The sequence below is a fragment of the Megascapheus bottae genome, chromosome 33 (assembly GCF_031878675.1).
Source record: "Megascapheus bottae isolate mThoBot1 chromosome 33, mThoBot2.hap1, whole genome shotgun sequence".
NCBI classification, from domain to species: Eukaryota; Metazoa; Chordata; class Mammalia; order Rodentia; family Geomyidae; genus Megascapheus; species Megascapheus bottae.
The window spans coordinates 1,297,013-2,450,445 of NC_143541.1; the positions used below are offsets into that span (position 1 = coordinate 1,297,013).

Here is a 1,153,433-nt window from a genome sequence, read left to right on the forward strand (position 1 = left end):
GATGTTTCTTTATCAGATGAATTATGAATATATTTTCTGATATTTTTATTGGTTTCAATCTCTTTATGCTAGAATACATGTCCATCCATTCCTTTTGGTTGTCAATTCTCAATGACTGAAAGAGTGAAAAAACCCAGTATTTGTTCTAGAAATATTGGTTGAAGGAATAAATGCATGTATGTATGAAGGCATGTTTATGTATGTTTGCATGAATGTATGAGCTGGTACTTCTTGATGAAGGTGAAATGCCCCAAAATTTCAAATCAGCATTCTGATGTATGATCCCAAGTCTGTTTCATTCTTCCCCATTTTTCATGTTTTATAATAATCATTTTATATCTGCAATCAAAATATTTGGATATTTTTTACTTAGCAAACAATACAATTTATTGGCTTACCACAAATTGGATCCATGAGAACGTGAACAGTTAGGTTTACATCTGTTCAGTTTTTAATCATTTTCTAGAAAAATAATTTTAAATACAGCAGGTAGCCTGTTGCAACATCTACAACACACCTATTTTGATAATGAAAATTGCTCTCAATGCTTTTTCTCTCTTTTCATACAGACTCTCTCTTCAATCATAGAGATATTCCTGATTTCTGATGATAGAATATGGAATATTATATTATCAAACACATTGCAAAATAAAGAAGTATGTGTTGGATAGGAAAAGAAAAGTTTAAATTCCAATAAAACTATTATGCATATGTTAAGTAAAATATTTAATTCTTGTGAATTAATGAAGAAATTATTGGATTTTCTCAGAAGTCTGAAGAGCTTGCTTATATTTTAGTAGATAGAATTTATCCCAGAATTTACTTAGTAACACAGATGTGTGTACACTTAAAAAATAGAAGGAAGATGGCTCTATTTTTCCCTCCACCTTCAAGGAAGATAATGATGATTATTCGTAATGCTATTTTATTTCAAACAGAGCACAGATATTAGTTAATTATACAATTATAATGTTTTCACTATTTACTGTTATAAAGTGCTGACACTTTAGAGTTTTAATTATGCATATATTCAAATCAAAACAAGGTATTTCTCTAAGGAATTATATCCTTTCATTCCTTTTTCTTCCTAAATGGGAGAATTTTATTTTAACTAGTATGTTCTTCATCCTTAAAATACCTGATACAAGAGATGATTAGATGAAAGTATATCGCTCCATGTAGTTTTGTGTGTGTGTGGTACTGGCTTTTGAATGTATAACTGTAAAATCTCTAGGTGGGCACAAAGCCACTGAGCTAGCTCTGTTTTTCACTAGTTATTTTTTTTAGGGTTATCACATTCTGCCCAGATGTGCATAAGAGCCATCTATCTACTTAGGCTTCCTGTAGCTGCTCAAATGATGGCCACTAAGTCAAATCCCTCTACAAAGAGTCTTAGACTTCTCTACGCAGACTGTCCTGGAATTGAATTTCTCACAAGCCATCTACCACACTGTTTGAAGTGACAAGTTCACGTCACTGAGCCCATGGAGCACTGTCAGCTGAACTTTTCTGCATAGTTTGACCTCAAACCATGTTCCTCACATAGCAAATATTCACCTGCATGAGCTTTTGGTACCTGGCTTCTGCTCCATTGGATTTGAACATATTGTAGAAAGAAATGACCAAACTTTTACTAAATGATTGATTTAGCATATTGATTTTCCAAACTGATCCTAAGAGATTGGTTGATAATACATAGAGAGCACATAAACTGACCAACTGATAGATGTTATATAGATAAACATATAATAGACCTATATATTTTATGTTTCTATTAGTCTATCTATTGATAATTATTTCTCTTTTTCAAAAGAAATCAGATTGATTACACAGTACAAGAATATACAATAATAATTTTATCAATATCAATCGAATAGCAAAAGATATGGCAAGCATGGTCTTTGAGATACTTAATGAATAAGTGCTAAATAGAAGACATGAGGAAATTATATGACTTTATGTAAATGGTTGCTATAGTTAAATTATAAACTAAATGATTTCACACTGTGCCATGCCTAACTCAAGTAAATAACTGAAGCTCTACAGCAGTCAAATGTAAATTATTTGGGACTCTTTTTGATTTTTCAATAAAATATCAAAACTGCATGAGTCCAGCTTTTAAATTAGCAAGTGTTTTTCATTCAAGATATGATAGTCAAAATTATTTAACAATCTTGTAAATTATTTACATGTGAAGAAGTTATTAAAACACTATCCCTTCCTGTACAGTGGATACTTATAGTTTTTCTCTCATTCTTTGCTCTTACTGTCTCATTTTGCAAATCAGAATTGTTTGGATGAAAAAATACTTCCCACTACATGTTTAAAATTAAGGCTTTTAAATCATATGTAGAAACATTTATCATGACTGTCATATTTCTTGGTCAGAAGCTCTTAAATTTGGTCCTCTTTGCAAATACAATATTTTACATATTTATCATTAAGATTGTCCCTGGAAATGCAGATGATTTCTCTCAAGTATCATTTGGAATACTAAATTGAATGCTAAATTCTTCTTTGTAGGGAAGTCAGAAGCATTGAGTTTGAATCTCCATTCCATACGGACATGGTATTTTCCCACAGACCATTGGTTCTTTCTCTAAACCTGAGTTTGTGTTCTAGAAATGGTAATAAGCAACCTGTAACTTCTGTGAGGGTTCAAGAGTGCCAACCTAAAATCAATGCACATAGTTGAACTAAGTACATGCATACATACATACTGCACTTGTAAATTTCCTCCACATCCATGCTTATTATTGTTATTGGTCTTGTCTAAATAATTTACATTTTTTAAGCCTCAGGTCCTGCTTTTGACATAACTTTGTATGTTTCGTTAGGATCCATAATAGTGAAAATGTATATACCTTTATATTTTTGAATAGATATAATCTTTCCAATAGATATTATTTGAAGTATATATATATATGTGCATTGGATAACTACTTACATTATATGCGTGCATATTCTCATATGTGTATATAAAAATCTTCAAATGGTATGAAAATAATACAAATATCTACATGGTTAGAAAATTATTTATAAGGGAATTATTAGTTCATGAATCTTTAAACTTTTTTGTGCTTATGAAGCTTGCTATTCTTAGAATTTCCATTGTAAAACAGATAAACTGTATTTCATAATTGGACATTTATTGGAGGTAATTAATTTGCACGTTATAAGTGATTCCACCTGAATATAAAATCTTTGGAGCATCTGGGTATCTTGTCACCTACAATAGACCTTAATAAGCAAGTTGTGAACACTGGTGCCTTGACAGGTTTTCTTTTCTTTAGTCCTTTCCATTTTCTCTCTGGGAATGCTTTACTCCAACCAGAAGCACTGAGAAACAAAGTAGATATTGTGTAGATACATCTACACAAAGTTGTTTTAGCTTCTGCAAATGTAATGCATTGTGAAAACTGTGTAAACATATATACACATGTCACAATGTAGCCATGCATTGTTTAATTAATATACTCAGCACACATTCATTATGTTGGCATTTAAAGACAAAGACAAATTTGTGGCTTTGTCATGAATGGTATCTAAACTCTATTTATCTGTGTGTTTTTCCCTCCACATAAGAACTAAAGTCAACACATAATAATTACGGCTAGCTAACATAGTTGTTATGAGGAATAACTGCATTAACACATGGAATCACTGGAGGTAATGTGTGTATAGCTTATGAATTGCATCAGCATCAGTCACTGAGATGACTATCTCGCTCATGTCTCAGCGTGTTGAATAAGACAAACTTTCAGATCACATGGGCCTTAAAATCTAATGAATGAAGATGTTGACTATAATAAAACTAAAGAAATTTCAACAAGAAATATACCTACTACTTTACATATATATCCATAATCCCTCTGTACCTCACCTTGACATTAAAATTAAATAAAAATACTATACAAATAAGATAATTTCAGAGAGTAGTAAGAGCTAGGAAACAGAAATAAAACAATCATAGAGTGATAAAATGCTATCAAGATCATCTAAACCTTCTCTGACAAGGTGACACCTGAGATCAAGGCTGCGTAGCAAAAAGAAACTACTCATGCAAATGGCAGAGCATATTCAAAAGACATAAACAAGTTGCAGCCACCATGAAACCATCAGAAAAGATGACTGAGTGACTGAGTTAGGAAGGTAAAAAGTGCCTAGGCAGATAGGAATATGTGAATTTTGTGCACACTGATCAGACAGAGTTAAGAGGTAAAATTAAAATTGAAGTTGGATTCATTATCTATTTGCATGTGAAAGTTAAAAATAATTTTCCTTGTAACTCCTTTGAACAACTAAGTCACAGTTTATCAAAATGAATACCAGTAAGCTAGCACCTGTGGGATTGGGTCAGAAGCTGAGTTCAAAGGGAATGGAACATCTGAATGAAGACAGGAAGCATTGATGAATGCACTCATAAGATTCAGTGCAACTTTGTTATCTGATATATTGAATTTATTTGTATTTGGATATTTGAAATTTGATAGGGAAGGGGGGAAAACCAAGACGGGTGGGGGGTGGGGGGGGAGGGTAATGGGTACCAAGACATGTGAAAGGGTATCAATGTATGTGAATTAATGCACCTTCTATCTGGCAAATACCATGTAACCCTTTTACTAATTACAATAAAAAAAATTTAAAAAAAAGATTCAATGCAAATATGAGCAAATGAGACCATGTAAATTGAGAGGATGGAAGAGAGGGAGGAATTGACAAAAAGGGTGGCACAGATCATTTGAAACCCCTTGGTGCAATTAAGAATAATAAAACATTCTTTAATTCTATGGCCTTATATAGGTCTGTTGCATATGTGTATGGCACAGTGACTCTGGAACAACCTAATTCCTGTCTGGTATTATCTTTTTTGTCTTTCTGACTGCGATATGTCTTGGACTGAGCGATCTATGAGACATGTCAATGGCTTTTTCCATTGTAAGGAGAAACATTCTGCTGAAAATGCTCTCAACATCTTAAGAGACTACAGTCTCAGTGGGATTTTTTTTTCAGATCTATAGTGACAGTCATCATTTTCATCTCCTCAGGCTCTAGGCCATTTTTTCCTAATGACAATAGCATTAAACTTATTGCTATTATTGGTATTAATAGCTCTAATAGTATCTTACCTGATGACTTCAATGCTGAATTACCCAGGGCTAGCATGAAGTAATGAGTTCAAATGATCATAAAGCTCTTTTCAAATATTTTAGGCAATGCTAAGTTATTACAAATGGCAGGGTGGATATTGCACATTGCCCATGAAACAATGGGTGTCTGGCAGTTAAGAAGTAAGCAACATTACTTTTCAGTAGTATTAGAGGTTCCTGGGGCTCAGCTTTTCCAGAAGTTTACTTTCAAAAAAAAAATCAGCGTGAGTAGCTTCATTCTCCAAAATGAAGTGGACATTCATTTCCCTGGGGTCAAGGAAATAAGATGCTTGCCATTCAAAGCCTGCACAATGGCCTTCTTATTTCTGGCTATTCTTCTCATCTTCCCCAGTTCTTCTCACCTGCCACACCACATGAGCAAGATGGCATCACCAAATGCTTTGGGAGAGGCTCCCTGTCGTACCTGCTAAGCAGCCAGTTCCTAAATGTGAAGCATAATAATACCTGATTTCATGACAGTCATAAAACTATTCTCTATGTGCTAGAGATAAGAAAGAAACACAATAAGCTTTCAGAGATTGGGACAGTGAAACTTTGGAAATATGGACAAAACATAGTGCTTCTGAGCTGTGAGAATATAGGTTTCTAAACAATCCCAAACTAGTACTACATGTGTAATATATTGCTGGGTTTTTAAAAAGCAGGAATAGCTTTGTATGAGATATTACATTTAAGAGTTGGTTCAAGAGTCATTCAGTCCATGAATTTATAACCAATTGATCTTTTGTTTAGCTTTAATACAGAGACAATCATAAAACTTTCCTTTTTATTTTTGTCAGTCTTAAGGCTTGAACCTCAGGCCTGGGCCTTGTCCCTGAGCTCTTTAGCTCAAGACTAGCGCCCTACCTCTTGAGCCACAGCTCCACTTCTGTTTTATTCTAGTTGTTAATTGGAGATAGGAGTCTCACATTCTTTAGTGCCAAGGCTGGCTTTGAACCTTAATCTGCAGATCTCAGCCTTCTAAGTAGCTAGGATTACAGGTGTAAGACACGACTCCTGGCTCATAAAAGTTTTTTCCATCTCAATTTTCTTCTGAGAAAATGAGGGAAAAGAACATACAACAGTGTTAAAGAATTCAATGGCATGTATAACACCAAGAACCTACATGCCTCATATGCAACATTATGCAACAGTGAAACTGTCACCATGTCTTGTCATTGTTATAATCTGGCATCTGAAAGCAGAGAAATATAACATCATTGTAGCTATCTTGAGTGTCTCACATAAATATTATTAAAATATATACCAACTTCTAGGACCTAACAGCTCAAACAAGTATACATTACATTGACAATGCAGGCATTCCCGGAAAGCTTGATTATTTTGTCAGAAGGGGACTAAGTATCTTCTTTCCGAACTACAACAATTCTGATATTTAAGAAATAATGTCATGAAGTACAAACACAATTCCACTGCCTGTATCCTTTCTCTGTCTTTGGAAAGCAATTTCCAACTATCCGTATGTGTTTTAGATAAAGTGCGTGGCATATGTGATTGACATCCTCAATATTAACTGCTGAAACTTCATCTAGATTATTTCTGCAGTTTCTGCACATTCTTAGCTTGTGGCTATCACTACTGAAGCACAAAACAGTTCAACTTGAAAGCTGTTTGAAATTCTCTCCAGACAAGGCCTCTGATTTATTAGAAGGTAAAAAGTGATGGCTCTCTGACAAAATGGGACTGGGAAATAGGCCAAGGGGGACACATATTTGCGTGGAGTTTTGTCTACAGCAAAAGAGACAGAGACCAAAAATAATGAATTTCAGCATCCTGTTTTCCAATACCATTCGGGTTTGGGCTGTGCTTTATTTATTGGCAACAAGAAACCTATGATGGGATTGAGGGTGGGAGAATAAATGTGTTTAGAAATCTACTTGGCAAGAACACAGTAGGGTTTTACCATGGCATAAGGTAACATAGGTGCTGTTACTTTGAATAGCTTATGCCTAAGGTGGTGGGCCCTCCATTTCTTTTGATAACTTACTGTCCAACACTGTAACAGCTTGGGCATAGACAGAAGATGTGTGTTTAGACCATATGTATGTGGTGTGTGTGTGTGTGTGTGTGTGTGTGTGTGTGCGTATCTGTTTGTGTGTGTCTGTGTGTGATTATGTGTGCAAATCCTGAGGTTTAGACTGAAAGGATTATTCCTGAGCTTTGGTAAACAAGGCTAGCACTCTTTCACTTGAGCCACAGCTCCACTTCTGGGTTTGTATGTTTGGTTTAAATGGTTAATTGAAGAAAAACGTTGCACAGAATTTTCCTGCCTAGACTGGCTTCAAACCATGATCCACAGATCTAAGCTTCCTCAGTAGATATGACAGTCATGAAGCACCAGTCATGGCTGAGACTTACATTTTAGGAATTGTTTTATATTCCCTGTAATTCACTGTCTCTAGTGTTCACTTGTCATTTAATAATCTATTTCTGGAGCACTGATTTTTGGGTCTCCATCATGGACTTTCCTATACTCCTGAACTCAGGGGAACAGGCTCCTTCGCCATTGTGAGCATGCAGCTGTGATCTTACATTCAAGATAAGCAAAGTGCCTCTTGGCTAAAGCCAGTCTGCCTCTGTCTACCCATGCTGTTCTCTGTTCTCAGTTCTGTCCTGTGTACCTGCTAAGGTGGCCAAGGATGTGGCGTCAGCTTCTCATTGGCCAGAAGTATGTTAGGATCTGGAAATCTACTTCCTGCTAACTGTGTGAAGAAGAACAAGAAATGCCTCTCTTTAAGCTTCATTGCACTTCCCACAAATATCACATAATTACATAATTCATGAGGTTGTTATGAAGACAAAATAACATGATAGTAATTGGCATTACATATGTCTAGTAATATCTATCTAGGACTATGAAGGATTATTAAAGATGTGCCACACTTTAAAAAAATGCATGTTAAAATAGAATATTCTAGCTGGGAACAGTGGCTCATGACTGTAATCCTAGCTACTCAGGAGGCTGAGATCTGAGGATCACGGTTCAAAGCCAGCCTAGGCACTAAAATGAGATGCTTATCTCCAGTTAACCACTAGAAAACTGGAAGTGGTGTCATGACTCAAGGGGTAGGGTGGTAGCCTTGAGGTGAAAAGCTCAGGGACAGCACCCAGGCCCGGAGTTCAAGCCGTGGGACCAGAAAAAAAAATAGAATATTCTAGAGCTCCCAAAAGAGTAGCAGGACCTCCGTGAGTGGTTTCAATACATACTGTAGTAGAAGGTTACCTATATTTTACTATTTTGCTCATGTTCAGTACACAAAAGGCAATACATGCTGAATAAATAGTAATCAAGTGAATTAATTAATAAGCATTTGTACCAGTATATCCTTTAAGATCACATCTGTTGACTCCATGCACTTGAAAACTAGTGGGGAAGAAAAAGTCTCTGTTCTTACTACTTCTTCACTGTGGAGAGATTTGTCTGTCTTACGATCCTACAGAGTCCTAAGGGGTTGAAACACTCAGAGTAGTATATCATATATAAAGACACCAGTGTTTAGAAATAGAAGCATCCTGTTATGCCTCAATGAGATGAGAGGCCACATTTCCTCCAGGGCAGTAGGTCTCTACCATCAGTGTCTTTTACAGCTCTGCCAGCTAAAGTGCAAGATTGTCTCCCTCCTGGATAGTATTGGTGGAGTGAGGATTACAAAGATTGCTACTTGTAGCTAAAACAAAGAACTATGTCCTAGGTACAGGTCCTACACAAACATAACATTTATCTAGCTCATCACAGCTGTTTTTCACATTTGGCAGCCATTTATAGAGGATAGGATTGTTCATAATATGTAAGACTTTCCTCTTCAGGTGATTATACTGTTATGAGCAAAATGGGTTGATTGCCAGTAATTGGAATTTGATACATAAAGAATGAGGTGATAATAATACTAAATAAGCATTGTTTATGCACCTTATTTTAAGGAAAATATATCAAACTTTCAAAGTATTTCCAAGAAACAGTACTCAATCTTCATTCAGAAAACTCATCCATGTTTCATTAGTTCTCCTAGTAATTCCTATTGTGATGAAGGGTTGAATCCCAGATGCCAGGCTGTACCAATTGGCCATGGTTTTGCAGTCTTTTCAAACCTGGGACATTCTTCATTTTGATCAACTCTTCTGACTAAGGCATCAATAAAGACATGAGATGGCTACCTTGGAGAATATATCTCAATTCTAGTATATCCAATAAGTCTACATAATGAGCTCATATTATGGATATCAGCTGGAATGTGACAAAAAACGATAGCCAATCTCTTATTGAATCCCAATGGGTAGCTGACAGATGTTAATACAGCCCATAAATGGTAACAATTAAGATGGCCATTTGATGAAGTTGGTGTGAGCCAGTTTCATCTTACTCACCTTTAGATGAGTAAAATATTTTTTATGGATAGAAATTGTGATGTCATGAAAAACCCAGTTCCTCGTGCTACATATTCTCTCTGGTTCAGATAGCCAAGGCCAGGACTTCCTTGAATTAATGTATATTGTCAGTACTGTTACATTAAGGCTTTCTAGTTGTGTCAATCCAGTTGGGAGCCTGTATTAAGGAAAAGCTTTCTTTCATTCTTCTGATTTATTCACTTAGTTATATCATGGCAAACCATATAATGCATGGCGACTTCCATCTTTGCCATGTTGATATTGGCATTGCTCAGATCCTCCTTAGCTTGGCCATATGCTTTATGTGTCCTGTTTTGGGCTGTTCTTTACCAGTCCTTTCACATGTTCTTTCTCTCAAGTATTTCAGTTCTGCAAGTCAGTTTGTTCTTTCCCTGAAACCTTGGAATCACTCACTCCTCTAAGAGACCATAGATAATTTTTTTAATTGAAAAGGTGTTTTAGAATCGAAGATATGGGTATTAGTTAAGCCCATTATATACTATAATTAGGACCCGGGTTTCAGAAACTCCCTTGATACTTGTATATACTATTCCCTGTATTTCACACTGGACCACACAGTGTACAAATATATATATATATATATATATATATATATAAAATTCTTTCTTTTCTGTTTTTATGTTATTGAAGGCAAGAATCCACATCAATACTTTCATTTCAACCAAAAAAAACCAGGCTTCATTCTAGTTCCTTATTTCCAGTTTCTATGTCCATATTTCCTTTCTCCAACAGAAAGCAGCCTTCATTTTCTTCCAGTATATTTATTTACCAAACTAATTTCTGAATCTTCTTATGTGAAAACAGGGTCAGGATATCTTCACTCAGGAAGGTCTCAATACCAAAGTGATCTTGGCCTAATGTAATACCTTCCTTACAGAGGTTCAAACCATACCTGCTTTCCAGCGAAGAAAAGGAAGAGAGAGGGTAGTGAGAGACAGATCAATAATAATGATTAACTTCACAGACTAATACTAATGTTTCCAGTTATACCGACCGACAGACAATCTAAGGGGCAAAGTGTCTGCCAGTCTGGCCCATGTAATCAAATTTTAATAAAAGATTAGAAGTCAGTAATCCCATCTTTGCCTAGTACACTTTGCAAACAGCTCTATATTGACTGACTAATGTGAAAATAAACCATAACATCATCCTAATAGTTCCAAAGAGATGCTTTAATATAAAAATTTCAGGGAACAGTAAACGGTAAAACAAATTCATTATGATTCAGTAAATCAACTGATTTTTTTAATCTGCTAATTATATGAAAACCAATTTGTTCCAATAGTTGTCAATAACATCTTGTGACGGAGAAGAGGAAGAACAAGGAGGGGCCCTTAGAGGCCTAAGTGGGCAACTGTAATGAACTGAACACCATATCAAGAGTTCTTCATAATTATATCATTACATTTGTAATTATTTCTCTTGCTCAGGAAGTAGAAGTTTTGGACAGCAGAGTAGTAAACAGGACAGTTAAGTCTGGAAAATGGGTCGTGGATTAATTAAGGTTTGAGGGGTAAATATTTTAGTAGTTAGAATCTGTGTGTCTGAACACACAGGAAGCTCAGATTTTGTCCGTCAACTAACCGGCACAAATTAAAAGAAAATCCATTTGAGTTGTGTGCCTGCTTACAAACTGCACTGTTTCTCCTCTTTCTTATTTTTAAATGAAACAAGTAACTCTTGATTAAAGTGAACTATGAGGTTCCCAGGTGAAATTGTCTCTCGAGAGCACAGAAACTGAGATTCTTCAAGAAAATGAAAATGTTTCATGTTTCCCTTTCATCTTGTGAAAGGTTACTTTCAAGAGTTAACTCCTATAGAGAGACAGATGTGTCCAGAAATTAAACATTCAATGCCAGTCAAGAGAATCTCTCTATACCTGATATAGAAATGGAAAGTTTTCTTTAGCTACTGGAAGGATCTGTTAGAATTATTTTTACAAGAAGTAAAGAGAGAGAGAGACAGAGAGAGAGACAGAGAGAGAGACAGAGAGAGAGAGAGAGAGAGAGAGAGAGAGAGAGAGAGAGAGAGAGAGAGTCTGAGCTCTAGTTCAGCTCTTTAGAATAATTCTGTCAGTCAGCATGACCTTCAGAAATTATATTATGACTAGCTACATTCCTATCCCTCACAGGAGACACTGGTGAATATATAGAACAAATGCACTTAATGTTTTCATGTTTTTTGTTTTTTTTTCTGAGCAAATGCCATTGTGAGCAAATATATCTTCTGTTCTTATTCTGGAGTTTTTTTTTTCATTTTTAGCCAATGCCCCCCTCTCCACAATATAGGGCAAAGTTTTCACTGGAAAATCAGTTCGGTTTCAAATGGGATATATTGTAGACTAATTTAAAATCAACATGTATTACAAAATAATGAGAAACGTGTGGGAATCAAGAATCTGTGCACGATGCTTTTCTAACTCCAAAATGAAGATTTAGGCTACTTGTCATGTGATCATCATGTGATCATCATGTGATATATGAAGAAAGTAAAGACATCTGTGTGTGAACTCTGTGTGTGTGTGTGTGTGTGTGTGTGTGTGTATGCATGCACATGTGCATTGTCACTGGGCTTTGGACTCAGAGACTGAATATTGTCCCGTAACTATTTCCATACAAGGCTGGTACTCTACCACTTGAGTAAAACTCTACTTCCAGATTTTCCTGGTTAGTTGGGGATAGGAGTTCCCAGACTTTCCAGCCCAGAGGGGCTTTGAAACATGAGTCTCAGATGACTAGCCCCTGAGTGGCTAGGATAATTATGAGTTGCTAGCATCCAGCCTGCTAGCATTTTTTTTGTGTGGGGATCTTGGGGCTTGAACTCTGGGTCTGGGCATTGTCACTGATCTCTTCAGCTCAAGGCTACCACTCTACCTGTTGAGCCATAGCCCCACTTCCAATTTTCTAGAGATAAGAGTCCCACGTTCTTTTAGTGTCTATGCTGGCTTTGAATCTCAATCCTCAGATCTCAGCCTGTTGAGTAGCTAGGATTATAGGCATGAGCCACCATGCCTGGCCCTGGCAGCATTTTTAAGGTTCTTGTTTCCTCTTGTCCCTCTGTTTCCAGGGGTGATTGGTCCCCATTCTCCTTCCGGGATTCTTTCCTCCAGTCTGTGTCTCTTTCCCACATCACACTCACCTCAATGTATAAGCATTCAACTGCACACTGCATATTTTTGTGTTACGGTAACCACAAGTCATTCATCCTCATATCAACCAAAACTCGAGGTCAATTGTTTCTTCTTCTTCTTTTCTCCTTGCCGTCGTATATGTATTGTCTATTTCCTTTTCTTTTTTGTTTTGTTCTCTTAGGCAATTGACATTTAAAATTTACACATTAGTTGCTTCATTCAATTTCCTTTTATCTGTTGTTTATATTCTTAAATATTTTGCTGTTTATATATTCTTGTCTTAAGTAGTAGTAGACTTTTAAAATTCATTTATCCATTCATCGGTTTATTTGCTTGCCCATTAATTCATTTGTAAATAATGAAGCTTCAAGTTTTTAGGCCTCCTACATCAGAAAATGGTGGGATTACTGGCTTGGACCACCACATCTTGCTCATACTGCTGTCTATGAATTTTTCCACAATTGTGTCTTCAGCTTTTCTTTAGATTATTTCTAAGCCCTTGCCCTAGTGATAAATGTAACCATTAAAAATAAACTATTATATCCCTTCTATCTTATTTCTTCCTCATTGATGTTAAGTAATTGAAATGCTCTTTGCCACCATCTTCTCATCATTAAATTGGCTCCACAGTAGCAATAGGAATCACACAGGAGTGGGGAGAGAAAAGAAAGAGGAGGAAGATGGTCAGAGCGGGTGAGAAGACTGGAGGAAAAAAGAGGAGGAAGAGAAGGAAAGGAGGGAAATGAGAAGGAAAGAAGGAGGCAGGAGGAGGAAGGAAAGAGGAGAGAAGGAGAAGTTGGGATAGGATGAGGAGAAAAGAAGAAGTAAAAGAGAACAATAGGAGGAGGAAAAGGAAGAAGAAGGGAAGGAAAAGGAGTTAAAAATGGGATGTTGAGCCAACTGCAAGTAGTATCTCCTATAATAAGTTCAGGATTTGCAAGATGGTGAATGACTTAATATTTCCACGGCATTATCTAGCAGGCTTGGTGAAAGCTAAGCATCTCTTTGTCCTCTATTTCCTTTCACAGCTGCTCAGGTTTTTGTCATAAATTATCACCTACTTCTAAACTTAGGTTCCTATCCTGATCTGTGTCTCCATTTGATTCTTCCACCTAAGCACACGTGAAGCCCAGAACACACAGGGAAGAGCTCACCAAGCCACACATCCTCCTTTACTAGGTAGTCAAGAAGATTTGAGACATTTTTTTTTCTTTCTGAGCACAAAAAAAATCCTAGGAATTATCGATTTAAGATACTCTTCTATTTAATAACTATAGCTAGCAAATCTGAATTAAAATCTTTTCTTCCCCAGTGAAGTAAAGATGTGCACAATACCACATATGAAGGTCATCCATGGTGTTCTTAAACTTCGGAAATAGAAGCTTTTCATGGTCTATAATTAATAAGCAGTATGTTAATTAGGGCACTTTAATCTTAGCAGGTTCCCTCCTGTAATATGTGTAAATCTTAGATGTGTCCGATCATGGGAATTCTCCTCTACTACTTTCTATGTCATCCCCAGTTGCACAAAGTGATTGTCTATTCCCACACGATGGGTTTCATACTTAAATCGCCCCACCTCGCTTTCTAATGAAGTCAGACTACCTAACATCGTCCCCTGAAAACAAGTTTCCTGTAATTTCAAGAGCCATGCTCTTCTTTTCATTCAGCTCTGAAACCTTATGATGCTCACCTTTGCATACTGTGACACTCAGCCTTCAAATTGTTGTGTTTAGGCTGTGGTTCTTTGGTTTTGACCACGTGGCCTGAGCAGATATTGACTGGAAATTCTCTTGTCGAGGGTCATCTGATGAATTGTCTATATTTGTCTGGTAGATCCATCTGAACTTTCAGTAGGCAATTTGGTTTATGAATGCCTTCCCTGTGTGTTAGGACATCCCTCTTCAGGATGCTGGGGCAATCTTCTTCAGTATGGGGTTCTGATTCTCTAGGAAGAACAATTCACTTCACACAGTAGCCTGCAGATTTACAAGAGCACAAGCATTTAAAAATTAGCTAGCCTCCTACTGACCAAAGAAAACTTCATTGTACAAATCTAAAATTAGAAAGCTGGGGCGTTAGCTCAGTGGAAGAGCTGGCAAGCGCAGGGACTGAACTGGGTCCTCAGCTCTCTGAAAAACAAATTCAGCTAGCTGCAGATGGAAAATGTTTTTAAAATTGCATCTATACTGACCATGTACAGCCCTTCTTTTTCCTTACATGAGTCTCTACAGGGAATTATATAATGTCTTTTAGTTAATTAGAGATGACTTAAAGCATATGGGAGTATGTGCATAGATTATACATGATGTTAGCACCCTTTTATATAAAAAGAACTTGAGAAGATCTGCATTTTAGTTTCCTTGGGGAGCTCAGGGCCCTATTCACTTGTGGGTAGAAACAGGCAAAGAATAGTGCATATCTCCTAAATTATGTTAAGACCAAAATAGAGCCATGTTCAGGTGGAAAAATTATAAGAAACAATATATGTATATTGTATATACATATATGTGTATATTCTAATGTAGTAGGAAAATGGAAGCCAATATGGAAGGAGAAGGGAGGGGAAAATATTGTTCATTAATGTTTAAGTAGTAGGCAAGAGGAAAATTGTAAAATAACAACAGAACATAAAAACTAAAAAAAAATATGAAAAGCATTAAGAACATTTCAGAATATATTCATATAAAAGTAACCACTTAGAAAGGAAATAAAAAGCCAATGAAATAACTACAGATTTTTTTAAAGAAATAGGAAAAAAGTAAAGTACAAAAGCAGTAACAATGACTGGAATACAGTAATGTACCTAGAAAACACAAAACACAGTAATTACCTCCATTGGATTAGTGATATGATTAAGAGCTAATATATTAAGAAAAATAAAAGAGAGGAAGATGAAATAAATAGAAATAGGACAAAAAACAAGGCACTACTGACACAGAGAAAATATAAATTCATAAGTCTACATATTTTTGTAAGCACATTTGAAAAACAAGAAGAAACACAAGAGCTCTTAGAATAGTTTAACCAGAGAGTAAACACACCAATTTCCATAGAAGGAACAGATTGTACCAGTGCTACATAAATTCTTACGGAACATAGACTATAAAAGAAAACATGCAAATTCTTTCTATGAGGCATTTATGTTAATATTTAATCTGATAAAGGTAACACTGGGAAATGAAAAATAAAGATGAAAATCACTTTTAAGTAACAAAGGCAAAACTTAAATGAAATATTAGAATCATGTTAAAGAAAATAATATTTATTAGTCAAGTCAGGTATATTTCAGAAAAGCATTGGTGGCAGCTACTCAGGTGGTGAATATAGGAAACTCATTGTGGATAACAGTTTGAAGCTCTGTCTGGAAAAAAATACAAGCTTGTCAAAGTGGCATATATCTATAATCTCAGCTACTCAGATGATAGAAGTGGGAAAGGGATTCAAAGGGATCAGATCCTGAGATCTTTGACCTAATCAGTGGATGAATGCTTTTATGCATGCTTGATATGATGACATTATTGGAAGTTGGTATAACTAGCAAGCAGGGTTAGGTAATACAAAAAGCGCATGGTTATACTTACAATGTCCTCTGTCTGCTTCCTTCTTGGCATAATGGTAGTGTATCCACTGCACTAATATATCAGAAAAAAACTTCTAATATTTGAAAATTGTGCAAAAGCCGTGTAAATAACTCATGATTCATGGAACAAATCACAATGGAAACTTGAACGTATTTTGAGATGAAAGATAATGGAAATATGATTTATCAGATCATAAGGAATCCTTGTATCAAGCAGCACATACATGGAAATTTACAATTTTGTAGGTCTCTATTCAAGATGAAAGAAGGAATAAAAGTCAGATCCTTTGATTAAAGTTAGAAACCAGTAGTAAATTAAACCTCAAAATGTAGAAAGAGGAAAAATAATCCACATAGAATTGCATAAATCCATGAAATAGAAAACATCTATATAAAAGATAAAACTGGCACAGACAAAAGTTAGTGCTTTGAAGAGATTCTCAATTGCCATTCTGTGAATAAAAGTGATGAGGGAACAGTAATTATGCATATGTGCAATGACAAAGAAGCATAACTTGCTGTAGATTTTATTGATTTTAACAAGAGAACAAGTGGATTGCTTGGTATATGGTAGGAGGGAATAATCTGCAGTGTTGGGTATGGTTAATATCTTCATGTAAATGGGCTTTACTTGAGGTTATAACAAACAAAACCTTTTGTAGCCTTCCAATTCCAATTTCTAATACTTTTTTATTGGATATATTAGGCTTTGCTGGTTTTTAACACAAAATTATTTTAGATGACTGAATATTTATTTATAACAAAAAATTCCTGAATCTATAGCATGGTTGCCTCTGTGCAAATTGGTTCTGTCTTTCTTCTTCTGGTAATGAGGTCTTGAACTGAGTGCCTTGATTCTGATTGGCTTTCTCATTCATGGCTTGCACTCTACCATTGAGTTCTGCTGTCAGTACAGCATTTTTTATGGTTCATTGTAGATTCAGTCTGATAGAAGTTTCTGCTATGGTATCTTAGAATATTGATCTTCCAGAACAGTGCTTCCTGAGTACTCAGGATTATGGGCACTGAGCTGCTTTTATTGGCTTTCCTACATTGCGTGTGCATCCATAGGTCTCCATAGCTGCCCTCCCTAGCAGTGGCTTCCTGTAAACATGTCCCTGGCTTTTTCTCCCCTCCTATACAATTTGAAAAGCCATTCTGAGGTTAGCTAGGGATATGCATCATTAGAGAATACATATTTAATAAATAGATTACCTCTAGCAGTTCCTATTTAGCTGGTCTCAGACACAGCCAGTAACCTTTCTTTCTTTTCCTTTCTATCCACTGTGCCCATGACTCTTATCTTCAGCCACATTCAGATGCAGTGCCTTAGGTGGTAAGATTAATTATTAGTGTCATTAATGACCAAACTCTGACGTGTCCCATTTATTTATCTCCCCTTCTGCCTGGGTCTATGAAGCAGTTTACTTCTTTTAAAGATGAAAAGTTTAAAAATGAGGTGAGAGAATACATTTAAGATGATTTCAGTGATAATAAAACTAACCAAAGAACTGGGGGTTAGGATTTTTTTTGCCCCTTCTGGGGCTTGAACTCAGTGCCTGGGCATTGTCCTTGGGTTTTTCTCAAGGCTAACATTTTACCACTTGAGCCACAGTGCCACTTCTGGCACCCAGTACATTCTAGGAGAATATACCACTAGGCCACACTCCTGTCCTTAGGGTAGGACATTTTATTTTTTAGAGATGTGATAGGATAAAATAGATATCATTAATTTTTAGAGTGAAAAAAATTGAACACATATCTACTTCGTTGGCTCAGTATATCACTAAGAATTTACTACATGCAGCATTCTTGGTTTTGGACATTCAGCTCTATCCCAAAATACCCCATGTCTGTGCAGAGTTATGTGTAGGTACAGATTCCCACATCTATGATGATGTGCTCAAAATATATTGCAAGCATCTGATTCAACATCTCTCCATTGTCATCTAAAAATGGAATGTGGGAAAAAAACATAAAGCAAGTAAGAATGAATCGTGTTGGCATTAGTTTTGTAAAAGACATGTATTATTCACCAATTTGACATTTTTATAACACATGTTTATGCCTAAGACATGGTCCAATCCTGTGGTTTCATAGCAGTAAGATAAACAAGGGTAAGATAAATAATAGGTTTATTATTTCTAGGAATCCTCCAGTAGAATTTATAGTCTGATATAGAAAAAATACAGTGTTTAAGTTTGCATGTATTTGGTATGAATGGGAAAAACTATGTTAAGAAGAGGTTAACGGTATCAAGGTTAAAGGTGTCAGTGGCTCATGCCAAGCATCTCAGCTATTCAGGAGGCTGAGACACAAAGGATCATGGTATTGAAGCCAGCCCTGTCAGAATATTATGTGAGGCTTATTTCCAAATAAGCAGACAGAAAAGCTGAGCTGGAGGTTTGGCTCAAGTGGTAGAGTACCTGCTTAGGAGAGCAATTATAAATTCCTGAGTTCAGTCTCTACTACAGGCAAATATACAATAGAATGAAATAAAATACAAAAAAATAATGTTGAGTTACTTTGTAGAATGGTAAAAATTATGTCTGAGTCATCATAGCCATAATTATACTGCTTATTTTACCTCTGATTTTTACTTCCTTCCCTCACCCAAATACTTGAAACGCTCTAATTTATTTTTTTCCACAGAAGCAAATAGAAAAAAAGCACAGGTTTTCAGTAGCAAGGTATGATTGTGTTCTCTCAGGGGCATAGCAGTTAATATTCAAGGACAAGTTGCAAAGCCATAAGACTGTGGATATCATTGTGTTTCCACAACTGCATTTGCTACAAAGCCAGCTCTTCCCCTCCTGCTGTTTTGAAACAAGAACCTCATCGCAGTTCACTTCTTTGCAGACAGACAATAGAAACAGACCTGGAAACTTAAAAAACAAAAACAAAATCAAAAAAAGGATGAGTGGGTATGCTTAAGTAGGGATATGTGTAATTTCTTTCTTTTCCTTTTTAAATTTTTTGGCTCTATTTAAGATACATGACTCCTGAAAACATCAGAAATAGCAGTTGATCAGACAGCTCTTAGTCTCTGTGTCTACATGAACCTTGAGAAAGGAGTTACAATTTTTTTTTCAAATTTCCAACTGGATACAATACTCTTTTTTAAAAAATGCATGTCTTGAAATAAGATTCAGGAAGAAATAAAGGTCCCTTAGCATTTCCTATGTGTCACTGGTGCCATTAAATCAGGCTAGTTTTGAGTAAGTAATCCATCATACAAAATAGCTATGCATAATTTTGATCATTATCAACATTGGTCAGGATTTTATTTTTATCACCCACACTGAAAGAAATCAATATCCCAGAGGGGCTAAGGATGTTCCACAAGAAATGCCCATACTATTTTATGTACATAAATGTAACTCCTCATTTTATCACCTTGACAATAAAATTAAATTTTTCAAAAATGTCCATCCCACCACCTTTATTTCTTCATTTTTTTTTTAAAACTTGATTTAACTACTATAGGTAGAATTCTAGCATGACTTATAATGTTAACCATGGGCCTGGAAGCTTATGAGGGTTGACAAGGTCAAATTCAAATTTACACAGATTCTACTTATCAGAGGCAGAGAGGGTGACCTGAAGACTCTATTCTTTCTTTTCCCCTAAGGAAACAGTAATTCCCACCCACATCCAAACTTCTATGGTTTTGTATTAACATCAATTCATTTCTTCACCAGATAAAAACCACTTTGTTATATGCCCTACTCCAGGAAGTGCTAATTAAACCTTCATATGGTATAGTTGTTTATGAGTATGTACATTTGGAGCACAAATATGAATTTTTGACAAAAGAACATCAGAGAACCAAACTCTGTTCTTTCTTCTTATTTTACATCATGTCCTGTACACACAGCATCAGAAATCTACAGTCAATTAAGTCCTGAAAGAAGTGGAACACAGTTTTGTGTTTCTTAATGGTTGTAAACAAACTATAAGCTGTCTGGTAATCCCTTATTATGTATAATTTGCTGCATCAATCAATCAAAACTAAAAAGGAAAAGCAGAAAAAAGGAACATCAGAGAATCCAATTCTGTTCTCTCTTCTTATTTTATCTCATACACTCTTGTTTCAATAATCTATCTGAATCTTCTTATCCAAAAATTTTGGTTTTCTATCAATTTTGTTACCATTTACATACATCTCCAAGAAATGAGGTGTTAAAGTTTCAAAAAGTACATCGTGGAAGACTGAGTCTATGGTTATAGTTGCATGATGTGTAAGAGCACAGAAGTGCGTTCTTGCGGGTGGTCAGAGATGCCAAATATACTGATTTCTACTTCAATCTAGTGTTTTCCAAATAAGATTCATCATCATGGATCAAGGAACTATTTTATACACAGCATGAACATATGAAGCAAGGAAAAGCTCAATAATAGCTTTGATTGAGGCTGGAGTAAAAGTTCCACTCGCCTATCATTTTAAATTCTGTAGCCCAACATCCTCTCTCCCCAGAAAAGGCTCCAGGGAAGAAGACAAGACAAAAATGTGAGAGAACCTACTGCTAGTAATTCCCTCCTAATCCTAGATACGGAAGAGGCTAAGTCTGTGTGACTCTTATGTCCAGTTAACCACCAAAACAACAGCAAAGAGTTTACTATGAGGAACAGGCTTGAGGAAGAATCAAGGGCGTGCAGCATCTGGAGCAGCCAGTTAGCATGCTTACAAACCTTCTCATGGAATTTAACACAGCCTAGTAACAAGAAACAAATTTGCAATCCCAGGATCGCTCTTTCCATCATACTCGTTCACTTCGTTTGAAATGAACGAAAACATAGAGAGAAAATTCTTGCTGCACCAGCTCTTCCAATCCATAGTAACCAGAAGTTTCCAAAACATGCAATCTATAATACCAAAATTCTTGAAAACACTTGCATCATAGGAATAGCTTAACTATGCTTTCCATGTATTTCATTTATCCTCTCAAAGTGTTTCTTGACTTCTTCTTCCCATGCCTCAGGCCTCTGGAAATGGGTATTCACCTATGTTTCATGTATTTCCTCTCTCCCATGGAAAGATATGATTTTTTTTTCTTGCTTTAATTTCTAGTGGAGGCAAGAAATATGTATGGTCAATGTATGCTTTCAAACTTGGCAAGTTTCTGAGGAACAGACTCTGCTATCACTTTCTATGCCCACTGAGAATCACTGTTTCATGGCACTACTTCAGAAACCATTTTTCTCTTTGTATTAAGGTAAACACTAGCTTGTTCGCCATCCAAATTGGGATGATATGCTAATTAGTTGGGTCCAAATTAGCCATCTATTATTGTCTCCCAGCTTCCTCACCACACTCTGCTATTTCTGAACAAACATCAATTGTGCCAAAGCCTTGAGTAGTGTCAATCTCCATTGAAATGGTTCCAACTACTTTAATATCATCACCAAATGTCTTATTAGTTAATTAATGATGCTGTGAATAATAAACCGCTGGTGTTGTAAAACCAGGGGGTGGAGAAGTAGATAGGAAACAGCAGTATTTGCTTCAGATGGCCAGAATATTTGTCAACAGGTAAGGCTTCTCCACGGGGCTATAGAGGAAAGTAAGGAGAATAACTCACAGAAGAATGCAACTTTTCTGTTTGAATTTCTAGGAAGCCAGATGTTCCTCTAGCACTGTAAGTGTTGTTTTTTAGGAGGGGGCAGGGAAGAGGGGTTGATACCAGCCTTGAGCTTGAACTCAGGACCTAGATTCTGCCCCTTTAGAATTTTCTGCTCCATTCTGGCACTTAACTGCTTGAACCACAGCTCTACTACCAGATTTTTGCTGGTTAATTGGACACAGGAGTCTCATGAACTATCTATCCTACCCTACCTGGGCTGGCTTTGAATTTGTGAACCTCGTATTTCAGTCTCTGGAGTGTCCAGGATTCCAATTTTAAATGGGTGTTGGCCTAAAAATCCCTCTGTCTCTGTTCATCAGTAATATCACGAGGAACTTGTTGCCTCCTCACGAAAACACCTTCAGCATTGGGGAGTAATGAATGTAATTCATGGGACAGGCCACACAGTAAATAGGTTTCTCAGTCTTGTCTGTCTGCTATACGATGCTGCATATAATGACAACACAAGATGAGTGAGCATTTGGGACGAAATAGAATGAGTAAGGAAAGAACAGTAAAGGCATCTCTGCTGACTGGAGCCTATACTTGAGAGGATTGAAAAGTAGAGCTTTCTTCCTTTTTCTTTCCAACAGCTCAGATGAACCCAGTCTGAGAAGACAGTCATGGCTTCGAGTGATTGATGTGCTTTCTCAGAGACTGTCTCCATTTACAGCAAGTATGATCTGGATTGTTTTGTTTGCTCAGCTGTGGCTGGCAGTGTACATCTTCCCTCCAAGCAAACAAATGGGAAGCAGCAGGAATCATGGGAGCCATTCACTGCACGTTGGAGCTGTGTTCAGGTATCCTTTCTGCCCTCCCTCCTCTCATCCATCTCCATTGTCTTGGCAAGAAGGCCACATCCATCTGCAAGAGCAGAGAGCGCATTGGGTCTAAGCAGGGCGCCCCTGCTAGCTTTCTGTGAATGATTAAGGACCCTTTGGTTTGCTCTAGGAATGAGGAAAGGGTGGCTCAGGAAATACTGGAATGCAGTCAGGCCACACATTTGCAGAGATTGGATATCAAAATATGCAGAGCTAAGTTCTTTATGTAAAATGTCATGACATATAACAGTAACATCCATATATTATTTTCCTGTATACCACAAATAAACTCACAATTACTTATATTAACCAAGCATTGAACATGCTCTGTAGATACTTGGGGCTCTAGGCTGCTTTAAGAATAAGCAAAGCCGGGCACTGCTGGCTCACATCTGTAATCCTAGCTACTCAGGAGGCTGAGATCTGGGGATTTTGGTTAGAAACCAATCCAGGCAGGAAAGTTCATGAGACTTATCTCCAATTAACCACCAAAAGCCTGACTCACTATGAGCTATGGCTCCTACTGGTAAAATGCTTGCCTAGAGTGAAAGAGGTCAGGGACAATCAGCACTTAGGCCATGTGTTCAAGTCCCGTGACCAATAAGAAATAAATTAAGTAATTAAAAGTATATTCTAGAAGATATGTCAATCTACATGTTCAGTAGAGACAAACACATTTATTTTCAAGTGTTTCCTTTTCCATCAACCTGAGTTAAGGATGCAGATAAAAAAAAACAGACAGATTAGGATGTGGAAACAAGAGCTTGATCTTGTGTGATTATTGCTCTTAATGTACTATGTTATCTAGTTCTCTTTTGTTGCCCTTTGGTTAATCTCACATTGTTACTGTATCTGACTTGGTTACCTAGTATATTGTATGTATGTTTATTTGTTTATTTGAAATAGGAAAGGGAAGGGGAGAAAACAAAATGATTGGGAGGGAGTGGGAGGAGGGAAATGGGGACAAAAACATGAGAAGGGTTATCAAGTGTGAGAAGTATTCCACCAACTAACTGGCGAATATAACTGTAACCCGTCTATACATTACCCCAACAATAAGAAAGGAAGAAAGAAAGAAAGAAAGAAAGAAAGAAAGAAAGAAAGAAAGAAAGAAAGAAAGAAAGAAAGAAAGGGAGAGAAAGAAAGAAAAAAAGAGAGAGTCATCTGGGCTTTGTGCTTATGCCTATAATCCTACCTACTCAGGAGGCTAAGATCTGAGGATCAAGGTTCAAAGCCAGCCTAAGCACAAAAGGACCTGAAAATCTTATTTCCAATTAACCTCTAGAAAATGGAAAGTGGGTCTTGGCTCAAGGGTAGGGTGATAGCCTTGAGATGAAGAACTCAGGGACAGCCCCCAGGCCCAGAATTCAAGCCCTATGCCCCCCCCAAAAAAGGAGAATGGACAGATACAATGGACAACTTGGACTGTGAGAGGCCCAGTGCCATTTTATTATATCCATTTGCAATGCTATAGAAACCTTGCCTTTCTTTTGCCATGTTATACATAAAGAGATTGAGATTCACAGATGACAATTTGCCAAGTTAGTGACTTTTTCAGACAACTTTTAGTTTACCAAAATTAATACCTGGAAGGAGAAACATTTTTTGTTGGAGGACCGATGAATGGAGAGAGGAAAGGTGGTGGAATACAATGATAATATTTCATGTGCATATATGAAAATGGAACCCAGGAGACTTGAGAGGTTAGATGGATTTGGGACAGATAGGAGAGATTAATGGAATTAAGTGGGATTGATCAACATGCATTGTACTCATGAATTGGCATGCTGAATTTAAAAGCTTTGTACAACTATTTAAAGATAATGAAGGTAAACTAAAAAATAAGAAACAAAATCATTAGTTTCTAGTTACTCAACTCCAAATCAAAGAATACAATTAGCTATTAGTTTTGTTCAACAGTCTACCCCAAGGTCAGGTACTCAGAAGACGTTCAATATTTGTTGGTGATTAATGAATTAAATAAATAAATGAACAGATGAAATGAAAGAGTGAGTAAGTTTTGGGGTTTTTTTGGTTTGGGGTTTTTTTGGGGGGGGTCTTTTTTTTGTTGTTTTGTTTTTTTGTTTTGCCAGTCCTGGGGCTTATACTCAGGGACTGAGCACTGTCCATGAGCTTTCTCCAAGCAAGTGTTCTACCACTGGAGCCACAGCCCCACTTCCAGCTTTTTCTGTGTATATGGTACCAAGGAATCAAACCCAGGGATTCTTTCATGCTAGGCAAACATTCTACTGCTAGGCCACCATGTCCCGGCCAAAAGTAAGCATTTTTATTCAGGATTCTGATTTGGAAAATGTTGATAGATCCACCACGGATTCTGTGAACTATCACCGTAAAACAGAGAAGAAACAAGAAGAAAAACAGCATCATATGTCTTCTATGCTCATAAGACCACAAATTCATTAGTGTTAATTCACTGAAAGGAACTTTTTAAGTGTTATGCAGTTTTGTTGAGCAGAATAACTGCATGACTCATCAGTTTTTTTTTCTTTTTTCTTTTTTATCTTTAGTGTTGTTTTTCTGCGTATGGTGCTGAGGCTTGCTGTTAGACATCTGGGCAGAAGAGTTGAGCTAATGTTGTAAGTAAAACACTTAAATTAAAACTTCAAATATCTTCTCAACTTATAATTAAATGTACCATATGGTTCTATTTTACTGAATGTTGGGTCCTAATTTAATGTTTCCCTTTTTCAGCAACAAATTTTATTGGCTTTGTTCTCAATCATTTTTATGTCACAAAAACAATTACTACCAGGACAATATTTTGAGATTATTAGACAGAAACAATTTCTTACCTGGGGATAAAAAAAAACTATTGTTTTCTGGTGTGACTACATTATTAAGCATATCTAGGAATAAAATCTAGTTGCTCAGCTTCACAATTGTGTCATTATAAGATAAGTTCACACTTTTTTCCAAGTTTCACCATCCAACTTTCTCTATTATTTGAACACAATGTGAGAAAAAATGCTGAGTTTTGCACATTTGCACAGATATGGTTGAACATCATTTGGCATGTCTTAAAAATGTCCAATAAGCAAGTTTCAAATGCAGGACCAACTTTTATCGTGCTAAAAAGTTCAGATCCTCCTGTCAACTCTCCTAAATTAAGCGACTTGAGCATGAAAAGTGTTAATTAATATTTAAAGAGAAAAGCCTTTTTAAAGAAGCAGCTCCAACTTTCCGTCTACTTTCCTTCTGAGTTTTCAGACATGCGTAGTGACTTTGGTTGACTTAATATTTCTTAACAAGCACCTTGGTCTTTGAGACAATGAGTCATATCCCAGTCTTCTCCTTCTGTCCATTCTTATTGTGATCTGAATCTTAAGTTTGTTATCAGGTGTGTGTCCACCTGAAGTCAGCAACGGGTCACTCTCATTTTCAAATGTTTATTCTTCTCTCTGCAATGTTGCAATCAGTGCAATGAATTCCTTTTGACAACTGAGGCGCCATTTCTCAAAAAACTACAGTTAGAATGGCTTCGTGATTCAGCAATATTATTTTGAGCATTCATCTGAAATATAACAAAGTACTTGTATGTTCAAGTTCATTGCTGTACTAAACACCATAGCTCTTCTGGTAAGAGAACTAGTACCTTACAAAGAATACATGAATCAAGGAGAATGATATAGGCAAGTTAAGGTGTGGGTAAGGCAGAGATAGATGAAGAGGAGAATGGTAGAGGGCTGATACCCATCGAGACACATAAATTCACACATTGAACTGAAACCCCTTCATATAACTATCTAAGTATGACTATGAAATAATTTTTAAATAGCTCTGAAAGGGAGAATCTGAATGAATGACAAAATGATTATGGAATATAGTTCCATATGGATACATATTTCCATATCATTGAGCAGAGAAGGACTTCATTTAAAGGGGATTCTTGAGGGTCCTAAAAAAAAAGAAATGAAAGTACCAAGATGTATGAAAAAATAAAAATATAACTGTATAAGAATCTAAATACAAAAAGGCCCATGGTGTTTCCATAAACGTTCACATCAAAACATGTTAAGAAAGAATATTACAGGTAGCCAATAACTATTCAAAGGTGTGCTTGCCATGCACTAAGTTTCTTCTCACTACAACAAAGTCTGTGCTTCCAGGCATGCTGTTATTTGTTAGTCAGTTTTCTAGCACTGTAATAAAGTACTGTAGGGAATCAATTTATAAAGTGCAAAGGTTGGCCAGGAGCATAGCCTAGCGGTAGAGTGCTTGCCTAGCACACATAAAGCTCTCGGTTTGATTCCTCGGTACCATATACTCAGAAAAAGCCTGAAGTGGTGCTGTGGCACAAGTGGCAGAATGCTGTCCAAGGACAGTGCCCAGGCCCTGAGTTCAAGCCCCAGGACTGACAAAACAAAACAAAACAAATAAAAAATAAATAAATAAAGTGCAATGGTTTATTGTGGCCTATAGTTCCCAGCCATGTTTTTTTTTCTTTTTTTCTCCATTTCTCAAGCCCAACTGCTGGGAAGTAAAATGAGCGAGGGGGAAGTGACCAGATTCAGGATGTATCTTCAAGCACAAACCCCTAGATGACTTGCCTATCTCAGACGAGGTCCCACCCACATCCTATAAGCTCTGCTACCTACAGGAAGCATCCCACACTCAGCTTTGGCCAGGAGGACCTTTGCAGGATCCACCCGTTATAGCAGCCAGCCCACGCCACGTTAGACAAGCATGGGATATTGGCATAAATCTGAGTAATTGAGTAGATAGGAGCCAGGAAAGGTGCATACTAGTGTAGCTAAATACACACCTTAGAGTTCATGTTTGGTCTGAGAAGCAAAATAGGACTGAGAAAGTAGAGATGTGACCCTTAGCATTATTTTATAATCAGACATGCACGTACTGTTAAGCTTTCTAAGGTAAAAAATGTAATTTAGGCTGAGTTGCATTTGGCAACAAAGTAGCAATTTAAACATAGTGCAAGAGCAAAAACATAAGCAGAGAAGAGGCATTTCTTACATCGGGAACCATTTAAATACGAGTTAAAGACAGAAATCAAAGCTAACAACTTGTCAAAGTTGACAAAGAATGTGTTCCAAGCCTTCTCGTGTAATCTCCCAAATGTTAGATTTTTCCAGAATCATGGATCCACGGAGAGTCACCTGTAGTATCTGCAGTGTGCCATATTATCTCCCTAGTATAATGTCATATCAATTTTCATTTATTTTATATCCTACTTGCAGATTCTTTTAAGCCTGAAAGAATGAAGGGCTGTCATCTTCAGAGGTTTATATCCTGAACAATCAGAAAGGCGACAATAAGGCAAAACTGGCTGTTGGATGTAAACTAGTGCTAGGGAGGGGATCTTAGAAGGAATGATAACAGAAACTCCTCTGTGGATCTCACAGGATGACAAATGAATGCATTTAAAGGAATAGTATAGTTGTCGAGTTCAGACCTGTTGAAGCACATGTCCATTCATAAAAAGGGAAGAAGATGCGGGGGGTGGAGGGAGGGAATGAAGACAGATTATGACTGGAAGTTGCATCAGTTCTGACTTCCATGAGCTTCTAGGAGACTCTGGCAGGGCAATAGGGTAAAAATGCTCAAGTGCAGTAAGTAAATAATCCTGTACAAAGGGAAGTTCAAAGATGAAAACCCATGCCAATCTTCCAGGTGACATTTCATTCTGTAGGTGAAGCTGCTCTTTGAACAGAAAGGAATATGTAAAAAAAATCACATACTGGGGCCAGGAGTTTGGCCTAGTGGTTAAAGTGCTTGCCTAGCATGCATGAAGACCCGGGTTCGATTCCTCGGCACCATAAGTGGTGCTGAGGCTCAAGTGGTAGAGCTCTAGCCTTGAGAAAGTCCAAGGACAATTCTCAGGCCCTGAGCTCAAGCCTAGGACTGGCAAAAAAAATCACATACTACTTGCATTTTATGAAATTAAAATTACTTGACTGGGTTCTTCCAAACCCAATATTATCATTTAGCTAAATTACTAATTTGCCTTTTGAAGGACCAAGGTCTTATTTTTATTTATTCTCTTACACCATTCTTTATAGGTGCATTTGAATTTGGAGGCAAGTTTTAAAAGATCATATATGAACTATGAGATAAGGTTATCAACATTTTATATATGTGCTTACCTGTATAAGTGCTTGAAGTAAGGGATTGGACACTCGTTTCTGAATATTTTTGCCCAAGGAAAGCACTCTATCACTTGAGCCACAGCATCACCTCTGGATTTTTTTTTGGCTGGTTAATTGGAGTTAGGAGTCTCAAACCCAGGCTGGCTGTGAACCATACTCCTCAGATTCCTGAGTAGCTGGGATTACAGACATGAGCAACTGGCACCCAGATTGTTATCTACGCATGAACAAGTTGATTTTATAAGACAGATGCTGGTAGCTCACACCTGTAATCTATTCAGAAAGTCCATGCTATATCTATTCAGAACGCTGAGATCTAAAAGATTGTGATTTCAAGTCAACCCAGATGAAAAAGTTCAAGAGTTGCGCTACATTTCCATAATAACCCAGAAAGATACAGGGCTTGAAGTATCACGTAGATGGTAAAGTGTTAGCTAAGCAGCATGCAGAACACCTGTAAAGCTCTGAAAGCAAACAGGAGCATGTAAAAGAAAAACAGAGAAATAGATTTTACATTAGTATCTCATACACAGCACACACACACACACACACACACACACACACACACACACACACACACACACACACACACATATATATATATATATATATATATATATATATATATATATACCTCCACGGTTGTAAACTAAAAGGAAAACATTAGGGCAGGCATAATGGTTTACATCTATAACTGCAGCTTACTCAAGAGACTTTAAGGAAGAACACAGTTCAGAGGCAACATTGACAAAACGTTAGTGAGACCTCATCTCAGGTAAAGGGGTGGGCACAGCAACATACAGGTACATACAATATACATTCTAGATGTACAGGAAGCATACATAGAAACTGATATGGACAAAAAATGTTAGGCCTTATTTGAAAAACAAAGCAAAAAGAAGTGCTGGGGGCATGGATTCAGTACCTGCTTATTACACAGGAGGCCCTCAATTTAAACTCCCCAGAAAGTAAAGTATTTTCAAGATATTTGAGATTGTTGGAAAAGCTGTGATAAGGAATAGTTTGGATTCTCTCATTCGGTATATGATAAAAATGGATTGGTACTTAGCAAAGGAATATCAAATTTTAAAAATAGTAATTATTTCTTGATTTTATTCTGTGCGGTATTCAACCCTGCTCTCAGAATCTGTCAATTATTTTACCAGTCATGTGTCATCAACTATTCAAGTGTCACCTGATATTATTTATTTGCTCTATCAGCTCTAGCAATTGATGAGTTTTGGCAGCCATATGCCAGTAGGTGACATAGGAGCGCTGGCAGAGCTATTATGTGCTATGAATATATGAACTGCAGGTATGAACTCCAGGATTGAAAAAGACTAGAGTCCCAGAGCTATGCACCCTTGTGAGCTCCCAGAATATTCTATTAAAATGTCTCCCCATGACTCAAGAGGCCCATTTCACTCCCCACTAGCTATCAGATTTCAGATGGCTTAGGTCCAATCACTTCTGCATGCACCATGCTTGCTTCCAGCCAAGGGAAATGTTACTTGGCTTAGGTATTATTTCCTGATATGCTTTGGTAGAGTAAAATCTTTATAGCAAGTGAAAAAGCAACAAGTTGAATCAATAATTAAAAGGTCCTTAGTATGTGCTGGCATAAGGAGAGGAGCTCCTTGAAGTACCATAGAAACTAGCAGGGACATAGAGCTACCAAGAATAGCAAAGCAAATCTTTTTATGTATTTCTTTCTAAAATTGAACATTAATGGGATATTTTCATTTCATTATTTGCTTTAATCAAAACTTACTATAAAGATTAGAATTTGCACTTCAACTATTAAAAAGTCTTAACAGCAATGAAGAAACATCTGAAAGCACCTTAACTCTGCATTTATACCAGATAATATCACCATTAATAAAGAAAATGACTCAGAAAATGAAACCCATTTCATTTTCTTGACTTGACATTGACACAAGCAATAAAAATTTGTATGGATCATGAAGAAGATTGTTTGTTAAAATTTTCTCATGAGCCAGAAGTAAATTAAAATAAAACTTTTCATTTTTTTTGAGTTAACTGAGAAATCAAACAATTTCTTCAAACTTCAGAGCTCTTCTAATATAAAGATCATTCCTGTGTGGCACCACTTATTAAACTTGCCAAAGAATGCTTTATAATTCTACTTCAGGTAGCTCATAAAAAGATATAAGTATACAAAGTAAATATATCAGAGACCTTGACTACTAACATGTGTTGAACAAGTTTCTTTTGCCACAAGTTCTTCTGCTGAATTTAAAGTTTGGAAAATGATTTTTCCAAAAGGAAGTTTTGTATGCAATTATTGTGTGACGTCTCAGATTGTTTCCTGTTTAGAAATATACACTGATCCCTTAATAATATATATCCATAGGAAAAGAAAATATGGAAAATCTACAATTTTGGCAGAAATCCAGCACTGTTCCCAACATAAGGAGATGGTTGTAAGAAGAACCACAATGGTAGTAAAGTTAGTTTTCCTAATCAAATAGAATTTTGGAAATGGAATTTCAATTTCCTAGAAGCAGCATGTGCACTTAACAATTTATGAAAAACCCTGCTATTCTGTGGCTTGTTAGTTAACTCTTCTGAAATTAAGACATTGTCAAAGAAGCCCATCTATGTTCTCCCCTCCCTCCCTCCCTCCCTCCCTCCCCCCCCGTCCCTCCCTCCCTCCCTCCCCCCGTCCCCGTCCCTCCCTCTCTCTCTCTCTCTCTCTCTCTCTCTCTCTCTCTCTCTCTCTCTCTCTCTCTCTCTCTCTCTCTCTCTCTCTCTCTCTCTCTCTCTCTCTCTCTCTCTCTCTCTGTTCCTCCTCCCCTCCCTGGTTTTTCTCTTTTCCCTTCCATGTTTTTCATGACACATAGAATTAAAGTACTGATGAATGGATGGATTTAGCACCCACCTACTGAGTTTTAGGCATATAGTATTTACTTTTCAATAATGTCCATTGCGACATGAAATCTCTCTGCCACTAATTAACTTCTTGAAATTAAAACACACATCAGCTCACAAAGGACATCCTCTTGTTGATACTTCTGTTATCTTCAAGTAAGTGAACATTTGAATATAGCTCCTTTTCACTGAAATAATAAATTCTAACTCTTGTGCTATTACCCATGATATCATTCTGGTAAAGCAATCGTGGTGGGGAGGAAAATGAATTAGATTAAGCTGAGGAATGCATCTGTTTTCAGTGGGAGGCTTAGGACTATTTGAATAAATTATTGGTATTGTTTCCGATCAAACAGCAGTGATGATTCCAACAGCCAGTTGGAATTGTTCCAGCGCTGTTCTCTCATAAACTTCCTTGTCCAAATTAAGTGACTCTCCAGTATTTTCCCATAATATGCTTTCAATGTATCTTCCTCTTTTTCACAATCTGTGTTTTTGTCCCAAGGTGACTATGATCTAAAGATCAATTTTATTAATCTAGCCCTTTCCTACTTTAACTGCTTAATTAAATCATCATGAATCATACTATCTTCCTGTGAGAATAAGATCCATTTCCTTCGTCTATCTCTTCCACCTACTAAATCTTGAAATAGTCATCTTCTTATTATTTTCTAAGTTGCATTTTTATACTAAATCTACTTTCTTTACCTTAAATAATTCCACAATGACCAACACAACTTTTCTACTAGGTGACTTCAGCTTGATAACAAGGTCACTTCTTTTATTGATAACATACTCAGCTAGAAACACAGCCAAAACCCTTTTTAATTCATTCTGCTGGCGCTTCATGCTGCAATGCACACTTTGGAAATATCCGATTTTAGACTTTCTTTGGAGGAAGCTAGTTTCCCACTTTGAATATCTTGCACTAAGCCTGTTAATGCTCTGTAAAGTCTGTCCTAAATATGTTTGTTGTTTCATGATCCAATAACCAAGTGTTACAACCCTATGGCTTCCCTAAGGCCACTGTTGGCCATTGAGAAAATAGAACAGACCAAGCAAAATTAGATGCAAGTTAGGACAGAACAGTAATCATTTCCTTTCTAAAGAAAAGGCAGGGTGATTTAGTTATTATTTCTTTTTTCAAACACAGGGAAGAGCTGGGTAGATCCTTTGGTGCCACTGGCTTTTTTTTATGGGCTGTTGTCCCCAGTTTTATGGGTCAAGAAGCTAATATGCTACAATTATCTCTGAGATATAAATAGCACCTTGGAATTATGGGGGTCATGATAGCAGTGGTTTTTCAAGAAATATTTTCAAAAACTTGAAGGCAGCTCAGATTGTGTGAAATCACTTATACTTTTCTTGGTCTGTATGTCCACTGAGTGATTTCATTTTATATCAGCGGGCCAAAACTCCACCTTAAAAACATGCCAACACCAAGATCGCCTGAACATATATCCTATGAAGAGTCACAAGGTTTTATTACACATGTGACACTGCTAATTACTTCACATTATCTATGTCCATGCCTCAGTCTATCCTGTTTTTTTTTTTTCCTCTAAAACAACTCTCTACTCTACCTTCAGGGAAGAAGGTTCAAGATTGATATACACTCCTTTCCTACAGATTTGGCCAGCCAATAAACACACACTTACAAAACTTCTCTTTACACTGATTGCTGTATTTCATGGTGGACCAAAGGGAACTGTTTCAGTAACATTTGTTTTTAAACTTTTTCTTTTGAACTTTAGCTCCATGACTTAGTGGATAAGCCAGATTAAAAACAAGCCAGGTGCCAGTGACTTATACCTGATATCCTCCATACTCAGGAAGCTGAGATCTGAGGATCACAGTTTGAAGTAAGCCTGGATAAGAAAGCCTGATACTTTTATCTCCAATTAACCACCAAAACAGTACAAGTACGACTACGGTTCAACTGATAGAGAACTACCCATAAACAGCAAAATAAATAGCTCAAGGATTATGGCTAGGTCTTGCATACAAGCCTCATTTCTGGATTTTACACCAAGTGTTAAATACTTTATAAATATGTTTTTGCTGTTTTATCCTTTAATAATTTCTTTTTTAAAATATTTTTATTGTGATTAATAGAAGATAGAAGGTGTATAACTTCACAAACATTGATACCCTTTCTCATGACATGGTCCCCATTTCCCTCCCACCCTCCCCCCGCTTATCTTGGTTTCCTCCCTTCCCTATCCAATTTCAAATAACCAATTAAGCACATATAAAATATATCAGATAACAAGGTAAAATATTGTAACAATATGAGATAACCAAGGGATGGCAAAAGAGATGAGAGATAACATAGCACATTAAGGACAACAATCACTCATTATATGGCTTTTGTTTCCTTATCCTGGAGGTCCTTACATTTAGTGTCATATTATATGGCCTAATGTCTCTAGATTTTGTTCTATTGTAAATCTCTGCTAGGAGAGCCCAAGGTTTCTACTGATTATGACAAATGAGGGAAACCATTGAGCCTATGTTCCTTTGAGTCTGGCTTACTTCACTTAATATGATTTTTTCTAAGTCTTTCCATTTCCTAACAAATGGGGCAATGTCATTCTTTCTGACAGCAGCATAGAATTCCATTGTGTATAAACACCACACCTACCTTATTTTTTAAATAAGATTTTATATTAATTTACTGATGTATGTGTTCTGTATGGCAGCTTTTCATCTACAACCTAGTGGAGTAGAGGTGACAGAGAGTGCTTGGCTCCAGGACCTGGCATCCTTTACAAATATATTTCATGTGCTACATCTATACACTTAATTGTTTAATATGTACAGTCTATAAAAGAAAAAAAATCCTTAATTATGACAGTGCTCTGTATAGTCACTGTTCAAAGCAGTAACCCCTAGCCATCTGTGGATTTGATTGTGCCCAGTATTCAGAAGAATTAAATTTGTAGTATTACTAGATTTTACTAATTTAAATTTAGATGGCCACATGTTGGAGTTGGCTACTAGACTGAGCCACACATAAAATGGGCAATTCTAAAGTCATTATTTAAATGATCATTTTCAAGAAGATTTTTACCTAGACATACTCTTGATAATCATTTAATGTAATCTCAGTCATCACTTTCTTCTAAGATTTCATGTATTTCTTTACAGGAATGAATGTTCAAACCTTTATAGTATCAGAGCTGAATATTTCTATTAAAATTTCCCATTGGCCTTCTAAAGTAACTATGCCTTTAATTCTTGTCAAAGGAAAAAAAAAACTTGGCAATGAAAAGATTTTAATTGACTTTGATTTTGATTGTAGAATCAGGTAATATTTGATTCTGTACAACATAGTTGGTGTTCTGAGGATTCCAGCAGTGGAAGTTGGTTTTACAGAGGAAAATGATGTACAGGGTGCAGTGAAGAAAGCAGAAATGAGAACAAAATGCAGATTTATCTCTTCAAGTTTAATTTCTTAAAGGCAAGGAGAGAAAAACAAAACAGGAAAATAGCTGACTTGTTAATATCAGATAATCATTTTTTACATAAAAAGGCTGAAGAACTGCTTTAAAATGCCCACTGCTACTGCCCTGCCTCAGAAACAATTCACTTTCAGGTTAGGACACAGAACTTTAGCATCCATAACAGCAGTTTTTTTTTTCTAAGCCTAGTCCTTCCAGCAATGAATAAATCAAATCCAAATCAAAGTCTGCCTAAGAAAATGAAGGCTTGGAGAACTGATTTTTTTTCCCCTAAAACCACATGCCTATAAGTTTTTGTTTAAAATTCTGTATCCCTGATTCCAGGTTGCTCAGTAACTTACTTGTAAACTAGCTTGAGGATAGAAATAAATTTAGTTGCATTGGCATTAATGTTGCAAAATACATAAATACCAACTAAAATTCCTTTATAGTAAAAGGTCAAAACATAAGCTTAACATATAGAAATAGTTCAAGTTTTAAAACAAACAGGCCCAGATTTTAAGATTTTATTTCTTGAACTTCAAAAATTAATCCTAATTTTCTAATACATTGAAACTACATTGACATACATACATGATCTAAGAAGAAAACAGTCAAACATCTCTCAATGCTCAGAAAGACAAAAATTCATTAACAGAACTTTTTTTTTTTTTTGGTGGGTCATGGGGCTTGAACTCTGCACTTGGATGCTCTTCAGCTCAAGGCTTCCGCCCTACCCCTTGAACCTCAACCCCACTTCCCATATTCTAATGATTAACTGGAGATAAGAGTCTCGTGTACTTTATTGCCTGGGATGGCTTTGATCCACGATCCTCAGATCTCAGCATCCTGAGTAGCTAGTATTACAGGCTTGAGCCACCGTGCCCTGAGACTTTTTTTTAAATTAAAATCATTTTTCAATCACTCTATTTTTGCACATTAAATGCAATGTAATTCCAGACAAAACTTATTCATAGTTTTAGGAAAGGTTCTGCATGTAGTGCTCTCTCCACTCTCAAAATGTTTGAATAAAGATATATCAGTGTAATAAGCTATGAATACAGAGAGGCAGATAGCTTTGAATGCATACCAAGAAGCATAATGAGCACTGGGTTAAGTTTCCTTTGTAGGCTTCATTTATATCTAAGACCTGTGAATAAGACCACATTCTTTTCACATTAAACATGCAAATATATACAATTATATTAACTGAAATACCGTAGATTCAAAGTGTAAAAGGTCAACAAAATAAGTACCGGAAAGTGTGTACTTGCAAAGAGTGGGGGCAAGGTCAAGAGAAAGGAGAAGAAAAGGAAAAGAATGGGAAAAGGCAGTCGAGAATCCAATACATATCCTAGGAAATCAATAAAAATACGGGAAGAAGTGGATAGAGGAAGGGTGGATGAAAATGTTGAAAGAATGTTGATCAAGATGTGCTGTATTCCTAAACTGCTGGGTTAAATTGCTACTACTCTGTACAACTACTTAAAAATTAAAGAGTTATCGTTTTGCAATAATTTAAAATAACAATTTGACAGAATAGAAGCAAAAATACCAATACAACTTACTGGTTCTTCTCCAGTTCTTGACTGTCCATAAGCCTAAAACTACAACATTTCCATGATGCTATACTCCATAGTGGAAGTTACCAAAAACAAAAACAATCAGGCAAAAACTTGATCTCTGTATATCATAGTGCAAGAAAGGGCTCTAAGTTCAAATTACTTCATCCTATCCACCAATATATAAGGACTCCTAAATAAATGCTCCTAGATGGTGCTGGTAATTCAGTTTAATCTCAACCACTGAATCCTTCATCCTTTTCTTGTTGTTATATAATTTTTCATTGGAAGGCGTGAGAACCAATTACAATCTTTTACAGCTAACCAATACTCTTATTATTAAGAGGTAGCTTCTTTCCTTTGGTTAGCAGTGGTTAATGATTAGAATTTATCTTATACACACAGAAATTAAAAATTAGAAAGTAATGTATGTGGACATCATACATGTGTGTAGACCTATATAGAACATACATCATATGTGTATGTGTGTTTCTTAAGCAATTTAAGGTGAAGTATTTATCCAAAGAGGAAAGTTTTTATAAACGAATCATAATAGAATTCCTTGATTTTTTTTTTTTTTTGCCAGTCCTGGGCTTGAGCTCAGGGCATAAGCACTGTCCTTGGACTTTCTTAATGTTAGAGCTCTATCACTTGAGCCTCAGCACCACTTCTGGCTTTTTTCTATGTATGTGGTACCGAGGAATCGAACCCGGGTCTTCGTGCATGCTAGGCAAGCACTTTAACCACTAGGCCAAACTCCCAGCCCAAGAATTCCTTGAGTTTTACATTTAAAAGCCATGGAGCTGGCTGTGTACTTGTAGGTCATTCCTATCATCCTACATACTCAGGAGACTGAGATCGAAGGATTGCTGTTCCATGACAGCCTGAGCAGTAAAATCTTTGAGAGACTCTTCTCTCCAATTTACCACCCTAAAAGCTGGAAGTTTTGCTGTGGCTCAAGTGGTGGAGCACTAGCCTTGAGCAAAAAGTTCAGAGTTAGCTCCCAGGCCCTGATTTCAAAACCCCCACACAACACACACACACACACACACACACACACACACACACACACACACACACACACACACACCCCAAGTCCCCAGACCTACTTGCTACTTGGAAGAAGAAAAAAGTCAGTCACAAGTTCATTCAATGACAAAAGGGGTGTAAGAAACAGTTTAAGCATCGTAGGTTAGTCTCAATCTTCAAATGAAAATGAATGAAACGGAAGGAAGGTGCAACATCCCACAGAGAGGTATGTTTCCATCCTGGTGTGTTTTACCAATTAATGTTAATTGGCTTCATTAAAATCCTCAGTTACAGTACTTTTCAACCTCTGGCACGTTTAAGAATCACCTGGAGAGCTTGTTAATACAGGTTCCAAATTTCCCAAACCTCAGACATACAGAAGGTCTTGGGGTACGGTCTCGGATTTGCATTTTTAACAAGCTCCTAGATGATGCTGTACTTCTGGTCAGATGTCTACATTCAAGTGCTCTTTACTTCCACCAACACTCACAACACAGCTGTCCTGTGGGGACCACTTGCCTCAGCCTGATGGAGCTGCATGTTTATTCATTAACAATGAAGGCTTCCATCAAATGCATTATTCCTAGGTTACTCAGAAGTCAAAAGATGAATACTTAGGAGTTTGTAGCATAATAAGGGTGAGAACGAAAACGATCCATTTCCATTTGAGAATATGATGCAGTTGGCAATTTAAGTTTTCCTACTCTCGTGTTTCCAGTAGATGTTATTATTTGGCATTTCTTCACTGCAATAGTAACTGGGTGGTAGGATGTGTCATATGTTCATTCTGACGGTATGAATGTAGAGAAAAATTCAAGATCAGATTCGATTAGCTATCATTTTGAAAGAATTCGGTAAAATGTGGGGGTTTTTAGCATTTAATAACTCTGTTCTCCTAAAGGAAAAGTGTATGAGGAGGGCAGTAAACACAGGTATTAAATGCTGACTTCAGCCTTATATTCTCCCCAGAAAATGGCACCTACAGTTGATTTCCCCAGGCTTTCAGGCTGAGAGACAGAAGGAAAGAGCGCCACCTACTGAACAAGCTGAACGCTTACTGCAGCAGCTTGCTCATCCTTGCTTACCCTAAAACATTCTTCATACCTTGAGGGGGAAACAAACAAATGAATGGTGCCAATCTGTCACTAAAATGTAGAATTTAAAACGTTGCCTGAAAAATGGAAAGACTCAAAGAACATGTGATGTGCGGACATGGACACCCTTCACCTGCTGAATTCATGCCTAAATGAAGAGCAGGATCTAGTTCTTGTGTATTTGAAAGCAGATGCATGAGAACGGTATCCATTGTTTTGTTTACTAAATCTTTCCAGAATTGAAAGAAGTCTTTTCCCCTTCTAGATGAGAAGGTGTAGTATTCCATTCAAATCTAACAGAATCTGAATGTCTAATCTTCAAATAATTGATTCAGTGGGAAGCTATAGTAACAACAAAATGTTTTTGCATAAAAATGTGCTTTATGACAGGTTATAGGTGGCATCCAGTAGCCTCTAAGAGTATAGATCTCAAAACTTCCTCTGTGTCCCAACCCACAATCTGCCATGCATTCACTGGGTGACCTTGCATAATTATTGCATCTAACCTTCTGCATCTGTGAAATGCAGATGTCATCTCAGAGAATTATTTTTGAGGGAAAGGTATGAATATGTCAGAGCATAAATACCACAAGCAAGTTCTCAGTAAATACATGTGGCCATTCAACTGCACATCTCACAAAACTTAGATATTGTGACCTGAAGGAATCCTAAAAGACATAGACTAGTAGGGTGGCTAAAAGTCAGACTCACAAGTAACTCAGCTGCAAAAGGAGAAAAATCTTTAATGCTTTTCTCCACATTACAGACATAGTTTCTGACATTAAGTACATATTTTTACAAGTTCTGGGTCTTAAACTCAGGGCCTGGGCACTGAACCTGAACTTCTATTGCTCAAGGCTAGCATTCTACCACTTGAGCCACAGCACCATTTCTGCCTTTTTCTCTGTATGTGGTACTGAGGAATTGAACCCAGAGCTTTATGCATGCTAGGCAAGCACTCTACAACTAGGCAGCATTCTCAGCACAAGTACTATAATATTTGCATTAAAAACTTTGGACAGCCAGGTACCAGCTGTAAAATAGCAAACTTCCTTTAAAGGGAAGAGTCCACTAAATTTCCATCTCCAGAAAAAAAAAATCAACAAACGCAATACCAAGGATGTGATTCAAGTGATCCAAGAAAAACCTAGCAAGTGCAAGGCCATGAGTTCAAACATATGTACCAGGAAAAGAAAAAGGAGGAAGGGGGGGGAGTTTCAGGATAAATACATAAACAAGCTTACCCCACCTAAAGTGCTTAGAAGAAATGCCTGTCACGTGTTGTTTAATTAATGTGAATTGTACAGTCATTGTCATTTTTTCCATTGCTGAGTGCCTTGTGTTTAATAGACTTTATTTTCTAAACCACCCATGATATGGCCTATTTCAGCACCACTGGGCAAGCTGCCATCTTCTCAAATAGAAAGCAATTGAGAACAATTCAGAATAAATTAGACCTTTGAAGATAGGTCAGCCCCTTCGCTGGAGACTCATTTTCCAAACTTGCTACCTCTCGTGCATGCCTGCCAGAGAATGAGGCATTCTCTTCGTATGTCTCTGCATTCCCAGTTTTGCTTTTCTTTTCTTTCAGTGCCTACTCAAAGAGAGTTTTGCGCAAATACCATCCATTTAGTGCGTTCCAGGTGTTTATGCCTTTTGTCCCTGCATAAGCATGGATTCCTCCATCCCTTCTGAGAAAGCACAAGGCCTCACCATGAGTGAGCTAAGTAAAGGTAAATGCTTTGGCTGACAGCTTCCCGGGTTGAAATCTCTTAGTGGCTGGGTTTTCTGGAAAATGGAAACAGTGATACAAATAAATAGAAAACAAACTCCACTTAATGCAGGTTCTAGAAAGCAGTGAGTAGTCTGTATCTGGTAGCTGTGGTGACATAAGGATGCCTTGTACCATGCCGAACCTCAGTGACAGCCAATTAAGAGAATAAACCAGTCACCCGGTGAGAAAAAAAAAAAACTAGGACAGCCATGGCACACTGTCACTAAATGGAGAATTCATTTGAAAAGAAAACTAGAAGCTCTAAGGATTAGTATGAGTTACACAAGGATGACATTAACTCTACTTTGACTAAAAAGACAGGATTGTTATTTCTAGTGTTACACACTGGACTACATGGGCCCAAGTGGGTCACATACAATTTCATTTGATTTATGTCTGGTGATAATAGATTATCACCTCAACTCAATTGTGTGACTCTACAGCAATGGTTAGATGAAAACTACCATAAGCAGACGCCAGAGAGGAGAATTATCTGCATTTAGAAACTTGCTCCCAAAATGTATCAATATTTTTTCCTACAATGATTTTTATATTCTATACACTTAATGTTTTATTACATATATTAATATGTACCTATGACATCCAGTCTTCAGCTTAATTTTAATTATATTCTAAAATCTAAGTGCCAGTGATTGTATATAGAAAGTCCCTTCTTGAATACTTGTTTGTTAAACATGACATTTGAAATATGATGTAAAAATCAATGTTAATAAGTTCTTTAATTAAAAAATAAAAAAATTATCATCAAAAGAGAGTTGTCACACACAGTGGTTGGCAGAAGTCTCCTGGCCTCAGTAACTGGATTTCAAGGCAAAAGTAATTGAGATTGTCTACCCTGTCTTTAACTTTTATAAGCTAAATGCTATGTATTTGGATGCCACCAACCACCTCTACTAATATAAAGTTAACTTTAAATCAATCCATTTGTTTAAAATTGAAAACTAAAATCCTCGTTTTACTAGCCATATTTCACATGCTTGATAGTCACATGTGGACAATGGATTCCTTCTTAGGTAGCACAGATACACATTTCCATCGCAAAATGTTGTCGGTTGAACACTTGCTTGGAACAGCTGATAAATAATCCGAATTATAGCTTTATACCAAGGCCAGAAGTAGCAGAGAGAAGTATTTCCATAAAGTATAACAACAAGCTTAAATAAAAATGATGTTAGAAAACCACTCCAGACAATTCTTGGGAGAATTTAACCAAATCTAAGACACATGCATTATGCAATGAAGTCTGTAATTTGTGATATGAGAAAGATAAACCTGAAGAAAATAAATAATAAGTAGAACCTAACGAATTGCAATGAGGGTAGGGGGAGAAAAAGCCAGCAAATATTAAAACATTAAAGTGATTCTGATAGAGGCTTACCTGATTTTCTAATTTATTTATAAGCATCTTTGAAGTGGTTTTCACGTTCAAAGTCACAACAGGGACTTTTCTAATCAATATTTATGTTGCTTGCATTAATCCCGGAAAACAGGTAACACTTTCAAATGCTGATAGATGTGGAAGATGATGCAGATTGGCTCAGGACTCCATCTACCCATAGAAATGCCTATTGTTGCTGCAATTCCAATAGACGCCGGCATGAATTTTAAACAGAAGACACATTTTTATCTGCTTCGATTTCATTTCTGCAGTAAAATATCTGATGACTATTCAATTTGGTCTGAAGTGTAAAATATCAATAGGACCTCTCATTATATAAGGATTTTAAAAATTCTAACTCAATATTGTCAGTTCTTATAGTGTGTGTGGGGGGGGTGTATGTGTTTTACTATCCATTGAACTAATAATCACTACGGGTAGTTTAGTATCTGGTTTGAAGTCAGAAAAGACATCATCATTGCAACACTGACTGTTCACAGTAATGATTCTATTCCCCTCCCCTTTTTCCTTTACTTTCCCTCCTCAGCCGTTCTTTCCCCTCCTCATGATTCCCTTCCCTGCCCTGTTTTTGACTCTCCCCTCCCTTCCCTTTCTTCCTCTGCCTTACTGTGGACCCTATGTGTCCTAGGCAAGCTCTGTACCGCTTGAGCTCCATCTCCAGCCAGGGAAAAGTCATTTTATGGAATGTACCTCACTTGCTCCTGACACAGTCTTCAGGAAATAGACGAGGTCATGTTTGTCCTTAACTTAGAACTCTGTGTGGAAAGCAACTGGTGTTATAGAACTAAAAAAATAAGATAAAAATAAAAATGTGTCCAAAGACTCACAGAGAACTCTGTTTTCCTGTATTTCTCTATTTGTGTCTTGCTCTCTTTGTGTATTCAGAGCTCTAATTTGGTGTGTTTCTCCCTTGTGAGTGTCTTATAACCTGTTGGCCACTGCTAACTATACTTTATATAAAATGGGATGAGAATAAAGGGGAAGTGAAAAGACAAGAAAAGAAAAGGGGTGAAATGTGGTAGAAGAGTCAGCTTATGCCCTTAAAAATAAACTGACAGGGGCCGGGAGTTTGACCTAGTGGTAGAGTGCTTGCCTAGCATGCACGAAGACCTGGGTTCGATTCCTCGGTACCATATACATAGAAAAAAGCTGGAAGTGGTGCTGAGGCTCAAGTGATAGAGCTCTAGCCTTGAGAAAGTCCAAGGACAGTGCTCAGGCCCTGAGCTCAAGCCCAGGACTGGCAAAAAAATAAAAAATAAAAAATAAACTGACAATAAAACATCATGAGTGGTAAATGTAATCTGTTACCATGGGTGGGCCTCTGCTCTACATAAAGGTTTAATATAATGATCAGAAATGCCATAGAGATGTGGTATGAAATTCCAGAAATCCCACATGTGCTGCGAAAGATCTTGAGGCTTTTAAGCATGAGAAATCAGATGTGAGGAAGACTTCTTCAAATACAGATGCAGGGTCTCCTTGCAACTTTGGTTCCTAAGTTTAGGGAAGGTCTCAAAATCTTTGTTTCTGACTAATTCATCCGTGACAGGATTTCTTCTTGAGAACCCCAGGAGAATTCTGAGACCTAGTGGGTGCCATTTCAGTCTCTGGGATCACCTACATCCACAGAATTGAAGGCAACTAGAACTACCAAGGGTTTCGAAGCATGTGGTTTTCTCATGTCAAAAGCTAGGGATCAGGGTAGGTAGGTGCTGTGCCTTAAATCATCTAAGAAACATACTCAGAGTCAAGCATGGCACATGACCCTGAGGGTAGAGTGTCTACCTTTCGGTCTGCAGTCTAGTTCTACTGTCCTTCTTTCAGCAGCATGACCCAGAAAATAAGAAGTCCTGCTTCGATCTCCTTCTTCATAATCACATGTCAGAAATTACCATAAATGATTCTCATATCTCCGGAGATACACATATGGGGAGTCATATATACATACATATACATATTTTCCTGGTAGAATTGAATAATCTCATACTTACTTTCATATGTGATTCTTGTTTTATGCATTCTAGATTTTTCTATCATCCTTACATTATGTCATGTGTTTCTTGTAGGATATATTTGTGCACAGATACTGAGAAGCATACAATTACTTATATATGTACTTACTTATGTACTATACTTACTTATATGTATATATGTATTAATATATGTAATGACATGTATACATATACATACACATACATGTATGTATTTGTGTATATGCATGATGTCATATATAATTCACATATGCAGATTCAAATAATCTTTTTTTTATATTTTCTATTGTAATTAATAAAAGGGTTACATGATATTTGCCAGATAGAAGGTGCATTAATTCACATACATTGACACCCTTAAATAATCTTTATGGAGTTGGAAGTAATAGCTTCTGTTTTTTAATTTAAAATTTGCTTTTGGTTTTCATGATAGCCTTCCCTAATCAATCTTTCTACTTATTTCATGAAATCATTCCATTTCATTTCTTTGTTATCTGTTCCCAAAGACAAGAAAATTACCAAGCTTATGTTTCTTTTGCCCTTTCTTAAATTGCTCATTTAAGAAGATTTAGTTTTAGAAACAAATGACTGTTACTAAATTATTATTACACTGAACATCTTTCATCAACTGTTTCTGACATTGTAACACTGGAAACAATTACTTAAATGATTTCAAAAATCAATCATTAAATCTCTTTGGCTTTGAAAACTTCCTCTTGAGTTATAGAATTGTACTTTTTCTCAGATGTAATATAAACATGTGTGTATATATGTATGTGTATATATATGTATGTATATATATGTGTGTGTATATTGCATGTGTGTTTTAGTGTTGGGATCTAACCCAGGTTCTCATATGTTCTCAGCTTATGCTCTACTTCTGAGGTCTTCCTCAGCTTGATATACATTTTTAAATATTTTGACATCTAAAAAATGATCTCCTGGTGCTTTAATCTTCACAAAAATATTGCCAAGGGGCTTTATAATCTTGCTTTATCAGAATGTACTGTCACAATTTTATTAGAACCTTAGTATTTTATCAGTTTTTGAACCTTTCAGACTTTCTTTAATAATTGCCTTAATTATGTTTTTTTTTTTAGACTAGCCCCCTGATTGTGTGGATTTCCATTGTCTAACCTGCATGTGCTTCACTTTTACTTGAAATAGTGTTTACTTCTAAATCACCACTCTTTCTCCTATATTTCAGGAATGACATCAAAAATTTGTGTTACAATGTGCAGAATTTATTTAATAATACTTTTTTAACCTTTATTTTCTGACACAGCTTTCAATGTATTTTTCTGATGTCATTTTCTCTGTCAGCTACTGTATCTTGCACAACTTTTTCTTTTCCAGCCTCTCACCACTTTTTCAGCCCATTATTTTGTCTGTTCTTATTTACTTCTTTTTTTTAGCATTTTTTATTTTATTTTTTTATTGTAATTAGTAAAAGGGTTACATGATATTTGCCAGATAGAAGGTGCATTAATTCACGTACATTGATACCCTTTCACATGTCTTGGTACCCATTACCCTCCCCCCAAATCCCCCACCCGTCTTGGTTTTCCCAAATCAAATTTCAAATAACCAAATACAAATAAATTCAATATATCAGATAACAAAGTGAGATACTATACCAATATGAGATAACCAAGGGACAGCAAAGGAGATGAGAGACAACATAGTACATTAAAGGACAACAATCATTCGTTATATGGCGTTTGTTTCAATATCCTGGAGGTCCTTTCAATTAGCTTCACATTATATGGCCTTATGTATCCAGATTTTGCTGTATTGCAGATCTCTGCTAGTAGAGCCCAAGGTTTCTACTGATTATGACAAATGAGGGAAACCATTGAGCCTAAGTTCCTTTGAGTCTGGCTTACTTCACTTAATATGATTTTTTCTAAGTCTTTCCATTTCCTAACAAATGGGGCGATGTCGTTTTTTCTGACAGCAGCATAGAATTCCATTGTGTACAAATACCACAACTTGTTGATCCACTCATCGACTGAGGGACATCTAGGTTGGTTCCATATCTTTGCTATGGTGAATAGTGCTGCAATGAACATTGTTGTGCTAGTGGGTTTAGTATGCCCTTGTTTCTGGGTGGTTGGGTAAATGCCAAGTAGTGGAATTGCTGGGTCATAGGGGAGTTCTATGTTTAGCCTCTTGAGGCACTGCCACACTGCTTTCCATAGTGGTTGAACGAGTTTGCACTCCCACCAGCAGTACAGTATTTACTTCTTTTTTTAACACATGCTATCTTTTGTTGGATTTGTCATTTATTGACATTTAATTCAAATTGAAGCATATTCTTTCCCCTCTTCTCTCTCCTCCCTTTTGCGCTCTCTTTCTCCCTCCCTCCCTCCTTCCCTCCCTCCCTCCCTCCCTCCTTCCCCCTTCCCTCCCTCCCTCTCTCCCTCCCTCCCTTTCTTTTTGTTTCGTTTTCGCTTGGTAGTGTTGCTGAACTTTTTCACTCAAGACTATCACCCTACCACTTTGAGCCACAGTGCAACTCTGGTTTTCTGGTGATTAATTGCAGATAAGACTCAGATCTCATCCTCAGATCTCATCCCCCTGTAGTCCTAAAATTACAAGTGTGAGCCTCCAGTACCAGCATTCCTTCTGATTACTTATTAAATCATGTTTTTCTTAAAAGGCTCTCAAAGCATACTTTATACTTTGGATTTCCCATTCTAGATTCTGTGAAGGTTTTTGTATTTTTTTATTTGGACTGTACTAGGACACATGTTGCTTGGTAAGTGAAAACTTTGTGATATTTATAATGTTACCCAACCCATAGAATGCCCTTGATCAATGCTACTACCTATTTGATTATAAATTGATCCTCAACTTATATCTACGAATGAAAGTAAATTAAAGTGCACAGTTCCTGGCACAATTCCCAGAGAATTTTCTTTTGTAATTTAAAACGATGCTTTTTAATCCTTTGCCATTGAGTCCTTACCTCTAAATTAAAGTAGACCAAGAAAACCTTCTCCATATATTGCTTCCAATCTCTTCATTGCCCTCTGCCTCAAACCCTACTGCTTTATTCCTGATAGCTACACTTTCCAAGATGTGAAGTGCCTCTATTGTAGAGACACTTCTTAAGTCCAATTTTTTACTTCATTTTACTTTTGATACTGGGAAGAGACACAAGCATGATTGAGAATGCACGTAAAGGAAGCCACCATACAGTGAACTGGAAGAGAAAAGAGGTAGAATCTCTTTATGATTCTAGGACTTAGATACAGGAAGCAGAGTGGGCAAGAAGGAGAAATAAAAACATAGAGAAGAGGAACTAGAGAAAGCATACATCTGATCATATTTAGGAATATGAGTCTATTCTGCAATCACAATTTTTCCCTCTGTCATTGGCTTCATAGTTAATGGAAATTCCTCCCATTTTCCAGGAATAGACTCTCGGTCAGTTTTGATTTTTGTGCTTCTGTGAAGTTTCTTTCCTCTATTTCAATAACCGTTTTAGAGACAAGTTGATAGAGACTCTCTGGCTCAAGGATGAATATCCTGGTGCCTTTTTAAATGAAAGCTGGTTTAGGTAGAATTTCAAAAGAAAACAACTTCCATGCCTGGATATAATCTCATCACTGATTCTTCCCATTCTATGTTGATGTGATTCTTAATATTAATGCTTCATTTCAGTGCCAAGTTCTCAGTTCAAAGAATGACATGCATTCCTTAACTTTGAATACAAATCTTTAGCAACCAGTTTTACAATCATTTAAGATTACTTTGTACATTGCATAACCTAGATGAAATTTGAATCTAACTTGTTGTTTTGTAGAATAAATTAATATGGAGAAAGCTTGTATTTCTACAACTACATTATGAATTTTCTTGTCTTTTTTATGTCAAAACCCTTGATTTTATCCATTTTTAATTCACTTTCCACACATTTAAGGATTCAATATTTGTGGTTCTAAAAATATAGCAGGCACAATTTTCACAGGAGGAGCTCATAAAAATATTTACATTTCCCAGACATTACTTTCAAGGATTTAGACTGAGTAAAGACATTTAAAATAAGCACAGACAAATAATATTAATACAGGTCCAGTCATAGTTACAAGAATGTTTATTATCAGGGAAGTAGATAAGCTAAGTTCCTATTCTCTTCTTATTAACTTCAAGAAATTATTTCTTAAAAATTTAACTGTGCATCTATTTTGACAACTTTCTGCCTCTTAATGGCATTTTTGATCATGAGAACCCCTGGACTGCCTCTTTAAAAATCTGCAAAGATGCAGGCTTAACATTCTTGTAAGTTGGCTAGGTTTCCACAGTCTGTTCTAAAAGTGAGTAAACTATTCTCTAATATTTTCCCAAATGAACACTATTAACTACCATGTATAAATGTATAAAGATGATAATTATATGTAGAAAATGCGCAATGAAATAGGAACAGAATACCAAAGGTAAGATTTATATATGTATCCTTCAACCCACGCTGTTATCTAAATCTCAGATTCCTCATCTGCCATATAAGGTAAATCTCACATTTATTATTAACCTTCAGAGGTTTGAGAACCATTGAAATAATGATATTGGGACTAAGTAACATGAATTATCCTCACAGCCATTCTGGTGCCTTGCTGGGTGGAGGGGGCTTTCCACCTAGCTCTGAAAAGCATAGAGATACGACAGACCATTCTTTGAATTATAGATGCCATGCTGCTTAGCCCCAGGAAAGCTCTGAGGATTTCCCTAAGTGGTTTGTTTTGCTCAACCCCCCCCCCCCCAGTAGAGTATTTCCTTATATAGTCTGTTTGTGTTGGACTTGGATCTCCACCTCAAGCATGAGGTTTTTGTGTTTCAAAGCTTTGTTCAAACACCATTCTGGGTGTCTTTGAGGCAGAAGTCCAGCTGGAGTAGTCAGCTCTCCAAATCTCCCAATTCAACCTCTCAATATGTAGCTTCTCTATTTCTCATGATTGAATTCCCATACAACACCATAGCAGGACATATGTGAACTCAGCCTGCATTCCAGAAAGTATGATAAGTGAAAGCTGCTCTGTCTAACACCAAGGTGACATCAGTCGAATGCTGAGATTCTGTGATTGTACTGAGAACCCAATAAGCAACATGGACTTATTGAGAAATTTACCAAGAATAAAAGCTAAGTAAGAGCCAGAAGCACGGCCTAATGGTAGAATGCTTGCCTAAGCAAATATGAAGCCCGGGGCTCGATTCCTCTGTACCACATACACAGAAAAAGCTGAAAGTGGTGCTGTGGCTCATGGGGTAAATTGCTAGATTTGAGAAAGCTATCAACAGTGCCCAGGCCCTGTGTTTAATCCCTAGGACAGGAAAAAAAGCTAAGTATACAACAAATGTCTTCTTTGTCTTTCTACTTCAAATAAATAATTGTTATTTATTTTAATTTTTAAATTTTCAACAAGTATCCAACTTTATTCAATAATGAAAGATTTTTTTTTTCCAAAAAAATTGTGCTTGGTCTTCTCAAACATATTTGATATTTAATAGTAAAAGATTTTTTTTATCAATGTTTGTGAAGTAATGCACTTTCTATCTGGTGAATATAATATAACCCTTCTATTAATTACAATAAAAATATACAAAAAAAGAATTTTTGTTTTTTTATGAAACAATGCAAGATTAGTGCTATTCTTTTTAGACAAAATGATTTCCTTATTTAAATAGGAAGGTACAGGTAAGGATTGTCCCCCAAAATTGTTTTTTTTTTCCTAACAATATCTTTTTCATACTTTATTTCTTCTGTACTTCTTTAATGAGTTATAGACTTGTATCCAGGTACTTCTCAATAAATTGTATTTGCAATAGCTATAGTTTTTATTGTCTTACTTCAGACTTTAGCCTGATGGTTTTTACTTAATTGCTCAATTTTTTTAAATTTAATTAGCTCTAGATGAAAGAACAGATGGTCTGTGAATCCATTGGTGTTATATTGATGTGATAATATACTTTGGTTCTGTCTAATGGGGTGGCTCTTCTTTTCTAAATTTTCTCATTAAATAACACTCTTAGTTTCTCATTTTGTTAAAATTTTGTGTCCTGAGTAATGTGAAGTAAACATGATTTTTTTTTCAGTTAAATTCTGGTAAAGCGCTGCATCCTATTTGATAGTGTTAAATCTCATATATTTAGATTCATATATTTATGGTCACATGAACCCTATAATTTTGTTTAAGAAAATTCCCTCAGTTGGTATCTGGGAATAAGTCAGGAGTGAAAACAAACTGTGTCCCTGGTCCATGGCTCTAATTTTACTTCCAGTTTAGCTTGGGGTAGGAGAAATTTTCACTAAACATTATAATCACATAATGTAAATTATAAGATAAGGAGAAATGCAACTGTTGAATAAAGAAGGCTAAACAAATATAATCAAGAGGAATTGTCTTCCAGAAAGTGTCACCTAAGCTGAGATATGAATGAGTGGCAATAAACTAGGTAAGGAGCAAAGAGGAGTAGAAAGGATAATCAAAGGATGTTCCAGTAATGAGAAGGCCTTAGCATGGGGAGAAAAAAAAAAACAATGTTTTAGGTAAATGAATAGAAACTGGTATGACTGAAACAGAGAAATAGAAGTGAAGAATTTTGTGAGATGAGGTTTATAGAATTCAAGTGGTCAAACCTTCCAGTTAAAGCGAAATTTCTAGACAATCTAGCAAAGCCACTTGAAGTTTTAAAGAAGGGAATATTACCATGATTGATTATGAAAAAAGCAATCAGGCTAATTTCAACATACAGATTGAACTGAGCAAATGAATGAACAATCTTCCACGAGGCAATATAGAAAAGAATATTTCTAAGAGGCAATAAAGAGAAAGAGTTCCTTAAATTCTCTTATGAATTTCTCTGAATTCTCTTATGATTTACAGCCAACAGTTGACAATATAATGTAAGGATTGGAAACCAAAGTCACATTTCAATACAAGTTATTTACAGAAACAGAGAAGGCAGGCATCTGAGAGCTTCAGAATGTGTTACAGTTCTCATTCTGAATATTTCAAGTGGTTTTTTTTCATGGAAATAACATTTGCATTATATATTTTATTTTTCATTTCCATATTTTCATATTTGTCCTCTGTAAAAAACAAATTTTAACAGGATGAGATAGACCAACATTATTAGATGCAAACACCCTGAAATGAAAATATACAAGTAATGAGAATATACCTGTAAACTATAGAGTGTAGTGAGGTAATATGAATAGCAATTTTTCTTGTTAACGAGGATGCCATATATAAGCCAAAGATAAATGATATAGAAAATCAATCTGATAAGAAAAAGAAAACCATAAAAGAATTCATGAGGTATGTAATAAAATGAGTGATATTTTTGCCAGTTCCAAGGCATTTACAAAAACATCCAAGAGCAATCCTCTGGGGAATATTTAGCAATAGCTAAGAAAATATTCCCAAAATAAAATACATGTGATTTACATTATACATGGGTGTATATGCATGTATGCATACACATTCACTCACACCCATACACACAGTTTTATAATGTGTAGCCCTATAGAAACTTGAGGAATTTCTGCAAAATACATCCAACATTTAAGAACAAAAATGACAGTTATGTAATTATTTTAAATATGTTTTCAAATATATGTGTCAGAAAAAGACTAGCTATATAAATATATCCTGTTTTGCCTCTCTGCTTCAAATAGAGTAATTACAGTTTTTTAAGAAAACAGTTTTGCACATAGATAGAATAAATATTCACTACTCTCTTCTACTCACTAAGCACAACTAATATCCTCCTAATTACATATATGAGAAATAAAATTCTCAAGGGCAATGAGAAGGCAGGAAGAAGAAATTTTGGATTTTCTTTTTTTCATTTTCTTTTTAGCATTTTCATTTATCTTTTTTTTAATTGTTGGGGCAAGGTATAGAGGGGTTACAGTTACATTTGCCAGGCAGTAGGTACATTACTTCTCACACATTGATACCCCTTCTCATGTTTTTTTGTCACCATTTCCCTCTCCCACCCCCTCCCAATCATCTTGTTTTCCCACCTTCCCTTTCCTATTTCAAATAAACAAATAAATATATATATATATAATATACTAGGTAACAAAGTCAGGTACTGTAATATGAGATTAACCAAAAGGCAAAAAAAAGAGAAGAAAAAATAACATAATACATTACATATCCAAGTATGTCAGCTAAAGACCCAGCACCTGGGAACTTTAAACCATTTTATTTCTTTACTATTTTATGAAATGACATTTTGCTTGGTTTACTGATATCTGTGACAAAAATGAACCTTAACCAAAATAGGCAATAATAGGAGGTAAGTACAAACCACAGGACTCTGTTAGCATCTCAGTCAGCTGGTTTATTGTAGTCTTAGTATTCTTCTTTCTCTTTTCTAGTTTGTTCAGAGTCCATAAAAGATTTATAGTAGTAATTTCTGGGGAAGAAATTATTTCAATTAAATGTAACTTTTTAAAAAAATCCAGTAATGCTATTATGCTTCTATTTGAATTTTTTAAAATTTTAATAGCTATAATTAGCTTTATATTTTTAATAAATACATAATGGATTCAAGAATAGGATAAATATATATAGAATTGTCTAAAACAGGGAAAAACTAATTCAAGAAGACTATACTTTAGGAAACTAGGTAGAGTGCATTTTCTACATAGAAATCTTTACTCTTACAGTTAGTTTTCCTTCAGTTATTTCTTGAGCATTTGCTAAAATGGGATATTGAAATAGAACAACCTAAGTGTACAAGGGAATTCTTGATTATGGCAAAGGGATATGAAAGGTACAGCAACAACAATTTAAAATTCAGTGAGACACAAATTACTCTGTTGTGTCAATAAAGTTTAGAATATTGAGAACTAAGCTTTCAGGGGTTATACTGGTAATGCATCTAAGTATTCAAATTCTTAAAATTTGATTATGTAACAGATGGATTCCATTATTTTTTTTAAATTGTAGATAAATTTGTTTTGTTTCTCCCAGTGGAGATTTTTGAGTATTTAATTAAAGGCCTCATTGCCCCATCATTAAATTCAAAGAAGCATATCTAATGTGAACACTTAAATGTAATGTCACTCATTAGTCTTTAATGAAGAGAAACTTATTCTTTCTCCTAAGAACAGCTGTAAAAATAGTGTCTGTCACCTACAAAATTACATATTCTCAAGATTATTAATGTGCATTTAATGACTTTGAAATATGTCTTTGCCACAGTTACTAAGCATGCTTCTTTCTTTTTAGGCTTCACCTGTAGTAAGGTGAGCTGAAGTCAGATAGCCCAGGTTCTCATGCCTCATGACAGCAGCCTGAAACAGAATCTGTTAACAGGTTGAGCATGATATCATTCGGATTTCCAAACCCCACATTCTTTAATCGGTCCTGTCATTAGGCTGTTAAAATTCATCGGGTGCTCTTTTCACTTCCCTAAGACCTAGTCAAGAAGGAAATTGATTTTAATATCTCTGTCTGCTACAAGATGCAACTCAGAAGATGGCAGGCGGTGTATTGGAGATGACTTACTAATGTCTTTCCTCACCACAGCCAGCTCCATCCCCAGCATTCACAGCTACCATGACCATCCCTTCCTCCCTCCTTCCTTCCTTCCTTCCTTCTCCCTTCCTATCATCTTTAGGTACTTGTAGGAGGAATTTCAATTCATCAGGGAAGTTTATGATTACACTGCATCTTGATTAATGTCATTGCTTATACAGTTCTCCCCATGTCTCCCAACCATTCCTATCCTCTCTAATTCTAATTTCCTAGGTCTATTTTCACGTATGTACAATGAATATTATGGCTATATTCACTTACCTTTTCTCTTTCCATTCTTCTATTACCCTCTCCTTGATCCCATCCTCTCATGACTGCACAGGTCGTATCTTCCTGGTATCTGTTTTGTTAAATTTGTTGTTAGCTGCTGACAATTTTTCACAGTTGAAATCCTTCTCTGTGTATACTATATTTTAATCGATATGTTTATGAATGTCTTCATAGAACTTTGTATATGTTTACATACATATTTATGACTTAGAACAAACTTTCATATATGTGAGAAAACACATGCTAGCTATTTGTTTCTCTGCATCTGACTTGTGCCGCTTAACATCATTTTCTTATTCCTCAAATTTGAAACAACCTAATTAAGAGTCTGGGTCATTAATGTTGAGTTACCCAAGTGTCATAAAGATGGGGATTTGACTAGCCATCTTAACTCCACACTGGAGAGAGCAATAAATGTTTCCATAAACTCAAACTGGTCATCTGTCTTCAGATCTAGAGAGAGAGAGAGAGAGAGAGAGAATGCTGAAACAAAACAAGTATCGTGCACACCACCTTCCAGGAAACAAAACCATCTGCAGGTTACAAAAGTTTTCATGCTAAAATGCCAAATGGGACCCATAAAACAAAGACAGATACTCAATCATCTACAGACACTTTGTGCATCTCAAATTTTTCCAAAAATTCACTTTCTCTTCAGTTACATTTCCATATCAGCAGAATGAATTATATCTTTTGAAATCTTAGTTGCCTTGCTCTATTGACTAAGAAGAGACAAATAACTCATCTGAGATAGCCGTTGTCTCTCTGTATCTTTTTGTACGCTGGGTCTCTTTATTCATATAGATCATGTATATGACACATTTCAATTCTTCTCAGAGTGTCCATTAAGGACAGTGAGTATAGATGAAACCACTTCAAAGAGCTCTCAGTATATTTATTGAACTTTTCACTTGGCCTCATTCATTTTCCATCTCTTACTTTCTCTGTGATGTCCCAAGAATAAATTCTTGTGTGCACACAGACTCTTTGCATGTGTAAACATTCCCCTCAGCACCTCTTATGTGTGGAAAATGCTTTACATTTATATGCACTTCCTCCTGTCCTCTCATCCTTTATTTATCTCTGGGCTCTTTCTCTCCCTGGACTCTGCTCTCTGAAGACACAGATGTTCTGGAGTCTGTTATTTATCAATGATCTGCAATTCACTCTTGCTCTTTCATAGCACACTGTTTTCTCAAACTTCTTTTTATACCAGGAATTCACTCTGAGTAGTTATATTACTTCCAACCCCATTCATCTAGAAAACAAAAGTAGATGGCAGGTAGTTTGGCCTAGTGGTTAAAGTGCTTGCCTAGCATGCATGAAGACCCGGGTTCGATTCCTCAGTACCACATACATAGAAAAAAGCCGGAAGTGGTGCTGAGGCTCAAGTGGTAGAGCTCTAGCCTTGAGAAAGTCCAAGGACAGTACTCAGGCCCTGAGCTCAAGCCCAGGACTGGAAAAAAAATAAAAGAAAAGAAAAGAAAAGTAGATCTTGCATTTCTGAATTTCAGGTCCTATACTGAAGCTGCAGCTAGCTTAGTTAACTCCATCTAGAAATAACTCAGGGCAAAAGCCTCCATCTCTGAGATAATCTGTTACTGTAACAATAACTGCAAAAAATTGCAACCATGATGTGAACAAAAATGAAACACAGGTGTGGGTCTGGAATAAAGTTGTTTCATTCATTAATTTTAAATTTAAGGGCCATGTATCTCTATGCATGTATGAATGCCAGTACTAGCACAGGGGGCTTAAACTCAGACCTAGGCACTGTCCTTTCGCGCTTTCATTCAAGTCTGATTCTCTTCTACTTGGACCAGAGCTCCATTTCTGGGTTTTTGCTGATTAATTGGAGATAAGCATGTCATTGACTTTTCCATCCTGAGCTTGCTTTCAGCCCTGAACCTCATATCTCTGCCTCTCGAGTACTGGAACTTCCATAAATGTTAGGTCCTATTTTTATTCTTCACAGAAAATTACGTCTAAAAGTGTGCTCTGTGTGTCTCTTTGTCCATTGTATTCAGTGTGTATGTTTATATGTTTCCACTCAGTTTCTGGTTTCACAATACTGTACTTGTAACCGGCGTACCTGGCTCTCTACTTCTAAATAGTGTTTCTGTCATTTTTGATGATGAAAATGATCAGTAATAACAAATAGTCGACTCTCAATAAACATCTCTGTGTTAGGCAATCTTCTCTTTCTAGTATTGCTGCAGACTGCACAATCATGAAGAGGGCTGGGAGACTGGTGGTAGCCTTCTACCAACATTCTTCTAAGATTACATAGCAGGTTGAAGTGGTTCTATAAAGAAAATCAGATAGGATTCAATACGAAGCAAATCTCCCTCAGCAACAGCTGAAGATTAAAAATAACACTTCATTTATAGACTTTTGGGGGTATCAACAAAATCTAGAGTATTCTATAAAGCTTAAGTAATTTTTCATGTCAAAATTGTGACTTACTGCAGAAAATCTGACTGGTATATGCAATGCGTAAGATCTCGTACTTGCTGATTTTGTATTTACATTTATCACTTCCGCTTAGAGGTTTGATCTTTTTCTCAGCTTAAAACACTCACTAATGCCACTCAGAACACAGCACCTTGCTATTAATCCAAAATGACCTGGATTTTGTTCAGATTCAAAAGTCAATTGGACAGAGGAGAAAGGAAAATGGAAATATATTTTATGATGCTTTGTGGTCTTTTAGCAAAATACATATGTGCACATATAAGTTTATGGAATTTTCATTTTATTTTGTTATTTTTGTGCCAGTTTGGGGGTTTTAAACTCAGGGCTTGGGTGTTATTGCTGAGCATTTGTTCTCAAGGTTTTTGCCATACCACTTGAGTCAGAGCCCCACTTCTGGTTTGCTTTTTCTTTTCTTTTCTTTGTTCCTTTCCTTCCCTTTCCTTTCCTTTGTTTTCTTTCTTTCTTCCTCTCTTTCTTTTTTTTTTGTTGTGTTGCTGGAAAAAAGTGTCTCACAGACTTCCCTGCCTAGTTGCCTTTGAAATGCTTTCACCAAATCTCAGACTGCTGAGACATTAAGATTATAAATGGTAGCCAATGGTATCTGGTTTATAGTTTTTATATTTGAATTGACACAAAAATCCTATCTGTTACTTTGATATTGTTATGTTTTGGTACATGCGTATATTATTTAATACTTAAAATCGATTAAGCATATTTATCTTCTTGAGCATCGTTTCTTTATAGTGAATACATTTTAAATCTTTTTCTGGAGTTTCTGGAAATGTATGATATATTATGGTTTAAGTGTGGCAGTCCTGGTAACACAGGTAAATTGCTCTCTACCAGGACTAAGGCCTCTCTCCGTAGGCTGTAATATTCTTGAAAACCTGCTCATTTCATCAACATGGCAAGTATATTGATGTTCTCTCTGTGGCCCCACAGACTTACTGTATTAAAATTGATTTTGCTTCTGATTAGAATGCAAAAATCATTGTGAACAGAAACCCTAACTTACACCTCAAAACTAGAGCTGAGTCTAAGAGTACATAATGATTCAAGAATCACTGACTAGTATACAATCTAACCCCTAAGACTGTTGCTCTTCACTTAAAATGTGTGCCACGGCCATTGGAGAACAAGTTCTTATCATTCCTGACACACTGGAATGTTTTCTTAGAAAAACTTTATCGCTTTTTTATAATTCATTAACTCGTTTGTGCAACAAATTTAGTTAGGCAATAAATAAAAGTTGATAACTGCCATTAGAATAAAAAGCAAGAAACATAGACATCTCATTCATGATTCTCATGCCACAATTTTCATGACTTCTGAACAGCAGTGGATATTACATATAGATATTCTGAATTGTCATTGGTTTTATAGAAGTCTTACTCAGATCTTTAGCTAGGAACCTCGCTTGATCCATCAGCAAAATATTAAGCACACTATACTCTGTGCACAAAGACTTTTCTCTCCACTTCTCAAAAACCTGGTGGAAGTTGTGATTTTGTCAAAAAGATTAGCAAAACATCTGTAGGGGAAAAAACGTCATCCCCCAAAATGATAGGTAAATTGGGAAATGCCATAATTCATAGAAGATAAACAATATGGACTAAGTAAAGTTGAGTAGGTGGTCGGTCCATGGTGAATTAAATATTATAGATGGAAGTAGGCATGGGAAACAATTTGAATAAAAGAAAGATATGGAAATAACTGTAACACTTTTTATTGAGCATAGTCTCTGTCAGGTACAATACAATTTCCTGCATAAATTCACAATTAAGAAAACAATAGAGATGTGGTTAAAAATCGCTTTTCATAGTAAGGTCCATATTACATTCCTGGAACTGCCACTATGTGATATTCTATTACACTAGCACCATTCCTTCATTGGGCCTGCATTTTTTTTATTTGCAAGTGAATAGTACATACTGATAATGTTGACGGACTGTACTACTTCATTGCTAAGTGACAATTTCAACATAGGTAAAATGATGCCCAAATGTGTTAGATATTGGAATGTTAGCACAGATGCTCTTTGGGGAAATTTTCCAAGTCATTGCTTACTGTTTTTCTTACCTATCAAGTTTTTTTTAAAAAAAATCTAAGGCCTTGACCAACATGTATTTATGACTTCTTAAAGCAGTGGTTCATTCTTGGTTCTATAGGGAGGTAATATAAAGGGACAAATGGGACAGCGTCTTGGCTGTGGAAATCTAGCCATTCAGTATAATCATGAAAATAGTTACTGCCAGAATTTGTGATTCTTGCCTCCGGAAGAATGATCATGTGATCAGTGCTTTGTAGTAATGGAAAGAGAACTGATAATGAACATAGTAATAATCCTGATTAAGTCATCCCCGCATTCATGTTCACAGTTCTATTCTAGATTCTTTTCGCAAAACATCATGGAATCCTTTTTCTTCTTTGCCTTATTTTGGTCACATTGAGACCTCAGGATTCTTTGAAGGATATTCAACTATTTGAGCCATGCCTTCAGCAAATTAATAATGACTTTGTTGTTGTTATTGTTGTAGTTGTTGGTGGTGGTGGTAGTGGTTGCAGGGCTTAAACTCAGCCTGGGCATCGTCCCTGAGCCTCCATGTACTCAAGGCTACTGCTCTACTACTTGAGCCACAGCACCACTTCTGGATTTTGAGTGGTTAACTGGAGATAAGTTTCACAGAGCCTTTTCTATCCTGATCTTCAGATCTCAGCCACCCAAGTAGCTAGGATTGATTACAGCCAAGAGAAACCCGAGCCTGGCTTATATGATACAGGAGACAGATTTTTTTTTTGGTCCCCTTTCAGGAATGAGGGATGAGAAGATCAGAGAACTTAAACTCAGTCCAGATTTTTTTACAAATAGGAAAAAAAAATGAAGGCAATATTATATCTCATACTGAAGGCAATCAGTTCTAAAGCTCTTACATACCCAATATTCAACTGTCTGGTGACAGACTCAAATAAGTATAATACATTTGGACACATTTCTCTGTTTGAATTCAATTAAAGGCTTGAATTAAATCGTACAGTGCAGAATCATGCCAAAAGCAAAGAAATGGAAATAATAGACACTATATCACAGGAAGATTGGGGAATGACAATGAGAATGAATAAATCAGGGTTCTGTGTCCCCAACAAAGCAGTGCTCTCTACCCTTCTCCATCCCCTGAACCTCCAGATATTTCTCTACTTTTGTTCAATCCCTTTTTTGCTCTTATTCGAGTGTGCTTGATGGAAATTCACACATTTCTGTCAGAAACATCTGGTTGCATCTGAAGAGAATCTCAGGCAAATATGAGAGTTCCCTTTCACTGCACGTGAGTATGAACTTCTCTGAATTTTCATAAAATGGCTTCTCATTTAAACTTGGTTTTATGTATCTAGCTTCCAGCTCTACTACCCATGTCAAACCCTTATAATGACTAATTTCCCCACCAAGCCAACTCAGCTATGATGATAACCTTGTCCAAATAGCTGCACCAAACAAAAGGCATTTCCCAAACAAGGGGCCAGAGTGGTGTTTGTAATGGTAAAGCTTGTTGACGTGCCAGACATTCTTCAAGATATATTGGCATATATACTGTACTCATAAATAGACAAGTTGAACTGAAAGTCCTCTGTGTACCTACTCAAAGGTCCATGTTTAAAAGCATGTGTAAAACTGAAGCCATCACTAAAAATTGACTGACTTCATATTCTCCTCATCTTAACAGCTCCTAAGGGAGCTGGTTTATGAACCTGTAACAACTTTATAATATGAGCAACTTTAATCAGGATTATTACCTCAGAAGATGCCAGTTCTCAATTCAATTTCGTATCAGACTTCTGAAAGACTGTTGAAATTTTTGTCCTCCTTTGGCACTTCAATTGTTTCTCATTTTTTCCGTTCTTCAAGATTAATTTGCAACAGCTGTTTGTCTCTCCTGTGATATTTTTATAGAATTAGGATTTTACCCCTGTACACAATTTGTCTCTAAGCATGTACTGTAGGAACTTGGACATTAGTCTGAGAAAGTTTTGTTGCTGTCATTTCTTATGCATGCTCTAAAGGAAAGATCCTTTAATGGACTGTGATATCTCATGGCCCATAAATATTAATATGAGTGCCATTAGTTAGAGTGGAATATATTCACTTGTGAATGTTTTTAAAAAACACAAATGTTAATTTATTTTTGCATTAGAGGGTGTATTCTTAGCATTTGGAGTCATTTTTGCTTAATTGGTCTAAGCTATTCTCACATAAATAAATGAAACTCAAATTGCTACCCTCAGTGACACAAAAGAATCTAATTTTTTGGTGCCTTTTTAGACCTTCCCACTCATTATCACACTTAAAACCAACTCAATTAATGAAATAAACCTTTTGGTTGATACAACATGACTTTAAAATAGAAGTATAACTGAATGTATGAAACATGTCGGTTTCAGAAAATATCTCATTAGATGCAATTAAAATAGCCAAAAAAGAGAACATTCAATGCCTACAGTTTGTTGCAATCAAATATCTAAAATATTCACAAATGAACACTAAGTTGAAGTTGATTAGTCATATTGGATTAGCTATATTCTTTTGAAAGCTTTTAATATACAGGTAAAACAGAAATGAAAAAAATTAAATAGGCCATCTTTATAAAACCTCATGGAAGAAATACATACTTAATGGTTTCACAGAAAGAAACTAGTAACCATTTTGCCATGTTTGTTGGTTAACAAAATACTATTGATATTTAAAAGCATTAAAAAGCATAGATTTGTGTCTGGAATTGGTGGGTCATATCTGTGATCTTAGCTACTCAGGAGGCTGAGATCTGAGGATTGTGGTTCAAAGCCAGTCCAGGCAGAAAGGTCCATAAGGACTCTATTTCTGGTTAACCACCAAAAAACCAGAAGTAGAGCTATAGCTCAACTAGTAGAGCACTAACGTTAAGCCAAAAGAGCTCCAGGACATCACCCAGGCCCTGAGTTCAAGCCCAGTACTGGCACACACACACACACACACACACACACACACACACACACACACACACACACAGCACAAAAGAAAATTAAATAAAAGCATGTATTTGGTATAAGATTTACCCTATGTAGACCTGTGGATTGTCTGTCATAAATAATTCTCAGAATTATTGCAGGAAGAATTATGCATTTCATTTATCTTTTAGTATTAAAATTAAGATGATTTTATGAAGAAGCTGTTTCAAGGAGAGGAAGATTTTAAGATTTGTTGCTCTGAGCTTTGGATCTTTAGGAAGTTAAAAGAGCCCTGTGGAGACTACCATTGGTCTTTATTCTGTTTTTCTACAAACTTATAGGGTACAGACAGATGATTATCCCATTGTTACAAACTATTGCCAGCCATTTGTATAAACAGTAAAGTGATCTTTAAAAACAGATCCTATGAAAACAGAATAAATGAGTATCCTGTCTTTCTTGCATAGAATATTTATGAATTCTTGAGTAGATACCATGTCTCAGAGCTGTAATATGGATGTATTCTCATGTATCCTAAGTATGGTGCTACCCTTTTATAATCCTAGTTACACCAAAGGGCAAATATTGAGAGGATCATGTTTTCATGCCAACTTGAAAGCCAGACATGATGATGCATGGATGTAAGACTAGTTAGTAGAGAGGATGCACAGGAAGGAGAATTATGCTCCAAGGCCAGTCCCAGACAAAAATGACAAATCCTATCTCAAAAGTAAAGCAAAAAAAAATGCTGGGAGTGTAGTTCAACTAAGTAGAAGGCTTTCCTGGTGAGCACAAGGCACCAAGTTCAAATCCTAGTCCAAAATTCTAAAAGTCCTGATCTCTCTTTTACAGGTCTTAATACTTGGTGTACAAGAGACTGTACAACCTGCTATCATCATAGCAGCCAGCACATAGGAAAGACACATTTTTATGTTAAGCACTTTATCTCTAGAACTTATGTTCTTTATATAATTCCTTTCAAACTGTTCTTATTAACATGGGCAAATCCCTCAACTCAAATTATTCAAGTGGCTTAATGAGATATTCCTCAGGTCACACTAGAGAAATCACCCCCAATAAATTTTGTATACCTTTCCTTTACAGGAAGAACTTTAGCACAAGCAAAACAGCTTCTCCCCTGAGATATACAAGACAAAATGTAATTTCTTTTTCTAAAAAAAAATCCAGTTTAATATAATGATCCCAGTGTGAAGACAGGGTAGCTACAACACAGTGCCGATTCAGCTTTCCCTTTCTTTTCCCACATTCACAGACTTTCCTATATCTGTGTGAGAAGCGATATTTATCTTGGCCAATAGATGGTGACAAGAAGTGACTTATTTATATCTGTGCTGACACACTTCATTCACATATCCCTTTTGTTGATGGTGTCCTTAGAAGCAATCCCAGAATTACAAGACACAGAAAGCATGCCCACGAGCCACTGAATGTGGAGTTAGGTGACTACACTTCAGAGGTCGTTATTGCCATGTTGAATCCTGCCTGACAGGATCGGGTTAATGGTATACCTATTTGTTTGTCCGTGGATTAATAACTGAGTACCAATATATCCTTGTATGTTTTTTTACTCACCTGGTCAGGATGCTCAGTATCATCACTGTCCTCCATGATGCCAGTAAACAGTTACAGGAAATGATGGTATAAATCCCATCGGGGAAAGGGTCAGGTCTCCCCCAATGTATAGGGAATGTGGTCTTCAGGATGTAGGTGGCAGAAGTTGCTTTGCTAACCCATAACTAATGGAGTATGTGAATTTTATGTTTGCCACCATTGTGTCTGCATGTTGTGGCAAGGCATAAAATAGTTGAATGGCTCTCTGGAAGAATTCCAGTGAAACCACAGACATGTTCCCAGTCTCTTTTGACCAGGCTTATGCTGTGTCAAAATTTTTGCCATCAAAATATGGCAAATAAAAGCCAAATGTGGCTCACACCTGTAATCTCAGCACATAGGAGGCCAAAGAGGGATGAAAATAAGTTCCATGCCAACTTGTACTATGAAGACCAACCCTGTACCAAAACACAGAAAATAATAGTAATAATAATAATAATAGTAATCTTATATGGAAATCAGTGTAGTATTGCTATATTTTCCCTTTCATTTTTAGAAAGATATACCTCCTTTTAAGTTTATGATAGTCTAGATCGTAATTAAATATTTGGCCAATTTTGTGCTAATTTCAAGAGATAAACTGCCTCAGAATCAAATGTATAGTTAAATGCTACTTAAATAGTAAATAAATTTAAAGTGTATCTCCTGGGTTTTGTGCTATAATCTGAGAATTTATTAAAAAAAAGTCTTACAAAGGCACATCCCCCAGCATTATTAAGAACCCCAAGTCATGTCTCACAATTAAAAAACAACAAAAAACAGTAATAGAAACACTTTCAGAGTCTCAGTTCAGAAGATTTCAGAGCATCGCAGGAACTATCTAGCTACACACAAATTTTTCTTTCATACATAGGACACAAACACAAAAGAATTATTAAATGCCAAATAACAATATTATTGGGCAATCTAAGACCCACTGTTATTAGAATTCCTTATTATGCCTTTCACATGATTTCCAAATCCCACATGCTTTCAAATCCTCAAAAGCTGGCTGGTTGTTTTGCTGTGATTGTTCAACAGAAAATAAACAGATGGGACTGAAAAAATTCCAGAAAACACAAATGGGATAGATACTGCCTCAGGCTTTTGAGCAGCTTCGAAATAAGTTGTAATTCCCTGCCCCCCCCTCCTGGTTTGACAAACAAATCTCCTGGAACACAATCCCCAGCACAATTTTACTGTCAGCCATCACCAAATATGTTGTCTGTCTTTTTATCTTGAAACATAAAGCTAATTTGGGGGCTTTTCTTCTGTTTTTTTTTCTGATGAGTGAATGATCAATGATTGGTATTTGGCAAGTATATTAAACTATGGGATAAATACCTGTGTAAGACATTTAAGATATATGGATTCCTCTATTTTGTCAGTGAAGAACTTCAAAGGCACTAATCTCATTAATTAAATTGCTTTCAAATAAAGGCCATGTCCATTGACAGCTGACAAAGATAAATTATGCCTGAGGTAGATTTCAGATCTCTTGCATATGCTTGCCCTTTGAGTGTGAACTTTCACATACACAAGCCAAATTAGACAGCTAAATTAGACGTACTTTTTTTGTTACCAGTGGTCTATATTCCCTTTGCTTTTTGGTTTGCTGATGTTTTTCACCTGACTTGTTTCCATTGTCACCTGATTTGAAGGGAAAATGGAAAGGTAGAGATGCTGAATGCTAGAGAAATCTAGAGATGGTTGGGTAGGTTGACTCCTCTTTGGGAGGCATAAATAAGGATTTAAATCTTACTTGATTTCTGCTCCTCAAGTCCCAAATCTAGTGGTACTATACCAGTCTGAACTACGAAAATTACTAATTTGTACCAACTTTGGTGGGATTGGCTAGAATACTCAGACAGTTTATCCTAATTCCCACCAAGGTAGCAGATGTTGCTAGCAGTGGCTTAGTTGATCTGAAAGAAAAGAATGGAAGCTGATCTTCTGTCTCTTTTCACTTCCAATATTAGGAAACCTTGGTACCTCTCCAGTTCATCCAGAAACAAACAAGGGAAGGCTGAAACAAATGCAGTGAATCAAGAGGTTTAAAAACAACCGTGGAATAACTAGCTCATGCTTATAATTCTAGCTACTCAAGTCAGGAGACTGAGATTTGAGGGTCAGAGTTCAAAGACAGCCTAGGAAGGTAAGTCCAATAAACCACAGGTAGAAGTGTGGCTTGGGTAGTAGAATGCTAGCCTTAAGGAAAACGTTCAGGGACAGTATAGTTGCTTGAGCTCAAGCAACAGAAACAACACAAGAAATAAATGAATAAACAAAAGTAAAATAGAGGAAGAAGGGACAATATGTTGTTTAAATGGTACAGGTACAGTTTTTAGTGTAGCAGTGAAAGACACTGGAAATGAATAGTTACAAGCCTAGAATCTTAACTTACAGAAAGATCATTTGTATAATCTTCTTGTATTGATAGAAAGATGGCAATTTCCCAAAAAAAGATCATCTAGTTTTATCTTCCTTTCCTTTCTTTTCTTAGCCTTTCTTTTCCTTTCCTTTTTCTCCTTCCCTTTTCTTGTCTTTCCTTTTCTTTGGGGTTGAACTCAGTGCTTTACTTTCTTGCTTAGCTTTTGTACTCATGGCTGGTTGCTTTGCTTCTTGAGCCATTTCTCCCCTTCCAGCTTTCTGATGGTTAATTCAAAATAAGATTGTCATGGACTTTTATGCCCAGGCTGGATTTGAAGCATCATCCTCCAATCTCAGCTTCCTGACTAGCTAGGATTACAGGTGTGAGCTACTGCCTCCTGGATTACATCTAGGTACCCAATTCACTTCTCTATTTATCTGCTAATATTCTAGTCAACGACATCATTTAAAAGTCCTTCAACCGTTTTCTATCTTGCATAGGAATGTGAATTGAAGACTGGGTGACATATTCAGAGAATACAAAGATTCCATTGAATTTTCTTGTCATAATACAATCATGTGGAAGCTTTATGTGATCATAGTGTCTCACTTCTCAGCTTTGACTTTCTTCTTTAGCAATATAAACTATAAACCAGAAACAGGTTGTCCTTAGAGCCATGATTTCCCTCTGGTCCTGTTGTTTTTCTATGACATGTGCATTCAATGGTGAGTGATGATAAATATGTATATAAATATACAGATAAAATGGCTTAGCTTCCAATGTTGATTGTTTTAGTGATGAATGCCACGCTTTCCCAGATCTAGAGAGTATGAACATTTTCCCATGACTGACGGACGCCCTAGGTGGTACAATCTTGGGAAATTTTGCCAAGCCACTTTCCAATTACTTGTCTGATATTGAAATCCTATTGACCTGTTGTGAAGATATGATCCTGAAGACTGTAGATGTGTTAGTCAGACTTACAAACACACCAAAATGGGAACAAATCAATCATGACCCTTTCCAGACAGAAAAAAAAATAAGGTTTAATAAAAACAGAAGGAGTCTTAAATATCACTTGACCAAATCTTTAATTTTATAATAAAGCAAACAAAGCCTCTAAAACATTCAAATGAAATATAATAAATACTGAGTCACATGGATAACATAATATTGATTAAACGGGAACAATACCAATTTTAATTCAAGCATAATTTTAGGTACTTTATATTCTATTACTAATGAGAGAAATAAAGATTTGCCTATGACCAAATATCTACTTCATAGAAAAGCTGGGATCTAAATTGTTGTATCAGGGACACAATGACTAGAACAATGGCTAACTTTTCCTGAGCCATGCCAGTGGCTGTACCCCAAATTTTTAAGTGCTGGTCTAGTGCCCCATTTTCTCCAAGTGAACCTTGGTAGAGAATCAATTTTCTTTCTTGGACATGGGTTCATCAAAGTCTCAAAATGCATTATTACCTAGCTGTTATATGTCAACAAATGAGCACTGTAAGACGAGTTTATGAAGTCAGTGAAGGAGAGAGCGCTGTGCTCCCAAAATGTCACTGCTGTCATTTAGATGATTAGCAGACTTGCAGAGTAACTAGAAGTTTGGGACCAACTTGCAGCATTATTTCTCTTGGAAAACTAAGGGGGAAGAGAGGAGTATATCTTATAAATGGCCGTTTCTATAACAAAGGTCTTCCATAATAAGATAAATAGAGATAACTGGGCACTCATGTACAAAGAGAGAGAGGCAGGAGGCATTCACTAAAAAAAAAGCCAAGGCAGAAAGCCACATTGTTTGGAAAAGCAAGTGTATGTTTGTAGTAGAAAATGCAAGGTAAACTGGTCAACTTCCTCGCACAAAAGGGCCTCTGCGGTGCCTCTATTGTAAAAAGCCATCACCACGGAGAAGAGATGAAAATATTGACAGGATCTGATGCAAGGCACCTGGTGAAAAACAACCACACAGGCTGCCATGCCTGTGTAAGAAAAATAATGCCAGTAATAAATACAAAGGAAGTTATTGTGGCCCAGTCCACTGAGATCAGCAATTCTTCGGGCGATTCTACTGGTAGTTAGAAACCCTTCACTCAAAGCACCCATCATGTGGCAACTTTATGAAGATAGCCAGTGAAAAAGTCATTCTCTCAAAAGCTGGGTAAAATTGCACCAAGTACAGAAGATGGGGTACAAAAAAAAAGAGAGGAGCAGGGAAGGTAAATAACAGATGCCCTATGAGAGATGGAAGCCATTTCGCAGTCGTATGTGACTCCTACAGGGATCTCACAGAAATAAACAGCATGGGTTGGTTCAATGCTGAAGCAGGCTGTGGGAAGAATGGAAGGCTGTGTTCTATTCATTGAACAATACATGAGTTCAGCATTGCTTTGTAGGCATAAAGTATTGCCTGAGCTACCAATTGCATATCCAGGTATTTGTGAATAAAGAATTCCAAAATTCATGATTACTAAAATCAGAGAGAAATATGAATAGTTCTTCATCAGCAGTAGCAACGGGACCATATAACACTTCAAGAAATGAAGAGGTAGAAATTCTCAAAACTGAATGCTGCTGGCCAAGTATATTATCAGCAGCAGCATTTCTCTTCCTCTAATCTCTCTTCCTATCTATGTCCACTGCTTATGGAGCAATTAAGGCTACTTTCATACTTCATCTCACTTCAAATTCTGTCTTTTTATATACATCTTCCACTACCAGGCATACAGATTTGCAAAGGGAATGGAAGTCAGGCAGTAGCGATGGGCTTGTAATTTAGGATGAGAAACAGGAATGGAAGGAAAGAAGACAGGAGCCACTAGAGAATAGTGCATCAAGGGAGGCACTTCTTTTCTTGCCAGAACTCTAATGAAAAACTGAGCACTTCATCACATTAACAAGGAATGAAATTACTTCCAAAGGGTCATATGGTCCGATAACATCAGACATATCTTCCTCGAGACACCACAGCCACATCAAATAAAAGGATGAGGAGACATATCCTATGTGACTGGAGGTTCTAAAAAAATCGTTATGTCTTCAGTTTGAAAGGAGATTTAACAGAAGTCAAGAGGAGCCAAACACGAAAGAATCCATCTTTCTCATTTTAAATAAAACAGGATGAGATCAACAACTTCTTACCAAAGGTAAATACTGAGAGATTTTTACAAAGAGGTTCTAAGTTTTCATGCCACAAAAGAAATGGTAAATACAAGAAGTAATAGATATGTTAGTTGTGCTGTTATACAATACATGCATGCATCAATTACCTGTGCGTCATAAATATGAGTCATCATCACATGTCTATTTCAAAGAAAATTTAGATAACAAAAATCATGCATGTTCATTGTACAACAGGAAATTATTTTTAAAGTATTTTACAGACAATAGTAAAATAGCTAAAAATTATCTTCAGGTTGTGAATAGACTTAATGAGGATATGGTAACAAACTCCAAAGATTTTAAATAATGAGATGACTGAACTTAAAAGTATACTTTCTTGAGTGACCTAAGGAAAATAATAACACATATAAAGTTCTAATATAATATTGTTGGCAGTAAATAGATGAAGTGACATGACAGAAAATGTAAACAATGGCTATACCTCTTGAACAAGAAGACTAAAAACTGAAAAGAGCAGTACCAAAATTGTAGATAGTTAGAACTAAAATGCAGTTTCAATTTACAATGAGAGTTTCCAATCCGTGCCTAAAGAATAGAAATAATATGTAAGGATCTACTCAGAGAATAATTTCCTAAGCTTGCCATTGAATTTTCAGATGAAACCTCATCACCAAATGGGTTCAATTCCTTGATACCACATACATAGAAAAAGCCAGAAGTGGTGCTGTTGCTCAAGTGGTAGAGCTCATGTTTTAGTCTGCTTGGGCTAACATTTAAAAAAATTGCATAGGCTGAGGTGGTTTGAAAAATGACATAAATGTAATTCCATGAGTTCCTGAGTCTGAGAAGGCTTACATGAAAGTTCCATCAGATGTAGACACTGATAATATCTTGATTCTGTGTTTAAAAATAGTTGTCTTGCTGTAAACTCCAGTGGAAAAAGAAATAATTGAGCCCTCTGGAGCTTCTTGTATTATGGCCTAAAACCATTTAAGAAAGGTTTACCTTCATAATGTAATCACTTCTCAAGTATTTCTTGTACATTTGCATCAGTGACGAGTTGGGATTTTATACATGAGTATGAATTTACCATAAAAACCACTCAGTCTATAGCAAGTAAAAAATAAAATAACAGATGGTTTGAAACTGGGAGTGAAAACATTTCAGAATCGTACTAAGATATATACCATAATTTATTAGACTTCTCCTTTTTGCCAAATGCCCTTCTACAAGTCTCACACTACTCAACTTGCAGTAGACTTCCAATTTTCCTTTCTGCTCACTTTTGTCTCCCTTTGCAGATTTCCAACTATTCTATCAAATACAGTATATAATTGCATAATCACACTTCTGTTGATCAGTGTTCCCATCAGTGTGACCCAATTCCTGATATAAACATTTAAAAAGAGAAAAGATGAGTTGTGGCTCATGGTGTTAGGAGTTTTCAGGACATGGTGTCCTGATTCAGTGTCTTGTGGACCTATGTAAAAGGAAGTACACAGCTATAGAAGTACATGATAGAGCAAAACTATACAGCATGGCAACCAGAGGGAAAAAGAAAGACATGCAAAGAGGAAATGTTCAGGGTCCGAATATCTGCCTCAGTGATACCCTGATATGCTATTTGCTTCACTAAGCTACAAGTACTAAAGATTTTCCCATCTTCCAATAGCACATAAGCCATTCAATAAAACTAGATCATGTAGACCCTTCAGGTATATTTGAGATCAAGACTATACTCATATGGTTTTAAATACAGCATTATGTCTTCTGATGGTTAGACCTAACATAGGGCGAAGCTTGATGGTTCATTTTCATTAGTAGGACAGAGTTTAAATCATGGAAGTCTTGAAAATCTGATAAGGAAGAAAGTTCAAAGGTCGGTAAAAGGGGCCTAAATAGTGATTTACTCATGTTTTAGAGTGCAAGATCAATAAATATGTGAAAAGTAATAGTACTGAGAAAAGCAATAACTATATTATATGGAATTATGATGGTTATAAAAAGAACAAAAAATGAAATAGAAATTAATACCATAGTTGATTCTGGGGAGATCATTGCTTCTAGGTTTACATGGTTTATGTTGTGTACATTTGAGTTGTTTAACCATGCATTGCATCCATAATAAAACACAGAGCACTCTCAGTTCTCACAGTTACTAAGAATTGAAAATAAAAAGAAAGAAAAGAAATGAAGTTAGATCGGTTTACCATTTAAGTCTTCTTTATATCAAGAGCCTGTGATTCTGTGATCAGGGGTTCATTTTTAGGAAGAGAAATCTTGTATCAGTGGGTGGATGGATCGCTATGGAGAGACATGCAAGTACAGAAACCAATTACTAGGTTATTATAGGAAGGAAGGTAGGAAAGTAATGCAGAACTGAATTGAAGGTACAGGTGGCGGGAAGAGAAGGAAGATTAAAGATGTGAAACCTTTGTTAAAGTAGAATATCTGGTGTAATTTGGAAATTGGTTGGCTCAATGTCCAAGGTTAGAAAGAAAGGGATATTAAATTGATGGAAAGATTTCCAGTCAGAGTAATTATATGAGAAGCATTAAGATGAAATAAGAATAAGGGTGAGAATTAGAGAGAAATATTCCCATGGCTAGGTCAAACTGAGTGGGAAAAAATTGTAATTATGAAAAGTACCTTAGTCGTTAGTGGATATGAATTTAGGACTCCATGGTCATCAAAAGAACTGTAAGGAGATATTTATTGACTTGGCTCCTGCTCTATATTTGGGGTTGGAAATCATACATGGTTAGATATGAACTTTTTTGTGGCTTGATATGGCCTGAGTTGAAGATTGAGATTGTATGCATGCATGTCTATATACACATGCATCTCTCTCTCTTTCTCTCTCTCCCTCTCTCTCTCTCTCTCTCTGCCCCCCCCCTCTCTCTCTCTCTCTCTCTATATATATATATATATAGTGAGATAATGCAGGTAATGTATATATATATATATCACAAGGAATGAAAATATTAAGATTTGAGGCAGTTCTGAATTATTCTTAGAAATGACCTTATAATGAATAGCATTAAAGCTAGATAACACAAATAGTATCTCACTAGAATAGTTATTCTGAAATTTCATACTTTATAAATGTAAATCCTCCTAGTATTATATATATATATATATATATATATATACTGATAGCATCAGAAATGTCCTCCTTAGAAAAGAGATGGCATTTGCCACTTCATGTATTTTCTGTCTTGGCACTCTTAAGTATCCAGAGGACTTTGCCTAGCTTCAGCACAATCTCAAAGTTCTGGATATTTTAAAATTCTATCTTCAAAGCAACCAATAATTAGAAGCTGATCTCCAGGTCCTGATAACATATTTCACTCGACCGGTAGAAAACAGTGCTTAACATTAATGACTCAGGGTTGTTATTTTACTGAGAGGACTATTTTTATGAATTATTACTTGATTTGCACAGATTTATTAGGCACAAGGTGGCAACTTAACACATATTATACCACCTAAAATTTGCCAAGACTATGTGAAAGAAGTCATACAAACACTGCACATTGTTTTCATGCCACAAGAGCCAATCAGAATGTAGAATAGCAATCAGAGGAGACAGGAAAGCGCAGGCAGAGAGATAGGGGAAGACTGGCTAATTGCAATGAAAGCATAGTGAGATGGGCATTTTCTAATCTCTGTAGCACAGTCGTGTGACAGCAATCCACAATAATGCATCACATAATTTTATAAACAATTGAAAGAAAGGAGCTCAAATGTATCAGATACCAAGGAGTAATATATTAATATTAATAAATCTGCTTTAATCAGTCCACATTGCTCAATATAATTTTATATCATACAAAAGCTCAAGTCATTATTGTATGATATATGATAATTATTGTGTATTCATCTAATGAGTTTGAAGTTTCTGAAGAGATGGAATGTTTTTCTGTCCTATCTTTTAATAACAAATTTACTATTATTCTAAAGATGGTGTACAGAGGGATTAGAATTGCAAGAGTCAGGTGATGGGTACATTTCTTTTTGAACAGCATCCTCTGTTCTCTCACTCCTTCCCACTTTCAGTGGAAAGATTTGTACCCGTGTTTCCTGTCCTTTGATTTATCCTAGGCAAACAAATGATTTGCCTTCCAAAGAGCTTGAGTTCCCATTTTTCTGCTTTTTTCTGCCCACTATTTAAGCCCCCAGGAATGGGATGTTATGAAGAAATGAAAATCCTTGTCACTTTCTAAAATAGAACCCATTCTGGTAGAGTTGTTAAATTTCCATCCAGTGTCTGTTTCTGGTTGTTCATTAAGGTAATAATAGCTGTTGGAGTGCATTTTCTCAGTTTACAAAGCAGAGCTTTGAGCAAAGTCTGGGTGAGAGGCTGGAAGAGGTTCTGCTTTGTTCAATACATATATTGCAAAAAGGCCCTAAGCATTGTGAATAAGCAAGCAATACGGGAAAAGAAAAGATCAACGGGGGGTGGGGGGAGGAGTTAGGCCTAAAACATAACACATGCCGCTTTTACCTATATTTAATTGATTAAACTCAATTATGTGGACCAAGCTGCCTTAAAGGGAAACTGGGAAATATGGTTTAGTTGTGTTCTTAGCACAAAGAACAAAAAAGAATAAGAAAAGTTCATAGCTTCTGAGGAAGATGCCTAATGATGGCTTTGATAATTTATATTGAAGCTGAACTTCCCCAAAACAAGGGTAAAAATGGGCCATGTTAATAAGAAAAGGCATGCAGGTCCTCAGGGAAGCTTTTCTGGAAATAAATTCCAAATCAGAGCTTTTCTCCTAATGTGCAAACTTGTGTAGGGACTGTGAAATCCTATAACAGAAGTTGCTTTTGACAATAGTCTTTAAAAATCAATTCAATAGTGCCTCTTTTATATTTTACATGGCAGTAAGTAGTCATCTGAGAAAAGTTTTTCCCTAATTAGTGGGAGCAGAAATCGCCATTTTAAGAAGGATATACAGTATTTTATAGTGGCTCCATTGATGTTGGAGAATGACTTTGTCCCATAATTGTTCTTTTCTAATCTCTCCTCTAAAGATAATGAAATTCCCTAATGCTTTTTACTTGAAAGCAAAAAGGAAATGAATTTCCGTGAGCCTCATTTGGTCAGATTTATCATGGCTCCTTGCATGAAATTGACAATTCCCCAAATTTCCTATCACATCATTGCTAACCATTTGCATAAACATAATTGTCTAACTTAGTCTCCAGTCACTGGGTCAGAAGATAGAGTAACCCACCTGTGTGCAAGATGGAGCTGAGAAGACAAAGCAGATAAAGAAGCTTCAAGTAAAGAACTCAGAATTTGGAATCATGGAGTTATGACTCTATAAAAAGCTAAGAAAGAGCACAATATCCTTAGTTCAAGCCCTACTTTTGACACAACCACAACATGTAAGCTATGCCTCAAGGCTAGGTTTTCAGATACCACATGTCTTGTCCTTTTAAAATAAGATGTTAAAAATAAATAAAGTAGCTATGACATTTGCAAAAAAAAAATAAATTAAAAATAATAAAATAAGATGCTAATATTTCAGCACCGACCATCAATGCCTAGAAAATAAAGGTATTCATGAATATAACCAAATGGTCAGAAGGCTTGGTAAAAGAGAAGGGTGCTTAATAGAAACAAATTATCATAACTTGTTATTAGTATATAAAACCTGTGAGAATACCAAAGTGACTGGGACATTCTGTCTACCAAATTATAAGAGGATTACTCTTTAATGTCATTTTCAACTTGGCACATATGAATACGTGTATCTATTTTATCATATATCCTTATGCATAAATAATACATCCTCCAACCAAATCTAATAGTTTTTTTTTTCTATCAGTTCAGGATAGGAAAATATAAACAAGTAGAAAAACAAACTTTAGTAATACCGGATTTTTGTTTTGTTTTTGTTTTGCCAGTCCTGGGGCTTGACCTCAGGGGCTAGCTGCTGTCTCTGAGCCTCTTTTGTGCTCAAAGCTAGTAGCACTCTACTAGTTTGAGCCACAGTAGCACTTCTGGCTTTTCCTGAGTGGTTAATTGGAGATAGTCTCATAGGGGCTTGACTGCAGTCCTCAGACCTCAGCCTTCTGAACAGCCACAATTACAGGTATGAGCTACCAGCATTAATTAGGTTGTAATGTGAGTTTTAAATAAGGAAATAAAATGTTTATTCTTACAGATAGAATCCAAATTGCAATTTACAGTTCACAAAGGAGATAGAGGTAGATTGTATTTATTTAATTAACAAATCTTGCCAATGGCTACTCTAAAGGTACTTCCTAGAATTGTGGTCTATATATTTTTTCAAAAATTTATATTATTTTAAAATTTAATCTCCTCCTGCAATAAAAAAGCATTCTTTGACAGATGCACAAGCTTACTAGAGGCTGTCTTAGAAATAATATAATTATACTTTATTTTTTCCCCTATGAGACAGTTGATTCTACTGGGTTTTTTTTGTAATGCTTTGGAAAGCCATAAATAAGAGTCCAAATATGATAAACAATCAGTCACCATATGGGACCTTCCATTATTAAGCCATATGTTGTATTCTTTTTCTTTTTTTTTTTGCCAGTCCTGGGCTTGGGCTCAGGGCTTGAGCACTGTCCTTGGACTTTCTCAAAGCTAGCACTCTACCACTTGAGCCTCTGCATCACTTCCAGCTTTTTGCTATGTATGTGTTACCGAAGAATCGAACCCGGGTCTTCGTGCATGCTAGGCAAGCACTCTACCAGTAGGCCAAACTCCCAGCCCCCATATGTTGTATTCTTGTGGTAAATTGCCCATTTCAGTTGTGTGAACAATGCATCATGTATTCCTCTATTTTACATTTTTGATTACATTAGTGTATTTACTGTCGATTTACTTTGCTATATCTGTAGTATATCATTCAGCACCCACTTTTTTTATTATGCTATTCCTAGAAGCACAATAATATAATAACAATGCTAGTCAACACTTTTGGCCCTGCAACAGTAATTAGCAATCAGTATTACCTCACATATTTTATAAGAGATGAAACTGGAGGCCTTCCTTCTTTGGAGACTTTTAGTTTTATATTTGGAAAGTCCACCAAGAACCTAAATACTTTGTGACCAGCTGACACAAGAGGAATGAGCTGCAAACCTTAGAAGATGGGGACTAGTGGTAGATTTTCAGATTACCTAGGGCCATGGGGCTTGTAGCAATCCCAATCTCTTCCTACTTTTCTCCTTTGAATCCCAACATGAGTTATATGGCTCTGCCCTTCAAGTTTGCCCCCCATAACCTGTTTTGTTGTTGTTGTTGTTGTAGTTTGCCAGTCTTGGGGCTTGAACTCAGAGCCTGAGCATTGTCCTTGGACTTGCTCAAGACTAGCACTCTACCTCGTGAGCCACAGCACCACTTCCAGCTTTTTTCTGTGTATTTGGCACTGAGTAATCAAATCCAGGGCGTCATGCATGCCAGGTAAGCAATCTATCACTAGGCTATGCTCCTGATCCCCATGACCTGTTTTCTGACATTGACCCCAAAGCAGTGGACAATCAGATGGTATATTGACCCCTTCCAAACTATGAGCAAATCGACTGTTTCCAGTTCTTGCTTTTCCCAACATCGTTATGGTCAGAGATTTCACCATCATTATTATATTGCACCAACAATTAACGTTCAGCACAGCTTTGTCATCCCACAAGTCAGAATAAATGCTCATGTTAACTAGCTCCAACAGACCAAAATAAGCATGAAAAATATTCAACACAGAAAAGTCTTTTTATCCTAGTGTTACAGAGAGCCACCTAATTAATAAACTAGTTAATATTCTCATACAGTACAAAGTATTGTTTGTCGATATTTTCTATCCAAAGACTTACCAAAATATTTTGAAGTAAATTCCAGAAATTGTCCTGGGGAATAGACAATCTGTTTATTCATTTTTTCCCACCATCGCTGGTAATTACCTGGTAGTTCAGGAAACTTTCCTGGAGTGCCTCTCTCTCTCTCAATAGAATGTCTGGGTCAAACCAATTACAAATGGTTAGTTGCAAATGAAGAGCCTTTCAGGCATCTGAATGGATTCTGAAAAATAAGAATTTGCTAGGTGGCTTGGGTTCAAATACACTAGAACTACAGTCTGCATTGTTCCAGGCCATTATTTTTGGTCCACCGAATAACAGCTGCTACATATGGTAGTTGTTGAGTTTTCTGCTAAAGATCCACTTACTGGCAAAAGTAGTAAATGTTTGCATGTGCTATTTTGGTACATCTCCTGTGAGGCTCCATTTCCACATTTAAATACGGATCACATATGGTGAATCAAAATAACATTTTGTATGTAAAGCATATGTCCAATGAGTAAACCAAAGAGACAGAGTCTATGGCACTGCCATGTTCCATATGCCTCCTATATGGGTTAAATCTTAATGAAGAAGAATTTAATAATTTTGCCAGAAATGTATGAGAAGTTTCCTTTCCTCAATTAGAACACCAATAATCATGAACAATAAAACTAGGGATATGTGTATATGTGTATAAATGTTAATTTCCAAAAGTTAATTAATAAGACTATACAAGATTGTGATGTATAAGTAATAGGGATAGAATACATCATTAAAATGATCTGTATTAAATTCCTGCATGTTTGTATTCAGAACAAATAACAAACAAAATGAATTCTCCTGAACGAATAACCTGATTTTATAAATAATAATACAGATAAATGTCTTATAGTTGGTGTTCATTTTGTTAATTGGCAGTTAGATATGGATTTACTATTCAGTGACTTACAGTAGAAATGACATGATGGGTAGATAAATATGCATAAAAAAGGAAAGATGTGTGGAGGAGATTTTGATAAAGCATGGAGAATGTTTACTTTCAGTGATCAGGAGTCTTAAAGCATACTGATATACTTCTAAAAGTTATGTGGGATTCTGGGCAAATAACTATGTTTCCTCTCTGTGCAAATGATCTGCTTTGGTAGAGTTAATAATCACTATGGACTGGATAGAATATTCTCCAACCTCTGTGGGTGGGGCTTGAAGGCTAAGTATGGTGGGATTTTAAAGTAGAGGTAGGCTTCGATCAGGTTGTGAAGGGGAGGGACCTAGGGTGAATGGGACTAGAGTTTGTATGCATAAGAAAGGACATACTTCAAAGATGAAGGACACATGGAAGACAACATTCTACACAACCAAGAGAAGTATTTTTGTCATATTTATTCCAGCCTATGGAATTCTATGATAGCCTATCAGTCAACTAATACAATGGGTAAATTCAAGGAAGCTACATGGTTTTCTGTGTCATGACTCTCTGTCTGGTGTCTGAGTTTCCACCGATGATTCTAAAGTAGTAGAAGATCCTGCAAATGAATAAAAAAATAAATTATAGCCTATTCTGGATTTCCTTTTTCTTTTCTTTCCACTCCTTTTTAACTGTATCTTATTTAAATTTGCTTTCAAATACTTTCAAGTTGGAAACCATGCGTGGTTTATGTGATAACTGAGTACAATAGAATATTTAATTAAACAGAATCCCTCATTCCCCAAGCATTCAGGGATTTACTTGTAATTTAGTTATATAAATCCTACTGATATCTCACAGCCACCTGGTGAAGGAAGAACATCTTAATACTGAGCTTTTTAGTATTCAAAATAATGAAGGCATAACTAGCTATGGTTATATCTAAATTGTTTACAAAATATGAAGACGGGAATAGATATTTCAAATAGGTAGGTGCATTTGAAATAAACATCCTTCAATGCAGTTCATTTTTGAAAGACACTTCATTAAAATAAAGCTTTCTAGACATGTAGAGTTTTGCATGTGAATATTATCCAGGCTTTTATAATAGTATGCAGCAATTCACTCTATAATAAATAAAAGGGAATATTTGCCACCAAATTTTTACATTCTCATTGTATCCTTTTATACCATCTTAATTAAATCTTAATAGGGTTCATCAAAATATAGCTCCTGAGCACCTATTTTGACAGCTGACAATTGCTCCATTTTATGATTGTAGCAAAATTTACAAATCACTGCTCTTGGCAATGTGGAGTTATTTCAGCTTTTTACTATTTAAATTAAAATTAAATTAAAATGTTTATTTTTATGCCTAGATCTTTGCTAATGGATGTAAGCATATATTTATGTTTGATAGATTGTTAGATAGATACTTACCAGATCAAAACGTGTAGCAGTGGTAGAATTCACAGATAATGTCAGGGAATATACATATCATGTTGTTTCATCACTGAGAACATAGTTTATAAGATGTAACTTCAATTAATGATTAGAATTATGAATTCAAGGGCATTCATCACCTCTTGTTAATCCTTAGTCACTTTAAGTTAATATTACCTTCACCCTTCATTTAAAGAAATTTAGATGTTTTTTTCCTGTTATATAATATGAACTCAAGGCTGAAGTTTTGTTCAGTTGACACTCTAGTGCTAGAGTCACATCTCTGGCCCGACTCTTCTGCTGGCTGTTTTGAAGGTGGGATGTGAAAGACTCATGAGCCTGATCTCAGTCTCCTGTCCAGCTGGAAATAAATATATGAACCACAAGCACATGGCTCCCCTTCACTCTTGTGTAATCTAAGCCCTTTGGTGGGGTAGGCTGAGGAGAGGATAGAGAGCAGTGTAGAAATGCAGCCATCAAAAGTCCTCAGCAATATGAGATCGGCCTTGATCCTTGTGCCTCTGTTGTATGTGTTGATGCTTCTTGAGGTGCCAGTTGAAGTCTGCCCAATCTCCTACTACCATGGACAGGGAATTGCATCCTCTCTGCTCCCTTGTTCCTTTCTATTATACTCGTATGCTGTGCATCTCCCCTGTCTTGTAACTCATAAGCCAAAATTCATCACCCTTAGCATCTCTTGCTAATGTTGGAGCTTTTGTATTTTGCAACTCTTTGAGAACTGTAATCTGCTTTCCAGTGCTGGAATAAATACATGAGGCAAAGATAGAGGATGTTTACTATTATAGAGGCTTCTGTCCCTTGGCTGTTGGTTGTTGTGTGGAAGTCGCACAGCATGGAGGGAAAGCATGGCCGAGCGAAACCAGTCATCTATGGTGGGAAAGCAAAAGAGAACAAGAGGAGATAGGAAAAACATGGGCACTATTCAGCGGGCTTCCATTGAGTCTAAACGCCTTGTGTTTCCATCAACTCTCAGAACTGCCACTCTAGAAAATGGGCTGTCAGTACGTGTGGTTTATGGGAGACATTAAAGATCCAAAGTATATGCAAAGACCAACACATGAAAATCAGGCACGATTGGAGCCAAATACTCATAGGTCATGTATCTATTTTGAAGTGTCATATTTTACAGCATACCCAGAAATTTTTTTCTCTTTTTTTGTTTTTTCTTTGTTTTTTTCCATATATTTTTATTGTAATTAATAGAAGGGTTACCTTACCTTCACCAGATAGAAGGTGAATTATTTTCACTAACATTGATACCATTTCTCATGTCTTGTCCCCATTTCCCTCCCCCTACCCCCACCTCTCATCTTGTTTTCCCCACTTTCCTATCCTATTTCAAGTAACCAAATAAGCATACCTACAATATATCAGATAACAAAGTAAAATACTGTAACAATATGAGATAACCAAGGGACAGCAAAAGAAATGAGAGATAACATAGGACAATGATCACTCATTATATGGGTTTGTTTCTATATCCTGGAGGTCCTTTCATTTAGCGTCATACTATTTGGCCTTATGTATCTAGGTTTTGTAAATTTCTGCTAGGAGAGCCCAAGGTTTCTACCCATTATGACAAATTAGGGAAACCATTGAGCCTATGTTCCTTTGAGTCTGGCTTACTTCACTTAATATGATTATTTCTCTTTCCATTTCCTTACAAATGGGGAGATGTGTTCTTTCTGACAGCAGCATAGAATTCCATTGTGTATAATGAGTGGATAATGTGTACTGATGAGTGGATCTTGTTGATACACTCATTAACTGCAGGGGGGGGGGCGGGAAGGGATCTGGGTTGGTTCCATATCTTTGCTATTGTAAATAGTGCTGCAATGAACATCGTTGTGCTAGTGGATTTAGTATGTCCTTGTTTCTGGATAATTGGGTAAATGCCAAGTAGTGGAATTGCTGGGTCATAGGGGAGTTCTATGTTTAGTCTTTTGAGGAACTGCCATACTGCTTTCCATAGTGGTTGAACGAGTTTACACTCCCACCCACCATCAGTGTAGTAATGGTCCCTCCTGGACACATCCCAGCCAGCATCTGTTATTAGATTTCTTGATCCTGGCCATTCTAACTGGAGTGAGGTGAAATCTTAGAGTTGTTTTGATTTGCATTTCTTTTATGTCCAGAGGTGTTGAGCATTTCTTCATGTGTCTATACGCCATTCTTATTTCTTCTTCAGAGAAGACCCTCTTTAAGTCTTTGGCCCATTTTTTAATGGGATGGTTGTTTCTTTGGAGATCAGTTTTGGATTGATTCAATTTTCTTAGCTGTTGATATATTTTTAGTTATGAGGCCTTTGTCTGTTGTATGGTTAGTGAAGATCTTCTCCCACTCTGTAGGCTTTCTAGTTAATTTGGTATCTATACCCTTTACCATACAGAAGCTCTGTAGCGTAATGCAGTCCCACTTATCCTGACTTTCTCTAACTTGTGTTTCTGGGTCCTTATTAAAGTAAGGACTTAGAAAGGTGATTCAGATATGATTAAAATTTTCATATTTCACATTTAGAAACAATATTGAGTCAAATTATAGATAATATAAGTTAATGATTTTAGAGTTTAATTAAGAAAATAAATAATCAATGAGGAAAGCCATTGTTTGGCCAGGACATTTGATTCTTGAACTTAGTAGATCAATTTTTCCTATTACTAGCAAAAGAAATAGGAAAGCCTTTATAGTGATATTTAAATCACTATATTTGTATCACTATATTTGTAATGATATGGAGGTTTATATATAGCTGTCCATATTTTGTGGACTAGAAATTTTTGTATACAATTCCCCACCAATGTATAGAAAAATCCCTTTGTCTTTCCTAGAATTTTGTAGGATATATATTCCTTATTTATCCATTTGCATTGACTTTATCTGAGCCAGGGCCTATAGCTACTATCTAAGCACATTGTAATCATGATCCATTATTCAATAGTGAACTGTCTACATTAAAATGTGCCACTCAACAATTCTTCCTAGCTTATTACTATGTGTCTAGACTACTAGCAGTATCCTGTAGGCCAGACATCTGGTGTGTTATAAATGACTGCAAATTGTGTATAGTAAGCAAGATATCATGAAATCATGAGAGAGAAACAATACATGACAGGCAATTCCACTGATGATATGCCACAGTTAGACCAGTAAAAAAAGCATTCAATAGGAATGCTTTCAAAGCTAAACAAACAGTTAAAAGAAGAACATGAGGAACTTCATAAAAAACCTTAGGATTCCAAAACAATGATGATATATTGGATTGTGGAATTAAAAAAAACACTACTAAGAAAACCAAGAGGTGGTTGCTGCCACTGTGCTTTTTTTTCAGACCTTCCTACCACTCTATCTGTGTTACCTCATTTTCAGCTCTGTTTCTTCCCTCTCCTCACTAAGTAAAATTATCCCATGATCTTTCTTCTTTAATCTTTAGAATGTAGCTTTACAGCCAGGTCTTCTCACGAAAGACATCCAAGTGACTTATGCTCTATTAATTTCTTCCTTGTAAAGTTTGTCTTCATGTTTAGACATTCTTACAGTAAATGCTTAACCCCTTGGGAAAGAAAATGAGCATATGTTGGTGCATGGTGCTTACAACATGTCTGTCCTAATAGGCCTGGAATAATGAAGAAGTACTTTTCTAATTATATCCTTTAAAAACTATAGTTCTATTTGTAGACTAGAAGAGATATATCATTGACTTCAATCTAGTCAAGTTAAAGTTAACAAAACTGATTTGCAAAGAGAGGAAATAATTTTAGTCCCTTAATCCACTATATCATTTTTCACTGACTATATACAATATACAACATGTTACATATTATATTATATATTTTATATCATATACACATATACTCTTATATATAATATATAACATATATATATTTTATTCTATTTCACATATATTATATAGGCATATATGTATATGTATTATCTATGTGTCTGTGTTTACATTATGTATGTTTATGTTTTATATATATTATATGTATATATGTCATATATATAATCATTTATATTACTCATATGAGTAAATTGCAAGATTTGTACTCAATCCTTTGGTTATTCAAAGAGGAAGTCATAACTGAAGTTCCCCACCCCTAGTTAGGGAGGGCCTTAGGTGTCTCAAGAAAAAATTTTGCTTGTATAAATAATGTGCACTGCTGGTGCCTATGCCAATGAGAAAATGCTCGTGCTTTCAAATTATGCTCCATGAAGAGCAAAGGTGGGAAATGTGGATTAGCTGTTTAAATATTTATCAAGCTATTTAGACATATTTTATTTATTGCAAAAATGTTTATAGCATAATTATTTCAAGAATTATGTTCCCACATGCTTTTAGCAGCTTAAACTAGGATCTGCTTCTTCTCAAATCACATTCTTCTAATGCTAGGTCATGTTGGAGTGCAATAGGGTGAGAAAAGGTCTTTAGTGGATATTCTTTGCCATAAAACTATTGATCTGTCAGTCTGTCAATCTACTCATGCTTTAAAAGCACCTTTTGTGTGAAAAATCTTTAAAGAAGTACATAGGATGTTTCAATGCAGACAATAGGAAAAAACACATTTCTTAAGTACAAACTCCAGGTACTGGTATATTATAACTCCTTTAACACAGAACAACAGGTAAAGTAAGCTCCATTACTATCTTTTACTATATACATTTTGAAATTTCCCTAAATTCTTTGAGCTTAAGTTTGATTAAAAAAAATCTCTGTTAGAATTTCCATAAGGACACACAAAACCTTTTTATACACTTTAAAGTAGTATCAATAATTACTGAAGAGAAATTAATGGGAATTGGAAGAGTAGATTGCAGAGTTAGTGATTAAAATGCAAAAGAATCAGACATTCATAAAGAAGTGGCCTGTGAATTGTAGAACTCAAGTGTTTATTGTGTATCTTATGTATTCAAACTCAAAAGTTACATTAAATAATCAGCAGACTTCATATCACTTTTCAGATTTATAGCTTCACTTGCAAAAAGAGAGAGAGACAGAGAAAGAGGGAGACACAGAGAGAGGCAGAGAGAGAATTGAAACATCTAGAAACTTTTGTTTCACCTGATATGGTCACAACCAGCCAGTGACTGTAACAGTGTCTTTACTTTAGAGAAATATTTGCTTTCCAATTGATTATTATTCCAATGCTGTGTAAAATCTTCTGGAACTAGCCCAGCTCCCTTTGGTATTTAAATCCACTGTTATACAAGGAAGTACATTAACTTCCACTGTTTTCTCAATGTTTGTTTGCTATTTTTCATTGGTGCCTAGTGGGAGTCAGTATGACCAGGTGCCTTTTGTTAATAGTCTCATGCAATGGATATGGTCTTATTTCAAAGGTCTAGAGGCTAATAGTTACATTTAGTGGAAAATAATGGGAATAAGTCTGAGTAGGGTTTCATTTACCTTTGTCTCTCCTTTTCTCCCTAGTTTATCATAATTTCTGTTATTTTTAACGTGTGTGTGTGTGTGTGTGTGTGTGTGTGTGTGTGTCCATCTGGGGCTTGAACTCATGGCCTGGGTTCTGTCCCAGAGCTTTAACTTTTGCTCAAGGTTAGTGCTCTGTCACTTGAGTCACAGCTCAACTTCCAGTGTTTTTGGTGATTAATTGGAGATAAAACTCTCACAGACTGTCTTGTCTGAACTGGCTTCTAACTATGATTCTTAGTTCTCATCCTCCTGAGTAGCTAGCACCATAGGCATGAGTCACCAATGCCTGGCACTTTCTTTAATTTTTAGGCATTGTTATAGTTATTTTGAGTCATTTATACCACTTAATTTATTTTCATTTTGGAGGTAGGAGAATGTCCTCCACTCTAGTGAAGTAAAAACTAAAGAAAGAAATAATAATTGCAAATATTTTATATGGCATAAGTAAACTTTCCATATACCTATCTTCAGTTATTTTTTCTGGCCTTTATTTTATCTTCCTTTTGTTCCCCTCACTATTCTTTGCTTCAATCTGGGCACAGAAAGTAAGTGTGATTGAATAAGCTCAATTAATTGACATGCTTACCGCTATAATTGTGCCTGTAAATCAAAGACTAGAGGCTGACACAATCTTTTCTCTATGTGAGCCACTGGACAGAGAAGTGTATGACTTTTCCTAAGATCACATTTTCCTTAAATCAGTTTCACTAAGATGAAGCTTACTGACTTTAGAAACTCCATTCTGTGTATCACAGACATATATTCCAGTTTTAATACACTTCTCCTCATTCTGTCTTTGAACATGTTCTCTGTCCCATAAGAACTTCATATTCTCCGCTCTTCGTGTGGTACAAGGCTGAGTGCCCCTTCAGTTGAATTATAAAACAGGACATTTACAGGATCTGATCTTTTCTATGGAATTTCTGTAGTCTCATAAAAATCCCAGGTGTTATTTTTTTTCCTTCCTAACGTTGCTTTTTTTTATCCCCTCCCCCTTTGGCATTTTTGTTTAGCAACCATAAAAGACAGAAAACATGTCCATAAAAGATGCAATTGCAGGTGAAAAATTTTAGGAAAGAGAACGCACATGAGGTAAGAGTGGCGTGGCTTATTCTCAAAGTGTGATTCACACAGTGGAACTATTATCCTACCTCCAAATACCATGGAAATGCGCCTTTGGAGGTGAAAATACGATTTTCAGAAATGTGATAATAGTTTCTACAGCACACACACAGAAAATACCACCAAAAATTTGTTATTCCTTTCATATCTCACAACAAACATTAGAAAATTGAAAATAAGACCTTGTCATAGAAAGTAAAATGGAGATCAATCATTGAAGTTTTCTGTCAAAACTAAACCTCAGAAGTCTCCTGGCAAAGAATTTTCTGCAAGCATACCCATTTCTTAAGAAATGTAAACTGCTGGGGCAGGGAGCATGGCCTAGTGATACAGTGCTTTCATGAACCCCTGGGTTTGATTCTTCCATTTCACATATACAGAAAAAGCTAGAAATGGTTCTGTGGCTCAACTGATAGAGTGCTAGCCTTAAGGAAGCCAAGGACAGTGCCCAGGTCCTGATTCAAGCCCCAGGACTGGCAAAAACAGAAGAGAGAGAGAGAGAGAGAGAGAGAGAGAGAGAGAGAGAGAGAGAGAGAGAGAGAGAGAGAGAGAGAGAGAGAGAGAGACAGAGAGAGAGACAGAGACAGAGAGAGAGACAGAGAGAGAGAGAGAGAGAGAGAGAGAGAGAGAGAGAATTGTAAACTGCTGTAGGGAACTTGGTAGTTTTCTGCATATCTTTAGAACCTAGAGCAATGGTTCTTGCACTTGCTAGGATATTAAAACTGCACAACAGTATAAATGTAGTCCTAACCATATGTATTCCCATGCTACGGATTAGGGGAATAACTTGGATATCAGAAAATTTTAAGTTCCCAATTGTTTCAAATTCAACCAAGTCTGTGTACTGAAAAGAGGAAGCAATTTTAATGCTAAATTATTCATTTTTATAGTTAAAAAAAGTAGAAGGAAAAGTACAAAATAATAATGCATGGGTAAAAAAAAAACAGACTTTTTGGTCTCACATTTTTTCACCTTTCATTCTTTATTCTTATATTGTTAAATTTTCTCATATTTTTCATATAAAGGAAATAAGGACGAAAGAAGTAACTTTATTGCTAGTAGAAGAAACATCAGTCAGCATTTATTAAAATCTTCTATATCAAACAGAAGTAGCAGTTTCATATCATTCAACCAACACAATAGCTAACCTACAAATGTATTAAATAATAGAAGGATATGCAGTGATATGAAGGGATCTGAGCTATTTTTCAAGCTTACCAATTTGCCTAAAATATATAATCGTATTTGTTCATGTGTTACAGTGCTTGAAGCTTTCTATCACTTTCATAGGTAGAGTTTTATTTGGTTGTCCTAATAACTTAAGTAGAGAACAGAAAGTTCTTTTCATGCCGCAGGTGATATCATGGCCAAGGGGTTAAAGGATGTACCGGAGACTCTGCAGGCTTATAGTCCTGAAAGGGTAACCCAGACTTGATAAGCCTTGATAACTGACACCAGGAATTTCTTATGTTTGGCCTTTTTGGTAATACTGGCTCCACAACTTTTGATTATTCATATGCTCCAATAGCAAATTTCTAAAAGATTTAGAGACTAAGATGAAGACGTTGCAGCTGAACAGATAAAATGTATAAAGTATATAATATACCCCGTGTATAAATGTATACATATATAAATATATATACATATATACATATACACATATATACATACGTATGTGTTTAATCTGAGTTCAAGTAAAGCAGATGATTTATTAGGGGTGTTGGACTGTAAGTGAAATATGTCTCATTCAAATAAAATATATGTATGTATATATGTGTATGTGAGTGTGTGTTGCATGTCTGTGAACTCGTGTGTGTTTCAATGATTCTGTCCTTCACTAAACCAGGTCAGCATAGCATTTAGGCTCTTTTTGTATATAGAGAAAATATAATTTGGTAAAAAGAAAAATACTAGTGAGGGTCATAATAGAAACTCCTTTGTTTTAGACTTCAAACGAGATACATAATGACATTTAATACCCAATTCAGTCCATAATCTAATTGATAGACAGATAGAGACTTTTCTATCTGGGCAAGTCCATGTTTTTTATATAATTCCAAGGCTATTAGTTAAAAAATAATCAATGTAAGATTGAGACTTTCTGGGGAGTGAGTAGTCCTTAGTTCTAATCCTATGTGCTGCCAGCAGTTGACGTACACTCCTTGAAAAATATTTCTCTTCATAGAACATCAAATCTTCATCTAAAACTTATAGTTTGTGATATCGTTGAGATCACGAATCAAAATGCTTGGCATCTGGCTCTTGTTGATACACTGCATCGGGCATGTGCTCTATGCCGTCTTTCATCCAAGTTCTCCAAATCCTCAGATTTGTTTTCCCCGACTGCATGAGCTATCTCCCTGTTCTCAATAGGGAACTCTACATACAATAACTTCTGTCCTTAGGTTCCTGATTTGTCATCTAGCCTCTTCAGTCGTAAGCCTTTACTATGGAAATTCTAGTAAAGGAATGACACAATTCTGACAAACAGATCAGGGATAAGACATTTTTTCCCAAATTATCCAACAAAGAAGTCTTACTGTACTTGAAAGTAGAAGGCTGTAGGCCTAACACTGCTAGCAGCTAATTCCACACTTGACAGAGACTGAGAAATGCATAATTTGGACTGCAAGACTAATTGATGAAAGAATGAATTGTCAATATTGTTTGAACCCCCGAAGCAAGATCTTCCTACAGTTTTTAGTGATAGGAGTAATAATTTTCCCTTTTTACTTAAGTTAATTTGTTTTGATTTTCTGTCACTTGGAACTGAAAATGTTCTATTCAGTAGTTATACCCTTCTGGGCATTCTTTATTGCCAAACACAGAGACACTTGGGTAATTTACAAGATAGGACATTGAGTGAGAGAAAAGAAACACTTAACAATTATTATGGGTTTCCACAGGATGGATGAAGCCTTTGTGACAAAGGAATTTAGTTTAGTCTGAGTTCCAGTAAAGCAGATGATTCATTAGGGGAGTTGGGTGGAAATGAAAGAATGTCTCATTCAAATAAAATTAAACAATAATCTCAGCTCCCGTGACTGTTAAGGACTGAAAGTTAATCAGGATCCAGTGGGTCTGATGATGCTACAAAGAACTGGTTTATTTCTCCACTTCTCGAACCTGCTCTGGAGTGGCCATTTCATGTTTGGTTGTCACAAAATTACAGGAGCTGAAAATGACTTCCTGAAAGTCAAGAGAATACTGTTCCCTAGAGTTCTCATGAGAATATGAGGAAGCTTCATTTTTTTTTCTCATCTCCCTCATTAAACATCTGCTCAAGCCAAATTGTCCCTCCTGGCTCCTGAGCCCTGCAAACATACCTGTGGCACAGGAAACTGAAGGTGTAGATAATCAGCTTTAGTCAAGGATAAACCCAGCTTGCTTAGAAGCCTAAAGGCTAAGTGAACAGAGAGAGGGCATAAACATGACAACCACAATCAGGTATGGCCAAGAGAATGAGGGAATTAGATGCTGGGCAGTGAAAAATAACAATGTTAACGACAGCATCCAATGGCCAAACTATTACAGCAGATCTGATGTGAGTAGAAAAACTTGGGCTTCACATCTGTGAGCTATATATTTGTGCCAAATGGATTAAATCACATAGCTCTTCCAGACTGTGAAGGGTACAAAGAAGGACTTCCATGAAGAAAGATATGCTAAAATGAACAATAGAATGAGCTTGTGGACCCAGTTGGGCTTGCCACTCCATTATAGAAGTTTCTCTTCAAAGCCATATGTGCATTCTGGAGTAATTAATTGTGATAGATACAGTATGAAAGGAAATGAAGCTCTCTGTGTATAGCTGAGCCAAGCTGTTTCCAGGAAGGAAGAGTCCTGTGATACTATAATGCACATTTCTGTTTACCTGCAGGTATTTGCTTCTCACTGTTTATGTTAACCACATCACATGAATATTGCTGTTCATAAAGTACGTGAAACTCTATGAAACCACTCCATAGCTTTGCATTTTCATTTCTCCTTGTCATTTAGGTATTCATTCTGAAGGTATCTGTGGTCCTACTATGTGCCAAGAATCTAATATGGAGCAGAGAATCTATGGACCAAATTCTGGTGAACACTACAAACTTTTTTCTTTTTTCTTTTCTTTTTTTTTGGCCAAGTACCCACAGTTCATGACTCTAAGTCTGGTATTGTGAGTTAAGGATCAGGCAGATTTTAGGTTGAACCTATTCCAGGAAAAAATCAAGAAACTTCATCTCAACCAATAGTTGGGCATAGTGGTATATGCACTTGTTATCTGTCCCAGCCACATGGGATATTGAGATGAAGAAAATCATTTTTCCAGGTCAACTCAGAGAAATTATTTAAAAAATCTTAACTAAAGAATCAGTGTGCTGGGCACGAGTGGCTCATGCCTGTAATAATCGCTATTCAGAAGGCTAGGATATGAGGATGGCTATTCAAAGCCAGCCTGGGGAAAAAGTCCCTGAGAGTCCTATCTCCAGTTAACTGCTAGAAAACTGGATGTAGTGTTATGGCTCAAGAGGTAGAGTGTTAGCCTTGAGCTGAAGAGCTCAGGATCCATGCCCAGGCACAAAGTTCAAGCCATACACCAACAAAACACACACACACACACACACACACACACACACACACACACACACACACACACACACACAAGAATCTGTGTCGTGTCCTGTGGCTGTCATCCCAGATTTGGCAAAGGAGTATAATAAGAGGATCATGATCCACTTATGCACAAAGTGAGACCTGATCAAAAGCACCTGGAGAGAAGAAGTCTAGAAGCAAAGCTCAAGTTCTAATGTGACAACCTAGCCAGCATCTAGCCAAATTCAAGCATCATTACTACCAAACTGTCTTTCCATTCTTATCCAAGTTATTTGGGAGTAGGTAATTATATTCTCCAGCATTCTTGTTCCATAACCAGATTGGATAATTTTAGAAGAAATCAATTAATTGGCAAGACTAAAGGACTTACTAAAATAGTCAGGAACTAAAGAATACGTATTAGAAAAGGAACAAAGAGGGGGAAAAAAGGAACCAAGTCTCTAATGGCATAGGTTTCAAGAATTCCAAAACTAATTGGTGGACTGAGTTCCTAGCAGTAGGACTTCTCACAACAAATGTGTTGTTGCAGATCTCTAACAATTTTCCTCATTTGCTCAAGATAGAAAGCATCTGATTGAGCAACAATCAAAAAGAACAGAATCTGATCCCTAGATTTACGAGTTTAAATCCCTGTCATGCCAAAATTTAAACTCAAAAAATAAATTCAATGAATTCTAGTATTCCTTCCAGTTAAGCTAGGGATTTTACACATGATGAAGTCTGATGAGTAACATCATCAAAATTATAGTTTTTAATGGATAAGGAGAAGTTCCTACAACATGAGTTACAACTTCCTTTATTTCCATGCTGCCTATGAGTTGATGGGTGGACCACTGAAATTCCTCATGAGACAAGTGTATTGTGTATATAAATTCCTTTTTATACAATTGATCTGATTTTGGTATCCTGCTATAATTTCTTATAGTTTTAACTAATATTACTTTTTGTTCATAATATGTGGATTGAATTGGATTCATAAAAGTTCACTGATAAATTACTCATCATTTCATTTATCTACAAAACTTTCTAAGATTCTTCTCAGGAATCACTAGTATTACTAGATATTTGGCATATTGAAAACTCAGTTGGTCCACAAAGCATGAGTTATCCTTCTCTTTGAGACATTTAATTTATAGTTATGATTCAAAAATATCTGTCCATTCACTCTATATTTGAAAATTAGTTGAATGTGTTTATCCTCTCCTTGATATTATTTATATGCTGAAATAGTAAGTACTTTAGTTCCTGGTCAAATAACCTAGCCTATACACTACCTTAAGAAAAACTTTTAAAAAGACATTAAAAATTATGCTGGATGCAAAGCGGCTTACATTTATATTTCTAACTGCTCAGGAGGTTTTGATACAAAGGTTCAAAGTCTGAAGAGCAGTCAAGGCAGAAAAATCCCTGAAACTCTAATTCCAACTAGCCAGCAAAATGCCAGGTTGAGTTCTGGCTCAAATGGTAAAACACTGGTCAAGCAAACTTGCCAAGCAAACTAAGCAAGCTCTGGGAGAAGAACAAAAATTAAAAAAAAAAAAAAGGAAGAGAGAAAGAGAGTAGGAGAGGAGAGAAAAAGAAGGGAGGAAGGAAGGAAGGAAGGAAGGAAGGAAGGAAGGAAGGAAGGAAGGAAGGAAGGAAGGAAGGAAGGAAGAAAGGAAGAAAAGAAGGGAGGAAGGGAGGGAGGGAGAGAGATTAAAAGTTAACAGTTTTGCTGTTGTTATTGGTCCTGGGGCTTGAACTTGGGGCCTGGGTGCTGTCTTTGAGCTTTTCCACTCTAGGTTCTTGCTCTACCACTTTGAGTTATAGCACCACTTCTAGTTCTCTGCTTCATAAGTAGAGAAAAGACTTTCAGGCACTTTCCTGCCCGCGGTGAGTAGCTAAGATTATAGGCTGGCACCTGTAATTCGCCAACAACTGTCTGTTCTGATTATTTTTTTTTTTACTAAATGTGAATGGTAAGAAATAAAGCCAATCTTTGAATGCCTTAACACTAGCATCACTAACACTTCTGATTTCTATTCCTCCCTCTTCACTCCCTCCCAATCCTCTTCTTCCCCTTCCTCTCCTTCTTTCTCTTCTCCTGTTTCTCTTTTTCTTATTCTCCAGTGCCTTTTATTCCCTTCCTTTCCTTTTATCCTCCTTTTTTCTTTCTTTCTTCTGTTAGCAGTAGGCTTTTTGCTATGTATCCCAGGAAGTTTTGAACTTGCTGTATAGTGTCTTTGAGTCCTGATCATCCCAACTCTCCTTCCTCAATGTTAGAATTGCTGATTTGCGCCACTGTGCCTGGCTCCTCTCTTATCTCTGATTATGCATAATGGTCAAACTCAGGCCAGCTGCTCTAATGAGGATTAGAGGCACAGTAACACAATTCTAGGATACAGTCCTACTCTATGCTGCTTCCATCCAAAAGGAAGAGCTGTATCTTTTCCTATGCCAGCTCCAGTTTAATACCATGAGTCACATGGAATTCTGAGAATCAATTATACAGAGATACACACTCATAAATGCAAAATTCTATGCCTCAAACCAGTGAGATCGTCACAAGCCATGTAGAGGACATAAGTACACAAATGAGATTTATGATATCATCAGAGCTTGTAAAACTAATACACAAGAAACAATCAAGAACATCAGTGTGCTATGGCTTACAGTTGGAATGCATGCTGTTCAGAAGCACAAGGGCATAACCATGCATTTAATATCGGCCAAAGAATAGATTCCTCCAGAATGACACCTAATATGACACACCAAGTGTAGGTGTTAACGACATAAAGAATGTAAAAAGTTCCCAAGCAGAGGGGAAAGAAGAAAAATGGGAAGGATAATTAAACCCCTAAAATATGCATAGAATAAAAATTAGAAGGTTAAAACATCAAAAAGAATCTGGGGTAACCTTTAATAAGGTGTTTTAAAGAACTTTTAAAGTGTGTAGTAGCTCATGTTTTATTCTCGTCATTAGCATAATGTTTATTATAATAGAACAAAATCTACTTCTCTCACTACCTTTCCTGGATGACCTCAGGCAAATTCTCTCTCAGGACTTCCCTGGTGAAAAGAATAGATTGTGGTACTGGGTCATCTCTAACAGCTGGGAATTCCTGTTAAGGCAGAAACTCTGAGACCAGTAAATAGGTTGATATGGAATGAAGGAAGAATGAGTGAGTGGATAGTTAAAAAGCAGTAGAATTTCACCAGCAGGAAAAAAGAATATATCCTGTTGAAACCATACTGAGATAAAATAGCATTATTTAACCAACCGAGAGCCACCAGGACAATACATTTGAAGGGGTGGCTTTGATGAGTCACAAGAGCTGATGACTCCAAAGGAACCATGTGTTAATGATGGACCTCTCTGTTCTCTGAAATCGAATCTGGATAATGATCTGGGTAGTTTGGTTTTCTCTATCAGTATGTAGCTAAAAGAAAAAAAAAAGATTTGTCCAGAAAAATACAATTGAAACCCGAGAAATGCTCACATCTTGGGTACACCATCTTCACCTATTACCTACAAACATAGTATCTTCTAAAAATGCTGAAAAAGTACTGCCTATCCGCTCTCCAGTATACAAGTAGGCTTTGAGCTGAGTAAGGAGTAGGGCTATTCATCATTGAGTTTCCTGCAGGAGTCAGAAGTGGGGCAAATTCTGCTGCTCTTCACATGTTTGCAAGGGGATTGGAGCCACAGATTAATGCGTAAAGCTAGGAGTTATCTGGCAGAGCATAATGTCATTTAAGGTTGAACAAGTAAAATGTTAGATTTTCCCACAGCAAGAAAGCGTGGAGAAAGCACCTGATTTTGACAGGGCAGACAGGAAGAGTGTGAGTCAAAGATCTAGTGAGCAAAAACACCTGTGACCTTTCAAAAGAAAATTTAGGAACTCGATGTGGTAATAGCTAAAAGAATAAAGTATGATCCTGTTTCTGGGCACTGGTAGACACAGAAGTAAAATGTCCCTATTCATCTTTGCTAAAAAGAAAGCTGATTTAAGATATACCTGAGCTCTTCAGAGGCAGTTGCTGTAAATACCATTTATCATATTATATGCTTTCTGGAAAGGAATACTTATAGACTAATTTGGTTGTTCATTGCAATGAAAAGAATCATCAGGATGCATATTTAATCCAAATAGATCTCTTGTGAAATTATTTTCCGGAGACCAAGTCTAATGACATAAACTAAAACAGAATCTATAGCTAATTTTGGAATCAGGATTGAGCAGATTTCAAGCATCTTTTCTCAGTGCCATTTATTTGAATAAATTGCCAGAAAATAGCCTCTTTTGTAATTTGGTGTACTTTGCCCTTTCAAGATCTATCTATCTATAATATATACATATATATTTATATAATATTTATATATTTTATATATATATTATTTCTAGCTTGGGCTAGAAATCAATGACTCCCATTTTTTAGGTGGGTGCTCTGCCACTGAAGCCACAAAGGCAATAGCTTTTGTGTTAGCTATTTTTTTCAGGTAGAGTCTTATGCTTTGGGTTCAGGCTGGCCTGGCCCAGAATCCTACCTCTTACATCTTCTTCATAGCTGAGCTTTCTGATATCCAGCATAATAAAAATTTAAAAAAACAATCTACCAAAAATATAAAATATTGCAGAGGTTTTCATTTAGCTCATGAATTTCTTCATCTCATCCCCATTTTTTCAATTGTGTCAACATATCTGGAAATACTATAATACCTTACTTAAAGATGTGATAAAAAGAAATATGCAACAGAGCCACTGGCCAATTTTAATAATTAGACCCCTCTGAGATACAGACTTTGACTTTCAAACCTAAGTTGATGTCTGCTGGAAAGGGGTGGGGGTTGGATAAAAGACAAATATTTTATGCAAATATCATTACAGAGGAAGGATTGATAGACAAATAGAAAAATACTGCTTGAAAGTCAAAGAAGTCAAGGCGTAGAAATGAGAAATAAATATTTTAAATATTAAAAGCATATCTGAAAGTGACTTCTTTTAATCCTTCTCCCATAGAGTATCTAATATTCTAGTCATTGAAGTACATAGACAGTGCTAAGCATATTACAAACAAGTACTAGGGTGATGAGAAAAACAGACATCACTTCTTAACGTTGTCCTACTGGTCCCTGGACTAGTGACAATGCTCAAAGAATATTTCACATGAATGAGTGATTGAATACATGAGTAAATGAATATTATAGACTTACAGAAATGTCAGGTAGCAAGGTGCTGTGTGTGTGTGTGTGTGTGTGTGTGTGTGTGTGTGTGTGTGTGTGTGTGTTGTGTGTTGGTTCTGGGGCTTGGGAGGAGGTATCTGAGATTTTATGCTCAAGAGTACTGTTCTACCACTTGCGCCCCACAGTTCCATTTCAATTTCTATGTGTTAATTGATGTTGAGTCTCATGAACTTTCCTGCTTGAGCTGGCTTTGAACCATGATCCTCAGATCTTAGTATTCTAAGTAACCAGGGTTACAGTACAGAGCTATTTGTTGAGCTCGCAAGATAATTTTTATTAGTTTATTTCAAGTAATAAAATTTCAACTCCTTTCCTGTTTGAAATTAAACTGGAGAATCTCTGATCCAAGTTGAATCTTTAGTCTGTCTTTCTTTCTTTCTTTCTTTCTTTCTTTCTTTCTTTCTTTCTTTCTTTCTTTCGTTCGTTCGTTCGTTCGTTCTTTCTTTCTTTCTTTCTTTCTTTTCTTTTTTTTTCCAGTCCTGGGCTTAAACTCAAGGCCTGAGCACTGTCCTTGGGCTTTCTCAAGGCTAGAGCTCTAACATTTGAGTCTCATCACTTCAGGCTTTTTCTATGGATGTGGTACCAAGAATCAAACCCAGGTCTTCACGCATACTAGCTAAGCACTCTACCACTAGGCCAGACTCCCGGCCCTGTATTTTATTTCTTCATATACTTAGGTACTTTATTTCTATTGAGCAGCAATTGTTGAGAATTAATTGTTCAATTATAGTCTTAAATTATGACATTCATGAGATACACAATCACTCTTGCATTAAATGCATGAACCCTCACTGAGGCTATGTATTTTATGAACCTTCTTCAATCCAATGCTTTGTGAATACTTCAACTTTCAGAATATTCTAAATCAAGATGGCAGCTTTGCAAACATCCGCTGCTTTTATTGATAAAGTCTGAGTGTAAATATTTCTGCAGATATATTTTTCTAGTCCCTTTCATGTTGAAGATGACTAGCTACAGATGCATAAAGCCTCAGAAAATTAGATCAAAATAGAATGTGATTATTCTGCCATTTGTAAACCAAAGTGTTTGCTCAATGGGAATAGTGCTTTCATGTGTAGTTATGATATAGAAGATGTACCCATCATTTTCTTAAAGAGTTCATATGAGTTTTAATTATCTTACTTGTACAGGAGAGTTATTTTATTTTTATTGTATTTTTTGTTGGGGTGATATATAGAGAGGTTGCAGTTACATTTGTCAGGTAGTAGGTACATTCGTTTTTGAACATTGATACCCAATCCCATGTTTTCTCCCACTTTTCCTACCCCTACCCTTCCCAATCATCTTGTTAGTTGTCATTTTTTTAAAAGCAGTTTATGAATGCAATGTGTCTTGATCAAGATCACTCTTGTAACATGTTGACCCATCCTTTCCTACCCACCACCTCCTTCCCTCTTCTATGCATTGAATATTATTGAATTCTTAACTATCCCCTTTTTCTTTGCATTTATCTACACCTTTGCTGTTGACCTCACCACACCCTTTTTAAGTGCCTGCTTACTGTGACATTATCTTTCTAAGGCATGACACTGAGTTTTCCTTTGAATCTACTATATTCCGGTTAATACATGTGTATGTACCGTTGTATACCTCTAAATGTATTTACTTATAAATTTAATCATCTAAATCTAGCTTCTAGAGATGAGAGAGGATATGTGTCCTTTGCCTCTCTGGGCTAGACTTAATGTAATTTTTTTCCAGATTTTTCTGTTTTGTTACAAATGTTACAATGTTATTTATATATATATTTACTCTATTTATCTATTGAGGGATGTTGGACTTCTATAACTTGTTTATGAGGAATATTGCTACAATGAACATGGTTGTGATGGTGGCTTACTGTGTTCTGGATTGTAATATTTTACATAAAAGCTCAGGAGTGGAATTGCTGGATTATAGGGTAGTTCTATGTTTCATTTTTTGAGGAGACTCTATACTGTTTTACAGAGTGTTTGAACAACTTTACATTCCCGCAACAATGTATTAGGGTTCCCTTTTGGCTACATCCTTTCCAGAATCTGTTATCCTCTGATAACAGCCATTCTAAGTGGGGTGAGGTAGAATCTCTATGTTTTTTTATTTTTATTATTTGCATTCTTTCATGGACAAAAAGGTGGAGCATCTCCTCATCTGTTTATTAGCACTTTTACTTCTGAGAAGACTTTCTTTAGCTCATTAACCCTTTTATTATTTTGGTTTTCTGAGGATTTACTTTTTTTAAGTTTTCTGTATGTTCTGGATATTAAGCCATTGTCTGATAGGTAGTTTGCAAAAGTTTTCTCCCATTCTGTAGGTTTTTTTTTCCTTTGGCAGGCAGAAACTCTTCAGTTTGATGCAGTCCCAGTTGTCAAGTCTTTATTTGATTTACAATGCTTTGGGAACTTTACTCAGAAAGTTCTTTCCTGTGCCAAAAAGTCCTAATGTTTCTTCCTGTAATGGTTTCATGGTTTCAAGTCTTACACTGAGGTATTTGATCCACCAAATCTTTTGACAGGTATGAATAATTAAGACAAAACTGTTTGTATGATCAAATTAGATGTTTTATTTTATCTTTTATCTTTTTTCTGGGAAAATTAGACACTAACCATGGTTTGTAACTCTCAGAATCAAGACAAACAAATGCCTAACTCACTTATCTGTCCCATTTAGATACATAACTTCTCCAATGGTAATAAAATTATGAAAAAAATGTGTTTTATCCCATTTTCCCAATAATAAGGCCTTAATTTTTTAGTATAATGTTGTCTGGAAAATAATGTCCTCTGATAGAATGTGTTCTTCCACATAGAAATGAGCTAACATGCTTTAGTGAACTATATCATCTCACAGAAAGCACAGAACAGTTAGGACGAGGGTGGTAATGCTTCACCTTGACGACTGGGAATGATTTGGGAACGAATACAAATGATAAGTAAAGAAGTTTTATTTGAAAGCATTTAAGAGGCAATTATAGACAATGAAGAGTAAAAAAAAAAGATAAAGTAGTAAGCCTTTGAAAGCTTATGAATAACAAATCAGCCTTATTCAGGTAATAGCAGGTTACAGCCAACTTGTTGGATTGCAGTGTTCTCAATATTAAGGAGAAGGACATTCATGCTTGGCTATGTAAAGAATAAATCCATGTGCCTGTCAGTCCTCCAGAAGAAGGAAAGGGTCTTAGAGTCCTAAGTAGTGTCACATTTTTTTAACCATATGTCAAATGCTAATAGACACAAAAGGGCTCAGAGCAGCAGTAACATTAGCTAAAAAAAATGTGACGTTCTCCTTTGCTCCTGCAATTTTCCAAAAAGACATTATGCTGAAAATGTATTCAGCCCTTAAATTACCAGGACTAAACAGGAAATGCATCCAGCTAAGGCAGTTTTGTGATCTTTTCATTGAAAGTTAGTTGTAAGGAAAGATTTCTAATATGCTTGTTATGCTTCCTTTTTTTGTTGTTATTAGTACCGAGTGTTTTCTTTCTGATTGACTTCAAAAGAGACAACCCAATTCTTAAATAATTTTAAATGAGCCTAGCATATACACTGCTCTTTACTTAAAATAATAAATTTAAGGGGTTTTAGGAAATTTAATTAAAAGCTCAAAAGATTCTCCCCACCCCCAGCACTGTAAGAAAAGAACAATAATTAAAATGAGAACCTAGTGTCCCATGAGTGTACTTTTAGCTATTCAGTAGGCAAAGACCTAGAGAATGGTAGTTCAAAGCCAGCCCCAGACAGAAAAGTGGTTAGATTCCATTTTCCAAAATAATTAACTAAGAGCCCAGATGGGGAAGCTCGAGTGTCTCAGAACCAGGCTAACTGGAACATGACCCAGAATTCATACTCTACCTTTTAATTCTGAACTGAGACCATGACATGAAACCAACTGCCCTGTCCTGGTACCTCTCCAGTGAATCAGTGAATACATCTTTTGTTAGAAGACTTTAGATCATTTCAATGTACTTGGCTCAAAAGCTTTTGAAATTATTTTTTAAATTATTTTCTTTAAGTAATTGTATATAGGAGATGCCATTTTAAAAACCTAGTTTATGACTATATCTTGATCAAATTTACCCTTCCAATATTTTCACCTATCCTTCCTATTCTATCCCTCTCTTCCCTCTTCTTAAACAAATAAACAAACAACTCATGATAGGTTGTTTTTTTGTTTTGTTTTGTTTTGTTTTTGCCAGTCATAGGACTTGAACGCTGGGCCTGGGTGGTGTCCCTGAACTCTTCAGCTCAAGGCTACTGCCCTACCCCTGGAACCATAGCCCCACTTTTCCTTTTCTACTAATTAATTGGAGACAAGTATCTCACCGACTTCAGTGCCTGGCTGGCTTTGAACCCCAGTCCTCAGAACTCAGCCTCCTGAGTAACTAGGATTACAGGTGTGAGCCACTAGGCTTAATCAATATTGTATATTGCCAATAATAATCTTGACCAGGACATAAGGTAGACATGTGATCCTTTTTTCATCAAATGAAGAAACACTGGCTGTGAATTTAAGAAGCTCTAGGGCTTGTTCCCTGCTGTGGTTCTCAAACTGACCCTCCTATATTTTCCCTAAAAGGGAGTAGGTCAAACTAAGGGCTTAAGAATTGTGATTTCAGACATGAAAAGTAACCATTTTAGAGCATGAATAAAAACTTGGGGGTGGGGTGATCCTGTTTTTGAAGTTGTATGGCTAAGAGAAATTCATTGAAGGTGTGGTCTATGAGTTCTTTGCAGTTTCTTAATACACATTGGGGAACTCTTGCAAAGTGGGACGTGGTGATCCCCTAAGCTTCGCAAATAGGAATGTGTCAATCAAATGTTTACTAATTTATACGATGAGGTTACTGTCTTTATGCAGATAGTATCTTGGGGTTTTTGTTGTTGTTATTACTTATTTTATTTTTCCTGAAGGATGTCCACAGTTTGTTGGCTTTAACCTTATATAAAAACTCCTAAATGAAACAAAAACCATATAATGAGTGATTGTTGTCCTTAATGTACTATGTTATCTCTCATCTCTTTTGTTGTCCCTTGGTTACCTCATATTGTTACAATATTTCACCTTGTTATCTGATATATTTTTATATATGCTTGATTGGTTATTTGAAATAGGATAGGGAAGGGGGGAAATCAAGATGAGCCTGGGGAGAGGGGGAGGGAAATAGGGACCATGACATGAGAAAGGGTATCAATATTTGTGAAGTAATGCACCTTCTATCTGGCAAATATAATGTAACTCTTCTATTAATTACAATAAAAAATATATGAAAAAAACTCCTAAAGAATTTTTCACCTCTACTTTTACTAAAATAGATGCAATTTGAGTATTAGACATTTTATAGATTGGGCAAACTTAAAAAGGCAAAATTTTTGTAGCTGGCAAACTCTGATACAAATTGTTGCCACTACCCAAATGTGGAAATGCAATGACATTAGACCCAATAAAAGGAGTTTAGAAAAAAACCAGAATTATGGAAACCTTTAAGAAAAAAATCAGCTTATTTTAAGGAGAAGTAGAAAGCTATCTCTTGCACCGTTCACGTAGTCAGATTCAATGCATTAAACTGTCTTTGCTTCAGCATATGTAAATTATCCTTGGGATTTGAATGCTGACTAGCTAAATTACTTAGGCAATTTTTCTAAAAAAAATTCCAATTCCAACTTATTCTGCTATACTATGTTCTTTCTCAGGAGGTTTCAGTACTCTGAGTCTTCTGACATCAAAGGTCTGAGAAGGTAAAAGTGATCTAAGATGAGAGTATGCCTCATTTTTCTACCTATTAGAATGTAAATGATAAAGCTGCATTGTGCAGATAGTAAATGCTACCAAATATACATTCTGTAATATCAAAAAGTCAGTTCTGTATTCTTTTTCATTAGTAGTATGCCTGGAGTTTTATGTCCAATAAAGAAGGAGGTTATTCACTTTCAGACTGAAGGAAAATCACCCAAAATGTCTTGAAGATAATAGATAGTTATCTATTATCCTTTGAAAATAGACTTTAGAAACTATTGTCAAATCAAATTAAAATTGTACGTTTAAAAAAAGTACACAGAAATGAAACATATGACAAAAATGAGCACAGTTTGAAATAAGCCTAAAGGAACAGATAAAATGAAATATTAAGAAAATAGGTTCAAGCCAGTTGTCAGTGGTTTACAGCCTGTAATTCTAGAAACTCAAGAGTATGAGACCTGCAGGGTGGTGTTCAAAGCCAGCCTGAGGACATCAATCTAGAAGACTCCATCCCTAACTAACAATAACAATGTCATGCTGGAGGTTTGCTTCTAGTAGTAGTTGTCATTGAGAAAACCAAGCAGGAGTGTGAGGCCTTATGTTCAGGTTCCAGCACATGTGCATGCACACACACACACACACACACACACACGTAAATGTGTGTGTGTGTCTTTATGTGCTTACGTATACATGTGTATGTAAGTAGGTATATGAATGTGTGTAAATACAATATGTTTATAGATATAGATATAGAGATAAATGTGTGTATGTGGAACAAATTAAAAAGAAATGAGATGATGGCATATTTTCAGTTAATCAGATATATAATTTTGAATAATGTGACTGTAACATGTTCCAAATTGAAGGCAGAGATTGTCCAGTGGAGTTAAGAAAGAAAGATACATTTTGGTTTACTGGTGAAGAAACACCCTTTACTCCATTCCCGATGCCCAGTTACTGATTCCGGGTAAAAAAGTTCATAGAGATAAGTTGTCACTGCCCTAGAAGGAAGGACAGGAAGTCATCACAAAGAGCTATTCAATGACGGTGAGGCTTCATTTTCTTTCATCTGTAGACAAAAGTGTGCTAGATATACTCAAGAAAACTTAGAGCGTTAATATGGCCAGAGTTTCATAAATTTTCCTGAAGCTGGTGGGTTTCTCTTTCCCAAACCAGAAACTTTATTCTGTTTATGTAAGACATTTTGAACAAGTTTTAATAAGGCATTTAAACATCTTTTCAAAAATACATGTCTTTTTAATAATTGGAAAGAAGCCATTACATTTTTATCACCATTTCAAGTATACTGCAAGATAATGAAGTTAAATAAGTACTGTGTTCTCTCTTAAAATTTCTAGGTAGATGACTGCTTTAAGTCTCAATTAAAATTTCTTTGCATTCTTTGGGTGGAAAAGCTTTAAGAGTTTCTTATAATTGCCTAGATTGACTTTTCCTGGGCTTTAAATTTGAAGTCGTTCCTTATAATTAAAATGATTTCAATTACATTTGTGGCTTATGTTGAAATACACCCATAAATTACATTTGTTCCTTTAACAGGATTTTTTTTTACTTGTTTTCTCAGATGCACTTAAAAATAGTAGCCATGAAAGTGAATGTCTGAATTTTTAAACAACAAAAAGATAATTTAGCTGTATATTTCACATGGGGGGTGGATAGGCTTGAAGGGCTTATAATACTGACAAATTATAGTTTGTTTTAATATGCTTCCCAACATAATCTCCTGTTTTAAGTCAATTGGAAACAAGTCAGCACAGCATGGTAAGATGGAAAGAGCTTGCTTCTATGACTTGCTAGTTATCTGGTGACTTTGCTACCTGTCTTTCATACTCCAAGCAGTTCAGAGTATCCATTAAATCATCTCTGCATTTTCTGTCACAACTATTTTCTTGTGAGGGCCATATTTCTAGCCCTAACTGTCACATTTGCCTTATACTATGCTAACCTCTCTGTGCTGGTTTGAGAGAGCATGCCTAATTCTTTCAGTAGAAAGTGGATTTCCAGACTCTTGAAAACATGTACTTCGAACTATAGGCCTACCAAAGGTCGATAGAGGAAACACTTCCAACTGCTGACACACAGGCTCTGAGAAAATAAAAATAGTAAGTTCTTAACTTGGGGAGTAGATTCTTACAGTAATAGGTAATATATTTACAAGTCAAAGAGAAATCTAGTTTCAGGAAAGTAATACAGAAGGAAATTCATTATCATCACATCCTTAATATAAGTAATTCTCAATGTACTTATATAAATGATAAAGAGTAGTGAGAAATATGAACATTCATCTACCTACCTACATAAAAATGTAGATAAATATCAATGAATGACTTCATAAGGCAATGCTAATAGTGCCTTAGTGTATTACACAGATACATGGGAAACACATTGAATATTATAAGATACAGTGAGATGGGAAAACACAGATTTAAAAGAAATTATCACAATAGTAATAGCAGTAGGTTTGAAGGGGATTATAAGGAGTTAAAATGTAAGTTTCTTAATTAGTAGAGAACAGATAAAAGTTCCAGGGAACATTAAACTTAATCTGTCAAGGATGCATTTGTAATCTCTAGGGGAATTTCCAGAAGAATAAAAGCAGGGTATGACTCTCAAACTAACAGAGGGAGAAATTGATTGATAAAACCAATTAATTCAAAATCAAGGCAAAAGAACCAAAAGAAGACCACAGAGTAGGCAGGACAGATAAAAAATGTGGTGGGTTTAACATAAATGCATCAGTAATTACATTTGCTGTAAATGAAAAAAAAATCTTACACTACTTAAAAATAATAGTCCAGCTGCACCAAAGAATAAAATTAAACTCAACTGTAAGTGATTACAGGAAACACTGCTAAAATGCACCAATACAAAGCAGTAGTTAGTTTTCCGTAGGGATTGCCCATAGGAAGGAAGGGGGATTGTAAGGAAGTATAAGGGAATTTCATATTAGAGCTAGTATCTATTCCATCATAGGTTTAAATGTGCACCCATGTTGAATTTGCCGCCCTCCTCTACTTGGGTTTCTGTATTTCTGGAGATGGTTCACAATTTACAAGGTTAAATACACACTGTTTTCTTCCAAAGGGAAGATGAAGGTGAGAAAGGATTAAACTTAGCATTTGGCACATCCGAAGAACGGAATAGTTGTATATTAGGCAGGATTTTATACTTTACAGAATACAAATAATTAAACCAACAGTGATTTTTAATTTGACAAAAACTATTCTAATATTTGTATATAGGAGACACGGAACTAATAGAGCCAAGAAACTGGGTGAAAAGATGAACCAGGGGCTGGGATGTAGCTCAGTGGCTAAGCGCTTCTGCCAAGCAAGTGCAACGTCCTGGGTTTGATCCCCAGTACCAAAAAAGAAAAGATAAAAAAAATACAATTAGAAAAAGATGAACCAGAAGTCTTATTTGTCCTAACAAATACTAAAATATGCTCACATAGTGATTACTAAGAATGATTTGGGGATATATTTATGAATATCATAAATTACCAAATAATAAATTAGCATTTTCAAATTTGTTAAAAATCAGATTCTATACTTGAATGTGTGACTTGGATTTATTTATTTATTCATGTATTTGAAATCTCAGGAGCATTTGGCTTATTGCACATCTTTATTTCCCCTGTTCTCCCTTTATCATTTTGCCCTCATGGTACACCAGACAGCAGTTAGAATCTCATCTTGGTAAGGGGACTATTCTCTAAAAGTTATTGTCTCTTTCACCTCACTATCCTTTTGTCTAAGTGGGATCCTTTGCAAAGGGTTCCAGCAAAGTGCTAGATTCTGAAGTTATTCTGCTGAGTATCTTAATTATATTCTTTTCAATTAGCACTTTCCCCACAACATTTTGAGACACCTTCCTTTGATTTGCAAAGCAGAATTGAAAGTGGCACCAGTACTACTGCTGCAAATACCACAACATTTGGTAAATATAAACAAGATTTACATGAATAAACCAAAATCCTATACCACATAACAGAAGTATTAAAGAGAGGTATTTCTTAAAAGGGCATAAATATGGTTTGAGGAAATGTAAGACACACTTATATTCCTTTAAAATGAAAATAGAGATGGTTAAAAATTAAAGACTTATGAAATATATGCTACATACTGTCTATGTAGTATGTAGTGGGTTCTCATAATTGGAAGGTTAGCACCAAAATCAATATCAGAATGTCTCACCGCCAAGTGACTCTGTACTCTGCAGGTCTCAGTCTCCTTTTTCTGTCCTCTCTAGATTCCCATTTCTAAGCTAAGACAAATACACTTCTTTTTCTCAGGTTTCACTGTTCTCTATTTGATTGGAGTCATGAAATACATGATAGGTTAAGTAGTTTCTTTACAGGAACATAAAGTGTTCAACGTTCATACATTTCTTTTATTTGCTCATTATCTGATGAACATTTGGATTCTTGTCACTTTTGTGAATAATGTGGTTATGAACATTCACACAAAAGTTTGAATTTACTTTTTTGTTTTATTTTTCAACTCCAGAAATTCTATTTGGAGATTCCATTGCAGAAACTGCATTTAAATTACTCAAGTTGTTTTGGACATACACATCCAGCCCAGACTTGGAGTTTATCAAAACAGAGTATCTTGGATTCTGTATTGGTTATCCATTACTGTGTAACAGATTGTCACACACCACGGCTCTTAATAACCAATGTGGGTGGCTTGACATTTTTATTCATCTGGAATATACATAATGATTGTGCCATGCTTACCGGGTTGTTTCTGGTTGAATTTGGCCCTTGAAGCTGACATCAAACAACTGGTCAGTATTCCCATTATTTCATTACTTAGAGTGGGGAAGCTTCTTCCAGGCTTGCTCATATAGTTAATGGTAGGCCTCAAGAGAATCACTTCCAACCCTTCCCAAGGTGTTTGTCAGGCCTTGGCTATTTGCCATGTGAGCTTTCCCCATAGGCTGCCTAAGCATGTTCACAGCATAACAACTGGTGATAGGAGAAAGAGACAGAGAACACCAATAAGAGAATGCCAAATGGATCCCATGGTTTCTTTATGTAACCTCATCTTGGAGATGGCATCCCTTATGTTGCTGGATCAATACTAGTAAATAAGAATCAGTAAGTCTAGCCTGTCTTTAAGTGCAAAGGAATTAAGGGAAGACATATACCACCATAAGGCATGGATCACTGGGGACCTTAAGAGGCTAAATTCTGGACCATTTTCATGCTGATCTAGTGCTCTAATCTTGAGCTAAGTAGGGGCCCAGCCCATTTAAAAAGTATGGTTTTGTGTTTGTGTGTTTTTGCCAGTATTGGGACTTGAACTTAGGGGACATGCCACTGTTCTTGAGTTTTCTCATGGGTAGCATTCTACCTTTGAGCCACAGCACCACTTCTAGGTTTTTCTGTGTGTGTAGTACCAAGGAATCAAACCAGGGTTATGTGTATTCTAGGCAAACACTCTCCCATGAGGCCACACTCTCAGCCTCTGGGTTTTTAGATTTGGGTGATGTTGTTGTTGTTGTTTTGGTTTTTTAGTTTTTTTGGTGGGTCATGGGGCTTGAACTCTGGGCCTGGGTGCTGTTACTAAGCTCTTCAGCTCAAGGCAATCACCCTACCCTTGAGCCACAGCACCACTTCCCATTTTCTAGTGATTAATTGAAGACAAGAGTTTCAAGATCTTTAGTGCAAAGGCTGGCTTTGAATCTCAAGCCTCAGATTTCAGCCTCCTGAGTAGCTAGGATTAATAGCAAACAGAGAGAAGCTAACACTGTGATTTCTCAATGGAACACTTTCTCAGATTCCCATCAAATGAGGCCATGTTTGGTCTTCATGTTTCAACCCCCATACTGGGTCCCTTGTGAACCTTGTTTTTTATTTGTTTTGTTTTTATTGTAATTAATAGAAGGGTTACATTATATTCACCAGATAAAAGGTGCATTACTTCACCAACATTGATACCCCTTCTCATGTTTTTGTTCCCATTTCCCTCCCCCACTCCTTCCCCACATCTTGTTTTCCCTACTTCCCTTTCCTATTTCAAATAAACAAATAAACATATATACAATATCCCAGATAACAAGGTAAGCTATTGTAACAATATGAGAATAACCAAGGGATAGCAAAAGAGATGAGAAATAATACAGTACATTAAGAACAACAATCACACACTATATGGCTTTTGTTTCCATATCCTGAAGGTCCTTTCATTTAGCCTCATCCTATATGGCCTTATGTATCTCGGTTTTGTTCTATTGTAACCCTCTGCTAGTCCAAGGTTTGTACTAATTATTACAAATGAAGGAAACCATTGAGCCTATGTTCCTTTGAGTCTGGCTTACTTCACTTAATATGATTTTTTCTAAGTCTTTCCATTTCCTTACAAATGGGGCAATGTCGTTCTTTCTGAGGGCAGCATAGAATTCCATTGTGTATAAATGCCACATCTTGTTGATTCAATCATCTACTGAGAGACATCTTGTTTTGTTTTGTTTTGTTTTTACTTTGGCTGGTTATTTTGCTGTCGAACCAATCCTAAGCATGCTGCTTAGTGATGTCTAATGTTTCTAAACACAGACAGGCTTGCTTCTTTTTTTCTTTTTTTTACCAGTCCTGGTCTTGAGCTCAGGGACTGAGCACTGTCCTTGGACTTTCTCAAGACTAGAGCTCTATCACTTGAGCCTCAGCACCACTTCCGGCTTTTTTCTATGTATGTATGTGGTACTGAGTAATTGAACCCAGGTCTTTGTGCATGCTAGCTAAGCACTCTACCACTAGGCCAAACTCCCGGCCTGCCTTATTAAATACAGATTTGCCTTACAGAGAAAATAAGGTGTGTTAGACCAACTTTGATAAGCAAGGGTTACAATCTCCTGACCATGAGTTCAATTTTTATGAATCAATAGTAGATATTAAATAATATGTCTTTATCAAATAGCATATATATAAAACATGGGTATATATTGATTGGTTTATGAAGGATTTTATCAGCAGAGGTGCTCAGAAACTTAACCATCTATTCTCCCTGGGAGCAATTCAAAGTTTAAGTTCACTTTATAGACTATAACCTCTGAGAGTGGTGAGACTCAGCCACATATACTTTGGCAAACTAGAACCCTCTAGAACACTTTTAAATCTTGTATAAAGAATTTTAAAAGCTTGGGGGGGAGAGGATACATAGACGACATCAGATGATTGTTTCTTAATTCCCTTTATTCAGGTTTCATTTCTGCCTGAGTCTCATAGCCCTGTCTATAAAAGAGTTTTGGCTGGAGAGTCAGGCTTCTCGTTTACTTTGACTCTATCTGTCAGTCTATGTCACAACCTTCATGGCAATTAACTGTGCTTTTGTGTGCTAATTACCATTAACACACCATGAGACCATTATTATTCCTATGTCCTTAGTTTGAAGCTCAAGTGTCAATCAGTCACCTAAAACAATTGCATGGGAGGAAGGATTAGAAGGCTGGGTTGGAAGTTCTTACCTGAGTTTCATTGAAAAACCGAACATAATTCTTCTTGACATCATTTTATTTAAAAAAACACTATTTAATCCACTTCATAGAAGCACATTTGAAATTTTTAAAAAGTACAAGAATAGGATGCATTTGATTGGCATTTTGTACATGATAATCTATTTGAGCACCCAATATATTTTAAAAAATCTAATTATAAGAGTGAGATATTTTTATCTGAGTCACCCCTGCCCTTGGAACACCTTCTTCAAGTCATTTAGAACAAAGGGTGTGTTTATGAAATTTTAAAATTACACTGCATGCCAGAAATAAGGAGAAAATCGAATCCAATCTAATATGGCCAGAAAAAAAAGATATTTTCTCTGTGTGTATGTGTGTGTGTGTGTGTGTGTGTGTGTGTGTGTGTGTGTGTGTCTTCTGTTTGCCTTATCTCATATCAAATACTTAGGATGTTCAGAGGAGTTTCAAAGGTGGGATGGGGATAGTAACAAAGATCCCTTTTCCATAGTTTGCAGAACTGTCTCATGCTCAGTACAGCCTGCTGATATATTCTGTCTATGTCTCCAAAAACTCAAAGGCATTTTCAGCGTTGATTTCCCTTAAGAGTTATCAGACCTCATTCAGACTGGTTTAATGAGTATAAGAGGTCACCTTGCGTCCAAGTAGATACTTTCATATTAAAAGACCTGGAAGGAGGGGTAAACCTTCATATGTGTGTGTAAATGGGTAGGATGGGCAGTATCAAAACTCTCAGACAAAACAGTCAAGAGAAATTTTCCACTGTGTTATACATGATGATTATTTGCAAACTGCATGAACACCAGTCATTCATTCATACACAGATAACAGAGCTAGATTTCCAAGCAGTGGTATTGAACTTGCTGCTGGCAGCCTTAAATGATTCATTTGGAACATTTCCCCCCAGAGAATTCCCATCAGAGCTTTCCTAAGCAAAGAACGGATTGGGTATCAGTGCTGTCCAGATACTAGGGGACACATGTGAGAGAATGTTGTCATCAAAATAAACCATTTCCATCTCCTGGCAGGGGCCAATTCTCTTAGCAACACTCTCGGGAAAGCTAGGGCTTCAGAAAGAGGATTTCTATCTTGGCAGAGGAGGCAGTGCTCAAAGCTTCTTCTCAGCAGGAAGGAAAAAAGGGAGTGGATTAGGGGTTCCTTTTTAAACCAGTTACTGTCTATCCCAGCACAGCTGGAGGAAGTATTGAAGAAGTTCTAATCAAGTCTGGTATTTGAACAGAGGATTCATATTACAGAAAAAGAAAAATTCTTCCCAACTCAATATTTAACTGACATAACCTAAAGGACCCAAATCTCCAGATAAACTAAATTTGTCCTCCTAACTAGATAGTCAACACTAGAGCAGATTCTAAGTCTTGGGTCATATTTACATTCCCTTCCTCTGCTAGACTGCAAGGTTTAAGCATAGAAGAGGCACAGGAGACAAGAAGCAAAACAAAATATTTTCTATTTGAGATGAAGTAATGAGATTGAGAATTTGCCCAAATCCTTATAAAACTTTCCATTTGTAGTTCCATCGGGACTATATGACAGACAGCATGTTCTTTGGTTTTAATTTGTGTGTTTGTGTGTCTAAAATTCTATGCATTCTCCTAAAATGTATTAATAAGAATGTATGTGTATGCAATGGATTATTTTCTGGAGATAAGCATTTTGTGTTATTTACTTTTACTGATACATATGAGCTGTGTGCATACACATGTACTCATTGTATACTGATCTCTATATATGTATGCATATATACATGTATATATACATGCATAAAATATATGCATAGGTATCCGTCTATAGATAGATATCTAAAAACAGATGTCTATCTTTAGATATATAGAGACATAGATATCTAAGATACATATCTTTTATATACATCTAGATTCCTAGCTAAATATGTAGATATCTATCCCTAGATATCCCTAGATATGAATGTCTATATAATTAGCTATTCTATGTAGATATTCATGTATTACAGATGTATGTGTACAGATGTGTGTACATATACATGCATGTATCTGCATCAGTAACTGCCTTTTAATTGACAAAGTGAAGAAAAATGAATCGAAAACTCAACACAGAACAAGGTAAAAGTCATGAATCGGCAGGCATACAGATGACTTCAGCATGCATAGAAATGATTCATTAGAATTTACCAGAGAAAACATAGCACCAGCATTCCAGTTTCACAGAATTGCCTCTATATTGAGAAACACGGAGGGGGTGGGTGTTATTATGATCACTCTCCAAACTGAAGTCATTAGAAAATGGACGGTCTGAAATATCACATATATGTTTATTTGGTTATTTGAAATAGGATAGGGAAGGGAGGGAACAAGATGAGGGACGGGTGGGGGGGGGCGAAATGGGGACCAAGACATGAGAAAGAATATCAATGTTTGTGAAGTAACGCACCTTCTATCTGATGAAGGTAATATAACCCTTCTATTAATTAAAATAAAAATATATAAATAAAAGAAAATGGACGGTCTTTCTTTAGCGTTCATTTTTAGCAATCATGATGTGATGCTTAGAGTGGTTTAAAAAAAAATGGACCACAAGACCTATCTCCACGTCTCGATTTGCCCACTTTTTCAAAAATTGAGTTAATAGAACAAAAGAAAGAAAGAAAGGAAGAAAGGAAGGAAGAAAGAAAGAAAAAGACAAAAAACACAAACCAAGCGAAGGTACTGTGAGAACCAACGGGGGAGCAAAGCTGTTGCGTCTATCTGTAGGAGCTGAGTGTGTGCTAGCTTACTGAGGATTGGAATAAAAATGGTTTTACACATAGTGGGGGTGTCAGGGTTGGTTTATATGATTGTGTGAAGGGTCAGAAGTTGTTTATGTACTTCGGGATGACTGAAGTAGTCCAGGTCAGAAGAAAAGCTTGGCGGGGCTTTTTCCCAGGGAGAGAAATTCCAGCTCCCTGGAAGTTGCTGCATCTGCATTCCAGACCTGTTCCAGGCCAGTGACTCTCCACTTGCTGGCACCTGGGTACCACTGCCATCCTCTTCTGTTCCGGGGAAGTTTGGAGCTGGAGCTGGAGGGAATCGAAGCGAACAGTAGGTTCACAGGTGAGAAGGATCGCTTGATGGTATAATCCAACCACCTGCTCTGGAATAGCTACAGCTCAATAGACCCACACCGCGCCCAGATGGGGCTGTGAACATCTATCCTCGCCTGTGACACCCCCACCTCCGCCCCGAGCCCCATTCCCGCTGGAAATGGCTGGCCACAAGGCTGAGACACCAAGTCTGTAAAGCTGCCTGTCCAGGTAAGATGGCCCCTCCAGGTAAGATGGCCAGGTGAAACACTTCCCGAAGCCCCCTCTTCTGGTTTCTCAAGTTCAGTGCCATCCACCCACTCTCAGACCAGGGTTCGGTTCAGCGATTCGCAGCTCAGGAAGCAAAGGCACCAGTCCACCAGCGTCCACCACCTGTCTGGGGAGATCGGACCTGACGGTGTCCCCAGGCCCACCCGCGCGCCCGCGCGCGCGCGGTCTCGGGGCCGCTCCGGGCAGGGGCAGCGCCTGGGGCGCGCTTCCCTCCCCGGGGCCGCGCGCGGAGCATGCCCAGTCCGCGGTGGCCGCGCGCGCTCCCCGCACGCTCCCCGCGCCGGCCCGGGAGAGCCGGTTTCCTGAACTCCAGTGCGCCGCGTTTTGGGGGCTGCCGCGAGCGCGAGGCAAGGAGGGGAGGCGCGGCCGCCGGAGCCAGCGCCGGCTTCCACCCCGCGATTGGTCGCAAGTAGGGAGCCTTCGCCACGACGCGGGGACCCTCCGGCCGTGCCGGCGCCGCCCGCGGGTCTCCGCTCCGCGCCGCGCTCAGGTGTCCAGGTAAGAGATGTGCGCTCAGCGCCCGGTCCTCCCGACAGCTCCGCACTCGACCCTCGCGGGCTGCTGGGTGGGTAGTGGGCGCCCCGGGGCTGGCACTCCATGGAGCTGGACCCGGACCCGGCGTGTGTGTGTGGGAGGGGGTGGCAGCCTCGGATACCTCGCCAGTGGGCGACGATGAACCTGAACCTCGGGGAGAGCAGACCTTACCCCCCCCCCCCTGCCCCAGCCGATACCGTCACCCCAAGGCGACCCTTCTCCTTTCTTAGTCTGAAAATAAGTTTGGGGCGCTGCGAGACGGGCACAAAAACAAGGAGTCCTGAGCCTGGAATACTTGGGGAATCTTCCAAAAGGCTTCATTCGGGTTTATTCCCTTCCCTTCCCGTGCGCCCCAGAACCCCAGGCGCGCCATTCCGGACCTGGGGGACAGGGACCAGGAGGGGAGGGTTCCTTCTCATCTCGCTCCCCAGATGCAGCTCACAGTGGAGGAAACACTTGAGGAGGGGGCTGGGATCCGAAGGGATCTGAGACCGCGTGGAAAGAGCCCCGATTGAAACTGTGTGCCCGGATTGGTGCTAAGGGGCCTGGGTTACAGCAGGCGGGCACCCCGCTCAGCCCTCTGTGCTTTCCAAGGGCGCCCGATTCCACCCTGTCGCCGCCCAGGGAGCGCCGAGGGTCATCTCGGGCTCCAGCAACTTCTGGGGATTTCTAGTGTATTGGAGAGTCAAATGGCATCCTCCGGAAAGCCTCTTCTCCTCTCCCAGACAGCTGGGAGATGGGGGACCCGGCGCCCAGGCTGGATGTGTAGGAACCCACTTGTTCTCCTGGGGAGCAGAGACCTCAGAGTCCTTTAGCGCACGTTCTGTCGTTTTGTCTTTTACTGTTACTGAAAGGGGAAAGGAGTAAAGGCGATCTTTGCTCCTGAATCACCACCAGCCAGGAGTCAATGCATGGACACATTTTTTTTTCTTTTTTTTTTTCTCCAGCCACAGCTCTGGGGAGGACGCTTCCTGCATCCCGCAGCAGGAAGATAAGGCAGTAGATTGGGAGGCTTCAGATCAGGAGCATACAAAAAAGGTTTACCCAGCCTGGGTAAGGAGAATCAGAGATGGATTGCCTTGGTGTGTGTGGGTGCATGTGGAGATCTTGGGGATATATTGGAGTTTTGTTTGGGAAGAGCTCCTGTGAGCGATGCTCAGGGAACTTTTTCTGGTTTTCCTATAGGAATCAACTTGGGGCAGGGGTGAGAGCTGGGGGTTTCTCACCCAGGTGTGTGTGGGGGGCGCCCGCCCACCTGCCACAATGTGGCAATGTTTTGTCCATGGTGTGGGAAGTAAGTACTGTAAGGAGGGGGAGAGCTGGATATTTCGCAGAATAATGGTCACATTGCTGACTTGTTTGGACAACTATAGAGAGTAATTTAGAATGTGTATTTTTTTTGGGGGGGGTTGCATTGCTGAGGCTTTGGGTTCATGCTCTTTGGTGATTGAGATGGTAGCATGCAAGATTTGTAGATTTTCTTTCAAGCACACGCAGAGTGGCTGGCTGGCTGGCAAGTTTGTGCTATTCAGTCTCTAGTTAAGAGTTTGCTGGAAGGTAGACACCTGGAGATGGTTTGCATGCCATTCAAGAGAATCATCAAATTTCATCTTTACATTTATTCTTAGTACCTGGGTCCTGATTTCACTCCAGATTGTCGTGGCAATCTCCACTGTGGGTTGTGAGTGTAAGAAAGATTGCCTGGGATTTAAAAAAAAAAGCTCTCTGAAAATAGTATATATTTTTTGCTCTTTGGTTAAATACTATTGATTTTGGTTGTTGTTTTGTGACTGTTGTCTGTTTGAACTGGCTTCAAGGCAGAGAAATCAAATGATAAACCTAATTATTTTCCCTTGCTGAGCTTGCTGGGTTGACCTTTTGATTTCAGGGCAAAAACAAAAACTCAAAAGAATTCTTAAGAAGTTACCTGTTGTTCAAGGCTGCAGAACAGAGCTACATGGTAATTTCAACAGAGAGGTATCTCCTTTTTCAGTCTCTGAACATGCTTTTTTTTCTTTAAATTTTAGGCCACTCTTGGGGGATTCAAAAGTCTTGAGAGGTGGTTCTGTTCAGCAGCCATGTTTGTGCTCACTTCCCCTCCCTAGGTGATTAAAACTGATAAGAGAGACTGTCAACTACTGTTAGATTCTTCTTTAACTTCATGTCCTTATTTTACCTACTTTTGTCTCTCTGCTTCTTTATCTCTTTCTCTGTCTTTCCCTCTGGCTCTCTCTCATGCTCAGAAGTATCTCTTCAGGTCCCTCACCCCTCTTCCCAATGCCTGGCACTCAGCATTAAATAGCTTTGGCTTCCAATCCTTCTGAAAAGTTCACGGGACATTTTTACTTGAATTTATTTCTTAAGCAAAAGTCACCTAATTTTGCTCCTCAGCTGAAAATTCCCCATTATAATTTTGACTTTTCCAAGTTTGTCAGATAAAGGATGTTACGGGATGTATTCTTCTTTGTTATATTCAAAGACATAGACATAATATACATTTGTTCCAATGTCTTTTCATCTGAAGAAATTCATCTTTTATGAAATCTTGCTTTTAATTGAATGAATCTATTTGAGATGACAGGTGAAGGGAGAATAATCTCTCCACACAGAGATGGAGAGATTTTTTGTTTGTTTGTTTGTCTCTTTGTTTCAATGAAACAGTGTTTTAACTCTGAAAAAGCCAAGATTTATTACCCACATTTATTGCTGTCCATATTTAATTCATTATATAAAGAAAGTTTGATCACAGATCATTAATATTTATTTATAAACCAAAGAAGACTTTTACTGATGTATTACTCATATGCAAGAAACCAAACTGAAAATAAAACTAATATGAAAGTAGTAATGTTCCATTGAATAGTTTGTTCACTCTGTTAGGGTACTACCAAGTACTGATTTGAATAGTATTATTGGTATTGGGGTTTGACCTCATGGCTTTGTACTCGCTGTATAGGTCCTCTACAACTAGACCATTTCCCCAGCCCTTTGTTTTATTACCTTTCCCTCGTCTCTTGACTCTGTCATTCACTGTCTCTGATATGTTTAGCCTGCTGCAAAACTGCTGGGAATTCGTGTCTCCTGTGACAGGTAGATTACGAGCACCTATTTGCCTATCATGAGTCATAAAGGTAAAATTGGGTATAAAAAGCAAATGTCAAGCTTGGCACTGGTGGTTTATGCCTGGAATCCTAACTACTCAGGAGGCTGAGAATCACAGTTCAAAGCCCAGGCAGGAGTATCTGTGAAACCCCCCCCCCTGCCTTTTTTTTTCTTTTAGTATATGTTTTTTTTTTAATTGGAATTGATAGAAGGGTTATAGTTATATTCACCAGATAGAAGGTGCATTACTTCACACACAGTGATACCCCTTCTTATGTTTTTGTCCCCATTTCCCTTCCCCCACCCCCTCCCCTCATCTTGTTTTCCTCCCTTCCCTTCCTGTTTCAAATAAACAAACGTATATACAATATACCAGATAACAAGGTAAGATACTGTAACAATATGAAAATAATCAAGGGACAACAAGAGATGAGAAGTAACAGAATACATTAAGAATAACAATCACATATTATATGAATCTTGTTTCCATACCCTGGAGGTCCTTTCATTTAGCCTCATCCTATATGGCTTTATGTATCTAGGTTTTTTAATCTCTGCTAGGAGAGTCTAAGGTTTATACAAGAATCTTATCTCCAATTAACCACCAGAAATCTGGAAGTGGTGCTATAGCTCAAAGTAATAGATCACTATCCTTGAACAAAATAGCTCAAGGACAGCACCCGGCCCTGAGTTCAAGCCTCATGATCAACAGTAAAACACACACACACACACACACACACAGAGGAAATGTGTCATCCTAAGTCTTTGAAAGTGAATATACAGAGAACCAGGCAAGGTGGCTCATGCCTGTAATCCTAGCTATTCCGGAGTCTGAGAGCTGAGGATCTTTGTTCAAAGGCAGCCTGGCACTAAAGAACTATAGACCAGGAGACTCTTATCTCCAAATAACCACCAGAAAACTGGAAGTAGTCCTGTGGCTCAAGGGGTAGGGTAGTAGCCTTGAGCTAAAGAGCTCAGGGACAGCACCCAGGCCTAGAGTTCAAGTCCCACAACCAACCAAAAGAATAAAAATAAAAATAGGAAGTGAATATTCATTCATACAGGAAAATTTAGCTTTCAGTATTGAAGTGCCAGGCTGGGTGTGGTGGATTATGCCTGTAGTTTCAGCTCCTAGGGAGGCTGAGCTTAGGAAGATACTTGAGGGCCGACAGGGTAAATAAAGTTTATATAAGTTACTCCATGTCAATCAATAAAAAGCTGAGAATGGTGACATGTGCCTGACATTGGATTTATAAGGAAGTACAAATATGGTCCTAGCCAGCTTGGATATAAAGTGAGATCCTATGGGAAATGTAATCAAAGCAAGAAAGAACTAGGTATGGCCCTAGGTGCATATTCCCAGGTTTCATTCCCAACCTCACTCATCCATCTCTAGTTTTTAGCCCTAGAACTTGTTCTGTAAGGAACCCTTCCTCCCCCTCCCCCCACACATACAAGCCTTTGTTTGTATTACATTGCCTTTCTCTCAGGTACATTCTGGCTGCACTATTCCACTGTGTCTACTAATGTTTGCATAACAGTCTAACTCAGGTATCACATGCTGTTCATGCTCTTTCCATGTCATGCATACATAAAGAATGGTCCCTTCCTCTGTCCAGTCTTGGGCTAGACTAGATCACCAGTGCAATCCCCTGTCTCCCTTCCTTCTTGGAGCTCTACCACTTGAGCCACAGCTATGGTTCCAAATTTTTGGTGGCTAATTGGGATAAGGATCTGACAGACTTTCCCGCTCAGCTTGGCTCTGAACCATAGCTCACAGATCTCAGCCTCCCATGTAGCCAAGATGGCAGACACGAGCTACCAGCACCTGGCTTTTGGATATTAATTTTAAAAACTAAGAATGCCCTGAAAAAACTGGGTGAAATGTGTACTCTTCCCTAGCACATTGGAATTTATGTTCTTTTTCTGTATTTCCTGGTATCATGTGAGTTGGTTGAATCAGGGAAAGTGTTTGAAAATTTGAAAACAGATAAGACTCTTAATTTAAGAGTTTCAGATCCTTTATCTCTCCCTGCAACTTTCCCCCAACCCTCACTCATTCTTTGTGCTAGTCAGGTGATTCATTCATGTAGATTTCAGTTTTATCACCTGGGTAATGGCATAGGATATATATATTTTTTAGTGTTGTTTCAATGCAAACAAAGACAATAAAATAGGACTTTAAAATGGTTGTATTTTAGATGAGATAGCAACTAAACCCAGTTTTGTGAATTATTATGCAACATTTCATGCAAAGCACATACGGCACAGTGAGTACTAGTGTGTATATATATATATATATATATATATATATATATACAATGTTGATTCTATTTTTGGCAAGACTTATGATATCTTTGTCATTAAGATTCTTTGACACTTGGGACAAACAGAAAAAGCAGTGGTAATTTTTAGATCTTTGAAACTTGAAAAGAAATAGACTATAGTATTAGTTCCTTTTTAGATAAGGTTTGATTTTTCTAAATCATAGAAATGTTCACAGTTTGTGACAAGAAGTTATTTTCCATGTATGGCCCTGAGCATTTATACTTTTCACATTTTCTTTTGTGTATGTGCAGGTCTTGGGGTTTGAACTCAAGAGTCTGGGTGTGTCCTTGAACCTCTGTGCCTAAAGCCAATGCTTTACTACTTGAGCTTTATTACAGCTCCATTTCTGAATGGTTAATTGAAGAAAAGAGCCCAAAAGACTCTCCTGGTTGAAATGGCTTTGAATTATAATTCTCAGATCTGCCTCCCAAGTAGGGTAAGAGACATGACATTCCGAAATTCAACTATATTTTCCACCATTGATTTTAGAGGTGGAGAGTCCTTGGCATGGAAATTTGATTCATGAAAAATGACTGGTAGATTTGTAGTCATTGCTGATTCCATAGTGATTATGAACTTTAAAAAATGTATAGGAAATCTTAATTCTTAACACAGTGAACATTTGGGCTGAATTTTCATGCTTTATACTTTGTATGATTGCATTAATAGAAACATTGAGTATTGGCTGGGAGTTTGTCCTAGTGGTAGAGTGCTTGCATGAAGCTCTGGGTTCGATTCCTCGGTACCACATACATGGAAAAACCCAGAAGTGGCGCTGTGGTTCAAATGGTAGCTTGGAGAAAGCTCAAGGACAGTGACCAAGCCCTGAGTTCAAGACTCAAGACTGGCAGAAGAAAAAGAAAAAGAAGAAAAGAAGGAGGAGGAGGAGGAGGAGGAGGAGAAGAAGAAGAGGAGGAAAAGGAAATGAGGAGGAGGAAGAAGAGGAAGAGGAGGAAGAAAGAAATATTAAGTATTAGTGCTGTATAGGCCTTTCATGTTTGCTCTGGAAATTTCTAATAAGCATAGGTGTTACCTGTTTATTTACAGAGATGGATCTTCTTTGGATGAGAAGAAAAATTTTAAAAATGATACGAATAAATGACCAAGCATGCTTTTAAAAGCTTAGTTCTAGGCACGTCACCATCATCTGATACTGTGCAAATTTATATTGACATCTGTATTATGATGATTCTATCAAATAGAAATATGAACATTTTTGTCATTAGTGACTCATTTGATTACCTCCTAGACAGCTATTGATTGGAGATTCTGTAAGTGGTTAAGTTGATTGGGGATCCCTGTATTTAGTTTTACTATATTTAATTAAGTGAATGGCACCTAAATAGAGCTATTGTTGACCTAACTCACCAATCTAACTCCTTATAAAGTCACTGTAAAAGTCTGGTGATCCAGGATCCTGGAAGTTTGACTTTAATGCACCTATGGTTTATTTAATGAAAATACCTGGAGAATTTCTATCCTGACCGAAAGAGATGACTAGAAGTAATTCACTTCTTAATGACACAGAATACTCATGAGAGACATAGGGAATAGTCAGTAGCATGAAACGTTGAATCAGAGTATCCTGAATCTGAGTCCTTGCAGCACAAGCCACCAGCTGTGTGATCTCAAGCACATTCTTGCTTCTTTCAAGGTAGACTCTTTTATTTTTTAACGATCTGTGAAGTACAGATCTAAAATATGCCTGTTTTAGACAGATACAACAAACCTGAAGTGAGATGTGGGAAGACTTTCAGTATGTGGCACATTCTGACTATGAAGTCAATTAGCCACCTCTTTCCCTACCATGTACTCAGACTGTCGTTGGAATAGACGTTGTTGACATGTTATTCCTTCTTGTGACATTCCTCACTTTCAGCCTTGTGACACTGGTTGTGTAACAGAACGCAGACCCAAATCTATGCTCATAACCTTTGTATGCTTTGTGCTGCCTTTCAGATTGTCTCACCCTTTGATTGGGTGAGCTTGCCTTTCCTATGTAAACAAGCCAAATTAAATAAACAACTTGTTCAAACTATATTCGTCATTAAAATGCAAGTAGTTCCTAGGTGAGGAAGTAATGGACTTTCCTTCTTTTTTGTGTGTGAAAATTCTACTGTTAATGATCTATAGCTCCTTGCACTATTTTAAGTTCTGTTTTTGCTTTATTCCTGACAGAGGTGCCAGCTAGTAAGATGTCCTGGTGTAGTATTAAAAAAAATGGAAAATTATCACCTTTGATAATATTGCTACATGTGTTTGTGAAATGTTTTGGAGCAGAATCAAGTTTGCAATGATTCTTGTGTTATTGTAGTGGCATGTCAGGAAACTTACCTACAGTGCAGTAAACTTCATTTACAAGTGTAAGCTCTGAATACTTCAATGCCTTTGCTTTATAAAGAACTTGTTAATATTTTATCTCATTTCCATGTCTCCTCACCAATTACTAGAATTGAATTTAAGATTCTTAGATTATTTACCCTTCCTTTTTTTTGAACTAATGATCAAGATTTCAAATACCACAATAATTCTAGATACTATTAGATACTATTAAGGAGTTTCGTGTGTGTGTGTGTGTGTGTGTGTGTGTGTGTGTGACAGAGAGAGAGAGAGAGAGAGAGAGAGAGAGAGAGAGAGAGAGAGAGAGAGAGAGAGAGAGAGGGGGGGGAGGAGGGTATGTACTATGTAACACATGCTCATTATAGATGTAGTCTCATTAACTCTAGTCAATTCCTTTATTAGTAGCAATTTACAAGTACATTGTGGTTTATATAAAGTGTTATAGCTGAAATGCATACTCTTTTTAGCCATTACCGCTACTGGGAGTAGAATCATTTACTGTCTATCTGAATTAATACAATGTTAGCAAGTTCCTTACATCAATACACTAAAAATAAACTCTTGAAAAAGGAACAAAGTAAGTTTTCAGAAAAATTGAATCCTACATTTGAGGTTGATATTCAGTCTCTGTGGATGGAAAATAATATTCTCTGTGGTCTAAAGAAAGACTGTAAACCAGCATGTTGGTCCTGAGTGATCTGATGATTTCAAATATTGGATGTACTCTTGTATATTTCTGAAATTAGACTAAGTTTTTTAACCTCTCCCCGTTTCATTTTTCTCATCCAAATCCAAGAGCATTTTCTCCATGGGTAAAGAGACTAAAATAGGACACGGATGTAGATAACCCCGTAGTGCTGAGTTTGCTATTATGTTCTTATTCTCTTGATGCGTTTATTCAATATGACACCTGAATTGTGGATGAGCTATGTGAATGTTATAATTTACAGACTGGAACTGCTATTATCTTAAAATAGTAAAATGATTTACATTTGCTCCTGCATCTTTATCCATAGGCTAGGCAATGTAATTTCCTTTTACCGTGTGGCAGAGGAATGCAATATTTCCATAGTGTATCCTTTTATAGTTGACTATTACAGCAAGCCACTGTTTCAGAACTGAGATGAGATTAGCACTATTTGAGATTTCATTCTGGAGAAATGGATTTGGCTATGGTCAAGAATCTTATTTATTAGAATAGATGAATTACCGACGGAGCTCTCATCTGTATTCTTTCTACTAATTGAACTGTACCCCATTTTGCCACATCTGCTAAGGAGAGCTTGAAATGTGACAGAGAAAAATGTAAAAAAAAATCAAGTTGTTTTCAGTCAGATGTGATTGAAATTTTATGAAAGATATCATCTCCTTCTTTTTTTGTAATTCTGCCAGTATTGGGAAATGAATTTCTGTTTATTCTACAGAAGAGCAGACACTTTGCCTGTGATTTGCATTTTAAATTATTTATTTTTTTATTTTATTTTTTCCATATTTTTTATTTATTTTTTTTTCATATATTTTTATTGTAATTAATAGAAGGGTTACATGATATTTGCCAGATAGAAGGTACATTAGTTCACATACATTGATACCCTTTCACATGTCTTGGTCCCCATTTCCTTCCCCCCCACCTCCACCCCTCATCTTGTTTTCCCCCCTTCCCTATCCAATTTCAAATAACCATATACAAATATATCTGATATATCAGATAACAAAGTGAGATACTGTAACAATATAAGATAACCAAGGGACAGAAAAAGAGATGAGAGATAACATAGTACCTTAAGTACAACAATCATTCATTATATGGCTTTTGTCTATATCCTAGAGGTCCTTTCATTTAGCATCATACTATATGGCCTTATGTATCTACATTTTACTCTATTGCAAATCTCTGCTAGGAGAGCCCAAGGTTTCTACTGATTATGACGAATGAGGGAAACCATTGAGCCTAAGTTCCTTTGAGTCTGGCTTACTTCACTTAATATGATTTTTTTTCTAAGTCTTTCCATTTCCTAACGAATGGGGCGATGTCATTCTTTCTGACAGCAGCATAGAATTCCATTGTGTACAAATACCACATCTTGTTGATCCACTCATCAACTGAGGGGCATCTGAGTTAGTTCCATATCTTCTTCAGAGAAGACTCTTTAAGTCTTTGGCCCATCTTTTGATGGGATGGTTGTTTCTTTGGAGATTAATTTTGGAGTGATTCAATTTTTTGCGCTGTTAATATATTTTAGATATGAGGCCTTTGTCCATTGTATGGTTAGTGAAGATCTTCTCCCATTCTGTAGGCTTCCTAATTAATTTACTAGCTATGTCCTTTGCCATACAGAAGCTCTGCAGTTTAATGCAGTCCCAGTCAAGTGGGAAATATTTTTAATTATTGTTTGAAGGTTATTCAAGTCCCATTTTTTGTATGTAAAGTTACTATTTCCTATATGGAATTTTAGGAATTATATATATGTAAATATTATGTATAATTCATAATTTAACTTCCTTACTTGGCTGTTTTAGTTACTTTTATATACTTGTTTTTCCATTGCTAATGTAAATCAACTATGAGAAATTATTTCATGGTTTCCATTGTTTTAAAATCATTTTCTATTATGGTTTCTACCAAGCTAACTCAAGCTCAAATCTCAATTCCTTGACAGACCTCTATCTGCTTTCTTACCATCGCACAGAAGCTAAAATTTGTTATAGAAAGTCATGTGACTACAGCCTTCTAATCCTTCTTGCCCTTCTACTTGCACAGTTAAATTACTCTCCAAGTCTGTCATTTGCTTCCATCTGAGCAACAGACCAAGATCGTTTGGAGGTTCTAAAATGCACTCTTACATTAGACTAGAATAGAATGGAGTGAATTCTCCTTTCTTATGTTTTAGAGATTAGAAAGATTGGCAGAAATAGAATTGTGCAATGGTAGATTTCATCACCTCAAGTGCCAAAATTCAGGGTTATTTAACTGAAGCACCTGAAGGGTCATTTCCCTTACGTCTGATCATGATGGAATGGCTTGCTTTTTTGTGGGACCTATTTGAGCTTGCTGCTGACCTTGATATTATGTATCCTGCACTATGTTGATGAAGAATATGTGTTCTCTTGAGGCTGAGGTACATGGTCTATGTTCATAACAGCGTTCATTTATATTTTTCTTTGTCTAGATATCACTGAAAAGAGAACTCAGTGTTTCCTGGGAGATTGTGAGTAGAACTTTGATATCCACTTCAGACCTATGTAGCAGAACCTTCTTTTGATCATCTTTTAGACATGAAACTTCGATCATGAAATTCCATGCATATTCTATAATATCAAGAAAATTGAGAGATGTTGGGAGGCAGAGAACAGTATATTCATAAGCATGGTTGTATTCATGAGCTCATTTGTTGAGTGGTAACTCTTTTGTTCAACTTCTTAATGAAAATAAAAACACCATTAAAGAAAAAGATCTCTAAGCATCATTTTAGATCACATTCTCTTTTTTTGGCCAGTCCTGCTTGATCTCAGGGCCTAAGTACTGTCCTGGGCTTTTTCCTCAAGCTCTACCACTTGAGCCACAGCACCATTTCCAATTTTTCTATGTATGTGGTACCAAGGAATCGAACCCAGGTCTTCGTGCATGCTAGGCAAGCACTCTACCACTAGACCAAACTCCTGCGCCTGATATACCACATTCTTAATGAACTAGTCCTTTGTCTTTGGACCAATTTATTAGGTCAACATGCTTCATTGTATAGTAAACACCTAATTCTATAGAATTAACAATAATTATGGTAGAGTCTGAAAATGTGCTGATCAGAGTCTACAAGGTCTGAGATATATATAAAACTTTTCAAAAACAGAAATAGAATAGAGTTCCCTTTGGTGGAATAGGAAGTCATTGGTGGGAAGAGAAACTCGTTAGTAGAAACAGGTTCTCATCACTTTCTGATTGACATCCTCACTGACAGAGCACCTCAAGCCAGATTTCCTTCGGCTGAAAAAAAATCAGGAGCTTTGTGCATCACATTTACCATCTTACACATCATTGTGATTGACCAATAATGATAGACCAACTTTTTTTTTGCCAGTCCTGGGATTTGGGGTTTGAACTCAGGGCCTAAGCACTTTCTTTGGGGTTTCTCAAGGCTAGAGCTCTACCATTTGAGCCAAATCACCACTTCTGGCTTTTCTATGTATGTGATACTGAGGAATTGAATCTGGGTCTTCATGCATGTTAGTCAAGCACTCTACCACTAGGTCAAACTCCTGGCCCGATAGACCAACATTTAAGGACAGACTTGTGGCATTCACCTGTGAAAGGACATGCTATGTATGCTTTCACAGAGTCCTTTGCTTATTGGGAAAGATGACTGAAATTGAAGTATGATTTATAATATGACAGAGATGTTGCCTAGCAGTTGTGGACAGGAATTGATAATGCAGAAAAGGGAACAGAGTTTATATGGTGAGTGTGGAAAGGCACTTAAGAAGAGTATAGATAAAAGTTACATGGCAGCCATGGATCCATGAGGGGAAGATAGCTTATGGAGAAAAAGATGAGCACTTGAGTGGACTTTTCAGGGCACATGTGCAAGGCTGTTCTAAGAGTTTTGGTTCAATGGTTTCATATCCTAGAATGTGAATGCCACCCCAAGAATCGAATAGTAAACAAATACTATTTTTTTGCATCATGCGATTCCATTGTGCAAAGTTAGTTGAAGGGTGACATCACGTTGAGAAATGTCTGATATCTATCGGAGTCTAATGTGGAGTTCTGAATGAAGTGAAGGGGCAATGGAATGGGGCGGTATCTGTTCTTTAGTAAACTTTGAGACATAGGCTTGACATCTGATTATTTCTTATTTCTCTTCTGGCTTGCATTTTGTAAGATGACAGTAAATTGGGTACAAAAGTGCATTTGCATTATATATGTATATATATAAAATATTTATGCCCATTAAATGTATTTCATATTTAAATCCAATATGCAAAGGGATTAACAAGTGATTTGGAGCTTAAATTAGAGAGCTAAGAAAATGAGCAAACAGTAGAGGTTATTATGTATATAATGAGAAAAAAAGCATCTTGCAAGGTAATGAAGTGCTTTCATATTGTCATGAACGACTATCTCATGACTGTAGGTTTCTGAATGGACAGTTTCAGTGGCGTACAAAACACTTTTTGTTTTCCCTTGTTAAACATTTTCAATGTGGGAGATTTTCATGGAAATGTAGCCAATGTCACTCTGCTGCCCCTTGTAGTTTCTGGCTTCATTTTATTCCCTCTGGTGATTGAGAAGTACCTTACTGATCACACTGACTGCTGTAGACATTACAGCAATAATGCTGTTTGACATTTTAAGTCGCGCCTACTGATATCATAGAGGACTTTTGTTTACTGTTGTCATTCACAAAAACAAATATTTTTTCCCCCGATAGTGAAATCTCTCTCACTGTAGGACTGGTTGCATAATCAATCATGAACTCACCTTCCAGGTAGACCCAGAATTTTCTGGTAGTTTCATCAGGCAGGATTTTTCTCTCATTGCCCAGGTATATGTGACCTGGGTTGTATTATCAGGCCCTTTCTTCATGTACAGATTCTTGAGCTCAGTAAAGCTGAGCTTTGCTTTCCTTTTCCTTCTTTCCCTCCCTTCCTTTTCTTCCTTTTCCCTTTCTCTTCCCTTTCCCTTTTCTTCTCTTCCTTTCCCCTTTTCTTCCATTTCTCCTTTCCCTTCTCTTCTTTCTTTCCTTTGCGTTACATTACAGAGTGGTTTTCTTTTGGTTACAAAAAAAAAATGAAAGATCTGAAGAAAACCAAACTAAAGATGGAGTTTTTCACAGATAACTCTCTCCATCCTCTTTCTGGTAGGACATTCATATGCACAGACATTTACCTTTGCAGGGTCCACTGCTGATTAGCATAGGGCCATCTAGACACATGAAAACATCATTCCTTTAGAAAGCCTTGTCTTCAGATCACAGTAATGGTGTTTTTCAGAATGAAGTTCATGTCATTCTACCTAATCCTGGCTTTCAAATGTTGCTGGGTGACATTTTCTCTCATGTAACCCTAGCAGCCGGAATGCTAGTTTCAAAGCTTCTGCCACCTCTGAATAACTCACATCACTCAGTACCTTCTGATACCTAAATGTTCTCATCTTGGTCACACCTATACTTGTGTTCTTCCCTGCAAAAATGCTCTTGGCAGCTCCACTAGCCCAGTAGGTTATCTTGTAATAGCCTGAGTATAAAATTCTTGGAGTTTACCTTGGATCTGGCATTTATAATAGGATTAGATTACAGTCCTGATAACTTCAAGTACCCTCTCATGCTTAGTGGTTCAGCTCTGAACTCATCTTGAGCTTCCTATAGATGTGATATATTGCAGGCAGCTTGGGGTTGAATATAATAAGAGCCCATTCTTTGTGCTCATCTTGGACGTGGAAGAGGAAGGCCTAGTTTTAGGGCAAGATATAAACCTTCTTGGGGTAATTGCAACAAAATATGATCCTCAGAAAAACCTGGCAGCTTTAGAAGAAAATAAAGATTCACAGCCGCACTCCAGGGATACAGAATTAGCATCTCTGGGGACAGGTTTGGGGAAACTACATTTAAATAAGCTTGCCATGTGATTTTGATGTTCAGCCAGGATTGGGAAACCTGATTTACAGAGCACTAATTCTTCTAGGTAGAAATAGACTTCCTTTAAAAAAATGCCCTTAAAACAAATGAACTTAGCAATGTCTAGATTTTGAATGGGTTTCTTTTCTTTGAATGGAATTTTCACAGTTTTTAGGTACAATGCGAAATGCATGTGTCCAAAACAGGCAGTTACTCCATGATTCCATTGTCATATGAAATAATATGCCTTTTCCTCTCCTCTTCCCCAACCAACGTGCACAAAAAATGTCCACTCACCTTTGAGTGATTAGATTCTCATCACTGTCACTTATTGCAATTGTCCACTTTATTTAATCTGGGATGATGTTGATTTCTAAACAATGGTATATTTTGTAGCATCACAGGTTATTTATTGGGCATAGAAGGTTTCAAACTTTCTACATAGAGATCCTAACTCAAACCAAACAAAAACCAATGAGCAAAGCTGCTTGTAAGTACATATTTTTTTTGTAAATCCATCAGCAGAATGCCAGTGTTGGGTTCAAGTGAGGCCCTTGTAGCTGGGGGTTCTGACAATGGCAGGACAGAAGGACAGCTCATACCCAGACAACACCAGAGAGACTGGTGAGTTTTTATTTTCTGACACTTCATTCTCATAACAGCTCTCTGGGGTCCATAAGCATTACATCTATCCTTTCCAAGGGCAGTTAGTAGCCTCCTTGACATAATCAACAACCTCTGGGCTTAATTCGTTAATGATCACCACCTTTCTACACTGTTGTGCAGAGAGAAAATTCTTTCAGAAATTGAACCTTACGTGGACCTGTTCAGAATATACACAAGTGAGAGCTAATTGTCTTAAGTTACTTGTAAAAATGCACAATGAAGAACATCAATATAACTTTTCCAAAGTATCAGGCAAGTAAGTAAGTGATCTTACATTGTCTCATGTGAAACTATACTCATCCTGACTGTGGTGATTCCTAAGATATTAAATGTACACTGAGATTCAGAGACATGAAATACTTTTGACTTTGAATATGCAGTTAGTATGTTGTACATCTGATGTCAAAGCTCTCAGATCAACTTGACTCCTGGTTAAGGCAGACTTTAATATTTATTGATCCATAGGCAGTTAAAGTACTTTACCAACTATGCACTGTCTCAGAACTACATTTATTTTAAAAGGAAGGTAAATCTTCATAAACTATTGTTGTTGGGGAAAGTATTCCAAGTGGTAAAAAACCATTTAGAAATGGGATGAAGTTTTCATATAAATGTTGGTGTACAGATATACACAGACTTTTGGAGTTACTGTAAATTGGTGAATTGGGTTTTTTAAATTATATATTGTATCTTTCATTAATATGATTTTGTTTGAGGAGTCAAAAATCGCTGTTTAACTACATTCTTTATGTACATAGGCTTTACCTATTGCCAAGGTTTTAGAACATTTGGAGATTGATAGGTCTTCTTTGAGTTGTGATTATCCACAAACTTAGCAAAAAGAAAATTATGAGTTTTGACTACTGGTGGTAAAACTCAGTGAAGGCAATTTATGTATGGGTCCAAATGCATGCCATTAGTCACGCAGATCATGATGTTTCATTTTTAACAGTACATGCCTTTTCATCTTATGACATTTAGCATAAGTTTGCAGTTGCATCTCGCTTCATTTTGTCAGAGATGATAAGTTGAGTAATATGTAAATGGCCTAACAGTGTCCCAGTGTGACAATCTTATATATGTCACTTTGCCTAGGCCACAGCACCGAGTAAATGACATCAAATATATCTGGATGACACTGTAAAGAGATTTTTGAAAATGAGATTAACATTTAATTCATTAAACATCGAACAAAGCATATTTACATGATAGTGGGTTCCAATCAATCACCAAAGGACCTTTTGTGAAACATACTGACTTACCCCAAGGAAGAAAGAATTCTGCCAGTAGCTTGCTTTTAGTCATCAGCTGCAACATTAACTTTGCTTCAATCTCCAGCACCCTGACTTATTCTGCAGATTTTGTACTTCAAAACCCTGACAGCCAATTTCTTTACCCCCTTCTCCTTTCTTCTCTCTCCTTCCCCTCCCTGCCCATTTCTCTTTTTCTTTCAAACTTGTTCGCTTTCTATTGAAAATCCTTACAACTCAACCATATTTCTTCACTCTCTCTATTTAAATGAGGTTATTCCATTGTTTTGAAAGAACTTTCCTCACACTCCTTACATATTCATTTGTCATCAGACTTTTTCATCATGATAAAAAGCGAATAGTTCTTTTTTTTAATATCGTAGAGGTTTTTATTAGTTCAAATATCAAATATCAAAAATACAACTTAAAATGATTAACTGTAGAGAAAATTTATCAAGAAGCAAATAGTTCTAATATCTCCAACGGGAGGGTTTCTCCATGAATAGGACAACTCCACAGATATTATGCATAGTAAACTGGGAGTGAGAATTTTCAAAACACAGCATTGATTGCTCCTTGAAAACTGGTAGTAGTACTTTTGTTTCCAGGCCAAACTGGATAATATGGAGAACAGTGAATCACTTTTTAAATTTGTGCGTTCTGTTCTTCCATTTAACTTATTGTTACCAAGTGCCAATAAGAGCTAGGACTAATCTATGCTGCGTACAAAGGAGAAGAATTCATACAAGGAACCTGTAATTGGAGCACAGAGTCTGGGAGGGTATACTGACAAAGAGTTAAATAAAACTTAAAATAAGAATAACTATAGATTATATACGAAATCTAAAGGAAACAACAACACTGAGATGGAGACTTGAGGTATCCATGAACCATAAATGTCATAGACAGGGAAGGTTTCTTAGTGGCTTTGAATTTCAAGAGCCCAGATTTCAGACCCCATACAAATTCCTACATGAAAGTTCCAGGCAAAGACAATAGCATATAATGGGCAGTAGGTAAGTCCTAGAATAATTCAGAACCTGATTTAAGTTTTAATTCATGGAAAATGCAATAGTCATTGATCTAATAAGTCTTAGCCTCACAAGAGGGAAGGAGCCTACAACTGGATTGATGTAGGAGAAATAAAAACACTAGAAAAAATGAGTATAGCTTAGATGGATTCCAAAGTCTGTGTATGTTAAAGGGTAGACTTTAGTTTCCCTTTAGTGCTAATTTTTCAGTAGGTTTAAAGTCTATATCATTGAAACCATAACATGAATCATTTAGATAAGAGATAATCATTTAGATAAGAATATGGATTATTGTCTAAGTTTCATCCACAATTGTCAGGACATATGAAATTGTCAACCTTGATGTTATGCTTCATGCTTTGGGAGGTTGTTTGTGAATCTCATATTACTTGAAGGTCTAGGCTCATTGACTTTCTGAATTTTAATAAAATGATTCATTTTTCTCTCCTTCTTTCTTCTCACTCTCCTCTTCTCCCTTCCTCCCTCCGTTCTTTTGTTCGTTCCTCCTTTCCTTTCTTTCTCTCTCCTGCTTGCTATACTTTTCTCCCTTTGCTTTTCTCATAAAAGCTGGATGTCTGAACAGCAGTTGGTATGATGGATATGCCATCCCAAATGTGAGAAGTCACATGCCAAAAGCTCTGTGTCCTGCTGGCCTGCGGAATTGTCGACTAGGTTCACGGAGAACTTGAGTTGTGCATGGAGCCTCTCATAAGCAACTGCCAGGCTTGAAACTTGGCAGGATATCCATTTTTCAAATTGAAGAATTCAGCTCCCATGGACAGTACTGAAGTGAAGAATTAAAATATTTATAAAATTCAAAAGAAAAATAAATTAATCTGCTTCTGATGAAGAAGTAAGAGCCAGCACCTGGACTAATTTGTATTGGCCCAAATGTTGTTTAATTTCCTTAGTGTCTGAATTGTCCATCTCTGTTTATTTGTATAATCCATTGTGTTTAAAATTATCTTTGTTACTTGTCCTTGAGTATACATTTTAATGCTATAACAATTTCCTGGGTCACAATGACATTTCCTTTTCATCACCTTCTGCTAACAATTTCCAGTGGAGGCATTGATACTATTGTTTATTTTCCCAGTGAGATTCATTAAACATGAATACATATATGGTAACACACCTCATTTAAAACTATGAAAATGGTGTGGAAAGAGTGATTCATATCTGGAATCGCAATGTTTAAGACACTAATGTAGAAGAATCTGGATTTCAGATAAGAATAGGATACATAGTGAGACCTCGGTCTTCAAGAAAAAAAAAGATAATTTAATTCCTAGTATATAAAAGTGGCATGGACTATCTATTCTTTAATATGAACATTAAGAGATACAAGTCTATATTAGTGTATCCTTGCCTGCCAGTGACAATTCAGTATATGTTTTACATTTTTAACTTTTTAATCATTATTTCCATATTGTTCTACAAATAAATTATTACACTATAAAAATAAATACCTTCAAACATGTCTTCATTTTTCATCTGATGCATTAGCCTTTTTGTGACTAGAGGAATTCCATCAAAACTAGCCATTTAAAAAAAAAATGCCTGTGCAGCGAAGCTGCAGCAGAACTTTCTCTCTGTCATATTTTCTTGCCTGATGCTCATTATTGGGCTTGATGCAGCGGACAAAATGAGGTTGGCCCACTACCATTTTAGACAACAAATCCATCAAGGAGTACTATGAGATCAGCAGCAAAAAATCAGACATACAAATAATTTTTCTAGTGTAGCAAACAAGAACTTAGGAGCCTGCAGGACAGTCTTTCTACTACAAGGCTTAGATTTAAAAATATCATTGTTTCAACTGGAAAGAAATCCAATTGAATGGAAAATTTTCTTACAGTATATTTAAACAAATTACAGGTTTACTTATAAAATGTCAATAGGAAGTTGCCTATTAAAAACCACACCTATGGGTACCAAGACATGTGAAAGGGTATCAATGTATGTGAATTAATGCACCTTCTATCTGGCAAATATCATGTAACCCTTTTATTAATTACAATAAAAAAATTATTAAAAAAGACAAAAAAACCACACCTATATACCTCTTAAGGAAATTTTAAGTATCAGATGAAGTTATTTTTGATATAGCTTATAATTTCATCCTCTCAAGCAAAACTTGCTGTATTACAATATTTAGGCACACAATTTGGTTAATCCAGTTTCCTAACTAAATTTCCTTGTACAGCTTTACTTTTAGAGAAAGTTGAAAAAGTAAACACTTTACCAGACTCATCTCCTACTTTACAAAAAGAGAAGTTAACATAGATAGGAGAAAAAAAGCAAAGTTATAGCCACTTAAGTATTTGTGCTCTAGTCTGATGATCATCTTATTTTAAGAGCATTTTCAAATTAAAATTGATATCAAAACTATGTTCTGCACCATCACCTTATTAAAACAGTAGCCGATTGCTGGGAAACTTGAAAAGAGCCTTGCATTTGTAGATCATTAAAGGTAGAATCCCACAGACTCAAAGACCTAATAGATTAATGAGGTAATATGCTGTTACAGACAACTGGTAGGACTATATCTCTTTTACTGTTGGAAACGTTGGAATCTACAGTCACAAAGCCAAGTCAAAGCACAAAGCAAACAAATCCTGAAATTGGACAATGAAGCACATGAATTTGCACGCAATAAGATTCAGGTGTGATCTTCCAAACAGCTGGGGGTCCGCCCTGCTGGAGACCCTCTCCAGCACATCTGTCTGAATCATCAGTCATGATTCCTTTACCATGCAAACATCTGCCAGGCATTGGAGATACAAAGGTGATAATGGCCTTCTTTTGAATCTTACTGCAATTTAGGCACTGAATTTGGATTTTCTTAGGGACTGAACCTATTACCTATCTTGCTTCTTGTCTGTAGGATGAAAAGTAGCTTAATAAACACATTGCACATTGCAAAAAAATGAAACCATCCAGGTGTTCCTATATCCAGGTAGACTTGCTTACGTTAGGCATCTGTGCAAGGTTGTGCTTGACTCTTGTTGCCAATCTACCCAGCACCGAGAGTTGGCTGTTGATGTCTCTCTTGTATTTTATGGCCTTGGTTTCTGTAACCAAGGCCATGACATGACTGTCTGAGCCTAACTAGCCTTTGTAACAATAGAAACTACGGAAACATGTCCTTGGTGTGAGCAGCTTCAGCATTCCATGCAAAACCGGTATCTGTAAGAGTGAGGTTCAGTGGAGTTAGCAGTGAACACTAGCAGTGAACACTAGTTTATTGAGCCTGAGTTGTAGGCCCAGGAACTTTGGCAGACATTATTTCTAATCTTTACAACAACCTTCCAATGTAAGAACTGGCATCCTCACTGAAAGCTGAAGAAATTTGAAGAGATTTGTGTGTTAGCTCTCTAAGGCATGTAATTACTGATTGGTAGAGATGTGGCCCTTCTGAAGTCTCCCTTCTCCCCTCTGCACTGCACCACTGTTGGAGATGTGGAGGTGATTTTTGCACTGCATCATTTCGCTGGGCCACCAGAGAGATAGATACCTTTGCTTCACTGATCTTTTATGCAATACTAAGATCCTTGCCGGGTAATTTCCAGGCGTACTTACAGAGTACCTTGTGGTGGCCCCTTCCCTGGTTGATATAGCTTGTAGTTTCTGCCAATTAAAGAGATCCTCAAGCCATCTGCTACTTCTCCATCCAGCAGCTCTGTGCCCTTCCTGTCATCCATCCCCTAATAGTACTGAGCTGCTGTGTCACAACATTTACTGAGACTCTCTCGTTTCCTAGTGCTTAGAGTGATTGTAATTAGTCACTGACATATGATGATATACTGTTGTAATTTCCTTTATGTTTGTGGCCTAAAAGATAAATGTTATGATTTCAGATATACAACTCTTAAATCACTTGATACCTCAAAACTCCACTTGGGACCACCAGGCAGCTTGACTTTCTATCTCTAAGTAAAAGTGAAATGTGTAGCAAAGTATGAGTAAGTGATGATACTGCATGGCCAAGTTAATTCTTCTTATTTAGGCCCTGGTGAATTTTAAGAGGTAGAGAAATATAAATGTATACTAGTTAAAACTAAGAATAAAAGAAGCTGGCTATGGTGGTTCAAGCCTGCCATCCTGGCTACTTGTGAGGCAGATAAGAGAGAAACATGACTTCCAGTCTAACCCAGACCAAGTTACCAAGATCTTATCTCAAAACAATAAATTATTAGCTGGGTGTTGGTTTCTCAGACCTGTAATGCTCACTACTAAGGTTCAAGTGATAGAGTGCTAGTCTTGAGTGGAAAAGTTAAATTAGCTCCCAGACCCACATTTGAAGCCTTAGAACTGATGAACACACCACACCACACACACACACACACACACACACACACACACACACACACACACACACAACTTATTAAACGGAAGAGCTTTGGGTATTGCTCCAATGGTAAAGTGTTTGTCTAGCATTCTGGAAGGCCCAGCTTCAATCGCCAGTACCAAGCAGATAAAATAGAACAAGCAGTAACAATAAAACTAAAAAAAAAAAACTTCTTTGAGGTCCACAAGAAACAAAGCCAAGAAGACAACCACCTGTATCACCAATGTCTAAAAAGTAAGCATGAGGACTCTCCCAGCGATGGCTTTTATGTGGAATAACATCAATAGGAAACAATCTCTGACTATAGATTGGCCTTATATTCTGTGAAGCATTGTGCTTGAAAAGAGGAGATAACCTCAAACTAGAAAGGAGGCAGTGGTGGGAGCAACATTAACTTGCTCACTTGTTTTCGTACACCTTTTCACCATCCTAATAAGTTTACTTTGGTACGTTTATGTTGCTAAAAACAAATCTGTTTTAGGTACTGATGACTTTCTTGACATAGTCCTGTCTTTTAGGTGGTATATTTCTAAAAGCATTTGTCTGCTTAGGGTTTGTTTTGTCTTTGATAACAATATTTAAGCTGCTCATAGTTAATGTCTGTAGACTGGAGGGCTTGAGTAGGCCAATCACCAGGAGATAGTACCACCACTAGAATAGAGAGTATGCTGTCACTCCTTTTCCCCTCCTCCTTGGTGACAAGAGTACTTGGAAATATACTTCCTTGACAGATTGTTATTACGTAATGCAGCCTTATGTTATTTTCTTTAACCATTCATCTGTTGGTGGACATGTAAGTTGTTTTTACTTCCCTTCCTGATAATGCTTTCGTGAACATTGGTTTGCAAATGTTCTTCAATAGATCAATCTTTTATAATACTCATAAGACTTGTTTTTAGGTGTGGGCTTCTCTGTGTGTTAATATGTACATGGGTGTGTTAACTTCTAAAAAAAAGAATACGTGACAGAACATCCCCACAATGGAGATGATGCTGTTGACTTTGACAATGTGTTGCATCAAAAGGCCCTGCTGCTAATCGAAATGGAAATAGCTCCTGAAATTGACTGCATCGAATGCCTACTCGTTAAATAAGACTCTCTTTAGGGAACATCTTCCAAGGTTTTTTTTAAGCTGTTTTTTATTTTTGTCCTTATATCATTTAACTTTGTCTTGTTAGAACCCACAGCTCTTATGAGAAAAGACAGAAAATGTGAAACTAGATCCCTATGATATGTTTTTTGTTGTTGTTCTTATTTGGGGCTTGAAGTCAAGGCCTGGTTGCTACCATTTCTGAGCTCTGTTTGCTTAAGGCTAGTGCTCTACCGCTTGAGCCACAGCTTCACTTTTTTTTGGGTGGTCAACAGGAGATAAAATCTTACAGACTTCTCTGCCTTGGCTGACTTCCAGCCTTGATCCTCAGATCTCAACCTCCTGAGTAGCTAGGATTACAGGCATGAGCCGCCGCTATTCAGAATCTGCTGTAGGTTTTATGAACTTTTCTTATCTATATCTACGTCAACTGAATTTCTGCAGATATGGGAAGTTATTCTCTTCCCAAGAGAAGGTATAAGTCAGTGTTGAGTCCTCCTCATAAGAAAGTACACAGTAAGGAGAGCCCAAGGTTTCTACTGATTATGACAAATGAGGGAAACCATTGAGCCTAAGTTCCTTTGAGTCTGGCTTACCTCACTTAATATGATATTTTTCTAAGTCTTTCCATTTCCTTACAAATGGAGCAATGTTGTTCCTTCTGACAGCAGCATAGAATTCCATTGTGTACAAATACCACATCTTGTTGATCCACTCATCAACTGAGATTTACAATAGGGCAAAACCTAGATACATAAGGCCATATAGGAGGCTAAATGAAAGGATCTCCAGGATCTAGAAACAAAAACCATATAATGAGTGATTGTTGTCTTTAATGTACTATGGGTTTTTTTGTTTTGTTTTGTTTTTTTGCCAGTCCTGGGCTTAAGCTCAGGGCCTGAGCACTGTCCTTGGATTTTCTCAAGGCTAGAGCTCTACCACTTGAGCCTCAGCACCACTTCCGGCTTTTTTTTTCTATGTATGTGGTACCGAGGAATCGAACCTGGGTCTTTGTGCATGCTAGGCAAGTACTCTACCACTAAGCCAAACTCATGGCCCTTTAATGTACTATATTATCTCTCATCTTTTTTGCTGTCCCTTGGTTATCTCATATTGTTACCTTGTTATCTGATATATTATATATATGCTTATTTGGTTATTTGAAATAGGATAGGGAAAGGGGGAAACAAGATGAGGGGAGGGAGAGGGGGGAGTTAAATGGGGACCAGGACATGAGAAAGGATATCAATGTTTGTGAAATAATGTACCTTCTATCTGCTGAATATAATGTAACCCTTCTATTAATTACAATAAAATATATGAAAAAAAGTTTCATAGACTGAAAAAAGAAAGTGCTCAGTAAATAAAAGTTCTGATCTTAGTTCTTTTTCTGATAATTTCTTTGCATTTTCTAGGCAAAAGAAATAGCGACCCTGCCTTAGTATAGATTTTTGCCTTATAATTAAGAACTATTGACTTGATTTTTTCTCCCGTGGACTTTATTTAATCATTAACTAATAAGATTTACTGAGCATCTTGCATGTCTATAGCCCTATGCTTAGTGGAGTTTACTCCTTAGCACATAATTATTTGGATTGCAATTGTAATTTAGAATAATTTGATCTTTAAAAAGTATCTGAGTGTTTTGTGTGACAAGGCTGAGAGACTGAAGGGGGAACCATGACTTTAAACATAGTTGAAAAAATTCATCAGGCACTATTTTTCTGACTGTTACCTGCATTTTGACCTCTTTGGGCATAAGAAATATAGACTTATTTAGATTCCATAAAGGATAGTGCATCATACAAAGGAGGAACAGAGTAATAAAAATAGAAAGGATCATCTTCTATGTAGGGCCTTTTGGTGACAATCAGGAAATCTAGGCATTTGTATAAGCTCCTGTGTCACAGTTACATTTTGCATGATTTAATTCTGTTCTGTAGATGAAGCATTTGCTCTCTTGAGAAAGAATCTAAGCTGGGAGAGTCATCTGTGCCCTGGTTTTGTGTGGAATACCTCATCTATTATTTCTTTCTTACTCTGTAGAAATTTAGTCCTTTACCAGTGTAGCGTCATAACCCCAAAAGTCAGTTTTTGAGGATGAACAGTCTAGGTGTGCAGAGATGACAAGTACACCAGAGAACATCTAGAAATGTTTTTCTGCAGAAGGTTCCCCAGAGCCTAGTGGGTGCCCACTTTAGAATAGAATTCAATATTTAATCACATTAAATGGAAAGAGAAAGAAGGGAATAGCATGGTTGAAACCAGTCTCTTCTTTCACTTTTTCAATTGGTTGTTATGAATCAAGAGCATCCCTAAAATACAGAGAAATTGCACGAGAGATCATTTGAGTCTCTCCCACCAGGATTTCTCCACAACCCTACCAATTACAAAAGGATCAAAATGTATATTAGAGATCTCTGCCAACTTCATTTCGGCTTGCAAGTGCAAAGAACTCTTGCACCTATAAGATGGTAGAGGTTTGAGCTAAGTGGTGCTACATTCATCACTGTTGTCGAACTCTGCCAGTGTTTAAATGGTGCTACAGGGAACCGTAAGTCATGCACTGAACTAAAAGAATGCTAGCTGGTCTACTCCAAAGCAAGCTTCATGCTGAGTGGCATCAGATGATAAGGACAGGTGACTTGCTGCTAAATTTTGTTCTGCTTCTGAATGCCATTCTTCCAGGCAAAGCAGAGGAAAGAGGAAACTATCTGAGGATAATGTATGTTTATTTCCACACTGTTTCTCTTTCAACTGGAATACATTTGCAGGGTTTGCTTCCATGGTACCCTTAAAAACAGGTGACATGTTACTATATGGGAATGCAGATTGAGTCTAATAGGTAACGATTATGCAGTCAGATAATCTGTGGCTTATTTTTAATCTTTTGCCAGTTTCTTTTCTTACTGTTTCATTTACCTGCTGATTACAATTCTGGGCCAAACAGTCCCCGTGGAGCCTTTAGTAAATTCAACATTTGTTTTTTTTTTCAATACATTAGAAGAAAACACATGCTTTCCAGATGGACATATTGATAGTCCCTAATAGGTATGACTAATTCACTATCTTAATTCCACAGAAATGTCACAACGCCAAGCACTGTCCTTAGTACTTTTTTACTGATGAACAGTATACAGCTTTCCAAGGTAGCAAAACTGTTTCCACTAGTTTTAAAGATGGTGAGCAGTGGAATCAAGGCTTGAACCCTGGGAAAGCTGCATTTTCATGCTGCATCAACCTATGATTACAGTTTAAACCTGTGATCATTGAACTACAGAAAGGGATTTTTAGATGCTAAGTCCAAAGTCCAACCACTTGCTCTATATGTCAAAACAAGTGGCATGGTGCATGTCACAGAAAGGAGACTCCTGACATGGTGACCATGTAAAGATAGCAGCACTTCAGTACGTCATCAGTCCATCTTCCAGGGTTTATAATTGACCTCCTGTTAAATAGGGATAATTGAGGAGAGGGCATGGGAAGGGATGCATAATTAAACAAAAACAAAGTCCTACGTGTGACCTAGCTGACCACTAGATCAATCATTTTAAATTTTTTTTATTTATTTTTATTGTAAAGGTAATGTGCAGTGGGGTTCCACTTTCATAGGTCAGGTAATGAGCACATTTCTTTTGTTACCTAGAAGGTGAGTTGTAACTTTTGGCTGCAACTATAGAGGCAACATTGTCTGACCAGGAGGCAAGCTTGCCTGTTGTCTCTAGATATTTATCAGTGAATCAGTCCCATACTTCTTAGAGGCCATGCTTCCTGCGGAAGGGAATGCATGGCTCAGCTCAAACTGCATGATACCAACATGGAGGGTGAGGGGAGTGTCCAGCTTTTAATGAATTTTCAGACATACCACTAAGAAGTCATTTTCTATACATGCATGTTTGATAAGAACATATGGTGATGACATGCCAAGCCATGCCCCGTGAAGAACATGGGACTTGGCTTGTGATGGTAGAAATTAAATCAAAGGGTCTGGAAATGAGCTCTTCTCTTCTATGAGAAGTCCTTGCATGAATTATGACTGATCCATTTTCATTTGTACCGAAGGTAGATTTAAGATATACTAAAGGAACAGAGGGAGATGAGTAAAATGGTTCCAAAATGAACAGAGGTCCTTAGCCTTTAAAATGTAGGTTCATAATAATCTTAGGTTTTGGGATTGATGAGAGTATCTTGCATGGAATAATTCCATTAAATATATTCCTTGGATTCTGGCAAATCAACACCCCAGCACTATTTTGTAGTCAGGTAGTTATGAAGTCCCTCTCATGCATTTATAAAATAGCCTCACTTGTTAAAGGTCAATGAGATGACTCAAAATTAGAAAGTAAAATCTTAAAACCAAACTAACCATTTTTTTGTTTTTATTTGGCTTCCTATTTTAAAATAGCATGAAATCCTCTTTTCTTATGATGCCATTAAGACCCAATAGATGTGGCAAACCCTGGCTTAAATCTATAAACTAGAATATAGTATGCAGTTTCTTTTCCTGTGCATTGTATGTACAAGGATCTTTGTAGATTGAGTGCTGGTTTCTTCTGAAGATTTGTATGTGTATGTGTGTGTAACCAGTATGAAAAATGTTGGCTTAAATGTACCATTTTGAATAATCTTTAATTTTGAGAAATAATCAAGTGTGGATGGCATCAAATTTTCTTTAACACATTTAACAAGGGCGTACTACTGGACTTTGATTTTAATCTTTTGGAACAGCCTTTATTTTCTCTGGGCATATTTGTACTTACTTAAAAAGAGATGCTCTCTGAAAAATTCATGAAAACCAATAATCTACTGAAAACTGTGAAGAACTCTCTTTACCTGGCTAGTGAAGTTAGATTGTCTAGTGTTTTTTTTTTCTTTTTTTTGGCATCAACTTCTCCATAGTTAACTTTATAACTTTCAGTACCCTTGCTTTTACATAATTCGCTGTTGATGTTTAATCTCAAGCTAGCCAAATTTTCATATAGCATATCTCAGTATATATATGAGCAGATAGATTTCTTCAAGCACATTTGTCTTGCTGATTTCAGGCATGTTTTCTAAACTAAAAGTCATGAAAACTGGTATTCTAGATAATTTTTTTCTATCTTGGTGCTTCTCAAAACTATTTACACAATAAATCTTAAGGAAAAATTTTTAAAAATTAAGTCGTCAGTAATGATTAAAAACTATAGAACACATCCTAACTTTATTCACTGTAACAAGTAATATGGCTCAGTCCATGTGTCATTTTGATATGAATTATGACTTCTATTTTGAGCTTGTAGGGATTTGCATGTGTTTCCCCCAACTTTTCATTTTTATTACTAAAAAAAAGCCTCCAAATCTTTCCTGCAAAGTTAAAATTTAACCACAGAGGCAAGATGTTTCAATAATCTTAGTCTGCTTGACTATAGCTCTTTTTTCATATATTTTTATTGTAATTAATAGAAGGGTTACATTATATTCACCACATAGAAGGTACATAACTTCACAAACATTGGTACTCTTTCTCATGTCATGGTCCCCATTTCACTTCCCCCCTCCCCCCACTCATCTTGATTTCCCCCCTTCCCTCTCCTATTTCAAATAACCAATTAAGCATATATAAAATATATCAGATAACAAGGTGAAATATGGTAACAATATGAGATAACCAAGGGATAGCAAAAGAGATGAGAGATAACATAGTACATTAAGGACAAATAATCACTCATTTTATGGCTTTTGTTTCTATATCCTGGAGGTCCTTTCATTTAGCTTGACTATAGCTCTTAACCTCCCCCTCCCCACCAGTCACAGGGCCAGCTATGTCAATATCAGCATATGCAGAATTGTCATTTAAACCTCTAATTCATCCAGTATGGTATAATGGGATATACCTTATGAAGAAAGAGCAAGCCATGAGAAACCTACCTGCAAGTGTAAAAAAACGTAGTATTTTATTCAGGTAATAAAATAAAATTCTTAAGCACATTCTAAATTAAAAAGCCAGAAGATGAAGTTCTAATTATATGTCTAAACTAGAAGCAGGGTTCTTATAAAGTAGGTTATCAAATTATATGTAAATTTGTTCCTTTGGCAAAATTTGCATGTGTTAGGAATATTAAATATAAAATGTTATCAGAATTGGGCCTACTGAAATTTCTGATTTTAGTACATAGTTCACTTTTGTAAGATTACCATGTGTTTGCCATAGCTGTTTCTCTTAGCATATACAGGTATTTTTTCCCTTGGTTTTTGCTTTCTTTTTATCTTTTATTATATATATATATAATATATATACTATTATATATTATATATATAATATTAGTGGTGTGATACTGGAGTTTGAACTCAGAGCCTTGTACTTGCCAGACAATTACTCTACCACTTGAACGATGACGCCAGCCTTTTTGTTTGTTTTGTTTTAGATAATTCCTGGTAAGAGTCCTATATTTTTTGCCCAGGGCCGGCCTCATCTCTGATACTCTCACTTATGCCTCCTCTGCATCTAAGATCACAGATGTGACACACTATTCCTGACTTGTTTGTTGATAGGATATCTCATTAGCTTTTTCTGTCTGAGCCAACCTTGCACTGTGATCCTCTTCCTGAACTCTGTGTCCCAAATCATTTGGGTTATAGGTATGAGTCACCATATCCACACTCTCTTATCTTTAAAATACTTGTGATGGAATGTGTTTCAGAATTCTAATGTACACATGATTAAACTCACTCAAGCACGGTCTACACAGGGTGTAACACTTTTGAACAGTAAATGGTCACTTTAAGAAAGTGAATACCAGAAAGATGAAAGGAGTAGGAATAAGCGAAGGTGACAGCGGTGGGTTTATATAGTGGCAATATACATTGTACATATACAACAGAACTAGAAAACGCAAGGAGATGGGTGAGGGGAAGAAAATAATGATGGAACAGATGATTCTGACCAAGGTGCATGGTATACATAAAAGGACATGGTAAATCAAAACCCACTATTTGGAGAAAATAAAAATTGAGAAAGTAGGTAATAAAATAAAGTTTAATACATTTTCTTTAAAAAGAATATTTTAGATTGAAGAAAAGCATTTTTCCACTTGTGCTATAACTATACTTATATACTATGCGACATTCCTGTGGTGACTTGGGAAGTACCAAGATATTATCATATATCTCACAGCATAAATGGGCTAAATACCATCAGAAGGAGTTTGTGTTGAATTAAATTCAAGTTTTAGAGGCAATGAATTCAGGCATTGAGTTTTACAGTGGTCAGAAATTTGTGACTATTCAGGTTGTAGGTAAGAGGTTATAGATATCTCATTTTGAATTTAGTACCGAAGTATTATTAACTGTACACTGAGGTAGACATGGTAGCTTGTTCGTCCAATCCAGTTTAATCGCTGCAGGTCTTTGTAGAAGGTGATGTCATTTTACAGATCAGGAACCCTTTCACTGAAGTTACAGAGTGAACCGAAGAGTGCATACACCTAGTAAGCTCTAAAGAAAAATGATTGCTCCACTTTTAGAGAGTGTCCCCAGGGCCACAATCAGGAGAATAAACATGTTTTGGATATTGCAGCTCTTTGTGCCTCCTTTCCCCACAATTGAGCTATGGTGGAGCAGGAGGAGGGAAGAAGGAAAGGAAGAGGGAAGGATGCAATTCTTTTTACTAGGGCAGCGCATGATACAGTGGATAGAATACCTATGGAGAAAATTAATTGCTGCTAGCAAATGAAGGTCTGATGGATGTAGGAGACCATAGAATCCCCTGATATGTCTGCCCTTGATGGAAGATGAATTAATTGCAGATGAAATAAACATTCAGATTAAAAAAAATAAACACTGCATCTACCTTTTACATGAAATATATCTAGTTTTCCACCTGCCTGGTATAGTCTAAATTTTGGATTTAGCATCTGAATACTTGGATCCCATTCCACTTCGGATCATTTCTAGGCTTTGGCTCTCAGAATCACTGAATGTGTTTCTTATTTGTCACCAAAAAAATAATAATCCCTGTGTGGGGGGGGAACTGTCTCAATATGTATCATATTAACTCTGATGCCTCAATGTCTCTGGACATTAATGCCTCATGGGCCATCTCACATCCCAAATACATTATAGCAGCTGTAACCAAGAAGGCAGTCTCTGGCATCTATGGCTTATGCACTGAGGAGCCCATTGTCTTTCGTATCTTTACTGTGTTTGCCCTTGTCCACTACTGTACAAATGGTCTCATGCTATCTAGAAATCTAGTGGAGAAAATACCAAATTCCAGTCAGCCAAGTGCCTGTTCTAACTCACTCAACTGATATGCCATTCATGTAGATTACCTTAGATATTCTCACTCAACCAAGCCTTTCCAGACACAAGTTCCATCTGACTAAAATTGCACAAGAGACAGACCCAAAGACACAATGGCTCAGAAGAACCCAGACTGCTCAGAAAAATATGGAAATGAGGGGTGATCATATGTACTCATAAGTCAGTGAGTTTCCTGGGTGATTTGATGTTCAGCGCAGATACTCAAAAACAGGTTTGTTGTGAAGAAGGGAGATAATGTGTTATATTCTGCAAATGAAGGTGAGCAGCTGTTTTATTATAATTGTTTTGACAATCCAGAAACCATAGGTTTTCTCTAATATCCTCAGAGGTTTCATTATGATTTACCATGATAATGAAGAGAATGATTATTCTAGATTCCCTAGGTTAGCATAGAGGGTGCTGTTTGGCTGGTTTTCAGGATGGTGACTCCTTGTCCTGAGGGAAGAAGTTGGAAGGAAAAAAAAAACACTCTGCCTTTTTCTCGTGCATACTTTTTGTTTTCATTTTTTACACTGAGTGAGACTTTTCTACCATAACAGATATTTAGTATGATTAGTATGATTGCCTCTCTTATTTAGAACTTCTTGTGGATTTTTCTGGGTAACCAGGTTTCATTTTTTTTTCTGGTTCAGTGGCTTGAACTCAGAGCCTGAGTGCTATTTTTGCACTGCTTTTGCTCAAAGTGAGTGTTCTACCACCTGAACCACATTTTCACTTCTGATATATCATCCATCATCATCATCATCATCATCATCATCATCATCATCATCATCATCATCATCTTACTGGAGATGAGGGTCATATGGACTTTCCTGCCCAGGTTAGCTTCAATATAGGATCCTCAGATCTCAGCCTCTTGAGTAGCTAGGATTATAGGCATAGCCTCCAGCACCCACTTTCATTCTATTTTTTATACACTTGCTAACTGGTGTCTGTAGAGAAAATAAGATGTGCATTGTTAAAAAAAAAAAACTGACGAAGTCAAAGACCAGTTGTCTAGATTGCTTAGTCCTAACAACTGAGACAGGTTGACAGAGTGAACGTTGAAGCAAAATTGGTTCTTTGGAGTTGTTATAGAACAGAAAGATAATGAAATGGAGAAAGAAGCAGGAGGGATGGAATGGAGAGGAAATGAATTGAGAGAAGAGCTATCAGGGGGAGATTTGGAGGGATAAGGAAGAAGTTGCTTGAAGTTTTCAGGCCATGATGGATTCATCTGTAGCTAAATATAGCTTCGTTTAATCCCTTTGGTCTCTGGAGGAGAAGACTGGTGACTTGGACCTGAAGTCCGGGGGCATTTTCTCTAAAATCTTTTTCCCTGTGTAACTCTTCAGATTTCATGTCACTGTCTCATCAAATTTAGATGAATTTTTATGATTGTGTTAGTGGAGAGAACTAGAAGCAGATAATGACATTTTGCAAATAGTAATGAGGAATAAGCAGCACATTCCAATGCTGATGTAGCCTCAAAAAAAATAACAATTCTAAGTTGCTCCATAGTTTTGATTTTCAATGTCTCTGACTTCTTTGTTTTCCTGAGGTCCTACATAGATTTTTTTTATTTTGAGGATAATTTTATGAACTATATAGCACCTTAATATTTACAGTGTTGGCTTTAGAGTTTAAAACTGGGGAGAAAAAGCCTTTGAGACTAAAAATGGAATTCATATTCCAATGTAGCAAAGCAAATATGTGTCCACTAGCTTGAATTGTTGTTAGGGAATTTTAGGAAATTACTTATGTGCCTGAGTTCATGAATTATTTAATTTGAGGTTACTTTCATATTTTAATTTATCACGGGCTATGTCGTTTAATAATCGCTTGATTTATTAAAAAATCTCTGTCCAGAAAAAGATGTAAAATTCTATTATTATGGTTTCTCTATAAAAATCATGTAAGTGCATATTTCTCCTCTTTAATGATCTCTATTCACAATTATGTGAAGTAATTCTTTTAGAAATGATGGAAGCATTTGAAAATGACATACTCTGAAGGCCTGGCTTATTTTATGATCTTTAATTTTAGGAAAGATTATAGGGAGTTGGAATTGGGCAATGTGTGGCTCCAAGATGTATTTGTGCCATTCTCTTGTCCTACCTTGTGACAATTGTAGGAAAATGCATAGAAATCACCTGTGAAGTTTCTGTGTGTGTGTGTGTGTGTGTGTGTGTCTGTGTGTGTCTGTGTGTTGCAGGTCTATAACTTTTTATCGTAAAGGATATATACGAGGAATTATATAACTAAGGTAATGAGTAAATTTCTTTTTTTTGAGTAAATTTCTTTTTGAACAATGTTACCCCTCCTTCATTTTCTCCCCCCCCACATTCTCTCTTTTCTCTCACAAGTTATAAAGTATTTCCAACATAAGATCTAGTGAGTATCATTGTACTGCTTCATCTTCTGTCTTGCTGTTTCTCTGATTCCCCTTCCCTTACACAAGTGAGATAAACATGTATAAGACATAGGGTACAGAATTCAAACACAGGGACAACCGAACATAAACCGAAGGAATTTCTTATTAGTACAGAATCTCTGCCTCCACCAGGGTCCTTAAATCAGAAGTGCTACAACAGTGCTGTGTGCAACCAATCTCATAGGTGATGTGAATTTAATACCTAGTTGGATTCTGAGGCTCACTAATAAACTGGTGAGTGGGTGAGGAAATCCCATTCAGACTATAGAAAAGCTGTGCACAATGATCAGGAAGATATCATCCAGGAGAGGGGGAGGGGGCTTGGGTGTTTGTCAGTGGTGGGACTGCTAAAACCCTGTGGGACTTTCTAAGGCCTTGTGTCCTCATCTGTTCTGATTCCCCACTTAACCTTCACTGAGGTTCTCAGCCAGGGTGTACATGCAAAATAAAAGAGAAATCCTAAGTTATTCCCTGTGTGTACACAGAAACAGAACAGCAAATAAAAATTTATTTTAAATTTATTTGTTTTAAATTACAGCTACAGTTCAACATAATTAACTGATTTTGTTTGCTATTAATACTGCACTGTCAGGAGCAGTTAATTGTAGTCTGTTCTTATCCACATGATTAAAAAAAAGTAAATGTAGAAATCAAATTATACACAATGTCCTTGACTCATGGCTGATGTTTAGAGGACACAGTGTGAAACCAGTCTGGGCAGAAAAATCAACAAGACTATTTTTAAAATAACGAGAAAAAAAGTCAGGCTGGAAGCATGTTTCAAAGGGTAGAGAATCATCAACGCAAGCAAACTGAATAAATCCGAAGATCTGACTTTCAATCTTAGTACTGGCATAAAGGGAGAAAATAGAAAGAGAAAGTAAGTGAGAGGGTGAGCAAACAGTAGACATATAGACAAGGGAAAGAGGGAAAGAAAGGTTTATACATGGATATTCCTTTAAAGAACTAATTGCATATCATTCAGCTTTCTCCTGATTGTTAAAATATAAAAATAAAAGCACTTACATAGGCTATTTGTGAGACAGTAAATTAGAATCTGAGAAGAGAGCAATTGTTATTTTTTAGTGTCTAACACCATTGAATCAAAGTAATTGTGTAGATCATACTTGAGTTCAGCTATAACCTAGATAAATTTGCTAGCCCAGGCACCTATCTGTCAACAAGTCAAACTCTGGCTCTCACTTTAAATAGCTCTTTTAGACGGAGGTCATCCAGCTGCATCTAAAATGGACATGAAATGTCAATTTCATCTGTTACCCTGGCACATTTCACATTGCTCTGCTTAAGGGTGTGTCACCCTTGCCCATAAAAAGCTAGTGATTTAGGTCTTATTCCAAATGAACTAAGCAGAGCTACCCAATATAGACATGGCCAGGCCACTGCAAAGGACAGAAAGGTGGAAACAGGCAATGGGAGCCCACAACCACTTCTCCAGTGTCTGAAAGGGTATCCACATTCTCACGTCTTCTCTCTGTTGCTCCACAATTCCATTTTCCACAAAGGATAGGTTGGGGTTTGTGGGAAGGGGGGGCCAGTGGGGATTTTCCAGAAGTTTCCTTCCCCCAATTAAGTGTGGTGGCCTTAGGAGATTACTTACTTACCTTGTATTGGTGGTGAGTGATCGCTGATAGGTTTCCTCTTTTCTCCTGCCCCGGCCTCTCACCATCACCCAACACTGAATCTTATTCTCTGGCCACTCGAATTCCCTGGATTTGCAGTTCTGTGTTCTGGACTCATTGTGTTTTCCTGGCTGTACCCATGCCAGGCATTCTTAATCAAGCTCCCAGAGGCAGGGAAAATAAGCAGTCTGCCAGGTTAGCTTTGTTGTTGTTGTTGTTAATGCTGGAGGTAGAGGGTTATATGAAAATCTCAAATAAGACATTACTCTTCTTTTCAGCTGGAATATCAGTTGCTAGGAGAGTTGAAGGAAATTCCTAACATGCCTATACCCTGAAGTGCATTTCTTCCTTAACAAACAGCTTTCTGGGAAGTGTCATTGGGGTGTCATGATAAGAATAGTTCATCCCTCTCTGAAGAAGTCTTTGTATTAGTTCTTGAAAGCGGTGAGTATGCCACCTCACATGTACTCTGTTGATGCAGTTGAGGGTGTTGCCCGGGGAAGAATATAATGCATTGTTCAGGTAGCATCTTTAAGAGTGAAAGAGAGAGGCAGGACAGCATGAGAACAGAGAGTCTATTGCTGAAACAGAGGTCGAGGCTAGCTTTGAACAGAGAAGAAGAACATGACCTAAAGCAATGTGAACAACTTCTACCAACTGGAAAAGCTCAGAAGTGAATTTTCTTCTGGACCCTCCCCCACAAGAACCAAGACCCTAACTCTTCTGCCAGTATTTGACTTCCATCCAATAAGGTCCATTCTGGATGTCACCACAAGTCAATAACTATAAGATAATACATTTATTTTGATTTAAATCACTTCATTTATGCTCATTTGTCACCACAGAAATAGGAGACAAATACAGGTGTGGTCTAGGAAACCATACAATCTTCACTGAGGCTTCTGTAATTCATTTTTAACTCATGTTCTCCAATTATATAGGTCCCAGAGCCTCCAACTGATAACTAAACATAATCACACTTCCATTATTCTCCCGTTTACCATAAGCAGAATGATCAAACAGGGGGTATTCATGCAGATATAGTCTCACTAGGAAATAGTTTTCAAGTGGAGCTCTTGTGATTGTTTCCAAAATTCTTGATGCCTTTGGTACATAGATGCATCTTATGAAACCAGCTTCAACACTGAACACTGAAATGTTGTATATCAGATGGTCAGTGGGCTTAAACAGGAATTGAAAGCGAATCCTGGAATTCCAAGAGGCTGACAGTAAACCTCGCTATCACGTTGCTTCAGATTCCATCATGGTGGACTTTACCTTTCTCTTGAAAAGTTTCATGTGAAGGCACATTACTAGATAGAAATATCAGTTTTATTTATCATGGTAGGGGATTTCAGTCGTTCACATAGTCAAATGAAGAAGTAAATGATATAAACTATAATCATGCCAAATGCTTACATCTTTCCCCTTTTAATTTATTTCTTCATGCTTCCCCTCAGCATTGAGCATCCACTCCCTTCCTAATTCAGAATTGGCCTTTGCCAGCAGTAGAAGAATGATGAGGAGGAGCAGAATAAGAGAGAGAAAGGAGGAGAAACACTGTCGAAACCATGGGATTGATTTCAGCCATATAACATGAGCTGTGAGAAGCAAACTGGAGAGTGCATATTTACAGTGGCCCTCAGGTTTGTGAATGCGAGGCCTCTATGTTTCGCAATTTTCAGATAGTGAAACTGTTCAGTGCTCCCTGCCCTGCTAACAGAAGGAAATGAATGTTCTGTGCCCTTAACCTCTTTTCCCCTCTTAACTAGATTCAAATGGATGTCGTATTTTCTGCTTTCAGTGCATAAGTGATCTTCTTCAAGGTCACAAAATACTGAGCTTGCTCTCTCTGTTGACTGTTGTACTGTCTTTCTTCTTATCACATGATTTGTGTTCATGTTCTTAGTTATTCAGAATTAACCAGAACCAGATTAATTAATAAAATTAATAAATGCTATTTTTCTGTTTCTATTTGTGGACCTTAAGATTTCCTACATTACTATTTTGATGGCTGATGTGGTTAAAGTAAAGTTAGTTGAGTCCAGTTTTGCAGAGGGTGTGGCCAAATGTACATTAGATTCAACAGTGTCAGTTTCCTTTTATAATCTTGTAATGGGTCTGATGTGTCCACTTCAAGGAAGAAGAGTGCAAGACTCACAGCTCTCAGAAGAATGTAAGCTTGGTCCCATAATATAAGTATTAAAATCTTGTTACTTTTCTTATGTAATTTTAGTAACTAATTGAACACTATTAATATTTGTTAGATATATGTTGTGTAGTGTTTCCCTTATTTTTCATTTATAATGATTCAGCTGATTAAAGACCCTACCAATTATTATTATTGTTAAGTTTTAGAAGAAAAGAATGACTTTAGACTTAAGATTGCCTACAGTTCAACAGTTTAAGTCATCAAACTGATTTAAAATCATAACCACTCCAATATCAGGATGCATCTTGTCCCAAGAATTTTGGATAGAGCAACACTAGGCCTTCATTGAAAGCTGAGAAGACAAAGTAGAATGGAGCCCAATTGCGGTCTAATTCCTTTCTTTGGTGAGCACGGAGAGTCAGGTAGAGACTGAGAGGGAACAGACACCTTCTTTCTAGGCCTCTGTGATTCTGGCTCCTATAGCAGCTGGGACTGTAGCAGTGACCTATGGCAGTGACCACAAAGTTCATGATTTTAGTCTGACCTGTGATGTGATTTCATGACATTTTGCACATTGGAGTTTTTAGCTTCTGGCCTTTACTTTTTTCTTCCCACTACTGCTTTTACCTGAAAACTTTCATGGACCCAGTCCCTGTGATAATCCATCCAAACAAATGGTGTCTCAGCTATTTCGTCTAACTTCTGGGTTTCTAAGACATCTTCCCAGGGAAAGATCTGATTGAAAGACTTCTGGTAAGTTCCTCAGGTTTGGATGGATATGCAAATGAAAGAATTCAGGTCAGGAGTCAACAAATATTAATGGGAGAGGGCAGTGGTGGCAATATATGTTGCTTACTTATCTTTAACACATTCAGTTCCATCTGGAGCAACCTTATTATACTAGCCTGAAAATGGATTGTGCGTGTGTGTGTGTGTGTGTGTGTGTGTGTGTGTGTGTGTGTGTGTGTTTCCACACATGGGTGTACATGTAGTGTGCCACTGCAGAGCTTTTTCACAAGATGTTTGTCTCCTGCTCTCCTGCAGGAAGGATCTGCGGGTGGCGGCAGCTTTGGTGAGGGGCTGGAGGAGGAGAGGAAGTATATGGGCAGGGTTATGGCTAGGACACTGGCTTACCCCTGATGCTCTCCAGAGAGAGTGGTTTACAACATCATTATGCTTTGCTCATTGGGAAATAAAGTAGCAGAAGGATGAAAAAAGTCTGCGATCCACAACTCAAATCTGTGTTCCCTTGTCACTTTGGTCACATTAGTTCTTCTGGTAGTTGGTTTTCCCCTCAGAAATAAATCACCGTGATGGCCTTCTGTACAAAGCAATCCACACATCTATCATGCCACACTCGTTTGAACCCAGCCAGGAAGTCCAAGTGCAGTTGGAGTTGTCGCTGGTCTGGCAGGCTGGCCTCCTCTCATGCATCTCTCTGGCCTCTCTGGGCTTTCATTCACTGTCCAGAGCAGAGGCCCTCAGCTTGGCCAATTAACAGGCTGTAGACAATCTGGTAAAAGGCAGGAGGGGCAGTAGGGTTCCGCTGAGCTTTTGATTCATTTGAGTTTCCGGGACAATCTAAGTAAATGAGACTGAGAGAAACCAGAGGGGGAGTCAGAGTCCTGGAAAGACCTACTTAAAACTTTAGCTCTTGTGTCTCCTTTACTGCACACCCTGTTCAAATCTTAGGACACAGGCTGACATTTTGCTTCAGTTATTTATGGCCACTATTGAGTAACATATTTGTCAGATGTTTTCTGAGAGCTTGACATTTTTGAACACCAGTTTTATAGTTTCTCCTTATCTTTTTATAATTTTTTTACAGATTATTTGCATTCATTGCTTTCTTTTTCTTTCTTTTTTTCTTTTTTTGGCAGTACTGGGGTTGGCATTCAGGGATTCACTATTTCCAGGTAAGCCCTCTGCCACAGGAGCCATGCTTCTAGCCCTCATTCTCAATTGAGTGTAAGAATACTTCGGGATTAGGGTGCTTAGACGAACTGTCCAAGATCATACAAATTAGCATAGAACATAGGCTGCACAAGAAGCTCAGGGCACTCTAATTACCATCCTAAAAAATTATTGTTTTAAAACTTAAAGTTTTCCTTGGCCTCTCCTAGCAGAGATTTACAATAGAACAAAATCTAGATACATAAGACCATATAGTATGATGCTAAATGTTAGACCTCCAGGATATAGAAAAAAAGCCATATAATGAGCGATTGTTGTCCTTAATGTACTATGTTATCTCTCATCTCTTTTGCTGTCCCTTGGTTATCTCATATTGTTATGATATTTCACCTTGTTATATGATATATTTTATATATGCTTAATTGGTTATTTGAAATTGGATAGGGAAGGGGATAATCAAAATGAGCAGGGGCGGGGGGAGGGAAATGGGCACCAAGACATGAAAAAGGGTATCAATGTTTGTGAAGTAATGTACTTTCTATCTGGTGAATATAATGTAACCCTTCTATTAATTAAAATAAAAAGTATATGGAAAAAAACTTAAAGATTTCATGTGGGAACTAGAAGCTCGTACCTATAACCCTGACTATTCCTAGCTGAGATATGAGGATCCTGGTTCAAAGCCAGGCTGGGCAGACAAATTTGAAAGACTGCTCTCCAAATAAGCAGCAACAATCTGGAAGTGGATGCGCGACTCATTTGGTAGAGTAGCAAGCAATAGTAGAAAAGCTAAGCATTAACACAGTGACCCGAGTGTAAGCTCTAATGCTGGCACACAGACAAAATAAGAGAATTCCTGGCATTAGCTTTTTGAAAATATGTAATATACTTATTTGGAAATTGATAACCATTTCAGCAAAGTTTTCAGATTATATAAATTTAAAAATCATCTTGAAAATATAATTATGATACCCTTATATTCCATATTGTCTGTATCTGTGTAGTATCTAGGAACACAAGATTTACTGTCTTCATTATTTATTTAATCTGTTGTTGTTTGGAGAAATAATTTATTTAACTACTTCAGTCATCGTAGACACAAACTACAGTAACTATAGTTAGAAGTTCAGACTAGAGTGAAATGTATTTCTTTCTACAAGAAAGGTCAGTGGCACATTTTGTTCAGAATCTTGTAGCACTGTAATCCGCCAACTTATTTTGTTATTACCTAAAACAAGAAATCTATTTTACATCCCATGGCATCAACTACACATGTAAAAAGAACCCATAGATATGAAAGTAATATTTCATAAAAGTATTAGCTATCTTTATCATCGTCACTGCACACTGATATTTTATGTCATCACAGAATATATGTTCTCCTGACACACCATATTGATTTCAAAACTCCCCAGTGATTGTAGTTTACCATTAACTTGTTTGTTCAAGTGTAGTGTGGTGGAAAAGATGAGATGGCTTTTCTGTTAGATAAATTAGATTTTGGTTCCTTTCTGGAAAATGTTAGTTGTGTGTTACTTTGCCTAACCAGTGGCAGCCATTAGTTCTTTCCTGGGAGATCGTGGATAAGACCTCTAGTATAGTATACTTAACACATGTCAACTCTTATTGCCTTTAGATCTCAGTTTGCCCCTTAGTAACATAGGAAAGCTCTAATAATTTGAACATCCAAACATTCTGTTTATGCTTTAAAATGTGTCTTCTTTATCTCTTAGGCTTGCAAAATAAAAACCAGTGAGGGGGAAAAATTCAACCAAGAACAGAAAAAGATGAAGAAGAAGAAGAAGAACAACCAAAAACCCCTCATAGTAATTTTAGATCAACATTCTATTTTTAAGAAGCCAGAAGGAAATCTAGGGTCTTGTTAATTTTTATGTGTCATAAATAGGAATAACTAATTGTGTTAACTATTTTTATGACTACACATTACTAACACTTTTCCTTTGCCTTCCTCTTTTTCTTTAACATTTGTGGTTTAATACCTGTGCGTCAATGAACGTTTTCTCAGCCAGTGTTCCAGTGCTCAATAACATCCATTGCTATTTTTTTCAAATTCATTACAGGCTTTTGTGAAATAATTCTAGCCACCATTAAGGGAGTTTCTATTTTTCTTTACTGTCTTCTCTGTATTTTATCTTTCTCTGTTGAAACAAGGTGACCTATCTTTCCTTAAGGATCTCATGATTTCTCTGGCTTTCTTTCCCTTCGTGTAGAAAGAAGATCTTTCTACTAGTACTGTATTCTATGAAAACTCTGCTTTAAAATTCTACATTACAGCTTCTGGTGTCATGGCAAACCTTCTAGTAGATTCCACTTGTTTCTTATGGGACTTCCCCAATATCCATTTTCCTGAAGTTTTCTTCTAAGCCTTTCTTCTTATCTTACCTCAAAGATTAGAATCTGCCTCTATTTGGACATTTTTATAGTGATTTGTACTTGAGCTGATTGATGGCAGGACATCCTCCTTAATAAAATAACAGAAAAAATCATGGTTTGTATACTGTTAATCCTGCAACTTTAGCCTTAAGCATGTGTTGTTTATTAGGGTGTCTTAGTTGATTATCGAAATATCAAATTGACAGAAATCTTAGAGAATATTCAGCAAAAGGCATACTGGGACTAATTGGAATTTTATCACTTTTGGCCTTACACATACCCTGCTTTTCAGGCTGTGATAGTTGGCTAAATTATCCAGTTTGTATAAATCTTATGAGGCTTGATAAATGAACTTATAGTTATCCAATGATAAAATTAAATGAGTCGGTGAATATTAATGCCTCTTTCCATGCATATAACCAGATGCCTTGGGGGAAATTCTAATATGTGGTCTTTTAATTGTATCATGATGTGTTTATAACCTGGATCAGAGACAGGCAAAAGTCAAGGACAAACATAATCGTCTATGGAGTATACATTTAATATGTTATTAACATTTTAGCAAGATTACCTTTACATATCAAAGAAATGTAACCTGTTCCTCTCATAACTTATGTGTGTTTGTGTGTTGTTTGTGGAGTAGTTGTTTGTGCATTCTCAAGCACTAAAACATAATAGATTTTTTTTAGTTGAATTGAGTTTTGTATATTGTATTGATACAACTCTGATATGAGAGTTTTGTTCTTCTGATTTGGAGCAAACCAAGCAAACCAGAGAGGGTGTAAGGCTTTTGGGTCAGCAATTAAATGATTTTATTGTTTAAGCAATATGGTGGCCATTAAACATCAGATTATTGAAGGGTTGGAAGGGCATTAATATTGAGGAAATCTCAGGGAAGCAGGCAACAGAATGTCCTCAGGGATGTGCATTATGTTGTTTTATGCAGAGCATCCCAGAATTCATACTTACCGTTACTCTTAGGACTCATTGATAAGCGTGTCAACTTTATATGAATGTATACACCATAGGTTCCCCTGGGTCACAATTATTGTTGTACCCTAGAAACGCCTTCAGGTTGTGTGCTGAAGATGGAGACCTTCCTGGTTAGCAAAGGATATTCCCCTTGGCTATGTGAAATATCGCTCAAAATCCTATCATTTTATTCATGCTTTTTAAACAAATGTGTAGATCTACTGTAGATGTGTGTGTGTGTGTGTGTGTGTGTGTGTGTGTGTGTGTGTGTGTGTGTATGTGTGTGTGAGAGAGGGAGGGGAGGGAAAGAAGGGGGAGAGGGAGAGAGAGGGACAGAGAGGAGGGGGGAGGGAAAGAGCATTAAATGGTCATAGTTTTCTCCTTACTTTCCTCTTCCTCCCTCTTGTCTCCCTTTTTTTCCTTTCTTCCTCTTTGCCCATGTATCAAAGTAGGTGCATGCGTACAGTATACGAGTGTTGAAAATGTATGTTGAGTAGGTAAATCCTAGAACATGAAAACATGGTTTTATTTTGACATTTTTGTATGGACACTATGAACATTTTAGTGTCATACTTGATCCACATGAAGTATGCAGTTAACTGGCTTTGGGTTTGGGAAGTGTTTGTGCAGAGGTTAGAAATCTGCTCTGAAGCAGAATATCTATAGAAAACATGATTGCACTATCTGTGCCTCTGTTTCCTCATCTTTAATATAGGGATGGATGACTCACCTCATAAGATGATATTAACTGAAAGTACAGCATTTCAGCATTTTTATGGTGTATTTTGTTTGTGTTTTGTTTTGGGACTATCATGGGGCTTGAACTCAGGGCCGGAGCATTGTTCCTTGGACTTCTTTGTGTTCTAGGATAGTGCTGTACTGCTTGAACCACAATACCACTTCTGGTTTTTGAGTGGTTAATTGAAGATGAAAAACCTCACAGGGACTTTTCTGTCTGAAATTACAAGTGTGAGCCATCTGTGCCAAGATTTCACAGTGCTTTGTTTGTTTATTTGTTTTGTTTTGTGGGTTGTGGGACATGAACTCTGGGCCTGAGCATTGTCTCTGATCTCTGAGGTCTTTAACTCAAGGCTACTGCCCTACTCCTTGAGCCACAGTGCCACTTTCAGTTCCCGGGTGGTTAATTGGAGATAAGTCTCACGGACTTAATACTTAGACTGGCTTTGAAGTGCAATTCTCAGATCTTAGCCTCTTGTGTGGCTAGGATTACAGGCGTGAGCCACCATGCCTGGCTCACAGTATTTATAACCATCTTTAGATATGCTAATTTTCTTATTATTTATAATATATTCTAAAAGTGGTTCCTTTTTTAACTGACACATGGAAACCTAAAGATCATCCACTAATGGGATCATGTGCTATTATAACACTTGTATCGACTGAATAATGTTTCAAGTCAGTAAGCATATTTAATTCCAAAGTTATCATTTCTGTGTGCCCCAAACTTCTGAAGTCCTTTCAAGCTTTCTGAAATGGATAGTACATTACTGTGAATTCATACTAACAATGGATTTAACCTTCTTATAAGATTAGTTTCTCTTCAATTCTTGCCTTCCTTGGGAATTTAGGACCATACATAGCTCTTCTAGGTGTGGGATGTATGTTCATTTTTTCCTCAATGTCTTGTAGAGAAAATCAATTTCCAAGTGATATTCAGGTAATTTGTCTACAAAGCCCCCCCCCCATGGTTGAGCCAACACCTATTTCACAACCATCTCCATTGGCACTTTATCTGTTGAAACTTCAGATAACTTGCCTTGCTCATTTTATGCATGATTTTTTCTATGGAAAGAATTAGTTAACCTAAAATGAGCACCAGAAGTTTATTTTTTTTCCCTTGGGTTTCCTCTTGAAGTACTTCACAAATGTGTTTCTCTTGGATGAGCAAGGCATTATTCTGCAGCTTTTAAAGGTGACTGAACTGGGGAACAGTCTGTTTAACCATAAAACTCATGTTTTTCCATCCCTTTCATACAATTAACAAGATTCTTTTATATTAGGAGGACAAGATTTGTTTTGCTTGCTGATTTAGAGGAGGTGTCTATATTTATGAGCAGATGTTTTGAGGACTTCTACAGCTCCACTGGGCACTGTTGTGCGTGAACACACAATGAGCTATAAACAACATCTTGAAAAGATGGAAGACGAAGAAGAGGAGGAAGGCCTAAGAAAAAGGGAGTCTCTGAGGAATGCTAGTCAAGGTATACTTGGAGGAGTGCTTGAAAAACTACCTTTTTTCCTTAAATTATATTTCATCTTAATAATAAGAATGTTCATGGTGGCACAGGCCTGTAATTCCACTATGCAGGAGGAAGAAACAGGGGGGTTACCAGTTCCTGGCTAGCCCAAGACCAAGGTAGGGAGACAAACAAAACATAAAACAAAAGGGCTGGAGCTGCAATGTGTTTTTGCCATGTGCAAAGCACTTGGTTTAATCTCTAACACTCCAAAAAGTACAAACAAAACAAAAAGGAATATTTGCTCACTGGTGTCATTAATAGATGATCAAAACAAGGGTTAAATTGAAAAGGGTGGAATGGCTATAGGTGAAAACACTGAGTTAGAAGAAAGTCCATTGGAACAAATGAAGGAAGGATGGAAGTTTGCTATGTGGGTGTATGTGGGGGGCGGGGTATTGACAGGGACTGTAAGTTGTGAAGTAGCAGTTTGCTTGTTCTAAGATATTTTTTTGTGTGAGGGTCATGGGACTTGAACTTGGCCTGGGCATTGTCCCTGAGCTCTTCAGCACCAGGCTACCACCCTACCCCTTGGCTTGAGCATCATTCCTGAGCTCTTCAGCTCAAGGCTACCACCCTTGAGCCAAGCCCGACTTCCCATTTTCTAGAGGTTAATTGGAGATAAGAGTCTCAGGTCCTTTTGTGCCCGGGCTGGCTTTGAACCTTGATCCTCAGATCTCAGCCTGAGTAGCTAGGATTACACGTGTAAGACACCACTCCTGGCCCTTGTTCTAAGATTTTAAAGGAAGCCGCTGCCATAGGAGCAGAGGTGAGCAAGAAGCTCCCAGCAGCGACAGAGGTGGAGACGTGGAACAACTTGTCAGGTAGTGCCAGGACTTCAGCTGGAGTGCAGGGGGATGCTGTTCAGTAGATGGTTTTAAGAGGCACAGCCTGGGCCTTTGAGGGTGGAAATGGTAGCTAGAAGCTCTGTTAGCAGACATAAGGCAAAGCCTACACTGGAGAAGTGCACCACTCGTGGGTACTGGTAATGCAACATGATGAGATTTGTATTATAATGGAAGGCTTCTGAACTGGCATGGGAGAGACCAATCCAGGATGATGTTTTCTTTACCCACAAGCATTAGAAGACTGAGATGGGAAAGACCACAGCGGAAGCAGGGGAGACATGATGAGGGTGAGACCAATGCAGAGGCAGCAGCCCTGTTCCCTGTTGTATCACTTGCTGAGGGAGGTGAGACAGAATGAATGACGGCCGTTGGGTCACCGATGGTGAGACTGTAGAAAGGACTTGTGCTTCTGGCATTGTGGAAAGGAGTTTCCCCTGGGTGGCCTAGGGAAGGGTGGTAGCCTTGAGCTGAAGAGCTCAGGATGATGCTCAAGCCAAGGGGTAGGGTGGTAGCCTGGAGCTGAAGAGCTCAGATGTGTCCCTAAATGAGAGCAAGTGACCTCAGTGAAGGCAAGAAGTCCTCTACCTGTGCACAGCCTCCAGCAGAGCCGCCAATCCCAGGAGAGATTGTCTGACCCTCAGTTACTTCAAATTCCATGCAAATCTAGAGCTCTTTTCCTTCACAAACCAGGCTTCTCTTCTTGGCACTGAAGTGAGATAGTGGATGGCACACAGAGTTTGGAATCAGAGGATGTAGTCAGAAGTGGAGAAGCTGGGATATGGACCACCTGAAATGGGAAGACTGTAGAAAGGACTGTAACAGAGAAGCGCTGCATGTCATGACCACATCTGGATAAAGAAGAACACTCAGAAAAGTAGTAGGAAAATAAGATTTTCCCCAAAGCTTGATAGACAAAACCAGTTTTCAGGGTGGTTGGACCCAACCGCTGTTTCAGAACCAGTTGCAGAGAAGTGGCTCTTGGGTTTGATAACATGGTGGTCAGTGCTGGCCTTGGAAAGTTCAGGGTGGTGGAAGTGTGGTGTGTGGAGGCTGACTGCGGTGGCTTTGAGTTGAGGAACTGCAGACTTGAAACCAAATCAGTTCTCTGAGGAATGTTGTAGATGGAGATAGAGGACACTCAATGGGGGCTTTAAGACCTTGTTAAAGCTAAAGCTTAGGGTAAGGGACATATCTTATTTTGGGTGAGGGGGGGAAGTCATTGATGTGTTTAAGCAACCATCTGTCTGTCTCTGACTGCTGTGGCTTTTCTATTGAGAAAGGACTGCAGTGAAATTGGGTGGAATGGTGGCACGGCTATTTCTGTCTCATAGGTGAGAGATTGCATTGGCATGCAGTAGAGCTGTAGTGCTGGAGATGTGGAAAGTTGTGCGTGAATTTTCTGATGTGGTATTGGAATTAGGCAGAAGTATGGGATCTTTCAGGTATAGAACTTACAAAAGTTTTTGTGATCCGATGGAAAATAACAAATGCCCATGGAAATTAATCTTGAGAACCTCACTGTGCCTCGTGGTATGTCAACTGGGTCTGTTTGAAGCACTGTGATTGATGATCAAGCCGTTAACATATACACTGATGTGTTACGAATCAAACATTTGTGTTGTATTTGGAAACATGTAGATATGGTCTTTGTTCCATCAAGTTTGAGATCATTCATAGCTACTTTAGATTGGCCCAATTTACTGTTTTCTGTCTCTGTCCCTGTTTCTGTCTCTCTCTCTTTCTCTCTTTCTGTCTCTGTCACTGTCTCTGTGTCTCTGTGCGTCTCTGTCTCTGTGTGTGTCTGTCTCTGTGTGTGTCTGTCTCTGTGTGTGTCTGTCTCTGTGTGTCTCTGTGTCTCTGTCTATCTTTCTGTCTGTCTGTCTGTCTCTCTCTCTGTAAAAGTTCCATGGTCTTTGCATCATTTCAGATGGGGTGAACATAGTACAATTACTGTAATACAAACTGATACTTGCATAGATCTTAGATACATGTAAATGAGGGGGTTTCTTCAACAGAAACAGTGAGGATGGTAGGTCACCAACTGTGTTGTCAGTTAAGACTCAAATGATCGTAATAAACTGCTTTGCCCTTACACCACATTCAGACATTCCCATGGGAACTACCCCCAACTTGTGAGAAGAGTCAAACTGAACAAACAAACAATTTAAGCAAGGGCCATGGACTCATCTTCTGAGTGATCTATGAAAGGCCCAGAGATCCAAAAGAAATGAAATCAGCAGCATTTCTATATGGGAATGTCTAGAAGAAAATAAAAGTCCTGCTCATCATAAATTGATTACTGGATTGCTAAAAGCAAAAATGAAAAAAAAATATTAAAGAAACACTAAGGTCAAAAAATGGCCGCACCAAAAATTTTCCCCATCATCTTCTGTCACCTTTGTGCAGAACATTTTAGGATTTGGTAAGAGTCTGTTTTTGCATTTTAGACTCCGGCATGGTGCCATTCATTTTCATTTAACTATGTTTCCTCTGGAAAAAAAATTTGTTTCCAAAAATAAGCCAGGAATTGTAAGACAGTAAAGCTTTACACATAATCTTCTTGTTATGTTCAGAAAGCTAATTTTAAATGTGAATCCTTCAACTGTATCTCTCTATATTGACACCTGCGTTAACTAAATTCCTATGCAGAAATGAAGATTCTACTCACACACTTGACCTATAAGCCCAAACTTAGTAGTCTTTTCTGAGATTTCTCATCTGTTTGCAATACGGTGCACTGACTGACACATTATATGTGTGTGTGTGTGTGTGTGTGTGTGTGTGTGTGTGTGTGTGTGTGTGTGTGTATCTTGGATGTGACTATGAGAGCAGACATTTTGGGTCCTTAGGAGCAGCTATAGAGAAAATCTCTTAAGAGGAATGGGTGGCCTCTGAGATATCTTTATAATAGGTCCCAGATTTTCCCACATGTATTTATTGGATACACTTTTTTAAGGGCATTTGTTTTACTAGCCAGGCCATCAGTGGGACGGAGTCTGCAAAATGATTCTAAAATACATTCTAAAATCCAAGCTCCACTGCTTTGTTCTGAACATGTAGCTTCATCTTCTCTCTCTCCTCTCCCTCTGTATGGAGGAGCCATGTCTGCCTTTTCTTTTGTTCTTCAAGTTTACTTAGCTCTTTTCTGCAGAAGAGTCTTTGAAATGCCCCTAGGTGATTCCTTATGATCTCAGAGAATATGCCACTTCTTCAGAAAGCACTTCCTTAACCTTCAGATCAACAGTGGATTTCTCTGTGTGTGCCATGGCCTCAAAGCTTCTTCCGTTCTCCATGGAAACATTTAACCTACCTCATAATTATGTGGTGTAGATTGGGTCTCAGGAGAAGGAGAGGTTAGCTGGAGATTCTTTTTTATCTTGTCCAATAAAAGATTTCAGAATCATACTTCTTGGTAGCCTTAATATCTGCAGCAAGGCTTGGCCAGAAGCAACGCTGTCTCATAAGGATGTAGGTAGTCTGGAAAATGACACAGAAGTTGGGTAACTTAGAGGAAAATACAAATGTGACTTTGTAAGAAAGTATATGGCGGAGCCATTCCTGCCTCAGTGCTGCTGTGATTCACTAGTAATGAGAGGGCTGAGTGGTGGGGGTCAAACTAATGGAGTCTTAAAAAAATCCTTGAAGCCTAAGTTGTAGCCCACTGAGCCCTGTTCAGTGCCTGTTTACCAACACAGTGGCCCAGCTAATTGAAGACAGCTGATGCCACGCCACCTTGTGGCAGCTGTGAGTAATGGCCTTGCTCAGATCTGCATATCCACAAGAGAAAAACTGTCATTGTGATACAAAGTAGGCCAGGCCAAAACAAAACAACAACAACAAAAAAATCAGAAGAATGCGAAGTAGAATCTTGATTTGGAGACGCATTGCATTTGTTTGCCGATGTCTGAAACACTCCCTCGTTAATCCATATTTTTCCTTAAGGAAGTACTAAATGCTATAAATTACCAGGTACAGCCTCGCCCTACTGTTGGAGGGGAGAGAAATGAAGTTCAGAGATGACAGAGTGCTTACATTAGAATTTCCTCAATCTTTTGGGGGGCATTACTATCCCTCATTTATATACCTGTATCTCTTCCTTCCCATTTTCCTAGTCAACCCATTCCTTCTGTAGGCCCCCTCTCCCTATTATTTTACCTTGGCTCTTCTTATCACTTCCCCAAGTAGATTCCATTTTGAAACACGTGTGCCATGGAGTCAGTTGGGTCATGTGTAAAGAAAGAGCAGTTCTGGTTTGTGATAAGAAATGAATGTCGTTCTCTTATTAGACCATAAAAATTAAAGAAGAAAGCATATGAGGTATGCATATATTAAAAAAAAACAAGATAGATTAATTACAGAAGGCCTGACAGGTAACAAACGTGAAAATTTGGTAAAAAATCAGTGACTGATAACTTTTATCTTCTAGGGAAGATAAAGATTTCCTATGTAAGGGAATGTGAACACATAAGCAGAAGATATTATTCCAGTGAGAAATGAGATAGATGCAGAGGAGAGAGTAAGAGTCGGCAGGATAGCTGGGTCAAAGTAACTGAAAGCTACTGAAGTGCAATAAAAACGAGAAGAATCAGGGTATCTGTGGCTCTGCTTGGCAGGGTGAGGCCCGATGTCCGTATAAGTCACCTAGTATTTGGTGGTGGACATGATAAGATTCCACTGGAAACAAAAGGAAGATGATACTCTCCCTTTGAGGACAAAATTGCTTTTTTTTGTGATGTCTCTAATCACTTCAAGGTTTATATGGTACAACACTCATTCCAAATTGCCCTGACTTAGCTTTAGCTTGGACTGTTTTCAATTTGATTGCTTAGTTCTTGGCTTACGGACTTTTCCCTTTGGATTTTCTCAGAAATTAATTCCCTTTCATAAGTGGGTAGCGAATAAATCATTGTTTTCATTCAAGAAAACATGCTTACATAAAAACTCAGAATCCATCGAAATAAATTAAAAAAAAACTCCCCAAATTAAGAAGGGCAGTTTCATTTACCCTGAAATTAGAATGGTGTCTCCTCCAAAAGCCATAAATTACAAAAACTAGTTTGGGGATTCAATCTGGTAGAAGTTGCCAAGAACCTCACAGACTTTCTTTCCTCAGACTGGCTTTGAACCTTGTTTCTCCAGATCTCAACTTCCTAAAGTAGGTAGAATTATAGATATGAGCCACTGGCTCCGGGCTTAGATGTTTCACATCTCAGGATGTCTGTGGAATTTGTTGGTTGTTTACCGTTTGCTTTTTGTTGTTTGTGAGAGTAAAAATAGCCAGTTTTTGAGGTTGAATTCTGTCCAAATAGACCATGCACAACTGTGAGAATAGAATTTTAAAAAACCTGTTAAAATTGTTTTGGGAAGCAATAAAAGGTGTAGAGAGAGTGACAGAGAGGGTAAGACTGGAATATCATATAAACACATAGGGAAATGTGACAATGAATTCTCCTTGTATAATTAATATAAGCTTACCAACAGCAACAACAAAAACTAATTAATTGTTTTTCTTTTCTATGTCAGTATTGGGGCTTGAAATTAGGGCCTGGTACACTCATTCTACTTTCTCCAGTTTTGACTGATGCTCTACCATTTGAGCCATACCTCAAGTCTAACATTTTGCTCATTAATTATAGCTAGAATTTCTAGAATTTTTCTGCCCTGGCTACCTTTGAACCTCAATCATAAAATCTCATCCTCCCAAATAGGTAAGATCGCTGGTGTGATCCACTAGTACCCAGCTTGACTCATTCTTTGTAAAATCTATTCTTTGTCTGTAATACAGTTCACATTTGTCAGCTGAGAAGTTCAGGTCAGAATTTTTTGGTCCATATAAATGGAACTAAAATCATCATATGAGACGCAGAGGGAGATAGAGATGAACTCTCAGGTCAAAGTCAAACTTATGGCATCAAATTTACAACTTTTTCCTGGGTTTTATCTGTATTAGTACAAGACAAGTTCTGATCTGGGAATAAGCTATATTGTAATGACATTCCAGAATGATGCCATATCCTTTTGACGAGGATCTTTCCACTGGGCCATTATTTTTTTTTCCTAGAAGATAGACTAAGCTCATCAGATTGAACATTTATATTTGCAGTTTTTGATAATCATTCTTCATATATCCCCAAAGCTTATTTGATCTATGCACCCTAATTCTTCCTTATAAATTTTCTTAATATCTTAAGAATTAATATGAAACTGAGAGTTGTAATTTGCATCCTTTTCTTCTGACCTATTTGGGATCCATGTTCAAAGCTTGTCATCCAGTGAAATAAAACCAGTTAAGCTAGAGCTTTGGAAAAGAGTTACAAGGCCATCAAAGCTCTGGGATGAAAAAGGCATTGGAGGTTGGTTTTGTGATAATGTGGGTGCATGCTAACCCATTTTCCTGCCCTGTGAATTTTACAATAAGTGGATTATCTTTCTGTAAAGCCTTGGGAACATTGCCTTTCAGAGCTTTCTACAAGGGCTTGGCAGTACTGGGCTGTGTGAGCTGGGACAATGTTTTACAGTTGGATTTGTAGAATATAAGATTTGTGAACAGCTATTTGAAATACCCTATTTTATTTCTAAAGCTATATTTGAATGGATTATGTTTGTTCCCTATGATTTCTTCTTTTAATCATCATAATAATGTCAGTTTGACACGATTTTTTTAACATGTTGTAATCCTTTGACAAGCCTTTCTCTCATTTGTTTTTAACCTTGGTCCAGTTTTCCATGACTGTTTATATAAGTTATAAATTAGGACAGGACTATTAGTTGTTCCTAGCTATTGAACTCCCCAAATTCCTGCAGGTTTATTTTCTTTCCCTTTTCTTCATGCTTCCTCTCTCCCTCATTTCTTGTACCTCTATTAATAAAATGCCTTGAGAGGTAATAGTGTATTCAAAATGATTTGTTTATGCAGGAGCTGGAATAGGATAACAAGGACATGTTGGCAAATGTTAATTTTAAAATTGTTTAGCACTGGACATCAGCCTCACCAATGTACCTTCTGTTAACTGTATAAACATGCATTTTATTGATGAATAGAACTTGGATTGGCAGTTACTGGGATTAAAACCATCATTTAACTGAAATGGCCATAATGAGCTCAGGAGCAGTGTCTTGCTCACAGTGGTATGTATGCTAGATGCAAATTCAGGTGATATGTTGCTTAGCAGTTAGGGATTTCAAAATTCTAGAATTCTTCCAGGTGCAGTGGCTCATGCCTGTAATCCTAGCAACTCCGGAGGCTGAGATCAGAGGATCAAGATTCAAAGCCAGCCTGGGCACAAAAGGACCTGAGATTCTTATCTCCAATTAACCTCTAGAAAACAGGAAGTGGGGTTTGGCTCAAGGGTAGGGTGGTAGCCTTGAGCTGAAGAGCTTAGGGACAGAGCCCAGTGAGAATTCAAGCCCCATAGCCCACAAAAAAATTATCTGGAGTCCATAAGAACTGAGTTTGGGTATCTCACTATACATTACTGATTTTGGTGTGAGTTCAGGCAAGCCAAGTAATTTTGCAGTTTTAGCCAATTTTGATAGTTATAGATGCAAGTCGGCATCATGGCATGTCACAGTGTTTACTGCCAAACAGATGTCAGTTGTTCATTGCTGTCATTCACTGTCTTCCTCATCTTCCTTCTGAAAAGTCAGAAGCAGAGAAGCATCAGTTTGGTCCAAAAAGATCATGTAGGCCCTCCATAAGGAATGGATGGAGAGGAGGCAGAAACAGAGAGAACTTCTAAGACTAGAGTATGAGAGTGGACTGGGGAGAGATTTTTGATATACCAGAGGTGCATTGCATGAGACTGATGGATGAGGGCAGGAGACAGAGTAAAGGGAGGCTTCAAGAAAGACTTTCTTTCTGACTGAGCTCAAGGTACTTTGAATGTGGGAGTCAGACTAATCCACGCCCAGAACTTTCCCAAAGGGAATCAGAACATGAAGGAGTTTTGGTTTTTGGTAAAAGGACAAGGAAGTGAAAAGAGCAATTGAAGTCATGAAGAGGATGAAAGATATGCTTTATGTAGGAAAATAATACAAGATGAAAAACAGGTTACCTACTAAGAAAGGAGAGTTGGACTGCTTTTCTATCATTGATATCATGAGAGCAATATTCCTTTTGGAAAGCTCAATATATAAACAGTTGCAGAACACTCTCACGAGAGTTTGCTCAATGTGCATGCTCGATACATGAAAGAACAGAATATATTCTGCAAATGTTTGCTTCTTTAAAACCAGACAGAAGGGGAAGAGATACAATGAAGTTGTATAGATGACCTAAAATTGAGTCTGAATCTATTATAAGGTCATCAAAAGATAAGTTGGAATCGTCATGACACGTGCATAATAAATACTGCCACATGACTGGCCCCAGGCCAATGACATAGAAATTATGTAAGGAGAGATTTGCAGCTTTCTTGGAAGTACAATTGACTAAGTGGCTTATCTTCAAGGTGAACCATGCAGTTATTTGACCATTGTACTTATTGTAAGTTGTTAACCTCTCCGTCACCTGACAGTTTAGTGTGCTGGGGATAATATGATCTATCCTTGGTAGATTTCAAGGATATGTTTTTATGAACTGTAGTTGCAAGGCTGAGTGTCAGGTCCCCAGAGTTTATTTCTGCATGTTTAGTCTGGGATCTGTATCTTCTCCCTCTCACCACATGAGCATCCTTTACTGCTTCTGTGGATTGACTCTTATATTCCATGGAGAAGTAAGATGATCCCATGTTTTCTACGATGGGTTATTATTTAACTAAGAAACATGGTCCCCTGGTACATTCATGTTGCCACAAAGGTAGGATTTCCTTCTGTTCTTTTTTTTTCTATTTTCTTAAAAATGTTATTTTAATTTTGTCCAAATGGGTTACAGATTTCAAGTATGAGTACATTTCTTTTTGAACAGTGTCACCCCTAACTCATTTTCTCCCAATTTTCCCCTGATTTTCTTCTTTTTAATATAATATATATGACATAGGATATTATACATTTGTCTAATGCCTTATAATATACAGATGTATATTTCTATATGTTGCATTATCTGGCACTGTAGATCAAAATGACTATGGATGATTTCCAAATTGATAGATGGTACTTTTGCCAAGTCATCCACATAAGTGATTGATTTGTCTAGTTGTCTAAGTAGCAACTTTCAAATGATTCCATGATAAACATTAACTTCTTGTCCTCTCCATAGATGTCATTTTGACTTTTAATAGTAGTAAATTATATGCAAAGTAGTCATATGATTCCTGATCAAAAATGTACAATCTATCTTTTTACAGGTTAATTCTCAGTGAGAGAGGTACATGTGTGCCGATGCCTGTGGGACAGTTATAACAGATTAGTGCAAAGTAGATTTTAGGGGACATGGTAAGATAATATAATATAGGAAGCTATATATGTTGAATCCAGTAAGGATTGATAGAATATAAATGGATTTGAGGTAGAGACTGGGGTAGTAGAGGAAAGGAAAGGTACAGAAAGAAGAGAGGGAAAAGGTATGGAAGCTAAGAGAGGAAGAGAAGAGGATGGGAAGGAAAGAAAGAAAAAGATGAAAAGGATAAGATAAATAAGCTTAGTTGTCACGTATTATTGGCACTGTAGATCAAAATGACTACAGTGATTTGCAAATTGGTAGATTGTGTTTGTGCTGATATCAGTCATCACATAAATGATGGGTTTGTGTAGTTGTCTAAATTGTAGCTTTCAGTTCATCAAAAGGATGGTTAAAATTCTCAACGATTAGCATCGGAAACAAAAGAGAACACAAATATAGTTGAGTACCTTGCCAGACCTATCCAATATGATTTTGATGGACTAAAAACTCTTGATGAGGATGCAGTGATCAAATAAACATACCATTTGACTTGAACAAAAATGCAAAGAGAGATAATCTAGGAAGTTGTTACTTAGGGATGGAGCCAGCTAGTGGATGGACTTCTGCCAATGCGTTCAAAATGGTGGGAAGAGCCACTGGGAATGTGACTGATCTGTTATGGGTCATCCTATGTGGTAATGGACCTGTACTCGATTGTATGTGGCGAAATTAAGTGTTCTTCAATCAGAGAATCTGTACTGCATTTCTATCGGCATGGAGGCATTTACATTAATGGGTTATTTACTTTTAGCAGATATTTTTCTTTTGGGAGAGGTCAGACTATTGGTGCATACAAAAGGATAAAATGAACCAAATTTTATGTACAGACAAATGTGAAAATGGATAAACGGTGGCATGTCTGATCTTTAGAAGTTCAATGCTCTTCCCAGATGCTTGCTTATTGTCATAATTTGGTCTGATTGAAATGATAGTTTCTACTGCCTCCAATAGTAGTAATAAGAACAATAGTATTAATAAATCCAGGACTTTACTGGGCACTGTGGTTCAGGCCTGTAATCCTAGCTATTCAAGAGGGAAGATCTGAGGATTGAGATTCAAAGTCAGCCTGGGCACTAAAGAACATGAGACTCTTATCTCCAATTAAGCTCTAGAAAGCGGGAAGTGGGCTGTTGCTCAAGAGGTAGGGCGGTAGCCTTGAACTGAAGAGCTCAGGGATAGCGCCCAGGTTCAGAGTTCAGGTCCCATGACCCACCAAAAAAAAAATAAGTATAGGTCTTCACCTAATAGATTTATTATTAGAAGCAAATTGACAAATAATTTTACAAGATTATACATATTATATTAAAATAATTATTATGCATACCATGTATCCGTGTGACATATTATATATGTAAATACAAATAATTTAATAGGATTATACACAATAATATTATACACATGCAACATAAGATTATATACATCCAACATTTATTACAGAACCTTTAAGAGAAATTAATCAAGGAAGGTAAAAGCTGTTGTTTCTTATGTTATTAAATGAACGTTGTTGAGAGTTAACCAAAAGTGTGTAAACCCAGAGATAAGAACATTTTTCAGAAGTTTAACAAAATGAAGGAACAAGTTTTGAAAATACTTTCTTTTTTGCCAGTCTTAGAGTTTGAACTCATTTCTCAGGCACTGTCTCTGAGCTTATTTGTGCACAGACTAGTGTTCTACCACTTGAGCCACAGTGCCACTTCCATCTTTTGAGTAGCTAATGGGAGATAAGAGTCTCATGAGGACTTTTCTGGGCTGACTTTGAACCTCAGTCCTCACATCTAAACCTCCTGAGTAGCTAGGATTGCTGGAGTAAGCCACTGTTGCCTGGCTTGAAATTACTTTGTACTAGCGAAATCAGCTGTGACCTAAGAAAGTGTCACTGAGACTGGCCTTGCTGGGTGTGATTGAGTAAGGGATGAGGTCTGCATTCCTTCGCAAAGACTTAGTTATGCCAGGATTTATCACTTGCTGTTTATTTTTCTAAAGGGGGCTACAACTGTTGTGTTCAAACTGCAGTGCCCCAATAAAGTAAGAAAACTAGGCCATAGTCCTGTGTGTGTGTGTGTGTGTGTGTGTGTGTGTGTGTGTGTGTGTGTGTGTGTGTGTGTGTGTTGTGTCCATGTATTAGTCCATTCAAGCTACTGCAATGGGTGATTTATGAACTATAAGAAGACATATCTCACAGTTTCAAAGTCTAAGAACTTGATATTAGACTACAAATCACTGGCAGATTTGGTATGTTGGTGAGGGCTCGCTTTCAGGTTCCTGGAGAGCCTTGTTTTCCTGAATCCTCAGGAAGGGATAAGGAAGTAATCCATAGTCCATTGTAAAAGGGAACTGATCCCCTCATAAGCACACCACTGTGAAGATCTAGTCTGCTAACATTACAGTCAGTTTTAGGATTTTCATACATGAGTTTTGAGGAAATCCAATCCTTCAGCCTTTAGCTACATTTATCTATAATCTTCTGTTTTCTGATGTAACGAAGTTCCCCAGCCTGTGTACTTTATAATGGAAACAAGCTGATTTAGCTCAGAGATAGAGAAGTTACTATTTTATTCTTATGTTCAAAATTGGGAAGCCTCATGCCACTGACTCTTTTGGCTCCAAGTGAGAATTTCCTGTGTTTGCCAGCACAGGATAGCGGCCCATGGGACAGAGATAATATGGTAGGAGGAGGATCTGGAGACCAGGGAAAGGTCCAGCTCTCTCTCTAGAACAACTAAACTACTCCTCAAAGCCAGCATCAATTCCTACTGGAGGCCAATGCTCCCCAAAGCCTGACCACCGTCCACAAGAGCCTTCTTTTACCAGGGTCTTTATACTGTTACCACTTCAAATCTGGCAACACCTGGAATTAAGATTCCAAATGCATGCAACAGACCGTGTCAGCTTATCCAAATCAAAATGATGTGCCATTTTTGTTAAATTGAGAACACGAGTTCTCTAGGCCATGGTTCATAGAAGTTCCTTCCAGGTCTGTGGTCTTATTTTAAGGACACTCCAGAACATCTAATCTCATGAGTTTTTGCTGATGAGACTCACTCACTCTGTGGCCTTGGATTTTTTTTCTGTGGGTTTCTCTGCCTGGCTTCTCATATACTGATATTTACAAACTTGAAAAATCAAGGATCTTCCATGATTCAGATTATAAGCTTCCTCCTTCACAAAGCTTCCTCCTTCACAACCAGCAATATGACAATTTATAATGGTCCCTTTTCTGTGTTTGTAGGTAAGCCTTGTGTGAGTTTGTGTAAGCCATGGTGAACTCATTAAAACATAGATGAGAAAATCCAATTCAAGAATTTGAAGACAGGTTTGAAGCTGGCAGGCAGTTACAGAGACTTCCTAGACAGCAGAGTGAGTGACTTGATGGGTAAGCTGTGCTCAAGGACATATGAATGTGTGGTTAAGCCTGGGATGGCTCCCATCCCCCAAAGCACACATCTCTGGTACACAGATGTGTGATGTGTGTCTTGGTAACCTTGGCTCAATCTACTGAGATTGTGTGTGACAGATAAGGCTTGAATTGAAAGGCACAGAGAGAGGGCAGACCCTGGTAGGCGTTTGTACAGTGCAGGCTAACCCTCTGTGTGAAGGAAGTCATTTGGAGAGGCAGAAGAAGATTATCTGCCACCTCTGCCAACTGCTTATCATTACAGTAATCCCACTGACTGAAAATGCTTGCAAATATGGCTTATTCCTGGCATCTGAAAAATGCTTAACTAATACAACATCACTTCATGAAAATGACTCCATGTCAAATCTAAATGTCGTGCCTCATGGCCCCGTTTTCAAACACTTGTTAAGCTTCCTGTAGATACATAGAACCGGCTCTAATCCCTTGGCCTATAATTGGCCTTCTAGAATGAACAGACTTTTCAACAGCAGGGAGATGTTGTCTTTTTGCAGTGAACAAATGATGTGTATAAGGGCTCCATGTGGCATTTTTTCTATTACTGTCCCAGTAAGGAATGGTTATGTATAAATAAAGATATGTAGAAACATTTCAGGGTAGAGTTTTGCCAGGTTTAGGAAAAGAATAACCTGTGATTGTTTAGACGTCATGCCTGAGGTTAATTTTTGTTTTGATGTTTTAAATGTGTTTGAGACATGTGAATAGCACTATGAGAATCAACAGAATCTGTATAAATGGACAGTTGATTTGTAGGTAAAGAGTTTGGGTATCGGGCCGGGAGTTTGGCCTAGTGGTTAAAGTGCTTGCCTAGCATGCATGAAGGCCCGGGTTTGATTCCTTGGTACCACATACATAGAAAAAAAGCTGGAAGTGGTGCTGAGGCTCAAGTGGTAGAGCTCTAGCCTTGAGAAAGTCCAAGGACAGTGCTCAGGCCCTGAGCCCAAGCCCAACACTGGCAAAAAAAGAGTTTGGGTATCTTAGACATATGGTTCAATATTATGAAGAGTATTTGCTAATAATGCAACTCAGTGTTAGATTTATTTAAAGAAAATTAAAAAATTAGGAGATAAGTGTGTCCTGCCACAGAAAAATGGGACTGAAATGAATCTTTTTAATTTTTTAATTTAATGGGTATAATTTAAATACATGTGATATGTATTTCCTTTAACACTGGTTGAAAGTCCAGGTGTAGTGGTAGATGCTTGCCAAGCCAGCAATTCAGAAGGGAGATATTAGGAGGACAAGAATTTGAGGCCAGCCCAAGCAAAAAAATAGTGGGAGAGGAAATTTTGGGAAGATGATAGTCTAAAACAGGCCACACATAAAAATTGAGACCCTATCTGAAAAATAACTGAAAAGCAATACTGAGCTATAATGGTAGCCCAAGCAATAGAACACCCACCTAGCAAAGCAAAGTTTCTGAGCTTGGCAATACTGCTAAAAGTGATTTAAATAAAAAATAATGAACACTTTTTCTATAAAAGAAAAACAATATCACTGCAAGATGACTTTGGAACTTTTTCTGAAGTCCTTGGAATGTACTGAGGGAAAAAAATATCAATCTAAGGTCAGCAGTGAATCAACAAAGAGTTATCTTTGTACCCAATGTGCAAGAAAATCTATAGGCACATATAACACCATGAGAAAGCATGAAATTTAAAAATACATAAGTCTCTTCTAGGAGTCAGAGTGAATACACCTCATTTCCATAAATGTCACTAGATGAATATTCCTTGTAACATGTCAGAGCTGAAAGTGGAGCTAAGGTAGGTAATTGCAGGGTGTATGGACTCTAAGGGAGCATCAAAAAGAAGTTCAAATGGAGAGTGGCTTGAATCACAGGTTTTTCTCAAAAGAGCTCTTAAGTCCAATGTAAAGGCATGTCCGTGTCATTTCTTGATCAAATGCTTTGATTGCAGAATGCCAGTTAATATTCTTGGTGTGATTTTCATGAACGCTGCTGGACTGGGAGGTTTGATTAGGATTCTTGCTAATTTTTCCATATGCTCTGAACCCTTTCTCTCTTGGGTCCATCAGAAATGCTATGAGCACCCTGCCCTCCTTGGCATCCTTTGGATTATTTTCCTCAATAGATCTCTAGGATTTTTTTTTCCTTTCCCCCTTGATACCTGAATTCTTTTGCATATCATTGAAAATGCCTTTACTGTCTTCCAAATTTGCTTTTCAATGCTATATAAGCCAGGATCCTCAAGAGAAAACCGGAGAAATGTGTGCATATGCCAGAGAAGAGGGGGGGGGAGGGAAGGAGGAAGGGAGGAAAAGGAGGGAAGGCAGAGACAGATACAGATGGTGAGATTGAAAGACAAAGACAGACATAAAAAGAAATTCAGAAAGAAAGTGGATATTGTTTTCAAGAAATCTCCTTGTTTTCTTGCAAGGCCTGCAGATGTAAACCATGTCTACCAAATACTTTTAGACAGCATCAAAGCCAGTATTCAGCCAGACAACTGGGCTCCAAATCATTCATAACCAAGTTGCTACAAAAACAAATTTAACTATCACACATGCTTTGCTGGTGGTTTTTTTCCCCCCTTCTAACATCTATAATTTTACCATTTTAAAATTCTCTGCCTTCTATGTCCTTCCTCAACATTCCTGAATGTGAATTCCCTTCAGGCCTAGCTCATTTTCCTTCTTATTTGCAAAGCCATTATGGTTCACAGCAGCCAGAAAGGACAGCAAGACCCCGAGAATTCAGCAAAAAGGGCACGTTGCTTTAACAACATGTATTTCATGTAGCCTGGCATTCAACACATTTGTGTCAGGTTTCATACCCAGTGAGAACTTTGAGCTTCTCAAGGACCATGGCAGAAACACACACAGCATTGAAGAGAGTTAATACATAAAACATATAGCCCTCTACACATAGGCACTTAAAATTTAGTTTTGTGAAATACTTGTGCTCTATTCTAAGCCATTTTCCCCTCCAAAGTTGATAGATTCAGCCTGCCATATGGCGAAATGATGTAGGTAGTGTCTTACAGAAGTGGTACACATTCCACTACACAAAATGGTGTTTCTCTTGTTATATGAAGGGTGATTTTAGTGTGGCTTTATAAAATGTTGCTAATGTCAAACAAATGATCAATATTAATGTTTAGAATGACTTTGATATTGAAATCTATACTAGGCTTCAACTGATTGATCATCAAATAAGTAATTGTGTTGTCAATGTGATTGCACATTGTAAGGTATAGGTGGAAAAATAAAGGCTTTGCAATGTTAAGGCAATGCAACTCTAGACTAGAAGTGATATCCAGAAAGCTCTGACTGTGTGTGATTGGAAGATGTTTTACCTCTTGCCTTCTAGTTTGCACTTGTGTGCATGCACACATACAAATGTGTTTGGTATTGAGGCTTGAATTTATTAACTCATAACCCTTGCTTGGCTTGCTCTGCTCAAAGCTGGTACTTGAGCAACACCTCCACTTCTGGCTCTATGTTAGTTAATTGGAAATAAGAGTTATAAGAGGTAAGTCTCATAATCTTTTCTGCTATGGCTGGTTTTGAATTGCAGTCCTCAGATCTCAGCCTCCCCAAATAGGTAGGATTACAGGACTGAGCCATTGCACCCAGACTACTTTGTCGTTTCATGTAAATACTGTGTTGTCTTCCACAAGTGGACAAGGTTATTTAGATGTCACTAAATAGAATCACATGCTACAAAGACAAACACGGGAATGAAATCTCTTCATAGACAAACTCCGAGAAGATTGATTTTATGTATATTCACTGAAATAGGAGCAAATCCTCTCCTCATGGAGCAGCCACAGACTATCTTCTTTCTTGGAAGTGAGACATGTAGATTTATGATCTAATCTCACTTATTTCTGTGACATTTCCATTAAATGAATGTCCCTGATCCCTGTCTTCCCACTCACATTTCCAATGTGCTCATATTCTCCAAGATAATCATGATCATTTGCAATTATAAATGTCCTGTTATCAATTAATTTACAGTTCCACCAGTTACCATCTGATTATCTCTACTAAAGCTGCACTGGCATGGTAATTACATGGATAATAATTATCATGTAATTGCACACAATTATTTGTCCCTTATTAAGTGCTCACATAATTAAAAATATTTCTGGTCAAATAAAAATTATATATGAGACTCCATTTTTTAAAGAAACTAAGAAATGTTGCTCCTTCTATCTTTTTGGATAAAAGTATAATAAGTCATCTAGCTGACATCGCCACAATACCTGAGAGAAGTATTAAGGAGAGGAGAAACACAGATTTTTTTTATTAATATAATTCCTTGTACATCCAGTGAAGTTGAGATAATAAACTTCAACTTTCAGCATGGATGAATGCTTTCTTGTAGAAGCTATAAGAAAAAATATTACCCTATTAAGAGTGTACACTATGAATGTCACCCAGGATAATGTGTTTTTCATGTCCAACCATCACCGTTAGCAATTTCACACTGAACTTTTATTTTTCTCATATTGGTCTCTCTTCAGAACTTTTAACATTCACCTTCCTCTACTCAGTATGCACTGTAATTTTCTAAGGCTATGTTTAATGTAGAAAAAGGGCTACCCAGGTGACTGTCACACCACCTTCCTCTTGGTTATTCACAAATCTATTAGAAAAATCATGAAGTTTACTACTTTTTATAGCCACACAAAAACATCAAGAAATAGGTAAGGCTTAGCATAATAATGTATATATGACCATTCAAATTTACTCAACATAAAAACTGAAAAACATACCTCCATTAACAAATAAAACTAAACATAGTAAATACTAGCTGTCTTGAGCATAACTCATGTTAGTAAAATTATAAAATGACATGATAAACTCCCTTTTCAATTTTATGCGAAAGAGTTGTTTGGCACATACTTTGAAAGTTAGTCATGAAATATGTATTTTACATTTCATCTAATAAGACTAAGAAATGTTGAGAATTGTCGAATGTGGTGGCTCACATCTTTAATCCTAGCTACTCAGGAGGCTGATATCTGAGGATCGAGGTTCAAAACCAGCCTGGGCACTGAAGAACGTGAGACTCATCTCTAGGTAACCACTAGAAAACCACTGCAAATAGCACTGTGGCACAAGGGGTAGGGTGGTAGCCTTGAGCTGAAGAGCTTAGGGATAGCGCCCAGGCCCAGAGTCCATGCCCCATGACCACAAAAAAAAAAAAAAAAAGAAATGTTGGGAATCATACTTACAGCATATCTTTATTTGTATTGGTCCTTTTAGATACCTGATTGCCATATGTAACTAATCCCTACTGTCATTGTTAAGTTAGATGATAAAGTTCTCTTGTCTATATATGCATAATCGAAACATGGATAACCTAGCTAAGTGTGTGTGTGTGTGTGTGTGTGTGTGTGTGTGTGTGTGTGAGTTTACAGCATTTTGGTAAGTTTGTATTTTTTAATCAGCTTCAAAATACATTCATTCCAACAAAATTCCATTTTTTAACAACACTCAAATAGTTGCCCAAACTACAGTTCTATCTTACTAGATAGAGCTAACATTTATTTGATACCAGATATACTTACATTTTCTTATATCAAATTTAACTTTCACAATAAGACAGAAGGATATTTTCTGAGTTATTTTGTGCCACTTCTCTTTACCTATTTGGGGAAGTGAGGCTCAGAGAATTTAATCTTAGGAGAATCATGTACCAAACACCAGATCAGAGATCCAAATATAGCACTGCTTAACCACAATGTTGTGCAGTGGTTTTCAAATAATAAACACATATGTGGTGTCTGTTTTTCCTAGCAAGTGGCTTTGAATGACTGATAGTCTCCAAAGTACTGGGCTGCATGCTCAAGTGGAAGAGGGTTACTCTTCACTTTCCTTGCCTGTTGAATTGAGTTTCCTAGCCTAAGTCTTTGATTTAGACTTTCTAATAATTAGTTCTGGTAAACTGATCTCCAATGAAGCATAAATTGTCCTTCGGTGGCATTTTAACTAAAAGTTTGTTGGCTGTCACACATACTCAAGGAAAGCATACCTGTGATATAAGGCGGTGACTGACAGCACGACCTTAAAAACCATCTGATTGTAGTTAGAGAAGAAATTTTTACCTTGGATGGAAGAATCACATGCCATGGTGATTGACGGAGTCTGTAAGACAATCAAGGTCAAAGCCAGAGTGAATCAAGTACACAACTCTGTGCATTGACAGGTGAGTCATGTGTCAAATATTACCTAGCCATCTGGTTACAACTCATGATTAGACTGGACTTCCCGTCTTTAACATCTTATTGAGGGCAACTCTCAAGGAAACTTGTTTGTCTTTTGTTTATCAGTGAAATGCGCTTTATCATTCAACACAGCCGTGACTTTGCTGAAGTGAACTTTGTGAAATCATCAAGCTGCAGGACTCCAGCAGAACCTTTACAAAAGAATAGTATTATCAGTGATTTTTCATAACTCTGTTGCAAACTAGTTTTCTTATCATTTCGAAGTGACCAATGCAGTATTGACAAAAATAGATCTGTGCCGACTACACACATGAATTAGTGCATAATACCTTACAACAAATGGGACTATTCCCAGTGGTTTTGGAAGTGCCTGAGTGTTTAAGAACTTATTAGACAATCTATATGCCAGATGTGGGGTTTGTGAGAAATTATAGATGTCACTGATAAACCATGCATAAAGGGACAACTTCTGAATCACTCAGAAAATCCATACTCAATATCAGGAATCCTGTGACTGGTGCTCTACCAGCAAATATTTAGTATACTTTTGAAGAAAAAGGAAAACAGAGAGATGAGCACTTGATGTTCTTTCACCATATTATTTTTCAAGTGAAGGTCCAAGTCCCTTTTAATCAGGTACAAAATTAGGGCTGGGAGTATGGCCTAGTGGTAGAGTGCTTGCCAAGTATGCATGAAGATCTAGGTTTGATTCCTTGGTAGCACATATATAGAAAAAGCCAGAAATGGTGCTGTGGCTCAAGTGGTAGAGCTCTAACCTTAAGAAAGCACAAAGGCAGTGCTCAGACCCTGAGTTCAAGCCCTAGGCAAAATAAACTTAGAAAATTATGTTTTAATAGTTTTACAGAAAATCTGCACTGACATAATAAAGTACTTCAAATATCCATATATTTTACTAGATTCCTGAGGGAAACTGAAGCAACAGTAGAATTGATCTTTGCTTTCTAAATTTAATTTTTGTTGCCACTTATTTCTTGGCTGTTTTCTTGCCTTTTTTTTGGTTGAATAAATTATTTCTCACCAATGACAGGAATGTCTTGGAATGTCATTTTATGATATATCTATAAAGCAAACTTTGGACATGTGTTCACAGTTAATGAAGGCCTGCTTTCTTGTTAGGTGAGAAATCATAGAAAATCTACTTGTTAGTATTGTTTGTTTGGATGTTATCTAATTTGTGGATAGTTGACATCACTGTAAGAGTATATATTTGCTAGGGAGGTCTTCCTGTCATTTCAAAATATATTTATAGTGACTGTTTACTCATTTTGGCTTAAAGTAGCATGGGATATCTTCTGAGGATATCTTTAACTTGCTTCTAGAGATGGTTGTTTAGTTGGCAAGTGATAAGAGAAGCCCTCATTCTCTAAGAATTCTCAGTAACGACTGGGACATATCCTGTTCCATTTGCTTGGTCTCCTTTTGACTATAACTGTGGTCCTAAGATCTGGAACTGGAAGAGAATCACATAGCATAGCTTCTGCTTGCACTGTTGTCAGTCATCTTGGCATTTGATCAAGCTTCAGAAGACTTTAATTTAGAAGTGCCTCATATTGCCAATTAGTTATACCAGAATTGGAATGGGCTTAGGTTTACACGTCTATGCTGTTCTTCAAATTCTTATCTTTTACGCCCATACAAGGGAGCATGTGAAAAAGCCAAGATGAAGAAATACAGGAGGGTACCGGAGTCCTGTTTTGATATGGCTACACAGATCTTCTTGCTTTACTTTGAACAAGACCATGACTTCTGGCTTGTCTTAATCACTTTGAAATCTTTCAATGGCAGGCTATTTTGAAAGCATAATATATCCATAATATATCATTTTCTTCACTGGCTGACCAGTAGACTCAGTGGAATATATTCCATGTGTCCCTTTCTTCATCCTTCAGGAATTCCAACATCTCTTCATTGAATTGCCCAATCATGTTGGCATCATTCAATCATTATTTCACAGATACAACTGTTTGCCATGTGGCTGGGATAAATGGAAACAGTCGGGAGCCTCCATGTGTGGTACTTAGCTTAGTAACTGTGGGATGGTATCTGTGAGGGGTTCCTGTCTTTGTGCTCTGAGAAGAATGTAGATTCATAGCTCTGTACAAGCTTTCATGAATTTAGAGAAGCATAAATTACATTTATAATTTAATATCACTACTCTAGTGCCTCCCTCTCCTCTGGACTAATACTGTTCTTTATAGATTTCCCAGAATGCTCTCTACTTATCTGTTCTGTACATGGAATATAGAATGGTAGCCCAATTTTAAATAACAGAAGTTGGCATTTCCTTAACATTTACTTTGGGTTTATTAATGTGAATTCATTAATTTATTAATGTGCATTCATTGAGTTATGCCTATATGTGTATAAATATAAATACATGTGAAAGAAAAGTCAGGAAAGAATATATATGAATTATTCTATTGTCTTGTTATTTATTCTGTATACATTATGCTCTAGGATCATGAGTCTGAATCTCAGTAAGTGAAGTTCATTTCTGATAACCCTTAAAGTAAGATGTTGGATAAAAATATTGCTTAGTTTAATTTTATAAATGTGAAGATGGGAAACCATGATCTCAGAGCATTCATTTCTCTCATGTTGATATTAACTACTGGGTGATTAACTCTGTGTTTGAATTCAAGATTTTCTGGCCTAATTATTTAGTTCTTTTAACTTCCACACTAAATGAAGAGTGCTAGTGTTTTGAAAAGATGAAATCTGATGAGTACATCCTTCTCCAACAGTGTTTTTAGTAATATGTGAAATCTCTTTAGTGGAGCAGTGTGGCAGACATTTAAGTTTCACTTACACAGGGTTCACAACTAGTGACAAATTCAGCTTGAATCGTAAGTCTGTGCCACTGCCATGTGAAGAAGATATACCGATTTTCCTAATGTTTCTCTGTGTAGATCTGGTATCATTTAGGCTTTTCCTATTAACTTGGTCGCTCTTGGCTTTATTGTCATTTGAAATATGTGTTTCTTCTCATATCATAGAAAAATATAGTGCTTTTAGATGATGAGCTGTTTCTAATGTTTGGATAGAATTGCATAGAGGATTCAAACTGATGTCAGTTCTCAAGTTTGTATTATGCTATTCATTTTTTTTCTTTTTAGTCAGTAACATGCAGACTGTGATGATTTTTAGTAACTTTATGGTAATTTTACTGGTGGTTGTGAAATCATTCAACATGCATCACATTAGAATCACAAAAAAAAATGTGCTTTCTAATTGAGTTCTCTCCCTTTCCCAATTTTCATTTCCAAGTATCCTAATTTATAAATAACTTTGGCATGGAATCACTCAAGAGGAAAAAAGAAGAATAATACAAAGAAATAAAATATTCTTTCCTCTTCTCTCTGACTGCCTCCTCTTCCAATCATCAGAGACATGCATAGACTACAGTCTTAATTTGACTCATTTTGAGTTTCATTTTCAAAGCTATTTCTTTTCTAGGCTTCCCCATTTCACTTTATTTGAAAACCAGCTCTCATCATTTTAGTCATTATTGTCACAGATCCTAAGTTCTTAAATTACACTGATCACAAAAGATACTAGTTTTCTGTTCTTATCGCATTTACCACTGTTCCAGCATCCTTGGTGACTTCTACATGAATGACAGATTTTTTTTCTAGCAGGGACACAAAGGATGGACCAGGGAAGCTGAATCAACTATTACAGTCAGGATCAAGCAAGTGTGTCTCTAGATCACGCAGCCCCAGGCCAAGAGATGTCAGAATACTTAGAGCCGACATAGAAGTAGGATAATTAGCTCCACCGTCTCTACCTAGCATACCTCCTGCACTTGACATTATTAATTCAGACCTCCTTAAAGGCCAGGGTGTTGACAGCTGCAGTGTGGTGAAGTACAGATTCACTTGTGCCTTCTCTGTCATACAGTTTACCTAACCTTTTATTTAGTTATATTTATTTATTTATTATTTCTTTTTTGCAAGTCCTGGGGCTTAAGCACAAGGTCTGAGCACTGACTTTGAGCTTTCTCAAGGCTAGACCTCTACCACTTCAGTCACAGAACCACTTCCAGCCTTTTTCTATATATGTGGTACGAAAGAATTAATCCCAGGTCTTCATGCATGCTAAGCAAGCACTCTACCACTAGGCCAAACTCCCAGCCCCTATCTAGCCTTTTAAATGAGGGATTCACTGTTCCTCCTTCTACACCTTCCTTCCCTTCAGTTTCATGTCTACACTATTATTTTTAAAAAGTGTGTGTGTGTGTGTGTGTGTGTGTGTGTGTGTGTGTGTGTGTGTGTGTGAGAGAGAGAGAGAGAGAGAGAGAGAGAGAGAGAGAGAGAGAGAGAGAGAGACAAAGACAGAGAGAGACAGAGAGTTTTCATCGACTACCTTTCCCAATGAAGAGGCCTCATCTTCCTGCTTTCCCCACCCAGGGAGAAATAAATATATTTTCTTTCTTTTGTAAATTGTGTTATCCTATGTCATTGCCCAAAAGGTTTCGCATTCAACCTCTCAGTTTGTGAGTATAGTATATCTGGACCTGTGTCACTCCTTCTGTTATTCTCCTCATCTCATCCAACCCCAGGCATCTGCTGAGTTTGCTTAGTTCCATTTTCACCCATGGACATCCAATATTTCTCTCTTTTTATTTTTCCAGTCAGGGTGTGGGCCTTCTCCTTAAGCTTTCTCAAGGGTAGTTCTCTATAACTACAGCCATAGCATCACTTCCACCATTTTCTGTGTATGTGGTACCAAGGTATTGAACCCAGGGCTGTGTGCATGCTAGGCAATCACTCTACCACTAGGCCACACTCCTGTGAGTATTATGACTGTGTTCTCAGGTACATACCATGCTCTCTTCATCCATCTGCCCCCTCCTCTTGTCTTTCACCTCTTCCATCCCTCACTACACATGCTCCACATTCTTGGTACTGATTTTATTGAACAATAAGTTAATTGTTCAAAGAAGTTAGACAAATGCAATGCTTTCCCACATGTACAATACTTCAGGGAACAACTTTGTGTATATATGCATATGGCCCTATAGATGTTAGCATATATATTCATAGTTTAGATTCGAGTTGCACATACAAGAGAAAGTGTGTGTACTTTGTCTCTCTTGAGTCTGACTCACTTCACTTAATGGATTAGTATAATTGCTTTCTTCTGGATGGAGAAAGTTGTGTTCATTGTCACAACAGGGCAGAAATGACATCATTGCTAGCATCTAACTGCAGGAGACTAGGGGTGCTACTACAATGCCCTCCCACGGGAACGATTGCCCTTCAAATGAAAATAGTGCCACGGTGTTAAAGCCCTGAAATCCACCTTGCAGGATGGTCAACAGGACCAGGTGAATGAAGTGTTTAAATAATTCCGTAAGTGGCAGAGGGAGGTTACTTCTGAGATCTCCATTTCCCAGTTACCACCGGCATAGCGACAGTAAGATCCTGCCCCCAAGGATTCAGAGAGATTGTCTCTGTCTCCATTCTGAACGAGTGGGGAATATTTTGAATGGGATACTTAGGGAAGTTCCCTATGATACTCCAGTAGAGATGTATGTCAAGGATTTTTTTTTTTGCCAGTCCTGGGCTTGAGCTCAGGGCCTGAGCACTGTCCTTGGACTTTCTCAAGGCTAGAGCTCTACCACTTGAGCCACAGCACCACTTCTGGCTTTTTTCTATGTATGTGGTACTGAGGAATTGAACCCGGGTCTTCATGTATGCTAGGCAAGCACTTTAACCACTAGGCCAAACTCCCGGCCCTCAAGGATTTTTGTTTCAACATTTCTTCTGACTCAGTCATGGGCATTTAATTTCAAATGGTACTGCAGAGAGACTGATTATGAAATTCATAAGAAGAGAGATTTTTATAAAATTCATAAGAAGAGAGATTTTAAAGTAAACTGTTACTTTTAAGAGAACATAGTAAGTAAGAGAACATAAGATTTTAGGGGGATCGTGCCACCTATTTTCTCTGAGAAATGCCAAGGGAAGTAATTAAGGAAGCCCAAGAGACCCAAAAGGCAGGAAGAGAGGAACTGATTCTTTATCGGTTATTTCTAGCACAGAGTCTTCACCCCACATGTTCTTGCGCCAAGCCCTGGTTGACAGCCAGATGCCCATAGAATAAGGCATCTGACCTCCAGGAAAATAAGGGGAACAAGGAAATCTTACCTGTAATTAACTTCAAGAATGCTTCCTGCCTCAATGAGACCTTAATTGGGTACAAGATAGTGTTGGTAGAAGTTTAAAATATTTAACCAGCAGTAAATATTCAAGGCAGTCACTGAAAGCAATCAATGGCTAGGTGAATGCATACATTAGCTGGCAGAGAATCACTTAATCAACAGTTCAAACAAACAAGAGGAGAATTGGGAATGTAGCACAGAAAATACAGAGAATTAGCCAAGGTGCTAATTACATCCAGGTACTTTCTTTCTTACTCCAGTTATTGACTATTTAAACATTTGTCAAAAGGATTGCTAAAAATAACCAGTCTGCAAAACATTCATTTGCTTTTGCAAGGAGCTGCTGTTTTAGAATGAGTGAGTGATAGCCTAGTCCAGCAAGCCAGCTGGAAATGCCCAAGAGAAGGAGATGACCTCATCATATAAATCCTTGAGATTTCTGCTGACATGTGCTGCTAGTGAACAGCGATTATTATTACTATTATTGTTATTACATTTCTTTATTCATCTTTACCACTTAAACGTGGAAGGATTCTCTCCCTGATCCAGACATCCCATGATAGAATCCATCACATAGATACATAGGGAACCACATTTATAATAATATTTGGAAATGGACATAACGCATGATTAGGTTCATTTGAAAGACTTACTTTCCTTTCCAAATTCTTATCAGCCTTTTCTATACTCTCCTAGAGAGAGTAAAATATATTGTCATTGCTTGCATCTTCTAAGGGATGCTATTTTCAGTATCTCCAAGAACAAAGCTTTTCAGTAACCTAGTAGACGGGCATTTTTCTTTCCTTCCTTTTTTTTTTTTGAAAGAAATATGACTTACCCCTCCCATCTTCAAAGAACATTTGTTTCTGTCTCTAGCTTCAGTAGTCGTTAAGTAATTCTTCATTTTGAAGGATGCGTATACCTTCTCAGACATCCCCAGACATTTTTCTGTTTTCAAAACTCCTTTGAGTTAAGTTTCCTGCTTTTTAGTGATGGTGCAGAATAATCAGTGAAATATGCAGCTGCCTGTGATGTTGATGGGGTAATGGTGGAGATGGCAGTTAGAAATATTTGCTCTAATTTTAGTCTCATTACAAATGATCACTATAACCCTGGGCTAGTCATTGACCTTAGGTTTCAGATCCAGTGCAGGATATGAAAGTAAGAAGAGTCAGTTTGATAAGTGGAAAATGCTAGAGCTCCTCCTCACAACTTCATTATCAAGTCTAGATGCTTATAAAATCTCAAGGTAATGGATTTTCTTATAGGCAGTCTACCAGTGTTTGTGCTTCACTGGTAATTTTATTTCCTCCAATTTGCAGGCTGTAAAAATGTAAGGTTCAGAGAAGCTCAGTAATTTACTCACGGTCACTTTGCTAGATAAAAGGGCAGTTTGTCCTTTCAATGTACCCTGCTGACCCCAAGACCTTGTTTTTTTATTCCTTTCTGAGACAGCAACACAGCCAGTGAATCATTTTATTGTCCAGGATTCCATGCTCACCATTTCAGTCAGCACATTAAGAAGTGGATGTCATTTCCATGGTGATGTCATAACCTTACATGAGCATAATAGGCAAATTGCTCTTGTCCCAGCTAAAACTCCCTTCTCTCATCTTCCTGGAAGGAATGAACTCCTGAAAAGGAGGAAAATAAGTTAGAGCATCTCGTGTTTACCCGAAGCTTTGGCCAGTATAGAATGGCAGCGTAAAATTTTGGATCATGCAAAAGACTAATTATGTTTGTACCTGGCCTCGATTGGTTCTGGTGGACTCATGAATGCTGGTGTCCCTCTACTTTTGTGATAGGAAGAGGTATTCAATAAATTCAACATACGGACTCATTTCACTGGTTCACAGAAGGAAAAAGCCAGAACACATCCAGATACATTGACCTTTAGGGACCCTGAAAAAGCTCATTTCATAAGAGATTTCACCCACTCAGGGTCCTCCAATTGTCTAGATCCAATCAGAATACTACTCTGGGTCAAAGTCAATAAGTAAGGCATTGTATGTGATAACCTTTTATAAATGAAAAAGAGTGACATAATAGTTCAAACCAGGGGGAAGTTACTTCTAATGTTCCTCCTGGTCTTCATGAAGTCTTCTATGACATGAATGATAAACTGTCTATTCAGAATTTGATCACATAAATACAATAAGCAATTATAACATTGCCATTAAACTTTATGATAGAATAAACATTAGAAATTAAATCTGAGATTTTGTGATCATTGTTTTTGCTATCAGGCATTCCTGAGAATACTTGGAAATGTTAACTGCCATGATCTTTGATGCATACAGTTTCATAAATAGATCCAGCAAACTTATGCTTCTTGATTTGTTCACTACCCAGCAAAACATTGTGAAGATATTTATAATTATTTCCAAACCTCTGGTGCCTTCCAGTCTTCACAGTGAATTAATGCCTTTGATGTTATTATACACCTTTAGTAAAACTATATGCAACTACACAAAGAAAACAATATAAGCATCTTTTTGATCCTAAAAATAGTTAAGCAGCATTTTTTTTTACATTTACAGTAGTGTCTCCAGATTCTTCTTGGAGATTTGCCACTTTTTGTGCTCTACTTGTTTAATTGGCTAAACAAAGTTAGAAAGTTCTCAATGGCTTTTAAAATGTATGTAGGCTTCAATGTTAAAGCAGAAACTCTAAACAAATAATGTTGACCTACAATGGACAAAATTACTTTTAAACCTCTTTATTCCTTTCAAATGCAGTAAACAACAAAGAAATTCTACCTGTTCACTTTGTGTTGCAGGATTTTCAAGGGATGTAAGATACTTGTAAATTAAAGTTAACCTACTCAAAGTAACCTACTCAGAGACTATAAAGTTTTCTCAGCTTTTAAAGAACTACTTGGTGTTTAAAATAGTTATTTATTGAGTATATAACTAAGAAAACTGTGTTAGGAAAGGGTTTGGGGTTTTAATCACATATGAATGTCTCATAACTGAAGATACAGACTTGTTGAAAATACATTTTGAAACTAGCTGACTTTGCTTATCTTTAAGGATTGGCTTATGTATCATTAATGTGTATGTTTATATTGTTCACAATAAAATAGTTACTTTTCTATCTAGTCATTACTTTTTTTGTCTTTTCAATAAGATGAGCATATATGAAAAATAAATTGTCCTTAGCAAGATATTCCCATTGTTTCTTTTGATCAACTCAGCAGTGATCTTTAAAAGTCTACTTGCCATAGTTCCTAATACCTGGATTGGTTTTTGTGATAATGAAGGTGTGTGTGGTGGGAGGCGGGGTACTAGGGCATGAACTTAGGGCCTCACTTTTCATATATCTTTTATGCTCAAGACTGGTACTCTAAAAGGGTCCAGAACTCCATTTCTGTTTTGTGTTGTTTCTCCTGCTCAGTTGGAGATTGGAGTCTTGTGGACTTTGCTACCTGGACTTGTTTCTAAACCTCATCTTCAGTCTTAGCCTCTTGAGTAGCTAAGGTGAAAGGGGGACTCGCCAGCACCTGGCTTGGAGGCTGTTTTAATAACAAAAAGATATCTGTAAGCCAAGTACTGAGGAAGCTGAAGCAGGTAATGACCTAGCCAAGGCCGGTTTTGAGTCTAAGGGTTAAGTAGTGCTGTTCTGTATCAAAATACCAATCAAAACCAGAAGACAGCATGGTTCAAAAAACCCTTAGTTCAAACACCAGGTCTGCTCCTAAAACCTAATACTCATCATCATCATAAATAAAAAATTAAATTTATAACTATCACTATTATTTTTCTGACATTATACTGAAAAGTTCCCAAATCTATCTATCTATCTATATATATCCTTGACCATTTTAGAATCCAATTTTTTTAATTTTTTTAATCTAACTCCTAATTTCTAATGGGGTGAGAAGACCTGGGAGTTGTGATATTTCTGTATTTCTGGGACAGGCTTCGGCCATGCCCTCCTGCTCCAGTGACTCACTTCACGGAAAGCTCACAGAGGGCAGGAATGCTGTCCTGTTTTCTGGAGACTGTCATCATGACAGGACCCCAGGAGCAAACTGGTCACAAATGCCACTTCTTCTGACTGAGGTTCTAAAACGGATGCCCAGTCCCTCTGCCCTGGTACCCAGTACTCATTACTAGAACCTTGGAATAAAAGAGAAATGGCATGTGTCACAACAGTGTGACATGTATATTGTTCTCAGTTAAACTGACTGTGAGTTTCTTTTTAGAGGCATGAGGTGGTTTAAATAAGCTTCTCTAGTGACTCGATGAGATGATATATTCTAAGGAAATTCAGATAATTGCTTACTCTGCACTTCTAGGACATAAAGGTCTCATGCTAAAGAAATGGGAAGCAGTTGAATACATTTTTATCTTATTGTATTCCAAATAGGGAGGTAATGAAAAGAGGTGTTTTCCTGTTATATTTTTTTTACATACAGGTAAAAACATAGTGCCTTTTTCATTTTATAAATACAAGGACAGGATATGTTTTTACTTCCCATTGGCTCATGTTCCTACTTTTTCCCCTACATTATATTGGCCTAGAGCTGTTTCTTCCAACTAATGGGGAAAGATGAAAGTTGGGGTCAGAGCTTTGACGGTATCAACTGAGAAAGAGCCAACTCATCATGCCTAAGTTTCTTGGACAGCATTGACAAAGACTTCTTTCTATATCTAAGGATGATTTTATTGTCAATATGCAATCAGGCAGGTCAATGTTCATTTCATTTGTGAAGAAAACCACATCAAGAAAATTTCATTATAAAACCTAAAAGAAGAGATCAATATACATTTGTGTCAGTATTTCTTTAAATAATGAATGTGAGTTCTCCTTTATCCTGAAATGACATTTTTCAAGTGATCTTTACTCAAAGAGATAGAAGACGTACTGGGTATGTGCTCAGAAAATAATTGCATTTGATAATAGGACAGTCATTCCAAGAATGGCATTTTGAGTGTGTTTCCCAGAGTTCTAGCCGTTTGTTCTGTTTCTGCTTAATTTACCTCTTGTCTCCCCAAAGCCTTGTAAAACATCCAAGGACCTCGGGTTTCACTCGTTCTTTCTGACTCAGGACCTAAAAGTTCTACCTCTGATTATTTACATCCCTGTGCTAGGTTCTAATTACCATTTGGTAATTAAAGTACAGCGAGCAGATGTGTGTTGTTTTCTCAAAGAACTTAATTTTTTTTAAAAAAGACTGAATGCGATTCCCACCTGTCCCTTCTGCACTGTCTCAACACTCAGAAATAACAGTCAGCACTAATAGAAAATCGCAGGTTGTCGAGCTCTCAAATTTAGCTGATTCAGGGTGCCATGTAAGGGTTTTGGTTGTTATTGTTGTTACCAATGGATCACATACACTCGAAGCTCCTATCAGTTTTTCCAACTGGCCAGTCACCAAAATTCAACCTTCTCCCTAAAAAGCAAGCTTTTTATTTGTGCAATTAAACAATCCATCAGTGAAATGAGAAAGCAGTCTCCCATAGGTACCGAGTTGTTTTTTTTTTTTTTTTTGGTAGGGGAACATCAAGTAGCAGTGACCAAGAGAACATTATAATTTTGTGGTTATTTTGTTTTGTTTCCTTTTTCTTTTTTCTCTTTGTCTGTTATGGGTCTTAAACTCTGGGCCTGGTCACTGTCCCTGAGCTCTTTTGCTTAAGGATAGTCCTCTACTACTTTGAGCCACAGCTCCACTTCTGGCTTTGTGGTTGATTGGACATAAAAGTCTCATGAACTTTGCTGCCTGGGTTGGCTTTGAACTTTCATCCTCATATCTCAGCCTCCTAGCAATTGTTGATTCTCTCTCTCTCTCTCTCTCTCTCTCTCTCTCTCTCTCTCTCTCTCTCTCTCTCTCTCTCTCTCTCTCTCATCTATTTTGGTCACTGGCTTTGAAATCACAAGGTGTATCATTTCCCTGAGCTCTTTTTCTCAAGGCTAGTGCTCTACCACTTTGAGCCACAGCTCCACTTCTGTTTTCTTATATTGTCCACAGCTAAGATAACAAAAGTTAGATGAGGTGAGGCGCACTGCATATGGATGGACATAAAGAATAAAAACCACAGCTTGAGCAGGTGGGCTGACGTTCTATGCATACTCAAAAGTGAGGCTAGCCTGTGATTCATATATTACATGATGATATCTAAAAGAGGATTATGTTTCTTTCATTCTGAGTTTAAATGTCCTTGTCCCATAGCTTAACTGAACTGGTCTGCATGACGAGACAATAGACTGATTATTTGTGTTGTTATTGTCATTATAAAAGTGATGTACACAGGTGTTACAATTGCATAAGTCAGGTAATAAGTGTATTTCTTTGTGGACAGTGTCACCCCTTCCCTCACTGTCTCCCAGGTTTTCCTTCCTGTCCCCACCCACAAGTTCTGTAGTTCATTTTCAACGTAGCATCCAGTGAGTATCATTCCTGTATTTGTTTACTCTTTATTGTTCCATTTCTATGCCTCCCCTTGCACTTCGAAAGACAAATAGAACAAAAGGGAAAGAAAAAATAGCAGAAAAAAGAAATAAAACCTTTTATTTTCATTTCCTGGAGTTCATTTTGATGAATATTATTTTATATGATCAGCTGCACATAAAAATTGAATCTTTGTGTTGCTCTTGTAAGAAAGAGTAACTCTCTGTCTATGAACGCCTAGAGACCTATAAGGACTGATAATAATAAATGTATTTTGTTGTTTCTGTACGTTAGGAAGCTAGTGTGGCTTAAATAGATTAACCCTCAGAGTATGGAAATCTGGTTTACTGTAGGTTGTGTAAGATGGTACACATATGAACTTGAATTGAAGCCAAAGCATATTTCTACATCACCAAACAACCCATCATCTCCGATCAGTACATATCTATTTCTCACTCTATAGCAAAAGAGTAGGTTATAGGGACCGGACTTTAACCTGTCTTTACAGTAGTCATCCATAAATGATCACATGTTGGTCTAATTTCCATATGTTTAAAACCAAATCTTGATTAAATTGTCATTTCTAATAGAAATTGAATAATGCCCATGCCTTCCCATATTTCTTTTTGCCTTTCAAAAAACTAGTAATGGTATCCAAAAATGTTTCCCTTGCTTGACTGAATTTTGACATTCTGAATTGACATCACAGCATAAATCACCCATGAGCAAAGTCTGACAAAAAGAAAAAAAAAAGAAAATTCCAGAAGGGGGAAAATAAGCCCATGTTAAAAAAAAATCACCTGGGAAATCAATCATGCTAATAATAAAAATCACCAAAGTCTTAAATCAGATGGTGTATCTGGGAGAAGAGTTTTTATTCTGCATCCCAATAGTCACATATAAAAGGAAATAAATGTGCAAACCTAGTCATTAGTAATAGCAAATGTATTCTACCCCTTTACCCCCAACGATATAGTAGTGACTGGTGTAATTAAAATGTATACAAATGACATGTTGCCATGTTTATTGAGCAGCAGCTGCCTGCTAGCTTTCTCCTTGTATTGAACACATTTAATATTCTTTGTAATTAATGGGTTCTGTTCCCCTGATTCAACTATGCTAATCTTGTCTGTTGTTGAGTTACTAGAAATAGTAGGGGATTATCAGCAAATAATGCTGTTAGGATTCTGGTACACAATCTAAACTTTCTCTGGTACCTGTCTCCACAGTTGTTGGATTGTGGATTGTGTCACTTTTCCTATACATTTACTGAAAAAGGCTTCTCAGATTCACATCCCCCATAGGGTTTAGAAATTACTTGGATTTGCAATTAGGTGGTATTGTGTCCCGGCTAATCACATGCGTCATTTCCTTCCATGCTCTGTTGATAGGCCTTGAGGCACTGTACTGTCTCCATGACAATGGCTTTCCTTGGCCAGGTATTTCCCTTTCACTGCAGGTGAGGCAGAGCCACACCTTGTGGATTATGTACATTGCCAGTCACCCCTTTATTCCGTGGTTTACTTCAAATTAGTACACTTTGCTTGGATATGTCAGGTGTTTAGACTCATGTTCTGAACAGTACATGTTTCTTCTCTGGCCCAGAGCTTAGTCCTTTCTGATCCTGTGTTAAATATAAGACAAGACTTGAGTTGACCCCTTGCAATTTCTCTCCCAAGGTTCATGTAATTGAGTCTACTTCGTAGGACTTTGATGAATGGGTCTGGATCTTTCTAAGGCATGAGGATTCATCCCTACCCGTCACCAGCCCTCTCCTGTTTCCTTTTTGGAATGACTTGTTTCAAGAAGGCTGTTCTTTATCTGTTATCAGTCAGTGTGTCTTCCAAACAAGTCCTCTCTCTCTCTCTCCTCACCTCTGTGACCTCTAAAGACTGGACTAGTTCCAGAGTCAGTTAATGTTGTTCCGCTGTGGACTCTGTCACCCATGTCATTTAAGAAAAAGATTTATTGCATCACTCCCTGGAAGTGTTTTCTTCCTTTTCCATCTAATCTCCTGTAGATGCTGTTTTAAACTCTTTTGCCTCCTTGCGAAGATTTCAAAAGGTATAACCCCTCAAGAATGACCAGACATGTCAATGTCTTCTAAATACCAATGAAGAGAGAATATCTTCATTGTCAAGTGATAAATGACTGCCTTTGACTCCAAATATGGAGTACATCATAAAACCAAAGGTTTATGCACAACATTGTAAAGAAAAACCACCCCTTGATCCATGAATTCTTTTATATTCTTGATTTCATAAATAATAAGATACATTATAGAAAAGTTGAAAAGTATAGCAATACTTAAGGAATATTAGTTTATCTTGAAACTGTTAGTTTTTTTACACAAATCAAAATGCATCTAAAATAATGTGTATATTAATTCAATAAAGGTTTTGTATATGTTTTACTTATGGGAAGCAAAAGAAAATGATAAATAAATCAAATATAGATGTACCACGGATGGAAATTAATGGCCATCAGATAAGTAACTGGGTTTGTGAAAAATGGAAGACTACAACTGTTGGCAAAAAGTTATTTCAGCTTAGTTTCACAGGGTGAGAAGTAGTGGCATGGGAAGATGAAGAAGGAGACTATTTCTTGAAGAGGGGATATGTAAGAAGAATATGTATAAGGATTGGTAACTGCTTAAACTTAAGAATGCCATTAATTTAATCATGACTTGTTATTGGAGAAGTCAAGAGGGGATAAAATATGTATTACAAATACATTTGTACCTACAATCCATATACATTTATAATTCATATATTCTAAATCATTATAAAATGATTGCAAATGTTACATACATGTAGTATATAAAATACAAACGTATTGTAAGCATAGCATTTAAAGGAAGAGTTTAAAAAGTCAAAGACATTCTTTGATAAATTAAAAGTTTATAGAAGCACATTTTAGAATCAAATAATGTATTTTTCATATTTTTATATGACACTTTGATTATAAAAATATACTTTTCTGTATTCTTGACTTAAAACATAAATTTAGCGTTTTATTTTCAACACATGGCCAAGCCCGAACATGTGAAAATTTATACATTTTCAAATCAGTTTAATGTTTGGTCGTTTGTAGAACTCCACACATTCTAAGTCTCTAAATGTTTACTTTTTTTTTTTTGTGCTGGTTGTAGCCAGATTAAAGCAGGGGCTTTACCCATGTTAGTCAAGTTTTCTACTCCTTGAGCAATTCCTGTGACAATTTCTTTTGGAGATAAGGATCTTCTTACCTCTTTCCTGGGATGGCCTTAAACTTAGGATTCTCCTACCTCAATATCAATATTTTCTATATCATTCTGGTCCTCATATGTATAAGTATTAAACCATAGACAAGGTAAGGTAAAAAAAATTTCATGCAGCAACAAAAAAGATTTATCCCTGTATAGCAGGACAAATTTTGTGTAATGAATGAGGTCTTTCTTTTTCTCATCATGAGTCGAGTGATTAATCAAGTTGTCCTACAGTGATTTCTGTTTTGCTTATCCTTTATGACCGAAATGTGTCATCTTCCCGTCTATATTTAGAAAATGTAGGAAGCTGTGCTATGTCACATGAGATAAGAGGAGCATCTCCTAAAGAGAATGCTAGAGTTGACGTTGTGGAATGTGTACAGAAATGCTAAGCTGGGCACTCGGCAGCATCATGGGATCACCAAGGGCCATCAGATAGACACCTGTGAGCCCACTGTTCCTCATAAATGCATAGAAATAGTGAATTGCTTCAGTGCTGCCAGAGAGAGAGAGAGAGAGGGGGGAGGGAGGGAGAGAGAGAGCGCGAGAGAGAGGGAGAGAGGGAGAGACGGAGAGACGGAGAGAGGGAGAGAGACAGAGAGAGAGGGGGAGAGAGGATACTTGCCTATACTGGGTCCTAGTAATCAGAATCTCACACTTGCCTTCAAGGTTGACCCTTTTACATGTGGGAGCCACAGGTTCCAATTCCAGCTTTTGACTGGTTCACTGGAGATGAGTCTGAGATTTGTTTGCACTGATTTTCAACCATGATCCTTGGATCATAATCCTTGGATCAAGAAAGAATGACTGTAAATCATGTGAGGTTTTCCTTCGGTGAGGAACAAACTGTTCTGAAATTGGATGTTAGCTATGGTTGAAAACAAGCTTTTGGAAAAATGCTAAAACTTGGTAACTGTATACTTCACAAGGGTGAATAACCTATGAACTGTATGTCAATAAATCTCTAACACAGACATATAGACAGACATGCAGGCAGATAGACAGACATACACACAGGCAGATAGATGATAGATGTAGATATACATATACATACACATTTCTATACATACATACACACACACACACACACACATACACACACGCACGCGCGTGCACATTACCTAACAGAGTAGTGACTTAAGGGTGAGAGTCACTACTCAAACTTTATAAACAACTATTGGCCAGAAGAGAATCCTGTGGTGCATGGAAATTTTAAGAAGTTTACTCTGATATCTTCCTGTAAATCAAGCTAAAACTGTGTTACCACCTCCGTGTTTATACCTACTATTTATTCTTCTCCCTATGTACCACCGTCCCCACTCCCACCCACAAGTCAAGATAGTCGTCTTATCCATTAAAAACACACCTGACAAAAGCTTATAATAGTGCCATGACATAATCACACTGCCTGAGGTCTAATACAGATTATGTTATTTTTAATGTTTCTGTGTTCATTGTGTGGATACAAGTTTTGGCTTCTACCTTTGCTATAAAATCAAGTTGTATTCTGCCTCAGGGATTCTGGCTTTCTGCCCTAGCTTTTGTTTGTTTGTTGTTGTTGTTTTCTTCTTCTAATATAAGGAGTCTTTTCCTCCTGCAATCATTGACCCAAGGGAAATGGAAAGCTGCTAAATCTGTCCAGCACTCTTCTGTTTTTAGATCTTTGACTGTGAAATTCTTTTATATCATTTTCACCCTTAGCAGTCCATGGCAGTAATCGCTTTAACAACTGATCCTTGGGAAACCTCCTCTCTTCCTTTCTCCATGCTTCTTTGCTTTTTCCACCTGCCATTGTCTCATCTGTTTTCCCCTGCCTGTTTCCCAAGATCCTTTCTAAAACAAGGTTCTTGTACATGAGCCCATGGCTCAGGATTTGTTTATAGGAGCTGTCCATCGAAGACACATTTTCTTCCTCTTAGAACCTGCAGCACACTAGATCACCCCTGTGTCTCGGTTGCTTCAGCTCTGTGGAATTATTTCCTGAGTAGGAAGGAAGTGACACAGGCCTGAAGCCTCCTGTCCTTGAAGAGTAATATTTGTGAGACTTTGCTAGCACCCAACAGCTTGACTAATCCTGATAGAAAGTGGGTGCCTGAGAAACATGTCTTACTCTGCCTGGATTGCAGACACAAAGTTATTATTGTGCTGAACACTTCTTGGTAGTTTCCATTTTGGTATGTGTTGGGAAGAGGTGCCTATCATAACCTTATTTTCTCCCCACCTTGCCTCACACTCCCTCCTCAAAAATAGTCCCCAAATCCTGGAGCCCCTAAAAGTCTTCTCTGGACAGAAATATCCCACAGGAATGGCTGAATTCTTGTTCTTTGTGGAGACTACTCACAGGGTAACAGAGCAGAAGGACATGTATATATATATATATATATATATATTCATGTGTGCCTGTATGCGTGTGTGTGTGTGTGTATGTGTATGTGTGCGTGTGTGTGGCTTCTTACTGACACACTCATGCTTGTTCATTTCTAGACTTCTTAGCTCTAGAAACATAAATATGTGTTTCTCTCTATATATACACACATTTATTTGTATACATATATACACATACTTATTTATGTTCTTAATATTTTGTTTGTCCAGGGCCGGGAGTTTGGCCTAGTGGTTAAAGTGCTTGCCTAGCATGCATGAAGACCCAGGTTCGATTCCTCAGTACCACATATATAGAAAAAAGCCGGAAGTGGTGCTGAGGCTCAAGTGGTAGAGCTCTAACCTTGAGAAAGTCCAAGGACAGTGCTCAGGCCCTGAGCTCAAGCCCAGGACTGGCAAAAAAAAATATTTTGTTTGTCCAAAGAAGTAAGAGTAGTCCTTGAGTCTGGGCTGGGGGTGCCAGTTCTCCATCTTTATAATCCATATGTAAAATATTTTCTTGATTCATTGATCACATATTGTACAATTCAGACATTCAAAGCATTTAGCACAGGATTCTAGAGTCTTGGCATTGCTGATAGTAGTCAGACAGGTGTTTGGGGGCTCAATCAGAATCTTATGTTTTTGTACACATATAAATTTGGAACCCTAGGTCCAAATGTGGATGTCTGATTTGTGTAAGAAGTGAAATGAGCAGATTAAAAGACCACCTTATACACAGAACGTGAACTAATAAAGGGGCAGGATTTTCAGGGTTACCATGTAGGATTCAGATCATCTGTGCTACTAGTTTACACTTCCTTAGTTACTAGCAGCCTTGGAATTCAGAACCCTACTATCCATCAATTTTGTTTCATTAATGATGTCTAGATATAGGATGTCCAAGGCAAGCAAGGAAGTTTTTCTTCCTCATTGGAAAGTATTTATTGTGGGAAAATATTATATGACATCTTTTTTTTTAATGTATGTTCGTTTACTAGCATTTGAACTTAATGTCTCCTTCTCTTGTTTGGCTTTTTCACTCAAGGTTGAAGGTCTTCTACTTGAGCCACATCTCCACTTCCTGTCTTTTAGTGATTAATTGATGATACCAGTCTCGTGGACTTTTCTGCCCAGCCTGACTTCAAATCACAATCCTCAGATCTCAGCCATCTAAATAGATAGGCATATAGGTGTGAGCCATTTATTCCCAGTTGACTTCTTTATCCTTGAATACTTTCAGAAAGTCTTCAAGAAGGAAAATTGGTAGATGACAAAACATTGATAGATTAACAATTCTAAGTCAATAGATAGCTTAAATCCTTCAGGATAATACAAGGAAAGCAGCTATAAGACTCTCAGCCTCCTGTCCTTAGGCATCTTTGTCAGCTAGTCTTGTCAGAGCTGAGCTCATATTCACTGTGGCTGATGATTTATACTTAATCACACATTAAAAGCAGACGTTATAAAAGGGTGAAATGACTATATCTTACTTTACTTATCCAACCCAATTATTACACCTTGACCTCACCAAATCAGATTCATCTTCAGTCTCCTTTCATTTCCACTGTTATAATACACAGACTTAATAGCCTGGGAGTCTGTAAGTAATGAGAACCAGGGATGAGTGGACGGCTTGATTAAGATGGTATTTGTCCTGTAATTCTATTATAATTAACATTATATAATGGTAAAAATGAGGCATTTGCTCCTCTTCCTGGCAGATGTTTGTAAGTCAGCAGCATGATATTAAATAGTAAATGAAGACTGATTTATTGGAAATTGGTTTTACACCCTGTGTTGTTTGATCCATTTGCTAGTTTCACAAACCACAGTTCATTTAATAAGGACAATAAGCAATGTGCTTAACAAGTGCTTGAAATAAATTTGTTCGCAGTGCTTTGAACTTGTAGTTGGGCCTTTATACTAGAAGTACATGTTAGAGATCTGAAAGTAAGGAATAATTAAATAGTAATTAGTTCCCCAAAATTATCAATAAAATTTCATGTTAAGTAAATAAAACTCTGAGTTTATACATGGGGGAATATAGTATTTAAAATTTAATTTGTAACTTCAAGAGCAAACAGGCCAATTCATTGTATACTTGGTTGTACTTTACTAGCAAAGGCAGTCTCTAGTCCATTGGCTGACTTTTTCGTATTGTTTCCAATCTAAGATTACTTTTAATGATTTTAGATCATGGAAAACAATGAACAGTCATATTTAATGAGACATTCAAATTATATAACATTTTTACTCTCCATAAATTAGGTATTAAGTGAACACAGGCTCACTCATTCTGTATGTATTTTTTGACAACTGCTTTTTTAGTCCATTGATGGATTAAAGGGCTGAAAATGTTTATTATATGCCTTCTCTAAAAAAAAATAAGTGCTGACTTGTGCCCTATTGAATAAGGAAGAAGAATTTGCTTTAAATAAGTATATTGTTTCTAATCATTAAAATGATTGTAATATGAACTTAAGGATCTTGTTTCACAAATCAGGAGACTATCTGGTTATTAAGCAACTTATTTACTTAAGTAAGGGTTTTAGGAAAAAGAACATCTATACTAACTTATTTATCAATGATGAGGAAAGTCTAGACTTATTTAAAGACAACATTGTATGGCTTTTAAAAATGGAATTGTCAGAAAATGTATTTTGTATCATCTAGTTTATAGTTACTGAAATAGAACTGGGTTGATTGGAAGTAATCATTCTAGAATTTGGAACCTGCAGTACTTTGAATTCGCAGCACCTAATTCCTTATGGGAAGTCAGTGATCCATTTTGATGGAAGACAGAGTCACTTTTCTGCATCCATATAAATCCTACTCAACTCTACTATGTCTTCGGAATGATTACAAATTTCTTTTAGGACTTTTCTTTGGAATTCTCTCTTGACTCATTTATTACGTAGAATAAACAGAGATTATGGATTTTGATAGTAAGAAGGTATTGAACATGGTTTATGTGGAGAGGTTGAGAAATCACTGAAATTTTTCATAATCCATTTTCTTTTTTCCTGAGGTGCTGGGCACTGGAACATTCACTGTCACTGAGCTATACATTTCCAGTTATGTCATTTATTAGCCACCCTTATCAAACTATAGGAGTATAATAAATCATTATTGCAGTAGAATACAATGATGAAAGATTGGAGCCGTTATTCAAAAATGGCTTAAGAATTGGTTAACAGAGTATTTATCTTAAATTCTAAGCCCATTAGAAATGACCCACTGTGTCTTCTGGAGCTGGTGGGAGCCCAGCATATAAGGATTGAATGGAATATGTTTGAGTATGGTGCTGCTTTTCAGGTAGTTTAGGTTGTTAGACATGTAGAACGGGCCTTCCCAAGCATTAGGGTTGTCCACCAGAATCCAGCTGGAAACTCAACTCTTCTAACCTCACCTCCACTCTAGACGGTGTCTGTGGCTGAGAAGAAACATCTGAATCTTAACAAGCGGAATGATCCAGTTTTCCAATGCCTGCCTATGATTTGGTAGTAGAGAAACTTTTCATATCACCTTTGAGAAAGTGACTTAGTCACCTGAACAGTTAACAGTCTCAACACATGGGCTCACACAAAGGACTTCCTGGCATCCAACATATATGGATAATGTCTCTGGTTCTGCATGGCCAATAGAAATGGGATACAATCCCAAAGCGTTATTTCAACTTTTCTAGAGGTCACAGGATGGGGGAAAAAAGGAAACTGGTTAAATTCATGATAATAATGCTTGCTATTTTAGCACCATAGACCCAAAGAATTATCATTTCAATTGCACCAATATAACATTGAAGGAGAAATTTTACACTCATTTTTAGCCCTAAATCTCCTCTAGGTTCTGGCTGCCTTGGATGGATTCCAAAGCCATTCTAGGAACTCCAGAAAGCATTCTGTATTACATCCCTGCAATCCAGCTTCCTGCCTAGGTGGGAGGAGCTTTAAGAGGAAAGGAAGGGAGGCAGGTACTCTGATTCACCTATTCACCTATTTTTCCCCATTTACTCATTTAGGTGAATCTTCATATAAATTCCTTTCAAAAATTTTAGCCAGAAAAAAAATTTAGCCAGATTGTCTAATCATATCACCATTTGATATTCAATCATCCGAAAAAGAGTTTCCTTTTTCCAGGATCTCTGATCTAACAGTGAATTCTTACAAGGAAATACATAGATATAGCTCAATTGATTGGGACGAAGTTAGAAGATTCCTGAGGACAGTTTGCTGATGTAATTTAAAATGTGCACCTCAGCAACATTCAGGGTTTATGAGAAGCAACATGGCTATCTTGGGTTTAAGTCCAGTGAGTGTAATATTACTTCATGATTTTTCCTCTATTTGTTATTCAGCTAAAAGTAATTTTTCATGGTGATGAATATGTCATTTAATTATAGAAAAGAAGAAATGGCTAGAAATATTTAAGCTCTCTTCAACTTTGGACATGAGTGATTCATTGTTAATAATTATTTTGGGATATAATTTCTGTTTAATTATGAATCGATTCTACATAATATATTACATATTACACATACACAGACACACACACACACACACACACTTTCTTTTATTTTGATATTTATACTGGGGCTTTATCTCAAGTCCTCCTGCTGTTCTTGTATGACTTTTTTCCATATATTTTTTATTGTGATTAATAGAAGGGTTACTTTATATTCACCAGATAGAAGGTGCATTACTTCACATACATTGATACCCTTTCTCATGTCTTGGTCCCCATTTCCCTCCCCCTACCCCCCGCCCCTCATCGTGTCTTCCCCCCTTCCCTATCCGATTCTTGTGTAACTTTTTTGCTCACCTCTACTTCTGACTTTCTGCTGTCCAATTAATGACGAGAGCCTTTCAGATTTGCTGCTATGGTTTTGAACCAGTGATACTCAGTTATCAGCCTCTTGAGTAGCTAAGATTACAGGTGTGAGCCTTAGTCACACCAGAAAGGTCATTTATATTCTGACAAACTTGGGATGTCATCCAGATTGGAAAGATTTTGCTGTTTGCTCTTAGGTTTTTAAATATTTAGTAATTGGATACAAAACTATTCCTATGAATTATTATACCACTATACATAGACTATATTGCTGTAAAGAATTTATCCTATCAGTCTAAATAAAGAGTATTTGGATTTCATATTATCAATATAGATATATATGTATGACATCTACTCTAAAAATAATGACATTACTATTCATAACAAAATATTTAATATTTTCTAAAACGACTTCACATTGTCATTTAACAATGACAATTTCAGAACAAGAGCAAATACTTACCAGTGTAACCATAAATAATCCATTTTTCTCATCTATTTCACTGGCAATATCACAGTTAATCTCTACTATAATTCTATTTCATTGATTAACATGCAGCAAGTTACTCAATGACTATTTCCTTATTCCTACAATAAGTATTATGAAGAAAATTTGGGGCGGGGGGGGTCCAGGGGCTTGAGTTCTGGGCCTGAGTGCTGCCTCTTGAGCTCTTTAGCTCAAGGCTATGGCCCTATTCCTGGGCCTGGGCATTGTTTCTGAGCTTTTCAGCTCAAAGCTACCACCCTACCCCTGGAGTCATAGCCCCACTTCCCATTTTTTAGTGGTTAATTGGAGATACGAGTCTCAAGGTCTTTAGTGCCCCCCACTCCCCCCCTGCTCTCTTTGAATCAAGATCCTCAGATCTCAGCCTCTTCAGTAGCTGGGATCGCAAGGGTGAGCCACTGTGCTGGCAGGAAAATGTACTTTTAAAACTTTTTATCAGTATTTCTAAGTAACCCTTTCTCTAAATGGCTACTGCTGAATTTCTCATTAGGAATAAACAGACATGTCTTTTTCGACAGTCGAAAAGTTGACTTTTTGCTCATTTAATAGACAGAACACATTGTGGGAATACATTTGTGGAAAAACTTGTATTTCATTTGCACTTTTTTCTGCCCTAAATGAGATGGAGCCTTTTTCTTAGTAGCTTTTATCACCTTCTGCTTCTTGCGACATGTCTAACTGGGGGATTAGAAGTTGGAAGTGAGATGATTTGAAGTCCTTAGACAAGTTCAGTTAAAAGCCATTGTGGAGAGGAGATATTTGCCCTTGACAGGTGGATTATACTTTTGTGAAGCCACCCTACTCTGTTTTCTGAGGTGGTTTGAGACCTTCTACTGGAAATGTTTCTGCAAGCTAGGAAGTTGGCTAATGGGGCACCTTTGGAGCATTCCAACTATCCAAGCATGGCTGCCAGCTCTGGCTGCAATGATTAGATTTTTAAACTAAATGAGGGAGTTCAGGGGTAGTCGGATTAAACTGTCTTGAGATATGACAGTTCTTAAACATATATCCATAAGAAACCCCAAGGGATTCTAAGATTTGACAGGCTCTTATTTTTACACACCATAGTTTTAACTGATCGAGGTCTGAAATCCACTGTTGAGTCTTCACTCAATACTATCACACAGATATTGAGTAGGTGACTGTCCTTAGATGGCATTCTGGAACTAGAAACATACACCCCCCCCAACTCCATTTGTGGCCCCTAATATAATCTCTCAAGTGGTCAATTAAAAAGCCTCTGCATCTTGATTGCTGCAGTGTTATCATATATTCTGCATTCTCCTTCAGAATAATAGACCTTGGTCATCATATAGACAGTGTTTCTGAGACAGGTGCATGCGATCTGGTATGGAGTACTTCGTTTGGTAGTAATAACACTTTAGAACTGCCTTCTTAAAATGTAGCAGGCACAGAGGGCTTGGGAAGCGAAATCTAAGAATTTTCAGACCCTTTCCTCAGTACTTAGTTCAGTGCTTCTCCATTCTCAATAAGCCTTTAACATGGCAGTAGAATGGCAGAACTTTCCTAGAAGTTGAGTTATTATCTCTTGCAGGACTATTAAGGGCATCCCATTCAGTCTTCTAATTTTGTAAAAATTGGCTCATTATAGAAAAGATTTTCTAAAGAAGGTTTAAAAGGAAGTGTATGACAAGTTGAATTTGGGAGTCTAAATTCTACATGTAAGAGAAATCACCTGCCCTTTCTGTTTTAGGGCATGCTTATAAACACAATTTCATTGACTAAATTATAATATGAACAGTTGTGACTTGCAATGGTAGTGGAAAGGGTTGGATGAATGAAAAAGAAAACAGAAGATAAATACAACCATAGCACTCAATCTACCATGAAAAGGAAGTGGAAATGAGCCTGAGGGCAGGGCGAATCAGGAGAGGGGAGAATGATGAAAGGGGAACTGAACTGGAAGCAGTTAGATAGTTGCGTTCCATTGTAACTCCCTGGTCCAAACTTTAGAGGTCTTTGGACCTCTCTTACTAGCCACTTACTAGACACTGAGAAGTGTGAGGTTTAATATGAACCATATCTGTTCATATGTTTAATCAAGACATGGGAGACCGCACAGCAGGATAACTTGGAAACTATTCAGATGAAATGGCCTATTAATACAGATGTTAATTTTGATGAAGTCACCAGTATGGATTTCAAATGGCTGCCTCTTGGGTAAAAAAAAAAAAGAGCTCAACCTATTTTCTCAACACTGTGCAAGAGGTATTTCAAAGTCATCTGTCAAAAGTTAGAAGCAAGAAACTTATTTTGAATTTTAAATCTTTTTCTACCTCACAATAATTCCAAGACTTGTTTGATAAATTTTGAATGATTTTTGCCTTCTTAAAATAACTTTCCATCTGATGCAAATTTCACAGTTTCTTGCCTTGTCATTTTGAAGAGTTTTATAATTGTCCAGGACATGGGGGATGTTGATTGATGTTTACCACACTAACTAGAAAGCTCTGTTTCCTTAAAATCACTAGATTTTTTTAAAAACTTCCCTAGTTAGAAGTCCCAGGAGCATGTGGTAGCGTGCATGTTCATGAACTAACTCATTTACACTCACTGGTTTAATAATCATTCATTTATTTCCTCATCCCCTACCCACACCAGTCTTCAGGACCTTCTCTGTATGGGGGCCTGGTGTTAAGTGTTAGAACATGAAGGTGAAGTATGAGTCTGCTTCATGGTGCATACAATTTAATGGAAGGAAATGTTTCAGTAAACCAGTTGGAAAGTGAATGTAAGACACGCATTGGAGAACTGAGCCATCTCCATTTGTGGATAAGGGCTGTGGATGATGGGGTTGGTAGAGTTGAGTTTTGAAAGGGGTGCATGGCTATGTAGATTGAAGGTGCTGTGAGCACCTCTGATCACTGGAAATGAACTGAGCAGTAGCACTGTAATCATAATCTCACATGTGGATCTCATTGGAAATAACTGTTAAGTTTCTGTTCAGTGGACCACTGCCAAGTCTGTGTTTGTTAGCAAGAATCTTTTTTTTTGCCAGTCCTGGGCTTGAGCTCAGGGCCTGAGCACTGTCCTTGGAATTTTCTCAAGGCTAGAGCTCTACCACTTGAGCCTCAGCACCACTTCGGCTTTTTTCTATGTATGTGGTACCGAGGAATTGAACCTGGGTCTTCATGCATGCTAGGCAAGCACTTTAACCACTAGGCCAAACTCCCGGCCAGTTAGCAAGAATCTTATAGGACTTAAACATAGGAGAGTCTCTTCTGTTGCTTGTCATCAGTGCAATCTTAGACCAAATATTGAACCTTTGTATTAAGGATGAGCTGAGACAGTAAAAGTTGTTTCTTAGTAATTGTGACTTAATGTCCAAACTGGATAAATTGATATATTTACCAACCTACCTAAGAATAACTGCCCTCTTTATGTGCAGACTCATTTAAAAGCTGGTTCATTTGTTTTACTGAACTAACTATGGAGAATGAAGAGGTTTTTGTTATATTTTTCCAGGAGCAGTGACTCTTTAAAGGTCATCATCAGAATCCATGCTTTTGCTTTGGGGATTATGTGCCATCTGAAATATTTTTCTTTAATACAGCATAAGCCATGCTTTGACGCTAAGGGACTATGAAAAAAGACATACCCTGATCTATCATTTTCATTTATTCACTTTAATTTCACTCACTGCATCTATGGTTAAGTCTTGCTCATTATTAGGTATCAAAAACTTGTAACACATAGAGTGCAGTGAGAGATGGAATCAAAAACCACATATTGCCTGGATAACGTCATTGCCTTGTGATAAATACTCTGTAGGAGAAAATTTCAGTGTGAGGATATGATCTACATGGTTGGGGAGATTCTTATCAGAAACTGAAGGTAAAATGGAGAGCCTTTCTACATTCAGAAGAGTTTGAAATGGGGAGGGTCAGGACTTCATTCAAGAACAAACTCATCTCTACTGAGGTAGAAATTCATAGTGGGAGGTGGAAAATGGAAACTTTCTATTAGATGTTTGACACAGGATAGACAATGCCAGCATTTTCTTCTTTTGCAATCACAAAGTAAACAGGCCTAGAAATTTTATAGTGACAAAATATTATCTTACTAAAATGATGTACAATGTAAATCCATAGCTTCCTGTTATCAGTTGTTGTTCATCTTAGATGTATTCAGTTTTTGCTATGTTAGAAGCTACTATCAAAATTTACATGTTAAAATCTTATACTTCTACATATTGTTCTACAAATAGTCGTTTTAAAGAAGCTGTTGACACAAAAAAATCTCAGCAGTCAGGTTTTTAAATTATGAGTCTAATGCTTTTCTACTTTAGAGCATCATCTCTCTTTATTACTTTTGGTCTGGTGCATGGACCAGGTGCAGGAGAATTACCATTTGGTTGGCTTCCATTAGCAATTTATACTCTGGTAATTGTGTGCTAATAGGGTGATTTGTGTTTGATTACCCAATAGCAGGTAATCTTATGGTATTACCGAGTTTAATTTATGAGGAATATCCATAGACTTAGAAAGGATTACTGGACATTTAAGAGTGATTAATTAATCAGTATAACCCCAAGTTCTAAATAGAGCAACACCTGTGGAAGCTACACACCCACACCCACACACACACACACACACACACACACAAATATATATATATGTATATGTATATGTATATATATATATATGTACCTGTATACCTCTCCATCCCCACTCTCAGAGAGAAAAAAATGAAAGAATGACAACAGAGCAAGCATGTTCTTGAGGCTAGACTATCAATCACTACTGGAGTTACTAGGAACTTCGGTGTCTGGCCTAGAAGCTTTGTTCCTGCTGAGTTTCATGGCCTGAGCCTCAGGGGGTTTATCTAGGGGTGGAAGCCCCTCTATGCACTCTGTGTTATCTGAGGTAGGACTCAGGATGGGCTTTGTTTTTGAAATCACAGGTTTTGAAAGAAGCTAGACTCACCTTGTCAGGAAAGGTTATCTTTAATCAGATTTGTCTCCTCTTGGAAAGATGGCAGGATGAAGAGCATTAAGATATCTGTTTCCTTTGTGGTTTCTTTCTCTAGATCTGAATCGTTCACATGATTTTTCTCAGCTACTTTGCACTACAGTGCTATGTAGGAATGCCAATGTGAATTCCTTTTATTTGAAATCTGAGAAATGGCTATGTAAATTTAGTCCCAAGAGTAAATCCTAAAGTCCTGTCATCTACTCACCTAAACATCTCCAAATTATTTGTGGCTTTCTTGTCTGATGAGGAGCTAGATACTGTTGGAGACCCATATTTCCTTCTTTCTCATTCTCTTCTTGCAATTACTTTAATTTCCTTTTTCCAAATATACCAGCCTAACTGGAGATGACTTCAGACTAGAGGGAGTTTTTATGAACCAGGTCAAAGGATCAACTTAGTCTTTCAGACTTTTGCCCTGACTAAAGTGTTACGATTCTATGATTTTAATATATTAAGTTAAGCTTAAAAGTTTCCATCTTCTTCAATGAAAACTGGTTGAATAGTGTCACCTTTATATGGTCTAACCTACCTGAAAAAGCTTAGTATTATGTTAGGAAAAAATTAAACACATTTATAAAAATGGTAATGATAAACAGTAAAGTATACTGCAGTACTAACATAATATTCTTGAAAAAATACTTATCATAAGCATTGGATATTAGAAGCTATCTTCTAAACTTTCATAAACCATGTGGAAACTGAATATTTTTACATATCTTATTTTCTTTTAGAAGAAGTATTTTTCTGTGCTTCTGTGACAAATCACAAGCATTATAATTTAAAATCAATTTCATTGTTTCGTTAGCAATTACAACACCCCAGTTGAATATTTGCAGTAAATTTTAATGACTAATAAAGTGCATTCTTGATTACATGCCATAAGTAAAAATATCTTTCTATGAGAAAGAGTGTTTTTCAGCTTGGTATTGACCTAGGTAATATATAAATGTGTTATTCTCCTTGAAGAGAATACAAATGAGAGCAAACAGATTTTTAAGGGAAAATATTTAAAAATCAGCAATTAAACTAATGGGTATTATTTTTGTGTTACTTATTAAAGGAATTTTTTAAAAAGCCCATGTAAATAGAATACCTAGGTGTATTTATTTTCTGAGGCCAGTGTACTACTAATTAGGAAAGTTGTAAATAGAACAATTGTTCTAGTGAATTAATTCCCTTTTCATTACCTGTGTCTTATTTCTTAGTGTGCTACCCAAACATGGGAGAGATTATTACAATGCTTGCCGTGAGAATGCTCCCTAAATGACTTTCTGAATTTTTTCAATACATCCTCTCATCACTTATTCCTTGTGCACCTGCTAGATATTATCACTTGCCATTTAAATACCTTTTTCTTCCCCTTCCCTCCTGCCCCACTTACATTTCACGATAGAGTTTAATTTTTGCTTCTTCTGTGGGGCCTCCTACACTCACCATGTCTAAGAATTAGAGTCACCTACTCTGAGTTTCTATGCTCCATTTGTCTTTCATTGTAGCTCATCTGAAGCGTTCTCCTAGGCAACCTAACACATTTCTCTCTGTGTCCACCTCTCAGATTCTATACTTCTCTCCTTCAGGTGCTACACTTCACAAAATCCCTCTTTTTGTTTAAGCAATCTGGGGTTGTTCCATTGAATTGCCTTGAAAATTAATGTTAAGGCAAGTTAATTGTATCATCTTGTATAAGACAAAACAATTGAGGGTCAGGCTTATTTTTTTTCTTAAGTTCTTGCAGTTGGAGTGGATGGCCAGTTAGTTATTTCCACTTCCTCATTTGCTAAGGACCTCACTTACCCTCTTGCTTTCTGGCTCATTTGATTAACTTTCTCACACTGTCCTATATTTACTTAAAAGGACATTCCTAAATGTTGTCATACAGGTGAAAAATGGATAATGTCTCTATCATTGTAATTATCTGGATACTCAATGAAAAACGATGTGATGTATATATTGATGTTGGGGTGGGGGATGTGGGAAAAGCTGTTATTTAAGAAGGAATTAAATAAGGCATTGTAGCTCACGCCTGCAAGCGTATTAGTAAGATTGCAATTTGAATTCAACTCAGGGAAAAAATTCTGAGACTGGGATAAAGGTGATAAAGGGTGGGGTATACCTACCACTTCGCACAAATTTTTATTGGGTAACACACTTAAGGCTGCAGTAACTGGAATAGACATAATCATGACATCATCCACTTATTCCTTCAACAAATTTCCAGGAAGTCATTGTGCTAGCATTTGTGGGAATAATAATGGAAATGTTGATAGCACCCTTTATCAAGAAAGGAAACATATTTGGCAGAGACGGGGTTTTGAACTTCAGACTTCGTATTTGGTAGGGAAGTATTCCACCACCTCAGCTGGACATCCAGTTCTCTTATTCGTGAGATAGGAGTTCAGTTTTTGCTTTGGTCAACCTGGACTGCAGTCCTCTTGTATATCCTTCCTGTGCAGCTGGGCTGGTAAGTACACGCTGCCATGTGCAGCTTTTCCGATTGAAGTGCAGTCTTGTGAATATTTTTCTCAGGCTGGCCTGGAGCCATGACTCTACCAACCTCAGTCTACCAGATAGCTAGGGAAGTAGTTACATACTACAGTGCCCAGGTATTGGTTGCAATATTTTGCCTAGGCTGTCCTAACATTGTAATGCTTCTGACCACACATCTTGAATAGGTGGAATCAGAATCCTGAGCCACCACAACCTGGCTGGAAAGAAAATTATTAAGGGGGAGTGTGTTTTTTGGTTGTCATCATACTTTTATCTTTCTCTTTTAATTTCTTCCTTCCTTTTTCTCCTTTCCTTCTTTCCTTCCTTTCCTCTTCCCTTCCTTTCTTCTTCCTTCCTTTCTTCCTTTCCTTTCTTCTTTCTTTCTCTGTCACTCTCTTGTCTGTCTTCAAATAGTCATACAAAGGGATTTCAATTAAACAGGCCAATTGATGAGTACAAGGTACCTTGGTTAGTTTTCCTGCTTGGAGCCCGTCTGGACACCAGAATCAGTGACGTTCTTATCTCCAACAAATCACCAAAAACCCTGGAAGCTGGTGTGTGGTTCAACTGGTAGAATTCTAAGCTTGAGCCCCAGGGTCAGTGCTCAGGCACCGAGTTCATGTTCTATGGCTGTCACACACATACACAAACACAACATTTCTTTTGAACAGTAAAAACAATTACATATATGTGTATATATATCTATATATTAAAATAAGTAGCTTCCTTAGGTAGAACTTTTATTCAGTGATAATATTCTATTAAATAATAATTATATCCATGGAAAAATTAGCATTATTTTCATTTTGTTCTGTTCCCATCCTGGAATTGGTAGAAGGCACACCTTGATGTGTGACATTGATTTGAACATGCAACTTAATTAGTAAATGTATTCATCATTTACTGAATATATCTGTGACAGTGTAAGGTATATAGAATAGTTTTGAACATTAAACACTAAGGTCCGTGTAAGTTGCCCACAGCCACATAAAGTAGAAAGGGAATGAATGTTGAAGGCACATTGAAATGGTTCCAATGGGAAGTAAGGTTCCAATGTTGAATTGAAGGATGGACTGATGGAGTTCAGGGCGGTGGAAAATACTTCTCTCTGGCATTGTCAAGAAGAGCTTTAAGGAGTGGATTGTCATTTATGATACAAAACTAAAGGATGGTTAGGATATGGACAACCAGTGATTGGGGAATATTCCTGGGAGTCGAGTAACTGGTATGAATGGAAATGAAAATGGCCATGTGGCCTAGGGAAGGAGTGTGACTTCCTTGCTCATACGGCATGGCCACTGTTTTCTACTGTGTAGAAAGACGGATGTGCTTCCTTTGTCCAGGAGGAGATTTGCGTGAATGTTTTCATGCTTGCACAGTTGACTATCTTGATAAACACATTCTGGTGAGGTCTGTAGTAGTCCTTCTGTTAGACAGCACTGATGTGGAATTGGATGTACCAAAGAAGAATCTAAGGACCTATTCATTCATCAAATGCCATTGCATGTTCATGGAAGTCAGATAAAAGCCAGTTTCTACCTAAGAGCAGATCTGCTTGTCTGTGCCCACGTGGTGTGTAGAGAGAGATCACTCTGTTTCCCTAAGAAGGTTAAGCTGTCATCTAGTCAAATATGGACTTAAAATAATGCTGCCAAAGCAGCTGCCTTCTTGTGATTAGTGATGATGATGATGGATGATGATAGCTTTGAAATCAGTTTTACTGAGGAAATTGCCATTCTTTCCACTTTGGTTGAGTTGTAGCCTGGACTTGGGAATTTCTTGTCAGATTAAGTATCCTTTTTGATTAAAAAGGAAATTGCTAAGGACTGTATACTCTGTGATAAAATAGCTATATAACTGATGATGGGGGGGAGAGGTAAATGATCAATTTCTCTACCCTGTGTGACTTGAGTGATGCCAGCTCTTCTGAGCTAAAGTGTCTTCTCATGATGTGTTACACATAGTCACAGATATCCGTGATGTGTCAGGACGTGATGTTTAGAAAATACAATAATACCAGTGCCTTATTAAATGTCTTGAAAGGATGACTTTTCTCCTTGCTTCCATATTTGCTCCTTTCCTTAGATCATGCTTTCTCCATACATCGACAGGGCTTGTTTCCTTGCCGAGTTGATCTGTGCAGAGATGATGGCTCATCCCTGATGATCCCTGATCCTGATCTCTAGAAGAGTCTACACATCTCGTTTCTACATGATATTCATCAACACCTCCTTGAAACCTGGTTTTTAGACCCCAGGCAGAAAGACCACGAGTCCAAAGTTAGGTCAAGCCAGTTGGGCCCTCCTCCCCCAACGCCAAATACAGAGACATGATGAAGGGCAGAGAGAGAAGATTTATGACCTGGCCAAGAGAGGATAGTACTTCTATATATCCTCAGCCATCTGCAGTTGCATAGAAATTAGCTCCAGGCTAACTAGTAGTTAAAACAATCCCAAATTCCGGGTATGGCCTGGATGACCAATAACTCACCATTTGTCTTTGGAAGGGTTCTAGAGAATGATTATCTCTTTATACTAGAAAGGTACAGGCACTAGTTTCCTGGCAGGTGATCTCCTGAGTTTTCCTGTGCTCATTTTCAGATGGTAAGGAGAAGACATTGCCTATTGGAGGGCTAGTTTGCCAGCTACACAGGATGTTATCAGAGAAGCTTCTTGCTCCCTGGGCTTGAGGATATTGCAAAGGAACTTCAGCAGAGAACAGCTCAAGTTCAAGATTGGGAAACTTTTAGTTAATTTGTGGGGTGCAGCAATAGGATCCTTTCTGTTGCCTCTTAAAACCTGATATGTGAAGAGTGCTTTAGTTCTCACAGTGAGATAGAGGATACATTGACAACAGGAATTTCTTTCTTTAGTGCTATCAAAGGCAGACCTATACAAGTTCTTTATCTATAATTGACACTCCACTAGTACTTATTGAATTATTAGCTGCATGAATATGTTTTTATTTTAGATGAAAAAAGAGTGCTTAAGATGTGAAAAGAACCTCATTAATGTTTGGCTATAGAATTTAGGTCAAGCATTTTGATTTCTTTATCCAAACTGCTATTGTTGGTATGTGTACAACTAACACCAGTAGCAGATAGCCATGGAAAGAAAATGTGACATCGCAGGATTATTCTGAGATAGACCAATTTTTTTTTTAGACTTCATTACTTTCCAGAATAAAGGACAGAGTTTTGCTAAGGAAACACCACTGCTTAACTGCTACTCTACAGCCTTGTGTTGTGAAGTGCATTTTTAGATGCTGGTTTGATGTAAAGCTAGTTTGAAAAAGGCAAAGAAACAAATCCTAACTCCTCTCCCCCTCCCCCATTATTTTCTAAAGGCCAATAACATTTGCATCCATTGGGTAAATATGATCAATCACAGCTATATTAGCTTTATAGGGGCTGCTTCCTTAACAAATATGTACTTTTTAACCTTGACCATTCATCATATCTGGAAGTTTGGATGGTAAGCTCAAGCTCTCTTTTAGGATAACACTGAAAATAGCCACACAGTGCAATTGTAAAGGGAAAAGTCTGTTAAAATGGCAGGACTAGTGGTTATTCTCTAGACACCATAAAATAGCCTATTGTCACCTGCTTATATTAGTGTTGACTTGATGTGCTGCAACTCTGCTCCACTCTAGGAGAAATAATACTTGTTCTAAAAGGAAATAAGTTTGTGGTAGAAAAAACTGCACCCCAGCAGGCATGCAAGTAGACACTTCCAATGCCTTTGGGCTTACTAATGAAACCCAGAGTAGCTGCTGAAACCCTGGTCCTCGGCTGTGAGAAGAATTAGTTTAGAAATTGTAAAGGGCCTTAAATAATGAAGGTTTAAGTGGCTTCCTTCTTCACACTGCTTTTCAGAGTGTGTTTTGAGCTTTCCTGTAAGGAGGAAATGAGTACCATGACAAATGGAAACTCCAACCCTGGTTGCAAGTATATGCTGTCACATTTGATAGGAATGCCTTAGCTAGCTTGTGTCTACTGTAATAACCTGAAAACCATCTTAGAACCCCTAGATTCAGAAAAGACTCCAATCGGATGTGACTTCTTAACAAGGATGTACATCTTTTTTCTAGGTTAGTTAGTGCTTACGAAAGATAGTAGCTAGGCAAAGAAAGATCAATAGTCATTTAAATTGATTGTAGAACAGGTTGAGATTGAGCAAAACATGTGGCTCACTGAGTTGAGTTTAGGCATCTGCTAAGATTTACAATAAATCTGAAGCTAGAAGGTCATTTGAAGCAGAATAGAATGGGCAATGGATTTAATGGAGGGAGATTAAATATGTAAATCCAATGAACTGAAATCAGCTAAACAGAATGTGTGTGTGTGTGTGTGTGTGTGTGTGTGTGTGTGTGTGTGTGTGTGTGTGTGTGTGTGTGTGTGTGTGTGTGTTAGTCCTGGGGCTCAAACTCAGGGCTTCAGCCACAGCTTCTCTTCTGGCTTTTTGATAATTGATTGGAGGTAAGAGTTCAAAGAAGACTTTATTGTCCGAGTTAGCTTCTAGCTGTGATCCTTAGATCTCACACTTCTGAGCTGGTAGGATTACAGACATGGGCTACCAGTGCCCAGGTCCAACTAAACAGAACTTTTAGCCTCTTAACAAAACAATGAGAAGCAGTGTGCCACCATGTTTTAGTTATAGTTTCCTCTCATGGCACCCTTGCTATAAAAGTTTCCTTTGGAAGAACTGAGGGGCTGTCTTAAGTTTTAGCCCTACATAAGGAGTGGTCTTTCTAAGCCCCACTTTTAGATTCCTAGCAAGATCCCTACAGAGGGATTTTGAATAATTTTCAATTCCTATTTTAGCTGGGATGTGTGCCAGAAATGGATTTAAAGCAGTAGATGGATTTTAAAATAAGCCAGCTCTTAGTATTTCTTAATCCTTTTCTAGTATTTGTGCATTGCCCAAAAATATTGTTTTCACCATGGGCTTTTGGTTTTATAGAGAAAAGGTAACTCAATTGATCAAATAAAGTTTTATGTAATTGACATTTCAAATTTAACTCTTCTTTGTAAAACCATATTCATTTCTATGTACCCAATTAAAATATGAGGATTATATTTCATGTTTAGATTTGGAAGAACTTTCTAAGCAATAATTATTGTCTCTTTACTTAATAGACCAGGGATGAAAGGATAGGATTTTTCCTTTAATGAATAGCTGTTTAATAGCAAAATGGAACTAGAACCTAGATTTTCTGAATCACAACTTCATACTCATCTCATTCAGTAATACTAGAATATAGTATTGTAAACAATTAGTATGATTAGAATATAAGTTACCCATATTATCATGTTATTTACCCTTTCTGCCTTTATTATTCATAAATTAGTATTACTAATAGCATTTGCTTTAACAGATAATTGTAAATATAAATTAGATAAAAATTTTAAAATTACAAGCTGGGCTCGATGGCTCACACCAGTAATCTTAGCTACTCAGGAGGCTGACATCTGAGGATCATGGTTCAAAGCTAGCATGGCCACTAAAGACTTTGAGACCCTTATCTCAAGTTAACCCCTAGAAAACTGGAAGTGGTGCCGTGGCTCAAGGGGTAGGGTGGTAGCCTTGAGCTGAAGAGTTCAGAGACAGTGCACAGGCCCAGAGTTCAAGCTCCAGGTCTGACAAAAAATTAAAAATTACAATCATGCAAAATCTTTAAAAAATAGTCAATTTATCATCATGTGTATATTAGTAGTTATTGCTATATAAAAAGTCACCACAGATACAGATTCTCTCAAGAAGCCGTATTTATGATTTATAAGATACAGGGTCTCATTAGGCTAACTTCAAAGAATCAACTACTTCTTTAATTTTGAGGCTCGGTCCTATTAGGCAAAGATCTGTTTCCAGACTTCCAAGATGGTGGCACCATTCATTGCTTTGTAGTGAAAGGTTAGGGGCTGAGGTGACCTTGAGCAGTGGGTAGTCAGGGGGGCCTGTTCCCCACATCCAGAATGTTCTCAGGTTCTTGCCACATGGTCCTCTCCACAGGTCGCTTACAATAGGGCACTACATTTCATTTTTCATCACTCCCGTCACACCTGTGATCCATCTGTTCCCTCGAAAGGTTCATCTGATGAAGTCAAGGCCACACAGGAATATTTCCCTATGTAACAGCTCAGAACCAAATGGCATGGTCCCTTAATTCAATCCCATGTACCAGAGAGCCTGTGGCAGCAGTGAAGTCAGTGTTAAGGTCAGAGTTCACACCAATCAGAGGAGGGCGCCAAGCTGGAACTAGACACCAATGATAGGAAGATTGTAGAATTCTGTCTTGCTTGGAGAATTAGTGTTATTTAACCTTAAGGGTTGTTTCTAACCATTATTGTTTATCACTGAAGTTGTTATAGCATAGGCTTACAGTTAAACGGGATTCTGAATTAATAGTTGGGAGAGGAGACAAACAAACTGGTTTGAATACTTTATTAATGAAGGTATAGATGTTAAGTCATGCCAAATGCTTGTTCATTTAGTTTTGTATTGCATTGTCCACATTCAAATCGTATGATATGCTGTCCATCAAAGAAGATAAGAGTTTACCTTATAACCTTTCCAGTTCCTGAATAAAAACAGAGATCAAAGAACTTCAAATATATTATTCAATTATTAATATAGAACCCAATAATGTAGAATAGAGCATTTCAATATCATTGAGCCAATTCTGAATATGTTAAAGGCAACCTTACAAAAGACACAAAATTTACACTTAAGAAAGAAAAAGAAAAATTGGGCTTATAATGTCAATACTGTTTTGTGCCCAGTTTACACAGTGTCACCATCAAATACCTTAAGAAGTTCCAAATAGGAATCTTTTGCATCTTAATAAAGAGGCTAATGGAAAACTGACCTTCCTGTGCCGATTTTAAAATGCATTATCTGTCCTATAAGCTCAGTGCTAATTCCCTTGTACACCTGGAACGTGCCACAAGCAATTTGTAATAGAATCAATTAACATTTGGGAGGTTGAGCATGATCACCTAGGATATTAAACATTTGCTCCTGGAATGCTAATAAAGTCCACTGACATTATGTTCCCAAAGTAGAACTTAAGACTAATAGAACCATTAAGGGGACAGCAAGTAAATGGGTGAATACCAATTTGGAAATGCTTTCCCCGCTTCTTGTCGCTTGGATGTTCTTTTGTTTTTGTTTTTGTTTTTTTATTCTGAACTATTCACTGACACACAATCAGAGTAGAGTTTGGAAATGGGGCTTTCAAAACCACATCATAATTGGTCCTTGGCTAAATAGGCCTTTGCATAATCCATACCATTGGAGAAATTTTTTTTAAATCAAATAAAAAGAAAGGATTCATTTGTCCTCTTCTACATTTCATTGGTTCCTTGCTATGTCTGTATTTGGGATTTTTTGAGTAGCAGAGAGATGCAATTTTGTAAAATAATGTGTGTGTATTGTATTCTGGTGACATGTTGCAAAAAAAAGGAGAATTATTTTGTTGTTGTGTTTTTATACTTCTTATTTGGGGGAGTCCAACAAAATGTCTTGCTCTGTACCAAAGCAACACCCCTCAGCTTTTGTTCTGGTTTTTAGAAGTTGATTTAGTGCTATTTTTTTCATAGTTCATGACGTGTCATGTCAGCATGTTCAATATTTCTCTCTACTTTCTACACCATGGATTCTGTTAAAACAAAAGTTCACAATTGCCAGTGTCATGAAGCATACTAAAAAAAGAGAGAGAAGGTTATTGCCTCATTTTAAACAGACATCTAGCTTATGGATGTATTTTTTATAATCTGTTTTATGTAATGAAACAAATGATAAGAAATTTATGATCATTTTTGTTATTTAATCATTGATTTGTTCTTTTTTTCTGTACTGCAGGCTATTTGTGATGATTGAACCCTGTTTCTCCTTTTCTGTACTTCATTTAAGGAGGGAAGGGGGGTGATGGCTCCTCTCCTAGCAATTGATTACTATGACCATAAATAAGAAGATGTAGCTTACAGATTATTAGTAATTTATCCAAAGCTGTATTGCTCTCATAAGCTGATCATTTAGTAATTACTGATTTCCTCTAATTTTATGGCTTTATTACTTGAAAGCTCTAATTTTAACCTGTCTTCTACATATGTCTGTTTCCTTCTCTGTGTCTTGCTGAGATCTTGATACACCCTTTCTTTTACATGGACGCTTATTTTGTTTGGTTTGATTCTGAGCCAATTCACGAGGAAAAAAGAGAGTTCTGAGAAGAATTATGTCTAATGTGTGTTGATAAGACTTTCTTTCTGTGCTTTTCACATGATTTCTCATAGTCATGTATTCAGATAAAATAGTATGTTAAGATAGTTAAGCATGTTGAATGCTTCGAGTATGTCTGTGGCTGGTAATCTCCTAGATTTGAAATCTGTTGCTTCCTGATCTTCTCATTTATGGAGATGATTTCCTTCTTCGTTGCCTAGTATGTGTCCTTTGCTTCTGACATCTTCACTGGGCTATTTTCATGCATCTCTGTTTTGGTCATGGAGCTGTCCTCTGATGTCGACAGATTAGTGGAACTTCATATTACATTATGAAAAAGATACTGAAGTGAGATACAAGGCCGTAATAGTTTCAGCTTGTTGTGCTATTCAAAGACAATATACGGCTCATTTTATTTTCCGTCTAAAATTGAGAATAGCAGTGCATACTCTTCCTTTTGCAAGTAAAGTTTATTGTCTTATTTTTGTTGTTGTTTGGTTTGGTCAGTCTTATAGCATGGGATCATATGGGATTTTCTTTACTTTTCCTGGCTAATACATGGGCAGGCAATTCTTCTTTCATATGAGGGTTTAACAGCTACCAAGGCTTCTGCTTAGTAGCACTTTCTCAGTTGTAACAACCAAAAATGTGTTCAGAGATTACCAAATAATTTTTCCAGCTGGAAGGTTAGGAAGGCAATACTGGGTTTAATTAAGATAATGACTGTGCATATGTATTATAGATGCCAGAACATATTCCAAAATGAAGTGATGGTTAGGAAAAACTTAACGAAAAATATAATAGTATGTAAATCCAAAAGTGTAAGACGTGGAGATCTTGAGTTCATGGCCAAGCTGAGCTACATAGGAAGTTCTAGTGTAACCTAGGCTGCATTTACACTTGTAAAGAACAATAAAAACAAAAACAAATTGAAAGTTTCCATTGTAATGTTCTAATATTCTAGAGGGGAAAATGATGGAAACTAAAAATCAGACTTGAACAATTCCTACGCGGTCTTTAATTTTTTCCCCCCCATGTTGGGCTTGAGATCAGGGCCTTGCACTCTCCCATGCCAATTTTTTTTCCCCAAGGATGGCACTCTACCACATTAGCCAGACTTCCACTTCTAGCTTTTTGCTGGTTACTTGGTGAAAGGAAATCTCATGAACCACTTTCCTGCCCCACTGACTTTGAATTTCAAATCTCACACGTCTGAGTAGCTAGGGTTATAAAATAAGCCATCAGCTCCCAATAACAAAAAGTATTTACATATTTGTGGTTATTTTATTTATTAATAGCTTAAACTCAGAGCTTTTACATTTGCTAGGCAGATGCTTTACCATTTGATCCACTCCTCCAGCCTTCTGACATCTTTGCTTATGTTTACTCAGATGGATTCCCGCTTCTGCATTACTCCAAATAATACTTCACATAATTTTGTTTAATAGAATTTTCCATTATTCTTGAGTTTTCATTTCTTAATGAACTTTTCTGTAGTAATTCACCACCATAAGATAAACAATGGAAACTAAATTGTCAAAATTAGTGAACACATCACATTTGGCGATAGAAATATCCCTACAGTTTTTTTTTTTTTTCACACATGGTCTACTTCACCCTGTTTTTTTATTGTAGTGTTTGGTAAAATGGAATGGCTCAACGTTATCCTACAAAGTTAGAACATTTATGTAGCATTTGTTTCAGAGAACTGAATTTTAAAATGTATGCCAGTTCTGTGAATATACAGCCATGTGTGTGCACACACATGTATATACCAGTTCTGGGGCTTGAACTCAGGGTCTAGGTGCTGTCCCTGAGCTTTTTGCTCACAGCTAATGCTCTCCCACTTGAGCCACTGCCATGCTTCCAGCTTGATGGTGATAAATCATAGTAAAGAGTCTCACTCGGCTGGCTTTGATAGAGCCTCAGAACTCCTTCTCCTGAATAGCTAGGATTACAGGCATGAGCTAGTGATACCCAGTGGTGCCATTTAAATTCTAAATAAATACATGCTTGTTTTCTTACTACTTATGAATAATACTCTTTTTTAAAAAAAACCCAGGAATGTCCTTTTCATAATTAAATGCCCTTGCCTTTGTCATCAAATCAACTGATATTCACAAATGCTTTTGAAGTTACAAGTTATATATTATATATGTGATAGGTTTTGTTGATGGGTTTTGAAAACAGCTGTTTAGGGGAAGGATGTGGGCATCTTTATTTCTCAAGAAATTTCTACTCCTGTTTTATAACGTCTTATGTAACACTGACCATCTGGGCAAGTACTCAGACATCTACAGCAACCGTTCCATTTGGTCTGAAGGAGTAGAATAATTGTATGGAATGGGGCATCTAATGTGTCAAGCGTTCTGCATTGCTCTTTCCTTCGTGTGGAACATTGCCCACTTGTGTCTACGTCAGTTCCTTAATTTTCAGGCAGAACCCTGTACCTGGAGAATAGTTGGACATCTTCCATTTGTACTACTTTTTATTATTGTCAGAAGTGATCAGAGAAATCTGCCTGAGTAACCGGTATGTGGGATACATGTGGAAAAGTGATTTTATTTTTGCCCAATAAGTCCCAAACATGCTGTCGCCTTCACTTTATTTCTCCTCTCCCATCCTCAGCATCTTTGGAAACTTGATTCACAAATCACATTGCCTCTGCTTATTACCAGGCTTTTCTCCAGCTGGCAAAAATGTGGGCTCTCTTCAATCTCTCTCTCTCCCTCTCTCTCTCTCCCTCTCTCTCTCTCTCCTCTCTCTCTCCCCTCTCTCTCTCTCCCTCTCTCTCTCCCTCTCTCTCTCTCTCTCTCTCTTCTCTCTCTCTCTCTCTCTCTCTCTCTCTCTCTCTCTCTCTCTCTCTCTCTCTCTCTCTCTCCCTCCCTCCCTCCCTCCCTCCCTCCCTCCCTCCCTCCCTTCCTTCTCAGCCTATTTCAGAGGGTTCCCTTTTCCCATTCCCTGTATGTTTCTTTCCTTTCACTTTTAATTTGAAATGGAAAACATATTTCTGCGTCCTTCTGTACCTCACTTTCCATTTATTGAACATTCACAGTGTTATTATGTAGAATAATGTAACTAACATATCTAAAATGCTGCCTTGTTTTCCTGCCCCATAAACCCAGCTTAACTGATTTTTTTAGATTATTTTTTTCTTTTTCCAATTTCATCCTCGTCATATAACTCAAAAATCTAAAAGCATCTCTCTCTCTCTCTCTCTCTCTCTCTCTCTCTCTCTCTCTCTCTCTCTCTCTCTCTCTCTCTCTCTCTCCCACCCTTTTCTCTCCTCCAGATTTTTTGTAACCTTGTATAAAAGAATAAAATTGGACCTTTGCAGTGGCATGTGTGGTGTGTGTGTGTGTGTGTGTGTGTGTGCATGTGCATGCATGTGCATGCATTTGCATGTGTATGTGCAGCTTGAACTTGGGGCCTGGATGCTGTCCTTGAACTTTTTACTCAAAGCTAGCACTCTACCATTTGAGTCACACCCACATTTCTGGCTTTTTTACTGGTTGGTTGAAGTTAAGAGTCTCAGAGTCTTTTCCTGCCAGAACTGGCATTGAACTGAAATTCTCAGATCTCAGCTTCTTAAGTAGCTAGGATTACAAGTACTCTTTTTATTTAAAGCATGATGCTAGCTGTGCCTTGGGAAAAAAATTAAACCTAGGCTTCAAAAGACCCAGGGAAATAATTCTCCTAGCTAACTGATTTTTCTCCTTAATCTTATTTTTATCATATTTTTTTCTGTTGGCTTTCTGGATATAATTTTATGGATTGTTTGTGGTTTAAATTTTAGAAAGGCTTTATTTTAGTTTAACAAGGTTAAATAGGGAGAAATGGAAAATAGAGACAAATTATCCTCTGTTCCCCAGGCAAGAAATGGGCGTGAAAGATTTTTCTGGCTATTCTTTTTTTTCCTAATTTTAAAAATTTATGTTTTAATTATTGTTAAGAGTTTAACAAAGAGTTTCAATTCAATCTATCAGTTTTTAAGAACAATGCATTTTGATCAATATCATCTCTTCTGTGGTTCTGTCAGTCCCTGATCATTTTTAAAATGAATTTATCTCCATATGCTAGAGATTTTCTTCCTTTAGGAGAAATGTTAAAGACAGGCTGTTAGCTGTGATTGAAGCTCCCTTCATCTCAAATAAAAGCTTTAATGTGCTAGGATCAAATTAGTTAACTATTTATTTTAATGAGTGCTGTTGTTGGACTGCCTTCTCTGCAGACTGATTCATGGGTAAAGAATGGTGTTGCTGGTTTGAGTGCTTTGAGAGTGTCACAATATTGGGGTCTTCAAGGAAGAATTGCTGAGATTATAGGAAGGGGAAGTTCCTTGACAGTATCAGCAGCTATTAGGACAATCCAACATCTAATTTTCTTGGTTTAGTGTTTTTAGATCACCAGAGTATAAATTCTTCAATACTAAAGCCAAAGACCAATTGTAAACATTGTTTTGATTACTCTTCAGATGTAAACAACAGACTGGCTTTGGTGGCTTATACCTGTAATCTACTCAGGAAGCTGAGACATAAGGATCAGGGTTCAAAACTTGCCCTAAAACCGCAAGTCCTTGAAACTCTTTTGTGCAGTTAACTCTCAAAGAAAAAAACCTGCAAGTGGACCTAGCCAACAGTTCAAACCCTAAGTCAGGCACCAAAAAAACAAACAACAAAAAAAACCCACAACGAAAAACCAAAACAACAACAAAAAAACTGTAATCAATAGTACTGAAATCCAGTTTATTATTATAACACGTTAAAAGGAACTAAATTAAGAATTATATGCCTTTGTTTGTGTGGATCTTTTTTTTTTGTCTCAAAGAAAAAAATATGGTTCCCAGAGGATTTCTTTTTCAGGGATATGAAGGCTTCTTATGAGTGAACTTTGCCTGTGTCTAAAAGATACTATTCATCACCTTTCCAGGCTCCTGTGCCAAACACGAGTGTGGTTGATAGAATTAGCAAAACAGTCACAGAAAGAACTGTTTCCTGAGGTGATACTTGCCTTTTACACAAGGAATGAGTAAATTCTCCTTGAATTGACCTGTGTGTATTTGAGAGAAGAAAAATAAAGCATAAATACCTCCTCTCTTCTTGTGAGGAGACTATTTCCAAGAGCCATTTTTCTTTCCTAACAAAGAAACGCATACTGAAGACAAATCAGCAGTTTCACAGCTGGTTTGTGAAATTTTGAAATGATGTATACAAATCAAAGCAGGAGAGATTCATTTGGAATGAAAAGGAATATTTGAATTGCATCCCAATTTCTAATAGGATATTGTTTCACAGTTGTACAATATTATACACATGGCATGTCTGTTAGACATGACAATTCATATCTCAGGAACCATGTAAGAAAGTGCCAACTTGAAAGGTCAAAATTGTAGGAGTGAATGAAATTGTCCCTCCTAATGCATCTCTTTTCATTTTTCTAACTTCTCGGTCTCCCTCTCCTTCTCCCTCTCCCTCTCCCTTTCCTTCTCCCTCTCTCCTTCTCTCTGTGTCTCCCTCTCCACAAGACCTGAGTGCCAATTCCTTAGCTTCCTCACTAGGTAAACTGGGGGTCTACTCTTAAGCCACAGCTCTATTTTTGGGTGATTAAATTGGAAATGAGACTCTCACAGGGTTTCCTTCCTGGACTGACTTTGAAATTCAATCCTCAGATCTCAACCTCCTGAGTGGCTAGGACTGCAGATGCGAGCCACTCTTAGTTGAAATAATAACATCCATGGAAACATTCCTCAGCTGCTTTTTATAGAAATCCTTCGCTTCCTGAGGTAATGTATTCTGCTGTTGGAGAGTGCTTAATTTTCTTATGTACATTGAAGAGATTATACTTTATTTTGTTTCTGCCACCTAGGGCCTCAGTGGATCATGGCTTCTCATCTTCTCCAATGTAGTCTTTAATATTTCTGTAGTAAAATTATTTCCTCAGGAATCCATTATTTCTTCCGCTAGGGTTGCAGCAATAACATTTGAATTCTAGACAGAGAAGCAGTAATTTGAAGGCATTCCATAAGAATTGATTATGAAATGGATCTGAGCTGTGAGACAAAGAGAATTTGATGATGTCTGGGTATGAAAACACAATCAAATATGCATTTCAACCTGTACCCTGGAGGCCAGGATCTAGGTTGGTTATGCACAAATGTCATCTCAGCTACTTGAGAGGCAGAGCTGGGGACAATCATGATTCCTCTATTGAGAAGACTTTATTGGCCCCCACAAACCAGGAATGGTGACTTTTATCTGTAGTGTGTTACATTGAAAGGATATGGAGGAGTGCTATGGTCTGAGGCCAGCCTATATCAAGCATGAGAAAAGTAGCAGAGCACAAAGGTTTCAGGGCACATGTAAGGCCTGATTAATCTGGATCACACACATATACACACACACACACACACACACACGCACACACGCACACAGAGAGAGAGAGAGAGAGAGAGAGAGAGAGAGAGAGAGAGAGAGAGAGAGAGAGAGAGAGAGCACCCATGCTCAACAAACAACAAAGGCAAGCTCTTATCTCAGAGCAACTATTTCAATTCACATGTATCGCTCTAAGGCCTCTCTGTTCTGTAAGAGAAGGTTAGCCAGCCCTTGTTTATGGCCACCTAAGGAGGTGGCATTTCCTATCCCTTTCTTCTACCCTCATCCTTTGACTATAGAGAAGGCAAACCAATGTGTTTATTGTGGGCTCAGATTACAAATTTCATATTCAGTTTAAAACCTATGCATGTATGCTTTAGATATCTAATATTTTCTTTTGTGGAATCCACAGAACCAGAGTAGAATTAAATAAGATTTTAAGAAAAGTAATTTTTGATGCAGAAATGCTATGTCTCAGATACTGCCACCAAACTATAAGCTCCTTGCAAGTAATCATGTGATTGTTTTATTACAGAACTTGTCGCATCATAGGAATTCTCCCAGTGAATGTTGGGTTGTTGTTAAACCACAGTCTCGATCTCTATTTGTATATTTATTTTTATGGATTAAATTCTATTTAGTATGTTCTATCTATCAAACTATCTACCAAAGTATCTATAAGCTATAGAAAATTAGAACAATACTTGGAGTCACTTAGGCATCAGTGGTTCACTTCTATGTTTACTACTCAGAAGGCTGAGATCTGGAGGGTCACAGGTTAAAGCTAGCTCAGGCAGAGCAGCTTGGGAGATTCTATGTCTGATTAAGTAGCAAAATGCTAGACTGGAGGCATGGGAAAAAATGAGTGAGGCACTAGATCAAGCTTAGGTAAGTACACATTCAAAGAAAGGAAGAAAAAACATGCACAAACAAGCAAACAAAACTTAAATTTTAATTATACATCTTGCAGTTCCCTTGGCTTTTCTGTCAGCTGCATATTTAGAAACAAGAGCATTGTCTAAAGATAAAATGTATGAAATACAAAAAACTGGAATCTGGTATGCATTATCCTTCCACTCTTATCTGTGGGGCAAGTAGTATATGTTAATTTCTCTTCTTCTGGTTATAGATGGGAAAGGAAATTAGGTGGCTACTTATCTAGTAATAGCAGGTTTTTCTACAGAATTCTATCAGGAATTCTCTGTGCTTCTGTGACAACCACCAAGCAGGCATCTGTCTAAATGTCTGACTTGTTCGTGGCACTGACACACACAGAAAAACCTGGGCAGCCTTAAGAAATAAAGCCATTCTGAATTGTCAGTGCAGTGGCATCCCCTGAAATAGCAAAGTTTTCAAAGGTGTGCCCTTCCAGGAGGACAGAAATAAACCCCACATTAAAAGAATTAGCACTCAGGGGCCTTTGTTTAATCAATGGTTAGTTTGGTGATGATTGCGCAAATTCAATGCATTAAATTTAATCAGGGATGTTTCTGGCCTGTGGGTGGTAAGCTTACTGATTAATTCATTTATATTCTTGAAATAAGATATGTTCTCCTGGATGAATTCCCACCATTTGGTGATTCCACAGCATGCATTTCAGCTTCTCTAAAGGACTCTTTGTTTTCAGCCCCAGTGTCTAAATTGGGTGCTGGATACTAATTAGCTCAGCCAACTAAGAATGACAGACAGAAAATGGGGTTGCTGAAGTTCATTCCTGGGTAGAGAATCAACAGGACAATACTCCAGGATTTTTGTTGTTGTTGTTGTTGTTACCCCTTGGAATTACCTCCTAATAAATTAAGCCAATAATTAGGAATGGTAGGGTAACCATGCTAAAAACAAAGTCTTGGGCCAGGAGTTTGGACTAGTGGTAGAGTGCTTGCCTAGCATGCATGAAGATCCAGTTTCGATTCCTCAGTAACACATACATAGAAAAAAAAGCTGGAAGTGGTGCTGTGGCTCAAGTGGTAGAGCGCTAGCCTTGAGGAAAGCACAAAGACAGTGTTCAGGCCTTGAGTTCAAGCCCAGGACAGGCCAAAAAATAAAAAATGAATAAAAATAAATAACACAAAGTCTTTGAGCAGCTTCTGCCTTTCCTGGATGAGTAAGGTGTGTCTGTGAATTGTATCAGGCTTGAAACTGTATGGTCAGTACTGTCTCATGACAGTGGAGGGTCAGGTAAATGAAGCAGAGGAAGCTTGGCAAATGAAGTTATAATGCTCAAAGTACCAAGGTGGAAAATGGAACCAGGTAACTTAAGAGGATGGGGTTAGAAGAGATGGGGAAGAATGATGAGAAAGGGGACATGGATAGAGATTTACTGAAACTCATAAACTGGAATACTGGGTGGAAACGCCTCTGTACAATCACTTAAAGATGAAAAAAAAAAGTTAAAAACCAGGATTTTCAGTAAGGAGACTTAATCAGTTATAGGATTTTTTTCCCCCTGCAAAATGATAATGAGACTCTGGAGTTAAATCATTGCTTCTGATTTTTTGGGGTGTCCTATGTGTAGATTGTATGAAGTGTGCGTGGTGTGTGTGTGTGTGTGTGTGTGTGTGTGTGTGTGTGTGTGTGTGTATACTCTCAGGGAGAGGGCATGTCCTTGAATTTTAGAAAGAAACCAAGAAACACGTGGGCCTATCTGGGACCAACTATGGGAACCCCATTTGGCATTAGGCGTGGGGTGGGATAGGAACTCTTATTATGACCTTTGTGATTTGACTTCCTTTCCTTTCCATGAAATTTTGAAGAAGGCCCAAAGGAGAATTGCCTGTTAGCCTACCAATATGTACTGTGTCCATGCTTCTGTATTCACAACAGGGAAGGTATTAGTCACTGCAATCATTCTTCAGTAAAATCTCTGATTTCCTTGAGTAGGAATGCCAGGCAAGTGTGACATACAATGGCTAAGTTTCTTTGAGGGCCCTGGAAGCAGAAGACCATAGCTCAGTTCTTTCTGGTCTGTTTGTTTCCCACAATTCAGCTTCTTGCTGAAGTGCACGTGTTTAGTATGCAACTCCACAGATGGTACTGTGTCCAGGGTTTCTTACCTTACCTGGCTATCAACTGCATTATTTCTAAAGTTGACCCTCTCTGTTTTTCCCTGTCCAGGATTCTGATTAGGAAGTTGCAACCTCTCAAACTTAGGGATCTTTCTTCTTTTGCTGATATTGTTGCAGAAAACAAAGCACGTGAGTGGAAATATAGAAGTCCCTGGTTTTACTCTCTCTTTCTTTCATGGCCTTATATAATTAAACTTGCTGACCTCACTTTAAGTTACCTATCAGAATGATCCTGTGTATCCAGGTAATGATGTTATTGTTAAGAAACAATAGAAGATGAGAAGGAAACATTTAATTTACATCTGGGTTCTAATCACATATCTTCTGATAACCATTCTGAAATAAGCTTAAGACTTTTTTTGAAAAATGTTCCTTAGTTTTAAGGACAGACATACATTCAAGTTCTGATTCTGAAGTTATCTGTTTTCTTTCTCTGATAATATAACCTTTTTACCCCCATAACTTCATTTGTTGAATAAGGATAATAATAGCACCCACATCATAGATTTCTTGGGAGTATGAATTAATACTTTAGCACTGGGTGTAATTAGATGCCATTATTATCTTAATAAGAAAAGCACTGGTTAGATTATCATGTTGAAGGGCAGAATTGTATAAATCCTGGTACACAGCCAATTCAGACTTTTCTTCATAGATTATTCTATGTCTGTGTGAGCGTCCAGATATTGTCACTGATATTTATTAATTTGATCACCTATGGGATTCTTAGCTATTAAATATGGTTTATTGAAGACTAAAAATTATGTGGCCACCACCGGTGACTTAGAGAACAGATGCATTTTATTTTGTCACTACAATCATATTGGATCATTACTTTCTGTATCTGAAATGTAAGCAATGAAATACCAAGATATGATTAAATGAATACTGAAATCACATTATTTGACAATATGAAAGCATGTTGATAAAAATCTCAAGAAGGAAATTGGTTAAGAGCATGATTCTCAATTCATAATCATCAAGGAATTTGATCATTCTGGAATGTGTTCTTGAAATATTAAGACACTATAATCAATTTTAATGGATATTTTTTCTTGATTTGGCTTTAAAATTTTCTAAAACAAACACTTTAATGTTATTTTGACTATAGGTAATAAGGCTTATTGTACATATTCAAAAAAATAGAAAAAGGGAAAAAAGTTTTTGTAAAATCACCCATTATCCCATTCTCCTGAAATAACTTTATTAAGCTTTAAGAAATGGACTCATTTGGATATTTATTTATAAATTTTGATATGTATCACTTTCCTATTTTCTAAATGGAGTATATTATTACCAGATATTGCCACTCAGGAGTAAGCCATGAATGACTTTCATTTTCAGTGTATGTTGGTTTATCACCACTCTCTTGTCCTGTCCACTAAAGAGGGGCAGATACATGGGATAGATACATAGCAAACTCTTTCTGAAAAAAATATTTTATAGTTTGTATTTAATTTGTGCATTATAAACTATATATAGGAGCTGGAAACTGGTAAATTCATGCTTATATTTCTAACTTCTCAGCAGTCTGGTATCTGAGAATACTCATTGAGAACAAGCCTCGGCAAGAAAGTCCATGAAAATTTTATTTCCAATTAATCAGCAAAAAGCCAGGGGTAGAGCTGTGACTCAAATGGCAAAGCATTAAAAAGCTTAAAGACAACAATAGGCTCTGAGTTCAATCCTCAGGATTAGGACTGGGGCAAAACAAAGCAAAACAACAACAAAACCTATTCACTAGATGGTATAGGATAATGGTTTAAAACAAACTTTTCAAGTAAATCTTTTGATCATGGTGGTGTTTTTGACTCTTTGATTATGCTTTTGCAATATTTCAGAGTCAAACAAAACTGAAACTATTGGTTCAAAAATAGTCATGGGAAAATTTTCTGAAATAATGTCCTGATCCTGAACTTTCTCTTCTCTCTTCCATACCTGTTTGCCCGAAATATTGCTTCTGAACTCTTAGCAATTTCTAACTCTATGCAATTGGTGTTTAGAACTATGTGTTACTCTGTGTGCTTATTTTTCTTATCAAAAGTGAAATTGTAATTTGAACATTTGAAATAGTCAGGTATCAATAAAATAAACAGTAATCCTAACTACTCAACTAACGGTTTCAAAAATACTCCATATGTGCATTTATTCATAAGCTTTCATAATTTGAAAACATATATATAGAAAGACTATTTATAAAGTAAATATGTATGTGATGTTATAGCCATATGTTATCTTACCATTTTACATTTTGATTGTCATTTTGAATGCCTTGTTTTCTAAAAAGAACACTTGTTATGATAGACCAATTAGATAAGTATTTAGAATGAGGAATTTTATGACTTTTATAGCATGCTCTGTTACAAGCAAAAGATCTTAATAAGTAGATTTGGCCATAAATAGAAGAATAGTCTCTTCTAAAGTTTTATTTCCTCATAAAAGACTATCAATGAATATAACCGCTTTAATATTATCCCTCTACCTTAGGTTTGGCTCATGTAGGGAATCTATCCCCCTTCCCTTTTTTTCTGAGCATCATAATATACATAAATAGTCAACAAAACTTTAAAAAATGGTAATCTTGGTGAATATGGACCAATAAATATAAGAGAGCTATGAATGTTAGAAACACTAAACCTCCCACTCACACATAATTAATCTGGGAAACAGACTTTCTCTTTCCCTGTTAAAGAAAAGTGATGTAAGTCTCTTGGTGTCTCACTATCAATGTAGCTATTAATGAGCTGAATAACTGTTTCTGTTCTAAGTATTCAGGAAATGACTTTTAAAGCATTTTAAAAGTAAATTCAATGTTAAGGAGGAACAGTCTTCTTGACAGAAACAAAAAACAAAACAAAAACAAACTTTAAGTACAGTTTTTGGCAGAATCTGTCCCCTATGAGAATTTTATGACTTCACTCTTTTATTTTTGTCTCCCCCTCTTGCTAGTGTTCAGGAATAGATATCATTGTATAACTTGCAGGGACTTAGGTTAAATATCTCTTTGTAGAACACATATATGCATAATTACATAGCTTCCCCTTTTGACCTCTTCATTGTCAGAATTCTCATTCATAATAGTATATGTATGTATTCACACATACATATATATTTATATATGTGTGTTTATACATATAGAGATATATTTATACATACATATAGTTATATATGTATGGGTATATATAAACACCTATAGATATAGATAATGCTTTTTCTTTTTCTCCAAGTTTATATTCTTCTTTGCATGATATTGATGAATTCTCATTGTAAGGTGCATATTTATACGTGACTCATTTATGCTTACTTCCTTCCTTTGGAGACTCAGCCAATTCAGCACAATGCTATTTATTGAATTTATCTGTCAATTTATCCTTCCCTGGGTGGATGACTAATTTGATGGAATTGGCACAACAGTGGCAGCAGACAGGATAATGGCTTAATTTTTTTGAAAAGAAAATTATAAATCAAAAGCAAGACTTGAGATTTCAAAAAAGATTTCTTCCAAAGTTGGCAACCATTTTGAGTTTTGCAAGACTTTTTTGGGTGCCTGTGATTATAGATTATGATTTCAAAATAAGCTTGTTCACATATATTCTTTAAATTCTATGAAGGCTACAGAAAGAAACATGAATTGGTTGCAAGGTAATGAACTATAGATGCGAAAAGTCCATAACTGAGATAAAAATTCTGCTCTAAGCAAATAAACCAAATAACTACACCCAAGGTCTTGCCATTTCTTTTTTCAAATGATACAATATCATCAAAAATATGTTATGAAGTAAGTCAAGCCCAGAGAGACAAAGGGTGCATGTTTTTCTTTATATGTGGAAGCTAGATTTAGCTCATAAACAGTGGTAAAGGCATTGAGTGTTAGGCAAGTGAATATGAATGTATTGTCTGAGATATGGTGGATTCAAGGGAAAACTTAAGTAGTGTCATCCCTTAGACAAGCCAAGTCAAAGGTTAGCAAAATCAAACAGCAGGAAGCCATTAGTCAAAAGGAGTGAAGTACGGGTCAAGGGGAGATGGACGGAAGAATGATGAGAAGAGGGGGAGAATGCAGTCATGAAACCAGGGTATTCTGAGGAGCAAATCACCATAGTTCAATAGCTACAGCATATGCTCATGTGAAATAATGTATATCGAAATAAACTCCAAGAAATGGAAGCAGGAAGTCATAATGTTATTTTGCTTGTTGGTATTTATTTATCCTCTTTGTCACTGTTTTTGATTTCGGGACATTTTGTCTGGTGCATAAGTTTATAAGTTCTGAAAAGAGTACTGACTGAGGAGCAATGCCAGGCCAGAGGGTAGGCAAATGCAGCATGACACACTCATCACATAATAGGTTAAAAATGAACTATACAACTTGTGAGGGAGGGGTCTTGGGAGGAAAAAAAGATAAAAGGAGGGAAGAGTAGACACTGTTCGAAAAGAAATGATGTATTCTTAAACTACTTAAATCTGATTTTTGAAAGTGGAAAATAGAAAACCGTAATCCATTTGTAGTAGTAGTTATTAAAAATCAACAGAGTAGTTTTCACTAATGGCTTAGACTTGGGAATTCAGTTTCTACATGCCTCTGACCTCTTCTCCTGGGTATGGCGCCAGTCCTACAATAACAAAATCCAGGAAACAAAAACAAGAAAGAGACCTAACCACCCCTTAACCATTTTTCTTGGGAACAAAGAAAAAGAAAAACTAAACCCCACGCCAGGTGACAGTGGCTCAAGCCTGTAATCCTCATGAGGCTGAGCTCTAAAGATGATGGTTTAAAACCCGACTGTCTATGAAAAGTCCATGAGACTCTTCCAGAAAAATGGAAGAGGTGCTCTGGCTCAAAGTGCTAAAGTGCTAACCTTGAGCTGAAGAATTCAGGGACAGTGCCAATGGACAGAGCTCAAGCTCCATTAACAACAAGGAGGGAGAGAAATAGAGGGAGGGAGGGAGGGAGGGATGGAGGGAGGGAGGGAGAGAGAAAGAAACAGAGACAGAGAGACAGAGAGATTTGGTACTTAGAACACAAACTCTTGGAAAATGGTTGGAAAAGCTTCAGTGCCTGACTTTAAGGTCCTGACAGAAGCTGGCAGCGTTGCCAGAGTGACACTTATAGTTTCTGTTCAGATCACCTAGGGAAAGCATGTCCCTCTGGCGTCAACCTCCAGCAGAGGCTCAGAGTGACAGAAGCTACAGCTCCATGGAGGCCCCCACTTGCAACCTCAGTGAAAAGTTGAAGTGCAGACGGCGTTTTCCCCATGCCTGACAGTTCATGACATGCTGATGGAATGAAACAGGCATTCAAAAAGTTGGCTGTGACCTAACAAGCAAAGTTAGGGAAGTTATTCCTGGTCATATAAGAGATTCAGAACTACGTTCGGAAAACCTTAAGGAATAACGTGTTTCTGGAAACCCGTTCATATAATCCCCAGTGCATTTATGATTACCATAATCACCATGCTGCCATGAGCAATCAATGCTTGTAATCCATTAACACAGGAAGCAAGGTTGATCATGGAAGAGGAAACAAGCCAATGCTGTTTCTTGACCCAATGACATAGCTTCTTTTGAGTGCCAGTCTCTTTTCCTCACTGGAAGGACAAAGATGGCACTTCCCATTTGCTCTGAACACAAATAAAATGTCTAGTGAATAGCCAGTAACCCTTAACTACCAACTACTATGTTTGTAAATACCCCCGTTTATTTGAAGCCTAACACATTTGAAGGGGCAAAGCTTTGTAAAGCCATGAATGTGTTCTGTAATCTCTTTCCTTCTGTCCATTATACATTATGGCCTTATATGGCTCCTCTCTACTGTCTCTTTCGTTGTTCCTAAAGGAGCACAGCCTTTTCAGGACATTGGGAAGCCCACTCTGTCCTGTCTGTCTAATGTCGTTGCACAAGAATTACTTTTCCCAGCTCTTGATGGATGTACCTAGGTACATCTTACATTCCTGCTTTGAACCAAACCTCCCATATAGTTCCCGCCTGGCTTTGAAATCTCAGCCTCCTACATAGCAAAGATTAGAGATGTGAGCTGTTGATGTCAGGTTGATTGTATACTTAAATTTTTTTTTTGCCAATCCTGGGCTTGAGCTCAGGGCTTGAGCACTGTCCTTGGACTTTGTCGGGCTAGAGCTCTACCACTTGAGCCTCAGCACCACTTCCGGCTTTTTTTCTATGTATGTGATACCGAGGAATCGAACCCAGGTCTTGGAGCATGTTAGATAAGCACTCTACCACTAGGCCAAACTGCTGGACGAGTATACACTTTTAAATGGTGAATTTCATGATATGTGAAATGCATCTAAATAAACGATGCAAAAAGATGTGATAGTAACTAGAAGGTAGAGATATAATTAAGTTTAGTGCAAATCCTTTGATATTAAGAAAACTGCAGGTAAGGATCTGCATACAGTGCTTTAGGCCTGTGATTCTGGGGGCTCCAAAGGCAGAGTTGGAGGTATTATAATCCATACCAGCTGAAGGAAAATTAGGAAGCATCATTCCCTAAATAAATTATACAAGATATGCTGGGGGTTTGAATCCAATGGCCAAGTCCCTGATGAACAGGCATGAGGCCCTGAGTTCAAACCCAGTACTGAAAAACAAAGCAAACATTTTAAGCTTCAAAGAGAATGGAAGAATATGGCTTAGTCTTCCCACAAATAACAAATATCCAGAATATATTTGGATCTAAACCGTATATCACAACTTTAGAATGCTAGCTTAGGAGGCATTTTAATTTCTAGGCATGTGTCCTTTACCCTTAGGATGAGAACAGCTGGCATGGAAGGATAGGATGATATTTTCCTTCGTGAGAGAGGTTACAAAGTAGTAAATGGCATTGGTAGGGTGAGGTAGTTGAATGTAAACGAAAGGGGGATTTAAGTAGAGAATTGTCCTCTACACTTGGTGTGGAAGTTTGTTTCTGGGGATTGAACCCATGGCTACCATTGAGTCTACTCAGCGGCCCTGTTACCATCGAGCTACACCCTCATCCACTTGTTGTTTTTGTTGATTTGTTTAGGAGAATTTTTTTTTTTCAGTTTCAGCTGACCTGTGATTTAAAGTCAGGGCCATGTGCTTACTAGAAAGGTACTGTACCATCTGAACCATGCTCCCAGGTAGATCTTTTTACTGTTATGGTTGGTGGAAGACAGTCTTACATTTATGCATGGACTTGTTTAAATTGTGACTCTTGTTTTTATGTTTCCTTCAGCAGGGATGACAGGTTGACAGATAGATGCCACCACACCCAGAATTTTTCATTAGTCAGGATGAAATCTCTCAAATTTTTGTCTTGGGTAGCTTCAGATTATAATCTTCCTATGTGTCCGTCTTTTGCATGTTAATGAGTACAGACCTGTCCCACCACACATAGCTTAAGAACTTGCTTTTAACTTAACTCGTCTGTCTCTTCAAAAAGAATCATTATGTCCTAAAGCACAATCACCCATCCTATAACTGTGATTGAAATTCATTGCAAACTGTGTTTTCCTTTTACATTGCAAAAGATAAGAAAAGCTATTGTCCATAATCAATTTTTCATATGTTCATCTGAGGCCTGTGTGCTCTCTGTCCCTTCTTCCAAGCCTGAGATCCGCTTCTTACTTACCTGGTTCAGCCTTTGCTATTTGCCAACGCAAATGTGAAGTTAAAAATAGCAGAAGTACTATAGGGCATGCTAACATTGTGGGAAAGGAAAAGGAGGCGAGGCAAATAGCAGGAGAACACAGAGAAGGAAAAGGAGCAGAGGTGATAGATGGTTGTATATGGATCAAGTAGAAAGAGAAAAGGGAAATAAAAAAACAGTTCAGAAGAAATTAGGCTGACAGGCTACAAGTCATAAAAGAGGAGAAGGACATGCATTAAGAACAGGACATAAACTTTGAGATTTTTTTTCAGTTTTGCTTCAACATTGCAGACCCAGTTGAATGATTGGAAAAATGTATTTTACTTTTGGTCAAACTATAATAAAGATAAAGGCAGCTTATATAGTATTCCAGGTGGTTTTGTACATTTTGAATGTTGTTCATTAGGTATTGCAATTACTTTTATAAGTGTTCTGCGAGGCAGTTTTAGTTTTAAAAGTATGCTCTGTTGTTCATGATCACTTAACATGAAGCAAATTATTATATATAGTTTAATCTCAAGGAATATATAGTCAAATTCCAAGACAGGGGTCTGTTTTATAATATATTATTCTAATTTCTCTGTTATATAATATTATTATAGTTTCTCATGCTAGATTTTGTTTAGAAATTGAAACATGTACTAGAAATAATATTACTACTAATAATCTACCAGCAATGCCTTTGAAGATATTTAATTTTTTTTTTTTTTGGCCAGTCCTGGGCTTAAGCTCAGGGCCTGAGGACTGTCCTTAGATTTCTCCCTCAAGGCTACCACTTGGGCCTCAGCAACACTTCTGGCTTTTTCTAAGTATGTGGTACTGAGGAATCGAACCCGGGTCTTTGTGCATGCTAGGCAAGCACTCTACCATTAGGCCAAACTCCCGGCGCCTGAAGATATTTAATTTTTTTAAGTTTCATAAATTAGCTCCAGAGTTAAATAGCAATATATGAATGGAATATGAGTTATCAAATACAATCTTGAAGAAGCATATGTTCCAATATAGTAATATCTGTGATTTGGTAATGTGAATCACATTTTAGAAGATTATTAATATTAAATTGATCTATTTCATACCTCAGATGACATAAAAACCATATTAATGTTTTACCAGCTGCTGAATTATGGGGCTTGGTAATAGGATAGTTTTATTTTTATTTATATTTTATTTGACGTGATAGCTAAGATATTTTCAAAATAAATGTGATAACTTCAAACACTAAAAATGAAAAAAGTATTTTACTGCAAGGAAGATTCAATATAGAATAAACCTGATATTAAATATTAACAAACAAGTGGAGATTGGAGTTTGTATATATTAAGATCTCAGAGAAAGTACTGATAGATGAATACCAAATGCATACTTCCAAAGCTCACGATTAAAGAGTGTTTAAGCTGCACAAAAAAATGAAGAGAATTTAATTGATAAATGGGCTGTTAACCAAAAATAGTTTATCAATTACTGTTGATAAATCTGTTTAAAGACATTGCAATTTCATATTTTTCTGTCACACCATAATTTCATTTTGATATACATTAAAATCGTTGTGAAATAGAATCATCTAAATGGGGACCTTGAAGCCCCTCCCAGTTTCCTTTCCTTCCCGTTTTCCTCTGTGCTGAACCTCTTACATATTTTATTACAAATGCAGTAATATGATTGTAAAAAAATCACAGCCTTATGAGAGGGATGTATCAGTGTTTGAGAAGTAATGTACCTACTACCTGGCAAATATAACTGTAACCCCTCTATACATTATCCCAATAATAAAAAAATAAAAGAAATAAATATCACAGCGTTGAGAATGATGAATTTGTACCTATAATTTCAGGCTGTGGCAAGATCACTGAAGCTAGGAGATCAAGATTAAACTGAGTATCATAGTGAGACTTCATCTCAGAAGGAAAAACAATTGCTGGGTCACAGGAAGCTCAATGTTTAGTCTTTTAAGGAATATCCATACTGCTTTCCAGAGTGGTTGAACATGTTTACATTTTCACTAACAATATAGTAGCATTCCCTTTTGGCCACATCCTTGCCACCATTTGGTACAGTTAGTTATCTCAATAATACTCATTCTAACAGGGATGAGGTGAAATCTCAATGTTGTTTTGATTTGGATTTCTATTATGGCCAGGGATGCTGAACATTTTTTCATGTGTCTATTGGCCATTTTTACTTCTTCCCCCGAGAAATCTCTCAATAAGTCATTAATTGGATTGTTGATTTTTGAGGGTTTATTTGGGGGGGGGTGTTAATTCTTTGAGCTCTAACGTTTTGGAGCTGAGGACCTTATCTGATGCATATCTGGTAAAAACCACCTCCCATTTTATCCCCATATAAAAATACAAAACAAACTCCAAGAAGCATAAATAAGAGATATTTTGTTGTTGCTATTTTTCTTATCTTTTCCTTTTGACTTGTTTATTTGTCTTTGGAAGAAAAGAGAAGGGCACAGAAAACCTGGACAAAGGGTGAACAAATAAACCAGTGGTACACACCAGACACTATGTGGAAAATTAGCTATATAACTTGTGGGTGGGAATGAGAGGGAAAAACTCGGAGAGGGTGAAAGAAGGGATAACATGGGTCAGAATATTCAATATCTGACTTATGTACCTGTAACCTCTTTATATACCAACTTTACAGTAACAATAAAACATGTATTTTTAAAGCTAGGTGTGGTGGCTCATGCCTGTAACCCTGGCTACTCAGGAGGCTGAGATCTGAGGATCACGGTTCAAAGCCAGCCTGGGCACTAAAGTCCCTGAGATTCTCATCTCCATTTAACCACCAGAATACTGCAAGTGGCACTGTGGCTCAAGTGATAGAGTGGTAGACTTGAGCTGAAGAGCTCAGGGACAGTGCCCAGGACCCGAGTTCATGTCCTAGGACCAACAAAAAACAAAACAAAACAAAAAACCATATATTTTAAAAAGGAAAAGGAGTAGGGCCGGGAGTTTGGTCTAGTGGTAGAGTGCTTGCCTAGCATGCACGAAGACCTGGGTTTGATTCCTCGGTACCACATACATAGAAAAAAAGCTAGAAGTAGTGCTGAGGCTCAAGTGGTAGAGCTCTAGCCTTGAGAAAGTCCAAGGACAGTGCTCAGGCCCTGAGTTCAAGTACAGGACTGGCAAAAAAAAAGAAAAGGAAAAGGAATAGTATGAGGACATGAGTAATCATATTTTTTTCCTCAAGGAAAGTTTGGAAAAACCAGGAATGATTTAGTATGATGAGGGTTCTAATTCACAGATGGAATACTGTCTACAGACTGTAGGTGGGTTCTTGGAGACAAGCAATATTTCATTTATACTCTGTAGATGAAACAGACACTTGTGGGTAAAATCATGAGCATTATGAATTAAATCCAGATTTTATAATTTGATCAACCACCCCTTGAAAGTCTTGCCCCAGTGGGCCTGTGTATACTGGACTATTACTTGGAAAAGGACTGTGGCAGTGGTGATTTTTCTCATCTAATGGTAGTTCGACTAGATAACCTTTTTGGCCATTTTCAGCCTGAAATGAAATATTACTTTATATATTGGCACTGGAGTTTTTTTATGCAGTTCTGTGCATTATGGACTCATGTGTAATGTCTGAGGAAGATCCTACTTTTCCACAGTACATTTACAATAGAAAGTTTGAATTTGGTGCTTGCAATGCTAACTGGGTCAATTGATTTAGTGAACGTAATAAATTGAACTCATGTACTGATGGTTGGATCATATTAGAAGAGAAAAAGCTAATAAAATTGGCTATTTTTAATATTAGTAAGTTCAGAATTAAGATCCATTTCAATTATGATAATTTTGAAAAAGGGTGAGGAGAGCCAGACGGATTTCAGTCACCAATGGCAATTTTGACAGGAACAGAGAAATTTCATAATTCAGTGAGAAAATTGAGAGTAGAATTAGAAAATAAATTAGAGTAGATGTTGCTAGAAATATAATGGAATGGATTTTAAAAGAAAATAAGGAAGGAAGAAAATTGCTACAAAGGCAGTTTTAAACCTACTGGAAAAAAAGATTGCCACATGCTGGGGTCTTTAAATGGTTTCTGTTTAGAATAGAATAGATTAAATTGCACTAAACGTAAAATAGAAACTCTGTCACAAATAGATGTGTTATCAGGTAGGTTGAAGGAATGAAGGAGAATCTGAAAATCAAAATAAAAGAAAATACCTCATTTTATTTTTCATAGAAGAAACAGGAGAACATCAACAGATAGATATTGATGATATAAAGATAGATAAATGTTAGATATTGATGATAAACAGATAGATAAATGTTATCTTGAATATTTATTCAATAATGCCAATGTAGTGAAATAGCTAGAAACTTTATAGAAAAAAACTGAATGCAGGAAGGTTTTAATAGCATTAAAGATACATAACAAAATCCAGCAACATTTGAGATTAGAATGTACTCAAGAATAATGTTATCTAGCCAGTTGTTAGCTTGCATCTGTTATGCTAACTGTACAGAAGGCTGAGGTCTCAGGGTCTTGGTTAAAAGCCAAGTAGAACAGAAACAACCATGAGAATCTCATCTCCAGTTAACAACAACAACAACAAGGCTTCAGATTCCTGACAATTGATCATATATATTCAGAAGGAATTCATGATTTCATAAGCTTACATCATTTTATATCTTTTTTTGGGGGGGGTGGTTCTCTGAGGCTTGAACTTTGGGTCTGGGCACAGTCCCTGAGCTTTTCAGCTCAAGGCTACCACTCTATCACTTGAACCACAGCTCCACTTCCAGTTTTTTGGTGGGTAATTGGAGATAAGAATCTCAGTGACTTTAGTGCCTAAAGTGGTTTTGAACTCAGATCCTCAGATCTCAGCCTCCTTAGTAGTTAGGCTTACAAGTATGAGCCACTGGAGCAACTATACTCTTATATCTTATAAGCTATTGCTAAATAGATTTTGTATGACGTTTTATATAATGAATAACTTGTGAAGTATTAGTATTTCGTTTGAGAGACTATACAGATATTTAGACCTATGCCATAGAGATGCAAAGTATAAAACATCATGTGGCTTTTGCCAGTCTTCTCGAGCTAGATTGAAATTCTGTGAGTTGAGAGGAAGTACGTGCTAGGGGAATGTATTCTTACTTCTGTTTGTCTTTCTGTGTGTGTGTGTGTGTGTGTGTGTGTGTGTGTGTGTGTGTGTGTGTGTTGGGGGTAGGGATGGTCATGGGACTTGAACTTGGCCTGGGTGCTGTCCCTAAGCTTTTCAACTCAAGCTACCACACTACCCCTCAGCCTGGGCTTTTTCACTGAGCTCTTCAGCTCAAGGTTACTGCCCTTGAGGCAAGTCCTATTTCCTGTTTTCTAGAGGTTAACTAAAGATAAGAGTCTCAAGTCCTTTTGTGCCCCAGCTGGCTTTGAACCTTGATCCTGATATTTTAGCCTCTTGAGTAGCTAGGATTACAGATAGAGGGAAGGAGGTGATTTGGAGAAACCCCAGTAAGGGGATGATACTTGATCAGGTCTTGGATAACCTGGAAGGTTAAGAGATCTCCTTATATTGTCTGATGATTGCAGATAGTTTATGTCAGGCTGACTCTGGTCTTCTGGCCAAGAGTAGACCCAGAAAATGATTCTATGTTGAGTAAGTAAGAGACAAGAAACCCAGTGAATGTCAGGGTTACAGGAGCTGAGAATCAGAGGTAAGAAATCAGGACCCCTAAAGCCAGAGTGACTAAACTGAATCTCATGAGCCTTTGGCATACCTCGATGATCCTGAGCAAGAGCTTCATTTTCAGTTACGTGGAGATAGCATAATAACCAAACTTGTGTGTGCTTAGTCTTTTTACCTGTAAAATGGAGATCATGGTAATAATTGTAGCTCTTCATAAAGGTACCAAAGGCATTAAGAAGGTATGCAAAGTGCACATGGTATGGTGACAGTACATTAATGCTGGGCTTTCAGTGTGGTTAATAATAGCAAAGGCACAAAGACAGTTTGCTTAATAATTAAATCCATATTTATTGAGCTCTCTGTTCGGAGGCAGATAGTTGGTCAGAGAAAATGATCCTTGAAGTCCTTTGGATATTGTATGGTGTGTGTGTGTGGTGTGTGACTGCCGATTGAACTCAAGGCCCTGTGTTTTCTAGATAAGTGGTCTCCCACCCAAGCCACAGCAACCTACACCACACACACACACACACACACACACACACACACACACACACACACACACACACACACACCATAGCCTCGTAGATTAATTGTATGCAGCTCCTTATCAGTCTTCCACCTTCAGCCCATGAAGATAAGATAATAAAGGTTATTTAAAGCCTCCTTTGGCACCCTCATTTTAGGCTGCTTTCTTATTTTCTTTTGTCTTTTGTCTTGATGTATAAAAATTGCTACAGGAGTGCCTGAATAATTTACCAAAGTATTTCTTTATAAAACAATGCTTGAATCCCACCATGCTAAAGGTCATAACTGGAGGATCTTCAATTTCAGGATAGCAAGGCCTTCATTAACAGACCTTTGCTCAAAACAAGTAAATGTTTATTCTTAACCCAAATGGTAGAATCTTACATATAAATGACACTTGGAGTTTTTTTTTTTTCTTCCATTTTGGCCTGAAGTAGGATAAGAATATGCATGCTTATTTAACTTTCTTACTTTCAATAAACTCATATTAGTGGAACTTGGAAATGAGGTGAAATCTTCCCCACTTTGTGGTTTTCAAATGGGAACCTATATTCATCTGCAAGAGAGATACAATGTAGGAGATCAAACTTACTTGTACTTAGACTTCTTGCTATATCCTTGACCTTTCTTTGAGTCCACTGCAAATTGCAATACTTCCACACAGAAATTTTGTAATATTGCCTGTTCACTGAATTATAATAATGTTGAAATTGTGAATGCATGCAGATGGATTTTTAGTACCCATTAGTGTAGAATAAAAAAAACTTTGTAAGCAAACACTAATTACTTCTGTGATGGGAAGGAAAACAAAAATCCATATCAATTTAGATTATTATGGTCTATATTATAGCTATTCATGAATAATCTGTTTTAGCTGTTGATTAAGCTATAAATATACTTTTATAAATCTGGTTGACATTTAAGTATTTTATTAAACACAATAAATGCCAGAGAAAATTGAATTAAGAAAGCTTGTAATATGCTTTATTACTAGATTAAAAAAAAAAGATGTGGCTGTAAATGGTTCTGCTCTGTATCAAGGATAAATCAGAAAAAAAAATTGCCCTTCATGTCGGAGACCTCAACCTTTTTTGCTGATTAGCAGCTTTACCTTATGTCTTATTCCTTTTTGATATAGAGGAGATTTGATTATGAGACTGGAGCAGAAATCATAATTACAGCAAAAGCAGACAAGTGATTTAGGAAAGATTTCCAAGTGGTTTGGAGCACCAATGTGAGTTTGCATTTCACAGATACAATTACATAGGAAAGAAAGCACTCACCTTGAGTTCAGGTTGGAAAGCATCAGGGCTTCTGTGAGCAAGCTCCTCTACTAGGTATGTGCCTTAGCTCTACACTGGCAATTGGTGATTCAGGTATTCTTTTTTTTTGCCAGTCCTGGCCTTGAGCTCAGGGCCTGAGCACTGTCCTTGGACTTTCTCAAGGCTAGAGCTCTACCACTTGAGCCTCAGCACCACTTCCGGCTTTTTTTTCTATATATGTGGTATCGAGGAATCGAACCCGGGTCTTCGTGCATGCTAGGCAAGCACTTTAACCAGTAGGCCAAACTCCTGGCCCTGATTCAAATATTCTTTACCTGAGTATAAAATGATATGTAATTCTGTTAATATCATAACTGCATCATAAAAGGTATTTTTAGTACTACAAATGGCAATCCACTTGCAAAACCATTCAGTAAAATCACATGTATCATGTGCTGTTATTGACAAGGGTATAGTGGAATTACTAGTTATTAACTGTGTGTATGTGTGTGTGTGTGGAACTGAATTTGTTCCTCTTTATATTTTTGCTTTGTTCCAGAAATTGTATGGAGTTGGCCAATAAGGGAAAAAGCTATTAATTTTGTTATTTCAAAACACTAAGTTTTTCAGATCCAATTTGGCTGTGTAGCTTAGAAATACATGAAAGGTACAGGGAATCGTTAGTTTGAGGTAGTTAGTGTCCATTAAAATTATTGTGAAGGTAATCCAGTTTTATTAAACTTAGTTGCCATGCCTAGAATACTGAGAGCCCAATCCTTACATTGAACTTCCCATGTATCCATCCACTTTTCTCCCTGGAAGCATGGCAAAGACCATAAACCTACCGTGTCTGCCCACTGCAGATTCTGAGATATCAGTCCCTTTGTCCACAAAGGAAGAACATTAGTGATAGGTGATGATGTCTCCTCTCTATGCAGAGGAGTTTATCTTGGTTTCATCTCTATCCAGCTGTGCCTAGCATAGAGCCTACCTTCATTTGTGACTTATCATCTTGCATTTTCACTTTTCCAGTTATCAGATGATAGTAACTTTCACTATTATCTTTCTTTCTTTCTTTCTTTCTTTCTTTCTTTCTTTCTTTCTTTCTTTCTATCTATCTATCTATCTAGAACACATCCATGGATGCCATGCATAGGAATGTGAAGCCTCCCAATCTTGCTTGATAGCAGGTCAGAAAGTTTCAGGAAGGAATATCTGTGAAATTAACTTTTTCATAGATTGCCATGGAAAATTGGTAAGCAGTGTTTAAAGTAGGAAGTTTCTCTTACCAAACCTTTTCCTTAGCCAAACATGCTGGCACATGAATATTACCACCTGAATCACTCAGGAAGAGGGTAAATTCAAGGTCAATCTTGACTACACGGTGATTTTTTTCCATATATTTTTTATTGTAATTAATAGAAGGGTTATATGATATTTGCCAGGTGGAAGATGCATTACTTCACATACACTGATACCCTTTCTCATGCCTTGGTTCCCATTTACCTCCCCCCCGACCCCCACCCCTCATCTTGTTTTCCCCCCTTTCCTATCCAATTTCAAATAACCAAATACAAATATATCCAATATTTCTAAGCCAACCTGGGGTTTATAGCAAGATTGTGTCTCAAAAAGATTTTTTTTTCTTAGTCAATTTTGTATGCCTTTTTTGTTATTCACATCCAATTGAATTCTTTAATGAATGCCTCATGTAAGAACAATCTATCTTAGTTTTAATACACAATGTTCTGTTACTAAGGTGTATTATTGTCTATTAAGAATTAAACTAATTGCACATTCTCAATGTGGCTTTGAAAAATATGGCATTATTAATCTTCACCGTTTGGAGCTAGATTCTATTAATATTTTTTTCCAAATTTTACATGATCGTTAATAAGGATTATAAATAAAGATAGACCATAGGAAGGAAAGAGTTATCCAGTTGCTTGTGAGCAACACATTTAAATCTTTTCGCTTGAGTTCACAACATAATTTAGATACACACTGTTGGCCCTTATAATTATGAAATAATACAGGAAAATAATCTGCTCTATCACATTATGTGATCTGACCTAACAAATCACATGTAAACATATTGCTGCATATTCCTAGTATGGCTTATTAATGTCAGCAAGTAAACATGGTGAGCTTTCTCTTTTGTAATCTATGGTATTGGGGTTTAAACCATTGTCTTGTCTGGACTACTTTGCTGAGACTGTGTCTTTTAAAAACACCACATATGCTGTTTAAAAATAAAGACTGCTGGCCAATGAGGAAAATCACGCAAGTATTTATTTATTTATTCATAAGCAGGTTATAGGAGAATAACTAATTCCTCAGAGATTAGGAGACAAATAAGGAGGATATTAGTAAGTTGTTTTTCAGTTATTATAGCAGATAGAATTCATAACCCTATTTCCCAGCTGCTACAGATATTATGTTTAAATTCATTTTATGCACAGAATAACCAATCATTTTCAGATTGTGTGTGTGTGTGTGTGTGTGTGTGTGCATGTGTGTGTGTACGTGTGTGTGTGTGTGTGTTGGTACTAGGGTCTGAATACAGAGCCTCACATATTTGTTTGGCTTTACCCCAACAGCTAATTATCTACTGCTTGAAACATACTTTTTTTTTGTGGGTCAGGGGCTTGAACTTTGGGCCTGGACACTGTCCCCGAGCTCTTCAGCTCAAGGCTACTGCCCTACCCTTGAGCCAAGTCCCACTTCCCATTTTCTAGAGGTTAATTGGAGATAAGAGTCTCAGGTCCTTTTGTGCCGGGCTGACTGTGGGTCTTCATCCTCAAATCTCAGCCTCCTGAGTAGGCAGGATTACAGGCGTGAGCCACCACACCAGGGCTTGAAACATATTTTCACATGGTGCTTCTGCTGTTTAAGTTCTCATGAACTTTCTTGCATGGACCAGCTTTGAACTATGATCTTCAGATTCTAGCCTCAGAAGAAGCTAAGATCTCCAATCCATCTAGTTAAGGTTTGATTTAAGATTTATGTCAGCTCCTCTTCCTTTTTGTTGGGTTCTCTCAAATCACAATATATTTAGCACTTGTGAGACTAAGTATTGTTGGATATTTTAACTAATCTTATCATGATTATGCATATATGTGCATTTTAACTCTTACTTAACTAAAGCTTGCCTATTCTCTATCCTATTCGTTTTCTTTTTTCACTGTAGAAATCAACAGAATTACAACTGAATACTAAGTAATGTTCTTCCTGTCAGTGTTGGAGTGTGCAAAGCTGGTTAACTTTCAAATGATATCTATTCAACCTGCCTTTCAAAGAAGTAGATGTGTATTGAAATTTTCACATTTGATTTATAAACAAAATATCTCCCTTGACTTTATCCTCCTGTTTTCTACTGATGTTGTTTTCTTCATAAAGAATGAAAAATAACAACTAAGGAAATGTACTAGACTGGAGTGAAAATATCCCAAAGAGAAACAGGCAGAATGAAAAGTACACCTACCCTTCCTGCTTGAAATCACATTCATGTCATATTGAATCTGACAAAATTCAATGAATTTCTAATTGAAGGCTGTTTCCCTATTTCTGATTCAACCTGACTGCCAAGCCATAGCACTAGGAATGAGTCATCGTCTACAGAAAGCTTACAGATGGAGCTGGTGATAGATATTTTTTTTTACCCCCTGAATTTGAAATACTCAGTCTTTCTGTCAACCTTGGACTTAGTATTTTGATTTGTAATTTTATATTGATTTTACTTTGCCTCATTATTTTCTTGGAACCATTGAAGAACTATATCAAACAAGAACATAGTGGACAAAAATCAGAAAGAAGCTTTGCACTGACTCAAGAACGGTTAAGTTTTCTTTTCTCTTAAAGCTTTTAATGAGTCTCTGCTAATCTAGATTTACTCATCCACATCAAATGTACATTTAACACTGGAAGCAGTGTTGTCAAGAAGTCGTGCACCTGGTGAAACAAATGACTGGTGTGCCTTTGTGTCACTCCAGTTGACGCTGCACTTCCATGGGTCTTATATGTTGCTCTAGCATGATGTGGGTATCAATTAGCATGCACTTAATTTGCTGTCATTGCAGCTAGCTGCTTTTGTCGGGAAAGGTTTATACACATTTATAGCATTTTGGTGACTCTGTGATTGGATAATCATTTAGAAAGTCACTTGTATGAAAAGTAGGCAAATTTAAATGTTTTCTGCGGAATTGTATTTCCGTCTTAATAATCCTGACCATGCACTAAAAGTTTAACTGGACTTCTAAAGCAAAGACTACTTTCTCTGACCTATGGAATGTGGATATTCTTTTTTTTTCTTTTTGTGAGTCATGGGGCTTGAACTCTGGGCCTAAGGCACTGTCCCTGAGCTCTTCATCTCAAGGCTACCACACTACCCTTGAGCCAAGCCCCACTTCTCGTTTTCTAGAAGTTAATTGGAGAGAAGAGGCTCAAGTACTTTTGTGCCCAGGCTGGCTTTGAACCTTGAGATCTGAGGATCTCAGTCTCCTGTGGTAGCTAGGATTACAGGCATAAGCCACTGCTCCTGGCTCTGGAATGAAGTGTCTGGCACAGATGTGCTCCATGGAATACATAATCATTGTGTGGACAAAAATAAAGAGTAGAAGTAGTAAATTATAATGAAAATTTCTTCACCATAGAAGAAAACATCATTGAAAGATAAAGGAAGAAGGCATGCATCTTGTGATTCCTTTCAAGTTGTTTTAGCATTTGACTTCTAGAGTTGTGTTTCTTTTACGAGTGAGGCATAGTGTGTTTCTTTGACCACTGGAAACTGGGTAGAAGTGATATCCATCATAGTTGGATACTGGTCTTAAACTCCAGGGTCTACTTCCCTTCTTCCTATGATGTTGAAGATTTCAGAGGTGGCTGTTAACATTCCATCTTTTTCTTCATCCTGAGTAAGTTGGCTACTACATACAGCTTGAATGTGAGCGAAATTGTTTAATGTACTGCCTTGGATGTGGAAGTGGGAGTATGTGAATGCTTCTGGCTGATATAATTCTTAGCTACTGAGTAGTTTGGAACAGAAAACTTGCAGGAAATTCTCATGCTATTGAACCATGAGAAGTTGGCCATGGGAGGTGCTGACAGCTGTGTATTCTAGTTCACTTGCTGCTTCCTGTGACAGATGCTGTAACCTGAATGATGCTGTCACTGTGATTCTTAAGAAGACTATTTGCTAGAGTATATTTTGCGATTTTTGTATAAATCACATTGTCAGTAGACAGTGCACAGGTTCTTAAACCCAAATCATTGTTTTTTAAGTTAGTAAATTCTGAATTTTCAGTTGAATAACCCTAAGTTATTCTTGAGATAGTATATTAGATGTTTTGCTCATACTGTTTTTGGTGCTGGTGGTGGAAAAGGAAATTATTTTCTTGAGCATGCAGTGGTTTGGGCATGATGTTTAAAAGTGGAGTTGCATAGATATTAAGTCTGGTGCAGATGGCTCCTCTGTCCTCCTAGCTACGCAGGAGGCTTGGATCTAAGGATCAAGGTTTGCAGCCAGGCAAATCCAGAAGACGCATATTTCCAAGTAACCAGCAAGAAGTTAGAATTGGAGTGGGTTTTCAGGAATGGTTTATTGGAGATAAGAATCTCATGGGAGCCAGGCATGGTGGCTCATGCCTGTAATCCTAGCTACTCAGGAGGCAGAGATCTGAGATCAAGGTCCAAAGCCAAAAGGATCTGAGACTTTTTTATTGTAGTTAATAAAAGGGTTATTTGCCAGATAGAAGGTGCATGAATTCACATATGTTGATACCCTTTCACATGTCTTGGTCCCCATTACCCTCCCCTCCACTCCCCACCCCCGTCTTGGTTTTCCCCCTTCCCTATCCAATTTCAAATAACCAAATACAAATAAATCCAATATATCAGATAACAAAGTGAGATACTGTAACAATATGAGATAACCAAGGGACAGCAAACGAGATGAGAGATAACTTAGTACATTAAGGACAAGGAGGGATCACTACTACACTGTTGGTGGGAGTGCAAACTCGTTCAACTACTATGGAAAGCAGTATGGCAGTACCTCAAAAGGCTAAACATAGAGCTCCCCTATGATCCAGCAATTCCACTACTTGGCATTTACCCAACCATCCAGAAACAAGGGCATACTAAATCCACTAGCACAACAATGTTCATTGCAGCACTATTCACCATAGCAAAAATATGGAACCAACCTAGATATTCCTCAGTTGATGAGTGGTATTTGTACACAATGGAATTCTATGCTGCTGTCAAAAAACCACATCACCCCATTTGTTAGGAAATGGAAAGTCTTAGAAAAAATCATATTAAGTGAAGTAAGCCAGACTCAAAGGAACTTAGGCTCAATGATTTCCCTCATTTGTCATAATCAGTAGAAACCTTGGGCTCTACTAGCAGAGATTTGCAATAGAGCAAAACCTTGATACATAAGGCCATATAGTATGAAGCTAATTGAAAAGACCTCCAGGATATTGAAACAAAAGCCATATAATGAAGGATCTGAGACTCTTATCTCCAGTTCACCACTAGAAAACGGGAAGTAGGGCTTGTCTTAAGGGTAAGTAAGCATATAAGCATATAATTATCATAAATCCAATGAGCTTCAAGCTTTTATAAATACCATTAGAAGTTTACGCAATCAGTGTTGGATGATAAATATTTATATTGTATTTATTAAAAATTTCATATCAAAATAACATCTACTATACCTCGAAAAGCGTACCAAAAATGTATATATTTGACATTCAAGAAATATTGAGAATGCATGAAAAATATCAGCAGTGGTATTTTAAATACAGTCCAAATATCATTTAGCCAAGCACCAACCTAATTTGAGTCTTCTCCAAGGATTAATTTGGGTATGTTGCGATCATAAATATGTTGACAAAAATGTTATATTCCAAAGGCCTCTCATCCTTGTACTTGAAGTTGATGTGAGTCGTCATAATTATGTCATCACCTCACCTCAGAGTATTATTTGTAAAGCCACCTACTTCACCAATGAAGTAACTGCGGAATATTTGGTGAATTGCTAATTAAATATATATTAAAAGCTGTACCGTTTAGAGTTTTGTATTGAAATGGATCTGTGTGTTCATTTACTTATTTGTCAAGACATGGATTTTAAGACCTTCCTTAGTCAGCTGAAATTGTGAAATTTACCCCTTACCTTACTTAAAAATTTGTAGGAGCTAAATTTATACCCAGTAATTGGGTAAAGGGGAAAACCTTCTGATTGTAGGTGGCTGTTACTTTAAATAACTTTAATAAGTACTTAAAAACTAAGGACCGTCAATGAATTGACCAGGAAGCCTTTCTTCTCATGAAACTCAACAAATAGAGTTATAAACTGTAGTCAATAGTGATATTAATTTTTATCCATTTCGTTTCTCCATATAATGTAAAGCACTATCTTTTCCCCAATATTATGCACATTGTAATTGTGCTGTGTAAGGTTTTATTTATCAGCGGTTATCTTTGGAATGACTTGATGCCAACTGTTTTAATAAGTAGCTCCAAAGGAAAATTTCACACCTATTGAGAGTGAGCTAATGCCATGCTTCACTAATTTTTTTTTCCTTGGCTTATTTTCCTTTTCCTCATTCCTGCCTTTCATCCCAAGCAGGTCTATTAATCCTGGTAACTTCTTCATTGCCTCTGGTTAACCTGATTTTTCTGAAATGGGGCTCCTGCTATCAGTGCCATAAATAGTGGCATGATTCAACAAACCTGTGGTTCTATCCTTTCATGGTTACAGGAACTCTACAATAAATATTTCTGAGTACATTGCAAATATGTGCTTATACACATGTGAGGTTCAGTACTGCCCACTGACCCCGGCAGGTTGCTCTTGTTGAATTCACTTCACTCTGTTTGTGAAACACTTAGAGATTCATTTTCCTTAACCTTGTTAATTTATGCAAAGGCCTGATTAAATGTAGTGTGGTTTATTATTGTGTTTAGATGCCAGCAGGCAGAGGATTCATCAAAATAATAACCCAAATCCCCAGAAAAAAATCAATAGCTACTTTTATAACCCCGGATCTTTATTCTCATCTAGAGTGAGTTTTAAGTGAAATTTTACAAGTTCTGGATGCTGCTTCATCCCCTTTCTGCAACCACTCCTTCACTCCCTCTACTGCTTTTCTCCAACACAAATCTTGAAGGACATTATCATACCCACTGGTTTATAGTGCTATGTATCATCAACACATTCCTCCTGTGTAAGGTTTTGTTTAGTTTTGTTTTTTTTTCCTACATCTTTGGCCCACAATTTCATTCTAATGGACAGTCGTCATTTGAGATGGGTTTGGAGGCTTTCTTCTAGTTAATCTGTCAATTTTTCTCACACAGTGCAGCTGCTGTGAGAGAAATTGGAGCTGTTACACTCCAGGCTTTGATAGTTTGTAAAATTCAAGGCATGAGAGACAGTAAACCAAACGCAGCATACTAGTAATTTCTTTAAAACGACTGATGGGCGAGAACTCTGCCCTGGTGTGTCATGGTGCTGGCATATTTTGGAATTCCGCCCCCCACTTTTATTTATTTTTTTTCTGAGAAGACTAATGTAGTAAACCATTATCTTGCCTTCAGCATGACAGTTCAGATGTCTGTTGCATGATATCCGGGAATCTGCTTACCATATTTAATCACTGTATTCCAATTGCCCCATTGGTGTTTCTCTAGGTTTAAGTCAAAAATTAAAGGTTAATTTAGAATGAGGGATTTGTCATGGCTGAATATACAATTACAATAGATTACTATTGCATGAATAGAATTTCTTTGTACACCACAATTGAGAGATAGAATACAAGAGAACAAAGTTAGAATTTAATAGAACTGTTCTTATCAGAAATATAACTTACCTGAAAACAAGTTTGCATTCTGCAATGACCAGAATAACAAAGATGGATGTAGAAAATGTCTTTTTGTTGCAAACATACTCTATTCCCTGGAATGCGATGATGTGACTAATATAGGGATATTGTTTGAGATAATGTAGTAATTGAAGATGCCACTTAATTAATAAAAGCTACTAACACTGATGTGCATATTGACTATTCTATGACATCTGATTCTATGATACAATAACATAATATTTACCCTTATGGAATGATATTCTGATACATGTTACAGTGTAGATGTACACTTAAAGTAGCTATGATGGCAGAGTTTATATTATCTTGTTCCTCACAAGAAAATTCAGATGAATTTTGTTAATGACCCAAAATATACCTTGGAACTACTGGGGAAAACTAATCGTATAAAATGCCCTGCTTGAGATTTCTTCTTTACTTGAGCAATTGGATGCTTACTTGCTTCCTAAATGGATGAAAGCTTAAAAATAGAGAAAAATTTACAGTCTAATATTAGAGGATTTCAGATGTGCAGAAAACCAAAGGATTACAGAAGCTCACTTTCCTGAGCATCCTGCTTTCAGCTGTGCCTGCTGTCACATGCTTCGGAAATTGCCATCTCAGTGGCCCAGAGCTTAAGCTTGATAAGCAAAGCTATTTGTGTGTGTGTGTGTGTGTATAAGACCAGTCTTGTCCCTGGATAGACTGATCGGGAGGGAAACTGCCAATAACAGCAAGTATACCTGCAGAATCAATCTCTTCCATTTTAATTTCGTAGACATGCATCACTGGAACCATGAGTACTGAAGGATGAAGTCTTCCATAGCAAAGCTGGCCAAGGCAACAATGTCACCCTCCATTAGTCTGTACCAAGCTATGGTGTCATACCTTGGGAATGCAAATGACAGTTGTAGAGTCCAGGAGTGCTTTCTTACATGCCGTGGTCATCAGTCTCCTGGAGGGCCCGGTAGTGAAGTACACATTGTAACCTTAAAATGTTCTTCTGATCCATGAGCTCTTCATCACAGACTTTTAGATTCCTCTATCATTCAGATTGCTCAGATCTCCAACTTTGAAGACGTACCCCATTCCTTTTTATTTATGGCCCAGAGAACTCACCACCTTAACCCCTCTCACAGACTAAGGGAACCAGCTATTCTACTGGAACTAATTTGAATGAGAAAACATATCCAGTCACACATATGTGTGTATATATTCTTGTGTGGGATACATTCATATATTGGCCAAAATGCATATTAGTATTTCAGTTACTTGTCATGTCAAAGACTTGAACAATATATCCTTAAAGCTTAGGAAGACAATTAGGATGAATACTGGAATTCATCACATTGTTCATATGCTTTTGAAAGGCTGAATGGTGGTCTGGCCAACCCAGAGTGTGCTACTGGAGAGAGATCCAGTCAAATGCTTCCTACACAAGCTTATTTCCTAAATAAGCACAAACACTGGTGTCACGTGACCAGATAAAGGGAGTTGGGGGGGGCACACTGTTTGCAGATGGTTAGTCCTATTCCTGATTTTTCCCCATCTGATACAGTAAAGCTATTGTCATAATGTCAATTACAAATTCACTGTTCAATGTCCTGGGAATTGTGAGTGAAAAGCCTCCAAGCAGAGGCGGGGTGGGGCGGGGTGGGGGGGGGAGAAAGCATTCTGGAACCCAGTGGAAAACCTCAGGAAAAAGTATGGGCTTAGATTGAGGAAGCTTCTATTTGAGGAAAGTGAGATGAAAGGAGAGATGGAGAAAATAACTAGAGGATCTATCTGTGTTACACACACACACACACACACACACACACACACACACAGATGCACACACTCTTTCACAAACATTGACTTGTACCCTGTTCAGCCTCTACCTGTGCTCTCTGTGGAGGGAATGTTGCCAGAGGAATGACATTGTTGTTGTATTGTTGAAAAAGTTTAAGTGTCCTGCAGTGTGGTTTATGTCTTTGGATCCTGAAACTTACTTTGGGGAGGTTATTAAGAAGACATACTGGATTTCAGTGTAAACATGCATAAATGAAAAATCTAGAGGTTCAAGACATGACCTTGCTGGGATCTTTCTCTACGTACGCTGGCTCTGTTTCCTTTCTTTAGTCTTGAGTCAAAACAGAGTATAAGGCTTCTTCTGACAGCCAAAAGCCATTAAACCACACTTCCTAGAGTCTAGAGATGCATTTCAGAAACACTGTTTCTGTGATGCTTGGGTCTTTCCCTGCCTTGTGACCCTCCCCAGAGACCAGCCTGAGTCACCTCTGTGCCCTACCCAACCTGGACCATACTCTACTTCATGTGAACAGAACCAGAGGAACTGGGTTTCCCTCTGGGATTGGGGATCCAATGCTGCTCATCATTGAACATGAGGTAAAGTTGCAATTCCTTTGTGAAAATCTCCCCTGAAGGTTTTTATGTCCTTGTTTTAAGTAAAGTAGCTGCACCTCTGTTTTTCAATCACGTTCTTATAGTGATCCTCAAAGGCTCATTCAGTGAATCCTGGGCAGACAGGATTTCCTACTGGTGTGTCATCTCAGAGCCATTGTCATAACACCAAGACAACGATTGACTTTGTCACTCTTATCTCACATAAGTCTATACTTGAGTTTTCCAGTAGCTGAAACCTTTATCATCGGAGTCTGGATACGCAGCAAAAAAATGGAGAAGCCAGTTGTCTGCTATTGAGCAAGACATGGGCAAAAGTTGTAGGTGGGTTAGAACCTAGTGCTCTCCTCACTGTTTGCGGAAAAGATAGATAATAAAGTTCCTCTCCCCCAATCCTGGGGCTTGTACTCAGAGTCTGGGCACTGTCCTTGGACACTTTATGTTCAAGGCTATTGCTTTGCCACTTGAGCCACAGTGCTACTTTTGGCTTTTTCTGTGTATGTGGGATCCAGGAATCGAACCCCAAGCTAGGTGAGCACTCTACTCTAAGGCCACTCACCTGACTGATAAGAAAGTTTTGCCTTCTCTGAGTATTTTTGAAGGATTGCATCCAGGACTCTCCGATAACAAAACCTACACAGAGTGATAGATAATGTTTCCATTTAAGCCCTTTTGCATCCTTTAGTATGGAGATTACGTTTAGTTCATTTCTAGGTTACTAGTGATGCAGAATAAAATATAGAAAATGTAAATACTATGTGAATTAATTGTGTTGCTGCCCTTTTTTGGAATAAAGACAAGCAAAGTGCTGCAAATCTTCATTTCTACTGCAATTATTTTTCAAATATTTACAATTAGCTGCTGGTTGAATCTGTGAATGAATAGCCTATGGATATAATGAATTTCAATGAATTGCAAGTATTTTTAGAAGCTTGTCTTTTAATTTCAATGTTATAAATATGGATAAATATAACCCACTAAATAAAAGCCATTTGGGAAATTGAACAATTTCAAGGGGTTCTGCCCTTTGCATGACCCCAGTTGAATAATTGGAAGTATAGCTTTTAAAAAATCCAACATCTCCAGCAGAGAATCTGTTCAGCTCAAAACCCCAGTGTGTATCTGCATCAGGAGTCGACATCTTTGCCTCTGACCAGATACTTTATGTTTTACAAGAGACTTACTTTTGATTAGTTCATATGCTGAATAGTTGTGGAAACTACATCAATTTAATTTGAAATGGAATCTTGCTGTGTGTTATCTAAGTTGTCCTTCAACTCCCGATCTTAAACAGTCCCTGTACCTCCAGTGCATTGAACCGAACCAAGTAGTATTACAAACCATGGCAAGCTATGGTTTTCCGATCAAAATATACATGCATATGCTATGTATATATATATATATATATTATATGTATATATTATATATAAGGATATATGCATATATTTATGCATAAAAATATACAACTATAGATACATATGGAGGGGCAAAATAATTTCCATTAGCAAAATTATAGAGCATTTTTGGGCTAGGAATGTGGCTTCATGGTAGAATGCTTGCCTAGCCTGCATGAAGCCCTGGGTTTGATTCCTCAGTACCATATAAACAGAAAAAGCCAGAAGTGGTGCTGTGGCACAACTAGTAGAGTGCTAGCCTTGAGCAAAAAAAGCTCAAGGAGAGTTCCCAGGACCTGAATTCAAGCCCTAAAATGGGACAAAAAATAATACCTATGGAGATTATCATCCTTTAGTGTGAAATCCTATTGGGATTATAATAGATTATAATAGATAACTATTGTGTCAACATGAATGGGTCACAAAGAGCTTATATATCAGTCAAATGATATTCTGGGTATTTGTGTGACAATATTTTGATATGAAGTCTATGTTCAAACCTGTAGAGCAGGTACAGTGATTGCCTTTCCTCCAGCTGAGTTGGTTTCATTCAATAAACAGAGCAAAAGGGAAACGCTCCCTCCCACACAAGAGCATGCCTTTTGGCTATTGGTCCTCAAACTAGGACAAAGATTTTCACTGCCTATGGTGTGAAACTAGAGCATGGGTCTTCCTGAGTCTTTCGCCTCCTGACAGTGATGAAGGAAATAAGTAGACAATCAACTTTCCTTGCTTCAGACCTTTGAATTCAGACCTGAGCTATAGTCCTGGCTGCTGTTATTCTCCATCTTATTCTCTTTTCCCTGTAATTCTTGAGAGCTTCTGTCTTCATAGTAGTCATGGTAAACCAATTCCTTCACACACACACACACACACACACACACACACACACACACACACACGAAGAATCTCTATTGGTTCTGGTTCTCTAGAGAGCTCTGACTAATAGGAAGAAAGGCAGCTTCAAGGAAATAAAATTGTGCATATACCAACTATAAATTTTGTAATTTATTTTTAAGTCTTCGGCATGAGAACTAATTCATTCTGGCTAATGAGTCCTTTACAAGTACAGAATGAAGAATTAGGCTTCACTTGAACCAAAAGTAAGAGTTCCTACAACTCTTTTATATTAAGACCTTAGAGGTAGGGACCATATTTGTTGCTCAGACCCACTTGGATATTTTACAGGCCACATAAAATTATCAATGCAGGCAAGCAGCTTGGGAAGCCAATATGAAAATGTAGATGTTTTCTCTTGTATCAAATGATTTCATGGTCTTTATATGGCTCATGGGCTGGATATTGTCTACCCTTCGAGACAAAATATTATGGCCTCCAAATTAAGTTGCAGAGAATCAAGCTAAGAAAGACTGCCTAACCCACAGTCATGCATAAGTAAATGAAGTAGCTAGGATTCAAATCAGTTTCTTCTCCCTCCAAAACTTATTCTCATATTTGTTCAATAAAGCATTTCACATTTAACTATTAGGAAAAGAATTTTATACCTACAAAGAGATAGGACACCAAGAAAAGTTTTATAACGCTTCAAATATAGCATTGCTTAAATTGGAGTCCATTTAAAACACAAGTGATTTGTAATGATCTAGGAAAATTTCATTCCATTGTTATAGAATCCTAGGAATAAATATGTGTATCTATAAACTGCTAAGTTTGTTTTCAAACAGGGTAAAGAAATTTCCCACTGAGTAAGAACTGTTTGCATTCTCACATTCTTGTGCAAAGATTTCCAAATTGATGGCTATTTGCTTCGAAATCAGGCAGGAAATCAATCTAGGAAATTATTGTGTATGTAGTGCAATTTAGTAAGTTGTAAAATATTATTTCTTTCATCCTTTCTATGCTGCTTAGTTGCTATTTCATTCTTCACAGTTATAGCAAAACAGTAACAACCTTGTAAATACATGCTGATCCTTAAAATACATTTCAGATTTGTTTTAGCGTTCAAGTAATATATGACTTTTATATCAGTAAATTTCCTATTTGGGGTAGAAAATCATGTCATGTGTCATAATATGCATATCTTTTCAGATGTGTTACTTTTCAAAACTATGTCATTGAGATATCAGTTCCTTTTTAAAATAAAAAACTATAATAAAGATCTCTTTAAGGAGATAACAATGTATCTGGAAAAATATGCTTGAAGATAGCATTGATCTAATGAGTTTCTTCCAGAGAGCTGGTATAAATGAATTTTTCTAGCATAGGAAGATCATATTTATAATTTCCTTCATTGTAGGCTTTTAGATCTGACTGTCTAACTTGTATCTCCCTTCTCATATATGGCTGATTGTTCTCAGGCTATGATACTCTAAAGTATGATACTTTTGCATTTGAGGAAACAACTACAGAGAAAGTAACACATAGAAAGAATTCATTTGATCCTTCTTCCAGAAACTGACTAAGAAAACTAGCAGGGGAGATACCATGATCACAAATGTGGTTTTCCCAGGGCGAGATTTACCCATTGCTCTCCAGATTTCCCCAAATGTGGGAAACTTGGCTGCACAATTTTTGGTAGTGGGAGAAAAGAAAAGAAAACTGGCTGACTTCCCTCTAAAGTGGACTGTAGCCACTTAACATCTCAAAGGGATTTGAACCCTAAACCCAGAGTCAAAAAATAGCATGAGGATGTAAAGAAGACTCAGGGACAAAAAAGGTCTTGCTAAAGTTCTTCCATCTCCTCTGTTCCCCTAGCACCTACATAACTTCTTCTGTCCCTGAGGAAGGGTATTCCACAAATTCTTGTTCCCATGTTCCCTTGTTCGCATGACTGGGTTTATTAATATAACTACCTAGTTTATCTGATATTCCCTATTTTATATTTTCAACACATCCACTGGCTTTTTTTTTTTTTTGCCAGACATGGGCTTGAGCTCAGGGCCTGAGCACTGTCCTTGGACTTTCTCAAGGGTAGAGCTCTACCACTTGAGCCTCAGCACCACTTCCAGCTTTTTTCTATGTATGTGGTACCAAGGAATCAAACCCAGGTCTTCGTGCATGCTAGGCAAGCACTCTACCACTAGGCCAAATTCCCGGTCCCATCATCCACTGGCTTTTTTAAAAATAATTTAGGGTACAAAGGACATTTGTATCCAATAATATAAACAAGTGGTTATTTGTCATGAATGGAAAATAAACATGACAATGAATGCATAAATATTTACAGAAGCAAAAAAAAAACCCTACAGACTCAACTTTAAGAAGTTTGACCAAATGAAAATTATATGCCTGCCATCAGAAGTGTAATGACCGCATTTGGCAAGGCTGTCACCAAAATTCACTGAAGTTGAACTTGCAACTCAGAAGCAGTGACATGGTTTCCATTATACATCAATCAATTATGGTCATAAATCAAATGTGGCTACAATTTTCTGTCTTGATATGCCAAACGATGCATTTTCCAGGCCTGTACTGTTTTGCTTCGATGTCACCCTGCAGAGTGTCATTTCCCACCTACAGTTATATTGTGTATGTAGAGTATAGTACATAGATGTACAAAAAGAGGGATGTGACCTAAGGCAAAGTACAGGAAAGGGTTTTTATGCCCTGTCTGTGTATACCACCCTTCAGGCACCATTCTGCATTCAGGGGAGGCTTTGTTATATAGGCTTGATTGATGAAATCATTGGTGATCAACCCAACCTCAAGTTCTGGTCTTTTCTGGAGGTTGGCAGGTGGAGGTGAACTTTGTTCTCACAGTTCAATCACAGACGTGGTTCCTCTGACAGCTTTGCACATCCTGGAGCTAATCACATGTTACACTATCAATCATTTTATTACCATACAACGAAACACTTAGCACATTAAAGATTGCAGAGGTGTTGGGAGCTGTGTGCAAGCAAATAGGAGGAAGAACAAATTCAGTATTTCCCGGTGTAAATCAGTGTCTACCTCGTTTTATAAAGGAAGAAGCTAAAATATAGAGAGGACTTGTTGAAGGTTATCCATCTGGAAGATGAAGATCATTGTTTTGAAATTCAGATTTTGCAGTCTCAACTAACTATGTTGCATTTCTTCTAAGGAAATTACCCATATGAAAGTATTTGGACTTTGTCATTTTGTTGATACATTTTGTGATTTATGTCCTATTTTTCTTCTCTTCCAGTTGCTGTGCTGCAAAATGTAGGCAAAATTTTGCCCTCAAATAGCAATACTCAACTAAGTGACAAGCACTTACAGGAAATATCCAATTCTAAATGTCCAATATGTTTTTATGTCACGTCACAAAATGTGACAGATGAAATAGTTGTGCATGTGAAAAATTGGCATAATATATGACTTGGAAATATAGAGTGACAAGTTGTCATTCTAACTGTGCCAATTTTTTGTGTTAATGGAAAACTCATAATTTTTTTATTTTCTGGTTTTGCAGAGTGCTAACTCATTGTGATTATTATTATTTTTGGTATGGATTCCCAGTGGTAAAGACAAATTGTATTTAGCCAAACTTGATAAATCCTCTGAATGGAAATTTAAGGAACTACAATGTCTAAAGTGTAATATTTTCTTCCATGTTATAAAGAGAATAATTATCTTTTATTTTTTTATTCTTAGGATAGAGATTCAGATGACATAGTAAGGCAAGTCTCTGAGTTGTAGAAGCAGACATTTGGTCATTCAAGTTTTTCAAATTTCACCCTGAGTAGGTGCTGAGATTGTAATGGTTAGAACATTTCCTGCTCTGTGTGTGTGTGTGTGCACGCGTGTGTGATAAGAGGAAGGATAACTAACAGATGCATTCCTGTCATCCACAAGCAAGATCCCACCCCATAATAATCCCTATTTATCTCTCAGTTATGACAATCAAAAATATTCCAGAATTTACAGGACACTTACCAACAGTTGGTAAACACTACTGCAGAGTAATAGAATTTGGGGATTTTTTTTCCTCATCATATACTTACAAGGAATGATACATTTCTACAAATTTGAAGTCTAGATATTTTAAAAATAGTAACATCTGTGCACTTAGGCTAAGTAGAGTTCCATGAATAGTATGGTGCTTATTATATATTCTCTGCAATCCTGGTAGAGCTTTTGAGAAATGCATTCTCATCTTAATGCTTATGTCAGTAATCAAATAATGATAGCATTGATATCATGCCAGGGTTCAACATTACAGCACACAGAAGCCAATAAATGGCACTGATATTTTGCAAAAAGAAAAGGCTTTATAGTATGGCCAACTAGCAAGGAGATCAGGAACTGTAGTTACATATTTGGGATTTTTTTCTGTTGGTAGCAACAGCCTTAAAAATAAACATATGCAGCGGGAGATGGCGCCAAGACAGTAGGGACGCTGCCTCGCTCTCTCCCACAAAAAGAGAGAACCAGGGAGTCCCACGAGACAACTACCTTAAGAGATCCACAACAAACTGGCAGCAACAGGGGGGCAAGGAATTTAGAACCCTGTCTCTTCCCTCAACAGCCCCCTCCCCCAGGCCATTGACTGGAGATTGACAGGTGGGCGGATGCTAACACCCAGCACCCCACCAAGGGAGGCAGAGGTGTCCCAGCCCCCACCCGCCCAACAGCCTCCTCCCCCAGGCCTCGGACTGGAGGACTGGAGACTGACAGGCAGGCAGGCGCAAAAAACCAGCACCCACCAAAGGGGGCAGAGGTGTCCCTGCTAGCACCTGCCCAACAGGATCCTCTCCGAGGCCTTTGTCTGGAGACTGACAGGCAGGTGGGCGGGCGCAAAAACCCAGCACCACACCAAAGGAGACGTGGGTGTCCCAGCTCACACGCCCAACAGGTTCCTCTCCCAGGCCATTGGGTCTGGAAAGTGGGGGGCCCTGAGACCTTGCCTTACAACAGCAGGTGTGGTGTATGGGAGTCTGGGAACCAGCATCTGTCCCACTTAAATCTTGAGCCGGGCACCCTCCAGCTGGGAATCCTGAGCAAAACAGCACCGAGGGGCCCCCCCACAGTCACAGACTCCTGGCCAAAGCTGTGGAAACAGCAGGGAACTGAAGGGCCCAGTAGCCTAGCTCGCCTTCTGAGAATCAGAAAGGCATGACTCCACCCTTGGAGCCCACGTCCTCAGCTGGGCCCCGCCCCTGGGAACAGAGAGGACACCAGCTGGCCTACCTGAGAGCCCCTGGAAACTCCCAAAATCCAGACCCTTGGCCGGGGACCGCCCCTGGAAGCAGCGCAGGAAAAACGAACCATCCGCCCATCCCACCTGCAAAAACTGCAAACTCTGACCTAGTCAGCAGAGGAATCAATTTGGCTGAGAACCACCAGTCCCAATCCAAGTAAAGACCACCACCTACCAACCACAGAGTGAACTACAACAAGAATTCTCGATGCCTAGAAGAGCACAAAGACAAATTACAACATACATAAATAATCAAAGTCCCACACAGCCTAAAGGGAAACAAGAGCGAAGAGACGAAAGAGATGTCACCATCCCAAGAAATGACACCTGAAGAGACACGAAATATGACTCAAATCAAGGAGCTGATTTTGGAAATGAAGGCTGAATTCCAAAAACAAAAGCAAGAAATTTCCAAGGAACTCTTCGAATTCAAAAGAGAAGTGGAAGAAAAGTTCAATACCCTCTCAGCAGACATGATCAGCTCAGTGACCACACTTCAAGCATAAATGGAGACATTAAGCAGCAGATTGACTGAGATGGAGAATAGAACATCAGAAACGGAAGATAAAACACAAGAGCTGGAACAGAGAATTGCCACTTTGGAAAAATCAGTCAGAATCCACCAGAGAGAACTGCAGGACCTGGCAGATGCAGCAAAGAAGTCTAATCTTCGTATACTAGGGATTGATGAGAGGGCCGAATTTCAGGACAAAGGAATGCAACCCTTATTCACCAAAATCATAGCAGAGAACTTCCCCAACCTCAAAAGGGAAAATACTCACATTATTGAAGGTTTCAGGACTCCAAACAGGCAAGATCCTAGAAGGAACTCATCTAGACATATCATAGTAAAGATACTAGACCCGAATACCAAGGAATTGATCTTAAATGCTGCAAAAACAAAGAAAGAGCTATACTACAATGGGAAAAAATTTTGAATCACAGCAGATCTCTCCATACAAATTCTAAATTCAAGAAAAGCTTGGAAAAACATGGATGTCCTGAAGACCAACAACTGCCAACCCAGACTGATATATCCAGCAAAACTAGCATTTACATTTGAAGGAGAAACAAGAATATTTCACTCCAAAGAGAAGCTTTATGAATACGTGCACACCAAACCAGCATTACAAAGAATACTAATTAATCAAGAACAAATTGTACAACATCAAGAACCCCCATCAAGAAGTGAATATCTATAATTCACTAAACACAAAAGGGGAAAAAAAGAGAGAGAAAGAAACTTAGAAGTTAAAATAAATAATGACAATGGACACTGACCACTTCTCTATAATTTCCCTAAATGTCAATGGGCTGAACAATACAATCAAAAGACACAGAGCAGCACACTGGATTAAGAAACACCACCCATCCATATGTTGGCCTCCAAGAGACCCGCCTCACTGCCAAAGACAGAAAAAAATTCCAAGTGAAAGATGGAAACGAATTTTCCACTCCAATGCACCAAGCAAAAAAGCAGGAGTAGCAATCTTAATCTCCAATAAAATTAACTTCTTAGTAAAACCAGTACATAGAGACGGCCATTCCATATTAGTAAAGAGTACAGTCAATGCCCATAATATTACAGTTATAAACATCTACTCCCCCAACACGGGAGCACCCAAATTCGTCAAACAAACTCTCTTAGAATAACAGAACAAAATAGACTCAAACACAATCATAGTGGGAGACCTCAATACACCACTTTCAACAAATGACAGATCAACTCAACAAAAGTTAAGCAAAGACACCATCGACTTAAATGACACCATAGCCCAGCTGGGCTTAACAGATATATACAGAGTCTTCCACCCAAGGGTGAAACTTTTTACATTTTTCTCAGCAGCACATGGAACACACTCCAAAATAGATCATATAATAGTTCATACAGAAAACTTACACAGATACAAGAGGACTGATATAATCCCATGCATTCTATCAGACCACAGTGGAGTCAGACTAATTCTAAACAATGCAGTCAAAGTTAAAAAAATATTCAATCACTTGGAAACTGAACAACACACTTCTGAATAGCTCCTGGGTAACAGATCAGATCAGAAATGAAATTAAAAACTTCCTTGAATGTAATGACAATCAAGAAACATCACAAAGGAACTTATGGGACACAGCAAAGGCAGTTCTAGGAGGCAAATTTATTGCACTAGAAGCCCATATTAAAAAGACAGAAGAAGAGCACGTAAATAACCTAAAAAAAAACTGAAACACCTAGAGGAGCAAGAAAAAGTTAACTCTAAAACAACTAGGACAGAAATAACAAAAATGAAATCAGAAATATCAGAGATGAAATAAGATCTACTACACAAAAATTGATAAATCAAAAAGTTGGTTCTTTGAAAGAATCCACAAAATAGACAGACCCTTGGCAAGATTAATTAAAAAGAGGACAGGGGAGACTCAAATAAACAAGATTAGAGACCCCATGGGAACAATTACAACTGATTCCCAAGAAATTCAGTCCATAATGAATAGGTACTACCAGGGCCTATATTCAAAGAAACAAGAAAATCTAGTAGAAATGGATGATTTCTTAAATAAATACAGGCTACCCACACTGAACAACGATGAGGTAAACAGATTGAACAGACCAATTTCTCACAACAAAATTGTGGAAGCAATCAGGGAAATGTCAAACAAAAAGAGCCCAGGTCCAGATGGATTCACTGCGGAATTCTACAAGACATTTAAAGATGAAATAATACCTATACTCTTGAAACTCTCCGAGAAATAGAAACAGAAAGAGCAATACAAAACTCATTTTATGAAGCTAATATTACTCTCATCCCCAAACCAGGGAAAGACCCAACAAAAAAAGAAAACTACAGACCTGTCTTTCTAATGAACACAGACACAAAACTCCTCAATAAAATATTAGCCAACAGAATCCAGAAACAAATTAAAAACATCATATACTATGATCAAGTGGGCTTCATCCCACAGATGCAAGGCTGGTTTAACATTCGCAAATCAATCAATGTAATACATCACATCAAGAGAGCTAAGGATAAGAATCATATGATAATTTCTCTGGATGCGGAGAAGGCATTTGACAAAATACAACATCCATTCATGTTGAAAGCAATAGAAAAAAATAGGAATAATAGGTACATTCCTCAAAATAGTGAAAGCCATATATGAAAAACCTACAGCCAGTATTATACTAAATGGTGAAAGACTGGAACCATTCACCTTAAAATCAGGAACTAGACAGGGATGCCCACTCTCTCCACTTCTCTTCAATATAGTGCTGGAACCCTTAGCCAGAGCAATAAGGCAAGAAAAGGACATCAAAGGGATCCACATAGGGAAAGAAGAAATTAAACTATCCCTATTCGCAGATGGCATGATCCTCTACTTGAGTGACTCAACAAACTCCACTCCCAAACTTCTAGAATTAATAAACTACTTTAGCAAAGTGGCAGGATACAAAATTAACCTTCAGAAGTCAGTAGCCTTCTTGTACACCAACAATACACAAACAGAAGGCCAAATCAAGAAAATGATCCCATTCGCAATAGCCCCCAAAAGAATAAAATACTTAGGAATATACTTAACCAAAGATGTTAAGGAATTATTCAGTGAAAATTATAGAAGCCTAACAAAAGAAATTAAAGAGGACACTAGGAAATAGAAAGACATCCCATGCTCATGGCTAGGGAGAACCAACTTAGTGAAAATGGCTATACTGCCAAAATTCATATACAAATTCAATGCAATCCCCATCAAAATCCCAAAGACATTCTTCACGGAAATAGAAGATATAATCCAGAGATTCATATGGAACAAGAAAAGACCTGGAATAGCCAAAACAATTCTAGGCAAAAAGAGCAATGCTGGTGGTATTACAATACCAGACTTCAAACTCTACTATAGAGCCATAATAACAAAACTGCTTGGTATTGGCAAAAAAAAAAAAACAGACCAGAAGATCAGTAGAACAGAATAGAAGACCCAGAAATAGAACCACATACCTATAGTCAAGTTGTATTTGACAAAGGAGCCAAAGATATACAGTGGAACAAACACAGCCTATTCAATTATTGGTGCTGGCAAAACTGGGCAGCCACATGCAGAAAACTAAAAATTGACCCTAGCCTGTCGCCATGCACAAGAATTAACTCAAAGTGGATCAAAGACCTCAATGTCAGACCGGAAACCATGAAAGTGCTACATGATAAAGTAGGAGAGACACTGGAACTCATAGGCATAGGCAAAAGATTCCTGAACAGAATCCCAGGGTCACAACAGATTGGAGAGAGATATGATAAATGGGACTACCTAAAAATAAAAGGTTTCTGTACAGATAAAAACATAGTTGCAAAAGTAGAGAGACAGCCAACCAACTGGGAAAAGATATTCTCCAACAATACATCTGACAAATGTTTAATATGCAGTATCAATAGGGAACTCAAGAAACTAATCCCCCCAAAACCCAATAAACCATTCACTAAATGGGCAAGGGAACTAAAGAGAGTCTTATCAGAAAAGAGATTAAAATGGCAGAAAAGCATATGAGAAAATGTTCATCATCCATAGTCATAAAGGAAATGCAAATAAAAACAACCCTAAGATACCACCTTATCCAACAAGAATGGCCAAGATTTTGAACTCAGACAATGACAGTTGCTGGCAGGGTTGTGGAGAAAAAGGAACCCTACTACACAGCTGGTTGGAATGCAGACTAGTTCAGCCACTCTGGAAAGCAGTGTGGAGGTTTCTTAAAGAACTGAAAATAGACCTTCCCTACGATCCCACCATACCACTTCTGGTCATCTACCCTGAACATCATGACCCAAGATATGATAAGGACACCTGCTCAGCTATGTTCATCTCTGCACTATTCACAATAGCCAGGGGATGGAAACAATGCAGATGCCCTACTGCAGATGAATGGATACAGAAAATGTGGTATATATACACAATGGAATTCTACATAGCCAACAGACAATATCAAATACTGGCATTCACAGGGAAATGGATGAACTTAGAGCAAATCATGTTGAGTGAGACAAGTCAAGACCTAAGGAACAAAAGGCGCATGGTATCCTTAATATGTGGCTATTAAATCCAAAGAGTACAAGAGTGAGGACTCAATAACTGCATACCCAAAGCTATGGACATGGTAAACATAACTATATAGACATAAAAACCTATGACTCTATAGACATAATGTTTTATTTCTTAAATTAATATGTTTCTATGACATACAAACCCTTAGCCTAATTTTGATTAAGTTCTAAATACTAAGTCCCAGTGATTGTAAATAGTTTCCCTCCTTGAACACTTGTTTGTTAAACTTGTCACTTAAAATATGACGTAAAAATCAACATTAATAAATTCTAAAGAAAGTAAACATAGGCTCCTTTAATGGATGAAAAGAAGGGGGAAGATTCAAATGGTTAACATGCCTTTTATGGTATCAGAAGGTTTCTGGCCAGGCCAAGTCAATCTCATTCTGTACACACTTGCTCTTGGCTATTCTTCCAATAGCCTTTGCATGGATTCTGGTGGTGTTTCTTAAAGATGAAACTTAAGCACTTTGTTGTAAGGATTTTGGAGCTTGATATACCCAGGCCTTCATTACATTCTGTATTTAAATATAGGACAAACACAGAGTGATTTATGTTTTCCTTTGTTTTCTAAGTAACTGAATTTTCCCTTCTTTAGGAAACAAGGAATCAAGAAACATAAGTTTTCTCTTTTTTATGTCTGGTAGGGAAATCAGAGACTACTACCTTTGTGTGTACTTGTAGGCAAGAATAATTCTCTTAATGATTAAAACTCTCAGGTAAGAGCCCTTAATAGAAAGCATCTTATCCTGCCTTGAAACTGGGACAATGTTTATTTCCCCTGATCTCTGAATTCTAAGCTGAATTTTCCAGCTTTCTGTTTTGATGTCACTGTGAGGCTGTGCTGGGACCTCATGTGGACTAGAGCATCTGTCTCTAACCTCTCCAGTGAGCTGCCCTAATTACCTTACAGCAGGACAACTGGTGAAGCCCAGAATCTCAAGTTTCTAACCTTAGAAAAGTGATAAGTACCCTGAACCATACTCATTGCTATTCTCAGTCCCCTCCCTGTCTAAAATAGATTCATAGACCTCTGAGCTCTGAAGCGACTCCCAGCCCTGTTTATCTTGTAGTCAAGACGCAAGAAATTAGTCTTCCAGAAAATGGCTCTTCAAGCCAGACTGTTCAAGGTGCTGGTGCTTGAGTAACCTTGAGACAAAAATCTCCTCCACAGTGTAATTCTGTCATCTCAGGAAGAGTCACTGTTCATTAGCTGAAATTGTCAGCTTTATGGTTCAGCAAAATAAATACACATTTTCCCCATGGCAATGACTTCTTCCTCACTTTGTGAAAACTGCAGGGACTCTTGTTATCCACAGATAATCATATTCTCACGGTGTCACAGACTGTGCCCAGTGGAAAGCTCAAGGATGTGGTTCTCTCTTAATAACTCTAAAGCCTGATATGCATCATGTTGTATTGTTGTTTACTTGGAGTGTATGTGGGGAAACCCATTAGTGATCCCTGTGGTTGATATTATTCATTTGTGATAATGATAAAAGAATCAAAGGGCCATTTATTTGCTTGTAGCTAGACAGAGTGATTAGAAATGCATTCTCTCTTTCATTGCAGAATGCATTCGAAATGTAATCTTTTGCTTAGTATTTAGTTGAATAACACTGACATTAATAGTAAATGATGTCAGGCAAAACTAATGGAAATTCTCAAAATGAACGTGGAAAATGTAATGTCTACCTGACCTTTCCCTCCCACCGAGAATTCTGGTTGGGTTTTCACTACCTATGAAGGAAATAAATACCCATGAGAAATACCTGCTGATTCAGGAATGAAAGATGTCATTGATGACTTAAAGCAAAATGGGCCAGATACAATGACTTTCTTAAAGCAAAATGGGCCAGATACAATGACTTTGGGGGATGTGAGTAGTTATTTTATGACGTCTTTCTTATCATTTCAGGCTATCCACCCATGTTCCTATTGTGTTCTAATTGTAACAGTATCATTTATCAAATGCGTGCTATCAGCCAAGGTTGTTTGTATGCATTCTATCATTTTATCTTCATTATAAGCTTTTCAGGTAATTGGTATGGGTTCAGTCTTGCAGATGAGTAAACTGAAGCTGTAAGAGATGAACTTATGTTGGTTGACTAGTAAAGTCTATATCCCAATCTGTCTTTATACTCTTGATTTTTCATTCACTGACTATTTAAAGCCATATGTTATATAGTAATTAATCTCAATTGTGTGGATTCGTAACTGATGGTATTCTTAATTTCTTATATTGTCTGATAAGTACACATTTGACCTAAGTGGACAAAGCAATCAGTCTACTCTTTCTTGCTTTCTGGTCTTGTCTACTACATATGTGAGAGCTGAAACCATTATCAATGTCTTATCTGGTTTTGGAACATGTTCATTACAATTATTTTCCTGTTATCACTTGTTGTTTGGGATATGTTGCTTTAGTTCTGAATAAATACCAAATATACCCTTTGCCTCTGAGTTGTTTGAAAGCGGGGCCAGTCAGGATATTTTGCTCCCTAGAGTTATGTCATTTGGCCCTAGTACTTGTTTGCAGTTGTTTTTTTTACTATTGGCTTTTAGCTGAGGATCTTGGCAATTATTTGTGAGTTTCTGGGTCTTTTATATTATCATACAGCTAGTGTACTTACGTTGATGGCAGCAGCTACTTTGTAGAAAACTCACGGGGCCTCTCATTAGTTCAGTTTTTTATTCACCTATTGCTAACTTCGTATCTGTTCTCTCTTGTGTCTTATGGCATTTATAATAAGAGGTTTCCCCAAAGTTGATCCAAATCCTAGATCTATTATAATAGCAGGTAAGAGATCTGGATGTGAACAGGCACAATGTAATAAGTTTTCAATGACTTTAAAACTAATCTATATTAATGAAAGTGAGTATTTGTTTAGTGTATATTGTGAGCTTGGGATTGATCTTGGCACAGTGTTTCTTCTTTTCGCCTCACAACCATAGCATAAATGAAAGGGTAATTATTAGGCTCTCCTTAAATGCCTAAGGAAGCTGAGCTTATGGAAGGTGAAAGGAATGTAAAGTCAAGCTTTCCTCTGGGTAGAGGCCAATGGGCCACTCCAGTGTAACACATATGGCAGTTCCTTGCCTTATGGAAGTTATAGACATGATCAAGAAGTTACTATATTTTTATAGGCATTGAAAGAAATAAATTGGGGGGAAATTTCACAATATGATTCATCTCTGATCATGGTGACATACTTGAGATGTGCAGTTAAAGCTAACCCATTTTTCTGAAATACAAACAGGCTAATCAACATTTTTCCAGTGACATATGAAAAAGCAATGTCTGTGAGCTTATACACCAGAATTTTTCTAAGTAAACCTGAGCATTTTTAGGAATTTCCTTTTCACTGCAGCTATGAAAACACACTGTGCAGAAATGGAACTTATTTATAAAGGATTGGCTGGTCAACGCCTGGGGCTCAGGCCGTAATCCTCACTAGTCAGGAGGCTAAAAGCTAAGTATCGTGATTGAAAGCCAGCTGGGACAGGAAAGTCCATGAGAGTCTTTATCTCCAGTCCACCCCCAGAAAATCAGAAGTGGCACTATGGCTTAAAGTGGTAGAGTGCTAGCATTGAGTGACTGAGCTCAGAGATAGAGCCCTGGCCCTGAGTTCAAGTCCAACAACATACAAACAAAAACTGATTTGCCTTTATCTTAGATTGTGAGATTTGGAACTGCTACTAAGACCATTTACACTTCAGGAGCACCTGCTTTTGACAGATTATATTAACCTCTACTACTGTAACTGAAGAAAACGCTAGGCAGTAGGTACCTACTTGCTCATAGTGGAAATTATATGTCTTTATCGGAGGGCAGGGGACAGGGACAAATACTTTTTTCACACTAAGTATGTGTACTCCAAAGGTATCACAGGTACGTAAGGACCCTTATAATCCTGAAATGCTATAGTCTTAGTAATAGGATTATCCTAAAATTAATATCCTTTCACTGCTTCCAAACATTTGCTGAATTTTCTGATGTTGACTATGATATTTGATTCAAAAGCATTTGTACATCGAGAGTTCCTTGCTAAAATATAGGTGTTAGTGATATTTTTAAATATATTTTTGCTGATTGTTCATTCAGCTGACCCCTCTCACTTCCTTTAGGCACAAACCTGGGAGTTTGTTTTGCTCATGAAGAGCTCATACTAACCAGAAACCATTTAGTTACAACAAATAAAGCTTCTAACTAGCTCATGAAACAAAGATTCTTGAAATTGTAGTCATTCACAAACAGAAAACAGGTTAGAGCCTGACCTTATGGAAACTTGACTTTAAAACTGAGTTGTGGCTTTTTCTCACTTTTCTCTGTATTTCTAGACTCGTATTTCTCCTGAGGATCAGAATCAAGTGTATGCCTTATATCAGTCTTTCAGTGTCTGTTTCTCTGTTGTTTACACAGAGGGGGCTCTGTGTCAAGAATTCTCAATTCCTAAGCCTCTCTGTGTTATAATTCAAACGCCCTTGAAGGAGAGAGAATTTTATTGGCTTAAAGTGAATCAAGAGGTGACTCTTCCGTAGCTCTGGACAATTAGGTTGAATCTCAGCATATGGACCATATCTTTCCAAAAGCTCTGAGTAGGTCCATCTCAATGAGCAGATGACACTCACATCTGCCTTCTTGGGACCAGTAGGAAGTCATACTTTTCTTGCCCTTTCTTTTCTCTCCTGTATTCCATACTCTGTGGTATTATTCCTTGCTCCATGGCAGCTAATGGAGCTGATTAATTATCTCTTGATATCCCTGCCTTCAGACACCACAAATAAATTATGTTGATGAAAAGTCCCCTTTCCAAGTAATTACCAAAAAAAGAAAGAAAAGAAAAAGAAAGAAAGAAGTCAAAGGAGTGAATTTAGTCATGTCTGTAGGATTGAAAAATGTTTTATTGGCTTTAGATAAAACAGTTGCCGTTCATAATACTCCTCACAGAGAATAAGAAATTTTATTTTACTTTTTTTGCCAGTGTTATCAACCAGTAGTAGTAGCTACTGTAAACAACACATCACTTTGTCATTCCATTATCACTTCGAGAACATAAAGTATTTTTTATTGTGATTAATAGAAGGGTTACATTATATTCACCAGATAGAAGGTGCATAACTTCACAAGAATTGACACCCTTTCTTATGACATGGTCCCCATTTCCCTCCCACCCTCCCCCTGCTTATCTTGATTTCCCCCCTTCCCTGTCCAATTTCAAATAACAAATTAAGCACATATAAAATATATCAGATAACAAGGTGAAATATTGTAACAATATGAGATAACCAAGGGATGGCAAAAGAGATGAGAGATAACATAGTACATTAAGGACAACAGTCATTTATTATATGGCTTTTGTTTCCTTCTCCTGGAGGTCAAGCAAACTAATAACAACAGATGCTGGAGGGGATGTGGCCAGGAGGGATCACTACTACACTGTTGGTGGGAGTGCAAACTCATTCAACCACTATGGAAGGCAGTATGACAGTTCCTCAAAAGACTAAACATAGAGCTCCCCTGTGACCCAGCAATTCCACTATTTGGCATTTATCCAACCGCCCAGAAACAAGGGCATACTAAATCCACTAGCACAATGATGTTTATTGCAGCGCTATTCACCATAGCAAAGATATGGAACCAACTCAGATGTCCCTCAGTTGATTAGTGGATCAACAAGATGTGGTATTTATACACAATGGAATTCTATGCTGCTGTCAGAAAGAATGACCTCGCCCCATTTGTAAGGAAATGGAAAGACTTAGGAAAAATCATATTAAATGAATTAAGCCAGACTCAAAGGAACATAGGCCCAATAGTCTCCCTCATTTGTCATAATCAGTAGAACCCTTGGGCTCTCCTAGCAAAGATTTACAACAGAACAAAATCTAGACCAAATAGAGTATTAGACCAAATAAAGTATTTTTTGTAGTTTATTAAAACAGTCTGTATATGAGTGGTAAAATAGAGGTTTTAATCAGTTAAAGAATCATTCAAGATTCAGCTACTAAACAAAACAATATCTCATCTAAGCAGCTTTTCTCACACTGAACTTTCAAACAAAAAATTCATAATAGTTTAACCAAAATGAAATAATAACTTGCATTTTTATACATTTACCATTCCCAGTAGACACGATAAATACAAGGGCAACCTTCATTTTTGTGGCGAGACCATTACTGTGTATATTTGAAAGTTTTTCAGTAATGCTTGAAAGGACAGCTCCTTCTACACATGTGTTGCAAATGCATTCATGTGTGCCTTGTGTTTCCATTTTAGGCATCGTTGATCCAAAGTTGCTCCACAGCGTGTGGCACTGAAGCTGGCCCTAAAAGGTAAGCTTCTCACGAGGGAAGACATTTCCTCAAATGTACATCACCTTTGATTAGCATCCTCTGTTTCTATGGAAACAGGGAGATTTTTTTTTTCTTCTTACAGTGAAATACCAGATCATTTTTTTTATTTTTTTATTAATGTAGAAGTTAATGGAGATAGTGGAGTTGCATAAATTCATTCCTGAATCTACAAAACAAGAGACTGAACAAGGGGTATATTTTCTAGGATTCACATTCCATTTGGCAATTCAAAAATGGTAGACTTGGATCTCCTAAAATGAGTACTGGGAATGAAGCAATGATTTTTGATCTTCAGTTGACTGGTTTTATAGCACAAGGGTAGTTTTCACAGTAAAATCCAAACATGCTTTAAGGTAATTTACTGTCCTACAGATATGTAAGTCTTAAAAATGAATGTCATTAATGGGGAAAACATGAATGGTATGATTTATTGTTTTCAGTGCATGCAAATATTTCCTTAAAAGAGATACATCTAAGAAAGTTCAATAGTTGTCTCTTATAGTTTTGGTAGTTTTCTTTAGCTATAAAGTCCTCTACTTTCTCTTTACAAGGTATTTGTCCTTCCATGCCCAATACAATGCAATACAAAGTTGTAATTGGTATATGAGTTCTTACTGTCACACATGGACTGATCAATTGGTCAGACGTGGGCAGGCATTTCCTCCCTCTCTCTCTCTCTCTAACCCCTTCCTCAGTTTTCTCTTTTCATTGTTTTCTTTTTCTCTTCTTTCTCTTTTGTCTTTCTCCCCTTCATTCTTTCCTTCTTATTCTCCATGGCTTGCTTAAGTGATAGGTTGCTTCATTAATATCACAAAATGTAACTTAAACTACACTCAGAAAAAATATGTATGTGTATGTATAAATGTATATATAGGTATATTATGTATATACATATGTACATATTATATATGCATTTGACCTTGATACTGACCTTGAACCTATGCTCCTCCTGTCATAGCTTTCTGCATGCAAAATTATATGTGTATAATACCATGCCTATATTAATAAATTATCTGTCTCTGGATTGGTAGTCATAGTTGTCATGTTAGGCTGCACTGACAATAAAACTACATGAACAATTCTGCAACATAAGCCATCCTTGAAAATATTATAAATAAGAGTTGCCCTTCACAGAAGGTTATGTGTGACTTTCTTTATACATATTGTATAGAATGATCAAAATAAACCCCATAGGGTTTCTTTTTTTTTTTGATGTGGTGTGTGTGATGGAAATGTTGGACAGTAATGATAGCCTAAACTTGTGACTACACTTGCAAAACCACTGTAAATGTCCACAAATGTTGAAATTTATGGTGTGAGAATTTTATCAGTAAGGCATAAATAAGTATATGTGAATCTTATGAAGACAAAGTTTCAACCTCAGCCTTGCTTACTGGGTTTTATAATAAAAAAAGCAGGCATCGCATTCAAATCATACATACTGTCTTCCTCCAGGGTCTGACCTATCTGTTCTCCAATGCCAAAAGAGAGGTCATTTAGCTAATTGTCAGGATTCATAGTTTCATAAATGGGCTCTGAGCGATGTGTAAAGCTCAGCTATGTCCTTGCCTAGGAGATGAAGTCTCAGTTTCCTAAAAATTTGTGAAACAAAGGTACTAATAGCTATTTTGTGTGATGAAGAGAAATAAGTGCCAAATGCTGACTGTGGTACCAGCTAGAAATAAGGCCTTGTAGAATTGCTACTTTTTATAATTAGTGTTATTTGGTTGTAAATATTAGGGTTTTAATGTTAGAATCTTGGCAGCTCAAGTATTCCAGGCTTGGCTTTTTCTGTTTCCGGCATCTTGGTGGGAAAGAAAAGAATGGCTAAAATTTCTGTTAATACTTAATGAATTCAATCGGCCCCAGAGGACATTTGATATAGCAGAAAAAATACTTAACAGAAGAAGAGCATTTTTATTCTCTCCATGTTTCTCTGCATAGCTGACAGAGATTTCTTGAACAGAGGTTCCATTTCCTCTGTTAATTCTGAACAGAGCATTAACATACCATGAGTAAGATGTTAAAACTAAGACAACACATCCTGGTGGCCTTGCATTAAATATTATCATGACTGTGCTTCTGAATGCCATGTAAACTGCTGCTTGTCCCTGGGAACTCCCATTTTCAAAATTCTTCTGTTTGTTTTATGTTTTTATTAAAGAATTTATTAACATTGATTTTTACATCATATTTCAAATGACGTGTTTAACAAACAGGTATTCAAGTATATACAACAGGTATCTCTGTATACAACCACTGGCACTTAGATTTTAGAACATAATCAAAATTAGGCTGAGGGTTTGTATGTCATAGATACCTAATAATCTATGTAATAAAATATTATGTCTATAGAGTCATAGGTTTTTATGTCTATATAGTTATGTTTATATTTCCATTACCATGTCCATAGCTTTGGATATGCAGTTATTGAGTCCTCACTCTTGTACTGTTTGGATCTAATAGCCACATATTAAGGATACCATGTGCCTTTTGTTCCTTTGGTCTTGACTTGTCTCATTCAACATGATTTGCTCTAGATTCATCCACTTCCGTGCAAATGCCATTATTTTATCTTGTCTGTTGGCTATGTAGAATTGCATTGTATATATACATACCACATTTTCTGTACCCATTCATCTGCAGTAGGGCATCTGGATTGTTTCCATTGCCTGGCTATTGTGAATAGTACAGAGATAAACATAGCTCAGCAGGTGTCCTTATCATATCTTGGGTCAAGATGTTCAGGATAGATGCCCAGAAGTGGTATGGCGGGATCGTAGGGAAGGTCTATTTTCAGTTCTTTAAGAAACCTCCACACTGCTTTCCAGAGTGGCTGAACTAGTTTACAATCCCACCAGCAGTGTAGTGGTGTTCCTTTTTTTTTCTCCACAACCCCGCCAACATCTGTCATTGTCTGAGTTCATCAAAGGAATCTGTTAATTCAGAGATTTCAGATCTGTGGTCCCACAATGTGTCATTTCTTTCAGCAAACACTAACATCCTAGCTTACCTCCAATTAGTCATGTACTACCACTGTGTTCCCGAACCACCAAGACATTAGCTGATGCCTATTGCTCTATCAACAACACCGCCAACATCCCTATTCCTATAAATTTACAAACTAGCTTTATGCTTTATATATATATATATTTCTGTTCATCGGTAGATATTAGTATATAGTCAAGTCTAGCTCCTTTTCAATATCAGAGGCTTTTGACATCAACTTTCTCATCTGTTTTTTAACCTTTTCAAATTATGTAATTTATTGTGCCTTTTCTATTTCATTTCTCTATATGAGCAAACATGGGGGGAACCTTTCTACTCTTTACTCTAGTATCATTAGACAAATCACAAACAGTTGTACTCTACTTTCTCCATTTATAGAAAGTGAGAACTTAGAGAAATTCATTATATTTCCTAAACTAAGCAAGTTTAGCTCTGACATGTTTTCATGAAAATCTCAATCAGAATACATTTAACCCATAATATCACAAAGGATTTATCATTATCCCGCTTTTGATGAGGTCACATAATCTTGTGTTATCAAACTAAGAACTGAATGAAATTAAGTTTACTGTTTTAAAAAATCTCAGAAGCCTTTGTTGATTGCTGTAGGGTAGCTTTTCCAATGGTTGTCCAAGTTTTCATTATAGCCTTGTAAATGCAGAAAAAAAAAAGAGGGAACATTTTACCTTTTCAGATTTAGACTAAGACAGGGTAGTTTGCCAACTACTATAAAACAAGGTATTTAAAATGTTTAGTAAAGAATTGCCTTTCCTATTGCAGATGAAATGGAAGAACGTAGATTTCAGGGGTGATGTAGAGAATACAGCATATTTTCTTTTTCAGATTCTCCTATTTCAAAGGGCTCACAATAACTCATGGATGGCTCAGCAGTGATGTGTTTTTCTCTGCATTTGTGAAGCCTAGAGGATTTGATCAGCAGCACTGGTGAATGAAAGAAGGAGTAAGATGAAGGAATGAAGGAAGAGAAGCCAGATGCGAGTTAGAAAAGGAAGGAAGGACGAAAGGAATGATGGAAGAAAGGAAGGAAGGGAGGGAGGGAGGGCAGGAGAGAGGGAGGAAACAGGAAGCAATCAGGAAGAAAACAGAAAGGAGGGAAGGAAGAAGGGAGGGGAGGACTCTGGGAGAGAGGTGAAACTACAAACAGATGATTTGAGGATCACAAATATGTACTAGCAGATGTTACCCTGTAGGCCAGTAAATTGCTGTCAGTTTGTATTAGCCATGAAAATAATAAGGAAATATGGAAGATGGTAATACTTGCCGGCCATTGTACAGAATATCACCTAAAAATCCAAGCTGGATCCAGGGACTGATGAGGTGTCTTGATAAAATTTCTGACAGCTTTGTTCTATCTGTCTTATTCATAGAATTGAGTAATATTACCCAATGTCAGACAGACATATATATGTATATAGGTATATATGAACTTGGAATAAGATCTCAGTTGGAGTGCTAATGAACTGATACAAGGAACTGGGAACAGAGAACCAAACAACCAACAACAAGCTAGAGAGATTTGAGAAGCTTAATCCTGGGGGCCGGTTCAGTAACACAGAGAGCATACCACAGTCCCTTTTATCTGCAAAGGATGAAATATCACACTGGGATGATGTTAATGGATCTCTGGTGAGTCTGTGTGGGGGAGGCGCAGGAGAGTTAGAGCGATCTACCCTTCCTGTTAAAGATCAGTTTGAAGTGAAACTGGCACTTGTCTCAAAGGTTGAGAACTAAATATATCTTAGACAAGTGGTTCTGGGTATGTTACCTTTTCATCCACCTTTGAAATAAAAGATGAGAGATAAGATGAAGGCTAACTTATGTCCTTGCTAGGAGAGGATGAAACGTTCGCGGGAGAGCCATAATTACAGGGATCTTCAAAGTCAGTGGATGTCACATCTTTGCGAACGGCCAGATTAGCCATGTTGGTGATGACAGAACCTAAGGTGTCCCCAGTGGTGCCTTTAAGAACTTGACAACCACAGATTTGGAGAGCAGGTGGTTGTGCACAGCTGCTGAATAATCTTCTTAAACTCCTCTCTACTCTGCAGGGAGGAAAAATAGCAGGAGGAAATAAAATCCTCCACCAAGTGGTTGATGGCTCTGAAATAAAAGGTACACAAAGACAAATTTGTCCTGATGCTAATAATTTTCGAGCAAAAGGAAACAGGCAATTGCCACAAAGTACTATGTACACGTATCAGGTAGAGATAAGTAGACCTAAAGAAAGAGAATGGAGTAGAATTCTAGGAGTGGTTCTTTCATCAAGGCACTCTGAAAGCTATTACTCACTGAAGGCCTCATTTCCCCTCCTTGATTCTTCATTAAGTTTTTGTCCATAGAATAGTTATAAATGAATAGTTCTCAGTCAATATTCAATTGATGGTGATAAGTCCAATTTAATCAAGAGCTATCTAGATGTGTCACTACCCAGTGAAATTTCAGCAAGGCACTATAACATCAGGAAGCAGAAACAGACAGAGCAGATGGCTGCAAACTTGGTGTGAAAATAAAATTTTAGGGTTTCAACTAATGTCCATTCTTTCAGATTCTTGTATCAGAGCTTAACTCACCCTGACTAACGTAGGTTCCACCATAGAACATAATCTCAAATTAAAATGGCTCCATTTAAATGAGCAGTTTCTATACATTGTAATAGTTACAAGTTTTAGAAGTTGTCTATTTCTGTAAGTCCCTATGTTGTTATTGATTCAAACATATTATCAGCTAAAGCTCCATTTTGTGTTTATCCCACTGGGAACTACACAATATAATTGTAATCATGTATGTGAGATCACTGAATGATCTAAGTAGAAAGTTAACTCAGAAAATGTCATTAGTACAATATATCCCCAGTATTATTCAGGCCCTAACTTTCATGAGCGTTTGGTTCACGGCCAGAGGCCTTGCAAACTCGTGGCCTTCCACTTGTCTGTGGTAAATACTTATTTTTTTCACAAATATTTTCATCTTTGGGAGAAAGAAGTCTTAGTGGGTGACCACTAAGACTAACAAGGTGCAGAACAAATGTAGTTGTCTTATGTTTTAGAGACTGAAGAATTTTGAGACTGGTGTATCTTAGACACAAAGCAGCTATTTCAAGACGTGACATCTATAGGCAGTATAAAAAATTGAACTCATACAGAAGAGTAACATCATGATTGCCTATAACTGGCGGAGGAGGCATTGGCAGATGTTGGTTTAAAGACGTCCAGTTTGAAAGGAAGAATATTTTTTTTTTGCAAGTCCTGAGCTTGAGCTCAGGGCCTGAGCACTGTCCTTGGACTTTCTCAAGAGCTCTACCACTTGAGCCTCAGCACCACCATTTCTGACTTTTTTCTATATATGTGTTACAGAGGAATCGAACCCGGGTCTTCGTGCATGCTAGGCAAGCACTCTACCACTAGGCCAAACTCCCAGCCCAGGAATCAGTTTTTAAGATCTATTGCCTAGTAAAGTAATTATTGACAACAATAATACTAATAATAAACAATATGATTAAAATACCTAAAAGTACACTTTAAAGGAATCTCTAAGGTGATGATAAGGTTTTTTTTTTATTTAGTTACCCATGTTGTGTGTGTATATGTGTGTGTGTGTGTGTATGTGTGTGTGTGTGTATCAGAACATGACACTGTACCTTATAGTGGCATGTAATAATGATTTGAAATAGTATTAGCAACCAAAAAGCAACACCATACCACAGTGTAAGGATCACAGAAGGTTACTTATTTATGATGTATCTGACATATTCTAACCCATACAAACATGTTTTCTTTGTGGATTTGTTGTTATTTTGGTGTGAATGGGGCTTGAACTCAATCAAGACCTTATGCTCTTTCTCTGTTTTTCCTACTTACGGCAATGCTCTGCTGCTTGATTCACTCTTCTAGTTCCAACACAATTTTTTCTTTAATGTTTATGACTTAACCTAACAGTCATTTCTCACTATTCTTCCTATTGTGGATAAATAACCTGAATTTTACTGTGGTTTCTTATTCCTCTCATATGTCACAATAACTGAGTTGCAGAGTTCGGATGGAAAGAGGGTTATTGACTAACACTGGGGAAAGAATTCAGAGTCATTGCCTATATTCCTAGTGTTGACCAAAAAATAAGTGCTATTGAAACTTAAGAGCAACTGAATTATACAAATAGTTTTCGAGAAATGCATCCTTTAGACATGTCAGAGCAGTGAGGTCACTACCAAACTTGGCATTGGCAGTGTAGAAGATTAATAACTGGACTAGGTCTATGAAAGTCAGTGCTATACCAATAGCCTGTTACACTGTTCTGCTTTGGGCAGCAAACTACTACAGCAAAATCATGCTTGGCTCAAAAGAAGCTGTTGATTGCTTATGTGGGTATCTGTATCATGCCAGCCCTCCTTGCCAGACTACTTTTCCTTCTCAAAAAGTCAGGAATTCCAAGTGCGGTGAGAATTCCACTTGACAAGCAGATAGAAGCCATTTGGGGAAAAATACAAATTACAAAGGCCCCCAGATAGAAACAGGAGCAGTCGCCATAAGAAGTTATCTCTGGGATATGTGAAGTAAAGTTACATTCGGGAGTTGGAAGAAGTGAGTCAGAGGAGCCTATACTCTGCTGTGTCAGTAGCTGGGCAGTCTCTGAGGATGGAGTAGCTATTTAGAGTTGCCAGCGCTGCTATTAAAGGTTGCATCTGCTTAGCAGCATCCCAGGATTAGACATAGTATGCCTGTTTGTCAAGTACCTTCAGAATTTCAACAGAAGTCATGGTGGTATTCTCTTTTTTTCTTTTTTTTTTTGAAGGATGTGATAGGGAAACGGATAAAGAAAAAATTATTATAGATATATTTTATGTAAGACTATGCAATGATGTCAAAACTGAGCTAGAATTATGATCATTTCTAGGTGGTTTTCTGGATTTGGGGGAATTATAAAAATTAAATATACTACTGGCATATACATTTCATTAAAATTTTGGTGAAAAAATCACAATGGTAATGGAAATGAATCCCCTTTTACTAGCTAGATTAAAACCTAGTTTACAGGGAATGTATAAACAAATGGACAGAATCCCCTTACATTTCCAGCTATTGGGGTGAGAGTTGCAATAATTTGACATCACTGAGCGGGGAAAGATTGAAAGAGTGATTTATACCTTAAAATAAAAAAGAAGCTGGGCATTGTGGCTCACATCAGTAATTCTAGCTACTCAGGAGGCTGAGATCTGATGATCACAGTTCAAAGCCAGTCCAGGGACAAAAATCCATGAGACTTATCTCCAATCAACCACCAGAAAACTGGAAGTAGGACCTGTAGCTCAAGGGGTAGGGTGGTAGCGTTGAGCTGAAGAGCTCAGGGACAGGGCCTAGGCCCAGAGTTAAAGCCCCATGGCAGACAATAATAATAATAATAATAATAATAATAATAATAAGTTAAAAAGATTAAGAGTCAGTCAGGTTGATGTCATCAAGACTAGTAGTCTTAGCTACTATTTTGGTTGAAGCAGGAAAGCCACTTGAGTCCATGAGTTCACAGCCAGCCAGAATAGCACAGAGAACCACATTCTTATGAAGATAAAATGTTGAGGACCTGCGCTTGTGCTGTCATTGGTTTGGCTTGAGTATGTTTTTGTGCTATCTAGCTCTGCGCTAATTCAGCTGAGTGAATTTTTATGAGAGACGTATCTGTTCTGTTAAAGACCCACAGCATATTTTTCTAGAAAATTCAAGACTGTCAACACAACCAGTTTTATGCAAAGTGGATAGTCGTGGTGTGTATTTTTTATCCTAAAATCTATAATCACTGAGTGTTTCAAAACAAAAGAGCAACAGTACAGACCTAAAGAAGTTAAATTTTGGTTTAGTTAAGTTACTTGTGAGAGAAAAACTTAGCTTGATGAAATGTTAGAATTAAAAGCATAATTATGTTAATTCTTCCAACATCAAGATACATATTTATTATGGCAATTCCATGTTCTTTTCTTCACTTAAATAATAGTTGGTTGGTGTGTAGCCTGAATTCACTATCTCTGTCTGATTTTCATTCCATGTATTAGGTAACAGAAGCATAAACATGCACACAGAAAGACAGATTTATCTACATTTTACCCAAGCTTTTGCAAAGCAAAAACCCAAACAGCAGAGAGATTGTTGGTTGATACTAAAATTTTGACAGCTGTGAGTATATTTTCAACAACAAGACAAGTGACTTGGGCTAAAGGAGACCAATGACAATAAAACTCAAATTTATAAATGATCTTTTTAGTGAGAAGGCTATGTCTGTTCTAAGGACTAAAACACATGATGTCCAATTCCAATTATAGGATCTTGCAATGTATGATTCAGCTTTGATGAACAGCTATAACTCGCTATCATCTTCTTAATCCTATGTATTTGGTATCATGCTTTGGCATCTGTAATTTGAAATAACATGAGATTGATGATGCATTTCTTAGAGAACATACTATGTAATATATTTCACTTAGAGGTTTTTTTGTTTTTTTGCCAGTCCTGGGCTTGAGCTCAGGGCCTCAGCACTGTCCTTGGACTTTTCTCAAGGCTAGAGCTCTACCACTTGAGCCTCAGCACCACTCCCGGCTTTTTTCTATGTCTGTGGTACCAAGGAATCGAACCCAGGTCTTTGTGCATGCTAGGCGAGCACTCTACCACTAGGCCAAACTCCCGGCCCCCACTTAGAGGTTTTTAAAACAACTCCAGCTACAGTGTTTGTGCAATGAGATCTCAGAGATCTGCTCTTATCATTTAATTTATAGACTTAATATGCCATGTCAGCAGTGGATTGAGAACAGCTGTTTACCTTCGAATGTCCACCCCTACAACACTTTACCCAGTGTAGACATAAGAAAGTCACTCCAGGGGCCGGGAGTTTGGCCTAGTGGTTAAAGTGCTTGCCTAGCATGCACAAAGACCTGGGTTCGATTCCTTGGTACCACGTACATAGAAAAAAAAGCCGGAAGTGGTGCTGAGGCTCAAGTGGTAGAGCTCTAGCCTTGAGAAAGTCCAAGGACAGTGCTCAGGCCCTGAGCTCAAGCCAAGACTGGCAAAAAAAAAAAAAAGAAGAAAGTCACTCCAAGACAATCCTTTCCTTTAGTTTCTAGTAGTGTCTACTCCTTTATCTTTTTTGTGTGTTGTGGGGCTTGTTCTTGGCCTAGGCGCTATCCTTGAGCTCTTCAGTTCAAGGCTACTACTCTACCCTTGAGCCAAGTCCTACTTCCCATTTTCCAGGGGTTAATTGGAGATAAGAGTCTCAGGTCCTTTTGTGCCCAAGCTGGCTTTGAACCTTGATCCTCAGATCTCAGCCTCCTGAGTAGCTAGGATTACTACCTTTATCTTTATCATAGTCCACACAAAAAAGAAACAACAAAAACAGCAAGGATATATCATTTCTCTTTGTTCAAAGTAGACATTACAGTCTGAGTCACAACATGGCCATGTGTCTTGCTATTGTCTGTGACCCTGGACAGGCTTGCCACTTAGTCTCACAGTCCTATTACATGTGGACATTATAATATCCATATGACCAGAGAATACAGATCAAATGGTATCATGTTTAAAACACTTAACCAGAGCTTGGCATTTTAAGCAATTTGCAAATACTCCCTTTCTCCATCAATTCCTGAAGCCTTTACGATTAATTTATTGGGTTCTAAGTATACCTTTACAATATGATAAATATATATATATTATAAATATATTTTATAAATGTTTAAAAAATTTTAAATCTGTACATTTATTTCTAGAATTCAGTCTGAGGAGATGGTTATTTTACTTGGATAGAGGATGAATAAAACCTCAGAAGGCTCAAGCTATGTCACAAAAACCTATGCAAAATATCCCCAATCACTTCAGGGATACCCAACTGAATGTAGAGGACAGAGAGAAGTCTCTTTCTTAAGAACTAGGGGAACAACATAAGAGAAAACCACACAGGCTCCAATGACAGAAACCAGCCATATTTCTTTATTCACAGCAAATTTTTTTCTTAGTAAAAAACGTACTTAACTGTTCACTTTAATAATGTTTCTAGGATCTTTAGAGTCTTCTTTTTTTTTCTTTTCTGCACAATTCTATTTCATCTTTCGTTGGGCTGGAAATACTGAAAAATATAATTTTTCCCAGTAGTTCAGTCTTCTGTGTTTGCTCAATGAGATGTGAACACAATGTTGCACAAAGCTCAGAAGTGACATCTGAGAAAAGTGGTGAAATACTAAACATTTACATTTTATGAAAATCTGGTGTGGAGTTCAGGTTGTCCCGTGGTATAATTAGTCAGGATGCTGATTATCACTCAAGTTTCCTATGTCTATATTCAAGGTAGGATTAGATGTCTGCCATCACTTTCTTGAGCAGCTCATAATGAAGACAAATAAGGAAAGGATTCATAATTTGGCCACTATGAACGACTAATGCCTTGAGAAAGGAAAAAGCTCTTCTTTAAATTAATGTCACTTTTGTTGAATCGCCTTCTTCCTTCAGGCCAAGCCATGTATCTCAGGCTTCTTAGCAACTCATTAAATACAAGGACTTTTAATGAACACAGATACTTTGTACAGATGCTTTTCAACTTTCTTTTCAGCAACTTTCTCTTCAGAGATAAGTAGTAATACAGTAATACCTTATTAATTGTCATAATGGTGGATACATACTTCTTTAATCTAGTGGGTAGAGGCAAAAAAATACTGATAAACAATGCACAAAGTAGCCTCTAAAAAAGGAATTATCTGGCCCAAGTGGTTATGCGTCAGGTTAGAGAAACTTTACTAAATATACTCTCAAGGTTCTGTGAATTTGGCCTTGTGAGCTCAAAATTCAGCACTAATTACAGAAGGGAAATTAACTAGACTTTCATGCAACTATACTGCAATAAGAACTGACTAATTAGGCTGGAAATTACACAGCCTGCCCTAAAATTAAATTTTTTCTTCATCAAATAAAGAGTTATTCTACCTAAAATGACGAAGATGCGCTTGCATGGAACATTTGTAGTATTGGTGACATCATTCTAAGTATATGTGGAATGCTGGCCTGTTGATGGGCGTTTGAGGCCAGTTAGATGGAGACATTGCTAACATCTGATCTGTGTGCTCATCACATTTCAGTAGGGCATTAAATAATTACATTAAATGCACCTTCCATCCATAATTTAGGCCATTTTATGTGTCGTAAGGGACAAAGAATGCTTTGAGAACTGTAGAAGGATCTATATCTGGAAGGGATCTACAAAAAAATTATAGTTAGTAGAGCAAAAGAGGAGGAAAAGTTGGCCAGATCACGAACTTATCTCTTGGTGAGAATTGGAAGTGCCTGTGTAAGTCAGCTTTCCATCATGGGGACAGAAGACCCGAGATCATCAACCTTAAAACAGAAACCATTTCTTTTCAGAGTGATTTCAGAGTTTGCAGTATAGACTCCTGGTTTTCTTGTTTCTGGGCCTGAAGTGAAGCAGAACCAAGCTTCTTACTGCTTGGCAGGCAAAAAGCAAAGGAGTTAGAGGAAGAGATTAGGGGTCTTTCCAGGTCCTCGTCACATTCAAAGTGGCCATCATTGCCCAATTTTCCATCAATTTATGAATCCCTTGATGGATTTACCCTTTAATGAAATCAGAGTCCTCTTCATCCAGTCACCATACAGAACCCAGCAGTTTGGGTTGTCTAGGCTTCAACACCCAAAGAGGACTCAAATGTGAATAAAGCGTGAAGGTAAGGAGAGTGGTTTAAGAACTAGGCAAATCCACCGTAGTTCCTAGAACCTAAATAAAGACTTCTTTCTTTCTTTCTTTCTTTCTTTCTTTCTTTCTTTCTTTCTTTCTTTCTTTCTTTCTTTTTTGCCAGTTGGGGCTTGGACTCACGGCCTGACCACTGTCCTTGGGCTTTCTCCAGGCTAGAGCTCTACCACTTGAGCCTCAGCACCACTTCTGGCTTTTTTTTTCTATGTATGTGGTACCGAGGAATTAAACCTGTGTCTTCATGCATACTAGGCAAGTACTCTACCACTAGGCCAAACTCCCAGCCCCCTAGATAAAGATTTCTGATTTTATTGGAAAACAAGACTTTTAAGCAGCAGAGTGACTTTGCTGAAATTTACATTTAGAGCAAAAGTGTTTAGAAAACAGTACAGTCTGGATTCCTAATGATATATCTATCTTTCAATCCTTTCTCCATGAAACCATTGTTTATGTCTATGCCAGAACCAATAATATCTTGGCAATTTTTTTTTCATATGAAACATGTGTAAGTATATAGTCATTCTAGGGTTCTCCCTGGGTGAAATGGTTTCTAATCACCTGTTATGAAAATCCGATAACTATGAGGGTTGATTGACATTCTTCAAATGCTTCTTGCATAACAGAGAAGAGAACTAATATATATTGGTTATTTACCAAGTGCTACTACTAGGCTAAGTCTAAGGCAAGTATTATTTCCTCTCATAAATGTCAAAAAAGCCGAATTTTAGGAATATCACAGGACTCATAACTTTAAGAATTTTCTGGCAGAAAGTACTGAACATATGAGCAAAGTTAACTTCTATTGTCTCCCAAAGTTATACCTTTTTTCTCTCTCCCACATGTAAGAAATAGGTCACTAATGCATGTTAATTTTATATAACAACTATGTGACATATACATATTAGAGTCTCTATTTATTATATGTAGAACTTTCCCCAAAGTGTGTTAGTTAGTAATTCCTAGGAGTTAACAGTTTTTATCCAGATCAATCTGCCTTCAAAGCCTATTTGCTCTCCACAGTAGGCTGATATAGTCATCTCCCCAAATCACCAGTGTCTAACATCTTTCCTCCTTCTATAGACTTTTGTGAAAATGGAGAATTAATTGGTCAGCATCCTCCTCAAAGTGGATTTCTGTATAATTTAAAGACATTTTCAAGGTGGTATTGATAGCAGGTTTCATAAAGCACTGAATGCAGTAATTCTGCCAGAGACTACAACAATAAATAGTAAGGTAGTGAATAATCTATAGTCTTAATGTAGGTGATTTCCTACAAATAGAAAATAAATAATGCCTATTGCATATTTCCAGTTATATGATCGCTTCTTAATGATCATTGAAGAATGGAATATTTATAGCAGATGAGGCAACTTTATGTTCGAGCCATCTAAGTGCTGAAGCCCTGCTTGGATGTGCATTATAATATTTCAGGGCAACTCCTCCACTGGACTTATTTTGGCAGTTCATTTTGGGGGCAAGCTGGTATATATTTCAACTAAATTAACCCTGAAAATAAGATAGCCATGTTTGAACAATGGTGCTGAAACAAACTGGCAGTAGAGCTCAACTCTGATCCACCAAGACATTTTCTGTGAAAATGAAGTAATTCCTTACCTCTGTGCTATGATCGTGATACCCATATGGCACCTAGCACAGTGTTGATTAAGGCCTAGCCTGTTGGAAAATGCCAGGCATCATTTTTATTCTCACATTTTTATTGCTACACTTGATCCTTGTATTTTGGTTGGTTGGTTTTTCCATTAGCAAAGACCACTAAGTGTAGGGATGATGAAAGGTGGGAGATTTTATGCTTTTAGCGAACATACTGAGCTTACCCATTGTAAATATTAATTGGCTTACTTAACTTCAATTTGCCCCTGGAGGACAGCTAAATACAAGGTATTTACAAGGTAGGATTGCAGTAAAAGTACAGGAAGGCAATGGTTAGGGTTCTGCAGCACATTTAGGAAGTTACCCATAAGAGGAAATTTTATGCAAATCCTGGTCTTATTCATGTGAGTTTCTTGATCATTGAAAACACTTATTAGTGGTTCCAACAAAGTTAAAGGGAAAGGATTCTATTGCTACTATTTTTAAGAGAGACAATTCTCCATGGTGAATCTAGGCCATTGCCATGACAATTCCCTTTTCTTTTTTTACTTTTCTACTTTGCCTCAAATATACTGTTTTCATCACCCCTTAGACGATAATGGTACAGTTTAAGTTTCTATTGGAGACATTTTTTAAGAGCATTTATTTGTCATTGGGGGATAAGAAAGTTACAATACGGGATCTTATATATTGTGGATGTTTCATTTGATGACTCAAGCACATTTCTAAATTTTCAATTTTGAAAGCTCCTACTGTTGTTATTTCACTTAATGTGATTTTATGATGGGAGAAAAGACTTCAAGGGGATTTGAGACCATTGTATTTGGTACCAGTAATAACCTATGTAGCATCTCTTTTCTTTTCCTCAATGCCAGATTTTCTTACTTGACTCAGTCTGGCATTTTCTTTCATCTGTCCTTCCTCAGTGACTTCTAAGGGTTCATCTTCCTGAAACACAAAGATCTTCATGGTTAAATCTGTGGCTAAATGTGTCCCCACCTCTACAAAGCAATGGGTACAAACTTGGTGCCGCAAGGTGTCATCCTTTTACGCGTGTATTCTCTGATATCTCCTATCTCCCATTGCTTTGTAGGCCTAGTTACATTCATCTTGGAGGTGTGGAATACTGTCAGTCACGAATCCACCATTTTACACTCTATTCTAACTCATACAATGTGTCAATGAATGCGAGAAATTGAAGAGAACAAAAATTAGACAAAAGATAATGAAACCCAGGTATTTCTTTCTTTACATTTTGTAAGCTTATTTGCCGGTGTCAGGTGAGGATTATCTGTTCTTCAGAGGCCTACAATGTGGTCCTTAAATGTAAGGTGATTGTAGTTCATGTTGTGGTCCTCAATGATGAAAAGTTTGTGTTCCAATGTTAGTGGGGAGGGGGGTCTTTGGGGAGGCAAAAGCATAGAAATCTGTGTTGGACCTTTTATTTTTTTATTTTATTTTATTTTTTTTGCCGGTCCTGGGCTTGAGCTCAGGGTCTGAGCACTGTCCTTGGACTTTCTCAAGGCTAGAGCTCTACCACTTGAGCCTCAGCACCACTCCCAGATTTTTTTTTTGGCATGTATGTGATACCAAGGAATCGAACCCGGGTCTTCACGCATGCTAGGCAAGCACTTTAACCACTAGGCCAAACTCCCGGCCCAGTGTGTTGGACCTTTTAAGAAAAGGCAAATTTTGTTGAGCCATAAGATGGTAACTTGTTAAGGATTAGAGTGGTGATAATTGTGAGATCTTTTCGACTCACTCTTTAAAAATTGCTGAATTGAGCTCTACTGAAAGACTTGTCATTCCTCCAAGTGAGTCTGAACAGGTAAAGACAAGTTCATTGCCCCACTAGGTAATTACCAGAAAGCCTGGGTAACTAAATCAGTCAAATCACTTTGGTCACTTTGTATCATAGTCACTTAATCCTCCACAAAATGAAAATATTACTACCTCAATTCTGGACGTTGACTTAAAATCCACCTCTCTTTTGACAAATGGTTTGCGTTCTATATTAAAATTCCACTCTTTGTCAAAACAACAAGGAAAGCTTTACCTTGACACAGTCTGTACCTCTTAGAACTTGAATCCAGTGTCATCTCTTTCTGATATAGTACTATAGGTATTGCTGTATTGATGGTGCATAATTTTCTTTAAATCAACCTTAATAAGTTAAAACCATACATTTTAAATTAAAATATTCATTCTAAATTATGTATTATGGAAATCAAATATCTGGACTTCATGTTTTCTAATTGTCCTTTACATATAGGTGATATGGTGTAGGTCCATCGCTCAGTGGTGTCATACTTACCTAGCCTTTAGAAGGTTCTGGATTCTATCCCCAGTACAGAGAAAGGGAGAAAGAAAGTAACAGAGAAAGGAAGGAAGGAAGGAAGGAAGGAAGGAAGGAAGGAAGGAAGGAAGGAGGGAAGGGAGGGAAGAAAGAAAGAAAAGAAAAGAGGTGGGGAAGGAGGAGGGAAGGAAGGAGGGAGGAAGGAAGAAGGGAGGAAGGAAGAAAGGAAAGGAGAGAAGGAGGAAGGAAAAAGGGAAGGAAGGGAAAGAGGGAAAGGAAGGATGGAGGGAAAGGAAGGAAGGGAGAAGAAAGAGGGAGGGAGGAAGAAAGGAAGGAAGGAAGGGAAAGAGAGAGGAAAGGAGGGAAAGAGGAAAGATTGATAACTAATATTGTAAAGAAAATGATTCTATTAAATTTAAAAAATGTTAACCATGCACCTTCAAGCTTTGTTTTCTGATATGCATTATTAAGCATATGTGTGTTTACATGAGAGTATGCATATATACATGATACATCCTGATAGAAGGCTAATGTCTATAATGGAAGTGAACTTGCTGCATAAAAAAAAACAGTACTCTCCAAATAAAAAGTATTAAAACAGACAAAATAAGAGCATTAAAAGCGAAACTGTACTACAACAGTAAAATATTCTGCATTTCTAGAAGTTACACTATTATTCTCAAATGAAATATGGAAAATACATACTTTTCCAGATTTTTTCTTAATTATATGCAATGGCAAATTTGTCAAACTATATTTGAATACACAAATTATCTACCCATCAATAAGACTCTTGGAAATATAACAAATATTACTTATCAGGGTAATGTGCATTGGATAACTGAGGGCAAAATATTCTCCATCTTATTGTTGAATGATCACATGGAGAAAAATCCATTGAAACTTTTCTCCTACAGTTCCTTAAAAAGTTCAAAGTAAAGCCAGGCGAGGTGGCTCCTGCCTATAATCCTAGCCACTCAGGAGGCTGAGATCTGAAGATTATTGTTCAAAGCCAGCCCAGGCACTGAAGTCCATGGGATTCTTATCTCCAATTAACCACCAGAAAACTGTAAGTGGCTCAAAGGGTAGGGTGGTAGCTTTGAGCTGAAGAGCTCAGGAACAATGCCCGGGCCCAGAGTTCAAGTCCCACAAATGACAAAAAATGTAAAAAGTTCAAAATGTTTGAGCCTTTAAACTGTTAGACTTGAGTAACATTAAATTGGCCTTTGAATCCATAACTAGAATTACTATTCAGTTGTTCTTACCTCTAGATTTATTCATAAACTTTCTCATTGATTTCTTTTGGTATTACAATTCAGGATTTTAAAAATAATACCAAGATATCTGCATGCTTCTCTTTCTGCCACTTCCTACATTGAGATCTCTGTTTAACCTGTTTTTCATTCAATCTAAGTATATACATGTGGCCCCATATATCTGGTTTAACTGAACTCAAACCATTCCCTTTCTTAATCTTGCATTGTTTTACTTAGTTATCCTTATAAGTAGTGTGTGTGTGTTTTGTGTGTGTGTGTGTGTGTGTGTGTGTGTGTGTGTTTTACTGAGTAAAGCATTTCTATTCCAGCACATTTTTGTAGCCTATTTTCTACCTCTGAATTCTACCTATTATGGATGCCATTTGCAAGATATAAATTGACTGAGTCCTTCACATTTCCTTAATTAAAAAAAAATAGAATTAATTGAACTGAAGTACAAGACCATAAAATGTATTACTGTACTTGAATATCACCATTGCAGTGTTGAAGTGTAACTTGTAGCTACAAAGAAAACACATTTTCTTCCAAGGTTAAAATACAGTCACCTCTCAAGCCTTTGAAAGAAATGAATGGGAAAAATCACCATACAAAATAGTCATGTAAAATAGTCTGAGTGTGGAATGAAGCTCGGGGCCACACTAGTGAAACACGTCAATAAAAATAGTGATTTGCTAGTTTTAAAGTCTAAGCACCATCACCATTTCTTTTGAGTTTTGGGAAGCTGGAATTTTAAACTCCTATTCACAATACAAGCAAGGATAATTTGACTTTCCCCTCTGGTTGTTCTAATCATACTGTTTCTCTTGCAGTAATTTTTAGAGAATAAGCATCATTATTATTTAGCAACATGCATTATTTCCTGCAAGTCTCAAATGACACACAGTTCTTGAAAGAACAAAAGCATCTGCAAAGATCCTAAGCTGGACAAACATCAGCAGGGCTTGCAGAAATGAGAATGGGTGGACATTACTGATGTTCTGAAATGTAAGCAAAGTAGGAAAGCCTCTATTATTCATCAATATTTTTTTTTGCCAGTCCTGGGCTTGAGCTCAGGAACTGAGCACTGTCCTTGGACTTTCTCAAGACTAGAGCTCTACCACTTGAGCCTCAGCACCATTTCCAGCTTTTTTCTATGTATGTGGTACCGAGGAATCGAACCCAGGTCTTCATGCATACTATGCAAGCACTCTACCACTAGGCCAAACTCCCAGCCCAATTCATCAATAATTTTATCCTTAGGACTTGAAGTCATGTAACAGAGTTCCTTCTTCTTGCTTAAAATTTTTTGAAACCTATTTTGGCCTTAGAAAAGACATATCAGGCGCCAGAAGAGTGTCTTGCTTTGTAAGGCCTGATAGAAATTGCAACACTGAAAAACAGAAAAAGGAACTATAATAATTGCATTGATTTCAGAACTAGCTTCCTTTCATATACAATTCATTCATGTAGTAATGATTTTGTCTGTGCTCTCAATATTTCCTTCCTTCCTCTTGAGAATGTGTGGGTCAATGTGTACTATCACTATTCTGTTGGTATTAGATAAAATTGGCCATATTGATAGCCATATTTTTAAGCTTAATTTCAAAAGAGACTGTTATTTGACACCACAACAATGGAACTTTGCAAAAATAAAGTGTTCATCCTTGTCTATCAATACCACTTTTACTTTTAAAATGAGTATAATTACAGATGGACTTCAAATATCATTGTTCCTATAACCAGAGAATTAATTCACTTGATATATTATGTTTTTTGCCATTCCTGGGGCTTGAACTCAGGGCCTGAGCACTGTCCTTGTTCTTTCCTCAAGGACAGTGCCCTACCACTTGAGCTACAGCACCACTTCTGGCTTTTCTATATATGTGGTACCAAGGAATCAAACCTAGGTCTTCATTCATGCTAGGCAAGCATTCTACCACTAGACCAAACTCCTGGCCCCAATACATTAATTTTAATAGACAAAAAAAAAACCATGTCTGTGAACCAAAGATATCCAGATACTTTATTCTTTTGTTTTTACCCAAATGATAAAATAGAATAGCTATATACACTGTACATGAAGTGTTCGGTGCCATATATGTTTGAAGGTTACAGAAGGATGGAAGAGCCCGAATCTTTTATATAAGGAAGTTGAGCATCTGAGAACTTTTATATTGTCTTAGGTTCCTGAGATGTTTCACCCAAAACAGGTAGAAAGGATCAACTGTATTTTTATGTCTTTACCTTATCCCTGCTTTCTTAAGACACAAAACTAGATTCATAACCTGAGGCCAGCAGGCAGGTGAGTTACCCACATTTAAAGATCCATGTCGTTAGATCCATTTCTGATAATTTAGTTTTGAAAGTGCTTCATACCACACCAATATTAATCATCCTGTGAAATATTTAAACCTACCAGAAAATCCACTAATGATATAATGTTGTTGGAGAGAATTGTTTTATAACTGTAATGCCATGAGTTGCTTGAAATCATAAAAAATGTCTGTGAAAATGATTTATGACATAAAACAAAACTGGATTACACTGTACCAGGGTACCAGAGTCAACAATATCCAAACCCTTGGGGAATTAAAAGAGTACAGGCAGAGTATGGAGAGATGACAAAGTAATGAAATGCCCTTTATGGATTTTGTTCCTGTTTAATCTGACAACACTGGACAGATAACTGCTTAATGAGCAGATTTGATTCAAATCTATTTGCATATTTTTCATCAGAGAAAGTGGTTTGTGGCCTATGGACTTATTCTCTTATTCTAAATATGGTAATAACCTCAGAAAGAAGTATTGTTTCAGGTTTTTGTGAGTGAATGAGTTGTTTTGATTGTTTACAGTGCTGGCATGTTTTTAATATAGATCCTGAGAATTACAGAGTTTTTAGATATATATTCCAAGTTTTCTCAGTCAAAACATGGATGTCATCATTTTCCTCACATTTTACCTGTGGGATTCTTATCCCAGCCTAATTCTATAGATTAGATGTACAAATCTCTTCCTTTCTCTCTTTTTTCCTTCTGTCCTGCCCTCTCCCTCTCTTCCTCATTTCTCTCTCCCTGCTATCTCTACCTCTGTCTCTGTCTTTATCTTACTGTCTCTATCCATGTCTGTGTCTCTGTCTCTGTCATTCTCTGTCTCTGTCATTCTCTCTCTCTCTCTCTCTCTCTCTCTCTCTCTCTCACACACACACACACACACACACACACACACACACACACACAATCTGTTAGTACCTAAGTACCTAAGTACCTAGTACCTGGGCCTTTTGGTAAGCCTTGTAACTACTTGAACAATGCTCTCAGCTCCAAATCTGCATTATTGACATTTAGGTTACAACATTGTAAAATGAGGACAATAGATTCTTTGTGGACCCACAGAATCCAGTAAATGTTGAATTTCACTCCCCTCCATCTGAGAAATATAATTTAAATTGAATAACCTTTCTTAAAAATAGTATTGTATTGCTTGAAGATTTCAAGTTTAGGATAAAGGAGAATCCCAATAGAAATAATCCCTCCTTATATCTGGATGTGATTTAGATCGGTTGCTGCTATTTTCCATATGCTAGGTTTGTGACAGAATTGATCAGTACCCAAGTAACTTCTTTCTAGTACTTTCCAGTCTTTCTAACTCCTTGAACAATGCTAACCTTACACTACCAGTTCTACCAGAAATTTTAGTTAAGTGGTTGTAATACTTGCAGCTGCCAAAGCCCAGGCCATCCAAATCTGCTTTATAGAAATCCAAATCTCCCTAATAGAACTTGAAGGCAATTACAACCTTCTTTTCCAATTTTTGTGCCAATACTAGGGCTAGAACTTATAGCCTGGGATCCGTCTTTTACCTTTTCTGTTTAAGACTATTGCTCTAGCACTTGAACCATGTCTATAATTCTGGCTTTTTGGTGGTGAAGTAGAGATAAGAATCTCATGAACTTTCCTGCCTGAGCTGGTTTTGAACTGTGATCTTCATATTTCAAGTTTCTGAGGCTTGAGCCACTGATGCTGGGCTCCATATTCCTGCTTAAAGTCTGTTCCAATATTATCTTTCAATGGCATTCATCTTTAACATCTTCTTTGTATGTGTGTTTGTGTGTATGCATGTATGTGTGTGTGTCTGTATGTCTGTGTAACTACAACTTCCAGTATGGATACCCCTTTCCCTTCTCCACGTTTTCTTATTCCCTTCCCTCTTTTCCCCCTCTAATATTTGAATCTTTCTCAGTATCCTGGAATATAAACTCAAGTTGGGCACTTGTTTGGGCCATACTTTTCAATGGTGTAATTTAAATATCCACAATTGGGCTCACAATTGGGCTTTCAATTTCAATTGTTGGTTATTAGTTTTGCATCCTTCAGTAAATATTCTTGTTTCCCACTGTCTTGTACATTTACATCAATTATAGACATATCCTATGAAATATAGACAGAGTTGATGCATCACCGAATCAAGGAAAAGATGTACATGAATTTGAATGTCTGATAACATTTTTCTTCTAGTCTTGATAGAAGCTCAGAGCTCATACGATATTGAGGTAGTTTCCACTCAGTAATTTCTTTTATCAGGTGATGATCGGGGCATATGTTAAATAATCAAACATTTGGTAGTTGTAATGTTTATAGTGCTACAGTTGGCTATGTTCTGTAAATGTACAAGTATATTTTCAGTGAGATATTAAAGGAGAGTGTCTGATTACTCTTTGGGCTGCTTGGTTTAGATAAGATACATTCATATCATTTAAATAAACCATCACTTTGTTTCGTATGAATGGTGATACAGGCTCTGCATAAATACCATTGTTTTCTCAATAATCTTTTGCTACACCCTAGAGGAGGTACTGACAAGTACTTGAATGGCCTCATTTGTTTATTTAATTTTATTGTGGACATATGCTGCCAAGGCTTATAGCCTAAAAGAATGGAACAGTATTATGAAGGACACATTAATGGCTTCAAATGATGGCTGAAAGCAAAAAATATAATTGTGTGGCAATTGTTGAAAATAACAGTTTCTTATGATTGATCAATCTGAATGCTAAGCGCTGTCGCTGGACACATGTGATAGGATTGTAATCTGAAGTACAATAAAATGCAAGTATGATTCCTTGTCTAGCATTCTCTCAATGCCAAATGTGAATGTAGAAATTATATTCACCCTTCAAAAAATGAATTAGGCCCACCATTTCAAATTGACACCAAGTTCCAATCTTTGGGATATTTAGAAAGATATTAACTTTAAAAGGAAAGCAATATTTCCAAAGGACACCCATTCTACTCGACTTTCAGAGCCTAACCACAAATGTTCTTATTGTGTCAATTCTGGACATGAAAAGCAGGCAAGAAATGGTTGAAATAACAATGGAATTAGAGCCCAAAGATGATTAGTGTTGAGACAGGAGCTCTTATAATGTTTAACCTTTGAAAAGATTCACTTGATTTTTTTTAAAAATCCTCCTTTTTCGATCCTCTGCAAGGTAGAAAGAGAAAAGGTGTGAACCAGCACTTAGGTCCTGAGTTCAAGCCCCAGTACCAGCATCAAGAAGAATAGACCTAAGGATGGATTAAATTACTTCTCTCCTGGAAAATAATTCCTCATCTCTAAAATGGGAGGCAGCTTCTCTGTTTTGGCCTGCACTTCGCTGAATAAAGTACGCACACAGTATTTTCAGAATATTAAGCTACAATGAGAATGAGCCAAGAAAGGATGTCTTGATTATAGAATAAACCCCTCTTTCAAATGGACATATCCCTTGGCGTTTTCTTGCTATCCTCATTCAAGTTATTTTTGTCTGCCATTCACCTCTACCTAAGAATCTAGTTTCTAGCATTAGGCAAATTTCAAGTGGTTAAAAGCACATACTAAAGTTTTAATCTATTAATGGAATCTAATTAGGACTTTGATGTCTGGCATAAGTGACAGAAAATAATGTTTGGGGCCTAAAACAAATACTAAGTTGTTATTTAAAAGCTTTTATAATCATATTTGGACAGTTAGATTGCACAAGGATATGGCACATAGGAGATTTTTAAAGAATTTCAGTTGTAGAAAAGCTCCTTAAAGGTCAGCCTCATTAAGGCACTGCTTTTGAACCGGTATAAAGTAGATACTATTATTGGAAATACATTACAACAGCCCAGAGTGGCATTTCACTTACAGTTTAAACTTTCTATGGTTAATTTGAAAAGCAAAAATGATCTTTTTCGAGGTTCCTGATCTCTGACTGAAATGACATTTTAATCAATAATAATGATTTCTTTGCTATGATTAGGAGAACTTTTGTTCTCTGGCATGTGTGGCAGGAATAATTAAGCAGTTCTCTTTGAGAACACCTAAAGGAAAGGGTTCCTTTGTAATGTGAGTGTTGATCTAATCCAGCAAAGGGAGATGACTCTACAGGGAGGAGGTGATCTCAGTGGATATTTATTCAGAAAAATTGAATTGACCCATCCCTGTCTCTCAAAGAACACTTCAGATGGGATCCGTCTTCTACGGGGAGAAACAAAATCAGTTCTGTAGTCAAATTGATTCCCATGCTTTTAATGCAGTTTTAGACTTAATCCATAGAAAGATGAGCTATTTTCCATTGATGTTTATATTAAAATCTTAGCTTATAAATGTTCCCTGAACCAGGCACCAGTGCCTCACACCTGTAATCCTAACTACTCTAGACCCTGAGCTCAAGCAAAAGAAAAAAAATTAGTTTTGGTCATTAGATTATTAGATTAGTAATGAATCATCTGCATTCATGTAGTATATTTCATGGGACATGAGGTTTCGGGAATCGCTAACATTAGCCCATCACTAAAGATCTCCAGATATGTTCCTGGTCTCTCATCTGTGTGTGAAGTAAGGACCTCATCCATTGCTGAGAGATGTTTCTCACATGGCAGAAAAAAAGGCTATCCTTCTAATGAGCAATCATAATTAGAAGCACTAAACTATTTATACTTTAGCCATTAAACACAATTCATCATAAGGAAATTAAAAAGTCTCCATTGCCAAAACCATCATAAATATAGAAAGTGTAAATGAAATGTTTGAATTTTTTATTTAAGGATGAATTGGAAGATCGCATTCTTCATAGTCTGCAATGTTAATCAAGTGTCACTGGTTGAAATAGCGATGAAATAAATGAGAAAATGATACATGGCTTTTTCCCGAAAGGCTAGTTTGGTAGTTATGTAGAACCTAGAATTTAATGTCCTACTCTGTTCTTTATTTTATCAAGTTCATAACACACTGACTAGTATTGTATCAAGTAATATGGTGTAAATAATTCTAAGTTCCCTGACACTATGCACAGTATATAATATCTTGAATCATTGTAGCTGAGTGCTATTGGTTCACACCTATAATTCTAGCTACTGATAAGGCAACGATCTGAAGTTCAAAGCTAGCCCACACAGGAAGAAAAGTCCATGAGACGCTTAACTAAAATTAACCATCAAAAAGCTAGAAAGTGACTATGGCTCAAGTGGTAAAGTGCTAGCTTTAAGTAAAAAAGGAGGGACAAAAGCACCCAGGCCCTGAGTTCAGGCCCTAATACCTGCACACACATGCATGCACACACATGTACACACACACACACACACATGCACACATACCGGAAAGAAAGAAAAATAATCATTGCACCAATCTGTTCTGTCGAACAAAGGCTTTCTGAAATGGCCTTGAAATGAATCAGGAAGTTGGTTGGTAACAGTACACAATGTACACCATCTCTAGATCTATGACATGACTTCCCAACAAAACAGAAATTGCTACCTGCAGATATTTATTCAGAGGAATTATTTTCTCTTGCTCAGGGTATCTGTTTGAGAAGTGATTTATCAACAAACATCAGCTTTGCCAAAATGCCATGCTGTTCCTCTTTTTCCTCGTTGTGCCATAAGTCATCCTCCCCCCTCCCCGCCCCAGTTCCCTCTCACCTATTTTTTTTCTTCTTTTTAAGTTATTTATTTTTTTCTCACCCCGAAGAAGGTGACTCGTTTTGAAGACTGACATGGTATCACTGTGGCCTTCATCTTTTCAGAAACTTTCAATACTCGATAATGTGACAGCTTCAGCTTCTCTGGAATAAAAGGCCACCTGGGTATATCAGTTAAGCTACAGATCCTACTCTGCTCTTTCTAGAGATAGAGGAGGTTGGTGCTTGCCTAAATACAAAGCGTCTGCTGGTTTCTGAAAGGCACAGTGTGGCCACAGCAAAATTCAGCTCATCTTCCCAGGCCCTTGGTCTGCTCTGAACATCTCCAACGTGAAAAGATTGTTCTTGTCTTTCTTCTTTATCAGTCTTCAATCACTTTTTTTTTTTTAATTCCATGAAGTGTCACCAGGCTGAGGTGCCTTGTCTGCACTTTATAAAGTGACAAGACACATGATAGAAATCTAAGAATAGCATCATAAATCATCCATGCCTCTGAATTGCTTGGAAATGTTAAATGCCTTCGTTTGGGTCCAGATGTTCAACTTGCCTCTTTTATACTGGTCTGACACACACCAGTGGAAAGAAAGAAAGGACAAAAGCAAAAAGAAAAAAAAGAGTAGCTGGTTCTACAAAACTTGTGCTGTTTGCTTTCAACTGAATAGTTGGTATGTTTTCCTTTTTTCTCTTACTTTGTTAGTTATTGAAGCATACAAAAGTAGCCTCTCTCCCAGGGGAGCTATTTCCTACTCATAAAAGTAAAAGAATATGAAATAGACACCTATCATCCTGTTGCCATGTGACAATGGTGTGCTAATTGCTAAAAAACGAAAGTCCTATAAGCATAGGATTCTGTTGTGGGACTCCACTATTAATTTAAAGATAGCAGTCATCCAGGCATGAAGCTATAAATGATTTGTTGTTCGATGCTTTTTCTCTGATGGTTCCTATGAACTTATTTAACTGAAATACAGCAGAATCATAGCATTGTTTATTACTTCTTCCAAATCAAGCTGTCTACATCTTTGACTTCTCCTAGTAAGTACCCAATACATATTAGATGATGTTGCTGATGTAGTTTATGTATCGAGTGAAAATTATTGGTGATGATGACATATTTTATGGCCAGAACCAAAAATGATGTGAGCATTCAAATACAGAGAGGTTAGTTTTCCTTAGGCACAGAAGCAAGAATGAGCAAGTCAAGAAAGGTTTCACAGAAAGGGAAGGATATTTGATGTTGGCTTGAAATGCCTGTATATTACCAGGTGATCTTTGAGATAAAAATAGGTGTTTTGAATGTGTTATGTATAGAGTTTCATTTGTTACTCTTAATCAGGGCTTTCTACCTTGAGGATTTTCATTGCTCAAACTCACAGATTATATATATTTCTAGTAGTTTCAGGAAGGAGACCTGTGTGTGCGTGTGTGTGTGTGAAACAGAAACATAGTACTCCTGTTATTATTCACTATGCTGTTGTAGTTGATTGTGGCTTTTTCTTGAATCTCAGCCATGTGTTGGGCAGGCATCGATTCTTCCCCATTACTGGAAAGGCCTGATAGAGTGTGAGACACCATTGAAAACACACACAATGACCCGAAATTCCTTACTCCAGGTTTCCAGATGCTAAGCCCAATTGTTCTTGATGTTAGTATTATGTTTTAACAAGAAGATACTATTGCTTCCTATGAACCCCCATCCTGACAGAAAGATAGTGCACTGGTTACATTAAACACCATCCTTAATTCCGAATAAAGCTTTCGCATCTAGAGTCATAATAGAAACATTGGCCAATGCCTGTGAACCAGTCTTTTTCACCACTTTTACCTACATAGAGCTTTCAAAGTTACCAGGTAATGTGTCTCTTCAGGAATCTGTTGAAAGATTTCCTATCAGGAAAAGTGATGCCTCACTAGAAATGTTAGCCAGGGTTTATTGTCTTTACCACATGAACACTCTAATTTTAGATATAAACTAAAAATTAAGAGAGTTTCTCAAGAGAATGGGCATAAAACTTAAGCAGCCTGTGAGATGTATGTTTGCATAAAATACCTTTTAAAAACTAGTAATTGCTGGAAATGGAGCAGCGGCTCAAGGGGGAGGATGGTAGCCTTGGGCTGAAAAGCTCAGGAACAACTCCCGGGCCCAGAGTTCAAGTCCCACAACTGACAAAAAATAAATAATAAATAAACAGTAGTAATTGCCAACCAAAGGTTTCATTTTTCTAAGGAAGACATTCATAGAAATGTAAATTCCCATCTATGGTTATATCTTCATGAGATTTACTATCTTTTTGTTTATTGCTTTGTGTTTAATGCTTGAGGGTAGAACCCAGTGCCTCACATATGCTAGACAAATGCTCTACATCTGAGCTACACCCTTAATCACACTCACTGGTTTTAAATGAATTTGGGAAATGAAATCTTTGATTAATTATGTTGGATATATGTATATAATTATATTGAATACATACAATTATGTGGAATATAATATATGTATATATGTATGGCACAAAATCAAAGTCCCACAATGTTATTGAGGCTTGGCTTCCATTTGTATTACATATTAGGATAAATTCAATATATATGCAAATCAAATAGACTTTCAGCAAGTCTAAGTGGAAAGCAGAGGTGGACATTACTTATGCAGTTAGAGAGCCTGATGGATGAGTGTCTGTTTTAACATGTGTCTTCTAGTTTGACACTGGGTATCCAGATTCAGTGTGTTCAGAAGAATGCTGGAGAGAACATGAGGAGATTTAAGATGCTTCATAAAGCAGGTCTGGATGTAGCCCACTTAACTTCTCATGTTGGTTAGATATTGATCACGTGACCTTTTATTTCTCCAACCATGAGAGACTGCGTATAACAGGAAATAGATAGCAATCTCTGATATACTCACTCATTTTTTTCTTTCATCTAGCATATTTTTGGAACAACCTATTTGTTAGGCCTCATGACAGGTGGTAGGCTTATTATTCTCTTTTCCCAGGGGCCTTTTCATGGTGTTCCCAGGAAATAGCAAATTAATTTGTCTTACATGAGAAAAATGAGTCTAAAGGTCTGAGTAAAACATATAAGAAACTTTAGGCTGAGCTCTCTTTTTTCCAATTTCCTTTTTGAGAAGAGGAGGATTATAATAAATCTTTTGTGGCATTATTACTTCTTCTACTCCATCAGCGTTAGTAAGAAGAACATTAGTTTTGTTGCTGTTTGTGTGTTGTAAGTACAAATGTCTTTATACTGTCTTTAGAGGAATGGAAAGAGCAGGAGATGCTGTAGTTCTGTAATGTTTCCTTGTTGATTCAATTATCAATACGTGTAACAGTTGTTTTCATAGCAGTGTAGTTACACAAAGTCAACTATTGAGCTTATATTTCTTGTATTCTCCGTTTACTGCCTTGTGTGTTTTCTTAATCTAGATGGCATATTTCTGAAGGAAATAGCAATGTTCTAAACTGGTGTACACACCAGTACTAAGGCTTTAACTCAAGATCTTATGCTTGACTTTTTCATTCAAAGCTGGTACTCTGTCACCTGTAACATATTTTTAGTTCCACAGATGAAATTACTAAAGAACTACCAAGTAATACCAAGGGAAGAAATGATAAGAATACAAACTCTGGGTTCTATTCCTGCTATGGCTAAGATATGATAATGTCTTAGCCTGTTAATTTGATTATTGACTTTAGAATCTTCATCTAAAACATGAAAGAATATTGAAGCCAAAGAATCATAGTTCTCTTTCAGTTTATTTCTTAGTATAGATATTTGACAGAAGAATATGATGGATATTTAAAATTATGTTGGTATATAGGCGATATCACTTATTACTTATTAATATCTTATTTTTGAAATCATGCCACAAGAACTTTAATCTCTTATCACTACCTGGCTACAGGACTTTTAAGAGCAGTGTATAATATTTAATAGCTACAGTTTTCTTTTTTGTTGTTTTGGTGGGTCATGGGGCTTGAACTCTCAGCCACAGCTCAAGGCTACTACCCTACCTCTTGAGCCAAGCCCTATTTCCCATTTTCTAGAGGTTAATTGGAGATAAGAGTCTCAGGTTCTTTTGTGCCCAGGTTGGCTTTGAACCCTCATCCTCAGATTTCAGCCTCCTGAATAGCTAGGATTACAGGCATGAGCCACCATCTAGTTTCCTTTGATTAGCTGAAAATGTTTTGTTATGAATATTTCAGCATCATAAGGCTTTGGTAAAGATTTAAATTGATTTTTGTTTTATTTTTGTTTGTTTGAGGAGATAGGGTCTTGCTTTGTGGCCCCAGGTTGTCTCAAACTCATCATATAATCTAGGCTGGCTTTGAACTCATGATTTTCCATGCATTTTTATGCTGGGATTATAGGCATGTACAATCACATCTGGCTTTAATTAGATATAATGTCTTTTAATTAGAAGATCAGAAGTAAATATTGATTATTTGAACTACAGATGTCTTTTACTTTCCTCAACTCCTTGCAAAAACCCTGTGTTTCTGGGTTCTGGTGGCTCATCCCTGAGGTATAGCTGTTACTGAGGGATAGGACCCAGACCCTGAAAACACCCCATGATTGACAAAACTGTATCACCCACAACAGCAACAACAAAGCTTGTGTTTTGTCAGAAGTTATGATGAAGGCGGAACAGGATGGAGGGAGACTTTTTTTTTTCTAAGCAACCATTTCTTTATTGAATCACTTGAGTATTACAGATGAATCTGAGCCCAGATGATGACACGAGGGGTTTACCATTAACATTTGTTAGTCCCTTCTTCCCCTCTTGATTCTTTAAATCATTTGGGTAAAATATTAAGCAATAAATCAGATCTCATAAATGGGAAGGAGGAAGTACCTGAGAAAAATGAAAGGAGTCAATTTTACAGTTATATAGGTCTGCGAATAGTAGAGAGACGATTAGGAATTAGTCGACTTGAGCTTTGCTATGTATTTGAATAGTAATGATGCTAACCACTCCTGTAGCACTCCATATTTTCAAGGCATTTTGTGAACTTTAATTGGCATATTAAATGCTATTTCTGTGGGCCAAGCACACACTGTCACTTTTACCATTGAGGAAACTGAACAAAATGGCCACTTACCCCTGTCCATTTAATTTACTGATTATTGACAAATTAAGCGTAGCCACATTGGCTTTGGTGATGATGCATTTTTGTGGGTTTTCTCTAGTTTTGTCCTGTTTTGCATTTCTCTACAACGAAATTCAAAATTTAAAATTGTACAGTTAATGTGGAAATCATGTTATTGATTACATAAAAACGTTGAGGATAATTTCTAACATGGAAAGCAGAAACATTTCTTCTTTCCAGATTAGCACAGTGAGACTGAAATTTGAGGACTATTCTCACAACTGAAATAACTATTTCAATTCTATTGATAATAATTAAGCAATAATTGCATAATTCTATAAACAGTTATATAATATAATCATTGCTGATAATTAGATCTATTCTTCTAAAAAGTATTTGACTCTAGCTCTGGTTTATTATCATTTAAGAAAGCATGCATTCTTTATAAAATATTGCATATTAAAATATACTTATCTTCCTTAACATATTCAGAAAATATAACTATATGCCTATGAATATAGATATATTTGTCAGTATTTTAAAATGTTTATTCTAAGACCATTCTAAGATATATTAGCCAGTTTTTGAGCTGAGTAAAATTTGAAAAATAAATTTGAAAATTGACCAGAAAGTGTTTCAGTCAGATACAAAAATTAATTTTGATTCTGTTATAAAGAAAAGGTGTATTGTTCTGAGGTATAAGCTAGATATATATTTAATGTGCAGGTCCACAGTTTTATACCAAAAATTCCACAATAAGCATTACTGAAAATGATTCCACCTTCTCTCCTTACATTTTTGTCCTATGGCAATTTTTCAGCCTGAATTTAGATAGCTCATTGCAAGTATTTTTTTCAGTCTAAACCTATAATCAGTAAAACAGAATCGTTCTGAGGAAGGGCCCTCAGTCCCTAAAAGGCTTATCTTCTACTTCTATTGTGCTCATTTAAGCGATTGGCCATTTGAGTCTGACTTATGGGTGGATTAGGTGTGAAAATAAGGATTGCTTCACTTTGCTTCCAGATTAAGGTATATCTATAGTATGTATTAAGTAACATCAATGCTGAGAGTTAAATTCAGCTATGAAGTACAAGAAGCTTTTTATAGTCCTGAAACACTAGTCTCACAGCAGTGTAACAGTGTCCTTGACTCTTTAAATCCATAATGCTCCTTACATTAATTTAGAGAATCCAAGAAAGCAATCTATTATGCAGCACTTATAGCAATGCATCCCAACACATGGAGAGGGATGATTTTATCACCTATCTTCCTCCTAATTCCAGTGCTTTCTGTTTGTCCAATCACAGTTTACATGTTGGAAGTATCTGCCATAAGGACTAACCACGTACTGGTGATGTTGATGGTAGCAAAGGCATTAAGAATAATGAGAATCTCTAAGTGGTATTGGACATGTTCTCTAGGACATTGTGTAACTGTTTTAAAATCCTTCTGTCACCAGTGATGATGTGGTAGGGTGCTAGCCTTGAACATGAAGAGACTCAAGGAGAATGCGCAGGACCTAGTTTAGTTCCGCAACTGATGACAACAACAACAAACATCCTTCTGTCATCTTCTGAAATAGATGCTATTTATTTCCCTTTTTTACTGCTGAGAAAAAAAAATGAAGCCTTGGAGGGCTTAGGTTAATTGTCCCTGGTAACACACTTCAAATGCACACTGAGCTAGTTCTGGTTCTTGACAGAGAAGGCCCTCTAATGCAAATAACCTGTTATCTTGAAATTAATTCTGTTTCAATCACTATTTTTAATGTATAGCTGATATTGAAGGGGTTTATTAGAAAAGGTATTTTCATTTATAACAATGAGTTTTACAAAATTTATAAACATGGATGAGTAAACATTCCCCATGCATGGAGTTAGGAAATTTCTAAAGAGATGTGTGAAAATTGCAAGCTATTTCTCTGTGGAGTGCTTTTAACTAAAATCTGATGGCTAAGGGCACATTTTCCTGTCAATAAACAAAGGAGAACTTATCTCAACAGCTTATTCATTGAATAGTAGCCCCTCCCCCTTTCACAAACTGGTTTACCTGGGGCATAAAAAAAATGTGTGAACAACAGAGTTAATGATAGATAACTTGAGGATTGATATTACACTGGGGATAGGTGGTAATTAATTCAGAAATTTAGGGTAAGATGCAGCTACAACTGAAAATTTAACTTGGAGATTATCGCCTTGCTGTGGTTTTGCAACAGAGGAGGATAATGCTTTAGAACTCATAAGTATAGCAAGCCTGTGGACGTCCACCTGCTAGCTTTGTATATTTACTTCAGAAAGAGTGTATTAATGGAGAAGGAATGTACCTTAGGACTCTAAATTTCCAAGCCTTAAGTGACAAAAAGAATTTGCACATCAGTTTTTAAGATTTGGTATGGAAATACATAAATACTTATTTTGCATGTGACATCTATCTAGTTGAAATAGAAAAATCTACATAACTACATAAACTACATAAAATTAATGAAATATTTAAAAATATCTATAATCACATTTCAGGTTACTTTGATATAGCACAGTCTATCTTTTTTTGTTATATGTCTTTCTAAATGCTTTTGGTAATCCATTGTCTTTGGATCATGTCCTTAGTGTAAGTGAATTTGTTACAAAGCAGATTTGCAAATTCCTGTTTTTGCATACTTACATCTGAATATTTATTTCCCTTCTCATGAAAAATCTTTGTTAACAGGAGAACAAACACTTAAAATTAAAATTGGGACTGGATCTGTACATTATACACATGAATAGCAATAGCATGATAAAATATTCAGTTATCCCTGTATAACTACAAAACAAAGTTCCCTAGGTAAAAAAAAAAATATGTCTAGGGCTGGAACATAGCTCATTTGTAATTGAACCACAAGTGCAATCTCCTGGGTTTTATCCCAACTTAGATGAAAAGACAGAAAAGACAAAATCTCAATCTAAATAAAGATATTTAGCATGAGTGTATCTTTTATTGTCACTCAGGGTCTAAACCCAAACTCAGGGTCTCAGTTTTACCTACACCACCTGAGTTATTCCACCAGCTTGGCTTTTTGCTGGTTCACTGGCATTCATGTTTAGTGGACTTTTCTATCTCAACCTACATAAAGCTATGATCTTCCAGACATAAGCCTCCTGATTAACTACCATCGTGGGTTTGAGACATCAGAACCCAGCCATTTATGAACTTATTTTAATCAATGGACATATGATTTCTGTATTGTTCTGTTTTAACTACAGGGTTATGCACTATTGGCAGTCTCTACTTTTTTGTCACCTGTTCTCTATTAAAAATTTGATGAAATTATTATAGATTAACAGAAAATAACTCAACAATATATAATGTTAAAATATAAATCAATACGACTTAATGCACATAAACCTGATGCAGCTGTATTGGTAAAATTCACTTTGATTCTTATTTCGAAGCTCATTTTTCCCAAAGGGAAATTTCAAAGGATGTTTTCTTCTTTTGTTATTTTCCTTTCAGGAGTTATGATTCTAGTTTTCAGGGATGCATTATTCTTCTTCATTATTTTCTCTTTTCTACCCATTACACCTAAACTATGCATAGCATCAGAAGACAGAAAAAAAAGAGCTGGTCTTTCCAACAACAAAGTGCAAATCAAATTGTTTTTAAAATGATACCTTGCCATGAAGGCTATAAGTTTCTAGAACTGTATAGTCACCATCTCTGTAAACATGAGAAAAATATGATTTCTGCCTTCTTGTTCTGGGGCTCTCTTCAGCGACACAATTATGTATGACATTATGATTTGGGGGGAAATATCCCAAATTTAATTAGTGGAGCTGAGTTAACAAAACATGAAAATAAGCAATTTATTTTGTCTGAAATTTTCTCTGCAGTAATTACTTGCAGTAGAGATTTATACATTGAACATTTACACATGGCTGGAACCCAGGTATGTGTCATCATGCCTGGTTTCTAGTTGAAATAGGGTGTTGCTCATTTTTATCTTAATTTGGACTGCGGGTATCCATGAACTGTCATTCCTCTGCGTTCTACCTGCCACATAGCTGGAATTACAGGCGGGTAAGCCACTTCTATTTTGACTACAGAATTTCAATATAACCACCAGTTTTCCTGACCAATCTCATTATAGCTCTTCCACTCTTTCTTGTCTATGAAGATTCCTGTTTCTTCCATCAAAAATACTATTATCAGCCAGACACTGGTGGCTCACACCTATAATCATAGCCACTCAGGAGGATGAGATCTGAAGTACATGGTTTGAAGCCAGCCAGGGCAGAGACTTATCTCCAACAAGGTACTCAGAAAAAGCTGAAAGTGATCCTACAGCTCAAGTGGTAGAGCACTAGCCTTTAGCACAAAAAAAGCTCAAGGACATGGCCCAGGCCTTGAGTTCAATGAGCTAATGGAAGGAAGGAAGGAAGGAGGGGAGGAAGGAAGGAAGGAAGGAAATTCAAAGGAAAAACGGATGAACTGTTGTTATGATATATGTTGATGTGGCTGGAGCCTTCTCACTCTTTTGTTCCTAGGTTATTCTTTAGCTTCTCTGAGAAGTTGCGATACCCGTCTTCAGTCAACTATCTCAATTCTGCTATGGATTGTCTTCCAGTTTGGCTTACTACTACTGGATTGTGTCTTTGTGTATTTATTTTCCTCCTCCTTTTCTTTGTTGACTTCTCATTCTCATTTTCTCACTTCCCATTGTTTTTCCTCTTTCATTCTTGTCTACCTTATTTGGGAAAAATAAAATGTATTTCCCGAGAAAATAAGACTATTATCGCTTCCCTGTCTTAGTGTGTCCCATTTTCTTAGAATGGCAAAAGTAGGACCTTCATGGTAAAGAAAACCTAGCAGGGACCACTCTGATGAAATGGTCAACGTTGGTTAGTTTGGGAATGGGGCAGATAAGATCATGTGTCTGTTGTCAGGTGGTTCTTTTATAAAGCAAATAATCACAAGCAACCTTGTAACTTCTATGAAATCATTCTTCTGTACTATTCAGAAATGTCAAGGAAATGAAAGGAGGATTGAGGCACTGTCCAAGATATCATGAGTCTAAAGAGCTCTGTTGTGTGTTTAGATAATCAGTTCTTCTTTTCTTAAAAATGCTTTCCTGAGATAACTGGAAGAATAGGAATAAGACTTTTAGCTAATCACAATGCAAAACAATGCTTCTTTCCAAATTTTGCGGATTTTACTGTGGTTATGAAAGAGAATGGCTTTGTTTTTAAGAAATGTTCCTAAGGCAGGGTATGGTGGCATCTACCTGTAACCCCAGTTACTTGAGATGTAGAGATAGGAGGATCACAGTTTTGATGAACCATGTCCCAAAGGAGCTAAGTGCACCTGTGCATACCTATAATCCTAATTACTTAGAAAGGACCTAGCTAAAAACAATGAAAAAGAGAAATAACTGCGTTTATGGCTAGCACATAGCTCTAGCTCATCCCTAAATACAACATTTATCTAATACAACAAATTGTCCAAGTAACAACAACCAAAGAAGACATTTGTAGATATTAAGAGAAATGTGGAGTGAATAATTTAAAATAACTAAATCAAATAATCTAGTCAAAGCTTCATCTATATAATGAGAAAATAAGTATTACCATACAAGAAACTTCCATTAATGATGGCTCTTAAAAAGCTTAAGGATATACACACAGTGTACAGCACTGATGTTCTTGTTGGCAGAGGAAAAAATGGGAAAAGTAAAGACTTCTCTCCTCTGTTCATATAATTACAGAATAAGCTTTACGTTTACAATGGCATACAAGCTGAATATTTTCCATATAGTTGTTGATTGATGAGGTACCTAGAAGAAATCAGGGTTTTCCTATTTCCCCCTACCTACATTATGTTGCCATAAAGCAATGTTTTCAGGATTAGACCAGTCCTACAAAAGAAATAATGATGAACATACAGCTGAGAGACTTCATCAAGCCATTGTAATGTCTAAATAATGATCTTTCATTTATTTCTTAAGCTGGAAAATTTTGCCCAAGAGAGTTGCCAAATCCAAATCTTGCCTTTTAAAGAACATGAACTCCAAAATGCACTCCTTCCTTCCAGGAGACATATTGTTAAGTAAAAATATAAAATTGCTTATAAAATCAGAGGTGCAAAGAATTTATAATGGTTATTATCTGACTTCAAATTCTAATAACAGGTGTTCCATACAGATTGTGGATAAGTGGCCACTAATATGGAAGCCAGATTTCATTTGTAATGGGCTCCATGTTGACCTTTCTTCCCCAGTAGCTATGAGCATGATACTAGCCTGGTACAATGGCTAGAATCCAAGCGGTACCATTGTTTATTGAGTTGAATACTTGCCACATCTTTTTGTATAATAAGCAGCATCTAATAAAAAACACTGAGGCAGAAACACAAAACAGAATGAATAACATGGGTATACAGGGTACATTTGGTGTAGGCTTATTTGAGCTTATTTGGTTGTTTCCTGATTAAACCCTGCTAGCCATTCTTATGGACATTTTTACAGCTGTTATATCTCAGTTCTGTACTAGTAAATGCAATGTATAAACCCATGATAAACAGTAAGGAAAAGCCTTGGTGTCTTATGTAGAAGAAAATGAAGTCACTTCATGAAGTTATGGAGATGAGTTGAGCAAATCTGAATGTGTAAAATTTGCCTTTGAACCCCTATTTGTGTTTCACCCCTAAAAGCCTACCAGCCTGTTGCCTACAGAAAATATAAATGGAGGAATTGGGCCTGGTACTATCTTATGGCCCAATATTAGCAATCAAACAGAAATGATGTTCAAGCATGATGCCAAATGAATTACTCAAAATGTAGGTTAAGAAAAGATACTTTGTTGGGGAACAGTATGCTGCACATTTGCAAAAGCCCAGCTAGAATTTTTTTATTATCATTTTTTATTGTAATATGTACTGAAGTTAGTTATATTCACTAGGTAGTAGGTGCATTATTTCTCACACATTGATACCCTTTCTTATGTTTTTTCCCTACTTCCTTCCCCCCACCCCTCCCAATCATCTTGTTTTCCCCCTTCCCTTTCCTATTTAAAATAAACAAATAAATGTATATACAATATGCCAGGTAACAAAGTTGTATAGAATGAGGCTAAATGAAAGGATCTCCAGGATATGGAAACAAGAGCTTTATTGTGTGGTGATTGTTTCTCTTTTTTTTTTTTTGCCAGTCCTGGGGCTTGAACTCAGGGCCTGAGCACTGTCCTTGGGCTTTCTGAAGGCTAAAGCTCTACCACTTGAGCCATAGCACCACTTCTGGCTTTTTTCTATGTATGTGGTAGCAAGGAATTGAACCCCAGTCTTCATGCATGCTAGGCAAGCACTCTACTACTAGGCCAAACTCCAGGTCTGATTGTTGTTCTTCATATATATGTATTTCTCTTCTTTTTAGTTGCCTTTCTGTTACTCTCATATTGTTACTATATCTGACTTTATTACATAAGTAGGATTTTGATTGACCCTCAAACAAGGATGAGAATTAAAGATTGCTCTTGATGATAAGAAGTTTAGTAAACAGTGTTTAGATTGACTTTGTAGCTAGGGAAAGTTTACAGAGCACTGTCCACTACTTCTGCCAAGAGCAGAACCTTTCTCATGGATGTTCTCAATCTATTGGATAGGAAGGTCAGATGGGAACAAGGGCTTAAAGCATTTGGAATGGATCTGGATTCAACTTGTTCTAGTCAGTGCATGAGACCCATCATGGCTGTTTCTCGGGGAGATCAGAACTGAACTGAACTTGCTCCAAATCATAGCCCAGTCATCATGTCCAGCTACATAAAATATTTTGCTACAACCAAGTTAGAAATGTTAAATCATATTCTTTTAAATCATATTCTATTAGTCTTTCTCTCAACCTTTCCAGATACAATTGGCTGTGTTTCATAAGGGCAAACAACAATGACTTTATTTTCCAGTATGAGTTTTCTTCTTGAAGTCTTTAATCAGCTGACCTCTCATAGAGATTTGATGATTTGATATATGGATTAGCTTCCTCTCATTCTTCTTTTGGACTTCAATATTTTTACTTTGGGATCACTTTTTCTGCCTCCATATCTGTCAAGTCCTATTCGTTAAAGGTCCATGTTTATGTCCAAAGGAATACTTTTTGTTTTGTTTTGTTTTCACAGTGAACATAGATACATCTCCCCAGTGAACCCTGAATTAGAATGTTGAGCTTTATTCAACATTCCCATGTAGTAAACACGGGAACAAGCCAAAGTGTTCATCAACTGGCAAGTAACACACCAAAATACACCCATTCAGTGAAATACTACTGAGCTTTGAACATCAATAACACTAAGAACTCTCGAAACATGGTAAGCAAAGGAAATAGTCCACCAGGAGATAAGGTCCATATGATTCTAGTCACATTGGACTCTTGGAGAGGCGACCTGTTCTATACTGAGAAAATATCCAGATCATTCCTTAGTGGACAGAAGACTGACTGGTATACAAAGTATACCCATATTCCAGTATACAAAAGTATCTTCTGGGGTTATGAAGATGTTCCATGCCTTATTAGGGTTATGGATTGAACTACATTTTTAGATTTGTGTGGGTATTTTTTTAAATAAAGATATAAATTACCCTGTAATAACAGCAGTCTTAGAAAAGATTACAGACAGCCAAGCCTTCTCCATTTTCTGTGTAGTCATGTGGAAAATGAGCACAAATACACAGGAACACATAGTTTCTCCCAGTGATTATGAGCATGAATGAAAAAGAGAGATAAGATACATTTGGATTTGAACTTAGAACTTCACATTAAAGACTACTTCTAGGAAAGATTAAGAAGGACTCTACCCATTTGGGGTTCTTACACTGCACATCATCAGAAGTAGTTGGCTCCTCACTGAAAGAGAATCCTTTGAATGGACTCCTCAAACTGGCATGTGGCCGATAAAGCTGCCAAAAACCCAGCTTGTGAGTTTGCAAGGCAGTACTAAATTTAAGACTCAAGTGTTATGTCTAGGATGTTTTCTTTCTTCTTTTTTTTTTAAATTTTATTAACCTCTCTTAGAACCCTTCTGTGCTTTCATACATAAATCAGAAGATTCTAAAAGAGCCTGAGAAAGTGGCTGTTTCCTTCTGAGGCTGTAATTTGGGGCCATGAATTATTAATTACTCAAAGGGTATGGCATGAGCTTGGCAGAACCCAATATAAATGTAAAAGCCTCACCTTATCAGTTATAATCTAAAGAGCTGCAGCAGTAATGTAATTCTGACCAGTTAGTGCTCTTGTGGTATGTTGAAAGGAGCAAAAAAAAGTGTGTGTGTGTGTGTGTGTGTGTGTGTGTGTGTGTGTGTGTGATTAGATTTGAAATTCAATGTAAAGAAGCAGATGGGGATAGCTTCCAGGGTTGTGATTGTTGTGAAGAATGGAGTTGCTTTGTAAATGCTGCCTCAAATCACAGGGCATGTAAAAAGGCTATGGTTGAAGAAAACTATCTGAAAGTGAAGTGTTAGAATAGCTTGCATTTCTGCTGCTGAGGAAGAAATAAATAATGCATCAAGGAATGAAATGGTGCTCAAGGTAAGTTCAGTGTATGTTGAATGCAGACATCTGATAGAGTAAGTACCTTATTTTTCATGTGCGAATTACAGCTCTAACATCTTTTTTTTTCTTCTCAAAAGCTGTAGGAATGAAAAAAATGTATAATCTTTTTTTATTGTTTTGGGATTTTTATATTTTTTTTGGCTAGGGCACTTAGCTTTAATAGTTGATGAAGCCTCCCAGTTTTCTTTGATTCTTTTTAATATGTAATCTAGTTTTATTTGAAAACCTTCTCCAAAAAGATATATGAGCTTAAATTCTGTTCCACTTGGTGGGTAGAAGATGAATTTCTTGTTATGTGTCAGTTTCATCTTTTTTTTTATAAATTTCTGCATATTTCAGTAATGCTCTCTGAAATGTGCACACATTTGCCTACCAATTCAAACTATAGTACTTAACTAATTGTATGGATGCTCTCCTGCTTAGCCTTAAAACGGTAAAGTACTGAAGCTCTGGTCTATTCAGTGCTTTTGAATTGGTATTATGAATAGCAATTATAATGAATTAGAAACTAATGTTGTGGTTAGCTATGTAAACATAAAGGTGTGATGATTTAACTCACTTAACTATCCTAAAACATATTTTTCCAAAGCAATTTGTTTGTTAAATCTTTGCAAACTTTGGCAATATTAATAGACACATCAATACATTGATTATTTTGAACATGCTATAGCAATCTTATTGTATTTTTGTAAATAATTTTATGGGGTTGAATTTGGGATAGGGAAATGGAGATAAATGTCTTTTGTTGTTGTTGTCATTGTTTTGGGGTTTGGTCGGTCATGAAGCTTGAACTCTGGGTACTGTCCCTGAGCTCTTCAACTCAAGGCTACCACCATACCCCTGGAGCCACAGCCCCACTTCCCATTTTCTATTGGTTAATTAGAATAAGAGCCTCACTGATTTTGTGCCAGGGCTGGTTTTAAACTGCGATCCTCAGATGTCAGCCTCCTGAGAAGCTAGACTTAGAGGTGTGAGCCACCACACCTGGCAAATAAATGTCTTCTACAGTATAAAATGATTGATAGGAAAAAACCCCTAGGAAGTAATGGCAGTGAATATGTTCAAAATCATCCAAGTGTATATTTGAAAATAAATTGTTGAATATTTTTATGGGCAACAGGGATAAGGGTGTCAATACAGGGGTGAGTTTGATGGAATACATTTTAATCATGGAAGGAAATGCCATAGTGAAACTGTCATCATACAATGAATAACTTTGAGAAAATACATCAACAAATGGAAAAAAACCAAACTGAATGTGCTTATGTATCTGTGTAGTTGATATATGTTTGCGCTGGTACTGAGGACTGATCTCGAGGCTTCATGCATGCTCATTCTCTTTGGCACCTCTACTGTTTGGGCCAGGACTGCAGCCTAGGTTTGGGGGGGTTTTGTTTTGGAGATGGAGTCTTACCCATTTTTCCCTTGAAAAGAGTTTCACACACTTTGCTGCTTAGCTGGCTGAGAAGCTAAGACCTTTGCTGGTACGCACTGTGTGCAGTTGATTTTGAGACATATATGAATTAAATTTTTTCTTGAATTCTCTGTAAGGTTAAAGATGATATTCTTCTAGGCCTAAAAAGCAAAGGTATGATATATTGTGTGTATAGTTTTATATACATATATATATATATATATTCGTCTTTAGGTTGAAATCATTTTCTATGTTACATTAATTGTATTAATAAATTCCCGCTTACAAGCAGTGATGACCAGTGACTGTTAAATGTATTCATTGTATTGATGTGTGTCCAGTAGCTGACAAAGAATGGCTAGGTTGATCTGAGATAGAACTAATAAATTATCCCAAATTATAAAGTTTTGTTCAGCATTAAAAAAGAAATATAAATACCTTCTCCTTGTAATTAAAAGCACCCTCAAGATCTGGAATCTGACTGTCGCTGTTGGTTGATGAATCAAAGCTCAGATATGTTTCTTGAGCTTGGACTTGACCTGGGATCAGAAATCCTGGCCTCCTCTATCTCATTTCCTAACCCACTCTCACTCTTCAGCATCCAAGACATTGAGCATATATCTTGATCTGAAATTAAACTTGAGATTCTGGAGGTTTCCATGCTTTCATGGTTGATTTAGTAGGTGAATCTTTAAGTTTAAAATTGGTGAATCTTAAGATTGTAAGTCACGAATTGCTTAGGGATTGCAGAGCATTTGTGAAGAAAATTATACATTTTGCCTGAAGGACACTTGTCTTTGAAATATATATGTATATATATATATATTATGTGTGTGTATATATATATACACGTCATTGCAATGTATTCCAGTTTGGTGTGATAATAGATTTATTCTGTTATATGGATTTGAAACAATGTAACCATTCATCTTATTTAGATGTACATCTCTTTCAATGAAGAATTTTAAAAATTGGTTTCATCATTACCAACTCACCACGCTGTGGTAGAAGTGTACTTCGAAAAAAATAACCTCCTCATTTTTCTTCAAATAGAATCAATAGATGTGAATGATTTCATTAGTTATAAAATATTGCAGGGAGAAACTTAATTGTGTTCATCAGATAGTGTAACTGAAAAGGGACACACAAGGAAGACAGACCAACCACACGGTTACTTTGAGTCCTGCAAGGATTTGCGTGGTTTCTGCCATCAGGGAAGTGACACCTGCTTACTTTCAAGACTTTGCTTCTTTATGAGCTTTCCTGACTCTCTCCAACCTGAAAACATACATTTCAACTGTAAACATTTCTTCTGTATACAAACCTGACTCTTTCCTATGTCATTTATTTGTTCCCATCATATCTATTTCTTTTCTTGTTTGGACTTACGTGTTTGCCACCAGTTCTTCCTCTGATCACCTGGTGTATATTTCTATTTCTGTAGGTTGGTAGAAATGTGCTGTGGTGAAGATTTTAAAGACTAGTCCACACAATCAAATAAATAAATGTCAAATGTAGATTCAATCGTAAGTGAATATTTCCTTCTAAAATATTAACATGTGCTACACAGCCATTGCTGAGCAGCAGGTATAAAATACATGACCATGATTAGTTTGAAGATGAAATACTATATGAAAGTTTTGTGCTTAGAAACTAATGTGGTAATGGCTTGTGTTCCCAAGTTTTCCAATGATTGCTTTGAAGGTTTTTAGACCATTCTGTGCTTAGTAGGAGATCCATACCCGACCCTACCCCATGCTTGAATATCTAATTTCTAAAGCAATGCTTATTCTTTCTACACACACCCTTTGTCATAGCTAGTCAGAAGTCAATTTCTAGGAAAGTGTTGTAGCATTCTTCTAAGAGTCTTATATAATAGGTGCCACTGTTTCAAGAAGTTTGCACCTAGCCTTTGGTTAGTTTTAATGCCTGTGGTCAATGACCACTTCCTCTGTTCAACTTTCCACATTCATAATCAAATGCTTGAAAATGGATCACTTGCACCACGTGTGTTACAGAGTTAGCTAAATGTGGGTAGATTTTGCAGTGTGTCTCATTTACAATCGTTGGAGTTCATAGTTTTAGATCATAACTGAACCTTGGAGAACATTTTGCTCAATGAACCTATGGAGGAATCCCACCCAAATGGTTTCTCAAGGTTGCAGTGTCTGTTATTGGTGGAACCAGATAGAGAAGAGATCTTCTGACTTCTGCTCTAACTACCTTTTTAGTTCACCGTATTTCCTCTGCATCAGATCAATAAAATGTTTTCTGCTGACATTCTGAAATCACTCAGATATTGAAGATAATGCAACACGGTAACTATTTTGGTGTACCACTCGGGAAGTGAAGTTCACAAAAAAATGATCACTTTTCCTTTCATACACTTTTATGTGTAACTTAGAGCTATTTTATTTCTGCAAAATGACAGTAGGTTTCTGATTATTTTTGTTGTTTTTTTTTCCCTAGTGATCTCCAGTGTGGTGACAAAGATAATGAGTAATTCAAAGAACAGGAAGCACACATAAAAGAATTACTCCATTCTTATTCTCAGTGAATAATTTTAATAGTGAGATGGGTTCCACAGAGATTCTAGATCCATCCTTTCGGTAGCAAGTAATGGTTTGCTGTGAAGACAAGCTGCAAAACTTTATAGACCTTAACACTTTTTGCCATACCATGTCTGGCTACTTGTTCTCCAAATCTCTAAGGCTGAGAGATTTCATAAATTTTTTGCAGGCCTTGGACACTGTCCTTGGGCTTCCTCCATGTTAGTGCTCTACCACTTGAGCCACAGCATCACTTCCAGCTTTTTCTGCGTATGTGGAATCGAACCCAGGGCTTCACGCATGCTAGGCAAGTACTTTACCACTAGACCATACTCCTGGCCTGAGATTTCTTATTTTAGGCCTTCACAAGCTATTTTATTTACCCAGAAAAACAGTCCTTGGATTTGGAGATTTTCTCAGGGAAGTTAGCTTTGGAAACCAAAATGAGTTGAAGTCTCTTCCTCCTGAGGACTTAATCTAATAAAGAAAATGGAACAGAGGTGAAATTTGTAATGTCCCTCCACCAGATGCAGACATGAGCAGCTCAAGCATGTGGGCTCTGGCAAACTAAGATAGGGGCTTGTGGATGCTGCTTCATGAGCAGACTGTCCCCATTTTTAGGACTCTGCCTCTAGTCTTCCTGCATCTGAAATTGATGGAGCAACCCAAGGGTTTGTTCCCCCTGACCTTTTCTGTTTAATAGAGTCTCTCACCAAACTTAGGGTGAAATGTGGGCCGCAGGACCAAATAAAAATGGATGAGGTAGCATAAAGCAAGCAGGAGGTAGAGGTTTAAAACTTAGCAGTTTCACCTGGAACTATTCCTTTCTCTACCTATGAATTTAAGTAAGCAAGGCTCTGATTATGTGCTTTATACACACACGATTTTAAATGTGCTGCCACAGTAGCCATTTTCATCTTTTTGTTAGTAGAAAAGATTTTTGTTAATCCTTTTAGAAGTTTGAAAATACTTTTAGAAGGGTGATAACACTAAACAGGAAAGATCTAAAGATAGACATTGATATACAGATAGACATTGATATAAAAATAGAGATGGACAGAAAGATAGATTGATATGTAGGTAGATATATAGATACAGATAGAGATACATACATGATTTAGAGAGATAGATATCAGGTGTTTGCATGTGCTGGCTATCCATAGCCAGAATCTGATAACTTTCCAAACTTTAGTCAAAATTAATCTGGGATTAGTTTACTGTTATACTGATATCTGATGAACAACAAATAAAATAACAGTTATCCCTGAGAAGTTATTCCTGAATCTACAAGTGATTATTTTCTAAAATATACTTGAAATCCTGGTAAATTCAGAGATTTCATCATTCAATAAATCATACAAAAGCCTTTATGTAAACATCCAAATATTCAACTACCATGTCCTGTAGACTATATGGTTATGTTCACTTGTGTACTTCCAGATACACAATAAATATTTGTAACATCTTTACTTAAAGTTATTTATGGGCTGCATAGTAATTCAAGAGGATGGTAGCCATAGCTCTGCATTAAGCCTTGTTTTAGGGAAGAGTATTTAGAATTAAGCACTACTTGTATTTCCTTTTTTAAAAATTTTGACAGCTTCCTATATCATCACACATGGAGATATATGCTTAAATATAATTCAGCAAAAACATGTATAAAGATATACATGTATTATAAATGTGTATATTATATATATATATATATAGTGGATCTCTGAGGTGAAATCTTTGAAACAATGAAAGGAATGGATGAATGAATATTGTGAAGCTAAAACTAGATTTAGAGGTTAGGATGGATACAAGAAAAGGAAAACAGGGAACAAATACAGCAAGAATTTGCAAGGTTTATGTGTGATAAAGCAAGTTAGGAATATGAAATCAGTTGTAGAAGGCATGATTGATGAGAATTAGGGGAGGGCTGAGCAAGAACAGGAAGAACTAGACATGTAGATTGGCAGGTTAACAGGTAATCCATTGGCACAACCTTTTGAGGCTCAGAAAAAAATTAAATAGTAATTAAAATGCTGTGGCCATAAGCAACTATCTCATATGCACCATATATAACCAATTAGATATTTTTCTGGATGATGCAGGAGTTTGGACTAGATAATATCTGCTCTGATATCCTGAGAGGTACATATCCCTGGAGACCAATTATAAAGGTTCACAAGGTTGTTTTTATTGTGCTTTCTCTTGATGCCTTTTTAATGAGTAAACAGCAAGCATGAGGCTTTCCTTTTGGAAATCTGTCTGCCGCCTTCAACCATTTATTACTAATACACCTGGGAAATGATTTATAAATTAAATATTAGGAAAATGTACTTTCAAGAAAAAAAGGGAAATAAGTGGTACAATTTAAAATTCTTGTTTAGGGGAAATTCCTACCCACAGTTGGCTAATGAAAGGGCACTGAAAGTCATTCATAGAAACATGAATATAGTTATGTAAAAGAAGAAAAAATAGAAATGGAGACAAATGAAACCTTTGGCAATCACTATCTTTGTGAGTAATCGCTATGTGACTAATAAATAGGGATCTCTTGAAAAACAGAGAAATAATTTTTTAAAAACTCTCCTAGAAACATAGGCTCAATGGTTTCCCTCATTTGTCATAATCAGTAGAAATGTTATGCTCTCCTAGCAGAGATTTACAATAGAACAAAATCTAGATACAGAAGGCCATATAGGATGACATTAAATGAAAGGACCTCCAGGATATAGAAACAAAAGCCAAATAATGAGTGATTGTTGTCCTTGATGCACTATGTTATCTCTCATCTCTTTTATTGTTCCTTGGTTATCTCATATTGTTACAGTATTTCACCTTGTTATCTTATATATTGTATGTATGCCTATTTGGTTATTTGAAATCAGATAGGGAAGGCGGGAAAACAAGATGAGGGGCAGAGGTCGGGGGAGGGAAATGGGGACCAAGACATGAGAAAGGGTATCAATGTATGTGAAGTAATGCACCTTCTATCTGGTGAAAATAATGTAGCCCTTCTATTAATTACAATAAAAATATATGGGAGGGGCCGGGAGTTTGGCCTAGTGGTTAAAGTGCTTGCCTAGCATGCATGAAGACCCGGGTTCAATTCCTCGGTACCACATACATAGAAAAAAATCCAGAAGTGGTGCTGAGGCTCAAGTGGTAGAGCTCTAGCCTTGAGAAAGTCCAAGGACAGTGCTCAGGCCCTGAGCTCAAGCCCAGGACTGGCAAAAAAAAATATGGGAAAAAACTCTCCTAGAAATGTGCTATTGAACAATTATTCCATGTGACAAAATACAGTGTTTTCCAACAAATACAATGTTTTCCAACATTTATTGAGAAGACACCCACCAAAACATAAAATGCAATACTAATAGACATGAATATTATCATGGGTATGAGGGATTGTAGGAACTACCAATGACAAAACTGAAGCCACACTGTGTGTCACTTACCTGAGGCCCTATGTTTAAAAATACTATATCTTAGAGGTTTTTTTTTCCCAAAGCACAATTCAGAATTCACATTTGTATATATATTGTTGTTCCTTTGACTAGAAATCTGCCCCATAGCTAATCAGTAAATTGAAGGCTTTGTATTATAGGGGTGCCTTTCACAGTTGAACTATTTCAAAAGTATAAATGAAAGATGATGTCTAGACACCCAGAATTTAAGAGAAAAAAAATCATAGACTTAGGAAACATCTTTTACAATTGTATAAATTCTGGTAAATATTAGAACATCTTTTTAAAAAAATTCTGAGTAATTTTCAGGTATCTTTTTGTAATGCTGGTTTAAGGGTTGCTTAAATTATTTATAAGATATAAGCAACTAATGTATGTTACCTTCATAATTTTGTGGTCAGTATTTCAGATCCCATTTCAATCTTTTTCATTGCTACAAGAATAATGAAACTGTACTTTATTACTATTAGAAAAGACATAAACAAGCACATATAATGGTAACTAGACTACTTAAAAGGACATGTGCTTGTATATTATCCAAATATACCCCTGGCAGGTGTGTTTAAATATATATGATGTAATATCAATACACATTAACATAATATTTAACATTGTATAACTAAGATATACAGGGAAGTAATGCAATGGTTATTTACATTTTTCTGTTGATAATTCATATGTTTAGTTTTGTCAATGTAAAAGAATGCATTAGATCATTGAGAAAAATTTTATTATCACCGTAGAAGGTTAATGGAAATAAGTGATATTATAGTTTTATCCTATATTTTTATTTACTCGTATTAATCTAATTCCTCGTGGCTTTTAGGAGAACAGCAAAAATCCATGGTCCACATTTAATCATTTCTCTTTACTTATTTTAATCACATTCTTGATAAAGTGCAGTCTTGGCAAATGTACAAAGAAAAAAAGCCTCGCAAATGAACTTAGTGGGGAGACTGAAAATCTGTGCTGACAGCTTGTCTTGAATTCATCTTTCTGACAACATTTACAGTGGGGAGAGAATAGAGTATTTTGTAAGTGTCGTCGTTTTTATATAAAGATTGTTAGAGCGGCATCACAATTCCAAAAGATTTCCATCTCTAACTATCGCTTGAAGTTAATGAATAAAGACAATGGCCTTTTATTCATTCAATTTTACCACAACAGGGAGTGGAAATAGAAAAACGATATAAAATTAATTCCTTCTCTTGACAGTTGTAAAATGGTAATCCTCCATTTTTATCCTCTCAAAGGATATTTGAAGATAACTTTTTTATTCTTCATTTTCATATTCTTTCTCATAATCTCATATATTGTGTAGCGGATTTCATTGTTGGTGGTCAAAGGAAGACTCAATAGAAAGCCGTGCATTCGAAACACAATTTTAGATTTTCAATGCAATGCTTCAAATGTAAAAACTGAAGACTGGTGTAGATTAGTCAGGTGAATAAGTATAGAGGCAAAGGCTTTCTCTTTAATATTGAAAACAACAACAAAAAACAATAGTCTTCTCAACAGGGTAATCTTGGTCAAGCAATGGTATGTATTATTTTTATTCATTTTGATATTGAATTGGTGTTCTGCTTCTTTATTTAGTTCTACTAAATTATTTCTATTGCCTTTTTATTGAGGGGGAAGGGGAGGCAGGAGTGTTAGGAAATACCAGTACGAAGGTTTGAACTCAGAGCCTGGACTCGGTTCTGAGCTTTGGTGCTCAACGCTAGCACTCTGCATCTTAAGCCACAGCTTCCCTTCTGGCTATTTTTGTAAGTTAATTGAATATATAGTGTAATGGACTTTCTTGCCTGTTCTAGCTTCGAACCACAGTCTTTAGATCTGAGCCTGTTCAATGGCCAGGATTACAGGAGTGAGCCACTGGCACCTGGTAGTTTGACTGTTTTTTATATTGTCTGCAATGATACTATGCTCAAATTCTGCATCTGTGTTTCACATGGCTTAGGGCTTCAAATGTAACCTTTTCAAACAACGGGTGAATATCTCCCGAATGGATGTACCATTCTGTACCTTCTTGTACCTCATATTTCATTCTGTACCTTCTGTACCTCATATTTCAGTGGAAAACATTGACTACTATGTTCTCTCAAGTTTCATAGTCCTTTTACTGTTTTCCTCTCATATCTCATAATTTTAATTTAGCTCCCTGTGCTCAGCTTCCCCTCAACACTCAAGACTTCCCGCCTCTGATTTTTTTTTGGCAGGGTGGGGGTCTCACATCAAGCCAGCAACCATGTCAGAATCATAGTAAAAAAAACAATTTACTCTGTATGCTGTAAAAAACGAATTGAGTCCATGGGCTTTAGCATATAAAATGCAACATTTGTTTTTCCTCACGGGGGAGCATTTTTAGTAAATTATAAATGGAGTCAGGACTATTACTCTGATATTTAAAGTAAATTCTTGAGTTTGGCAAAGCCATCCTGGTTAGACACAGAATTGCCACGTGAGCAATGTCCTAAAAGATTCTGCACAGTGAAACTTAGAATGAGTTGCATCTTCCATCTCACCACTCTGTGCAATTCATTTGAAGCCCTCCATTGTAATAGGAGCTGCCTATCCCAACGCCTTGCCCTCCTCTAGACACGCCCCCTCATTTCCATAGTCTGCCATATTGTTCTCAATAACCTTTGTCTCAAGTGTCAATCCTGTGTCCATATCCTTTATTTTCCTATGTTTGCTTATGATTAATGTAGCATTCTTGAGATTGAGATTTAATCTAGCACCTTGGAGAGGTTAGCTACCTATGTGTTGTCTTGACAAATTTTATATTCATCCAAGTTTACATGGTATCTATGAATTTTAGATGGTTAAGCATTGTGATTTTCCATGCCAGGCATTTAATCTACCTTATTAAATGAGTTCCAGCTTTCATCCATTGTACTGTTATTAAGAAAGCCCTGAAGAAAATTCCTTGACATGGGGGGGGTGGGGGGGAGGGAAATGGGTACCAAGACATGTGAAAGGGTATCAATGTATGTGAATTAATGCACCATCTATCTGGCAAATGTCATGTAACCCTTTTATTAATTACAATAAAAAATATAAAAAAAAGAAAATTCCTTGACATGAACCAATGGATTCTAGAAACAAAATAATAAATAGACAAATGGTATTGACAATGATGTCATAGGAGATTTACCTTCCTATGTCAAAAAAAAAAGAGATTTAGCACTGAGTTTTATTCCAGGCTCAGCTGTATGTTCTAATTCTTATTTTGAAATTTCCATATGATTACTTCCTCCTTGGGTCATTTTTAGTACTTGTATTTTCTTGAAGTTTATTATCCTTTATGAGAGTATCTGCTCTTCTAAAATTTTCATGTATTTGCTCACGTCTTATTAAACATTCTTTCTACATAGACATATTCTGTATTCATGAATGTATATCCCCCAAATAATACATACAAGTCAAGATTTCCGAGACTCTAATGTATAGTCATAGGGCCTTGTGGGCTACAAGGATACATGGGAACTGACAAAGTTTAACCATTAAGATGCATGATTAAATAATTGAAGGCATTATGCTAGCAGGTTTTAATGGCATTTATTAATTGTAAGTGTATGTGTGTACGTGTGTGTGTGTGTGCCTTTTTAATTGAACTTAAATGAGTAAAATGGCATAATAGATAAAATAGAAAACTTTGAAATCTGCTGGGCATTGTGGCTCATGCCTGTAATCGTAACTACTCAGGAAGCTGAGCTCTGAGGATCACAGTTCAAAGCCAGCCTGGGCAGAAATTCTTTGAGACTCTTACCTCCAATGAACTATTCAAACGAAGCTGGAAGTAGTGCTGTAGCTCAAGAGGTAGAACACTAGCCTTGAGCAAAAGAAGCTTAAGGACAAAGCCTTGGCCCTGAGTTCAAGCTCAAGAACTGACACACACACACACACACAAAAAGAGTGAGAAAACCCTGGGATCAGATTTCCAAAGTTGAAATAAAGATATCCTAAGTGCTATTGTGTTACTTGAGACAATTTACTTAAGTTCATTGGGTTTTACTTCATTTATAAAAATTAATATCCTATACTGTTGTATTTTATTCATGTATCATCTAGTTTGAATATAACATATTTTCACTGTAAATAGGAAGCAATGGATAAATATTTGACATTATAACTTTTCCTAAGTATGCAACTCATTTTTCTTAGTAGAAATGTTTGAGGATCGGAGTTTGGCCTAGTTGTAGAGTGCTTGCCTAGCATGCATGAAAACCCGGGTTCGATTCCTTGGCACCACATTCATAGAAAAGCCAGAAAGTGGTGCCGTGGATCTTGTGGCAGAGCACAAATCTTGAGGAAAGCCCAAGGACAGTGCTCAGGCCCTGAGTTCAAGCCCCAGGACTGGCAAAACAAAAAGAGAAAAGTATGAGATTGCATATGATCACATGTATATACATGTAGTAAAACATATGGCATAGATGGCTTGACTATTTGCTTTCACTGCATACTGCCAGCGAACTAAACCTTTCCAGTCACTTGGTTCTTGCAGCTCTTCTTTGGCTGAACCAAAGTGAATGATGACAGCTGAAAAGCAATTGCTTCTTTAGTGCAAATAATGGGATGCAGCAGTTTAAATTACTTCCCCAGTGTTTTGATGGAGTCATCCTCAAGCACTTATTGTTGAAATCCAGATATTACTGCCAAGAATGGCACAAGGAAACAAAAAGCCCACTCTGTAAACACTAACCCTTTTGAGAAGGGAAGAATGTATTAAGTGTGAAGGAAAGAAAAGTATATAACTTGTTGAATATGTGTGTTTTGTGTATGTGATCTCTCTCTCTCTCTCTCTCTCTCTCTCTCTCTCTCTCTCTCTCTCTCTCTCTCTCTCTCTCTCTCTCTCTCTCTCTCTCTCTCTCTCTCTCTCTCTCTTCCTCTGTGAGAACAAGCAGCACTTTTGTTTAAACTCATGATCTTTCACTTGGTGGATGAGTATTCTACCACTTTAGCCAAGCTCCAGCACTACATTGATATTTTATCATTCAAAGAAGATTTTGATATATAACACTCCCCCATCCTTCTTTATTTTGCCTATACTGGGGATTGTACTCAGGGCTTAGCACTTGCTATGCTAGCATTCTATCACTTCAGCCATGCCTTCAAACCTCATTTTTCCTCTTATATTTTTCTTTTTTTTCCAGTCCTGGGCTTAAGCTCAGGGCCTGAGCACTGTCCTTGGATTTTTCTCAAGGCTAGAGCTCTACCACTTGAGCCTCAGCACCACTTCCAGCTTTTTCTAAGTATGTGGTACCAAAGAATCGAACCTGGGTCTTACTGCATGCTAGGCAAGCACTCTACCACTAGGCCAAACTCCTGGCCCCTCCTCTTATATTATTAAGGTAGTGTTTACTTTATTCCAAAGCTGGACTGGGCTGTAATCTTCCTTCTTTTGCTCATCCTGTAGCTGGAATAGCAGGCATGTACCTCCACACCCAACCATTGTTAGGGACAGATTCTCCCACAGATTTCTTTTGTACCTTGGCTGACTTCAAACCATGATTCTTCATTGCCAGCATTGCAGCTGGTTAGGACATAAGGTATAAGCCAGCATAATGATCTATAATTCTAATTTTTAAACAATAAATCTATTTTTTGACATATACTATTAGCTACAGTTACAGATTTTTCTCTTAAGTGTAGCATATGTTTGATGCTTACAATTTGGTTTTCAATATAATCCTTGTGATATTTCATGCAGAATCTATACCATGCCACTGATACAAAAAATGACATCTCTCTGAACAATAAGAATGGCATCTCTGTTCTATGAATGACAATGCATAGGATGACATTCTATGAATGGAGCTGTGGATGGAAATTGATAAATGTAAGACTTTCTGACCTGTGGGATTTCAGGTTTTCCTGACAATGCAGGATGGCTGCTGGTTTCCTTCCATTTCCAAGTTGGTTCATGTTCTCATTTCTTCCATGTGAAAGAATTCAATAACATTGGGAATACTTTTTCAGGAATTGTTTCCTCTTTACCCCTTAACCTTGACACACTAAAATTAGTAGGTCCCACTAAAGTGCTTATCACACAATTATATAATCTAATCATACTAGCTTCAAATACACTGTGAAGTTACAAAGCTATTTTACCTTATTGTGGTACTTGATTTCGAATGCAAGGTCTTGGTCACACTAGGCAAATGCTTTACCACTGGAGTACAATTCCAGTTTCTAAAATAAAATAAAAAGCTATTTTAAAAGAATTTGACAAATGAAGTGCTACTTAATAAAATAAAACAAAAGGTATTTTAAAATAATTTGACAAAGTACTGCTTATATACATTAAAGCAATATATAATTCTCAGTAAAATATTAATGGGTGATTATCTTTGACTGAGAATTCATATGATTAAAACTAATTATGCTGAATAACTCTCATTTTTATAGTGTTTGCATTATATAATCAGAAAGATATTTTCTCATAGAAAATTAATAGAAATTCTATACACATTATTAATTATAGAACAAATTAATAAAGTCTAAAAAATAACTTCACCCAAATTGTTATGTATGGATGATCAAAGAATAAGCATTTGTGTGTCTGAATTTTTTCTACAGTATGATGAAAGAAAGAAATTGTCAAATATACTTTGAGACTGTTACCATTACATTTAGAAAAATATTTTCCAAAATATCAGATAAAAGAGCATTTCAATCAATTGAATTTATGGATATATGTTAAAAAAATGAAGAGTTAAATGAGGAAATAATTTAGCCATCTATTAAAAGAAAAGCATGTAAGAAAATAGTAAAACTTGTGTGAGGTTTGTTGGAAACTTCTTGCAGTATTTCATAATTGGAAAGTAATTTCCTTTTGCCTGATTACTTCCATTATTTAACTATAATGTAAGTGTGGTGAAATCATTTAATTTCTACTTTAGGTCTTTAGTAACACACTTTAGGCCTTTACACTGTGTGTGTGTGGTGTGGTGTGTGTGTGTGTGTGTGTGTGTGTGTGTGTGTGTGTGCGTGTGTGTGTGTGTGTGTGTGTGTGGTGTATATGTATTCTGTTACTTAGGACTGAATTCAGGCCCTGGGCCCTTTCTCTTAGCTTTTTGACTAAAGGCTAGCACTCTGCCATGTGGGCCTTAAGCTACCCTTCTGGCTTTGCTTTTCTTTGTTAAAAGAAGAATAGAGTCTCAAAAACTCTTCTGTCCAGGCTAGCTTTGGACCACATTCCTAACATATCAGCTTACTAAATATCCAGGATTACACGTTAGTCACAAGTACCCAGCAAGAATAGCACTATTTTAAATCTTTAGACACAGAATTTTACAGAACTGAAGTTTGTGTCAGCTTTGTCATAGTTTAAATTTCCATAAATATCCATATAAAAGAAAAGCACTGAGCTCATTATTTTAATAAAGTCACATTTCAACATCAAGGATGCAATGGATCACTGTATTTACTCCAGTAGTAACTGTATAAGGGAAGTATTTTATTTTATGTATGTTTTTATGTAACCCAAGAATTGGTTTGATGATCCTTCCTTTTGTTGTTGTTTAGTTTCTACCTGTTATATATTTTCCTTCTTTTCTTCGGTAACAGTTTTATAGATTTTTATTAACTTTGTAAATGCTAAAGTTAATGTTATTTTTATTATTTCTGGTCCTGGGCCCTGGGTTAGGGCACTGTCTCTGGGCTTCTTTTGTTCAAGGCTAGTATGCTACTGTTTTGAGCTATATCACCACTTGTGGCCTTTTCTGGGTAGTTTCTTGCAAATAAAGAGTCTCAAGGATTTTCCTGCCAGGGCAGGCTTTGAACTACAATCCACAGGTCTCAGCCTCCAGATTGGCTAGGATTACTGGCACGTGCCACCTCTGCTGGATTGTATTTTAGTTCTTGATGTCCTTATTTATCTTTGTTTGCCCTTCAGAATGTAATTCTCTTATTCTGTCAGTATGTTTTCATTATGGTTCTAGATTTTACCATATTTTTTTCACTACTAATTCTGAACATTTAATCACTAGAGTGACAACTGATTAGAGATTCTCTGTTCTTGAATGTTAACTACATGGGTTTTGGTATAAGGTGAACTGAGGTGAGTAATTTAATTGATCAAAAGCCATTGAACAAGAGTAGAATAACATGCTTTGATCTTTGGAAGATATCAGTGTGTAAGATACAGGTGTGAGATACCAATGTGTCCTGGTCTTACGGAGTTAGGAATCTATCAGGAAAATAAGCAAAATGCATATTAAGGTGATCATTATTTTATGTAATAAAACCTTAAAGAATTATGAGCTGACTCTGTCATAACGACCATTACATATCTTGAAGCAATGGCAAATTTGAGACTTTGCAGATGAAGTCACTATATTTTTCTAACAATAATTGAAGTTATTTCTGCTAATTTTGTGACAATGGGAGATTTAATTTATTCACACTATCAGGTTTTCATTTTTTAATTGGGACCTAATCATGATATCCAGCATGTCACATAGATTAAATATAATTTAACTGTACAGATATGATCTTTGGTTGGTGGTCAAATCATCGCATGCTACAGGTGAGAAAATTAACATATCAAAGTAGGAAGGCTCCACTAACGGAGTAAAGTCAATGTACTGTGCATCTCTTCAAGTTTCCTCCTTTAAATTCCTTGTTGTAATTCTTCCTTCTGAAATACTTGGGTAATTTAAAACCTAAGAAAACTGGAAACACTTCCAGTTTCAGACTTTCTTTCTGCATGATCATTGTTTCCTTGATCAGACAGCTTGCAGTTTGGTAAAGCACCTTTTCAATTGAGGAATGACAGCTAGGTTATAAATACAAGTTTCAGTTCACTTGCTGTTCTACTTATTGCCTACTTTCTACAGGTGTTTATCTATCTTGGACAAGATAGAAGCAATTTACTTTTCATGATTCATATGCCCTTCTTCCTCTCCTATATCAGTGTTAAAGCTTGAAATAATGAGAAGAAATTTTTTAACGCCAAACATCATTTTACTATGTAATTCTGCTATTGTATTATTTAGCATTTACCCAGAAAGAGTTGAGCACTTGTGTCTGCAAGAAAAACACCAAAGCTCTATCTTAGCAGCGTTATTCATAAATTCCCAACTCTGAAAGCAATGGATGATGGATAAATATACTCTAAGACATCCTGGTTGTGGAGTGTTACTTGGCACTAAAAGCATATTAGCTATAAAGGCAGGAAGCAATATGGGGTAAACAAGTACAGATTCCTAAGTGAAAACACCCATCTGATATGCTACATAATAGGATTGCAATTACATGGCATTCTGGGAAAAGACAAAATTGTGGGAACTAGGAGAAGGTTGTTGGGGATCAGGTAAGAGAGGGAGGAAATATAAAGAGGTTGAGTACGGATGCGTTTCAGGGCTGTGAAAATACTCTGTGATATCATAGAGGTGGGTATATCTCATCATTTGTTTGTCTAGACACGGAGTGAACAATCACAGGTGCTATGGACTCTGAATGATAATATCCTGTCTGTGTTGGGTTCACTGATTCTAAGAAGGGCATCATCAGTGGAATCTGTTGATGGGAATGATTAGACTTATGAGAGAGTGGGGGTATTCGGAAACTTCTATATCTTCCTTTGGTTTGGCTACGAACCTAAAACTGCTCTAAAATTCTTATTTTCTTTTAAGTCATCAAAATAGCATGGTACAACCTCTTCAAGACATCAAAGTAGTTACAAATGCTAAGATGAGTGGTTTCCAATACAAAATTACTTACAGCCCAGGTACAAAAATTACCTCAGAACCATTATCTGCAATACAGTTCAGTCCTAGAACAAATATTTACTTCCTTTTCTCTTATATACTGCTTAACATAGTCCAGTGTCAGCACAAAACTATAATTTAGAAATTGCATTTGTGTATGTAATAGCTGTTGATAAAGCTGAAATAAATAACTAGCTAAAAAGATCCCATTATTGTAAAGCACACCTAGTGGTACACACAAGACATCATTCAGCAATTCTTCTGTGTAAAAGGCAAGAAGTATTATATTGAGAAAAAATAAAACACAAAATGATTTCAAACACATTGACAAAAATAATCAATAACATTTTAAGTCAGGCTTGGCTTTCTTTGAGATGGAAAGAGATAATGTACTATGTTTATGCTATTTGTATCACAGGATTTAGAAAGTCCAAGAGATGAAATAATCTTGGATTTTATTGTTTAGGCTAGGACAAAGACATCATGATCCCCAATGATTAAAAAAAATACTGTCCCGTGAAATTTTATGGTGAATGCATATTTAATTCTCCTACTAAGCACTGGAGGTGGATTAAGAGAAAGTTAAATGACTGCATGGTTCACGTTTTAAGAAATATTTTTAGAAATTAGTACTCTCTGATAATAGAAAATATAAATTGCTTTGAATAATAGTGAACAGTTCATTATTGCAAAGAATCATTCTTATAGCAGATCATCTACAGACATGAGTTATGGACCCAAATTTCATTGTGTATAAAGCTTGACTACACATCATTTATATTTCACAGTAATATAGCATTCTATATCTTAGAGCATCCAACTTCATTAAGATTTTATATTTTTGGAATAAATAGACTTCATAAATAACTGGAAATGGCCTATAAAGAAATAAAAATGGAGACATGGATAGGAAGAGCCACCTCTGAGATCCTACATGTTCAGGATTTATCCAACACTTATTTGTTCCTAGGCTGGGGCCAGAATAAACTGATTTCTTTAAGTCCTTCCAGCTCAATGATTCAAAAACCATTGGCATTTTAGTGAACTATAATAAGGTGACATAATATAACACGGCAAATAGAGAAGCCTGCAACTAAAAGATAAAGCCCTTATATGTCAAATCACATTGTTGGAATAAATATAAAATGTAATTTTGAACCACGTTTTAGAACGCCCACTAACAATCATAAGACAGTGTCATGCTGAGGAGGGAGAGGAGACCAAAAGATATGTTAAGGAAACCTGTAGATAACCAAATGCCTTCTTATAGTAAATGAATTCAGCAAATCTTTAAAGGAACAATCACACGAACAGAAATGTGAGTGCTGTTTCCATAATCTCCCTTTTTCTCTTACAGCACCATAGACACACACGAAGCAGCTCAGATATGAATCTCCCCGTGGTGTGTAGACTTGGTGCTTGGTGATGACTAATTTTTAGTTTGTACCTGAATGTCTCAAGATCCATACTTTTTGTCAAAAATATCAGTTATAGTCACTGGTAACACGAATTCTAGGAGACAGCCTGGACGATGAGCTCTTGGGGAATGTGTTTCTCGTGCAGTACAGTATTACCAACAAGTATGACCACCCTGTAGATGAGATGCCTGTGTGCTTCTGATCGTAGACTGAGAACTACATCTGATTCCTAACTCTGCTCCTCAGGACTCTCCCTTAGCAGTGGGCAGAGCTGGCACCAAGGCATGGGGCATCCTCTGGAGATTTTCTTCACCGATATCCCTTACAAGGACCCGGGGTGGTGGATCATGCCTGCAATCCCAGAAAGAGCAGCCAAGCCAACTGTTCAAGAGAGTTCCCAGCTCAACCAATAGGCCATGCGTGGGGACAGAACTGTAATCTCAGATGCATATGGAAAGCTAAGTAGGGCAATTGGAGGCAGACACCAGGTCTTTCTGCAAAGATCCCAAGAAACAAAAGGGCAGGGACTGTGAATCACATAGTTTAGTGGTTGCCAGGCAAACACAAGGCCCTGAGTTCAACCCCAGTACTGCCCAAGAAATTATTTTTAAATATCACCGTACTCTCACATTTAAAGTAAGATAACCCAGTGCTTACCAGGGTCTCTGCAGCATAGCTACAGGAGTAAGAAATGTGAATATTTCAAATAGTGTTTAATGGATTGCATTGTGATCTATTTTAGGTTGTTATAAATACATGAGGATGGATGGTTTGTAAAGAAAATAAGTTTGTGTAGCTCAGCATTCTAGCGGGTGAGTTCATGGTTCCAGCTTCAATTTTTCCCTGGCAGATGGCGAAGACACAACTCACAGTGTCCCCTAATGGACCCGTCCTGTCCTTCATGACAACCCAAGGTCCTGGGAAGTCACTTCACCCTGACACGAGCATTTACCCCTTCTGAAGGCAGCACCTTTTGATTTCCATGTCTGTTCAATGCCAGCACATAGTGAAGGTTCTCATTTAAAGACAAATAAGAGTGCTACTTCCAATCCATCTGTGAGGAGGGAGGCTAGAGTATACTGTAAGCGCTCACTGTGACCCTTAACAAAGTAACTGTACCTTACACAGCCATTTCATAAGAAATCACTGTGCTCTTCACTGAATCTTAAGTTCACATATGTTTTATTAAGAGAACTGACTTCAGAGCCTGTTCCTCATACTGTGTCACAGGTCACTATAATATTTGACCTTACTCCACAGACCAAGATTTTCTAGCTGGCACCCCTTGTGGTGGAACTGGGGAAGGTATAAGCCTTATAGTTTCCCTGTATGGAGGAGATTTCCTGTTGTTATCTTCATTTTCTTTTTCTGCTAGAATGGAAAGCACCAGGCAGTCAGTATCAAATCCCTTTTCCACATCATTGTTGGGCATTCTATGAAATGTCACACATGTCTTCCCTGAAGTCAAACATCTGTGCATCAAAATAAGGGACCAACCATTTGTAATGTAACTACTGAATCCTGAGCCTTCACTTTGATGGGCAAAATTCTAACTGCTGCATAACCTTCATCAAGGTCATCTTAAGAAATAACCTTATTTCATGTCAAAGCTGTAGTCACAGAGCGAATAAGTAATTAATACAACAGCACTCAAGCAGATAAGAGCACTTAGACTTTTACCTTTCTTCACATGTCATCATAGGAATAGACCAAAACTCTGGAATTTATGATATTATACAGTACCCACTATATATCCCTGACTCTGTAACTCACTCTGATCTCAGAAATTAAAGACAAATGAGTCAAAAATAGAGACAATAATATCACTAAGGGATTCATACCAAAGAAGGGAGAAATTTTAAACCTTGGCCATAGATAGCCTTGAACAGGAATTTCTTCAATCAGTTTGTGTTACCCTCTGCATAATCCTGAACTCCAATACCAATTCAAATTAGAAAACATCCCCTCCCCCAAATGTTTAAAGTATCTCATATATAGAAACAATAACTAGCTAAGATTCACAGGACCTAAGCTTAAATTTCAATGTCTATGGGATTTTATGAAATAGGAATTCCACAGATAACATGATCTAAAGTTTCACCTATCCCCAAACTGGTGGTGTCATATTTACTAAATTTACAATGTTTAAATGATGTGTGTATGTCCACATGTGTATGCATTTTTGTGTCCATGTGTGCCCGCCCTAGGTCCTGTACTTGAGCTTTTTTATGTGTATATACGCTATACCACTTGAAGTGGAGCCACAGCTCCACCTCCAGCTCTTGGGAAGTTAAATGGACATGAGAGTTACAGACTTTTCTGAATGGGCTGGCTTCAAGCCATGGTCCTCAGCTTTTAGCCTCCTGAGTAACTAAGCTTCCAGGCATGTGATACTCACACCTGACCTCCAAATGACTTTTTTTGCCAGTCCTGGGGCTTGAACTCAGGGCCTGGGCACTGTCCTTGGACACTTTTTGTTCAAAGCTAGAGCTCTGCCACTTGAGCTACAGCACCACTTCCAGCATTTTCTATGTATATGGTACCAAGGAATCGAACCTGGGTATTCATGCATGCTAGGAGAGCACTCTTACCACTATGCCAAATTCCCAGCCTTGCAAATGACTTTTAATAGTGGGTCCACTTGGATTCCTGAGAGCTCATATCAGGAAAAGAAGCAAATGTTTAGATCATGTACTGATATCTAAACCCAGTGTTCAGTAAGTTAATCTCCACTGCCCAGTCTCTATAGGTGGTTGATATTTCTATAATTTTAGCATTTTCCTAATTTGTTATATATCCTTGAAATAAGTCTGTATTCTCAAGAAATAGATTTAGCATTTTGTCATAAAGAAGAGTTCTTTCAAGTTTTTGAATCCTGCTTGCTTTCTCCTTCTCTTTCTCTCCTCCTCTCTTTCTTTCTTTCTTTTTTGCTTTCTTTCTTCCTTTCTATCTTTTCCAGCGCTGGGGCTTGAACTCTGGGCCTGGGTGCTGTCCCTGAGCTCTTCAGCTCCAGGCTTCTGCTCTACCACTTTGAGCCATAGCACCACTTCCAGATGTCCTGGATTTTAGTGAAATGAACTTAAAGTGAACTCCAGCAGCTATGAACTGATAACCAAATAAATAAATAATTGATTCATCCTAGAGCAGCCTGACTCTTAGAAGTGGGATTCCTAGGTTTTGTCTCACTGCCCTCTCGAAAGCCTCACCACTTTTTGCCTTTCGTTATTTTTTTTTCTCCAAATGGATGATATTTGACCAACATGCTATTCAGAGCAGCCAAATGTCAAATACAAAGTTATGGCTGGTGCAGCTGCCTTTGAGATCACACGCCCCATTTATTCATTATGGAAAGCTCAGATGCACAGACACGCGGTGCCATTTTGTGGACCTGTCAGGTTTGTGCACTTAATGAACATTGACCGTGCTCGTTCACACACGCTTCTCAATGCTGAAACAAAAAGTGGGGAGTTACAGAATGACATTGAGAAACTTTTTTCTAATGTTCTTCTGTGGAAACTCTTTTTTAAAAAATTGTGATAGAAGTAAATTAATAAATATGAATAACCTGCAAATTCAGCTTTATTACCAACAAATAAATGAATCAACAATTTTGAGAAGCCAAATCTAAAACATGGGCTTAAGTTGAAAATTAGAAAGAATTTGTTGTTGTCGTTGTTGTGATTTGCTTGTTTGATTGATTGATTTGGTTTTGGATTTGGGGCTAGGGACCTGTTCACAGAGCTTTGTGTACTTTGACTATTAGATTGTAATGTAGATATGTGAAGTTTAGTAAGCTCTGTCTATACCCAAAATCATTTATAGTGTTTTAAAAGTAGCTTTACACTTGCCTTTCTATATACTCTCTTCTAAATAAACATTTGCCTATTGGTAAAATTCTCTACTCGTGGATTCCATAAGACATACCTATCAATTAGAACAAGATGTGGTATTCTGCATTCTGGTGAGAAAAATGCTTTTTCAATTCCCTTGGTAAGATTTCTGGTCAAAAATACTTTGGCATCTTATCTTTGGAAGAAAGTAGATAGACAAATCATGGATAGATAGATAGATAGACAGACAGACGAACAATATATTTTCACTAGCTCTATCCTTTTTTGGAAGCAAATAGGATGTGCAAAATAAAACCAAACGTCATACACTTGTTTGTTTTTTCCAGGTGGAGGTAAATTTTGTTTATTAAAGTTTTAATCGTATCTTCAACAATTTGGGGGAAGGTTAACACTTACTTGTATGTTCCTAGAAGCATAGTTATCTTAAATTATATATATATGTCTTTTTATTAAGGTATTCTTTTGTTACTCTGGGGCACAGAGTAACTGTTGAAGTAAGATGTGTTCAAATTAGGCAACAGAACTATTTAAACAAATTACAGATTTCCCAAGTTATTGATGAACCATGATGTCACTCTTAGACACCCAACTTTAGAGTAGAAAGCCTTACGAAACAAATTGAACATTACATGCAGAATGAAATATATTTTAGAAAGATTTATTTTATTCATTTAAAAGCAGTATGGCAGTTCCTCAAAAGACTAAACATAGAGCTCCCCTATGACCCAGCAATTCCACTACTTGGCATTTATCCAACCATCCAGAAACAAGAGCATACTAAATCCACTAGCACAATGATGTTCATTGCAGCACTATTTACCATAGCTAAGATATGGAACCAACCCAAATGTCCCTCAGTTGATGAGTGGATCAACAAGATGTGGTATTTATACACAATGGAATTCTATGCTGCTGTCAGGAAGAACAACATCTCCCCATTTGTAAGGAAATGGAAAGACTTAGAAAAAATCATATTAAGTGAAGTAAGCCAGACTCAAAGGAACTTAGGCTCAATGGTTTCTCTCATTTGCCATATTCAGTAGAAACCTTGGACTCTCCTAGCAGAGATTTGCAATAGAGCAAAACCTAGATACATAAGGCCATATAGTATGACGCTAAATGAAAGAACCTCTATGATATAGAAACAAAAGCCACATAATGAGTGATTGTTGTCCTTAATGTACTATGTTATCTCTCATCTCTTTTGCTGTCTCTTGGTTATCTCATATTGTTACAGTATTTCACTTTGTTATCTGATATATTGGATATATGCGTATTTGGTTATTTGAAATTGGATAGGGAAGGGGGGAAAACAAGATGAGGGTGAGGGTGGGGGGGAGGGAAATGGGGACCAAGACATGAGAAAGGGTATCAATGTATGTGAAGTAATGCACCTTCCATCTGGCGAATGTAATGTAACCCTTGTATTAATTACAATAAAAATTATATGGAAAAAAAGGCGATGTGTGGGGTTCGTTCATCCCCGGTCCCACTTGACTAATAGAAGGGATGGGGAAAAACATGCCCCGACCAGGAAGAGCTGTGAGAGGAGAGGGCCCACGACCTCCCGCACTCAGCTTTCCTTCCCCGGAGCATGAACAGAGACGCCACACAGCTTCTTCAAGGCAGGAAAATCTCTCTCTCCAATAAAACCCCCCTCCTGAGGAAGTCCCTCCAGCTAATATACCCTCCCTCTAGGTCCCAGCAGAGAGTGACAAACAATAACACATTTGTAATCAATGGTAATCAAGTCTTGCGCCCTGCCTCTTGCGCCTTGCCTTGTCTCAGCAGAAAGTTATTAGACATGGCGTTACTTGGCCCCCAACGGTGATGTACAGAGGGGTTATAGTTATATGAATAAGGGAATGAGTACAATTATTGTCAAAGTTTGGCATTGTTACACTCTCCCTCATTTTCTCCTGCCATCTCTCCCAGCTCCCTAGCTCCTCTCCCCTCCAGTTGTAGGGAGGGAGTATCATGGTTACACTGATTCACGCGTTGTCCTTGTCTGACCATTTCTGTGATTTCCCTTCCCACCCCCAAATCACATAAGGTTATATACAATACAAAGGGTACCAAAATCGAAAACAGTGACAACAGGGGGTAAAACAAAGGAGAGAGAGAGAACGTTAAAAATAATAACTGCATACAGTACACTAAGAAAAAAATCTCTTATTTCCTTATCTTGTAGTTCATTTCAATCAGTACTATTTTATTTATAGCATCATATGTACATAATATTCAGCTTTTGTGACCCCTGCTAAGACTATCCTAGACATATAATAATTATTACGAATGAGGGAAACAATGCAGTATAGGTTTTTTTGGGTCTGGCTTACTTCACTTAGTATGATTTTTTTCCAAGTCTTTACATTTCATTACAAATGGGGCAATGTCATTCTTTCCCATAGAAGCATAGAATTCCATTGTGTCTATATGCCATATTTTCTTTATCCATTCATCTGCTTAGGGGCAACTGGACTGGTTCCATTTCTTAGCTATGGTAAACAATGCGGCAATAAACATAGTTGTGCTGGTAGCTTTAGCGTGGCCTTGTTTGTGTTTGTTTGGGTAAGTGCCCAGGAGTGGGATTTCTGGGTCATAGGGTGTTGGTAGTTTTTTGAGGAACCTTCATACTTCTTTCCGGGGCCAGTTTTCATTCCTACCAACAGTGCAGTAGGGTTCCCTTTTGGCCACATTCCTGCCAACATCCATTATTTTTTTTCTTCTAATAGGTGTCTGGTAGAATTTCAATGTGGTTTTCATTTCCATTTCTTTTCTTTTCTTTCTCTTTTTAATCATTGGTCGTGGTCATGTGGCTTGGTCTCAGGGCCTGAGTGCTGTCCCTGAGCTCTTTAGATCAAGGCTACTGCCCTACCTCTTGAGCCACAGCACCCCTTCCCATTTCCTAATGGTTAATTGGAGATTAGAGTCTCAAGGTCTTTAGTACTGAAGTTGGCTTTGAACTGTGATCCTCAGATTTCAGCCTCCTGAGAAGCTAGGAAGGAAGGCATGATCCACTGTGGCTGACTGATTTCCATTTCTTTTATGGCCAGAGATTTTAATCACAATTATATCTTCTCAAACCACTAAATATACATACAAATGAAGTATATTTAGAACTTTTCCTTGTAGCTTTGCCATAAAATGAAAATAAACATATATAGAAGGAGAGAGAGCTATGTAAAGAGCAAAGATATAGATAGCAGATAGAGTGATAGATAGATGATTTCCTACTCATAAATATATTACTAGATACACAATCTCAAAATCTAAGGACAACATTTTATCTCTAATTATTCTAGTTTCTTCCCACAAACCCTGGAATGGTTCTATGATTTCCCTGTCTTACAATTCATTTCTGGTTGCCTATTAACTATGCTTTCATTGGCAGAGTAAAATGTCAAGGCAATTGAAGAGACAACACAAGTAAAAATGTTTTTAAAGTTTATATCACTATTATAACACAAGCTGGACCCTTAGTAAGTGTTCACTGGGTGAAGGTGAATTGAGTTTGTTTGAATTGGATTGAATGGCTTTGAGAGAACTCAAGCTGGAGCTTATTATCTCTCTATTCTTTGATCAGTGAGTGCAGATGTCTATTTCTACAAGTTATTCCTCCACCCACATTTTCGTGAGTTACATGCCTCCTGTGAACCAGGCAGAAACTCAGTTCAGAGCTGTGGGTTTGTGGTTTAAATAAACATGCTTCAGAATCCATCATTTCTCATCAGATGCACAGGAAGATCATATTATATAAAGTGCCTCCTGTGGCTAGAAGTAGAGAATTATGGGACTATCTCAAAGGGGTAGGTGAACTGGAGAGGAAAAGAAGCTAACAGAGTAGAAGAGGAAATCTTTGAGGAGAGGGTCCGGATGAGGGTGGGAAGGTAGGACCTTCATTTTCATATGGAGTAGGAATAGCATTGCTATTTGGGATAAATCTGTCATCATCACATCTTTCCTTAATGTTTAAATAGCTTTTAATTATCTTGCTGGATTTTTGTAGATTTACCTTCCATTGGCCTTTGAGAGAAGGTCATGATTGCACAGCTTTCTGGAAGTCTTAAGTACAAAATACATTCACTTCAAATCTGGAAGTTTCTTTTTTTTTTTTTTTGCCAGTCCTGGGCTTGAGCTCAGTGCTTGAGCACTGTCCTTGGACTTTCTCAAGGCTTGAGCTCTACCACTTGAGCCTCAGCACCACTTCCAGCTTTTTTCTATATGTGGTACCGAGGAATCGAACCCGGGTCTTCATGCATGCTAGGCAAGCACTTTAACCACTAGGCCAAACTCCCGGCCCCTGGAAGTTTCTTTACATATAGACATCCTCACCAGAGCTTTTCCTAAGCTGATCTGGAGTTCGTTGCTTCCTATATTTTATTCTGCGCTGCCTCTACCCTGCAAATTGATATCAGTTTGTTGCTTATAAATAAAATATGTGCATTCAAGTAAGTATATTTTTGGGAGCTTTTCTTTCCTTGCTCTTGGAATGGGCTGTGTGCTTTTTCAGACATTTTGTTGTTAAAGTAGGAAGTGGTAGGCGTAAAGTTTACAGCTGTAATGTTGACTGGCATGTTTGTTAAGTATAGCACGAAGACCACCATAGTTCATTTTACCTGCTCTTTTCCTTCAGTGGAAGGAGGGGATATTCAGGAACTAAAACCTAGTTTGGTCAAATCCATCTCCTGCCCATCTTGCTTGGACTGACAATGCTAGGCATTTCTCCATCTGAAGTATTTCTATGCCAGTGGGATCTAGCCATGGTCAAAGTGCTCAGACACCTTTAAGAATGGTAAACACAATTAGATAGACATACAAATGTATGACTTTATAGACATAATATTTAGTTACATAGATTAATATGTATCTATGACATACAAACCCTCAGCCTAATTTTATGTTCTCAAATCTAAGTGCCAGTGATTGTATATACAGATTCCCTTCTTGAATACTTGTTTGTTATACACATCATTTGAAATAGGATGTAAAAGTCAATGTTAATTAATTCTCTAATTAAAAAATAATGGTGAATCCCTCAGTCTCACTCAGATGTAAGAAAAGACCTGGGTTCCATTCCTTGGTACTATATGCACAGGAAAAGTTAGAAGTGGTGCTGTGGCTCAAGTAGTAGCATGCTAGCCTTGAGAATTCTCCAGGACAGTCCCCAGGTCCTGAACTATCGACAAAGAAATAAGATAATATCAATATGTGCTATTTAGGAAGAAAATACACCATAAAGGCATCTACTCCATTAATGTTACTTAAAATAATATACCATAGAATAAAATATTGTCTAGTAAAAGTACCTTCTATTTTAATTTCTCTTTCCACACAGGGTGACAGCTTTTTACTGCTCTAAGTGGACAATTTACGCAAAGTTCTTCCCATCATGAAACTTAATGTACAACATTGCAAAGAGATTTCAAATTTCTAAACCCATATATTTTATTCCAGGGGGCTAGCTACTTAAAAAAATAAATGTCCTACAAATCTCTAACAGGAGGAGTTCGAAAAGTTTTTCCATGTGCATCAGAATTATCTCACTATATTGATTAAATCTCAGATAGCCAGTCTTTCTTCAGACATTTTGATTGAAAACCCCTGGCCCTTAGGTCGAAACCTTTTTTTGGGAAATGGAAATTCTAAAGCTTATGCTCCAGGTGGCTTCTCACACATGCTTTAAGAACCTCTGAAGCATGAAGTTCGATCAGTTGTGTCCCCCAAAGAGACACTTCTTCATGAGGAAATATTCTAACAAACTGATGATAAAAGTATAACCTTTGGGGGCCTCTTCGCCTACATATTCTTTTCTGGAGAAGAGCAGGTAATAAATAAGGTATTAGAGTAGATTTTTCAGTCAGTTCAAATTTAATTTTGAGTGCTGCGCTGGCTTCAGCTGTGGCATTCAAACATTGCTTTTGCAGGTGCAGAGAAAGAATTGCATAGCCCCACAGTGTGACTAATTGGTAGTAATTGTCTATGACGAAGGGTTTGGGAAGCCTTCTCTCTCTCAAAGTGATTTCAGGGTCTTTGACAGCATGAGGAATCTAGCCCTTCAAAAAGTGGTCAGCAAGTGTGCATAAGGGGGAAAGACGTGCGTGCTGAATTAAAAAACAGCCTTCTGGAAAGTGTGTTTTTATTAAAATAGAAAACTATGACAATAGGATTTGAGAATCCATGATTTTCATATGTGATTAATCATCACTTTAAATTGACTCTTGCAATGTACTTTTCTCTTTCTTTTTATCCTGAATTAACTAATAAGCTGTAACAAAATAATATTTAAATAACTATGGGGGAAAGATCTATGTATGAAGGAAACATATTTATAATAAAAATACATTTCATCAAATCAGTATTTGTGAAAGTATTTAAGGTAACCTTAAGTCAGATCTGCAATTTTGTGATAAGGTACAGTCCCCCCTAGGTCATTTTTTATCACTTAAAAATGTTTGCTAGGTCTACTTTTTTTTACACTTTTCTTAAATTGAGCACAGGGTTAGCAAAGAGATTCCCAAGTAATTAGTTATTTGTAATTGCCTGGAACTGCAGAGAAACTAACAAAAAAAAATGCTTGGGATTTTGTCCAGCCTAAATCAGACATAACAAAAGAGGCCAAATGGATTATTTCTAAGTTCAAATTTGAAGGAAATCAGATCTCAGCTAATATGAAGAGAAGTAAAGCGATGATATCGTATGTTCATTGTCTATGTGTCTCTAATTACACAGTGATTAAACAATGAAGAATCAGAATATTATCATATTCTTTACTTCTCACATATAAAGTTTCCTTTCAGGGGCTTTGTGTATGCCCCCTCCCTGCCAACAAAAAAGGCAGACATTGTCATTTAGGACATAGGTAATATTCAACTTGGTTTCTTTCTTCATAGACTGTGGAAGTTAAGCTATTTAGATAGTTTAACTAGTGACATCTAAGTAGTTATGCTATTAGCTTTCTCTACTCTTTTGAAATAATGAATACTGACATGCACAGCTGTTTTCTTATCCGAGGTTTAATTCCCAAGCCTCTTGTCCTTCTCGTCATGGGGGGGGGAGAGGAATAACAGATCTAAGAAGGGAGGACAATCTAGGGACACTTCACATGATTTATCTGACACTTCACATTATTTATCTGAAATTAATCATTTCTTCATATATGGCAATTTTACTAACAGGACTCTGTGAAAGAGAGATAAGATCTGTTAGAACCATGGCAGGAATTTTTTGTTTCCTTTGACAAACCTGTCCCTTCAGTGTGATTGAAAAATGGATTTTATTCTGGTTCATGATTTAAACAGTGAGTTTTAATTTCGTTAATCATAATGATTTGTGTTTAAGTTGATTCAGTTGTCCTTTTTTTTTTTTTTTGCCAGTCCTGGGCTTGAGCTCAGGGCCTGAGCAATGTCCTTGGACTTTCTCAAGGCTAGAGCTCTACCACTTGAGCCTCAGTACCACTTCAGGCTTTTTTCTATGTATGTGGTACCAAGGAATCCAACCCGGGTCTTCGTGCATCCTAGGCAAGCAGTTTAACCATTAGGCCAAACTCCCGGCCCTCAGTTGTCTTTTATAGTATTTCTTGTTAGATAGTGAAAAGAGGAACCAAATCACCTTACATACTTAATCAAAAAAATCAATGAGTAGAATGCTCGCTTCGGCAGCACATATACTAAAATTGGAACGATACAGAGAAGATTAGCATGGCCCCTGCACAAGGATGACACGCAAATTCGTGAAGCGTTCCATATTTTTTTAGAAAACCAAAATAAATGCAATATAGGGAAAGAAATGGCACCTAAACAGCATACCACCTAAGGACCACAAGAACTGTCAAGACACAGGCCCTACTAAAAGCTTTTAAAAATGGTAGGACCTAATAAATATCTCTCAATCCTAACTCTCAATATCAATGGACTTAACTCTCCAATTAAATGGCATAGGCTGTCTAGTTGGATCAAAAAGCAAGAGCCATCGTTCTGCTGTCTTCAAGAGACACATCTTACCCAAAAAAACAATCATCTTTTGAAAGTGAAAGGTTGGAATAAACTCTATCAAGCTAACGGCCCCCATAAACAGGCTGGAGTTGCCATCCTCATATCAGATAAAATAGACTTCAAAAAAAATCAATGAGTAGAATCAAATTTGAATTATTATTTCTCATGAAAACCTTTCTTTTCATTTAGTATATTCCAGGATCATTGCAGATACCTTCTTTTCTAATCTTATAAGCCTTATCATTCCTGAATGGTTATGTGGTTTCTTTTTTTTTTTTTTTTTTGCCAATCCTGGGGCTGGAACTTGGGGCCTAAGCACTGTCCTTGGGCTTTCTCAAGGCTAAAGCTCTGCCACTTGAGCCACAGGACCATTTCTGGCTTTTCTATGTATGAGGTACTGAAGAATTGTACCCAGTCTTTGTGCATGCTAGGCGAGCACTCTACAACTAGGTCAAACTCCCAGTCTGGCTATGTGATTTTATATATATAGATGCTCTTGGTTTTTTCTTTTTCTTTTTTTTTTTTTGGTCAGTTGTTCGACTTGACCTCTGGGCCTGGGTGTTGTCCCGAGCTCTTCAGCTCCTGGCTACCACTCTTCTACATTGAGATACAACACCACTTCCTGTACATGCTCTTTTTTAAAATATTTCATCCAACACAAACTTTAAACCAAACCACTTACTCTAAATATACTGAATAAAATGATCAGAGGAACTGCCATGAAGTTAGTATTATACCTGGATATGGTGGTTTGTTACTTTAGTCCCAGTATTTGGGAGGCTGAGGTAAGAAGATTAAGACTTTGACAATCGGCCTAGACTAATAATATATTACCCTTTCTTTAAAATAAAAATAATAAACATGAGAGAAAAGAAAGAGACAAAAGGTTAGCAATGTGTAATAGCATGTTAAGAATGAAGAGTGGTTAGTTCATATTTGGCTTGTAAGGTATGAATTGAGATGATAGACTGTGCCTCCTAAGTGAAAATGTGTCTGTGTTTACCATCGCTCTGTCAGTCACTTAATAAATGTTGATCGGGTGAATCGTTGGTTGAGAAAAGTAAATTGATGTCCTGTCCTCAAGTCCTGCTGATCATTTGTGAAAGTGATTTTTTTTATCAAACATAGTGTATTTCCAATATGTTTTTCTATTTAATGCTAGAGTAAGAGATATTCCTTTTTGGTAGGACATTTGTATCCTTTGACTAAATAACTTTTCATTTCACTAGATCCAGATAATTAGAATTTCCTATACTCCAGACTTGAAGGCCACATGCTTTCGCCCACATGCTGCTAAGTTAAAAAAAATAATAAAATTCTGATTGGCTTGACAGCTGGAACATGATTTGAGTGTCCACGAAAGCTTCCTTGTATTTGATTGCTAATCCTGCAGGATAATGTTAAGCCAAATTCCCCAGTGCAGGGTCCAGAGGATCAGATACCAGATCTCCTGAAATGAAGGGACTATCAATCAAATGTTTATAGTTCAGAGAATTTCCCTGCAGGAGGGTCATGGAGATGCTTTCGGCCCTTGGTTCTGGTCATAAGAGCATCTGACATCCTGTGAATTCCTCTCCAGAGATTCTTATCCAGGTGCCATGACTTGAGATTAGAAGGATGGCAATGGTTTGCAACAGGTTAAATACAAGGACTTGTGATGCATGCTAACAATATGTTAGCAAGGATAGCTGCGTAATGTCACCCAGTTAACAAGGGTAATTAGTAAAATGTTTTTAAAGGAAGATTTCAATCTCCTGACTACTTTTTATCCAAGTAAATCGATGTTGTTGCTGCCTGAAATATTTCATACATTGCAGTAAGAATTTTTTTTCCTTGGGGTCTTATAAATTCTCTTTATGTTGCTTACATTATCTCTGAAAAATAGTGTAGTTTTTTTTTAATCAAAAACAAGCTGAAAATCTTGCATGTTGTTACTAGGTGATGCATAAATAATCATTATAGTTGACAAATTCTATTTGCATTTCTTTCTCTCTCTCTCTTTTTTTTTGCTATGACTCATTCATGTTTAATTTCTGTTACTGGGTCCTGCTTGTTCAATGTTAGTACCTTCTTGTTGTTGTATTTGCCAGAAAACTTAGCAAACAGAAGGATCCAAAATGCATCTTTGTCCATCATTTTCTTTACTGGACACACAATGATGTTCTGAATAAACCTCAAAGCTTTGTGCAGATGGGCCTACCCTTACCAGCTGCATTTTCTCTTCTTCATATGAGCTGAAGGCAGGTACTCTGTGCCTTCTGTTTTCTATATACTAACACATCCAGCATAAAACTCCACCTTTAGCGAGCTGTTCTGTAACTGGTTAGATATATCAATGGCTGAAAACGTGATTTGCTATTAATGATTTAGGTTGGAGTCTTAAATCCTCTAATTCCCTAATCGGCCCACTCTGCTTAGAGATACAAATCTCAAAATACTCTGTGACCTTGAAGAGACCACAGGCCAGGCTGGCATTAGGTAGGACACAGGAAGACACATTTTCAGGGAATAATTTTTTTTGCCATATGGCAAAAAAGATTCCTTATGCATTCGGAAAAAGGCCCTTTATAGATTTGGTGGCAACTAGACTGTGATTCATATGTTTCAATGAGCCAACCCACACTGGTATGAAGATCAACAAATTGGTAGCCTACAGAGTCGGGGTGTGTTATGTCACTGTCCCATTCAACTGGCGTCCTTCTTAAAGGCCTGGTTTTATTCATACCAATTATTTTCTCATTCTCTCCCTAATACTTTTCACTGAAATTCAGTGAACTCTCATCTTCTAGTACATTATCCTGCAGCTCATTCGTACCTTCAGCTTTGCTCCTTGCCTTAAATTCAGAATCTGATTTGGATCTTGTCTCACTAAGTGTAGAACACCCCCTGCTATAAATAAATGCAATGAGTTGACTGAGGTTTGATCCTGTCTCAGTGTTATCAGCATATGTTTTACTTCCTGCTATTAGCTTCCTGTGGATTGAGCTCTCATCATTATTATTTTTGTGTTGTTTTGTTTGGCTCTGAAAAAATGACAGGGCTAAATTTGTCTTGAGGAACAAAGATAGGTTGAATAAATTCTTCCCTGTTGGGGGAAAGAAAATGCAAACAAGTTACATTTGGTTTATTAGCCTAATGAAAGAAATACAATCTTCCTTTGTTCACTCTTTAACTCCCTTTAAATGTGAGAATGATAGATTAGAAAACTGTCTCACAGTGAATCACTAAAAGGACTAGAAAAAAACAACAGGAAAACAGCTTTACAGATAAACTGCTGAACTTATAAATTAATACTGCCCTTAGCCACAGGGTTAGCATTTCAAGGCATAAAATGATAAGGTTGGAGTCTGAGGTCAAGCTTTCTGATTACGGTCCTGAGCTTGTATCTCATGAGTCTCCTCCGCTGGATTGAAGGTGGGGTGATACACTCCTTCTCAGCTTCCAATGTAACATCAGAGACAAGTAGACTGAATTTACAGTGTATGGGCACTGCTCCCTTAGGACAGTCCCTGAATACCCAGTCTCAGAATTTTGCTAATAGTAGCAGATCCTGTTTGTTTGGGGAATCCCATTTGCAAGTCCTTCAAGGATAATCTGGCACGTTGATTTGAATGTGGAAATTTCTTTTTTTTTTTTTTGCTGGAATTTAACTTGGTGACCCTTCTTTTTTATATTTTATTGTAATTAATAAAAGGGTTACATGATATTTGCCAGATAGAATGTGCATTAATTCACATACATTGATACCCTTTTAGTTATTTCATATTGTTACAGTATCTCACTTCGTTATCTGATATTTGGTTATTTGAAATTGGATAGCTAAGGGGAAAAACAAGTTGGTGAGCCTTCTTAAAATTGTCAGGAAGGCTTACTTTAATTTCATTCACACACGTACACACACTGACCCCCCCCACACACACGTTTGAATATTTGCTTTGTGTTGATGACAGCTTTTAGTGTCTCTATTGACTCCTTTAGTTATCTTCACAAACCACATAGATGCTTCTATACGAGTTCCATTGTGTAATTGGGGCATCATTTTGAGGTTAATGAAGTTTTCCAATGTGAAATGGAAGGTGATTATAGGACCCATTGTTCAAATAACTTTACAGCATCTGTAGATACATACTGTACTTACTCTAGCTAATATAAATTTATATACTAAGAAGGCTGACTTGGGGTTTATACCAATTCCACATGATTCCCAAACATGTTCTCTTTCACAACACCAAGTTCTAAATCTGTGTGTGAGGACATGGTTAAATATTTTGTTTTTCCATATTGGAGAGCTTTGCACTCAAGCTTTTCCTTCTATGCTCATTCCCTGAAAAAGCAGAGATTTGTCTTTTCCAGGATTGTGTTTCTAGCCCTTACTTCTCCAATTGTCATCAACCCAGGCTTTGTTAGTTCATTTCAAGAAAAAAAAAATATTCAGTAAAAGAGACAATTAAGGACTAAACCTACTTAGAATGCCAAAGCCCTGGGTTGTATCCCAGGTACTGGATAAACAATAATGAAAGAAAAAGAGACCATCAAACCTAGAATCTTGATGTTTCTTGGTCCTGGAAATATCTTCACTCTGATTTGCCCTAGATAACATAGTAAAGCTATAAGGATATAATGAAAAGAATAACAACATAATACCAACTCAGTAGTGATACTCACTAGACACTTTTGGAAATTAACTTTGGGATAGGGGACGCAGGAGGGGATGGAGGGAGGAAGGGGGTCAGACAGGGAAAAAGTGGGAGAAAATGATAGGGCTAGTAACACTGCTCAAAAAGAAATACACTCATTACCTGACTTGTGAAGTCACATCACCTTTACAATAAAATTTAAACTAAAATAAGAATAACCAGGAATTTTTAATGCTTAAAATGTAAAAAATTTTAAATATTTTGTATAATACATATGGACATGTAGCATCATTATAATATATAATATACAATTATACAATATATAACTAAGCACATTCCATGTATTTTTTTCCCTTTGAAAAGAGAAAAAATGACTCCAGGAATTCAAGTCATGTGCCCAAGTTTATGTTATTCAGTAGGAAATGGACCTAGCGTTTAGATTCCAACAATGTGACTTTTAGCCAATTAACTGATGAGAATCTAGTGTGTTTTTGAGAATCTCGTGTGTTTTCGACACCATGGGCACTTCACACATAATTACAATTGCAGCAAGTCACTTCTGGTGTTTCATTAATAATGAGACTCAGTGGACACTATAAAAATAATGGTGGATGCAATTCAGTGATGATATATTTTATGAGATTTTTATTTTAAATGAAGTTGTGGAAAGCTTGGTGTTTTACTTGAATGGGCCAGCACCATTTTTGGCATGGGGTTTATACTCTGGTTTTGCCCTTCCTGGACTGCTGAGCGGTGCTTCCAGCCTAGGGCTAAAAACATTTAATAGACAATGTAGACCTTTATTGAACAATACTTGAAACCCTTGCACAGCATAATGTCGAGGAGCTGAAACAAAACTCTATGTGTTTATATTGTGTATTTGGAATATTTCAATATTGTGATGAAAATGATACATTTAAGATTTTATATGGGGTTCACAGATGATAATAATCTTTCTAGATATTTCAATATGAACATGTATGCTTTATCTGGATGTTTGCCCTAGGTATTCATATATTCAAAATGAAAATTCAATATATACAAATATATGTTTAATATATAGTATAAGCATACACTAGCTTAAAAGGCAGAAGTTCATGGAAATATGTCCATATGTGCATCTAAGTATCGGCATCAAACGTGTCATCTCTAGCATTCTTCTGTTACACTTTCTTATTTCTGAAACAATATCAACAGTTCCACTGTTTTAGTTCCATACTTCTAAGCACAGTACTGCAGCCACATTCACTCTCATCCAGTCTCTGTTTTCCCACCTCCCTTCCAGTGTTATCTACACCATCCAATAGAGCCTGTGTTGCTGTCTTGTCACTCATTCTATATGTTTGTATGTGAATTAATTGTACCACAGTTTTACCGAAGTAATCTAGAAATAACTTAAATGTGTGTGAATGTGTGTATGTGTGTGAGTCTGCATGGGTACAGATTGTGGACCTTGAACTCAGGGTCTGTGAGCTGATTCTGAGCCTTCAGCATTAGTTTGCTTGGGAGGAGATAGAGGTAGGGAAAGTAGGAGAAAAACATGGGAATGGGTAACAATGTTTGAGAAGTAATGTACTTACTACCTTAGAAATGTTACTGTAACCCTGTATATATTACCCTGACAATAAAATAAAATTAAAAAATAATTATTCTATTGATCATGCAGTTGGTATATAACAAAGCTAATTAGGTAAATAGTTGTGTTTGAGATTAACTCCTGATATTGTTAAAATAATGTTAAATAGGTGTATGAGGTTAAAATAGGTGTATTATATATTACTTTTGCATTTCTATCTGCACTTATAATATCCATAAAATATATTTATTTTGTTTATCTCCATAACAAAACCTAGAAGAATACAGGAGCTATACTGTCACTATATATTATGAATTCAAAATACATTTTCTCTACATATTCATAAATCTAGTGTATAATTTTAGTGTATATACTCAATGCCTATTTCTAAATGAAGTAATTGAACATTCCTGTGTCACTATCAAAAGCAGTTCAAAGTTATTATCTCTTTCAAACACTCAAATCCTAGTTAGATACTAGTATGGTAATTTTTAGAATGTGATAATATAAAACCATGGCATTAGGTAAGTGCTTTATTGAAGTATAGGCTCCACTCGTAAAAGATGCAATTAAGGGTTAGGTCTTTTCCTGTCTGGCACAAACCAAGTATCTTTAGATAATCTAACATAATGTACTTTCCCGAGAACAGTAATAGGAGGAAATTTCACACAAAAGTATGGAAAGAAGTATTGTTGGTGGAACTTCCGGTACTGACCAAGTAAGATGATGAAGACCTCCATGTCCTCTAGGGAGGGAGGAGACCAGTAAAAAGCCTAATAGCGAAACTTGAAGGAGAGGCAGACTCTGGGGTGAATGTAAGAAGACCAGGACTCCAGTGGGGGAATCCTAATGTAGTAGTCATCAGAAAGCATTATCAGTCAGAGTCTGGGTAAACAGCACCAAGCTAAAGTGCTTGAGAGGAGTCAATGTATTCGTCTTTCGAAAAGGGTTAGTGACTGTTCAGTTGCAATGACAGATAAGATATACCCAGTCAGTGGAGATGCTCTACTTGCGGTTTGAGCAATAGCAATAGAGAGATGTGTACAACGATAGAGTGTCTCTATTACACAATATAGATTTGTAAATGAACTTGAGCTTTACCATCTTTCTCCCCGGGGACTAAATTAAACATTTAAAAAAAAGTCTCTAGATATGCCAAGCTGTGAAGCCTTGAATTCTCCAGGTCATATGTCCAGATATCTAAATAGAAAACCCTGTGTATGGATTTGGGAATGGTGATTCCCTTAATAGATACAGAGCAAAGAACTACTTTAAAGCTATACCAAGAAGTATGATTCCTGGATCATATAGCAGTACTATTTGTAATTTTTCTGCTCTGTTCACAAAGTAGAGGCTCTTTAGCTTTAGGAAAAAATATATCTACTGTGTGAATATTGTGACAATGTGGGAAAAAATCCTACTGTGGAGGGAAGGGAAGTATTAGCTAAGGGAAATAAGCCAGAACAAAAGATAAATAAATGTAATTTCATCTATGCAAAATATTCAACATAATCTACTTCATAAAAGCCAAGAATAGAATGATAGTTGCCAATGCCTGAATGGTTGTGAAAATGGAAATTTTTTTTCTAATGCATATAAATGTGCACTGATGACAAATTTAAAAAAAAAGCTATGGAGATGTAATATTTAACATAGTACATAATTAACATATCAACATAGTTGATAATGCTGTACTGGTCACTTAATGTTTTGTTAAGAGGATAGAACACATGTGAACTGTTCTTATGAAATATCAAGGCACAAGTAAAGTTTGGCAGATGAGGGATATATCTGTTACTTTCATGGAGAAGACTTGACCATATGTGTGCATAGATCCAGGCTCATCCAATTCCATCACTAAACATGGACAATGCTTTGCATATAACTTATATGCAAAACTTATATGTAAAACAAAGAATAGGAAAATGGGCTTCTCAAGAGGCGTTGAGGTATGGTAAGCCTGTAAAAGTCAGAAATCAAGAGAGCAGACAAGCTAACACCCAAGAGAAATGCTATCATATAAGGCCCAACTGTTTTTTGTTTTGCTTGTTTTAAATAAAAAAGCATATACGATCAACAAAAAATACCCGAATTCTTAGAGAATGAGTTAAGAAAATTGGCCTTGTTTCCAAGCTTCCTCTTTTGGATTTGTTGTTGTTGTTTGCTTTTACCGAGACTTGAATTGTGGCCTGAGTCCTGTACCTGAACCTCTTTGTTCTCAAGGCCAGTGCTCTACCATCTGAACCACAGCTCCACAACCAGCATTTTTTTGTTGTTTTTTTGGTTTTGGTACTTTATTGGAAATAAGGGTCTCACGGACTTTCTTACATGGGCTGTCTTCAAACCACATTCTTCAGATCTCAGCTTCCTCCGGTGCTAGGAGCCACTGGCACCCAGGTCCAGGCATTTCTTCTATGATTCATTTGTATGTGTATTTTGTTTATTTGTCAAGATGCTACTCGGATCTATGTATGGGAACTGGGCAAAAGGAGAAGAGCGTTAGGTGTGTTCCCTAAAACATGGGAGCCAGCCATATTTTAGCATGGTAGTTTGGCAGTGCGGTTGGTATTGCCATCTGGCAGAGGGTGTCTCTGGAGGTGTGAATGTGTATTTATTCTCTCTTTGCATATTCTGTCTCCATGCTTGCCAGCTGGAAAAGCAAACAAGCAGCCAAATGCCACCCCAAATTTTATTAATGGAGGCTGAGTAGTTCCCAATATTAAGACTCCCTCTAGAAATAGAGCCAGTGGAGTTGGCTTGGAATAAAAGCGCTCTGCTCTGTGTAGGATTCACAAGATTCAAACCAGGCAAACCAGTTGCAGACAAAAAAATATGGTGGGGTGGGGACAAGAGAAGTGAAGAGGACAAATGAAAACAAGAGAAGTGGGAGGCTAGAACCAAGCTGAGTCCACCACTCAAATTGTTAAAGGAAGCCAGACTCAAAGGAACATAGGTTCGATGCTTTCCCTCATTTGTAATAATTAGTACACATCTAGGACTCTCCTAGCAGAGGATTACAATAGTGCAAAACCTAGATACATAAGGTCATATAGGATGAGACTAAATGAAAGGATTTCTAGGATACTGAAACAAGAGCTTTATCTTGTGTGATTGTTGTTCTTAATGTGCTATGTTATTTCTCTTCTCTTTTGTTGCCTTTTGGTTAATCTCATATTGTTACTGTACTTGACTTTGTTACTTGGTATATTGTATATATGTTTATTTGAAATAGGAAAGGGAAGGGGGGAAAAGATGACTGGGAGGGGGTGGGGAGAGGGAAATAGGGGCAAAAACATGAGAAGGGGTATCAATGTGTCAGAAGTAATGCACCTACTATCTGGCAAATGTAACTGTAAGCCCTCTATGTATTACAATAAAGAAATAAATAATAAAACTGTTAAAGGAAGCAAAAGCATGACAGATTTCAGATACCCTGTTACCTTATAATGAGGAAATGAATGGGGTGAATGAGGGTCAGGCAGAATTAACACTTCCTCAGTGATGGAGAAGGCCTCTCACAATCTGCTGTCAGGCAAAAAGAAGCATACAGTCGTGGCAGAGAAAGGATTTGATTTTCCCCTTGGTGATTAACCAATTTTAGTTATGAGAGAGGACATATCCTTAAGTAAGGAAATAGAAATGACCTTGAAGCCAGTATATTATTATCCAGATATGGGGATAGTCTGAAATTAATTTTTATTAATGTCGATAATAACTTACATGGGCCTTATGGCAACATTACTGGCACTCCAAAATTTAATTAGAATTTTAGAGCTTCTGTTAATGTCTTTTGTAAAATTATGTAATCTAAAGCAGCAAGCTTCATGTGGTTTATTTTCCTTATGGTTTGAAATAAGTAGGAATGATGGATTTCAGACACTACAACAGTTTTCATTTGGAGGTCTTTACAAGTACCTAGAGGGATGAAATCAGTAATAGTTTTCTACAACACTGTTTCTACGTATTTTGGTATCTACCATATATATATATATATGTATATACATATATATATAGCATCCAGTACTTACCTAGTTATTTTCATTTTTAGTAAAGTCTATGTTTCATATTTTGAAGCTGACTAAAATCACATAATCATATTTGTCCTTATAATGGTTTCAAAGAATTATTTTGGTACAATGACATCTTCCTAAACATTTTCCTTGGTTACTTTTTCCTGATAAAGAAGATCCCATTTTATTTGTTTCTTAACCACAGTACCCTTTATTATATATGTAATATGCCTTTCCACATCCAGTAAATCTTTAAAATTAATAGAAAAATGTAGTCACTGTAATAATGTACTAGATGTGATATCTTAGTATGTTTTTATGTTGATAAGTTTATAACCTATTCCTCTCTTTTGCAATGTAAGCAAAAACAAAAATGAAGATGAGAGCAAAATCTTTGTCTTACATGAATCTTCACTTTATAAATTAAAAGAACACTATTGCTCCTTTGTGGCATTTTCCCTGTTTGTTACCAGGCATATTCTTAATTTGATGTAGCTTTCGTATCAGCTTCGTGTATTAGACACAGAAACTGAGGAAAGAAAAATACAAACACAGGTTGGAATAGTCAGTATTGTTTGGAAAATAGACAGAAAAAAAAACAAATGTAAAGATTCTGTTGCCCTGGCCCTAGACTTAGTTTCTTTCTTTTTTTTTTTTCTTGCATGAGTATGCACACGCTCGCGTGCATACACACACACACACACACACACACACACACACACACACACACACACTGGGAAAGAAGGTCCTACTTCCCATTCAAGCCCCTGCAATAGGCAGCTGCATGTTGCAAAAGGGATTGTTGTTACTGATTTATTTGTGCATCACAGGAATTCACTCTAGCTTTATGCAGCCATCTTCCACTGTCCTCATTCTGTCCTTATCTGCCTTCTGGTAACTTTAGAGAAGGAGTCTGCTGGGGACATGGCATGGTTAGACCCTAGTAATTACAAATGTATCCATTTCTTCTTATCTCTATTTATGGTATCACCTTGTCATTCATTTCCCTTCAGTCATTGGAGGAGAGGCACTGCCATGGTTTCTAAAACACAAATATATTATATTTCTCACTGAATTGGCATCCGTCTCTCACAGAAGTTAGACTCCTGTCACATCAGAGTCAACCACATCTATTTATGAACTTAATGGTGTGAAAAGGAAGGAATAAAACATATGTGATTAGGCCAGATATAACCATGTCATATACTTTACTACCTCATTCCAGTATGAAAGGAAAATTCTAATAAATATGAGACAGTGTCAGGAATATGAAAGGTGAAATTCCATTTGTGACCCAAGCTGAACTTATGTCCTCTTCCTGAAAAAAACAAAAACAAAAACAAAAACAACTTTTGTTGTAGTTCTTCTGGCTGTGATCATTGCACATACTCACAGCTGTACTTTATGATGAATTTTAATTATCTTTTTCCTGATTAGTTCTTTGCAATTATTCATAATGTTCATCTATGTGAAATAAAATGATATATGCTGAGGCAAGTGTTAACAGATTGTAAGATCTGATGTGTTTTGAAAAGAAATGGTAATGATAAATGACAGTGACCTAATTTGTGGAACAATCTTCTTGCATAAAATAATCTACGAGTTTGCAATTATATGATTAACTCAACAAGAAAAATAAGTCAATCAAGACAGAATCAGCAAGTTATAGAAGCAAAAATTATCTGGAACTTTTCAATTGAAATTGTTACCTGGTGTGAACTTTCACTGAAATCCCAAACAAATACTCATGAAAGGAAATTTAGTTTAAAACTTCTTATTTCCTTTGGTTCTAGTTCTGGGGCTGGAGCTAAGGCCTTGACCTCTCTTTCTCAGCTTTTTCACTCAAGGCTAGTGCTCTACCACTTGAGCCACAGCTCTACTTCTGGCTTTTTGCTCGTGAATTGGTGGTAATGGTCTCTCAGATTTATCTGCCTAGGCTGGCTTTGAACCACTATCATTAACATTTCAGTGTCCTGAGTAGCTAGAATTATAGGCATGAGCCACTGGCACCTGGCTAAAGGGAATTTTAAGAGAAAGAGATTCACTTATTGACTACTAAAATTCAAAAGAAAAGAAGGAAAAAAATATTTCAAGAAATTTCCATGGATGTCTCTTTGATTGGCATTGGAAGGCTCTGCCATCTGAATTTAACCTCATCTCAAAAGAGCTTAAGTGAAGGAATGTAACAAGAGTCAAAGTTGCCCACTGTGACCACTGGTAAACTAAACTTCAGCGAGATCCTAATATATATCATTGACTATTTGTGATCATGTATCTTTGCCAGAGAAAGAACCCAGAAACCTCGCAGACTTCAATATCTCTTCATTATCCTATCAAGGAAAATTGCCCACATTATATTATAAAGTGTTTTATTGAATGACAGCTCCTTTGTACAACAATGTAAATTAATAATAATAAATGTAAAATTTAATGGATTAAAAAATTGTAGGGGCTGGGAGTTTGGCCTAGTGGTATAGAGTGCTTGCCTAGCATGCATGAAGACTCAGGTTCTATTCCTCAGCACTACATACATAGAAAAAAAGCTGGAAGTGATGCTATGGCTCAAGTGGTAGAGCTCTAGCTTTGAGAAAAAGTCCAAGGACAATGCTCAGGCCCTGAGATCAAGCCCCACGAATGGCAAAAAGAAAAATTCTAGCATCTTTGTGGACTTAATGAAAGATATCTCAAGAAAGACTTCATTCATTGTATGTGGAAGAAACAGATATCTCTAACTTCGGGGTTAAGTATGAGAAAGTAGTTCAGCTATAAGTATGGTGAATTATAGTTCAATAATGTACCAAATCATTAAGATGCTCTGACTCAAAACAAGCAAGTAATCTGAAACTTTTTTAGTCTCATACAAATTTTATTGGTGACATTTTGTGAAACTTTTTTTGGTGGGTCATAGGCCTGGGCACTGTGCCTCAGCTCTTCAGCGCAAGGCTACCACCCTACCCCTAGACCTGGACACCTTCCCTGAGCTCTTCAGCTCAAGGCTCCTGCCCTACCCGTGAGCCAAGCCCCACTTACCATTTTCTAGAGGTTAATTGGAGATAAGAGTCGTAGGTCCTTTTGTGCCCGGGCTGACTTTGAACCTTGATCCTCAGATCTCAGCCTCCTGAGTAGCTAGGATTACAGGCATGAGCCACCACCCAGCTTGTGAAACTTTTTAAAAAAATAAAATTCTATTAGGAAATAGATGTTATATGAAAAATATAATGTCCTCATGGAATAAATATGAAAAGCGCTTAAGTGATTTATGGGTAGTACACATATTCTCAGAAGGTTGAAATAATAGTTTCTGTGACAGAAGCAAAGAATATGTGACTTAAAATAAGTCAACTTTTAAGTGTGGTAAGTCAAGTTCAATAGACAAAAGGTGCACATTTTCTCTCATATTTGTAGAAGCTACACATTAATATACTAGTACATGAATGATAAATATTTCAAGACTCCAGGCATTCACACCTTGTAAGATAAAGGAAGGGTAGGAAGACAAAGGCCCAGTGTCTCTGATCATATGGAATAATGTTTATTGAAATGAATTTTAAGAAGAGAAACATGAGTTTGGTTTTACTTTTTTGTTTGTTTATTGGATTTTTTTTTTTTCAGTCGGTCATGGGGCTTCAACTCTGTGCAGGGGAGCTTCTGTGACCTCTTCAAGTTCAAGGCCAGTGCTCTACCACTTGAGCCACTGTGCCACTTCTGGTTTTCTGGTGTGAGATGAGTCTCACACACTTTTGTGCCTGGCCTGGCTTTGAATCACGATCCTCAAATCTCAGCCTTTTGGGTAGCTAGGATTATAGGTGTGAGCCACCAATGCCAGGCTTGTTTTTTGTTTGTTTGTTTGTTTTGTATTTTCTTTTTTTTCCTCTCTCTTAAAAAAAGAAGTCAACTTACCAAGTGTCCCATGAAAAAGTGAGAAGCAAAATTCAGCTCTATGTTTTCCTCAGTCAAACTCCATCTATGTGTTGCCTTCTCCACTAATGATTTTGTGCCAAAGGCATGTATCCCTCCTATGTGTGTGATACTCAGTAAATAATTCATGACTGAATGGCTGAATGTCTGAATGGTTAAACATTTTGTAACACATTCTTTGACCACGTTTATCCTTCTGAGATGTGAGATTTGTAAGTGCAAGCAGTAAGTGAGTAATTAAGAGATAACGTGTGCCTTTTAAAAGTAGAGGGAGAAAAGACTGAAAGTGTCTTTGATTACAAATAGCTGAAAGCAATGAGAAAATGACCAAATAGCAGGCATACTTTATCCATCAACAACATGGGAAACAGAAAGAAAGCCAGGAAATAGAGGATAGGAGGAACTATTCATCTCTGATTGTCCAAGAGAGGATATGAGTGAGACTCATGTTAAGGTAGGGGTAGATTTGTGAGGTATTCCAGGAAAGGGCCACAGCTGAATGCAGCAAGGACGCTGTCAAACCAAGATGCAGGAAGCTATAAGAAAATTTAATATCAGTAAGGATGGATCATCAGCTCTGTGTTTGGCTTTACAATAACCATTACTCTTCATTTGGGGTTATCGATTGTTCTAACGGCTAGGACAAACAAGTGTAATGAACTGTTACAACCACTCTGGGTGAATGTTCGCCCAGCAAGTGATTATTATCCAGACAGGATAGTAGAAAGAGTCTAAGGGTTGAAAATGCAGGCCAAAGAAGAAAGAGCAAGCAAGGAACAATATGTTCTTTTTTCCTGCCTTGACCTTCCTCTTTGGGGAATGCATTTTTTGCTTTGATATTTTATTTGCATCACCAGAAATCTCTTCATCAATCTATTTTAACTTCACTGGCAGTGGGTCATGAGAAGAAGCACATTTTCCATTGTTAAAGTTCGACTGTTTTGTCAGTGATGGAGGAAGGCGACATCCACAAAGCATGGAAAATTAAATTCCGTGTTCCAATCACTTGTATGTTTCGTCAGATGTGGATGTCTCTTGCCTCTTCAAGTAGTCATTCTGAAGGATGTTGTTTTGGAAAGGATTGTATGGCCACAGAAATAGAATTCGACCAGGATTGTTGGTATGTGGCTTAGCATAGTTAATCGTTGGATTAATAGTGATCCAATTAAAAACTGTTCTGATTTCACCTCTCTTCTTTTTAACAATTACCTCAAAATTTGGGTTAACCTTGAAATTGATTGGATTCAGATTATATTTCCTTCTGCAAATGCCTACTATGATATGAGCTCATTATTTGGTAGAAAACCAATATATGAGCATATTCAGTTTTCATTGATTGACTGAGTGATACCACAGATAAACACAGAGCTTTACACAACTTAGTAAAAGTTCTCCACCACTGAGATATATTCTCTACCCAAAATATGTCTTATTCAATTAAAACCAGAGATTGGTCAAATATACTTTTTGGATCCCCTATTGTTAGCTATATGCCAGTAATCAAGATAAAGAAAAAAAATGATATTCTTTGCCCATTCTACACAGCACAGTATACACAGATATGAGAGATGACATTTCTTCCCTTCAAATAGAGACTATGCTCTCTCACAATATCCTAAGCTTCCCTTAAAAATTTCCCTTTAATTCTCATCCATGGTAGATATGGTATTCCAGTATTCCTTTTAAAAACTACCATTGTCATTATTCCCATTGTTGGTATTATTGTTTCCATTGTAAAGGAACTTAGATATAACAAAATGTTTGTTTGGTTTATTACTTAATAATAAAAATGTATAATTAAAGAAAAAGGAAGAAGTCCCAAGTTTCACAGCCCAGACTATTGTAAGAATATCCATGCCAATTAAAATATAAAAATAAAGTCATTGTATGTGTGTGTGTGCACGTGCCTGTGCGATTATAAAACCAAATGGTAATATATATGTGTGTGTGTATATATATATATATACATATATATATAATTTGTAGTAGGCTCTACCCCCAAGTCCTGATCTCTGCTATCTTGTCCTGCTGTACAGGGCTGTTGTTAATATTCCTTTCCTGTTGCAGAACTCTCCATGCTCCTGTGTAATTTCTTGAGCATGTTTTAAGTCACTGCAATTCGCTTACATTTATATTTCAAGTCATACATTCAGCCTGTTAGCTATCTTCGTAGAGGAAGAACCTGCCACTTCCCCAGGCTCGTGTGTTATTGTTTTAAACTATCCATCACTGAGAAGCATGTGTGAAAGATTCCTTCATGGACCTGTAGAACAAAATTTCAGACAGTGAATCAGAGCTTCCCTTGCGTGAATGTCACACTGAGAGGTTGGGAAACATTCTTTATATTAGCTATTGCTTTTGAATGTATACAGGATTAAGTATTGAACTGGATAATCTCTTGCTGTGTTTAATTTATTATCTGATAGATTAATACTATTAGACTACCTTTGAATTTCAGTATGCTGCTATAAATTACATCAGATAGTAAAGTTATAACATACATGTGGGTCCGTCTTTATGAGTTAATAGTACCCTCTATAATGAAATGTAGTTGAAAAAGTGAAAGGTTTTTTACCTCACCCAAAGATGAATATCTTTCTTATGTCTAATGATCACAAAGAGAAGGTCAAGCTAAGGTTTTCCAATAAACTGCATTTAGAAAAGAAACCCTCAGTTATCAGCACTTTCATGCTCTCATTAAATCTAAAAAGGTTACATAGGCATTATTATTAAAGGTTGGGGGTGATGATCTTGAGCAGACAATCTTGTTACAAATATGCAATTCACTGGTGTATTTCCAAGAATGATTTCTTTTCCCTGTCAGCTTAGTACTCAGGAATGTTTGTAATTTCTTTTGTTAACCATAAGGGTAAACCAAGTGATTGCTTGGCTTTTATTAACATCATTTTATAAGGGAAAATTTTGTCTTGCCTTCCTTTTTAGGTAGATTTTTATGGTAGCAGGAAAATGCAAATGAAGTAACAGTAGCACCCATAGTTTTGTTGCCTGAGAACTGGAATGCAGGGTATTAGCTTTGCTGTCACACCTCCTGATGCATATTTTTATTGTGTTAATAATTCCCTCAATATTGAATATTGGGCTTCATCTCCACTGTATAATTCTTCAACATCACCTAGTGGTATGTATTATATTTTACATTTTTGTATATATATGCATATATGTGTACAACATATGTATATATACAGGTATGTGTATGTTATGTGTGTATGAGTGTATAGGTATAGGTATTTACATATGTATACACATGTGTATTGGTGTGTATGTGTACATATGTGAGCATGGCCTTCTATCTTAGCCTTTGCTAAAATGTGTCGCCTCCAGCTGTCCCCTATACATTTCAAATCTGATAAATGGATCCCCTGTGGTTATGAAAATTCCCCACACTTCCCACCTCAGGCAAGTGGCTTGCAGTCACAGCAGATTTCTACATGAGGCTCTACCCCTTGTTGATACACAAAGGCTATGAATGCATTGCTAAGAAAGGTTATAGATGTGGATTGCTCATTGGAATATTTTTTTGCTAGTCCTGGTACCTGAACTCAAAGCCAGAGTACTGTCTTGAGCACTGTGCCTCAGGCTAGAGCTCTACCACCACTAGAGCCACGGAGATACTTCTGGCTTTTTAGTCTGAGTAGTTCATTGGGCTTAACAGTCTCATTGACCTTTCTTCCTGGCTTCAAACCTCAGATCTCAGCCTCTTGAGTAGCTAAGGATATAGGTATGAGCCTATAATCCCAACTGTCTTTGGGAAATTTGAAAGTACTGTTTTATACTTTTCCAACTTTTCTTCTTCTCCCCGCCTAATTTGATGTTCTGCATTGCCTTTAAAAACAAATAATTTAGGACCAGGAATTTAGCCTCGTGTTAGAGTACTTACCTAGCATGCACGGAGACTCGGTACCACATATACAGACAAAAAGTCAGAAGTGGTGCTGTGGCTCAAGTGGTAGAGCTCTAGCCTTGAGAAAGCACAAGGACAGTTCTCACACCCTGAGTTCAAGCCGCGGGACTGACAAAAAAAATCAAATAGGAAATAATTTGGTATTACCCAGATTTCAGCACATGCTGTGAAGCCCCTATGAAGAGCATAAAGATGAACTTGAAAGCTTCTCAAATGCATGACTATAAGCTCTCATGGGAGAGGCCCATTTCTTTTATGTCATTTGCAGTCCCATCTTTCTTCCATAGGAAATGTCTTTCCAAAGCAAAATACATCCGCAGCAAAATCCCATGGTATTTCAAATTGAACAATAATGCTTACTAGGGAAGAACTACCCTCATGATATAGCCGGTCATCTTTTCATCATGGGTCTTCTCTATAGAACCAAAATGGGATGCTAATGAGCAGGTGGTAAGTGGAGAGAAAAAGATGCTATCTCCCAGATGGCTAGATAACAAACCCAAGCTATGGAAAGTAATTAAGTCTTTTTATTAAGCCACTCTGGACACCACAAAAGGCTAACAGGGGTCCAGTCCATTCTCTCTATGTAACCCCAACAATTGGTCCCACAGACCATCCAGTGGGTGTTAGGAGACAATCCTGTTTCTGAACCAAGTAAAGTTAACATATAGTTTGTTAGCCTTGCTCTTTCTCTGGATTTGCGGTACTTTGTCATGAAAATACAATTGTAGTATTTTTGTGTGTGTGTTAAACCTAAAAATTATTTTTTTTTGCCAGTCCTGGGCTTGAGCTCAGGGCCTGAGCACTGTCCTTGGACTTTCTCAAGGCTAGAGAGCTCTACCACTTGAGCCACAGCACCATTTCCAGCTTTTTTTCTACATATGTGGTGCTGAGGAATCGAACCTGGGTTTTCGTGCATGCTGAGCAAGCACTCTACCACTAGGCCAAACTCCTGGCCCAACCTAAAAATTATTGCAGGAATTTTTTTCATCACAGCACCTATGAGAGATATTATTTTGAGGAGCAGAGTTGGGCTCATAAAATACAACTGACCAGGTCATCCCTTTCTCTCGTTAAAAAGAATCACTACTATGGTAGCTGTAAATGTGAAGATCTTTCACATTTTTATATAACTTTGCCAATAGAAGCGCTCTAGATTTTAATCTGGTATATAAATGTTCGCCAAACCCAAGTAAGTAGATCTTTCCTGCCATTTCCAGGTCAACAATGACTCTGGCCATTGTTGTTTCTCAATGTTTTTAATCATCTAACTTCCATAATACATTTTCTCAGTCATTTTTTTTCCCCTATGTTGGCCAGACCAGGGACTTGAATTCAAAGCCTGGGTACTCTTTAAGCCTCTTTGTTCTCAAGGATAGCACTCTACTGCCAGCACCACAATGCCACTTCTGGCCTTTTCTGGTGGTTTATTAGAGGTAAGGGTCTCATAGACCTTCCTGCACAGACTGGCTTGGAAAATTTTTAACATCATTGCAAAAGGACACATGTGTTTTGGAGCTCTCAGTAATTAATCTCATGATTAATCTATGGTTCTGTGAATTCTTGATTTGCCAATGAGATCTAGACTTTTTATGATTGCCACCTCTTGATGGCTCAAGTACTAAGGAGATAGGGGTAGAAGTTAGGTTTTCCACTGAAGTTTCTCTTCTGATACAAATGATCCCTGTGTCCTCCACATTTCCTGGGAGTGGTGTAGATGGACACAACAGTTTGGGCTATCTTTGGTTTATCTTTTTAATTGTTATGATATTTAAGTAGGTAAACAAAGGAATCACCATTTTACAAGGCATTTTATGAATATAATGCATCTTAATCAGTGTCAATACTTTCCATATTCTCATCCACCCCTCCTTTAACCTCCTCCTCCCTCACTCTTCTTAATCTTTAGGGCATAGAATAAATTGTTGACTATATTCTCCTCTCCTCTTCTCTTCATTCGTCTGTTCATCTATCCTTTTGCCCATGACCCCACCCCACCTCTTTCAAGTACCAATTCTCTGGTTCTCATTTTGTAAAACTTTGACTTCGACTTTCTAAGGCATTATACTAATGGAGTTCTCCTTGAATCTGCTATATTTCAGATAACGTGTGTGTATACACTTGCATACTATCCAATGTTCATTTCTGGAAGCTCGTAAGTTAAATCAAGCTTTCACATATAAAGGAAAGCATGCATCCTTTGTTTCTCTGGGACTGACTTATTTCCCTTCACGTGGAATTCGTTGTAGCTCTAATTTCTAGTGATTTGAAGCATAGCCATAGTTAAAAGGACCTGAGCTGTTGCTCATGTAACTTCCTATTGTAGAGCAAGACAGATATGAAGAGACTTAGTTCCTGATGACCTTCTCTAAAGAACAGCCTGTCTGTCCTAGTGAGCCCATGTTCCAGAGAATGGCAAGTGGGATTCATCTATACATTTTGGGGGGGATGGGGCTTGATCTCTGGGCCTGGGCGCTGTCCCTGAGTTCTTCAGCTCAAGGTTACTGCCCTACCCTTGAGCCACAACCGCACTTCTGATTTTCTGGTGGTTAATTAGAGATAAGAGTCTCAAGGTCTTTAGTGCCAGGGCTGGCTTTGAACCACAATCCTCAGATCTCATCTTTCTGAGTAGCTAGGATTACAGGCATAAGTCAAGCTATCAAAACATTCTTAGGAAGGCGTACCACAAAAAGCTAAGAGCCTACCTTAGCCCTATTCAGCTGAGTCTTGGAGGCCATTTTCAACATGGCTGTCATCTGGTTATCTCCCTTTTCTGTGCTCTCTATTATTAAATGACTCAACTCTCTGTCCTTTGTATCCATTTTTTCAAATACATGCCTTTAAAAGCTTGTGAAGGTTAATGCAGACAGCAAAATCCACTTAGGTTGTGTGTTCCACTATTGTAAAATGCTCTTCTGGGAATTTACATCCCCTCAATTAATTCTCATGCTGTGGGATTGGGTTTTATGATGCTGGTTTTATGCATTTAGAAAAATAACATGTAGGCAAGTTCTGTGATCTCTAAGGACAGGAAGCTAGTAAGTGGGCCCCAGACACCCACCTTGGTGATCTAGTTTTGCCCATTCTTAAGCTAAACCTCCTTATCTATTTAAGCTAAATTTACTTCATTAAGGAGAAAACTGAAGTCTGAGCTCTGTGATTTCCTGAGTTAACCTACAGCATGCTCACAGACTAGAGTTTAAATCTTGCATCTTCATAATGGAATAATGTTAATAATGACAGCAGCCATTATAGCATTTACTCCAAGCTGGATACTTTCCTAGTGCTTTTTGTGTTTATTGACTTGTTTACTTCATCACCACAACATCTTTGCAGAAGCTACTGTTATCATCCCATTTAACTCATCAGCAAAAGGACACATTCTACACTAAGTCTAGCATCTTGGAGACACAAGAGCAAGGTAAAGGAGAAAAACTGTAAGCCACCCAGTCTGCTCCCAGCATTTCCGTTCTAATTCCATGATTCTCAGAGAAGTAATATCTGCAGTGTTTGGAGATTGCCTGAATCTATTGCATAGAATTCAAGACAGCTATATAATATCCTTGGGTATATAAAATAACTCCTACGCTGTGTGCCAGTGGCTTAGGCCTATAAACCAAACTACTCAGGAGGCTGAGATATCACAATGAACATTTGAATCCAACTTATGTAGGAAAGTCTGTGAGACTCTTAACCACCAGGATGGTAGAAGTGAAACACTGGCTCAAGTAGTAGAGTGCCAGCCTTGAGTGGGAAAAGACAAGCAAGAGTGTGAGCCATAAGTTCAAGCACCAGTACTGGCATGCCAATAAATAAGCAAAACAACTTTTTACAGCAAACCATTATTTGCTTAGAATGACAGCAGTGTTCTAATCCCTGTGCTATCTCTTGTATGACGAGTCACATCTACACAGAGGCATATGGAATAATAGATATCACCAAAACAAGAGAGCTGACACTAGCTCCTAGTCTGTAGGCTTGGTTTATGTGTTATCATGACAAAATTTCTGGTCTGGAATATTATATTTTAGTATAGTGGTAGGATTAAAACCTAGCATTGTGCTCAGCAAAAATAGTCATCAATTATTACGATGGAAACAAAATTGGTATGTTTAGATTTAGGACTAAAGAAGGGAACCTGGTAGATGATAAAAGAGGCACTTTGATGACTAATGGTGATTTTTGGCTTAAGTAGAGAAAAGTAGTCACATTGTTATTCAAAAGCACAAGTTATTTTGGAAACGAAGACATGGGACGTGTGTGTCACTTTTTTTTCATTAAAATAAATCTATTTTGTGGATTTAGTCTGCCCTTTCATCAGTAGTACAGCTCAATCACAGTTTGGGCAGTAACTCTGGACAAAAATAAAAAGAAATAAATATATTTCTATACCTACACTGTACATTTCTCACAAGAATTTCCAAGTATAATTATCTGAGTTTCATCCAAAAAAAAAAAAGAAGTCTTCAACAGTGTGAATCTTACATTTGCTCCCTAGCTCATCCAAAGTGGGCCTGTGCCCAGTTTATATATTACATAAATAGCTAGGAACACACCTCCCAAGCAAAAGGAAATTTCCACATCATTCTTACCAGGGTTTTATGCGGTTCATTATCATCCAGGTAATAAAGCATAAGACTGCCTGCCTCCCTGACTTCCTCCTCTCGCATGGTTGTCACTGAATACATATTTTGGTCTATTCACTTTGTGCTAGCTCTTGTCACAATCACAAAAGAAATGAGATACATTCTGTGCCTTCATAAAACTGATAAACCAGGCAGAATGAACAAATATAAACCCGTGAGCCCATAGGCCTGCCTGCGGTGTTGATTATATCTGAAAAGGTACCGTGGTTCTCTGTAGGTAAATGGGGCTCAAGGATTTGATGTGGAGACGTGTGAAACACAGCTGTGGTAATAGGATACAAATTGGCTTAGGTTGGGGTAGAGAGACATTTAAATAAATATAAATCCTAATTTCACTACAAACAAGATGTGTGTCTTTGGAAATATTATCTTTGCAGATTATTTTTAATTGTAAAGTGAATCCTTTAAAGTCCTTCTGATGAACCAATAGGATCTTTCATTAGTATATTTGTTAGGATATGAGGATATTGCATTTGTGTACTTATATATCAGCTACTTCTGGAGTCTATGCAGTATGCTGGTTTGTTCAACTCATTTAAACCTAATGCTTATCTATGTTATCTATGTGTAGTCATACGCAGTATTCCTTCCCATGTATATTTCACTACCTATTGCTGTCCAGTAGAAATTTAGTACCATCCTCCTAAGCAAATTAAATTTGAGTAAACTTAACACAAAGGCAAATAAGCAAATGGAACTAATTTTAATCATCTATTTTATTTAATCCTATCCTGCCAAAAAAGTATATTTTCATCACAGAGTCAATCAACAATCCAGGTCCAGAAAAATGAGTCTCATATGATCTCCCTGATGTGGAATCTGAAATGGCTGATCTCAGGGGAACATGGAAGTAGCAAGGTGGTTACCAAAGGCTTGGTAGGGATAGAAAAGGTTGGCCGAAGGGTAGTAGTTTATGTTTAGGTTGGACCTGAAAGTTCTGGTGTGCTGCTGTCTGGTATGATAGTGATAGTAACAGATGCCTCTGATATTTCAAACATATTCAAGGAAAAATAATAGAAGTTTTCAAAATAAAGAAATGATGAAATCTGGGCGAGACCTGTTTAACATATTCTATAAGGATATATATTTTCCTGTGTTAGGTACCAATTGACCATCAAACTTAAAGACTTTTTTTTCAAAGGATAAGTGGTATGTCAGGTGTCAACACAATGAAATTGCTAGAAGTAATATTGTACCTTTTAATTTTATGTTCTGTGTTCGATGTAAGTGCAGTGATTAATTATGGCACTTTTACAAGGATATCTCTTTCCTATATTTTACTTTCAACTGAATAGTGCTATTGTTAAAACTCATTATCATTAAATGAGTTTTTTCGTGTATTATTGAATTAATAAACTGCTAAAGTAATAAAAACATGTTATTTTCCATATCTAAATGCTAGTAACATTTTAGGCAAGAATAAAATAATATATAGTGTGTATACCTGTTGACATTCCATATATTACCCCAATACTATGTACAATTTTAAAATTTCATATATCAGTTTAGGGTTTCTTCTAAACTAAAATAAATATAATTTATTCAGATTATGTTTGTAATATATATGTGCATATAAACGCACTATCTTAGGAGCCCACTTTTTATTTTGTACAGAGCATATCTTGTTTGGTAGCAATCACCAGAATTTTCAAAACTCACCACATCAGGAACTCCTCCCCGAGACTCTATTCCTAAGTAATAAAACTCGTTTGTTTTATGGATCTCTTCAACTTTAGGTAAGAGTAAGTGACTGTGTCTTGTCTGAATACAAATGTCAAGAAGCAGAAGATAACAATGTAAGTGGAGAATATGAAATGGGCTGACTTCGTTTTTCTTTCCTAATAAAAAACACTCGACTTTCAGGCTACTGATAAAAGTTTAAAGCAAGAGCAGGCTTTGAAATAATGCATATAAAGAAATATTTCACACAAAATACAACTAAAATTCAGCTACTCTCATGCTTCAGGCCAAAATAAAAGCACATGTGAGGATCTCCCAATTTATTCTATCTAAGTTAAATGAATACAGGCCATCCTTGGGGTACAGGATAAGACTCAACATGAGAAACTTATATAAGAGAATATTGCTAGATTAAGGGTGAGGGATGTGCCTCAGTGGTACTGCACTTGATAAGCTCATTTGAGGCACATACACACACATACACAGACACAGACATGTACGCATTTATATGTGCACATGTACAGAGACTCAAATGTATGTACACAGAGACTCATCCCGATTTATACGTTCTCACTAATACATACATATGCATTCATGCATGTTCCCATAGATTCACAAACATACATACACATACGCTCTTATACACATTCGTGCTCAGACTCATGTAAAGACACTATTCACAATTAAAATTTTCTCCCTTCCTTCCTTCTTTCCTTTTTTTGTTTCGTTCAGAACTCTGGACCTGGGCACTGTCCCTGAGCCCTTCAGCTCAAGGCCAGCAGTACTCTACCATGTTAAGCCACAGCTCCACTTTTGGTTTTCTGATGGTTAATTGGAGATGAAAAAAAAATCTCATGGACTTTAGTCCCCATACTGGCTTTGAACGGAGATCCTCAGATCTCAGCCTCCAGAGTAGCTAGATTTACAGTCATAAGCCACCGGCACTGTCTTGTTAAATTTCTTTGTAGTTTTAAGACAAAATTCATTCTTTTTAGTTATCCCTGTTTCCATGTATCTGGTACAGAAAAAAAAAGGTATGGTTATCATTCACTGTACCTTAGAGAAATAGATTTGCTTCTATGTGTGAAGCTCGCTGTTATTATCTAGAAATAGCATCTCTGTTAGGTTGAATTTTCTAAGCCAAAAAAAAAAAACCAAAACACTACAAAAAACAAAAGCAAAAGCAAAAGGAAATGACTTCGGCAATGCACTTTCTTTTTTTTTTTTGCCAGTCCTGGGGCTTGAACTCAGGGCCTGAGCACTGCTCTTAGACACTTTTTGCTCAAGGATAATACTCTGCCTCTTGAGCCACAGCACCACTTCTGACTTTTTCTACCATTGGCCCAAACTCCAGCTCACTTTTCTTTTCACTCCTCTTAAAAAAAAAAAAAAAAAAAAAAACTCCATTTGCTCCCTTGAATGTAGGTACCACATTTCTTTTTCTTATACCATCACACTCAGCCAGATTTCTATGTAAAGTTATGCATTATCTACTTACATGGCCCCTCTCATGATAAATGTACTAAACCCTACCCACGCTAAGGTGTTAGCACACAGTAGTTTAACCTTAGCTCATTAATTCATCGTTGTAATTAAGTATCTAACTATATCCCTGTTTTTTAAGAAATACCCCGTCATGTTACTGGTATTTGAATTTAAAGTTAGCAGGCAAGCACCTCTTAGTACCTTCAATGTAATTTCCCAAGCAATGACTTACATTTGGAGACAGACATAATCCTGTTTTAGAGGAATGCTAAGTGCTACTGAACATTCATAAATGAAGAGAAGTCAGTGTTTTCTTGCCAACCTCCAAAGTTTAACCATCCAAGAAATAATCCATTCCCGTTAGACCCTGGAAGGAGAATCTTTAATTATGCCGGAGATAGCTTTGGTAATTTAAAAAAAAACTTATTTAATGTGAGAAAGAAAATAAAAGATTGATAGTGAAGGTCAAAATTAAAGGGATGCACTTTGCTGCTGCGATTTTTCTGTTTGTTTGTTTTATTGGCTTCAAACATTTTTACTATCAACAAGCATTTTTGGTCTAAAATAATTGGGCCATTATGTCTTTTCTATATATTTGCCTTGAAATAACTAATTTGCGTAGGATAGCTTTTTTTTCTTCTTCTTCCAAAAGCTAAAGACATACAAATAGCAATCTTTGAAGATTATCAGCTGTAAATGAAGTCAACATAGAAATAAAGCTGTCAGAAATCAAAGTTAAGTATATATCTGCTTTCATTAAGTTTCTTTTCAAAAAGGCAGTTGCATTAATACTGTATCTGTTTGCATTTGGGGACACACAAGCAAATTGAGACCCAAGCCTGGTGTTTAGCAGCAGTGAGCTGGGGCAGGTGTTTAAATTGTGTTCTCTTCCTTTTTTTTTTTAACTTTGTGTTGTTTGAGGTGAGGTTCATGCTATGAACTTTGGTAGCATTGGAACCAAAGCTTTATTTCTCATATTTGTCTCAAATTTTAGTGTTTCTCTTCTTCCATCATCAAGTATGTTTTTGCAATAAAACATAGCAACAAAAACATGCTTAAGACACAGTCTTATAATATACCTCATAGTCTAATGAAGAAAAAATATAAATGTTAGGGAGGTACTAAGAATATGGTAAGGATCAAAAAGAAAGGAGGTTGTGATTACATTTATACAACATCTTTATCATGTTCTAATCATCTGAGCATGTATTTATTTCCTACTTAACAGCCTATATTTTTTCAACCCAGAGGCCATGGGAGAAATATGGGAGAGACATTAAATTTTAGACCTACTTAGGTAATTTCCAAGCTTACTTTGTGAGATATTAAGATACTCGGAATTTTTCACTTGTTTATGACCCTGAAGCCCTATATTATACATGTATTCTCCCAAACACAATACATTACTGGAGAAAATTATTCAGCATGGAAGCTTTTATTCATTGGTAAACTTGGTAAGCCAGAAAATTCACAGGTAATTCTTACCTTGACCAATTATGTCTAAGCTACTGTGGTTAAGGTTGCCTTGGGAACTAGATTTGGGGATTTGTTAAGAGACTACAATTTTATAATGCTATTTATGTGAGCAATTGTTTCTCAAAGCAGTTAGGGTTTGCTTAAAGGAATATTTAGGACATAAAAAGAAGATAGAAAGGTATTATGTGTCTGAAACTTCATGACAATCAAGACCTGGAGAAGATGGCTAATGTAGGACAGGTAGTCAAGCCAAGGTAGACTCAGATCACAATCATTAGAGAGCTAGCTAAGAGGATGCTTTGTTAGAATTCTACATTCCTCCCAAATGCTTTGCTCTGTTGAGTCTCAGGCTGGCTCTGGGAAATTATCTCTTACAGAGGACATTAGTGACTGAACCACACCAAAAAAACCTATGCCCTGTAGGAAGGTCCACTGTGCTCTGGAGAGAAAAATAATGTGATATCCTATACTCATTTCTACTTCTTTCTGAAGACAAAAATCATCTCTGGATGTAGTGAGGTAATTTTGTGGTAATCGCTTATGTTGACTCTCCTCCTGTGCATGTATATCAGCTGAAAATGATTTTTTGTTTTTGCCAGTCCTGGGGCTTGAACTGAGGACTTGAGCACTGTCATTGGGTGTTTTTTTTGTTTTTTTTCCTCAAGGCTAGTGGTCTGCCACTTGAGCCACAACACTGTTTCCAACTTTTTTCTATGGATTTGGTATCAAAGAATGAAACCCTGGTCTTTGTGCATGTTAGGCGAGTACTCTACCACTAGGCTGAACTCCTGACCTTAGAGTGATTTCTTTACCAAAGATTTTGTAAGCATCTTGGGATTGGTACTTTGCTCTTGGGGACTAGCAAAAATAAAATAAAATAAAAAATAAATAAGCATTGCAGGTGTATTTCAGTCATTTAACATGAGGCTTCGGTTTAAGATGCGACAAATCTGAACTGAAATATTGAGGCTGTTAGTATTCTAAGCCAACTTCAACTGGTTAAAATAAAATATAAAATACTTTTCAACTGATTAAATTATTCTATACTGTCTGAACACCTGTGTAATTAGAGCAAAAACTTGGTATGTAAAACAAAACATGACTCTGTTGCTTTGCTGAGGTTTGTATTTTCATCACTGACCACAGTCTCTAGCAGACACCTAAAGATTGGAACCCTTCAAAACATTCATTCTGTGACAAAGCTGGAATACCAAATAAAAGAATCATTTTATGAGAAAGAAGGAATATAATTATTTTCCACTCCTGGGGCTTGAGCTCGTGGCCTGAGCACTGATGTCCTTGGGCTTTCTCAAGGTTAGAGTGCTACCACTTGAGCCACAGCACCATTTCCAAATTTTTTTTTCTATCCATGTGTTGCTAAGGAATTGAACCCAGATCTTCATGAATGATAGACAAGCATTCTACCACTAGACCAAACTCCCAGCCAGAATATAACTTTTAAAACATGTATTTTTAGAAAGACTGAGATATTTTCTTTTTATTTCTGATTATGTTTGCCGAGGTAGCAGAAAGACACAAATTATTATGTTGTCCCTAAGCATCCCTTTGGCATTGTCTACCCTAACTGGACAGCTTGAGACGGTGTGGGGTCAGTACACACACATTTTTCCCTCTGGGGTAAGAGGAAAGATTTATACAAGTAGCAGTTTAAAAATGTAACGTTGTTTTACTACCGATTACACATTAGCATAGACACACTGATTGAAAATACTCCATGACCATGTCTGGAAAAGCAGTTTAACATTTTCTAAGTGGATTTTCTGCCACATTTCCTGTATAATATAATTGGTAATACTGCTTTTTCTCTTGTTTATATATGAAAGCTGGGTTGTATAGGTAGTTCTGCTACAAGTGAGAATTATTTACCTCATGGCAAACTCGCCAGAATGGACATAATGAACCAATAAAATAGCACCTATATTCATTGTTTTAATAATTAAAATGATTAAATATTTTATTCGATCTGTTATGTGGAAGAAATGGATATTTCTTTAATTTTTTAAAAATCCTGTATCTTCATTTACTTGCCTGTTTTCTTCTCTTTCCAGCTGCCGAACCTCTCAGTCCCTGATCTAAATTTAGCATGCACATATGGAGCAGATGCCAATCTTGCTTTAGTTAAAAAGATCTAACAGTATCACTAATGCTTTTTTTCTCCCATTCAATGATATGCTAAAGTTATATAATTTTTTGAGTGTGAGAGAGGAAAAAAAAAATCATGGTCAGGGCCTGGCTTACCAAAAATACTAAGGATATGAATATTGATAAGATTCCTAAAGGGGTACAAGTTTGATGGTACATTTACTTTTTGAACGCTATGTTTAGTTTCTAGCTACATTCCATGTAAGAATCTGGTCTCTAGTTGCAAGACTGGGGAAACTGTGAATATTCATTATAATAGTTATATTTGCCCTTGGATAGTTACAGATCCACTTCTTAACCATCTCCAGTGTCACTTTGTAGGTAGGAGATAGAAAAACTAAATTCCAGATATGACCTTCAATTTAACACTATAGCAATAAAAAGGATTCCAACATAGAATACCCATAGGATCTTATCTCAGTCTAGTTATGCAACTGAGATGAATTGTGTTACTATTTCCCAAATGCGGAACGTAATAATGATTTTTCTGATCATAATGTAAGATCCATGAAGCAACAATAGAATGACTGGCAAACAATAATTATGCAGTAGCTAACCATGTTGTTCTTGTTGGCATAATAAAGGTAAAGCAATAGTTAAGTATAAGACTAGCAAAGATAGTTAAATAAATGAGCCCACAAAATACAGATAGAGATGAAAATAAAGCAGAATCATCCTTTTAAATCAAGATAGTATTTGCCAGCGAGTCTTCAACTTAGCTTTTCAGAATCTTGGTTTCTGCTCTATTAGGGCAACGACTCCTCTTTTCTCCATATTGCTCACACATCACCCTGTCATAATTTTCCAAAAACCTCGTACTCAGGGTATTATGAATCATATTTTATAGAGGATCAATGTGAAGCCTTAAGTGACCAGGTCATTTTGCAATTGGGACAAAGATGTACCCAGAGGCAGCCTAAAGACACTTTTTGCTCCTTCCAAATGGGGTATTGCTTTTAGGAATCCAAGAGTACCAAAAGCTTGTCCAAATCAGGCGTTGAAAGTTTTGGGCAATTTTAACATTTTAGGTTTTTAATAAAATAATCACATTGGGAAAATTAAGAATGAATTTAAATCCAAGGGTTTTGGCAGGGGTGGGGGCTGGTAGCTCATGTCTGTAATCCTAGCTAGCTACTTAAAAGCTGAGATCTAAGGATCATAGCTCAAAGCAAGACCAGGCAGTAAGGTCTCCATGAGAATTTTATCCCCAATTAATTACAGAAAAACAGGAAGTGGGGATGTAGCTCAATGTGATAGAGCTCTAGACTTGAGGAAAGCGGCTCACTGATAGTGCCCAGGCCCTGAGTTCAAGCCCCATGACTGACAAAAGTGAGGGAAAGGAAGGGGAGAGGGGAGGAGAGGAGAGGAGGGGAGGGTAGGAAGAAAGAAAAGGAAGGAAGGTAGGAAGGAAGGAAGGAAGGAAGGAAGGAAGGAAGGAAGGAAGGAAGGAAGGAAGGAGAAAAGAAGAAAGGGAGAAAGAAAAAGAGAGAAAGGGTAGAGGTAGGGAGAGAGGTAGGAAGAGAGGAAAGGAGGGAGGGAAGTGAAGGAGGAAAGAAGAAAATGGAAAAAGATAGGAGAAAGGAAGGAAGGGAAGGAGGGAGGAAAGAAAGGAAGGAAGGAAGGAAGGAAGGAAGGAAGGAAGGAAGGAAGGAAGGAAGGAAGGAAGGAAGGAAAAAGAAAGAAAGAAAGGAAGGAAGGAAGACAAAGAAAGAAAGAGTAGGGAGACAGGGAGGGAGAGAGAGTAAAGGGGGTAGTGAAGAGAAGGAGTAAAGAAGGAAATAGAAAAAGAAAAGGAGAAAAGAAGGACAAAGGACCGAGAGAGGGAAGAAGAAAAACCTAAGGGTTCTATATCTGAATTCTCAACAAAAGGCCATACTGATAATTCATGATGTTTTTCAGGAAGCACACACAGACCTTTAAAAGTATAGGCTTGGTATTGTGTGAGTTTCTGTTGCTTTTCGAGGAGGTAAACATATCCTATTGTGGGGTTTGTGACAAATTTTCTAAATATGGAGAATGGAAAGGGTATCAAGATGTTATGAAGCTTGTGAGATAGGCACTTAGGGAGAGCAAGATACAAAGTTACCAATTAAAAGCTAGGTTACAGTGAACTTTTTGAAAATGTCTTTAATTAGCTTTAAGTAGTTGTATAAAGTAGTTGCCATTTAGCAAAGCAGTTTATAAATACAGTGTGTCTTCATCAGTGTCACCCCTTCAACATTTTCAGTCCCCTTATTTTTCTTAATTTTGTGATATTTAAAATGAATTATGGAGAAATGGTAAAGCAAAAATGGAAAATGGAAATATAGAAATGGTAGTAAAATTTTCCACAATAGTATCATAATGGCATGCCCTATGATTCATAAGTGGTAATTCAAAACTTAAAAAAATATATATCTCCTCTCATTGTGTGTGGTGGTTCACACCAATAATCCTAGCTACTCAGGAGGCTGAAATCTGAGGATCAAGGTTCAAAGACAGCCTGGGCACAAAAGGAGCTGAAATTCTTTTCTCCAATTAACCTCTAGAAAATGGGAAAGTGGGACTTGGCTCAAGGATAGGGTGGTAGTCTTAACCTGAAGAGCTCAAGGACAGTGCCCAGGCTGAGTTCAAGCCCCATGACCCACAAAAAAAAGGAAAAAAAAATCTCCAAAGTATAGGAAGAAGCCAGGCGCAGTGGCTCACATCTGTAATCCTAGCTACTTAGGTGGCTGAGATCTGAGAATCGCAGTTCAATGCCAGGCTGGGCACTAAAGTCCTTGAGACTCTTATCTCCAGTAACCACTAGAAAAGCAGAAGTGGCTCTGTAGCTCCAGGGATAGGGCAGTATCCTTGAGCTGAAGAGTTCAAGGACAGCACCAGGCCCAGAGTTCAAGCCCCATGATCAACCAAAAGAAAATACACACACACACACACACACACACACACACACACACACACACACACATACACACACGAAGAAAAAGGAACTAAATTTTAGGATGGCTGCTGTGAATGGTGTCTGCTGGGAAAACTATATTACTTAACAATCTACTCAGCTGTGGGCTTTATATGCTTCAAATAATACATTATTCTTACTGAAATTGTAAGGTAACGATATAAATCTGAATAAACCTGAGAAGAAAACCATCAGGACCAAAGAGTTATAGAAGCAAATACAAGGATAGAAGCAAATACAAAGATAGAAGCAAATACAAGGATAGAAGCAAATACAAGGACCCTTTTCTATTTTTTTTCACTCCTCCATTATTTTCCCTAAAATGATTCCATGTCCTAGAGGTAAGGTAAGCATCATCTGTGCTTTGTCTTTTTTTTTAATATTTTTATTGTAATTAATAAAAGGGTACATGATATTTGCCAGATAGAAGGTGCATTAATTCACATACATTGATACCCTTTCACATGTCTTGGTACCCATTACCCTCCCCCCACCCACCGCCCACCCCCGTCTGTGCTTTGTCTTTTTAATGGAGAAAAATTATCATGTCCCTTTTAAAATGGATAGTTCTAAGAATAATTTGCTTTTGTGATTGCCAACCAACTGTGTGAGAGTTTGTGTAATAGGACACCATCTGCCCCTCCAGAGGTGAACTGGTTCATGGTATTCCAAAATGAGGTGATGATACCTTGGACTGAAATGTCTCCTACAAGTATTCGAAGCATTAGTAGGTCATTTACCAATGAGCTTTTTCATTAACCTTGCCTGCATCCTTGGGTGAAAAAGTGGTGTGTGTTTACCTTCTGAGAATATTTATAAATGACTCATTGTAAGTCAGGCTGGATGTGTTGTGCATCCTAAAGTCACATTTGCAAAGCTCAGGTGGGCTATCAAAGGTATTTCGAGACTGGTGGGTGGGTAAATAAGTAATGGAATCTGTACATTTAAAGTTTCCTCCCAGTTTCCTGACAAAGAATTAAGGGCAAGTTTTATATACATTATAAATGAGATTAATGTTGGAAATGGTAGAATGTAATAAATTGTCATTTTGTGATTTACGTGAAGAATGGTTTAGAGAAAATGTTAAAAAAAAGTAGTCAGACACAACATAAGATATTAATAATGGCAGTAATAAATAGAAGTGAGGGGAAAAAAACAACAATGCCAACATAGAAAAATACAAGGTTTCTCACAGCAGTGTGTGTGTGTGTGTGTGTGTGTGTGTGTGTGTGTGTGTGTGTGTGTGTTTGCAGGCATAATATTCCTGGAGTTTGAACTGAGAAACTTGAGCATTCATTTGGCTTTCTTTCTTTCTCGTAATTGGTGCTCTACTACTGGAACCATGCCTCTACTTCTGCTTTTGGCTGATAAATTGGAATTAGACAGCCTTGGAATTTTACTGCCCAAAATAAAAAGGCTGAGAATCTCCTCTGCCTTAGTTTCTCCTCAGATGGTGAGAAACTAGTTCTGTCCTTTTCTTTCATGTGAGAATTCCTTTTAATTCATGTAAAAATCATGTACCACCCACAGTCAGTGTTTCCAGACAATTCTGAACCCTCATTCAACTTTCAGTTAATTAATGGATTAATTAAAAGGTCTATTTTATTTGAAATAAACATGCACACAATAGGGGCATAAGTGGCTTTTAAAAATAATTTTCTATGATTTTTATTTTAAAATAAAGCTTATTAAAAATAAAAAATAATTTCTCTGTATATAATCAGTGTTCGTTTTAGCTATACATGTAGTCCTTAAAAGATCCATGAGAAAACATACAACAATGATGACAGTATCATTAATACCAATGGAAATAAGAAATCTACAGCACTGTAAGGTGTTCTCATTCCCAATTAAAAAGGAAACCACATTCAACACAAGCCTGCTTTGTGCCAAGCCACGTGAGATTCCCATTATTGAATATAATTAGAACAAACCAACTGTTTTCATTTTCTGTGTTGCCTTCTCACCCTTGAATACATGAATACATAATTTTACAATTGCCTTCGTAGCTCAGATAGTTTCTATTTTTAGTTTTGGCATTAATATTTCATCCTAGGTATCTCGTATAGACATTATAATTATTTTTAATGGCTGTGCAATATTCTATCCTGTTACAGTAGTGTAATCTTCTTAGAAATTCTCCTATTACTTTTTGGACAGTTAGATTATGTTCAGTGTTTCATTGTGCAAAGGGCAGTGTGGTGAATATTTTCATGTAAATAGTCTTACATATTGGCAAAGATGTATTTTAGCTTATCCTAAGTTGCTGAAGCATAGGAGACAAATCTATGAGATTTTGGTGTCTGAGATGCCCTGGCAAATAGAGTGTCAGGGTTCTTGTCATCACTTTAAGTTATCTGGTCAATTTAGTGAATGCCAAGTGGACCAATGATTTTTTTTTTTGATGTTGTGTATGAGGTAGGAATCCCTCTTCACAAAACATTTTAGTTGTCAGGTGTGGATAGCTCATTTCATTTCATCAAATGTCCTCTGGGTCAGTTCCTCTGCTTCTAGATGACAGAATTTCATGCTTTTTTATGGCTGCAAGGTATTCAGGGCTTCCTCCCCCCAAATTTTCTTTATCCTTTCCTGATTGTTTGATGTTGAGGCCGATTTTATATTCTGGCAATTGTGAATAACACTGCAAGAATATGGAAAGTGAGTATCTTTTCAACATATTGATTTCACTGCATCATAGGATAATTCTATTTTGAACTTTTTAAGGAACCACTCTACTGTTGTCCTCAGTAATTGTTCAGTACTTATATTAGTTTTATTTTATTTTGTTATATTGATTCAACGTAATTTTTATTATAGTTCCCTAAGCATTTGAAATGTACTTCGGATTGATTTTTTAAACTCCCATGTTTACAGCTAGCGGTAGTATAGGATACATTTATCAGCCTCATAATAACAATAATTATGTGATGATGACAGTAGCTATAGTAATAGTACCTATCTCTTTATTGATGTTGGGTAGTTTCCATTTAATCCCATTTCAAAGGTGAGAAAACTGAGACACAGAGGGATGGAGTGACTTGCCCAAATTTCACTGATCTTTAGGTCAGTCAAGTTGTTTGTTTTCGCCTCTTCACTTGAATGTTATGCACAGTGGATCAAAGCTATCTGTGTTTGTCCTGTTTTAAACATTTCATATCATCACTAGAGAAAGTCTAAAATACATAAAATATAAACGGTGTTCTTCAAGTATAATTGGTAATTGCACTTTTAGAGTCTTCACTACCTTTCTACAAAATGTGAGTTTGGAAATCACAGGTCTTCAGTGGCCTGAGAACCAGCTTTAATTTACTCTAAATAACTCATATGAAATTCATCTCCCTTTGCTCTTGATACTAGTAGACCAAGATGTCTTTTAAGATAGAACAGCAGGCATCTGGCAAGATATGGAGACTGAGATGGAACTTTCGTGGTCTCCCTGTGGGAAATGTGAGTGATAATGAGTAGGTCAGCTGACATTATCAGCCTGGCTTTTCTGATGCTGATTCTTTTCATGAAGCTGGATAGGTTAAGGGCATGACAGCCAAGTCAACTGTTCTCATTTCAGATTTTATCTTTCTCACTACAGACTCTGCAGGACATTTCCTGGTTTATTCACGCTTCAGATTCTTCCTCTCTTGTCATAAGAATGCTGATATAAGTCGCTCTCACTTCCTAAGATAGCTGTAAACAGCCAAATGAGGATTATTGTGTTGTGCTTGCTTAGTCCATCCATCTCTTCCCACTGCTGAACAATAAAAACACACTACTAATAGATCATACAGCAAGGATGAACCTCAGAAACACTAAGCTTAAAGAAAGAAGCAGATGCACGAGGTTCACTTTACTTGTTGTGCCTAGAAAGGGCCATTATATCCACACAGGAAATTGGTTAGTGATTACCTAGGAATAGAAAGACCGCCAGGGAATATCTTTAAAGCAACACAATTGTTCTAAAATTGCATTTGGCTGAGGACTCTTCATTTCTGTATGTGTCCCCAAAATCATGGAATTCCACACTTGAAACAGAGGCATTTTGTGTTCTGGAAATTATAATTCAATAAACCCTTGAAAAAGAATCACCAATGATAATTAATGTCTTCTTATCTTTTGCATTATTTCTCTAGTCTTTATTATTTGTGCTGCTGAGTTGTTTGTTTGTTTTTTTTACCACCCATCTTCCTTACAGTGAGAGATTCTGGGATTATGTCATAGGACCCCGAGCATGGATAGATTTCAATAGTTTATTAGCTGTTTAGATGAAGATATGCTTTCAAATTGGAGAATGGCACAGCTGGAAAGGATACCTAATAGGATAGAAGCCCAAATAAAGACCTGGAATTTGTTCTGACAACCTGAAAAGCCGGGCCAAACCAAAAGCATGAAATTTAACAAAAATAAAAAATAAAGGCTGGTATATGCTAGCTTCCTCAGGCAGGAACAGAGATATAAAGCAGCTGGCTTTTACAGGCTCTTGTGCTTACTAAAAAATGTGTGTGCATTGGAGGAAAGGATTCCTAGAAAAACTTAACTTTTAGAGATTCAAGCCGAAAGTAGAAAGTCCAATGTAGAGCTACTAACTTTTAAGTTTGTAGATGCTGGAAAAATGTACACTTTGAATGTAATAGTTATTGACAATGTAAAATTAGTAAAATTTAGGGTTTATGATATAAGCATCTTTTTAATGCATATCTTATGTGGATCATCTCCTTTCATTCTTATCATAATCCTACACACAGTTTTTTGTTTTTTGTTTTTTTTTTTGCCAGTCCTGGGCTTGAGCTCAGGGCCTGAGCACTGTCCTTGGACTTTCTCAAGGCTAGAGCTCTACCACTTGAGCCTCAACACCACTTCCGGCTTTTTTCTATATATGTGGCACCGAGGAATCGAACCCGGGTCTTCATGCATCCTAGGCAAGCACTTTAACCACTAGGCCAAACTCCTGGCCCCACACAGTTTTTTTTAATGTATGTATTCAAAATTGAGTCTGGTAGTTTTAGATCCATATCTGGAGAATGATAAACTGAGTTCTGAAAAAGGTAGTGAGAATGCAGGCTTTCTGGTGTCAGGATTTCACTGTCTCTTCTGCTTTTTTAGAATTCTTTTGAAAAGAAACATCCTTGAATGCTGGCAAAATGGAAATGCAAAAGCAAAGAGACCCATGGCCTTTCCACTGTGGTTGGGGGTGGGGGGGAAATAGATGACTTACCAGAGTGAGGATGGGCTTATTTTAGCTTTAATCTCTTGGGAGAGCCACGTTCCCTCCAGTTTCCTTGGCCATGCTCTTTCTCATGAACTGTATGAGAGCAGTGAGGTGTCAGAGGTGATGACCATTCATGCAAGGAGACAGGAAGCCTGGTAGAAACAGCTGGTTAATAAGAGGCTATTAGTGGGCCAGATAACAAACAGAACATTTTGCTGAAATGCATAATCTATTTTTAAATTACTTTGAAATAAGCACTTAGGCAGTGGTATGGAACAGGCTTATTAACTGTCAGAAGTGTGACAGGAAATGTCCTATGTGGAAATGTACTTTTGCACTCCCCCAGAGGCTGAGAGATGAGAAGCACGATTCAAAGGTATCCCTGGAAGAAAAATCAGAGATGATACACTTTTGTGTGAATCTGATTTTTTTTTTAAAAAAAAGTACCATAGCTGCATGGGTAGAACAAGAAAATTCTGATGAAAGCAATTTAATAAGTGGGAAGGTATTCTATGTTCACAGACGAATAGATCATTTTTCAGGATGTCAGATTTTCCCTACTTTTCACTTTTGACATTTAGAAATGACCTCCCATCTCTCTAGTTCTGCTAACCCCTTAACACAGTAAAGAGGACAGGTCACTTCCTGACACTATAACCAAGTGTATGAGAGGCTTATGTGAAAAGGTTCCTTTTGATTTATGGCTGTAGTGTCCACGAATAGACTTACTCATTGCTTTTAGGCCTCTGGTAGCACTGATTGCTCTGGCAGAAGATACAGGCTAGGGTGTGGCCTCATGACTGTGAAGCCAGAGAAGGAGAATGAGTCCAGGGTCCTGCCATCTCAGGTGGGGATATACTCCCCACGACCTGAATTTTTCCAGACTTCTCTAGGTCCAAAGTACCTCCCCGTAGGGTTGAGGAAAATCAAGCCATGAAGCTTCAGGTGAGGAGGGAGTATTCAGCGTCCAAATTGTACCATACAGCAGGTGCTATTCTTATTGTTCCACCATGCTGCTTCCAATAGAACAGAGCTTGTGGGATGAAAGCTGCATCTGTGTTGAGCTGAACTGAACTTGGCCTGGGATGTTAGGTTTGATACAATGTTCACGGGCATCTCTAGAACACAGCGGTTTTGAAAACTGCACGCCATTTGTGGGGATTGTGGAAACTGTTTCTTCAGAATGATAAGGGATATGTAGGACAGGAAGATTTTCAAACTGTGACTCTTGCACTTACCCAGTTGTCTCCTTAGCCCTAGACTATGACTTGATGGATGTGCAGGTGGGGAGGGATAGATAACTTCTTGAAGGCTATTGAAATCAGTGCTAGAAATTTCCAGAAAGGATCTGCTTTTGGAGTTGTGAGCTGTTTTCTCCATGCTTCGGTGGTAGATAAGGCTATGTGTTTGTTAGGAGTGTCATGCTGAGCAAAATCAAAGGGGACTCTGTTAAACATCTGATTAGAAGAGTTGATCATCTGTCTGATGCTTAGATTTCAAAATGACTTAATGTCGTGGTAAAGAGAAACTGTGCGCCTCATTTACAATCAGTACTTTGGTGACAATAGAAACCTAACTGAATTCTCTTGGACAGTTATTTAGGCCTGCAGTATATTACATCAAATTAAAGCCAGTACATTAAAAACATATTTAAAGCACCACAAGAAACAACTTATAAATGATGCTGTAATTCAGATCAAAGCTAGGTACATTTAAAACATTTAAAGCACCACAAAAAAAAAACCAAACAACTTACAAATGATCCTGTAGATCGGATTTTTGTTTTGTTTTTCATTCATGTTATATTTAGGCCCATATAATATCTGTTTGGGAATGACAGTAAATCAATGATGTTTGATATCTGGAGAATATTTGACAAGTTGAACATTTAAAAGATCCCTTTTCTGGGGTGGGGCATTTGATGAGTACTGAGGTTTGAACTCAGAGTCATCTCTAAGATGTTGTGTCCTTTGGACTGCACCTTTCTTTATATTTTTCTCTTCTTATCAGTCTTCCCTGTCATAATGGACCTATTACATATGAGTGTTGTACTTACCATTCCTATTTTGTTTTTTGAGATGAGATCTGTTAGACAATTCTAGGGCTTCTGCTCACTGTGATTTGCTGGTGGAAGCTAATTTGTTGGTGAAATTCCTAATGCAAAAATAGTTTTCATCTGTATAATTATGCTATCTCTAAGCTTGATTCCTTTGTCTGCTTGTCATACCACAAATGTTTAACCTTACTCCAGTGCTTTGTATTTTATAAGTTTTGTCACTTCTTGGTGGGAAAGACATCGTTTAAGTTTAACCTAAGAAAAATAACAAGAAGGAAAGCTATATTTTTCATGGCATTCAGAGCTGGGTCTGTAGCTCAGAGATAGAACATTTGCTGATATTCTAAAGTACTGAGTTTTATACCAATGTCTGCAAAGAAAATCGCTATCCATTTTAATAGAATGTAGTAACACCCAATAATTAGATTATTTTAAAACCATGAACTTTCTAAAGCAGCCAAATTCTTTACTTCTCTTGCACCGAACTTATTAACTAATAACCCATACCCCCCTCCCTTGCCAAGAGATTTAGAGATGAAAATATATACTCCTTGTCTTCAAGAGGGTCACAGTAAAACTTCTTACTCAAGGCTACTACCAGTATTTCAGATACTGTATCAAAGATCATTTCCTTCAAGCTAAAATTTAAAAAATGTGTGTATATTTAGAATAAAAATATGCCAAATAATCTTCTAAAAGAACATTAGCAGTTGCTAAAAATTCTCACCTTTTTTTTCTTTTTTAACCTCTGGAAGTTTAGAATCTTTCAGCTAGATGTTGGATGGAGATTGATCTCTGCCTCTGCCCCAGTAATTTCAGGAATACATGTGGAGTTCTCTTTTATACTCCTTTCATTTTCTAATCTAATCTAGCCCCAGCACATTTGATAGCAAATTAAATTTTACAAAAGAAAAGGATATGTGCCATCAGTGAACTTTGTAAAAAAAGATATAGGTTGTTAAATTGTGACTCAGTGGATTTTAAGATGAAAACATAAAAGCAGATTTAACAAACATGTAAATCAGAACAGATTAAGATATTTCTAATTTCCGTTTCCCTTTTTGAGTATATTTTGCCAATTAACACCTTCAAAGCAATGAATTATTTGTAAGATTTGTAATTATCTGTTACAGGATTGCTTCCTGGGACATTCGTCAAATCATACGTTTTGTAATCACTTGGCCTTCAAGTCAAACTATTGGGGAATAATCTTGCATGTTTAGATATGGTAAGCTCACTAGTAGTGATATAACTTCACATGTGTTTGGGGAATACATAAAACAAATCTGAAACTTCAGACCCAGAGAGTAGCTGTCAATATCAAGGCCTGGTCTTCTCCACGCAGTAGTAACTTACAATTCCCTCAGACTAAGGAGAACACTCCCAAGAAAGAAGAGTAACTAACATAACTCACTGTAAGTTGAATGGAGGCACTATATTTAATAATACATAGTCTGGAATCACAGATAAAAAAGGAATGATAAATAATGCAAGGAAATCCAAATCATTTATCTCCTCGCTACTCTACAGAGACACCTTTGTTCCCACTGGATATTTACCTGGCATCAAGCCTTCCCTGGTTTCTCCCAATCATTAGCTTCTTACTTGTGTTTTGATGTTGAAAATATTTTCCATATCAGCATGGATGAACTTATTCCTTTTAATACACTGAGAAACTTCCCAGTTTCAGAGATTATTTGGAAAGTTTTGCTAGTCTTCAGAGACTATCCAAAATAGTTTTGTTTTTTCAACAAAGGGTGTTATGTATTTGAGCATCCTAAACACTTTTGGAGTAGTGACTGAGGTTTCTCAGGGTCTGCCATAATAAGATTATTAAAAGAGCACAATGGAATAACATAGTATAATTTCACATCCCACTTCCACCCTGTCTCTTCTGTCTCCTCTGGAAGTCCATCTCTTTCTTGTTGGACAAAATGAAAAAAAATCACATCTGAAGAGGAACATAGCAGAGTTTCCAAACCCCATCTTCTAAAGTATTGTAAACCCGTCTGAAGAGTCACTTTGTGGGCTCAATTTAGGAAGGAAAAAATGTTCATTTTACAACCTCCTATTTCAAGGTAATGCTAGGTAAATCAGTACCAGTCACACAGAGGGAGGCTTTTCCTCCATCCTGCTAAGTTTTAAAGAGGGTCGATGTATGTGATGTGTGTATTTACTTAGAATAAGCCACCATGGAGGGGGGGGAAATGATGAAATTCAATCTTTTCTTTCTTCTCTCTATTTCTGTCTAACCAGGCCCTTCTGATTATATTTTCTGTACTTTTCCCCTAAAGAATACCTATCTTGCATACTTGACCATTTGTCTGAAGTGTGTCAATGTGTGGGCATATTACACGTAACTGCACAGTCAGTGCTGCCCTGTTATTGTGTCTGTGAACACTTGACCTTTGAAGGCAAATAGGAACAGTGAAAAGATTGAAACCGTCTAAAGTCCTATAATCTTTTTTTTTACTATGCTGGGGTTGCTAAAATATCAGGGTTAGAATTTTCTCTTTCTTTCTTTAGAAGGTACCATATTTTCCAAGCAGCCTTCAGTATGACTTCATTTTTCTGAACTCAAGTTTCAAACGGCTGTGACAGTTCATCAGGTTGTGAGTCCCTGAGCCTGAAGATTTGTATTCTGTAGTCAATGTCACTAAGCATACCAAAACCAAGATGTTTAATTCAGTTGAAAATCAGAACTCTTGCTCAGGGTTCAAGTTTCCAGAATGAGTAGCTCCAAAGCTGGTGACAGATCCTTGTTTGAAGATTCTAGAATTGGGACCAAGCATCCTTTCTCTTAGTTCCCTTATTTTGGATAAGTAGATGACTGTGTAATTCTTAATAAATATTATGTCATGTTTGGTGAAACAATCAAAGAAAAGCTCTTTATTATTTGGTTCATTAAATTTTCTGCTTAAGAGTCCATTGAATTCGTGTGTGTGTGTGTGTGTGTGTGTGTGTGTGTGTGTGTGTATGTGTGTGTGTGTGTGTACGTATGTATGCACGCATGTGCATGTGCCAGTCTTGGGGCTTGAACTTGGGGTCTACATGCTATCCCTGAGTTTTTATTGATCTAAGTTAGCAATCTGCCACTTTAACCACAGCTCCACACACAGTTTTTTGGTCATTGATTGGAGATAAGATTCTCAAGGACTTTTCTGCCTGGATCAGTTGAGAACCTCAATCCTCAGGTCTCAACTTCCTGAGCAGCTAGTATTACAGATATGGTCCACCATCCATGTGCCATTTAATCACTTTTGATGACACACTGGGTTCACCCACTTAAGAAACGACAGCAAATAAAGGAAAGAAAAACCATACCTAAACTTGAATGAGCCTTCTTCTTTACTAATGCTTGCAAAGAGCCACGTGCCATGACCCCACTTCCCAGATGTGAAATGCTGTGGCCGCTTGGAATTCAAGCCACATCCTCAGCCACTTTACTCCATCAGGCTTTGTAAGAAGATGCACAGCGATTTGATGGCTGTATACTTCCATGGCTTTAATTCTGTGCACGTAAAAATATTGATTATCCTGAGGTTATTAAGAGCTGGTTTTACGGGTTGAATATTTTCCTGGCTTTAAACGGTACTTCTTGCAAAACAGCTGCACATTTTACTGTTACTGCCTTCAAGTTCTTAAATTGTAGGCCTCATGTTTCAATTTGATGGTGGAGTTGTCTGCCTCCCTCTATGTGGCAAGAAGTTGTATACAGAGCATCTTTCTTTATGTAGGTAGCAAGGTGAGAAAGCAACATTCCACACACAGCTTTCAAGAGGATTTCTTTCTTCTTTCCTTCCCCCCTATAGGATTTTTTTTAAATATTTGAGTGAGTGAGGCTAGTATGATATCCTTGAAAAGTTTCAGCCATGTTATTCCTAGGTAGTGGAATGGTTTATATGTCACATGGGAAGATGTCTGATGGTCACCTCTTAACTTCCTTAAGGAAGTTCCCTAAAGCGTTCAGGCTAGAGTATATGCAAAAGACAAACCTAAGACAAATCGCTAGTCTCTGAGTTTTAGAAGTCAGGAGATCGAATCTAAAAACTTATAAATTTGATGGCTTCTCCCCAATGGGAATTTTCATCTTCAAAATTTTATTTGGTTTTCTTTATTTGCAAATATTCTTTTTTTATTTAAGATTTTTGTTGTAATTAATAGAAGGGTTACATGATATTTGCCAGATAGAAGGTACATTAATTCACATACATTGATACCCTTTCACATGTCTTGGTCCCCATTTCCCTTTCCCCCACCCCCAATCATCTTTAAAATTTTAATCAGGTGATTTCTTCAGTGTTACTGTTGGGTTAAATATTGAGCATAGAATATTGTTGTTGTTGTTGTTTTGGATGGAAGGTTCATTTTTCACCAATACTCTTCGTTCTTTAATTAACAAAGCACACATGTCGAGTGTGCCGATTTGGTGTTGAAATAACTGTTTTGTCCAGTGTTGAAATGTAAGCAGAAGTAGTTGGAGGATGTGATGAAAGTGTCTTTGAAAGATGTTTCCAGAGAGTTGTTCTGCCTTGTCCTCCATTTCCTTTTCTTGTTTATATACCTGGAAAGTGGACTTGATAACCAGAACTCTGGCAGCTGTGTTAAACAAAGGTGAACTTAGCTAGACTTGTAGAGGAAAATGATTTGAGCATCATAGGTTTTTAATTATTAAATATTAACTGCTGTTCTATCTCTGGGTTGCTTATTAGTGCTTTTCTCCTATGAGTCAGACAGGAACTTCTTTTTTATTTGAACTAGCATTGTTTTTATTTTACTCTCACATTTAGTTCAAGCAATTTTGACAGAATGAGGTTTCACATGAATGATGCTAACAGAACAGGAATTCTGGCAGATTAAAAATTGTGGGAATGAATACTGGGAACTATTCCCATAACTTTCAGAAATTTATCATATTGAAATAGGCATTTTGTTTTTCTGTATCTTACTTATTTGAAAAGAATAGAATGGTAATATCATGGTTTATACCAGGCTATTTAAAGATGTTTGAAAAAACATACAATTCTTTTTACATACAATATTTTCTGAGAAATAGTATTCTCTTGGAAGAAAGAATTTTTATGCCCAAATTCAGTCATTACTTGAGAATTATTGAAAAATGTTTACTTTTTAAGATAATTGTTAATCCTAGGGAGAAGGTTTATTAGATCATTAACACAATCTAGATACCTAAGAAAGTTATCTTCTATTCCAAAGGAGTTAAAACAGACTGTTAAATTTTTCCCTTTCAATATTATATTCAACATCTTAGAGCCATCTCTGAAAGTCTAAAATTGAAAAGTCCTCCAATTATTGTGAACATTGTTTCCTTACCCAAAACTTTTGGAACTGACAAATGGGGAAAATAACTTTCATTTTTTTACTTCCAATAGAATTTTTAATGATTTCTTAAAATAATTGCCTATATATTTTATATTTCTCTCCTGGACTCCTTAAAAGCAAGCACCACGTGTAGACTTATGCAAAATTCCTACACTTGCATATATGGCTTATTCAATGAATGTTTAGTCAATGGATAAATGACTTTACTTTTCTGAGTAATCGTTATAAAACAAGGGAATAATTGATCAAATATTCCTTTTAAATAATAATTTGATTTAGGACATCATTCAGAAAGCATGGTCAGTCTGATGCTGGTACCACAGGATGTAAACCTAGATACTCAGGAGGAATAGGTCTCTGTGTTGAGCCTCAAAGCCAGACTCAGTAGTCAAGTCCATGAAACTATGATCTCCAATGAACCACCAAAAAACCAGAATGAGAGCTGTGGTTCAAATGGCAGAACACCAGCCTTGAGTGAAAAAGATAAGGGCCAGCAGACAGTCCCAAAGTCCAATAGTGACACATGTATTAAAAAAAAAAACTCTAGTTCTAAAGCTGACTATCCTTGATGACACTGGAGGTACTTTTTCAATATTAGTTTCATAGTACAGAGTTGTTGTTTGTCAGCTTGTTTTATTTTTGTTGGTATACTGATGCTGATGCAGGAAAACAAAATTCTGTTTTTCCTATGATAAGAAAATTATGTCTTTCTTTTCTTTTCACCTGTAGTTGAAAATCTTTCATCTACATTCTCTCCCATTGAGACATCTATCAAATCCTTAACTTGACATCCAAGATCCCTGAGAATTGGTCCAGAATATCCAAATATACACTTGACATTCCTCAAGTGAATTTGCCTTCATATGGCTTCCTTTATCATCTTATCATTGGTAAATCCATGATTTGATATATTTTCCCACACTTCATTCATGTATAATGTGACTCATTCCAGAGTGTCCACATGCAGAGACCCATGTTATCTTAGGGGGAATGCACTGGTAACCAACAGAGGTATTCACATAAGGCACAAGCAATGTAATTTCAGAAATATGGCATTAAAAATTCATACTTTTTCTATGAACATGTCTGATTAGTGATACAAACCTTAATGTTACTTTTCTATCTACAAAATGTCAGCTTAATACTTGCCTATTTTGTTCAACACTGAAAAGCTAAAATTTTCCATTCCCTACTGTACAATTTTAATTACTTCTAGAGCACTTAATATAACCTGTAATTATTAAATTTACTTACTAATTACTTTCCTGTTGTTTTTCCTACTCCTTGGATCTGAATCCCCTGGCTGATATCATCTGTAGCATCAAAAAAGGAAAAATGATTAAATAATTCCAAATGCATCATGAAAATATGCTAGTGAATTTACTTATATATATTTATATACCGTTAATTTGATAGCTAATCCTATTTTATTTCTATTTCCATATATTAATGTAAATTCATATGAATCTTTACTACATAAATTTTGAAAGGTGATCAGTCAATAAAAATTACACGTGTAATAAATCTGGTTTATTAGTAATCTAGGCCTAAGATAGGAGCAAAATTGTTATATTATATAATTTCCGGTGGTCCATGTAGAATTTTCCCAAAATATTTACCATAGTATCTATATCACTTTGCATTCCCTCCAGAAATGTCTGGATGGTCCATTTTCTCCACAATCTAGCCAACATTTATCAAAACTTTAATTCTGGATTCAGAATCTGCATGTTTCATGAAATATATACCTATGTATCCCAGTTCCTTTGTAATGATTATAAATTATACTTTGTTCATTTTGCTTCTAATGTCAAATATTAGCAATGACAAATGTCATGAGATTTTAAGTTGGTTTCTTGGACCTTGAAATACTGTGTGACTGGACTTTCCTTTTTTATTGTTTGTTTGTTGGTCCTGGGACTTGAACTCTAGGCCTGGGCATTCTTCGTGAGCTCTTCAGCTCAAGACCACTGCCATACCCCTTGAACCACAGCACCCCCTTCCAGTTTTCTGGTGATTAATTCAGGATAAGAGATTCATGGACTTTAGTGCCCAGGTTGGCTTTGAACTGCAATCCTCAGATCCTGGCCTCTTGAGTAGCTAGAATTACAGGCATGAGCCACTGTGCCTGGCTGAACCTTTCCATTTTTAAGGTTTCTTTGTGAGGATAGATTTGGATAGATTTCATGGAATAAGAAAGTGGCCAGGAGAAGGAAACCATCCTATTTGGTGAGAGAAATATTAAATCCAAGGCAGTGAACCACAGAGGACTTTGGCATGTGAAGTCTCACCTGGTGGATTTTGTAGGAATTGGTGTTAACTCTTAGGTGATGCGATTTATATATATTGGTAAGTGTTTGGTTTTACCAGATGGCAGGTAGGAGTCCACTGGAGGATTTTTTTTAAAGCAGGAGGATATGTTTAGATTTCTATTTTGAAACAGCACCCTGACATCAGTGTGGAGAATGGATTTTGACTTGGGCATTTCATTTTTTATTCATTTGAAGGTGAAAAATGTTACAACAGAATAGCACAGTTTAGAGATCAATAAATAGTATGAGTTAAAATGTCTGGAAGGAACTTTTAGACTCCTGAATATAAAGTGCCTTCTGTAAAAGTGACCAGTGATCCTAATATGAGATATGTAGTATTTATAGCATTAGTAGATGTAAGTGGATATTTTGTTATTTCATTTAAAACATGAATAATAAGAAGACCGTGTATATCTGTCTCCCTTCCAAAAATAGGAAAATCCACATTTTTTTTCATCTCTACTATTCTGGGCCCAATCCTTGTATGAATACCTTTGTTAGCTGCCCTTGGCCTTTATGTCTGAGAAAACTTCAACAATTTAATATTTCCTGAATGACATTCATGCTGAGTATTCTCCTGTTGAATAAGTGTGTTCACTGACAGATTGGAGTTCTTTGAGAAAAGAAATTGGGAAGTGAATTAATCATTGTTTATTGAGGTTCATCGAACCTATCCATCTTTTTTAACTATTGCTAAAAATAAGTTGATTCAGCCAAGGTTCATCAGTATATGATAACACTACTTATATTTTCTCCAATATCTCTTGATATTGGAGAAATTCAATGGGGTTACCTGGTGCTAAAATCTATTCAAAGCAAATCAGAGACCTTATTATAAGGCCTGGTACACTGAAACAACTACATGAATGAATGCATATGGGAAAACAATTGAAAACAGAGTTGTAGGCAACTACTTCCCGAATAAAAGATAATAGTTTAGCAAATAATTCAACAAGAATTGACCAGTGGGATTACATGGCATTAAAATGTTTCTGCAATTCAAAGGAAACAATGGCCAGAATCAACTGACAATGCACAGAGTGGGAGGAAATCTTTTCCAAATTATTCACTGAATAAAGGATAAATATCTGGGGAGAAAATAAGCAAAAGAACAAATAGTCCACCTAATATATGGACACTGAATAGATTGTTCTCAAAAGAACAAATTGATAATAAATACATGAGAAAAATATTCATCATCCCAAGCCATAAGGAAATGCCCATAAAAATGACGTGAGGTTCCATCTAACCTCATCAAGAAATGAAGAAAAACCAGTGCTGGGGCAAGACTGCTAAGCGAAATGACACACTGGTATGTATGGATGGGGCTATAATTTAGTTCGGCCACTAAGGAAAAAAAGTATGGAAATTCCTTAAGAATTGAAAAAGGGAACTACCATATAATTCTGCTATAACAGTATATATCTGAAGATTATAAAATTGATTATAACAGAAAGCTCTACACACCCATGCGTATAGCAACACCATTTACCATAGCCAAAATATAGAACCAGTTTAGGGGCCTAACAACTATTATTAAATGAATGAAATGTAATAAAAGTATACAATAGAATATTATTTAGTGATAAAGAAGAGTGAAATTATGTCATTTACAGGAAAATGGATGGAATTGGAAAACATCATGTTAGTTGAGATAAACCCAGAGGGACAAAATTTCATGTATTCATTTACACACAGAATTTAGTCCTAGCCTTAAATAAGTCTAAAATAATAATTGATAGTAACAAGATGATTACAAAAGGGAAAATAAGAGAGGATGCAAGAAAAGACTGACAAGAAGTAAAATCTTGTGCATCCATTAAATTTTTTTTTGCCAGTCCTGAGGCTTGAACTCAGGGCTTGAGCACTTTCGTTGAGCTTTCTAAAGGCTAGAGCTCTACCACTAGAGCCATAGTACCCCTTCCAACTTTTTCTATGCATGTGGTACCAAGAAATAGAACTCAGGACTTGGTGCATGCTAGGCAAGCACTCTTACCTCTAGGCCAAATTGCTCTTATAAAGAGTTGAGGAGAAAGAGGGGTGATTAAGAATGAATTATATAGAGGGAGTTAACTGGATCAAAGTACATTACATGCATGTATATAGGTATATAATCTTTGCTATTCAGGAGGCTGAGGTCTGAGGATCACCATTCAAAGCCAACCCAGGCAGACAAATCTATGAGATCTTTATCTTTGCCAGAAAAATACTGGAACTGGACTCAGCTGGTGGAATGTCAGGCATAACAGTAAAAATCCAAGTGAGAATAGGGCCAGAATTCAGATACTATTTCAACCTCTCTGTTTCTCTGTCTCTGTCTGTCTGTCTGTCTGTCTCTCTTTCTCTCTTCTTCTCTCTCTCTCTCTCTCTCTCTCTCTCTCTCTCTCTCTCTCTCTCTCTCTCTCTCCTCTCTCTCTCTCTCTCTCTCTCTCTCTCTCTCTCTCTCTCTCTCTCTCTTTCTCTCACACACACACATGCATACACACATACACATGCAAACACACACATGCACACATATGTGAAACCCTCTTACACAATTAACTCTTGCTAATCTAAAAAGACAAGCACCTTTAAATGATTATATGATTGCTGAATATTCATGGCTAGTTACCAAAGTAAAATGTCACCTTCACCTTCCTGTTTGCAATAGGAGAGAAAATCTGTTGATCAGATTTACCACGACTAAGGTCATGTCAGACAATGCATGCCTTCTAATGAAATGCATTCAGGCTAGTTACTTATACAAGTGACAGAAATCATAAACTGATCATGAAGGAACAATAGAAAATTTAAAATTAAATGACATCCTATGGAATAATTGGCAAGTCTTAAGTGTACGTGTTGTAAGGGACAGCAGAAGGTGCAGGATTTACTTTGCTATAAAAGGGAGGTGTGACCAACAACACAATTGTCATAAGAGCTTTCATTGGATCAGAAAAACAGAAAAAAAATGGGCATCATTGCCAGAATGGAAATGTGAGTGTAGATTGTATAGGACATAATGGTAATACGTCAATGTTACATCTATTGGATTGACACCATTTGATTATGTAGGTGAATATTGTTTTGGTTTGTTTTGCCAGTCCAGAGGCTCGAATTCAGGGCCTGACCACTGTCCTTGAGTGTTCTCAAGGCTACCCACTCTACCACTTGAGCCATGGCACCACTTCTGGCCTTTTCTGTATATGTGATACAAAGGAATTGAACCTGGGTTCTGTGCATCCCAGGCAAGTACTGGACCACTAGGGCAAACTCACGGCCCATAAATATTGTTCTTTTCTAGATAAAGTTTTGCTGATTCCTTATAGTTGTTATTTATAGAAAAAGTTCCATATCTGCTATTTAATGGCAAATGATTCACATCATAAGTTATTAGGGAGGGAGCGAGGGAGGGAGGGAGGGAGAGTCAGAGACAGAGACAGAGATGGGGGAGAGAGAGACAGAGACAGAAGGAGGGAGGAAGGGAGGGAGGGAGGGAGGGAGGGAGAGAGGGAGGGAGAGGGAGAGAGAGGAGGGGGAATGAAGGAAAGTATTATACATCTTTCAAACATTCATGGAAGTTTGATATTTTTTTTGCCAGTCCTGGGCTTGAGCTCAGGGCCTGAGCACTGTCCTTGGACTTTCTCAAGGCTAGAGCTCTACCTCTTGAGCCTTAGCACCACTTCTGGCTTTTTTCATGTATGTGGTACCAAGGAATTGAACCCAGGTCTTCGTGCATGCTAGGCAAGCACTCTACCACTAGGCCAAACTCCAAGCCCTGATAATTTTTTTAGATGAGAAAAATTTAGATGATAAGCGAATATTGAAAGCCTTGTAGCCATATTCAAAGCCTTTATGGTTCATTGTTGTTTGTTGTGGATTCCTGAGCTTTTGTGTGCTGAAAACTCATGCTTTGTCATTTGGGTCACAGCTCCACTTTGGGCTTTTTGGTGATTCACTAGAATTAAGATCTCACAGATTTTCCTGTGCAGGCTGGCTTTGAACCATGTTTCTCAGACCCCAGCCTCCATTGTAGAAAGGATTGCAGGTGTGAGCCACTGGCATTCTGGTTGTCATTATGTCTTTCAGTTGAAATCATTGAGTAGGATAGATTTCAAGGTTAACATACGTGCTTCATTTTTATACCAGTCTGCTTACAGACTGCAAGCACCCAAGATAAATAAAGCACATATAAAAAGAGTTGATATTGGAGACAGGAGCTCATCTCACCATAGTTGATATATTTTCTACCTCACAGAGGTAAAAGACAATAGGAGAATGTGGATTCAGGCAGAGGTTTACCTAAAAAGAGCTTTGAAATTTTTGTTTAGAAGAGAACTTGACCTCTGCTTTAATCTCTGACTCACCTGTGTGCTAAAATTAATCTGGTTCCTCTATATCTGGAAATTGATTGAAGAGAGGAAAAAAAGCAAAAATGTTCACTTTCTCAAAGCAGGAAGAAAGAGAAGAAAGCATCTAATTCCTTTTCTTTTTTTAACTTCCATAAATATATGTAACTACAGGTTTGGTCTATTCTAATCAATATTGTCTTTTTTCTTGTGACCGTATCGTCATCGTTTATTAGGTGTGTGCTCTATCACTTGAGTCCTATCCCCAGCCTCTTTATTTTTGTTCTTTTTTGTAAGGGTTGTATGCTTTCAAACTAGGCTGGACGTGTTTCCTCTTCGTTGATGGATGGGTTGGCAAAAGATAAAATGAAAAGTGACAGCCATCTAGCTAACACCTATAAACTCTGGAGCTCTGTTACAGAGCAGAAGGGTGTATAGACTACCACATGACCAGGAAAAAAGCTGATTATAAATAATAATGACCTTCATGGATGATGAGAAATGTAGTCAATGTGTGATGAACCAGACAGGATGATGAAGGAGCTACTGCATCACCACAAAGTCTGTGAGGAAGGCAGATGCTCAGAAACTCAATTGCTTTCTCCCATAATTCAAATGGACCGTGAATTTAGTAGGTGCTCAATAAATATTTGTCGAACTAGTAAGTAAACAAAAGTAATGCAGGTACTGTTTCCCTCTAATGAAAGTCCATGAATTAGAGCATGCTTAGACGAAAGCAACTACTGGATGTCAGGGCAAAGATCAAAATTCTGACAGAGGAGCTTGGAAAATAATTACTCATCATGAATCACAGAGATAGAAAATGCAGAATGGAATTCTAGGAAACTCAGTTTGCCCATAAGTTCATTTTGGTGGCAATAGATCAGAGGATAAGAGGGACCAGAGTCACATGAGTGTGTGTGTGTGTGTGTGTGTGTGTGTGTGTGTGTGTGTGTGTGTAATTAGCTGTTTGGGGTTATGTGTTGTCTTTTATTTTTTTTAACTTCATGATCATACCTCAAGTTACTATTTCCAAGGCTCCCATTTGTTTGCTTTGACAGCCTTGTAATTGTAGTGTTTCTTTGGCTTTTTTTTTAACAACTTGTTGTGTAGACTATGGTAATTTTGGTAAAAGCATTGTCATCATGCAAAATAATTGCCAAAGCAAAAGACTTTCAATGTAGCTGCCAAAGTTATATGCAGGGAAACTCGATGTCTAGGTGTTTATTTAAAAACTAAAACTCTCAGTCTTCAGGAAATACCGTTACAGGGAAGCAACAGTTTCCTCAGATGTTCCTTCAACATGGTCTTACTGGTCAGATGACCTGCTGATTTGGTTGTAGCAGTTCTGGACAATCAGAGGCATCCCTATGCCAGTTTTAACAACCAACAATCAAGTTTCTAGCACTTTCTGTTTCTGTTAGGGAATAAAGTAGAATCCTACAAGGAAAACATTCCCTTAAGAAATTTAGCCCTGTGCTCCTCAGCCATATGAGATGAGGAGGCAAGTCAATGCTATTCTGCAAAGGAAGTGAGAAATACCACTCACAAAACCATTTGTCTCTAATTCATCCTTCCTCCTTATTATCTTTCCCTTTCTATATTTTTTTCTTTTTGCCAGTTCTGGGTGTGAGCTTAGGGCCTGAGCACTGTCCTTGGACTTTCTCAAGGCTAGATCTCTACCACTTGAGCCTCAGCACAATTTCCAGCTTTTTACTATGTATTTGGTACCAAGGAATCGAACCCGGGTCTTCATGCATGCTAGACAAGCACTCTACTACTAGGCCAAACTCCGGGCCCTACCCTCTCCTTTTTTTACAGGTATTTTTCAGTGGTTTCATTATGTGACTTTTATACATACCCGTGTTGTAATCTAGATCATATTCTCCCCTCTCTTCTCTCTTTCCTTCCCCTTTGTCCCTTCTTATAAAGTCCTCCCCATAGTTTTTTCCTGCCGTATTACTTTTTTGTTGAGATAATATATAGAGGGGTTACAGTTACACTCATCAGGTAGTAGGTACATTACTTCTCACACATTGATACCCCTTCTCATGTTTTGGCCCTGTTTCCCTCCTCCTACCCTACCATATATTGGTATGGTATAAGTGCCTCATGGCTTTCACTTAGAAGACAAAGCTAGTTTTTTCCTATATACTTGGTCATTCCAATAGGTGCGCTAGGCAGCAATTTTCTAAGTTTTCCCTTCTTTAGAAATTGTGTTCCCAGCTGGAGATATGTCACAGATGACCCAGCTTTTGACTTTGACTTTTAGTTAAGTGATGTGAGGGATAAAATAAAAAATAGAGACCATTTCTAGAAGAAATATTTAGTGCTCATACACACATCTGATGACTCTTGCACAAACTTCCAAAGCATTTAAAAATATTGATTAAGCCTCAACCTGTTGGGAAATTGTTGCTATAACTTTCTCTTTGTCCTTCGATTTGCAGAGGTGCAGAGCTTTATTTTACTTGATGAATCTTGCGTTATAGCCAGAAAGAGACCTCAGAGCTTCGTTCCCTAGGTTCTTGTTAGCCTTGACAAATGTTGTTCAAATCGCACAGTCTTCAAGGGCCCAATGAGTGGCCACTATCTTGCAATCTCAATGCAAAGTCTAAAACTATCTTGACAGATATGCTGAAGGAATATATCAAATGCCACCATTACAAGGATCATTTATTTTTTTCTTTTGTTTATGGCTGCGTTACTCTTTTACCCACTCTGGTTGTCACTAATGTTGACTTAATGTCAAAGTTAAAAAAAAATACATTTTCAGATAACAGTTTTTATTATAAAACATTCCCTATTTAAAATGGTATGTCTCAGGGGGAGAGTTAGGAAATGAGTGACGATAATGGAATTTAGTAATTTTTAGTTAATCATTATCACCTCCCAGCAGCAGGAAGTGGAGGCCAAAGTACATTTCCCACACAGCCCTGCAACAGAGGCACTTACCAATGACTTATAATACCACGTGACGAGGAGGCTAAGCTATGAAGATTGTAGTTCAAAGCCAGTGCAGACAGAAAGTCCCTATGACTTGTATCTTGAGTTAACCTTTAAGAAAAGCCATCATTGGTCTGTGGCCTAACAGGAATAATACTAGCTTTGAACAAAAACAAAACCCTAGCGGACATTACACAAACCCTGAGTTCAATCCTCAGGGTTACCATCTCCCCTCCAACACACACATACACATAAAGGTAAATCCATGACCTTCATAATCAGAAATGAATCCAAATAATTACCACACAAATGCAAATAGAACCAAATCACAACCAATTAAACTATTTACTTCAGTGGTATCACTGAATAAATACTTTGGTTTTTAATTTGTTCCTCTTTTCATTTGCTTCCATGTTATGCTTGCTGATATGACTGAGATTCACAATTACTGTTTAATTAACATATTTTTGTCAGTACCTCACATAATCTGTGTACAGTTGATACACTAAAGTTTAATAATCACAAGTCAGACAAAAACAACACACAAGAAATCTGTGCCAGTCAGTTAACAATTTATGCTGTATCATATGGATACCAAACCTAAAATGGGGTAAGGGTGTCAAATGATGTGTTTAGAGAAATTTCATTGGAAATATTTGTAATGACATGGTTAACAATAAAAACTTAAAAGTTTAGCAAAATTTTTAAAGATGTGAATGGCTCAGTTTTCTTATTCCTGACATTGTATATTATTCTCATTTATTATCATATCCATATTGCAGTACTCTAGCTTATAAGAGCATAAAAAAGTTGTTTGTGCTGGTACTGAGGCATAGCTTTTTCATTCAAGGATGGTGCTCTACCATTTGAGCCACAGCACCAATTCCAGCTTTTCCTACTTGATTGGAAATGGGTCTCTGGGATTTTACTTCAAACTAAGATCCTCAGAACTCATCTTCCTGAGTAACTAGGATTACAAGAGTGAGCCTCTGTGCTTGGCTTACAAAATGGTCTTGCCAGCATCTATCTTTTACTAAGTCAGCATCTTTTGGGAAACCTACTTTTCTAGTTTGGGGGAACTATATCATAAGTGTGATTCGGTTGGGAATATGGCTTACTGGTGGAAGGCTTGTAAAGCATACATGAAGCCCTGGGTTTAATTCCCTAGTACTATAGAAGCAGAAAAAGGTGGACGTGGTGGTATAACTCAAGTGGTAGAGTGATAGACTTGAGCAAAAGTTCAGGGACAGTTATTAGGCCCTGAGTTCAAGCCACAAGATTGGCAAAAAAACAAAAACAAAACAAAGATGATTTATTTTCCTGGTTTTATCTAAGACCAACATCAAAACCTGTCTGCACTGCTTTGAATTCCTTCACGAAATGTTTTCCAAGAAAAAGGTACACACAATGAGAACCCCATCTTTGTCTATTTTGAGATAATAGGTTTATAAAAAAATAAAATGGAAATATCCAGGTTAAACATGAAAAGGCTGTTTGCCACAGATATCATAGCACTCTGGTCATTGATACAATGATGATAAAACTTGGACTTTGGCTACCATGAAGATAAAACATATGAATCCATATGCTTTACTCTCTAGGAAGGACACGATTTGTTTATGATTAAATAAGACTTTTTTTTGTTCAAACATCCTTTTGTAAAAGTTGTTTCTACTGTTTGTGTATGCCTCTATTGGGACTTGAACTCAGGGTCCACAATGCTTCGAGTTGTCGAAAATATGGCTCAGAGGTTCGTGGATGATACACTTCCAAACAGAGTGTGCACCTGCCATGTCAGCCAGGACAGAATGCATCCCTGTTCCTGTTCCTCTAGGTATGAGAGATCTAAGCAGCCACATGATTAGAGGTCCACTTTCCAGCTCTTGAAACAGGAATTGAATCGAATGTCCCAAGAATCCTTAGGGCTCTAGGCCAAAGTCCAGGAAACAAAGGCTCAGAAAAGGAAAATGTTATAGTGGGAACCACCTTGCTTTTCTAGCAAAGTAATTGTTTATAACTCAGGGTTTTTTTTTTCTCCTTACATGTTTCTTTTCTTCATTACTCTGGCTCTTTAAACACTGGGTACTCTGCATGTGGTAAAACTTTAATCCCATAGGTGTTAAATTTAACAAGTGCCACATGAGTCATTTCTCCTATTTTTTTTTAAAGAAATAGAATATTTTATGTTCTGTTTTTTAAGAAATAGACTATTTTAGATCCCTAACTCATAGTTGCTTAACTAAGGTCAAATTTACATAAACAAATGTCTTCAGAGGCCCACAGGTAGCATATTTGGGCAAAGTCAAGGTTTGCCCTGCTTTGATAAAGTGCACAATATGTGTTTGGCTTAAAAATATATTCACATTCAGATTTCCCAGTCTCCCTCCTGTGCAACCATGCCCTTGAACAAGCTTTCCATATCTCAACTGCTGAACATGCAAACTGAATAAACTAGTGTTCTTTTTAGCTGTCCCCACTGTAATCTACATCACTGGCTACTTCTAGAATCCTAGGAGTCCAGGACCAAGTGCCAATCCTGTTGTTTTAAATGCCCTGAACTTCTGTTACTTACTGAAGAATCGTGGTTGTTAGGAAAGTAAATGGTCCCCACAGAGACCAGCTCTAATCTAACCAGTCCGGTCTCCCCAAACACGGAAATCACACATTTCAAAAAGAAATCATATATGAACATTGCATAAAATCCACAGGAGAAATACTACTGCAGCCTGCACCCACCCCGAGAACTGCCAAATGACCCAGAACAGACGAACCAAATGGCAAGGCAAGCCCACTTTAGAGGTACCACACAACCAGGGTTTAATTGCATTCCCCAGTTGAGGGATAACTTAAATTACCCATTGGGATGGAAGCCTTCCACTCCTCCACCCCTCCCCTGAAATCCATAAACAGCTGTGCGGTTTCTCTGTGCGTTTGAGGAAGGGGGAACACATCTGATCCGAGAATCCAGTTGATTTCCTGCCTCAGTCCTCATCTCTCTGCCAAGAGCCCTTTAAGAGATGTGCATGCTTGTCTTAGACTGCGCCTTTGATCCCTGTGCTAATTACGTGGATCCCATGGAGAGCACAACCATGAAGCTGGGTCCTTTGGCACAGAGCCCTGCAGCCAGCAGCGGACAGCAGTTCAGCATCTTCCAGTCCCAGCTGAGGCTGTGGTCCCATTAGCTCCAAGCTGCCTGAGCAATCCATAAGGACCCGTTCTGCTTGGATGATCAGTACCGGGATCATCCAGGGACTTGCCGAGAGCTAACAATCTCTGCTTGGTTTTGTGGGAACATGCAAAGCGAAACTGGGACATTGTACTTTACAGTCTGTAAGTACAAGGCTTCTCTCCCACCCACCCACCCCCCTCTTTTCCCGCGCTCCAGCTCCATGCGAATGTGACTTTGCCAAGCTGCATTTCATTTTCTGTTGCATTGCTCTTTGTGGAATCAAGCTGATGAGACAGAGGGTTATCTATGGAGAGCCTGCCGTTCCTGTCTGATCTCTTTAGTCAGTTGATTCATACGAGGGACGAAGAGGCCTTTCTGAATGCTTTTGAATAAGAGTTAGAGATTCTTAGGTTGGTTTTTAATTTAGGAGCGTGGTCGCTGTCATAGCTGTGGTGCCAGGATCTTTAAAGTGTGTATTTATCTCCTATACCTCTGACCATAGCAAGGAAAATGTAAGTAAGATGAATGTTTTACATTAGAAGTTGCTTTCACATGAATGCGTATATAAAATGTCAGTCTTTCCAAAATTTAAGAGTTTATTTCCTGTCCTTAGCTGACACACTGGAAGGCACAAACAGGAAAGTTTCACTTATTTTCTCTGTGGAAGGGGTTTAGAAACTTTGTAGAAGTAGAGGGGGTTGCAAATATACATTATGTATCACCCCTTTTTGTCTTCAGGGCAGTATTTACAAGTTAAAGTTTGTGTTTAATACAGTATTGCTTTTGAATGCATATGCTTTTTAAAGTAGAAGTGTACATTTTTAGAAGCATAAAACATGTCACTTTGAAAAAGGTTCTTTTATCTTCTGTGCATTCTCCACTTCATTCTGAGGAATTAATGTTTGCTATTTATGCAATATGGGTTGATCACGGGATGCTACTAGAATTTAGTATTTTTAGTATTTGCAAAATAGCTTTCTAGCCATGGGTGCCTTTGTGAAATGAAAATTGATATTCATGTGGAGGGAAATTGGTCAATTTGAGGAAGGGGGGTCTGGATTTCCCTAATGCATACATTTACCCCACATACATATTGATATATATGTGCATATATATATATGTGTGTGTATGTATGTATGTATGTATGTATGTATGTATGTATGTATGTATGTATCAGTTTTTCCTGAATTGAAAGTCAAACAATTGGGCTGTTGTAAAATTAGAATGGGAATACAGGAACAAAAGCCTTGAGACGTGGGCATCAATGGATAGAACTGACAGAGAAAAAGTGAGCCTGAAACATGTTGAATCCCACTGCCCACACGGAGCGCGCAATCCTGCAGTCCAGCATTTCCAGAGTGGAAACACAACTTCCTTGACCAGAAGGAAAACCTCAAGGCAGAGAAAAAACACAGACGGTGAGGTAGAAAGCATCTCATAGAGGAGCCTCGCCTAAGATTTGTTTGAAGGGGATGGAGAAAGAGTGAGAAAGAAGGCTTCAAATAGATGCCATCTACTTCAGCGCAGGTATCCTCAGAGCTTGAGATTTGGAGGGAAAGGGAAAGAAAGAAAAGCCAATAAGAATTACTGTGCCTGGCGAGTGGAAGGAAAGTGCATGTGTAGTGCTTCTGAATATGGACAGGTCCCAGGGCTGTCTTTACTGATAACTCTGTTCCTTGGATAAAAGTGAATGTCTTTAAGGATCTCATTCTGAAATCAAAAATCATGGCAAATGGGTCTGTTGGTTATAATTTTCCTTGACAAACTGATGGCCTGGTTGACTTCTTCAAAAACTGACCTGTGGTCAGGGATGATTTCTGAGGAACCTCTGCTTATATTAAAATAATAATTATAGTTATGCTTTTTTGACTGGTACAAGTATCTAATCCTGCATAAGATGTGTTCTTGTCTTAAGGAGATGACAGGAACAGAAAAAGTCTTAGTTACAAATGTTTGAGTTCTGCCTTCCTAACTTAGTAAATAATGGCTCCCTGTGAGTTATTCTTGGATTGTTCGGACCCTAGAATTCTTCTGATGATGGATTGACACTATATTAAATTTTTTGTTTTTATTTCCCTTCAAACCTTTAGGAATTTCAACTCATTTCCTTGGAATTGGCACATTTTGTTTACAAGTATCTACAAGATATGCAACATGTTCTTCTTACTTCAGGATGTTTTTCATTTTCTAAAATTTAGGTCATTATCACTGTCCTACAGTTATGCATAATCTGTGGAACAGATAGAAGTGGGGGTTGATGCTCTTGGATTTAGTTTAGGGTCTTTTGGTTTGACAGATGGGAAAGCCAAAGGGATATGATAAGTATTATGGAAGCGGTGCTACTATGGCCCTGTAGGTTCCATTGTTCTTCAAAATAAATTAGAAGGACTGTAAACAAAGCTAATAGACAACTCTGCATCTTTTGTGCAAAGATTGTGTGTCTCTGTTTGCCTTTGCATCCATGCACATCCATCCAAACGTCTCCCAGGTCATGTGTTGCTCCAGGTGTAGTAACCTGGAAAGTGCTGTATTGAAGAAAGCTAGCAATTCCACAAAGAGTGATAGATCAACAGTAAGGCAGTCTGAGGTGGGAGCTTTCAGTGCTTTGCAGAGTCCCAGAGCTTTGAGCTAAGCACAAAGCAGACTTCGTAGCATTCTCAGTAGCATTCATAAACAGACTCTCTTTGCTAAAGAAATTACGCCCTATCTTTTCTTCACAGGTTGGGACAGTGAGTGCAAGTGCTCTAGAAAGTGTCTTCATGAAATGTGAATGAGTGAATATGGTTGAATGAAAATGAATGGAATAGTAATATATTGAATAACTTTAACCATTTTGGATGATTTAAAAATGTTTTCAAACTGTCTGTGAATTGTCAAAGTCTCCACTGGATGGGTTATAGGCAGCCACATCCAAAGCTCAGGGTTATTTCTTTTCAGTTGTGCAAGCTATAATTCTCACTTTGCCACTCTGTGCCTCAGTATCTCCCTGTGAAATGAAGTCTTTGTAAGTTAGGAAAGTGTATAGTCTCAACATATCACATTTTAACCTCCAACTCCCAGAACATATTTCAAAGTGCCTGGAGGTAGGATAAAAAGTCACTCTTGCCACTCTCAGTGAACTGTAGTTGGCATGCTTGCTTGCTTGCTTGCTCGCTGGGCTTTTCTCTTACCCTCTTCTTTCTCCCTCTCTAGAGCTAGAAATTGACCTGAAGTTTTGGGCATTCTAGGCAACCATACTGATCTATATCCCAGCCTACTTTATGAACTTTCTATTTTGAGAGAGGATCTTCCTAAATTGCTCAATCTGTCTTTAGATTAGAAGTTTTCCTGTCTCAGCTCCTGGAGTAAAGCTGTCTGCTAAGGGCTAAGGTGCCTGTCTCTCTCTCCCTCTCCCTCTCTCTCTCCCTCCCTCTCTCTCTCTCTCTCTCTCTCTCTCTCTCTCTCTCTCTCTCTCTCTCTCTCTCTCTCTCTCTCTCTCTCTCTCTCTCTCTCTCTTCCTTTCCTTCTGTTGGGCAGGGGTCTCAAAATCAGAGTTTATTTCAATGTGGCAAAATATTAAACATGATTGATTTTGAAAACTAAAGGAGTGTGGGTTCCAAACAATTTTACTTCCCCAGTAAAATGATTGGCTTATTAAATAGTATGAAAGATAAATTATTTCATAGAAATGCATCCCTGTTAATACATCTAAGTAAAACCTAGATACATAAGGTCATATAGTATGACACTAAATGAAAGGACCTCTAGGATATAGAAACAAAAGCCATGTAATGAGCGATTGTTGTCCTTAACGTACTATGTTATCTCTCATCTCTTTTGCTATCTCTTGGATATCTCATATTGTTACAGTATCTTACTTTGTTATCTGATATATTGGATATATTTGTATTTGGTTATTTGAAATTGGATAGGGAAGGGGGGAAAACAAGATGAGGGGTGGGGGTAGGGGGAGGGAAATGGGGACCAAGACATGAGAAAGGGTATCAATGTACGTGAATTAATGTACCTTCTATTAATTACAATAAAAATAGATGAAAAAAACAGAATTTTGTTAGCTAAGAAAAATATTTCATAGAAATATTTGTTTAGTCTCAGAAGTGTTTGTCACTGCATAAATAAGTCTCTTAATAAGGATGGAAAATGAAATTTTGAAAACTAATGACTTTGGGGCTTCTTGATGTACTCAAAACCAGTTGTGGGTAAACTTCATTTCAATGTCTTTGTTGCAAGTACTGAAAAAATCTCAACTGAATTTTGGAATTTGTATAGATTGTATATTTTTTAGTATCCTAATTCTGGTGTTTATTATGCTAGTATAGCAAAAAAGAATACATATTGTCAGGGTTTCTCAAAAGTCTAAACATAGAACTCCCTTATGACCCAGAAATTCCACTACTTGGTATATAGCCAAATGCCCAGAAACAAGACCGTACTAAAGCCACTAGCACAAGGATGTTCATTGCAGCACTATTTACCATAGCAAAGATATAGAACCAACCCAGATGCTCCTCAGTAGATGATTGGATAAATAAGATGTGGTATTTATACACAATGGAATTCTATGCTGCCATCATAAAGAATGATATCACATCATTTGTAAGGAAATGGAAAGACTTGGAAAAAATCATAGTAAGTAAAGTAAGCCAGACCCAAAGGAACATAGGTCAATGGTTTCTCTCATTTGTAATAATTAGTGCAAACCATGGACTCTCCTAGCAGAGGGTTACAATAGCTCAAAACCTAGATATATAATGCCATATAGGATGAGGCTAAATGAAAGGACCTCCAGGATATGGAAACAAGAACTATAAAATGAGTGAATGTTGTTCTTAATGTACTATTTTATTTCTCACCTCTTTTGTTGTCCCTTGGTTATTCTCATATTGTTACAATATCTTACCTTGTAATCTGGTATATTGTATGTACATCTATTTGTGTATTTGAAATAGGATAGGGAATGGGGGAAACAAGATAAGGAGAGGGGGTGGGGGAGAGAAATGGGGACAAAAACATGAGAAGGGATATCAATGTGTGTGCAATAATGTTCATTCTATCTGGCAATTATAACTATAACCCCTCTATTAATTATAATAAGAAGAACATATATTGTCAGATAGCTGATATGACATAAATTAATCAAAATCTAATGGTATAATTAATATATATGTGCTTATATATTTAATGTGTATATATACATATGTGTGCATATATCCATGTACATGTGTATATATATGTGTGTATGTGTATATATAGATATGTATTTATTCTTCTAAGATGTGTGTTAAGGAACCATCCAGAGGCAGTAATCACTTACATGGATTCATATTCCAGGGTGGTGCCATAACATAATTTAAAGCATTGATTGAATATTCATTCATATTTCTTCATTTATAGGAAATTTCTGTACATGTATCTTGCTCTTCTGGAACTTGTCCATTAATGTTATTCTTTATTGAAGTTTCAGACTGCATTTGATGTGATCTGTGTAGAGAATAAAATTAATTTTCCAAATCTCATAAAATGGGGCCAGCATCCTGGCTTTGAAGGCAGCAGGTCTGTTTTTAGTATAGTCAGTAATGGGAAATAATTCCTCTATTTTATACTCATTCATTCTTCTCTGACTGAAGTGATTATTGTCCTCATGCCCTATTTCATTACACACACACACACACACACACACACACAGTATATTGGTGACAGATAACATTTGATAATATGTGGCTCTCAAATCCTTCATTATAAAGTTAGCAGGCAGCTCCAGGCACTGCTTTTAAGTTTTAACCGGGACATCTTGATGCCCTGAAATGTTCAAGGCAATATCATTTAGTTAATAGCTCCACTGGTTTATCAGATATTTGACATTTTACTATGTTGTTAAAAAAGAGAGGGTTGTAAGTTAGATTTAGCTGTTAAGTTTTCTTACATGGCTTGACTCTTCCAAAGTCATAATGCAGGTTTCTAGATATTAGCATGAAATCACTCAATTTTTTTCTTGTTAAAGGGAGAAATGTGATGATTTACTATTGACAGGAGTACATCAGAAGGAACTACAAAAGAATAAAGTGCTCCTAATGGCCATATATAAACTGCAGTGCTACCCTTGCTATAGATATGACAGAATTCAGAGACACAAACACTGCATCAGATTCATGGCTTTCCAGAAGGAAACCTTGTATCAATGGATAGAAATAGGGGCACCCTGCAAATGAAAACCAAAGTGTGAATAAGAATCGAGAAGAAGGGTTACATTTTGGTTGAAAGTGCTGTGGTTTCTTGTTCCAAAGAAACATTGCAAGCACAGTGTGAGAAATATCAAGTGTAAGGGCACCAGAACCAATTCCAGAAGAGCTGCCATGAATATTGGCTACGTGAGTCCACAAATGATTCAGAAATTTGGATCAATGAAGAGATGCAGAGAAAAAGGAATGCTTTGGGCTCTTGACTCACTTGGCTGACAAGCTCTAAAAATATAATTACCATAAATGAGGAGGGCTTTATGACACAGGAATTAAAGTGCCATTCTTTCATAAGGATTTCTGGAGAAGTCTATGTTGGCAATGTTCTGTCTCACTGAGTAGACATTTACGAAGTGAATAACAGTGAACATTGTGTAGAAACTTACAGGCTTTCCATTCATTTGTCTTGGTCTTTCCCTGGTTTTTTGTTTTGTTTTTTGTCTGAGACTCTTCTTTTTCTTGTTTTTCTTTTTGGGCTTGAATTCCAGGCCTGCACATTATCCCTGAGCTCTTCAGCTCACAGTACCACTTCCTCTTTAATTTTTTGTGTTTCTGGTTCCCTGTACCATCCATTTTCTATTTATCTCTTTTATCTCAAATTCTCCTATGACATTGAGTGGAGATGCTGATTTCCAGGAAGGTTGGTTTTTATTAAACTTCTTCATGTACCCAAAAAGCAAGCTTGAAGTTATTCATGTGTGAGTTGCCATGGTCCTGCATAACTTCCTACAATCGTTTTATTTCATTCCTTCTCTAACAGGTATCACAATGAGAGTAATAAACTTAGCTTTCCTAAGTGTTTATCATAAATAACCTCATCTCCTGGACATGAACCTGAAAGTGAGGCATGCCAGTAATTAAGCACACTCATTTGCAAGGATTTTATCACCAACTCGCTAGAATTGTGTGCACATCTGTGTGCCTTTCAGATTGGTGAAGCTGCTCACACACAGGCATGATACTGGCATTAGAGGTAAAAACCACTGTCTCCCAGAAGAGAACAAATCATGTGTTCAGACATAGTCTCTGGCATCTTTATGATGTGTGTGTAAAGTGTGACTCTGGTAATTTAAGGTATGTGGCTCCGACTGCCATCCAGCTGTCTGGTAGTGTGCTTAGAGAGAAGAATGGCAACCGATTTAGAGAGAGGCAGTCCTTCCCGGGCATATCCCCATCTCTGTCCCTCCCCCAGGAAATTCACAAGGGAATTCAGTTGATGGCTGACATTAACCTCACTTGTAGTATTATATTTCTTCTCCAAAGTACCTTTTGTTGGCATGTGAGTGTATTTAAGTGATGTGAAAGCTTTAAAAATGATTTGGCTTTTGAAATATTAAGAGGAAATCAGCATCTTAGGCTGACGTGTACATGTGCGAATGTGTATCCATCTACGATGTGATCCTTGCAAATTCCTTTCATCAGGAATTGCGACTGAATGATATATTGGTTATAGTGGGAGAACGTTTTTTCCCTGAGTCATTTTCACAGCAGGCAAATACTATTGACAATGCTTGTGTAAACTAAATATTTCACTTGAGAGACCTTCTTGCTTTTTGATACATCAGTCTTCAATCTCAAAGTCATCTGGAAGATTGAATTAGGAACAGGTCTCAAAGTCTGCTTAAGGCTCTAAGAATTCTCCTGATGTGTGCATTTTGGCAAATCCTTGGTTTCTCACATTTCCCCAAAATATCAAGTGAATTCTGCTGATGGAATGGTTTGTAAATTTAGCTGTAACCAGATAGATAATTTTTAATATTTAAAGGTAGAATAAATATACACATTCATATTTCTATGCACTTTCATGTCTTTTTCTGAAGAGACTAGTAGACTTTAGAATTAAATAAGCATCAAATATATTCACAGGAGAAAGCATACCAATCCTTTAGATATACAAAAAACGTCTATCCTTTATGGATATAGTGGTTAATGTGTGTTTCTAAAGAAGGCAGATGATGGTGAAAAAGTAACCAGACCCTTTTCTAATTACTTGCGATAAACTTTCCATCCTATAATGGGTCTTAGAATGGGACCTAAGATTCCCAGTCTCGTGACACTTTCCCCATACACAGAGTCAGTCTTGGACTTATAAGATTCTCTGCCACTACTGACAATCAGAGGAATCAAATCAAAGGGTAGCAGATTACATACTAAAAACACAAAAGTGAGGTAGACTAGTTGTCAGACAACAGAGAGTTCACATGATCTATTTGTAAGAGCATGTAGGTAAAAGAGGTTGAATATTGTAAATATATTATTTATAATTTTGAAAGCAGAATAATGAAATCTACTGAAATTGTTTTCAGAAGGAGTAAGGTAACCAGAGAATATGATATAGGGATAACATTGTTTGGAATATACTGGAAATGTGTGGCAATTTAGCAATCAAATCCCCACTTAAAAACTATTGTAATCCAATTTTTGAAAAGAGTATACAGATATCCATATTCAATACCCTGGAGGATGGATGGGCTCATATCACATCTCGCAAATACTGAGATATATTTTTTAAAATTTGATAGGCAAGCATACCCATCAAATCAATTTCATCTAGCTCTCAACCTCTCTTGTGAGACATCTCAGTGGTTTTTCACTGAGGTAGGAAATGTGAGGGCTCCCATTTTCAGCATGGAATGATATGAACCCCATTTAAAACAAGAATCATGTAGTAACAATTTCTTTGTAAGACTTTTGGAGACAAACTTAAGTAATAAAGCAAAGCCTGCCACAATGCTTAGGAAGATTTTCTAGACCTAATATGTCTTATTCCCTTCCCATTGGTAGTGTTCACATTAAAGTAATCTCATTTTAGACTAAAGGCATGGCTCAAGTGCTAGAGTACCAGCTGTAATGATGTTGTATTCTTCAGAAACTAGTACTTGAATGACACAGATTTCAATAAATAAACACACTTTGCTATACCTATGTGACTGAATTTATTAAACTCTACTTGTATTAATTGGTTTTATCAAGTATTTAATCTCTCTTAAATTAGGTCCCAAAGTTGTCGCCTCATGTATTACACGACTGTTTTAAGGAATAAGTTGCTCATTAGGTTTTTCTTCACCTTTCCTTTCATTTTCCCTTTTTCGCTTTCTTCTTCTCTTCTCTCTTCATCCCATTCTCTTCCCATGCCTTCCTTAGTTTTCTTCGTTCTGTGCAGTAGATGTATTCAATAGCTGGCTCAACGTCAGAGTTGCTGGCCTACAGTCACATCATTCAATTGTGTTAAATTCCTACTCTTTGTCTTGTTCTGTGGTATGGAGTGTAGGGATTATACAATGTCCCAAATAAGGAAGCCCAAACCTCATTTCCCTTGCAAACACAAGTGCATTCTAACTTGAAGGCCAGGAAAGCTCACGTTTTACTGGTGCCTTTGGACTTTGGGTAGCCATCTTTTCACAATTTCACTTTGCTCCCAGAGCTCTTCAGTTCCAGAAGAAAACATCGGTGGCATCTATGTGTGCGCTCTCTAGGCCATAAGAAGTTGTGTAGATAGTGTTGTGAACCAAAATGGATATAGGCCAAAAATGACTAACTAATCAGAGCAAGGAAACTGTTTGAGGGTAGATTTTTTTGTAATTAAGTCATAATGCTTCAGAGACAGATGTCTAAACTTCCACATTTATTCATTTGTCTTTGGCCCAGTGAACAAAGCTAAGTTCTTCATACACAAGATGCCATTCCTTTGCTAGGTGTTTTCCCATCTACCTACCTTAAATGATCAAGCTGACTGAACTATTTTGAAACCCATTTATAAGCCTCTCGGCATTGGCCAGTCACCTCTCAAGGATCTGCTCTTAAGTGGAGTTGAATTAATATGTGGGGAAAACATTTGGAGCTTTTTGGAACAAGATGTTGTATAACTGTAAAGTGCTATTACTATTAAAGATAATCATTTAGGAGTAAATATTATAGCAACTAAGCTCAAAGGAGCTTTTAGCGCACGATTTCCATTTCAATGTGTAAAAGAAAATTGGTATTAAAACATACCATGTCTGTCTGCTGTGTAATTTGTTTACCTCAAGACTATTGACGTTTTTTTCTCTCCCTTCAAGACTTCCCTCAGGTAACTCTGGAGCTGGCCTAGGTGATGAATTAACTCGTTAGAGGGAAGTGTTCAGTAGATGACAGCTTTGTCTTTTTGTCTAAGGGCTGAGTAGCGTGAATACCTATGTGGGTGTCTAATGTCTGTCTTTTTTTTTTTAAATGCACCGAAGTGGCAGCACTTATCAGTAAAAAAGGTTGGCTCTGGACTTTGGTAAAGTGGTTCTGGGAAATGGTGAGAAGGAGGATAATTACTGTTTGGAGATTAGAGGTTCAGTGACCTTCCAATTCTACTCCCTTATTCAGACACAGAGGTTGAATACACTGTGTACGAGCAGACAGTCCAGTTACTGACATAATTTGATGTGATATGCTCTCCATCCAGATGAGCAATTGTGTGTGTATACACATATATGGATATAAGTTTGTGCGCATATCTGCATACACGTACATAAATATACATGTATGTGTGTAAATGTATATAGGCATCTCTATGCAATTATGCATAGCACATGCATATATACACATGCATAGGTGTGTGTTACAGTATATATAGGTATATTTGTGTATGTTAATGATGAGGATCTGAGAAATGCAATTTATTATTGTGCAAACATAAAGAGTATACTTACATAAACTGAGAAGAATATCAGATCACTGGGCAATATGTTTGTATGAAGATACTGGTATATACATGTTGTGGTGTTCACCAAAATACTGTACTGCAGGAAATGATGATATATAAGCATACACATACACACATACACACACACATGCACAAATTTTTATGTATGCATCTGCCCACCACTGTTCATATGAATTGTAGTGCATTACCTATAAACACAATACATCTTTAAGCTTCCATAATGTAGAAACCCCACTCCGACTGATGTAGAAAATCTATACTCAGTATTAACAAGGTGATTGCATTTCCCCAGAGACTCTACCAAATGATGTAGTCTGAACTATCGGTTGATGCAGCATAGACTGTCTTGACCTAACATTAATATTAGGGCTTTAGACTAGCTCTCCTAAGAGAGATCTAATGTTTTGAAACCGGGATTATAATTCATCTGACAATGCAAGTCTGAATTATCTCACATTACATTTCTTTCTCTTGTGTCAGTGTGACCTAATAGCCATTAATCATAAGAAATTTATTATTTCAGTGGCCCAACAGTCCAAACATTAGACAGTGACACAAGTAGCAAAATGGTGTGGTCAGAGTTTCAGCACATGAAAACTCAAAGAAGGTTCTGATGTAGTGTGACTTGTTATGACTTTGGATTCATGATTTATAATAAGCTCCCTATGTTGACAGTCTCAATGATCTACAGATAGCATTTGAGTAAAAATGGTAAAGACAAGTTGGAATTCCTTATTCAGCCTACAATGAGTTTTATGTCTAACTAATTCATTCCTGTGCATCTCTTTTCATCCTTATCTCCCTTTATTATCATTTGAAAGCTGGAAAGAAAATGTGAAACTGACTATTCTATCAAGCTGTCAAGTGACAGCCTTGCGTCTTACTTTGTATGCTAGTATAGAAATTCCTAAATTTTAGCTTCTATCCCAAATGGCTCTGGTGCCTCTTGGCCTAACTGGCAAGTCTTCTGTTTTATGTCCAAGGAAATGGGAAGTCAAAATTTCGAATGTTTCAGCCAAAATTATGGAAACTGAAGAACAGACCAGAGACAAAGCAGATTTGCTTTTGGGAGCATTCTGCAACATAATTTTGTTTCTTTTACCCCATGACTTATGAAGGTGACATGCAGGCTTTGCTCACATGTGCCTTTGTTAAGCTCCTGCACACTGTCGGTCTACGCTTAGTAACAGTGCTGCTGCTGGTATTGACAATTCCTGGGAAAGTTTAAAAAACATTCCTTTTAAACTTCCCTTCACTTACGACATCAGGACAGCTGCCATGGGAATGTGGAAAGACAGAGCCATTTTTCAGAACCCTCCAATGAAGCTACCTTCCATGTTGTAAACCGAATGAAAGCTACTTCATGATGACATGTGTCAGAGATTCTGCTGATGTGCATGTGGAAAGATCTTTTCTGAAAGATTTATGCCTTCAGTCTGGATTTGAGCTGAAAAGATATGGCCTTGGCTTTGAACTTAGGCAAAAAAAAAAAAAAAAACCCAGAGTCAGTATAAAGAGGCTTTCGGCACAGGAAAAAATGACCGAAGGTAAACAACACCTCAGAGATTCTCTCCATTCTGAGATATTCTCTTCCACAGAGACTTTAACTCCTTACCTGCTCTTTACCCAGAATCCTCAACAGTCACCTTGGTACCCTGACAGAAAAGATAATAAGTTGTCATGGAAAAAAAATACTCTACCATATGTTTGTATGTACAATAATTTCTCTTCCTTTAAATTTTTACTACAAATCCAATGTGAATCCAGTATATGTCAGTGAACTGAGGCTGAAGTGAAAAGGGAAGGAAAGAAGAGAGTGGCCAGGGGGTATTAACTTACAGTTGGATTAGAGAAGCAAGTTCTGGTATGCACGCAGTAAGGTGATACTAGATAACAATCACGCCTCATTTATTCCAACAAGCTAAAGGAAAGGTTTTTTGTTGCTGTTGTTGGTCATGGGGCTTGAACTCAGAGGCTGGACACTGTTTCTGACCTTTTTCACTTAAGGATAATGCGCTACCCTTTTGAGCCACAGTTTCATTTCCAGCTTTCTTGTGGTTAACTAGCAATAAGAGTCTCATGGACTTTCCTGCCTAGGCTGGCTTTGAACTGTGATCCTGAGATCTCAGCTTCTTGAATAAGGTAGGATTACTGATATGATCCACCAGTACCCAATTGAAAGAAAGATTTGGAAAATTTTCCACCATAAAGAAATGATAAATATATGAAGTGATATAGTCATTGTAATTTAAATATTATACAACATATGTGACAACAATTTGTATAAATGGTCTGAAAATATGGTTTAAAGGTTCAGTGCTGGTCTAGCATACATGAGGCCCTGGGTTCGATTCCTCAAGACTACATAAAGAAATAAAAAATATAAAAATGAATCTGAAAATTATCAGATAAAAATAAGCCATAGGAAGAGCATTCATCAATTTTTTTTTCTAACCAGCTTTACTGAGTGGTATTTCTTATACCATACAATTGACAGAGTCAGTGCACAATTCACACAATTTTAGACTATTTCATCATAATCCAAAGAAACCTCATATTCATCTCTAACCCCCTCAGCCTTTTGCCATCCCTAGGCAAGCATTAGTCTATTTTGTGGTCTGTTCTGAATATTTTACTTAAAATATGTCACACAAAATATAGATAGTCATTAGCGATCAATTTCTTTCATGGAGCTGCCTGTTTTCAATGTACCTCTGTACTGAGATGTATCGGCGTGTCATTTCCTTTTTCAGTGCTCAGTAATATTCCTATCTCAATGGAAGAAGCTAAACATTGTGGCACGCTGGTAGTCCCAGCTACAAGAAGCCTAAAGTAGACATATTTGAGCAGGAAGTGAGACCCTAGCTCAAAAACACTAAATGCAAAAATGGGCTCTGCCCGAGTCATAGCTCTAGCTCCTTTTCATACTTACTCTTTGAGAAAGCATATACAAAGCCTTGCGTTCAAAGCCTAGGACTTCTGTGATAGGCACAGTAAAAGAAAAATATTTCAGAAAGTCACATTATTCTGTAAAATCTAAAACAAAGTATAGATCTTTTTATTTATTGATAGCAAAATATTGTACCACTTAAAGATGGAGTACTTACAAATTAATGTAGTTAGGACAAAAGAAAAAAAAACAAAATAGAACATCAAATCTGATACCAGCTTAGACTTTGGGAAGCCTAAAATATTCTTATGGTAAGATGGGATATTTGGGGTACATTTTGTCGAGGATTCTGCAAATCCCTGCATTGCAGATGTTAACAACAACATCAAAAAAGCACGAATCTTGCATTTCTCCTTCCTGAATGTGCCAAATAATAGAAAACCATAGAGCACACTGCCTGGAATCAAATCTTCACTGCATGTCATTGAAAATGATTACACGGATCCGAATACCTATTATAAATTGCTGCTCTGTGCTCTGGGGACACTGTTGCTGTGTGCAAGGCACATCTTGAGAGGCTGTGTGGTTTACACTTGATTACTACTCTTGCTTATTTGATGTTGTGCATGTATTCTGTGGGGACTCTCTTTCTTTTATTTTCCAATTGAAAAGAGGTTAGGAGAAGGATGTAAACATGTCACTGCTGGAGAAAGAAAAAAAAATAAAGATGGCAAAAGATTTCCATAAAAATAAAGCAAAACAACAACAACCAACAAAATAGCCTCCTGGACCTGATTCATAAATGCAGGGTGCAAATAGTAGCTGAGCAAGCATTGCTTATATGGTCAGGACATTTTGAAGTTGCTGCATGGTGATTGGGTGATTTGATATGCCTTAACGTTAAATTAACACATGTTGTACTTAAATGCAAGTCATCAAAACCTCTTTGCTGTTTATTGTGTACTGCCAAAATGTGGCACAATTTCAGGCACCAAGATGGAGACTCTTGATACTATCGTGTTTCTTTGATTTTTCACTTTTGGAAGGACCTGTGTTTTCTATAAGTATTATTATCATTATCATTGTTATTATTATTATTATTATTGACAAATTCCTGAACTGGAATAAAATCTGTGTCAAATACCTCCCTAAGTTGTTCTTTTAAGTTGTTTGGAAGCAGATGTTTACCTAGAGAAGTGACTGGAACTACTGTTGAAAAATAGCTGAATTTAGGAAAGACTCTTCCCCCAGAAGACAAATCATGTTTGATGACCTTGCACTGTTCTTTATCATCCATTAACATTTCATTTGTCATTTGAAATCAATGGCCAGTATTGACAGGCTGACTTCCCATGTGTGGACAGAAAGCTATCAGGTATATCCCTTCACCACACCCCGCCCCCTGTCTCATCCCCCGTTCATTCCAGAGCAGAGAAGGATGGGTAGATAGATGATGAGCTAAGATGAGTAAGACTGTGCTGGTGGAAGTCAGTTTTGCACAGAGGTAATGACAAATCCATAATTAGAAGGTTGGTCAAGGGACATTTTATTGGAACAAACAGGGATACGCTCTATCGCTGTCATCCCTTCATCCTCCCGCCTTGGAGACAGCCTGTAGGGATCGAAGTTGCTTCCCACAGTTGTTTTCATTTATTAACTATACTACCTAGATAGTGCTGTCTTCTGCACTAATCCCTGCCAAAAATGTAAGTGAAGTAAAATGACTCATTATTGGATGTCCATTTACTTTCCCAGCCAGTGACTGTCTTGATTCCACTAAACAGAAAATAGTGACTCTTGTAATGAGAGTTTTAACCTTTCCTCATCCCTTTTGTATTGTGCCTAAAAGATTCAGTCTGATAAGTGGAATTAGCTCCCCTTTATCAACCATCACAGATAGCTCTAGAGAACTATTAACCTCTCAATTTATCAAATTCAGACTCAAGGAAAAAAAAGAAACGTATCTTGGGACTCATAATAAAATCTTATGCAAGAGATAATGTGTAGTGCAGTTATGTTCTAACTTTTGCTCTTATAAGACACAATTTCAACCTCATATGAATTAAGGAATTAAAACTGTTGCCACCATGATAGGAAAAGCAAAGAAGAAACGGTTGTATGTGTTTTCTATACCAAGCCAAGTTTTGATGAGATTGATTTGTTTTCTAATATGTATATTTATATATACATATATTATTTTTAAGTAACTGAACAGAGGGCTCCCATGCAATATGTCAGCTTATGAATATAATGAATCTTTTAAATTTCTTGTGCTTTATTCAATGCTTTCCCTCCCCACTCCTGTTTAAAGTATTTCTAGGGAAACAGAAGTAATTAGAAAGTATTTGTTGAGTGGATGTATTGGATGAGTTAGAGCCTGTTTTGCATTTGGGAAGGGGCAGCCAATGGCACAAGATTGAATACATTTTCTTGAGGGAAGCTCACTCTCACCCCTTTTGCCATTCTTCCCCATTTCTCCCAGCCCCAACCATCCTCTCAGTTTTCTTAGTTCCATTTTCACATCGATTATCACAGCCTTTCCCCACTGTTCTTTTTATTTGTTCTTCCTTTCCCCTGAACTGCCTACCCTTCCCTGACAACTCAAGTTCCAGCTAGCTGGCACTCATCTCATTTGACTAGAAGATGGATGTTCCACCGAGTTCCAGCATTGAGATTTCCCCTCTGTATACATTCAACTTCAGTTAGTACATTGCTGAATATATGCTTATCATCCTATGTATGTTTACAAGTAGATCTATAAATTCAAACTAACGTCCACATGGGAGAGAAACTATGCAGCTGTTATCTCTGTGAGCCTGATTGCTTAATCTAATTTTTATTTCTTCCCATTTGACTTTCAACAACTTCTTGGGGCTAATTTAACTATAGGTACTTGTAAGACCCCTTGCTCAGTGAAGGGTTTTGAGTCAAGAAAAGCAAAGCATCATATTTCTCTTATTTGGTTGGAAAGTTTCGACCAGCCTGTATGGAAAGTGAAAGGGACAGTTCATTTCTTCCAACTGGATTGTTCAGAGCTCAGCCTCATATCATCAGCTAGGATGATAGACAGGAGCCTGAAACCCACATTGGTTTTTTTTCTTCCTGGTGATGAGATTTGAACTCAGTGTGTACCTCACAAGTGCTCTCCCCCTTCTGGCACCATACCCTCCATCCATCATTTCTTTAGTCTGCCAGGTAATGCTCCAGCAAGGCCTTGAGTGGTGATCTTACTAAGTCCACCTGTCAAGTATCTTGAATTTCAGTTTCTTAAGTTAACATCAGTGTTCATGCTCTGTTACTCACACAACAGATGTTCCTTTATGTTTCAGTACAGAAAAATATATTTTTTCTTAAAGTCGTTGTCTTTGATTTATATTTGCATAAATATTCATGTGTTGCTAGCAGAGAACTAGGAAACAAGGTCTTATTTTTCTAAAGAAAAGATGAGACGTGGTCTTCCAAGCTCACCATGGGGAGTAGTAGCAGAGCAGAAATGTATGTATCTTGTTCTAACTTGATAATTAAATTGTGTAATGATGACTGCAGAAACCTTTCATATTTAAATCATGTTCTCAGTGTTGACTTTTCTTTGTGAATGGAGACATAGGAATTTAATTTCTCTGGACTTTGTATCCTCTTTCAGAAATTGTGGAAGATAAATGGGCTTCATCATAAGCCATATCCTGTTTCTAGCATTCTTTAGCAATGAGATTGCTGCCAGCTAGTGAATGGAGGCTCTGGGGACTGGCGTCCTTTAGAAGACCCCATATAACCCACATCTTAGTGAAGCATGTTTATGTGAACTCGGGATTCCTTCTGGTCATTACTGGTCTCTTGGCTCTGTTTTTCAGGAGAAGGCCTTATCCCAAGAGCATTAGCCTGTTTCATCTTTTTATCTAAATGCCCTCTGAAGTCTTAATTGGTTTCAGTGTCCTCTTTTGTGCCCACTGCCTTGTTACTTTGAGGCTTTTTATTAAAATCTGCCATTTGACTCTTGAGTTCTAAGTGAAGGAAAATCATGTATTATTATTCTCTATCTCTGTCTCTCTCATGTCTCTCTCTCTGTCTCTGTCTCTGTCTCTCTCTCTCTTTCTGAATGCATACTAGAAATTTGAACAGGTTTGCTCCTCAAATAATTGCTACTGGGTGGGGAGTTTGGCCTAGTGGTAGAGTGCTTGCCTAGCACGCACAAAGACCCTCCTGGGTTCCATTCCTCGGTACCACATACATAGAAAAAGCTAGAAGTGGTGCTGTGGCTCAAGTGGTAGAGCACTAGCCTTGAGGAAAAGCCCAAGGACAGTGCTCAGGCCCTGAGTTCAAGCCCAGAACTGGCCAAAAAAAATAATTAGTATTTAGAAATGTTTGTAAAGACTATAGTATATTAAATAAGTAATGGTATTGAGGAAAGTCTTTGAAAATGATATGAGCTTGGAAAGCTTGCTTCTTCTGTGTATCTTACTTGTTTTTAAGAGGAAGGATAAGGTCTGAGTATTGTTTGTGTCCCCTCACACTGTTTGCTTTAAGATTGCTACAAATCAAGTCACCTGATCATTTTTACAAAGATGCATTTGCCAAGTACTTCTTTTTTGAGAAGTTGCCTAAAAAGCTGAAATTGCTCCGTGGCTCAAGCAATAGAATGCTAGCCTTGAGCAAAAGAAGCTCTGAGTTCAAACCCAAGGCTGGCAAAAAAAATGAAGTTAAGATGATTTGGAATGGTTTTCAACTAAGAAATGGTACAGTTTTAGAAGATATATATGCTAGTTAGCGTAATTTGATTTATATACTGTGTGTGAGTATGTACGATAACAGCATATTGTATTCCACAAAATTTTACAATTATTATATGTACATTAAAGTGAACTAAAGCAGTAAAATATGAAGCAAACTTATTAACATTCATGAGAGCTTATCTTCCTCAACTGCTGAATAGTTTATTCTCCTTTCAAGCATCCCCTCATCTTTCTATATCTATCCATGATACAAGAAATTCTGCTTTTTTTTTCTATTTCCAATATGTGTTTCCTTCTGGTATTTCCCCTCCTTTGTAGGCTCTGGTTTTGAGTTTGTTTCTGTTTGCACATAAGCTCTTCTTGTGCTGTTTGTAAAATAATAATGTATGTATTTTTGACTTTCCATTTTCTCCTTCAACTGTTATCCAAGCTTGGTCTATGTTCAGATGTTTTCATGGAAGATTTTTTTCCTTGTCGCTCTAGGCAGGTGGCTTGCTTTTTGTTCACTGCATTCAGTAATTACCTCACATCATTTGTGTTCTGAGGCTGCTTTGTCTGTCCATTGCCACTTCAGAGGCCCTGGTAATTAATTTAATCTACTCCTAGATTCTGTTATTAAGAAGCCTCACTTCTTTGTGGTGTATCTGGACAGGATCACTTAACATTAATTTGATTTTTTTAAGTCATCCTTCATGTCTTCGGACAATTGAATGAGAAGTGAAATCTGTCCAAGCATGTTTAAGAGACTCTTCCTAAACAGATTGCATTATACATCTTCCTTTCTCATGGCTTACTCTCAGAGCTGAGGAGACTGATCTGAGGTAGTCTGGAACACCATGGCAGCTGCAAAGCCTGAAGATACCCTTCTTTTTCCTGAAGCTGTATTTTTGAAGACACTTCTTCAAAGCCCTAGCCTACCCTTTTACTATTAATTCAGAATTAGACCAACCAGTAGATGTTCTGTGTCACAGTAAAAGCAGTAGACAAGAGACGATCTCGGTGGCACCTTTGCGCGTTGAAACCCCATTTCCTTTAGATAAGTCCCTAGAGGATTTTCAGACAGGGATTTCAGGGTGAAGCAGTTCACACACACACACACACACACACACACACACACACACACACACACCTACCTCTGTATAATTCAGGGTGACATTTATGGATCTGGGAATCTTTTAAGAACCATCTAGATCTATGGGTAAATTTCAAATCCACAAAGTTCAGCAAGGGAGGAAAGTTTTCTCAAATGATGCATCTTTTTATCTCTGTTTTTAAGCCTAATCCTTATCGCTTTTAGGCCAACTCAGATTTACAGAGCTAAAATCATTATTATCCTTCCCCAATGACTAGTGTGATATTTGATTTCATAAACGGAGACAAATGTTTTTTTATTTAATTTACTGACTTTTAAAGAACTTGACCTCCAAAGTCTGTGTCCCCTGCTGAAAATATTAATGTTCTCAAATATATACCATAATAAGAGTTGACCTGGTTTCCTGGTTTTAGCTTTTTTTTTTGGTGGGAGAAGGAGTCAGATAAAAATAGTACACAGTATTGGAAATCTCTCAAATTCCAAAATAAGTCTGGTAATATAGCTTCAGAGTGGTCAGTATTTATTGGTTAGCAAAAATATCCCTATTTTTTCTCTATTCTAGAAGTATATCATTTTATGTCAGGTTGATGCTTCAGAACACAATGATGAGGATACTGGGTTCTAGAACCAAGCTCTAATGTATTTGAACCTTATTGCTTGATCGGTGTACTTCAAAGAAGTTATTCAACATTGCCCTTCTCAGTTCTCTCCCCTATAAAATGAAGTCAAAGTCCATATCAACCTCGTGGGGTTTCCATGCTTTTTAAGTGATTAGTAGAACTGAACTAAGTAGAATTAAACAAGTCAGAATTGCCTTAGCAATCACTGGGGGCTTGTACTAGTTCTTGATATGTTATATTTGCTATCACACGAGACCTCAAATTGCACAAATCTTAAAAACAAGGATAAATAACAAAGAAATCAAATAGCATACCAGCAATTTAAAAACATTTCTTACTTAGCTTTTGCTTATATGCATATATATTCCATATGAACAGCCATATGGTTTCTTTGCCTTCCTTCTGAGAGGGTATCTCCTTCTCTGCTTAATTATGAACCTGAGGATAAATGTGGTTCCACTTTCAAACACACCAGTTGTTTTTTGGTTACATGGAATTGCATCATATGATGATGAACACTCCAGTTGAGTCTCCAGACAACCCAACTGGAGACTCATCTGTCTCATGGGCACTATTAACTTCTCTCATAGCAAAATAAAAAGCATTCAACTAAGAGAGAGGAATGGGGAGGTTTTAGAAGAGAGATAGGAGAGTGGAGAATGTATAGTGATTTGCTCTGCTTCTGTCCCAGGTACTAAGTATCAACAGATATTCTCACTACTGTCTATTTTTTAAAAAAAAAATACAACTAAGGAAAGTCTCTAGTTCATTATTAAGTTAGTTGTATTCTGTGCTTAAATTTTCTGCTATATTTTTACATTCATAAAGGGGAGATAGACAAAGTAGAAAAGGAAAACTAGCCAATATAGCTAACAAATTCTTGTACTCTCAGCAGGGTATTGGCACATTCAGAAATACTGAAATTGTAAATTGAGGCCAAAAAGCATATGATGTAGAGATGCAAAAACTGGGGCATTTGAGATTCATTGACATATTACATACCTGGAATTCAAACTTGGGTTTCTGTTTCCTCATCTCTTCTCAAATTCTATACTGATCTTCTGGGATTTGGCACTAGAATTACTTTGCTTGAGGAATTATTTTTTTAGCACTCTTGAACTCATTGGAATTTTGAAAAAAAATTCAGTTGGACTAAGTATACATTTGTTTTACAATTGTTTTAGAGCAGTGTTAGTTAATGGAAAAGGGAGAGATGAATCAGGCCCTTTTCTTGCTTTTTTAAAAAATATGCGGTAGCAAAAGTATAACTAAAAATATTAAATCAGACAATTATTTATGTACTCATCAATTTCCTGATCCTGTGTACTCTCAGTAGCCTTGTTTTACAAGTGAGTCAAGGGAAAAATATATTTCTCCTATGAAAGAGTTAGGCAGAATGCCCAACTACGTACAAAAGCTCCAAGACCTGTAGTAGTCTGTTCTCTAAAATAATTGTGACACGAGGTAAACTTTGGAATTTCAAGACCAGTCACTGTTCGTGACACTGTTTCTTCTGCATTTGTCACAAGTGATTTTCTCAGGACACCTCATATAACCTCCCGGAGACACTTGGTTTAAAATTAATTGGCAGTCAATGGCAGACAGCAGTCACTAAAATGTGCTGAAGCAGGCACAGTGGCTGGTACCCAAGTACATGTCAGATTGTTCTCAGACTGCCAAGGACAAAACTGTGTGCTGAGGGAGGCCCTACAGGCGCCTCTGTATTGGAGGCCTCATTCACTCTTAATTAGCTCACAATGAGAAGGGTGCCATCTTGACTCGGTATCCAAGATAACACTGGGCAGGGTCACTGAACTTGGAAACTTATAATTACCTCTGTAGAATGGAGAAACTAAAAGGAAGAAAAGGGAATAGGTGCTTGTGAGTACACGTTTTCATCCTACAATGTAGAGTCTATGTGTTGGTTTTTAAAAGTGCCATGTGTACAGCATAACTCAGGGCAGGGCGGACTTTCTGTGGGTATCAGCTGACCTTTGGGGTGAGATCATGAAATCATTTCTATTTTTAACCACAGCATAATTGCACATTTAAGTATGGAGGGAGTCACTCTTCTTGATCAGATCAGGAAGGATGGTAGAAGCTGACGAGGTGTGAAATAGCAGCATTTACCTAGCCTCTTTACCACCAGTCTTATCTCTTGAATGAATAAAAATCCTCCCGAAATTATGCTTTCAGAATTTCTCATGGGCAGATAAGCAAAGCAGACCTTGCAGTGAACCAGGCTGGAAGGTCCCATTGTGGATAAAAAAAGAAGAAGAAGAGAAGAGCAAGGGAAAGAAGACAGGCCCTCAGTAAAATGAACTAGCATCCAAATATCTTCTGCAAAATAAAGAACATAAACAGGAAATAATCTTCCAAGCTCAGGATTTAAGCTTCTGTCTTTTCTTTCTATTGCTCACCGTGTGGCTTGCAGTAGCTGATACAGTATAAATTTTGCTGAATGTCAGATTGAGAGCTCCAGAAGGTTTATTTCTGCAGGAGATTAAGGTACAAATATTTCCAGATTAGTTTCAGGATAGCAAGATCAACTCACCGCAGGAGGTTTCTGCCATCAGAAAGATGCTGCATAGTGCTTTTTCTTCCCTTACAAATGAAGTGGCAAAATTGCCTCTTGAGTCAAATGGAAGAAGTCAGAATGTTGTTGTGTTAGGCATCCTAGGGTGTGAGCGGCATGGTTCCTGGGCTGGATAGCAGGTCAGGATTCTGGAAGGCTATTCAGCATGCTCTGCAGAACTGGAAGATTAGAAACTTACCTGGCCTTGCTTTAGTTGTGTTCGTGATGGTTTTGACAAGAAACATTTCCACCTATTCAGTTATCACTGTGATAAACATGCATTAAGAAATCTGGAAGAGAGATCAAAGAGTATTAACACAGGTTGATTTTTATGACAGGTTGCCAATTGTGTCCACGGACATGCAGTAGAATGTAGCTAGAGGATTCCTGGCTGTTTATTTTAGTGTCCAGTTACTCTTGGAAACCTGTTTTTGTCAGTTGCAGAAAATATATTGCTCACTGGGTACCATTAGTGTGAAAAATAAAGGAGAATATATTTTGATCTGAAAGGAGTAGGACTGTAATGTTCTTGTAGCTGTAATAAAGAGCTAAGCACCTAACCTTACATTTGAACATGTCACCAGGTGAAGACAGAATTGTCCATATAAAGCACTCTGATGGAGAACTACTCTTACACTAGAAAACCCAGAGGAAAATCATTGAATAAACAAATAGCATGGGGTGCTAGAGAGGCAGTTGTGGGGGCCCAAGTGTAGCCCAATGCTTTTGTTTTTGTGCTGCTAAATGTTCAGTAGAAGCCTAGCTCACCTGAGGTTTGCACTCTAGGAGGGCTGGTAGCTCTGGGTGTGCCTATGCATTCATTTCTGCAGATAGAGTCCAGTAGAGCTGGTTGACCCCATACCTTCATCAATTTGGGTGTCAGAATGGGCTCCAGGAGACCAAAATAGGGCAATTCCTTTGCTCACTTTACCATTTTTCCCTTTGATAGGAATTTAGGCATTTCAGAGAGTTTTGGGAAAGAAACAAAAAAAAACCCTTTGCTTTGTTCACCAATAGCTTAAGATTGTAGTAAAAATCAGAGGGATATTCTTTCCATTAGTTAATATAGCCCTTGCCTGCATACATTGGATATTTAAGACTCTGTCTCAGTCAATAGATACTCTATTTGGAGGGGAAGGAAGAAATGAGCCTCTCTCTGCTAGAGTTAACTTTTCACATTATATATATATATATATATATATATATATGCACATATATGTACATATATTTTTTCATTTCCCTTTAAGAACACACAAGGTAATCTTTTTTTTGCCAATTCTGGGGCTTGAACTCAGGGCTTGGGCACTGTCCTTGAGCTTTCTCAAGGCTAGCAATCTATCACTTGAGCCAAAGTACCATTTCTGGCTTTTTCTAAGAATGTGGAATTGAGGAATCAAACCCAGGGCTTCATACATCCTAGAAGGCACTCTACTAGTAGGCCACACTCCAGGCCCAAGATAATCTGTATTATGAATTTGTTGATTCAATATTTTTCTTGATATACTAGTTGAATTTACTTTAGAAATTCATCAGTCAAGAATGTGGTAACTATTCTATTAACTCTTCCCTAGATCCCAATTGCCAAAGTTCAAAATCTTCTTACAAGTGCTATCAATCCCCAGTTTTGAAACAATTATTTATGAGTCAGGCTTAAGTGGCTTTAAAAAATAATTCATTATTCACAAAGATGAATATACTCAATGACTAGTCAATCAAGAATGTTTTTCTCGATATAAAAAATGGAAAAAGAGGAAGCTGTTCAAAATGAATCGTAAGGTAAAAGAGGCCAGCATAGAATTTAACAAGGCTTTTGTGGCGTGATATACCAAAGAAACCAGGGGTTAGTATTTATGAAACATTCACAAACCTGAAAAACAAAATCCAAGAATTCACAGATATTTTTGTAAAAACCAATCTCACAGTACCTTGGGGAAGTAAGAGAGCAGGGGATTTCTGCAGGGATTCTAGAACAACCATTCCTCTTGTTAGCTTTTTTTCTTTTCTTTTTTTATAAACAATGAAAGAATGATGTCTAGAAAACACTAGTGGCATGTTTGCATTGGTCACCAGAAGCAGATGGCTGATACTGTAAATTAATAAGTGAACATCAATTCCATATGTATGTCATTTATGAGACCGTAAGTATATAAAAGGGGAACTGTGATTTTAAAAAAATGTGGGCTTTACATAAACTCAAAGTGCTTGGGATGGAATTAGTATTTATAGTACGAGGGGGGATTTGATATGTAACACAGGAAAGAGAAGAGATGCTTGCTGGTAAAAAGTCAACTTAGAAGGGGACCACTGAGCTGAGGCTCAGGGTGCAGATTCCATTGTACAAGGTAGACACAGGTAAAAGGGATGATGAAGACAATTATGTACATAGAATTAAAGGCAACGAGCTCATGCTTGGGCACACTTACTAGGCAAAAGCACAGTTCTATACCAGGGAGACTGGGTCAAGTGGCTGGAAACTTCATCAGGAATCGCATTGGAGAGGGTTTTCCAAGGAATGTGAAGCATTGTGTGTGGTATGAGGAAGAGGTGGTATCTGAGGACTGAACTTTCCTCTCTTTCCACTCCCTCTCTGTGCATTTTTGACAATCATTTGGCCTCTTTTGGATGGGTGCTTTAGATCTGCAAAATAATGCTCATTAGAGGCTAGTATGTGGTATTACAGGCATTTTAGGTTTGGGAAAGGGCAATCTCCAAATCACTGGCTGAATACCAGATGAAATAAGTGATTTGAATTTAAGAACCACATTTCATAAAAACAATTATATCTATAAAGAGAGGAATCACACAGCCAGGATTGATGCTCATTTTATAAGAACTAAAACCTCCTAAGGGATTGGATTTATAGATTCCAATTCACATCCACTCTGGGGTACATGTTTTTCATTCAGTGATAGTTGTATGTATGGGTTTGCTTTGGTTTTGCTTTTGTGTTCGCAGCATATGAAATTGAATTCATTTCAGTTAATATGTAATGATGTGCTTTAAGCGTTTATCCTAAGAGAAAAGGGAAGATGGAAACCAAAGTTCTTTATTTTTAAAACTCTACTCAAAAGGCTTCCTTGAAATAACTGTGAAAATCCTTCATACCAAGTTTGGCTGCTAAAAGCAGCCTCAAGGCAGGGTATAGTTTTCCAAGGAGATCAGATGTCATATTGCCGATTATAAGCGTACATGGAATCAAAGGCTTCAGCCAAAAGAAAAAAAAAAGAGCAATGTTTGTCAAATGTTTTCTATGAAATAGAAACTGAAAAGGATGAGAGAGAAGAAAACATGTGAAAACCAGGACTTCAGACTCAATGACAGAAAAAAAGAGGAAAAATAAAAATTTGTTTCTGCACACACAGATCCACAGAAATCACCAATAACTGAATTATTTCTTAACTCTTCACCGTGTCTGTTAAACCACTGGCCAAGCTGGTTGATAACAGGCATTTTGAAGGTAGTCTTCAGTGCCAAGAATGGTGGTTCTAGTCTGTAGTCTTAGCTAGTTGGGATTATAGTTGGAGAGAAGAAACAGAAAAGGTTAAGACTCCATCTCCAATGGTGATGGGTGCTCACCACTCCTGGCATTCCTAGCTACATGGAGGTACAGTAGTGGTGGAACACATAATGTCCCAGAAACAAAGGCAAACAGACTGGAGAGTCACTGTCCAGACTGCCATAGACAAAAAGCCAGATTTTATTGGGGAAATAGCCCCCACCAAAAGACCCCAAGAGAATGATGCCAATAGTTGGGTGCCTGATAATCAGGAATGACAAAAAGCAATCTTGAATGTGTCTTGAATGGAGAAAGTCGTTGAGTTAGTTTACTTGTATTGATTAGCAACTAAAGATCAAAGAAGCACATTTCTACTAAGCAGCTGATGTGGTCTGTTTCTTTAAGCAACAAACTGAAAGTAAAAAATCAGGACATCTGGACCAGGAGTTTGGCCTAGTGGTAGAGTGCTTGCCTAGCATACATGAAGCCCTGGGTTTGATTCCTGGGTACCATATATACACAGAGAAAAACAGAAGTGGTGCAGTGGTTCAAGTGGTAGAATGCTAGCCTTGAGAAAGCTCAAGGGCAGGCCCTGAGTTCAAGCCCCAAAACTGGCAAAATAAGAAATCAGATCATTCAGATATCTTATTACTTGTATATGAATCAATGTGTCATTACATTATTTGATGTATTTGTGAATCCCCAATTGATTGTAATCAGATTTCATCTTTAAACTGATGTGTATTAGGTACTTTATGACACCAGTATATTTTCTTCAAGTAATCAGAAAAAAGTTTTCTTATCTACACCAAAATTTCCAGAATATTCAGTGTGATTATAAATCAGTTATCCACTATATATTTTAAGTTGTTAGTTTCGGGTTCTTCACAGTAAGTGGACTTATTGTTGTGAGCTTTTACTATTTAAATAATAAACATTAATTTTTTGAGCTCTAAATATATTTTGGATAGGAAGCCCTGTCTGATGTATACCTAGTGAAGATTTTCTTTTATTCTATGGCTTTCTATTTATGGTTTTCTCTCTGAAGAAGCTCTTCAGTTTGATACTGTCTGATTTATCCATCCTTGAGCGTGGTTTTGATTCTGGATCTTTGTTTAGGAAGTTTTGTTCCATGCCAAGAAGACTTAGGATTTTCCTTACCCTTCCTATACTGTTTTCATAGTATCTGGTCTTACATTAAGGTCCTTGATTCATTTAGATTCATTCGCACATAAATTGCCAGTTTTGTTAACACCATTTGCTGAAGAGGCTGTCTTTTTTTCCAACCTGAAGTTTTGGCTCCTTTATCAAATATTAGGTGATTATAAGTTAGTGGGCTTATTTCTGGGTCTTCTATTTCCATTGGTCTTCAGATCTATTCTCGTGCCCATGCCAAACTGCTTTTTTTTTTACTGTGACTTTGTAATAAAGCTTGAAGTTTGGTATTGATATTCATCCAGTTTATTCTACCTGCTAAGAATTGTTTTTGCTATTCTGGGTCTTTTATTATTCCATATGAATTTTTGGATTGATTTCTACATTTCTTTGAAGAAAGTTGTTAGGATTTTGATGGGTATTGCATTGAATTTACATATTTACCTGGGTATAATTACCATTTTTACTAGGTTAATTCTTCCCAACCAGAAGCATGGGATGTTTTTTCATTTCCGTTAGTCTGCTCCAATCTCCTTTTTATTGATTTTTAAAGTTTTCACAATAAAGGTCCTTCACTTCTTTGGTCAAATTAATTCCTAAGTATTTCATTTTTTGAGGCCATTACAAATGGAGTTGCTTTCCTGATTTCAGCATCATTCTTCTCATTATTGGCATACAAGAAAGCTGCTGATTTTTGTGTATTGATTTCATAACCCATTACTTTGCCAAACTTTCAGAACAACTCAAGTAGCTTGGATGCGGAAGCTAAAGGATTCTTTAAATATAGGATCATGTCATGTGAAACCTCCAAAAATAAACCCTCAAAGACTTAGCAACCAATCAACTACAGGGTTAAATACTTAAAGAGAATACTCAGAGGAAGAAAAAAGAATGGCCAGGGCCGGGAGTTTGTCCTAGTGGTAGAGTGCTTGACTACTATGCACAAAGACCCAGGTTTGACTCCTTGGTACCAGAAAAAGCCAGAAGTGGCGCTGTGGCTCAAGAGGTAGAGCTCTAGCCTTGAGAAAGCCCAAGGACAGTACTCAGACCCTGAGTACTGAGTACAAGCCCCAGGACTGGCAAAAAAAAAAAAAAGAATGGCCAATGGATATATGAAAAAAAATCAGTATCAGTATCTCAGGCCATGAAATAAATGCAAATCAAAACAACATTGACATTCCACTTAGCTCCAGGTACAGTGGCTATTATCAGGAAAACTAATAACAAATGGTGGCAGGGCTGTGTCTTACAAAGAAACCCGTTAGACTGCTGGTGAGGATGTGAACTTGTCTAATCCCTGTGGAAGACAGCATGGAGGTTCCCTAAAAGACTAAAGTAGAGCTTCCCTAGGATCCAGCAATTCTACTCCTGAGCATTTACCTCAATGACCACAAACAAGAACACACGAAAGCCATTAGGGCAACAATGTTGATTGCAGCATTGTTTAGCCAGGACATGGAATCAACCTGGAAGTCCCTCAGTGGATGAATGGATCAAGAAAATGTGGTATAGATACACAATGAAACTCTATTCATCCATCAAAATGAATGATATTGCATCATTTGTAAGGAAATGAAAAGACTTAGAAAAAATTATATTAAGTAAAGTAAGCCAGAGCCAAAAAAAACAGGCTGCATATGACCACACACTGGGACATGATAAGTTATATAAGATTTATATAATTATATAATTTAAGTCATTAACAAACAGAGGCCAAAGAAGGTTATGCATACAATAGTGTAGAAAGGCTCACTAACTACGTAGAGATGATTATATTCTATGACATGAACTCCAAGAAAAGGAAGCGGGAGACGTTCTTTGGTTGCCATTATTTCTGGTTTTCGTTCCTTTCCTTTTGTTATGTTTGTTTGTTTGTATTTGGGAGGGTAATGGAAGGACATAAAAGATAGAACAAGGATAAACAAAACAGTGATACTAGACATGATTTATAAAATGAACTGGAAATCTCGCAGGTGGGGACTGGAGTGAAAGATTGGGAGAGAGTGATGAAAGGGAGACATGATTAAAAAAGAATCATACTCTTTGCTCATTACCTAATTCATAAAACTGTAACCCTACTAGACTACACTAATAATAATAATGATATACATAAATTAATTTCTAAATCAACATTTTCTTGCTAGTCCTGGTGTGAACTCAGGGCCTGAGCACTGTCCTTGGGCTTTCTCAAAGCTAGAGCTCTACCTCTTGAGCCACAGCACCACTTCTGGCTTTTTTCTATGTATGTGGTATGGAGGAATCGAATCTGGGTCTTCATGCATGCTAGGCAAGCACTCTACCACTAAGCCAAACTCCAGGCCCCTAAATCAACATTTAAATAAACATTTCTAATCAACTCCACATATATGTTGCTTAGTTCATTATGGTCTAGAAAATACCACTAATCTGCTCAATGTAAAAGAAACTCATGGCTCTGTTATTTTGCATTTTTACAATTCAGTGTATCATGGAAGGAAGCAGCTGATTTTAAATAGGCTCTCATATTCAGAAGAGACTGAAAATTTAAAAGAATAAACTTTGTAAAAATTAGTACTGAAAAAATTTTTCTATAAGTGAGTAGACATGGGTTTCTTTACAGATTACATGACCTCTGTCATGCATTCAACTTAGCCATTCACTCTAACAGCATCCAAAGCAAATCCTGAAGAAGCAGGTGGAATCACTCAGCTCCAGAGCCATCAGCATTGAGGACTTCAGGCTTCACCTATAATTTGGAAGGATCTTGTATGACTCTATAGTTAGAGAAGTGGCCCTAAAGGATACATTTCGCTAATCCTTGCTCTACATGACAAAAGTGAACCAAAATGGATTGTGAGCTCAGGATGCCGAAAGGACTTCTGATCAAGTAACTCTCATAAACATCATGCGAAGCACCTCTCTTGTCTTAGACATGAAACCCTTGCAATTGTATAGAAGGCTATGAGAATCTCTATGGATTTTCCTATGCCTAGTTTTATTGAAATGTGTTTAGATTCCCAAACCAGCTTGCAAACTCTGTCCATAAATGCACCTAGAGGATATATTAACCTTCTCGCCTAGTTTTGTTTAGTTTTCATTAAGTTCTTTCAACAATTTAACCACATTCATTCCTGCTGACAATTGAGCTATTGGACTTACTGTGAGTTTTACTCAGTAATTGAATGAACAGTTGTTTAGCCATAGTTTAAAAGCAGTTCTGCACATACCATGTTTCCACTTTACACTTTGTCTCTCCCATCAGTTTATAATAACCAAGGGGGGGGGCAGTAAAGACACAGTTCCAGCGCTATATGCTAAGTGCTTGTATAAGAGAGACTCTGGATTCTCTCAAAGCATTGTGAGAAGTACAGTTTGTTAGCAGGAAATTAGAGAACATTTACTGTAAAAGTTCATCAGAGGTACAAACTTGAAACTAGGCATAGAAGGGTAGGTATGGGGACACGATCTGTAGGTGTTCCAGTGAACAGGTATATGACTTCAATCTAGATTTAAATCAGGACAAATGTATAGGAGTTGGGGCTTAATTGTTTTTCCTAGTTTTCAGAAGGTGTGTCAGGAAGGCACATGTTGTAGGGAGTGTTGGGTCATATTTACACTAGGATTCAATAGCTATAGCTAGATGTGACCTGGCTACTTGGACCCAGAACTCTTCTTCCACTGTGAAAAAGCTTTCCCAGAATACCTGCCATTGCTGACCCACTCTTCCAGGTTCTTCTCTCAGACTATCTCCTATTTTATTAGGTTAAAAATCCAAGAGTCAGGTAGCCTTGTTCCCTTCAGCCTTCTGTTTTCAGTCAGCATTCAACTGTCTTTTCACTGGAGGATATAGGAATCATCATGTAGATACAACAATACTGTAAAGACTTTGTTTTAAAAAGCTAAAAGGAAGTTTTATTATTATGCAGTGATAGAATAAAGGCCATGGACACCAGAGGCTACCCTATTACTTCTGTGAGGGAGGTGCTGACGGTGGAGACAAACCTGGGAAATTTCCTTAACAAGAGTAATTAACTTGGAAGCCTTGTGTCTGTTTTAAGACTATGGAATGGTGGACATGTAAATATATACTTGTATAATTATACCTGGTGCCTGCCTTGGTTCACCTGCACTATTTGATTACAAATGCCTGAGATATTTCTGGGAGTTATCCACAGTTAGGCTACAGCATGATGCTGTGCTCACCAATTAATGATCTAGGAAATATGTCCTTCTACACTGCATTAATAATGTATAAAATGTACACAGAGATATTATGTGTATATTCACATGCATCATTGTATGAATATAATTATATACATGTGTATATATCCCCACACATGCACACATATGATATGTACTATATTAATATATATTATACAATATAAAATACTAGTAGAGTATGTAATAGATATTAACATATTAGAGATGATATCTGATGTGATGAACATGATTTAGTGAGTGAGTGAGTGGTGAATTTCACAGTAAAGAACTAAATATTTTATATGTACATGGAGGGATAGCTATTCATTTGCAGCTAGGAACATCCCAACCTGAGAGCACATGGAGTTTTTATTAGTAACTGTTGTGGTTGTGGTAGCATACTGGATCTTAAAAAGAAATAAGACATCCAGGCATTGGTAACTCTAGTTACATCCTAGTTAGTCTGCAGGCTGAGCTTTGGAGAATTACCTTTTGAAGCCAACCAGAGCAGAGAACTCTGTGAGACTGCATCTCTCAACAATCTGCAGAAAGCCAGACTGGAGGTATGGCTCAAGTGACAGAGTACAAACTGAGTAAACAAGATGAGCAAATAAGATGGTACCAAGTTTAAACCACAGTCCTACTGTGGGGTAAAATTGAATATTTAAATAAAAGGCAAATGTTTTGTAGAATCTGTATTAGTTTTTTTAAAAAAGTGAAATCCTAGTTTCTTGGGAGGAGGATCTGAAGCCAGAACTTGGAAGTAACACAAGTGCATAGCTTTCTTTCTGTCCTTCTTCTTTTTCTTTTTCTTTTGGGGTGTTATGGGCCTTGAACTCTGGGCTTGGGCATTGTCCCTGAGCTCTTCAGCCCAAGGCTACTGCCCTACCCCTAGAGCTACAGCGCCACTTCCAGTTTTCTGGCAGTTAATTGGAGATAAGGGTCTCATGGACTTTCATGATCAAACTGGTTTTGAACCGGGATCTTCAGATCTCAGCCTCCGGAGTAGCTAGGATTATAGGCATGAGCCATCGGAGCCCAGCAAGCCTAGAGCTTTTGCATTACCTTTCCATAGCCCCAGGTGCAGGCTAGCTTGCTGTAAGTCAGGAACACAGTGAACATACATAGAAAAACTGATTTCTTAATTAGTAAACAATTCAACCTCCTTGTACCTGGCTCAGCTTACAAGTAAGCTATTGCAGGGTTTTCTCTACCTTGGTCAAGCTTCCTGTCACCCAGGAGAATTTGTAGTTGTTGTTTCTTCTTTCACAGAAGTTCACTCGAGTAACTTGAAAAGCCATCTGGGCAGGAAATAAATGCTAGTCCAGTCCAGTGAGAACTTACATACATTTATCACTGTACAAACCTAGTTTCCAGAAAGGCATGTTTTACCAAGCACCTTTTTTCTTCTTCTTGAAAACAGTCTCCTAAATCTTGCCGTGAAGATCAAGTAAGTGAGAGGCTGGGAATGCAATAAAATAAGCAGTTGAATGACGTGTCAAAGAATTATACACTTGAGCCATTTTGATATAACTTCCATTATTTTGATTTTTCTTTTGCTTTACACCAGATGTTTGAAGTAGCTATCCATTATCCTACGTTGTAATTCTTCTCTGAAAATGTCTTTTTTCCCTTTATTTGCAGATAAATCAACTGCTTATTCACTTCTATAGGTAACAAGTTACTCCAGTTTATTTTATCTTCCAACATTTCCAGACTGCTAATTTTACATGGTTTGATGTCAAGAAACAATCATAGTAGTAGTGCATTTTCCTATCTTGATGCCAACTCACACTTTATGGCAATTGATTTGAATGAGAAATATACAGAAAAACTGCATGGTGTATTTTTAACATGCAAGCATGGAATCCTAACTTTAATTTTCCTCAATTAATATGAGCAGGACAAACAAGATTCTTACCATACCTAAGTTTGACTGTCCACCAATATAATTTTAATCAAAGGACTATGAACACTAAGTAACTACAGAATTTTTCCTCTGACCCTCTTATGGTCACATATGCAAGATTCTTGATTTTGTTTAGACAAAACACAGAAAATCATGAAACCCCACTTACGATGACATGGAAAATGAGTATTGTGCTACTTCAGTAAGGGGAATGGCAATTGTGAGATGACAAGTTGATTCACAGAGTAGGCTAAGAAAATATGTATGCATCATTAGCATTATTTTGAAATAATTATAGGCTTGTAAGAAATAGTACAGTGTTTAGATCACCTTTGCCCTGTCTCTCCCAAAGTAATATCTCTCTAACTATAGTAATCAAACCCAGAAAACTGCCATTGGAACAGTAGTATTAACTAAACACTACACCTTATTGAAATTTACCCTTTATTCCACTCTTCTGGGATTCAATGTCAGCTGTTATTGCTTGTAGTTTTCATTTTCCTTCCTTCACCTTTAATCTGGAGCAGCTACTGAGGCTTCTTTTGCCCATTTCTGTTTTACTGTCTTGTCACATTTGTGAATGAGCCAGACCTGAGACTTGAACTCAGGGCCTCCCTCACACTCCACTTGGATGTTTTGCTCAAAGATGACATTCTACCACTCGAGCCACATCTCTGCTTCTGGCTGTTTGCTGGTTAATGAAAGATAAGAGTCTCAGACTTTTTTTTTCCTGCCTGGATTTGAACCACCAGTCTCAGATCTCTGGGTCCTGAGTAGCTAGGATCACACGTGTGAATCACCAGCACATGGTTTGTCCTGTTTGAAAATTACCTGCCATTTATGTTGCAGACTGTAACACAGTCATTTGACTGTTACATGTCAAGGTTACAGTTTCTGGCTATCTCCCAGTGGACTCTGTCAAAGGAACATGAGGCCAGTAGGTCTTAACTGGTCTTAATTGGTGAGGACAATTTAGGACCCTTTGCTGAAAATGTAATGTATATTGTTGACATTTCTCAATATAAGATTAGTACTCTCCTTTCACGTTTATTAAATGCCTTAAGGAATAATTATCCAATCTATGCCTCCTGTGTACCTGGGATTAAAGGTGTAGACCACCATGCCCAGTTTTTTGTTGTTGTTGTTGTTGTTGAGACAGGAGTCTCCCTTCTTTGGGGAAAGGAAGGGAGTTGGTATCTATCACTGTGTTGCTGTGATTACAGGCATGAACCATGATACTCAGTCCTCACTTTATGCTTTTACGGCCTGTTTCTCTTCCTGAAAATAGTTTCTAGTGGAAACTAATACTCATCTTAATCCGTGTTTTAAGAATTAATATAATATTCTTGCAAGTTCTTTCACAAAAGTGATTTTATAACTAGACGTGATCACTCCATGGCATTTTAAATGTGATTATAAATAAAGTGGTTAGAAGATTGGCAGCAAGAAGTAATGTACCTACTCTCTGGCGAATGTAACTGCTACCCTTCTATACATTACAATTATTTTTTTAAGTAGATTGGCAGCACATCATTTCATAGCCAGATCTATAGGGAAAATTGTTAGCTATGTATCAGTCCCAGCCTGAAATCTGTTTGTTTTCCCACAGAAGCAGCTAGTATTTTTCCAGTTTGTTCTAAGTCAGCCTGATTAAGCAATAACAGCAAAGTATTCCTTATTATCAATTTTACCTAATTAAACAAACTCTAAGGATAACTATCCAATTGTGAGAGAAATAAATAAATCTTTAAGCCTGTCACATGCATAATTTCTGTTATTCATAAAAGGTAGGGAAAAAAAATCCCTTGGGCATGCTAATAATGTTGGATCCAAATGCTGTGATTCAGTCTTATTAATTTATATCTGAGAATGGAGTCTCTCTCCCACGGAAGCGTGAGGCAACCTTTGCTAAGAGTTGACTGGCTTTCTGTGCTGTTTTCTCTTTGAATGTCAAGGCTGTCTGGCGGAATGCAATACACAAAGAGGAAATTGACCACTTACAGAAGGAAGCTGAGGAAGCTGTATATGAAAATAGTTCCTTGATGCCCACAGTGTCTGATTCCTCTTTGGCACAAGACAGTTATCCTGTAGCTGCCTCCATTGTGTTATTGTGAGAATTTGGCTTTCTGAGTAAAACCTTTGAAAGCAGTTAATGAGTAATCAAGATTTTAAAATAATAATAATAAGACCTCATTTGTATTGCTTTGCCCAAGATTCATGTAGGGAAAGACAAGACAGTGGAGACAAGGACTTGCTTTTCTTGTGAATTTAGCCAGGCTCTGTAATCCTAGCTACTCAGTGGCATAGATTTGAGGATCACAAGTTCAAAGCCTGTGAGACTCTTATCTCCAATTAACTACTAGAAAACTGGAAGTACAGTTGTAGTTCAAAATGGTAGAGCACTAGCCTTGTGTAAAAAACCTCAGGTACAGTGCCCAGGCCCTGAGTTCAAGCCCCACGACTTGGGGCAAAAGAAGAATGAGGAGAAGAAAAGAAAGTTCTTATTAATTTGTAAGTGGGAATCTGTAAAAATAGTCTATGCCAATGAAAATTCAATAAAATTTGGTAAATGAAAATCTGATGCCTATATATGGTCATGGACTAAGGAACAATGATACAATGATAGGCTTAAAATATATATATATATATATATATATTCTTCAAACAAATGGAGTCAGGGATTATTAAAGCTATAATTTGTACAAGAATGTAAGCTCATGAGGGCAAGACTTTGATTTCTTTCCTCTGAAATCCAGTACCTAACACGGTCCTCAGCATTACATTCAACATATGTTTTCAGATAAATACTGTAATGTGACACTTAGATCATCTTTGATTATTTTTCCCCTCCAGTTGAAAAGGAAACATTCTCTTATTCACTATTTTTTTTCAATACCACATACCAGTGACTAGAAGTCAATTAATAATTTGTGGGTGGAAGGTAGAAGATAGAAGACTTTATTTAATCCTTTTATTGGTCTCGATCATAATTTTTGTTTATATCAGTGAAATCTCACTTCTGCTTCTGAGTAAATAGACCCAGACTCTTTTAGGCTGGGGGAAATCTGATTTGGCTGTCCAAGCAATTGGCAGGCTGTGCATAATGATGAATACACTAATAAGCTGTACTTCCCCACGAAGTACACCCCCCCCAGAAAGCTCTGAAAGTCACACGGTTTCTGCCTCTTTAAATCTGACACCTAATACATTAGGTAGTGGAGGGTTTTGTGCTTACCTTTAGCTCTTCTTTAGTTTAGGTGATTAAAAAAAAATGCCTGTTGCTGTCTATATAGGCACTACGCTTCATTAACAGTGATTTATTTAGGAGTTTAGCAGAACTGGCAGCAGGCAGCACACCAGTGGGCAGGAGGAGGGAAACGTGAGCTGGTTGCTAAGGATTCTTCCTTTCCTCCTCTGGTGGGAAGAGCCTCAAAGAGTTTGCAGAGTTGACTTGGGGATGCCCAGAATACATGGAGAAAAGACAGCCTGGAGGGAACAGCATTCATTGCTCCTGTAGCCACTTCTCATGTTACAGAAGGAATCCAAGGACTTCTTCCACCCCAATACCTGTAGCATCCCAGTGTTGGATGATTCTCTGGCTTATTCAGCTGGGTCCCCACAAAGCTGCCTTTTCAAAGCAACATTCAGCTTTGTTTACTAGTAGCATCCATTTATGCAGATTTTTTTCCCGTGTCCTTTCAACAACCCTGTATCTGATTTGGCCAAGTCCTTCAGTGACATGGACGAGCTGGGATTTGAACCTGGCTCTTGTGAATCTACAAGCCAATTGACTCAATCACTAAAGGAAAGCAAAGACCGTTATTTGCAAGTTCTGTTGATTTCATTATTTCTACTTGAAATATGCCATGGAGAAGATTCTGTTGAGAAGATCCTGGAACTGCCTACGGGCTAAGCAAGAAAGGGGGCCATAATCAAACAGTACTAGTTTCCAAAGCAGAGGGATGAGGGAAGGAAGAGAAGGAATAATCATTTTCCTGTTCTGATTTATGATCTACCTTCGTTCTTCTTTATAATCTCACAACAGTACAATAGAAAAACCTGTTCTTTAAAAAAAAAGGATACTATATCTGAAAAACAGTCCAAATACAAGAGGAAACTATTGGATATTTTTGATATTCTATGATTTCTGGTTATTCTAATAATAAGCCTACCTATGTATAGGAGAATACTTTTTTAAGTGATTAGAAATCCATACTGTGAAGTTGAACTGTGGTATTCATGGTTGGTTTTGTTTCTTTATGGTTTTTTTGTGTGTTTTAAGACAGGGTCTTATAAGATCCCTGGCTGGTATCAAACTCATAGTTCTCCTACCACCTACCTCCCAATTGCTGTGACTACAGGCTTATTCCACCACACTCAGACGGAGGAATGATTTTAGAGGGAGATGATTAAAATATTGTGTCTTAAAATGATGATCATTCTATGACTGCTTACAGTTTTGAAATCTAATCAAACGGCACATGACTTCATATATATATATGTATATATATGTATATATATACATGTGAACACACACACATACACATATGTATGCACACATAATTATTCTGTAAAACATACCTAAGTAATCTTACGGAGAAAATGGTCTGAGTTAATGCCTTGGTTTCATTACATATGATACTAACCAGGGGAAATTTTTAATCTATAAAAATAACACTGATATCTACCTTGAAGTGCTATCCTAAAGTGAATGTAACTAAAGACATAATACAGAGAAAACTACTCCATAGTAAGTGCTCTGTGAGCATTGTCTATTATTTGTCATTTATGATTGTATCGTGTCTTATCATTACCTTGCCTCTGACATTTTTCATAAGTGTAATCACATATCTTTTATGTTGCTACTTAACATCCTAATGTACCCTCTCTGTATATGTCTTATGTATATTTGTATATACATATATATGAATACATATTTATATATACATGTAATAAAATCACAATTACAGCTAGATACACATGGATTTTATATTTTCAGCTAAATTTAGAAGTTTTAAAGCACAGCTCTTTGTGTTTAAGGTGTTTTCAACACTTAAAGTATTTAAAGCATTTAGTATCTATATGAATATATAATACTAAAACATGTAGGCTCTGGGTTTACTTGGACAAATTAAAGGCATACACTGCTATAGAGAATTTAGAATGAATTTCTGATGTAAACTTAGCAATCTAATGAAATACAGAAAAAAATGTTAATTCCAGTGGAAAAACGTGCTACAAAAAGCGGCATTCTCCAGGGCTCTACTGAAAAATTATTTTCACCAAATTGTAGAATATGACTAAATTGGGACACTAGTAAACCAAGTTTTAGGAGTCTTTGTCATTTGAAGTGATTTTTCAAGACATTATGGTCCATAAAAAAGAATACAAACAAAATAACTAAGAAATACTAGTATTATCATTTTTTAAAGTGTAAGTATTTTACTAGGGATGTAGCTCGATGGTAGCTCTCTTGCCTAGAAAGCGCCCCACTGCTGAGAGAAATGGGAAAAGGAGAGGGCTGGGAAGGAAAAGGGAAAGGGAAAAAGACAGAGAAAGGGTGTCAATATACAGATACAAACCTTATAAGAGCTTTCCTCACAGGAGGGGAGGTAAGTAAGCTATGATCACATGTAGAGCAAAATTTAAATGAAAAAGTTTAAGTTAGAGCTAAAACTCATCACTTAATATAGACTATAGATAGAAAACATGTGCTTGTGGCTTAGTCTTAAATGTTCTGAAATAACATCATATACAAAATTTAAACATAGTGTATCTGAAAAAGTTTTGATGTGTGGGGGACTGAAAATCTGAGAAATGGTTGAAAATCGCAAATGCCTGAAGTGATAACAAAATAACCATGACAACTCCTCATTTACCCAATTAAATATCCTTAAAATAGACAAACTATCTTCCTGATATAACTATGTCATGAAAAGTTGGGAAATACTATTTGACATTTTGGATCACCTCGCTTCATCTGTTGGAGAAAGTTGTCCAGCAAGGAAATAATATTACTAAGTCTTCAACTCATTTACTCTGAATTTCAATCCAATGATGAACATTAGCCTTGAGACAAAAGAAGGTCAAAGACAGCACCTAGGCACTGAGTTCAAAAATACCAGGCCCGGCACAAATAAATAACCAGAAAAATAGATAAGTTATCTAAAAAAATGCAATATTGGCTATCTAGATTGTATTGTACAAAAGTTTCACCTGATGTAAACATTCTATTTCTGTTTAGAAACATCGTATTTGTAGATGCTATTTTGTTTAAAGCCCTTGAAAATAGGATGGGTTGACTCTTCACTGCACACAATGTTCTCCTTAATGTGCCTTTTGTGGAAAATATATGTGTAAGTCCTAAGTAAGGATTTTTTCCTTTTATAGGTCTAACTCTTGGTTAAAAGGCAGGGCTGATTAAATAGATTTTCCAGACTCCTTGCCTCTTCTTTGGCAAACTAAGTAACACTCAGTTCTTGTCTTTTCTATCATATGCCTGATTCTAAATCTTCAGTAAAGCATGGAAATGATCACATAGAGGAATTAGAATGTTTCTCCTTATATAGCACAAAGCTCATTTTAAAAGGAGAACATCTAATAAAATCATTCAATTGACTGAGAGGACCTGAATTTTCAGTGTCTGAGAATTACTTTCAGGCAAGCTACCATAACAGGAAAGTTCATAGCTATTCATTTTATTGATAGCTTCACTCACATATTCAGAAATTTTTTTCTACCCAGCTGAGTTTGTGATGTTCATGAGCAGAGACCTTGACCTGTGATTTTTTTTATTTTGCATATACTCAGTTGAATGAGCGATAAATAAATACCTAGTCTCTGATTAAACATTAAGACTTGCCATTCTTCCTTTCTGAAGCCAGTTTTCTTCCTCCAACTCAGTTCTCTTCATAGCTCACACACACCATTGTGACTGACTGAGAGCCGCCCCATTAGCTAATTATGCAGTTAGAAAATGCACTGTATACAACTGGGAACTGCTGATGATCCATTTTTATATAAAAAATTGCAGTAATCTAAATAATAATTAGCAAGAAACCCAATGCTCATGTCGTTCTTACACTTGAGGTAGAGAAACTTAACAGCCATGGTTTCACAAGGCTTCTGAATTAACAGTGTTGGTAAATGGAGCTTCCCACAAGATCTCCCAAACCCATGCTACATTTTATAATGCAAATATTGCACAGTTCCTGTGTGTTTGCTTACAGATATCCAGGTTTACCTCTGCAGAGGACAACATTCAAGACAGAGCTGGAGAGAAAAGAATCAATACCAGAAGGGCATGTTACATTTTAAGACACAATACTTTCACAATAGAGTTTCTTGTTGGGCACTAGCGATGGTCACTTGTAATCTTAGATACCTGGAGTCTGAGATCTGAGGATCATGCTTCCAAGCCAGTCCGAGGAGAAAAATACCTAACATTCTTTTTCCAATTCACAAGATAAAAAAAAAACAGAAGTGGAGGTATAGCTCAAGTGGAAGGACACCAGCCAAGAAAAGAAATGAGGAGAGGAGCAGATAGGGGAGGGGAGGGAGGTTTCTTGCTTTAGGAAACATAACTTCAAATGCTATCACTGTAAATTTCTAGATGTTTGGCCATGGACTAATTTCATAGCCTTTCATAGTCAAATTTCCAAAGGTACGGTTTTATATATGGGGCGGTGATACCTGAGTTGTTAAATGAATGAAAAAGCACAGAGTAGATCTCTAGAAATGTTACAAACATTTGTTTCATCATTTATAAACTAAATTATTTAGTAATTGCCTTGTGTGACCATTCATTATTGTAGAAAGAACAAAGATCTTTTCCTTCATAACTACAAAAATCAATTGGGTGAGTTACAAGGATATGGGAGAAGCTGAATTTGAATTTAGTTGTAAACTATAATAATAATTATACCTTAATGAAACATGTCAGTCAGCCTTTACAGCCCTCTTAGGAGAGTGATAATTGCTCATGATGTGATCTTGAACCTTCAGACAAGCAAACACACTCACAGAAATAAAATGACTTTCCCAAAGCTAGATCATTCATGGCAAAACCAGAAAGAACTCCCCTAATTCCAAATCCAGAGTTTTCTTCCTTATCTTCCTGCTGTGAGACCTTGAAAAACCCATGGTACTATATTGGTAGAGTGCTTAATATGTGAAAATGTAATTAACTTTTAACTAGAGAAGAGCAGAAGCAAAGCAGATATTCTATGCTTCTGAACATGCACAGACCACCATTCAGGACAATCATATTTGGATAAGGTCACTTGCCTGATGATGGTCTTTCTTTTTCTCCTCTTAGCCTTCAGAATTAAGTCTCAATTCTCTAATATGCTATTAAACCTGATGGAGAATGACTCTGCTTCTGACTTAGCTTCTGCGATTTCCATGGGCTATCTGCTAGGCTTTAATTAACAAAGGCACTGCACCATCTCTGTGCTGGCATCCATACTCAGAACCTATATTGCCACTGTTCCTTAAGGTCAGCATGGAAAGACATTTGTTATTGGAGATTATCTACAGATTCATCCTGTGGCTGGGATGGGAGCATGCTGCACTTGACATGGTCTTTCAGCCCTGTAACCTGATCGTTCCCTGAGCTCCCACCTTCTCACTTGTTGCTGTTCCTTTTGTCACCCGACCTTTCTATCTGTGTTATTTATTCTTGAAGACTGAGATCCAGGAACCAATCTGGAGTGCTTTCTTGAAGCACTGGCCCCCACCCCAACTCCCAGCCCTGAGTTCCATGATAATTTCTGCTTCTTTAGCACCTTGTGCTTAATAGACTTATTATACACTTGGTACTGAATGACAATGACTGACTTAATTTATCTCTGTCACTGAGTAAACTGTGAGCTCACTGAGGACAAGGGCGCCATACCTCATTGCATATCCAACTCTTAACACTGTTCCTACCATGTGATAAATAAATACTGTCTCGTTTAGCTGTGCTATTTGAATACCAGCAGAATTCTAATTTAATAGAGCACAGAAACAGAGACATATATATATGTATAAATATATATGGACAGATGTACATACAAACATATGTGTGTATATGTGTGTGCACATATACATATGTGTGTACATCTATCTGCATATTTACATATACATGCTTGCATGTGGATAAACATTTGTATGTATACTTGCAGTTATGTTTCAAATATATAGGTTTCAGTATCAAAGCTCTCAGTATACATTCCAAGGCTCTCAATTGGAAAATGAGTCACGTTTCTTTTTCCAAGCTTAATGTATAGGCACATTTTCAGTAAGAATGCAGGTATCAGAATGATCAGAAGGGTTAGGAGAAGTTGTGTTATGTGTAGGAATGTGAACCCTGCCCAAATAATCTTGTACAGTTCTCAGTTATTCATTTCTTCCTGGCTTGAAGAAAAAAAAAACAATGGATTTTATTCCATTGAGAGGCTTCCTATGGAGAATTTATGAGTCTTGGGCAAGACCTGAAAGTTAGTGCTGAGTATACTACCTTGGCGACAGCCACCGCCCAGTAAAGTAGAGATGATGATTCCAGGCTGTGGGCTGATCTATTGCTGCCATAACTTGCAGCTCATCTCGTAGCCTCCTGGCTCCCTGACAGGGAAAACAGAAATCATAAAAACCATGTCCTGCATCACAGTCCCACGGGAAGTTCATGAATCCTCAGATCCCTCCTGAAACCTCTGTGCTTTCTCTAAAGAGAAATCCCCTCAATTTCTGATGAGTGAGGGTAAATCCCTCATCCCCAAATGTCAATACATGTGCACAGAGTTCTTAATTGTCCCCATCCTTAAAAATCCACTGAACTGTAAATAGTAGCATGTCGTGAACTATGTCATGTAATTGGATACATTTCCTAAGCTAATTTTAATTGCTCGGAGGAATTGCTTCGCATTGTAGATCAATCCAGAGATCCAAGATGACATTACCCTCACAAAATTAATTATTAATACCATGATCATTTGCTTAAGACATTAATAGTTTTCATTGATCAGCATATCCTGTTTGTCTAAAATGGCCTAATCACTGTGCATGTCAGAAGAGAATCTGAACATGGCCAATTAGAGATGCCATTCGCTTTCAGGCAGCCATATCAGCAGATCAGAGGTTAAGGGTGTCTTTCGTCTTCGTAACAGATTAAGTTTGGGCTTTATCACAAGCCAAGCTATTAAAGGGCACAAAATAAGGGCCAGTTTCCTAATGATGCCACTTTGCTTTCTGTTGGCTCATGATAGACTAAAGGCTTTTCACTGGCCATGTGGTACACATTAACGTTAAGAGCCCTCAATTAAACTATTTTGTGTTTGCCCATGTTTTCATCAGCCTGGCATTTGCTCACAGTATTTAGTGCAAAAGCAATGGGGGAACGAGAGGAAACACAAGTTATTATGAGCTTACATATTCTGAATCTACCTCAATGTGTACAGATGTGTAGAAAAAATGCATAGTTCACTCTAAATGCACTCAATTTCTTTCACTTAAAAACTGATGCCAATTATTTTAAAATAAAGACTAAGACAAATCACACTTGTAGTACAAGTATTATTTGGTACTATGTGGGGTTCAAATGTTTTCCAAGCACCTTCCTGTGTTCAATTAACCAGGAAATTTTCCTCAAAACAAACTTCAGGAAGAAGCAGGGAAAGATGACATGCCTGGGACCTTAGGATTAGTTTCTGTCTGAGTTTCCAGGAGAATGCTACTCTCCTGACTCAATAGGATTAGGATTATTTTTTTGTTTTGCTTATGTAATAAATTGATGAATAGGCAGATTCCTACTCAAAGAGAGCTATCTCATGTAGGTAGAGATAGAGATAGATAGATAGATAGATAGATAGATAGATAGATAGATAGATAGATGAATAATAGATATGGATTGATAATTGATATGTAAATATGCATAGATATATATAGATAAATATGTATAGATAAATGATAGATACATAGATTATAGAAAATTGACAGGTAATAGATTGGCAGATAAATGAGACACATACATGCGTACATACTTACTTACATACCTAGAGAGACAGACAGAAACACAGTGGTGGTAGGATAAAATTCAGACCATATTCAGTGCTCCACACTGCATAATGGCACATTATACTGCAGTTAGGTGACAGGAGCAGGAAATGTTACTGGGTTCCTCGTACCTTTAAAGCTGAGGTGTTCCATATATGTGTGTGTGGATGGCTGTCTGCAGGCGGATGGGAGAAGATTCAGCAGCTGAGGGGAAACTCTGTGACACTTATGCTTTACTAAGATCCTGTGACAAACCTACAGCACCAAAGAGCAATTTGACGATGTTTGGGTCGCATTGTGTTTTAAAAGTATTTGAAGCTATCTTGAGGTATTTGAAGCTGGGTGGATTACTAGAACTTTAGTACTATTTCATGTTTGCACTACCTGAGCTGGAGTCTAGGCCTTCTTGAACCAGGATGTGTCTGGTCTCCTCCAGGCACCCCATGTCTTGCACCTACCTTACACATTTAGCTATGGGATTTGTGACGTTTTTGTTGTTGTTGTTGTTGTTATTGTTGTTGTTGTTGGACATGGGGCTTAAACTCTGGGCCAGGGTGCTGTCCCTCAGCTCTTAAGTGCAAGGCTACTGCCCTACCCCTTGAGCCACAGCACCACTTCGCGTTTTTTAGTGATTAATAGGAGATGAGAGTCTTATGTTCTTTTTTTAAATTTTTTATTGTAATTAATAGAAGGGTTACATTATATTCACCACATAGAAGGTGCATTATTACTTCACAAACATTGATACCCTTTCTCATGTTTTTGTCTCCATTTCCCTCCCGACCCCCTCCCCTCATCATATTCCCCCCTTCTCTATCCTATTTCAAATAAACAAATAAACATATTCAATATATCAGATAACAAGGTAAGATACTATAACCATATGAGATAACCAAGGGACAACAAAAGAGATGAGAGATAACATAGTACATTAAGGACAACAATCACTCATTACATGGCTTTTGTTTCTATATCCTGAAGGTCCTTTCACCTAGAGCCATCCTATATAACCTTATGTATCTAGGTTTTACCCTATTGTAAATCTCTGCTAGGAGAGCACAACGTTTCATTCTGATGGCAGCATAGAATTCCGTTGTTTATAAATACCACATCTTGTTGATCCACTCATCAACCGAGGGGCATCTGGGTTGGGTCCACATCTTCGCTATGGTAAATAGCGCTGCAATGAACATCATTGTGCTAGTGGATTTAGTATGTCCTTGTTTCTGGACAGATTGGGTAAATGCCAAGTAGTGGAATTGCTGGGTCATAGGGGAGCTCTATGTTTAGTCTTTTGAGGAACTGCCATACTGCTTTCCATAGTGGTTGAACGAGTTTGCACTCCCACCAGCAGTGTAGTAGTGATCCCTCCTGGCCACATCCCGGCCAGCATTTGTTGTTACTAGATTTCTTGATCCTGGCCAATCTAACTGGAATGAAGTGGAATCTCCGAGTTATTCTGATTTGCACTTCTTTTATGGCCAGAGATGTCAAGCATTTCTTCATGTGTCTACAGGTCATTCTTATTTCTTCTTTAGAGAAGAAGAGTCTTATGTTCTTTAGTGCCCGGGCTGATTTTGAATCATGATCCTCAGATCTCATTCCCCTGAGTAGCTAAGAATACAGGCGTGAGCCACTGCACATGACTGATTTGCGACTTTTGTACACTAAACAAGTAGCCTTTTTTCCTACAGAATCCTCGCATTTTAAGACTTCTGCATGGTGGGAACACCGATGTTCTTAATAGATTTGGTTCTTCCATAGGAACTCAGTTTACAGGATTTCTTAAGTGGAAACTGGAACTATGCATTTCTGTTGCATTTTGTGTTAGTTCAGTTTTTTTGCTATAACAAAATACCTGAGTCTGGGCTACTTATTAAATATAAAGAGGTTTAGTTAGTTTGTAGTCCTGAAAGCTGAAGGGCCAAACATTATGGTGTGGGCTCTTGCCTGGGCCTCTTGATAAATTATAAGAGGAATGCATACAGAGCAAGAGAATTCAGCTCAAGTCAGATCCAAAGAGGAGTCTGGATTGAACTTTCTCATAACAATTCACTGCCATAAAGTTTCATGGGTTGCATGAAACCTAGGCTAGACCTTTCCAAGGGCAAAGGCAGCCAGGATTTAATGACCTCCTATTAAATGACTCTTAAAGGTTTCACCATTTCTCATTCTCCCACACTGTGGCCCAAATTCTACCATGTGAATGTTTGGAAGACACAATCAAGCCGTATCCAAACCACAGAACATGTAAAAACAAACCATAGAGGAATGTCAAAAAATAGGCATATCTGCTTTATACCTTAATATGATTCTTTTTCTCCTTCAAAACTATTATTTTATGGATGATGTTTACTTATATTTAAATGAAAATAAGTTTGCAGTGATGATAAGGAAAAGTATTCCCCAATTGATCCTAATGTCTCTTCCCCCCTCCCCCCTGCCACAGATTAAAGGTTGTACTTTAAAAGAGGCAGCGATTCCCTGCACCTGATATTGGACTTGCAATCACTTTGACCTCCGAAGCTGAAGATGAGGTTGCCATGGGAACTGCTGGTACTGCAATCCTTCATGTTGTGCCTTGCAGGTAGAGTGTCATTTCAAAACTTTTTTTTTTTGATTTAAAAATGCCACGGTATTTCACACTAATTCAAAAGTGGGCCTTCACTTTCGATGGCAGTGATAAAATCGTAAGAACGCAGGTTGCTCTGTAGCCTTTGCTGACAATGTTGAATGTGCCTTCCCCCGTGGTTGTTAGTGGATCTTTTCCTGATGGCTTAGACAGAGATAGACACTGATGTTTTGCCTGTCTGTTTGGTCCTTCTAGAGTCGTTGGAGACATTATTTAGTTTGAAAGTTGTTATTTTTTTTCATCTTGGGGCTCAATTGCATAGAGCTATTGGATAGTAAAACTGGTCATGCGGTTTGGAGTGGAGCCTACTTCAATGTTGTGGAGTGGAAGTTTATCTTTTTCAGTCCAATGCACTTATAAAGGGACAAGAAGGCTTTTTGGTTTGGTTTGGTTTTTACTATATGGTCAACAAGTGAGAAAAGAGCCTGAAAAACTTCAGACACTATGTACCTGTCAGTTTCCTGGAGAATGTCAGCCTTATACTGGACATATATAATTCAACTGCGGATCATTAAAAGTCCACTTTGTTCTGGAAGTTAGTTCTCATATTAGAATGCTACATAGCTTTCCAGATCTTTATAGAAGTCAATCTGGTTGACCTATTTTCTTATTCGTAGTATCAAGTTCAAGAGAGACACCTAAATATATTTACATTTTTTACCACATCAAACAAGGATGACTTTTGAAATCACATAGTTTTGATTTGTGCGTTCATTTAGCTATTCCTTGGTTCCTTGAAATAAGTCAGCTCTGTATTTTGGCCTAGGACTATAATACCATGTCAGACAGACACAGCGACTGATAAAATGGGGCCTCATGAGCTCAATTCTTGAGTTTCTGCTAATAGCCTACCAGCACTGGGTATTTGAAGTTATCGTAAAATCAAAGATAATAATGACATTTCTAATGCATGTGTGTGTGTGTGTGTGTGTGTGTGTGTGTGTGTGTGTGTGTTTATGGGTCACTTCTCCATGTCAGGCACTAAGAATAGCTCTTCATATACTTAAATCCATGGCAATTTTCCCTGACCCCAAGGTGATATTTGCTATTCATGTTTCTTCTAATCATTATTTAAATTATTACCGAAGCATCAAGAAATTAAAAAAACGACCTCAAGGTCACAATGTGCCTGTAGAAAGGAATACTGAAATTCAACTCCTGATTCTCATACTGACACTGCATCATCCAGGTAGGCAGTTCATGGTTGCAAGTGCAGTTTGGTGATTTTGATTTTCATCCTTCCTTTGCACATCTCCACGGAACCTGCCATTCATTGTAAAATCTGTTAATATACAACCTTCAAATTATGTGCTGTGATTGGCTAAGGAGATAACACACTCATTTCACCATGACTGTGAACCTTCTGGTATCTCTTTAACAAATGTTATTTTATCTCCTTTTCTTCAATTCTCTATCCCTCTTCCCATCAAATGTCCTAGATTTTACTTTGTGGCTGCTTTTCTCCTGTCCCTGACCCTGTAAGATTTCACCTGAGGACTTGTAATATTAATTTCTCATGCTGTTTATGGTATACATATAGTTTTTATAGAGTAAATCAACTTTTCAGTATTTGCCTACAGTAATGTGAATATAGAACCTCCTTTCAGCTGAATAGCTCTCAAGAAACTAAGGGGTAGAAAAATCAAGAACACTATTCATCTCTTTTGTTTTGTAAGATATAGAATTTTCATGTAAAACTATGAACTTAAATCCTTTCTATTTACTAAGCTGTTTATAGGGAATTGGTATATTCACATGCCTCTTTTGGTGTAGGCAAAGTCAAGCCTTAATTAATGTTTTTGTTTTCTTGCTATTTGTCTTGATTTCATTAATTTCCATAACAGTTAACACTATGAATTTTAAACAGATTTTGTTAACTGCTTATTCCCTTCTTTTTGTATGTCATCCATAATTTTTCTATATTTCTTTAGCTTTGCATTGTTTGGTGAGTTTCTCAAGGACAATACTTGTTATATTTATCATAATGGGTATTTAAACCTGGACTCATTGCACCTTTCTTTCAAAAAGAGCAAGAAAACTAGCACATGGATGAAACATTATTAGAGATACAAAATTATGTCATACAATGGTCCTGAGTGTTAAAAACGGGAGAAAATGTGCCTTATGAATAACACACCACTGCCCAATATAAATTCTGTGTGCCTAGTTCTCAGTGTTTTGAAAGATTTTTTTAATATACAGTCCCATACTTTTTTTAACATTGACATAATAGTAACAATTGAAAACAATGGCATCTACATAGCAAAACTAAGTAGTCCCATAATTTGAGAGGAGATGTCATATACACGCCGACTGTAGAGCTTCTGCATTGACCTCTCATTTGGCAAGAATATTCCTTCCTTAAGCCCTCCCTGTGATTCACCCTCTAAATTCTTCAGGGATCTCATCCATATCACCTTGTTAGTGGGGTCATTTCTAAACACTGAAAAGAAATGAAGTCAATGGCATTGCCCTTCTCTGATGTAGCTTACTTGTTTCCCCACTGCTTCATTTTTTCTTCAGAGTTCTGAAATCAATATCTGAATCACGGTCTACTTTTCTTGACTGTTCTTTAGTTCCCTACTATATTTCTGGCATTTAGATGATGCCTGGGCTAGTCAATAAGTAGGAATCCAATGAGTAAACATTGCATGACGAAATGTTCCCTGAGAAGCAGAGCACCTATCTCTCATGTGGAGTTGTGGACGTCACATCATCATCAGTAGATGTCTTTATGCTAACTAGTGAAAGAGTCACCTAGGAGACCTGTCTCTTTGATATGGGCTGGATCAGAAATGTTCCCTAAGGCTTATGGGTGGAAAGCTTGACACAAAGGTCAGCAGTGCTCAAGAGATGGGACTAATGGAGATCAGAGTTTGAGAAGTCTGGCCATTTAGTTATAGCTTAATGGGCCCTTGGAAAGCAGCAAAAACTTGAGATTACTCCAGAGGAAATAGTGGTCACGTGCCCTCCTGCCCTGCTGCCCCCGCTGTCTTTCTGTCTCTCTCTCTGCATATCTTTCTCTCCCTTTCTCCTTCTCCTTTTCTCTCTCCTTCTCCTTCTCTGTCCTTATATCTTTCTCTCTCTCTCACTCTTCTTCCTCTCCTCTCATTTCCTTTCTTTCTCCATCTCTAGCTCATCCTCCCCTTCCTGCCCTTCTCCTTTTCTCCCTCTTCTCTCTTTCCTCTCTCTCTTCTCTTCTCTCTCCCTCTCACATCTTCACTCTTTCCCTAACTGAAGTGAAGAGAATATCACAGTATTACCTCACCACAAGCCCAGAAGCAGCCAGTTCAAGCAACCATGGACTGAAATCTCTGAAAGTTGAGTCCAAACCTTTTAACTCTACATGGGTTTTGTCATCTAAGGTTTTGTTATAGTGGAAAGCTGACTACCACCTTATGCCACTTTTTAAATTAGCCTCCAATATGTACATAATTTACATGGACTAGTATGGCTAGAAATGTATTAGGTATTCTCACTTGCAATAGCTCCTCTTTCTTTTTTTTTTTTTTTGCCAGTCCTGGGCTTGAGCTCAGGGCCTGAGCACTGTCTTTGGACTTTCTCAAGGCTAGAGCTCTACCACTTGAGCCTCAGCACCACTTCCGGCTTTTTTCTATGTATGTGGTACCGAGGAATCGAACCCGGGTCTTCATGCATGCTAGGCAAGCACTTTAACCACTAGGCCAAACTCCCGGCCCCAATAGCTCCTCTTTCATGTCTGTCACTATATCAGAGGTAGAACTTTGTCCCTCTGCATTTCCCTGCCTTTTGCTGCTCCTGACATCACAAGCAGCAGGAGCTATAACACATTGGCCATCTTCTTGGTAATAATTCTTAGCCAGCGTGAATGAGTGGATAAATGACGCAATCTTCTGTTATTTGTGAGTTAAATTCTCAGGCACTTTTTTGTCATTTCTTAGAGATCTCTAGGAATACTGAATCTCAAATCTTCAGCACCGTTTCTGCTCGTTTTTTTCCTTCTTCATTCTTACTTCCTGGGATTGTATTCCAGACTGACCACTTCAAAATCCTTCTCTCAGGTTTTGCTTTAGGAAGATTATACATCAAGAAGAGCATGCATACACCAATTAATAGCAGAGAAACACCTTCCATTGGCCATGTCATTAATTAGGTGGAAACCAGGAAGCAAATACAGCCTTGACAGAGATCACTAAAGACCTTAACTATGCAAAACTGAGGATATTAAACAACTGACTATGCATATGAAAGTATGTATACACTTACACAATTATCTGCACATGTGTCACTATAAAGGGACAGCCATAAATGTTTTGGTCTTACAACTCTGTAGCTTTTTCCTTTTTCCTATTTGCTGAGTTTTATTATTAGGCAGATGTTGGGCAAGTCTCTTTGCTTCTCTGCAATGCAGTTTCTACCTCTGTCAATGTGGGGGTGGAACAGATGGTCTTAAACAACCCTTTCTACTCTAGAAATTTACAACTCTCTCCAACTGCATGGTTTGAGAGGCAGATATATATACTGATAGGGTTAGAGCTAAATTGGTAATTTTATTCAACAAATAAGAAATTTCTCACAGGTCATATGTTTTGCCATGTGTTCCTAATTCTGTTCACACTGGCAGAATCTGAAAGAAAAGAAAAAATGGCTGGTCCATATGTTCATACACAGCAAGAGGTGTAAAGACATTTAAAACCCCTCTGCCATGGAGTACAAAAAGATCTGCTTAGTGCATTTTCAGTTGATCTTAGTTTCAAGAAGGTCACAGTGATTTCCACCTCAGTGGGGGCAGTAGATAGCAACTTCATCCATTATTGCTTTATGAAAAATGATATCCTCTCTAAACGTGAACATTTTGCTTATTTGCTCACACACACAAAAAGAATCTCTGCCAGAGATTCTGCACCCTCTATCTGGTGAATATAATGTAACCCTTCTATTAATTACAATAAAAATATATGAAATAAAAGAATCTCTGCCAATAGCTACATGTGAGGGGCAGTATCAGAGGGGATAAAAGGCCCTATATATATTCTGAGATGGGTGACTATTCACAGCAAATTGAGCAGGAGGAGTACTGAATGGAAGAGGCTATCACAGGAAGGTAGCATGGATGTATGGTATTTAAAAAGAAAAAAAACAGCACACCAATCTAGATGCTGGTAATTCATGTCTATACTCTTTGCTACTCAGTAGGCTGGGATTTCAGGATTGCACTTTGAAGCCAGTGGGGGAAGAAACGTCTATGAGATTCTTCTCTCTTACCATTCACTACTTGAGCTGTGGTTTAATTGGCAAAGCACTAGCCTTGAATGAAAATCTAAGGGACAGTGGCCACCCCAGACTGCAAACAAGCTGCATAGACAAAGTACTCAAGGGGAACTTTTAGAAAATTCTATCAGATCAGAAATTGGAGGTCACCTGTCACTTTATCTATTCAGGAAGCTGAAATCGAGAGAATCTCAGTTCCAGGATGGCCCAGGCATGAGAGGGTATGTCAACAAAGGAAGGCTGGACATGCAACATGCACTGCCTGTCATCCGTGTTATGAAGGGAAGGCTAAAATAGGTGGATCATAGTCCTGGTGCTTACTCAGGCAGGAAGTAAGAGCCTCTCTTTAAAAAATAATGAGCAAACCAACCAACAGAGCTGAAGGTATGAGTCAGCATGAGTGTGTTTGCCTAGCAAAGGACATGAGTTCAAACCCCAGTATGAAAGAAGGAAGGAAGGAAGGAAAGAGAAAAGAAAGAGAGGGGGGAAGGCTGCAGGGAAGAAAAAAGGAAAAGAAAAGAAAAGAAAGGAGGGAGGGAGATAAAGTAAGAAAAGAAGGAAGGAAGGAAGGAAGGAAGGAAGGAAGGAAGGAAGGAAGGAAGGAGAGAAGGGAGGGAGGAAGGAGGGAGGGAATGAAAATAAAAAAGGAAGGGAGGGAAGAAGGGAGGGAGGGAAAGAAGGAAGGAAGGAAGGAAGGAAGGAAGGAAGGAAGGAAGGAAGGAAGGAAGGAAGGAAGGAAGGAGGGAAGGAGAGAAGGGAGGGAGGAAGGAGGGAGGGAATGAAAATAAAAAAGGAAGGGAGGGAAGAAGGGAGGGAGGGAAAGAAGGAAGGAAGGAAGGAAGGAAGGAAGGAAGGAAACAAACAGCAAAGACTGAAATGGTCTATAATTTTGCCTATTCTAGCTTTTGAGGGCATTGATGATAAGATCAAATGAGCATGATTTTTTGTTTGCTGTAAACATTCCAGTAAGGAAGCATTCTTTCATATTTTCCTTTCTTTACTGTGCCTGTGTATCCCACCAGGCCAAGAGAGTACGCTGGAGTTAGTTTTGAGGCTTGACTTTACAGCCCAGCCAGATATAATATTTCAATTTCCTAGACTTTTATATTTTGCCAGTGTAGAAAACAAGTAACATTCAAATAATTCATAATCCTAAACAGATATTAAGCCCATCCTGTCTTTGTCCTTGCAAAAAAGTAACATATTTAATTAAGATCCAAAGGAGTTGAGTAAATGCCAGTTTTCATTTAGCTACTACAAAGCATAGACTTACCAGGACCTTTTATTTGATTGTTTTACTTTCTAAGAAACAGGCTTGTCGGGGCATTCGTAATCATGTTGATTGAAGCCTGTGCAAGTATTTCCTAGTTGTTCTGCATTTTCTCATAACTGTAGCCATGAAATGAAGCCTGAGTTCTAGAAAGATTTAGCCAAGACAAGAGTAAATAACTACATAACCAATAACTCCCGTAATAAAATTCAGGAAACATACAAAGCAAATATGCCCAGACAATATTAATCTGTTATTAATAGAAAGCTTCTCTGTATTAATTTATATTCTAGACTATTTTCAGAATAGAGATGTGTTAATCAGCATTCGATATGTTCAGGTAACTAACTGGCAGTGATTTTATTATATCCCTGTAGGTAGGGATGTTTGTTAACATACATGTATTCCAAAAATTGTTAGTCAAATATTCATTTATAGCCTCTACTAAAGCAAAATCATTAATGATGTCACATAGTCAGCCAAACTAGGTCTTTTAATTGTATGTAACAAGAGGGATTCCATCCAGAATATATGTAATATAAAATAACATGTTGAAATTCTGATTAATGGAACCAATTAGGAATAGGTGAAAGCAGAGATAAGAATCTAAATGTTACATACTCTTAATATCTACTTATTGATAACTCTCATTGAAATGTGGGATCAATGATTGCCCCAGGCTTAGTGTTAGACCACAACTAATCTTCAAAAGACACTGAAGAATTGTTGGTTAAGAATGTGTATTCTGCCACGCTACCAGTGGCTCAGACCTATAATCCTAGCTACTCAGGAACCTGAGATCTGATCGTTATGATACAAAGCCAGCCAAGGCAGGAAAATCCATGAGATTCTTGTCTCCAATGAACCAGCAAAGGCCAGAAATGGAGAGGTAGCTCAAGAGATAGAGCACTGACTTGGAGAGAAAAAGGAAAGGGAGATTTCCCAAGTCTTGAGTTCAAGCTCTAGTCCAAGCACAATAGTAATAATAATAATAATAATAATAATAATAATAATAATATAACGATGATGATACTGATGATGATAAGGTGTGTTCTGCATTTAGACAAGTTTGTGCCTTCTTAGCTTTGTGATTCCTTATGTCAGGAGTTGATTTGTTTAGTTTTGCTCAGCTTTTCTTGTCAACAGTAAAATGGATAAAATATTTTTGTTTGCTTCTTTGCATGTCTATAAGTACATCAGGATGCTGGTTCATCCTGGGTGCCCAAGACTACTTAACAAATTCCAACCTGAACTATGATTTGTTGCATTCTGTAACAAGTTTTCCAATGCACTTCTCTAAGAAGGTAATTGCGTTCTAAATTGCACAAGGCTCCTCTCCTGGTGGTGGAGGTGGTAATTATAATGTCTTCAGTATGATTATTATTACCATATATTGATCACAAAAAATAGTGAGTTTCATTATGATATCATATAATACATGTAAGCAATGTAGTGAGGTTGTATTTTCTGTCCCGGTGCCCTCTGGTTTTAAACTGGTTACCTTCCTCTTCCCTGATAGTCTCTCCCATCAATAATCAAAACCTTTATTTATTGACTTAAACAGATCATTTAAATGAAAGATCCATAAAGCACTGACAAAATGCACTTGATCAATTCCCTTTACTAGTTTAAACATCACCAAATAGATCAAGGAACTGGAATCATGTGGGAAATACAAGAAATCTGGAGCATCAACTTCAAATTTGGCTATATCTACTCAGATAAATATTGCATTAAAATGGGGAGATTCATTTTCACTTGGCAATTTCTATTTTGCAAAAGATCACTTGTGTGCAAATCGCATTCACTGGTTTTATCAGTATTTCATAACTTCTCAAAAAATTCTGCAAAGGCTATAATACCGGGTTCTGACAAAAATAAAAAAGGTTGACCCTGATACATATTGCTACCTTTTTATTATTTAAATTTTTGTTCAAGAAGATGGGGGATTTATTTTGATTTTTGCTTTATTCTTTAAATTAATCATAATTCCCATGAGGGAAAAAGGAATGATATGTATTTTTTTTCCTATGGTCAAGATTTTGTGTGGAGCTTTTGCTCCCCCTCTTAAAGAAGACCAGGTACGAGTGGATATAGGGTATATATCTTTGTATGAATAAATTAGTCTAGTGAGTTTTAAACAAATATATTAAAACTTTATTCATTTCAACTCAGAGGGAGGTAAACAGTTGGAGTTTGGAGGTGTGTTTAAAGACAATTTCATTAGCTTGAAATCTGTATTCTAAGCTAAGTTATAATTAGACTGAGAAAGCAAAGGAGGGAGGGAAGGAGGGGGTAAAAAACATAAAGGAGTTAGGTCAGAAGGAGAGGTAATAAATATTACCGCAGGGGGCAGAGAGAGAAACAAGAGAAGGGAAATGAAATGTTAGAATTTAGGGGAGGGATGTCTCCTTGGAGAGACACTGTCGTTACATAGAAGAAATAAGGCAATTTAAGGATATAAAAAGTACAGTTTAATCAGGCTTCCTCTACTGAAAAGTAGTAAATCACTAACAGGGGAGGAGGCAGACAGTGGCAAAGCTGAGCGGACGGCGTTGTGAAAGAAGCAGAGAGGCTTACTTTATATACAAGGATAACACAATACGAAAATGCAAAAACCTTTATAGAGTCACACTGCGTGAATTTGGTAATGTGAGGATTGTGGAATTCAAAGCCACTGATTTCACAGGATTTCTTTCCTGTGTGTCAAGTCTAACTCAAGTGGTCTGGATGCACTTCCAGGAATGCATTTCCTTTAGTACATTTTGGTAGTCACCTAGGTGGAAGCAATCTGGCCTAAATAAGGAAATGTGCTATTATCCCCATTTTCTATTAAGTTGTATGTGTAGTAATAAGTAGTATGTGAACTCCTTCCTTTTTCCTTCCTTCCTTCCTTAATTCCTTCCTTCTTTCCTTCCATAATTCCTTCCCTCCCTCCCTCCCTCCTTCCTTCGTTCTCTTCTTCCTTCCTTTCTTCCTTCCTTTCTCCCTTCCTCCTTTCTTTCCTTCCATGCTTCTTCCCTCCTTCCCTCCCTCTTTTTCTTCCTTCCTTCCTTGCTTTCCTCCTTCCTTTCTTCCTTCCTTTTCTTCCTTTCTCTTTGTTCCCTTCTTTCTTTTCACTCCCCTTCCTTCTTTTTTTATCCTTCCTTTCTCTTTCCTTCATTCATTCCTTTCTATCTCCTTCCTTCATAAGTCCTTCCCCTCTCTCTTTCTTTTTGCTTTTTTCGTTCACTTTCTTTCCTTCCTTCTGTCTTCCTTATCACCTCTCTCTCCCTTGCCTTTCTTCTTTCCTCCCTCCTTCCCTCTCTCCCTCTTTTTCTTTTTTTTGCCAATGCTGGTGCATGAACCCAGGGCCTGAGCAGTGTCCTTGGGCTTTTTTCAAGGCTAGAGATCTATCCCTTGCACCACAGCATCAATTCCAGCTTTTTTCTATGTGTGTGGTACCAAAGAATCAAACCCAGGTCTTCATGCACGCTAGCATTCATGCAAGCACTCTGCCACGAGGCAAAACTCCCAGCCCTCTCCCTCTTTTTCTTTTCATTTCCTTCAACTAGGGATCCAAAGAGGGTCACATATTGGCAAGTATTCTACCATTTGAGACAAGTCTTCAGTCCTTTTTGCTTTACGTTTCAAATAAGGATACATGATTTGGGCCCACACTGGTCCACCTAAATTGAAGTTATCTTATTTAATTCTCCTTACAGCTGGGGTTACACTCCTATATGACTATTCCCAGGTTATTGGTAAACAAAAATGTTTTGTTAATTCTTTCCCTGGACTGGCCTGAAACTAAAACCCTGCTAATATCTATCTTCCAAATAGCTGAAAGGGCTTGCCTGAGCCATCGTGTCTAGCGTCCATGTGTCTATTAAAGGCATCTCATGTCATGCTTTCTGGAATACTTCTTTCACCACAAAGCTGTCTCCTTGTATATATTAAGAAGACTTTAAAAGTCTTGGTCAGAGACTTTCCTCTGAGAGGAAAGAAATCTAGTCACACTCTTGATAGGGATTTTTAAAGTTTTGAAATCATAGAATTTGCCCAGATGAGTAGGAAAACAAACCATATCCTTCCTGGCATGCCAGTCTACGAGTAAAATGAATATAGATGAAGTTTATGCTGTTTTGCTTTGGTAAGCTGTTCCTGGCATTTTTACTTTCCTCTGGAAGTCTCCCCTCTACTGATCTCAGGGACATCCTTGGAGGAACTAACTTCTGACAGTTCTCCTTTCTCTCTTACTACACCTGCACTTGGGGTGCGAAGGAGAGACAAATGAACCACAAAACACACAACCATGAAAGTCTTTGGATTCCTGGAAGAGAAATGGAGATTGCAGATTGGGAAACTTGGATGCTTGATTATGCAACTAATTACCTCTGCAACTCTGGATAAACCAGAAAATTACCTGCAAAATTAGGGAATGGAGATCCATAATTCTGTAATCCTGTTTACCATCTCTGAGAGAAGTTTGCCTTCAATAACTGTAACAACCTGCCAGGACTTTTTCTCTCTATATATAAAGATAGTAACACATGCATATGTCCATTTGATTTTTTTCTCAGAAGGTTTTTATTGAGATATAACAGATAAATCATGTAATTAACATTAAAATTGAGCTATTTGGTGGTGTTCAAAATGTTTTGCAACCATCCACAATATTTTCACCATCCTAAACAGAAACCACGTGATCTAGCACTAATTTACTTTCTGTTGCTATGCCTTTTAAAATGAAGAATATATTGTGTTTCCAAGGTCCATCCATATTGTTGCATTATCACATCTCATTCATTTTTATAGCTAAATAATATCCCCTATCCCCCATATATTGTTTGTTTATTCCTTCACCATTGGATGGACATTTCACTTATTTTAACATTCTGACTACAATGAATCATACTGCGACAAGCATGTGTGTTCAAATTACATCTGTTTTATTCAGTGCGTTTTGCTGGTTCTCTGGGGGCCATTGAGGGCAAAGCAAAAACAAAAACAAAACAAAAACCACCCTGGATTTTCTTGTGTTCCCTGTATTGGAGATAAGGTAGATAGATATTGTTTTCTTTCTGATGGTACATTACATGTGCTATGATAAAGAAAATAGGTATATCATTTTTACTTAGAGATTGTACTATTTTTTTTCCACATATATGTTTTTCTCTCATACCTCTATGACTCCATCAACTGCTCAGGAATGTTCAGAGCAGTGGACCAAAGTTAGACTTTCATGGATACCAGAGAAGCAGGGACCAGCATGACAGTTACAACATTTTGAGATTGGTTTCTTTATTTTCTTAGAGCTTCCCACCACAACTACAATGCCAGATACACGCGCAATTCAGTCTTTTAGTTCCCACAACTTTATTGTATGGTACCAATGCTGTCTATTTAAAAACCAAGTCCAAAAAAAAAAAAGGACAAATGAGGTATGATCTATTGAGCATCCAAGGGTAGAGAGCTGAAGACAGAGAAAGCAGTTGTGAAGATGAAGGAAGAAACTTGCAAAGATGTCCTCACAAGCCAAGGAATCAACAACACCCCAGCCACAGCCAGAAATGAGCAAGGCTCCTCCAGGGAGAGGGCCTTGAGAACACCTTGATTGAAGACTTCTACCTCCAGGGATGAGACAATGTTTCTTTTGTTGGAGGCCATGTGGTTGGTGGTAATTGGTTAGCTGTAATTGTATGATACTAACCTAGATTTTGATAGCTCAGTTCATAGAGCCACCCACTAGTTCCCAGTATTGAAACAATTTCAAAACCTTTAAAGGGGTCTTCTTTTGTGACAATTTCCAAAGTGCTTTAGAAATGAAAACTTTAAGTCTTTGCTCAGCTCAGTTGTAGAGGTCAAATGTTTCCAAAACAATGTCATCTTTCTTAAGGGAAAATGTTCATGATTACATTGAGAAAATATGCAGCAATCTGCCTGGCAAGCCACTGGGGGGGTTGCAAACTATGAAAACAGATTTCTTTTTATCTCTCAAAACATGGGGTTTACATTTAATAATGTGTATATTGTCTATTAAAATAATGTATAATTGTACTGTGCATGCTCAGAAGATTTTTTTAAATTTACTTTCAATTAGCAAAATTGCTCTGCAATATAATTATGCTTTCCTTTAAAATTAAGACATTTATTTCATCATAAAATCAATATAAGGAGCTGGCCAACTGCACACCTATTAGTGAATGCATGCAACGAGAAAATCTTCTCTGAAAGATTGCATTATGCAAATACTTGGGACATTCTTCAACATTAAACATCCTTCTTGCCAGGTGTGGGTAGCTCAAGCCTGTGATTCTAACTACTTATAAGACTGAGATATAAAAGCCATCCTTCTGAAGCAATCAGGCAGAAAAATCTGTGAGAACCTCATTTACAATTAACCCACATATACTTGTAGAAAAGCTATGTGGATCAAGTGGTACAGTGCCAGCCTTGATTAAGGCCCCAAGTTCAAGCCCCAGTACTGACATTAAACAAACTAACACTCCCACATTAAACTCTTCTTCATATATCGTCAACTATCTCTAAAAGCCAGACTGACAAGTATAAAAAGAGGAGCATATATGAGAAGCAAAAAATAAAATGATTGAATTGTGAACTGTAAGGCCTATGTTCCATTTTTGTCATAAATATTCACTGTATAAGCTTGAGGATTCTCCTGTGTAAATTCAGATAAGGACAACTACTGCTTTTGTTGTTGTTTCCCATCCATTCAGCCATAAGCATCCACAAGTCTATTTGATGTGTCTATAAGATTTCCTATTCCGGACATTTCATATGTATACAATTTTATGTTGTATTATCTCATGTAATATTATTTCTTGTGAGTGCTTTCGGCCAGAAAATATGTTTTCATGGTTGATCCATATCATAACATGTGTGGACATTACATTTCCTTTGTATTGCTAAACAATATTTTCCTAACTGAAAAAATACTATTTAAATGTTTATCATTTTCTCTTTGATGTTAATGTCTTTTTATAGATGAATAATATTTTACTGGACTAATTGTTTTAATTGCTACTCAGTTTGAATCCCTGAATTTTTCTTTGATATAATTACAAGGGGCTAAAACTATGTTGTCCTGCTTCAAGACTTAAAGCAAAATCAATCTACCACTTTGCATTGTAAGTTCTATACACATAAAGTGATAGAATTGTGCCTAAAATTTGTTCTAGGCTGCTATTTTCCAAAGTGTGATAATCATCACATTCTTATTTCTTCTGATTTTTTTATCAACTCCATTAATTTTGCCCTAAAGAAACTTTATTATAGTAATAATAAATGTTATAAATTCCTGAAAGTCATAAAAATAAATGTTCTATATAGTATAGTTCAAGCCTTCTGACTGACAAAAAAAAAGATGTAAAAAAAATTAGTATAGTGTGGTGGCTCACATGTGGAACTGTGGCTACTCAGGAGGCTGAGATCTGAGGATGGCAGTTCAAAACCAGCCTAGACACTAAAGTCTGTGAGACTTTCCCCAAGTCTAAAGCTCTACCACTTGAGCCTCAGCACCACTTTTGATTTTTTTCTATGTATGTGATACTGAGGCATCAAACCTGGGTCTTCATGCATGATAGGCAAGTACTCTACCACTAGGCCAAACTCGTGGCCAAGTCTGTGAGACTCTTATCTCCAATTAACCACCAGAAAACTGGAAGTGATACTGTGGCTCAAGGGGGTAGGGTGGTAGCCTTGAGCTGAAAAACTCAGGGACAGCACCCAAACCCAAAGTTCAAGTCCCACATCCAACAAAAAAAAGTATAGCTGATCTCTAAGAGTGCTGTTTTCCTGAGTTCTTATATTTCTCTACAAAATTAAGACAAAATGTTAGAGAAGTTCTATAAGGAGGGTGAGAGTTTCTGTTTAATTTAATCAGAAGAAGTCAAAGAAAATTAATTTGAGGAGGAGTGGCTTATTCTTAAGGAAGTCAATAACATTTAGTGTCTTGCTTCTTTTAGGGTTGTGCTTCCTCATTCTGTGAAAGCTAATGTAGGAAAGAAATGTCTTTCAGTGCTAAAATAAATATTGGATGTTGTAATGACACGTCCTGACATGGCAGACCAAATGCACTCTGGCCATGATAACTCAGCTGAATGAGATTTTTACTTGTGATAGTTTGTGTCTTGCTACACTATTTTTCATGTGTGTAAATGATTTTTTTTTATTCATGTGCTATGTAAAGTTTGACATAAATCAGTTTGGGGCCAAGACACATAACAATACTATTGACTTAACTATTGAACATAATAGGATCCAAAAGACTTGTAATTGATTAGGTTATAACAGTACATCTTTTAACTTATTACTTACTCTTATGGAGAACATCACGAGTGGATGAAATAGAAAGTCATAAACCCTGAACTGGAGTCCTGGAACAAGAATGTCCTGCCATAGAACACTATTTTGACTGGAAGTCCTTTGAGCTTACAATGTTTTGACAGAGTTTCCACTGCGTGTGGCATTTGCAGTGAGAAATTTAACAGAGAAGCCATTCTTAAAGTATTAAGGAACCCAGTTGGCTCTTAAGCAAATGATTGGTGTGTTTCCTTGGTTGTAGAGTCTTATTTTTCACTGAACTGCTACAGCACTATATAGATATTTCATTTCCAACCCCCCATTGATTGCTATTATCATCATTAGTCTGATTTTCAGATGTGTGATATCTGATTCATGGAGGCCATCAGAGAATGTGTGGATCATGGTCGACCTTTTTACTCCAATCCAGGTAATAGTAAAGATCTTTGTTTATCTCATGGTTCTGATTCAGGGTACTCCAGAAGTGGCAGTCAGGTGTCACTTGTGGTAGTGGTGACAAAAGGCCTGGCTGAGGCTAAGCATCCATTTTGAAGCTGGCCAGACTCATGTGTCTGGTAGGCTTCTGTTGGCAGGTGGAGGGAGGCCTTGGCAGCTGTCCACATTAGCTTCCACCTGGCTCTTTGAGCATCCTTATAACATGATTCCTTGCTTTACTGAGAACAAAGGGTCCAGAGAGAAAGCCATCATCATTGGTCTCATGATATGCCATTTCACAAGATTGTTATTTGTTATAAACATGCCCTGATGTTTTACCCAGACTTTGTGGAAGAGGATGAAGATGTATCTTTACAAGAGAGAATGGCAGATTATTTGTACATAATGTAAAATTACTATCATCTACTTCTCCTCTTCCTCCCCTTTCTCCACTTCCACTTCTTCTTCTCCTTCTCTTTCTCCTTTTCCTCCTCTTTCTCCTTCTTCTCCTTCTCCTCTTCTGCCACCTCCTCTTTTCCTCCTCCTCCTCCTCCTCCTCCCCTCCTCTTCCTCCTTTTCCTCGTCCTCCTCTACCTCATTCTCCTCTTTCTCCTTCTCCTTCTCCTTCTTTTCTTCCATATGGCAACAAGTTATCATCAATTCTTACTTACATGTCTTCCTTATCCTCATGGTTTTATCCCTCTTCTCCATTTCTAATCCAGTCCTCTCTACAAAGGTGATTCTTTAGTAATATAATTCTGATCACTTTATTCTTGGCTTAAAGTGGCTTACTACAATATTACCTTATATAGAACGCACAGGCTTTATGGTGGCCTATGTTGTCCTCTACAGTTTGATGTCTGCAATCTCTAACCTCAGTTCATACAACCATGTTCCTACCTCACTGTAAATCTAATCTTTGCTTTATTAAAATATGCCAATCTTCTCCTGCCTCAGGGCCTTTGTGCAAATTCTAAAGTGATCTTTTTCTACATCCCTCCTTCATCTCAACTTTCTGTCACTAGCTTTTGTATTTCTGCTTAACAACCTCCTTCTCAGAGAATCCTTTCCTGATGAAACTGAGGTAGCACTGAAAAATTTTATTGAGGCATAATTGGGTTAGAAAAATGTACAAATTGAAGTATATATTTTATTGAGATACTCATAAATTTTGACATTTCTGTGCAACTGGGAAATCATTACCATAATCAAAATTATGATCGTATCACCTCCAAGTGATATCTCATGGCATTCAAAAAAGAGTAACTTCTTCAATCACCTTAGTCTCCAGTAACCACACTTTGGTGAATCTAGATAATGGCATTCCTGAAAATATGCTAAGATATGTAATTTAAAAAGTAAATCTGGAAAGACCATTCTTTTCTAGAATTTAAAGTAAAATTTAACTCATTACTTTCACAGTGCTGCTTCTAATTTATGGATGCTCATTGTTCTTAGTGTGCTGTTATTTATGTGTGGGTCCTGCCATCTACCCTGTGAGCACCAAGGGAAGAGAAGGAGTATAAACTCTGCCTGCCATGAGTTCATTGCTAACTCTCTGTGGTCACATTGTCTGCCACCTTGGAGGTATCCAATAACAGAGAATAAATGAAAAAAATTAGCAGTATAATCAGCTAACAAGAGCCCTTAAGAAGTCACAGGTCAAGTGCTCTTGGATAGAATATCAGGGAAATTGAAGGAGGAGGAGCTTTGGATGCTGAGCTTTGATGAATGTATAATTTTGTATGTGAAAATAGAAGAGCCTTGTGAGTCTGAGCAAGGAGAATAAGGTGTATATTGTGGAGGCAAACACACATGCATGTGCATCCACACACACACACACACACACACACACATACAAAGAGAATAACAAGATCCCAGTTTCACTATCATGTAAAGGAGGAGATGAAGAGTGAAAATCAGATGCCAGGCATGTGATTATTATTTTGTAGAGGTGAAGAATCAGTCACTGAAGATTAGTCACTCTGTCTTGACTTTTCCCAAATCTGGCTTGCATCAGAATGATTAATATGACCCAGCTAGACAAGGAAATATGTGAATGTCTTGGAAACTACTGCTTTACCTATCTTTGCAGGATTTATATCATTTCTTTCTTTGTACTTGGGTTCAAATGCAGGGATTCATATGTACTAGGTAGACCTTCTACCTCTTGAATCATGCCTATAGCCCCATATCATTTCTAACATTTTTTTTTAAAAGACAGTAGTCTAGGCATAATGGATCTTGCCTGAGATCACAGCAACTTGGGAAATAGACATGAGGAGGATTATGTTTTAAAGTCAGCCTGAGAAAAATGATAGTTAGAAGCTATCTCAACATAGAAGCCAGGCACAATGTTACACCCATACAAAACCAGATATACAAGGTATAGGTAGAAAGACTGAAAATCATTGCCAGTCTGGATGAAATCACAAGACCATAGCTGAAAAACCAAAGGACTGAAGATGAGCTAATCACTCAAGTAGCAGACCATTTGCCTAGCAAGCAAGAAAACCCCAGTTCATACCCTAGCACTGCCAGAAAAGAAAAACCGTTGAAAAAATATAAATGTAATTCAAAGGATGAATATTTCGCTTGACTACAGCTAAAGAGAGAGTTAAATAACCATTCTCTTGGCCTGTTCCTAGGTCACTAAGTTAAGAAACTTCCAACTTTTCATAGACTTAGAAAATTCTCATAAAGGCCAAGCACTGGTGGCTCATTTCTGTAATCACAGCTCTGTGGGAGACAGATAAACTGAGGAAACATGCTTGAGACTAGACAGAGCAAAAAGGTCTTACAACCGTATCTCAGTGGTGATAGCCATTGGTAACATATTGGTTGTCATATCAGGAAATACAAATGGGAGCATTATGGTCTAAACTAGCCCATGGAAAAAGATAACCAGAGAAGACTTGTTTAGTCCTGTTTCCTATGTGTGCAGCAGGAAGTGTTTATTCTTCCCCCTCCCTTTTATTCCAACTTTATCTTCATATACTAAAATACACCTTCGCTAAAATTAAGAAAATAATAATAATGCATAAAAGAGCTGGAGATGTGGCTTAGTGGTAGAGTAACTGAAAGGCTTTGAGTTCAAATCCTAATGGTGTTAAAAAGTTACATAAATATTTGGGTGTTATAAAATGCATTTGGTTTAAAACAAAACAAGCTTTTTTAAACTTAATTTTGTTTTTATTCTAGTATAGTGAGGGATTGAAATCCAATATCTGTGTAGTGAAGAGAAAACCTGTGCATGTGTGAAGTATGAATGTAGGTTGGGTACCAGTAATAAATTTTTTTTTCTCTTTTTCTCCATGCTATTTCACTTGAGCGGTAGATATTATTCATTCAAGATTCTTTGAACTTGTATTCTATATTTACCTGCATAATTTTAACAGAAACAGATAAAGGAGAGAACAGATGTTTGGTCTATACATTTCCTAAATGTGTGAGAATATCTATTTTATGTCCCAAACCCAATATAAATAGCACAACTGTTAATTTCACTCTTATTTTCTAGAGTTGATCACTGACTGATAGAAAAGAAAATGATTGTAGTCGGTGCAATACCACATGCTTTAAGGATTCAGCCTCCATAACTCTTCTTTATTTATTTTATACCCAATATATGACATTTAGTAAATGTACCTCCACTAATCTCCATAACCTGTGACCTTAATTAGTCATTTCAATGCTTTGATATCATCTCTGAATAACTGACAAGCAAATTCAAGGTCATTGGCAAAGTGTGCTAATGTTTTACTTTTTCTGAGTGATTGCGTTTCCATCAAAACAGGGGTTCAAATCTATGACATGATTAAACCTGTAATTGATTTTTTAAGTTCAAATAATAACCCATTTTTGTTGGATGCTAATGTGTTAATCAGGCATTTGAGGGTAGAAAGGATGAATTCTACTGTTCAAGTCTATTATAGTAATAATTCCCCAATGCACTCCTGGATTTGTTGAAAATGTTTTAGTGAATAGAACATTTAGGTGGATAAATAATTTCTTCTCTCTCTGTATTGGTTAAAGAAAGCCAGTTTTGCCTATATGGGTGTGATGGAAAGTTAATTATAGAATGAAGAAGAGAAATAGACAAAAGACATTCTTATCACCACCCTTCAAAGAGTCACGGGAACTTTATTTCCCTCAATATTCCAGGCTTTTCTAAACTACTATTCTTTTTTTCATATATTAAAATTGTAATTAATAGAAGGGTTACACTATATTCACCAGATAGAAGGTGCATTACTTCCCAATCATTGATAACCTTTTTCATGTCTTGGTCCCCATTTCCCTCCCCCACCCCCACCCTTCATCTTGTTTCCCCCCCTTCCCTATCCTATTTCAAACAACCAAATAAACATATATACAATAAATCAGATAACAAGGTAAAATACTGTAACAGTATGAGATAACCAAGGAACAATAAAAGAGATGAGAGATAATATAATACATCAAGGACAATAATCACTCATTATATGGCTTTTGTTTCTATATCCTGGAGGTCCTTTCAATTGGCCTCATCCTATATGACTTTATGTATCAAGGTTTTTCTCTATTGCAAATCTCTGCTAGGAGAGCACAAAGTTTCTACTGATTATGACAAATGAGGGAAACCTTTGAGCCTATGTTCCTTTGAGTCTGGCTTACTTCACTTAATATGATTTTTTCTAAGTCTTTCCATTTCCTTACAAATGGGGAGATGTCGTTCTTTCTGATGGCAGCATAGAATTCCATTGCTGAGGGACATCTGGGTTGGTTCCATATCTTTGCTATGGTAAATAGTGCTAGAGTGAACATCGTTGTGCTAGTGGTTTTAGTATGTCCTTGTTTCTGGACGATTCGGTAAATGCCAAGTAGTGGAATTGCTGGGTCACAGGGGAGCTTTATGTTTAGTCTTTTGAGGAACCGCCATACTGCTTTCCATAATAGTTGAACAAGTTTGCATTCCCACCAACAGTGTAGTAGTGATCCCTCCTGGCCACATCCCCTCCAGCATCTGTTATTATTCGTTTTCCTGATCCTGGCCATTCTAACTGGAGTGAGGTGGAATCTTGCAAGTTGTTTTGATTTGCATTTCTTTTATGGCCAGAGATGTCAAGCATGTCTTCATGTGTCTATAGGCCATCCTTATTTCTTCTTCAGAGAAGACTCTCTTTTAAGTCTTTGGCCCATCTTTTAATGGGATGGTTGTTTCTTTGGAGATTAATTTTGGATGATTCAATTTTTTTAGATATGAGGCCTTTGCCTGTTGTATGGTTAGCTAAGGTCTTCTCCCACTCTGTAGGCTTTCTTGTTAGTTTGCTAGTTATGTCCTTTGCCATTCAGAAGCTCTTCAGTTTAATGCAATCCCACTTATCCAGACTTTCTTTGATTTGCTGTGTTTCTGGGTCCTTATTAAGAAAGTTTCAATCTGTGCTAAGGAGACCTAGTGTATCTCCTATTCCTTCTTGTGAAGTTTTCAGTGTATCTGCTTTTAAACTAACTATGCTTATATTTAAATGAAGTCATATACTTCAATAAATATTGTACCTTTGCAAATATTGCATTCACTTTACATCAATGTGTTCTCAGACAGTCATATTTCAAAAGTATTTGCATATTTCAAAAATATAGTGAATTGAGGACCTTGGCTTCTTTGGGAATAGTATTCAAATCGGGTAATCCCGAGCCATGGTGGCTCATGCTTTTATTCTTAACTACTTAGAGGGCTGAGATCTGAGGATCGCTGTTTTATTCTAGCCCAAGAAGAAAAGTCCTGTTGAGACCCTTATCTCTAATTAACCACAAGAAAACTGGAAGTGGAGCTGTAGTTCACAATGGTCCAGCACAAGCCTTGAACAAAAAATAACTCAAGGACAGCCCAAGCAGAAAAATTCATGAGACTCTTAGCTCCTATCAAGCAGCAAAAGATATGAACTGGAGACAAGGCTCAATTGATAGAGGCAGCTGTGAGGGAGAAAAACAAGCAGAGGTCAACATCTCCAATAATGCCAAAAAAGAAAAAAGAAGGAAAGGTAAGGAAAAGGGAAAAGGAAGAAAATAAAGGAAGTCAGATAAATTCTGAGTTTACATGGGCCCCTTATACATTTCAGAAGAAACTCTACATGATAACACAGCATAGAGAAGAAAATCAGCTTTATTGGGGAATTAACATAGGTCAAGATTTAACACAGCAAAGAAGCCCAATGTCCCATAATCTTCTATACCCAAGGTCCATCCTTCCCTGGGTCGACAGTATAAGTCTGTGTCACACTAAAGAAGAAGCAGAATAGAATAAACAGCCTGCATAACCACCAACAGGCCGCCACTTTTAATTCTAGAGTAATGGACCCCAGCACATAGAGCCTTTCAATGCTTTTGGGATGTCACAGTGTCCTGGTTGCATGATAAGCTGAACCAGGGCTCAGCACTGCCGACTGGAGGCTGATTAAGAAAGATCCCATTCTAGTTTCCTGCTGTCCATGTCTCACAGAGTGAACTCAAATGGTCGTGCTCATTTAAACTACAATAGGAGGTTGACACGTTTCCAGGCAGACAAGTGTAACATTTTTCTCAAATCTGGTGACCTGTTACTCTCATCATTTAGTAACAGAGTCACTGTAATCACTACAAGAGTGATTTATCATCCACTGTCATAGGTGGGTAGCATTGTCCTAACACTGAGAAAAACAAATGAAGCTGTCATGGCTTTTTCCCTTGTAGGAGTTTATAAGATGACCTCATTCTCAAAATGTAAACTTTGGGAACAAAACATAGCTCTGTGATGCATGTCCATACAGGAAGAGATAATTAAAAGCTATAAATGAACACATACCACCTTGTTTGCATTAAACTTACTGGCACTGTTTTTAAAGATCCTAGGGCTTGAGTGTAGATAAGATTAAATGTTAAAAATAGACTTTATAAAGATCTTGACAAACAACTTCCTTGGAAGTGAGGAACATATTATATTATAGCTAATTCCTACAAACAGCAATTTACATACAAATTAATTTATTAGCCCAATCACAGTGGATGGACTGAGTATATTTATTTAACTCTAATCTACTAGTCAAAGCAACACTAGTTCTCTTCCAAATTATTTCTTTCTACAGTTAAGATGTGAGCATTTTCAGGTAATTATCTGAAGAAGCTTAGACCTACCAATAACTATTGTTTATGGAGTATTTTACATGGGAAAATTAAAATTATTGAGATGTATATTTTTATAGCTAATTTATCTATATGTTCATATCATATCATCCTTGGGAGGAAGATTTTTTGCCTGTTTGTGAGATAAATAGTATAAGCAAAGTTCAAATCCAGGCAAACAAATACTAAAAATCCACTCTTCCTTACATTTTTTTTTCTTTTTTTTGTCAGTTGTGGTATTTAAACTTAGAGGCTGTCAATGAGCTCTTTTGCTCCAGGTTATCCCTCTACCACTTTGAGCCACAGAACCACTTCTGATTTCCTGGTAGTTAATTGGAGATAAGATTCTTATGGACTTTTCTCCCTGGGCTGGCTTTGATTGAACCATGATCCACAGTTCTCAGCCTCTTGAATAGCTAAGTTTACAGACTTGAACCACCAGAGTGAGTCCGGATCTCTTTGTCCATTTAAAACCGTGGATGATGTAAATTGCAAGCCCTTGTAAGTATATTTATAATAAAATAAGAGGAATTTACTGAGCATGGTGAAAACATTGAGTAGGAAACTTGTAGTGAATTGGCTACTTACCTGATTGCCTTTTAAGACCTGCTGTCCAGGTGATTGTCAGATGTCCAGTGAAAGCATCGTGGTTGCTATTTCCTCACTTGAATTCTTTGTGATTGCCACACAGTATACATCTAAACTCTCGAATTGTTTATCTCAGGATCTCACTGAACAATATTACCATGAACACAGGGAAGAGACTAGGAGATCAAGTCTCCCAGATTTAGGAATCACTTTTAACCACTTGTCTACCAGTCACTCCTCTTCTTTACCATTTCCACTACCAAGATTTCAGAGCCTGGTGAAAACTCCCACCAGGTCAGTATTTTAGTAAGTTATAAAACATCTGACTGGGGAACAAGGAGCAACTGGGACTGTGCCTTACAGGATCAATGTGAAACCATATGAAGTTTTAAGGAAGTTTTAAAGGAGGAGCAGCTCCTCACAGGGAGCTTTTAAAAACAAAATATAATAAAAACGCTAAGATGTTTCTGTCCTGACATAGGGCTCCTGACTCTTACTGCTGCTCTAACTGTGATCCATCTCATAACTGGGTTCAGCTGTTCCTCCTGAAAGGTGCCAAAGAGAATCAGCACCATGGAGACGTAAGAGATGGCATCTGAGAAATAGTGTTGTATAACCCAGAAAAGAGCTAAGTCACCAAGTCATATCAGTACACCCCGCAGCCCCATAATTCCCTGAGCATGAACAAGAAAGCTCAGACTTAGGAATGTAAGGACTCAGCAGTCACTGTGCCCTTTAAGGATAATAGTGCTTGTTGCCATTTAATCCCATGGTAGAAGGGAACTGAGCAAATGTAAATGCATTTGAACAACCCGCATGCAGGAAGACAAAACAGAAAGAATGTCAATTGTCTATTTTGTTCATTTTTCCCCCTGCTTCTTTTTTTCCCCTTACCTGATGAACATTTTTTTGTTGTCTTGTTTTTTGCAATCATCATTTTCTAACCAGACAGCTGTTGCAATTTGCAGTCATGCCTTGGTTGCCAGAAGAATTGATTTTTGTAATTCTCTCTTACAGCCTTTTCTTCCAGGGCTGGGTTGAAGTCGCAGCACACTGGAAATTCATCAGGGGCTTCCAGCATAGCAGTATCTTATTACCGCTCTTCTGGCTTCCTTTAGTGATTCCCAGTATGCATCATGGTTGTTCCTCCGATTTTAATTTATACTTGCTGTGTCACAGAGTAGTCTTTTCAGTCCTGTCTCTGAGCCCAGCTGGCAATGTTAGAAGGCCCTGGGTAGCTCCACACATTGTGAAGTACACTGGTTTTAGCAAGTACAATTGCACACACTTGGAATCTTTTTTACCCTTAGGGTACAGGAAGTCTCTGGCTTATTCTAAGAACTAAAATTCTTTCGAGAAGATAGAAGGAGAATAAAAATGTCAAAGCAATGTCCATTTGCCTCTCGATATTTTAATTACCAAGCACCAGAATTTCAAAGAACATATTTCAATCTGGTGCTTCTGTTTAGACCTGCATCTACCGTGTGTAAACTCGTATGTATTTTATGTGTGCATGTCTGAGCTGCAAGGGAGCCAGCATCCTTCTTTGATTGGATATATGTACCACTTTTATTCTATGATTCAAAATTAGAAAGGAAACCAATTTTCCTATGTTGTTCTAATAGAAATTCAGTGACTTAAGAATGAAGGCATATAACTATGAAAAGCTGTCAGCTGTTGAGAGTTTAGAAATCAGTTTAATTAGTTAATATGTTTCTTGTACGTGTACAGCTATTACATATGTAGCCATGTCCTCACAACATATATCCATGAAAGATAGAATTAAGCCACTCTCTTGCTTTTGTAGCTGAGCATGTTTCCTCAAGCTGTTACTACTAACAGTGATAAATATTCTTATTTAAAGGGTATTTCAAATGGAACAAGAACACTGGTTATTTTTGCTTGAAATAATCATTTCAGATCTAAGGCAAATAGGCTTCCCCCTGTATAAACAGGGTGCATTATCAATAATAACTGACTCATACTACATATTTACCATGTACCCAGCATTGTACAATGTTCTTTACAGGCTATATTCCATTTTAATGTTCAAAAATGGGTTAGTCAGTCTGGCAACAAAAATCTTTCATCCAAAGGACTCATTGGTAACTGCTCTTCTTTTAAAATGCAATTTGAGGCCTACTTTCTAGTTGATTATCCATCAAAATGACTTTCGTTTATTATTATAAATCAATGAAAATAATGGCACTTCCTAGTAATACCTTAAGTCACACAGCATATATAAAACTAGTGAAAAGATTCACTGTCCATTTGGCAATGAGAGCATCCACAAATGGGTGGTATCTCCATAAATGGGGAGTGGATGTATAGCAGGAGACTTCTTGATACTGTTAGTTGTCACAGCTTTCATTGTCACCATGTGAAGAATGAGTGGACTGAGGTTTGCAGAGCTTAAATGATTTCCCCAAGTGGTAGGGAATGAATTTCCAGTTGAGATATCTGATTCTAGGAGTTGAATGTCCGCCCACCATAACATTTGCTGCCTCCAGTTTTTAATGATTCATCACAGGGCCCAAGTTGATAGATTTTTGTCTTCTCGTGCCTCTTCTCCATTCTTCTGTCTTGGAAAGAACAAACGAAAACAAACCCTTAGGAACTATGAAGACAATGGTAAGTAAGTAGCCCAAGGTAAAGGGACATGTGTTCAGAATCAGAAGCCACACACAGGCTCCAGCAAGCCCTTCACTGTATTGATCTCTCAATATATGTATTGCAGCTATCTGGAAGAGAATGATTTGGAATATTTATCAAAGTTTCCTCGGTTAAAAGTTTGTAATGTCAGAGAATCTCTGCGTAAACAGTCAGTCAAAGTAAAGCATTCCTAAGGGGAAATTACATCAGCATTTTTCATGATTGCATTAGAGAGTATAGAGTATATTTTTGTCAGTTCTCTAGCAGCAGATCAAGTTCCTGAGGGAATTTAACAAAGTAAGAAACAGAGGGTTGGAAGTGGATGAAACTGCTTAGATCCTGAGTGAGTAACAACTATTACTATTAGCAAGTGCCAGATTTACAACCGAGATATGTGGCTCTCTTTTTTATTTGGTAAAAATTTCAGAAAGTTAATTTTATGATTTCGAACCCAACCTTTATTTTAGTTTGTGGAATACTTTTGAATAGATAGCACAGATAATCCTATGACTGTGAATGTAGTATGCTCAGAATACATGAATTTGCAGAATGAACCAAAGCCTAGTAATTTCCAGTACATATGTTTCTTATTTGGATCCTAATTCAAGGAAAGAGTAAAATGTAAATAAATGAGAACCAAGTGAGCACATATCTGAATGCGCCTCACCATGGAGTATTCAGAAGCTTAGCTCACAGGTGACATAAGCAGATTCATATGATTACAAATACCAGGAAAATTTTCCTTGCTTACTTAACAATACCTTGTTAGTAGCATGTTTCCTGGAATTACTAAATTTTCCCCATTTTCTATGCCACTGTATTTTGTTCCAAAAAACAATTGTCAAGAGTATTTTCTTTAGTATTCTATATGATTAATGAATTTATCTAGGATTTATGAAATAATGACTTTCACTTGTATACCAGATACAGAAAATTAATGAGATTTCTTAATATTATTAGGAAATTGATATTATTAATACTATATCAGTAATATTCTTATATATAATAAGAAATTGTGTTTCTTATTCAAATGGTACTTTAGGCCTTTCTAGTATAGAAAGGGCATTATACTGAGAAAAGCAGATAAGCATTTTTTTTGGACTCTAAAGGAACAAAATCCTACAGAAAATAATTCTAGTGCTCTGGTGATTGAAGAGTCTGAATAAAATGGATTAGGTGAAAAAAGGAGCATGCATCTAGGAGAAGAGTTTCTAAATACCAAATTCAGAAACTTTTGATTAATGACTTATACCTCGTGTTGTATGACGAAAAGATTTTTCTTTTACTTCTATGTCCTATGCTTAGGCATAAAGTAAAGGACATCTTAAAGTTACAATAGAAGAAAAACAATTCACAGAGGACAGGTATAGGACATGTTTTTAATTCCAATTTTTATTGTATTTTATTTTTTACAAATTCTGTGGATTGTTGTAGGACAGCCTAGAGTGATACAAAGGAAACATTTATGCTCTGAGTGTTCCCTGTGGTATCTACTTGTTTCAGTTAGTGTGCCACACGTGGTCTAATGGCTAAAACCTAATCTAAAGTTTCAGGTTTCCAACACTTTCAATGTGTCTTTCACTTACCCTGGATCATAAGAGAAGTCATCAGGCCCTCGGGTCATTCAGAGTCTTAGCATGACAGGATAAGCAACTGCCTCAAACATCATGGGTAATGGGCTGAAAATGTGAAGACCCATATAGACCTTTTGTGTATCTAGCTGGAAGCGACGTGGGATTTCTGTCATACCTCATCTTCTCAAGAGAAACAAAGTCAAACTGTGTGCCCAACAAGGAGCACAATCTATTGATTATTTCTAAAATATATGGTCCCCTTTCCCTTTAAAAGCTTAAAGCTTCATAACTTAAAAAAAATACTTATGCTATATGTCCATGAAGTACTTCTGAAGACATAATCCACAATGACTACTTAAATAGAGGGCCCTGAAGGAATGAGACCTAGACTCTGCCTTTCCCTGGTGCTGGATGTTTTCATTGGTTTAAAGTGGTGAACTCAGAGCTGCTTGCAATCACTAAGCTGTGGCTTCCAGATGTGGTTTTGTTCTTTGTCCCTTGGCTCCAGCTGTGACGAAGTAACACTACAGGATGTGTTATCCTCTGGAGTTCTTGTCTCCAGGCTCTCCAAACCTGTAAGCTTCTTTCTGATTACACTGCTGACTCTGTTGTTTCAGAAACTTGGTTGACTTTGTTGCTGTCATATTCTTCTAACGGCTTTTAGTTTGGGTGTCTGATTCAAGGTTTGTTTCTGTGGAAATCTGCCATATTAATAAGGAATAGAGGAAAATCTGTTGTAGTCATAACAGAGCATTTTGAACACTGCCTTGAAGTCCGATTTGTGCTACCTGGCATAAATGATCATTCTACATAGATTCTTAAAGAAGAGCATGTGTATATGCAAAAGAAGGGACATGCAATGATGATTACCCAAGCAATATTGCAAGTACAAAATGGTCAAAGTAGTTGATTGTCCATGAAAAGTGGAATGAGTAATCTATTTTTCCTCAGAGTAGAAATTTATCTAATGAAGCCAGGCACAGTAGCTCATGCTTGTAATCCTAGCTACTTGGGAGGCTAAGATCTGAGGATGGTTCAAAGCCACCCTAGGCACTATAAAACATGAGACTTTAATCCTCAATTAATCACTAAAAAAATGAGAAATAGGGTGATAGCCTTGAGCTAAAGAGCTCAGGGACAACATCCAGTCCCAGAGTTAAAGCTCCATGACCCACAAAAATGGGAAAAAGATTTATCTAATGATTTTGCTGAAGTAGAACAATCCATATTGACGAAAATGGCAAAAAAGGAATGTTAAGTAAAAACTGAGCCTTTCAAAAGGATATAAAAATGTAATTTTTCATTTATGTCCTAGCTTCAACTTAGAGTTGTATATTGCCTAACAATAACATTACATTCTAAGAAAGTTGTTAGATGGTTTCAACATTGTGCAAATATCACACTAGTGAGGTACTATGCCTGCCACTGACCTGGTGATCACTGATCCTAGCACAGAAGCTGCCAATATGTTATTGTCCTGATTACTGTAGACAACTGCAGCACATTGCTAAGTGCTTGCATATATATCCAGGCTTTGAAAAGGCATAGCAAACATCCAGGAAGCCGTGATGGTGTAATAGTGGAGTGCATTTACCATGACTAAAGCTTTCACGGCCGGAACGTTGCTCTTGGTGCTTCAGTAAATGACAAGGGAGTCATTGCCATTGCCAAGTTCATAGCTGTCTCTTGGCCCAGACTTTATGAATGCTGAACACTTAGGCTACAACTTGATTTATGAAACATATTTTCATTTCCTTTCTTCTGTAATAAAGTTAGCTTAGTTTGCAATAATTTTTTTGATGAGCTTGTAGTATTTACCTTTGGCCTTTTAGTAATACTCTAAAATAAACACATTGAATATATCCTTATTTGTAAATCTTTTCTTGAGGTTAAAATTATTTGTTTAATGTGAAATTATTCATTTTCTTAATGCACTTTCGTTGTTTTAAATTGTATTTTTATCTCCAGGTAGTTGCCCTAAGGAGTTGCTTTTCAACAACGTAGTAAATGAATACAATGAATCTTGATCTGTGTTCCCTGTTTCATCCTTCTCTAATTTTGTAGAATAGGCAATGAATTTTATAGCATTTTCTTCCCTTCCTCTCTTCATTTGTCTACTTAACAACAACAGCATATACATTTTAGCCTAGGCTTGCACAGAGTCAGACCTATCAAAATCACCTCCTCCATTCTTCTCCTCTCCCACTGGAGCTACCGGCAGAGAGCCAGAACTCCTCACTTCCTGTGTTAACAATGCCTTCTGGAACATTTCTTGCCAGACCTGCCTGAGGCTGTTTAAAGTTAACTTTAGTCCATAGTGGGACAAGAGAATAATCCTTGCTTGTCATTTATCATTTGTAATTCTCCCCCACTGAAACCTCAGACATCATCTCCTTCATTATCAAAAAGGATGTATGTTTATACTTGCATAACAATACATAGAGAAATGTATTTGTAATTAAATAGTTTTATTCCATTAGAAAAAAGTGAGTTTCAGTCAATGCCACTAAACTCACAAGCAAATAAAATGTCAGTTTTCTGTTTATCGTCATCCATTTGAAATTTAGGATGCTGTTTCATTGATTCCTAGACATATGATGCTAGCACAGTACCTGGAGCATAATAGGTATTTGCAGGTCAATTGTCTAATTATAGTGTCTGCCTCATTTGTAAATAAGAATAGTGAATCTGGCAAATATACTTGCTTATTTTTTAATCAGTCCACTCTATGTTTTTGTTATACTATGCATTCCCATGTTTCTTTATTGTATGCTTTATTCCATAAAGCATGCACTTCAATAAGGGAGGGACTTAACTGTATGCACTGCTATTGACTATTGCCTGTTATATACAGGCACTATTCGTATTTACAGACTTAAGATGGATTTTCACTGTGTTGATGGTGATGGCAATTAACTCCCAGGCTTCAGAAGGCAGTCCTCCCGCCTCAGACATACATAGAATTACAGACATGCACCATCATAGCTGCATTGCATATTGTAAGTTTAAATTAATGAATGTATATTGGTTTCCAATAATTCCAAAGCAGTCAGGTAAATACAAAGCTTAGAAACCCTTTCTTAATTCTTCTTCCCGGTGGGAATGAATATGTTGATTGTTTCTTATGAAAATATTCTGTATTCATTCATGTTCTCATCAAAGGTGCTGTTGCCATAAAGAGATCATTTTTATTCCATTGAACTTTGGGAAAACATACTGTGTACTTTTGATATTTGTGTGTTGTCTAGGGAACTTTCCTCACTTTCTTTCTTAAAATGTTCATCTTCTCTTAATAAAAAAATAAACAAATACAATTACAGTTGTATGCATTTTTCATTACCCGATTCATGTAACCATATGTCCTCTGCATATTGACTCTATAATAACAATAAAAAAGTAACAATCATCTCTGATAGCCCTTGTTTGAATGGATAATTTTATTTTTGATTACCATCCTGAAAGCTCTTTTCTTATGTTTTTAAACTGCTGTTGATATAACCTGAGTACTGTAATCTCTGGCTTGCAGGGTGAATCAGTTAATCCATTGTAACATTTATTTTGGGAAGCCCTACTTTCTGTGGGTGGTTCCTTGTAATCTTCACTTTTTCTGCTGCTATTCCCACTGAGTCATGTCTCGGCCCTTGTGAAAACGCAAGACAATGTGTCATTTACTAATGTCTTACACTTTGTGCATTTTGCCATTACCATTATGGGAGTGAGATCATGTGCTAAATATGTCCCAGGCTTTGTTTTGATCAAAATTACTAGGTAGAGAGGAGAACATAGAAAGGTTGTTTTATTTTGGTTACTTTGAATTTTCAGAAAAAAAATGTAATAGGTATCTCACAAGGTTTGTGACATTGTATTGTAATCTATAGTTTTGGCTTGAATTTAGGGTAGAAATAGGAATGATTTTCTGACATGAGTAAGAGGCAGGTTTGTGGGCTGAGGGAGACAGGATGGATGGTTCTGTGAATGTCTTTTCAAGGTCAAAATGTCTGTTAGATATCCTTGTATGAGGAACAGTAAACAATAAACTCAGGAAGAAACTGAGTTTGGAAGTAGAGTTTGGGGAATTGTTTGCATATAAAAAAGCAAAGAAATGCCCACACAATTCATTTAATTAATTCCACAGAGCATTCTAAAATATAATTTGGATAACTGAGAATTGATGAGTAGTTATTTCTTGAAACATTTGTCTTCAATATTTGTTGACAGCACAGTTGCTGAGACATTAATTGATTGCTCATGGCATGCAGTGATGGCTCATTTCACAAAAGTTTTCCTAAAAGGCAATAAAAGTATTAGATGATCAACTTTGGTTTACTTTGAAAAGTGAATTTGGGCATAGCAATAAAAAAGAAATCACTGCATTTGCTTCACACATTCAATAAGGACACAATTGTGGAATTGTGTGTAGCATAAAAAGTTGTGTAATAATAACATGTAAAGTTACCAATCAATGAAAAAAAAACAACTAATTAACAAGCCATCCATAAACATTTTGAGCAGAAGCTGGAAACTTTCAGCTTAATTAAACCTTGAAGATATAAATGATGATATGGAGGATTATTAAATCTGCATGTTTCCAAATCCCCCAATATAATTTTAGCACCTGTACATGTTTAAAATCCCTATCTATTTTGAGGTAGATAAAAAGATTTTAGTGCCTTAAAACCCTTTACATTTCCACAAGCATTCCTCTTAACTAACTATATCACTGAGATTCCTTGTGGATTAAGACAATGGAATGAAGCCAGTGAACTATCTCACCACCAAGATAATAAACTTAAAGGGCTGGCTAAGGAATTTTATTGAAGCATAATTTGCATATCATACAATTATTTGCTTTCAGTGTAAACTTTAATGACTTTTAGTAAATGTATAGAATTATACATTCATCACCAGAATATAATTAAGTAATTAAAGTTATAAAGTTTGGGCAGATTTACCCATGATGAAAAAAAAATGAGCTTGTAAAAGAAACTGGAATATCCCTAGCTTTTAAAGATGTCATTTGGAAGGAATTAAATGTCTTTTTGTATACTCCTAAACTATTTTCTTGTCTCTGCTAAAATTGCATCATAAAACAGGACTCTAAACATGATAAACCTGGATTTCAGATTAATCCATTCCTTAAGTAGTATTGTCATGCCACACATTATTCTGTCATTGCATTATTTAGCAAAAATTAAGAATCCTCATTGTTTAGGAAATCCTCACTTCTTTCTTTTTTCCATATATTTTTATTGTAATTAATAGAAGAGTTACACTATATTCACCAGATAGAAGGTGCATCACTTCACAAATATTGATACCCTTTCTCATGTCTTGGTCCCCATTTCCCTCCCCCACCCCCACACCTCATCTTGTTTTCCCCCTTCTCTATCCTATTTCAAATAACCAAATAAGCATATCTACAATATATCAGATAACAAGTTAAAATACTGTAACAATATGAGATAACAAAGGGACAGCAAAAGAGATGAGAGATAACATAGTACATTAAGGACAACAATCACTCATTATTTGGCTTTTGTTTCTATATCCTGGAGGTCCTTACCTTTAGTGTCATACTATATGGCCTTATGTATCTAGGTTTTGCTCTGTTGTAAATCTCTGCTAGGAGAGCCCAAGGTTTCTACTGATTATGACAAATTATATCCTCACTTCTTTCTAAGGGTAGTTTGCACATAGTTAATCTGAGAGAGAGTTTTCTTCCTAGTCCAAAGGACTCCTCATAATCCCTCTGCCAGGTAGCATCATTTCCAAAATATTGCTTGGGAAATGCACAAATATTTAATTTTGAGATTAAGACAAGCATACATATCGAAAATATAGTTGTCATGGAAAGTACTGTAAGATAGTATTTGAACTTTTCAAGAGAAGGATAATGATTTGAATGTAGTTGTAGAAAGAATGAATTAATGTCCACCATCTGAAGCATAGATTTCATCATACATACATACATATGTACATACTTACATACATACATACATTCATGGCTGTGAATTTGAACATAAATGTACATGTGTATGTAAATGTATTTTATGTATGTATATGTAATATATGCATATATCTGTATATAATGCTTAGAGCAGTATATATAATGCTTAGAATATATATAATGCATGTGTTATTATATCTACATATTATGTATATATACTATGTAACATTCACAATAATCTTATGGAATAGGAATCCATATATTCCACAAACTAAGCAACTGAAGCACAAAAATTTTTGTGGAAAGTGATTGATGAACTAGGATAATGAAGGCACTAAGCCAGGCTCTGGAATCTTTGCTCTTGTTTAATCTGTCTCCAATCGAGTTTATCATAAACAGTCTTTAAACCACGTGGTTTCATTTATTTACCATCAGTGATCCTTAAGTAAATTCCATGTATTATTTCAATCTAAATGTGTGTGTATGTGTGTGTGTGTGTGTGCACGCATGTACATGTGTATGAACTCACCCTAAAATATTCTTCTTAATATTTGTTAGGTATTTGCAGATATACATTGGCCATCTAGTATTGTACAGAACTAATATATTTAGGATTAAGAAACTTAGAAATCATAGCTCTTTTACCAGACAATTGAAGAAGTAAGGGGAAATATTTAGACTCATTGAACTAGTTGTCTGTAACACTGGGGATTTGTTATTTCAGTGACCTGGTGTCTCTCTCCTGTGCCTTTTAATTACAAAATGGCAGACTTTTCACAATGCCTAGAGTTTCCATTAACTCCTTAAGCATAGAAGCTATGACTTTTGTCTTTGAATCCTCGGCATCATTTAGCATTTACATTCAGGCTGGACTAAAATTGACAAGTAAGGATAATCCTATGTCTTCCAAACAGATATGAGGAACAACAAAGTTGGGAAGGGTAATGCCCTTAAAATTTTTCTGCCAGGTATACCATGCTATGCTGCCCCTCATCTTGGTGGCATATTAACTGAATGCATAAAGGCACCAGAGAACTCATACTGATGGTAAATATTTTCTGATGATTCCCTTGAGGAATAGATTCAAAACATTCTATCATTCATCAACAAAGAAAACATTCACAGCCTCTGTATACATCTTTCTTTCCTGCCTCCGTTGCCTCTTAAATGCTTCCAGAATTGTTGGTCAGCACGAGGATGCATATTGGTTCACAAGACTAAGATAGATATGGATTGGACTATATTACTAAAGGAGCAGTGAGAGAAAAGGGAATTCTAGTTGCGTCTGGTTCTGAGGGTATGGAAAGCACATTTCAGGTTGAAGGCTTTTCATTTGCTGGATTACAAAAATTAAATAAAACATGAAAACATGCACGTTTCCACAAAATGCTTTCTGTATTGATCAGACACACCAGTAGCACAACATCCACCACTCAAGGTACAACAGCTTCTATCTTCTCTGTCTGTAAAAGATGGTGGTGAATTTGCTGTGTTTTGATTTTTCTCAGCAGTACTCAAAGCTCATGGCTTTAACTCTTTCTAGCTTAGAACTTCTTCTTCCTAAAATGAGAGACATTGCCTTCTTTGGGGTGCTTTCCTTGGGTACAACCCCAAATAGGTACCCAGATAGTGGCATACTGTTTGTTCCAGTTCCCATGGGTCTGTGAAAATTGGAGGCTGGAGAGCCATTCATTAGTTTAGATCAAGAAGATTGAATGATTTTAAACCAAGGAAGTGTCATTTTGTATAAAATATCACATTTTACTTCTCACTAATATAGCGTTAGCTGAGCTTAGTCCAGTGACAGGACAAGTGATTGTTTCCAACTTGAACTAATCTTTCATTTGCCAAGGGACTAGAGGAATCTAAGTTCTAAGAAAGAAAATGATGGGATAAAACATCAATCCCTTATATTTCTTGCACTCATAAAAGTTCAGCTGAATAACATAAATAATGCTAACAGTTGGACTTAATCCTTTATAATTGCTAGGATTTAAATGAAGACTCTGTTTACACAAGGATGTCTTTGTGTGTGGAGTAAATAAGATGTCAGAATATTTGATATATGCAAATCAATGGACTTTACAGTTGTCTTCCTCCTCTCGATATCATTGGAAACAAGTGTTTTAATTCCTCGGTGGCTTTGCTACACATTAAGGCTAGCAAAGCCCCTTTTCCTGATGGTTGATGAAGAAAGTATAAGAGAAACACATCTAATGGTGAAATAAAAGTGACTTGAAATGTAACTATAGGAAGCACATATCCAAAAACAGAGCAGAAAATTATTTTATCTCACCAACTTAAGTTTCATCTTTTGAAAATGAAATCCAAAAAAGAAATAGCAGCCCTACAGTGTTTAGAAAAATAAGTGAGTCAGCTTTCTCAATGCTCTCAGAATGTTGTTGGACACATGGAAAGTTCTCAGTAAGTACAAGCAAGCTCCCATTCTCATGCCTGTAAAAATAGAACATGCCCAATTGCAACTAAAATCTCAGGGTCCACCTACCTTCACTCACTGTGGGAGTCAAGAGTTCCATCCAGCCCTCTCTAAGTCAGAATGTTTAGTGTGCTTACTGAAACTGCCTCAGTAAAATGTCTATCTGTAATAAACTCACAGATAGGTATTTTAATAAAATACCCCCAGATCATAAGCAGAGAGTGTCTGTGTGAAGCCCATGGCCCCAAATTTCATACTATTTCTTTTTTTTTTTTTGCCAGTCTTGGGCTTGGGCTCATGGCCTGAGCACTGTCCTTGGACTTTCTCAAGGGTAGAGCTCTACCACTTGAGCCTCAGCACCACTTCCAGCTTTTTTCTATGTATGTGGTGCCGAGGAATCGAACCCGGGTATTCGTGCATGCTAGGCAAGCACTCTACCACTAGGCCAAACTCCCGGCCCCTACATACTATTTCTATAGACACTTAATTTGTAACAGTTCCAGGCAACAAAATAATTTATGAAAATTATAATTATTATTTCTCTGGCATCTTCAGCAGAATGCTGTGTGCTGCCACACAGACACATGTTGGCTTCTTGCTGTCAGGCACCTGGGCAGACTCTGTAGCAGGGCCACATGTAAGAAGCTTACAATAATGTGTCCTTTGCCTACTACGAAGGGAGCAAGGTTCCGTTTTCCTCTACTCACAGTGCTAGAAAAATAGCCATTCTTTACTCTTTCAAGATTCTGCTTTTGGCTTGTGTGTTATAAACTTACTGAGACAGTAAGAGATTTTGTTATTGTTTTATTTAGGGTATATTGATAGTAGATAATTTTGTGTGAAAAAATATATATACACATGCATATTCATGCCCATATATAGAGAATATATATATATATGTTTGTGTGTACATATACATACACACATTTCTTTATGCTGTTTCTCTCTCTCTCTCTCTCTCTCTCTCTCTCTCTCTCTCTCTCTCTCTCTCTCTCTCTCTCCATAAGTAACTCATAATGGAAGCAAATAGAATAAAACAGTTGCTCACTAAACATTTGTCAAGATTTGCTTCCATAACTGAATCATTGTTCAGATTCCAATCTGCCAGGATATTGTAAAGGACTGATAACTTTTTTTTTCTCGTCTCTCTCCCTGAAATGAAGCTATGTTAGTTTATTATATTGTAAGAATGACTTAATAACTTCTGTATATAATAGAAGAATTCTGAGTGTAGGGAGCAATGTAAATGCAGACCCAGGTTGTTTTGAAGCAGAAGAGATGAGTGCAATGTGGAGAATGCATGGGTTACTATGGAAAAATCAACCCTCTGGCTAGTGATTGGGTGTTTCTGTACCTGTAGCTAGGCTCTTTTGGGGGGGAGTTCTTTTTATCTATTATCTTAGACTTTCCTAAAGCAACAAGGAAGGATGGGTGTGGATGAAGGCATTGTGAGATAAGTCTAGGGAGACCCAGAGAGGCCCAGATCTCAGGACAGATCATCTGGCTGGTGTGCAAAAGCAGAATCCAGAGGTTCTGACTTCTGGAATTGGATCACATTGTGTAACGCCAGGCTCTACTAGCAGCCATGAGGTCATGTAGGTACTTTTTTTTCTTTTACACGGTGTCAGTTCTGCACATCCACACAGTAAAGTGATTTTCTCGGTAGCTATCAAGGACTTACCTTTCAAGGATTGGGTAAAATGGGAGGTACATGCTCTATTTGGAAGGACAGATTGGCTTGCACCTTGATAAATGGTGCAGAGCTTATAGGAAACTAGTTACCTGCTCATTCGAACATGACGAAACCCCTCTGTCCTCGCCTCCTGCAAGTGTGATATTCTGCTACGCCTGTGAATACTCACATGAACTCTGTGAATACTCCTTTATGGAAATGAATTCTTCTTTTATCATCATCATCAGCACCATCATCATCATCATCATCATCATCATCATTTCCATTTGTATTCTCATATCTTCCTTTCTGCTTTTCTTATCTTATTTTGCCCATGTATGGTCCATATGTTTTTGTCATTTTAACTCCTCATTCTGAAGCTCAGCAATCATTTCTGAGTTTTATGGATCACAGCACAGATATTCTGGTGCTGTGGCTATTAATCCTTCTGGGACCACATGGCAGTTTTACTGAGGCTTTGGGTTGATATTTAGCTGTTCCTCGGAAGCTTCCTGCTGGGATCCAGGCAGGGGGTGGGTGGGGGAGTTCAGAGGATAGGTACACATAAATCAGGTTTGTGCAAACAAGCATGATGAATGCTAGTTCCCAAAGTGTTCTGCCTTTTGTCAAACTTATATATAGAGAGAGAGCAAGAGAGAGAGAGAGAGCTGTGCAGGGTGAAAGATGATTCATAAAAACACTCCCTAGTGAGAAAGCAAGCACAGAAATGACTGCCAGTATATCTATGATAGCCTGGATACCTCCCAGGACTTGGGAATAACACAGCAAAAAACAATAGTGTCTGGATGGCGTGAATTGAACAGGAAAAGGAAGGCAGGGTCTCCTGACAAGGAAACCAGACGATATCTGATGCAGGCGGCAAGTTCAGAGACACAAGGTTCATGGGTTATCTTCACCAGGTTCACAGGAAGAAGAAAACAAACAACATTTGGTTCAGTGATCATGAATCAAAATTTAGCAATTCTTCCAATTATGCATGACTTAATAACCACAGGATTATGATCTGATCTACCAATAGAAATCTGATTTTGTATGTTAAGCTACTATAAATGCCTCAAAGTGTGACTTGTATTACTCACTATGGAATTGCAGGAGCTGTTACTCATCCCTGGAAATATATAACATTGTCATTGTTGTTGGTAATATTAATTATCTTATAATTATTGTTATTATAGCATATTTCATTTATACATTGTATAATAGTTACACAGTAACTATTATTATTATTTATTATTATTGAAGCATTGAGGATCACAGCCAAGCATCACACATGTCAGGCAAGCACTCTACCACTAAGCTTTACCTCCAGAACCACAGACATGTTATTTTAATCACAAAATTTTAAATGACTTTTACTTAGTAAGTACTTACTAATCCACCAGCAGCACTGTGTTCTACACATACATTTTCTAGTTAGGTATGCAGAAGAATCGTGGTTGACCACTATTGTCGTCTTCTAGAAAATAATTACTCCTATAATGTTTCCAGAATGCTACCTGTGCAGACATCTGAGGTCTGGGGTATCCCAATTTCTAATTTATATGATAGCTGCTTTCCTAATCAATCAATATTTCCTATAATCTCCATTAGCATTGGATCAACACAAAAATACAGATGGTTATGGGAGAGTTTAGATGCCTATTAACTTTGAAATCTCCAGAATGCTCTAGCCTACGTTCTGTTCTCTAACATAGCCACAATCCTAAGTTTTGTGTTCATTATGTCATTTGCTTTTATAGTTTTGCCAAAAATATAGTATCTGCCAATACTTTGCGTAGATAAGTTACATTGAAACTTGGCTTGCTTTTCATTACCAGGTTCCTGAGATTTATGCAAGCTGTGGCAACAAGTTCTGATGCACTTATTCTATTTCTGCTCTTCTGTTGTTATTCCCTTAATGAATATGTCACAATTTATTATGTTCTTGCTACTAAGAATGTTCTCTGTGGGTGGCTCTTATCAGGTGTTCTACTATGAATACTGATATTCCTAACTCTTACTATATCTGAGAAGTTGATTCTGAACTATGAGGTGTTTTTTTGTTGTTGTTGTCTATCTATTCTTAGCTTTACCTGATAATATAAGCTTGTTCCTCAAAGGGCTGTTTCAATTTCCATTGTCACTAGCATTGTCTAATTCTTCCAGTTCTTTCACGTGATTGCCAACACTTAACATTGTCAGAATTTCATAATTTGACAATCCCTTGAACTTAAAAAGCTACCCCCACCAAATTTTAATGGTCTGTTTCTAGTTTCATGTCTTTATTGATCGTTTGGTTTTCTTTCATGAATTGCCTGCATTCTTTCACACCACGTTTCAGGATTCTTGACCTTCTTCTTAATATGGAGGAGTACTATGTATTCCAGATAAGATCTGTTGCCAGTGGTAGGTGGTTTGTGCATGCACACACACACACACACACACACACACACACACACACACACACACCACATTTTCTTCAAGTTTCTTCTTTGCTTTTTCTTCTGAAGAGAAGAAAATCTGAATTCATCATAGTGAATCCATTAAACTACTTACTTATGATTGCATTTTGTGTCCTATATAAAAAAAATGCCACACTCTGTTTCTACAACAAAGAAAGGGGATCCAGAGACCTCCTTAATAAGATTTGAGAGTAGAAATAAGCATCACCCAAGGGAAAAGAGGTGTGTTGATTTTGAAGTGATTCCTTTCCCCATATTTAACTTATGATTACACTCTAAGAAAAAGAAATAAGATTTCCCATGATTACTCTGATTATTTAGACAGAATCTGGAGCTAACACAAGCTTCTGTGTCACTCATCTCTAACAGAGCTCAAAGAATCCAGGGAAGTACTTTTCTTTTGTTTTCCCTTGCTTTGTTTTTGTTCTCACTCAACCATACTTGCAGCTAGAGATTTTTTTTTAATCTGCAAAGAGAAAACAGTGTCTGGGCTTTTGTCTGGATGGTACTTTCCATATTTATTGTGTCATAGGGATGTGGTTCCGAAATTATCATTTCACAGCAGCTTATCTGGATAGTCTGCTATGATCTTAGTGTTATCACGTCCTGGTATGCTTTATTTCCAGTCGTTACTATTATTATTTAGTTTGTGTTTCATCTCCCTCGTGGTGCATGGGTGTGATAGAATGTGCAGGCCATCTACCCTTATTTGGCTGAGGTAAATGAGGACTGGGGAGGATGGGGGCAGATCTAGAACTCTCTGTGCTAAAGACACAGGAGTTGGACTCTGCACAAACTCTATGTGCTGCATCTTGGAAAGGAATCCAGCTTTTCTTACCATGTTTACACCTATTTGCATAATAATGCTCCTGTATTAAATTAGAAGAGCCTCACTCATGACCGATTTTGCTAATTCATTCAAAAACATACTTATTTTCTAGCTAACGATTTCATAAAGCTCTCATGGTTCTTTGCTGAAGGCTAGTACTCTACCACTTTGAGCCACAACTCCACTTTCAGTTCTCTAGTGGTTAATTGGAATTAAGAGGCTCATGAACTTTCCTGGCTGGGCTAGGTTTGAACCTGGATCCTCAAATCTCATCCTTCTGAGCAGTTAGAATTCTAGATGTTAGCTATCAATGCCCCACTGGTGTGATCTTTCTTAAATCCACTCATCATAGGATAGTAATAGATTCTGTTCACTGAAAGGGTCTCTTCTCAGTGTGATTACTATTTCAAATAAATGGTCAAGCAGTTTTCCTTTCCTTTCCACACATCACTCAGTTTACTTGATAAAATGCATTATGATTCTTAACATGAATAAACCATTGACTAGCTGACACTGAACAGATTTTAACTGAGGGGATCTAGTTATGGTTCTGGCATTGAGGACATCAACTATTTTTCCTGCGTATCACGTGATTAACTTTTCTACCATTGTGAAATTTATCTGGGGGTGACATTTTGTGTGTCCAGTATGAAAGGATTTGATTTATGGTGTGGCTTGAGAAGTGGCTGAAATAGCTTCTGTAGCTGGCATATCTCCTCTTTCTGCCTGGTGAACATCTTAAACTCCACCAATTATTACTCCTTCAGTCAGTTAAGCCACTCTTCCCTCCAGCCTTTCCTGCTGAGGCTGAAATGCAATCAGGAAACTAATCCTGTTAGGATGGGTTTGATCCATCAGCTCCTCTGCTAGGGGAAGTTAGAAACTAGCTGCTTTCCACAGTAACAGCTTAGGTGAGGTGGATTTTGACCACAGGGGAGGCTTGAGAAGCACTGGGCCCTGTGAGAAAAATGCTACATCTGCACATTTGGGAATCTGAATAGGGCTGCTTAAGGAAAATATCTCAAGAGACCATCTTTACTTTTCCATTGTGCCACCATCTTGTCTAGGGGCATGGTGGGGGGAGGTATCTTTTTGAATCATGAGAATATTTTTCACCCTAGATTAAATGCAATGGATATCCGATATCTCTTTTTTTTTTTGCCAATCTAAGTGTCTATTGAGAGAAGATTTCCAAATTTCTCTGATTGCTATCAGGAGGCAATGATGAAGTGGAATTTTTTTTAATCCCCCTTGCCTTTTTCAGTGAAATGAGAACAAAACCCTCTATGTTCACAAATTTGGAAGAAATCAGATCTGAGTCTTTAAAAATCAGTGGAACATCTTTCAACCTGTAGTCCTATGTCTGATTTGCAGACAGTGGTAATGGCCTTATTGAAAGAAACCTTATCTTGTGATATGGCAGAACTGGACAAAACTGAAAAGCTTTATTTGATTCACAATGTTTGGTTTTTCTTTTTTGAAACTGGACATAGTAAAAACTATTGTTGTTTTAAAGAAGCCATTCAGTCATTTTTCAGAGCAAAGCTGCTTCAGTGTATGACAAATTGGTGTTTCTGTTAGAAAAGGACTCCAATTGATGCTATTCATCTTCAGAGTGACTGCATTTGGTCAGTTGTCCAAAATTGTGGCTTTAACAGAAAGTATCATAAAAGGGAATCTATTATGGATGGAACTGTGTTCCTTCAGAAATTAAAGCCCTCATCTCCAATGTGACTATAGGCTGGAGATAGGGTTTTTACGTTGATAGTGAAGGCTGAATGAGGTCATCAAGATGAAACCTTAATGCAATCGGAATGAATGCCTCTACCAAGAGGAAGAGACGCCAGGATTGTGCACAGAGAAAACACAATGCAAGACAACGTCTTGACCTTGCAATCCCAGCTTCAAGACAATAAAGCAGCATCATATATATTCAGATAAACCATCCAGTCTGTAAAATTCTATTATGACAACCAGAGTAGACTAATGCAGCATATAATTTTAAGATAATCATTTTTTCAAGCAACATATTGTTCCCGGGAAGAGTATCACCACTTGACTTCTTAATGAGTTTATCTATTTTCCAATGAAATCATCTGAGCTTGATCATTCCCATGTTAGGTTAACTTCTGGTTCTCTCTAGGAGTGCATCAACCTTCAAGCTCTATAATAAAACTTGTGCACTTCCTGAGAAACCAGAAGTAATGTCCGGTAGAATAGATACAATAATATTTTTACTTATTTGATTAGTTCTTGTTTCTGCGGTTACCTCCATATACTCCCAACTTGGTACTAGAATGGCTATAATACTCGATTATTCATTGTCCTGCAAATATCAGTCCTATCCCAGCAACTCAGGGGCTTTTGCTACACTTTAATTTACAGATACGTGTGTTTTCTGCTCAGTTGTATATCCTCTTTACCAAGGAAAAATAAGTAGGACCTTGAACCAACTTTGGCCCTCTACTTATTCCTGTAAACACAGTTATTGGAACACAACTATACTCTTCAGTTTATGTACCATTAGTGACACTGTAATGTGACAAGGGCAGAATTCAGATGTTCCCAAGAACATCCAGATGCTTAAAATGTGGGCACTCTGTGTATCTATTTAAGAAAAGCATTTTTCTATCTATAAAATACTTTATGGGAAACATTCACAGACTCCTGTTTTAGGTTAACTGCTTCATAGTCCAACATGCCCATGTATTAATTATGTACGGTCGTAGGAATGTAGTCATAGGGCAACAGGACTGGTGTCTTCATAGGAAGGGGAAGAGAAACCATAGATGCACACAGAGAAAACATGACACGAAACAGAGAGTCAGTGGTTATCTACAAGGCTAGGAAAGGGCCCTAATCAGAACCAATCCTTATTAGTGTGCCTCACACATGTTTAGGATAGCAACTATATACCTCTATATACAACTTCTTTTTTTTGTGTTAGGGTCTCCATGAATTGCTGCGTAGACAAACCTTCAGTTATTATCCTTTCATCTGTGCCTCCAAAGTAGCTGTGGTGTCACCATGCTTATTCATGCATGTTTGTTTATTTGCTTAAGCAAGTAGGAGGAAGTGAATACAAAGGCCTTGGATTTCTTGCTTGCTCGTATTCTACCGCTGGAGCTACACCCTCAGTACCACTTTTTTGTTGGCTATCTTATAGATGCAGTATCCCAGATTTTTGCATTCCCATCAGATCTCATCCACATTGACTCTTAGCATGGCAGTTGCAAAATTGTAAGCAAAGTTCCGTATCCTTCTGCAGAATTAAGACTTACAAGGGTTTTCTAAATGCAATGTCCTATGGTTCATTTCTACACTTTTGACTTCGGATTGCTAGGAAGCCAAGGTTACTAAGTCAGGAAATGAGCTTGGCAGGGAGTAAAGGAAGTGATGATTCTCAGGTGAAAAAACCCATACCTTGTTATTATGTAATAACAGTAGGCAGTTAGCAGAATGCTTCTGTTAGTGAACCTCTCGAATGTTTTAGTAAGCTCCAGGGCTTAGCATGATAAGAAAGCATACTTGACAGTAAAAATAGCATATAACCCAGTGAAACCCCATATAATTCTAAGTTACCATGCAGGAAAAGGAGGAGGACTCTTAGACAGCTCCAGTGGTCTTTACAGCCTGAGATGAATCCTTTCCTATCCAACACTAAACTAATATTGTGACAAATACTACACTGTCCTAAAGCAACTTTAATTTTTATTTCATCTAAGGCCACCAAAGTTAAATTAACTAGGACATGTTAGTTTAAGTCAAACCAAATATAGATAGTCCTAAACCGATGATCTGCTATATGTGTTTATCTAACTTTTCTCCTGATATGTAATTCCTTCAAAGACAAGAGTCTACGTTTTCTTATTTTCTTATTTTTTTATTTAATTGCTGGGGTAATGTATAGAGGCGTTACAGTTAACATTCATCAGTTAGTAGGTACATTACTTCTCATTGATACCCCCTTCTCCTGTTTTTGTCTCTGTTTCCTTCCCCCCACGCCCTCACCATCATCTTGTTCCCCCCTTCCCTTCCCTATTTTAAATAAACAAATAAACACATATACAATATACTAAGTAACAAAGTCAGATATAGTAACCACATGAGATTAACCATAGGGGAAAAAAGGAGAAAAGCAATACCATAGTACATTAAGAACAACAATCACAAAGATAACTCTCCATATCTGAGAGTTCATTTTATTTAGTCTCATCCTATATGACCTTATGTATCTAGGTCTTTCACTACTGTATCCTCTGCTAGGAGAGTCCTAGATGTGTACTAATTATTATAGATGAGGGAAACCACGGAGTCTATGTTCCTTTGAGTCTGGCTTATTTCACTTAATATGATTTTTTCCGAGTTTTTCCATTTCCTTGTGAATGGGATGATGTCATTTTTTCTGATGGCAGCATAGAATTCCATGGTGTATAAGTGCCACATCTTGTTGATCCACTCATTTATTTTTATTTATTTTTTTATATGTTCTTTTTTTGCATTTTTATTGTAATTAGTAAAAGGGTTACATGATATTTGCCAGATAAAAGGTGCATTAATTCACATACATTGATACCCTTTCACATGTCTTGGTACCCATTTCCCTCCCCCCCCGGCACACCCCCCACCCGTCTTGGTTTTCTCCCTTCCCTATCAAATTTCAAATAACCAAATACAAATAAATTCAATATATCAGATAACAAAGTGAGATACTATAACAATATGAGATACCCAAGGGACAGCAAAGGAGATGAGAGACAACATAGTACATTAAGGACAACAATCATTCATTATATGGCTTTTGTTTCGATATCCTGGAGGTCCTTTCAATTAGCTTCATACTATATGGCCTTATGTATCAAGATTTTGCTCTATTGCAGATCTCTGCTAGTAGAGCCCAAGGTTTCTACTGATTATGACGAATGAGGGAAACCATTGAGCCTAAGTTCCTTTGAGTCTGGCTTACATCACTTAATATGATTTTTTCTAAGTCTTTCCATTTCCTAACAAATGGGGCGATGTCATTCTTTCTGACAGCAGCATAGAATTCCATTGTGTACAAATGCCACAACTTGTTGATCCACTCATCAACTGAGGGACATCTAGGTTGGTTCCATATCTTTGCTATGGTGAATAGTGCTGCAATGAACATTGTTGTGCTAGGATCCACTCATTTATTGAAGGACATCTGGGTTGGTTCCATAACTTTGCTATGGTAAATAATGCTGCAATGAACATTGTTGTGCTAGTAAGTTTTGTATTCTCTTATTTCTGGACATTTGGGTAAATGCCAAGGAGTGGGTCATAGGAGAGCTCTATGTTTAGTTAATTCTTCCAGTCCAGGAGCAGGGGAGGTTTTTTTACTACTCCAGATCTGCTTTAATTTTCTTTTTTTAGGTTTTTAATGTTTTCATCAAAAAGGTCCTTAAAATCCTTAGTTAATTCCTAAGTTTTTAATTTTCTTCAAGGCTATTGCAAAAGGAATTGCTTTCCTGGTTTTTGCCCCGCTCTTCTCATTGTTGGCATACAGGAAAGCCATTGATTTTTGACGGTTAATTTTATATCCTGCTACTTTGCCAAAGAGATATTAGTTCAAGCAGAGTAGGAAGCTCCAAGAGATTATTATGTACAGTCAACTACCAAAAAGGCAGAGTTGAGCCGAAGTTGGCTCACACCTGTAATCCTAGCTACTCAGGTGGCTTGCCAGCCAGGAACAAAAGGACCTGAGACTCTTATTTCCAGTTAACCTATAGAAAACAGGGAAGTGGGGCTTGGATCAAGGGTAGGGCGGTAGCCTCCAGCTGAAGAGCTTAGGGACAGCGCCCAGGCCGAGTTCAAGCCCCTGACCCACAAATTAAAAAAAAAGCGACTTGGAGCTATGGAACAAATGTTCAAGAACTGTTCAAGAGCTGTTCTAGAGAAACTAAAGCTTGACAAAGCCCACACCTGAGTTGATGCCCCAGCATTGGCATACAAAGGAAGGAATGTAAAAAAGGAAGGAAGGAAGGAAGGAAGGAAGGAAGGAAGGAAGGAAGGAAGGAAGGAAGGAAGGAAGGAAGGAAGGAAGGAAGGGAGGGAGGGAGGGAGAGGAATAGGGGAAAACTTAAAATGCAAATGTAAGAAGCAAAGAAGGGACGGAAAGGAGAGAGAAAGAAAAAAAGAGAGAAAAGAGAAGGGAGGAGGTTTCATTTTTATTGCTAAAATGAAATCACAACTGCTAGATCCAAAGTGTCCTCTCTGCGCCACACTACTCAGCAGCCTGTAAAAGTCTTTAACAAAGTAGACACATTGTGTTCGTAAGCTTGCTGGCATGAGGTTAATACCAAAAGTCAGCTGGTCTTTGGACTTGACCTCCAAGGTTCACCTCCTCATATGAGGAAGGAGAAAAGGGGAAATAGTACTTGCTCTGTCAGTTGTCAGGAAGTGAAAGAAGTGGGGATGGTCAGAGTGCAGTCAGACAGGAGAAACATACTTTTTGTCTACTTTAAGTTCTATTACCTCCTGGATGGCATTGGTGAAGAGTTGCTGGACTGCTCTGTATTAATATATCCAATCACAATCATTGTTTCTCGTGAGCAGAGCATGGTGTTTGGAAATTGATTGAAATTGTTTCTGAAACCTTTGGAGGATCACAGGCAAATTCATTAGTAACCTCACAACCATCCAGTATGCATTTAAGTGATGAAAAATGAATTCGTTTCACTACACAAATGTATTAGCTTTTACCCTGTAGTTAAATGAAAAATGTAATAGCTGCTGTGTATAACTATATGGAAGTTCATTGGTGGCATTTTCTCTTACCTACAGTAGTTCCTCTTAAACTATTCTCTAATACTCACTGCTCAAAGACTCAGGGCTAGAGAATTATCCTTGAAAATATTCACTTACATGTTATTTTATATTTGTTTCTTTAATGATTCTGGTTTATTACAACAAATAGGCTATCCATTCTAAGAACAGTGGTTGCGGGCTGGGAGTTTGGCCTAGTGGTAGAGTGCTTGCCTAGCATACATGAAGATGTGGGTTCGATTCCTTGGTACCACATACATAGAAAAAGCCAAAAATGGTGCTGTGGCTCAAGTGGTAGAACACTAGCCTTGAGGAAGAAGCCCAAGAACAGTGCTCAGGCCCTGAGTTCAAGCCCCAGGACAGGCAGCACAAAAAGAAGATTAGTGGTTGGTTTGTTTAGGGTGTTAGAGAAAAGATATTCTTTTTTTAATCTATAAATGATTATATTCACAATCCATAAGAACCATATTTTGAAAACTTCGTAATTGAGATTAAGATTTTTTCTTAAAAGATAGTTATTGAAGAGATTCACTTATTTAGTTACTAAATATAAGTTGGCAAGGTGAAGCTCTGAACTGTATGGGGAACATTTTGTTTTTCTGGTGCAAAATGTTTCTATATTACGTATAAACTGAAACCTAGTCACTCTCTATCTACCTATTCAATTGTATCACCCTGGATAACTGTTAAAATCGGTTAGCTTTATATCTCCTTGAAAAATAGCTCATTGCCATTTGATGGATAAATCACACAATCTCCAGGGAAAGAGAACATGAGAAAGAAAAAAATAAAAGAAAGAAGAAATGAGGAAAGAGAAAGAAAGAAAAAGAAAGAAAGAAGTACATACTGATTGAATGTGTCCCCCAGAGTTTATGATTTAGAAATGTAATCTTGCAAAATTCATGTGGCCTCTGTCCTCATAAATGGGTTAGTGTCATTGTAGTCTAAATGAGTTACTTATCACAGGAGTAGACTCCTCATAAAAAGCCAAGTTTTCTTCCCACCATCTCCTGCACACAGGCTCTTTTTATTCTGCTTTTCATCATGAGATGACCAAGAAGGCCTGGGGACTCTCCAGAATCTAGAACTATAAGAAGTACATTTTTGAGCTAGGAATGTGGCTTAGTGGTAGAGTACATGAAATCCTGCATTCACTTCCTCAGCACCCTACATAAACAGAAAAAGCCAGAGGTGGCGTGGTTCACATGATATAGCACTAGCCTTGAATAAAAGAGGCTCATATTTTTCCTTTTGTTAACAACTATGGGCATACCTTGTCTCCTGTTATACAATACTTAGAAAAAAAAGACTTTATCAACAAACAATCTATGCTGTTTATTTCGAATGATACCTTCACACTTTCATGTAATCCATCTCAAACATGGAATAATAATAATAATAATAATAATAATAATAAAATAATGATTGGATCCCAATTTTCTGCCTTTTCTTTATCCAGCTAGTTTTGGAAGCTCCCATATGGAGTGTCTTGAAAATTTCCACCGAAGGATACTTTCTGCTCTACTCTTTTCCCACTCAACTTGTGGCCATCTTCAGAGGTTTCAAAAGTCTTTGACATCACTAAAAATTGCCACCACCCATTAGGAAAAGGAATATAAAAAACTCACATATCCTGAGAATTTTTTTATCGTCAAGCATCAAACTATCTTCCATACTCTCTCTTTTTTCTGAGCAGCATTAAGTATATCCGGTTAAATTAGATACTGATGGGGAGAAAAACAGACTGCACAATCATTTCTAGGAGAAATGTATGCCCAACCACCTGATAGGGATATACTCATCTCAATAGAATAAAAGCCAAAATTTACTGATTCTCAATTATCTGAAGTAGTCTGGAAATGAAATAGTGGAGGAAATAAGTAACTGAGCCTTCTTTTTTTTTTTAAAGAAAGATTTATTTTATTTTATTTTTTGCCAGTCCTGGGCTTGAGCTCAGGGCATGAGCCCTGTCCTTGGACTTTCTCAAGGCTAGAGCTCTACCACTTGAGCCTCAGCACCACTTCCGGCTTTTTTCTATGTATGTGGTACCAAGGAATTGAACCCGGGTCTTCGTGCATGCTAGGCAAGCACTTTAACCACTAGGCCAAACTCCCGGCCCCGTAACTGAGCCTTCTTAATACATTTGATTATCAGGCAGTCTCTAAGATCTCCAACCTAAAGTCAGTCTAGACATTCTGTTTATAGTATTATATAGCCACTTCTCTACCTCCTATCAGCAACTAAATTCAAACATATGTATAAGATTCCGGCAAAATGACAAGTGTAGCCTTCTCATTAGATTTTGTGACGACCCTTTTCCATTGTATCAAATGCACTTGCTTCTAAGAGCCAAGGCAGTTTAACTCTCTCAGATATGTTGCTGTTTTTAAATGGCAGTACTCTCATATCTACTCCCATAGATAGATAGATAGATAGATAGATAGATAGATAGATAGATAGATAGATAGATAGATAGATGTTACATAGATATTAATATGTAGATATCAACATCCTTTTTAAGAAATTATTTGAACTATACTATTTAATTTCTGTTATCTTTATATGCAGAGTTCAAAAAAAATCAAGTAGGTTAGTATGGTTCTCTGTCTTAATTTTGAGAGCAAGACCTTGTTACAATCTGTCATAAAATCCCTGTAGCACCTCATCTACTTTCTAATTCCTGTCTCCTCTATCCTTTTATTCTGCTCCATGGTTACTGGTTTATTTTTTTTTCAACCTTCTTTTTTTAAATCCAGGTTTCTTGTATTGTGTTTTTTGTTGTTGTTGTTGTTTGTTTTTTTGCCAGTCCTGGGCTTGAGCTCAGGACTTGAGCACTGTTCTTGGACTTTCGCAAGGCTAGAGCTCTACCACTTGAGCCTCAGCACCACTTCCAGCTTTTTTCTGTGTATGTGGTACCAAGGAATGAACCTGGGTCTTCCTGCATGCTAGGCAAGCACTCTGCCAATAGGCCAAACCCCGAGTCCCGGTTTCTGTTCTATTTCTATTCTGTTCCATTCTGTTCTTTCTGGTCTATCCATGCTATCGTATCCTATCCCTTTCTCAGTCTCACAGATGGCCTTGTCCCAGGATTTGGCCTGTCTTTTGTCCATTCATCAGCATCACTTCTATCATGATCTCCTCCAGTCTTCATGAGGTCTTTGCTTTATGGAACCTATCTATGCATATATTTCCTATTGCACCTTACCCACTTTCTTTCACATCTGTGAATTCCACTGTTTCATTTTCCAAAATTCTTTTTTGTTTTTTGGCCAGTCCTGGAGATCGAACTCAGGACCTGGACACTGTTCTTAGACACTTTTTTTCAACATTATTGCCCTGCCACTTGAGCCACAGCACCACTTCTGGCTTTTCCTGAGTATGTGGTAATGAGGAATCGAACCCAGGGCTTCATGCATGCTAGGCGAACACTCTACCACTAGGCTACGCTACCAGCCCTTTCCTATAATTCTATATGTATATAATATGCCAACTGCTTTACACAACTTGTGCATTTATTGTGAGCTCTCTGAGGATTTGCCTCTGTTTTGTTCACTGAGAAGAAAACATGACCTAGCCAAAGAATGAAATAGGAGCTTATTGAGAGAATGGATGGATGGATGGATGGATGGAAGGATGTTGGATGGATAAATGAATGAATGCAATTTACTTTTTCTCAAATGAATTAATTTAGGAAAAGATGAATACTTTTGTGTTTTATTGAATAGAGAGTTTATTGCTACTGCTATTTCTATTCAAGTTTGAAATGCAGAAGGGAAAAGAAAACTCTCACTGGTTATCTGGCCTCCTGCAGATAAAGCCAAATGACTAAATGTTTGAATAAATTGACTGGTTGTTTGGATGTGTTTTTTTCTTTAATAATAGCTTTAAGAAAAATCAAGTTATGTGACTTCCACCCCCTCACCCTTTGTTAGAGCTAGTATTGTTAAAAAGGCACAAAATACACACTTGATAGCTTTTCAAGAATTTAGTTAATTGAATTCAATGAACCAAAACACTCACAGTGAAAATCATCAACATTTATATGTAAAACAAAATCTGTTTCTGTTTGGCTTAAAGGGGGTGTAGCTGGGGGCTAAGGATTACAAATGGTACGAGGAAAATCTGAGGTTGCTTTTTGTTGTTGTTTCTGTGTGCATGTTTTCTAAACTCAGAAATAGCGGTGCTGGGAAATTCATTACGTGATAGCAGAGTGTGACAAGTTGAAGAGCTTAAATTGAGTAACAAACCAAAATACAAACCAACCCATCGTACGTGAAAATGTCTGTTGAAACAACAGATCTATCACTGGATGATATCAACGTAGTGCTTTTTAGAATACAGCCTTGTCTGTTTTCAGAGAATTTGCAAGGCCATTTTGTGTTAGCATGAAAAACAAATAAGGCCTTCTACTGAAAAGGAGAGATACAGCCTTTGTACAGTAGTAGATCTAGTAGGGAGTACATAATCAAGAATATAAAATATGGGAAAGAAATGTAGCAGGCATTGTTGGCTACATAATGATTCTGCAGGAACTGGAAGCCTGGATAATGGAACATTTACAAAACTAAACTGTGATGGCAATGTGAATAATTAGGCACATGAAAATTTCTATAGTACCTACTTGTTTGGCTAGGCATGTCTATATACAAATATATATATTTATCATATGCATTTATTCCTGCATATAACTAACAAGGTCCCTGGGTCAAGGCTAATAAGATCTATTCTTTTTTGGCATCAGATTTTCTACTCCTGACAGACATTTCCTTTCATTCTGACTTACTTTGGAGGCAAAGTGGCCTTGGGAACAATACAGATCTTTCTAAGATTATATGTCCTCATCACTGCCTCTTCCTAAGTGTGTCATAGTAGTCACGGCTCTGCTATCTTTGAAAGGAAGACACACTAAAGTGCTGCATAGAGAGTTAGGGGAGGGGGGAAGAATAAGGATGATTAATGGAAGGAGAGAAAAGTTGGATGATGATCATGAAGATAATCCTTGATTTCTCAATTCTGCCTTGGCAAACAAGAAAGATTCTGCCAGACTGGTCATTTGAACTAAGTATATTCAGTAATACTCATAAAATTAAGGTGATATACACCCTCAGGCTTTTGTGGGGCAGGGGGCAAGTAGCCAATGAATCAGATTTTTAGTGATGGATGAAATGCTGTCATGCTCGTGGCCATTGCCAGATCGTTACAATAAATACGATGGGTGGTTCCACCCTGTGTACAGTAGAAAGCCACTGAACATATCTCTAAATAGATGTGAAATGATCCATGCGTGTGTTCCAGGGAGTACATATGATTCACAATTTTTCACACAGAGACATGGGAACAAGGAACATTTAAATTGTCCAGAAATCAGCTTTTGTGTTTTAACATTTAGGTTATTTCTTTTAGCTGCCAGGATCGCTCACTAAAACCATCTTAACAGAAGTCAAAAATGCAACTAACTTCTCCAGTAGGGAACAACAAATTCATCCTTTGTCTCTTATACTCTCTACATGTGCAGTCTTACCATTCAGATGTATCCACATTTTCTTCCTGGTTGGCATGCTTGTACACTATCTAGAGTGTGACCCCAGGCTACCCCTAGTTACATAAGTAACCCCCCTGGCTACTCTAAATAAGCCCCCCAATTATGGCAAAGCCTTAAGGCCCAATGAATTGCAATGTGATTTGGTATCCTGGAGGGAAATTTTAGAAATCTTGTTCCCTGCTGGCTTGCCAGAAGCTTATATGATGCCAGCAAGAAAATTTGCTTAGAAGCTTAGATTCTGTCATAGCCTGTGTCAACAGATGGAACTTTTAAAGCCAGTCATACTGCAAGCCATATTCACATTATGTTGAATAACATATTTAATTATATCTGTACTTCTTTCACACCTTAACTTTGGTGGATCTCAAAATATTTCATGAAAACTTGGAGAAAGAAGCTGCTCTTGTTCCTCAAATAAACCACATAAATTATATAAAGTACATTGCCTCTCTTCAGTGCCAAGCTCTGCAACCTTGCCATATTTTTGTATAGGTGTGTATACTTAGAAATAGGTATGTGTATACATTGTCTGTGTATATTTATATTATGACAAAACATAATATGTGTAGTTTTCCTATCTTGGACAAATCTATTCCTCAACTTCTCTCCTTCTACTCAGTGAACACACACACACACACACACACACACACACACACACACACACACACCCCTTTCTGCAGGTAAAATACATTTTCCAAAACATTTTCTGTCCTTTTCTTTTTCCTTTCTCACTAATGCTATCTGAAGTCTTCTCAACTCGATAGGACTATTGTGTTTTGATTGCCTGCTCCCTAATTCACAATCTCCCCCACAGAATGGTTATGTGATTGCATGAATTAATCTCACCACCCCGAACCTCTGCCTCCTCTTCTGAACAAAGGCAGTGGTAGTAGGGTATTCCTCATAGGCAGATATGAGATTGTCTTGGAATAATTCCTTTAAGGCATTGCTTGCTAAACCTGTACCACAAAGACTTCAGGGGTGCCCTTGTCTAATCACACTCACGTACGACATCTTCTATGTTAATAAATGTTGCTAGAGCTTCATAACAAATCATGCATGGTATTCCTCGCTAACTTTCAGCCAGACAAATACTAAGCAAGTAAAACATACATACATGGGCTAATTTCAGAGAATCACAAAAGCTAGGAAGGAAATTTTTAAAAAGTAATCTATGTCCATTTTGGTTTGTGGGTTAGGAATCAGGTGTATATGATGCAATGTTAAGGCATTGTATTATAAATAATAAATCATTACTGCTTTAATGTAGTGACTTTCTGTGCAGGAGGCTTCATGGGATCTGTATGAAGGCCTCATAGTTTGAGGAATTTCTTAAAAATGTTTCCCTCTCACTCAAATTCATGTACTCATCAGACTTCTACCTGTTTCTTGTTGTGTCTGACAACCTTCTTGTGTCTGACATGCTCCTCAGTTGAAGACTGCAGTTTGCCTGGTAGTGACTACAGCATTCCTGGGGGCTTGATCTTCTGATGCCATTTACTGTATCCCAAGAGCAGAACACAGGACCACGGCAGCTACTTTTACCTTTTACCCCCTGATGGGGACACCCCTTCTCATCCTCTCTCCAAACATAAAGAACTCTAGCAGAGATATTCTCAACTCCAATGCCAACTACTAGGACTGATTTTTCTCTTCACAACTTGAAAAGCAGTCCAGCCATACCTGTTCTGACAATAAAGTGGAAGAAAAAAGTTCTCCTTGGATCAACTGTTCCTCATTATTATCCCCAAATTATTTGTTCATCCTTTAAGGTCTTTTTAGAAGCTCTCCAGACTCCAAAGCAAGGATAGATGCTAGAGGTCCCAGTGGAGCAGAACCATGCTTTCCCTGCTGTGGATCCTCTGACTGTTCATCTGGCTGAGTATGTGATTTATTCTTGTTTTTTAAGATGTCTGAAACCCCCCCCCCAAAAAAAGCCCAAGATTATGGTACCACTGTGTTTACTAAGGGAATCTATGGTTTGGTTTGGTTTGGCTCACCATGTCCTCCATCTACCTGCAGGAGAGTTAGAAATTTCAGTGCCCGAATGTCATTGAAAGTGAACCTAGTTTTCATGTGTCCAGCCTTGAAAACACAGAATGAATATTGCTATTTGGAATGTATGTTGGTGCCACAGCTGGAGGCAGACACAGTGGCTTTACCAAGGAAAGCAACCGATTTCTCATCTTGTATTTTGCAAACAACTAGTGTTTCCCTGCTTGTTCCCAAGGTTTCACGAATTAAAATCTCCTCTCCCAGTTAAATATTCAAAACTCATTTCCTTCAACTAAGTGGCAAAGAAAATGATTTTCAAGATGGGTAAGAGGGGAAGGTTTGTTTGATTGGCCCAAAAAGCATTTGATTAAATAAGACTTCAGAGCCACAGTCAAATTAACAAAGACCGACACATTTTACCCATTTTTCATTCTTATTTTTCAGACATGAAAATTGCTCTGACTTCAAGACTAGTCTATGTGAAAGCATTAAGTGTTTCAGAAATCAACATGTCTTAACAATCTATTGTACTTTCAGGGGAAAGAAACAGCCAACTTGTGACATTATTTCCTTATACTCAAGAAACCTGATAATACCTTATTGTACATCAAGAGTATAAGCAAATTTTATTATAAAAAGGTTCTTGTGATAAGATCTGGGAAGAGATTGTGTTACTAACTTCCAGGTTTGTGCATACCAGATAGCTTTTCCAAGACAATTTTTGGGGGGCTACAGGTGGTTATTTAAGACAATCAATTTACATAGAACAATTTATTCTTTTTTCATGCTGTTAAAGCAAATTGGTATGTAATTAGATTTATATACTGAATAATCTCATTTGCATATCCAATTAATTCTCCCTGTTTTAATTTGCTAGGGTTGAATTCACATTAGTAGTAAAAATAACACTTAAATTATCAAGGCCTCAAATTTTCCTTTGCAGTAATTTGTTCAAGATGTTCCACTTAAAAATTGGGTCCCCAACATTCCTTTTAAAATCTATTGGGACTATGTGAAATACTTTACTTAGAAATGCCCTTAGCCAAAACCTACAAAGTTGAAGTGTATCCTTTTTTCTTAATGAATAATGTAATAGATGTGTTAAAAAAAAACTACTTTTATCTATTTCACAAAATTATTGTAAATAAAGATAAACCAAATGAGGGGCTTTCCAGTCTCTGACCTCTTTTACTCATCCCAGAATGTTCAAATAAATAGACATATATACAGAAATGACATTTTTCCCACACGATCTACATTGATTCTTCACACACACTATTCAGTTTTTGTGGTTTATCACAGTAAAAGTAAAGAAACAATAGAGAAACTTTCAGTAGTGAAATTCTAATACGCAAGGGCTTACTATTTCCTGCTCTGGTGTGCCACAATCAATATACTTATCTGAGTCAGTGCCACCTTGTCTTAAAATGAATTGTGATGGTTTCTCTTTGTTTCACAAGTGCAGTCTTGGCCCTTTGTATCCTTGAGCATCCACCATCTAACATTCAACCAACCATGAATCCAAGCGATGCGAATAGCATCCATACTAAACCTGTGCTGCCTTTTTTCTCATGATTACCCCCTAAGCAATGCAACAAATCAACATTTTACATAGGATTTGCCTTGTTTGGGGCATTGTAAGACATCTAGAAATGATTTAAAACATATGGGAGGAGGTCTGTAGATCCTATGCGAATCATACTTAGATAAGGGATGTTTTATTTCAGCATCCTTGGGCTTAGATTCTTGAATCCAAGGATGACCTTGGACTATTCTGTCATTTCATCTTTCTAGGCTTCAGTTTCTTCATCTGTAAACTAGGAATAATAAAGAGCACTTGCTTCATAGAACAGGGGTCAGAGTTAGATGAGTCTTTATATGTTACATCCTTGAAATATTTCCTAGTACATCTTAGCTTTCCACTGGGGTTAACCAAAGCTACTGCTGTTTGCAACTTAAAAGAACACATGCTTAACTTGGTCTCTTTATTAGTATCCGTTGCCAAATGTTTTAGTTTGCTAAAATTACCATTGGAAAAAAAATGCCACAGTCTGGATGATTTAAAAAAGAAACATTGGTGTGCTTCCAGTTCTAAAGGCAAGGTTTTTATTATTGTTACTTTTGAAATTTTTGCCGTAGGCAATATCTCTGAGCAGTTTTGGTTCAGGACTAGTACTCTACCACTTTGAACCTCAGTGTCAGTTTTCTGGTGGCTAATAGACTTTCCTGCCCCAGCTGGCTTTAAACCACCATCTTCCAATCTCAGCCTATTGAGTAGCAAGGATTACAGACTTAACCAACCAGCACTAGGCTTAGAGGAAAGTTTTTGAGGTCCACGTATCAGTCATTGCATTTCTCCTGACTTCTCTCCCCAGACCTGCAGATGTTCACAAGTGTCCTAAAACCGTCCATTTTGTTTTGTTTTGTTTCATTCTCTAACTGCCTACAGATTTCTTCCTTGTCCTTAGACATCAGTGAAGCTGGATCAGACCCCACCCTAACAGCCTCATTGTACCTTTTATCACCTCTTAAAAGATCCACCTCCAAATACAGTCAAATCCCGTTAATGGGAGTTAGGATTTTAGCATAGGAATTTTGGAAGACATACGATACAGCCTGTCACACAAGATTGACTTCTTTATGAACGGCAGATAGGAAGAAGATCTGAATTTGGGAAGTGATAACCAATGGGTAAACATACCTGTTTTCTTCTAGTATTCTGAAATCAGACCTCTGCCAACTTGAAATTGTACTTTTGTTTTCCTCCACCCACCCCCATATTTTTAGCATGAATACTAGGCTTGCATAAAATAGTAAAAATCATAATTTTATTACTCAGAAACATTATGTTGCAGCCATGTTTGATACTTACAAATACAAATAGCCATGTTATCTAAACATGGACAATTCATTTTATCTCTGTGAGGTTTCCTTTTATCTGTATGAGGAGATACACTTCCTTCTAAATAAAAATAAGACAGGATAGGGGAAAATAATTTAGCAAATTCTAAATTGCTATAAAGACACCAGCTGTCTCTGCTTACTGACAAGGCCCTTTCATTTTCTCTTTTTATGATCATTGTTGGTTTACAGTTATTAATATTAAATGGCTTCTATGGTCACTTTAAGAAACCCATTAACTTTTGATGCTAAAGCAATAAGTGTACAATTAGATGCTGGTTTCTCTCTAGATTTGAAGTAACTGTCATTGTTAGTTGACACTTAGAGAAATTGCTGTGTTCGGCTATACAATAGTGTTCATCGCTGATGTACATACGAAATACCAAGCAACCGTGCTAAAGATTGTTTTTCTCCTTTCTTTCTTTCTTTCTTTCTTTCTTTCTTTCTTTCTTTCTTTCTTTCTTTCTTTCTTGCTGGCTTGCTTGCTTTCTTCCTTTCATTCTTTTATGTCAAAATGCCATTTTGGGAACTAGCACTCAAACACGATGTTAATGTCACTTGCTTTATTGTAATGTCTATATCCTATATGTAATATTCAAACAGTCTAGAGATATGCAGGATGCTTTATCATTTTTTGCCTCTGAAGCTTGAACTCAGGGCCTGAGCACTGTCCTTGGGCTTTCTCAAGGCTAGTGCTCTAATACTTGAGCAACAGCACCATTTCTGGCCTTTACTGTGCATGTGGTACTGAGAAATTGAACCAAGGGCTTCGAGCATGCTAGGCAAGCACTTTACCACTAGGCCACATTCCTAACCCTTCTTTACCAATTTGATTTGGGAAATGAGCAGTCTACCACAGATAATCAGATAGAGGACTAGAATAGACTACTAGGCTGGAGGATTAAGGAGCATCAAATAATTGGTTTATAATTATTATACTTGGAACGGCGAGGGCCCTCATCTCTTTTTATTAACAGATATTTTAAAGAACTAATTTCACAAGTCAGAAAAATTGTTTCAGTCTTATATTTCTTTGAGACATGGCAGGGCTACCCAAGTCCAGACTATGTATCTGTGCCATCTTCCTCTTTTCCACTCTAGGTTTCCCCGTCTCCAAACTTGCTGTGGAGGCTCAGTAGAGTTAGAAAAAGAGAAGAAAAAAACTTACAAGGACTCTTAAGCCCTGCTCTAATTCATTGTGCTCTGTTTGTATCTTCCACCTATGTTTCTCTTTGATACATTTAGCTTTATCTTTCCTAAATCCAAAACTGTTTTACCAGGCTACCAATGTAGGTTGCCAGTCCTTCCATCCCACTGAATTTTCATAAAACCTATAAGACAAGAAGCAACATTCACCTTTCCAGTGATCACTTCTACTTAGCACAAATCCTAAGGGTTAGGTTGTAAGAAAGTTTGTCTTTTCCTTTGTTTGAGCAGTTTGCCCACCAAACAAAAAAGTTAAAACTTCATCCCATATCCAAAATACATAACATATTGGACAGATAATAGATCAAGACTGATATGCAGTGGGATGTGGTACCATCCGAAATCCAACACAACCTGGGGTCTCTAAATCAGATGAAATATGATTCTGTGTCTAGACACAAAGAATCAGTAGAATGTTCAATGGGATCCCAAGGACTAGAGAGACTTGTCCAGTGACACCAAGCAAGAAAGCATAGAACAAGGCTCAGTGGTAATCGTTTACACTACACAGAGGATCTCACATAGGTGAATGTGTGAGCCACCAGAGGATCCTTTTAAAATTACCCACGTATCATCTCACTGAAGATATGGCCAAACAGGTTCATGAACATTCTCTTTTGGAATTTTCTTTATGGTTTGTGGCTTAATCCCTGAATCTTTCTTTGTTCTTTCAAGTTGCATTTCATTTTTGGCAACAGCTGAACCTCTTATTTTTAGAACTCGTTCACAACCACATCACAGAAAATGCTGGTGTCCATGCTGGGCAAAACTGTTTTTTTGGTTGAAAATGAGTTGTGACTATAAATTAATGAAGTTATTTTTTTCCATGTGGCTTATAAATCAGCTTTCTAGTGTTTTAAAAAGGAATCAAACTTCCATGAGGTAATGCATGTGGATTTTTAAAAAAAAAAAAAGAATTATGAATCACCCTATAAAGGTTAAAGATTTCTTAATTTTTGTTATTGATTGATTATACCTCAACACACTTTTAAATTAATTTCTTTAACAATAAAGTATTTGATTGTGCTTACCAGTTAATCTGTAGATTAATGCTTTTCTTGTTCAGATTTAAGTTCATAGGAAAATAACTTGAGAATTCTCAAACAAGGAAAAGGAAGCTCTGAAAGGAAAAAAACGAATACCTTACCCAAGTTTACGAAGATATTTCATATTTCAAAACATACATTTCAGTTTCTTGACTTTGAGTCTACTCAAGATTGCACATTTTAACTCCTTCCCTTTTCTTCATCCCATTTTCTAACACATGTCTCCAACCTCTGATAGTCCAATCTTTTCTCCTTGTAGTACTTCTATTTTTTTATGATTTTAATAAACAAAAGAAATCCTAGTCTTCCCCCCTTGTATTTCTTGAATTTTCCTTTAGTGACTAATTAAAATAAAGTACATAATAGACATAAGGTGAAGAAGGTTCTCATTATTTCTGAGTGTTTAGTTTCATAAGAACCAAATGAACAGACACCCTTACCAAATTCAGCATGTAGTTTTGGCTTATGTTTTTCTGAGTTATATAAGTGGTTCCTACGGACCAGCTAGCAGGTAGAAAAGAGCAAAGGTGGGAATCTACACCTTTATTTACAGGGACATAGAAGTCTTCGGTAGTTGTCCCGTTGTTGTTAATCTTTATTGTATCTATCTTGTCACCCTTGGAAGATAAAACTATCCTGATGACAGAACTTACATTTTCTCATTTACTCAGTGCTCTGCTTTCATTTTTATGTTCCTCTGCTCCAAAGCTTAGTTATAGGAATTCATGTAGGATCTGGAATAGGATTGCAAAAGAAGCCCCTCACTGACTTGGCTACAGCCCAGGGTTCCTTGCTATGATCAGACTCTTTGACTGTCTAAGAAAATCCTTTCAAAAGTAGAACTCGATTCATCTGTAAAGATTGCAAGATCCTATCATCTTGATTATAGCTCTGCTTTCAAGATTGTTTGTGCATATTGAATTAGCCTAAAAAATTGGGTTTAATTATACACTTTGTCATCATAGACTATATTTCTTTTTTTTTTCGATTCATGAGTTTTTATAATCTGCACCTCCGTTTTCTGAAACACTCAATATGGCCAGCCCAAAGATATTAATTCTGAGGGTTTACCCTTTCTCAAAGGTTGGGCTGTTATAAGCATTGATAGTGATCTATAGAAAGTATTTGTAGTGTTTCTGGTTATAAATGAATACTTGGGGAAAGACTGGAATAAATATTCCACATTATTTCTTTGAATCATCCCCTACTCCTCCCTTTGAAGCCCTAACAATTATTAGTAGGATATAGGACACCTAGATTTTAGTTCATAAAAACCAACAGGAAGCTTCAGGTGTGTAAAGTTCTGGGTCACAACAACTTATTAGCTTCTGGTTATCTATTGTGTAGGATTGGATATTATATCTCAGCAGCAAGGAATTGACCCACATCGTTCCTGCTGCTGAATCCATAGAACTTTGAAATCAAGATAGTCTCTCCTTCTCTAAACAATTGTGTGTCAGAATATTCTTAGACTACCTAGGGTATAAAGTCACACACAATTGGTATCTCTCTGAAATGTTATTATCTATAAATGACCTAAATCCTGATCACTTTGAAGAATTTAGAAAATTCTTTTTTGTTTGATTCCTTTTCCCCTCACAGTTAATCTGCTGTAGAACCATAATGACAGACTTTCATTGCCTTATGAATCATTAACTCTGAGGAGAATTCAGGGATGTCATACTAGAGAGATTCAAAGCTATAACTGCCAAGAGAAATCTTGTCTGATAAAGAATCTGTGGGTATCCCATGTATGTGCCACTGTATTTTTGCCTTTTTTTTGTCAGTCAGACTTGAACTTGGGGCCTGGGTGCTGTCCTGAGCTTTTTTTTTCAGTCCTGGAGCTTGAACTCAGAGCTTGGGCATTGTCCTGGGGCTCTCTCAAGGCCAGCGCTCGACCACTTGAGCCTCAGCTTCACTTCTGACTTTTTCCATGTATGTGGTACCGAGTAATCGAACCCAGGTCTTCATGCATGCTAGACAATCACTCTACCACTAGGCCACACTCCTAGACCTGAGCTTCTTCAGGTTAAGGATAGAGCATGACCACTTTGAGTCACAGTACCATTTCCTACTTCTACCATTTTGAATGACAATCTGTCTCCTTGGAACTCTGTGCCCTTTACCTTTGAGGGAAGGAAATTGATGGTGAAAGTCTCTCTTCCATTCCCATAAAAATTGAATTAAGTGTCCTGATTGTGGTTTAATGCACTGAAGTAGCACTGCTTCATACATATCTTGTGGCCTCTCCCCTGTCTCAGTTTCCTGCTTTCCCTGTGTTCTAGCACACAGAACAAGGAGTGGACATGCAAAATTGAGATTCGTCCCAAGAAAGCAGGAGATATTCCAGAAATTTGACAGCATGCTGTGTTACCTGACATCTTTTATATAACAAACCAAAAAAAAAAAAAAAAAAAGAGGACAAAGAACTTAAAAGACTGGATGTTGCCACAGCGATTTGAAATGCTACAAAAATGAGTGCTTTGAATTAAATATGCAAATCCTCACAAGGATTTCACAAGGTTTGGTTGATTCTGACTTTCAGGGTCTGTATTCCTATTTAGGTGTTAACAATGAAACAGTTAAGGATGGTCACAGAAAGGAGGTAGCAGGCTTAACTCCAGCAGCCCTAGGATACTAGCTTATATTGATGATTTGTTTTTATTATAATGAGAAATAAGTGAAAAACAAAATGAAGTTTCAGGATTGGAGAAAGCAAGATTGTTTATCATGGAGACATTAGAATTGTGGCAAAAAAAATATTCAACTGTGGATCTATGTATTCTGTGGATTGTTAAGAGCAACTAAATTAAAATTTAAGAATGAGTTTGCTAGGTTCTCATTTCCCTTAGTAATGGATCCGGATGTATATATAATGGCTGGAAAAATAAAACTTGATGTGAATTCTAAGAAATTCAAAGCAACTTTAAATTGCTGCAGAGGCATTCTAAGTGTCACAACAGTTGGGCTGAGAGTGTAGCCAAGTGGTAGAGTGCTTATCTAGCAGCCATGAAGCCCTAACTAATTTTGATTCCTTGGTACCACATTGACAGAAAAAGCTGGAAATGGTGCTGTGGCTCAAGTAGTAGAACACTGGCCTTGAGAAAGCTCATGGACAGTACCCAGGCCAGGAATTCAAGTCCTAGGACTGGTAGGGAAAAAAAAGTATCACAACTGCCTCTGCCCACATAAAAAGTAGTCAGGTATAATTCCAGACAAAATGTTCTAGAAGTATTATTGGATTCCCAATGGGGATCTATCTGTAGAACACATTTTTTAAGGCATGTTAAACAAATTGTAATCAACAATTTCTTTGTATAATATTGAGGGATCTTTCCTCACTTTATAAATAAATTATGAAGACAACAACTGTGTCTCTTTTCCACTTGAACCCTACATTCTGCTGCAGTACTGGAAACATAACGTGGGCTAACATTTGTTCAATGAATTAATACCTTTTTACCATTTTAATGTGACAATACATTATTGAGGGGTCAGGTCTCAGAAGGAAGGTCTGAGCTAATTAATGTTCTAAGCTTGTGTATAATAACAGCTTAATTTATGAAAATCTTTAGATATGCATGACTGAGCAGCAACTCACTGGTGTTATAGAAACACAAGTCTGGATAGCTTTTCAAATAGTTTCCTTATATCTTAGCAGTTCATTTTCTTGGGGGTGGAAAGATCACTTGTTTCATCAAAATAGTATGCCTCAGCATTTAAAATGTCTCATTGGACATTCTGGTCAGATATTTCCAATTTCAAATGAGCAAGCTTTCTGAAACTCCTATATAGAATGCAAAATAGTTTGAAGATTATAATGTTGTTTGATGTGATCTGGATTGTTTACTCACTCCAACTTGGTAAGAAAAATAAATTAGATTATGAGGCAGCCAACTGTTACAGCTTGGGAAACCATGAAAGAGTGAAAATAAATATATATAGGTTAATGAAATGGAGTACTTTTACAAGTATACTTTCCTATTCTAGGGCTAGAATGTGTCTGTAGACATGCCTGCATCTTAGAGAATTAAGTAAAACTCACCTCTGCCTTTGAGGCAGTTATTGAAAACCTATTTTAAATTGAATATACAAGCCAAGATAATATAGACTATTTGATAAGAAACATTAGAGAAATCTATAATGTGAGGCTTTTTATTATAGGTTTATTACATCAATCTCTCCAGTGGGTAATGGAACCTGTAAACATACTCTTATGTAGGAGTCTCCTTGTGGGATTTTTATTCATGCTGAGGTAAGCACAGCAAACTTATTTGCTGTCAGGGTACATTGAATTTAAGATTAGTATTTATTTTTGGTGCAAAGAAGGTTTGGCTTTTGTGAATTGAAAGTTGGATCCGCTGCATGAAAACAAGACAGGACTACAGGGAGCACAGGAAGTAAATTATTTTTTCTAAATATGCACTGGGTAAGCGTATATGTATATATACAGGTCTTTAGTGAGCATGGAGTGGACATGTGTAGTTTCTCAGTTGGATGAGTCATGTATCAGGTGTGTGGGGGAGGGTGTGTGTGTGTGTTCGTGTATCCTGTTGTGGGCAAGGGAAATGTTCAGATTTTCATGTTGCTGTTGCAGTTGGTTTCTAATGCAAAGAAAGAGATGTTTTTAGAAAGGAAGTGTCTCAATCTCTTTTACTGACTTTGACTTTACTAATAGCAGAGGGAGGATATGAAATAAAATTACTGAAATGCCATCTACTACATTCTAAAGGTTCATAGACAACATTAGATTATTCTAGGTTTTTTTTCCTATGCATCTAGTACCAAGGAATTGAACCCAGGTCTTTGTGCTACTCTAGTACTAGGCCGAACTCCCTGCCCCAACCTTAGATTATTCTGGACTATTCTTACTTCATGAAAATTTCTTATGTACAGTCAGGATTACTATCCTAATAGAGTAATGATTATTCTAAATACTTTGCCAAATTATATATATATATATATATATGACTACATTTAATTGTTTTGTGTTTAAAGCATATGAATATGATGGTCAATATTCTTGACAGTCCAGGTTTACAAATGATTAAATGTAAAGTTTAAGAGAGCAGAAATAATTTACTAAAATCCACCTAAGTAGTTTGAGACTTTATCTATATGTCTGTGTTGCAATTGTTATTTTATAATCTCACTTGGTATTTTTTAGTATTATTTTTAATTTTATTTTCTTTTGTGTAAGGGAGATATATAGAAGGGTTACAGTTACACAAGTAAGGGAATAAGTACATGTCTTTTCAAACGTTGTTACCCCTTCCCCCATTTTTCTCCCACTTTCCCTCCCTACTCCTCTCCACCAAGTTTGTAAAGTTCATTTCCAACCTAGTTGTTTGCATTGGTTCACTCACTTGGTATTTGTAAAGTATCTTCTTCCTCAGTTATTCAAGATCCCTGTTCTCTTGGCAGCAATCATCTTGTTTCATTTTCTTCCTTTTCCTTTGGGCAGTACTGAAGTATGAACTCAGGGAGAACTTGTCTGGACTGGACAATATCCTCCTTTTTGCTCCTCCTGCACGGTTGTGATGACAGGTACCCAGCACTACATTTACCCTTTGACTAGACTTACTTTGAACTCGGGTTCTTTTAGCTTCAGTCTCCTGAATGGCTAGAATACCCACTTGCGCCATTGAAATTGGCTCCATTGCTTTAGTTCAAGCTTTCCTGACTATGCTTGCAGCAATGTATCTACTATGTTTACTCTGAACTCATAATCTTGTACCTGGGTAATGTTGTTCAGGTTTCTCTGGAAAAAAAAGAGAGATAGAGTGAGAAAATGACTTGCCTAGAATTACGCAGCTCATCCTTTTTAGTAGCAAAGCCCACAGTTACTTCAGGAGGGCAAATTCAAGGTTATGCGATTTGAATCCTGAAGTGTGGCTTCAAATGAATCCTGGTGAATAAATGGATGGATGGATAGATACATACATACATACATACATACATACATACATACATACATACATAATACATACATAGACACATAGATAGATACATAGATAGGTATTTCCACCTTTTGTTTTGATTATGTGAAGACATACAGAGCTAATATTTCAAGTCCCTATAATTGTTCAAAGCACAATGATATCAAAGAGAATGTTCCCATTAAAAATCACATTGGGTTATTCAAGGCAGAGTTAATATTCTTGGAATTTGCAAATTCATAAGAACTTGCTTCAAAAAAGGAGCAAGGGGCAAATCCATCGCGTCTGCCACATCCTAGACTGTAGTGACGCTGCTGATTTCAACTCTCATGAGGGTGATTGAGTTGTAGCATCTTTTCCATTTAAATTTCAAGTTATTTACGGCCAGGTGGCTCAAGCCTGTAATCCTAGCTACTCAGGCGACTGAGATCTGAGGAGCTCAGTTCAAAGCCTGGGCACTAAAGAACATGAGACTCATCTTCAGTTAATCACTAGGAAAAAGGAAGTAGGGCTGTGGCTCAAGGGGTAGGGCGGTAGCCTTGAGCTGAAGAGCACCTAGGCCCAGAGTTCAAGCCCCCTGGCTGTCAAAAAAAAAAAGAAAAGTGATTATTCAGTTTTATACTTAATTGATGTAAAAATTCTAAATATAAGAAGGTTTAGTGTGAGATCAGTGGTACATCTATCTTTTTTTTGATCTACAATTTTTTTATTAGATCTAGAAGTTTAATCTGCAGAAATATTTGGTCATTTCCTGTGGCTATGGTAATGTTTGAGTGTATATAATCCTTTTGAGGGACATTGTATTAAACAAAGTACCATGAAAACTTCTCACAGTATTACTCTTACTCCGATGGATAGACCTGGGAAACTGGTGAGGGATTGTCTGAACAGCTTTATTTTCTCAGCTATAGCTTGTATGTGAAATCCTATTTCTCTCTGTCATTTAGTGGCTTTTTCAAATAGCATGACAACTTGATGCGAAATCGCTGGGCTTTGTCAAATCTCTGTTTGCTCCAGGCAAGAGACATTTACATTTCTCCCAGTCTATCTAAGGAATGACTTCAGTTCAGCTGGACACATCCAACATCTTGAAACCAGTAAAGCTACAGCACTTGCAGCTTTTCCAAGGTCTAAGAGATGGTTTAGAAATGATAACAGAACTACAGTCCGATGTTCAAAATATTTCTTTTAGAAAAAACTAAGTGTTATAAGTCTACAAGGACTTACTTAAGAAAGATGTAATATTGGGGGTGGGAGATTCAGTCACACAGACATCAAACAAGCATTTCATGTGTGCCAAGATAAAGCTGCAGACTATATACAAAATAAACAGCATGTGTTCACCTGAGATAGCAAGGACATTTTACTGGGGTAAATTTGCAATGCTTTTAAGTTTCTAGGGCACTACTGTCTGTTAACACCAGTTTTGCTTTAGGCCTCTCCTAACTCTGCCAATTACTTGGAATATATCCAGGCAATTAAAACTATTACATCTAGCAAATTAAGAAGGAGAATTTACAATTTCAAGAAGTCAAGCTGAGTGTGGTAGTGCACGTGTGTCAACCCAGGTATAAGGATGAGATCAGCATAACCCCGTTTGAGCCCAGACAGAGCAAAAACAAACAAAACAACAACAAAATCAAACAAGTGACATCCTATCTCATCAAGTATATTCCACATGGAATCTAAGATGTTGGGAGCATAGGAAGGAAATTGCCACTTGAGGGTCAGTCCCACGCAGAAACTTAAGATGCAACCTAAGAAAGAACTACAGAAATAAAGGGTAGGAAAGAAGATGTGGCTCAAGCAATTGCCTCAGTACTTCAAAAATAGGGTTTTTTTTGGAAAAAAATAGATTTCCAAGTCGTTGGATTACCAAGGTCAAACTGAAATGCTATTGAATTATCTTTTTTTTTTTTTTTTTTTTTGCCAGTCCTGGGCTTGAGCTCAGGGCCTGAGCACTGTCCTTGGACTTTCTCAAGGCTAGAGCTCTACCACTTGAGCCTCAGCACCACTTCCGGCTTTTTTCTATGTATGTGGTACCGAGGAATCGAACCCGGGTCTTCATGCATGCTAGGCAAGCACTTTAACCACTAGGCCAAACTCCCGGCCCCGTATTGAATTATCTTATTCGAAGATTATTGCTACCTCTCTGTATCTGTGTCAGTAGTGATCTTCTGGGCTTTGGATCCTACCTCATTACCTCTTCAAAAGGGAAAAGAAACACAGGAATGTAATTTTCCAGACAAGTGCAAGGTTCAAGTTAAACAAGGGTGAGGTCAAAGCAGCCTAGGAGTCAGAGAGCAGTTACCCTATGGGGACCCATTCAAGCTCAATACAACTGGTCTCCCCATGTGTCTTCTATCAACTGTTACAATCAATAATATTTATTCAGCTCTCACCTACATCACACACTATTCACATGTTTTGATTTTATAATTGTAGAAACAAAGCTACATATAAGTTTGTATTCTATTACACTCCCCACCAAATTGTTTTTTTTTTAATTTGGCAGAGTCTAAAGATGCTGTCTGAAACTTCATTTCTAAGAAAGCCAGCAAAGGGCATACAAAACACTAAGCATGATTTAACTTATCCTGACCCATTTCTCCTAAATGTAGGCTCATTGCAGAGAGAAATAGCCCAAAGCAGGGCATCCTTTAGAAGGGGCCTGTGGCATAAATATTCCAGGAACTCATCTTCCCTTGAATATTAAAGTTGACTCTGTGATTTATGCAGCTTGGATGAAATAAAACATTTCAAGATTTCTAAGCAAGATTTTACAATATTTATAATAATCAAGGTCAGCTTTTTTTTTCCAAAATATGCTCTGTGAATCATTTGCTTTCAGGATGTTTTATGGGTAGTTGAAAAACCTGTGATGCTAAAAAGAAAAAAGAAACTGAGAGAAACTACATAGAGGGTTTGAGAATCGCTGTTATACAAATATAAGTTGGTTTAACTTGGCCTTTTGTAAATTCAGATTAAACCAAGAAGCCAATTCTGATATCCTTTTGTGTAAAAATCCCTATTATGTTCCTGCAGAAAAAGAAAGACAGAAAAAGAAATCACCTTTAATTTAGGTAATAAATACTCACCTCTTGGCACTGGTGGCTCATGCCAGAAAAGTAAGGAAGAAGGGAGGAAAAGTCAGGAATAATTCCTGGATATATTTCAGCAGTTAGCTTGCTGTATGATTATTGAGAACAGGAAAAGATCATATGCAAGAGGAACCCATATGGGGTCTGATATGCAGGAAAGAAGTCTCTGGAGGTTATGATTTGAGATGTGTCAGCATGTGGGTTTCTTTGAAGCTGAAAGAGTAAGTATAACCTCAAAGAAAATAAGGAATGTAGGTTTATAGCATACCTAGAATTTAAAGAGCTTGAAGAAGAAGGGTTTGTTGTTGTTGTTTTCATAAAGAACCTTAGTAATCTGAAGAACCAAGGACAAAAAGAATTTTTAAAAGGGAAATAGGAAACCACTCATTTGTCATTCATCCAGTGAACTCACCAATACAGTGTGGTGTTATCTATAAAATAATATTAAGTAGACATAGAAATGATGTACCAATACATGCCATGTGAATGGGTGGACCTTGGAAACACTTTGCTAAGTAAGAGACGAAGGTCAGTGAGACTGTGTGTCTTATAATGTCCAGAATAGAAAAAACTAATGAAATAGAAAATTGATTGGTATATAAGAGGAGAAAGAGAGTGTATGAGGATAGTTGAAAGAAACGGGAGTAATTGCTAATGGTACAGGTTTGTGTGGAATGATGGGCAATATTTTAAATTTGATTGTTGCGGTAGTTTCATAAATGTAAAGGTGTTTATTATTTTGAAAATTTTACTTGAAATCAAGCATATTGTAAAGCATTGAGGTGACTTCTATGCCTATTCCTTCTTAAATAACTAGGTTTGGTGTAAATTAGCATTAACTTGTTTAAGTTAGTGGGGCATTTTTTTATAATAAAGCATGTTAATATCAATATTATCTTGGTAGCAATTGTGGTTCATTGTGAACTGTGGGCTCTCATTATCCTCGGCTGTATATTTCTAATCCTGATTGTTACTTAGCCATGCATGGGATCCAGAGTGAACTCAAACAAAACTTATCAGAAGGCAACATTTGTCATTTTCCATTTTAGTTCTCATCCAAGATATTCTCCAGGTTTTCTTGGAACTGCAGAAATATCACACTTATACATTATTTAGTAACCAGCTTGCTTTGCAAAGGTCAGATTCATGTTATTCAAAACGTGATGCTTAGTATGCAATCGCACAAACAGATTTGGTAAGTTTTTTTTTTTTAAGTAATGGAACATGATGGGTGAAACTAACTTTCTCTGGAAGAAAAATGTCTCCTTTCCTCAGCATTTGATTTGTAAGTGGGTTTGGCTTCATTAATATTTAATCACCTTTTTAATCTGCACGACAGTTTTTATTGCAGCCTGCTCCTAAGGAGATTTCCTTTTGAAGTACCAATAACACCCATTATTCACTCCAACATCAAAACAAGGACTGTCTCAAGAGGACAGCAGGTTGTATTTCATCTCTAGGGATACAATTATTTTGTGTTTATCCACAATTCCTCAAGGGCCTGATGATATAGAACAATGTCTTCCCGCCCTTTGTATTTCAAAAGAAGAATCTAATGTGTTAGAGTTGCAAATATTAATTCAGATAGTCTTGCATCATCCTGTTCATAACCAAGTTTGCATGTAAGTTCTTTAAATTAATGTGGTCGTGGCATTTTTCTAAGGTGTTTTCGCGAGCTTTTGGAGTTGACAGATGCAATGTCTATGTCTTTGGGTTGATTCAAATTGATTTGTTTTCAAGCTCAGAATGAATCACAACAGGAGAATAGAATCATCCACAACTGATTTTGAACTATCCCCACAATCACAGAGAGCAGTCAAACTACAAATAAGAGATTGGAATCACTGAGAAATCGAGGCTGGTATCTCTGCTGCCTCAGCCTCCATAATTTTTATTTCGTGTTTATTTGGGACCAAAAAAAGTAACATGAAAAAAGTAACATGAAATGTTTGTTTCTGATCAGAGAACTTCTTAGGCTGTAATTAGGTGACTGGATTGGCCCTTTCAGGAGAGAATGACTGACAGTGGATTTAGGAGTATTGATTTTTGTTATTCTCTCCATCAGTGCCAATGGCGTAGAATGATATAGTTTTGCATATTTTCATCTACCTGGATATCTGACATTTATACAAAAACCTCATGGGGCACAGTGGATATGTGACTTTCTGTATCCAACAATTTCAGCCCTCTCTTATGCTTGAAGAGAGAAGATGAGACATAAGTGAACCAGATGCCTTTATGTGCCTTTTCCTAACAATCAGTTGTGGCATCTCTTGATCCTTTAAAGATGTTATCCCCGTTCTAAAGAATGGTACCCATGGAAATAATTAAGCTTTGAAATTTGAATAGAAAGATGTAATTATGATACCTGGACAGTATGCAAGCTAACCCGCCTGAGCTGATAATATAACAAATTGACATGTCTTTATTGGATGAATTTCCCTAGAAGAGGAATAATGGCAAAAACATTCTGTTATCCAACCCAAGTAATACTCAGACTCTTTAGGTTTCTCAATTCCATTTGCCAGTTATTTTTAAATTGGAGGAATAATCTCCTGTCCTTAGGGTTTTAAACTTACATGTAGAGTCTTGTTTTATGGAATAGCTTAAGCCTCCATAACCATTGTTTATGGTTCCATGGGTAGATCATTCTAAGTTACAGCTGATTTTTGAACTGCTATTAAGGAAGTGGATACTAAAATAGCAACTGTTTCAATAACACACCATTTCCTGTTCCATATTAGTATCAGAGCTCTTTTATGATCTTTGCTGATATTTTTTTCCCAAGTAACACATCACTGACTTATTTTATGGATGGTAGCTTTTTCCTCTTAAATGACATTCATTGGGGGGAGATTATCAGTTTGCAAAGCATGAAGCTTCCCATTGTTCAAGACAGAAGACACCCTTAGTTAACTTTGAATCCATTGGTTTATTAATGGTTGAATGAAGTCCACTATGAACAAGCCATTTGTTGTCATAGGACTAGAGTATAAGATACACACATGGCTAAAATGTGTTTTTGCTTTCCTTCTGGTAGACTAATGTACCTATTTCAGTTAGAAATAAGGAATTTGAATTGTAGATATCCCGTGTATCTATGAAAACACAATACTTTTTCTGGCATACTCTCATGCTTCTACTGTGGCAAGCATATTACCCCACAAAGAATTGTTTCTTTTTTCATCTCATATCAATCTAATAGAGTGAGGGGTAATAGAGGATTATAATTTTAAAAATGTACACTGTGCTGTTAGACCACCTGGATTCACATATCTGGCCTTGATAACTGGTTAGTACTGTGATGTCATTGGCAGAACATAGACATTTCATTTCAGAAGTACGACTATGCCTAAAATAGAGCCCTCTCACATAGTGTATACACTATTATAACATTTACTGCCACAACACATCTAGATCTAAGCCACCATTCTCCCTTATCTAGACCCATCAGACTACTCTTGCTCAGATAGATTATGAAACACTAATCCATCATTCCATCCAGAAAGACACACAGGACTTTTTGGTTTCTCATTTGAGATGTGGGCTATGTTCCTTTGTTCTTTCAACCTGGGCTAGACTTGTGACTTGTGCTGACAGCTTGAATGTAGCAGAAATGACACTTTGGAGGCTCCATTTTAAGAGGACTTCTGGCTTATTCTTTTGTTCCCTTGAAGTGTTCTTTTGAAGCCACACAATGAATCATTATGTATTGAATGGGTGAAGAAAGGATGTGCGTAAGATATGAGAGTACCAGAGACAAAGTCCCTAGCAGGGAAGGTAGATCCTGTGCTGTATCATACTAATAAATATAATGCTAATATTAATACTACTAATAATATTCCCCCTATTCCTTCCTCTGTACCTGGCAACCTTCTATGCATATGGTATCTACTATCTTATTTCTTCCTTCTGTCAACCCCATTGTTTGGTTTCTAGAGCCACCATTTCTTTAAGCCTACTAAAAGTCTGATAACTAAACATCTAAAAATTCTCCTAAAATACCCAATATTTAAACTCATGAAATTTAACTCTGAAATCCTTATATAAATAATAAATATCGTGATAAGCTACTTTTACTATGAGCACTCCTCTCACTTATTATTTAGTATAATAAATAAAGTCCATGTCCTGCAAAACTCCCTGACTATATCAATAGTGCCCAAATGACTGCTGTTTCTATTACTGGCCTGTTTTTATACATTTTTCTAGTGTGATGATCACAGTTTACTTATATTTGTAACCTGAACTAAATCCAGTATCTTTGTAAATGGAATTGAGAGTGTCTTTGTGAATCAATTTTGCTCATATCATTTGGAAGAATTGTGGGGCCCAGCTGCATGGAAAGATTTACTAAATTGGTGAAAAAATGGATGAGCAAAAGTTAGCCAGGCACTTTAATGGGAAGTGTGATGGAAAGGAAAACCAAGAAGAAATTCATACTTTGGTTTTGAATCTTCATAGTATTTAGAAGAACGTTCTTAGAGGAAAACAATTAAATAATTAAAACCTTCCTAATGGTCTTTATAGTGTTTTTAAATGCACCTATTATTCTGAAACGTATTTAAAAATATGCATATTAAACAAAATAGTGGAAGAGGAGCTGTGGTTCAAAGTGGTAAAGTGCTAGCAAAAGAGCTCAGGGGAAGTACTCAGGCCCTGATTTCAACCCCACAACCAACCCCTCCCCACCAAAAAAAATAATAGTGGATGCCTCCAGAAAAGATTCCAAATGCACAACAGTCTTAAATACTATTTGGTATTTTCCTCACTTGAAAGATATATGTGAGGACCAGGGCATCTCCCTGCATACACTCAACTTACCTGTAAGATAACAGCACTCCAGTGGAGTCAGGTTTTAAAATATTTGTGGACTAAGCTGGGCGCAATGCCTCATGCTTGTAATCCTAGCTTCTCAAGAGGCTGAGATCTGAGGATCACGGTTCAAAGCTAGCCCAGGCACTAAAGGTCATGAGACTCTTATCTCCAATGAACTACTAGACAACAGGAAATGGGACTGTGACTTTGGCATAGGGTGGTAGCCTTGAGCCAAGAGCTCAGGGACAGTACCCAGGCCCAGAGATGGGGTGGTAGCCTTGAGCTGAAGAGCTGGTGAATAACACCCAGGTCCAGAGTTCAAACCTCACAACCGACCAAAAAAATAAAAAACAAAGGAATATTTGGGGACTAAACTACACATCACATAAATGAAACCCAGGAACAGGTGATAACAGCTCAGGGATTAACGCGTCACATTTGGATGAGAGGTTTAAAGACCTCCTTGGTTGAGGGAAAATTGTGTAAGAAAAGCAATTTGTAATAGCACACATGCACGCATGTGTACATGCACGCATGTGCAGAGTCTGTGATTGGTTGATCCTAACAAAGGCTTTAGGATTTCTGGGAGGTAATGCAGCCTTCCAGAAGATGAGCTAAACATTTCCCAGCAGCCTGGTTCATTGTGAGTTTTTATTTCAAGCATCTTGAACAGTTGACTTCACATCTCCAGCAGATGGTGATAGCAGCAGGCAGGCACTCTAGTCAATGATAAATCAGAGTGAACTTTTAAAATAGCTGATTCTTAAACTTGGAACCAAAAGGAGTGAATGTTAGATGAGAAAGAAAGAATGGAAGAAAAGAAGAAGGGAAGAAAGAAAAAGACAGACAGAAAAGAAGAAAGAAAGAAAGAAAGAAAGAAAGAAAGAAAGAAAGAAAGAAAGATGGATGAAAGGAAAGATGGAAAGAAAGAAAGAAAAAAGGAGGAAAGGAGGGAGGGAGGAAGGAAGGAAGGAAGGAATAAAGGGAGGAAGGAAGGAAAGAAGGAAGGAAGGAAGGAAGGAAGGAAGGAAGGAAGGAAGGAAGGAAGGAAAGAAATTAACAAGTTTCCTAGGTCGTATCTTATTATGTGCAAATCAGAAGCTTGGAAAGTGTAAAATTTGCAATAAATACAGGGCTGCGTGTTTTACATTATGGAAATGTAAACCATTTAATCAGTCTGTTAGCAGGGAACTTGAATATTAGATGTCACCGAATTTCTTTAGTATATGACTCAGAAATGCAGAACCATGTGTTTTTCTCCAATAAAGCTTACTAGAGTTATTTTCTACAGAATTGTCCTGCTCCTGTTAATGATTCAAAGTAGAAAAAAATGTACACTTTTTAGTAGCTCACTGTATGGAATAATGATTATCTTCTTATACCTCATGGTTTTTCTTAGTATATGTTTTCTTCTATTTGACATATATATGTATTACAATATACATATATAATGTAAGTATATATAATATATTGTATTAAATGTGTATATAAAATTTTCTTCTAATATATTTTCTTACATAATATATAACATTGATATTATTAGGGAAACTCATAATTTTTATTGCTGAAAAAGTTTCTATAGTCTTCCTGAGTACTTCAAAGTCTAGAATTTACTGATTTTTGTGAAGAAATCCTGTTGATTGGATCATATTTACACTTTAATTGTCCCTTAGAATATTTTTTTGTCAGACATGGGGCTTGAACTCTGGGCCTGTATGCTATCCCTGAGCTCTTCAGCTCAAGGCTACCACCCTACCCTTTGAGCCACAGCGCCACTTCTGGTTTTCTAGTGGTTAACTGGACATGAGTCTCAGGACCTTGAGTGCCTGGACTGGCTTTGAATCAAGATACTCAGATCTCAACCTCCTGAGTAGCTAGGAATACAGGTGTGAGCCACTTGAACCTGGCTACAATATTTCTTGTAGCCTCTTTACAGTGGACATTTTATATGTTGTTTCAAGTAGTGTTAAGTGTATGTTAATAACTAGTAAAAATAAAACAGGATTCTTCTTCTCTCCCCTCCCCTTTTTTTGGTCTGTCTTATTTTTGAGATTTCTTCCCTGATACTGGAGTGATGATTAGAATGGAAGCCATATGAATTAAGAGACTAGCACTCCAAGAAATATTCCTTGAACAGAACTGTTGTATTCATAGATAAACTTTTCCTTTTATTTCCTATGTTGTATCTTCTGCTAACCAAGATTCCCCAGGCCATGTTTGTACGGTTGGATGTCAGGCATGTGACATAGTTAGAAGACTTCATTAAATGGCAATAATGGAAAAAGAAGGTGATGTCCAATGAGGTAGGCCCACAGCAAGTTTTTTTTCTTTTTTTTTTAGGGGTTTAGTGATTTCTTTGTGCCTTACAAACTCAGCAGACAAGATAACAGTACAACCACTCGTTCCTTTTCTTTAGTTGGATAATGAAGTTGGTAAAAATGCAGCTGTCATTTTAGCTACAAATACACATTTTTTTGTTTGTTTGTCATGGGGCTTGAACTCAGCCTGGGCACTGTCCTTGAACTCTTCAGCTCAAGGCTACTACCCTACCCTTGAGCCAAGCCCCACTTCCCATTTTCTAGAGGTTAAGAGATAAGAATCTCAAGTCCTTTTTGCCCAGGCTGGCTTTGAACCTTGATCCTCAGATCTCAGCCTCTTGAGTAGCTAAGATTATAGATGTGAGCCACTGTGCTTTGCACAAATTCACATTTTGTTACTAGTAGCTGCAAACGTGCATGTTTATTTTTATTAAAATGCCCTCTATATGTGCTTTGAATTTCAGTTCACTCAATGCCATGAAAATTAAATAAACAAACAAGAGGGCTTAGTAATAACATCAATGAAGTGCTTAATTCCGCACGTTAATCAGCCATTTTCCATCCCATTCCTCTTTCTTGCTTATCTGTCAAATGTTCCTTAATTAAGAATTATTCTTAATTACAAAGCTTATGTGTCATTTTATTTTAGAAGTAATTAATTAAATTTAACACTCATCATTGGGGATATTGCCTTTTCTGCACACATGTTGTTACTTAATTATTGGAATACCTTGAATCCTTTGACTGTGGGGGAGGGCATATTGATTTATTTAGTGTCTAGTGTGTGGTTGCTCATACTGAATAGGACAGAGACTCAGCCCATCCACCAGACAAAGAAGAAGGAAGCATTAATTTTTCTCAGTTGATAAAGGACATTGAACAAATGCATTCTAGTCATTCAATACATTATGCAAAGTCTCTGAAGAGCACAGAATATGATAATTAAGGGTAGAATTCCATCCTGGAAAGAATGGAAGAATGGAGAAAGTAAAGCTATTCTGTCGGAGTCCTTGGATAACTGGATAATTATTAGAAAGGGAATAACTCTGTGTGTGTGTGTGTGTGTGTGTGTGTGTGTGTGTGTGTGTGTGCGCGTTCATGTGTGTTCATACTGAGGTCACCCTGAGCTGAGTCAGAGAAGAGTTACAGTGGCCAGATTAAAAAAAGAATGTTTGATCCATGTTGTTACACACTTGGACATTCTCAGATCCTATGCCCAGAGTTCCTGCTCCCACAAAACTTTCCACAACTGGAAGACCTTTCCTTGACCTCACTGTACACTATGAAAACGTCAGTTTATTTAGTTGATCATGATTGTCTGCCTGATACTGGAATGTTCTACAGAGCAGAGATCATTTTTAACATCCCATATCTTTTATGTATCCATTGCTTAACTAGTATCTGTGTGTGTGTGTGTGTGTGTGTGTGTGTGTGTGTGTGTGTGTGTGTGTGTGTCCATGTCCTGGAACTTGAATTTAGGGCCCAGGCACAGTCCCTGAGAATTTGTGCTCAAGACTAGCTCTCGGCCACTTGAGGCCCACACGGCTCTACTTCTAGCTTTCCTGGTGTTCATGTCTAAAAAAGCATCTCACACTTTCCTTCTCCAGCTGCCTTTGAACCACAATCCTCAGATCTCAGATCCTTGTTTCCTAAGTAACATTACAGGCATAAGCAGTCAGTCCATACTCAGTTAAACTAGTATCCTTAATATAGAGAAAACACTGAGTTTCAAGTGAGTGAATAGCGTGTATGTGTGTGTGTGTGTGTGTGTGTGTGTATGTTTGTGTGTGTGTGTATGCTAGTACTTAGGTTTGAACACAGGTGTCTGTATCCCCTAACCCCTTCTTCCTTTCTTCCTCCCTTTTTTTCCTACTGGCCTCTTTCCTGCTCAAAGCTGGTGCTGTACTATTTGAGCCAAACATCCATTTCACAATTGTTGATCGTTAGATGATAGCATCTCTCAGAATTTACTTCCTGAGCTAGTGTTGAACCAAGATCCTCAGATCTCAGCTTCCTAAGTAGCGAAAATTACAGGCATGAGCCAGCATTACCCAGCTGCCTGTGAAACTACTATTGAATTCCTTAACTGTGGAAAATATATTCATTGTTGCTATAGAAAACATACCTTCAATTTTAAGAAGGACCAGAAAAATATTTTTCCAGATAGCCTACAAAGCAAACACATCCCAGTTCTGAGTGTCACAGCAAGCTTAACACACACACACACACACACACACACACACACACACACACACACACACAAATTAGATTTTAAAATACATGCTTAAAACACTTGTGTTTATTTCTCTGATACAAGTTTTCATCCACTCCAAATACTTCTGACTCCTGCATCAGGGAGAATGCCTTTAGTGAAAGCATACCAGAAAAATAAAGTATGAGTTAAGGAACATGGCTCCCTTATATTGAGGTTTCTAGAATAAACAAGATATCTGTCTTGTTAAGAGACATGATCTCTTGGAAGAACTAGGTGAGTGAAGAAGTATTGGTTTTATCCTCAAGACTCTTCCACCTGTGGCTTGAGATCAGGAGAATCTTTATGGAAAAGGTGACTCATAGTCTGAGCTGTAGGTTTTAAAATAAACCCCCCTTTATCGGGTGATAAATAGGATTATTTCTTGCCACCAAAATCTGCAAGCCAGACACACTGTAATTGAATTTAACACAAAACCAATTCCCTGTGCATTTAGTTTACAAATCACTACTTTAATGACTGGATACAAATGGGGGTATAGACTAGTATATGCAAGGACATGAGAGGAAAACTTAAAACTCAGGAGGAATGTATACAGTATGTAGCTCTGAAGGCTAACTCTGTTTGAATACTTGATTTTGAATTTAGAAGATCTGTATTCAAAGGCAGGGAGATCAAATTTCTAACTGCTTAAATTTACTCCCTGGTTCATATAGTTAGTGTCATGGGTCCATTTCCAAGGGCCTGCCTCTTGGAAGGGTTCATTTCTCTGGTGATTAAAGTATTAAAAGTAAGGAAAGTGTTTCAAAAAAATAAAGTTGAGTTTACTTGAAAGCCAAAATTAAGTTTGTCCTCGCCATAGAGAAAGACCCCAGAGCTGAGAGTCCAGGGGAGTCTTCAGGCCCTGAGCTTTGTGTGGACAACTTGATGGCTTATGTGTGTACCACCAGATCCTTTTTGTTGGCTGCACAAGAACCTGGTACATGATGGGGAGGGAGAAGAAACACCAGGATGGGGCCATGGGACATTTGCCACGTGCTGTGTCTGCCATTTTTGTTTTGTTTTACTTTTGTTTTTAATGTGTGCCCATGGGACTTGAACTCAGAGCCTAGGCACTGTCCCCCAGATTTGTTTTCCTCAAAGCTAGTACTCTACCACTTAAGCCCCAGCTCCACTTCTAGCTTTTTAGTGGTTAACTGGTCTATTAGATTTTCCAACCCTCAGCTGACTCCTCAGATCTCGGCTCCCTAAGTAGCTAGGATTACAGGTCATGAATTACAGGTGCATTACAGGTACATTACAGGACAAGTAACGTCTGCCATTTTTGTCCTGTGTACTTAACCAAGGACTCTTACTCTCCCTTGTCGTTTTGAGTCATTGTTTATCCTCTTCATTTAATTTGACAAGGATATCAATCTTCCTAGTTTTGTTTCAAAGATATATCTTTACCAATAATTTTTACTCTGTGTGTGTGTGTGTGTGTGTGTGTGTGTGTGTGTGTGTGTGTGTGTGTGTGTGTGTGTGTGTTAGGTGTAGGTTCCAGAGCTTGATGTCAAAACTTCATGAGCTCTCCCTTCGTTTTTGACTCAGGGTTGGCATTCTACCACTTGAGCCACACCTACACTGTTAACTCTCTTAGCTGTCTAGACTGGCTTCGTACCTAAACCCTCAGATCTCAGCCTTTTGAGTAGCTACCTTCATAAGTGAGCGCCACTGTTGCCAAGAGTGTAACTTTCACCAGGTGGTGTTCTTCCTTCTGTGAGCATCCACACGTGTCCATTTGGTATCCTGTGAAATCAGAGGAGAGATGGAGACAAACCTCACCAATCAGTGACCCTCATCTTTCAGAATGAGTGAGGTCTGTTTTGTCACTTCTGTGGAGGGACATTTTCTCTTCTTCGATTCCGTAGGAGTCAGAACAATCTACCACTATTATTTTTATAGCATGTCCATCTCTCACAGTGTCAAATCCTTTACAATAAGAAATGGAACAGAAAGATGATGATTTGCAGACTTGGATGTAGTTATTTTCAAACAGAAAAAGGAAAATGACAAGGAGAGATTGAGGGGATTAAAAGCAAAGATATAGTAGTGACTTGAAAAACCAGTCAAGGCAAGATTGATAGACCCTGTACAAATGTTCCCAAATAACACACACACACACACACACACACACACACACACACACACACACACGTCCCAGAGAAAGAGAGAGAGAGAGAGAGAGAGAGAGAGAGAGAGAGAGAGAGAGAGAGAGAGAGAGAGAGAGCAGTAAGTAGTCTCAGCTAACAAGTGTCATCACAAGTTTTGATGACCATGTAAATTGATATTAATTTTTTTGGTGGGTCCTGGGACTTGAACTCAACCTGGGCACTGTCCCTGAGCTATTCAACTCAAGTCTCCCACCCTACCGTGAGCCAAGCCCCCCTTCTCATTTGTAGAGGTTAATTGGAGATAAGAGTCTCAGTCCTTTTATGCCCAAGCTGGCTTTGAACCTCGATCCTCAGAGCTCAGCCTCCTGAATAGTAAGCATTATAGGCATGTGCCACAATGCCTGGCTGATATTATTTTTTAATGACAGGGATTATAATTATATGCATATTCTCAAATCAAATTCAAATGATCTCTCAGAACAAATTGTTCACATGTTGAAGTCTGAATGTGTTAATGCATACAAAGCTTTGACTGATGCCTAACAAATGAATATACTTCAAATGTTTTTCCAATATTCTTTGTAGTGGTAGATATTTCCCAAGTCTTCCTTCAGACACACTTGTGTTAGAATGACCCTTATTACTTACTTAAAACAGGGATTCCTTGATTCTACCTTAAACATCTTAAAAGAGAGTCACTGATGATAGATCCCTAAGGCTGCCTATTAAAGGATTGATTCCTGAGGTGATTCCTAGGTTCACATAAATTTGAGGACCATTGCCTCTGAAATAACTCATATTTATATACCATTTCTAGGATCCACTGTAATGGAGAGGGTGTCATTTGGCAAGGACTCCGTGGAGAGAAACATTGGCTCAAAATGTCTTTCACCAATTTTCCTCCAATTCCCACTATTAAATATTTATTCATTTGGATTTCCTTATGCCTATAGGAGTCTCCATTTAAAATTGAAATGCTTGGGGAAGCCATTAGCATCCCATTAGCAGGGCTTATGAATGAGGGATTTGAAAGTCAATGTGAAAGGGCATCAAGGGAAGAGGAAGATGAATGAATTGTGGGGAGAATAAAGGAGAGAGGTGGCAGGAAGCAGTATAGTCGAGGTGACTGAAACATCACAGCTAACATTCCTAGACAGCAAGGGAATATCAAGACCGAGGATTTCATACCTCAGCTGCCAGGAACACAAAAGCAGAAATTACAAAAAATAGTGTGAATAAATTTGAGAGATGTTTGTGGTAGAGATTACTCCCCAAGGACCAGTTTTGCCTGTTTTCCAGCATGATCTACACAGGAACTTCATGCTGTACCCATGTCTCTTAAATTCCATTCCTATGCTACAGACATTCTTCACAGGTTTTAGGACTAGATGTGAACCCTTGGATAAAACTCGTGTGTGTGTGTGTGTGTGTGTGTGTGTGTGTGTGTGTGTGTGTGTGTGCAATAGCTAATTGTATTGATCAAGTAAGTATTTCTCTTCTCTTACAAATGGTATTTTCCCTGAAATATTTTAAAACTACTTACATGACTTTCTTTTAACATTTTCTCCTTTCTGATCACCATAAATAAAATATTGTATCAGAAAGTTTGGTACTCAGATGACTGTTTTGTATGAACATGTTGTTGTTCAGACTGAAATAAGGAGGATTGGGAATTAGGAATAGTCTTACAGGATAGATTAGAGGGGAAGGAGAAAAGAATACAAATAAGAGGTAAAGTAGCTAGGCCAATCCCTTGTTCAGAAACAAGTGTGGTCCCTGTACTTTGGCTAGTACAAGTGTGAAACTTTGAATGTGTCTGAAGTTGTAGGACAAAACAATGAACTACACATTCTTGTGAAATGTAAACAACACTTATTTGGTGATTAGCTCTTTATAGGGCTGTTAGCCCTGGTAATTTGTGTACATATGTAAACTATATTCTAATCTGTTCTTGTATGTGTGTTAGCTACCAGCTAGTATTTGATCTACAAATATCCTTACACCTTCTCAGGGAATCATTTTTATTGACCAGATGATAGAGATTTTTTTTTTAAAGCACAACTTTTATTACACAACTGAAGAGGAGTTGAAGAGAAGAAACTTTGGCCTGAAAATTTGGGAAGTAGAGGGGAGAGAATATTTGAAATGTTCTAGTACACTCTCTTCTACCTTCCATTTGCCATAAAAAAAGAAAAGGTAAAAGATTGCCTGGAAATACATGCATCCATCAAATCCCTAATAAAACAATGGAAACTCTTGTCTCATATCTAGTATTTGTATTCCAGTGCTGGTGATAGCACTGTCCCAATACAATTCAACTTCATTGAGTCCTGTATTCAGAAAAGTTAAAGGGTCCTTCCAAAAAAGATAACTGTTTTGACAATCACACAAACCACTTAGGATTTAAAAACTCAAACCATATTCAGGGGTTGCAGTTATGACTTAAATAAGAAGGCCTAACTGCTTTGTTGTTGTTGTTGCTGCTGTTATTGCTTGCTTGCTTGTTTTCCTTTTTTATGGCTAAAGCATGAAGTATTTTCTTTCTTTGCTAGATTCAGCCTTGTTTCTTTCGATTGAACCCATTGTTATTTAAATCACATCACAAAGGAGTGAGTCTTGCAGCAGGTGGTGGTGGTTTGGGGTTACATGAATGGACTCAGCACAGTTACCATTCCATTCCAATTTCCAGCCTTAATTAGCAATATTACATGCTATGATTTTGGATAGGAGGAAACCCAAATCACATACTCACCTATAATTTTTTTTTTTTTGGTTTGGAGAAAAATACACCAGCTGCTTCTCAGCTACCAGTGCTGTATATGAATCCCAAAGTACATGGGATGAAAAATGATGGCAAATGTAAAAAACAAAAAGAGAAGTATATCCTGTACAGAAAATTAGCTCCTTTACTGCAGATAGGAGGAGAAGGATGTTTGCTCTGAGTGGCATGTGATTCCTGTTACTCAAAGAGGCCCTTAGTTTGAGAGCATGCTTATTAAAACAAACAAACAAACAAAACATCTGATGAGCTAGCAATGTACACAGTGGATGCAGCCTGATGAGACACCTTTCCAGAAGATTTTAACCCTTAGTCAATCCCAGACTACTCTCTAACTGTGACTCTTTGTTCAGTTCCCTGGAACTAAACATGTCGAGTCAAATGCCTCTGAGAAGCAGGGATCCTATCTCTCACTGCATGCCACAAACCTTACCATCTACAAAATGTGTGTCCCTTGTCTCTCAATTTCCCCACTCACTCCTCAGATGTCAATCTCTATAACCTATTGCTTGATAGTTTCTATCTTAATACCATTTCACTAAAATGATAATTCTCCAAAACCTAAGCACTGTACTCTGGTTACACAAATAAATCTTAAATATTCTACTCTGTCTCCTGAGTTATGGACTTCCTTATTATTTCTCCAAGCCAACTGTAATTTCCCCGAGCATCTGCCCACTTTTATCATGCCCACAATGGAATTCCTAAATACTATGGGAAAAAAAACCAACAGTGTTCGAATTGGTGCCAGTAAAAATTTACAGTGTTCAAGTAGTGATGCCCAGGAAGCCATTAAATATATGTCCTGAGATTTAGGAGTGGAAGCCAAGCGAGAGTGAAAGAGATTTAGATTGAGGAATTCTTAGCCCATAGGTATTAATGAAGCCATGGTGAGATATCAGTTCCTTTGGGATAGAGACTGTCATGAAATAGGGTACCATGATTTTTTGTTAAGCTGCCAATATTTGCCCACACTGAGTTTCAATCACAGAAAATATCAGAGGACCTAACAGGAAAGCCTGGGATCCTGCCTTCAGGGGATGATAGGGTAACAGGAGATTTACATTCCTGCAGGGAAATAATAGTCCCCAGCTGAGAGGAAATTGCTTTCTGTAGGCAGAGCCCAGTGCTCCTTGATTCTCTAAAGAATTGACTTTCTCCTCTCCCTCATCCATTTCCAAGCCAGCTTGTCTTCTATGAACATTTAAATTTGCAGTATCTGACGTATCTTAGTAAACATGTATGTATACCTGTGATTTCAATCTCCTCTGTTAGTTTGGGTGTTTTGAAGTTGGATGGTAGTCAAATGTGTGGCTGTTTGTTGATGAGTTGATTGATTTGTTTTATGAAATAGTCCCAAAGGTGTAACTTAGGCTGGCTGGGAACTCACTGTGTAGCTGGGGTTAACCTTAAAATTCAAGATCTTCCTACCTCAACTTTGTGATCTGATACATGCATACCCACCGCTACCGAAGTGTAGCTCTTTGATCAGAATATTATCATCCAATTCGTATAGGCAGAAAGAGCATTAAACATTGACTGAAAAGGAGTCTTAGCAATTGTTTAGACAACAGAGTTTACAGAGTCAAAGATGTGAGAATATGGACTTGCTCAGAGTTGGTAATCAGTTGATGTCACAACCTGAGTGTAAAATGTATGTCAAATTGGTTTGGGAGCTTCAGTTGTTGACACATATTCTGATATAATTACTGTTAACTGTACAGAGAAGTGTGTGCATATAGATGCATGGGAATGAAAAGGCAGCAATAAATAAATAAATGAAGTGAAACGACTTCAGTTGTTTATGAAAATAGGGAAGTGTAGTATACACATGTTGAAGGCATTGTAAATGTATTTATTGCAGTTGTGATTTGAACAGTGCCTTTTTAAAAAATAATCTGCTTATTTCTACCTATTGAGAGAAATAGCTATTTCCTCGGTACTTTCCATTGGACTACATTGCGTTTTATTCCCAACACAGTTTGCTCTCCAACCAATTGAAATGGTCCACAGGCACCACCTTCCATCCCAGAATCAAAGGAATCATTTGGTATGAAAGGTGTGAGTCATGCCAGGCTCAGCAACAGCCAATTACTGATTACCCAAGCTGTATTTTATCACCCCAAATACATGGAATTAAAATAATTGCAAATCTGTGCCTGCACACAAAGGAAAATATCTCATATGCATGCAGCTCTGTGTCACTGGTGGGAGTGCAGAGATATTGCTCTGGTACAGTTCCTGCTTTTGAACCAGGCCTTTCACTTGAGCCAGGGTTATTAAAACAGCAGATGAATGAAGGGAGCTTGAGAACAAGGAGGTGTCTAGCACAGTTAACCCCTTACGTTATGCTAGAAGCAGGAAGAGCCCATCCAGTAACCAACTGAAAGACTTTCAGAAAACATACTTGGACCCAGTGAAGTGTTTATTGGTATTTACTCCCTGCGTGGGTTTCTGTAACCCAACCAGAAATGCATGGAGCCATTTTGGTTAGCATACTTAATAATACAAAGGAGCTTCACTGTGACAATTCTACTAATGCACTCCCTGTACCACACACATCTACTCCTTCCCCACATTCCCATGCTCCTTTCTCTGGCCGAAGTGTTCACACATGACATTTCTGTAGTTTATTATTATGTCCTCCTATATGCATAAATGTATTTCCATCTTCCTAATCTCTTAGCATCCATTTCCTTCCCTCTCCCTCCTCCTGCTAACCTGCCAGATAAGTCCTTATTGTATATCACACTTATCCTCATCACCACCACCATCATCATCATCATCATCATCATCATCATCATCATCATCATCATCATCACACTGGGTATTACCAATCAGTGAAAATATGCAATACTTAGCCTGTTTAGTTTGGCCTTTCATGCTCAATATGGTTAGCTCCAGTTTCATTTGTATGTCTACAAAGTACATAATTGCACTATGTTTGGATGATTAAAACTCATGTGTGTGTCAGTTTATATTATATGGTTTATATATGATACATATAATTGTGCTTATGCATGTTTTACATATAGTATGTATACATGTTTATATCCATATGTATAGGCATACATCTATGTAATATATGTAGAGAGAGAGAGAGAGTTTTCTTTAGCATTGGTTAGTTGCTGGTCACCAGAGCTGATTCCACAGCTTATTCCACAGTTACTGAAATGAACCCAGTACACAGGAAATCACTACCAAAATTCCAGTCTGCTCAAGTCGATATACACAAATTTTTGAACTTGTCATTGTCAAGTCAAATGATTTCTTGAGTTAGAGGAGCTCTAGCTTGCCATCATTGTCAAAAGACTTTCTACTAAAATGGTAGAAATTAGTACTAAGGAGAGCATGCCTTTTCTAGAGTCACCTCTCCTTGGTCCACAGAAATCCTGTTATTCTTTTTTTTTTAATGATGCTATTCTAGCCAATTTTTCTGCTAAAAACCATTTTTACTTTCTTATAGAAGAGAGACAAGATTAAAGGAACCAGGCATCTGAGGGTGGATAGTTGGCTGAGGTCAAATGGGAGTGAATTCTAAAGTCTACCCTAGGATTACCAATAGAGTGAATGAAGTCTGCATTTTATGCAATGCTTTGGCATTTTTCCTTTTTCCTCTTCTTCTCCTTGCCTTTATACTGCCATGAGAACTCAGGAGTTCTACAGGGTCAGTGATCCATGCCTCCTTCCCTATATCCTCTTCTCCCTTACTGACCATTTTGTATGTATTCTTTATGAAGACCCCGGTATACTTGTGAGGTGTGTCTGAATGTGTACACGTATGTGTGTGTAATGTGTATTTACATTATATACGAGAACTAAGATCGTGTCTTATTACTACTCTCTATGTTTTTTGTTTGTTTGTTTGTTTGTTTGTTTGTTTGTTTTTTGGCCAGTCCTGGGCTTGAGCTCAGGGCCTGAGCACTGTCCTTGGATTTTCTCAAGGCTAGAGCTCTACCACTTCTGGATTTTTTTCTATGTAGGTGGTACTGAGGGATCAAACCTGGGTCTTCATGCATGCTAGGCAAGCACTCCACCACAAGGCCAAAATCTCAGCCCTCCTTTCTGTTTTTGCTCTGGAGAAAACCTAAACTGTTAAATTAAATGTTAAATCTGTTAAATTTAGGGAAGCATTCTTACTGACCAGCCTATGAGATTCAGATCAGTGAATGAATTTCTTTTTTCCTTAGAGTTTCCAGGTTTTTTTTAGGTGAGTTATTAAGGGCAACAGGTTTTCCAAAGCAATGTTGCTCTTCTGTTGCTAAGTAATGTGGGCTTTAGTGTTTCTGGGTATTTGGTTACAGCTACCATTTCAGTCAAATTGCATTTTCACAGACAGGAAATGGACATCAGAATTGGTGTACGTTTTGGCCCATCCATATTCCACTTTTTGGCACATTCATCCTTCTCCTGTCACTATACACATCAAGATGCAATGAAATCTAGGGAAATATGTATCCAAAGTATGTTTAAATTATTTATATCCAGAGAGGCCATTGGCCTAGTAGAATGGTCATGGTCCCTGAAATAACTTACATATGTATCCCCACACTAGTTATACTACTGTTATGCGCTTTTTTTTAGCTCTTCACTACTTTGTTAGGGTTATTTAAATTTCTATCCCTTTTGTGGTCATCTATCATGGAGTAGAAATATTACGTGTACAGCTAGACAAGCCATCAATGTTTAATCTACGACAGAGGCTTTAAATGTGTGTGTGTGTGTGTGTGTGTGTGTGTGTGTGTGTGTGTGTGTATTGACATCTAAATGGAATATCTCAAAGACTACATGAAAGCATGGAGGTTTAAGATGGAGAGAGTGTGTACAGGAGTGTGTGAGAAAAGTGAACTTGTTCAAGGGGCACTGTTCACACCTGCAGACAGGTAAAATGAAGACCCCTGATACTGTGAATGTATGCTACTCTGAAAATACACATCTTCATCTTTGGCAGAAAAGCGTCAGTGTCTATGATTAGGGTACAAATCTTCACTCCTCTGGACCATGCAGCAGGGAAAGTCGACCATGACAGACAGGGTAAAACCTGACAGCTACCAACTGTCGTACAATCCAAGAACTAACAGTGATTGTGGTTGAAAAACCAAAGGAGAAAAGGTGATAATAATTTGTAACACACGAAGATCATGAAATTAAAATTTCAATGTTGTCAGTAAAGTGTTATTGAACTGTTAACCACATTATTCCCTTCTGTGCTGCACAAAATAACTTTTGTGCATTTGGCCGCAGGTAGAACAGTTTCATAATAAGCTTTATCCCCCCAAACCAGAAATACTTACCACAATCTGGTATTTTTTATAGAAGAAGTTTGTCAACAACACCCTAGATAACACTACGTTAAGGATCATGTGAGAAGTGATTTTATCACAAATAATTAACTTGGTCTTCTGATTTGTGATGTGGCCCTTGCCTTGAAATAAAAATTATAGGGAGGAATGGGTAGGGGGTATGAAGGAGGGAATACCACTCTTCAACAAGAAATGTCCTCATTGCATTATTTATGTAATTGTAAATCCTCTGTACATCACTTTTACAACAAAGTAAAATTAATTACAAAACATTAAACTAACTAGCTAAATAAATTAAATGTGTTTTCACATATGCCATGTCTTAGTGTGTACAGCTTGTCTCTCTCTAACAGTTACCCCACCATAGCTAGATTTAGCTCTTTTGAGTAGATATCAACTGGTTTCTTTCAGGCAATCCTGAAAGTTTATGCCTTAGATGCCTTGCTAACCATATGTTAAATCTCATTACCCCATAATACACTCTGAAAGTATGTTGGAAATCGACCCAGGCCTTGTATAATGCTGCAGTTACTCAGAGATCTAAACAAGTTTATTTGAAAGGTATTGAACTCAGAAGTAGTTATGATTAAGGTCAAGGACAGGTGTAGTGGCACAAGCCTGTACTCTCAGCTACAGGAGAAATGGAAAACAAATGGATCAAAACTGACCTGGCAAAAGATACTAAGACCTCTCTCAACAACAACCACACAACAACAAGAACAACAACAAAATGGGCATGGAGCCTCACATCTGCAATCTATTTGGGAGGTGGAGTTCAAGAGGATCTTAGTCCAAAACCAACCCAAGTCCAAAGTTAGCTATAATCCCAACTCAACAAAGAAAAGCTGTACACAGTGGTGTACCCCTGTAATCTCAGGTGGTAAATCACCTTGCTGGCAAACATAAAATTGCCAAGGTCAAACTCCAGGAGCAGAAGCAACATAAATGAATGAATGTCAACATAATTAAACAAGCTGTATGGGATTACAGGTCTACCTGTAATCTCATACAGGTAGGCCTGTAATCTCAGCTAGGTAGGAGAGGTAGATGTGATAATGTTGCTTTATGACTAATCATGGGCAAAACTGTGATACCTAAGGTCTGGGGCCTTGGTTTGAGTGGTAGAGCACCTGTCCAGCAAACTTGAGGCTTTGAGTTGAAGCTCACCAGTGCTAGTAAGAAAATCCAAAAGAAAGAAGCAGCTGAAAACAAAGATGAGAGGGAAAAAGAGATAAAGGAGAGAAGAAGAGGGAAAAAAATGAGAAAAAGAGGATTCAGGTTTTTTGTTTTTGTTTTTGTCAATTTGAGCTCAAGCTCTGAGTACTGTCCCTGAGCATTTTGGCTCAAGGCTGATATGCTACAACTAGAGCCACATTTCTACCTATGACTTTTTCTTTTTTTAATTCTTTATGGTAGTTTATTCAACCTGAAAGTCCCACTGATTTTCCTGTGCCAGCTGGTTTTGAACCATGATCCTCAGATCTTAGCCTCCTGAATAACTAGGATTACAGATGTACACCACCTCTGCTAGGCAGACGATTCAGTTTTAGTAACAACATAGTAGGTCCAAGCCATCCAGAGAGGTCTGTTATGAAAAGCTGGCTAGAATACAGCAGGCTTTTAGTGGCAGGCTGGATACAGTCAGGTTGAGAATTCTCTGCAGTGAAAATGAAGAACTCCCAGCTATTAATTGCAGAATCTCCTCCTTGTAAGAGAAGATTTCATCATGCTATTTACCTGCAGCCATTCTCACCAGAGACTGTATTAATTAGCATAGCTATCAACAAACATTAGCGCATACGCATAAGTTAAAACGTATGTATTTTGAATCACAAATTGTCTTAGTAACAAAAGAAGGTTGGATGAACTTTCTGGAGCCTGTGAAATTATGCAAGTTAAACTAAACAATTATTAGAGCTTTCTTCCCTGCTTCCCATTGTTTCTATTTCATCTCAGCCTAACCCAGTGCTGTTTCTCATTACAACTATTTTAGACCTTTGCTCCTTAATACACGAGTATAAGGTGTGTCATTAGACAAAAACAAACCTTCCATCTAGGGGTGGGTCACTGATTTTACTTTATTAAGGTTGGTGAGGGCCGACATCCACCAATTTGTGTTATTTTCAGTTCCTGCATGCCATCCAATTGGTTCTTATTAGGTGTATTGCATAGATCCATTCTCAGACTTTTTTTCCCTTTGTGTCAGTACTGAGGTTTGAACTCAGACTCTGAATACTGTTGCTTAGCTCTATTCCCCCAGGCTGATTACTACTTGAGCCACAGTCCCACATCTGCCTTTTTGCTCTTCATTGGAGATAATTGCCTCAGTGAACCTTTCTGGCAGGTCTGGCTAAAAAAGCACACACTCCTCAGATCTCAGCTTCCTGAGGAGCAGCTAGGATTCCAGGCATGAGCCACCTGATGCCTGGCTAGTCCCAGATTCTGAAATGCAAGTTAAGCGACATGTTTGGACTCAGGAGAAGTATTTAGTTTTATATTAGGCAACTGGCAAATATCTACTTATTCACAAATATTTGGAGATGCAATCCCTTGACTATGTATTTCTGCAAATAGCAGGAGGAAAAATTGGCAAGAAGTCGCTTTGCGTCGAGGAGAGTTTGATGTTCGTTCAGAAAAGTAATAAAATCCTCAATGCTTTCCCTCACTGCCCTTCCCTTCCTCCAGGCATTTCCCTTTTCTGCCAACCAAGGTCTTCCTTGATGAAATGCAGAGAATATTGAAGCCTAGAGAACAGAGGGTAGAGGGAGAGAATCATTAGTTTCAACACATGTTTTAAAACACTTAGATCTTTTTGTATTTTTCCATTTACCTCTCTTATTATGATGACAGGAAATTTGGGATTAAGTTTATTTCTCCAAGGCCTATGCTATTTATTTCTTTGACTGAAATATACTGTGACAGTATGCAGTAAGAAGCTTGCTTAGTATTTTCTCTGATGAATATCTTTTGTCATCCACAACACCGAAACATGCAAACACCATTTCATCTACTCCTTATAGAATTAACTACATTTGCCCTCCTTCTAGAGAAATTCTGGATCACTACATGTGAAAACTATCATTAAAAAGACATGCTGTTGCTATTTTCTTTACCCTGGGATCAGGTTAGAATCATTTAAAAAAATATGCTAGATTCAAAAGACTTGTATGAGATCCTCTATTAATATGTTTCTGATTTTCTTTTATTAAATGTTTCCTTTGTTATCAAAAAATTTTTATTTATAGATTGGATTTGAGAGGATATTCGGTGAATTTGTGTTCCTCAGCTAAGATTTGATCTTCAACAGTCTGTTCTGTCTTTCTCTCCATATACCCATTCACCTACCAGTTTATCTTTATTCCTGAATATTTGCTTTCAGTCTTTTCTCCACTGAGTTAAAATTTATAAACAGTGTTGTTCAGGCCTTAAAGTTGCTATTTCTTGATATTTGATAATTATATACCATAGTGGAAACTAAAACCCCAGTATATATAGAACATCATTTCAGAAATCTCCTTCCTCTTCCTCATCTGAGTTGTTTTAAATCAAAGATCCATACGGAATACATTTTATAAGGTCTGCTTTAAAAACTCTTTATAGTCAGGAGAAAATATCATTGAGTTGATGGAATAGTCCAGGATAGATTTGTCTGAGTCTGAGCTCATGAAAGGCCTTGGCTTGGTGTCCTCTTGAGTATCATAATAACATCGGGTAGAACCTGCCTATCAGGGATAGGAATTATACCCCATTGATCAAACTGATGGACCTGTACCCTGGCTACTCAGGAGGCTGAGATATGACAGTCAAGATTCAAAAACAACCAAGGCAGAAAAATCCATGAGATTCTTATCTCCAATTAACCACCCAATGCCAGAAGGGGCTCAAGTGATAGAGCACCTTTGAGTAGAAAACCCAAACAAGAGTTTGAGGCTCTATGCTAAATTCAAGCCCCAGAGGCAGCACTAAAAAAATGCTCAGTGGAACAGGTCCCTGCTCTGACACTGTGAGTAGCTGAATACAAGCATCAGAAGTCATAGAAACACAGGTAAACTTAGAACTCAAGGGTTCTTGACACTCGTTCTTTCTTTCAGTAAGTTTTTCTTGAAAACTATTTGTCAAACCCATGTTACATGTGGGCAGGAACAAACCAGAATGAATTAAACTAAATTCTTATAGAATGTAAAAGTACCCCCCAAAAAAAAAACCCCATCAAAAGAGAACACTTGAATTTTCTGTGTGTTTAAAGTATTAGCATGTGTTGGAGCTCCTGGGAGTGCCTGTTAATCCAGCTGGGCTTTTGGGACATTTGGAAGAGAAGGCAGCCTGACTCTTAAAGAGACAAAATAAATGTTAGCTAGAAGAAATGAAGAGAAAGGCTCGAGGTATGGCTTCAGTGGCAGAATATTTACCTACCAAGTGCCAAGCTTTGAGTTCAAACCCTAATACTGCAAAAGAGAAGAAGGAAGAGGAGGGTGGGGAGGTTGGAAGGAGGAGGAAGGGAGAAAAATGATCAAGAAATGGAGAGAGAGAGAAAGTGTGTGTGTGTGTGTGTGTGTGTGTGTGTGTGTGTGTGTGTGTGTGTGTGTGTGTTGAAACCATCTGTGCTGTTCTAAAGTTCCAAAGAATCAGAATCAACATCCCGGTATGTAAGGATCATACTCTCATGAACCCTAGGAAACAAATGACAGACGTTTATTGAGGAGCTCAGTGTTCTTCTGTGCCCCAGGAGTTTTTCTAGTTCTCCCCACATGTGAGTTTCTGTGCTTCAACTGATCACAGGGCTGGCTCACCTTCTCCAGGATGTGAATCTTTTTCCCCTTGGTATGGATGGGTGTCTTCCCGCAAGACTGTCACAAAGTAGGGCTGCTCTCACCATCTCATTGTGTTTAACAAGTGTACTACTTATGGAGTTAAAAAATCTGTCCACATGGAACCTTCATTATTGTACTGCCTCCCTTTGCCTGTTTCCATTCAGCCCCATTTCTGCCCTTGGAACCTTTGTTCCCTTGAGCTCCTTGCTGATCAATTTTCTCTTAGGCCCATTCCTTACCTTTTCAGCATTAATAAGTCTTCTTAGGTCTTCTACTGTTAGTTTGAGGTTTACTCCGGAGGTCAAGAACAAGCTGTTTTACTGTACTCATTTAAATGTTAATTGCATCTACAAAATGTCTCCTTGTAATATTTTTCTGTACTGATGTTTATACCAACAACTGTATTCTATAACTGAATATGAGCATACCAATCCCAGATGTTTAATTTACAATTGAGTGGATGACTTAATGCTTGGGAGAATTTGATGGTGATCTTTTGGAATCACAAGGAATCTGCTTACCCAGCCCTACCATGGACCCACTGTGTTGTGATTTCAGGTTATCAAGAGCTAAGAGTTGCTTGAAGCATTTTGGAGTAGAAATATCCATCACTGCTCATCAGCAGGAAGACATTTCTGGTGTGTTTTTTGCAGTAGTTTCACACCTGGCCCCTCTGTCCCCTCTGCACTTGACTTGCTCTTCATTTGGCTCTTTTTTGAATGTTGCACCTGGATCGTCAAATACCACTTCAGACTAGATCCGTGCCCCCCAAAAGTCGTGTGCAACTTCATAAAAGAATTCTGTCTGACATTTTCAAGTGCAACTCACTTGAACTCGTAAAAGTCAGGTGTAAATTGAGACTGGATTTACACCTAAGCCTTTTTTGGTTGATTTTTTTTCTTTTTTGGTATTTGTTTGGAACTGACATTTGGAAAAATAACCCAGATGCCCTTAGAATCAGCCTGTTGCTCAAAGTCTCCGTGTGTGTGTGTGTGTGTGTGTGTGTGTGTGTGTGTGTGTGTGTGTGTGTGTGTGTGTGTTGACAGTGTGACATCTAGGTAATGAGTATCTTTTGTGTCGGGTAAATTCCAGGCACTCCTGTTCACTGACTTTAGAACAGGATACAAATGGCAGCCATTGTTATGTGAAACCAGTAATTTCTGTAGTTTGGTTTCTTACGTAGGGATAAGGTACTGAATCACATTTGTTGCCTAAAGATGTTAATAATGACATGACTTGATGGCAAAAACCTGGCTCCTCTTTGTTGATGATGACTTTTTAGATGTGTTTTGTATTCAACATCTGAATTTCTGCACAAACAAGCATCAGAGCAAAGTCAGGCCACTAGTGAACTAGAAAAGCAATTTCTGCTGCCCCCACTTCCTACTGCTGCAACAAGCAGATGGAAAGGCAAGCTGTGCATGGCTCCTAGCAAGAACCTGTCCCTCTGCTTCCTGCCACCATTCTGCTTTCATGAACTGGGCTACTGTGCCAGGGAGCGATTAGTCAGGAGTAGATGCTCTGCTTTCAGCCATGCATCTCTTGAGCTGGGAGTTTGAGTGTACATGAAAATCTATCCCTTTCAGAGCTCTTTGGGGATTATTATTTTCAAAGGCAACTAATAAAAAACATAGACATAGAAAACCTAGGAAACAACCCTGACCGACTTCCTCAGACTAGAGAAAATACAAGTGGGATCCTATTCTCTTGGTTATGTCATACATGGCAGAATGTTTTGTGCTAGTACTGGGGCATGAACTCAAGTCCTGGGCACAACTTAGCTTTTCGTACTCAACACTAATACTCTACTACTTGAATCTCAGTTCCACCTCGAGCTTTTTGCTAGTCAATTGGAAATTAGAGCTTCATGGACTTTCCTGCTTGAGCTGGCTTCATATCCTAACCCTCAACATCTCAGCCGGTTCAGTAGCTAGGATTATAAATGTGAGCCACCAGCCCCTGGCAAGGTCTTCTTGAGTAAGAATGTTGATCCCTTTAGTGGCAAATAACCAATAAACCAATGATCTGGATTGCAAAAGGGAATATGAAATCCATGGGTACCCGCTGATTTTGATGATCTTTTAAAAAGTTTCAGCTTAAAGAATTGTATTTATTCTGTTTCGCCTTTTGTATTCCTAGAAGAAGGGATTCTTGATATACTTCCTCCTGGGAGAAATATTTATTTCTAAGTTGATTTGAAATTAGCCTGTCATCTGACTCATTGAGATATAGTTAAAATAAATTTCCACTGTTTTCTTAGAAGAAGAAGAAGGGGAGAAAGATTTTTATTATCTGTATGGATCAGTTCCAGAAGTTCACTTCAGCCAGTTTAGGTATTAATTTTCCCGACAACATGAGCTATTCAATTAAACCTTCCCTCAAATTGGCCATAAATTTCAGTGAAAATGAAAGAACTTCCATTTAGTGAACAATTTCTGTCACAGAATCTAATAATACAATGCAATAAGAATGATTCTCACCTACACACTTGAATGAATATGTTTGACCTGTTTTTTTGTTGTTTGTTTTGATTGTGTGTGTGTGTGTGTGTGTGTGTGTGTGTGAGAGAGAGAGAGAGAGAGAGAGAGAGAGAGAGAGAGAGAGAGAGAGAGAGAGAGATTGTGATTGTTTCTCTTACTCAAAATTCATATAGCATGTCTAGAATGCCTAGAATGTGGAATTGCTTACAGACACAAAAATATTTCATTTTCAGTGCTGCGGATTATATTTAGGTTCCCTGCAAACTACAAAAAAACTAAAATGTACCACTGAGCTACATCCCCAGCCTAACTCAAGAATATATTTTATAAACTCTATTTTCACCACTGGTTTGGGGTGACATCTTAACTGTCATCTTGTAATATGCAGTGACAACATTTTTTTTCCTGTTAAAACAGGACTGTGGGCTTTGTGAATCCTATCTGCTACTTGTTTTCTCATGGTCTTTAGAGCACGTGATGTTTCCATAGCCTTTGCTGGAGGGTCTTCCATGTATATGGCCTATATAGAGAAGATAGGAATATGAAAAGCTCACTTTGAAATATTGAACTGGTTCTCACTGAGCAGAGAATGACTGTTAGCACTGATGTAAGTGCTGGAAAAAAAAAAGATAAATCAGATACCAGACTGTCCCTATAAGTAACTTATGAAGAAAAGTTGCAGAAGAAAAGAGAAAAAAATGAAGAAGAGATAGTGGAGGATAACAATGCAAAGCCATGAGCATTGCTAATGATTGAGCAGGATTTTTTTTTGTTACCCTCAGATTGTGATATAATGGATGGAAAGGCATTAGAACTGTGATCTAGAATGCCTTGGAAATGTATTCATCCAACATTTGTGCAGCCTTCTCTGGAAATGGCTTCAGGCAGAACTAGGAAGGAAAAAGGGGTGGGTCATAGAGGAGAGAATCCAAACCCATTTGGAGATTTGTTCCATGGATAGGATAAATGATGCCATCTCTACCCCATGTTTTCTAGCAAGCTTCCCTAGGGTTCATCATTCCATTCAGTGGAGCAGTTTATGAATACAATGTATCTTGATCACTGTCACCTCTTTTAATGGTCTTACTCATCCCGCCCCTACCTAATCCTTGTTTAATGTTTTTTTTTTCTTAAAATTAGTTGAGGTTGTTAGGATACAAGAAACCAATACTAAATCTTGATAGTTTCAATGAAAAAAAAAAGGAATTTACACATATAGAAAAATTACCAGGAGTTCCCAGAAACCATGGCAACTTCAGGAAAATAAAAAAGATTCAGAGGACAGAGGCTGACATACTATGGAATCTACAACATTAGCATCTACTGTATTCTCATGGAGCTGGGGCCTAAGGAATAAATGGGCTCTAAACTTCATTATGTTCTTTCTATTCTGTATTATGCCTCCTGATGTAAGACCTTAAAGAAAACAATGTTTGACCAGTCTTGCTTAAATAATGAGCATCTTTATTTAAACTCCACTGTGAGTGAGTGATACCCCATAACTGAAGAGGAAATGCAACCAATTTAAAAGAATAGATAACTCCCATACAAATAAAGGCACACATCAGAACAGCAATGTAAGTACATACTTACCTATATAGACAAAGCAACCATTGATTTGGGCAGGGCTAGATTAACCAGTGTGGTACAGTGTTTTTCTATATTGTTTCTATATTGCTTAAAATATTTTTCTATATTATTTAAAATATGATAGATACTACCCTAAATGCTCAGTCAAGCCTGGCAATATTCTAGCACATTTCTTCCATAAGCTCCAGCCGCTTGTTTTTAGACAAGGTTTAACACAGCATGAGAGTAGTAGATGTTCTCTCTTCAAGTGAGAGAACTGTGATAGGATTTACCAGAAGGGAGAAAGGAGAACTAGGCTTTCTTTTCAAATAGAAATCCATTAGTAACCTACTCCCTTTTACATTCTACATCTTTAAGATTCCTTTAAAGGAATGGGATGGGAGGTAAAGAAATAGAGACCAAAGATCACATAACATTCTTAACACAGATTATATTGTACAGACACAACAAATACAACAGAAGCCATTTCCAGTGGTTTAAGAAGAGAAGTGAGACTAGACATGCGGATGAAGCAGACAAAAGTGGTTTTCCAGTGTAGTTTGTCTAGACTGGCATCCTTGATCAGAGAGGGTCCTTTGGTGTAGGCCAGGTCTTCTGGGACAAGCCCTTTCTCACAGCTTCTGATTCCGTAGATCTGGACAGGACCTGAAACTTCACATGTATACATTCCTAAATGCTACTAGTGGTTCGCAAAGTCCTTTCAGAACATGTTGTGGTCTGTACTTTAAACTGCACATGTTAAGCGTTAAAACTGCACATGATACCGATGAAAACTAGCCCCTCTGAGAGAGACAGCCTAGTGGAAGAAAGTTAAGTTACTGTGTGTTACCTGGAAGATGGCATCGGGACCCTTTGCTTGTTCTTTCCTTTGTTTCCCCACTTGCCGTGGATGAACAGTTTTCTCTACCCTGGGCTTGAACGTACTGTCTAGCCATCAACACAAGAGCAGCAGATCCAATGAGCTGTGGACTTCACCTTAGGAAACTGTGAGCTCCAAACACCTGTCAACCATAAAGTTGGTTGATTTCAGTTGTTTTGTCACAATGATAGAAGGCTGACTAAATCTCCTAGTGTTCCTTTCCTTGATGCTCCCCCTTCAGCTACCCACGAGCAGAGACCTAGATCTCTCAAATGATGTGTGGTTTCATTTGGTGTGGTTTTAAGTGGTGAGAATTAGGCACATCTAGGGAAGCAGGAACAGCCAGGCTCCTGTTTGGACGATTGAGTGTATGTTAGTATGCATTCAAATTAATTACCTACAGATTTGCATATGGATCATCAGATTAGCTTTACCATGTGCTAAGAGGCTCATATGTTACAAGACAGGAACATTTAGGGGGAAATAAGATGAGAGAGGTTGAACAAAAGACTTTGATGCATAATATAATTTGTTGGTTATTGGTAATGAGAGTTGAAGCTTAAATCTTAAGATTGTGCCCCTTACAGGGAATTAAGGTACATTTTTTTACCCATCTCTAAGTACAATCTAAAGACTGCAAGACATAGGATGTCTTTTGTACGCTGTTGGTCATATGTAAATCTGAGTTCTAAAGGAAGTATTCATATAAAACACATATTTTTTATGAAGAATTATATGGAAAGTTCATAAGTTCTTTTCTACTTTGGTTGAGAGTAGACACCTATTCATCTAGAGGATAGCAAAATGTGCTTTTTAGAACAAAGGAAATTTCAGGGTGATGAGGCCTAAAGAATGGATATCATATTTTCATGTTAGTACATCTTTTGGCTTGTATTTGCCACTTCAGTCAGGAAACACTGCCCCATACTCATCTCCTCACACCACAGGACCTTCTCACCTTTGAGAAAATAGCAGTGTTAGCTTAAGAGAAGTTATATAGGGGACGGTATATTGATTTGAAGTAAGACAGAGAAGGTTCTGTTGGCTTTTAGCCTGGTTATTGTTGGAGTTGGAAGCCACGTTGGCAATTTGCTTTTCACAGATGATGAAGTAGCTTCCTTGTGTCATCACCTCAGATCATGTGGTTCATTCACTTCACAAAATATTGGGGTGACAAGTGGGGATTTTATTAGAAATGAAACACCAAAGTAGAGCATTTTGGTATTCAGGTGACCTAGCTGGACTTATCTGATTTCACTTCTGTTGCAAAATATTGTTGGTATGATCCAATTGAAGAGGCAGATTAATGCTCATGTATAATTCTTTCAAGTTATATATCTCTGGGATTTTCCACCAAAACAAAACAAAAAGGATGGAAGAGTAAATAAAGGTCATGTGGGCTCCAGAGACAATCTTCCCAGATTCTAATCTAATGAGTATCCTTTGGTGTGACCTTAAGTAGGTCTCTTTAACTCCTTGTCTCAGTTTTCTCATATGTGGATGACACTAAAGTGAGTCACAAATTCTAAAGTCTTCAATTACATTTATATGGATGTGCTATTATAACAGAAATCTTTGTCTACTTTCAATAAATGTCTTTTTTTAGTTCAAAAACAGACACATAAATTCAAAGTGTTTATAGGAATATTTAGTTCCAAAGAATTACTATAGTCAGGTAGATGAGAATTCATAGCTACTGAATATCAGAGCCATATCTATACAATAAATTTTCTGATCCAGTACACTGTATTTACTAGCTGGTAAGACTTTCTCTGGGGCAGCAACAGGAGAAAATTAGTAGAGCTTTATTATTATAATTACTTTTAAATTGCTTGATGCATTTAAATAAATTTAAATACGCCCAGATTTTCACAAATAAGATCAGATTTCATGAACTCAAATTATTGCAGGTATGGGATCTTAATTGGAATGCAGCTTAACCGATGAATCTGGGAAGATTCAATACATAACAAACTTTCCCTTTTATTTCAATTATAGCCACGTTGATATATTAGCATAACATAGTAAAGAGAAAAGATAATGTTTTAAATACTAGCATTCTATTTTCCTCTTAGTTCTTTTTGGAATTAAGAAAAGAGACATTCAGAATTAACAACTGGATCTCAGGCTTGATGGCTGATGAAATCTGAATTTCTCCTGTTATATTTCAATATTACAATGAGTTAAACTCATAAGTACCATTTCCTTGAAAAGGAAATTTAGTGACATGAACTGAAATAAATGATCATTCTAATCTCCACTAAATACATTTTTTTAAAAAAATGACAAAATTTCTTCTACTTCTCACAATACAATGGCATTTTTTTCCTAATAGGGTCTGGGGTTTCCAACAGAATTTAATCATACCTGTGCAGATACTTTATAAAAATTATTGAAACAGGAAATATCTGTTCCATTTCTTATGTTGCTCACAAGAAATAGTTTATAAAAACTAAGTCATTATGCAAAAATAGCTATAATTTTTAGATGGCATCATAATAAGGAGTCCAGTTTTAGAAGAAGTATCTTCTCTAGATTTTTGAGAATTAGGTTATGTCCAGCTGCTACAATGAAGCTCTGGGCAGTGACCCCTCCCCTTTGATGACAGAACTGTGAAGTTTTAAAAAGGAACCTAATGGTACAGGCCCAAGGCTCTAGCATTGGGGCTTACTTATCTCACACTATGAATATTCAAAACATGAAATCTGGGCAATTTTGTATACCTCCTGCAGAGACAATTTATTTCTCCTGACCCAGACAGCTGGAGTACGCAAGTAGTATATACACTACATTAGTCCACTAAATTTCTTTTCAAGGAAATGGTAACTATGGGTTTAACTCATTGTAATATTGAACTATAATTCAGATTTCATCAGCTTCCAAACCCGAGACCCAGTTTTAAATTCAAATTTCTCTTTTATTAACATCTAAAAAAATAAGAGGAAAATGGAATGTTAGTATATAAGCTAGTATGTACACAAGTGCATCCACTCCAAAATAATGATAGACTTTTTTTCTTATGCAACTTATTACTACTTTAAGTAAGCGAAGCATAAATGCACATAACTAATAAGCATAAAGGAAGCTCTCCTTTCCTCTGTAAAATGTTCTAATAGGAATTTTCTTATTATATTTTATTGCCAGGATAACATATAGAAGGGCTACAGTTACATTTGTCAGGTAGTGGGTACATTACTTCTTGAACATTGATACCCCTTCTCGTGTTTTTTTCCCACTTTTCTTCCCCGCACCCACTCGCAATCATCTTGTTTTTCCATTTTCCTTCCCTCTTAAATGGAAATTTTAAGAGTAAATACAGTCATGTATTAATGGCTTATTAGCTGGTCTTTGATCTCTGGAATGTGTTTCTATACATTCCTGTATATAATGGTTTCTCAGAATCAAAACCAATTTGTCTCTCAATTTCTCCAATATTCCCATACGGAATCTTACTTAGACCACAGAGGCTAAGGTTTATGTCAGATCAATGCAAGCATAACCTTAATATTTGATGACATTTTAACAAAAAGAATAATGCATCTTTTGTTTATAGAAGACAAGAGCTGAATTTTACTGGTGGTTATAACCATTCTCTAAAAGAATACATCTATCCTTCTGGTTTGGTTTTAAATCTTGGTGGGGTCCCACATTGTACTCACGGCAGTGTGATTCTCATTTGTGGACGAGCATCAGAGCATCTGTTCTTTAAAAATGCTGAGGTCTGGGGTCCTTGCCTCCTGGTTTATGATAGTGGTTCGACTGGCAATAGTTTATAACCTGTGGTACGCACCAGAACCCAGAGAAGGGATATACAGAGCTCCTCAAATTATTGTGACATGCTAGAGGGGATGGGAATGGCTGAAGCTCCATCCCTACAATCACAAGTTTAATATAGTGAAAACCAGACCTAGATCTTCAAACTAATCTTCTTTCCAGTTCTAAAAGATTCGCAATTTCATTTAATTTTGTTAAAAAGAAAAAAGGTTTCTGTAACTCCTGAACCAGGACATGGTTGTGTACCCCTGGTATCCCTGCATACAGAACATTAAGACAGCATGATTGTAAGTCGTAGGAACCCAGAATGAGAAAGACCCTCAAGAAACCAGAAACACAACAACAAAATAATTATGCCTACATAATTCTCAGATTACGAAAAACTCACTTTCATTAATAGCCATAGTTTGTAGAAGTTATAATCTTTCTGATATGAATCCTCTAGCACTAGCTATATTTGGTCTATATGATAATAAGAAGCACAGTGAGTAAAGATTAAATAGTCTAGTTGAAAGAGAAAAAATGCCTTGCCAGCTTAGTGTTGTTAGCTCACTCTTGTTCTGTCAGAAAACATTTATGAGAGCTTCTTCAACTAATTGCAACTAATAGTTGGTATAGCAGCTTACTTGTCATCTTAGCTATGTGGGAGACTGAGTTTGGTAGGACTAAATTCCAGGCCAGAAGGTACAGAAAATTCTAGTAAACTCCCTCACAAGAGAAAAGAAGCTGGGTTTGGTGCTTTGTGACTGACACCCAGCTGTGGCAGGAAGAGAAAAATAGGAGGATTACCATCCATGCACATGCCAAGACAGGAAGAATGACTCCATACCAAAAGCAACTAGTACCCTCACAGGCCTACAAACATGGCTACATGGCTTGGTGGTATGTTATGCTAAGTATCGGCTTAGAAAGCACCAAGTCTTGAGTTCAAATCCCAATAAGACTTTCAGGTTTTAGTGCATCATGATCACATACACCACATGTGAGGAATTTTGGCTGTCTTATCAAGTAGCAGAGCATGATTTTGATTTGAGAACTTCTAGTTGCACTGAGTTCCAGATGAAGATTTGCTAAAGGCATCAGTTCAGTAGGAAATGTGGGAAAAGCCAAATGTCACTAGTAATTGGAAAGGAAAAAGAAAAACCAGTCAGGAATAATTGTAATTGTATACTGTGGTGGCAATTTTATTCTGGCGTTTATTGTGTTTTGAGAGTGACAGCTATACCCAGAGATTCTTGTTTGGGTAACAAGTGCAAGGAAATTAACTTTTCTGTTGTTACTAGATGGATAAAAGACAAATGTTAAAAGGTGTCAATTGCTTTTGCTTTGTAATATGGAAAGGGCATTCCCATCTTCTTGTCTATCTGCAACAAATTTTAGATATGATTTTATTTTGGGGGCCACCCGTGGGCTGGTCACAAGTTAATTAAATGCTTCATTTCTTTCATCTAATTGAGGCCATTTCTACCTCTGATGAATACTTTCACCAAGTTTGTTCAAGGGAAAAGGCTCAGTGAGTGACTATTTGTGCAAAGTAAATAACAGAACTCCTCTGTTTTACCCTTTGCTTGTGGCAAAGCTTCCCAGACCCTCCACTGGGAGCTGTCCCCTGTCAAAGATGGCCAATCTCATCCCTTTTAACTATGTGGCATGAAAATGGACTTGACCCCAAGCTTCAAGGCCCAGAAGTTGCCTTCACCCAGCAGGTATGATGTATCTTAAACGAATAAAATGGCAGAGTGTGAAAACAGTAGGATTGGGGTATTGAATTCAGGCAAGGGTCAGACACCCCAAATAAGAGATTTTATGGACTGTTTGAAGCACCGGTCTTCTAAGTCATTGCCAGTTTTTGTTGATTTTTTTAAGCCAATGCAGGGTCATACATACCTAATATGTTTCAAGCAGAACCAAGCACAGAAAGTAATAAGTGGAGCTGGCCAGGTAGCTGAAAAGAGATGTTGATAGAGGCCCTGGCCTAGACATTGAAGAATGAATAGCTCATCCAAAGACACTGGTGCTTATGGAATTCTAGCCAGTTCCTGTCTCATATGACAGCTTCCCAGTGTTACAGGGGTTCACTTTTTTTGTTTGTGTGTGTGTGGGGGGGGGAACATGGGGCTTGAACTCAGCCTGAGCCCTGTCCATGAGCTCTTCAGCTCAAGGCTACCACCCTACCTTTGAGCCAAACCCCATTTCCCCGTTTTCTAGAGGTTAATTGGAGGTAAGAGTCTCAGGTTCTTTTGTGCTGAGGCTGGCTTTGAACCTTGATCCGTAGATCTCAGCCTCCTGAGTAGCTAGGATTATAGGTGTGAGCCACTGCACCTGGCTTCACTTTTTTTCTTTAAGGGGAATGATGAACCTGGATTTTTCTTTTAAATGTTGGAATCAGGAAACAAACGTCAGAAACTCAATAAGTATGTGGGGTCCAGGTTGAACAAGAGTTGATAGACGTGGTGTAGGCAAGATTCTCCACGTTTTCTGTTGAAAGAAGAAGGAAGGAAGCTCAAAAAAAAAAAGCAATCCAGAAGTTTGAAGTTGGCACATTTCCTCAAAGAGGCCAGAGTGGAGATTTGCAGCAGCCCTGTTCCCTAAATTAGAGAAGATGAGCTTGACAGGAGAATTACTCATCTAGCGCCACCTCTCTACCCCCTACCTTCTACAGAACTGGTCTGCAATTGTTGATTGTCAGACTTGGACCAGATAATGATCATAATAAAGTTGTAAAATTTGTGGGCACCTTTGAGAGAATTTGCATCCAACTGACCCTGTCATACAGGTCCAAAGCCCAACAAAGGTGATAAGCCTTTCTCTTACTTGTTTAATGCAAAGATTTTCAAGCATATAAAAACTCATCTTTTTTTCAACCCTTCCTTCATTGAGCTAAGAATTTTAATGTTATTTATGGTTTAGTTCATCAGAGGGCTGCATGGTTCATCTCTGTGTTAATGAGAGATGAATCATCTTTCAACATTTACTAAATTATACAGCCATTAAATGCAGTGAATGGATGGTTCGATAGAAATATGTAATGTGCTTGTCATCACTGCTAAATCTTGACATAAATTCCTCTGCATGTTACCATTATTATTATTATAACTATTAGTGTAGTTGACTTGCAAAATAAAAATAGAAGGAAATAGACTAAAAGCGGCTGTGATTTTAAAAATTAGTTTCCTCCCAATTGCAAGATCACTATATTAATTCCAATTAAAAAAATAACCATTGGAATAAAGTATCATTGTGACATGTATCTGAAGATTAACATCACTAAAACATCCAGCAATGTACCATTCGTAAAAGAGAGATAAAATTCTAGTACATCAAAAAAAGTACTAAAAGCAATATTTCTCCTCGTCCATTGCAGGACCATGGCTGAAAATCCCTAGTACAAATCACGATCAATATGAGAGTAATGTACGTTGTAGGCAACAGAGAGGCACAAAGAATGAGTACTCGAGACACTGTAGAAGAAGTAAAACTATATTCTGTACAGGGACCGGGAGTTTGGCCTAGTGATAGAGTGCTTGCCTAGCATGCACGAAGACCAGGGTTCGATTCCTCGGTACACATACATAGAAAAAAGCTGGAAGTGGTGCTGAGGCTCAAGTGGTAGAGCTCTAGCCTTGAGAAAGTCCAAGGACAGTGCTCAGGCCCTGAGCTCAAGCCCAGGACTGGCAAAAAAAAAAAAAAAAAGAGTTATTCACAGTGGCCCATTGTATTGGTTATGGCTGGACAATGGAAGAAAGGTATGATATGATCTAGTGCAAGTAAACGAGGATGAGTTTTGTTTGTTTAGATTGCTGGTAGAGTTTGCGTGTGTTTATTGCTCTCCTCCAAGCACAAGGAAGGCTTCTGGAATAAGAGACTTAGGATTTATTTCGAGAGAATACTTTTTTTATGGCTCACTTTAGGAGAGAACAATGACAGGAGGTCAGAAAACCCTTCCTTTTCTGTGATAAATCTAAGAGGGGAAGGCTGTGGGTTCTGCCAGATCTTGGTGTTACGTGCACTATTCTTTATACACATTGATCATCTTGGGAAATGAACTTGACCTTTTTCATAGTCTCCAGTTCCTCATCTGAAAAATCCAGGTAATAGTCATTCCTTCCTTCATGACTGAAATGAGTCAGTGTTTGAAAGCGCTTAGCAAGGTGTTCACCAGAAGCCATGCTCTGCCAAGGCTGGCTGTTTCTTTTACCATTAGAGATACATCTCCCATTCAGAGCAGAGAGAAGAAGAAGAAGTAGAATACCAGAAATCCAGTGATCACAGTACTAATCATTCTTCTCAAACAGATGACTACTCTTCCCCAGGGACAGTTCTGATCCTGTCCCTTGACTGCTAACTACATTTCATGAAAATCCTTTAGAAAGGATTTTGGATTGAACATGGGACCCCAAGCTTTCTAGGCAATCATTCTACCACTAGAGCTCTGCCCCCAGTCCTAACAGTGAATGTTATTAGTAAATACTATTCTACTGCTATTTTTTAAAGAAAATAGCAAGACACAAATAGTGTAATTATACCAACCTCTCATAGTTAGAAATAGAAGAGCTATGATTTAAATTTAGATATTGACTCTAAATTGTTTTTCCCATTATTCTATAGATTAATCAATAAGTAGCCTTAGGAGATGGCACAGCCTTTTACTATCAAGGCCAAGGGGGTAGGCATTGGGGTGAGAAACTTTTCTTTATTTAGAGAATTGGATAGTATGCCCAAATTGAATCTGAGAATGAAAGAGGAGGATGAAATCCATTTTTCTGCACAAAAGGTTGGGCTACAGAAGTTAAGTCATGATTCTCAGTGAGAAGGCAGTCTGGAAAAATGCAGGACAGTGACAGCCTGCTAGGCCTTGTATTTATTCCCAGTGTTGGAAATGGGAATAGAATAAAGATATAATGTAGTTTAAAGGCATAGGAAAAGAATGGATAAGAATGAAAAGAGGTGTGACCTTTACAAAATAGCTTTCTTAAAGTAAAATATTTGCATAGAGAGAAGGGACATACGACATATATCCCTAAATCCACAAATACCTCGATATTCAAATCAATCAGAATTATCATTATTAAGTGAGCCTAGATCAATGTTTTGAAGAGCTGTGGAATCTTTGAGATAGTTTTCTTAAGCTGTCGGTCCTATTCCTAAAACTCTACCAATTTCTTACAGAACAGAAATACCTTATGTGTTTGTGCATAATATGTATATATGTTGCATATGTGTGTGTATAGAATAAAGCAGATCTAACTGCAGAAGCAACATTGTGAATCTGCCTGTTAAGTTTCTGTTCCTTGACAAGAGTGAATTAGAGTGCTAGAGATCTGAGTAATTCTGATCCAATTTTCACCTGATCAATTTTATGAAATTACACAGTAAGACAACATAAAAAAGACAAAGAGGATGCATGGCTCTCCAGAATAAAAAGAATGATTATAATGAAAGTCTAATTCAAGTCAAGGAGTATAACTCCAGTGGTAGCACAATTGCTTTGTAAGCTCAAGACCTTGACTTGAATCTTCTGCACTATTAAAATTGCTGAGGGAGGAAAAAAAGAAAGAAAAAAAGAAAAAGGATCCAATTAAGCTAAACATCTTTTGGTTCATTTCTCTCAAGCATCAGGTTTCGTGGAGTCTTTCTGAGAGTACCAGGACTTTACACACAGAACTCTGTTTGAATCCATTAGCATTTTATAGTCTTGTTTGTTCTTAAATGTGAATGTCAGTCTGCTTTTATATTCTGGGTTTCTTGGGAGTATTTTTTAAATCTATTCTAGGAGTAAAATTTAGTAGTTCTGAACGTAATCTCAAGGGAAAAAAATGCCAATCAAATCACCTTTTTCCCATGGGAATTACTCCAGAGATTTAAATTTATTTCAAAAACTTCCTGGAGATTTGGAGGAATGGGAAACTGGACAAAAGTAAACAAAGGGGGACATTTTCCAGAAATAGGAATATACTCATTACCTGAGTTATGAAATGACAACCTCTCTGCACAGCACCCCACAATAACAAATCACATTATATTTTAAAAAGGTAACTTTGAAATCAAAGAAACTACGCGACACATTTCATTTATCTATCATGCATTTTATATTGTTCAAATTCAGTACAATGTCAAAGAAGAAAGAAAGAGAAAGGAAAGTTATTTTTGTTGGATTCTGATATAAGTGATCCTGATTAAGTAGAAGCATGAGAAACCTGTATTACTTTACTAATTTGAAGTGTTCAATAACATTGAATTTTTCTACATGTCATAGAATTGCTCAGTTAATTGTGAGTCCATATTCCTTTGTCAAAGATTTTAGACAACTTTCTATTCTTCTACTTGTTCCCTGTAGAATTTTTATTTCTTTAGGATCATCTTTAGACATTTTTATTCTTCTAGTCTACAACTTTTTTACATGGAATTAAAAAATGATCTTTAAATTGTTTTGATGTTTCTGTCAGTGGTTATTCTTTGCATATCTTGGCTTTTATTCCTTTTTATATAAGATGGTTCAAGCACATTCCTTTCCGAATTAGATGTAATTGGTTAAATCATTACTGTTTCCTGATATGTCTTTATTTTCTTTCCTTCCATTTTTTGACTGCTGCTCTTTCATTTGCTGTCAATTGACATGTTCATATGTTTATTTAATTATATAAATTGCATGAGGAGTATTAAAATGTCCCCTGAGTATTGTCTTGTATAGCATTTGTATTAACAACTTGAAAAATACTTTAGTTTTCATTAATTTTTCTTTGACCTGTGATTCTTCGTGATTTCTAAGGGTTTTTTTTTTTTTGCCTTTCTTTCTCTTTTTACTAGCTTGTAATTATTCTGTTCTTTAGTTTGAAAATTTAGTGAATTTCTGTGACTCAAAAGGTCAGTTGTAACTAAGCAAATGTGACAGAGCCCAAAGAAGCTCAGGTGACATGGTTACTTTAATACAGTTCCCATTTTGATTATTTGTTTAAAAAAATCCAACATAAGAGTTTGTGACTCTATTAGTGGTTGGCCGTTGCAAAAACTTTTATCTTTGGTGCTAGTTGTTTATTTATGATGATAGTGCTACCTAATAAAATGAATCATTTCCATGGGAGTAGTTACTTTAATTAATTAATACAGTTCCACCTCCTAATTCCTCCCTACTGTCTCCTTCAATGTCTCATTTTTAATGTGATGTAATTTTACACGGCGTTTCATTTCATACTTTTTAATGTTCTGCTCGTAGCTTCAAATGATCATTTGAACATAAAAGATAGAGAATTCTGTGTTGTGTGGAGTACTTTTCACTTTATTTGTCCTCTCTCTTGCCAAATGTTGATAATTGGAGGATTTTTATAATCAGGTTTACAGCATTTCCATTCTGTTATGTGTAATCAATTTGCCTTTTGTTTCAGTATCACACCTACATTTATCAGGACTATAGTTTTCCTAGAGCCCCTTGAATAATGTTTTGTGCTACCTGGCTGCAATCAATTTCCTTCTCATGGTCTCTTTCTGAAGAGCTTATGAGAAATTGACATGACAGGGTTGAGAGTTTGGCCTAGTGGTAGAGTGCTTGCCTAACATGTACAAAGAGCTGGATTCGTTTCCTCGGTATCATATACATAGAAAAAAGATGAAAGTGGTGCTGAGGCTCAAGTGGTAGAGCTCTAGCCTTGAGAAAGTCCAAGGACAGTGCTCAGACACCAAGCTCAAGCCCAGGACTGGCAAAAAAAAAAAAAAAAAGGAAATTGACATGACAGTTATGCATGCTTTGGAATATTCAAGTTCTTTTTATATTCATATGGCAGTTTGCTTGAGTGTAAAATTCTCTGATCACACTTTTATCCTCTCAAGTGTCTAGCCTGAAATGCTGTTGAGGATTCTGAGATAAGTCTATTTTTAATTTTTATAAATGTTTTGCTTGGAGGTTCAAAGATTTTTTTCTTTTAGCTTTTTTATTTATGTAGCCCAGTGAACTTAAATGTAGGCTACATTTCTCTGTCATTGTTTGGTGTACTTGTTAGTAAGATTTGCATAGTCGATTTACTTTTAAATATATATTTACTGTAATGTTCTTTTACTTGTAAGATTTCTTAAAATGTATCTTCTGATTTATTTTCATGTTAAAATTATCTCCAGTATGGACCACCCCAATCATATATCAAAGGTTCCATAATGTCATTAACGATATTCTCTGACTTTCTTATGTGTCCTTTTCTTTATTCAATCCCATATTACTTCTTCAATTTTACTTTCTTCTTTTAATATTTTAATAACGTGTTCTTTCCTTTGTAGAGTCCTTGAATTTGTCAGCCTTTGTATCTTTCCATGTTGTATATGTCCATCTCCTCTGTCCGCAAGACATGCATGCTGTGTAAGAATGTTTTCTGCCATTTCGTTTTCTGGGTTTCTTTTTTGTTGTTTCTGTTGCGATCAATCCAGTATTGTCTATGCTGCTATCTTCTATTACAGGTCAGCATCAAATAGGGTAGATTCAGTATCATAACAAAGCAATACTGTATTCCCAACTGATCAGGGTTTTTTAACTTAGTACTTATTTGTTGAGTCCATTTTTATAGCTTTTGTTCATTCCAGCAGAGACAGAATACCATAGCAATGTTCACAAAGTAATAAAGCATTGCCGTTCTAACTGTTGAACATAGCCTTTGATGCACACATACACCCATCTATACATGCACACATACATAGGCCTATATTTAAAACCTATACACATGGCCTCTGAGCTCCATGTTCATTCTTATTTTGGTGTCTTGAGACTGTCAAAGCCTATTTTTGCAACTCCTTAATTTCAGTCCCCCAGAATGATTCCTTTTTTCTAAGTGCATTATTCTTGGACTACTTGCTTTGACCAGCACTCTTGCATTATCAGAGCTCTCAGGGATCTTTATAGACTTTGCTTCACTCCAGCACTTGTCAGCTCTGCCGATATCATAATAAAATATGTTTCAAGGTTCCAGATGGGTCATACTTGTATGTGAGCCTGCACTTATCTTTTAAATCCTACTTGTTGCTCTAGGCTGATCTTCAACCCCCTCCCCATCCCCCAAACACAAACGAACAAAACATAGCATGTACATAGCAAAATGAAAATTGAATGATTCTGAAGACTTTATAAAGGAAGGAGTCATTTGATATAATAAAGGCATTCTGAAAATGCATCCATGATGACATGAATAATGTATGTAAAAGAAATAAGACTATATGAGCCTATACTACCATTTCTGCCATTATAAGAAATTTCCATAAAATTTCTTTTCTCTAATTATCTACTTAAAAACCAAAAGTGGAGCTGTGGCACCAGCCTTGACTACAAAAGACAGGGATACTATCCAGACCCTGAGTTCAAGCCTCATGACACAAACAGAGATTTAAAAAGAAAAATTAAATAAATAAGCAAATGAACTCATATACTTAGCAATCATGATGCTATACAGCAAGTTTTGTATCACAAGTGAGTAGTACACTGTGAGCCATAAGTTAATTGCTTGAGGTAGAACAGAGATTTGAACCCATATATTGTGGTCAGAGTTCACACTGTAAACCAATTCTTTTTTTTTTTTTTGTGGGTCATGGAGCTTGAATTTGGTCTGGGCGCTTCCCTGAGCTCTTCAGCTCAAGCCTACCACCATACCCCTGGGCCTGGGTATTGTCCCTGAGGACTTCAGCTCATGGGTACCGCCCTACCCTTGAGCCAAGCCCCACTTCCCATTTTCTAGAGGTTAATTGTAGATAAGAGTCACAGGTCCTTTTGTGCCCCAGCTGGCTTTGACCCTTGATCCTTAGATCTCAGCCTCCTGCTTAGTTAGGATTACAGATGTGAGCCACCACGCCCAGCTAAACTGACTCTTAAACTGTAAATATTACACACAGTGGCATACCCTATTTAGAAATGTGGTTAAGAATTAATGTTGTACTTCCATCTGTTTCCTTCAAGAGAGACATGGGGAGGAAGGGGGGAGGGAGAAACATTAGAAATAGCATAATGGCAGCTCCAGGAAAAGCAGAGCGCCATCTAGTGGAATTTGGGGGGGGTCCCATTCTTCTGTTATGTAAAAGTAGGACATAGCAAAAATACCTTGTTAGAGAACTTGTGGTATGTAGTCCCATTAAGCTCTACTGCTCCTCTGCTGATGCTCCGCTGGCCTGTGGGGGCTCCTGACACCCCCACTCACGGCCCCATGTGTATGCCCCACCCACATGGGATGTAAGCTGCTACAGCTGTGTGCTCGTCGACTTGTCTGTCTAGTCTCAGTGTGTTGAATGCAGTCTAGTGTATAGCAGGTACTCAATAAACACTTGCCAAGTGAATGAAAGATGCTACTCTATTATCTTCTCTCAGTATGTCCCACTTCATTAGTGTGACATTCTGGTAAAGAGATGCTTTCATTGGAAGAGTAGAGAAAGTCATGGTCATTTTTTCTATATGGTTCAAGGTCTATGGGAAAGGATTTTGAGCAGCATTTGATAGAGAAATGAAAAGGACAGATGGATGACTTATTCAAAGAATCCAACAACTTAATGGACATGCATTTTAAAAAAAAACCTTGTCTTATAAAGCCAAGAAAGTGTTTTTTTTCCTACCTCTTTTGATATGTCTGTGAATTCAAGTCAGAGGCATTTTTCTACTGCCATTTATCTTTTCGCAGAAAGAATTGTTGCTTTATGTTTGCCCAAATCAGTGTGCATGCCACTTTACCTTATGACAGAATGACATAAAAAGGCAGAATGCCCAATAATTAGATGCAAATGTTATGCTTGTCATTTGGAAAGGTTATAAATCTCTTCTTTTATAGAGTTTTCTATAGAGGATACTTTGGGACAATATATCCCTTCTGTATATCAATATACTATAATACCAAAAAGAACAACTTTGTAATTTGAAAGAATAAGTAACAAGTGTGGCACATAATGAATTGCATTTATCCATTCTTGCTGTCTATTGAAAAGAAAGAGGCTTTCACTTACTGCCAGCCAAACCAGTTTTGAGACACAAATATTGACAAAATAGATTATCCTCCTTCCTAGGGGGTGACTTCATCATTCCTTCCTGACTATATTTCAGGGCAAAAGAGGATTGATTCTACCAAGATACCAACAATGAACTGGACAGAATTTAGGGAGCTATGAAAAGTGTTCAATTTTCATCTGCAATGTAATCAGAGCCATGGAAAATAATATCTAGCATTCGTGTATAATAAAGAGACAGATTCACATCAGAGCAGCTCCGACTCTCCAAGAGACCAATGTTTTACTGCCTCACCTACTGAAGGCTTATCTCTAGTCCTTTCATTCTCCATCATCAAATAAGGAGGAGTACAGTAGGTTATACAGGCACAATAGCAATTTTTACTTACCTCAGAACCTGGACTTATTATACATGTAATAAATGCTAAATATTATTTTCCATGGCTCCGATTAGGGTACACAGCATATACCTGCTTACAAAGGGAAAGCTGAAGTTGAATGCTGGCCTTGGTAGTTCACATCAGCGATCCCACCTACTCGGGTAGCAGAGGCGAGAAAGTAGCCTAAAGCCAGTCAGGGCTAGAGACCTATCCAAAAAGAAATGTACTCTACCAGACTTTTGTAACTGTAACCCCTCTGTACATCAACTTTATTATAACAATTAAAAAAAAAACCTAAAAGTAAGAATAAAAATAAATAGAAAAGTAACCTGTCTATCAAGCACAAGACACTGAGATTAAACTCAAATAACTCCAAAGTCAATCAACAGTCAGTTAAAAAAAAAAAAAGGCAAAGTTGATTTGTGGTTTCCTAAAACTTCCTTTATATGGCACTGAGCACATCTGGGCCTCCGTGGAGTGATGGGTTGGGGGCTGTGTGTATCCTTTCTTGTTTAAGGCGCTGAGTGATACAGAACATGAGTCTCTTTTGGGTTTACTTACCAACGTTCCGTTCAGATGCCAAGGTCTTGCCTCGGAGACCTAAACCCAGAGCCCAGATCCTGCCATAAATGTCATCTCAACCCAATTCATTTTCTCTCCTTCCATCATCACAATGGGTATAGTGACAGTCCTGTCGGTTAAGAAACAATACGCAAGGCAATTAAAGAAGTGACAGCCCAAGAAGAAGCAGACTAAATCCAGCCCTAGTGGATCTTTCCTGTTGGAAGTATGTTGTCAGTTTTGCATCTACAGCTCCCACATTCCTCCCTTTCACACATCCCAACTTATATATTGGTACACTCGGCGTGTGCCAAATTAAAAGACCTGAGATTCGTAAGGAAAGACAGAAATGGGGTAATGTGGTTGCCAGAGAGACAGGTGCAGTGGTTCATGAATATTACTCGTGGATCCATGAGGCGAGGAGCATGAAAGTACAGCCTGCGGCATTCTGTGTTGGGGCCGCTTTCATGACAGGGTGTTGCTGAGGATTTAAGAACACCAGCATCTTACCCCAGAAGGGCTTAAAACAGATGGTCTCCAACAAGGCGTGAAGTTATGACAGAGTGTAGAAAAGGCAACCTCAACACTTTGGTCATGCTTTTGTTTTAGTTGAGAAAGTGGATGCTCTGGGCTGTGGAAAACTGGGAGAGAGAGAGAGAGTCAGGGCAAGAGTGAGTTCATTTTCCAGGTCACAGAGAAGCCTGGAGAGCTCTTGGCAGTGAGTACTTCAAATCTGGTAACAGAACAGGTAACACGAGTCTTTCAGACTCATTTCCATTTCTTGATTGTATGAAAAAAATAAATCCTCCAGGGATGTATAATAAAAGACACTCTACTCTGTTCACTCATAGAATAAAGGAGCCATTTCTAACATCTGATTTAAGACCTCTGAATTTTATCTGTTCTGGCAGCCACCTGGTGATTAAAATAGTATAATGTATTTGTTGAAATTATCCCTAGTGTGTACTCTTATTTTCCAGTCCTGGGGCTTGAACTCAGGACATGGGTACTGTCTTTTACCTCTTTGTTGTTCAGGGCTAATGTTCTACCATCTGAGCCACCGTGCCACTTGTGGCTTTTTCTGAATAGTTTATTGGAGGTAAGATTTTGTCAGACTTTCCAGACTAGGCCCAGCCTCCTAAGTAGAGCTGAAAAGATTTCATCTCTAAAGAACATGGGTTGTGGTACACACCTGTTATTGCAGTTATATGACAGGCATAGCTCAGGCTCTGAATCAGGCATGAGCAAAAAATATGAAACACTATTCTGAAAAAAGAAAGGAAAGCATAAGGGTCTGATGGGATGGCTCAAGCGATAGAAAAACTGCCACGCAAGCCCAAAGATTTGAGTTCAAATTCCAGGATCACCAAGAAAAATAATTAAAAAAAACAACAACTAAGCATGTGTCAATTGACAAATACTTTTTCATAAACAAAATGTCAGTTGGGAGTCATTTAGATGAAGCTGGTGATTGTGATTCCATTTGCTTAGTGGTGAGCCATGTCAGCTCATATTAGAGGGATCATGGGATATAAACTGATGGGAAAAAACTTGTTTTGAGTCATCAGAATTGAATCTCCATCTTGTCTTGTGCTTTGGCTTTCTTTTTTTTTCTTTGTCTTCCTTTTAAGGTTCTTTCCATGGGGAGAGAGGGAGGGCTTTCTTCCACTAAGCAATCCTAGACTGAAAAATGAGTTTTTCCTCTGTGTTTTCAAGAAAAGCCCTACTTAAGCGCCTCAGTAGACAGTCCTGTGTTACCAACGTGGAAACTATGGTGACCAAGGAAATGCAGTATTAACTTATCAGCTCTGAATCTGAGTATTCTGCTTCTCCAGGCCTAGACACAGAAGCTCTTTCTGTCCAAATCCACTAGGTTGGAAGAGCTGAAGGAATGGTTCTCCTCAGACTAGGAGCACTTCATTAATCTGAGGAAGAGCAAAACACCCTGAGGCAGAATCTTTATCTCCTACCTAGCCATCACTCAGGAAGAACTACCTCTTACCTGGGGAACATTGGTTGGTTATCTCCACATGTTTACCCAAAACTAGTCAGCATAGAGCTAGTAATACTAACTAGCTCCGTGCTAGTTAGTATTTGTAGATAGAAATACATCTGAATACAAAATTATTAAAAAGAACTTAGCTACAATGGATTACAGAGTACTAATAGAGTAGAGCAGTGGTCTTTGTGATATCATAATAGTGAATAAGGATCATACTACATTTGTCCATATCATAGAATGTATAACTCAGACAGTTACCATAATATAACATATGGGCACTTGGGTACCAGTGGCTTACACCCATAATCCTGGAGGCTGAGATCTGAGAGATGCAGTTCAAAGCCAGCTCAAGCTAAAAATGGAGTTTGTGGCCCAAAGTGGTAGAGCACTAGCCTTGAGAAGAAAAGCTCAGGGACAGCACCAAGGTCCTGGTTTCAAGCCCCATAACTGATAAAAAAGAATATATATATATATATGTATATGTGTGTATAACCTATGATCATCATCAGTTAATAATAATGCATTAATATTGTCCATCAATGAAAGCAAATAGAGTGATGCCTAATAGAGGGAAACCACACAATAAGAAAGGTACAGAGGATACCTCCGCTGGGATTTTTTTTTTTAACCAGCCTGAAAAATGCTCTAAAAATAAAGTTAAATCATTAAAAAGATAAAGTTAGCTAGATTATATGGTATTATCTGTCTTGCCCTATAGAATAAATAGTCCATGAGATTAGGACATGATGTCTTCTTTGCAATGGATCTCCTCTGGGTGATATTAAAATTAGCCTCTATAAGGGGCCCAAAAACTGTGATCAGAAACTATTCGGGTCAGAAATGTTTGTGAGTTAAGAACTTTTCTCTCATTTTAGCAAAGAAAGATGACCCACAAAACATGCCCAGTATTTATGTAACATCCCCAGCTGAGCCTGGGTCAGCACTCCACAATCAAGCGCATTTCTAATTCTGCAGCACAGCACATGAATATTCACAACGAGCCTATAAATAGCCTCACATCAGTTCAGGTCAGTTTTTTGCCTCCAAATGAGCCGCAAAGTATTTGCATTTGTTGAAAATGTATCATCGTTGTCATCACTGGGGCTCAAAGTCAAAATCACCCTGCTACTTCTTTCTCCCACTCATTTATTTCATGCAGGGGTCAAGGGTTGGGGTCAGGGTAGGATATGTTAACCCAGACCCTCTGGTTCTTCCTTGGCAATCTTGCAAATCCTTCCATGTTGCAGAGATTTTTTTTTTCCCTGTAAAAATAGACCATGCTTCCTTTATCCCACCACCACTGCTAGGACCTAGCATTATGCGTGCTTAAGGCTTTGGTGTGTATGACATTGTGTCACAATATTATGCTGTTAACCAGGGAACAAAGATGCAATATGAAAAGTGCTAACTTCTCATCTGGAGTTTTATTTTTCACTTTGTGCCTACAAATGCACACCAGTCATCAGTAGACTTCTCTTTTTCCTTCCAGTTTAAAATGCTCACTTGCAGGGCTTACAGGAAGGGAAAGACAAGCCAGACCAAATGAAAAGAACATTTCCTCCATTCAAGCAAGCATGGCTGTCTCTTTTAATATTTGTTTTACTCCTATCCAATTCAGCCGAACAACCAAATAAAATACTTATTCAGCACAAACTCCATGCATGATAGTTCACCCACAGACATTTATGTGGAGACTTTGAACATCCCTGTTTATTTAATGCAGACAAACAACATTAAATCATATCTGGAATGATGGTGTGACAGCTGTCTAGTCACCATCTCCACCATCAGAGATTTGATTGTAGAGGAATTTGCACATGCTGGAAATCTCCATTACAGTTTATCATTTGATTTTGGATTCCCACAGAGGCTTGACTGTAGATTTTGTGAATAACTCATTTCCACAAAGAGTGGCCCACTTTACAGATTCTTAGCCAAGATGAATCATTTCCGTGATCCTTAGAAAGGACATAGACACTCACAGCCAATGGAATACAAAGGGACCTGTGTGAGTCCTTTCTGGAATATGGCAGAATGAGTAGTGGTTCTCCTCATTGGGTTTCCTCTTTGGAGGACGTAGTGAAACATGAAGAAGGCTCACTCTTGGAGAAGACCCAGCAAGACAGCTTAGCAGAAATTCCCCCATTCTTGTCCCTGGTGGCTTTGTTCTGCAAGCCAATAAGCAATATTCCCACTGATCCCCCCCCAACAAAGTGTTGGTGCTAATAGCCAGTTAAATAACAGAAAAATGATACAACATGGCAGCCCTCCAGGTGCACACAAGTGTCCTTGAGTGCATGCAGGAAGCTATACTCCAGATGTGACCCACATAGCATTCTCACCTCAACCTAGCCATTCTTCCCTGATTGATCCTCTAAGCTTATATGGAAACTTTTGTGTTCTCCAATGGCTGTCCTGACTTTACTTTCACATGGAGATGATTGGCATTGAAGTCTTTCTTCTCGAGACCAGGTGTTTAATGGAGCATCCTCGTTGCTGTTGTAGGAGGATCCGCCCTAGATTCTGGGCTATTATGGCAGTGCTTTCATGGCTGCCATCAGGGTGAAGTAGTTGAACAACCCTCAGGTGCAACACCTGGATTGTAAGTGGAATAGAATGTGAGATTTTTTAGACTTCTAAGAGTAAATCGTGGCATTGCATTTCTGTTGTGCGTTCCCAAGAGAACTGAGTCCCTGACTTGGCAACAGAAAGATACAATTCCAGAAAGAAAAAAGAAAAGAAAAGAAAAATAGAAACACATTGTCCCCAAGGGGTGGTGGCCAAATGCATTCTTTATCGCAGTGACCTAGCACAGATGCTAGAGAGATTCAGTGTGTGTGTGTGTGTGTGTGTGTGTGTGTGTGTGTGTTTTCCATTGTGATCTTGCAAGGTTAGTGCTGCAACTTGTCCACGCTCAGCTTTAGAAGTTAAAGTACTAGTTTGCAAACTTATGAAGGCACAGAGAGCAACCCAGCAACTTGCCAAAATGCCAGAAAGGGTCCAAGAATCTGCCTCTTAACATAATGTCCTCCTCTTTTGCTAAGATAGGTTCATATAAGGAGTGTCTCCATGAAAGTGAAGAAAGAATTTGTTTACTCCCTTCCCAATTTTATTTATTTGTTTGTTTGTTTGTTTTTCAGTAAGTACCATCTGGGAAATGTTTATCCTGAGATTAGGCTAGTTTCCTGATTGGATTCAGCCCCGTTAATGCTTTTGCTCCCCTACTTCAGCTACTTCTGGGATTACTCACAGAAGCCCTATTAAAAATAAATAAATTATTACACTTGGCACCAGAGCATTTTCCCCAGAACTCTCCTCCAGCTTGGTGCTTCATAAGTATTACCTCCTGACCTTTTACCTCAGTCCCAATTTTTCTCTGAACTTGTTCTTGTGGAGATGATACTTGGTTCTCTGCCTTTCTCCTTTGAGTTAATTCTCACCTGAGATTTAGTCTTAGGTTTAATCTACTTATCCCCAAACATGGCAGGTATTTTACCCCTCTGGTGCTTGTGGGAAACCTCTTCATCAAACATGATGCATATCTGGGAGGGGAGTTGATGAATATGATGAAATGGGCCAGATTAATTAGAAGTAAAAATGTAGACCATTGAAATCATCAAATTGCAAATAAATTATGTAGTGTCTAGTTCTAGTGGCATGCCTTATTATTGCTTTCATGACAGGGTCACTTCTCTCTCTCTCTTTCTGTATATGTAATTTTTGTTCCTATTATAGATATAATTTAATCTGGAAAAATACATTTGTGATCAAATCATATCTTCTCTAAGTTCTGTGTTTCTACATATCACATTTTGTAATCTACAATTTTCGATTAGCCCTGGGACTCCATTTTATTTCTGAAAGGCTTACAGAAAGTTGCAGAAAGATATTCATTCACAAACAAATTGATTTTGCTTCTCCTCAAAAAAGCTAGACTTGGGGAAGTTCAGGATCAAATGAAGGAAAGAAAAAGAAAAATTCCAGACCCACTGGCCACAAGTATTAGTTTCCAATCATTTTCAATATTTGATGAAACAAAGGGAGAGAAAGGGTGTCTGCAATGTAAGCTGACCTTTAACTTAAATAAGTTTCTTAGTTTCTGGATGTCAAATCCCCCCTAATCCCTTTTCTCTCTCTCTCTCTGTCTCTTATCTCTTTACAAAGGGGTAGTTTATTCAGACAAGGAGAAGAACCAGCTAATCATGTTCTAGAAGCATCAGGACCTACACCAAATCTCCCAGGATGAAAGCTTCACAACTATAATCTCAAACATATAAAACTTGAGTCTGGGCTGTCCATTTTCTTCTCAATGATGAGGTTCAGGAAAGAGATGTTTGACCATGTGAATCCAGTCCCAAACTTCTCCAAGGCATTAGTGCTCTGGGGTAACTTTTTTGCTGGAAGGGGAGGAAACCCCAACTATGAAAAAGAAAACACCCGTTCTAACATTCTGTCATGTAAATAATAACAGGTTCATTTCCTATAAATGAGAAGCAGTGGTTATCGCGGGAGTACGGTGTACCCCCACTGAGGATAAGTCATAATGGAGTGAGGGAAGGACAGGGGTCTCCCTGTTCATCACCTCAGCGCAGCCCCTGGGGAGGGCTCATGCTTCGCTTCTAGATGTCAACTCTGAATGCTCCAAGGGAGAGTTGATACCTATCATTTTACAAGGTGATCTTTTTCTTTGTGTGTGTGTGTGTGTGTGTGTGTGTGTGTGTGTGTGTGTGTGTGTGTGTGTTCCTTCATTTTCATCTCCTTTTCTGGGGAGGTTATCATGATCTAAAGCTTAGGGGGGAGCCATCCTCATATAGCCTTAAGCTGGCTTTGAACTTGGAATCCTTCTATGTTCCCAGTGGTGGGCTTATAGATAAGTATCTCCATACTCCAGCCAGCTGTTTCCTTTGTGGGGTTAGTTTCATCACTTTCACTGCTTGCATGCTCCCCTTCCATTCCAGGGGTCAAACATATTCTGAAATAACATCTCTACATGTGATTAAGCAAAGATTAGACTTGGTCCTCCCCTCCCCCGAAATAAAAGAAGTCTAAAAGGGAACCTAATGCCAGTGTTACCTAATGGCCTGTTTTGGGGAAATAAAGAGCTAGGAACAGAAAGATGAGGGGCTGCAGTTCTCAAACTGGATTGTGAAAAAGAAGGATGCAGAGATAGCTGGGTGCCTGGGTTCCTAGGTACTCAGGAGTCTGAGATCTTGAGTATCTTGGTTTGAAGCTGAGCCTGGGCAGGAAAGCCCACATGGCTTTATCCATTTAGACAGGAAAAAGCTGAAAGTAGAGCTGTATAGAGTGCCAGCTTTGAGCAGAAAAGCTAAGGGACAGTGCCCAGGCCATGAGTTCAAGCAGTGCACAGAAGAAGGAAAAATAGAAGCAGAGGGAGGGAGGCGAAAGGAAAGGCAGACAGATAGCTGGAAACACAGAAAGACAATGAAAGAGAGAGGAGGAGGGAGAGGAAAAAGGAAAGGAAGGAAGTGTGAGAGAAAAAACGAGACAGAGAAACAGAGACAGAGATAGAGAGATGGAGATAGAAACAAAGAGAGACAGACTCTAGAGGATTTGATTCAAGTACAGGTTCCTGGATGCCAGATTCTTCAAGTACACTTTATCTGAGTGGGGTTTACTAAAACAGATATGCTATGATTTAAATTCACATGATCTACATTCTAACTTTGAGACATATTTAGCTGTTGAATTCCCTACTGTTTTCTGAAATAGTCCTTTAACCCTTTAGACTGAAAACCATTCTTTGAGTTCTATACGGCAAGTTACAAAGCTAAGGCTTGGAGGGTAAGGTGAGCATAGGATTTTGCATATGCCTCTAGGACACGCGACAGTCACTCTGTGCCTAGAACTCTTGATAACATACATGCTAAGGTGCCTCTCCCAGACCTTGTTTCTCTCTGTAGGAACCTCAAGGTTTTGGCAAAATAAAGTAACTCCTTTTCTCAAAATTATGTGTAACCCAAGTCTAAAGGTTTAAAAGCTAGGATATCTGTTTTCTACACCTGGACTGCTAAACTTTCTAAAAATCTGTCCCCACAATCTGTGTGAAACTAAAGAGCTTGAGCATGAAGGGCTGTGGATTTCCTCAGATGAGAACTGAAATATCTCTTCTTTTATGTTAATGTTAATTTTCAAGCAGTGAGCTCGGTTAACCAAGAGAAAATAAAACTTTAGATGGACTGTGTTATTTATAGCTAAGGCAGAGCATCATTATTATCAATTCTTGTTACAAAATACACAGAAAAAATATCCCTTTTGTTATTTAAATATGGCAGGGCTACATTGAGAAATAGTACAGATGTTAATCCAGAGCTTCCAGCTGCATTCTGGGTAATCATTATTGTGTTTTATTCTTATTTGGAATTACTAGTAATAGACTATATTTCAGTATGAAATTCAAATCAGGGAGCACCAATGAATTGAGATGATTGATATTATATATACACACATACATAATTCTAGAATTGGAAAGCAACAATGGAAATATTTCTCTCTTAGAGAAAAATCTACCCAACTCACAGCTATGTTAGTGATCTTGATGAAAAGAACATTTTTTCATTTAAGTAGATGTGCCAAAAATGTACTCATTTCTTCACAGTTGGAATGAACTAACCCTTGAACGGTAATCTAAATTTGTTTTGAAAATATCTGCTTAATTGTTGAAAATCTGAAATGTAAATAGCTGGATTCTGCAATAAATGGATTCAGTCCACCAATATTTGAAAAACTTCACATTTGGGTGCTTTTATTCTGGGCTTTTATTTGTTTGCTTTCATAGATTCTATTTTCTTGGTTTAATTCTCTTACTGAATTAGAATTTTATGTATAGAACTAGGAAAGAAGTTTGTGATGGTACATTTTTTTTTGGTGATAGTCCTGGGGCTTGAATTCAAGGCTTGGTTCTATCTCTGAGCTTTATGGCTCAAGGATGGCTCTCTCCCACTTCTGGCTTTTCTTGTATGTGTGTGATAAATAGGAGATAAGGGTTTCATATTTTCCTTCCTTGGACTGGCTTTGAACCACAATCCTTAGACCTTAGCCACCTTTTTTTAGTCATGAGGCTTGAACTCTGGGCCTGGCTCCTGTCCCTGAGCTCTTCTGCTCAAGACCAGTGCACTACCATTTGAGCCACAGCACCACTTCTTAACCATTTTTTAACTTATGTGGATGACTTAGTAGTTGATGGGCCATAGTTCCTGGCCCTTCTGGTTCTTTTTTTTTTTTTTTTTTTTTTTTTTACCAGTCCTGGGCTTGAGCTCAGGGCCTGAGCCCTGTCCTTGGACTTTCTCAAGGCGAGAGCTCTACCACTTGAGCCTCAGCACCACTTCCGGCTTGTTTCTATGTATGTGGTGCTAAGGAATCGAACCCGGGTCTTCATGCATGCTAGGCAAGCACCTTAACCACTAGGCAAAACTCCCGGCCCCTTCTGGTTCCTCTTTCTGTCTGTCACACCAAGGTCCTGAACCACTCCCAATTTACTGTAATAGGCTAAAATTCTATTTGGTTAGTTTCTCATCTCATGCCTTCTTCTGTCCCAACTTTAACTTGAAGGGTTTTGGTTTGTTCCTAAGTCTGAATTATAAGTTTGAAAAGAAATGGTCTTGACATAATATTCCCAATGTATGGGATCAATGAGTCTGGAAAGAGTATAACACTTACACAATCTTTAAAGCCCAGGTTGGCGTTGAACTTTGATCCTTGTTGTGCCAAGATTGTCCCATGTTCTGGGAATGACCCTCTCCCCCCCTTGCTCAGGGCCCATTTACTAGGAATCAAAAACATGTTCCCAGAACTAGCCTGGACTTGAACCCCAGGAGGCAACAGAACAATGCTCAGTGGTTAGACACCTGAGCTCTGACCAGTCTTGAAGCAACCAGTGGTTTGAAGTTACCAAACAGCTAATCAGGTGATTGTAACTATGGAATTCCCCTAAAACTTGTTTGTATAAAAGCTGTGACAAACCTGTTTGGGGCTCTCAGCGTTGCTGGCTACAGGTATGTGGAGGTCCGAGTTCGAAATCGTGACTGAGTTTGAATTCATAATAAACGACCCTTGCTTCTTTGCTTTGAAAAAAAAAAAACAGAAATGGTCTTGATCCTTTGATCTTGATCATCTTGATCTTCACATCAGCTTGGTTGGTTCATTTTCTTCCATCCCTGGTATGTATGGCAGTCAGACATGCATGGGCCCTTAGAGGGTGTAGAAAATATAGAAACTTTGCTATAGTTAACTTTTAAATCCAGACTGCATAAAATTATATATATATATTTATGTTTGTATATGTGTTTGTATAGAACATAGAACAATATACAATACTATAATAAATATAAAACAATATCATATAATATATAAGCTACTTTAAACCATTATATAAATATGATTCTATACTAAAGGTATTATAATAGTGCTATATATCTATTATATATTTATATAAATATTTATATATATTATATGTTATATATTTCATACTAACAAATTTTTTAAATGATCATTGCCTAGTTCCAATTACATTTTCAGATACAGAGCTTAGAATGTTAATATGATGACATTACACAACTTTCTACAGTGATAGCCGCACCAAAGAGAAATTGGAGGTCTAAAGTGTAAACTAAGTAAATGGGAGGAGTTAAAGAGAGTTGAACAAATAGACTCAGAGAAGGAAGGGGAGTGGCCAGCCATTCTGGCTGGGACCTGATCACCAAAGTGACTAGTCAGAAAGGAGACAGCCAAGACTTCATTTCATCATAGCCTACCTGAAGTCATTCTTTATTGGGAAATATTATAAGGAGCTCTGACAGTAAATGCACAGCTCTGTATTTTGTGTGGTGGAGTGGGGGGGGGGTGTTGGTTTGTGTCTATTGTGGTACTTTAGCCCATCATGGCTTCTGTTTGGGAAATGTGATTTATTTTGCACATTTTCTCTTCTCGTTTCAGATGACTACACGCTTCATGGTCCTGTTTTTGTTCAAGAACCAAGTCATGTGATGTTCCCTTTGGATTCTGAGGAGAAAAAAGTGAAGCTCAATTGTGAAGTGAGAGGGAATCCAAAACCTCATATCAGGTGTGTTGGTGTGAGCAAATGCACGCAGTTCCTATTATGAAAACCAGTGACTAATTACATAGCACCGATTGCAGAAGGAGCTTTTAGAAAAACATCATAGGAATCCCTGGGAAATCTAAATAAATGATTATTTCAAGAAAACCGTGCCCAACTTCTGTAGTACTGGGGATTAAACATTCTGATTGACCATCTCTTAAAACATTTACAATTTCTGCTAAATATTCATAAAAAAAACAAATCAAAATATTGAAGTGAACTGTCAAGTATATGAAGTACTCTAATCTGAAAGTAAGTGGGTCTGTAAGCCGGCACAATAATCTAAAAGTAGTCATCACTTTGATACACTGTCTGTTCTGAGAGTAAGCCTTCTGCCATGTCACAGTCACTAGGGTAGCAAGACAAATGCTGGGTCAGCTAACAAGAGATGCTAATTTAAAAAGAAATCCAAGAATGAATAATAAAGTCACCCTCTCAAAGTACTAGAAAGCACAGATATTCACTTACATCATATCTTAAGTCTGAGTGGTTTTCATTACAAAAGAGATATAAAAGGTAAAAAGAGATGTAAAAGCTAAATGAAAGTAAGTACAGAACTACTCTGAAGAAATTTTCCCAAGGCAGTAGAAAGAGACAATAAGAAGCAAAATGAAAGTGAGGGCAGGGAAAAGAAGAAGAGGGAGGGAGGAAATAAAGAACCAGTGAATGTCAGAATCTAAACAGATTTAGAAAAAAATGATAAGAAAAACGAGGTAAAAACAATATTTAAGAAGAAGGCTCTGAATTTGTGAACAATACTTAAAACTTGCAAGCTCTCGTTTGAAGAAGCCCGACAAATTTTAACCGACACAAGTTAAAGTTAATCCTCTTCTACAGGAGTCCAAAGAGATGATCATAAAATAACAGCCAGAGTTGGTCAGGCATCAATGGATCATGCTATAATTATAGCTACCCAGGAGACTAAAATCCAGAGGATGACAATTAAAAGCTGGATTGAGCAGAAAACTTCAGGAATCTCTGTCTTCAAAATAACCAGTGAAAAACCTAGGCTGTCAGCATAGTAGTGCTAAAGTATTAGCTGAGACATATGACCCATATATATGCATTAATTACATATATACCTAGGTATACATAGGTATATATATGAGTAATCAGTATTCCAAAGATAAACCTGTAGCCCTGCTTATGATAGCATTTCTCACAGTACTAGGAAACGGAAGCAATTTGTCCATGATCAGATGAGTAGATTGAGATAGTACAATATATAAACATGAAATACTGTCCAATATAAGAGTAAATGAAATTCTGCAATGCTCAGCAGCTTGGATAGAACTGGAAGGCAGTATATAAAGAGGAATAAAGGAAGTATATCAAGGGGCATGTTATTCCTTACATGCCAGTCTACAGAATTGACCCTATAGAACAAGAAGAGAACAGCAGCTACCAGGGGACTATGAAAGTGAAAGACAGACAAGAGGGATCACAGAGAGACGAGAGGAGAAAAAGAGAGGAGGGTAGAGAAGAGGATGGGAGAATAAGAGAAGAGTTACAAATATGGGAAATACAGCTAGATAAGACTAAGATCTAGTGTTCTGCAACACAATAGCCTTACAATGAATTTTGTATCTCAACATAACTAGAAGGGAGTACATTGAGCTTTCCCGGCACAAATGCTGATAACACTGATTTGAACATTGAGTGTTTTATATATAGAGAAAAATATCACACTTTATCTCTTACATATATATGTATCATTTTTATTCATCAGTGGGAAATTAAAGGATAAAGAATAAAATAAATATATCTTCAGGCAAACAGAGAATAAAGTTTGATCCCATCAGATACTTACTGATGGAAATTCCAAAAGATTTAAGAATAAAAATGATCTCAGAGCCAGGCACAGATGGTTCATACCTGTCACCCTAGCTACTCAGGAAGCCAAGATCTGAGGAACCTGAGCCAAAGCCAGCCCAGGTGCACAGATCCATGAGACATTTATCTACAGTTGACCAGCAAAAAGCCAAAGGTAAAACATGGCCTAAATGATAGAACACGAGCAATGAGCAAAGAAGCCTAGTGAGAGTGCAAGGCTCAAAGCTCAAGTCCAATACCAGCACATGCACGCACACACCTGAACACATGTATGTGCACATATGCACACACACTCACATACATGCACAGACACATATACACAAAGATCCCAGATAGATAGCCTGTTACAGAAGAAAAAATAATGATGAATAAGTAGCAAGGCATCAGAAATTTCACATAAAATTGATGATATGAAGTATTAAGATTTTTCAAATGTCTTGCAAATATCAAGAGAGGGAAAATTTTAAATCATAACAATAATAGAAATAAATTGGAAAGTGACATGCTGGACAAAGACTCATCTGTATGGTAAAGATTTTTGTTTAAAAATAAAATTGAACCTGTACTTCATAACATACACAAGAATCAATTCCAGGTGGATAGAAAATTTTGATGGGGCATTTAAAACAATTTTAAAAGAAAATGAGCATACATATTTATACCTGTGGAGGAGGAAAAGCTTCTTTAAACATGACTGAGAAAGTACAAATTATAAATGAAAATATTTAACTTCATTAATATTGAGAACTTCTATTCAAAGAAATATACGGTGAGACACTCAAGTACAAGCTGCAGAGTAGTAAAGATATTTGTAATTTATTTGTCACTGTTGAAAGTTTAATATCCAGAATATTTTTAAAGAATTTCATCCAATCAATAGATTAAAAAAGTAAGCCAGTAAAAATAGGAGCCAAATAGCTGAGTAACCACCTTCAAGAAGAAAAAAGAAAGCCAGGTGTGGTGTGGTGGCTCACGCCTGTAATCCTAACTACTCAGCAGGCTGAGATCTGAGGATCAAGGTTCAAAGCCAACCAGGCACAAAAGGACCTGAGACTCTTATCTCCAGTTAACCTCTAGAAAAGCCCTGGGGCTTGGCTCAATGGTAGGGAGGTAGCCTTGAGCTGAAGAGCTCAGGGACAGCACCCAGGCTGAGTTCAAGCCCTACGACCCAACAGAAAAGAAAAAAAAGACAAAGAAAGAAGTAAATATAGAAGACTTTAACATTAGTGAACAGAAACCTAACTGAAAAGGAAAATGAGTCTCAGTAGATGGGTGGAGGCATAGAACAAATAGAATCCTTAAACTTTTTCTGGTAGTAGTTTGACTTGGTAAAAGCCACAAGGGCAATAAAAGCAGCATTCTCCAGAAAAACCAAAGATACGTTCACCTTTTTTAAGCGAATTGGCCTAATTTCATAATATATTCAGAAAGCAACATAAATTGGAATGTTCATGCAAGGTAACCTCATGCTGTTGTGAAGATAAGTGAATCACACCTGCATTAACCCAGGAATGGAGCAAAATAAATCTGAAGATACAAGATGAGTACTAAGCACGGGACTACTCATTAAGGTCAGAAGTGGGTACAGTGGACCAATTTTTTACGAGAGCTCAAACTTAGCCTTTGCTTTCTCAGAGTTTTCCACTGGGCCTGAGATTTCAATGAATTTAAACCAATAGCAAAGAAAATATGGAGACTTATTGAAAAGTAGTTGGATATGGAAAGTATGGAACAGGAACCTTTAGCAGGAAAAGACCCACATATAGTGTATTGACAATACCTGGTAGTGAGATACCATGGTGAGACAGCAGCTAAGTTATGCGTGAAGGCCAGGAGAAATTATTTTTGCCAGAGCCTTTTCTCTGAGTTAATTTCCAGCCATGGATGGTTAAGAATGCTCATGGACAGAAAATAGAAACTTTCCTCTAGGAAATCATCTCCTGCACTTGGAAACTAAATGAAGACCACAGGGATAACCTATTGTTTTTCAAATGCTTTTAACCAAAACAGAAGAACAGCATTTGGAGATGGCTCTTTTCACAGATACATACAACCATACATATTCTTTTTTTAAAAAAAAAAGTCATTCGAAACATATGGAATTGAAAAAGTCCAAGTTGAAGGTAATGATTGACCACTAAAGGGGAATTATTTGAATCACAATAGATACCAGAGACACTAACAGTAGTAATAGCATTCCTTTCCTTAGACATAGATGCGCACTGACTCAGGATTATTACTTACATAGCTCTTCCAAATATTATATCACCTATATTCAAAGTTAGTGAATGAATTAAATTCGGGCTAATTTTAAGTAATGACACAAGAAATGAGACCATTTAATAATCAAATGTTAGAAAACATCCAACGACATAACACCATCAGGAAGAATTCACATAGTGTTATATTGTTTGTTTGAGTTTTGTTGTTATTTCTGTATTCGATGACTGTACTAGAGCTTGAACTCAGGATATGGAAACTGTCTCTTAGCATCTTTGCTCAATGTTGTTACTTCCCACCGACGTTATTTTAGAATGTACGTACTCCTTTATTCATCTATTCATACATATCAGCATTTATCCATATAGCTACTAAATCCTCTCCAACTATAAATTCTACTTGAAGTTGGCTTAATGATTGTCTTGGTTGCGGAAGAGCAGTCTCTACCCAATTTCGACATTTACTAGCTCTTCCTTGAACTGTATCTCACATCTCAGCCTCCTAAGTAAATTTATTAGATATGTAATTGTATTACATTAGGATTCTAAAGAGACACATCATCAATGGGCGATGGGGAGGGAAAATGTCAGACAAATTTTCACAGAAGAGGAGATATTTTAATTCTTGCAAAGGCCACATGATCTGTTGCCACATTTAAGAAAACAAAGCACATTCCACAAATGGACTCTAAGTAGAGTGGACTCCATAATTAGAATGAGCCTGTAATAATTTATCATCCAATACTCCACACTATTAGAGAGTGAAAGGAAGCCCACTGGCTGGAAACCCAGTGGTGCCCTGCGCCAACCAAGACAAGCAGTTACTCTATGTCTCATCCAGTCAACTCCTGGCTAAATCTATGATTTGGAAATGCATTAGATAGTCTACACAAATGTAAGAGTCAAATATGCATAGGTATATAGAGGTGAGGAGTTAACTAATCACAGTTTGAGAATATAGCCAAGTGTAAGTTCAGATGTTAGCCAGAAATGAAAACAAATTTTTACAGCAGGATTTGCCAGAGTTGCTGCTTTGTTTTTCTCCAGACTGTGACCTTTAATTAACATTGCTTTCATAACGTTGTGTCTTTAGATAGAGGGGCTTGCCTAGTTATTTAAAACAAGCCATGAAAAGAAACTTACTTTTTTTCTAAGATTGCGGAGGGAAAAGCTGAGGACTTTTCATCAAAGGCACTAGCAACTTCTTGCAGTATCGTTGGCTTGCCTTTATACCTTAGTTTTCCCTGGATGTAATAGCCATCTGGTACCTAGAAGTTTAAACCTGCTTCTTCTTGAAGCAGAGGAAGAGAAAGGAATGGGGGAGAGCCACCCAGTGATTTCAACCCAGTGTCAGGTGAACTTTTTTATTCTTTGGTTGACTCTTCTGGTGAATAAGGAGAAATTCCAAAGTGAAGTCTCCAGAGAGATCTTTAGCATCTGGTTTTTCCAGGTTACACCCTTGCTGACCTTTTTACTTTGTGTTTATTTCCTTGGCAGATTTTTCATTCTTTTTTCCTTCTCCATTTTGAAAGGATTGACCTAGACCTACAAAGATTTAAGAAGTTTTGACTCTCAGCAACTTCCCTTGTATTAAAAGTTCCCTTGGGACAAATGACATTACTTATTTCATTCAGCATCCATTTCCTTCCAATAGTTGGTTGCAGTACTTTTGCTCTGAGTTTGCAGAGAATAAATTCCAACTCAGAAAAGTACTAGTACTTAGTAGTAGTTCACCAAGTTAGCAGTGAAAATAGAGGAGAGAGATAGAGGACCGGTTGATAAAAGGCAAGGAGAGCCAATCTGCTAGAGCAAATCTCCTAGACAGTTTTCTATCTGGGGGAACAAAAGTTTGGAACAAACTTTGCCCCTTGCAAAGCTTCACAGAAGTACTGTTAGGCTGTATTTGGTCCTATTTCTCTGCAGTTGAACTGAGTCATGGATCCTCAGGCAATTCAGAAATCAGTTTAGGAGATGCCCATTTGTCTTGCCTCTTGGGCAAAATCTCTTTCTTGTTCCAAATAAGAATTGCCTCTGTATTACCACTGCTTAACAGATCACTCACACATAGAAAGTAAAACATGACTTTTTCAGGAGCATTTCACTACCCCCATGAGATAAGGAATTCAGGTCAACCCACATTCAATTGGAATAAACATTGACTGCCTTGCAATAAAACCCGGTATAATGCTTTGTAATAGAGACCCAACAGCATGTCTCAGAAAGCACTTTATTTTCTAAATAATCCCTTCTCTTTTGCTGTTTGTATGTAAAAGCAGGCACTAAAGTAGATGAACTGACTTTGTGCACAGCATTTTAGTTGAGATGTGTAGTGCAGGCAAACCTACAGAGTTGTTATTATCCCCACAAATGCTCCTCTCAAAAGGCTCACTTGGTCCCATTCTCAAAATCCACACTCTGCTTGCAGCTCACATTATATTGCAATTTCCTCTTTGAGCTCTGAGATTTGTCATATTAAATCGTTCTCCTATCATTTGAAGTGAGAGTTATCACTGGGATGTGATCAAGTAACTAAAAGCAAATGTCTAATGCTGGCAGTGTGTTCTAGAGATTCATGCACACATATACCTACTAGAATATAACCCGGCAGTTCTCTTTATTGCTTATTACTTCTTGTCTATGTCAGAGCACCGAGAGAATTACTGCCAAGCCTAAAAACATTGTCAGTTTCTAACACCCAACTTCTTATAAACAAACACATAAAGAGCTATGTCCCAGTTTTATGCCTCTAACTGACTTTTCCTCCCCCTTCTGTTACTAGATTTCTACATTTCAAAGACCCAGATGTGAATACATAGTATCTGTGATGTTGTGGTGTGCTAGAATGCCTCATACATGTGTATGCTCAAACCCCAAATATCTAGCAAAGAAGTAACACGCTGAGTCAATTATCAAGTGCTATTGAACACAATGAAGGTCAAGTCCCTGAGAGTTAATTTGTAAGTGCAAAAGTGATTTAGGTAACAGAAGCCATTTGGGCTTCCTCCTGCCATCCTAGCTACTGAGAAGGCTGGGAGTTGAGAATTGCAGTTCGAAGCCAGCCCAGGCAGAAGAGTCCATGAGAATCTTAACTCTGTCTGATTAGTCAGCAAACAACTGGAAGGGGAAGTATGATTAGATGGTCAAGCCTTGAATGAAAAGGCTAAAGAGTGCCCTGGTGTTGAATTCAAGCCCCAGTACCAACACACACACACTACTACTTTAGTATTCTGTCTTGAATTCAGGATCTCCTACACAATAGGTGAACATTCTGTCCCCTGGGCTATACCGCTGTCCTTTGAGATTAGTTTCTGAGATAGGAATAGCCTTGAGTTCAGGTCCTCCCTCTGAATAGCTAAGACTATAAGTGTGAACTACCACCTCCCATAACCCCTTATGTTTATTTGAATCACTTTTCTCTGTTTGTTTTAATCTTCCAACATGATTGCTACTTAATAATTCACAAAGTCCATCTAATGTGGTGTTCATTACTATTCCGTGTAAGGTTTGTGAGGAGGGGTAAAATACACCATAGTCACTCAGTTACATTCATTTATGAGAGAGTAGGTTTTCAAATAACTTTCCCACAGATGATTTGATAAAAGTAAGTTCTTACTCGATGGAATGTTATTGGCCAGGAAAAATAAAATTGTGAATCTTCTTACCAAAGCTTTGCTTTTGCAATTATGGGAGTCACATTGAGATATATTGTAGTGCCACACTTCAGATTTCACCGATGCTTCCCACTAACTAAGCAGAACAGCAAAACATTCTTTCTGTCAGATATCTAATGGCGTGATAGGCAGTTTACTTGGGCACTTGCCCGATGTTTAGAGGGCCAGTGGCTATGGAGATCCTCTACGTGATTCACAGTTATGGCAATTCGGTCCCTCAAGCAAAATTCTAGATCAATAGAGTTCCTCAGCTTTGCGATCAGCCACTTTTGTCCTATAAAGGACCAAATCAAAGCAGCTGTGTTGCAATTGCACCAAATATTCAGCAATCTACCTGAAAGTGAGGCGTTCTGTCATCTGTCCAGACCAATTTAAAGAATGGCTGAAATGGAGAAAAAGGACTTTTTAACTGAAGAGCTCTATTTGCAGGAAGTTGCTATAGGCAATGTGGACCACTACAAAAGTGTATGTATACCAGCATCCTCAAGAATCACAAAACAGGTGTTCAATTTTTACCATCACCGTTTATTTTCTAGGACACGTTCTCTGCCTCGTCACGTTCAGGTGTTTTATACAGCCATGGCTACATTTCTGATATCTTAGAACTTTTTTTAAGATCACTAATACTTCACACTATTCATAGTTTTTGTACATTTTAGGCAATTGAGAAATATCGACTGATATTTCAAGGCTTGATCTGCTGGCATTTTCATACCGTAGGTGGAAGGTAAATGGAACAGACGTTGATATGAGTATGGATTTCCGCTACGGTATTGTGGAAGGCAGTTTGTTGATCAATAACCCCAATAAGACCCAAGATGCCGGGATGTACCAGTGCATAGCAACAAACTCGTTTGGGACCATCATTAGCAGAGAAGCAAAGCTGCAGTTTGCTTGTAAGTAGCAATTCTATCCTACTGAAAATGTAATTTGGATTTTTTTGTACCATTGCACCAATAGCCCTTTTAAACAGTTTTGTTTGGAAAAACCCAAACAGAATGTAATTGGTTATATGATCTTTACCATTTTTTTCTTATTTTGGAAATATCTCATTTGTAGAAAAAATTGTAACTCTGATTGCGAAGGTGTATGCTTCTAGTTTCCTAAGTATTCAGATAAGTTGAGAATAGTATCATTTGCTTTATGTCCACATAAACTCCTGCATGCATTTAAATTTACACATATATAAGTTTATGCATGCAACAAGCTATATACACACACTCAAATAGAATGTATGTTGTTTAAAAGAGGCAATTCAACTGCCAGTAACCTGGTAATTGATAAAAGTACTTTAACCATAAATCTAAGAGTTGGGGAAAACCCTCAGCAGTAAATGAATCCTATAATTCTTTCCTTTTTATTTCACAAACTAGAAAAAAATGCAAGTACCACCAATAACAAAAACTAGGGACAAAGTGTTCCCTTTTATATTTCTAATTTAGAACATTGAGAAAAATTGTCATCTCTTAAACCACTATTTAACAAAAGTTCACAAATGTGTTAAGGGCAATAGAATTTAAAAATAACTTGAAAATAAAATCCTAAAGCAAGAACAGTAAGTATGCATTTGAATATTATCTCCCTTGAAAATTGGTATTCAGCCATATCTTCAAGGTTTTACTCACTTATGTAGGAGAATATATATAAAATCGCTGCGTAATTTTCCAACTCACATAGCAAAGCATTGATGTCAAAGGTTTCATAAGTACTAATTGGTAGTGATATTGTAGAAATTAACAAAATCCCCTCTGCAAATTCAATAGCAAATATGCCTAATATCTAATATTGAATCTATCATTACTGGCACTCAGCTATGCTTATATTTTTAGTAATGACAAATTTATCATTACAGTTATTTTATTAAAAATTCAGAGAATTGTGAATGCTCAAAATAGGGGAAAAACTTACCACTAAATAATCCTACAGTTCTTTGAATTTTGGATTTCATAGTTCAGGAAAAAAGTATTATAGGGCCATGACAAGAAAAAATAGAGATGGGTATATCAGTTTATGATTTTATGACATGTATTTACAAAACAGATTATCAGTCTTCAAGACCATCTTCTTATAAAAATCCAGGGATTTTTTTTTTTACTCCTGAAGTATCAAAAAGACAGAACTTTTCATGTAGAAGTATTTATTTAAATAGCAGTGTTTACCTGAAGGAAACTTTCCCTTACTTATTTGGTATGGTTTCATGTGACAAGCAATAGTTGGAATCTGCCATACTTCCTCCACTGTCATAGTGATTTTTTTTTTTTTGCCAGTCCTGGGCTTGAGCTCAGGGCCTGAGCACTGTCCTTGGACTTTCTCAAGGCTAGAGCTCTACCACTTGAGCCTCAGCACCACTTCCAGCTTTTTTCTATGTATGTGGTACCGAGGAATCGAACCCGGGTCTTCATGCATGCTAGGCAAACACTTTAACCACTAGGCCAAACTCCTGGCCCCATGTCATACTCATTTTTGCACACACCCAACACCCAAACCATTTGCTGTATTCACTTTAAAATAGCAGCAAGAGCTGATCTGATCACAAAGTGTATAGAATAATCCAACACTACCCTAAAATTGAGCTAAATAATATGTGTTTTTTTTATCACCTTCACTTCCAATTCTCACTGTATGATTCTGCTTAGACTATATTTTTAGTGTACAAAAATCATTTTGTCCCATAATTTCTTTCTCTTTCAAGTCTTACTATACAAAACAATATGTTCAATTGTTTTAATTCATCTATTAAGCTGTGAACATGGTAGCAATTTATTTGTAGGAATAACAGAATTCCTTTAGTTATTACCCAATTGAAAATTAGTCCTATTTCCTCTAGAGCTACAAGATGCAAGTAACTAATTTTCCTAGTGCCTGGCATTTAGTAAATTCAATTAATCAATTGCTGTTGAGCAAATCAAAGAGGAGGGGTTGGATGTTAAATCACATATAAAGATGAATTCAAGGATTTTTCTAATGGTATTTTGGATTAGTGTGAATGTGGGCACAAGCCTTTCCACTTTAAAGTTGCACAGAGGAAAGTTGGCATCTTAACTCCAGATATGCACTGGGGATACAAGTTGGGGCAGGAAGCCATAGCTAGCTACATTAAAAAGATAAATGTTAAGCTGGGCGTAGGTGGCTCACACCTGTAACCCTTGCTATCCAGGAGGCTGAGATCTGAGGATCATGGTTCAAATCCAGGCAGGAAAGTCTGTGAGCTGCTTATCTCCAGTTAACTACCAGCAAACCAGAAGTAGAGCTATGGCTCAAAGTGTTAGAGCACCAATCTTGAGCAAAAGGGCTCAGTGACAGATCCCAGGCCCTGAATTCAAACGCAGCAACTGACAAAAAAAATAAATAAATAAAACCCAGTTGGTCACAAAATGTATCAAATATTCGATCACAGGTGATTCCTAACCTGAAAAGTCCTCTCGAGATTGAGAGTGTGTCTAAAATCAATCATTGGTTTTATGAATGGCTTTCCTTTTCAAACTGGGGGTTGTCCTTCCCACTCTCACTTTCTCCATCCTCTCTGACATAGAGGAAGGAAACTGGGGCCATGGCTCAAAAGAGCTCATTTCCCAAACAATAAGAAACTCAAGTTGAATGTGCTTTTAATCTTTCCATGGAAAAACTGAATCGGAAGTTAGGACTGAGAGTGGAGGTGATTTGATTTGTCATTTCCACCCATCAGGGCAAGGTTGATCCACAGGTTCTGTCTATACATCATCAGGCGCTACAGCCCATCACTCAAGCTACTGCCCCTCTCCACTCAACCATCCCAAATGAACTCTTCCTCCACGGTCACTGTCATTGCCCATCTAGGTCAATCACTCAAGGGTAAATTGATAGCATAGCCTTTGAGAGTAGCTGGATTTCATCCATATTCATGGATGAATTGGATACCTCTACATTTTCAAAAATATAAATCCTTGCTTTTTTTTTTTTAAGTTGGGAGTGAGGGGCTGGGGAGCTGAGCTAGTGATGAAGATTAGATGGAATGGCGTGTGGACAATTTCTCTGTGACCTTTGCTGTGGACAGCCTCTCTACAGCATACAGCACAGGCCAAGTCTGAGAACAGTGTGCAATCACATCTATGCTTTCCTTTCTTTTCTTCCCTTCCCTGACTCTGAAATAAGAATAATCATTACCCATTATTGCTTAAGCACAGTTAATAAGAACGTTAGAGGCCTGGAGCTAGACTTCTCCAGAGTCCAAGTTATCTTCTCTTGTAGCTCTGTAACCTTACATAAGGTACTTTCTCCTTCTTCCGTGACTTAATCCATAGAAGAATGGCTAACTATTGCATCTCCTTTGCTTTGAGGATTAATTATTCTGATAGTTGTAACATGTCTTAATCATTGCTTAGCACACATAATGAATGGAAGGTAGTACTAGATGTTTTGTTGCTCTGTATTGAATAACATATATGCTCAACGTTTTGGAAGCATAATTCTATTCCATTCTCAGCATAACCTGAGATGTACAGACATTATTTCTTGATTTCTAAGTAAACAACTTGAGGATTAGCAAAGGGAAATAAAACTGTCACCAAAGCTCAAGGCTAGAAGAAGGATGGTATAGAAGGCAGGCCATGTGACCCCTGCAATTACCTGACATTTTATCTGTGCAGTTCAACCCGAGCTGCCAAGAACCGACTTGCCTTACAAAACTGAGGTGTAAAGAACATGTTAGAGTAGTTGCTAAAACAGCTCCTTGGTGGACCCCAAATTGGATTTATTCATTGTATTTACAAGCTTTAGTATGATATATCGATCATACTTTTTGTTTTCCATTTTTAGTTATATGCGTTCTTGATATCGTTATGCTGTTGATTTATTGATAGCACATAAAAATATAATGTTGTATATACACATAATTATGCATACATTGTGACTCTAACTTTAATATAATTGGTTTCAGGTTTCATAATGAGAATAATTAATAACAATATTTCTGCTCTGAAAGTTAAGATGCAAATTTTCTGTTTATCCCAAGTAGACTGTAAAACATTCTGAATATTGATATTTTATGGTAAATAACTGTGGGTTAGTAAGTTGTTTTTTCCCTAAGTAGTAAATGATACATTATTATAAGTTGCTCATTCTCATCTCATTCTTCCTTAACATGTGAACCAAGATACTCCTTTACTGTAGATTGTTACAAAGAGCTATCAAGAGAATAATCTAATGATTTCAAATGCTAGCTTGTCAAGCTGATTGCTTCTTAAACATTGTTCAGGGCCCTCTTCCTGGAAGTTCGGCTGTTATATAACCATTCAGATATGCAAAACAAAAAACGGAAGTGATTCCTCATCTCAGAGGGTACAGAACTATATCATTCATACATAAATACCTCCCAACTGTTCATGGTAAATATAACTCATTTAACAAAATTGTCTTCTGTGCCTACAAGGAAATTGACACTGTCTTGTCAAGGGTGTGGCAGGAGTGTTACTTTGCAGGAAGCAGTGGGTACTTAAGTTAATCTCCGTGGAAGCCTGGCTTAAGGGAGAAAAGTGAACTACAAAACATTTCATGCCTCCCTTGTGAATCTCCAGCTCAAGTTCATGTGGAGGAACAAAAGATAAAGATGAAAAGTCTAAAAACACACTTTTATGAGAACAAAGATAAGGCTGTTAAATGAAAGGATTCAGGTATACAAGGCATTCCATTTCTCCATTTGAGCTGTCCTATTTGTAGGAGTAATTTGGCAAGGTAGTACACTAGCTTAGCATGGATTAAGTCTTTGTCTTTCAATCCCAGTACTATATAAATAGGAAAGAGTTCAATAACTCAATCCAGCCCAAGGTTAATTACACTGAGCATTATCAGTTAAATGTCAGCCAACTGTTTTTGGTTGGGTTTTGGTAGTGGTTTTTGTTTGTTTTTTTTGTACTTGTCCCAGGGGTAGAACTCAGAATCTTGTGCTTTCCCTTCAGCGTTTTCAATCAAGACTGGTGCTCTTCTTGAGCCATGGCTCCAGTAAAGCATTTTACTGGTTAACAGTAGATTAAAGAACAAACAACAAAAAAAAAACCCACAACTATTCTCATACTCTTCTGCCCAGGCTGGCTTTGATCTGAGATCTTCAGCTCTCAGCCTCCTTAGCTTAGGAAATTACAGGCATTAGCCACTAGTCCCCAGTGCAGCCAATAATTTTTAAGATTGAAAATATCTGATGGGCCAGGCACAGTGGCTCATGCCTGTAATCCTAGCTACTCAGCAGGCTGAGATTTGAGGATCAAGGTTCAAAGCCAGCCCAGGCATGAAAGGACCTGAGACTCTTATCTCCAATTAACCTCTAGAAAAAGGGAAGTGGGGCTTGGCTCAAGGGTAGGGTGGTAGCCTTGAGCTGAAGAGCTCAGGGACAACACCCAGACTGAGTTCAAGCCCCATGACCCACAAAAAATGAAGAAGAAAAAAAGAACAAAAAAGAAAATATCAGATGGATTCACTGCATCAGATTAGAGGATCTTTGTTAAAAAAAAGTTTGCATGCAGTTCTTCTTAGTTCTCCTTACCTGGCACATATTGCCCTAAAGTAATGGCGATAGTAGAGGTAATTGCAGTGATAATAGGAAAAAAATGTATTAAACTGAGAATACTATACTCTATTTCTACTGGGGATTTTGGCAACCTAGCTTTTGATCTCTGGTCACTGCTTCCACTTGCTACAGTTTTCAATTGTTTATAATGTTTTTTGTACTGAATAAAAAGTTTATCTTTCATCTCCTAAGAGTAAGGATGGCAGTTAATCAGAACAGTAGCTGAGCATTTGATAGTGGGCCAGACCATGCCTGGCTTGACTGGTTTTCAATTAGGAAATCTGTTTAGATTGTCAAACTTTTGTTTCTGAGCAACAAAATGTTGATAGATGATTGTCTGGGTAAATAATTTGTGAATATGTAGATCAATGGAAATTTAATCAACTTTGGAAATATTTGGACATGAAAACTGAAAACATTTATCAGTACAACTCTTTGATTTTTAATGAATGAGTGTATTTATCTCATTTTACCAGTTAGAAGGATTCAATCCAAAGCTTGTTGAGTTTCTGCATTAGTAGCTAAGTTTGTGCCTCAGAGTATAGGACCAGAAAAGCATTAATGGTGGCAATGGTTATCTGTTGAAAGTTTTCATCATGCCAATTACTCATTTGTTAGATCTATCTCCTATTCTCTCCCCACAGTTGACTTTGGGATCAATGTGATAGAAAATAGTAATGTGTGATTTAAAACAGTCAATGAAGTCCAGAGGTAGATATTTTTTGTCACTCAGGAACATTCTAAAAACACAGTCTAGATGCAAACTGACTGTCATTATCCAGTAGAGAGCCAAACCAAGGTGTTCCAACATATCTTTAAAACTGATAACTTCAATTATTTTAAGAAATAGTGAAGCTATGCCAATGACTTGATACATTGTTTCAAACAGTTCTCTAAGTTTGTGTAAATAATTTTATTCGTTTTCATTTACAAATTTCGCATACTATAATTTTGTCCATCATCAGAAAACATTTAGGAGTACTTCATGAATGGGAGAAAATAAGAACTTCATATCAGTTAATCAATCAAATATAATAATCTAAGTCCTGCAGACCATAATATGCTCAGGTGCAGCTACCCTAAAATTGGGTTGGCCAACTGCAGAATGTTGAATGGTCACTGCTGTAGACTCTAAACTATGTTGAGATCCTAATTCCCAACGTGATGGTAGTAGATGAGACTTTGGGACTGATTAACTCACAGCAACAGAGAGCTTCAAAATGGGAATTTTGGAGCCAAGGACGATGGCTCAGGCCTGTAATCCTAGCTATTCATGAGGCTGAGATCTGAGGATCACTGCTCAAAGCCAGCCCAAGTGCTAAAAAAGTCCATGAAACTCTTATCTCCAATTAAGCTCTAGAAAATAGGAAGTGGCACTGTGGCACAAGGGGTAGGGCTGTAGCCTTGAGCAGAAGAGCTCAGCGACAGTGCTCAGGCCCAGAATTCAAGACCTATGATCAAAGAAACTAAAAGTGGGGAGGAATTTTTCCATTCACAAAGGAAATTTACCAAGGCATGCTTGCCCTTTCTGTCACATCCTGATCTAAAAAACAGAAGCAGGTCCTCAAATCTGTCAGCCCGCTGCTCTTGAATATCCTAGCTTCCAGATTACTCGAATTGTGTTTCTTCTATTTCTAAGTCTATTTCTGTTCTATAGTATTATAGTAGACTATAGCAGCCCTAAATTGACAAACATAGTAACCCCCAAAGTCATCTGTATCCAGAAATTATGGATCTGACCTGCTTTAGAAAAAGAAAAAAAAAAACACAGATCTCTTCAGATGTTATACCTGCTGTTGAGATCATCCATCATTACCCAGGTAGTACCTGAACCCAATAGGAAGTATCCATGCAGAAAAACAAGGACAGGACAGTCATGCTGGCATGTGCCCGAATTACCAGTTTTCCAGGAGGTATTGAAAGGAGGAGCACAGTTCAAGGCCATCCTGAATAGAAAGTTAGCAAGACTCATCTTAACAAACAAACCAGGCATGGTAGTGCATACTGGAATTCTAGCTACTCGGTAGGCCTAGGTCTAAGGATCAGCTTAGCCAAAAGGATGAATCTCTAGCAAATTAAAGCCAAAGTCAAATTAAGCCAAAGAGCAGGGGCAGATGAATCAGTTGGTACAACATTGATGTGAGACCCGGAGTTCAAAACTTCAATAGCCACTTGTGCCATCCCCACACCAAAACAACAACAAATAGTTGGTGGTCAAGATATAAGAAGGAGGAGACAGTATAACCCCCAGAGACTAGAGAGCTGTAACCAAGGACACAAGATGTTGGATGAAATAAGCGAGAAAAACTTTACTGGACCCTGCAGATTGAGTACAACCTGGCTGATACCTTGAATTCAGATTTCCTGTCTTAGAACTATAGGAGAAAAAAAAAGTTCTTTTGCAAGCCATTTTTTTCCTTCCTGACCACTTTAATGAAGAAATATTAATTAATTCGCTTAAGGAATGAGCATGAAATGGGGTGCATTTGTAATTTTGCTGTAAGTGGAAAGAAATAATGAAATGTAGAATTATCTATGCGAGTGGTGTGTCACATTATCCATTTGGCCCTGGAGAGTATTATTAGGATTGGGAATATGATATAATACAATTTGATCCAATGAAGAAAATGGTGGTGGCAGCCATTCAGAAAGTAACCTTTCCCTTTCCCCAGCACAGTTCAACCTCTCTCTTAGAACAATCCTACCTAGGCATCTAGAATAAACAGCATTGGCCCCTTCACCATGGGGCAATGATTTGAAATAATAGGGGACTCTGCCAGCCCAGAGTTCCTCTCTCCCTGGACTTCCTTTTTTTCTAGGTCATTTTCCCTGAACTTGACCCCTTTGTCTGGCACTCTAAAGCTCTAGCAAGTAGCTCTTCACTCCTTTAGAGCATCTGACCGACCTCTCACCGACCTGCAGCTGTAACAGTTCCACTGTGGTCTCTCAAGCACTGTTATTGCCTGTGTTATGACACTTCCAGCCCCAGAAAACCTCTGTGCTGGCAAGGGTTAACTTCCACCCTCCTTTCTACCAGCACCTTTATCTGAGTGGGCTCTAATGTGAATGAGCCATTTACCTCCTGGCTGACTTGTATTTTTATGTACCATACCAGCGACTTTTTTTTTATTTCCCAGCTAAAATAAGCAGTCCCTTAAGAGAACAAAGCATGCTTTAGGGTTCAGAGGTTAAATCTCAAATTCAAAGGCATTATGAAATGATGTGTGTGTTTTCCAGGAGCTAAATTATTCTGTCAGAGATTTCACTATGGATTAAATTCTGTACCAGCCACTAAACATTCAGTGGATGGCACTGTAGGTCAGTCATGTATTCCTGAAATATGTATTTAGGATACATACTAATTATGATCAGACTATTAATTTGCTCCAAAACACTTGCATTGTGATATATCATTAGCATTTCTGATTAGTTCATTTTATTTTTTTTTTCATAGCACCTACTTTTGCTTTCCAAATGGAATGCACTCCTAGGCAATGAGCAATCTGTTAGCTCAGACTCATAAAACTGAGATTAATCATATCTTAAAGAGTCTGCTTTAAATATCCCTGTAGGTAATGTATTGGGTCAGGTGAGCAGTTATCAAATAAATTTTATTCTTTTTTTAAAAAAAATTTAATACCATTTTTCTCTTGCCATTTGCCATATTCTCACAGAAGATCAGGGACTTTCTGAATGAGGGTTCCATGAATATTTGTGTGGTAAATAAAACTGAAGGAATTTATAAACTAAGGAAAGAATATCTGAGGAACAAAAATGATTTGGCATTCAGGATCTTAAATGCTCTATTTCCTTTAAATTTTTGTCAAGAACTAAGAAATAATTGTTTTGTGTTTCAAAAATTAGGAGGTACTCTCTAGTATATGTTCAATAGCCTTCTTTTTTATGATTGCATTGTATTGTTGGGATAACGTAGAGAGGGTTTACAGTTACATTTGTCAGGTAATGGGTGCATTACTTCTCGAACCTTGATACATACCCCTTCTCATGTTTTTGTCTCCCTTTCCCTCCACCAACCCCCTCCCAGTCATCTTGTTATCCTGCTTTTGTGTCACTGAATATAATTCACTGAAGAAGTGTTGCCTCTGATTTTCTATGTTATACATTAGTTTAACAGCTCTATTAAGATATATCACATTCCGTCTAATTAACTAACATAGGGAAAATAATTCAATGACCTTGAAATCTATACTAACCTGAGTAGGCATAATCACTATCTTACTTCAGAACATTTTCATTTCATAGCCCTCAAATCCTTGGTCCACAGTTTGTCTCCATTCATTTCAGCTCTGACAACCACAAAGCTACTTTTGGTCTCAAATGGCTTGCTTATTTTAGATATTTCATATAGCTAAAACCATAATTATTTGGGCTTTTGTGGACTGTCTCTTTGATTTAGCACAGTGATATCATATCGTAGCATGTATAAGTACTTAATTTTTTTTACAGTTAGAAATGAAATAAATAGGCCAGGAATGTGGCCTAGTGATAGAGTGCTTGCCTAGAATACATGAGTCCTGGGTTCAAATTCTTGGTACCACATACATAGAAAAGGCCAGAAGTGGTTCTGAGGCTCCAGGGTAGAGTGCTAGCCTTGAGAAAGTTCAAGGACAGTGACCAGGACCTTAGTTCCTGTCCCCAGGACTGGTTAGAAAAAGAAAAGAAAAGAAATGAAATAGATCACTATGCAGATATAATCCCATTTTACTTAGGGAGTTCATCTATTGGCCATTTAGATTGTTTTTGCTCTAAAGCTTTTACAAATAAGGTAGCTTGGAACATTCATCTGTAGGTTTTATGTGGACCTATGTTATTATTTCCTTTAGGTGTATTCCTAGAAGTGAAATGCTTAATGTTTTCAGCAGTTGCCAGATTGCTTTCCAAATTGGCTATACTATTTTGTGATTCTACCAGCAATGTGTGAGGATTTCAGTTTCCATACTTGCTCATTAGCATGTGGAATTGTCTGCCCTTTGTATTTTAGCCAACCCATGAGTTGGTGTGTCATTGTGTTTTTCATTTGCTCCCTTGATGCTTAATGATGTTGAGCAATGCTTTACAAGTTTATAGCCTCCTGGTAATTTTTTAAATCTTTTGGAATCTTTTACTCTTTACATTTATTTTCTCTATCTTTTCATTATTGAGTCATAATTTTTGGTGGTAGAGGCCCCTGTAATTAATTGATTTGCAATATTTTTCTTTTTTTCTGGGTTGCAATCTCCTTTCTTGATAATGGCTTTTTGTGAAACCCAGAGAATCTGGACTTTTTTTTTCTTATGTTTAATATGTAGTTTCTGTTATATGTAATGAACTATTATATTATCCATGGTCACAAACAGTCCTACTTTTTGTCAAATCATTTTATAATCTTAGCTATAAAATTTAGGTCCATGACTCACTTTGGGTTAATTTCTGGGTATGCTGGGGTATTCTTTCAATAGAATGATACATCATTCATTCATTCATTCTTTTATGCTGGCACAGGGGCTTGAATTCAGGGCTTAGTCCTATCCTGTAAGCAGAAGTTTTATATATACTATATATAAGATATGCTATTAATAAATTGGGGCCTGTCAAATTCAACAGAATCATAATAGTGCTTTGTAATGAGCCACTTCCCATTACTGTAACAAAATACCTAAGATAAGAATAGACTGAACAAGAAATGATTAAATGTTATTCATATTTTCAGACTTCAGTCATGCTGTTTATCTTAGTCTCTTTGAACCTGGAGTGGCACAATGTCATGGAAACACAGCGAAGGAAGACTGTGTATCTCATGACATCCAAGAAGCAGGAAAAGCAGGAAGCCTCTAATGATCTCACTTGTTTCTATGAGGCCTTTCCCTCTAAAGTTTCTACTGTCGCCTGAGATTACCACAGGCTGGGGACGGAAGTGTTCAACACATAAGTCTTCAGATGCTATTCAAGATCCATACTAGAGCAAACTTAACTGATCTAATTCTCTCCTCCCCAAATGATGTGCAGGAGAACTCACTTGTTCTATCTTTTTCCTGAATTTTAGCTATACTTTCCACAAACACTCAAGCCAACAGTGCTTGTGCTTTGCCCCCAACTATCACTGTTTCTTCACAATCTACATCTCCAAGGAAATATAGTTATCGCTCAGTCACCCATTTCCTGTATGAACCATGAAGAATGCAAAGAACTGTCCAACGTTAAGGAGCATGTCTTTATTTCTAACGTCTCTGGGAGCTGCGGAGAGGTAATACAGTATATTTGCATAGTAGAGTTATCTTCCTGAGGGTTTTTGTTTTTGCACTGAGGCCACTCTGACCCAGGATTTATATTAGGATGGAAATTTTTCTATCTCTACCAGACTGCAGTCATCCTTCCTGTGGTCATCCATGCCTTTGGGTCTATGGAGAATTAATTGGACCCAGAACCCCTGGCAATACTCAAGCTGAAGTTTCTTATATAAAATGATGAAGCACATACGAACTCCAGTGCATACCCTCCTATTGGGGTACTCTAAGCCACCTCTATTCACTACCTCATGCCTAGTGCAGCACTGATGCTGGGTAAGTCATTATTAAAATGCTATTTACAGAATAATAACAAAAATAGTGTCTGTACATGGTCAGTACTGATGCAATTTAAACTAAATTATTCTCGGTCCTCGTTGGTTGAGTCTGTGGATGTAGAATTGGTGTCTGTGGAGGACTGACTATAAGATCTCGCACATTTCTGTAGATCTTTTCTCCCCTGGCTTTTTTTTTTTTGATGGGTCCTAGGGCTTGAACTCTAGGCCTGAGCGCTATCCCTGGATTCTTCAGCTTAAGGCTACCACCCTACCCACTTGAGAAACAGCACTACTTATTGTTTTCTAGTGGTTAATTGGAGATAAGAGTCTCAGGGACTTGTACCTGCGCTGGCTTTGAATTGTGATCCTCATATCTCTGCCTCCTGAGGAGCTAGGATTATATGTGTGAGCTACCAAGCCCAGTTTTTTCACTGGTTTTGTGTCTGCTATTCTATTCAGGTAAAAGAACTACAGAAAGGTTGTGTGATCTTTAAGCAACTTTCTAAACTCCCCCACTCTCAACATTAGCATTGTTGTCTACAGAAAGAGCATAATAATAGTATTTTCAAATGGAAAAGTCATGAAAATTACATGTCCTTATCAATGTAATTTGAATTAGCAGGCTTTCGTTTTGTCACATATAGGTTGACATTGGCATAGAAATGCTATGCTTTCTCATCTCTCTGGTCTTCAAAGATTCTAAGATTAAGTATGCTGTATGAGAATTACAAGGTTTCATTTGTTCAGATGCTCTGTGTAGTTTTTATATGCAATCAGACTGAACTCATTTTAGTATTTGACTTTTTAAAAATATTGATCTACTTTTAAGAACTTGACACTACTTTTGTATATTTGCAAAATTAAACACCTTTGGAAAATAGTAATATACCATAGAGACAAATGTGTTGGAAAAAATCTTGAGTTGTCGATATTCAATATGGAGAAGAGAAATCTTTTATCACTAGGACTTCTAAATCACAGTTTAATGCAGAGGCATAGCAGGACTCATTTATATGGCTTTTTTGTTTCACATTTGATTTTCACCTGCCTTGCTACTCTGAGGAAGGAATCTCGTTCCCAATGGAGATTTCTGTTCTATCTCCCCTGGTAACCATCTATAATGTTACCTACCATTCTACCTGCTGCTTGTGAGTCTCACCTACAAACTCCACCAGAGGCTCGCCATGTTCCAAGGATTTGTATTGACTGGGTAAGCAGCTGGGTAAACCACTCTAAGTAGAAGCCAGGGTACGGAAGGGAAGTAGAAAACCATGAAAGTTTTCCCACTGCAAAGCTAACATGAAAAATAAACTCCAAAGACAAAGACAAATGTGCTTTCCTTTCAAAAGAGGAATTGATCAAAGAGAATAGAGAGAGGGAAGTCACCCAGCTTGATTTCTTTTGTTATTAGTAACTGGTTCATTAGAGATGTCTAGACACATCTATATATATATCTTTCATTTGTAATTGTCAAAGATTGTAGGTGTATATTTGCTAGCATATATTAACTATATAAAGAAGTCTGATTATGTGACATCCATGCATGCATATACTGTGCTTTGATCAAAGCACTTCTGTGTTACTCTATTTTTCTTTCTCTCTTCTCTCTTTTCAAAAGATTTTATTACTGTATTTCCATAGTGGTATATACAGTGCTTCTATTTTAATTAGCACTTGCTGGCTTTAGGATAGGATTCATTTGGGCACATCCACATCTGCATATAATGTACTCACCCCCCTTCATCATTCTCCCTCACCCCATCTTTCTGCTTCACACCCCAATCTCAGCAAGCTTCATGGTTTCTTGTCCACACATGGATGTAAAGTATTTTGACCATATGCGTGCCTCCTCACCTTCACCATTGCCTATTAATAGATAAGAGAAGTAATAATGAGTCTGTAGATGGTGAGGCTGAAAGCTCCTTTTCTCTCTGCGGTCTGCATGCAGCACTGACACTCAGAAGTGTCTCTTGGGAGTTCACTGGTGACAGCAGCCATGAGCTCCTGAGCTTTGCTTCCGTGGAGCCTTGGAGCTGCAGGCAGCAGTGACTTGATAACCATCTTCTTAAATTAAATGGCTTCGCCAAGTTTGCTCATGGAGGAAAATTCAAAATACCACAACACAGAGGGTACATAAGGTCTTTTGTTGTCTGCCAGGAAATATTGGCATTGAAATGTTCATTGACATAAGATTTTCAAGTGACTAAAAGGAAGATGAATACTTGGAGTGGCACTTACAGATGATCTAATGCATTATATCTGTGGAGATTTTGTGGTTATTTTCTTTACTTTAAATATTACCATCATTTCCTGCTTAAAACTGGGTATCACAAACAAATCCTTCAGTTGACCAGGTGGCCTTTAAGACCTAATATTGAATGGGGACTCACATCATAAGCATCTTCCTTTCTTAAACTGGAAAGGGATATAAAGCAGTGCATTTTAAGCTTGCTTGGAAGATTAAGCAGGAAATCTTCTCTTGCATCATTAATATGTTATCAACAACAACAAATTTGTGTTGCTACAGTTAGCAGGTGTGCAATTTGACTAAGTGGGACAATATGAAATGTGTTATCTGTGAATTATCGTGAAGCTGAAATTAGGGTTAGAGGACAATGGATATCTATGATGTATCCATTGTAATCTAGGTAATATATTCAGACAGCTCGACCAGTTCATCTTCCATTTTCTACTTGAAACTCTAACCCGCTATTATGTCTTGGAAAAAAAATGAACTTGAAGTTAAATGTATCTGGACAGTTCTACTGTTTAGAATGTGCTTCTGTGTCGATTGCATCTTCTGTTCTTCACAAAGGCCCCTGAGCGAAAATGTGTCATCATCATTAATATCATCCTCCTCCTCATCATCATCGTCATTAGCTTTCCTATTTTACAGAAGCAGAATGTACAACTCAGAGACAGAAAGTGTGATGGTAGGGATCAGATCTAGGAGGCAAAACTGTTTAATGTCCAATGACTGGATCATACTATCATTCCATTTTAAATAGGTTCCATCTAATGGCAAAGGAAATACCTTCAGTAGAGAGAGTTCTAGTACCTGTTATCATTATGTGAAGATTTGCAGGTGGAATCATCTTCAAATTCTAGTCTCTAAATCTTGTCTGTGATAAACTATCTGCCAGCCCATAGAAAGAAAAAAAAATGTGCTGCATTTTATAGCAAGTACATTTCTGTCCATTGAGAGGATAATTTTTCTTCTGTGTTCTCTCTTTTATATTTTAAGATTAAGAAATTGTATTCCGGGGCTTGGAATTTGGCCTAGTTGTTAAAGTGCTTGCCTAGCATGCATGACGACCCGGGTTCAATTCCTTGGTACCACATACATAGAAAAAAGCCAGAAGTGGTGCTGAGGCTCAAGTGGTAGAGCTCTAGCCTTGAGAAAGTTCAAGGACAGTGCTCAGGCCTTGAGCTCAAGCCCAGGAGTGGCAAAAAAAAAAGAACTTTTATACTATATGAATTCATGATGTTAAATGGTTATCATAATAGCAGTAGATATGTCAGTACTTAGAAATTGATAGATGCACGCCTTAAAATTCAACTGCATTCAGCTCTAATATCCATATATTAGTATATCTTTGTTTTAAAGAAAAAACTGGAAAAAAAGAACAAGAAAAAAATGCTTGCAGAATAATAGCAGGTAAAAGCACTCCTTGCCTTCAGGTTAGGTCCTTGAATAGATTTGAATGGGTTTCTTAACTCTTAGCAGAGTATGAAAAACTGACCATACCAACTGTGTAGTATATGGGATTGTCCACACTATTTAATTTGCAGGGTTCTTTTCTCACATAGGGAAGTCTACTATATGGACACCAACAAGTAACTTTGTCTCTCTGATCCAGATTTCATTTTCTGCATAACAGGAATGATATCATTATCAAGGGCTGACACAAAGATCAACTGAGACAAAATATGCCCATATAGTTTTCTTCCAACAATGAAAGTAAGACATTTTGTTGATAACAAGACAATAAAAGCTAGGTATGTAGCTCAGTGGTAGAACACTTGCCTAGCATACATGAAGCCCTGGATTTGATCACCAAGTCTATAAAGAAATAAAAGAAGGAATAAATAAAAGAAAAATAAGAAGTCTGAAAAGGATAAAAAAAATCAATAAGACAAACCTTGTATGCTAACAAAAGAGAGAGACATAAAGTATTAATTCCCAGAAATTATATGATAAATGAAAAGGCAGCAGTGTATGCAGCACGTTATGAAAGCAACACATAACCCATTCTGGGGCACACAGTATGCTCCTCAAGAGAGAGGATGACAGCGCCAAGTCTTGACAGAAGGTTGAGAGTTAGAGAGGCCAAGAGAACTGGCAAAGGATTCCATGAAACAAGAGCAGCAGCGCCAGCATATCAGTGGAGAAGCAGAAGACATGGGAACACTCCATAAATCAAGGTCGTCAAATGTGAAGGGGACACTGGAAGCTAAGAGATTGCATAGAAGGGCAAAGGCCAGGTCATGGAAGGCCTTGTTTGACATGCCAATGAGATTTAGTTAATCTTTTAGTGGCTGGTGATTTCTCAGGGTTCTGGACAAAGGAGAGATATAAATGGGTCTGCACTTTAGAAATCAATCACTGTGGCTTGCTTTTTGGGTGTGCATTTAAAGGCACAGGATTATCATTGTCTGCTGAAACAGTAAGAGGACTGTCCAACATTCTAGACAGGACAAGTTGCCTATGTATACTAAGATGAAGGTACTAAAATGAGAAGATATGTGTCTGGGTACTGTTCATGTAATAAAAGGATCATGAGTTGATGGATGAGTGGGATAGGATTGGATTACCAGACTAACATCTAGGAGGGTATGTATCGGGAGAAAGTTCAGGAAAAAATACTTGTGGAGCTCAAAAGGGGACTAATTGACACAAAGACATTCTAAATTTTATGATTTGTCTTCCAAACCTGGATGCATAAGAGTCTGGAAAATGTCATGATTCATCTTTGTGAGGGTCATAAATGTAAGTCTCAACTACTTCAGGGAAACTAGGATGCAAAGTTACATTATTTGTTAGATATTCCCATGGGTAGGTTTTTACTGATCAAACATTATAATATATGAATGTAGTCCCTTAACACAATGAAAAGCTCACAATAAGAACCACAGGAGCATAAATTTTAGAATCAAATAAATTTAGGATCATGTGTCCGATTACTACAGCAGTAGGAAAAGGGCATTTGCATTTAAAGGGTAGGACAGGTAAAACAAAAACAAAAATACTCAAAGGACACTAGAAGGTAACAGAAAGAAATGATAGGAAAACAGGAGGTGGCCAAGAGCAGACATGTACAAGGAATGATTGAAAAATGTCCAATGCAACAGAAAAATTAGAGAAAGCAAGGCCTGGAAAGTGCTTACTGGATCTGACTACATGATTAGTTTGTTACATTATTACCACCATGGTAATTAGAACCAGTAGCTTAAGGACCAAATAAGAACCCAGTAAAGGCAATACATACCAGAAGAAGGAAAGTAGAAAAAGAGAAAGAGAGAGAGAGAAAGAAAGGGAGGGAAGAGGAAGAAGGGGAGGGAAAGAGAGAGGGTGGGAGAGAGAGAGCTGAAGGGAGGAGTAGAGAATAAAGCAAATTTTGCTTTGATTCTTTTCCGAGTGGATAGAAATTATCATATTTTCTTAGTCTGAAAGGACAAGCTTCCAGTACAATTTTAATTCAACTCTAGGACTATTCGTGCGTGAAGTTTGTAGACCTTTCCTTCTTCAATACAAACTGAAGGAGTAATATTTAACTTTATTCAATAAGTTGTAACTTTCACTTTTGTCGTGTACGTTGTGCTTACTAAGTGGATAGGAAAGAGAACAGAACGAATGTTCATACTGGGCACTTTTTCACAACACACAAGGTGCAGAATTATTAGAGAACACTTGAGAATCCCTGACCAAGAAAATGCAAGCGTGAGTCTGGATGAGGCAATTCTGGAAGGGAATTCTGCTGTGTTCCTATTCATAGCTTGCTTTGGTAAGACTACACTAGTGGTTTTCTTATACATGGCTAGCAAGCCTATCCTGTGTTCTCAGTAGTCATTTCTGAGTTTTCTGTAGGCACTAAGTGCTTATGTGGTTACTGAAAGTCTGTCATAGAGTATAAATGTCTGTTAGTTTAAAAAAAGCTACATCTCTCCTGTTCCATTTTAACTGCTAATCTTGTTTTTCCATCACCACGACCCCTTTATCAGGAATCCCCACTTCTTCTCATGCAACTGTATCTCCTTATGTCTTCGACCTTCGAAGCAACTAATCAGTCATTCTCTTTTGTGCATATCTTATACATATCCTTTCTCAGTAATTAATTTTAAAATGGTGATTATCCTTTTCTCCCCTAGTTCTTTTAGAAAACAGTGGGTAGTGGTAGTTTGTGTTTAGTGTTTGAAGATGCCTTGTGTATTGGACCTACTGAGAATGTCAAAAGGGGCTTTGGTGTAGCAAACTAGAACATTCTATTTTAGAACCCATATGTCACCATACCCAAATGAGATAGCATCAGGATGCTTGTTGAAGTTTGCTTTTCTTATTTTCATTCATCATCTAGAGCATGGAACAGATCCCCTTTGAGGCAACTATTTCTTTTTTGCAAGATTCTCAAGATTCTTCCATCCATTTCCATTGCACAGGACACTGAATAGTGCTCCTGTTTAGAAGTGTGGACATCTACAGCAGTTTTGCAGGACTGGTTATGCTTTTAAAGTTTATCTTGCAGCCTGCTGGTATTCTTTATCCATCAGATGCTCTGTGGGACAATAATGGCTCTCCAGCAGGCATAAATGACAGTTTGCTTATGCATCTTCCAAGCATTAATCTTGCATGATATGATCCATATGCTTTGTACAGTGACTGTAACAATTAAACTTTCACATGGATTCCTTTAGGGCATTGCGGTGACTCCTTTCAGAATGTGAATACTGCTCCATGCTGGTATTTCCAGCATGTTCATTCTTATGAAAGCTTCCTTGTTCACAAGCCTTGTTTCTTCCTGTTTTACCGCCCCTGATCCTAACGCTTCCCCAGTGAAAATTCTCCTGCATGTAGAGTTTGTACAGAAACACACAATCACTAATCACCTTCCAGAAAGTCATTTCCCACCATGGAATCTCTAACACCCTAGGAATTTTCCAGAAGAGCTATTATTGCTATGTAGCTTTGTAGACTGAAGCATTGTCAAGGAGGAGATACTGTCTTTCTCATCTTTGACCTCTACCTAGTAAGAGGTAGACCTAGTAAGTTCCAACTTAGTCCACAGATATCAAAATCTTGCCATACAAGTGTGCACTAACTGAAAATATATTTGCTTCATTTGACTGTTTAGTATGTGCATGATACAGAGACTAGATCAATAGGTAACACATATCATTTACATATATTTACATATAGATGCACACACATATATGCATACATGTATGTTCTATATGTAAACATCTAGTGTGTATGCACGTGTATGACTATACACTCGTTTACACAGATGTATGTGAACCTGTATAGTTATCAAATACATTGAATATCCCTAAGTGCCATTCTAAGATGAATACCAAATCTTTGAGTTTCAGGATATCCATTGTGTGTAATATTTAAACAGAAATTGAACACCCTTCATGGTTGTTACTTCTGACATCCCTACCTCTGTACATGATATCTGACCTCTCGTTAAGTGTGCTCTTCCCTCTTAGCATAGTAAAGAGACACTGAGGATGGCTAGAGTGGTTTCGCTAACTACTATTTTCAGGGAGGCTCTGTGGGGGAGCACAGAGGCATACCAGACTCCCTTTATCAGGCCTGGCATCACCCATCTGAGATGAGGGCATATGTAGGCCACCAAAACAAGTAGGATAGCACTGGGGATAGTAATTTCTCTCATTATTGTACTCCAAGTCATGATATAGGCAGCCAAGAAAGTTGTTTTGGCTGTTCCACAGTGAGGATTTCTACCACACAACATGTCAGCAGAAATATAGGCATTATGCACATTTGGTTGTTTTCAGCAAGTATCTTGCCCAAGGCATCCTCAAACCAGCAGATTTTAGGTGAATCCTTTTGCTCCAATTTTATATGGATTTCTTCAATGTATTGCCAAATATACCTAACTGTATAATTTTTATCTTTTTCGTGGGGAGAGATTTAAAATGTATTTCTCATTCAAAGACCTACCTATTATGGTAGCTTTGTATTTTATTGCAATGATTTTATTTCCTGATAGATAGTACCTGTATCTTAGGTCTAACAAATAACTATCCTGGAACTATTTCATTTATGTCATTTATATTCCCTGTAGGCATTGAAAGCCATGATAGAATTGATGTTAAATGATTTTTAAAGATCATGTATAGAGGAGCATTCCTCTAGGTTCCCTAAATTAAATTTGGCTCCCAAATTATGAGCCACCAATATATTACTACACAAAATTTATATGTGAAAACCTCCTAAACTCTAAGACTCAAGGCTATGAATTTTACCTCTAGCTTTTTTCCCCATTTACAGCATATAGAATCATTTAAGATAGCTTCTGCTGCTCACTCATATCCATTAGAAATTTTTTAATTTGCTCTAACTATGACTACATTTAATAAGTGCTGTTTCCAACAGGAAATGGGACTCTTATAATGATGAACTCCCTTCTCTCAGTTATTAAAGAAATCTGTTTTTATCGTGCTGATTTCTTTCAGCCTACTGTAATATACTGAGTAAGTAATGCAGTAGGTTCATATAATGGCAAAGAGAGGAGAAGAAAACAGCACACACAATAACAGCTGACTTTTAATGAGAATTCTTTAGGGCTTTGACCAAGCAGATCCAAAATAACTTATCTGATGATAGTAGCAAAAGCAAATTACTCACATTATACTGTTAAGGACTGTCGCAAGATTCCCAGAGCTGTAATATTGCTTCTTATAGATGTGCTACAGTCTACTTTATAACTTTGGCTATTAGTTGCTAAGAAACAAATTATAACTGCAGTTCGGATACTTTCCTGTCTTAGCCTCTTAATGCCCTATAGTAGCATTTATTTCCTTCAGATGATTAAGTGATCAACAAAATAATAGTTTTTAATTTAATTGACATTTAAAGCATTTTGAGACAGTAGGCTATTTTCCTTTTATTTATTGGAGTGAAGAGTAAAATTTTATTGACATCATCATGTTGGAATGACATGGAACTTTGACAGTCATTTTAGTGGACTTTACTTTTATGTGATTGGTCACTAATTAGTGACCAAGCAGTTCTCAAAATTTTTGAGTCATTATGTTGGATGAAGAGTGAAGTTCAAGAGGAGAGGCCTTGAAATGATACTGATCAGAGATTATACTTTGGAAGTTGAATTCCCTCCCCACCTTAGAGTTCTCTTCTGACCAATATTTACAGCAAAGCATGGTATGTCACTTGAGCTATAAACAAGACAACATTTTCAAAGAATTTAGTACCTACTGGAAGTAAGGGTAGCCCCACTACTGTTAACCTTTCAAATTAGGGGAGAAGTTTCAAGTTTTTCACTAGCTCTTTCTAAAAATAAAGGGTTAATCAGGTAGATTAGCTATATATGTCATCAAATTAATACACGAATAACTCTGAGCAAGCTATTTCAAAATCAGATAGTGCCTCAAGAAAATTCATTAACGCATTTCATTTATTTGAAAAACCACCTGATCAGTGTGACTTGAAGATGAAGTGCTCTCTTTTAAAAGGACAAGAGTAATGGGGACATGTCTTAATCCTTCCTAAGTGTAGAGGTCACCATGTCACAAAGGAGAAATAGTTTAAATTTAGATCATACAGATGCTATATTTAATAGCTTTTTAGGTATTAGACATTGAGTAACTGACTACATGAACCTTCTCAGCATAAGAGATCCTTTATGCCTGCCTCTCAGGAATTGGTTCTCTGTCTTCCAGTCCCATCTCCTCAACACATACACACACAAAGCAAAAATTATATTTATAGGCTTCCAAGAAATGTAGGCCCTCCAACCTTCAATGTATTCTATCTGAGTATATTATCTTTCATGTGCTTATATTTGGGTTCTGTATAAGAAGCATTTTATTTGAAAAGTAATAAACTTTCAAGCAGACTAAAAGAACAGTTCCTCTAAGAAATGGTCTAGACTGCAATGGGGAAGAGAAGGCTGAAGCTTGGACAATGCCTTTTGCCTTTGAGCTCCTCCACTGGACTTTGTTCTCCCACCATTTTGCTTGTGTCTGACTTCTATGGGGCAGTGAGTCTGCACTATTTGCAGTAGTTCCATGCATACTCATTGCTCTTAAAACTCCATGCTTACATAAGTGAAAACTGACATTGCTTCATGTCTATAAAAACAACACATTTTCATTTCCTGAGAAGGAAAGCTGTGATTCTATGTGTTTCAAACCATCTTTTCCAGAGTTCCTGCCTTATAACTCTTACCCAACATGAATCCTTTGCCAATTATAATTACCTCTGAAAAATTCCAAGCCTGGATTAAATCAAATATTTTGATCTACAGCTAAATAACAACTGAGTACATTATACTGTACTAGGAATTCTGGGAGAGTGTGTGGGGGGGGGAGGGATTTAGAGAAGATCCTGACAAAATCACAAATGAATTGGAATGGGAGAAATAAAAAGAAAGATAAACAGTGTATTTAGCTTCTAATGAAGATATAAAAACTAGCTGAAACTGTGTATCCACAAGGTACCTGAACCAGGAATAAAGGAGTTTTTAATCTTAATTCTAGCACATCCAAATGTCCAACTCAGTAAGTATCATTTATAGTCTTCTATCTCTCTTTCATCCTTCCCTCTGAAAGTACAGGGCAAATGATCTGTCAGTTTTCTTTGCCATCGTTAATAAATTTAATATAAGCCACTTTACAGATTTTTTAAAAAAGCAGGAAAAGGAGCAATCAATAGTAGTATAGTGTGAATTACATTTAAGCTATATGCTGCAGATCCATAGGTTAATAAGTGCAAGATACTTCCAATACTGTATTAACCTAGCTAATCTTTCTTCCACTGATTATCTTTCTTTTTTACTATCTGGCCTCCTAGTGGCACTAAAGAGTTGAAAACTCATACTTCTAACAGATTCCTACTTTCTTATTGTATATTTTGCTTCTTTTTAATGAAAAGGAATAGGCAGTTTACAAAGGGTCTCTGCCTACCTTACCAATAAAGAATTAGCTTTAAATCCCACAACTTTCTTGCAGTGTCCTTAAGAAGTTATGACATATCACCAGGTAAGCAGGAGAGCAGGTGCCACGGTTTTTCATCTGGGGACCAAATACCAGTAACATTTCACTTTGAAAACCTCTTTTAGTGCTCATTCCCTGTGGTTTCCAGGATAAGCTACTACTTTTATCTCTCCTCTCTGGACCACATAATAAAGAAAGTAAAAGGAGGCATGTGTCCCAGAGTCCTGCAGTGAAGAAAAGCAACTAGATGCTTGTAAAGTGCTTTTAAGAATATCAAATCTTTGGTCTGAAGACTGTGCTGGAATTACTTTAATATTTCCAATTGAGCAGCTATCCCTGACCCATCTATACTGTAAGTTTATAAGGGATTCTACATAACAGTGGCCTACTTCCTTAAGTTAATAGGGGCGGGCCATTGAGGTCTTAGAGGTGATATATCTTGAAGGATATTAGGAATGTACATATATATACACATGTGAATAGAGGCATATAATGTATACATACATATTTTATACACACACACACACACACACACACATATATATATATATATATTATATCCAGTACTGGGACTTGAAATCAGGGCTTCAAGCTCTTGCTTGGCATTTTCTCTCAAGGCTGGTACTCTACCATAGGCCCTACATAGGGATAAGAGTCTCATAGACTTTCATGCTTGAGCGGGCTTCAAGCCAGGATCTTTAGATCTCAGCCTCTCAAGTAGCTAGGATTATAGGTATGAGCCATCGGTGCCTGGCTTCCATTTAACTTTTCATACACATAGTGCTTTTCCTTGGTGTCTTCTATGGCACATCACTGAGGTGACCACGAGGAGAGAATTTGAGCTTCAAAAGGAAGGAGAGGATGAACTTAGGAACCAAAGGAAGGAGTCAGACGCTAACTGTGATGAACTAGACTTTCAGCCCTTCTTTTCTTTGGTTAATTGAAAGTATTAGTATTTTGGTGTTGAAATGTTCACAGCTCTTTGAAAAATCTCAAATATCCTGACTCCCCTGTCATAGCACAGCATTTGAACCCCAACTAGAAGGACTTACCACATTAGAAAAGAAATGTTCAGTCTTGACATTTTGAAATATTATTTGATCATTGCAGGATAATTGCTATTTTTTTTCCCTAATCCACTTGGTTGACATTTAAAGATTCTTCATGATGGATCTGTGCGTTAGTTGGTTTACTCTGACTTTCTTATCTCTTTTTTAATTTGCACTATTGGTAATAAAGTTGCTGTGCATAATTCTCTAAGGAAAGTCTCTACTCACATATTAACAATAACCCTTTATATTTTTTCCCCTCTGAGTGCATTTGTCAGGTAATATGCAATTGTGTCATGATTTCAATGTTTGAATGTACAGATCTGTTTTACCATAGAGTTTGCTAAAAGTTTTACTTATAGACGTCTAAAGAATTGCAATAGTAACTTTTTTTTTCTAATTCCTCATGCCTCTGTAGAGAAGTTCACAGGAATGTGCAGAACAGGGGGGAAGGTATGAGGCCAATTGAGGAGGATAGATATTGGGTCATTCGGTGTTGTGAGCCCTTCCTTGCAACATCTGGTATTTCTAGGGCAGTTTTATCATTACAGTGGACAAACACAGGACTTAGTGGGCCGATTTTCCCAACATTGTTACAGGATATTGAACGTCGCACATACATTGTGTGTGGAGAATGGGAAAAGGATCCTAGTTAGAAACCACAAGATCCCTACATCTTGTGATCTAAATCAGAAGAGAGGAAAAAGATCAGTGACTCCATTTTTTTTTCAGAAGAGGAAACTGAGTTTTAGAAGGGTTAAAAGCCATGCTAGAAGTCATACTGTGAAAATATGGCAGAAATGACACTTGACAAAGAAAGACTGTAGTCTCATGCCTATAAAACCAAAACTAGATCTTGGAGGAAAAAAAATAATAGATAATTGAATGAGTTGCATTTGTGGCCACCTGTTTACCCTTAGCAAAATGGCTTTAAACTGGTGCCTAGATGTTTGATTCTAATTTATGATAATATGCCTACAGTAGAAGAATCATTTGTGCTAGGTGTTAAGAACTATGTCACAAAATAACATTTACCAGATGTGTATTGGTGACTCAACCTAGGGAAGGTAGATGGGATACTACTGAAAGAATTTGTTTATCTCCACTAGCAGCCAAAGAAGTTTAAGTCCCATTCTCTTTTGTAGTCTTTATACATAAATAAGATGAGGGCATTTGCCCTCTCGGCTCTTTCTTCTGTTTTTCTGCAGAATCAAAAAGAATGACTAACTTGACTTGTTTTAAGACACCCCTCCTTCTAGGTGTGATAGTCCTTTAATAAGTGTGACCTAATTAAAATAACTCATTTGAGTTATCTTATAAAAGATGCCCAAAGGAGATCATGCCATGGAAACTCTGACCTGAACTCAGGGGAAAACCCAGCAGTGGATTCACAGAGAAAGAAATGTATTAATCACCTTGCTTATATAACTGTAACCCCACTGTACATCACCTTTAAAATAAAATTAATGTTAATAGAAAAGAATCATAAGCAAAGAGGGGTGATGACAGCCTTCTATCTTGGTCTGCCACAATACAATAAGAGCACAGCCTGGTGGCAGGCATTGTGGAATTCAAATCCCAGCTTTACTTGCCACTTGACAGCCCCTCTCCGAGCTTCATTTCCCTCTCTGAATAAAATGGATAGCACAGCTCACCTAACCAGGTGCTTCTGAGAATTTAATGCTATGGCTCATTGAAGCATTGAGTCAGGGTTGGTTTTCCATTGTCCTGCATGCAGTTTAAGCCTATGGCTAGGAAAGATTATAAAAATGGACTCCTCTCTTTCTGAGTACTTGAGTGATTAAAGCTGAGGAGTTGCTGTTTATAGAATCTCTCAAGACTTAAATTACTCAGTCCTCAACATCCCTAAGCCCCTAGTCTAACTTATCAGTCTGGTCAGACTACAGACCGGTCAGGCAGGTTTGGTGGTACATGCCTATAATCCCAGGAAAACTGAAGTCTGAAGCTGGCCCTAGTAAAAGCATAAAACCCTATCTATGAACTGGTAGACAGACAGGATGGGTCTGGCTCAAGAAGTTCAAGCCTCTGAATTCCACAATCTCCAGTACAACCACTACCCCCTCCCCCGCCACCCCCATTACAAGAGAGGCCTACTTTCATGTGTGCACAAGTATTTATTGGCATTTACCATGTTGTCAGAATAGCACAGCAGTGTTGCATTAGCCTGTGTTTTTGAGAAAGATTAATTTGTTCTAAGGAATTAGCTCAAAGAAATACAGACATGGAGAAGTCCTGTAACTTCAGCCTACAAGACTCAGGAAGGCCGATCATGTGTTTCTCAGCCTGTGTCTTAAAAAAAAAAAAAAAGCCTTGATGTTCTAGCTTCACCATTCCAGGAGCTAGAAAAGGCTCTCGCTCAGCAGGCAGGCACACAACAGAAGGAACAAACTCTTTTGGATCATATTGAGCACATTGGAGTTGTCATTCTACTGGGTCCACTGATTCAAATCTCATCTGGGCATCCTGCAGCCTAGACAAGTTGACACATGGAATTCACCACCATAGATAGAAAAGGCAAGTAAGTTCTCTGGTTCTGTGGTGCTTACACAATGGAAGGGAAGCCAAAGTCAGATAATATAAGACAGTGCTTACATCATGGCAAAAAAAAAAAATCACTGGTGCTGTGACAGATAAGAACTGAAAAGAAACTTGCAAAATATGGCAGGAAAAAAACATCTTAGTGCCAGCATTGTACTGTGCTCTCTTGTGCAGCCTTGCTAATGAAGTGAGCTTTTAAGTTTAGACCTAAAAGGCTAAAGGTAAGTCTCACCCAGGGCTACCACCTCCTGCTTGCTGAAAATAATAAACAGAATTAGCAATTATAAAAACCCATTTTTTAATCATTTTCAAGAGCCCTAATCATGTTCATGGGGAGAAAAAAAAAAAGGAAAAGAAAATAGGTCCTGCCAAACCCAAGAGTAACATGGCATGAAAAGTACTTTTTGCCTGAGGCTTATACTGTGTAACTGTTGTTAGATCTGTTTTTGTAAAGGGCCTTTGGGCTGTATAATGAACAGCCTCACAGGTCATCAAGGTCAGCTTTCTAGGACGACAAAATGTAGTGTCAGTCTTGAGGCCAGAAATAAATATTAACCTCACACATAGTAAGTGACCTCCGTAATTCATCCAAATGGTTCTATTTTGTATTTGAACTACTTTGTGGCACTCGTCCGTGCATGAAAAAGCTGTGTCAGAAATTGGTATAACAGATGCATACATGCTGTAAAATGAACAAATGTACAATTTGACCTTGACAGTGAAGAGGCAAGAAAAATTTTGAAGGCATTTCATGAAACTCAAATACTGGACTTTATATAAATGAGCATTTCAAGAGGAATTATTGAGAAAGGCATACAACGAGAATTAGTTTATAGCTCAAGGAGCACACTTAAGAGATTTCTAGTAGTTGATTTTTGAGGGTTAGTTTTATGCCTGCTACTCTTCCAAAGTTTTGAATCAGCTCAAGGAGCTTGGGAGTAGAGTCTATAGGATTCTTTAAATACAGAATCATGTCATCTGCAAAGAGGGATAGTTTTACTTCCTCTTTCCCTATTTGGATCCCCTTTATGCTTGCTTCTTGCCTTATTGCACTGGCTAGGAATTCTAATACTATATTAAAGAGGAGTGGAGACAGTGGGCATCCTTGTCTCATTCCTGATTTTAGACGAATGGCTTTAGCTTTTCGCCATTAAGTATAGTACTAGCTGTGGGTTTGTCATACACAGCCTTTATTATATTGAGGAATGTTCCATGGATTCCTAGTTTCTCCAGAGCTTTTAACATAAAGGGGTGTTAGATCTTGTCAAAAGCCTTTTCTGCATCTATTGAGACAATCATGTGATTTTTGTCCTTGCTCCTGTTGATGTGTTGAATTATATTAAATGATTTGCATATGTTGAACCAGTTTTGCCTCCCTGTGATGAATCCAGTTTGATCATAGTGTATAATTTTTTGATGAGCTGTTGTAGACGGTTGGCCAGTATTTTGTAGAGAAGTTTTGCATCAATGTTCATCAAAGAAATGGGTCTATAGTTCTCTTTCTTTGATGAATCTCTGTCTGTTTTGGGGATGAGGGTTATACTGGCTTCATAGAATGTGGTTGGTAAAGAGCCTTAAGTGGTGCTGGCAGAACTGGTTTAGCACCTGCAGAAAACTAAAGTTGGATCCTTCTTTGTCACCCTGCACTAGAATTAACTCCAAAGGAAACAAAGACCTCAAGGTAAAAGCCGACACACTGAAAACTTTACAAGAAGGAATAGGAGATACACTAAACCTCCTTGACACAGGTCGAAACTTTCTTAATAAGGACCAAGAATCACAACAAATCAGAGAAAGGCTGGATAAGTGGGACTGCATTAAACTGCAGAGCTTTTGTATGGCAAAGGACATAGCTAGTAAATTAACTAAGAAGCCCACAGAATGGGAGAAGATCTTCACCAACCATACAATGGACAAAGGCCTCATATCTAAAATATATCAACAACTCAAAAAATTGAATCACTCTAAAACTAATCTCCAAAGTAACAACCATCCTATTAAAAGATGGGCCAAAGACTTAAATGAGAGTCTTCTCTGAAAGAAGAAACAAATATGGCCTATAGACATATGAAGAAATGCTTGACATCTCTGGTCATAAAAGAAATGCAAATCAAAACAACTCTAAGATTCCACCTCACACCAGTTAGAAAGGCCAGGATCAAGAAAACTAATAACAACAGATGCTGGAGGGGATGTGGCCAGGAGGGATCACTACTACACTGTTGGTGGGAGTGCAAACTCCTTCAACCACTATGGAAAGCAGTGTGGCAGTGCCTCAAAAGGCTAAACATAGAACTCCCCTATGACCCAGCAATTCCACTACTTGGCATTTACCCAATTGTCCAGAAACAAGGACATACTAAATCTGCTAGCACAACAATGTTCATTGCAGCACTCTTCACCATAGCAAAGATATGGAACCAACCCAGATGCCCCTCAGTTGATGAGTGGATCAACAAGTTGTGGTATTTGTACACAATGGAATTCTATGGTGCTGTCACAAAGAATGACATCGCCCCATTTGTTAGGAAATGGAAAGACTTAGAAAAAATCATATTAAGTGAAGAAAGCCAGACTCAAAGGAACATAGGCTCAATGGTTTCCCTCATTTGTCATAATCAGTAGAAACCTTGGGCTCTCCTAGCAGAGATTTGCAATAGAACAAAACCTAGATACATAAGGCTATACAGTATGACGCTAAATGAAAGGACCTCCAGGATATAAAAACAAAAGCCATATTATAAGTGATTGTTGTCCTTAATGTACTATGTTATCTCTCCTCTCTTTTGCTGACCCTTGGTTATCTCATATTGTGAAATAATGCACCTTCTATCTGGTGAATATAATGTAACCCTTCTATTAATTACAATAAAAATATATGAAAAAAGAGAGATGTCTAGTAGTCAATCTAGGCAGACATTGCTGCTAGAAAATTTACACTGAAGCTGGGTGCCAGTGACTTACACCTGTAATCCTAACTACTCAGGCAACTGAGATCTGAGGATTCTGGTTTGAATCTAGCCTAGGCAGGAAAGTCCACATAACTCCACAGAAGCGAGGCTGTGGTTCAAGAGGCAGAAGGCTAGCGCTGAGTGAAAAAGCTCAGTGACAACATCCAGGCCCTGATTTCAAGCCCTAGACACACACACACACACACACACACACACACACACACACACATACACAGATGACTTCTTTCTCTCTGCATGATTAAGGGATCACTACCCACTATGAAAAAGTATCCAGGGCGCTCCCTTCCATTCTTCTTGCACACTTCTTACTGTCTTTCTTATCCCATGCCCCAGAGTCTACGTGTCTCTTAGTGCTGGACTTTCCTTTATCCCTTTTATTTTTAATTCCAAACAGTCCTGGCCTCTCTCCTGCCTGGTACCTCAGGGGAGATTGAGGTGCAACCCTTCCTCCCTTAGCACACTCACCAGAATCCCAAATGAAGTCCCCTTCACTGGCGGGGAAAATAATTGGTTGGAGAGTGACTCATATTTCTCCCCTTTTAAGCCCTAACTGGTTTCTAAATTTGATCTCGGCACATGAGGTGAAGAAGTTCAAGTGGGTATTTAGGGAGGAGAAGCAATGGCAGCAGGCCAGATAAGGGGATTTTTTTTTTAATGTGCATTGTCTCCCGTGTCCCGTGTCCTCCTGTGTGATCAGCACCCACCTGTTTCCTTGTGTGATACAGAGTGGGACTACTGAACCCCATGGATCCTAAATGGATTCTGATGTATTATCTCAGAATATGGTCAATCAGATGGAGCATGAGGATATAAATATATTGATCTCACACATGCCACAGCTAACCCTTCACAGCATGCTCAACACATGACAGCCAAAAGCTGCAAGCAGAGGCATGACTCAAGTGCTAGAGGACCGACCTTGAGCAAAAGCTAGGAAAGCAAAGCAAAGGAAGAGTTGAAAGACCTGAGTTCAAGACAGACCCCTGCCCCACCTATCTTCCTCCTTCCACAAAACATTAAAAAGCTTTCTTTTTGAAGATAGGACAAGCACTTGGATGTTTTTATAATTATACAGATCAATCTTCCGAGAAATAAAGGAAGCGTGAGGGAAAAGTGAGGGTTCTCTTGCCTCCCTTACATTTCTCATGATTTCTTCTCTTTGTCTTTGAGTATTTGTCTCATGTCTCTAATGCATAATTAAGGGGCCTCTCACCCTACAAGAATGTTCAAGTCATCTTATCTCAATGATACAGACTCAGGACCCCTAGGAATTTTCCTGATATTGGATCTTGGCCTTGGCAGGCTAGATTGTATAAGGTCAGATTTGGGCTCTTATTATTGGCTATAGGCCTCTAGGCAGATTTTTATTTTTAGTCTGAATTTGTTTCCTTATCTGTAAAATAATAATATTCCTAACTATGGGGAGACTGCATGGTTTAAAGATGTGGTACATTCAAGCTATAGATTGTGTATAATTAATATTTTTATATTCTCATTGTTGTTAAGTTGCCAGAGCTGAACATTCTTACCTTTGTCCAAGTGCATGCAATTTATGTTTTATTCCAATGGAAAAAAATCAAGCTTCCCAAACATACTAGTAAAGGAAAGGACAAGAGCATTACACTAGAAAGGGTTTGAAAATGTTTATCTCTAACTGTATGGTAAAAATTGAAGTTTCCAGATTGAGTGAGTGTGAGCATATGCATATGTGTATGTTGGTACTAGGACTTGAGTTTAGGGTCTGGGTTCTGTCCCTTTACTTTCTCACTCAAGGTTGGAGTTCTGTCACTTGAACCTCAACTCTACTTCTGGCTTTTTTTTTCTTTTCATATATTTTTTATTGTAATTAATAGAAGGATTACATTATATTCACCAGATAGAAGGTGCATTATTTCACATACATTGATACCCTTTCTCATGTCTTGGTCCCCATTTCCCTTCCCCCCATCCCCACCCCTCATCTTGTTTTCCCCCCTTCCCTATCCAGTTTCAAATAACCAAGTACACATTTATCCAATATATCAGATAACAAAGTGAGATACTGTAACAATATGAGATAACCAAAGGACAGCAAAAGAGAGGAGAGATAACATAGTACATTAAGGACAACAATCACTCATTATATGGCTTTTGTTTTTATATCCTGGAGCTCCTTTCATTTAGCATCATACTGTATGTCCTTATGTATCTAGGTTTTACTCTATTGCAAATCTCTGCTAGGAGAGCCCAAGGTTTCTACTGATTATGACAAATGAGGGAAACCATTGAGCCTATGTTCCTTTGAGTCTGGCATTTACCCAACTGTCCAGAAACAAGGGCATACTAAATCCACTAGCACCATGATGTTCATTGCAGCACTATTTACCACAGCAAAGATATGGAACCAACCCAGATGTCCCTCAGTTGATGAATGGATCAACAAGATGTGGTATTTATACACAATGGAATTCTATGCTGCTGTCACAAAGAATGACATTGCCCCATTTGTAAGGAAATGGAAAGACTTAGAAAAGATCATATTAAGTGAAGTAAGCCACACTTCTGGCTTTTTTGCTGGTTAGTTGTGGATAAGAGTTTTGCCGACTTTCAAGCCTGGGTTGGCTTTCAACCTGTCTTCAGATCTCAGCCTCCTGTATAAGTACAAATATAAGCAGCAGCGCTAGGTAGTTTCCATATTTGTTAACCTGGCCTTTTTTCCCCTGTGTCTCCATCACATTACAGAAGTGCTTTTTGTTTTAGCCATCCCATCGGGAAGATTTCTAAGCGTATAGCTCTTTGAGAACATATAGTCAATGTAAATAATTATTATAATGATAGCAGCCAATTGCCATGTAATAATGCTTTATATTTACCATCTGCCAAGTCGCACAATTTATAAGCATAGTCTCACTCCCTACATAGAGAAAAAAAATCATTATCTCTTTTCAAAATGAGAAAACCAAGGTTAATTCAAGTGAAGTAATTTGTCGGGAGTCACAGGATAAATGACAAAGTTAGATTTTTCAAGCTAAAGTTTATCAGATGCTTCTCTTTTAAATACTTGTACTGCCTCAGGGTGGGGAGAGGGGTTCAGGTTCCTTCTTTGGGATTGAGGGACATCTGAAGGTGTTAGTTATGGCCAAGTGAACTGAAGAGAAAGGCATCGAACCATAATAGATCTGGAGAGATCCACTGGGCCAGCTTGCTGCCTCCCGTCAGGTAAATGGCCAAGCTATCTAGGACAGATGCTTCTTCTTTTTTTCTGAAAGACCTGGGACTGTAGTTTCGCAAACTCCTTTGAAGGTAGGTGAGCAGAAGCGGTCAAGCACAGCCCAGAAAAGGCCTAAGTGGGCAGGTGTGCTCTGTGTGACTCAAATCCCCAGCTGACAGACTTCCTGTGAAATGTTCTGCTTGAGTACTTTCTAGTTAACATACCAATAAACCAGCCACCGAGTCTCGGGGCCAGGAAAAATATCTTTGCTTTCTGTGTGTTGTGTATAGATGGAGATCCAATAGCAACTGGAGATTTCAGAGTTCAATATCTACCTATACTGACCCATAAGTTCTCATTTCTGCCTTCTGTAACTTATCTGTCTTCTTGACTTGCTTCAGTTACTAACAACCAAAGCTTATTTTTAATGTGCATGAAATAGATAAATGGGGCAAGGGAGGGGGTCTAGTTGGCTCACGCCTGTAATCCTAGCTACTTAGGAGGCTGAGATTAGAGGGTCACTATTCAAAGCCAGCCCAGCCAAAATAAATAAATAAATAAAGCAGACAGAAAAGTCTGCCTTCCCATCAACTCTTTCTTTTAAAAAATGAGTCGCTCAACCACTGTGAGGTTATCAAAATGAGTCTTACCACATAATACAGGATTGTTGTAAGGAACTGTTATGTTTTTAAAAATCACTTTTATCATTTGATTTAAAGAGAGTACTTTTTAAAGATGAGGAATCTGAAGTCTGTACAAATGCAGAGGTGGTTCACACAAGTTCATAGAAGAACACAAAACCTGGCATATTTGTTTCCTAGGCTACTATAATCAATGACCCTCAATTTGATATTGGTCAACAGAGTATTTTTATTTTTTTTTCTCTATTCTGGAGGCAAGAATTCCAACTCTCTTGGGAAGAATGTTCCTTGCATCTTTCAGCTCCAGGCAGTAGCCAGAACTTTCCTGATCTGAGTTCATACTCCTCCATTCTCTAGCAGTCTTCACATGCCTTCCCCTCTGAGTCTGCCTAATGTCTTGGACCATGCTGATCATTGCTAGAATTTACTCAGATAACCTCTGATGAAATCCTCTCAAGATCCTCAACTCTATCCTCAAGATTTCTGTTTTTCCATATAAATTCACCCTCACAGAGCCCAGGACTTAAGACATGAACCTATCTTTTGGGGGCTTTTGTCCAGCACACTATAACCATATATTTACACGATCTACATACTTTTCCTTCCATTGATTCAATATGAACTGTTGAGCTACCTAAATGAAATAGCAGGAATCTGTACTATGCAATAACTTTAACGTAGTGGTTCAACACAATCTTTATTTCAAGAACAGATCATTTCAATAATCCACATTATTCCTTCTCTAACAGACCTACTGTTATTTTTGCTTCAATATTAATATCACTCTGAGCTGAGACAGAGATGCTTTCAAAGTATTTTAAACTGATTGATACATAAACCTTTCCATGTGCAGTTGAACATATTCAAATACTGGTTGTGAGTTTCCTAAGGAGGAGGGAAAAATCTAGACATCCAGTTGAATTAAAAAATGCATTCAGGTTTTGATAACATTATTCAAATAAATGTAAAAGTCCTTCAGGAAGAATCAGCTACAGAACCCATTCTGCTAAGAGACACCTGTCACAACTAACCCCATTCACTTAGCATTTGTCTCTACTACTGAAGGGTGTTTTGTTATAACTTCGGTGTCTTTGCTTTCATCAGATGGAGAAAGAGAATGATGTACAGACAAATCTTATTTTAAGCTCTTCCTTTGAAAATGGGTATACCCATTTCCGACAAATTTATTATCTGGTGTACATACGTATGCTGTGCATTTTCCAAATATACATGCGGAAATGCTAGTACTTATGGGCACATTCCCTTAGCAAAGAGATTTGCAAAGCAGTGCTTAGCTTTCATAAACGATAAGGACATCTCTGTCATATCACCAATGACCTGAGACATGCAGCCTCCTTGGGGAAGTATTATTGTTTTCATTATGTTTGCAGAAGAGCAGCAAGTTCACTTGCTGAATTATTTCCACATTACAGGCAATGAAATGAAGAAAGCTAACCTTGTAGAAAAATGCTATAAACAAGATGCCAGAGTTCAAATGAAAAAAAAAAAAGAAAGAAAAAACTTCACAATTAGCTTCATCCTAAATGGAAATGGGTTTGCTTGCTGAAAAGATGGGTCACACTTTTCACTTTCAATTCCTATCATTGTTCTGCTTTTGTTGTTTTGGTTTTTCTTTCTCCAAAACTACACATGAGAGCTGGCTGCATAATCGTCTAATCCATTCATCAACCCTATTAATCTGCATTATTAACCTGAAAAACCTTGTCAGATGAGCTCCAAAAGGAAGTTTCAAGAGCTCAGTAAGTCTTCCTTGTAGTATGCCAAGGCTGTTCCATTTCTAGCTTTTGCCCATAACCATTTGGCATATTTCCATCTGTAATGGAAATAAGGGCTTTGGGTTTACTGGAATTTGGGTTGTTAATTATTGATGATTACCTTCATGAATATGGCATGGTGCTCGTTTAATCAAGGAGAATCAAAACTATGGAGAACGGAAATTATTTTCTTTTGCTTTTCTTAATCATGCATGTTGGAGGGATGTTTTGCTACTTTTGTTTCTTATTTGCATTTCCCAATTAACTATCACATTCCCTTTCTTTTCTGATTGCTTTGTTTGTGCCCACCAATTGGTCATGACTTCTTTCCAAGCTACATCAGGAAAACAGGCAAACACTTCATGCTGTGATCACAGCAACCCTGTAGGGCCATAAGAAAAGTATGTAGCCCTTCAGATTCAAGAAGTTGGAAGAGCTGAACATTATTCAGCAAACCCCTTCCTATGAAAGAGCCTTGAAGAATGGCCAAAATTTGCATCTGGTTAGTTAAAATTGTTTGAAAATGCCAAATAAAGATTTGGCATTGGAAATATGCTTGAAAGCTTAATATCACAGACAGTGACTTCATACATGGGATGTGGAGTCTCGCAGACTTTTCGTTCTTGGACTGGCCTCGAGCTGCAGTCCTCTAGAACTCAGCCTCTCAAGTACTAGGATTATAGGCTTGCACCACTGGCACACAGCTCCCCTCACCAAAAAAAAAATTAAGTTGCAAACAATGTCAATTCCCTGATTTAATAGAAAGATATTTATTTGCATGATCCTTTTATTTCAATTCTTAGACTATGATTGTGAAGACTATGTAAGAAAGAGCAACAACAAACAATGTTTGGCCCTGTTTTATGTAGGACTTCTAGAAGTCTTTAGTGCCAAAATGGGTATCTTCCAAAAGGATATCTGGGATTGAATCACCTTCAAAGTCACTGCATGATCAATCCTGTTTTTTACTCAGAGAGAAGCAATATTTCAAAATAAACTTTGTAGTGACTGGAGAAGATGTAGAAAAGTCACAATTGGGGCCGAGGCTCCAACTTTGCCATACATCATGAACTTTTAGCACATTCTCTCACAACTCACATTTCAGCTTTCTCTGGGAATGAAATGATTTCTTGAGTGTTTAAAAACACACTTGCATCTTTTTTTTTCTTTTCTTTTCTTTTCTTTTTTTTTTGCCAGCCCTGAGCTTGAGCTCAGGGCCTGAGCACTGTCCTTGGACTTTCTCAAGGCTAGAGCTCTACCACTTGAGCCTCAGCACCACTTCTGGCTTTTTTTTCTATGTTCCAGGGAATCGAACCCTGTCCTACGTGCATGCTAGGCAAACACTTTACCACTAGGCCAAACTCCTGGGCCTAACACTTGAATACCATAGAGTATTTAGAGTAGCTTCTAAAAAAGAAAGTAAGAATGTGTTGCTCAAATTTCTAAAAACATTTATAAAAGTTTAGCCCTTCTGAAGTAAACAGTGAAGGTCCACAACTTAGCCAAATTAAGAGTTAAGGTTTGAATGTATGAATTTAGGAACACGAATATGCAGACAGAGATTCAGACTATAGCAAGTTAAAGTACTATAATCCTCCACTATATATATCCATGTAGCTACTGTGCCAGTTCCTTATGTCAGTCCCATTTTAGAATGATTATTTAAGAATGGTCAAATACACCAAAAGATTTGAATGTGTGAACCCCAAATTACGATGCTCTTGAAACATCATTGTGAATAGCAAATAATTCAATTTAGGTAGACAATCTATGGGAATCAATCCTAACAAGTTGACAGTTTGACCTTTACCTACATAAAGAGCTGGTATAGATTGTGGTCTATTACAAAGTTTGTTAGTAAATGAATGACTAGGAAAAGAAGGGCCTTATTATTTTCCCTGAGGATATGGGTTCAAAACACCCATCCTCTTTCTCTATGCCTTAGTACCAAGTTAGCCACTTACATGATCTCTGTGCCTTCTTCTCCCATTCTCTCATTAATTTTGTCCTTTTCTTTTTTCCATGTGGTATGGTAATGAGTTCATGTAATTGGCGTTGGGTAGCTTGCAGTGCCTCCTTTCTTCTATAATTCTAGGGACAATCATATTTAAAAGGGGAATCTTCATCATTTCTTTTATTACTTTCTTTATGTATTTATTTATCTATTCCTCTATTTAAAGGAAAAACATTGCATTTTACACATACTTTACAGTCACAAATGGATATCTTTAGATTCCAATTTGTCCTGTATCCAAAAAAAGGTAGGCCTAGTCAAAGCAGAAATGAATCAAAATTATGTAGAATTTGATTGTGAGTGAAGCAATCTTTTTATTACACCTAATTTTTGTGTGTTCATGATTGCAGAAATTATAAACAACCTTTCTCAGACTTTTGTAAATTGCTTATCCCTTTGTTAATTACAAAAACAGCTGGAGAAGAGAAGGATGTGAGGATGCTTTATAGAATTGTTGGATAGAGCTTTCTTGAGTCTTAGATGCTGAATTTTTTTTTGTTTTCTTCTTCTAAACCAATTCCAAATGTATTCAATTAGGTTATGTACTTCTTTTAGGACAAAACAGTTACTCTATAACTCAATCAACTGAATTTTTGCATTCAGCATCACAGTTCTTATTAAAATAGAATTATTGAGAGATGCCTCTCAAATGATTACATCCAAAGGTTTTCTGGTAACCAAAGCATAAAAAGTTGATAAATGCATCAGTATGGCTGATATGAAGTTGAATTTCTTGAAACCAATCAGTCAGAGTCTTTTGGCATCCTCTAACCTAAAAAGATGCCATTTGATTAAGTTTACTTTCAAAAACGCTTTTTCTTCTATAGTAAAGTTTTTAGTGTGCCCTATTTCTCTGAGGGAAAAGAAATGAAAAGCTGGAATCTAAAAATAAAATCCATACTTAATACACAAGCTAAATATACCCCCAATTTTCTCACAGTTATATTAATTCAATGAAATCTAATTTAAGCTTATACCAGTGTTCTGAATAAAGATGAATCTGTATTACCAATTTACATTGTGTTTCTGCCTCTTTCTCCGAGACTTATCAGAAGAAATGTTAATTGCTTAAATCCTTACATAAGACTTTGTATTCTTCAAAGTTTTTTTTTTTTGATGGAAGATTAAGTTAAAGGTAGCATTTATTTTTAGCCTTTATCCTCTTTTGTCACTATATCCCTGGTATAGTTTTCCTAGGTTAAGCAATTTCAGAAATCCAAATAGTAATCTATAGCTGAACAGCTCACTCTGCTTCATATTCTTAATACATACAGTAACCTTGCTACTTACAAGAATGCTTCTCGGGGCTGGGAATGTAGCCTAGTGGTAGAATGCTTGCCTAACATGCATGAAGCTCTGGGTTCGATTCCTCAGTACCACATACACAGAAAAAAGCTGAAATGGGGCTATGGCTCAAGTGGCAGGTGCACTAGCCTTGAGCAAAAAATAAACAAATAAATAAAGTGTCCAAGAGCAGTGCCCAGCCCTGCATTCAAGCCCCTTTGTAGGATACTAATAAAGCTATGGATTTTGCTGCTCAAAGGAATTCCAGAATTATTTGATGATAGTTAAAATAAGTCGCTCTGTTGAAGGATTGTTTTTGCAGTAGGCACGACGTAAGTTTTTAAGCGTTTTGCAATTTAACCATAAAACCTTTCTAAAATTGTGTCTATTTCCTGAGATTGTTCTTTGGAAAGCAGAATGAAATCCAAGGTGCCAATGTGACAGACTTCCACACATTGTTAGGATTTGTGTTTTACTTTTTGTTTAGGATTGTTTGAGAACTCCACTGTGAACATTTCATGTGTCTTGGGTGTTGTTGTTTCATCCCCTTAACTCTCTTCTGCTCTTTTTCATCTCTAGAGATCTTGGGGGTTTTCCCCCCCACACTCAGGTCAAGACTACATATTAAACATTTGGGTATTATCCTTTTACCCTTCAAGAGAAGTGATTTCCCTCTCTTTTTCATAACCACATAGCATTTTGTTCAACACCTTTGAAAGTTCTTGTCCTTGACCCAATGAAGAGAGGTACATGACCAGGGCTGTCGTTTATCTTGGTGTATCTTTGCATCTATGAATCCTTAGCATTCTGCCAGGCATGGAATAGGTAATCATTCTGCTTGGAAGATAATTTAGGTGAAAATCACAGAGTCATACATCAAACCATGTCCCTTCCCTGCTCAGAAACCTGCAGGGGTTTTTTAATCTACTCAGAATAAGAAGGGAAGACCATTACATGGATTAACAAGGTGCTACGTGGCTACCGACCCTCTCTGTCCCAGTACATCTTTGCCTTCATGCCTTCCCTCCTTCCATCCCTATCAAACTTACCTCTTTCATGGCTCTCAAACATGTCCAAGATTCTGCCTTCAAGAGCTGTTTTTATTTTTTTCTGTCTGGAATGTTTCTTCACTAAAAATGTACCTGTCTAAACCTGGTGCTAGTAACTAACACCTATAATCCCAGCTACTCATGAGGCTGGGATCAAAGTATGGCAATTGGAAGCCAGCCTGGGCAGGGAAGTTCATGGCACTCTTATCTCCACTAAACTATCAAAACCAAGCCAGAAGTGTAGCTGTGACTCAAGTGGTAGAGTGCTAGCCTTGAGCAAAAGAAGCTCAGGGATAGCCCTCAGGCCCTGAATTCAAGTCCCAGGATCACTAACTTGAAAAGGAAGAGAAAGAGAAAGAAAAAGGGAGGAGGAGGAAGAGGAGGAGGAAGAGGGGAAGGAGGAAGAGGAGTACGAGGACAAGGACGAGGAGAAAAGTGTACCTGTCCAACTCTTGTGTCTACTTACTTTCACTTGCCCTGAGCCTATCATTTCAATTGTAGAATTCTTTCCTACTTTTATGTACTCCTCTCACTTCTTGCTAATTCTACTGTGTTCCGCCACTGTTATATAAACTATGTAAGTGCTTTTTATCCAGTTTAACTGTCTTGCTTCACCTGGCCAGATATAAGTTCCACAAGGACAGAGATGCTTAGTCTCTTATTCACTGGCATGTCTAAAGACTCTACAACAGTTATTTTGAAACAAGGTACAGGGATATGATTTTCATCTTATATTTTAATTTTGTGAAGTTTTATGACTATTTATTATGATATGCCCGTAAAGAAGATCAGGATATAGGGGAGTTTTTTTGTTAGGTTTCATTATTGAAAAATTGTTCTCTGCACTTCAGCTCACTCAAGCTGTGTAGGCAGTAAAACATTGCATCAATTAAAATATTCCAATTAACACTAATCAGGGAGTGCAATATTAATAACACAGCTAAACCAAGTTGCTGAATCTTTCGATCCTCAGCTATTCCTCTAGGCACAGTATGTCAATTGCATGAGATAAATTTCATTCCTTATGAATTTTGGTAAAAATAGTGAAGTCATTCTACAAGAGAGAAAAGTACAGCATTGTAACAATTTTATTTTCTTTTTAAATTTATTTTTATTGTCAGAAACACAAAAAATTAAAGAAAGTTTGGAAAGTGGAATTGCATTAAACTGCAGAGTTTCTGAATGGCAAAGGATATAGCTAGCAAGTTAAATAGAAAACCCACAGAGTGGGAGAAGATTTCACTAGCAATACAACCAACAAGGGCTTCATATCTAAAATAGATCTATGGCTAAAAAAGTTGAATCTCTTATTTTATTTTTTTTTATTTTTTTTGCCAGTCCTGGGCTTGAGCTCAGGGCCTGAGCACTGTCCTTGGACTTTCTCAAGGCTAGAGCTCTACCACTTGAGCCTCAGCACCACTTCTGGCTTTTTTTCTATGTATGTGGTACCGAGGAATCGAACCCGGGTCTTCATGCATGCTAGGCAAGCACTTTAACCACTAGGCCAAACTCCCGGCCCTTATTTTATTTTTTAAATTTAATTTTATTGTAAGGGTGATCTCAAGGGGGTTAACAGTTACATAAGTAAGGTAATGAGTACATTTCTTGTCAAACTCTTCCCTGGTTTTCTCCAAGTTTCCCTCGTCTTGACCCCCCCCACCCCAAGTTGTCAAGTTCATTTCCAACATAATGTCTTGTGAGTATCACTGTCAATGCCATGTTTCTTCTTCAAAGCACTCTGTCATAGCTTTCAGCACATCATTAAGGTTCAGAGCAAAGTTCCATTGGGGCCTTGATTGGACTCTAAGGACTATGAGATGCTGCTTTTTAATCTCAAGGAGCTTGCAAACTCTATTGGAAGCCAGTATTTGGGGTTCTGGTCCCAGGTAACTTACTTAGTAGAGGTTTACCACAGCAAATCTCGTTTCTGAGTTTCAAATGTCTTCCATACTTTTACGTTAATACTTCATGTTATCCTTCTCTATTTCACAGAGATGCTTTCATAATCTGCGAAGTTATTTGGGTGGTAACATTGAGTTTACTACCTTAAAGTAATTGTTATAAAAGCAAAGCAGGCCAAGTGTGATGACGATGACAAAACAACACTGTGTCTTGATCTGCTCCCATCTGAAGTCTGTTTGCATTTTCCTTGTGCTTTTTTTTTAATTGGTTGTTTTGTTGTTTGAAACAGCCCAAAGCAATAGCCCGAAAGTGTCTCCTAGTGTTCCTAAGTACAAAAATGATGCGCTTTCCAGAGAAAATATGTGTCTTCAATACGTTTCACTCAGGGTTAAGTTATAGAGTGCTGCTGCCCATGAGTTCAATGTTAATAAATCAGCATTTTAGATTGAATACGATGTCTTCAAAGAGAAAAACACAAATAAAACATGCTTCTATGTTGGTGGGTTGATTAAAATGTTGTGACCCTGCACTTCCACTGGGAGCAAAGGTTGAATAGTCAGTAAGTCAGTATAATTTTATAGAACATGACTACCAACAATGCTCACTGACTCCAGCTGACTTAGCAATGCAGTGCTTTGGCTGAGGGAAAGAGTTTGATTCAGTGAACACAGCAAATCTGTAATATGTTTAGGGGGCAGAAAGGAAACTCTTTATGACTTTGACATTTTTTAAAAAATTAGTTTTTTAAATAAGAAACTAAGAATAGTGTCCCCAAATAAGAATCTTGAGTTTTTTTATCAAGAATCTTGTCCATCAACTACTGAAAGATTTGGAGGAAAAGCAGCCATCTGCCTGGAAAAGATATTGTAAAACTAAAACTTTATAAAAAGCTCTACTAAACAAACAAAAAAAACAAACATTGCATCAGGAAGCGAAAAAGCACAATTTCAGTATTCACTGGGATCCTTAACATGAATTGACATTTACAGCCAGATTAAATGTGAATGGTCCATAAACATATGAAAAGAAATTTTATTAGTAATAGACGATGTGCCAATTTGAAACCATATGTCATCATATTGTCCGCTAGATTTGACAGAAATGAAACATGTCACAAGTTGATGAGGAACAACCACACAAAATACTTTCCCAAACACTTCTGAAATCATGCTTTTGAGTTGGTCAAGTGAAACCTTTATTCTCTTAGATATACATCTAAGACACGCTGTGTCTTCCCAATACATTTAGTGTTACTATTTAATATTTAGTAGTTTTTTTTAAATAATTGTTAAGGCTGCCACGTTGAGGTGGTGGCTGAATTAGCAGTCAAACTCATCTAAACAAGAACAATGTAACCTTGCCCTCAGCATGTAAGTACCAGGATCTTTCCCTAGAGATCCTTATTCTCTTTGCTTGCCCACTCAACCACACGCACACTTTGGGGACCATTTAAGGATGTTTCTATAACTTGCCATACCCAGTAGTGTCCTTACAAAGATACCCCACTCTTTAAAGAAGTCTGAAACTGCAGCCCAAGTGAAGTTGCCACTGCAGAATGTTTTGCTACAAAGAAGCCACAGGAGTGCAGCTGAATTCAGTTGTTGAAAACTCCAGCAGAGAACTTACATATTGGAAGAAACCTAAATGTGAAATGAACTCTGCAGAACATTTTGCAGATGGAGCAGTTGCAAGCTAATAATCTGAAGTTTAAGATGAGACCATAATTTTCATATAAGCATTCTCCTGTTTGAAAGCCAAGCAGCAGTAACCTCCATATAGACTGAATTTGTATAAACATGCTGAATTCACTCGATGCTAAAGCTATCCTAAGAATACGGTCCTGCTTTGCAGTAATGTGTATCTAGAACCAGCGCTGTCTGTAGTCGTGACAGTAAGACAATGAGCAGGGCAGGGATGGATAGGGAGAAGAACTAGAACGTGGAACCAGAGAGAAATCAGCCAGCTTTATCCAAAACAAAATAAGGCTCTTGCTCCTTATACTTCTGGGTCCATTATCTGTGCAAATATAAATATTGATAAAGTGATATATTCCTCCTCAGTAAGTACTAGTTTTCAGCTTCCATAGTATTTTCTAACACCCTCCAACATTTATTCAGAACTCGCATAGGTAACAAAACCTACCAATTCTTAAGTCCCTTCCATAAAATGGTAAACATTATATAACTTCACTCATTCTCCTCAATTAGTTATAACACTTATTATAATACATTCTGTAAATGGACAGGACAGTATAAAATCATTTAGATAAACATAGGAAAAGCACATATCTATTATGTACACATGTCATTTTTTTCTCCATATTTTTAATCCACAGTGGTTTCAACCTATGGCTGTAGAGCCCATCAAAAACAGATGACTATTGTTTATGTCTTGCAATGCAGTTCTTTTTCAAATATCCCTGATTATAACGTAGATTGGCAATGTTTCAAAGTCAGGAATTCTATGTGAATCGTTCTCATTTACCCCACTGCATGAAGGATATGGAGACCCATAGTCATATCGAGAGAAGGAAAGCCATGAGGGAGATCCAGGAAAGAGGAATGGACAGAGGAAAAGATGGTAACATTTGCCCCAACTATGAGTCTTTGGCTTTGTATGATGACCAAGGTGGAAAATCAGTAGGCAGGTAACTGTTTCCTTTAGGAAAGCAGTGGTGATGTTGCATCTCCTCCATCTCCTTCTTTCACTTCACTGGTTGTCTAGAAGTTTTTGTTTTGCTGAGGAGCTGATTTAAAGTTTAAAATGCAAGGTGGAAATACTTATTTAGTAGTTTCCTCAGGTGTTAACTGAACTAAGATGATTTCCATATCGGTTATAAACTAGAAGACCAGGACTGCTATGACATTTGGTAACAAGCCTTCTTGGCAGCCTCCGTGGGAGACAACAGATGAGTTGGCGGAGGAGAATAATTTATCCTCCCACACTTAGAAGTATGATGGGAAGTAAAAAATAAATATATAGTTCTACTTTTAAACTGCTCTGAAAATTTACTCTCTATCTTGTTTCCCTTACAATGTTTCTACATATATTGTCATCGAACATATTATGTTTGTGTGTGTGCGTGTGTTTTTAATTAGAGCTATTTTCTGTTTTACTAGTTTTATGCTCTTGAAGAAGAGGAATATTTGTTTTGCTTGTCAGTAATGGAGCACCTCTTGTTAAAGCATTCTAATGGGTACCTATGACAAACACATTTTAAGTAGCTGCTTTATTGGTCCTCACGGAAGAAAGTAACAATATGCCATCTCTAAATATGCTAAACTGGTATACTGGTTATTTCAAGACAAGATCACTTGAGGAATTGTAATTTGAGAAATTTGAAAAATTCAACCCTTTTGTTTCTGTATGTAGCAAGCCATTAATATTCTTTTCTTTTAATTTACTGTGCTATGAAAGTTTGTATGAGTGAATTAAAATTTAACTTGTTCATGTAAGGGTCTTGTTATTCTGAGCCACCCTTCCCATCTTTTCTGGGGTGCATCACAGCCAACGGTCCCATCAGCCTTCATCAACAGCCCTTGAAGAAATCCCTGAATTTCACAGTTGTATGCATCCCTTCCATTCTATATGTGTCTTCCTAACATGCTAAAATTCACTCCCCTCCTTCTATGTGTCGCCTCATTCCTCTATGAATGTCTAAAAAGCATAAAAGCATTATACTTTGGTCATTTTGTTAATCATCACTCTTGTTAGGTCTTCATGTACAGCTAAAGCTAATGAAATGGTTATGCTTTTATCCTTTTTTTTTAATTCAGCAATATTGGAGTATCAACTCCACGCTTCACAATTTCTAGGCTGTAATTCTACTGATCAAGCCACCATGCTAGCCCTATTTTGCTCTGATTTTTTTTTGCCAGTCTTGGGCTTAAACTCAGAGCCTGAGCACTGTCCTTGGACTTTCTCAAGGCTAGAGCTCTACCACTTGAACCTCAGCACCACTTCCAGCTTTTCTTTTCCTATGTATGTGATACCGAGGAATCGAACCTGGGTCTTTGTGCATGCTAAGCAAGCACTCTACCACTAGGCCAAACTCCCAGCCCTCTGATTCTTTTTTTAAGATAACATCTTACTTTTTTATTCCTCTGGGCCAACCTGGACAGTGATGATCCTTATGCTTCCTCTTGCAGCTACCATGGCATATGTGTACCACCAGGTCCAGCTCTGGCTACTGGGATTGAGTCTGAGGAACACCTTGGCTCTGGCTGGGCACACACTGCTAGCATCAAGATCTTACAATATCCCAAATAGCTAGTATGGTACATATGATCCACCATATCCAGGCTGTGTTTCTCTTGTTAGTCAGCTCTCCTACATCATCTATCATAAGATGTATTTAAGAGCCAGAGGCCTCTATGAATAATGGCATTTCTCACCATTAGAAATGGCTCTACCTCACTGCAGCTTTCTCACTGGTTCCTCTTTGCACAGATAAGAATGTGAAGCAGCACCCACAGCAAAATCTAAAACAGTGATGATGAGTAAACACATAGCTTGCCTGTAGAGCTGATGATAGTTTTATTTTCAAAACTGTAATTAAATGAGATAAAAATATATGGTTGAAGTTTCCGAACCAACTTCATTCAACATAAATAACAGCTGCTCCTCATCTGGGAATTTTCATTTGTGTATAGAACCTTGTTTTTCATGCCCTTAATTTATTTGAACCAGTACACAGCTAATTCAGCACCCAGGATCTCAAGATATTTTTTTAGACACATCATTTCTTCACATAGCATTGGTTTGCCCAAAGTAACAATTGTAGGACATGTCTAATTTCTTGTATTCAGTAAGTTAGAGCATGGCTGGCATTTTTTATGAGCCACCAGTCTCTATTTTATGAGTTCCAAACAACTAAACACAGTGTTATAAGCAGTCTTTGTTTTGATCACAAAACTGTGCAAAGCCTGGGTTCCAGGAAGTCCCATCATATCTGCCTCTGCTTTTAATCAACAACTGGTACGATTTCATCCTAAACGTCTTGGGAAGAAAACACAACTAAAGATAGAACTTCAGGAAAGGTTAGGTACCTAAGGCTATCTAGCTTTATGTCTGAGCAGGAAGTGAAACACTATTCCTTCCTTCTGGAGACATTTTGCCCACTGCTGTTAAGTGGTACTCAAGTTGGATAGTTGGATAGTAAGTTGATTGTCTGGATTTATATCCCTGAAAGGTTAGCAAAAGAAAAAAAATGAGTAAGAGATTATTTCCAACTCTGAAGCACTTTTCCATGCCTCCCCTAGGCCTTCAGTCAGTCTCTTCAGTTTCCATGGCACTTATATCTCTGTGTACAGCACATTACTGCAATGTTTCTCTTTGATGACCAGTTTCATGATGGTCGCTTGATAGGTGACATTCAGCCCTTTATTCAGATAATACCTGTGCTAGTGTTACTCTAACAGATCTAATTTGTCTATAATGTCCCCTGTTTATTATCAATGAATTATCATGTGTTGATTTTCATTTTCATTGGAAAGAAGAGAAGGCGAAGACTAAATTTTCGAAAAGCAAGGGTCTTAGTTCTTTCTTTGAGTACTATGATATGAAGTCTTTCCTATATAAAATTCTCATACTGGATCAAGAAATGATAACTGTATGGTAACTATAGGATTTCTCATTTCAAGTAGATAGCAACTCTATCCATGGCATTCCTGAGACTGGTAGGGGGAGAGGGAGTTGGGTGATAGGGAGTTATTTCTCTTGTTAATCAATAATACCAGTTTCAGAGGCTGAGTTCATCCAATCTTAGTGTGTCTCTGAATCTCATGTAAAAAGAGGGTAGGCTAGGTGGCTCACTGCCCTTGATGAGAGAAAAAAAAAACTTTCCTAAAAGTTAGTACTAATGGTCTTTTTGGGTCATGAGGCTGAAAAACCATGTGCCATGAGGACAAGAATGAAAAAAACGGATCCTAGCCCAGTATGTCTGGCTGACCATCATTGTGTGAAAATCTAGAGGAAGGACATGGGTCTGTAGACTCATCGGGGCATCTGACACAAATCGGATACCATAATGAATACTGCACTGCAGCCTGATAAAGCTGCACAAACATCTCTGCCTTTCACTGATCTTCATTTGAGGAGGGAGGGGAGAAATGAAATGAAGATACAAATAAATGCCCAATAGCATTGCAAGGTTGAACATGATGGTTGCTCTGAAGGAAGAAGGAAATCAAGAGAGGATGTGATAGATTGACAGGAAGCGTATAGCCCTCCATTTAAACACTCAGGAAAAGCTAATGTGAGGAGCCAACATTAACTTGACTCTGAAGAATGAAAACTGAGAGAAATTTTTAATAAAAGATGTGGAAAGAGAATTTGAAACAAAAGCAACCGTGGATACAAAGGTCCTGAGACAGAGTGAACTCCAAGGTGTGTAAAACATGTATTTACTACATAAATACATAAATAAGGAGAGAAGGCTAGCCAAGAATAAGTCTGATGACACCAGATCCCAAAGGCCTTTGTAGAGCACCATTGTATGTATACATACACATATATGTGTGTATATGCAAATATGTGTATTTATCTATGTTTTATGAATATATTATATGAATATTACTAGGAAAAAAATTCCTCTGCCTTTGTTTGTCTTTGTATTGTATAAGTTGGAAACCAAAGTTAAGAGAATGTAACTTGCCAGACCTTAACACCCCAAGTCAGAGTGATATGTGAAAAGAGATGAGATCCTGTGGAGAAAAATGCTGGTAATAATCACTGGTATTTTAGGGCACCTGTCTCCAAGGAGAATAACATTATTTACCATGCCATCACCCACTAATCGCTGTCACCACATGAATTAGATAGGAGTACATTTCGTTGGGGGCATACAGGGAAACACAAACACTTTAAATTGAGTTGTTCTTTGGCTTCTCAAGTAGCACAAAGGTCTTGATAAAATAGAGAATGTCAACGAAATGAGGGAAGGGAAAGAACGAAAATGAGAAATAAAAATAGCTATCCGGAAAGTCATACACTTACAGAGAAAAGGGCAGCAAAGCAACCTTTATTTTCTTGTTAAGTCAAGAAAATAGTAGTTGAAGGGCAAAAAAAAAAATTGTGATAGTCTCCAAGGGTGAATAAGACAATCAACAAGAATGGTCTTGTTCCTGTTATTTAACTCAGGGATACAGTCTAAGTATATGGACAAATGGATAAAGAAGCTCTAGATTTTTATACATACACACACACACACACACACACACACACACACACACACACATATATTATGTGTAAACTTGCCAGAACTGAGCCTCCTAATCTTCCAAAGAGATAATGTTCATAAAAGTGGTTGCACTGACAGAGTAGCCCACAGAAACCTGCTTCACTTGTAATATTGATTATGTTATTTTTTTCCTTCTTGCTTGTGTTTTGGTTCCGAGAAATTAAGAGTACTGTAGTGATGTGGCACAAGGAACCAAAGAGGAGAGTAATCTCCTATACTACTAAATACAGCATTGCTGACACTAGCACATTTGTCTTTGGCAGTCTTTGTGTGCTTTTTCTCTTTCTATTTCTTAAGCCACTATTGTCTCAAACTTTTCCCTACCCTGCCTTTGCACACTAATTCATTGCTAGTTTTTCTTCTGCTTTCATGTTGTTCATGGGGATAGTGAGAGGTATTCAAACCTCTTATCTACAAACCCATACTTCTTGATGGGTGAAAACTTTACAAGAAGGAAGAGGAGATAGACTAGGTCTCTTTGGCACAGGTCGAAACTTTCTTAATGAGGACCCAGAAACAAATCGGAGAAAGTCTGGATAAGTGGGATAAGTCTGGATAACTGCAGAGCTTCTGATGGCAAAGGAGATAGCTAGCAAATTAACTAGAAAGCCTACAGAGTGGGAGAAGATCTCCATTAACCATACAATAGAGAAAGACCTCATATCTAAAATATATCAACAGCTCAAAAAATTGAATCACTCCAAAACTAATCTCCAAAGAAACAACCATCCCATTAAAAGATGGGCCAAAGACTTAAAGAGAGTCTTCTCTGAAAGAAGAAATAAGAATGGCCTATAGACACATGAAGAAATGCTCAACATCTCTGGCCATAAAAGAAATGCAAATCAAAACAACTCTAAGATTCCACCTCACTCCAGTTAGAATGACCAGGATCAAGAAATCTACTAACAACAGATGCTGGAGGGGATGTGGCCAGGAGGGATCACTATTACACTGTTGGTGGGAGTGCAAACTCCTTCAACCACTATGGAAAGCAGTAGGGCAGTTCCTCAAAAGACTAAACATAGAACTCCCCTATGACCCAGCAATTCCACTACTTGGCATTTACCCAATTGTCCAGAAACAAGGACATACTAAATCCACTAGCACAACGATGTTCATTACAGCACTATTTACCATAGCAAAGATATGGAACCAACCTAGATGTCCCTCAGTTGATGAGTGGATCAACAAGATGTGGTATTTGTACACAATGGAATTCTATGCTGCTGTCAGAAAGAATGGCATTACCCCATTTGTAAGGAAATGGAAAGACTTAGAAAAAAATCATATTAAGTGAAGTAAACCAGACTCAAAGGAACATAGGCTCAATGGTTTCCCTCATTTGTCATAATCAGTAGAAACCTTGGGCACCCCTAGCAGAGATTTACAATAGAACAAAACCTAGGTACTTAAGGCTATATAAGTATGACGCTAACGAAAGGACCTCCAGAATATAGAAACAAAAGCCATTTAATGAGTGATTGTTGTCCTTAATGTACTATGTTATCTCTCATCTCTTTTGCTGTCCCTTGGTTATTTCATATTGTTACAGTATTTCACCTTGTTATCTGATATATTGTATATATGCATATTTGGTTATTTGAAATCAGATAGGGAAGGGGGGAAAACAAGATGAGGAGCAGGGGTTGGGGGAGGGAAATGGGGACCAAGACATGAGAAAGGGTATCAGTGTTTTGAAGCAATGCACTTTCTATCTGTTGAATATAATGTAACCCCTCTATTAATTACAATATAAAGTATATGGAAAAATTTTAAAAAGCAGTCTAATTGAATTAAGTCACTGTAAAGGACTAATAGCAAACCAATACCTTTAAGATATTTGTGGTATAAAGTGAAATTTGTAGAATTCCATGGTAACATCCAAATTATAGTGTTCCATCTGTTTTAACCAAACAAGATAAGAAAAGATGGGGGGAAGAGAGAGAGAGAGAGAAAGAGAGAGGGGGAGGGAGAAAGAGTGGGGGAGGGAGAGAGAGAGCGAGAGAGAAAGAGAGAAAGAGAGAGAGAGAGAGAGAGAGAGAGAGAGAGAGAGAGAGAGAGAGAGAGAGAGAGAGAGAGAAACATTGAGAGCTAAAATCAGTACCAGGGAGATCTCCTTTTACTTCAGAATTGTTTTAAAACTTTTCACAGTAATGTGCATAGAAAGAGCATTGAGAATTTGAAAGAATCAGGTCAGAAGCCATTTCTATGAGTGAGTCATTTGTAAGTTGGATGTACATTAGTCTAGGAATATTAATAAGGCTTTTTGTTATCTGTACAAAGATCTCATCCCTCACAGTGTCAAACCTACAGCTAATATTTGGTACCTGACTCTATAGGTAATGAGTAAATTGGAATAATGATAATCAGGTCTTTAGAAAAGGATCAGGTGTATTTTTTGTTTATTTACTTAATTGGCACACAGAGAAGATGTTGATATAGACACACTGACAAAAAAAAGAACCCAAATAATTTGGGCTGGATGTTCGATACACAAATGGAAAACCGTGACATGCAATGAAAACAATATTTTATAATGTCAGTATATACGGATGAACTTGAGTTGCCATTTATCTTAGTCTTTTTTACTATGGAAAGTGATTTTAACATGTTATGCCAAGCAACTAAATGTATGCAGTCAGTGAACTATTTGTTTAAAAAATTGTAAAAAAAAAAAAAAGGCAAATAGGTGTCAATTTTATGGACTTATTTTTTTTCTAGTTAACATTAAAGGTTCTTTTAGACCATAGCACCATAGGAAATGTTCTTGGGGCTTTATCTGAAGTGTGTGTGTGTGTGTGTGTGTGTGTGTGTGTGTGTGTGTGTGTGTGTGTCTGTGTGTGTGTCTGTGTGTGATTGTGTGTGTTGACCATAAATCACATAAAGAGTGTAGTCCATTTGTTACAAATGATGAGGTATCTACACTTACTCTAATGCACTTCTTTGGTAGAAGTTTGGGCTCTCATTTCTTACAACAGGGTGCTCACTTTCAACTTTCCTTTGATGTTCAAAAATGATAATGAGTGGACTAACATTTATTGACACTGGATCAGGCAGTATGTTAAAGGCTTTACAGGTATCACCTTAATCTTAAGAAAGCTCTGTGAGGAAATATTGTCCCGACATCAGACATGGAGGAAGGGAAATTTTCCCACATTGTACCGAATAAGAGTTCTCAGCTTGTACTCTCTAGTCCTGTGACTCCAAACCCAGTTTGTTACCCCATTAAGCAGGCTTCCCCATGTTCTGTTTACTCGGAGATATCCATTCAACCATGTCAATCTCTCTAATGGTTTCTTCCTTCTCCCTGAGCAGAGAGAATGTCAAAAATGTGGATTTGCAACTTATAAGGTTTTGTGAATTGAGGATTTATTTTTGAGTATGAGTCTCCACATTCCAAAAGTCATACCCATGGGCAGCCACATGTAAACCTACTCAAGGAAAAAAAAAATATAGCAGACAGGAGTTAAAATAGGTTTCGTAATAATGGGGTTTCAGATTCACTCTCCAAAAATACCCCTTTCTTTTCACAAATAGTCTCATGATCATTATGGAAATCATATTTATAAGAAGCATATCACTTGACCATGTTCCTAAGTTCATATTGATTTCCTTATTGATTGCTTCTTTCAAAACTGGAAGAAGCAATAACACAGGAAAGTGGTGCTGAAAATTTCTTATTCCAAGGCCATCTTGTGAGAATTAATAGAATTCAGGTCTATCCAAGCCAGGAAAAAATTGAATTTGTGTTGTTTTGCTTATATTAAGTAATGCACATATAGAGAGAATAGATAAATTATGTGCATAATTTACATCATCTTTTTTCCTTTTTTGCCTGCTGTCTATAGATTTATATTAAATAATGATATATGTTATTGTCTCATTATTCTTTCCAGGACATTTTAAAACTTGACTCTTTTAGGTTATATTTTTATTATCCTTAAGTAGTTGTATAAAGAAGGTGATTTTTTTTTTATCTCCTCCTCCAAGAGATTTCAGCCTGAGACTCGCTCAAGCTCTTCATTCTGGTCCCATACTGATGGTCTAAATAAATTATTTTTCTTATGTAATGCTATTACTCATCAAATAATCTAGTACCCTTATGATTTTATTTACTCTAGACAATATGCAGGTATTTATTATAAGCTCCTACCTCAACCACTTTAAAAAGTTAATAACAGTCCAGGGAGAAAGTATGAGGCTATTTTCCTCATTTACTCTCTGATTCATTCTATTGTCTGAATTCCAAATATTTTCTTATTTTAAGGCATTTATTTATTAAATCCATATTGCAGTTTTACAGCCTTTTTCCACCTCCATCCCTCTAGGAATTAACTGTAATCCACTTCTAGACTCTCCATGAGCTGGCAATCTCCAAACACTTTGTCTTATTTTCTAAGCTGATTAAAAAATAAAATAGTAGTTTTATAATCCATAGGAGAATAAAGGACAGTTGGTTGAGCAGAAAAATGTAGAAAAGCACACTTGCCACAAAATTGTGTCCCTTAGCACATAATTGTTAGAAAGTTATATAAAAATGCTGAGGAAATCATCAACAAAATGAGTAGGGTTCATTTTATAAACATGTGCATTCTATATCAGTAAATCATACATAATGCTGTTTTAAGAAATTATGATAAATAGATGTTAATTATTTGTCCTATATACATAACTTGTTGTTCAATCTTATTAACTATATATTCAACCATGTCTTCAGTAACCAACTGAAGGGGTTGAAGGAAAGAGAAACCACAGTCCTCAGATCTCAGCCTTCTAAAAGCTAGTATTATTACTTTTTAATTGTATTCATATTATCTTTAAGTAATTATATATAAAAGCTTCCATTCAACAATAGAGTTTATGAATACAGTGCATCTTGATGGTAACACCCCTCTCATCATTATACTCCATCTCTCCCAACCCAATGCCTCCTCTCAGCTTTCCTATTTTCTAGGATATGCATTGACTCCTGTTATCACCTCATTCTTCCCCGCTTCCTCTCATTATTCATTCACCGCTCCCTCTCTTTGGTCTTCCCCCACACCTTTCGTGTACCAGTTGCATAGTAATCATTTTGTTGGACTGTGAATTGATTTTTCAGGATTTATACCATCTGAATTCTCCCCTGAAAACACTACATTTTGATGAATAGATTTGTGTACACTGGCTTATAATCTCACATGTGCTTACTTGTGTATTTGGTGTCCCACTATGGGATCCTTTGTCTCTCTAAGCTTGAGTGACTTCACAGAACACAGTTTATTTCCAGGCCCATCCATTCTTTGCAAATGATGCACTAGCATTCTCCCTGATGGATGAGTAAAATTCTATTGTGTGATATGGAAAGCACACTTCCTTCATGCTCTTGTCCACTGGGGAGCATCTAGGCTATTTCCATACCTTGGCCATGGTGAAAATAACAGCAATGAACATGACTGTACAACTAGAAGCTGTAGTTGATTTGGATTTATGAGACTGAGTGTCTGTTATCTCTCAGTTCTTAATTTTTCCTACAATTCCAGAACCTGGACAAGGTATCTGTACAGAAATGTAGTATGCAGGATATCTATATATGATATATTCACATACATATAATGACAGTAAGTCATATCCAAGCATCTATGGGTATATGAAGAGGTGAGATAATTGCAGACAATCCAGTGATTTGGGAAGTAAACAGAACTAAGAATCAGAGAGCACGTAGGTTTGAATTCTGACTCTAATATTTAATTAGAGGGATCTTGAGGCAGTTTGGACACCTTTAAACCTCAGCTTCCTCACTCAGCTCTGCAGGTTCTGACTTGCAGAATGTTCTGGAGCAAAGAGAGCATTCTGTATGTGTGTGTGGTAGGCAGTGCCTGGACATGGCTAGAGAGCATTTAAAATAAAGTTAATCTCAGTTATTGTTTTTGAATCTGAATAGACCCATGCTGTAAATGGTTCTTCTAATGCACGGTTCTGCTACAGAAAGAGGAAGGAAGAGACAGCACTGGGGAAATACTGTCAATAGCATCCAGTATTCATTGCTCTGGGATACACGTTCTCATGGCTGCTTTTCAGGGCAACTGTCTTCTTTTTGAAACAGTGGCAATCACCCATGATCTGTTGGGATGTTAAAGCTGAAGTGTGTCTTCCTTTGTCTCTCCCGACAGATCTTGAAAACTTCAAAACGAGGACGAGAAGCACTGTATCAGTTCGTCGGGGCCAGGGAATGGTACTTCTGTGTGGCCCACCACCCCATTCTGGAGGTACCTATCCATCCGCGGACATGTGCACATTTTGATGCCTGCTATTTCTTTCTGGCTGAGTTTTCTCCTTCTTGGCACTAGCTGAGGGGACAGCACCATTTATAGAGATTCCCTTAGTCTCTTTCTGTAGAGGGAGAGCCCTAAGGAAAGCCATTAATTAGAGTAAGAAAATATCAAATTGTACAAATGGCCTATCCTACTGCTGTCTTCCTGGCATCCAAAGAAAGACACCTAAATTGACTGGAATCAGAATCCTTTCTCTTGATAAAGCAATGTAGCTGAAACTACAAATACTGTTGCAATATAAATGGGTTTACAAAGATGGCCCTGCTTTGTCTTTTCTCTGGCTTGGTCAGGGAAGGAATCTGTGAACATTTCTGCTCACCACAATTCTGACACCAAGTATATAGCTTTGACTGTGCCATTAAACAATTCTCTGTCCCTCTGTGTATACTTCTATCCTGATGCTGTTCAAGAGTTAGCGTCAGACATCCCCCATTTGAGCAAAGGCTCAATTCCAAAAGGCCGCCCTTTATCAGGAACCAGTGGCAACTCTCTGACCTTCCATACTTCTGAACATCCATCCCCACTGGGTCAATTATTTTCTAGAGGAAAAATGTTAATTTACCATTAATGTAAAGGATGCTAGCATGTATAAATATGAATAGCAGAGAAAGAAGTATAAAGGGTGAGGTACAGAGTGTGATAGGGCCCAGGCCTTCCAACCCCGAGGAAGTACGGTACATTGTTTCTTATCACTCGAAATGCGTTTATGAACCTGAAAGCTTTCCAAACCTTGAAGGACATAAAATGAACTAGAGATTTTTATTATGTAGACATAATTGTGAATTATTGCCTCTGGGGATTGAACTCAATGCCAGGCCTTCTCCCTGGGGTCGAAGAAGGGAAGAGAAAGTTCCAAGTCTCCTGTCATATGATTGGTTCATCTGGCAAACTGGTGAAACTGTTGGAAAGGTGGAGAGATGCTAGGGAGCTCACCTGGGGTCACCTCATTTGCATAAATCAAGTATTAATAGGGGGAAAGAAAAGAGAGATCCTCTTCTCATTTTGTATCACTCGGGAAATTATGGCTTCAGGGGTTTATGTGCCAGGAACCAGAAAACCAGCAATGACATATTTTGTAATAGTTGCATTATCAGAACAAGAACCAAAGTCCTTTCAGCACAGAATCCGTGACCACATTGCCGAGACTCATGATATCTAGAGTGGTTTAAGACGTGATCCTCTGCAAATAACTAGAAAGCTCAGCTAACTCTGATTAGAATTCAGTCTTCTCAGAGGGTTATCAAATGTATGCAGTCAACAGCTTTTCATCGTTTTTGTTTATTGTTGTTTGCTCCCTGATGGAGTGATGGTAGAGAGAGAATCAGGGCCTTGTACATGTTTCACATGCAACCATGACCAATACCCCAAACTTTAAACATGAATCTTTTTTGGTTGGTCTTTTGTTTGAACTCAAGGTCTGGGCAGTGTCCCTAAGTTCTTTTGCTGAAGCTTAGCCCTTTACCACTTTGAGCCATAGCACCATTTCTGGTTTTCTGATGGTTAGTTGGAGTATCTCTGAAAAGTATCTCTGAAAAGGAGCTAGGATAACCAGAGGGCAAATACAACTGCATATCAAGGGTTCAATAATATGGAGATTTAGTTAGTAATGATATTTATTAGAATTTTTCAAAAATTTGTAAGATTGATAAGCTTCTCTTCTTGGGAATTGAAGCTGCCATTCAGTTGCCTTAATTTTTCCATTTAACTTTCTGCATGATTATCAGAGCAACCTTTCCAAATTTAGGTTATGTAAAACACCCATGTATTTTTGTCATATATTCAAAGTTGTAACTTCTTTTTTAAAAATAAATTTTGTGTCCCACCTAACAGTTCCAGTAGAAAAAAACTTATCAACAAAATAGTTAAAAGGCTCACACTTCAAACACACATGCACAAAGACAAGTAGAAGGAGCTGGCATCCCTGAAGTCTGAATTGAGAACATAAAATGATTAAGATTTCTAGCTTTTGAAGACAAACACCAGTTGCGCTTTTGAGGTTTTAGGTTCAAAAGCAAGTTACTCCTTCAAGTTAGCATCATCAGGTAGGAATTTGGGGCCTTGTACTGTTTCAAATCATTGTTGGAAGTTGGGCAAATATTTTCACATTTCTGTGCCTCATTCTGAAATAAGATGTGATGAAAATCCTCAGATCCATTTTAGTCCTGTCATGACACAATTATAACTGAATAAAGGCCAACAATCTTCTTTATTATATCTTCACCCTTGAAGATCTGCCCTTTATATAATGAAAACACTTAACAATGGACATATATTTTGATTCAGGTGAAATTTACTCAGAATGATGCTTCTCTTCTAATTATGAAATCTGATCAAAACAAAAATAGAAGCTATTGCTAATTTCTTCCGTTGCCAGTCTTCAGAGCATTAAGTCTCTGTAACAGATCAGTGATTAATGACTCATCTTCGGGCTGTATTTTAAATGCACCATGCCTGTCTGGCATGATAATAGCTTTAGAAAAGGCAGAATGAACACATAACGTTAAAGCTGCCCTGACTATACTTAGAGGTACCTCACCCCTTTCTCTTCCCATGGGAAAATTTATTAAAAATTTCTACAGACATCTGCTGAAATGTGCTTGTCTCTGCTGGCAGCAGACAGCAGCTCTGAAATCTGACATTGCTGACAGTCTTGATGGTGAAAGACAAGGAAATAAATATTCTCATTATGGGCTCTATTAGAAATCGTGTACATACTACCTCTATGAGCTAGGCAGGAGCAGCAAGGAAATTTCCAAGAGAACAACAAAGCTGATCTTCAAGGTTGTAAGAGAGTGTCTCAGATATCCATCAGACTGGGGCAGTGGAGCCAGTGATTATCTGATGAAATCCCCTCAGTGATTGAAAAGCTTCCCTTGCAACACTCTATAGCAGCGATTTTCTTGCTGCTTTTCCAGCCTGTTTATTACCTCAAACCTGCCAGACTCACTATGAGCTCCTGGACCCACTGAGCAGTTTAGACCCAACATATGGCATCCCAGTTTCCGTTGTAACAGATCACACAGAGGGAAGGAAATGAGTCAGCCTTTTATCATATCAACGCCACACCCAGTCATGGCATGAGCTGCACCGTCAAGGATGCTACATGTCCTAGCTCAAAACCCTGCAGTGTCAGGGGCAATATAGAAAGGAGCAGCCCTTCGTCTGTTTTGCAGAGCAGATATTCCCAGAATTCTCTAGTCAGAGTCTAGCATCTTTGTCGTCTCTTGGTTTAGAGGGATGATCTCATCATAGGAGTTTTACCAAAACATGTTCCCACAGGCTCGGAAAGAAATGCAAATCACTCTACAGGACTTTAATTGTTTTTGGTGCTCCTTAACATTAGAAATAGAGACGGATTGACTTCCAGAAGGTTCCCTCTGCTTTCCACCACCTCCCGGGTCTTTTGACACCAGCAATTCATAGCCTTTAGCCAAGCTCTCATTAGGTAGGAATAAAAACGAGTGACTTCCTTACTTCTTCAGGTGCGGTTAAGTGACCAGATGACTTATCCTTGGAAATCCTTACAAACTGTTCATCCGGGGATATGGTTCTTCACACCTTCCTTTCATCTGTCACTGCTCAAAAGGTTATCCATGGACCAGCAGCAGTTATACCTGGGAATGTGTTAAAAATGCTCAATCTCAGACTTCACCTAGGTAAAGATCTCAGATGTTTACCAAGATCTGAGTCAGATCTTGCTTTCAATCTGATCTCCCACTGATCATGTGCATAATTGAGTTTTGAGAAGCCCTGGATTGTATCTTTGATTCCTACACACATCCTTCCTGTGATCAGTGGTGGGCAGGCAGCTTTAGGATCACTGGGACAAATCACTGATGCCATAGATGCCCAACCTTTCCCCCTATTTTCGTGAATCTAAGCTGGGGTCCCTAAATAGGTACCTATACAAAATTCTAGTTAACTCCGGGTTGTTCTGGATTTTAAATCAGCTCACTTTGACCAGCTATAAAATCAGCCCAGGCCCAGCACAGCTAAAATGGATTGCTTTGGTTTTTCACATCACCCATGCTAAAGAGATCTGAATATTTCTCATTGTCAAATGTATATTGAGACCAGTCATGGGGAACCATGCCTGTAATCCTAGCAACTCTGAAGGACGCAATGAGGAGGATAATAGGGGGAGGTTAGCCCAGGTAAAAAGTTTTTGAGATCCTTATCTCAATTAAAGTTGAACACAGAGGCATGTTGAGGATTATAATCCAGGCTAGCTCAGGAATAAATGCAAGACTCTATTAGAAAAAATATAACAAAAGTAAAATGGGTATAAGGCCCAGAGTGGGGAAAAAAAACCTAAGATTAGCTTATCTCCATCATTTGTACTCAGAGATAGCAAATTATATTTGGTCAGGTCTTACTAAACTATTGTCAGCAAAAGTAGGTTTTTTGGAGAATCGAAAAAAAGAAAGCAAATCACCCAATTCTGATTCTAAGGTTAGTTTTTGTTATTATAGATTTTGAACAAACTTGCTAGACATTTTTTGTTAGAGGTTTGATAACAGAACATGTACCCATTAGAATTGGATTCCACCCACAGGTCCTCAGACCCAGGGATTTCATGACAGAATCGGGAGAGTTCTTTGTGCTATTTATAATGCTTACAATAAGCCTGCAAGAAGTAAAGATGCATTTTTTAAAATGAATTTTTAAAATGATGGAAGCAAACAGATTCTATGCAGGCACACACTAGTCAATGGCAAGATTAAGAATTGCTGGAGCTAAGGACACATCCTCTCTTGAAGAAGAGAAAAATAGAAATATGTATTTTACTATGTAACTGTGGTCATTGAGCTTCACATTAGGTCCTCTAAATCTGAATTTCATGGATGTGAGAATTCTCAGTGGTATTACTGGTAGTTTTAAAAGTACCCTAAGTATCTTTATTATGTAGCCAGACAAGAAAACTTATGTTCCTAAATTACAGTATCAAGTCTTACCCCAGGAAAAATTTCTCTCTCTGCAAACTTCTCTGTAAGTTTGATTTCATGTGGGCATCTAGCCACATGGATTATAAGAGAGCCCAATAGAAATCCATCATGCCTTCCCACATACCATGTGGTTATTTCAAATGGGCCATTTTGTATTCTCTAAAAGACAGAGATAAATACTTAAAAATGCGATGCTGCAGTTCTATTAATCTACTATGTGGTCTTGGGCCAATTATGTAATTTCTCTCTGCCCCATTTCTTCATCTGGCTGCTGTTTCTGTCCCTCCATACCTGGTCAGTCTCCAAGATAAAATGTTACCTTCAGAATCAGACTCATCTGGGCTCAGATTTAGTCCAAATAATGCCAACAGATCACTGAACCAGGAGCAATCTTACTGAGCTAACTTTATAGCACCTTCTAAGCTCACAATAATGTTCAAAAACAACCACATTGTAGCAAATTAGGATGTTGCCTAACTTCTCATCCCATACATGATTGTTATTGCAGACCTTAAACTGAATACACAGTCCAAGTGGTAGAGCCCAGGGCCCTGAGTTCAAAGTTCAGAGCCATCAAATCCAAGAAAGAAAGGAATCCCACTCAAAGTGTTGAATTATGTCCACATCCTAGTCAAAATAAAATCTCAGTTAAATGTGCTTGTGTGAATAAAGGCCTAGCATTCTACTGTCTCTTTCTGGGTATGTGTGTATATGTGTGTATGTGTGTATGTGTGTGTGTCTGTGTGTGTGTGTGAATGAGGGAGAGAGAGAGAGAGAGAGAGAGAGAGAGAGAGAGAGAGAGAGAGAGAGAGAGAGAGAGAGAGAGAGAGAGAGAGAGAGAGGACGGGAGGGAGGGAGGGAGGGAGGGAGGGAGGGAGGGAGGGAGAGAGAAATAGAGAGAGAGAGAGAGAGAGAGAGAAACAGAAAGAGACAGAGACAGAGTATGTGTGATTGTGTAATTAGGAAAGGTCCTACAGTCCTCTTTTGAGGTACTACTACATTAGATATCCTTTGATGATCCACTTCACATCCCATAAAAAAGTGCCTTGCCTGAGAGATATTTTGTCTCCTAAAAGTACACACACACACACACACACACACACACACACACACACACACACACACACTTGTCATTCATGGGGTTTGAACTCAGAGTGCTCTCCCTGAGCTTTTGTTGTTGTTGTTGTTCAAGGCTAGCACTTTGTAATTTTGAGCCGCAGCTTCATTTTTGGTTTTCTGGTGGTTATTTGAAGATAAAAGTCTCACAGACTTTCCTTCCCAGGTTGACTTTGAACCGTGATTCTTAGGTCTCAGCTTCTTGAGCCACGAGGATTACAGGTGTGAGCCATTGCCACTTAGTTCTCACAAATAATTTTTAAAACCCAAGTGTTCAATAAATGAGGACACACCTCAATGTATATGCATTGACCAGAAAAGGTTATGTCTCCATTGAGTCAAGAAATAGATCCCAAGTTACATGGACTTGGAAATCTAAAGGTAACATTAAAATACAGTTACTATGACATGCCTTAAGAAGGTTAAGGATTGGACAAATGTGGGTAAAACCATGTTTTTGTGATAATTTGAATGTAAGATGTATTCTCACTTCCATTTCATGGTAATAAAACTATATATTTCCTTAAATAGGTGTCTAACTCAACTTTAGTGAGGAAATGCTTAATATTTGGTAACAGATTAATGAAAGATAGATGGTAATAGCAAAAACCATGTACTAAGTATTCTTAAGGAAATCTTCTTTGGTCCTTGACTTTGCCATGTTCCTTGAAAAGATAAGAACATGGCCTCTTTTATTTAAAGGTCATATTCCTCCTCCTTTTGTCTTTCTCCTTTGCCAGTCATAGGAGAGCATAGTACATTAATCATCTAAATAGCATAGAAAATGTTAAGTCTTTTGCACGGGAATATTTTTCTGCTCTTATTAAACCTCCTCTTTCATCCATTCAACAAGGACAAGTTGTTATTAATCATCTAACCCAATGGTATAGTAGAGTGCTTCATGTTTAGGAGAAGACATTAGAAGTATTTGTCCTTACTATATCAAATGCTCATTCCATATCCATCTGCCAGTAGATCAGGTAGTCAAAGAAAGAATCAGAAAAACAGTGGCTCACGCCTGTATTCCTAGCTACTCAGGAGGCTGAGATCTGAGGATGTCAGTTCAAAGCCAGCCCCAGGAACTAAAGTGCATAAGATTCTTACCTCCAATTAATCACTAGAAAACAGGAAATGGCACTAAGGCTCCAGGGGTAGGGACAGCACCCATGCCCAGAGTTCAAGCCCTACGACCAGGAAAAAAAAAAAAAAGCAGAAAAGCAAAAAAGCAATTGGGCCTGGCATGTATAGAAGACTAAATCATCTGTGCCCTTGCCCTTGCCAATAAGGCAAGAAGATAGGTGAATATTCCTATGGAAAATTTTATCTAGAATTGATTAAGCCTATTCTGTGATGCTACTGACACATTCCTTGACCTTGAATATTTTTCTCTTAACTCACTAGAAAACTCAAATGTTTCTTGATGTATTTCTGAATGTCAAGATGTCAAAACTATATACTTAAGAGCAGAAAAATAAGTTTACTTAAGAAACAAATATGCCTTATTAATAATTGAATTATAGACCTTATGTAACTGGGTTTCAAATTTCTTAAATTAGCTTATATTGGCATTGCTGCTGTGATTCCCAAGAAAAGTTCATTAAGAATAATAGCTAGATATTTTCTATCTTAATTCTTCTTCTAGCTCTAAAAAGAGGTGTATTAAAGCAATTTTGTAATTATGTCAAATGTCAGTTCATAGAATTTAGAAACGAGACTCATCAAGTTTAATCAATTGCAGTTAGCTCCAAATATTTATGTTCAATAGCCCAAGATCATTTAGTTTCTAAAACTTGCAGAGGGAAATTTTAAAACATCACTTTTCTTTTTTAAAAAATTATTGTAAAGGTGATATACAGAGTGCTTGCAGTTACATAACTCAGGTAATGAATACATTTCTTTAAGAGCAGTGCCACTCTTTCCCTCATTTTCTTCAGATTTTCCCCTCCCATCCCTCCCCTCACCCAAGTTGTACTATTCATTTCCAACATGGGGAAGGGATCATGTTTCTATTCCTTGTTTTCTTCTTTGTGTTTGTGCACATTTTTTCTTGTACTTTATTGGGCCAAAAAACAACAAACATTCTAGCTAATTACTAATACCCTTAGCTAACTGGCTTCTCTTTAAAATCACTTTGTACATCCTCTCGTATTAGATACTATGTCAGTGTTTTGTGATTGTACAGATTTAAGCCACGGAGCTTAAATAGCAGTATCTCTGTATTAAAAAAGAAAATCTTGTCCTCCAAAAGCAAAGATATTAATGCCACCTTAGACCTGGAAGCACAAGGATCAGTTCGATTGAGGGACATATACCTTGGTACCAAAAGAGAAATGGCATTTGCCATGAGATTTTACTCATAAAGCTGAATGATCAAACAAGTATGATCACATCACAAAGCTTCCCTGAATGCAGACCTTTCTCTTGAGATTTCCTGTCCTAGAAAGCAGTGAAGGATGGCTTTGTGTTGGAACACAGATGCTAGTTGGAACATGAAGAGTTTGGAGATGGATAAAACACATTAAGCACCCAGTAGAGTGTTACCAGGGTATCAGCCATAAGAGAACAAGTGACCAACAAATATCTTTCAACAACATGAACCTGACTGAGCATTTCATAAATAATCCAGTGAACAGTTACTGTAGGATATGTGAGAACCATTCTTGTTTTAATGCTTGCTGGGGGGAAAAACAATAAACAGCCTTATGATTCTCCTCAGCTTGAAAAAAAGACATGAGCAGGTTTGAAGGTACATTTTCAGCAACAAAATGGCTTTTTGTTGGGTCGGTGCATCAAGATGTTACATTGAATTAAGCAGGATAATGGTGCAGCAAAAACAAAGAGGAAATGGGCGTGGAATGTTCCGGAAATTTAGGAATGCTTGGGTTGAGTGCTGAGAATGCAGAGCTCAGAAATGGAGTGTTTTACATAGTCAGAGATCTTGATCCTAAAATCTTAGGCACAAATAAGAAGTTAGCCACTTTTTTTTCTGACACATTCCTATGTATGTACAGAAATTATTAGAGTAGATCAAATCAAACAACCCTGGGGGTAGGGAGCTGTTTTGCCAAGCTAAATTTCCATTTACCGAAAATGGAATAGATTTGTAACATTTTGTCCAAAGGTAGGATTAAATCTTCTGATTCTCTATAATATCGGAATGCACATTTAAAAGAAAAATGACTGAAATAAATGCCTATAAATGCAACAAGGGCAGATATGGATGAAAAGCTTTTTTGATCACTCAAGCTAATTGGAATTCACCATAATCATTTATGATTTTGACATCTGTACATATGTAGAATAAATACAAGATTCCAAATGAAGGGCAATATTCTGACAAAGAGACCAGTTTGAAGTGAAGTTATGATCTGAAGGAAATGTCAAATTTTAAGTCAGAGGTGTACTGGAAGAAAATCATGCTACCTTAGGGAGATACTGGCTGTTAATAATCAATGGAGAGAAATTTTATACAGAGCCAAGAGAGCTCTTCATGTCTTTTATTTATTTTTAACACACCCTCTTTTTCTCACTTCAACTAGTTGCAGGTTAACACATTATCACAATCTTCACTGTCAAAATTAACCCCTGGAATGGAGTTGTTGCAACAATACTCCACAGAAATTCATAAATCCATAAGGCAAGCACAGCTGGAAAGATGGTTACAGCTGATAAAGTACCATCTCAGAAATATCCAAAGTGTCTCAACTTGGTGAAGTCATTTGGAATTTATATTCTTTCTCATTCCTTCACACCAATGCATAGACTAGGGAGCACCTGAGAAATGCCAAGCCATATCAGTGTTGGAAACTCAGTTCTTACCATTTCATGCTAACCAGGATTTGCTTTTTGGAAAAGATGAATGGTTTTAAAAACATAAAGTAGCTCATTTAGGCAACACATTTCTTCCTTTTATACTTTCTCTTTGCTGAAAAAAGAGACAGATATGACACGCTTTGCAATCAAAACCTAAATGTCAGAAAAGACATCTTCAAACCTGCTTCTCTGTGTATGTTGCTAGCTTCCAGATTCCTTCACTGTTTCTGCAAGTCAGAATTTCTTCTAAGTGTAGATGTGTTTATTTCTGGAGATTGAAGGATTAAAGAGGAGAAGAGAAAGAACAGATAGAATAAGGGCATATAATGTGGAACTCAGATATTGTCCAAAGAGGTTAGAATAGCACATTGAATAAGAACCTGAAGGAAAGGAAGTTATTCTTAAAGTTGGATATGAAACAACAGAAATCCTATGTTGATTTCTTACAAATTTATTAAACTACTAATAATCAGGAATTTAAGATACCTCAGAAGGTGATTCTGGTAGACCCACACACTCAGAAGAAATAGAGATACATACCTTTTTAGTTGATAAATTCAAGTCCTGGATATAGTCACAAACCATGTTTACAAACATATTGAAATTAAAAAAAATCTACTCTATTGCAGTAACTTAGGAAAATATTTATGATAAAAGGATCCGGGAGAAAAGAATACTTGTTAAAGTTATAAAACAAAACAGAAATACATGCGAAAGGGATATATAAGAAAATAAAAGGCTGTCGTGTTTCCAATAATTACAAGAAAACATGGATCTGTGAAAAATAACTCTAATACAAAATGATGTTCAAAGTGAGCTTGCAAAGTTTAGCAAAGTAAAGAAGTAAAATCTACAAGAGAGACAGTGAAAAATCAAATGAACATTGCAGGAAATTGAATTAATGATAAGCATGACTAATGATATACTTTCATAAGAATCGCGGGATGAAAGTATAAGTGATCAGAAAACTTCATAAATACGGAAATTAGGGAGTAAGATTCCAGTTTATATGTAATCAATGCAAGTGATATGGTATACAAAAATTATTATATCATTTAATATATTACCTATTTACTATTCCATTTCAACTCACTAATTCAAAAGCATAATGAATGTACTCAGAGGAAAAAAATAAATATTATCATTTTTATTTTAATAGTTGGAAAAAACAGAGACCTAACTACAAATATAAATGGAATGTGCAATTTCCAATTTGTTGGAGACAGTTAAGTCAAAGACATTTTTACTAAGAATAGCTCAGTGGTAGAGAAACTGTCTAGCAAAATCTAGGCCCTAGATACAATTCCCCAGCACCACAAGAAAGTAAAAACTGAAAGAAGTTGTGGTCCATTTAATGTGACACAAAAAATAAAAAGAATAAAAAAGCCTAAAAGAAAAAGAAGAAAACTAGACATAACATATGGTTTATTGACAAAATATGAAAGGATTCTGTTTTTATATTATGCATAAAAACATAAGACAGAATTTTAAATATATCTGATAAATTTTTTAAATGTCTAATCTAAACGGAATATGACAGCATAAAACATATATTCTGCTAACAGAACAGACGTTAGAAGAAAAATATAATGATAAAATTGTAAGTTTCAGATGAAGTATTATTCAGGGATAAGGACATTAAATAATGTAAATATGAATATTTTATTAAAATAAGCAAGCCATAATGAAAACATCCTACTTTCATTATTTGAACACCAAAAAAAGAAGATCAAATAAAACTACAAAGTAGAAAGAAAGTAGCACTTGTCTAGTCAAACGAAAGCAAGAATATAAAGAATTTGGATAATGTAATAAGGTTGATCTTTTTAATGTAAATATATGTACATTTACAAGTAAACTCCATTATTCATCCTTTTCATGTGTCTTTGTAATTTTTATTTTATTTGGTTTCCTACTAAGTCAAAAAAACTATAATAGAAATTATGTAAGCCAGGACCTATTTGCTGCCATACTGCCATTAAATTGGAAATCAGTTATACGTTAGTTCCATATAATACCACATTTAAAAAGCCATGTTAATTTCAAATCCCATATTTTTAATGTCTACTATATCAAAGAAAAGTATTTTGAATAGATATATCTATACTCATATAAATGATATTCGGTTTTGCTTTAGTATTTGCCTTGCAAATTACACAAGAAAACAGCACAAACCAAAGGAAAAATAAATGGAAAGAATATAAAGTCGAATTGATTTAAAAATCATTGAATTACAAAAGGATGAAGATAAAGCATTCAGGAGAAGCTTTGAGAAATTAAAAATATATAAAATATGTTCCAGTCTAATCCAGAACACAGGAGAAATATAAATGTAAAAATTTAGTAATTAAAAAGAGCATATAATTTAGTATACATGCATTTAAAATTCTTTAGCGGAAACTGTGCAGAATTCTGATCATTCAAACATCTGGATGAAATGAACCATCTACTGAGAATATAGAAATTACAACATTGAACCAAGAAGATACCAAGAAAATCTAAATGAACCAGTTATCATGGAAGGAATTAAAAGTTGTCAGAAATGAATTGCTCCAAGTACACTAGAACATATTTGATTAGAAATGGTTTTTAAGAGTTTTAGGTAATTCCCTTGCCAAAGAATTTGTGTCAGAGCAAAGGCAGGATAAAAAGATAAGGCTAAGGTTTATTTTCTGCAATGAGAACAATCCTGGCACCAGCACCTCACAAAGATAATATACTGCAAATTAGAAGCATTAAAAGAAATTAAATTAAAACAATGAAAACTAAGAAGATACTTATCGCTTTCTAAATGAGAGTCAGCACTATCCTTATAGAGGGGTTAGACACCAATATGAATGAAATACTGTTAATAATTATTGATGCTAAATGAAGGTATGCAAAACTTTATTGCACTATCATTTCTACACTTGTTGTTCTTGTATGTTAGAAAATCTTTATACTGGATATAGTCAAAGAACATAGTTGAATTTAATCATTTCTAAGGTTACTTCCAGCGCAGACTTTTTTCATATATTTTATATTGTAATTAATAGAAGAGTAACATTATATTCACCAGATAAGAGGTCCATTACTTCACAAACACTGATACCCTTTCTCATGTCTTGGTCACCATTTCCCTCCCCCCACCCCTCATCTTGTTTTCCCCCCTTCCTTATTCTATTTCAAATAACCAAATATGCATATATACAATATATCAGATAACAAGGTGAAATACTGTAACAATATGAGATAATCAAGGGACAGCAAAAGAGATGGGAGATAACATAGTACATTAAGGACAACAATCATTCATTATATGGCTTTTGTTTCTATATCCTGGAGGTCCTTTCATTTAGCATCATATTATATGGCCTATGTATCTAGGTTTTGTTCTGTTGTAAATCTCTGCTAGGAGAGCCCAAGGTTTCTACTGATTATGACAAATGAGGAAACCATTGAGCCTAAGTTCCTTTGAGTCTGGCTTACTTCACTTAATATGATTTTTTCTAAGTCTTTCCATTTCCTCACATGGGGCGATGTCATTCTTTCTGACAGCAGCACAGAATTCCATTGTGTATAAATGCCACATCTTGTTGATCCACTCATCAACTGAGGGACATCTAGGTTGGTTCCATATCTTTGCTATTGTAAATAGTGCTGCAATGAACATTGTTGTGCTAGTGGATTTAGTATGTCCTCGTTTCTGGATGATTGGGTAAATGCCAAGTAGTGGAATTGCTGGGTCATAGGGGAGCTCTATGTTTAGTCTTTTGCCAGATCAGATTTTTGCATGTTTTTTAAGTTGTTAATTAACCTTTCTACACACACACACACACACACACACAAATGGTTTTGTGCTATTCTTTGAGGCTTAGATTCAACATTATATGGAGCACATTCCACAATGCCTGGACACATGGGACTCCAGCAAACCATCTGGCTCTTTTCTTACATTTTTGAAACCTGAAAATCACTCTGGATACCCAAGTTAAAATAACTATCCCTGCTACCATGCCTTGAGAGATGAGTATCACCACAAATGCCTAGATGGGCAGTAATCCGCTTTGCTCCTGCCTGGAGCTGTTCTGAATCTCCAGTGGCAGAGCCTTACCGTGTTACTGGGGCAAGTGTGCATTGATGTGCATTAAATCGGCACTCAGCAACACTCGGATGACTTGAATTTCTGCAGGGAAGGAAAATATATATATATATATATATATATATATACATATAAACACCCCAGTCTCCGCTGGCACTGTAGCCTAGTTAAACAAGTGCTTGAGGCAGAGTGGGGAGTGCATTATGCTAAGGAGACTAGTTCATTCTCAGGTTAGAGGAACCTTTAAATTCAAGTTGACATAACTTCTGTATTCATTTCCATACTTATCTCCACTGGGGAAATGGGATGTTTGCCACTAAAAAGGCATCCACAGAAATAGAAAGAGAGAATGGGAAGAGTCAGTGATCCATACCCTGCATGTGGTGATGGTCTGAAATAGGTTAGGTTGCAGTTGGCATCAGACACGGTGCCCGCCACATTGGCTTTCCCCTGGTAGAACTTATCCTTTTCCTTTGAGTAGACTTCCACGCGCTCACCAGCAATCCTTCACAGCAACAAACGCAATCAGCACAGGTCATTTGGTGAAGTCATTGCATTTCAGATAGTGAATTGGAAGAAAGAGAGGAAGGAAGGAAGGAAGGAAGGAAGGAAGGAAGGAAGGAAGGAAGGAAGGAAGGAAGGAAGGAAGGAAGGAAGGAAGGAAGGGAGGAAGATGAACTTAATGCAGAAAAGTGCAGGCCTATGTATATTAGAGTACAGCCGAGAATGTTTGGATCTCAGAACAGATCATAAAAATGTGTAAGATTTCAAGAGAAAGCCTATGTTGCCTGAAATTTTTAGACTGGAAATGAATGGAACTTTCAAAAGATAGAACTAGATAAGATTAAAAGTAATCTTCCATTGTTCTAGCTTCAATAACTCGTCTTTGCTCTGCATAAGTGTGTGTGGTGGGGAGAGAGAGAGAGAGAGAGAGAGAGAGAGAGAGAGAGAGAGAGAGAGAGAGAGAGAGAGAGAGAGAGAGAGAGAGAGAGAGAGAGACTTGAATTGATATCTTGGGTTTCATTTGAGCCACAGCTCCACTTCCAACTTGTTGGTGGTTAATTGAAGAGAAGAACTTCACAGGTTGATTTTGAACCTTGATTCTCAGATCTCAGCATCCTGAGTAGCTGGAAATACAGGTATGAGCCACTAATGTGCAGATTGCACGAGTATCCTTAAACTGAGTTATAAACAAGTGAAAGGACTCTTTGGACCACCCTCTCACATGTAACCCATTGTATTGAAACCAGAATTTTAGGTCCCAGGCCCCAAATCCAGGAGTCCCAAATTAGATCCAGTTTACTTGCCACCATATGCCAAAGAAAGAGACATGTACAGAGCATAGAAAGGAAATTTAATATATAGCAACTATGGGAAGAGAACACTCTGTACATCTGCAGTCATCTTAAAAGCTACAGACATTGGCTTCAGGGTCAAACAGAGAGAAAAAGAGGCACAATGGTGAAGAATGGCATGATAGTTAAAACAGTCCAAGTCCTAGACCGTTATCTCCGTCTTTGTTCTTGGAGAAATCCAAGAGAAGCAGTTATTTCTGGAACAAGGTGGTTGTCAAGAATTTTGACTGTTAATTCTTTAAGATTATAGATAGATAGATAGATAGATAGATAGATAGATAGATAGGGACTATATATAGATATATGTGTATAAATCTCTATGTCTATATCTATCTATCCTTTATATATATATGTATATATATATATATATATATATTGCCTGATAGGGCAGAGGCTGCTGGGAAATGGTGTAAATCTAGGGAATCTAAAAGCCCATTGGTTGCCAGGAAAGGGGCCCATGTTATGATTACTACAAAGAATAAATTTTTACAAAGGAAATAAATAAATAAATAAATTGCCTGTTTGAGGGGCAGTTTGCCTTCCACACATGATTGTGATCTGTGCATCTCATCATTCTTACAGCCCAAAGTTGATTGCAGCAGAAAACTACTGGGATCAAAGAACACAGACACAAAGTTAGGGGCTTTTAGTTCATTCACCACATCTTTTAAGTTGCCTCTTACAATATTCCCTTTCCAGTAGAAGCTGAAATACAATACAAGTTAATTGAAGACTCTGTTGCCTTTTATAGCTAGGATATGTGAAACAAGAGTGTGTTAAGAGTCTCTGTTCAGGTGCCGGGAGTTTGGCCTAGTGGTTAAAGTGCTTGCCTAGCATGCATGAAGACCCGGGTTCGATTCCTCGGTACCACATACATAGAAAAAAGCCAGAAGTGATGCTGAGGCTCAAGTGGTAGAGCTCTAGCCTTGAGAAAGTCCAAGGACAGGGCTCAGGCCCTGAGCTCAAGCGCAGGACTGGCAAAAAAAAAAAAAAAAAAAAAAAGAGTCTCTGTTCAACAGACAGGTAGAATATGTTTGCCTTTCAGATACTGTACTTTGTGGAGGAAAAGAAATTAAGAAGCGTTTTGGATGTTGACCCTGGGATATGTAATTTATGCATGGCTCTTGTAAGCTGTTACCTTTTAATCACCCAGAAGCCCCAGATCTTCAGGCACACTAATGATCCCCTGTTGAGTTTCAGCTCTGCTTGTAGTTCTGCCTTCAGCACATCTGTCAGTACTGCTTCCCCAGAGGACTGGATGGAACTTAGGAAGTCTGACATCCGTGCTTTCACTGCTCCGTGACTTTCCCCGTTAATGATGGACGGGGCCACCAAAACCTCTGAATTTCCTCCCTAACATGGATGCCTTTCCTTTTATGTGCCACCGGGCCTGTCATCAGAGAAACAGCCAGAGCACAGACATCTGGCATGTGTATCTCATAGGGGGTTCATAAAAAAATGAAGGCTGGTAGATTGTTATCACCAGTGAAGTTCCAGAAAATACTGAAGCATGAATGTAGCACTAATGTTTTCAAAAGGAATATACATATATATATATGTGTATATATATATATATATATACTTCTACACATCATGGCACACGTGTCCTAATTTTTTATGGCAGAGATAGATTCCTAATTGTTTTGTTGAATCCTTGGAGATAGCATCCAATTATTTTGAAAAGAGTCTTTCTTTCTAAACCTGCAAAGGGATTGTCCTCAGACATAACAACTATGTTGTTACAATATGTTTCACAATTAATTGTTTAAAGAAAAGTCTCTGAAGTAAATCAGAATTACTTTTTTGATTCAGGTTGGGTTGTTTATTAACCTACTTTAGGTACCCATATAAACTGGAGTTGGTTCAGAATAGAAAGAAGACTGGAAGTTCACTGGGCTTGGTTAAAGGTATTTAATTTGATCCAAAATAAATATTAATAATAAAGAAAAAAAGATGGAGGAGAAAGAGGTGGAAGGAAGGAGGGAGGGAGGGAAAGAGAGAGGAACACAAAGGTAATCAATACAAGAACAGAATGGACTCTATAGGTGAGTGATTTTTCTATCTCCAAAACTCACACATATTAAGAGACTCTGTTACTTCTCTTGGCAGAGATCACTTGTGAAATTACTGTAGAGATAACTTACCCTACTAAAAATCTGGATCAAGACTCTAAATGTTTCAGGAAATCACACTACAGATGAATTTGGAGTAAACCAGATATGAGATAATAGAGAATGAGAGGTAGTAAACATAAATTCCACCTGAAGGGACCGTGAATCGATGATACAGCAGATCCAAGCAAGAGTTCTTAGGCTCTACTAGACATTCAGACCAACTTAGTTTTCCTGTACCACCTTTACATCACATCAGTTATATCAGCAGGGCAGGGCCAGGCCTTTGTTCTCAATGGAAGTCCCAGAGTAGTCCCAACTTAGAGAATGTGTTTCTGTGTGTATATGCATGTGTGTGTGTGTGTGTGGGGGGGTGTTTTCCATGTGTAATTTTCAGAGTAACTTACATTATGAATTGAGGTAGGGGGGGCAGGCCTTCTGATCTTGATGACTCCTGTCTGAAACAGGAACCGAGGTCTCACATTTCTACCAGGGTAATTTGCAAAGTCCCCACAAGGGCAAAGCTTAATGGCAAGTCACATAGTCAGCAATGTCCAGTATCATCACTCCTTACCATATCTGCAGAGCTCTCTGGCAGCTCTTACAGACAGAGGTAGTATACTAATCCTGGGTCATTTTAGCGTGAGAGGCATTTCCTTCCCTCATGAGTGGCATTTGCTTCATGGGGTTTCCAAGGCAACAAAGCCAGAAAGTTAACCCAAGGTCCATAGAGAAAGAGAAGAACAGTATCAGGCTTAACCATAACTGCCAATATTTCTTTTCCGTTTTCTTTTTTTTTTAATTTCTTTTCCTTTTCTCTTCTTCTCCCTTTTCTTCCTACTCCATTTAGAAATGCTGGAGGTCTTATTTTTTTTTTAATGTTAAACATTTTCCTTTGTAAATGATAGGAGGAGAATACTGGATAAACCACAGAACACATAGCTGCTGGCATTCCAGAGATTATCTGTGTGGCTTCTGTCAGTACAGTAAAGAACTTATATAAGATCAGTTGAAGATCTTTTTCTATGATTCAGTTATTCTCTATTAATTACTAAGGAAGTGTCACTTCCTCTGTACATATATCCTCAGTACCAGGAAGCCAGTTTCTCTCCTTCTCTTCTCTTCTCTTCTCTTCTCTTCTCTTCTCTTCTCTTCTCTTCTCTTCTCTTCTCTCTCTGTCTCTCTCTCTGTCTGTCTCTCTCTCTGTCTCTCTTTCTCTGTCTCTCTGTCTCTGTCTCTCTGTCTCTGTCTCTCTGTCTCTCTCTCTGTCTCTCTCTCTGTCTCTCTCTCTGTCTCTCTCTCTCTCTCTCTCTCTCTCTCTCTCTCTCTCTCTCTCTCTCTCTCTCTGTCTCTCCCTCTCCCTCTCCCTCTCCCTCTCCCTCTCTCCATTCCTCCCTCCCTCCCTCTCTCTCATAAGTTGTCTCCATTCTCATGGGAACCCAAACGCTGAGATAAAAACAGACTAGGCTCTTTCAAAGTCATGAGGGTTTGATACCGATCTCATTATTGGATCAGATTTTCAAACAAAGACAATAAGAAGGATAATGCTAACTCTGGTAGAATTTAATCCAACATCTTTGCTTTTGTTAGCATTGCCCAGAGAAAGTGGATTAAGAATGATTATTTCTGGGTGAATTTTTTTAAGTTTTAATTCAAGAGTTTCAGAACCTTGCTCTGTTAATGCCCAGTGGAGAAATCCCCACTGTCATGTAGATACAACTCTAAATGAAACTGCTTCATATTGGGACATTATTTATTACATCTTATGATCAATGAGACACCTCTATTATGCCACCCTATTGTCCTCTCCCCCAAACATACATCAGAGAATAGAATGCATTTATACATGATAGAAAATTAGAAATATTTTCATGTTGGTCTTCCTGCTATAATTTGGTCTGTGATGTTATGGAGACCCAGATAAGGATCCTTGCTGTAGCCAGCAAGCAAAAATGAATTTCTCGATATGCAGTCAAGTTCTGAAGGCAGATCTATGTGTAGTCAAGGTGGGTGAAAGACTGATTAGCTATGCAAGAAAAAATAGGACTAGAACTAGCTAAGTGTTTCAGAGCTAATTGAACTCTGTCTCTCTCACTCTGGTGCAGATACTTGAAGGAACTTCATTTTTCATCCACTGACCACAAAGTTAAACCATTTCAACATGAAATGTTCCACAAATGATTTAGTCTTTGGAAAAGAGACTAATCTTGTATATCACAGTAAGAAGTTGGTCCGTGGTGTTGCCTGTTGGTTCTTAACGGATTAACTGGGTCACATTGAAATGGATAAGTTAAAAACAGGACTGTTCTTAGTCAACAAACAGAAAATACAGAAACAGGCCTTCGTTCCTAGCCCAACCTCCACCCCTGTTCTCCAACTGTCTTTCAAGAACACTTCGTTAAGGAGAAAATATGAGTCTTAAGTTGACATTTAGAATATTCTTGCTGTGTGCATTCAAAGCCATCTTAAGGAATTTGTTTGTTTAATGGGGATGCAATAGAGTTTCACCAGATATTGAATTCACAATTTCAAAATGTCATTCTTTTGAGGAGTGTGGAAATGTGTTGAATCAGGCCAGAGAAACACAAGAACCTAATGTTGATGTCCTTTGTGTTTGTTACTGCCAGAGCTCCACAAAGAAAACCTTACTGGACTTATATCCAAGACAGGCCCCGCCCACTAGACTCTATGCACTCTCACCCAGTCAGGGATTTTTCTGTTGCCATTCCATTTCTCTTCTGCCCCGAATTAGATTTGTCCCAACTGTATCACTATCATTTGCGGCAACAACAGCTCCCCTATTAATAAAGAAAAAGCATTCTTCACCAGCTTATGCTCCTCTTGATAACTAAACATTGCCTGTCATCTCTACCTCTCTGTAATTGACTCTTACATCCAGTCCATTTTATGACTTTTCTCCAGAATTGAACCAAAATAGCTCAAGTCACAGTCTTGATACCGTGCTGATACACTACAGAAGATTGTCAGCTTTTATCTTATTCAGCCTATCAGCGGCATCAATACAGTTGATTACTCTAAACTTCTGGAAATGCTTTCTTTGTCTCCTGGGCTAAAATGAGCATGGGTTGTATGACTGTGAGCTTACTGACTTTCTCTCCCAGTCTCATTTCCCTGTCATCTTCCATCTTCTCAAATTGGAAGTGTCTTTAGGCCATAGCTCAAGATCCAGATGCTTTATCTTCTCTGTATTCCTGCTTCCTAATGATTTTATCCACCTCATGGCATAAATACCATCTTTGTACCTACATTTCTCAAGTATTTTTAACCCCCTCCCTCCTAACTTCTTGCTCTTTATATCCATCTGTCATTTGCTCATCCTCTTAGTTTGATTGTCTGTCTTTGTCTCAGAGATAATATGGACAGAACTTCTTCCTAAATATCAACTGCAGAATAGGAAATTAAATTCCATTTTCTCAGTCCCCCGCCTCAATGTCTTAGCAACTCCTGATTCCCGTGCCTTCAAGATATATTCTGAACTACCCCTCCCCCTAACACACTTATCTACCATCATGGCCCTAGCCCAAAGTCCAGAATATGTGGGTTAGATTATCACCACCACTTCTTAACTGGTATATCTGCTTTAGTTCCTTCTCATCTCCATCTTTTGATTATCACAAACCAATCCTTCCAAATATAAATCAGCTCCTCCCCATTCTTTCTCACGGGAAGCCTTCCAAAGTCTTGACTTCTCACCTATTAAAAAATAAATCTACAACCCTTAACTCAACCAATAGTCTCTATAAATTGCACTCGCCTTGCTGCATTATTCAGCCCCATCATTCTAATTGAGACATATGCTTTCCCCCAGACTCCAAACCTATCTCTATCTATAATGGGGGTTATTGCTTCCTTCCCTTGAAAGAATGTCCCCCCGGGGTGCTCTGGTATACAATCTTCATTCGTCCTGGATCCCTGCTCATTTTAACCTCTTCCCTGACATTTCCAAAATAACGCTCATCATCATTTCCCCTTTCTTCGCTTTTATTTTCTTAATGGTATTTAGGTGCCACATGACAGAATGCCCTTTTTTGAGAACTGTGTTTGCTGGAAGAGTGTGGGATTGCACGGGTGTGTCCTAAAATGTTTGTTATGAAAATCACCATAGATAGATAAGGCTAGAGAAGTCAGAAGCAGGCAAATAGAGACTACATGCCCAGACTTGCAGGAAACTATATATTTTATTTCAGCAGAGGGTACCCTCATGGAAATGTTTGCAATATCCTGTTTCATATGGAAGAATTAGTCATGCTTATTAATTAGGTAATTGAGGGTTACCTACAAAACTAGTCTCCCCACATCCATCTGTCAATCTGTCATCATATCTGTGAAATGCCACCACTAGTCTCCCTTCATGGAACCAACTACAATAAAAAGTTTATTAACAGTACCTCGATGGGAAACCCACACAGAGGCTTCAAGTTCAAATTGAATGTTGTAATGAACAAAGATGTGTTAAAGGGGAAATGAAGCAGCATGTAAAACTATGGAGGCTTTCTTCATTCTCTTGATGGACAGAGGAACTCTATCCTCACTTCAGTAAAACACATCAGGTCCCTGAGGCAGGCCAAAACTTCCAAACTGGTGGTACTGAACCCTATTAGCTGTTCAACTGTAGCCATCGTTTTTATTCCTGAACCACTTTTCCTGCTTTTACTTATCTTTATAGACTTTAAATATTGTATAAAGGAGTAAAATATGAAAGGATTATCATTTGCCCTCCAACCCTCCAAAACAAAGCTGTATGAAATCCTTTGGAGAAGTCAAGTTAATCAGGTCAAAAATTAAATACATATAGCCATTATGGGCAAGATAAGAATGATAGTCTATTTTAAATAAAATACTTCTACTATACTCTAATACTAAGCTCTTTTACAAGTTTTGTTTTGTTAGTCCTGGGGCTTGAACTCGGGGCATGGGCACTGTCCCTTAGCTCTTTGGCTCAAAGCTACCACTCTACCACACTGAGCCACAGTGCCACTTCCATAAGTTGTTTTTTTTTAAGTAAAACTATGAATAAGAGTTTGGTATGCATGATAAATACAAGTTTTGTGAAAATTACAAACCTAGCCAGGAATCAGATTGAAAGATAAATGACAAGGGCACATTGGTTTTACATCAAAACACTGGCAAAGAAGTTTCACTGTCCAACTAGTAAATACTTTTATTAATAAGCCACATAAATATATATAGCTATATAAACTACATACATAGCATAATGACTTAATTCTATGAAACATTTACAATGGAAGTGTGACATTTCTATAGGTTACTCCTTTTCTAGAACCTTTTACAATTCACCAACCAGTTATAGATCCCCAAGTACACAAAGAGAGACATTTTACGCTGCTTGAAAACAGTTTTGGAAAGTGAAGATTGCAGTCCTGTTGGCAGGCATGTTGAGAACACTAAAGGAGGTAAAGCCTTCACAACAATGCTGAGACCGAAGTATGATTATTCCCATTTTACAGAGACTAATTGACTTAAAGTTGAACAGGTTTCATAACTAAATGCTTGTGCTCTTTAGCTGTAATGACAGAAGGCCTCCTTCAGCCTCTTCTTCTATACTTTTTATTTACTTATTTTTTCTTTGTCAGCCATGAGGCTTAAACTCTGGACCTGGGCACTGTCACTGAGCTCTTGAACTCAAGGCTACCACTTGAGCCACAGCACCACTTCCTATTTAGATCTTCTATGACATGGATTTTTTTCAAAGTAAATTAACATAGCAGAGGGAATAATGTGTAATTAATGACATCCTAATACCAAGAACAGGATGAGAATACTACCAATGTCATTTTATTTTGTGTCCAGTAATTAACCTTTATTCATTAAAGGGATGTAGAAACATTACTTGATGTTATAAATTTGGGACATGCTTTTGGATATTAGATTTAAATATGGCTTAGATCTGGAGAAATCCTGTAGGAAGGAAATCTGCTCAGAGTTTTTTCCTTTGGTTTTGTCTTCTTTCATTTTGTTTTTGTCCAGCCTGTCATCTGTCCATTCTCATGAAGTCTGATCTTGTTCTTACCTTGCTGTGAGCTTGTGGGCCTTTGTTCTGTCATCTGAATCTTTTTTATTTTCCTCTTACGTTTTTCTACTCTTTGTCATGCCCGGTTAAGAGTGAAAACACAAATGATACCGATAAAATAATAAAAATAAATAAAAAGTAAACATATCTGAAGGCCTTGTCACGGCTGCACTGTGACCTTGGCGTCCATTTCCTTGGAGGTCAGGAAAAGGGTAAATGTTCCACCAGCAGAGCCAGCCAGAGATCACCCGCTTGCTCACCATGTTTTGGCTTAGGAGCTTATGAAGAGTGAACAGTTTCAGACTCTTGCAACCAGCTGAGCAAATCCAAGCAGGGTCAGGCTTCATGTAAAAAGGTTCACTAATCAATGTTCACCTGGCAATTTGAGATGTGAAGTGCTGTGGGAAAGTTAAAATTATAGGTATCTTGTTGTCCTATAGAGTTAACGTTGACCTGTGAGGTGGTGATTGCTTTGTGCTTTTGAAACTCACTGACAATGACTCCTTGCATCCTTTTTGTCCTGTCTCTGCTACGACCATTCGTTCTAGTTTATACTCTACCAGGCTATCTCTTTTTGGCTTACCACCATGTCTGTCCTGTTTAAATTCACAGTATGCAAGCAGCTGACTGCCTAGTAAATATCAGACAACACTGAGTGCTCTCTCAGTACTCTCACGTGGAAAGACCCTCCATCATCCATCTCCTCTAGATCTTTCCCAAAAAATCAGCCATGAAGATATTTTTAGGCAACCTCAGCTTGCTTGACGTTCCTGTCCCAATGCTCCTCTCACAAGGCTTCATTCCAAGGGTCGAAGTGCTTTACCCAATTCCATCCCAGCTATGAGCCACCACTGGGCAGATGTGACATTGTATAGTAAAACCTGAGCATAGGCTTTTCAAGAATGTGATTTTTAACCAGAATGAGACTAGGAAGAAATCTGGGGAGTGGGGGGAAGAAATTAAAACAAAGAGGGCAGGAAGAGAACTCACGGAGAGAGGACAGAGGGGAGTGATGGCCTTTTAAACAGATTTCAGAAGGTGTAGTGTGTGAACACATTTTCATACCTCTCCACATAGCTGCCCATTGGATGCTTGTTAAATTTTTGTAATGTTCTTCGATTCTGTATCTAATTGTTCTGTTAATTGGAAGACTTTTGATTACAAAGTGCCAATTCAAATAAGCTGAAAGTACATCAACAACAACAACAAACTCACAGGAATGTATTGGCATAAAATTTCCATTCAGTGCAGCTAGATTTTGATTTGGAAGCATTAGTATTACAGATGTCTATTCATATCTTGACTTTACATGATAACCCAGGAAAAATATGGCCAGTGTTTTTTTTAACAAAATCTTCCAAATTGTCTTTCCTTAGCCAATTAGAGTCTTATGTCCATTCTTTCTTTTTTTTAATATTTTAACCACTAATTTATTGTGTGTATTTTAGAGAACAGTTGTAGTTTTAAGAGCAAAGATTTAAGACAAAGCATTATTGGAAAACATCAAGACTGAAATTCCCATTTTTGTTAGCCAAATTCCCAACTTAATAACATTTATCATAGTACTTGGAAATCTTAATAGAACTTTCTTTTTTTTTCATTTTATTTTATTTTTTTATTGTTATTAGTAAAAGGGTTACATGATATTTGCCAGATAGAAGGTACATTAATTCACATACATTGATACCCTTTCACATGTCTTGGTACCCATTTCCCTCCCCCCCCACACCCTCCCACCCGTCTTGGTTTTCCCCCCTTCCCTATCAAATTTCAAATATCCAAATACAAATAAATTCAATATATCAGATAACAAATTAATAGAACTTTCAAGTCTATACTTTAAAATATGCTGCAAATCTCTAGATTTTTTTTCTTTTGACATGTTTCTCAAAGCTGGGCCCATTTTTAGGATCTGGTTTCCTAGGCCTGGTATTTTCGTTGATGTTGCTGCTATTGTGTTTTGTTTTTCCAATGTCCATTCTTAAACCAGTTGCGGTAAAGGAAAGGATGGAGGCTGGTGGAAAATGCAAGACTTGCTGGAAATTCCTTGATCCATTCTGCAGCAGGAATGGAGATCAGGTAATTTGTATCCATTTACCACCAGAAAACTGGAAGTGGAGCTGTGACTCAAAGTAATACAGGGCTGGCCTTGAACAAAAAGGGCTCAGGGACAGTACCCAGGCCCTGAGTTCAAGCCCCACAATCTATTCCAAAACAATAGCTACTGCTCCTCAATCATGTGATATCAGATGCTTGCTTCCAGAATGAACCCTCAGGTTTTCTTATTGTTTATGTAAATGAATTCTTCTATTAGAAGATGAGTTTATGGAGATGAATTCTTCTATTCTTCGAGTAGAGAAAACTGAATTCCTCAGTTCTCCACAACTTCTTTTGTTAGTCACATAGGAAGAAAACAATCAGTACTTAAGAAAAACTGTAGAAATAGGTATGCCTGTTTAGCCATAATAAATATAATAAGAAAGGAATTAAAATAATATAATACTTTCTATCTTGCGAGAGACAGATAGATTTTGTTTTTCCCTCCTTGAGGGAATTTTTAAGAATATTTGTTGAAACCCTTGTAGCATATTGGTATAATCATTAATGTTTATAGTTGCTGTGGCAACTGGAAATGCCAGCAATTGAGTAGGAAGGAAGCCTGAGAGGAGAAGATAAGCTGTGTCAATTATTGAACATCTGTCCAACCCTTAGCCAATTTAAAGTGACAGACAAAAAGCTAGGAATCGATGGCGAGGTATAAAGTATATACTAACACACAGCTAAGGATATCAGCCTGGTATTGTTTGTTTCGCCACTGTTATGGAAGGATAATTAACTTTCCTTTTGATCCACATGAAAGAAGCATTGTTCTATTGGTAAGCTCCAGTGGCATCTTGTCATTTTTTCATTCCATGATTATGTTTATCCATCTCTACTGGGTGTTCCTTTACAGCTTCCTAACCTCCTTTTTCCATATAAATTATTTAATTTAGTCTTCATGCTAACGCACTGAATTTGGCAATATAATATCTATTTTACAAGAGCAGAGAGGGAAGAAACTCTGTGTGTGTGTGTGTGTGTGTGTGTGTGTGTGTGTGTGTGTGTGTGTGTGTGTGTGTGTACAGGCTTGTCTATTTGGATTGCTCCTTTCTCCACCCTATAAGGGACTCATTGGTGAAGAGGCAGTGCTCTGACTGTTGCTTATACATGAGGCTACAGCCACTCTTGTTTTTCTGGCCTTCTCCACATAGCAATTATAACTCTTTCCATTCAAGTCTCAATGCATCCTTGTAACCCTAGCACAGCATTCATGATAGCCAATTCCAATCAGGCAAAGCTCCTGAGTCAAAATCTATTTGCAAACACTAGCCAAGAAGGACACCTCAAGTTTGCATGGTGCCATGTTGTTCACGAATCGTTTTCATATGTGTAGTCTCATTTATACATGAAGCTTATGACATGAGGGCTTCTTATCCCTGTCCTTACACAGGAGAAAATGGAAACTTAGAGAGATTAACAGATTGGTAAAGATCACAGAGTAAAATGGAAAATATCTCCTCCCCAACTCTACCATATGTGGAAAATTCTAGGATCATGAGCTTGAGTCATGGCCTCATCACTTACTAACTGAAAGAAGAAAAAAATAGTTGAGGAATAAAAGGCAAAATTATTTCATTCTTTTCTAGGAATCTTCCCTGCTTATGGAAAAGCGAGTGTTGGACAGATATTCCCTCTTAGGGTAGTTTCTAGCTGTAATTTGTAACAAATAGGCTCTAAGTAAAACCTTGCTTCTAAGTTTCTCAAATACAGTATTTTAAAAAATTTTCTGACACACTACATCCCCAGTTTCCTCAGATCTAAGTTTCTAGAAAGTAAAAGAACATAATCCTGTTATGATCTCTGCTATTTCCATTTATTATTACAATAAGCATTAAATAGCTGCTCAGAAGACTTAACTTTTTGCCTTGTTTTGATTCATATTCAGTCTTAATGTTCTGGTTTCTTACTTAGTTCCTCGCTTTCCTTTTCTTAAAAGTACAGAGTATTATCTCAAAGAGATGAATCAAATAAATTAACATAAATGAAAATTAGGTCAGAATAAAATATGAAGTAGAATGCTCAGCTATCAGTGTAGTGAGTAGCTTAATTCGGAATCTTGACCTGCTAGGTTAAAATAGATGGATGATTAAGAACTGATATCTAGAAAGAATTTAAATGAACATACAATTTTTCAAATGGTTATATTCATTATTTTGCCTTTTATTCGTAGAATTAATAAATATTACCATGTATAGAGAGCCACTGCATCAGATAGTGTTAATTATAATTAGCATATCACTTACAATAGGGCATTTGGCCCTCTAATCTATGAGCTCTTACCATTCTATCCATTTTTCAGAGGAGAAAATAGTCTTTGGTGAGTTAACCTTTCACACACACAGATGCATAGCAAAATAATGTGGCAGGACCATCCACATGTAACTTCCAATAGTGACAAAGGTGGTTGACCAGTTACTGTGGTAAAAGTATGTAAATGCCTAAACAAAACACACTTGGAAGATCGTGAAATACTCTGATACTCTTTTTCTGCTTTTCTTTTTCTTTTTCTTTTTTTTGCCAGTCCTGACTTGAACTCAGGGCCTGAGTGCTGTTCTTGGGTTTTATCTCAAGGCTAGAGCTCTACCACTTCAGCCACAGCACCACTTCTGTCTTTTTCTATGTATGTGGTACTGAGGAATCAAACCCAGGTCTTCATGCATGCTAGGAAAGCACTCTACCACTAGGCCAAACTTCTGGCTCTCTTCTTTTTCTTTACTCTGTTTCTTCTTCTTCATTCCTGCAAGTTTTTATTTGTTTTATCCTCATAGAGTTTTCAGTAGTCACAGGTAAGAAGGCACTATTTATAAGAGGCAAGCCCTCTTAACAGTTTTATGTGGTAGTTAGCAAATGGACAATTTGTATACAACTATTGTATCTTGAGGGAATTATAGATAACAATGAAAAGATATGATTATTAAGTATGGAAAGGAATATATTATATCCCTAGGGAGAGAAATAAAGGGTATAATTTCATATTGTCTAAGATATGTGGTACCAGGATTTGAACTCAGAGTCTTGTGGGGCTAACTTGTTCAAATATTACTGTAGTTGAGCCACACATCCAGCCTGGTTTTTTTTTTTTTTTAGTTATTCTGTGAATATTTTCTTACAGGTTTTTCTGCACAGGCTGACCTCAAACCATGATCCTCTTACATCTCAGTCTCTTGAGTAGCTTGGATTACAGACATAAGCCATTGGCATCACACCAAGATACTTTTTTTTTCCATATATTTTTATTTAATTAATAGAAGGGTTACATTATATTCGCCAGATAGAAGGTGCATTACTTCACATACATTGATACCTTTTTTCATGTCTTGGTCCCCATTTCCTTCTCCCCACCCCCACCCCTCATCTTGTTTCCCCCCCTTCCCTATCCAGTTTCAAATAACCAAATATGCATATATCCAATATATCAGATAACAAAGTGAAATACTGTAACAATATGATATGACCAAAGGACAGCAAAAGAGATGAGAGATAACATAGTACATTAAGGACAACAATCACTCATTATATGTCTTTTGTTAATATATCCTGGAGGTCCTTTCATTTAGCGTCATACTGTATGTCCTTATGTATCTAGATTTTGTTCTATTGTAAATCTCTGCTAGGAGAGCCCAAGGTTTCTACTGATTATGACATATGAGGGAAACCATTGAGCCTAAGTTCCTTTGAGTCTGGCTTACTTCACTTAATATGATTTTTTCTAAGTCTTTCCATTTCCTAACAAATAGGGCGATGTCATTCTTTCTGACAGCAGCATAGAATTCCATACACCAAGATACTTTTGATTGCAGGGAACAAACACTTCATATCCATCTGAGAACTTTTCAATGTTTAGATTTATTGTTTTTAAAAAATACAGATGACTTGAAGGGCCAAAATTTTTCTTTGAGGTTAATTTTCTTGAAGAATTCCACTCCCTGTACTTGGTATCTAAGACTATGTTTCTCATCCTCTAAAACCAGCATTTGAGTATTCCATTATTGGTGAGGACTCTGTCCTCTCAGCCTTGAGTCTTGTCCATGTTCTGCTCCACTTGCATTTTGAACATCTCTTATTAGCTGTATTGATGATCTTCATTGGACTAAAAACTGTCTTGGGAAAGGAGAGGATATTATTATCTACCTCATCTTCATCCCTATGGTTGACCTTAGAGGACTGAAGACAAGACCATGAGAGCCAGAAGAAAAAAATATTACCAGTAATAGAAAAGTTGCTTCCTTGGCAAAACATCCAGTCTTACAAATGACTCTTTATCTAATCCTGTCTTCCACTACTCAAGGCAGAGACTACCCTATCTCTTCTTGCTTTAAAGAATAGCTTAAATTAAAAATATAAAAGGAAAGCCTCTTTTATTAGAAAGGATTGCTCCAGTTTTAATAGATCACTAAGCCAAATTCTTTTATTAACTTATTTCATGGGCGCATTCACAAGCTAAAGAGAAGAAAGGCAAAAGAAATATCCGGGGATAAAATGAAAAGTAATGTTTTCTTGGAAATTTTGATTAAGGATTAATTTATGCTCAGAATTGAAATGTTAATTGTCTGAATTTTCATCACATTGGCAATGAAAGAGAGTTTAGAATTGTTTCTTAATCTGGTGAAAGGGCTGTGAGCTAGTGACTTGCGTGGGAGTTGCTTATATTATGGAAAGCTTACTTAGTCATATTACTACTTGAAGCCTTTTATAAATGTAAATAATTATAAGTTTAAATTTACATTTCCACCATCTATCCAAAGTTATTCATCATTTCTGAGTATACATTTTAGTTCCCGTATTAAATAACTCTTTTTCTTTCTACCCAGTGTTTACTAAACTTAAAAGTAGTAAAACAGATTTTTAATTATGTTGCAACAAAATTCACATTCTATTTATTATGATTTATTCAGCTTTTCTTAGGATATATCATTGCATGCTGTTAATACAGGGGATGTATACCACATGATATTTCAGCACTATTTAATTCTCTGAAATTCTGACCATCTCCTGAGTGCTAAATGTAGGGTAAAGTACAGGAACAAATGTCAACAGAATTATCTTGATCTACCTTCAACCCCTAAAAAAAAGACCTGAAAAATCCGTTGTAATAGTCACCCCAGTCCATCATGTTCCAGGCTGTGTTCAGGTATAAGTTTCTGGCATATGGAGAAAAAAAACAACATGGCCTTCCAAACAGACATGAAAGATGTCTGATCTAAGCCCATTTGAGGGTCTTTATAATCTTGGAATAACACCTTTGACTTTCTTCTAATCATGTTCTCTGTCTCCCCAGTGAAACTAAAGACCAATTCTACTTATTTATGTAAATACTCAGAAGCAATAAAGAATATCATAAATGGAAGTACTTGTAAGGCATTGGAGTTGTAGCTGAGTGGTTTGGTGCTGGTCTAGCATGTGTGAGGTCCTCAGTGGGATACCCGGAATTGCAAAAATGAAAAACATAAAGTAAATTACAAGGTGTTCTGAAGATGTAAACAAGTAAGTTAGTTGTGAATTTCTGATGTTCTTATAAGACATAATTTTACTTGGAGGTGAAATCTAATTAACCTGGCACAATCTTATCTTCTGGGTGCATGGAAATGTTTCACTCCGTCTGGCAATTATTAGCTTCTTAGAGTAACAGATCTGTCACACTGGTATCACCCAGAAATTCAAGGAGCATTAGAACAGATATCATTTATGTAAAGTGTGTGTATGTGTCCTCATTTTCTCGCTGCACACTTGCTCCCTGCATTTACTGACTATGATTTACATAGCCTTGGATGACCAAGACATCTTTCTTTCTATCTTTCAGCATCAGAGTCTGTCTTTTACACACACACACACACACACACACACACACACACACACACACACACACACGCAGGCACGCACGCACGGAAGGAAAAGATTTTCCAAGGAAAAGCCTTAGACATTTTGATTTAAAGCATTTGACTGCTGATAGTCTCCATTTTGTTGCCTTCCTCCAAGCTCAGTGATTTTTGTTTTGCCATCCATGGTCTAATGAAAGTTTTGTGTCCATTTATTTAAAAGTAACTTCCCTCTCACTGAAGCATGATGCCTGGAGTTCAGTAATTCCATAATATTGTTGCTCCAAGGAAACTCTTGACATCTGGAATTCCAGTTTGATTTGATTACATTTGCTGAGTTTATTACAGAATAGAAGAAATGAAAGGGAAGCATCAGTTCTCCTGTCAAAGATACTTTGTATGCAAGTTGTACCAGTGTCTGGTAGACAGAGAAATAATGAGCAAATGAACCATTCAGATCTAGGGAAAGGAAAGGCAATTTGTGAAACAATGAAATGTGTGAATATAGTTGCTTTCTAGTGGGAGGCAAAAGGAAGAGAGTGAGTAAAGGAGTAAGAGGAAGGAAAGAGAGGGAGGGAAAGAAGGAAGCAGAGAATAAGAAGAAAGGATAGAGGGAAGGGAAGAGAAGGAGGAAGAAAGGGTAAGCTTACTTTGTTGCTGAATAGAAACCACATATATTTGGAGGGCCAGAAAACAACTGTTTGCAAGGGATCATAGTGGAGAGCAGAAGGCATTGGAAGGGAGTCCTGAGAAGAACTTACACAGACCTGAGCAGGGAGTCTGCAAAGCCCAGAACACCTCAGGGGATTAGTCCCAATTTTTCCATTTTACCTTAAAGCAACTGTACTTAACAGAAGGCTTAAGCCTTTCTTAAAAGGAAATTGTGTGGTGAAGTACAGCTCACACACATCAAAATTACACACCGAAGCCTAGCTCTGTTCTCAAAGGAGAGCCCTCCCTTTGTGCCTGGACTGGGCCACTGCACTGCCATCTGAGAGAGGACATGAATGCCACATGAACATATGAATCAGCCAGGCCTCACCCCCTCCCTGGAGTTCTGCAGACCCAAAGCTGCTGGAAACTTTGCCAGAAGCTAGATGTCTTTCTTTCTTTCTTTCTTTCTTTCTTTCTTTCTTTCTTTCTTTCTTTCTTTCTTTCTTTCCTTTCTTTCTTTCTTTCTTTCTTTTCTTTCCTTTCTTTCTTTCTTTCTTTCTTTCTTTCTTTCTTTCTTTCTTTCCTTCTCTCTTTTCCTTCCTTCCTTCTTTTCACGGAGAAAAGAGTATCGATCCAAGACTCAATTATTTAGACTCTTGCTGGAGAACAATATGAAAGCATGATGCACTTAACCTAAGGCCAGGAGAAAACAGGCCCAGGGTTGGCAGCAAGAGGTGGCCAACTCAGATCTGTCCTTTCGTGGGATTAATCTGGCAGTATGGTATAGTTTGGTGTGAGCGTGGATAAACAGCAGGTGGTCTGTAGAGCAGTGAGGGGAATGGTTGGAGGGTCCGGCAAGCAAAACCCTTCACGTAATTCAGATGGATAAGATTTGGGGGCTCACTGATCCATGGCCGGTGTTTGGGGGGGCTCATTACTTCCTAGAGAATGTCAGAACACACCAAGGTTTACTGAAGGGAGCACTGATACTGAGCTGAAAGAGTCTTGCTGTGTTCTTTATGTAACTAGCCCTGAACTTTGGTATAAGTATTACTTACACCATTTCTCTATGGTCTGAGACATTGTATACTTTGGTGTCAAAGGCCGACCATGATTCATGAGAACAGTATTTCTAAAAAGGGAGTTTGGGACAGTTTATTTGATTTCTTAATATATTTGACTTTTTAATTTTTTTTTTTGCCAGTCCTGGGTCTTGAACTCAGGGCCTGGGCACTGTCCTTGAATACATTTTGCTTAAGGCTAGCACTCTACCACTTGAGCTACAGCACCACTTCTGGCTTTTTCTGAATATGTACTACCAAGGGATCAAACTCAGGGCTAGGTGAGCACTCTACCACTAGGCTACGATCCCAGCTCCCATACCTGACTTTTAACCAATAACTGAAAAGATGATCCTTTAATCCCTTCACCATCAGTATTGACCTCTACAGGTCAGTCCACTGAAAGTGCATCTGCTCTACTGGTTTGACCACACTGAGAAGACCAGAGGATTTCAGCACCAGTTCCAAACTGACCCATCAGAAGACTAAGATTAATGTCATTCTCCTGCTAACCAAAGTTTGCTGTAAAGGGTCAATTCAACTTAATTATTTCTCTCTGCTTCTCTACTCCAAAGCACTGGTCACACACTAATTTACTGGGGAGTAAGGTGGAGTTAAGAGTAAGCTACAGGGAATGGTGTAGATGGCAAACCAGAGACTACAGGAATGCTTGCAGTGAGAGCTGCTTCTCCACGTGGTCAGCAGCTTCCCTGATGAAAAGAGAAAATAAGCGACATTCAAATCTTCGAAAGCAGAAGTTTCTCAAAAAGTTTGGTCTCCTGATGAACAGCATCAGTGTTAACTGGAAACTTGTGTGAAATGCAAACTTTAGATTTCCAGAATTAGAAGGTTGGGGAGTGGAAGCCCGGTCTTCTGTGCTAGAATAGCTCTTCAGAGGCTTCTGAATCTCATTGAGCCTTGAGAACCACTTCATATGGCAGCTGCTCTGTTCCTCCACCACTGCTCTTCAGGACTGCTCTGTGAGAACAGTACTTGCATATTTCAAGGAAAGTCCACTATCTCAATGATTACTTGACCTCCCCTCGTTCCCTAAGACGCCCAAACTGAAAAAGATATGCATACTGGTTCCATCCACCAATCCTGCCTGGTCACTTTCTCACCTCCATTGGAAATCCCAAATAACTCTAGCAAAAATGAAAAACAAAAATGCATTCCTGTTTGAAGTACACAGACCTCTTTGGCTCAGAAGGTGCAAATTTGCTGTCTCCAGACCTAAATGATATTTCTTAAGTCTTCTTTAGATACATTTGTTTTGACTGGTAGTTTGTTTTGTTTTGTTCTGTTTCTAAACCAGTCAGAATCTATCCCTGGCAATGCAAAAACATATGTTACAAGTTTTTCTATTTACCATTAAAACCCAAATCTTATTTTATCATATAGTTACCACCAGAGCAATGTGTAAACTAGTTAAATCCCTTAACTTCTTTCTAAGCACAAGTGTGTGTGTGTGTGTGTGTGTGTGTGTGTGTGTGTGTGTGTGTGTGTGTTGAGACTGGTGCTAGAATTCAAGGTTTTGTGCTTTTGCTTGGCTTTTTTGCTCATACCTATTTCTCCACCATTAGAGCCACACCCCAAGTCTAGCAGTCCAGCATTCTGTTGCTTAGGTAGAAATAAGTTTCTCAGATTTTTCTACCCAGTCTGACTTAGAGATGAAATCTTCAAATCTCAGCTTCCTGAGTAGCTAGAATCCCAAGTCTGAGCCCATACAGAAATGTTAAAAAAAAAATCTTTACCCAAAGAAAAATGTCCAATTGGACCAATAAAATATAGACAAAAGTAAAACAACAAAAAATGCCAAGAAATTCAGAAGAGAGAAAATGTGCAAGACATAATTAAGAATAATATTCATGGTCTATGTACATTAGAAAACAGCCCTTCTACTGTCTTCTTCCCTATGTGCACTTCTAGATTTGAGTGGTAGAGAGGTATTAAAAATACCATTGGATAAAAGCAGCCGTCCTAGTCAGAGGCTTATTTTTAGACCTGCTTGCCAGGAGAATGGCAGAGATTTAGCACCAAAGTCTTATCTAAACCCTGCCTCACGATTTTATCCCTCCAAAATTAGTGCACGTTAAATATTCTTTGCCCAACGTACTTGGCACCAAAACTGCATCAGATTCATTGAGAGTCAAGAGTATTTGCATTTTATAATGAAATGTCTTACAGATGGAGTCCAAATCTAAACACCTTTATTTGTTTTCTATACACTTTTTGATACATGGCCTACCTATCACTATTTTAAGTAACTTTCTAATTCTTCAGCTTACCAGTAACTACCAGATTTTTAAGAGTTTCTTTGCATCTTACTTTCCTTCCAGGCCATTCTGTCAGCATGAGTATGTTGGATCTTGTTGACACAGAATGACAAATGATAGAATTCTAATGCTAATCCATTAAAAACAAAATGAGTCATTAAATCCTACTCCTTCAATTTAAAGATAAGGAAACTAAACCTCTTCAAGCCCCAAAGTAAATTCTTAGAAGGATATATAGTTTCTTAACAGAGCCATCTTTTCGGAACACAGAGTCTGCTCTCATCCCCTGCCCTGTGCCTTACTCTCCATCATTACCCTCTCTGTCTTTTCTTCATGCTAGCTTCCTAATCTGTATAAAGCTGCAGGGGCTGGACAAGAGATCCCGTCATATTGAAAAATTTAAGGATTAGAGAAATCTCTTTAAAAACTGACATCTTGGTTACTGCTGGGATAGAATTCAACATGAGGATTCATTATCCAACTCCAGAAAGAAATTGGTGTGGAGGGAAGTTAAGAGCATCCATGCAGAGAGCAGGCTCACATTGGGTGGATTTGCTCAACAGGCACCTGCATTTTAAAATTGCCTAACTAGTGACTTCTTTTCAGGAGAATAGCCAATGAGCTGGCTTTTATTGTGAATCAATAGTATGTGGGAATAAAAAAATAAAGAACCTACTGAGAGAGTGGAAGTTTTTGAGTTAATTTCCAATAGCCCTTAATGCTACAAATCATAAAACCATTGCTAAATCCCTCCATCTTAATTAGTATCGTCTCACAACTCGTCTCTGTATTGCCAATTGAGCATCAGAAGCTTTGAAATCTATTTAATATATTACATTCCAAGGATCTGTTTACTCAGTTGTTACAAATTGCCAATGGGACACAAACTGTCTGTCACTTCCAGAGCAATTAGTGTGCGAAAACTTATCAAAAGAAATCTGTCAAGTTTTGAGGAAGTATAAATATTGCATGGAAATCCCTGAGGAAATCAAACTGAGTGGGATACATTTTTTTTTCCTTTGCTTGTTGCAGCACATGAGGATTTATTTTTGTTTTATTTACTTGGCTTTACTTTTCAGCGTGTTGATAGCTTTTCACAGAACCCAATGGATTAATGCTCTGTTCAGATAAAAATAGATTTTGGTTCTTAGGGGAAATCTTTATTGTCTGTTGAGTAGTATAATAATACTGCTCTTTACTTTCAAATATCAAGGGCTCTTATTTCCTAATAGAGCACTGAAATGGGAGTTTATCCAGAAACACCAGGTCGTCATCTACTCGGCCACATTCTAATGCTCCACATTGACCCTTCCTAGAAGTCTGAGTTTTATGTACTCAAGATGAAGAAATAGAGCAAGTAATCTGTTGGTACTTCCTATGTGTTTATTTTTTACCTTTTCTCACATTGTAATATTACTGCATTATCTCTATTCTACTCTGTCCTGTTTACCCTGGGGAGCTATATACATACCTGTGTGAGTATGTGTGTGTGTGCATGTATGTGTATGTGTGTGACACACACATATGTATACACATATATGTGTGTATGTACATATATACATACATACATGTATGTGTATTTACACATTGGCATATACACCTATGTGTATATAGGCATTGGTATATATACATATGGGTAAAAGCACAGCATTTCAGATGGCAATGTTTGTCATGAAAGGAAACTAAGCTCCTATCTTTGTTCAAGATTTCTCTGGTGCTAGAGGCTCAGAGCACTTAGTTCATCGTGATTTTGCCAGTTCACCAGCCAAGATTAGGGGCTAACATTGACACTCCAAAACTCAACAGTCTTTCCACAAAAATCAAATATCAGGTGTTACCCTGATGATATAGGTAGGATGCTTGACTCAGTTTCTTTTATTCTCTTCCAGGCTATGATCTTGTTTCTTTTTCTACAGCATGAGAACTGGCTATTACATCAGCATAAAAACCTATACTGTCAGTGCCATAAGTTTACAAAAGTATTACAAGTTTAATTTTCCATTTTGATATTTTTCCTATTTTCTTTTCTTCCTTCTGGGTTTTCTTGATTTTATTTGTTCTTTATTCAATTATATTCTTTGCCTTCTAAACAGATGCGTGCATATCTTCCACTCACTAAAGTGTATAGTAATCTTGGCCTCAAGCAACAAGGCAAACTGGGCTCTGAGAGAGAGAAGGCAAGGTACCATGACAGTGTGTTTTCCCTTAGTCATACAGGACAGAGTGAGCAAGCATTATTACTGATTTGCTTCATCCCTGCATGTTGCAGTACCTCCAGATCTGCCTTTCACTTGTGTTTAATGAAGAGTCAAGTATGACAACTCACGTCTCAGGATTATACTGTAATTTACCTTTCCTTTGTTTTTTTAGCCATATAGGAATTTATACTCAGGGCCTTATACTGACTAAGCAAGCACTCTGCACTTAATCCATCCCTAGAACACACTTTAGCTTTGTTATCATTTATTAATTATTTTATTACTATTCTTATTATTATTTGGATGAGGCCTTGCATTCGTTTTTACCAGACCTCCCCATCTCCCTATACCTCCTACATGGCTGGGATTATAGGGTCCCACCATACTCAGCAATTGAGAAACTCTGAGTTCAGAGCCTTAGTATCAAGAGAAAGAAATAAAGAGAGGCAAGGGAAAGAGAGTTTAAATGCTTTTCTTAGTTAACACAGGTTCCAACTTTGGTCTTATCTTCTGGACCCTTTGCCTCCATTTAGAAGATAGTACAGTAGATAGATACCTGTGTTCTCATTCCTGCAGAAATCATGGTTCCGATGAAGAAACAGAGGCACTGAGAGATGGCCTGAGGAGGTTTGGCTCACTTTTTGAGTGCAAGGAGGAGAAAATTATTCGTATCTCCTGTCCTTAGATGGAAGCTGCCATTTTTGACTGGGCTTTGTCATGAAGAAGGGTTCTTTCCACCCCCAGGGGATTTTAGTTCTTGAGGAAAGAAATCCTCTGCTGTGAGCATTTGTTTATTTACAGACTCTCCTCTTGCCAGCAGCTTGGGGTTACTTCTAATTACATGCACATGCCTAAATAAAATGATTAGCTATTCTCTCAGAAACGTAATTATGACTCGAGAAGAAAGCATGTGTAAATGTTACAATTTGTAGATAATAGGGAGCAGAACCTTCTAGACTTTTCTTTCCATGATGGAAGCAAAATGTGCTTCTTGTTGCACATTCATTTGTTGAGGTCAATTACCACTGGGCTATAGCAAAGGATTAAACACCAGTTTCCTTCCACAATAATGAGTGTGCTCTTCGCTCATTCAAGTGGTCTTCTGCTATCTCCCAAGGACATGTCATGCATGTAAAATTGAACCTGAGATCCTAGAGTGGCCTACAGTAATTCAGCCAATGAGTTCCAAAACCAGAGTAGTTCACACTGCACAGAGAGGAAGTTTGCAGTGCCTGGAGCTGTAGAAGTATATAGGTTTTTGTTGTTATTGTTGCTTTGCTTTGTTTTCAGAGCAGAAGAGCTCACTAAAACAAGTTGGAGAAATTCAGTGTCATTTAGGGATCTCTGAAATTGACAGCATAAGCTCATGTGTTCATTCATAAAATGTTTACCTAAACCATAAGAAAAATAACTCTTCAAGGATTAGAGGAACTTTTTCACATCTGATTCCATTTATGTCACTGGCATTCTGAAGCTAAATAACGACTTATAAAAAATTCTGTTTGACCACATAACATTTTTATTTTCTTTCCTTTCTTTTTGCGGGGGTGGGGAGAGGCATGCCAATTCTGGGGCTTGGACTTAGGACATATGCACTGCCACTTAGCTTTGTCACTTGAGCCACAGCTCTACTATTAGCCTTTTGGTAGTTAATTGGAGATGAGAGTCTCATGAACTTTTCTTTCCCAGCTGACCCTCCGTGTCTCCAGGCTAGCGAAGATTGCAGGTACCTGACAATGATACAAATTTCTAACTTGACCATTTCTGTTCTGGATTCCATTGTCCAAAAACAAAAAGTAAAAAAGAAATGTATTCTTAATGAGGATTCTTTTTTTATTTTTTTTTTTTTTGGTTTTTAGAGCTGAGCTATGCCTGGATCTTCAATGAATACCCTTCCTATCAGGATAATCGACGGTTCGTTTCTCAAGAGACTGGAAATCTATATATTGCCAAAGTGGAAAAATCTGACGTTGGGAATTATACCTGCGTGGTTACAAACACTGTAACAAACCACAAGGTCCTGGGACCGCCCACACCACTAATCCTGAGAAATGATGGTGAGTGATCCGAGTTGACTAGGAAATGACATGTTATGTAATTGACATACAAAGCTTGAAATAAGAAAAGTCGAATGCTTCTGAATTTGGTCCCCACTTCTCTCTTTCTACTTGTATCAGAAATAACCCCATGAATTCATTTTAGAAAACTAATTAGATATCTAATTGCTAACCTCAAAAGGAATGGATGTAGGAGAATATAAATAACAAGGGAATCTATTTCTTGTTTCTCTCCCACTTTAATTGTATACGCAGGCAGCATGGAGCGAAAGGTTGAGCAATTAGCTCATTAATCAGTTCTGTGTAATTTAGAACTTGGGGTGCACCTCCGGATTTATAAGATTCAAGGGATGATACCAGACTCATTTGGGACAAGTTTTAGTTTCCTTCTCTGTAATGAGATGATTCCATTAAAATATATAAATTTTACCTTAATTAGTTAAGTTGCCTAAATGTATGGTACATCAATCTTGCATTTCAAGGCCTAGATTTTTCTACTATATGTCTTTATATATGCTGTTCCATCTTCCTGAAATGCCTTTCTTTCTTTTTTGCCAGTCCTGGGGCTTGAATTCAGGACCTGGATGCTGTGTCTGAGCCTTTTTAGGTTCAAGGCTTGCACTCTACCATTTGAGGCACAGAATCATTTCTGCCTTTTTCTGAGTAGTTTATTGGAGATAAAGTCATGTGGAATTTTCAACACTGGCTGGCCTTGAAACACAATCCTCAGATCTCAGCCTCCTGAGTAACAAGCCCTTCTTTCTTTTCTCCAGTCACAAACTCTTACTTGGATAACTGAATGCACTAGCCTTTCAGTTTCTTCAAATATAAGTGGTTGGGCCATCTAGAATGGGTCACTCCAATAATCCTCGCTCCTTAGGAAGCAGAGAAGGTGAGAAATCTTTCACATCTGAGGCAACCAAGGATCACCCCAATTCTGTTAAATATTAAATCCTATAACTAAAAAGTAATGACTGCAGTAGGGCACTGGTAACTCACTGGTTTACAAAGGGGAGAAAGAGAGAGAGAAAGAGAGAGAGAGAGAGAGAGAGAGAGAGAGAGAGAGAGAGAGAGAGAGAGAGAGAGAGAGAGAGAGAGAGAGAAGAAGAAGAGAGGGAGGGAGAGAGAGAGAGAGAGAGAGAGAGAGAGAGAGAGAGAGGGGGGGGGGGAGGGAGGGAGGGAGGGAGGGAGGGAGGGAGGGAGGGAAGGAGGAAGGAGAGGAGGGAGAGAAAGAATGTTATCTGTAAATATACTTGAATAGCCAATTCCTCCCCAGCATCAGGAACAATTATTTGTTCTCTGGGGTGTTTTGTTGTTTAGTCTCATTCTGATTTTCCTCTAACTCTACATCTTCATGTTATATATCTGTATTTGCTAGTCAGCTTTCCTTGCATGTCCTACTCGCACTGTGACCAAGCAAAGATCCTATTAGACTTCATACTGGAGCCCAGCATCAGGCTTGCTGCATAACTAAATGTTAAATTAATATGTCAGGCATTTAGGATTTACTGTACTAAATAATACGTAACAACTATCTGTTTAAAGAGAAAAGTAAGCGAGGTAACATTTCTGTCAAAGCTATCATTGCCATCTTTCCAAATGAAGGAAAGATGGGAAAACTTTCAACAGATATATTCCAGGTATATTCTTTAAGAAAGAGAAAGAAAAAAGTATACGCCCTTCTGGCCCCTACACAGAATGCATTTATGTCCAGATGCCTAGTCAGCAATATTGTTTAGGTGAGTCAACTTACAGGTGTGCAGAAATGCTGACTTTGACACACTGGGATCTAGGCAAAGATAAATGCCATACAAAATGGCAACTTCAAAAAGCACAAACAAAAGAAAATCAAGAAGCCCAAAAAGTCGAGAATCCTTTTGTATATCTCAGTTTAGCAACAATTTTCCCTTTGCTGGGCTTTTTACAATTACCTTGATGCCTAGTGTGTCTCCATAGACATGATAAATTCTTGATGTTAGAATATTTTATCACAAAATTCGAAGGCTAAGATCTCATTCAGCAATTAATGGGCTTTCATTCTGAAATTTCCATGAGAGTATCATGGTGAAAATTTATAATGTCTTTGCAATTTAGACTGGAGTACATAAAAGTGATACTCAAGCTGTATTACTAAGCACAAAGCAGGTTATGTAATTAGCTCTTATCTGAAGGTGAGAGAAAAGGAGGAAGATAAATCAAGAGAAATGGCAAAATAATGATGATATTCTTATTTAAGGCTCTCCTGTGAGAGTAAAATCAATAGAATGAACCTCCACAGGATCTGATATTTGGTGACTGCATTAGACTGGTAAAAGTGCAAGTCGAGGATAGAATTGATACTGCCATGTCGGTCACTGAAGCAACTCAAAAATGTACATCTTCCTTCTGCATCTGAAATACAATAAACCAGGCAAAGCAGGCATAAGCCTGATCTATACTAAATGCTACAGAGTCTTTCCTTTTGATAAGAACAGATGTGCATAAAAAATGGTAGAATGATACATTGTTTCCAGCCTGGGAGGACATGATGAAGCATAAAATGTGAACCATAATACTCAGCTCACATCCTGACTGGAATCTGGTGTGGTGTACCTGGTTCGACAGATAGTATTTACCACCCGGCCCCATGCTATTGTTGGGAAAGATGTGACACAGAACTTTCTGTGGCTGCCATCTTTCTGCCTCTCAGATTGCTTCTCCAGTATGGTCAGGAAGCAAGCCAGAAGGAATTGAGATCTAGTATCTCTGGGCACAATATATCCCCACCATTCAGTAACTGTTTCACTTAGAGATACTCATTTAATCCTGTTTAATTTGATTTTTTCCTTTCTGTACATTATGATGATAGTTTCTACATCTAAGAGATGTTTGGCAGATTAAAAATATAATGTGGTTCAAACAGACAATATCAAAGTATGGCATCAATAACTCTCCTTCGTAACCTATGCACCACATATTATGGTTTTTGGGGTTGGTTTTTTTTTTTTGCTAGTCCTGGACTTGGGCTCAGGGCCTGAGCACTGTCCCTGGATTTTCTCAAGGCTAGGGCTCTACCACTTGAGCCACAGCACCACTTCTGGCTTTTTGCTATGTATGTGGTACCGAGGAATCGAACCCGGGTCTTTATGCATGCTAGGCAAGCACTCTACCACTAGGCCAAACTCCCCGCCCCACATATTATGTTTTAAACAAATTATAGTAGTGGATAGATAGCTCTTTCCTTGGTTTTAAAAAAAAGTCTAGATACATCACGGCAGAGAAGGATAGACATAATACTTCCCAAAATGCTGATATTCTTAAATTGGAACATGCTCAATCTTTGCTGGTAAAAGTTTGCACAGCTTTCTTTCCTTCTCTGTGTTTTCCTTATTCACTCTGATGGTTAGAGATCTTTTAGACCAATTTTAGTGGAGTTTTGTTTTGTCTTGGTTAACAAACATCAGACCTACAAGGCATTCAGCTATCACTCAATTTTATGTCCTTATGTTGAAGGGAAGAGGACTGAGGAGCTTGAGATGGGACTGCATCAAGAAAGATTCTTTACCCCTCATCGTCCTGTTTTTTAAACCAGCTTCATAAAAGGCTATCCTGGGCTATATAGTCACATAATAACTTGTCCCTTTTCCTTTCTATGTTTGCAAAATTTCATTTTGTAAATTTTTCCAAGTAGCCAGTTTATTTTATACTATTTACCTCTATTCATCAGACTAAAACTACAAGTCAGTAGACAAATGTGACATAACCTTATATCAGTTTATAATTATTTATCCAGGTATCTTTAAATCTGCTCTGAAAATATGATTCAAATTGCAGTGTGGTGCATAACAAGTAATACAGTGCTGACAAAACAAGTTACCTGTAGCTTACCTAGCAGAAAGGATGAGTTTATAATTACACAAATACTCCATAGTCAATATCAGTACCAGTGCTGGATATTAATAATTAGGAGCTTGGCTGAGTGCTGGTGGTCATGTAATCTTAGGTATTCAGTAGAATAAGACCAGAGGATTTTTGGCTTAAAGTCAGCTCAGGCAATGAAGTCTTGGATACTAATCTCCAATGAGCTACCAGAAAACTGAAAGTGGAGCTATGGCTCAAAGTGGTAGAGTACTAGTCTTGAGGAAAAAAATAATAAACTCAAGGATAGTGCCCACATTCTGGGTTTAAGAGTGGCAAAGACGATAGATAGATAGATAGATAGATAGATAGATAGATAGATAGATAGATAGATAGATAGTTGCATGCATATATACATGCAATCATGCAGCATACATACATACCTCATGCATACATACATGCATGCATGCATACGTACATACATACATACATACATACATACATACATACATACATACATAGCTGTGTCAAATGCTTTCTACAAAGAACTGTCCTTATACCTCCATAGAGGTATAAGTGAAACAATAGAGAGCTATGATAATCATTATAGTCATTTCTTCTGTTTTTATCCATTACCCTTTACTCCGTCTAAAATAGCTAAGGATGCAAAGAATTACCATAGAAATGAGAAATTGGAAAAATGAAATAAAGTCTGCAAAAATGTTTATGAATGTCACACACACACACACACACACACACACACACGTCTGTAATTGAGCATGAAATATCATTGTCTACCCTTTGCCTATTTCTGTTTTCCTAGAGACTAGCTAGAGATTAGTTTGGCACTTCTTTGTTTTGCTTCATAGAACCGAGACAGATACTGAGTGGTTTATAGCCACGGTCTCTCTGATGGGTTGGTGCATTGAACAGTAATTGTTAAAGATTTTTCAGTAATATCCCTCATTAGAAATTCATGTAAAATGATACTAGGGAACCTCCTTAGAGGTTAAAATTTTCTTCTTTCTCTCCTCCATCCATGTATTCATTTATTTTTGCCAGTCCTAGGGCTTGAACTCAGGGCCTGAGGATTGTCCTTGAGCTTTATCAAGGCTAGAACTCTAACACTTGAACCACAGCACTTCTTCTAGCTTTTTGTGCATGTGGTACTGAGGCCCGGGCTTTGTGCATTCTAGGCAGGCACTGTATCACTAGGCCATGCTCCCTGTCCAATGTATTTATTTTTTACATACGTACATGCATTCATTCATACATGCATACATATATACATACATACATATTATTTATAGGAGTCTAATTTTCACAGACCTTTACTATGTACTGGCTTCTTAGATCTTTATGTATTTATTTGTACTGCTAGGCATTTATAAGTTGATGCATAAATAGTATATAACACATGTAAAGTAGTTACATTATCTTTATAAGTAAAATATAAACTTTCCTAAATATTTTAATATAAGCAAATTTTGAACAAAGTATTCTAAGTTCATGTTTATATTCTTAAACACAGCTGAAATCTCTGACCATATTTTCCTAAGTCCCTACCTGTTTACACCCACTTAATTTTATTTAACCCATGGCAATATTGTTCGAGCATAGCATCAAAACATTTAATATTCTTACCTTAATGCAGCTTTCCCCTAGCAGAGGAAATACCAGCTAATGAACTCAGCATTGTGCAAATTCAGTGTGCTTTAGAAAGGGGATAGAAATAAATGTGCTGAGTAAATGCACGCCTGAAAGACAAGAGGATGAATGTGTTGAAGTCTAGAGTATATTCCCAGATTTACCCAGCTCATGGGAGAGAGTCATTGGATTTCATTGGTCCTGAGTTTCCTTCTCAAAAAAAAAATCATGATTTATCATGCATTCACATCCAAGATTTCCTTATTCTTGTCTGGGGGGAGGCCTGTCACTGCTCTCTGGCTCTTTTCTCCACTCTCAACATTCTCACAGTCTACACAACATTCAACACAACGCACTGGGCAAGACAAATGCTGTTCTATTTATTGAGATTCTTCCAGACTCCACCAACCAACCCTGGTGGACATCCAAGCACCTTCACTGTTGGAGGCTCACATTGGGCCAGGTATGAGCGTTCTCCTCTGAGACCACTCAAGTTTCAAATGACACTAAACAATGCATCTACTCACAGTTCTGGTTTAAAGACCATATCTAGAAATGGAAAAGAGGAAGCCAGTCTATTGGTTGAATTCTCACTGCTGTATGACACAGCCAACTAGGCCCAGTAAATTTTCCTAATTTTGCCTCAGGCTTCATCAGATAACTGTGTAGACCTTAACAACCACAATTTGTCTTAATGAACAAATAGGCTCTATTTGTAGACCACTTAATTAGCCAAGGAATTGATACAAAACCTAGATACCGACATGTCTTTCAGATAATACCTTTTATTTATGACCTAGCATTTAGATAGTCAATGAGACAGAAATGACAGAAATGTATGATCTCCACTTAAACATTATCATTTTTATTATTTTGTTGGTGCTGGAGTTTTGAAATGAGGGGTGTTGTGCCTGCTAAACACAAATACTCCACCACTTGCACATCTTCAGCCTAAGATCATTTTTGAGATCTAGAGTTTATAACAAAAGGCATTGCTTTCATTTAACTTGCACTTCTAATTGCAACTTTTGCATTATGTTGTCAGAGCCAAAACTGTCTTGTTTTTAATTTCCCACCAAGATAAGAGTCAAGGATCTGGGGGCATAAAACATGTTTGAGGAAGAAACCATTAAAATGACTTAAAGGATGTGAGATATTTTTGCTAAACTGCCATGGATAATCTGATTTAATAGAGTCTTAATGGCTCTGGATATCTTGACAGTTTGACAAGCTTAGGAACTTGGCAGTGAGCTCCAGACCTCTAACAGCCAATTCCATTCCCAGTCCATTGGGGGCTAGAGGTTTGGGATCATCTTTTGGCTACTCAGATAGGAAGCATCTGTTCAGTGCACATCATGTAATACACCACAAAGTCAAGATACCAGCTCAGCCCCTGGGAACCTACACTTAGAGAGCTCCAAGTTAGTAAAGAGCCTAATGTTGCCTTCTTTATGATATAAGCAAGATTGGCGTGTGTTATAAAACAGTAGATTTATAGACAGGGCACTTTGGAATGACAGGAGACACTGGAGCTGTCTAATCTACAACAGAGTGAATTCCAAATAATGTTTACTGAATCTTTCTATTCCTTCAGATAATAATCTGGTTAAGAAATCTCATTACAATGTGAGGAAAAAGAGCTATTATCGTGGGGGAAAAGAAGAGGTGAAGCGAGGTTATTTACATCTCCTTTGGGAGGAGATCATTCAGTTTACTAAAGGACACAGTGACATTGTGTTTGCTGTGAGGAAGGTATACTTGATTTGGGGTATCACCTCAAGCTTTCATGAAGAATTGAGTAGCCTAAGAGGATTCATCCTGGTCTCCTAGTAGCAGGCACAGTATTTGTTTAAACTCTTAAAGTCCCTCTTGCATGCCAAAATCTCTCTGTAGCTTATTTCTGTAAATAACATAAAATAATTTTAGCCATAGAAGTATTGGCCATTCCTGGCTAATTCCAGGATTCACTGTTGCTGTTTTAGGTGCTATCTTTTTTTTAATTGCACTTGGAGTCATTATTTCTGATGATAGCAAGACTGTTGTCCCTACAAGTGATCCTGTATGTGACAGGAGTGCCGGAACCTTTTGCTACAAGTACTTTGTTGATGCTATTGATTCTTCCAAAGTTCGCTGTCTTTCTCCATTTCCTTTAATATGGGTCGGCTAGTTGGAGTTCATGAGCCCATCATCTGTTTGATTTAAATCAAGTTTTATTAATATATAACTCCACCCATTTGTGGATTTTTGGTCTGTGGCTATTCTCCAGCTAAAAGGAAAAGTTTAGGGAATAGCAAAGATTCCACAGTCCACAAAACCAAGAAAAATCCTCACAATCTATCTTTTTCCCACAGGAAAAAAAAATGGGTTGACTCCTGATAACGTGATAGATATTAGCTATCTAAAATATCCATCAGATTTCTTTTTCTTTGTGGCCTCAGGGATTTACCTAACATGCTAATGTCCAGAGGTGAGAGAGTCATTCATGCAAGCACTTTTGTTATGTCAGTACTGGAATTTTGAACTCCAGACCTAATGCTTGTTAGGCAGAAGGTCTTCCACTTGTGCCATATTCCAACCCTTTTGGACTTTAGTTATTTTTTAATATGATCAAATGAATTTTCTTTCTGTCTATGATCCTTCCACCTACAGCATCTGGCACAGCTGAGACCACAGACATGTGCAGCCACGCCCAGCCCCTACATTTTCTAGTAGAATGGCACATGTGAGTATTCCCTCAAAGGAAGGCAAAATTGGCTCTGAGTATGGCCCTGTAATCAGTTCTGCAAACCGAGAACAATTAGTAAATTAGTTCAGTAATTTAGGTAATCAACACTGACCCAGACAAGAAAGCATGCACTGTTCTTCTATCTTTTTTCCAGGAAGACAGCTTCCTGGAAAAAGTTATCTCCGTGTTTGATGAGGAATGAGAAGATACAGGTTTCATTTAAGTAAACTTATGAAATTTATTTTTTATCTCCCATGAGTTTCTGGCCCTAAATATTAGTCCTGTTAAAATGCTTTTCTTTTCCTCTCCAGCAACAGCAGTGGGGCAAGGGCAGTGGAAGTGGGAGGAGAGGAAGTGGGGATGCTATTCCTTAGCTTTTGATTGAAGACTTCAGCAACATGTTCACCGCTAGCTTTTTTGGTGGTTAAGTGGAGATAAGAGTGCCTCACAGTCTTTCCTGCTTGGGCCGGCTTTGAAGTATGATCTTCAGATCTCAGCCTCCTCAATGCCTTGGATTATAGGTGTGAGCCATCACCAATAGAAGATCCTTTTTGTTAATGATTTGCTTATGATTATGGTAAAGGTGATATACAGAAGAGGTAGTTAGATAAGTCAGGTAAAGAGTACATTAGGCTGGGAATTTGGCCTAGTGGTAGAGTGCTTGCCTAGCATGCACAAAGACCCGGATTCGATTCCTCGATGCCACAGACATAGAAAAAGCCAGAAATGGTGCTATGGCTCAAGTGGCAGAGTGCTAGCCTTGAGAAAGCCCAAGGACAGTGCTCAGGCCCTGAGTTCAGTCCCCAGGACTGGCAAAAACAAAAACAATTCCACCCCTTCTGTTGCTGTCTGCCAGTACTTTCTTCCCATCCCCAGCCACAAATTGTATAGTTCATTTTTAACATGAACGCCAGGAAATGGAAATGAGAAGCTTTTTTTTTCCATTATTGCTATTTTTGTTTTCTTTTCATTTTTGTCTTGTTTGTCCATTTCTTTGTCTGTGGGAGGGGGCCACAGAAATGGTGAAACAGAGGGTGAATAAATAAGGAAATTCTTTGTGAACCGTTGTTACTTCAAACCTAATGTGAACTGAACAACTGGGTATTGGGAAGCAATAGAAGGGAACAGTTCTCCAGACTTCTTCCATCTCCTTCACCCAGAGAAAAAACAGGACTGATTAAGAACGGCAGAATGGTAAAAAAAAAAATCAAGCAAGGGAATTCGTGTAACAACCTAGATTCTTACAAATAGTTTTTGATGAATGAAAAGCAAGTCAAGAAAATCAACCCAGGAATTTTCTATACAACAAAATTTTGCAAGTTCTGTTTTGCAGTAGGACAGACCACTGTGTGGAAACTGGTAACTCTCCCTTCTGCGACTTATGTTAGCAAGCACAGACTCCAGTTAAGGCTGTCATTGGCAAAATCTTGGGGCATGCAATTCTGCAGAGTGACCTTCTGCCAACACAGGGCTCTGCAAATTGTGCTTAAACAAGCATGGTGTGTGGCTGATTTCTCTTTCCTGTTCTGCAGATTGCCAGTCATTTTGTTAAATTCTGTGTTCTGACAGCCATCAAGGAAAACCTTGATAATTGTCCAGGTCTTGGAAGTATAACAATCATTGACACAAGGTCATCTACACTGTCCAGGCTCCTGATTGGTTTTGTCCCACCTAGCGGTGTTAATCTTTGCTTGTAGTTAAGGAAGAGCTTCTGAAGATGTTCTTAGACCATCATCTTTGGTATCATCACCTGAAGCTTCTTTGGAATGTAGATTCTTAGGCCCTGTCTCTACATATTTGATTAGAAATTGAAATCCTCCGGATGGCTAAAATGAAGTGGCAGAATTTCTAGGAACTTTTAGACAACCCTGTGTCATGAAATCAACTCCTTTAGTTCAGTGGACAGCGAAACATTCCCTACATATGTCACAATTCTTTGTCAGGTACTAAAAGTAGCCTGTCAATACATAAAGACAAAGATCAGGCCCACAGTCTTCACAGTGTATCGCCTTGCTACAAGGCACGTGTGCCACCGTTAAGGGCCACTAATCCTCTGTCTTCCCCCATCTACACATGCTTCTGTTCTTCTCGCTTCATTTTATTTGATATTCTGGGCACATAGCTAGGATTTGTGGAGGATCCAGAAAAACAGCAGAAAGGTTTCAATTGCACAAGGGGGTAAAAATGTATAACAGAAGAGAAGCCACGTATGTAAATAGCCATAAACATGATGGAGAACGGCAATGATATTTGAGAGGGGCTCTCAAGTTTGTAAAATGGTTTATGCCAGTAGTTATTCACTGAACATATAGACAGCCAGGAGACTGCAATAGAAGATAAGAAATATAAAAAAGACAGGCACATCACTCAGAGTTATATGTTTTATCATCTAGATAGAAGACAAACGGGAAACGCATGGGTAAATGAGAGAATTGTAAATCGTGATCAGTAACATGAAAAATAATAGGGAGTAATGTGGAAGACCGATTTGAGATAGGATGATTAGAAAATATTGTTCTGAGATGGCATTGTTTGAGCTGAGACACAAAGCCAGAGACCAAGTCATTGATATGAAAGGCAGAAAGAACATATGGTAAAGCAGAAGGATTCATACATAGAAACAGAAGCAACCACATCTCCACCAAGCAGAGTTGTCTATCGGATCATGCTGTTTGGCAAGGTATGCTGAAATCCTAACCCCCGGGACCTCAAAATATGGCCTTCTACAGAAGGAAGGTCACTGTAGATGTGGATTGTACAGATAAGATCATCTTAGAACAGGAAAGCCCTAAATCTAATATGGCTGACATTGTCTGGAAGAGAAGCAACATGAAGGTCATTTGACAACAAAGGTGAACACTGAAAGAATGACAGTTACCACAAGAACCAAGCAAGAAGCGAAGAAGGATTATACCCAGAGCATGGGTACAGAGCACGGTTCCATTTCTGGCTTTTAGACTCTAGAACTGAGAAAGAATAAGTCTCTTTTCCTTTAAGCCATTTCAGTTCATAGTTAATCTTTTACAATACTCCTAGGAAATGGACACAACCAGCAAATAGATAAATAAAATGTGGTATGTCCCTACAGCAGAATGCTTCAAAAAAGGAGATCAAATTGTATCTGCTGAAATGTGCAAGGATCTTGAAAACATCTAAGAAATCCAGACACAAAAGACCATTTCATGTATGTGAAATATACAAAATAGACAAATGAAATAGGGAGGGATACCTAGCAGATTCGACATTACCCAGTGCTGGGACTAGAAACAGACCTATGATTGTGTATAAAGGTTGGTTATTAGGTGATAAAATGTTCTAACACTAGTTTGTTGTGATGGCTGTACAACTCAGAAAGCTCACTGTGAATTATGGAGTTACACCCTTAAAATTAATGCATTTTGGAGATGTAAACCGCATTTAGGAAAAACTCATTTACGAAATAAAGCACAAGAGGTTTTAATGTTTTGTAGTTATTTAAAGAGTATGGTGAACTAGAGAATGGGGCCGATAGAGGAACAGGGAAGACACTGGGAGAATGGATTTTCAAACTAGGCCTTAGCATGGAACATTTTAGGATGAGAAGATAGCCATGCAAGAATCTGAGATGCTGAATATGCCCTGTCAGGAATACTTCAGTTCCTCTAAACAAGGTTAGATGCAATGTATTTATTCACTGGTATAATTTTCATAGTTGGATTGAAGAAACACAGATTGCCAAGTAATGCTTATAGGAAAAAGCTGGGACTGAACTTGATAGCTTCTAAGACCTTCTTGTCCCTTGTGTTTTTAACCTTCTCTTATCTCCCTCCAGCACATGATATACTGCCATGCACACTGTCTTGATTTCCTGGGAAGGCTAAGGCCCCTTTCTCTCAGGGCAATTCTTTTTTTAATTAGCACTGCTTTGCAGACTACGCAGCCACATACAGGAACAGCGGGTGTGAACTCGTTCACTGCACTCAGTCATGCTACTGATATTTATGGAGTGATGATTCAACCGCACAGCCTGTTTGTTAGCGCGTTCGGCGGCTGTGTGTGAAGGATGTTGTTAGAAGGTCCCACACTATTAACAGCCCAGTTTTGTGCAGCATTCACAGGGAGGTGAAGGCAAACTTAGGTATAGCCTGAGTTGCTCACTGCAGATGTTTATCCAAAACAGGAAGAACGAGGTGGGATAAATGTGAACTTGTCAAGCCTGGAATTTCACACACTTTAGTTATTCAATGCAGCGGTGAAAGGCCATGGGGAGAAATTCAAATAAGAAGTCAGTGCCTTTTTATAAAATCATAAACATCAGTCAAATCCCTGTGGAACTAAAGGCAAACTGTTTCTTGTAAAAAATAAGGGTAGATTCCAATTTTAATTTTTTTTCCCTCTTGAGACATAAGGAATTCAGAAGGGATTGAAAGCTATGGATATCTCCTTAAGAAGGTGTGCATCCATAAATTCCAAGATTAAAAATATTGAGAAAGTAAAGGGTTGGAGGTGCAGCTCAGTTGGGAGGGAACTAGCCAATGAGCAAAAGCATCAGGTACCAAGTTCGAGTCCTGATCTCAGACCCAAAAGAAAAAGAAAATTGACTAAAGTCTCTTCCAAATCTAATGCTTCCTGTCCATTCTGGGAAAAGGAAAACCAAATAACAACTACCAAAAAAAATATCTATATTCACTTTTTCAGGTTGACAATAAACCTCATAGCAAACCTACCTACACTGCAAATAACCTAACACATGGTGTTCATTCTTTTCTTCCTCACAGACTGAGTGCATGCTCTCAGTGCCTCTCACTCTCTGAAACAGCAGATCAAGAGAGTTTGCAAAATGAGTGAAATCACTCTCTTTGTTTCTGCACCTGGGCCCATCCCCTCACCTTGTTTTAATCACTTTCCTCTGGAGCTTTTAGTGTTTTTCTTCTCTACCTGTGGAAAATCGAAAGGAGAGCTGAAATAAAGAACCCGCTATTATGCAGCAAAGTAGATCATTCCAAACTTCCTATTTGACACAATGAATCAGAAATCATGTTAAATAGCCAGAAATTGCATAAGAATAAATGTATTAAGACAATTAGAACTTCTGTAGACAGAATCAAGAATGGATTGATATGAAAGAGCTGTTATGTACTTAGTTTCTATGCCCAGAATCCGTTTGCTAGGCTCTTCCTTTGATCACAATTGTACAATGATATAAGAAAGTGGTAGAGATTGAATCAGATAGAACTTGGAAGTGAATATAAAAATTGTGGCTATGGATTGATAATTCCAACATCAAATCATTTTTTGCTACAATCCTCACAAAGCATGTGTGTATCATTTTCAGTGCTTTGCATTTTTTTTTAAAAATTTCGTGCCATATGTTTTCAAAAGGGTGGTTTTTGTGCTGACTAGGGCTTTATCACTCTACATTTTGTTTTACTTCCATGATTACCTTAAAAACATATTTGTGAGAAGCCTGGCAAATTTAATCCTAGGCAGATGGCATACCACCAGGATACAATTTTTGTTTTGTTTTGTTTTTGTTTTTTTCGCATGCAGGAACTGGGAGAAGGGCTACCATTTCATGGCTGTGGAAACATGACTGACTTTCCCTGAGTGAATTAATGGTGTTCATAATGATGTAGAGAAGGATCCTTCCTATGTAACAGAGAACACTCACATCTTGAAAGCAACCTCTGATACTTGCATCTTTCGTTTCTTCACAGGAGTGATGGGTGAATATGAACCCAAAATAGAAGTCCAGTTTCCAGAAACAGTCCCAACAGCCAAAGGAGCCACGGTCAAGCTGGAATGCTTCGCTTTAGGAAAGTAAGTGCTGGTATCTCTCTCCACCCCCACCCCTCACCCCATGTCTCCCTTCTGTTGAGGCAGGTAGAGAATTTGTCTTGCAGTGTTGACAGCCATGGGTTTGGAGGTGACAGGAATCAAGCGTGGTGTGGGGGGGGGGCTTTCTCTTTGCAATTCTGCCTGTGCCTCTCTGATTCTGCCCTCTGACCACAGAGAAAAAGACAGGCAATGGTGCTGAGATTGGGCTACAGCCATTGTTGTGACCACAAATGGAAAGAGAATGGGCAATTCTGAAACAAAGTATTTTGTTCTATTGTTATGACCTGTCTAGTGCATGCTGTCTAACTCAGAGTGACAGGAAAACACCGGCCTTCATTTAAGGTACAGGCAAGCTGAGAATTGGGGAAAATATGGACTTGTATTTTGGCTCTAGCTCAGAAGATACATCTATTTTTTTTTCTTGAATTTCTTTTTAAATTGTCAGGTTTTTTTCCCTTCTTTAGAGATTTCCTTCTGTTCTGACAGCAAATAGTTAAGACATGATGTTCTTTAAGAGGGTCTCTCTTTTACAGAGTGGAGAAAATTAGTCACAATTTTATTATTTATTCTGGGTTGTCCTTAAAAGAACTACTTGGGAACCAATTAAAATTTCCATAGAGTATCTGCCAGATGCTATAAAGAAATGAAATGAAAATCAACTGAGATTTCTATGTGCCAGTAACCAACAGAAAGGATTTGGCAGCAACAATATCATCCAAAGTGAGACTTTTTAGATCTTTGAAGGATTAAGCTTGTTGTTGTTTTGATGATGATGGTGGTGGTGATTGCAGTTTTTGCTAGTCTTGGAGCTTGAATTGAGGACCTGGGCACTGTCCCTGAGCGTTTTGAGGACTCAAGACTAGCATGCTTCCACTTTGAGCCACAGCTCCATTTCCAGCATTTTTAGAGTTAGTTGAAGATTAACCATCAAAGTCTAAGGACTTTCTTGCCCAGTCTGGCTTTGAATCATAATCCTCAGATCTCCACCTCCAGCGTAGATAGGATTATAGGCCTGAGCCACTGGATACCAGGTCCTTCTATGAATTCTTAAAGAAGCATGGCAATCTGTACTTGCAGTAGCATCTATCTGGCACTAATTTCTAACTCCCTCTTTTCCCTATACCTAAACCTTGATTAAGGCATCCTGATCCTCTTCTCAGTTGTATGCTTATTAAGTAGTTTTGTGTTTTATACAAAGTGTAGAATATGTTCCACCTTTATACATTTTATTATATCGCTAGTAAAAAGATGGGTATTTTTAATATCTTTTCAAGTCATGGCAGTGTAAGCTATCGTAGTTATCTTTATATTGGTACAGTATAATAGACTGAAGGATTTTTGGGTTTTTTTGGGTTTTTTTTGTTTTTAACTTGCCATAGGAAATAATCTGTGACAAGCTCAGCACGGTCGCTTCTACTTTTTTTTCCTTTTTTTTTTAATGGATCACAGGGCTTGAATTCTGGCCTGGGAGCTGAGCTCTTCAGCTAGGGCTACTCTGCCCCTTGAGCCACAGTTCTACTTCTGGTTTTGTAGTGATTAATTGAAGATAAGAGTCTCATAGGACTTTTGTGGCCAGGCTGGCTTTGAACCACAATCCTCAGATCTCATCCTCCTGAGTAACCAGGATTACAGACATTAGTTCACACTTTTAATCCTAGCTACTTATTACCTGGGAGAGGATGAGATTGGGAGCTTCACAGTTTGAGGCCATACCAGACAAACAATTCACAAGACCCCATATCAATCATCTAAAAATCTGGGTACCATAAAGCATCTTTGTCATCTCAGCTATGCATGAAGTATAAGTAGAAGGATTATAGTCCAGGCCAACTAAGGTAAAAATATGTGTTGAAAATATAGTGGGCATATGAAAGTCTGGAAGTACAAGTAGTAAAAACCTGCCTACCAAGCATCAAGTCCAGAGTTCAAATCCCACTACCACCAAAAAAAAAATGTATGATCTAGCTTCAGGACTGAATACTGTACAGACAAAATGTAAAGCAATATGGAAAACATTAAAAAAATAGCTATGATTTATTGCTAGACGTTAAACAGGTTAATGAATGCAATAGTATTTTATATTTGAAAGTGTGTGTGTGTGTGTGTGTGTGTGTGTGTGTGTGTGTGTGTGTGTGTGTGTGAAAAGGAACAAGCATGTAACTGGCAGCTGGATCCTGGGTATTCTAGGCATATATCTAGTAAAAACCTGCAAGCTGTCACCTTGAAACATCTTCCGTGGAGAAAGTAAAATTCCCAAATTACAGTCTATTCACACTGCCTGAGCAGCAGCTTCATACACACAAAAGACTCTAATTGGGCTCCTCCAGGCTCCACAGAGATATTTGGATTTTCTCTTCACCTGTTGAAACCCACCATCATCACCACTTAAGACCAGAAAGTGTGAATTAAAGGCATGTATTAGGAGAGTTTCTCGTGGAGTGTAAAGAGACCCATCATACACTCTGGTAGAGCCCCTTTCTGCAATTTGAGCAAGTGTCTGTCTAAGAAACCTGCGGTCTTTAAAAACAAATATAATCGAGATGATAGTTTTAATCTTTTAAATACCATCTCAGGTTTCCCAAAGAAGATTAGCAAATCTTTCATCTAATTACTTCTCTGTTGAATGTTTTAGTGAAAAATAAATAAGTAAATAATTGTATTTTCCCACCTCCCTCCCTTCCTTTTCCCTTCCCACTAGGGAACTACAATCTTTCTCATTTTTTTTTTGCTAGTCCTGGGCTTGAACTCAGGGCCTGAGCACTGTCCTTGGGATTTCTCAAGGCTAGAGCTATACCACTTGAGCCACAGCACCACTTCCAGCTTTTTCTATGTATGTGGTACCGAGATACCGAACCTGGGTCTTCGTGCATGCTAGGCAAGTACTCTACCACTAGGCCAAACTCTCAGCCCAAGGGAACCACAATCTTGAAAGCTATGGCTGGTAGAATGCTTCATATGGTAGAGCACATAGTTAGCCAATATAAGGCTCTCAGTTTGAACTGCAGCATTACAAAACCTGTTTATAAATTCCAATGGTGCTTCTGTATCAGCGATAGATTACCTTATTTATGACTGAGGAGCAAAATAATCCTCTTAGAGATATAGGCACAATCAAAATTAAAATGATGTACTAGGAAGTCTGAGAAAAGCTCTCATGACAATCAAGAAGAAAGGCATTGTTGGTGGAGACTCAACTAGCAAGTAGGGATTTCTCTAATCCAATTCACTCTTTTGCATTCTTGCTACCAGCCCAGTACCAACTATTACCTGGCGAAGAGCTGATGGAAAACCAATAGCAAGGAAAGCCAGAAGACACAAGTCAAATGGGATCCTGGAAATTCCCAATTTCCAGCAGGAAGATGCTGGCATGTATGAGTGTGTGGCTGAGAACTCCCGAGGCAAAAATGTGGCCAAGGGACAGCTGACTTTTTATGGTAAGTTTGTCAGTCCAGGCTGTCGTTTGAAATTTTGTAGAACTTCATGGTACTAAAATCATTCACTGGGAGATTTGCCATCAAGTGTCGGGCTTTTCTTTTTTTCTCTCTTTCTCTCATATTGTAGAATTGTGTAGGACTGTGTGAAACTCTTTATTTGTGATATAATTAGCATTTGCTGTATGATGGCTCTGTGCAGAGGTTGCGGGTGAGAGAGCAAGGATGTTGACAGAGCAGAGAGGAAGAAATTAGGCTGAGTGTTTGCAGGATGGATAAAAGTGTGAACACACTTCTAAAGGAGCCTGCGTTTCTGTTTTCCTTCTACTCGTGGAGCTGAAAACCTGACACAGAAAATAGATTATTATTCCTACTCTTATTTTATTTGAAGAAGAAAAAGGAAGGAAGGAAGGAAGGAAGGAAGGAAGGAAGGAAGGAAGGAAGGAAGGAAGGAAGGAAGGAAGGAAGGAGGGAAGGAGGGAAGGAGGGAAGGAGGGAAGGAGGGAAGGAAGGAAGGAAGGAAAGAAAGCAAGCAAGTTCTATGTTTCAGCTTCACTTGAATTTTGATTCAGGGCTTATGTTAACCCTTTGTAATTATTCTTGTTTGGTGGCAAGTTATTATAATACCATGAACATTTCTAAATTGTACGTTCACTCTCTGTATGTAGTTATTCTCAGAGTAAAGCATCAGAAATCATTCTCACCCCCACCCCTGCCAAAGATACTCAGCTGTTTGTTTTCCAATCAAATGATCAGCATTCATCCAAATAGGATATAAATATGAATCCTCTCTCCTTTTCTTATTAGTAAACCTATCTTGGAAGCCTTGTTAGGATATTGATTTGAAATCCAGAAAAAAATATCAGTAGATGGTATTTCAAAATTGGGTTCTGCCAGATCGAAACATGCCTGAAAACCATCTGTCTGGGGTACAGGATATAAATGTTGCAAATGAATAATTACATAAATATGGTTGGACTGAATACCAGACACTCAGATATGTCATTTAGCTACTCAGGAGGTTGAGATCTGAGGATCATGGTTCCAAACCAGCCTGGGCAGAAAAGTTTATGAAACTTCTATCACCAATAAATTACATTTTTAAAAAGTCAACAGTGGAGCTGGAACTGGGGTTCAAGTGGTAAAACACTACCCTTCAGTAAAAGAAGCTCAAGGATACTGCTGAGGACCCGCAGAATAATAGTATAATAATAAGTAATGGTTTAAAGGAATGGCATTATATATTAAAATAAGGAAAGCACTTTTAGAGAGGCAAATTGGAGCAAAAGCTTTGAATATAACTAATAGTGCGGGAACTTATTTTCCTAATTCTTCTTTCAAAGCACGTGCCAATGAATTCTATTCAGTAGTCAAATGTGGCGTTTTCTAAGCTTGCCTGGAGACTAGGGGCACTGACATTCAATCACATGACCATTTCATAGTCTCACATTTTTGATGCAGCTGGTACAATACAAGAGCATACAGGATCCGAGAAAGTTCTCCACACAATGAATTAGGAAAAAGTTTGACTAAATTTATACACTCTTTATACTTTTGTTTTCTATGCGTAGCAAATGAAAGATTTCACATTTGATCTTTACTTTCTTAAATTATGGCAGTGGATAACTTGTTTGGTTGGAGAATAAAAACAAATACAACCGTACCTGCTTGGGTTTTATTTTTCTCACCAGTCTAATAATTATTTCTTGCATGTCACACACAATGACAGCTTGATTTTACTTCAGTAATTAAGCAACGATTCTCTTTTTTTGCCTGGTCAAATAGACTTTTCAATTCAGTGGCGGCTCTTCCTAAATGTTATTTGAGTTTTTCAACTGATTGAGTAAACTCATTTGCACTTTCACAATTTTCTTTTAAGTGAAATATTTGCTTCTAGTGAGTTACAAAAAATGTATGTGGAAGTGGCACTATGGCTCAAAGTGTTAGAGTTCTAGCTTTGAGCTGAAAAGCTCAGGGACAGTGCCTGGGCCCAGAATTCAATCCCTGCAACACACACACACACACACACACACACACACACACACACACACAAAGGTATAAAGCCGGGTACTGATGGCTCATGCCTATATTTGGGAGCCTGAGATATGAGGATTACAGTTCAAAGCCATCCTAGGCAGGAAAATTTGTGAGACTCTTACCTCCAATAAGTACCAAAGAAGAAAAAAAAAAATCCAGAACTGGACCTGTTGATCAAGTGGTAGTGTGCTAAACTTGATAGTGTCCAAGCCTTAAGTTCAAGCCCAGGCACAAGAAAGGAAGGAAAGAAGGAATGAAGGAAGGAGGGAGGGAGGGAGGGAGGGAGAGAGAGAGAGAGAGAGAGAGAGAGAGAGAGAGAGAGAGAGAGAGAGAGAGAGAGAGAGCAAAAGAAAGAGATAAAGAAAGAGAAATTTCTATAACCAAGGCTTTTCATACTGCTTCCTAGTGGCTAGAGATTTCCTGCTCTTGAGATGCAACAATCTAGGATTCCTGTGATTAAGAGTTAACTCTGGCCAGCCCTGTGCAAGATCTTTCTCAGGGCTCCAACTTGGAGAAGGAAAATAGGCGCTAACAAAGTTTGCCTTTAAATGCAGTTATCTGTTGCCATGTACAAGGAAAAGGGCTTGTTTTCTAACGATAACTCATTTACAGTTATACTTCACTGTCTGCCGCCATTGCAGTTAAGAGATTTGTCAGATCAGTGGACTTTCACAGCATTTAGCTGCTGCCTCTATGTGGATTCTTTTGTTCTTCTCCAACATATTACTGACATAGAAATTATCTCATTGTTTTCATCCTCACAGGAGAGCTTAGTTATTCGTAAGTGCTTGGCTCTCTATTTTTTGTCTCCCTTGTTAATTTTTCTTGGTCTGAGATTTCACAGTGGTGAGATCTTATTATCTAGCCACCTTGATCTCCAAGTTAAATGAATTATTGTAATTAAAATCACCGTGCAAATTCCCCAATGGGGATAAAATAATCACAGTCACTTATCCATAAACATTCTGTATTTGTTAATGAAACAATATCTTTTTTTAAACTTTTGTCAATAATGAGGCTTAAACTCGGCTTAGGCACTGTCCCTGAGCTCTTTTGCTCAAGGCTAGTGCTCTACCACTTTCAGCCACAGCTCCACTTCCAATTTTCTGGCAGAAATAAGAGTCTCACAGGACTTTGCTTCCCAAGCTGTCTTCAAACCAGGATCCTTAGATCTCAGCCCCCTGAGTAGCTAGGACTACAGACATGAGCTACCAACTTGCGCCCAGCAAACAATTTCTTACAACACTGAGGTGTGCTAGGAATTAGAAACCATAAGACAGAGCTTAGAAATGTTTTCAGATTATTCTGTGTTGTTTTGGTTTTTTTAGTTTTTGAATCCAAGCTATTGTATACCATTCCCTGTAACTAGTTAGCTTTCTTTCTTACTCCTACTCTGGCTGAAAAAAAAATGGCATTGTTTTTCCTTCTTGCATTAAAATCATTGAACTTGCTTCCCCAGCAAAAATTAAGGCTAACCATCAGGCTTAAGTGGTAGAGCAACCAGCTGAATAAGCAAAAAGTCTTGAATTCAATCTCCAATAATGCCAAAAAATGTTACACATGAAATACTGTATATCACTCTAATAGTGGTGAGATAATCCATAAGTAAATAGTGTTTATGACTGGGGACATAAGATAGATCAGGAAGAAGGGTGTGATATTATCCTAATAAGAGTACATCCAGAGGACTGAGTGCATAGCACAAGTAGTAAAGTACATGGCGTGTGTGTGTGTGTGTGTGTGTGTGTGTGTGTGTGTGTGTGGTGTGTGTGTGTGTGTGTGTGTGTGTGTGTGTGTGTGGTGGGGGAGGGAGAGATTGAAGTTGGAAGAGAGGGAAAGGAAACAGGAAGGAAAAAGAAATAAAAGTATACTAAACACTAGGTAGAAGCTATGCTGAGATTTTTTTTAAAAAAGGAAATTAATCTCTGTTAAGGCAAGAATCATAGCTTGATTGATTTTTTAGGGTAGAATTGAGTTTGGTGAATCCATCCTAGGGCCTTTGCAAAAAAAAATAAACATCCTGCTGATTTAAAATTTTCATTATATGGTTCCATTTATAAAGTTCTGAATTGGCTACAGCATCCTGGGAAGAACAGGGGAAAGGGCACTTTCATAGAAATTAGTTAACAATCATCAAGTTAATGGGTAAAGAAATAATACAAGTGCTGGTAGAGAAGAGCCATGCTATATGGGCCTAGAAGCTGTAGGAGGGGAACTGCAATGGACAAGTCAGGAAGGGTAAATGGAGGAAGGAGTACCAAAGACTAATTCACTTATTAGGAGATTGCCAGAAGAGGGCATCCCAGAAGATGAGAGGCTGAGAACAAAGACATGGAGGTATCATGTGGATCCTTGGAATGGAGGACAAATGAGATTCTTCTTTGGCTGGAGCTGAGAATTTATTGAACTGAACTGGGGAGAAAATAAGTCAACTGGGTCAGACCAGATGGTAGAGGACTTTAAAGTATTTGCCTAAAGATACAAAATGATGATGATGAACTCTCTTAATTTGTGTAACATTTTCACCCTGAGAAGCACATTTCCAATCCTTAGCATCATCTTACACATAGATTGCTTCCTTCAATCATATTGCATTTATTTATTGATCATATCTCTTAATAGGAATGGGCCTGCTCTGGATTGCCTTCAAATACATCTTCACATAGTTGGAATTGATATTTTGCTCAGAGTTTATCATTGCTATTATCTTCAGGAGAGCTGACCTGATTGCAATTCCTCTGTATCATGGCCAGAAGCAATGTTGCAACTTGTAACTTACAGAGAGATGAAGAAATCATAAACAGAAGTGTGTAAATAGAGAAGAAACTAACAGAAAACACAGGCCAAGCAGGAATCCATTTGGCTTAAGAGTCAACCTAAGGCCAAAGTATTCACTATTAAAGTCAGAGGGAGCCTTAGACATTGTTATATTCAACCTAGTGTGTTCAAAGGAGAAACTTTGCACACAGGCTTTCAAATTCCAGGCTCTACTTCTCAAGACATTTTACAAAAAGATACCAAATTGACATGATATTTTTCTCAAAATGCATGTATATTTCATCCTTGTCGTTTTTGTACATGAAATTGTGCAAGAAGTGCTCGATTTTTTTTTTTGCCAGTCCTGGGCTTGAGCTTAGGGCCTGAGCACTGTCCTTGGACTTTCTCAAGGCTAGAGCTCTACCGCTTGAGCCTCAGCACCATTTCTGGCTTTTATCTATGTATGTGGTACCGAGGAATCGAACCCGGGTCTTCATGCATGCTAGGCAAGCACATTAACCACTAGGCCAAACTCCCAGCCCCAAGTGCTCGATTTTTTAAAATACAAGCAAGGCTATTGTGTTTGAAGAACGCTCACGGTTCCCTAGAGTAGTTTTATCCCTCAGCTGGGAAAGATGACCTCGTGAAGTTGGAGGCGTGGAGGTATTCAGAGCCGAAGGAAGGTCACCATTGCTCAGAATGCAACTTGAGAATTTCTTGTAAGGAAAGATCCTTCCTTCCAATGCAAATTCAAAGTCTGGAGTTTCAAGAGAAATCTAGATTTATGAACTGGAAGGCTCTGCATTCATCTTGGCAAATGAGTTCTAATACCAAAACTCCCAACATTAGATATATGATATATGGAGAATATCCCGAGAATTCAGTTAACATAACAGTAAAAATTCCAGTCTGAAAGATGAATATTTTAAAAATCTTTTGTGTAGGTTGTCAACTGAACCCAAGTAGTTAGTGCTAGGCCATATATTTCATTATCATCAAACAAGCCATACTTTGTCTTTTGCCTTTTTTTTTTTTGCCAGTCCTGGGCTTGAGCTCAGGGCCTGAGCACTGTCCTTGGACTTTCTCAAGGCTAGAGGTCTACCACTAGAGCCTCAGCACCACTTCCGGCTTTTTTCTATGTATGTGGAATCGAACCTGGGTCTTCATGCATGCTAGGCAAGCACTCTACCACTAGGCCAAACTCCCGGCCCACAAGCCATACTTTGTATTTCCTGAAAATTATTCATCCTCTCCAAGACCGTGTAAGCAATCAGAAGTGATCATGAGTGTCTAGCCGTCATCTTTGCGATAGTTACCTCATATATTTTTGAATCCATAGATCTAAAGCCCACACTGGAATTTCTTTCCTAGAAACTTCTGATATTGTTATCTAGAGAACCAGAGAGCTCTAAGAATAATTTGGCCTAGTGAGCTCAAATTATATCTGCTGGAAGTATGTATTATTATTGGGTAAGTTTTTTATGTGATTCCAGTGGCTGGAATACAAAAACATTGATTTACATCATTTCTGGCAGTTATTGAACAAAAAATTGACATGAAGAGAATGGCCATTTGTCTAAGGGACTAGCATTATGGCAGAGTCAGATGCTAATGCAATCATTTAACCTTATGTTTGAATTCATAGCTTGAGACAAGATTTAGGGTGGCTTAGAGAAGGAATTCTTTTGTTTCAAACTTTCAAAGACTGCAAAAGCCCTTTTCTTATCTACTATATGGATTTCTTATCTACTATATAGATGTTACATGCCTTAGCAGACTAAGCATATTAAGGAATGTCTCTGGAATAATAATACCACATCAACCTACTTGGGCATTTCTCTGAGCTTGAGCTTGTGTGATTGTATTTTGACATGAAGTTGAAAAGTATGGTTGAACTTTGATAATTAAAAATCAATGCCATATGCCCAGATGATAGTAATTGATCAGTGCCATATACCCAAGAATACAAATAGCATTTTCCATAATGCACTACGTTGGAATATTTGTTATCTAACCACACTCAACATGATGACCCACAGAACCATCTCCTGAAGTAAGCACAGGACTTCATTCAAATACCCAAAAAAACCCTAATTGATTATGAATTGTCTAATTTACATGAGTAGGAATGAAATATATAACTGTGGCTTTTGCACACATTTGCAAAAATGTAATCGAGCCATGAAAAAGACTCTTTTTATTCATTATTTTTTTCTATAATAGAAGATTCTCTTCTTTACTTTTTGTTTGTTCGTTGGAATAGAGTTTGAAAAATCAAGGCTTTGTGAAGAGTCCGGCTTTCTTTGACCTATGTCTCCTACCTTTTTTTAACCTGATTTTTCCTATAGAATTGTTTCTTGGTTTTGTTTAAGCTATCCTCTGATATTGATTTTCTTTCTCATGACCTTGTGTGTAGCTGAAACCCCAGGCGGCTCGTCATACCTGGCCTATTGATTGGGGTGGGATCTCACCAGCCTTTTGCCAAGGCTAGCTATAATCTTCCTGATTTCTACCACCCAAGTAGCTGAGATATATAGTCATGAGTCACCATGCCTGGCTGGCTCTTCCATTCTTGATGTCCATGAAGCCCTGTCCAAATAATCACCTCAACAGCATTATGTTCAGATTGTGTTCAATTTGGTTTCAGGGAATGGATTTTTAACCTTAAAAAACAAATACATAATGCTGGTTTGTGAATAAAAAGGAGTTGATAATTCCATGTTGGCCAGCACAAACAACTGTCACTATGCGTTTTTGTCAAGCACCTTGACCTCTATGACCTTGTCACAAGAGACAGAATCTTTCAATGTATCTAGTTAGTTCCAACCCTGCACACTTTCTTTTCAAAATGCTCTCAAGGTCCTCCTTTTCCTGCCCTTGGTCCCTTTTGAGATAGCAAGGTTTGGTTTCCAGTTTTCTGCAATTTCTGCAAGAAAGTAACGAATAAGCGTGATTTTTGTTAGAGGAACTCCGTGACATTGGAATCTCTGCATGTGGTTTTGAAGTTTCCTTTCTGAACTTCATACATTACATTTGCCCTTCCATTTTATCCCCCCTGTGCCCCCCCCCACACACATACTGTCTTTCAGAAGTTTTGAGTTCCTTGTTAATATTCCACGGGGATTTCTCTAGCTTTTCTCGTTTGCTTTGTTGAATGCGTAGGGGTAAATACTCAGCAGGTTGAATGTCAAATCAGGCACACACTTCCATTAGCTCCATCAGCATTTCCCATTGGGTTCTCCTGGCAGAACTCTGGGAAAGGTCCTACCTTTGAGCTTCCTGAGCATTACCAGCAGGATGACAGAAAGCAGCCACAGACTTGCAGCTCTTTCAAGGATGGGGGTTATAACCCTTCATTCAAGTTAATGCTTGTTGATGTTATAACTTTTCTTTTGAAGTTGACCCTCTTGGCCTCCTCCCTTATGCAGCCATGCGTCATCCCCATCAGTAGAGGATTTGTAAAATTGTGTTTTGCTCTGGTGTAAAACATGAAATTGCCTATAGATGGGGGGGAGGAAGAATCAGCGTTTATGTAAGGACCTAGAGACCTCTGCTGGTTAAGTGATTTACTGAGTGTTTTGTTTATTTGAGGGTTTTTTGTTGTGGTGTATAGCTTTATGATTGAGAAGATAAGATACCCAGCTTGGCTTCAACACCAGCAATTTCTTTTTGAATTGCATTATGCACTATTTTGCATCTTATAGAGTGATAAGTCAGCTAAGAGATATACATTATAAATAATCAAATGCGGGTACCAACTCTATTAAGTTTATATAGATACAGAAAGGCTTGTGAGCAGAAAGCTTCTAGATAATGTACTTATCACTGGAGTTAACAGAAGAATTGTGCTTAATGTGGTAAGACTTGATATTTATGAAGAATTTCTGCTGGCCCTGAGGCTTGAACTCAGGCCTAAGTGCTTTCCCTGAGCTTTGTGTTCAAGACGATGGTTCTACCACTGGAGCCACAACTCCACTTTTGGCTTTGATTTTGAGTAGACTATTCAAGGTAAGAGTCTCACAGACTTTCCCTGCCCAGCCTGACTTCTTCAAACCATGATTCTCAGATCTGTTTCCTGAGTAGCTAAGATTACAGGCAAGAGCCACCCGTGCCCGGTTTATGAAGACTTTTTAAACACATGTGTTATTCTGGCCTTTATATTCACTGACACTAGGAAAGGAAGAACAGGGCTGTGACTTTACTGGAAGCACAAAGAGTGTGGTAGAATGTGAACAGTAGGGAAATGTTTAGCAGTGCACATGTGAGAATTGAGTGATGTTTGAATTGTGTTATAAGCTGTGCGTACAACTGGATTTTCTGAGAAGTGTGGCAAAAAAACATATGTGGAGTCATTCAAGAATAACTCCTGCTTCTGGGTCATGCTTCCTGTGAATACTATTCTGTTCCTGTGGGCTCAATCAATAATACACAACAATGATAGCCTGAAGAAAACAGCCCCAGAGTACACCTATATGACCCATGGCAGTGAGATGTGCTCGTCAGGAAGAAGATTAACTACTCTAACAAAAGAGATCCTCTGGAAGCTCATTTTTTTCCTGTACTCTCTCATTCCTTTCTTATGTGATCATCTGTCCCAAAACAATCCAGTGTATCAGGGACCCTAGAGCCCCACAAGGTCATTCAAGGTCCCAAACTAGCCAACCTGTGCTTTCATCATCCCTCCATCCAAAGTGGCTTCGCTTCTTACAATATTCCCATCGGTGAGAAGTGGCCAAAAGAACCCAGTGCAAATATCTTGCAGGAAATAGCCCAGAAGTTTCCCTTTTTTACTTTTACTTCCACACATATACATTTAGCATACATTTACTCCATAGTCACCTCTTGATATAGGAAGATTTGGAAAAGTACATAAGGCTGAGAATGCCCAGGCACTGAGTTCAAGTCCTACAACCAACCCCAACCAGTAAACAAACAAATAAAACTTAAGGGAGTGAGACAGCTGGTTTTGACTTATAGAGAATGGATATTTTATTCATTCTGCCTTGAAAAAGACCAATAATATGAATCCTAAACAGAAGAAGTAAATTTCCCCTGAACCTCCTCTGCTCAGTCATGTTCTTTATACAACATGTAAAAAAAAGCCACTTCAGTAAAAACTATTTTGTCCTTTGCATTCCAATCGCTAAAAACAAAACAAAACAACAACAAAAAACCAGATGAAGTCCCAGTGGGAGGTAGAAATGGAAAGGGTAAAGAAGGGTAAACATGGTTGAAATAATTAATATATTTATGCTAAAATAAAACAATGAAACTTGTTGAAATTGCTTTATGAAGGGAAGGGGGATGACGGAGTGTGATTTAGAGGGGCTGAACTTGGTCAGCGTGCATTATATGCTCATATGGAAATAATACAATAAACTCCCAGTGCTACTAACACACACAAATGAAAATGTAAAAAACAAAATTCAGATTGAATGTACTAAATCTGTGCCTTTTCTTTGCTTTTTAAACTGCTACAGCTCAACCTAGTTGGATTCAAAAAATAAATGATATCCATGTAGCCATGGAAGAAAGTGTCTTTTGGGAATGTAAAGCAAACGGGAGGCCCAAGCCTTCATACAGGTGGCTGAAAAATGGAGAACCATTGTTCACGCGGGTAAGCAAAGTACTGGTAATTGTGTTTTAATATGGATTCTAATGCTTCCTGTGGCCTTGTTGCTATGGAAACAGGAAACCCATGTGTTGTTTCCAAAATAATAAGCAACTAAAAGCCATTAACAGTGGAAAAAGTGAAACAGAGTACAATTGATAGAGATTATATAGAAATCTAATTGTCCATCAATGTTTACTTAAACTTCTGTTGGCTTCACAGATTACCATGTCTGACTTTCTAATGGGAAAATTGCCTAGGTCTTGCTACAAGAGTGATAGTGCTATGACACAAGAACAAGATATACAGAAAAGGCCTCTGAATATGGCTGGAGGAAGTCCTTAGAATGAGGAAAAGTGGTGTCCAATGTACTTTTCCTTCTTGTATTTTCCTATGAACCTTGCCATGTTCCTTCCACTCCAGATTGAGAACTACTTTGCCTGCTCAGATTTCTTCCCCATACAGAACACTCAGGAATGCATGAGTGCCTGCTTTGGGCAGCAGGATGAGAATGGGGACTGATCCTTCAGGCTGGCCCCTGCCTCAGTTTCCATTTTTTCTCCTTGGAAGGCTCCCTCAGCCCATCATTACTCTCAATAAATAAGCCAAATTCAAGTTCCGAGTGTAAGTTGCCATTTTCCTACCTTAGGGTTACATGGATGTCCAGAGTTAACCATAGTCTAGTAACATGTCCACTCAAATAATTCCAATCCCACAACAAACAGAAGCCTAATGCTTATGTGTACATATATGTGCATGCCTGTACCTTGTATATATATATATATATATATATATATATATATGCACAAACACGTGTATACACATATCTACATATATTCTACATGTTCATAGATACATGTTTATACAGATTCATAATAGAAAACATAGAAAAGAGGAGATCCTCTTGGATACTTCTGGAAATGGATTGCAAATTGCATGTCTTTCCTTGCTTTGGTAGTAGTACATGCTAACAACCAACAAGGGGACAATCCTTGAGATGACAAATAGGACACACCTCTCACACCACCTCATGTGTGTTCCCTAGGGTCTGAAATGCCAATCCTACCATTAATAGTAATAATTATGGGAACAGTGAAGAATCAGTGTCAGCCTCTCTGTTAATCTTTAATTGATATATAAAAGTTCCCTTTGCTTGATCCCAGAAGATTATAATTACCGTTACTGTCGTCTCAAAGGGTTACTTCATCATAATTTTAGTGCTCTAAATTCTCAGCTATAAATGTGGTTCTATTTTCACCCTTCTTCTAGTTAAACTTTTCTACAGAGCATTTTCATCTGAATGTCACTGAGAACACAAGAGAATCCTATGATTGAAATTCCATTTACCAACGGATATACTTGTTTCACTTAGCATCTAATCTGTTCAGTTGGCAGAGAAATAAATCATGCTATATAAATTGCTTACATGGTGGCTATTTCGTCTCATTAAGCCCCACCCATCCAATATAATATACAGCAAAGTTCCCTGAAGATCTTAGCTGGAGACAGTCATTGTTTTCATACCCCTCTTTTCCTTTCACAGGATAGAATTCAGATTGAGCAAGGGACCCTCAACATAACAATAGTGAATCTCTCCGATGCTGGCATGTACCAGTGCGTGGCAGAAAATAAACACGGGGTGATCTTTACCAACGCAGAACTCAGTGTCATAGGTGAGTCTTGATTCAGGAATGAAAAATAAATAAATAAGTAAATAGCCCTTTGCACTCACTAAAGTTCACAAGTGCTTTGCCAAGCATAAATATTCAAACCAAGAGAAAGTGTAAACAAAATCTTTGGGCTAGAAGCTATTGCTTGAGAAACAAGTAATAGAGTCTACAAGCAGCAAGAAGAGATCACTTTCTAAATCAGCCCTTTTCTGAGACTTACAATGAATAACACAGTTCCCAGGACGCTCATTTTTATTCCTCTATCGACCACACATCCAAATTGAACAAAGTTGCTGAACTGCTTGGGAGTCTCAAGTGATTGTTCTGACTTGGTGCTAACTCTAGCTTGCGAGGCATAAAGAGCTGACGTGGACTGGAGAGGCTTCGTTGAACAGCTGACACAGTGAACCGGCTCCTCCATGCCTGAATCTTTCAGACTATGCGCTAATGGTCTACCCTCTATACAAGTCCTAGTTCGCCTTCTTTCCCTCCCCTTAGCCTTCCTCCACAAGCTACGCCATGCTTAGTCCTGCCTGCAGTGCAGGACTAAAAGCAAGATTGAAGGATAGAGTAGGAACTCAATAAAGACCGAAAGAGTGAGGAGTTTTAAGTAGACTTGAAAGCTTCTATTGTTCCCTGATATGGATTACTGACCAAAGTGAGTATCTAGTTGAGCACACATAGAAAGTAAGTTGATAAATCTGTAGGCAACAGAAGACAATCTAAACTATCACAGAAAGTTCTACTAGTTTCAGAAAAAGGAAAAGGAAAATAAAATCCAAAAACACTGCACTGGGGACTTGTTTATTTCCCCCCCCCCCGAAATTATAAGCTACTCAGGATCTTAATTTAAAGTCAACCCCCAGCAGAAAAATCTCTGAGACTTTTATCTTCCATTAACCACTCCCCCCAAAAAAATGAAAATGGAAGTGTGACTATGCAAGAATATTATTTTCTTCCACAAGACATTTTACTGTTTACGGTAGAGAAATAATTGACTAGTTAGGGTTAAATAACAATTTATTATTAACGCTGTTAGATTCCTGATGAGGTTACATTGAGACAGGGAAAAAAATGGAAACAGGATGCTCTCAATAAAGAAGAGAAATAGGATGTGTTCCAGCCAATGATCACATATTAGGATCGCTGAATGCTGGAGTGGAGATTCTAGGGATGCCAGTTCATAAGCTAGATAATAGCCCTACAGTTGTGAATAGAGATAATTATGAAACATATTTAATAACCTTTTCTCTTGGAATCATTTTATGTGTTCTGTCTTGAGTATTTAATACATATGTAACGTATCTAAAATTAATGGATTGAAATGGCTAGAGAATTAACCTAGGTGCTAGGTGATTTACTCACTGTGTGGGACAGATGTCTTAGAAACCCTGTCCTGTTGAGGTCAGTTTATTAAGAGGTGTGATTAAGGCTCTATCAAATAGAAATGTCCCTGTTTATAACTGTGTGATTATAACTGATCATTTATTATTTCCCAGGGCAACTTCTCCCTATCGTTTTTCATTCTTTCTTTCCTGTAGTAAGCTATTAGAAGTGAAATTCACTTGGCGGTCATCATGGCATGGGCTCTTTCAGGGCACTTTTCCCTGGGAGAGGACCATCAGTCCATCCTCCCCTCTGTCCACTCCTGAAGCTGTATTGGAACTCATATGAAAAATTTGACTCTTCTGTCAATACTTTTAAAAAATAGTGATAGCTAAGTGAGGTATTTCACTGATAAATACGAATCATCTTTGCCAGGCATCAGTGGCTCATATCTGTAATCCCAGCTACTCAAGAAGTTGCCATCTGAGGATCAGAGTTCAAAGCCAGCCCAGGCAGGAAATTCTCTTGAGCCTCTTATCACAAATAAGTACCAGAAAGACCAGAAGTAGAGCTGTGACTCAAATGGTAGAGCTCTACCCTGGAGCACATAAAAGTTCAGGGACAGCACTCAGGCTCAGAGTTCAAGCTCTAGGACTACCATGCAGAAAAATACAGAAACAGAAAAGTAACCGTTTTATATAATATTTTTCTCCTGTTTAAGTATTTGTGTCCAGTAAGTTCAATATTTATGTTGCTGACGGAATTGTTGATTGAATTGCCAAGTTTGAAATCTCTGGTGATAATAAAGCAAGTTTATGCTGCATCTACAGTTATGGGATAGAGTTAGAGGATATCTAAATTATCAAAAAGGAGAATCTGAAGCAAGGATTTTGATACCTACAATCACTGAAGGAGCACTATCCTGGTCAAGATTGAAGCAAAAATTCAGATAGCTATAATCACTGAATGAGTGTCTTCTAGGAGAACTCTATAAGAGAAAGCAGAATTGACACACACATTGGAGCTTAGCATGGGGAGAAATTCTGATAAATGAAGCCTAGTTTAGATCTAATAGAAAATGAAAATAGTTGAAACATCAATTATCCCTAAGAGTTATTTTTACCTTGAGGGAAGGAGACTGGCCTTATTAAAATACCAGTGCCATCCTTGGGCTCCCCTTTGGTGTGGGGCAGCTAAGAGAACTAGCAAAAGCCAGGTGCTGGTGGCTCTGGTGACTCATGCCTGTCATCCTAGCTAGTGATCTGAGGACCACAGGTCAAAGCCAGCTGGGCAGGAAAGTCTATGAGACTCCAATTAGCCACCAGAAAACTGGAAGTGGTGCTATAGCTCAAAGTGGTACAGCACTGGCCTTGAACAAAACGAGTTCAGGGAGAGTGCCCAGGCCCTAAATTCAAGTCCCATAACCAACAACAACAAAAAAACTAGGACAAGCTAAGAGGTTGGGAGGAGGATAGGACAGGGCAAACCTTTGTAAAGTCAACTTCCCAGCTGGAGGTGGCACATACCTAGCTTTCTCTGTAACTAGGACCAGAAAATAGAATCTAAGTGAAATTCCAATAGCATTCTAGCCACAGGACAATTTCTTTTGTGAACCATGAGCCTTGGTTACCTTGTCCAGTTTATCATAACTAGTTTGGTATCATTTCAAAATGGACTCATCATCCCTAAGAGCTAGTAGCTGTCTGTTCCATGGTTGGGCTTTCCAAGGACTATGTATGAAACAGAAGTTGTTTCTTTTCTAGACTTCTTTTTCTTTTTCCTTTGTAAGTCAAAGAACATAAGACAACAACAGATAGCCAAACAAAAAATAGAAAAAAAATACATAAAAACATAAAATATATCCAGGCATCAATGGTTCATGCCTGTAATTCCAGCTACTTACCAGGCTGAAACTTGAGGATGATAGTTCAAAGCCAACCCAGGCAGAAAAATCCATAAGACTCTTATCTCCCATTAACCACCAGAAAACCAAAAGTAATGTTGTGGCTTAAAGTGGGAAAGCATTAACCTTAAGCACAAGAGCTCAGGGATAGTGCTGAGGCCCTGAGTTCAAGCCCCACAACTAACAAAAGGAAAAAAAACAATCCATAAAGTACATTAAGAGGTACCTTGTGCTTCTTCAACGTATGTGTGTCTTGTGTGCAGTTTATGATTAAACATATCTGTCTGTCAAACCTCATCATTTCTTCATGAGCAGTCCCCTCTCTCTTAGCTTTTTGAGTTCATACGTAAATGTTATCTATCACTCCTCTACTGAGCATTAGCTCAGCAGTCTTTGTTTTTTTTCCTGTCTGTCGCTGAGTCTTTAGCCCTCAGTCTTTCCAAATCCCTCTCTCCTGGATAGTCTCCCTGGCTTTGTACAGTCACCACTGCTCTGTGGGTCCTGAGGAAAGTTTCCTGTCCTGTTGATAAAGGACATGTGCCTCTGGCAGGTCACTCCAAATAGTATCGAGTAACTGCTGCTCCAATTAAAGCCAAGTACAGGCTTGAGCAGCTATCCAGTTAATTTGGCATTTATCCAGATGATTGGCTCCCAAATTAGAAAACCATTACGGGTAAACTAAAAGTTATTTCAGAGGGACTTTTCCAAATACCCATCTGGATGTAAGTCAGATTTCTCCTGAGCCAGATTACAAAATAATCAAACATTCCCCAGCATGCTTAGCACAGAATGAAAGGACAAATGCCTTTCTTCTTATCTAGATGAAGTAATCAGGGCAGAAACTGTACTTAAATTGTCCTGAAAGGGAGAGTGTGATGCTTGGATCTCATGTTCAAATTTGATTACCTTTAGCAAATTAGTGAGTCTTACTGTGATAAAAACTAAGAGATGACCCATGAAAACCTTTTGCAAACCTGCAAGTGTTTATAGCAATGTAGCAACTCTTGGATATTGTTTGCTACTGTCCAAACTGGTGGATAGTTCATTTCTCCATCATCTACCTACCCCATTTCTTTTTTTATTTTTTATTGTAATTAATAAAACAATTACATGATATTTGCCAGATAGAAGGTGCATTAATTCACATACATTGATACCTTTCACATGTCTTGGTACCCATTACCCTCCCCCCACCCCACCCCCACCCGTCTTGATTTTCTCCCCTTCCCTATCAAATTTCAAATAACCAAATACAAATAAATTCAATATATCAGATGACAAAGTGAGATACTGTAACAATATGAGATACCCAAGGGACAGCAAAGGAGATGAGAGACAACATAGTACATTAAGGACAACAATCATTCGTTATATAGCTTTTGTTTCAATATCCTGGAGGTCCTTTCAATTAGCTTCATACTATATGGCCTTATGTATCAAGATTCTGCTCTATTGCAGATCTCTGCTAGTAGAGCCCAAGGTTTCTACTGATTATGACGAATGAGGGAGACCATTGAGCCTAAGTTCCTTTGAGTCTGGCTTACTTCACTTAATATGATTTTTTCTAAGTCTTTCCATTTCCTACTAAATGGGGCGATGTCATTCTTTCTAACAGCAGCATAGAATTCCATTGTGTACAAATACCACAACTTGTTGATCCACTCATCAACTGAGGGACATCTAGGTTGGTTCCATATCTTTGCTATGGTGAATAGTGCTGCAATGAACATTGTTGTGCTAGTGGATTTAGTATGCCCTTGTTTCTGGATGGTGGGGTAAATGCCAAGTAGTGGAATTGCTGGGTCATAGGGGAGTTCTATGTTTAGCCTTTTGAGGCACTGACACACTGCTTCCATAGTGGTTGAAGGAGTTTGCACTCCCACCACAGTTACCTACCCCATTTCTGTAATTACCAAATTTTACTGTAGGCTGTGACCAACTGGCCAGCCATTACAAGTCATGACGGTATATGCTCTATGTTAGCTAATTCAATCTGTGTGTCTGATGGGCATTTATTCCCTGTCTGTCTCCTGACCAGTACAAATGTGTGAACGTCCAGAACAGGGGATCACATCCAAAGGTTGTTGAGTTTTCGCAAGTCACAATGATCCAATTTTACTTCTTCATCAGAATCACATAACTTGTGTAAACCCAGATTGCTGGCCTCCATCCTTTTGGATTTCTGATTTAGTCACTCAGAGCTGAGACCTGAGAGATTCCATTTGTAGAAGTTGGTGCTGTTGCTGGCCCAAGACCATGTCTTGTAAACCTCTTTATGACACCCTACAGATTCACTTCTGTTCATTCAGCAAACATTTCTATTGGATAGCAAAGCAACTCATCAGCAAACAGGACATTGGAATTATAGGGACTTCTTTCCTAACCAACAACATTAGATTTGTATTAAAGGTTTAGGGCCTGTGCCAAATAAAATAAAATAAAATAATGCTATTCATTTAGACTGCTATAAGAAGGTCATTGCAATTACAGATTTAAAAGGTATATATTGTCTTGTGTTCATAAAGCCAGGATGGATCAAAGGAGGTTAACAAGGCTTTTAGCAGCTGAAGCTCTACTTCAGGCCTTATGTGGGAATGACTTTTTTTAATCAGCATGTTAATTATTGTGTAAGAGGGGATTTTAAGATGTTTTCCTTGGAATAAGAAAGAGTTTTTACCCATATTTATGTAATTAATTTTTGGCTCATAAATGTTCCATTAAAAAAAAAGGGAAAGGCTATGCCTGATCTTTCTTGTTGGCAGAGAAAGCAATAAGATCTTGAAATGGCGCTTGTGCCCAAAAGTATTTGGCAGGTTCCACAGAGCCTGCAATGCCAACTTCAAGAAGGTGTTTCCTCTCCACACTAGGATATACGACTCAGCAATAAAAAGAAGCTGTCGACACACACAACGACTTGGCTAGATCTCAAGAGCATTTTGCTCAGCAGAAAAAAAAAATCCTCTAAGGTTATACACTATATGAGGATAAATAGATATAGATGGATATAGATATGTACACACATCCAAATCTATGTTATATATATGCACATATACATATTTGTGTATATACATAGATGTGTATGTATGTGCATAGACATGTATATATACTCAGACACATATATGCATGGGCATGTGTAGATGAAACCAAACTATACAGATAAAGAGGTTGGTGGTTCCCAGGGTATAGGGATTAGGTGGGTAGGCAGGAAAGAGCAAAACATTGCTATGTATCAGGAGGATCTCTGTGGCACATTATTGATCTTGACCGCAGGGCTGCTTAATAAATTTACATATGTAAATAAGTGACACAAACCAATCCACCTGCCTTTTACCCGTGGTCACCTTCCTTCTGTTGATAGTATGGTGATTTGGGAGAAACTGGACGGAGGCCTCTCCAGATTATTCCTACAGATCTATAAGTAGTTCGAAATTGGTAATTTTTTTGTCAAATAAAGATGTGCTTTTCTGACTATTGAGAAAATTAAGGGCAGACAAGTCCCTGGACGCCAGTGCTGAGAGCTGTGAGGTCCTGGAAACCACAGTGGGGCAGGAGAGGTAAAGACTTAATCTGGGCCAAAAATTATACTAAGTACTTGATGTACAACATGTGTATTCTATCAGATAATTCCCCAAACATCCAAGCAACTGTGAACATTATGGTTTTGTTCTTTCTGCTCTATAGTAGCTCACCCAAAGAAACATGAGCACATAAATGCAATCAATGGCTCTAATCGAAGAATTATTAGAGGCTCAGGAAACAAGGCACTGAGTGAATTCAATCAAGTCAGAGTGTGGGTGTTAGGAACTTGAAAACAGATGCTTCCTACTGTCCCTTGAAGGCAAAATATCAAGTCCTTCCAAGCTCTACTCAGTATCCCCTAATGCTTATTATTCCTATTTAGAAGGGAAGATTTTAGAACAGTCACTCCAAAAATGAAGAGACTGCTCTACCTCCAGACTTCTCCATATCTAATAATAAATTTGGATTTTTATCATCTGATAGTAGCATTATCTCCTCAGTGGTGGGGAGATTTGAATTCATGCGTTCACTCTAGGCTTTCTTTAAAAAATAAAACATTGAGGTAATATCCAAAAGATAAGAAAAGTTAAAATAAGATGAAATTCTAAACTTCCAAAACATCCAAACTTAATCGTCTCTATGTGCTGGGATGTTCCTAGCCTGCTGGCATAGGCCAGCAATAATAGGATGTATGTAGAGACTTAAAGAGTTATCTGTCTCTCTCCAGTTATGTAGTAAAACATGCCGTCTTGTTTTCCAGTGATTATTTTACTATCTCTGGAGAAACTAAGTCAGACACAAATACAACTTCTGTTTTAAGAGTTGTACTGTCACGTATGTGAGATGGCCCTTTTAGCAAGTGACAGAGTCATTTAATTCCCAACTGTGGAAGGCTCATAATTATAAACCCAGCCACTGAGGAAGCTGAGATCTTAAGAATCACTATTCTAACACAGACCAAGCAGACAAATGCAAGAGACTCATACTTCCAATTTACCAATAAAAATCCAAAATTGACGGAGTTGCTCTAGTGCTACAGCATTAGCTGTAAAAGGAAAAGCCAAGCAAGGCCTTAAGTTCAAATACCAAAACCAACAACAAAAACAAATACAAAAAAGGTCATTTAATTAATCAAAAACAAATTGCTGTGAAATAAATGGACGAGTTTTCCCACCTGTATGCTTCTCATAGCTAGTGTCCAGTTAGTATAATGAAAAGCTATGATAATTAGGGAAACATGCACATCCACCATTGAAGAAGTCACATAGAGAGTGATACCCTCTAGTGGTTTGCATGAGACATGGCATCTATTAAGCAGATTAGATTTAGCAAATGACAGTGCCTCAAAGATCTCAGCCATCCACAGACTTACGTGGCCACTTGACCATGGGCTTTGTCTTTCTTGAACTTTCGGCAACCTGCTGAGATTCCATCTTAGACTAAGGGATTTGCAGTGTGAGCAAAAGTGGGATCCTCCTGGCGACTTTACCAATCAAATCAAAACTTGTGAATGGCAAACAGAACTTACTCCACTTTGCCTTTCCTTGAAATAAACAATCCTGGCACCAATGCTTGGAGGTTAGAATAAATGTAGGTTGCCATGCTAGAACAAAGCATCTCCTTTAAGCTGCAAAATCTGGAGGTGCAAAGGTCACCCAGTGAAGAATGTCAAGGTAGTTCTTGAATGGTTCAAGCATTCCAAAGCTGAGGAAAGTCCTAAATCTACCCTAAAAATCATTGCAGCTATGATAGCCGCTGATAGACTTGGAGGGTTAGACTACCAGAAGCAAACTGAGTAAATGAAGGAAGAATATTTGACTTATATTTCCATTTGTAAGAGGGAAAAAATATCCAACTATCTTGGCTCTAACATATTGAAACTGCAGCATGTACATAAATGTATATTACAAATAATTTTGAGACAAGGTATGTTTACTGTCGACTGTGTGTCTGATATCATGCTATTTGAAGCCCCATTTTAACAGCAATACATAGTTTTATTTTGACAAATACACCCATGTGTTGGGCTTAGCTTGATTTATATAAACTCATTACAAATGCAACAACAGAATTCCTCCTGAGCACATGAAAAAATTCTGCCTAAAGTGATAAAAAATATATGTATGGAAAGGTCTAGTTGAAAACAGGAATTTTTGTATGACAAAGATTTATAATATTGTTTTAAAAATAATTTTCAACAATATTTTCTAGAAGAACTAATTGTGCGTGCGTGCGTGTGTGTGTGTGTGTGTGTGTGTGTGTGTGTGTGTGAACTTGGGTGCTTCACTGAGGTACGGATTTACTTACTTTCTTGTGTCAAATTAGCTTAGTTGCGATTGGTGACTGGGAGAATAATGTCGGTACAACATAACGCTTCTATATACACGTTTTTCACTAAGTAGAGGCAGCTGAACACACAGCGATTCAAAGATAAAAAGTAAAGGAACCTAATAATGTGCGAATTGCATTGTCTCCATGATCTTCTGTTTGGCACAGTTTGATCCCAAACCTTAATCTTGCATGTTTCTCAAGTTTTATGCAGTTTGTTCTTACATCGCAGCTTAGCAATATCAACTGTTTCTTTCTCCCATCAATTCCTACACACACACACACACACACACACACACACACACACAATTGTGTTGTCTTTTTCTATTGAGAACATAGTTCATCTTTCTAACCATAATTTACAGTTAGTCATGCTTTATATCTAATAGGTTAGCTATTGTCTTTGCCTGTGTATTTGGAGTCTTGAGCTCAGGGCCTGGGCACTGGGCACTTTTCCATAGCTTTTCTGCCACATCTGGCTTTGAACCTCAAAATCCACAAATCTCAGCCTTTCAAGTAGCTAGGATTACAGGCATGAGCCACCTACACCTGGCTAAATGCTGAATAATTTTCTTAAAAAAATGAATCCTCAATTAAGATAATGAGAATATTCTCTATATTGATCTTTGTAGTAGAATCTAACAAGTTCATCGAATTACATTCATTTAACTGGTCCATTTTATCATACATAAACTATTGGTTAAATTTGAATGGTCCATCAAAAGTGACAGTGCTGCTGTATAAAAAAAATAGCTTCTTTTGATGATCAAAATAACAATAAGTCATTAGCAAATGAAATAGACCCTAAAATGATTTTATGGGTGTTTTTTTCTTTTATAACAGTCCATTATTTTATTTTCCATATGTTCTTCCAGCTGAAGGTCCAGATTTTTCAAGAACACTCTTGAAAAGAGTGACACTTGTCAAAGTGGGAGGTGAAGTTGTCATTGAATGCAAGCCAAAAGCATCACCAAGACCTGTCTACACCTGGAGGAAAGGAAGGGACATACTCCGAGAAAATGAAAGGTACTGTCTGGAAATGCATCTGTTATTGGGTTAACCTGTAATAATTGACTACTTTGTTATTAATATAAGAGATTTATTATCTGGTAATAATGCTGATATTATATTGTCATTATTATGTTATATATATATATTGTTATATTTTATTATATAATCTTCCTAGAAAAAAATATTAGCTAAAGGCCTCATCTTATAAGGAAGGGCGGATTTACAGAGCTGTCTGCAGGTGAGGAACTAGAAATATCCTCACCAATTTTGCCTAAAATACCACTTTTCATTTGCTTACTTTTCTCCATCCTACATCTTTTGGCATGTCCAAAGTGTGAGTCTTCTTTGCTGTGAAAACTCTACAAGTATTTGGCAATGGTCATTTTGTCTCTCATTACTGTTATTCTTATCCCACTCTTGGAAGTTATAAAAATCTCTAATTCCAAAACTCAGTGTGCATATAGCAGCTTATGTTTCTTGTGCTTTTCCCCTGTTGCTTCAGTTATATGGTTGTTTTTCCTAATAGCCAAGCTCTTTAACCATGACTTCCCTACCATCGACAAAATGCCTTTAGGAAGCACATGGTATGTATACTGTAAATATGTATGTGGTTCACTTGGGGTTTGGCCTCAGGTTGTACCAAAGGGCACATATCTCTAAGACCTTGTCTTGGCTGTCACGTCCATAAAATAGCCCTACCTTTTCCTGTAATGTATTCAATCTGCTGGAAAATGGTAATTATGCATGAGCCTATGTTTGTCACCCATACGACAGGATTTACCAGCTGTATACATAATTATTTTAATTGATGCTAAAGGTCAAGTACTCAAGGATGCAATGAGAAGACTATAAAAGTGTGTATGTGTCTAACTTTTTACACCTGTACACCTTTGAATTTGCATATACAAATTACATCATTGCACAGGTGATGTTGTCCTTTTTAATGACTTTTTTTAAAAACAAGCCTGTTTTGATTTATGATGGTATATTTAAGCACATATTAAATTCATAATATGCATCTTTTATGAGTTCTAGTAGATCAGAAAGAAAATATTATACTCTGAATATTGTCACAACATTCAAATTTTAAGCCAAACCCAGAAATTGAGAGCCTTTTTTTGCTTGCCTAAATTATGTGCTCTATTTCCTATTTTATCACAGTGTATCCTAAAATATGGTATGATCATGTTTACTAGGTATTTGCTTATTACATAATAGATGCCTAACAAGCATACACTATGTGAGTTATCTACATTTTTTAAGTTTTTATTTTTAAGATGATTTAAAGATACTATATTAAGAAAATAATGATTAAAGGAAACTCATGTCCAAACCAATGAATCATTGTAGGTCAATTGGAAGAGAATAACTATGCTACTATCATAAATAATCTACATTGGACTAAAGCAACAAAATAGTGCATTGCAAAAGGAGAAAGGCCTAAAACACATGGGGTCTTAAGGATTCAGCCTAGAAATGAGTCACTTCACTTTACTAACCTGACCAAGTCACACACCCCAGATACCAAGCGGGAAATAAAATTTTTCTGTGTTCCTATATGAAGTAAGATCTCCATAGGTGTATACATCTAGTATTTAGAATAATATTCATGGCTGCTTCTCCCAGCTACAGCTTTGCTTTGGTAAAGAAGTCTAAAGGATGAGTAAATTCATTCTTTCCGCCAGTTGACTTACTATCAGCTTTTCTCCATCCAGGTTTTCTCTTTTGTACTCTTCATTTTTTTTTCCAGTCCTGGAGTTTGAACTCAGGGCCTGGGCATTGTCCTTGGACACTTTTTGCTCAAGGCTAGCACTCTGCCACTTGAGCCGCAACACCACTTCTGGCTTTTTCTGTGTATATGGTTCCAGGGAATCGAACCCAGGGCTTCATGCACGCAAGGCAAGCACTCTACCACTAGGCCAAAATCCCAGCCCATTGACCTTTATACTCTTGATGGAATCAGTATGGTTTCAATAGGCTTCAGCACTTATGTGGCACCAAATGACCGGATCATCCCCTTGCTATTATGCAATGAAACCTCTAGTGTCACCAAGCTAGTCACAAATTATCAATATTAACACTTCCTTCTCCACAGGGGTCTGCTCCTCCCTGAGAATATATTAACCAGATGGACTGAATTTGGTTATGTAAATGCATAAAAAACTAGCCAGGTATAATAAAATAAGAAATCGGGGGAGATTCTTGCCATTTAGCCATATCCACACATGGGTCGCATGTCTCCCCCAATGTTAGTTTCCAAAAGAAGGTAGATATTTAGATTTTTATTAGCGATTCTCATGTTCTTTAAAGAATTTATTAACATTGATTTTTACATCATATTTCAAATGACGTATTTCACAAACAAGTATTCAAGAAAGGGAATCTCTATATACAATCACTGGCACTTAGATTTTAGAACATCATTAAAATTAGGCTGAGACACATATTTATGTAATAAAACATGTCTATAGAATCATTGATTTTTATGTCTATGTAGTTGTGTTTATATTACCAATATCATGTCCATAGCATTGGGCATGCAAATATTAAGTCCTCTCTCTTGTAGAGTTTGGATCTAATAGCCACATATTAAGGATACCATGTGCCTTTTGTTCCTTTGTTCTTGACTTGTCTCACTCAACATGATTTGCTCTACATTCATCCACTTCCCTGCAAATGCCATTATTTTATCTTGTCTGTTGGCTATGTAGAATTCCATTGTGTATATATACCACATTTTCTGTATCCATTCATCTGCAGTAGGGCATCTGGATTGTTTCTATCACCTGGCTATTGTAAATAGTGGAGATATAAAAATAGCTGAGCAGGTGTCCTTATCATATCTTGGATTATGGTGTACAGGATAGATGCTCAGGAGTGGTATGGCAGGATTGTAGGGAAGGTCTATTTTCAGTTCTTTAAGAAACTGCTTTCCAGAGTGGCTGAACTAGTTTACATTTCCACCAGCAGTGTAGAAGGGTTCCTTTTTCTCCACAACCCCACCAGCATCTGTCATTGTCTGAGTTCAAAATCTTGGCCATTCTTGTTGGGATAATGTGGTATCTTAGGGTTGTTTTTATTTATGATCTTTATGACCATGGATGATGAGCATTTTCTCATATGCTTTTCTGCCATTTTAACCTGTTCTTTTTATAAGTCTCTCTTTAGTTCCCTTGCCCATTTAGTGAATGGTTTGTTGGGTTTGGGGGGGATTAGTTTCTTGAGTTCCCTGTAGATACTGGATATTAAGCATTTGTCTGATGTATTATTGGTAAATACCTTTTCCCAGTTGATTGGCTGTCTCTCTACTTTAGTGGCTATGCTTTTATCTGTGTAAAAACTTTTTATTTTGAAGTAGTCCCATTTATCAAGTCTCTCTCCAATCTGTTGTGACCCTGGGATTCTGTTCAGGAATCTGTTGCCTATGCCTACGAGTTCCAGTGTCTCTCCTACTTTATCATGTAGCAGTTTCACAGTTTCTGGTCTGATGTTGAGGTCTTTGATCCATTTTGAGTTAATGTTTGTGCATAGCGAAAGGCTAGGGTCAATTTTTAGTTTTCTGCATGTGGCTGTCCAATTTTGCCAGAACCAATAATTGAATAGGCTGTGTTTGTTCCTCTGTATATCTTTGGCTCTTTGTCAAATACAAGTTGACTATAGGTACGTGGTTCTTTTTCTGGATCTTCTATTCTGTCCCATTGATCTTCTGGTCTATTTTTGTGCCAATACCATGCTGTTTTTGTTATTATGACTCTGTAGGAGAGTTTGAAGTCTGGTATTGTAATACTACCTGCATTGCTCTTTTTGCCTAGAATTAATTTGGCCATTCTAGGTCTTTTCTTGTTCCATATGAACCTTTGGATTGTACCTTCTATTTCAGTCAAGAATGTCTTTGGGATTTTGATGGGGATTGCATTGAATTTGTATATCAATTTTGGCAGTACAGCCATTTTCACTATATTAGTTCTCCCTCCCATGAGCATGGGATGTCTTTCCATTTCCTGGTGTCCTCATTAATTACTTTCGTTAGGCTTTTATAGTTTTCATTAAATAATTCCTTTACATCTTTAGTTAAGTTAATTCCTACGTATTTTATTCTTTTGGGGGCTATTGTGAATGGGATCATTTTCTTGATTTGGCCTTCTGTTTGCGTATTGTTGGTGCACAAGAAGGCTACTGACTTTTGCAGGTTGATTTTGTATCCTGCCACTTTGCTAAAGTGATTTATTAATTCTAGGAGTTTGAGAGTGAAGCTTATTGGGTCACTCAGGTAGAGGATCATGTCATCTGCGAATAGGGATAGTTTAATTTCTTCTTTCCCTATGTGGATCCTTTTGATGTCCTTTTCTTGCCTTATTGCTCTGGCTAAGGGTTCCAGTGCTATATTGAAGAGAAGTGGAGAGAGTGGGCATCCCTGTCTAGTTCCTGATTTTAAAGTAAATGGTTCCAGTCTTTCTCCATTTAGTATAATACTGGCTGTAGGTTTTTCATATATGGCTTTAAATATTTTAAGGAATGAACCTCTTATTCCTATTTTTTCTAGTGCTTTCAACATGAATGGATGTTGTATTTTGTCAAATGCCTCTCCACATCCAGAGAAATTATCATATGATTCTTACCCTTAGCTCTATTGATATGATGTATTACATTGATTGATTTGCGAATGTTAAACCAGCCTTGCATCTGTGGGATGAAGCCTACTTGATTGTAGTGTATAATTTTTTAAATTTGCTTCTGGATTCTGTTGGCTAGTATTTTATTGAGGAGTGTTGCATCTGTGTTCATTAGAGAGATAGGTCTATAGTTCTCTTTTATTGTTGGGTCTTTCCCTGGCTTGGGGATGAGTGTAATATTAGCTTCATAAAATGAGTTTGGTATTGCTCCTTCTGCTTCTATTTCTTGGAAGAGTTTCAAGAGTATAGGTATTACTTCATCTTTAAAAGTCTTGTAGAATTCTGCAGTGAAACCGTCTGGATCTGGGCTTTTTGGTTTGCTTTTCCCTGATTGCTTCCGCTATTTCATTGTATGAAATTGGTTTGTTCATGGTTCAGTGTGGGTAGCCTATATTTGTTTAAGAAAGCATCCATTTCTAATAGATTTTCTTGTTTCTTTGGATTTAGGTCCTGGTATTACTTATTCACATTGGACTGGATTTCTTGGATATCAGTCATGATTGTTCCCATGGGGTCTCTAATCTTGTTTATTTGTGTCTCTCTTCTTTTTTTGATTAATCTTGCCAGGGGTTTCTCAATTTTGTTGACTCTTTCTGATTTATTAAATTTATGTATAGTGGATCTTATTTCAATCTCTGATATTTCCAATTTTATTTTTGTTATTTCTGTCCTTCTAGTTGTTTTAGAATTAACTTTTTCTTGTTCCTCTAGGTGCTTCAGTTTCTTCTTTAGGTTATGTACATGGTCTTCTTCTGCCTTTTTAATATGAGCTCCTAATGCAATAAATTTGGCCCTTAGAACTGCCTTTGTTGTGTCCCATTAGTTCCTTTGTGATGTATCTTGATTGTCATTACATTCAAGAAAGTTTTGAATTTCTTCTTTAATTTGTTCTGTAACCCAGGAGTTATTCAGAAGTGCGTTGTTCAGCTTCCAAGCATTTGAATGTTTTTTACCTTTTACTGTGTTGTTCAGAACTAGTCTGACTCCACTATGATCAGATAGAATGCATGCGATTATATAGATAATTAGATTTCATTGACGATTCTCATTTTTTTAATGTCCAAAACTACTTTATAAAACTTTTTCTGATTACAAGATGAACCACATAGCTATAGACCAAGTTTATTCCATGGGCGAACCACTAGTTTTTAATACATCAAATATTTCTTAATTTATGATAACTGTCTAAACATTTTGTTGTAGTTTCTTCATTGGCAGAGGAATAGTAGCCTTTTTTTGTAGAGAATAAAAACAGTTAATAAGTAAGGAAAAGCAATCATAAATGGCATTTGTGAGTGAAAAAATTTAGACTCCATACTGGAAGGAAATATTGACATTATAGACAATGCAAAGAGTATCTGGTCTTAAGTAGTTTACACTCGCTTCCTTCTTTGCTTGAATCCCCTGACACATGGAATCTTTATGATCACATGTTGAAATTGGGCCCTGGTGGCCCATTCCTGTAATCCTGGCTCTTCAGGAAACTGAGATATAAAGTTCAGAGGCAGCCTGAGCAGAGAAATGTATGAGACTCTTACTTCCAACTAACCAGCAAACAGTCAGAAGTGGAGGTATGTCTTAAATGATAATATGACAGAAAAAACAAGCAAGGATATGAGGCTCTGAATTCAAACTCTACTACTAAAAAAAATTAATCTTTGAATAAAACTGTTAATCCCTTAATTTAAAAATTACTTCTGTAAAACAGTGAAACAAAGGTTTTATGAGTAAACACCTTGTCTTATTTTATTAATGTTTTCCATAAATCCTGTTTTGAAAGTTGTAGCCAAATTCTACTTATCAAATTATGTTTAATTTGAACTGTAACCAACTGTGTAGATATTATTTTACAGAAAAAAGTCTAAGAAGCAGCATTTTAAAAATTCAAACGTTTTGTATTATTTAAGCACATCAGGTGATAGTGTAGTTAGTTTCATGAATATGGGTGTCAAATTACTGGCTTAATATTAACATGTTAATTTGGTTGTTGTTGTTCAGGTCCTGGGCTTAAATTTAGGACCTGGCTGCTGTTCCTGAGCTCTTCTGCTCAAGACTAGCCATCTACCACTTGAACCTCAATGCTTCTGGTAGATGTCTTGTGCTTAGTTAGAAATTGGCCTCATGAACTTTCCTGCCCAGACTAGCTTTGATCCTCAGAAGTAACTAATCTATTTTTTGTTGTTGTTAACCAGTCCCGGGGCTTGAGCTTAGGGCCTGAGCACTGGCCTTGGGCTTTCTCAAGGCTAGTAATCTACCATTTGAGCCACAGCACCAGTTCCAGTTTTTTTCTATGTATGTGGTACCAAGGAATCGAACCCAGGTCTTTGTGCATGGGAGGCAAGCACACTTACCACTAGGCCAAACTCCTGACCCTAGGTAGCTAATCTTATAGGTGAGAGGCTGATTGATATGTTAATTATTTTAAAAAGTAATGACAACTTTTTGGTTGTGGTTTTCCATTTGTTTTAGAAAATTAAAGCATATTGACACTGAATTTATCTACATTAAGCCAAGCATGTAAATTAAAACTGGAATGTTTTTTAAAGTTATAGCCCTACTATTAACTAAGCAGCCTATTTAGATATTCATAATGTATTCATATTGTATTCCTATTCATAGTGTATTTCTTATTTTTTGTACTTTAACCCAGAAATTAAAGTATAACCAATATCAGACATGTGAAATAGGAATGACCTATAACAAAGCCAAAATATTTTAGACCTCAAGAGAAATCTGAGGATACCAGAAAACAATTCATATTATTTGGCTGAACTGAAAAAGTTAGCAAACTAACTGAGTAAGGTTCATTATTTCCTTTACTTTTAAGTTTTAGGGAGTAGGCCTTGGCCACAAATAAGACTGGTATTATACTCTAACAGAAATATCAAAATATAGGAACAACATAACCATTCATCTGAACCTAGAACACTGGAATTTTGAGAATCAGAGCCATTGTACCAGCCAGGATGGATCCGATTTGGGTTACTATGAGAAAAGACTCATCTTACACTGGCTTCAATAGAAAAGTAAAAGGAGCCAGGGATGGATTTGGACTTTGGATGTGGCAGGTTTCCGGCTCTCAGCTTGCCACCAGGTCTTGCTTTCTTGTTCGGTCTCACCAGAATCTTCATCTGTGTTGGCTCCATTTCTCAGCAGTGTCTCTTCTGATAGTAGGAAGGTAGTAGATCACCCTCATTTCCAGCAGCTCCCCAGCAGATTCTCATGATATCAAATAAGTTTACCAACTCTGCTCCAAGTCCTTCTCTGGACCACTAGCCTTCAAGGAGGCATCTCATCATCTGATTAGGCAGATACAGGTCCTGTGCCTTTCTTAAAGGCATATCAGGGTCTGGGTATGATAGTTCACGCCTCTAACTTCATTTACTTAGGTGCTTAAAAAAAAAGAAAAGAGGGTGAATCTCACTCTGTTTGATTCATACTGGGCCAAAGTAATGTGTAAGGCCCTATTTAAACACAAAGCAAAGCCTAAAGGATTGAGAGCATGGTTCCTGTGATATAGTTGCTTACCTAGCAAAAGCAAGGCCCTAAGTTCAAACCCCAGGGCCACCAAAATAATAAAGGCATATCAAGAAGTTCCAACTGAGAACGTTTCCACTGAAGAACATGACAGAGGCTTTCTTTCCCAAAGAAGTCCAGGTGCTTTTCTGAAAAAAAAAGATAATGAATGCTAGTCAGGCACCAATGTTAACTTCTTACTTTTAGGAGACAGTTGGAAAAAAATGGGCTAAGATGAAGGATCACTAAATGAAATGATTAAGCAGTGGACAGATTCATCTAGAGTCTTATAAAATATGTCTATCTGTAGATGAAATGAAGGATCCCTGAAGGACAGCCACATTCAAAAAATGCCTTGAAGTACAGTCTAATGGAATGAGGAAATTGGAAAGTTAAGAGGGTGGCAAAACTCCTCAGACGATGTGGCAGACTGAGGCCAAGTGGGCATTAAAGAAGAGCAAAAAAAGAAGCAAGTGTTTGAGGCACTGAACAAAATACTCAGCGGCTGCCTTATCTGGGGACGTACTTTGCATGGCCTTAGGCAGAGCACTTTGAAGGCCCTGGGACCAGTGTTGAAGACTCAATAAAATTGTACTTAGCATTCATTCAGAGTCTATCCTCGCCTTTCCAGACTGAAATGCCCTGGTCCCGAAGTATAATCAGATCAAATCTTGGCATTCTGTGAAAATATTCAACCCAAACAGGAGCAAAATTCATGTTCCTGAGTTGTCTAGAGACACTGACATCTGCCTTCAAGGTGAAATTAGATCATGGCCTTAATTTGCCAGTCTTCCCAAAGGCCTTTAAAAGAGTTGAAATTCATGTAAGACACGGAAAGAAATCCCAGCATAGGGCTGTACAATGCCAGGTTGTAGATAAGGTGTAAAAGCCAGGTCTAAAAATGCTGGTAGTCTGGGAGGCAGAGCAAATGTGATGGCCCAGAAGGCCTGTGCAATCCTAGCAAAGAAAGGAAAGTTTATTGCTTCAGGCATTCTGCCTCTCTTCTGCAGGCTAAATGTCTGTCTACTTGCTCTTAATGAGAAACCTGCCCTCAGGATATCTTACAGTTGCTGCTGAGCTATACAGCTCTGTTATTAGGAATTCTGCCCAAGGGAACAATTATGTTATTGCAATAATTAGAGACAGTTCATCTCCATAATAATGGAAATCCTGCCTTAGAGGCAAAACAACATCAAAGCAAAGGAGCATCACAACTCTAGTTAGAATCTGCTGCACAGATTAGTGGTTAGTACTGAATCACATCCATGTTGTAGGCAAAGTTATGGAAATAGAGCTTATCTTGCCTTCCTAATCAGACCTAGAACTTTCTCGCATGAATAGTGACTGCTTTAAGCTCCTCTAAAGTGCTAGTTAAGGAGTCTAGGCAGATTGGGTTGAAAATGTTTGTCATGATACATTTGTTCATACGTGTGCTTTCTTTTGGCAGACTGTATGAACTTGGCCTTAGCTACAACCTTTTCTACCTTGTTGTGATACTTGATGTCATATTCTGCCCAAGGATTGACAAGATGACCACATTTAGGCAGTGAATCCCTGAGAGTAGCTTGGCCCCTGTTTTACTCATGCAGCCTAATGTGGGTTGTCCTCACATCTGAATGTTCTACAGAATGACACTCCTCACTGTTGAACAGCTCAGTGGAGTTAAATCCCTGTCCTGTCATAGACTTCCACTATACATGATGTATTGGATATTATGGACATCATATAATTTAAACCAGGGATTCTATACGTGACATTAAAAGATGGACAAAACAACTTGGATTGTCCTCTAAATGGCAAAAACTTTCCTTCTCATCATGGTTAAAAAATTAAGTTTATAGATGTGGTAAATTAATGTTCATGTTCACTGACAAGCTAAAAGGAGCCATGAGATATTGTGTTGGGTATCACAGGGAGATACATTTCATCCCCACAGTGTAGTGTGCCTAGAATGGAATAAACATTTAATATTTTTGTATGAAATGAATGAACCCAGATAAACTACCTGATTCTCCCAGATCTTGAAGAAGGTAATGGTGGAAATTTCAGTCTAAGGAACATCCTGAAAGAAAGCTATTTGAAAGTAATTGGAATATTCGCACAGGACTCGTTCTACCTGGAGAATTTCTTAGAATCAAGTTGAACAAAGCATGGTGTCCTGAGAAGCTTGTATTTCACTAGAGACATAAAGAGCAGGTTTGATATTTTTTCCTAGTCCTCGATCATTTGAGTTGGGTCTTTGTACTCAGGTAGTATCTGCATAGCTTACTGTGTACCCCACTGGGAAATCATTTGACTTTTCTAGGTCAACATTGCTCCATCCCTACAGATACTGCAGTGGTAATTCCAAAGTTAGGTATACCTGTGTGAATTAGTGCCACACCGAGCCCAGCAACACTTAACATAGGTGTATTTTAAATGCCAAATCCCACTTTCTGTCCCCAAAGATGTTGTCTCAGATGCTCCAATTCACCAAGGAATCTGGAATTAAATCTTTTTAAAAAATTCCAAGTAGCTCTAACACATAGCTCGGTGAGGTGTGTAAGTTTCTGTAGACCTCAGGGCATTCACTAATGCATAACCAATCTGACTGACATCTCTTTCCCTCTCACTCTTAGTTCTGAGCAACCTTCTTTCAGTTCTTCCAATGACACAAAGCCTTTGAACATGATATGGGTTTTTTGTTTTGTTTTGTTTTGTTTTCTGTTTTTCTCTCCTCAAATGATCTTTTCCAAGGTTTGACAAAAGCTACCACCCACAGGCCAAGTGCAGTCCTCCACCTGTTTATATTGTCAGCAAGCTGGGAGTGGGCTTAGCATTTTAATGATAGGAAATGCATCCAAAGAAAAATAACATTTGGGGGTGCATGAAAATTATATGAATGTCTAATTTCACTGACTACAAATGAAGTTTTACCAAGCATAGCCATATGCAGTCATTGACAAATCACCTATGGCTCTCTTCATACCACAAGGACAGAAACTCCTCAGTTTACATAGCTTACAAATAGCTACTGATATGGAACAGAGCACTTTGTCTAACACTGGTCTAATTCAGGCACATTTTTAGAAACACAAGGTACTGAGATATCTTCTTAGTAACATGGTCTTCCTCTCTGACTGGCTTTCTTTTTCATTACAATTTGACTTCGCTTTCCTTTGTGATAAGCCTTTCACTGAAATTGTCACTTCCTCTGGGAAAATATGTTTGGTTGGTAGATTGAGTCCTTTTTTTATTCTCTAGAACAGAAAAACAACGCTTCTTTGGGGAAGTCTGAGCTCTCATGGGGAAGATTTAAATGTGAAGACAAGGAAGGTGAGGGGTGGATGGTGGACATAGAGAAGAAAGTAGATACCTAATCCTCTGAATAACTCCATATTTCAGCCACACAGTAATGTAGGCAGGCATATCTGACTGCAGATCCATGGTTTGTACAGGCTTGCTTCATGTAGTCACTTTCTTTTAGTTCTATGATTATAAGAATTAGAAATGGTCTGGCATGGTTGAAGGAGAATATAGAAATCACAAGACAAGCTTCCTAGGGTTTGACAAATCTAATACACATCACATTTTATATTACTTATATACATTATGTGTATATACATATATATATATATAGGACCACACCATTGGACAATTTGAGACTTCCCGTTAATCACAAATTATATAACCCAATTCACATAATACATTCCAAATAGAAATGCAACAGTGCATATGACTGTCCTGAGGACAAAAATATCAGACCCAGGGAAGATCTGCCCAAACTAACGGGAAATGAAAAAGGGGATTCCCCTTGGAAGAGAGGCAGAAAGGGGAATCCTTTCCATGTGAATCTGGTCCACATTGGAAATGGAGGACAAACACCAACAAGTCATGTACAAGTGGTGGTATTTGTCACGTGCGAGTAGAAGAAATACAAGAATAATCATTTCACGTGCGAGTAGAAGAAATACAAGAATAATCATTGATAGTGAGACGCCACCGGTTTTTAAAGACATTGGTGACATTCAGAAATTAGGTTAGATGGACATAAAATTGTGATGACAGAAACATCGTGAGTTGGCTTAGTTGCAAGAAGCCCTTGGACTGCTTCACCACTTTCTGAAATGAGACTTTGAACACCCTTTGTTACTTTGTGAATAAATCTTAGGCTTCAAGAGCCTTGGGGATTTCAACAACTTCTTATTTTGGCTCTTTGTCAGGTATTTCTTGTTTATCTCATGGCCATTATTTGTAGCTCTATAAAAAAGATCATTGTCAATCACCACCATCACCATTTTTTAGTAGTAATGCTGAGTAATAATAGTCTTTATTATGCTCTTTGCTAAGTAATCTATGTGTTTTCCTCTTCTGTTTTAATTTTTGTGCCAATGTTGGGCTTGAACTCAGGGACTCATGTTCTTTCTAGGACTTAATAGTTAGGGCTGGCTGTCTAACACTATGTATGGCTTTTCACTGGTTTACGGGTGGTAATTTGTCTTCCCTGTAAGGCCTCAAAGTGGGATCCTTACATCTGCGCTTCCTGAGTAAATAAGATTACAAATTCAAGCCAGTCTGTGTTCTCCCTTAATCTTCACAAAAGTGTTCTGATATCAGAACACTTCTTTATCTTACAGATAATGAAAACAAAGTTCTATATAGGTACTTATTTACCTTTCCCAAGATCACACAGTCACAGTTCAGTAGTTAGATTTGGGAATCAATCCAGATTGCAGAAATTGCAAAAACTTCACTAGTTATCCTTGAGGAAGGAATCAACTTTAGCTGTTTCTCTCTTCTGCAGAGAGAACTTATGATTATAAGGTCAAAAACTCATTAGTAAAAACTAAAGTCCTTTTATAGTACCTCCTTTTGAAACCATGGAAAGTGGCTGGTGTCCTCAGTCTCAGAAGAATGAGTAGCCAAGCACAGTGTTCAGAAATACACTGGCAGCCATCATCCTTGAAGCTGCATAGTAGGGAGCCTCAGAGAGGGATACTGGTCTGATTTCAGGTCTGGTTTAGAACCAGCTAAGCCCCTGAGAGGAGAGGAAAAGAAAGTCCTTGCATTACCTACCAAGAGTCTTTGTTCAGAGAAAATAGCTCTGTCATTAACTGGATTTAAGTGATCATGAAAATATCCAACCCGAAGTGGCATGTAATTAAGAGCAATTAGAAGTGATGTGACTGGATGTTAAACCCAGACAGGCTCAGTTCATTCTCAGAAAGAGAGATCATCTGGGTTCCTCCTAGCTTGGTCTTCGCTAGAAATAAAATGTGCTAGATAGCTTAGATGTCTTCATGCCATATAAATACAGAAGGTCTTGGGCCCTATACAATGTTTGACCCTGGTGTTTGTGTAGCATAGTTTTATCCATATATTTCATTCACAGTTATGCCAGAGTTAATTATGTCTCTACAAGTAAATATCCATCATGGTGCTTCTCAATCCCTTTTGCCAAATGATCTAATTAGAGCAACACTTGGCTGTGTATATAATTACAACATATGGCACCTAGAGGGTACATATAGTAGAATTATAGGTTGCCTGATGAGAAATCCAGGTGGTGGGTAAAAGACTCTATTAAATAGAGTTACAGAATGTGTGTGTGTGTGTGTGTGTGTGTGTGTGTGTGTGTGTGTGATAATGTAGACAGGTCCTCCTCCTACTCTGTTCTGAATAAGAAATATTTTGTAATTTTACTTCTCTTCCCACATAAAGAAACATGGTCATATCATAGAACAGGGGTTTTAAATTTTAAAACAAATAACTGAAAATATTAGCATAAATTATTTAATGTTCTTTGCCTCTAAAAGTCATCATGTGTTGTCAGCAGCTCTGTGTCAAATGAGTTCTTTGATGGGGTGCATTATTTCCTCCAAATCAATGTCATTTACCCAAACTTCTAACTACATAACTCAGGTGGGACTAGAACCTCCAATAAAAAAAGAAAGGAGGCGTTTCTTCCTTCTCAACTGTCTCAGAAAAGCAATCTATCTACATCAGATGCTTGATGAGATCAGTTTGAGTTTGTTCAATTTGCAAAGCTTGTTGTGCAAAAGCTGACACTGAGTCCACTTATATAGATAAAAAGAACAGATTTGTGAATACTTCCCCCCTAGCTTTGTGTTCTGTGATATCTCACTGACAGCTTGAAATTAGCCAGAGGAAGATTATTGGCACTTCACACAAGTACACACACACACACACACACACACACACACACACACACACACACACAATTACCACCACAGAGCCAGTTTGTTGAACATCTCCCAGCACACACTACTCATGGACCATCTGCAGCTCTGAGCTGACAGTGCCCATTTGTTTATCACAGTACAGATCAGGAAAAGAACCATGGCTTTCTAAATCTTGTTTCCCCCCCACCCAGTGGTGATAGTAAAGGAGGTTCATTAGAGAAAATGGAAAAGCCTTAGGATATGCTTAAATGAACCATTCTGAATTAGATAGGCAGCCTAAGAGAGAAAAGGAAGAAAATAAAAATTGCCAGAAATCTTAGAGGAATACCTGGAAAGGAGGGCACTGTAAGATTCTGAATGTTTAAGCATGTTGGTGTCACCATGAAATCATAAAGAATGAGGACCACAAATTATATAGATTAGGTGACAATGAAATCAAAATAACTGTAAGAGTGACACTCTCTGTGAAAGCAGAAGTTGTAGCTGCTCGAGGGTAAGCAGCTAATGCAGTCAGGTACTTGTGTAGTTGTTAAGAAATGAAGAGAGGAAAATCAGATACCCTGGAGAAGAGTGACATCTTTGTGACAAGGATCTTATTAGGATGGAGGGGAGGCAGGGAATGTTTTTTACTTGGGTGATTCACATAGTATCAGTGAGGAAATAAAGAGATGTCAAAGCAGGGAGATGCTTCTCAAGAAGGCAGGAACAGAACAGACCTGAAATCTGTTATTTTGAATAAAGAAAGAGGATGGGAATGCCAACTGTGACTGTGGGTAACCACAGTAGTTGCATATGGGCCCCCAAACCATGTTAGACCTCCGTGCAAAGAGAAGGGATGTAGGCCCCACCCGTGATGAGTTAATTCCATTGCTTGTGGGCCTATGGCAAAATAACAACCTCACAACAGAATACGGGGTAGAAAAATCCGTTTACCTCATGGTGGCCAGGAAACAAAGCAGTAAAGGAAGGACTAGAATATCCCTTTCCAGAGATTCCCCACCCCTCCCTCCCAGTAACGCCACGGATTGGCAACCAAACTTTCAATGCATGGGTTTTGCAAGGGGAGGGGAGGGAGCATTTAATCTTACAACTGTACTAGAAATAGGAATGAGGGAGTTGAGGAATTTCCTGTCAATATCACCTTGACCTCACTCTCAAAAGACAGAGAGAGAGGTGTGGGAGGGGACCTCAAGAGCTTGGGTGTGGAAGTAAATGTGTGCTTGAGGGAAAAAAACCCATCTGGAATGGTTCCCTTAGCTGATAGGATAATAAAAGAAAAATAAGATGGGACTGAGCTTTTGTCTCTTTCTTTTTTCTTTTTCTTTCTTTCTTACTAGTCTTGGGGCTTGAACTGGGCCTGGGCAATACCCTTGAGCTTCTTTTGCTCAAGGCTGCCACTATACCACTTGGAACTACAGTACCACTTCAGGTTTCCTGGTGGTTAGAGACAAGAGTCTCATGGACTTTAGTACTCAGGCTGGCTTTGAACCATGATCCTTAGATCTCAGCCTCCTGAGTAGTTAGTGCTACCGATGTGAGCTACCAACACCAGCCTTCTCCATTGCTCTTTCTCCATTCACTTTCTGTAGGCAATGAGTCTCCTGTGGCTTTCCATGCTATGTAAGTACTGACATGTCTTAGAATGTGTACAGTTTACTTCATTTTCAACGTAGTGTCTAGTAAGTACCACGCTTCTGCATTTCCTTACCTTTTGCCCCTCCATTTCTGTGACACCTTGCCCTCCCAATGACAGATAAATGAACAAGCAAGAAAAAAAGTAAAACATCAACAAAGGAAAGAAAAAAAACCTCATGTTTTCTTTTCCTGGGGTTTATTTGGATATATATTATTTTATATTATCACATATACATAGACATTGTACCCTTGTGTTCCTCTAAGAGTGTCCTCCTTCGGTGTCACTGTGTGTGAAAAATATAGCCTTTTTGAATGGAGAAGCTTGATTCAAGGATAAGCTGTTAAATATTTACATCATTTTTTTTGTTTTGTTTTTTGTTTTTTTGCCAGTCCTGGACTCAGGGCCTGAGCACTGTCCTTGGATTTTTCTCAAGGCTAGAACTCTATCACTTGAGACTCAGCACCACTTCTGGCTTTTCTCTTCTATGTATGTGGTACCAAGGAATCGAACCCAGGCCTTCATGCATGCCAGGCAAGCACTCTACCACTAGGTCAAACTCCCAGCCCTTACATCAGTTTTTTTTGAGATGGAACTTAAACACATCATATCAAGTGGTATCCTATAATGACATAAATATAGGAAATATAATTTATACATTCTGTATTGCAGACCTTCTCAGAACCTATAACATGCTAATTGCATTGAGTATTCCAAAATTATTATGCCAAGATTTATCAGGAAAAGAACTCTTTTTTTTTTTGCAGTGAACCTCAAGAGTTTCAGGAGAAGAGAAAAAAAATGTTTAAAAAAAAGACTTCAGCCTAAATGATATATGGGTTCATTTACTTTAGGGATTCCATCATTAATTTTCACAGTCAGACTTATAATAAAGGCTGTTTACACAAAATATTAATATTATAATTGCTGGCAGGAATATATATATATTAAATGATGTTGTAGATCACTTTACTGGTTTAATCTGGCATATCAGTGAAAACCAATATATTACTAAGTAGGCCAGAATCAAGAAAGGAAATGCTAGAGTATTGTTCATAGGCTGATATAACCATACATTTTCCGGGTGAGATTTAGTGAGTGGAAAACACCTTGTGTGTGTGAACAACTCAAGACTACAATTTGAAGCCAGTGAAGTGGCTTACACCCATAATTCTAACTACTCAGGAGGCTGAAATTTGGAGAACTGATGTACAGAGTCTGCACAGAAATAAAAATGCATGGGACTCTCCAGTTAACCGCCAAAAAAAAACAACAAAAAAACCAGACGTAGGAGTATGGTTCAAATGGTAGAGTGTTAGCCTTGAGTGTAAAAAGCCTGTAGTTCAAGCCCCAAACCATTTACCCTTCCTCAGAAAGCAGAAAGTTCAAGCTCAGACAAGTGGGAAGCAACACTCAGCAAATTCTGTGAGATTTCATCATCATCTCTGTTGATTTAGCATCCAGCGCTTTTTTGCTGATTAGTGGATACAGATGGTCCCTAACTCACAATGGCTTCATTTTATGATGGCACAAAAGCAATATGCATTCAGTAGGCAGCAACTGCCATTCGAATTCTGAGTGTGGATCTTTTTTTTTTTTTTTTTTTTTTTTGCCAGTCCTGGGCTTGAGCTCAGGGCCTGAGCACTGTCCTTGGACTTTCTCAAGGTTAGAGCTCTACCACTTGAGCCTCAGCACCACTTCCGGCTTTTTTCTATGTATGTGGTACCGAGGCATCGAACCCGGGTCTTCATGCATGCTAGGCAAGCACTTTAACCACTAGGCCAAACTCTGAGTGTGGATCTTTTTAGAATCTGTGAGCTCCGGTTCCTAGAAAGCCCCCTACCCAGGTGGGAGCAAACCAACTTTCCACAGGAGACTTGGACTTGGTGTGTTCACTTTAGGATGAATTTATGAGCAGGTAATAAAAGAGTGCCCATGCTTGGTTACATATATGACATTTATTCCATTGTCTAGTTGATAACCATCAGGATGTTGAATGATGCCACAGAAACTGGATTTGTCATGACTTAAGTATGAAACATCCCCCCCAAACGTTTAATGTGTTGGGAACTTGCTCCCAGATGATGAGATCATGAAGTACTTATTTCATCCGTGGATTAAACCATGAGTGAGTTCCAGACAGGGTGCTTTTAAACTGTGGGACCTAATTGTTATAAAGTAGCTGACTGGGGATTCAAGCTATGTTGGTATATCTTGTGTCTAGACTCTTCCTGTCAAGCAGACTCTATTTCTCTGTCTCTTTGTCTCTCTGTCTCTCTGTCTCTGTCTCTCCCTGCTACTCTCCTCAACTTTCCTTCCTCCTCTTTCTTATCTCCTCCTCTCCCTGTACTCTTCCTCTTCCCCCATCTCCTCCTCTCTCTCATCTCTTCCTCTCCCTCTACTCTTCCTCTCTCTCTCATCTCCTCCCCTCTTTCATCTCCTTCTCTCTCTTCTCTACCCCCCCCCCGTTTCTCTCCTTCCTGTGTGCCATGAGGTGAGCAGCGTTACTCTACTGTGTCTTTCTACCATGAGGTTTTTGTCTCACCATAGGCCTAAACAATGATGCCAGCTGACTACAGTCTGCAAACCTATAATCGTGAGCCAAAATAAGTATTTCCTCTCAGAACTTGTTGACCCCATGAATTTTTGCCACAATGATTTTTTAAAAAGTGAGTAACACCGAAGTATTTGCAGACTTGATTTGCAGTGTTGTGAGGGAATGCTCATAGCATAGACTTGGCCTACAGATGTATGTATTTGTATTTGTGATTCTATTATAAAAGGATTAGAGTTCACTGGTCTGAAAAAAAAATAAGAAAACAAGCATGGGTGAGCTATTCCTCAGGAGTTCTTGAGGTTGCATTCTAAATAATTTCTATCTGATCACTCAGATGAACAGGATCACAGGCCAAAACCATGGCCCAGAGGGGAAAAAATGAATTACAATTTGTTTTGCATTGTTTTGTTTGGCTTGGTTTTCCTTCTACAATCCCGTGATGCTACCAGAAACCTAGTGATTGCTCTATTACATTTTATTTTAATAGCAACAGTTTGAGGTAACTAGTATAGAAATTTTACATCTCCCTTCATTATTAGAGCACAATAATGCAGGTTTTCTCCTTTTTTCACTAGTCTGTATTAGTTGTACCAGGGAAGGGTTCCATGGTGACATTTCTATTCATGTATACAATGTATCACTCGCACCTGTCCTATTGTTTTAGCTCTCCCTCCACCTCTTTCTTTTGCCCTCCACTTTTTAAACACAATTTTAGCATGTCTCATTGATCCAATTCCATACATTAATACTTCTTTTGACTAGGTTTACCCCTTTTTTCCTTCATTACTGACTCTACCCATCCCTTTGTCATCTACCACTAAACATAGCCTGCTTTTCTTTCCCGTGATTCCATTTTTTATTTTCATCTTAAGCATGTATTATTTGTACAAATACTAATTTGCACATGCGTACACCATAGCTCACTCAGGTTAACCACCCTGTTATTCACTTTCCCCATCTCCCCTACCCCTACATTCTGCATTCACTGGCCCTATTCTCCATTCATTTTCAGTGACTTTCCCCAGTCTGCCCTCAAACACACATAGTGAATTTTATTATAGTTTATTTTCCATCATTTCCTTTTTTATCTCCACCCCATTCAACATCCCCCAAAAGTTCCATAGTCATTCATGTTCTATGTATAAATATACATGTATGTGTAACTATGTATGTACCTGGAATGTGTGTCTTTTCCATCTAGATTCTGCATGTAAGTGAGAACATATGATAGTGGGCATTTTGATAGGATGACCCCCACTTCTACCCATTTTCCTCAAAATAATGTAATTTCATTTTTCTTTATGGATGAATGATACTTCACAGTATATAGGTACCATATTTTCTTTATCCACTCATTGGTGTCGAGTGCTTTGACTGACTCCATACTTTGGTTATTGTGAACAGAGACAGAGAAACCATGAATATGCAGATGTGTCTTTTATGTATTGATTTAAACTATCTTGGATATATGCCAAAGAGTGATATGATGGAGCCTGAATCTACTTGCAGTTTTTTGAGGCATCTCCATAGTGATTTCCATAGTGATGGTCTTAGTTTACATTTCCACTGACATTCAGTGCAGTTTCATTTTTTTTCACTGTAATCCTGCCAGCAAAAGTTGTTTCTTTTCTTAATGATTGTCATCTTGACTGGAATGAGACAGAGCCTTAGTGTAGCTTTCATTTGTACATCCCATATGGAAAGAATTTTTGAACATTTCTTCATAGAATTCTTAGCCATTTGTGTCTTTTCTTCTTAGGGCTATTGGTTCAATTCGTTTCCTCACTTGTTGATTTGGTTTGTTTATTAGTTATTTTTTTATCTCTGTATTTTCTTTTTTTTTTGCCAGTCCTGGGCTTGAGCTCAGGGCCTGAGCACTGTCCTTGGACTTTCTCAAGGCTAGAGCTCTACCACTTGAGCCTCAGCACCACTTCTGGCTTTTTTCTATGTATGTGGTACCAAGGAATCGAACCCGGGTCTTCATGCATGTTAGGCAAGCACTTTAACCACTAGGCCAAACTCCCGGCCCCTATCTCTGTATTTTCTTGATATTAAATGTTTAACCATTGAATAAGTAGCTGGCAAAGATTATCTCCCATTTTTTAGTGGTCTCCTGGTTCTGGTAATGGTTGCTTTTGCTGTGCAAAAATTTTTACTTTGACACAATCCCGTTTGTCAATCCTTGTTTATTTTCTAGACAGAGATCTATTCAGAGAAGGATTGCCTGGGCCCTATATTTTCTGTAGTTTGTTGCATATTTCTCCACGTGTTTTAGAGTTTTACATCCTGTCTTTAGGTCTTTAGAGTTGATTTTTTGTACAGGGTAGACAATAGGTGTCTATTTTTGGTCTTGTGCATGTATGTAATCAGTTTTTCTTAGCACCATTTGTTGAACAGACTTTCTTTGCTCCAGTAGATATTTTTGCCAACATTGTCAAAAATTAGATGACTAGGGGATGGCAGTTTGGCCTGGTGGTAGAGTGCTTGACTAGCACTCTTGTTGGATTACTCAGTACCAGAAACATATAAAAAACTGGAGTTGGTACTGTGGTTCAAGTTGTAGAGCTCTAGCCTTGAGAAAGCCCAAGGACAGTGCCCAGGCCCTGAGTTCAAACCACAAGACTGGCAAAATAAAAATAAATTTTAAAAATTAGATGACTGTATCTATGTGGTCTAATCTCTAAGTCTACTATTCCATTTCATTGGTCTATGTGTCTGTTTTTCTCAGTACCATGCTTTTTGGTTCCTGTGGTTCTCTAGTATAAGTGGACATCAAACATTTTTCCACCTCCAGCATTATTCTTTTAGTTCAGCATCACTTTGGTACTACAACTCCTTTATGGACATGACTTTCTAAACTGATCATTCTATTTCTGGGAAACATGCCATTAGAATGTTCATGGATATTATATTTAATCTAGATGGTTTTTGGTACATTAATTCTTTTATTTTTCTTCTAATTTTTTTGTCATTGTCATGGCTTGAGTTCAGGGCCTGGACAGCTTTGTCCTTTAGCTTCTGGCTTCTTGCTGGCTAATTAAAGGTAAGAGTCTCATAGGCTTTCTTCTCCAGGCTGGCTTTGAACTGGGATCCTCAGATGTCAGACTTCTGAGTAGCTAAGATTACGGGCACAAGTCAGTAGCACGTGGCTGTGGGTACATTAATTCTACCAATCCGTAAGCAGGTGAGGTCTTTCTTCTGCCATTTTTATCATTAATGTTTTATAGTTTTCATTAAGGAGGTTTTTCACCTTCTTAATTATGTTTACTCCTAGGGTTTGGGTTTATTTGTTTGCTTCCCCCCCCCCCAAGGCTATTGTGAATAGAATCGTTTTCCTGGTTTCCCCTCAGCATGGTCCTTGGTGGTATACAGGAAAACCAAAATAGGAGACTTTAAAGCTAAAAGCATCATTATGTCTACCATTCCTGTAGATTCCCCTCCACCAGACGATGTCTGTTTAATTTCTAACAAGCGCCTGTGATGTAGATGATGGCGTTTTATCATTTCTAGTTCTGCATGGACACATTTCATGTTCAGTTCTATGTCTTATCTGTTGCTCTCCAATACTGCACTGTTTCAAACACTTGCCCAAATCAAAGGAAAGCAGAGCATGACTAGAAGAGTCTTAAGCTGGGTGCCCTGACACAGATGTTGAGATGGAATACCACATACAGAACACGTCCTGTGAAGATCATTGTGGGATACACTCACAGAAGTGTAAGGAGAACACAACTGCACAGAGACAGGCTGCTCTGCTGTTGAATTATGGGTACACTTCAGCCAAACCCTACAGCTATTCAGTGTTTTTCCCCAGTGCCTGGTCTCTAAACCCTTGATTCAGCTACAATTGGCCTCACACCCTCCCCTGCAAAGGGCACAACCTTAATGGACATAGATTCCATGGCAGAGGGCAGGTCCGTGAAAAAGAGTTGTGAGCAAGCAAACTCCTTGCGCAGAGTTTCAAGGGTAGAGTGGATTTTTTTTCCCCAAGCAGGGCGGCTAAGCAGAACAGTCTTTCCTATAATTGTAAGGAAGGACTGAACAGCACCTTTATCATGGGGAGAAGCATTTGAAACTACTCATCATTTAAAAATGTCTTATATTAACCAATTAGTCTTCTGCAGAATACCCAGAGGAATTCACTCCAGTTCCATGTCATGTTCAAAGCATAATGTGTAATTGATAGAGAATCTGTCCTGGCAAATGATCAAAGTGTGAATTCTCTGCTGGGTTCCCAATCCTTCTCCCCAGAAGGCCATCTCCAGGAGTTATGGACACATCATCCTTGTTTTCAGACTTTGGGGGTTACACTGTCTGTGAATTCCCTGGCCCCCACTTTCCCACAGACCCCTCTGGTCCTGTCTGAAAGCTGCCTGGGCCCATTTGTCTATGTGTTCTTCCTTCACGTTTGTCCAGAATTGTCAGAAATCCCATTCCAATTTTCCTCTCTGGATGAAGTAATAAAAGACCTCTGATCCATGGAGAAAGCAGGAAAGAGGGAAATGAAAGATAGAAAGGAAGGAGAAAAACAAATCTTTATTCCAGACAGATGACTGTTTCTTAGCCTAGTTTCTATATTTTTATGTCAAAAAAAAGAACTCTTTCTCTTCTTACTGTTTTTTTTTTCTCTCACGCTCTTTTTCTTTGAACTACATGAAAAGAAGGCAAGGTTAGTTACCATAACTTGGTAAGAATAGATTTGGGTTAACCCTCCAAAAAAGAAGCAAAAAGGAAAACTGAAACAAAACAAAAAGTATATGTAAATCACTAAATGCAGTTATCCATTATGGAGGACTTTTCAAAATGGATAAAATCAATATTCTCTACAATTTATGTATATGATTACTAATAAGTAGGGAAAGGTCCAGAGAGCCTCTTCCGTGTATGTGTATGTGTGTGTGTGTGTGTGTGTGTGTGTGTGTGTGTGTGTGTCCATGTGTGTCCTGGAGCTTCAACCTGGCCTGGGAGCTGTCCCTGGGCTTTTATTTGCTTAAGGCTAGTGCTCTAACACTTTGAACCACAACTCCACTTCCGGCTGTTTTGGTGGTGAATTGGAGATAAGAGTCTCCTAGACATTTCTGCACAGGCTGGCTTTGAGCTATGATCCTCAGAGCTCAACCTCCTGAGTAGCTAGGATTACAGGCATGAGCTGGCAGCATCCTGCTGATTCCTCACCATCTTTGAAGAATATATATATATATATATATATATATATATATATATATTTATGTATCTTGTATCATCTCTGATTATGAGGCTCTTAGGGCTAGAAGAAGATGTAGAGATAGACTGGATTCTTTTTCATCCTGTTTCTATCTCAGCATCCTTGAGGAGCCCAGCACATACTCCCGCTGGTTATAATGGTTCATCACACACTGATTGTCAGAGGAGGTGGGGATGGAAGGAGGCTGAGGGAGGTGGCAGGAAGCATGGAGCATGTGATATATACACCTCTCAGGCACAGATATAGCTTGAGAAATACCTCCTGAACATTCTGTTAGGCGTGCCTGGCCAACCAATGAGAATCCCGTTTGCTCAGCACCATCCACTCTTTCTCACAAATTCTCAGAAGCAGCTATTGACACGGTCAAGTTCATGGGCGACAGCACGCGCAAACTAAAGACAGTCTTAGTAGCAGGAAGATTTTTGACAGTTCGGCCCTGGTGGCTCACACCCCTAAATCCTAGCTCTCAGCCGGCTAAGATCTGAAGATTAAGGCTCAAAGCCAGCCTAGGAAGGAAAGTCTGTGAGACTCGACTCTTTATCTCCAGTTAGTCACCAAAAAAGGATGGATGGATAGATAGATAGATAGATAGATAGATAGATAGATAGACAGATAGATAGACAGAAAAACTAGAAATGGAGTGGTGGCTCATAGCCTCAAGCAGGGGAGAAAAATGCTACCCTGAGTTCAAGTGTCAGGACCAACACACACACACACACACACACACACACACACACAACCAGAATGTTACTTAAGTGGGGCAGCACAGGCTAGTATCACAAGGCCCTAAGCTGAAACCCCAGGACCATAAGGTAACAATAATCATTATTACTATAATTATAAGCCGAGAAGTCTTAAAAGTCATCTAGCCAAGGGCTCACTACATATAACTTTTGTTGATTAGCATAGTATATTAACCAATATCATGCTTGATGTTTTTACGTTAGGTGTCAATTGATACAGCTTAGAATATGTCTTATATCCAAACTTCTGACTTCGCTTTATAAAGCTGGACAATCTTCAATGGTCTACCTGCATTTCTGGGTGGTAACAGTTGGCAGGAATGGAGTCCAAGTTACTCTTTGAGCCATGAAATCTCCAATCAGCTGCACAACTCCCATCCCCTAAACAGAGATGTTGTTTCAGTCATTGATCACAGGTTTTGGTTGCTGTTACACTCACAGCAAAATTAAGATAAAGCTAGAATATTTCTGGTATCTATTTTTATGCCAAACATAAGGATTGAAAATCATAGTCAAAAGAACCCACACATTTCAAGGAACTGTATAAGGAAAAAAGTACAGGGCCCAGGAGTTTGCCCTATTGGTAGAGTGCTTGCCTAGCATGCACAAAGGCCCGGGTTTAATTCCTCAGTACCACATATGTAGAAAAAAGCCGGAAGTGGTACTGAGGCTCAAGTGATAGAGCTCTAGAATTATGTAATCTTTTCCCTATAATTTATGTTTTTTTTTCAAATACTGCCAAAGTATATATTTTTTAAATCTTCTCACCCACTTCATTCATTTTTTATTAGTTTTTTTGTGTGTGTGACAGCCCTATAACTTCAACTTGAATTGGGGGCAGAGGGGTGATTAATTGGAGATAAAAGTCTCACAACCTTTTCTCCCCAGGCTGGCTTCAAACTACCTCAGATCTTAGCCCTCTGAGTAGACAGGATTGCAGTTGCACCACCAGCATCAAGCTTCCATTTTTATTATCTGCAGACAGTGGTGTTAGAGATATCAGTGATAATTAGGAGGGAGGGGAGAGTTTTGAGTCTGACTCACTAAGGAACTGTGGACAAAGTCTGGATGTCCAGTTCAGTGTTCTTTTCAATTTCCAGATGAAACGCTAAAGTAGTAAACACTGTGTTTTGTCTTCCATGGAGGTTGAGCTGGTCCACTGTCGTTTGGAGATTTTGTTTTGTTTTGCCTTTTTGCCTGTGATTTTTCTAACATACAGACAAGAAAGACAGGTTGTCAACTATCCTTCTTTCCAGATTATATTAAAATCACAGCATAAATGCTTCAGCCATATCGTCCCTCTCCCATCATAAATACTCGACACCTAACAACACCCAAGTGAAGGTTTTCCTTCCCTTTTCTTTTTTTCTTTTTTAAACCCAACAGCTGATTGTCAGTCTGACTTAGTGCCTGCAGATAAACCGGAGAATTCAACTTGCCTTTTAAACTAGGAAATTATTCTGTTCTAACATTATTGCTCATATTAAACCCTTGTACCATTAAAGCTGTCTCTTGTAAATGAATGTGCACAGGGTATGCTGTTTATTCAGTTTAATCATGGAGGGGGAAGGGAACAACTCATAGGAGGAAAATGCTTGTTTGAACTGGTTTTTACCAGTCACAAGGCTTTGTGAATGAGTGCCCAATTAAAGAGTAGCTCACTAAGACTTGAATAATAGTAACATCTGTTATCTTAATTAAACAAGTTACTATATAAAGGAGCTTGCATAGCTCACTCGGTTAGAGTAGCTTCTGACCTAGAAACTCAGGAAAGATTTTTCTCTTTTTTCCTCTCTCTCTTTGTGGGATTTTGCTGGTGGTGATTTTCCCTGTTGGTACCATTATGAGGCAGATCTGCCAGGCTGTATGATCTATAGACCTACACATATGTACATGGGGCCCCAGAGCTGGGAGAGAGGAAGGAATTCAAGTTCATGATGCAAAATGGAACACATTAAACAGGAAGGAGGCTGGGTGAAAGTGCTTCGGCACTGAGTTTGTAGCCATCCAGAGGTGGGAGGAGCGGGGTGGGGAGTCAGAGTCACAGAAATTGTGAAGCTGGGTGTAGCCAGGCACCTGGGAAAACCCCAAGTTCTGCCTGGAGACCTTGGAAATCCAAAAGGCTTTGGAAGCAAGAATGATGTTTCCTTTTTCTTCTTCTTTTCTTCTTCTAGTTAGTTGCTTATCATGGGTGAGTTTTCTAGCTGGAGATGGTGCTGACTTTTGTTTTTATCTCCTTATTAATTCCATCGATAAGAGTGTATTGCCTTGTGGATTTTCTTTTCCTGGGATGTTATGTAAAATAAAATGATAAACCATGGCATGTTTCACTTTTTTTTTTCTTTTATTTTCTTTTTTTCCTTTTTGCATTGGAGAGTGACTGTAAGGCCTGAAACTTTCTAGGAAGGCACTCTACCACTTGTGCCCTTTTTATATGGAATGTTTTTTGCATCCTTTTATTAAAAAAAAAACCTATTTTTATTATCTGTAAGCAGTTGTACAAAGGAGTTGCTATTTAACAAAACAGTCTGTGAATACAAAGTGCCTGGATCAACAATGTCACCCAGCCCGCCCCACTCACCCCTTCTCTCACTTTTCTTAATTTTGTGGATATGTATTGAATTTTTTGTTGCTATTTAACAAAGTCTATGCATCTATGGCACCTCATTCTGTGTCATTCCTCCAACATTTTCATCCCCTTTGACCTACCCTTTCCCTTATTTTTCTTGACTACATTCTCCCCTTTTCTCCAGTGCATTCGTTTACACCTCTCTTCTTGCTCCCTACCCCTTGCAGTAACCATTTCCTTTGCAGCTATTATTTTTTTGGGCTTTCACTTAGTCTTTCTAAAGAATTACATTATTTGAGCTCTCCACACAGTCTATTTTATTCTTTTTTTTTTTATGTACTTGTCACCAGGCCTCTAACTCAGAGCCTGAAGCTCTCCCTTGAGTGACTTTTCCACTCCCAGCTTTGTGCTGACTACTTGCAGGTAAAAGTTTCCTGGACTTTTCTGCCCAGGCTAACCTCAAACCACAATCCTCAACTCTCAGCCATCTGAGAAGCTAGGATGGTAGGTATGTGCCTTCTGCGCCCTGCTGGTTACTTCTGAGGTAGCACATACCTTGATATTGGGCCAGCCAGCCATCTTCCCACCTCTATTTCCCCATCTCACTGAACATGATGCTTGCCTACCCCTGCCCACTGCACCAAACAGTTAGTTGAGATGGAATCTCAAAGATGTTTATATCCAGACTGACCTGAAACGAGGATTCTAGGGATCTCTTCCTTCCGAGTTGCTGAAATTGCACACTTGATCCACTGTTTCCAACCGTGAACAACTTTCCTTAAAGTCAGAAATCTTCAGTTCCAAAACACAACTTTCCCAGAGGCTCAGTGATAGTATCTTGCTTAAGGATAGACACTGGTCCACCTGATTCACCTCAGGTCCTGTAATGTCATACATGGCAGTCCCCTGCTTCTGTCTCTGGCTATATCTGCTGCTTGACAGGTCTTTGACTTAGCGGTAGTCACATTGACATTCCAATTCTGAAATACATCACGGTCTTTTCTGCCCCGGAGCCTTTGCATTCACATTTCCTTCTGACTAAAACTCTCTCCTCTCTGATCTTGTCATATCTGTCTTCCCCTTGTCCTATATATCTCAACAGAAAAGCTACCTGTGCAGAGACCTTCAATACATTCTACTCCTGTCCACAAAGTAAAAGTGTGCTGCAAGATATTCCTGCCATATCCATAGATGAAATGATTCCAGAAGTCTCTGAATTATTACCAAGGTTGTTTTTATCTGCCTAACATCCAGTCCTCCTTTCTCTGACAAAGGCTCCCCTGTTGCCTTTTCAGGGATTCTCTTTGCCCATTATGGATAGCTATATAAGTTTCTAGCCTAGGTGCTCTGTGCTCTCAGCCTAGTGGGTGGAGATCTGAGCAGGCACAAGCTAAGCAAACCATACTCTCTATGCAGAGCATAGAACACAGCCCTCTGATGGCATTTACCTGTAAGCAAGAAAGAAGCCAAACGAGGATGAGACACTGAGTTCAAATCCTACTACTAGCAAAATGTAGTCCCATTAGTCCCATTTGAACAGGACAATTTACCAACTTGCATATCCTAACCTTTGGGGGAAGCAACGTGAAACATTTTGCCTCACAGATGTATTTGTGTTCCGTTCAAGTAGTTATCTATCTAATTCAGATTGTCATCTCAGACCTCTGGGAGATACTGAGCCTGAACTTCAGTGATCCTTGGAACTAAAATGAATGTGTTCCCTCCAGATGCTTCTCTTCCCTAGAGAAAAAGGATGTGCACAGGAGGGCAGTGTACCCCAGGGGTGCAGCGTGTCCAGTGTTCTGGTTCTGACGTTGGAGCTGGTCAGCTTTGTAGGATGAAGCCTTTTGGCTTTCTCTGTATGGACTCAGGTTGTCTTCTCCCAATCCGAGTCATCACTCTTTTGTGCTTCATTCATTCTTGCTGAAGGAGAGCTAGACTGGTGCCTGAATGTGTTCGGAAGCCCCTAACCACTCAGCAGCATGTTACAGAAGCATGTTGGGCTCCATAGGCAGGCCTGTCCCTGGCAGTGAAGCATAGGAAGAGCCTACATGAGAGACACCTAGTTATGTGCCTTTTCCCACCTCTGTATATGACCTTGGAGCTCAGAGAGAGATACTGCACTAGGCTGTCTGTTAGCAAAATGAACTCCTGGTGGCATTGCTTAAATGGGAAAGCACATAGAAGACGCTAGTGCCAAGGCTCTCCTTTGAATCCCAATCAATGGTTTCCAGAATCAAGGAAGCCTGCATATACATACTGGCTAAAGTGGTTAAAATTTCAGAGGCCTTCCTCTATCCTAAGATGATGTTTATTCCCTGTTTTCCATGAATTCTCCCTATAAAATATTTAAAACTGACATTATCTGCTTAGAATCTCTCTCCTACACTCAACTATAAACTTCCAGAAAAACTGGAGCTTTGGTTTTTCTTGCCTTTTACTACATCTCTAAAACATAACCCTAAGCACTGGTGGCTCACGTCGATAATATGTGTCACAGATGGGGCTGAGACTTGAGGATCCTGATTTGAAGCTGTCCTGGGCAGAGAAGCACAAGAGACACTTAACTCCATTTGGCCAGCAAAAGGCCAAACCCAGAGGTTGACTCAAGTGGTTTGAGTGTCAGACTCGAGCAGAAAGTGCCAAACAAGAGTGAAAGGCCCTGATTTTAAGCCATAATATTGGCATAAAAAGAAAAAAATTAAGAAATAAAACCTTGGGACAATATTTAATGCATTAAGCATTCAAATAAATACATGATGAATATATCTACTGGTTTTAAAACCTTGATGAGGTTACTTAATCTCTCTAAAGCTTATCTTCCTGTCTGTGCATTGTGACACTAAAAGGAACCACCTTATAATTATGTTATAAAGATAACCTGTGTAGAATGTACACAGTTATTATCAGTGATAATAAAGGTAAAAAATGAACCAGGTGCTAATGGCTCAAGATTGTATTCCTAGCTATTCAGATCTTAGGAGCACAGTTTCCAGGCAGGATAGTTAGAAAACTATGAGACTCTTACCTCCAACTAACCACTCCAACGCTAGAATTGGTACTGTGGCTCTAGTAGTAGAGTGCTAATTTTGAGTGAAAAAGCAAGGGACAGCACCACATCTCTAAGTTCAAGTCTTAGTACTGGCACAGAACACAAAGTGAAAAATGAATCTCCCTTTTCTTTTGAAAAGGAGAAGGTGGTGGAACTGTATAAATTTGGCTTCCACATATATTCTATGAAAATAAACATTTGCATTTTATCTTTTCACTTTTAGGGACCCAAGCACACTGTATTTTATCATTTTTTGTGAACACATTTCACATAATTATTAGCTATTTCTAAACAACTCACTATCTTCTTTAGAGCTGCTATTTGATCTACTGAAGTTCACACCAACTTCAGGATTCTGTAGGGAATGACAATTAGTTCACAATCTCTAATCCAAAATACCTGGGATCAGAGATACTTTAAATTGGGAAATTTCTTTTTTAGACTGTACAATATTTGCATGTACTTTATGAGATGTGGAGATGGAACTCACCTCTAAATGTAGTCTGAAGATAATTTTGTGTGATTTTTTTTCTTTTTTTCATATATTTGTATTGTAATTAATAGAAGGGTTACATTATATTTGCCAGATAGACGGTGCATTACATTGATATCCTTCCTCATGTCTTGGTCCCCATTTCCCTCCCCCCACCCCAGCCCCTCATCTGTTTTCCTCCCTTCCCTGTCCGACTTCAAATAACCAAATATGAGATAGCCAAGGGACAGCAAAAGAGATGAGAGATAACATAGTACATTAAGGACAACAATCACTCATTATATGGCTTTTGTTTCTATATCCTGGAGGTCCTTTCATTTAGCGTCATTCTATATGGCCTTATGAATCTACATTTTGTTCTATTGTAAATCTCTGCTAGGAGAGCCCAAGGTTTTTACTGATTATGACAAATGGAGGAAACTATTGAGCCTATGTTCCTTTGAGTCTTGCTTACTTCACTTAATATGATTTTTTCTGAGTCTTTACATTTTCTTACAAATGGGACAATATCATTCTTTCTGACTGAAGCACAGAATTCCATGTGTATAAATACCACATCTTGTTGATCCACTCATCAACTGAAGGGCATCTAGGTTGGTTCCATATCTTTGCTACAGTAAAGTTTTGTATGATTTTTAAATATAATTTTGTACAAAAACAAAGTGACACAAAGTAGAGTTTTCCTATGTTGCAGTACCATGTTTACAGCCAGATGATTTCATATTCCAAGGCATTTTATACTTCAGGTTTTCAGAGGAATGCTCAGATGTAGTCAGTATAGGAAATTCTAAGCAACAACCATATTTCAGGCATTTCTGTCAACATGCTCACATATAAAGCTAACATTTCTGAGTACCTAGTATTTTACAATATGTATTTTATAATATATGCATTCATGTATATGTATACATATATAATTATATATCAATTTTATATAACTTATATACAAATATGTGTATATATATGTATATATAAATATAAACTGGTGAAATGTCTTCCAAGCCTTCCAGATCACTCAGTAGGCTCCTTTTGCTCTCAGAGGAAATGTAATTTGTGAACATAAAATTACCTGTGGGCTGACAGATGAGTAAGGGAGTGATAAGATTTCATCTGTAGATTCATTTAACTTCAAACAACACCGCATCTTTTCAGGCTATCAGCCAGTCCTTTGGCTCATGCAATCCTGACCTGATCTAATCTGATCTCACCTTCTCAACTTCCTGTTAACCTGTCTTCATTCTGAACCCCGTGTCTCTGAATGGTTCTTGAGCTTCTCCATCCAGAAGCCTTTACTCTCTCATGTCCAGATAGCAATCTAGGTAAATGTAATGGCCTGAGGATTGAAAAGTCTAATTTATTCTCATTGTTCAACTTGGTCTTTCTGCAGAATTTGACACAGAGCATGGACCACTGTTCATATTCATATTTCCTATCTACACTCTATATCCAGAACCTCATATAGCTTTCTTGTTTTCCTTCTAGCTCCTTCCTCACTTTCCCTCTACTACCAGCCACTTCTTCACAGTGTGTTCATTGGATGATTCTTCTTGCTACAACCTCTCAATTAACCTAGGGCCTTCTGGTTTGGCCTGTCTTTGTCTCTATCTGTCCCCTCTTCCTCCCTATTTTTGCCTTCTTCCTGAGTGCCCTCATCTTACCATAGCTCTGTAACCTATATAAATCTTGAGGAAGTCAAAGTTTATATTTCTAGCTGAGAAATCTCTGTGGAACTCCAGTGTGCTATATTGAATGATCTTTTCACCATCTACCTGGGTCTTTGCAATCCATCTGAGGATTAAAAAGTCCCATGTTCAACACAGAAATTGTCAGTTAAAGGAAAGAAAAGCACTGGAGCTTGGTTGGGCCTGTTGATGTAGGTGATATATGTTCTCCGAACTACCAGGGGGTATTCATTCATTGAGTAATTAATTCATTGATTCATTCCTTCATTCATCCACTAATATTAATTAGTGACAATAATATGTGATGAGTTCTATTCTAAGATTTAGATTGAATTTTTAAGGCTGCTTATCTAAGCACTAAGTTATCTTGGATTAAGCTGATACCTTAGGAATCAACTTCCTGTGTTTATAAACATATCACATGTAGAATTTCTTAATCACTCATTCCCAAGTGCATGTTTCTAAAATATGCTTCATCATTTCCAAGATGGAGACGTGTTTGTTTGGCATATGGGATCATTGCAGCTTTACAAGCCAGACAGAAAGGTCATTGGGTTCTCATTCCAAAAGCTAATCTTGATTGCCCAGCATCTTCCGATGGGTCTGCTGGAAGTCATTATATCTGTCTACCTGTCTTCTGAAGAGAAAGAGGAAGCCTCACCGCAATGAACAAGCCTTCTCACCTTCTCCCTCTGGGTTACAAGAATAAGCTATTATGAGAGTTGTCCCCCTGTGCCCATTGGGAAATTGCAGAAGATCAATTACATGAGATGGACAGTTTGTCTGGTCTTTCTCCCCCTTTCCACTTATTAAATTGTCACTGTGTCAAATGTCATCACATACGGTGCTTCAAGAAAATTGCGATTATATTTATCAAGATTTTTTTCCTCCCTCTGTGCCCCCGCCTCCCCCCAACCCCTCTCACCTTTGGATTTCATTCAGTCCACAGGGGATCCTTCTGGGTAGTTGCAAACATGTGTCATCCAAATCAACCTAGTGACAGTTCTGGGCTCCAGGCTCCTCTTCCCACTACAGGAGGTGGGGAGGTGGTGGGGGGGAAGTTCAGACATCAGGGTCAGAACTTCTTCCACCCAGCTTGGGTAGCAAAGACCTTTGGTTCTGGTGCATCTCATCCTGCAGTATAAGAGGAATCTTTTGATCATGAAACGGAGGCCTGTTAAGTAATTACAACAGTGCCATATGGAGCGTTCCCCCGCCCTGTTTTCATTCTCTCTTAGTTGCCTCTAATTTTGAGCTTCTGTCTCTGGACAATTTTTGTTTGGCTTTCCCAATCATGGCTCTTGTTTTCTAATCAATTTATCTCTCCATAAGAACGCCGACTGTCAGAAGTAAAGACGATACAAATCGAATGTTTAACCATAATCCTTCCTCCCTCTGCTCCATCATGCCCAGCCCTGGATGTGGGAAGGGACACCTGGCAGGTAGCACAGCTGCTTCTCCAGCAGTGCAGCCTCATTTTCATACTGGTGAAAGCAAAAATAATCAAGAAGGCAAATCTGCCATGAAAACCCCCCCGAAAGCATTCCAAAGTTAAATGGACCGTGAAAAACATAGAAGGCTGAAGGGACAGCCAGGTGCTCACCAAAATCTCAGAGTGGAAACTTGAAAAGTCAGATATAACAAGCAAGATGAGATGCAAAAAAAAAAAATCATCCTTAAGGATAAAATATTTCTTTCAGGACTCAGGCCTAAAAGTGCACATAAATCTTATTGATGAGCATGACTGGGCTAGCAGCAGACTAAATGGAATTTGAATGTCCATCAGTTATTATTAGCCCTCTTCTGATTTTTTAAGAACAAAGCAAAAAAAAAGGCCAGCTCTGCTGTACCAGGTTGATCCCTTTCTTAGATTGATGTTTTTCCTCATGAGCAACAAAATGGTCATTGCAGCTCCAAGCTGTAAAATCTTCAGGTACACAGTTTCAGAAACATCCAGTGAGTCATTTTCCAGACAGGCCCATTTTGTATATATAAATATGTATACACACACACATATATATATGTATCTATATATGATAGATTGTCATATGATAGATTGTCATATATATGATAGATTGTCATATATATATATATATATTTGTTTGTCCATAGAGCAAATAAATTTCCTCTTTTTCAACTTTGATGATATCTCTTACTTATTTTCCTTTTCCTTTTTCTTTCTTTTTTTTTTTTCTCTTAATTGTTCTAATCAAGACTTCCAGTACAACTTCAAAGTGAATAGAAGTGAAGTGGGCGGGTACCTTTGTCTTGTTCTTATCTGAGAAGAAAATCCGCCCTCTTTTGTGCAAAGCTTGCTGTGGATATTTCATACGAAGGCCTTTATTCTTTGACAATGCATCCTGCGGTGTTACTTTCCAAAGGCATCGTCAGTACTCATATTAAGGAAGTGTTTTCTTGTTTCTTGTAGGAAATCAGTCACCAATTGATCAGCTCTTCGCCTGTTGTAAACTCAATTCCAGTTTAAACTCAATTCCAGTTTCTTAACTGTATTTTTCTTTTCCTAATGGAGTTTTTGTTATTATAAATGTGCAGAGGGGATACAGTTACATAGGTCGGGTGAAGAGTATATTTCTTTTGGGACTCTGTCATCCCTTCCCTCACTCTCTCTCCCCCAGTTTTTCCTTCCCATCCCCAAGTACAACTTGCACAGTTCATTTTCAGCCTAGTGTCTAGTGAGTACATTGCTGCATCTGTGCACTCTTTGTTTTTAATAGATTTCAGTGACGGTATTTTTCCTAACAGAGGTTTAGCATGTTTCCACCGGGTTGTCTTCTTTTTTACTTTCCTTTTTTAAAAACAAAAAAGGCAAACAAAGTTTTGCTGTGTAGCCCAGGGAGGCTTTGAACTCACTATCCTTCTAATTCAGCTTCTCCCACTTGGCTTTGTGATTATGTGTTTATTTTCTGTATCTGTGTTTTACATAATGCAAGACTATAGATCCCTAGGGCCAGAGTTTCCTGGTCATCATGGTGACAATAAGAAAACTTCCCTGAACACCATGCAGTACTGCCTCTAATTACAGCCCTGCTTTATGGGGGAAGAATGTGCTAGTTAGGCTGGATGAATGTCTGTCTCATTTCTTCCGGCACATTAATAAGTTATCCTCCCATTTTATATACTACTTTCTCGTGAGTTCTTATATTTTGCAAGTAGTCACTCTGGTGAATTTATGAACTACATTGTGGTAGTTTCTGAACTGTCCTAGGTAAAGCCTGGATACTGGACCAAAGAAATTCATGACATAACTCAGATTATTGAATTCTCATCACAACCAGACTAATATTTTGCCTACCTGCCTCCCTGGTATACTTCTTTTAAACCTTAGCATAAATTAGCTAACCTTACAAAAAATTATTCCTATCTTAGCTCCTATAATGCAATTATGCATGGAAGATGAGAGACACAGTGTCTACCTTGAAGAACACATACAATGTAAACATTATAACATAAGATAGCAGGCAACTATTCCCTGAAAAGCAGTGGAAGAAGCAGTAGGGGAAAGTAGAAAAGGCAGAAAGACTTCAAGCTGAGAGATGCAATACAGCAGCTTAAGAGAAACCACACCAAGGAAAGAAGTGCTTTCTATGATGAAATGAGCAGTCCTTTTTAAAGACAGGATGTTGAGGGATGCTGGTAGTATTTCATGAGAAAAATAAGGAAATTATCATTCAAACCTAGGGAGCCTAGAGGTTGTAAACTTCTAGATTCTTCCACAACTACAGAACACCTGAACTAAAGATGGAGTGACCATTCCATGGACCAGCTGGAATTGAATCCAGGCTCTCAATATCTATGTCCGAGCTTTTCCCTGGTCCATGCTGAGTAAAAGATATAAGCACATAAGTTTAGCTGTAAAATATTCCTTGGTCCATAGGAATAAATATCATTACAGGCACCTATAGCAATATATTGACATCAAGAAAAGAATATAATCTGTTAGGTTGAAGAAGTGAGCTTCTGGGAGAAATATATTAAATATAAGAAATCTGGTCTTGTTTTTGGAGCAAGTTTTCAGAAGTTAGTGCATTCGCAATTATATCTAGGATAATATAGACAGAGTGCCCAGTAAGAACTCTTTAAAAATGTCAATACCTCTGCAGACTTCAGTACAATGGGGGCAGGAAGTGTTTAGATCTATACAGGTATTTGTGAGTTCTTCAGGCTGGTCATAACATAGAACATCCTTTTGTTATTTATCCCTGTTAGCACAATCTATGAGGATCATCAAGTAGAAAACTCTTAGATATAGGATTGATAAGCAAACCTAATCATCATTTTAACAGAAACAACTTCCATATCGTTGAATGGAATACGTATTCCATCCTACATTTAAATTAGGAACCTGCTCTTTTATTCTTCATCCCATAATATGTATGTGACTGATTTCTCTAAAGAAAAAAATTTCAACTCATCAGAAACTATTTGAAATCTCTTTTTAAAATCCTCTTATTTATTTCAGAGGTAAATTCTCTCCAAAACCTTGCATACCTAGTAAGTCTTTGTCTCTAGGTATGAAAGTTGAGAGGAAATTCATAAGAAAATGGGAGAATCAGCTTAAATAACTTTCTAATGCTATTTAACTTTGGTACAACTTCAATGGAAATATTTCAACTCAGCATTTCAAATTCCACTGCCAACGCTCAGGTAATATTTCCCAGACTCAATCATACAAGCATGAAACACTGAAGCTCTATCTTCAAAGTCCTTTGAAAATCTGTCTCATGATATCTTTGGAGAAAAATATTCCAAAATGAAATGAAGAACTTCATTTTCAGCTGAGATTTTTTTTTTTACATCTGTCGCCCTCTTAGGTGTGGGATGTGAATTTTAAAACATTTCTCTTTTTGAACCTGCTCACATTGTAAAAGTCTACATCCCCAGTGAAAATTGGTTTGAGATAATTCTCTAAAAACATCTTTTGTTGAGGTATACAGTTGTTACTTTGGTTCACAATAAGGCCAGGAGAATGTAACATGTAATAATGGTTAATGCCCCTTTAAAAGATAGAGGCCCTTTTCTCTATTCACAAATACGTCAAATACATTTGGTGCTGCACAAACAGGAGCTGTTCACATTTTCTTATTACTGTACTAGCTCAAAACCAAACAAATGAAAATACTTGTGGTAGCTTAGAATACAAGTCATAGACTATAAGACCGTCACACTAAAACATTTGGATTTATGTTGAAGGGAAATAGCATACATGCATAATAATTTAGCTACAAGTATTACTATTGTGAGTGTCTTCAAACCAGTGGGTGTGCCAGTATTGGGCTTGAACTCTGGGACTTAGACACTTGGCTTGGCTTCTTTGCTCAAAGCCTAGCAGTCTATCACTTGAGCCATACTTCTACTTTTACCCCTTGGCTATTTACTTAGAGGTAAGATTCTCTCCATTTTGTCTGCCTGGGCTAGTTTTAAACCATCATCCTGAGATCAGTAGTTAGGAATACAGGCATAAGCCACTGGCCTGGCTTACTTCCTATTTCCCCTGCTTTCCTATACCCATACTATTTGGCATCACCTTCACGCCTTGCCTTTGGGCTGGACCATGTGATTTGCCTTGGCCAGTGAAATGTTAGTAAATAGATGCTAGAAAATACTTCATAGGCTGCCGGTTTCCTTCATCTGTAATAATTAGTATATGTCGAGGACAGTTCTAGCAGAGGTTCACAGTAGCTCAATAGCTATGTACATAGGACCTTCTAAAATGCTGCTAATCAAAATGATCTCTAAGATATGGACACAAGCAGATTTTTTTCTTAGTATATTTTTCTTTTTATACTGTATTCTTATTATACTGTATATTTTTCTTACTGTATATATTTCTTTTTTCTTATGCTTCCCACCCCTTTAGTTTATCCCCACTGTTGTCACTGTTTTGTACTTTGGTGCCCTTTTTTTTTTTTGCATTTAAGTTTATCTGATTTGGGGATGGGAAGGAGAAACACAGAAATGATAAGACAATGGACGAAGAGTGAGCCAATGTAACAGTGATATTCACAAGGCACTGTGTTCGAAATGCACTTTACAGCTTGTGGGGAGGAAGAAAAGCAGGAGAAAATGAGGGAGGAGGTAACAATGTTCCATAAGAAATGTACTCATGTAACTGTAAGCCCTCTGTACTTCACCTTTACAATTAAAAACAACAACAACTCCACACTCTGCTTTCATATTGGGACTCCTCTCCAGTACTGATTTGAAAGCTTGTCAAGACCAGGCATGAAAGAATTTTTTAAAGCCTGCTAAGTGAAGAGGGGATCTGTCACCTCTGTCACTCTAGCCAGCAATTACCTGATCAAACATGCATGAACTGTTTAATTCAGTTAATTCAATAATTCCATTTCTGATTTAAGCAATTGAGTGTCGAGGTTGTTTGTTACGCAGTGGTAGTTACCTCATCCTCACATACAGGATATTTAATAATTCATGGGCAGTGTCTTACACAATAGATTTGTTTTTGGCAACCTTAGGGCTATATCCTTTTAGAAAATGACAGCTAAGAAGAAGCATCCTGTATATAAAAAGTAAAAGTACTTTGACTGGGTCTCAATGCTTACCATATAAAATGTTACCACATTCCTGCTGGCAGATCTAGCTCTGAACCAAACCATCTTATCATTAGAAAATGGTCACCTTCCTTCTGAGCAGAAAAACTGAACAGAGAGGTTGGTTGGTGTCAGGGGAATCAAAGGTTATTATTACCCTCAAACCTACATTAAAGGGTACTGTATCTCATACACTGTGTTGTGCTCTGAGAACAGAATCAAAGGCCTTTGCACAAAATAACCTTTGGGAAACACAGCAGGACAGTATCTGAGCTTTTAGTGGCACTTCTGATTTTAAACATTAAAAAAAAAAAATCCCTGACCTGTGCCTTCTATTTAAGCTTGAAGAAAACATGCTTGAGAGAACATGTCAGAGACAATTACATCTGAAAACTTAAGTTTGAGGAAAGATGTCATCAGAACCCTAAGAATTACTAACGATTTGGATCACAAAAATCATTTATGCCAACCCCATCTGATTCTTGTCTTGAATTCCCTCCAGGAAAACCCCACTTTGTCAAATGCTCTTCTGCTAGACACATCCACAAATAGAAATCCTCATGGGAAACAGTACCACTTAGGAAATGTTTGTTTATTAAGATGTTTAGCCACAGATAGAGTCTTTCATAATTGGGTTTTAAGCTCTTCTCTGTCCACATTCCAAATATGAGGAGACAGCAGTTTCCCTCCCCCAACTTTACCCAGGTCCTTTGTTTACCAGGCTAAAACATGTCAGCGTTCTTTACATGCAATTAACAGATACAATTCCAGCCAACTCAAGCACACAATGAATGTTACTGGGAGGATATGAGGGACTTTTAAAGAAATCCCTAGAAGAAGCATGTTGGAAAAGTAAAAGGGCCCAAGGTGGTTTCCTGGAGCCAGAAAACAGAAAATGCAAATGCTGTTTCTATTTAGAGGAGCTGTTTGATTCAGAAGCCCCTGTGGGGTGAAACCAGCTTACTTCCAGCTCATTGTCATGCTGTTTCATGCTGAAGAAGCCATTGCCTAGTCCTTTTGTAAGAACTGGGGAGTGGGGAGAAGGAATGAATTTGTGGGGACCTTATTGAAAAAGGAAAATGGATACGTAATACTTTTTGAAAGGCTAATGCTGACCCCTACTGTTTCATCTCCATAAGAATACTTTGGTCTCTCTCATTTGGTCCCATAATTTATCCAATGTCCATGAGTATGGTAAGCATACACTGCTCTTGGTTTTCTAGCAGCCATCTCTCCTGATGACTGATGGACTTAGATACACTTGGGAGATAGGAAGAGCGACTGTCTTTTGATGTGAGAAACTTTTATAGAAAGGGGGTTGGCTCTCTCTTGCACTACATCCAAGGGCCTGCCTTAACACCTGCTTCTATCCTATCTGTGGATACATGTTTTTTTTTTTAATAATAAAATACCGATTCCCTACTTTACCACCGAAGGCTCTGTTATGGGAAGTGTTTGTAGCAGAGCATGGGATGAGTTAAGTGAGTTTTCTCGAGACAAATTTATAAGAATTAGGTGAACCATGATTGTATGTTGCAGATGGAACACATTCTAGGTATGCACCCTACTACTGTTTATTGGCCTAGAAATTATCTTTAAGATCCAGAGATTTAATAATTTGGGCCGGTAGGGGACAGGGGAATCAAATTATAACTTACACATAACTTAAATTGTCTTAAATGTCATTTAAGGGACTTTTTCAAGGTCTCTCCTAGATGGTGGTACCTCCGGTAGCTGTGGCTGCCACTTTGCCCTAAGTACAATGGTGCCACCCCATGCCACATTAAGGATGCCACTTATTTATCAGCTCAACCTGATATTTCATAAACAACTGTAGCTATCTCAGCATCTCATTGTAAAAGAGCAAATGTAAAGTTACATAAAACTTAAAACTCATCTTCCCCTTTACTTATTTAGGCCACATTTTCTTCCTACCGTGTCCATATTTTTCTCTATCTAGAACTGGCTCTCCTACTTCCTATTTTTGCTTAGTTGTGTGTGTTGGGTGCAGGGGACAGGGAACTTTTAGGTAGATAGAGACAAAAGGTGGTGGACATAACACAGGGCCCATCACAGCACGTTTTTGTTCCCACAATCCCACAGGCTACTTCTTCAGTGCGTCTTCTTCTCCTAATATCTTTGTCTTCCCTGCTCAACCACTGAAAAGGCATGGAATGATACATATAAAGTCATCAAGCCATCAGCTCAAAGTCCAAGGGAAGGAATATGGGGGTGGGAGCCTGGTTCTATACTGAGCCCCTCCAGTGGTCTCTGCTGGACTCCTCTTTGGGGCCCCTCTCTGGACTCTGGATGTTGAGTTTTGCTGTTCTCTTAAGAAGGCTTTCCTTTCACTTCCAAATAACCTTACTTTGTTTACCTTTAACATTTGACTGCCTTTTAATTCTTTAATAGCCTCTTTAATAGGCTGAGGAAACAAATCCATACTCCTAAAGGGCACTAACATTTAACTCTCCGTTTGCTGCACATCTCTCTGTGTTGCCACCTACTTTGTCTCCATCCTGTTTCTCCTAGGACCTTATAATACCTGTGTTTCACTTTAGTCCTTAGCGTGTAATTTTAACATTTATGCTTATAATTGTTTGGGTGCAAATGGCTCTAGGAGTAAAATCTACATTTCTTACAGGCTGATCTGGCCCAAGCCTTTTACAAATGCATGTCTTTCTGCCCTTCCATTAGACTTACCTTGTTATATGGGGATTTGATAGCAAAATACAGAGAAGCCACGTTTTGAGAGGTTGAATTGGGAGTTGAAATTGGAAGTTGAATTGGGAGTTGAACTGGAAGGTGAATTAGAAAGCCGGCCACTACAAAACTTGCAGTCTCTAATGCATTTAATACTGAAGAGAAACTGAGCCATGGGGGTAGTAAAGAAAGAGCAGAAAATCATTTCCAACAAACCAGATGACCTCTAATGGAGAGCTGAAGTAAGACGCTGTGGCGACCTGAGGAAAGTCAGGAGACATGAGCTACAATGCAATGGGGTAGCTGAGGTATTGGGGTCTAAAGAGGATCAGGGTCAAGAAGCAGGGTTAAAGAAAGCATAAGAGGGGCCGGGAGTTTGGCCTAGTGGTTAAAGTGCTTGCCTAGCATGCATGAAGACCCAGGTTCGATTCCTCGGTACCACATACATAGAAAAAAGCCGGAAGTGGTGCTGAGGCTCAAGTGATAGAGCTCTAGCCTTGAGAAAGTCCAAGGACAGGGCTCAGGCCCTGAGCTCAAGCCCAGGACTGGCAAAAAAAAAAAAAAAAAAAAAAAAGAAAGCATAAGAATTCAAATCATCTTGTTGAGTTCATGACTTAGGTCTGGCAGGTCTGGGAATTTATTGTCCAAGTGCCCACCCCATCTGTGTTTAGGAATTCAGGCATCTGTCACCTCAGGTTGAGTGGGATCTCACTTCTAAGAGTTTTCAGAAAGTCCCCATCAGTCAACAAGATTCCAAGATGGCTCCAGTTAGACCCTGTATCCATATCTTTCACTTTCTGTTACCTACTTGGATGGTTTCAATCAGCCAATTGGTTTTTTCATTTTTCTAAAATGTTTACGTTTGGGGCTACATTGGCTATGGATATACTCATGAACTTTTCAAGCCAGAAAACCCTTAGTCTGATCCATCATTTTTGGGGAAAGGAAACTGTACACCTTAGCTGTGAATGAATGAGTGGGGAAGTCCTGGTAAATAGATGGACATACTCTAAAAGTCTGAATCTACAAGAAAACATACTTTATTTTCCAAATGCCTGTTTCATGGCAACTTACTTAAAAATCATGACAATGATTTTGATTTTTCTTAAAACAAAGTTATAAAGCTCAGCTGCCTTTTGTACTTCCTGTTCAGTCACTTAAAACAAGGGGGTCAGCTGTCTTTGAACCCAGACCATTTCCATTTGAAAGCCAGGGAATCTGCCTTATCTCCAAAGCCTGCCTTTGGGCTACTGTTCAGATGGTATCAGCCGGAACAAACAAGCTGAGATTGCATTTGCTGTTTTTTCTGTGCTAATCTCAAGAACAGTTCCAGAAATGGTTTGTCAGCAGCTGAACTGCGTACAGAATCTGTGGGCATACACATATTTCTCCTCACAAGAAAAATCACTTTTTTAAGTTTCTTGGAAGTTGATTACAATGAGCTTTGCGTTCCCCCACCCCGTTCTCACTCCTCAGAAGTAAGATATATATCAGAATTTATCATGTTCTGATTTAGAATGTGTTCCTAAATAACTGAAGACATGCCTCAGCCCTAAGGAAAAAGTGTAGAAGCACCAAAATGAATGTGAAAGTTGTGATTCCTCCCGAGCCTTATTGACTCATGGGCAAAGTAAGGCGAAAGACGTGGTGGTGTAGGTCAGTCCTGAGATACAGATAAGCTGCATGTTGAGAGGTTCAATTGGGAGACTTTCTTAGAGATCTGCAGCACCTTGAATACACTTAACACTGTTAGAAAACTGAGCCATGAGAGTAGGAGAGGAAAGAAAGAGCAGAAAAGCAATACCAACACACCAGACCAACTCCAACGGAGACCAGAAGTGAGACACCATTCAAATGGGAGGAGAAACAGGAGACATGAGGCATGGGGTAATGGCCTGATCAGACTCCGGATCAGGGAGCAGGGTCACAGGGAGACTGAGAGTTCATGACCCAACACTGGCAAGTCCAGTAATCTATTGTCCAAGTCCCTGTCTCTAGGAATTCAAGTACGCCCATCACCTGGGAGTTGAGATTTCATCTTCCTCCACCATGAAGACAAGATGGCAGGAGCTAAGACCTAAACCCAATTCCCTATCATCAATCATGTGGTCAAGATGGTGTTAGTTACACCCAGTATCCTTATTTCATGGGCGATGATGTGGGGGATTTCCCTGGTTTTGGTGAATACATTTGAACAGACTTCCTGTGTTCAAGAAATTTTTACCTTATGGTCTTTAAAATAAAATAGCACTCAAGATGAGGAAGCCAGAACTCTGAATGATTCTAATACAAAGCAGGGGGAAAATAATAATTAGTACACATCTAGAACTCTCCTAGCAGAGGATTACAATAGCTCCAACCCTAGATACATAAGGCCATGTAGGATGAGGCCAAATTAATGGACCTCCAGGACATGGAAACAAGAGCTTAATTATAAGTGACTGTTATTCTTTATGTATTGTTTTTCTCTTCTCTTATGTTGCCCTTTGGTTAATCTCATATTGTTACAGTATCCTACTTTGTTACCTGGTATATTGTATAGATGTTTACTTGTTTATTTGAAATAGAAGGGGAAAAATGAGGGTAGGGGATTAGGGGAGGGAAATGGGGATAAAAACATAAGAAGGGATATCAATGTGTGAGAAGTAATGTACCTTCTATCTGGCGAATATAACTGTAACCCTTCTATACATTGAAATTTTAAAAAATATTAATAAAAAAGGGGAAAAATCAAAACTTTCTAACAGGCACAGGTGGCTCATACCTGCTTTCTCAGGAAACCAAGCATTTGAGAATCACAATTTGAAACTAACCCAGGGAAAGAAAATTCTGAGAGCCTTCTACCTCTAACTAATCAGCAAGGAAAAAAAAAAAAAAGAAGAAGAAGCAGCCAGAAGAAATATGGCTCAAGTGGTATTGTGCTAACCTTGAGTGGAAAAGCCACATAAAAGTGTAGAGAGAAAGAGGCCCAAAATGTATGGGTTTATAATATGGGGAAGAAGCAGACAGAAAGGTAGTCAGGCATATTTGGCCTCTTTTCTCTGGATAGACTGTCCTTTGATTGAGTCACATATCATATTTAATCCATGATGTTCATTAACATATTTTACATATTTAGTGAGGTATAATTCACATAGCTAGAAAGTCGCCCCTTTTAACTCAATGATCTTTCACAAACTTACAGTTTTGCAAGTATCATCATTATCTCTTTGTTCAACTTTCTTTTGTCCTCTTACAGAGGGAAGCTCTTGTATCTCGGATCTTACCATTCCATATTTTGGCCCTTGGAGTAGGATAATTATCACCAAGACTTTATTTCTATTGGTTTTATTCTCAGGCAAACTATTTCTTAGTGAACGACCGTGATTCCAGCAAAATAAATAAATAAATTTTAAAAAAGGCACAATCTCTTTTCTAGTTAGCTTTGCACAGTCAGCCCCTTAGGTATAAAGCTAAGGGCGACTCTGATTTACTCTGATTGGCCAAGGCTGGGTCACATGCCCATCCTGAAACCAATCAATTTAACCAAGAGGATGACACTGTCTCCTCTTTGATGTACCTGAATTATATGAACACACTGTACTAGCACTGTGGTCAGAAAGTAAGGAATCAGACATTACCTTTCTTCTTACGGGATGGAAGAATCAGTGATGAGGAGATCACAGCAGATGTTCAGTCCACAGGAAAGCTGTGTTTGGCGTGATGTTGCTTCCATTCCTTTTGGACATTTTGTAGTATCTGTCACAGAGCAATACATAGGAAGTGTTCAGGGCAAACCTACCATTATGGTCAGTCTAAAACTTAGACCAGACAACAAAAGTCTTGGTGTGTATTATATTGTTTGGAAAGGACTAGGCAAATGAGAAAGGTAATTTAAAGTTGATCATGGAGCCAGGCACCAGCAGTTCACACCTGTAATCCTAACTACTCAGGAGACTGAGAACTTAGGATGATGGTTCAAAGCCAGCCAAGACCAGAAAGTCCATAACACTCATGTCTCCAACTGTGCACCAAAGAAAGCCAAAGTAGTGCCACAAGTAGTGGAGCACTAGTCCTATACAAATAAGCTCAGGAACAGTGCCAGGACCTGCACACACACACACACACACACACACACACACACACACACACACACACACAAATGAATAATGGAAGGCTCACCTTAACAGCCACATGTAAGATTTATGATCAGATAATAGCTGGAGGGATTTGGGAACTAAAAAAGTTGGTGAAATCAATTCAATGGTTTAACATAAGCTGTCAAAAACATCTAATATTTTATAATTCTTTTTTTTTCAGGGTCTGGGTGCTATCCCTGAGCCTCTTTGTGCTCAAGGCTAGCTCTCTACCACTTGAGCCACAGCACCACTTCCTACTTTGTAATTCTTATAAAAATAGTTTTTTAAAGTATGTAAACTTTTATATGTAACACAAAAGTACACTAAGCAAAATTTCGAATTCTTTGTAACAAATAATTCAGAAGCAATGAATTCCTTAAAGAATATAGTTTATGGGAAGGCCTAGGGTTGAAAGTAGCAAAGGAACAATATATTCTAAAGTAAATTTTCTACTTAATTTCATAAACACAGTATGGATCCTGGCAAGTCTTAGATCCATACAAATTGTATTTCCTAGTGACTTTCAAGGTTTTCTTCCTTGAAAAGAACTTTCAAAAGTGACGTGGTACTATTTTCGATACTTCACTGAACTGTGACTATTAAGACGTTGTAAAATTGTGCCAATTAGGTTGTGAATAGCCACAATGAAAGCATTAACTTTCTCAGCTACATTTTCTAAAGTGCACTTTATATTATGATAGAGACAGATATTAATAAATAAACCTGAACACTTACATGAAATGTCCAGTTTCCCATTTTTTAAGCACCATGGTATAATTAGAGCTCCAATTTGTAGCATGTTTTGTAGGATTGCTGATTAATTATACAGACCTCCTGATGTTTCATATTCATTTCAATTTTGTCTCTCTCTCTGCTATTTGACCACCATAAAGGGAATATCCTTTAATTACTTATTATTCAGGTTACCTAATTTCAAAAAAGAATTTGGTATTTACACTCACATCAGTGTTTCATGTATCACTATTACTTATAAATGTTCATTATTATGTTCCATAATTTTGGGCCACTCATTCTCTCCCCCCCATTGCTCTTTCATTCTTGCTCTTACTCAAAAGTTTCCAAGAAAGTTCTTATTGTCTACTCAATGAAAACATATTTAATACTTATATATCCTTTAATCTCAAATATTGGACACATCAACAAAGCATGCTTTGTCAGGGAACAATCATACCAAATCTAATTTTTTAACTGTTTCAAGAAATTAATTTGGTCTGTGTTTATTTTAAGAAATGTAGCACACAGCATATTTACTTTTTTGGCTTAAAGTTATCAGTTTCTTCAAGATTACTGTACTGTTTCATCTCTCTTTTTAATATTTATACAAAAATCTCATTTTGTGGGGTTTCCCAAGAGTGATATGCTAATTTTTAGAATAGTATTTCTCACAAATCTCTCTCACACATATACATACACATATATTATATAATAATTATATAATCATATAATTATAACTCTAAAATATATTATATAATATAGTACCTAAGTGTATATTATTGTACATAATATTATAATAGCTTATATATCTTCATATACATCAAGTGGTTCATATTTTATCCTGTTCTTTTTTGCTTTAAGTAGGTCAGGTTCACAAATGGCCTGTTCTCCTGAGGCCTTTCACTACTATTCAAATCAAATTCTCTTTATCAATGGCACCTCTACATTACTGTCTTCTTCCTGTCCACCAAGTTACTTTTAATAAGAGCTTTTTTCTCCATTCTTAATTCTTCACTTTTCCTGTCACCAACTTAGCCTTAGAATTAGGAAAAAAAGGTCCTTGCAGATGTGGTCTATTAAGTAGGAGAGCAACCATATATCAAGTCTTTAAATGCTCTGTCATCATGCAAATTATTCATGGAAGCCCATTACCTGTGTGACTTCATAGTTCTTTTTAGAGGGTTTATCTGCAAAGCATAAAGATTCTTGCTTGGCAAAGAAATCACTTCCTTTGCCACCTAGGAGAAAGCAGTTGAGTATAATAGCTGAGAGAAGACTGTGCCAGGACTTGGGTTGATCACAGAAATTGTTCTTGTACATAGTAAACATTAAGGAACAAAACACATAATATTTCCCTGAAAAGCATGGTGAGTCCTTGATTGAGCTTTATAGAACACAGTGAATACAGCTTATATACCTTTGTGGCTAAAAATCTTCCCAACATCCCTCTAATTCCAAGACAATGATTTCTAATTCTTAAAAAGTAAGGGTATAAGAAAGCTATATTATTTTGAAAATAATATGCATAATTACATTTTGGGGAGAAGTATGTTACAATTTGTTCCATATTCTTAAGAAAAAGCTGACCTCTACCTACCCATCCTTAAAAAAAAAGAAAAGTAAAAGAAAGAAAGATAAAGGCTGGTGGCTAATACCTGTAATCCTAAATACTCAGGAGGCTGTGATCTAAGTTTGTAGTTCAAAGCCAGCCCAAACAGACAAATCTCAGAGACCCTTATCTTCAGCTAACCAGACAAAGGCCAGAAGTGGAGCTGTGGCTCAAGTGGTAGAGTGCCAGTCCTGAGTAAAAGTGAAAAGGTTAAAAGACAGCACACAGGCTTTGAGTTCAAGACCCAGTACTGCCACACACACACACACACACACACACACACACACACACACACACACACACACTAGGAATCAAGGTTCTAATATTAAGACGTTTCATCTGCTTGTCTGATATTCTTTAAGAGTAATTGAATTTTTTAAAAAATTTGTTTTTTTTATTGGTATTATAAAGATGATTTACAGAGAGGTTATAGTTACATAAGTCAGGCAATGAATCTATTTCTTTTTAGACAATGTCCCTCACCTTTCTCTCTCCCAGTTTTTCCTTCCTGTCCCCACCCACAAATTGTATAGTTCATTTTTATCATAGTGTCAATTGAGTACTGCTACAGAGTAAATGCCTTTTGATCCAACATATGATATATTTATGATTTGTCTGTTGTGATGATGTCAGAGGACAGAGAGAAGTGTTAACACCTAACACTTGATTTGTGAAAATTCTTGGGCTACATGATTCTGTGTTGAGGCAGTGTGTGAGATATATTAGACTGTGGATTGGACAGCCTTGGAAAGTTAGGAATTGGCAGGAACTGGGACTTCCCAACACTTGTTGATAGAATGCTGTAAAAAGAACTTGACCAAAAAAAAAAAAAAAGAACTTGACCTTGGAAGGACAGCTGCATTAGATGAGTCTGTACAAAGTAAAAGATTTGAAATGTTCCAAGTATTTAGATGGCCTGTACCCAGACAATTAGTAACATTCCTTATGAGAGTCCAGAACAGAAATCTGATTGTGGGCCTAGGATTTTTTTTAAATATATTTTTATGGTAATCAATAGAAGGATTACATTATATTCACCAGATAGAAGGTGCATTACTTCACAAACATTGCTACCCTTTCTCATGTTTTTGTCCCCATGTTTATCCCCCCACACCCTCTCAATGAGGTTAAATGATCTTTCCATAGTTTCCTGTCTACCAATAGGGAGGCAAGGATTCAAGACCCCTTGAACAAATAATATAGAAATTGTGAGTTTGCCAAGCAGGTGTGACAAACCTTGATTGTATGACCAATGATATGATCCGGACTCTGAGTTTTCTGCAGAGGCAAAGATAGTAAATTCAGTCAATGCATAGGGAACAAAGGAAAAGTAGAGATAATTTATTTACTTTTTTGGTGCCAGTCTTGGGTCTTGAACTCAAGGCTTGGGCACTATTTCTGAGGTTTTTTTTTTCTTTTTGTTTCAAGCTAATGTTCTACCAACTCTATTTCTGGCTTTTCTGAACATTTACTGCCTTTTCCTGCTCAGATTGGCTTTGAATCATGATCCTCAGATGTTGGCCTTCTGAATAGTTATGATTTCAGGTATGAGCCACCAGCACCCAGCTGAAAGCCAGGATTGTTTGTAACTGAACCTTGACAGTGGTAATCTATCATGATCTGTGCATGATCTTTGTTTCACCTCTGGGAACCATGACAATGTTATAAAGGAATAGCATAAAAAAAACAAGCCCCCATTCTGAAATTAACAAAAGGTGGAGAACTGAGAGCACATATAATTAAACCTTTATTCCTAACTTCACCAATATCAACATTTGTGTTTGTAGAAACTCCCTCTATTTGCTAAATTACATATAGCAGGACCTTCTTTTCTAATTAGCAATTAATACTGTCTTCTAAGCATAGTAGTTACTTAGAAGTAAATGAACTTTGGCGATTCCAACTTGTAATTAATTTTTATACATTCTTTATTCTTTGCATGTACATTCAGGACTATTAAAGGAAATATAACTTTTTAATATTAGCAAAAGCTATTTTGACAAGTAAAATTAAAAAGAAGTATATATATATATATATATACCTCTCTCTTTCTCTCTCTCTATATATACATATATATATATACTGTTTAATTATAACCAAAGATCCAATGGCAAATTTGAAGATAACCTCTTAAATATGGTTTACTACTTGTTTAAGGTGATTCCCTATGCTCTCTCTTATACTTCACATGCCATAGTAGAAAGAGTGTAGACATGGAAGTGAAACATGAGCTTCAGATACCTTCTTATCTCTTATTAACTACATTGACTTTGGATCCTTTAATTTACTTCTTTGAATTTTTTTTGCCCGTCCTGGGGCTTCAAAACTCAGGGCCTGAGCACTGTCCTTGGGCTTTCTCAGAGCTAGAGCTCTACCATTTGATCCACAGCACCACTTCTGGCTTTTTCTATGTATGTATGTATGTTCTTTTTCTATGTATGTTTGATACCAAGGAATTGAACCCCAGTCTTCATGCTTTCTAGGCAAGCACTTTTACCACTAGGCCAAACTCCTGGCCACTTCATTGAATATTTTGACAAAAAAAAAAGCTGGAATAATACTGCTCTTCAGAAGACACATGCCCTAAGTTATGAAACTAACTATTCTTTTACAATCTATTCCAGAATCCTGAGAGATGGTTATATGAAACTGCAGGACTGCATTTATTTTAATAAGATGCTCTGATTATAAAAGTAATGTTACTTATTATGACACTTTAACAAAAGTACAAGGAAATATAAACAATAAAATGTATTACTTTTCTCCCTCTCCCATCATAAATGTTCACCATGTCTGGTAGATTTATGTTGAAATTATCTCAGGTCATAAGTTCTCAGCAGAAAGGAATTCTAAATCTCATTTTAATGGAGACACAGTATCATACATAAATTAGACACAAGCACTAAAGAAATAAATTGTAGTCTAAAACATGTCCAAATATGTCTTTTTTCTTATTTCCTTTTTCTCAAAACATGACATTTTTAGTGTTCTCTGCTTACCATGTGAACAACTAAAAGAGTAAAGTTTCACTAATCCCATACAAATATTTCCATAACAATTGTTTATGGTCCTAAAGAATAATTATAATTAACTGAGTTTTCTAATTCTCAACTAGTCTTGGGCAATTTTTTCCCAAGGTTATTCTTTAGGACTTTGAAAGTGTTGTTCACAGAAAGTTAGACCTGCATCAAACCAGATTAAACAAACACAAGTTCATTTTCTCTCCAGAATGGTGCTGTAGGCAAGGGCAGAGGGGTCAAGACAACCAGTTGTTCTTCAGATGGATGGAGCACACGGGGTGTTCAGTGGTTTATTAAACCCAAGTCTTAGGACAGAAAGCAAATTATCTCTAAGAGAACTTTGTCACCAGGGTACCTGTTCAATAGTGATGTCTCTCACTGCCACAGAGGCTACACAGAAAGATCAATGCCACGTTTGCTTGAAATTGCCCTCAGAGTAGGTCTCTTCTTGCTGTCCTGCATTGAAATTTAAAATCTGAAACATCTTATTTTTTTTTCTTCAGATGTCAGCAAGACTATCTTCTGGGACTCTCAACTGACTTCTTCATAAATTGCACATGATTGCACAAAACAATCCTTTGTTCTATAAATCAGGGTATTTCACTCCCTCCCATCATGCTGAGAAATTCAATATATCTTTATTTCATTATATTTATTTATTTATCTTTGGTGCCAGTACTGGAGCTTAAACTCAGGACCAGGGTTCTGTCCCTCAGCTTTTTTTTTCTCAAGACTGAAGTTCTAACACCTGGGCCACAGCTCCAATTCAGGCCTTTTGACGGTTAGTTCAAGTGAAGAGTCTTACAGCTTGGTCTGCATGGACTGGTTTTGAACTGTGATTCTCCAGTCTGTCTCCTGAGTAGCTACGATTATAAGCATAGACCACTGACACCTGTCTCAGTATATCTTCTTGTAACTCTTAAGCAAATACCAGTTAAACATTAAAATTAGATAAGATAGCCAAAATAAGTTCTCTGGTTGTCCCCTTCAGAGAAAAGTTTTGGTACTACTGTCAAGTATATATGGAGTATACCAAGGCTTGTTAATCTTCCTGGCTCTGCTGATTCCTCATCTGGAACATGAATAGGGCCCTCTCCAAATCCAAACAGCACTGCTGTCACTCGCAGGGTAATTTTCCTCTGGGTAATGTGGACAGCCATGTCTTCTTTCTGTCTCTGCCCTGCCATCTCTCCAGTCCTTTGATAGTTTTATTGTATCCTGAGTGTTTGTATTCCAAAGCTATACTGTATTGTGGTGATCTCCAGAACAGGCAAGGTCACTACCATCCTTAAAAACAATTCAGCCTCTTGCATAAAAGCGCAGAAAAATCATAGATTTCCATTGGTTTCTAACCCTCCTATAAGTCTAGCTATAATTTTGATATCAAAATGAGAACAGAATTGCTCAGAGTAACAAAAACAAAAAAAAAGAAAACGAAACAAATGGAGGGAATCAGAATTCTAGCTCAATCTGACAAGAAATTGGGCTAATCTCAGGCAAATCTTTATTCTGTTTTTATCCTGTTGGGTCTTATCCATGATCAGATTTGACTCCATAGTTGATGGTTACTGTATTAGAGGAAGAGAATCCTTTTGAAGTCCTCCTTAGCTACTGTGGGAGGAAAGAGCTACATCTTGTACTATAAGGCAAGCAGTGAGGAGGAGAGGTGATACTCTGCCCAGCCCATAGAAGCTCAGCCACCTCTTGCAGCCCCACCCTCTCCCAGTTCTGCCCTCTCTAAGCCCCATCCTTTCCCAGTTCATCCTCTGAGGCCCACCAAGGGGATTTGGAAGGTGATTGGTCACCCAGGACCAAAAACTCTGGTGGATGTCCTGTCTTGATACCAACGGTGAATTGTGCTTCCCCTCCCCCCCAAAATTTCCTCTTCACATAGAATCTCAAAATATGACACCATTTGGAAATAGACTGTATTTATTGTTTTGCAGACATGACCAAGTTGAGATGAGATCTTACAGGATGGATGTGGGCCAGCCTTGTCCTACTGAGAGGGGATTTGGAGAACAGACACTTGTGGAAGGGTGATGATGTTTAGAGAACATGCAGAAAGAGCACCACGCTCTCATGGAGACAGGGAGTAGAGCAATGTCTAGACAAGGGAGAGCACAGGTGGCCAACAGCCATGGGAAGCAAGGAAAGAAAAAGGCAGGGACAGTTCCTCCCTGGAACTACTCTAAGCAACTCCTTTGACTTTTGACTTCACACATGCAGAAGGGTGAGAGGATAAGCTCTTGTGGTGTGCTATGCTCTGGCCGCCAGTTCCCCTTTCCACTTTATTGCTGTGTTCTCTGTGTCCATTGTGTGCAGAGAGGGAAGAACTCTGGAACAGGGAAAAGGATCACAGATCACAGTAATGCCTACAAGGCCGTCCCATTCCTGTCATGTACTCAGCAAAAGCTATGGGTTCAGAGTAAGGACTCCCTATCTCAGGTACACAGGGACCAGGTTGTAACTTAATGAGAGGAGAGTTCATTGGCTCCAAGGGGCTGCATTACCAAGCTTGTCCTTTTGTTCCATTTGTTGACATTAGGCAGAAAGAAGTGGTTGTGTGAAATCTCTCAGTAAGAGACTATAAGGTGCAGAACAAAGCGGACACACCTGAGTTTAGGCAATCCTTGCTCTGGCTTTATCATAGAGGGCTACATTGTGTGGTGTGAAAGACCCCTGGCTGGAGATTCCTGTTTAAACTAGCCTCCTTCTGGGGCATCATTAGTGGCTTCCTGTCATAGTTCCACCATACTGTCAATTTGAGAGAAATGGTAACATTGTATTTTATTTTATTTTACCTAGCTCACTAGCTGCCCTTACAGTGTACAAATATATTGTTTCACTTTTAGGCTTTTAACTTTAGGACATGTGTTCAGGAATCTATCATGTATAAAAATCAGGCAAAGGTAGGTATAAGAATTGTGTGTGGGGGTGTGTGAGTGTGGGTGTGTGTGTGTTAGTACTGGGGTTTGAACTCCAGCCCTTATAATCATTAACCAGACTCTCTATCACTTAAGCCATACCTCCAGACCAATTTTGCTATAGTTATTACTCTGAATAAGGTACCATGTATTTTGCCCAGGGATAGCTGTGGACTATGATACACCTATCTAAGCCTTCTACAAGGCTGGGATCATAGACATAGTGCCTGGCACTCTTGATCTATTTTAAATCGCACATACTTTTAAGTGAACTATGTTATCACCAATCTCCCAGTGTTTAAAATTGTGTGAAATGTAACAGTTTGAAACTTTTGTTTTTTTCATTTCTTTATTGAGAGGACATTGTCCTTTGCAGGGAAAAAGAAAAAGTGGATTTCCAAGTTGCAATCAAAAGGAATTTAATGGCCTAGGAGTTTGACCTAGTGGTAAAGTGCTTGCCTAGCATGCACAAAGACCCAGGTTTAATTCCTTGCTACCACATACATAGAAAAAGCCAGAAGTGGTGCTGTGACTCAAGTGGTAGAGCACTATCCTTGAAAAATACCAAGGACAGTACTCAGGCCCTGAGTTCACGCCTCAGGACTGGCAAAAGGAAAAGGAATTTAATTTATAAGAGAAATATTTCAAAGAGACTCAAATGCAAGCAAAGATGTCCTGTCTCCCTCCCAAGTGGTTGAACTTCCATGCAAAGCTGGGCACAAAAATCAGAGGTCACCATCTTGGGATAAACTTCCTCTTTAGAGTACTAGAATAATGTGGAGTTGGCAGCTTTTGTCATCTGTTACCAAAGTCCCCAAAAAGAGAAGACCAGCATTTTTAAAGGTCCCGTATCCCCAGACTAGTTTTGATTTATAGAACTGACAAGGTCAACTGCTCCATGGCTGTAACCCAAAGCTTCACACAACAAAGAAGGGATATTCAGTTCATCTCATAATTTCAGATATGGTCCTATCTTTTATGCATTGATATGAACTTTCCAATGACAGTGTAGAAACACCTGCTTCCATAAGTTGTCGATAATTTAATATGTGTTAAATTAGAAGACCTCTTTCCATGTCCGTAAAATTAAGTTGTAAGTCACAACTTTATTTTTATAACTTACTGCATTATCATCTTTGACTTTCCTCTGATTTTAGCAGTCATTTAAAAAAAACAACCCAGTAGGTCAGGAATGACCTGTTTGGAGAGGCTAAATTCAGACTTCAATTCTTTTTATCTAGTTTTATCCTTATTCCTGAGCATTAGGATGAATGCAAAATCTAATATCAAGCTAAAAGCTATAGGTCAATAGTCTAAAATGGGAAATTAAGATGAGATGAAACACAAAGGACACTTTAAATCTAATCACAAGCCAATGGCTCATGCCTATAATCCTAGCTATTCATAAGACTGAGATCTGAGGATCTCTGTTCAAAGCTAGACCAGACAGAAAAGTCCAAGACACTCTTGAACCACCAAAAAGCCAGACGTGGAGCTGTGGCTCAAGTGGTAGAGCGTTCTTCTTGAGTGAAAAATCTAGAGGACAGTTCCTAGACCATGAGTTTAAGCTCTAGCACGATTGCCTCTCTCCCTCTTTCCTCTCTCCCTCTCTTCACCTCTCTTCCCCCCCAACACAGAAATGCAGCTTTGAGACATTTTAGTATAAAAAAATAAGTACATAAATACAAGAAATAATTTGTTCATTTACTTGGATTTTGGTTTGGTTTGGTTTGCCAGTCCTTAGGCTTGAATTCAGGGCCTGGGCACTGTCCCTGAGCTTATTTTGCTCAAGGCTAGCACTCTACTACTTGAGCCACAGTGCCACTTCTGAGTTGGTTTTGGGTTTTTTTTGTTTTTTTTTTTTATGTGGAATTAAACCCAGGGCTTCACAGGCAAGTACCCTACCATTCAACCACATTCCCAACCTTACTTGTTTTCTTAATTTTTTTCAGACATCATCTCTTAGCTTTGTTGATATCTCTAACTTGGCTACCTGTCTTATTCATCTATGTAATTTTCTATTTTCTTTTCTTTCTTCTTCTTTTTTTTTGTGGGTCATAGGGCTTGAACTAAGCCTGGGCACTGTCCCTGAGCTCTTCAGCTCAAGGCTACCACCCTACCTTTGAAACACGCCCCACTTCCCGTTTTCTGGAGGTTAATTGGAGATAAGAGTCTCAGGTCCTTTTGTGCAGGGCTGTCTTTGAACCTTGATCCTCAGATTTCAGCCTCATGAGTGGCTAGAATTACAGGTGTGAGCCACCATTCTAGCCATCTGTGTGATTTTCTACCCCTCTCTTCCTAGTCATTTTGAAACAGGGTCCTCTAAAATCCTTCCTGTTCTACTGTTTCCATCTGTCAAGGAAAGTACTTCCCTTCCCAGCAGGAAATAGATGTTTGCCACTAATTCTAGGCCCTGAGATATACTGTCATGTTTACTATCCTGCCGAAGTCACAAGTTGTATAATATTTTAGCCTTTTTTTTCTTTTAAAGTTCAGTGTTTGTACCTCGTTAAAAATGTATTGGCTGACACAGTTTAGAAATGAATGTGCTTAATAATTCCTCATTTAATTTAAGCCTCTCATCTAGAAAAAGTGCTTTCAATGACAAAGAAACAAAGAATAGTCAATCAAGGAACTTCTAAGTTCTCATTAGCACTTTAAAAATTAAGGTTATCTGTGAGCTTTCTCTTATTATAATGTAGTTATAGCTCACCAAAGAAAGAGGAATGGTTATGACTAGACTAATATATGTGTGTGTGTGTGTGTGTATGTGTGTGACTTATTGCAATCAAATATTGAGACAGTTTTTTTCCATATATATTCTTTTAATAATTTTTATTGTGATTTTATTATATTCACCAGATAGAAGGTGCATAACTTCACAAACATTGATACCCTTTCTCATGACATGGTCCCCATTCCCCTTTCCCCTGCCCCCCACTCATCTTGATTCCCCCTTTCCCTATCCAATTTCAAATAACCAATTAAACACATATAAAATATATCAGATAACAAGGTGAAAAATTGTAACAATATGAGATAACCAAGGGATGGCAAAAGAGATGAGAGTTAACATGGTACATTAAGGACAACAGTCACTCATTATATAGCTTTTGTTTCATTATCCCGGAGGTCCTTACATTTAGTGTCATACTGTTTGGCCTAATGTCCATATATTTTTATTGTAATTAATGGAAGGATTACATTATATTCACCAGATACGAGGTGCATTACTTCACATACATTGTTACCCTTTGTCATGCCTTGGTCCCCATTTCCCTTCCGCCACTCTCGTTGAGAGTTTCTAACAAGGCAAAGTATTGACAAATGTGGAATTTCCCACATCCCAATAATGCTCATGCAAATGAAAACAAAGAGCTTAAGCGAGTCAGCCATGAGTCTTAGTTTAAAAGATGACAGAAATAATTTCTGAAGACTCATATGAGATGAAGCTCATCCTTTTGGGTTTATTTTCTTTGATTGCAGAATTACCATTTCTGAAGATGGAAACCTCAGAATCATTAATGTGACTAAATCAGATGCCGGAAGTTATACCTGTATAGCCACTAACCATTTTGGAACTGCTAGCAGTACTGGAAACTTGGTAGTAAAAGGTAATGTCTTACCCAAAGAACTCACAGATTATATTTGTGCCCCCATTTCTAATAATGTCCATAGATGTGGCATCATTCATATTAATAGTACACATATCACTGTGTTGCTAAATTAATTCATCACAGCCAATATGATATGATTAACAATTCTGGGAGAACTGTTCATAATGAATATGATTGAGAGGCTATCTCATTTCAGAATCATCCAATACAATTTTGAGAATTACAGCCATTGTATCTATTATAGTATTGTAAGTAATGTTATCTTCAGTCCTTTAATTAAATTTCTTTCAAGTCTCTATAGATTTGAAATTCATGTCTAGGAATCCTATGCTAACAAATTAAAAGCCCATGACTCAAGGACTATTTTTAGCGAACATTGTTTAAACAATGACTTTGGTGTTATTTTTTTTTTTTAAAGAACAGCCCTGGTGATTCAGATATGGACATGGCTTCCTATAGTAATAAAGGGTTTTGATCTCCTCTGACTTTTGCTGGAGCCACCCAGCTAACCCTGTCCCTCTTTAGAAAGTATAATTTTTCTCAGGGTTTACCCTGAGTGCTTTATATTTCATGATAGAAAACCCTTTATACTCTTAGCACAGCATGAGATACAAAACTGTCCCATACCAGGTTGATGGGATGGCCGAAGTGCTTGGAATTGTGAAGGATGAGATCTTAATTTACATATCATTTGCATTTCTATCACTTCAAATCTTGCCCAGTCAGAGGATTTTTCAGTTTGAGAAATCTCTATATTATTTTGACTGAAGGTCACCTTCAAGTTAGCGACTTGTTTGCTTTGAGGCCAGTATTAATAGAAGACTTTAACCCAGGAATCCCGATTCCCTGTTTTATTTTTTTTTCTGATTCTTTATACTATACCTGATGAATTTTCAACTCATTTTTCCTGTCACTGTGACATATATAGATATATACAGATGTTTCATATGATATTATTTTAAAATTTCTAGGTCATTCATAGCTTTCCTGGTGATACAGAGAGCCTAAGGAAAATAAAACATCCAAAAAGAATATTTACCACAATTGTGATTTAAGCAAGGAAGCTAAAAAAGTCACCTAATTGTACATTTCAGGTTCATTGGGAGTTGGAAATTTACCACCATTTTGAAAACCTTTTGATCATGAACTTGCTCCATCTATGCAACCAAAAAACTAGAAATCAGAGAGTTTAGAGGCCGATCTGTAGATTTGCCAACTTAATCTCCAACCATTTCAGTTTAAGTATTCCTTCAAATCAAGAGCTTTGCCATATGAGAATATGTTCACTTTATTTCACAGGATGAAGAGAAAAAGAAAAAATTTAGAAAATATGTATACAGCAGACTTCTAGTGGGCAGTCCTGAATTATATTTGGGTGTTTTAGCCCGCAAAGAAAAAAAAAAACAGTGATTGTTTACAAACAGGAGCGATCTGAAGGTTTCACACATGCTTAGAAGCAGACCTGGGGCCTGTTATTGATGATTTGCCAGTTATGGAGATATGAAAGAATGCTAGAAAGCTGTTTTAAATCATGACTCAGGGTCAAGGATTACCGTCTGAGTGCTCTGGTTTAAACCTCATTTCTCCCACTTAGTTTCTCTATGACCTTGCACAAGCTAATGATCTTATCCAAGGAGATAAGCATTAGGGGGAATAATAGCTGTGCAAACCTCATAGTGATTTTAGTGCCTAAAATAATAATCTATGTTAAGTGACAAGCCTTGTGCTTGGCACCTAGGAATTATTACTCATTTGTCTTGTTATGTACATGATGATCAAGTGTATGCATTTCTAAGTCATGTCGAACCTGTATGAAGTTTCTCCATCAGTAGCATATTTGGCAAAGGTAAGGTAAGTTCAATAAATGAGTCAGCATATGAAAGATTATAAATACCTCAACAAAAACACCATCTTTATTCCCTTCTGGGTTATTGAAAATAGAGGATTTTCACATGGAGGAACCATTGATATCCTGTATTTGATTATCATAGCTCTTACAAGCAATATCCTCCTTGGCTCTCACTCGAGTGGACTTAAGGAACTTCTAGTTTCCTTCAGAGTTCACATTCCACCCATGCAACCATGCTGGAGATAATTTCTGACTCTTGTCATGCACTGAGCCATAGTGCAAAGCTTACAAATATATCAGGAACGAGTTATGTCATGGTCACTTCACACTTTTTTGAATGGATATAAGGATCACCAAATTGATAACTCTTAACCTTTTTGTGGCTGTTGGTCCCGGAGATTACACGCACAGCCTGGCTGCTCAAGGCTAGCCATACCAGTCTTTCTGGCTTTTGTCTGGTTAGCTGGAAATAAAAGTCTTTCCTGGAAGAACTGGCTTTGAACCATGATCCTCAGATCTCAGCCTCCTGAGTATTCTGAGTAGCTAGGATTGTAGACGTGAGCCACTGGCATCTTTGCTCAAAGGCTGGCCCTCTACCATTTTGAGCCACAGCTCCACTACCTGTTTTCTAGCTGTCAACTGCAGATAAGAGTCTCATAGACTTTCCTGACAGAGCTGGCTTAGAACTGAAATTCTCAGATCTCAGGCTCCTGAGTAGCTAAGATTGCAAACATCAGCCACTGGCTGATTAACAAACTAAATTATTTATTTCTTGACTTCTAGTTTCAGGCAGCTCATAGTTCAGTATTTTATCATTCTTATTTTAGTAATGATCTGTTTCTTTCCATATTAATTAGAAAACAGTGGCTTTTCATTAATGGTGATGATTTAAAGAGTGAAATCTTGTAACAGAAACATCTCAAGTACGCATTGCTGTAAGACTGTATAAAAAATGGTAAAGATAGTATGCTAGTTGGAAAATACAGTTTTCAAGAGCATTTTAGTAGACTTATGGAAGTTAGACTTCAGTCATACTTGGACATATGACAGAATCAGGATTCCCTAGCGCAGTGTTGGGGCTCATATCTATAAATCAGGCTACTCAGAACGCTGAGATAAGAAGATCTAGGTTTGAAGTCTGTCTCTAGTCAAAAGCAAGAGTATCCTGTGGCTTAGAGTATTTGGTGTTGGAGTAAGCGTATTCAGTGTTCCCTCTCACAGCCTTGGTAATCTTGTGGTATTGGTAGATACCAACTGCCTATTCTGAGAGAAAGAGGCACATAGCCTTAAAGAAAGCAATAAAAATAAGAGGAAAAGTACCTACATTTCACTTATTTATGGTGGGAAGTTCCTATCCACGTGGGCAAATCAATTCTGTTTTTGTTGTGGTTGTTGTTGTTGTTATTGTTGTTGTTTTAGTACTAGTTCTGGGGCTTGAACTCAGGGCTTGGGCCCTGTTCCTGAACTTTTTTGCTCAAGGCTAGTGTTCAACCACTTGAGATATCGCTCCAATCATGTGTAGTATAGCTGTATGTTACCTTCTGAATTCAGCAAGAGTTCCTTGTTCTGTCATTTTTATTTCCAGCTACTTGAGTCAGTTGACCTTTTTTCCTCAAGTTTACTATTAGTAGATGGACTTTTAAGTTTTCCCAGGGAAACTAAATTTTCATCTCACAGTATAGTCACAGTTTCTACTTAAATAGTCCATTGTATTTATTCTATTCAATCTATGTTATATGTATGTATGATGAGCTGTAAGATCAAAGCTACTAAATGATATGTTTTGCATTTGCCTGTGACCTTCAAGGAGCTGCAGAGAAGCCTGAATGACTAGACACAGTGAGCAAAAATGAGTACCTGGTATGTGGTGGGAGGGGAAAACTTGATGGTGAAGACTGCACTAGCCCTACAGGAGAGAAAGAACTCTTTTGGAACGTTTGACTCTTGGGAAAAAGAGGTTAGGGTTGATCTGTGACCAGGATTATCTACTGTAAGGTTGAAAAACAAAGAGGCAATAAGGAAGCTATGATACATCCTGGTGAGAGATGAAGTTGACATAGATGAGGATGGTAGTGGTTGGAAAGTTAATGGATATAACCTGGAGCTGAAAGTAGTGGAGTCAAAGCATGGTTCCAAATTTTCATATGAGCAAATAGGATAGAGTTTCTATGAACACAAGCTCTTTTTACTGCGCACTTAGTGATGGAGGAAGGAATAATGGTCTAGTGCTTCCAAAGATTTTTCCTCATCATTAGGTATCTGCTCAGTTGGTGAAGATCACTGAGAATCTCTTTGTGTCTCTGGATGAAATTTATGGTGACCCCTGATTAAAAAGTAAATGAATGAAAAAAAAAGAAGAAGAAGATCTAGGTTTAAACCAACCCAAGCAGAAGAGTATAAGAGACTCTTCAATTAGCAAAATGTCAGACTGGATGCCCGACTCAAGTGGTAGAGTAGAAATGCCAACCAAGGGCAATAGCCTCTGAGGTCAATTATAATAAATAAAAGCTAAATAAATATAAAAATATGATATGAACATTAGATAAATATAAAAATAAAAACTAACTATAAAGTAAAACAAAATAAAAGTGAAAAACAAAAGAAACTGAGAATCTGGGATAAAAATCTAGATGAGAGCCAGCGTGGTGGCTCACGCCTGTAATCCTAGCTACTCAGGAGGCTGAGATCTGAGGATCACAGTTCAAAGCCGGCCTGGGCACTAAAGTCTGAGACTCTTATCTCTAATTAATCACCAGAAAACTGGAAGTGGGGCTGTGGTTCAAGGGTTAGCGGGTAGCCTTGAGCTAAAGAGCCCAGGGACAATGCCCAGGCCCAGAATTCAAGTCCCAGGACTGGCAAAAAAAGAAAAATCTAGATGAGGACATCCTCTCTGCCTTTCTGAACACAGCCTTTTCCAGGACTTTCAAAATGGAAGTTTCCAAACAAATTGAGCAAAGGGAAGGAAATCTAGCAGGACCTGAACAGAAGAAGGTAGAGGTGAGCAAGTAGCTAGGCTGATACAAGTTATGCAGGGCTGTCTGGCAGAGGCCATGAGCTTCTGAGTTCTCTCTGGACTTGGCCACTGGTGCTTGGTTGCACTCTGCTTCCCCACAGAGGTCCTCTGATTCTTGTCTACTAGGGGAGGTGAGAGGAGGAAAAGAGATACAAACTTCATCAGCTTAAAGTGGCCCTGGAAGGTTACAATTTGATTTCTTACAACAAGGCTGGAAGAGATTTGGGAGAACATTTCCCTCTCAGTGGTTGGTTCTGATTCCCACTGGTTCTCGCTGGTACACAGGGGACAGACACCCTTCTGGGAAGGACATTAACCTACACTGAGAAATACAATGGAGAAATCTCCTCCCTCCCCTCCCCCACCCCAACTCCCTTGAAGCTTGATGAAAGCAGAGCAAAACCATTCTGAATTCTGTAAGAATTTGGGCCAAGTACAAAATGCCTGAGCCCTGCACCTTTAATGCAAATCTGACTGTTTAGCCTGAAATAATGCCTGAGTGCTCTATTTGAATTCAATTTTGGGATCTACAAAGGGACTAATTTAATAGAGGTGGTATTCTCTAAATTTAAAATGTGCTTGTATTGGTTTTAATCTCCTTATATGTCTGGGATTAGAACTCCAGGAAGGTCAGACATCAGAACATATCTTTTCTAACATTTTTACATTTTAACCACACTTTTAAAATCCTATTCTCTTCCTCACCACCCCTGCCCATGTGTTTTGGAGAGAGTCTGAAAATAGTCAAATATGGGGTCTAGAAACACGGGAAGGTTGGGGGGGGCAGGGAACAGATCCTCTACTCAGGCAAAATACAAGAGGTTTGAAATAAATCTCTGGCGAGCAACCATGGAATGGATAAATATTCAGATTATGCATGAGCAGGATACAGAGTTCTGACAGATGCCTACGGGGACTCTTGATTATCTTCCCATCATCTGAATTTCTAAATTTTCCTGATTTTGTATTTTCAAGCTAGTTATAATTTATTTGGGATTTGGTTTCGCTGTTTAATTCTACACAAGAAGAGCTCTCAAGGCAAAACTAAAATCCTAACAGAAGCCATCATATTTTAGCTTTAAGCAGAGATGGGTCTTAGGCATTGCTGACATCATTAAAAAAAAAAAACTATAATGGAGGTAGGCTACTTTTACACTGGGTATTGATTTACGAATTCATCTTTATCTTTACCTTACAGCTGAAGGTGTGCTGTTTTTATATGACAGTGTCACCCCACTCTACAGGTTTTAAATGACAGTTATTTTCAAGTTAAAGGGGCAGAGAAAAGCAGCTCCTAGAGTGTTTGTCTTGGATGTAGATCAACAAGATAACCATGGTAATAGCGAGCTTATCTTCTATTGATCACCTCCAGGGCTGGAAATGAAATGCGGGGATTTCGGCTATGGATGTGATTATCACAGTTATTCTGCTGAATTACCTCCAAAGTGACCTTGTGCGAATCTGTGGCTGGTGGCTTCAACAGCTACTTTGACAAGCACTGTGCTACCTACATCAAAGAACTTCTATATGTTACCCAGCAAGTAAAAATTTAGTAGTTTCTTAATTAGAACACAGATCTTCTACTTTTCAGCCCTAATTAAATAACCCTACATAGCTAAAGATATTGGAGAGGGGAGAAACTACATATTAAATAGTCATCTAATTAATCCTGTTGTATTTTAGTGTATGAAAACATTGCACTCTAAGAATTTATAGCTGGGTTTCTAATGGCTTGCTTCTGGAATTGTAACAATGTATGAGACAATGATCTGAGGATCTCAGTTCAAAGCCAGCCTGAACAGGAATTTCTCTGAAACTTTTACTGCCAATTAACCACCTAAAAAAGCTAGAACAGAGCTGTAGTTCCAACAATAGAGAACTAACCTTGAGCAGAAAACTCCAAATGAGACACTGAGGCCTTGAGTTTAAGCTCTAGTATCAGGATCAAAATAAAATAATAATGATAATAAATAAAAGAAAATAAATTTGCAAACTCTCCCTTGGACCACATCTAACCAATTGCTTATTTTAGTATACCCCAAAAGCTAAGAATGGCTTTTCTGGATGGAAAAGAGGATTTAACGAACGACAATAGAATTTTTGAACATGTAGAAAGATGGAATTGGTATTTCAGTGTCTAGAACAGAGTTCTGTTAGAAGCCAGCCATATTGTCTGTTTACATACCATGATTGTTTTTGTGCCATACAAGCAGGAATAGTCAACACAAGAGTCTGTATAAAACATGATTACATAATATCTTTACCTGAGCTTCTTAATATGCAAAATTTTACACATGTTCAGTCCTTTATAGAAGAAAAAATGGTCGTCCTTTTTTTAAGTGAATTTTTCTCTTCCTTGATCTTCTAAATTTGTTCCAAAATACAGTGCAGATAGATGAAAACAACTTTTATTATTTCTCATGAGGATCTGACATGCTGGAAATTTCCATGTCTTCCCAAATCTAATGACTAGCTAGAAGTTTCTAGAAGACTATCTTTTCCCGAATCTTAGTGACTACAGAATCCAAAGAGTTGTCTTCAGCCAGGGACCAGTAATTCACATCTATAATCCTAATAATTTGGAAGTCTGGAAAACAAGCAGATTAAAGTTCGAGGCCAGACCAGGCTGAAATGCTCAGCAGACCTCTTCTCAATCCATAGCGGGGCACTGTGGTCTGCATCTGTGTTTGCAAATCCCCAAGGAAGTCAGATCTGAGGATCATCCTTTCAGATCCACTAGAGCCGAAAACGTCTTCAAGACTGCCTCCATAGAGGGAAGCGGTCTGCAGGGACGCTGTGCCTGTGGTCCTGGCCATACCAGAAAGAATGAACTAGGGAGATCGTGGCTCGGGTGTGCAACCCAGTGAAGTGAGACCCTATCCTAACATTAGCCAGTGAAACACAAGATTGGAGGTGTGGCTCAAGTGGTATCCTGCCAGCCTCACCAGTACAAGGCCCCAGTACAGCAAAAATTTAAAAAAAAAAAAGACTTGCCTTCAGAATTTGGATATGAGCTGAAAAGCCAGTGCAGCAACAGATTATTGACTGACAGAAAAGTGTCAACTCTTCTGCTACTCAGTACACAGAATTATTTTTAACAAGACGAAAATGCACTCAATTGAAGTGGGTATTTGAAAAAGGTCATCTACAGGACTGAGCCATGGCTCCTATATTCTACACAAATTATTATTATTATTATCATCATCATCACCATCATCATTATTATTATTTGTATATGCATATGTGCCAGTCCTAGGTCTTGAACTCAGGGCAGAATGGTCTCCCTGAGCTTCTCTTTGCTCAAAGCTAGTGCTCTATCACTTGAGCCACAGCTCTTTTTTTTGACATTTTGGTAGTTTGTTAGATAGAGATAAGAGTCTCGCAGACTTTCCTGCTGAAGCTGGCTTCAAAACACAGTCCTTACATCTCAGCTCCCTGTGTATCTAGGATTACAAGCATGAGTCACTGGTGCCTTTAGGATAGTATTTCCCTGATTTCATTTTCTATCTTTTCCAAGTAAAGTGTTCCTGTGGCTTGTGGAAAATTTTAATCCATGGCTTCATTTCCAAGAGTAATATTGTTTGTTATCCATCTCATTGAAAATTTACGTTGAAAAGAAACAATCGAGTTCAAGACATATATGTAGTAAGCAGAAAAGACATTTTCTTACCAGCAGCAAAATTCCCTGCAATATTATTGTTCTCTGCATAAAACTATTCTGTTTTAATTGAACACAATGAGAAATCTCCACTTTCCATGCATAGCATGGATGAGAGGTATATTGGAACGTTCCTGGAAAAATGCAGCCCACATCTTATATGTAAAATTATTCAAGACTTTATCAAAATTTGACTGCGGATCAATCAGAAATCAGTAACGAGGAGTGACATGTGGCTATTCACACACAACAAAAGCTTTTAACATCGGGCCCTCAGAACAGAATACATTTTGACCTAATTAGATATCTTCCATTGGAACCAATTATTTCTAGGCAATAATTATGAGTCTTTCTAATAGGATTAATGCAAATTCTGACCCAGAGCATCTAGAGTAGAAGGAAAAGTTTGTTGTTAGAAGTGCTAAATGCTAATTATGTTAGCCTGGATGTACCAATACTAGATGCTGCTAGATCTGAGGCCCACTGGACTTGCTAACAGCTAAGATAGGAGGATTCTAAAGGAAGGGATAGGTTAAGTATGTCTCGTGCTGTTCTTATGTTCATATGTCTTTCTATGTTTCTATGACATACCTGGATGGCTGAAGCAACATGGCATAATGATTTTCCCCCAATAGTAACATGGTCGCTCGTGAAATCCATATTGAATTTTGCAAATTATGCCTTTAGCACCATCAATTGTGGGCACGATGATTCCTCTTTTGCCAAATCTCTCTATAAGAGCTGTCCCTGGTTATTTCACTGAGATTCAATGTTATCAAGAATATATATATATATATATATATATTAATTAAAGGAAGGTTAAAATATTAATCAATCAGGTACATATCTGAACTATACCTATACATTCTTCTGGGTTTTCTGAAGCCTTAAGATGAAGCAACATTGGAGGTGTGACCATTGAATAATTGCAGTCTCCATGATTCAGAAACTCCATTTCCAGGCACTTAACCTAGTGGAAGTCACCCATGTTCTGAGATAAACTTATCAGACATTCATGTTTATGATGGAAAAAAAATAAATTAAGAACAATAGATGTGATAATTAAGTAATATGGTCAGTAAAGTTACTGAGCTGGGGTATAGCTCAGAGGCAAAAGTAGAAAAGACAGTTTATAGGGTTTTTTTTTTTGTAGAATTAGTAGAATAAAATATTGCCATGTGGTTTTTTGAAGACATGTACAATAAAAATACACTCAGAAGTAGGAAGAACTGGAAATAATATTTTAATAAAACTCTCACTGTATTTGTAATAATGTAGTTGGAGATTGTTTGGGGGTTGTGACTGGAGACTAGCTTTATCTCATGTAGATCTCATGCTTTTTCCCTGAGGCTAGCTTGGCTCTTGCTTCCCCCCCCCCCTCGTCTCTCTCTAGCTAGAATTAAAGTTATGCCTGTAGTATCCAGTTTCTTGAGATGGTCTCTCACCAGCTTTTTGCTCAGGCTGTCTTTTGAACTCTACAGCTCCCAGTCTCTGCTTCTAGGATAATGGGCATGGAGTTACTACTGTGCTTGGCCTAGATTTGCACTTTTTTCTGTTTTTGTTTTTGCTTTTTTGTTTTGTTCTGCTTCCAGGGCTTGAACTTAGGGTATGGGTGCTGTCCCTGAGCTTTTTTTGTTCAAGCCTAGCTCTCAACCACTCTAGCTACCACTCCACTTCCAGCGCGTGTGTGTGTGTGTGTGTGTGTGTGTGTGTGTGTGTGTGTGTGTGTGTGTGTATTTGGAGATAAAAGCCTCAGGATCTTTTCTACCTGGGTTGCTATTATAAAAAATGAGAATGTGAGCATTGGTTAACTTTTTGTTGTAGTTTTATAACATCTATGACTATGATGCTATAACATCTATAACATCTATGGACCCGAAGAAAAAAGGGTAGACAGGAGGAGAGAAGAGGGAGAGAATGCAGTCTAATGTATATCCTACAAATTTAAGAAGAGGAGAAAAGGGGGAAGTGGAGGAGAGAGGGAGTGAGAAAGGGGTGACATTGACCAAGATATATTGTATTTATAAACTACAAATAAAACATTAAAAATAAAAGTAACTCAGTTCAAACAAGAATTTACATTTCAGAGAGTTACAAATTAATCTAAATGGTGGATCTGATGTTTTAGACACTATAGGACAGACAGACATCTTGAATTAATGATATCTAACTTCTCCAGCTCAGATACTTTCTCTTGGGGGGAGGGGATCCACTCAAATGTAGAATGAAATAATTCATTCTTTTCTCTAATGAATACTTAGCAGTCAGAATAAACAAAACAAAACAAACAGCGACAACAACAACAACAAGAACCAAAAAAGGGCAAACACAATGTGACTGCTTAGCATCATTACATGTGAGGCACATAATTAATTTCTTTTCCGATCACTGAGAGAGATTTTGTGTTGTACTGGTTTGGTTTAATTGAACTTATTACCACAAGCAGAAAATAGGAAATATATTGAAGATATCCATCTGGCTTGCATTGGAAACTTCACATGTTGCATTCTTCCTGACTGTCACAGGCCCTTACTAATTGCCTCATTTCAGCTGTTTTACAATCAGCATGATTTAGCTATTAATGTGATAAAAATCCTCACTGGAGAGGAAGTAGATATTAAAAAGCATAGATCTCTGACCTACCTCTGCTATCATATCTGTCTGAATGCATCCTCGGATTATTAAAGTTATATATTTTTGAAAAGATAAATAAAAATCCATCTCTTTCTCATACACATCTTTTTAGGCTATGTCTGTCATCTTACATCTGTCATCTTGCTGTAGAGCTAGTCCCCTACTGAAGGAAAGAAATGGTTTATGTCAAGCTTTTCAGCTCATTAAATGTTTAAAGTTCATGGTTGTTTGTTTTCAAAGTATGGTTTAGCTTGCCTTTCTTCCTTTCTTTTTTTTTTCTTTTTTCAAATAATAACTTCCCAAATCTGAAATGGATTTAAAAATGGCTAATTGTGTAATGAATGAAAAAAGACCTTTTTATCTTCTGTGTCTATGTGTCCCGAGCTTGCATGGTTTAAGAATGAAGCCTTGTCATGCAATCTGGCTTTGTAGGCCTATTATTGCTTGGAGACAGCCAGGTAGGTGTTTTGCATGTGATCCTTCATCCATCTCCTCTTGTTTGAGAGGTAGTCTCATGAGGAACCAGGAACCATCACTTGCTCCCAACTCTGAAAGGGGAAGTTTGGTCTCTTCCAACCCCTGAGTCAGAAAGGAGATGTGTCAGAATAATTCATAAGTGATTCTTACCTTCCTTTCTTGGTATTTGTTTTCTGCGCCAGAGGCAAGAGGAATAACACACTCCCGAAGGCACCGCTTCGCCAAACCATGATTGAATTTCTCTGGCTGTCACAGGCAATCAGATCTCAGGGAAAAAAAAAAAAAAAAAAACCCACCCAAAACACTGTAGGCCTTTAGGTTAAATACAGAATCTGACCAAGATGAAAGCAAGTTAATTAACATTTCCATCATCTCACTCTGATTTACTTTAGCAAGATCCATTTCTGAAAGGTTAAAATGGTTGTCTCTTTTATGCAGCCATTTGAGGAGCAGAAAGTAGGTTCCTGAGAGGAGAGAGGAAATGCTTCCAGAACATTTAGAGCAATGGTGACTTCTCACATGGCCTTCTAGCGAGTCTATAATCAGTGTGCAAAAGTGCAAGACATGCTATTAAGTAAAGATTAGCAACATCTGCTTTGAAGATTTTCCAAACTGGAAAACATGCCACCTGTCATCTTATTAGCTTCTGTCCCCTCCCCACCCCCGCCTTTCCCCTTTTTTCTCTCTTCAGAACTAGAACTGCTCATAAATGTGAGGACAGCTTCGATCCTACTAAGCAAATTAGGACATACAGGGCCTAATCAGAGGTGCCCTATGCCCTTATAATTGCCTTAATAATACCATCTCTCTTCTGATAAAACATTTGTCTCCATTGGCTTTGGCTACCACCTGGATAAAATACCTGCTCCCTCTATATCTGCATAAACATTTCGTGGTGTGTCAAACAAAGGAAATCTAATTATCATTGATAATGGGTCCTCTTTGATGATGACATTTTGTTTTGTTTTGTTTTTTGGTTTTTTGGTTTTTTTTGCCCGTCCTGGCCTTGAGCTCAGGGCCTGAGCACTGTCCTTGGACTTTCTCAAGGGTAGAGCTCTACCACTTGAGCCTCAGCACCACTTCCAGCTTTTTGCTATGTATGTGGTATCGAGAAATCGAACCCAGGTCTTTGTGCATGCTAGGCAAGCACTCTACCACTAGGCCAAACTCCCGGCCCCTGATGATGACATTTTGAGATAAGTATCAAAAGGTACAAGAGAGATGGTAATCTCCCTTCCTCTAGATTGTCGTGGGCTATCCATCACCCCCTCATTTTATATTTTAATGTTTTGTTTTGGGGTGCTTGCCCTGGGGCTTACACTCAGGACCTGGGCCCTGTCCCTGAGTTTTTCTGCCTCAAGGCTAGCACTCAACCACTTGATCCAAAGCTCCATTTCCAACTTCTTGCTGACTTTGCACTACAGTTCTCAGCAGCTCTGGAGCATCGAGGATTACAAGTGTAAACTTCTGTCACCCATAACATTTTAATTACACAAATTTTATGCTGCTTTTATGATCGGCTTATGCAGAAGTATAAGCATAAATATGTTTATTTGTTCTTTTGGACTTGTAGCCAGGTAGAACTAAATCTCTATCTTCAGATCTGGAAACAGTCCTCTAACAAAAGTACAATACTGTGCATACTATGTTTTGATTTGTTTTTTATTGATATTCTTCTAGTATGGATTTTTTTTAACAAATGACCAGGACAGGCCTTAATTTTGTATAAATATATTCTTTCCTTTGCTCATCAAAAGAACATCAGAAAGGCTTATTTTAGTAGGACATAAAAACTAGCAGGATTTCTGCAGACCTGGAAGATGAGACTGGAGAGAAGTGGGGAGATGAGTTCACATTAAGCTTCCCTGAAGTGTTGGCTAGGGGATTACCTTGGTCTATATGTGTGGCTATACCAAAATAACATACTGATAATAAGCTCCAGAGGCTGAGAAACCACGATGGAGATCTGGCAGGCTTGCTGGCTGGTGAGGGGCCTGAGGGTCAAGAAAGTTGGCACCTTATTGCTGTTTCCCCCAGAGAGAACAAATGAAAAGATAGAGAATGGGGAAAGATGAACTTCCTTCACAAACCCTTTGAGAAGGTCAGGATACCACTCCTGCCTCAGTCATCTCTTATAGCCCACATGTCTTAAAACTTTTATGTACAGGTCTTAAAACTTTTATGTTGGAGGCTAAGCTCCACGTTAGAGCTTAGAGAGGATACAAACATTCATAGCAAAGTTTAGTGTCAGTGTTTAGGAGATGGATTCCTCTGTTCTCTTTCCTCAACCTTTCCTACTTGTTTTTTCTTCTTTTTTCTATTTTTGCTGGTCATGGGGCTTGAACTTAGAGTGTGGGTGCCATCTCTGAGCCTTTTAGTCCAAGGGTATAATTCTGCCACTTGAGCCACAGTTTCACTTCTGTAACTTTTTCATAATTAGTTAGAGATAAGACTCACACAGACTTTCTTACCTGGGCTGGCTTTGAACCTCAGTCCTCAGATCTCAGTCCCCAGAGTTGCTAGGATTACAGATCGTGAGCCACCAGTGCCCAGTCTCAATCTTTATTCTTAGAATTTTTGTTACCCCCACATGAGATTGCGACTCATGTGCTGGGTGAATTTTCTGATTACAGCCATCACTAAGGTATAATAGATCAAAGGACAGAACCAGCCTTCAGAATTAAATGGTAAAGGTCATCATATAAAGCAAATGTAACAAGGTTCCCTTTAGTAGTATTAAATATAAATGTTTTCATTTGGCTTCAGAAATCAAGATGGGCAAGTTACTTCAGGGTTGGGAGGAGGTCTGGATGTTTAAAGGTCTCAGGTCGACTACAAAATTGACAAGTCAGTAGTAACTATTCTGTGCTGTCAACAAGGCAAAGTAAATCTAAAATGTCATCTAGAAATGTCCTTAAGCAAATATATTCTTAAAACAGTATCCAATGAAAAGATCTCATTTATTTTTAGTCGTATGTTAGAATTAGAAAGAGTTATGTGAATGATGCCAGTTCAATGTCTGTGTTTTGAGCCAGTTGACTACCAGATGACAAGTTGAGGCAATGCCAGGCAAACCCATCAACTTTGTTACTTATTCAAGCGATGGAGGAGAGTGTGGCTTGGGCATAGAACAGTGGTGGGGTTCCTAGCTCACCCCAAGTTAGAGAGAGAACAGGATGATAGGGAGAAACAGTAGCATGTTGATAGGTGAGCCTACAGCCTCTCGTGGACCACGCGACTGGAAAGCACTGACTTGTACTGTTGGACAGGGAGAGTGTTTAAGACAGGGAGCATGGAGTCTTTAACCCAGTTGTTCATTCTTTGCTTACCATCTTAGAACTCTAAATAATACATTGGTGATACTACCAGAACCTCCGCAGACATTTGACATACATATTAAGTGAGTTTCATGGCTCCATGCAAAAGGTCAGCCTTTAATTATTTCCAATTATTAAGAAGATATAAATTGACCGTGATAGGGCTGTAGAAAGAGGTGGCCAGGAAAAGGGAACACGTCTAATCTTTCTCTGTATTATTTGACATAAGGTGGCCCATTGACCCGGCATTTTCCTTCTATATCTATACCAAGAGTTTGTCAATGGGAAAGGAGCCCAGTTATCTAAATGGACATATTCTCTTTGGTTAATTGGGACAAGAAAACACAAGCCATTATCTTTGAGAAATCTGAAGCAAAGGGAGGCAGGTTGTCACCTCTCACCAGGAAACAAATTAGTCCTGTCTTTACAAAGACACTGCTTTCTCCAGCTGCTGACTGGGGATTCCTGTCAACTGCCAAAGAATTAGAGAAAATGGAGATTCGTGGCACTGGGAAAAGTGGTCACAACACCCTTTGGGACCCTTTTTTGCATTTGCCTGGCTATTTCTAATTGATTGGACTAATGTGTTGAAATGACAGAGTTTGTTAAGGAAATTGGGGTGTCACCAGGGTACCTACCTGTTTGGAGAATTTCTTGTACAAAGGAGGAAATCCATAAATGATAGACAAATAGCTCTTCCTCTTGGCTAATTTACCTTCATGGACTCTCTTCCATCTGGAATATACAGTTCAACTTTAGCAAGAGAGACTGAGAGAAAGAGAGAACGAGGAAATCAGATAAAATGGATGACAATATGATGTTATAAAGTTTACATAGAAAATAAAAGATGTGAATTACTTCTCTGAGAATTTATGTATATGGAACAGATCCCGTCCCCCAGATTTCTTACCTGTCGAAATGAAGAACCCATGATTGAGAGAATTAAGACCTCCTCTAGTTATAAATTTCTGTGATCTAATAAAGAGGCACTTAGGATAATGCATTAAAGCACTCTAATTCAGATTTCTTTGTCACTACACACACACACACACACACACACACACACACACACACACACACACACATGCAAAAGGTCTCTCTGGCTATACTGTAAATCAGGCTCCCCAAAGCCTGATTTGTGAATGTTTATTTTACAGAAACTCAGGTTATGATCACTGAGGAGAAAGAGAGAGAGATTTTAGTTGGAACAGTGTGGGGAATTTTCCCTTATCCAGCTCACCCCCAAGATGACCAAGTAGGCACAGTAAATGGACATTCCCTATTTGATGACCTGTTGATTTTATGAAATATGGTTCACCACATGCAAATAGCCATTTCATTTTTCTTCTAAGGTTCTCAGCCATGAAGAAATTTAGTGCCTAGCTGAATGGCCATATTTTTATAAACCTTGGTCTGTGTGACAGCATATTGGTATACAATGAAAGCCTTTCAGGCCTATCGGGTACTGGGTCGCTGCTTTAGTTTTTCAGGCCCCGAGGACTCTGCAAGATGGCTCCAACATCATGACTTTGCATCCGTGCTGGCCACTGTTCAGAGCAAAGGTGATAGTTCTGGAGGCATTCCCAATGTGCTCTGAATCTCCTTCGGGCTTGTTCCTTTCTACCATAAGCAAACAGGAGGAAGCAAACTGCTTTGCTTAAGAACCTTGTCAACCTGAACTAGTCATGGCCGAGCATGCCTGTGAGGCCAACCATTCCAGGAGAAGAAACAAGAATTGAAAACCATCCTGGGCAAAAGGAAAAGGGAAAAGCTGTCTCAAAATCCTATATATAAACAGTAGGGCTACAGACACAGGCTTCTAGGTTAAAGATCCAGCATAGGTGGGAAGGAGGGAGGGAGGGTGGGCAGGGGAGGGGAAGGAGAGGGAGGGAAGAAAAAAGAAAGGAGAGGAAGCTTACGTGTATTACTTAATTTTTTCCAGTTTTATCATGCTTTACCTTCCATAAAGCACTAGTACACAAACACATGCCAACAAGCTCTTTGATACTTAGTAGCAATGCACTTTTCACGGTCTTAGAAGCTAGGAACTTCAAGACCTGTCTGGTGATGGTTCATTTCTTGGCTTGTTAGATGGCTTCCCTCTTGCCACATTCTCCCATTATGCAGGAATCTCCTTGCTCTCTGGCGTCTTCTTATTAATATCCTTCACGACAGCTTCATTGTTATAAACTAATTACTCTCCATTGCCCTACCTCCAAAATAGCTTCATAATGGATGAAAATTTCAACGTATGAATTTAGAGCATGGAAACCCCAAAGTCTGACAGTTGTACTAGTTAATAGTACTGTAACTCACGTCTCTCATACCACTTACATAACCTACATTTTTTTTTTTGTTTTCATTTACTTGTCACTCAAAGTAGTAAGTGGACTTTGTGGAAAGCAAAACTACTGACCTGTACTCAGGATTCTAGCACACACCTTACACAGATTAGATGCTGTGTAACTATTTCTTGAAAGAAAACATGGATGAGGGAATGAATGAATGACACATCACTAGATCTCTTCCACTGGACTCACGGTCAATTCATAACATGTAGGAGACCTTCAAGTGGGGAGTGTGTGTGTGTGTGTGTGTGTGTGTGTGGCCATGTGCAGCCATATGTGTGTGCATACCAGTGTCAGGTCTTGAACTCAGAGCCGCTCACTCTCTCCTGGCTTTCTTGCTCACAGTGGGTGTTCTACCCGCTGAGTCAGGCCTCTAGTCCAGCAGGAGATTCACAAGTATTGATTCATAAATCAAGCAGGAGGTCTCTTTGAGGTGTTTGGGAGAATTTCAATGATCTCTTCCAGCGCTTTCTTTTTGCAGAAGTAACTCAAAGTAGGAAATTTCATATCCAGGCACACACTTCGCAGCAGGGCCCCTTCTACAGCAACTTCTTGCCACTAAAATGCTGAGTAAAATTGCAAGTAATGTGCCAAACAAGGAGGAGAAATAAGACAGAGGTCTTCAAAAGAACGAAGCAAAGGAGGCATGGACTCGGGGTTGAACCAGCTTAGTTTTGTACATGACCCACTTGAAGTTCTATTTCTTAAGACGAATTCATCTTTAGAAGCATCAGTCTATTCATCTACTAAATGGGAAGTGTTGGCAGTTGTAAGATTTAAAATATCCTATGTAAAGCAATTAATAACACCCAGCATTCAACTGCTAGTAATTGGGGTTATATCTATGACGTGTTTATTGTCTACCCTCTTTACCTCTGCTACCACTTTCCCTGGAGAAAAGGCTCAAAGTGCTTGACCTGGTCCCTTACCGTAATTCCCTAAAAATGTACCCAAATCTAACTTTGTTTATGCCCTCCTTAAGGACTGAGAGATTAGCATTAAAACCCCAGAGAGTAGTCACTCTCTTTTCAGAAATGAAATCATTACTTTGTGTCTATTTCTTCTATTTCTGTTGTTTACTATTGTGCGTGTATTCTGGAACCCACAAATCAATGCTCTCAGCAGAGAAAGCTGTTCTAATCTGCAGAGAGCCTGGTTTTGGTCTTGGCCTTAGATGAACCAGTATCCACTTGCCCTGAATTCTGTTTTCTGAGGGCTGGTGTTGTGGGCAACTGGGGTCTGAGATTGATCTCTGAGTGACTTGTACTTCATCAAGGGGCAGATATGATTTCTCATATATCTGATTAACCTTCTCTGTAAGATTGCCATCATTTCTGTAATGCCAACAGATTATTCTGTGCTCAGAAAGATGGATATCAGCTCATGGTAATCAATAGCCTACAAAAAAAAAGTGTCACCTGGCTCTGTCTGTAGTTATCTATAACGTCTGACCCAAAGGGTACTGTCATTTGTCAAATAACCTGGCTTCATGCAAAGCACCTAGAAAATGGACTTGCCTTTTATTCTTTAAGAGTATGCACAACAATGCATACAGTTAATAAAATGCATGCTAGTTGTTTGAATAATAATCTAAAAGAATACCAGTTCTGCCATAAGAATAAAAAGAAAGGCTACCCAAGGGGTAAAATATACCCAACTCCATCTCTAACATGTAGGACTGGCTTTGTAACTTTTAGGTGGCACAGACAGCAGCAATACGTGCAACAAATTCTATGCCCACATAGCAGTATGGGATCCAAGGTAGAGTCTCACTCACTGCATAGTAATTTCTCATTTAAACCAAAATACAATAAGAGTCATTGAGAATCTAAGAATCCTTCCTTGACTCCCACACATGAGGACATGTATGTATTCTAAGTTGTACTTGCTTTGGTAGTTTAAGAAATTTCCTCGTAATTTTGAGTCATTGGGCATTTGAGATAGACAATGTTTCTGTGATATATTCCTCTCCCCGGATCTCTGACAATCCACTGGGGTAAAGGTTAATCCTGCTCGTTATTGAGCCACAGAGAATGCAGGCCTCCATATATGAGATAATGGCTCTTGGTAGAGGAGAATTATTAGGGGAAAATTGTGGGGAAGAATAACCTTGCTTCAGTTTAGACAGTTTTTAAAAAAATATATATGTTAAGTCACTTCCCCATCCTCCTGCTTTTTTTTTTTTTTCCTTTGTGGGGCTTGCACTCAGGTCCTGGGCACTGTTCCTGAGCAGTTTGTTCAAGACTAGTGCTCTACCATTTTGAGCCATAGCTCCACTTCCGGTTTTCTGGATATGAGCCTCATGGACTTTTCCTGCCCAGGCTGGCTTCCAACCATGATCTTCAGATCTCAGCCTCCTGAGTGGCTAGGATTATGGGTGTGAGCCACTGCACCCCAGCACCCAGCTAAACCCCCTCTTATTTGTCACTGAGAGACAATGCTAATGCCTCCTATGCAAGCCAAGGTTTGGAGATGGAATGAGCCCAGCAGGAAAAAAAAAATGCTATTCTCCTAAACGAAGGTTAGGTGACAAAACAATCTGCCAGGCATCATTTTACCTGGCACAGTTTCTCCCAGGAAAACAAACACATCAGAGTTGCATTTTTGACAGTAAAAAGCAAGCTAAAGAGGTAGCATTTACATTGAGGGGGAAAAAGTATCCAAAGCTATAGGAATCCTCTTTAAAGCTTGGCAATATGCACAGCTCATTAAATATGAGGAGGAGGATTAGAGTAAGTAGCACTTTGGGACTTCTTGGGCTGGGCTTTGAAATCACCCTTAAACCCTTGATTTTTACCTCCTTTCTCTCTAAGCTTCAGATTCTGCCTTTGTATAATGAGAATAATATCCACCTCCTGGGGTTGTAAGAGAAGCTGCATTGTGCAGAACACTTAACATTCTATGACACAGAGACACTCAACCCAGTGACAGGTCTCCCTGCTATGAATACAATTTATGATGGAAAGAACAAAAATAGAAACAGAAAGTAACAAAAAGGAGATAGAAGTATTAATTTCCTTAATTTGGTCATTACACCTTGTGCACCTATATCAGGGAATCACGCAGCACCTCTTAAAATGAATGATGTATTGTTTCTCCTCTTCTAAGACAACTCAGACTTCTAGAGGCAGGTAGGTATATCATTGTTAAAAATCATCTGCAAACCCAGGTTAAAGTTTCTCCTCTGCTACTCGATGTTTGATCTGAGTCTTCGTTTCCTTATTTTTGAAATAGAAATAACAGTTTCTACCTTTTCTCGGTTTAAAAATTTCCCCAGAGTTGCAGGTGGAAAAAGAGTAAGGAATAAAATGTTTCTAAGAGGCTTATGAGGAATAACCTTTCCACCACTCCCCACCCTCCCTTTCCTAAAGGCAAACACTTTCACCCTGTGTGGCCTTTTCTTGTTTTCCTTTGATTTGTATTGATTTTCAGCTTTTAATAACACCCTTATATTGCTGTCACTTGATTCTCCAGTTTCAGGGATTATCTTTTGACTTGTTATAAAAACAAAAATGACTTTTATGCCAAGTATAGTGGCTTACATCTGTAACACCAGCTACTCTGGAGACTTTCAGGCCAAAGAATTATGAGTTTGAGCCCAACCTAGGTGACCTAGCAAGATCATATCACAAAACAGCAAATAAATATATAGCTCTCTTTCACACACTCCATTATTTTATCTAGATAATTAACCCATCATTACATAACTACAGTTAATCAATGCTATCCCCAAAGAAGCAATGTGATAGTGCTCCTTTTCACCTTCCTTCCTTCCTTCCTTCCTTCCTTCCTTCCTTCCTTCCTTCCTTCCTTCCTTCCTTCCTACCTTTCTCTCTCTTTGTCTCTGTCTCTGTCTTCACTCATTGCCTGATCTCATTCTATATGATTTTTATTTTTTGGTTCTTAATGTTCTGCATATACTATTCTCTAACTTAAACTCTAAGCTTTTGATAAATTTTCAAAAACTTAAAAACTATATAGTATCTCAGTCGATAGCTCAGACTGGCCCTGAATTCACAATGCTAGGCCTCAACCTCTTGATCCCAGGGATTGTAGGTATATGCCAGTGTGTGTGACTCAAAGACTTTTTAAAAACTGATTATACATGTAATATAAAATATTTTTTAGCTTGCTACCTTAGCATATTTCTGGGCATTCAACATACCTTCCCTCTTTGGATTCCTCACTTCCTAGATCTTGTGTTTTCCTCTTCCCTAACTCCCACAGTTCTTTCTTTTACATTTCTTTTCTTATTTTTAATATATTTTATTGTTATGAATGGAAGGGTTACACTATATTCGCTAGATAGAAGGTGCATTACTTTACAAACATTACTACCCCTTCTTCTTTTTAATTTCTACAATGATTTTAAAAAGCAATCTAATTTGTTCTCTTTCTTTTGGGGAGAAAATAGCAAACTATTTTTTTTCATTTCAAGATATTTTTTAATTGCATTATATTGTCGGGGTAACATGTAGAGGGGTTACAGTCACATTCATCAGGTAGTGGGTGGCTACATTATTTCTTGAACATTGATACCCCTTCTCATGCTTTTTTTCCCACTCTCCTTCCCCCCTCCGCCCCTCCATCTCTTTCTTCCTTTCTCTGTCTCTATCTGCCTCCCCCCCCTCCTATTTGATGATTGTCTGGCTGGCTGGGAATAAAATTCTATAATAGAAAAGATTTTTTCTTCTGGATCTTGGAAGTATTGAGGCACAGTCTTCTAAACCCTAACTATAGAGAAGCACAAACATTTTCAGTTCTAATTTGTTTGTATCTGAACTAGGCTGCAGTTGTTTCATTATTTCTGAATTCAATACAGAATTGTACCTTTGGAGGCATCCACCCCCATCGCTGCTGACGGCTTTCCTTTCATGAGGACCACGGCCTGTACAGCACCCAGGCTCCTTCTTGCAGGGCACAGGTAGCCTGTCTGCAATTGCTAGTGGAGACTGGGAATCTTAAGATTTGCTACATGAATATTCACTAAACCCTTATTTACCACCTTCAATCTGACCTTCAATCTTCGGGGCTCCAGAGACCTTCCTGCATAGTATCTGCTTACAAAGTAAAACCAAATATACTTATGTTATTATAGAAGTGATATGCCAGAGGCAGGAGCATGGCCTAACAGTAGAGTGCTTGCCTAACCTGCACAAATCCCTGGGTTCAATTCCTCAATACCACAGACCCAGAAAAATCTGGAAGTGGTGCTGTGGCTCAAGTGGTAGAGCTCTAGCCTTGAGAAAGCTCAGGACAGTGCTCAGGCCCTGAGTTCAAGCCCCAGGACTGGCAAAAAACAAACACAAACAAAAAGCAGTGATATACAAAGAGGTTAGTCACATATGTCAGGTAAGGAGTCCATTTCTTCTTGGATCATGTCACCCTTTGCCTTGCTCTTTCCCCGTTTTTCTTCTCACCTCCACCAAGTTGCATAGTTCATTTTCACCGTAGTGTTTGGTGAATGCTACTGCTGCATTTGTTCACCCTTTGACCCTCTGTTTCTGTGCTCACCCCCCCCCACCTCACCTTCCAATGAACAAACAAGACAAAAGGAAAAGAAAAGAACGACAGGAACAAAGTAACAAGTGTCTTCTTTCCATTTCCAGGAGTTCATTTGGATAAATATTATTTTACATGATGAGGAGACATAGGCATTGAATACCTTTGTGTTCCTCTCCTAAGAATATCCCCACTGTGTGTGAATGCCTGTATAGTTTATCATGTCCTAGTATATTTTAGGTCTAGCTTCCACACATAACAGAAAGAGAAAATACGCACTATTTATCTCTTTGAACTTGGTTTACCTCACGCAACATGATTTGTTCAGTAGTCTAAAGAAAATTAAGCTGCTTTTCACTTTTCTGTCTTTTTCACTAGCTGGCTTATAATTTATGATTCCCTTCCTCCCTCCCTCCCCTCCCTCCCTTCCTTCTTTTCTTCCTTTCCTTCTTTCTTTCCAGTACCAGGGTTTAAACTCAGGGCTTCTGCTTCCTAGACTTGTTTTATGCAGCAGGTATTGTACTGCTCAACTGTTTGAGTAATGTCTCCAGCCTACCCTTTTGCTTTTTATTTTGGAGAGGAAGTCTCAAAGACTTTTCTTCCCCAAGACTTCAAATAGCAATTCTCCTAGTTGCAGCCTCCTGAATCGCTCAGAATTGCAAAGATGCACTATCACCAGCACTTGCCTCTTTGTGTTATCGTCATTCACTTGTCTCCCAACATCTTCAGTGTGAATGCCTTTCAACCATCCTCTCTAGCCTTCCATGTTTGTGCTATTAAGAAAAACGACTTTAGGGCTTGGAATTTGGCCTAGTGGTTAAAGTGCTTGCCTAGCATGCACGAAGACCCGGGTTCGATTCCTCAGTACCACATACATAGAAAAAAGCCAGAAGTGGTGGTGAGGCTCAAGTGGTAGAGCTCTAGCCTTGAGAAAGTCCAAGGACAGTGCTCAGGCTTTGATCTCAACCCCCGGATTGCCAAAAAAAAAAAAAAAGAAAAATGACTTTACTACTGTTTAAAGAAATTTCAGAAGATTTCCAGAATCCTAATAGAACTGTTATGAAGGCAACGTTAGATTAGATGGAAATTACATACCATGCTTGCAATAGAGTCATGATTCTTTGGTTACTCGTCGATCCTTACACAGTCATCTGAGTGCACAGATTACTTCTAGTGCTGTACAGTTACACGGCAAGGATAGGGAGATCCCTGGGACATTAAGCTTCATGGCGTTCCCCTGGCTTATTCTCATCTTACTGTTCTTCGGTTATCTTAGTAAAGTATGATTATTTGAAAGGAGCTTGTAAAAGAAGCAGAGAAGCAACGTGACCGCCACTTGCGCATGCACATGATGAAAATTGTATCTTTAGCTTCCTTGTAAGCACAGGCCTGGATTGGAATGCAGATCTTCCATTTTACAGACTCCCATTGAAGAAATGGATTGCCCATCTGAAGTGAGCTCAAAGTGCCTGTCAAAGTCAGGCAGTATGTTTCAGGTGGCCCTCTGAAGTAAGCCATCTTAAGGGGCATGTGAGAATTTTTGGGGATGCTCCCCGCCCCTAAAAAAGAACATCCCTTTGTAAGTGTGCGATGCCTGGCCTCCAGAGAATTATGAAATAGAAGACAAAGAGGAGGGAAAACAAAGCTCTAAAAAGATACTGTGTTTAAAAGCCAAGGATAGCCCTTGGTTAAGCTTGGCTTAGACCTTCCATGTCCCTCAATAAAATATATTTCGGGCTATGCCCCATAAGTTACTCAAATAATCCATTCGAATAGGTGTAGAAATCAGCATAGCAGACTATGCGTGAGCTAGTTTCATTATTCACCGGTTATTAATCTTCCCAGTGGCGGGTCATGGTGTCCTGTCTTCAACATTTTCCACAGTGTCTGATGACGTCCCGAGAGTTAATGGGGGTCCTGGAATGTAGATGGAACAAGCATAATAATCCTTTGACTTGATGACATTCTAAGGAGCGTCTTCAAACTTGGTGCAGTGCCCTGGCAAACAAGCATGGAAACACCTGTGCTGTTCATGTAGATGTTTGTACTTATTCTGGCAAGGAAATGCGCGTGTGTATGGTGATAATTTTCTTATGATCCTCTCACTAGCAGCAAATGGTCCCGAGCATCTGTTATCGGTTTTAGTAGCTGCCTATTCTTTTTCCTTTTTAGCTTCCTTGTATGTGGAGATAGGTTTTGTCACACATTTGAGGCTCAAAACATTTCCTAGGACATTTATGCAGACATTGTTCTTTCCCCCCTAAATTTTACTATCCGCTCTCTCCAGCTCTGCATGTTTTCAGAAATGGTCCTTCTCCAAAATTACTATACTTCAAGCACATGAAACAAAGCACAAATAAGTTCAGTAATGATGCTACACATTATTGATGATGGTAGTGATGACTGATAATGATGATGATGGTGACCATAATAACTAATATCAAGCACTTACAATGTTCATCATAATGCATGTAGAATGGAATATTCCGAATGAAGTAACTGCCCTTACAGTTCGTGAAGTTTACTAGTAATCAGACAACTAACTAGCAATGGTAAAGATGAAATTTGTGTCTGGATGTTTTTAAGTACAGAAGTCTAGTGTCTTAGAATCCTTGTCCTCTTGGTCTAGACTCTAGACAGCAATGTTCAGTTTAGATCCAGATGTTATAGGCATCTATTGCCCTTTACACCTGAAACAGGCTCTTTGGCCTAAAAAAAAATCTTTCTTCAGCAGAATATTGAGATGATGTCTGATATCGTTGTTCACTCTAAAGATCTGGGTATTCACTTTATTTCTACTACATTCTTAGTAATAGCTAACACTATGAAATAATTATAATATAGCAAAGGTGTAGTTTCAAAATGTTATATTAATTCTCATTCACTAGTCTCCAAAGTATAAAGAATGCATTAATTTTTTCCATGAAGTCTGGGGAAACAGAGGTATTAAGAAAATAAGGAGCTTCTCTATGAACATAGTAAGTAACAGAAACAAAATTAAACTCCAGAAATTCTAGGTCCAGTATCCCTCCATGAAACTGTCTCTCTCAAATATGATAATCTTGAGATGAACTTTATTTTTAAACTTGGAAATGTTTTAAATCCTCTTATTTTCCCTCTCTTTTTGAGCCTTCCTGTACAGAGGTCAACTCCATAAATAACCCAGATCTTACTCTAAGTAGGAGCATTTGATATTCATCTCCCAGGATGCTATGCGCTTTCCCTGAGTCACTTATTACCATTCTTCTCTTTGATCCTTTCCTACCTCATCAGACTGGCTCAGATTCCTCTTTCTTCTCCCTCCTTCTTATATTTTGGTTCCTGGAAGTACTTTTGGTTCCAACACATCCTATCATATTCTTTCAGAATAAAAGGAAAATGAAGCAATGCTCATTCAGACCTCAACTGTGGCAGGCACCCAGACACTGCTTTCACACTGAATTAAAGCAAGCCATGGGCTGCTCTCATATCAGGATGGGTACTGGTAATTGTACATCTTTCGAGACAACCAGACCTGGGATCCAACACCAGATTTTTTTTCCTCTTTTTGTGTTCATTTGTAGCCTTTTTATTAAAGAAGTATCTTTAAGTAGTTATACAAAGGAATTGCCACTCAACAAAGCAGCTTAGGAATACAACTGTATCTTGATCCATGTCCCCCTTTCAGCATTCTTACTTGTCCCTTCTAGTCCATTCCTTCCCTCAATTTTCTTAATTTTGTAGGATATACACTGAATTCTTGATTGTCAGCTCTTTCCCCATTCCTTCAACTTGTTTTCTTTATAAATCTTCATATAAACAATCTACTAGATAACCACAAACACAAAAAGGAAAATGTTTAGTAGGTACATCCCATGAGCATCTTTACATATTTCCTGCAACCTTAAGTGTCACTGAAGATAATAAAGATAAACATTTCAACAATGTCTTTTGAACTTACCTTACATCTTCCATTGAGAGATAAAGGGTAGACAGACTTCCCGAAATCATAAATGAAAATCACTGATCTTTATCATTAGTGGATTATCATTAGCACACATCAAGGTTTCCTTCCTCCCTTTTTGTGCGCTCTCTCTCTCTCTTTTTCTCTCTCTCTCTCTTTCTTTCTTTCATCATGCAATCCTATAGTTGCTATATTTCCTGCCTGCATATTTTACTTCCTTATCTAACACAAGTTGTTTCCTGCCTTTCTCATCAATTTCAAAATTGCTCCTTCCAGCTGATTTTCCAGTGACTCGTCTTCCCTTTGGAATGTGCATTTGTGCAGTCCTACGACTAGAGATGCCAAAATCTAGTTGGCACATGAAGTGTCTTTGGATTTAGCAGCTAGCTTGAAGCATCTGGCAATCGAACATAAACTCCAGTACTTGAGCATTCATGCTTGAACCAGAAATTACTTTGTCATCTTCACTAGCTTTTACTAAGCAGCTAACAGCTGCTAAGAACTCTGACTTACAGTGAGCACTTTCCCTAAGAATGTCACCCTCTTCTTTCTTTCAAAGGAAGAGTCTCCTTTTCCTTTGTTTTCAAGCAAATCCTTCATATCCATAGTAAGAGTAATAATTGTATCTCTCACTATGAACCATTTTATGGCTTATGAGGCATGTTAAAAAAAAATCCATTAACCCATTTTGGATTTCAGTCATTCTATGAAGCCAGATTCCATCACCTTCAAATTACATATGTGAAAACTCTAGCCTAGAGGTGTCAGATGACTTTTTGATGGTCACTGATGCATAAGTGTTGTATGGCCAAAGCTGGAAATTATGTTAATAGTCACTAAGCTGAGTGTTTAATGCATTTCATTATGCTGACATGCTGGGTTAAATCCTCAATATATATATATATGTCTATAGTTCTGTAGCTTATATACCTTTCTCTTAAGTGACTGCCCTTTATCTGAAATATGTTATCTTTGGTGTTTATAAGATAAAGGTCTCTGCTTTTCTCTGCCTATGTGTTCCTTGTTTAGTTCCTATGAATTCCCCTCTCTTTTTCTCATCTGCTGGCTTTCTCTTCTTCCCCAATCTCCCTTCCTTTTTTGGATCATTTTAACATACACATTTTTATGTCCCCTCCACCTAATTTTAAAAACATGGAAAGTTGTGAACATCTCTTTTCAAACAAACTGAATGGAGTTGCTTGACCCTTGTCTGCTCCTCGATTGATCTGTGTTTCTTTCAGGGGCAGCGATTCTCAGTGAACAGTCTCCTTACCTGTAGGCTGAAAGATTGGGTTCTGTGTCAAACCTGCGTCATAGTCGCCCCACCTTCCTGGAATCCATTTCCCTGTGATTTACCTCCTTCTCCCCCAAATGAGAGCAGTGGAGACACCCTCAATTTCCCAATCTTCTCATTGTCCTTCTCTTTTTTACCACGTGCGCAGAGCTCACTCTGAAGTATGAATCTCTTGCTTGACTTGTGTTACCTTTGGGTAACTTACATGTGAAGAGGGCATTACTGACACTGCCGAGAGGCCTCCAGGCTATGAATTAGACTGTTCCCTATACATGGTGGTAGGTGGGGGACCTGGGGGGAGACCTAAAGTCAAATCCTCAACAAAGTAGTCAGTAGTGGGTCATACTACTGCATGGAGTGGGGTGGTGCAGGGATTGTTGAATTTTGACTTTATATCTACATTAGCCTTGACTACATCAAACAAAGGAAAGAGAACCACCAAGATATTCATGCCCTCCACTGTGCTCTCCATAGACCCCCCCCCAGCTGACCTCTTCTGGAATCTATAAGCAAATCAAGTACTACGTGGGGATAGGAGAACGATTGCCCCTTTTCTAAGATGTCTAGTTCTTAAACGGAGAGATCTGAAAAATGTAGGGAAATTGCTGACAGAAGCAAGTGAAGTAGAAAGGCAGACGCGTTCTTCTTTTGCTGAGGCTCTAGCACCATCTGCTGTCCAGAAAGGAATCCTCCTTCACGATGCAGACTGTGGGAGGGGGCTCTGTTGTTACTTTGCATGTAAATGACCCTGGAAGGCTTTGTTTTGGTAGTGCATTGTCCTTGCCCCAGAGTGTGTATTCTTTTTTTTTTTTTATAGTCTAGGTAAACACTCCTGTACTTTTATACACCCAATGGCCCCTGTGATGCAAGAATATGTGTTTAATCATGGAAGACCCTTTTATGCCATTTTTATGCATTGTTTGTGACATGGCTCTATTTCATAGACATTCGTGAGATTCTTTTAGAACCATTTTGCCCAGTGACACATAAAGAAGAGTCACTCCTATGCTGCAGCCAAAAGAAATGGGCCTATAATTCCTCTTTCCCAAGACAAGAAGAATTTTAATTATTACTTGATGAAAATATTTCTCCATGAGTAACACAGATCTAGGGCTCCCATTTCTGATTCTTTTTTATCTTTCCAGGACAGCCAAAGAAATGTCACAGAGTGATTCTAATTATACCCTGACTTAAAGGTACAATATATTGAACTTGTCATTGAGAACAGTCTTTTCCAATAGCCCTTTTAGATTGTCATTTCTTTTGTGCCACAGAGCTAAGCTCCAACAAGAAAATGGAAGAGGACAAATTTAGCCTATGCTCAGTCACCATTTCTATCTTTTGCTTTTCCCTTGCTATTTTCCTTGAGGAAAATACATACAAAAATACATACCTGCAGAAAATTCTTTGCATTGAGGGAAAGCTCTCAGCTAAGAAACCTTGCTACTAAACCTGTGACACCAACCCAAAATTAGAAGGCTTGCTTTCCCAAGTGGCAGACAGAAATGCGAGCAAACAGGTTGACTACAATAAGTTTTGGACAAACCAGTCTTTGATTATTAAAAACAAAACATACAAGCCAGGTTGAGGGGGAAAGGGAGGTGATAAATGCCTATAATCCTAGCTACTCAGGAGGCTGAAATCTAAGGATCTTGGTTCAAAGACAGCCCAAGCAGGGAAGTCTATGAGACTTTTATCTCCAATTAGCCACCCCAAAACCAAAAGTGGCACTATGGTTCAAAGTAGTAGAGTGATATCCTTGAGCAGAAGAGCTCAAGGGAGGAGCCCTGGCCCTGAGATCAAGCCTCATGACCTACTAAACACACACACACACACACACACACACACACACACACACACACACACACACACCAAAACAAGTGCTTACACAAATTCTTAATAGTTGAGCCAACAACTTAGACACTAGGGAAGCAACCAAACATATTTAGATGTCATTATGACAACATTTATAATTAAATAGATGTTGTTTGCGACACAGCCTAATCACTTTAATAATCATGTGCTTGTTTCTGCAGAACTCTAAGTTGGCCACACTCCGTTGGCTTGTATAGAACCATTTCCATTTGTAGCCATGGAGCTTATGAAACAGTTCTGCTTGGTGGCTTTCATTGGTGTTCGTATTTGTTTTCATTTTTCGTTCCTGTCATTGAAAATAGATGGGTTTGCATTCTGCAGGGGGGTGATGGGGAAATGGTAAATGCCTTCACAGAGGCACCAGTGTGGACTCAGTCTGATTCAGATCCATCAGCATTTGCCTGGTGATTTGGCAAGTTGTACGAGCTGACCAAAGAGCCATAGTGCCTTATATGTGAGAGCTTCTTGGAACAAATCAACAGAGATCTTGGGTTATGAATGGGCCTCATGCCATTGATGGGCTGTCATTGATGTTGGTAGTGGTGGTTGTGGTGGTGGTGGTACTTTACCTAACTTGAAGGTCATATTTTGCTTGTCTTCCATTAGTTGTTTAGTTCCTATCCTTTTCCCTATAACCAAGTGATAATCTGTCATATTTTAGTTGTAAAAGTAAGGAATCAGCATGCCCTTTAGGAAAACAGCCTACTTTTTCTTCTTTTTCTCTTTTGATGTTTTCAGTACTGAGGTTTGAACGTAGAACCTGTGTTTGCAACCCAGGCTCTCCACTACCTCAGTGGGACCCATTTCTTTGGGTTGGCTGTTCCTGACCTATTTATATTTAATGAACAGCTGGAATGAAAGTATTTGCCACCACACCCAGCTATTTTGTTGAGATGGGGGTCTCCAGAAGTTTTTGCCTGGACTGGCCTCAAACACAGGTCATTCTGATTTTTACCTCCTGCCTTGTTTGGGTTACAGCTGTGAGCTACCATGCCCAGCTTGGCGTACAATTTCTTTTTTCACCAAGTGATATTATAACCAAAATGGATACTTGGAAACCAACCCAATGTCATGCCCTCACGTCACAACAGTTCAACATTCAGACAGATGGGGGAATGCTAGGCCGTCTCAACCCATTGTGCAATAATCACCACATGCACTCGCAGGAACTAACATACCTGCATCATCCCTGGATTCTAGAACCTTCTGGGCCCACTGTGGTGTATGTGGTCCTTCATGGAACAAAACATGGTACAGTAGAACCTGATGGTGTATATTGATGCCTGATATTTTCCGTGTGTTTTTTTTTCACCTCAGACATTTTGGAAGTTAAACCTCATGGCCCAGGTCAGGATCTGAATCTGAGTTCTCTGCCTGGGAAAAGGGACACACACTAGACTGGCAGCCACTCAGGAAGAGTGCTGCCCTGCCCCACAGTACAGGGTGGGCTGTTATCTGGTTTGCTTAAGCTGTGGGATGCAAACCCCAAATCCCTAAGACAATCTGGTTTTTGCAACCACATGACAGGAAGAATATTCATGAAGAGGAAGAAAACTCCCTCATGGTAGCTTCCAACTCAACAATTAAAAGGCTATGAAAGCCAATCTGCAAATACCACCGAATGTGTGCTTCCCAAAGTAGCAATAATACGACAAGATAAAAGGACATTTAACTAAGTTTGTGTAGCTTTCCCAAGAATGACATCACCTTCACTTGTCCATCCCACTTTCCACGTTACTCACTGATAGGACTGATTCATTTATAAAATGAACTCAGAAATGAGGGAGCAAACACGAACATAGGATGTGATGGTTTGTGTCACTGTCTCCTTTCAAGGATAGAACCTCGTCTAGATGACAGGGTGGGGCATGCCTGTGGTCCCAGCCCTTGGGAGGTTGGAACAAGAAGATCACAAGTTAGAAGCCAGCCTGTGTTACATAGCGAGACCCTTGTTTCCAAAATTTAAGCTAAGTACCAGTGGCTGTCATCCTAGATACTCTGAGGATCATGGTTCAAAACCAGCCCAGGCAGAAAAGTCCCTGAGACTCTTCTCTCCAAATAACCAGCAAAATAAAACAGTAGAACTCTGGCTCAAATGGTAGAGCACTAGGTTTGAGCCCAAAAGCTCTGGGACAACACCCAGACCCCAAGTTCAAGTTTCAGTACCAACACACACACACACACACACACACACACACACACACACACACACACACACGAACCTAATGAACCAGCAGTGTTACAATACTTACAAAATAAATTGCATTGGCTTTCTTTGGCAGCTCCCTGAGTATGATTACCTAGAAACATTCAAGTCGTAGCCAGGTGAACTGCCACTCTCATCACTGTGTAAGCTACACACTCATTTTGTGTGTGTGTGTTGATTTTTTTAAACATAGCAAGAGTGGGGGGGGTTGATTTGGGTTGGGATCATTATAAGCCTTAGTTCTCATCTAATATACAGTGTATTCCTTTTAGAGATATGTTGTATAAAGAACTGATAAATTCATTTCTCTAGTACTGATTTTATTTGTATTGAAAAGAAGTGAGGAAAACCTTAGAGTGTTGAAAGTCACCCATAGAGATGCTTTTAGGATTATTATCATCATTAATCAACTGTCTTTGCCATGGCATTTAACTACTATTAAAAATAGTTTTCTGCCCAGTCTCCCTTATGGCATCAGATGGAAGCTGGCTATCAGCTCTTTGGGGCACTCGACCTTTGGAGAATTCTATTTGTTAAATGTTCCCTATAGAAATAAATTTAATATAAACAAAGAAGATACTTCCATACCAAAGGGCATCACCACAAGCAATTTGCTACCCAAAAGAAATGAATGAAGATGACTAAACATATATGTCAAATACTTTACTAATTGACACCAAGCAAATATTTTAGTAAAGGAAGTCCACATGGAAATGAATTAACCTGGGATAAGGAAAACAACATCAAAATGGCATTGTTTTCCCAATGGACTGAAAGCATTTATTTTTACAGACAACAGCTTTAATTCAGGGAGGCATCTCACATACATTCTGACCTTGAGAGGTCAGATGGTCTCCATTTAGGTTTATTTTAGTTGGTCCTGGATTGTGAACTCAGGGCCTAACCACTGTCCCTCCACTTCTTTTTGCTCAAGGCTAGCACTCTGCCACTTGAGCCACCATTCCACTTTCCCCCTTTTTAGTAGTTTATTAGAGAGGAGAGTCTCATAGTTTTTCCTGGTACCACTGGCTTTGAACCAAGATGCCCAGATCTCAGCCTCTTGAATAGCTAGGATGACAGGTTTTGGTCACTAGTACCCAGTGTTTTGTTTGGTTTTGTATTGGAAGAAAATTTTAGGGGTGTTGTTGGCTCAATGCAACTTATTGTTGCTATTAAATTACATCCAAATGCAGCCATCAGTTTACATCTTGAGCTCTGATTGCCTCTGAGAGTTCTCTGCACACAACAATAGCTACCGTGACTCTTCAGAACAGAAGTCATAAACATAGGACCTTCCTGATCTTGATGAATGAAAACCAAAGGAGCCAAGACAGTTTGCCTTTGAATGAAACCATCTGTTTATTTGTGTACAGTGTTTGTATTCCCATTTAAGGAAATTAATCAAGTAGAAAACATCAGCATTCATAACACAACAAACAAGAGTACTAAATTTTAAAAAAAAACCTAAGAAGCTGATGAGGTCTTGAAGTATTTAATCTTTTCTGGTCCCATTGATTTTTTTTTTTTTGGTCAGTCGTGGGGCTTGAACCCTGGGCCTGGGTGCTGTCCCTGAGCTCTTTCAGCTCAAGACTAATGCTCTACCACTTGAGCCATAGCACAACTTCCAGTTTTCTGGTGATTAATTGGAGATAAGAGTCTCACAGATTTTTGTGCCCCCCCTGGGTTTTGAACCATGATCCTCAGATCTTAGCCTCCTGAGTAGCAAGGGTTTCACATATGATCCACTGGTGCCCGGCTTCTGCATTGATTCTTGTTACTTAAGAATTCGGGACATAAATTGGTGACTAAATTAATGGATTTAAGGAATATCCCTGGTCTTTGCCTGAGAGACAAACTGAGTTCACCAATAATAAATACATAATAAATACATATATGCATGATAAATATATAAATACATAAATAAGTTTGTCCCAGATCCAAGTGTGTACAAGATGAATGTTTCTTTAAGGGACATGTCAACCAAAAATATGAATCAAGCTGGGCACTCTGGCTCTCGCCTGTCATCCTAGCTACTCAGGAGGCTGAAATCTGAGAATCAAGGTTCAAAGCCAGCCTAGGCACGAAAGGACCTGAGACTCTTATCTCCAATTAACCTCTAGAAAATGGAAAGTGGAGCTTGGCTCAAGGGTAGGGTGGTAGCCTTGAGCTGAAGAGCGCAGGGACAGCGCCCAGGCCCAGAGTTCAAGCCCCATGACCTGCAAAATCAAATGGTAAGCAAGATTATCCAATGATACAGTGTGCTTAGGTAGTGTGTGATCATGAACTCAATCACTAGCACCAGAAAGAGAACAAGGAGGGGAGGGGAAAGGAAAGAAAAGGGAAAGGACAGGAGGAGGAACACATGAGCCAATTTCAAATGTCTGTTAAGTTGTGAAGTATGTGCCAACTTGTTGATTGTCCAAGAGATACGGGGCGATTAGAAACAGTGATTTTTAAGGACTTCAGCCTGGACATTTAACTGGAACACTCAGAAGTTAGGCGTGAAGGTTGGTGTTAGGCATGAAACAGTCATGGCTTGCTATCTGCCTAGGACTATCTGTCCATTCTTCGAAGCACTTTGCATCACATACCAGAACTTCTATGACTTTCTTTTGCATTTAAGTCTCTTCAGGTGACTATATATATGAATGAGTGAAAAACAGCTCTGTGATGCCGCTAGAATGTTTGTGCATAGACACCAATGTTTTTCAGCCAAACAAAGAGAAACATAATAGAGCAATAGACAATGCTTTATCTGCTTGGATGTCAGTCTCCTCTTGTGTTAAATAAGGTAGTACCTATGTGTTAGGAGTAAATAAAGTAACTCAGAAGAAACAGTTAATCTCACTAAGGGACTTAGCGACTGTGGTGTTATTTGCACAGCTTCCCTTTTGTATGATATTCTTGCAAATAGGGTTGACAAGATAAGGAAACGAGTTAACAGTACATTAAAATTAAAACCTACATTTCAAAATTAGTTGTATATCTTAAGAAAAGGCAGACAGGGGACTAGAGGACTGGATGAAGCCAATAGTACACTTTCCAAACCTCCTCAAAGCCCAGAGTTCAAACCCCAGTACTGCCAAAAGTAAGTAAAAAATGAAAATAAACTCCCTGCAAAATAAAAGGCATAAAGATATGTTATTTTAGATGGGATTACGTTTCAGCCTTCATTTTATAAACAAGGAATAATCAAAAAAAATAATGCCTTACGAAGCCAAATCCTGGTGCTTCATGCTTGTAATCCTAGCCTCTCAGGAGGCTGAGAAATGAGAATTGTAGTTTAAAGTCAGCCTGGTTAGGAAAGTCTGTGAGACCCTTATCTCCAATTAACCACCAGAAAAACTGGAAGTGGAGCTGTAGCTCAAGGTGATAGAGCCCTATCCTTCAGCAAAAGAGCTCAGGGACAGTGCACAGGCCCTAAGTTCAAGCTCCATGACTAACAACAACAACAAAAAAAGCCAAATGACATAAAGTCCAAATGGAGCAATTCCTAAATTTTTTCTAGTATAAGATTTGCCCTTACAGCTATCCCTCAATCAAAAAACCATCTAGTCTGTTATCTGTTGCTGAGTGCTAAAGAATCAATAGATTTTTATTATGTGGCTTAAAAAAGCTTCAGCCCTTGAAATAAGGGAATTTCTGTCCCATTAAGTGCCAGTACCTGTAGTTGACTTCTCATTTCATGGATGTCACTCATTCAATAGTAACTAAAAGCACATCATCCATTTATCACGATCTTCTCCTATTTCCAGAAAATAGAAAAAGTATATCCTACCACTAGATTATAACCTTTTTAAGACAGAGACTTCCATTCATAACAACCTGGAGCTGTTTTCTTCCCATAGTTGGTTAAAGTGATAGAAATGTTACAATTATTTTGTTTTTTGTTATACAGGAAATTTTAGTGGGTATGAGACAGTAGGGCCCGTCGAAACTAAGTAGTTAAAGTGGTAGACTGGGTACTCTAAAGGGTATACATGTGCTGAAATATCACATTGTACCCCACAAACATGAACAATTTTCCTTTGCCTATTAAAAATAAAACAGCTCCCAAATAAATAGGACAATCTCAAAATTCCTCACCTGAGATTTAATCTAAAAGACTCATGTAACAAATATTCAAATATCTCATAGCCTGAAACATGACCCTATGAATATGGAAGATAATTTATCTGTTTTATTGTTTTTCTATTTTTTTGTTTGTTTGAGGTTTGATACTTCACTTTTTCTTATTTGCAATTATTTGCTTGATTAGGCTTAATACATAAAAATTATGAATTACATTCTTTTAAGCATTTATATGGTTTTTATATTGAATTTAGGTCACTTATGTAGCTTTTCTATTGAATTCAATTTGTGTATTACTATTCTCTGTCACCATTTATAAAGTCACATTATCTTGAAAATCAGGAGCTCTAATGTGAGATGTTAGAGGATTAGAGTTTACAAACTGTCTCAGCTAAACAAGCATGTTCTAACTCTACTTAAAATGATTATGTGATCTTAAAAGCTAATGAATATTTAATTTTTAAAAAGCAGTGTGAATATATAATTTTGTCAACCATGCCCATTCCAGCATTATTTTTGTCACGAAATTTGACAAAATCACTACTAGTTCCACATTGTCCAAAATGTAAACCTGAGCTAAATGTGGATGGCTCATGCTTGTAATTCTTGTTTCTCAAGAGAGAAATATAGAGGAGCAAGTTTCAAAGCAAGCCTGAGCAGAAAAGTCTACAAGACTTCATTTCCAGTTAACCTCCCAAATGCTGGACTGGAGATGTGATTCAAGTGGTAGTGTACCATTTGAACTTGTCATGAGTGAAAAAAACAAGCTAAAGTACAAGGTCCTGAGTTCAATTCCTGGTGCTGACACAAAATAATAAAAATAAATAAATGAAATAAAAACTGTAAATGTAATCCTAATTGCTGTAATTATTAAAATATAATACAATAAATCATACCTAAAGGAAAAGAGGGACATAGTATATATTCTGTACCTTCAACCACATAAAACAAACCATTAAAAATGCTGAAAAATAACAGAGGAAATTATTGCAGGGGTTCAGTGATAATTGAGAATACTATATAGATATTGTGTGTCTGGGCTATTTTTCTTTTTCTTTCTTTGGAAGTATGTTGTTTTGTTTCCCCTTGTTGATTTTTTTTTTAATTTTCTACATTTTTCCATGCTAAAACCATCAATTTCCTCCCCCCCCATAGTGAAAAGGCCCAAGCCAGGCACCCATGGCTTATGCCTATAATTCTAGCTACTCAGGAAGCTGAGATCTGAGGATCACAGTTCAATGCCAGCCTGGGCACCAAAAAGTCCATAAGACTCTTATCTCCAATTAACCACCAGAAAACTGGAAATAGCACTGTGGCCCAGGTGGTAGAATGCTAGCCTTGAGCTGAAGAGCTCACGGGCAATGCCTAAGCCCAGAGTTCAATCCCCATGACCGACCAAAAACAAAAGAAAAGAAAAGGCCCAGTGAACATAGATATTTCTGTTTGTGTTACTTGAGATTCAACTTTAGTGAAGTTGGAGGGATAGATATTAAAACCTGATTTTAAAAGAGGCCTTTTGGGAATAGGATGCCAGAAAGGGTTCCTTCTGTTGTCATCTTTGGAAATCTTTCCTCCTTGTCTGAACTGTTGTTATAGGAAGGTGTACTTTAATCTTTTCATATATTAAAAATGACCTCCTGCCTGAGTCTGGGCTTCTCAGATGACCAAGGTTTATTGATCTCAGCCTACAGAATTAACTAAACTAAAGCAGAACCATTCCTTCCTGTTAAATGTAGTTTATTTACACACAAGCTCAAAGGCTTTCTCCTTAGTGCTGTTGCTTTTCTTGACCTTTCCAGATCCAACCAGGGTAATGGTACCCCCTGCCAGTATGGACGTCACTGTTGGAGAGAGCATTGTCCTTCCCTGCCAGGTGACACATGACCACTCACTCGACATCGTGTTCACTTGGTCTTTTAATGGACACCTGATCGACTTTGACAAAGACGGAGACCACTTTGAGAGAGTCGGAGGGGTAAGTGTTAATACACAAGGCACAGGAAGCATGAGGCAAAGCCACCAGCCTGCTTCCATTCTTGAGATTAACCTGAAAAATGCAGAAAGTCATTGTTTAATCATTTTTTTCTCTTGATTTTTTTTTTTTGGTGGCATTACGGTGGCTCAAACTCTCACATGGCTTTGTTCACTCAAGGCTAGTGCTCTTCCACTTGAACCAGACCTCCACTTCCAAGATTTTGGTAATTCATAGGAGAGAAGCATCTCATGGGCTTGACTGCCTGGGCTGGCTTCAAACTCCAATCCTCAGATCTCAGCTTCCTGAGTAGCTAGGATGACAGGCGTGAGCCACCAGCAGAATGTAACAACAGGACTCTGAATCCAATAAGAATCTGAGTTCCCCTTCTCCTCTTTCTCGCCTTAGCATAAACATCCTCAAGTTCACAAAGTATGCCTTAGCTGGGTATTACTGACCTAGCAATAGCACGTCACCGACATTAAGAAGGATTTGAATGACTATTTTCCCAAGATGGAACCCAACTGGTACCATCTTGGAGAAATATAATATATGGAATCAGTAGATATCTTGGTTCATTAAGGCTTGTCTTTTGGAGTTCCAGGTAGGTTTAGATGGGACTGTCAATCTTAATCTTTCTGGACCGCTATCAGTTGGTTCAACTTTGTAACTTAGCCAAGTGAGAGTAATATGAATTAAAAAAGCCTGAGGGTATAGAAAATATCCAATTCCTTGTGGTCTAAAACATACATGGTTCTGTATTTAACACAGAAGAAAAACTTGGTCAAATTTAATGAAGTATTATGTGGAGGAGGAAATACGTGTTGAGACATTTTTTTCATAAAGTAAGCAGAGTAAGTTGTTTGTGCTCCCATTTAAATCAGTATATCAGACAGAAGATGATGACAAAGAGAGTATTATCTCCTAAGATATCCTGAGCAGCTACCAATTTTAGAATCAATGTGTGAGCATCAGAAAGGATGCCCAGATACAGTGGTAACTACACAACCCCAAGGCCGGGGGCCAGGTAGAGAAACCTTAATAGTCAAGTATTCTAAGTCCGTCTTTCGTGACAAGCCCTTGTCTGTAGAATGGGTGTCGTTTGCCTTTCATGTGAGAAATCTCTTCCTCCCCTTTATCTCTTTTTCCACTCTTGCTAAGATATAAGTGTGAAAGGAAGAACTTCATTCCAGATAGTGAAAATGACCACCAGAGCCGTTAATGTCTGCAGTGATTTGATAGTAGCACAGGACGGCTTGCACCACTCTGAAGCCTGTACCATCCTGACTCTGTGTGCCAGAAAGGATGTTCCATACAATCTACCTGTTGAGGTTTTACAGAATGTATTTATGTCATTGTCCTCTGCTACTCATAAGGGCTCTGTCAGGAACAGAACAGAACAACACAGTGGGAACACACGAACTGTGACTTGTGTTCTCTCTGGAAAGAACATAAATGTACTTCTTAGTTCTGGCTGTTTGCAAGGAAAAGTTTCTTTCTGTGGGACTCTTAACTGGATGATGATTTTATTTTATCTTATTTGTTACATTCCAGTTTTAGTTTAAAGATATAATGCCAATCAAAAGTTAAGATGAACTAGAAAGACATTCTAAAGGATAAAACATGGCATTGTATTAGCAGTTTTCGGTGCTCTGAACTATTCAGGCTACAATGGTTTCTTGGCTATTTAAGTACCCAAAAGAATAAAATTAATTTTTGAGGCATGAAGGTATTTTCATGGAACCTATATGGCTTCCATTTTAAAACCAATATGGCTTCCCACCTTTCTGCCTACATCTCTTCAGAAGTTAATCTTGTATTTAAACCTCTGTTCAAAGTCCAGTATGTGAAAGATCTTAGGTAAATAAGACTCACAATATTGATGACAACAGTGATGCTAATGCGAATGATGATGATGATGGTGATGACAATAATGACTGCTTCTTTTGTGTGCAACACAGCTACTCATTGCTCGAGCCCCTTATGTCGTACCTCTTTAATCTTCCCAGAATCCCTGTGAAATAGGTTAGCAATTATTTTTTCCATTTTACTTGAGCCGTTATATGATGTGATCAGTAAATAGTGGAAATTGGACAGCAACACAAGTGTTATAAATAAAAGAAGTCTGTGATAAAAAAAAATCACAGTTCTGCTTGAACTAGATTTAAGGGGTTTTTTGATATGATTGTTTCACAAAGAAAATTGATCATGACCATCAATAATGCCAGTTTAAATTTACTCCATGCTTCATAGTCTATAAAAGGATTTCACTACAACATCCAGTCTCGTTTCATTCTCACAACACAGCCCTGAAGGCAAGGAATCCTTCTTTTACAGGTCAATAAACTAAGGCACAGACAGATTAAGAGATTTAGATAAAATCACACAGCAGGGATCAGGCGGAGACAACCTCATATCAAAACTTTAGCTCTCTTTCAATGTAGACTTCAGCCTCTTTTCTAATCCTTCCTGCAGCCATGGGAAGCTCTGCCTCTTTTGTTAACCTGAGTAAAAGTGCATGTGGTGCACATTGTATTAAAACAAAAGCAAGAAGCCAAGAACTCAGTGATTTCCAGCAAAGATAAAACTTTTCTGCATTGCTAAAAACCAAAACTAGAGCTGACAATGTAGTTTCAAGTCTGGCTCTGCCTTTGGCAAGTGACTGTAGGTAAATCAGCCACCTTCTTTGTGCTAGTTTCTTCATCTACACATTTAGAGTACCTGCTTCAGAGCGCATAGAAATATTGATGTACTCATATATCTAAAACACTTGGAAAATAACAGCCATATGCAAAATATCACTAAGCATCACCCATTGTCCTTACCAGTTAGAGGACTGGCAGTGTCTCATTCCAAAAGGGAAAACGTGGAAAGATCAACACATCCTAAATTATCATCATTTGGGGACAGAAGAGGAACAGCACCCCAAATCTAGCATATGGAGTAGTCACTTTCATAGGCAAGTGACTACCAGTAGTGGGGCTTGAACTTGAGGCTTGGGCACAGTTCCTGAGCTCTTCAGTTCAAGGCTACGACTCTACCACTTGAACCACAGCACCACTTCCAGTTTTCTGGTGGTTAATTGGAGATAAGAATCTCACAGACCTTTTATGCCTGGGCAGGTTTTGAACTCAGATCTCAACCTCCTGAGTAGCTAGGGTTACAGGAGTGAGCCACTGACACTGGCTTCTCTAAACTTTTGATGAACAAAACTGTGAAACCGAATTCTATGGTGTAGCAGAGTTCAGTTCAATGCCACCTTCTTGTGATACTCTGTGTAAGTATCTTTATATTTTTTGAAAAATATTTTGTTGGTGAACAGTGTCAACATATTTCTGGGGCAGTTAGGCATCTATACTAGGTTGTAATTAGACTTATTCATCTGCTAATCAAACATGCATTTGGCATTTGGAAAACAAATTAGCACTGTTCCACATTAGGTGATGCAAGATTTCCTTGGAGAGTTTGGTCTTCATAATCCTCTAATTTAAACCAGAGAGCAATCAAAATGCTGGCTGCAAGTCAGGGTTATGAAAGAAAGTGTAGATGACGCCAAACATGGGTTCTTCTTCCCTTTCCAAAGCAGGGAGTTCCAAAGTATTGGGATGCCAGCACAGGCAGCCAGCTGAGGCCATGTCTAAGGGAATCAGTGAGACTAGATCAAAATCCACCTTATCTAAGTGAGTGTAAGAGCCTCCAATAAGAACATAATAGGGGTATACCAGAAGCCTCGGGGAGCCAGGCATGTGAGCTCTTGCCTAAGGTGGGTTTGGAAAAGGTTGGCATTGTTTCTTGGGCCGACTTACCTATTTTTAATAGACCGTGGTTTGCATCGTTAATGTGTTTCATCAGCCAGTGTAAAATAAATCCATTAGTCACAGTGTCCTTCATGTGATAATGCTATTTAGAGCTCATTAAAAAGTAATCGTAGCCACTTTCCTCCACTTTATCAGCAGGATTCAGCTGGTGATTTGATGATCCGGAACATCCAACTGAAGCATGCTGGGAAATACGTCTGCATGGTCCAGACAAATGTGGACAGGCTATCTGCTGCTGCAGACCTGATTGTAAGAGGTATTGAATTGTTTTTTTGGTCCTTAAATATTTTTGTGATATGTACTCTAACTGAGTTCTAAAACCCCAGGGGTTTAAAACGATAGAAAAAAAAGAAAACAGGCAAAGCTAAACATGGTAAACAGTGGATAATAGCCAACAGAAGTTTCCTGTGCATGTATTTCTTTGGCCGAATTATCAGACAATGTACCGAGCAAATCCAGTTCCTTTACACCAAAAATAAATCGAGTCTCTGCTCCAATTATTGCAGTTGAAGTTGATACGATGTTCCAGAAAAACTTTTGGTTAGCAAAAGCTTGTGCTTGTATATGTGTATGTGCAGGTCTTAGGATTTGAACTCAGGGGTCTGGGTACTGGCACTGAGCTATTTTGTTCAAGCCTAGCTCTCAAACACTTGAGCCACAGCTCCATTTCTGGCGTTTTGGTGGTTAGAGATGAGCGGGACACAGACTTTTCTGCCTAGGCTGGCTTTGAAGTGTGATCCCCAGATTTCAGTCTGAGTAGCTAGGATTAAAGGTGTGAGCCACTGGCACCCAACAAAAGCATCTACTTTAAAAGGGATCCATCCAGCTATGCCTTTTGGGAGTTTCATCTGCGTTAAACCACACTGATTTTTTAACCCACTAATACAACAGTAGTCTAGAGTAAATCCATCATCAGATTTTTCACAGTGTCATATTTTCCCTCATAAGTTTATGGTACTGCCCAGATTTTAAAATATGGCTTGGTAGAAGATAACGCCCAATTGCCTGAGATATGGTAAATAAGCCTGCAGTTGGTGTCACAATGACTATTATGAGAACTTCTCGAGCAGCTGCTTGCATGACAGACCGTGGAGCTAACAACGGACACTCTGAGCAAGAGCCATTGGTCATATCATTATTCTAAGCCATACTAAAGAAATTTGTAATAAGAGCTGTAAAGAGACTATTTTAGAAATATTTTTAGGGGTTCAGGTTCAATTCATCAGTACCACATAAACAGAATAAGGCTGGAACTGGCACTGTGGCTCAAGTGGTAGAGTGTTAACCTTAAGCACAAGAAGCTCCCCTGAGCAGTGCCCAGGCCCTGCGTTCAAGTCCCAGGTCTGGCAAATATATATATATATATATGTGGAAAATTAAAATATATATTAAAGGAATGCTAGGCACAAGTCTGGCCCATACCTATACGTCCCCCTGGAGTTTCTGAAGCATTCAAATAAAGCAATACTGGTGCTGTGGTCCCATTGGTAGAGCACTAACCAATGAGTGAAAGCATCGGGTACCAAGTTTTGAGTTCCAGTCTCAGATCTAAAAGTATTAAGTGAAGCCGGGCTCTGTGGCTCACACCTGCAATCTTAGCTACTCAGGAGACTGAAATCTAAGGATTGCTTTTCAAAGCCAGCCTGGGCACTAAAGACTATGAGACTCTTATCTCCAGTTACCCACTAGAAAATCAGAAGTGGTGCTGTGGCTCAAGAGGTAGAGTGGTAACCTTGAGCTGAATTGCTTAGGGACAGCACCCAGGCCCAGAATGCAAGCCCCATGACAAAAAAAAAAAATTAAGTGAACCTGGGGATATATCTCAGTGATAAAATACTTGGCTAGCATGCATAGTAATCTAGGTTCAGTACCTAGACCACAAAAATATTTAAAAATTAGAACAAAGCAAACTCACAACAATAAAATAATCCAGGCACAGTGGCTCTCATCTGTCATCCTCGCTACTCAGGAGGCTGAGATCTGAGGATCAAGGTCCCAAGCCAGCCCAGGTAATAAAGGACCTGTGACTCTTATCTCCAAGTAACCTCTAGAAAATGGGAAGTGGGGCTTGGCTCCAGACTAGGGTGGTATCCTTGAGCTGAAGAGCTCAGGGACAGCGCCTAGACTGAGTTCAAACCCCATGGTCCACAAAAAAAAAAATAGAAAGAAAGAAAGAAAAGAAAAGAAAAGCGAAGCTCTGGGCCTATTGCTCCTCCTTTCTCAGAATCCTTGGCAAAGAGGCATCTTTGGAGTCCATTACAAAACTGAAAGTGCAAGACATCTTTTTTTTTAAATCCAGAGTTGGAGGCAGGGTGAATAAGTGACTGACAAAAAGTCTCACTGCATCTTCTAGACAGCAGGTGAGAGGAGAGATGGGTACGGATTACTAACGTAAAGGAACTATCAAGAGAGGTTAAATAAATGTAGCCTTAAGGCCGGTTTGGTTACCTTTAAATTGCTTTAAACCTTTCAATTATGGTGGAGATGGGGGAAATGCATTGCCTCTAAGTAGTTTTGTCCAGAGAATAACTTACAGAAATATGTGTATTTCTATTTTAAAAAATATAGACCACAGTCATTCTGCTCTTCCCTTGGGGACAAAAAGAATTCTGTTGCCAGAAATTTATCCTCTATTTAATTAGGATAATGTTCAGATCAGCAATTTAAACACCCATAAATTACACTAATAAATATTTAAATCAGTAATACTTGAAGTTCTTAAATGATACTGTATACTTCATTTCACAGAAAATAACACTGAATGCCAAGAGGAATTTGCTAACGCAGTCTAAAAGAAAATCTAGCCTAACTGGTTAATAAGGCCAATAAATTAATATGTCATTGAAAACCATAATCTTTTGTTTTATCTCCTTCTCTGACCTTGCAGCTTTTCCGCCCATTAGGTGGAGGGAGCAGGCAGAAGTTAGCTTTACTACCCTGCAAAACATTTTCATATTTGAAAATGGAGTAGTGTGGAGTATAGATTCTGATTTTTCTCATGCCTATTTATTTTATCTGTAGTAATATAAAGGCCCCCAGAAATTCTCCCTTCCCTAAGGGAGAACAACAAGGAACTAACAATAGTTCCTTTTGTTATTACCTGAAACAACCAAACCAAAACAAAACATAAACCATTCTATGGGACTCCAACAATGTTCTATCATATTTATCCTCTGATATTTATCATTTTGAATAAATCATCTAAATGAAATAAACCTTCCGTAGGTTGGAATTTTACGCTGTTTGGGGGGGAATGGGTGACAGAAAAGTTTTTTTTTAAGTCCAAACTATGCTATGAAACCTCTCTCTTCTTTCCAATGACCAAATTCATACCTCTGTTTAAAGGGTCAGCTGCAGAAGACTCACAAGCTTCCTTTTCATTGAATTCTTTGATGAGTTGGGGGAAAAAATACTTCTCTTTTTGTGGGACTAGATCCCAAGGGCCACCACAAAGCCATGTCCGTGAAGAAAAGGATACAAATACTGAAATGAGAAAGCTGGTCTGCAAACAAACCAACCAACCAAACAGGAAGAATACCCTATCTTCTGTCTTTACCTTGTTAATATAGCCTGCCCCCCAAACCCCAAAGACCAGCGGTTGCCTCAGTCCTGCCTAGGTGATATCAGATGGCATGCTGAAATGTCACCATGGAAAATTAACCTGTTCCAGCACCCAAACTTGCAGACATTTTTATTCAGGAGTGGGAAAGAGAAGATAAATTTAGTCTCACCTGCAATTATAAAAAAGAGAGAGAGACAGAGAGACAGAGAGAGAGAGAGAGAGATTCTGTAGGGCTTCATATAGATAAAGTAGGATTGAATTCCAGAAAAATGTCTTATTTTGGGAAATTGCCATTTCTTTTCCCCACCGCTCTCTTCTTCCCCAGTCACTGTGAGCTGTGAGGTGACACAATCATGAGTGCAGGTGATCTCTGAACTGTGCTTAGCAAGTCCTTCCTAGGACCCAGTCCTTTGATCCATCTAACAGACATGATGCGGATCATCCCGTCCCCTCCTCATCCCCTTCTCTCCTAGTCACTGCAGCACCTCATTTGAGTGGCATTTTGCTGACTGGCCAGAGCTTCTCATGGGGAAAAGTACGATCGCTTCAGAACTGTTGCCTTTGCCTTCCGATTGCTCTCCATCTTCCCATTCCTTTATGATTTCTGATCTTTTATTTAAGCTGGATTTCTTCCCCCCCTTTCAATGGTGGAAATCCATGGATGGAAACAATAAGCACCTGGGTAGAAAAATACAAGGCTGCCATGCAGCAACCACTCAAGAGGATGTTCAGACTCCATTCCAGCTTCAAAATTGCTTTCGGGAGGGGAGAGGCTTATGACACTGGAGCATTGGCTATGGTCGCAACAGTGTGTTTTGCAGAGGTGGATGGAGCAGGGAAGGGAGAGAGGTAGCTGTGAAGACAAAATGCAGCTGCTACAAATGCAACAGAATGTGCAAAGCAATCCTGTCGCACTCCAAACTTCCAAAGCTACTTCTGATTACATTTACATCCTCCATGGAAGACAGTAATCAGAGGCAATACCTACCTTCTGTCACAGCTCTGTCCCCAGACACGGTATGTCTGGCCCACAGCAGAAACCTGTAAATATATGATAAATGGAGACATGAATTTGGGCCTTTTCTGTGCCCCAATACTCTCTCCTAATATCAAAATAAATGTTCTGCTGCCATGCTAGGTTTGCCCGTTAGTGTTTCCACTCAGTCTGGGAGCCACCCGAAGGAAGGTGCATGCTTCATTCATCTCTCTGGCTTTAGAGCCCAGCAGAGGTCCTGGAAGCCAGCAGGTTATTTACAAAGCAAGTTGATGAGCAGTGAGGATGTGCAAGTGGATACATTTCTAATGGGTCAGCTCTCCATCGAAGTGATCATACACTCAGACATTGGAACTCCTTGCTTCAGTACTAAGAGTCTTACTTCTTCCCCCAGGTCCTCCAGGTCCTCCAGAGTCTGTGAGCATTGATGAAATCACAGACACCACTGCTCAGCTTTCCTGGAGACCTGGGCCTGACAACCACAGTCCTGTCACCATGTATGTCATCCAAGCCAGGACTCCATTCTCTGTGGGCTGGCAAGGAGTCAGTACAGGTAACCATACTGGGGGCTGGGGGTGGCATCTCTCTGGGTCTTCTGGAATTGAACATGATGGACATAGAAATAGACCCAGCTACAAAGAACATCAATGGCTTTGTCCATCCATCTGTACTGGCATTAACTTAATGCTTGCTTCCTTATCAGCTCACATTGTTTGTTCCACTCATTCTAAATGAGAGTCTTGCAGATGTTAGGTCTGCCATGCTGGTTATGTTTGAACTTACATTTTAAATGAATCATATAGTAAAGTGAACTGCATGAGTTTGCCTATTACCTGAGTTTATCTGTGTATCACTGTGGTGGCCTAGGTGAAAGCAGTGGAGTATGTGATCCCAGAGTCACAATCTTGGGAGAACATTTTTGGTAGTACTGAGATTTGAACTCAGGACCTCCTGCCTTTGTAAAGTTCATGCATAACTTCCCAGAAAATGATACCTAAAGAATTCAGAGAGAATATGGAGTTACTCTCCTACTTCTTTTCAGATTGATGTATCTGAAAATGATGAGACCTAACAGGTGTTAATCAATCTTATAAGTCTAGTGCCTTTTTAAAGCCATAATTATTAGTATCAGCATATTTCTATCCTCTTTTTCTTTTACGTTATTTCTTCTACATTCCAATTTTTTGATTTTAGATTTCCTCTGAGGGGAAAAAATGGACAAATCATTCCTATAGGCAAGATTCACTCTCCTTTAAGTTCCCAGGGGAAGGCCAGTGTCCTTGGTGTCTTGAACTAGAAATATGTGGGGTAAAAGACCCAATTTACACAATTTACATAACACATTGATGTTAACAACCCCAATTATTTGCTTTTAATTTTATCTTTTCAAACCTTAGAAATGGCCAGGTGCTAGTGGCTTTGCATGTGAGCTAAGCTACTCGCGAAGCTGAAATCAGGAAGATCCTGATTTCAGCCAGCCATGTCAGAAAAGTTCAAGAGTCTCGGTCAAGCTCTGTGAATGCACGTTGGCATGTGTATGTTATCTCAGCTATGGAGAGAACTTTGCTGCATGGCAATACAGAAAGCAAGTTCCTATCTCAAAAATGAGCAGTTACAGCTGGGGCTTGAAAATAGAGCATCTGCCTAGAAAGTCTAAGGCCCTAAGTTCAAACCTTACCACCGCTAAAAAAAAAAAGAAAAAAAATCACAAGTGAATGGGTTTATGTGTGTTTCTCTGTATCCACTCACTTCCTGTTGAGTCACGGGATACTTTTCAAAAGAAAGTGAAGAAAAGTTTGAAAGTCAAGGCAACAAATTCTCGTGTTGACTGTGCTAGTCAGCAGATCTTTACATATCTTCATTTTTCTCATCTGGGAGCACTGTAAGAATAAAGGTGTGCCTGACAATATATAGAAAAGATAGGAAAGCATGTTAAGACATCACAGTAGTGGCTGCAGTCAAGTAACTCAGGTCCTTTGACACTTTGAGTCACGTATCACTTGTCTGTATCTGCCTTGAGTGAACTGTTAAGCATACAGACTTCCGAGATTACTTTGCTGTAATGTACGTTTTTACATTGATGGTCAGCTACCTACCATGCATTGGATGAGATGATAATGATGATGGTGATTGGATGGATGGAGAGAAGAATAGTGGGTGAATGAGTGGATGGACAGATGGGCAGATGGTAGATGAGTGGTGGATGGACAGATGTGTGGATAGATGGATGGATGGATAGATGGGCAGATGGATGGATGGATGGATGGATGGACGGATGGATGGTCCCTGAATTTGTTTTCTAGGAATCTTATGAAACATTCTCACCTTCTGATTTGTTTCAGTCCCAGAACTCATTGATGGGAAGACGTTCACAGCCACAGTAGTGGGTTTGAACCCCTGGGTTGAGTATGAATTCCGTACCGTGGCAGCCAATGTGATTGGCATTGGGGAACCCAGTCGGCCCTCTGAGAAACGGAGGACAGAAGAAGCCCGTGAGTAACACCCAGAAAGCACATCATCTGCCCTGGCAGCTTCTGGAATTTAGGAAGAGACCTTGCCTTCTTCTACTCTTTTTATTTATTTTTATTTTTTGCCAGTCCTGTGCTTGGGCTCAGGGCCTGAGCACTGTCCTTGGGTTTTCTCAAGACTAGAACTCTACCACTTGAGCCACAGCACCACTGCTGGCTTTTTTCTATGTATGTGGCACCAAGGAATCGAACCCAGGTCTTTGTGCATGGTACGCAAGCACTCTTACCACTAGACTGAACTCCCTTCTTCCACTCTTTTATCCCTAGTGAAATTCAGATTCACATTCCCACCCCATCGCCTTACATAATCATAATTATCAGAAATTAGAGTAGAAGCTCAGTGTCATTGGATCCATTCATATAGCAAGAAATCATCTTGCTTAGGTCTTTCAAAATCCCTGTCTGTCTTTGTTTTTTTATTTGTTCCAAAGAAAGGAAAGGAAAGGAAAGGAAAGGAAAGGAAAGGAAGGAAGGAAGGAAGGAAGGAAGGAAGGAAGGAAGGAAGGAAGGAAGGAAGAAAGAAAAAAGAAAGAAAGAAAGAAAGAAAGAAAGGAAGGAAGGAAGAAAGAAAGAAAGAAAGAAAGAAAGAAAGAAAGAAAGAAAGAAAGAAAGAAAGAAAGAAAGGGGGGAGGGGACAGAGAGATTGAGAGAGAGAGAGAGAGAGAGAGAGAGAGAGAGAGAGAGAGAGAGAGAGAGAGAGAGAGAGAGAAGTCATGAATGGCAAAGGACAATTTCTTCAGGAATGTTCACTAGGGGTTTTGTGGGGCTTAAACTGACTCCAGATGCTAAGAATGAGAACATCCCATCTATAGCTTGAGTAGAATCAAGAGAGAATACTGTTACTGGACACACTTCCCTTAGGCCAAGTGAGAGGTCCCAGACAGGGAGAAGCCAAATGAATTTTGAAAGAATAACAAGATCTTAGGCAAATCAGAAAATGATACCTTCCTTTCCAAAAGAAAAATAAGTTCATCTAGATGCATTCTTGGTTCTAGCCAGGGTGGGGGGATGCCCACTGACCAGTTACATTCCCCATTTTTAAATTATGCCATTCCATGAATCTTCCCATGATAGAATGAAATAGCCAACCCCGTGCCTTCTTTCCCACCCTGTCCAGAACAACTTAATTAAATCCACTCAGCCATCTCAAAGGAAGAAATGAGCCAGATTCCTCCTTTACAGAGAAAACTGGGGATCAAAGATGTTAAGCCCAGCGAGCCAGGGTCAGCCTCTGTCCTCCACATCCTTCAACACAGAGCTCACAACTCTCTCTCTTCTAAGGAACCTTTGCCCCAGCCCTCCTCCATGCAGCTGCTACTCCAGAACACATCTGCCTTGCACCATTCTATCTGTGCTACGTCCGTTGGCTGTTGACATTGGTCTGTGTTCCTTGTGTGTGTGCTGTCATGCAAACAAGATTGTAAGCTCTGTGTGGGCATAGTTTTATTGTCCTCCCTGTGTGTACCATGACATGGTTAATAAATACCTAAACCACTATGGAAGACCTACCAGCACCTCAGTCCTTTCTTCTTTCCTGGAACCCATTCGTCTGTAGGGAAGGAGCTGAAAAACTGGTAAGATAGGCCAATCATATGCATACCTTGTTGAGTGGGAAAATGGGTAATAAATAGCAATTTCCTTGCTGCATTTTGTTTCCCCTCCCCATCCCCCCAGTGTATAGTCAAGGACCCTTGATCATGCTGTTTCAGATCTCCATTGTCAAAGATGTATGCATCTGAGTATTCAACTGACAGTGAGTTGTTACAACCAGGTAATCTTCCTGGCCCTCACTCACTATTATCACCTGATATAACTTTTTTTTTTTGTCTCCTGCACAGTCCCTGAAGTCACCCCCGCTAACGTCAGTGGTGGTGGAGGCAGCAAATCTGAACTGGTTATAACGTGGGAGGTAAATGAATGGCAGAGAAAAAGGGACATATATGTGTCTAGGCTGTGTTGTTACTTTCCACCATGTTAAATAATATTTCTAGGAATTAAAATCCATTAGAATTCCAGAATTTCCTCTCATTTAGCTAATGGCTAGCAGCAAATAAAGGTGTTGGCCCATCCATTGTTGAGGCAAGTTTGGATACATCACAGGAAAATAAAAAAATCATAAAAATGAAGATAGCACAAGTTTTTTTTTTTAGAAAAAAATTAAAGAAGTCAAGTTGTGAGAAAACCAGTGGAGATTTTTATTTTGTTTTGTTTTGTTTTTCCTGAATTGCTCCCTGACCAATTGATTGAAAATATCTGCCAGCAATAAATTCAACAAGCCAGCATGGCTTCTTGACAGTTGGCTCTACTGCTGGATTATGAGGTATTTCTTTAAACAACCTGGAGGAAGGCTCATCACGGATTTATTAAAAATTGATTTTGTGAGAGGAGGTAGGAAACACCAAAAAAGGGTCCTTCATGTATTGGAAAATTTCTACACAGTAGCTCCAGAAATGCAAACCTTTCCTGCTGCCAGAGACCAGGCAGTAAAAAGAAACATCTCACACACAGCAACTCAGGCGCTGAGACAGACCATCTAGCCTGTGTCACATTGAGCCTTTCTTCCTTTCATGAGACCATTTGTCTATTTGGCAATTGGAGGGAGATTGGTATTTGTGAATAACAGAAGCATTAGTTTTTAAGGAGATGACTCCTTAATTTATTATCCTTTCTCTCTCTGAGGTTAAAGTGGGCATCTTTAACAATAAAGTGGGAGGTTATTTCACCACAGCCAAGCTTGTATTCCTTTTGTTTTTTTTTCTTTTTTGCCCTTCTAAACCTCCTTTCCATCTAACACCTCACAGAGATGCAAAGCAGACTGAAGGCCAAGCTTCATTGTAAAAGACCCTTGACAAACCCCCCAAAATAAGATGCCTGGAAAGGAATGTAGACAAGAATACTGGTGGGAAGGCTAGGTGATGTTGGCATTGGATCAAGCTTGTTGATTTCTGACTCCCCCTTTCCCAGACGGTCCCTGAGGAATTACAGAATGGCCGAGGGTTTGGCTACGTGGTGGCCTTCAGGCCACATGGCAAAACAGTCTGGATGCTGACGGTTCTGGCCTCCGCCGATGCCTCCAGATACGTGTTCAGGAATGAGAGCGTGCGCCCTTTCTCTCCCTTTGAGGTGAAAGTGGGGGTCTTTAACAATAAAGGAGAAGGGCCCTTCAGCCCCTCGACGCTGGTCTATTCTGCTGAAGAAGGTACAGTACACACTACTCCATATTAATACTTCTTGACTTGGCAAATGCGTTTCCCTTTAATATAGAGTACATATAAACTGAAGGCATGGTCCAATGTGAGAAAACTATAGTGTGAAAAACAATTCATTATCCACCACCCATCTCTTGAAAAAACACAATTCCAACCAGGCATTCTGGCAGACACCTGTAATCCCACCTAGTATTTGGGAGACTAAGATAGCAGGATTGTGAGTTCAAGACCAACCTTAGCTGCTAGATTATTCAAAACGAAGATGGACTATCTAGTGAGATTCTGACTCCAAAACAACAGCAAGAAAATCACAACTCTACATAAAAACACAGACTTACACAAGTGCCAGAAAGATTGTGTGCATAGATGTAATATTTTCCCTGCTTAGAATTCTCTATTTTATACCTGTAGGTGAACGTTCTCTCACCATTTGTAATTTCACAAGTCAAACTTACAGCTTTCCATAACTGACCAGAGAAGAGCTGACAATGGAAAAGCACACAGCACTATACACACTGTCAGAATATTTCACATTTTTACACATTACTTCCTCGTCTACAATGTTCTCAGAGCCAAATTGTGGGGTGTGTGTGTGTGTGTGTGTGTGTGTGTGTGTGTGTGTGTGTGTGTGTATGCTTAGGACCATGAGCTCTTCCTTTGCTTTTCTACTAAAAGCTGGCATTCTGTCCCCTGAGCCACACCTCTGCTTCCTTTTTTCCCCTAGTTAATTGGAGATAGGAGTCTCAGGGACTGTTCTGTCCAGGCTGGCTTCAAATCATCATCCTCAGACCTCAGCATTCCAAATAGGATTTCAGGCATCAGCCACCAACCAGCACCTGGCTTAATCAAATCATTTCACTATCCTTTTTTTCCTTTTCCTTTCTCATTTTTACAATCCAATGGCCAGGACTATTCCTTATGACAAATGCTAATTTAATTTTAAAAGATCTACATTCTAAGATCTATGTTGCCCCCTTAAAAATGTGACATCTAATTTTGGTCCTGCGTTACTTCAAATCCACTTACCCCAATTTCACGATCTAAAGACTTTGAACAAGTCTCATCACTGCCACCACCCCCGTTTGTCCCCTCCCCCACCTCATAGGCATTGCTCCTCTGAAAAGTGAAAGTGTGGTTTACCATCATTTTTCTTTATACCTTCCATGTCAAATTTGTTCTGATGCAACTCAGAGAATAATCACGTTTTCTGCATTCATCTGCAGAACCCACCAAACCACCAGCCAGCATCTTTGCCAGAAGTCTTTCTGCCACAGATATTGAAGTTTTCTGGGCCTCACCCCTGGGGAAGAATAGAGGACGGATTCAAGGTTATGAGGTAACAAAATGCTATGTGTCTTAAATCCAAACCCCTCAATGAGACCTCTGGGACACATTCTGAAGGGAAAAAGAGCCACATTCCCATACATGGCATTTAATTTTAGACACCTGGCTTCTAGCAGAGTCTCAGTGGACACACTGAAGCTCAGCCGTGTGTGAGATTTTACTTGTGCTCCACTCCAGTGGCTTTTTTTTTTTTCAAAATATATGCGATTCTGAGGATACTTACCATGGAAAATGTCACAGAATGTACAAACCTCCTTTTTTTTTAATCCTGCAATCTCTGTTCACGAATTGAGACCTTGCATAGAAATAAGATCGCTTGGTGACATTAGAAATATCCACACAGAATCTAATTTCCATGGTCTTTTTGTTTCGTTTCATTTTAATTTTCTCAGGTAAAATATTGGAGACATGACGACAAGGAAGAAAATGCTAGAAAAATACGGACAGTTGGAAATCAGACATCAACAAAAATCACCAACTTAAAAGGCAGTGCCCTGTATCACTTGACTGTCAAGGCATATAATTCAGCGGGGACAGGTCCTTCCAGTGCCACGGTCAATGTCACCACTAGAAAGCCACGTAAGGGCAAATTTGCTCAGAAATATTTTGGGGGAAGATTCATCAAACATATCCCATGTTCATTCTTTCTCCCCATTTCCCAGGGATCATTTGCATACTAATTGGTGTCATTATATGGATTTAAATTCACCCTAGCATTTTAAGTGAACCTTTTAGAATACCATGTCAAACTCATTGCTCCAGAGGACAGAAAGATAAATGTTTTTCTCCTCCCCAGAGAAGGGCTACTTCTTTTAGCTATAAATGTTAGGTGACCAATTGAATCTTTTTCCATTTGCAATGCTATATCTTGTCAGATTTCAGTGACCTTGAAGACACATATTAGTGCAATAGCCCATTAAATTGCCTCTACTCTTGAATTCTAGTGAAGAGATATACCTCAGAATCTATTGAGATTTAATAATGTGTGACTTCGTATATCTTAATTTTTTTTTTACAGCACCAAGCCAACCCCCTGGAAACATCATATGGAATTCATCGGACTCCAAAATTATCCTGAACTGGGATCAAGTAAAGGCTCTGGATAATGAGTCAGAAGTAAAAGGATACAAAGTGAGTGATTTCTTCTTACACAGACACCTAACCCTGCTTTTAGTAAGAACCAGGCCCTTACATGAATCATATGATCCCCCACCCCTCGACCCCCATGACGACCCCCTAGCCTTTGCAGAAATCTCTGCTCCAAAGTAGTTTGGTCTAAGTGTTATCACTACTCCAAGAAATATGACCAGGATTTAAACAGTCAAGCATGCCAGGCACATTTCCACTGTCATCACAAAACCCTGAGATAATCAGAATACGAGAAGAAAACAGCTCCTAAGTTTGGAGGTTTCAGTCCATTGTTGTTTGGGGCCTGGGGCAAGGCAAGAAGCCTGTGGTAGAACAAACTGCTTATCCAGCTGGAAACCAAAGAGAGGGAGGTAGTGACAGGGTCCCACCATTCAAGGACATGCCCCCTGCAAAGCCTCAAATCTCACCCCAGCTGTTTGAGATTTCACCCCCCTCCTAATAGAACCATATCCTGGGGATAGATTCCTTAACTCATGGCCTTTTGGGGGAACACGTACCCAGACATTGCTTAGGACATAATTTTAGGGCCAGGCATCATTATTCAGAAATGCTTAGGGGAACCTGTGGTTGGGTTTTTACAAAATCTTGAAGAGCCACCGCTTTGTTCAGTCAGTTGTATTTTTCAAACCAACAATACTAACTTCCGATTGTTACTGAGGCTTCATCACTTTGGTTCATCTTTCTTGTCCACAGCTGGTGCTCTACCACTTGAACCTCCAGTCTCTGAGTTTGCTGGCTAATTGGGGGTGAAGCCTCATAGACATTCTGGCTTAGCTGGGTTCAAACCATGGTCATCCAGTTTCAACTCCTTGAGTAGCTTGGATTATAGGCATGAGCCACCAAAACCCAAAGGATGGAAAGGCCACTCTGACTTTAGCTCAGATTCAGAGGGGAAATCTACCTTTTGATGTGAGAGACTGTTGTGTATGGAGGGAAAGAATCATGTGGCAGCCACATTTGTAGACCAAAGAATATGTTGAGAAGACTAGGAGACTGACACAAACTGTCTGTCTATCTATCTATATTAAATATATATAATGGGGGGTGGAGGGGAGGGTAATGGGGACCAAGACATGTGAAAGGGTATCAATGCACCTTCTATCTGTCAAATATCATGTAACCCTTTTATTAATTACAATAAAAATAGTAAAAAAAATATATATTATATATATTAAATATATATATATCCATGTATATATCTATATCTATTAAATATATCTATGTATATATCTGTACCTATCTATTAAATATATATGTGTATATATATATATATATATGATATACCAAGTAGATAACGTAAATGGCAGAGTCAGGATGCGTAGAAGCTGGAGCCAACTGGAAAGCTACCAGAAAGTTCCATCTGTTACTATTCCCTTCCTGCTTCTGTTGCCTTCTGAAAGAGTGAACACAACTCAGCCTCAGAAATTCAGTAATATGCTAATTGAGTAGTACAGGACCATGCTACCATTAAATCTCCACTTGAAGATACCATCCTTATGGTTTCATTAAGATGGAGATTATGCTGAACACCAGTAACTCCCATCTGTAATCCTACTCACAAGGCTGAGGACTAAGGATCTTGGTTTGAACCTAGCCCAGGAAGACAAATCCAAGAGAATCTTATCTCTATAGGAAATGGAAGTGTAGATCAAGTGGTAGAGTGCCAACTTTGAGCAAAACACAAAGACAAGAGCATGAGGCTCTGAGTTCAAGTCCCAAAACTGGCATACACATACACATCAAAAAGAATGGAGATTTAATTTCTTAAACTCCTTTAGTATTAAATAATGTGAAAGTATTTATCTGATCAGCTGTATCTGTGACCAAAGAGACTTGAGTCCCCTTGTCTACCTTTCTTTGTAGTTCTACTATGTTAAGTAGCACTTTTTATTGCAAAAAGCTTTGGAGAAGCCATAAAGATTTGGGCCATGGTTTTAGAAAGTGGAAGGCAGTTGGGTAGGTGGGAAGATGAATAAGAAAAGATAGATTCATAAAGAAATTAAGAAAGAAGGCAGGAAGGATGGCATAGCTTTGCAATTTTGAAATTCCAACCCTAGCTAATAACCTTGAGTTGACCTCCACAACAATGAAAAACAATGAAATGGAAAGGTGATGTGAGCAGAACTGCTGTAACCAAACCAAACATTGCAGGGAGGGGGGGGGAGGGGCAGGGTGGGGAGGAGAAATGCATTCTTCCTGTCAGCTATCAATGAAGCCCAATAGAACAGGTAAAGAAGGTAGCCTAAAAATGCAGAAATTCCATAGGTATCCTTGGGAAAGGTGCACATTCCATGAATAAACCTTTCAAACCTTTCACTAGATTTGAAGCTCATTTTTCAAGCTATTTCTGAAATAAAATTGATGGGAATGGGAGCTGCCAGAAGTCTTTCAGGCAACCAGGCAAATTGTTAGCTCAAGTAGAGATGATCAAGTGAAACCTCTCATTTCACAGATACAAAAACTAAAGCCCATTGAGGAAAATGATTTGAAGTGCCTTGCCCTTTCTCAGGGCCTAAGATCAATATGCATACGGGTGCTCGCTTCATTGAACTGGGCCTAAAAGATTATAGGCATTTTTAGCAGAAAAATTGGGTAGCGATTATTATTTAGTTGAGACTTCTTAGTACACCTGCTCCCTCTCAGTAACTCTCCCATGAACTTGTCTTTGTAACACCTTCCTCCCCCACCCCTTCCAAAAAAAATCCTTCTTGCATTTTGTTTGTCCCAATAGACACCTTTTCAGACATACAGAAAATTATTCAATAATAACACAGGGTATATGGGTTAAGAGAAACCACAAGGGCATTTAACCTGCCAGAAAAGATCTACAGGACTTCATGTGAAATTTCAGGAAACAAATTTTATTGCTGTTAAGAGAGGATAAAACATGGGTACAAATTAAAACTAGAGACATTGGAAATGTTTTATTTTAAATAGCAGATCAAACGGCATAACATTTCCAAACCTTTTCTCTTATCTCCTTTGAGCCTTCCGTTCTGTGTCAGTTCCCTTTTACAGATGGAGAAAGAGGGGTTCAGAGAAGTGGAGGAAGTGGCCTCAAGTCCTGGTGTATATCAAACTCTGGGTAGAACCCTCATGAGGTTTCCCTTTTCCCTGCTTGGCCAGATGTGTGAACCTGGCTTCTCTGCATATCAATAGAATCATGTTCCCTCGCCCTGGCTTGCAGGATTCTTCCAGCTTTCTTCCCTCACCATGAAATGGTCCCAGGACACACCATCTTCTGCATACATGAGCCTTCCAACTACCGGTTGGGGGCCAGATGGTCTCCAAATCTCTACATTTCACTGGTGCCCAGAGATGAAAACAAACAAATGCCCGACCCTTGGGGCCTGTGGTAAGACAGTAGGTGACATTGTTCCTTCTGCCTGGACAGGTGTTGTACAGATGGAACCGGCAAAGCAGCACATCTGTCATTGAAACAAATAAAACATCTGTGGAGCTGTCACTGCCTTTCGACGAAGATTACATCATTGAAATTAAGCCATTCAGCGATGGTGGGGACGGCAGCAGCAGCGAGCAAATCCGAATTCCAAAGATAACAAGTAAGAGCGTCTCCTTCACCCTATATCTGAGCTGCCTTTTGTCTCAGTGGGATTCAGTGCTGATAGCAGCGTAGGCAGGACGTCAGTGGTAAACTGAGTCTCCACAGACACAGGCATCAGAACTTGGGTGAGATTTGCCCGCCTTGTTGAAGTCAATATTGACAGCACACATTTTTGCCTACAAACACTAAAGGATATTTTGTAGTTTAAAAACTAAGGGCACTAGGATGGCAGATTTTTATCACACAGGATTTTGTTGAAAGGGAGTCTGATATATGGTAAAATGTGAAAGCCACAAAAACACAAGGGTTGATATATCTCACTTGGTTAGAATGTGATACTGTCTTATCATTGCAAGCTTGTATTTTAGACTGGATGACGGTTCTTAGTTTTATTCATTATAAAACATATGCTGAACAACTTAGGTTAGAATTGCTGGATGACTGTAATAAATGTGGTTATGAAGAGAATATGTAAAGGTTCTGACTTTAAGCCCTAGTGCTGACAAAAAAAAAGGAATAGTAATTTTCATATTGTTGAATAATGTTCACGGTCATAACATTTATCAATATTGTTGCTCATGATAGTCGAGTTTCTTTCCACATTTGACAAGACCATTCTAATGCTACAAAAGCTTAAAAAGAATTAAATGGATGTCATATAAGTCTCCCAAGTTCATAGCTAGGTAATCACAGAATTGATATTGAAGAGTCACTGAAGATAGGCTGGAAGCCTACATCTACAATCCTGGTTATTCAAGAGGTTGGGATTTGAGGCTCCAAGTTCAAAACTAGCCCAGGCAGAGAAGTCCATGAGATTCTTTTCTCTAATTAATTAACAAGAAAAAAAAAGCCAGAAATGGACCTGCAGCTCAAGTAGAGTGAAAAAGCGAAGTGAACGTGAGGACCTGAGTTCAAATCCAGAGTTACTGAGGAATTGAGGTGAAGGGTTGTGTTGGGCAAGATGGGAAAGAAAGATGAAAGGAGCTACATGAATCAGGATACATTGTACTAATAAACAGATTTGTTGAATGGTAACAACTTCTTAAAAATACAGTATTTAAAAAAAGAAAGAAAGAAAACGGGGGGGGGGGGCTGGGAATGTGGCCTGGTGACAGAATGCTTGCTTAGCATGACCAAAGCCCTGGGGTCAAATCCTTGTTACCACATACACAGGGTATGTGGCTAAGTAGTAGAGCACTAGCCCTGAGCAAAAGACGCAGTGTTCAAGACCTGAGTTCAAGCCCCCAGGAATAGGAAAGAAAAGGGGAGGGGAGGAAATGAGGAAGGAAGGGAGGGAGGGGAAAAAGAAAGAGATGAAGGGAATGGAAGAGGAGGGAGGAAGGAGGGAGAAAAGGAGGAAGGAAGGAGGGAGGGAAGGAGGGAGGGATCAAGGGAGGGAGGACGGAGAAAGGAAGGAAAGGTGGAAGGGAGTTACTGAGGAATAAGGAATCGTTGGCAGAAGAAGCAAGCTGCTGAGTTGGAAGACTCCATGGCATCTCTTTCCTGCAGAGTTAGAACGAGGCCAGTGAATTCTGTTTTCTCTTTTCAGATTCCTATGCAAGAGGATCTGGGGCTTCCACCTCGAATGCGTGTACACTGTCGGCCCTCAGTACCATCATGCTCTCCCTCACAGCCAGGTCTAGTTTATGACAAACGTGAGCTGAAGGACTCGCTCTTTATAATCTAAACAACCTTTAGCTAGTTGTTTTCGAAGACACCCAGTACTAAGTAATATTGTTGTTCGAGTACATCTTATTACTGGATAAAAAAAAATGTTTTTTTGCTTCTTTAGGAATGGCATTATATAATACTTCCTCAAAGCAGATTTCGCTTTGTTTGAAGTTTCTAGGGAAACTCTGCAATGCACTGAAAACATCTATGATATGGTGTTACCAAAGCAGTTTACATATGTCCTTATATGCATATTTTTTATTCTATATTTAGTGTTTTATAGACTTTTTTAAAGTTAACATATAATGTAGATATTAATTTCCCCCTCCCCCTTGCTAGGAAATGCTACAGGCAACACAGTTATAATTTGAAAATATTTCCTTTAAAGATAAGAGCGTGAAAATTCACCTTGGTATAAATAACATGCAAATTACTTGTACAGTTTCACAAGGAACTGCTATAACTCAAGGTTGTTGTATATAAATTACTCTTTACTTTGGATCAAGTCCTTTTTTTTTTTCCTTTTCTTTTTTTGCTAGTCCTGGGGCTTGAACTCAGGGCCTGAGCACTGTCCTTCAGCCTTTTTGTGTTCAAGGCTAGTACTCTACCACTTGAGCCACAGCACCACTTCCAGCTTTTTCTAGGTAGTTTATTGGAGATAAGAGGCTCGTGGACTTTCTGCTCAGACTCACTTCAAACCACAATCCTCAGATCTCAGCCTCAATAGTTAGGATTACAGGGAGGAGCTACCTGCATCAGGCTCATCAAGTCCTTTTTGACATTACAATATGTCCCCTCCCCAGGTGCCAGTTTTGTTGGTCAACACAACTTGACATGGTCTCAGAAATGACCACAAATCTCAACAGCTAGACTTACTGCCCCAAAGGGATCTCATGCAATACTCTCATCCCCAAATTTAGCATTGTATGGTAAGATTTTTTTCCTTGATACGTCTTTGTAGTAGTATTATATTAGACATTGAAGTTACGTCTCCTGTAGAAACCTAGACCAAAAGTTAGTCAACCAAGTCTTTCAAATGATAAAAAGAGAATTTGCCTATCTATAAATATATCTGTTTTGAATGTAAATTCTTTTTAAAAACATAATTCTCTGTGAATGGATTTATAATTTCTTTACAAAATTTCTTATCTATAACATATATGGCCCTGTTTAAAAAGAAAAATAGGCCCTTCTTTAAAAACAAAGTCCCTTGAAGACTTTGGCGATTTCTCCTCTTTCAGCAAATAGTTGCTTCAGAATTTTTTCATATGACTCTACAAAAGGATCTTTAGTACAATTGTATGGTATCTTGTGGGTTCTGCTAATTTTGCAATAGCTAGTCTAGTTGCTTTATAAGCTTTACCTTCTAAGTCTTAACCACACACTGGAAAAGTGACAATATCTCAAAAATGTGTTCTTATAAACACAACTTTTTGTTACATTTGGGGAGGTTTTTGTAAGCAGACACAACTGGACCCATAACATAAAAGGCAATGAGATTTTTCTCTAGAAATTTTCACTGGCAAACCACACTACCGCCTATTCTTTAGTCTCAGAGAGTACACACTTGCCTGTAATTGGTCATTTTTGCTTACAAATGATATGTTAACTTCAACTTCTAGTTATGCTCATCCAATAATGTCATAATCACAATGCCACTTGTGTGAAAAATTAGATGGTAACTGGGAAAAAATATTGTCAGTATTTCAAGCTGTGTTCCTTTCTTAGTTTGATATGGTCACTTCTATGTTACAATAAGATTTAAAAATCACACACAGAAAAAAAAATCAAGAAAATAATAAAATGAATGAAAAAAATACCCCAAATAGTTCCCAACCCCAGTGTAAATTATATTTACCAGTGATCTAGCATATGTAACCTTTTTTAAGGTATTGTTAATAAATATTCTGTCATTTGTAAAGATATTTGCCTTCTGGGAGCATTTTTCCTGCCTTGCCTGTCAGGGAATTTGTTAACTTACCCCTGGGCTAGTCCATTAACTTGGGATCTCAGAGGAACTGAAATGTGTCTGGCTGAGACCCAAACCTCAATCACCCGGAGTTATCCCTTTGAAATGGACAACCCTGAAGACACCATTTCAAATCCTCTTTGGAAAGTAAGGAGGGTCTGAACCCACAAATAATGTCTGGAAGATCAGATCTGAATATTTTCTCCATGAGCCAAGCCTTGCACAGTTAATGGAAACATATCCATGGTATCCTGGACCCCTCCCACTGCCCAAACTCAGCAAATTGAAATGGAAACACTTAAAAGGCTCATCGTAATCTAAAATACCATAACTTTATACCCAACCACCCTTTAGCTCTCCCTGGCCCCTGAGCTCCGCTTGCTTTTGGTCTCACCTCCGTGCCTTCTGATCTCATGGCTGCCCCTTCCTGAAAATGTCCTACCCACACAACTCTTCACTGTTGCAGGGATCGTGTGATCCCAGCAACTCCGGGAAGTCTTCCTACCAGTCAGTCCTTTGCCATGCTCTCCCTCTGAGTTTTCCGCTATCTCTGCATTTAGGAATTAACCAGGTACGACTTTTGGAAAGAATGCCTGTATTGTTTACTTGCATTTTAACTTAACTCCTGTATTGTTGTTACGTAATTTTCCTTGTTCTGTATGCCTTGTCTTCCCAACTAGATTGTAAGCTCCTTGAGGGCAGGGATGTTGGTCTTCTCTTCCATGTACTCTCCATAGTGCCTAGCACAGTGCCTTGCAATAAATACTCATTGATAAATTAATTGAAGGGGTCTTTGAAGTAGCATTTTGCATCAGTTGCCTGCCTGTGTGCCCAAGAAGACTGTCTCAGTGGCTCCTAACTTTCTGTCTTGATGAACTCCTTTCATCTTTGAGCATCATCATCTGAGTGAGTGGAATGAAGATACTTTGGAAAGAATCCCCTAGACACTTCCACCCACATGTATTGGGTATTTGATGTGGTGGCTTCCATGATTCTCCCAGATAGCATCCACTGGTTTGCAAGAAACAGAAGGCTACTAAGCTTCCCCACCCCACCAGCCCCAGGTCAAATCCCAGTACCTCAAAATACAAACAAGAAAAGAAACAGAAAGGAACGAAGTAGCACGAATGCGATTTAATCACAGAAGCCCAGAATAAGACAAAAAGAAGCCCTTGGTGAAAATAATCACCAAGGCATCCTGAGGAGCCAAATGGCAGGAACTTTGGGAAATGTTTTTCAATATATACGTTGGGGATTCAATCTGCTTAATTCCTTGATTTGATACCACTTTGCTTGTTATCGCAATTCTTCTGATCAGTGTGGGTCACACAGGCAGAGCATTTGATACTCTGCCTGATGTTTTTAGAATGTGGGGAAACAGCTGCTGGGTAATTCTAAGATTGTGTCTGTGTAGCCAGTCTAGGGAATGTTCTAGGCCCAAAGCTCAAGTCAAGCCCTCATGGCTGTTTCAGGTTTCTACCCTAAGGAGAAGGGCTAGGAAAATATGCTTTCTTATTTAAACCTGTTTGTGGGCTCTGCCTTAGCGTCTCTTTTGTGTGCATGCTAGTCTACCTGTGACTTAACTGCAAAAGGTCATTGGACTATCTCAGTGTACCCAACTTGCACAGAATCCACACATTCCATGTACATCTTCCAGCATCTTCCAAGTGGGGTGGAAGACCTGCGTCAGGAATTTCAATTCTCAAGGAAGCACTGAGCTCTTCCAGCCTGTGAAATGTGAGGCGCCATCAGCTGTTAATCATGCTGAGTTATTCCTACTATCAAAATTTACACCCAGGAGGTAACCTGAACCCTGACTAACCTTTCATCCATCTCCTTCTTTTTAAATTCATGCACTATTATTGTTATGATAAAGGTGATGCAGAGAGGGGTTCCAGTTGTGTAAGTCAGATAAGGAGTACATTTTTTTTCTTTTTATTGTAATTAGTAAAAGGGTTACATGATATTTGACAGATAGAAGGTGCATTAATTCACATACATTGATACCCTTTCACATGTCTTGGTACCCATTTCCCTCCCCCCCCACACCCCCCACCTGTCTTGGTTTTCCCCCCTTCCCTATCAAATTTCAAATATCCAAATACAAATAAATTCAAAATATCAGATAACAAAGTGAGATACTATAACAATATGAGATAACCAAGGGACAGCAAAGGAGATGAGAGACAACATAGTACATTAAGGACAACAATCATTCATTATATGGCTTTTGTTTCAATATCCTGGAGGTCCTTTCAATTAGCTTCATGTATCAAGATTTTGCTCTATTGCAGATCTCTGCTAGTAGAGCCCAAGGTTTCTATTGATTATGACGAATGAGGGAAACCATTGAGCCTAAGTTCCTTTGAGTCTGGCTTACTTCACTTAATATGATTTTTTCTAAGTCTTTCCATTTCCTAACAAATGGGTCAATGTCATTCTTTCTGACAGCGGCATAGAATTCCATTGTGTACAAATACCACAACTTGTTGATCCACTCATCAACTGAGGGACATCTAGGTTGGTTCCATATCTTTGCTATGGTGAATAGTGCTGCAATGAACATTGTTGTGCTAGTGGGTTTAGTATGCCCTAGTTTCTGGATGGCTGGGTAAATGCCAAGTAGTGGAATTGCTGGGTCATAGGGGAGTTCTATGTTTAGCCTTTTGAGGCACTGCCATACCGCTTTCCATAGTGGTTGAACGAGTTTGCACTCCCACCAACAGTGTAGTAGTGATCCCTCCTGGCCACATCCCCTCCAGCATCTGTTATTATTCGTTTTCCTGATCCTGGCCATTCTAGCTGGAGTGAGGTGGAATCTTAGAGTTGTTTTGATTTGCATTTCTTTCATGACCAGAGATGTGTACATTTCTGTTTGAACAATGCCACCCCTTTCCTAGCTCCCTCCCAGTTTTTATCTTTCATCCCCACTCACAGGATATACAGTTCATTTTCAACATACTGTCTACTAAGTACCACTGCTGCGTTTTTCATCCTTTTTCCCTCTCTGTGCTCCCCCTTACCATCTCAAAGACAGACAAAGGAACAAACAAGACAAAAGAAAAGAAAACAAAAACAGCAACAAAGAAAAAGCCTCTTGTTTCCATTTCTTGGAATTCATTTTTGTTAATATTATTTTTTCTCCTTCTTCTTACCAACTCTGCCTTACTACAAATATGCTCAAGATTGTTGAGTTATTAAAAGTATATAAGTGGCACTTACTTAAGGTACTTGAGCTACTAAAATGTCATGTAATTTAATGTACTATCAACTACCAGGTGATTTTTTTTTTTACTGTATTTGATTATGAGTGCTTCTCTTCTTTTCCCAATTCACATCAATCATCAAGGCTTGACTATATTTCCCTGTTGCTACAATTAGGAGAAGGTTCTGCTTAAAACAAAAACAAAAAAAATATTACAAGGCCGACCGCAGTGATTTGAAGGATGAGCTATTAGAATCAAGGATTTATATTTAATCTGTGAACATATCCAACAGTATTCTGAAATAATTTACTGATGAGATTCAAGGGAGTAGAACACCTATTGTCATTTCATATGATTTTGCCAGCTCTCTGCCAGAGTACAATTATTCTATGTAAACCAAGCTATCTATTCTGTAAGTACACTCCTTTTGCCCTTGTGCTAAATGGGCCATGGATTAAATGTTCCAATTCTACAACTCAAGTGTAAACTCTAATATTCAACAGAGTTCACAGTTTAAGCAAAATTGGGCTCTGTCCTTGCTCCCCAACAGTTTATGGTCAGTTGTCGTTTAGCAGAGTTATGGCAATGCAAGTCACACAGACAGAACATTAAAAAAAAACACATAATAGATGTGAAAGTCTAGAAGCTACAAGACTGAGATACTTAATATGGATATAATTAAATGTGACATCTTTGATCTCATCCACTGAACTTTTCTTACTGTTCTTACAATTTAATTTATGACATGGGGTCAGACAGGTGATATCAAAAGGGTAAAGTAACACAAACCATTATGAAGTTGGGACTAGAATTCCAAACTCTCGATTTCAAGTGTGTGTGTGTGTGTGTGTGTGTGTGTGTGTGTGTGTGTTAATTTTTTATAGCTATGACTAAAATACCTGAGAGAACTTAAAGGGAAAAGCTGTTGAGGCTCATGTCCTCAGAGACTTTTGTCCACTGTCCTTGGCTCGGTTAATTCTGGGAGCCAGAGCATGCGGAGGAGACTGCTCACGTTATGGTGGACAGGAAGCATAAAAAGAGGAAAGGTTTGGCATGCCAAGACACACTTTTGTACACCAATTTCACACACCTAGGCTTCACCTGACCTTCCCACAACCTACCAAAATAGTGTCACCAACTGGGGCTTGAACTCTGAGACTGGACGCTTTCCCTAAGCTCTTCAGCTCAAGACTTCTGCCCTACCCCTGGAGCCACAGACCACTTCCTCCTTTCTAGTGCTTAATTGGAGATAAGAATCTCAAGGTCTTTAGTGCCCAGGCTGGCATTGAACCAAGTTCCTCAGATCTCAGTCTCCTGAATAGCTAGGATTACAGGCATGAGCCACCATGCCCAGCTATAGTTATTATGTAATGTAAAGAACTGAACATGGAGGCTGAGTAGTTCAGAAGTGTGTCCTGAACAGAGTCCAAGAGATTGGGATGCTCATGACATGAATCCAGGTCCCATTCCAAATACTAGATTTCTGTATCTCTATCTACATTAGAGATACAAAGGTACATATCTATGGGACAAATAGAAGATAGATCATAGATGATTGAAATAGTAGATAGATGGCATACAATAGATAAATATATAATAGGTAGATGGATAGAAGATAGATGATAGATTTATAGATCATAAAAGATAAATGTACAGTTTATAGAAAATAGAAGATAATTAATAATAGAAAGATGATAGATGGCAGATGATAGAAAATAGATAATAGAAGATAGTGACAATATGTTATAGATAGATAGATAGATAGATAGATAGATAGATAGATAGATAGATAGATAGGACATATGATAGATATAGAAGACACAGGAAAAATAGATTATACGAGATAGATACAGAGGTCTTGCTGATGTTTGAAGGTTGATAACTGCTGCTTTAATAAGAGAGTCCCTTCCGCAGAGCTTGCTTTTGCAGTATCTAAGCAGAATGTTGCTTTTTAATCTAGAACGTGTTTTATGAACTCCCTTTTCCTTCCACCTGTGATACACAGTTCTTGTGTGCATAAATGAGTCATGATTCTTCACCTATGAGACAGAAGACTGTGAACGGCATAGTAACTGTTAGAAGCAAACAAACCAAGTGTTGGTGGCTCGTGCCTGTAATCCTAGATGTTCAAGAGTCTAAGATATGAGGCTCCAGGTTTGAAGCTAGCCTAAGCAGAAACGTCCAAGGTACTCTTATCTCTAATCAACAGCAACAAAGACAGAAGTGGAGCTATGGCTCTACAGGTAGAGTACTAGCCTTAGGACAAAATCTCAGAGACCACACCCAGGTCCCAAGTTCAGGTCCCAGGACAGGAACACACACACACACACACACACACACACACACACACACGCAGAGATAAGTTTTAAAAAAAGACGTTTGGTGCAAAGCAGAAATTGAGGGAAGACTTTTTCCTTTTTCCTGGCAAAGATCTGAGTCTTAGAAGATAAAGTGTTATCAAGAGGACAATAGATGTGCAAAGGATTTTTTGTTTGTTTGTTTGTTTCCTTTTTTTTTTTTAATAAAGAAAGCTTAAGCAGAATCCCGAAGAGATGAGCCAGCTTGGTGCTCTCAGAGAAACAATGAAGATGCTGGTCAGAGCAGAGATTATGTTTCTGCAGGATTTCTCTAGAAAGCTGAGAAGCCAAGCCTTCCTGGATTTTTTTTTTCTCTCCAAGAGGTTTAATTTGAAGATAAGGAGGAATTTCTTTGGGCAATACAAGTAGATAGGGCCTTTAACAGAGGAAATACTGAAAGCCAAAAATTCAGCTCAGAAACTACTCTGATTATAAGGATAAAAGTGAAGACTGAGGAGACAATATTTAGGAGCGACACAAGACAGCGATCCCTGTCCAGTTTGAACAGCTCGCTTCTCTCCTGAACATGTCCCTTTCAGAATCATTTTGTTTATCTCTGTGACCCAGAGAGGTGAAAAGAAAACCTAAGATTGCCTAGCTCAAAATTCTGAGAGGAACAGTTTTTAGAACAGTTGGTTCTAAACTGTTGGTTTAGAACTTGGGTTCTTCAACTGAAATAACTCCATGGTCATCGTTCCAAAGATCTTTTGGCGAACATTAAACCTGTGCCAATTAGGCTCTTTACTTTTGTTGGGGCCATCCAAGATTTCTATCAGATCTTAACCTTCCAGATATGTGTTATTTTCCTTTCTTTAACAAATTAACACCCAGGGTTCATTAATTCCACTAGCAGATGGTCCTGACACATATAAGTCTCACCAAGAAAATGTTTAGATTTTTAATCAGCTCTTTCTCTGCCCATGTGGATTCTTCCCTTGTGTGCATAAATAGCTTGAAAGGCCTTGATCATTTCAATAAGGTTCAGGAGACAGAGCTGTTGACAAATATGAACATCCTTTTCTGGTCCCTCTCCAGTCTCTCCACCACCACACACAGACTGCACACAGTGAATTCTAAATGCTGACGAGAAGATTTGGACTAAAATGGTACAGTGGAGGATCTCTGATGGGATGGTGTTGGCTCTGATCCTCTGGGCTGGGAGGGACCCAAGAGAAAGGGGCTTTTCCACCCTAGCGTGATGGAAATCGATCTGGATCTCAGCTTCTGTCAGTCTGCAAGTTGTGGTCTGTAGGCATTAAGTGAATACCCAATCTCTCTGCCGCGCCATCTTGGCTGATGAGAACAATAGACCTACCAGAGGAGCCACTCCTGGAGTCCAGTTTCTCTTATGGAGCCATTTGTACACTGTAACTTCACCGCACCAACCAAGAGACATCCACATCACCATAGACTAATGGTCAGATACACGGCATCTACTATCTACTTCCAACTACATTTCCACTAGACATTTTTTGCTTCACTTCCATGATGCTATATGTAGGCCTTTGGAATCTGTGCCAAATAGTACTGCCTTGCAGGCCTATGTAAGGTTTGACACTAGGGCTGAGAGAGACCTTAGCAAGTCCAGTTACCATTGACAGTTCCTCAAGGTCAAGTGCTGCGTGAGGCATTGCAGATGAGGTGCATCTCACACATTCTCCTTGTCCCTGGACCTCATCGTCCAATGGGAGACAGCGTAGCTTCTTAGCAGTTCATCCTCGCTCCAAGGAAGGGAAGAGGCACGATGAGAATCAGAGGCAATGTCTGCTAAGTCTGCCTTTGGAGGCTTTGTGGAGGAGACAATGTTGGATTCAGGCTCCCAAAGATTAATCATAAGCTCCATAAGCCAAGGAAAAGGAATAACAAGCTCATAGTTTACATGAACTAGAATGTATTGATGCGTGTGCGCACACACACACACACACACACACACACACGTACACACATACCAGGGCAAAGTGGTAATGCCAGCTCAGGAAGGGTGACAGCTGCTCCACAGAGCTCAGAGAGTAGCTGGATGTTGAGGTCTAGGGAAATGTCTGTAACATGAGTCCTATGCCAAACCACAAACCACTGGTCACATGAACAATGGAAAGCCTGGACCTGAGCTCCCTGCCTCCTAGGTCACGGAGGTTTCTACAGTGTTGAGTTTCTAAGCTCTGCTTTGAAAGAGACAAAACAAGGAACTCTCATTCCCACGAATGATAAGGGAAGCGGGGCTTTTTTCTTCAGTAAGTGAGAATTGCCCAGAGCTTTGTTTCTCAAAGTGATCTCCAGACCAGTAACGTAAGAATAGCAACACTCAGTAACTAACTTGTTGGCCATGCAAACTTTCAGATGCATGTCACCCTCCCCAGACCTGTCTGGTCAGAGGCTGAGGGTGGTAGGCCCAGTCTCTGGTGTTGTAAACACTCTCCAAGGACCTCTGATGTATGCTTATCTTGAGAATGCTTGTGACGGTTTCTGAAGCTCGCTGTCAGAAATCCCACATTGATGGAGTGAGAAAACAAGATTTCCAAGTTACCTGGGCACTCAATGAGCCTGGCCTTCCTGGCCCATGCCTAAGCAAGATTTAGCTTTTCCTGACAGTCTTTTCCTTATTACTGGCAGCAGAAGGATCTGGTATCCACCTCCTCATCTGACCCTCAGTAGCTCTGTCTGCAAACCAGCCAAACATTCAGTGAATGATCTGGAAGACAATAGCAGGCTTACCAAGATGAGAGTGAGGTGTGAAGTTCTGGCTTTTGCCAGTAGGGGGAGAAAAACTCGTAATTGGAGCTGTGGTGAACCCTGAGCCTTTGGTTCTGAGCCCAGCCTCAGCTTTCTGCTAAAAATAAAATTGTACGTACTAAAGTCCCTTTGGAGGATTGTAATGGACAAAAACCAACTCCAAAAAGCACATTAAGAGTATATCATGGCTCAGTACTGGTGGCTCACACTGGTAATCCTAGCTACTTAGGGCAGCTGAGCTCTGAAGATCTCAGTTCAAAGCCAGTCCAGGCAGGAAAGTCTGTGAGACTTATCTCTAATTACTCAGAAAAAGCCAGAAGTGGTACCTCTGGCTCAAGTGGTAGAGTGCTAGCCTTGAGCAAATGGAGCTCAGGGACAGTGCCCAGAGTTCAAACTCTAGAACCAGCACACACACACACACACACACACACACACACACACACACACACACACACAGTGTGCTATGCTGGGAATTCCAGGAACCTACATAACCATTCAGGGCCCTTGTCCCACTGGTCCAAGCTGTACAGCTATGCTTGATTCTACTTTATGCTCCTCAAAAGGCCTGCAGTCTAGATGCAAACTCATAGAAGAGGGTGAAGAAAGGAGAAATCTCCCTACAAATGGGATGTTTAATGGGCTGGCCTGTGGGATCCCTCTGGAAGTTATGTGCTAGACAGACACAGAATTTTACTTGACCAATAAGTTGCTGTGAGGTTTGGCAGCGGATATCTCTATAGGAAGTTGATTCATGATCCATGGATTCCCTTCAAAATACTATTGTCTCTTGTGCATAGTGAAGTTGGAGGTAAGTCAAGCAAATTGCAAAACTTGGCAGGTGCATGAAAATGTCTCATTGCATCAAATCAGGAAGGAGAAAAAACAACAGAATACTCAGATTAATCAGTCACCTTGCCAACAGCAGGGAGATTTTGATGAAACGCACATACTTTCAGATGTATCCATTTCCAGTGCCTTGCCTTGTAGCCACATTGCATATGCAGCACAGTCAGAACACTTCTTGGCCAAGAAACCGCCATTCTGTTCTTATCACAGAATCAAGTATGTGAGAGCTGCTTTGAGAAAGCCACGGCGACCATCAAAATATGGAATTTTCCAAGACCTCTACTATTGGTTCCTCCACATAACTTACAACTTCAATTCCTGTATCCCTGGAACCAGTTTTCTGAAGGAATAAATAAATAAATAATAAAAACAAAAATCTTTAGCTGAACATTTTGTCTTCTTGAATTCAGTATAACTGAGTTTAAATAATTTTAAGAATAAAAACAGTGACAATAGGAAAAAAAGAAAACCATGAATGTGTACCCCAAAACATACCCCCATTCGCAAATGCTCTTCAGCCTTCTTTCTAGGCATAAAGTTGCCTTTATGTTTATGATATAACCATATAATTAAATAGGATATGACAAAAGTATACACAGCTTTAGTTAACTAAATTAACTTCCATTAACTTATTTGGTGAAAGGAATGGATTGTAGGTGCTTGTGCTGGCAGAGTATGATATAAACAAACCCAGCCTTTGCCCACCTTTAGAGATTTATTTCATTCTTTGTAGCATCATATAGTTTTTTATGATATTGGTATATGTTCAGAGACTTCACCTCTCTTTTCTTTCTCTGTTATTTTGTGAGTGTACTGGGGACCAACTCCAAATTCCACACAGGACAGGTAGATGCTAGAGCACTGGGAGACATCCATACAGCCTTTTTGCTTGCTGCTGTTGTTTCAGTTTTTTGTTTTGGTTATTTTTAAGTCACAGGAAATGAAAAGATGGCTCTAAATTTTCCTCTTTCTTTCTTTCTTTCTTTCTTTCTTTCTTTCTTTCTTTCTTTCTCTTTCTTTCGTGGGTGTGGCTTGAACTCTCGGCCTGGGCTCTGTCCCTGAGCTCTTCAGCTCAAGGCTTGCACTCTACCACTTGAGCCACAGTGCCACTTGTAGTTTTCTGGTTGTTAATTGGAGATAAGTGTTTCACAGACTTTCTTGTGCCTGGGTGGGCTTTGAACTGCAATCCTCCGATATCAGCCTCCTGAGTAGCTAGGATGAAAGATGTGAGCCATTGGCTACTGGCCTCATGGTTCTAAAATTTACATAGCAACACACACACACACACACACACACGCACGCACGCACGCACGCACGCACGCACGCAAAACCTTAGACTAATCCAAAGTCTTTTTGAGGCCTTTTTACCCTACCTGATCTCAAGGGTGACACTAAAGCTACCGGACCCCTGGTAGAACTGGTTTGTCTTAAGACAGAAAAATAAATCATGGAAACCAAAAAGACAATATAGCAATAGAGACACTCATACATATGAAAAACTACCTTCTCTTGAGGGTCAAGAGAAAACTAACTTCTTCAAGAAGGTCAAGATAATTCACTTAAGAAATGCTATTTTCAGCTCAGTGCAGTAGCTCACATGTGTAATCATAGCTACTCAGGAGGCTGAGATCTGAGGATTGTGGTTCAAAGCTAGTCTGGGACAAAAGTCTGTGTGACTCTTAGCTCTCATTAACCACTAGGGACTGCGCTCAGGCCCAGAGTTCAAGTTCCCATAACTGACAAAAAAAAAAAAAGAAGAAGAAGAAAGAAATGCTATTTTCAACAAGTGAATCTGCAAAGACTGGAAAGTGACCGTTTGGTAAAGTCCACAGACTCTGGCTGGCTGATAAACAGAACATGAAAAATGTATAAATTTTCTGAATTATTCATATACGTGTGCATATGAATACGTGTGTATACAGAATAGGAGCAAAGACAAGGAATCTGAACATGAGAATGAGAAGGAACTTTGCATAACCTCACCTGTACCTCTTGCTTTATAGAAAATGAACTAGAAGTTGTGAGGGGTTAAAGGATTGCCCAAAGTTAACGGGTGGTAGACATGAAATTAGAGTTCAGATGTGAAGCCAGCACTGGTGCCTGATTCCTGCAATCCTAGCTACTCAAGAAGCTGAGATCTGACCAAAAGTGAAGCTGTAGTTTAAAGCAGTAGAGTGCCACTCGAGCAAAATACTCAGGGACAGGGCCCCAGGCCCTGAGCCCAAACCCCAGGACATGCGAAAATAAAGAGAAAAGAACATATCTTTTTCAAAATTACCTCAGAGTAAGTGGCCACAAAGAAGTCTTTGATGTTACTTTTGGGTGCTGGAACTGGTGGAAACAACTTGGTCCACAAGTTATATCTGGAAAGAGAATAAAGGAAGGAATTATATGCCTATGAGCATTTCTCCTGCCTTTAAATAACTCTAAAACTCTACTTAGTTGGTTTTACAACTAGCTGCTTCATAAATGCAAAATCTTTCCTCATTAACCATTCTAGACATCTCCTTTAGTTGAGGGTCTTGGAGTACTTCAAGTCTGTGATGCAGCTTCTGAGTCAACCAACAGAGACAAACTACCCATATTCTATGTCTGAATATAGGTTCTAGATGTCTGGTCAAGTAAACTCTTTTTTTTTTTTGCCAGTTCTGGGCTTGAGCTCGGGGCCTGAGCATTGTCCTTGGACTTTCTCAAGGCTGGAACTCTACCACTTGAGCCTCAGCACCATTTCTGGCTTTTTTCTATGTATGTGGTACTGAGGAATCAAACCCGGGTCTTCGTGCGTGCTAGGCAAGCACTCCACCACTAGGCCAAACTCCAAGCCCCTCAAGTAGACTCTTGATACCCAGTCAAAAGCACCATGCAGTTACCTACAATGCTAGTTATGGTATTCCTTCCTCAACCATGTTGAATCATGGGAAATCTCTCTTTTGCTTCCCTTTAAACTACCTTGCCCTCCCCTTCCCCTCCATGGTTGTTACTCAAATATAAGAACAATGATAGTATTCCATTTAACATGAAATGTTTTGTACCCTATGTTGTGAAAGAGCCAAGACAGAATGTGTGTGTGTGTGTGTGTGTGTGTGTGTGCGCGCACGCGCGCGCTTGTGCATGTGCATATGTGCTGGTAATGGGGCTTGAAATCAAAGCCAGGGTGTTGTGTCTTAGCTTTTTCACTCAAGGCCAATGCTTTAACCACTTGAGCCACACATCAAGTTCAACTTCTTGCTGGTTAATTGGAGATAAGAGCCTCATGGATGCCCCTGTCAGTCTGGTTTCAAACCTGGTCACCAGAGCTCAGCTTCATGAGTGACTAGGACCACAGGCATGAGCCAGGTATCAGAACAGGTATTTATGCCACCTTAAAGGACATTTTGCTTCTGAATACCAAAATGGATAGATGGAGACTGTTTATAAAGCCATCTTCAGGTCACAGTATTTGATAACAGATAATCAGAGCATTTCTAGACTCTGTTTAACTTAAGAACAATCAGTCTTGCTAAATGAAAGGACCTCTAGGGTATAAAAACAAAAGCCATATAATGAAGGATTATTCTCCTTAAGGTACTATGTTATCTCTCATCTCTTTTGCTGTCCCTTGGTTATCTCATATTGTTACAGTATCTCACTTTGTTACCTGATATATCGTATATATTTGTATTTGGTTATTTGAAATTGGTTAGGGAAGGGGGGAAAACAAGATGAGGGGTGGGGGTGGGGGAGGGAAATGGGGACCAAGACATGTGAAAAGGTATCACTGTATGGGAATTAATGCACCTTCTATCTGGCGAATATCATGTAACCCTTCTATTAATTACAATAAAAAATATATGAAAAAAAAAAAAAAAGAACAATCAGTCTTGCCAGACACCAGTGGCTCAACAATCCTAGCTACACAAGAGGCTGAGATCCAGGGATCAATATCTGACTCCAGAAAGACAAATATAAGAGATTCTCATCTCCAATTAACTAGTACAAAGTCAGAAGTGTAAGTGTGGTTCAAGGGGCAGAGTGCTAGCCTTGAATAAAAAAGCCAAGCAAGGAAGCAATACCTCAATTTCAAGTTCCAGTTCCAGCAGGCACACACACAAAAAAGATTAGCAATTACCAAAAGAAATACTAAAAGGGAAAACTTCCATACATACACCAGCTTATTGTCAACTAGTTGCAGAGGGCTGTGCCTGCTCTATTTTCTGTACACCGTAAGCCAGGGTTCAACACTTTTAATTTGGTGTACCTCTACCTCAGAAAGATCCAGACACAGAAATGCTATAAATCCCACATGCTCCTGAGAACCTTCCATCTCATGTACACGTAGTGAAAACACCATACTCAGATGCATGTGGAAGCAGCTCCATGTAAAAAATACCTACACTCTGCAGATGAGGAAGAAAATGAAGGAGAGGACGCAGCCTGTGACTGTGAGAGCAATGAGAAACCATCCTGCCGTGGCCATCTTCTCATCATTCCCTGGTTGAGGAGGAGAGAGGGGGAGTTAGCCTCAAGGTAAGGTAAAGGAAGTGAACAGATTTCAGGAGCTGCATAGCTTGGGTGTGAGTTCCAGAACCTTGAACAGTAGTACCAGACCCATGGCTGAACTTTCCTGTACTTGATTTTCGATTGATTTCTCACCTGTTAAAAAGTTTCCATCTCACAGAGTAGACATGAGAGTGAAATGAATGCATGATAACAAAGCCAGTTAGACGCATCAAGTGTTAAGAAATCCATCAGCAAGTATTTTGGAGTCTGTTCTTTGTACCATTCTTCCTGAGCCCCGGAGCTCATTGGCTTTGGGGAAAGACTAAGGTTTTTAGATGACCGAGCCACAAAAACAAACAGTAAAAATGTTTTTGCCAAGGTGGAAATGGGATTTATTTCTCGATGTATGAGAAAGCACAGCCAGAAAGGCTGCAGAATCAATGATAAATACTCTATGTTCTTAATGATTGCCTCGAGTTACCCCTTACTCCACTGTATCACTCAATTCATTTCTCGGATCAAACCCACTGAATGAATATTAGTCTCCGTGGTGTATAAGATACAATTGTGCTTAGAAGGAAGCACATGAGCTCTTGTGTTATGCAGCCTGGAGTCCATCGGGAAAGAACTGTGTGAAGCAAACAACACTGCAATGGTTTCATGATGAGTGTCCATGGTACACTTCAAACCACATTATTCCAGGAAAAAAGAGTGCTAGTCCTTCATTTTGCCATGAATTGGCAAGACAATGAATGAAACAAAAAATACATCTAAGTCAAAATTTCCAGTGCTTTGAAACAGCTGTAAGGCTTCCTAAAAGCCCCAAACCTTGTAAACCTAGAAACATGCAAGTATGAAGGGTGGAGTTACACCTGTATTTAATGAGTGACTTCCTCTCCTTTTGCTGTCTCCAGGGCACTTATTTAGATTCCTCTTCTGCTCCCCAAAGCTTTCATCTCCTTCTCCATAGCTTCCCTTCTGCTTTCCAATATTCATAGAGTCCTTTATCTTGAATAAGCCATGGTTTTGCTCGACCATATCTTCTGCCTATTATCAAATACTTTCTTACTTCTGCCTAATTTCTTGGATAAAGGTATACAGGCTAATTTGTTTTCCTCCTTCGGGAACTGTCTTTAAAATCAATGTTAATCCAAAAGATTCTCAGGGTTGTTTCCCAGACCTTTATTTTTTCTTCATCTCCTTTTAGCATTTTTACGCTACTGGTGGCTGAACCCACCCTGACTGGCTGAGCCCACATTGAAATGGAGCCATGAGTGGTTTGACTCTTCATTCTCCTCCAGCAGTTCCTTCGTTCTTTTAAAATCCCCACTGATTCGAAGGGGAGCTATGGCTCACGGGGTAGAGCATGAGGCCTTGAGTGCAAGCCTAGGTACTGCCAACAAAGAAAAATTAAAAATAAAACTCATCCCTTGGTTCTTCTACTATAGTCTGAAAAGTGCCTTTATCAGAGGTGGCTTTTAAATTCCACAGAATCTTCTCCCAGCTCTTTATTCCTAGCACACAGCAGTTCTAGTCTAACTTATGAGCCACCTAGTAATGGTGTATCACCTGAGTGCATCTCAGAGCTGACCAAAGTCCAAGCCAGACTTATGATCTGCTTGTTTCCAAACAACTTCTCCCCATGATGTTTTTGCATTTCAAGCCCTGTTCCTTCAAGCCTCCTGACCCAAATCCTTGAAATGACCTTCGTCCCCCCCCACCCACATTCTTCCTAGCTCCACCCACTTTCCTCACCTCCTTGGTTTACAATGGAAGTGCAGGAGCTATATGCTTTTGGCTCCCGTCAAGTGTGGAGATCTGGATTCTAGGTCCAAGTCGCTGTGAAGGAAATCACTGTGAAGGAGGTCACTCACTGTAGGTTTCTTTGACTCCAACTGAGCACATCTATAGCACACTCTCCAGGCCTTCTCATGATTAATGAAGTTCACCAGAGGGAGGCTCTGACTTAGCATCCTGCCCTAGCTGTCCTTGCTGTTGGACCCAAGTGCACCCTCTTCAATAAAGGTGGCTGATTTATTTTTAAAAAAAGAAGGAAAGAATGAAACACTATGATTTCCACATACTGGTGACTCCCACCTGTAATCCTAACAACTCCGGAGCCAAGATCACAGAATTCAAAGCCAGTGGGGCAAGAAGTAAAGTCCCTGAAATTCTTATCTCCAATTAACCACCAAAATGCTAAGAGTGAGACTGTGGCTCAAGGCTCGAATGTCAGCCTTATGTGAAAGAGATAAAGGACAGTTTTGTGGTTGTGGATGTGTTAAAGAAAAAGCTTAATGGTCAAGTGTGTTTATGTCTCCAATAAATAAGCATTAGCTACACCTTGTCAAATGATAGAAAATAAATCCTCAGAGAGACAAACCTTTCCTTTCCTTTTGCCCAATCCCATGGACCAACAAGGATTCTAGATTTCACACTGATGGTCTCGATTTGAACTTGGCATTTGGTGAAACTTTGTTCTTTATGGCATCTGCTCATTGCTATTATAAAGAGAGAGCTCCTGGTTCCATGTGTCCCTGGCACATCATGTCTGTCTGTCTGTCTGTCTGTCATTTCTTCCTGCTTTGGTCTCTGAATAACAACAGCCTCAGGCTGCTTCATGTCCTCATCTTAGATGCCAACTATCCAAGCCTCCATTGTTGCAAGGGCCTAAATAAGTACAGTCAGCATATTCACGGTCACCACCATGTCTGTGGTAAAAAAGAAAATGTTCTGTTTACAATGAAGAAACAGGGATGGCAAAATGTGGGCTCCTGCTGAAGGAACAAGCAGTGTTGTAAATACTGGGAGTGGAGAGGGGGTTGGGGGGAGAGGAGGGTGTCATAGGCTCATTCACCTTTCTGGCTCAAATTGTGCAATCTCCTTCCAGGCTAATGTGTCAAGTCCTGATAACAGCACAGTTGTCTTCTGATGATGATTACAAAAATCTTTGCAGTTAAGCCACTCCGTGGTTTATTCAGTTCCTACCTTATTTTAATAAGCGAAGATTGTAACTGAATTAGCAAAAAAAAAGATGGGGCAACTGATTTCTTTTCAATCAAAAGACAAGTTATTAGTACATGAAGGGTATTGTGTGGGAAGTGAAGTCTTGAATTTTGTTGGGAGGGAGTTGGTGATGAGTCCTTTCTCCCGGTTTCCTTCTCTTTTTTTCCATATATTTTCATTGTCATTAATAGAAGGGTTACATTATATTCACCACATAGAGGGTGCATTACTTCACATACATTGATACACTTTCTCATGTCTTGGTCCCCATTTCCCTCCCCCCCACCTCCACCCCTCATCTTGTTTCCCCCCCTTCCCTATCCAATTTCAAATAACCAAATATGCATTTATCCAATATATCAGATAACAAAGTGAAATACTGTAACAATATGAGATAACCAAGGGACAGCAAAAGAGATGAGAGATAACATAGTACATCAAGGACAACAATCACTCCTTATATGGCTTTTGTTTCTATATTCTGGAGGTCCTTTTATCTAGGTTTTGCTCTATTGTAAATCTCTGCTAGGAAAGCCCAAGGTTTCTACTGATTATGACAAATGAGGGAAACCACTGAGCCTATGTTCCTTTGAGTCTGACTTATTTCACTTAATATGATTTTTTCTAAATCTTTCAATTTCCTTACAACTGGGGTGATTTCGTTCTTTCTGACAGCAGCATAGAATTCCATTATGTATAAATACCACATCTTATTGATCCACTCATCAACTGAGGGACATCTGAGTTGGTTCCATATCTTTGCTATGGTAAATAGTGCTACAATGAACATCATTGTGCTAGTGGCTTTAGTTTGTCCTTGTTTCTGGATGACTAGGTAAATGCCAAGTAGTGGAATTGCTGGGTCATAGGGGAGCTCTGTGTTTAGTCTTTTGAGGCACTGCCATACTGCTTTCCATAGTGGTTGAACCAGTTTGCACTCCCACCAACAGTGTAGTAGTGATCCCTCCTGGCTACATCCCAGCCAACATCTGTTGTTAGTAGATTTCTTGATCCTGGCATTCTAACTGGAGTGTGGTGGAATCTTAGCGTTGTTTTGATTTCCATTTCTTTTATGACCAGAGATATTGAGCATTTTTTCATGTGTCTATAGGCCATTCTTATTTCTTCTTTAGAGAAGACTCTCTTCAAGTCTTTGGCCCATCTTTTAGTGGGATGGTTGTTTCTTTGGAGATTAGTTTTGGAGTGATTCAATTTTTTTGAGCTGTTGATATATTATAGATATGAGGCCTTTGTCCGTTGTATGGTTAGTGAAGATTTCCCACTCTGCAGGCTTTCTAGTTAATTCGCTAGCTATGTCCTTTGCCATACAGAAGCTCTGCAGTCTAATGTAGTCCCACTTATCCAGACTTTTTTTTTAATTTGTTGTGTTTCTTGGTCCTTATTGAGAAAGTTTCGACCTATGCCAAGGAGACCTAGTGTATCTCTTATTCTTTCTTGTAAAGTTTTCAGTGTATTTGCTTTTACCTGGAGGTCTTTGATCCATTTGGAGTTAATCCTGGTGCAGGGTTTAGTTTTCTGCATGTGCTTAACCAGTTCTGCCAGCACCACTTGTTGAAGAGGCTGTCTTTCTTCCATTCTATTTTTTTGGCTCCCTTATCAAAGATTAGGTACCATAGGGCTGTGGGTTAATATCTGGTTCCTCAGTTCTATTCCATTGGTCTTCAGGCCTGTTTTTGTGCCAGTACCAAACTGTTTTGGTCAATATAGCTCTGTAGTTGAGTCTAAAGTTTGGTATTGAAATTCCTCCTGCGCTGTTCTTTCTGCTAAGAATTGTTTTTGCTACACAGGATCTTTTATTATTCCATATGAAATTTTGGATTGCCTCTTCTATTTCTTTAAAGAATGACATTTCTCCCGGCTTCCTTCTACAGTAGGTGCTCCTAGAACACCTGAGTTACCAATTGAAAAGAGAGAGGGGGAAAATTACTCATTATAAATGATTTTGCTGCAGGCCGAACAGTGACATGGGGCCCATATATTTGACATACAGTTTAACTTAAAACAGTTGAGATTCTATAGCCTTGGACATTTTTTTGTCAAAGCAAAGATTTCATGTGCATGGTTCTTAGTCCAGTTCTAGGACTGCATAGGAAAAAAAAATTTAAAGTTATAGGTGAGTTGAACTTTTTCTGTGGCTAAAGGGTGCCTGCCTTTGAAAAGGAAGTCACAGGCATTTCTTTTGAAGAAGATGCTCAGCTCTCCTGCAGAGGCCAGTTTTTGAAAAGGGAAGTCACACAGTTTGTTCCACAGAGATAGCTGTCAGAGTCTTTACCTCATTTCTGGTTGCTCTGCAGAAATCACCAGCTTAAAGAAGTTGAAGAATTCTTCTGAGTTCTGTGACTTCTGCTTCCATTTCTTTTGGCCTCTCAGCCAACTGATTTTGCAGATAAAGCAATACCCTGAACTTCTGTTGTTTGATGCTGTGGGATATACCTAGCTAGGATGAGATGAGGTGGGATGGTTCGTAGCAACAGAGAGAAAAGGAAATCTCTAAATGTTGGACCAACTTGTCCCACCCAGCTCTGTCTCTGGCTACCTTATAAAATTACTTCTGTCTTGGGTGCTGTAGTCCCTTTAGCTCCAAACTTCTATTGTTGGTGTTGTTGAGACAAATAGCTCTCAAGAAACAAGTTTGATTTGGATCCCTTTACCACCTTCAGTGCCCATAAAGGTCTGAAATTTCACCACAACTGTATTGATTTCGAATCGGATTCCAGACTCAACAATGGATTTTCAGAGAAAAGAGCTAATTAGATGGGATTCTATGTTGAATTGTATGGGATTTTTCTAATGAAAGCAACCCTATTGTGTTATTAAGTCTAGCAGATAGATTTGGGAAGGACTACAAACGCCATCAACTGGGCTGCGTAACTGAGAGGATGTCAATGACTGTAATACCAGCACCCTGTGGCTTTCCACCAGGTGTAGAGTAAAAGAGTTCCAACCACACACAAAACTTATGTGTAGTGAGAACTTTCAGGGATATCCCTGATTCTAGGAGTCCTGAAATACAAAAACATCAGGATACAGCCTGAGTGAATGACACACAGAATAATCCAAGAGCCACTATACACAGAATTGTGTTCTCCTAGATTACCGGGGTTCAAGTGGACAGAGAGGCAATGGAGCCTGGAGCTGTGTGCAGCTGGGCATGTGCGGTGGTGTCTGTACATTTGAGACCCTCATTGAATGTCTATGTTGCCTGTCTGTACCACCACCAGTGGACTGAGACTTGATGAAAGGTGATGAGTTCCTGCTCCTACCAATTTTCTTTTCTTCTGCAGGCTTCCCAGACCATTCCACAAGCCCTGTGCCTTCTGCAGTTCCCATGCACTCAGAATTCTGTTCTGGAAGGAACTGTCACACCTGTTTTATGCACCTGCTAAAGCGGCAATAAGCTGTTTGCAGGTATCACATAAGAAGTGAGAAGAAAGAGTGACAAAGCTGTGCCTTAGCTCTGTCTCTCACCACTGAAATGACCTTGAGAAGGCCATTGGTTTTGAAATGGGAGTAAGAAACAGAGGAGTTAATATATCACTTACTATGACTAGCATTAAAGACATTGTACCAGGACGAAGGCATCAAAATAATTTCCCTAAATCTCCAAAGAAAGACCAAATTTGGAGTACTGTCAGAATCGTTAAATATGGGGGGGAGTAATAATAAGCTCAGTTCAGGAGAAACCAACATCACATATCCCAGAGATTAGGGAAGAGAGAAAAATGCAAGGTATAAAGAATCCTAGCCCTCTGGAATCCACATTTTAATAAACATGGTGGATAACTTGGAGAGAAACAAGTGAGACATGAGTATTCTGAAGGGGTGGATGGAAAATTCCTGGTCTGGGTATGGATGGAGGCTGAAAAGGGCAAGAGCTGTCTGAGCTGGATTTATGAAGCTCCCATCTTCTGCTGCGGAGGTATGGCCTTTTGCTTCAGCCATCCCCAGTGGAATAATAACCAATGGGGCAATAGAACATCCTTGGAGGTGTGGAGCCAATTGTACCACGGAGTTCTAGGACTAGGCCACCATGTTCCAGCTGTGTAACTTTGGGCTAAGTGAACTTTTACCTAAATGAACTTGCCTCGCCTAGGCTCAGGCCCAGTGATAAAGTCCCCACTGGCAGACACATCGTGAGGCAGAATCAGTCCTGGGAAGGGGATGTGGCCAGCAAAAGAGGAAGGTTGTGCCAGAGGACTAACAGGAATTCAGTACTCCTGGCATTTGAAGAAAGAATCTGAAAGCTCCAAGCTAATGCTCCTTCAGGGCAGTAGGACAGAGGCATTTTTGCCCCCAGCTGGGGCCAAATGGTGGTGATGCCTGGAAGAGTCAAGCCAGCCTTGAAATCACAGGAATCTAGGTGAAAGGAAGTGTTCTACTCAACCAACTACTCGGTGTTTCCCCACCTTAAATATTCCATTTGCAGAGGGAAAAAAATCCCATATTAGGCTCACATTCTGAATGGTTTTCCTCTTCTTACTGGGTTACTTGTAACTTTCCCAGCAGTTTTCACATTGTGTTGACCCAGAACCTTCCATCTCTTGTCCTAGAAAAGTTTCCAAAGCGTGGAGAAAGCAAAGGTGCTTTTCAGCTACCATGTTTCCCTTTCCTCGTTTGTTCCTTGTCTCACTATTATGAGAATTTAAAAAGACAATGCTGGAGGATCATGTCTGTTATCCTAATCACTTAGGAGACTGAGACCTAAGGACTGAGGTTGATAAACGAGCCAGGGCAGGGAAATCTATGAGACTCTTCTTGCCAACTAATGACCAAAACAAGCCAGAAGGGGAGGAGTGGTTCACGTGGTAGAACATAAGCTCTGAGTGAAAAGCTATGCAAGAGCATGAGGCCTTGAATTCAAACCTGAGGAACCGCACACAGATGTATGCCCGCTCATACTCACACATCCTTAAAGACAATGCTGGTAAAGGAGAGACACACAGACAAAAGGGGAAGGCAGGGAAAGAAGTCCAGGCCCAGAAATGAGAGAGAGACAAGTTGAAGCTTCCATAGGCCCTGGAAAAACTACTGGGTTTCTTCACACAGCCATCATGACTTTCCATCAAAGGAGAAAGACACAGGAGTTTCCTCTGGGAAAGCTCTCTTTCCATCCTAGCCCAATCCCCTACATGTCACATGGATTTTCTGCTTCAATCTCTTTGCCTTCAGTCTTAACATTCCAAGCATGTCACATGATTCTGGGATACAAAGCTCAAACCAGGACAGGATGTAAAAACTTTCCATGAGTACCATTCGTGGTTGCCGAATGTGCTATAGACACTCTGTCAGCGGTGGGCTGGGTGGCGAGCTCCAGTGGTGTGAAAAATGGATCCACAGGGCTCTAGTCCCTGGGGGTAAATGCCAGGCAGCTCAAGCCTGAGCAAAGCTTTAAGAAATAGCTGCTCATTCATCCCTCATTCCACCACCACATAGATCTTTGCCATCAGATATTGCCTTCAGTGAGGTCGGGACAATTGTCCCCTTTGAGGGCAATTACCGATTGTGGCTCTGACCTGTCACTGACAGACAAGACTGAGTCCTAACCAACGATGCAGCTCCAAAGAAATGGAACAAGGATGCCCATTTCCATGGAGAAGGTAGAGAAATCATTTAGCATTAGAGCACCCTAAAGGGGAAGGAAGAAAAGATATCAGGGCTGGGGGAGTTTGGCCTAGTGGGAGAGAGCTTGCCTGGCATGCATGAAGACCTGGGTTCCATTCCTTGGTCCCACATACATAGAAAAAGCTGGAAGTGGTGCTGAGGCTCAAGTGGTAGAGCTCTAGCCTTGAGAAAGTCCAAGGACAGTGCTCAGTCCCTGAGCTCAAGCCCAAGACTGGCAAAAAAAAAAAGATATCAAATTCAGAAAACAAAAAGCTTCACTAAGCTTTGAAATGTTCTGTGTAAGGACACAGAACATTTCAGTCAACAGGAAAGATAACAAAGAGACAGAACAATCCGGAAGTTAAGAAAGGTACAAAAGGAGAAAGACTTGTGAAAATTGGGAAGTTCAGTTCTTAAGACAGAAGCCTGTTTCTGAAAGACAGCAGATAACAAGTTCAGATAAATGCAATGACTGCTCTATTTCTTCTTGAAAATAATCCATGCTCTGGAAATCCTGGATAGGACATGAGACTGAAGGCACAGTTTAGGGCAGGCAGAGTGGATGTGTTTATTATTCCTCTGTCCCCAGTGGAAGCGCCCTCCTCCCCCTCTAACCCAATCTCATCAAACTTATGGTGTGTTTCATCCTTTATGAAATCACCTTAGGCTGTAATGGGTTAATTAGTTAGTTGAATCTATTCTAATTTGCTAATTGGCTCCTATGTCGCCTATTTGAGAAAATTAAACATTAATAGCCACTTCTTGGCTATTTGACAACTACTGCGTCATTTCATATCTCTATTACTTCCTTGCCTTAATTAAAATATAGGGGGTGGACTTAATAGCAAAGGAAGAGATGATATTTGAGGATGGGGTTGAGGAGGGTAAATGGAATAGGAAGAAGACTCCAGGGTGCCATTTATAGGCTTGGTAGGAAAGGAGGAAATGAATATAGCAGCCCAATTGCCCGGAAGACTGCAAGCCAGGCACAATTATTGTGGCACCCACCGGGAAAAGGAAGAGCCATGCAGAATGTCCCCAAGGGACTTGGACTTTCTATTATGTTTATTCATCATCTTGATGAACAGGAAAGTCTGCATTGATTAAATTCACTAATGATCCTAAGCTGAGCAGGGGAGTAAATTCCAGAAAGGATGGATTTATAAGGTGAGTGCTAATATCAATCAGCTCATCTTCAAGAAATGGGTGGCAGAAAATGAAATGGGACTTGCTGAAGATAATGCCAAGCAGGCACACCTGGGAGGAAGCAGTAATGAGGCCAGATCCAAACTAGAAAGGCAATAATAATGGCGAGGAGGGAATGCTGAAGACTGTGTGTGAGTATGCGTGCATGTGCATGCCAATACTGGGGCTTGAACTCAGGGCCTGGGTGCTGTCCTTGGCTTTTTCATCACAGCTCCACTTCTGGATTTTTGGGTGGTTAAGTGGAGATTAGAGTCTCATAGGACTTTACTATCTAGGCACTATCCTCAGATCTTACCCTTCTGAGCAGCTAGGATTACAGGCGTGAGCCATGACATCTGCTAAATGAGCTTATTATAGGCTCTCATGGCAGCCCTTCTGCGATTAGAAGCAACCAGTACGAAGCCATGACTGGCACAGTTAGAAGCAAATGCTTATTGCACAGTCACAAGGTACAGTCACATGGTGTAGTCACATGGCCCAGTCACATGGTTCGGATAAGAACTAAACATGGGCAGATGAATGCATTCAGATTGACAGAATTTCAGTAAGATTGCTGGACTGCCCGTGCTGGTTTTCTAGTTGTGATAACATCCATTAGTTGTGGGGAGGGGAATTATTTTGGCAGGTCCGTATATGTACCCAATGTCCTTCCATCGGACTTGAATCACTCACTTCTAACCTTGTCCCAAACCAATCTCAACACACATCAGTGTTCTATTTCTACCCATAGACATAAAGTATTTTAGCCAAATCCACCCTCCTCTACCCTCTCTGTTTATTCTCCTCCTCTCACTAGGACACCCAGACTGGATCTGTTTTAACATTCCTGTCATTCAGGTTTTAAGTGAAGGGAGTTGTTCAAGGGGTTTTACCTGGTGGTTCAAACATGCGTACATAGCATTTTAACCAGATAGATCCCCCTGACTTACTCTCACTTTCCCCAACTCGGGGCTACCCCTATTATGCTTTAGGTTATCCCTCCTCCCCACATGCCCGCAAGGATGTTTCCCACAGGAAACAATACAAATCCAAAACAGGTGCAAAGCCAAGGGAGGGTTTATGTTGAGAAAATGGGGGGTCACCTAAGCTTCCCTGGCCTCCCAGAAAACTAGCAACTGTTGAGAAGGCAGAGGCGCCAGGGAAGCTCAGTCGATCACAGAGATTCTGAAATATTTCAGGATTCATGAGCACAGGGAGCATTTGTGGGGATGGCGGTGTGTTTTCCCCTTGAGCAAGGCCACCGTGGCAGCATCAGTATGGGGGACTCACCTGCATGAACAGGCTGACTCCACTCACTCCAGAGCCCTGGCTCCCGGCAGGCAGAGCTCACTGTGGCACGCACTTGAACGGAATACTTAGAAATATAATGGATGGTTGAGATGAATTCGTTGGTTGTCACTTTTTCCATCTAGATGGAGGGAAAACAGCATTATAATGTCTAGACACATCATTTATGCCAATGACCATCTTGCAAGGTCATTTGGAGGTCATATGACTCACTGTGCAAGAGTAATTTAAAATTAATATTGAGACCTTAATTACTTTATTCCAGATGTCTTCAGGGTGATATGCTTCAGTCATCCTTCAGGGAAAGCTGCCTTGGAACTTCTCTTCTTTCTTCTCTTCCTCCTCCTCCTCCTCCTTTTTCCCCTCCTTTCTGCAGTACTAGAGTTTAAACTCAAGGCCTTGTTCTCATTCAACTTTCTTGGTTGGTTGACATCTGACCCTCTGCCACTTGAACCATAATTCTAGCTTTGATTTTTGCTGGATATTTTGGAGATTTAGTATTACAGGTTTTTCTTCCCAGGCTGGCCTCTTGCCCTGATCCTACAAATTTCAGCCTCTTGAATTGCTACAGTTATAAGCATGAGCTACTAGCACCTAGCTTATTTTTTCACTTTTATAAAATGAAATCCTAGCCATTTTAAAAGGGTATCTTTTAGTTCAGTAATATCACAGTTTTGCTGTTATGCTTCAATTTTCAACATACTTTCACCTTGCAAAGCTGAAATTCTAGGTTGGCGTTTTGGTGTATATGACATTTGGGATTCAATCCCCAGTACTTAGCATTCAACAAAACAGCTCTGTATCTGACCATTAAACAATAGCTCCTCACTTACTCTGACTCCATTCCCACAGAGTCATCATTTTACTTGTCATTCCTGTGAATCTGGGTATTTGGGTAACTTCTAAAAGTAGGATCATGTAATATTTGTCATTTTTCATTTAACATGGTTTCTCCAAGATTCATTCATATTGCGACATCCATCAGAATTTCCCTCTGGAAGCTGAATAACATTCCATTATCTATACAAAGTATCACTTTTCCTCTCATCTATTAATGAACACTGGCATTACTCCCAGTACTGGATTATTGTGAATAATGCTGATATGGTCATAGGTATTTGAATATCTCTTTGGGACTCTGTTTTGATTTTTTTTGTATGTATACCCAGAAATGAGATTGTAGGTCATTTGATAATTCTATTTTTAATCTTGTCTTTCTATTTTTCACAGCAGCTGCACAATTTCATACTTTAACCAAAACTAGTCATCAGTGAGTCTTCATTTGATTTGATCATTTGTATTATTTTCAACCCAAAGTATGCCCTTTCAAAGCAAAAGGCTATAAGATCTGGCCTATTTCTGTAATACCTGGGGTAGATATGTTAACTTTGACTTTGTGATTCCCTAATGATACCCAGAAAAGCCACTGGGTATCATTGAAGTTACTTAGGGAGCTGACACATAGAGAATGGTTCAAAGCTAACTCTGAGCAGAAAAGTCTATAATACTCCAATTAGCCAGAAAAAAAAGGCAAGCTGGAAGTATGGCTCAAATGGTACAGTGACAAACACAAGCAAGAAAAAAAAAGAAGAATTTACCTGAAAATAACCATTCTTTGCATTACAAATTTTTACTTCATAATCAAAACACTGGATTGGAAAGGCAGAAACTGGTTTTGCCCATCGGATAAAGAGGTGAGTTCCCTGAATCTCAGCTGTGATGTTCACTGGTGGATTTACTTGATCTAAATTAAAGAAAGGGAGATCAAGGTCACTTCTTTAGGCTCAGGAGCTGAACCTCCAAACCATTCACCCTTCCAAGGCATTTCTAAGACATGGTCCTCTCAAGAGTTACCATCAGTTCTTAGTTCTTAGTCAACAGATTTCCAAACCACAGGACACAGTGGCTTCCCCAAGGGCTCCTAGATGGTAACACTAGAAAAGAGACCACCTTCTATAAATTGCAAAGATGACCACAAGAAACACAAGCGATAGATCGAACCCATCCTCTCATCTCTTCATTGTGAGACGCACTCCATCTTTCCAAGTTAGACCAGGTCTGGATAAGATTGCCCATAGGCAGAGAATAGCATGGCGCTCGCACCAGATCTACCTCAATCCTCACTTGTACATGACACTGGACAAGCCACTTCCCCTTTCTAGGTTTCAGGGTTTCTCTTATTCTATTTACTTATTGACGCAACTGTGTGAACGTGGGGAGGAATCCAGCTTACCAATGGCATGCAGAGCAAACAGCTGATCCCAAGGCTGGATGCTAGCCTGCTTGCTTGAGCCGTTCACATGCACTGCAAGCCGCTCATGGCCTCTGCTATGGATAAAAGTCCTGGGGAACCAGCAGGCCGTATTTCTGCCCAGTGCATCTTTGCTATAGGCTTGGCATTGTTCCGTCATGGAGCCATACCTGAATCAGAAGGCTCATGAGTCTTGGAATGAGCAAACTTCTTTGCAAAAGTAAACATGCTGACTTACCTATAATAGAGGAAGTACTGTATGTCCTCAGGGGCCTTCCCACCAGCGAGCCAGGCACAGCGCAGAGAAACCCTGTAGCGCCTTAAGTCCCTGGAACTATCTGACACTGTGGTGGTGGCAGTGGTAGTGGTGGTTGCACAAGTTAAATTTACAACAGAGGTTCCAGGAGTTCCTACATGGTAGGAAGCAAAAAGAGCTAAATTTTGCCCCCCATCCATTCTGTCCGTTGTTCCTTTTGAGAATTTGCAAAAGGACAACTTATCAGAGCGGAGAAAGTAAGAGTTACCCTGCCCATGGGCTGCTGGGAAGTGGGGAGCAGGTTAAGTTGCGGGGCTGGTAGGGGTGGGGTGTCTCCTGGGAGGTGGTGGTTAGCTCAACAGGTCCCTGGCCCCTACTTCCTCAACTCTGTTGCACGGCAGTCTTGAAGTGAATGGTTTATTTATTAATTTTTTTTGTCATTCATGGACTTTTGCACTCAGGGCCTGAGCACTGTCCCCAGCTGCTTTTTTTTTTTTTGCTCAAGGCTAAAGGTCTACTCTCTTGAGCCACAGCTCCATTTTCCAGCTCTTTAAGTGGGGAATTGGAGATTTTTGGAGTCAGCATGGGCTGACTTCAAGAATCGAGATCCTCAGATCTCAGCCTCCTCAATAGCTAGCATGGCAGATGGGAGGCGAAGCACGTGCTGTGTGAAGTTTTGATCTTCTATATGTTCCCCCTGTGAGGGGCTGCCTCACCACTCAGCCTCAAAGCAATGGGACTTGCTGGCGCTGTGTGTGTGTGTGTGTGTGTGTGTGTGTGTGTGTATTTAATCAGTAATTCTAGGTATCAGAAACAACAATTTTCCCCTGGTAGCCACTTAGAGGAGTGGGCATTCTAGTAGGGGTGTCCCAAAGAATGGGAAGGGATTGTGACAGGAAGAAGAGAGGGCAGCCTTGCTCAGGGTGTAGAAGATACAGCCACTGAAGTTGTTGGCTTTGCTTTCCTAGTTTGCCAAGAGCAAAGGACGATCCTGGATGCCTGGGGTTGGCTTTACCTGGTGGGGCTTGAAGTTCAGCAGTTACCCAAGTGCTGCCAAGGAGTGTGCCCTCATGCCTTGTGATGGTCTGCACACTGGCCAAGACGCCATGATGGAGTGGAATCACACATCTGCTTTCAGTCTTCCTGGTTTCATACTGGTGACAAAATCCAACAGCCATGATATGCCATCACATGAGCAAAAGGTCTTGAAGAACTGGCTCTTAGTCAACTAGGCCTTTGATGCCATGTTTGGAATGGCACATCAATAAAATCCGGTGAGTTTTGTTAGAACAAATAACAAATACAAAACAACCTTATCCCTCAGTGTCCCAGGAATACATTCCTTGAATCACAATAAAGGAAATATTATAATTAAAATGCAAGTTCCCTTTGATTTTGATCACTCGTATTAGCATCATTCTCCAAAAGGTATTTATTGCTTGACACCTTGACTGTGAAACAGTTGATATGAGTCTCCTCTCCCTCCGTCTGGCTTTAGGACAGCTGAGACATCCAGCAGTCGCTCAAGGTTGCAAACACTAGAAATGGACAAACTAGGCCTCGAGGCTTTGTCTGTCTCTGGACCCTCCTCTATCTCCCCCTTTTACCTGGCTGTTTTTCAGAAGAAATATAAAACTAGGGTCTAATGCACTGTACTCAGTAATTCAGAAAATATTCTTTCTTAAAGGGAAAAGCACCCCAAAGATAGGGTGCTCTGAACTGTTGTTTATACCAAACAATAAACATGGAACCATCACAGATATGTGTACGGGTATTTAACAAAGAAATGAAGATCAGGTGTACAAAGTATTTCGAGCAAACACTTACATCATCTTCTTGTGGGGCGTGTATTTGCACGTGGTATTCTAAATTAACATTCCGTTGCCCCTGCTCAGGATGTGGGTCCCAACGCAAAAGAACTTGAGACAAACCCAGAAACTTTATGGTGAAGTTGACAGGTGGGAGAAGTACAACTACCAATTCAAAGAAAAAGAGAAGCCCATTTGTACATAAACAACACTTTAACTTTATCACTCTAGGTTCAAATTCAGGGACTTGCACTTGCTAGAAAGTACATTACTACCAAGCTACATCCCTAGGCCTTAAAAATTTTAACAACATTTTACTGTATAATATACTATTTTCTTTTGGCAGTTAGAGTATACAATGCTGAAGTAATCTTGGAAGAACTATTTTTAAATTGATTTTATTTTCTAACTGTGCTCACAGTATTTATTTATGTTTATTTTATTGAAGATGAACAGTTACTATATCACGTCATTGTAACTGTAGTTCTCAAACTGAGGGTCATTATCTATTAATGAGTTTGGCTAGCAATTTACTGGGCTGTAAACAGCATTTCTATTAGCATGAGTTCACTGCACACAGAGAATTCATGGCGATGTGTACATTCATACTATCCACATTGCAGACACCGAAAACAGAAAGATACATCAGATGTAACAAAGCAACTGCTTTGTGAGTGTCTTGTTTCCATGACATAAAGTTACCTACATATTTCTATGTAAATATCCTATATTTCTTATTATGAGTCACAGTCAAACGTCTATGAGCATTGGTGCCTATGGCTCATGCTGGCAATCTTAGCTACTCAGGAAGCAGAGATTTGAGGATCACAGTTAGAAACCAACACAGAAAGAAGGTTCTGAGATTCTTGATCTCCAATTAAACACCAAAAAGCCAGAAATGGAGGTATAGTTCAAGTGGTAGAGTGCCAGCCAGGCCTTGAGTTTAAGCCCCATTATTGGCACCAGTGTGTGTGTGTGTGTGTGTGTGTGTGTGTGTGTGTGTGTATACACAAATATATACATATACACAAAATTATCTACTATCTCAAGCAAAACACCCAATATTTTGCTGGTTAATTGGAGATCGAATGCTGTGAACCTTTCTTTTCAAGCTGCCTTTGAAGCAGGGCCCTTGTGTTATAGGAGAGAGCCACAGGTGCTCAGCTAAGAGTTACATTCTAATAAGGATTAAATAATTTATTTTATAAAAATTTCTGAGTTGTGTTGGTTACCACTGGCTCATGCCTGTAATCCTTGCTACTGGAGAGGCTAGGATATGAGGATCACAGTTCGAAGCCAGCCCATGCAAGAAAGCCCTCTTATTGACAAGAAACTACTCAGAAAGGGCTGAAAGTAGTTCTGTGGCTTTGAGTACAGAGACTCGGGGACAGTGCCAAAGCCCTGAGTTCAAACCTCAGAAATGGGAAAAAAATCCTAGTTGTGAGTTTAGTTTGGAGAAAATCATGCTACATTTTTTATATTGTGCAAAAAAAAAAAAGGAGAGGAGGAGAGAGGGTAGAGAAGAGGGAAGGGGGAAAGGGGAGAGAAAAAGGAATGGGAGGGAAGAAAAGGGGAGGGAGGAGTGGAGAGGGAGGGAAAAGGAAGAGACAGGAGGGGGAAAGGGAGAAAAGGAGAGAGGAGAGGGGACTGAATCGACTAGAAGGTCCTCACATTTTTTGTCAGGGAACAAGTCCACTTGCAATATCACTGCAGCTCCCCAAAGAATCAGCAATGCAGCCATCATGATCCTGCAGAAAACAAGAGAAAAATCCAGCTCATCAAGCAAACTCACAAGGTCACCTACTGGCATCTCTGACCTTTAACAAGCATGAAGGGAACTATGTGCAGCAGGACAGGAATAAAGGACATGCTGGGGGTAGATCTTTGAGGGTAGATCACAGCCTGAGGAGAAGAATGGAATTAGCCATTGTAGACCAATGAAGAAACTGCCCCAGTGAAGGCCTTCTGAGGCCACAGTGGGCACAAAGAGATTCTGACTTGACCCTTAAAGGGTCAACTCCAGTCCCAAACACCTGCAAAAGAGGGTGAGTGTGACCAGAGTGCAAATCTGGAATAGAAGAAGAAAAGAACAGAACATTGATCTCCCAGCCCCTGAAACAAATGGAAAATGAGAATGAATGGAGACCAGGAAATGTGGATAAAATTCCTGTGAGGCAGGAAATCAGCTCAGCTCCTTGATGGTGGGCTCCAACATATCTTGCTGGGAAGTGGCTTTCAGAAATCTTGAACTCAAGCCCATGACTGACAAAAACAAACAACAAAAAGAAACGTTGAACTTGTCTTTCTCTCAGGAGCTTAACTAACTTCCACAAAGCATTTCTTGCTGTTTCTCTTATGCTGCCTAGGAATTTGGCACATCAGTCTGGTTATTTACACAGGAAGTCCCTTCCTGCTACCCATGCAGGAAATGAACTTGGAAACTTAAATCATATTCTAAAGCAAAGACAGTTAAGTAATGGGCCCAAACTCAGATCTTCAGACAACAAAATTATGCTCTATCAACTGTGGGCTACTGATGAAAATGACCTAGGGTTTTCAGCTACACTTTTTGTTTAAATGAGTTGACATTGTCCAACCCTTATTTGAGCTGGACCGGAGAAGTTAGTTTCATTATATGGATAAATAACTTCAGAAAAGACCACAAATGCTTTCTGGTCATCTGTTTCTTATTATTTCGGTAACGTTTTACTTATCACCATTATGACTTAACTTAGTGATGAAATGTGAAAAAAATGAAACTTCAAAAACAATAGGAACAGCTTATAAATCTTTTTTTCCTAAATACACGTAAATATGACAAGTCAGAATATTTTCATGCTCAGAAAAGTAATCCTCTGTATTTTTCTGTGACAATTCCACAGGATACAAAGAACTTTTAAACCTAACTACAATGTTAACTACAGAAGTACTCTTATGTGCTTTTGAAACATTCAACAGATGAGATTTCAGTGAATTAAAGGAAAGCATTAGCAATCTACAAAGCCTGAAAGCAAAGATAAAATGTCTTAACAATAGAGATAAATGCCTTCTTTATGAAAGTGGAGTCTTAGGTCAGCATTTCCTGAAATAATGTTAAATATGCACTCGTTCTGCACTCGTTTTTATTAATAGGAATTGTACGTCAGGAAAAAAATTTAAAAAATTATTATTTGCTAGTGAATTTAATTGACAGGCAAAGTAAAAAACCTATTGGAACCATACTTGTAAAAAATACTAAACATCTGCTTAATCCTTTGCAATTAAATTGTTGAAGTGAATAATGACTCTGTTCTATATCTCAGTGGGGAGAAAAAGAACTATTTTACATAAGCAGGTAATTTCCCTTGAGGTTGCCAAGTCTTCTGGTTTTATATTTACTGAAAATTTGCTTTGCAAATATGGCCACTCAAATATTTTTTAATTTATTTATGGATCACGTGGGTTTGAATTTATTTTTCACGAGGGTCTCTCATTTTTGTGTGGTAATCCTACTACCTCTGTTTCCCTAGCTGGGATTTCAGGCCTGCACCACTATACCTAGTTTACTAGTTGAGATAGGGTCTTACTAACACGTTTGCCTAGACTAACTTCAAACAACAATCCTTCTAAACCCCACATTCCAAGTAACTGGGATTATCAGCGGCCCTGTGACAGCTGGCCTTAAATCATTTCACTTTTGTTCTAAATTATCACAAGACATATTTTAATACATGCTATCTATTCAAGCATACAGTGCCTTTCATAGAAAAATGAGTTGATCTATTGACAGCACTTGATCATTAAATTTGAATATAAGTATTACTAAGAATAACAATTTTTTTGTGAGTAGATACATTTCATACAAGACCTGATTGAAAGTAGAACTTAATTGCTTGAACTCAGGTTGTCTGTTCTTTTACCCCTTTTCCTTATTAATTGAGAGAGAGAGAGAGAGAGAGAGAGAGAGAGAGAGAGAGAGAGAGAGAGAGAGAGAGAGAGAGGAAAGAAAGAAAGAAAGAGACTCAAATCTCCCTGGGCCGAATTTTTTCAGCCCAAAAATAAAAATATTATAGAGGTATCAACTGGATTGCGTTTCATTGTACAATAATAGAGTCAGTACACTAACCTTATATCCCCAAATGACAATTTCTTGACTTCCTCTTCTCATGGATATCAATTAAACTCCAACAGAAACTCAGGTGGCCTTCCTATAATCAGTCTTATAAAAGGGAGCAGGAGACTGGTTCACATGACATTTTATTTAATCAACCTAAAAGCCTCTGGGATTAGGACCAAAAATCTGAAAGAATACAGAAACACCTCCTTTTTCAGGCCAGATATTTTGTTGTTGTTGTTGTTGTTGTATTGTTGGAGTGATGTATAGAGGTTACATTCATCAGGTAGGGGGTACATTATTTATTGAACAATTTTCCCCCTCCCAATCATCTTGTTTTTCCCCTTTACTTCCCTATTTCAAATAAACAAATAAAAATATATACAATATACCAGGTACCAAAGTTAGTTAGAGTAATAACTTGAGATAAACAATAAGGAGAAAAGAGAGAGAGAGAGAAAAGAAATAACTTCACATAGTACATTAAGAACAATCATATCCTGGAGTTCATTTTGCTTAGCCTCATCCTATATGGCTATATGCACGTAGCTTTTGAGCTGTTGTGATCCTCTGCTAGGAGAATCCTACCATGGAGTCTATATTTCTTCGAGTCTGGCTTGCTTCACTTAATATGACTTTTTCCAAGTCTTTCCATTTCTTTATGAATGGGGCGATGTCATTCTAGTGGCAGCATAGATTTCCACTAGGTATAAATACCACATCTTCTTGATCCAATCATCTACTGAGGGGCATCAGGGTTGGTTCCATTTCTTAATTATGATAAATAATGTTGCAATGAGCATCATTGTGCCAGTAGCTTTCGTTTGTCCTTGTTTCTGGACAATTGGGTAAATACCCAGAAGTGGGATTGCTAGATTGTTTAGTCTTTTGAGGAACGGCCATACTGCTTTCCAGAGTGGCTGGACAGGTTTACACTCCCACCAGCAGTGTAGTAGTGTTCCCTTCCAGGCCAGATATTTCTAGAGCATTAGGTGAGGAAGGTTTCAATCATTGTCAATGGCCTTCCTCGGGGATCTTCAGAATCCATCAAATTTTTGTGCAAGTTCAGACTGATAGAAATCCACCCCCTCCCTTCACATCCCTCCCACCCCCTGCCATTCTAGTTCTAGTGTTTTCTTTTGCAGGGTATTTATCTTCCAAGCAAACTTTTGTCTTCTGCCCTGCCACACCTAAGTAGAGGCTCTTCTTGGTAGCTTACTCTAAGAAGCTTATCAGAAGACCCCTGCAGAGAAACCTCCTTAAGTGAGATCTTGGGTCACCTGGGCAGAGCCATTATTAATTCTGCCTCAGCTAATAGCAAAGTTACATGAGCTTTGTTTTCCCTTTCTCTGTAGTAGCAAGATTTCTATGCATTTAGGATCCATTATCTCTCACTGTGCCTACCTGATAGTATAATAAAATTATTACAAGACACTTCTCCAGACTGGTCCTCAGAAAATGAATCTCACCTTCCTTCCCAGCTAAGCATCAGGCATTCATTTCCACTTACTAGAAGTATGGTGGTTACGTGAGTCGCAGCAGCCAGGAACTGAAAAGGAACCTTATCTCTGGGTTTGTTCGTTTTTGCTTCTTGCTTCTTTTTTTTTTTTAACTTTGAGGTGAATCTTTGTTCTTTCATCATCAGTGTTGTCATTGTTTAAAAGTCACAGGCAGAAGGCTATGCCATGCAACTTCTCTCCGTAAATATTAATCATAGGAGAGCTTTACTGAAAGAGATGGATCCTGTGCAGATTTCTACCATCCCAGAGCTGTCTCTTCTGCATTTCCTGTCTCTTGTGGAGGTCACCCTCAGTGTGTGTGTGTGTGTGTGTGTGTGTGTGTGTGTGTGTGTGTGTCCTCCCAGGTACCCCTGTACAGAGCTACCCCAGCATGCTCACACATTAGAAAAGTGACATGGATTTTCCTGTCTTTGGTTTCATTGCTCATTCTGGGTAATTTCAAGGTGAATAACTTTGCTTAATAAAAGAATATGTATATATATATGACTTAAAAATGAATACACAAAATGGTGTGATGCATGAATCCTCATCCAGAACGAAGTCCACAGGGAGCCTTTGAGGGTCAAGTGGTGGAGGGTGTTCCCTGCAAAGCAGGCTCCAGAGACAGTCCAGGCTTCCAGCAGCCTTTCTGTCTGCAAAATGGTGCACGATGGATGCCCCTGGAGGAAATCCACACTGCAGTTACAATCCGGATACTTACTGTCCTGGAGGTCCCCAAGGTAAGTGTGTTAGCAGTTGCCAGAATGACACCACATCCATCATTGTTGGGTGACCTGAAAGAAAAAGAGAGAGGAAGCAGGCCAGAGAGGATTCCATCTCTTTGTTAATGAGCATGGAAAGGAGTTAGCTACAGTATCAGTCATGCGGCCTCCTCTCTCAAATCCTGCACATTTAATTTTCAATGTAGCATATTCATCACTAAATCATCCAAAAATATTTTACAGTCATAGGGAGGGTTTGAATCTGGGATTTGAAATGCTGTTTTATGTCCCATTATTTCTTTCATTTATTTGCCCAAAGTATATTTTTGAATATAGCTGTGCAGTGTCAGTTGTCTGAAGAATTTCAGAAACATCAGATCTGTCTATTACCCTGGATATCACTTTCCTGGGCAGATGAACTTTTACCAACTCTTCCAATACACAAGACACAAAGCATGAGTTTATATCTTTTGTATGTGTATTCATCTAAGCCCAAAGTAAGAGAGACAGAAGTGTGTATAATTTAGTTTTATGGCAAAAAGATTTGTTCTTTAGAATGAAATGCAAATGTCTAAAGACATTATAATGAAAGATGCTGGAAGAATACACATTTTTTAAAACATGTCAAATCAAGTTTTCTGGTATTCCCAGAAAAGGAAAACAATGAGGGGTTCGGAAAATTGCAGAGGGAATGATCTGAACAGAAATAACAGGGGAAGCAGGGTTTAGTGGCTTCCCTCGAACTCTTCTGGTTAAAGGGGCTTGGTAAAGTGTAGTATATAGACAGATTTGTACAAGACTGAGCAAACTTTGGTGGACTTTTACATGGAATAATAAAACTAATACAAGAATGGCTAAGAGAAGATCGATGACTAAAAACACTAAAATTGTGTTCTAAACCATTGTGTTGTAACTTGATAGTAGCTGCTCATAATCCTAGCTACTCAGAAGGCTGAGATCTGAAATCTTCAGTCTGAAGTGAGTCCCGGCAGGAACATCTCTGAGACTCTCATCACCGCTCATACACGGACCTGTTGAAACAAAAACCTTTTTGTACAACTATTTAAACATAATGAATTTTAAAATGGGCCAATTTGCAGTGTCCGCAGCTGGGGTTCTAGTGTGAGACGATACCTGACGCTGACTTCAAATGCAGACAATGTTAGAGACTCCTACGTGTTGCTGCGATTGTGAAATTGACTCTTTCGACAAGTCTATCTGGCCCTTCCTCAGAAGGAAGTAGATGTATCATATTATCCAGCACTTCTATCCCCAGCCCACCACCCACCCAAGCCTTGAAAACGCAGAGCTCTGGCAGCCTTAGTCAAAAGGGAGTCAGGACACCAACGGATGAAGGCAGAAAGCATCTGAAGTGTCAACAGAGTGTGACAGCTCCCTGGAGGCTGAGATGAGGAGCACTGAAGTTCTAGACTAGCTCAGGCAACATGTTAGCAAGACTTCACCTCAACAAAAAAAGCTAGGGGGCAATGGCCCATTCTCGTCATCCTAGGTATGAAGGAAGCAAGTTAATAAGAAGATTACGGGCCAGGCTAGCTTTGGGCCAAAAGTAACATCTTAACTTGAAATCAATCATGGTATAAAAGGTCTGAGGGTGTGATGAAAGTGATGGAGGCCCTTTCCTAGCAAGCAAAAGAATACTGAGTTCAAACACAGTATTCTGTCCCCTGTAGAAGAATATATAGTATAGCCATAAAATGGAATATTGCTAGGCAATAAACAGGAAGTGCTAGTAAAGTTTGCCGTGGGCAAGCTTTGAGAACAAGAAGCTGAGTAGGCCAAGTCACGCAGGACCACACAAGCATAATTCCATGTGTGTGCCATTGTGAAGTGCTCAGAACAAGCAAACTATAGCGATAGAACACAATTGAATGAATTAGAGAGGTGTTTGGGAGAGTGTAACAAAAATTAGTGGCGATGATTAACGATGGAGAGGTTTCATTGGGGCTCATAAAAATATTCTGTGCTGTGTATCATGATAGTTTTCAACTCAATAGATATGCTAAAAAACCATACAATTCATTCATTGTAGGTGAAATTTTATGACAGGTGTATTATATCCTAATAAAGCTATCATAAAAGCACTGGAAAGATCTTTTCACAAGATGATTTAAACACAATCCCAGATAATTAGAAAAAGTTCACTGTAAGAATCAGTGTACTGACCACTTGTAGCTAAAGCAAAATGCCTTTCTTTAGTGAAGACATTCAGTACATAAGCATTTTTACTTTATGCAGTGAGCAGGGTTTGTTTCTTAGAAATCACAACATCAAGTAGATGCATAAAAGCAGAGAGAAAAACTGTAGACTAATTTTATTACAAACAGTAATTCTCTGTGTCAGTCAAGAGAGTCCCTAGTGTGTGCGGATGATTGTCATTTGCTGGATACATGACATGCCATGGTCCTTTAAATGGTATTGACAGATGATGAGGGTAAACTAAAGCTTAGAGAATCTGGGGAGCTCTCTGCTTCCTCAAGCATGAACGGAACTGTAGCTTGTATGTGTCTTTATTTTGCTTTGTATCTATCTGTCTCCACTACAGAGATGGAGAAAGCTGCACGTCTCACTTCTGGCGTCAGAGATAAGGGTTAGAGGACAAGCCTTTAGCTTGGGTTTATCAGAACTTTTCCTGGTATCTAGTGCGGAGAAAGGTCCTTGTACTTAATCAAAGAAGAGCCTCCTGGCATTGCCAGAAAGAATTCTGTGTAAGCCTATATTCAAAGGGAAACAAGCCATGTAGAGAACATTATTAGGAAGCCGAGTTTAAACTCCACCTGGTTCAGATCTGAGGCTGCTGATAACTTAGAATTTTGAAGGTGATTATTCTCAGTTTTTACCCTTGGGCCTTCCTTCTCTTTAACTATTATTGAAGTCCCATCTTTTAAAATTAATGACCCTGTATGAAATTTCATAGCAGTGAAAATTGATTCGTCTATTTACTTACCTCTTCTAAATGTAAAATAAAATTGCATTTGTGTGTAAAATCCCCCAGCACCAATGAACATTGCGATTGTACATTTGCTGAGAAATATCTTTATTTGTCCTCCGGGAGATCTTAAACTTTAGTTGGCTTCTATTAAACTTTTATGAGAACAAAACTAGTGGATGACTTTTTCTTTAAACAGGTACTTTGTGTTGTTTCACAGGAAAAACTCACTCCTTGTTCTTTCGGAACTTGTTCTTTCAACAAATTACTTCATGTCATTTACAAAGAGAAAGCAGGGGAGGTGAGGGGAGGGAAATGAGAAGTTAAACACATGAGTATGCCTAAATTGTAGAATATTTAAATTAGGGCATAACTCTACTCTGACTTGCCAGAATATTGTCTCAACTGATCTTTCCCTAAGGTGTGAGAGTGTTACTATTAATCATTCATTCATATCTTCACCCAAAACATCATTAACGGCATGTTTACATCTAACATACAGGTATTTCCAGAAAAGCTGGCAAGTGTAGGGAGGCTGGTGTTGGAGTTGTCCTGAGGTGAAAAGTGAGTGGATGGATGAGAGGGTTGATTGATAGATGGGAATAGATGAACGGATTGGTATTCTCAGAAACACCACCAAAAATAAGATGCTCAATGGACAATTGAACATTCGGGAGAGCCCTTCGATAGCCTAAGAGGCAGCTTATGTTGAAGTAAAATGGGAGCTCTTTAAAGAAGTGCATTTGGATAAGACATGAAGAGTTAATACTTAACGACTTAAATACTGAAACTTATTTCTGCCCCCAACATTAGTGTTACAGACATATCCTTCCATGCCAAGTATATCGCTTTACTTGTCACATTTATTCCTACGAATTTTATTTTGATCTATAAAACATGCAGATTTGCATTGCATATTCTTTGCTGTGAGTTTATCAGATTCTTCACTGTAGCCTTGTGTTTTGAGGCCTTGTTAAATTTACTGATTAGTAGCAGCATTTGTTTTGTTGTTTCCTATGATTTCTTTGGAAAAACCATCTCACCATAGGAAGAGAGGGTTTTGCCTCCTGCTACACGTTAACTTCCTTTTTATTTATCTTAATAGTGATGTAATGCAGTCACCTGTTGAAAAATAAGTGAGGGTAACTGAGCATCATTGAACTGTTCCCAATATTAGGGCGAAGGTGGTAAAATGTTTCTATTAAGTCTAATATTAGCTGTAGCTTTTCCATAGATGTCTTCACAGTGTTGAGAATATCCCTAAGTTTTAGAACAGTTGTTTTCATGCATACTGAATTTTTTTTGGGGGGGTGGGTCAGGGGGCTTGAACTCTGGCCTGGGTGCTGTCCCTGAATTCTTCAGCTGAAGACTATCACCTTACGCATGGGTCTAGGCACTGTCCCTGAGCTCTACAGCTCAAGGCTATGGCTGCACCCTGGAGCCACAGTCTCACTTCCTGTTTAATTGGAGAGAAGAGTCTCTTGGCTTTGTATTGCCTGAGATGGCTTTGAACCTAAATCCTCAGATCTCATCCTCCCGAGGATTACAGGAGTGAGCCACTTTGCCCTGCTGCATACTGAATTTAAGTCGTTGTTCTGCATCTTTTGGGGTGGTCAATATGGGTTTTCTCTTCTCTTTATCTCCCCTCCTCCTATCCCTTTCCCTCTCTTTCTTCTCCATATCCTCCCCTTCTTTGGTATTTTGAGACAAGGTCTTGCAATGTAAACCAGGCTAGTTTATGATCCTCCTGCTTCCACTCCCAAGTGCTGGGATTACAAATGTGTGCCACCATGCCTGGCCAATTAAAACTGAGGCTGAAGTTAGGTGGGAGGGTTAAGAAACTCAATGGTGAAGAGGCTTAGAGGGTGATAAAAATCAAATCTCAGCCTGCTGATGTCAATAAATTGACTTGTGATGTACTGTAGAGGACATGTGGACATTAGAATCTGCATGCAGCAAATGACAGCGCTGGTCTGACCATTCAAGGCTAAAGACTCCCCTGTCTGATGTAGTTAATGAGTCATAAGCCAGTCTCCAGGAGTCAAAGACACATAATCTAGTTTTCCGGGAATGAGAACCCTCATGTCCAGCCCCCCAAGCAATGTTTGAGGTCTTGGGACCCTCAGCACAGCTGCTCCTTCCTGCATATGCTGACTTCTAGTCAGAAAGGTTCACATTAGCTTTTCCTCTGTGGGGCATTTATCAGACTCCTCCTACTAATGTTTTCTCTGCGTTTCTCTTTCTTCCTCAGTCCATTCTCTGCAGAAATCCACAAACCTTCTGACCTCCAGAGCCAGAGATCCAAATCAGCTAACAATATAGAGTATCATAGGGACTGCTTTGTGAACATTAAATCCACTGTGCATTCTTTGCATTGGGGCAAAAGTAAGTAGTTATCGGTCAATTCTATGGATTGTGGGATTCGGTTTGCTATCTGTTTCTCAACAGAAATGGGGTGTTTTGAATACTTTATATTGACCTTCAGCATTATTCTGGCTTCGGGATAAGAGGAAAGTATTTCAACATTTCTTTTTCTGAGTATGTTTTTACTATTGTTTATTGTTATGATAAATGTGATGTACAGAGGGTTACAGTTACATACATTGGACAATCTCACTCCTCCTCTCCCAGTTTTTCTCTCCCATCTCCACACATAAGTTGTACAGTTCATTCTCACTGCTGCATTTGTTCATCCTTTGTTCCTCCATTTCTGGTCCTTCCCCTTGCCTCACTTGACATGAATTGCTGAACCATTCTTATACATTTACAAAATAGGTGTTACCTGACCTCTGAAGCCATCTGAGTCTAAAATTATCTTTATGACAGGTTTACTAAACGAAATTCTTTTTTTTTTAAATAAAGAGCTATTCAGATTGATTTTTAAAATCCTTTTTCAATGTTTTACAGTGCTTCTACTTAAAAAAATACCATCTGTCCCTATCATGTATGTCATCAAGGGACTGGCATATAATTGCCCAGTTTGTTTGGAGTGGTGGAGAGAAATGGAGCAAGGGCTGTCAGGAGTTCAGGGCTTTCCTTGCTCTTTCAAGGTGCCAGATTTCATCAACAGTGGTTCTGGTCCTGGGATTCTAACAAGGCCTCCAGCACCAACCCCTTCCCACCCTCCTAACTGGAGATTCCTAACTGGAGGCCACAGAAATAACAGGGCACGTGCATTTATCAGGGAAAGTTACCAGGAAGTGAAGTGCTTGAAAGTTACATTTAAAAGACTTCACACTGTCAGTGAAAGGCCATTTCCCCAGGCCTATGCCACTGTGTCCTCTCTTTCTTAGAAAATAATCACAAATTCCACTTCTGACAACTAATAAAGCCTCCCAACCAGGTCACACTCAGCATGTGGGGAAATGAAATTTACCCAGCCACGTCCAGGGGATCAGGCTGAACTCCCAGGGTCAAAGCCACTGGGAACCTCAGAGCCAAGTCCAGCCTCCAGGGGAAGAGGAGGCGGGGACTCTGCCGGGCCCCGCCCATTGCCCCTGCGTGCTGACGTCACCGCGCGCTCTCCCGGAAGTGCGCGTGCTGACCGGGAGGACCGCGGGTGAGCGTTCGCGGGTGGGGTGTCTGGGAGGCCTGGCTCCCCACGCGTGGGCCCAGCGGGTTTTGAGGGGATCCTGTAGACTGGGGTGCGGCGAGAGACCTCGGGCCGGGTCTGGAGACCCCTGGCGGCGTGGAGGCCGCGTCCCCGCCGGGTCCGGGCGCCCCCACCTCGGCGCTCGCACCCAGGGTTTTCTCCCGGAGGAAATGGGGGTCCCGGGTGTCCGGGGCGCCGGGCGGGGTAACCTGAGGGCCGGGAATCCCGGGGGGGGTTTCCGATCGGATGTAAGTTGTGCGTGCGTGTGGGGAGGCGGTGGGGGGACGGTGTCAGCTCTCCCGGGCCCACGTGGCCGGCAGGGACGGCCTCCGCCCTCCTCCCCGTCCCTCCCCCCCACCCCGCGGGTGGGGGGTCAGCGGTGAAGTCTCCATCAGGGAGGGGGGCGATCGGGGATCAGGAATCCCGGGGTGAGACCTTCTGGGGGAGAGGCCGGGACCCCCCAGCAGCAGCACGTCCTTATTATTATTGTTATTGTTATTGTTGGAGTGGGGCTTGAACCCAGGGCCTGGCGCTCTGGCCGCTCCCCAGCCTCCTCTAGACCAGGAGAGGAGTTTCTGGCCGTGGACGCACACATCGCATTTCCCCACCCCCACCCCCTCCCCCTGACAGGCACCCCACCCCCACCCCCGCCCCTGCGTGCCCACCTGGTGGGGGTGTCTGCGCGCACCGACCTCCTCCTCCTCCTCCTCCGGATGCTGCTGCTGCGCCTCCTGTGTCCCAGCGCGGGTTGGAGTGGGCTCGGGCTCGTGAAGCGAGGTCTGCGCACCATGAAGGTGCAGTCCCCGGAATTCCAGTCCCTCTTCACCGAAGGACTGAAGAGTCTGACAGGTAAGAGGGCGCAGGGGGGGGGGGTAGAGGTGCGCACGTGCAGAGACCCAGGGTTGACACTTGTTATTCAAATGTGACTGTGGTGGTGGATGCCACGAAAAGAAGACCTGTGAGTGAAGTTAGTTGTCTTTTTGGCTTTTCTGGGGTTCAGTAGTAGACTGAGGGCGCGCCAGCCTGAGTAAGTACAGTAGATACACCACCCTCCCCTCCATAGCCTGGGGAGGAAGAGAAGCTTGGGAATGCCAGGTCTCTGCCTGGGTTTCCATAAGGCATAACTGGAAGGAACTGAGTCAAACACACACACACACACACACACACACACACATATTGAGTTTGCTAACTGTTCCAAGGGCTTTCAGCTTACTTCACACATAAGTATTCAGTAACCATCACACTGACCCACCTTTTATATCGTTGTAAGACCTCTCAATCTGGCATGAATTTAGATTTACTCTTAAGTTCTCAATAACCCCAAGTTAGTTTAGATTTACTCTTAAGTTCTCAATAACCCCAAGTGGTTAGTGGCTGCTCTCTGAACAGACCAGATCTAAAATCACCAGTTTGGGGCTGAACTTTTTTTTTTTTTTTTTTGTGGGTCATGGGGCTTGAACTCTGCCTGGGCGCTGTTCCTGAGCTCTTCAGCTCAAGGCTGCTGCCCTACCCTTGAGCAAAGCCCCACTTCCCCTTTTCTAGAGATAAGAGTCTCAGGTCATTTTGTGCCCTGGCTGGCTTTGAACCGTGATCCTCAGATCTCAGCCAACTGAGTAGCTAGGATTACAGGCCTGAGCCACCATACCGGGCTTGAATGAACTTTTTCTTGAGGGCTATGCCATCCCGTCTTCTTATTCTCTGTTGCAAGGAGTCCCTTCTGAAGAATGAATGATTCATCTTGACAGTATACTATCTCTGATTATTCTGCCTTAAATACTAATACATTTTCTTTAATATCTTTTAATAATAGCATTTGGTTTATAAAAACCTGAGTTTCCGGGTTTTGTTTCCTTCACTGTGAGAATTGAAGTCCTAGGGAGATCAGAACCTCCATAGTGTAAGAGAGGAGGTGGTTGTTTTCAGGGACCTGTCTGAAGGCTGGCAAATGACACTATGGATGAATACATACTCAAGCTGACTTCTTCAAATAATGTCCATAAACTCAATGAAAGCTTACTTTGTAGAACTGCTGGGTGTCCAAGATGTAATACCCCATATGAAAACAAAGTGCAAAAAACCAGAAAGCTTTTGTGGCAGTTGGCATGGTGATATACACAGTTGAAATCCTGTTGTAAGAGTCCTTAAGTCTCCAGCTGGGAGTTAGGCCTAGGGGAGAGTGCCTGCCTAGCATGTATGAAGACCCGGATGGGATTCCTTGGTACCACATAACATAGAAGCCCAAAGTGGTGGTGTGGCTCAGGTGGCAGAGCGCTAGCCTTGAGAAAGCCCAAGAACAGTGCTCAGGCCCTGAGTTCAAGCCCTAGGTCTGGGAAGAAAAAAAAAAAAAGTTCTCAAGTCTTTAATAACTGCTTTGTCCACATATACAGTTGGCTTTCTGCAGAAAAAATCTGGGAAGCTAGAATGGTTTGTCACATTTGGTGGTCACATTTATCATAAGAGTCATGATGCAAACATAAATATGCAAACAAACAAAAAAAATCTTGTCACTATCGTTTCAGAATTATTCGTGAAAGAGAATTATGAGTTGAGAATAGCTGGAGGAGCCGTGAGGGATTTGCTGAATGGGGTGAAACCTCAAGATGTAGATTTTGCTACCACCGCCACCCCAACCCAGATGAAGGAGCTGTTTCAGTCTGCTGGCATTCGGATGATCAACAACAAGGGGGAGAAGCACGGGACAATCACAGCCAGGGTGAGTCGTCTGCCACTAACAGAATGCCTAATGAAACCTCGCGTCCTCCACGCTCACCCTGAATCTTTCATTCTCACGTGTTGCCGCCACTGTTAACTAAATTTAATTTCGATGGTCCTCTACAAGTGGTTTTATTTTTTGTATGCTATAGTTTTTGTTTTTTGAGTTCTCTTTTTTTAAGATATACTCTTATCAACTTCCGGTGTATGACACTCCTCCCAAGAGCAAGCATTCTGTTCTTTCCCTGTCTTCCCGTTACATCTATATTCATGTGTGTAACTTTTGGTTACAGGTATGCACTGGAGTATTAATATTTCTCTTTAATACTTTCACTCATTTAACTTGAACATATTGTAGCATACAAAAAATTATTCTACAAGTGTTTTCCTGTTTTTTTTTCTTTGTTTTTTTATTTTTATTTTTTTGAGTAAGAAATAAATGCATACCACTATGGTCACCTCGGTTATACAGGGTCAGGTCATGAGTGTCACTCACTGTCTTACCTCCATAGCACCGTCATTGTGGCCACTGCAGTCTTGAGGGCTTTGACATCAGAGCCGTCATCTTGTCTGAGCATCAAGTGCTGATTATTTTTGGCTCAACCTTTCTAGGAAGATAACGGTTTTGTTTGTTTTCTACCTAGTGGTGAGGCCATTTTAGAGGGGGAAATTTAAGTGTTTCTTGTGAGTTTCAAATAGTTATCCCAGTTCAAGCTCTTTTCTTTTCCCTTTCCTTTCATATTGTGAGGGTATGTGTATCTGGAGGAGAATTTGTACAGAATTGTGCAGAATGGAAGACTTCGATCAGTTTTTACCTCCGAATGAAGATTCCCATTTTTTTTGGCAAGACATATTCATTGCTGACTACTGGTGGAAGGCTGTATCTCAGTGAGACTTCCTCTTTTGCAGATTCTGCCTATACTTTGTCTTTGGACATCCTTTTATTTGAAATGTGCTTTTTTCCATATCCTCCATATCTACTTCCAAGGCTCAGCTCCTTTGTCACTCTGTTAGGTCTTCAGCCTTCCTAGCTGGTGGCAGTTTCTCTCTCCCCACTAAGGATGGCCAGTAAAAGCCACAGGTCTGTTACCTGTACTTACTCCTGCCAGGCATTTGCTCTGTGGCATGTTAACATAGCTCCATGCAAACTGACAGTGAAAAAAAAAACTAACTCTGAGAATAGTCCTTTCTACCATGCTGCTTTTGCAATTGCCATGTTTGCCTGTAAACTCAAATTACTTTTACAAAGTTACAAAAATGTTGTTTCATGGGGCTGGGAGTTTGAGTACTTGCCTAGCATTCATGAAGGCCTGGATTCGATTCCTCGGTACCACATACATAGAAAAATGCTGGAAATGGTGCTGAGGCTCAAGTAGTAGAACTCTAGCCTTGAGAAAGTCCATGGACAGTGCTCAGGCCCTGAGCTCAAGCTCAGGACTGGCAAAAAAAAAAAAATGTTGTTTTATTCTTTGCATATGGGTTTGTGTGTTGTTTCAAGGTTTTTATACTCATTGAGTTTAAAGAGAATTAACTTCATTTGCCTCAATGAAACCTTCCCGTCTTCAGTGATACTAAAAACTAATTTAAAAAAAAAACCTTACATTTGATTGTAGCTTCATGAAGAAAATTTTGAAATTACTACACTGAGGATCGATGTCACAACTGATGGAAGACATGCTGAGGTAGAGTTCACCACTGACTGGGAGAAAGATGCTGAACGCAGAGACCTCACGATAAACTCCATGTTTCTAGGTAATACAAGGATAGTTTGATCTCCCAGAATGTCTCCTTTTCCAATGGAACTCATTTCTTCTAAGAGACAGCGTATCATGTTGACAGGATCCAAAAACCACTGGCTGAGATCCTCACTACCTCACTCGCTAGCTGTAACACATAGGTATTAATGCTAGTTTATTTTGTAGGGCTGTTGTGAAGAGAAAGGGAGCTAATGATTGTAAATGCTTGGAGCAGCGCCTGACACATTCACACCTTGGTCTGTTAATTTACTAACTGCATCTAAACAGTGCAAGAAAGATGCATACATGTGCACATGCACACTCAAGTCGCTGTTTCTAGTGCACTGGGATTTACTGCGTGCACATTCTCCATCCTCTCCTGCAGGGCCCTGTTACGCCTACATACACCAGCGGTCCTTCTCAGCATCGCACCTCAGCCATCCCCATCTTCCTTGGCATTTAAGATGAAGGCTGTTTGCCTTGTAGGTCATTAAATTCACAGGTAGAGATGAATGAAGTTAGTGTTGGAGTTGACTAAGATGGGACAAGCGAGACTGACAGATGTACCCGACACCTAACCCTGGTCCAGGTTAGGGCGTCATGACGAGCCTGGATTTCCAAACTCTGGAACTGGAGGTAGCCCCATGGTGCGTGTCTTTTCCCAGTTACACAAGCAAAGCTTCAAGTATTCACTTCTTCCAGCATTCCTCCTACCGTGTGGCCTTCTCTAATGCTTTCCTTACAAGTTTACTATAAATTTCTAACTGTAGAGTAACTCACTGATTGCAAAGTCATGCTCTTAACCACCACGATTCCCTGACACTTAGCTGCACTTCACATTTTTACCAGTATATTTTAAAAGAAAGATACTCATCGCAAAACCAAAGACATCCTAATCTTTATTTACTCCTCAGGAAGATTTTAAAGTCGTTCTGGTTCAAGAATTCCTCTGTTGTTGTTACATTCTTATGATACTTCTTTCTTCCTGGAGCTGGGGATGGAGCCCTAGGGCCTTATACATGCTTGATAACTACACCCCATCACTCACTGGCTCCTCATGTTCATCTCACTCAAGCCTTTTTTTTTTTGCTTCTAGTATGTTCAGCACACATTCTTTACATGTCACAGGAAGATAGATATCTGCCTAGATATCTGCTGGGGTTTGTTGTTGTTAGTTTTTTGGGTTTTTTTGATCATGGGGCTTGTATTCTGCTGCGTGCTGTCCCTGAGCTCTTCAGCTCAAGGCTACCACCCTACCCCTGGGCCTGGGCATTATCCCTGAGCTCTTCAGCTCAACACTACCCTTGAACCAAGCCCCACTTCCCATTTTTCCTAGAGGTTAATTGGAGAGTCTCAGGTCCTTTTGTGCCCAGGCTGGCTTTGAACCTTAATTCTCCCATCTCAGTCTCAGCCTCCTATAGCTAGGATTACAGGTTTGCGCCGCCACACCCAGCTATTTGTAGTAGTTTTTAGTTGATTTTTTTGGTTAAGATTCTTGTTAATAATTCTTGTTTCTTTCTAAATGACTAGGTTTTGATGGCACTTTGTTTGATTACTTTAATGGCTATGAAGACTTAAAAAATAAGAAAGTAAGATTTGTTGGACAGGCATGTCAGCGAATACAAGAAGATTATCTTCGGATTTTAAGATACTTCAGGTAAGAAGTTTTGCACGTTTTAAAGTCAAACAAGAGTTTATAATACTGTGTGTTGAATACAGTAACCAACAGGGAGGTCTACAAAACAGTGACATCTCAAGCATGTCTCCAGTTATGCCAGTACTTTTATACATTAGACATTACTGGCATACATCACTCAGTGTGACCTTTCTCTGAGAAAGCTTTCCAGCACCTTTTAAATGTCCATTTTTCTTCTTATTAAATCATACTTCCTTTTCATTGGCCCTGTGGTTTGTGAGCTTGCTAGTGTCACCACAGGAGGAAAGGAAGGTACAGAGGGAGGGAGGGAAAAATGAACCACAGCTGGTGAAACTGAGTCTCCTACTCACTTACATTGTCACTAATCTTGGGTTTGATAATCTAATGCTTCAATTCCCCTCAGTGATGTGATCTGCCAATATAGAAACATTTTGAGGATTTTTTATTTTTATTTTTTTACGCTATCTAGATTTTATGGCAGAATTGTAGACAAACCTGGTGACCATGACCCTGAGACTTTGGAAGCAATTGCCACAAACGCAAAAGGCTTGGCTGGAATATCAGGAGAGAGGATTTGGGTAGAATTGAAAAAGATTCTTGTCGGTAATCATGTAAAACACTTAATTCACCTGATCTATGATCTTAATGTGGCTCCTTATATAGGTAAGAACAAGTTATAAAACATTCAACATCTTTATGATTGGGAGAGGGTGGAGGGAGGAAAACGGGGACAAAAACATGAGAAGGGATATCAGTGTACGATAAGTAATGCACCTACTACTTGACTAACGTAACTGTAACCCCTCTGTACATTATCCACACAATAAAAAGAAACAAAGAACATCTTTAGTGATGTTTACTTTAGTTTAAAAGTACTTGAGGGAAAAAAATGTGTTGACTCATGTAGCTATAAAATTCCAAGTGAGGCAATCAAATTCCAAGATAATCTTTGGGGTCACAGGTAAGGAGTGGTTCAAAGACTGGGTTTGATTAGGTTATTACCAGCTGTGTACCAGCTTTCTGGCTGGGGTTGACAGTGCTATGAAATGGACTGTAGAAATAGCAGCACCTATCTCATAGAAGACTAAAGAGTCAAGGAGTGCCTAAGAGTGTCTTGAACAGAAACATCAATAAAGACAAAACTGTTGAGTCTGAGAATAGATATTATGTATCAGTTCAACTGGATGACATCAGATTACTGCCCTGGAAATCCTCACCACAGCTGAATGGAAAGAAGAGCTGGGCTTAGTCTTGAGAGTCAGTGATGAGACTTAGAAACAAGGCATTCTATACATGATTGCTTTAGGATTTGAATTGTTTTTTTGTTTGTTTTTTAAACACTAAAAACAGGAGAAAAAATTTTTGTCCCCACAGGTTTGCCTACAACTACAAGTTTAGAGGAATTCAACAAAGTCAGTAAAAATGTTGAAGGTTACTCAGCAAAACCCATGACTATCCTAGCTTCACTGCTGAAAGTGCAAGATGATGTCACAAAATTGGATTTGAGATTGAAGATTTCAAAAGAAGAGAAAAACCTCGGCTTATTTATAGTTAAAAACAGGAAGGACTTAGTTAAAGCAACAGATAGTTCAGAACCACTGAAACCCTATCAAGACTTCATCATAGATGTAAGTATACACTAGACTTGGTCTGAAAATCGCTTGTAGAATTAATTTGTGGAAGATCTAATGCAGAATTCATTCGTTAGGTGTTACTTATGTGGAATGGTAATTTCCTAGAGTATATGTCATCTAAATTATCCGGTAAACCACAAGCAGGGATTGTAACCTGTGGGGAAACTCAATGTGTGTTTGTACTCAGTCCAGAGAACCAGACGCCAGTGCCCGGGTGTGTGAGCTGCTGAAGTACCAGGGTGAGCACGGGCTCCTCAAGGACATGGAGCGGTGGTCCATCCCCCCCTTCCCTGTGAGCGGACACGACATCAGAAAAGTGGGCATTTCTTCTGGGAAGGAAATCGGAGCTCTGTTACAGCAACTGCGTGAACACTGGAAAAAAAGTGGCTACCAAATGGAGAAAGAGGAACTCCTAAGTTACATAAAGAAGACCTAGAATGACACTTGGGGACTAAAAAGGGACCGACATTCGGTAAGACTGGTCATCTTTCCCTGTCTGTGACATTTGTGAAGCTCCAGCAGTTAGGAGAGTCTGTTAAGAAAAATTTTCTTGCTTTGTGAAACTGTATTTCATGACTGAAATGAAGTCTACCTCTTCTTAATCTGATTTTATCACTGAATCTTAGGGTTCTTTTGGAGTAGGTACTGGCTGGTACATATACCTGTAATCCCAGCTACTTGGGAGGCAGGGACACCAGGAACCTGAGGTTGAGGCTAACATGGGCAGTTAGTGAAACCCTGTCTCAAAAAGCAAAATACAAATAAAAGGCTGGGCGTGCCTCAAGTAAAAAAAAAAAAAAAAAAAAGCTTAATAATATGTGCATTGAAATAAATGGGTCACTTTGTACAGATTGTCCCTGATACATTTAAATCCTTACCTGAATTGTGCCTGTAGTAGCTGACAAATTTGTGTACAATACCTATCTAAAATTAAAAACCAGTTATTTTCAAGGTACCATTTATCATGGTGGATTTATTCTAGCAATCTGTGATCTGGTACAGAGCTATTATTGTCATGGTATCTTATGCATGCGACACCTGGAGAAGTTAACTTGAGGAACAATCTTGTGTCTACTATTTTAGTAAAATATTATCCTTGGTTTTGGAAGGTAACTTTTCCCCCCTTTTGTTCTTATTGTAATTAATAGAAGGGTTATAATTATATTCACCAGATAGAAGGTGCGCTACTTTACAAACATTGATACCCCTTCTCGTGTTTTTGTCCCCATTTCCTTCCCCTCATCTGGAAGTTAACTGTTTTTATGTATCAGGTTCCACTTCTTAATAGTGCTTGAGTTTTTGTTTTTTTTTTTTTTAAGTAAGCATAATTCATATTTACTAATGAAAAGAAATACAGCGTATATACATTTGCTCCCTAGAGGTCTGACTGGCCAGTTCTTTCATTGGGTGCACAGTGCACTGTATGTGTTTTACAGACAGCTGCGATGTTCTTAACATCTTTATCATTAGCTTTTCCTTTCTGTATGGCCAGTCATAATAGTTTATACTCTGGACAAAGAACCATCTTTGCAATAATGTGACGCTTTTGTTAAACCCCTACTCATAGGAAGAAGTGTGTTTAACAGGCTACACACAAAAAAGGGAGCCTCAGAAACTTTATCCAGGTTAGCAATTAAATGCAATATGAAGTATCTTCAAACATTTAAGTACCACTAGAATATTCCATACAATGCATCTTTAGCTGTTACAGAAGCCTGTGGTGTATAAAATATCTAGGCAGTACCATGAATCTGAGGTGCTACCCTGGAGGAACAAAAGGGAGAGGCACTTTCCCTCTCTGAATGTGTTTTGACTTTGGTCTGTAAAGATGCAGTGTCCTACTAGATCTCCCCATAGAATTCCGAGAGAGAAAGAGCGCGAGCATGCCTGCATGAGCAAGTTCTGGGGCTTGAACTCCAGATCCTCTTGCTCTCTCTTGGTTTGTCAGCTCAAGGCTGCCACTCTGTCCTCTGAGCTGCAGCTCCACTTCTGGCTTTTTACTGGTCAGGAATAAGAATCTCATGTTGGACTGCCTGGGATGGCCTCATATCCTACTGCAGAGCAAGGAATAAGTCTTGAATGCAGTGCAAATGAAGTTTATTTTTGTTTACCGACACAAAATTAACAGTCCATTTTTGGCCTCAGTATTAGAAACTGATTATAGACATTTGACCTGATTAGTTTTGAATTATGTAAATCAGTGAAGGATATCATGAGACCAAAGTTACCAGCTATAAAAGGATTCAGTAAACTTTCAAATGTATATATATGTATATATGTAAATATATATATATAAGCAAAGAGGTAGGTAGCACAGTCTATGATTTTTATCTTAGTTATTTCTTTTGTTTTTTTGCCAGTCCTGGGCTTGAGCTCAGGGCCTGAGCACTGTCCTTGGACTCTCTCAAGGCTAGAGCTCTACCACTTGAGCCTCAGCACCACTTCCGGCTTTTTTCTATGTATGCGGTACCGAGGAATTGAACCCGGGTCTTCATGCATGCTAGGCAAGCACTTTAACCACTAGGCCAAATTTCTTATACCTCCATAATTCAATTGTGAATAGGTTACATTATTTAAGTAAGGAACATAAAATTTAGTTTGGGTCAGTTTACTTACACATTTTCTTCCATTTACCGCAACTGAAATAGATTGCAAAATACAGTGTTTTTTCTGCCCACAGTAGTTTAAGTTAAACATTTAGGAGCTAGGAAAATAAATAGTGAAAATGCACAAGTAACAGTTTTCACCAAGAAACATGTAAAGGAAATGGAGATTTTTAATTCAAACTTCATATTTAATATTTTCAAAATTTACAAATCAGTATTCCAGAGAAGCTAAGGAAATTTGTGAAGAACAGAATCCTTTAAAATAACATACAGTGCCTTGCTGCATTTAAAAGGAAACTTGTGCTTGGCACCCAAGCTTGGAACTTTGATCATTTAGATCACTGGTGCCAATGTGTTTGTTTGATGAATTAAAGTGGTTTTTTTTTTGTGCAGAAAACATTATATCAGTTTCAGAGAGTTTTCTTGCATTCTACACTGTTTTTCATCCTCTCTGAAATACAGTTGAAATGGTAATCCTCCATTTGTATTGTTGTTGGTTACTTACATGTACAGATCAAAGGCAATTTCCAAAGCAGATTGTATCTTTACCGCTACCATATTACATCCATTTACAAGCAAAGTATTACTTTGTCTGGGCTTAGTTCATCTTCCGTGTCTGGTATTGTGGGTAACAGAGCAGACCGGGTTAAACCCCAAAATTTTTGAGGTGACATGTCTTTCTTAGTGGCTGTAAATTTCCATCCAATGTGACTTGCACAGATCTTACACTGGGCAATGGTCCAGGCAAACCTATAAAATGAAGGGAAGAAGGCAGCCAAGAAAGCATGCATCAGTACCCAAGCTTGTCAGGGAATACTGTTGCACAGAAATTTCTTAGAGCCAAAGTTGAAGGATTAAAAGATTGTAGGTTTGAGGTTAGCCTAGATTATGTAGAAAGACCCCCATTTCAAATAATTGTGGATCGGCATTTAAACCATACAACTTCCCAAAGTACTTTGTCAATTTTGCATTGCCTAACACATCAGCTTTCATATATTATGGTTTGACTTGATGCAGGATCCACCTGTAGTGCCTTCACTACCTCCTGCTGTGTTTCTTTCAAAAGCAAAAGCCAATTCTGTATTTGGAACAGAACGTGATAGGGCTTGCTATTAAAGGTAAGGTACCAAGAAACTCCTTAACATTGAGAAGCACTGGGAATAAAGCAAAACAATAAACTACAAGAGAAACAACTCAAGTGTTCTGTGTATTTTTTTGGGATAACTCATTTTGATAATACTAGAGAATATGATCCACAAATAGTTTACATGAATCATCAAAAACAGCTAACTTTAACAGAGTTGATAGCTATATCATAATTTTAGGACAACAGCAATTAGGAACCTTTTTCTCCACGTATGCAATGGTATGGTGCTGTTCTATCAAGTCTAGGGTGTTTTGTTTTGCTTTTGTTTTTTTTTTCATTGTAATTCTAGCAAATCTACTTAGAACTTTGGGGTTTTCTACTCATGAAACTAAAACAACAAAAAAGCCACCATCCCCATCATCTTACCCAGGAAACCAGCTGTGCTCTGTGGTAGGCCGGCCTATGAGATTCAGGTTGCCAGCTCTATATACGGTGAGTGTCTCGTGCACATATCCATGAGGATTCACGTAAGCAGCCATTGGCCCACATAAGGATAAGCTAAGCCAAAAACAGCATGGATAAAACAACCACTAGAGTTTTCTGCTTTTAATCTTTTTCTTTTCTTTTTTTTTTTTGCCAGTCGTGAGTGCTGTCCTGGGACTTCAAGGCTAGAGCTCTTCCACTTGAGCCATAGCACCACCACTTCTAGCTTTTTTTTTTTCTATGTATGTGGTACTGAGGAATCGAACCCAGGCCTCTGCTTTTAATCTTTTATGTCAGTATTATGGCTTGAACCCACTCTGGGCATGGGCACTGTCCTTTTAAGGTTGATGCTCTACCACTTTAACCATGGTTCTACTTCCACTTTTTTTTTTTTTTTTTTTTTTTTTGCCAGTCTTGGCTTGAGCTCAGGGCCTGAGCACTGTTCTTGGACTTTCTCAAGGCTAGAGCTCTACCACTTGAGCCTCAGCCCACTTCGGGCTTTTTTCTATGTATGTGGTACTGAGGTCTTCGTGCATGCTCGGCAAGCACTCAACCACTAGGCCAAACTCCGGGTCCTAGTTCCACCTTTTTTTTGTTGTTGTTGGCTACTTGGAAGAGTCTACACCTTTTGCTCTGACTGAAGACTTCAGACTGTGATCCTCACAGGAGTCACAGGAAAGTAACAGATACTCCTTTGTGTAGGTGCATATTTTAGATAACCCAGATAACCATTAAGTTTAAGGAACGTTTTGGGCCGCGGTGCCTTTTTCCAGCACTGAGACATTGTGGTTAGGGTCCATACTTCCTCAGAAGCCTTCTTGGGCAGAAGTGACGGGTGCCATCACCCTTAGCTAGGACTGTGCCTTACAGGCCCACTGCTGTGGCACTTGATTCTCTGAAAGATGGCCTTGCCCCAATTGTTATTTCCATGCATATTTCCTGAGTATAATTTTTAATACTTGGGGATAGAAATTAAGACTTTTGATAAGGTAACTGGAAATACATTCAGGAGTAAATAAATGTAATGAAGTCTTTACCTGAATATTTCGTTTTTGGTGGTTATTTCTGTTTCTTGACACTGTTTACAGCAAAGGGAGGTACACTAAGAAGTTAAAGAGGAAATGGTTAGCAGGGACAGAGAGCATAAACAAACTTCTTTTAATACATGTCACCACACTCCTTCAAATACTGGAAAGCATGGATGGGATGAAAATGCCAAATCTACAATCTGCTAATAAGCACATCACTATTATTATCATCATCTTTAAGAGGTCATTTCAGCTTTATAAGCAATAAATAACCACAAATGTGCTATGGTTATCATCATCTGGTTTCATAGTTGAGACATGCAAAATAGTTCAAGTTTCTCTGATTGATCCCAAGTGAAACTATAAGTCAGTTTGACTGACTGATCCTTAACAAATATGGGACAAGAATTCTCAATTATGGAATACTTGCATGGACCGGCCAGTCACACCTAATCCCCAAAATCAAAGGAAATATAATCACAGCATTTGGATTAAATCTGAATGCTCAACCTGACTTCAGAGTGTTTTTAATGTAAACTATGACAGGCAATGAAGTGATTCTCTAATTACATGACAACGTAACTTTAATGCTAGTGACAACTCTACTGGTCCCAAGAATAATCTTGGTTTTCTAGTTTGGTTAAACATTCACTTTACTTACTTTATTCATTATGTCTAATTCGCAGCGGAGTCGTTGAATAGCACTCCCAATCTTAAGGAGCTGAATTCTCAATACATCATCAATAGGAAGACAAGCAGCTACTCTATAAGAAAAATCTAAAAAAAAAAAATAAGGATTTTTAGGTGTTAAACTTATAATAGTAAGCAAAAAAAAAAAAGAGATAACTTGAAAACACCAGTTATTGCCTTCTTTTAAATAAAACAATAGACTCATCCATATTAGAGGTAGATTACTTTTCATTACAAAAACAAGTCTTAATTATAAAGAGACAGATATTAATGTAAATTCTGGAACTAGGATCATTTGTAGGCCACTAGAGAACAGAAGAGGGCTGGTGCTTAGGAACTGTATTTGGATGACAGATTTATTGCAATATGAACAGAGTATGTGGCTAAACTGAGAATATTTACAATTTTTTTTTTTTTGCTAACAAAATAGCATGCTTTTCAGATAAAGTATTTTAACTATAAGTCTTAATTTCTTCCAGCAACATACAGGACATAAGAAAAATGACTTTTCCTACCTATTGGATTTGAAGGAAGAGATTCCTCTTTAAGGTTTTCATCCCATTCATGTAGCTGTTTCTTAATTCTATCCATTAAGGTTTCCTAGTTAAAATAAAAGTAGCCATAGTAAAGTTCACAGACTTGTTAAAAATTACCGTGAACTTTCTAAGTTTGTAATGAAGCTACACATACTGATTACTGAAGCCATCGTATGTGGTATGTGGGAAACTCTCAAGCCTAGGAGCGGCAGCTTCTCACCTAGATCCCCTGCTCCAGGGAACCATGCTGCGCCCAGCTGGCCCACAAGTGCTCCCTTGGCTTCTACTTGGAACTGGTTCTTCTTCTAAGGCTTCCTCAAAACTGCTCCTGGCTTAGTATACCAATGTGGCTCTACAGATCACTGCACTGGCATTTCTTTTTTTTTGGGGGGGGGGGGGGTCACTTATGGGACTTGAACTCGGGCTGGGCGATGTCCCTGAGCTCTTCAGTTTAAGGCTACTGCCCTACCATTTGAACCACAATGTCATTTCGGGTTTTCTGGTGGTTAATTGGAGATAAAAGTCTCAAGGACTTTTGAACCTGCAGTCCTCAGATCTCAGCTTCCTGAATAGCTGGGATTACAGGAGTGAGCTTCGGCACCCACCTGGCTTGCACTAGCATTTCTGTCTTCATACCTTATCTGGAACCTAATCTGCTACACAAAAATGTTTACTGCTTATTCCCCCCCCCCCCCCCCCCCCCCCCGCTCCTTATCAGTTCTGTAATGGCTCAAAAACCACAAAAGAAGGGCAGAGAACTACAGCGTTTTCTGTAAATGATACATGTGTCCTAAGTGCTCAAAACCTACTTGGTCAGCTTTCACAGAACTTTGGATTTGTTGTAAAGTGATTCATCTAAGGGGAACAACTCATACCTGCTGCTGTCTAACTGTCATGGTTTTTATTTTCTCTACTTTAGCTATATTTATAGAAGTAATCTGCTCCAAAGCAGCAACAGAAAGAAAGCTTTAAGTTCAGTCTTTTGTGTTCAAAACTAAGATTCTCCACTAGTCATCTCGTTTTGATAAAGCCTGGCGATGCCTACTATGGAGAAATGAGGAACAGAAGGACTCCTGGAGACTGCTGTATTAGACTGAAGGTCAGGAGAAATAAGCCAATACTCTTGTTTAGAGGAAACCAAACGAAAAATAAAAGACTTCTTTTCTGTTTCTATCACTTCACCCAACAGATTTCCAGATGTTTATAGATGTTTAATAAATCTTTAAAAGTCTCATGATATCATGTTCTTGTTATACAGCTAAGTGCTATAAAACTGGAAGCTTGATAAGACTGTGTAAGGTGTATCCAAGGGTGATTCTAACTGCTGGTTTTTACTTTAAATGTAATAAATGGCATTCTACGAGAGTGCAGAGTTTAACATGAAAGTTTAAGATACTTACTGCATCATATAAGGAGTACAGCCAACGAGGCCACGAAGTAAGATTTGCACAGTGAAACTTCCTCTGCAACACACAAAAAGTCACTTAAACACCGGAAAATTACTATTAAGAGAGTAATATAAAAAATGATTTTATTCTGCAAAAGCGTTTTCTAATTTTAAAAAAGCATATGTTGGCTAATAACAATAGGGGTTATTTATATGTTTGTCTAGACTTTAACTACATATTGGGGTCAGAACCCTCATTACTATTGGAAGAGTACAAAAGTATGTCTCCTAATTATGCGACATCATCATGCAAGCTGTGCTTTTCAGTAGGGCATTGCTGTGTAGCACCAGGCATGCCCTCTGTAGACCTGGAAGGTCTAAGTTACTACATGCCTAGGCTCACAGAAGTCTGTCACTCCTAGGCTACACAAGGCACATTACTGCATACCATAGAAAATTGTAACCCTTGGAATCTGTCATTTTCTGTCATTTGGAATAATAAATGCACATACTCCAAAGGCTTTTAAAGAAAGCAAATGTATTCTAGAAGACAACATGACTGAAATATGGACTAAAGCAATGCTATTAAAGCAACAAATGGGACAAGCTAAACATCAACGATATATTTTTACATCTGAAAGTTTATGCAAGGGAATACATTGCAGCAGACTAAAGCACTTGAAACAAGCACTGAAGATCAGTAAAACGAAACCCAGAGTGTTCAAATGTCTGTAATGTCACAGCAAAACAGTACAAAACCAGAGACCCAGTGGGACACATGAAACTTGGGAGGGAAAAAGTAGAGCAAAATAGACCTTTGACCCAGAGATGAAGAAGCAAGGTAACACTCCTGAATCTGGAAGACCACAAGAACAGGTATGAAATAGTCATGTGGGTATAGGTGGGAGGACTATCTGACAGTCATGACCTGCATTATACACCAGTGTACAGCTGCTGGGCAGCTAACTCTGTGCTTTGCTCTATCACAAATTTAAAATCTAAGAAACAGGATGCCGGGCTCTGTGTTGATCAGAACAGGAACGTTCACTGTTAAAGTCTTAGGTGGGAGGACTGACCTTGTCTCTCAAGGAGATCACAAGACTTGTTCTCAAGCATTTTAGGAATTGCTGCATGGCAGAAGACAAACCTCAAACACACAAGAGCCACATATAGCTCAAACACGGTTCTTTCATTTAAAAAAAACAAAACAAAACAAAAAACGCTGACTTAACTACAAACTTCCTCATAGCTGAGGCTATCCAAAGACGGACTGGAATGGCCTCCTAGCTCCTCAGACAGTACTTTCCACCTAGGAGCTGGCCCATAAGATAGATCATAAGGTGTTCCCTAGGAAGTGGTATTTTTAAGACAAAATAATGCTGGGAACCGACATTAAGGTCCAATTACAGAATTTTTAAAAATGCTACCAATAACAGAAGATAAGCAAGTATTCAGTCCTAGCAGTGGCAAGTTAATAATGTGGCAGGATCGTCAATGCCTCCTGCAAAGGAAACAATGGCTGCTAGTAATATTACTATTTTAAAGACAAGGAAGGAGGGCGGATACCTTGTCCATAGTCACAGGGACAGTAAATGCTGAGTAGCTACGACTTGTTTGCCTCTAATAGTCTGCCTATCATTGAATCAACATACTTGAAAACGCCTAATGTCTCCAATAAATCAGAAATTAGCAGTTGCTTCTTGGTAATAAGGAGTATGTTATTGCAGATATACAAGGCTTGCAAGCAAATGCAGCCACACCCACAAAAGATGTTGCAGAAAACAATGTGACTACACATGGGCAAGATATCATGAGAAACTAGCTACAAAAGAGCAGTGAAGGGGGCATAAGGCTATTGCTTTACCACTTGAGCCACAGCACCACTTCCCGCTTCCTGGTGGTTAAGTGGAGATAAGAGTTGCATGGACTTTCTTGCCTGTGCTGGCTTCAGAGTTCCTCAGATCTTAGGCTCTGTAGCTAGATTACAGATGTGCACCACCAGGTTATTTTTTAGTTATGGTCTTGTCAATTTTTCTTAGCAGGCTAAGAAAACCTGAGTTCCTCTAGCCCCCACCTCCTGAATAGCTGCTATTACAGATTTCAAGATACTGTAGGCTTATTACTCAAGAGTCAAATACCTGATATGATCACAGAAATTGCTACAGAATTAAACATCACAAAGTATAATTAATACATGACTGGTAAAAGCTATTATCAAGAATGCCTTACAACTGTGTTATTGTACTTTGTTGTAAATTGTTATTTCTTAAATAACCATCTACGAAATTTTCAAAAGCTTCCAACTATGATGAAATACAGCCAGAGTTCTGCCACAGAAGGTATCTGGGGAATGAAACACAACAGTTGTTCAGGATTCTCAAGTCAGGTAAAACCCAACCTGTCATCATTTTTAGAAGATGCACAAAAAGTTGGTTTCTCACCTTCTGGTATTTCTGCCACCACTGACATGAATACTGGTCTTCCCATGATACAGGCTTGGAAGGAAATATCTGACACTTATTGAGGGATTCTAACTGAACTGCAGACATGGTGGAAGGCAACACACACTCAGGAAGAATTTGCACTTTAGCCTGTTGGATTCTAAAACAAAGAGAACAAAGCATGGAGTTCATTTTTAAGACTCACTCACACTACAACACTCAGGATATCTGCAAATGCTAACATTTCTCCAAGTTTGTTGGAACATATTCGCCAAATGCTGATGTTAAGATACAAGAAGTTTTCAGAAAATAATTTCATCTGACAAGGCATATCAAAGTCAATACCAAAGTCCCACTGTGAAATGAACAGAAAGGGAGAGCTTTATATCTCACAGTCATTTATGAACGTTTATTTTTCAGTATCAGCATAAAAGCTACTCTTGCTCATCTGATACTTATAAATTGATTTCGTTGGTGTCCTTGCCTTCTCCAACTTGCCTCCCTACTCCCTCCTTCCCTCTGCTGTCTCCCGCTTACTCCTATTCTTTGTCGTAAATCATCCAAGGAGCACAGGAAGGAGAAAAAAAAAAAAACTCCACACATCTATTTATATATAGTTCAAAAAAAAAAAAAACCCTACAGAATGGCATATAGCCTTTATTTCCTGTGCATTCCTTTTCTCATTCACAAACATTTAATATGAATATGCAAAGGATCAAAACATAAAAATCGTTTCCAAAATGCTACTTGAGATATCTTAATTGCAAACATCTTATAAATGAGTGCAAACAGAACACCTAACCAGATGAGGTAGTTTTCAACGAGGCACTGGATCTCCTTCAGCATAGCTTCTGAAGGAAAGAGCATAGAACAACATGCTTTCAGATTGAGTCAGTGAGTCTCTGTCTCAAGACTTCTAAAGTCATCTTTCATGATTACCACTGTCTTGGCCCACAAAAAGTTATAAAATTCTGTTATTTCTAGTTAAGAAATGGAGCTATCTAACTGGTGATTTTACTCAACCACCAGATGACTTCATGTTATATTACATAAGAACACTTGCATGTTCTGGGAGCAGTGCTGTCTCTGCAGCACCAGCTGTCAGAACAGCCTCAAGTGCTCTCCAGCAGGCACCCCTGAGGCTGCGTATCCACAGGCCTGGCTCTCCCTTAGCCCCCCCCCCCCCCCCATTGCTGATCTTTGTTCTCAACCTAAGCTAATGTGTTTATTATGGCAGCTGCTTTGTGATTTTAGTAATCTGTGAATAAAATGAGTGCAATAAAAGTGTAAGAATAAAATTACTCCAATGAACATTAAAACAAATACTGCTTTCAAATTATTAGACAACTCTAATATCAGGAAAAAGTGCACAAATCTGAACAGTAGCCTGTGACCATCTTTAGACGCTCTTAAAAGTATAACGAAAGCATAGGACTATCTATGGCTGTAATGTGCTTTCAAAAAACATTTTGTGTCTCCAAAATATCTAATGAGTATAAATTTATATATTCCTAGTTAAATGTTTATGATATCCATGCCTAACTTTCTAACTGGTAATTACTGGCCTTGATCATGGCAGGTAAAAAAAAAAAATCTCCTCTTGTAATTCCACTGGGACGTTAACCCTCCTTTCGCTACACTCCCAGGAATTTCTGAGGCATCCTGCACTGACCCAATGACAGAGCCTATGTTTTCATTCACTGAAGAAAAAGTTCACATAGTCAGAAAACACCAAAGAAATAGACCTCATAGGAAAGGCTAGAAGCCATATGCTTTGTATTCATAAGGCATCATTGACATAAAAAGGAGAGAAAGACAACTATCCTGAGTTTCCAATATGCTCTGGAGACATGTTTTTATACTGCACAGAGCACTAGTTTGGGATTCAGGACTCAGAATCTAGGAACTGCCTAGATCCATAGGAGTTCCTATGAAAGCAATTCCTAGTGAGGCTAGAGGCACAGAGATGAAAGCAGGGTAATAGATTCCATAGGGGTGTCTGAAATGAAGACAGACACCTCAAAAGGCTTGCACGCATTACTAGGGGACACGCCCTTTCCTAGTCTTGTCTAGTCCTATCAGGTTGATGTTAATCTTCATCGCCATCAAACTATATTCTTTCAAATGATTTTACACTTAGGGATTTACTGCCACCTTGTGTTCAAGAGTTTTTACACAATCAAACAGCACTAAAGTCAAGATAAACTGAGAAATACCCTGTCCACATTCAATTTCCTCAATAATAATACTTAAAAATAAAGTTATAGAAAGCATATAGATGAGCAGTAATCCAAAAAAGAAACAGCAAGATCCACAGTAACAAACAACTAACAGAACAGAGTCGACCATTACCTCCACTCGAACCTCTGTCCTAGAAGCCTTGGGGCGATGGGAGTGCACAGTGAATGTTCTGAGGAAGTACCAAGAACTCAGCACCCCCACCTCCCAAGGTCCTGCAGACCAACTCACTTACCTCTGTGAAATCTCCAGTTTCACAGTGTGGTGATAAGAAAGCCCACTGAGGGTCACATTCAGGAATGAAGGCGCTCCTGAGCTCACACAGTTCAGTTTTCTAAATCTTAAAACCACAAACTACCTTGGTCCTGGAGATGACCTGTGAATCCCAGAGCTCTGATGAGATGTTCAATTCTGGCCACAGATCAGAGACCAATTCCCCAGAATAAAGCAAGATCCAAGAAGATGTCTATGAAACTTAGCCCTAGAGGCAGAGGTGAGAACCACAACATTGAACAGAGAACATCAAAGTGGCAAAAAAAAAAAAAAAAAAGTCTTTTCTTTTTGCCTTTTTTTCTCTTGAGAGGCTGAATTAAGGTATATGGGATTTAACAACAACAAAAAATGGCTTTTTTTTTGGACTGTGTGAACAATGTGAGCTGTACCAAAATGGTTACAGTAAAACAATTCTCAGCAAACTCTGAAACCCTACAAGGCAGCAAGACTCAGGTGTTTCTCCATTGCTTGGTGTATATGACAGAGAATTCACACTAGGGGTGGCTACTAAATATAGAAGATTGGCAGAGCTCATCACAGGAATGCTGGCACATAGCTTCATGCCTGTGTCTCCACCCATGGAGGTAAGTTCTGCATCCCAAAGAAGCCATACCCAAAGGATGCTTCCCTCTGACCCACACTACTGTTCTCAAATTTGGAGGCATATTAGAATCACCTGGAAATCATTTTAAGACGCTGTCCAGGCTCACCCCATACTAACTCCCTCTCTGAGGATGCAGGATAGGTTGGAACTCGAGCTTATACAATTCTAAAAACCTCCCAACTGGCTCTGCAGCACACCAAAGTTGAAAACTGCTGGAAAAGAGAGCTAATTAAAACCAGAAAATAGGAAAACTCAGTAAGACAAAATAAAACACGAAATCCCAGCAAACCACTGCACTGTGCGAAGCTCACAGAAGTTTAAGACAAGTTACTTCTTACCCATCTGACTGTGTTCTTAGCTCAAGGACTTTGAATCTCTGTCTGCCAATTGCTTTCACTTTCACGACTTCAATTCCAAAGTCCTGCTCTTCCCGGTAGGCATAGATCTCTGCTGTGGTCCCAAACTGTGCCTCCCGTTCCTGTATATTACTTCCAGGGAAAAAAGTTAAAGGACAGAGTTGAACATTTAATTTTTAAATACGATTTCACTGTTTTTACTAAGGTGTACAGAGAGGTTACCGTTGTACAAGTCAGGTGATGAGTACATGTTGGACAATGTCACTGCTTCCTCCATTTTTTTTTTTCCCAGTTTCCCTTTACCATCCCTGCCCATAGTTACACGCTTCGTTTTCCCCATAGTGTATACTGAATAGCATGATTGCATTTTTGGACAGTTTTAAAAAACACAATGTTGGCAAAGGCAAGCTGTGTGGGAAAACAATCTATAACACTCAATCCTCACTGAACATTTTTATTTTAAAATTACATGGATAAAGCCAGATGCTTTATGGCTCACACCTCTAATCCTAGTTATTCTGGAAACTGAAATCTAAGGAGTGAGGTTCAAGGATCAAGCCTGAACAAGGAAGTCTGTAAGACTCTTATCTTCAATAAGCTAACAGAAAGCCAGAAGAGAAGCTGTGGCTCACATGGTAGAATGCCAGCCGTAAGCAGGTGAGAAAGTAGAGATCTTGATAATCACAGTTCAAAGTCAGCCCACACATAAAGTGAGCATGACCGATCTCAAAAAATAAGATGGGTATGGTAGTGCACAGCGAGGTAATTGAAGCCACAGGTAAGAGGATCATCGACTGAGTCTAGTGCAGGTAAAAAGCACAAGATCCTATCTCAACCTATAGCAAAAAGGGTTGGCGTAATCGCTCAAATAGCAGAGAGCTTAGTAAGGCCTACTACCACCAGAAAGTGTTAAAACACAATAAACTTTTTGTATTGAAGACTGAACTCAGGACCTTGTGTATGTTAACCAAGTAGCCTATCTGGGGAGCCACATGCAAGCCATTCTGTTTGTATTCTCTTTCTGAAATAATGTCCGCTAAATTGGTCTGGTCTCAAATCTCCAATATTCCAAGTAGCACTACTACACCCAGCCAAAACCTAATGTTTGCCTTTGTTAGATAATCATTTCCGCTTCTCATCTGCAGCACTGTTCTGGGGAGGCAGGGGGCAAGAACACAGAACAAAGAACGCTTCCTGCTTTTATTTCCTGTCTCTGCTACAGATTTCCTGTATTTACCACCAGCCACTTGAAGTACTACTGGTTGATACTGGTACAAGTTATGAATTCTGAGGAAGATGAAACCACTCTCAGAAAAGTACTTACACTGAAATATAAAAGCCTTTTTTAAATAAAGGGAGTTCTGGAAACTAATATCTAGAAACGTTCTTCGTTAAATATAACAGAGTAAAAGTTTTTCAAAGTTCTGAATAGTAACATGTAATAAAAATGAACAAAGGTAGTCCAACTCATACATTTAAGCTTTTCTCAACAAAATTCTTCACCTCTCATGTTCTCTGTGTGTGTGCACGTGTGTGTGTGTGTGTGTGTGTGTGTGTGTGTGTGCACATGTGCGTGCTGGTTTTGAAGGCTTGAACTCAGAGCCTGGGCACTGTCCCTGAGCTTTGTTTTGTTCAGGGCTACTAAGTGTTCTACAATTGAGCCACAGCGCCACTGCTTGCTTTTTGGTGGTTAACTGGATAAGAGTTTCACCGACTTTCCTTCCAAGGCTGACCTTGAACCTCCATCCTCAGATCTCAGCCTCCTAAGTAGCTAGGATTACAGCTACCAGCACCAGGCAATCTCATCCTACATTTCCTAGACACAGAAGACTACCGTCTATTCTATTTCCGCTTTGACCTGCACTGGGTTGAGACTAGATGAGGGAGGGCTATGGTAAGGAAATTCACCTGTATGCAAGGACTGCAAAGGTTCTGTCTTTCTGAATGAGGTTCCTCACCATGCTGACTTCTTGGGGGCGAGAAAGGTGCAGGGGCAGCGTCTGCCCGGGGATGAGGATCATCATCACCTGGGGCAGCACGGGGATCACCTGACAGCTGTCGTCGTCGTGCAGAGTCCTGCCGTGGAACTCCTCCATGTCGGCGCCCAGGTACTACTCAAGAACACACACGAGTCAGCGCAGACACACGACACAAGTGCAAGCCCGACACACAAGCCAGGCGCAAAGCAATTTCCAACAGAATACCAATTATTTATTTACCCAACATCCTACATGAAAATCCTTTTTTCAATCTAATATTTACTGTTAAAAGTAGAATCTCTCAGCTTATGAAGAGCCTCTCACATACCACATATTCAAGAATAGACACCAAGAGAAGAACACATCTATGTGCAAATACCACCAGTAGGAAGCCTGCCACAAGGCTGGAATGCAGAATGGCACTCAGTCCCAGTAGCAGGGAGCACACGTACTTAAGGGCCCACTGGTAAGGAAAGTGACAACTCCGCAAACATTTACAACATGGCCCGCTCATTAGTTGTTAAAAAAGTAAGGTTTCAAGTTGATCTACTGAAAAAATAGACCACGCGCTCCGAGAATTATAGCAGACTTAGTATTAAACCGCTAAACATATTGACCTGTTCACTCACTAAAAGAAAGCCCAGTCCTCATCCCCGATCTCCATGTGGGGTGACATAGAGCTAAAAATGAGGCCTTTCATTTTAGGGTTATTTGCCACAGGCTGGTGTGTAACGACCACATACTGTATGTGAGGTTGGCAGACTGGTGTCAAAGTTGATGATGTTTGGTTTCCTGGCTTCTTTGCTATCCTGATCTTCAACTTCCATTTCATCTTCTTCTTCACTCTCTGCTGAAGTACAAAAAAAAAAAAAAAAGAGAGAGAGAGAGAGGAACTAAAACCAATGAATCTATATTCCTTTCCACTCCCATCATCCTCGGGAGAAGGGGCTTGGGCGTGCATGTGGAAGCATCCTGGGTTGGGGCACTATAGATGCTCTTTCTTTTGTAAAGTTCCACCTACTTTTTATTGTAGAATACTTTATAATGTACAGAAATGTTGGAAAGATGGCATAGTGTTCCTCTATTTCTATTTCAATACTGCATATCACCGTGCTACACAAGAAAGTAACGGATACTGACATATCGCTACTACTTCAACTCTCCACCTGATTCAGACCTTCCCTGCTCTGCACAGCCGGCTCTTTCTGTGACAGGATCCCCTCCAAGGCATCGCAATGGACTCAGCTGTCCCCTTTGGCAGGAGTGGTTTCCCAGTTTCCCTTACTTCTGAAAGCCTTGACTGCTTTCAAAAATCAGATGCTTTGCATTCTACCGCTCATTTACAGTTTTTTAAACTGTAATTCTCATGATGAAACGGAGGTTATGGTTTTTTGGGGAGAGAGAGGACGGGTGTGTGATATCCTCCCACTCACACTGACTTAAGGTCAGTGCTGGTCCTAGCCTGGGCTGGGCTGGGAAGCTGTCTGGCTCCACTGTGAAGTTTAGGTTCCCTCTTTTCCCACTGGGCCCTCTGAAAGCAAAGGACTAAGTGCAGCACGCACTGAAGGATGCAGACATACATTCTCCAGGCCTGTGAAGGAAATACTGGCCAGGTTGTGTCAGTTCTCCTGTATACATTTTCTCTTCTCCATTTCTGTAAGTTAATTCTGACACCTAAAAAAGCTTAAACAAGACAATCTCTGAGGTACTTCCCAGCTCTTAGCCTTAAAGAGCTACTACAAGAGGAAAAAATAAACAGAACAAAGCAAGTAATCAAAAGAAAACCCCCTAATTAAAACTTAGTAAAGATAACATAAAAACATGCCAGAAATAATGCCGTAGCATTTTCCCAGGGATATCACATCCTTGGCTGTCACTATTTTATTTTAAAATGAGTGTTTGCAATTATTTTCACTTGAACTTTGCTTTGTTAGAGTTGGCATGAAATATGAAAACATACTTTAAAAGAAATATCCTAAGAAGCTTTTTCCATACACATTTTTAAAATTACAACTGAAGCTGACCCTAGCAATGATAAAACTACACTACAAATACAGATGTCTTCTGACCAAGTGGAAGATCATGTCATCCATTCCAGTGGGGGCATGTGCTGTCCTCTCTGCTTCCTACTTGAGATCCAGAACAAGCTGGTCCTCCCCATCCCATGTCTGAACATGACAAAAGACATTTGTGGCTGACATGAGGAGGAGATTCCTGCTTGCAGTCTAGAGTACTGGGCCAGGAATGCTAGTATTCTACTACTCTGCACAGGTACTACTCAAAACAAGCTATATCATGTGTCAAGGCTGAGAAGGAGACTCAAAAGACTTATTATCATTCCTGACCTGGTAGTCCATCTATCTTTAAAACCCTTAATAAATGTCACAACATACAGAGCTATTAGCAATCGGTCCATTGATTTCCTTTGTGCCCATCATTATTTAAATCAAATCAAACCATTTCTAGTTAGATCACTGACAGAAAATACAAATGTGTTACAATATGGCAACTGCCTGGGATTATTCATTCTTATGAGTTTGTACATGGCTTGTTCAAAGAAATGAACATAACCATTTCCTCCAGTATGCAAACAGCCAATGGTCTAACACTGTATACATACGTTCTCCTGAGAACACGGAGATTTCATCAGTGATAACAAAGGAAAAAAAAAACGCTGAAAAAATCTTTTGTCTCAATTCTGGAAGCTGCCCTTTTACTTTATTACATCAACTATTAGCTCCAAGGATAGAATTACTGTCTTAATTTAAATTCTAATGCTCTGATTTCTATAGAAACTTATTTGTTATGTGTAGTACCTTTCCCCTATATATAGCCAAAACCCACTGTCCTGACTCAGCTGTGTTTATCTATTAATACTTCATTTGCCTTGGATGAATTCTTATCTCAAAGACTAAGCAACTCTTTGGCACTTAAAGAGGATTACGCTTCAAAAAAGCCCATACTGCAAGGTATCTGCTCTACACACACAACTTGCACTTCATTTGGAAGATCGGGACTGTGCAGCTCCAGGGCTGGGCTCCCTCACTTCTGAATGTTTCCTCAGAGACAATGCATGCTGACTGTTGAGAGTGCCAGGCTGAAGTGTGATGACTCATGCTGGAGCCCGCGTGAATGCCAACACCACGTCTGTATCTTCCCTCTTCGCATCTCCAACACTGGAGATGACAACCACAGGGTTGGGCTGAGGTCAGCTCCGTGGTTCTGTGGAACACGGAGACACTTGCCCGTTTACCATGTCAGTTGGGGAAGGGGGGGGAGGGCTCAAGAACATGGTTTACGGGAAGGGTAGGGCGCCTTAGCAGGAGGAGGGCATCGTCCATGCTATTCCCAGAGGATGAACTGATCCAGGCAGAGTTTCCCTTGGGTAACAACGTGAAACAGCTGCTTAGCAGCCACGGGAAGAACGAAAGAAAGAAAACAAACAAACAAACAAACAAACAGGGCCTCGATCTGACCCGCCCTCCACGGGGCGATCACCCCCAGCACCGTGTGTGCGCCCCGCACGCATCCGCTGCCTGCTGGTCCAGCACCAGGCCCGGGGCCAGACGGTTCTCAAAGGGGTCGGAGGACGGGAAGGGGGATGGAATTGGTCTGTTCGCCGAGCTGCTCCCCCGCGTTTCTTCCAGCCCCCCCCCGGGCGGGTGTCCCGTCTCGGTCGCGGATCCTCGGACCCTGGGCCAGGCCTCCCCCTGATCCCCGAGCCAGGGCGGGAAGGCAGGAGGGAGGGCGTCGAGGTGCACAGGGTGCAGCGGAGGGGGGGAGGGGAGGAGACGAGCCCGGGCTTCATCCCACCCGGCCGGGGTGGAGAACCCGGGGATCCCCGGGCTCTCCAGATCCTCCCGGGGCAGCACGGAGGGCGTCGTGGGGGAGGGGGGCCCCCCGAACACCGGGCCTCGCCCCCCACCCCAGTCAAGGGGAGGGAAACACGGGGCCCCGAGCCCGACCCGGGGAAACCCCACGCTCCTATGCCGCCCTCCCCCGAGGCCCGGCGCCGCTCACCGGGCAGCAGCGGGAGATGGTTACCCATGTCGTGCGCAGCGTCCTGCGGCTCTTCCTCGTCGGCCATGTCTGTTTACCCGCAAAGCAGGCTGGGACAGGGCGGGGCCGCCGACGCCGCGGGGAGGGGCCGCGCCGCGCCGCCGACGCCGCGCTCCGGGCCCACAGCGGCCCCTGGCGGCCCCTGGGAGAGACGCAGGGCGGCAGCGACTCCGTGTCACCGACCATGTCCACAACTATAGGCCTGAGCTCTAGACTTTCCTTTTGATAGGATGCTAAGGTCTAAGTCAGGAAAAAAAATAAATAAATTTAAATACAAGTTTGGTGTCCAAAAGAAATACAAAGGGGATTCTTTTTTTAAGTAATTTTTTTTCATATATTTTTATTGTAATTAAGAGAAGGGTTACATTATATTCACCAGATAGAAGGTGCATTAATTCACATGCATTGATACCCTTTCTCCTGTCATGCTCCCCATTTCCATCCCCCTCCACTCATGTATTTTTTATTGTGATTAATAGAAGGGTTACATTATATTCACCAGATAGAAGGCACATAACTTCACATACATTGATACCCTTTCTCATGACATGGTCCACAAAGGGAATTCTTAAACTCCGCTATTGACTGTAATTTTATATACACCCAGTGTGTTGGTGATGATGCCAACCTTCTACTGGGAATGCATAAAGCTAAGGGATTCTCCAAACTTGCAGGAAGGATGCATTTCTCCCCCCCACCCAACTGTTGTTCTTATTGCCTAGACGAGTATGGACTCATATAGTTGAGAAAATGCAGAGATTTGCTTTTGTCCATCATCTGTTTCCTAGGGATTTTGTTGCTACGGCACTTTAATTCTTCCTCTTGACAATTCTTTTTTCGCTTTAGAAAGCAAGCATGTATCGGATGAATAGAGTTGGGTATTTGGCTCTGACATACTGAGTTAGGATCTAAAAAGAATGACGTTTTACAGCACAGCCTGATGACTTCTGAACCTTACCACGGTGGCCTGAAGATTCTTGGGCCACCAGTTTATTCCAATCAAGCAAACAGACCAAGCAGCTTTGCCTGTCTGCAAAAGCACAGAGTCCACAATTCCTCATTTACATTAATTATCTATCTCCCACCCTCCTCCCACCACATGCAATGCCACACATTCCTTCTTTGCCAGGTTTGGGCTGTGGAAAAAAAGCACAGTGGTGAAGCTCTTATTATTCTGAAACACTCAAGCATAAATCTTGCTGATGGCAGAGATTGGCCCAATGCCTCCAGCAATGATATAATCGATGAGTACAGAGAACAGAAAATACTTATCATTTAACCCTTTTCCTTCAAGGTATACTTCCTGCCTCACTCAGTTCAGTTGCCCCTTGAGCTAGAAAGCCTTCTGGATTATTATTTTTTTGTGTGGGTCATGGGGCTTGAACTGGACCTGGGTGCTGTCCCTGAGCTCTTCAGCTCAAGGCTACCGCCCTAGCCTGGAGCCAAGCCCCACTTCCCATTTTCTAGAGGTTAATTGGAGATAAGAGCCTCAGGTCCTTTTGTGCCCCTGGCTATGAACCTTGATCCTCAGATCTCAGCCTCCAGCGTAGCTAGGATTACAGGCATGAGCCTGATACTTTAATGTGGTCAAGGTGTTTCTCGTTCTATTAGGATGTTTGTTTTCCTTTTCTAGATTCACTTCCCCAGCTCAGCAGAAGGGTGGTGAGGGCAGGAACCAAGCTACCAGCCCACATCTTTGTATGCTCAGTGTGGGGTGCTGAAAAATGATTGTCAAACTGAATTGTAGAACTCGGAGAAGCCCAAGTTGGACCTCTGTGCAGACAAACACTGGCCACAGTACTCTGGTATGGGTTGAGAAAGGGTCTCGCAAACTTTTTGTAAGGTTGACCTCCAACCACAATCTTCCCATTCTCTGCCTCCATTCTAGGTAAGAGCCACTGGAGTGTATAAACTTTGATCCTAGAGACCTCAAGTTCCCACCCAAAGTCAAGAGCAAGGAACAGCAAACATCAAAATAAACACACTCAACCCACACTTACAAAAACCTGTGATTTGGGGCCAGGAGTTTGGCCTAGTGGTAGCGTGCTTGCCTACCATGCACAAAGACCTGGATTCAATTCCTCAGTACCACATACATAGAAAAAGCTGGATGTGGTGCTGTCTCAAGTGGTAGACCACTATCCTTGAGAAAGCCCAAGGACAGTGCTCAGGCCCTGAGTTCAAACTCCAGGACTGACCACAAAAAGACCAGCTAAAATCAGGTAAGAGCAGAATAGATGAATATAGAAGGTGAAGGAAGAAAGATGTCACTGATGTCTTTGAGTAGCATATCTTTATGAGCTCATATGACCAGAAAATATTGATTACTGTGAAAGTTTCCTTAAGTCAGGAGACTGCTGTTAAATTCCATTTCTTATTTACTATAACCTCATCTAGATTTCTTTCTCTCTCTTTTTTGATACAGTAAATCTTTATTTTGTGAATTTGAGTGTGAAGAGAAAGTGAATTTGGTATATCTGGAATACTGTGTGAGATATTTGGCCAGTATAGGCTATTGGGCCATTTGGAAATTTCTTGTCTCTATTTCCTTGTCTTCCAAATCTTCCACAGAAATGATGATATTCCAGTATATTCTTTTTTGGGGGGGAGAGGGGAAGTTGAAGATTAAACTCAGGGCCATTTATACACTGTCTATCAGTAATCTATACCTTAACCCCTGACTCTTCATACCTTGACTTGAAGACCAAGTGCAGACACATAATAGTTGGCATGGGGGGCAGGGAGGAAATGGAGTAAGGAGTGAGGGCATTGGGGGTAGTAAGAAAGGGAGCAATTTTAATGAGATAATCCTATGCAAATATGGAAAGACTACAAAGAAACTCCTCTGTGCAACTAATATAGGTATATTTTAAATGCATTTTTTTTTTAGAAAAAGACATGACCTCTGTCTTTGGTTTCTTGTAGCTTCCTTAGGGATCTTAAAACAGAAAACAAAACAAAGTTGACCATACATCAGCCACTAGGCTAATCTCTGCTGAGATAGGGTTTTATTTTATTTGCCAGTCCTGGACTTGAACTCAGAGTCAGAGAACTGTCCCTGGACTTCTTTAACTCAAGGCTAGCACTCTACCACTTGAGCCAAAGTGCCACTTCTGGGTTTTTCTGAGTATTCTATTAGAGCTAAGGGGCTCATGGAGTTTCTTGCCCAGGCTGGCTTTGATCCGGAGATCTGAGCCTCCTGAATGGCAAGGATTATAGACTTGAGCTACAAATGCCTAGATCAGACAGGGTTTTAGTCAGTTTTGAATCTCCAGGCCTGAGCATCTTTGATGCCAGCCAGTGCCAGGAAATGCCTGTGGTGTGACTACTAGGAGATATTATTTAAAACATTTCATTGCTATTCTCACAACTCTTTCATAGAGAAGACATTCAAACATATTTACTGAGGGCATAAAAAGAATTTTGAAACTATGATTATAGTTTAAACTACATCGTGTCTCACAAGAAAATTGACTTCAAATTCTTTTAAACTATTCATTGAATTGTCACCAATTTCCCAAGTAAAGTAGATGACCATTCAAATACATTTTCTGCTTAGTGGAGGAATTGCTTTCTTACTGAAGTTCTTAAATACATGAGTCACTGTTGTGTGGTTTTCTGTGTACTAGAATTATTTTTGTTAAAACTGTAGGCCTAGCTTGCTACGACACACAAATAGCAGCTCAGCTTGTCCAAAGATCAGCTGGTTGACCAGCAAACCTCTGTCTGACTGCCTATCCATTCTCAAAATGGAAGAGGTTGGGGTTAGGAAAAACAAATAAAGGCCATACCAGCCATTTCTTAATCCTATCCTTGGCAGACATCACTAATCAATCACCTCATACTTTCCTACAGAGTCCAAATGTAGCCTCAACAGACTTAGCTGTCACATTGGAAAGCATTCACTCCTTTTTATCAGCTTTTCACAATATGATCAAAAATGTCTCCGCAAATTTCAAAGTTCTGTGGTCCTAGGACCTACCATACATTAGTGACCTCTATGATGACAACTCCACAATGCCACGTCCAGTTTTCTGGTGGTTAATTGGAGGTAAGATTGGACTTTCTTGCCTGAGCTGGCTTTGAACCATGATCTTCAGATCTCAACATCTTGAGTAGTTGGGATTACAGGTGTGGTGCCCAGGTTTTATTGCTTAATTTTAATTTAATTTAATTTTGAAGTGCTTGGAATTGAACCCGGGGTATTACCCATGAAGGAAGTGCTTCGCCACAGACCTACATCTCTAAGCCTGCAATGGAATTAGTTGAAGACTAATGTCAAATACTGGCCATTACAGGTCAAAGAGCCCCTTACAGGAGGCCTAAGCCTGCTTAGTCCATCAAAAGGGCTGAGTCCCAGACTCCTGGCTGCTGTTGTTTAAGGTTCTGCTAATGGCGTTTCTACTACTGTCATAGTAGTAAATCATTTTAAACAATAGAAAGTTGGTATCTTATAGTTCTAGAAGTCAGAAGTCCAATCCAGGCTTGCAATTGTGGGCTATGTGTTATGCTTCCCTTTCTGGAACCTCCTTGGAGGAATCTGTCCATTGACTCTTCCAGCTAGAAGCTGCTCGCTGCTCTGTGGCCATGGGCTTCTTTCTCCATCTTCAAAGCTAACCGTGTCACACAGGTCTGATTCTTTCCTCCAGGACCACGTCTTCATCTCCCTCTGATCATGTTCAGGATTGAATCCACTTACAGAATCTAGCATTCCTGTTCTATCTTAATGCAATCCTATTTGCAAAATCTCCTTGTTAAGGAAGGCAAAGTATCCTCAGGTTCTGGAGAGTCCAACTGTCCCAAACTTGGGGGAAACCATTATTCTACCCACCATGATGTAATTACTGTCGGTTTTCAAGACAGCTTATTTTTTCACACCCAAGGACAGGAGTGTGAGGAATGTAAAACTTCACAATAACGCTAAATATTATGTAGAGACCAAAGATCTTTAGAAACCACCTGGCTAAATCTCTCACTTTGCAGAGGAAGTGAGGGTCCAGCCAGGGACATAGTTGTTCCAGGTTGCACAGTCAATTGGTAAAGAAGTGACTCTTTTGGTATACCCCTGAATTTTTCCATCACTCCTAATGGCTTTTCTGACTGGATTCCTGCTATACAGAGATGATCACTTTCATGCTAAGGAAGCTGTATTTGTCTGGTAAAACCACTGCTAGAAATCTCTATCCCATTGGAGACCAGTTTTGATGGAGAAAAGAACTTTGTTCAAAGGTGGGCAGATGCAATTTCAAGATGCGGTGCCATTTTATAGAAGAGTCATATTCTTTTTCAATCCCAAGTGACAAAATTACGCTATTACCAAAGGGAACTGGTATTTCAATAAAGGTCACATGAAATTGGGGTTGAGGATGTGATATTCTGTGTCAGAAAGTTAAGAATAAATTCCAAGAATTTTTGAACTGGGGAATCTGCCTTCTATTCCTGGGAAGTCTTTATTGAAGATCCCAAGAAAGGGTTTATTGTTTAGACTTCAGGGGAGGGGGAAGACAGTGGGAAGAGGGTCAATCGGAGCTCTCCCCTGAACCCTAGCAGGATTTTACTGTCTGCATTTAATTTGGGGGAGGGAGGAAGTTCTCAATTTTTCAATGAAGGGAGTCATTCATCTTAACAAACACTTAGGGTCATACACATGAGCTCCTTAAATCCACTGAAGGGTACTCAACTCAAAATGTACACAATGTCAACTACAAATCCAGATTTCAGGTTAGTTTTTTTTCCCCCAGTGTTCTACCACTTTGTCAAACATATCCTCCCCATGACAAAAGCATTGGTCAGAACTCAAAGCACAAATGCCATGCCACTGAAGGAATTGTTTGCTATGACATGCCTGGGCTGGACGTGTAGGAAGCAGTCTCCCAGGCCTTTGTTTCTACACAGTGAAAACCACAAAGCTTAGCCTGTAATGAAGCTCCCAATGGCAGGGCATTTAAATCAGTTATCTAAATGTCACTTAATAAACCCAGAAAAATCTGGCAAACATCAGCATGTGACTCTCCCAGCTGTTGTGAGTTGATTGTTGATTCGGAGTGGTCCACTGCTCAAGACCCTCGCCTTTATAAGAGGGCTTTTCACAACGAATCACAGGCCACTGAATAATGGATGAATCCTCTGAGAATGTTCACTTTTAGCAGAATGACCTGAATCCCTACAGCTTCAAAAAGTATTAAAGACCCACCTACCGACCAGTTTCACTGAAGTCCTTGAATGAATGTCAGTATATACCAGAGAGATTTCTCTTCATTGTATCTATTCCTGTAAGTACTTATTATTATTTTAAATCATATTTTGGCTGCATTGGGGATGGAATTCAGGGCTTGCATTTGGTAGGTAAGTGCTCTACCATTTGAACCAAAACACCAGTCTTCTTCGCCTTCATTATTTTTTTTCAGATAGGGTCTCCACCCTCCTACCTATGTTTTGTATTCTAAAATAAATAGGAAGCTAGGGGGTAGGGGTATGGACAAAGTAATGAGATATTGTAATGAATAATTCAAAAAGTGAAGAGCTGAAGCAGAGTAGGCTCAGGGAAACCTACTTTAGCTCAGTGGAAAAGAAAACCTCTATAATTCTACTCATACAGATGCATCTAAATTCTCATGTCTATGTTTATCATAGAATCCTGGAAAGGAGTTTTTTTTAATCCAGCTCATCTGTAACTGGACTTCCTTTTATCTTAAATATTTTACAAGGCTGTTCTTCATTCATGCTTTGCATCCTCAGAAATCATGTTTTCATCATTGAAGATCCTGAGAAATTGTGACCTTGGTACTTTCCAAAAGTGAGATTTTAGCCAGAAGCCACAAGATGGCGTGGTTGATATGCAGAGAGGGTGCCAGGGGGATCCAGAGGTAACCAGAATTGCTTTCCTTTCATTCTCCCCTCTCTTCCGCTCTCCTCTTCTCTCCTTTCCCTTCTTACTTCACCCTTTTTCTCTCCTCTCTTCTAGTCTCTCCTCACCTTTCCTTCTGTTTTTTTCTTCCTTCCCTTCCCTCTCTCTTTCCTCTCTTTTCCCTTCCCTCTCCTCTCCCTCATATTCTCTCTCCTCTTTTCTCTTCTCTTCCTTCCCCTCCTCTCCTCTTTCCTCTTCATGTCCCTTTCCCTCATCCTCCTTCTTCTCCCTATCGCTTTCCTCCCTCTCCTCTTTCCCCCTCCTCTTCTTTGACTGTGTTTCTACTTAATTAAGAAAATGAAAGCATATGAGAAAGGAGAGGTCTTTTAAGCATTCAGCTGAATTTTCCAAATTAGAAAAATGATCCATCTGCTTGTTGATGAAAGCTAATGTGTTTGGGTGTGTGGCCTCTTCTAGAGAGTCTCAATCTATATAATGGTGGTTTGATTTTTTCCATTTGAACATACATTGGACACTAGTAGAACCTCATTCCCACTCTTCACTCGACCCTGCCAGCACCTACACCTCTCTATACCTCACCATTCAAACTATTTTTATTTTCATTCTTTGGGTTGAAGGAATCAAAATCCCCACTCTTCCTTTGTGTAGTCACACAGTGAACGCTTTTCTAGTTTATTTCCATTTCTTTAGAAAACTTCCGAGAGCCCCTTGGGCTGGCTGTAGAAGTGGGTATGAGAATGTTCACACGGTTGTTTAGTCAGTTCTTCTACATGGCTTTCTCTTTGCATCGTCAGCGTCACCATACTCTCCACCCACCCCTGCTCCACTCTCTAGCCTCATAAACCTCATTATTTTCTAAAATTCTTACCTTGGCTTTCAAAAGATTTTCATTCTTAGGCAGTGACAAGGATTTCTCATGGCTGTTCTCCCTGGCTGTATCCTGCAAACATTTCAAGTTCCATATGCCCTGGTATGACAGTGAGGAACTCATTTTGCTAATTCTCCCTGCCATATGGAACCTCAATGAAAGGGAAGCCAGGTAGAGTTGCTTTGTTCCTACCAGGTTTCTTGAATTGAACTGAAAAACAGCTCCTACTTCCAGGCAGGCTGGAGCCTACCTGACTAGCATACATTCCGGAATTATCCACACATGAATTGTGTGACCTTGGAGATGATCTCCTTGGGCCCCCGAATCCTTGGTAAAGTAAGGGTCTTGGAAGCATGCTCTAAGAGACCCCTTCTGGTTTTAACATTTCATAATTCTGTACTTTGGCAGCTCCTTACTTCGTACAACCATTTTCAATATAGATTTTGGTTGATTCCTAATTCATAATGTGCTGGGATGTTCTGACACAAGGAGCAGAGTGGGGAAGAGAGGAAGGGAAGGAGGAAGACAGGATGGGGCTCAGCCCCTCATTACCCTCTCATCCCAAGCTCTGTCACACCTGTAAGAGCTACTCAGGAACAAGAAAATCCAGGATAACACAACACCAGTGTACATGACATACTGACTTTCAAAAGTCATGTTTTGAATCCTCTTTGGAACAAGAAAGGGAATAAACAAGTGACATGCAGAGTGATATGAAAAATGTTAACTTAGCCTTCAGAGGACATTTAGGCTTCTTAGGGACATCTCTCTCATTGACAATAAATAAGTGAAAGCCCTGCTGTCACCAAATGCACAGAAGAGGATCTGTCCCGGTTCCTCCACCTTTCCAAACTGCTGCTTCTCACGCTTGTGCCCTGCATCAGTGGTGTCCAACCTAACCTCAAGCACCTTCATAAGAGGGAAGGAGGACTGTCAGTGAGAGCAAACGATGGGTGTGGCAACCAAAGGAGAGAGGGGTGTGAAGTGAAGAAAGGGCCACAGCCTGTGGCTGGCAGGAAGCATGAAGAAAGGGAAAAGGATTGGCAGGACGAGTGTTCTTTGTTGCTTCTTCCTAGCTTCCTTCCATTGAAAGACTAGACTGGGTAAAACTCTCTGTCATCCCAATTACACAAGAGGGTGCGATTGAGAGGATTATGGGTCCAGGCCAGCCAGGCAAAGTTTGCAAGACTCCATCTCAACAGAAGGAATTGTGGGCCTCGTGGTGTATACCTGCTCCACTATGAGAGGAAGTGGAAGCACTTACGTAAAATGAGACTCTCAAAATAACCACTGCCAAAAAGGACTAGAGACCTGCCTCAGTGGTAAAGCATCTACTTTGCAAGCACAAAGCTCTGAGTTGAAACATCAGTACCTCAAAACAATAACAACAACAGCAATAACAAACCCTAACTCCCTAATTTACCAAAGCATCTCAGAGCACAGTACCTGAAGGTTGCTAGCTGTTCCCTTTGAGTACAGGGCTGGATGAAACCCACAGCTCACCATCCTTGCCCATTTTCTCCTTAGAGTACATAATGCATCCAGCCAGGTTGGGAAATCGTCAGATTTCAAAATTCAAATGATGTAGTGGATCGAATGTTCCATTCTTTAAGACAAAAAAAATTGTTAAAATTGAACCATTCTAAACTGAGGACCTTCTGTACATGGAAGAGGAGAGACACATTTCAAATCATCAGACTCAGGTATCAGAGGGGAATCTTTAAGTAAGACCTACTGGACCTTAGAGGAAAATTCCAGAATCTTCTAAAAATGGTAATCTATAAAGGTATTCATATCTGATGGAAGTGAAAAGATAGTGAGTGTACAATCAAAAGCAGAGGGCAGCACTAGGAATCAAATGGCCTGGAATTTTATTTCTAGTTCCACCTTGAGCTAGCTAGATGACCTCAGAAGAGTTTCTTTAATTTCCTGGGCTGTGACTTTATGACCTTTATGACATTAGAGGCTGGTGTACTTCAGGTTCCCAGGGAGTGTATTAGAATATTCATCTCTGCAAAGGGTTCCATTTTCAAGGCAGTTTGGGAATACTGGGTCTATAATGTAACATTAGTAGCATACATAGGAGAGATCCTATAGAAATTAATTCTGGGCTTTGTATAACATAGTGTACTTTGCTAATGTACTTGACTAAAGATTAAAGTGAGTGAAGATGAAATCTAGATTGCACTGTCGATACCTCAAAATTATGAAAAGTAAGAGAAGGAATGTAAGAGGGGGATGAGAGTGCTGAACGGGGGACACTGATTAAGATGCACTGTCTTCACAAACTGCTTTGTTAAATGGCAGCTTTGTGCAACTACTTAAAGACAGTGAAAAAAACTTTTAACAAAGTTATCATTTTGGTTGTGTCAGTACAGTGGTTTGATCTCACCTCATGCTGTGCCTTTAGCTTTATTCCTCAAGATAGCTTCACTTCAGTCACAGCTCCCCTACTGGCATTTGCTAGTTAATTAGAGATAAGAGTCTCATTGATTTTTTTTTGGGGGGGGGTGTTGGTGATGGGACTTGAATTCTGGTCCTGGGTGCTGTCCCTGAGCTTTTCTGTTCAAGGCTAGCACTCTATCACTTTGAACCATAGCACCACTTTTTGTTTTCTGATGGTTAATTGGAGATAAGAGTCTCATGAACTTTCCTGCCTGGGCTAGCTTTGAACCGTGATCCTCAGATCTCAGACTCCTGAGTAGCTAGGGTTACAGGTGTGGGCCACCAGCACCCACCTTTGAAAGAATACTTTCTAAAAAATACATCTAGTAACTTTATGCAGAGCTTTTGTCTACTGCACACATTTAATGAATCAGAGCTTATCCAAGATCCATCCAGCCTGAGGGTGTGCCTGTGAAGGACATTAGGTATAGGTTTACATTTTGAAGGATTTATATTTTAGGATGTTTCTAATTAATTCATTTTCATTTTATCTACCCCCCCATGGATAATATTCTGTTTTTCTCTCCTGCTAAGATAACTACCAATGAATAAGCAATAGAAAATGCTTTCTCTCTGCATTTTCTGAATTCGATTTTCCTAGGTCTTCCTTCTCCAGAGGTAATAGTGCTCATCCCTTCCAAAGTGACCATTATGTGGCTAAAATATTGAAGTCTGGCAAGAGTAGAGCTTGGTGGAAACATTACAGCAACATAATTACCATACAATGGCGCTGCCTCATTTGCGAATTATTGAAATTTATCTTGATGAGAGGAGAAAAAAAATAAAAATATTTTCTGGGAGAAACATTTCCTGTGTCATGATTTCTCTCTTCTTTGTTTTCCCTATACTCACGAGTCCAATCCAAATGTCTTATTTCATAAATTTGAAATAAATCAGAGATTAAAAAAAATCTACTTCCTATGAATAAGGCAAGCTTCATCTTTTATGGTTCCTTAGGGGTAAGTTTGGGAGCCCTGAAAAAATATAGACCCTTCTGGAGCAGTAAATTCTTTGAAAGAGCTCCTAGAAATGCTATTTTCTTCCATACAACATCACATCTGGAAGTAGATACAGTGCAGTCAGCTTGGGAGATGACTGTACCAGGTATTAAACACAGATAGTAAGTGTTCTAAGGTTGAATTTGATTTCTATCTTTAAAACATCCTGAATGGCAACATTCAAATTCTTCATTTTTATCCTTCACGGGCAGAGAATGCTCAGATGTTCTTTTCAATGCCAAGCTTCAACATTTGTTATCTTTCCTAAAACACCAATGGTGACAGCAAGTAGTTTCTATTATTTTATTGTAGTCTGACCTAAGGATTACTGTCAAGCAATGTGTGTGTGTGTGTGTGTGTGTGTGTGTGTGTGTGTGTGTGTGTGTGTGTAGGTGTGTGTGTAGGTGTGAAGGTGTGTGTGGCACTAGATATCACACTGCGATCTTCCTGCTAGGTCTTTTACCACTAAGTTACCTGCCCAACTGTTTTAGAATGGATTTTGATACAAACAAATCAGAAACCAGGGTCCTGGACCATTAGGAAAAAAAAATTGATCATTTGGAGAAAATTTGATATTAGGATACATCCCCAGTCTTCTAGAAGTTCAAAGAATTAAGTTGTACAAATACATAATGTGTATCCAGAACTGAAAACTGCAACGCATCATATGTCCATTGCAAAACACAGGCTCTTAGATTTTTAAGAGTATAAGCAGGTTGGGGCTCTCTGTTCTCATAGAAGCTGAGTTATGGAAGTAGCTGTTTGAAGTCAGCTCAGGTAGGCAATGCTGTGAGAGCTTTTATCTCCAACTGACCAGCAAAAATCTAGAGGTGGAGTGGTGAAAAAGCCAACAGACTGTGCCTAAGCCCTGAGTTCAAGCCCAAGACCTGGCATGCACACACACATATACACCTTAAAAAAGAGTTTAATATTTAAACTAAAGTTTAAAGTGGGAGGCATCTACTCTTGGCAGTCAAGATATAGAGTGCTAAGTCTAAAATCAGATGCCATAGTTTTACAGCGATGGAAGTGAACAGACAGTGTAGAGAAGACGATACTAGGGTGGGAGTCCGCTGTCAATGTCCTGCTCTATTTCTTTGCTTTTATCGGAGAGACATAGCCATACTGCATAAACCAGAAAGAAGAAATCTTATTATTTTATCTAGACAGCAGGATTTCTGGGTGCAAGCAAATGAAATGGTAAGGGGACAGGATGAGGTTCTACTTAAGTGTTTCTTCAGCTTCTACTTTGATAAAAAGACAGGCTGACTATATTATAAAGCAAAAAAAACAAAAACAAAAACAAAAAAAGAGTCTGTTCTCCAAGGACATAACCATCTTGTTGCGGACATAAAAACACAAGGGACTAAATCACTTGTCATTCTTCACTGTCACCTTGTCCCTTCATAAAGCTAACTGCTGAGATCATAAATTCAGTCTGTCCAGAGCCTCCCCTCCTCCTATTGCTCTTCCCTCCTACATTCTGACCCCTTCAGAATATACTCTTTTCCTACACTCTTCCTCTTCCCACTGCCTTTCAGACCTCCCGACTTTCCAGTGGTAATACTTTCAACATTGGGTATTATTACTTCTAATCAGTAACTCTCAATGGAAAAGCTTAGTCTGACTCCTACATTTACCTTAAAACAATCTAAAACCCAGGTAGAGTCTTGAAATGTTTGGCTCCAAATACATGCCTGGTGATTTGTAAATGTTTTCTAATATTTTCTTCTCACAGCACTATCTTCCTCTCACTATCTACCTGTTTAAACACGACCATTCGTTTATTTCCTATTCAAATTCTATTCCCCTTATTGCACCTCTGTAAGTAGGTAGATCTTAATTCTCTTACTTGGAAGTGACCATTCCCATATTTTAAATGACCAATAGCAATTGACTTCTCTTATGACACTTTTCACAGTGTAGCCTGAAGTATATCTATCTGTCTGGAATAAAATCAAAAGAAAAATAATTTTAACTTTTAGAACTACAACACACTGCTGGGCACAGTGGCTCATAACTGTAATCCTAGCTACTCAAGAGGCCAAGATCTGAGAATCAAGATTTAAAGTCAGCCAGGCCACAAAAGGACCTGAGGCTCTAATCTCCAATTAACCTCTAGAAAATGGGAAGTGGGGCTTCGCTCAAGGGTAGGGTGGAAGCCTTGAGCTGAAGAGCTCAGGGACAGCACCCAGGCTGAGTTCAAGCCCCATGACACACACACACACACACACACACACACACACACACACACACACACACACACAAAGAAAAAAAATACAACACGCTGATGACAAATAAGAAACATCAGTAATCTATTTTCAATTTAAAGAAAGAAGCATATTTTTATGCCATTCTATTCAATGATAATAAGCCCAATTTGACATTAATCTGCTAGATTCCTAATGACATAATTGATTTTTAGGGTATGTTATAAAATGTCACCATATATGCTTAAACACTACTCGCAGAGTTTGCTGAAATGACCCTTCCTTGGCCTTCACTACATAGGTGGTCACACAGCTTAGACTAGACAAGGTATAGGACTCTCGGTCACCTAGTTCAAATTGAGTTTTCTCTTCCTCCACAATAGGAAAACAAGAAGCAAGTCAACTTTGAAAGGTGCTCAGCCTGAGAACAGTCATCTACAACAATCCACATTGCTGAGACTTCTGAGAAGGGCATCTTGCTTTTGGATATCACCCAAATTCTTTTTGGGGACTTGACAAAGAAAACTGAGTAAGCTGGTTTTATTTTGTCCCCCTATGCTGGTTTTAGAATCTAGTCTCTATGTACAAAGCAATTCCATGTTGCCGACCTCTTCTCTGTCCAGGTAGAGTACAATTTTTAAGCAAAGGCATCTTAGAACCATACTCAGTGTTATTTGTGAACTTGATCACTGTCTGCTGAATAAGGAGACAAACAAATGCTTCACTTGTGAAGATGTCACTGTTAGACATTCTTTTTTTCATATATTTTTATTGTAATTAATAGAAGGGTTACATGATATTTGCCAGATAGATGGTGAATTAATTCCCGTACATTGATACCCTTTCACATGTCTTGGTCCCCCACCCCCACCCCTCATCTTGTTTTCCCCCCTTCCCTATCCAATTTCAAATAACCAAATACAAATATTTCCGATATATCAGGTAACAAAGTGAGATACTGTAACAATATAAATTGAAAATGAAGGTTCTTTACCAAACTCATTCTATGAAGCCAGTATAACCCTCGTCCCCAAACCAGGCAGAGATTCATCAAAGAGAGAGAACTATAGACCTTTTTCTTTGATGAACATCGATGCAAAATTTCTCAACAAAATACTGGCCAACCGTCTACAACAACTCATCAAAAAAAATTATACACTATGATCAAACAGGTTTCATCACAGGGAGGGAAAACTGGTCCAACATATGCAAATCAATTAATATAATTCAACACATCAACAGGAGCAGGGACAAAAATCACATGATTGTCTCAATAGATGCGGAAAGGCATTTGACAAGATCCAACACCCCTTTATGTTAAAAGCTCTGGAGAAACTAGGAATCCATGGAACATTCCTCAATATAATAAAGGCTGTGTATGACAAACCCACAGCTAGTATTATACTTAACGGAGAAAAGCTAAAGCCATTCCCTTTAAAATCAGGAACGAGACAAGGAAGTCCACTCTCTCCACTCCTCTTTAAAATAGTATTAGAATTCCTAGCCAGTGCAATAAGGCAAGAAGCAAGCATAAAGGGGATCCAAATAGGGAAAGAGGAAGTAAAACTATCCCTCTTTGCAGATGACATGATCCTGTATTTAAAGAATCCTATAGACTCTACTCCCAAGCTCCTTGAGCTGATTCAAAACTTTGGCAAGGTAGCAGGCTATAAAATTAACCCTCAAAAATCAACTGCCTTCCTCTATACCAACAGTGAGAGGAACGAGGCAATAATCAGGAAAGCAACTCCTTTTGCAATAGCCTCAAAGAAAATAAAGTACCTAGGAATTACCTTCACTAAGAATGTAAAGGACCTTTTTGATGAAAACTGTTAGACATTCTTTTTGAACTGGAAAATTTCCTTGAAAACTGCCCCATCTAGAGTCCACAAAATTTACATTGGACATTTGTAAAAATAGTTACTCCAAGAGGATCTTAGCTGTGACCACAGATGACAGCGAAACGAACTCTTTCCTTCTTTCCCACCTGTGCCACCCATGGGACCCAAATCTCTAGCTTTTGAGCTTGACATTTAAATGAAAATGAGGGAGACCCATTTTCCTGATTTACAACATAAGGGCTAAAATACTTATCTACAGGAGCCGGGGCCTAACCCGGATAGATTCCAGTTTATGCATTCCAGACACACTCTTCTCTCTGCTCTAAGATATATGATGCACCACAGAAACCTGATTCCTGTTAACGACAGTGAACGTGGCACTGCTGATGGCTGTTTCCTTATTTACCAACCTGTGGATCCACCATTCATCATTCAGAGGCTCAAAGTAGGCTGTGTTGCAAATGAGATGAAATCATCCAAGCCATATTTCAGTTGAGAAGAAGAGATTGCCAACTCATTGAAAATTTATGAAAATAAATCCACCTGATATATATATATTTTTGATCTGTTCCAGCAGGACATGATAAAAATGTCTCTGGGTAAATTTTATTGCTGATGAAAAGCAGAGTCTGACAGCCACAGGGCCCACAGGTTATGTCTCCTTTTCACGGCCAACAACTCCACTGTTTTTCTCTCATCTATCCAGGTGAATTATAGTGTCAAAGTTGAAAGGGATTTGCTGTACCCTTTGCTAAGGATTTTGAGCCTGAAATCTACAAACTTTGAAAGTGACCCAGGAGTTGCTCAAATAATATAAAACATTAAAAGATTATGGCACAGTACATATACCATAAAAATACAATACCTAAATGATTTATTTTCTTAGACTTTTCAGAGATAGGTTATTAGCTATGTAACCAGGCTGGTCTTGAACTTATGATCTTCCTGCCTTCATCCCTGGAGTTCTGGGATTATAGACATGTTACCATCACACACATCTCCTTTTAATTATCTCTATGTGTGTGTGTGCTATCCTGAGGCTGAACTCAGGGCCCATGGACCGTCACTGAGTTCTTTTGCTCAAAGTGAATGCTCTACCACTAGAGTGAGAAGAAGTAGAGTAAATCTGTTTTGCAATGAAAATGTGAGGGCCAGGTATTGACCAGGTCTTGAATGCAGAGAAATTCATTTGGGGGTGGAGCTGAGAAAAGCTTAAACAAGGTATAAATATGCTATCTCATGATTTCCAGGTTCTTCCAGGCACCAGGATCTCATGCCGGTAATCCTAGCAACTCAGAATGCTGAGATCAGAGGATCATGGTTCAAATCCAGTTCCAGCTGACAAGTCCATGGAGTCTCACTTCCAATTAACTATCAAAAAGCTGGAAGTGGAGCTATGGCTTAAGAGCACTAGCCTTGAGCAAAAAAGCTGAAGGACGCACAATGTCCATGAATTCAAGTCCAAAGACCTGCACAAAAAGAAAGAAAGAAAGAAAGGAAGAAAGAAAGAAAGAAAGGAAGGAAGGAAGGAAGGAAGGAAGGAAGGAAGGAAGGAAGGAAGGAAGGAAGGAAGGAAGGAAGGAAAGGAGGAGAAAAGAAAAGAAAAGAGAAAAAATAAAGTTGGGCGGTGGTGGTTTACACCTGTAAGCCTACTTACTCAGGAGGCTGAGATCTAAGGATCATGGTTCAAAGCCAGACCTGGCACATAAGTCTGTGAGACTCTTATCTCCGATTAACCACCAGAAAACCGGAAGTCCTGCTGTGGCTCAAGCGGTAGAGCTCAGTGACAGTGCCCAGACCCAGAAGTCAAGCTCCATGACCGACCAAAAACCCAAGAAACGAAACCAAAATGAAACAAAATAAAAAACCTTATTCTACCTAGCATACACAAAATCACCCGCAAAAATTAAACCAAGGCACCACAAGTGATTTTTCTCCCATCTCTCTCTTCCATATGTATTACAGATTACTCAGGATGAAACTGTTTCCACCCTTGCTGCAAATTCCACTTTTTTTTTTCTCTTCCGTCTCCCCTTCTGTGTGTATTCATTACAGGTTAATACTTTGACAAGGATGCTTTAACGCTCCTAGTAAAAAGAAGATGATTTCAGAAAAATCAATTTTAAATCCATACTGGTCATTGAAGATTTCTATGGTAGGTGCTTCTTTTCTTTCTAGTGAATTATTGAATAATATAAAACCATCTCGGCTCAGAAATTGTAGGCAGATTATCATTTTCATAGTTACATGATAAACACATCCCTGAACTAAGATGTTTAATTTGTTCCCCAAGACTCCCCAGGAGTTTCATTTTCTTTCAGAATTTTGCTTATTACTTATTCATTAACTAGATTTATCCCGAAGTAGATAATATCATCTCTCTTGAGCACAAGTTTCATTACCTTTCTTGGAGGTTAATAGCAGAAGGTCAACTATAAACCTGCCAAAGAGCTTTTCACTTACTGCTGATGGCTGTTGTCCTGGTGATTATTGGCTGCATTTAAAATGATTCCACTGTGACCTTGATTAGGGATTTGACCCTGGAGATCCCCAGTATAGTGCCACAAGGTAGAATGCTAAATAAACATTCGCTAGGGAATTAGGACCTGTTATCAACCATTTCACACATCCCCACTGATAATGGAGGCTATAAACACGATCACAAAGGAGCCAGGCCTTTAGATGTGTGGAGGGGGAGGTCACCTGGTAATTTTGGTTGGATGCAGCATTGCTCATTATTGATAGTGTGGGCTAGACAGATTCCTATGGAGACTAACTTGGTATAGTTTGCAGTGTCCCTGAGTTCTTCCACTAGCCCACTCTAAAACTCCCCAGCTAAAGAAAAAAAGTGGTGACAAACCAGTCCATGTCCAGCTGCCACCACCACTGAGTGTCCCCAGGGTATAAGACTGTCCTCAGCTGAGCAGAGCGGTGAATATGAGCACGACGCAAGAGGAAAAGTCACCTTTCTCAATGACATTTATAAGGACTCCTTTATTAGGTTTTAGTGGAGCATGGCCCAAATTTTGATCTTTCTAGTGTCATGTTCAAATGTTTGCTCCCTGAAGACATTTCAGATGGGGTTTATGGTCTGTCTATCCTAGGCTAGCCTTGAGCTTGAGATCATTCTGCTTCTGTCTTATTAAGTGTAGCATGGTTATAGATACGTGCCACTGTGTTCGTTACTTTTATTTCTAGGATATAACTTACCTAGAATTTCACAATTCCTATGTTTTGTACTTACCTTACTCTGGCAGTAGATGGTGATTCTAATTCAAATGTGTGCCTTTGACTCATTCCAAATGCAAAGCTCTAAGTCCATTAATGGAAGAAGATTTTATTTGGGTAACCAACTGCTTCATACATACTGATTTCTTCTTGAGTTAAGAGAAATTCTGACTCAACATCTCAAAGCCCCTTGAAAGCCAGATAAACAAGGTTTAGAGCAGAGAAGCAAATATCTCATAGGAAAACAGACTTCATTAAACCTATTCTGTGATTTCAATCAGACACTATAATTCCTCTTAGCATTGGTCTTGTTGGCTGGTGTGTATTTTCATGATTTTTTTAACTACATGTAAAAAAAACTTCTAAAATTCCAACTGGCTGCAAAAACTACACAGGCTTTCAATCTGTAAACTCTGATATTAAAAAATATTTTTTTCATATATTTTTATTGTAATTAATAGAAGGGTTACATGATATTTGCCAGATAGAAGGTGCATTACTTCACATACATTGATACCCTTTCACATGTCTTGGTCCCCATTTCCCGCCCCTCCACCCCTACAAAAATATTTTCTTTAGGAATATCGACTTTCTTCTTTTCCTTCCCAATTTGTTTTACTTTCCTGAGTTATTGCAAGTTAACTTGGAGGCAAGTTTGCATTCAAGGTTAGTTTTTCTATTGTTCAAGCCCACAGAAGAGACAAGCTAATACTCTAAATCCTACCTAAAACAAATTACAAAAGAAGGAGAAGAAAATGATTGCTTCTAGAAAGAAGAGAGAGGTTTTGTGATGAAGAAATAGATCAGAAGACTTGTTCTGATTTTGTAAGCCTTGCTAAGGGCTTAAATTTGCCTTTGTGCTTTGAGGCAATGTTTCAGTTTTCTAATTTCTTTTTGCTTTCAATGTCTGGTAAAGCTAGCTATCCCCATGTACAACCAAAAGGTTCTACATCCATAAATTTGGCCAACTGTAGAGGAAAAACAATTGAGGAAGGAAGGCTTTTTTTTAACTGAACATGTACAGAACTTTTGTTCCTTGAGCTACTTTCCTTAAGGAAAACAGCCATTTATTTGTACTTAGAATTGAATAAAATTTATATTTTATTAGGTATAAATAATCTAGAGAAGATTTAAGATATAAAGGGGCTGGCAAATAGGTTACATAAAAATATTACTCAATTTTTTATAAGGAGTTTATTCCTGTGGATAGCACAGGTTTTTGGTATCCACAAAGAACGCACATTATATTACATGTAGAAAAGAAGATATACAGGAGGTTGTACACAGGTTACATGCAAATATTACTCCATCTTATAAAGGGACCTGAGTCAATGTGGATTACACAGACTTTGTATTCACGAATGATCTTAGAACTAATGCCATAAAAATACCAGGGCACAATTGTTATTACTTAGAGTAAATAAAAAGGGTAATTAAATTCCTTCACTTGAATAATAATACTACTATTGCTCTTACTTCGACAAGGAGAAATCCGTATCTTCTGGATCACATTGCTCCATTATGTTCATGAATATTCTATTTGCCCAGAATGTGGGTCTCTTTGCTGGTGCCATAACCTAGCTTGGCACATTGTATTCTGAGTTCTTCTAGAAAGTACTCTGCATCACCCTCCAAGGTCATCCAAGGTCATAAAGAAATATCTCTCTCTCTCTCTCTCTCTCTCTCTCTCTCTCTCTCTCTCTCTCTCTCTCTCTCTCTCTCTCTCTCTCTCTCTCTCCCAGTCCTGCTCTTGAGCTCAGGGCCTGAGCACTGTCCTTGGACTTTCTCAAGGTTAGAGCTCTACCACTTGAGCCTCAGCATCCCTTCCAGTTTTTTTCTATGTATGTGGTACTGAGGAATCAAATCCAGGTCTTCGTACATGCTAGGCAAGCACTCTACCACTAGCCCAACACACTATTCTCTTCCACTGTCTTTTGCCCTCTTCAATTTTCCTTTGCCCTCCTAACTGGATTATTTCTATACTCAGACAATGTGACAGAGATTGGGATGCAGTATGGATCTTCTAGAAGCTGGTTTCTCAATCTCTCTCCTCTGTTCTCCGTCCCTTCTCATATTGTTGAATGTGTTTCCCTAGAAAACCCCAATTAAATACATCCTGGAATCTATGACTATTAATCTTATTTGGAAAAAGAGATTTTGGGGGCTGGGAGTTTGGCCTAGTGGTTAAAGTGCTTGCCTAGCATGCATGAAGACCCGGGTTCGATTCCTCAGTACCACACACATAGAAAAAAAGCCAGAAGTGGTGCTGAGGCTCAAGTGGTATAGCTCTAGCCTTGAGAAGGTCCAAGGACAGTGCTCAGGCCCTGAGCTCAAGCCCAGGACTGGCAAAAAAGGAGATGTTTGAAGATATGATTAAGAATCTAGACGTGAGAACATTCCTTTGATAATCTGAGTGAGTGTCTTAAAATCTAATAAAAATTCCTTTATAGGAGACAACCAGAAGACAGATGAAGGGCAGATAGATAGAGGCAGAAGAAGCTAAGACAGACACCAAAAAAGAAGGTAATGAGAAGAATAAAATAAAATAAAAGCCACAGAGAAGATGAAAGGTAAGAAATGCATTCTCTCCAGAGCCCCTGAAGAAATGTGGTGTTAGGACTTCTTATAAATTTCAGTGTTAATGTCTTAAATCAATCATAGGAAATAAATATAGTAACTATAAGGGAAATTCCTATTATTATCAGCTATCTTCTCACTTAGTGGCCATAATAAAACCTGTCATTGTAGAAGCTGGCAGAAAGCATGGAAAATTTCTGAGCATCCTTAGGAATGACTACCCACATTTTCACATTATTACAAGGTCACTTTGAGCTGTATTAAGACTTACTATAAATCCTGATGGAGAAAATTCTCTCTCCACTAATTTCAAATTACCTTAGGAGAATGGGTAGTAGAACTTACTTTTGAGCAACTAAATGAAGTCCCACAACCCTCTGCCTCCCAAAATGTTGTCTGGAAGTAATCAGTATCAGTCTGAGTTTTCCTATAAGAGCCGGGTCCCAGTGGCTCATGTCTGTAACCCTAGATTACTCAGAAGACTGGGATCTGAGATCAAGTTTCAACATAACCCCTGGCAGAAAGCCCCTGCGATACTTACCTCCAATTAACCACTCAAAAACCAGAAGTTAAGCTGTGGCTCAAAGTGTAGCCTTGAGCAAAAGAGCTCAAGGACAGCACCCAAGCCCTGAAGTAAAGCCCCATGACTGCTTAGAGAGTGGTGGGATGGGGAGTTGGGGAGGTATTTTCCTATACGTTATGTCAGGAACACCATATCCTTGGAGGAAAAATAATCAGACCTTTTATTTCTGGGTGGCCAAAGTAAAGTTACCCAATTTCCAGAGTGTAGAGTTAGGGTCTGGGCTGGACCTAAAGTTACCCATGCAACCTGAACTTATCTTTATCCTGACTCTGGTAGTGTTTTCAACCAGGACACAAGATCTGGTAAAACCACACAGGGTAACTACTGTAGAGTTTAGTGTCACTGCACATTAAACTCTGTGGTATGAGGACAGGCTAAAAGCCTGCAGTCAACTGCACCACTGTTTGTTAGACTACTACTCTCTTACTAAACTTCTGGCTTTTGTTTTCTTTTATTTGGATTTTATCAGATGTGGGACTTGATCTTGTGGCCTGGGCGCTGTTCCTGAGGTCTTTTGCTCAAGGCTAGTGCTCCGCACTCCTTTTCTTAATACTAGTGATAGTAGTGGATGGTCAAGATAAAACATCAACCTCCATTCTTCTTCCCCTAATCTCTTCCTACTCCACCATTTCTGGGAGGCAGGCCTTTTCATACCCCAGGAGTACACAAGGACTGCACTCTTTGCTTAATAGGCTATTCAAGTCAAAACAAGATGGTTGTGATATGTAAAAGGTTTCAAGTCCAACTCCCTAAAAGGGATCTGCAGATACTTACTTCAGTTTGGAGGGCAAGGAAGGAAGCAAGGATGTTCAGTCATGGTGACATAGGGGTTGGCACGGCTGGCTGGCTTGGACAAGAAGTTTGGTGAAGTAGGCAGAGAAGCATCCTCAGTGCACTGCTCTATTTTTCTATTTGAGTCTGGGAATCAAGAATTTCTAGCTTAGTTAGAGGAATATGGGGTGGGAAGGGTGTGGGGGGGCAGGAGGTGAGGGAAGGAGGGCTGTCACAGTTATGTGAAAGAAAAGGCAAGGCCTGGGATTTCTGCCGGGGATAAAGCTGAGAATGGGGTCTTTGTAGAAGATGCTGGAAAGGAAACTCACCCAACTATGTATGCTCGGGTGGACATGAACTCTGTCTTCAGTTGTGTTTAGAGAGCTGTCCATCTATCCAGAGGCAAGAACAAGAGTTCTTCCTACCCAGTGATGGGATCAACTTCACACCGCTCTTATTTCCTAGCTATTTGGTGAGTCTCCTCACCAAAATGGCCTTGTCCCATCCGCGATGCATCATCTAAAAAAAAGAAAGAGAAGAATGCCATTGATCCAATTTGGGAAGGACTATTCTTGGATAACTCTTACATCTAGATAGATGGTCCATTTATGCTTCAACGCACCTTATCTTTCCTAGAAACCATTCCCTAAGAAATAAATGTGCCATCGCCCTTTTCTGTGAACAAATTCTGTGACTTCTTGAATCATCAGTCACAGAAAGTTGTTTTTAAATGTTAATAACTTGGCCCATTTACATACAAAAGGTCACTATTAGAAAAATACTTTTCTCCATTGTGCCTCTACACCATAACATTTTCCCATTTTCCTAGACATACCTGCCATGCGCTCTGTGTGACACCAGTCCAAGAAATAAATGGGTATCAATAAAAATAGTTAGGAGAAAATGCAAAAATTATTTGGAAACTGACACTGAACTTTGTCTTCCCATTTATTTTCTGCTTGTTTAATAAAGTAGCTAAAGTGAGGAATTAAAAACTAATCCTAGGGTAATGTCAGTTTATAGCTAGTGGATTAACAGTGACCATAAATCTAAATTTAATTTTATATTTAATAAAATGCTCCACATTCCCTGCACTTGAGTCCAGAGGACTGATTTGCTCCACCCTAGTGACTCTTCTTGTGCATTAAACAGAATATTGAATCCAATTATCTAATTTGGTACCTTCTAAACATACACAATTTTTGAATCATCCTGTTGATAAGTCATATTGTCTTCTTTACATAATGAATGTTAGTTTTGATTTTTTAAATGTCGTTAAATTATTATCCATAAATATTTATACAAAAAGCTTCTGTTTAACAAATTATTTTATGATTGCAATGCATCTTCATCATTCTCACTCCTGTCAACCTTCTCACTACCCCTCCCTTACTCACTTTTCTTAATTCTGGAGGATATACATTAAATTGTTGACTGCATTCTCCCTGCTTCTCCTCTTCATTCATCTACCCTTTTCCCCTCAACTCTACTCTACTTTTTTCATTTACTATTTTACCAAATGTTTATTTTGTGGAACTTTGACTTTACCTTTCTAAGGAATTACACTAGTTGAGTTCTCTTTTGAAGCTACTGTATTTCAGCCAAATATATCTATAAACACCCAATTCATTTTCTTCTAAGTTTATAAGCTAAATGTAGCTCTGTCATAGAAGGGAAAGCATTCAATCTTTTTCTCTCTGGGACTGATTTTACTTAACCTAACATAATTTTTCCATTTCTATACAGATGATACAATACATAACATTACGATATGTGAATACACCTTTATGTTATTTTAGCTGTCTTTGAGGGCTTATAATTTATAACATAGGAATTCTAAGAAGTACTATGGATTATCTGATTTAGCTCTGCTCTCATATCTTGACAAGAACAGGCTTGGGGTCAGGTTGATTTCTACACATCTCTGTACCTTTCGTGGCTCCTTGTAGTGAAAACCACCTATGCTCAGAACTATTTCCAGTAAGTATGAGGGACAAGAACCCATGGTTGAGTAGAATATTCAATTGGGTTTCTAGGGAAGGAGTGTGTGTGTGTGTGTGTGTGTGTGTGTGTGTGTGTGTGTGTATGTGTGTGTCCAGTCTTTGGGCTTGAACTCAGTGCCTGAGTTCTCTCCTTGAGTTTTCTTGCTGAAGGTTAGCACTCTACCTACCACCTAAGATACAACTCTACTCCTATTATTTATCTATTTATTTAATATAGTTTTATTGTGATTAATAGAAGGCTTATATTATAGTCACCAGATAGAGGGTGCATTACTTCACAATCATTGATACCCTTTCTCATGTCTTGGCCCCCATTTCCCTCCTCCTCCCCCTGCCCCTCATCTTGTTTTCCTCCCTTGCCTATCTTATTTCAAATAACCAAATAAGCATACATACAATATATCAGATAACAAGGTAAAATACTGTAACAATATGAGCTAAGGAAGAGGCAGCAAAAGAGATGAGAGTTAACATAGTACATTAAGGACAACAATCACTCATTATGTGGCTTTTGTTTCTATATCCTGGAGGTTCTTTCATTTAGTGCCATACTATATCCTGGTTTTTATTTATTTATGTATTTATTGATGCAGACATAAAAGTCTCATAAATTGGGCTAGAAGTTTGGTCTAGTGGTAGAGTGCTTGCCTAGCATGCACAAAGACCTGGGTTCAATTCCTTGGTATCACATGCATAGAAAAAGCCAGAAGTGGTGCTGTGGCTCAAGTGGTAGAGCTCTAGCCTTGAGAAACCCAAAGACAATGATAAGGCCCTGAGTTCAAGCCTCAGGACTGGGAAAAATGTTTCATAGATTATCCTGACCAGGCTATCTTTGAGCTACAATTCTTTCTCAGATTTCAGATTCTAAGTAGCTAGGCTTACTGGTATGAGTCACTGGTACCTAGTTTCTGAGAAAGTTTTGAAACAAGGATAGAAAAAGTCCAAATGCTACAACCACAATATTCCCACCATTTAAATCTGGGACATAAATACTCTCAGACTTAAGCCTTGCATTTCTTTTTTTTTGTCAGTCCTGGGGCTTGAATTCAGGGCCTGAGCACTGTCCTTGGGTTTTCTCAAGGCCAGAGCTCTACCACTTGAGCCTCAGTACCACTTCCACCTTTTTTCTATTATGTGGTACTGAGGAATCAAACCTGGGTCTTCATGCATGCTAGGCAAGCACTCTACCACTAGGCCAAACTCTGGGCCCAGTCTTGCACTTTTTGATTAATGAGTTGCTGAGAACATGATCTCATATACATTACCTAAGATAAAAAAGTTTCTGTCACATTGACTGTCAGTGGTGACAATTCCCAGTGGCTCCATAGAAAACGTGTGGTATCCAAAAAGACTCTGGTAGTTAAAGGAACACTTTGTGCTGGTAGTGGGACTTGAACTCAGGGCCCAAGTTCTGTCTCTGAGTTTTATTTTTTGCTCTAGGATAGTGCTGGTACCACTAGAGCCACAGATCTACTTCTGGCTTTTTGCTGTTTCATTGGAGATAAGAGTTTCATGAATTTGTTGCCTGGGCTGGCTTCACACTATGACCTTCAGATCTCAGCCTCCTGAGCAGCTAGGATTTATTCCTGTGAGTTACTGATGTCTAGCTTTAATCCCCATTCTTTGGAGTTGTTACCTACAATTTCTTTTTCATCATTCCCCGGGACTCACAATGGATATCATTTTCTCTTGGATCCCTCTAATCTATAGAGTTCCTTTTAACGGGGTCTCATTCAACCCTTCTACCTAAGCCACACACAGGCAGTAATCTGCAAGCTAGTCATCTATTGAGAATGTTATGCAATCTTCTTAAGGTGCTGTGGCTCTAATATCCTAGCCTTGCATTGTGTGGAGTGGGTTCTCGGTAAACAAGAGTTGAAAAAACTAAACATTTGAAAAGTAAGAGTCAGACGAGGTAATTTCAAAGCACTTTCTTATCTTACTATTTTTTTGTTTTTCTATTAATGAGCCTTTCATGTCTTTTCTCAGCCTCGAGATGGGTGATGAAGGAGACATTCTTACACAGCTTGCTGTGATTATGCCATGGTACCATTGCCTGTGTCTCTGAAGATAATATGATATGCAGAAATAAGCCTGTGACTTGGAATTAGACAGCTGTGGGCTTAAATTCAGATTTCACTAGATTTTAATAGTTGTGTGAGTTTATTCAACTTAATCTCTTCCACATCTTTCAAAATCAGAAACGCAAATCAAAATGAAAAGTTAGAAAGGCAAGAATAATGATTGCAATACTAAATCCACTAGCACCATGATGTTCATTGTAGCACTATTTACATTAGCAAAGATATGGAACCAACCCAGATGCCCCTCAGTTGATGAGTGGATCAACAAGATGTGGTATTTATACACAATGGAATTCTATGCTGCTGTCAGAAAGAACGATATTGCCCCATTTGTAAGGAAATGGAAAGACTTAGAAAAAATCATATTAAGTGAAATAAGCCAGACTCAAAGGAACATAGGCTCAATGGTTTCCCTCATTTGTCATAATCAGTAGAAACCTTGGGCTCTCCTAGCAGAGATTTACTATAGAGCAAAACCTATATAGATAAGGCCATACAGTGGGATGCTAAATGAAAGGACCTCTAGGATATAAAAACAAAAGCCCTATAATGAGTGATTGTTGTCCTTAATGTACTATGTTATCTCTCATCTCTTTTGCTGTCCCTTGGTTATCTCATATTGTTACAGTATTTCACTTTGTTATCTGATATATTGGATAAATGCATATTTGGTTATTTGAAATTGGATAGGGAAGGGGGTGGAAACAAGATGAGGGGTGGAGGTGGGGGGAGGGAAATGGGGACCAAGACATGAGAAAGGGTATCAATGTATGTGAAGTGATGCTCCTTCAATCTGGTGAATATAATGTAACCCTTCTATTAATTACAATAAAAATATATGGGAAAAAAGAATAATGATTGCTACCAAGGAAAGTGGAACATGGCAATCATTGAGCTAGTAAACACATTACCACATAGTAGATGGTCAGTAAAGCATTGGATGATCAAAATGAGCTTATTCTTACTGTACCTTTGGTGCTTACTGAATAATATATTGACCTGGACTAGCTTCCAGAAGACCTACAGGAAGTCAGAAGAACTCACAGAATCAGACCTGTAATTAATAAATGGAGTACAATGCTGTAGCCACCTTCTCTTGGAAAATTATTGAAAGGCACCAGTCCTGGCCCCCTCCCTGTTTTTTGCAGTGAGGCAATAGAGAAATCCATTTGCTCCTGTTTAGTGTCAGAATCTGTACAGCAAAATCCATACACCCCATATGTTAGTACTTTAACATTCTGAGCTCTCAATTGCTCTGCCTCACTGCAGCTATCGCTGCGGTGTGTCTTCCTGCAATTTCCATGGAGGAAGATCAGTCCATCTTTGGCTCCTTGCTGGGTCTGGGTGATTCTCAGTGGACATGACATGGACAACAAGCTGAAGCTGTAACCAGCAGAAGAACTTGCACCAGAGACCAGGGCAGGGAATGCAGAGAGTTGTGTCTTGTGGAATACAGTGTAAATACACATCACCTTCTTAAAATGGATTAGGCTATTTTGTTGATAAAACATCTAACAAAGATTATAAGCATGAGACACCCAAAGCACAGATTTTGGAAACAGCTGGTCAAGGAAACATGTTGGATGATTTAAAAATAAAAACTCTTCTGCAACAAAGCTGTTTGAGATCAACACACAGAATCAACACATAGAAGTGGCGCTAAAGAGCTCAGGGACAGTGCCCAGGAAAAAGCTAAAAGAAGAGTATCTAGGCCCTGAGTTCAAACCCTAGTATGCTAGCACACACAAAATAAGAACTGTAACATCGTAAATCTCAACCTCAATATTGTACTTAGAAATCCTTAGTAGAAGATACCAACACTGCCTCTGAATTCTGTGTCATTCAGAAATGCCCTTTTCTGTTCTGGGTTTAGAATTTTGTTTGCCTCTCTTTCTCTCTCTCTGGGCTGCTTTCTAGAAGGGAGAAAGGAAGGAGCAGGATACATTCAGGCCCTCAGCGGAGGGGAAGAGACTGGCATTCTCCTTCCTGCACAAGTCTTAGAGGCAAGCGAGATGCCAGAGGTGATAGACGTTCTATATTTCATCCCCTTGTGGGGGCTTGTGTTCTGTATGGCCCTGGGAACTTATCATATCTTTGAGAATCTGCATATCTGTGATTTAAGGAAACTTCCCATGCCTATGTACATGACTTTCGACTGCCGTGGGAGAGCCAGAAGATGACAGATTGATATGTTTCAATCAATAGAATCTACTTGTCAATGCTGTCATTTTCAAAGGAGAACCCTCAGGTCTCAGGAAGCTGACATGAGTTTTTCTATAGCACAGAGTTTGTGTCTGGGGACCAGGTGATTCCAGAAGCTGGAATATACCCTCAGATCTGAACATGATGTGAGAAGAGACATCAGGGTGAACGTCTGGTGACAGAGAGCTGGTCTAGCCTCATTGATGGAAGAGAGGGAGAACTAAGAAGTTGGCGGCAGACTTCAAACAGAGGCTGTAGCTCCACTCATGAGAATCCTGTGGTGCAAAACTTGAAGGAAGGCTGGCTCTTGAGAACCACTGACCCCTAGCTCTCTTCCATTCTGAGACTCTGAGATTAGGAGAAAAAAAACAGCAGACCTGGGGGGTGGGGCGGGGACCGCTGACAGCTTCTCTATCTGTATTCCTTTTATTTTCACGAAATTTTAAAATTGTTATTATAAAGGTGATATGCAGAGGGATTAGAGTTGTAGGTCAGATAAAGAGTACATTTCTTTTTGGGCAATGTCACTGCCTCTCCTATTCTTTTCCAGTTTTCTCCTTCTATCCTTGCCCACAGATTGTGTAGTTCATTTTCAACACACAGCCCGGTGACACCGCAACATTTGTTCACTCTCTGTCTTGCCATTTCTGTGCCTCACCCTCACCCTCCCAAAGGCAGATAAACAAATGAGATAAAAGGAAAAAAAACCAGCAACAAAGGAAAAAAACTTGTTTGTCTTTCCTAGAGTATATTTTCATCAATATTGTTTTATATGAACAGATGCACAGAGATCACATAGATACTGTGCCTTTGTGTGTGTGTGTGTGTGTGTGTGTGTGTGTGTGTGTATGTGTGTGTGTGTTTGCAATAGGAACTCTTCACTCTCATTTTGTTCTTTCCTCTGCAATCTCTATGGCTGCTTATGCCCCAGCCCCCAGCACATATTTTATGACCCAACCCCATTTCACAGGTCATGGATGGAAAGAGAATCATAGCACCAAGCTTGAAGGTGAGAATATGGCTCCAGCTCACCAAGCAGGGTGTAGGGGGAGAGGGGAGACAGAAAGCAGCCTCGTGTGAAATGTCAATCCTCAGCACAACATGGATGCCACACAGTTCTGACAGACCTTAGGATCTAACCAAAGTCTTTGCTCAGTTCAACCCCTCAGCGAAGCGGCAGAGTTCAGCACCCTCTCTCAGTCCTGAATTTCAAGTGGAACATCTTTGTCATTTCTCATTGAGACTGACATTGGGCCTCAGTCTTCTCTGATGGAGTGCCATCTTTCTGATGCTCAGCAGAGGAATGTTCTGGGCTGGCGGTGTAGCTCAGTGGTGGAGTGCACACGTACAGCGTCCTGAGTTCAAACCCCAGCACTGCCAAGAAAATAAATCTTGAAAGGAAAGGCATGAACACTTGTGCTTTTCATTCTCTGTGTGTCAGATGTGCAGAAGAGGAATAATCTCTCAGGAGTTCCCCTCTGAATTAACACGATTTCAAGCCTATCCTGAGAATTAAGCCCAGGAGCAATTAGCAGTAGGATTCACGGCCTAGAGTGAAATCTCCCTGGAGGGAGAGTGACATTTCTCTTTGCCAGCACAAACAAAAATTGCCCACTGCCTCTGAGACCACCTGCCCCTGGGAGAGGCTACCTGATAAGTAGCTGTTGTTAAGACAGGCCCAGGATTGAAACACCAAATCTAAAACAACACTTAGCAATTCACTGTGGGAACTTGAAACTACCAAAGACCTACACATCTTACCCAGTGAAACACTACTGAGAAAGTATACTCGTGTCCCTTTAGGTAAGTCCTTCTTATAGAGGAAAATGATATTTTTATTTTGAGTCTTCAGACACCATTCAAAAGGTGGCAGATAAAAACATATGGACCAGGACATGTGATTTTTGCATACATGCATGCATGCATGTATGCATGCACATATGTATGTATGTATGTATGTATGTACCTACGTATGCATGTATGTACATACATAGGTATGGACCAGGACATGTGATTTTTGCATACATACATACATGCATGCATGCATGTACATATGTATGTATGTACCTATGTATGCATGTATGTACATACATATGTATGCATGTGTATATGCATTTAGTACTAGTTTTGAGGCTTGAACTCAGGGTCTGTTTGCTACTGCCCTGAGCTTTTGTGCTCAAGGCTAGCATGCTACTACTTGAGCCATAGCTCCACTGTTGGCTTTTTGGTGGTGAAGCAGAGATAAGGGATCTCACGGACATTCCTGTCCTGGCGGTTTCAAACTGTGCTCCTCAGACCTCAGCCTCTTGAGTACATAGGATAACAGGCACTGACACATGGCTTGATTTTATATTTTAACATTTTTTTTCTCCCCTTTAACAAAAGAGCTATCTTCATAGTCTGTAAAGAGTTACACACACACACACACACACACACACACACACACACACACACACCCCTTTGTCAGTGAAAGAGCAGCTCGGTCTATGTGGAGGCCCACTGGTGATGGAAACTTCAGGAATGCAGCAGAAAATGCTGCAGGATTTCAGCTCAAGTTCTCTAACCTGACTGCTGGCATCCTCAAGGCCATGCCCTCTGTGTCTGGCATCAGTTTACTGCATGGCAACTCAGATGCAGCTTTGGGGCTGGGATCCAGCAGGAATTGTGTTGAGGCGGCTGCCAAATCCTTTGTGCTTGACAACTGCTTCTCTTGGGGAATTCTTATCTCCATGGCACAGGCAAATTCAGGTATGCTGTATCTCCCCTTGGTATGACCTTCCTGCCTCCACTTCTCCTTCCCTTCTTCTCCTCACCCCCAATGGGATGAGATCAAGGGAGGAAAAGTGGGGCCAGAATCCTTCTATGTTAGTCCACAAGCGAGAAGAGCTGTGCCATCTCTTCATGTTTTTCCGAATGTTCCAAGGTTATTAATCCGGTTTCATAGGATGTATAAATCCTTATTAAAATCTCTTTTCTATGCATGCCCAGAAAATACTTCCTTTGTAAGCTGGGCACTGGTCGGTCATGCCTGTAATCCTAGCTAGTCAGAAGGCTGAAATTTGAGGATTGCCATTTGAAGCCAGCCTGGGCAGAAAAAGTCCATGAGATTAATATCGCCAATAAGTTACTTAGAAAAAGCAGGAAGTGGTTCTGTGACTCAAGCAGTACAGTGGACACTTTGAGCAAAAGAAGCTCAGAGTCAGTGCCCAAGCCAAGACCTAGGATAGGCAAAAAAAAAATCTCCTTTGTACAGTTGTTGTTAGAGAGTATGAGCACTGCAGAATCCTGAATTTCCCCTTTTGCGTCGGCTGCCAGGAAGCTCAGGCATCACAATGTCCCCGTCTTCACAAGTTTCTTCAACCTCAGTTTTTCTGTACAGTTTGTGGTCTTTTACTCCTCTGTCTTGATTAAGCCAGCTTCCTGATTTGTCATGGTGTTCGATCATTCTATACTGTCTATGTCTTTTAGCAGAAAGGTCTAAACATATACAAAGCACTTCTTGTAGAATAGTTAGCTCGAAATGTCATCTCCACTGAAAAGGGTTCTCATAGTCAAGGCTTGACTCATGAACTTCCATCTGCTAAGTGCTAGGGATGCAGGTGTAACCTACCACACATGGCCTGTTCCTGGTACTCTTAGGACTGATAGCTTCCACGCTGGGGAATAGTCTTATGTCCCTCCTTCCCCTTTGAGGACTGACAGGTTTGTGTGCCTGGGACAGCTTCCTGAGGATACACTCTGTGTCCTGAAATGTGCACTCCATACATTTTTTTTAAAGAAGAATATTCACAAAGAAAGGTTTGGAATAATCTCCTGTAGACACTAAAGAGCACTGAGTAATGACAATTATAAAACCAAATTTCAAGAAAATGTGGCAGGGGATTGGGGGTAAAGTCAACAGGGAGCGGCAATTATCTCCCCTGCCCCACCCTGTCATTCAGGGAGACAGTATTAGTTAAAGACAGGAGGGATTCTAGAGAACCAGCTAGGAAATGTGCAGAGAGAATGACAGGATAGCTTCTTCTGAAACCACCATCACAAACACAGGAGTAGGATCAGGCTTTGTGCCAGGCAAGCACCCACACATTCATTTTTTTGCTCCTTTTTAGCACTACAGACATGAAAAGAGACCCACAAGATGAATGAACTGCCATTTCATCAATGTGCAGTTGGAGCCAAATGTGATTGTTAAATATTCACAATCGATAGAGCAAATCTGTCAACTGGACTTATCTGGGAACCAGAGGTCTGGGCCCAATAAAATCCCGGAAAGCACCACATGGCCACGGTGTGATGCTTCTATCCTCTAGACTCACCTCCTCTAGAGACCGTTTTTTGCTCCTGCACTATGACCGTTCAAAGTTCTTTCCAGCAACGTCTGCTTGAAATTAATGAGTTCTTAATCCCATGTCTCTCTTGGAAATGGAATGGCCGAGACAAATCAGTTTCAATATTAAATATATATATATATGTATATATAGCAAGATTTATTTCACGAACGTAGACTCCATTTGCCATGACTCTATCTCAGAGTACAGGGCTCCATTTTAAGCACAGGAGAGGTAATTAAATTAGAATTCTCAGTAAAAAAGCGAGATGCTGATAATAATTGCTTTCTGGAAACCCCTGTAATTGGGGCTCCAAGGATTTGATTTCACGGCATCTGAGTCGATTTATGAGGCTCATTTTCTCAGGATTGAGGTGTACTGAGGAAGACCCTCTATCTTCATGCGTTTAGGTTTTCTTGAATTTAAACTGTTTTTTAATGATTATGTTAATCATTACAGTGCCTCCATGCTCTTTTATGGTCAGGAGAAGATAAAATGCAAATTTTCCTTCCGTCTGTTAGTTAAAGGTGGAACCACAAAGTGTACACAATTCTTGCTCATTTATCATGTAAGTAATGGCCTCTTGAATTACCATGAACAATGGAAATGCCTCTACAATTGGCTGCCTCTTGTGTAGTACTGAATACCCCAAATCAAGACAGGACAGGGAGGTTGGTCAAGGATTCCCCCGCTTTTGCTCATGGTGTTTTTGTTACCTTAAAGTCTACCTTTCTGTTCGGGCCCAATCAGATAACACTGGAAAGGGATGTTCAGGTCCTAGCTTAAATGTCACCTCTTTTATGAAGTCATCTGAAATGACCACTAAGAGACTCAGTCAGTCAGCTGGCAGTGGATCACATCTGTAATCCTACATACTCAGGAGGCTTTGGTGACAATGTAGCAAGTAGACACCAGAATGATACTGTTTTCAACATTCAGTCATTTTCAGCTGACCTGTCAGAACGCCTCGGGTTGGCTAAAGACTAGCATCATTAGGACAGAACTTTCACCTCTAACCAATGTATTCTTTGGAAGAGGATAGTTACCTGTAAAAGTATATTTTTGTCTTTGAAAGGGAACTAAGGCAGATATGCACACACACACATACACACATGACCTGAATATGCCCATATGCTCTGCCCTCCTTTCCTTTCCTTTTCCTTTTCCTTTTCCTTTTCCTTTTCCTTTTCCTTTTCCTTTCCTTTCCTTTCCTTTCCTCCCTCCCTCCTCCCTCCCTCCCTCCCTCCCTCCCTTTTCTTCCTTCCTTCCTTTCTTTGTTCATCTTTCCTTCCCTCCCTCCTTCCCTCCCTCCTTCCTTTTTTCCCCTTCCTCCCTCCCTCCTTCCTTCCTTCCCCTTCCCTGTCTTTCTCCCCCCTCCTTTCCCTCACTCCCTCTTTTCGTTCCTGTCTTTTTTTTCTTTTTTCATCTGACAGGATGCAAATTCAGTACCTGATGCATTCACTCATTGGCTACTGCTCTACCAACTGAGCCAGGCCTCGAATCCCCAGGACCTGAGTGTGTGATCTAGAAAGCATCACTTGATTGTGCTAGCCTTGGATTTTTCTTTTGTGCAAAGCAAGTTTATCCAAGTAAAATTACCAACAGGATTTCTCTTGTTCCCAGTTTTCCGTGAGTATAACCATAGATGGTGTAAAACTTAAAATTGTGTTCAAGGTATTTACAATCTTAAAAGTAATTAATAACCTCCCCAGTTGTGCCAGTAGAGATAGAATTTCTCCTATGCAATTACCATTCCTGGCTTCATAAAGACAAATCCCAGTAACATTTCATTATCTCCCCACTCCCTATAAAGTTGATTAGCTGTGTGAAATTCGCTGGGTAATAACTGAAACTGGTGCTCTCATCTTATGGTTATAGTATCATTTTGACAAACTACCAGCATCCTTCCCCTTTTGTAAAGGAATATAAGAAATCCTGCAAATGTTTGCAAACTCTATGGAATGTAGGAACACATCTAAATTATAGATCAAGTAACAGCTATCATTGACCATTAATATTAGACTAATTATCCTCTCGACTAATTATTATATGTTACAATCTATTATATGAAATATAATATTATTACGTTAATAGTGATTGTGTGTGCATTCGCCATGCGCCAGGCACAGGGCCAAGAGATCTGAGTGGGTTTTGTGACATTCATGATGACATGGATGCTGTCATCATCCCTTCCTGTCTGGGAAATAGGCTCAGAAAAGCAGAAAACTTTATGACGATTATCAGTCTCATATGAGTAATGAGGTGACAATGCAATCGGAGCTGACTCTGCAGGCTGAATCTCAGTGAGGGAAAGGTCCAAAGGTTTCAAGTACAGTATCAGAAATCAGCACTCAAGTGGCAGGAAGAGTCATCATGCAGTAAAACCAAGAAGCCAGGTGTGGGTGGCTCCTGCCTGCAGTCTTTCTCTCTCCCTCCCCCCCTAAGGGTGTGTGTGTGTGTGTGTGTGTGTGTGTGTGTGTGTGTGTGTGTGTGTGTGTGTGTGTGTGTCTGATTCTTGGTATACAGGACCATGTGCTGGTGCATCTTAGGTGGGATAGGGAAGGAATGGATTTGATTTTGAAATAGAAAGGCTACAATAGAGCACTACTAACCTACGAATAAATTTTTCACTTCACTGAATAGTAATGAAGAAGGTTAATTTCTCATATTTGGCCGTTAATTAATGGTTATATGAAGTGTTAATGGGAGAAGTCCATGAAGGGACATAAAAACGTGTGCTTATGAGTATAAAATGATCACAAAAGAATAGTGTTTTATTATTGTTTTGGTTTGATTTTGAATTTTGCAGGACAAGGGCAGGAAGGGCTCTCCTACTGAAGAACTCTCTTAGCCTCTCAAAATGAAGTGCTTCTTTTTTTTTTGCCAGTCTTGGGCTTGAGCCCAGGGCCTGAGCACTGTCCTTGGACTTTCTCAAGGCTAGAGCTCTACCACTTGAGCCTCAGCACCACTTCCGGCTTTTTTCTATGTATGTGGTACCGAGGAATTGAACCCGGGTCTTCATGCATGCTAGGCAAGCACTTTAACCACTAGGCCAAACTCCCAGCCCCATGAAGTGCTTCTTAAGGTGAATTTAAGCTGAGTGCTGATGGCTTAGACCTGTAACTCCAGCCACTCAGGAAGCTGAGATCTGAGAAGCCAATATGGGCAGGAAAGTCTGTGAGACTCTTATCTCCAATTAACCACACCCAAAAAACACAAAAAATGAAAAAAACAGAAGTGGAGCTGTGTTTCAAGTAATAGAGTACTATCCTTGAGCAAAAATGATCAGGGACAGTGCCCAGGTTCTGAGTTCAAGCCTCAGGACTGGGATCAAAAACAAACAAAAAACAACAACAACAAAAACAATGCATTTAAGAATAAAAACTAGAGATTTCTCTATGATGGCTTCCAAAGAAAGCAATCGCCTCTTTCCCGAATCATGCAAAGTTATATATGGAATTAATCACAATAGACACAGGTTTGAGGGAAATTTAAACCACTGACCACTTATGGAGGACATTTTCCTTTTCAAAAACATTCATTTAAGCCATCTTTATGGGTTTCTTACTTGGAGGTAGGAATGGTATTGTTATAAATATCTTTTTCTCTGCGATTGCATAACCTTCATTTCAAACTCTTTCTGCCATCCAAAGTGAAATGAATTTTCCAGACATAAATCTATTTTCTCCCAAGAAATTGCTTCTGGTCAGTTTGGGTCTGTCAACAAGGCCCTGGAAGGCTGTTGGTGGTTTTATTTGTTACTTGGTGTTATCTTGGGTGCTGCTGGGATATGTGAAGGTTGGGCAAGTTTTTGCTATATTTCACTCTGGAAAAATAAATCACAGAACCTACGAGTTTCCATTCTATATAAACGAGACCGTGTTACCATACCAATCTGTTATACACAGGGGTGTGGGGTCAGGGAGGGGACATGCTTAGTGGTTTCTTGTCTTACATGAACAGGGTGACCAGGAGCAGAATTTTAACAACCAACAATCAAACATTTCTTTCATCCCCACCCTCTCACTCATGGATTCCACTGCCATTCTATGTGATACAACTAAATTCTTGGCTTCCATGCCAGAGCTTCATTTATACATAAAGCATAAAAACGGGAAAAGGAATCTGAGCGTTTGGTGCTCATGGATAGTATTTTAAATGTATCCCTTGAGAAGAGTGTCAGTGTATCTTACAGGAAAATCATGCCAACTCAATTATGACCGATGACACTGGCTATTGCTCTGTCAGGCCACAGGACATGGGTTGAGCCTGTCTGTTTCCTTTACACGCTTGGAACTTTGTTTAGGAAAACAAAACAAAACACTTAACAGACTTGATGATGGTGAGCTGAGAAAAATAAAGCCAAGAGAACAGAAATTAACTTTAAGGGCTTAAAAATATGGGGGGAATTATAGAAATACTAACTATGACAATTTATAGTGGGAAAAAAGCAGCTAGAATGTATACATACAGATTTGTATCTCTCTATGTGTGCATCCATATGCTGATGGGGAGAAGGTTATGGATGAAGGGAAAAAGAATAAGGACAGAAAAAAGTATCTGCTCTGTTCAGGTGAGTATTGTCAGATTAGTGGAAAGCTTAAATATATACATAGGCGAAGGTCACCCATCCAGGTGCCACTGGCTCACATTTATAATCCTAGCTACTCAGAAGGCTGAGATCCAGAGGCGGATGGTGATACCACGCCATCCCAGGAAGAAAAGTCTGCAAGACTCTAGTGCAAATTAACCAGCAAACTGGACTGGAGGTGTGGCTGAGTAAAAATATAAGGCCCAGAGTTCAAGCCCTAATCTTGGCATACACACACTCTCTCGTCTCCCTCTTGACATGCTCCTCTTGGGAAAACACTGAATATAGGAGCCTCATCTCTACTTCACAGCTACACATCTCCGAAGATGCTCTCTGCTTTGTCAGCTACTACCTCTACAAATCATCAAACCTGGCATAAACCTGGCATTAATGACTTTCATTATCCTTGTGTTTCCCTCCCCTAATTCTTCTCCTTCTTTTTTTCCCCCATTAGTATAAACTGACCACAAATGTCTTTTCAATGTGCTATTTTCCTACAGACTTCAGTCAAAATTATCCTTCTGATACTCTTTCTTCTGCCTTTTTCAACAGTGTTTATCTACCAGGCTTTTCTGTGCTATTGTACATATAAATATACCGTGGCCATATTGACCTCACCTTATTCCCCATCCTCTATTATGTAAATCTATTCTATTAATCTTCCCTCTCTGACTTGTTTCTCCCTCATGATTATTTATTGATGCTTTGAACACAGCAGGAAACTGGAGTCAGTGAGATTCTCATGCAGTGTAGCTGGGTAATGATGGAAAAGTTTTGGGTGCTTGGAACAATTTGCAAGAAAGACCCATGTGGAAGACTTTGGTTGCTCCTTTCTGACCTAGAAGTGAACAGAATCCCTGTGGACTCCAGCGAACTGCTCTTGCTCCTTCAACATGAGGGGGCTCTGTCAACCTCTTAGGTAACAGAAAGAGCTTTTCTGTGACTTAAAAGTTGAGAAACTCAAGCCCAGAGCCAAGTAATAACCATTACCCAGTGGCAAAGTAGACTCAGAGGGCCCCGAGGCAGAACTGCTCTCATTTCACCAAGCAGCCGTCTTGTCTGCCAGTTCCCTTTCTCTCAAAAGTTTCATAAATGCTTTTTTTATTACATAATTATACTTCTGTGCTTTATAGTTATGCGAGGTAACTACTTACAATTAGCATGTTTAATTAGGAAATTAGGTGCTATAATCACAACGTGGAACAAAAATTTGTCATGAAGTTTTAGTGCATAAACAAATGGACTTTTTTCATTAAGGAAGAAAAAAAATAACCCTCAAGAAAATCAATGTCAGCTTTCTGTTTTGGCTGATAGTGAGATTAAAATTTATGTGTCATGCTAACAGAGAGGGTTCCATCTGTCTTCCAGATGGAACCTGCATTCTTCCTTGACTGAGAATTAGTCACTCTGGTATGTACCTGTCCTTCAGTCACTCATTGGCTGTATGCTGCGTTTTCTCCCTAAGGGAGATATCCATCAAATTTACCTTGAGACATACTGTACAGTGAGATGTACAATATGTATGTTCCATCTGGAACATATATAACATGATCTATTGACTCCTTGGGGTGCTGGGAGATGAGTTAATCAGCATAATTGGGAGACCAACTTCTAAACACACTGGATACTAATGGATGAATGTAGGGATTGTGGAAGGAATATTGAAGATGGAGAACCTAAAGAGGAAGACAAGCTAGCTGTTTTCATGGGCATTGTCCAGGCTTCAGGGTTCTGTCTTATTGGGGAGTTATAGTTAAATAGAAGAAAGAAATTCCAGGACATTATTGCTTACCAGGGTCACTGAGGATACCAGTGATGGAATGCATATTTCAAAAGGCCAAGAAAAAGAATTTTGAATTTTTTCCCCACCTTACTAAACCTGGGATTAGAACTCAGGACTTCCTACTGGCTAAGCAGGCATAAGTTTAGCTTCTCAGGAGGCTGAGATCTGAGGATCAGGGTTCGAAGCCAGCCTGGGCAGGAACATCTGTGAGATCCCTGACTCTACTAAATGATACCTCTGAAAAGCCAGAAATGGAACAGAGTTGTGGTTCAAGTAGTAGAATACTAGCCTTGAGCAAATGAAGCTCAACGGCATTTCCCAGGCCCCAAGTTCAAGTCCTTGAACTGGCTCAAATATGGTTTTTATTTAAATAAAAATACAGAAACAGAAAAAAATGGAACCAAACTATAAGCCATCAACTAACCTTAGAATTTGTTCTGGCATGCTCTGTATCCCTACACGATAGTTCTTAAAAATCACCCTAAAGTATCTACCAATAAACTTGACTGCACTCTAGGCCTTGCTTTATCCTCTCTGAGGACAAGCAATGAATTTACTAACTCATTGAAGCAATAAATAATGAGTCCAGGATGAAACATCAGCCAGGCAGCTTTATCAAACAACCCACCAATGTATCTGTAGTCTGCTTATTTGCCTGGATTTCTGATATCAGCCAGAATGAGAACAGTTATCCACCTCTGATTTCAAGTGCTAACATTTACATATTTAGGTATGTCTGACCTGCATAAACATTTACTACCACCTTTATACACATCTGGATCTTGCAGAAAATTCAAAGAACTTCTCCCTTCAATCACACTAATGGCATTTTCAGAGAACAAAAGAAAACTAAATTCAAGCAATTTTTTTCTGACAAATACTTTTGGAGCCTAGGCCATTGAACTTGGCAGGTGGCAAGTCACTGGAGTTGATGACAAATGGAATATTTTTCTTTTCTTTTCTTTTCTTTTCTTTTCTTTTCTTTTCTTTTCTTTTCTTTTCTTTTCTTTTATTGTTGGGGTGAGGTACCTAGATGGGTCACAGTTACATTCATCAGCTAGTGGGTACATTACTTCTGAACATTGGTATTCCTTTCCATGTTAGACTGAACCTTTGATTGAAATACATAGGTCAAAGATTGCAAGAAAATGACAACAACAAAAACATCTCTTACCATGTAGCATCTGGTATTACAAACTCTTTGCAATAAAACAACAACTTGCAATAAGTAGAGATGGATTGTTAGTGTGTTTGGAACGCTAAACGTCTCATCTGATTGCAGCATTTTAAATATTTGATGGAGTGTGCCATATTACCTAATTCAATCGTTCTTGAATCACCGCGTAGATGATATTCTCTGTTTCTCTTTGCAGTTCATCAAATGTCTGCCATTTCTTTGCACCAGAAAATGTTCCCAGAAAGGAAAGACATAGAAGAGAGAGAAGAGAGCAGAAAGTGTAGACTTGTTAAAGAGTGACATAGGTATAGGCAAGGAGGTGGGGCTCAGGTAGATGACATGGAGTTTAAGACAGTCAGCCTTCTCAGAAGGAGGTCTTGCCTCATTCTACCATTGAACCCAGGTTTAAAGCAGGTATAATAGCTAGGGAACTGGCTGCGGTATTGTCTTCCCAGTATGTGTTCCCAGCCTCTTTCAGCCCTGCCATTTTGGTATAGCTGGAATGGGCATGGAAGATAAACCTAGCTGGACCACTTTGAATATATTTCCCTATCTCAGAATGGCAAGGGATCAGGGAGAAATATGTGACTAAAGTTAGAATAATGAGTTTGTCTTCAGCTTTCCTACACCAGTTGGGAGCAGGCGCCATGCTTTTGTTTGTTGGCACGAGATATGAACATTTAGGCCATGGTCTCAATGACCATTTTTCTGGCTACCTGGAAGGACCCTCCCTCTGCCTCTAGGGCAGAGAAGGTAAGGGAAAAGTCAGGAGAAAGCAGGGTCCAGCTACAGGGTACTACAGTACGTCTCACACCGCTAGCTCCGAAGCCAGGAGTCAAGTCTAACCTGCACTCCCCCAGTCTCCAAACTAGTACAGAAACTTGCTGCTGCTGCTGTTGCATCTGGCTTTGATGTGGGTTTCTGACACTCTCAATAAATAAATAACTGGTTTTCACAAGCACAGTTATAAAAATGCACTTTAAATGAAGGAATTCAAAGTTTTCATAACACGTTCTATCTTAAGTCATTTCTGTCAGTTACACAGGCTGGATTTCTGCTTATATGTACAAAACAATTGCTTGTAGCACCTTTTCAAATGATGTGGATAAAGAAGTCATTTAAAAATATACAAGAGGCCATTTTTTCCTAATGTGGGAGGAAAAGTGATGTTTAAATGTTAAGGTAAGGCTGGCTATTACCTAATTACTCCCATAAGAGACTTGAGAGTATACAGAAACATGTCATTGGACAAAGAAAAATATTGTCATTAAAGATGAGGTATCATTGTAGAAAAATATCTGTCCCATCATCACACCTGGATTTTTTGTCTTCTATATCAACTTTCTATTTCCTGTCACTTCTTTTTTTTTAGACAACAGTTACTTAAGACAAATCTCACATACTTTATAGTCCAAGTATATATGCAATTTAATAGTGTTCATAAACTGATAGAATTGTACAACCACCATGAACAAATTGATGGCAAATTTATTACCCAAAAAAGAAATTTCAAAGACTTTAGTAATCATTCTCCAGTACCCTCTCCCTTCAGTCGACACAATGTCTTTTCTTATTTCTATCCCTATACATTTTTCTATCGTGAATTTTATCATACATGGAATTATACAATACATGATTTTTTGAATGAGTGTTTCCCACCCCCTCTTCATCATCATCTGTTTTAAAGATTCAGTATTTCATTCTTCTTCCAAGCAAAATAATATTTTGTGTGGTTCTCCCACATCCCTTTAACTATTAATTAGCTGATAGGCATCTAGTTTGTTTCGGCTCTTTTGCTGTCAGCATAATGCTTCTATGAAAATCCATCTTGTAGATGTAGGTACGGAAAAGTATTTAGCCAATGACTACATTCAAGTCAGAGACCATGACTTGCACTGTGCTATGGCAGAGAAGAAAGTAATCAGTTTATGTCAAGAACTCAGGTAGCTCAGTCTTGTCTGGATACTCCTTTCCCTCCAGGCTGTCAACACAAGAAGCTTATGTCCTGAGAATAATTCTCAGCACGGGGGGGGGGGGGGGGGACAAGAGAAGAGATCCAATGAGGTCTTTTAGAATAAAACCAAATTGGAGCATGATCATGAATGTGAGCATCTGGGTTTCAGCATCTTAAGTTTAACATGTGGAAGCAAGAGACTCAATGAAGATGGTGGGAAGAAAGTCCTATCAGAATAAGGACAAGAAACACAGAAGGTCTGGGTAGGACCAGTTAAGAAACTTAGGTGGAGTGGATCAATTGTTCCTTTTCCTTTTCCTTTTTCTCTCCTCTCCTCTCCTCTCCTCTCCTCTCCTCTCCTCTCCTCTCCTCTCCTCTCCTCTCCTCTCCTCTCCTCTCCTCTCCTCTCCTCTCCTCTCCCCTCCCCTCCCCTCCTCTCCCCTCCCATCTCCCCTCCCCTCCCTTCCCTTCCCTTCCCTTCTCTTTCCTCTCCTTTCCTTCCCTTCCCTTCCCTCTCCTTTCCTTGCCTTTCCTCTCCTTTCCTTTCCTTTCCTCTCCTTTCCTTGCCTTTTCTGTGGCAGTTAATCTTGACTGCCAATCTAACTGAACTCAGTGGCACGCAGAACCATCACTACAGCCCACATCTTCATGTGTCTGTGAGACATTTCCAGATTGGAAGGGGATAAATCCTTAATTAAAGGGAAAAGCCCTGCCTTGGTTGTGGATAGTATCACCCAATAGGCTAGGGGTGGGGGAAAATGGAATAAAAGGAATAGGATGAAAAAAAAACTGGCTCAGATATTCTTTCTCCCTAATTTCCTGGCCACCATGCTGTGAGCTACCCTGCTCCATTCTGATCTCACCACCAAAATCTCTGATACCAAGACAAATCCTTCTCTCTTTAACTTGTTTATCTCAAGAATTTGGTCACAGCAATGAAAAAGTTAACTAACACGGTTGTCAAGGTAACCAGAGGGTGTGACTTCCATATCCCACACAGGATCCACAAAAACAATACTTTCTTCATCCTTGAAAAAGAGCTCATAATCATAAAACACTCAAAAGTTATTATAGGCCTCACAGAACACCATGAAATATTGATACATTTAATTCTGGGACAATTTTAAGCTGAAAGTATGGCTGTATTCGATGTCACAATATAAAATCATCACCACAAACACGCACCCATGAAAACATGCTGTTGAATTAAGAGTGATTGGCTGTTTGCATTAACTTTTACTTGGGCCTTATTCATTTGTTATCAGCCAGCTCTCTCCAGCAAATGAGGAGCAGCAGGTGCAGGAAAGCTGAAAATCTTGGCAAAGAAAAGCTTCAAATTATGAAAATTTTATCCATTAAGTTATATTTTCTGGAAATTGCAAAAGCCCGGTAATTATTCCAATTGAGTGATGGAACATTTCCGTTTTGTAGAGATTGAGAATCTCCAAACTCATTCTAAAATTTCATAATACAAATTGACCTGTACTACAAAAGCCATGATTTGTCTATTAACAGATACTTCATTAATGAAGGAACTCAGCTTCCCTGGCATGTGCTGAGAACAGCTGTCAGTTAGTTCTCTGTACATTTTCTGCTACCAAATAGACATAGATTTTTCAACTCCTTGGCCATCTCTTAGGTTAACTGTCCTCATTTTATTTATTTTTGACCACATGCAAACTAGTTTCTATCCAGAGAGTGAAGAATGATGCTATGTGAGTTGACTCATTTCTACTTATTTCTGAGATCTTATGGCTACTACAATCTCCTAAATTATTTATGAAGTAAAAATCGTTTACCTGCACCAGAATAGAAGCATTGGGGAAAAGGCTGGGAGATATATCTCTGGCATCAACATGGAACCATGACACTTAATAGGTGGTTAAAAACATTTGTTCAGGGGCTTAGAATATAGCTAAATGGTAAGTGCTTGGCTAACACCCCCAAGGCCCTAAGGTTGAGTCCCAACACCCCAAAACCTACAGACAAATGAAACCCAAAAGTTATATTCTTCATGAGATCTGAAGCTCTTTTAGAAGCGTTATGTTTGGTTTCAAACTTATTATCTGAGATAGGAAACTTAATATCTCAAAACTTGCACAGCTGTGAAATTAGGACAATATCACTTAACTTTTATAGAATTTCCATGAGAACTAAATTACTCTAAGTAGAACATTAAAATAATGCTTTAGTTGTAAGAGTTAATTAATAAATTACAGCTAATTGTAATTACCAAATGTAAATGAGATATCATAATTTTATATGTTTACAAAATCCTACCATATCAAAGCAGGGCTGATATACATGATTAGAATATAATTTTCACAATAAAGTGCTTCAGTATTTTTTAGTATAAATTTACTAACTAATACATTTTAGCAATAGAAGTCCACAGATTGAGAAATCATTTTTTCCATATATTTTTTATTGTGATTAATAGAACGGTTATACTACATTCGCCAGATGGAAGGTGCATTACTTCACATACATTGATACCCTTTCTCATGTCTTGGTCCCCATTTCCCTCCCCCCCCACCCAAAATAATTTTTATATCTAATTCTGAAAAAAACTTAATCAAAGTGACTTTAAATTTTTTTGGTTACAGAGGAAGCAGAAAGCTTAGGAAATGGAAATTTTTAATGGAAATCATTTCAGTCCTTTTATATCAATGCAGACTTTGCTAATTAACATCACTAGATTCTCTAGACTTAGTATTTAGGCAAAACAGATGGGCCCTGGGTTTGATAGCCAACTTTCTAAGTTGATTTGACTATAAAAAGCACTACTGTGAATTATTTCTACAAAGGAACAGTTGATTCACCATGTGCATATCAATGTAAATAAACAAAATAAAAACCATATGAAGCCCGTGACTTGGTCAAATCATTTGGCAAAACAAGGCAACAAGCACCCTGGGGACATTCTGAGTGGAATTTCAGAATTCGGATGGCTCTATGATAACTACAATAGTAGCCATCTTCATGACTATAAAGTAGAGCTATTTCTTCTTCTTCTTCTTCTTCTTCTTCTTCTTCTTCTTCTTCTTCTTCTTCTTCTTCTTCCTCCTCCTCCTCCTCCTCCTCCTCCTCCTCCTCCCCCTCCTCCTCCCCCTCCTCCTCTTTCTCCTCCTCCTCCTCCTTCTCCTCCTCCTCCTCCTCCTTGTATTCTCGATGGGTCAAATGCAATCATGCCCTCCTTGTTTTCACACATGCAACCCTGGACTTGAACAGATTACACTGGTAAATCTATTGCCACTTGTGAATCACAGATGACATTAACTGTCACCTCCGTTCATCATCAATCTGACCATCAGACTCTAATCTTTAGAGAGGAACAAACCCCCAGGGGTGACCCAATTGGAGTTGTCTGGACCTAAGTAACATACTTAAACTTCCACAGTGTGGGCCATATAGTTCCACATTTCTAGCATCAAAGATGATCTAGCAATTTCACTGGTTCCCATTTAAAATATGCATAATTCACCAGGCACTGGTGGCTCATGCCTGTAATCCTATCACTCACGAAGCTGAAATCAGGGGATTGTGGTTCAAAGCCAACCCAGGCAGGAAAAGTCCATGAGACTCTTATCTAAAATTAACCCCCGGAACTTAAAGTGGCAATGTGGCACAAAGTGGTAGAGCACTAGCCATGAGTGACAAAGCTTAGCGATACTACCCAGGTCCTGAGTTCAAGCTCCACAACCTCCCCCCTACTCCCTTCCACAAAAAAAAGAATAAAGAATATTTTACTTGTCATCCCTTCCTTCGCTTTCCTCCACTTCCCCTCTCCCATTTCTGTCTACATGCTGCATAATTCATTTTTTCCATGATGAATATTGAATGGCAATACTACATTTGAATCCCATGGCTGGAGAGTAATTGGTTCTCACGTTGTTTGACAGCCTGGAATAATTACTGTGGCTATGCTGGGGGTAAAGGGGTGGTGATCGGCTCAATCTGAATTATGTGCATACCATTGGTGCCAGGAAGACAGGCCCATTACTAGAAAAGAATCTTCATTCTTTATAGACATGAGGAGAATTGTAGATAAAAGAGAGAAATAAGTTTAGAACAGGAGTGGAAGGAGGAGAAGGAAGAGACTCTATGTACAGGAAGAGGAAGTGTGAATTAATTCAGTGTTGACAAAATTTGCCCATATCGTGATTCCCTGTGCTTAGAAACCCCTTTTAGCCCTTATAAGTGTTTTTAAGAACAGATGATTTCAAACTTTGCCTCTTACAGTCCTCAGCAAAGTGGATAACTGGCTCTATTAATCTGACAATGCATTTAGACTGAGTTATTGTGACAAGGGACTTCCATTATCTATTTCATTGAGTTATAAACTGTCAGAATAAATCTCATAGTGGAAGGAATCAAAACTATTTTATCTGCCATATTTAAAAACATATTCCATGAATGCTGAGATTGAACTTGTTCTAAAACATAACTCAGGACAGAAGTGCCAGGTGATCTTTCCTAGTGTGAGCTCCCTCTCAAATGCTCACAAAACAAAAGTTGAATTTCTCCATAATAATCCCTGGCTATTCAAACTGGATAAATCTACCATTCTTTAAGTTAATTAATGTTTGCTTATTTATGTTTGACTTGAAATAGCCTGACTCTCCATTCAAATTCTCAAGAAACAATGAGAAGGCATGGCAAATTCTCCTTTGGTTAAATCCAATTTTAACTAGTTTATGGAAGAAAAGAAAATTGATTGTCTCATCCACCCACACACAAATAATTGGGTGCCAAGCAAGGTTTAGTCTATGATTTTAAACCTTGTAATTATAATTTGTCTCTTGAGTGTTGCATGTTGTAATGGGATTCGCTCTTGGCTTGCTTCATTATGCAGTGATATTCATCAGAAGTGAAGGTGTATGTCTCATGCACAACCATCATACCTAAAGATTTTGGCCTACGGATGCAGCTCAGTGGTACAAGGCCTGCCTAGCAGTGTGGAGGGCTTTGGGTTTTACCCTCAGGTCTTTAAAAAATTCTTAAGAAAACCTCGTGGGGGTTCGATTGGGTCACACCATCCAAGTTTAATCTTTCACTGTAGGTAGCTAACGATGGTCACAGTGGTCGTGCCTGGGAGGGTAGAAATGGTATATAATCTAAAATGAAGAAGCAAACAGTGGTTCCCCAGGGAAGTTGTGTTGGAGGGGCGGGTAGAACACCACAGTTGTTGTTGCTGTGTGTTAGGAAAATAGGAGTAATAGCTGTAACAATGGAGCTAAAAATAACAGATATTTATTGAGTAGTAAATATACACTAGCACTCCTCTGAACAGTATACATGATTTAACTAATTGGATATTTATCACAACTGCTTGAGAAGGGGAGAAGAAACATCGAGGAACTTTCTGGGCTCTTATTCCATTTAGATTTCCTAAGACAAAAAAATCCATGAAGCTGGGTACTTTAGGAAAAGGTTTGTTTGGCTCATGACTTTGTGGCGGGAAGATACACACCACATAGCACTGGTCTGCTGATAAGAGTCTCCTAGGCTATATCACCCATGGCAGAACGGGAAATGGCGGTGGATGGAAGAGTTTGGGCTCATGGAATAGTCTCCTTTTGTGGCAGTCGTAGTCCCAGCACCTAATTGCCTTCCATTAAGTCCCACTTTTTAAAGAGCATTAAGGCAGAGAACCTCACCAGCATGTAGTATAACCACAATTGAAAGCAATGCCTTGTGACTCTAGCATTAGTGCAGTTATCCAGTAAGTAATGTTGTCTCTTCAAAGACATGCGTGATTAAACCCAAAGGGCTACCCTTGGATGCCAGGGATAACCATGAAGACAGAATGGTCTGCATTCTTTCTAAGAAGCCATTTCTTCTAGTGCTTTCAGTTGATTGTGAATAGTGTCTGAACCTCAAATTGTTTGACCCCTTCCAAAAAATACATACATACAGGTCAAAGGCTATTGATGTATGTCTACTAATGAGCCTCTTAAGATGGATTCTACAAAGGAATGTTAAAGGTGTGTGTGTGTGTGTGTGTGTGTGTGTGTGTGTGTGTGTGTGTGTGTGTGTGTCTGCTTGTCTGTCTGTCTGTCTCATTCATTTTTATTTTCCTCGAAGAAAACAGGCTTTCATTTAGAAACATGCTCCTCTGGTCTCATGAAGTCAGTGGCTTTTCTCCTGCAGCACCATAGGAGCACCTGGGATTTGGATTTCACTACTACTTAACTTTTACTAACTACTTAGACCATGTGCAGGGCCTGTGGCAGATGATGAGATTTGGGGAAATCTCATAATAATTTGCACTAGCAAGGCAAAGAATCTTGTGTTGATAGTATTCTAGCGAACTCTATGGAATTGGCAGGAAGACAAAATTAAAATGTCAAGCCAGGTGCTTGTGGCTCCTGCCTGTAATTCCAGCTTCTAGGAAGGCTGAGATCTGAGGATCCTGGTTTAAAGCCAGCCCATAGGACTCTTACCTCCAATGAACCACAAAAATGCTGGATGTGGACTATGGTTCATATGGTAGAATGACGACCTTGATTCACTAAAGTGAGGACTAGTGCCCAGGCTCTGAGTTCAAGTCCTAGTTTTAGCACATACACACCAAAAATGTTAGTCAGGAGAGTGTATAGGAGAATAAATAATGAACAACCTACCTGGAGAGAGAAAGAATACTGTATATCACGAGGAACACAGTGAAGAAATAGTCTATAAAAGCGTTTAATTGTGCTTTTTGGTCATCAGATAAGTTGATATTAAACTGGGTTCAAACAGGTATTTTTTTCTAAAGTGATTTATGCACTGGAACAATCAACCCAAACCCCACTGGCATAACTCAGTGATCATGTCTTATTTCTCGTGAGTCTGTAATTGACTAGGATTTGGCTAATCTAGCTAGGCCTGGCTAGAATCAGCTCCATTCTACATGTTTGTCATCCTCCTCTGGAAATTATAGCAGAGACCAGGGATTAAAAGGCTAAGCCTCTGTATAAACTTCCCAAGCCTCTGTCTCCATTGTCTGCCAAATTTCCACTGGCCAAACCAAGTCGCTGTCTAAGCACAGGATTAAGACATGGGAATGAGAAGTGTATGCCACACACACACACTAGGCAAGTCCAAGGACTGGTACACACACACACACACACACACACACACACACACACACACACACACACACACACGACTTGAACAACTAAGTTTCTCTCTCAGAGAGAAATAGGAGTTTGCAAAGCAGCCATGCAGGAGAAGCTAAAGGAATGCCACTGCAAGCCAAAGGCAAGTGTAAGCTTTGTGCAAGAAGAACATAGGTAAGGATGTTAGCATCCTTACGAGAAAGTTAACATAGAAAGAAAGAAGAAAAATCAAGAAGATGAGGTGAAGTGGAAAAGGAGGAAAACCCCAGCCCCATCGCTGCCCTGAGCAGTCCCCAGGATGTATATGCTTTGATAGGAATCTCTGCTTTTTGTTGTTGTTGATTGTACGGCTTGAACCCAGGGCCTGAACATTGTCCCTGAGTCTACTTTGCTCAAGGATAGTGCTCTACCACTTGAGCCACAGAATTACTTCTGATTCTTGAGTGGTTAATTGGAGATAAGATTCTCATGGAAACTTTTCTGCCTGGACTGGCTTCAAACGGCAGTACCTAAGTAGCTAGGATTACAGGCAGGTAATCCTAGGTGCCCAGTGAATCTCTTCCTCCTCCTCTTCCTCCTCCTCCTCCTCTTCCTCCTCCTCCTCCTATTCCTCTTCCTCCTCCTCCTGTTCCTCCTCCTCCCTCTCCTCCTCCTCTTCTTCCTCTTTCTTCTTTCTTGTCTTCTTCTCCCCCTCTTCTTCCTTCTCCTCTTCCTCCTCCTCCTTTCAAAATAATAGAAGTAGGACTTCGTTTCCTAGAATGTAGATTTCTGGCTACTGGCAGTGGATTTGGAAAGAAAGATTTCAAATACATTGATTGAAGAATTCACTGCTGGGCACAGTGGTTTTAAACTTTTATGAACCTCGCCCTAGGTTTAGAAAGCATATAACAGATAAAGCAGAGCCCTTCTGGTTGAAGAGAACACACCTTCAGGGTATGGACTTGTCCTTAGGGCATGCCTTCCTATTTCCTGTCCAAGGTGAGCTCAGTTGAGTCATAAAATTCCTTAGTACCCTAAGACATTGACCTAGAATGTGGCCCTTTGTCTATTAAAGGGTTACATAATAAATATTTTAGGCATGTTAGATTCTGAATTATCCTAACAACTTGGCTTTGACATTGTAGCGATGAAGCATTTATAGACAGTAGATAAATGAGAATGTATGGCTGTATTCCAATAATATTTTAGTTATGAATTTCATACAATTTCCACATGTCACACAATATCTCTTTCCTTCCTTCCTTCTTTACAGCCATTTTTTTTAAAATAGAGAGCTATCGTTAGATCACAGACTGTACAAACAGGTAGCTGGTTGGTTGTGGCCAATCAAGAATAGATTGTTGAACCCAAACTAGGACTTTTCTCAAGGAATTTCAATGAAGAATCTTGCTAGATGGATGCATTAAAAATAGGAATGGGCTGGGAGTTTGGCCTAGTGGTAGAGTGCTTGCCTAGCATGCACAAAGACCCGGGTTCGATTCCTCGGTACCACATACATAGCAAAAAGCCGGAAGTGGTGCTGAGGCTCAAGTGGTAGAGTGCTAGCCTTAAGAAAGTCAAAGGACAGTGCTCAGGCCCTGAGCCCAAGCCCAGGACTGGCAAAAAAAAATAGGAATGATTTTATTTTTACTTTTTTCCAGTCCTGGGCCTTGAACTCAGGGCCTATACACTGTCTTTGGCCACTTTTTGCTCAAGTGCTCTGCCACTTAAGCTTCAGCAGCAATCCTGGCTTTTTCTGTATATGTGGCACCAAGGAATTAAACCCAGGGCTTCATGCATGCTAGGTGAACACTCTACCACTAGGCCATGCTCCTGGCCCAGGAATGATTCTAGATAACCTAAGGTGGCATGGGATAGATTCATTAAAACTTCAGCACTTTAGGTTGTTTCAACATCTAAATGGCTGTATTCCCCTAAACGTTTTTTCCTACCATTCACAAATTCTTGTCCTATATAACATCCATTCTACGATAGATAGAAAGATATAAAACACGTTGGAAGGTTCTGTATATATGTGAACCTTTCTTTTATTCATATAATTTTTATTGTAATAGAAGGGTTACATTATATTCACCAGATAGAAGGTGCATTACTTCACATACATTGATACCTGGATTTAATGATAACATTATTCCATTGTTGATATAGGAAACTGGTAAGAGAAAATAAAAAGTTTTAGCATCCAACTCTGTTGGGGAAAATAGCAATTACAACGACTAATCATATGTTTGCAAAGTTTAAGTATTCTATAAAGTGCTAAAAAAAAATCTCAATGCATGATTTTCCCTGAAATTGTCATTGGATCTCCGAGGGTGGTCAGGAAGTGAAGTACAAAATATCAATGTCATTGCATCTCTGTGTGCCTTTTCTTTGACCAAGCTTGGCACCCAGACAGGAAATACTAGGCTTCTTGCTTTACTGCCACTGTTGATTGTTCATTAGATATAATTATTTCCTAAGATCTAGAGGGAGCCATCAAAAAGAAATTAATGATAAATGGAAGGCAAGGAAACCTTCTGTGATCATAAAAACACAGAAACCATTTTAGATTATGGTCTCTTTATGATTTATAGTCAAACTTGAACTGAAGGGGGCATATGGCATATCAGCATTCATTAAAGAGACATGGGGATTTATGATAAATCATCTGCTTTATTGGAAAATAAAACCGCTTTCTTTTCAGTTATAATTTTAAAGTTAATTTTGCAATTCTGTTAGGAGAAGCATTTTCCAGATAAATTAAAAAAATAATACCATATTGCTAGGAAGATACATGAAATTAGATCAGTGATGCAATGCTTATATTTCTCTAAGAATTCCTATCAACTGCAATCAATTTCTCTTTTTTGGAAAAGTCCGAAATGTTCTGAAAAAGCTTAGAAATTCAAAATCCTACCCTCTACAATTTTACATATTCCACCACCATAAGATAAATGCATTTTTCTTGACAGCCTATCAAGCCCTCTTGAAGTCCTCTGAAGGGTTGAAGATGGCAGACTCTAAAATCTAACCATTCATGTTCACCTTAGGGTTCTACTACTTCTTAGATGGATCACTGGTTAAGCTTTGGTTTCCTATTCAAGAACAATGGAGACAATAAGACTGCCTATTTACAGGTTAGCTATGAAGATTAAATAAGATTATTAATCTGAAGTGATCTAGCATGTAGCATAATAACTAGTAACTGCCCCCAAAATGCTAATAATTACTAAGAAATATTATGACTATCATCTGATGGGACAAATTCCAGTATTTCCTTATGTGACATGGTTTTGAGTCTCATCCCTATTAAGGAGACCAACTTGACCTAGGTATAAAAGTGCATGTCCCACATATTGGGCCTCTTTGAGATAACTGACTGTCTCACCCATCACCTTGGTTACCACCTCAAGATTTTCCTTCTCCATAGAAAGTCCCTTTCATATGTCCCTGAAGCCATTCTGCCACTGTGGGGCAGCCCAGTGTGAAACTCCTGGAACACTAATATTTGGAAAAAATTGTCTGATCCAAATTCACATTAATCAAGTCTTGACTAAATCCTACTTCTTCTCTGGCAACATGTGGGCGCTTGTAATTCTATGCCCTTGGTGTTCATATTTGAGTTCTTTCAGGATTAGCTGGGGTGCTCCACTATAAGAATGCTGCTGCTGTTGTTTATATCTCTAAAGGAGCTAAACTGATGCTCACAGGACTCCTTGTGTTCCTGACAGCCTGCCTCAATACAGCCCTGGAGACTAAATCCATCACTGACCATAACACTAGGAATTGGAAATTAGTGGAACACATATGTTTCCTTAAAAGTTGGCTTTTCAACCATTGATGAGCTCTCTCCATTGGTGTTGTTTTCTAACATATCCTTGTGTATCGGCTATAGCTTGGGGTGTGTGTGTGTGACAGACAGAGAGGGGGAGGGAGGTTAAAGGCTTAGTCTTCAATCCATGACCCCTGTCGTGTCCCCCCCACACTGTGATGTGAATAGATCTCCACCACAAGCCACACCATAATATACTCCCTATCAAAATTCCAAAGCAACATGGTCAAGTACCATAGACTGAAATTTCTATCCACCTTATAAGTTGAGTATCTCAGGTGTTTTGTTACACACACACACACACACACACACACACACACACACACACTCTAACTAACGTAGCATGTAACGATAATAATACTGTAAAAGTATGTGTCAGTGCATAGCTGGACCTTGAATATAGTTATCCTTCAGTGGCCATGCAGGATTGGTCTGAGAACCCCTACAAACCCACAAAACGACAGACATTCAAGTCTCTTAGGGGAAATAGTACAGTGTTTGGCATATAATCTGTACACATTCTTTCATATATTTCACATCATTCATAGATTGCTTATAATACCAAATACGAGGTAGATGCTATATAAAATTGCCAAGCTATATGGTTTAGGAAATAATAAGATGTGAAAAGAATCTGTCCATACTCAATAAAGATGAAATCTATTTTCCAAATATTTCAAATTCATATTCAGCATTCTATCTGTGTGTATGAAACCAGTAGAAACAGAGGGCTGAGTGAATACAATTTCTGCTATATTTATTCATCCTAAGGAAAACTCTTTCAAAAATATAAATGAATATAGTCTGGCACAATAGTTAGTTGCTACAATTACAAGTTTACTTTTTGTTGTTGTTTGGTTATGGGGCTTGAACTCAGAGCCCGGTTGCAGCTATATTGCTCACAGCTAGCATTTGTACCACTTTGAGCTACAGCTCTAGTTGTTTTTTAGGTGGTTAATTGGTGATAAAAGTCTCATGGATTTTTCTGCCTCAGCTGTCTTTTTGTATGTAATTTTTTTTTGCCAGTCCTGGGCTTGAGCTCAGGGCCTGAGCACTGTCCTTGGACTTTCTCAAGGCTAGAGCTCTACCACTTGAGCCTCAGCACCACTTCCGGCTTTTTCTACATATGTGGTACCAAGGAATCGAACGCGGGTCTTCATGCATGCTAGGCAAGCACTTTAACCACTAGGCCAAACTCCCAGCCCTCAGCTGTCTTTTTGAACTGCGATCCTCACATCTCAGCCTCCCTAGTAGCTAGGATTACAGGTGTGAGCCCACCAGCACCAGACTAAAAGGTTTAGTTTTGTTTTGAATGGCTCAAAAAACATACAGATGATATTTCATGGTATGAGATTCATGAAAAGATCCCCATAGAATCTGGAAAAAAGCTGTAATGTTTTCTTTAAATGAAAAAGATATGAAGATTTATCTATTTAGAATATAACTATGCCCTCTCTTAGCATTCTAAATACATTTTATCTCTTACTATATTACAAATCAATTTTATTAATATTCATAATCTATGCAGTGCTTACTTAGCATGGGGCTCTTGACAAAGTGAGTTTTTCCCCCTTTTAGAAGAGTATTTTCCAAGAATAGTAATTAATCAGACATGTACATCAAGATTTTCTAGATTTAACTGAGACTGCATCTAGGTGAATGAAATCCAGCATAAGTACTAGTAGAGTGTTGTGTAGAAGAATTTCACAAAAATAGTGTACATATCCATTTCTCTACCCATCGTAACTTAAACTATGTTAGTAATAGTTATTTTTATTTGTATTGATCCAACAGTTAATATTGTTAATGGTTATTCATAATGTCTCTGTTTGAAAGTAGACATACAAATAATTCCATTTCACTGTTAAGGAAACTAAGCTCAGAGAACAGAACTTTCAAGGGCAGAGCCAAGCCGTAACTATTTATCTGGTTCACTTTTCTTCCCACCTCTGGCTTCCATATCTGCTATTTTGCTCATACTTGCATGGCATGTGGGAAGCAGAAGAGATGGAACAGAAGCAGCTCAAACCAAAATTCCAGGGGTTACTCCACTCTCTTTCACCTGCAGATGCAATCCATTAGCAGCCATTTTCAATGCTCCCTACCAAATCCTCAGTGAACATGTCTATTTTGATCTCCACAGCTTCTCCCCGAGTGAAAACCACTACTGTTGAATGACTTCAGTGGCATCCTAAGACAGCTTTTTCATGTCACATTTTGACTGCATTTCTCAATGTGAGTGGACATCAGAACTCTGAAGATTTAAAAAAAAAACATCAGGGTTTGTTAAAAACAGATTCCTGAGCCTTGTGCTGGTGGCTAATGCCTGTAATCCTAGCTATTCAGGAGGCTGAGATTGGAGGATTGTTGTTCAAAGTCAGTTGAGGCAGGAAAAGTCCATGAGACTCTTATCTCCATTTAATCACCAAAAACTCAGAAGTGAAGCTTTGGCTCAAATGGTAGAGATCAAAGAGCTCATTCCTGGAGTTCAAGTTCCAGGACTAGTATTAAAAAGAAAAAAAATATTCTTGGACCCCAGAGTTTCTGATTTAGTAGGTTCTGGACAGTGTGTGAGAGAATGTACTTTGAACAAATTCCAGGAAATGCTGATATTGCTGGCTTAGAAATCAGCCTGTGAAAAATGACTGCAGTACACAATTTTCCACCGAACAGCCTGACTGATCTCTCCTAAGCTGAACTTGAATAAGGTCACTGCATTGGCAAAGAAGCTTCTCAGATCTTTCTCCTTTAGGCTTTATGGCACAAACTGTCACAAAACCTAACTCCTCAGCCTGACCTCAAATCTCTCCCCTTCTGAGATATCTCCCACACATTTTTCTTGCCTCATCCTTTCCTGTCCATTGGGTTTTCTTTCCAGTGCATATCATCCAATCTGCTTCCAAACTTTGGGCCGTCCGGTGCCAGCATTATTCCTTCTCAAAACCTAGGAGTAGATTTCTCTTCCCTTGGTATTCATGAATCAGCTCAAGGCAGGTTTTCCCAGAGAGTCCTTCCTTGACTTTCTCTTCTTAATTTTTAAAATTATTTTTGAATAGTTTCTATTCAACATGGGAATTCTGAGTACAATGCATCTTGATCAATGTCACCCTTCTTTGATTTTCTAAAGTGTCGCTTTCTCAGTAATTCTCCCACCACTGTATTCTTATTGCCCTGTTGATTTGATTTGCGCCCTATAATCCCAGAATGTAAGAAAACAGAGCCATTTTCCAACTGCTTTCCTACACTGAAGTTGATGCCAGCAACCATGCCTGGTACATAATTGGATCCAATAAAATATTAAAGAATAAACTGTTTAAAGAATAATATTTTGTGAATCTCTAAGGGGCAGTGGTCACTTCTGAGCACTTTGCAGCCTCCACTGCCATTAAAACAACAACAAAAACAAGTATAGGAGAACCAATGCATCACAGAGCTGACTATGGATGAAAGTTGTAAGTAAATAAGGCCACTAGTAGAGCCAGAGACCCAATTTTCCTTACTTATTTGGTTGGTGTAACAGAAAGAAAAGGATTAGATTAGACTATACTCATGAACAGGCACATGTGCAAATGAGTGGATATATAAGTAAGTAAACACACACAACAGACAGAATATCTGCGGCTTCATTTGAGAAATTCCCAGAGCATTTTCCTCAGAATATAAGGCCCTGGTGGAAGAATTCCTTTCCCCCCAGCTCCATGATAAACAGACCATGAAAGGCTGGCCAACCAGATGATGGCATTCCTCTTACTCGTGGTTGGTGGATGACCAAAGGGATCACTGTCTCAAAGTTCTTCTGAGGCTACCAGGAAAGAGTTGCTTTCTTTCTGGACTTTGCCAGTGCCTAGGAGAGTCTCTTTGATAGATTTGAATCCAGGTTCAGAAATGTGGCATCTGGATGACATCATTTAAACCCCACTGGATTTCCTACTCTGGTGAACATATTACTTTTCATTTGTCCTTAAATCAGTTTGAGTTACGTTCTGTCACTTACAATAGGAAGGGTGCTGAGGAATACAATTACACGTCCGTAGGAGACTCTTCTCTGCTGGGCTGTGTTATATTTCTGTCAACACCTTGTTCAAAGGCAGTGGGAACCACCCACAGCCCAGCATTGAAGCAACTGTGGATTCTGAGCCCACATGTCATTGCCATGGCAAAACCAGAAAAACGTTATTAACAATGCTGGCTCCATTTCTATTGAGTTTTCTTGTAAAGAGGTCAACAAACCCAGAGCACATCTCTTTTCTCTCCATCCTATTCTTATAAAGGAGCAAAGAAGACACAGATTTTCTCAAGCTGTGTGACACTGGGAAAAGGCATCAGCTCTCAGGGTGCAAGTTTCAACGGTTAAAACAAACAGAGGAGCTTCAGATTTGAAATTCAATGGGACAGTGAGACAAAATGAGGTATAATTAATATCTTGGCTTCAGGGAATTGAGAATCCAAAATGCTGGCATTGAGTATTATCATCTGAAAGAAAAGTCCTAGGATACACAGTCTATGTTACCTCAGGAGATTTCAGAGCTACTTGGAAGGACAAGGGAAAAATCACTTGCTTTGTATGCAGGCAGACTTCTTGTAGAAGAGACATATATAACAAATTGAAGTATTGTTACTTTTTTTTACATGGCTCACTTTTGCTTTACACCATCAACTTCTCTAGAGGAATAATATTGTCATTTTCCAATCAACCTTGAGGATAAGCCAGTATAATGTGTCCAAGAGTCAAGTTTCAAATTATATGTTTTCTCAAAGCACACCTGATACACATATGCCAAAAAATAATGTATCTAAATTATCTCTCCTTAATGGATGATAATTCAACCTCCAATTTGCGCACACCACCATTCACAGTGCTTTATACAAAAATAAGCTAAAACATGGGCAAATAACCCCAGGACTAGTATGCAATTTGTTGACATGCCTGTGTAGTTAGCTCTTTTTTTTTGCCAGTCCTGGGCTTGAGCTCAGGGCCTGAGCACTGTCCTTGGACTTTCTCAAGGCTAGAGCTCTACCACTTGAGCGTCAGCACCACTTCTGGCTTTTTTCTATGTATGTGGTACCGAGGAATTGAACCCGGGTCTTCATGCATGCTAGGCAAGCACTTTAACCACTAGGCCAAACTCCCTGCCCCTAGTTAGCTCTTTTTGAATACTTCCAGTATACGGACTGGAGTACTGGAGCCTATAGAGAAAATATTAAACATAGTCCTTCTATCAAGTTACAAAAGAACTCTCTGGAAATTCATGACAGATACCAATAAAACATTGAATGCTCTGCTAATAAGTATAGAAATAAATGAAACCAAAATAGCAAGGAAAGAGAAAGGGCTCTAGATAGAACTGTTGAGCAAATGTTTATGAGGGTAAATGGAACATTTCCAACAGAAGGAACTTGAGAATATTGCACATTTTCTTCACGGGTAGGGAGGGAAGTGGCTGGTATATAAGGATCAGAAAACTGTCTGATGTGGTATGACTGAGGAAAATGATGTGATATATTACTCAAAATGTCAATGAAGTGTAAGAAGAATTGGATTCAAGTTGTGCACTGGTGGCTTATGCCTGCAATTCTAGATAGATCTCCTAGATCACAGAAGACTGAGATCTGATGATGGCATTTCAAAGCCCAGGCAGGAAAGTCCATGAGATTCTTATCTCCAATAAACTAACTGCTCAGAAAAATCTAGCAGTGACATTGTGGTTCAAGTGGTAGAGCCTTAGCCTTGAGCACAAAGGCACTCAGGCCCTGAGTTCAAGATCCAGAACCAGCAAAAAGAAAAAAAGGAGAATGGGGGTTCAGTATTAACAGTGGTTAAGAGATTTTCATGCTTTCTAGTTCAAGTATTCCCCGATATTGGGTGGGACATCTTTTCATTGGAATTTTTTCTATGAAAATAAAATTTAGCAATGCATTTTATGTTTTCATTTACTAATTCTAGAAACTCTATGCAGGAAGATGTCAGTCTAAACCTATTGCAATAAATGAGATGAAAGTGTGTTAACTCATTCATGCCATATCACATTCATTATGTGCCAGGCTGTCTCCTGTGCACACGTGTTTTGATCTACACGTAGATACATTGCTACTTTACCCTCTTGTTCCCAAAGAGAGGAACTGAAGAACAGAGCGGTTTAGAAATTTGTCCAATATGACAAGTGACTAAGGGACAGGAACAATATTTGAAGCCAGGCAATCTGGCACCTGACTATTCAATAATGGTACTAGGTCTGGTTTCACAGAATGATGGGAGAAAATCATGTCACTACGCATGGCTTCTTGAAGACTTAATTGTTAAGGGTGGACAGATGAAAAGAAGAGGGGGAGAACGCAGTCAGGAATCCATGCATATCTTCCAAAACTAAGAAGTGTGAGGGAAGGGGTGACATTGATCAAGATGTCTTGTCTTCATGAACCATTTGTTTAAATGGCAAATAATAAATAGAAAAATAAAACGTGATGTCTGGAGCAGCGATTCAAACTGAAAACCCAGCCTCTGGAAGAGGCACCGTGAGCACTCCAAAATGGACTTCCGCAGTCTCTACCCCACACCTCAGCTGACTGTAGTGCTGGCTCTTCACCTTCCTCGTGCTTTCATCGACTTCTTCCATGCTGCCCCTTACCAAGTCCCCTGATGGACCCATACTGATCTCAATGTGCCAGGATTCACCTGTGCACAGAGATATGTCTTGGCCCAGGGAAAAGGAAGCATTAGAGCCTAAAGCGAGCTCCTAATAGCAAAGAAATGTGTCACCCAAATGCCTAGCAAATGCCCGGGCTTCCTTGTCAAGGTACTAAAAGCCCATTCCTTCTATCATGTACTTGTCGTCAAAGTCGGTACTGAAGACAGATACCCACCTTCTGATACAGCTTTAAAACTGAATAACAACACAGGTCTGTCCAACAGAAAGACGCACAGATATCCTTCAGAAATCCAGTATACAGAATTATGTATCTATGCCAACATCATCTACATCTCTCATTCACACACACATATATATATATAATATGTATTATATATATCCTAAGGGTATTTTATATATTGATATTCTTTTTGTTGATGATGGTGGTGGTCATGGGGCTTGAACTCTGAGCCTGGGCACTGTCCCTTAGCTCTTCAGCTCCAGGCTACTGCCCTACCCCTGGGCCTGGATGTTGTTCCTGAGCTCTTCAGCTCATGGCTACCAACGTATCCTTGAGCTACAACCCCACTTCCCATTTTCTAATGATTAATTGGAGATAAGAGTCTCATGTTCTTTAGTGCCCGGGCTGGCTTTGAACTGTGATCCGCATATCTTAGCCTCTTGAATAGCTAGGATTACAGGCGTGAGCCACCATGCTCAGCTTATATTGATGTTCTAATTTGTACAACAGAAAGGAAAAGCATATTGTAAATAAGCATCATTAGCACAATTAAAAATCATGAGGTCCCTGTATTGACTGCTTTGCCTTTCTGCTCCATGCTATCAATTTTTGGGGTGTTTCAAGCATTTAACTTCTAGTACAACATCTATTTCAATAAAGTAATATAAAACCCTCTGTCTGTTCCTACTTACAGCTGAGGAATAAGCCTATTCGTAATGACTCTTCCATGAGGGTTGTATTGAATGCTTCGCTGTGTAATCAGACATTACACAAAATTAGAAACAATAGGGGAGCCAAATCAATCAGCCGTGGCAGAGGGATTGAGATAGCACTGACTCATTTGACTGGGCTGCTTTGGAAAATTAATAACAACAGAGGTAATTACTAACCTGGGAGAAAGAGACTCTTGATCATTCTGCGGCATTTCTGAACGTGAAATTTGAAGTCACTCATCTCATCAAATCACATACCTGCTTGTTTCAGCCAACAATGGACTGGCTCAGGTGTTTCTCAAAATCACATTTTCTAGATCAGTGGTTCTCAACTGAATGTGACTTTGTCCCCAAGGGAATGTTGTGATGGTAAGAGACATTTTTAGTTGTCTAAACCTGGCGGTGAGAGGGAAGTGTGACTATTAGCACCTAGTGAGTAAAACACGGAGTTGTAACTACATCTTGACCCCATCCCTGTGGCATGGAATTATCCATCCATCAATATTAATAGTGCCAAAGTTGGGAAATCCTGGCCCCAGGTGCCACCTTCAAATCACAAACTGTCTCTGACCCAGAGCTCAAAATGCAGGTCAAGAAAGTACTCAGGAAAAAAAAACAGCAGCAATATACCCAAGATGAATGTCTCCTCTCCTGATTCTTTTGGTTGAGGTCTCTATCTGTGCCAAGGGCCTAGTAGATCTCTTCATTTTTCTTCAAGCTCTATCCGTTCTCCAGGGCAGAAGCATCTATCACAGCCACCTGTGCGTGATTCAAACACACTACTGCAGAAATGGACAGCTTAATGCATCAGAGAAAGGACTACTGACTACACAGCTGGCCCAAAGTTTGCTCCATTGGGAAATTTAAACTGATTCTTTTCTTGCCACCACTGGAGTTGTTTGAAAGTACTTGGGCCTTTATAATTAAAACATCTTTGTTGAGCCAGCTTCCAGGTGGCTGTATGTACAGGTGTGCAAGGATGACCTGCTCTGCTAAATATATCTGCCTCCCATGTCCAAGTTTCCCTGTGTACAATCTGTGTAAGGCAGTTAGTGCCTACTTTGCAGTAAAACCAAAGCAAAGTTCCTTCCCAATCCACCAACAGGTTGACAAAATGCCAAAGTAATCTTCCCTCTCAGTGAATCCTTGATTCTACCTCCGTTAAAAACATAGGAGGAAGATGTGTTTACATAACGTGATCATTAAAATACTTTGAAATGAGATCGATAGTCCACCCAAAGCAAACCAAAAACATACCCAGGGCCTCTTCTATTTCTTGAATAATCTGAGGTATTTCTTAATTCCACTCTGGAAAAACCATTTAAGACAAAACGTTGTTTTCAAAAATCCTTTCCATAATCCCCAAACTATACCTCTTTTCCTTTCTTTACTGGCTGTTATTGTCTTATAACAATATTTTTGATATTGTCTTAGCTGAATAATCAGCAAGAGGCAAGCAAGACACAGAGCCAAAGCAGGAACTTTTTTTTTTTCCCACTTCTGGAGCTGGAACTTAGGGCCTAGCTCATATCCCTGAGCATTTTCACTCAAGACTAGTACTCTACCACTTCGAGTCACAGCGACACTTCCTGTTTTCTGGTGGTTAATTGGAGACAAGCGTCTCATGGATCTGCCTTCCTAGGCTGGTTTTGAACTGTGATTCTCAGATCTCAGCTTCCTGTGTCACTAAGATTACAGGCCTGAGCCACTGGTACTCAGCTCGAAGCAGGAACTTTTAACACAACCCACTCTGATAACATATTCACAATATGGATTTATTCTTTGTGAAAATGGTATTAGTGTTATTAGGGTGTCCTATGCCAGTATGGGGGGGGCGGTGTTCTGGCAAAGGAGATGAGTGTAGTGTGTTCTTAATTGTGAGTACCACAGATCCTAGGGCATTTGGCAGAGGAGGAGTGTAAGGAGGCCTGAAATCATGCAGTGGTTGGACATTTAGTCTCTCTTGTATGGGACCCTCTTTCAAAATCAAATGTTATTTCTATTCCTTCATCCAGTATGTGTGACACAGGACAGTATCGTATTCGGAAAAAAAGGACCCATGTCATGCATCAGTTGTACAGTCAACAATTAAATTCAGCCTAAATTGTATCATTTCTAGCTTCTCAAACAGTGCAGTCATTTCATCAGCACAGGGGATTGAGAGGTGATCGTGCCTTACATCCCATTTCACAGACAGGAAAAAGAATTCACTGCCTTGCTCCAGGTTGCTTTGGTCGATTGTTATTCTTCAAGATATGTGTTTTATTTATTGCTCAGGCATCAGATCTGGCCATAGTATTCTCTGACCCAAAGAAACAGAAGCAGATATAAAAGAGTCACCATGTGACTGCCAAACACTTGAGCCACTCCCATCAGCCTTTGGTTTTGTCATATTATGATCATCCGTGAATCTATCAGCGTCCTGACAGGAATTTTTCCTTCCGTACTAAGTTCAAGATCGAAGCTGAGGAGAATCAGGGCCACAGCCAATTCTCAGCGACATACACATGTTTTCAGGGTAAATTAGCATGTTGCTTTTTACTTGAGGCTATTTGTTATTCCAGCATCCTGTTGCCTATACTGATGAATCCGCTCATCTAGAAGGGTGGTACTAAAATTTCTTTCTGCTTTAGTTTTGATTCCTAAATATTTTTCTAAAATACCACAAAAACATATTTCTGCTATAATGAGCCCCAAAGTGAATTACATATAGCATTTGAGCAGAGACCCCTTAGGTTTATTTTTTTTTCATGTTTTTAGACATGTTGTATTCCAAAATCAACTAGATAAGTTTGGGGCACTACCATCAGCCTGGATAGATCGTGTTTGTGAGAATAATTAAGAGTATAATTCCCAGTAAAGCTTAGCCCAAAGGCTTAGACTTTTCTCAAACTTAAATTTCACACTCTGAAGATGATCTAATTTAACACAGCACCAAACTTAATGTGCCATTTACAGTAAAAGATAAAAATTAAAAAGCTCCCAAATCCCATAAAATTCAGAAAGTATCAAAATAAGAAAAATAAGGCAGAGTAATAGCAAATAAATAAAAAGTAAAGGAAAAAGAGAAGGAAAGCCTTCAGATCATTCACATATTCATAAACACCAGTTTGGTATATATACTTACTTCATTATTTTCTAGCTAGAATATTTTTAAATAAGTTAAGAACATGTTGACGATGGCTTTATTTAACAATGTAATTTGAAAAAGGATCAGAAAGGCAGAAGTCCACTGGGCTAAATGAAGAAGATATGCCTGAGTTTCCTTAATTATGACCTAGCTAAGGCTACAAGCTCATTGTTCAGCTCTGCGACAAATAGTTCTAAGCACTGCCAGGCAATCACAGGAAAAGTGGACGATGTTACTACACAATCTGCCCATCTCATTATTGTGTGGCTCACAGCACCAGCTGGGAAAGGAAACAAACTCATGTCAAGAGTGGAGTTGGGGGGGCCAGAGTAGCAATAACTGCTCTTCTACGGTTAGAATGGTAGCTGTCCCCAGCTGTGGACATGCTCCCTGGAGAAATATGGCTTTCGGGGACAGCATTGATGGGCAACTTCAGGTACTGCATTAGCCCCTAATCCAGTGCCTGACACAGGCACAGTCTCAATAAATGATTGCTGAATAGATGAATGACTACATGAATAAACAGAAAGCCACTTCTCCCTTGCCAGCAGAAAGAGAAGGAACGATCTTACCTTGATATCACTGGGTTCAAGTCTGGTGTCTTGGGACTGAATCTCTGTACCTATGGCCCACATCTAGGAGCTCAGCTTCCCTACCCCTATTCTTGTACCTTTCCTTGTTCTATTGGTTTTGAGTCCTCAGAGACAGCCATTGGGCAATCGATTAGCAAAACCTCATCACAAGAAACAAGCTAGATGTGGTGGCATACTCCTACAGGAGGTATATCCTCAGCCATTCAGTAGGCATAGTTAGAAGGATAATAGTCTAAGGCTTGTCCCCTGTAAAAACAGGAGACTCTACATGAAAAAAAAATAACTGGGATAGCGTCATGGAGCTAGGTTTATAGGTGTGAACTAACATTGCTTAATAAAAATTTTAATCACTACTCTAGATCTTTTCCAAATAATCTCACTGGCTAAACCATCCGCAAAGGCAACGGCTTAAGACAATCTGCACAGGTCTTGAGGTGGACCTATTGTGGCTAGGCTAGCTGAGCTTAGCTGGTCATCCTTTAGGATCCAGGACTATTCCATATATGTTGCTCTAAGAGCTAGAGCCCATAAATGGTTTGAAATTCACACAGCATCATGTGTACACATATTTCATTGACCGAGTCACGTGACCAATCCCAACATGAATGGGGCAGGGAAAAAACATTACCCTCAGAGGAGTGGGAGAGGAAGAAGAAAGCAAATATTCACTGAGTAATGCCATCTCTCATGTGTGCATGTTGGGTTACCAATTCAGTGAAAACAAAGCCACTAAAGCAAAAAAGTTTTATTCAGCTACCACTACCTGCAAAATAGGATTTCCAAAGAAAATATAGGATGCCCAGTGATATCTGAATTTCAGCTGAAAGAAGAAAAAGTTTTAAAGAATGAAACATACTGGAAAACATGACTTTGCTGTTTATCTACAATTAAAGTCTAATCTGGGCCTCCTGTCCTTTTATTTGTTAAATCAAGCAATTTTATGCTGTTTCTTTTCCTTTCTATTCTTTTTTTTTTTGCCAGTCCTGGGCTTGAGCTCAGGGCCTGAGCACTGTCCTTGGACTTTCTCAAGGCTAGAGCTCTACCACTTGAGTCTCAGCACCACTTCCGGCTTTTTGCTACGTATGTGGGGTACCGAGGAATCGAACCTGGGTCTTGGTGCATGCTAGGCAAGAACTCTACCACTAGGCCAAACTCCCGGCCCCCTTTTCCTTTCTATTCTGAAAATAAAAAGGCATGTATGTGGTGGGGTGAATAGCATTGCAGATAGAAACTATGTGAAATGAGTGGAGTGTGAAGGAATTGTTTTCTCCTCAGGCAATTCTGTATCTTTCCAAGTGCTTTGCTGTGCCATGTAAGATAGTGTACGTTCATACAAGTTTTGCAAACAGCCAGAGAAATGTCTCTGCCTATCCACCCTCTTGCAAACTTGTTAGCTCACAGTAGATGCCATTACAACCAAGGACCGAGTCCAAACTCTCCCAACCCTCAGCCATTCAGTGGCGACTCATCTCAACCTAGAAGGCACCTTAATGTTCCACATTCTGTCCTTTCAACAACAACAAAATAGGTACACTGGACTCTTCAGATACTTGTTTCTAACTCTAGAAAGTTCTACATTAGATCCTAGCCAAAAGGCCAAGAAGCAATTCTAACTCTAGAAAGTTCTGAGAGTCAAGCTTATTATTCTGATTTCAGGTGCAACATGTGGGAAACAAGATGTGACATTTTCAATCATGTTTAACAGTCTTATAATTGACCTAAGGGAGTTTTTCCTCCTCTCTGGACTCAATACATTACCACTACGTGGAAATAAATATTTTCCATTTTTCCCAGATGTTTGAGATAGATGGAGAGACACATAGACATTATTAATTAAAAGTCATGGAGTGTGGACAGATTTTTGATGGTTCTACAACTGCTAATCACTTGCTCTGTCTAGCGTGGTTCTTAGCTGGCCCTGCGGGACTGAACTGCTCAGGTATTTAATGAGAAAACGCCAAGACTGGGTTTAATTTACTTGAAGGCCACCTTCCACTCCAATTCATGCCTGGAGAAGCATTATTTCAGAACAAGAAGGACAGCATTAAGAGTTTACAAAGTCCTTGGAAAGCCTGTGCAACCGGCTGCTAAAATGAATGAAGGCCTCCCACAAAATTAAATGGACTCTTCAATACTGATGTACTGGAAGCGTGTTTTTTTTGTTTTTTTTTTTTGCTGTTGTTGTTCAAGTCAGGGCTCGGCCACCCACCTGTTCACATGATTCCACGCCTCCCTCGAGACTCTGGCTACTTCTTTCTTTCACCACACTCAGACTTCCACGCTGAACATAAAGCCTTTGCTTCCAACAACCCACGAATATGGTGAAGAACTGAGACATCACCAACCAATATTTAAAGTACTTACACAATGCCTACTTACAGTAAGGATACCAGTAATATACATACTTCCAGCCATCCATCCATCCTCCATCCATCTACCATTTATTTATCTACCATAACTATCATTTATCAGTTATCACCATTATTAATGAATTCACTCTCATCTCTGGAACGAATTAGTTCCTACCAGAGAGAATCCTACTTATGCTGTTCAATTCATTTCTTTGTCTTTAGCTAAGTGTGTTCTGATATCATTTTCCTTTGCCTAAAATAGGAATAAACAAATAAATCATCAGGAAGAAATTTTCCAAACTTTGCTTCCCACTGGTCATTCCCTTTGGTTTTCTTTCACACATAAACACCTGTGTACACCTGAACGGGTCTTGGTGGTAGAACCAAATCTGAAGCTGCTATGTCACTTATGGATATTTTCTTCCATAAGGACTACCACTATTAACCATACTTTGTGGATGTCAGCTAGATGAACCTAGTCATTTTTATTATCCTTTAAGAAAAAAGTCTCTGCCTCCAGTTTGAGCACTGATATATGTTTCCAGCAAACCCAGATTTTGTGCTCATGAATGTAGACTCTCTCACCGAAAACTCGAGAATGGTCCAGCGAGTTAATTGTTAAATTATCCATGGAGTGGACTTGGTCTCTGAATCCCTGGAAGTATAGATTGCTAATTGCTGCTAAATGGTGATTCGATTACACTCTCTATATTTTCCAAATGAACTTGAGTTTAGCAGACCTTCAAAAATTATCTGAGACAAACAAAAGGGCAGAGAAAATATTACCCTATGGTGATGAAATCATGCCTTCCAGCACAAACTCAAAATTTGTTTAGGAATTCTCTTTTCAGACCTTACTTTCATATATATATAATATTTTATATTTCATTAGTTCATAAGTTTTCCTTGTAACAAATAATTGGGAAGTCAAAGAAAATCAAGGCCACCTGAAAATTAGACAAAGACTTCTAAAAGTATGGGTAGAATGCTAGTTTCAATGCTAGACAGGAATGAGTGTAATTAGTTGTTTAGCATTGACCCAGATCTTTTATCTTTGAGAGGTTCATTGTAGTTTTCCAAGCTTTCCATAGTTAGCCAAAATCAAAACAGTGTAGTTAAACAATAAGCTTTAAAGTCCAGTGTCTTTGCATGACTGCCTGTCCTTCCTGTGTGCGGCTTTGGGTCATGTGTATGTTGCCTGTGCATCCCAAGGTCAAGTGAAAGACCTTGACTTTCTCCAAGCTCTCACCAGGTCTGGGTATAGTGCCTGGTACAAAGAAGTCAGAGTTAATATAAGAACAATTATTGAACTAAATAACTGAATAGATAAGAAGCTAATCAACCAAAACTTACAATACCTTAGCTTCATGTGATGTTATATTTTAGAAGTGTGTGTGTGTGTGTGTGTGTGTGTGTGTGTGTGTGTGTGTGTGTGTGTGTAATACCAGTCCTAGGGCTTGAACTCAGTACCTAGGCACTATCCCTAACCTTTTGTGCTCAAGACTATAGTGTTCTACCACTTGAGCCATAGCTCCATTTCTAGCTTTTTGGCATTTAATTGCAGATAACAGTCTCCGACTTTTCTGCCCGTGTTGGCTTTGAACCACAATCCACAGATTTCAGCCTCCTGAGTAGCTAGGATCTCTGGCAGGAGCTACCTGTACCTGGCTTGTCTTTGTATATTTTTATGTGCATTACAACAACGAAATAAGACAAATGGGGAGATGTTTATCTCTGTTTTTTTCTTCAGAACTGAGGATTGGCTTTGTGCTTGCTAGATAAGCACTTGAGCTGAGCCACTGGTCTTTGTTTTGGTTGTTTATTCCTTGTTGTTGGTTTTGAGAAAGGATCTTAAGAGTACATCTTGCATTAGTGACACAGTGACAGGTACATTGCAGAGGCACAAGCTTTAGATGTGACTGGAGTGACCAGTAAAGTAGCCAGTCTGTATTGTTATGAATCTTAAACGCATCAAAAGGTCATCCTTAGGCCTGGTGCCAATGACTCACAGTTGTGATCTTAGCTACTTCTAATGCTGACAATAGGAGGATCGCAGTTTGAGCCAAGGTTTGGCTGAAAAGTCCAAAAGATTCTGTGTTTACATGAGGAAGGCTGGACACAGTAATATGTGCCTGTGATCCCAGCAATGTTGGAAGCCTGTAATAGGTAAATCAAGGCTTAGATACATGCCTAGGCCTAAAGATAGATCCTATTTTAAAACTAAATACTGAAAAACAGGGCTGAAACTCTGGCTCAGCAGCCTAAGAAGCAGGAGGCTCTGATTTCAAATTCCCAGTATTGCCTTTCCTCCCCAGACCTTCCCCCCCACCCACAAAAAAGAACTATACTTAACATTTCATGACAATTTTGTAAATAAACCCAATGGGTTGAGTTACAAAAGCAAAAGACAAGTTCATTAAACAGTTTGCCTAGATCTCACTAGCCAGGCAAGATGATTTTCTAACCTGTAGAAGAATCCAGCAGATGAAATTTACCTGTCAACTCCTGCCTTAATAAGCAATCGCAAACTGCTGGAGTCAACACCAACTATAAATGTGTGTGGCAGCTAATTTTTAATTGGCACTTTCTCTTGCACCTGCCAAAGGAGTTTCACACATTTATCAACATATGGAAAATGCTTACTTAGTATTTGTGATCTCACTCCTTTCCCCAGAGAGCAACGTTCCCTAATTAGTGGCCCTCCAAACATGCACAGATACTCAAGGTGAAGAAAAGATGGTCGGGTATTTATATAGGACGTCAAGGTTTGTTCCAACTCATTATTTCTACAGGCAAAAGTCCCTCTGTGATTAAAAGACTAGGAATGAGTCACCTGGAACTAGGCTGATGTCTGTGTTTCTGGCATCTGCCGGAAGTTTCTACCACAAGAGGACATTCTCCCTACCAAAGTTCTGCTAGGGGAGTGGGAGTTGGGGGGGTGGGAGAGAGAAAGAGATAGAGATTGTGGTAAGAACATGAATGTTCTTCCCTGGATTGAATGGTGTCCCCAAAATTTCACATTTGCCTAGAACCTCATGATGCGACTTATTTCCTTACTTGAAATTAGATCTTTTCAAATATTGACATATTGATGTGTTTGAGATGAAAGCAACTGGATCATTCAGGCTCTGAATCCAGCCATGAACTGCCGTTGTAAGAAAACCACAGCTGGGCACTGGTGGCTCGTGACTGCCATCCTAGCTACTCATGAGGTTGAGATCTAAAGCTGAGGTTCAAAAGTCCTGTCAGACAAATCCAACAGACTCTTCTTTCTAAGTAACCAGCAAAAATCTGAAAGTGGAGGCAGTAGAGCACTAGTTAAGGATCTCTTCCCCATCTCTTAGGGACTACTCTCTGCTCAGGCCTGATAGGAGGAGAATGAGAAACAGGATCCAGAGTGCTTTAACACACACACACACACACACACACACACACACACAATGCAATGAGCCAGGTCCGTGGAGAGAGTAGAATGACTTGGGTCTGGGTTTAGTCACATTATGAAAGGTTATTGGGTAATTCTATATATGTTCCAAGTAGCAATTACCAGAATTTCTGTCAGACTTGGCAAAAGCATCAAAGATGTTGATCTGAACACTTGGGAGGATAGATAGTCATCTTCACAAGCTGTGAGAAAGGGAAGAGCTGTCAGAGGCAGTAAGGCTGGTAACATCAGGAGGTCTTCTGGAGGCCCAGGAAGTCTGTGATCTTGAGCATGGGTGAGGTGCTGAGAGGTCAGGGATACTTCTGCAACAGATCCGGGGACTGGGGTCTTTTTGTATCCATTGGTAAAATCCAGTCACAACCATTGCAGGAGCTGTATGGAGCAGTAATCGAAGCACAGATAGCTAGCACTCTGCCATGGTAGGAGCATTCGTACCACATAGTTAGCAAATACTCGAGCTACAGCTTATCTTTTTCCCCAGAGAGTGAATTTTTAAGCATTTACCAGGACCCCACTTGGAAAGAGTTGAGGGGAAAAGATCACATTTACAAAGAGATGTTACTTCTGCAATTCCTTTCCCTAAGATATCTGAGAATCCATCTGCTGTGTCAGAAGTATCTTTGGCTGTGGTATCTGTGTTGTGGTTTATTAACCAATGCTATTTTATATGACTAATTTACACACATGCCCTCTGTGCATCATTTATTATGTGTAGACAACCTAGAGTCAAAATGAGAATTATTGTACTTCTGTTGTCAATCTATTTAAAACAACAAAAAATACAATTGTGTGACCTGACACTGAAATCTTCAGACACAGTTAGATACATGTTTTTTTCATATATTTTTATTGTAATTAATTGAAGGGTTACATGATATTTGCCAGATAGAAGGTGCATTAATTCACATACATTGATACCCTTCCTCCTGTCTTGGTCCTCATTTCCCTCCCCTCACCTCCACCCCTCATCTTGTTTTCCCCCCTTCCCTATCCAATTTCAAATAACCAAATACAAATATATCTGATATATCAGAAAACAAAGTGAGATACTGTAACAATATGAGATAACCAAAGGACAGCAAAAGAGATGAGAGATAACATAGTACATTAAGGACAACAATCACTCATTATATGGCTTTTGTTTCTATATCCCAGAGCTCCTTTCATTTAGCATCATACTGTATGGCCTTATGTATCTAGCTTTTGCTCTATTGCAAATCTCTGCTAGTAGAGCCCAAGGTTTCTACTGATTATGACAAATGAGGGAAACCATTGAGCCTAAGTTCCTTTGAGTCTGGCTTACTTCACTTAATATGATTTTTTCTAAGTCTTTCCTTCCTTACAAATGGGGCGATGTCATTCTTTCTGACATCAGCATAGAATTCCATTGTGTACAAATATCACATCTTGTTGGTTCCATATCTTTGCTATGGTAAATAGTGCTACAATGAACATCATTGTGCTAGTGGCTTTAGTTTGCCCTTGTTTCTGGACAATTGGGTAAATTGCTGGGTCATAGGGGAGCTCTATGTTTAGTCTTTTGAAGAACTGCCATACTGCTTTCCATAGTGGTTGAAGAGTTTGCACTCCCACCAGCAGTGTAGTAGTGATCCATCCTGGCCACATCCCCTCCAGCATCTGTTGTTATTAGTTTTCTTGATCCTGGCCATTCTAACTGGAGTGAGGTGGAATCTTAGCATTGTTTTGATTTGCATTTCTTTTATGACCAGAGATGTAGAGCATTTCTTCATGTGTCTATAGGCCATTTTTGTTTCTTCTTCAGAGAAGACTCTCTTTAAGTCTTTGGCCCATCTTTTAATGGGATGGTTGTTACTTTGAAGATTACTTTTGGAATGATTCAATTTGTTGAGCTGTTGATATATTTTAGATATGAGGCCTTTGTCCGTTGTAACTTTCCCTCTTTGCAGATGACATGATTCTATATTTAAAGAATCATATAGACTCTACTCCCAAGCTCCTTGAGCTGATTCAAAACTTTGGAAGGGTAACAGGGTATAAAATTAACCCTCAAAAATCAACTGCCTTCCTCTATACCAACAGAGGAATGAGGCAACAATCAGGAAAGCAACTCCTTTGCAATAGCTTCAAAGAAAATAAAGTACCTAGGAATTACCTTAACTAAGAATGTAAAGGACTTTTTTTTTGCCAGTCCTGGGCTTGGACTCAGGGCCTGAGCACTGTTGTTGGACTTTCTCAAGGCTAGAGCTCTACCACTTGAGCCTCAGCACCATTTCCGGCTTTTACTATATATGTGGTACTGAGGAATCGAACCTGGGTTTTTGTGCATGCTAGGCAAGCACTCTACCACTAGGCCAAACTCCCGGCCCTGTAAAAGACCTTTTTGATGAAAACCTTAAAACCCTGAAAAAGGAAATTAAAGCAGAACTGAGGAAATGGAAAAACCTCCCATGCTCCTGGATTGGAAGAATCAACATTGTGAAAATGACAATCTTGCCAAGGGCTATCTACAAATTCAACGCAATACCCATCAATATCCCAATGTCATTCTTTAAAGAAATAGAAGAGGCAATCCAAAATTTCATATGGAATAATAAAAGACCCCGTATAGCAAAAACACTTCTTAGCAGAAAGAACAGCACAGGAGGAATTTCAATACCAAACTTTAGACTCTATTACAGAGCTGTAATAATCAAAACAGCTTGGTAGGGGCACAAGAACAGGCCTGAAGACCAATGGAATAGAACTGAGGACCCAGATATTAAACCACAGGCCTATTGCCACCTAATCTTTGACAAGGGAGCCAAAAAAATAGAATGGAAGAAAGACAGCCTCTTCAACAAGTGGTGCTGGCAGAACTGGTTAAGCACCTGCAGAAAAATAAAGTTGGATCCTTCTTTGTCACCCTGCACTAGAATTAACTCCAAATGGATCAAAGACCTGGAGGTAAAAGCTGACACACTGAAAACTTTACAGGAAGGAATAGGAGATACACTAGGCCTCCTTGGCAATGGTCGAAATTTTCTTAATAAGGACCAAGAATCACAACAAATCAGAGAAAGGCTGGATAAGTGGGACTGCATTAAACTGCAGAGCTTTTGTATGGCAAAGGACATAGTTAGTAAATTAATTAGGAAGCCTACAGAGTTAGATATATTTTATGAAAATTTCCATTTTTGAAATATCTCAAACACTCCCAATCCTTATTTAGGGACAACTCCTTGTTGAACGCAATCTCTCCTAACCCCAGATTATCCACCCATGTCACAAGGACTCAACTGTCCCTGTTTTGAATCAGGAGATAAATGACACAGTGTGCACACTAACGCTTTGTGAACTGGAAGCAAAGGGCACAAATGCTGATGGGTTGGAAATAAGGTGTCAGAGTTTCTGCAATGTCGGCCCTCCTCCAAGGGCAATCAATACACTTTTTGAGATGGCTGGGGATCATTCGGAGCCAATCAGGTTGATAGGGCCCTGCTCCTCTAGAATTTCATAATTAGATGTCCACAGGATGGAAACTCACCAGACATCACTTCAGGCCAATAAAAACCTATCACATACAGCAGGAACAAGAAAAGAATGTCTTATTTCTACATTGCATTACCTTCTCTACCCCGCAAAATTCCTCATTTATGGGAAGGAACGTGACTCCCCATCAGCTACCAAAATGAATTTTCATTTGACATATGAAACCTTTGCCTTTAGCTTTTAAATGACGTGCATTACAGAAGAGGCTTCTCTCAGTATTATTTTTATCCAATCTAATTTAAGAGTAGAAAAGGTCTCATAAACTAGTCATGCTTTTTATGTTATATAATGAATACGTTTATTTCTATAAATATTTTTATTATAGTTGCCTATTTAGTCACAATCCATGGGATCTACAATGGTATTCCAGTCACTTATATTTTTCTTATAAATGGCAAATCAAGCAGGATGGTGGCTTATGTCTGCAATCCAGCTATTTGGAAGGCAGAGATTGGGAGAATCCTGACTGATACCAGCCCAGCCTAAAAGAAATGAGCAAAAACCCCCCCTTAATTAATGAGTTGGGTATGGTGACTCACACCTGTTATGCAGGAGATATAAACAGGAAGTTCATGGCTCAGTCAAGCACTGGAATAAATATGAGATACAATCTCATAGGCCACCAAAGCCAAAAGGCGTAGAGTTTGGTTCAGGTGGTAGAGTGCCTTCTTGGCAAGCAAAAACCTCTGTGGTCAAATCCCAGCACCACTAAAAACAAAGCAAGGTGAATAATAGGTGAGTAAATTACATCATTTATATCAATACTTTAGTGTGACTTAGACAGAAATGTGGGTGAATATAAAATGTCCTAGGAGTTTTATATACTTAAATGTCTTTCAAAGTACTTCCTAGCGCAAATAATTTTGGTGTTTTCATTCCTGACTCTGAAGCTTCAAATAGAGAATGAACCCAGTCACGGAGGCTGTGTTAGACAAAATAAGAGACATTGGGATTTAGTTTGAAGGTGTATTTGCAAGGAACTTCTTCAGGTAACTTACATGCTAGTTGATTCATAGGACTAAGGCAAAGAATAAATATGACTGGGGGTAAACCATTAGCCAATTAAATATTCTGACTGGCTTAATGGCCCCTTTCTTCTATTAAAGCTAGTGCTGTATATGTATGTATTCTTTTGCCTTGGCTTGAGTTGTTCCTTTTTAATCAACATCTATCTTAGACTGGACGCACATGTCCCTTACCTCAATAAAGACCTCAATAAAGACCTCAAATAAAACGGGCCACAACAGACTGCTACTCAATGAAGGAGATACCATGGAGCGAATTTGTGCATTAGACAAGATCTGGGCTGCACCACTTTCATAACTCCTTCAAAGCCAGGAAGTAAAATAAATTTAGAAAGTCCAACAAGGGAGGGAGCAGTGGGAGAGGCTACTCTAAGACTATGGTTTTTGATGGTCAGTCACAAAGTTGACAATAGCATACTAGATTAGTATTCATTATTGATGAAATGTATCACAATCTATCCCGAGTGAGCTTAGGGAATAAAGAAAAATGCTGGCTTCTGTTAGAATTGAGTAAGGTGTTCGACTTCCTTGTATTTAAGATAATCCCTTTATTTTCTCCCTCAGTACTTGCCCATCCAGCGAAGACATGAAACCCTGATTAACGTTGGTGAACCATCATTCATGCATAGACAGCAGGAAATCAGTCCAGCAGTATGGATAGCAGTTGGCTCAAACTGGCATCAGACACTCATCAATAGCAGCTCCATTTGGAACATGTGCACAGAATCCCAGAGTGTGTGGCCTTCCTGAGAATTCCTTGTCATTGTGCAAGGCAAGCTTCTCCTCTGTGTCTCTCAATTATGCTTTCTGTGCACTAATCTCAACATTTAATTGAATTGGTTCTTTCACAGATGTTGCTTACAGGATATTTCCGTTTCCAAGCACTGGAGACAAAAGAATGACTGGTGTTGGTTCTCAAATTAGAAGTCATTTAGACAGAAGGACGGACTTTTATTTCAAGGAGGGCAGTGGTAGGGAGTATTGGAATATTTTTTTAACCAGTCTTAAAGAGAAGTAGTGTATTTGGTTTTCTGGACATCAGCAGGATTTATCTCATTCTTGGCGAGGAGAGGACAGGTTGGCATCAGACTGTAGATTAAGTTTCTGGAGGGCTGAAGGAAGGAGTGGTACCACCTACTACATCTGCAACTCTCAGTTAAGAAATTAATACAAGAGTGGATATATGGGAGTCTATACTCAGATGTGTGTGTGTGTGTGTGCGTGTGTGTGTGTGTGCGTGTGTGTGTGTGTGTGTGTGTGTGTGTGTGTGTGTGTGTGTGTGTAGGGGTAGGGTTTGCAGGTCAAGGAAATTACTGGATGTAATCTTCTCAATTGATTTCCACATCCCTCCTTATTGCAATTTCAGAACTCCACTCTTTACAAGTTCAGCCAGCCTGTTGCCAAACTGATAGATCTTGATTTGCTATCAAGAGTGGTTTGAAAAGTAGCCCAAAAATCAATCAGATTCTTTCCCTTCCCACATTCACTTGGCAAAGTCTTTACTTCCTGGAAGGGCAAGCTGGCAAAGGTGGCTTACTATATTGTAGGCTAACCATATTGCAGGCAAGCTGAGTTGTGTCTGTGACAGAAACCTAGACGCTAGAGTGAGGAGGAACAAAAGCCAGCTCGTATCTGAGGCAGGGTCAGGAAATCTTCAGAAAAACATCAAGCTTGGATTTCAGGTTAGTACAACAGGACTCCCTGCCATCTGGTCACTTAGACACCAGGGAACCCCCTGACAGGATCAGCTGCTCTGTCAAGTAGCTCTGGGTACTTTAGGCATCTGTCCCTTGTTACCATCTTGACAGGTCTCTTTAACTTACAGGCTCCCCTGTGTCTCTTCACCGGCTTCTCTCTAGGATAGAAGCCTCTCTTGGGATTTGGGAGTTAAAACACCTGGCTTTTTCTTGAGTGGGGTATTATATTTCATTCCCAAGTTGTCAACACCCAGAGCAAAATCTACAGTGCTATCACCCTCAGAAGCTTTCTCTCTTTCTTTCTCCTTGTGTGTGTGTGTGTGTGTGTGTGTGTGTGTGTGTGTGTGTGTGTTGGGGGGCAGAACAGAGGTTTAAATATATAATTACAATTTTTAATAGTTGCTAAAAGTATATCCAAATGAACTATGCATATGAGCAAAACTACTTTTGAGAACACACAATGAGATGGCAATGGTATTGTGACAGATGGCTGTAATTTTTCATATTAAAAGAATTTTCAAAATTTGAGAAACTCCCCTCTATCTTTACTCATGGCCCACTATTATTTTTAGGGTTAGCCTTTCATGACTAGACATTCCTGGTAGGTATGAGGACATTGTATTAGTAGAATCATGCAGCAAATTCTCAGTTATAGACCTGACTTCTTTCATTCAATATTACACTGAGATTTATTCACCAAAGCAAAAAGAGTTTGTTTCTTTTCATGATTCTAGTTCAAGGCTTCAAGTCAGAGCACTGTTTTAATTATTCATGTAGAAAGACCTTGGTGACCAGGGCAAGTGATTATGTTGGTGTAACAGTTGGAGTTGAATTGTTGGTATTGGTACATGCCTATCTTCAGTTTTAGCAGATAAAGCCAGACAATTTTCCAACAATGCATCAATTCATGCTCCAGTGGCAGTGCACAGAATTTCTGTTGTTTTGAATGCATGCAGACACCTGCTATTTTTTCTTTTAAATTGCACTATAATGAAATCTCATTATGGTTTTAATTTGTCTTTGCTTGATGACTAATGATGTTAACACCATGTCATCTATTTTCTGCCCTTGGGCAATCCCTCTGTAATGTATTTGTTTCAAGTCTTTCTGACATTTTTTTAAAGGTTGCTCGAGGTCCTTACTGGTTTGAAGAAAAATCTTATATAACTTGGATTTAAACTCATTGGTATTCTGTCTGTCTATCTATCTATCTATCAATCTATCATGGACCTGTCTGCCTACCTACCTGTCAAATATCTTCTGCACTTGTGGCTTATCCTCCTCAATCTTTTGGGTCTTCCCACAAATAACACACACACACACACACACACACACACACACACATAAATTTGAATATTTTTATTATCTTTAAGTAGTTGTACAAAGGATGACAAAGCTGTCATCCAACAAAGCAGTTTATGAATATAGTGAATCTTTATCAATGTTGCCCCTTTCGACATTCTTACCCAATCCTTCCAACTCACCCCGTCTCTCATTTTTCTCAAACTTTAGAATATATATATATTGAATTTTTTGCCATTTAGCAAAGCAGTTTATGTATACATTGCATCATGATCTTCAACATCTTCACCACCTCTCCACCTCTTGACCTAAATAAATCTTCCCTTATTTTTCTCAATTCTATGCTGTACACAATGAATTATTGCCTGCCTTCTCTTCCCTCTCCACTTTCTTCTACCTCTTTTACCTTAGCCCTTCCTCCCCTCTTGCAAGTACCCATTTCCAGGTACATATTTTGTGGGGTTTTGATTTAGATTTTCTAAAGATTATACTATTTGAGCTCTCCAGAGTCTATTATACTTCCATAAATTTATTTATAACCCCCTGCTTACCACCCCGTGTGTATACTTGTAGATTTATAGGCACATTCTAGCTACCACAAATGAGGGAAACTCTGCCACTTGTGTTTCTCTAGATCTGGCTTACTTCATGTAATATAATATTTTTCAAGTCGTTTTATTTCCTTATGAATGGTACAATATCATTCCTTCTAATGGATGAGTAAAATTCCATCGTGTATAGATACCACACTTTCTTGATCCACTGTTTGACGGAGGGGGATCTGTATGTATGGCAATATACTTCTATGTGTACAAGTGCACACACACACACACACACACACATGCCTAACCCTCATGTCTCTTCTATAACTGAGACAAATGCAAGAAAACAGAAATTAGAAGTTAATAGAAATGAAAAAAATAAATAGATAGTGGAACTTCTGACCCTTTGAGTGATAAAAAGAATTAATACTATTCAATTCACTGGTGACAACCATCATGTTTGTCTTTACATGCCTGAATCCCATGCACACTCATGCTCTGTATAGTACCTGCCCATTACAACTTGTTAACAATACTGAGCTGCCAGGCTGCCCTGGTTACATTCTATCAAACACAAAAAGACGTCTAGTTATTATTCCATCATACCCATCTCACCAACTCACATCAGGGATTGAGGGAGAAGGAAGAGAAAATGGAGACTGTTCAAATATAAACAAAGTGACTGAAGGGTAACTGGGGAAGGAGGGAAGGTTTTTATTCAACTGCAAATTAGGCTTTGAATGAAATCCTGGGAGGGTGCTGGTTAAATGGTGTCCTCAGAGGCCAGTTTATTTTGCACATCCACACGGAGGACAATTTACATACACAGAAGGCTGGTGTGAGAAGTAACCATAGCAACCTTGGCCCTCTGATTGTATTCAGGGTGTCCATTTGTTCCCTTTTTCGTGAAGTCTCCCCAAGCTCCAGAAATGGGAAGCCTTACATGTTGAGGCAACATTTTACTACATGGAGGGGATGGTAGAGGAATTGCAAAGTGGTTTGGGAGAAAGGAGCCGAGGGAGATGGCCAAAACAAAGATGACAAACCATTATGGATCTTGGTGGAAATCCCACCTGCCTAGGAAACAACCTAGGACCTGGGATTGTTGAGATGTGTGATGGGTCTTGTTTCAGGATTATGTAAACTCAGACAGAGAGGGATAGGGTGAGAAAACAAGGGGGCTACCACAGGGCTATGGCATAGTTATCCTCATACATAAAAGCAACACGCTATGCTATACGTAAGTAAACACAAGTGGAGACATCACACAGGGTCCAGGGAAACATAGCATGTATGGATTTTTTTTTTAAAACCATTCTAGCCTTGAGTGAACTCTCTGGGAAATATATTCACCACTTCAGGAGGTCTGCAGGTGAGACAGTGGTCCATGAAGATAGGCCCAAAGTGATTCTCTATTTTCTAGGGCTCTCCAGTTAGGCTATTTCTAGATTTTTCTGAGGACTATCAGCCATCAAGTAACATCCAGAATATGGTACCTTCTTGCATTAAAATAAATGAATTTTCTCATTCAGATAGGTTAAGCACTGGGGTACATGATATTATCCATTATTTAAGATTTACCACTCCTAACTTATCTAATTTCAGAGGTGCCACCCTCTGAAATGATCTTTGCTCTGATTGTTCAGCAAGGCAAGACTCCACTTTCCTGAATCCTGGGAAAAAGGGGAAAAAATAAAAAGCAATAATCCATTGGATGCAGCTGATAAGATCCGCAATGTTTTGATTTGAAGAACGTTGAAATCCCAAAGAGAGAAGAGCATAGAATTATCATATCTCATTTGGACTGTCCACGAATAAATATTTAACAGGGCCAAAGAGCTGTGCTTATTACTGTGTGGGGAAAACACTTAGATGATGTCATCAATAAATAAAGTCATGGAGTTATCAATCTCCTGCCTTCAGTGCCTGGGATTGACTGACCTACGACTTGTGGCCAAGTAGAAGATTCTGAGGAGCAGAACCTCTGTCATAGTCATTTAAAACACAAGGATTATGGTAAAATGCTCACTTATTCTAGTAAAAAAATATGAGTGTGGATTTCCTAGGATGCAAATATCTTGAGGATGTCTTACACTTAAAATCCTAGCTATTCAGGATCCTCTGATGTCCATATCTGAGAATCACTATTAGAAGCTAGTCCAGGAAGGAAAGTCCAGAGCCCCTAAGACTCATATTTACAATTAATTACCAAAAAGCCAGAAGGGAGGTATGGCTCAAGTTGTAGAAAATCATTGAGCAGGAAAAACTAAGAGACAGTGCCCAGGCCCTTTTGAGTTCAAGCCCCAGTAATGACACAAAAATAAAAATAAAATAAATGACCATCCAGAATCTAGGGCATACTAAATCCACTAGCACAACAATGTTCATTGCAGCATTATTCACCATAGCAAAGATATGGAACCAACCTAGATGTCCCTCAGTTGATGAGTGGATCAACAAGTTGTGGTATTTGTACACAGTGGAATTCTATGCTGCTGTCAGAAAAAATGACATCAACCCATTTGTTAGGAAATGGAAAGACTTAGAAAAAATCATATTAAGTGAAGTAAGCCAGACTCAAAGGAACTTAGGCTCAATGATTTCCCTCATTTGTCATAATCAGTAGAAACCTTGGGCTCTACTAGCAGAGACCTGCAACAGAGCAAAATCTTAATACATAAGGCCATATAGTATGAAGCTAATTGAAAGGACCTCCAGGATATTGAAACAAAAGCCATATAACGAATGATTGTTGTCGTTAATGTACTATGTTATCTCTCATCTCCTTTGCTGTCCCTTGGGTATCTCATATTGTTATAGTATCTCACTTTGTCATCTGATATATTGAATTTATTTGTATTTGGTTATTTGACATTTGATTGGGAAGGGGGGAAAATAAAGTGGAGGGGGTGGGGGGAGGGTAATGGGTACCAAGACATGTGAAAGGGTATCAATGTATGTGAATTAATGCACCTTCTATCTGGCAAATATCATGTAACCCTTTTATTAATTACAATAAAAAACATTAAAAAAAGAATACAAAAAATAAAAAAATAAAATAAAATAAATGTCTCTACAAAAAAATACTTTGTATGTCAATTTTTTTTTAAAAAAAGTTTTATTCTGCAGATTTAGAAATTTGAGATTTTTAATAACTGTGAAGGAAAATTCAGTCATACCTAATGATTAACAGAATATAGTGGTGTATTATCTAAACAGAATTCATGCTGATGTGCCATAATAAATTGTCTATTAGTAAAAAAAATACACTTTAGGGCACAGCATTGTATCACAAATTACAGTAGGGATACTTTGCAAGAAGTTAATCAAAATAGAGAATTCTGAGTAACTGTCTCTTTTAAATGCAGCACTTAAATAAAAAACAAAAAATATACATAAAAATTAACATCTACCTCTTGAGCCTTGAACTTTGACCTCTGCAGCAATAAAGCAGCATTTCTATGACACACAACATTTTTTAAGAAAAAGAATGCACAGAGTTGTTACATTTTTTAAGTATATTTTTTTTCATTTTTTTCATATATTTTTTAATTATAATTAATAGAAGGGTTACATTATATTCACCAAATAGAAGGTGCATTACTTCACATACATTGATACCCTTTCTCATGTGTGGATGTCAATTTTTAAGAAAAGAAAAAAATTGAACAATAATGATAATTCTCCAGAGCCACTACAATTATTTAATATTTTTATGACTTCTTATTTCAAGTCATATACTCCTTTTACAAATAAAATCTTTCCTCATACATAAAATTATTGGAAACTATGTTCCATTTGTACTGAAAATATTCACTGCCTTTAAAAACATATCCAGAGTCTGCATTCATCAGGCAAAATATGGCTTGTGGCAGTTTTGTGACACTGCTTATTAGAGATGCATGTTACTTTAGTGGTTATTGTATAAAGAAATTAGGCTGCTAGTGAACATTTCTCCCCAATAGACGCCTACAGTTCAATTGTGAACATTTCTCTGACAATTTCGCATATATAATTTTGTAGTAAATTTTATTTGTAGGTAATGGAATTATTTCTCTCAGAGAAAATTTGCAATTCTTTCCCCCTCTTCTTCCCACACAAAAGAAAGGATATATATATATATATATATAATGAATCATCTTACAAAGTGATATGCATTATAGCTATGTACATATATTTAAAATTATGTTTGCATTACTTTCTACATCTTATAAAAGCACACCAAAGAAAGTAGAATTTGATTTTCATGCACAAAAAATACTTGAGGAGTAGTGATATCTAATTCAATTCCACAGACACTACAGTGGTTCTGCTGAATACAAATGAAAAGCAAAGGAGAACCAGTTCTGACAACACCAAGCAAGGATATAGTATATTAGAATATTAAAAATCACCAATTTATGGTTTGATTATATCATAATACTCTGCTAATAGGTGTTTAGCAAACTTCTGTTGGTAGACTGATGGTTTTGAGTGAGTGTGTATGTGTGTGTGTGTGTGTGTGTGTGTGTGTGTGTGATCTGCTGCATTAAAAATGAAGTGGGCTGAATTATTAACCACAGCTAAAATCTAGAAACAGTCCACACAACTGATGACATGAATGGACCAGCAAAATGTTCTATCTACAGTAGACTATTCCTACTCAGTCTTAAAATGGAAGACAGCTTTGACACAGGCTACAACACAAATGAAAGTTGACCACATTATGTTAAGCGAAATAAGCCAATCAGATAATCACAAATAGTAGATGATATTGGCTTTATGAGGTACTTAGAATTAGGACAATTCCAGAGACAGGCAGTAGAATGGAAGTATTCTAGAGAGATGGGGAATGAGTAGTGTGTAAAGTTGAAGTCATGAAAGATGGGAATTGTTCTGTTGCTGGGTGGTGGATGTGATTGCACAATTACAAATGTCACTGAAAGAAGAAAAAAGAATAATGAGGTGAGATAAAAACTTTGATTCATCAGCTTTCCCCAAAGCATGGAACCCATTCAAATCCATCAAGTTTCTTACATTCTTTTACCCTATGACTTTTTACATGATGCCTGTGAGGTGATTTTTTTTTTTGTGGGTCATGGGGCTTGAACTCTGGGTCTGGGTGCTGTCCCTGAGTTCTTCAGCTCAAGCCTAGCACTCTACCACTCTGAGCCACAGCGCCACTTACAGTTTTCTGGTGGTTCATTGGAGATAAGAGTCTCATGGACTTTCATGCCCGGGCTGGCTTTGAACTATGATCCTCAGATCTCTGAATCCTGAGTAGTTAGGATTACAGGTGTGAGGCACCAGCGACCAGTATCTGTGAGTTCTTAGATTGTTGCATCCTTTATCTGCTGGAAACATCTACATTGAGGCCTCAGGCAGATCAGCATTAACAGGACCCAAACCACTGCAATCCACTCCTCCTCCTCCAGTCCCCTGTTTACTTCTTCTCCAGTAAAGGGCATTACAATCTACGCTGGTGCTCAGATAAGGAATCTAGGTAGCACTTGGAATCCTTCCTGTTCTCTCAGGCCTTAGCCTGGTCACCCCAGCAAATCCTGTGACTCTGTCTGCAACTGTGTAGCAAGGATTATAGCCTGAGCCACCAGAACCGAGCTCTAGCTCTTTCCTTCAAGTCAAAGAGTTGACTTTCATTTGGAAAAGAATGGAGAAAACCCTTCATAAGGTGGTGAAGAAATGTTAAGCATGGTGAATTTTATTCCTACTGAACAATATGGATGACACAGAATCGTAACCGTCTGTAATGGTGTAACCAAAAGAATTCCTTAGAGGTAAGTGTGATTTCGCCCCTCGTTTTTGAACTGAGTATCAATTTGGATTCCCCAGCCCTCATGTGTGACTGGAAGTCAACCTCACTCCACATCTGTAATTCCGTCCATCTGTAATTCTGGGCTCTGCATGTGGATAGAATAAAATTGTCAAAATTTCATTGATAGAGCACACTCACTCATGGTCATATTTCGTTTAAATGCAAAGCTTCATGCCCTCATGCATGGCTCTTTCATCCCAGTTTCAGAGCCAGAAATAAATTATCAAGAGCCCTTTCCCCACTTCTACTTCCTCCCCCTATCCTCAATAATTGGGCAGCAAGAAGCTTAAAAGCCAGAGTAAATCCCTTCATCTCCCTCCATGTCTTAGTAGTACTTTGGATGGTTAGACTGGATGGAGAGAATGTAAAGACAAAGGAACATTTTCATCTCCTATTCTTTCATCCTGGCATGACTGATCTGCTATTTGGGAATATAATTATGTTTTCAACTTTGTGGAAAATGACAGCTTCAGAGCAGTTACATGCTATGTCTTTGCAAACATCAAAACATACAGGTTGCAACTCTCCAGCTCCTATGGGATGCTTCCATTTGTGTTTTCATTTAATTCCTTTTCCCCAGTGGAAATAAGAAGGCGGGAGGCTGTTCTGATACCAGTATAACATCCACACCGGTTGTGAATGTGGATGGGGCTCAGACATGACTGCTTTGTTGAAAAGAGTGTCATGCAGTGCCAGGCTTTTGTTTAAAGGATTGAAAACAACCATCACACCTAGCGATGGTGGCTCACGCCTGTCATCCTAGCTACTCTGGAGGCTCAGATGAAAAGATCCATCATGGATTGAAACCTATCAGAAAAGTCTAGGAGACTCTCATCTCCAAATAAACCCCAGAAAATGGGAAACACAGGTGTGGCTCACGTGGTAGAGAGCTAACCTTGAGTGGAAAGCAAAACAAAACAGAAAGCTCATAGATGGTGTCCAGGCCCTGAGTTGAAGCCTCATGACTGACCAAAACAAAACAAGTCAAATAAAATAAATCCACCAGAGTTAAAACCTATGTGAGTTAAAATCTATGTGGAATCTTCCTGAACTAGCTTTTACTTTATTCTTCCATTCTTTAGACTGCCTCTCCTGTGTATTGTACCATGTACAAGGCTCACGGCCAAGTGTCTCAGGATCACCACACCAAATGAGGCTGAGTCCATTCGTGACCGTTAAACAGTGTGGTAAGGGCCAGGATTTTGTAGTGGTAGAGTGCTCATCTACCATGCACAAAGCCCTGGGTTCAATTCCTAGTTACCACAGACACAGAAAAAGCCAGAAGCAGTGCTGTGGCTCAAGTGCCAGGGCCCTGAGTTCAAGTCCCAGTACTGACAAAACAAACAAACCAAAAACCAAAACCAGTGTGGTAAAAATGAGGCATGCTAGAGGATCCCAGAAATGAAACAAGTAAATCAGATTTAGGGATCTACAATGAGAAAGGTATTTTAATCAAAGCAAGGTTTCCTGATGAACACACAAAGGCAAGCAAAGACGACAAAAAGAGGGAAGGGAAAACCGTTCAGCTCACCCAGTGGTATTTAAAAAGAAATCAACAAAGAAATCCACATCCTGTTTGCTGACAATCTACTGCCATGCCACCAAGGCTGGCTAAATGGATAAGGTAGCTAAACTCAATTTCTTAAATACCACTCATAAAGAATAGCTCAACAGCACTCCTTTGGAAAATTCTAGAAGCTTTCTTAGCGAGTGAGGCAGAAAGCCAACCTGTAGAAAACTCAAGCTTGCCTCATGCACACAGCCCTAACTTCCTAGAATTTTCTTTTGCATGTATATCCATGTATTTAATTTTAGCTTCTATTTTTCATTTTATTTTATTCTTTATCTTTGAGTAGTTTCACAGTGCAATACCAATGGCCAATTTATGGGTGACATAAATGCACCTTGGTCCATCGTTCTTTACCATTTTTCCCATTCTGTCTTTTAAATGGCATTTTCCATTCCCTAGATCTTTCTCAACCTGAGGAAAAAAAATCTCATGTACTCTTCCATGTACAGATTCCGAAGAATATCTGACTATTTATTTTTTAGCCGTTATTTGTCTTAATGTTTGCAGCTCTATAATCACTAAGAAGGTTGATGATTTCTGTGAACCAGACAGGGTCTTAGTAACAAATCTTGGAATCCTCCTGTTTTATCTACCTCATGAGTTTAAAATGACTCTTGGCAATATTTGACAGATATGAATTAGACTGTGCTCTGGTACACAAGCATAAATAAAAGGCTGGGAGATAGAGGGATAATTGTGAATCTCGTCTCTGCATTTATCTTTGTATAAAGTCTAGAGAGTCTGTGCTATGTCAGAAAGATAATAAAAAAAAAGCAGATAGTCTGAATTATGAGCTTCTAAGTTGGTCTATTGAAAATAACTCAGTTATTGAAAGTATCTCTGCGTTATGACACTCCAAGAGTGCATTGGCTCTGGGGGATAAATGGGTGGGGCTTAAACTGCAGAGCAGAATTTGCATTAAAAAGCCAGCATTCCCCTGACATGAAACCTCTCTAGTGTTTGTTTGGCATTTTAGTGTAAACTAAGACATATGTGATTGGGTTTATATACCACAAACATTTTTTCCCCTATAAGAATAGCCATATCAAGATAGTGCCAGGTAGCTCACGCCTATAATGCTAGCTACTCAGGAAGCTTGGATCTGAGGATCCTAGTTTAAATCCAGCCCAGGCAGGAGAATCCATAAGACTCTTTTCTCCAATTAATTACCAAAAAATGCCAAAATTGGGGGTGTAATTCTAGTGGATAGAGGGCCATCTTTAGTAGAGGAATTCAGACATAGCATTCAGTCCCTGAGTTCAAGCCCTTATACTGGCGCGCACATACACACACACACAACCTGAGGCAGCCATATTATCCCTAATATCAATAAGTAGCAAATCAATTTTATTTTTAAAGACAAAAAATTACAGTGTGGTCGCAAGCATTCCTGCCAATGATGGAGAAATACTCACAAAGTGAAGCTTTTAACTCGACCACCACAATGACACTTTGAAGGAAAGTGTCTGATCTTTGATTTTCATAAGATGCCTGTTCTTGACTATTAATGCTCATTACTGCAGCCATTAGATTCCTGCCAATTAATCTTCCATCATCTTTTTTTTTCTAGTCCCAGGGCACTGGCAAGGAGCTATTCCCTGTACAGGACCTATTAGCATCATTTTGTCTCCCCAGTGGAGAGGCTAGGGACCCCTCAGTGCAGTTTCTGGGTCCTGTCTGCATTTCTTTGTCACTGGAGTTGAATGGGGGCAGAGCTCCTTTATGAAGTCAGAAGAATGGACCACCAGAGATGGCTGTCTGGAAACTATTAAAGAGAAAGAGCTCATTTTCTCGGGTTTGATGTGGTCCTATCATCTGTAAATTATAGCACTCAGCTGTTTTTCTATTTAGTCATTATTCTGTCATTTGCGTAGCTGCCAACCTGCTGCCTCTTAACCACGCGCTGCTATAAACTTCAGAAGCAGCTGTGTGAGGCTTGAGCCAGTTCAGGAGAATAAATATACAGGAAAAAACAAACATATTAAAATAGATTGACTTTTGTTTAACATTTGTACATTTGCTCTTCATTACCAAATACCTCATCGGACCCTTTAAATAAATCGTGCTCTTGTGTGGATTTTGATTGGACTGTAATCGTCCTTTCTCACATATCAAGACCCATTGTAATGGTAACCTTTGGTTTGCCCCATTCCTTTTTGTGGTTCTACTGGGTTCAAGGAAGCATGAGAAAAAGACAGTGTCTACAATTAAAATGTTTTCCAATGTCCCTTTTTTCATTTGGAAGCTTTTGAAGAATATTGAAAGAGAGTACATTCAATAATCCACTGCCAGGATGGCCTCTAGGTTGAATGACACTGAATGGAACTAACCTCTGTTCTGGGAGTGGGTGGTTTCTACATCTAACTGTGTGTAGCAGACATAATTGGGGAGCAAGGAGCTTCGCATCTGCCCAGCCTGTCAGAACAATTCATCCCCCATAGGACTGAGAGATGAGCAGGAAAATCAAGGTAACCGATGACATTATGTGCTGGAATTCTCCTCTGCAATCAACCTCACGTTGTTAGTGATCCTCTTTTGAAAGACAAAGAAGAATACTAGAGAAAGGGAGTAAGGTCAATAGCTAGAGGAGTGAGGAGCAGACAAGCACCAGGGACCAGCAGATATAATTACCTGTGTCTTCTCAAGACGTATATCAATAATGCTACAAACTTTATTTCAACAAACCTGCTTCAGTTGATTTCTCAATTGCCTTCAACTAGAAGATTTTTGACTGCAAAGTCCCGGATAAAAATATAGATGCGATTGGGGTTATGTTTGCTCAGACTGGTATCCCACTTAATTGCTTAGATTTAATGTTTACATTTGTGCAATATGCAATCTTGGATGAAAATAGCATTATTTTAGTGCCCATTAAGTGTTCAATCGATGATAACATCTATTATTGTTGTTATGATGTATAAATTATTAACAGTACTCAGGATTGTAATGGCTACTTTCTTTTTCAAAAACAACCTGCAACCTTGACAAGAACTTAATTTTTGACAAAATGACTTTGAGATCAATTGATTCCCAGAAAGCCCATGAATGTGAACATTTGAATCCAGCTATATGAGCAAATAGATTTTCTCATTTTCTGGAAATCGCAGAATAGTTCATCTAACCTGAATGCGCGCTCTCTCTCTCTCTCTCTCTCTCTCTCTCTCTCTCTCTCTCTCTCTCTCTCTCTCTCTCTCTCTCTCACACACACACACACACACACACACACACACACACACACAAATACTCTAATTCCTAATTATAATAGGGCGAGTCAACAGAAATGTTAGAATTTCCATGTATATTTTCAAATGCATCGTGAGAATATAAGTCATAGCAAATGTTAAAATTACCACTTCATACAGAGTTTTCTTTTAGGAATGGCATTAGCATTCTTGAAAGTTTCAGTAGTACTGCAAGAGAAAAAATGTCATTTATACCTGAATGGGAAAATTGTTTGAAATGAATCTCATAGAAAGACTTTTCTGTGGGCTATCACCTGACTAAAACCACCTGTGAGTATACCAATTCAAATTCAAAAATTTGAAATGCTAAGGTGACTGCTCAAAGTGGAAAATGTACCCAAGAAAATTGCAAAACTCAGTATTATTGGCTATCCTGACTTACCTGCTCATCTTTCAATCAATCAGAAAACTCTTTCTTTCCCTTTCCATCCATCCATCCATCCATCCATCCATCCATCCATCTATCCATCCATCCATCCATGCAGCAAACATCCATGCCGTAAATGTGACAATAAAAACAAAACTCATCCCAAATTAAGTTTTATTACTTCCTTAAATATAAAACAAAAATTTGATTATTTCTACACCCACAAGTATACAGAAGAGAACAGATTTATGCAGTACTTCATGGCATATTCTACTGATGCAGTATAACATACTGTATTAGCACTAATTATGAAATCCTATGTATGCCATAATGAATGCTACATTCCATTACTCTGTCCCCATGATGTTGAAATCTGATCAGAAACAACAGCTACTAAAGCACACATAGGTTCTCTTTTCCAGCAAGGTCTTTATCTTTCTAATCTTGATAAGTTAATTGAATGAAACCCCAAATTCTCCCCCTTCCACCTTTGAGTAACTAAATGCTAGTTCTGAACCACACTTAGAATCCCAGAATCTCCTTATGTGTAGTTCAAAAGGTAAGAATTTAAACCCTGAAAAGATCTGTGATCAAGCCCTGCTTCTACTAATGTATTAAAAAAAAGACATCATATATTTGAAGTACAATTGAAGGGGCTCTTGATGTATAAAAGTAACTTCAAATGTTTTGAACAAAATACTTGATTTTTTCCTTTGAAAGAATAGGAAATAGTTCTTCTGTTGCAACAAAGTTTTGCAACTTCTCTTTCTTCCTTGCCTTTCAAAATGTACTTTGGGAAAGTATGTTCACGGTGGAAGAGGGAAAACTCTTTAACTGAATCCACATGATTTCAAGAAGAGGCTTTCCGTGTGTTTCTGTCCCCAAACTGGAGTCATGGATAGGCTTTTCTTCCCATTTCAAGTAGAAGACTAGAACTGGAAGCTTGAGTGCTGGACTCAGAGCCCTGGATTCAAACTCTCACTTTGTTCAAAAGTGTCTATCATTTATGGAAACTTTTTTCCCTCCTAATTATAATTGCTTCTTTTTCACCTGCTAGCCTGTTTCAATGGATGTGCTCTACTAGAAATTAGACCGCCTTCTCTTCTCCCCCCTCTCACTGCTTCTAGAAAGAAGAAACTAGAACCTGATGAGAAGGACAGAACACTGACCTCAACACAGGCTCAGCTACCTAAAATCATCTCCACCCCAGTCTGTGGCATCGAGGCCCTTGCCATCTTGGAAGAGCTTGCATGTGAGCTGTCAGGACCATTGGAAAAGGTCTCTGTGACTGGACTCCATCTTCTAAGGCCATTTCTTAGCCTTCAGTTCCTTTCCCCAGGATTTATAGGGGCTGTGGACTGAGGGATATGCACTCCTATAAAGGACTTAAAGAATGCAGCTTTTTCTCCTCTGCTCTTCTGAAACGCTTCCATAGGCACTAGTTTCTTCCAATTCTCCACCTCTTTCCAGACCCAAACGTTTGTCATAGCCTCATCTGCCTGCCTATGAGTGCTGAGTATAAGATCTAGTGTGAATTTATGTTTTCCATGACTTTCTCACAGGAACAGGAAGGTGTATGCATAGGGTCTTATCCCAAGAGATTACACTGGATTTGTCTTCTTACTCCTCAGATCCCATGGATCCTGTGTGTGCGTGTGTGTGTGTGTGTGTGTGTGTGTGTGTGTGTGTCTGTCTGTCTGTCTGTCTGTCTGTCTGTGTCTGTCTGTGTGTGTGTGTCTGTCTGTCTATGTATCTCTCTCTCTCTGTGTCCCTGTCCTGGGATCTGATTTTGGAGCCTGGGTTCTGTTTCTGCTGTTGTGCTCAAGGCTAGTATACTTCCATGTAAGCAACAGCTCCACTTCTGGCTTTTAGTATTTAATGGAGATCAGAGTCTCTTGGACTTCCCTGCCAGAGCTGGCTTGGAAATAATTCTCAAATCTCAGCCACTTGAGTAGCTAGAATTATGGGTGTGACATACCAGTGCCCAGCATTTTGGATTTGGTTCACAAGCTCAAAGGATGTTTATGACTTGAGTTTTGTTTTAAGGGGCCAAGTTTTAGGATTCAATTCTGCTTATCCTGCTCCTGAGGGCCTGCCTGTGTCCCCTTCTACCCAGAAATCCCACTAGCATTGCTGTGATAATTGCGGTGCTATCGTGCAATCTATGGTCTTCTTTTTATCTCTGCAAATATAATCCCCAAAGCAACAATCTCAACCTTGTCCATAAATGAGGCCGAGCCCCCACTGAGCCTGCTACCATTTCCTGTGAACTACAAAGCTCATTTCTCTTACTCAGGAAGAAAAAACATTTCAACCCTTTCAAGTGCTGAGGTGTGAAGAGACACCTAATTTTACTGCCAAATGATCAGCACGTAAACAGAGAAATGTGTTTAAAATGCAACAGAACACAGGCAGCAATGAAGCCGCTTGCACACCTATAAGGTTCTAGCCTGCTGGGAAGAGAGGTGGAGAAAAGTGTTGGGGCATTTTGCTAAATGAATCTCATTATCCTTAGTTCTGACTCCATCCTACAGCTCCTCACAAGTACCCTAAGTGAGCAACAATGTACCATGATGTTTTGGGTGCAGTTGAGGGAAGGAAAGGGAGAAGTTGTTTTCTGGTTTAGTGCAGTTTCAGACATTTCACTGTAAAGCAGCTTTGTGGAGAGAAATGACAGCGATGATCCAAGTTGATAGGGTTCTTCCATGCCCTGATGGCCCAATGGCCCCCTCCCCGCTGAGGTCAATCTTCAAAATCCCCATCCAAGAGTGGTTCTTGCTAAACTTCATCCTGGCCCTACTGGGAAGTGCACTCCCAGAAGAGTGAGCCCAGTGGGTCTGCATGTATCAAGCATAACTCTCCTGAAATAGCCCATAAATTATATCCCATGGCAGAGCATTTGGTTACTCATCGGGAATGGCGACAAAGTCAGTAGACCCCAGGTTTCATTTTAGATGAGATCATTTATCATCTATGGAGCTTGATCTAGTGCAATTTATGTCAACTCTCTAACTTCTGTTTTCTTCTCCAGACATGAGATGGAAAGGGAGAATGCTCACTGTACCTGGATGAGACAATGTTTATAAAGGTGTAATTCCATCCTTGGCTGAATAGTATATGCTTGATACATGTTAATCAGATTCTATGCAGATATATAAGTGTGCAAATATAAGTGACTTATCTGTAGTTACCTAGCTAATCATTTGCAGGGATTTATACTGAAAATGAGTTGCCTTGATTCCTAGACTAGGGCCATTTTTTATTGTTCATGGAAGTTGGAGATGGAATTAAGATTCATAGATTACTCAATAACAAAACACCACTTTGGATCTTTAAACAGTTTGCATGTAAATCTAGACTTACCAGATCAGGAACTAAAGTTCTCCATGCTAAGTGAATTGAATATGAGCTAGAATTGCTAAGAGACAGAGTAACATAGTAACATTGGAGCCAAGAACATTGGAGCATTCCTGAGGGGCAAGTTTGTCTCATTCCCACATTCATGGTCTTTCCTGGTCCCATCACTCCTGTTTCTCTGACTCTGAGGCCTTTAGGGGACTATCTCAGAAGTTCCTGTGAAGACCTAAGAGACAATGTATTTCACACACTGTCTCAGTTCACATCAATGGGCAGAGACAGAACAAGAACTGAAGGGAAGACACACAAGTCCCTTAGAGAGTCACAGCTGCACCTTTAATTGGGAGATGAACACTGGGGATTTGAGGGCTTTCAGTGGGACTGGTTCAGGTTAATGGTGTCTGTCTACCAGAATGCAGGCAGCCCCAACCTTGGGCCTCCGCTGTATCCATTTGAGCTGATGAAAGCTGTTCCCACAAACAATTACCATCTGCTAGACTCTTCTGTACTATTTTTATTGCTTTGCTATTATGCTGTTTACCTCGAACAGCTTTTCTCTTTTCAAAGACAAACAGAACTCTTCCATGGAAGTCTAAGGCACATCTTAGATGAGCGTTAACCTGCGTTCCCAGGGACCATGCCAAGGGCATGGGAGCGTGGGGAAGACACAATGGTAAGGATCTACTCACTGCTGTGTGGGACTTTATGGTATTCAGGCATCCTCACTGAATCTTGGTATCCTTATTATTATTGTTGTTGTTGTTTTTAAGAGCAGGGGTTGGATGCGATGATTATGAAGTGTCCTTTCACTTCTAAAATCCTGTGACCCGTCTGACCCAGAGAGGCAGATTGATAGAAAGGGTAGGAGTGAGTTGCTGTGGAAAATATACCCTTTCCATGACAGAGATTACAGAGGACAGGCCTCTCTCGTCTTAGACACGACAGAAGTCAATATGGAGATAACAGACACTGGCACCACACAGGTCAAATGAAATAAACAGAAAAGGAAAGGAAGAGCTAACCTTTAGGAGAACTTACAATGAACCCAGGAGAAGGCTGTCGAAACCTGATTGCTTCATGCAATCTTCACAGCAGTCTTGCAGCAAAGCACTACAAGGCTAAGAATAAGTACTATATACATTTTGTTCCTAAGAATGCATAAAATAAAAATGTTAACACGGGCTTCACAATCTGTAACTTTCTCCTCCCCTTCCTCCATCCCCCTTCCTCCATATTTGTGTGTATGCCAATCCTGAGGATTGAACTCAGGGCCTGGACACTGTCTTTGACCTTTTTGCTCCAGGCTACTATTCTCCCACTTGAGCCACATGTGATCTTCTGGCTTTTTGGTAGTTAATTGGCAAGAATAAACAACTTTCTGGAACCTATGTCTCACTCTCACTTCACTCACTTACACTCCTTCAGAAACCAAACCAATGAAATCACCTACAAAATCAGGTACCACTGGGATGATGGAAAGGATGATGTGTGAAACTCACAGATTGACGTGCTGAATTGAAATCCCTCTGTGCAACTACTTAAAGATAGTTTTAAAAAAAAATCAGCCTGCTAAAATAAATATCAAACTTAACTGGAGATTTCTGTTTTCACCATGGCTCTTCTTCCTCATTCTATTCTTTCTTAAGGAACTCTAGACTCTGGATATCTTCTTAATCAATTTAAAGAAATTCTCCTTTCTCAGGAGCATCAAAATCTCCACGATGCTAATATCTTCATCCTGTCCCTCAGTGACGACTGAATCAGATCGATCCTCTTTATCTCCAATTTTCCTTAAGCCCCACCACTCTCTAGTCTCACTGTCCTCATCATTGTCCCTCTTCGCGGCCACCTCTAAATGGTGGAGTTCCTCAGGATGCAGCTCAGATTCCTCTGTTTCCTGTTTCCATGGCTCCCCACGAGTCCATTCTCAAGCCTAGATCTCTTTTCTGAGCTTCAGATCTGATACATAGCTTCAGTTACACAGATTAGGTGGTACCACGCCTCTAAGATCTCTGTCACCTCACACTATGTAAATCTTAGATGGAAGTCTTGGTTTGCAATTGGTGTCTGTAAATTGCCCTTAGTTCCTTTCCCTCCTCATTTTAAAAGTATTTTAGAAAATATCACTATTATTATTCACTCAACTGGTCATCCCCAAATACACGGAAAACACTCAGTAACTGCCTCCTTCAAAATGGATCTCAGAACCCATCTTCAGGCCTAGTCCAGTATTTCACCCACTAGTAAGAGTTCTTTATTAATTTTTTTAGAGAATATTTTTTTCTGAAACATTCAAATGACTTGTAAGTGATTTCTACCCATTCACCAGAACATACGACATGCTCACAGGCAGTTCTAGAACAGTCCAGATGAAGATCTATAAGATTAGTTCAGTTCTACTGGATCATAAATTCTATACTCTGGAGACTACACTCAACTCTCTATTTACCTGAAGTCTCCAGGTGATTCTTCTGGAAATCTGGTAGCTACCCTCTTGGCATATACTCAGAAAATCAGTGGCAAGACTTTTTGTTTCCCAGCATCTCTAGAAAAACAAGGTCTATGGTAATAAGTGAAAAATTATATTAAGTTCTTATGAAACCCTAACATGTGTGATGAAAATAAAGTAAAATTCAAACCATGCAGAATACCTATAAGAGATTTCCACAATTATTCCAAGGTTACCTTCGTATTTCCTTAGTGACAGTCAATATTTGACATTTCTTGCTTCTCCCTCCAGAAATTTTCTTTGAAAATACAAGCATAAATATGTGCATGTAGTTATATGCATATTTATATTTCATCTACACACAGTTCCCTATATTCTTTTTTAAAGAACATAAATTGAACCACATATATTCTTTTGTAATTTTTTCCCTAAGAATGGTTGATTGTTGCTTATTTTAAATCTAGAGCCTCCTTGTTCTTTTTGCAGTCATATCACTGAATTTAGCTATCAAGCTTAATTTTCTACTGGTAGCCAAATAATTTCTTGCTTCCAAGTTTTGCTACTATCAGCAATATGAAAAAATCAAAACCAGGAAGAACATGCTTGCTGTCAGATATGTGGATATGTGGATAAGAGTTTCTGTAGAATAACTTTTTTAACCCTAGAAGTTAGGGAGGTATAATTTGATTAGTACGAATATTAATAAATGTTTAGATCTCATCTTTTGCCACTTTTTAATTGCTAATTTTTTTAATGAGAAAAAAATGAAGGAGACAGAACACACTAATTTTCTTCTTCCTCTGAGTTGTCTAAGCTCAAGATGTTTCTGAGAACTCTCCATTTTCTCAGATTTACTTAGAGGATACGTAAAGCAGAATCTGTGCCTTCCTTTTGCAGATATCTATTTTTTTAAACAACATATTGTGCTCTTTGCCTTGAGGCAATCTCCCAGAAGAATACGTACATACACCCATACACTGTCACAGTCACACATCACCACTGTGTGAAAAAGACTGTGAGAAAATCCTACAGCAAGAAGGCTCTGGACCTGCGTTTCTTTGCTCCTAAGAAGATGGAAGACTCTCTGACAAGGATTTTATTTTCATTGTAGTGGGCTGTCAGCACAGCTATTTGTCATAGCCTGAATTAATAAGAAAAGAACAGAAGAATGACGGCTTGCTGCCAAACAGCTTGGGGATATTCAGGGCTGTACAGATCCATCAGCTGGGCACACGAGTTATTGTCTGCTCATCAATTCATTTTCATTGACTTTCAGAACAGAGAATACCAGGTCTCTTTCTGAGGCATGATCCTAAACTGACCACCTCTCTTTGTTTCCCATTCCTTTCAAAACCCATGGGGCCCTCATCAAGGTAGCATATTGTGTTTAGACGAAGCTACTTCCCTGGAAATCAGCTTGTGGCAGACCGCTGGTCTTTTCTGCCATCGGAATGCATAAAAACTCTTAAAAATCTTTCACAGCTAACAGGCAAAAAAAAAAAAGATATACATAGCGATCAACATCAAACACCTTTCTGATGCAAAGGGAAAACGTTGTGCATGTGTGATAACATAATAAAATAGAAAAAATTCCTTTCACAGGTACTGGGGGGGACACACAGCCACAGAGGAAAATGACTACATTGTTTCCAAATGGTTAGGGTAGTGGACATTGTTGTTTGACTTTTATCAAGAATTCATCCTCCTCTATCAGAAAGAGCTTTCTAATGTTTCTCAGTAAAGCATGTCTCCCATCACTTTCAGATCTTGTATTTCTGGATGGTTTTAGATTCCATAACTATTTTCATTTGGAGTGCTTAATTGAAGTATGCTATAACACAGTACATCTTGCCTCAGAAAATAATGTTTGACTCTGCCATGACTCAATGGCCCCACAGAGTTGATGAGTTAAGATTAAAATTTCTACAATTCTCAGCTATTGGAGTGGAGGGTTCAAAATAGTAAGGATATAAAAACACTGCCTTGAAGGACTATCTCAGGCAACTTTAGGATGTAGTGAACATAATAAGAATGAAGTAAGAGATGTACTGGACCCAGACCCAGTGGCATCTTTCCAGCCCTTGGAACAAACCTCAAGAGAGCATCCCTTTGGATTAACTGCAGTGAAATGAATTAAAAAACAACAACAACCTTTGACAGTTAAAAAAATAAAGTTTGAACTTTGTTTCAGTCATAATAAAAGTGAGTTTAATATAAACAACATACCACTCATTAAATTTATTTCATTTAGGTTCCTATAATCCAAGTTTCCCATCTCTCTTTTCCCTTCTCTTTTCCTCCTCTCTCTTTCTCCATCTCCATAAGCTTTTTTTTTTTGAGGGGGGGGGTCATGGGGCTTGACTCGGCCTGTGTGCTCTCCCTGAGCTCTTCAGCAAAAGGCAACCACCCTACCCCTTGAACCAAGCCCTACTTCCCATTTTCTAGAGGGTTAATTGGAAATAAGAATCTCAAGTTCCTTCAGTGCCTGGGCTGGCTTTGAACCTTGATCCTCAGATATTAGCCTCCTGAGTAGTTAGGATTACAGGCGTGAGCCACCACACCTGGCTCAATAGATTTTTTTTTTTAAATCTAGAAATCAGAAAGCACAAAAATACCACCTTATTAAACATCATCCATAATATTAATCTGATTCTATGCTACACAAACAGATGGATACTCTGTTCTTATGGTAATTATTAGCAAGATACTATGGATTAGACCTTTGTGTGAAGATCACCATTAAAACCAAAATAGAAATAGCAAACAAAAGCACTAAAATGGTAAAAAGAAAAGGGATGAATTACCTGAGCAAAAGCTAGACAAATACAGTTATGAAGAGGTATAGTGTCTAAATTCTAGAGAAGGAAGCCACAAGGCTAAGCAGTATTTTTGAAAGCTAGGAAGAGGGGTAAAAGCCCAGGGCTTGCTAAAGGAAGGGGTCATAAACCTCCAGAAATTTGTTTTGGGGCTCTGGATGACCATATTCTATGAAGAATAGTAAATTACAAGTAAAACATTGCTCATATGATTTGATCTTAGCTAAGATATATCTGGATATACCAGAAGAGTAACTACCTCTAAAACTGATTTAAAGGAATCTCAGATTACTAAAGCCCTAACGCATGTTTCAGAAAAAAACAAACTTCTCTAGAGAAAAATAACATCACAGGGCATCATTGTTTCTACAGTTCTTAGAAATAATGTCTGACACAAGAAAATTAGAGGATACACAAGAAACCAATAATATAAAAAGGAATTGCCAACAGGACAGACAGAATAGGCGCACACACACACACACACACACACACACACACACATTGAGATAGAAAACAAATAACAAATTATAGTTTCCAAACACTGGATATAAACAACTTAAAAACAAGTATTACTACTATTTAAATAAAGAAATGAATGACAAAAATACAACTACAACCAAATAAAAATAAAAAATAAAAAATATTTCTATTAGCAACTCAATGAAAGGACTCAACTGGTTAGACACCGTCAAATAAAAAAGAACCTAGTGAAATAAAAGGTGTCAAGAGAAAATAGGTAGTAGAAAGTTTAGAGAGAAACAATGATGTATATGCCAGTAAAGTGTGTGCAAGATCGAAGCAATAGTCCAAGTATCCAATCAGAGTACATTCCAATTGCTATGCTGTGATTCCAAAATTATAGGACAGATAAAGATCAGAAGAAATAATTGATAAGAAACGACTTGCAAACTTATTTACAAATGCAAGAAACTCTAAAAAGGAAAAAATACTTTGTGATAAACTGTAAAGAAACACAAAAGCACTCAGCAAGTACAGGAGAGATTATGTTCAAACAGGAAACAATTATATGGACATATCTGACGTATCAATAGGAAAAGGGAGGCTAAAATGAGAATGGTAGGTATCAATGCTGAGAAAAACATCTGCAGTTTCATACTTAGTAAAAGTAGTTTTCAGAATGAAGTATGAATAAAAGGCATCTTACATGATAGTTATCAGTAAAGGAATTGTGCAACAAGAATCCCTTTCATACAGAATACCCTGCAGGAAGATGACAGACAAAAAACAACGTTTAAGAATGCTGTGGCAAAGATGGGGTGGTCAAAATGAATATTGACTGCTTAAATAATTGTTTTCAGTGGCTTAAAATAGGAGGAGGATAAAAAAATATATGACCCAAGAAAGCACATAAATTGAGAGGGGATAAAAAATTTAAAGGTATTTCAAAGTACTTGAGTAGTTCAGGAAGGAGGTAAAACCCTGCGGATAGAAATGAAAGAACCCTGCTTCTCATTCTCTCATCAAGGCAAGGGCAGATGTCCAATGTTCAGAGAAGGACGATCAATTTGGTAAAGCAATTAATTATTCACAAATTGATCTCTACACTTCTTTTGCAACTCTAATACAAACCCCAAATGCTTTATTATGGAATTTCACCATTTGATTCTAAAATCAATACGGAAATGTAAAAAGCCAAAATTAACCAACAGTCTTGAAGAAAAAGCAAGATTGCTTGTAAAACAGAAATTTCAACACAAATGCTGGTGTAACAATGGCTGTACAGATCCACAAGACAGAAGAGAAAGCTCACAAGCACACATACACATAAGACACATAAAGCATTTTTCTTTTCTGCAGGTCGTTGTACAAAGAAGTTGTCAATCAACAGGATAGTTTATGAATATAGTGCACTTGGATCAACATCACCCCTTCTAACATTCTCACCCACCCTTCCCTCCCCGACCCACCCCTCCCCTCACTTTTCTAAATATTTGGGGTATGTATTGATGTGTTTGCCATTTAACAACGCAAGTTATGTGTTCAGTGTATCTTTATCTGTGCCATCCTTTCAACATCTCCACCCCCCATTCCACCCACCTCTTTCCTTGCCTTTCTTAGTTCTGTGGCATACACAATACATTCTTCTACCTGTCTCCTCTTGATCCCCACCCCCCAGACAGCACCAGCCTTTCTAAAGAATTATACTCTTTGTGCTCTCCATAGATTTTTATTATACGTCAGTTAATTTGTCTATAACCACTGGGGTGGCATCTCAGTGTGCTTACTTCTAGAGTTATAGGCACATTCGAGTGCCCACTCATGAGGAAAACCTGTAACCTGTGCTTTTCTGAGCCTGGCTTGTTTCACTTAATATAATGCCTCCCCCAAGCCATTACATTTCCATATCAAATGTTCCATGTCGTTCTTTCAGATATGTGAGTAGAATTCCACTGGGTATCTATATCACATTTTCTTGATCCATTCGTCCACTGGAGGGCATTGGTACGGATTTCTTATCTTGGCTATGGTAAACAGTGCTGCAATAAACATGGTTGTGGTGATAGCTTTAGTGTATCTTTGTGTGTGCTCAACTGCACAAATGCTTAGTGTGGGATTTGGGGTCATACAGTAGTTCTATGTCCTTCTAAGGATCTTATACACTGCTCATAGAAAGGATTTTAAAAGGGCTCTTCAGAAAATAGGAGAGAAACTAATTTTTTTTTTTGGTTTCTCAATTGAACTTCTTTCTGATTTTTTTTGGGGGGTGGTAGCAAAAATCACTGAGTACTGCGTATAGTACTGTGAATAGGGAGAGAAAGATAGAACAAGGGTTCTGCACATCAGTTAATTCAGCCAAATATTTATTGAGTTCCTATGGTTTGCTAGGATTTCTGCAGAAGGCTGATGATAAAGTTGCATAAAAACACCTATCCCTGTGTACATAGAGTTTATGGACTGGTCATTTCTGAATTGTAAGTCTAGGAAAATTATTTAAGTACTGTAAAACTTCAGTTTACTTTTCTCTTAAGTGAAGATCATAGGTTATGCTCTACTTAACAAGGTTGCAAGATAAGAAATAGGATACTAGGCCGCCAGTTTGGCTAGTGGTAGAGTGCATGGCTAGTATGCATGAAGACCCCAATTTGATTCCTCAGTACCACATACATAGAAAAGCCAGAAGTGGTGCTATGGCTCAAGTGATTAGAATGCTAGCCTTGTGGGATCGTTTTGCCCAAGGGCAGTGCTCAGGGCCTGAGTTCAAATCTTGCAAAAAAGAAAGAAAGAAAGAAAGAAGATGCTAGACAGATAGACAGGCAGACAGGCAGATTGTTGTAGAAAGAATTTAGGTGTGTCAAAAGTGCCAGGTACTATTAGAATACAATTCTTGACAAGATATTCATAGTTATGTTCCATATGATTAAAATGTGCTCTGCTAATTTTAAAAGCAAACAACTAATTGACATAACTCTCAGGAAGTGCTATTTTGATTAGAAAGCAGCTTAGAAGCATATCTTGCATTAAACAAATGAATAGAATCCATCCTCTCTGATTGGAAAGATCATAATTCTTGGAGTATATAGTAGTGAGCCTTATGGGTGTATTATACAGTACTAAAGTATTATTTGGTTGTAGATATATTTTTTTTGCTAGTCCTGGGGCTTGAACTCAGGGCCTGGGCACTGTACTTGGGCTTTCTCAAGGCTAGCACACTACCACTTGAGTCACAGCACCGGTTCCAGCTTTGCTGTGTGTGTGGTATTGAGGAATCGAACCTAGGGCTTCATCTTGCATGCTAGGCAAACACTCTACCACTAGGCCTCACTCCAGGCCCCTAATGACAGAGAAGTTAAGTCATTGTGTTTTTCTAATTAAAACAGAGACATACTTAGTTTAAATGGAATTGTTCCCATGATTTTTTAAGAGAACACAGAAACTGAGACAATTCCGATTTCCAATAGCCTGCTGGGAAAACAAGCCCTCTGAAATGCGAGGGCCATCAATCACTTGAAACTTTCCCACTCTTAGATGCCTTTTTAGTTTAAAAAAAAAAAAACCAAAACAATTTACGGCACATCGGATAAGTGATCACAAGGTACAATCCCACATCGAATGGATCAAATCAGGAAGACAGGAAGGTTCTCGTCTGTGAACTCAGTGTGATAGTTCTCCTGCTGGGTTGATTGCTTGTTCTGGATGTTTCAAACAGGAACTAGCGGAGCCCTCGTGGGTGGGGAATTGGTGCCAGTCACATGGTCTGGCTACAGGATATAACATGCAAGGTCTGTAGCAGTAGTTTCTCAGTAATGATTAGAAATAGCTCAAGTACTTCTATGGTCCATTTTACTTTTAGATCATTTACCTCTAAGCTTTCCATGTTCCTTCTTTTCAGAACATAGTTATGATGAACAAATAGTTTTAGGGATGCAAACTTGGCTCTTTGGGTTTGACAAAGACTTCTCTCAACACTCACCTCCTTAAGTCAGTACTTTCAGGCACAACTACCTTGTACAAACAGAAATAAAAATAGTACCATGGTGGTCATCACCAGCCCATCAAGTGAGGAAATGAAGGACTAGAGATGATGAAAGGAATTCTAGCCTGTCCGCACATTCAACTTGTCACTCGGGTTAGTGACAAGCTATATTCTACCTTATACACATCTAAAATATACAAACACATTAGATCTCAAAATGGAGACACAAGCCTAGCAGCTGGGAAGACGTCCATCTATGCAGGCTAGATGTGAGAGAGCGAGCTACTCAGTCTTTAACAACCAGACAAGGACCTGGAGCAACAGATGGTACCTTAATGTGACAACCAGGGGAAGGTTTAATTTCCTTGGATTAAAGAGTGCAGACCTATTAAACACAAAGACATAACGAAGGCCAGGAGAGCCATTTTACCAGATACCTAATAAGACTTGGTAAATAAGAGTTATTTCACTGGACTACCACATACAAAATTTAAGCTGGCACAAAATGTATCTGTTGTTTATTAGGTAGTTTACCATTTTAATTATCCCATCTTTGTAATGAGAAAGGTAGAGGAATGACGCCATGCAAAATACAGAGAGGCTTTAGGAAACGCGGGTAGAGAAGATAAATATTGCATGGATCTTATTAACTTTTCCATCTACACAGCTTAATCTGCTAAATGTGTCGCATTTGAAATCAGAAGCCACTGACTCTCCATGAAAAATGTTGAATCACAGTCCCTACTGCATTCACAATTACACTGAAAGCATCACAGTGCTACAGTGGAAAGTAGAAATGGTGCTTTTAATTATTGAGCAGTTTAATACACAGGAAAAAAAGCATGGAGAGAATTTAGAAGAGAATAGGAAGATTATTTTGGCTTCTACCTTAAGTAACATGTGCATGGCAGTGGGAAGAAGAGAGTTGATTTCAATCATGTCTATAGCACACTTATTGAGCAATAGCATTGACAAGTGAGGTGACTGCTACATCTTCATCTCAATTTTTTCTTTGGATACAAAAACATGTTAGATTGTCTTCTATTGCAAAAGAACGGTTTTAAAGGGTGGCTTCTAAGTTTTTAGGTAAGAAAATCAAGTAGCCTCCAGAATATATTATTAAAAGAAGCCTTTTAATATTCTTGCAGGAAAACAATAGAAGCCTTTTTTTCACAAATTTTCATAGCTAAAAAAAGCAGAGGAGGCAGTTAGTTCTAACTCCATGTCTATTGTCAGAGAAGTCAGTGAGACACAAGACAAGGACTGACCCTATTTCCCTGGGCAAAGAGCCCAGGAAGAAATGATTTCCAGTTGAGGCACAGCTGCAGATAGGGGCTAATCAAATCCAAAAGATCAAGTGCTTATTTCATGTTGATAAATATCATTGTATCACAAATCAACTCCTGCCTGGCTCCTGTACACTTTGGAAATCACTGTGTCTACTGAATCTTAACACATTAAGATGTGGTTTTCATGATGTCTCTCACACACACACATACACAAACACACACACTGCAATTCATCCAAAGGCAACTAACCACCCTTCATACTTTGTTTAGCCCTCAGAATATTTGAGCCCTATACTTGAGCTTACTATTTTAATACCTCAGTTGAACTTTATATATATACTAAATTCAAAGACAGACTCGTCCGTTTCCTGACTTTGCTTTCAACGTTCACTATATTTCTTCCATAGGACATTATTATTTAAATGATTTTCACCCTTTTCATGTTCTCTTTTTTTTTAAGAATAAAGCTCTATCGTTTAGCTTATTGTGCTTCTGTGCATATTATGTTTTGTTTTGTTTTCCAGATGATCTTTAGGGACATTTTGTCAAGATGAAACATATACAAGCAGCAACATGGAAGGCATCGTTCAGGACCAGTCTAGATCAAAAGAATTAGGGAAACTCTATCTCAAAGAACAAGATTGATATGCTCAATGCATCTGTAATCCCAGCTATCCAGGAGGCCTACGAAGAAGCATCAAATCCAAGGATGGTCCAGGCCAATAAACAAACCGAAAACACAGGGCTATTAAAAAAAGGGGTATTGTCCAATTGATAGAGCACTTGTCTAATAAGTGTATGGCTCTGAGTTCAAACCCCAGTATCACCCAAACAAAGTACATGTCATATTTTGATTTGAAGAACAGTGAATTTGCAGTGTAATATATGCGCATACAAAAATTATGAATCATGATTCTATTGTTTGACTCAGCTTTTTGATGCTTGAGATGATTGTGTATGCTGTGAGACTAGTATCCTTAGTTCCCGATATTAATTTCCTGAGGTTGGAATCATTTTGCATTATATTGTCCTAGTTATATTCTTAAAAACAAACCAACAAAACAACCCTCTGGAGCCCACGTGCTCTGCCAACCCCTCCATCTTTCTATTTCTATCCTCTAGTGCACCAAAACGTCTAGAAACGATGATGTACTGCTGCCATTCCTATTTCTTCTCTTCTTATTTTCTACTACAGCCATCCTATCAGGCTTAGTCCTTCACTGTTCAACCTAGACTTCCCTTGTCCAAGTCACCAATGACCTTTGAACCTGGCTGAAATCCAGTAAATAAATCTCAGTCTCTGTCTCGTTCTACCATCAGTCCTGAACAGGACTGACCACCTTCCTCTCACAGTGCTAGACTGTGCCTCATGTTTCAGCTTTGTCTGTCTCCTTTGCTCTGTGTGTGTGTGTGTGTGTGTGTGTGTGTGTGTGTGTGTGTGTGTGTGTGTGTGTGCTCATATGTGTGCTGGCACTGGGTGCTGTCCCTTCACTTTTTCTGCTCAAGCCTGACACTCAACCACTTAAGTCACAGCTCTACTTCTGGCTTTTTGGTGATTAAGTGGTGATAGGACTCTCATAGACTTTCCTGGACAGGATGGCTTTGAATCCTGGTCCTCAGGTCTCAGCCTCTGGAGTAGCCAGGATTACAAGTGTGAGCCAACAATGCCCCACCCATTCTCTTTTGAATATATAAAGAGCTCTTAGCTATGACTAAGAAAACACAGAGAAAGATGGCAGAGCAAGAGATCCCATCCTCCATCCTTCTCACCCAGACCATAAAGGCACAGCAACAGAGAACAAAACAGTGGTTACCTCGGAAGACAGGAGTTTGGCCTAGTGGTATAGTGCTTACCTAGTAGGCACAAAGACCCGGGTTCGATTCCTCAGTACAATATACATAGAAAAAAGCTGAAAGTGGTGCTGTGGCTCAAGTGGTAGAGCTCTAGCCTTGAGAAAGCCCAATCACAGTGCTCTGATCCTGAGCTCAAGCCTAGGACTGACAAATTTTTTTTAAAAAAGCATGCAATATTATAGTGACGGAACATGAGTAAGTTTAGAGGTCGTACACAACAGCAGTAAGACAATAGTGAATAACACTCAATCGGAGACTGCCCATTTGCTAAGAGTATAGATTTTAGATATTCATACTACACACAATCTAAGAGCCATATGAGGCAATGGATATGCTAATTTATGGTAGTCATCATTTCCTATGCATATGCATATGGAAACATCATGCTCCGTGCTTTAAGTCTATACAATAAAAATGTGTTTTAAAATGCAAGACCTGGTCAAACAATCCAGTTTTTAAAATGGAGATCAAAAGGACAGAGACATCATAAAGAATAAAAATGGCTAATGAATAAAAACATGGCATTCTGTGCAATAAGAATGGAAAACAACTCAAGAATATGTTTTTTTTTGTCGTTAGCAGAAACAGGCAATATTTTTAAGTGTTTCATATATGCAAATTAACAGTGTTATATCAGTGTTTTAAAGCTTACTAAAAATGAAAAAAATGGGAAAAGATTATAATCAGACTATCAATAAAAATAATAATTATTGAAAATATATAGAGAGGAAGAGTCATATTGGTAATGGCAGAAAGCAAAGAATAGGTTGTGAGCTGAAACCCACTATCGAGGGCAAGCCAACTGGAAGAGGCCACAGGGAGGTAATAAGCAGGAAAAGAAATGGAGACATGGAAACTGGATCTGAAGAAATTATACAAAATGAAGCACAGAAGGAACAAGAAGTACAAAACCCAAAAGAAAGGTTAAAAGACATAGAAGCTATTTGTAATATATTTATTGGACAAGATCTCTATCTACTTAATCTTTCTATAAATAGTCCAAAATGATAGGTAAAATATTGAGGTTTTATTTAAATAAAAGAAATGTAAAGTTCGCAAGAGGTGAATCAGACCTAAAACCAAGCGAAGGGAAAACTTCCAGAGCAATATCACATTGGTCTGAGGATTTGTGCCAAAATCTGTGTGACACAACTTAGATATTGACAGTCTTATAGGAGTTAGAGCAGAGTTATAAAAGCTCAGAGCAATACATTTGGTTCCCAAAGGCAAATTCAATCAGGTAAAATGGACAGAAATAAACCCTTATAAGCCTACTCAGGCTTCCTACAAGAAAAGTTGAATTGAATAGGGAAATTATTTGAATTTGAGAATAAGCACGGGGTATGGGGGAACCATTCTCTGGCTGTCAAGGATACAGGTAGACTTCACATTAATGGGACAGAAATTCACATCATATTCATCATCCTTCAGAGCCTAAGTAAATACTTTCCAACAGTCACTTCCCATTTTGTGCTCATATTTGATACAAATATTCACTTTTATAAATGCATTTTTGAACTACTAAGTCCTCAGGCTGGATTATTTTCATCCAAAGTCAACCATCAATCACATTGTATATGCCCATTTTCTAATATCCTAAACTTTTTGGAGTCCAAAGTCTGTACAGTTTCACAACAGAAATGAATGAGATGGATTAGTATAGAAGTTCCAACAACAGCCTTCTTGCCATATGTTCTCATCTTAATCTTGGCAGAGAGATTTGCCTCTACCTCGATCAGAAGCTAATCAGGAGATGATTAGACAATGACTACCCTTTACAATCTGTTATTTAGTCACATCCTTGGGGCCTGATTTTCAGCTGGTCTCAGTCGAGATATCCAGTCTGGATTGCTTATTGTGTTCTCCATAAATTATTTATAATATATCCAACAAACAAATATACATGTAAAAGACATAACAGAAAATAATTATGAAAAATCAGACTTGTGCTTTAGAATCCACAGCATGAGGAACCATTGAAAAAAATTCATGCTTGAATTAACTGAAATGATTTGTCCAAGATAACTCAATTAGACACAGATAGACCAGATGTCATCATTCCCATTCCAGATTGTTCTAAAGCATGTTTCTGAATACCATCTACCAATGCTCTAGAATCTGATGCTGTTACTATTTAACGTATAACCAACTTTCTTTTTTTTTTGCCAGTCTTGGGCTTGAGCTCAGGGCCTGAGCACTGTCCTTGGACTTTCTCAAGGTTAGAGCTCTACCCACTTGAGCCTCAGCACCACTTCCAGCTTTCTTCTACGTATGTGGTACCAAGGAATTGAACCCGGGTCTTCACGCAAGCTAGGCAAGCACTTTAACCACTAGGCCAAACTCCTGGCCCCAACTTTCTTTTCTTTAAAATTTTCTTGTGGGAATTTCTCACATGTTGAATTCTTTCCTAATATTTTAATAAATCTATGTAAACCACAATTACTCTCTCATTTTCTCTTTCTATTTTAATGTATGATTTAAATGGATATGTACAGGTGCAGACCTAAAAGCTCAGTTGGGAAGAAGAGCAAATAATGTTTTTTTCTAAATAATTTCACACATGTGGGCAGATTTCTGTTGGTGTTTATGATTTTTAAAACCCTGTAATATCTTCCTTAAGTGGGAAATGACAAGTAGTATATAAAAGTAAATGAATCCTCAAGGAGGCTGAGATCTGAGGATCATGGTTCAAAGCTAGCCCAAGTAGGAAAGTCCATGAGTCTCTCATCTCCAGTTAAACACCAACTACCTCAAACAATAGAGCACCAGCCATGAGAAGAAACACTCAGGGACAGCACCGAGGCCCAGGGTTCAAAGCTAAAGACTGGCATACACCACAAAAAGATGCATCCTCAAAGCTGAAATGGTTCTTTCCTTATTGTTTTCAAAGAAATTCTCAAACTCCCCTATTTCTTGACTTTATGTGGGACACCTGGTGATTCATATTTTTTTTTAAAAAATTCTTCAATTGACATGAGTAATCAGTTTTGATTCTGATCTTACATATTTAAGTATGGGATATGAACATGAACAAACATAACCAGATTATTTTAGCTATGACAACATAAGGTTAATTTTACTTACAGCGCTTAATTATTTCCAGAAACAATAAAAGTACAAAGAGAAGGGTTATTACTAAAAAGGTGGAATGGTTACAATACTTCTTCTCTGTGTCCAAATCTACATCCTTTATGTATGTACGGCACAAGCTCAAATATCTTGGGTTCGAGAGGATTGTTCAACTAAATGAACAAAGGCCTTAGGTGTGCCTAAGTTGATCCATGTAGATGGAGCCAATCATACATACATTTATACTTGTCTGGTGAGATGAAAAATTAAAATTAGGAATCACAAAGGTCTTCCTCTTAAATGACTGTCTTCATATTTGGGAAAAATCAGTCTTGGAACAGGGAGTTAAAGATAGATAAAACAGAGTGCTACATCCAAGATTCAGACCTTTCTGTTTGCTCCTAACAGAAGGGAAGTAACTGCATTAGTTGAGTGGCAAAATTCAGGTCTTATCACCACCTGTATATCCTCTCTCCCTCCCTCTTTCTCCTCCCTCCCTCCCTCCCCCTTCTCTGTCTCTGTCTCTCTCTGTCTGTCTCTCTGTCTCTGTCTCTCTCTGTCTCTCTGTCTCTGTCTCTCTGTGTCTCTGTCTCTCTGTCTCTCTCTGTCTCTCTCTGTCTCTCTCTGTCTCTCTGTCTCTCTGTCTCTCTCTCTCTCTCTCTCTCTCTCTCTCTCTCTCTCTCTCTCTCGTTCTCCTCTCTCATTCTCCTGTTCTGACTGACAGAAAGCAAATGAACCAACTGAGGACCAGGTTGAGAGCTCCCAGGTGTGCACGATTCATTAAAAAGAACTAATGAATGATTGTAGCACACAATCCACATGATTGTAAATAAGCAATGTGTTATTGTGAAGCATCAGAAAAGTATGGGGTTTTCTGCATGCAGATGCTAAGATAATTCAACTTCCTTTGTATGTGGAAGTCCATTTTACTGCGAAATTGCTTTCAGAATGCCTTCTCCTCAGAGACAATCACAGCGGTGCTCTTAGATAATGAATGTTTTGAATCCTGCTTCAGCCCTCTCATTGGCCCAAGGAAGCAGCAGGAGTGAGAAAGCAATAAAGTAAAATTTTTATGCTCCAGATATTTTGAACAAACAACAGGGGTCCAAGTCCATGAGAGAAAACCATCTCTTCCCAGAACCTGGAATCAAAGGGTTGAGGCCAGTCTAGAGATGCCTTCTCCATTAGTCATGAGATGGTTCCTTCTCCAGGTATTGGATTGTTTGTGTTGATATGCTTTCTTTGCTTTTCCTATACTAGAAGAGTAAGGAGATACAGAGAAACTAAGGTTATTGCCCATGATATCTCATGGTAATAGCTGTAGACTTTTTAATGAAAATTTCTACTCGTTGAGATTTAGATGTGGTTGCCCCCACACCTGGAACAATCAGTACAGCTGCGCAAAAATTATCTTAAATCTTAGTAATTTAAAACATCTATGTTTTTCAATTTTAGCTACCATCTTTTGGGGCAGGAACTAGAAAGGTCTGAGATTAGACACAATAGTTTCTCTCATGGGAGAAATCAGACACTAGTGAGGTTTCCTTCACATGCGAAACCAGCTACACCAGACATCCTGGCTGCCAGCAGGTAATGACAACTGGAGATCGACTGGAAGCTTAGCTCTGATGGTTGATCTTAGCATTTCTTGGCGTGCTGGCTGCAAAGTAGTTGGCCATCTTCCATGCTAACCTCTTCCCCTCGTGAGGGTCTCAAAGAATCAGGTGGTAGTAGTATAGTCTCTTCTTTTCTTTCACAGAAGTCACCACAGTGTCATTCGTTAAATAGTAAGTTGGTTGCAGTAGGTAAAACTTAGCCGGGTTCAAAATGAGGTGATATAGAGCCAGACATTCAATGGAAAGAGTATCAAAAATATAATGGACATTAAAGCATATATCTTCTCTCTGCTGTTTTATATCTGTTTATAATTACTCCCACTTGCAAAATGTAGCTATGGTTTCCTCTGAACTATCCTTTCATTGGGACATCCACTCTGAGTCCTGCACTTCACCACCTAAGAACTAGTGTAGAGAAGAATCTTTAGGTATGACTGCCTTGTTTGAAGGATTCACAAACTAAGGAAATAAATTGTTAGTATATGTGGACAAGCAGGCTTATTTATGAACATAAAGAACAAAATGAAAGGTTGCTGAGAACTAAAAACTGAAAAAGAAGCCAATCAAAATGGCACAATTAGAAGATGCAGAAATTAAGAACTCAATGTTGAATAACAGATTATATTACAAAAAAAGAGAATGAAAAGTTAGATAAGAACTAGATGATAGATACATTCATGAACTAGAAATTAGATAATAAATATGCTTACAGGTCAGATAGCATTAATAATGGAGAATCGAGGACAGAGCTTAAGAAATATATACAACACATTGAAAGGAGCTAATGTGTATTTTCAGAATCCTGATAGGATAGGAGAACAAATAATGGCAAAATGATATTTGAAAACACAGTGATTGAATTTCCCCAAATAGAGAAATGATAGAAAGATATGCTTTATAGACTCCAGGACTTCTAAGACGCCAAAGGAAAAAAAAAGAAAACTTAGGATTATCATACTTCAATTGCCGAAAACAAAAGAGAAAGTCAGATCTTACAGAGAGCTAGGAAAAAGTGAAATACAACCTTCCAAAGAATGAAAAGTGAGACTGGCGTATGACAGAAGTAGCTAGAGGACAGTTGAGAGGCATTTGGAAAAATATCTGAAAGAAAAGTACTCTCGATACAGAAATCTATAGCCAAAAATGAAAGTGAAAAATAAAAGCTACTTTAAGATGAATAAGACTCAGGAAAATGGGTTCCTATCAGATGGACAATAAAGGAAACTCTGAGAAGAACTTTTCCAAACAAAAAGGAACATTTCTCAAATATGCCACCCACAACATGGCAGGGAATGAAGTTTGCGAATAGACTAAAAAAATATCGCATGTAGAATAAGGCAATAAATACAACCTATTACAAGTTTTAGAAAATATGTATAATTAAACATAGGATATGATTATTTTGCCCTGATTAAGATACAGAAAGGAAAAAAAATCAAGAAGAGTGAGCAAAGGGGAAGTGGATGAGAATGTTGATAAGGATGACACTGATTAAGATGTAGTGTACTCATAAACTTTGTTAAATGGCAACTCTCTTGTACAGCTAGTTAATGAAAATAATAATCATAACCATAATCATAATTAAGATGGGAAAACACAGAAAGTTTAGGAGGGTGTAAAGCACTTCTTGCATCATCCAATAAGAGTAAACATTTTAATTTGTGCTATACTGATATAAGTTAATGTGAGTAATATATTGAGGATAATTATATAAAGGCAAATAAATGAGGACTTCAAAGCTCTAGAGGGAAACAAATAATCAATTAATGTAAAAGAAATAATAACTAAAAAACAAAAGGAAACAAAACAGAGTCCAAAGTGTGACAGATGGTGCAGACATACTGGAACCATGCAACACCAATAGTAATTTAAAAAATGTTTCCTTTGGATCTCCTTGTGTTATAAGATGCCATGTTTTATTATAAGCCTTTGCCTGCGTTTCAGTTTGTACTGATAGATTATATCCCCATGTCCACCAGCTTGGTATATATTTATTTAAAAAAAATCCAGGACCTGGCTATGACATGACTTTGTGTATCCATAGGGGACATATTTCCAATTAATTAAAAACACACAACGATAGCAATATAAACTGCTAGCATTTCCTATCACATTTTTAAAAGCCACCTCTTGGTGTGCTATACACCAGACAAGCATGCTTCCTTAGGAAGGAGCTGTGTGACGCTAGGCTACAGAACAGAGGCCTGCTAGTGAGTTGCCATTCATCATTCGTATGGGATGAAACCTTTTTTATTTCTAGCACTTATGACCATTTTTTTGTGAAAGTTGGACTAATGGTTATATATTGGTGCCAGTATTGGAACTTGATCTCAGAACCAGGGCACTTTCCTTTAGCTATTTTTTTTTTTGCTAAAGAATAGAAGCTCTACCACTTGAGCTGTACCTCCATTCCCAACTTTGTGCTGGTTAATTGAAGTTAAGAATCTCATGGACTTGTGGCTGGGAGTTTGGCCTAGTGGTAGAGTGTTTGCCTAACATGCACGAAGACCCGAGTTCGATTCCTCAGTACCACATACATAGAAAAAAGCCAGAAGTGGTGCAGAGGCTCAAATGGTAGAGCTCTAGCCTTGAGAAAGTTCAGGGACAGGGCTCAGGCCCTGAGCTCAAGCCCAAGCTGGAAAAATATTTAAAAAATTAAAAAAGAATCTCATGAACTTTTCTCTCCAGGGCTGGCTTTGAACTATGACCTTCAGATATCAGCCTTCTGAGTAGCTAGGAGTAGAGGTATGAACCACCAGCACCCAGCCTTAAGCCCACCTCCATTTTTATTTTTAAAAGAAAGCAATACTCGGGTCCATAAACTCACAGGACCAGCAACACAGGCACTAATAGATATGATAGCTTAATAAGAGAGGTCAAGCATGGTTTTAGTCATGAGAATGTGATTTTTAATAAGAAAAGGAAAAGCAATTATTCTTTGCTTTCCAAATTGGTTTTGTGATCATTGCCATTTAGCAAGAGCAGGACCGGTGTCTGGGGAGGGTTTGTCATTACATCATCTCTGGCCTTTCTCCCATGACCTTATTTCTTGCCCTCTGCTCAGGAGAACATATTGTATAAGGTCAGCAGGATGGATCTACAGTCCCAGTCTGATGGCTTCCCTTGCCAAAAAATCACTTCTGCTCTGGGGCACACACCTGCGCCCTCCTTCTCTGCCAGCTCTGTGAGGTGAGGCAAATTAGAACTGCTCTTCTTTCCAGGGAGGGTGGGATGAACGACTCCAGATTCGTCTGCCTGAATCTACTGTCAATCAAACAGCACATATTCGCTGGACACTTATCATGGGCACAGCCACAGGTTCAAACAGCAATGGCAAACCCCAACATAAAAATGACAAGTTCAAAAGCTGACCTAAATTCTCAAACCCTTACTTCTAGTCAATGCACTTCTTTCTATCCTCATCACCTATGATAAATCCATCATGTCTTTATCCTTTATCCTTCCTTCCTTCCTTCCTTCCTCCCTTCCTTCCTTCCTTCTTTCCTTCCTTCCTTCCTTCCTTCCTCCCTTCCTTCCTTCCTGCCCACCTGCCTGCCTGCCTTCCTTCCTTCCTTTCATCTTTCCCTCCTTCCCTTTTTATCTCCAATATCATCTTCTCTGCTCCTAATTGTCTCTGACTGGGATCAGGGCAGAACTGAGTTGTGGTAGAAAGTGTATCATAACAGGGGTCTGCTAGCCACCTGCAGGAGCATGCTCAGGTGGTCTTATGTGGCTCAATGTGTTGGTTTTGGTCTTCCAAAAAAAGAGAAGTAACTAAAACTGGGCAAGAGGTCTATGGGGGAATGCCTGTGTAGTTTAAGAGAGTTGGGTGGAGACTTTCAGAGTACAGTGCAGACTTGACATTTATGGCAGGGAAGGAGTGGTAAGGAGGAGTGTAGCAGAGATCAAAGAAAAGTTAGAGCAGGGTGATGGGTAGGCATGAAACCAAATCAGCTGTGATAGGAGTCTCACATCCCAGAGGAATAAGTCCCAGCCTCCCCCACCTCCTGGTTCAGCCACTGGCTGGGAGAGGCCTGAGGGATGCAGAGCGCTGGCATGGATCAGTGGTCCACTCAGTGGAGGGTGAGACTGTCACCTTAACACCCTCAGATTACTTGTCACCAATACGGATGGTGTATGCCTGATTACTGGGGGACTTGTGAACTCTTGAGCTGTGAGATTTTCCAGTTGCTGCTGTATCATCTTGGCTTTTCGAACCCTATCTAGTTTCATAGTAAATTTTTCTGGTAGTAACCAGGGAAACAAGAATGAATAATAAAACAAGAAAGCTATATCAATAAACTGGAAACATAATTCCAGTCTTTTTTTTCCTTTTCTTTTCTTGATTAAAACCTCAGTCAGTAGAATAGTAAAGCCTTTAATGCCTCCAGCTTTCTGACTTTTCCAGAAACCCAGAAGAGTCAATACCATGACACAGACCCTAATTCCCTTCATCCAGATGTCATGGCTGGGACTGTGTGAAGCAAGCAGTGATTTTTACAGACAGGCTCCCATTTCAACTTGCCACTTCTCCCTCAGAAAATAAAAAAAAAGGAGAACCAGTGAATAAATCTTCATCTTCTGTTTAGGCAATGGGACCTCCAAAGCCTTCCCCTTATGAGCACACTCACCTCACTCATCCCTAATTGACTCATGAAAGCCTAAGTGACACCACTCGCCTTTGAGATCATATGCCATGGATTTCAATGTGCCCTAGCAATGCTCCAGAACAATAGCCTTTGATTTTCTCTTCATAGCTGGCCTCTGTTGTCAAGGAAGGCACAGACTAATGGAAAGGGAATCTATGAGTCAGATACTCTCATCTGACATACACAACCACAGACACAAAATAGCTCTCGCTGCCAGACATTGTGTTAAATGCTTTACATGGGCAGGAGGTGAGAGGACAATGCATTGGATAGGACTATTTGGCAATGGAGAATAGTTCTTTCCTACTGTGGGTCCTGCCATTGCAAATTTTTCTTCCAAGAGATGAGGCAGAGGAGAAAGTGAAATATTTAAATATATAATCTTTCCTTTCTTTTAAACAAAGAACTGAGTCAAACATTTTTCACTGTGGGGTAAGCAAAGTGGAATCGATGGGATGTCTACATAGTAAATATGTAGACTTTAAGTGTTGGGAAAGTAGAGAAGAAGAATCAGTGCTTTGGTCAGATGAAGTGTGAGGAGAGAGTGGCTGCTCCATGAGATATTATGTGGACAAGTGGAGGAAACAGAGGTGGTTCAAGCCAGAAGAAAGATGGTGAGGTCAACTCTCATTAGGTGAGTATTTTGCAAGGTAATTTTTATATGAGGAGGGAAATTGGATGAGATGATGAAGTAGGAAAATATAAAGATGCTGTCACTGTGGTCTTGAGTACATCATCTCTGTGAATGGAACCAGAGAAGTAGCTATAGCTCAAAGGCTAGCCAGCTTCTAAAGGATGGAGGTGAAAAACTGAAACTAATGGAGACGTTCGATGTAGAAAGGACTTTGTTCTCCCAGAATTCCATGGGCAGGAGGTAAAGCTGAGTGCCTTTTTTTTTAATTTCTTGGGAGAACTTAAGATATAATTCCTTTATAGATTGGGACCTATGTATGGAAACCTATAGTTCCAGTGAGCTCTCAGTTCTATGGAGACAAGAACTAGCTCACTACCTTCTCAAGAAACCGAGTTACGAAGGACTGAGCCCAGCTCAATAGCTCTAAGAGGAATAGCCACATTTAGCTGGAAGGAGCCAGCAGAAGATCTCACAGAGCCCCCTAGGCCAGAAGAGCTTTGCTACATTATGTAGCACTGCTGAGACACAGGAAAGAGCCACCTGAGCGAGCTCATCCATCACTTAGCCCAATAACTGTCCATACTCAATGCCATGGAGAAGGAGTAGAGCCATTTCTGGCAAGGGAGAAAAGTCTCTTTAGAGAAGGAAAAAGAAGAGGAAAACTGGGAATAAGGCACATTGGTTTCAGAAAAAAAATAATACAGTTTGGTGGTTTGAGTTGTTTGTGTTGCATCCTAATGTCAATTTAAGCAGAATTCATATCCTGCACTGCTCTGTCAAGCGGCAAAGCAGCCAGAGCCTTCATCAACAGTGATAGCATGAAACCTTTTCCATCTGCCAATTACTGTGACCTTAGAAAATCAGCGGACTGCATCACACACGTGCACAACACTTAATGGGGAGGAACATGAGGCAATATTCACACAACCTAAAGACCAGACCGCATGCAGGCTTCATAAGTCATGCTAAACGATCAAGAGAGAAAAGTTGTGTCTTCACCAAGCTGGGCAAAGGATGCAGGACATGTTCATTTAAATCCACATCTAGTCCTGGGCTGCTTAATCTCATTTGGAAAGAATGTACAGGGTATTAACTGTGCTTATAATCTTCTTAACGACAGTAAGAGATGGCACAAACCAAGTAAGTGGTGAGGTTAGAAACATTTTCTGAAGAACATCAACTACCTAGCACAAAGATACATACCTGAATTCCTAAGCTATCTAATGGACGTAGGATCAGCTAGGCATTAGTCTTTCCTCACTGTGTCAACACTGCCTTACTAACAGAACAGGAAATTCTGATTATTATTATTATTATTATTATTATTATTGATGCTGGTCTTGGATCTTTAATTCAGGTCCTGGGCATGCTCTCTGACACAACTCCATTGCAGGCGTTTTAGTGGTTAGTTGGAGATGAGTCTCATGGACTCCCCAGGATGGCTTTGAACCACAATCCTCCTATCTCAGCCTCCTGAATAGCTAAGATTGCAGGCATGAGCCACTGGGTATTGACTAGAAAAGTCTCATCATTATTACTGAAATTAAATACCTGAGGCAGGCTAATGAGTGAAAAAGGCTGATTTGGTTCACGGTTTGGAGACTGGAGAGCATGGCGTTGTGGGCACCTTGGTTGGCCATGACCTCACTGAAGTTGGTGACTGTGGGTGGACCTTGCCCACAGGAAGACCCGCCTTGCCGGACAGGAAGCCAGAGAACTAGGTGGAGCCACATTTGTCTTTATTTTTTTTAAAATAACTACCAAGGGGGCCAGTGAGAACTACCATAATCCTTTGCCCTGGTAAGACTCTTTATAACCTAAGTATCTCCCAATAGGCCTCACCCTTTAAAAGTGCCAGTATCACCCATGACTGTCTTCTGGATGTTTACACACATGCATCCTTAAAAGAAAGCCATATTCAGGGACCTAACTGGTGATCTGTAACACAATATGCTGACTATGGGCTTAGGGTTCAGCCCATCTAGCTCAGCTTGTCTGCAGTCTTTCAAGACAGAAACGCACAGGCTTAATCGATTCCATAAGCATCTGAATATTGACTCTGAGACTTTGAGCCCTGACAGATTAAGACATTAGCCAGTAGTTACAGACCCCAGGAGGCTGGCAAATATAAGGGCCTTGATTTAGACAACAATTAAAGAATCCTAGGCTCATTTCTGTTACTAGCACCTGTATATTAGAAAGAGAGAAAGAGAGGGGCCGGGAATTTGGCTTAGTGGTAGAGTGCTTGCCTAGCATGCACAAAGACCAGGGTTCGATTCCTTGGTACCACATATGTAGAAAAAGGCCACAGTGGTGCTGTGGCTCAAGTGGTGGAGCTCTACCCTTGAGAAAACCCAAGGAGAGTGCTCAGGCCCTGAGTTCAAGCACCAGTACTGGCCAAAAAAAAAGTAAAAGAAAGAAAGAGGAGAGAGGGAGAGATTGAGAGAGGGAGAGAGGGAGGGAGGAAGGGAAAAAGGGAAGGAGGGAAGGAGTGGGAGGGAGGGAGAGAGAGAGGGAGGGAGGGAGGGAGAGAGGGAGGGAGGGAGGGAGGGAGAGAGAGAGAGAGAGAGAGAGAGAGAAAGAGAGAGAGAGAGAGAAAGAGAGAGAGAGAGAGAGAGAGAGAGAGAGAGAGAGAGAGAGAGAGAGAGAGAGAGAGAGAGAGGGAGGGACCAGGCCTAAAGAGCAGAGACGGGGAAATATTCACTTCTAATAAGTGAAATGTTTACATTTTTAAGAACAAACTGTCTTTCAAATTCCAGCTCAACTACTACCTAGTTCTCTAAGCTATACACTAACTAGCTTCCTATTCAGAATTATTTCCTTTTGGGGGTGGGGTGGGGTGGGGTGAGGGGGAGTTGGCTGTAGGACTGGAACTCAGGGCCTGGGCCCTGCTCCTGAACTCTTTTACTCAAGACTAGCATGCTCTACCATTCTGAGCCACAGCTCCACTTCGACTTTTCTGGTGGTTAGTTGGAGATAAGAACTTTCCTACCCAGGCTGGCTTTGAACCATGCTCCTCAGATCTCAACCTCCTTAGTAGCTAGAATTACAGGTGTGAGCCACCAGTAGCCAGCTTTCCTCTGTTTTTATATGCTTTTGTCCCTGCATCATGAGTATACTTCTACATAAGCCCTTCACGAAATTCTGCTTTGTACTTGAGTTCTTTATATTCTCATCATCTCTTTTTCTATTGGTGTTCTCCTCCAAACAAACCATGAATAATTTAGAAAAGAAACTAAGTGCTCAGCCCATAGCATAGAAAGTTGTAGAACTGCTAACCCATATAGTTTTAAAGGGTTTAAAGAAAGTCATTTTTAAAAGGACAGTTCCTATGAAGATATTGAATTCTATAGACAGGCACCCATGACTTTAAAAACAGTATTCCTTCTTTGTCACCCTGCACTAGAGTTAACTCCAAATGGATCAAAGACCTGGAGGTAAAAGCTGACACACTGAAAACTTTACAAGAAGGAATAGGAGATACACTAGGCCTCCTTGGCACAGGTCAAAACTTTCTTAATAAGGACCAAGAAACACAACAAATCAGAGAAAGGCTGGATAAGTGGGACTGCATTAAACTGCATTAAGCTTCTGTATGGCAAAGGACATAGCTAGTAAATTAATTAGGAAGCCTACAGAGTGGGAGAAGATCTTCACTAACCATACAACAGACAAAGGCCTCATATCTAAAATATATCAACAGCTCAAAAAATTGAATCAATCTAAAACTAATCGCCAAAGAAACAACCGTCCCATCAAAAGATGGGCCAAAGACTTAAAGAGAGTCTTATCTGAAGAAGAAATAAGAATGGCCTATAGACACATGAAGAAATGCTCAACATCTCAGGTCATAAAAGAAATGCAAATCAAAACAACTCTAAGATTCCACCTCACTCCAGTTAGAATGGCCAGGATCAAGAAAACTAATAACAACAGATGCTGGAGGGGATGTGGCCAGGAGGGATCACTACTACACTGTTGGTGGGAGTGCAAACTCTTCAACCACTATGGAAAGCAGTATGGCAGTTCCTCAAAAGACTAAACATAGAGCTCCCCTATGGCCCAGCAATTCCACTACTTGGCATTTACCCATTTGTCCAGAAACAAGGGCATACTAAATCCACTAGCACAACGATGTTCATTGCAGCACTATTTACCATAGCAAAGATATAGAACCAATCCAGATGTCCCTCAGTTGATGAGTGGATTAACAAGATGTGGTATTTATACACAATGCAATTCTATGCTGCTATCAGAAAGAATGACATCGCCCCATTTGTAAGGAAATGGAAAGACTTAGAAAAAATCATATTAAGTGAAGTAAGCCAGACTCAAAGGAACATAGGCTCAATGATTTCCCTCATTTGCCATAATCAGTAGAAACCTTGGACTCTTCTAGCAGAGATTTGCAATAGAGCAAAACCTAGATACATAAGGCCATACAGTATGACGCTAAATGAAAGGACCTCTAGGATACAGAAACAAAAGCCATATAATGAGTGATTATTGTCCTTACTGTACTATTTTATCTCTCATCTCTTTTGCTGTCCCTTGGTTATCTCATATTGTTACTGTATTTCACTTTGTTATCTGATATACTGGATATATGCGTATTTGGTTATTTGAAATTGGATAGGGAAGGGGGGAAAACAAGATGAGGGTAGGGGTGGGGGGAAGGGAAATGGGGACCAAGACATGAGAAAGGGTATCAATGTATGTGAAGTAATGCACCTTCCATCTGGCGAATGTAATGTAACCCTTCTATTAATTACAATAAAAATATATGGAAAAAAGTATTCAGATCTTTTTTATTTATTGACTTTTAAATTATATATATATATATATATATATATATATGCATGTTTTTCTCCCCTGCTGTTCCTGGGGCTTAAACTCAGAGCCTGGGAACAGTCCTTGAGCATTCTGAAAACTAGCACTGTACTACATGAGCTTCAGTACCACTTTTAGATTTTTCTGTGTATGTGGTACCAAGGAATTGAATCCAGGGCTTCGTGCATAGTAGGCAAGCACTGTGCCACTAGGCTATACTCCCAGTCCCTTAATTTTAATTTTTTTAAAAGTCAATATTGATCATGGAGCTAACTAAAACACAAATCTTTTATTTGATCTTAACTTATAAGGGCTAAGAGACAAAAGCATTCAGAATGGACTTCATTTCATTTCTCATTGTAAAATCACTAAAGCATTATAGTTGGTGCCCCTATTGATGGCATGTGTTTCCTTGGTTCTCAACTAAAAACAAACAACTTAAAATAGACATGCAGTAGAAAGCCTTACAGAAAGCAATCCTGAATGCTTCCCGTGAGAAAAGGACTTCTCTGCATTAAGGGGACTTGGAGGTATAAAAATGAGTTCTCCTAGGGAGAGTCACATAGTTTCAAATGTGTGGACAAAAATGAATAGAGAATTCTTTGCTAAAGTCTAGTTATAGTTCATCCTAAATTCACAGCCTATATAATAGGGTTATTCATCTTCAAAAAGAAACGTTGCTGTTGAATCTTTTTTAAAGAAGTAACACTTTTTTTTTTAAAAAAAAAAAGAGAAATCTTAAGGAAGGGTTTCTTAGCATAGTCATGCTTATAAATTCCATCCACCATTGGTCTAAAAATAATCTAGTTTTTCCAGTGCAGAAAAGTTTTGGGGGGCTATTTTCATGTAGAATGACTACTGTTGTCCTTGGTGGTTTTCTTTGTTTTCTACCAGTCTTGCACCTTGAATTCAGGGCCTGGAACTGTCCTTGGGTACTTCTTTTTCTCAAGGCTAGCACTCTGCCACTTGAGCCACAGCACCATTTCTGGCTCTTTCTGTGTATGTGGTACCAAGGAATTGAGCACAGGGCTTTGTGCATGCTAGGCAAGCACTCTATCACTAGGCCATGCTCCCTGCCCCACTGGTGGTTTTCTTTTGTCCCTAGAAGCACTATCATCCTTCTGAGAACAGAATGGTTCTTCCTCAAGAGGAAATTTCTTCCATCTAGTATGAATGGGCCTCACCATCTCTGACATGAAAGGAATCCTTTGTCTCACATCACCTGAGTCTTACCAATTAGGCTGTGGCAATTAGATTTTACCAATTAGAGTGGCACTTAGTTGCCACATGTGATACAGTGGCAACTGCAAGCTTCTCTGACATGTTTTATTATAGGTGACAGAGAAGATGCCTTCTTTGCATCATCAGCCATGAGTATGTGGATATGGAGTGATTAGCTTCCATGTCATCCTATGGAGAGAACAGCCCATGAGGTGAGGGGTGAGAAAAGGAGAAAGAATTGGAGCTCTGGGCTTGCGATGTAGGTAACCCTGTATTTTGTGGTCACTTGATTTTTGGCTCTTAAAAGAACCTGACCAGGCATTTGGCCTAGTGGTAGAGTGCTTGCCTAGCATGCATGAAGACCCGGATCCAATTCCTCAGTACCACATACATAGAAAAAGCCGGAAGTGGTGCTGTGACTCAACTGTAGAGCTCTAGTCTTGAGAAAGCCCATGGACAAGGCTCAGACCCTGAGTTCAAGCCCTAGGACTGGTGAAAAAAAAAAGAATCTGACCAGCTGGCCCCATGTCTGTAATGCTAGCTAGCCAGGAGCGTGAGGTCTAAAGGTGGTGGTTCAAAGCCAGCACAGGCAGGAAATTCCATGAGACTTTTTTTAAATCTCCAGTTAATTAACACCCCAGATCCCCTAAAAAAATCCTAGAAGTAGAGCTTCAGCTCAAGTGATAGAGCACTAGCCAAGAGCATAAAAGCTCAGGGACCAGCACCCAGACTGTGAGTTTGAATCTCATGATTGGTGTGCACACACACACACACACACACACACACACCACACACACAGAGGCTAATAGGATTTGGGGCTATGAAACACAATGAGGTTCAATCTATGATTCATATCTTACTTTATGAAAACTACGCAATCAAATTGTGAATATTTCAAGTAGGCATTTATATCTTCGCCTTTTGGTCATGCTGTTCTTTTTTTATTGTAATTAATAAAAGGGTTACATGATATTTGCCAGATAGAAGGTGCATTAATTCACATATATTGATACCCTTTCACATGTCTTGGTTCCCATTACCTTCCCCTCCACCCCCCCATCTTGGTTTTTCCCCCCTTCCCTATCCAATTTCAAATAACCAAATACAAATAAACCCAATATATCAGATAACAAAGTGAGATACTGTAACAATATGAGATAACCAAGGGACAGCAAAAGAGATGAGAGATAACATAGTACATTAAGGACAACAATCACTCATTGTATTGCTTTTGTTTCAATATCCTGGAGGTCTTTTCAATTAGCTTCATACTATATGGCCTTATGTATCAAGGTTTTGCTCTATTGCAGATTTCTGCTAGTAGAGCCCAAGGTTTCTACTGATTATGACAAATGAGGGAAACCATTGAGCCTAAGTTCCTTTGAGTCTGGCTTACTTCACTTAATATGATTTTTTCTAAGTCTTTCCATTTCCTAACAAATGGGGCGATGTCATTTTTTTTCTGACAGCAGCATAGAATTCCATTGTGTACAAAAACCACATCTTGTTGATCCACTCATCAACTGAGGGACATCCAGGTTGATTCCATATTTTTGCTATGGTGAATAATGCTGCAATGAACATCGCTGTGCTAGTGGATTTGGTATGCCCTAGATTTTGGATGGTTGGGTAAATGCCAAGTAATGGAATTGCTGGGTCATAGGGGAGTTCTATGTTTAGCCTTTTGAGGCACTGCCATACCGCTTTCCATAGAGGTTGAATGAGTTTGCACTCCCACCAACAGTGTAGTAGTGATCCCTCCTGGTCATATCCCCTCCAGCATCTGTTGTTATTCATTTTCCTGATCCTGGCCATTCTAACAGGAGTGAGGTGGAATCTTAGAGTTGTTTTGATTTGCATTTTTTTTATGACCAGAAATGTAGAGCATTTCTTCATGTGTCTATAGGCCATTTTTGTTTCTTCTTCAGAGAAGACTCTTTAAGTCTTTGGCCATTTTTTAATGGGATGGTTGTTACTTTGGCAATTAGTTTTGGAGTGATTCAATTTTTTGAGTTGTTGATATATTTTAGATATGAGGCCTTTGTCCGTTGTTTGGTTGGTGAAGATCTTCTACCACTCTGTGGGCTTCCTAATTAATTTACTAGCTATGTCCTTTGTCATACAGAAGCTTAATGCAGTTTAATGCAGTCCCACTTATCCAGCCTTTCTCTGATTTGTTGTGTTTCTTGGTCCTTAGTAAGAAAGTTTCAACCTGTGCCAAGGGCCTAGTGTATCTCCTATTCCTTCTTGTAAAGTTTTCAGTGTGTCAGCTTTTACCTCCAGGTCTTTGATTCATTTGGAGTTAATTCTAGTGCAGGGTGACAAAGAAGAATACAACTTTAGTTTTCTGCAGGTGCTTAACCAGTTCTTTTTTTTAAATTGTAATTAGTAAAAGGGTTACATGATATTTGCCAGATAGAAGGTGCATTAATTTACATACATTGATACCCTTTCACATGTCTTGGTACCCATTACCCTCCCCCCCACCCTCCCCACCCATCTTGGTTTTCCCCCCTTCCCCATCAAATTTCAAATAACCAAATACAAATAAATTCATTATATCAGATAACAAAGTGAGATACTATAACAATATGAGATAACCAAGGGACAGCAAAGGAGATGAGAGATAACATAGTACATTAAGGACAACAATCATTCATTATATGGCTTTTGTTTCAATATCCTGGAGGTCCTTTCAGTTAGCTTCATACTATATGGCCTTATGTATCAAGATTTTGCTCTATTGCAGATCTCTGCTAGTAGAGCCCAAGGTTTCTACGGATTATGACGAATGTGCTTAACCAGTTCTGCCAGCACAACTTGTTGAAGAGGCTGTATTTCTTCCATTCTATTTTTTTGGCTCCCTTGTCAAAGATTAGGTGGCCATAGGTCTGTGGTTTAATATCTGGGTCCTCAGTTCTATTCCATTGGTCTTCAGGCCTGTTCTTGTGCCAGTACGAAGCTGCTTTGATAATTATAGCTCTGTAATAGAGTCTAAAGTTTGGTATTGAAATTCCCCCTGCGCTGTTCTTTCTGCTAAGAAGTGTTTTTGCTATACGGGGTCTTTTATTATTCCATATGAAATTTTGGATTGCCTCTTCTATTTCTTTAAAGAATGACATTGGGATATTGATGGGTATTGTGTTGAATTTGTAGATAGCCCTTGGCAATATTGTCATTTTCACAGTGTTGATTCTTCCAATCCAGGAGCATGGGAGGTTTTTCCATTTCCTTAGTTCTGCTTTAATTTCCTTTTTTAGTGTTTTAAAGTTTTCATCAAAAAGGTCCTTTACATTCTTAGTTAAGCTAATTCCTAGGTACTTTATTTTCTTTGAGGCTATTGCGAAAGGAGTTGCCTTCCTGATTGTTGCCTCATTACTCTCACTGTTGGCGTAGAGGAAGGCAGTTGATTTTTGAGGGTTAATTTTATAGCCTGCTACCCTTCCAAAGTTTTGAATCAGCTCAAGGAGCTTGGGAATAGAGTCTATAGGATTCTTTAAATACAGAATCATGTCATCTGCAAAGAGGGATAGTTTTATTTCCTCTTTCCCTACTTGGATCCCCTTTATGCTTGCTTCTTGCCTTATTGCAATGGCTAGGAATTCTAATACTATGTTAAGGAGGAGTGGAGAGAGTGGGCATCCTTGTCTCCTTCCTGATTTTAGAGGGAATGGCTTTAGCTTTTCGCCATTCAGTATAATACTAGCTGTGGGTTTGTCATACACAGCCTTTATTATATTGAGGAATGTTCCTTGCATTCCTAGTTTCTCCAGAGCTTTTAACATAAAGGGGTGTTGGATCTTGTCAAATGCTTTTTTCCGCATCTATTGAGACAATCATGTTTGTATGGCAAAGGACATAGCTAGTAAATTAGTTAGGAAGCCTACAGAGTGGGAGGAGATCTTCACCAACCAAACAACGGACAAAGGCCTCATATCTAAAATATATCAACAGCTCAAAAAATTATATCACTCCAAAACTAATCTCCAAAGTAACAACCATCCCATTAAAAGATGGGCCAAAGACTTAAAGAGAGTCTTCTCTGAAGAAGAAACAAAAATAGCCTATAGACACATGAAGAAATGCTCAACATCTCTGGTCATAAAAGAAATGCAAATCAAAACAACGCTAAGATTCCACCTCACTCCAGTTAGAATGGCCAGGATCAGTAAAACCAATAATAATAGATGCTGGAGGGGATGTGGCCAGGAGGGATCACTACTACACTGTTGGTGGGAGTGCAAACTCATTCAACCTCTATGGAAAGCGGTATGGCAGTGCCTCAAAAGGCTAAACATAGAGCTTCCCTATGACCCAGCAATTCCACTACTTGGCATTTACCCAAACATCCAGAAACTAGGGCATACTCAATCCACTAGCACATCAATGTTCATTGCAGCACTATTCACCATAGCAAAAATATGGAACCAACCTAGATGTCCCTCAGTTAATGAGTGGATCAACAAGTTGTGGTATTTGTGGAATTCTATGCTGCTGTTAGAGAAAATGACATTGCCCCATTTATTAGGAAATGGAAAGACTTAGAAAAAAAATCATATTAAGTGAAGTAAGCCAGACTCAAAGGAACATAGGCTCAATGGTTTTCCTCATTCATCATAACCTGTAGAAACCTTGGGCTCTACTAGCAGAGATTTGCATTAGAGCAAAAACTTGATACATAAGGCCATATAGTATGAAGCTAATTGAAAAGACCTCCAGGATATTGAAACAAAAGCCATATAAGGAATGATTGCTGTCCTTAATGTGCTATGTTATCTCATCTCTTTTGCTGTTCCTTTGTTATCTCATATTGACACAATATCTCACTTTGTTATCTGATATATTGGATACAATTTTATTTGGTTACTTGAAATTGGACAGGGAAGGGAGGGAAAACCAAGAGGGGGGTGGGGAGAAGGGTAATGGGACCAAGACATGTGGAAGGTTATCAATGTATGTGAATTAATGCACCTTCTATCTGGCAAATATCATGTTACCCTTTTATTAAATACAATTAGTTAAGCTAATTCCTAGGTACTTTATTTTCTTTGAGGCTGTTCTATTTCATATCCTTCTCTTTCTGACACTTTAGTTCGATGATCTAGAAAAATACTATTCTTTCCATAAGCTTCTTTTCTTCATTTTTCTGAGACTTCTTTTTTTTTTGCCAGTCCAAGGCTAGGGTTCTACCACTTGAGCCACAACACCATTTCCAGCTTTTTTTTTCTTCTATGTATGTGCTACCAAGGAATCAAACTTGGGCCTTCACGCATGCTAGGCAAGCACTCTACCACTAGGCCAAACTCCCGGCCCTGAGACTTCTTTTAATCGAATACACTATACTTATAAGAATTTCCCCAACTAGAAGCTTCAGTACCATCATGCTATTAGAAGATTTTTTATTTTAATGAACATTAATTTATTTATTGGGTGCTTACTTTGTGCCAGACACGAAGTAAAAATGAGTAAGCCAGATCAAGCATTCTATTTTAATGAGGGATGAGGTATGCTTAATAAATCAACAACTACACAGTGATGGGTATAGAAGAATCATATCTGGTAGAGACAAATGCTCTAAGGTAGATTCAGTAGGGCTAAAAGAATGGCTTTGAGTGTGTTCTCCACAAGGAGGACCTGACATCTGAAAACATTTAAACAGAGATTATAGTTCAAAAAAGTCAAACAGCACTAAAACCAAGTTGCTTGCTTTCATTTCATAGAGAATCTCCAAAATTCTAAGCATAGAGTTGTTGCTCAGAGCAATGTCTTTCAGGAAAAAGACAACATGCATTTATCCAGATATGTATACAGATGTTCACAACAGTAATATTATTTATACTGTCCCCAAAGGAAACAGCACAAGCCTCCATAAAGTAACCAGTGATGCAGGGTGGTCATAGGATGTAACATTATTTGGCAGTGAAAAGAGTATAGACTCATTGACCTCCAACTTGCACTACTTTGATCTGAAGATTATATTTTGAGGTAAAGCTGCTAAAAACAAAAGATGTGAGCAAGGCAAACAAAAAAATCTAACCTGCTATTTTAGTATAAACAGGACCCAGAAATGCCCAGTGAAAGATGCTATCTCTATTTCAAGACAGGAAGCGCTCCTATGCACATGAATTTAGATTATTTGTATGCTTTTATATCATTTGTATGGGTGCTTATTTTTTGGCATTTAAATGTCTCATGTCCATTTAATGCCTATGCCTGGCCAAACACTCTGGTGAGGTAGATGCAAATTTTTTGCTTTTCTTATAGCAGTAAAGAGGAACAAAATACTAGGATACAGATGACTTGAGAACATGGTGCCAATTCAAAGAAGCCAGACACCAAAGGTCATAGGCTGTAGAGCATTCCACCAGGGTGAAATGTTGAGAAGAGGCAATCCCACAGAGACAGGAAGTAGAGCAGAGCTGTGCTGGGCCAGGAACCTGCAGTGACTACTGATGGCCTGGGGCTATTTCTTGGACTGAAAGAAATATTTCAGAATTAGACAGTGGGTGATGGTTACACAAATAATGATTACAATAATAATCAACCACGTCTGTCTACTAAGTGGGTTTGTCTGTCTATGGTTGCAGTACTAAGGTTTGGACCTAGGATATTTACATACTAGGCAAGCACTCTACTCTGTTTTTGAGCTAGAGTCTTACATATTTTCTTTGAGTTGACTTTGAAGTTGAGAGCCCCCCCCCCCGCCTCTATTATAGGCATGAGCCACCATACCTAGATAATTGGGTTGATTTTATAGTATGTGAGTTATATCTCAATACATCTCTGATCTTTGAGTGTGAGGGGCTCTGGTATACTGTGCTTACTTAATCAAAATATCAATTTATGATGTTGCTTTGAGTTTTCTAAGATGATGGCTTCCCTCCCTCCCCCTGCCAATTGGCTTGTAAACCTTGAAAGCTGTAAGGGCTGAACGTCTCAACCTGGTCTTGTATTTATCTGGTGCCATTCTGTGGTGTGACCATCAGCTGGATATCTTCAATGCACAGTGAAAGGTGCTGAAAGGCAACATGGCACACAAAGGTCTTGGAGACAAGGTCAGTTTTCCAGGGCTGCTATAGCTCTATCAAGGTTCCACAAACAGAGAGGTCTTGAGTAATACCAACTTCCACTCTTATACTTCTGAGGAGAGACATCTAAAATCAAGGTGTTTGTAAAACTAAAGTGTTTCTCTCCTTGGCTCATACCTGGCCATATTCATGCTTCATACATTCCTCCTGGCTGTAGATTCTTGTCCCTTGTTCAAATTTCTCTCTAGAAGGACAACAGTCCTAGTGGGTTTTGGCCCACCAGAATGACCACACCTTCATTGGATTAACTACATCTGTGAATAAGGTTTTATTTTGATATGCTGGTGGCTACGACTGCATGACATCTTTTTATAAATCCCTAGTAGAATCAAATTCTCATTTCTATTAAAATTATCACCCACAGAAGTCACGATTTTGTGCAATTCCAACAGCTTCTGGGCTGGAACATTATAACCAGGCCTCTGGCAGTAACTATCATAAACCTATTATTAAATGTCCAAAGTTGAAGAGAGAGTCTTGCTCCAGTGGCCAGGCTGTAGCTCAGCCTTTTTCTTATTTTGCAGCCCACCACTTTGCCCGATGACTAGAAAAATTCATTTGGCTTAGCCGTATTCTTGTGTCCACCATTACTTAATGTCAAATAAAAGGGCAAGCCAAGTGAGGTACTCAGTTTTTCTGAAAGGCACAAATGGCTGTGGATCCCTAAGTCCGTAGGAGATGGGGTAGTCAGACAGAGTGAAAATCCTGGGAAAATGAATATATGCATGTGAAATGCAAATGGCATTTCATCTCTTCATATACAAATGTATGCTCAGTGAATACTTTAAGTTTGCATGTACATAGACACACACACATACAGGTGGGTTAAAAATATGTTTCTGAAATGGGCCCTTCTTTAATAGATAGCAAAATATGGATTTTAAGGATTTTGTGCTTTGTTAAATGTTTTTTAAGTCTTGAAAACAGACGACACTCCCCTTTGTTCCTCTCTCACAATCAGCTATTACCAGAGTTAGTTTCTCTGGTGGTTTTGTTTCAGTCCCAGTGTCTTTACAAATGCCTTTATTAGAGAAGGGAAAGGAATGGCATTTAATTGTCTAGTTTTTCAAATAGATTCAGTAATGAGGGAAGTAGCATGTAGGTGGCTACCCACACTTAGGAACATTTTTACTTTTAGTTATATAAAATTAAACATTTTAGGCCAGAGAAAGTACTTGAGCAGCTCTTGATTACCCATAGACCCAGGCACTGCCTTACATGGGGTGTTTACTTTATGGGGTTCTGTTAATATTGTATCATTTGTAGAAACCATCAGGTACTAGACTTTATGCAAACAAGAGGCTGTAAAATTGGACACATGAGTGTCTAAGCTTCTGGTCTTGGACTTAAATTATTTGTTAGACTATCTTTAAGTAGTTGTACAAAGGATGTGCCATTTAACAAAGCAGTTTATGAATACGGTGCATCCTGATCCATGCCAGCTCCTTCAACATTCTCTCTACACTTTGACCCTTCCCTGGACATCTGAAGTAATTGAACAAATATTTACTATTATTGATTACTTGTCCAAATAATATAAATCACACTGATGGCTATCTAAAGAGAAGTTGCACATACCACAGAGAAATGAGCTGGGAATAGGAGAGCATCCATTAAATTAGAAGACAAGTTTTGTAGAGACCTTAGGTGACTTTGAGTCAACACGCTTTTCCTCACGTTATTTTCTCAAAACTACAGACAACAGCATTAGCTAAGATTTTCCAAAGGACCTTGGAGTTTGTTCGGTCCTACTCCAGGGTGTGCCAAGGCCCTGGATTGCAGGAAGAGTTGAATATGTACTGATGCAGAACTGAAGGAAGAGATACAAAGCCAGGCCTCTGTCATCTACAGGATCACCAGTGCCTAGAAATGGCTATGGTACGTAACAGGAACCCACATTCTTATACAAATGAGTATATTCTGGTTTTAGAACATTACCAGCCCAAAGTTTTCTGTCTTTGGAATGATATTGGATGAAACAACCATTCATTTCAAGACACTAAAAAAGAAAGAAATGAAGCCATGCATGGTGGCTCATGCCTATAATCCAATCCTAGTTACTCAGGAGGCTGAGATCTGAGGAACGTGGTTCAAAGCCAGTCCAGGTACTAAAGTCTGTGAGACTCTTATCTCCAATTAACCACTAGAAAACAGGAAGTGGCACTGCGGCTCAGAAAGAATGAAGAAAGCAAGCAAGCAAGTAAGCAAGCAAGCAAGCAAGCAAGAAAGAGGAACTAGCTAACAAGTAATGGAGAGGTAGAATAAATTTGTGGTGTAAGAAAGTGGCTCTCTGATGCAATGTGGCATGGCAGAAGCCTTGAGCTGAGGAGTTCAGGGGATAGCACCCAGGCCCAGAGTTCAAGTCCTACAATGGACCAAAACATTGTGGTATAACTATGAACTTGGTATTTTTAATGCTTTTAAAAAATGATTTGATTCCTAAGACATTTCCATGCTCCTCTTAGTTTTGTGGATAATATCTGACAGAAATATAGTAAGTTGTCAGAACCAAGAAGTTAAAAAAGGTCCTTTGAGTTCTACTCTATTCTAAAGTGGCAAGTGCTTGTCAGACAGAAGGCATGTGACTTTGTATTTGAGAAGGCTATGGAAGGCCTGGTAAGTCAAGGGCTCTGTCTCACACCCCCTCAAATCATAGAATCACTATCGCTAGGCCTGATATATTGGAGGAGCTCATCCTTGCTTTATGAAATCTTATAACTATAAATGTTTTAGCACACATCATCTCAAACAGGACCCAGAAGGAAGGTATTCTCCATTTTAAAATATCTGAAGATGATCTTCCTTCCCAGATCAAAGCTATTCAGAATCCTTTTTCTTAATCACTCCACTGTTCATCCTATCACTGGCCCCAGCACGGTAAGACAGAAAAGATTAATGTATATTTCTCTCGGGCCCAAGAGCTCACCATCTTCACACACCTATAAAGACAAAGAAGATGAAGAGGAAAAGCAATCTGGAGAGTTCTGCTTCAGGTCCTCCTCTGGCTACAGCAGAACAAAGAGAGATTTATTTCAGGCATTAGGGATTTTAGAAATGTCCTAAAAGTTAAAACTAGAAATATGCTAGAGACATTCACACAGACAGTCTGGAATACATACTACTCCTAGATGAATAGTTCTTTGAAAATTCATTAAAGCAATACAAAACACTACACAATGAGTACACGGGGCCGTGATATTCCCAGTGGAATTCACTGACAGCTATTCATGGAATTTCATGTAAGGACAAGCATGATGTTCTGAAGTGACCAGACTTAATCTAAATAACTTCCCCAAATGCTAGGTCCCATCCCAACATGGAGAAGATGTCAGAAATTAATGCTGAATCAGGTCATCAAAAACAAAAAGACAGAAAATGTTTCCATCTCTCATTATTGAAATATCCTGGGAGGCTCTTCAGGAAAGCAACAGACAAAACATGTAAGTTATTTAGTCCTGTCCACTTACGTACACATAGTCCTGCTTCTCCACCATGAAGAATGAAACATGCAAGTGCAAAGGAATCTGGGAATATCTCCGTTTGAGGATTCTTCAGAGGCATCTGCAATATTTTCTGCCAACACATGCACGCAACTTGCAGAATACCCGAGAAGTGCCCACTTCTGATGTAGAGTGCTCCTTTTCACAAACAGAAAGGAAAGGATGTGCACACCTGTAGGTCTATGGAAAACCCTTCTTTGAGGAGTTGGTCTCCCATCTTAGGATATCTAGTCTAGAAGCTCCACATTCTACATTTCTCATTGAAATATAGCTTCCTCTTCATATCTTGCCGCTCTCTAAAGAAGAAAAGATTTATCTTGGGCCATCTGCTTTCATCCTGTGAATGTTTGCTGCCTCCTCTATGTCTGCCATTTTCTTTCCCATCTTCTTCTGTAGCCTGGGTGCCAGTATCTACAGATTTACACAGGACGAATCGCTACATTTTGGATATCAAATGTCTCTAAAAACAACTCAAAATCAGTTGAAGGCTTAATCTAATTTAAGGTCTTTTACACTGAAAACCGGGTCTGTAAAGATATAATTGACTGTAAAGATATAATTGATCAGAATAAAAAGAATGTTTTCTTCTTATAAAATCAGTTATCACATAGTAAAAAGAACAAGTTACTTCTTAGAGTCACCAATTCAAGCACAAAATGATTAGCCAGACTATCTTACTGACCAAGTCTTAATGATCTCCACGGCCCAATTCCAATTTCCCTTTCTTCAGACTCACTCCTTTCTGGTCAATGTGTCACCTTTGGAAAATGTTAAGTGACTTCTGTCCTAAAACTAGCATGTTCTTGATCCATTTCTGGCATAGCCTTAGTGTGAAAGTATTTGAAATTGGATAGGAAGGGGGGAAAACCAAGATGGGGGGTGTGGGGGAAGGGTAATGGGGACCAAGACATGTGAAAGGGTATCAATGTATGTGAATTAATGCACCTTCTATCTGGCAACTATCATGTAACCCTTTTATTAATTACAATAAAAAATTTAAAAAAGGCCCATGTGTGAAGGTTTCAGCCTGGTGTAATTGGGATGTGGTAAAAGTTTTCACAGGTGGGGCTTAGTGGGAGGACTTTAGGTCATTTAGAGTTGACAGGGACAGTAGGACCCCAGATTCTACCTCCTCTTGTCATTTTGTTTCCCAGCTATGAAATGAGTGGTTGTACTTTACCAAGCTACACCCATGATGCACTGCCTTTCCCAAGCTCAAAACTGCAGAGCCCATCAGTCATGGATTGAACCTCCAAAACCACATGACAAGCCAAAGTCTTTCTCTTTGTAAGTTGATTACCTAAGGTATTTTGCCAATGGAAAGCCAATATGCCATCTAATATTTACCCATTCTTTAAATAAGTAGAGACTCCCTTTTCAAATCCTTCTCTCAGCAGAAGAGCTGTGATATCCACAACACCCAGCAAAAAGGAAATACTGGGCCACTCACACAAAAACAGAAGCCAATGAGAACAGAGACAGAACAGCCTTAGAAACTGGATCCTAGAATAACTGTAATTGAGTCACAGCGCCACTTCCATTTTTCTGGTAGTTGGAAATATGAGTCTCATGGACTTTCCTGCCTGTGCTGGCTTTGAACCATGATCCTCTGATCTCAGCTTTCTGAGGATTATAGGTGTGAGCCAGAAGCACCTGGCTTCATCTCAAGTTTTTATCTGAGGCATCCTGGTCTTTCTCATCTCATGCTATCCTGTGTCTTTCACTTGTCGAAATGCTTTACTTTTTTCTTCGTAGTTAACTCAGTTCTCCTGTCCCAAGCTAAGGCTAGCTTTTCCATAAAAAAATTCCTTCATGTCATAATTGTGTATGGAAATTACTTTTCCACTGAACATATCAACTTCCTAATTACTTCTTTTCTATTTAAGTTTTCCCTTATGATGCTAATGTTTCTTTTGGCCTGATAATGTGTGACAGATGCTTGTGAGACAAATAACTATTGTTCTGTCAGTTACAGTCTTGTCTCATTTCTCCAAACTTCCTTACCTTCTCTGATGTTTTCTCTCTTAACACACACACACACACACACACACACACACACACACACACACACACTTACTCTAATAATTCATTTGATAAACTTTTACTTTAAAATTCATGATATTTTGGATACTGCAATAAGCAACTTACCAGTTCAAAAGGTTTGTGTGTATGTGAAGACCTTTAAAAAATAATTGCATACCCCAGTAGACAGATGTAATATAATTTGCATAGTTTCCTTTTTATTGTACATTCTGGATTTTCTAAAGTTTCAGAATATGTATAACTCTGTAATAAATGTGCAAGCAGATGTGTGTATTCTGCATTTTTGGATGAATTTCTAAAAGTGGAATAACTGGTCTGAAGGGAATAAATATTTTTAAAAAGTAGAAAAAAATAACCTTGAAACATATAGGCCATAATTTCTAGAAGAAAATTTATACTTGTTTCAGCTTTATATTTTTTCTTCATATATTAAAGTGTTTGCCCTAAAACGTCCTGGGAAATTAATTTGATTTTGGAATCTACAGCCACAAGCCCGTGTCATCTCAGAGCAACTCAGTAGACAGTACTCTGTGGACCAAACCTGTGAAAAATACTTTATATCACTTCTCAGCCTTTGTTTTTCTATACTCTAATCTTATGCCTAGATTTGCTAGTTAATTTCCTTTTTTTAATTTATTTTTTATTGTAATTAGTAAAAGGGTTACATGATATTTGCTAGATAGAAGGTGCATTAATTCACATCCATTGATTTGCTAGTTAATTTCAACTAGACATCAAGATCTAGTTTAAAATCTAACCTCAGTAATACTTTGAATCAATTTTATGTATTTTATCTGAATCACTGAATCTTGTTTAGCTGCAAAGTTAAGGTGCAAATGGCCAGATGTTGACTCATACATTTTGTTGTTGTTGTTTGTCATAACTCCTGAGTTTAGGACGTGGACATTGTCTCTGAGCTCTTTTACTAAAGGCTAGCACCCTACCACTTTGAGCCACAGAGCTACTTCCAGGTTGATGGTGGCTAATTGGAGATAAGTCTCATGGACTTTCCTACCTGGCCTGGGTTTGAACCACAATTTTCAGATTTCAATCTCCTGAGCAGTAGAATTGCAAGCATGAGCCACTGCCATGCACCCATTTTCCTATGTTCTTATGCATCAATTTTTAGTAGATTGCCTAGTATGCAGACTTCATTAAGATGTAAAGTAAGGTTGACCCATGTGAATAACTTCTCTCTTTTTTTTCTTTTCTTTTTTGCTGGCCCTGGGGCTTGAACTTAGGGTCTGGGCACTGTCCTTGAGCCTCTTTGTGCTCAAAGCGAGCATTTGAGCTCCAGTGGCACCTCTGGTTTTTTGAGTAGTTTACTGGAGATAAGAATCTCACAGAAACTTTTCTGCCTACACTGGCTTTGAACTGCAATCCTCTGATCTGAGCCTCCTAAGTATCTAGGATTACAGGAATGAGTCCCGTGAAAAATAATTGCTCCTCATCATAGAACACCTCTCAAGTTCTCTCTAGCTATGTCACCTCCTCTTCCGGGTAGAAACTGTCATTCATAAGCCCTCAACTTTCCTAACCCAGGAAAATAGTCTACGCATACTCAATAGAAACATAAATACTTTTGCCCCAAATCTCTCATACTCCAGGAAAATGCTCAGTCATTCACCTGGACTCACATCCCATGTTTTTTCTCAAAATTATCTTTGTTCCCAGTGAATGCACACAGGTAGAACCTGTGCATAATCTGCAGTCGCAAATGCTGTGCTGTGAATTATCTGCTTTGTGTAACTTTACCAGACCTCACTGCCACAACTCAACTATACTTATCCTTACTGGATCAAATGGACACTAACAAGAAGCAACAGTATTGAGAAGCTATTGAATTGCCATATTGAGTTCAGTCCTGCCCATTTTTGGTATGGGGTAATACTCTAATCCCCAGTAAAGGTTCATTTTTATGAGCTCATAAGCCCCAAGGAATCATTTCTTTTTTTAAAATTTTTATTATCGAGGTAATGTATACAGAGTTTACAGTTACACTGGCCACACATTGATACCCCTTCTCATGTTTTTGTCCCCATTTCCCTTCCCTCATCCCCCTCCCAATCATCTTGTTTCCCCCTTCCCTTTCCTATTTCAAATAAACAAATAAATGTATATACACTATACCAGGTAACAAAGTCAGATACAGTAACAATATGAGAATAACCACAAGGCAACAAAGGAGAAGAGAAATAACAGTACATTAAGAACAATAATGACACAAGATAAAGCTCTTGTTTCCATACCCTAGAGATCATTTCATTTAATCTCATCCTATATAACCTTATGTATCTAGGTTTTGAGCTATTGTAATCCTCTGTAATCTAAGAGAGTCTTAGATGTGTACCAATCATTACAAATGAGGGAAACCATTGAGCCTTTGTTCCTTTGGGACTGGCTTACTTTACTTAATATGATTTTTTCTAAGTCTTTCCATTTCCTTACCAATGCCATTCTTTCTGATGGTAGAATTCCATGGTGTATAAGTATCACATCTTTCTGATCCAATCATCTACTAAGGGGCATCTGTGTTGGTTCCTGAGGAATCATTTCTTATTTCATGTTTGCCCCTTGGCCTTGATATTTCTCTCTGCAGCCATCTTGCTACTGTTTCACTTAACAAAAAGGAAAGCTAGTGATTTCAAATTATGTTTTAATGATTTCTTTCATAATACACCAAATTAAAATTTAAAAGCCATAGACATTTTCTACTCTTGAACTTAGAGCTATAGCTTTTAATGAAATCTGTAGCAGAATTTTTATTTTCATCTCACTATGTGGCTTATCTTTTTTTTAAAGGATTATCAATGTTTAATTTTGCTTTATTAGGATGTTCCTTTTACGAGAATCATGAAGAAAGTTCTCTTCAGTATAGGTATTTTTAGATGATCCATGTTCTCATTTCACCTCTGACAAATTTTGGTTTGAGTTTTACAATTCTAGTCAACTGAATATGTTTCTTCTTTGAGATATTCCAAATTCAGTCCAAAGACCTAATTAGCCAGGTACTGGTGGCTCATACCTGTGAAGGCTGAGATCTGAGGATCCAAGTTCAACTGTGGCTTGAAGGCAGTCCAGGTAGGAAAATCTATGAGATTCTTATCTTTAGTTAGCCAGCAAAAAGCCAACATGGGGGTATGACTCAAGTGGTACAATACTACCCTTGAATGAAAAAGTTTAAAAAGCTTGAGGGCATTGTTGTGCTAGTAACTTTAATATGCCTTTGTTCCTGGACATGTGGGTAAATACCAAGGAGTGGGATAGCTGGGTCATAGGGAAGCTCCATGTTTAGTCTTTTGAGGAATTACCACACTGCTTTCCAGAGTGGTTGAATGAGTTTACACTCCCAACAACAGTTTAGTAGAGATCCCTCCTGGCCACATCCCCTCCAGCATCTGTTGTTATTAGATTTCTTGATCATGACCATTCTAACTGGAGTGAGATGGAATCTCAACATTGTCTTGATTTGCATTTCTTTCATGGCCAGAGACATTGAGCATATCCAGGTCCTGATCAAACAGGTATATAATTAATCATCCTGTTTCTATATATTGGACAAACACTATCCTGTCCATATCATTTTAAAGGGCATTTAATAGACAGAGAGTTAAGGATGTCTTTCATCTCTATAAGAATGTTTATTTGCAAATACTTTTTTTCATATTCTATGGACTATTTCTATCTCAAATATCAGTATGTATATTTTGTCCGTTTTTCATTTGGGAGAGGGATTCATTGTTTATTTACTTCTATAATCTTATTATATATTAAGGCTATTGATTTTCCCCCAGTCCTATGTCATAAATCATTCTTTATAACTCCCAACCCTCCCTTGCAATATAAAACCCATCTTTCAGACTATCTTCTATTTAGTTAAAAATTTTAGCCAATCTACAGTTTCTTGATGTATGTACTTAAAATAAGTCGTTAATTTTCTAAACATCATTTACTAGACAGTTTTCTAATATTGATTTATCAGATGCATTTTGTAATAGAAATCTGAGGCTACACCAGTTTTTTCCCAGCATATTAGAAATTCATAAATTCTCCTAGAATAAAGATATGTGCATTTATTTAGCACTGAAAGAACCTGGACAGCAATGTTAAAATTTCTTGTCTTTTTTTTAAAAAAAAAACCCAATGATATTTTCTTCTAATAATTTTTTAAAACAGTTCCTTTATATATTCTGTTCTACTTATAATTCCTATTATGTAAAAGAAATGTAATAAGAATTTCTGCATCTCAATTCTAAAAGCTTGCATGTAAACCTTTAAGAAGTAACAACAACAGAAAACCCCTCTTTATAGAGAGGACTAGCTATGATTGCACAGATTGGGAGGGTCTAGCTATAAGACTGGCTCTTGCTATGGAATCCAGGCTGGCCTCATACTAGTGATTGCCCTGCCTCTGCTTCTCAAGTACTGGGAAAACAGGTATGTGCCATCATGGTTGAGCTCTGCTGCCATTCTTTATCCTTATGGAAAAGACATAGTCAATACCATTTTTTTTTTGTCAGTCGTGGGGCTTGAATTCTGGGTCTAGCCGCTATCCCTGAGCTCTTCAGCTCAAGGCTACCACCCTACCCCTTGAGCCATAGCGCCATTTCTGGTTTTCTGGCGGTTAATTGGAGATAAGAGTCTCACAGACTTTAGTGCTAGGGCTGGCTTTGAACCAGGATCCTCAAATCTCAGCCTCCTGAGCATCTAAGATTATAGGTGAGAACCACCACGCTGACAAGAAATAGGATAATTCATTTGTCTCAGTATACAGAAGGGAAAAACAACCCAACCTTAACAGGTAGTGAGTTTACCACTAAAACAAATGGAAACTAAATCTAAGCAAAGATGTATACCAACTTAGCAGTGGCTTTTCAATCTTTTCTGGGTACTTTTATAATGGGAAAACTAGTATTATTATTTTATAGAGTGAGTCATAAGTACCAGCTTAGCAAAGATGTTCCTTAGAGTTAAAGAAAGAACGTAATATTCACTGTAGTCTGGGAAGCCTACATCTGAGCTGAGACTTCCAGCAGGAGAGGGGTCTGGTGGGAGCCCATGGCCCATGTAGGAAGTGCAGAAAATCAGAGCAACATCAGTTGTCCTTGGGCTTTTTTTCTCCCCGCTTCAGACTTCAATATTCTATTACATTTCATGCTATCTTTATTTTTACCTTAGGAAAAGAGAATTTCTCCTAAGAATATTCATTTTCTTGTACTTAAAAACAATATTAGCCTCTTACCAAGAAAAAGTAAAATGATATCAGTTGCACTGTAAGAAATTACTTGATGTGGCTTTTATTATGCTTTTTGTTAATGAGATTACATTTGGCTTTCGTTCATTTGCTTGTGTTTCTTCTGTTTCTGGCATTAAAATCCTAAAACCTGTTTGAACATCTCCCTTGGAGATGTCAAGTCTTTCAGTAATAAATGCCTTTTTCCTCCTGCTGAAATATTATTTAAAAGATATTAGTGATGCCTTTTATCAAGACAAAAAGCTAAACTCTTATCTTTGTTGAAGTTAGCAGCCCTGGACTTCTGTGTCTCCCTGAAATGAGGGTCACAGGGTCTGGATGTAGCCTCCTGATTGAAATGATGAAAACCACTAAACTGGACATCATACAGGGAAGTAGTTTGCAAGCTCTACACCACCAGACCATAAAAGACAATGATCTCCTAAAGGCAGGAAGTGGATGAGGTGAGCTCTCATCGTGGCACATATACTCTGCATTAGTCAGTTGTCTATGACCTTAACACAACCCCCAAAATAAACAGTGTATAACTGTGAAAGGTTTATTGAGCTTTCAGCTCAGGCTTGGTTCCCTCCACAGCTTTAGGCCTCTATTATAGCAGCACATCATGGTGGGAACAGGTGGGAGGGCAAAGCTGCTCACCTCACCGCAGCCAGGAAACAAAGATTAAGACCAGAGGGGACTCAGTCCTTCATCCTTGGCTTTTGGCCCCTAGTAACCTAGCGTCCATACACTAGGCTCCACTTCTTAAAGTTTCGACTATCTCCCAGTGTGTCCTGAGGAGGGGATTTGGCCTATAACGTGTAGACCTTTGAGGAGAATCCTCACCTCTGAACAATAGCCTTCGATGATCATTCAGAGATCAACATGGGAAGGTAAGCTCACACAGAGTCTGGTGGACACCCTGGGTTGATGAGATTGGTGTGGAATTCTGGGGAGACCAAGTTCCCCAGATATTGAAGAGAAGAATATAAAGCCAGATGACTCTGAGGATCGCCCAAGAAGGGAGCTATCTACCCAGGATGGCTCTGGGAAATAGTCATCCAAAAGAATCAGAAGAAAGATTGTTCCAGAATCATCAGGGATTGGGTAAAGGGCAATTTTCTATAAATCAGATCTGTGACTCCCATGACATGAAAGGTTTTGGCCACAGAATGCAGAAGTTGAATCAGAGGAATATGTTGTTTAATCAGGTATTTGGACTAGATCTTTATATCCAAAGTGTCATAGGTGTGTTTATACATATCATCAAAATAGGTGAACAGGCTTTTATTTATAGTTTAGAGAATGTGGGATTGATCATCTTCTAACACAAGTCCTGCAGCTTGATGGAGAAGGCAGCTGGGTTGGCCTACCCATCCTTTTTCCTTTGTGTGCTATTTCCTCTGACTAGTACCATGACTGCATTCAGGCAACAGAATAGCAAATGTATGGACTTCAATCACAAAACCACATTCAAAGCTGGGCCGCAGGAGTGAGTAATCTGGGTTTCCTGAGTAGCTTCATGGATCAGAGCTCACCTCCCTCACCTGCTTCACTACAAATATGTAACTTTTATTGTATAAAAAAATACTAAGATTTTGAAGGTGTTCTCCAAACACCTTCAAAATCTTAGTAATGATGATAGGTGGATGATGCCCTGCCCACCTCTTTCTGTTTACATGGAATCTTGTGAAATCTATCAGTCAGGCTGCCCTGGAACTCTGATCCTCAGCTTCCCACATTGCTAGGATGATAAGCATGAGTCATTAGGTGCATCCATTGGTTGGGATGAGAGTCTCATAAACTTTTGCCTGAGCTGGGCTCAAACCCTAGTTTGCCCAATCTATCTCCCAATTACCTGTGATTATAGGTGTGAGCCATTGTGACCATTTTAATTACTCAATTTCTGTAGAAGGTCAATGATTTTATTATAAAATGATTGCTTTTTTTTCTTAAAACTTGGTCTAAGATTTGGAGAAGTAATTCCTGTGTTATTATTTAATTGGAAGAGGCCCCATTTTCCAGAACAAATGCCCTTTTTTTGCACTATCTCTGTGAAGCTCTTGGAAAATTTATACAACCCATAGGTCTCTTATCTTTCATTTTTCAAAAGATAATTCCTCACTTGGAACGGGCATAATTTTAGAGCTCCCACTGTGAGAAGTTCACAGAGATCATTTTTCATTGAACATGAGCACTTAGTGGTCTGAGACTATAGACACTTTCTTAGAGTTAGGCAGCAACGACCTTGAAAACAGCCCCAAGCATCAAACAAGGAAAATCAAGGTAAGATTTTTTTTTTCGCTTAATGTTCTTCCAATAAATTAGCCACCTCCATTGCTTCATTTCATAGCTAGTATTGCCAGGAGGCTGAGAACAGCATTCTATCCTACCTCTGAATTGGCCTTTCTCTTCTCAAGGTTCAACAGAAACAGGAAATTGAGTGTCCACATTAGCAGTTGCAGTATTTCAGTGGAAGAAGGGCTAGAAGGCTTTAGACTGGCTGGAACAGGGACCAAGTGTTTCCCCAAGAAATCGTGTAGTTGGGTGGGGCTGTCTCCTAAAGATGGATGCATTAAAGATTAATCTTCCAGATGTTACTGGCAGGTAGTAGAACTCTAAGAGGCGGGGCCTAATAGGAGGAAAAGGCCATGGACTAAAGTTATGGAGGCCACACCCCCTTCCTGTCTCTTGCTGGCTTTCCAGCCCCTATGAGAAGGGTAGTGTCTTTGTTACATGTGTCCACCGTTACATGCTGGGCCACCACAGGCCCAGGCAAGAGAACTGAAATGTCTGGTTGCATGAGCCAAGTTGATTCTATTTCAAGTTGGTTCTCTTTCAAGTTGATTCTCGCTGGTATTTTATTTTATTTTATTTTTTTGTCTCAGTAACAGAAAGTTGATAAAAACACAGATCTCTTTTCCATGCTTAAGGTAAAGAGAATCTTAACCTGGGCAAGTTTATTGAAGATGATTTTACTTAGATGTCAAACATAAGGTTGAGGAAGCATCAGATGTACAGCAACTCTTATTTTTATGTAGTGAACTAGTTAAATTTTCGGGAGCAATCAGTCAAAGTCCACAACTAGGTATGGGCCATTCTGTTTCAAAATGTAATTATGAAACATTGCATCTATAATGTATAATATATGATAGGTGTTATATAATATATAAATCATATATTATATAATTTATAAATTATTACATGTAATATTTATGAAACATATAATATAAATGTGCCAAGTATTGCTCTGAGTACCACAGATATAATTTTTGTGAACAAAACCCATAAGATACCATGCCCTCATGGAATGAAGTACGTATTATTGGGAGAACTAGAAAATTAAAACAATCACTTGAAATATGTAATATGTACACATCAAATAGGTGAAGGTAGTAAGAGAAAAGCTGTGCAGATTAAAGGGAGACAGCATGGAGCTTTACCTAAGGCTAAACCAGAATAGTGTTCTACTTGCATACAGGAGAGGTCACTGTAGGTAATGAGCATAGCGATGCAAAGGCCCTGAGGCAAGAGCTTATTCTGATATATTTGAAGCCAATAGAAATTGGACAAATGATCCAAATGACTGAAATTTCAGGTGCCACATGCTGAGGTCAGACCATTGTAGAAAGGCTGCCTCCTCTTCATCCTTCCCTTGATCCCAAGCTCCAGTTCCCATGGCTGAGACCTGAAATACTCACTGCGGAGTAAGACAATGAGAAATATGTTCCTGAAGGAGAAACTAGATGGCAGGGCCTGTACCCACCAGATCCTAAGAGTGCAGGAAGCTGAGTCCTGCCTGTATTAAGGACCAAAGCACTGTACCAGTGAGATCAAAGGGGGAAGAGGAGGCAAATACAGCCATAACCTTTATCCTCCAAACATCTTCCACGTAGGGGCCCACTGGATTCAAAGACAATCTTTAAAGACTAATCACAAACTAGCCAGATGATGGTGATGGCTCAAACTTACAATCCTAGCTACTCAGGAAACTGAGATCTGAGGACCAAGGTTCAAAGTCAGCCTGGGCAGAAAAGTCTTTGAGATTCTTATTTCAATTAACTACCAAAAAGAGAAAAAATAAAGGTGGAATTAAAGTGATGGCTTAAGTGGTAGAGCACCAGCCTTGAGTAAAAATGCTGAGAGGTGGTTCCCAAGCCCTTAATTCAGGCCTCATCACCAACACACACACACACACACACACGCACACACACACACACACACACACACACACACACACACACACACACACGAAACAATGAACCAAAACTGCTTCGTGAGTACAAATCTTCATACAGAGAACAATCAAAGTTGATGAGCATCAAACCCGTTTGACTCTTAAGGGAGGAGGAAGCACAGCTAAGGAAGCTCATTGTGAGAGGCATTTCCAAGATGGCAGCACTAGCTGGGTCCAGGAAATGCAATGGAAGGCTTTGGACTGGGTGGCATCCCTGAACAGATGCCAGGTTTCCCCCGGGCTGTGGATGGGAATGTGTATGAGGTGGGTAGGGATGCAGCAAGAATTCAGCAGTGTAAGCTGTCACTACGAGAAGACTCTGGGAAGTCTCTTACCCGTGGACCCACACCAGGGGGATACATGGCTATCAGAACAATTAAACCTCTCCCTCCCCAGGTATGAGAAGCATGTTGCCTTTTAGGTCTTCTGAAGGAGTTCATGTAAATTCCTCATTTAACCTCTGAGCACATGGGAACATAGGCCTGAGGGGTTGTGATGCTCTCAAAGAGCACTGCAGGATGAGGTCCAAGATGAAGTTGAGCTTAAACAAAAGAAACAACTCCATTATAAGTCAACTCACGGGAGAGTGCATATCCCCTCACTCACATCCCATTAGATGGAGCGTGGGCCAAGGTCTCCAAGTAGATGGGATGGAGTCAGAAACACCAGCCTGTTTCCAAGACAACAGTATGTGAAATGATGGGGAGGGGGAGAGAATCACCAGACTGCCGGGCAACTGTTTGCATACGGAAAGCCATTATGGACTTATGAGCTGTGAGCTCTTTCCTTCTAAATGCGGGAGAAGCTCTATCACATCTTGGAGGGATGCTGGCGTGTGAAACGATAGTCCTTGTTAAAATCGCTGGAGCGTGGAAGCCAATGTTTTAAGGTAAAAAGCTTCTCACAGACTGAGGCGTTGGGAACTCCATTTTCTCGAGGCGCACATCTGCAAAGTGCAATTCAACCCCCATTCCTGTCTGTGAGTTGGTGGTTGTATGCATATACAGACATACATCCAGAAGGGACAACTTGTGACAGCTCTATGGATGTCAAACTTTGCTCATTTCGTGGCCGGCCCCATTGGGCTACATGCATAACTTCAATCTTCAGTTCCTCTAGAGACACCCTGTCATTTAGATTATAAATATACCTGCTGAGATTGTCCTCCAGGTAAAATGAAGAGTCTATACAAAGTTTCAATCAACATGAAAATTTAAGGAAATGTATCTATAAAAACCAGCAGTGTTCTTATTGTCTGTGAACTAGCAATAAAACAGTAATATATATATAAACAGTAATACATTAAAACAATATAATGAAATCAATCTAGGAGAAGATAAACCATAAAAAATATATACCTGCTGAGTAGAGTCGACTGTAAGTCCAGTTTCAACACAATGTGAATGAGTTACCAGTGTGTTCCTACCGGCAGTGTGTGCACTGCCTAAGGAGAACTGGTCACAATCACAATTAATTCGCTTTACAGAGACCTTGTCCCCACTGCAAAGACTGCTGAGAATGTGTTGACAGTCCTCAGAAACCAGGAGACTATACATGTACTAGAAAGAGGTGACCTTGCAAACAGAGTCTTTTCTTAGTGTCAAGTCTACTTCTATTTGGAAGATGGTGTACTTAAAGTGTTTTATTTTTCACTTCAAAGATTAATTAAAATTGAAAAGGATACAGTTCCTGAAGATTATTTTTTTAAAAGAACTGAGGTTATATCTTCCATGGAAGATGTAACTTACACGATCAAAACTTATTTTCTTCTCTTTATCACCAGAGTATAAAGCCTACTTAGAAAACCTTATTTTCTTCTCTTTATCAGCTGGGCATAAAGGTTTATAAAGTATAGACAGCCAGATCAAAGTAATGCTCCACTTTGACTCAAACTTTAAGGCCTCGCGCATTCTCAGAAGCAGAGGAAAGTTCATTTTTCTAACCAGGGGCCTCAGATCCAAGTTGGAAATCACCTGTGCTAGCAATACTAATCCATCTCATGGTCATAGAATACATTGGCTGTGCTCTGCTGGCCCCCTCTCCGGAAGAAATGGCAGTTAGCAGCAACACATTTCATCCAACAACCCTAGCTATACCGCTTCCTGGTTGAGTAAACTAGAACTAACTAGGAATCTCAGTTTCTCTGTGTGCTAAATGCAGATGCTAATCATTTCTCTCTCTCTCTCTCTCTCTCTCTCTCTCTCTCTCTCTCTCTCTCTCTCTCTCACACACACACACACACACACACACACACACACTTCAACTTCATTGTGAAAACGAAATGAAATAACATTGTACATGCAAACGTGCCCAATTCTGTGCTTGCAATACAGGAAAATCTCACTGTACAATCCATGTTGGGATGGTGGCTCTGTTATTACAACTGTGATGGTTATGAAGGCTCTGTATTTGTTACTCATGCCTCAAACCAAAGGAATCTCCCTCCTTCCATGCATCTGTGGACAAGCTTTAGCATTAATAAAAATTCTTTTTCTTTTTTTTTTTTTGCCAATCCTGGGGCTTGAACTTACGGCCTAGGCACTGTCCTTGAGCTTTCTCAAGGCTAGTACTCCACTACTTTAGTCAGAGCACCACTTTTGCCTTTTTCTGTGCACGTGGTAACCAAGGAATTTGCATGCTAGGCAAGCACTCTACCACCAGGCCAAACTGTCAGTTCCCTAGAAAATTCTTTTATGCCAGTTTCTGTTTGTATGACAGGGCTAAAATATTTGAAATCCTTTCCTGCTAAATCCAATTTCTCCTCTGTCTTCTTACCCTCTCTGACTTCTTTCTCTTTTCAGTCATAATTTTTGATTTTTTCAAATTGGGAATCAGAATAGAAGAAGCAAAGAAAGCAAGCTAGGGGGGAAATAGGAGGGAGGAGCAAGAAGGGAGAGAACAGATGGAGAAAAGAAGAGAAGGTAAGAAAGCTGTGGACAGGACAAAGTCCCTGAGCAGCTCTTCTATATGGGGAAACAGGAGAACTGAGAGACATTGAGAGATGAAATAGAAAGTTCCGGATTTTTCAAGACTTGAAGCTAATATTCCTCAAATGCACTTATATTTATACCTGTGATTATCCTCCTTTATTCTCCCCCCAGAAGCAAGAAGCTCTCACCTGAGAACAAGGAATAGGTGTATTTTTGTTGTTTCAAAAAGCACCAGTTATGAGCAAGAGTTCACTAAACAAATATGCATGCAGAAAAAAAAAAGCCTGACTGGGTTTTTAATGACATATTTTCACTAGATTGTTTGCACTTACTACATGACCTTTGAAGGTGAACATTTGTGAGTGAATCAAGACATTGAAAGCCACGATACTTTATTCTCATTCTTCCTTGGAGGATGAAGTATCCGGGGCTGAGACAGCCATGCTTACTTGATAGGACTGAAGACTCTCTGAAACACAGTGCCTGCTTTTATTCAAGCAACTTGTCTCTCTAAAGATGACTTGAAGAATACCAAACAGCTCACCTGCTCCCAGATCCATGCACCCACCGTGGTTCATTCACCTCTGTCCATTATGACCTTTGTTGATTTGTTATTATTCAAAGGGAGAGAGGAGACATACAAAAGGCAAACCAAAATGAAGATGGACTTTTGGAAGGGTCTGTCCTTCAGCTTTAGGAAAATAATGCGTGCGATCTTTCCTCCATTCCAGATGACACCAGTCATCAGGGTTTGGTATGCCCCCGGGGGAGTTTTCTGATGGTTAAGTTTCAGGTGATGAGAGGAGGGCAGACACACAGGCCCTGCTCAAGGGATTCCACTTCTGGAGCTGGAGCCACCTCAAGTGTGGTACTGTTCTGGACACACCCACACATGGCTGGGTCATTGGCCTTGGGGACAGGGATACTGTGGGAGTTCACTGAGGCTGAGCTGGGGCCAGGGATGGGAGCCAGTGTAAAAGGCAGCTGACTGGCCTGTGGTGGGCTGGATAGATACTGGGCTTCCCTACTGGCATTGCATATGAAAGGATCACCCAGTGCTGGCAGAGCAGATAGACACCCAGATGTTTCTCCCTCATGCTTAGAGGTCATCTCACATTTAAAATATTTTAGTCTTTAGATTTCAGTATTTACTTCTCCTGCTGAAACTGTGTGTGTGTGTGTTGATATGGAGGCTTGAACTCAGGGTGTTATGCTGTTGCTTGCTTTTCACAATTGGTACTCTACCCCTTCAGCCACACCGCCACGCTGGTCTTTTGCTAGTTCATTGGAGATGGACTTTCCTATTCAGGCTGGATTTTAGAACCCTGATCTTCCAGGACTCAGCCCCCTGAGCAGTAGAATTCTGGGAGGGAGCTAGATGCCTGCACTGGAATGTTTTATTAAATGTGGTGTAAGATAGGATCTTGTAGTTTTCTATGTCTCCTATTTCACAAGCAAGTGTCCCAAATTCTGAACTGGAGTGACAAGTTCACAGAGGAATGACAGCTTCCCCAGTGATTCTCAAAAATGTCTCCCTGCTGATGTGAAACTGTTAACTAGAATGAGAAAATACAAAGGCAGAAACCTATGGATTCATTCAAGATATCATCAGTGGTTTATTGCTTTCTGTGAGAAAAACAATAGCTTGTCATTTCAACTATGGGAAGAAATTTCATCTGAAGAAATTTCAAGATTTTCTTTTGTCAGAGAAAGCAAGAGTTTACAATTACATCTGTCTTAACACTAAAAGCAACTGATTATTTACCATGAAAACTTCCTTATGGATTTAAATCTTTCATATTTTTACCAAGTTTCTAATATGTCAACATAAAACACTGCAAGATGAGACATTGTAGTTAGAATAATATAAACTCTCTGCATTGTGAAATCCACTTTAGATCAGATTCTGACACATTTGTACACGTTATGATCTGCCAAATATTTATAGTAAATTCACACATTAATTTGACAAGGGTTGACATATGTATAATACTGTGATTTCAAAATATGTAACCACATAAATTCAAGTCCAATTGAGTATTCTTCAAATTTAATGATTTTTCTTTTAGCTGGGCCTTCTACCTTTCTTGTTAAATTTCTATTTAGGTCTCTCAAAAAATTTTTTTGTCTTCTGTGAATGATTTTTTTCTATTTCCTTATCTAACTTGTTAGGGCTGATACAAAGGAAAAGTTTTACTCCTTGCTGGTATTTATATTGAATGTAACAACTTCACTGAATTCTTTTGTTAGTTTTAATAGAATTTCCTTAGTTGGAAAGCATACGATGATATTGTCTGATAATAGTAATGCTTCTTTCCAGATATCTGTAGCTCTTATGCTACTTTTGTCTTAATGAATGAACTAGAGCTTCCAAAATAAATGTTGGAAATGATAACAGTGACCATATAATGAAATTGCCAACAATGTTCCAGAAAGTTATTCATGTGTTAAACCAATAAAGCAGAAATAGTATGTCTAGGCCATTATTTCCTTTTCAGAGACAACCATCCCAGCTTCCCCTTTTATTTTTAGTCTAGCCAAATACCAATTAAATATTACCTTAAAACTATTTTTTGTATCCTAAGGACAGCTTTGTCCTATTGTATGAAGAGTCAAAGAAGGAATCAAAGGTTGGAATGTAGCAATCTCACAGGGGCCAGTGAATCCAGACAGCTCTTATACATTATGAATTTTGTTCACCCTGATCTATGATTCCAGGATGCATTGGCTTTGATTTTTATATTCATTTGAACTAGATACAGACCTAATATGCCAGGCAGCACAGATGACTCTATGACAAGATATATTTATCAAAATAAAATTTTAAAAAAAAACAAGTAAAATTCAGGGACACTTTAAGATATTCCAAAATGTCAAGACTCATGAGAGGATATCAGAAAGTAAATACAATTATTTTATCTGTCTTCTGATTCATTTTCAAGTATATTTTGAAGCATTATAAATACTTTCCTCACTTCACCTATATCAACAAAGATTTCAAATTAATTCATTATTTCCTACTCCTTCCTAGATGGATTTTCTAAGTCCAAGGCAACAAATCAATCCATTGCAGATACATATAAAACCATTGCAACAATACATATATACATAAATATATATTTATTTTATATTTATATTTATGATACCTACTCCAACTTTATGTCATCCCACAGGTGTGGTGTTGATAAATTATCTCTCCCATCTCTGGACCCCGCTTCTTTGGATACCCTGTTAACACAGGATATGAGGATAATCTGTGAAAAGCCATACCTAACCTTGTCTTGACTCTGGCATAGTCCTCTCCTTCATTAAAAAATCTGCACGTCCGCCTTTCTCAAATGAGTAGTAAGTTATTTTCCCCTTTCAACTACATTCTCTCTTTATTTCCCTCCTTCTCCCTCTGAGCTTTAAAAACTTTTACTCTTAGGATATCACTGGCGTTCAAAGGCTGTCTGGGGCAGAATCTTGACAAAACCAAGATAATTGATGGATTCAGTCAATTCTGTAAAATCTTCCTTTCTTTTTCATCAGAAAAAAAAATAATCCAGCCAATTTTATCCCGGAGAGAATTAGGAGAAATGTATATCAGTTGAACTGGCTGGTCAGTTCAGTCCAGTCAGTACTTTTACTGGTTTTTTCCCCTCGCCTCTGGTGAATTAATAAGTTGTTTTAACACAACTGAAGAGATTCATATGTCTCCTGGGTATCCCTCAGACAAGACCATGGTGAAAATCAGCATGATGGGATATTATATGGAGCACGTGATTGAGTCATTATTTTTCACATGTGCCTATTTATCCTTGTGACAAATTCAGAGCCTCAAGATGTGCTGGATATTTGGGATAATTGCATGGTATGGAAGTAGGTATGGTTTGTAGTGAGGTTTTTTGAAGGCTTGCTAGAAGAGGCGTTACCTTAATATATAAAGAACTTGATTCGTTGAATGATTTGTGGAGATTTTATTTTCAAATACTTTTACATACATAATGCTGCACAATGGGTATTTTTAGGTTAGGAATTTTACATTAGCTAGAAGCAACAGGTTCTAGCAACCTGGGCCAAACAAGTTTGAAACACAAATAAACATTTCACATCACTAGACTCTAGGAAGAGTAGTTGTTCATTTTGTATGTATATGTGTATGTGTGTGTGTGTGTGTGTGTGTGTGTGTGTGTACATGTGTGTAGGTGTGTGTGGTTGAACAAATGGCTTATTTGCAGCACTAAGCATTCCTGGGCTTGAACTCAGGGCTTGGACACTGGCCTTAGACATTGTTTTCTCAAAGCTAGCACTCTACCACTTGAGCCACAGCACCACTTCTGGCTTTTTCTGTGTATGTGGTACCAAGGAATCCAACCCAGAGCTTCATGCAATGCTAGACCAGCACTCTACTGCTAGGCTATGCTCCTGGTTCTGGAAATAATTCTTTGTATGGTTCAGTCTAATGACCCCGACATCATGATTTCTCTAAAGCAACTTCTTCCTTGGATGACAAAGTGGCTGTTGATGACAGTGCTGCGTTTTCTAGTGGATATGGAAAAGGAGGAAAACATGCATGGAATCTAGACAGAGAAAGAAGGATAGACAGAAAAAAACCAGAGAGGTTTCTCCTGTGTCAGAAAATATGCACACACAAAGAAAAAAGAAATATACACCTTTCTCTGGGGCTGTTTTATGGGGAGGGTAGATTTGGGGAGGAGTGGCAGACCCTGGTGTAGAATAATCCAGTAGCCAAAGAAGTGGATAAGGAAATGTCCTGGTTCTGTTAGGAAGTAGGAATAATGGCTACAGATCTTAGATAAGCAGTTGCTAATAATACCATCCATCTGACTTTTGTAATTTTTTCTTCATGATGGTATGATAAAAGGCAATTTTTAAAAAAAATAGTGATAACAGAAAGCATCCTACAGCAAGTGGACTGACAGCCTCACAAATCCCAGTGGGTATCAAAATTCTATCTTCCACTCCCCTGTAATAAAATCTTTAAATTCGGGGTAGATTTTGTTTCCCTAATCCTTACTTTTATGAATGCTGGTATATAGAGGTTTCTAAATTCCTCTAGAATTTACACTTCGCTTGGCAAATCCCACAATGTCTGCCATGCCTTTACGACTTCTTCAAGACTGGCCTCTGAGTTATGGCCATTTTTAACACAGAAGCCAAGGTTTCTACTGCTACAGAGGAGCTACCATATATGCCCACGAACAGGGACTAATGTGAACATATTGACATGTGGGTGTTAGGCAGAGAGTTAGAATGATCTATTAGCTGCATGCCTTGTTCCCACACATCCCCTCATCTGTGTGCTCAGTTTCAATATGTGCCCCAGCACAATCTGAAATCGCAGTGTGTCACGAATTATCAGGGTTATTGGCAAAAACTCAAAATGGGCTACACTCCATGTGGAAATGGTGAGGGTCTTCAGTATCCATGTAAACTATTAATAAACGTCATGAAAGATGGGAGAGCCAATTATATGGAAATAACTCAAAAAAGAAGAAGGGAAGACAATCCCTCCCAAGATTCCCAGTAAAGAATCACTAAAAATATTCATACAAATTGTCAAATAAATAAATCTGTCATGGCAGATTTAGAGGCTTCTTTTGCATTTTTCTTGGGTGATGATTTGATGTGGGTGACTAAAAAAGTCTACAGTTTTGTAATATCTACATTCACTTAGTAAAAGAAAAGCCTTTCATGATGTAAAGAGCCTACTTTTGAAGATGGGAACACATTGAAATGCCTTTGTCTTGACAGACACACTTGACTGTACTTCTAAAGGATCTCAGCAAGTGCAGAGAACAAATATGTTGCCAAGAACATAGCGAAGCTAGATGCAAAGGCAGAAAATAAGAAGATCAAATAGGTCTTATCACACAAAAATAAAATACCCTGCCATATAGGAGTGTTCGCAAACTCAAACATAGGCAATCATTTTTAAAAATATGTTTATTATCTTTACTTGTGCAAAGGAGTTGCAGTTTATGAGTAGAACACATCTTGACTAATGTCACCCCTTTAAACATTCACCCCATCTCTCCCCTACCTCTCTCACCTCTTCCTTTACTCTTCCTAATTTTATAGTGTATGCATTTAATTCTTGTGTGCATTCTTCCCCTCTTCTCCTCTTTATCTATCCTTTTTCCTTTAGCCCCTTTCGAGTACCTGCTTTCTGGTGTTTTATTTGCTGACCTTTGATTTTACATGTCTATGAAGTAACACTATTTGAGATCTCCCTTGAATCTACCGAGTTTTTCAGTTAGTACATTTGTATACAATTGCACACCACCCAATGTATTTAGTTATGACTTTGGAAGCTAAATCTATCTTCCACATATAAATAAAAACATTGATCATTTGTCTCTCAGGGCCTAGCTCACATAATTTTTTTCAGGTTTCTCCATTTCTTTACAAATGGTACAATATCATTCTTTCTAATGGATGAGACAAATTCTACTGCATATATATTATATTTTTAAAGGATGTGATAGGAAAAAAGAAGTACTCAAGGCCAATCTCATTTTTCTCCTTGTGCTAAAGTCCATTAGCTTAGAATGGGAAATTCTGATTATTTCCAGTTTAACCTGTGACTCTATTTATAGGTAACAGACTCCATCTGATAATCCAGATAGATGGTTAACAGGTCCATTGAAGTAATGAATTATTAGTCCTAGAAGCATGACAAATTAAATTAGAAGCTCCTCACTAAACAAGTATCACTTACTTGTTAAAACAATATTCACCACACATACATGAAAATGGAAGTTGGAAGCTTGGTTGGAAGCGATGGGGGAGAATGATGAAGGATGGCTTTGATCAAGATGCTTTGGACTCTTAAGCTGACAAGTTGAATTGAAGGCCCTTTGCCTAACTCTTAGAGATAATTCATTAAAAAAAAGTAACACAATGCTAGTTTTGTCCTTGCCTTACATGGAGCTATATGACTTTGCAGGAATCAGTTGACTTATAATTAACCAAGAGCTTTGGCAGGATATGTATAAAGGTACACAGATGTCTCAGACTTCATAATAATTTGTGAGGGAGGCTGCAATAAAAATATGTTCAGCTGTTTGCCCAGAACATTTAGAAATCAAAGTTGTTAGAGCTCCATTGGCCATAAATACATGAGCTGTGATTTCAAACTCCCTCACTAAAGTATTTCTCATAGAACCTCAAATTATTTATCTCATTAAAGATATGTAGTTTCAAATATGCTGAAAAATTCACATAAAAATAAAGTCAGAAGTAATTGTTGGTTTCTAATAAATGAGAAAATGAGCTTAATTAGAGAATGCCATCCTTAAACCTAGCTGAGCACTTTACCCTGAGAATGGCCACTCGGATGGAGTGGAGAACACAGGGCCTTCTCCAGACAGAGCTTCCTCTCAGGAAGCCTTCGTTTATTTGACTATTATTAGCTCCTCATAGATTCATGTATCCAGACATCACTATGATTATTTTGCAGAATGTATTGAATGCCTGCATTCTATAAAGCACCATATGTAATTTATTTAATCCTTACAACAGTAGTGAGTAACAAGTGAATATAGAGCCTTTCTTGCCCCTAGCATAAAAACTATCCTTTTCAAAAATCAAATGAATAGCTACATTGGCTTGAGCAAAATCTTTATCTATATTCTTCTTTCAAGAAAGCAAGAACCTATACCTTATAGATATGTCACCATAATTTCTTATGACTCTAGGAGTCTGCCTTCTGATAGGCAAGCAAGAGGAAAGAGTCTTAATACCATCTAAAATTCAGCATGTAATGAGTTGGTCTAGTGATGTTGGTTAAAAGAAATACCCTTGGAGAGTTGTGTCATCTCAGTATCTCAATTCTCAGAGAGACGGGACTTACCAAATACAAAGGTGCTCTGAATCCCTGCCAGTCAGCAAGGCTCTGCTGCATCATACAAAGATTCCACCCTCCACTCACCAACTCTCTGGTCAGACTCCCCACACTCACACACTGGGGCACTGAAACAAGTGAGTTGCCTCTGACAGAGACAAACATGATGATCTCTCTCTCTCTCTCTCTCTCTCTCTCTCTCTCTCTCTCTCTCTCTCTCTCTCTCTCTCTCTCTCTCTCTCTCTTTCTCTCCCTCCCTCCTTCCCATCCTCCCTCCCTCCCTCCCACCCTCCTTCTCTCTCTGTCAAGATTTTAAGTAAAACTCTATTTTGAAGATTCTGTGGATTATAATAAAGACACAATTCAAATGGATTTAGACTTGGCCTGGGGGTAAGGAGGTGGGAAGGAAGTTATTTATACATGAAAGCAAATCATGGAAGATGAGTCTAGCTACAAGGTTGGTGGGCTCCCTGGATAGTATCAGGGCTGTATGTCTTCACACGAATATTTTCATATGTGTAATTATATATAAAATATGTATACATACACAATGATGCAGCCAAGATTTAAATGCATACTTCAGTGGGTTTCTATAAACACTATTCAAGTCTCCACACACAGCATACCAATCAAAAGAGCTATTAATTCACCCAAAAGTTCTCATGTCTCACTCTTGAGGACAAATCCTTTCTAAACGGTATGAAGCCAAGAGCACAAAATTCAAGAGAAGTTCAAACGGAGGTTATAAATTCCCTAAAGGATGCCTTTTTACACCTCAAACATCTAAATGGATTTTCTAGTGTTTGATTAGCAGTATTAGTTGATTTATCCATTTATCCAAACCTTATAGTCAGCCTCATTTAAGTGTCAGTTGTTTTGTCTATTTGTCAATGAGATAACAAGAGATTTTAAAAAGTGGTATTCCAGTGTTTAGGACAACTGTTATTTCAATTCTGTTTTTTTTTATTTTAACCATATCTTGCATTTTCTAAGCCTGCCAGAGGTGTTTTACCGAAGATTAATTGTCTATCAGATTTATGTAACTAGAACTCTGTGCATATTCATTCGTACATTGCAATGTTTTCCACCAGTTAGCTCTGTAAAAGGGAAACAGACCTTGACTAGACATAATGAGGCATTTGTGTTCACCCTCACTGAAATTTACTATTGCTATATGAAGAGCCATCCATTCTCATTTACCCTGTTATGTGACATGATGTGAGGCTAAAGTCAATTCATATCAGTACTCCTGGGTCATCTTAGCAAGTTTATGGAGCATGCTCTAACATTACTGGAAACAAACTCTAATTTCTTTTTTGCAATCCTGATGGTAACCACACGAGTCATGAATTTGACTTGTCATCTTCCACATCCATAGTTACCATAATCTCAGGAAAAGTGAATGCAGGACCATCATGGTGGCACCGTGGGGGCAGAACTCACAGTCACCACACTCTACTCAAGGCCCTTCCTGTGCCAAGACTGGCTGCAGAGTCCAGCATGAAGTACTCTCTACTTTATGAATCCTCAGTAAAAGAAGGCAGTAAAACCTTAGAAGACTGGAAATCATAAGCTGGAGTCGTATAACATACATGCAAGCATCATATTGTTAAAATCAGTAACAACGTAGAGAGATTCCCCCCCTTTTATATTAGTATACACACACATATAAAGCCAATCAGTGGTAGGTAGATTAATGGTTCCCCATACTTCCCCCAAGTTCTGCCCTTATGCTACATTTCCAGCCTGGCCAACCCCAGGAAACTCTTCCTCTAATTCCATGTCATTGCCTGCCTGGAAGTCACTCCTCTGACAATGTCTTTCATCTTAGTTGTCTGTTTGAAGGTCAAATGTTATTCTAGATATTTCCCAGGCCAAGTCCTTTGCACCCACCCCTACTACTTCCAGCCAACCCCCTCCTTTTCTGTGGTTTCTGGGGAAGGATAGGCTTGGCATACAGATCTAGCCTTGGTGATGTTGATTTTTACAAATGGAGTTACTTTTACCCAGGGAAGAGAAAAAAAGATAGTTAACTCCCGACTGCAACTCATTCAATGTCAGATAGAAAACTCCATTCGCATACTTTAGTGTCATTCAGGTATGAGTATTAGCCTAATAAACATTGTACTTGAATAGGATTAATGAGGGAAATGAAATCTCCATCTCCTTAGGTTTCTTGTAGAGACATTGGATGAACAGCCAAGAAAAACACCCACTTCAGGGAGGGAGTTCATTCACGGGACCAACCTGAGTTCATTCGGATCATTTCTGCCAAATAACTGCCCATACTTCAGCAATACAGGAACCTACATCACTAGCATATTATGACTATGTAAAATAACAGGCCATCTGCAGAATACTCCTGGCAAAAAATAAGGCAAAACAGATCAACAGTAGGATCCAGTTCTGTTCATAGAGTAATTCATATGTCCATTATTGGGACAAGGTGAATTCTGGAAAAAAAATATAACAATTGAGCACAACCATCTGTGCATAAAAAAACATGCCAGAGATGTTTTCTGTATCTTACAGCAACTGCTAAAAGCATTCTACTTCATTATTTCCAACTTTATTCTCTATTGTTTATTCAATAGAATTTCTTTTTCTAAACAGCTTTTACAATTTTTCTTGAGATATATTCCAAGATAGACAATGTCTTGGAATGATATTATGTTCTAATTTGAAAGCTCAAGTTCCCAACATTCTAATGATGTTATAGATGGATCCTTTCAGTTCACTGACAAAAATATCTCACCTTTGGCAGGTGGAATACAAGTAATTCAGTGGCTTGTATAACCAGAACCTCCAGGTTTCCAGGTTTGATCCAGAAATGAAAGACAGATGCCCATCTTGCATTTTCTTTTTATCCCATGTTAGTTTTATTTATAATTCTATTTTCTTAGAATCCTTAGCAGGTAGAAGTTGTGACTAAAACATAAGGACTCAAAGTAGAAATCTCTAAATCCTTCAGGCTTTTTGCTCAACATCGAATGTGGAGCAAGGAAAGCTGCAGCTCTCTGCACTCATGCCTTTCCATCTGCACTAACAGACAATGCAGTTAACCTGGCTTGTGTACAGGCCATTTGCACTGAATGTTCCTAAAATGCTCAGGGCAGGAACATGCTATATAAATGCAAAGTATCTATAAAAATTGTGTGCAATGAGGTAGTCCTCAGCCAATGGAAAGATCAGCAACCCTGCCAAGATCCCTCAAATGCTATAAAAGAAATGCTAATTCCTTTTCTCTCCTCCCAACATATTTTTTTAACAGAAATTGCCTTAAATCCTGTGTTGTCAGGATTACTTTTTATCTCAGAATTCTAGCCTTCACTTGCTTGACATTTGAAAGGTTATCACTGCACTTTATTCTTGCCAATAGAGTCACTTTCGGGGAGAGGGGGTAGACAGAAGAGTTTGTTAGAATTCCAATACAGTGACAACATTTGTCTTTGCCTTCACTCTCAGACCTGAGAAAAATTGATTTCTCAAGTCATTGAGGTTTTGGGTTTTTTTTTTTGTCTTCTTGAGAAATAAAGAGATGTGGTTTGGGTTAAAGGTATAAATTCCCCTTAGTTAGTCAGAAGAAACAAAGGCTTGGTTTTAACAGAACCCAGTGAAGATGAATGGAAAGAAACACCACTGATTCTTCCAGATGAGGAGAGGGTGAACCCTCACCTGATGCTTGATCAACAGGACGAAGGGTTAGAATTACTAATGTCCACACAGGGGAGCAGAGGCCAATAGAAAAGGCAAGGAAGCAGGACTCTTGTTCTTGTGATTTCTTTCACGAGTCACAGTATAAAACAGTCTATGAGGAATGAAATACCTCGTTCAGTCATCATAAATTGAAGACCAAGACAATTCTTTCTTCAAAGGAGTGGCCCACATTTTGTTAGTGATTTTTTTTTTATTTTTGTTCTGTGTTGGCTTTTCCTTTCTCTTGAATGTTCAGTACTAAAGACTAATTTTGGAACAAGAATGTTAAGGAATGTGGTAGAAAGACAATGGTTATCAACTGAGAGTTAGTGAGTACAAAGGAATAATCATTGCTAACAAAGAAGGTTATAACTGCAGTGTGAAAAGATGAATGGATTCATTCATGTTAAAGGGGCAGCTACATTACAATCAACACCTGGTGGTCTCATGGAGCAGACACTGAACACTTTACATTTGGTAAATAACTGAGCCTTCATTCCATAGGTAGATACAAATCACTATCTGATAAAGGGGAAAACAAAAGCACAAAAAGGGATACCTTTTTTCCTATGTTCTCAGTTGGCTGGCCAGTAAATGAATGGGGAGATGGAATAGTGACTCAATCTGTCACAGTAACAACAGAAACATAGCCATTATCTCTGGACATTCAAGTGGGGATACTTTCTTATGTTCATTGTATCTTTCAAAAATGCACAATATTATACACATCTCTCCATGAAAAAACATTACTGCAATCGTGTTCTGCTTAGGCTTATCTTCTTCAATCTTCCATGTCTTCCTTCTAATGTGCCATAAAGCTAGACTGGGGTCACATGATCATAACCCTGCTTGAAACTCTTGAGTTGTCCCTCACTGTGGTAAATACATTGCAAAGAGTAAACAGACATCCTCTAGAATCTGGATCACACACACCCTTTTCTCACACACAGTGCAAGCCTCACTTGGACTCTGTTTAAATACAGAAACCAGTCATCATTGATGATCATTGCTACTGATAATTATGCAGTAGACAAATTGCATGTCTGTGCTTGTAATGGACTGGTGGCACAGTAGGTTTGCCTACCCTGAGGTCACCTTAACCACGTAATACATTGCACCGGATCATTAGGAGAGTTGTAATGTCACTAAGTGATGGGGGAATTTTCAGCTGAGTGATAACCTGATGGTACCACTGTTGTATATGCAGTCCATCACTGATCAAAACTTCATCATGGAGTATGTGACCATATTGTATCCTGTCTCCAGAACTGCTGCCCCCTCTGTTCCAATTGCCTTTTGCTGGACTTCAGTCTATCTACCTGTGGGCACTAGAACAATCCTAGCACCCACTCATCATTGCCACTGGTATTTGTTAAGCATTTCATATATATACCCAGCAGTTTTGCAGTTTAGTGCTTGTAAAAGCAAACCTAGACTGGTTCCTAGGATGGGTAAGCAACTCTCCCCAGTTCGTCTAAGAGTACTGGCTTAACAGTGAGTGGCCCAGATTCATGACATGTCCCAGGCCTGGGATTCAGATTCCTTACCATTTATTCTCACACTTAAAAGAAATGAATGAAGGATTTGCTTTTCATATAGCACCAGAGATAGTCACTGCAAACCCTTTCAAGATTAGGCAGTTTAGGTGATCCATAAACCTGAAATACACTTTTAGGTAAAGAGAAGAACACTTAAATGACTCATTGCATTCAACTCAAATCCTAGCAGGAATCGCATCACATTATCTGACTCACAGGAGCCAGGCAGAGCCAGGACAGCTGGTAAAGGGCTCTCCATAGATGACAGGAACAGCTCTGATTTCCCCAAAGGCCAAAGGAAACTCAACTCATGTCTAGCCTGGAAACGCATGCTCCTGGAACAGTTTTAAGTAGAGGGGGTTTGAAGATAGATGTCTCAGACTCCTAACCTGAAATGCCTCATCCATTTTTAATTATACAATGGGGATAATAAAGGTACCTAACTCACAAGGTTTAATCAGAATTAAAACAATTTAATGTATGTGGAGTGCTGAGAAAAGTTATCTGGCACATGGTAACCCTTCACAGGTGTATACTTATAACAGTACTACATGTGGCTACAGAATGTTCTAGAGGGGAGCAGGTGACAGCCAAGAAAGTTGGTGAGCTGAATCTCTGCTTTCAGTTCTTTACAAGCAGAGGCTTCTGGAAGGTGAGTAGAAAGACAGATTTGATTTATAAGTCCTCTAGGTTTTACCAGCAGATGCTAAGAAACATCCAACCCCCAACAGCGTATCTCAGCTTCCAGAATGATCTGCACAAGTGCTTAGTCGAAATCAACTTCTAAAAGATGGGCTATGACTACACACATTCCCTTTTCTTGGTATTCCAACACAATCTGATGCATATTAATAGTAAAAAATGATAAATTTAGTAAGCAAATGTTTTTCATACTTTAAATAAATAAATGTTACTGAACTGGAAAGCTATGGTGAGTTGAGTCTTCACACGGATTTAAATTAGCCCTAACAAACAAGGAACCAAAAAAAATTCCACCTTTTGCTGTGAAGCCTAAACACCATCTGATATTTATATTTGAGAAATTGGAATATAGCCGTGTTATTTTCAAAGGTGGCTGAATTAAATAGGCAACATAATCAAACTAAGTTTATGCACCGACATGGCTCGGGTTCCCTTTTTAAAACATGGTTATTTTGAGCCAACTCAACTATGGAGGAATAAATACTTCCAAGGCCTGGGCATTAAAATTGCAACCAGATGGGTAGATGAATCCATCCGTCCTCAGTCCTGCTTTCCCCTGAGTGGGCTCCCACTCACACGGGGCCAGCCAGGACGTGCCTGAGCTAAAAACCTTACCTCGAGAATGGCTTCTCAAGTTAAATCAATGGTAAATGATAGATTACAATCTAGAGAACAACTGGTTTGGATGAAGATATACCAGGCAAAGGAAAGCAGTGTGTGGGCAAGGTCAAGAAGAAGGAGGGAAGGCAGTTGAATATAGTGAGGAAGGATGGGTGTATCATATTCTAATATTCTATACATATGTGAAAATGGATCCCAGAAACTTAAGGGACCAGATGGGTTTTAGGATGAAGGTGGGAGAAGATGGAATGACACTGACCAAGACACACTGAGCTCATAAACAGGTATGTTGAATTGAAATGCCTTTATACTATAGCTGAAAGATAATAAGAAGGAGGAGAAGAAGAAGAAGGAGGAGAATAAAAATAAAACTACGGTGTGAAGGTAGGGGATAAGACCAACAAAAGAGAAAAGGCCAACTATTTGTCCCCAAGAGAAGCTCAGATCCTATATCCATAACCTTCTCCCAATCTCTTTTCCAAGCTTCCTCTTTCTCACCCTGGTGGGTAAATGAGAAAATGGTCAGAAAGGTCAGAAGTAAGACCACCTCCCTTGGACTATCCAACCTTCTGACCCTACTCCATCAGCCATAACACAAACAAGCAATTCCCACAACACTACACATGCTTACTTCTGTACACCCATACAGCAGAAGACATGAATGTTCAAAAAGCCCTCCTCTACAATTTTATTTCAATGTTTGCTCTCTCCTGGCCTACAAAGTCTGGGTTATTTTCCCACTGCCTGATGGAACAGACATGTAAATAGCTAATAGTCTGTTTAACTGGTTTCCTATAGCAGTCATGATAGACCAAAAGGAAATCCTTCAATTGCCCTAAAGAGAAATTGAATGGAGGCGACAAAGTAGCCCACTCTACAGATCTGCACACAGGAAATCCTGGACTATGAGAGGCATATGGTATTGGTACTTGTTGGCAGACACAAATCTGTTCCCTGTGCATTCAACTTAAACCCTTGAATCCATTACTGTGAAGCTGAAGAAGAGGGAGAGATGTCTAGACCTTGTTTCTTGTGCTTGCCTCCTCCCTTACTCTGCATGATCCACTCCTTTGCAGTTCTCAATTCCTCTGCTCACCCAATTTTCTACGTCCGCGCCTCACATTCACTGTTCCTGCTGCCATTATGCGCTTTTCCACCCCATCTTTTTCTCTCCGCTCTTTATCCAACTCCTTTGGCCTTCAAGCAGAAATTACACCCATAAGTAGCCACTTCTGAATAATTTGATTCCCTATTATCCTTGCCTACCCTGTAATGTTTTCCTCTATAATGCTCATTACAATTGCAATCATCTTAATAATTATTTCCTTAAGCATGCTGGTGATTTATTATTATACATCTCCCTTGCTGGAGTACTCCGTTCTCACTTACAGATAGATCTACCTAGTTCCTAGGGCAGGGAGACAATCAGTTCAGATTTGCAACAGTAACTTTGTTAAGTGATATGGAAAATGATTGGCATGGCATGTGGGAGAGAAGAAAGCGGGAAAAATGCCATGAGCCAGGACCCATGGGTGTTCAGAACACTAAATCCAAGATTAATGCCTACTTGAAACTCATGAGAAAGCAGAATCATGCATTCCTGTTATATCTGCTTTCAATGTCCCCTTTATAACACAAAGACAAGAAGAGAAACCAGACACAAGTTCATTCTGGGGGAATGGTTGATTTTTAGTATGTCCTTGGAATTAAAAGATAGCTAGTTTCAACACTCATTTTCCCGAGAATCCATTGCGAAGTCCTCTCCTCCCCCTACAAAAAAAGAAAACCTTGAGACATTTTTCCAGGTAACGTTCAAGCACTTATAGAACCTCGTGCTAGCATAACTCTGCCTTCCCCTGAACACCACTTGATCATTAAAATTTTGAAAAAGGAGAAAGGAAATGGTTAAGAGGATACACAACCTCCCCCCCCCCTTCTTAAAATGATTAAACTGCAGCAGAACAAGACTGTCCCATATACTCAAGGCAGGGGTGAGGCCCAAAGTATGGCTCCTGAGGCTACAAATGTCAGAAATATAACTGGCTTCTGGATGGAGCCTCCTACCATACCTGTCTGGCCACACTTTTTCCCTAAAGAAGCAATCCCCTGAAAATGATATTGGTTTATGCCACAATATAAAGACAAACTATACAGGGGAAATGAGAATGCCTCAATCTCCAGCTCGACCATTTGACTATTCCTTTTCATGGAGGACAACAGAATCCTCTGTAAAGCTCCTTCATCTAGGTTGTTGATAACAAGGTGACAGTTATAAAACTAATAAAGTCTATTATGGCTTATTGTTGATTCTTGAGCATGAACCTGATAATATATTTATTTGTAGAATGTAGTTGTGGCTTTTTAAACATGATTAAACCATGGCAGAGCTAAAATGAGCTTTCTTCTGTTTTGGTTCTGTGGGCCAGGTATCTGCTTTGGAGCCTGTGATACAATAAAAGTGAGATTCTCTTGTGGCCAGTCACTGAAGGGAGGCAAGCCATGAGCACATTGGTTACTTCCCAGTGCAAAATTAGAAGATGCTTCCCTCCTCAATCAAGAACACGGTGCATCTTTATACCAGATTGAAGCATAACATAATACTGCCTCTTATCGTCCTCCATCTATGTCCTAAGAACGTTCTTCCTACACTCCTGAGTGTGTGGAGGGAAAGATTAATTGAGAGACAACACAGGAGTTTTCCTCAAGGATGGACCCTATCCTGACCATCCATTGCTTCACTTTAAGTGTCTTTTCTCATCTGAGCTATTGCAGGGGCTAGAAGCTGATTTCCTGACCCTCAAAACCCAAGCAAACTTCTCTATTGTCTCCAAAGCAATTTTCTCTATTGTCATTTCCTGATTACCTCCTGTAAGCCTCTGCTTAAAATCCCTCCGGTGACAGGAAACCCCCAACACTGGTAGAGGGAGTGCTTCCGACTTGACTTTTTTCCATCTTCAAGGCAGAGGAGGAAGAAAGCCCTCACAGAAGACCTCATATGCCTAGATTGATTAAAGTGTTGTTCAGAATACAGACCCAAAACTCTTAAGGTTTTGGCCTTTTGGCTTGATAAATCATTTTTCCGCTTTAATTGTATTCAAGTGTGAAAAAAGTCCAAAGTTGGGCAAGGTATGGAGCACATTTCTCCTCCTCCAAAGAAGCTAAGTCTTTACTTAAATTAGCCTAGTCAAGTCAGTTTCCCCTTTGTGTTATTGTGTGCCAGTCCTCCTCTTGGGAGTGTCTGACAGCTATATTTATTTAATCTTTAGTGCATTCTTGTCTGGAAAGCCAAATGAAGGGGGAGACAGTTGGACAGCTGCCTGAAACATCAGTTCATAAAGCCCATTACAACATCCCTAGGAAAAAAAAAAGGCTAAGCACGCTGCTAGTTAACTCAGCTTTCCACAAGAGACTACTAACATAATTGGCAAAAGCAGAGAACAAGCTCACGTTGGAAGCATGGAAAACACTTCTCCTGGTGTTGAACTTGCTCAGTGGAGTTACTTTGCAAAGAATAATTGCAAATTGCAGGTTGCAATTACAGACCACTCCAGCTGCTTTGGACAGGCCAGTCGGCAGTCACTTGATGTGCTAATGCCAAGGCAGGAATCAAATGCTTTGTTATTTTTTTCCATTTAAAAATGAGTGATTCATTCATTATCAAAAATTCAGCCATTAGAATATAGTCCTTATGTACATTCTAGTTTCATTTAAATATAAAATGTCAATAGTGAAGGATAAGAAGTGATTTATCAACCTACAAACCAGCTACTTTGAACAAAATGTCACATATTTTACCCCATCTAAGTTCTCTCTCTCCTATCTGATGATGCTATCTATCCATGAATAACTAGGAAGATAACAGCCTGAGCCAGGTGGCTCAGGCCTATAATCCTAGAGATCTGAGGATGATGGTTCAAAGCCAGCCTGGGCAGGGAACTTCATGAGACTCTTATCTCCAAGTAACCACCAGGAAACAGAAAGTGGTGATGCTGTGGCTCAAAGTGGTAAAGTGCTATCCTTGAGCTGAAGAGCTCAGGGAGAGTGCCCAGGCCCTGACCAAAACAAAAGCAAAAACAAAAAACAAAACCTGAAAAACCGAAAATTGTAAATAAGTTTAAATTGACAGAAAAAATTCCCATAGATCAGATGAATAAAAAAGCAACTTATTGGACTGGGAGTTTGGCCTAGTGGTAGAATGCTTGCCTAGCATGCATGAAGACCAGGGTTCAATTCCTTGGTACTACACACACACAAAAAAGCTGGAAATCGTGCTAAGGCTCAAGTGGTAGAGCTCTAGCCTTGAGAAAGCCCAAGGACAGTGCTCAGGCTCTGAGCTCAAGCCCAGGACTGACAAAAAAAAGCTACTTATTTTGACTTCTACTAAATAAATATTAAACTTGTACTTGTGGAACATCAGAGTAAAGGGAACACTTCTGTCCTGTTAGCCAGAAATGCCTACTTCTTGCAGTCTACCCTAAGATCTGATGAGAACCTGACACACCCATTTCTCCCCTAACGCCACATACCTGGAGAGGCTAATTTCTTCCAGAAACTGAACCTGAGACAGAACCTGAGAAAGACAATGTGTTTACATTCTGGAATTTTGAAGTTTGGCAAGACCTTTTAGCCCAGAATTACTGGAAAAAACTCACTCTTCTCTCACCACTCTTTTATTTTTAGGTTTGTGGTTTGAATAAAAAACAAACACAAGATGGAGGTGAAGAATAAAAACACTCACCTAAGAATTTAAGTAAACTGATATAGAAAAAAAAACCCATAACATAACAAAATTAAATATACTAGAATTAAGTGCAAGACCTACAGTGGGTCTTATAAAGGAAGGGAAGAAAAAACACAGAATAAAGGAGGCATAGCTACCTAACACACATTAAGAAGAGTATAGCCCTCATTTACTATGACTAGAAAGAAAATAAAGAGGGATAGATGACCCAAAATATATCACAAAATAATATGTAATGGGTATTCGTAGTACTGAAGGTTAAATACCTCACTGGAAATCTGATGAGAGAGCTCTGTGACTGCTTCTACCATAAGCCATGCATACACCAACATTGAGGTTCAATTTCATCAAGTCTTAGATCCCTGTACCAGCCACAGAGATCAAATGAATGTTTTGTATTAGCAGAGCAACTATGAAATTCACAGAAGCATAGATTCATATACTTTATAACAGCTCACGAGGTGATAAGGGACACATGAACATTATCAGCCTTAAAAACCCCATACTGAATATGAAATAAAAACATCTATTTTGTAGGATATTGGTATGGTTACTATGAGGTTATGTTTTATACAGATTTCACCTATCAATCATTTGTCTCAGGGGTAGATCATCCTAGGAAAGATCAAGGAGTGACATCAAGCAGCATGTATCCTATTCATAATCTAACATGTTGAATTGAAATCCCCTTGTCCAACTACTTAAAGGTATTTTTTTTGTTTCTCTTGGAAAGCTTATTATTTAAAACAAACAGAACAATCATAAGAAAGAAAAAAAACATGAGAATGAGAATCAAGCATTGTGTAACATCCCTAATATAGTCACAAGGAGCTAGGATTTTGTCCAGCATAATGTAACAATCCTGACACTGGGAGCTCCTCCTTGAGATGCTGAAGCATACTTCACTGGAAACGCGCAGCCAGAAACAGAACTGATTATTCATTACCACATAGACACAAGATACTGAGGACTGGATTAAATCCATGAGAACCAAGTTGGGTCTGTGCACAGGGGGTCAGTACATGATGGGAAGTAGGTATCAATCAGGAAACTCTTTTTCCACATTAAAATATTAAGCCTTGGCCAAGCACCAATGGCTCATGGTTATAATACTAGCTACTCAGGAGGCTGAGATCTGAGGGTGGATGTGCAAAGCCAACTAAGGCAGGAAAGTCTACAAGAATCTTATCTCCAATTGTACACCAAAACCCAGAAATGGTGCTATATAGTTCAAAGTGGTAAAGGACTAGCCTTGAGTGATAAAGCTCAGGGACAATGAGTTCAAGAACATCCTACAAAAAAATAAAATACTAAGCCTTGATATTTGTGAATTATAAGCCTTCCTATTAGGTAGGTAAGAACATTTTTTTCTACTTTCAATAGGTTTCATGCAAATAACTATGTCTGAAAGAGAGATGTGATTATGGCTGAGAGCATTAGAAATAATTAGCAATAGATGAGTCTTACAAAATTTGACTCCTTTTAGTTCTAAGTAATTTTATAGTATCTCGAACCATCTGTTTACATAATGGTACCAAAAATAATCCCAGGGAAAAAGACTTTTCCATAAGAAGAAAAGGGTTGGGGTAAGAAAAGAATTCAACCATCAACCAAGGTCACTTTGTGCACCAAAGTTTTAAGATCTGGTAATTTTTCCAAGGCAAAAGAAATTCTAGAATAAGGAAATGGGACAAAAAAAACCAGTTGACACAAAAGGATCTTCTGAATATATCACATCCCAAGCGCTGTACCGGAAGGATAAGGGAAAATCTGTCATAGCTTCATGAACACATTTTTCAAATGACAAAACCATTCTTTCTGACACGCTCTTGGGAAGAAACACAGCATGGTATTTCCTTCAGAAATGGTCTCAGGGGTGAGGAGGGAAGGGAAAAGTTAGCAAGACAAGCAAGGCAAGGAATAAGACAGATGCATTTGGGTTATCAACTGTCATTTTAATATAGAGAGAGATAGATATAGATATATTCTACTGGATTGAAGGCTTCTAAGCTTGTACTTAAAAAGGGGCATGAACAGAACTATTTGTGATCAAGAATATGATGGGACTCACTAATCAAATAAGAAGACGGAAAGTCCCAGTCTCAGCTTAGTTGTGGAAAAGCAAATTAATTAGGCAGGCATCAGAGCCTCCATGTATCTTCATTCAATTCTCCACGTTACATTTTTAATGATAGCTAGGACTTCTGGCTCTTATGTCTTCGGGTGTGTTGACAAAGCTGCTACTTATGCATTGCCACCAAAATCCAATCAGAAATACTGAGATTTCCATTGTCCTATTTCCCAATTGCAAAGTGGTGTTTACTGTGCTTTGGTGATTAAAAAGTCGAGTAGAAATCTTTCTCTTTACCATCAAGCAGACTGTTATCCTGCTTTTCTTACTAACAAAGATGGAGGTTTTTTTTTTCCTACTAGGGGGACTCAAATGCCATTTTAGATTTCAAAATGTACATAGGCAAATCTTCACCTATGACAATCACTAAGTGTGTGTGCATATTCTCTTTGGATTATTCAATAGAAGAACAGCCATTCAAATGGCCACTTTGGAGTACACCATCAGGCAAGAAGTGCAGCACAGTTTCTTTGGCACACTGTCTCATTTTGAGACATTATTTTTCTCTCTTATTCTGCATTTTTCTCCTTGGAGTTAAAGACTCCTCCGGCAGACATATACTTGACACTGTATTTTAGCACCATCCATTCATACCTGCAGTTGCTTCTCTTTTCATACTCCTCTCTGCCTCTCTGTGTATTCCGAATATCTCAAGAGAAAGGTCTAAATTCTCAAAGTTACCAGAAGACGCAGAGGTTTTCAATTTAAGTAGGACACCTTCTTATTTCTAATGTGACATGAGGTCAGAGTTACAGACCCCTTCCTCTGATCTATATTTTCCGGTGTAAATTTTGTTTAGAAACATTTTTTTCAGATACTGTTAGATTAAAATAAACATAGTTGGGTATAGATTCCTAATATTTGTAATCCTATGTACTCAGACCAAGATACGACAAGGGGCACAGTTCAACAGACATACCTATGGGACTTGAATCTTCAATTATCCAGCAAAAGCTAGAAGTGAAGCTGTGATGCAAGTAGAACAGAACCAGTCTTAGGGAGAAAGCTAAGCAAGAGCTTAGTTTATTTCCCAGGAGAGAGTGGGGGCAGGGGGGTGGGAAGGATGGGGGCAAAAGAGGGAAGAAGAGAGAAAAGGAGGGAGGGAGGGAGGGAGGGAGGAGAGAGGGAAGGAAGGAAGGAAGGAAGGAAGGAAGGAAGGAAGGAAGGAAGGAAGGAAGGAAGGAAGGAAGGAAGGAAGGAGGAAGGAAGTAGAGGGAGGCAGAGAGGGAGGGAGGGAGGGAGGGAGAGAGGAAGGCAGGCAGGGAGGGAGAGAAGAAAATAAAGGAAGGAAATAAAGGAAGGAAAAAAACCAAGCTAGCTCCAGGTATCTTAATGGTAGTGGCACAGGCTGAAGATCAAGTTCATGATGGCATCATGGATCAGATGGCTCAGCCAAGAGCACAGAAGCTGTCCCTGCTCAACTCTGGCTCTTGATGGCATGGAGATGTACAGTGTCCATTCATTGCTTGTCCTCCATTTTTAAAATCAGAGCCTAAAAGTCCAGAGGTATGTATATATTTGCACGTGTATAAATGCACACATATAGACATATATTTGTATCTCTATATTTGTATGTGCTTTTTATGTTAGGAAGTCCTGCATAGATCAATGTATCTAGACAAACAGCTCTGTGGGCCATCGGTCTTCCAGTTTTCTTTTAGGTCCTGACTATGTGGCATGAAACAACACCTGATCCTTTCCCTCTCTCTTCCAGACTCCTCGCGGATATCAGCTACTCATAGCCATGGAGGCAAAGGCATAATCTTGAGTGGCCTAGAAGACCAGTGTCTGCCAAGAACTTTGTCACTGTGATTAATTAAAGTTGTGCTGGGTAAGAAAAGAGAGGGAGGATTCATGCATACCCTTCACCATGAAGTGATTTCTTTGCAAAATAATCTTATTACAATTACATTCCAATTTCACACTTTGCTAATTTTTTTTCACTGTGCCAACACGACAACATTCATAGCATCAAGGATCAGAGTGCCTGATGCCCTGTTTCCCAGGTGACCGAGCCCCGAATTCCCCCATGGAAAGCAGGCAGGACCTGCATACATGTGACCTGGAGGCAACTTGCTAGGGATGAAGCCTGGAGCTTGTCATAGATTTTCCTTCAGGAATACATTCTGGACAAGCATAGAAATAATTCAAATAGCATTTGCCATCGCTCACTGAAATCGTCTTGTGTTTGTATGCGAGGGTTAGCTATGTTTTCTGTGAGGATGGTGGAAATTATTAAGGCATTGTTAGAAAATTAGTTTACTACTGATAGCCAATCAAGGGGAAAAAACCCAAACATTTATTGATTGAACTTCGATAATACTGGAGTTCAAACACAGACCCTCATGCTTATTAGACTAGTGCTATAACCATTTGAGCCCCTTATCCAATCCTTATTTGCTTTAGTTATTTTTCAGGTAGGGTCTTGCATTTTTGTCAACAGGGATAAACCTTAAACTGTGATTCTCCTACCACAGCCTCTCATGAAACTACAATTACAGATATATCTCACCACATCTAACTTAGTGGCTGAGATGAGGTCTCACTAAGGCTAGCTTCAAATCATGATCCTTTAGATCTGTCTCCACAGTAGCTGAGATTACAGTTGTGAACCACTGTGCCCAACAATAAACATTAAGTACCAGTTCTAAAAACAAAACAAACCAAAGAAAAACACCCAAGGAAACAGAAAATGAATGCTGCTTAGGGGAAGAATGCTACCTTCTTGTACTGGAAAAAGATTTGTTCCTATATTAACCTGAGAATGTTTTCAAAATAACATGTCAAAATTGGGGAACTTCCAATAGTACAAGCAACGTTGGGACAATAACTTGCATATTATGCTTTCAAAGTTGCTATTGTTTACCCAGCTTTCAGTGGGATGTTTTATTAAATGCCAGCAGCAATTCTAAGCAGTCTACATGCATGGATGGGATGGATCTTCAAAGCTAGAAGGTGAATAGATTTACTATGTTCCTCTTGTCTATGAAGAATTTGAGGTTGAGAGAGGTTGAGCCATTTACTCAGCCAGAAATGTAGAATTCTCACTCAGTTCTGTCTTACTTCAAACCCATGATTGCTTGTTACCATGCTATGTGGCTTAGTGGTTCAAACACTTCTTGGCACCCAACACCTGACAATACTCAATGAATACACGGACTGTCATTTATCAGAAGCTACAAGGATTTTTCACAATTTTCCCCAAAATGCCCCTGGGATGGAAATATTGGAATCACCACAGTATTTGATAAAGACATGGTATGTCATTAATAACTAAGCAACTTCCTACTAAATTGAGAAGTTATATTTGAAATGCATTCACAATTTGTACCATGCCTTATAAAACCACATCTTCTTAAGGTAAGTTACATTCAGAAAATCATCATCTGATATTTGACAAAGAAACATACAGAAGATGAGTGAGGAGGCTTTGATCTTAGTCAAAACTATATGGGACATCAGTCTCCGAGACAGCTGAATGAGGATATAGATTTCAGGGATGAAATTCTATAGTTATTTTGATTTGGGGGACATGATTGTGTCAATGAAGGAATTGTTATCATATAATTTCTTAGAAATGATAACACTGATAGGAATGATTAGAAGAGATTTGAAGCCAGAATTTGCTGGTAAGCCATTTGGGACAGATGATAATCAATGAAGATATAAGGAATCCATCTGTAGGGCTGGCTTGAACCTGAGATCATGGGGGAAAACATGGAGTTGAACACATAAAGACATCTTTAAATATATCTAGCAGTCTAATACTGGCCCTGTTGGGCCAGTATAATTTCCACATAGTAGATACTCTGAAGAAAAGAATGAATGAATAGAATTCTTTACTATTTACCTTACTTCAGTAAACCCACAGTTATCAAATTGGGATGTAATAAATCAAATGGGTAGCAGGTTTCTTTGGAATCCAGGGACCAACATATGCTGTCAAAATTTTATGAAATAAAATAGACTTGCTGTTGACACAATGATCTGGTTTCCTTGTATCCTAGGCATTCTGCTGATATGGGACACATTTTAAATGATGCCAGACAATTTACTAGATTATTTAAGGGAACAATAAAAGCTTAGAAATATGCTCTCAAAGCATGGTCTTATTTTAAAAGGTGGCATCTTTAATTACTTTTTCCTTAATTTCTCAAAAATAAATCCCACTGGGGAGAGAATGCCACACAAAAATAAAATCACAGGGAATTCAGGCATTTTCCCCATCAAGGGGCAGGACCCACCAGTGGTAAGGCCTGTTAGCAAGCTCCATTTGAGGTTTAGAGTTTGGGGTAAGAACCAGAATTTGTGGCAGGCTCCTTTCTTGGGAAGTGGATAATGGGAGAAGAGACAAAGCAAGAGTCCTTCCCATTAGTAGAACTAACATAGCAGTGGACGGTACAGAAGACCAACTTAAGAAATCATACAGCTTCCCATAGTTTTTTGTTTGTTTGTTTGTTTTCCTGCAGTCATAGGGCTTGAACTTAGAGCCTGGGTGCTATCCCTGGGCCTCTGTGCTCAATGCTAGAGCTCTATCACTTGAGCCACAGTGCCACATCTGGCCTTTTCTGGGGAGTTAACTAGAGATAGGAGTCTCATGGACTTTCCTGAGTAGGCTGGCTTTGAATCACGATCCTCAGATCCTATCCCTTCCGAGTAGCTAAGATTACAGGTTCCCATAGCTTCTGCATCTCAATGGAATCTTACATAGTAAATAACATTCCAATGAAGTAACTTAGAAAACCTAACAGTGGCAAATCATTCTGAGTCTCACATAGGACTGGCAATGAGAAGTCAATTGATTCTTTCTAATGAACTCTCGTGTAATCTAGGAGTAAGAGATGGCATTCATAAGAAGAACATGATGTTGAAATTGATAGTAATTTCCATATTCATCACCTCCAAACCTTCATGACAACCCTCCAGAGAAATATTAATTAATCATCACAAATGTTAATGGAGGGGTTAAAAAATTCAGAAGAACTGGAAATGGGCAAACCAAGACAAGAAATGAGTTCTGATTAATTTTAAAAGGAACAAAAGTAGTTAGGCACTGGTGACTCATGTCTGTCATTCTATCTACTCAGGAGGCTGAGATCTGAGGATCATAAGTCAAAGCCAGCCTGGGCACGAAAGTCCAGTTTGTGAGACTCTTATCTCCAAATAACCACCAGAAAATCAGAAGTGCACTGTCGCTCACTAGCCTTGAGCTGATGAGTTCAGGGTCAATGCCCAGGTCCAAAGTTCAGGCCCCACAACAGAGTGAAAAATAGAAAAGAACAAAAATAATTCTATTCTGGGTACTGGTTAAGAGAGGATAACGATAGCAGTAAAGATGTGGCCAGGAAGAGAGAAGAAGGTTTCTGAGTATTGCAAATTGATTGACTATCTACACTTGACTTATTCTGAAATAACCTTAATGTAAGAGGGGAAAAAGCAGTAGAATGATGGCATTGGAATACTAAGTTCAGATATATAATAATAATAGGGAGGCACTGTAGATTCTAGAATGCAGCTGAGATACAAAGGAAAGGATATTTTTAGAAGATGATTCTGGCAGGTGTGTGTGGGATGGATTAGCAGAGGGAGGACAAACAATGGACACTCCTGGGAAAGCTATTTTAGGGATTGTGGTAAACTTTCTTTTCTGGGGTGGGGGTATCATAGTCTCTTTGTGAGTGTGTGTGTGTGTGTGTGTGTGTGTGTGTGTGTGTGTGTGTGTGTGTGCGCTAGTCCATAGGTTTGAACTCAGGGCCTGAGTGATGCCTCTGAGGATAGTACTCTATCCCTTGAGCACAGATCCACTTTGGCTTGGTTTTTTTTTTTTTTTGGTAATTAATTGGAGAGAAGAATCTCCAGACTTTCTTTCCCTGGGCTTTGAAATGTGATCCTCAGATCTCATCTTCCTGAGTAGCTAGGATTACAGATATGAACTCCCAGCACCTGAATCATAAAACTCCAGATCATTAAAAAAAAACCAACTTCTAGATCATGACAGTTCTAATTTGGAAGATGAGAAGAGAAAACTAAACATGATATTGGGCCTCACTTGTCCCTGGAATCTCTTCCTTTGGAGGAAGCCAGGTATACCTTAAGCAACATCATAGAAAATTTACTTGGCGGTGTGAAAGAAATAGAGTCCATTTCCACAGTCCCCGTTTTACTGCCATTTAGAATCATGTCATGGTGTTAAAGACTGAGAACATCTTTTAGAGAAATGTCTGTTGAGGAATCTGTAAACTGAGTCACTGGGGCCAACTTAGATTTTATTCAATGTATAAAATCTGAGCCAAAGAAGGGCCAAAGAAGTTACATTACTCTTTGACATAGCATAACAATGGTGACAATGAGATTTGCCATGTGGAGAAAGCCTGCAATGTGCTAGGAATCAAGCACTGTTTGCCTTTCACATAGAATACCTTGAATCTTCACAATGGCCCTTCCTATAAGTTAGCCCTGGTATAGATGGCTTGTGAAGAAATTTGTATTACTACTTAAACACTTTAAGTTACAGAAGATTTAAACACAAGTTTGAATCTTAGCAAGTACCTTTATTATGACATTAACTCAGAAAGTCATAGAAAAATGGCTGTGTTTTAGATACTTGTATCATCATCCGGCTTCCAAGATGAGGCTAGCATCCCTGTGTATGATTAAGATACTGGAAACTGGACATGTGTGACTAAGAATACTTTTAGACCTTACATGGAAATATAGATCTTAGGGGCTAGTACATAGGAATACACACTTTTCAGTCCTGATAAACGAACATCTGAGCTGAAATCTGTTTTCATCAGAGCACCAAGATCTTTGAAGAAATATTGGAGAAAAGAAAGTTGGTATTTTATTTTATTTTTTTGCCAGTCCTGGGCTTGAGCTCAGGGCCTGAGCACTGTCCTTGGACTTTCTCAAGGCTAGAGCTCTACCACTTGAGCCTCAGCACCATTTCCAGCTTTTTTCTATGTATGTGATACCGAGGAATCGAACCCGGGTCTTCATGCATGCTAGGCAAGCACTTTAACCACTAGGTCAAACTCCCAGCCCGAAAGTTGGTATTTTAAAGATATTACCTGGTCACATAATATTTCTCTAACCCACGGTCTATTTATTACCTGTAGACTTCTTATGAAAGACTTTTTTTGAAACCCCAGTTGAAATAAAAATTTATGAGGCACTACTTTTATCTTTCAAACTGAAGTAATTTGGACATTGTGAACTTTTAAAAGAGATCAGTTAGGCAAAATTTACCCAGGCAAATGCAGAACTTTATGTTTTAATCTCATCATAAAAAAATGCAAGTTCCTTCATTATTTAGGTAATAACTCAGGCCATTATGGCTTCTCACTTCCTACAGAGCATCTTCTGCTCAAATCTGTACTCTTCCTGGCTGTCTTCCACACGTAACCCTGGAAGGGTACCTGCCTATCTTCAAGAAAGATCTTCCAGACAGTGTAGGGTATTCTCGTTCCCTTTACCATCCTCCCACCCAATGTTTTACTTAAACCTCCGTGATTGCAGCCATACTGTGATGTTAGTTTTATATTACAAAAAAACAAAGGGAGGGGCCGGGAGTTTGGCCTAGTGTTTAAAGTGCTTGCCTAGCATGCATGAAGACCCGGGTTCGATTCCTCGGTACCACATACATAGATAAAAGTCAGAAATGGTGCTGAGGCTCAAGCGATATAGCTCTAGCCTTGAGAAAGTCCAAGGACAGTGCTCAGGCCCTAAGCTCAAGCCCAGGACTGGCAAAAAGAAAAAAAAAAACAAAAACAAAGGGAATTTTAGATCAGTTCTTTTGCCCTCAGATAATGACAGAGGTGAGCTTCTCATCTGGATCCATTGGATTTTAGGAGCTTCAGGTTCTTTTTTTTTTTTTTTTTTTGCTAGTCCTGGGGCTTGAACTCAGGGCTGAGCACTGTCCTTGGGTTTTCTCAAGGATACCATTTCCAGCTTTTTTTTTCTATGTATGTGGTACCAAGGAATCTAACCCAAGGTATTCATGCATGCTAGGCAAGCACTCCACCACTAGGCCAAACTCCTAGCACCTGAGGTTCAGGTTCTTCACTATAAAGTGTGAGGCCTTTACTGGGCACATACTTTAGCTATCTTCACATCCTTAGGACTTCACAAAGTACCAGACATGCTAGGGGTGCTAAATGTTCAATTCACATATATATATATATATATATATATATATATATCAGATCCTTTTATTAAAAGGGATGCTTTGGCTTGAGCTCATTCTGTTATTATTGCTCACCCATCTGAGACCATAAAAAAAAGAAAAAAATAAATAAATTTTAAAAAGCAATAATAACTGAGATTTTCTCCTGCTGGGGGAAAATAAAAGATTCTACAATCTTTAACCTTTCAAATCATGCCAAATATTTTCCTAATCTTTCTCTGCCACTCAAACTTACCCCAGCCACAACATTTGTCTAGAGGTTTTGCTTTGTTTTCAAGTTTTTGCCAAATGCTAGACTCATCTTCCCCCGAAATGCCAGACAGAGATGTTCAAAGCTTTCAACAGCTGCCTAATTCCTCCATGTGATCTTGAGTACGAGTGTGCCTCTCCACAGATCTCTCATTCCTTAATTCTTTAATAATGTCCTCATCATCCAAAACACACCATGCTTATAAAACATGTCTGAATTTTATTACGCTATCTCCTTACTAGTTTCATGGTTAATGAAATGGTGGCAATCAATAGTTCCTAATCATTTTTATATTGGCAATAGGTAAGTGTGATGGGAAACTTTCCAAAATTAAAAAAAATTCAAGTTTGTTCATGACTTTGGGGGGTTCTTTTTTTATTTTTTTTAAATTATTACCTTGAAGTAGTTGCACAAAGGAGTTGCCACTTCACAGATCAGTTTATGAATACATCTTGATATTCATAATTTCTGAAGATAATATGAAGTTAAAACCTTAATGTTTATCTTTAAAGTTTTCTTGAAACATAACCAATGTTTTCACATATTATCTTTGGGCTGCTATCATTCCAAGTGAGCTGTTCAAAGAGTGACCAAAGTGGGGGTGGGGGGAGGGAAATGGGGACCAAGACATGTAAAAGGGTATCAATGTATGGGAATTAATGCACCATCTATCTGGCAACTATCATGTAACCCTTCTATTAATTACAATAAAAATATATGAAAAAGAAAAAAAAGAGTGATCAAAGGAGCCAGAAAGGATTAAGTATTAACCATCAGGCACTTTACAGAAATGTTTGCTAACTTTCATTGTAACAGATTATGATCTGAGAATGAGAAATGGGTGCTTTCCCATTCATTCTTTCAGTAAGATCTCACAACTAAGACTAAATTGATTGAGAATCATATAAAATAAAGCCCTGTGTACTGCACAGTTTACTCATAGCTTTTCGTCCATGATAAACTATCTCCCCATACGCTTCAGAACAAATAGGCAGCTCAAGGAGCATGAAATCACCCAGTACACATGAACTACACCAGTGACCTGGGAGGTAAGTGACCAGCGAAGTTCACCTAAGCCATTTTAATCTCTTACTCAATTCCCAATTTTACCTAGCACTTGATTCCTTCAAAAAATAAGCAATTGGATATCTTCAAAGGTAGTACTTCAAAATTCCTTTTCTTCACTTCTGTCCTTTATCTGTTGATCAAATCAACCATTAAAAGAATGGATGTTTTAAAGTACAATGGTGTCCTTGGGTCCTATACGACCAGTCTGAAATCACTGGTTTTGATTTCAGAAACTCTGTATTGTATATAAGTTTGTCTGATTTGCAGATGGGCAGGGGAAATCACAGAAATGGTGAGACAAAGGCTGAACCAGTGCAACAATGATACTCACAAGAGACTTGGCTGGAAATGAACTTTACAACTGGAGTGGGCAGGAAGATGGGGAACGAGGGAGGGGGCAAAATGTTCGACAAGGATTGTGGTCATTTTCTTATATAACTGAAACCCTTCTATACATCACCTTTACAATAAAAATACAGAAATACAGTGCAGTCAAAATACAAAAATACAGTACAGTCAAATCATAGTCTAGTTGCCCTGCCAGGGTCTATTGTCTTCTATTTTACAAGACTTATAAATGGATCAAAGAAGAGTAGACAAACAAACCAGCTTTCCATACAATTATCTCTGTCTTGAAATCTTATTTGTTTAATCTTTACAATGACATTGTGAGGTGGGTAATAGTAAAGTTAATATCAGTTTATATACCAGGAAAGTGAATGGAGAGCTTAAATAGGACATCATTTGAGAAAGACTAAGTCAAAACCCATCAAAATAAGCACCAAAATATGAGTACTTGCACAGGAAGTGGGGGGGGGGTGGGCAAAGGGAGAGGACAAGACAAGGAAAGGAGGAGGAAGGAGAATGCAGTCAAGAATTCACTGAATATACCACAAAATTAACAAATGTAAGGGAAGGAGTGACAGAGATAAAGATGCAGTGTATTCATATATGGCTTTGTTAAGTGACATCTCCCTTGTACAACTACTTAGAGATTAAAACAAAACAACAACATCCTTAACTATATTTTTCAAACCCTGTTTTAAAATGGCACATTCTGGGAAGCAATCCTGAAGAGGTTTGGCTTTGTGTGATGTAAAAACTCAGAATAAACTGGAATTTAGCAGCTACAAGGTTAAAAAATAAAGCAATGTTGGGGCATTTGTCCACTGCTATTTATTTAGTGACAGAGCCAGACCTCAACAAGTGCACTCAGAGTGTGCTGATATGCTCCCTACCATTTCAAGCCATTTAATTACACTGGAAATGAGAAACATTTCTTCCTGGTGTGTGTGTTTGTGTGTGTGTGTGGTTGGGGAGGGAGAGGGGTGGTCCTGGGGCTTGAACTCAGATAGCCATCTCTGAACTTTTTTGCTCTGCTGCTTGAGCCACAGTTTCCCTTTTGGCATTTTAACAATTAACTGGAGACTGGAGTCTCACTGCCTTTCCATTCCTGGTGAAAAATTTCCAATCTCATTTAGCATAGTTGTAAGATTTCTGTATTTCCATGAAAAAAAAGAACCTCTATGTCTCCTACTTGTCTGGAAGGTAATTTGCCATCCTTAACAAAGAAAGATGATCAATATAACAGCAGATTATTGTGTTTTAATGATAGCAACATGCACTAGAAACAAAATCAATATGAAATCATTCATCTAGTCAGAATGGAGACCCAGAGGCTAAAAATTATCCAGATTGCAATGCATTCTTATTGCAAATCTACGTGTGCACTTTTGGAATAACACATCAGGTTATCCCAAGAATGTGAAAAACATGTAAGAATAAAAGCTTCACTTTGCAAAGGCATTTGATTCAAATAAAAGCAGTCACTTTCCTTTCTTTGTTGTCACAGTCCCATTTATTTTTCTGGAACAGTGGGACTAAATATCAAGGGGAAAAAGCATGAAAAAGTGCATCAGTGGAGCTCACTGAACACAGATGGATGTGAACTATTCAACTCATAGGTGTAGATGGGAGGGAGAAACTGGAAGAGTGAGGGAGACACTGTATGAAAGGAAATGTACTCATTACCTGACTCATGGAATTGTAATTCCTCTGTACCTCACTTCTATAATAATAATAAAGTAAGTAATAATGTTTGTATAAAAAAATCACAATTTACTTTGCAGTAGAAACGTCTCTGCTTTATTATATTTATATTCTAACTTATTCCAGAATAGACTTATTAAATCCAACAAAGTATAAGAGAAAAAAATACCCATTCGTTTCAGACTTCTATCTAGACTTGTGACTAAAGAAATTATTATTTTTTCCAGTCCTGGTACTTGAACCCTGGGTCTGGGTGTTATCACTGAGCTTATTTGATTTAAGATTAGTACTTCACCACTTGAGCCACAGTGCCACTTCCAGCTTTCTAAGAGTAGTTTATTGGAAATAAAAGTCTCATAGACTTTCCTGCTTAAGGTGGCTTCAAATTCCAATTTTTAGATCTTAAGCCTCCCGAGTAGCTAGGATTACTTGTGTTAGCCACACGCACCCAGCTATTATTATTTTTTAATTAGGAAAAGTAATGTTGACCTTCAAATAAACCACTTAGATCCTGAGTTTCCCATAGGAGAGAGTAACTTTGCATTTGCAATGTACAGTTTCAATTCTTCCTGTTTCAGATCAGCTATCATCATTGTAAAAAGTAGAAGGCTGATTTGATTTTCCAAGGAGTGGCAATCTCTAAGTATAGCTTGGGAGTTGGCCTGCTATAGCCTAATTATACAGGATTACTGAGTTATTTAGAACATAGAAATTATCTCTTATTCCTTTTACTTATTAAAATACATTTTTGACCATGTTCTTAAGTGAACCTATGAATGAATAACTTAGAGCATGATTTTTTTTCTTGAGGTTATATTTTAAGGTCAACAACTCCCTCCCCCAGATAATACATTTTTTTAAAATAAAAGCAGAGGTATTAGCCGGGTGCTGTAATCCTAGCTTCTCAGGAGGCTGAAGATGATGGCTTACAGCCAGCCTGGTCAGGAAAGTCCCATGAGACTTTTAATCTCCAATTTACCACCAGAAAACCAGAAATAGAGCTATGTCTCAAACTGGGATAGAACTAGCCTTGAACAAGAAGAGCTCAGAGGCAGTATCCAGGCCCTGAGTTCAAGCCCCCATGACCAACAAAAAACAAAAACAAACAAAAATATCGGAACTGATGCAAACCTATTCCAAATTGTTCTTGGCTCCTAAAGTTTGGGTTAGGGTCCTATTATAAGCCTCATTTATTTTAATACTAGATTTGGTTATTATTGTTTCACAGAAACAATCTCTCAGTTTCATCTATAGTTCCCCCATTTCACAGAAAACAACTTTGTCTTCATTTCATGGTTTATCCTCAATTATCAATCATGTTCTGATCAGAGACATCATCATTGCCTCATAATACTAAATGAAAGAAAACATTGTTTTCAGAGATTATTAAACTTATCTAAAATAATGAAAAATAAGGAATAATTTCTATTATTATTATTATATAATATAATCAAAGGCCAAAGAAGTGTATGAATAGAATAGATTTCAAAAGCTCAAAAGTTATGTGCATATAATAATATAAAATAATACTTATTAAATGAACTCTAAGAAAAGGAAACGAAGGATTCTTTGTTGTTGTTCTGTTTTTGCTGTTTTCTTTTCTTTTCTCTTTGTCTTGCTTGTTACTTTGTCTTTGGAAAGGTAATGGGGTGCACAGAAAAGGTGGAACATAGGGTGAACAAATAAATCAGTCGTACTATGTTGAAAATGAACTATTCAACTTGTGCATGGAGATGGGAGGGAAAGACTCGGTGAGAGCAAGGAAGGGGAAACATGGTTCAATAAGAATTGGACTCATTATCTGACTCATATAACTGTAACCCCTCTGTAAATCACCTCTAGAATAACAATAGAATACTTTGAAAAAGAAGATGGCTGCCAATATGTGAATTTCCAGACTCACCTCAAATGTTCTTTTGATTTGTACATTTGCTTTAGCTCTATCTGAATTACATTCCATATTCATCTTTATGTTCATTTCTGAAGTGTAACTTCTGAGTAAAAGAACAAGCAATTGTTCCAAGCAATAAAATATCTGGTTTGTTGGCAAGACTTTTTACTCAGTTGAAGAGTTATAAGACTTACCTTCCTAGGCCATTATTTGACAGTTTTGTTTCCTAATTCATGATATTTGATACCAAGTTAAACTTCCCTTAGTACCAACTTTACATTTAATGACTTCATGGCATCAAGGAATTGATATGTATCACACACATAGTAAAGCTTGTTTTCCTTGCTATATCTTCGTGGTAAATAATGTTTATGTTCATTTTGGCCCCATCAAAATCTTCAGTCATATTGGAAATAATACTTGGCTTTAATTGAAAGTCATTTCATTGGTGATAGTTTAAAGAGCTAAAATACACCTGGTATTATTTCAACAAACATTAGGTTTTACAAATATAGGGCATGGATAACAGCCTATAAGATTGTTCAGGCACCTTCATAGAGACATTCAAGTAGATCATGGGTCTGTTTTCAGCACTTAGAACCATTTAGAACCAGAGACATAAACTTTCTCAAATAACTAAAATTGTCATTACTTTGATAAAATGAATACTGGTCAAATAATAAGTTATTTTCAAGTTGTTAACCCACCTTTGATAACTGAGACAACTGGTTGACCTCATTGCCTTTAGCTCAAAGCTATCCACAGTATTATCTATAAATTTCAGCACATCTCCAAATAATGTGTAAACTGTACTCAATGAGATAGAAATTTGAGTAAGAACTAGACACATTTGCAAAAGTTTGTATAATGTAATTTTATGTGTGATGAATACATTGGGTCATGTACTTTCATCACTAATTTTATTGACATTAGAAATGATTATAGATATTCTGTCTACTTGCCTATCTCCCAGTTCTTGAAAAACATATCAACTGCTACATCAGCTCTTATTAAAACAACACTGGGCAGTTTATAAGAACTATTGAGTTCAGCTTCCAAAGTATAAAATTCCAGATGTTGATAAGATACCTTTCCATGTTGCTTTTTCCTACTTTCAATTTTGGAAGCATATATAACAAAATTTTCAAAAATCATATTTCCTCAAAAAGTACTCATCGCCTTTCATCATTTCATAACTTCCTAGGGATTTAATATATTCCTATTGTACTTATTCCTTTAGTGTATTTTGTTAGCTTTGCAGGTTATTAGTTTGGGAATATGTATACTGCTTTTAAGTGCATGATGAATCTGGGTAATTGGATTGATTATGTAAACTCCATAATCAAGAACTGCAGAAGTGAGAATGATTTGCTAAACAAGCATTTCTGGCTTGGGTTTTGTAGAGCGGTGTTTGGGAGATGAATTTCCTTACAATGTTCTGTCCTGTCCTAGTCACAGCTGACCACAGCTACCATGAAGATGAAGCAATAGTTTAGATAGCTCCCCTGGCTCCCTGAATATGGAAACGTTACCACCAAATATAAACTTAGCCTTTACCTATTGGGATCTCTAACTTTCACTATTGTATTTGGGTCCTGAAAACCTTTAGATGGATGGTGCTCAAAACCCTGTCAAGTTCTAACTGCATTCCGCATGACTTTATAGTGAGATGCATCTGCACCATGTTTCCAAAGCCTGGCATTCAGACCATGGGTATCAGTGTTACCTAGGAGTTTCTTAGACATGGAAAATGCTTGGACTTCAATGGAACCTGAAGCATCAAAAAATCTAGAAAGCAATCTTTCATCCAAAACGTCTCCTGGTGATGCTGATTCATGGTCAAGTTTTATCATTACTCAACCAGAAAATCTCATATACCAGTGCACGCAAGGAGATCGCCTGCTTTGTGTATGAACTTGTATCATGCTATTAGAACTCCATAAATAAACTACTGTGAATAAATCTATCATTGTTTTCTGGAGGCATCCCGCTTGCTCTAGAACATGAGGGACTGCTTTTCTGATGTAACTATGCTTAATACCACTTAACCCTCCACCCTACCTATCTCTCCAGCATACAGCAGAGGATTTCAAATGAAAAGAGGGTGTCAAATATTTTCACTCCAAAGAACTGACAAATTGAGAAAATAAATATGCCCAGATTTGTGTCACATAATAAACATATCACCAAAACTCAAATGATACTCCATGAATATAAACAGCAATGGGGTCAATTTAAAAGACTGAAGTCTAAAAAATGTTGCAAGCATACTATAAATAGAATTTTCCTTCAACGTGTCCCATTCCTATATTCTCCCTCTTTTTGTTTTTTGCCATGGGTCACATGTGCCCATTCTGACAGTAACCTAGCAATATTAACACTGTGGGGAAAAAAAAGGATTGTTGACTGCAGCAAGCTTATGAAAAAGATATCCTGCTAGTGTGGGGTCTCATGGCAAATGATACATCTCTATGCGCCAACATACAGAAGACAGACCTCTGCAATTCATGGTTAACACAAGCCTCACTCTGGACAGAATCTCCCACCCCACAACTGTCTTAACATCAGCATGGAAGCATTTACTCCCTTCTGCTTTTTCTTCTTCCTTTCTTTCCTTCCTGTAATCATATATTGTGAAATAATTGTCAAGAAATTTTAGAAATATATATTGATAGATGGATTTGCATGACCTACTCCATGTTCTAGTTGTGAAGTAGTAGAACTCTTTGCCTATGTCCTGTGTCAGGTAAAATGTTTATGACTAAGCCTGTTGATACAGGACAGAGTCCTCTCCTGCATAACCAAATCTACTCTCTGTCCTGAAGAACTCTTGATCCTATTAATATAACCAGGAAAGTGTCTCCAGATCTTAACCTGCACATTTACTTAGGAATTCCCTGTGCCTCTTGGCTATTCATAAGCTGAATTTTTGTCTCAGCAGCCAATTAACAATATACAGAGTGTTTATATGAATAAATCAGACATAAGATGCCATTGACACAATTTAATTAAGAAAAGAGTAATGGGGGAGGAGGGATGAAGTCCCAGCTTTCCTTTTAATGGAAAAACGAATGAGAAGAGTCCATCTTAGCATTCATTCTAGTAACCCCTGTTCAAACTGGTTTGCAATTTAATTATTTTCCTTTCTAGTAATAAACTGAAAACATCTAACCATTCAACCTGAGCATGTTTCATGCATTAGCTGTTTGCATTTAGTTTTATTGCTTTCCACTATATGGAACACATGGAAATCTTGAAATGTTGGGACCAATAAATAGTACTGCCCACATTGCTTCCCCGACATGGAATGGGAAGATGTTATATCACAACTTAATAATTATCTGACCTAATGATAAGCAAGCAGCATGTTGAGTTATACTGGAAAGACAGACATTGAACACACGCATATGCACATGCTCACATGCACGTGCACACACACACACTCACACACACACACACATGCGCGCGCGCGAAACTGAAAATAAAATGAACACTGAGAACAGCTGAAGCACACAATAAAAATGCCACAGAAACAAGTGCTGGAGCATGAGTGTATTTCAGGTAGAAAATAGGGAAGAGTAAGATGGACAGCAGATTTAACTGTCTGCTGTGAAATTCAGCAGGGTAACAGAAAAATCACTCCCCTCCAAATCATAAAAATTCATGCATTCATGAAGTCTGTCTGAATTCCTACTTCTCTAGCAAGTGTGTTAGTGTGTGTTTCTGAAATGACAATGAGGGATCAAAATCTGATACCTTATCTGTGAATTTTGTCCACTATCAGAACCCAATGGCACAAAATTGGTTCTTTGAATCCCTTGTGTTTTCACGTGTTTGTTATTTCACGATGTACTCAAGCAGTACTGACATTTGAACTCGGATCCTCACACTTATTAGACAGGCAGTTTGTCATTCATACCAAGTCCAGGTTCCTAGAGTTTTTGGCATTCATTATTTCCTAAATAGGGTCCTGTGCTTATGCCTGGGCTGGCCTGGATGGATGGGATTCTCTTATTCACACTTTCCCTGTAGCTCGGGTAATAGGTACACAACACCATGTCCAGTTTCTTATTGGTGGAGATGAGTTCTGCTGAACACTTTCCCAGGGAAGCTGCAATCCTCTTCGTCTCCAGCACCTGAGCACTAAGAAAATGGTTGTGTAACCACTACGCCCAGCGTTTATTTTCTTTAAATGTGCTCATCCTGAAAATGCAATATTATCATTTTAATATAAAATCTGGCTTGCGAATAAGAGTACCGTATAATTTTCATTGTTGTCTTTCTTCCACTTAATATTACTTAGTTCATTGTTGTATTTAAGCCATTTAATTCTATTTCATGTGATGGCATTCAAAACACTGCTGAGTTCTAACAAGAGGCCCCTGGCTTGTAGCGGGAGGAGCAGCCAGAGGCACAAGGTGGGCACATATGGGTTCTGTCACATCCACTCCATGCTGGTGCTCAAAAACAGCACATTCGACAGCCAAACAGATGTGCATGGCTGGGCTCCAGCAACACCTCCATGACACGAAAAATCGCACCTTCCTGTTAATTCTCACAGGCCAAAATGTTATCCTTTAGATTTAAAATAATAATAGTAGTAATAATAAGGAGATATTAAATGATGATTACATGGAATGAGTTCAATAATTTTCATAAGAATGATGATTTCCAATGTAAAAAGCCACGGCCAGTGGCATTCAATGAAGCTGGAGAAGGAGAAAGGTTGCTGTGTGACATTAGGAGAATGTGTACACTTAAGATGTGATATGAATTTAAGTTATGAAAAGGTAGGTATTTATCTTTACTCAATCACACTTTTACCACTCAGCCCACTGACCAATAATTTCAACATATTGCACTACAATGCTGAGATAAACTTTATACTCACTTTAGTGAGAACCAATGCAAGAAATGCTATGAGCCTGGAAACAGAAAATTCAAGGTGAGACAGAGCCTTCATTTCCCCCCTTCCCCCCCCAGGCCTAACACACTCCAGTATTAAAGCTAGGGAGAACTTTGAGAAAACACTTGGTTTGATGAGCCAAGAATGATCCTCAAAGATGGCATGGGCTTAAGTACACTCTCTACCTCTTCAGAGAAACAAGTGCTTCAGTCTCGTATAAATTCATATTAAACAAGCTTCCTTCAGCCTTAAATTCAGATTTGTGTTTATTCTATACACTTCAAAAAAGAAAGGAGTAGGTGACAGTGGCTCATGCCTATGATCCTAGCTACTCAGGAGATTGAGATTTGAGGATTCTGGTTCGAAGCCAGCCTTAGCAGGAAAGTCTCTGAGGCTCTTATCATCAATTGACCACCAAAAAGCCATAAAGTGGAGCTATGACTCAAAGTGATAGAGCGCTATGCTAGCCTTGAGCAAAAGAGCTCAGGGACAGCACCTTGGTCCTGAGTTCAAACTCCACAAGTAACAACAACAAAAATTCAGTAACATTAAAAATAAAGTCCTATCTCTTGGTCTCAAAGGTATTAAATCATAAAAATTCCTAATCAACACAGCCACATTCAAACAATGAACAGTCTGGCGGGGGTGGATGGGAGAACACAAATAATGGAAAAAAGGAGCTGGTAAAAGAGAAGGCAAAGAAAGTGCAGTCTGATCTGGGTGGCATAGTTAATTTAGTACTAGCTCCGAGTCCCAGAATCCTACCGGGGCAAACAGCAAATTAGGCCTCTCAGCCGGTGCAGGAAAACGTTTGTGACGTTTCTCTCTAGAAGTACGAATTGACTCTCCATTTAGGCTCTTTGACATCAATCACAGAGTAAGAATTTCTGGATAAGTTATAATGGTAAGAAAACCTGGCAGCACTTTATTGAGTAAATAGTAAGCAAACAGGCAAGCAGACAGACAGACAAGCAGACAAGCAGACAAAGGCAGAGGCACACTCTAACAGAGTGGGTGTTCTCAAAGGGACAGACTGAACTGTGTGACATCAGGTGTGTTTGTATGGTTAAGACAAGGTCTGACTTAAAGTTATGCAAAGATAGGTATTAATCTTTACTCTCAGTCACACGTGGGCACTCTCAGTCGTTTAAATATAGGACCATCATGTTTGGACAGCCCTTTTTAGAAAAGAATGCATTCTGCCATGTATTTTAAACCTGGTGTTTATCCTTGAGATAAAGAACCCAGCCTGCTACAAATGCTTATCCTCTGAGATAAGCACTTAGCACCAGGAAGAGTCCTTTTTCCAAGTATTTGCTTCTACAGAACACACATTATTTCTTTTTTTTTCTTTTAAAAACAATCATGTCCTTTTTTTTTCAATTTTCAAAGTATACTAATGGTTTAGGGCCAGCAGGCAAGGTCAGATGAAGAAAGCCGCTCTTGATTTTGTTACTATTTTATACCTTGTGTTGCCAGGACTGCTGCATATGTAGGAGTGAAAGGGCTAAAACAAAGAAGACAGGGCTTCTATATTTCCAAATGCACTGTTTCTAAATTCATGGCTGCCAGTCGCCATGCCTGATTTTCCCTCATCCATCCTGCCCCAGGTCTGTTAGTTGCCACTGGCTTACCTCCTTCCCAGGAAGATGGACTAAACAGGTCGGCAGTGATGCTGGGAAACATTGAGAAAAGGAAACGGGAGCTGGGGGTTCACCTTCTAGAGAAGGCCTCCCCCCTGTCCTTGTGCTGGCTCCTCCAGCTGCAGGTGCTTGTGACTCTTCACTAAGTGGGAGGAGTCAAGCATGGAAACCTGAGCACAGGAAGCTTTGCTTTCACTCCTACCCATTCCCACCAGAAAATAAGCAAGTCTGCGACTTGCTCTTCCCTCCTGAAGGTTCTTCCTGCCCCGAAACTGGCCACTGAACATTAGAACGCTGAACTCATTGTCCTTGCCTGGATGACAATGTCAGAGGGGCAAAATCTCAGTTTCTCTCCCATTTTGGTGTTCAGATTGGCACTGAGGTTTGAGGCCAGGACTGGGGCAGACTGCAAGGCCTCACCTCTGTTCCTCATAAAGCTACAGAGTAAGCAAGAGGCCCTCGCCCCACCCTGCTCACCTTCTCTGGCACTGTCTCACGACTGAAACTCTAATCACAAACTCTTGCTGGAAATTCTTACTAGCACTCTCTCTTTCACAAACCTTGTGACAACCATCTACTGTGACTTTGTAGATGGTACATAGGTTATTCTGTATTGTCTGGGGGGGGGGGGGAAACAGCGGAATCTCACCACCAGTTTCTTAGAAATGTGAATTGTTTATGAGATCATCATCAATAAACCCCATATTTCAATGAACAATTTCCTTATACCTCAGATTGTTTGCAATTGCCCTGACTCCTACAGAGTCGAATCTTTTCCATTGCATTAAAATAAAAATTTGAGTCAGTTAAACAACTAGAAAAGAGGAGGAGAGCAAGCTATGGTTGCTGATGAGTTGCCATGGAAACCAAATACCAGACTGAAATCCACTTCCAGTTTCCCTTGAGTCAGTAATACATTCCCTAACCTGCACTGAAACAGTAGAAAGAACAGGGAAGACCTGAATGTAGCCAACTTTCTGCAGTCTTTGTGAGGTAGATGTAATATATGCAATTATACATGTACATATTTATGTTTATGTTATATGTTATACATAATTTATATTGTCACACACATTATTGCATACAATATTGTACAAAATATGCATTATACCTAGTTGCCTCACGCCTATAGTCCTAGCTACTCAGGAGGTTGAGAATCAGAGAATCACAGTAAAAGCCAGCTCAGGCAGAAAAGTTCATAAGACTCTTATCTCAAAAAAAAAAAACCTACTTAGAAAAGGTCAGAAATGGTGCTATAGCTCAAGTTGTAGAGCCCTCATTTTTGAATACAAAGAGGCTTAGGTCAGGAACTCAAGTCTTGGGTTCTAGCCCCAGGAACAGAATATGAATATGTATATGTGTCCATTACATACTGTAAAGGACTTATTTCACAGTCTATATTATACATATTACATGTGTTGCAGATGTTATACAGTACATATATATGGTATATATATCATATATAATGGTACACATTGCTAGAGAGAACTAAAGGAATAGAAATAGAAGATACCAAGGAGAACCTTTTATGATGGAATTGGGTGGGCAGTTACAGTTCACACCATGGAAATTACATGAGAGAGGAGTGGCAAGTGACTACCCCAAGTTGAAGGTACATGCCAACACCGCCGGGCAGAGAGAAGAAAGCAAGTGTGACTCAGCCTCTGAGACAGATTGGGATGAGTGGCTCATTCTAGAGACGTGCAAAGGGGCCATGGCCTGTGGTCATTCTTTTACTGTTTCCATTGCTAAGGTGGAAGAGTCTTAAGGATTGCAAGGAAGATACAAGCATCCCCTCCTCCATCCCTCCATCAGTCCTTACGCTCTGATGGTGTTGCTCTACCCGACCATTCGAGCAATACAATTTCAGCACAACCAGTTTTACTGCATCTGTGATGATTATTGCGTGGGATTCTGGCTTCACTAGCAGCTTGGCATGCACCATTTGATTTCCTCTCACACCCCTCCTTCCTCAGCCTTCCAAAGAGTTGGGATTACAAGTGTGTGACATCACCACCACTCATTCACTCCACCTGTATGGCAACCTTGAGGCTGTCATCCTTGGCGCCATTTTATACATGAGGGTTAGTGTCACTTGCTCAAGGATTGTCATTCCTAATCAAAGGATGGGCCATGCCACCTACGTCTCAAGTGTTTAAAGGATGTCTTTGAGGCCTACAATCGTTTCCTAGGGCCGCTACTACCAATCGACATAGAACAGCGGCAGTTTATTTCCTTATAGTTCTGGAGTTTAGGGGCCCAAATGAATATATCAGCAGTAGTGCTATGGAAGCTACCACTAAAGAAACCAAGGAAGCTTCTGGGTTTGCTTCTGCAGTGATCAAAGCCTTCCTTGAGCCACAGAAGATTGATTCCCCTACCATCTTCATATGCCGTCCTTTCTCGAGGATTCTCCTCAGAAGCTCTCATTTTCCTGCAAGAGCAGAAGACATCGGATATAGGTTCTACCCTAACCTAAGATTGCCTCTGACTGACTACTGACAGCTGCCAAAATGCTTTTTTCAAGTAAAGTGCCATTTTGGGATGGACATGGATTTTGAAGGAGACACTACTACTTCATTCACTGCCATGCCTTTGAAGTGAGCCAGATGCATTGTGGGTTATTAATAATTACGACACACTACTAATATTTGGTATTATTGAAGAGCTATCCCTAAAGCAATCTAGTTCATCCTGGATTTTTACTGAATTCGTTGTAAAATGATAATGGCAGTAACAGAACCTTGTATGCCTCCTCCTTCTGAAGTGTGTATTCTAAGCATCATTCTCTTGTTAGTATGAGCAATACTTCTCTCTCCAGGGCACACTTCCTGGGGTGGATCTGGAAGGAAACGTCCACTCACACCTCAGTTTCAAAGTCTTGAGACAACTTTCAAAGTTGAAGATGACAAGGTGTATGCTTACATTTGATTTGACTCCAAGCAGAGATTTTCATCTTTAATAAAAATAATAAATAAAAAGTATGTATGTGTTCTTCAAGAAGAAAAAAAAGAAGAGCAACAACAGGCAGGGCTGGTCAGTTTTAGCTTTCCATTCTGATCAAATCAGATAACTCCAGTAAGTCTGAGACTCACATGATTCTACCACTGGGCATGGAAGCTGTGGGAAAATAAACAGCCTGGTTCTTCCAAAGGGCATTTACTGTCACCCAGTGTAGCATGAAAAGAGTCAAGAAGAGGAGATCAGGCTATATGACACGGATGAGATGGAAACTAACTAGTGCTTTCTCCATCACTCCCAAGTGGCCTTGCAGCCTTTAAAGTCAGCCTGTGGTACTAAAGATCATTCATTTTGTTCTGAGAATCAAGAGACTTGATGTACTGTTAAACAGGTAAACAGAATTTGCTTAAGAATTAATCGAACAACTATGGACACTCTTGGGTGTGGATATAGTGATTTTTAAAAAATAGACAAAATCCCCTCCATCTTAGATTATTAGCTAGACAGGAAAATATCAAATGTAAAGTCCCTATCTTTGGAAAGTTAAGACCACTGACACAAAGACACATGAGTAGGGGCAAATAGAAGTTTCATTATTCACAAAGGCCATAACCACATGAGAGAACTGCATAGTTTAGGAAAGCATAAAAGGCAGTCACAGGATTATTTTCAGATCTCTGCATGACACTGCCTTCTGATTTCATGTACTAACACCATGATTGATGACTTCAATGTCAAAGACATATTTAGATCTCCCACTTGGAGCTTATGGTAATCATAATCCTCTGTCCTTAAACTTCAGCCTCCTGGAGACACATTCCATTCTAACAGTAAAATGTCAATATGAGCAAAACCAATATCAGCTTTGTTTCTCTCTTACTCTTTTTTTTTGAGAAATTTCCCTCTTTTTCACTAGGTCAATCATCTTTAGGTAAGTATGATGTTTCATGCAAAATGGCTTTCTGCTATTTTGACAGGCTTAAGAGAAATGTTAGCTCACATCTATGGAAAGGGAATCCGCTATTTAAATCCAGCTCAGCCTAACTTATCTTATAAAATAGCACCCATCACCTGAACTTTCTCCTGGCGGTAAGAATCAAATAAGCACATGGAAAACTAGCCCAGGATCTGTCACTGCACTAAATTTTATCTCAAAAAGAATCCATTTCTCTCTGTGGGATGAGGTAATAAATCCACTTTTCTAAAGGTAAACAGATTCATTCCAGCATCTATTAGTGATGTGTATACACTTCATAGTTTTAAATGATAAAAATAAGATAGACTCATTGAGAAACTTAAGTAATTCTTCAATAAAAAGAGAAGTCTTTTTATTTCCCTCCCCCAAAGGAGGGAAGTATCGCCTTTTGAGGGAATGTTTGTATACTATTATTCATGGTGATAGTTTGACATTTGTATGTATTTCATATATATTACTTTTATGTATTTCAAAGCTTAACAACTTGCACACTTCAAGTGGTATCAAAGTGCTGTATGTAATTTCTAGTGGAAAAAAGTTATTAAAATGCAAAGGTAAAGTTCTTGCTTTCATAATAGCAATAGAAGTCATTACGTGTTCTTAAAGAACATAGAAAAATTTGGACTAATTGAAAAAAAACATAGTCTGCCTCTTTATAGGTTCAGTATTATTGAAATTTAGCCTCTTTTCTAGGTTACTCAAAGTAATTTCACATCCTGACTTCTCTCTTTTTTTCAGTGAACAAGATGTTTTAAAACTCCCATCTGGAAGGATGAATTTCAAATACTCTAAAGAAAAGCTTAGAAAGAGAATAAGGAGGGGCACCCTTTCTGTGTTATAAAAGCATATTTTTCCATCTAGCCTAATGAAAATAGTATGGTACAGAAACAGAAACTAAAGAGAGCACTCTGCAACCATTTGAAGTGTACAAGTTGCTAAGCTTTGAAATACATATATAAATACATATATATGAAATATGTACATATACAAATGTCAAACTATCACCATGAATAATAACATACAAACATTCCCTCAAAAGGTGGATCTCCTCATAACCTTACAACTTCTTTCTATAACCAAATTTATTTGCTTTCTGTGAATCAAAAGTTTGCATAAATAATGATTCTAATCTTTATGTTCTCTGGTTTCTTATCCTTATGACAAGGAAATATTGAGATTAATCCAGTTTTCCCATTGAGTTACCTTTGCTTCCTAGTCAGTGATTAAAATTGTATCTGTGTGCATCTATTTCTAATGTCTCTATCCTGATTCACTGAATGGAATAGACCTATGATTTGAAAAAATTTGGAGTCAATGATGACAGTGATTTACATTTTATATGTTAAATATATGTGTGTATATATATATATATTTTTTTTTTGCCAGTCCTGGGCTTGAGCTCAGGGCCTGAGCACTGTCCTTGAACTTTCTCAAGGCTAGAGCTCTACCACTTGAGCCACAGCACCACTTCTGGCTTTTTTTTCTATGTATATGGTACCAAGGAATCAAACCCGGGTCTTCATGCATGCTAGGCAAGCACTCTACCACTAAGCCAAACTCCTGGTCCCATCTATGTATATATTTTTATAGCAAGTCTTGGTATCAAGGAGAATCAACCTTCTATTTCTGTTCTTAACCTTCAATTTTATTTTGGCTACACTAAGTTGTTCACATAAGTTTTCAAATCAGGTGGTTAATATTTATGAAACAACATTTAGAGATTATGATTGGAATTATGATGACTCTACAGATAAATCTTGGAAAAACTGGCCTCTCAATAATAATTAGTGTTCTTATCCACAAATATGTTATATACATATCCATATGTGTTCTATCTTTATATGGGTAGTGCTATAATTTTCATGTTTTCTTCCTATACTAAATCTTTGGTTCACACAGTGGTTCTCTGTATCCATACTGTTCAGAATTACCTCTTAATAAACACATACAAACTTTCCTCACAATCATTATTCCCTTATCACCACAATAGAACAAGCAGAATTGAGAGATAGCTCAAGGTATGGCTGGGGTCTAAATGGAAAATGCTGCTTCAATGAAGAACCTTATTCCAACTGTTTTATCATTGGCCACTGACCCACAAAGAGGTTAAAGGATTGGCCCAAGTGTTTTCCAGATAGCTTAATTTTCTCTCCTGGGCCAATACTACACATCTCCACCAGAAAATTCCATAATGCAGGGATGTGAGACAGTGTCCCCAGAGTGCCTCAAGCCACTTAAGCAATGGAATAACTCCAAGATGGCAAAGTTCCTACTTATTATGCCACAGGAAATGCTTTTAATAGAAAAATATAACATTGCCTATCAGAGTCATATAGCATTTCTACTAAGATTTCAGTCTAAAGATGATAGCATGTCACTCTGTGAGAAGTTCTCCAATGTACCACATCAGCCTCATATTTATTTTCTCATGAGTATGTTTATTCTGTTGCTGAAAACTGAGCCAAGATGGTCTTGGGTCTCTAGAGCATTCCAATAAACTAGTCAATTGGCCGTGACTATTTTCCAAACCAACAGGTCAAGATCCACTAGAAAGGTGTGAAATCAATTTACTTAGAGGTCATGGGTGGTGGTGGAGAGAAAGAGTGTGTGTGTGTGTTGAAGGAAATAGAATAAAATATGACAGCCTGTGTTACATGTAATGAAAATAATTGCTTTGTAAATTATCTCAGCATTTTTGTATTACTCACTGTGAGATTCAGTTAAAAGCCTGGAAAGTTAATTTTCTGAGGTATCTTGATTTAGATCTTCTAGGCAGAAAAGCCAGAAAAGGGCTCACTTTATAACAAGAAACAGGTAAACCTACCACATAATTCAGGCAGAAAAAAATGTTTCGTTTGGAAGAGAACAGGCTGCCAGCACACACAAGAAGAAGGTGAGTGGAGACAGAGGAGAAGGAAAGAGAGAAAAGAGCTGGATTATACAGGGAAGGGTGGGAGGCAGGACCAAGGTGACAGGGAAGTGATCTGAGAGTCTGGAGAACCTCTCACTGTCTGAGTGAGGGGTGACCAGGGCAGGTCAGGAAATGACCTCAGTGGATGAGGAAGTGACTTCATGGCCTGAGATTCTTTGCTGGCTCACAGTCAGATGATTACTGGTTGCTAGCAAGCGAAAAGGAAGGGGGAGGGGCTGTTCTCCCAGCAGACTAAGCAAAGTGGTTCTTAAAAGAAATTAGACACCAATACATTTTTTCCAACAGGCCTAGGTAGGAAGCTTGAAGCAAAATTTTGCTTTCCCATTGAATAGGATGGTGAATAAAATCTGTAACCTGACCAAACCTGGAATCATGCATCTAGATAAAACTAGAATAAAAACATTTGATAGCCCAGAATGAAAGAAGTATGAGACACACTGCCTTTATGTGCCACTCTAAATAAATTGAAACCCAAAGACAGAAACATGAATCCTATAAAATGTAGGCACAGTTCCCAAAAGATCAGGGGTTTGGAAAAGACAACACAGGCTAAGACTTCTTAGCAGGGTTTAGAAGCATTATTTTAGAGCCTAGAAGAAATAATTGTAAGTATCTAGGCCACTCTGTCATCCTTTTGAGGACTGCAGCTCATAAAGGAAGAGAGCACAAAGTAAAAGCACCTCCTGATTGACTCCAAATTTGTTTTTCTTTACACTCTACTTTCCTACCTTAGCTTCTAGCTAGCTGGCACAGAAAAAAGCCTTTGTAAGGAGAAGACAGATACCCAGGAACAAACAAGAAGAGGGAAGGTGACATATGTAACAGGTAAACAATATCTCAAATAAAAATTAAAATCACTTGATGGTTTCATTTAGGATCCCCTCAAGGGATACATATTTTCTTTAGTTTCTGAGTCCAGGGGATGAGAGTCATAACCAAGATCATAGACGGCATAGGAGGGACTTGAGAGATAGCATGGTATGGCTCTAACCTGGAAAATCCAGGTCTAGACAGGGGAAATTTTACTTAATGAAGATCACACAACAACTTGCATAAAGAAAGAGTAATTGAATCCAAGTGACCTCATTCTCAGCACAGGGTGCTTCCAACATATCATGACACAAACAAAACAACAAAAAATACCTCAAACCTACAACAGAGAAAGCAGAGACCTGCAAATGGGGATAGAAATTGTTGCAAACCATGGGGAAGGATCTCTGAATTTATTAATCCCTGCTTTATAGCACTTAAATGTTCTCAGGAGAAGAAATCTCTGTCTAATTTTTGTTTGTTGTTTGTTTTGCCAGTCCTAGGGACTGGACTCGGGTCCTGAGCACTGTCCTTGGGCTTTCTTTAAGACTAATGCTCTACCACTTGAGCTACAGCACCACTTCCGGCTTTTCTATGTATGTGAAATCGAACCTGGGTGCATGCTAGGCAAGTAATCTACCACTAGGCCAAACTCCCAGACCCTAATTCTTATGCTTAGTTTATTTCTTAATCAATCCTAACCTCCTAATGTGATCCCAAGAAAATGATATCACTCAGATCCTTCATGCAAAAATGAACTCATGAACTTCAGATTGTTTTCTCTGTGAACAACATTTGACTTGGGTTGTTTGCTGCTGGCTCTTTGCTGAATGGGTTTGGAAGAGATTTTTGTTTTTTATTGTTGTTGTTGTTGTTGTTAGGAAAAGCATCTTCCTGGAAGGCACAAGTGATCAACATTGGTATGAGATGTGAGTGCCAGATATTAACATAGAAAAGAAACACATGAAAGAATCTGTTAGCTAAGCTTCTCTTGAGTGCATGATTTCATTTGCTGTGACCATGTCTCATGCCTTGATGAATGATCTCCACCCAAGCTGGGGATCAATGAAACTTTTCTGCTCTAATGGGTTTTGTGGACTTCACCAAACAGAAGCCTCCTAATGGCCAAACTAATGGAGATACTATTGATGAAAACACCCAGCCCTCCTCCCCGACAATCAATAAGTCCAACATGTGCACAGATATACACTTCCAGAAAAACCACAAGACTCAAAGTTTTAGAATTAGAGGAGTTGAAATCATATGCCATGTCTGCATTCTAAGAATATAGTTGTGAAGCAATGTCTGGGAAATGAATTCATTCAGCAACTTCAATTCTAACATGTTGGAATTGGTGCTCTCCTTTACTTCAGGGGAAAAATATGTTTACTAGCTCCATATGCTCATGATACAAACACATGAGGTACAGAAGAAGTCCAGTGAAACATCTGTGGTTTGGTTCTCTTACGTTTCATAGCTGCTCAATGTTTCTCCCTGGGAGAACCCTCATTATTTCACTTCTGAGATACTGGTGCCCAACCTCAAGAAGAGTAGCCAAGGTTCTACCCACTAAGGAGGAAGATTACATGTCACACCTCTCAGCTGATGCTATAGGCTATGGCTGATCACTTGTTTCTTCTCCTACTGTAGCCAGTACATCATACATTCATCTTCCCCAGTATTCAAGTTCTACCGCTCTCCGTAGCAAGCGCCCCTGCTGCCCCCAGTGAAAGGAATGCATGAGTCAACAAGTGAGGCCTCAGAAGCACCGAAAATGGTTACAAAAGAAGTTCAAGTGGATCTTGGAAGCCCAATGGGAAATTTTTCTCAAGATAAATCTTAACTAAAAAGAGGCATAAGCCGCTTATGTTTATAATCCTAGCTATTCAGGAGGCTGAGATCTGAAGATCTTGGTTCAAAGTCAGACTCAGTAGAAAAATGCGTGGGCCTTTATGTCCATTATCTTCCTTTAACCAGATAAATGCCATAATGTAGAGGTGTGGATCAAGTGGTAGAGTGCCCACCTTGGGTGAAAAGCCAAGGGGAAAGCACTCTGCCCTTACTGCACCTTAAGAGTTGGAAAGTCTCCGTAAGATAACATCATTTTTCATAATTCTTGCCTCTCTTCATGCTGCAGTCCTCCATCATTTGAGTTTTCAATATCTGCCATTATGACTCCAATCTATTTCTGTATTTTACCACCTCTATGATTCTGGTTTTATCAGTAATGCCATACTTTAGCCAAAAGGGACAGTAATAGCACTGAACTAGAGCCAGAGCACATACTGTTCTATTTGTCCATCTGCTTTCATCCATCACTGTGAGAGTAAGGACTTGTCTTTGGTATGGGTTCAGGAAGGATAAAAGTCACAACTGCATTTTAGGTAGAGGATGTACCAACAGCTGGAGAGTTGAGTCCTGGACACTGAGAAGATCCATGAGTGAGAGCATTATGACCAGAAATATCTATGTGCTTTGTTACATAGCATTTGCATAGGGATAACTGGCATATACACCATCAATCATTGCGTACTATGTGCCAAAAGGGGAAGGAACTTGGTTCCAGCTTAGTACACCAACAGCCACACAACTAGATGTTTATACTTGTGTTATAGTGAATGTATATTAACAGTTTATTTTCAGATAAGAATAGCCCTTGGAAGAGAGGGGACAAATGTCTGATAATACTACATAGCTTAGTAGCAGCAAATGTAGAATAGGATTTTACTTTCTTCAAAGCAAGTGTACAATGATGTGACAGTAGAGTTTCTCAGATTAATCACTGTGGACGTTTTAGGACCATCTCTTGATTTCTAGTCACTAGATGATCAGTAGGATCTCTCCCCAGCTGTAAAAGCTACAAATGTCTTCAGACATTTCCAAATTTGTTCAGAGTTGAGACCCATTAGTGATCTAAGTGCTTAAAAGGATTCAGAATGGCTGAAACCCAAGGCTAACTAAAATCCAAATTATATAGATTTTTGTCACAAGTATTCAAGACACAGAAAGCCACAATTATCAATCAAGTAGAGACTTCATGGAATCCAAATTATCAGCTCTCATTAACCACAGAGTAAACAGATGGCAAGGAAGTTTTTTAAGAAGTTTTATTTTTCCTTTTTTTTTTTTTGGTCAGTTGTAGGCCTTAAAATCTGGGCCTGGGTGCTGTCTCTGAGTTCTTTTACTTAAAGCTAGCACTCTAACATATTGAGGCACAGTGTCACTTCTGGTATTCTGGTAGTTAATTGGAGATGAGTATCACAGGCTTTTGTGCCTGGGGTTGGCTTTGAACCACAATCCTCCTGAGTGGCTAAGATTACAGGCATGAGCCACCAGCACCCAGCTCTTAACACCTTTTTTAATATTTATTTTTATTGTAAAGGTGATGTACAGAAGGGTCAGGTAGTAAGTATCTTGCCTTTTGAACAGCTTCACCTCTTCCCTCATTTTCTCCCAGTTTTATTTTCCTGATTGACCCCCTCCCACACAGACGGTATAGTTCATTTTCAACAAGTGTCTAGTGAGCATCACTGCTGAATTAGTTCAGTCTTTGTCCTACCCTTTCTGTGCAATCCCTTCCTGTCCTAAAAACAGATACATTTACATACAAGACAAAAAGTACAGAAATAAAAAACAATGACAAAGAGGGTTGGACAGAATGCAAAAAGTAAAATTAAACACTGCCAGCACAACAATGTTCATTGCAGCCAAGATATGGAATCAACCTAGAAGACCCTCCATGGATAAGTGCACCAAGAAAATGTGATTTATATACACGATGGAGTTCTATGCATCCATCAGAAAGAATGGTAGTCCTCTATTTATAAGGAAATGGGAAGACTTGGAAAAAATTATACTAAGCAAAGTAAGCCAGACCCAAAGAAACATAGGTTGCATGGTTTCCCTCATTTGTAGTCATTAGAATGTGCCTATAAAGCTACAAGCAAACACAATGGATGATTAAAGACCAAAAAAATTACATATGGACATGATCCAATAAACAGAACTCTATAAACAGTCAGTGAGATTAAAGGAGGATATTGTAGGAAAGGACCATAACACCTTTGACTGCATAATATTTCATCAACACCAGGATTCCCTGCTTCTAGCGAATTCAGCTTCCGGAAAGAGGAGCAGAGTTCTATAAGAAAAGTTTAGTCTCTGTCGATGGGAGTGGTAAAATTTATCTTTGGGGAATACACTGAAGAGCTTTCTTCCTTGAGCTGGACTTGAAAATCCTATTTCCTATTGATTCTATGCTTTTGTCTCCCCCCTCCCCCAAAAAACTAATTAAATATGATGTTTGTTAAATAGTGATTCTCTGCCTTGATCTGCTGCCAAGAAAAATGGTCCTTTTTTTTGTCCTAAGATCTAGTCACTGGGTCTCAGAAAGATCGATAAAGTGTCCCAGATGCTACCTATTCTGTGTCCAAGAGCAAAGATGCCTCACCAAACGACCTCATCTTTCTTTTCACTGTCCTCCTGTGACCCCCCACCTCTATGACCCCGCCCACAGTGAGGAAGAGCAGCCCATCACCATTCAGATGAATCCCACTGTCCATGAAGAGCAGACAGACAATGCAGATCCCAGCCATCAAGTTTTATAATCCCCTCTGAATATGCAGTTGAAGTTCCTCATGGAAATTAAATCAAGGGTAGGAAAAGATTCCAGGTTATTTATAAGTGAGAACTTCATCTTCAAAGGGCTCTTTGGAAGAAACTTGTCACTAAGGTTTGAAGTGAATATTCCATTTCAGGACTTAATTCTCCTAGCTGTTTTCCCTGCTGTTCGATTTCCAGAAATAACCCAAAATGTCTACCCAGTGAAGTCGGTGGCTCCAATGATAAGACAGAAAGCTGAATTATGAAATAACAGATGAGACATTTCCATTAAGTCTAAAACAAACTGTACAACTCTACAAGCTTCTCTTTTGAATCAGCATGATCAATTGAACTTCTAATTTCTTTATAATTCATGGCCCTTACTATGATTTCACTGCCAACTATTCTTTGGGTTAGGGTACCTAATCTCTTCAAACCTCCAAACTGGAGGAATTTAAATGACGATAGCTTCCCATTCTCTAGAAATGCTGTTCGAAGGAGCTATAGCTTCAAGAGAACTATTTCCCAAAGGCAAAACTGCTGCTGACACTATTAAAGAAATACTACACAGGTTGGCTCAGCTGTGTTAAACAAATACAAAGGAAAAATGTTTACCCATCTCCAGAGAGTCAGAAATAGAGAATGCACCTGTGATTATCTTCATGCAGTTGTGTATGTAGTTGAAGCTGAACATTAAAGATCTCATTCATGGGTTTGGAGGAGATAGGAGAATGACAGAAAGGAGTGATAGGGATCAAGATATATTGGACTCATCAACTGCCATAGTAAATTGAAACCCCTTGTACAACTAAAGATAATTTAACTATATATGTATGTACTATAGAATATAACATATATACATATATCATTCATACGTCAGTTTCTCAACCTGCCCTTTCTATTACTTCCTACAATACTGATAAAGTCACAAATCAAAATTAAAATGTTTCAATACATATCATGGCTATTTCCTTTCTAACCCATTAAGGAAGTATTTTGACTCTTTCTTCTGTGGATGTTTAATTTTCCTTTGCTTCTACAACAAGGTTCCTACAATATAAATGGCTTAAGACCACATGAATTTATAATCTTCTAGTTTTGTAGGGCACAACATGAGTATGGATTTCATTAGACTAAAGCCAGGCTGCAGGCAAGAGAGTTTCATTTTTAAAACTCTGGGGAAGAATCTGTTTGATTGCTCATTGACATTACAAGCAGAAATCAGTTTCTTTCAATGTAGGACTGAGCTTGTCTCCTCCCTCAATCAACTGTTTTTGAGGCTACTCGCATGTCTCAGCTTGTGACATCTCTTCAAATGCAATGCTAGCAGTGGCTGCCCAATCTGTTACAATTTATATTATGACAGCAACACAAAAGGCAAATGACCAAGGATTCATGTCTCTGAAGAAACATGAATTGTGTGTGTGTGTGTGTGTGTGTGTGTACACCCATGTGTGTCCATGCCAGTACCTAGGGCTTGAACTCAGGGCCTGGGTGCTGTCCCTTAGATTTGTTGCTAAGGTGGGGGCTCTACCATTTGAGGCATACCTCCACTTCTGATTTTTTGGTGGTTAATTGGCTACCTTTGAGCCTTTATACTCTGACCTTAGTCTTCTGAGTATCTAGAGTTCCAAGAGTGAACCACTGGTACCTGGCAAGAAAGATAAACTTGTAAACCAAAGATTTAAAACAGTGGCAGTAAGAGAATGCTAGTTTACATAAATTGGCCAACTAGTCTTTACAGAAATCTCAGTCCATTGGGAGACAACTAATAAATGTTTATTACTCGTATCAAAAGACAAACACTTTCAGATATAAACTTTATTTGTGAGCAGCGAAATCACAAATTACAAATTCCTCATAGGGAAAAATAACACACGAATTATATTTGAACCTGAAGTTAACTTTAGTTGCAATTCCATTTTATTGTTAAAGACATACACTTTCAGATATGAACTTTATTTATGAGCAGCAAAATTACAAATTACAAATTCCTCATAGGGAAAAATAATACATGAATTATATTTGAACCAGAAGTTTACTTTAGTTCCAATTCCATTTTATTGTTTTGACTAAGATGTTGCAAAGTTTCTTGTGACTTCCTTGTTTATTATCATTGATTTTGAAAGAGAAGCTGAACTCTTTTTTCATATATCTTTTATTGTAATTAATAGAAGGGTTACATTATATTCACCAGATAGAAGGTGCATTACTTCACAAATATTGATACCCTTTCTCATGTCTTGGTCCCCATATCCCTCCCTCTACCCCCATTTCCCCCTTTCCCTATCTGATTTCAAATAACCAAATAAGCATATATACAATATATCAAATAACAAGGTGAAATACTGTAACAATATGAGATAACCAAGCGACAGCAAAAGAGATGAGAGATAACATAGTACTTTAAGGACAACAATCATTCATTACATGGCTTTTGTTTCTATTCTGGAGGTTCTTTCATTTAGCATCATACTATATGGCCTTATTTATCTAGGTTTTGCTCTACTGTAAATCTCTGCTAGGAGAACCCAAGGTTTATACTGATTATGATAAATGAGGGAAACCATTGAGCCTATGTTCCTTTGATTCTGGCTTACTTCACTTAACATGATTTTTTTCTAAGTCTTTCTATTTCCTTACAAATGGGGCGATATCATTCTTTCTGACAGCAGCATAGAATTCCATTGTGTACAAATACCACATCTTGTTGATCCACTCATCAACTGAGGGGCATTTGGGTTGGTTCCATATCTTTGCTATGGTAAATAGTGCTGCAATGAACATTGTTGTGCTAGTGGATTTAGAATATCCTTGTTTCTGTACAATTGGGTAAAGGCTGAGTAGTGGAATTGCTGGGTCATAGGGGAGCTCTATGTTTAGTCTTTTGAGGAACCGCCATACTGAGAGAAGCTGAACTCTTAAACAATTTTAAAAGAATAGTATATGTGTATGACACAAACATATTGAGAGATAGAGGGAGGCAGCCAGAAATGGAGAGGGGTATGAAGAGAGACTATGCAATATATAGCCATAGTTCTATAAGCTAAATTTTCTTAATCCAAAATCTAAGTTCTGCATTTGGGACCAGGGATACTCAACCAATAAAATTTATGCAAATATTTCAAAATCTGAAGGAAAATGTAAATCTGAAACACTTGTAGTACAAGTTATTTTAGGTAAAGGAATCAATCTCTGTATGTTATACATACATAGATGCATAAATACATATGAATATAACTGATGCCAAATTGGATGTAAAGCTTTCTACTGATTCCAATTTGATTTTTAAATAATAAAGGATATTAATAGGCCTTGGACTTCTAATGTTCCATCCTGTTACAACAAATTTAAATTCTATTCTACCTTCCAACAAACTACATGTAATAACGGCGATGTTCTCAGAGGCTTGCGTTGACCACTAAGCAAAGAACAAAACTGTTATTCTTTTATGTACCAAGGGCCCTTAGATGCTTAGACTATGATTCACAAATTTTCAACTGAAAGATGCTTTGCTCATCACGGTTTGACCCACTTTTTGTCCCTGTGGAACACAGAGCTCTTCCTGAATTCTCTCTTCTGCTTCTTATTCTCCCCCAAAGAGGACAACTGTTGTTGAACTTCAAAGACATACATTAGGCTATTTCTTGGGTAGAGAGCTTGGACCGAAATGCATAAATAAGCCTCCTTAGAGAAGAGTCCCTGCAGGCTTCTTCTTTCAAGAGATCAAAACTTTATACATCTTCCGTGGAAAGAGAAGACTCTGCCTGCTCTGGAGCCATGTGCATCTGAGAAGACGAGACTGAGATTCTTTGTCTAATAGAAAGATGTGTCGTTAGCTAGGTGCCAGTGGAGCCAGTGGCTCATACCTGTAATCCTAGCTACTCAGGTTAGATTTACAAGGGAAGATCCCTATAGAAGTCCCAATGCACATAGGAAAATGCCCCTTCCCCCTTGTATTCCACACACCTAGAGACAGTTACCTCCCCCTTATCTGAGGTCACATCCTGGACTGCCCTGATTTGATAACCTAATTAAAATCTAACATTCAGGAGACTAAGATCTGAGGATAGTGGTTCAAAGCCAACCCCAACAGAAAAGTCTATGAGACTCTTACCTCCAATAAACTACTCAGAAAAAACCTCAAGTGTCACTACGTTCAAGTGGTAGAGCATTAGTCTTGAGTTACAAAAGCTCAGGGACAATACCCAGGCCCTAGTTCAAGTCCCAGGCCCAGCACCAAAAAAGAAAATTCAGAATTTAGGATCTCAGTGCCCTCAGCTTCATCAGGATCTCACTATGTTACCCCATCTCAACCCCTTGTAGAATCCCATCCTTGTGTTAGCAAGGCCTTCGTGCCTAGCCATTTAGGGTAGGAAGTGAACTTTAGCTGTGATTTAGTCAGTTACAAAATTAGGCTCTGCATTTAATTTTCAGCAATTGCAGCTCCATGGCTACAGGAGACAAAGGTCACCTTGAAACCCAAACAGATACTTTGGGGGCCTTTATGTAGTGATTGCAGCAGGGTATCTGAATCCCTGGCTTATCTCTTTCTCTCACCACTTGCTTCATTGCCATTATAAATAGCTATGGCTAGTCATTAATTATTTTTAATGCTTTGTCAAGTACCTAGGTCCTTGCTTGCTTTTTATGGTTTTCCTTCAGCTAGCAAAATGATCATAATGAAATCAATAGCTCTCTCAATCTGTTGAAGAGTGATGTAAAATAAAATGTTATACAGGAGAGCATTAAGTAGCTCCTGCTTCACCAAATGACTCATTAGTACCCACTGCCTCTATTTTGTGTGTCTTGGTCAACAGCTCAGGCCATGGGCTGTCAGTGCTCTTTTGTATGAAAAATAGAATGACTGGCCTCTAAATCTAACCCAGATTCCAGAAATCTCAGAAACCATTCTTGAAAATTTATCCTTAAAATTCTGTTCCTGTAGAATCTCACTTAATATCCAAATCTGTATGCAGCAGAATCAGTACTATATATAATACAAATATGCTATGTATAATATATATTATATGTTCTATTTATAATTTCACATCACCCAGATTCTAAGTGATGGTCTCTCAGTGACGGTCAAGGTAGATTTGGCTTGAGTGTACAGAGACCTTATATTCTGTCCTCATTATCCACTGTGGAACAAATGAAACACTTCAAATGGTTGGTGAGTCAAAGAAACAGGAAGTACTATTTACCAAAGGTATAGATGACGTACTGCTCTCTCCTGTAAGAAAATTATCTGCAGAGATCCAGTGACCAAGGTAGGCGCTCTCTCATCCGCACATTCAAGTCTATAGCACTTTAACACCCATCAGTTTTTAGTTTAAGGAGGACCACCAATGAGTTAATTGATTAATTAATATATTAATCATACTGGAAAGACTTCTCACTCAAGGGAAGAGAGAAGGTGGTAAGGGAGAGTTTAGCAATGCAGAAGAAACCGAAGGAGAAAATAAATCTCTTCTCCAAACGTCATTTTTTAAAAGGAAAAAAAGTTCCAGCAACAGATATTTAACAGCTATTTCCAAAAATATCATTTTGATGCAAAACTATGAGCAAGAGAAAGAGTTTAAAAAGTAAGAATTGGTTCCTGTTTATCAAAGTCATAACTAGGGAATACATGAAATTCTACATATTTCTGGACTCCTCAATGGGCTTTCTTGATCAAAAATATAATTACATTCCATGTAAAATGTGAAATGGAACCAGGGGATGGATCAAGCTGGGAGTTATAAGGTGGGGGAGAGTGATGGAAGGAGCGATATTGATAAAAAATGAGTTAATTATACATTGATGTGTTGAATTGAAATATTTACTTCTAAAATATAATACTTTTCTCATTTTGGATAGTATAACATTTCCTAATGCAGAGTTCTTGCAAAGAAAAGATGATGGTGCATGTTCAACACTTATACCTGCTACAATTATACACTGAGAATTCAAAACTCCTAGCTGAGCACACTGCCAAAATCTGACATTTTTTAAATTTACTCTATTTATTGCCCACCATCCTCCCAGGAAGAGAGATAATAGGCCAATCCCATAAGGTGGTTAAGAGTCAAGTGAGAATTTCTATTCCTACTCCTCCAGCACGTATTCATCCACCCTAGGGGAGAAAAATTCTGAAATCCCAAACATGTGTAGAGTTAAACCACACAGCATAAGCTCATCAAAAGTTTGATTTTTTTGAAAGAAGATTCAGTAAAGGGGGAAAGCAGTTTAGAATCTTTATGCTCTTGATAGAATATGTTTTAAATTATTAATTTGCATCTAGCTCTTTCTACAGTTTTTTCCCTGCCTCATTATGAAAGGGCAGGATGATGTTTTTCTCTCTTTATCTCAAGGGTATCTATGGCTTTTGTGTGAAAGCAGTAGCTGGCTTTTAGTTCTCAGGAAAGAATTGAAAGAATCAGAAACGTGAACAGAAAGAAGGATTATGCTAATAATGCTAACCCTAAGAAGATGCGGGGAGAAGGAAGACGGAGGGAGGACCATGAGACAGAAGAGTCCACAGGAGAGGGACCATTCCTTCCTGAATTGGGCAGGGCACCAAGTGGCAGATGATGGTAGACACAGCAGCTTCACAGCTTCATAAAGAATAGAGATCCCAAGGCAGAAAGAACAGGATTCTGAGACTTTTATCCAGATTCAAAAGACAAGGACTCACAGTAATGATTGAGAAGAATCTTTCCAGCAGCCAGCCAAACTGGGCCCTCAGAAGATTTGAGAACCATCATAGAAAAATAACCATCATTTATTACACACAGATTTCGCTTGGGATGTATTAGCTTTCAAGGCTCAGCCACATTGCTACAAGTAAGTGTGTGTGTGTGTGTGTGTGTGTGCGCGCGCATGTACAGGTACTGTGGGAACCCATAGTAAGAACATATGTCAGTTCAAAGCATCAGAAAATTAATATGCCACACAAGTGGCTCATGCCTGTAAATCTTAGCTACCCAGGAAGCTGAGATCAGAGTTTGAGGCCAGCCCAGGTAGAAAAGTCCATGCTGGGTGCTGGTGGCTTACACCTGTAATCTTAGCTACTCAGGAAGGCTGAGATCTGAAGATGGTGGTTCAAAGCCAGCCTCAGCGGGAAGTCTGTGAGACTCTTATCTCCAGTTAACCACCAGAAAACCAGAAGTGGAGTTGTGGCTCAAAGTGGTAGAGCCTTGAGTGAAAAAGCTCAGGAAGAACACTTCTTAGGCCTTGAGTTTAAGTGCCCACATGCAATAAAAGGAAAAAGAAAAGTCCATGAGACTCTTATTTCCAATTAACCACCCCAAAACCGAAAATGGAGCAGTGGTTCAAGTGGTAGATTGCCAGCTTTGAGTAAAAAAGCTAAGGAAGAGCATCCTGGCCCCAAGTTCAAGTCCCAGTACTTACACACACATCATCATTATAATGACGGGCCAGAAACAATACTTTGGATTTGAGGAAACCAGAGTCTTCACACCTATATCATGGCAGAATGGAATGGAGAAGATGGGTTACCACATGAGAACAGACCTAACACTGGCAACCACAGAACGTCAAGTCTTTGCCAGAGGGCCCATCTGGCTGCTAGACCCAAACTAGACCCTATCAGACTCTTATTTTCTTCATAGCATGGATTCCTATCAACACTCATATTTCCTGTACTCATTATCCATCTTCCCAGAGAGAACGCTGACTGCAAGGGCATACTTGCAGTCTTTTCTGGTTATCATTGCTCCATCAGTGACTAGTTTAGTAACTGGAACACAGTAATGGTGGAAATATGTTGGTGTAGTGAATGCATTTTTCCATAATCCATACCAGAATTACAAAAGTGAAAATAGTCAAACAACAAATATTCTCTCAATAGCGTTGAATCCCCAAATTCTTAATTTTCCTTTCAATATCTTGGAATTTCCTTATTGTTCACCCTTTCTCTATCAATAAGACCCCTCCCCCCTCTCTCTCTCCCTCCCTCCCTCTCTCTCTCTCTCTCTCTCCCTCCTCAAGTCCTTCCTTCCACCTTTGAAATTTTCACTTTAGATGAGACAATCTTTGAGAGGAATTTCAAGTGACCCTGCCCTACTTTCTCTGATTATCATTTACAAAATTCAGTTTCACTTTCCTAGTGTATGGTGATAGCAATTCATCTTTTGCTTAAGTGAATAGAACTACCATTGGGTCACATAGCAGAAGCTGGTGGAAAGTATCTCATATTTATGACTGGCCATCTTTTTTCTTAGAAATTCACTTTTCATTAAATCACTTAAACCCACAGAAGTAACTTAATAAATTCAGGTACACATATGGCATCCCTGAGGATTTCACACAATGGAGCCAGTTGCCTGAACAATTTGATCTTAAATTTGATACAAAGCATCTACAGTGACAAATAGAGAGGTGTATTAATAGAGATCTTATCTAAGTGGGCTTTTGTGATTGTTTCTCTAGCTCCTGAAAGCATTCTACCCTTTGTACAGCTTCTCCCTCCTCCAAACCCTTTCAAATTAAAATGATAAATTTCAATATCTCACAAGAAGAATTATACCTGGGGTGGCACACTCTTGGTTTAGGAAGTGTGAGGCCTTCTGTAGCTACAATTCTGAGACATTCACAAAGAAGGACTTTGAACAATGAAGTGATGTCATAGATACATTTCTTTCCCTCTCTTAGAGATGGCTCAAGAGAGCTGATGAGAACTGGTGTTATCAGAGTTATATCTTCTTTTTACCTAAAAGTCATCAATAATACAGGATGACTTTAAAACTTTACTATAGAGCCATAGTTCCAAAACCCATTTGGTAACTGGTGCACAAAAAAAGACCAGTGGAACACAACAGGTGAACAGAAATGAACCTTCATGCTTACAGTCATCTGATATTTGTCAAAGGAGCCAAAAACATGTTAGGTTAAAAAAAAAGGCCAGTCTTGGGAAAACTGGACCTTCATCTGGACACCCAGTCTGAAACTGAGTCCTTGATGGTTACTTTGTACTAATATCATTTCTAAGGATGTGAAAAATCTTAATGTCTTAATGCCTGCACCATTAGAAACTACTACTAGAACTTAGTGGGTCAGGCAGGAACATAAGGAGATTAGTGGAGAGGGGACAGATGGAGAGAAAATGATGGGAAGTTGACACCTATCGTGATGCATTGTATACAGATGGACATGTTAAATGGAAACTTCTTGGTCAAGCTACTTAAAGATTATTTTTTTAAATTATATAAAATACTGCTGAGTGAAATAAAAGCTGACAATTATAATTTCGAGCTACAAAACGAACACTATATAATACTGCATAATAATCATATAAAACCTCTTCCTACAGCATTTTCATATCACTGTGTTCAATCCTAATTCCTCGAGAATTATTACTGAAGAATTTATGATTATGTAAAATAGATCCTTAATAATAGCAGAGCATAGATATAAAGGGATTGTCACGTAGACAGAATGTCTCAAACCAGCAGTCGTGTACAGGAGAGATGAAAAGAAATAAGATCAAAACAAATAGAACATTTCCATCTATATTATTTCCTGAGCTCGAATCTGAGGGGAAGATATAACAGATAACTAAATAAACATGAGATAAAATTAGCCACGTGTGATATTATACTAGTCTTTGAAAGAGGAAAGCAAGTCCCATCATCAAATGAGAAATGAGCCTCGTCCACTGGGGATGGGAAAGTAAATTGGCCCAGTCATTGCAGACAAGCTTACAACAAAACCACCATGGCTGCAGACCTAAAGGAAATGTACCCTTTTGGATGAGTACCCATCTCAAAAAGATAATTACATCCCTCCCTGGATAAATGGATAAGGAAATTGTGACAGGCAAGTATTGAGGGATATTATAACACAGAATATTACTCAATCATAGGAAAAGAACTGTTGCCATTTGTGAAAATGTACATACATTGGATTCAGAAATGGCCACACACAATGACAGATGTGCCTAACAATTCAACTCGTAAGAACAGAACAGTGCTTTCCAGGGAAACTCGAGGAGATGCTAGTCAGACAGTTCAAACTTCCTCATAACTCAGTTCTAAAAAATCTCTGGTGCATTATGGTGACTACAAGTCAATTATACATGCCTTATCAAAAGGTGCTAAGATGCCATAGGTGGAGATGGGTGTGTTAATTAATGTGATTATATTACTCATGATATATATATATATATATATCAAATTATACACCTTAAATACATGTGATTTTATTCACCAGTTAATTCTGGTAAATTTTCAAAAGTAGCACTTTGGAAAACAATAACATAAATAAGATTCAACATTTCTTTTCACTACTGACACAGGTGAGACACAAATATAGCTCAATCCAAGTTGAAACCTGAAATATTAAGGCCTTAACAAGGGATATAAACATAACTGACATAAACTTACATTTCATTAGGAAATATAAAAGAGATCACAAAGAAATTGAGGAATACAGCTATAGTATAGTGCCAATCAAAAGTCACTTGCAGGAAAGAGATCTGATTTGTTGGTGTTTTTACTGTATTTACCTAGTTTGAACTCTTTAAAGATGAACAGAGTGGTAATAATTCTACGAATCCTTTAGGAAAGGGGAAAACCATAGCAAGTGACACTACTTAGATAATTTTTTTTTGTCATACTAGTGGATTGAACTCAGGGCCTGGGCACTGTCACTGAGATTCTTTTGCTAAAGACTAGCACTTGAGCCACAGCACCCCTTCTGGACTTTTCTGGGTATGTGATACTGAGGAATTGTTGCATGTTAGGAACCCATGCATGTCAGGCAAGCATTCTGCCACTAAGCCACATTCCAGCCCCTAGATGATTCTTTATAAATGATTCCACTTATGACAGGGAGGAGGACACGGTTCTGACACTAACTGATTAGGACAGAAAGGCTGTGAACAGACATCCTTCTAAACGAAAATGCAAATGGAACATAATGAAATATTTAGCCACCATTATTTATGTAAAGACCGAATTTAGCCAGGATGATCAAACCAGGGTAAAACAGCATGGGTTTTAGAGCCATTCTTTTGGAAAATGCAATTTTTATGTTCACAAAAATGTCATTCACCTAAACCTACTCAACTATGGGGAAATTTATCTGGAAGTGTCTTTTTAAAAGCGAGTCAAAATAAAGGTGTTCACTACAAGGGTTCTACACAGTCAAAATAATGAGTAATTCAGATAAAAGCTTATATAATCATAAAACTGGATACAATGAAATAATCCAAACTGATACAGAAACTAAAGTACCATGATGAATAACCTATGGTGTTACATGTTTAATGAAATAGACATGTCACCACTAAAAGAGCAACTGGTCATATATAGACAAACTGGGAAAACATTATCAGAAAATATAACGAACACTGTGTTGGAACGAAGATAATCCATTTACATTCTTTTTAAATTTCTTCTACACTTGATGCACTATTGGCTCCATAAAACCCTACAAGCAGTAGCCAAAACCCCTTTACAAGAAGGTCACAGTACCATTTCTGTCTCATTCATTCATTTTTTTTTCAGTTATAAGAACACTTATCAATGGCTCCAATCACCTCCAGGGGTTTGCCCTACCCATCCCTCCTCCAACTAAATAAAATAGTTTTTCCTTGAAGGCCTGGGTCATTTCAGGTCAGGCTGATCTTTCCTGAGACTCTTCCTTGGCCTGGAGAGACTCTTTCTTGAACTTCAGAGGTGAGAAATCTCAAGGATGCATGTCTGAACCTAACATTTGGGACAGCATTCTGCCTCCTCAGACAACAGGCGCTGGCACACGTGCCAGGCTCAAGATCCCCCCAAATCCTACCTCCTAAGGTGATAACCTACCATCTTTCCTTACTACTATGATGTCAATGATGATACAAGTCCTTCTGTACTAAGACCCCAGAAACCGCAGGCATGTTTACATATTCAATTTCAAACCGGAATACAATACAAAAGGCCATAGCCCTGTAAAGCTCTTACAGGAAATGACTGGAGAGAGACAGAGAGACATCATGGACACACACAGCCAAGGCCTCACATTCGGGGTAAGAGATCATGGCAAAGAATCCTACCTGTCTCGTCACCACCTCTGTCCTCTCAGTTCTGTAGGATGCAGCCGGTAAGACAGCCACACCTGCTTGCCGAAGTCCTGTGGCCACCTGCCCAAGCTTTTTAAGAGGAAGCAGAAAAGAGCCAGAGGAGAGCTTTGCTGGTTGTTCAGACAGTGCACAGGCATGCAAGGCCATGGTCTAAGTGGGTCCATTCCAGAGACAGGAAGGAGGCCTCAGGCAAGAGAGCCAGCTGGACCCAGTGTCCTTCTGACTACTCATCTGTTTCCCCTGTTCTCTCTGATGATGGGAAACTGGAGTGGGGGCTTTCTTTCCTTGCCACTCTGATCCTTTGCTATTCCAAAAGAGCACCCACAAACCATGAGTGCCTGCATCAGGCCTGTGGCTTTGTTAAAACTGCAGTCTCAGCCCCATTCCACGGCCACTTGCACCACTCCTGTTTTGGGCCACACCTCCTTAATCTCCAGGCCTTAGCTTATCCCTCACTTTCAACATGGATGGGGGTGCTTTGTGATGCCCCTCCTGTAAAGTCTGTCCACTGCCCTTTGTCCTTGGTCTTCAGGGACAAAAATTAACATAAAGCATCTGTTCTGTGCCAGGCATTACCCCCTGAAGCCTCATTGATTTGTTGGTATTTCCAGTGTGTACAGGAAACAAGCCAGGCTTTAGAAAGGTGTGGGGTTCTGACTACAATCACAGCTACTTGGTGTCAGAACTGGGATTAGAACCTGTCCATGAGCACCGGCTCTGCCACGGCTGCTCTTCTCCCCACCTCCATGCCATACCTGAGCTTGTCAGCTTTTCCAGCCTCGATGCTTTTTGCTCTGCTTTCTGTTGCTTGCATAAAATGTGAACACAAGTTTGCCAGTTTACACTATGGACTCTCAGTTCCATAGGGCAGAAGTAGCAGATGAAGGCTGCTGGGTTGGGATTGGGGGTGGGGGGGTGAGTTTCTCTGCTATGAGTCTCAGAAGATCAAGGTCTCAGAAGATTTGGGGAATGCTCACTTCGATTCTTGGCAGAATGCAGTTCCACAGAGTTGAAGAGCAGAAGCCTCTATTTTCTTCCAGGCTGTTGGCTAAGGGTGGTTCTCAGCTTTTGGGGGCTTTGACATCCCTAGTGTGTTGCGACCTTCATTTTTAAAAGCCAGTCCTGGTGAGTCACTATTTGTCAAGTTTTGATTCCTCTTCTGTGACATGTCTCTTCTTTCTGGACAGTTCTCTGCTTGGAAGAGTGCGTGTGAGTAGATTAACCCACGTGAAATCACTCCAGGATCGTTTGCTCATTGCGAGGCTTGATTCCACCTGCAGATTCCCATTTGCCAAGGTACATGACTGCATTCCCAGACTCTGGCTTTCAGGATATGGATATATTTTTAGGGTGTCCTTTTTGCCTTCCACATATTGAAACTCAATTATGCCAACACTCTCTATCTCCACTTTTACTCCTCGTTGATCTTTTCTAGTCTTTTCTTTTCCCTTTTTATTTTAAAGTCCTTTAACCCATATCTAGTTGTTTGGCATTTGCTTCATATCTCTCCCCTACCTACACCTGGGGACACATTAGTGACCTTCAGGCAACTTTCTGTGTCACTATCAAGCTTTCCCACCTGCAAGCCACTCATCCTGGATCTTCCTTTGCTGAGCTTTTGCCCACAGGGGACCTCTACACACATGTAGAAAGTTGGACAAGTTTTCTCTCAAGGTCAAGCAAGGGTATAGGCCCTGTGTTCAAGTTCGAGCTCCAGTACTACCACAAAACCAAAGTCACCTTCTCCCAAGACAGCAGCTGACATTTTATTGCAAAATTTCTGGCTTTTATTTGATAGATTATGTATGCAAAACTCCAATTGAAGAAACCTGAACAGTACCTAGGAATCAGGGATATGATTTTACAGCATCCATCAAAACATATCAGTACACTGGATTCTTTTTCAGCTGAGGGTAAATAATTTCATGTCCTTAAATGTCACACTTTGATAGAAAGGAATATAATTTGGGAATTAAGCCTATGAGCCACCTTATGGAATGACAGAAATTGATTTGGTCATATACATGTAAATTCCCTTACAGCTTTAGAAAACACATTAACCAAGAGATCAGCATTAAATGTGGTTACATAAGTGTAATTACAGGGAGAACAACTGTGATTTACATGCTATAGAAAACGCATTTTCTCCATTAGGGATAAAGGAATGGGCCATCTCACAATGAAATCACAAATGGTCTCAGCTACGGAGAAGCCAGGGATGTACGTGACGATAACCCAAGGTGCTGTTCGATCTTTTTCCATGGGCTCGTTACTCAGCTGCACTGACTCACCTGTGGAGGCAAATGACAACCTAGCAGGCATGCATCCCATTGTTTCTGGGTTTTCACAGAACTGGGAGCCCCAGTCCTTCAAACTGTAGGAAATAGGACATGCTCCTAGAAATGACTTACAAAAGTAAAATAGGGGTCCAGGAGCATGGTCTAGTGGTAGAGTGCTTGCCTCGCATGCACAAAACCCTGGGTTCAATTCCTGGCTACCACCTGCACAGAAAAAGCCGGAAGCAGTGCTGGGGCTCAAGTGGTAGAACACTAGCCTTGAGAAAGCCCAGGATAGTGCCCGGGCCCTGAGTTCAAGACCCAAGACTAACAAAAAAAATAAAACAGGCCTTGCTAAAAGGTGGCCAAACATAGTCCTTAAAATTAAGTCCTAGGCAACCCACAACTGTAATCCTAGCTACTCAAGAGCAGAGAAGTGAGGATCACGGTTTGAAACCATCCCATAGAAACCAGCAAAATGCCACAAGTGGAGGTGTGGCGCAAGTGGTATATCACCAGCCTTGAGCAAAAAAAAAAAAAAAAACTGAAGAGAGAGTGCCCAGGCTCTGAGTTCAAGCCCCAATACTGGGACAAAACCAATTATTATTGAGTTTGACTTTACTTTCCTGCATGTCACCACCCCGTCCCAGGTAATTCATAAAGTACTTGAGTGTCTAGAAAAGTTGACAGGTGTGGAGATTCCCCTGAATTGGTGGGATTTGGTGTCATGGCTGGAATCAGCATGCGGAATAAATTCATCTGACTCGAATGGGGAGGTACCTGGGCAGTGGTCCTGTACACCAGCCCCTTGGAGAAGATATGGAGCACTAACTCAAGTGGTAGAGCAACAGCTTTAAGCACAAAAGCTCTGAGATAGCAGCAGGCCCTGAGTTCATGTCCTAGGACTATTGTGTGTGCATGTGCACACTCACACAGAGAGAGAGAGAGAGAGTTCTTTTATTTCTGTCCTCCATTCTCTGTGCTTTCCCCGCACATTTCTCAGCACAAGGTCAAACTTCATCTATTAAGAACTTACAGTTCTCACAGGCTTTAAGGCTCTGTGAAGGCTTTAATGACTGACACAGAAATGCTTCTAAATGGCTGAAAAGCCCTCATTTGAGTCACATTCCCCTGACTCTCTCTCTCTCTGAAAAATGGGCTTTTTTCTAAATGGACACTGTAGCAAATTGCTGATTTCTTACCCTACTGCTTACAAAAACACTAAAGACGGGGAACAGTTATTTTGCATTCTCTTTCTTGGGGAACAGTCATTCTGATCTTTTACCACTTATAGATATTCAGAGCCCTGGCAATCACTCCATATCCTCATGAGAAATCATTGGAGCCAAGAACCCCCTTCAAGAATTTTAATTTGCAATCAAGCCAAGGGCTTCTCTAGTAAATCAATCGAGAAGCTTTCTGGTAAAGCAGCGCCATTAGGGTGTCATGAAGATTTAGTGCCGGTCCACTATGAAGAGCTGTCCTTCAGGGTTTTCCAAGTTAACCACACTAGGCCATAGCTGGTAAATTATTGCCTTCCTATGGTCTTTCTCAAAGAAGCAAGTCCTATCGACTTAGTAAAATACACTAGTAAACAAAAGACAGGAGATCCATCCTAACTACAGTTACTTTTTCTTTTAGCTTCTTTTCTTTTTGCCAGTCATGGGGCTTGAGCTCAAGGCCTGAGCACTGTCCTTGGACTTTCTCAAGGCTAGAGGTCTACCACTTGAGCCATAGCACCATTTCCAGCTTTTTTCTATATACGTGGTACCAAGGAATCGAACCGGGGTCTTCGTGTATGCTAGGCAAGCACTCTACCACTAGGCCAAACTCCGGGCCCTTCTTTTCTTTTTCTTTTTTTTTTAAATTTTGATTTTTGTGCCAGTGTTGTGGCTTGACCTCAGAGACTTAACGTTTGTGCTCTTCCAGCTTTTGGGTGTCAGTTGGAGATAAGAGTCTCACAGACTTACTTATCTAGGCCGGCTTTGAACCATAGTCATCAGATCTCAGATTCCTAAGTCACTAGGATGAAAGATAAAAGGCATGAATTCATTTTCAACTCTTTAACGCCTACTGAGCACCTGAACTCCAGGTAGGTGGTACATACTATGAGACAGGGGTCACAAATTCTATCATTAGCAACATCTAATGTGATGCTTCTCAAAAGATTCAGTCTAGCAGAGTTGAGGGTCAAGAGAGATAGAAGGAGGCCAGGAGTTTGGCCTAGTGGTAGAGCGCTTGCCTAGCATGCACAAAGACCTGGGTTCGAGTCCTCAGTACCACATACATAGAAAAAAGCTGGAAGTGGTGCTGAGGGTCATGTGGTAGAGCTCGGGCCTTGAGAAAGTCCAAGGATAGTGCTCAGGCCCTGAGTTCAAGCCAGGACTGGCAAAAATAAGAGAGAGAGAGAGAGAGAGAGAGAGAGAGGGAGAGGTGGGGGGGGGGTCATGCTATTCTCTAGGCTTCAAATGAGAGCCCAGAGTCAGGAGAGAAAAGGAATGCACATTTCTTTGGTGTCTGTCCCATTCTCACCATTCTGCTAAGTACTATATACTTCTTTTCTTGCTGGTCACCTGGATGGCTTCTTTTGTATGATGGTCAAGAAGCAGACTGTCCTGCTCAATTTCAGAGTCAGTCATCAGCTGGTAGTGTGGATAGGTCTAAAACTCACCCTCCTGCATATTATAAAACAGGATTATTTCCAGGACTGGCAGCATATGTTCCAGCCATGTATTTTTGTCACTTACACTGAAGATCACTAAGCAACAGAGCCATGGTGTAAAAGTAGGTAGAGTGTCCTTTTTCATATCTCTCACAGACAAGAACAGTGTTTATTTATTGCTTCTCTTTCCTAATGGTTATACAAAACTCAAGCCTTCTGTCTCCCTGGACACAGAGTCGAATGACAGCATGTAACTCTGGGTAAAATTTACAGAATGTCTTGCCACGACAACTCCTTCATCTTCATTTATGGTTATTATTCCCCCTTCCATGGGTGATAAAACTGAAGAAATTAACTCACTTGCACCTAACTTTCTAAATGAAAGGTGGTGAAGGGGAGTTGAACCCAGATTTCTGACTCCACAGTCTACCTACTTAACTGGGCATTTTTTAGATAAGATAGCAATGTAAAACAAAAAGGCACCTATGTCTCAAACTGGTATACCTTGTTAATTTGATGTCCTCTGTGAAAAACGAAAACAACCTTCCTTATTTTGAAGTATATATCTTTTCCTATCATAAAGTAACAAGAAATGCCTCAATGTCCAATAACAAATTCACAATCCAAAAGAAGGAATGTACTCTATTCTCAGGTCTGTTGCTTTGGAGGCAAAATATCCAGCAGGCTCTCCTAGTACCCCGCCCCCTCACAGACAAGCACCCTTCAAAATCAGACCTGATGCAATGCCAGAAGAAGCAAAACTTGCCTTTCCATAAAAGCACATCAGAATCCAATCTCAATCTTAAGACATTGACATTTTTATCATAGTACTGGACTCTCTTTGGATACAGGTTTAAAAGGCCAGATTTCCCTGTCTTCTGCCCCAAATATAAAACTGGGTATACAAGTACCAAACTAAGTGATCTTATTTTGTTTCTGACACCCCTAAAACTATCGTGCTATTGTTTCTAATGCTTTGATGACCTGAGTTGCAAAGTCTCAGGCCTTGAATATAAATACTGACTCCTTGCTGCAGTCAGAGGCTAAGTACATACTGAAAAACAGAGCCAAGACTTTGCATCCATCTCCAGATGAATGAGAAAATAAATTTCATAGTACTTATCATCTTAGAATGCTGAAGTAACCATCGAGAATCCTTATCTTTTCCTAAAGTTGTAGAAAACAAAGAAACTAAATGTGTCCTATCTTACCTTTCTTTATAAATGAGTCAGCCCTCCTGTTTAGAATTAGCAACACGGACTCGGTCCTAACTAAGAGTCCAAAAAGCATTTGTTTTTCTTTTCTGCTTCTAATTTGTTTTAATTTTTGTTCATTGAATGGTCCTTAAGATTAATTTTCTGAAAGTGTGGCCTTATAAATTACTATGAATTCCTCAGCTAATCTTTCCAGGTCTGTTAGAAAGAGAAAAATATGTTTGATTACAGACAGGCATATAACCTGCATTTGGCAATTGCTTCTTTTGATTAGATACATTGTTCTGTAACTTGCATGTAACCCCTTCATTACCTAGAATAAGTAAAACCCTAAAGCAACATGAACATCCTGTTCATGCTCATAATGTTAATAATAAAAATGATCACTAAATTAATGAATGAGTTTAAATCCTATGCACCAATTTATCCAAATGACGAAACATACACATGTTCATAGAAGTTATTCTTTAGAGAAAGCTAGCATAATCAGGTGATAAAAATATCCTACATGCCAAGATTTTGCTGACAAGGGAAAATTCCAGTATCTTCAGACAGCTGACAACTTTAATTGTCAAATCATATTTGTTATGATCACCTCTATAAGCCTTATTTTCTGTTGCATTCAATTTGTACAAATTTAGCCTCTTTAGTCTTCAATGTCTCCTCCTGACACAAAACCATGCTAATTGTGATTGAAATATGAATCTGATTTTCTATAACTGTCCTTTGAAAGGAAATAGATATCTCTAATAAAGATTTACCCAGAGAAAATATAAAGGTGATATATAAAGGAAACCTGGAAAAAGTATTACATGATTGAAATTTTTTTCCTAAGAATATTGTTATACGCCCTTCACAAGGTCCTGCTGGGGGATTTAATTTTAATCCACCAGAAGCCTCTAGTGTGGTGCTAGCTAAAAGTCTGATTCCAAAGACAAACTATATATATTTTCTGGTCATCTCTCAGATATAATTAAGTTCCTTCATGGTAGAAATTGTTTAATTGACCTTACCATAGGCGAAAGTATTGATAGTAGAGTTTTTCACTGAAGTTCAGCTCAGTGGTAACATGAAATTGCTCCCTAAATTTTCTAAACATCTTCACTGTGACTTTCAAAGGTAGGAAGTACCCACCAGATACAAAACGTGCAACAAGATGTATTTCATAAGAAAAAGATCCCGTATTTTATAACTCATTACTGAAAGTTCTCTGGGTATCTTCAATATTGCCATCATCTGTATGTGTGTATATCTACCTTACTTCTGAAACTGCAGATACTAAGTCCTAAGCCATCAACACTGGCTGGTACAAATCTTGTCATCTCGGCAGAGTCAGCTCTGCAGGCTCCCAGCGTACATAAAGATGTAAGCTTTAAAAAAATCCTAGATCGGGCCGGGAGTTTGGCTTAGTGGTTAAAGTGCTTGCCTAGCATGCACGAAGACCCGGGTTCGATTCCTTGGTACCACATACATAGAAAAAAGCCGGAAGTGGTGCTGAGGCTCAAGTGGTAGAGCTCTAGCCTTGAGAAAGTCCAAGGACAGCGCTCAGGCCCTGAGCTCAAGCCCAGGACTGGCAAAAAAAAAAAAATCCTAGATCTTTCTCTGTATTCATCCTTGGCCTTTCATAGGTGATCAATAAATACTTAATTATTAGTTGGTTTTCAAAGTAGTCATGGATGAATTATTCAATGAGCAATCTCCCATCCCCTAATGAGAATCAGATTTTTATTTTATGGTTTAAAATCTGGTTTAGACAAAAATAATGGCAACAGACAGTCATCTCTTCCACTTCTGAATCATGCCACAACCCTGAGGATTTCTAATAGCTTCGCATCGTGGGGTCTTAATAAATGTCATGGTAACAAGTTTCTGGGTGGCAGATGAACTGTGGATACCTTGTCCACTTAACTACCCCAGAGAATTACAGGGATGGATTATTACATTTCTATGCCTCCTAAAAGAAGCACTTCTGAAATATGGCTTCTGATATGAAAATGAGGTTCTTTTAAGAGAATTGTTTCTATCCATTGAAGTGTAGCATGTAACAGCAGAACTTTGAGACAACCAGATTCCCAGCAAGACAACCTAGCTCACCTGTGTGGGGATTATGGAAATAGGAGCAGAGCATCTGTGATATAATATCCAACCAACAAGGGGATGTGATGGGGATGGAGGCTTTGAACAATCTCATCATTCGCACACAACCAGTCCAGCTATAGAAAATTCTAGAAGGGCACAGAAAAGGGTAGCTATTAGCTATTCCTAAATATTCCAGTCCAAAAGAATAAGGAAGATGCTTTCCGTTTTTATTTCATATCTTCCTGCAGTAAGCATTTATTATAACTACAACTTTTAATGAGCATTTTCATAATAACAGAAAAAAGTTCTAGTAAAGGTCATCCTGGGCTAGACTTATCCATTATTTAGATTTATTGCCATGGCACTGCCCCATGCAGCCTGTGTGTGTGTGTGTGTACGCATGCGTGTGCGCGCATACCCTTAAATTTATAGAGTTCTGAAGATTTGCTTGCTCAGTGGTTATGTTCACTGGGCCTTTTTATTTCAACACAGATGGTGGCTAAGCAGAGGATGAGGAAATAAGGTATGATCTGAAAATGAAAGCTTACACTTTGGCACCATTATCTATAAGTCTACATTTTGGGTTGCAAGGAACAGAAATCCACTAAAGCTGCCTGAAGTCCCCTGCCCACCCCTTCCAAAAAAAGGAAGACTGTAAGTTACACCAGAGAAAGAACTACAGTTGAAGAAAGATCCTGGGAAATGTGGGCAGGAGTGGGGAACTACCACAAACCTGGCTAAAGACTGTTCTATGTATTCCCCTCCCCCAACTGGCTCCTTCCCCCATTCACTTCCTAGCCTTACTCTCTTTTCTGAAAAGCAGTTGTTATTTTTCTCATACTCTGGATGACTAATATCGTTGATTTGTATGTAACCTTTCTGGTAGGAAGTCTACTCATGTTTTACTCCATGGGACCTTTAAGCTTCTGAAGAAAAACAGTCCTGTTTCCCTTATTACTGAGGAATCATAAGCATTAAATGACATCATATTCTTTTGTTTAAAAGCCTCTCACAGCTAGGATAGGGTAGGGTAGTAATACATCCACAGTCCTAGATACGTAGGAGGATGGGGGATAGGAAAAGTTCAGTCTAAGACTGGCCTAGGGAAAAGCACGAGATTCTATCTAAAAAGCAAACTAAAAGCAAAAGGAATGGTAAAATGGATCGCATGTGCTTGCCTTGCACGCATGAGACCCTGAATTCAACTCCCAATATTGCCTAAAACAAAGTCTTTGGTATTTCTTGAAACTGTAGAGAGGACACCCAAGTTCTTTATGCCTTGTTTTCCTTGCCTGCAAAGGCAAGGTACTAATATTACCAAAACTAGAGCACTTGTCATCAAGTAAGTGCTAAATAGATCTTAAGATATATTATTGTTGCTGTTATTGCTAAATACATCATGGTGATTCTCTTAAAACTTTTTAAGCAAACCAATGACCTGTTTGATCCAAGTGGACAGATTTTAAAATTCCTGTGTAGAGTCTAACAGTAGAGAACAGCTTATTATCTGGTTAGGAAGTAAACAGTGATGCCCTTAACAGACCTGTAAAACAAATCCTGGTCCATCAAAAGTTCTTCCAGGCCAGGCAACAACGGGGAAAGACAGAAATGGTTTGAGACAAAGGACTGTGGACTTAATAGACATGGTGATAACATCAGTTAAACCAAAGATTATTTATATGTTTTCATTAATCACTGGACAAGGGACTTGCTTGGCCCAGGATTGGGGAAAAATATCTGTGCTGTACACAGCCCTTTGTGTGTCTTGATGGAGCACATAAGTAGTTTCCTGTCAAGTCATCAAACACGTAGCAGATTTAATAAGGAATGTTTTTATCCAAACCATCACTCCACTCATTCCATTTCTACTAATGGAGAGAGCCTGGGATGAACTGTGAAGACACTGTAAGATGTTTTCCTCTTGTGTCTCTTATAAAACAAGCAAACAATGCACTTAGTGATACGCTAAACATAACACACCACCATCTGATTAACGGAACATGTCAGCTCGGGCTACCAACACTTGCCATTTACTATGCTCCATGGCGTTGTCTTACAGATCAAAATAACAGGTGTTTTTCAGCCAGGAACAGTCAAGACAAAAGTATGACGTGAGGGTGTTCACATACTTTCCTTCAAATCTTACAGCCGCACAGTTTTGACAGAGGGCCACTGACTGCTCAATTTGACAACCATGCAAGCTTATAAAAGCTGCAGCGAGGATTTCCCAGGGGATGACATAGTGAAATAAATGCACCTGATGAATATGTATGAGCTGAGGAAGCCATCTGTTGTATACCAGCAGCTCATCTCCACTCACAAATCTCACCCCCATCCTCGGACCTACCCCACCCTTCAAAGGGGAAAAATAACCAAACCTGTATTTGGAGATTTCTTTTTTTTTTCTTCTTTCTATGTATGTGGTACCGAGGAATCGAACCCGGGTCTTCATGCATGCTAGGCAAGCACTTTAACCACTAGGCCAAACTCCCAGCCCCAGGAGATTTCTTTTTAAAAGTCAGAAATATTTCCTCTTCTCCAACAAGAAACGTAATTTGAGTAGTAAGATCAAATTTAAAAATAATGAAATCACAAATCAAACAATGCTTGTCAAAAACTCTGAGCCAGAAAATGCTGCAGTATACTTGGACTGTAAGTATGTGAACAGGTGAGACTTTAGTAACAGTAGAGTTGATAGCATTCCATCTTTCAGGAATTCCAGGTTATCTCTAGTGACTCCATAGTCAAGTTCAATAAGTATTTACATATTTCCCCCTTCTCTTTGATTTCATTCCTCAGCACTAATTTTGAGAACAGAGGAGGCTCAAAGGTAGCCTAAAGGACATTTTATCTTTTTATTTTTGTGTTTATTAGAGAATGAAAAGAGGGAAAAGGAGAGTGTGTCAGGAAGTGAGAAATGAGGTCTGAATCGAATGTCAGTTGTGAAAACACAGAGATGCCTGCGTTTAAGCATTTATATTTAAAAAGTGAACATCTATACAGAAAGATCACTTCACTTTTAAGACAAAATCAAAAAACTCAACCAAAAACTCCCCCCACAAGCCAAAAAGTCCATAAAGAGTTCAATTTCTCATTTTAAAAGGACAGTTTAAATATAATAGAAGCTATAATATATGAAGATTAAGCAATACATTTATTGTAAAATTTTAATTGCAAGATGACTAATATTTTTGGTCAATTGAATTGTATTTGAAATGTGTAGAGTATATTTGTGCATTATTTATAGGATTCTTTTCATAAATCTTTTGTAAAGTACATGCATTTGAAAAGAAAAGAATGATTGCTCCTACTTTATCTTACAGTTTCAACTCAGTGAACATGATATCATGCCTTCTTAATCGAAGACGCACTCCTGAGAAATCTGGGGTAGGGGAATTAATGCTAAACTTTTTTTTCTGCCAGTCCTGGCCTTGAGCTCAGGGCCTGAGCACTGTCCTTGGACTTTCTCAGGGCTAGAGCTCTACCACTTGAGCATCAGCACCACTTTCAGGATTTTTTCTCTATATGTGGCACTGAGGAATCATATCCGGGTCTTCATGCATGCTAGACAAGCACTCTACCTCTAGGTCAAATTCCCAACCCTGCTAAACTCTTGATAACAAAACAGGGCTTGGGAAAATTTTCAGAGATAGTCACAACAGTAGCCCTGTGTTTTATTAAGTATTCTCAAACTATTCTGCTATGTGTGTGATAAACCATTCACAGTATATGATAAACCATTCATTCTATAATAAAATCGAAAAATATAGGACAGTATCAATGTTAACATTTTTTACAAGTCCTGGGCTTGAACTCAGGGCCTGGGCACTGTCCCTGAGCTTCTTTTGCTCAAAACTAGCACTCTATGCTTACCTAACATGCATGAAAGACCTGGGTTCGATTCCTTGGTACCACACACACAGAAAAAGCCAGAAGTGATGTTTGGCTTAAGTGGTGGAACACTAGCCCTAAGAAAGCCCAAGAAGAGTGTTCAGACTCCGAGTTCAAGCCATACTGGCCTTGAACTGTCATCTCTCTTCTCTGCTTCCTATGTAGCTGGGATTGCAGGCTTGAGTCTCTAAATATTTTATTTTTATTATGAATGCCATTTGTAAATTAATTCAGTTTCATATATGTTTCAGTAATATAACTTCCCTTTTTTGTTATTTACCAAAAAGCATGGGGCTGGGAGTTTGGCCTAGTAGAAGAGTGTTATCTTTTTATTTCCCCAGTCTTGGGACTTGAACTCAAGAGTCTGGCCAGGTCAGTGGCCAGGCCCTGAGTTCAAGCCCCAGAACTGCCAAAAAAAATAACCCACACGCAGCGGTTGAATCAAGCACCAATGGCTCACACCGGTATCCTCATTACTCAGGAGGCTGAGATCTGAGGATCATAGTTCAAAGCCAGCTTGGGAAGGAAAGTCCATGAGTTAAGGATTTGGGTGGGCTAGTTAGTCACACTGTCATTTTAGCTAATTACTATCTTGTCTTATGTATTTCTCTCTCTCTCTCTCATTTTAAATGATCAAAGAAGCTTTTTGTCTTCTTTTCCTAGAAAAGAAAATTCCCATGTAAAGGTCCAGCAATACCCAATTTACTTTAAAAAAAAATGAGTTGTTGGACAATTCTTTCATTTCTATTTGGCAAGTTTTAGCATGGAAATGGGATCTCTCCAGTCAACATCCTACTTAATTTTCCAGTTGGTCTAACACTGTTGAAGAAACTTCCTTTCTAAAAGATTAGTTGAGCCTCAATGCATTAGGGAGGCAATGTAACCCAATTGCTAAGCTATTAATCTATTCGTTATGGATATTTTCATTCCCGCATTTTTATTCCCTAAGAACCAACTGAAGCATGTGGGATAACATAGTTTTTTTTAAGCAATTGCTTCCAAGTTCTGATGAAGAAAGTTCCCAGCATGGACTTTCCATGTTTCTCAAACTGCTCAAGTGAAACCCAACAAGCTCACAACCTTTGCTAAAGATAGACACATAGCCAGTCAGTGTGGCCCATGCAGGGTCTTGTTCATAGTCACTTTCTTTCATATACTCTATAACTTTCCAAAATACCTTTCAGGTGGGAGAATTTATTACATATCTTTTTATCCCCCACATATATCATCCGAATCTATTCAAATAGATAATATTGACTCATCTATGTTGATACTGTACAAATTTTCAAAGGCTTCTGGTAATAATTGCCACAACAGTACTTATATTCTGAGCTAAAGCAGAAAAAATAAATAATCAGTAGCACATTCCCTGGCATATCGTTCCCCGTTTTGAGATACAAAAATCACAATCTTTGATATGTATACATTTTTCAAACCCTCATGAATTAACGATTACCAAAGTAATCTATGGAATGTAATATACCAACAAAGCAATCATCAGACATAAACTGTACTTCCTACATATCCTAATAATGATATGCCCTTTTACCCCTTCTCCACTCGGCCCAATTTTGGCACTTTATTAATTTGCTACAAGTAGTACACCTGCCCAGCAAACATAAGGCCATGAGTTCAAACCCCAGCACTGGGGAAAAAAGAAGGAAAGGTAAAAACAAGTCAGAAGAGAAATGCCAGGAGAATGAGTAAACAGGAAGAAGGGGAGAGAGAGAGAGAGAGAGAGAGAGAGAGAGAGAGAGAGAGAGAGAGAGAGAGAGAGAGAGAGAGAGAGAGAGAGAGAGGGGGGGGGGGGAGGGAGAGAGAGAGAGGGAGAGGGAGAGAAAGAATACCAAAGTGCTAATAAACAGAGACCCAATGAAGTAATTCACTCACTTTCAACTCCTTCTCTTCTAGGTGATAACTTTAAACCCCTCAGGACCCTGGTATGGACTTCTGGACTTCCCAGCCCCTCTGTGGTTACTGCATTGATACTCTGTCTTCTTTGGGGCCTATATTGACCAATGCTCAGCACTGGTTAGAAGGAACCCATGCTAGCAAGAGCTGAAAGCTCTTGATACATTGTTGTTCTCACGCCACATACCCGATGGGTATCTAGAATAAAGAATCTATCATCACCACTGCCTTTGTCTTTCCCTCCTCTCCTCTAGTCATCGGTCAGTCATGGTCTCCCTATCCCTGTGCCTACCAGTGCCAAGCTCTTGGCTTAGGACCTGAAGTCTGAAATCTTTAGAAGTGCCTCCAAACACAGACAAATGTTGGTCAGGTCACCACTCTGTGCCGACATGCACCTACCTTTCCTGAGAGCCAGGTGGTAGGATTATTTCTAGCTCACTGGAGAAGGTAGTGAAGCTTAGTGTGTTACGATTTGTCCAAAACCATAATATAATTCTTTGCGATGTCTAAACACAAGAGGAGCATACCATCTTACAATGAAATGTCTACCATGGCTCAAATCCAATCTCATCTCCCTGGAAAGGCTTCACTCCTTTATTCCATAAACTTCATTGAATTAAACGGCACTAGAGTCTCCACCTCCACACTCAGTCCAATCATATTGACTATCCTTCTTTAAAATATGTGTCTCTGTCCTTCAGGTCACAATATGAAATGATTAATGATGCCATTTTGATCAATGCACATTATAAACACACACACACACACACACACACACACACACACACACACACACACACACACACACAAATGTAAGGAACATTTCCACCTCCAACATGGTAATCAAAACTTTTCTGAAGTTGAAGGTTGAAATGTTACTTAACCTTGATTGGGTCATCACACGCCACAAGGTATCAAATTACCACACGATGCCCCATAATTTTGCACCATTTGAACAATACTGAAAACAAAACAAAACTTAACATCTTATTTGCACCTGAGACACAGTGCTTTTGATCAGATGTCTCTGTTCATTTATTCAACATCCACCAAGCATTTACTCTGCTCCAGGCTTTATACCAGTAGGAAGGAAACTGGTAAGGACATAGAGTAGGATTCTGCCCTCTAAGGGCTAGCTGCAGCCTAGAGAGCTATGACAGAGAATACATAAGTGATAGCATTAAAAAAAAGAAAAGAAAAACTTAACAGTCCTGAAGAAAGGCAAATGCCGAAATAAAGAAGAAACATCCAGGAGGAGAAGAGGCCTGTGTAGAGAGGGGAGTCAGGAGTCCATCTCTGAAGGAGTGAGCATGAAACCGAGAACTAAACGATGAGCTGAGAATGACACTTGCTGCTATAACCACTTTTTAAGACACAGAGGAATCCCCAAACAATGGTATTCAAGAAAAATCATTATGAGATAGAAACAAAATTGGCTTCTTCATGTCCACAGGGTAGGGTGCCAGGAGGTAAAGTTCAGTGAGAAGGGGAAAAGGAAGAGGAAGAGAAAGCATTAGACCAAACAGAGGGTTTGGGAGCAGAGCAGACCTGCCAAAGAGAGAAGGAAGGCAGGGGGACTTCTGTAAAAAACAGCACCTCTTCACATTTTAAAAGAGTTAATTCAGGGCCCGGAGTTTGGCCTAGTGGTAGAGTGCTTGCCTAGCATACACAAAGACCCGGGTTCGATTCCTTGGTACCCCATACATAGAAAAAAGCTGGAAGTGGTGCTGAGGCTCCAGTGGTAGGGCTCTAGCCTTGAGAAAGTCCAAGGACAGTGCTCAGGTCTCCAAAGAGCCGTGCCTCAAGTTTCGGGGTGCAAGCACAATGAGCAAGTAAAAAGCTGGGCACTGGTGGCTGGCACCCATCATCCTAGCTAATCAGGAGACTGAGATTAGATTATGGCAGCTTTAAGACTGACATGACACAAAACAGCATGTGTCCCGTCCTCACCACATCCAGCATCTTCCCTTGCTCATAAGTCTCACTGAAGATATCCTCGTGGAGGGAGATGAGAAAGACAGTAGTGCATGCACGTGTTAATTGTTCATCAGAACAAACATATCCCTATTTTCTTTTCTGTATTGTTCTTAGATCTTTGCTGCTACCAAAAATCCAAATAATCACCTCAATTTGGTCTCCTTATTTCTTTTTCATTTGTAGTCCAGCAACAACAAACTCAGTTCTTTTTTCTTTTTGTCTTACCCTCTTTCCTTCCTTTTCCTTTTCTCTTTCCCTTTCATGTGTTTACTGGTACTAGAGCTTGAACTACCTGAGCATCTTGTCTACTTTTTCCTCAACCTCCAAAGCAAATATTCTACAGAAACTTTTAAAATATAGACAGTGAATGAAGAGATTTAATTCAAATTACCCAGCCTGACAGTAGAGGCTTCTAACCAACTTGTTAATGGGTGGTGTGTAATTGACTCTCCTCTATCTTTATGTGTCTCATTGCTTTAAACTGAAATCTTTTAATCAAAAATTTGATTCCAACGTGTTCTAATTACATTGTATCTTGGGGTGAGCTAACTCTGAACTGCATTACTCCCCTCTCAAGGCACAGGATGGGCGACATTCATTAATTGCCTTTTACTGTCATGGACCATTGAGATGTCTGCCCTTTGGGTGCCTCCGGGGTACTGATGTAGTACCCCTCTGCGCCCACAGTCATATTCCCTTCAATTATTGCTTCCCATCTGTATAAGCTTCTGGGAGACTTCCTTCTCAGTTTGCTTTTTCTCAGCTGGCAACTGCATTTCCTCCCCCGACACCTCTTTCCCCAACTTCCTTATTTCTCTATACCTTTACTTGCCTGGGCAAATTATTATTTGGGGGACACTTCTGCTCAATGTTCCTGAAATACATTTATTCAGGGTACTCAGAGGCCACTTATTATAAACAATAACAATAAGAATCAGTTATCTTGAAAAGATATTCCAGCTCCTGGAATCAAATGACTAAGCTTCCATTCCCCACAGCCTGGCTTCCTGACTAGAGGAGGGGGAGACCCTGAATGAGTGGTGGAAACTTCTCTGTGTCTCCCTTTCTTCATCTGCTACACAAATTTGATTTTTTTTAAAAAGTACCTAAAGAATGATTATATCTAAAGAATGAAATAATACACATGAAGAACTTAGAACCATGCCTGACTCATAGAAACATCTAGTATATATCGAAGATTATTGTTATTGCTAGTTCCAACATTGTAGAAAATAGTGCAGAGCATGTAGGTATCTCATTTGTCTGTGAGAAAGGCATTTAGCCTGGTGACTGCCATTTATCAAGCATTCAATAAAGTTCAGGTATTATTGATTCTGAATCAATTAGAATTTCAATATGATAGCCTAGGAAAGTAGAGATGACCTACTGTATCCTGGTTTTACAGAAGAAAAAGTATACTGGAGCAGAGACTTCACCTCCAAGATATTAGGGAGATGCACACAGACCATGGGGCACAGAGGAGGCCATTTTTAAGCTGATGAGGAAGCAGAGGGCAGGAAGAGTAAAAGAATGCATATAACATGCTGTTAAAAACTGATCCCACAGCGAACATGAGGAAAGATAGAGGCAAAACACAGTGGCAATGGTTCTAATAATCAAAGGCATAAAAGGAGCCTTCAACAAAAAAATCCAATGCTGACAATAAAAACTGGGACAAAGAGAAGTCAAGAGGCAACTTAAAAGCTCAGCATAAAAGAAAAGGAAAAAAAAATAGTTTTGCAAAGAGCTTAAGGCTATGAACTCTTAAGAGTGTCTGTGACCTTGGCTCTCAGATAAAGATCAGATGCATCTTAAGCACAACATTTATGAAAAAGCCTAGACCCTACAGGTCACCTCCAGATGATCTGAAATCCAGCCAACAAAGAACCGTAATTGGGTGGTGGATCCTACCACAATGTTTCTTCTTTCACTGCTGCTAAATATGCAAAATGAGATTCATGTGGCTAGCGGCACCCAGTTCCCTTGTCCTCAGTGTTTAAGATCAGGCTGCCTCACCATGGGTGGTGGCAGTAGGAGAGTTAGTCTTGGGTAAAGGCCAAGTGAGGTGCCCAACAGAAAAGGGCACCCTTGAGATGATGACTATAAGAGACACGGTGCCAACCTGAGCTTTTCTTACAGGAATGGAACGTTTGTCTAGGATGCAAATATGCAGCCGCAAGAGCAAAAGGAGGAGGTGAGCATGGAGAGAGGATTAAAGCCTTCATCTGCTACATTTGACTCCTGCTGCCTCAATCCTCATTCAGTGCTCCTTGGGAGAACCCAGCAGTCTCCCTGTGCTTTGCTCATTGTGGGTTTCCTATGGCACAAAGACATGGGGAGTACAATGCCATGCTCCTTATAAAACAGAGAACCTGCTTTGGGATGAAAGGGGGGTCCCAATTAAGAACAGAGAAACCATGAGCTGGGACATGGGAGGGACGAAGTGAAGAAGGGAAGGAGAGGGAAAGGAGAAAAGGAAAGGAGGAATGAAGGGAGGGAAGAAAGAAGGAAAGAAGAAATGAAGGCGGGAAGAAAAGGAGGGAGGGAAGAGAAGGAGGGAGGGAGGCAGGGAAGCAGGGAGGCAGGGAGAGAAGAGAGAGAGAGAGAGAGAGAGAGAGAGAGAGAGAGAGAGAGAGAGAGAGAGAGAGAGAGAGAGAGAGAGAGAGAGAGAGTCTCCTTGGCACAGGTTGAAACTTTCTTAATAAAGAAACACAACAAATTAAAGAAAGTTTGGACAAATGGGACTGCATGAAACTGCAGAGCTTCTGTATGGCAAAGGGCATAGCTAGCAAGTTAATTATAAAGGCCACAGAGTGGGAGAAGATCTTCACCCACCATACAACAGAGAAAGGCCTCATATCTAAAATATATCAACAGCTAAAAAAATTGAATCACTCAAAAACAAATCCTCAAATAAACAGCCATCCCATTAAAAGACTTAAGGAGAGACTTCTCTGAAGAGGAAATAAAAATGTCCTATAGACATATGAAGAAATGTTTGACATCTCTGGACATAAAAGAAATGTGAATCTAAACAACTTTGAGATTCTACCCCACTCCAGTTAGAAAGGCCAGGATCAAGAAATCTAATAACAACAGATGCTGGAGGGGATGTGGCCAGGAGGGATCACTACTACACTGTTGGTGGGAGTGCAAACTCATTCAACCACTATGGAAGGCAGTATGGTGATTCCTCAAAAGACTAAACATAGAGCTTCCCTATGAACCAGCAATTCCACTCCTTGGCATTTACCCAATCATCCAGAAACAAGGACATACTAAACCCACTAGCACAATGATATTCACTGTAGCATTATTTACCATAGCAAAGATATGGAACCAATCCTGATGCCCCTCAGTAGATGAATGGATCAAGAAGATGAGATACTTATACAAAATGGAATTCTATGCTGCCATCAGAAAGAATGACATCACCCCAATCATAAAGAAATGAAAAGACTTGGAAAAAATCATATTAAGTGAAGTAAGCCAGACACAAAGGAACATAGGTTGCATGGTTTCCCTCATTTGTAATAATTAGTACACATCTAGGACTCTTCTAGCAGAGGATCACCATAGCTCAAAAACTATGTACATATGGTCATAGAGGATGAGACTAAATGAAATGAACTCTAGGATATGGAACCAAGAGATTTATCTTTGTGATTGTTGTTCTTAATGTACTATGTCATTTCTTTTCTGTTTTTTTCCCCCTTATGGTTAATCTCATGTGATTATTGTATCTGATTTTGTTATCTGGTATATTGTATATATGTTTATTTGTTTATTTGAAATAGGGAAGGGAAGGGGGAAAACAAGATGATTGGGAGGGGGGAAGGGGGACAAAAACATGAGAAGGGATTTGTCTGAAAGCTTTCTATGGGCAAACCATTCACTCCTAAATGCATATCATAAAACCACCTCTAGTTCACACATCAAGTATCCCTTTCCCTGCTTTAAATCAATCAAGGCTCGGGCACTGGACATTAGGAGGCACAGTATAGCCCATCCTCTGATAGCTCCGGGTCTTGTGCCTCCTCCTGCAGTATGTGCCCCATCACACGCCGTCTCCTGGGAACCATGACAAACTACCTTTCAATATCTCCCCACACTCCAATAGAATGAAAATCACAGGTAATTTCAAAATCTGTTGAACCAAATATACTAAACAGCAGTAGAGTGTTTTACAATAACTTAAAAGCCTTTAGAACTAATGAAGTGCAAGTACCGTATCAAATTTAAAGAGAAAGACTTAAACTTACTAAGTGGGGAAAGACATTTTATCGGGTAATCCCATTTTATACAAAATGTTAGTTGCTTATTTCCATGCCTTTATGCACATACATGAACTAAAGTGCACAGGGAAAGAATAAAGCAGAGAGACGACTATGGCTTAACAGAACCATGAGAAAGGATTTCCAAAATGGAACCATCCTCTTCATCTAGTAGCTATGTCCATTGAGAATAGCCAAGCCTGAGCAGGAAGAACAAAGATGTAGAACTTTTATCACTTTTGTTTGTCTGTTGTTGTTTTGTTTTTTGTCATTTACAGGGCTGGAACTCAGGGTTTTGACGCTGTCCCTGAGCTCTTCAATTCAAGGCTAGTGCTCTACCACTTCGAGTCACAGCACCACTTCTAACTTTCCATTTCTTTTCCTATATTAATGTGCATTCCCTGAATCTTTAGAAGAAAACTGGAGTGATATATTGTTAATATCACAAAGACAGCAACACACGAATGTTCAGTTTCCAATGAAAAGGTGGTAACAACCACAGAAGATAGATATTATTCAATTCATGAATTAGTACTTGGATATTTTTCAGACCTTTAAAAGAAATCAAAGAGAAACTGAGAGCTACCAGACTTCAACCAAAGTAGAATTCTATTTTAAGCATCTAATCAACTCTGTTGAACTAGTAGAAAAAGGCCAGGTTAGACTCAAAAGCTCTCAAAAAGACATTTATCATCATTACCTTTCTAGCCAGTAATGGGCAATGATTCACTTTCCCGCATCCATAGCTTACAAGAGACTTTCAAATTAAACCTTAAAAGCTAAATTTTTCTAGAATCTATCTGAATCTAGCATTCCATGCCAATAAAAGAAAAGGCCTGGAGTAATTTGTTTTCCTCTATAATTTCAAAGTGGATCAATATAACAATTCTTTATTGCTGGCATGTCTTCTAATAGCCCTTGATGGTGAATCATTGCAGGAGCTTGGGATTCATCTGCACAAGGCAAGGGTGACCACACTTCATTTTCCATGTGGTTTCTGTGGTTGTACATGAACTTGGAGAGCTTAGAGAAGAGAGATTGAGCCTGAATTTCTGGGAATAGGAGGTAAGTACTTAAAAAAAAAGAGCAGAGAGGAAGTGGGAAAGTGGTACTGTGGCTCAAGTTGTAGTGTGGTATCCTTGAACTGAAGAGTCCAGGGACAGCACCCAGGCCCAGAGTTCAAGCGCCACAACAGACAAAAGAAAAAAAAAGAGCAGAGAAAAGACTATCGCTCAACAGAACCAGGGCACAACAATAACTTGTATAATGGGTGAAGGTGTGTAGGTGTGTATGTTGGTCCTAGGGTCTGAGCACTGTCCCTGAGCGCTTGTGCTCAAAGCTAGCTCCACCACTTGAGCCACAGCTTCATGTCCAGCTTTTTTTGTGGGGGGGGGGGACAGTTAATTGGAGATGAGTCTTTCAGGCCCTGATGGCTTCAACACACCATCCTCAGATCTCAGCCTCCTGTGCAGCTAGGATTACAGGCACAAGCCACAGGTGCCCAGATCTAACTGGAGTTTCTTAAGATTTGTTGTTGTCGTTGTTGTTGTTTTCTGAAAATGCTTCAGTTGTACAGGCGTGGTGTTTTAATGCTCTATTCTTACATATCTTAACATTCATTCTGTTTACAAAAATCGATTTTAAGTTATTCCATGATAAAAATTTAATTTTATGATAATGCAGGCATCTTAAACCCAAATAACTAAATAAGTGGTCTTCATGAGACAGTTGAAAGAAATCCAACTGTCACAACAACAATTAGAAGGAGTCCAAATTTCTTTCTGTGCGGTGTTGGAGAGAGAACCATGTGCAGTGGCTGCTTCCTAAGGCCCCACCTTGCTATAAAATGAGGCTGTACTCTATCTCCACACCAGAGCCAGAAGCAAGTCAGGAATCTCAGGCTTCTCAGTTCGCTCCAGATTTACAACTGTGGCCACACTGGTGCCAAGAACTATGTGAATCACTTATTGATGTTTCCTCCAACATTTACCCTTAGACTTACCAACACGGTTGCATCTGTAATGAAAATGCATCAAACAAACATCCTCTTCTTACAAGTCCCAGCCATGCTGTAGTCAAGAGCAATGGTAAGCCTTGGAGAGTCAAGACACAGCAAGAACAAAAGATAACTCACAAAGATGATGGATAAGAATCACCAAACAAGGGAGTTAATAGCTGCTAATTTTATGCCAACAAAGGAATCCCCTATAGGATTGAGCAAACCCACTACCACACACAGAGAGAGACACTTTCATTCCCTGTTTTCTACCATTCACATGAGACAAGCTATTATTAAAGATCTTAGCTGGGCACTGGTGACTTATGTCTATAGACCATAGCTACTCAAGAAGCTGAGATTGGAGGATGCAGGTTCAAAGCCAACCCTAGGCACACAGATCCAAGAGATTCTTATCTCCAATTAACCAGCAAGAAGCCAGAGTGGAGAGTGGCTCAAATGGTAAAGTATCCGCCTTGAGAGGGGAAAAAAAAACAAGCCAAATGCAAGCTAGAACCCCTGAGTTCAAGCCCCAGGACTGGCACAAAACAAACAAATAATAAATTTCACTTCATTTCACATTTCCATTTGTTTAATTCTTCATTTTCTCCCAGAGACTACAATGACTTGTGCAAGACAATGGAATTTTTTTCCTCTTAATTTTCACTGATTTGTGGAAGCAGTGACAAGCTACTCCTCAAGCCCCTAACATATGATAAGTAAAAATGTTCAACAGGTATCATTTCATGTCACTCTGTTTTCATTTTCCAGTACTTATCATTACAAACACAAGAAAAGCCACAGGGCATTTCAACCTCAGGCTTCAAAGCTCTTCCTTACTTGTTTCCTGCTTATGGCTTTGACCACTCAACCTTACATTCTTTGTTTAGAACCCTACCCCACGCTAAATTTCTTTTTTGCTCTGTAAGTCCATCTCCCTTGTTTCTACCTTGAGGCTCCATGTTTCCTCTCTACAAATCTTCCCCAAGGAGATTTAAGTATTGACTTAAAAGTATAGTCTGTTTATTTTCTTCAGCTCCTATTCTCAGTGCGAAATCGTGGCGTGCACATTTGAACTTACAAGTTGTTTTCTTCCACTAGAATGCAAATTCCAAGAAAGCAGAGGTCTTGTTTGTGATATTCACAAGATTCTTATACATACAGTACCTAAAATAGCATATAGAACACGGAAAACACACAATATTGTTGTGGATGACATATGAATGAATGAATAACATCATTGCCATTTATATCATATACATGACAACCCTCATGATTCAGAATACTTACCTAAGCTAAATTGAATATCGCATTCCTAAATGTGCCAGCAAAGAGAATTTTCAGAACACTGATTGTGTTACAACTGCCCCAGTGGGAGAATTTCAGAGTTTAGGAGATTAGGCCTATATAGAAAGAAAGAAAGAAAAATGCTTATAACTTATGTCCACTGGAAATTCACCATCCAGGAAAGTTCTGGCTAATAGAAGCCTATCTTTCCCTTTACTCTGGAAAATAGAGATGACTCTATTTATTTCCCTCTGACTGTGCTAAACTGTTTCCTTCCCTGTTTCCTTTATCCGCAGAGATAATGAATTTGCAAAAGAGATAGCATCTCTCTGCCTCTGCTGCTCCTGCAGGGTGAAAAAATGAAGCTTTATCCTCCTGGAAAACTCTTTGGGTCACCTCTCTCCTGGGGCTCACAACTGGATTATTTTAGTCAGTGCCAAAGCCAGGAGCCAGGCACATGTCCACATTTCCCCTTTGTTTTAATAAGTTGTAGATTTGTTTCTTCTTCTTACTATGTCTAGGAATTATAGCCACTGCTAACAAGATTAAGGTCTGCTTCTATGTATGTGAAAGAAAATGTGCAAACTGTTCAAATGTTTCCCAACTCCAAAACTTCCACAGGTAACATTTTTAGGAGAGTGTGAAGGTTTTCTTCTGATCAAAGAGTTTTGAGAAAAAGTATCAAACCCAGAATCTGAGGACAGCCCTCCATCTATCTGCCTCAGCTGCAGAAGGGAGCCTGGCCAAAGCTCTGCTGTTCTTAAGTCTTCAGGGTCTGAAAGCCTGGCTATGTGGTCTACCAGGAGACATCCAGATTGGTCAAAGCCATGTTGGAACTAAGTCACAACTGACTTCTGTGGTCCAATACAATTCCACTAATTATTTTACTGGTATTGCCTTCTACTAAATACCTTAACCTCCATCTGATATCTGCTGCTGGAGCATGTGACCTGAGAGACAGGCAGGAATCAAACCACAATCAGCTACCTGTGGGGTCAAGACACGTTGTCTGTGCTCAGGACCATCCCAGAGGAAAGCACACATGCATTGTCCTCCAATGAACTCTCCGAGTCTCTGTAAGTCTGAAATAAGTGCCTTGTTTTGTGACAAAGCTAAGACATCTAAGCTCAGAGAAGAAAAGCAACATGAAGAATTAAAAACACCGATGGCCCACACCTAGAATCCTAGCTACTCAGGAAGCTGACATCTGAGAATCTCCATTCAAAGCCAGCCCAGGAAGATAAATCCAAGAGCTTCTTATTTCCAATTAGCCAGCAAAAAGTACAAAGTAGAGGTGTGGCTCAGGTGGTAGAACATCAGCCTCAAGCAGAAAAGTTCAACACAAATGTGAGAGCCTGATTCAATCCAGTACACACACACACACACACACACACACACACACACACACACACACACACACACACACTCACTGAGGATGGGACAGCAGAAGTATCACAGTGAGATATTAGACAACCAAGAACTCTCTTCAAATTTTGGGGTCTAGAAGTCTAGCACCAAGAAGAGCCATGCTCTGTGTGAAGATTGTAGGAACTATCAGGGTTTCCTCTTCCTGCCTTTGTGTGTTGCTGGAAATGCCTGGGATTCTGACCCTGCTCCCATCATTCCATGATACTTTTGCTTTTCCTTCTTGTACAGACTTTCCTTCTTATAAGTTATTTGGAATTAAGGACCATCCCATGAACTCATCTTCACCTGATTAGTCTACAAACACCCTATTTCCAAAGAAGGCTCCATTCTGAAACTCGAGTTCTTGCCAAGATTTCAACCTATCTCTTTGGTAGACACAATTCAATCCCAAACAGGCTATAACAAGTACATTACTATTGGCCTAGGTAAGCTGTTATCCATGGTGGTTAATAAGACCAGTTTAAGAGACAGGCAGTCCATTGTCCAAAAAGAAATGTACTCATTATCCATTTATGGAATGGTAATCCCTCTGTATACCACTTGTGTAATAGCAATAATACAATTTAATTAAAAGAAGACTCAAGCTGGGCACTGATGGCCCATGTCTACAATCTTAGCTACTGTGGAGGCTGATATCTGAGGGTCACAGTTCAAAGCCAGCCTTGTCAGGAAAGTTCTTGAGTCTCTTATCTCCAATTAATCACCAGAAAATCGGAAGTGATGCTGTAGCTCAGTGGTAGAGCACTATCCTTGAGCCAGAGAGCTCAGGAACAGTGCATAGGCCCTGAGTTTAAGCCCTACAATCTAATAATAATAATAACAATAACAATAATAATAACAATAATAATAATAATAATAATCCAGACAGTCCAATACTGAGATTGTGGCTTCCTGCTTATTTTTGCTCTAAGCTGGACATTTTCTCATGTATAAAACTGGAACAGTATTGGCCTACATTTCTTGTAATTTCTCTTTTTCCTAAATGCTAGACATGGTCATTGACTTTCTGTCCTGATACAAGCAGTGCACTGTAGCTGTTGCTCTGTGTAGAAGTGTTAAACACTTAACAGTCATGCCTCTTCCTGCCTCCCATTCCTTCTGTGGCTAATGCTAACGATGAGTATTGAGCCACGAGCATTGCCTCGGTTTCCAAATGATAAATTCTGGAATTGAATGGGAACAAGAAAGAAATCTGTGTTCCTTGAAGCCATTGACATTTTTGTACTTGTTTTGCTACTACTAAACAACCTGTCTTCTCCTGACTAGCACAAAGTTCTGACTTCGCAGTACATGTTGGAAGGCTTAAATTAAAAAAAGCATATAAGTTTCTCAGCAGAGTACCTGGAACATAGAAAGCTTTAAATGCCACATTTATGATGGCCTAAAAAAACCAAATATCCTGCAATATGCATATGGAAAAAAAAGTGAGTCATTCTCACTCTAGAAATATTGGGAGAACAAAGGAACTCATGTTGAACAGTGAGTATATTCCATCCACATTGGTAACATTTACAGAATGCTATGCTGCCATTTTTTTTCTATTCTAACTTCTTAGTATGTATTAACTTTTTTAATCATCACGACAAGGGTAGGGGGTACGTCTAGAATTGATTTTTTTTTTTTGTCACGTCTACAAGTTAAAGTGCAGCAAGGTTAAGTAACTTCCTCAAAGTCACACAGTCAGGAGGTGGCAGAGGTGGTATTTCCACCTGTGCTATCTGCTCCCAGCAAGAGCACTGTCCTGCACTCCCGGTTGCCCAAACACAGGCAGAGCACATCCGAGCGCTTCCCAGGACTATCGCGCAAGGCAGAACACAAGGAGAGGAGATTGAATCTTGCCCAGAAGAGGCCCACGCTCACATTAGCCATTTTCCCAGGAGAGTAACAAAACACTCGTAGGTGTCATCTGTTCAACTTGGGCAAGATGAGCACAAAACATGGGGGGCCCGCAGACATCATTTTGTAGTAGCATCATCAACACTCTGCACACTTGGTCCTAGCTCCACTTTTACAAACAAGCAGGGCACAGTGCCTCGAGATGGGGCGCACGCCGGAGTGACAGATGCTGCCCACAGAAGGCCAAGGCCCTGCTTCTCCAAGGCCGAAGGACTACGCACAATTCCTGTGCCACCCAGCAGTGTGACAGGTTTGTAACACCCCTCTAAAACGACTCCATCTAGGTTAATCTAGGACTGCCTTGGCCTTGTCTCTGCTCACCCTGCAAAGCCCTGGGGCGGTAGGTAATGAAAGCACAACATGTCTCCAACAGCCAAGCTTTGTTTGTTTTAGTTACCCCTACTTGCCTGCAGTCCAGAAAACCAGATGTGATTTTTTTATGTGCTTGGCCTGTGCACAGAGGAACGTTTTAAATGGACCATCTGTAGTAGATTCCTAGGTCTGTCAGGACTTTATTTTCTAACAGCTCTGAAAGCTTCCAGTCTGAGACCAATGCGTCAGCTGAGTTGTTTGCTCTAGAGACCTCTCTAGGTGGCTTAGCTTGCTCTCTTCCTTCACACAGTCTGTGTCTTAAGCTTCTCTATTACTTTCATTTTATTTTTACATTGCCTTGTGACTCTAAGGGTATTGTACAGAGGAGTCACATAAGTTGAGTAAAGACCACATTTCTTTTTCGACACTATCACCCCTTCTCCTGCTCTCTCTCTCAGTTTTTCCCTCCTGTCCCCACCCACAAGTTGTATGGCTCATTGTCAAAACAGCATCTAGTGAATAGCACTGCTACGTTTGTTCATTCCCTGTCTCTCTATTTCTATGCCATGCCTACCCTTGCAAAGACAGAAAGATGAACAAGCATCAGAAAAGCACAGACAAAGAAAAATACAGCCCTAATATTCTCATTTGAACTTGATTACCTTGGTCAACACCTGTCTCCAAATATAATCATAATCTGAGGTCCTAGAGCCAGGGTGAATCGAAGTGAAAAAGGGACACAACTCTGCCTATTACACTACCCTGTTCTCTAGGGGGGAAAAGAATCAGTAACCTCTTGGGTGAAAGAAGCAATTGATTTTAAATGGGTGAATATTCCTCAGACTTCACTCTTGCTTTTCCTATGTGTTCTGTTTTGCAGTTCCAGGGATCAAACCCAGAGTCTCCTGCATTCCAGGCAGGCCCCCCTATCTCTCAGCTATACCTGAGGCCTTCGCTGAGCTATTCGTTAATCTCTCTGTTGCATTGGGTATTTCTCGCCTATTCCCTGCAAAGGGAGAACAACTTCGTTGGAAAGTCAAATTGTTTTTATGACACTCTCTTTGGTCAGAACTATGGAAATGAGTGACTAGCCAGCCTGCCAGAATACATACCCAATTCATATGCATCATGGTGACACATTTTTATCTACATAGCACATTATACGTCAATCATTTTTTACATCAACTATCGTGCATGCCTTCTTCATATCACCCCCATGAAGAAAACAGGAAGTAGAACTCCATTGAAACCCAATGAAGATTCAGAGAATGCAACCAGGAAACCAGCACTTTCATTAGTAAGTGGCAAAGAAGGCAACAAAACTGGGAGATTCTGCTGTGCATTCAAAAATTCTTTCTACCACACCATGTATTTCCAGGTGATACTCAGAACAACTTTGTGGGAACTTAATTATAGATAGCCTACAATCCTTCATCTTTTTGGCTTATCATCAGCTTTGCTGTTCACCTGGGAGTCAGAAGTACTCACTCTCAAGCCCCGGCTAGAAAATGAGAGCTTGCATTTTCACACAATTACCAGGTGTGTTGCACGTATGTTAATGTCTAAGAAGCAGGTGCTGGAAGGTCCATTGCCTCCATAGAATGGAAGACAAGAAGAACAATCAGGAGGCATTGCTCACAATATATGGCCATGTAGAAATGATATTGGGAAAGGAATCCTGTACAACCCTGATCACTTAGTAAGCACTCATCATTCTCTGCAAGCTAGGATACAGCAAAGAGAAATCTCTCTGTTCTTAATGGCCACTGCAGCTGGAGCGGTACAGCTACCATGTCAGACGAGCAATGTTTCCAAATAGAGGAGATTTCGTTCTTCTATATATTTTTTTCCAGGATGAGTTATTCATCATTCCAGCCCAGGGATTTTTCAATTGAGATCTTGGCCCAAATAATTGTTTTATTGTTGAGCATTTTCCTGTGTATTGTAGGGTGGTTATAGGATTCCCTGGCCTCAACCCACTGAATATGCAGAGCCTTCCACATTCCCAGACATGACAACCTAAAAGGCTCCACATATGTCTGTCTTGGGGCTCAGAATCCATTATTGGATGAGAACCACCTAATCAAGGTCACAAGAAAGAGGATCTTTAGAAAGTTTACATAATTAATGTTATATTGCACCAGTCAATCCAATCCTCATTTCTTTTTCAGCCTGGGTCAGGAATTCTGGTCATTCTTTTCTGTCCAATAACACCAAGTGGAACAAGTAATATTTTAATTATTGTTATCTTTAGGTTTTTATACAAAGGTTTTCAATTCAGAGCAAATTTTTTTTTAATTCAGGTTCTGGAGCTTGAATTCAGAATCTGGGTGATGTCCCTGAGCTTTGCTGTTCAAATGTAGTGCTCTAACATTTGAGTCACAGTTCCATTTTCAAGCTTTCTGGTGATTAATTGGAGATAAGAGTCTCATAGACTCTCCAGCCTCCTGAGTAGCTGGAATTACAGGGCGAGCCATCCATGCCAGACAGAAGAAAACATTTTTGAGTCAAAGACTTTACCTTTAAATGTCCGGTTATCTCAACTTTAAGATGAGAAATAATGGTCTTTTGGATTACCTTGTTTTCTGGGTCCTTACAAATCTAGAACCCGTGATACACACTTGGTATAATACCACATGCTTAGAATTCTTTACTAAAAAATTTTGGCAGTGGAAATTATATAAGAAGTTCATAATTGTAATAGCAAAAAGAACTGCATACTGGGTGCACATGTGCAACTATTTAAGTTATGTATCACAGTTGAATTCAGCAAGTTAGTATGCCAACATACCTCCAAAAGAAATCAACAACTGAAAAAGCTCTAGAATGAAAAACCAAAGCAAATCTTCAGGGCAAAGGCAAAAATAACTTGCCTGTACAAGAATAACTTTTCCTTGTAGATATTAAGACATACAATCTGATTCAATATTATGTAATTAATATGTGGAAGGAACAAAGAGACAAATAATGCATAGAATAATGTATAAATGAATAACTATAGAACACAGTCATATATGATTTTTCTAAATCTTTCCATTTCCATTTACAAATGGGACAATGTCATTCTTTCTGACAGCTTAGTATATAAAATATTCTACGTATAATTTATAGAATACAATCATACTGTAGTATATAGATTATTTAGCAAAAATTGTAGTGGTCAGTAAACTTACAAAATTATGTCTGATTATTATTAATATCAAAGAAATGCCAATCAAGACATCAAAAATATAATTATTCAATGATTTAAGCAGAAAATTTTTTTCATATGGTTTTATTGTAATTATTAGAAGGGTCACATTATATTCACCAGATAGAAGATGCATTACTTCACAAACATTGATACACTTTCTCATGTCTTGGTCCCCATTCCCTCCCCCCACCCCCACCCCTCATCTTGTTTTCCTCCCTTCCCTATCTGACTTCAAATAATCAAATAAGCATATATATAATATATCAGATAACAAGGTGAAATACCGTAGCAATATGAGATAACCAAGGGATGGCAAAAGAGATGAGAGATAACATAGTACATCAAGGACAACAATCATTCACTACATGGCTTTTGTTTCTATATCCTGGAGGTCCTTTCACTTAGCGTCATACTATATGGCCTTATGTATCTAGGTTTTGCTCTACTGTAAATCTCTGCTAGGAGAGCCCAAGGTTTCTACTGATTATGACAAATGAGGGAAACCATTGAGCCTAAGTTCCTTTGAGTCTGGCTTACTTCACTTAACATGATCTTTTCTAAGTCTTTCTATTTCCTTACAAATGGGGCAATGTCATTCTTTCTGACAGCAGCATAGAATTCCATTGTGTATAAATACTGTATCTTGTTGATCCACTCATCAACTGTGGGACATCTGGGTTGGTTCCATACCTTTGCTATGGTAAATAGTGCTGCAATGAACAACGTTGGTTTTTTTTTTTTTGGTTTTAGAAACCTAAAAGAATAGTTTTAATTAAATAACAAGTATTTCTCATTATTTTAAAATGCAGCTCTTATATATGATTTTTGTAGACCTTTTATCTTTTTGTGCTGGTCCTTGGACTTGAACTCAGGGCCTTCGCACTGTCCTTGAACTTTAGTGCTCAAAGCTAGCATTCCGACATTTGAGCCACAGGACCATTGTGGCTTTTTGGTGGTTAATTGGTGATAAGAATCTCATAGATTTTTCCTTCCCAGGCTGGATTTAAACTATGTTCCTCCAATCTCAGCCTTCTGACTGGCTAAGATTTTAGCATAAGCCATAGATACCTGGCTATAAATTCTTTTGAAAATACAAAAATAACATTGAAATGATCCTATGTTCTATCTTTGTCACATAGTGTTACTTACTATATGCTTTTTAAATAAGCCATTCACATACATCATTGTGAAATATCCTAGTCTGTTCTATGCTGACATAACAGACTGTCCTTTGATATTTCAACTGAAATTACATTTTATCCATATATTTATGAGAAATTATACATACTTATAGCAATTTCACTTCCTATCCATGTATGGAGATTTAAATTTGATTCTTCAGGTATTTTTTTCTCTAAAAACTACATGGTACTTTAGTGTTTTTCTATAGTTCTTTAGTATTTTTCTAGCTATTTGAATACCATCACTTATTTTTGTAAACTGCCTAATGTATTTTTGTTGGTACATGAGCAAACTAACATTTCAGTATTTATTTTGTACTTTGGCTTAAAACTCTGATTTTTGTGGCATCACTAAAAGTTTAGATCCCTCATAGTCATTCACAGCATTCTAAGTTCTACCTAACATTTATATAAGTTTAAATCTATACTATGATTATCTCAAATATACCCAAGAAATATAATCACCTTCCATCACTGTGGAAACTACCAAAAATATGATAATGACAACTCTATAATGTCTTCCAGAGATAATTTTAATCTATTTTTTCCTTCAAGATAGTCCTTTTCATTTCTTTCAGCAGAGAAGTGGTAGATTAGAGAAACCCAACTAAAGGACAAATTAGAAAGTAATGCACTAAGCTAAAAGGGAAATATCTAGGTTTAAGAATTTCATAACACTGTTCACTGCCTGAATGACTGGGGTGGGTAATTAGCTAAATTTCTCTTAGTGGGTTTCCTCATCTGTAAAACAGAACAAACAAAACAGTAATAAACGCATTCTCAATTTCCTTGTGCCTGGCACACAATAAATCCTTAGATAAAGCTGGGGGGATGGTACATCTCACTACCACTGGAAAACCAGTAATAGATGCTAAACAAGTACTTAAGTGTTGGAAGTCTCTATATTTTCATATGTAGTTTCTGAACTGAAGTTCACACCGCCATAAAACATGATCTTTTTTTTTAAAAAAAAAAATATAAACCCAAAGGAGCAAGATAGTTTTCCCACCTCCAAAGATATAAAATCCCAGCACACTCTGTCTTCCAATTCACTATAGTAAAATGGCAGCAAAGAAAGCAATTTCAGCTGGGGTTATGAGGCTGGAGCTTTGGAGCTAGGCTTTATGCCCAGATTCACAAAGGTGGAGGCAGAGGAATATGTTCCTGACTCAGCAGAGAAGACAAGGCCCACTCAGAACACAGCCTCACAGAGTATCCCCCAGGCAGAGGCCCTGCAGACAAGCTGAAGACCCCCCCCCACCCCCCAACCTCCCCCACCCCCGTCTTCCTGGGTCCTGGGAAAGCCAGTGTCAGGAAATCCAGGGGAAACATATGGCCGAAGAACAACACGCTGACAGCTGAAGCACTGTTTTATAATAACACATAAAAGTAACGGCTCTGCTAGTTAAAACAGGATTACTTTCGAATGCATGCATGGATACGCATATACAGAGACTTGTCTTGAAAACTGGCGTGGAGAGGCTGTTCAAAGAGGCAGATTGAGTCAGATGAAGAGTCAAGAGTTTGCAAGCTCCTGTTTGCAATGCTGACATCCAACATGCTGAAAGTGGGGAGGGAACCAACCCTTTCCTTCTGACCATCGCTTTAACCAGTGGACAGAAAAACACAACATGCTAGCTTTTCCTATGGCTGGGCAAGTAAGTATGCAATGATGGTCAAATGTAAGGTTGCTGGTATCACGATTTTGAGACAGTGGCTTAGATCTGAGGTCAGTGAATACCTTATTTCTTCCAGAAACAAAAAATCTTGGAATTAACCCACAAGAGTAGAACTATCTGAGTGTATAGGAGAGATTTATTTCCCCATCCAACCAGCTGAATGAAAGAGAAGGCCTGATCTCAGGCATTGTCACCAATGGCACACAGTGCACAACAATGCAACAGATGGTACAGAGTGGCTTTTTCAGTCAACCTGTCCTATAGAAAATGAGGTTTAATGCATACCCCTAGTTCCTGTCCCCTGGTTTATTTATTCCTCTTGACATGGAGAAGAATAGTAAGTAGGAAGAAAAAGGAAAGAAAAGGAGTTCCCTACTGGATAGGTAGATCAATGTATAGAGAGAAAAAATATTCTTCTTTCCCCCAAAACTTAGTATATCTAAATGATATACTAAAGAAACTTCATGCACGTAATATGTGGCCCTCAACAGGTTACCTTGTCCTCACTAGGTATTCTGCATTGGGGTAGCAATACAAGCTAGTCCAATCATAAATGAGAAAGTTCAGAATTTAAGATTCATATCCCTTGTCAAGGAATAAATGATTAGCCTGGCACAAGGAGGCTCTCATTAGAAAAATGTCATATAGCAATGGTTATACCATGCAGGCCCGTTGATACTCTCAGCAGCCGTTAGACTTACCTAATCTTGGTTTGCATTTATCCTCATGCTAGTTGGACCAATTTGGGGGATTATGGTTCCCCCAAGTTACAAAGTAATTAATGCTTGAAGCGCATTCTTCCCATCTTAGCAAAATGGAATACTAATCTGAAGAACATATGGACATTAAAGATGCACTCGGTTCTATATATGACAGCGAGGAAGAGGAACTTGTGATTTTAAACAATATTCCCTCCTTTTATAGATGAGAACATAAAGGCCTTAAAGATACTCCCCCAAACCACACAGCAGCAGACCCAAACCAGAACACCCCTCCATGAGCGCTTTTCTGTTTATGCAACACCCTACCCCCTCCTTTATTGACAAGTGGCTTTGAGCTATTAAGAAAATCCTTCAGTTTGTATTTGCCAATACTAAATAGGCCTCCATTTAGCTACAGAAATCTGCTGTAAAACTATGTTTTCTTGTTAACTGCTGCATAAGTTGAACTATCTGAAAGCAAACAGATCATCAACTATATCCAAATTAAGTTATTGTTCTGGGGTTTTGCTTTGTTATAATGTACTCTGGGTAGGATGTTTTGTTTTTTTGCTAGTACACTGCTTCATTAATGGAATTTTTTAACAATTTATTTTTTTGTTGTTGTTTGGGACAGTTTCCTACTTTGTAGCCCAGGGTAAAGCCTCAAATTAGTGATCCTCTTGCCTTAGCCTCCCAAGTCCCAGGATTAGAGGCATGCAAAAGCTAAGGCAACAGATCTTATTAGTGCTTGAGCTTCACACTAGATTGCAATGGAGAAAATGGTCATGCTTTGTTTACAATCATCCATGTCAACCTCAGAAAGTATGTGGATCTCCAGTATGACTGATAGGATGCTTGATTTCTGCCTGTCCTCATGCCATGTGCAGTCTCATAAGAAAAAAAAGGATTAGAGAAAAGGCAAGAAAATGACAGAAATCCACAAAGAACAGGGCCGGATCAACAGATTTAGTTCAAGAGATTTTGTCTACTTATCCCTCATCTATTCTTGGAAGCAGGAAATCCTAAAGTGGAGGGAATGTTGACGTTACATGTTCCCAAGGGGCCGTCTCAAACTCTTCCCAGCCACCCTCTCAACTCTCATCTTCACTTATGCTCAGAAACATATCTGAGGGTGCCAATCACTCACGCCTGTAATCCTAGCTACTAAGGAGTCTGAGCTAGGAGGATTCTGGTTTGAAGACAGCCCAGGACTATCATCTAAGACTCTTATTTCCAATTATCCAGGAAAAGGCAGAAGTAGAAATGTAACTCAAGTGGTACAGGGCCAGCCTTGAGTGAAAATGCTGTAAGTTTGAAACCTTGAGTTTGAGTTCCATTATCAACACACGCACACACACACACACACACACACACACACACACACACACTGAAAAAAATACATCTAATTAAAAAAAAGAATTGTGCTTTACTCTTATAGCTTAAAATTACTTCTAACGCCCTTTACCAAATCCTCTGACCTTTCAGTACCTACCACAAAGAACACTAAGACCCTATACTAACTCTATCATTTTGGGGGCTAATATGGTCAATGGGAAGCCAGTCACAACATTTAATATCTCTGATTCTTTTTTTCCTGTGCTAGAAAATATGCTATCAGTATCTGATTTACAGTTAATCACATACCACACAGCACAGGCATATGCAAGAGCATCAGCTGAACAAGAGAGAGTGATGGTTCAAATTATTATTATTTTTCTCTCCTCTAGAGACACGTCAGTACTTCAGGAAAGACCTTTCACTATATGGGGCCTGCATTAACTGGCTCTACAGTTTCTGAATCAATCCAGCGACAATTTAAAAATCTGTGGATTCGCAACTAGGGATGTTGCACCATTGAACTGTCCTTTATCTACTTCTGAGAACAAGATTCTACTTATTTCCTCGGGATACTGGAAGACCATGCTGAAAACTGGGTGGCTAACATTACAGAAAAGTATTATCTCACAGTTCTTGTGAATAAAAGTCTGAAATCAACGTATCAGCAGAAGCATTCTCTCTCCCCTTCTCTCTCTCCCATTCTGTCTTCCTCTCCTTTCTTCGCTCTCCCTCTTGCCTCCTTCACCCTCACAATGCAAGGGAACAAACTCCTTGCATTTTTCTGCTTTTGCTATTTGGGGGCTAACCTTGACATTCCTAGGTACTGCGGTGTGAATATTTTCCCAAATATTGATGTAATTGAAAACAATCCATATGCTAAAAGGTACAATCCTTGGGTGGTGCTTATCCCAAAGTCCCTTACAATCATTCAAGATGGAAGAGTAGGAGCTCCATGTCTTGCTCTCCTGCCCTAGGATTTCTGCCTTGTAGTATGAGATACCAAAGTGCAAAGGCTCTTAATAGTCTCATGCTCCCGGACCTCCCAGCCTTAAGAACTATGATACACATCATGGGTTTTTTTTATTATATATTATACCACTTTGGGTAGTCCATTACAGTAATAGAAGTGAGCATAAGACACTGGACTTGTAGATTTCTTATTGCAATCACACGGCCACCTTCACGTCATCTTTCCTCTACACATTTCTGTCTCTGTGTTCAAAGCTCCCCTTTTTGAAAGGACACTCGTCATCCTGTAAGATTGAGCCATTCTGATCTTGTTTTCACTGAGTTATCTCTTCAATAAACCCATCAGTCATGTTCATCTACCTTAAAGGATGGTTTCTAGTTCTGAGTGGAGGAATGTTCTAAAATATGACTTGGGCAGAAGGGGCTCTAAGACCTCCAGTGGACCCTGTCTTGGGTTACCAGGGAAATGGAATCTATGCCAAACCTGGCGTCTTCTTCCTATAACTCACCCTGTCCTAATCCTACACGCATTCAGTGACC

At 38.3% G+C, this 1,153,433-nt stretch overlaps 4 protein-coding genes, 2 long non-coding RNA genes and 1 other non-coding gene across 11 annotated transcripts; 4 read left to right on the forward strand and 3 right to left on the reverse strand.

The window, feature by feature from the left end:
- Positions 1-52,413: 52,413 nt before the first annotated feature.
- LOC150042815 (uncharacterized) lies at positions 52,414-73,752 on the reverse strand. Of its 2 annotated transcripts, XR_016533528.1 has the most exons (6): positions 73,703-73,752; positions 70,670-70,763; positions 60,158-60,297; positions 55,986-56,198; positions 53,885-54,346; positions 52,414-52,496 (listed from the first exon to the last, which is right to left on the reverse strand). It is a non-coding gene; the product is annotated as an uncharacterized LOC150042815 (long non-coding RNA). The 2 variants fall into 2 exon arrangements; XR_016533529.1 differs by lacking the exon at positions 60,158-60,297.
- Positions 73,753-111,987: 38,235 nt separating this feature from the next.
- On the forward strand, positions 111,988-835,511 carry Cntn4 (contactin 4). Its single transcript, XM_090323973.1, has 25 exons — positions 111,988-112,089; positions 113,073-113,178; positions 270,663-270,718; positions 446,520-446,657; positions 571,730-571,856; positions 580,336-580,511; positions 635,745-635,840; positions 675,345-675,542; positions 689,448-689,550; positions 692,818-693,002; positions 703,274-703,410; positions 704,948-705,077; positions 715,026-715,176; positions 772,653-772,780; positions 810,770-810,945; positions 814,896-815,016; positions 819,711-819,869; positions 821,659-821,808; positions 823,683-823,753; positions 824,809-825,043; positions 826,277-826,389; positions 826,790-826,976; positions 827,416-827,528; positions 830,941-831,109; positions 832,661-835,511. Exons 4-25 carry the CDS (start codon positions 446,603-446,605, stop codon positions 832,759-832,761), a joined length of 3,081 nt encoding a protein of 1,026 aa, XP_090180099.1. The 5' UTR covers positions 111,988-112,089; positions 113,073-113,178; positions 270,663-270,718; positions 446,520-446,602; the 3' UTR covers positions 832,762-835,511.
- Positions 341,307-341,413, forward strand: LOC150042817 (U6 spliceosomal RNA). The gene has a single exon (XR_016533555.1). It is a non-coding gene; the product is annotated as a U6 spliceosomal RNA (small nuclear RNA).
- Positions 835,512-844,143: 8,632 nt separating the features above from the next.
- Il5ra (interleukin 5 receptor subunit alpha) lies at positions 844,144-865,549 on the reverse strand. Its single transcript, XM_090323846.1, has 10 exons — positions 865,477-865,549; positions 863,825-863,970; positions 863,013-863,151; positions 861,980-862,151; positions 861,724-861,911; positions 861,089-861,234; positions 859,473-859,611; positions 848,264-848,360; positions 846,169-846,253; positions 844,144-844,230 (listed from the first exon to the last, which is right to left on the reverse strand). Exons 1-10 carry the CDS (start codon positions 865,547-865,549, stop codon positions 844,144-844,146), a joined length of 1,272 nt encoding a protein of 423 aa, XP_090179972.1.
- An 11,061-nt stretch (positions 865,550-876,610) lies between these two features.
- On the forward strand, positions 876,611-885,039 carry Trnt1 (tRNA nucleotidyl transferase 1). Its single transcript, XM_090323812.1, has 8 exons — positions 876,611-876,625; positions 877,289-877,507; positions 879,178-879,371; positions 880,984-881,122; positions 882,637-882,763; positions 883,233-883,426; positions 884,138-884,391; positions 884,585-885,039. Exons 2-8 carry the CDS (start codon positions 877,372-877,374, stop codon positions 884,831-884,833), a joined length of 1,293 nt encoding a protein of 430 aa, XP_090179938.1. The 5' UTR covers positions 876,611-876,625; positions 877,289-877,371; the 3' UTR covers positions 884,834-885,039.
- A 2,116-nt stretch (positions 885,040-887,155) lies between these two features.
- Positions 887,156-904,229, reverse strand: Crbn (cereblon). 4 transcript variants are annotated; one of them, XM_090324010.1, is made up of 11 exons: positions 904,126-904,229; positions 900,849-900,955; positions 900,035-900,237; positions 898,109-898,258; positions 894,656-894,815; positions 892,228-892,290; positions 890,807-890,891; positions 890,263-890,378; positions 889,611-889,675; positions 888,517-888,648; positions 887,156-887,753 (listed from the first exon to the last, which is right to left on the reverse strand). In XM_090324010.1, exons 1-11 carry the CDS (start codon positions 904,190-904,192, stop codon positions 887,573-887,575), a joined length of 1,329 nt encoding a protein of 442 aa, XP_090180136.1. In that variant the 5' UTR covers positions 904,193-904,229; the 3' UTR covers positions 887,156-887,572. The 4 variants fall into 4 exon arrangements, with proteins under 4 accessions (XP_090180136.1, XP_090180137.1, XP_090180138.1 ...); XM_090324011.1 differs by having other exon boundaries at positions 900,849-900,952; positions 904,126-904,217; XM_090324012.1 differs by having other exon boundaries at positions 904,150-904,212.
- Positions 904,230-1,116,434: 212,205 nt separating this feature from the next.
- Positions 1,116,435-1,120,329, forward strand: LOC150042821 (uncharacterized). The gene is made up of 4 exons (XR_016533527.1): positions 1,116,435-1,116,575; positions 1,117,817-1,117,925; positions 1,118,784-1,118,947; positions 1,120,200-1,120,329. It is a non-coding gene; the product is annotated as an uncharacterized LOC150042821 (long non-coding RNA).
- Positions 1,120,330-1,153,433: the final 33,104 nt, after the last annotated feature.

Bases quoted from the DNA above. Each gene is read 5' to 3' on its own strand.
- Cntn4 (XM_090323973.1), top strand. From the start codon at position 446,603: ATGAGGTTGCCATGGGAACTGCTGGTACTGCAATCCTTCATGTTGTGC. The intron at 635,841-675,344 runs GTACCTATCCAT...TTTGGTTTTTAG, and splicing joins CCCACCACCCCATTCTGGAG to AGCTGAGCTATGCCTGGATC. The intron at 715,177-772,652 runs GTACTGTCTGGA...CTTTGATTGCAG, and splicing joins ATACTCCGAGAAAATGAAAG to AATTACCATTTCTGAAGATG.
- Crbn (XM_090324010.1), bottom strand. From the start codon at position 904,192: ATGGCCGACGAGGAAGAGCCGCAGGACGCTGCGCACGACATGGGTAAC. The intron at 900,238-900,848 runs GTATGTGGTCGT...GTTCTTGAGTAG, and splicing joins GTCTGCCAACCTCACATACA to TACCTGGGCGCCGACATGGA. The intron at 887,754-888,516 runs GTAAGATGATGG...TTCATTTTATAG, and splicing joins GAGCACAGCTGGTTTCCTGG to GTTTGCCTGGACCATTGCCC.
- Il5ra (XM_090323846.1), bottom strand. From the start codon at position 865,549: ATGATGGCTGCATTGCTGATTCTTTGGGGAGCTGCAGTGATATTGCAA. The intron at 861,912-861,979 runs GTAAGTCAGCAT...CTTCTGATTCAG, and splicing joins CAGTACTTCCTCTATTATAG to GTATGGCTCCATGACGGAAC. The intron at 861,235-861,723 runs GTAAGCTGGATT...TCTTTAATTTAG, and splicing joins GTTTGCTCTGCATGCCATTG to ATCAAGTAAATCCACCAGTG.
- Trnt1 (XM_090323812.1), top strand. From the start codon at position 877,372: ATGCTGCTGCTGCGCCTCCTGTGTCCCAGCGCGGGTTGGAGTGGGCTC. The intron at 882,764-883,232 runs GTAAGAAGTTTT...TACGCTATCTAG, and splicing joins CGGATTTTAAGATACTTCAG to ATTTTATGGCAGAATTGTAG. The intron at 884,392-884,584 runs GTAAGTATACAC...GTTTGTACTCAG, and splicing joins ATCAAGACTTCATCATAGAT to TCCAGAGAACCAGACGCCAG.